General features: G+C 40.5%; 6 protein-coding genes and 6 long non-coding RNA genes across 43 annotated transcripts; 7 read left to right on the forward strand and 5 right to left on the reverse strand.

Moving 5' to 3' along the window:
* Window positions 1-10,903: 10,903 nt before the first annotated feature.
* LOC137479557 (uncharacterized) lies at window positions 10,904-15,218 on the reverse strand. The gene is made up of 4 exons (XR_011002339.1): window positions 15,091-15,218; window positions 13,883-13,943; window positions 11,190-11,314; window positions 10,904-11,063 (listed from the first exon to the last, which is right to left on the reverse strand). It is a non-coding gene; the product is annotated as an uncharacterized lncRNA (long non-coding RNA).
* A 42,107-nt stretch (window positions 15,219-57,325) lies between these two features.
* Window positions 57,326-246,117, forward strand: FNDC3B (fibronectin type III domain containing 3B). Of its 2 annotated transcripts, XM_068200294.1 has the most exons (26): window positions 57,326-57,570; window positions 94,594-94,732; window positions 102,485-102,560; window positions 150,085-150,161; window positions 157,521-157,764; window positions 158,664-158,948; window positions 177,723-177,781; window positions 183,813-183,970; window positions 186,123-186,182; window positions 188,960-189,098; window positions 189,423-189,476; window positions 197,173-197,297; window positions 199,571-199,745; window positions 200,384-200,470; window positions 202,116-202,254; window positions 202,778-202,849; window positions 203,344-203,462; window positions 205,845-205,950; window positions 206,942-207,114; window positions 209,210-209,323; window positions 211,597-211,746; window positions 215,361-215,641; window positions 222,337-222,549; window positions 232,374-232,540; window positions 235,301-235,428; window positions 242,543-246,117. In XM_068200294.1, the coding sequence occupies exons 2-26, from the start codon at window positions 94,622-94,624 to the stop codon at window positions 242,852-242,854; spliced, it is 3,624 nt and encodes a 1,207-aa protein (XP_068056395.1). In that variant the 5' UTR covers window positions 57,326-57,570; window positions 94,594-94,621; the 3' UTR covers window positions 242,855-246,117. The 2 variants fall into 2 exon arrangements, with proteins under 2 accessions (XP_068056395.1, XP_068056396.1); XM_068200295.1 differs by lacking the exons at window positions 57,326-57,570; window positions 94,594-94,732; window positions 102,485-102,560 and adding an exon at window positions 146,826-146,959.
* An 8,827-nt stretch (window positions 246,118-254,944) lies between these two features.
* GHSR (growth hormone secretagogue receptor) lies at window positions 254,945-261,190 on the reverse strand. Of its 2 annotated transcripts, none has more exons than XM_068200285.1 (2): window positions 260,339-261,190; window positions 254,945-257,132 (listed from the first exon to the last, which is right to left on the reverse strand). In XM_068200285.1, the coding sequence occupies exons 1-2, from the start codon at window positions 261,090-261,092 to the stop codon at window positions 256,876-256,878; spliced, it is 1,011 nt and encodes a 336-aa protein (XP_068056386.1). In that variant the 5' UTR covers window positions 261,093-261,190; the 3' UTR covers window positions 254,945-256,875. The 2 variants fall into 2 exon arrangements, with proteins under 2 accessions (XP_068056386.1, XP_068056385.1); XM_068200284.1 differs by having other exon boundaries at window positions 254,945-257,180; window positions 260,339-261,187.
* A 5,567-nt stretch (window positions 261,191-266,757) lies between these two features.
* Window positions 266,758-274,981, reverse strand: TNFSF10 (TNF superfamily member 10). The gene is made up of 5 exons (XM_068200286.1): window positions 274,783-274,981; window positions 271,120-271,272; window positions 269,612-269,654; window positions 268,819-268,935; window positions 266,758-268,122 (listed from the first exon to the last, which is right to left on the reverse strand). The coding sequence occupies exons 1-5, from the start codon at window positions 274,903-274,905 to the stop codon at window positions 267,674-267,676; spliced, it is 885 nt and encodes a 294-aa protein (XP_068056387.1). The 5' UTR covers window positions 274,906-274,981; the 3' UTR covers window positions 266,758-267,673.
* Window positions 271,185-284,833, forward strand: LOC137479749 (uncharacterized). Of its 3 annotated transcripts, XR_011002483.1 has the most exons (4): window positions 271,185-271,321; window positions 275,906-276,041; window positions 279,878-280,032; window positions 283,387-284,833. It is a non-coding gene; the product is annotated as an uncharacterized lncRNA (long non-coding RNA). The 3 variants fall into 3 exon arrangements; XR_011002482.1 differs by lacking the exon at window positions 271,185-271,321 and having other exon boundaries at window positions 275,708-276,041; XR_011002484.1 differs by lacking the exons at window positions 271,185-271,321; window positions 283,387-284,833 and adding an exon at window positions 282,547-282,744 and having other exon boundaries at window positions 275,708-276,041.
* Window positions 284,834-286,023: 1,190 nt separating this feature from the next.
* On the forward strand, window positions 286,024-291,044 carry LOC137479750 (uncharacterized). Its single transcript, XR_011002485.1, has 3 exons — window positions 286,024-286,153; window positions 286,750-286,890; window positions 288,499-291,044. It is a non-coding gene; the product is annotated as an uncharacterized lncRNA (long non-coding RNA).
* A 7,796-nt stretch (window positions 291,045-298,840) lies between these two features.
* On the reverse strand, window positions 298,841-317,407 carry NCEH1 (neutral cholesterol ester hydrolase 1). Its single transcript, XM_068200288.1, has 5 exons — window positions 317,152-317,407; window positions 309,014-309,242; window positions 307,063-307,132; window positions 304,978-305,149; window positions 298,841-303,586 (listed from the first exon to the last, which is right to left on the reverse strand). Exons 1-5 carry the CDS (start codon window positions 317,287-317,289, stop codon window positions 302,969-302,971), a joined length of 1,227 nt encoding a protein of 408 aa, XP_068056389.1. The 5' UTR covers window positions 317,290-317,407; the 3' UTR covers window positions 298,841-302,968.
* A 3,437-nt stretch (window positions 317,408-320,844) lies between these two features.
* Window positions 320,845-349,121, forward strand: ECT2 (epithelial cell transforming 2). Of its 9 annotated transcripts, none has more exons than XM_068200300.1 (26): window positions 320,845-320,869; window positions 324,764-324,921; window positions 325,921-326,000; window positions 326,102-326,194; window positions 327,107-327,289; window positions 327,816-327,905; window positions 328,840-328,947; window positions 330,051-330,124; window positions 330,249-330,379; window positions 330,517-330,632; window positions 330,807-330,869; window positions 331,253-331,475; window positions 332,999-333,135; window positions 333,862-333,981; window positions 334,972-335,040; window positions 335,971-336,081; window positions 337,142-337,238; window positions 337,946-338,027; window positions 338,952-339,030; window positions 339,217-339,336; window positions 340,597-340,735; window positions 341,688-341,842; window positions 343,724-343,831; window positions 344,436-344,579; window positions 346,162-346,468; window positions 347,770-349,121. In XM_068200300.1, exons 2-25 carry the CDS (start codon window positions 324,792-324,794, stop codon window positions 346,465-346,467), a joined length of 2,958 nt encoding a protein of 985 aa, XP_068056401.1. In that variant the 5' UTR covers window positions 320,845-320,869; window positions 324,764-324,791; the 3' UTR covers window position 346,468; window positions 347,770-349,121. The 9 variants fall into 9 exon arrangements, with proteins under 9 accessions (XP_068056401.1, XP_068056398.1, XP_068056400.1 ...); XM_068200297.1 differs by lacking the exon at window positions 320,845-320,869 and adding an exon at window positions 322,072-322,177; XM_068200299.1 differs by lacking the exon at window positions 320,845-320,869 and adding an exon at window positions 322,357-322,381.
* A 1,965-nt stretch (window positions 349,122-351,086) lies between these two features.
* Window positions 351,087-363,470, forward strand: LOC137479763 (uncharacterized). Its single transcript, XR_011002497.1, has 2 exons — window positions 351,087-351,344; window positions 363,333-363,470. It is a non-coding gene; the product is annotated as an uncharacterized lncRNA (long non-coding RNA).
* A 40,458-nt stretch (window positions 363,471-403,928) lies between these two features.
* Window positions 403,929-887,956, forward strand: NLGN1 (neuroligin 1). Of its 13 annotated transcripts, none has more exons than XM_068200310.1 (9): window positions 460,655-460,744; window positions 574,647-574,733; window positions 590,766-591,571; window positions 638,676-638,741; window positions 686,915-686,974; window positions 696,579-696,731; window positions 878,525-878,737; window positions 883,037-883,826; window positions 884,786-887,956. In XM_068200310.1, the coding sequence occupies exons 3-9, from the start codon at window positions 591,079-591,081 to the stop codon at window positions 885,606-885,608; spliced, it is 2,598 nt and encodes an 865-aa protein (XP_068056411.1). In that variant the 5' UTR covers window positions 460,655-460,744; window positions 574,647-574,733; window positions 590,766-591,078; the 3' UTR covers window positions 885,609-887,956. The 13 variants fall into 13 exon arrangements, with proteins under 13 accessions (XP_068056413.1, XP_068056410.1, XP_068056411.1 ...); XM_068200311.1 differs by lacking the exon at window positions 574,647-574,733 and adding an exon at window positions 549,205-549,247 and having other exon boundaries at window positions 460,656-460,744; XM_068200312.1 differs by lacking the exons at window positions 460,655-460,744; window positions 574,647-574,733 and adding an exon at window positions 403,929-403,949.
* Window positions 886,981-896,007, reverse strand: LOC137479762 (uncharacterized). 2 transcript variants are annotated; one of them, XR_011002496.1, is made up of 3 exons: window positions 895,871-896,002; window positions 895,465-895,551; window positions 886,981-888,092 (listed from the first exon to the last, which is right to left on the reverse strand). It is a non-coding gene; the product is annotated as an uncharacterized lncRNA (long non-coding RNA). The 2 variants fall into 2 exon arrangements; XR_011002495.1 differs by lacking the exon at window positions 895,465-895,551 and having other exon boundaries at window positions 895,871-896,007.
* Window positions 896,008-896,221: 214 nt separating this feature from the next.
* Window positions 896,222-906,002, forward strand: LOC137479759 (uncharacterized). Of its 7 annotated transcripts, XR_011002491.1 has the most exons (7): window positions 896,222-896,361; window positions 897,730-897,824; window positions 899,242-899,334; window positions 901,088-901,306; window positions 901,510-902,120; window positions 902,896-903,109; window positions 905,837-906,002. It is a non-coding gene; the product is annotated as an uncharacterized lncRNA (long non-coding RNA). The 7 variants fall into 7 exon arrangements; XR_011002489.1 differs by lacking the exon at window positions 905,837-906,002 and having other exon boundaries at window positions 902,896-903,684; XR_011002490.1 differs by lacking the exons at window positions 901,510-902,120; window positions 905,837-906,002 and having other exon boundaries at window positions 902,896-903,684.
* Window positions 906,003-1,024,957: the final 118,955 nt, after the last annotated feature.

Here is a 1,024,957-nt window from a genome sequence, read left to right on the forward strand (position 1 = left end):
TTCAGGACTGCAAGTGCTGGCTCAGAACACCCAGCCCAGGTACAGTGTGCTCCTGTGGTATGAAACCACTGGGGTGTTTCAAATTTGCTAAAATATCTTGGCAGGATGGTTCTGCTTTTCTTCTGCTGTCTCTGGTGCCTGTCTGGTCCCAGGGGAGCCAGGTGCTCACAGCATCTGCTCCCACAGGACACAGCCAGTGCCAGGCTGCTTCCCAGGAACAAACTGAGGAGGGAGCACCCTCCACGATCACTGAGCAAGACAGTTGTGGCACATTTAGGTGTCCAAATACTGATTTTTGTGCAAACAGGTGGCAAGTGGGGATATTTCTTATAAACTCTTCAGAAGTGCTTCAATCTAAATGTTGGGAAGGTTGTCTCATCTTTATTCTGAATGGCTTTTCTTTTCCATTTCCTTTTTCTTTTGATGGGCTGAACCCACAGAGCTCTCCTTAAGCTTCAGTAAGGATGAAAAGGGATGCTGAGATCCCCTGGGAGAGATCTAAATGAAAAACCACCCGGAAACAGAGTAGTGGAGGAAAAAAAATCGCGAGGGTTAGGTTTATTGTGTTCAGGTTGGTATTTGTATTAGTGATAATATATAGTGACTGTTTGAAGGTCAGTATCTGTTTCAGCAGACTTGCTATCAGTGAGCAGCTGAGTCATCCTGCCTTGTGCACACGGGGAGAAGCGTCCTTGTGAAACACCATGGCTGACTTTTTCATGTTTTCACCCCAAATCCTGCTGCATTTTTAAAGCACTGAACACACGATGCTGCTCTTTACCCAGCCCCTCTGGCTTGCTGAAAACCCATCCTGGCCTTTCTGCACTGCAAACACCAGCCTGGGACCTTTTAACCTGCCAGTGACACACTCTGCTGATTTTTGGGAGGCTCCTTGTCACTTCAAAGTCGTGATCTTGCAATCTTTTGAAAAGCAGACTTTAGAAGGATGTTGTAAAAGGAACACCTTTGCCTTCTGATTGCAAAAAAACCCACAGGGATTCCTTCAGGAGATTACAGCCCCCCCCATTCAAATAGGGCTGTTTAGGGTCACTATTAATGACTTAGCTGATGGAGACAGCACTCACACAATGATAGACTGGGCAAAGGCTGGTTTTAATTAGGAACACTAAGAGTCGTTAAGTGACCAAGTACGGTACTGAGTCACGTCACACGGAACAGGACGGAGATTGCTTAGGGCCATGGAGTTCAGTCCTTCCTTTAAAAATTTTCCTAAGACTGTTGCCCTGGGAGGAAGAAACCACTGGGGTGTTTGGCATCACCGTTGCAGCAGGAACCACAAACGTGTCTGATCAGAGGCTCCAGAGGAGGATTTTGTGGTCTCTTAAGAACAGACATGCTGAAATATTACTTCAGTGGAGACACACAGCTGAGGAGGGTATTTCAAACATTCTCACGCAGTCCCAAAAACACTTAAATTAACACCAGCCAGCCCTTTAATCACCACTTTTGCTTGGGATGTTGTAGTTCTATGAAAGTGGAAGCAGTACCCTCAGGCATTGACCTCAGATGCTCTCCCCCAACTGCACAGAGCTGTGACAGGGTAGGAGCTGTGCTGAGAAGGATGCTTTGTCCCCTATACATCCTCCTCCTGCTCTCACTTTGCTGCAGGAAGACTCATCCCTTCCTCACTCAAGGAGGAGGAAGCCTTTCGAAAGATGCAACAGACCCAGCAAGCCTTGGTTCCTGGTTTGGGGGAAGATAAATTGTCTTCTGGGAACTGTAGTCCCAGGAAACACAAATTTGCAGCCTTCCTGGGAAGGTGAGCCAGGAAAGCTGGCAGCCTGCAGCTGTTTCCATAGCCCCAGTGCAAGGGAAAATGTGCTGAAATTGAGGGAAATTTTTACAGGCAAGTCTGCTTGGAAATTAGCAAGCTCCAGTAGGAAAACTTGAACATGTTTAGGAGAATTAGATACCAAGAAAGAAACTCTTTCTGCCATGATGAGGATTGGAAAAGGGTGGTATTTCTTGGAGTCTCGAGTCATAGGGAAACTAGCCTTGGGGTTCCATGGGAGGTTTGAAGGCTGCTTGAGGAGCGAGCATTGGCTGGCCAGAGAGCCAGGCATAGTTGAGCCTTTATGGTTTAACAGGCATGAAAATATTCTGCCAGAGTTGAAGAAAGCAGGTTTGCAAAATGGAGATGGAAACTTTGGACCCCAATCTGCACCAGCCTGACAGAGGAGACGAGCTGCTCTTCCGGCTGCTTTTGCCTGGGGATGAGGTACAAGGCAGAGCAGAAATATGGATACAACTGGAAGAAGAACCCGTAAGTAGGAGCAAAGAATTACTGACAGAAAGTGCACAGCGGTTGTCTGTGGTTTCCAGAAGCCGCCGCAGTGTTTGCAGGCTGAAAGAGGCAGAGGAAGTGTTTCTAAGGACGACTGAAGAGCTGAACCCAGCACAGGCATCAGGCTGGTAAATCAGAGAGTGAATACTGTGCTTGCCCACAGCTTCAAATGCTCTTAGAGGGAAAGTCATTTATTTTATTCTGGAAAAGACTATTAGGTTCTTGTTTGTGAGAAGAAATGCTGTCCTCTGGCTATGCAAAATTCTGCACAGCCCGTTCTGTGGAAAGCCTAAATGCATTATCCAAAAGTCCTGGAGCCCACTGGGAGATCCACCATCTTCCATCACTCCTCTCAAGCCCGCTTGCACAGCCCTGCACACTGTCCCCCTCCCTCGGGGCTGTGCCTGACCTTGGCTTGGTGCTCCACATATCCCAGGGGTCCAGGCTGTTGCTAGAAAGTCATATTTATGTACAAACAACTCAGCTGGGGAGGGCTTGGTTTCAGCACTGACGTTGGCTCATGTGCGGCTGCTGCAGCACATCCTCTGCAGCCTCTCTGAGCTGGGTTAGAGGGCTTGGTTGAAAAACTGCCATTACTTACCCTGCTCTGGTGGTTTGGAGTGCAGCATCAATGGGAGTGCTGCACTCACCAGCTGAACACTAAATAACTGGAAATAATAACCAGTGAAGACATTTATGAGTGAGGCCCTAGGACAATAAAGGAAGCTTGATGGTAGCTCATTCATTACCATCTGCATATATTGGCACTAAAGCTGACACCAGCAGTCAGAACCACAGGCCTACAAAGACCTCTTAACATTATTTTCCACTTTTACAAATTTAATTAGCTCTTTCCCCCTCAAGCAGCAAAATACAAAAATTTTTTATTCCAGGTAATATAGCCATTTTCTAGGTAAAGAAGTGAAGAGAACACTAAAGCAAAAAAACCTATATTAGAACTGTTATTCTCATTTTCTACATGGACATTTTGGCTATCGTTTCTTCTCTGAGAGGAACACTCTTTTTGTTCAGTGTCCTAACTCATGGGCTTCTCAACCAGAATGCTGATGGATGGAGTCTCAAAAGGTGGAATTTAATCTGATTTCCCACATCTTTCTCTGGCTCTACTGGGCTGCTGTAAGTTTAGACAGGAATAGTCTTAATTTCTGTTCCAACAGTAAGATGTGGTGATCTCTGGTTCTCCTTCCCCACAGCTGGCAGTTTCACAGGGATCTTGCAGTTTTGGGAGGGGATATTTTGTGTTATAGGAGAGCACTGAGCAGAACTGTAAGGGAATCTTATCAGAATAAGATAACACCTCACAGCCCAGCAGCACCTCCCCAGCAGAACTCGGGTGGTTCATTCCCCAGTAATCACTGCTGGCCTGAGCAGCCTTGTCCAGCTGCTGTTGACATGACAGCTTTGGGACAGCTGCAGCCAACCCCAGGGTGTTCCCAGATAACAAACAGATAGCAGTGTGCTGCAGGAGCCCTCATTCAAGGTCTGGGTTTAGCCAGCAGTTCACGTTGGTATGTGTTGATTCCTGCAGGAAGATAATTTTTGTGCCGCTAAGGCAGATTTTGGTTTCCAGAACAACGTGGTAATGGAGCTATTATTTTTGTTAATTATGCTGTCCAAACAGAACCTTTTAGACCTGATTTTCTGCTATTAGAAAGAGAAAGGTAATCATACTAGCATACAAATGGTAAGATTGAGCAAAGACTCAGCTATTGTACCAGCAGTTTAGCCTGTCCTTCCCAGAAAGAAAATGATTCATGTATCCCATGACACCATCCCACCATGCAGTTTTCCTGGGATCCTGGATTTCCTAATACTGTGACTTCTGATCCTAGTTTGTGGTGTATAAAGTGATGTTAACTGACCAATTATTCAGCCTATCATCTCAGGGGTAGCATTATACCTTCCCTGTGCAATGGTGTCATATTTTATGCACAAAATGAACCTCAGGCTCAGTAAGCCTTCCCAACCTCACTTCTGAGCCTTACAGAATCCTTACTAGGACTTGGGAAAACCAGCAAGAGGAGAGGGTGCCAACCTTTCACCCATAGTAAGCTTTCAAAGATGAATATTCCTATGCCAGCACACCCTGGGGGAGTTTGTTATGACTTCCCCAGCAATACAGAATGCACTTCTGCCATCAGATACCTTTCTGATAAGTAGGGGCCTGGAAGCCCTGCTCATCCCTGCTGTCCCCTCACCAGGCTGCATTTGGGAACAAGTCATTCCTGTATTTAAACTGAAAGCAGAGTGATCCCCTGTCAGATCCCTGGGTGCAAGATGGGACAAGGGGGAAGAGTTTTAAACCAAAAGAGGAGATATTTAGACTGTATATTAGAAAAAGGTTCTTTGTGAGGGTGGTGAGGCCCAGGCCCAGGTTTGCCCAGAGGAGCTGTGGCTGTCCCATCCCTGAAAGTGGCCAGGAACAGGTCGGATGGACCTTGGAGCAGCCTAGTCTAGTGGAAGTTGTCCCTGCCTGTGGTTGGAAGGAGATGATCTTTAGGATCCCTTTCAACCCAGACCCTTCCATGATATCTAGAGTGAGCAGGACCGAGCAATAGGACTCCCACCCACCAGCACCTCATCCCACGCTGCATCACCTCCACCCTGGGGACACCCCGGGTTTGCCTTCAGCAGCACAAGGATGGAGAGCACATGGGCACGTTTGCTTTACACAATAAAGCAACAACCAAAAGGCTCCAGCTCTGCCTTTCTTTCTTGGACAGAAAGGCAGCCAGAGAACTGCCCTCTCCCACGAGCCTGGTGCTCAGCCTATGAGATAATACAGGCTGGCCTTTTCTTTGCAGCTGTATTGTTTTAGTGCTTGGAACATAGCAGCAGGCTGAGCAATGAGTCATCTGTCACTAGATGGGGTTAAAGTAATTTCCGTTTTCTGTTGCCATGGGGAAATCAACGTCCTAAGATTTGTCCTTTCTCCCACTCAAACACGTGGGAGTAGAAAGCCTGAAACCCAGCAGGACTAAACTTTTTTTTTTAATTTTTTTTTTTTTTTTTTTTGGTCCCCTTATAAACAAACTTCCCTCCGTGGCCTTGCAGCTGTCAGTCTATTCCCGGAATTGTCCGGTTAACAAAGTCATTCCCCTTGGATTGCAAAAAATCCAGAAGCAGAGTTAAGTAAATAGTTGACATTCATATCGGAGTTGCTTCATGTTATCACTTGAAGAGTCTCTTTATCTTGTAAAGTTTTACATGTGCATTCAAGGGGGAATTATAAACTTGATATTATCCAAATAAATTTGAAACTTCAAAGGAAAAGTAAATTAAAGTAGCTGCTTCCCCAGCATATAGTGTCAGGATATAGTGACTAACAGAAACAGGAAAGAGGAAATTGCAGTAAATACCGTTTAAAAACCTTGCTAATGTATAGTTTATATGAGCAGCAGCACAGCAACATCTAGTGTTGATCGGGAATATAGCTGGAAGTTATCGCATGCTTTGTTAATGGTATTTTGAAGAAATTTAGTGTTTCCTGGACCCTGACACCACTGCCCAGCCTCAGCTCCTTCTCCCCTGTGTTCCCTACTGTGTCAGCTCCGTGCCACTGCCTGGGTTAGCTCTGCAGAAGTGCAGCCACCTGGGAACACTCCCAGTCTGCCTGGATCATCAGGAGAATCACTGGGCTTCTACTTAAGCACCAATGCAATAAAGCCACAGATTTAAATGTGATTCAGCACAACAGTGGCCAAAATTTTAAACATCTGAACTGAAATTAAGAAAGTGATTCCTACCTCGGAGCTGATCTCTTTACCAGTAAATGCTGCTGTCAAACTGGCAAAGCACTCAAAGATATTCCTTTCCCTAGAAATGAGTGTGCAAGTGGAAAGTGGTGTCTTAGAGCAGGCCCTGCTTTCACCCTCCCGTATTTCCCCACAAATGCAGGGATTACTGTATTATGCACAGTTTAAGACAATATATTTTAAAAAATTGAGGTGCATATCTCATGCAGACACCTCTTTTTATTTAAAAGACACCTGAGGCTCAAAGTTAAGTTCTTGCTACTTAGCTCTTCTGTAGGTATACATAATGGATGAGCATTCATTTAGTTTTGATTACTTAAATTTAACTAATCAAGTCTAACAACATTAGTTTAGCTTTTTACTTTAATTTGTAATGACTTTGTTAAACTCTCACAGATTTGTTTTTTTCATATAAGAAAACCTTTACATCAGGATTCACTGTGGACTATTTAAATGAAATAATTTGTCTACTTAGATTACAGATCCTAGTAGATGAAGTTTGCTTCATCTTCAGTAAGATAACGTCCTTTAGGTTTTCTCAAACAAAACAAAATTAATGACTGGCTGCTTTCCAAGTCCAGATGTCTTGCAACCCCCTGTGAACAGATTTTTTGCCACATTTAAGTTTATTACATGATCTAATTAGCGTGACTGTGTAGGTGCGTGGAATGCAGTGGAGGAGAGGAAAAAATACAAGTGTGCAAAATTCCATTATATAATTTGCTATGGGAAAACGATTATTACAGAGACCTGGATCACTCTCTTGATTCTTTTCATCAGGATTTTGGAAGTGAGCAGTTAGTCAAGGAAAAATAAAGGACATACAAGTCTATCACACAGAATGGGACCAAGAGCAGGAAAGTCTGACTACCACCTGACTCTTGTGGCTTAGAAAAACAATCACAATTTAAAAAGGTATTAATTCTATACTCACATTTGCTACTTTTGCCTCAAGAAAAAACAATTCAGTAGGATTCAATGCCTGACTGGAAGTGAGGACTTCAAGCTTGTCAGCTATGCTGCAAGGCTCATTCAAAGTCAGAATGAAATACAGCTTATAATTAATAGCAAGAAAATACAGCTTCTTACTCACTCTGGCCCTGAAAAAGGCATCAGGGTGTCTATTGGAAGCACACAGCCAGAGCAGAGATCAGAGCTCTGCTTCATGTTATTAAGACATTCACAGCACCCTAACAAAATTAAACGGGCAGCTCAGTAACACGAAGCGAGATCAGACTCTCTTTCTTCCTCCTGCATGCATGAAATGATATTTTAAAGCAATGTGTGATCTTTCAGAGCATGTAAAGGGGTCAGGCACCAAGCACATCTGGCATGCTGATCCTCTCATTCAGGGGCATGAAGTCATCCTCAAGCTGCATTGCTGAGTCAAGAATGTGCAATTTTCCACGTGTCACTTTACTGACTTGCACCCTGAACAGACATTAATATCAATTTAATTAAAGATCAGGCACATTTAAGAAAATTTTAAGCCCTGCAAATTGTGTGTTTAATTCAACTAGAAATAAAACAGTGCTTGGTAAAGGGGGCTGGTATTATTTGAACAAACACGCTCCACACAGCCCACTGCACTCTGCCCTAAATCAGCTCAGTGCTGGATTCCTCCTGACAGGGTCAGTTTGGTATAAAGGGATCTTCAGAAGTGTGAGTTTAATTACAAAATTCCTACTAAATTTGCCACCCTGCCTTCCCCAGCATGCAGAGGGGACATTGTCATCTCAGCAGCCCGAGGTGCCACCACTGTGCACACAGGCTTGGCCTGAAGCACAATTATCCCATTCCAGGCTGCTTTAGGAGAAACAGGATATGCTCTGGGGCACGTGGTTGTGCCCAGTGTCACCCTGGTTGATGGCAGCATCCAGCTGCAGCTGACAGGTCTGAAATGAGTTTGAGGATAGGATTGCAGATGATAAAGTACATAATTGCATTGGATCTTGCAATCAAAATATTTGTTGTGGCAGGCAGGAAGAAACAGTGTTCCAGCAACGGGAGGGGCCCTGCTCTAATCCCTCTAAAACCAAAAGCTTTTTCTCACTGTGCCCAAGAACAGATCCTCAGAGTGACCTCACACCTTCAAAGCAGCTCTCAAGGGTCTCAGAGCCCTTCTCTTTCATATTTGGGTCAATGAAAGGCACCAACTGCATTAGGTGTATGATTCATTTGATTTCAAACTACCAGCTGGAACCTATTCCCTCTAAGTCACTTCTTACCCACCCATTACACCAGTAATAATTGTTCCAGGGGAAGGTGGTCCTGTGCAGGAGGACACACCCCTACCCTGCAGAGGCTGGATTGATGCTGGCTGTGATGGGCAGATCGGTGCTGGCAACAACCCCCTCAGCTGCTGTCAGAAGTCCTGTCTCTCTGCACTGGGAAGGAGCCTCTCCTCTCGGGGAGGCAGGCTAAAGAGCAGTCACAGGACGGGCTTTCTGCAGCTGACAGGGAAGAGCAGTGCATTTGGAAAACAAGACCCCCAAACGTTTCTGGGGCTGAAGGAGCCTTATTCACCAGAGTGTAAAACCTTCTGTTTCTGTAGGAACATCTGAAGACAAACAGAATTAGTGCTTGTGGTGCCAGGTAAACAGCTCTTGCATGCCATGGCTACGGTCTCTAAGGAGCTGCTGTTTATTATGAGCCATCCCTGCCTCGGCCTTAGTGACAAACCCTCCCTGCAAATCCAGCAGGGAGAGGCTCACAAGGAAGGGAAGAACTTGTATGGAGTTGCCAGAGGGATACTTATTACCTTTGGGATTATAAGCTTTTTTTCCCCCCTGTGGAAAAGGACTTTTTGCCTTTTCCCCTGTGTTTTTTCATGTAAGTGCTGGTTCTTTGGATGGAGTCTCACCAGACCCATTTAGAATGGACCTTTGGTAGGCAGAACAAAAGTGTTATCAAAGGAAAGATGTTAGTGATCCTACAGAGGCATTAAAAAGTCAAGGATGTCTAAATTATCTATTTTCTACTTTTTGTGAACTATATTTAAACAGAGAAATGCTCAGAATTACATGAAACTAAAGCAAGAGGCTCCCTGGAGGCTCTTGATAAGATTTAAATTTGCACTAAATATTGGCATATTGATTATTATCATGACCTGCTGGTTTTTAACTTCCCTTCTCAGAGAACCCCCAAACTTTCACTTTCTTACCCTGATTTGGATTGTTAAAAGGGTATAAATGTAAATTAGGATCACTCAGGTTGTGCTAGTTGTTAATGTGATAATTATTTAGTGCTTTTCTTTGGTGATTTGCCTAAGTTTTTGCATTTCCAAAGGGGTGCTTTAAGTGATGCAGTGGGACAAGCACAACAAGCTTGAAGGACTAAAAGCTCAGGTAGGCACGTGGCTGGGAAATCCTCATCCTCCTCACTGAGGGCACAATACACACCTGGTGACTCCTCCTGGAAACTGCCTCTTTGCCCAGCATAAAAGCTGGTGGGGGTTTTGGGATGAGGCCCCACAGCTGCAGGAGCTCAGAGGGGCTGGTGGCCCTGTGGAAGCAGAGTCAAAGTTGGGGCTGAAGGAAAGGTGCATCTTCTCCACCTCATCCCAACAGCTGGAGAAAGATCTCCAGGGGAATCCTACTCTTGGTTTTCCAGGGGACTCAATGTTATTATTGTGATTTCAATGCAGTGATTTAGCCAGGGGATTTTATACTCGTGTATTCCCACCACCTAACTGGTCAGCCTTAACACAGCTCATTCTTTGCTTTTTTAATCCAAAAGGACAAAGAAAAGGTTTTTTCGTGGCGCTGTCATTTCTGCTGTCCTCCTACCAAGGAGATGACTGCAGTACTTTATGGCTTCCCTACCCTTCCATCAACCTTGGGATGTTTATTTTTCTTCAAACATAGCTGTTTGCAGCATGCTAACAAGAACTGAAGATCTTTTAACATTGCTATTTGTTTACTGAAGACATCAAAGCCTTTTTTTTCCACGAGCCTGCTTTGAGCCGGTACAATCTGCAAACAGCCCTGCAACACCGAGGTGTGTTTTGTGCCTCCAAAATAAAACCACAGTGCACCGTGAAGATACAGGTATTTTCTCATCTCAGGTTCTAAACTTAGCTCTGCTTCATCCCTCATTCCTCAGCTCCTCAAACTGTTTTCCCCCAGCCCAGAGCCCTGCAGGTCCAGCAGACCTTCCTGCTGCCTTCCAGTTGGGTGGAGGGACACAGCTGCCAACGTGGACTGTGGCAGGGATAGCAGCTAATCTAAAACAAATATTTTGCAACAGCTATGAGCAGAAGCATTTCCCTGTTTCACTTTGATGGCCAAGATGCTAACGGGAAGCAGCACTCCATTATTTAGTGTTAGGTCCTGTCAGCTTTCAGTTCAGACACAGCCTGTGGGTGCTAGGAAATACACAGTGCAGGAAATGACAGATGTTGGCAGCAAAATAAATAACAAGAGCTGCTGAAAATAAAGTCCTAAGAAATGCTGGTGTATCCTTTTTATGGATTTCCTAGATACATTGAGGCTATTTTAAGGCAGATTGAACTCCCACACCTTACAATGTAAACAGGATTATTCCTTCTGTGGGACATATGGCAGCCCAAACATCATCATTTGTGCATCACTGGTATCCCAGTCACGTTTCAAGTTTTGCCTCACCCTAAACATGTAGCCCATCATTCAGAGCCTCCCAGCAGCCTCAGGGAGCATTAAACAGTCCCAGTATATCCCAAAAAACATCTCCATGGAGGACAACATAAAGCCTGGCCATAGATAAGGACCTACTGGAGCGGAACCAAGAGATCAGCTCCCTCAGGTCAGCTGTGGTATGGACAACAGGAAGAAAGGGACAGCAGAGGAGGAGGATGGAACAAGGGCTGACCAATGGGGGTTTTATTCCACAATGAAGTAGCTCACCCTGAGATGCATTGGATGCACCCTGAGAGCAGGCAAAGATCCAAGGTTTTCCAGGAATGGGGAAGGGTGATGGGCAAGGTCAGTGAGGGCAAGGCAGATCTGCATAGGCAAAGTCTAGGTCATGAGAAGCTCTGACTGTAGTGTTTGGGAAGGGCTTGTGTTCATGGGGTATTTTCAGGAAACACACAACTTACATTTTATTCATCTGCCATGGGTTTCACTCACCCTGTCCCAGGGAGACTTCCTGCATGACCTGGTGCTAGTGGCAGCTTTGGAGACCTGCTGCAAGGAGGAGACCCACAAAGGAGGGGCTGGGTACCAGAGGCTGTGCTGTTCAGCAGGTTCTAATCCTGAAAACCTGAAAAGGAGATGTAAGGGGAGAGGAGTACAAACTTTTCTCCATCCATGAGCTTTAAACCAGGCAAGCAGTGCTGGTACAACAGGGTGCAGCCAAAGAGGCTGCAAGTGTGTGGGACACAACAGTTTTGGCCACTTCCCTTGACTCTGGGTGCTGTGAAACTCAGGTACAGCACATGGCTCAGCAAGGCAGGGCTCAGCCTCCCAGAGGTGTGGGAGAAGAGAAACTGTTCCCCCATAGGGTCCCCATGGGGTTGAGAACAGGGACAAGGCCCCCTTGGTGACACAACTGGGCTGCCCCACTAGCCCCAGCACTCAGGTGTGTCCTGCAGAACACTTCCAGAATCTTGCCTTCAGAAATAAAAAAATGGTAGACTCTTAAAATAAAAACACAAGAGCTCCAAGCACAATCAACTTTGGGATAGAGCGTAAAATTTCTTGCCAGAAAAATTTAAAACAAACTGGAAACTGATCATCTACTCATTTAAACGATGTGCCTGGAGCTAAACCAGCAAGACTGAATAATCTCTGCACTGCTTTCATCTTCCTTCAACTTTTCCTTTGTTCCATCAGCCACATGTGTGTTAAGTGTAAATTGAAGGGCTCTTTGCTGGAAAAGCAGATTGTGTAAAGGGCTTGGCCCTCATCTTATAATTCAGCTTCAGTATTACAATTACTCTTAATAGCACTCTTGTTTTGTTGTATTATTTATCCTGGCTAGAACCCTCTAGGATCCCCTGAAGAGGTTTTTTTTTTTTTTTCCTGGTGGATTTAGCCAACATCCACTCATGAATCCAGATGTTTCTGCTTTTATCCACGGGAATTTAATGGTATGGACATGCCAAGATCATAACTTCAGGCTCAGCCTCAAGACAAGTATTTTTCAAATTCCCTAAATCAAAAATGGAAAGTGCCACAAAAACCCCCCTGGGTCTTACTGCATTTTAGCCTGCCAGAATGGAAAACAACCACAGGACAATGCTGCTCAATGTTCTGTGTTGGTAGAGTCTCCTACATTGAACCAGAAATCACAGCCCAGATTGTGCTGTTCTCTGTGATCTCAGACACTGACTTTGCCTTTAGCACAAATTGAGCTCTTCCTCCCCTTCACCAGCCTGAAGTCAGGAGCACAGACACACGTGGGCCCAAGATGCTTACATTGGGAAAAAGATTCCACCCCACCAGGCAGAGCCAGTGCTGCTGTATGCAAATGAACAATTGCCTGTGTGTGTCACAGATATTCTCCCCAGACAAAACTGGCTCTGAAGTAAGGACAGGAATGAAACATACCCTGCCCTGATGGGGACCTGGTGAATAACACAGTGTCTGCTGGGCCTTTGGCAGCACTCAGGAAAAATAGCCAACCCCAAACTCACTTCTTGCCCAGAGTGAAAAAAGCAGCATAAAGCAGAAATTGAAATAACCCTAATAACCTTCCTTCTGCACTTCCTGGGGTTTCCTTCAGGCACTCCTCTTTGTGACATCCTGAATTTCTTCTCTGCTCCCCATTTGTCAGCATGAGAAAGTTGGTGCGTGGTGATGGTCAGTGCCAGCGTGGTGGTGAGGAAGGTGTCCTGTAAGGGATGGCCATGTCTTTCCAGTGCCCTGAGGTTCCTCAGGGTCAGGACACTCAGGAGCATGGACTAGCAAAGGCTGGAGATGCACAGAACAATTTTCAGTGGCCTTTTGGCAGCCAACACTAAACAGCCTCTGTGTGACCTTGCGGTGCACAGCAAGGATGCTGTGTCATGTCAGAGTCCACAAAAGGTGAATTTCAGCCTTTCCTCCAAGGTCCTCCCAGCTGGCTTTGAGTGCTCACCAGCAGAACCATGGTCCTGCCTTTACTGTGCACAATCCAATCCCTTTTAAAGGCCTCCCTGAGCACTGGACAAGGGAGGAACACAGAACAGTCATTCCAGCCTGGTAGAGAAGAGCCCCTTCTGCTCCCTGAGAGGCTCCAGCACAGCATTCCCTGCTCTAACAGCATCAGTGTTCTACCTGCAAAGCTGCTGGATCAAAGAACATTCAAATTATTCCTAAAAGCTCTTCTAAGGCTTCCCCCAGTATAGAAAAGCCTCTCAGCTGGCACAAAAGGCTGGCTCCACAGCAAACCCCTCCGGGGCAGGGATGTGCTGGGACAAGGAGGAGGCACAAGAGCTGGGGGAGCTGAGCACCCAGCAAAGCTTTTCACCCACCTACCTCAGAGCTAGGCTCAGCCACGCCAAAATCCCGCTGAGGGCAGGGGTAGGTGGTGCCATCAGGCAGGGGGACAAGTCCAGGAGTCGTTAGGGTGTCACATGCAGGAGGCAGGAAAGGAGCAGCAGAGTCAACCTGGATGATGCATTTCAAAAGAAAACCACTTTTCATGTTAACATTGTGGGTCACATGTGCTGTGCAGGGCTCATTGAGGCTGCACGTTAAATGTCCCACCAGCACAGTCAGTCTCCCACTTCCTACCACATCTTCTGTTTTATAACAAGGAATTGTTTTGTATTCAACTGTGCAATTTAAATTTTAAAGGCCACCCATTGTCCTTAAACACTATATGACAAACTGTATACCTGTTCCAACTTATTCTTCTGGTATTCTTAGTAAAATATGGTTTCAATGACTTGGTCTTCCCTGTAAAAAAAAAATGTAAATCTCCATTTTTCTTTAATAAGTTCATGACATTCAAGCTACTAATTTTCCTTCCCATCACATCCTTTTTTGGACATGGAATAAAGGAGATTAAATATACTTTTTAAAAGAGGGTTTATCCAAGCTGGAAATGAAGAAATACAAAAATACTCTTTAAAGAGTTGGTTTTTATTTTTTTAAATAAATAATCACTCAGCAGGTCATAAAAGCGATAAAATGCTTTTGTCTCCATTTCAGTGGGAAGCCAGTTTTGCCTTTAATATCCTGAGCATCATAGGAGCCTCAGTGCAATTTGCTCCTGCTGTTATTTCCCTTCCTTGGCCCATCCTGCTACTGCTCCCTGGTTGGGATCAGCCACCTGGGTTAGTCCTGTTCCCTTTTCCCTGCACTGGCTTCCCAAATCTCTGCAAACAACCAGCACGTTATGAGTGCTGCAAACACTGGACCTGTTTGAGTCTGGCTGTGTTCTGTGCAGCTTTGGGTTCTGTGAGGACTTTTGTGAAGCTGCTCCAATTTGCACATTTAAAGATAAGAATCAGTCAGGTTGGGAAGGTGGATTGCCAGGAGAGTGGCATGGCTGGGCAAGGACAGGTCCTGAATGCACTCACATTGGGATCAGAAGCACCCCTGAAGCCGTGTGGTTCATTCCATTAGATCATCTTATGAACCTTTAATTTGGCCCTTCAGCCCCATCATGCCTCTTGCATGCATAGCCTGAGCCTCTGAATTTAAAGGCTTGGCAAAATTTTATGGAAATTACACAGTTTGCTTTTGACATTACAGACAGCAGAACCTGAAGATTTGCCTTTCTGCTCCTCCTTGTGACTGTCAACATGGCTCTGCCAGTAGCACCCAGAGCCATCAAAACCTGCACAGACCTAGCTCTGAGATAAACACAGCAACACGGACATCAACAGCAGGAGAGGTGTAAAAATTAGCCACCATTCAGCATGTGGTATCTCTGCCCCAGGCAGAGCCTTGGGCAGGAGCACCCTGACAGTGCAGGAGGAAAAATGGATGAGGCACGGCATTGATTTCCAGCCCTGTCATTCCTCCAGCCCATCCACCTTGGAGGGCTTGCTGTTGGTTCAGATAATCACAAGTTTTGCTGTGCTGAGGGAAATCTCACCTTCTGTGCATGCCACCACTCGGGGTTTTTCTTCCTTTTAACCTTTGTTGGGTTAAAAGGAAGTCTGGAAAACCCCAAAAACGAGTGTTTCCATGACAACAGCCCAGCAGTGGACTCCTCTGGGGCACCTGAAGGATCAAAACACTGCCAAGTGCTTTCTGCTGCTCCAGCATCACACCCCGTGGCAGCACAGCCACACGCTCTCCCCTCCCATGCTGCAGTGGCCGCAAAGGGCTTTGGGCAGAGCTCTGCCTGCTGTGGCATCCCTGGCACAGGGATGATGGCCACAGGCCACACCGCACAAGGGGTGCAGGGGCAGGTACTGGACCACAGGACCAGCTGGTGGGGGAGGAAGGCCAGAAGGGTCTGCAGCCTGAAGGACTGGACAGCTGTAGCATTTTATAATCCCCTAAGTTTATTGATCAGATTCATAATTTCCGTGCCCTCCTTGGTATTTTACAGGGGGTGTGGAGGGATTCTTGGTTACTCAGTCCCCAACATGCAACATTTCTCCTGCCTACATTGAGCAGAGCTCTGGGCCCGATGGTCCTGTCCCAGCAGAGCACCCTGGGGCATCCCCAAGACCCAAAGCATGCCCTTTTCCCCCTCTCCCTGAGCAGGGCAGGGGACCAGCCCTTTGCAGAGTCAGGCCCTGCTTACCCAAGTGTTTTCTCCCAGCACAATTCCCAGAGACTGGCTCCAGCTGAGCGCCCCATTGATCCACCACTCCTGAGGCAGCTCCAAACCCTCATCCCTTCCCTGCAGCACCCTGTCTGCCCTCAGACCAAGATTTATGAGGATGTGGCTGCAAGAGGAGTGCAAGCGCTTTTGCTGCAATGCCACAAGCAGCACAAAAGCAGCAAAGTGCCCTTTGCATACCTGATCCTCGCTGAAGGGATTTGAGCCTTGCCCAGACAGCAGGCGCTGGAGTGGCACCCAAGGAGGCAGCGTGGTGGAGGTGTGCCAGCCTGACAATGGGGTTTCATTTAACAGGCACAGATCTAAGTGTGGAAATCAAATATGAAACAGTCGTGGCCAGCATTGTCTGCATTCTTGGAGGGGCACTGAAGGAGCAGAAAGAAAGGAACTGAGACACTGGCCCAGACATGCTCCAGCTGTCTGTGACTACCTCTTCCCTCCTCCACTGAATGTAACTATTCAGCTTGTTTTCATTTCATTACTGGATGTTATTTTTGCAACCTGGGAAAAGAATAGAAAAATGGAGGGGGGAAAAACATCCTTCAAATGCTTTTGGGTTTATTTTTAAGAACTAGACCATTTCTTTCCTATCAGAGATAAGTACAGACTTCTAAAAGTGCACAGGGCCTGGGGTGCTGTTAGTTAAGCATTTGTTTCTCAAATGAGCTCCTTTATCTCAGAGGCAGCAGCACTTGTGTTGCTGTGGTTGTTCCTGTAAGTCTCACTCATTTAGGACTGAGCAACATGCAATTAAATAGCCATATAAACACCCCCAGGCTGGGCAGCAGCTGCCTGCAGGTAACCTTCAGCTTCATGCACTCACTTGCCAAATGCTTCAGCTCTAGTCCTGAAAATCTTCATCTGCATGTGGGAGCAGGACACAGCTCCCTTTCCTCCATCACTGTGGGCACAGCTCAAACCAAGATTTTAATGACTTGGTTTAAAGCCTGATGCTGCAGAACCCTGTAACACAAGTGCTGCTCAACTCACCGCTGTCCTCCCAAAAAGCCAGGTTATCCATCTTTAATGTTCAAAATAATTCCCACACATGATTTGATGATAATTTGTTCTCCCAAATTATTATTATTTTTTTTTCCCTTCAGTTTTGCTCGTGGGGGAAATGCCAGCACACACTGCCCATGCCTCAGCCTCCACCCTATGAAACCAAACAGTCACCAAGAGAAGGGCCAGGGTTATAAAGTTTCCCATCAAGGGTAGTGGGAAGGCTCAGTTGTGCTGGATTTCTCTGGAAGGATCTTTCCTCTGTTTTGATGCTGACACACTTCAGCACAGCAGTGGTGTTCTGAGGGAGAAGTAGGATTCAGAATGTTTTTTTGCCATTTATCTTTCTCTTCAGGACATGCACTAACCCAGGAGCTTTCTCCATCTCAGCTTTTGCACGCTCCTGCAGTATTCCCAGCAGGATAAGGTCAGGTATGATCCAGAGCGAGATATTGTCTCTCCATACATTGTTTTGCAGCATCCAAAGCAGGTCTGTAATTTTAAATCTGGATATTTTAAGTTCCAACAAGGTATTTTGAAGTGCACATGCAATAACTTCTCCCTACACACACATCATTCCTTCTTAATGAATGGCATTGCTCTACGGATCTGCATGAAAAAGCTTTAACCTAATTTTTTACCTTATTCCATCTAGTTTTTCAGCACAGGGAAAGTTTTATAATTTAATAAAAATTAATTCTCATAATATAAACTAATTTCCACTCATTAAATTTAAAAGGTGATGATTGCAAGCAAGTTTTACCTAATCCAGAAACTGTAAACATCTACTCAACACCAAGCCCAGAAGCAACTTCATTTACCTTAATGTGTGTGCTTATCTCTAAGCAGGTGCTTAAGTGGTTTGTTGGCAAGAGCTGGAGTGCTTGTGCCTTTCCAGGTGACCCTATTTAATAATTACCAGTATTAAAATGCTCCATAACTATAAACACAGGGGAAAAACACCCAGCATGGAATCAGCTCTACGCAGAGCTTTTCCAAACATGATTTCTGCATTAGTCAGGAGGGTCAAACTGTTCCATGCTCAAAGGCTGACCCCGAAAGCCACAGGAATCAGTGGAAGGGTGTTGACCAGTTGCACCAATTTGGGGATGGGATCCCCTGTGAGCAGAAACACCTTTCTATGCTGGCACTGTGATTAAAAGGGACAACAAAGGCTCTGCGCTGACATTAATAAAATTTGTTCTATGAATTGACATCCTGTTAACCTCCAGCTCCCTCAGAGGAAGCTGTTAATTTAATGGTTGCATCAGGAAGATACAGCAGTGAAGGAAACCTCACAGCCTAATGTCAGTATTGACACATGCACAGGGCAGCCCTGACTGCAGGCAGCTCTGTACAGAGCAGAAATTGAAATATCCTGCCCTTGTCAAGGAGAACAATTTCAAATCTAAGTGATTGTAGCTGATACAGACTCTAGAGACAGAGCATGTCCTCCACAGCAAGGCCTCTCTTGATCCTACAGGTTCTTCCAGTTGAATTGAATGCAAAAATGGATGAATTAATCCACTTGGAAGTAAGATGCTGCACACAGCCTTATCTCACCCTGATGCTAAGGGTTCTCAGCAGAAAAGCTTATTTTGCTATTTGATTTCAATGCAGTTAAATTTGACTGTAGGTGGTATCAGTTTTACTGAATTATCAAACTTATATCATGCAGATATACAAAGGTAAAAGTGGAAGGTAAGACACTTAAATACACTTAAGTGGTAAAACAACTAAAATTAGACACTTGGCCTAAAAATAAAGGTGCAAAGGCCCTGACTCCACAAAACTCTTCAGCACAGACCTGTAGAAGACACAGAGGTGATGCTGCTGAGCTCAGCATGACACAAATGCTGTAAAAAATATGGTGCTAATCAGGATGCAAGTTGGATGGGATCTAAAATGCATCTGTGCTGTAAAACTGTGGGTTTCATCTGGGAATGTCAGTGCATCACCTGAAGCAATGAAGTTAGTCTTTCCATTGCTTGCTCAGACACAGGCTTTTTCATACACCAGAAAACACCTTAATTTACAGCAGCAAAGTAAAAAGATCTGGGTTGGTGCATTACTTTCAGGAAGAAAACCTTTATCTGTGTGCAAGGCTGGCACTTGGACTCAGGTCCCAGCTCACTGCCTCACATTTTGATGCTTCTACACCACCAGATTTGAGCACCACCTCCCAGGCATGAGATCACAGACTTGTGTCCCCGACTCCTGCAGCTCCAAACATCATTCCTGGTCATGGGTTCCTCCCAGCTCTGACTCATTTTCTGTGAAACAGCCCATCACCTTCATTCATGCTGTCTCCCACACAAACATCACTGTCCTTTCCCCAAATCTGCACTCCCTGACTCTTCAGCCTGTGGCTCAGGGTCAGCATCACCCTGGAATCCTTTATCCCACTACTTAGATTTTCCATCCACCAGCTCCTAATGAGAAATGCAAAGGAAAGTTCCTTACAGCTTCAGCCAGCCTCACCTCCCAAGGTCTTTTTGCCCAGAGGGACAATAACTACAGCTCAAGCCAAGATACTATCTCATCCAGACAAGGGAAGTCTGGAAGCCCTGATAGCTAATGACCTACGTAAGCCTGTGTTACAATTTCACTCTCCATAATTCAACTGCAGTTTCTAAACTGCGAGGAAATGCAGTGTGGTGTTTATAGAAACAGTAATGTTACTTAGATTTTGGAAACAGCAATGCTGTTTTCAGTGGTCTTGGTTAACCACAGCCTTGAGCTATCATAGTCACTGGATAAATAGACCTGCTGAGAGACATTCCTACCAAAACAGAAAGGCAGAATTTGTGAGGCATTTCAGGAAACAAAAATCATCCCTGAGTGTGGGTCCTCCTCTAGCAGCAGCCAGTGCAGGTGTCCATGTGCACACAGAGCAGATGGCAGAGTTAAAGTCTAAACCTATAATCATTAGTCAGGCAAAATTGCTGCAGGTGATGGTGTGCACAGCTGAGTCGAGGGCTTTATGGCAGGTAATCAGCACAGTCCTGCCCCATAACCTCTGCAGTCTCTGGGCTCTTGAGTCAGCAGTTCTGCTCCTGGGGCAGCAAGCTCACAGAAGCCCTTTTCTCTGCAAGTGTTAAAGTTTCCATCTCGGTTCAGCATACTTCCTGATTGAGCTGTCATTGCCCACAAATGGGGTTTCTGGGTAATTAATACCACCAGGGCTCTAATGAAGATGCCACGTAGGACTCTGCTACAGCAGCTCCAGGTGACATGGCCAGTCTGCCACCCTCTTCCTGCTCTTCACAAACCTGATGCCTCTTTAGTAGGACAAATCAGGATCTAAATAATGCTACAGCACTGAGACACAGGTAATTTTACTTGCTTAAAAAATACCTTCAGCACTGAATGTGTAATTCTAGACAAAATCCAGTTTATCATGTCAAGAGGAAATCATTAGCAGTAGCACCTCAGCTTTCCACAGGATGCTCAGGTGTCTGAGTGGTGTTTTCATGAATGCCTCACCAATCATGGTCACCTGTGTTGGTAGCAAGACAGTAAAAGGGAAGTGCTGGCAGCTCCTGCTCTGGTCAGAGCAGGAGAAATGGACCAGGCTTCTGAAATATCCCAACCACTGTGTGAATGTAAATGGCAGAGCAGGAAAGGTGACAAGTTTGTGAAGAGAAGAGCTGGATCCAGTTGCCATGACACTTGTCCAGAGCAGAGGAGTGACCTGAGACTACTTGCTCCTCACACGAATGGAGAGGTTTAATTTTGATAATACAGCATGTAAATAAACAAAGCCAAATAATCCTTTCACAGGAAAAGCACTAAGAAAGCTGTAGTCAGCAAACAAGATCTTTTACTAAAGACTTGGAAATATTGGAAATATTTTCAAGTGTGTGAAGTGCAATTGTGTTTCCTTGTGTGCAGGGAGGTTATAGGAGTTCACATTCCCCATCCCTGGCTATGCTTGTGCTGGGGGAATGTGTGGGTGTTCCACCACCAAGCCCCATCTGGCTGCTGAGCACACCCTGATCCTTCCATCCAGCTTCAAGCTTTTACACTTGACTCACCTCAGAAAACATCACACCAGACATTAATCCTACTGTACAGGTACTAATAAGGAGACAAAACACCACTGAAGCCCCTGTAGGCCTTTTCCTCCTTGGGACACCTGATTTATTATTGACAAAGTGCTTCCTGCTTTGTGCTAACATCCGACTTGACTGCAAATGCCCGTCAGAGCTCGGGAGCAGTTCATCTCCTCATCTCTTACCTTCAGGGCAGTGTAGGTTAAAGTCAAACCACATGAAAGGAAACAGTGTGTGGCTGATTTTACAGCTCTTGAAGAAATTGCCTTTTTATAATACTGGATGGAAATTTTTATAACTGCCTCTGATAATTGGGAAGCAATCGAAGAATGAATGAGCATGCATGCCACAAACTGTATATGGGAGAAGGACTACAGAAGAAATTCAAGAAAAAAGAATTTGCTGACAAAGATCAAAGAAAAGTAAAGGCATTAGTTAATGGCCATATTTTCTTAAATAAAAAAAAAAAGCCCTGTCTTTGAAGGCAATAGCTGATGAATAAAAACCCAGTGAGCCAATTCTTATAAAGTTGCTTTAAAACAAGATACACATGCACACTCAAAATTTCAAAACAATGGCATTATTGTATACATCTTCTATAAACTGTTACAGTAACTTCTGTTTGTGGAGTAGGTGAGTGTCCTCCCCAAAGGCTACTGACACAATCTGATGGCAAAGCTGGTTTAACAATTTCTATTTCCTGAAAATTGCCAGCTTGGAGATGGAGCTCAACCCTGTTGAAGTCTTCTACTTGCCTTCCCTGAGATGATGATTGGCCTGTTTATGGAAGCTCAGGCCCATCAGAAGACCAAGATGCCAACATAAGTGATGCCTGGCTGATGGGTGTCTGCTTCCCAGGGCAAATTCCCACTCACGCCAGTAACACCAAGTTGCTGGAGTCCCCATATGCAGCAGAAGTCATTTACCTCATAGAAAGCCCAAAGCCCCAAATGCTGAGTCAGGCCACAGGGGCAGGAGGATATTGTCCTGGTTTCAGCCACACTAGAGTTATTTTCTCCTCAGTAGCTGAGACCCACACAGACTCTGAATCAGAACCTGCATTTTTGGTGTCTGAGCCTTTCCCTCTGTTCTCACTCCAGCGCTGGTCTCTAAGGGTGTCATGGTGTACCTGAGTCACCCCAACATCTCAGTGTCACCCACACAGCTTATGTTAGTCCAAGTCAACTATTCCTACCACTTTCCTTTCACCTTGCCTGTCTGACCCCTGGGTAAGATGATTCAGCTCACTAAACCATCCAAACTATTCAGGCCTGTGCTTTTGGCGGGCTCCTGCCCTGCCCATGCTCTGAGCCGCAGAACAGAGGTGTGTGACGTGCACAGCCAGCGGGCCAGCTCCAAAACAAGCACAGCTTGGCTAGGACCTGGACTATACAAACAATGCAGACCTCAAGCACATTTTCCTACCTTTGGGGGATTAAAATGCCTCCCTGTGTGTCTAGTCCTCTGCTGTGAAGCATATTCCTTGTGTGCTTAGGGGAGCCCTGTAAAAAAAAAATGAATGCTCGATTATGAGGGAATTCCTGTCTCTACCTCCCTCACCTGCTTGCTTCTCTTGGAAAGATTGTGAACCTCTTCTTGCCTTGCCTAAAAATACTTCAGAGAAAATCCCTTTCTAATTTAAAAATCAGCCTCTCAACCCTTTCATGAGAGGGTCAATAAAGAGAATAAGGCAAACCTGGCACCCTTAGCTAAACCTCAGGCAGCTTCCAGCAGTTTGGCTACCCCACCCAGGGAAATCCCCAAAGGTTAGTGATGTTTTTGTTACTCTGTGCTAGGTGCAGACATTTCTGTTCTCTTTACACTTCTAGAGAGGGCACAGAAAACAGAAAAACAAGCTCCAGAACCCAAAAGGAGTTTGAACTTCACTTGCCTGCACACACCCCTGTTACTGAGCACTGCCAAGTGAGGCTTCCCAGATTATCACAGGAGGCTCATGCTAGGAAACCTAGCCCAAATTTGCTTTTTTGAGGAATCCTCATCCTTCTTCCAAAGTGGAAGTTTGCACTTGGTGGGAATGTGCTAAGTCTCACACATACTGTTGTTATTGTGTGGCTTTCCCTTCCTCTCACAGCTGCTAAGCCTTACATTCAGGTAATAAATATTGTGGAATGACTGCAGTCAGCTACAGCAGGGTATTAGAAAAGCCTCAGATAAACCTCCAGTGTCAGACATCTGTACTCACTGAAGGCCATTGAGAAAGACAGGCTTGGAAAAAGTGAGCAGAAAAGATGAATATGCTGGATTTTATTAGACTACACATACCAAGAAAGCACCAAAACACTGATTTCATGAGACTGTCTAAAAACAGACATGCAGGAATAGCTCTGTGCTGAAGGATTCCCACAGATAGCTAGACAAATACCTTATAAAAATACCAGCAATAAAATACAAGTGAAATGTCTGTGTTGATGCACAGAGCACACATCATTAAGTAGCAGTGGTACGAGGTGAGTGGTAAAGTGATTCTCTTGTTTAGATCTGACCTGGAAGATGTCTTTCCAATTTTAAAAAGCCTGAAGGACTCTTGAGGAGACTCAGATACCATCAGCTCACTAGAAATGTTTCTAATCAACAGCTAATTCTTTGCTGTGCTCAAGGCTCTGACAATATTGTTAAAGGATCAAAGATGACATTTATCCAGGGCACTCCTGTGGCTAACTCCTGGGCTTAGCGGTCAATATTCAGATCTCAAGTGATTACTGACAAATTTGAAAGCTTTGGTTTTGGGGTAATAGCCATGTTAGGGCTGGGAACAACTAAAACATGAATTATAACTTCAAAGTCCATTCTCATTCTCCCTTTCCATGCCAGTGCTGTTGAGGTTACAGCTACACTATGAACTTGAGAGAAAATTCAAAAGGAGAGTGCTTTCTTCATCTTGCCTCCAGAAACTTCAAAGAGCAGAGGTGCCTTTGTGCTCCAGTGTTTAACCACCAAACCTTCCCTGGGTGACCAGCACGATGACAGATGGGTGACAAGGCAGCTGGCTCAGCTCTGGGGACACCAGGAGCATCATTTCTGCAGCTGAGCACAGTCACCACATCAGAGGGAAGAGCTCACCTGGGGTGCCCACAAAACCACACCAGGCTGTGCCTCACACCTCAAACTAAGGTGACTGTGTTGCAGGATCCCACTTGAGCTCCTAGACATTCAGTTCCACTTTTCCTAAATGTGCTGAAGTTGAAGAAGTTAATGGAAGCAGCAGTGCTGGAAGAAATGCATCTTCCCATCTGAATAGTGACAGATACATAAATTCCTGTGATAATGAAAAAAGTGAATCTCAGAACACAGCAAACACTAGGCACTTCCATTAATGTGCTGAGCTTCTCTCTTCTTCATTCCCAGTTTGCACAGATTGGAGCCAAAGGACCAAGGGACAGCATCCTCCAGAACCCTGGAAACTGTACTGGTGTTCACAAGACCAGAGACTCACCCCATCTCAGAGTAATCAATATTATAACAGTGGAATGTTCACAAGGCTGCACAGACACAGTTATTCAGAATTTCTCATCCTCTGTTGGGCTGTTGTGTCTCACCCGGTGAGTTTGCTAAAGCCCTGGCAGCCCTGCCACGTGCTGCTCTCTGCAGAGCTCCTGAGGTGAAAATTCCTAGTGGGCTGTTGGATCAACACTGGCTACCAATATTTGGAAACCCATCACGCTGCCAACAAGCCCTACACTGCCCACAACACTGATTGAGGGGGATCCCTGCTCCCAGCTGGAGCAAAGAGCTCTGGCTGTCATGCTGGGGGGCTCATCAGGTGGCACTGTGAAGTCCCACAGCAGCACTTGCTTGCACAGTAGTCTCTGAGCACAGCTAAAATGTGAGCTGTGTTTTTCTGGGGATTACAGTGTTGTTAACTGCTTCCCCTGATAACATCAACTCCAAAGCATGGATATGGCCACAGGGAATGCTTAAAGAATCCAGATGCAGTCCTCAGCCTTAATGCATTTTCCTTTCCTCAAAACACTGCTACACTTTTTCTACAGTGACAGCCATGACTCAGATACCTCAGCAGGAAAGAGGAAAAGGCATTTATTTGGTGTGTGCTTGCAAATGAGCCCCAAAACCATGAGTGGAACACTTGGACCTCAGTACACCTTTTAATGGGAATTATTTTAATATACTGCATGGCTTGCAGCAGCTTCTTGGCATCAAGAAGGCAGCTTTTCTTAATAGTCAAGGAATATTAAGCAGAACAATATACATCTTGCCCTGCTGAAAAGAGCTTTACAGAACATCATGATCAAGTTTTCTACAAGATGTGCCTCTAGACTAGCTCAGATAACCTTGCATCTCTCCCTTAAGACCCAAAATGAGCTTCTGCATGGACACAGGGGTGTCACAGGAAAAACAGACTAGGAGGCATTTATATGAAAAGCACTTAAATAATCTAATCTCTGTAGCTAATTTAAGAACTCCTAGGGAAGGAGAAGGTAGAGATAAGGAATCTTAATGAGTCCAGGCCAAAAATCAACACATGAGCAGCAATCAAATGCTTGCTGACTGCTGTCTGTTCATTATACATGATGAGTTTGACAGTTTCTCAAGAGGAGAGACCATTACAAAAATAGTAAAGACATTCCACTAAAAAACCCACTGAGCCACTATTAAAGACTTAGTCAACAGTAAAAGCCTCGTAAAGCATTGTTAGTCACTGCTAAAGTATTGCTAAGCAACCCTTTATCCTCCTTCGGACTGGATTAGTTTCATTACAGCAACAACCAACAGCCTCCATCCTCACTCTCAGCTCCACGTTTGAAGTGCAGTGCAATTTTCTTTCAAACTCAAGTGAGAGTTGCCACTCCAGCTCCTGTTGAAGAGTGAGGGGGCTGTACATCAGCAGGGGAACCTGTCTGCAGCCCCAGGGGCTTCTGGAGCCAGGCTGCAGATCGCCAGTTAATTCATTTTAAGAAATGAGCAATATTTATTTACTCTCACACTTTAGTTCTTTGCTGATTGCAGTAGCAGCTGATATCCTTCTCAGCACTGATTTTAAAAAGGCCAGCCTTTACCAAATCCAGAGCAGCTGCCATCAGGACTTCCATTGAAACTCTATTTAACTACAGCAAGAAACTGAAACCAGGAAGCTCCTAGGCACAGACCTCACTAGATTATTGCTCTCTGCTAGGCATTGCCCCTCTCTTCTTCTCCATTTTGTCACCATCTGCATTTGTATTATCTCAGCAGCACCACCAAGAAGTTCCTTCCATAGATATTAGGAATAATCCACTTAGCAAATTCAGCTGAGTATTAACTCACCTAGTTCAGCCTCCCAGCAGCTCCCAAAGGAAAATGAGAGTGATAAATAAGGGATGTGACCTGCCTCAACATGATCAGAAACTCAGCACATTGGGGGGTCAGCTAGACACAGAATCAATAAAATCAGACTTCAGAAAAGCCAAGGAGCCCAAGAAAAACAAATCAGATGAGTCTTGTCTAGAGCCATAGTCCCAGGTGTTGGAAAAACAGCATCCAGCAACCACCCACTTCCCCACACTATAGCCAGGAAGAGGGAAGATTTCCCAGACACCTCCCCATCCTCTGTCTGTCTCCCATTCCACTCAGGCTGGCACACATACTCACAACAGCTCTCCTCAGCCTGCATAATGCTTTAGCAGAGGTACAGCCACTTCTTTAGCCTGTTAGCATTGTTTGCTAACAATAAATTTTATAATAGAAAAAAAAAGTGGTTAGAAATGTCACTCACACATCAGTGAAAGCAGGGTGGCAGTCACAGAAAGATGTTCAGAGACCCTGCCTGTGCCAGAATGACCCTCTCAGAGCAGGAATGAAGTGCCATATAATCCAGAAATCATTAGCTACTATTTTTTGCTCACAGTTTAAAAAGTTATGCCTCTTCTCAGAACTACTTACTGCAATAGCCCAAGAACCACTGACAGCACCCAAACTGCAGTACAGCTCAGACACAGGAAAAGGCCCTGGGCTGAGCTTAAATAGGGCCCAAGGCCAGGGGGGGCTGAGGTCCCAGGTGAGGCTGCTCAGGGCATCATGTTCACATGAGGTTCTGATAAATAAACCTGATGATGATGTTGATTTCAAACACCATGCATGAAGCCAAATGGATTTATTTCTGTGTGAGACCAAAGGCAGGCAATGGCCACAGATCAGGACCTCTCCCAGAATGATCCCATGATAAAGTCCCCTGGCTCTGCTGTACCACTGGGCTCTGGTGGCAACTGCCTCCCAGATTACCCAGGATTATCAGCCACTCTGTTGATGGAAATGCTCAGCTGACAACAGAAAGTAGCAGTGTGGTCAAACTTAGTGATTTTTTTAACAAGTTCCCAAATTTCCCAGGTTAATGTCGCCTTAGAAAAAACACATCACTCCTTTTAAATCCAGAGACTGTTTCAGCTGGTTTGATTTCCTCACAAAGCAGTTCCCCTGGGGCAGAGCTCAGAGGAAAAGAAATGCCTAGCTTTAGCCAGTCATATTTTAATAAATGTGCAATAAATTTATTTTTCCTAAAATCCAGCCCGTATAGACAGTGTAGCCCACCCTTCCTGCCACATCTTCCCTGTCTGGGGCTGAGCCTTCTTCCTTATCTTCAGCCAGCAGCTCTGACATTCTCCAGATACACTCATGAGGTCACACAGAGACTTTTTGGCTAAGTACCCTCCTTATCCATGATGTTTGCACGTAAAGGAGGTTGGGGACATCTTCCCATATTTGAACCAAAGGCAGAGTTTTATCTCTGCGGGAGCCCCAAAGACACAATACAAGTGTTTGCCTTGTGCTGCCCTTCTCCTTAACAAGGCCCTTACAGCTTTCAAGGGAATAGATTGCAGGGCTGTGCCAAAACTGGCAGCTTCCTGCAGAATTTGCAGGAGATAGCTTAAAACTGGTTGAAGGTGAAGAAGACACCCAGGAAACCACGAGTTGCAGTGAAGTGGAATGCTAAAACACAGGACTGGGAAAAAGTGTGTGCTAAAGAGATGTTTTTCAAACAACACTGATTGCTAATTAAACTGCTCCTACTCTTTGTCTTTTCTTTTTACAAAACTGCTTCTCTCTGGTATAGAGACAATAAAGAACAAAGCAAAAAGCCGATGTGCCAAATTGTGATGTCAGTGAAACTGGTGGAAAAGCACATAAAACATTCCCTTAGGGGACTGGGAATTGTGGGGTTCGGAAAAGAGCCCCGGTCACACAAATGGAGTTTCATTATTTGGTATGTGAGTTCATTATAAGTGGGTTCAATTATATTTCATCAGTGAAGAGAAAATGGCCTTTTCATCCAATGTATCAAGTTGAGTTGAATGCTAAGCACATCTGACGCAGCTTTTGGGAAAAAACAAAACAAGAACAGTAGCCATGTGAAAAAACAAACAAAATGACTAAGGCATCTCGGCGCCTCAGCGAGCTCTGTTTCTCACGGAGCCATCGGATAAAGAAGTGAATGAAGTACAGTAGCTTAACATGCACCACATGAGTGTGTGCGGTGCCACATTTGCTGATTTACTAACTCGTTTTGTTTGAGGGGCACTTGAAAGGCTTTGACATTTACAGCTCTGTAGGCAAATGTGAAAGGAAAGAATAGATGCTGTATCTCCGAGCTCCCAGCTGCTGGTAAATGTCTACTCAAAGCGCCAGCAATCCTCATGAAATCAGGAGCACTCTGCGTCCCTGAGCTTCCCAGGTTTGTCTGAGAACACTATTAGAGCAAATACGTCAACAGTCGGTGGGGTTAAAAATGTAAATGGGCCTCTCAGCGAGATGTGAAGTCTCTGAATGGGAAGTTGCGATGCTTTTCCCAAGTTTTCTATTGGAGCACTGAGCAGGCTGGATGCACAGAACAGCCCAGTGCCTGTAGTCAGCAGCCACGGATCAGTTATTGAGTGTGCACCGGGTATCCTGAGATACTTAAGTCAGAGGGATTCAGGATGCTTTCCTGGGCTTTAATTGCAAGAACGGTTTTGTTTCTGTGTGAGTCACTCTCTCTACAAATGTTTATTCTGCCCTGTGCCTCCTGCTTCACACGGGCCTCGCTGTTTTCAGGGAGGTAACACACACAGAGCACCAGGAGCAGGGCAAGCAAAGCCTTGGGAAGTTCCAGGCCCTGCGCTCAGCCTTGGTACTTCTCACGGATGTCGCTTTGCAGTTTTATTTGTCAAGCCTGAAAGCTTTTTGCCTTTCTGAGTCATTCAGTGGGACCTCTTTGACAGCGTGGGTGTTTTGAAGCTCTTCAGTTCAGCCTTGGCAGCCTTGGCTGGGATTCATGGGTACAGCATCATTTTCCTTCTCTGCCGTGTGATGCAGCCCCTGTTTCCCTGCCACTTGCTGACAGGCAGCACTGTGACAGTCTGAAGTTGTCTGTACATCCAGTTATCCTCTGCCAGTTCCTCCTGCCTGTTTGGCAGCATCCTGCCTGTCCCATTAGGATTTTTCACCCATGTGAGGAGTAAAGTAAAGACTGAGGGAAGCAAGGGAAGGAGCAGGGTGGAGCAGGAGCGGAAATGAGATGGGGAAGAGGAAAAAGCAGAGATAGCAATGGAGTAGGAAAGCAGTGGAAAGCTCCAAGTGGAGAAGGCAATGATTAGGACCAGCAGGGAGTGACAGAGGGATGATGACATCTGTTTTCACCAGAGGGATGGGGTGGTGCTCATTCTGGTAACTTGTAGACTGTCTGTGAAATACTCTTTAAAGATTTCTCGTGGGGTCTTGTTCAGCTGCAAACCTGCATGGGGAGTACTTTGCTGCCTTTCCTTTCCATGGAGATTTGAGCACAGAGGAAGAGAGTAGAAAGCTGCATGTAACCCATAATTGGAAAGCACTGTAGTGCCCTGTAGTTTGGGCATAGCCTGTCTTAAATCTGCTCACAGGGACAAGGAGTAGAAGGCAGCCCTATCTTCTGCCAAGCCAATTTGGAGACTTAATCTGAAAGCTGCTTTAAGGATGCTTTCAGAGGTCACTAATAGTATCCATTCTTCCAGTTACACTTTGTCCTTTCCATCATCTCAGAGGCTCATGTGGAAGACAAACCCCTAATGAAAGTCTAGGTCAATTTGCACTTCTGTCCCTCCAGGAAAAGCTCAGCTAAAACCACTCAGCTACAAAACTCAGTCAGCCTCCCATGGACCAGGCATTATTAAGATTCATTACTTTCTACATTCAGAGTCATAATCACTACAAAATCAGTGTCAGAGGGATGCCACAGGGCATATAGGCATGTGTCCATTGTTCTCACATTTTTCCCTGATTTTTCTTTTTCAGCCTCACAATTTGGTCCCTGGTCCCTGCCCTTCCTGCGTGCAGTGGTCCTGCAAAGAAAATTCACCTTAACTTTTGGGCAGGAGGTATCAAGGAGAAATTAATTCCTTTCCTCAACGCTGCTAAAACAATCCCCCATTTCTCACCCTATTGCAGATGAAGACAGTGTAAGTCCATGGCTCTTGTAGTGCCAGGTGAAGGATGGTCACTTGTGACAAGGAAAAGTGTTACAGATTTAATTTCTATTTCTATCTAGATAGTTATTTTAAAAAAATAAGGACAAATTCCTCAGAACTGTTTGCTGAATAACAACTTACACTTAGCTTGGATGCTTATGAAAATATCCACTTTATTTCTCTCCTTAGAGGCTCATATTTATCACATCTCACTCCCAAAATATTGTTAGTTAAGGAACAATGCTGTCTACCATGTCCTTTTGCAGATTGACAGGACACAGTGGAAGGAAGGCTGCTTGCAGATAAATGGCTGGTGCTGAGGATGCCTTTTGAAGCACACAGCTGACCACTGCCACCCACCATGCACAGATCAGCTCTGATTCCCTCCATGCACAGATCAATCCTTAGGCTTTATGTTTCCTGGAAATCTGTGTGACATCTTTAGATTGCAGAGAAGGTCACCACTGCGTTTCTTGCCTCAGATGATGAGTTTCTAGGCTTGATCCATGTTGACTTCTATTAAAAGGGAATATAAAATAGAATTGTAACTGGCCTGATAGAAAAAAATAAATTAAGTAAAACAAATCATTCTTTTCTTCTGCTTCGATGCTGGCAATAAACATCCCTGTAGCTGTGAAATGCAAATGAGTCAGGGCTTTCACTCCCTGACAGCAGACATCACATCACCAGAGAGATGGCCTTGAGATCCCTGCCAGTCGCAGGCACAAGGCATCCCTATGGCAACTAAAGCAGAGTAACACTGGGAAAAGGCTTGTTTAATATGCTCCAGCAGCTGAAAATCAGAGAAAAGTCAGCACCATGGGAGCAGCCTGCCTTCTGCAGATCACATCAAGGGCTTTGTCCCCCACAGGCAAGAAGGGCTGCTGCTACCAGGTGACGATTCAGCTGAGCTCTGGGGATACACTCTGGATGTCCCATGGTCTTGGACCTTGATTATTCTGCCCCAGAACCTGATTACACCACTCAGTGACCTTAATCTGGCCCAGACATACAAATTTCCCTCCCATGGAAAGGAAAATACAGAGAAAAGCCTGGAATTTGGGCACTGAGCTGACAACACACCCAGGCTGAGGAGCTGTCTGAATGCTGTGAAACACATATTCCTCCTTCCAGGCATAAAACTGCTTCCAACATGTCCTTTTACAGTCTGCTTTCCACCCCACTGATACAGGCCTTTGCAGAACAATGGTAAAAAAGCTGAAATGCTTCAGAATCTTAGAATTTATTCCTGAGCTGGAAAAGAGCATATATGGGGTCAAGCAGAGCAGCCAAAATCTGTCCTGGATTTCATGTTGATAGAGGTTGCTGCCCAGACAACTGGAAGAGTGGTCCCAGCATGTGATGCCACCACTCTTCAGAGAATAAAGGTTTGACATTTTTCCTCATGCTCCCAAGATCTTGCAGACAGCAATTGCCTTATGGATTGCTTTTTCCACACCTCCATTTGAATATTGAACAACAGGTACCTATAAGGAGCCACTGTTTTTTCAACATCCTCCCCTAATTTTCCTATTGTTCATTACCAATGATTGTAGGAAATGTGAACTTCATGAAAAGTAGGAGTAAGACAGCAAAGCTGATGTGTAAAAAGGAAAAATTATGGACAAGAATTAGTTAAACATCCATAGGAAAACTGGTATTTGCTCTGGATATTCTAAAGGGAGGCTTCACTAAGGCAGGGGCTTAAATTTGCCATTGTGTTTCAGTGTCAATAGTCATATAAATTACAGTTATATTAATAATAAATAACTATAATATATATAACAACAAAATTAATACAGATTTAATTAATATGTTTTTATTATAACATATAACAATATAGCAGGGAATTAGCTGTATAGAAGACAAGTTTAATTAGGAGAAAAAGCTCCTAAGGAAGAAACAGAAGGAAGAAAACAGAGGGGAAAAAAAGAAGAAAAAAGAAGAAGAAAAAGAGAAGAGAAAAAGAAGAGAAAAAGAAGAAAACATTCCTGCCAGCTGAAGTATTTGTAGCAGTTTAAAATAAAGCAGTGAGATGTGATGTGATCACGAGGGCAGTCCTGGAGCCTCCCCCGGTCCCTGCTAAACTCCACTCTCTGCAAGCAGCAAGAAATCCCAGAGAAATTGTGACTGGCCAATGACAAGAGTGGTGGAAAAGAAAGAATGAGTTAGGTAAGGAATCCAGACACATTCCAAAAGGAAGCGGAGAACCAGTGTAAGGAATCTGCAGTGAATCACCAGCTAGAGCCACCTTGGAAAAAGGGTTTTTTATCTGATAGCTGCAAGAGCTGGGGAGGGACTGGATCACCAGAGGACATCTGCACAGTGTTTTCATCAGCCTCATTGTGCCAACATTAACATCAGCCAACAGGAACTGAGCTCAGTGCATTTAATAAACTTGCCAATATTAACCTGTTAAAACTCTGAGTGCTCGGTGGAGCCAAGTCCTCCCTCAGCCCACCTGGAGCAGCATATGGCACCAGGAGCCAGATTAATCCCCCTAATCCATACATTGTGGCAACTGCTAATGACACACAGAGTTTTCCACTGTTTCTCATTCACCCCTTGTCAGTAACGGTTTTCTGTCCTTGCTGCCTCATGGAAAGCTTTCCTGAAGTTATTCCAGTGACTGTTGTGACTTCATTTCCTCCCAGACTGGAGATTACCGGTGGCAATGTTGGCGCAGCGTCCGAGGCTGATTGTCCCCAGAAGGGACAGTGGTTCTCCAGCCTGTGGGCCCCAGGTCAGATCACCAGCACAGGGCACCAGCAGGTGAAACTCCAGAGATTTTTCCCAGCACTGAGTCCTGGGAGAGACGTGCACCTCTGTGGCTTTTTCACGTGCATCTAAAGGTCCACGGTGACCAACCCTGCTCTTGTTTCAGTGAGCAGAGTAGATGTTCTCACAGAGAACAGAGAATGGAATTAGCAATTCCTGGGAGTGTGTTTTTTCCATTTTATCTCTAATTGTTTGCCTATAATAAAGATAAAAGAGGTCTTTCTTCCAATGGCAGACGACAGAGCTCTGCTGTAAAGGGAAGAAGAAAAGGGAGCTTCTCTGGAGTAGTTATTCTTCCATGCCATGTATACCTGCTAAAATTCAGTTCAGTGAGCCACACACCATTTGCAAGGGAGCTTTGGTCTGAAGACCAGGTGAACCAAATTTGCTGTCTGAGACCAACTTCATTGTCAGGGACATTAAGTAGAGAAGAAAGATGACAAGGACAAGAAGTAAATATTTAATCTGACTTCACTGTCCTTCCCAGAGAAACAGCCTTCTCCTCTGTGGCCAGGACTGGCACAGGCAACTTCCTCCCTCAGTCTTGGTTTTCTTGGCAAAAGCTGTTTATTTGATTGCGTAATTTCTCTCCCAACAGGCCCAATCCCTGACTTGTTTCAAAAGTATTTGGCAATCTCTTCCTCATCACCCTTTTGGTTGCCTCTGTGTTCTGTGGCTGCTCCTGGGGTGGTGCATTGCTGCTGGGTGACATTTGCAGACACGTTACTGTCAGGAACAGGGAGCCACAATGATTTCCTGAGGTGAAACTCCCTGCTAATCTGTGTGTCTGTGTCTGTGTTTGTGGATGTGTTATTTCTTATTTTTCTTTGTCTTTCATGTGATATCCAAGCTGTCCCAAATTGCATCACCATCACCCTGATATAAATTCCACTTATTCCCACTCCAGACAGCCCTGCTGCTCATATCTCAGCTCAGTTTCTAAGAGTCCTGCCCCAGATTTGAGTACTTGATTCAAGCCCATGGTCTCTTGAAATCAAGGATTATCTCTAAAGATAATTTTGTCAATCAGTAAGAATACAGAAGCAGCAGAATCTGCAGGTGACAAATTCCACAGTTTATTTAATCTCTTTAAATAAAGCTTCAAGATACAATTTTCATTTCCTTGCAAAAATGTTCCTGTAAAGGATTATTCCTAACTTGACCAGGGCTGTGGTGAAACAAGGGTGATGCTGTGGGAGACTGAGATCACATAACAATGGGCAAAAGCAAAGATCTTTTACATTGTGTGGTGTTCAGCAAAATGCAGAGAAAGTCGAGTGATGGATGCACCATGTGAACAGTGCATCCATCTGAGCTGATGAGCAATCCTGGAGACTGCCTTCCAGAGCAGCTAACCTATAAAAAGACTTTAAATTGGATGAAAGACTCAGCTCCCAGCAGGAAAATAAGGGGTCCCTTTCAGGGCTTGATTCATTGGATGTATCTATATTTAAATGATAAATCAAGATTACAGTATTTTATAATTATGTATACCATATATTATATGTGTAATTTATCCAAATTCTAATGTGGGGGAAAATGGCAAAAACAATGATATTTTTTTTTATGTTTGCAATTTACCAAACTGAAAAACCCAGTATCCAATGCTCTGCCACTTTGCCCCAGATCTCTTCCCACTTGATCCCCTTACTCCCCACAAAACCCTACATTAATCCCCATGAAACTCCTTTTCTTAGCCATAAACCTGAGGAGCCCCTGAGGCTCATTCCAAGACCCAGATTAAATCACACACGTACCAGAAGTCACCTCCTTGATGAATTATCTAGCTGAGAGATTAGTGCAATTAAGACAAGTTCTATTAGTAAAGCCAGAAAAGGGTCAGTTTTGAAAAGCCAGAATGGAGATGCCCTGGTTTTATGTTGCTTGACCACAGTATGGCTGCAGTGTTTTGAATGTCGATGAAACTGCTGAGTTTTAAAGAAAACAATAAGCTGGTGGCTGGAAGTGGTGGAAGGAAAATGGAAAACAAGTGGTACCACTTTTTTTTTGCCACAAGTGTGTAAAACTATTGCCAGAAAATGTACTGACATTATTGACTGAACTGAAGAATATTGAACTACTGGTGGACTGAAAGAGTAAGATTGGATGTGATGTAAGGTACAACATGGTGTGTATGGAAATTATCTTCATAATCTTATTTTTTTATGTGCAGACAGTTTAGCCCAGAATTAGGAAAGTAATTTGAGATGTTCTAGAATTAGGAAAGTAAGTTGAGATGTTCTAGATGATATTTAAGGTCCCTCAACCCAAGCTGTTCTATCACACTATGTTTGTGTCTGCCAGGGTGAGCTGGTAGTAATGTGATGAGGGATGAAAACTGCCTTGGTTAAAAATATAAACTGCATTTCACTGTATTCTTCCAGGAGCCAAGACAGGCTGGGGGAAAAGCTGCAATGATCAAGTAGAAGCTAACAAGAAGCTGTTGAATGAGAGCTGATCCATGGCCATGCTCATTTATAACTATAGTTCCATAGCTTTTATTTTCTGTAGAGGTCCAGTGATTTTTCTATGGGAAGAACACATCAGCCTGGAACCAAGAGCCCAGAGAGCAGCAAACACTGAGGTGACAGCACTGACTGTTCCAAACACAAACCACATTTTTTCTTTGATTGCAGATCAAATTGCAAGTAGTAGTTCAGGTCACTTCTCTTTAAGTCTGGGTGAGTCTTCCATCTCTAGCCAGCTGTTGGCCTTGCCATTTCCATGAAGAGTTGCTAGAACAGCAATGTCTCCTGCAGCATATTTTAGGCTTGTTGTCACTGCTGCCCCTGCAGTGTGTCACTTGCAGTCCATCACTCCCATTTTTTCCTTCCCCATTCTGAGAGACTTCTCCTAACAGAGATGAAGTGCTGGATTTAATAAGCCAAATCCATTTTCTTACAGACACCAGTGGTGTCAGACACCACTGTCATCCATTTCTGCTGAGTTTTACAGAAACCAAGGCATTTCTTTAAATGCTCAGTCCTCAGACCTTTCTATGCACTTTGTTTACCCCTGTTAATAACACTACAAAAGTCTCAACACCTTCAACTGCCATTATGGCAATGGCACTTTTAATTAAGAGGAGAGTTCACTTCTGTATCAGCAGGAAAAAAAAAAAAAGAAAAATACTTAGTTTTCTTAATTGTATATGTGTGGGGGATTTTGAATTTTGACATGAATTTAGGCCAATGAATTCTCCTTTTTTTGCAAGCCGAATTTGCAACACTTACCCTCTATGATTCTTCTAAATGGAAATATCATACAGGTAATATTCGAAACAAAGATGTTACCAAAAAAAGCATGAAGCAAGTATAGATTTTTGTTAATGCTCTTAATTAGAGCCATAAAATTTCAGAGTAGAAAATTTCCATTTGAATGACTCATGTTATTAAGTACAGGACTGTATGTTCCCATGGCTCAGCAACCTTAGTAAATATATCATTAGTGGTCCGCAGAGAGAGAATGGATAGTTTGGTGCTGGTGGTCTTATTTGCAGAAGCTTAATTCTCCAATGATACAGCTGCCATTATTTTTCCATAAATGTTGCTGTTGTCCCTGCCAGACAAATGTTTTGTGATCAGAGATGCCAGGGGAAGGGATTCACAGGATTGTCCATGATTTCCATAAAGACTGGCTTTCCACGGTCTGTTAAAATCCACATTGTGGAAGGCTGAAAACAATTCATACACCACATGTAAACCTTTAGCACCCACAGTGTCCTGTAGGAAGGAGTTCCATATATGATGTGAAGAACTTCTTATTTGGCTTAAACCTTGTATCTGCTCCCTCTGTGTGACACCCTTTGCTTCCTAAAGTGATATAATGTGAACAATTGTGTTTTATTTTCCTCCTCTATGTCACTTTACACTGTAAACCTCTACTGAACTCCTTAGTCATCTCTCTTGGGGCCAAAGAGTCACAGTTTACTTAATTATTGTTATTAATTATGATAATGTTTACATCAGAAATTGATGCAGGCACAAGCATATGTGCACACACACTTCTGCTTATTAGTATTGGAGTTAACTGGGAGTTGAGGAATGCTGGAGAGCTTGTCCCTCCGTGGCTGTGGTGATTTGGTATCCAAAAGCATCAGTTCATTGGTGTGGGTTTAAACTCCTGCAAGTTCTCTTGTGCAAAGCAGACTGGGAAAAATCTTATTTACATCTGCCTTGGCAGCCCTGAGAGCAGCATTTGGGGAAGCACCAGCTTCTCCCCAGTCAGCAGGGGAGTCAGTAGAGAATTCCATCTCTCTTGTGGGGTGCGTGCTCCCTCCTGCTGTTACTATGCAAGTGAAAATTTGGAGGAGGAATAATGCAAAGTTTTTAAACATTAATAATTAATGTGTTAAATGTAGAGTCATGATTTTTGTTAGTAATTGGTTTCTGGGCTCTATAAAGTCTTCTCGAAGTGAGGAACACACCGGGTATGAAATCAAATCTAAAAAGGGCATAGACTATCTGACAAATCAAGCTCAAGTACAGCTATTCCATTGTGTTTCCATATATATATATATATATTTATATTTATATGTGTAGATAGATAGATACAGATCAGGTTTGGCAAATGCAACACAGACCAGACTTTGAAGTTGGATACTGAATTGGTTGGAAAAAATACTGCATTTGGAAGTGCTGTATGCTCAGTTCTAAAGGATTAATGAGGACAGTGCAATCTGTGCTGCCCAAACTGCTCCATGTGAACACACACCTTGGGAAAGAGGTGATGGGCAGCGGGTCAGCATCAGCGCTGTGCTCCTGGTGGGGACAAGCACCACTGCTCTTTTCCTGCTGGCACAGGACTAGGAAAAGCAGTGCAGAGCTCTCTCAGCCTGTGCAGCCTGTGTGCCATAGTAAATATCCACCAACATTCCCATTCCAATGGAAAAATAAAGCCTTCCTGACTTAGGAAACAACTTGTTGGCAGCTGTAAATTTGGTTTCATGACTGAGCTGTGTCACAGCAGCTCAACAGGTCTTGCAGCCTGGGCTGATCAAAGCCCCCTTTTTCCCAGTTACCTTATAACTGTGTAAGTTGAAATAACTTCCTAGTCCTGTCAGGGGTGACCCAAGGCTCCTGAAATGAGTGGGACCTCTTACTCTGCTCCACTCTTGACTGTGTCTGCTGCTGCCAGGCTCAGACTATTAGTCTGTCTTCTCTAATGAGACACTCCAGAGGAAGGAGAAGAACACAAAGCAGCTGCTAGCATGAAGCAACTTTGCAATAGCTGCTTCCTGACCCTGGTGAGCACAGCTGGGTTTGAGGTATCTGGCAGAAAATCTTGTGGATCTGGAAGAACTACTGCTTCTGCATCATCTGACCTACATCCATCTTTTAGCAGAAGTAAAATGCTCTGTGTTGTGCCCCACTACTACAGCTACTGGCAGCACCTGGAGGTCAGAGCCATGGTACAATGCTGGAGGTGAGCTCTTGTTTCATGGTATTTCACAGTAGCTAATAATGAGGGAAAAAACAATGCTATAAACAAACCAGCATCCATGGCAACACAGCCATTCACTCTTGAACTTTTCAAAACAGGAATAATTAATTTAACCTTTTTGGTTTTGTTTATTGCCTTTTTTTTTTTTTGGCTTTTTTTGGCTTTTTTATATGATAAAAGCTTACACAGGCAGATGTGGGTGTGTTCTGGCAATTAGTAATCAGCTGAGTCAGAGTTCTCCAAGGGAGCTTGTGAGGGATCTACCTCTTTTACATTTAAGTTCTTGTATCCAGAGTGCAATCTGAATTGCTCAGCACAGCAGCTTTGGCTTTAGGGGGCTGTATCAAACAGATCCATACAATTGTTTCTAAGGAAATGCTTTTCCTATTGCCTTTGACAGTTAAAAACGAGGCAGTGGAATGTTCATTTGCTGGAGTACCTGAGTGTGGAAGTCATTAAAGTCTGATCTGGTGACACCTTCCCCAGGGAGGGTGATTCCTGTCTGTTGATATGGTCCCTACAACTAGACCTGCTCAATGCATTTGTGCTGTTTTTGAGTAACAAATGAGCACAAAGATCAACCAGTTCATGATGGGAATAGGAAGTGAATAAGTACTGATGGGTCATAGCCTAATTCCCAAAACTGCATCCTCCTTTCCAAGTTCTTAGGTGGGCTCCTTGGCTGCAAACCAGATAGAAACATGAAAGGAAAGGTTTCTTTGCAAATGCTCCACTTCTGAGGCATTTAATCAAGAAAATAAGGGTACAAGGCTCTTCAAATGAAGGTTTTGTTCCAAGAGACCTGTATTTGGGGTTCATTATGTGGATTCACGCTTCCAAATGCACTAATATCACAACAATTCATAGTGCTAGCAAAGCTAATACTGCAGGCGTCTGAGACTAATTTGAGGACTCCACTTTATTGTTTTGGGGTTAAAAGATCTGCATCCCTGGGTAACTGAGGGTTATGGAAATACATGGATTAAATCTGGGCTCAAGATTTGAATCTTGCTCTGCACTTCACTGACCTGAATAAGGTAAAAGACAGTGTGATCAAGTTCATCACTTGGCTCAAAGAGCTTGCACAGCTCCTTACAGCCTTTATCATCCAGGCCTCCTTATCTTGCTCCATCTGCTCCATTCCAGTGATATTTTTAGCATGCATTCACTGTACAGTTTTTCCAGTCTGGCTGCCTGACCCTTTGGTTTCCTAACAATGCAACTGCAATGGAAGTGGTGCATGAGCAAAGGCTGCCACTGGAGTGGGATTTTTTCCAGCTCCCAGAATAACTCCCAAATTTGACCAATCCTCTCACCTTGGAGCTGTTTTTAACGAGTCAAGCTGGGAGGTTTTTTTTTTTTCTGTAAGGTTCTGTTAACCTAGAAATGGCTTCAGCTCTGCTTTGAAGTTAACACTTCATTAAGATTAATTGGGGAAGTTCACACCTCTGCTGGGAGTTTGTCTAGCAGACTGTGAGACAGGAGCCGGCTGATTTACACGCCGATGCCTGGCTTTGTAGCTGTAAAAGGGAGGGCAGTCACTGGCTCCAAGAACAGTGCAGGAACTGAAAAATGACCCTGCTTCCACAGCTGGGCTGCTCCTGAACTTACCACAGGGAATGGATGCTGATCACAGCTGCCTTGAACTTGCAGCACAGTTTCAGGTGCCAGCCTCGGGACACAAATGGCAGGGGATAAATGATTAAACCTTACATTACTGGTGGTGGATAAACCAACAGGTAAATTTTTCCATTTGTCTACTGCTGCCTGGTATGAGCTGGGGATTATTCAGCACAAGGAGGAGAAGGGAAATGGGGTTGGCTCCTGCTGACACATGGGCCCAGTCCAGTGCCCTGTGTCCATGGAGAGGTCTCCAGGAGGATGTGGGGGTAGGAGAGCTCTATGAATCTCTCTCTTCCCTTTGTGTCAGGCCACATGATGGGAAGAAAGAATGCTGCAACATGTCAGATCCATCAGAACCAGGAAAGCTGATGTCCTTTTAGCTCCTTGGATTCGGCTGGGTTAGGTTTAGAGGTGGACTCAATGACCTTAGAATCATTTAGGCTGGAAAAGATCTTTATGAGTCTGTGGCAGTGCAGGCAGGTGAGCTGCCAGCTCTGCTAGGAAGGCAGTGGCCACAGCAGCACATTTTTTTGGGGGGCACATGTCCTTTTGTTTCCTTAGCTCTGTCTTCTTTCTCCTTGTGAGGACTGGATAATCATCACAGTGTAAATCATCAGTGGTTGTTCTAGGTCACATGGTCACTTCTGGATGATTTCTAGGAGACAATTAAAGCTGGGCTGATCCCAAGTAAGATAGCTTTAAACAAATGGATACTTCACCTATATGTTATGTCATATGCAGGGAGTTCACAGAATCAGAGAATATGCTGAGTTGGAAGGGACTCACAAGGATCATCAAGTCCAACTCCTGGCCCTGCACATCACCATCCCCAAGAGTCACACCATGTGCCCAAGATCATTGTCCAAACACTTTTTGAACAGAGAGCTTTGACCAGTACTATCTTAAAATCGAGTGTTAATGATGCTGGGGAAGGCTGTGTGATGGAACCCTTTTCCCTTGCCAAAGTGTGGATGAACAGTACATCAAAATGTTACTTGTAGCACAGTAAATGAGTCAGATCTTGCAGTCTGTCGAGGTCCATATTCAGAATAGTTTGTGCCCTTAATCAGGGCACAATCTATGGACTTAACCTTTTCAGTCTGAAGATCAGATGAGCTGTAGTGTCCTGTACAACACAGCTGCAGTGGTTGGAGTGAGCTCTCCCATTCAGCAGCTTTTACCTTCTGCAGTTCTGACTCCCCAGAAGATCTGCTCAGCGTTTTCAGGGGTTCTGATGAGCTGTGATAGGACAAAATAAACAATGGTGTGTAGCGTTTGCACAACGGCTCTCTTACATACTGCTTTGTGCAAGATAATCCTGCGGCCTGAAGCCTGGAGAAACCTCCCTTGTAGCTCAGTCAGCTTCTTTGATACAGCTTTTATCTTACCCTTTGCTGTGTTTATTGCTGGCAGAAAACAAGAGTAAATGTATAGATAAACTTCAGGGTCTTGTCATCTTGGCTAGAAGGGTAATCCAGGCTCCATTCATGTAAACAGCTAAATTCCTTCTGATTTCATTTGTACCGGGGTTTCATCTCTTTGAGTACGTTTTTCTGCCTCTATTTGCAGTCCTTGAAGCAATCACAGACTGCTGTCTACCACCTGCATTCCACCAGGCACAGGGATTGCTGCTGAAGGCTCAGCACAAGGGGAAAACGCTCCTTGGAAACTTTCAGATCTTTAGACATTTCTGGGACAGGGAGCGAGGTGGGAATTCATGGAGCAGGGGCTGAAAACCCACCATGTACTGGAGGAACAGCTGGGGGAAAGGGGCAAGGCTGCAAACTCCCCCTCTGATGCAGCTGCTGAAATAGGCACGGTTCCCTGCACTGCCAGCAGAGCACAAAGCCTAAAATCTAATATTAGAGAGACAGTGATGGGCATTACATCTTGAGGTTTCAGTGTTTTAATGTTGTTTCTATGGTACCAGTACCTGGAATCTTCAGAAAAATAAAATAAAATTTAATGATAACAACCAGAGAGCCACTGCGCTACTTCTATATATAGAAGCCCTCTGTTGTAATATCATGATTTCAAATCTGATAAGGGTATTTCCAGTTGCATGAAATGATTTTTGCTGTCTATGGCTCATACAGGTGGAAAAACAACATGTACAGTCATAATTTCTTTTCTGAAAAAAATATTCTAATTTACTGGACAAATACAGATGAAGGTTCAGATATTGGCTATTGTAGGACTTCAGATCTCCTGTTTGTTATAGATCAGAAATAGGTCTGACATTTACAGCTCAAACCACCCCAGCACTGACCTAAGCAACCAACTGTGATCCAATCCAATGGAATCTGGGCTAATATAAGTCACTATAAGTTGGCCATAGGAGTCCAGAAGCACTGGAGACCACATATTGTTTTATCTGTATCTCCATCACTTGGAGATTGAAATGCAGCTTATTTTAGAAACAAGTTAGCCAAGTGCTGCTGCAGGACATTGGTTAAGATAAACAAAAAGTAATGTCCTATGTGAAATATCATTGGAGATGGAGGTTCAACTGCCCGAATTTGAGTTCATGAGAGACATGTGGCTCTTGAAAAACTTCAGTCATAACTGCTTGAGGGTGAACCTGTGGGATTCACTAGCCCAGACTGGGCTAATCTAATGGAAAGATCTTTCCTGACCTGGAGGAGAAGACTTGGTGATTAAGGAAGAAGTGTTCTGTGCTGCACATTCTATCAGAAAGACAGCACTTGCCCAAACATCATACATGCATTTCTCCTTAATTTACTTGAAAAGTCTCTTTCTGTGCCTTCTGACCAGTGGGCAGCAACACATTTCACTCCAAATTTTTTTTTCCATTTATGAGGCTGCAGCAGAACTCAGAAATACTGCAGACAAGTTAACTGCTCTTGAAGATCAGGCAGGAGGGAAAAGTATTCCCTAACTGACATGATAGGTTGTCCCAACAGAGTCTTTATTCAAAAATAGTTTCATCTTTCCAAATGTAAAAATCTGAAACAGTGGTGAAGGAGGCTAGGGTTTCTTTTTTGGCTCAGCTGGCTAACCTGGAAAGGTATATCTGTGCAGTCAGTCAGGAAAGTAGTGAAATTCCTGGTTGTAGCTCTTGGAAATCATTGCAGAAGCAAAGCCAGGTTATTTGTTATCATCAGAAACAGTCTGGAAAGAGCACGTTAAGATGTGGCTTTGATTTATTCTAGGTCCTAGGGTTCAAGTTCAAATCCAAACCAGGATTAAAAAAGACTAGAGTATTCAGCAGGAGATTTTGGCTTCAAATGATAGAAACAGTGAGGGATCTTGCTGGCTTTGGTGATAGGTCAGGTTTTTAAATTACCTTGATTTTTGCACACCTCCTCTTCCAGATAATTGAAACCATATTGTGTTACATGAATGCAGCATGAATTTCCATTGGTAACATGTCTTTATCTTGAGACATTACTTCTTTTTTCTGCTGTAACTGAGACAAAGAAGCTCCTTTTCTCTAACCCTGTCATCTTCCAGCTCCTGTTGAACAATCTGGGCCTAATTTGAATTCCAGTGATGAGGAATAACCTGATATTTTGCTTACCTTTGTGAATGAAAGGTTGATTCTGTACATCCAAGATTTATACTGCATGCTAGTTTAAGGGCATTTTACCGCACAGCTGGTGAGGGATTTTCACAAATACAAGAGAGGACTGTATGTTATTTTACTTTTCCTTTCAACTCGCTTTTTTTTCATAAAGTTCCCAGCTGACTGCACACTCTTGAATGCAGCAATCTGTTTAATCTAGTTTTAGCCTTCCTTTTCCTGTTTTGCTGTTTACTTTTCTTCCCATGCCAGTAGTGATTGAGGCAATACTGTGGGTCCATTATTTGTTTCAGGCATCTTGGAATATATGTGTTGGCTTTGCTCTGTGTGTGCATGCATGAGAGAAAGGGAATAAACATACATGTGGCCAATTAGTTAGTACTCTTAAATTAATGAAGAGCAATCCACGAATCTCCTTTTTCTGAGAATCTAGAAATTCTGGGATCTTTTGCCATGTAGCCTTCAAAAACTTCAAAAGCAGCTATAAGGTCACAGTCTAATACTCCCTTCTGTATACTCATGTCTTTTCTAAAAATATTTCCCAACTTAATCTTCAGTGTGTAGAACAGGAGGGCAGAGGGGGAATGGCAGTGTTTACGACCAAAGTGCAAAGATGGGGAAGAAAATTAAATCCACAAGAAAGCGAATCTTTTGATCTCTGCTTCATTTTCCTCATTACCAACTTAACAGTACCAGCAGTTATGTTTTAACTAAACACTGAGTTTATGGACCCATGTCTCTGTCTACAGATAAGGGAAGGTCAAGAGGAACTAAGCTAATGCTGTCTTTGCTTTTGCACATCTTCCTTGAATTGGGACACCCAAACAAGTCAGTGGGAGTCTAAACACCACCAATGATTTGGGTGAGTTGCTTCTTGTAGTAGGTAAAGTACAATCAAAGACAATTGCACTGGATAGACACACTCCTGAGAAGAAAGAGTCTCAGTAATATCACAGGTGAAGAGGCCTCTAGGGTCCATGAAACTTGAAAGAAAATACCACAGTAAACTGAACAGCAGCAAAATTAACCCAGCTAGAAGAGTTTGGAAGGAAGTGTTAAAAATCCAGGCTTTATGTCCCTCTTTTTTATTTTTTTTTCTCTTTGGTTCTTGAATTGTGAGAAACCCTCAGGGGTCAGAAAAGCTGCAAATGAGAGGAGGAGGGAGGTGTATGGAGGATGTCTCTGTCCTGTAGGAAATCTCCTTTGTCAAACCACCCTCTGGAGCAGTGACAAAAACTCGTTTCCAGCAATGATTCTGCCTCTCATTCCACAAAATAAAACCAAAGGAGAGACTCAGTTTCACCCCATCTCTTTACCTTCGAAACTAACCTTACTGACTCCTGCCCACCAAAGGAGGTTCTTGTCAGGCTGATAAACACATCCATTGTTTGAGAACTCAGCAAAGTGATCACATCCTCTTCATCACTGTCACTGTCCTGGCTTCACTCCTGGCTTGTCTGTCCCAAACAGCAGTAGAGATGGTGAACTGAGCCTGCACAGAGTGTCTGGCAGCCCCAAGGGATGCCTTGAATGGTCCTTCCAAAACACTCACTTGTCACAATTCATCCTCCAGCTGGGATAACTGATGTCCTCAGAAAACCCATGTGCACCAGAAAGGAGTTTAGGTGTGCAATGAAGAAGTCAAAGAAAATCCACAGGTCCCAAAGAAGAAATAAATATGAACTAGTCTGCAACCAGCACCAATACCATCTGAGGAAAACAAAAGCCTTTTCTTTCTGTGCTTTCTTCCAATGTACAGAAAAATTACATAGCCAGTTTCTACCCTCCTGAAACTACTGAAACACATAAACAAGTAACCTGGGATTGGACATTAAGGAAAACTGACATTAGGGCAATTCCCAGAGGGAAATAGCACCAACAGTTGTGTGCATTGGAGAAATAAGGGCCCTTTTTCCTGGTATCATTTATGACTTTGGTCTGAGTACACAGCTAATTGTGAAGCAGTTCCAAAAACAAAAGGCAAGAAAAGAATACTGATTCCTGAGAAGCCTGTATGCTGGCTCTGACTGATGCTGGCTGCAAACCTGTCTGGGTGAGCTGAATCTGGAGTTTAAGCACAGACATGTCATTTCAGACTGTCCTGCAGCTAAGTAGCATTTCACCCTGGTGAAGTCTCCCTTCCAAACCCTTCCACTGTTTCACACAGGCTTCCTTTCAATGTTGTTGTCTGTTCTCAGTTGGTTTTCTTCATCTTCACACTTTCTGAAGATTTTTGGATATTCAGAGAAGCTGCTGTATTGATTTTTTCAGATGTTTTGAATTCTGAAAGTCTTAACCTGCAGAGCATTTATCCTGATAAGGCATTAATTACAGCTTTATTTGAAGAAAAAGAACTGTTCACAAAGTGAAGGGTGCTCAGCTGCTTCTTAGACACTAACATGAGCAATTCTGAATGGAGATCTGTTCAGGTGTACTGGACATTTGCATGTCAGCATGCAGAAAAAGCAAGCAAATGCAAATGAATGTTCCTGAAACAGCAGTGGAAAGAAAATATTTTTTTACATACCCTAAAAAGACCTTGTTATAAGGATCACGATAGCAAGAGCCCAATAGCAAGAGACAGCAGTGCTAAACTTCCAGAGCAGGAGATGAGAACTGGCTGTTGACAGCAATGGAACTGGGATTCACTCAAACTTCACTGAGATCCTTAGCTCAGTGTTTTATTAAGCATCCAGAAGTGCTTAAGCCCTTGAAAACTCCTTTAGGTGTAATTTGGGCTGCATAACTCTGGATGCAGGAAGCCTTCCCGAACCCCACAGTGTGTGGTTTGTGCACATGTGCATGTGAGTGCATGCATGTGCTCATCAGGGAAGCAAAAAGGAGGAACTGAGGCAGCAGACACATGACTCAGGGTGTGTGGAGATTGGTAATGTAACCCTGGTATTGCAGCAAGTTTGGATCTTCATTCTGCAGCACCTGGGCTTCCTCCCAACAGAAAATGCTGCAGGCTACACTTATGCTTAGCAGTTAATTATCTATGGGAGCAGGTAAGGGATTAGTGACCAGGTAGAGTTTCACACCTGTCAATGGGGTGAGCACTGTAGCTGCTCAGAAATATTTGGCAAGAGAGGAAATGATACAGCTTTTCCTATGCTGAACCATAGGCCCCTTCCACATGAACTGAAGGGGAATTGTCTCCTCTTGGTGGAATTTGGTATGTGACGTGCCTGGACGAGATGTGGTTCAAAGTCATGTTGCTGCACGTGCCTGGCAGTAATGCTGGCTTAATAAATATCTGTCCTCCTCTTACACCCATGCCTACCACTGTGCTGCAGCCCACACCCCTGCCTTTGGTGCTATTGGAAACCAGCCATGGAGATACCTGGTTTGAACAGCAAAAATAAACACAAACATTTTTAGGAATGCTGGCTCACAGCCGGATCAATATCCTGACCTGATTGGCAGCACTGATGCAAACCCCAGGAGGGCCAGCAGCACAGAGGTACCAGCCAGCAGCGAGGGGCAGCAACAGCTCAAGCCTAAATTCCTACCAAAGCCTTTGCATCATGACCCTGGAGCTGGAGCCACAGTCTGGGGAGCAAAGCTCGGCCTAATCCAGTCTCTGTTCTGAACAATGCAGGGATAGCACAGGTTTAACCCAGCTTTTACCTTTGCCTTTGAATTAAGCAACATGAATTTAGGTTTGCTTCTTACACCCAAGGAAATCTTATTGAGTGGCTTGTTTGTGCCGAGGTAATTAATCAGGAGATGGCAAAAGATCACTTTGTTTCATCGCAGATTTCAAACCCCATTTGTCTACTGTTCCCTGGCCAAGGTTTTCCCACATGCTGTGTGTTCTGGGCATCATATGGTCTCTTATTTACTTTTAGCTGTAGGTGATTGCAACACAGCCCCTTCAAAGAAATCCCACTTATACTGTCTGTTAGTATTCAAAAGCAATCAGGTGTTAATGAGTTTATACAAAAGTTTACCTGATTTTTTTTCTGCTCTCACTTGCTTAGCTTTCATTCTCACAACATGTGTCCCAAGTGAGAAGACACCTGCTCACTGGATTGACCTATCACAAAGCCAAAAAAAGGGGTCTTGTTTTCACCTTCTTTAGCAATATCTTTTGGCTATTGAAAATGTAGCACTTGTATCAGCTCACTTTAACTGTGTTTCCTCCATCCCCTGATTAACACATCTAAGTTTAAGTGTTGGTTGCATAATTTACAGATTGCAAGAGTTTCCTCTTTTTAGATTCAGTAAATGATGTTTAAAGTACTCAGGTGTCATTTTTTTATTACTAAGATGGAGTCACAAAGTCAATTGATGAATGGAACTAAGCAGTTTCCAGGATCTAGTTCAAGCTCATAAAAGATGAGTTACTAAAACTTAAATATTCTCTGAAGCTCCAATCTTTGCCTAACAAGAATAGAAACATAGCTCTTTTTCTCTCTTTCCATATGTAGGGTTATACAAGAAATGCAGAGTAAGAGGTGGGCATCTCTTGAGCATTTGTTGAAATTAGTATTCTGGTCATTGCTGGATGTTCTTTGTGCCAGACAGAACTATGCTTTTTCCAAATAACTCCATCTTGGCCCCTGATACTGCATGTGCTTACTTGATTATTCTGAATACTTCAGAGTACTTTTATAGCTCTCTCATAATGAACTGCCAAGTCTGTTTTGAATATGTTAATCTCAGGATTAAGTTAAATATAAATACATGCCCCCAGCACTCTGAAGGATTGATGCATTTTCAGTTTAATCTCTGAGGATTTTAGTACCATTCAGAAGAAATGTTCAATATCAATTCAGCATTGCTTCCAAGTAGGCACACACTTTCATGAGGAATTTATATGAATCCCATTATAGATATGCTGGTATCTCTATTTTATAGTTACAGAAGAACCAAAACACCAAAGGACAAAGGGAGTGGTGTGACAACAGAATACATTTATTTTTTTGGACAGGACAGGATTAAAAAGCGCTGCCATATGAGATTTACGTGGTCTAAACTCTCTGCCAGTTCCAGTTTATTTTAAAAATTCTGATGGATTAACTCTGAAGAGCCAAGCTTTATGACAGATCAGTGCCTCACTTCCATCCCAGCTATATGTTGAACCGCAGAGCAGATGCGGGGTGAGCACAGGTGACACGAGCTGCATCATGCACCATGCACTCTGACAAGTTCAGCAGATGTGCCTGCTCCAGGAGAAATGTGCTGAGAACAAATTTGGAACTACACAGATGCAGTTTTTTTGCCCATGTAACCATGGCCTTACAACTGAAGAAGACTTGTGGTCTGCTCAGGGAGACCACAGCTCCTTGGGCATCTGTGCCCTTTCCCATCCTCATCCCAGCAAGCAGAGCTGAGAGAAACCAGGGAAGGTATAAAAATCATGGACAGACTGTGGGACCCTGAGGATATTTGTGAATCTGGGACAGTAAAACAGCGTTGGTAGTAAAAATGAACCCAGTGAACAGCAAATGGATTGCTGAAGGCATTCCAAGAGTCTGAAACCCAGGTGTTGTAGTGCTGCCTGGCTGCACCAAGGACCAGAGCTTGGCTTGGGGGGAACAGCTCTGGGCTGGGGTCAGGGGTGAGAGGGGGATTTCTGTGCCCTGCTCCAGATGGAAACTGGCTGTGGGCACTGGGAATCAGCTCTGCAAATCTTACAGAGTGTAACTCAGGGAAGCAGAACTGTGTGCTCTGTGGTGAGGAGTTGGTGAAGAATGTGACCTTGCTCCTTATTTTGTGACTCCATTTTTAAAGCTGAAGTAGTGTGGGAGGAGAGGAATAAGAATCATCGAAAATATGTGTATGAGAACTTTGTCAATCCTTCTAAAATGTCTATTAAATTTACCTTTATTGTATATGGCATAAGATTTATATTATAACTGGCATTTTTATGGCACCTTTCCTTAGTAACAACTTTCTTTCAGAAATCACAAAGCATATTTACAAATGACCATCAATTAAGTCTCATATAATCATTGTGTGGGTAATGGCAATTATTCTATTTGCTTTCCCATCCCTTCTAGATTTGTTTAAATCACATGAATCTTCAAGAATTATGAAAAACAGTAGCAGAAGCCTATGAAGAATCCACTGTTTGGGGTCTTTTTTTTCTCTTCCTTTTTCTTTCTTCCCTATTTTAACAGGCTACAATCATTCCTCCATCCCTGTATCAGCTCTGTGGTCAGCTTTCAAGTGAGATTTAAGTCTGTGTTTGACTTGTCAGCCATGGAATGACTCAGGACTGATGCAGACACCACTTCACATCACTGTGCATCACAGCTGTGATCTGCTGGGGTGCACACAGGAAGGCAGGAGCTGACACAGCACACAGCCTATATTGCCTTCCTCGTTGCAGTTGCTCCTCCCTTAATAAAAAAATAATTCCAGGTTTTGTTGATTTTTAGGGCATGTTGCTAGATCTTAATTTCACTATTAAAAAAATGGTTTAAAGTGTATAGAATTTAGGTGCGATAGTGTATGTGACAGAGCATGATGGAGAGTGTAAGCCTGGCTATTTATTGTAGATAAAAAAGTAATAGAATTGTAAAGTATGTATTATTTTTTAAATCATTCTAGCCTGAGGCAGGGTTAGCTGAAGAGGTTTTTCCAAGGCCGTACCAAAATGTTTCTATTCCAGACTCAGTAATGTATCTATTTCATGATGATAAACAATCTTGGGCATCACCTTTGAAGTCTGGAAAAGTTAGCAGCTCGGTAAATAATTTTCAAAACGTGACTGCTTTGCAAAGTAACACTTGATGTATATCCATGCAGCTTTGGGGAAGCTCTTGGAAAAGTCATTGATGGAAAGGAATCTGATGTGAAACTCTTAAATCGTTCAGTGGGTTTGTTTTTCTTTTTTCAGATAATACACTTGAAGTTGGTGATTTTTTTTCATAGGGGCCTTACACCTGGTATAAAGATTCTTGGATTATTGAAGATGTATAGAGCTTTTGAATCATCTGTCTCACTTCCATGATGTTTTGGAAGAGGACTTGTACATGGGCATGACTGGGCGTCTCCATTCAAAAGCACTGAGCTTTCTGCTTCCACACTGTCAGCCGGGCACTTGGAGATGCTCCCTGATGGCTAGACAGGAAAAAAGGCATTGTTAGGTTTATTTTTGCTGCTTTTATGACTAAAAACACACTCTGCAGAATTCTGAAAGGAGGAGGAAACCACAAGTGCACGCAACATGGCCAAGGATCCCCTGGATCAGAAGTGTTGGGAGCAAGGCTGGGCTGGCTCTGCCCTCCCTCTCACTGGGATTATGGTCATCCCATGATCCAGGGGCTGGAACTGCCAGCACCAGAGGGGCTTATGTTATGACTCTTGTTGTTTTAAAGTTATTTGTGCATTCACTGTAGGCATTATGAAATTGCTGTGGGGTTTTTTTATCTCTGAAGAGCCAGACTTCTGAGCCACCAGCATAGCTTCCTAATCACAGGCACGGAAACTCCTGAACTTTAACTGGAAGTGTTACCTGAGCAGTCTTCTTCTGAGTTACTTTTGGGAAAAATCAGTAATTGTGATTGTTTAAAAAGCTCATATTGAATGCTTTGCCACTGCAGAGCAAAACCTGCTGAGTCACTGGTAACAGTTTAATTCCAAAGCTGGCACCATTTCTCATGGACTGCCCTGTACACAAAAATCTCCATACTGCATATGTGTGTAGTTAACAGTAAATAAGGCTGTTGGATTTAAAAGATACATTATTGTCTCTAGAATATAAGTGTTTTGGTATGGCCTTGCAAAAACCTCTTAAGCTATGAAAAGAAAAATCCTTCAAGTTATACTTTGACTAATTTAAAATGAAGATGAATTTTTGACAAAATACCATTTGTAGCATGCAGTATGAAGATTCCCAGTGTGTGGCAAAATGCTTTCATGATACCACTAGAGAAATCAAAATAAAGAGCAGAAACTACTTAGGAATTCACTAGAAACCTTAGTGAGAGCTAGGAAAAAAGCCCCCATGTCTGGTGCTTCCACTTGGCAAGAAAAATAAATGTTTACTTATTAAAGCATTTATTTCTAAATTGTCAGGTGTGGCTGCCCTTTACAGGAAAGCGGATGCACGACTGGCAAGGGAAAAGAAAAAGTTAACTGGAAAAATAAATACTGTGAAGAGGAAGGAGATACAGCACAGAGGAAAACTACAGTGATAGAAAAGGGCAATGGATCAGCAGAAGTTTGCTGGTATGTGCAGAAACGACAACATCTGATTTATTCGTTTTTTACAGGGAGAAGAAGCTATTAAGCATATTTCAAGTCATTCCTGCTTGTATTTTCTCCCCCTCTTCTTTCTTTGTAGTTGTGGGCTTTGTTGTTGGTTTTTTTTTTTTTTTTTCCATGACAAGAAGATAAACTGCTGGTTGTAAAGAGTGCTGCAGGGGAAATGCTGGGGGTATAACCACCTAATTATGAATTTCCTGAATGTGCAACATGACCAGGAGCAACTGGACAGGATTAGTGCTGTATGTTTCATCTCCAGCTGTTTCATGAATGCCAATCTCCAAACTCTTCCAAGAACAACATTTTTTTTTTCCATGGCCCTACTTTTGGCCTTAACAATGCGAGCAATACTGCTTTGTTTTCTTTAGGGCCTGAACTGAAACAAGAGCTTTCAACAAAACAAACCCCAAGCAAACCTAACGAGCCAAAGAGCTGCACAGTGTTAAGGAGATTTAGCTGAAATATTTGTAAAATAGCTAAAGGAATATCCTTCTCCTTGGCAAAACTGGAACTAACACTGCAGAGATGCATGATTACGAGACAATAAATGAGAGTATTTTCTTCTGGTGCAGTGGTCAGAAGTTATTGTTTTGAATAAGCACCACTGGTGTGTAATCTTCATGGCAAGCTTCTTGAATTGGTGAAGTGCCAACCCTCTTTGGAAGCTCTTAGCAGACAGGAACTTATTTAAACTTATAAAACCAACGTAGACGAAAAAATGTAAAAAATGCCCTGTGTAAGGCCTCAGCTTGCAGACAGACAAATTGTGAAGACAATGGTGCTTCTCATGGACGAGAGGGCAGCAGGAACCTTTTCTTTCCATGATGCCTTTGTAAAGATTAAGAAACAGCTTACAGAATAATATCCCTGACTAACAATGACTCCGGGGTGTCGGAAATCGTGTCTTTACAGCAATGGCACAGGTCTTTAGAGAGCCTCTTCTAGCTGCTGGTGAAGTTCACTGGTCTTTTGTGACTTCTAGTAGAGTTTGACTGGACATATTTATTGCTTAGTAGTATGTGTATTTATTGCTTGGTAAAATCTCTGTGAGATTCAAAGGCCAAATTAAAGACTTGTCCCTTAAATGTAATAAAATTATGTCCAATAAGTTGGTTTTATCACACTGATATACAGTGCAAAGTTACCATGCACTGCACTAACAGAAGAGGCAGAGAAATTTTATTTCAGAATCATACAGAGGTCACTCCTTTGATCTTTTCCCAACAATAAGATTTTTGAGGCCTAATTTCTTCATATGTTATTGAGCATGAGAAATCCTGACCTGTGTTATCCTAAAAAGGGAAAAATCTGCTAATGAATACCATGAGTACAAACTCGGTCAGATCATGAATGCAAACCTGTGAATATATGCTGTGTGAATAACTGGCATTCATTTCCCCTAAATAGAGAGGTACAGACAGAAATCCTGGTTCATGCTAATGTTTACATGCCCTACTTATTTAGAAAGACTGTCCTGCAGAATTTTGGATTCCCTGCAGTAAAAGTGACCATTGTAAACGACATACACTTACCCAGGTTTTCTTGTATGTGCTAGTCTCCACAGGCGCTATATTGAAAATAAAGCATTGTAAAGATGTAAAGATTGAAGGAAATTATTGTGTTTTAATCTGTACAATCGAATTTGCCTTTAGCTTTCTTTTTTTTTTTTTGGTCACATAAAAGAGTGAGAAAAAAACTACGCTGACCAGATTGTTCTGTGTGATTTTGAGTACTCAGTTGTTTAAGTTGCATTGCCTTTATCCATTTGTGAGCCATACTGACAGGAAAGCATTTTAAAACAACAAAAGAACAGATTATATGGCCTTTTCTTCTTCTGTGAGAGGAGTGAATTATGTCACCACAAGGAGGGGGAGGGAGGAGAGGTGAGACATTATTTTGTTTTGGGTGTTTTTGTGAGGAGATCTTCCAGTGTGCCTTGAGCATCCTGCAGGTCCCACCTCTCAAGAGGCAGGGTGAGGTCCAAGTAAGGGATGCTTCAGGGCCATGTTCTCAGCCTGAGGGGTCACCAAAGACAGTTTTAATTTTGCTGAGTACTTCTGTCTTTCTTCATCCAAGTTGCTGCTGTCAAAAAAAAAAAAAAAAAAAGAAAAAAAAGAACAAAAAGGAAAAAAAAGAAAAAAGTGTGAACCTGGAGCTGTTGCTATGGATGAATGTAAACTGTTAGGACACTGAGTCCTGAGTCCTCAACCCACAGCTGCTCAGAGGTGTGGTAATGCACATGGAGAGAAAACTCCTGTGGCCACAGTCCATCCAGGGTTTGAGTGGAGCCATCCACCCTCTGTGCTATGCAGGGTTAAAAGTGACTGAGGGTGGTATATCCCAGGTAAATACCAACACAGCATTCAGCAAATAAATCAATCAAAGCATGCTCTGTATGCTGTCAAACAGCACCGATGCCAGGATCTCTGCCTGCCTGCCCTCCAGAATACAGAAGATGCTGCTTGTGGGAATAGTAACAGTTTAACTCAAATCCCATCAGAAATGTGAAGGGAAGTATCCTGAGAGAATAAAGACTGTCTTCACAGCCTTGGCAGTGATGTCTGACCTCCAAGGCCACAGCCCAATTGTACAGAGTCATGGGCCCCTCTCTGGGTTTTGCTACCGAATAGGAGGGAACGGCTGAGGGAGATGATGGCAGAATACAGGATTTAGAACTGGTTTGGATCCAGCCTCAGTCAACAGTGCCAAAATTGTTTACTGTGTGATGGCTAAACAATTCCAGCCTGAAAGGAGTTGGGGGTTCTATCTGGTCCTGCTGCATCTGCGGCTTCAGAGTGACTGTCATGGGGACAGGGACCCAACAGAAAGACCAAAGAAGGATAGAGGTCAGCCCCTTCATCCTGCTCCTCTGCAACAGCACATGAGGGAAGAGAGATGGAAAAGACGCGCTGTCGCGTTTCTGACGCCACTCGCTTCCTGAATAAACAGAAAGATCTCACTGTGATAAAAGATAAATATGCATGTTATTGAAAAAAAAAAAAAACCCAGACTCATCAAAACAGAAAAAGCAGTTCATAACTTTGGTCTGTATTTATTTGGATGATAGTTTAGGTCAGTCATTTTCTCCAGTGTGACTTGTCTGTCCCTGCTGTGTCATCACTTAACCTAATCCTTTTCCTTTTTCAGTGGCAAGAGACATTTCCTCTTGGTCTGATTAATGCTCTTCCGAGATGAGCTGGCTCAGGGAGTAAGCTGTTAAAGAAATGGTTTTATCTGTTATTTATGTAGGAACTCTGTGATGGAAAGCAATCTTTGCTTCACTCTCCCCTGCCCTGTCCCTCGGTTCCTGAGCCATGCCCAGGCTCCATTGAACCAGTTTATTGTTGCTGTTAACCATCTGCTCTTCCAGTTCATCAGGACTGTGGGGGTGAACAGAAGGAGCTCCAAGGCAACATTTGCTCCAGGTCCAGGTTGACCTTGCTCTAGTTTTTGTGAGTCTGCTCTTCTGCAGTTTCAGGTGAGACTGGAGATGTCCCCGTTCCTGGTGCCCCTGTTCTGAGTTTCTGGATGAGGGCTGGACTTTTAGACAGCTAGAAAAGCTACAAATCAACCCTATGGCTCCATTTCTTTCCTCTTCTTTATTTCCCTTAATTTTGCTTTCTCAAGGTTTGAGTTTATTTACTCTTCAATTTAAATTTTATCTTTTTTTCATCATTTTCCAACTTGTGTCAGTGATTTTTCCCCTTCTAAACCAATGCCTTCACTGTACCTTCTCTCTCTTTTTTTTTTCCCACAAAACTCTATGAGACCAAGTAAAGTCTTTACAACCCCAGTGAATAATTAATCTCATCTGGTCTGTAACTCTATCCAGGACCATCAAAAAGTTTGCATGTTTTGGGTCAATAATAAAACAAAAAACTTTTCTACTTTTAGATTTTATGCATTACAAAAGTTTTTGCAATTAACGACAAACAATACTTAGTGCTGGCTGACCATTCCACATTGAAAAATCTTTCCCATGGGAAAATTGCCTATTTGTTATTTTCGTAGGAATTATCTATTTCAGATAACTCTATTTTCATTTTTCTGGGTTTTAGTCATGTACAAAAAAAGCCCAAACCCAGCCTATTTGGCCATGATGCTTTTACTCAGCCTTGATGCCAAACTGATTTTTCTTTAGTGTGTGTTTCAGCAAGAAGCAGAACATCAAGGAGTCCTATCAGAAAAATGTTTGTGTTGATATTTTAATGGAAGCTGAAGAAAATACACCTGGGCTGCCTCAGACGCCAGAGGTTTTTCCAGTTTTTGAAAGGCAACCTTGCTCTGGTGGATAAGTGGATCAATCATTGATAAAAGTTGTTGGGAAAAGTAACACTGAAGAATACAGTGATGGAGAGAAGGCAGAGCACAGGACGTGTGGGCCATGAGTTCCTGCAGAGGAAGGTTGGCTTCCCCAAGGACCACGGCTAAATCAAAAGACCCTTCATAGCATGGCTGTGATCTGTGGTGGGGGTAAGGCCAAGTCCTATTTTAAGCTTTTCCTGTGACCAGATTAAAGCTATAGATTGGATGCAGTGCTGAGAGGTGAATGACCACCAGGGCCCCTCCTTGGGGCTCTCTTCCAGAGCCAGGGGATAAACTTCTCTTCTTTAGGTCTGCACAATTTAGTAAGTCAGAGCATTTCTTTAGCCCTGAAAACATTGCCTAGAGCTTTTCCTCCTTGCTCCCAGCCTATGGGAATGTAGGAATGACCACACTGGTGGGAACACAGACCTTGGCTTTGCAGGCACCAAAGGAAGGACACAGATGGGGACATGCACTGACCTCAGCCTGGAACTGCTTGGGCAGAGGGCTACCCTGTCAGAAATGGCATTTTGGAGACAACCTTCCAACATCTATCAGAACCACACACCCCTGCTAGGGCTGGGTGGACAGGGGAGGCTTGGTGGGTGATGTGTGCTCCAGGGGTGGTATTTGGTAGTAAGTGAAGGGTCCACAAAACATATCTTATGAAGAACAGCTGTGGGAGGGCTTGTTTGATCTGGAGAAGAGGACGATCAGGTGAGACCTCATCCCTCTCTACAAGTCCCTGAAAGGAGATGGTAGCCAGCTGGGGGATGCTCTTTTCTCCCGCACCTGCAGTGAGAGGAAAACAGCCTTAAGCTGAGATAGGGGAGATTCAGATTAGACATTAGAAACAAATGTTTTACTTTTAGGGTGGTCTGGCATTGAAACGGATTGTGGTGGAGTCACTGCCCCTGGAGGTGTTAAAGAGGCGTCTGGACCCGGCGCTGGGCGATGCGCTTTAGGGGTTATAGCGGCGCTGCTGGCTGGGCGGCTGGACTGGCTCATCTTCAACCTTGACGATTCTCTAATTCTGTTATTCCACGATCCTAAGTGACGACGAGCGGGTCGCGGCGGGCGGACGAGGCGGAACGGGAGCCGGAGCGGGTCGAGGCCGGGCGCCGTGCCCGCCCCGTGCCCGCCCCTCGCGGAGCGCCCGCCCCGGCGGCGCGGGGCGGGGCGGCAGCGGGGCTGGCCGCCGTCCCACGCCCGCCTCGGCCGCCTTTTCGGCGGGAGCCGCTACTCCAGAGTGCGCGGTAGCGTAGGCCGGCCGGGGCCCCATGTGGTGCCGACATCACTGACATGGCGGAATCCCCGCCGAGCCCTCCCGGCACTCGCTCCAGCTAACCGGGACTCGCCGCCCCGCACCGCCCTCCCGCAGGTAAGGACGCGGCGGCGCTGCGGGGAGCGCCGCGGCTCCGCTGCGCTCCGAGCGCCGGGCAGCCGCTTTCCCCGCCCCGCGGCGCCTCTGCGGGTCCCGGCTCTTTTGTTCGGCGGCGGGACGCGGCCGCACTCGGTGGAAAGTTTCTCTGCCCGCCCCGCCGGCTCCCTCCGCCGCGGGGAGCGCCCGGCGGGCGGGCGGGCGGGAGCGGCCGCGCTCGGGGCTGGCGGCGGGACGGGCGCTCCAGCACCGCCCGGCTGTCCCTGGGGGCGGCCGGCCCGGCCGCTGTCATCGCCACCGCCCTCCCCGCGCGCTGCGGCTCCCGGAGGAGAGGTGCGGGAGCGGTCGGTGCCGGCGGCGGCCGCGGGCACCGCGGGTGTGTGCGGGGCGCCTGCCCGCGGCACCCCCCGAGCCGCGCCCCGCTCCGCAGCCCCCTGCCCGGCCGGGGGTGCGGGCAGGTGGAGGAACCGAGGGCTCCTCCGCATCCAGAACGTCGGGATCCAGAGGGCATGTTGGAGAAAAAGCTGGGGAAAGGCGCGACCGTCTTCTCTTGGCCCCGTCCTCCCCGCCGGGCTCCTGGCAGACGCGGCTTGGGGAAGGAAAGACCTGGAAACTTTTTATTTTTGCTTGCCAGACACCTTTTTAAAATGGCATGCGACCAGCAGACGGAGTAAAAAAGAACAACCTTTTTTAAAAGCTTAACCTCTCTTCGGTTAAGACCACAGCTGCATCCCCCCCTTCTCAGAAATGTTCTATTTCAATAAGGCTTTGGCGGAGGTAGTGCGGCTTGGAGTTAAATGTAACGAACCATTTATCCCATCTATATTTGTAGAATAGAAGGCGTGGGGCAAGCCTGCCTCTCTCCATATTAGTAATTCTGTATTTCGTTTGCATTTCTTTGTGTCCTTTGAGTATATAAAAGTACTGGCCTTAAAGGGGTAGTTACCCCATCACGGGGTGGGGTGGGGGGGACATGAGATATGGAGAGAATGACGTTCCTTATTTTTGTTTTTTTTTTGTTTGCTATTCCAACTCCGTGCTGGCTTTGTGAGAACAGGATTCACATATCCCAGTTACCTGTGCCCTGACCACAGCTGCTGTATCCCTTAACCGCTTACCCTGCAGAACACAGGGCTCAGCCGGTACGTTCCTGAAAGGTGCCAAACCAGTCTGACTCGAGTTTAACAATGTGCTAGGTAATGGCATTTCAAACTTCCACAGATTTTTAAGTGTAGAACACTATTTCTCAACTTTTTTTTTTTTTTTTGCAGCAGAGCTCGCTTAAAAGAGTTTGGGAGTGCCAGGCCTGGCAGTGCCTGTACTGGTCTGGGTCTGCGCTTTGTTCTGATGGGGAGCGGCTGGTCTGGACACGGATGACACAATGTGTGCTTGGCTGGGAATCCAGATAAAGGCATCGCTTCCATAAACCTCAGGGACGGCCAAGGGCTGCCTCCCGAGTGGAAGCATCTTGCTCCTCTTGCCCTGGTCACCTACGGCCCGTGTGTCTTTCTCAGCACTTGGAGAATACGCTGCCGGTGCTACCAGTAAGAAAATGATTCTTGGCCGAATTCCCGGGGTCATTTCGGGTCTCGCACAGAAGCGGTCTGTTAGTGCTTTTCTCTTAATCTTCAGCACTTCTGTGGTTCCCTCTCGTTAATTTCAAAGCAGTTGTGATTTGTGGTTGTGTTGGGACCCTGCTGTGGCAGAAACGTCTGCTGCCCCAGAAGTATCGTGTATTGTTCTTCCCAATTCAGTATCTTTTAGCGACTTTATGATTATAATGTAGCTCTGAGATGAGTCTGTGTGGAAGGTGATATATTTTACTTTTTTTTTCCTTTTTTAAATTTTGTGCTTTTGGGACTCATTTGGTTGGGTTTGAGGTCACTGCTGGGACAGCAATGAGAGGGCTTTTTCATGCTTCTAGCCTATAGTTGGCCAAAGGATAAGAAGTGAAGGTAGTTAGCAGCCAAAATAAGCTGATATTCTGCTATAGCCAAGAAGCTCAGAGCCGTAACTCCATATTGCTAGTATTTTATCTTTAGTCTCAGAAAAGTTTGTAACTTCCAATCTGAAACGTATTTATTCTGGCGCTTCTTTTTCTACGTGTAGTATTTAGGGAACTGAAACAAGTTTTCTCCATCATACCTCTTTCTTAGCAGAAAATTTGGGTTTTTTCTCCTCACTTTACAGTTTCCTTTATCTTTTCTGAGAAAGAGAAGCAGTTAAGGGCAGCAAACTTCTGCAGTTCATAAATCTGTGCAAGAAAATATATACAGACCACGCAGCAAAATTCTGCATTTGTGTGATTGTATTAATGAACTTTCTAATAAGTATAATTGGCTTTTTCCCTCAAAAAAGTAGGTTGTCAGAACCAACATTTACAGTATGAATAAATGTTTGTAGCGTGAGGATAAATGCCTGCTAAACACATGTAATTAAATACAAGGCCCAGAGCCTGAACACACCTGAATCAAACAAATTACTCTCCACAGTGCTTTTTTCTTCACTGTAGTCTGCCACTTCCCCCCAAAGAAAAGACATGGGGGAAGATGGAGTGACCTCTTTGGAGCACTTGGGGTGGCAGTTTGGGACGCTCTGGGAGAGCGTCCTGTCACTCCACCAAGGATGTGGCTGTTGGGTTTAAAGTCTGGAAATAGTGTCGCTGGAATTGTTCTGAGCAACGTGCCACAAGTTATCGAAATGCCATTTGTTTGCAGTAGCCTTTGGTGTATAGCAAATAAAAATAAATAGCAGAAGCAGCCAGCAGAGCCCTGTGTAAATCTCAGCTGTGCAAAATAGTGGCGAGGCAAAGTTTCTCAAGCGTTGCCCAGAGGATTTGTGCCTCAGTGATTGTTCTCTGCACTGCGGAGTGGTGGAGGATCCTTTGGAAACTGCAGTATCAAAACTCGTGGTGTTTACAGCCAAGGTTTAGTGTCCCTGTGTGATCTGTCCCTGGAGATGGAAGGTATGTGGGAAGAGGGAAGTTCTTCAAACAAGGCAGTGGAAATAGGAGCCGCTGGATGCACAGCGGTAAAAAGCCATCTACAGGCAGGAATGCTGGTGTGTCAGCAAGCAGATAACTCCAAACAGCTTCCAGTGGGGACGTGGTGGTTGGCGTTTTTATCAGTTTATTCTAAGCACCTCTTTGCAGAATTAAAGTTGGAAGCCTGCTCGCTGTTGGATTCCAGACAGCCAGGAAAAAAAAGGCACAAACTAATTAAATGTGATTTATTGTGGAATTTGCAACAGTGTTGGAGAGATGAGTTGCCTTTCAGAAATGCTGCTGTGGATGGTAAATCTGTGCTTTGCTCTGGATGAAAAATGACGGTGCTGTTGAGCAACTACACAAGAAAAACATCGTCTGTGTTAAAGTCTGTTCTTGAGCAGGAATACTCCCTGGAGTCCCAGGCAGTGCAGCTTGGAGCAAAGCTTTGTGGTGCCTTTAATTGGGAAAAGGATGGGTTTCCTTGAGTGTAGATGTTAAAATGTAGGGCTTCTCCAGTGACATGCCTTCTGCCTTTCATCTGAGGAATCCTTTGTTTACAAGTAAATTGTGGTGTTTGTTAGCAGATAACAGACAAAAAGCCAACAGTCTAAGAAACATTCTCTATTTGTTTTTCTAATGGTGACAGTTTATAATGGTGATATACTGAAAATTGCCATGTGGATACTCTGCTTAGTAAACTGCAGCTATGTATAGTGTTAGTTTTGTAATATGAAGCAATAAACAATTCCTAAGTAATGAAATACATATTTTATAATTTCTTTTTTTGAGAGGACAAAACTGCAGCTAATACTGATATGTGGCATTTGCTTGTTCTGGCATCTGCTCCTCATTCTGTAAGATAGTGCAATGGCAAGATGGATTCAGGAGAGGAGTTTCTGCTGTTGTGTTTTTGTGTATCTTGTTATTTTTTAGATTTAGAATAACTGAGAGCAAACACTTGAATTCTCTGGAGATGAAGGTGATAAGCCTGTCTGATTTTTCTGTGCTGAGTTAGTGTATTGCAATTCTGTGGCAGTAATGCAAATACCCTAAAACATGCTTTACGTCCTGGTCTCTTATCATGGCCTTATACATAATTATGGACTTCTCTATTATTAGGTCCTTGCAAAGGACTCTAATAATAAATGTGTGTATACATGTATTTAAACATCTACTTCATGCTTCCAGGAATGTTTCATATGGCATGCTTTGAAAAGAGAGAAAGAAATTCCTTTCAAGAGGCTAATAAAAACTTCAATAAACAACAATTTTAGATGACCCTTTGCTTCTTTTTTTTTTTTTTTTTGGATGACCCTTTAGATGCTTGGAATGTTGTGGACAGATTTCCCCATGCTTTTAATCTGAAATAGCAAAACCAATCTGCTCTTAGTTTGTAGGTTCTCTGGGCCTATGTGCAGCTGTGCCAATTTTACATGGTTGCTCCCTGTTTTCCAGTCACCCACTAATAAAATGCCAATGTTTATAGCCTATATCCCTATGTTATCTTTTGCCCCAAATAGTTCTGCACAATTCTTTAGTCAAACCCAGAACTGTAGTGAAGCAAGATGTAGTGAATATTTTGGACCTTGATAGCAGAAACAGCGTGGGAGTAGAGAGTTGTCCTGATTTGTTTCAGGATGACCTTACCATTTTCCTTTAGTGTATGGTTTGTTAGCTGAAATTATTCATTCCACTTTATAACTTGCCTTTGTTGTAGAAGTATGTCTCTATTCAATGACAATTCAGGTAACTTAAGTGACCTTATGCTTGCAGACACTTGAACTGGTCTGGGTATGTTACTCAGTGCTACATATTGCTCTGCTCCTTATTTATTTATTGCTTTGGAATAATGCAGCAGAGAAAAAGGATGAAAAGCATTTGTGGATAATGAGAGCACTGGGTAGGTTTCCTTCTGGTCAACCTGTGTTTTTTGTGGACTCATGTGATGTCAACTCACAGAAGGGAAAAAATTGCCTTCAGTGACTTGTTACTAGCAAATGTATGGCAACCAGAAGCATCACTTCATTAGAATGAATTAACAGAGCAGAAGAGACCCAGTGAGAACTGCAGAGCTTGTGGAATATTTTGGGGTCTATAATGCCCAAATAATGTGTGTGGGGTTTTTTTATCTACAAGCACTCATAGAAATGGTGAGTTTGAAAAGCAAAGGTATGGCTTTGGCTTGACTGACTCCATGAAGGGTATTGCTTTACTGGGGGACTCAGTATTTTGTCTTTCATATGATGTTAAAGTACCAGGAATAATGGCTTATGTTGAAGTGGAAAAAGTTCCTCCTTTTGTGACAAGATAAGGCAAATTGGAATATACCATGTACCTGATTCTTCTAGATATATTTGAAGTGGGAGCATGTTTGGGACCTGGTTGCATACATGCTTGTGTGTTCTTCTGTTCTTGTAGCAGATGGTAACTGGTGTTTGACTTTGAGGGGTGTGTTTGGCTTGATCAGTTAGAATGTTAGTCTTGTTTTCACCAGTTCTTACTTCACTTTGCTTAGAACACACTAATGTCCTGTTCTTTTGTGCTACTCTAAAGCTCTGAGGAAATGATTTTATAGTCTTGTTAGGAGATGCATTTTTATTAACCGTATTAAAAATTGAAAACGGGGTTAAAAATAAGCTGTAGATTTTCCCCAAAACATGTTAGTGATCCTCTGTTATACAGTCCTGTTTTGTTATGCAGTCCTGTATTGAACTGTGGCTACCTTGGAAGGCATGACTTTTAAGGTGAAGAATTGGTTCCTATTTGGTTGCATTGTCTGAAGGATGGCAACACGTTTCTTGAGGGCTGATTTCCACTGAGTCATCCCCTGAGCAGGGCAGAGGGATGTTCAACTGCTATCACGTCTTCTGCTTTGGCAGGTAAACTAGGAAATTTGTTTTCAAAGCCTGCCTTGGGGAGGAGAGAGCAACAAGTCTGTATTTTCAAATGCTGGAAAGTGTTAGAAGCTGTGGCAGTTCAAAGAAAACAACTGTTTCTTACTCTGTATTTTTATGGAATTGGCTTCTGCTTTACTGAGGCTTTTTGGCTTTGGTTTTTTGTTGTTTTTTTTTTTTTTCCAAGGCCTGCATTTCTCAGTGTCCCACTTGTCCATCCTTTCTTTAACACACTTATTCATTAGCCACCTGTGATTCCTGATACTACAGTAGGGTTTTCCTTCTAATTATCTCTCACTATGATTTATGTTCTGTTGGTTGCAAAGCTGTTAAAGGTGATCTTAGCCATGCAGTGAGGTTTCTTCTGCTCTTGTGCTCCAGGCTGGAAGCTTGGGGTGCAGCATTTGGTCACAGGAGCAGTGTTCCTCCTGAGCAGCCCATCTGACGATCCCTGCTCCTGGGGAACTGGGCAGCTAGAGACACAATACTTAATTTGGCACAATGTTTGCTCTTAGCTGGCTTTTCTTGAATGCTTCAGATGTGGCTGAGGGAGGGGCAGCAGATCTGTGTTTGTGGAAGGCTGCATTCCCTTCTGTCTTCTTCCCTTTGAGTTCGTGCGCTGGTTGTGACGTGCGGCCTTTGCACGGCTAGAAGTGCAGGCGTGTGGACGTGAGGAATGTGTCCCTCCGCGTGTGCAGTGGGGCGTGCCCTGCACTGCAGCCCAGGTGGCTGCGTCTTGGCCCCAAGGTGGGTACAGAAGGCTGTGGTGTGTGGTCCTTGTGTGCTTCAGGGAGATGGAGTGGCCTGATCTGACAGGACCACACGTGCTGCTCCTTGGATCATAGGCTGAGGCATTGTTGATGGTACGGGTCCCAGCCAGCCATACAAGGAGGGCAAATCCATCTTCAAAAGCTGGTTCTGAGGAATGGGTCAGAAGTTTCCTGGCTTGGTTGGCAGGGGTATTATTATAAGGAAGGAAATGAGAGATTGGCGGTGTAGTGAGGTGGCCTCGTGTTTTGGCTGTCATAAGAGGTGGCAGCAGTGGAAGGAGTTAAATTGCACATGGTCTGTGGAGAACTTAGGCTTGGAGAGTAACCCAGAAGCAGGACGAGCTGCAGAAAGCTGGTGGTATTATGGGAAAGGGATGGCAAAAAAAAAAATCTAAATTCGGTATAAATCATAGTTAAGTGGTGCTTCACTATGTCTGTGTTGATGTCTGAACATGTACATGTGTTGTCTCCTCTTAAATGAGTGACCTTGCGTGGCTTGGAGGAGCAGAGGAAATGTCAGTGTCACAAATAATCCCCTGTAGAAATTGTGGAGTGAAACAGCACTTAAGATTCTGGATCAGTTGAAAATGACTCGATGCCAAAAGACTGACCCCTGCTCTCATTGTGCACTGTGACCCTGCAGGCTGTCAGCTCTGCTCTGAAGAGTTCAACCTCCTTTTGTACTTGTAGGAAAAGTATGTTGGCTGTTCTGAGGATAAAGGGTTAATTTTATGGCATTTCAGGGCATAAGTTAGTATGTTCATAAGTCAGTTTGTTTGACAGTCAATTTCTCACTGTTCTCTAATCAGAAGTTTGTTACTTATGCTGCTGTAGATACTTTCCTGGTCTCTAATACTGATAAAACACCCAGAATAAGCAGAAGTGAAGCCTGGTTTTCTGGTACTTCTGTGTTTTGCTTGCACTCAAGCAGGTAGCTGGTTCATTCCCACAGTGTCTTCTTATGTAACTACCTATTTGTATGTTGTCCTTTTGGTTTATTTGTTATAAAACTAAATTACATTTGAGTTCGGCAGGACCTCAAAACAAAAACAGAAGTCAACAAACAGGAACCTTAAAGGACCAAACCAGAATGACTTTGTGTTTCCCATTGTGGTTAACTTAAATGTTGGTGAGGTAATAATGTCATGTTCAGGAGTAAGAAATATCCTGTAGATTTCATCAGAGACCCAGGTAATGTCTTGTTGGATGGCTGTTGTGGACTGCGGGGCAGCACTCAGCTGTTGCCACCATGCCAGGAAGTTAAATAAGGTTCACTGAGAATTTTAGATCATGGGCACCAGTTTTGCTTCATGAAGGTCTAGGGTCGCACTCTTGCAGGTTACATTATTCTTAGCTGACCATAACCAATGCATAAGAGATCTCATGGCTAAAGAGGAATTCTGAGATTTTTCCACGGAGCAAAAGTTCTGCAGAGTTTGACGTCAAAGTGGAGAAAAGTGACTGAAAGGATAGATTTAGCTTAGGTATTAGGAGGAAATTTTTTACTATGAGGGTGGTGAGGCTGGCACAGGTTGCCCAGAGGAGCTGTGGCTGCCCCATCCCTGCAAGTGTCCAAGGCCAGGTTGAACAGGGCTTCCACCCTGGGATAGTGGAAGGTGTCCCTGCCTCTGGCAGGTGTTGAAATTACATGGGCTTTATGGTACCTTTCAACCCAAACCATTTAATGAGTCTATGATCTGAGCCTTAATCCTTGTTCCTTGTGTGTCAGCTGGTGGTGAAATTAACTTGTTTTATTCTGCTCCACACATGTTTATTTTCGCAACTCCATATGCTGCTCTAACAGATCTTTATTATTGCTTGTTAAGTTCAGCGGTGCTTTTAGTGACTGCACAAAACATAAACATCCTCTGTGACTTCGTTAGACTTACAGTGCAAACTTTTTGTTGACCTGAGGGCTGTTCCTCGGGTCAGTGAGCACTGTGAGCAGCAGTCAGGGAACTGTACGCCCACGACTGCGAGGGTATGAAGAACAGAAAGGAATTGTCTTGTTACCTGATTTAAGAGTCTTCTCCCTGCAAGCTCTCGTGTGTGTGGTGTTTTATCTTTACCCTTTTCCCTCTCGGTTAACAGGGCTGGACGTGCTTGTCCAGCTGTTCCAGCTGCCTTGTTCGGTGGGCAGGAAATGGTGATGTGGTGGAAATTAGGCAATTCTGCCGAGTGCAACCAAAAGGATCTCTGATCTCTTCCACAGCAGCCACTTCTGGATAAAACGAAAGAGTCAAGTCATTCAGATATTTCTGTAACCACAATCTGTGTAATGAACGAGGTGGCTACACTTGAATTTTTATGCCTGTCTGAATAGGTTGCTTCAGTGGATGTGTGAGAGCTGCTATGTTACTGTAAAGGCAATATTTGTGGATCTAAAACTCTGAAGTTAGACATCAACGGTTTTACTTCCTTTTGGCATTTTGCGATCATGCAGTCAAACAGGATGATATTATGTTCTGAAATGTTGCTGTGAAAAGTTTTTTCAGTTTCTCAGACCTTCTAGACTATTCCAGTCCTGCCCTTGCTAGCATGTCTGAGTCCTTTCTGGTCTGTCTTACTAAATCCTTATTTCTCTAGTCTCTTTTTCCTCTGTTAGATTTTTCTAGACTACAGTGTATTGATTTCAGTGTATCCTCAGTTGTTGGGTTAGTGCAAGGGGAGGAAGGCGAGTGAAATGTGAGAATTGGGACGGAGGAGATACGGATATGCGAAGACACGGAAAATAGCACTGACTGGATCTGTCTGCAAGTAGACCAAGTGTATTATTATTATTGGCCCTGCTATAATTTAAGGTTCCGTGACGTTCTCTCACAGTGAAACACAAGGAAATACAATAATACACTCCTACGTGACTGAGTTCACTTGGGCAGTGATAACACCACCTTTGAGCAGATCTGACCCAGCCTGGTCAGCAGCAGTGACGTGGAGGTGCTGCGGCTGCAGAGCTGTGGGCAGTGCTGGCTGGGGACGAGGTGCTGCTCCCTGGCTCTGCTGAGCCACGTGGCAGCGGGAGATCTGTCCTCTCACTTGGGGAGGGAAATGCAAAGCCTTGGCCTGCTGCCTGGACTAACCTCACATGGCAGGCAGAGGGTTTGTGTTCGAGTTAGAAAGTGTATGGGGATGGCAGATTGGATCTGTCAGCTTCCCTCTTCTTCTGTCCTTGGAAGAGTTATTTTCCATTAATTATGGATACGTAGGTTTTTGGGTTGTGTTTTTTGTGTTTTTTTTTTTGGTTTTTTTTTTTTTTGAAGTATCGTGGCTCTGTGGAGCAAGTGAGGAGTAACTGTGATCTGCTGGTTCCCTGAAGGGTTCTCCCAGGAGGGCTGGCTGGGCAGGAGGTTTCTCTCTGTTGGGGCAGGGGTGCAGTGAGGTCCTGTCTGTGCTCCCTGGACTGTTCCTCCTCCTGCTCCTATTGCCTGGCAAGTGCAAGACAATTTGAGGGGGCTGTATGCAAAGTGTAGGTGATTCAGATGAAGAAGACTTTTCCTTAAAAATTTTGAGGATGATTTGACTGGTTCTTCAGTGAGTATTTTGTGTTGGCTGCATACTGTAGAAAGTATCACTGGTTTAGTATTTTTGCATATCCCTACTTTTCTCAGAAAATGTTTTGCAATATTCGACTTGTGCATTTATGAAAGGATTTGGCAGATGGGAAGGGGAAGCAACAACTCTTCTCTTGTCATACACAGTTGGAAGAAACAGATAAATACCTTTTTTAGCTATTCTAGTATATTAGACAAAGGTTTTCTTTGTTTTTCTGCCAACAGCATCTCTTCCTGACCTTTGTGATCGATATTAGCAATGAAGTTTCTTTGAGCAGATGTGGAGACTTTGTTGTGCAACTGCTCAACCAGAGTGTGAACGTGGTCTGATAGTGGTTATGCAGCCATGAAGAAAGGTATCCACCCAAGGGGGGAATCTTATTTTGCATTTAATAGAGATGGGAAGGGAGATTAACACTATTTTGCAAGTCCTTCTGGGATTTGTTTTGGAAAGTGTGTGCTTTCTGATCACCTATGTTGGTGAAAGATGGGTAAATTTGAAGTGGTAGAGTTACAGGTGAGGGTTACAAGCATGACTGGAAGTGTGGAAAGCCTTTCTCGTAAGATGAGATGGAGAAATATTTAACAGGAAAGAAGTTCCAATGAACTTTACTATCTCTAAATCCATCAGAGAGGTAAACATTGAATGCATACAGGACTGTTTAAGCCAAAAGCCAGTCCTGGCAGGTGAACGTGTGGATGCAAGATGTCAATAAATAAAAACTTCTTTAGAATTTGATCGAGCAGCTTAGCCCAAACCCAGCCCAGCTATCTAAACAGGAGCCAACTTAGGGCATGCAGAAAGACCTAAGTACTTTTAATGTACAGGGCGTAATGCAAGGCTGTTAGAGAATATGTGGCTGTGGTATTCCCATATATGAATAAGGAGTGTGCAAGTGGCAGATGGATTTCAAGGAAGTGGGAGAACAGAGAACTTGAAATATAGTCTGATGAAAGTACTGTGGGCATTCATTGCAGCTGCAAAATGTATAAATCTACTCCTTATTTTTTAATGAACTGGCATTTGATTTTTTAATGAACTGGCATTCAACTTCAACTGGCAACTTTTTTCCAAGTCTGCTTGCACCTGAAGTTGTGCATGTGCAGAGCTGTACAATACTGGTGGAGCAGCTTCAGTATGGCTGCAATCCTGGTGGAACTTTGCTTTCATGTCCTGCTGCTTTTATTGGTAGAAGGTCCTGATGTAACATAGTTCCAGGAAAGGAGATGGGCGGCTTTCAAAGAGCTTTGAACATCAGGCAAAACAACAAAGGTGCTTTCCAAAAGTGGTGGATCACTTATCAAAGTGGAAAGGTGTGTATCCAAAACTTAGCGAGGATAATCTCTAGGAAAGAGTATGTTAATTCTTCAGATAATCACAGGCTTCAAAGCAAAATCAGAATGCGAGATAAACTTTTGTTTACACTTTGTCTTAGGGGGAAAAAAGGTAACGAGGTCAGGCTTATACAAATGTAAATTTAAATATTTTAAAATCAAAATGCCTGAATTTGTTTGCTGACAGAAGATGGAAGCTATACTGAAATACAAGGTAAAAGGTTTTTTAAAAAGTGAAATTAGTGAACAAAGGTGCAATGCCAAAGTAGAAATACTTTCAGTGATAAGGAAAAGAAAATTTAATTTGGTCATCTGCAGCTTCAGAAGTGGTTATAAAACCAGCAGATTGCTAGTTCTGCTTGCACCAGGACTCTGGAAAAGGAAAAAGTCAGCATGTAGAGAAGGGATTATCCAGCTGGTTGCTTGGTAGCTACACTGAAATTACTTTAATACTGACCTGTGGTGTTCCACTTTCCCAGCAGAAATGCTTTTGTGTCAAACAGAAGTTAATGTTTCTTTGGAGAAACACTTAAGATGAGGATCCTCCTCCACTAAGAGGGGGACGCAGTGAGTCCTGCAGACCTTCATTGAGCCTTTTCCTCTTCCATAGGAGTCACAGGAACTTATTGATAGAGATGTCTTCTGTGATCCAACTGAGGTTTTGGTTTGGGGTGGAATTTTTTTTGGTTTCAAGAGTCAGGTTTTACTTGAATATATTATCAACACTCTCATTTAAGCTTGTGATGTGCTTTTTTCCCAAGCTGCTTTGGGGGGTATAAGTTGTTATAATTGTCTTTATGCTAAAGCAGAAGAACTCAGAACTTGTTTCCATCTGTTAGTGCTGGAAAGAGAAACAAAAGCCAAGCAAACTTGCAGATGGTTGCAGATCCTGGATCCCAGCCGCTGCCCATGCCTCTGTCATTTGCTGCTTACAAAACCCTGTGCTGGGTGCATGAGTGTGGACTTTGCTTTTGTCAGCAGCAGGAGGAGGAAGGTGAAGCCCTGAACGTTCCCCGTGGGGTCCCCAGCCTTCGGCCAGGGCTCCTTGCCAGAGACGTAAGGATTGGCTTGGGAGTTCTCCAGGGTTATAAAACACCCAGCTGTTGAACTTTTAGAAGTTGTGTGACTGGGCAGCTGGGAACTCGGATGGGCTGGAGGATGAGCTGTATTTGACGGAGGAACAATGGTTTCACAAGCGCACACACGTACTCTCCTCACCCCCTTCTGGGGCCATGGGTGTGCACTATCTGAAATCCTGCTGCTAATTAAAAATCACAATAAGCCAGTGCACTTAAAAGTGGCTTTTTTTTCGGTTTTGGTTTTTTTTTTTTTTTTCCATTTTAAACTGCTCTGACTGGGGAGTTAATAAAACAACTGGGAACAGCATCTCACATCATGGCCACTTGCTCAGTCGTGGCTGAGTTGGTGCAAAGTATGTTGATTTTTATTGTTCTGGTGGGATTTCAGCCCACTGTGGCAAGGGAAAAAGTTAACGTGGGCAACAAGAACTAACTCAGCTTCCAGGGGTGAAAGTGCTGGTGGGAGGCCAGGAGCTGACTGGAAGAATGTGGCTGGGAATGGGGCAGAGGGAGCATCCCTGAGCAGGTTGGCAGAGCCAGGAGCACAGCAGAAGTGATCAGTGGGGCTTTATATAATGCTGGCTGGGTAGTATGGTTTAGTTTCAGTCTCACCCACAAACTGCTAAGCATTTCCTGATTTAGGAAGGTCAGTATGAAAAACTTGAAGTGTAAAGCTGTAGTTTTTTATGTGGACAGTCAAACAGATCCCATGAAGTGATAATTAGTGTTACTGGCCAGGGCAGGCTGTCAATTTTAGTAGGAAATCATTAAATAAACACTGGTGAATAACCAGTATGCTGATTCTTCTTCCCTTGGAAGAGACCAGGGCACTAACAGAGGTGATGTGTTTCATTATCCCCATTTTGCAGCTGAGAAAACAAGACAGAGAGGTGAAAATACTGGAGATACTTTGTTTGGAGCTTGTTTCAGTTGAGGCAGGACTAAAAATCTTATTAGTGGTCTGCACATGTGTGGGGGTTTCCCTCCCCAAGGCAGCTCTTGACAAGTGCATGTGTGCAGTTCCTACCTCTGAAAGCCTCTCCCAGAGGAGGCTTCCTTGGCAAGAGGGCAATAACTACTTGCCCTCTGCTCAGCATATTTTATTGTGTCTGTAGGAAGTCTTTGTACAAGGCTGACTTGCTGGGGGTAGGGGACAAGAACAGTTTCCTTACAAGTGCCAACTAGGTCTTTGCAAACTGATACAATTGTCAGTAGGCAGTACAGCACACACCTGATTTAGTAAGGTTATAGTTCTCTTTTAGAAAGGTTAAAGTTATCCTGGCTGACTTGTAATTTATACTTCTGGTGAGTGCATGAAGTCATGTTTCCATAAGAGGAGGAAATACTGCTCACTTTCCCTGGCTGATTCTATCTACTTCAGTAGCTAATCTTTGGATTTTCATTTCTAATGTTGTGCCCAGCTCTGATTTGCCTGGCTCCTGCTCTGCTCACTGGTTCTTACTGTTCTTTAATGTCTTCTTACTGTTCTTTAATGTCCTGTCCATGTTGGCCTGGGACCATATAAAAATGCCAGCCCTTTGAGAGGGCTGCTGTGCCATGTGTTGGGCAGTGGGGAGCACGGTGTTATCAGCTCACAGATTAATCTGTGGTCACTTGGCTGGCCAGCTCTTTATACATTGAAGATATTTCATGTTGATTGTGCAGAGTGAACTCTTTTATCAGTGTTGTGTGGTACCATGTCAGAGGCTGGCTAAAGAACACACATGTGCTAACACAGCTAGCTCTCCAAGCAAAGGTGTAATCTCGGCCGAGAGCACACTTGGATTTGTTTGACAGGGCCTGTTTTATATAGAATGACAATGCTGGTTTTGTTCCTATCTTTGCATTCCTTATCACTGGAATCCTTCATTGCCTTTTGATTGTTTTATCTGAAAGCTGTGTCTTACTAATGGGATGTAATTGCACTGGGCAGTTGCACTCCCAACCTGCTTCCCTCTCAGCTGCTGGTGCAGGGTTAACACAGTCTCTCTCTGCTCCATCCCTCGGCATCAGTGTGTCCTGTTGTTGGCAGTAAGTCAGGCATTTCTTTGAATCAAAACTTAATTGAAAGATTTTGGGGCTGACTTGCCCACTGGGGTAAGTCAACAAGTGCATTTTGTAGCTCTTCCAAATACCAAACATAAGAATTCATTAAATTCTTTTCCCCTGCATCATTAGCCCTATTTTCACTTCTGTTTTGTAGTAGGCTTATGCTGCTATTGGAGTTCAGTCCTCCTTAGTTTGTTTTAGAATGCAGCTCATTTTCTATTTTCTTGCAAGTCATGGTTATTTTTCTTTGTCTGACTTGTCTTGACTTTAGCCTTGGTTTCACTTACCAAATTTCTGTACTACTTTCACTGTCTATTCTTAGCTTCCCTCTTTTACCCCTTTTTTATGCTGCATTATCTTTTTGTCTTCTTACCATGGTATCAGGATAGGATTTTGCTTGAAGTTTCCCTCTTTCTCAAACAAGGGAATCAACATTTTTCAAGTTGTCTTTTCTGGAAAAACAAAAAAGAGCTTACAGTTGTAGATAAAAGTTTTTTAGTCTGTTTTCCTCCTCAGTTCTCATCAGTTTTGGGAAATTAGCATTTGTTGTTCTAAACCTAAACTGCATGTACTGACTCCAATTAATCTCCCTCTAATAACATTTGATTGCTGTGGCGACTCAGAAGTTCTCATGGGATGATTCTGACTGGCTCTGTGAAGATGAAACTTGCAGCTGTTGGGTATTGAGTGCACAAAAGTCACAAGGACAATAAAACACTGAGGTTTTTTTTTCACAGATCTTATATAGGTTGAGTGTGTATGGTGCAGGAAGTTTTGCTTGCTCTTGAGCTATGTTTGAATTCCCTTTGTGGTGTAAATCAAATAATTCTCTAAGTACTTGTCAGTGGGGGAAGGAAATGGTTTCACAAGTGTTTGCTGTACAGAACTTTGCAGAATAGTTCAAGTAGTTAAACTTAAAGATATTAAAAAATGAGCTGCTGAGATCCAACTCCATGTGCATATCAGTAGATACAGTACTACTGATGTACATCAGAGTGCGTGTTTGTGCCCTGATGACACAGCCCTGAGTTGGTGCTGCTACTGAAAGGTCAGTCCTGCCTCTCACTCCCTTTATTCTTGTTCTGGCTCAGTGAGTCAAACTCCCTGGGCTGCTCTGGAAGTCAGCCTTGAATATCTGTCTGTCCTTGCTGCTGGGTGAGGGCCATCCTGGCACAGGCAGTGAGGGTCCAGTGAGGCTCCTGCTGTGCCTGTGTGGGGCACAGTGGGTCCTGGGGCACCTCCTGTGCCAGCTGTCCCAGTGTGCTCCCCAGCAGGCAGGGACGTTCCTGCTGGGGTGGACTGGTAGAGAGGAACCATCCTGGTTAAATGGACAAAAAGTGTATTGGGTTTTGCCTTCAGTCTTTTAGTACCTCTTCTGTTTGATATCAGCGGTTCTCCCTGAGCACCAGTCTGGTTCCCTGAGCACCACCTCCCACACTAAAGGAGAAGGGTTAAGGGAAGGTTGGTGCAGAAGTGCTACAGGTGCAGTCCCATGGGCTCCTCAGTGCTCTGCTGTGTGTGTGCTCCTTAGCAGGTGGTGTGCCAGTTAAAAGAACCAGCTCAACTACCTGGTTTTCATTTAAATTACATGTTCTCCTTCAGTGTTCATTTTAGCTACCTGTCCCAAAAATTAATTTTCCCTCCTTTGAAGCTGTCTCTGCTCTTGTTTCTCATGTTTGAAGAGACGGGCTTGTGCATTGCCTGTATGAAAGGGCATCAAGAAAGATCTTCCCTTTCCACTCTCACAGGGGAGGATCTCAGCTTGAGGCAGAGAGCTGTTTTTTTCATACTTACTCATTGCAAAGCAGGTTGCACTGGGTAGAAGCCACGCAGCCTTGCTGTAGCAGCGTGTGCAGCAAGAGCACATGGACCCTGGCTCTGTGAAAAGGCTCTGCCAGGGGCAGGGGCTCATCTTGGCTTCTCCCATGGACAGGGCATCCCTGGCAGCCCCCATGACCTGCATCTCCTGCTTTGTTTGACTTCTGCATTAACTCTGTGGTAAGAATATCTCCTAATTACTCACTGCTAAAACTTGGTGTTTAATAGCTACTTAGAGGCAGGACTCGGATAGGAAGAAAGACTTTATAAATAAGTTGGTCACTGCTTGTTAATTAAAGTCTGTCTTTTCTCAGGGATAATTAGTGCAGCATTGGCAAGAGGGGAAACAAAAGTTCAGACAGGACACAGCTGAGCTGTAATCTGCTTATGTTAGAGCCTGAAATAGCAAAGGGTGTGTGTTTGACTTGAAGTGCTTGTCCACGGATCTTTTACTCCTGTCCTTATGGGGGAAGGGATAGCAAGCTTTGAAGTGCAGGCACAACTCTAACACCGAAATACCAAGGTATGAATGGATAATAGAAAGGTAACAGGTACCTTAGAGGTGTGTCTTGGATTCCAGGTGGTGGAAAGAACTGTTGGATTATTAACATATCCTTTAATATGCTGGTTGGAAATCTCAGCTACTGGGAGGCATCCAAAAAAAAAAAAACTTGATGAGATCCGGAGCAGCAATTAATGAGATCTGTTTGGGTTTTCCACCCGAGAATGTAGCTCAGGGTCATGCTTCCCTCTCTGTGTGTATGTGGAGGTCTGCCCTTCCAGCAGTGGGCTCAGCTGGGGTACACAGGGTCATCTGCACCGGGGCTGCTGTGCCCTCTCTGTTGTTCCTTGTCACATCCTGGGGGACTGGGCTTTGTCTGCCCAAGGCTGGCTGAAGGATTTCAGGGTAGGCATGAGAGAGAGCTGGGATGCCAGACTGCAGATGGGAAGGTCTGTGTAATGCAGAAGGAATTCCAAGCATCTTTTTGGTTAATTCTGTTTTTTAGAGGATTGTTAATGTGGCTTGATGGGAACTTGCATGTTGAGTACAGCTTAAGGCTTTTTGACTATTTCTAAAAATGTTTTTTTAAAGTCCTCCTTAAAATCTCTTTAAATTGACAATTATTGTACTTAAGACAACTCAAAGTCCAATCTTTTTACTTCTGTTAATTTTCATGAAACTATTGATAATACCTTGGCAAATACTGACATTTAATATGTTTTACTCCTAATGAGAAAGAGCTTCAAGTCCATCTGATTAAATTAAATTTATGCATTCCTACTCAATAACTGAATTTTACTCAACTTGGTATATTGTACTGAAAATGCCTTAATTTTTATAACAGTTGCTTTGATTTTGTAAGGAAGGACATGTTTCCATTGTATTTTCAAATGCTACATCATTTCTCTGCAGAATGTGCTGGTGCTATTTCCAGGACACCTGGAAGGATTTGGGATGCCAGGTATTGTTACTGAATAGTGATGGTGACATATAATTAAAAAGAAAACAACTAAAGCCAGCTTATCATAAACAAACTTCAGAAATGTTCATTGTATTTGGCACTTGGTGTCTATGAAACTGGATTTGGACAAATGTCTGAGGGGACTTTATATCCTCTGAAATGCTCCATTACCTTTTTTGTTTCCCTCACCTTCCTACAGATGCCTGTTTTCTGTAGTGGTTGTTCAGGTTAGAACAAAAATAGGAATTTGACAAGCATGTAGGTGGCCTTTTTCTCTGATGCATATCAGCAGAGCTTCATTGTTTTCAAGATATTTATTCCTAAAACACTGAAGTTTTTGAGCTGTTAAAGTTGTCAGTGATCTGATCAGCTTCGATGACTTGTGTTTAGATTGTACATTCATGACTGAGAATGTTAAGTGTTGGAGTGTGTTTGGGTGGCAGAGAAATGCAGTAATGGGGATGAAGGTTTTTGGGAGAAATTATCCCCTGATGAATTATTACCTGTCCAGTTTCTCAAGAGGCTTAATGACTTTGGCGATTGAGATGCTGCTGTGAGAATAAATGCTGAGTAGACAGGAGTGTGTGCAATTTCTGTGGATATTGGAGAAAACATAAAAAAGCCTCGTTTTTTGATATAATGTCCTCAAATAAATTGTGTTGCATGAAATTGTCTTGAAGGAGGCTTTGAATCTTGTACATTCAGTTCAAGTTTGTCATTTAACTTCAATGGAGTAAAAAGACTTCAGTGAAACTCACTGGAAAGACTTTAACCATTTTGTTACTTTCCTAACTTTTTCTCTTCAGTTTTATTCAGCAGTGGTGTTTAGTTGGATTGTTTAGATTAAATTAGCAAGTGGTATGTTTTTTTAAATAGGTCTGTAGTGTGTTGTACACTTGAACTGAAGATATATAATTAGACACTTCATTTTGCTTTCTTTCTACATCTTTTAGCTAATTAGTTACTTGGGTTGCTTTATTTTGCATTGTTTTCATTTGATTAAGTACACTTCTCTAAGGGTACAGAATTAAGAGCATACTAATTGCACAACAATTTTGGCATGTGTAGATTGCCTCAGTGTCACCTAAGGACAAAGATTTCTCTGCTTACTTTGTTGGCTCTATTCGTTTTGTGCCCCGTGGGCAGATGTGTCAGAGCAGACACTGTGCTCTCCAAAATCTCTTTCTCGCTCCTGCAGTCTAGTCAGAGCTTGTTGGCAATGTCTAATGTAGCTACTTGCCCTTGGAAATGTCTTGATTTCAGCTTTTTAAATGTTCAGACCCATTAGTTTGGTGAACTTTGGAGGGTTGGTGGTGGGATAGGAAGGTGATCTCAGAGCAGAGACCCAAAGGTGTTGTGAATCCAGCGCTGTGAGTTATGCCTGGAGAAATCAGCAAGCTTCACCTGGGAACTGTCATGAGGTGGAAGGGCAGTTGTGATGCTCTCTGCTGGCTGGGAGTAAATTTTGATTGTGAGCATTGCTGGGACTATAAAATACTTGAGCACAGTATTTCTAGAAGCAAGTTTCCCCCAGGCACTGAGTGTTCCGGAATAAACATGACTTTATAATAAAGCGCTTGCTCTGTGCTTGTGAGCAGATCAAGACGTCCTTTTTTTGTATTTTACTTTGAACATCAGTTATTGATGTGAGGCACCGAGTAGGCTCTAACCTGTGCCAGCTAACAAGGGGAAGCCAACAGAAATGAGAAGCATTACAATTAAACTTTTGTTGCTGCAGTGCTGACTGAAGCCTGAGTGTGTCCAAGCATGTGGTGTTCAGACAACAAACATATTTCTCTGTGTGGAACTGCTTTTCAAAGGAAATAGTTGCTCTTATGAAAACTGTGGCCATAGTTGAGTAAATATCTTTAGGTGTGCTTTGCCACGAGAAGAGGTGCAGGTGGTATCTCTTGTGAGAGTCATGATTTCTGTCTTCTATCCCACATAGCTGTGTAAAAATTCAACTGTGTGTTTACAATGGGACTCAGTTAGTCAAACTCCCTTGAATATAGTTACACCTGTGTCCGGGTTGGTGTCCTTAGTGGGCAGCATTGCTGGATGTCGTGGTGGTCACTGGGTGTGGGGTTGAGCATTGCCCTAAGACAGAGTTAGGAGAGTCAGTATCTCCATGTCCATGTGCTGACACCAGGGCCAGTGCACAGGGACCTTCCCTTGGAATGGATCTCCTCTACCCATGAACTTGTCAGATATTGTAAGTGTAACTAATTGCAATGAGAATATCCTTTGGCTAAGGCTGTATTAGAACACTCCAAGAAGTTCCATCATTTTTGGCATACCAAAAATGGTAGCTGGTTTTGAGGTCTTCTACAGGAGCATTAGCCCCTCATTGTCTCCAGTAAAACCACAGTGATTTGGTGGTCTTGTGAAGAAAAGATATTTAAATAGAGACCAGGGAAGATGTAAAGAGTAAGCATGTTTTATTACCGAGGCTAGATTTGGATGCCTGTTAAAAGAATAAGTGGCACTTAAAAACCTTTAGAGGAATGTATTTTAGAAAGGTCCAAATGTCATGGCTGCAGTTTTGTGCTGTCAGAATTTCTGCTTTTATTTCTTGAAATGCTTCCTTTTTTTCCCTGTGGAACAGATGCCCTCATTCCAGAGGTGGCAGCCTTGGCTCTATCTCAACTGCTCCTTTGCATTTAGCTTTGGATGTTGCCTGTTCTCCTCATAGGAAGAGACAGAAAGCTACTGGAGTGTCAGAGTGCCTTAAAGGATTGAATCCTGATTTTTGTGGGCGTGATTATAAAGATGTGTCTGCCTTTGGTTATGAAATGTAAGCTGCTGACTACTGTGAAAACTGTGAAAATCATCAACTTTTAGATTGTTTCATGGTGCTTGCAGCTGGTCAGGCAGGGAAGAGTTGCTCAGCAGGTGATGGTGTGACTATCCCCAGTATCTATGTTGTGTACTTCATTAAAAGTTGGAGATTTCTGTACAGTTGCTGTTACCCACAAAAGTCCAATTAACTGTGTTTGTTGGGCCCCTAGCTGGTCTCATGGGGATGCCAGTTTAGGGCTGGGATGCTTGAAAAGCTGACGAACTTTATTTTACACCAAACTGTCCCTTACCATAACTTCTGAGCCATTCCAGTGGGTGAACTGGCTCTGTAACAGGACAGCTGGTGGAGCTCCCCAGCATGACCTGGATCCGTGCTGCTCGTCCCAGCTCTCCTGGTGCCTGTGCTGCTGGCAGCTGCCTGCCACAACTGGGATCTGGCTCTGGAAGTGGGACAGGATGTTTGCTTTTGTGGAGCGCAGTTGTTGAGGAAATTAAACGAGGGGATCTCTGAAAGGGCAAGCCACCTACATCAGATTAGGCCATTAAGATGAGGGTTGTGGGCATACTTTAAAGCACCTTATCAGGAGACCTTGGGGAGGATGTGCTCCCGATAGCCAGCGGTGCTTGGAAAGCTGCGTTGCATCACGTCTCTTTGGACCATGAAGGCGGCTGGGGTTGAGTACACAGAAAAGGGAAATCTTGAAGAAATCGGAAGGAGCTGGTTTATCCAAAGCTGTGATGCTGGAATTCTAGGTGGAATATGCAGGGGGAGGCCCTTCCTGGCCACCCCAAGGCGTTGCACATGCTCTCACATGTCGGCAGCTGGCCTGTGCAGTGACAGATCGGGAGGAATGCACAACATTTTAAGTGTCATAAAGCTGGATATCCTTTGCTCAGGATATTTCCTGTCCTCAAGAATATATTTTTTCAACAATATTATTGCCAGAAAACCCACAAAATGGAAGTGGGGGAGGGAAATTTGTACATTGCAGAAGATGAGCTCCTAATTTTCTCATCCTAAGTGAAGAGATAAGCTTTGGATAACAGAAAAACACACATCCCTTATGTAGCGGTAAACACCAGCATGCCCAGTTGTACATTGAATATTCAGTGATTTGTATTTATTGCTGTCAAAAATGTACGGCAATTAACCACTAGTTTCTAATAAAAATGAGACTTTTGAACACTGTTGATTAAAATGGTATTTAATCCCAAAGAGGGCTGAGCCTCAGGATAGGGATAGCCAGAGCAAAGCTCTCCCAACTGCCTTCCACCAGGCTCTGTCGCATGTTTTGCCTTTGCGTTTGTTAATGAATTAAAGCCTAAATCATAAAGCAGGATTTAAGTGGTGATTTGTGATATGGTTAATCCCATAGTGAAAGTAAGGTGTGTTTGGCACTGCTGCCACAGCTCCTCCATTGACGGCGGGGCCGCTGCCGCCGGAGCAGCAGAGAAGTGCTTGTGGCTTCCTGCTAGGAAAATACCTTTGTGAGGCTGTTTGTATATGCTTCCTTCTGTAAACTTCAGATAGAATTCACTCGATCCCATGAATGTGGCTGCGTGTTCTGGGGTAGCTGTTGTGAACAAAGACCTCGGGCTGTTAAATACAATGAGAATTTATTATTTACTGTCTGTTTTCCTGTTTGTGTTTCTAGCAACGAGTATTTTCATACAGGATTCATTTTCCTGTAAGTTTCTCAAACTTAGCAACGTGTATTTGGCAATTCAGTAAAATATGTGGGAGGAAGGCAGTGTAATAAAGAGGTAGTGAAGTACCCTGTTCCTATCTTCCCCGTGCTAATAAAAAGAGAAAAGAATTTGGTAGGTGTGTGGCATTCTTAAGGTTTATAGCTGGAATTTGGTTTTGGAAACATGAGGATTATGGTGTATGTTAAATTTAATCAATTCTCCCTGCACCCCCAGCACCCAAGAGAAGGTTTAGTGGAAGAACACTGAATTTACACCACGCTGAGGTTGCACTTTTTGAGGCCAGAGTAACGTGTTATAACAGAAATCCAGATTGATGAGGACGTTTTAGTCGTGATGCAAAAATGATCTGGAATCTTTGGTATGTGCCAGTGGCAGGAGCTGCGCTCCCTGGAACGTGTGTAAGGCTCTGGCATGCGGGCGTGCTGGGAGTCAGGGCTCAAGGACACACTGTCAGCCCCCACAGGATTTGGTAGCAAGTTAAACCCAGGAGAAAAGAGAGGGAGAATTTGAGATTTTTCTTGACCGCTTTAGTAGTTCTTTGAACTTGCTTATTTCCCAACATGGCTTAAAGCATTCCAAGGGTCTTAGGATAAATGGAGGTATTTATACCCATTATGTAGATGAAGGTGTATATATGTGTGTATATGGCGACTTGTGAGATGATAGCAAACTGCTGTGATTAGATATGGGAAGAGCAGGACCCTGAATGAAGCCCACAGGAGATAAAATTGCCAAGGGAAGCTGCAGAAGTTGTTACCAGTGGTGGAGAGTGACCCGACACTGTTGTACTGAGCAGAACCCACCTTATTTTGGTTTTGGTTCCACTGGCATGTCTTGAGATACTGCAGTTTGGAACCAGCTGTGAATTCTATGCACCTGTTCTGCATGTTCATATCTACTTGCCTCTGATTAGGTTTCTTGAATTCATGCTTTAAAAAACCTTTGTGACCTCTACCTTGTGTTCGATTTTAACATAAGTGCCTAAAATAAAGACTTCATCTTTTGTCTGGCATAGCTATTTCTATTTGGGATGGGGAGCTCCCTTGCTGTAGTTCTACATTACCATTTTGCCAGTGACTGAGTAACTTGATGACAAATGTAGATCCCTGTTACAGTATCAGTTTCAGGCCTGACAGCTGGTGTATAATGTTTTACTGCACTACATTTCTTTTCCTATACTGATTCTTCCTAGAGGGAGTGATGACTTCTGAGAGTGAAATTCCAGTCTGTTAGCTGGTCTAAAAATCCTACTGGCTCATCAGCTGAGTATCTGTAATGTTAGATATCGCCACATTTCTGCTTTTTTTGAAATTGGCTTTCTGTTAATCTTCAGCAATTCGTAATCCTTTTAAAACCTCAATGATGCTTCAGTACTAATGCTGTAAGTAGAATGCTGTCAGGGATTGTACAACTACTTTTTCTTTGTTTATTATTAGCCTAAGTACAATGTCTAGTGGTAGGAGGCTCAACCCACTACTGTTTGTCATAAGAAGTAAATTACTAGTAACAGAGTGACTTTGCTTAATTTGATCAATTCAAGAAGTGTACAAAAAAAGCCTTAAAGACTACTATACCTTGACATGTTCTTAATAATAAACATGTTATAATCTGTTCAATTTAGATGAATATGGGTAGCTCATCTGTTAGTTCAGACCAAGTACTCTTTTGAGATTTCTATACCAGTCATGTATATCCATGAGCAGAGGGAAAATCAGAGCATCTCTTCAGCTTCAGATTTAAAAACAAAATTTGCAACAAGTTGATGGAAACAATAGATTTTGGTCTGCACTTCCTTGAACAGAGAAGATGCTTGAGGGTAAAGCAGCTGGTAGTTGTGCTGAATTTCACAGTACTAACTTCTGAGTATTTAAAACTGTAGTGGACAATGATGACTTTCTGCAGAGCTGTAGCACTGACTTCGAGGTGTTGTGCTCTAGCAGGCTCTGTGAGCTGTAAGGTATCTCTGGCATCTGTGAGGAGAGGGGCAATCTGTGATTTAGATTATTCATAGCAGGGCTTGATGCAGCAACACCTGGGAACACAGAGCAAGATTAGATAAAAATCATAGGGATGAAGTTTCATCTGGGGTGATGGAAAAAAATAGCCCAAGTTCATTAAGAATGAGGGAATTTCCTTAGTGAGCACTGGGAGGAGGATGAGGTGCTGAAGAGGTGGTTGGTATTGTGGGGTTTCTCTGCAGCATGCACCACTGCTCATGTTCTCACCAGCAGGTTAAACCTCCTCTGAACACCCAGGCTGTTTTTCTGTACCAGCCTGGAGGTATGATTAGGGACTAGAGAGAGAAATGGGATGAGGAATATGTTCATGAGAGAGAGTGGGAGTGCGGGTTTTTTTTTTTCCTACACGGGTCTAATACTTCTGGGAATCTTTATCAAAGTTGTTACATGGACATGTCATCTTCCTCCCCTGGCCCAAGAGTAATATGCCATGGTGTAGGTAGAGAATAATACCAGTTTTACCTATTTTTTAAACCAGATATTGACATGTCAAGTGATGACAAAGTGTCCTCCCCTTTGAAACTGGGGAACAAATGCAATCTGCTTGAATCTCTGGGACCTGTGAAGCCTTTAGCTGGGAGAACAACTGGTGTTAACGGGTAGGTGTTTGCCACTGATTAACCATGGACTGTATTGTTAAGGTGGGTATCTGTGAGGGGTCTGTGCTGCCAAAATGTGACTGAACTGGGTCAGAATGTAAATATTAAAGAATTGAGATTGTGCCGTACTTTCGGTGATAACGCCTGGGTGTTCCAGCTTATTCACACAAACTGAATATGCCTCGATAGAGCTCCCCTGGGAGTAAAATCTTGTCAGGTCATATGTCACTTATGTCATTCAGGTAAAATTGACCACAACTAAATCTGATTGGGAAAGCTTTTTTTCTTGCTCAAGTCCTGTGCTAACGTGGTCAGAACCCTGCAGGCAAGCTCCTGCATTTGCTGATATTCTGATGTTTCTTCATCCGCTGTCAAAGAAAAGCTGCTGTCAAGCCACATTGAATTTTTCAGATTTATTTATCTGCATATATACTGTATTTGACCTCGACTCAGTGTAACATTCTTTGCTCCATCAGGATTTCTATGAATTTTTCTTGCAACAGGCAAAGTGAGATGCGTGTCCAGGAAAATGCGAAGGCTGTTAGGGCATGTGGTGATAAAATGCTTTATATTTATGAAAGATACTGTGGGAAAAAACCTCCAGAGAATTAGCCTTTCTTGTAGTTTGTGTTTTTTATCACTTGGTTTTCTTCCAGTTGAGTTATGAGATGGGTTTTCTTGTATTTGAAGGACTTGTATATTTTGTTCTCACCTATTTATTGAAATTCTGTGGGTGAACTGTATATTTGTATCTTTTCTCTAACCCCCCAAAACTGCTTGATGTTAATGTAATTTTCCCCACTCCTATACACTAACCAAGCTCATTTCTTGAAATTCAGGTTTACGTATTTTAGGATGCAAGGCTAATTTTTTTCTGTGCCTTTCTGAAATACTTGAATTTTTGAATTCTAGCTAGAATTATAAATAAAAAATGTATCAGAGAACATGGTAGGGGCTTTTTAAAATTGTCTTCTCATAAAGCTGTAATCCTGTGAATGGTTATTGCTAAAGATTTTGTGTAACAAGACTCAAAGATAAGCTCTGCTTTGTTAATGATGAGTTTGCTGCTGCTAGTCTGCTCTGAGGTTGTACAGTGGATTCTACCCACTGTTGTAAAGTGGCAAACAGGTTGTTTATGTCAGCCTGGGAAACCGATGAAGTTGGAATAGTGTGGTATATCCGTGGGACTGGGGATGCTGTTACAGAGCCAGGGAGAGGGAAGGACAAACTGGTATCTCACAGAGCAGTAATAAAAGTGCATCTGTCTTAATAAAGTCACAAACCTTTTCTTCCTCATGACAAAATTCCACTGATGCTTAGTTAAGACCAACTTCTACAGAGACCAACTTGGAACAGGCTGCCCAGGGAAGTGGTGGAGACACCAGCCCTGTAGGTACTGAAAATATATGTAAATATGGCATGTAAGGACATGGTTTAGTGGTAGAAATGGAACTGCTCAGTTAGCAGTTGAACCCAGTGGTCTTAATGGTCTTTTCCAACCTGAACAATTCTGATTTTTCCTTTCTGTGGACTTCCTATCTGTATTCGAATAGACTCTAGACTTCTGCACCTCTAAAGTTTGGTAAGCGGTTATAGAAATTAATTTCTCTAAGTGTAACAAGGGCAAATGAAACTTCAGGTACATGTGGCGTGAAGCTTGAAAGTTGGTTTGCTTTCTGCTGCTTGTCTATTTAAGTTTTTTTGCTTGACTGGAATTTTGTCATCTAAAGGATTTGGAAAGTTCACTTGAGCTTCAAGGGTTTAATTTGCTTCATTGGAGCTGGGTATGCTTATATCAATAGGGAAATATAAAGAAGCACAACTGTCCCCTTTATGATTAAATACAAACTCAGCATTAAAAAAAATTCACTTTGCAGGAATTTACTTTCCTTTATTTAGCTCACCTTAATTCTTATTATTGACTTGTATGTATAGATATCTTGACTTTACACAGCTTTCTTTGAAGCCCCTTAATAATACTGCTCATACCTGAAAGCTGTGGTATCAAAGTCAATAGGTGAAATATTAGGAAGCTTTAATTAACAAAGACTTGTAACTTATTAATGAGTAACTTCTGTAACTGGTAGGACTGGGGCTGCTGTCTTTTGACTTCACCCAGGCTGGGAAGAGCATCTGTCCTGCTGGCACCATGTCCTGAGCCTGCCTTTCAACCAACACTTCTGGGTTTGGTGTACTCTTTAAGTGCTGTTGGTTTCCCATTTCATATGTCAAGCTGTTCAGTATTTAACTGTATTTATTATTATCAAAGACCAATATAATTTACTGAGAATAATTTTTATCTTTCAACTGCCTGAATGATTTGGCAGAGTATGGGAATGAGCTTAGAAGGGTGAGGATTCAGAATTAAAGTGGATACAGACCACCTTGGGTGGCAGGTGACCCCATGGATTGTCCTTGGTGTATAAACAGAACTTTGTTTCTCCTTCAGTCTGTGTTACAAACTGTGCCCCACTTCAGACAGGTAGCAAACCCCAAAGATTTTCCTTTTAAAGCATTTAATCAATAACCTGAGCTTTCTAGCTGCACCAGGTGGCACGTTCAGCACAGTATTTTCTGTCTAAATTGAGACCCTTTGTCTTCCCACTCTAAAGAAAGCAACCCCCCCACCCCCTCAGTACTCTGCATTTAGAGATTTAGGGTTTTTTCATTCATTGATGGTTTATTATAATTGGAGATAAAAATCTGATACCTGTAGTGGGAGAGGCTCCTTTCCTGTAAGGTCCTGGATACCAAAATTACTCAATCAAAAATGGAACAATGACTTGACTTGGTGTGTGTTTCTTTTTTGCTGGTGAGTTTCAGGTCTTTGTTAAATGTAAATTCCTGTCTATCTCCAATTAGGAGAAGCCTTCATAGGTAGCATACTGTCTTCATTTTCATGAAGCAGTTCAGAAAAGTAAAGAAATTCTGAAAAATGTGCTTAATGTTCTGTGAAAGTGAGGGATGGTGTAATAAAACTTTTTCTCTTGATGCTGGAGAGTTATGGAGTGGTGGGGCTTGGGTGGTGGGTCTTGGGTTGCTTTTCTTGTTACTAATGTGGTTCAAGCACTTGGATTTTGTGAGCACGATGATAATGACAGGCTCAGCTTTCCTCCTCCATGAGAAACCTCTCGGGCAGCCGTGCAGAGGTGCTCCCTGGCAGCGGCTGCCCCGTGTGAACGCCTGGTCCTGAATCCCAGGGCAGAATGGGAGATCTCTGCGGAGCTCTTTCCCACAAGAACACAATGAGCCACTTTGTCAGCCTGGAGTCAGGTTAGCGGGGAATGGCGACAGCAGCGGAGTTTGTGTTGCACAAAGGTGTGCTGAGACCTTGTTGGAAATGGGATTTGGTATGCAGGCTTTTCAGGAGCTGCAGATTGATATGGTAGATAGCCTTTCTTTTTTTTCCCCTGCTTCGTAGTTTAATTAGGGGCAAAAAAAAAAAATCCCCACCCCATTGATTCCAGTAGATTCCCCATTGCACAGGAACTCCAGGAGAGATAACTAAGGTCTTTGTGGTATTATTGCAGAGAGATTATTATTTGAGAGAGCAGAGTTGAAGGGGAGGGTATTTATCGACAAATGCTGTGCTTATCACCCTGTAACCATGATTAATACTTTGGCTATTAAATGGAGGAAGAAAGCAAATAGATGAAGCATACCTGTGCCTTATCTGAATTTCACCTTTGTGCAAGAATGTCTCTTGGCATAGAGGTTCTGCCCCTGTCGCTGGGCACGTCGTTCTTGGGCTTGCGGCCCTGATCCGGGGGAGTTCAGTACTTAATAAAAGTATTACGAGAGTGTAAAGGTGTATTCTAGTGCAAATGTTGGCAGGATCAGGGCCCAGTTTGTAGACGGGTGTAGGTCTGGACTGGAGGGAGTTTTTCCTCCTCACACAAATTGCTTCAAGCAAATAGAAGGTTATTCCAATTGTGTTTAAACTTACTGAAGGTCTTGCTAGACCGTGTGAATTTTACTTGCAAATTGCTTTTGTAATCAGAGGCAGTGCAGAGTGCAAAGAAACTGAAAAGGGTGATCAATTTGTCTCTGTTGTGTAGATAGGCTTTCTGCACTTAGGGGACCAATTTGTGTGCTGGGTGCTCCAATCTGTGGAGGGAGGGCTGTTGGGCCACTGTCATCCTCCTCTCCTTGCCCTGGCAATGGGGCACCACAGCTGGAAGAGCTCTGTGCTTTCCTGCTGACCTGTGGAGAGGCAGATGTCATCGGATAATCACAAGAGTGGTTTGGGTTGGAAGGAATCTTGAAGCTCCTCATTCCACCCCCCTGCCATGGTCAGGGACACCTTCCACTATCCCAGGTTGTTCCAAGCCCTGTCCAGCCTGGCCTTGGACATTTCCAGGGATTGGGCAACCACAGCTTCTCTGGGCACCCTGTGCCAGGGCCTCACCACCCTCACAGGGAAGAATTTCTTCCTAATTATGTAATCTAGGTCTACTCCTGACTTGTGATCTTCTAGAAAAGCACAGAGATGCTGAATGCAGTTGGGGGACTGTGTTGTACAGCTGGCAATTAAACAGCACCCAGAACTCAAGATCTTAACTCAAATGTCTCTGAGGGTGGACAAGCAGCAACAAACTAGTTTGAAGTGTTAATTGCTGCTTGTATTTTTGGAAGTGCATAACTTAATTTCCCTTGAAAAGAGAAAATGGTTTGAAGTAGTTGCTATTTTAAAGCCAAGTTGTGCCAAAAACAACAACACTAAAAATCATAGGAAAAACGTAATTGGCCACTATTGTGCAAGAAGAGTTAAACTCAGCCTATGGCTGCTTAGAAGAATTACTGTGAAATAGTGTGAGAATTGTGTGCTTGAAAACTTCTCTATTTTTGCAGCTACATCCCTAGTGAGTCCCTTTATCTGTTGTGATTAATATGAAGGAAGGTGAGGAAAGAAAGGTGTGAGAACAAAGAAGGAAAGGAATATAAATAGCAAAAATGACTAACTTAATTTTCAGATTGAAGAAAGCAGCACAGAAAAACCCACATGATGAGAGTGAGTTGTATACAAGTTGTCTCTGCAGCCTGCTCTTCTGCCAGCAGTGCAGGCTGTAGCCGTGGTGTGTTTGCATGTTTTGGAATTGATTTTTGAGCAGCAGATGAATTTGCTGCTCTAATATTATTTGCAGAAGTGAGAATGCTGTGGAACCATTGGATTAGCTTGTCTGCCTGTGGCTTTCTGCTCAGCCATAGCTAATATAAGCCTAATGAAAATTTTGAAGGTCTGTTTCACCCGTGGTATATTTTATTCCCTTAAATCCAGTTACACTAGGTCTGCACATGAATACGATGGCCTTCAGGCACTGCACACCCCAGGTCTGGGTGGTGGTGGGAGGAGGGCAAGCTCGCTTTCCCTACATGAGTTTTCACAAGATTTCCCCCTGGAAAACCAAGGGGAAAAACCCCTAGTGGGGTGAGGTTTTCCTTTAGTAAAAGACTCTTTTGCTTTATTCCAGTTATTTTATCAGAGCTATTACCTGCTGATTAGTTGTACTTGCCTTGTGAAATAAGACCCTCCTGCATGATGCATTTTGACCTGATATCCCCATTCCTGATGCTCCTTTCTGGTGCATATTTGAAGTTACTTGGTTATTCTGTTTCTTCCTAAGGTTAAGCTAGGAACCAATTTTTAATAGTTTTTCTGTTCCTGAATAACAAACATTTCCTATGAGGAGTGTGTGGCTGGTTACAGTGCAAATTTGTTGTTCTTTAAGATGACGGAGTTTCAAGCCTGGAAAATTTGAGGTCAAATTTTAGGTCTAAATAAATGCAAACTACTGAAAATCTTCATATCATTACCCTCTGGATTGCTGCCTTGGGAATCTAACACCAGTGTGGGGGAAAAACAGTATAAACTTTCCTTGATCCTGTGTAGAATTGAACACTGCTGATAATTCCATCTTCAGAGATGGAATGTACCATGCACATTGAAATGTGTTGTTGTTTAAAATAAACTAGAGGGGAATAAACCCACTGATTAATGACAGTGGTTAAGTTTTGAGAGGATGTTTATGCTTTTCAGCTTGCTGGAGATAGGATCCAGCTACTGTGGCCTTGTGTCTGTGAAATGGCACAGAGAGCAAGCAGCAGGCATTTCACTACCTCTTCATAAAATACCAGTGGATTGTGTGTATGTATTCCCTCTAATCTGTTTTCTTTTGTCATAACAGATTTTTAGAATTGCATGTGTTTCTTCAAAATTGTTATGAGGAAGCCTGGCTGTTTGGATGCTTCCAAATTAATCTACCGTGTTTGTAATTAAACAGAGAAAGAATGTGTTCAGGTTTCAGTGGCACTTCAGACGGATGTGATTTAACTAAACTAATGAAGGCACATCAGACAAGACAAATTCCAGACTGTTTGTGCCTTGACCAACCATCTGTGCACATACCTCCAGGTACTGCTCATGTCTCAAGAGGCTTTTCTACATGAACAATTATTACCACTCCTCTTTGAATTGGAGTGGCAAGCCATGGCAGGAGTCTCTTGAAAGCAGCTATATTTACCGCTCTGCTTTTCAGTGAAAAATATTAAACGTGTTATGTATGTTTTAATTAATCCTGAATTTCAACATGTGCTGTACAAAATTCAGTAGGCAAATGGGTCAGTGTGTGAGTTCTCTCGTTTCTTGCACATGAATTCCGGCATCAGCAGGAATGTGCAGAAGGAGCACTCCTCGTTCAGAGCCTTCCCAGTGGGTTGTAGACCCATATTAAATTCTTAGTGCCTGGGAATATGTGTGTTCAAATATTCTCCAGATATACAGATATCTGTGTATACATATTCTCCTTGTACATACTAGCAATTTTTTTCCTAGTTATTTTTCTTTCTTATTCAAAAGGTTATTTGAAATTACTCTGGACAACCACCCATTTCTTCAACTATATAATAACCAGCAGTAACATGATTTGACATGCCAGACTTTGATAGGGTTCTTCAATTGCACATATAACGTCCTGGAAAATAACAAATAATTTCAGGGCTATTTTCCTTTATGGAAGAAGAATAAGATATGCTGCAGATAATGGCTTTGTGAATGGTGATTTTTTTTTTTTAAGTCTCATTATGTTTTACTGTATATCTTTTCCAAAGTGAGTTTTTGCCTAGAAATAATTGAGTATTCCCTGTTTTCAGGGCATGTGTTTCTAAAGATGAGCTTCACCTCTCAATATGGCAGGTGGGACTCCCTCTGACATGAACCTATGATTCCATACATATTTTTTAACCTTGGCAAAGCCTTTTTAAGCAATTCCTCCTGCCTCTTGTCCTGGTTATAACAACACAAGTGTTTGAGGGTTGGTGCAGTGGATGGGGAACCCTCCTGTGTTCACATTAGCTGTGCAGGCAATGCTGGAGGCTTTGTGCTGGCCATTCTGTCAGGATCTGGTGTGGAGGATGCAGATCAGATATCACAAATCCTTTTCTTTTTGGGTCATAGAACTGCCAATATCTGGACATCCTCACTGCAGAACCTGGTCTGCCAGAGAAAATGTCTGGCTGGGGGAAGAAAGAGTTGCCTTGTGACTGCTGGTCAGCAGGGCAGTTATCAACAGACTTTGGATTTGATTACACCAGAACTGGCTTGGCCCATGGTTGTCAAGCACTAAGGAAGCTCCTGCTGGGTTGGATTATTTCTCTGACCAGTGCAACAGCCTCTGTGCAAGAGGAGCTCACCCAGCCCATACTGCGTGGCGGAAGTGGTTCCTATAGTACATGTATCAAAGCAGTGGTAGAAAGGAGTCTGCTAGACTGTGTAACCCTGTGTGTGTGCCATTTGTGTGAACTTTGTCATGAGGAAGTGGTAAAGGGTTTTTTTTTTTAGGCTGGAAAGAGAAAATCCTTCCATTTTAAGTTAATACTGTGTGCATTTCAAGTTTTTTTTTTTTTTTTTATCAAGGCTAGGATTGAAGGTGGGGTAGCTTCTTATTCTTTTTGCAGAGTGTTCTCTTCTTTTCAGGCAGAATACCCCTAAATATGCACTGGAGGAGTAAAATGTGTGTTTGGCACTGAATTTCAGTTGTGTATTAAATAAACCTGGGTATGTGGCTCTACTTAGTATTGAAACTCTCTGTCCTTGCTGTAGTACAACTTCTGTAATTCCAGATGATTGTGATAAAAAAGCAGAACACTTTGTTCAGGAGCTTTTAATGGTCTGCTGCAGGGAAATAAAAATCAAGTCTTTGCAAAGAGCAGTCACAGGACTCAATATTCACAACTCCTCTTGTTTCTGCCAGGTTCTCTGCATTTGTCTGCCATAGCTGGAAGAGGTTCTTTGGCTTTGTAAAATACAGAAGATAGGAAGAAAATCACAGAAAGAAAAATGTTCTTGGCTTCCAGCCCTATAAATAAGCATGGGTGAAACCTTCTAGGAAAAGTAGAATTGGGTATCTTGATGTGGTTCCACTGCTTTTGGAATTTCAGGAAAACTGACGTAACCTGTTGGGTCATGTTATTTGACCATACATGGACATTGGGTTTTAGATAGTTATGCTTCATTCTTCTGTGTGTTTTAATTTTCTCCCTAGTGCCATGTGTAACTAATTTATGTATTACTAATTCACATATTGAATTAATTTAAGGAAATGGAGTCATCTCAGGGATCAGTAGAAGGCTGAGATACTGAATTGAAAATCAAGTTTGCAACAGTAACTTGCCAACATCAAAAGATTTGGAAGTTTTGTTTGGGGACAGAGACATCAAACTTGGATGGCTGTTTCTTCCTTGCTCTACAGCAAAGTGGAAAACTGTGATTTCCATATTCCTGGAGGAAGCTAGACAGGGAGATGCAGCCTCTCACTCCTTGTTGGCGTTGTTGTGACCTGTCCCAGCCAAACCTAGGGAATGTAGACGCACAGGAAATATCTTTATAAAATTTAAATATAGTCAGCTTTCTAGACAAAACCCCAACTTTGAGTTAGTACCTGAAAAAAAGGCTGTGGGCTAGTATTTGGCAGTTCATATTTTAGCTAAGGAAGAATTCTCATATCCTGGAATGTGACCTGGCTCTTTGAGTCGTGTCTGGTGTTTTCTTCTATTGATGTTCCCAATTTTCAGGAAAAAAACCCTGTATTCAGACCTCACTTTCTTTGTATTAATCAGCTTTGCATCCCCTGAGGGAGGAGGAACGTTGGGCTATTGGAGGGGTGTGAAAGCACAGCTAATAAATCTGTTTTAAGTAGGATGGATGAACAAATAAGCTCAAAAAGTGCATGAGGCCTGTGTTTCCAGAGGGTTTGGAGTTGCAGTGAAGTCTGCCAGTCTCATGGTAGATGTCTTCACTCTTCCTGGAGTACATCTTCATGAAACACTGCCAAAAATTCCTGCCAGTGGCTGTGCCTTGTAGCCAGTACTGCTGCTGATATCATCTCTGGTGGGGTCGTACCAGACCTGACAAATAGAGGAAACCCTTTTTATTTATGTTTTCTTTTTTTTTTTTTTTTTTTTTTTGGTTTTTTTTTTGTTTTCTCCTTTCAAGTGAGGCAAGTGTAGACACGGCTGTAGTGACAAACCATTAATAAAGCAAAAGGAATGTAGCTGCAACACTTTAAATAATGACACGTAGCAAATAAATGTCAACATATCCGTTGTTGTGCCTGGAATGGAAATATTACTTGGAAAATATGTTGCTTCAAGCTACAGTGTGGTTTTTTTTTCTCAAGAAAATAGTATCAGTGTGATGCTTAAACTGTTAAAGCTTGGCTTTTGGATTCAGACTAAATGAACGTGTCATTTGTTTGGGGATTGGGGTTTTGTTTTATATAGGTTTACAATAGTTTCTATGAATTTTTTGTTCTTTACAAATAAACTTTAAATGTGAAAATATACATTTTCACAGACAACAACTATAGATGCATAAATAACTGCATGTATAGCCAGAGTAGTGGGAGGTACAGCTGGCTATTGACTCAATCTGTTTCCTGAAAGTTGTTCATTCATGTGCTCTCTGGTATTCATTATTGGGCTCTTTCAGTCTTTTTTTTTAATCCCAAGCAGTTAAGAAATGGCTCAAAACCTCACATATTATCTTCTTCCTTAGTAAACAAACAGAACATCCCAAAAGTGAAGTCGCACTGCCCCACTCCTCCTCCTCCACCCCCAAATCCCAGCACCTCTGAACATTGATGTTGGACTCAGATGTTTCTCAAAATTAAAACATCAAACTGTGAAATAATGAGAAGCAAAAGCTTTAGGATGTACCATGCTAACAACTGTATCTCAGGCTTCTGGAGAACTTCTGTCCTGTAATTGAGTCTTGGATAAAAGGAGGGATTTAATTTAAAGGTGGATGAAAACACATTGCCTCTGTTTATATCTTGGTGAAGTGATGATTAGAAAAGTGTTTTCTCACAGATGAGAACAGTGGAAAGAGCTGTGAGAGTTGTGCTAAATTTGGTACTGAGTTAAATTAAAATGCTGGTCTTGATCTGTGTGGCTGGAGGTCACATTGCCAGGTTTGTACATCTTCTGAAAAACAAATGTACTTTCAATCTTCTGGTTCTGCTTAGATGTGAAAGGACCTGTTTGATGACAGTGAAGAGATAGGACACATGTGATTCAGTCTGTGTGGGCACTGCCATCACTTCTAAATCACACAAGTGCTCCTCCTCAGGAGCTGGAGGAGCAGCTCTTGGTCAGGCTGATGTTTCTGATCATGAGGCTGTGCAGGTGATGGGATTGCAGTGAGCTCTGGAAGAGGATGATGAAAATGATGACAGTGTATTTCAACGAAACTATTAATTTAGTTGTTGAACCAAAAATAAAGTCATTTGAAGTCCAGCAGAATTTGGGGCCGAGGGGACATAAGACTTGCTCCAACCCTGGTGAGACTGGCTCAGTCCTTCATCCCCTCTGGAGCAGCTGCATTAAACTCCTGGTTTATGACTCTCTAGTTGTGTCCCATGCTCTTTGCCAAAAATTCCCCTTTCTGTACTCTGGAGTACTCTGATCATCTTGTGCCAGCTGCCATCTAAGTCACAGCATATTTTTTTTTCTAACTTGAATTTGGGATGTATATGAAATTATTCAGTATGACATTGGGCTTCTCTGGCATGAGGTGTACTAAGGAGGCTGCTCACCACTGGACATGTGAGGTTGCTTTGCTTAGGAGCTGTTGTGCAGAAGTCTAGATAAGCTATATGATGAGATCATCCATTTTATTCACTAGAGCTGCGTTATTGCCCCATAAACCAGCATGATGATACCCTTAACACTGAATTAAGATTTGTTTTTACAAGGCAGCTTCTCATGGTTTTACTGATGCTCACGTATCACATCAGTTAGCTGTGAAAGGGGGAGGGTGTGCTGGAAGTGATGTGTGATTTTTCACAAATCCTTATGTGATGTCATCATTTTGTTGCCCTTCCTAGAACGGGGTGTTCAGAACATTGAGGATGTGCTGTCCCTCCTGCTCCAGCAGAAGCCTTAACCCTTTTGGGTTGTGATTAAGTGGAAGTCAGGTGTCTGGTCTTTGTTTTGTAGTGGCAGTTCACACTGTTTACAGGGCCCTGTAAACAGTGGCCCTGTATTATTTAGAAAGAAAATAATGGTGTTTGGCTTTGAAGTGTGGCTGTTGAGTGAAATTGCTGTAACGTCTTACACGTGCGGGTGACGCAGTTCCAAGAGCTGTGGCACCAAGCAGGATGGTGATTTAAGAGCAGAACTCTAAAGTGTCTCAGAACCTGCCTATTTCAGCAGTGAAGGCTGAGGTTTATAATTGTGGGAAAGAGTAGAGATCTGGCTAGCTGGTTTTTGGAATTCTTGCACAGAAACTTGACTTTCCATGCTCTTGATGTAACAGTTAAAACCTCCATTCAGAGCCTGGAGCTCCCATACGCCTCCTGTTAGAAAAGCTCCTGCTCAAGTTCCCGAGTGGCAGAATGACCTTCTGAAGTACAGCAGGGTTTCTGCAGGGTCTTTAACTTCTGCTTTCTCTTGCAGGAAGTCCGTTGTGGAAAATTCTCCATGAATGTACGTCACAATGATGATGACCGACCAAATCCCGCTGGAGCTGCCGCCGTTGCTGAACGGGGAGGTGGCCATGATGCCTCACATCGTGAATGGCGATGGATCACAGCAGGTCAGAAACTGGCTGGCTTAAATAAACTGTCTCTGGGTCAACAAGACATTTTCAAGATGGGGAAAATGGTTTTCCGTAGCACTAGGGAGTGCAGAGTACTAGGGAGTGCAGAGTATTTCCTGGGATGTAGAAATCTGCCTTTACGCTGAAAAGACAATAAAAACAATGATTAAAGTGTACCATTAAATTGAATGTGTTTGTTTGCATATGTGTTCATTGAAGTAAAAATAGTGGAATTGAAACAGTGGCTATAAATGCTGCATATTTGATGGCTTTGCAGGAAGTTAGTCTTATGATTTACTTGGGCTCACTCTTGTCCGGACATCTTACTAGCATGTGGTGAGATTTTAAGATTTTAAAAATGCTGAGATGAGAAAAAAAACAGAAGTAAGAAAAGAAATGGAGAATAGCAGTGTGGTATCTGCTATTCTTTGCTTACCTCACTATACCTTTCCCAGCAGGCCTGTGTACTACCCTGTGCTTCATTATAAGAAGCAGATGTGAATTTTGAGAGGGTTTTTGAACAAAGGCAAATTTACAGTTGCTTTTATTTTTTTCTGGGACATACTCTCTAATAAGCATGATCAAAAGTTGGTGGAATGATCATGAGACCACAACTGTGCCTTCATGTCACGATACAGCCTGGAGGTTCAAGCTGGTGGGTGGTAGGGTCCCAAATGTGTCATCTGGGGTCAAGGGGTCTCTTTGGAGAGCATCTACCCTGGCAGTATTTTTGTGTTGCTCAATTTAGTTCTCCCCTCACATGAAAAATTTCAGCAAAGTATTGTAACAAAGGCAGAAGCAAGCTGTCCTTCTTGAATCAATATAAGAGGTCATTCTGTTACTTCTCCTTCCCTGGATCATTTGTTCCTCCTTCCAAGCTGTGCTTTGAGTTAGATCAACCTCAAGAGGAAGAATAATTTCTGCTTTCCTGGTGAACTTCTAGGTGTTTCTGGTTATCTGAAATCTCATTATGATGTAGATTTTCATTGTTGTGATTAGTTTGGGGTTTTTTTAAGTCATTTTTGCGAAGTGTGCTTTGATTTGTAAAAACAGAAAGGAATGCTTTCAGTGGCTATATTTACCAAGTCCAATACCGGTACACTTAGATGAAGGAACAATCTTATCCATACTGGAAAGGATAATTATTCTTTAAGTACACACTTTCTTCCTTGCTGGAAGCCACTTAACAGGTCAGACTGTCCTGTCCGTGGTTTCTTCTGTATTGCAGAAAGAGTAAGTGAAATCTTCTGAGCCCTCCTTTCCATCTTTCCATTTCCCAATCTTTCCATTTCCCCATCTTCAATTCAGCAGCCTGGTTTGGCAGATGCCTCTGTTGCCTTTAAAGTAATTTCTCAGCTAAAGTTTTGCATTAAAAAGGATTGTAGGTGCGCTGGAAGCACATTGCTTCATGCTTTTTCTGTATTATGCAAGCACACCTGAGTAGAACAGTTCTGGGCCAGGTCCCTCTTCTGTGTGTTTGCTGGATGATGCTTTTAGATTTCATTTCCTTGTTTCTTGAAGTACCTGTAGCTGAAATACCAGTTTTCCATGAGACTTTTTTGGCTTCTAGTCGGGATGTGCCCTCATCTGTTGCAAAGCTTAACTACCTCCGTGCTTTGTCGTTTTCATCCTACTCCTGAAGCTTTAGGTGATGTCTTTGCTTTTTAAAACTACAGTTCTAAAAATGGAATGAAATTGGAATAAATGCTCTGTTTGATCTTTGCAAATGAACTATGTTAATTGCTCTTAACCTGTTTTTTTGTACTGTGGAAACAAATGTTAAGTGTTTGTTGAAAGAGATTTATTTTAGTTACTTGTGAGGTGGGAAGAGGCTTCAGGATAGATTCACACAGGAATGACTTCCTTAAGAAAGACGGTTTATATGACTCCATAAATAGGTTCTAGCTTTAGGAGAACACACATTTACAGGGTGTAATTACAGTCTCCATTAGAAGCTGAGGGTGAGAAAGCCTCATAGCAGAGCTGGTGGAGGATGAGGAGTGTGGAGTTTTCCAGGCCAGCGTGGCTCAGTGCCTCGGGCTTCGGGGCTGACAGAATGGAGGTTCTGATGGGCTGCTCTGGGCACACTGGCTGTTGCTGACCCTCATGTGTTACTGGATTTGTGGAGCCTCAGCTGTGCCAGCACCACAGAGCTGCTTTAGGAGCTGTGCCTGGAAATGCTGAGCTCCAGGGAAAAGCCTTTCCTCAAAAGGCCCGTTCTTACACACATAGAATAGAGCAGACTGGAGCTGGTGAAACACCTTGGCCTTGCCAGCAGCCAGATGGAGAGTGATGGAAAAGGCAAATCTGCCAGTGCTCAGGCCTGCACTGTAAGGCAATTGCTTGGGAACATTCCCTTTCTTTATCTTCCTGAGAGTAAGGGCTGCAGAGCTGCACAAGGCAGGGCAAGGAATGTCTCTGCCTGCTTGACAGTAATCCCTCTCCTCTAGACTACCCAAAATGGCATTTCTAGCACTGACTTTTTTTTTTTTTTTTTAAGTTTCCCACACTTTATTTCCATTACTGCTGACTGTGTTTAATGCTTTCATGTTGCTTTCAGAGCTGTTTCTGCTTCTAATCCACTTGTAACTCCTTAGGGGATTCAGGGAGCAATAATTAACCTTTTGGTCCAAGAATTTCAATGGTTTCCTGTAGGTACTCCACTGCAAGCTCTAAAAAGCTTGGAGTATAAAGTGGAGGGGCAGCTAGCTGTGCTACAGCACATTTGTACAGAATGTTGGGCTAATTAGCTGGGAAAATTTTATTTCAGCTTGGTTCACTCATTGCACCTGCAGAGGTGCAGCAGGTTTTCTGCTTGCCTGCTCTTTGTAAAGCTGTGTTTACCTACCCTGTGGTTTCACCACTTGGCTTAAGCTTAGGCACTGTACATAGTGCTGTGTGTGCTTGTTCTTGTCTTTTGGGGTCACAGGCTTTAAATGAGGGAGACAAGAGTACAGCTGAATGAGGAACAAGATTTGGTACTTTCCTGTGCACCTTGCAAACAACTGAAAGCACTTCAGCTGGGTTTTGTACTGAGCCGCAGCATCTGAACCGAGTGAATGAACTTTCTGCCAAAATTTAGTTATTTCTTCGTGGCTTCTCGATTTATTAATTTGTTTTATTTTTACTGCTTCTTTGGTGTGTGTGTTTTAAGGTTGGATAAATTAGGAGGTTCAGGATCTGCCACTTGTGGGTTTTGCTGTAAAGAGCACTCGTGGTGAACTGACTGAATTGCTTCATGCCTCTGTTAATACCTCTATTTTTGGTCCAGTCCAAAAAAAAAAAGTTTTTTTTTCCAGACACAATTGCTGCAGTATTAATTTTTAAAAGTCAGCTTCATTGTTTAAGATGTAGCATGTTCCCTGATTTTTCTTACTTGAAGAGATGCTGAAAGTGTTTAGACTACCTGTTCTGTGTGACTGAGGAACGTGTTCCTGAGTATTGCACACAGAATGGTGTGACTTCCCTGGTCCTTCCTGTGGGATGCACCTGGAAATTTATTGGGGCACAGTCTTTTAAAGTAGATAACAGAATGGATACAAGTGATTGTTTTGTTGCTTATTTTCTTTTCCCGAAAGATGCAATGCATTCTATAAGTTATGTGCTGTACAAACTGTAAATACAGTAAATTTTAATGGTTTAAAGCATTTGTGAGGAACCTGTGGCTGGATCCCAGGTGTTGCCTATGATGTTGTGCTCCCCAGCTGTATGAAGCATGATATATCTCATGGAAGGGAAAATTCACCACACGGGAAAATGTTTAATGTGGGGTTTTAATAAGCAAGCTGCTCTTTGACCTTAGTGAGGAAAATGTTCTCATAAGGGGGAAAATACTTTAAGTGAGCTCTGGGACTGAATTGCATCACGTGGATTCAGGTGAACATCATCCTGCTCACTGCTGTGAGGGGCCACAGAGCAGGTGGGGGATGATGGCCTGCCTTGAGTGGGAATTTTCTGCTTGGAAACAGAAACTTTCTTGCATAAGTAAACCAGTAGTATATAAAAGTGTATGCCCTTGGTCCTTATCAGGTGGCATTTCTGCCTTTGTATGAGAGTGTGTCCCCACAGTATATGTGGTTTTATATCATAGAGTGGTTTGGATTGAAGGGACATTAAAGCCCATCTCTTTCCACTCCCTGCCATTGGGAGGGACACCTTCCACCAGACCAGGTTTCTCCAAGCCCTGTCCAACCTGGCCTTGGGCACTTCCAGAGATCCAGGGGCATCCACAGCTTCTCTGGGCACCCCGTGCCAGGGCCTGCCCACCCTCATAGTAAAGAAATTTCTTCCCAATATCCAATCCAGAACTTCCTAGAGTCAGTTTGTTTATTTCTGAACCTGATCTTATGCCTGCATTAGCTTTGTGGGCACTTCTTCAATCTCTTCCCCTGCTTCTCCTGGCCATGGGAGTTGGATAGTGGGAGCAAAGGAGGCACAAGTGACACGTGCTTGGCCTGTCATGCAAACTTAGTCTGGACATACTCTGTGGGATTATAAATATTTATAGTAGCTATGCAACTTAGTAACATTCATCACTCAACAAACATGACTTACAACAAAATAGAATGGCACTCTTAAGTGCAAAATAAACACAAAAAGAGCTTTATGGAGGTAACAGGCTTTCTCAGAGGATGCAGCAGGTACGGCTGGGCTTCAGCACCAAGTGGATTAAACTGCTGAGTTAAACATCCGAGTACTTTTTAGGGGAAAGAAAAATCCTTTGGGATTGTGCTGCTGCCGCCCTGCTCCCAGCTGTCATGTGCTCCAGCTTTTTGGATGGGAGGAGGCCAAGGACTGGAAGTGGGCTGGGATGACCTCGGCCAGGAGACTACACCCTGTGATGCTGCCAGCCAGCAGTGAGGGCTCCAAGTGACCCTTCAAGTTCTTCTCCTCTGTTGCCATCTCATAATTATGCATACTTGAGACGATGAATATTGGAAGAGGCATATCACAATTAAAGATCATCTGGGTTTGTTTTCATTAAAATAGAGATGTTATCTTTACACTTTTGTATTGCTTTCCTCAGATTTTTTAATTAAAAGCTTTAGAAACGAGGCTTCTCATGAAGATCTCTTCTGTGAAAGGGAAGAGGGAAGCTGTGTTCCAGGCTGCAGAATATGGTTTTGTTGTTTATGAGGACGTGGGGAAAAATAAATCATGGAATTAGTTTTATATACTTAGTGTGTATAAACAAAAGAAGTTGCAGTGTGCTTTTACATTAGTTATCCCAGGCAACTGGGACAAGTCAGGGGTGTTGGCTGGAAGGTGCCCTATATATAATACTCAACATGTGCTGGCTTTAATGGTTTGACCTCATTTCTGCATCTCTTTGGTCAGTGCTGTGCAGTTGTGAGCTCTGGGGGGTTGTGTGCAACATGGGGGGACTGGGTGGTGGGATGGATTATGGGGAGCACCCCAGTACTCCAGTTTTGGGAAGGGAGGGGCTGGGGCTGGGTTTGCAGCCTCTGGAAGGATTGTGCCTGAGGAGCATGGTTGCTGCTGAGGCCACTTGGGTTTCATGTCCTCCCTTTGTGCCCAGCCCTTGCTCCACTGTTGACCCACATCAGTCACACCTTGGCTATTCCTGTTTGCTCTTGATACTGCTGCCTTCCCCCAGCAACAGCCTGTAAATGTTTTCTTGGGCTCCAAAGGCTGCTGATTTGAGCATCTGTCAATAAGGAGTTATTTCCATATCTATAACATTTTAATAGAAGCTACTGTAGATAAGTCCCAGGCTCTGCCCATAGGCTCAGGATGGGGCAACAAAGCTGTGTGGCTGCTGCTCTGCAGGAAACAAATTTCTTACTGGAACAATGTGTTTGTCTTTAAACCCCGTGTGGTTAGGCAAGGATGCTGCTGCTTCATTTTGACCATCAAAAGCAACAGCTGTGATTGAGAATATCACCTTTTTTAAAGCAGAACCCCAAGGAATTATTGTTAAGGGACAATTGTGGGTGTGCTAACGTGGACACTTGTGCTGGTGATGGAGTCCCGGGACAGGAATTTGTAAAACTTCTGATAACTCTGGGGTAGGCACGTGCCTTGGGTAGGAAGAGGAATCTGTCTGTCCTGCTTTAGGGAAAGGATGGAGCTTTACATGCGCGGGACATCAGTCTTAGGTAGAGCCTGTGTTTTGAGGAGCTGGACCAAGTTCTTCCAAAGCTGTAAAGGTGTGCAAGGGCTTCTGATTTATGTTAATCCAATTTGTTAGTAAATAACCAGCTTTAGGGCTGTTGGTTTAGACATGTAATGCAAACGAGCTGATGAAATATTTCTATGATTCTTGGCCTCTTTGAGTTCTGGTTTCTTGTTTATTGGTTGTTTTGTTTTGTTATTTTTTTTAATATTAAGCTCGATGACATTGCTTTGCTCTGCACATCTTTTGACCTGCTGCCCACGTCCTGTGGTGGATAATTCACGCCTATTCATAGCAGAAGAGCACTTAAATGCTGTCACTTAAATGTTGATTGTTCAGAGATTAGGGATGGAATGGCATTGTGTCTTTTATCTTTTCTGAACCATTTATTGTGCTCTGTGTGCTGGATCAGATCTACCCTGATCAGTGCTCCCTGAGAAATGATTGTTCCAGACAACATAATGACTTTCATATGTCATTTTCTGATTTCCAGCTTGAGCTTTAAAAATGTTGGTGGAATAATGGGTTTTTGTAGGATTACTGTAATTCAAAAGGTCATCTAGGTAATAATTATCTTATGCATTTGGCTTAAGGAATTCAGAAACACAACATGCATTCAAATTCTCTCTTTGCAGATTGAATGATTGAGTTCTGCATGCAGATGTCCCAGAATATAAAGACCCAGACCTAAATTTAGAGAGAGCTTTCACAAAAAATGTAGATTATAATTTTGGTACAAATTGAAAATTTAATTTATTTCTTGATTGAACTTCTGACAAAGCAGTTAGCAGAAGTGTGTTTAAAGTATTCAATGAAAGTTTCACAAGCAGCAAGGTGGGATAAATGGTCTCTAGTTCCCAGTGAAACTGTCCACTTAGGAAAGGATTCTAAATCATAGATTTTGAACCCATTGTTTCAGACACATAAAAATTAATAAAGATAATACAGCATACTAGGAACGGGACATATTTTGGTGCTTCCTGGTCCTTGTGTTATCTCATCACCTGCAGGATTCAGGTGCAATGGGAGACTGGGATGATAGTTTTATTATTTTTAAAAAATTATATTTGTTAATAAATAGTTTATTACTGGTTTGGTGTGCACCTATTGAACTGTGTGTGTAGTGCCTACAGGGTTTGCTTAACTGAGATTTGTTATGTGAAAGACTGAAATACAAATGTTTGAAAACATAATGGATCAACTCCCCACAGCGAAAAACTTTTATTCCTGTGAACTTGAAATCCCATTATGGATTGGTGCTGCATGTTGGAGTGTGTGTACTCTCTGTTCTCATGTGCTAGTGGTCTGAAGATTTATGTCCTTAGCTACAGCATTTGGCCACGTTAAACACACTCAAGATTTTGGTGTGGAACTCAAAGCCATAATTGTCACCTGTGTGCAATTCAGTTAAATCTTCATTTCAGCTCTTAAAATGTAGGTGAGTTTTAGATCTCTGCCTGCTCCTGGAGTCTGGGACCCACAGGGGTGATTATGCCAGTCTGTGCCCTCCCTGCTTCCCTTTTAGGAAAGGGATAGCACAATTACTGTTTTGGGGAGATTTTAATTTTTGGAGCTTGCAGGAAACAAATGTTTGTTTATTTTTCTTTCTGCAGGTCTTTTTGGTTCAAGTTAATCCAGGTGAAACCTTTACAATAAGGGCTGAGGATGGAACCCTCCAGTGCATCCAAGGTAAGAGGATGCACAAACACGTGGATGAGCATTGCTTTGCTTCATGGAATACCTGTTGTGTCCTCTCCAAAAACGTGGTTTGCAGCTCTGAGAATGCACTGAAGCCCTGGGGAGTGAGAACTTGCAGACGTGGCTGCTCTCTGTATTCTAGGAGCTCAGTATCTCAGAATGAGTCATGTATTTCTTGGAAGTCCAGGAGGATTTCTCTCTTCTGTTATTTATCAGTCCCATCTTGCAGCCTCTTTGCATCTTTTCTGTGACACCCCCTCCATGTAAGCACTGGAGGAGTGGGTGGTTCTTGCTTGGAGTTCCATCCCCATGGAAATGATGAATTTATAGTTGCTTGAGATAGACGTTACAGAAGCTTCCCTGAGCACCATCCAGGGTTATTTGGTCTTGATGAGCAATAATAACAGCAATTTAAAGCTGCTTTTTGAGATTTATAGCCAACATGCTGTGTGGTAAGAAATTGGTCCATGTGGCAATTTACAGAGGAATAAAGCTGGCTACTCCTTTTATTTGAGAAGAATGCTTTATTCTGGCTTAGTACACGAAAGATTTCCATTACAAATATAATTGTGACCCCATTTATTTATAATTTTGTTCATGCTCAAAGTGGTGTTCAGACAGTGTATTTAAATGAACGCAACTTTGAAACATCACGGTTCTGTATTCCCAGCAATTTAACATGTTTGTGCCAATGGGACTTGTTTGGTACTCATCAGCAGTCTTTCATAAAATTGATTTAGAATTTCTAGCATAAGATTGTCTCCTTTTATTTGCTATAGCTGCAGTATCGACTGCCAAGGTTCATGTTTATTTGTATGCACTCTTTCAGTTCGGCCTGAAAGTTCTTGATATTCTTTTCGAGCTAAAGCTTCTGATCCTAATTTTATTGTAAAATATTTTTATTGCTGAGCTAAGTCCATGCTGCAAACACAGGAAAACACCTGACTGTGGTGGTGGTGTGTTTATTTTTTTTCTTTTGGTAAAGCTGCTCTTACCATGCAGTTGTGGAACTTGAATAGCGCTCTGTTGCCGAAGATCTGTTGTAATCAGCCTGAAAGCATACTAAGATTTGGATATGTGACAGTTCTGGTTTTTGCTCTGAGGTTATTCTAGAAGACAGGCTTATGTTGTGTGCAGTGTTTTTTGGAAATTACACACCCCCTTGCTCCACAAAAGTTAGTGCCTTTCTTTCCTCCTGTGATAGAGTTTTTGGTATGTTTAAAGGTTACGGAGTGTTTGGTGTGTTTAAAGGTGAATGTATTTCCTATACATAGGGCAGCACTCAGACAATAGTGATGCATTTTCCAATGCTCCCACATTGCACCATGATTAGCAGGATGAGGAATAATTTTAGCAGTATGTTAAAGCAGCATGAAAGTCTCTTTTTGGGCAGTGCCTCTCGGCTGGTAGCTCCCTGAGGAATAGATGATACTTGCTTTTTCCTTACTGCCACGTACTCAGGCTTATGGCATAAGATGTGCTGCTGAATATTCAGAGTGTGAAGGATGGCTTTTTTACAAATTGGGTGACTCTCCTGAGTTCAGGGAGTGAATGCTGTTAATAAAAACTGGAGATGTCAGGCTTGGTAACACTGAATTCTTCAGGATACACAAAAGCTCTTCTCAAGTGATCATTCTGCAGGGACAGGTAGCTTTGCTTATGTAGAATATATTTTTTTTTTCTTTTAAATTTTACATATGACTTTTTGAGCAGTATGAAATCTTCAGGTTGTGCTCTTGGAGCCAGCTCTGGAAGTCCTGTGAGTCCCACTTTGTGTCCAGAACCCTGTCTGGCTCCACAGCTGTAGTGTATCTGTATGTGCTTTAGAGGACTGAGGCAAAAACAACAGAGAAGATGATTTAGTGAATCTTCATTTGTCTTACCCAGGTTGGAAGAAAGACACTTGCTTGAGTAAAACCTCTGTGGAATATCCTCTGTTTTAAACACCCTGAAGTGTAATTAGCCACTAATTGTGTAATCGCTGTTGTAAGCCAGAAAGAACAGATGCACGTTTCAATGTTTCTGACTATTTGGAGTGGTGGAGAAATCTCAAATACAAAAACTTTGTCCAGTTCCTCAGGGTTGCAGCAGTAAGATAGTCAGTGAAAACTTTAAAAAAAAAAACCAAAAAAAACAAACAACTTAAATAATAAAACCAGGAATAAGTATGTATTTGTAACTGAGGATGCACGACGTTGCAGCAAGTGCTCTCTTCATTCCTTCTTCTTTTTTTTTTTACATATAGTTGAGGATGACTTGTTTAAGACAATGGTTGATAAGCCCTGTAGATCACAGTGTGGGCCTGGATTAGGCAGCTCTCGGAAATTATGGTGGCTGGGAGAAATTCAGCTGGTTAGTGGGCATGGAGGGGGTCTGTGGTTTCCTTGAGAAGACATTTAAAGAGAAAATAAATAAAAATCCCTGCAATAAATCTGGTCTTCTGGAGAAGTCCAGCCCTTGAGTGCACAGTCCATGTGGTGAGTTGTTTAGGGAAGCATCTGAACAGTTCCAGGTGCTCTCAGCAGGAGTTGTGCTGTTGTCTGACTTCCTCAGGATTTGCCTTCTCCATCCCATGTGATGGAAGAGGTGCTGTGCTGTGTGACTTTTGTAGCCTTCATAACAACAGCCAAATAAAGGGATAAAGAAAAGGGATGTTGGGGATTAATTGAGATTAATTTTTTAATAGTTTCTGGAAGCTGAATCAAGACCTGAGGCTGCCTGTGTGGATGGGAGGCACGTGGTGCTGCCCAGCTGGGCTGTGCAACACCCCAGGGCTTGCTGGACTTGGGGCTGGCCACCTGGCCTGTGGGATGAAGGGGAAACATAAAGCACATCCTTTATTCCTGTGTGATTCCATGGCCAGTCTTTGTTCCTTTCGGTCCATGTGGGTGTTAATGGCAAATCACTGGTGTGCTTCCTTTGGGATTTCCCTGCTCACACCCAGAATGAGCTTGGGGCTCTGACTGCAAAGCTGCCCCTCTGGGTGGTTCAGGGCCGACTGCTTTCGGATCTTCATTCAGTGGCTTTGGAAGATGGAACATGTGTATGTGCTCTGTCATCAGTATTTTAAAAGCTGCTCTTTATATAAAGTTTGACAGGTATTAAAAACTTCATAAATGTGTCAATACTTTAAATGCTTCATTTCCTTTTCACATATTCCCATTTTATTTGTCAAAAACTCGGGACTTGACTATTGCTAGCTCTGCAAGAAAAGGACAAGGGCAGGGCATATCCTCAGCCATTTCTTTACTCAGCTGTTAACTGTGGACCTTGTATTTCCTTTGTATGAAAGACTGCTTCTAGCTAGTGCTGTGTGGAAACCACAATAAATGAAATATGGAGCAGTGTGAGAGCCTGGATCTGGTAACTACAGAATGGAATTGAAACAGACCCCTGAATTAAAAAAAAAAAAATTATTCTGCTCTCTAAATATCAGAATAAATAGCACTCACATGAAACTGACATGTTCAGGAAACTCACGTTTCCCTAGTGGCTGATTAAAGACGAGTTTTTTAGCCAATATCTTGAGATCTTTGGTAGGAACTTCTGTTGCTGCCTGAGAGTTTTGTCATCCACACTTTAAAAATTCACTGTTTGTGCACAGGTCTGGGGCAGTGAAGCTGTACTTGAGAATGTGTTCAGAGCCTTTCCCTCCTGAAGGGCAGTAATTAATGCCAAGCTGTCACACCCACTGTGGTTGGGATAACAGGGGCAGAATGATTATTCTGGTGCCACTTGAACTTGCTTGTCACCCACACGTTGAAAATATGTATGTACAGAGTATGCAGGGTATCCACTGATCACACAGAATTGCCCAATTATTGCTAAATATCCTTTTTATTGCTGTCTGTGTAAATGGTCCTCAAGCTGGATCTCATTTTCTGCCACAAACCAAACTGAATTTTCTGTAAGTGTGTAAAGCTGCAAAAAGCCTGGAACAAGGTAGAACAACAGGTAGCATAAAAGCAGCTGATGGAATAAAAAATGGAATTCCTGGTAAATTCCGCCTAACCCATGCTACTGGAAATACTCTCTCAAAACTCACTTCTAGTCTTTGTCTTGTATGCCAGTACAAGGTTTGGAATACTGAAGAATAAAATTTGCCTGAAAAGAAAACAAATATGGTAAAGGGTTAAAAATTCTACTTTAATTCTGGCCTGGAGCAGGGGGAATTCACCCTTGCATAGGCTCTGCTTTTGTGATTAAACTGGCTTTTGTGATGTATTCAAGGACAAGGTACAGATGTGCAATGGCATGGAGGGAGTGTAGTTATGTTGGAGCATAAGTATCTCTTGCAGACAAGGACCTAAATTGCTTTTGGGTGGTTACATTTTGAAATGAAAACAGGATAAAAACGTAGATAGTTTACTAATACTGGTATTTGTTTCAAGTGGTGTTTTCAGGTGTTTTGCCATTGAGGCTTGAACTTGAAGTCTTTGCTTCTTCTTATCTTGTAAAACAAAGAATGCAGGAATTAAATTTCAGTGCTGCTTTTTCTGTGGCTCTGAAAGTGAGTAACTCAAGAAAAAGACCAGAAGTATGCAAAAAATTTACCAGTGGTTCCTAAAATGAAAGATTTCCTGGAATTATTCTTCCCTTAATTTGGTGGGTGGGTGTGGTTTGGTGTGGTAGTGCAAAGGAATGGATAATACTAAAGGCTTAACAGCTGTATATTTGTATAGGAAGAGTGTGTGTGTCAGTGAAATAAGGCTGTTAGTACAGTCCAAGCAAACCAAACAAAGTGTGTATTTTTTTTCCCCTCTATGGTATGAGGTTGGAAATGAGGAAGTGAGTCAGTTTCTTGCAGGGGAGGAAAGAGTTGAAAATAGATGGGACAGTGTGTGAGCAAGAGAGTGGTACCTGTGGAGTGTTACAGGGTGGGGACTGAGGCACCGGGAGGAGAGTGGTGATGGGAACAGATGGATCACAGAATCCCAGAATGGGTTGGGTTGGAAGGGGCCTTAAAGATCATCTCATTCCAACCCCCCCTGCCATGGGCAGGGACACCTTCCACTATCCCAGGGTGCTCCAAGCCCTGTCCAACCTGGCCTTGGGCACTTCCAGGGATGGGGCAGCTGCAGCTTCTCTGAACAACCTGTTTTAGTCTATTAACACCTTCACAGTAAAGAATTTCTTCCTCTTACCTAATGTAAACCTGCCTTCCTTTTGATTAAAGCCTTGTCCTGTCACTCCATAACCTTGTCCAAAGTCCCTCTCTAGATCTTTTTGAGCCCTTTTAGGCACTGGAAGGGGTTCTGAGGTCTCCTCAGGGCCTTCTCCAGGCTGAGGAGCTCCACTCTTAGCCTGTCTCCATAGCAGCCTTGCCATCATCTTCCTGGCCCCCCTCTGGACTCTATCCAACAGTTCCACCTTCTTTTCTTGCTGGGGACCCCAGAGCTGGACGCAGTACTCTAGATGAGGTCTCAGGAGAGCAGAGTAGAGGGGGAGCATCACCTCCCTTGACGTGTTGATCCCACTTCTTTTGGATGTCGCAGCAGAGGCTGGGGAGGAAAGAAGCCTAAGGAGACAGAACAGAAAGGCCCAGGCTCAGGTAGCTGGCTGTGCTCCCAGTGCTGCCAGTTCACCTGGTGCACCAGGAGCTGGGAGCACCTGCTCCATCACTCTGCAGGGGCAGAGGCAGATGTTGGATTTTGCATCAGTGGATCTGGCGTGGTTTCATTCTGAGATGAAAGAACAGCAGCACCTGAAGTCATGCTGCTTTGAGAGGCTTGAGAAGGCTGGAGATATTTTAATAAAGAGCAACTGGTGAAATCTGCAGGTGGAAGGTTCTTTGGGCCCTCCAGGGCAGGCACTGCCTGTGTGCTGGTGAGATCCAGAGGCTGGAGCAGGAGTCCCTTCGGTTCAGTACCTGCTTCTATCCAGAGCATCACCTGAATTATCAGAAGTTGGCCCTTGGTTACATTTGGAGAAATAAATTTGTGACTGTATTCTAAGTATGCTGCAAAGCACTGCATTGATCAGAACATCACATTTGTCAGAGCAGAAAGCAACATTGTCCTTCCTCACCTGCATCTGCTGGTAGTTGGGAACTGCTTGTGGCCAGGCACTGTCCTGGGGGAAGGCTCTGGGACACATCTGCCAGGGTGTGTGGCAGCAGGACAGGATGGACGTGCTTGGCTGTGGCAGGGAAGGGAGGGGTGAAATGCTGGGTGAGCTCTGGTTCTGTTTCTCCTTGTTTCTGCAACGTGTTTCAGCTCTTTCCACCTACGTGCTGGTGGGCAGGCTGGTTACAGGGGATGGAAAACTCCCTGTAGGAAATGCAGTTTCAGTTCAGACTGTTTTGGTCATTAGGGCTTGCAGCAGAGCAGTGTGTGGTGTTTTACAGCATAGCTCTTGGTATTAAATAGCTTTTGTTTACACTTTGTTTATTAAGCTTTGGCTCCCTTTCTTTCTGTTTACCAGCAAGGGCCCTTTTCACCCTATTAAGTTCTAAAACATAACTCTTACTCCTCATTTACATCACTTTACTTTGACTCCTGGTACTTGGTGTCTAGATTTAGTGTTTGATGGAAAAGCCAGGCCTGCGATACCCATTGCTCTCCTGTAGCACAAACAAGTTTTTGATTTATTAAAGTTCTTTCTGTTAATGGACAAATGAGGAAATACCTGCATAAACATCTTCCAGAGCAACGCTGAGGTTGAGAATAACTGGGAAGAATCCCATGTCAGTGTCTAACCAGCCTTTGTATTGATCAAAATATTTTTTAATATATATAACAGAGTCAGTATTATCCTTTAGAGGCATTGTCACCATCTTCTGGGTTTGGTCACTTGAGTGTTTCAGCAAACTCAGCTCTGTGGCACAGGCATGTCCCCAGGCCGGGGATCAGCTGTTCCTTTCCTGTTGGGATGTTACCCATGGTGCACTCCATAGCTATAAACCACCAACTGTTAATCATATAATTATAACAGACACTGTTAGTTTGTTTTCACATTGTTGCCCAGTTAGAAAATACCAGAATTTGCAGAGGAGCCTTTCATCCTCTGGGTTATTTCTGATGTTTTTGGTGTCTGTCAGAGATAGGCTGTTTGCCCTTTTAGTGTGTGGTCACCTTAGAAAACTGTGGTGCCGGTGCTGTATCCTTTATTCCTTTTGTGTGCAATAAACAACTTTAAGGCTTTCATATCTTTGTGAACCGTGTGTTGAAATCTAAGAGAGAGAGCAAAGAGCTGCTGACCTGGAGTAGGTTTTTCCCATGTTACTGTCAGTGAGATCACACCACCATTCCCCGTTCATCTCATGGTTTTATTTTTTTAGCACACCACAATCAAGTATAGGAAGCCATGCAAGAAGCCAAGAGTAAACAATGGGATGCTTTGTTTACTGTGTGAATAATCTTAGCTTCTCCATTTTAAATCCGATAATGCTAAGAATAATTATGGAAATTTATTTTGCATGTGTGTGATTAAATCTTGAACCAGATGCACCTGCACTTGTAGCTTTGCTGGGTGGAATATCTGGTTCTTTACAGTTGGTAGCTGTTATTTGTTATAGCTCCCCTGACACAAGACAAAAGGAAAAAGAATCTTGGCATGTAATTAAATTTTAATTTGGTTTAATCTTTCCAAATCCTACATTGTGACTGTTTTGTAGTACACTGAGAGAAAGGGACAGCGATACAGCTAAAGCTGGAAATACTTTGGAAATTCTATGAAATGTGGAAACCAAGGATTTCTTGAGACCCTTGCTGATGGTCTGTGGCCACCTGTGCTGGAGGGGATGGCCAGAGGCTCTCCCAGCCCTGCAGCCTGGTCCCTGCTGGGATGGGACCTGGCAGGCAGTGCTGTGTCCTGCTGACGTGGCCTCAGGGCACAGGAGCCCTGGAGGAGGAGGAGGGCAGGGGCTGAGAAATAAATTAAGACTTGAACCGTTCTGATTTGTACGTATATAAAAACCAATCATCCTGCTTCCCAGCAGAACAGCACCCAAATGAGCAGAGATGCAGTTCTTGAAGCTCGTCCTTTGCTAAAATGGAGATATTTTTGTGTATTTGTTGGAATGCCTGAGAATCTGCTGCTGGGAAATGCGTTGATCTTTAGACTTAGGACAGCAGACTTTAAAGACAACTGTTAGAACATACGGTCTGGGCTATAATTTCAGACTTTTTTTGGGTTTGTAAATATGCAGGACTTGTTTTTGGGGTTTGTGTCTGTCCTTATTTCCCTTGTGCGTGTGTAAATATATATATATATATATATATATATATATGCATATGTCTGACATAATCAGGAATTGTGGTACATCCAAGGGCCTTCGGGAAGGCTGTCTTGTACCAGCATACTACCAATTTTTAAGTTTCCCAGTATCTCTGGATCTCAAAGCACGGGGAAGCTCTGTGAGAGTGTGGGTATCTGCAGGAATGCTGAAGTTGTGTCAGCCCTGCTAAATGCAGCTAATCCTCCTAGTATGGACCTAGTGCATTCCAGTCAGTGGTGGCAGGATTTTCAAGTCCAAGATCCACAGGCTACAGACATTGCAAACCCATTAGTCAGTGCTTTTAGTCTTTTTACAGTGTATTAGTGCAGCTACAATCCTGAATTAGTAAGACAATTGTAGTCAACTTTCTTAATCTGAAATAATTATATTTATTGGCCAGAAGAATAATGAAATTATTCCATTATTCTTCTTAAATTCCTTTACTGCTCATCACAGGCAAATATTGAATTTCCCATGCTTTTTATTCTTCAGTGTTTGTGATTCTGGTTCATGTTTGATGTTTGTGTAGGAGATGTGGATTAGGGATGGGGATGAAGCATGTTGTAACTTAGAGTCTTCGCAGAGCTTTTAGTATTACGATTCTCATTTTTAATTTTGAAACAAATCTCAACTTGGATAAGTGATAATGATGAATTGACTTTAAATGGTAAAGAAGGTAAATTGGGTTGTTGGTTTTGCTAAATTTTAAATTGTACTTATTCCCACCATAAAAAAATAGTGTAGTGATTGTTGAAAACTGTATTGAATCAGCTGTTTATTCTGCTGTTACCAGGATTCTGGGGCTGGGTAGCTTTCACTCTGACAGTCAAACCCCTTCTATATTTAGATACAATTTGTGTGATCATATCTTCAAGAGTCTTGTTTGTTCCTTCTGCACCAGTGTTTTCTCGTGGTCACTGCCATAGGGTGGATTCTGTGCCTGTGACATCAACAGCTCATTTTTTGTGTCGTGAATATTTTCATTTATGGGGTTTGAAGAATAGATGATATTACAGAAATAAATTGCTGAGCCAGCTTTGTAATGAGAGCATCACTGGCTTCAAAACAAAAAGGAAAAGAAAAAGCCCACTCAACCACATTAACCAGTGTGAACTTGCATAACTGTGGACAACCTCAAAGTGTGTAGACTGCCATCCAGTTGGGTCAGTAATAGTTGCTAAACAGTAAATCTAGAATCTGACTTTATATTCCAAATTATTTAGGACAAATATCCTAGAAACAAACCTAAACTGTGATTTACTCATTTATGCACCACAAGACTTAATTTTGATTTTTCCTTTCTTTGTGGGTCAGAGAGCTTCAAATACTACTTAAAAATCAAGCTACTCCTGGAGATGAGTGGGAGTTTTGTTGTTGTTTTTTTCAATGTTCAACAAAATACCAAGTTCTGCCATAATTTGTGCAATTTACTTTTTTATTAATGTACCCCATGTGTTGTAATGTAAAGCTGCAGGGTTCTGCATATGCTTTGTTTATAAGTGGGTTTGATCACTGCTTACGACTTTTGCCTTCTTGATTGTATTGTTAACAACAGTTTTGATGGTGTGTTTTGTGATTTGGTTTGGGGTTTTTTTCTTGCTCGGTTTTTTTTTTTCCCCAAAGTTTATTCCTCGTTTCCATTGGAGATTAGACGGGGGAACATTTGAGTGTAGCTTGGTTGTCACAAGAAGTGCCTTGCTCTCCTGCTGTTAATTTTCTGTCAATATGCCCCATATAGGAGATGTTAAAAAATACTTGGTAGCACAGAGCCACGTTAACTTGGTGTGTCTGGGAGGGATTGCAAATTACTCATCAGCAAGGTTTATTTTTGCTTCTCCTGGCAAGTGAGGGGCTCCTGACCCTGCAGGTATGGAAGAAAGAACCTGTGCAGAAACTCTTCTGTAAGGCTTTGTTAGCAAAGTATGTTTTAATTGTCATGGTATGGGAAGGCTTTGGTATTACCAGCACTGGCAAGCAAGAGCTTGCAATTTGTTTGGTTTTTTTTTTTTTTTTTTTTTTTTCCCTCAAAATTCTTGGATTTTGTTTTTTTTTTTGACCATACAGCTTTCAAGCAGAGTTTTATAAGTGATTGCTTGGTCTATAACTATCTGTGTACTGTTTATCCAAGCTTCACCTTTTAAATGGTGTACATGTTAAGCAAGGCTATGCTGTGTTCTTTATAAAAATCCAGCCTAAAATTCCTAGAAACTCAGGGAGTTTTGGTTGCCCTGCCTGCTGCTGCTGAGGGTGAGGCTCTCCAAACGCCATCTCGGCGAGGTCGCTCCGGATGACCTCTGTGTAACGTAATAAAAGACTATTTTTGTCTCGGCAGACGATATTATCTCACCATAACATTTTTGAACATTTCTGGCTGGATTGTTCTGAATGTTGGAGCTGTGCCTGCAGAGGGGACTGAAACACAATGCCTGCCATTCTCAATTGTGTGAGCACTTGGGTTTGATGATGGGACTGTGGTGAGCAGGGTGGGAGTGGGGCATTAATTAGGCCCCTCCAGTCCAGTTCCCAGCACCTGTAGCCTTGAGATGTACACTGGCTCAAATATGTTTGATTTCTAAACCAAGTATTTGTGTACCAGTGTGTGTGTGTCTGTGTATATATGTTCATCTGCTTTTACATAAAAGAGGTAGAACTGTAAAAATATACATAAATATTCAAATATATATATGCATATATATTTATTTGTATTTATATATGGTCATTTTATCACCTTAAGATGGTTACTCAGCTCTCCAAAGCCATTCCAGCCATGGCTCTTCCTCTGAGTGGAAGTTTTTCTAATCCTTGGTGCAAGCATGGAAATGGCAAGCAAGTGCCTTGGGTGATTTGCCCACAGGATTTTCACTGAGGCTTCGTTAAGGTTACTTAAGTTAGAAGTAATTTGCCTCCCTTGAGGGAAAATTCTGATATTTGGGATGTTTATCAGTCATCTGCAAAACCAAACGAACATAATTGGTGGCTAATTGTTTGCAAGAACTGTGCAATACAATTACGAAGAGTTAAGCTGAAACCAATTGTGTTTATGAAATCTAGCATAAGAAACACTATATTAATCCTGCCTCAATACCAGGAAACGCAATTAGTGTAATTAAGACTATCATATTGTAATTTTCTTGGCGACTCCATGCCTTGGCAGCCGCTTTGCCCTGCCGGGGCTGGAGCGGAGCTCCTGTCGCGGCTCCTTCTGCCAGGAGAGCTCTGGAGTGACTTTGTTTACCCTGTGCTGGGATGGAAAACCTGTGCTGCTGCTGGGTGGAAAAAGTGCTGCAGCTGCTGCCTTTGGGTGGCTCAGCTGCATTTTGCAGGCTCTGCCTGTGCTGGCTGCGAGCCAAGGGAAGAGCAAGGTTTGGGATCCTCACTGGGGTTCCTCCAGCTGGGATTTCACCCATGGCACTCCTTGGGGTGTGCTTGCTGCCAGTCCTGCCCTGACAGCACGGGCCAAGCTCTGCCACCATCCCGTGCCACCATCCCGTGCCACCATCCCGTGCCACCATCCCGTGCCACCATCCCGTGCCACCATCCCGTGCCACCATCCCGTGCCACCATCCCGTGCCACCATCCCGTGCCACCATCCCGTGCCACCATCCCGTGCCACCATCCCGTGCCACCATCCCGTGCCACCATCCCGTGCCACCATCCCGTGCCACCATCCCGTGCCACCATCCCGTGCCACCATCCCGTGCCACCATCCCGTGCCACCATCCCGTGCCACCATCCCGTGCCACCATCCCGTGCCACCATCCCGTGCCACCATCCCGTGCCACCATCCCGTGCCACCCTGGGGATGCTGAGCCCTGGGTAGGAGGGGACAGTGCAGGAGTGAGAGGCTGCAATTAGGGCAGAGTAAACAGCGAGATGAGAACTGCAATTAGGCTCTCATGAGCATTGCATGCTAGATCACGAGAAGCACATAAATAAATAGCTTTGTCTGTTTGTACTGAAATAAATATAGGCATGTTGAACTTGGTATTAGGAGCAGCAATCATAGATATCTCCGTGCTGGTAACCATGTGGACCATCACTCTTAAATCAGCTTGAATATACATCTCTGATGGATTTGTTGTAGCATGTGCCCTGGTCAGGAAAAAATGAGTCTGGTAACATAGTTGTTATTGTTGCAGTTTGTCTGTCACTGCTGTGAATGCACGTAATTAAGGGATAATCAGCATAATGCCTACTTTGAGCTCTTCTTAATGGTTTAATTGCTTCTCTGAGTTAAATAAACACTTTATGCTTATTTTACAAATTTTTCCCCGGGGAACTTGTCACATGGAAGTGTACGTGCATGTATTTTTTTTTAAACATAAAGAATAATTGGTTATTTAATTAAGCTTCTCCTGAAGTTCTCTTTTGGGATATTCTGAGTTCTTATGAGCTGCTCTGATAACTAATGTGTCAGAACAGGCTGGGTAAGAGAGGTAATGAGTTTGTCAGTGGGAAAATGAACGTGCATATTAATGTAGTTATTCCAGAGTCATCCGTGTGCCCATCCTTTGTGGACACAAGTGCCTGTGTACGTTTTTCTGTACTTTGTGAAATGCTTTGACAGTTTCAGGGGGCTGTGATGGCTGCAGAGGATCACTGAGGACTGTCCCCAGGTAAAGTGAGGCTCTGGGTACCAACTGGTTTGAAACCTGAGCAGATGTGAGATCTCCTTCGAGATTTCTCTTCTCCAGGCTAAATAAGAAGCTATCTAATTGTTTTGATCCTTTTTTCCTATTTATTTGTCTTTTTAAAGACACTTTATTGCGCTGCCTGCCACATGTATCACCTGTCCATTGGAACTGCCTGGAGTCTGCAGAAAATTTTACTTGGCTCTTCTTTGTACTGTATAAAAGTCTTCATGTCTTTTTAAAAGATTACCTGCCCCAGAATACTTACAAGAGATATTCAGTATCTTCTTTTATTGCCTGCATTTCTAGATCCTGTCTGCTCAGCCAGGGTACAGCTCACTTTGAGTTTTATTGGAATTTGCTCCTTACAAAAAGCCAGAGCAGTGTGCAGCCTGGCTAGCAGGCTCCTTGGTGAGCTGGTCCGACAGTGACATTATTTAGCACAGGAATTGAATGTTTTCCTGGTAAATTTTTCAGCCATGGAGCTTTGGTTTACAAAATACTTATGGATACAGTGCAATTACTGCGTAAAGGTTTTCTTCCTTTCCTTCATACAAAGGAATTGAATAAGTTTCCTTGGAATGGTTTAAACTGCTGAATTAATGAATACACTAAGTTAAGATGGTGTTTAAACAATGCTGTTGTAACTGTCCTCTCCCTGCCCTGGTAGTGCGGGGCTGGGCTGTGCTCCCTGCTCTGTGACGGTGCTGTAAATACCACACTACACAGCCAGCCTCACCCTATTTTGAAGCCCGTGGTGTTGATGAACACCAGGGTGATGTCTCTAGTGAGGCTGTGGATGTTTGAGTGTGGGTGGTGGTGCTGTGCAGACCAGGGGTGGTTTTGTTGATGACCAGCAGGGTGTAAGGACGAATTTCATACTCTGCTGGCTCTTGGAGCAGTGAGTGGCTTTGGATGAGCATGTGGGCAGTGACAGAACTTTTAGTGGAGTTTTTCTCCCCCTCTTCACTCCAATGGCCTCTCTTCATGTGAGGCTTGACTCTACAGAAAGGTGGGGGTGTGTTCAAAGGCTTTTCAATTTACATATTGATGCCTTGGCTTTATTTCAACTACGGCCTTTTATATATTCAAATAGCAGAGGCTTAGTTTTCCTCAGGGTGAATCTAAGACTGAAACTGTGTTGTTGACAAACACAGCAAATTGAATGAATTTCAGTTTTAGGGCCAACACAGATACCTGAGCATCAAATTTGGGTGCTCAGCGCTGAAGTGCATTATATACACAAAAGAAATAGAGGTCTACAGGCTGATTTATCAACTGCTGCTCATTCCCAGTTATTTCTATTCTATATGTAGCCAGAAAAGCTTACGCACAAGATGAGTTAAGGGAATTAGGTAGCTATTTGAGCCAACTGCTATGTCAGAAATAGAACTGTAGCTATTTTCTAAGCCCAGACTGTACAATTGTAATATTGCTTCAATACTACTACCTCTCCTCTGCTTGCAACTTCATAAACCCCTTGTTTCATCATTTTAGGAGCTGTATGGCAAGGACCATTTTGAATATCCAATTTGCAGCATTATTTTTTTTGCTTCATTTTTACTGCTAAGATAGATGTGCCAGGCAGGCATAGTGGTTACTCTTATCTGCCTGAGTTTAGCGAGTTGCTAAAAGCAGTTTGTGCAAATGTCTGGGCAATTTTAAATTGAACTTTTTATAATTAAAAATGTAATGAGAGTCATTAAAGCAGCAGTGATTCTGTTCTAAGTACAAATGCAGTTAGAGGCTGAAAAATTGCCTTTCAAACCAGATAGCCCTTAAAAGCTGGCAGCATGCAGCACTGCTGATAAGGAACGTGGAGCTCTTTCTAAGCCCTGCAAGCTTCCACAGGGGTTCTGTTGGTGTTTGGAGCAGAGGCAGCTCTCTCCACAGACTTCCCACCCCCCACTCAGTAAAAAGTGACTCTTGTACATGTGTGGACCTGACTTTGACTCCCTGTGGAGACAGATGATGCTTCCCCTCTATGAGATGTGGCCAGAAGGGTTGTGTGCTCAGTGGGGTGAGAGCTCTGCCTGCCTTCAAGGGGACCAGACACCCTCCAAATTCCTCAGCAGCCAGTGGAGCAAATTTGCCCCCTTCAGAAGGATTTGCAGAGCACATAAGTGAACTGCATGCTCTGATTCATTGTCTTTTTGAAGAGTATTTTTGAGTTAAAGAGGGAAACTACATGCTGCAGGTCTGAGAGGGTGTTGGCCAAAGTAACATCCTCTACACATGAGGGATTGTAGAGAATCATGCTCAAAATTTTAATTGCATTTTTCTGGACAGAGATAAAGTGAAAATAGTATTTTATTCCCAAGCGTCGTATTATTTGATTTGCTGGAATCCACCAGTGCTGTTTCATTGTACACAAGGAACTCTTTTCTGCCCCTTTCTGATTTCTTTCTCTTCTGTATTTTACCTGTGAATTACTGCATCTTCCACTATGCCTAACCTACATTCTCTTCAGCCTTGCTGTGGATGTGTTGCTACTCATAGAGCTTTCAGTTCAGTAGAGTGGCTCTTCTGTCTTGTACTGCTCTAAAGTGCTTCTCTCCCTTGTGATTTTTGTATTAGTAGAAGACAGTTTTTACTGGTAAAAAGAGTGGTTGTTTTTGACTTTGGTTTGATACAAATGACCTGACCTGATGGAGAGCTGCTGCTGCTGCTGAAAGACATGACCTCATGATGTCCTCTCCACCCTTTGCATCATTTCCCACTGTTTCCTTTGCCTGGTGCTGGCATTTGCCTGACCCATTAGCCTGGTCAGGAAGGAAAAATTGATCTTCTGCCATTTAGCCTCAGCTCCCACAGGTCAGGAGCAAAAAAGAGGAGGAGGAGGAGGAGGCCAGGAGGAGGAAGAAATGAGAGTGATACTTCCACTTTCATGGCATTAGCTCACAAACCTATTTATCCAGTCACTAATTATGCACCCTGGTAGGAAGATTATGAATGTGAGTTAGGAACATGAGCTGCGTGTTACAGGGGCTGGAATAGAAGACAGCCACTTGTTAAATTATTTTGTTCAGTTTACAGAAGGTTTTAAGTGCCTGCTTTTCACTGCTTGTTGGGTGTGTGTGCCACAGGCTTTGAGTGGCTGTGAGGCATCATCACATGGGCACTCCAGAAGAGAGGCTGGGACCCTCTTGTGTGCGAGACCCTTTTTATTGTTCCTTCTGCATATGGTCTTGCTGTGGGGCTTTTGAAACCCAGCCCATAAAGAAACCGTCCATTATACTTGTGTCACCTCTGGCTTCTTTCTGCTGTGCACTAGAATTGATCATCTGCTGAACTGCCCAGAAAGAAATGGAAAATGGAGATGGCTGAGGGGCACTTGGGATGAGGAGGTGCTGGGCAGTCAGATGTCACTTCAGTCCTGTGGAGATCTTCTGGCAAGACTGTGCCTTTTCTTTGTCTGGGAACCATTTAATTTTCAAAGAAAATTGCAGAGACACTTGTTGGGGATCAGTAAATTGAGGGGTGCACAAAGGGGTTATCCTTGGAGTCCCTGCTCCTCCCTGGCTTCAGCTCAGAAGCTCTTTCACTAAAGGATGCTGTGTGGAGAGGAGATCGCTCCCTGATTTCAGAGCAATATAAATTCTTCAGTTCAGAAACAGTGGCCTCTCCTTCTGTTGTCTCATTCTTCTATTCAGATACCAGGAGTATCACAGCTTTTGGACTTGAGAGAGCTTGGCACACCTCATTTCAAATTCAGATGAAGAATGCCAGTTTGCCCTGCTGTAGATCTTCCTGCCTTGCAGCTGATCTGAAGGCTTTGTACTTTGCCATATCAGTGCATCCATTCTACAGGAAGCAGTTGTGGCTTCTGTACCTGCAGCATTTTTCCACGCCACAAGTCAGCTTTGCCAGCTGTGACTGAGAGTGCACATCTTGGGCTAAAGCCTTGGGGTGGATGCTGTGCTGGGCATCCTGCACCCCCAGTGTGCCCCTGCAGCTTCACAGGCTGACCACAGCTGAGGGTCTGGTGACCATAAAAATGCCTTTTTCTTGGTCTGTGCATGAGGCAGAGAAGAAGCATAGAAGAACTGAATTGGTGCTTAAGTATAAACACATGTACTATCTGTGCAGGTAGTGGGTTTTACCCAAGAGCTTTATAGAAGTGGAAATAAAGTGGGAATTTCATCCACTGGATGTTCCTATTTGTACTTGAATGAGAGCGTCTCAGAAATACACATCCAAATAGGTTTGCATATCTGGGAATTATTTTTTTTCCCAGATGGCTGTTTCCCCTTTTCTTTTTGAAGTTTTTGCTACAGCCTGAAAACTGGAAGTCTTGTTGGCCTCTACGTGTCTTCTTGAAACCAGGGTGGGGCTTTTTGTGATTTTTTTTCTTTTTTTTTTCTCAGTGTAAAATATCACCATCAACTTCATTTCACCATTGCACATGCTCTCCTATCCTGTTAACCATTGTGCTGTATCTCCTGGAAGCAGAGGGTTTTGTTACCTGGGGACAAAGAGAGGCTCCTTCGAGGTGTCTGCCAGCAGCAGGACCCAGCTCCCCACCTGGCCTTGCACACAAAGGGCCACTGTCCTCAGGGTTTGTCTGTAGCTGCACAGAGTCTGAAAGCTGAGCTCTGGGGGGAAAACTGACACAAATTCCATGTTCACATTGCATGCTGGTGGTTTCAAAGATGCTGCACCTGTAGCCTGGTTTAAGACATTATTGTAATAGTGACTATCTCAGTAGACTTAAGACTTAGTGTTTTGTGTTGCAAATGACTTTGTGAGAGGGACTGTATTTGGTCTAACATCAGATGTGACAAGAGGGTGGTAAGCAAAAACTGTAACTTCAAGCACTGGGATGTTCCTTTGACTTTCAGTTAGTCTGTGAGCAGTGATAATCACTTACTTATATCCATTCAGGTTTTTTATCAAGGGGAGGAGGATGATCACGGCGTCTCTCTGTGCCCCAACCCAAACCCCAAACCGCGATGATGATCGTATTTTCCTTTACTTAAGCCTTAAGTTGAAGCCTGAGGTGGTGATAACTTCTCAGGCTCTCGTGTGTTAATGCTAAAATCTTGGTCAGCACTACCTTTGCTCTCAGCCAAGGCTGAAGAGACACTTGGCACATCTCTGTGTTACCAGTGGGCAGTTGTCCTAATGCCAGAATACATTGTGATTTCCAGTGAAAAATACATACATGGCAGGGAGAAACGATTTATTTTGACATTCCTTGAAGCACAAACAGCTGCGCTCAAGCTTTTTTTTTACTTTAAAAGCACAGTGGCATCTCCCTGGATAATCAGAATTACAGCTGAGCACGAACAGCAGGGCATAGTTCTGTGCGGAGTCACTTAGCGAAGTGTTGCAACACAGATTATCCGATGTGAAACAGCTGTATTCATTACTAATAGAGCAATTTGACAAAACACCAACATGGCTTTTTCCCACAATAACAGATGTGTGGAGCAGGCTGCCACCCCCTCCCCAGATTGCCAGCATCTGTGCGTCATGTCATGCTCCGAGGTGCGGCGTGGCCGCAGCGCTGCCAGAGTGGATGCATTTATTTCATCTGTATGATGAAATAGTTATGTTGTGACTAATCGGGACCCATCGGCTGGAAAATCTGAACGGCTTGGAAGGAAATCTTTCTGCCTTGTTATTGCTTATTACTTAATAATAATGTTTTGTGGATGCAAATGTATTGTAGCTTCCCAGCGCGCGCCAAGCACATCTGAGCTCCCTGCTTTTTTTCTTGCTGTCAGCTGCTAAACAGGCATAAAGGATTTGTAGCCCACTATGCACCTCTCAGGTTCTTCCTGAGAACAGTGGGGCTGTTGCATAGCTTGCAGATGGGAAAATGTATATTACAGCCAAATATTATGAGGTTGTGGACTGTGAGAGTCCATTTCCCTTCCTTCTCTGCCTACATAAGTCAATTTGTTTATTCTGTGTTTAAGTTCTCAGTAGAAGCACCTGTGATTACAGTAACTTGTTTACAATTAACCTACTATATCATAGGGGCCACCTAAACATACTACATAGAATGAGAAAGCTTTTATTGCCTTTGGGAGGTCATTGGCCTCTGGAGTGAGAGGAAGGGAGGAGAGAGAGCAGCAGGGACTGTGTGAGGAGCTGGGGAAGACACGTGGCTTCAGACAGTTTAGAAATAGAGCTTTGATTTATTTCTGTTATTTGCTAAAAATACCAAACAGTCCTCCTTCTTGAAATGCAAGGTATTTAGCAGAATGTGATCACAGTTACTTCTTTTAGAAGATGGGATACTTTGTGCATCAAAGCACAGAGAGGACAATTCCATTTCCCATGTCCCTGCAGTAATGCTTTTTTTTCATCTGACTAACATGCTGAGAGTTGCTCAATTTCTCAGATTTTTGGGTTTTGGAGAGATTTCTCAGATATTTGGTTTCCACGTCTTAGAAGCAAATAATTTCAAACCCCTGTTTTTGTATTAGCCTACCAATAGTTGTCAGTAAGTATTTCACTGGAAAGAAATGAAGAGCACAGAAGGTGAGAAATCCAAAGAATCTGTGAAATCCCATGGAAGCTGAAAATGAAGAAACTGTGAGACAGCTTTATTTCAGGTACACTTGTTAGTCTGACGAGTGTGATCAAAGACTTGCAGTGTTTCATGGAGCTCCAGGCAGTCACTGGGGGTGGATCCAGCACCTCGGTTCCCTCCAAAACAGGAAGAGCATCCCAAAGAGTGCATTGGACAATCAGAGGCAGGGACAGGGTGTTCATGGGCAGAATCTGAAAATTTGGTGAGATGGATCTGGATTAAGGCCTTTCCAAAGAGCTGGTTTGTGTGGAGCTGGTGGAGATGCTCAGTCCTTGCTCTTTTGGCACAAACTGGGGAGCACAGGCAGAGGTAGGTGCAGCTGCTGCTCTAGACACAGGCCCTTCATTTTCTAGAGAGGTGAGCATGTGCTTTTCATACTCCAGCAATTAAACACGATACAGTTAAGGTGTAAAGCAAGTTTCTTTCACATGCTGATAATTTTAGGGGCCTTTGGTAGCATTTGGTTTTACAAAAAAAGTCCTCCTTAGTCACTTGTAAAAAAAAAAAATCTTGAGAGTGCAAAGAACTTTCCAACGTGGACTTTTTGGGCAGCCCAGCTCTTGCTGGAACACACACATTTTGTATGCAAAGGCAGCAGTTTAAAGCAATCACAGCACATGGAGATGGTGCTGGTGGGATGCTGGGGAGTACCAGGACTAAGTGCTCCTGAGGCTCTGGGAGATGAGCAGGACAATACCCAGGCAGAGCCCTAGGCAGATCAAACATACTAAATATGTGCCTGCTTTCATCACAGCAGCCCAGATCACTATCCTTAGCCAGACATGCTCTTGGCACAGGAATGCAAAAACCCTTGTCACAAGGGAGGCTGAAAGAAACTGTCTTTCAGCGTGGTCATTTTTCCCTTACATTGGGCTTTTTCAGCAGATGTTAATAAAGCTCTAATAAAGCAAGTATTTGTTAATAAAAAAAAATCCCTAATTTGATACTTGGAAGCAAAGTTATGTGAAAATATTTTTCTGGTTGTTCCTGCCTTCAGGTTTTATAATGTAAATTATTTTTTGGTGTTCAGGTTGCCAGGATAGCTCACTGCATTCCTTCAGTAATGTGGCAAAAATGTGTCCTTCAAACTTGTTAACAAACCCTAGGCTTCATAAACACCACTGGGGAGACAAAAGTATGTTGCTTCGAAACAGGACAATATCAAACAAACCGCTCATTTTCGAGTTAACCAGAGAAAGTAGGGAATGTCTGCAGGTGGTCTTTCATGTTTTGGTTTAGAGACCTGTTTTCAAAAAGGAATATGAGTCAGCTGGACCAGCCATCATGGCAAATCCATACTGCTGGAGATGCCCTGTGTCCACTGTGGTGCTGGAATTTAAGCATCTCCATTAGAGCTCCCTCCTTCACAGCATTGTCCACATTTTGAAAGCATACAAAGTTTTAATGGGAGTGTGTGTGCAGCTGGAAAGCAACATCTGTGATGCTCTAGTGTTTTCTTCTGATGTCCAGCTGATGCAAATAAATGCATAACTATGGTTGTCTTACTGCTGACTTATTATCCACATGAGCCCTCGGGAGTTGAAGGCTTTGTTTTTCTTTAAAAGCATGGCTGTTTCTTGCATATGCTTTTTTAAACTTTGTTTAGGGTTTTGTCTACTGCCTGTGTTTTGTTTCAGCCTTCTAATAAGATTATTTAAATTTGACATCCTAGCTGTTCTAGGACAATGTTTTTAGAACAAATCCTAAAAAGTTTAACATAAACATACGTGAACCAGAAAATCCATATTTTCCTTTATTATTCTGCCAAATCTTATGTGCATTTCCTTTTAAAGTATAAGAATTCAAACAGTTATAGTTCCTTGACTTGGAGCATAAGCTTTAAATGATATTGTTAATAACAAAATGATATTAAGAGTAAGGAAGTTAGTCTGCAGCAATTAACTCCTTTTATTACTTGTCTGGTATTTTCTTGTGTTAAGGACATGGGGTTCTTTAAATAAACCTCTGAAACTACTTTCATATTTCAAAGTGAGGTTGGTTTCTACAACTCCTTCACATCATCTTGAGTCTATAAGCTGCTAATGGATCATGATCTGTATCTCTGATTGGTTCAAAATACAAAGTAGAAGATTGAAATGCATGCTTATAGAGTCCTGCAAGTATTAAAAAAATCAGGAATTGTGGTTTGCGTTGAAGGAAAAATGCATCTGTTAAATCCAACATCAGAATACCAGACATTCACTTAACATTTGTGGGTTTATTTGCACCTTTGATTTTCCTTTTCCTTCAGCTTGTTATAACCTTAAAAAAATTAAACTTTTTATAACTGCGTGCCAACAAATACTTTGTTAGAGACTGACCTAAATCATTAGACCAGAGGGGTAGAAAATGAACTTGTTGGCAGAGCTCCTCTTGTTGATTGAAGATTTCTTGTATTGTGTGAGGGGAAGCTGAAAAGACAGAATGTATCAACATTTGTAATGTTTTACATGCAGTATGTGGGGGTGGATGAGTGTGCCACAAGGTCGGTTACACACTATATATAGTATAAAAATATATAAAATCTCTTAATTGTACCGAGCCAGTCTGTGTAACAGCCTTGCAAGGGATTGTGGGGTGAGAGCTCCATTTCTCTGTAATAATGCAGTAAATGGATGTTGTCTTAAGATCATGAAATGGTTTTGGGTTGGAATGGATCTTAAAGATCATCTCATTCCACCCCCTGCCATGGCAGGGACACCTTCCACTGTCCCAGGTGGCTCCAAGCCCTGTCCAACCTGGCCTTGGATGCTTCCAGGGGCAGCTACAGCTTCTCTGGGCTGTTGCAGTGCCTCAGCACCCTGTAAAGGTACTGTGTAATGTCTAAAGCAAGAGAAAAGTATTTTTCTATTGTACAATTTAATGTATTTACCTTAGCAGATTGTCTGTTATGCTAATGGTGGTTTCAGTGTCATAGACCCTAATCACTGCATCTAAAAAAACATCACTTGTTTACTTCTACTTGTGTCAAATGGTTTTGACACCTGTGAGGATTCACTGTCCTGGTGAAGGGGGGAAGAGTAAATGTTTGTATCCTTTATTTGTGGAAATAAAAATTTACAAACATGAGTTGTGTATGAAACAATTCTGTCTCCAGCAATCAGTTCAGTTGAATGAGAAGTTGATTCATCTGGAAGCTCTTTGATAATCAGTAATAGTAGTCATCCTTCTATAATAAAAATTTCGAAATAGTACTAAAAGTGTTAAGGCTTCTTCTCCACTTCCTTTGTGTGTTAATGCTGTTAATTTTCAGTCTTCAAATCTGCTTCCAACCTCAGGCTGTTGGTTGAGTTTTGTGACAGCACTGTGTAGAATTGTGTTCTCACTTTCCAGTCTCTTTGGGTGAGTAGTGAAAATTAAGGATATCAGTTCATCTCTGTGGAGGGAGATAGTTTATAAAATTCTTAGAAACATTTTATGTCTGCTTAGGGTGAGTCCAAAACCAGCACATCCTCCCTGTGTGCCAGTGGACCCACTTGTCCTGTCTGTGCCCTGGCAGTGCAAGAGATGCTGCAGACTGCTTGAAATTGGTCTTGCAGCTCCTCTTTTGTGAGTTTATGAAATCAAACATAAAACTGTGCCTTAACTGCACCTGTTTCACTGGGTGTGTTATATGGAATGACATATTGCAAAGGTATCTTAGCAGGCGGGTTCACGTTACCTGAAATCCGAGCTGATTATTAGATACTGCAAGACAAGCCAGGTTAAAGTATAATTTTAGCTGCTGCTGTAACAGTGAGTGACCTAGAAAGACTTTCTAAAATCTCAACCTCTTGATGCTTTCCATGTTGTATTTGTAGTCCTGCATGTAGCATTTTCTGTTTAGCTTTTGTTTCTCTCATCACAGTTTTGATTTTGGGACAGTGCTTTTAATTTTTTTTTTCAATCTGCAGGTAGTATGGAATATATAGACTGGCATAAAAATAATGTTAATGAAAACAAAAGGGAGCTTGAATACCTTTTGAACTCAGGTTTCTGAGACTTGATTTTTCCTCTTCCATGAAACACCTGTCTATGTAGGTAATAATAATGCAAAATGTAATGTATTGTGCCTTAGAACAGCTTGAATATATGGATTATTTTGGTAAACCATACTTGCAGACAGTTATACCAAATCCAAACTGGGACCAATCTATTTCCACTGCTCTCCAGTTACACATCAGACCTACTGGCTGCTTCAGCTGGGAATGCAGAGCACAGTGGGCTGTACTGGTTGTGATGAGAGAATTGATCAGTTTCTGGTTCTCCACAAGACTATGCCCACTTGTGCCCAGAGCAGCACCTCCCTCGATTTCTGTATTGTAACTTTCTCTGTATCTCACAGATGTTTTGAATATAATTTAGAGACAAATTGTTTTGCCAGGTGTGATATTTGTGCACTAATTTCAAGGTGAGGGCTCGTGTGCAGCATGGGTGAGGGGTGATGGAGCTCTTGGTCCCTCCTGGCACAGAGGGGACCTCAAATGTTTCACTTCCAGCCAAATAGCTTTAGAAAAAGGTGCTGGTACCACCTTCCTTCTGCCTGGGAGCAGGTCTGTTGTGACTGAGCCAACTTTATTCAAGAATACAGGAGAAATTCTGTATTCTGCACCACACCCGGTGCAGCTGGTGGCTGAGCAGAGAGAATGCTCTGCCATAGCAAGGAAGTCAACGGCACAAACATTATTCCTGCTTTCTTTTTCCAGTTGGGTCACTGGTCACAGTGGAAACCATGATACACGGAGTCTTTTCCCCCAGTTAATAGCAATTGTGAGAATTAGTGCACATTCAAGCTTTTATTAATAGAGCAGAGCTTTCCACTTTGTGTGCTCTGTTATTTTGCTGTGAAATGGAATCTTTTTATTTCAAAACCTTTCCGACCATCCTTATTTCACAATGTTTTATCTACAGAGCCACATATCATTATTCTTGCAGTTACTTTTGCCCTGATGCTGAAATGATAGTGCTCAAGCATGCAAGGAATTCTAAACATGGAGTGGTGACAGTCCTAGGAAATGCACTCTTGCCATGATTTTCTGTAAAAGCAAAAATTCCTTTGATATTTACATAATGGTCATAATAATTTGCATAAAATCTCTACTGAATTCTGAAATCAGCTTTTAAAATAAATGCAGAAATACCCTTTTATTTACCAAAAAGACAAGGTGTTTGGTAACAAATCTGCAATTACAGAAGGGCACTGAAGTGAGGCTGCTGAATATTTAATTTGCTTAATGTACAACTGCCACTGTTAATAGCTTTGACACAACTAAAAGCTTTGCTCATTCAAAAGGCAACAATTAATAAACAAGATTAATTTTAAAATTAATTATTTATTTACCAGAGGAAAAGCCTTTTGTTCTTTTAAAAAACTAGGTAGACAATTATCTCCTTGGTGGGTATATGCAGAAGTAAGTGGGCGCCTTCAAAAGGTGTTTGCATACTTATTTCCATTTTTATGAAGTAAAAATGATTTAATATAAATAGAATTTAGGGGGAATAATTTAGCTTAAAATTATTTTCCTATATGAGAACACATTTATGTATTCTTTGGTTCTACTTGCAGGAAGAGTACTGCTGGGGAGCAGAGGGCTGAAAATTCAGCTACGTGGGGGTGTTTTGTTGTTTGGGTGGGGTTTTTTTGTTTTGGTGTTTTGTTTTTTTGGGGTTTTTTTGGTGTTTTTTAATATTTGAAAAAAGCATCATCAATTCTAACTACTTTTTGTAGGCAGCTCCTTGGGTGATTTTATTGTTTGCATTTCTCCCCCTCCAAAGATGCCTTTCCCAGGGGCCTGTGGCAGGATGGAGACATCCCACAAAGATGCCATACAACAGCACCTGGGGAGTTTTTGGCTCCAGTGTTTTGCCCTTTGCAGGCAGCTTTGTCACAGAGATGACTCTGACATCCAGCAGCTCTTGGGATTTGCCTGCCCTCCTGTGTCATGCTTTTACCATGCTTTGGAAATCTCCCAGCTGCTGCATGTGCAGGATTTTTGCAAATCACTCACTCACTCTGTCCCATGTCTCAGGAAAAACAGGAAACCTAACAGAAGGGTTTTGTAATTAAAAATTGAATGTTTTTGGCATCTGTTAAGTGTTCTTGCTGAGCAAAGTAACCGTCCTTTATGGGGCTCTCCCAGCTGGAATAGGGATGGACATGGATATCACAGGTTAGTGCTAACCCAGGACAGACAACCGTTGGTAACTTCACACATTTTATGATTAAAGAAAATAGCTGACCTTTTAAAACAGCACTCTGATGGAACTTGTGCTTAACAAAACCAAAAATCACCATCTTGTGCCTGGCTGGAGGCACAAAAGAAGAGAACCTTGAACTTGGAGAAACTGCTGATCAAAGACTCATTTCCAAATTTGTTTGAGCTGCGCTTGTCTCGTGACACTTGAGAAGGGGGTTGGTTTGTTGGGGTGACTGGAAGTCTGAATGCCTGGTTTATTTAGTAACCACTGACCCAGTAAACATTCCCAGTAGTCAGATGGAGGGGATGACTCTTCTGGGGCAGCCTGTGTGTGCTGGGGGAACCTTGTACCACTGGGGTGGGAACATTTTCTTTGGAGAAGATGATGCCTCAGTGCAGTCAGAGCACTTCCCAAGTCTGGAGCAGGTTTTTTCTTCTTTAAATCCTGCGATCCTCTTCTCCTAAAGTTAAGAGTCCTCACAGAATTATCATGGAAGTAAATTTTGAGATGTTTAAGTTGAGGGTTATTTATGCAGTAGTCCACCAGGATGAGCTTGCAGTGCTTGTGTTGGAAACGTTTCCAAGCATTAAGAAAGTTGGGTGTAGAAAAGCACGTCTTTATATACAGGAGTAATTGAACAAATGTTACTGGGATTAGTCTCAAGGTGGTTGGATTTTCACAGATTTAATGCCAAACTCTTAAACCCTCTGGGTTTTCTTAGTCTGGTCTCTACCCCATCATGTGAAATCTCATTTATATTGTAGTATATAACATTTATGTTGTAGTATACAACATTCGTGTTGTAGTTCAGCCTTTTTTGCTTGATCCAGTTGTTGAGGACCTCAATAACCAGTGAAGTATTTCTGGGGAATGAGAAATATTTGTGTGATAGGGCTCCTGGATGGAGGTTTTCAGCCTGTACTACATGGATCCCACTCCTGGTGGTGTTCTCCTGCCACCTGCAAACTGCCTGGCTATCAACTGTTATTCATTAAGAGCTTTTTTATCATTTGGACCCTATTTGTTACTAAAATTGGTATATGGTCTGTAAGATTAGTTTCAATTATTTTATAGTACAAATTCCTTCAACATTTATAGATTCTGCCTGATTTACTGCAGCGTGGTCAGTCCCCAGATGGTAGAGCATGGTTCCCTAAAGCCCTGCAATTATCTGATTATAATGGTTTTAATGTTGATCATGAGTAGTGCTGGTACAAAGTATCCAGCTATACTTTTGAGAGCTTAAAAAGATCTTTCTTAATAGGCTTTCTTACTGGCAGTCTTAAAATCAAATAAAGCAAAAACAATTTCACTGTTCAAAGACAAATGCAGGCTGGGTAATTTTTGTCCAGTGGACTTCATTAAATGACTGTGTGCTGTTTGATCATATCAAAAGTGACCTGCCAGGTTTAGGAGCTCTTGCTAATGGCAGGAGTATTTAGAAGCAATGCTTTCAAGAGAAAAGTTGCCTTGCCCACACTGTTTACCCTACATCAGAGGAAAACTGAGAAGGCAGCAGGATTAAAGTTACAAAAATGAAGTGTCTCAAAGATTCTTAGGCTTTCCTTGGTACTCTGGTGCATTACTGTATTTTTGTATAAATAATTCACACCGTATTAGTAAGTGTTGAAACAAATTGTGGCAGAAGAAATTTCCAGGTGTTTTCTACCTGATATTCCTCACATTCTTTTCATGCCTGGTGGGTTCATAAGAAACTGGCTGCCATGGAGTAATTAACAGACCGTAACTCACTTAACAGACATGAGTAGGAACCTTGTACCGCGTAAATGTTCCTCATTATTGTGGTATATTTCATGCTGTTTGCATGTCTTTGTTTTTTAATTCTTGTATTTTTTAAGAAGCCTTCGTAGGCAGAACTCTCCAGGCTTATGTGCAGCATTAAAGCTTTTTCCTGCAGAATTAAATCATAGAATTATTTAGGTTAGGTGGATCTCCAAAGGCCATCCCCAAAGCCAAACAGAGCAGGTGCTCAGGGACTTCTCCAGCTGAGTCTTGAACATCTCCAAGGATGGGAATTCCACAGCCTCTTTGGGCAACCCATCATTTGATCACACTCATGGTGAGTGATTTAAAAAAAAAAAAGTCCTCATTATATGTGATTGCTATTTCATGTGTTTGTCTGTTGCCTCTCATCACAGTGCTGTGCACTTTGGAAAAGAGCCTGGCTCCATCTACTCCATATCCTCAGTGGTAATGGGTTTTCCTTTAGTTACAAAAGCTATTTTCTCCATCTGGACAAAAGTGGAATTGGTAGTTAAACCCCAGGCTGTATTTCCTTGAAGACCTTTCTGAAGTTATACATCACAAATTCCCAGCTTGATGTTTTGAAGGTGGGGGTTGGAATGTGGGTGGTTTTCCATTCCAGTTACAGCTGATCTGCTTCTGTCCATAAATATTCAACAATTCCATTCAAGAATATTTTTCATATGCTTTCCACTTAGCAGCATCGTGCATTTTGTGTTCTCAAACTTTTAATTTGGCAAGCCAGAATCAGACACCTACCCAGAATTGTCGGCAAGGCTGGAGATTAAATTAAGGTGTGATGACCTGGCAGAAGCTCCTGCTGTGTTCTGCTGGGGCATCTGCCCAGTGCCAGTTGCATTTGATAACTAATGTGTTCTCTGTGTTGTTCTGCCCCATGGAGACTGGGATTCTGTGTTGTTAAAACCAGAAAGTGAATTGGAGGAAAGTTTCCAAAGTTTCACCAAAGATCACGTGCTTTTCAAGAGTGTGCTGTTTTTTAAACTAAACGAAGTTCATTTGTCATTTCCACCTCAAAGATGGGGTGGAGTTCAGCCCCATGTGCCACCTGACAACACTGGAATGATAAAATTTATCAAAAAAACCTTGGATGGATGCTTCAGTGCCTCTTTGCAAAGGGAGCACATGGACTTCTCCATCTAGTGCAGTGTTTCTACCACTCTGTATTTTTAAGCTGCACACAGAGTCCATGTAATTCCATACTTGTGAGATACTGTGTGTGCCTCTGTGGGTTGGTCAGGTTTCTAAAGTCTGAGAATTACATGTGTTCAGGATCTTGCTGGATCAAGCTAATTGTATGTATTTATGTAAGTGATTGACAGGCTCGCTTAGCGTGCTAAAAATAATGAGGCTCCCTCAATTTATTCAGCAGGAAACCTGATATTCCTTTTCAAAAGAAAGGCAATGCTGTTGTTTAAAAAAGAAATGTGATGGCATGTTATTACTTGTGGATATGCTAAGTCTGAGTCGTGAGGCTTGCAGCAGCTCTCAGCAGATCACGTACCTTCTCCTGCCTGAATAAAGGATGGATGTGCTGCCTTGGGTTCCGCGTTGGAATTCCCCCAAACAGATTTCATCTCCTAATTTCAGACAAGTTGTGGTGTCTTCTTTGAATATTGTTTTCCATTGTTCCTTGTTAAACCGCTCCTGCCTTCAAACCCAGAGCCTGTTTCATCTCAGTGGCAGACTGTCACCTCTGTGTGCCTGGACCACACATCATTTGGTGGCTGTGACCCTGTGCTAAAGGAGATGGTTTCCTTCCCTACCCTCTCTCTTCTCTGGGGGGAGTACTGTATGTTTTGGGTTTCTGAGCAGTTTCTGGAAACAGTTGTTTTTTTAGACAGGGAGGAAGATGATTGATTTTAGTGTGTCTTTTTTTCTTTTTAGCCAGGCACATGGTTTCTAGTCCTCAAAGATGAGAAACAGGCAGAGTGGAATCCTGTGCTGAAATGAGGCTTTAAGTCTAATAACTTAGTATCTCCATGGCCAAAAAATGATCACTTGGTGCTCAGACCTGTCTTCTTTCATGTGCAACTTATTTCTTAGCTGAAGTGCAGTAGCATCTAAATGCAAAGGATGGATAATTTAGGTGTTTGCATATGTGTCTAAATGCCTGGATTTGCCCTGGAGTAAATTCTCAGTGTTCAGGTGTGTTAATAGAGGCTCAGGGTCTGGCCTAATTTAACATTTGAAGAAGAGGGGAGTAAAATGGGCTGGAAAAAAATATACAGGAAGAGAGGAACTAGGTAACCTTGCCTGTGAGGCAGGCTATTAATGTAGGATAATCTGGATTTTTTCCCCCCACCTTTCCCCTATTTCTGTGTAGTAGCCTGATGATAAAGGGCTTTTCCCAGAGTTATTTTCTGTTTGAGTTTAATGTCAGTGTGGAGATTAAAGATGTTTGTTTTCCATTGGCTTAGTAAGTCTAAATCCAGCCTTTGAAGTCAGGTCATTTGAGATTCTTTAGATGAAAAATCAACTCTTTATTTGGTAATCTACCCAACACCCTCAGATTTCAAGCTTAAATAAAATGCTGCCTTTGCTACAAATGATGTCAGTATTGCCTGAGGTTTGTTTAAGCAGAAAGCTGAAGTCAGCTTGAACAAAACTTGGCAAAAGTGGGATGTTTTATTCATGTGGATGATTTGAATAATGTCCCAGAGTTTCCATGGTATAATTTTGTTGCACTTAATGTTTAAAGAGACCCCCATCCCCTTCATTTAGGGAAAGCCCTTTGGTTGGGATTCATGTTTGAGCTTATGGTGAGTGGTGTATTATTGCTGTGTAAATACAGACTTTTTCCATAAGTACAAGCTCTCCTAACGTTTATGGAGCTCTGCTGAGGGCTGCAGGGCAGTACCTGAGAGACTTGAGTGGTGCTGCCAGCAGGCAGCCGTGGAAGCTGGGAGGAAAATTTTAAAAAAAAAGCCATCCCATGAGTTTCAGGGTTCCCACTTACCCCTTTCCTCCTGCTCCTCCCTTGAACAATGCCTTTTGAAGCTTCAGAGAAGGAATTTGCCCCTCTTCATTGAGTGTGTCAAGGAGAGCATGGAAAGGTTATTCTCGAACTGGGGTGTATCAGAGTAGAAAACTGTTCCTGCTTTCACTGTGTGCTTCTCGCCTCCTAAAATCCCAACAACAGACAAACCAAAAAAACCACCCCCAGCCCAGCTACTGACTGAAATGGGGTCAAGCATCAAGTTCAGAAGAGAAGGTGGGATCGTGCTGATGCAAGGACTTTGCCCCTTTGTGCTCAAGCAGAGCTGTTCTTGTGGATTTTCGTAGTTTTGAGGGTTTTTTCTCAGAATCTGCCACTCCATGGATCTATTTGAAGCAGGATGTTTGATTAAGGATGCCGAAGTTGCGGGTCTCTCCGGTAGGGCTGAGATAATGAATTCCACAAGTTCAAAACAGCAATAGTTAAGATGGAGCACACGGCGGGCAGAGAAAAGCTAATTATTTCCATTGATTGCTTGGAGGCCTGGTGCCGTGTGTCAGAGTCTCTCTGTTTTACGGAGACTTCTCAGCTTCCTGCAGCAGGAGCTGATGTTACAGCCACAGGTGGGGATGAAGCCCTGGCCCGTTCCTGCAGGGATGCAGCAGAGGGAAGGCAGTGCAGACACGAACCCGCAATTCCCTGCCCTCACCCCTGCCAGAATGGGTGACAGGAGGCGGGCGAGGCTGTGTGAGCATCTCTGTGCCCACCTGAGAGGCAGATGTGCTCAGAAGAGGCAGAATCTCTCTGTGCATTTGTGGGGAAGGCTCCCAGTCTGCTGGCTGCTGGCACTGGATAAATGCTGCAGTTTGCTGTTCCTTGGCCGAGGGTATATTTTAGTTTTAATACCCACCGCAGCCTGTTTGTCGCTCGGCGATTGTGATTAGTTCCTTTAGAAACACTCAAAAAGCCATAGCATTAGGAACCAGATAAATACCCAGAGGCAGATTTGTAATATTGTCCAGACGTTTCAGCTACTGAAGATACCGCGGAATTACATTTAAGTATATTTCCTCCCCGTTTTCCAGCTTTGGAACATTTTTGGATCCCAATCTAACTCTGAGTGGAGGGAGGCAGCTTTTTTCTTGTGGAGCTGTGAGCAGGGCACAAAGGGGTGTTTGTTCTGGCCCCAGAGCTGATGGGCTGCGGGAGCCCTGACAAGGGCCCGCAGTGCTCCTCGCGCCGCGTCCCAGGAATGCTGCTGTTTGCCGAGGGGATGGCTGGGCTCACTGTCCAAACAGATCCCTGCTTGCCAACTGGGAACATATTGCAGTCTCTGTGAGGCACTCCATCACGGCTTGAATAGCTCCTCTTGTGCTCAGGCGCTCTGAATGCGAGAGAGAGAGAGAGAAATACTCCTTTCAGCCTTCTGCAATGTCAAAAAAATCCTTTAGTGACCGTATGAGAGCATTGCCTTAATGCAGGGGTTCAGAAAGGGAAGGAAGTTAAGAAGGAGGGATGGGATTTTTACCATTTGTTGCTATATTTTTAGATTTAAACTTTTCTTCGCATTAAAATGTTGCTGTATCTGCTATTTCTTGGGGGAAAAAATTGTAAATGCACATTTTTAACATACCACTCTATTTTGAAAAAAATGTTTGCTGTCGCTAGCAAATTCATCCCAGCTCTTTTCTAGGAGACTAGTATAGAGCTTGTAAAATAATTCTTGTCATCTTCTAAGCCTTCAGCTGTAGTTTGTAAACATACTTGGGTTTTGGAAAATTACCATAGTAAGGCCTAATTCCACAGCAACATGTGCATTAATTGATCCATTACCTGTGCAAACGTATCTGGAGTCAAAGGATTTTATACAAGCTTTATTCTGTGCTTGTGATACTTGGTTGTAGATAACTTGATGCAATTTTGGTGAATTGATCTGAAAATTGTAATACATAGTGAAGTAACTTGAGGCTCTTTGCAGCATAAGCAAAATTTCTCCCTTGCTCCCTTCCCTCCCCCAAGCAGCATTCTCCCATTCCTGAACTATATTTGTATCTAACTTAAATAAACATGGATTATAATTCCTCTAAGTGCAGTGCTCATCTATTTTTGTTTTCAGAATGCTTCACAAGCAATTTTGCAATTCCAAAGTGGGGGAGCTTTTTACATTGAAGGGAGAGCTGTTGTGAAGACTGGAAATAAAAACTTCTTCACTTTAAAACCAAGTGAAAAACCCCGAGTTTTCCTCAGGACTTGACAGTGTGCACACATTATCTAAGAAATAACAAGAATGTGTTTGTTCTGGGACTTCTGTGTGCAGGAGAGGGAGGAAGGACTTCACTGCTGTCACTGTTTCTATAGTGACAGCTCATTCTGCAGGCAGTATTGACATAAACTATAGTCAATCATTTATAGCGAGAAAACGTAAAGAAAAAACCACCTAGGAGTGTTTATAAGCTCTTCACAGTATATTATAAATTGCATGTGGAAGTTATTCACTCTCTGAGGTTTGTGTAGTTTGCTGTACTATGAGATGCTGATAAAATATCCGGATGTGGTGCACATTTTTATGAAATACCTGTAAATGGCTCTGGCTAATGGATTCAGCATGGTGTACTGCGTTGTAAAATATCTGTGAGTGCATGATGGTAAGAAATTTATCTTAAAGCAGGCAAAGTTAAATTGCAACAGCAATTTTTACCAGATGTTCCCTTATCTTTTATCATATATGTCTTGATAGTCAGAAGCCAAATTCTAAAGCAGAGCAACTTATAAGGAAGTGTTTAGTTATGGCCACATCCCACTAGAATCTCATTTGGACCTGGCCTTTGTAGGAAGGTTGGGCTAAGCTTGAAGCCTGAGCATGCCAGTGTAGGAGTTATCCCTAGAGATGTTGCACCACCAGCAGGCAGAGGATCAGGCTGGTGGGCTCCAGCTGTGGCTGCTGCCTTGCCTGCCTGTGGTACCAGCTGTCAGCACCGTGGTACCACATGTTGTGCCAAGCTGGGAGTTTCTCTGCCTGACATACAAAAGCATAATGTGCATTTACCAGAAGAGCTGAATCTGGGGCAGCGCAGCCCAGACTAACCCCCAGCTGGCCACAGGTTCACTCTGGTAGGTGCAGGAAGATCCTGAAAGCATCTTCAGCTTGTCAGGTCTTCTTGAATTCCTGGTGGATAGTGGGAGAGATTCCACAGCTGCTACTCAATGTCACTTGAAAAGCCTGCCCAGTTCTTATCAGAGTGGCACTGGAGTTTTCCATGAAATATAGTTTAATTGTGGCAAATTTGTGTTTTCTATAGGAAAAGCTTAGTTGGAGAAATTTTTTTTGTTTTGTTTTTTTTTTTTGCTTAGATGTTGATGCATACTGTTTTGGCATAGTGATATCCTTGGGTTTGGAGGAATGTTGGAAAAGTGACCATTTTGCTGTGCATCCAATCACTGTAAACATTTTTCTAAGTGGAACATTGTGGGGCATTTTGCATTCTCTGAGATTTCACTTCACTTAGGAATGGGATAGATGAAAATGATCTATGACCACTGATTTAGAGGTTAAATTTCACTGTTCTTAATTTTTGCAGAATTATTACACGTATGACAGCATAAATGTTTACTATAAATTTGATTGTAATTTTCAGAATTAGTTCATGTATTACAGGTATGTGTATAACTGTGCACAGACATCTAGAAATTAGAGAAAGAAAGGAGGGGAATATCTAAAACAGGTGGAGTGGAACAATATTTCTATTGCACTGACACAGCAAAGTTTTTAGAAAAGATATTTTCCCTAATGCAAAAGGTATTGATTTAATGTAACTCAGATGCAGGGCAAAATGTGAACTGACAAACCACATTTTTCAGAGAATTTTTTGTTATTTTTTTTTCACCATGGCTCTGGGTTGTTATGACTTACTGAATCTTAGGCATTGGGGGAGAGTGATTCAGTAGATAGAGAGCTGAGCATCACTGCAATTTATTTATTTCCCTAATTCTTTCTCTTGCTGTCTGATAGTTTCTCTTCTTTGCTCTCCTATAAAGGGAGTATTGGAGCTTACAAGGTGATGTGTGATGGGGTTTAGAGGTGCTTTAATGTTGTTTTGTGCCAGGGGTAATTTTTCATGTTCAGCTTTCTCTTGGTGAATAAATGTGACTGATTGTGTTGTGCCAGGCTGTTTTGTCAGCTCATGTCTGGAATTCAGCAGAAAATATTTAATGTCTTATGTTAAATTATCTGGTGGACAATGTAGTTGCCTACAAACCAAAGGCACATTTGCCTTCCAAGGCTGGTATAACCTGGACATAAAATACAGCGTCAGGAGTGTGATAGAGAGAGTGTGCACAGAAAGAAAAGGAGATGAGAAGCTCATGGTCAAAACTTGAACTCCTTGCTTTGGAAAAATCACCGTATTAGGTCTTTAGGGATGCTGCAAATAAAGACAAGAAGCTTGTTGGAGAAATACATCTCTGTGGCATGAAGTAGTTTTTTCTGAATGCATCATCTTTCTTGGCCAGCACCCCATTTCTAGGTCTGAAATAAAAGCACAACAGACTTAGAAATCAGATAGAAATTGAATAAAACAGCTCTGAGTTTAACATAATGACATGAACCTGTTAAGCACTCCCAGCAAATAAAGCAGCCAGTGCATTAGGTGTGTTTCTTCAAAATGCTTTTTTCTGATATTTTCCAACTCAGTTGCTGAACATTATTGCAACCTTAACATCACAAAGGCTTGTGGTAAACAAGGCAGTCTTTAACCAGAAACGTTGGTCAGTGTTCATTTCTGGACTTCCAAGGAAAAGAACAGTGATATTGTTTTTTTTATATTTTCCAGTGATACCCATTTTTCTAGATGATTTTCTTCTTAGCCAAACCTTATGATGAGTGCAGATTTCAGTAACTTCTTGATGGGCAACTGCATGAGCAGAATACAGGGGAAAACAGTTGAGTCACGAGCCTGAGCCCCATGAGAATAGATCAGAAGCCAGCATGAGGCAGTTACAGAAACAGGGCTTTCTTCGAGCCGTGGAGACTCTGAGTCACCAGGACAAATTGTTTTTGTTATTTTATTTTCTTTAATTGTGTGCTAGGAGGGCTAATGCACAAACTAGTATGACCCAGTGAGTTGTTTCCTGCCAGTTAGATTCTGTTGGATGTGCAGCAACTCTGACTCCAGGTATTCCTGTCCCTTCATCAGCGCTGCAGTGCTGCCTGGTCACTGAAATGGTTTAGAAACAAATGCTGGTCACTGCTTGAGTGGAAGTGAGGAGAAAGAAAAGGAAGAACACACCTGTGGAAGCTTCCCTCTTTTGGGAGTGAAGCACTTTGGTTGTGGGTACAATGCTCAAGTTGCACAGTTATGGGGACTTAGAAACACCATTCAAACTCGAGAGGTTTTGAACAGAATTTATGGTTTCTGCTTTCATCAAAGGTCGACAGTTCTTTAGGTGCAGAAATGCTAGGAAGGATTTTCTTTATTTTTGTTTTATTGCTTAAAATTAAAATGAAACTAAGTGGGTGAGATTTGTGTTTTAATCAGTCAATTTATCCCAACCCTCAAAGTGTTCAAAGCCAGTCTGGATGGGACGTGGAGCAACCTGGTCTAGTGGAAGCTGTCCCTGCCCATGGCAGGGGGTGGAACTGGATGGGCTTTAAAGATCCCTTCCATCCCAAACCATTCTTTGATTCTAAAATTAAATTAAGGCTGCTATGCTCCCCATTTCTCTCAGGGCATACACAGTCCTTGCACTTGTTTGCATGTGCAAACCACAACGACCAAAGATATGTTTTAGAATTCTACCTTTTGAAAATTGTAGCATTTTTTTTAAATAACACACTACTCATGTTTTCTTAGCTGCCACTTGCCCTCCCTTCCCATTGGACTCTTCACTTCCTTTCCTCTAACTGAGATGTGAGATCCCGACAATAGAGCTGAAGTAGAAATCCAGATAATCCAGAGGACAGTTTCTCAACCTAAGGTTGTTAAGAGGAAATCAAGAGCATTCCATGAATAGCTGCGAAGTGGCTAAATCCCTTCTCCCCAGCCCCACTCCTCTCTGCAAATTCCAGGCCCTGCGGGTGGAGTTGTCATGGTGGGCTCCTCTGCCGTGGGGTGATCCCTCTGCCACCCCCCTCAGCCTGGGAAGGGCCCCAGAAATGGAATTATTCCAACACAACTGAGCCCATGGAGCCTCCCGAGTGGGGGCAATGCGCAGCTTTTCCTCCTCTGCGGGGACGGAGACGCTGAAGACCTGGGAACGCTGAAAGAAAAGTGTCTCACTAGCAATGTCTGAAAACTTTTTAATGAGCTCTGAAGAGTGATGGCCAGTTGAAATGCTCACTCCCTGGAGGACAGGGGGCTTTTAATCTCTTATCAAGCTGCACGATGGATGTTTTGGGTAATAAATTAGTTTTTCAGTTGCTGTAGCCAATGAGAAACTCCCTTTATTGCACCTGAAAATCCAGAGTGTTTCAAATGTGCTATGGAGAAACTGTCCTAGAACCATTCTGATTGGAAGTGTTATTTGAATAATTAGAATAATTCAGTTAATTACGTGATATTTGGTTCTCATTGACAGTTAATTTATTTAGAAAGGGCAGAGTCTCACTCTCCCACTACATCATGTTGTGTGCTAGTATTTTTTTATCTAGGGACATGGGAAAATAAGAATTTATGGCTTATTTTTTGAAGGATGCAATGCTGTCGGTAGCCCAGAGGCACATTTTAAACACAGCTCAACTAATCTGCTCCATGCAAAGGCTCAGCTTAGAAATATGAGAGATGAAGTGAAAACGAGGGGAAGATGACAGGGCCCTTCAAGCGTAACCTGGTGACTCACAGCCTTCCTCCTCACCTTGAGTGTTTATAAATGAGAGCAGGATGTGAAAAAGTGAGTTAGTGCCTTTCTGGGACAGCTGAGGAAGAGCCTGCTGGGGTCAAAGCTGTGAGGAATGAGGAGGAGCCAGAGTCAGCATATCCAGCCCAGCTTCCCGAGCCTCGCTGGGGTTCAGGTGGCTCTCAGGTGGGGTTTGAGCACCTTCCTTTAGGCCAGGTGAGACTGCAGGATGTTCAGAGACCAGCAGCCAAAAAATCAGAGCTCTGTGAGCACGAGCTGTGGGAAAAGCTTGGAAAATGGGTTTTGGTGGGGCTAGGGAAGAGCAGTCTTGAAGGAGATGGGGCAGTGAGGGATTTCAGGAAAGGCTGTTGGAATGGAAATAACAGAAGGCTCCTCTGTTATGAGTGGAGAGTGAAGAAGCAAAGTGTTTAAAGGAAAGAAGTGCAAGTTTGTTTCAAGTCAGAGGCAGGTAGGCAATGGGAGACACGGGTGGGGATTTCATGGAGCTTCAGTCACTGGAGATGCTGAAGAGGCAGCATCAGTCAGGAGAGGCTCAGGTGGAGCTGGTGCTCTGGCAGCTCCCTGTTTCAGGGAAATACTTGGCTGCTGCACTCTCTGATCCAGGAGAACAGTGCTCTGGTTGAGACTTCTCCACTTAAGACTCAGCTTCTAATTTTTTAATTCTTAATGGGAATTGAATTGTGAAACCCCTGTGAAGGAAGGAGATGGCTCTGCCTCTGGTGAGGAAACATCATCTGGGAGAGCCCTGGGCTGAATGTCATACTTTACATTTTAGCTTGCATTTTTTTCTACCTCAGTTCTGGTGTAAGTGCAATACTGTAATAAGACTCCCAACAGAGGGACAGAGAATATTAATATATGGTGAAATTTCGTTTTAATACTTAGTGAATATATATGCATGAATGAAAAATATATATATGTTATGTATATATGAAGTGTGCTTTTACTCCAGGGAGATGGAAGTTCACCACAGCCTCACGAAACAGCCCAACACGATCCACCAGTGTTGATGATTCTCATTCCCTCCCCACCCTCACACGATAGAGAGTGCTTGTTTGTGACAGGTGGATATTAATTGCTGTGTTTTTGATGAGCACATTCAAACAGAGTCTTTCAGATGATTCACTGAAGTTCAGGATCCAAACATGTCACAAATAGAACTCGTCAGCCCTGTGATGGTGATGGCTGGCACTGTGGCAGTGCTGGGTGGGGAGGGAGGGTTGGAGCTTTGGTTTAGTTCAGTTTCCACTGGCTGCCTGATGTTTCTCCCTGTGGGTGGACAGGTGAAGAATAGCCATCACCTAATTGCTGCCTTGTTTGGGGCAGGTGGAAGAAAATGTTCTGTGTAACTTCATTGTTGGCCAGGTTTGGGTCTGTTGCTGATTGTACAGTCCTTCTGGTGTTGCCATGGGAATGAAATAATTATATTGTGAATAATTGGAGCATTTTCTTCTACTGTTGCAGGAAAGTGGTCTTGTATAATTATTGCTGCCTTTGATGGAGGTTGTGCTCAGAGCTGAGTGTTCAGTGTTTGTATAAACCTGTTGCAGAGAACAAAACTTTCTGCAAGTGAATGCCCTTTTATAAATGTGGCTGAAGGCTGACACATGCACACACACACTCCCCAAAAAAGCACTTATATCACTAGAATGTGTTGAAGAGCTGTCTCAAAATTGAAAAGGGAAAAATAACATTTTTAGTGATGTTCTCATGGTTTGCTGTTTGTCTTTCAGGCGAATAGTGTCATATTGTATGCAAATGGAAATGCTGCTGATAACTGGTGCAGAAGTAAAATAATTCTCATTTCAGGACATCTGTTTCCCTTGAAACTGAGTTCTGATTAAAAGTTAGTCCACTGGTTATATAGGTCTGGTGGGAAGCTGATCTGGAGGGTCCTAATCTTCCTTTAGCTGCTCATTGCTCTAGCTGTGTAAAAACTTTATAAATGAGATTTTTTAATACTAAAGCAGAGCCTGATGCTGACAGAGATCTCCCATCATTTGTGTGGCTTGGAAGTAGTTACTTGATGGGTTTTCCCCATTTCTGAGTTCAGCTTTGTGGTCTCCTTTTCTGTCTTGCAGCCTCATGCCAGGGGCTAGGCTTGCAGTTTTCTGTGAGAAGTCTCTTCTCTCTCACATTTCTTAGTAGTGCTGTTCTCTCTGTTCCTCCATGGACATTCTGGCATGTTTCCGTCATAAAACAAAGGGTTATGCAAAGGAAAAAGAAGTTAGTAGATATGAGGAAGACGTACTTTTTTTCCAAAACAAATTATTTTTTCTGCAATACCCTACAATTTTTTTGCAGTCTGAAGTTTTAGTCAGGCTTAAGTATTGCTTTATGACCTAAATCCTATTCTGGGTTTGTGTCCAGTTGCGTTCCCACAAACTTCCTGTGTGACCCTGCATCAGGCATTTCATTACTGTGTCCCACAGTTTCACTTGTGAAGCGAGGGGAATAACAACCCTGCTCCAGCCAGATGTTCTGGGGATGGATTCGTGAGTCCTTGTGGGGTAACGTGGTGCTGGGTCACAGAAAGGCTTTTGTGCTCCTGCCTCAGATGTCAGGATGTCATCTTGGGCTAATATTCCTCACGAAATGAACGTCTCTCCAGTTTCAGGTTATTGTGTTGTGGCTTGTGTGCTAATGGATTAATTTCAGATGTTTTCAAGTAGTTGGTTATTCTCTTTGTTTCCAAAGTAGTCCTAATTTATTTAACAGTATTTGCCATTCAAGTCAACTGATTTTAGACAGATGTTTGTCTCTTGTGTTTCAGTCTAGACATTTATGATTTACAATCTGTAGCCCATCTGGTGAATTGCCATGGGAATATGCTTATTTTCAATGCTTGAAGTATTGCAACATAGTCTTTGCAAGTGTTTTTGCAGTAGCGACTGGTGAGCCAACCATCAGAAAGGGTTTATTTTAGCAAAAGACTCTGACTTGTTTGTTCAGATTAGGACAGGAAAATACTCCATTTCTGTTAAAAAAAAAAAAAAAAAAAAAAACAACAAAAAATGTTCCACTCCAGAATGTTGCCTGTAAGTCGAAACTCTAGAGTGATAGATATATGGGTCTAGTTTAAAAAAGAAACAAAACCCATCTGAAGAACAGCAAGAGACCTGAATAATCCCCCTTATCCAGCTCCATTCTCTGTGGCTGAGCAAGTTTACTTGTCTAACCTTTTTGAAGACTTCAATGAGCTTTAGATTGTCCAAGTTTCTCATAATGTGTAAATTTAAATGTCACTGCAGACTGTGGTCACTGGTGTAGGGCTGCTGTATATTCTAGGTCCTCGTCCCCAGGTGCTTTCTCTTTCCCTTCCAGCCCCATGGCAGGAGGAGAAGCTGTGGATGCACCAGGAGAGGATTTGCCAGGCTGCTAAACAGCCTGTTGGCCTTGACTGGACTCTTCCCTGCTTTTTAAATTACTGAAGTTTGGTGAACCCCAAAACCAAGGTGCAGGATGGCAGGTGAGGAGTGGGACAGCTCTTTATGCTTCAGAATGAGTATCTTCAAATTCAAGCCACTTCATGTGTGAAACAGCAAACATTTGATGCTTGAACAGTTATTAATTCATAGTACTGTGGTGGACAGAAGTGAGCATTTAACCTGAGTTCCCCTCAGAATTTAACTGGAGTAGTGCTGCTGTGTGACTGCTGTAGTACTGTGCTTGCTTTGGACAGGGCATGTTCAGGGCAACTGATAGCTTTGAGTTAATTTCCTGTTTTTACAGGTTACTGCATTATTTCTAGAATATGCCCCAAACCAGCATACAGCATCTGGGAGACACACATTGCAAACCAGCACGCTGCTGAGGAGGAATCTTGTGGTTCTGACATGAAGGCGTGGGGTGCTGTTGTTGAGCTCCAGGCTGGAGGTGCTCGAGCCTCCCGCTGCAGGCAGCAGGTCAAGCAGCAAACACCGGCCACGCCAGCGCCTTCCAGGAGGCTCCAGTGTAAACAGCAAAGGTGCTGTCGTGTAAATAAGGCAGAAAATGCTCCAGGAGCTGTCTGCTGGATGCGTTTGGCACGGATTTCTGAGCAGTTTGGTTGGCTGTTTGGTTGAGTGAGTTTGGTTTGATGTTGAAAGCATCAGTCAAGCCCAGACTGGAGCGTGGCTGGTTCTGTCGGGTCTGTGGCTGCAGAGTCCAAGGGCTGAACGTGTCATTCCAGCCTTTGGGGTTTGCAGTTTGGTCCTAATAATGATTGTGCACTGGAACTCCGAGACACCAATGTGTTTTTTATAGCAAGCATCGGTTTGGCATCTTATTTTTAATTATATTTACGGCAAATCGACTTGACAGTCTGTGAGAGTGAGTAAAGAGCTGTTATATTTGTAGTCCTGGGATTTAGAAAACAGCATGAAGTGGTCATAGAAGTCACAAGGAGTTCAAGAAGTGTGTGTTACCTACATCAAAAGTGTTTCAATCTCCACTGTCAGGCCCTGTGTGTGCACATATGGAGGTGACTGTGCCCAGTGGTTAAGCCATGCACCTGCAGATTTCTCAGGCTGATTTTTTTTTTTCCTTTTAGCTGTTCCGTTTGCATTTGTTGTAGAATCCAAGATAATTTGAAATTCATGGAGCCATTTCTGTTAAACTTGAGGGTCTTGGTAATGTTTTTGTGCTCTTCAAAGGTGAAGGAATCACTTCATACTACTAAACTGTGATCTGAATAGAAAATAAGTAGTTGAGGTGCCAGAATTCTGAATGGGCATGTGGCAGGCATCCTTTTATTCACATCTTGGTGTGTACATGATGTCCTCTTAAAATTATTGACAAATCTGTAGGGATAAGCAGGATAAAGCTCTACCTGCTGCCTATCTCAGATATGGGCTGATGCTGTGGGGATGGCCAAGTGCTGGACACGTTTCTTAGCATTTATCAAAGCACAGGTAATATTATTTTAGCACCTTCCACTACCCTGCCATTGGCAGGTTGAATGCAGCATGAGTGGGACTTTTTTCTGCCATTTCAGACTTCCCCAAAGGTATTTTTTAAAGCTGTCAACTGGTTCTTCAAGCACCTAATATTGTTAAAGCTACTCCTTTTCTCTCTATTGTGGAGCTGCTTTAATTCTACAAATTCACACTGATCTAAGGACAAAGCATTTAGATCTTGATCAGCAGCAGATTTAAGACCCTGTCCTAGGAACTTGGATAGACACCTGGGAGTTGACTCTGCCTTGTACTGTAGGTGAGCAGAGTTTAGTGGCCAAATTAGCTCTTGTCCAGGAGAGATTGCTGTTCAAAATTGTGGTGATACTGGTATGTGAAAGCTCTTTGCATCCTGTTTTAAAGGTTTTTACCAAATGCTCTGATATGCTCATGTTTGCTTGTGCTAGCAAAGAGTTCCAGGCTGTGGCCAAAAGGCTGGGAAGAATGCTCACCACAGCTCTGCTGTGGAGGAAAGAAGATGAATGGAAGGATCCGGACTTGTTTTCTTTTGTTGTTTTTTTCTTTTCCTTGTCATCACCTTGTTTAGTCCGTAAGCTGCTTTGAGAATAACCAAGTGGAGGGAGAAGACACGTGTGCCTGACAGGGAGCCTGTTTGTGCTTGTTTCATTGAGGAAATTGTTCCGGAACAGCTGCTCATCCATGTGAAAATGCAAACCCTTGGGTCCCAGCCAAGGTCAGCAAGCCCTGGGTCATTTGTTTTAGCAAAGCAGACCAATTTGCCCTTAATTATCTCTCCTTTTCATTCTGTCACACCTCTTGCTCCATAGATTTACTTCCTGAGAAGTGCCACATGTGAAAGGTGTGATACCAGTTTTGTTGTGGATCAGGGAGAGGCAGAATAATTTCTCATGGGTTAATTTCAACTGTTAATCTTTATAAAACTTAAGGCATTTACCTCCCTGGATTTAATTTTTCACTTAGCTAGTTCAGTAGGTTCTTGTTATTAAAATGTACAGGATTCTTTACTGATTTTGAGTTTGAAAGTTTATTTCATATTGTTTCTCTGCTAGTGCAGGTATTGTGGTGTGAAATGGTAAATTGGTATGTGTTTGCTGAAAACAGGACTGAGAAATTCCTGAACTTCAGGAAACTTCCAGTAACTGCTCTCAGAATGGGAAATTAATGAAGCCTGGTAAAGTTTGGTAATTGCAAAACAGTCACCAGAAACTCTTTGTAAAACATATGCCCATGTGCTGGAACTAGATGTGAAAAAATATTCTACAGGAGACATAATAAAGAAAAGTAATGCTCTCTAAGCTCTCATGATAATGGCAAAATGACTTCTTTGCCCTATAATGTTATGTGGAACGAGAGATATAGGAAAGAAGTGTTTCTGTAGCTGGAGGAACTGAAATGCCAGATTCTGGCTTCTATAATTTAAGGAAAGAAAACTGATTAAAGTGATCTTTAATGCATGCATTAAAGGTCACTAGGGAACAAGAAAAAAAAAAGCATGCTTATTCCAAAACTGGTTTTGTACAAGAATTTTGAAAGTGTCATGGGTTGCAACCCAGGCTATAATTAGCCTTGAAAATCTTGGGATAGAAGTTTCTCAAGTACATTGTGACATTATTCCAGAAGGAATAAAAATGACCAGAAGAACTGTCAATCTCTGCTTGACAGGAACATCCTCTTTCCAGGTCAAGTGGGAGACAGAGGTGGAAGGGGGTCCTGTTTTGATGTCCAATAAAACATGGCACAAGAAGGAATAGAATGGTGGTTGTTGTTATTTTTGTTAGACTGAGTGTGCAGGTGTTTTTCTTAAAGACAATAAATTTGCAAAACCTTGCTGGTTAGTTGAAATGGTTAAAATAATCAGTTTTTATGCCATCAGAGGGGTGACAGGGCAGCACAAGGAAATAGGTGTTTGGGAAGAGGAGGAGAGGCTCAGAATGTGGTGTCAAGGTGTTAATTTGTTCTGCCACTGTATGAGACCGAGTTGCTTCTTTTACTTAGTCAAAGTTTTATTCTATTAATATTAATCTGTTCGAAATAGGAATACTGTGCTCTGCCAGCTGGGGACAAGTGGGGTCTGTCCCCTGCCTGGCGAGGTGGACATTGGTGTCTCCAGCCTGGTGGCTTCTGCTTTTCTCTTCTTTCAGAGGAAGGGAATAATTTCCTTGCACCTGCATTTTGGACAGGGCAGCCCTCCAGGAGCCAGAGGAGATGTGCTGTATTCCCGGGAAAGGAGCTCGGGGTGGAATTTGGCCACTGGCTTTGTCAGCAGAGGTGGCCAAGCACGGCTGGCTCAGTTTCATGAGGAACTCAGCAGACAATCTGCATTTGTTAACAGGTTTGAAAAGTACTCCAGTGAGCTCACTTCAGTGTGCAGCATCTCTGATAGAATGGAAGGACATTTTCTCCTTTAAAGTAAATTTTGCCACGAGCTTCAATTAAAACTTGCAAAGTTGTGATTCCCAAGGGTAGACAGTACTTCCAACCTTGTGAATACAAGCAGCTTGAGGAGCATCCTCCTCCAAAGTTCTACTTTTTAGCAGGTCAAAACTATTTGAAATAACCAAAAATACTAAAAAAAAAAAAAAAAGAAAAAGCCCAACCCCAAAACCAACCAAACAAAACCCAAGCCAAACAAAAGATATGGTTTTGTTTTAGTGTTAATTAGGGAGTGGTTGGGCAACAAGAAGAATCTTTAATAATTGCTGAGACTCACTGAGCTGTGGAGGTGGGGTCTTTATTTTACTAGCACTTGAAGTTGTTTTGATACCATTGATGAGAGGAATGCAATAATGTGTGCTAAAGTCATTTGGCTAACCCTGAAATCAAAGCAATGGAAACAAAATCTAGCTGCAAATCACCAGGCTGTCAGTCTTTTAAAACCTGTTATCCAAATGACTTTAACAGTTTGTGGGTCATATGCAAGGTTAAGACTCATCTTGCACAGTGCACGTTTTGATGATAAAACACAATATTACTTTTTTTTATTGGAGTGGAAGTGTTACAGTCAACAGTATCAGTGTGGGAGTTTGATTTCTTCCTGCAAGTAGATCACTACTCCATATGAGCAGTTGGCACAAGGTTTGGAAGGACAGATATGAAGCATGCCGTGCTGTTTGTTTGTCGTATATATTTGCTCTCTGTGTAGAAACTCCAAAACTGTTCCATTTTTAAGTTTATTTCCAAGTCAGAGTGGCTATTTTTGAGAATGACTAGCCAATGCATATATAAGAAGTTTTGGTGAGGGGCTGAAACAGGTTATGCATAAAGCTTCATTCTACTGAGCAACAATGTTTAAATTATTGCCTATTTAAATGGTGAAGTCAGGATTTTTAAATTTATATTAACAGTTTTTCTTGCAGGTTTTTGAGTTTGAGAAATCACTGACAAGGGATGTGTTGCATAACTGTTAACTATTCATTTTACGTATTTTCAAGCATGTTCTGTCCTGAAAAACTGAACAGCTCTTGAGATAATCCCGTGTGGATTAAATCCTAAAAAAAGCATCATTGCACGTTCACAATATCTGCCTTTACCTTTTATGAACTGTCCAGCTTACTGTGGAGCAAAACTTGGCAGTGTGTACAGAGCAAAGTGGATTCAGAGAGAAATAAAAAACTCAAAAGAAGTTTGTGGAGATTTTTTTTTTTTTGATTGGGAAAATACATTTATTCAAACAGTATTTCTGTTCTGAACCAATTGTCACTTCATATTTTTGATGGATTTAAATAAAGCCATTTAGATGGCAGCTCCTTCCCAATAATCTCATACTGCTCAGGCTGAATATTTTTCCATTGACACCAAAATTGTTGGCTGTCTGGGGAGACAAATACTGTTGTGAGGGTCACAGGGTAAGAGAGAAATCCATATGAGCTGAATAATAACTAGTAACTTTTTTTCCCCTTAATGGGCTTGTAGTGTAGGTAAAGTTCCCCACATAGTTAAGTGTACGGAAGTATGAAGTCCAGCAAAACCAGATCCAAAATATTTAAGTTTAAGCTTCAGAGTTCCCATTTGCCCTATACACTTGATGATGGTTCACCATATTTCAAACCTAGATGTGAGTAGTAAAAGCTGTAGGGGCTGGTTAGACTCTAAATAACTGGATAGAGGAAAGAAACCAAGATAAGAGGGGATAAAAATAACTCAGATGGATTCCTGCGTGTAACTTGGATTTTGGGAGGTGGGAAGTTCTGCTGATTGTACCAGAAGCAGCAGGAGTATAAAAATGCAGATGGAGAGGGAATGACTGCTAATTTAATGTGGACTGGTTTTGCTGATATCAGACAACAGACTGTGACTCAGTTTGTTGTTGGAGATTTCGTTAGATTAGCCTAAATTTTAGGAGCAGTCACTCCTACAGGCCATTGCATCCCATCTGTGCCTGAAGTGCTTCATATGTTTTAGTGTTCAGCTTCCTGCCCTAGAATGTGATATGGTTTGGAGATGTTGGATGGCTTCTCCATCAGCGAAGGTGATGGAGTTTCCTTTTGTTTTGTCAGTCAAAGCTGAAATTCAGTTTGCAGTGACAAGGAGCAGAGTCCTGCTGAGCTCTTCTCAGGAGTTTGACCATGGGGGCAAATGGGCTAATTAACAGTTCAGTGTCAGATTTTAATATGTAATAAGGAATGAAATTATTTTTTCTATTCCAAGCAGTATACTCTGATTGCAAACATCTGTCTCATGTTTGGGGGGCTCATTTTACTGACTGCTCCATGTGATGTTCCCAGAGTTAATGGGTGAATCAGCGGGCAGTTGAGAGAACTATTTCCATTTTATCTAGACACTTTCTTTTAGCTGTAAGTCTCCATTTCCAGAAGCACAGTGGTTATGGCACTTGCTTTGTTGTACTTGTACTCAGTGCCTCAAAATGGAACTTGCATGTTCAGGGCTGGATTTCAGAGTGGAAACCATAAGCTTCTTGCTTGTATAACCACATTCCAAGGTTAGTCTGAATAGCTGAGATAATGAATTTGGTCTTTGTGCATTCTTAAATAGATAGATAGTTTTTCACATATGTGACTTTTCTTTTTTTGCTACAATTGGACGCTTTCCTTGGGAGCTGCCTAATTCCAGGCTACACAGTTTCTGCTTTGTTCCCTGCTCCTATGTCTTTGACAAGAATAACTTAAACAGAGTTCAATATAGGAATTGTGGGCTGCTAAAGAACATATTGTGTTACTGCTTAATGCTGTTTAAGTTGATCAGTGGGTAATATAAAGTCTATGTTCTAGCTGTTTTATGATGAAAATATTATTTCAGCAGAATATATGGTAAAGTCATTCAACAATGATCTTATTCTCAGAATGATGGCACAAGGCATTTTCCATATACCAGAAATTAGTGGAGCTGCTCATTTTGTTATTGCAGGCTTCAAAAATAAAGCTATTTTTAACCTTTTCTAAGCCATTATGCTATTTTTTAACTGAAAAAGCTGATATCTTATTACTCTCTTTCTATTAGGACCAGCAGAGGTTCCCATGATGTCACCCAATGGATCCATTCCCCCTATTCATGTGCCTCCTGGTTATATCTCACAGGTATGCTTCTTGAAGAATTAAAACTTTCATTAATAAAATAATAAAATCTTTAAAATGTAAAAGCAAATGCATTGATCCACATAGAGAAGTCTACTTGGTTGAAGTTTAATTTAGAAGTTTCAATGAAAATGGTAATACATATCTTCATGCCTCAGGCACTTGACTGATAGTACACCCACATTTGCACAAGTGACCAGGGATGTGCACCTTCACACCCTGGTATTTGGAGTAGATTTGGGGTTTGAGCACCAGCAAAAACTCTGCCACAGACTGAGCCTATAAATGCAGCTTGGATTGTTTGTGAGAGGGGGAGAAGTCCTTGATGTTGGGTGATGCCTTGAGTTCTTGTGGGACAGTCAGAAGGGGTAGGAGACCATGGAAGTGAGAGAAGGAGCCACTGTAGCTATAAAACATGCAGTTGATCCTCCGTATCTTCTGAGCAGAAATCCTGCAGCATACCCAAGAACTGGGGGTTTTGGTGGGTTTTCAAGAATATATGTGATTTAAGTATCTATTTATGGAAAAAATGGAAAAGGTTTCACAAAGCTGTTAGGTTTTGGAATTCTTGAACAGCTACTGCTCTTCTGTGTAAATAACCCCAGACTACCAGTCTGTTCCCCTCATCTTCTGCAAAGCTTGGACTCTTTCTGAGGTAAGGGGGAAAAAAAAATATTAAAGATTGATATAAGGCATAACAACTGTGAACAATACAATAAATCCATTAATGTCACCATTTTCCTTGAGACCTGGACCAAATGCTTCTTTAAAAGTACATGAAGTATTTCAGTTATCCTTGATGAATAGCATAAGAACTTTTGGTAGATATAGTTTGGCATCTCGTTAAGCAGAAAATAGATGATGTCCTGGAGTCTCTTCCCCTCCCCAGGAAACATGTGAGCTTGTGTAATTCTGAAAAATTGTGGATGGCGTCATACTTAAATCCCACAAAATACTGCAATCACTCTGTGGTGTTTTGACTTCTGAACAGAGTGAAAACACACTTCAAGTAAGAGGGAATTTGTTAGCAAGCCTAGGAGAGAAGGCAGGATGTCAGGGTGGTCCTTCTGCTCCTCAGCCCTCCCAAGGGGAGTGGTTGGAGTTTTGGGACAGCATTTGCTTCTTAATGCTCCTCATGGGCTCACCTAATTTAATAGACTGGCTCATATCATGCAGAGGTTTATAAGTAAAGATTTATTTTTCCTTCGAAATAACATTTAACACCTCTTTAATATTAAAATGTTTATACCTTTCCACCTCTGTGCTGAGATAAATGGTTGGGTATAATTGGAATGCTTTCCAAACCAGAGGGGTGAAAGTCTTCCAGCTGTATCTCTGTCTGAGCCCAGTTCTTCTGTAAAGCTTTTTGTGGGGCACCATAATAATTCCACTAAAGAAGCCTTTAAGTAGTTTCTTAACCAGAAAAAAATCCAACCAAAACCCCTCTTCTGAAGCAGTTTTTCCAGGGAGCTGGAAAGATGTTGTAAAGTTATAGGGGGAAACTCTGTATTCTGCACTTTTCTGCAGAGGAATGTGTGTTCTGTTCTGTGGTGAGCCTCTTGCCTGTCAGACTGCTTCATATTAAATAGGAGATGAAAGTCTGTAGTAATGAAACTAGCTCTTTGTTGTAATAAATGTCTCTGCCTTATTTGCTCTTGCTTTTGTCTATTGCTTCATAGTTAAACCCATTCTTTTATGATAAACAATTAGAACACAACTTAAATTTAACACATCAAGGGAAAGACCATAAAGCAAATTAATGCACACTGGGATATGAATCAAAATATATTTGATTTTTTGGTTTGATTTGTCCCCAAAGTGTACATCTAAGAGTCAGGCAGAAAGCAATGCCCCTGTGGAAAAGCAACAGTGCCTATTAAAAGAAGGCATGAAATCTTATTTCCATTTTGTTATGCCAAGCCTGTGCGAGCTGTGTTAGCCCTGAATATTGCATGAGTTATCGAATTATTGCAATCCTGGATTAATGTGGTGCTTCTTCACCTCTTTGGAAAAATTGGCAGAAGGATGTGAGCCCTGCAAGGTCAGCTCCACTGGAAGCAGCACAAACACAGACTCTCTTTCTAGACTTCAAGGACCACGTTAATAATTGTGACTAGAAGCTGGATTTGTTGATGTTAAGGAGATGTTCCCAATGATGAGGCTTAGCCAGGGCAGGAAATGATCCAGGAAAATAATAGAAAACAAATACACACCACCAGTTCAATTCTTTCATGCTATGGTTTTGCTCTCAAAAGACCAGCTCTTGAAAGAGCCAGTATTTTGCATTATTTTTTCAGCAGACAAACCTCTGAGTACCTCTGGCAGATATGAGCTATCAGATCAGAGTTCATGTCCCTGCAATTCTTTGTGTGCTAAGGGCTAGTTAAATATAGAGGAGAGGAGAAGTTCCTTGCTGTGCTCTTGGTGGACAATATCTCTGCTGTAAAAGTTGGTTCTGGAAGGTGACATGGCAGAGAAATCTGCATTAAATCTGTGTGATGTCAACTTTTTTTGCTTCAATTGTTAAGTGAGAATAAGGATTTGGAGACCAAGGTGTTAAATTTGGAGACATCCTCATGGGTTGTTGTTCCTGATTCTCAGTGTATGTCTGGGAAGAGAGGAGGGAGGGTATGAAGTGTTCTAATCAGGAGAACTAGAAAAATGAAAGCATCAAAAAGCAGGATCATTACTGTGTTTGTTTAGTGCTACTGGCTGAGGACTGCTCTCTCTGAAATAAATCTGGAGCAATTCCACCTGAATTTGAGAAGTTACTTGTCTGTAGTTGGACATAAAAATCTGGCATGAAACTCCACTTTTGATTTTATTTACAGGTTTGTTAATATGAGCTCTCTGCCACAGATATTTTAAGACTAAAGGACAAATTTACTGGTTGGACCATGAGGTGCACGTGTGTTGAAGAGCCTCCTTTGGCCACGGGGCTTTTATGGTCTGAAGTTTTCAATTTGAGCCATGGTCCTGCAGTTCAATATTCCTGCACCAAGCACATGGCATTTGGCAGAACTAAAGCATAACTTCTGTGAAGAGGAATGTCTTTAAATGACATTTAAAATGGTAGAAAATGTATCCCATCCTTGAAAATCAGGATTTTGGTCCTGGGTACATGCTGTCCCCTAAGAGAGGTGTTCTTCTCCAAAAGCATGTTTGGCTAGCATCAGGTTTTAGTGACAATCTCCTGGTTTTTGTGTGGCGTACTGCTCACAGAGCTGCTCTGGGTGTTCTGTAGACTGCAGTCAATCCCTTAACAGGATGATCCTCATTAAAGCTTTGAACAGAAGGAAGACTGTGCAGATCTCACATGGAGCAAGCCATGAAGCGATGATCCTTTTGAGTTCATGGGCACTGGTCCTGAAGAACTGTATCGTTCTAGATTTGAATTACCCCAACGTGCTTGCCAGCATTCTAGATGTTTATCTGTTTTCCACATCGAAGGTATAGATTTAATTTGGTATTTGATTTAATACTGATGGATTCTGAAGATAGTGCCGCAAACTTGCCACGACTGGCGTGAACTCGGATTGGCATCTTTAAGAAATTAAATGAATAAATAAAATGTTGACATCCAAGTGCCTCATGGATGAGCTCATTCTGTACTGTTTTGGGGTATAGATTGATTTATGAATGAATTTTCAAATTAGTTTATGAAATTTGTAAAGTATTGGTTGTGGTCCACCCAGTGGCCATGCTCCAGATGTCCTTGCTGAATCTAGCAAATTTAAGTGAAATAAGGGTTGTTTGAGGTTGTGTTTTGTTTTTTTTTTTTTTTTGAAAGTAAGTGGAAATTACTTGCATATTACCATATAAACTCATACAGTAAAGGTGTGTTACAGAATGAGCATGGTTTCTGTAACTGGATCTCACAAAATACAGACACAATTTACTTGTGCACAATTAACATGCCTTTTTCCTTAGAGTGTAATATTAAATTTCAGTGGAGAAAAATGAGACAACATGGAGCAGTGTGATGTGCTTTGACTACCTGAATTATCTCTAGTTACTACAGTGATACCTGCACTGGAAAACAAATAACATTTAAAATGGCATTCCCCAAATGTGGCAACCAATGGGGGAGGCAGGTTTATTGTGTATGAGTAATGTTAACCCAGACTGCCCTGAAAGATCATCACCTACCTCATGTAGCAATTAAGCTCCCTAAAATATGGGGAAAAAAACCCACACAGAACTATGCTATAATAGTATTGTTATTTAGGTGGCATGCCACTTACACCAGCAAGCACAAAAAAAATACCAGCAAAAACCAATTTACCTACTAACCGTTCGAAAAAAACCCCACAAAATAATGAAAGTCTATCTCTAGGTGCCAAATGACCAGAGGTATTTGTTTTCTCTAAATATAAAGTGCTAAGATTAGTAATAGCAATTACTTTTAATATTCCCGTTGCATCTAGAGACCTCAACAGGGATTAGAATTTTATTGATTCTTGGCACTGAAATAGAGACAGTTTAGCAGTTCCAGATGAATTTATGATCTTTGTGACAAATGGTTTTAAGCAGATACAAAGAATTGCAGATTTCCTCTTAAAATAGCAAAGTTGAACCTCTCTGGTAAGTTATGTTTTTTTCATTAATGGATCAAAACTGATTTTATCTATCTTTGATGAACTGAGTGTTGTCTCCCAGAATGGCACTACTACAATCTGCTCACTGCAGGTTTTACAGATCAAGGGATATCTCCAGTCTTTATAGCTACCAAATGCATGTAACACATAAATCAGATTGCCAACTTTGAGTTGTTGAAGACAGAATAGTGTATTTAAAGATTGTATGTATAGCTTCAGAAATGTACATGTGTACCAATAATTTCTAGTTTAAAGAGAAAATGCCCTGTAGGATTTGGAAATAAAGTGGGTTTTGCTAGGTCTCCTGTGTTTTTGTGTTCACTTGTCATGTCTGCATGTGGAATAACAAGGATGCTGTCAGTGTTCATGGCCTGGGAGGAAACAAATAAAAGATATTAGTGTCTTGGCTTTTTGACTAAAGTAACTTGGAAGGCTGGCTCATCCTTTGAGTTGGAATAGTTGGTGGTTGTAGGTTCCTCCCAACTGAAATTTTCCATTCTATCCCCTCATCTCTGGCTTCTCTCACTCCTGTTGATATTTTATAGCTCTATCTAGCAGGGTAATTGTAATTTCATCAAAAAGGTCTTTGACAGGACTCTGAGCTTTCCTCCCTGCTTTATAGATGATGATAGTTCAGGAAGCTGAATCCTAATAATTTTAAATGTGGTTTACATTATGTGCTGCTCAATGTACAAGCTTTCTGTCTAAATCTGTTCTTTAATATATTCATCTTTCACCAGAGCACAAAAGGCACAGGGTGCTGGTCTAGATGCAGAGATAAGAGCTTGGAGTTGGCTTTGAGGCTTGGACTAGTTAAAGCCACAATGAAAACTTCTCACATCAGGATGTAGGAGCTTGCTCTCTCAATTAAGTTACAGCATAATCCGAGTCTGAGAGTTAAATCCAGCATTTCTGTGCACAGTCCTAGATAAGTAGTTCTGTTTTTCGACTGTGTCCTAAATGGAAAAGGATTTTCCTCTTTTCCAGGTTTCTGAGTGCAGGTCTGAGACCTTGCAGCAGGATAAGAGATGCTGTGGAGCAGAACCAGTATCAGAGATGGGAAGCCTGAAAATGCAGCAGTTGAAAGGATGTGATAGTCTAAATCTCTGAGATTCAGCTGTCTTCTGAGGACTCTGTAAAGTCTTTGACGTGTAAAGCTGACAGCTGACAAATTGCTAGTGGAAGTCGTAAATGTTGAGGGTAGAATCAAGTATGTTAAGCCACACAATTACTGTTATGGTTACTCAGCAAGCAGCACATTTCTAATGTGAAATGTTACAAGTGACTGAATTAACTTTCTGTAGAAAATTGTCTTCTGTAGTGGCCAACCAAGCCACAGAAACTCTGTCCATGGTCGCATCCCATGGCTAACAGGCATAAATGCACAGAACCTGAGGGCACACATGGCCTGGGGGAGGAATTGGGTCAGCCACTCCTAGGTGGATTTTCCTCTGTGATACCTTGCTCAGCTGATGCCTGAGGCAGGAGCTGGTGTTTGCTGGAGCTGTTCTGCTCAGAGCTGTGGGCACTGCCCCTGGGCAGGGCTGGTCCTGTGTGACACAGGTGGCACAAACAGCCACCTGCCTGTGCCGGTCCTCTGCTCCAGAGTACAGATTTATCTTTGTGGTTTAGAGTAAAGACACCGGGATGTGATGAGAGCCACTGGAGTGTGGGCAATCCACAGCAGAGTCTCTTCTGCTGGAGGATGGATAACCCCAGCTGAGGGTGTGGGAATCAGCTGAGAGTGGCAGCATCTTGCAGCAGGTGCCTCTGGTGCACGTTCATCACAGATACTGCTCCATCTGTGTGCCTTCAGTCAGTTTAGAGAAAATGAGGTTCTCAGCAACCTGTTTGTTGTATGAAATTAAATGATGCTTCCTTCATGCTTTTCTACCTTGTGCATGCCAGCATACAGAGTCAAAGGGATAGTAATGGTTCTTACGTGGTTGTATTTTTTAATTTAAGAAATGGCAGAAGTTTTTTGGATGAGCTTCAAGAAAAGCTTGGTTCCTAAGTCTGGATTGAAATTTGGCAGGTTGACTGTTCTCCAGAAATAAAACTCTGGAAAAATTATAACCTGAAAAACATTTTTCAGCCTAAGCACATTTCCACCTTCCTACATCTGTTTTTACATGCTTTGCCTGTGGTGTTAGGGGCCAAGTTATGCGTATCCCAGAGCTGATTTGTGTGGATGTATAGACCAGTTCTGTGACAGAAACAAACCCCCTGCCCTATGATTTGTGCTGAGCAGCTACCTGTTATGAACAGAGCAGCTCCTTTGCAAATGTAGGCTAGCACAGCAGGCTCCTGCAGAGTACATGTCTGTGTGCAGACACAGCCTCTCCACAACAGCAGTGCCAGCTGCTTTCCAAAGTGTTACTAACTCCATTCTCAGGGCGCTGTCAAAATCCGTGGTAGAAATTTTATGGGCAGAATGTAAGGTCAGTCCCAAAGAGAATGCTTATTTTGGTGCTTTGTGTTCCTTTTACAATTGTTTTCCTCCCTAAATGCAGGTTATTTATTCTGTCCCTTAACCCACATAGTTATCACTAGCAGCAGTACAGCTCCCAGTGATTAGTGTGGATATCTGAGTCTCCAGGAAAAGCCACATCACCACCACGGTTATTTCTGCTGATATTAATTTTAGAATTGTGTTTATTCATGAAGCTAACCCTGTTTTGCAGTGGGAAGACAAGCAGTAAACAGTGCTGTTTCAGAGGTGTGTCTGGTTCAGATGCTGCCTAACGTGCTCCTTTCTCTGCAGGTGATAGAAGACAGCACGGGCGTCCGGAGGGTGGTGGTGACGCCGCAGTCTCCGGAGTGTTTCCCTCCCAGCTACCCCTCGGCCATCTCACCAACCCATCACCTACCCCCCTACCTGGCACACCATCCCCACTTCATCCACAACTCCCACACAGCGTTTTACCCTCCTGTCACTGGACCTGGGGACATGCCACCACAGTTTTTCCCACAGCATCATCTTCCCCCAACAATATATGGAGAGCAAGGTGAGCTGGGAGGAAGGGACTGGGACTGGCCTTTCACACCTGTGTTCAGCAAGGTTTACGGGCTGGGGGAGCCAAGAGTAGGAATGAGCTGGAGAACTTAGTGCCTTCGTTACATGGATGGAGCCTCCTTTAATATCCTGAGTGGGGGGCTTTAGCTATCCAGAGTATCCATTTTTAAAGACAAAACTGTTTTGGGCATGATATTTTCAAGGTTCACACTTAAAGTGAAGCACAAAATGGAAGATTGAATTATAGAAGGGATCAGGAAATACTGTGATCCCTGCAAGCTGACCTGCCTTAGTTTAAGGGAGTCATCCTTTGAGGGGGAAGTGGGGATTGTATTTAATGAAGTGTATCCAAAGAATGTACATGATATTTATGGTAATTTTCAAACTTTTTTTAGACAGTTTTAATTCCCAAAGCTTCTACTTCATGTTGCACTTCTCTCCTTGTGGAGCACAACTGACACGATTATTAAGTCTGTTTATACTGGGAAGTTAAATTGCATGTAATCCAGGGTTGGCAGCTTGGAACCAGCACATCTCAGCCCCTGAGGAAGAAAATGCTAAATTGCTCTGAGCTTATGAAGGCTTTTTCCAAAAGATCAGTTCTGTCTGGATTTTTGCTTGTAATCTGTGTCCCTGAAACACAAATTCTGAAAACAAGGGGAAAAACATGACCCTAATAGCGGTATTTTACGCACTCATCCAAAGTAAAATGCTGTCATAAAAGGAGCACAGTTAATACAAAATCATTACGAAAAAGGGTTTTAAAAGCTCCAGGATCAGCTGGAGTAATTTCATTTGGAGATAACCAGGAATTTGGTTTTCTGGGAAAAAAAAAAACCCTCAATGATTTTTGTTGTTCTGAGTTAACGCGGGCGAACCGTTCCGTTTCAGAAATCATACCACTATATGGGATGTCCAGCTACATCACCAGGGAAGATCAGTACAGCAAACCACAGCACAAAAAACTCAAAGACAGGCAGATTGACCGCCAGAACCGCCTGAACAGCCCTCCCTCCTCCATCTACAAGAGCCATATAGGCAGCTGCACGACGGTGTACAACGGTTATGCCAAGAGCCACAACGGGGCCAGCAGCGGCGGCGGGGGAGCCCCGGTCCTGAAGAAACCGGAGCGCAGAGCAAGGAGCAGCCCAAAGTCAAATGAACAAGACCCGCATGGTAAAAAGAGGGCTTTATTTATTTATTTTTAATTCCTTTTTATTGCACCTTTCCGGCTTGTGACCTCCTCTGTGTGGATCCAGTGGCCGTGCCAAGAAACACTCCCACCCACGCGTTAATACGGTGTGAACTTAAATCCGAACGCTGGGCTTGCTAGGCTGTGTTTGTTTTGTAAGGTGAGCCCAGTGCCTCCCCATCTTTTGTGACTGCTCCCTTGGTAGATGCAGCATCATTCTCTTTTTATCTGTTGGAAGCAGAAATGTGTTTTATGGGCGAGGTCTTGGTTTTATTTTGCTTTTTGGAGAGGCATCACGGCACTTTGCAAAAATCTTTGTGGACAATTAAATTATAACCAAAATCCGACTACTAGGAACCACTATTTTGAATATTGTAGATTAATCTTGTAAAGTTATTAGAAAGGTCAGAGGTGATGACTGAAAAACCAGAGGTTTTTTTAATATGAAAATTCAGTGAAAGCAAGATTAGTTGAAAACAGAACTGAGAAGAAATTTCTTAATGTTAGCCATTGGAAAGAGTGGTAAAATAAGTCTGGCTACTTTTGAAATAATTTTCTTCAGCATTTTCAGAGACTTGCCATTTAAAACTTCAGGTGAACAGCCCAATGCTTTACCATAATAAAATCTCATTTATCAAAGCTATTCTGCACACAGTTCTCCCTAAATTTAGTTTAGTAACTTGTTATAACCCCTTATATCTACCTGCCTTTCTCCCCTCTGCTTGTCTGTTTGCTGACTGCTACAGCAGCAGCTGCCTGAACGAACTTTGATGGAGTAACCAAAGCAGCATGTCCAGGATATTCATGATGTAGCACACTCTGAAATACCTTGAGTTAATTTATGCATAAAACACAGGTTTTCCAGTCTCTATCTATAGTGTATATTTATATGGTTCTGTACTTCTACGTGTGAGACATAACTTAAAGAAATAGTTATGAAAATTACCTGTATCAATAGCCAAAAAAGGGGGAAAATGCTGCTGGCATGGTAAGGAATGAGGATTTGCAGACGTGCTTCAGGGTCTTTAGAATTAGCAAGGAGCCAATTTGGGAATGCTGTAATCCAAGAAAATGAATCACTGCATTATACTTTCTAGTTATTTCTTGCCAATCAGCTTATGTGAACTTTAGTATTCTTATTTATGTTTAGGTGTTTATTTGAGGTGGAATACGTGAGGTGTTTGAAGCACGTGTGTGAAAGACCTGGAAAAAACCACAGCCTTACTGTTTCAGTTCAGTGGGTACTGAGCCAGCCTGGCTGATCACTTCTGAAATAATCTAGAAATCATTTAAAAGCATTTTATCTAAGGGTTTCCTGCAAGCCTTGTGTTAGTCTAATTCGTTGCCTTGGACTGCTCTGCTGTGCTGCAGCTGAAGAGCACGAGGGCTTTTAAAATACGAAGAAAATCAGTGGAGTCAAGGCTACAGCACGTCCAGTCAGCCAGAGAATGCCTTCAAACTGGGGACAGCAAGGGATGGAGTCCTCCCCCAGCTGTGGAAACGTCCCTACCTGAGGCTGTGCAAATAAGCATCCCTTGTCCCACCCTCCTGCCTTTTAAAATTAGGTTCTGCATCTGCACCCCAAAGTGGCAGCCCTGGAGTCACATCAACTGCTCTGCAGCAAGTCCCTGCTCAAAGCAGGAATAACAGAATTTTTTTCATATTAAAAGGAAAAAAATTGAAAGATACTGTGGGCTTAAATGTGAGGTGTTTGACATCAGTGTATTATTATAGTAAACTTACATTCAGAGTTCTCTAGAAAGGTCACAGAGGTTTTGTAAAGGCTCTCATGAAGCAGCTCCCTAAAATAAATTAAGTTCCCACTTGATATTCACAAGCTTCTAATGATTGTTCTTCTGTTACTTTGTATTTTCTTTCTCTGTTTCTTCTATAATTATTTGGGGATTTATTGATGAATACCTGACTAACCTGGCCACACAGGTAATTAGGTGAGAGTTAACAGCAGTCTGAGCACAGTTGCTGATTTGATTTATGCTAAGATGACAGTTTTTAGACTAGCCAGAAAAAATGTGTCAGAAGCAGCAAGTAGCAAAGGGGTTTAAACTTACAGGTTTTGTGGATGTGTATCTGTTCAGCCTGCTAATAGTTAAAAACTTGATGGTGCTGTGTGGCTGCTTCCAAAATTGCAGAATAGCCTGGAAAACCTATTTTTAGATACATAAATATATATAAAAATGTGTGTATATATGTATAAAACTTGTGGATAAGTCTTTATTTAGAAAACCACTTAACTGAAAAACTCTTGAGGAGGGGAGTAGGAATGTATGAATTTGCAGTAAAACTTGGAGTAAGGTGAAGGAGAGCTGGAGCTGAGGGCTTTGTTTGCATGGATTTTTGAATTGGGATTGTGATATGCTTGATGGCCTATCATTTCCTATCTGGCTGTGGGTTGTGTGTGCTCCTGCAGTGGAACTGGCTTCTTTGGGGTGTTTGGATGATGGAGCAATGCCAGGATCCAGCTGCTGGCAAGGGAGGGGGCTTTAGGAGCCCCAGACACAGCTGGAGCAGGCGCTGGCTGAGCTCTGGTTGCTGCAGAGAACAGCCTGTGTCAGTGCACAGTGCTGCAGCCTGACAGTGGTTGCTGTCCTCAGGGACTGGGCTGGCTGGAGCGAAGTTTGGGAGCTGCCTCAGTGCTGGAAGCGTGGGTGGGAGCTCGCCAGGGCCACCTCTCCCTGCAGTCCCAGCTGCTCCTGAGCTGATGCTCAGAGAGGCAGCTGGAGCGTCTGCTTTAGCCAGCAGGGAGGGATGATCCGCACAGGGGATTTGTGACAGGGAAGATGGGAGTTTCTGTTCTTGGATCTGCTGCCCCTGTGCTTAAGGTGATGCTTGTCCTGCTCCTTGGTAGTGATTTCTCTGAGGGGTGTGTTACTCCTTCCTTAGCACACCCTCTCTGCTGGGGCTGCGGTTATTACAGGGCTGCAGGAACAGTAAAGGGGATGGAACAGCTTCCTTATCAACACAGACTGAGAGGGCTGAGCCTGGGCAAGGGGGGACACCTTAGAGCCCCTAAAAAGGTTACAGGAGAGCTAGAGAGGGACTTTAGACATGGGCACGGAGTGGCAGGACAGGGCACATGGCTTTAAACTGAAAGAGGGCAGGGTTAGATGGGATATTAGGAAGGAATTCTTCCCTGTGAGGGTGGGGAGGGCCTGGCACAGGTTGCCCAGAGCAGCTGTGGTTGTCCCATCCCTGGGAGTGTCCAAGGCCAGGTTGGATGGGGCTGGGAGCACCTGGGATAGTGGAAGGTGTCCCATGGCAGGGGCTGGAACAAGAGGATCTTTAAGGTCCATCCCAAACCATTCTGGATCATGTGAATAATACTGAAGAAAATGTCCAGCATACAAAGCAAGGACGACTCGACCCTTTTCCCTGAAAACATCACAGTACATGTGATATTTAATTTAAAATGTGCTTTTCCATCCTAATCTATTCTCATTTCATGAATTATGCCCATGAAATTTGAGTAAGTGCTCAAGGAAAATTCTGCCATGTATCAATAACTTCCAGCTTCCTTCCAATATGAAAAGAAGGGTTCCCCAAAAATCTGCTTCACCACTGGAAGAAGAAATGGGGTTATAGATCATCAATTCTGAATGTGATCAGTACTGAAATTAAGTAAATTTACTCTGGATTCTTGTTAAATTATTGTTCAGTCCCCTCTCCAGTTGTGGATTCAGCCTGTGCACCTCTGTACTCTGTACAACATGGGGGTACATAAAAAATAACTTGGTGCTCCTATAATACACCTTTATCCCAGAGTGGTTTTATAACAGCAACATCCTCCTTTTACTAGGAAATGTGTGGTTTCAGATTGGGGATATAAGTGCAGTTCTGACCTTTTCCATTGACTGCATCACGCCGTGTTGGGCAGTGCACTTGTAAATAAATATTTCTAGTTATGTTGGAAATAGGCTGTTTTAAGGCAAAAAAGAAAAAAAAAAAACAAACTGATTGCTAATAATTGGCTGAAAATTAAGCAGTTCTTCTGGGTGTTTCTGGTAGGATGATGGATGGTGTTTTGTACAGGTGGAAGGCTTGGAGGTATGATATGGGCATTCTGATTTAAAATCCAATATTGGAGCTTTTCCACAGAGCTGTTTTAAAAACTGAATGGAACAGGAGGAAGCAGGGTTATGTTTTTTGTGGGTGGTTTTTTTTTTTGTAACGGAGCCTTGCCATGTAAAAGGAGCTGTAAGCGGAAATCCTGTCCCATTCATGCTGTCCTTTATGAATTTCAGTCTGAGTCACTTCCTTCTCATGCACTCAGTGGCTCCCTTCTTGGTCATGCACTGATCTGGTAGTTCAAGAAGTTCTCTGTGTGGCTGCAAGTACTGTGGGAACATAAGCAGTTTTGAGCATTCTGACAATGCTTTTGCCTATTTCCTTATAAAACATCTTTTTTTTTTTTTTTTTCCTCTCTTCAAATGAGATAAAATCTTTAAAAAAAAATCCTTTTTGAAGTTTGAAGAGCTTAAGATAGCCAAAAGTGTAAAACACTTGAAATGAGTAAAAGTGGGAAGTGGGCAATGGATTTTTGTGTGCATCCTGTGCAGGAGCTGGGTGCCAGAACAAACAGACTCAGCCTGGGCAGGGAGCTGCCTCCAGGCTGGTTGTGTGTGCCTTTGTGAAAGCATTCCTAAACAAGGTTCTGTCCTCATTTGAGAAGATCTGGCTTCATGTCAGCCCTTCTAGCCCAGGAGTGTGATGAAGATGATGCTGAGGAGGAGCCCGCAAGCCTGAACGTGTCCCACACGCTGCTCCTGGCTCCTCCAGCAGCATCCAGACCTGGCAGGCACCAGGCAGGGTCGAGTCCTGCCCAGTCCTTTGGTGCCCTCTCACTGATGTGTTGTCTGTGAACTCATCTAACTCAGTTTTGAAAAGCACATTTGCTTTCCCAGTGAGGAGCACTGAGTTTGGTGTGCACTTCGCTGCTCTGTGGCATTGATGTGCTTTACAGGTGGAGAAGGGAGGAAAAACCACGAGAATCAATTAATAGTTCAAAGAATTGTTGCAGGCTATTGACAGATCATAAACTCCCACTGTCATATGTGTACAAGCCTCAGAGGTGTTGCTTTCCTATTGTGGAGGTTTTGTAAACCTGATTTTGTGCACTGAAGCAGCCTCCAGCTACTCTGAAAGGTGAAAACCATGGCTTCAAATCCCTGCTGCTCGAAGTTTTCTGGAGATGTGGGCAGCTCTGTGTGCTCATTTCTTTGAGGGCAATGCATTGGGAATACACAGAAAATGGGCTTGGCAAGAGAAATTCCTGACAATGGTGGTTTTAATTTGCAAACATTTTAAAATAAGTACTTAGCTTGGCAAAGCAGAAGTTCAGAGGTGAAGAAGTACCCTCAGGTATCCCTGAATGGGGTGGGATGTGCTCTGCAAGAGTGGGTGGTGTATGAAAAACCAGAGCTGAGGCGTTCTTGGTGCAGCCCCGTCCTGTTCTCTCTCAATCTTCCATGTATCATTTAAATGTACTTAGGAAAAGCGTGTGGCTTTTTTCTATTTTTGTTTAACTGTATCAAGTTGTTGTTTTAATCCAGAGCCTGTTCATTAAAGGTAAATTGTAGGAGCTGTGATTCAGTGCAGACAGGAACAAGGCGAAGTTCCTCTTCTTACTCATTCTAGATCCTGTCAATTCTTTTCTATTTTGGTCCTGAATCCATTTTGCTTATTAAACCATACATTTATCTGTGCCTGTATAATCTATAGATTTAAAAGCTTATAAGAGTAGTTTCATCACTTTTGGTCCATGTAAGCAAAGAAGCTGAGAAACACTGGCAATACATGTAAATTTTATTTTCTTTTAGCTGCGAGCTGATGATTTGGTACATGCTAAAACACATTTGTTATATCAATGTAGAAATGTTCTGCAGACAAAATTGATCATAAATGTTTTTTTTCTGCTGCCATACAAAATACCCCTGTGTTAAATGCAGCTTCTCTGGTGTCCCTAAATTGTACTTGCTTCTATAAAATAAGGAGTTTCAATAAGATTGTCTCCTGAAAACAATCTGTCAAAACTGACACAGTGATTTTATTAATAGCATTGAAAAAAACATGCAGAAGAGTAAAATACATCTGTCAGGTTGAGTGAATTTTAGTACTATATCAAATAATGCAGCATGAAACATAATATTTAGTGGAACCAGAGACTTGTGGAATCTTGAGGGGATAGATCAGCATCAAACATGAAATCTAAATGGTGTCACTGTTCCTACTGCATTTTAAAAATAGTTTTAGCCATTAATACTACTTGTGTGAATGCTTCAGACTTATATCTCATTAGAAATAGATTTTGTGTGCTCTGTGCTGTTTTCCTATAAGTTTTAATGCATGAGAGGAAATAGGATGCATTAATTAGGGCATAGTCTGAACTTGAGAAACCAGTGTTCATTTGAGACACCCAGAATTTCCAGTGTGATATTCTCGTGCCTTGACCTTATCTCCCACATCATGACTGAGCTTGTGCTTTTGTTAGTTTCTATTTGGAAGTATGCCTGCTTCTTCAACAGTCTTTATCTTTGGTATTTTCTCTAAAATAATAGGCTGTGAATTGCTTGTTCAGGCAGTAAACAGAGTGATTATGAGTGTCAGATACACCGTTGTGTACCAGCTTGAACTCCATTAGCTGGGCCACACAGATTCTCACCAAATAATATTTTTGCCTAATAGTCACATAAAGTAACCACTTAAGTGAGCTTTATATAGACTGATGTTTGTATTAGAAACATATTGCAGGGTTCAGGTAGAGTACATTCCCAAGTTCTGTGTGCCTGCAAGAATTTATCCAGATCAAGCTTATTTTGTGACTTTTCTTCTGAAAAAAGAATGGCTAAAATGTTTATCCAGCTTCACTGAAATAAACTCTGTTGAGGGAGAGGAACAAATCTGTTTCCTCTGCTGTCTTGAAGCTTAACTTAAATCATGGGGGCTTTGATGGAGAAGGGTAAAAGCTAAATATCACAAATGGTGCTGGAAAGCAAGTCCATGCCCAGTGCACTCCCTGCCTCTGTCATAGCTTTGCCCAGTTCCAAACCCAGCAGTGTTTTGCTTTGAGCTGCCTGTGGCTACTTCCTTCTCAGGCATCTTGACCAACTCTTTCCCAGAAGTTGCCCGTGTGCCGATAATTTCCAGGAATTTGCCAGCCTGTGAAATCTTGTCTGCATGTGACCTGTCCCAAACAGGGAGGTATTCTCTTGCTGTATCCATACTGCAGGAACAAGCCCAAAGTTTATGGGAAGCCTGAATGCCATGGCAGTCCCCCTTCTTTTCACAGCACACTGCTTTGTTAGCACAGAGTTCTGCAAGCTGGGAAGGGCTGACACAGGGAGAGAGGAGATACACTCTATTTTTATGCACTTATCTTGAAAGACTAAAGAACCAGCTTCACAACTTTGGCACCAGAAGTTGTAGATAAGGGATTCTCTTCATCAGCTAAGTGGGAGCATCTCCTAATTTAATTGCACAATATTCTCCCATCTTCAGTGTCAGCTGTTCTCAGAGGTGAATGGAAATGCCTCAAACTTGGTTTTGGTTTTTTGTACCTGAAAATGAAAAGTGGCAATGTGGATGCAAATGATCCAGTGTGGTTATGAGGTGCTCTGAGAACTGGTGGTCTGGGCATCCATGGCTCTGAGCCATCCATGGGGCAGAATGGGTCACCACAGTTCTGGTTACATTTTTCGGTCTCATCACAGCAGCTGTGACAAAATAAATGGCATTAGAAGCTCCCTAATCTTCCTAAGTGTGCCAACTACAGGAAACACAGCTCAAAGTCCACTGAGGAGCATGTAGGGCATATCTAGTAAAGAGTGAGGGAATCTGGCTCCAGGGCTCGTGTTTGACCTTATTAGGGATTATAAACCCTTTGGCAGTGGCTGGTGTTTTACCTCAAAGCTGTTTTTCCCAACCCTGATCAGTTTCTGTAGGCTCTCATATTTTTATTCCCATCTGCTTTATCCCTCCCTTGCCTCATTTTGCCAGCAGGATCTCCTTGGCAGGGTGAGCTGGATAAACTTCTGCTCCATCATTTATCAGGAAGTCAGTGCTAAATGATGTAAGGCACAACCTCTTCCCCCAGAGGATCTTCATATTATCTCAAGAATTTGCTGCTTCTGCTGCAACTGACAGTCAAATCCAGAAGACTGAAATCTGAACCTTTTTCCTAGGCGTTTACATAATTTATGGATACCCACCCAACAGCAAAAAAAAAAAAAAAAAACAAACTACATTTTCATCCTGTTTAAATGCTCACTGATTAAATGCCTGTGATGGGGAGAAGAGTTGCACCAAGACCTCACAGCTTCAGAGCAAGATAAGCAGTGTATCCTCACCAGTTAGGAGGAGATAACATGGACCACCGACAAAGGATGGGAACCGTGTTTCCCTTATTTGGCAATATCTGGGACATGGAGCCAAAAGGGAGAGGGTATTTATAGGGAAGAGGTAGAACATTTCCTCCCTCCAGACTATAAAAAACAAAATGTGTTTGAGTCTAAGGATTTAATGAACAGCACTTAGTTGTATAGCCAGATGTTCTGAACAATGTCTGTCTGTACTTCCAGCTGGATTTGCAAAGGTGGTGAAATGAAATTTCATGTCCCCCTGAAGTTAATGGGATTTGTTTAATGAACTCTCTTAGGCTATGCTTCAAACCCCCTCAGTTACTCTTCCTTTTCTGAGGAAGGGTGGAATTTGATTTCTCAAGTTTTTGTGACCTTCAGTATATTTGCTTTTAAGGGGAGGAGGAATATTAATGCAGGGTGATGCTTTGAGTGTTGCAGTTAACAGAAAGGTTAAACATTGTTTTAAAATGAAGCAGCCATTTCAATTTTCTTCAAGGTTTATTATAAAAGATGTTGTCCTGAAGCTTGAGTTTGTTTTTTGTGTCGGTTTTTTTTTTCCTTGTTTTTCTTTTCCCCTCTAAGGAGCTGTACTTAGAAGCAGCTGCTTTGATTTACTGCGATTCATGTGACTTGTGCCTGAATTTCATCTCAGCAATGAAATCCAGAATGAGCTGAAATTCCTGTAGCTTTGTTGAATCCTCCCCAGCAAGCAGTAATCAGGTGGATATTTATGTGAAATATTTTAAATATTTGGAAGGTTTCTTAGTGGTGAAACTGGTTGTGCCAGTATCCAAGATCACATTTTGGCCTCGTCCCATACAGGACTGTTAATTGCCCATGCACTTCTTTTAGCTAACTAGTAGGAAGTTGGTACAGACATTATAGATCAGGTTTTTTAAACCTTCTTGAACTCATTCTTCCCATCTCAGGCATGAGAGGGCACAGATAAGATTACATCAGCCTTTTTGACTTCTGCATTTTATAAATTTAAACCCCAGTCTTCATTAAATGTTCTATTTAATATCCTTCTAGCTCATATAGTCATAGTTCAGCCTTCAGACAGGATTGCAAAACAATTTAGGCTGGGATTGCTTGAGTCAGTTGATTGTCATCTGTCATGAGGAAGATAATTTATTTCTGTTGTGCTGTCAATCTGTAGGTGTTTGGGTTGATTTAAAGAAGGGAGGGGAAGCTCTTTGCCTTCCCCCATCTCTGAGCTGTGGTGGCCTGCTGAGTGGAAAGAGAAAGATGTTATTTGGTTTCTGGGATTACTGTGATCTCTTCCACCACTCATTGCAATTTCATTGTATCATACTTTTCATCTGGAAAAATAGGTCAGTAATTTACATTGGTGATAGAAGAGCTTAGGTTGGGGCTCACTCAAAGAATGTTGTAACTGCAGCCCCTCACTAGGCTACCACTGAAAAATCCCAGTGCAGGCTTCATGAAAAATCTTTGCCTTTCTAGCACCATGATTTGGAATGGTTGTATTTAAAAAAAAAAAAAAAAAAAAAAAAAAAAAGCCCCAACTTTTATTCCTGTGGAATCTAACATCTTTTAAAGATGTGCAAATAGTGTAAGTAGTGCATAGAAATAAAATTTCTGCTTTAATGTAAAGGCTTAGGCAAAAATCAAGAACAGTGAAAAGATGACACACTTCCTACTTTTATCTTGTTTTAGGGCAAGTTTTCCCTGCTTACTTTCTCATAGAGGATGAATAGCTTGCTTTGCTCTGACTGTTCCTGAAACTGAAATAGTGGTTTACTGCTCAAACCCAGCATCCCAAAGCACTTTGCACTGCCCACCATGAAGAAGGCATTTCTTCTTTGATTCAGGCAAGGTTGAGGAGTTGTGACTGAGGGCAGAATTTGGCCTGCAGTTATTTTCTTAAATTTTTTTAAGTTCAGGATGGGTTCTGCTGAGCCTCTGCATTGGGGAAGTGCTCTGCTGCCTTCCTATTGTTGTAGCAAACTCGGTGGCTTTATGAGGTTCACTGCCAAGGAAGTTGTTAATTTTGGCTGAGGAGCTCTGTTTAATCCCCAGCAAGTTTGGAACTCCTATGGAGTCTGTTTTGGCTGTGCTGTGTGATTGTTTTTCTGTGCAAATATGCAGTTCTGCAGGTTATTTTGCTAGTTTTGTGTTTGATCAGGAAAATGCTCTTATTGTGTAATAGGCAGATTAGCAAAGGGTTTATGGCCAGAATTGCCTGTGGTCATATTTTTGAATGTCAAGAAGGAGTAAGTTTTGTTTTGTGTTCAGTACTGGTGCCATTGTCCCCCTACACTGGGGATGGCAGTAAAGAGAAAAATATTTCCTCACTGGCATGGGGCAGCAGACACAGGATTTTAAAGGCCACTCTAAAATGGTACACTGGAGACTTGTCACTGTGTTCATGAGGGACTGTGCTTTCCACCTCAGCTCTTGGAGAGTGCCGGGCTCACCTCTGCCCCAGCAGGACTTGGTGTGGCTGTCCCAGCAGGGACACTCAGGAGTGACAAAGCCACGCCTGTGGTGGGATGCAGTGGAGCTGTCAGTGACCCAGCTGGGAAGAGAAGACTCATCCTTGGTGCTGTCAGACTTGGACTTTTTGTCAGTGCAAGGAGGAGTCGTGAGCCTCCTTTACTGTGTGTTCATGATGCTCAGGCTCCTGCTCTGCCTGGCTGTGACAGTCAGGTGCCAGGACTAAAGGGAACCTTTTCTTTCGGAGACAAAATCTCTCTGTAAATGCCAGGTGGTGTAATTTCATGGCTGGTGTCAGACATCCTCTTGACCCAGCTTCACATTTGAAGAAGCCTGGGTATCTCAGCCATGCTGCTGACCATCCCCTGCTCCTGCTTTGAGCTGGGGAAGCCTCTGGAGTTTTTATGGCCATGTCACCTGAGGCAGCCTGGGGTGCAGCTGCCAGCAAGGTGCAGCTCTGCAGAAGTTGCATCCCTTTCTGAATGACCATGGGTTCTTCAGCCTGGAGAGCAACCCTTCAGTGTGGCAAAGGCTGGACAGGCAGTTACAGGGAATGAGGGGAAATGAGAAGGACAAAGCATGAAGCAGCACGGAAATAAATGGAAGGAATTAAGCGTAAGGAAATTCCACGCATCCCAACTATTGTACAAAATTCTGAGGAGTGTGCAGAACATCATTGTTCCTAGGAAAAGGTTAGTGTTTGTTGGCAAAGTTTGTAGTCAGAGCAAAACATCTGCCTTCTACCTGGAAAGTGGGAGTCAGGAGCTCCGGGAAAGTTTTAGGAGGGACTTTCAGTCTCTTTGTCAAATACATGACCACAAGATAAAGGGGTGGACACTGCTTGGTTTGTCTGCAAAGCTTTTATTGTCTTTCCAACCCCACATAGGGTGCGAGCTGCTGTGACAGGATAGCAAAAGGGAAGCTGCTGAAAATAAAAAGAAAAAATATTTTGACAGAGAAAATAAGCTAAAGCAGGTCGAAATGATGAAAAGAGAGTGCTCCAAGAGGAGGTCCTGTGTGTAAGTGGTTTGTTGTTCCAGCAGATTCAGCTTGGGCTTCCTCTGTTTCTTTGGGTTGTGTCATTGTTTGGTTTGGTGTTCCTTCAAACCCAGCCAGCTGCAGCCATCCCCAGTGCCCTGCCTCTGTTATCTGCTTTGGGAGATGTACAAAGCGCTCGCTCAAGATGTCAGATGGACGTGATGGAGATGGGGGGTTGCTGTATTTTACTAAGAAAGCCTTTTCTGCCTTCTAACGGACCAACTGTGTGTTCACAGTAGGAATTCGCTCAGATCTCCAGCCAATAAAGTAGGAGTTGTTTTTGCTGTCTTCCAGCAGTAGCAGTGAAGAAGCAGAGAAAAACAAACCCAACATGTCACTTACCCTCCATTTGTCCCTTGCATCCAGCCTTTTATTTCCCTTGCTGGTTGCTACTGATCTTATTTTCCTTCCTCCATCCCAATGAAAAACATAGATCCAAACAATAATGCCCTCACACTTATTTTTAGAACACTTTTTAGCCCAGGTGACTTCACTGTGTACATCTGAATGCTCCCACATCTGGTCCTGATTCATGTGATAGGAAGTGCCTTTGGTTAAAGAAGGATGAGCTGTGGGTTTGCACTCCAGGTATTTTGGAGTATCCTGTCCCATGGACAATATGATACTGAAGCAGTCAAGGTGAAACTAGCAGGTCAATAGATATGGACTGTGGCCAGGATATCTCTGAAGTGTGGGATTAAATTCATGCCTAAATCACAGTGGTGTTGAGGCAAAGCACTTCAGTCATCCTTTGCTTTATTGTCACAGTGAATCAGGATGACTGGAGATTGGATTTTTCTGATTTTAGATCTGAAAATGTGCCTTTCTGGATTTTATACAGGGGTTTTGTTCTATTTGCCTTCAGTTATTCAGGGGTTCGTTAGGGTGGGGGTTTTGTTGTTGTTTGTTGTCGTTTGGTTTTTTGGGGTTTTTTGTTTGGTTGGTTGGTTTTGTTTTTTACTATCTATATATGTTTTGGTCTTTAAGGATAAATGAAGGATAAGCTCCTGGACATTAATTAATGTATGTTAGCAGGAGAAATCAGATAGGAACAGTGGGAAGGCACTTAGAAATTGAGAAATTGTGATACACTCATGCACAGCAATTTTTAAAGAATTCGAACATGTTTAAACAATTGTATCTAAAGCTGGATAACATCAATCTCTCTACCTTTGTCAGGGGAGCCATAATTGTGTTTTATCATTGATCTTTTTTATTAGCTTTCATGTAATGAACAGAAATTTGAAATACTTAACATTTAGAAATCTTGTCCAGGCTTAATTAATCATCTTCCTTGGTGTATAATAGGTTCACATTGATTGGTGTGATTGACTGTTTCAAATAGAAATATTTTTTATCTCAAGTTTTTTGTTCTGAAGGGCTCCCTGTTCTGACCAGCTTGGAAATGGTACTGGGAAGAATTTATTTAAGCCCTGTGTGTTCATTGTGACACTGGATTTGCTCTTCCCAGTGTCACATCTGTAGCCTGGCAGTTCATCCATGAGCCTGCCCTGTCCTGGGCTGCCTCCCTGACAGACTGGAGAGCTGCATCAAACTGGATTAGGCAGGAATTTGTCCTGGCTCTAATTTTATTCAATATTTTCATTAAGGGCTTGAAGGATGGAATAAGGATTGAGGCTTATTAAATGGTAGTCCATATCAGGCTCTGATAGGGTTGAGAGTGCTTGATGGGTCAGGGAAGGGGAACAAGACAGGAGGAGAGCTCTGTAATGGCCTTCAAAGAAAAAGTTTGATCAAGGCAAGAGACAAGTACTTCACTGCAGCTAGTTGTTCTCAGACCTGCTGGTTTTTTAATTAGGTGGTAGTCCTGGGAGGAATAGGAGATTGCAAACACCAAGGGTCAAGTTATTCTGTAGACAAAGAGAAGAGTAAACTTCTAAGCAAGCTCTTAAATGGGTCCTTAGTTCTGGTGCTGCCAGGACCTCAGCTGGCACTTGGCGGGCAGGGCTGTGCCACATCCTCTGAAGGATGGAAATTAATTTAAAAAACATGGCAGAGGACAGCAGCAGGTGGGGTCTCTTACAGACAGGTGTGGAGAAATGAGCTTGTTTTGTTAAAAGAAATTCCTGCAAGTATGCGAAAGGTGGCAACAAAGGAAGGGGTGATGAACTCGCCTGGGGCAGATGTGCAGGAAAGAAGGAATAAATTTCAGATGCAGCAGGGAGAGTTGAGATGATCTTCCTTGTGTTGAAGAGTTAGATGCTGTGGGAGTTTTCCTAGCTGAGAAGTTTGGAGATGACCATGATCACGGGGCAGGAGGTCATTTATTTAATTGTCATTTATTTTGGAGCGACGGGCCAGGGAGCCGTCTCAGAGAAGTGGTTTGGGTGTGGATGGTCATGTCTCAGCGCAGGAGGATGGACTCGGTGACTGTGTCACATCCCCTCTGGTCCTGTGACTCAGCTGCTGCGTGACATCTGCAGCTTTAGGTTTGTTCTTGCACAAGGAGCTTATTAACTTAGGTTTCTGCAATTCCCTGGAAGTCTCTATGTGTTCTCCTTGGTGTCTTAAGCTCTGACAGGGGCAGGCAGCTCACAGCGGAGCGGGGCTGTGTTTTGAAGAGCTCATTTTCTCGGGGGCTGTAGGTTGTGCTGTACGTGACTGATGAAAAATCTTTCCCAGCATTAAAGCCGGTCACAGCCCCGATAAATCTGGAACAAATTCTGAGAAAGCATGTCATGTTATGACTGGCATATCTGTGAGCATGCAGCTCTGCTTGAGAATTAGACTCAGAGTGTGCAAAGTGCTAGTGCTGATGTCATTCCTTTGGAATGGAAAGGCTGTTGAAACAGTAAATACTTTCTGTGGCCAGAAGCTAAGTCTTGAGCTGGACCTTTTCCTCTCTTCGAAGGAAAGAATGCAGAACAAACCTAAAATGTGTATTTGCAATGGGAAAATCTTAATTAGTTTAGAGCTTTTAGCTATTTCAAACCATTTACATACACAGCTGCTGTTCATGCAAACATGTAAACTATTGATGGAAACTTCAAACTTACCTTGAACTGACATTTTTTTCCCTGTTTTTTAAAGCTGTGCTTTGTTTTTAAAAGTATGGTTGGAAAGGTCTGAAAATTATATTTGTGCAGTACGTGCAGAAAGGAACATAGACACAGGCTAACAGAAGCACAGAATAAAAGGCTTTAGTTCAGCAAGGCTTGACACTGAAACCCTGTTAGCACCAAACAGCTGCTGAGAAAGTGTTTAGATTTTAGGGGCATTTACTCCTGGTTGTATCTACAGAGTTTTGTTTATGATTCAAAACTCTGGAAAAAAAGGGAGGACTTGACGTGGTCCAGGTCTTTCTGCTGGCTTTTCTGCAATAAAAGATTAGTCTGAAACGCTGGATCCAAAGAACCCACAGCCTGGGAATTAGAACCTAATGATGGGAGTGCTATAATGTCTCTCAGACAGTGAGATCAGCAGGGCAACTCAGATTTTTGTAGTGTCCTTCAGAGGACCCCATGGAGCATTCACAAGGAATTCATCCCCACCCCCAGCTTCCTCCTAGGAGGAAGAGTTTTGCCATGACAGATGTGGGGAACAGATGTTGAGAGGAAAAGTTAAAATGGGACAATGACCTGAAGTGTTAGTTGGGCTCCTCCTTGGCATGTCTGAGCTCCTGTTCCCTGTGGCAAGGGAAGAAAGCAGCTTCTGCTGCCTGCCCCTGCAAGCCCCAGCATTTGGGGGGTTTGACATACAGATTTTCTGTCTTCCTGTCAGATACTAGGTGCTCCATCAGCTGAGGGAGAGGAAGGGACAAAGACTGAAATGCAAATCAACTGTCTGTTATTCAGGGACAATTAGTCCCAGGTAGGTGAGTCACGCTCAGCCACCCACCACCTTTCCTGAGCAGCTCTTGGTAGCTTTTTTGAACCTGACTTGCCTGTTTTGCATCAAGACTTGCCCATTTCTTGCTGCTGTTCTTGCCCACTTTTCCACCACTGCATCTGAGATGTCCAGCAGATGCTCATGCTCCTTGTCCCTAAATGCTCCAGTGAGCTAATTTAGAGTATAGTCCTTGGTGGCTGCTGAGTGACAACAGAGAGCCAGGAGGAAAGGCCTTCCAGCAGCTCTGTGTTATCAGATAGAGCATATCAGATTGTTTCTTTCCTTCTCTATTGTCTTCTATTTCAGAAGGCTTTCTGCTCTTTGTTGGCTTGGAAGGAAGATGTTGAGCTTGATACTCAGAGATTGGCAGGTCAGAGCAACTTCCCTGCTGAGGGAGGGATTTGGGACAGGTCTCTCTTCTCCTTAGCTTAGTCTAGCTGAGGAGACTGTGAATAATCATGTTTATTACAGAAAGGAAGTCAGCCATCCACAGAAGCCTGAGATATTTTTTTAATGGCTCTTGAAATGGGAAACTAAGTATTTGAAATGCTGAAAATACTGTAATTCTTGATAACCACTCCTGAGGTCCCCTTTCAACCTGCAGAGTTCTCTGATGCTATTGTAGGCATCACTTGTGAGATTTATTGCTTTCTGCCTTTAGTATTTGCTTTATTTTCACAGGGCATTATTTGTTATATGTATCCGATTCCTTCTTTCCCTCTCCCCAAAGTTTTTGGAGAATTGTCTTCCACCTCCAGCTTATCTGTATAAACACTTGGTGGTATAAATGTCCCTCTTGACCTCATAAATGTCCATCTTGACCTCATAAATGTCCACATGTCTGTAATAACCCAAGGCCTCTGTATCTGGTACCCAGAGCCCTCTCTGTGTGAACAAGATACATAGTTGGGACACTCATGTGAAAAAAATTCCCTGAGTAGGACACTTCATTGAGAGGTTTGATTGAAGTAATTAAATTATTATTTATTTGCTGGGCATACCCACCTCCCTTAAGTCTTGGAGTCAACTCCTGTGCCTGGAGCAGTTTGAACCCTCAGCCCTGACCTGCAGAGGGTGGGAGGACTCAGTTACTGTACAAAACAATCTCCTTTCATGGCAGAGGGAAATGAGATTTCTTTGGGCTTCAGAGTTTGTTTTCCTCTCCTGCTCAGTGTGACAGAGTATCCTTGCTAGAAAGCAGAGGGAGGGAAGAAAATTCAGTCCACATGTTTGGGATTTAAGGTTGAGAGTGATTCACACTCAGCTTCTGGGGGTTGTAATTAGGGGTGACATAATAACCAGAAACTTTCGATAAAATAGTAGCAGCTTTTTTGTTCCACTCTGAGCTGCAGAAGCTGCTTCTGATTAGCATCCCTTCGAGATAAGCCTGCAGGATCTCCCCACTGTGCAGATCTGCCCCGAGGCTTTTGTGACACAGTTCAGTTCTTTACTGATGCTGAAAGGAACCCTGCATTCTGAAACACCCCAAATTTTGACACTTTCACTTGGATGAGCATCTCAGCCTTTTCCTTAGCCAATTTAGTCCATCTGTGAAATTTTGAAATCAGTATTATCATATTCTGGCTCAGTGCTGCCAGCTGATGCTCTTTATAATACACTCTGAGGGTTATCTGCTATGGAAAAACAACAATCTTGCTATCCTCAACTTCTCCTGAAATATTACTGCTCCTTTCTTTTCCAAGTGGCTGAGACTAAAAGGAATCCAGGAATGTGTGCAGCAGGAGATGTGTCATTCCCAGTCCACACCAAGGTGCATTCTTGTAGGGAGAGATGGGCATTTACACTGGAATTCTGCCATCAGCATTCAGCCAATTCTATTTTTTGGCAGTCGAGCACATGGAATTTTTAAAAAGAAGATCTACTTTTTTAAAGCAGGTCACAGACAAAAATAAAGACACATTCTTGGGCTACAAGAAGTAGGTCAGGTTTTGGGGGAATCATTAGAGAAAGCTGTTGATCTGATCCCACCTATTTATTAATGTTTTTTGCTTCCTATGCCAAGGATGTCTGGCTCATTTTGCTTTAGGTAAGATATGTTCTTCTGCTTTGGTGAGCAAACTTTTTGCATTAATATTTTAAAAAAGAAAAAAAAATAATAATAAAAAAAACCAGGAAAATATGTTCCTAGTTTTCCATTAGAGAATACTGTAGTGGAAAGTGAGGCCTCTCTGTGCCGTGGTCCAAAAGGAATAAAGCTGCTTTGTGTCACCTCATTACTCTGAGCTGATGTTTCACCTCAAGATTGTTTTGATGGGGGAGGATGAGGGAAAGGCTGATTCCACTGCTCAGAGGATGGCCCCTGCAGCACCTTCTGCACAATTATCCCTCTCATTCGGGGGGAGCATTGCCCAGCCTGTAGGAGCTGCTGTGCCAGGCACAAGGCTCAGGCAGGGAGGATGGGTTGCTGCTGGTCAGACTCTGGGATTTGCCTCCACAGCTGGAAGGTGGCTGTAGAAGAGCTTTGGGCATTACCCAGTTTAAGGACAGGTGGCTGCAGGGTGGGTGCTGGGGCTCAGGGAGGGCTCCTGTGTGGCTCCCCCCGGTTTTCCCTGCATGGGACAAGGACACTTGTCCTCTTCAGAGCCCTGCTGGGCAGGGGGACAGCCCAGTCTGCAGCTACTGGAGTGGAGGGTGGGTTTGGGTAACAAACCAGGTTCAGCAGGAACCGAGAAACTCCTGGGCTTCCTTCGCAGCTGAGTTATGGAAACAGCACCCTGGTTTTACTCTCTGAGTGCAGATCACAATTAATAGCACTGTTTGTGGAGGACACCTCTACAGACAGTCTCAGTTTTCTGAATATCTGCAATTACTGGAAGTTTCATTCCCTCCTCTTTTTGAAACTTTTTTTTTTTTTTTGTAATATTAATCCATGTAGCTGCATGCCTTAAATTCACAAGGCAACTGATACTCATGTTGTAATGTCTGTCTCCCTCCCCTATTTTTATTTATGTAACTGAAATTTTTGTTTAATTCTGGTAATTTATTTCTCTTCCTCTTTCCACATTCTCTCTTTTACAGAATTTGATTCAGAAACAAAAAGGGTTCAAGACATTCTTTCTGGAATGGAGAAACCACAGGTATGTGATCCCAAATTGCCACACAAACGTACAATAGCAAATGTGAAAAGTAGATTGTGTCACAACATACTGGTGATTTCACAGGGGAGCACCTCTGATTCTTTCCCTTAGCAGATTGCTGCCACTAACTCATTTTACTGGGATAGAAATCTGAAGGATCTTTTGTGTTCATGGGTGTTTGAGGGCTCTGCCCATTCCAGGAATTGCACCAGTTGTCTGTTTCCAGAAGACAATTCCCTATTCACACTGTAATGGGGAACTCAGTGCACTGGGGTGACTTGCATAGCTGTTACCCCCTCTCCCCTGGGTTTAACTTTGTCATGAGCAATTTATGTCTTTAATCATGATTAAATTAAGCTAATTCTATTATTCAATGGCAAATTGCTATAGTCTGTGTTTGCCTGAGCCATAAAAGCCTGTAAATTATGATGGAATTGAATCACCCTGTAAATAACCCTAATGCTGAGGGTGCCTGCAGTCAGGTGAGGTTATTCATAAATCTGGTTGTAAGCCCTTTTCTAGTTGGGTGTGTCAGATGAAAGCCAGAGGAGCACTGTGGCTCTGAATGAATGGTCCAAGCCAGCACTGGGAGAAGCAGTCATGGGGCAGAGGGGGGCAGAAATCCCAAAGCACAGCCCATCTCCTTTGCTCTCCAGAGCTCAGGCCTTTCCCTGTCCAGCTGGAGAGATAGGGCACAAATAAGCAAATAAATGAAAAATAATGGTGGAAAGCTCATGATTTGGTTCAGCTGACAGAGGCTGATTCAGAGACATTCTGCAGTGGGAGCCTGGGCTGCAGGGGTGGCAGAGCTCAGGGAGAGCCAGGCGTGAGCACTGGCTGAGTTTTTGGACTCTCTTCCGATGGATGCTTTTGCTCTGAATAAATACAAAAGGTACTTGGTGTTAGATTGCTCCATCAGTAGGTGCTGGTGTCCTGGCATGGCAGGAGCTGGTTCTAAGCCACAAGCTAAGCCAGGCCTGCAGAGATGGCAAACACCAGCCTGAGCTCTGTCCACAAGGTGGAAGTCACATCACTGGGTGTGGAAACAAGTGACAATACTGAGCTGAGGAGTTTCAGGGGGCTCAGAAGGGAAGAAAGTGCACTTAGCACAGAGTTGTTGTACAGAGGGAGTCAGTATTTTAGTACCAAGGATCACCTGAGTTTTACTCATTTGGTCAACAGCCACAGCCAGCTGCTTTTACAAAAATCCAGAGAGCTGACAAGAAAAATGTGTTGTTCCATACTTTTATCCTTAGAGGTAGGGAGAGAAGCTATTAGAACAATTTGCAGGATTCTAAGATCTGGACAATTAAATTTATGGTAACCAGAGCCTTTAAAGCAGAAAGAAACAAACAAAAAAAAAATAGACAAAAATAATTTTCCTTTAATCATGGCCAAAATAGGATTTAAAAAAAAATCCAAACCATGGCAAATGCTGGTTCAATAATAATGATACTTACTGAGGTGATGTTGGAGATTATCTATTATTCTCTCTCTGTAACTTTGACATTTGTGAGTAATTAAACTCACAGGACTCTCACAAATCATGAATTGCTGTGAATGATTCTGTGTGTGTATAGCCAATATTACCTCTGATAGAAATATATCATATTATACATAAATAGTCATCTTGGTCATGTTTCTTGGCAAATCTTATGCATATACAAGTGAAAAATAAAACAATGAAAGGAAAAGAGCACAGTGGGCAGTCAGTGACAAGTGGGTGATGCTGTGTCTGCAGCACATGGATTTGATTTGTCCAGGTGGGCAGCTCTCTCCGTCCACGGGGGGATGAAGCCATCCAAAGGGTTTAGCCTTGTGAGCAACGGCTGCAGGAGAGATGGCACTGGGAGGTGTCTGGATCATACAGGTACCTCTCTGAGGACAAAATATACACAATTTTAAAATTATTACTTCATGAAAGGCCTTTTTTCAATAATAGATGTTGTTACCTGTATGAGAGGTGTGCAGCCGAGCTGTAAATTTAATCAGAGCTTTGTCTCTTTAACAGCCAGAATTTTAAGAAGCACCTTTTCCTTTTAATCCCCCATGGTTTTGTGTCAGCTGAAATATGTTTTTAATTCACGTTATCACAGACAAAGTAATCATTCTCTGAAACAAATACCTCGTTGAGGGGAGGGAAACTTGACTCTGGGTTTGTGAAATGGCTGCATCTGACAGCCAAGGGTCTCGGGGGGACATCCCCCCCGTGGGGAATCACCAGGGCTCTGTCAAACCCCAGCTCAAACATCAGCCTGGCTTTCCAAAAGGCAGCCTGCTCCTGCTGACTCGCTCTGCAGCGAAACTCATATTTAATCACTGGGGTTTTTGCCTAAAATTGCAGGATTAGAGCCGTAATTTAAAAGCAGAATCTCAACCCAGTAATAACTGTGAATTCATTTGACCCCCAAGCCTTTCAAACCGTGCCCTCGAGGGAGTAAATGAATGTTGCTTGCAGTGTAGTTCTCACACATACAATGAGCCCCGAACCACACGATGCCTGTGAATGCTAACCCGGAATTTGAAAGATAATGAAAGTTGTACAGAAACATTTTTCATTACCTGAAAGACGGGAAGGGCCGATACTCATCAGTCTTGTAACCTTATTGAAGTGGTGCAGGAGTTGGATTCTTTCCCAGGGGCTTTTATGGAATAATTATTTACACCACCGAGTTTTGATAGAGCAGAAAGGAGGCATTTACTGTGTAAACTGAGAAGTTTTCAGAAACTAATTAACTCTGCTTTTCACCAGACATACAGAACTCCTTATGGGAGAATCTTTTGTTAGGTCTCAGCTAAAAGGCCAAGCCAGCCCTCTTCAAAGCAGGCACAGTGATTTTTGGGGACAGATGAGACAGGCTGGTGGAACTCAGAGGGAGCACGAAGATTTACCTGCCCAGCCTGGGAAGAGATGCTCTGGCTGCTTATATTTTGCCAGATGGAATTAGTGCACTGTTAATGAACAATAAGCTGGTTTTAAGTGATGCTGAAGTATTTCTGCCTGCAAGCTCAGGAGGGCCAATAAGCCCACCATCGTGGTGGTGGCTGGGCCGTTCCTTACAGCCTGGAGGGGGCTGGTGCAGGTCTGTACCTTTGGAAGGGCGTCTGGGGAAGTTGGGGAAGTTGGAGGTAAAATACTGAACTGTTTTTTCAAGTGCCTGCTTGTTATTCTCAACATATCAAAACCCCATTTATTTAACTTAGCTTTCTTCACAGCAAAGCTAGTGCTTCCTGCTCCAGGTAGGAGTTCCTTGGTAAACTAAGTGGTGGCTTTGGCCATGGAAGGAGATATTGGCAGGTGACTGCGATATGGTATCAGCCTGTTGGTCAGGGAGCAGCAGATAGGTTTATCTCCAGCCACACAAATAAATCCATTCCCAGCTGACGTGCACAGCCCAGGGAGGGAATAGATTTGCCTTTTCTGACTTATCTTGCAGACAGTGACCCCTCACTTGCTTTCCCGGACTTGCTGTGTGTGCTCAGTGCAGCTAAGACTGGTGTCTAACCATTTCTGGTGTTTATTTTTAAACCTGCAGCAGCAGTTGCTGTGTACCTACGAGCTCCAGGGCAGCCGGCAGCCACTCCGGGTGCTCCTTCCCTCTGAAATTAATGGTGTAGCTGCAGCAGCTTAGCAACTGGCTTTGGACTTTTATCCTCTGCTGGCTTCAGAAAAATAGTCTGACAGTTTCTAGCAGTTAGGCCACAAGATACTTTCTCTTATTTTAAGAAACCCAAGACCTAACTTTTTACAGATTGCTGAAGTTCGTGGAGGGCCAGAGTTTTGCCGTATGTGGAATATATACGTGTGTCCTTGGGAGTAGTCATAGAGAAAAACATTTCAATAGAACATTGGCAGGATATTGTGCCTCCAGCTCCAAGTCTGTCTGAATTTATGAAAAACAATTATGCAAGCATATTTCCATAATAAAAGAAACTGCATGTTGATGGGCTGAGCTGGCATACTAGTAATGTCTGTCAAAAAACCTTAAAATCTATTTGGATCTTGTTAATCAGCTTTTTGATCAAAATATTATTTTGAATGCAGATTTTTAGCTCTTACGTGTCTTTGCTACAATTTCATTTACATATGTGTGTGTATATACATATATGTGTATGTCCCAAAAAAATTAACTTGTCTTACTTGAATCATTCAAGATGCTTAAAAGGTATCTTATCCAGCATCAGGGTTAACTGCTCCAAGATTATAAAATAAACATTGATTTCATAGCATCAGAAAAACACAATAAGAAAATGCCACAAAAGAAGAAACACCATGAAAATTCATAAAACAATTTGCACGTCCACGTTTTTTACAAAGAAAGCTTGATGCTAATTAAACCTTCTTGCCTTAAAACTTATTTTTCACATTAGCTTGAGCAAAGGTTTTCTTATTTTGGCAAGACTTAAATGTGCTGCTATAAATTAAAATCTCTAACTTTTGAGATCATGGCATTTATGATGAGACATTTCATGGTGTCACCTACTTGTCAGGCTGTTAAAAATGGATTAACGACTTGCTCAGAAAGAATCTGGTTGATATATGGGTATCAGATACAACAGTTGCAGTGCTCATCAGCTGGAAGCAATGTGTTTCCACACGAGTAAGGTAAATATTCTCCATTATATAAAGATACCCAGAAGCTGGATTTGTAAACAAGCAGTCCCTGAAAGCTGATTGCTGATCCTTCATTCCCAAGTAATTTGTGGGTAAGGGGTTTCACTTGTCTCAGCAAAAGTTAGGAAATGTGTAACTGAGCACCTGCAGCATTCATGTTACACCTTCTGAAATAACAGCATCCAGCTCTTTGTGTTGCAAAAATCTGTCAGAATTATAGATGCCGTGAAATTTGTTGCAAAGGAAAAATAAAGAATATAAACCCTCAGTCTTTAATTCCTCCATATGGAGGCTAACTAAAAAAAATAATCTTTACATATTCACTACAATTAACAAGGAAAAACACCGTTATTTTCATGAGGAAAAGTGGAGAGTTGGTGGCAGAGCATTTGAGCTTTTGGAGGCTTCGAGGCTTCCCTGGGATATTTCAGCAGGCTAGTGTGAAAATGTGCTGCCTTTCCCAGATAACCAGTGCAGCTATTGCTTTTTATTTATTTTTCTTTCGAGACAGTGGCAGGGGGGATTTTTTTTTTTATTCTTCTTTCTTGGCCTGATAACAAGGCTGCTCTCTGGGAAGCTGCTGCTGGCTGTGTGCAGCTGATGTGCCAGTGGCTCTCCTGGTGAGCAAGGTGATGCTAGTTCTTCAAGCTGTGTGAACCTGGCTGTCCAGAAGAATACAGTGGCACTGGTGGGGTGATAAAATTCGTTTGGTGCAGGAGTTTGAGGTACTTTTTCTATGTTTTATTAAAAAAGATTCCTTATCCCTTTGCCACGGAGTTGTTGCACACAGTGGTGACTGCAGATCACACACAGTCCTTCTATCAAGGCACAAAGTGAATGATTTGCAGTGTGGTTTTTAACTGACAGGTTGGACTTCTATTATTATTTTCCCTTGTGGTTTTGAGCCAGCATAAATTTTCATGTTGAATTGGGTTTTTCTACTGACTTGCTGTTGAGTTATTGTGGTTTCAAGTGGCAAGAAGGAGCAGGATGACTGAAAAAGCCATCAGAGTTTCATTGAAAAAGCTCCCCAACAATAACTTCAGAAAAATAATTGTGTATAAAACAATCTAGAGGTTAAAGTCTTTGTTTCACTTAGCTCCAGGTCCCTTTTTGGGAATGGCCACAGCAGTAGGTACCTTCAGAGGCATCCTCTGCTGGATGCTCAGACAGTGATGAGCCCGTTCCCTGCAGGGGAATCTCTCTCTGTATTCCTCATCTTTTAGAGATCACTTTTTGCCATGAGTCTGTGTTTTTGTTTGTGTTGTTGATCATTTCTGACCCTTGACTTTTCAACTCTAGCTCAGAAATTTCCATCTTGCAAGAAATTGATTGTGAAGATGCAAGCAAAAAGCAAATGCTTACGGAACAGTGGCTTTTCCTCGGATTTCAGATTAACTGATGGTTCTTTTATAGGTTACAAATATTCAAGCAAGAACAGTTTTGCTTTCCTGGTCACCTCCCACTGGCCTTCTCAATGCAGATAGACACAACAACGGTTTGCCTTACACCTGTACCTACGAGGTTGCCTTATCAGATAAAGGGAGAGATGGAAAATACAAGATCATTTACAGGTAAAAACCAGCATTTTTACACTTTCTTGTTTCATTAGGACTAAATCCTCTGAGCTTTTCAGGGCATGGCCATCAGTCACAGAAGAAAGGCACACGTTTCCTCACCAGAGGAGCTTGCAGGGAGCTGGTGGAGTGCATGTCACAAGGTCCCTAATTGTCACCCCATCCCACCTCCCCAGCACGTGGCACATCCTGCCTGCAATGCCATCACTCCCATTGCCAGTGAAAAGGTTACTTTTTCTTTTATGCTAAATGTCAAAACCTTTCGTGTACACCATGCAGGCAGGAGAGCTGCCTTCCTAATGGGCTAATTTTGTGTGGACTTGCAGAATTTAGAACAGTAAAATCTTGTTATTTCAGCTAACGAGAAAAATGTGAGGGCTTTGTTGCTTTGTAGTGTCTTAGATGAGCAGAGGAGGGAGTGGAGCAGTCAGTAGGTTGCAGAGGCTCCCCAGAAAAACCTGAATACTTGGCTCTCAGCAGGCTTCAGTAAAAATTCTGAGGGATTTCTCTGTGTCTCCTTGCAGTGATCCTCTGAGCTCATTCTGTGATCAAGTACATATGGTGTTATGCCTTTCTTCTTCACTGCTAATGACGTCTAGGAAAGAGAATTTGGAGATGTGACCTTGGCTATTGTGAAATAGCTAATCCTTCCCAAGTCTCATTAAATAAAGTCCAGGTGATAGAGCATTTAAGGAATTACCTCTTGAGACAAAGCCATCTCCTTTCTTAAGATGTCCTGTGAATTGGGGTATTCCTCTTGCTATGCTGAAGGCAGCTCTTGGATAATACAAAAAGGGTGTATTAACCAGGGAAAGGCTGCCTGATTTTACTCTTTTCTGGCATTTGCAGCAGCTGTTTGTGAGCCAATGTGAGCATCTCCATGGTCAAGTGTGTGCTGCTGAGCTTTTAAAGTGGGAAGGACACTTTGTAGTACTTCTTGTGCTTGATGGCTGCACATTTTCCCCTGGTTATGAAATGTTGTGCATCTGTTTTAAAGCTGCTGGTGGTGATGTGTCTCCTGCTGCTGGCCAGAGTGCAGCCTTTAGCTTGAAGTGGTATGTTCCATCAGGAGCAGCAGTAATTGTTATTACTATAGGCAAGAGAAAGTCTGCAATATGCTGAATACATTGTCTTTGGAAGGAGGTGCACTCATTTCAGAGAGGAAAAACTGCATTTGCAGAGCATTGTATTCTATGAAATAAAAAATAGCAGGCTTGCTGGTGGATTTCTGGCGACCCAGCAGGCATGTGCTTTCTGCTGGATTTTCTTCTATTGATTTTGAGACATCTCCCTGTATTTGTCCAGCTAGCTATGAAATATTTCTTTATGCTAAATTGAAAGCTTTCTTGTTTCCCATATTTTAATAAAATCATGAATAAGCCAAGCTTTTACATGAGAGGGCTATTACTTATTAAGCACTGACCCGTACCTTAATCTTCACAGATTTGGCAACACATGACTGAGCCCAGTGTTCATTTACCAGCAAACAAGCCAGAAGGAAAAAGAATAGCCCTAACTATGTTGGCTGCTTTTGAAATTAATAGATTGTATGCTGGTTATTTCTTAAAATGTCTAAACCACTTTGCTTTAAGTTTTCTTGGTATTGAAAGAGAGCTGGGTCCAGCTGTTTGGGTGTTAATTAAATGTCTCCTTGCTGTGGTCCTCACAGGGAGCATGGTTCTGGAGGAGAGAGCAAGAAGTGAAATAGTTGGGCAAGAAACTCAGCTTCTTCCTCTGAAGTTCAACGGGTCACTTTGTGTGAAGTATTTTGAATAGGGAATATGCAGGAACTACAACAATAATGTTTGGGTTTCGCTCTTTTTGGCTCTGGAAGGGTGGAAAACCACAATGAGCTTTATACAAATATCAGCAAAATATAAGATAGCATTGAAATGAGCCCATATATTTAGTTTATTGAATAAATTGGTGTGATAAATTATTTTCTTCTGTGCATATGGAGCTTAATGAAGTTTTCAAGAAACGTGAAGTGTGTTGACAAATTGTTGGTATATGACTTGCTACTGTTTCTCTTTGGAGGGATTATTTTTCTTCTTTCAAATTATATCACTAGAAAATCACTAGCTGTGCTAAGTGGGATATTGCTTTTCATAATTTATTGATTGGTTTGGTTTGGATTTCTTTCCTACAGTGGAGAAGAATTAGAATATCACCTGAAAGACCTTAGGCCAGCAACAGATTATCACGTCAGGTGAGTTAGTGTAATTTGAATATCACTTAAATATAAACTCTTCAATTATATGAGAATTAATGTGAAAGATTTTGAAGTAAATACACAGTGTAGTTCAAGAATTTCAGGGTCATCTCTGTAGTTGTGTTTTTCAGGGGTTTCTAAATATTTTATCATAGATTTTATCTTTGACTATGAGAGTGCTTTTTGAACAGCATCTTTCGTTGTGTAGTTGTCATTGCTGTAGTAAGAGGCAAAAAGAAGTTTATGATTTGTATTTCTGTATGGATAACAGGCCTGGAAGTGCTTATGTATGAAAGTAGGATATCTGAGGTCATTTAAAAATTTGACTCAAGCAACTGGTGTTTCTTCAGTTCCTATAACATGAACATTGGAAGTACTCCATGCCTTTTTCATGAGTAGGCCACGCTTTGGGATGTAAAGCTGCTGAATACAGCTGCTTGAATGGTGATTCATACTCATGTCAGCATTTATTCCAAGAAAAAAAATGGATTCACACTGAACTGAGTTGATATTTTCACAATATATTTCTCTTTGATTCTGAAAGAGATGTGTTTTACACATTTATTAACACATTCTAGTTTTGTTCTCTGATGATTTTAACACTGTTACCTGCTAATGTTGCTTTTTTAAAATACTTTATTTATGACCCAAGGCTTTGAATTTACATCCTGTTCACTTACCTTCAATATCCTTGAAAAAAAAATCCTTTCACTCTTGTCTATTGTTCCCTTCTGTTTTTCCAGACAAGGTCTAGGCGCACTGTTTCACATCAAGGTTGCTCCTGTTTGTAAAACTTTAAAGAACAAACATCTTGCTTCTGAGCTCTAAAAAAAAAAAAAAAAAAATCCAACACCAAAATGTGTCCATCTAGCTCTGCTACTATAGATTCTTTTTATTTTTAAGGATTGTTTCTAGTGGAGCCCTAAAATGAACTTTTCAAGTAGAAGCACAAGACCAGAAGGAACTTGTCATAAATGAGGAAAAGATGCAGCTCCTCAGTGGGGCAGGAGTCTTGTCCTTAGCAGCAAAGGGATGGTAACAAGGAGAAGGTTGTAAAACACTATTGAGCTTCCTTCTGAGCATTGAACATCTCTTTTGAAGACAAATTCAAACACCAGAGAGGTCACCATGCACAGCTGGGCTGAGGTCTCAGTCACTTTTAGGGGTGTTGTGGGTATTTGCCCCCGGGTCCTGGCTGACTTCTTCCTCCCTACCTCCAGTTCCCTCCACCTTCTTGCAGGTTTGCCAAAGTACAGGTTGTTTGTGAGAAGTTAACAATAACTTCTGTTTAAAAAGGAGTGACTAAATACAAAAGTCAGACTTGCAAAGCAGAAGCACTGTTTGTAGTGGAGCAAGCTGTCGCTGAAACAGTGGCTGTTTGCTTTCCACCACAGTTGTGGTTTTATTTTTTTTTCCTTCACTGAAACTGCATTATGTATTAATAACTGTGAAGAAATAAATCTGTTGAGTAAAGAAATTTATGGGGCCAGCAGTTACTGGGCAGATCGCTTGGGTCTCCTTGACCTTGGCAGCATCTCTCAGGGCTTTGTCTCTGCTGGACAAGGTGTTTGTGCTCCTTGCTGCCCTGCTGGGCCCTGGGACAACCTGGAACAACCTGGTTTGCTGTGACCCACCACCTGCTTCCTTTCAGGTGTGTTGTTGTGGTGCCCTCAGAGCTGGCTGTGCTCAGGGCTTCAGTGGCTTGCAGGAGATGCCCCTTGAGCTGGTTTTCACACGGTTTTATTTCCCTTGAGGGGTGTGTTGGATGCCAGGCCACGCTCATTTCCAGCACACACAGGTGCCCCTTGCCAGATGCAGACTCAATTAATTAATTGCATTTCTGGTTGCTCCTGCCTGCTAACAGGTGATGTGTGAAGCAGCACCAGGTCTCATCTTCCTCCCCCAGGAGGTTTGATTCTAAGTAGGTGGCCATTGTGCATAAATTACCCTTATCTACTGAAAACAAATTTAGAAATTGCCCTTTCTTTAGCTCTGCATTCAAGCACACAATAGCTACAGCCAACTCAGAGGTCATTGTCTGGTCATGGCCTGAACTTTTCTTTGAGTAGAAGACTTCCAGTTTGCACTTTCTTTTGCTGCATGGAAAATGTGAAGGGGGAAAAATAACATCATTACTTTTTCAGAGAAAATCACCTCATGGGGAAGTGCTCAACTATATCCCATTTGCTTTCCCATATTATTTGTTATTGCATGTTCTGTGCTGATATATAGAGGATTTGCCTGAAATCAAATTTGCTTTGAAGATTTTTAGTTCATCACGGCAGTGTTGCTGGCCTGTGTTAGTTCTAATCCATGGAGGTCCAGTAAATGCTGATGCCTGAGTTATGTAGGAGAAGATTGTACCCATGGAGGGAGACCAGCAGATACCTGCACTCAACATGGTACCTGGGGATCAACTGTAAACCAGGCATTAAAGTTGATACCTTTTTTTCTGTTGTATTTCAAGGAGGATTTTACCACACTGTGTGGAAGCCTGGAAATAGGCAAGGAAATATTGGTGCAAAGAAAAGATAACGGAGATGACTCAGTGGTCCGTGGGAATATTTGCACAAAATGCTGTTCCTCTTCTGCTGTAATTTTATTTTTTTTTTGCATTCTTGTGTAAGTGAAGTAAAGTTAGGATAGCCACTGGGCTGTGATAAGTCTGTCATTAGTGGATGCTGTTGTGGGTGCTTTGGTGGCCAAACACTGTGGCCAAGGCGGTGCCACTGTAACTGTCAGCACATCTATAACCCATTTCAATGCTCTTCCAGGGTATATGCAACGTACAACTCAGTCAAAGGATCCTGCTCAGAGCCAGTAAGCTTCACCACTCACAGCTCAGCACCAGAGAGTCCCTTCCCACCCAAAGCCTCGCACAGGACCAAAAGCTCCTTAACCTTACAGTGGAAGGTAGGTAACACTTGGTTCGGGCAAAAGCAGGGAAGAAGTACTGACAGTGAGCATAAATGCTGGAAATAACTGAAAGCTGAGACAGTCATTTTGCAGTAAGGGACTTGAACTTGCTCTACTCTGACAAATCCCTTCCTGTGCACCGACTTGACTTTTAAAATGTATGTGTTTCATTATGTCCAGCTTCTTCCCGGCATTCGTTAAGGGGTTGCCAAGCCATGTGCAAAGCTTTGGTTTCACTTGAAACTGTAGTCATTTGCCTGGGGGAGGTGAAGCCGTTTTCTCTTACTCCCCAAATCACCTTTTGTTTGTTTTTGTTCATAGGCACCCATTGATAATGGTTCAAAAATCACCAGCTACCTTCTGGAGTGGGATGAGGTAAGTAGTAACTAGTTGAAATAAATACACAAATAAATGGCAGTCAGACTTTACAAGGATTTGCTGAGTAAAGAAAAGTAATTAAATACAGGAGAAAGTAGAAATGGGAAAATGAAATCCTGATGGCATTAGTAAAGAGTTGGAAAGGTGAAAGAGGCAGTGGGGAGAAAACTTTCCATTCAGTGCATTTTATATAGAGACAATGTTCTGTTTCTGTACCCTTGAAATCTTTTATCACTCATTTGGTGTACTTTATTTGTTAATTAGCATTACTTACTATTTAATTACTTGTGATGTATCTTACAGTTCTGTTCATGATCTCTTTCTTCTGCTGCTGACTGCAGAATAAACTTGTTCCTGCCTTAGAGGGGAAGAGTCATGATCCTGCAGACTTGTCCCCAGAGAATGTACTCAGGGTCAAAATAAGTGTCCTGTGTGTAGTGGCAATTAGCCCCCTTCCAGACACAAAAGGAAATAAGTTTTCTTCTGAATATTTTCTGTGGTTAGTGAGCACTGGGCTGCTGGGAGAGCGCCCTGACAGATGATGTGCAGGATTTGTTGGGGGTGTGTTATTGTGAGTCCTCCCTCTGTCCCCTAATTTCTGCCCCCTTTCCTTTATGCAAGTCATATTTCTGCAGAAAAGATGAGTCAGGGAGCATTACTTCTGAAGGAAAAGAATAAATATTGGGTGACAGAAAGGGCTTGGACAACATGTAAATAAAAGTCATGAGTCAGGAAATGAAGGGTGTGAAAGGGTGTTTGGTTGTAAAGTCTGAGAAACATCCCTTGAGGTCTTTTGTAGTCTAAAAATATTCTAAAGGGGGTATTCTGTTATGAATAGTTTTCCACCATGGCATTAGTAACACATTTCTGCTACATGTTGGGTGTTTGGAACCTCTCACTGTGCAAACGTTTGTTGGGTACACTGTCACAGCTAGTGGGGTCTGCATGATGAGAAACCCTCAGAACCTGAGCTAAAGTTGAGCAATAACTTCAGAATGACTTGCTGTCCCTCTGCACATAGTGGAAAGCCAAAGGTTGTCACTGAAGAAGGGAAAAAGGGGAGTGTGAAGTCTGGGAAAGGAGATGAAGAGAGATTTCTCCAAAAAGATGGGCCAGGATGATCCTGTTAGACCCCTGACACCTTGATTGTGCACTTGTGATTTCTTCCAAAGCTTCCAGTAACTTGGAGCTGAAGGAACAGAGCAGCACAGAGCAGTGGAAACATGGATGTTTCCAGCTTGCAAAGGAAAGGGAAGCAGCAGCAGGTCCTGTCAGAAGAAGGACCATCAGCAGATAATTAATACACTGCAAATACTGTAATGTTAATTTTGACTACATGGAGCATAGGCATATTTTTGGATATATATAGTGCAATTCTAAAATCTTTCTGTCCTTCAAACTCTTTAATAAGAGTTTTGTCTTCAGAAAGAATGGTTATGACACCCATTTTTCACAGAGCAAAAGCAGTTTGGTTTAGGGTAGTTCAGCTACCAATGGGAAAAAATTAAGGCATCCAGATTCTCTTAGTATACCTGTTTTAATTCCCTTGTTTTCTCAGTAACAGCCTTGAAATCTGAGATTATAATGGATAGCTAGCCAGCACAGATGAAAGAATAATGGCCCTGCACAAATTAATTTGGTGCATCTCCAATGGTTTGACAGTACTCCTGGCTGAAATGTAGGTGTCAGATTCTGCGACATTTAATGCCAAAGGTGTAGCTTCTCTAAAAAAATTTCAGAGAGATAAGAAATTTATGTCTCTTATATCTCTGATAAGAGATAGCAATGCAACTTTAAGCCACTGAAATGAAAGCCTGCTATTAAAGCTTGTGAAAGGAAAAATGTGAAGATGCAGACTGGCTGTGCCTGGGTTTGCAGGAGCCTCATGACATGCAGTGGTGGGCTGGCAGGATGCTGCACTCACTTTTCCTTGTGCCATGGCAGGCTGTGCCTCTGAGGTGAAGTGCTTTCAGCTCCTGGAATTCTGGCACCCAGGTACAAAAGAGAATTCACTTGCAGTGCCCTGCAGCCTCGAGCTTGGGTCTGTAAACTCCCCGTCGGCAAAAGCACTGCCTTCTCCACAAGGCCACACTGTGTCTTGGAGAAATCAAGGAATACATACATCAAGGCACAGGAGAGGGCTTGCCAGGCAGCAGTGAGCACACTGCCAGATCTCAGCTAGAGCAGCATTCATTAGCTGTGAGGCACAGGGTGAAATATAAACACGGGAAAATCAGCGATCAGAAGGAAATTAAATCGTGGCTGCAAAGCAGAGAGGGCTTTGCAAGAGCAGCGAGCAAGAAATCTGTCAGATGATAAAGGTGGAAAAACACCCTAAAGTGGCAGCCTGCCTAGGAAGTTGAGTCCCTTCCTAGAAAAGAATGGTGTGGAGAGCCCTTGCCACGCTCGTGGCACACCGGTCCTGGAAGGCTCTTGTGCAAAGGCTGCAGCTCAGACTCTGGAAACAAAGCTGGCATCAGGCATGGGAGGTGTGGAGAGTGGTGGAGGCATCCAGGCAAACACTTCCACTTGTGTCCCAGTTGTTCCCGGCTCAAGCAGAGTTGCCCCTCCAAGGTAGGGGCTCCTGCAGCCCCTTTGTGCTCCTGGCTGGGAGGTCACAGATGTCTGTCTGTCTGTCTGTAGGACAGCCCAGATCTCAGAGTGTGTCAGGTGCTCAGCAGTATCTCACCTGTTCCTCCTGTTTTTATGGGGCAGAGGAGGAGTTTGTAGCATCCAAAGTGCCTCCAGGAGTGTAGGTGGCATCACTTGTGTGTGCAGAAAACAAATTGTGGCTGTAAAGCTGCAGCAGAAGCGCCGTGTTTACAGCCCCAGCATTAGGTGAGGTTGGAAACTCCAGAAGGTTATACTGCTTAATATGTTACTGTGCCACCCTACCCAGCTGCTGCTTCAGTTTACTTTTGAGGTTTGGGGTTTTTCCTGACCTGCAGACTCTGAAGGGTTGTTAGTACATAAAACTGTTCCAGTTATCCTACATTTTTCTATCCCAGTTTGGATTAAATGGTTTGTAATGTAACTGGTGCTGCATGCTTAGTTAGGGAACACAAATGCTTTCCCTTTACTGGGCCAAGTCTTTGAATTAGAGTTGTCATACCTTGCTAATAAACTGTGACCTCTTAAAATGCCTGAAGAACTATGAAGGACACTTAATTCTTTAATAGGAGAGTAAAAGATAAGTTCAGCAAATTGTCACTCAGATATACTGGATGTACCCTAGGGAAATTTCCACTGACTCTAAAGAAGTAAGGATCAGCCCCTGTCTCCAGTATTCTGCATTTCATTGGGATTGGAACATGCTTGCACCACAGATGCATTAGTTGTCTGGCAATAAAATTAGTTAAAATTAGTAATTAATGAAAACTTCACCTTCTGGCTCTTTCGCTGTGAACTTTGAACTTAAAAACCTGAACTAATCAATTGATGACTTGGTGCCAGGATTGATTATTCAGGGTAAGCAAAAAGCTAATTGGGGAAAAAATAGCATTAAAAATATACCAAACAGAAAACATGACTGTAAAGGAGGTGATGCTTTCCCTGATGCCAGCATTCATCAAAATCAGTAAACTGTAACTGCACTGAAAAATGCTGCTGGCACTGCTGTAAGAACCAGGCCTTTGTTACTAATTAGATGTGAAATGCTTGTTGTGTGATTAAGTGGTAGTAAATAAATGTTTCTCTTGTGTATATGGATAGCCAGAGTATCCTATTCATTCTCGATGGGAAAGGGCAGGAATGTTCCTGAGCCGGAGACAAGGACATCCCTCTCACGCAGTGTGTGTCCCTGTGTAGAGCTCAAAACAGCTTTAATTCTTACCCAGTAAGCAGCTCATTTTAATTTGAGAGAGAGAGAGAGAGAGACTGATACAATACCACACTATTTAATGATTTGATGATGGGTAGTTAATAATGAAGTTTACATAGAGATAAATGGGGATGATTTTGTTCTGCCACAAAGTTTTAAGCTCCTCGAGGTAGCAGAGATGTGCTTGTATTATCTGATAATCTGAGCCAGGCATCTCAGTGGTGATCCACCAGCGTTGGGTACAGGGAGCTCCATGTGTGTGTTCGGTCACTTACCTGCCCTCCGAGTTTGTTCTGTGGCTGTGCCACTCTTGTGAGACATGCAAGAGGAGAGAGCCTTGCATGAAATTGGGTTTTGTGTATGATTCAGGGATGTTTTGTAGGTCCTTTTCTGCCTTCTGTGTGTTTGTGTCTAGAGACAATTCAGTTACTTGCATAACTGGCACAGTAAATGCTTTGCAGAGATCTGAGGGTGTGTTACACTAATTGTTGACAGTTTGCTCCGCAGCTCTGTGTCAGATTGGATTTCAGTCTGTTCCTTTTTATTGCCAGCACGACCCAAACACAGAAGCCAATGCTGGTGTGGCCGCAGCAGATGTCAGTCCTGTGTCCTGGTCACAGATGTGGTGCTGAGCATTGCTTCAGTTGTGTGCAGGGCTGTGCTCCATTCCTGCTCTGCAGTACCTGCAGTGGCCCCTTCCTCCTCTTGTGTTTATTTACTGGGTCTGCTGCAGGGAACTCACCCAACAAAACCCATTTCAAATCCCTTCTTCAGTAAATACGCTCTCCAAAGAAAATCAAGCACCCTGTGCTGAGTGAGTGTGCAGCTTGAAATATTGCTGAAATAGCAGGCAGAGCTCTTAATTGTGTTTAAGCACTGTGTTGGAGCATTGTGCAATGCAGAGTGGATTTGTGGAGCTGGATTGTCCTTGTTTCCTCAGACAGGGTGCTGATGCTCCATCACGGGGCGGGCTCTCCTGGACAAGAAAATGGAACCCAGGCTGCAGAAGGCAGGAGAAGACTTCCCCAGGCTGGGGAAGTCTGACAGCATTCTCCTTCTGAAATCTGGGCATTACAAATCCTTGCAGAAATGATACAGTGTATTTTAAGCAATTTATGAAACATTATTGGAAGGATTAAAAACTTGGATGCGGAGTGTACGAGGAATAGGAGAAGGATTCTGGGAAAGCTGTAAGACTCTTGGGTGGCAGCCAGTACCAGCCTGCCAGTTGTTCCTGTCTATAATTATGCCAGCATTAGTGCTTTCATAAATCTTGGGAGAGAAGGAGCGGAGAGGCTATTTCCAGGCTATTAATGCCAGGATAATTAGAAATATCGGCCAGCCTCTCCAATTAGTGCCAATAGAATCAAAAATACCAGCCAGTCTGAGTAATCTGAATACCAGTTGGTCTCTGAGTGAGTCTGGGGAATGTACAATGCCAGTTTTGGAAGAGAAATATATACAATATCGGGGTTTGTACTGTTATAAAGTTAAGGATACCTTAAATGTTTGGCAGTCTTGGCAAAGTTTTAACCAATCAGGCTGACAAATGAGAGTTTGCTTGGCCCATTGCTCTCAGTTCAGGCATTGTGGTATAGGTGAGATTTTCCAAGATTTTCCTTTTTAGCCAGCATTGTTTTCTTGACCATATGCTTAGCAATTGGTCACTTTGTTCTCTTGGAAAAAAAGCATAGGAAAATTTTTTTTTTTAAAAGCATTCTTAAACAGAAATCCAAACTAAATTAAATGTTTTCAATTATTTATAAGCAGTGAAGTCATTAAAGAGTTGAGGAAAAATTAATTTAAGGCAACTCAGCCTGTAAAAGAGAGTTTGCATAGGGGAAAAAATCTATTTTTAGTAGTGCTGAACTGATGAATGGATATTTCACTGAAACATAAGATTTCTAATTAGGTTTTGTATAGTCTGCATTTTGAATATATTAATGCTGAACTGAGAAGTATGCTCACCTGTTCTTTTTGTCCTGAAGAAATTCTATCATAGAACTCTGTAACTAGGAATTCTATCATAGCATTCCATGGCTAGGGATTTTAGATCCGAAAAGACCTTCATTTACAAAATGTTTTTGCTTTGGGTTTCATGATTCTTTTCCATATCCTTAATTTACCTCCTTAATTTACCTGAGCTGTGCAGTAATGCTACAGCTGGAGCAGGTGGGTAAAGCTGAAGGGGATTGTGTGTAAAGGAGTTCTAGAACAAGTGTAGGCTCCCACTGTAGAAATAAAAGTTCTGGCTGTTTGCCAGTGTGCTAATCGTCCCTTCAGTGCCTCCACACTGTTGTGCTGTGCTGGAAATCTGTGTGGTTGTTTCTAGCCTGATAAACACATTCTGGGGACTCACTGCAAACATTTCAGGGAGTTTTTCCTTGTGTGTCACAGTCTGAGGGAGAAGTACAAACTGGCAGGGGCTGGAGAAATGAGCCAGTGAAAAATGCATGTCCCACTCAGGCATTTTTGAGCTCTTTAGTGGTGATGTTCTGAGCACGGAGGAGGAGCAGTGTGTGGGAGGGCAGAGTGAGCCCAAGGAGGCTCAGCAGGTGAGGCTGTTGACCTCGGTGGGGGATGCCCGTGTAAATGGTACAAAATTTAAAAAGCTACAGAATTAAAAATGGTACAGACACGGGCCAAAACTAGTAAATGGGAAAGCTCAGCAGAGCTTTTCAGTCAGAAGAAGTTGCAGAGATGGGCATAACCCTGTCTTCTGCACATGCTGGAGCCCATGGATGTGCTTTGTCAGGCTTCTATTCTGGTGGGCTTTTGGGTACTTCATAATGTAATTGTCCAATAATTTTGTGTTTGAGTATTGAAATTGAAACTCCTTTCAGCTGTTCCAGTACTGGTAGATATTATTTATGAGGAGCTGAGCAGTCCATGCCCTTTCTCCTGAAAGATTTCAAACTGCCTGTTTTCCATGTGTGGCCTAAAATGAGTCCAGATATTCCCTGTTACTTTAGGGTCTCTGTCCTGCAAACAGCTCAGCTTTATTTCTGCCCCAGAGTGTACCAAGCTGGGCTGCATTGATAAGGGTTTGGTTTTGTTTCAAATGTGCTGGGGTCAGGGAGAGTGTCCTTGTGCTCAGCGGTGCTGAGGTACAAACCAGTACCTGAGGAAGTATTTGGGAGCTGGAGAAGTGTCTCCATTCCCTCTGGGCTGCTGCCTGGTGCTGTCTTTACCAGGATGGATCACTGCTCCGGGTCCCGGTGATGTGAAGCTCCCAAAAACCATCCCTCTGGCAAACAACTTCCTTAACAAAGTTACAAACTTCCCCAAAAAACCCTGTTCACTCATCGCATGCCGTGTGCTCCGGGCAGTGGGGTGCGTGCAGAACCTGGCACGCTGGATGTTCCTCTGGGATGAGGGAATTTTGCCCCGGAGAGCAGGGGAAGGTCCCACCCAGCTTGTCCCACTGGCTCTGGGCGTGCTGGACCGCGGGGAGCGAGAGCCCTCTTGTGGGATAGGGAATTGCAGAGACAATCCCAGCGAGGGATGCTCGTGTGAAGGACAGTGCTGGCAAAGAAGTGTTGGCTGCACCTTTCCCGTGCCCCTGTGACTGAGGAGATTCGGAGATTCCTTGCATTCATAATTTTCCCACTTTTTTGTTCGTGAGTGGGATGAACTGCATTTCAAGCTGGAGCTGTAGACACATCTCACAACTCCAAGAGGGCGAGAAGAGAAGGGATCTGACAGCAGGCAGACTCTGCTGAGCTGTGTGATTTTCAGAGCACAGCAGTGCTGTCAGTGCTTGCTTTATGAAAACACCTAATTCTGATGCCACTTAACGGCTCCTTCTGAAACGAGCAAACAAAACGTGGTTTTGTTTCATAGCGATCCAATTACAGATTTCTCTCTTTCTAGGGAAAGAGGAACAGTGGTTTTAGAGAGTGCTACTTTGGGAGCCAGAAGCATTGCAAGCTGACCAAGCTGTGCCCAGCTCTGGGTTACACCTTCCGGCTGGCGGCCCAGAACGACATCGGTACTAGGTGAGTTCCTCAGGGCACTTGAGAGCCGTCTTGAGAAAAAGTGCTAGTTGAAAAGTTCACCCGTCAATGCCAGCATAAAGAGGAACTTCTGGGGGGAGCTTGTTTCTTTTATCTTCATGGTTTCGAGTTAAATATCTGGCATTTACTCTGTTGATAATGCTTCAAGGTAAGTCATGCTTTCCTTGGTGATATTCTTCACCTCCCAGGGAATTGCTGTGCACCTTCAGCATGATGAGATCAGCCTGAGCAGATAGGCTCCTTTTGAGGTGTTAAATAGTGTTCTGTGGTCTGTTCCTAATACGAAAAGAATACATCTGCTATGTAAAATTCCCACTAGGGACCTCTGTGAACCAAGAAAAACAAGCAAGGGGAAGTTGAGTTACAGATTTTGAAAGGAACCTTGATATATTTATTTTGGTGGCTTAAAGCAAAGCCCTTCTGTCTCTCTTCAGCAGTACAGTCCCTTCCTTCTTCAGGACTGGCAGGGCTGGCTGATGGGGTGGGAAAGAAGGGAGAGACAGCCAGGACTGAGAGGACAGGCACATCCAAGGCACTGAAAGATGGGGTCTAGCTCCTGCTTTTCCTTGCACAAAAACTGATGCACTCACATGAAGATGGGTGAGAAATCAGTTCAGTCCTCTGGGATCTGCTGGGGAGCACTGGGATGAAATGTTCTGCAGCGGAGGGGCAGAGTGTGCCCAGAGAGGCATTGTGCTGCAGGGGCACTGTGTGCCCCTGTGCTCAGGCAAGCAGAGCAGGCCAGGAAGGGTTTAGCTGTGAAGAAGCCAAACATCCAGTGCCCTTGTGCACTCCTTTATTGTCCTCCTTAGCTAAACAGGATCTAATCATTATTACAAGGACACAAAAGAAGCACCAGTGGTATACAACAATGTGTTTTGTGGAGGGAGACTCCTGCATTGTTCTCTCTTCTCAAACACAAGCCTCTCAGTAATTTATAGCTTTAGAAAGCTTCTTTATTCATGCTCCTGTGTTTTCCCTGACATGGACTGAGACCACTCGTGTGTGCACGGAGTCCCTTTTCCCAGCTTCTTGCAAGATGAATTCCCTCCCCATTGAAATAATACTCAGTGTGGAGAGAGAGGGGGGCTGAGCTGGGCCTATTGAGTGTAACTGGAAGGGAATTGGGTTTGTGCAGAGTTCCCAGTTCTGGCATCTCTTTTCTTTGCCAGATTCCAGATTTTTAAAATATCTTAGTGCATATTTAGTGCATATTTCAACACTCCTACCCCTTTTTTTTTTTGTTTGTTCTCTTTCTCCCTTTTTTCCTCTCCCCTCAGGCTATTGAGAAAGGAGTGAGCTAAAAACTATTTATGGTCAGCTGCTCTGTGCTAATCTGTGAGATAAGCACCAGCAACACATGCCTTATTTTTATAGACAGCACTCAAAATTAAGGCATGATAATGTCATCTAACACCTCATGTCATGATATGGTTTTGGTTTGTTGTAATGCTTGTGGATTTATCATGTATGATGATTTTTGTCTTGTTTGGGTTTTAGGTATAGGTGCTTTATTTAATTATAACTCTATTTCAACAAATAGGTTATTTTTGAGAAAGAAGATTTGGAATAAGGAGATTTGGCTTTTTCTGTGTGTTAAGTTCATGGTGTGACTTTATTGCACAAAATATGTTTTGTACTTTGGAAACAGATTTGAAAATTGCAAGAATGTTACCTTCCTTTGAGAGCTTGATCAGAGTTTATAGAATTTGTATTCTGCACATCTCAGGTTCAACATCCAAAAGTTGAACACTTGAGGCTCTGTTCTTATACTTTAGTTTCCCTTTGTTAAATAAGATTTTCCTCCACAGTTAATAACAAGTTAATATTTTTAGGCATTCAGATATTTTTTTCCAGTTATTGTTATTGTGGTGAGATCTGTAAAAATGACTGAGGACACATTATCCTGCATTTTTTTCTACTCTCAGTTCTGGCATTTCCTTACTGGGTGTTCATCTTTTCCACCTGAGCAATTTGAATTTCGTCCAAACTTTTTGAAAATGTGAAATATTTCTCTAAGTACATTGAGGTTTAGGTTTCTTTAGCTTTGTGTTTTTGTGGTGGTGGGCTTGGGTTTTTTTGTGTGTTTTTTTTTAATTTGGTTTTGGATTTTTTTGTTGCTGTTGTTGTTTTTTTGGGGGATTTTTTTGGTTTTTTTTTGTTTTCTTTTGCTTTGTTTCATTGTTTGGGGGGGGATTTGGAGGTTGGTTTGTCTGTATTTAATATTCCTCTCTCTCTGCTCTGTCTCTGAGCAGTGGGTACAGCCAGGAGGTGGTTTGCTACACTGCAGGCAATATTCCTCAGACCCCTTCTGCACCACGGCTCATTCGAGCTGGTGTGACGTGGATCTCATTGCAGTGGAATAAAGTAGAGGGGTGCACACCAGAGGAAGTGATTTCCTACACCCTGGAAATTCAGGAAGAGGATAATGTAAGTGCTGTGTTGCTATGAGGTGCATGACTTAAACTGAGTTTTGATTTATGAATTGGAGATCACTGAGAAGCAGCATGGACTGCTCCTTTGGAGGGCCTTCCAGGAGTCCTGGGTACTTGGCAGGGTGGAGCTCTGTGATTTGCTCTGCACGGCAGAATTAGGAATCCTTAGCTAAAAATCTCTGCTGTCATCTGTGATTACTTACAAAGCCACACAGGATTCTGTGAGGTACAGGGCAGCTTGTCCTTAGCTAGGTCAGTCTGCCATGTCCTCCTGGCTGCTCCTTGGTGGGCTTGTGTTCTGTCATCTGTCACTTCCAGTTCTGTAGCAGGTTAAACTGCCACGATTGGTTTTGTGCTTCTTTTGCAGCAAAATTACATTATTCAGGGCAGCTGCAATGTGTTTCGTCTAAAAAAAAAAAAAAGTATTGTGGCCCTGCAGTTTAAAAGCAGTAGTAGTAATAATAATTAATATTGTTGTATGTATTATATGTTTGATTTTTCTTGTTTTTTTTTTTTAAAGCACTCAACTATAAAGCCTCTTTGCTATAACATGTTGTAGGTGCAGACTTACACAGGGAACACTTTCTCAGACTCCTCAGTTATGGGGATTTGTTTGGTTTTGTATTTTTTTAGGATAGCGTGTTTCACCCAAAGTACACTGGAGAGGAGCAAGCCTGTACTGTGAAGAATCTCAGAAGAAGCACACAGTATAAATTCAGGGTAAAGTCTTTTTCTTCTTGTTATTGTGTAGTGTTTTTTTCTGTTTTGGGTTTTTTCCAGGCACTACAGAGATCCTTTAGTGTTCCCTCCAAAACTGAGTCATCAAATTTGCTTTATACTGTGACCTAATATATGAAACTGTTAGTTGTATTTCTGCCTTTATCACACAGGAGATATTGTTGCTCAGACTTTGGGGAACAATCACAGTTCTCAGTACCATGTGGGAGGATGTTGTAAAAGTGTAGCTCAGGGTGTGAGGTGGTCATAATTGGCTGCATTGCTCCCAAAAGCCTGGTCCCTGGTGACAAATCCCATCTCACTTTTGCAGAATGCAGCAAACACTGTCAGGTGCCCAGCCAACACAGGGGCCTGTGTTCCCCTGGCAGCCACAGAATGAAACCTTTCTGTCTCATATGTCAACATAGCTGGTTCTGGAGCTGGTTTTTAGCAGGTGTTGGTGTCTTCTCCTCTGTGGATGCTCAGAGCCCCCGAGGGATGCTCTGGAGTCTTCCTGCAAACACCAAGTTCAGCATTTTGCTCTCTGTGCTGAGGTCTGTGATCACAGGGCTGGGTGCTGCTGTTGAGGAGAAGGCAGTGGGGTTATCCAGGATCAGCTGTGGTGCTGCTGTCCATCCATCCCTGACTGTCCACTCCAGTGGCTCCACAAGAGGTGCCACCCAGAGTGTGGTGTCCCTCTGGAGATGGCCAGAAGCTGTGTGTGAGGCCAGCACCTGGCTTCTCTAGGTCTTACTACATTCAGGAGCAACAGAAAGAAAAAATCACAGAGTCATAGAATGGTTTGGGTTGGAAAATCACCTGATTCCAACCCTCCTGCTGTGGACAGGAACACTTTCCACTAGAGCAGGGTGCTCCAAGCCCCATCCAACCTGGCCTTGAGCACTTCTGTGCATGGGGCATTCACAGCTTCTCTGAGCAGCCTGTGCCAGGGCCTCACCACCCCCACAGGGAACGCTCTTCTCCTGCTCTCTGGGACAGAAGACCTTGTGAAGTTGCCTGAACTACCCAAAGGATTGGGAAGTTTTTGTGCTGTCACTCTGAGATGATGCCTTTTAGCTTAGTGCTGCAAAGGCTGCTGTGGCTGGTGAGAGGAAAGAACCCTTAGTGCTTCTTTGCAGCTCTGCTTTCAAATTAAACATGGATTTTACAAAACTGCATTGATATCAGAAAAAATTTGTAGCCTGGTGTCACTGGCTACAGGCACGACTTTGATCTGACTTTTAATTGTGTAATTATTGATACTCTGAATTACTTTGTAAATAGTAGTTAGAAATACCTCCAAAAGAAAAATACCAAAGTTATTGCTATGGTTCTCTTATTTTTCTTTTATGAGAAAAATACTGTGAGTTGACACAATTATTTTTAAAAAGTGACCTTTCTTTTTCTTTAAAGGAAAAACCAGCACTGCTGTTATCTTAAACATGTCATGATCTATTGCTGATGGTGGGAGGGGAAGAAATCGCTGTGGTTTGTAAAGAAACATCATGACAATCTAATATCTGTTATTACAATCCCACACACTTTGGGATGTGACATTTGTGCAATTACTGAAAGAAGTCTGATGCAGAACTGCCAGAAAAGCAGTTGCAGTGAACAAGGGCAGAAACTCGTTGTGGTTTTGTTTCAGCTGTTTGCTTCCAACGTGGAAGGGAAGAGTTCTCCCAGCGAAGTGTTGGTCTGCACAACCAGCCCAGACAGGCCAGGACCTCCAACCAGACCCGTGATCAAGGGGCCAATAACATCTCATGGCTTTAGTGTGAAGTGGGGTAAGCCAGCTCAGACTGATGTAGCAGAGCTTTTTGGGGTCGTAAGAAATTCAAATAAAATCGCGTAAATATGTGTTAGAACTTAGATTTTTCATGCTCCTTCTCAGTCCAAAGTTGAATGTGTTTGGAGAAGTTGACATCTTAAATTTTTTAATATTCTGAAAGGTGTGTAGAGGCTCTTGTGTGTTCAGAAGCAAAAATGCTTTGGTTTTGATTAATGCACACTCAAGTACATCTTCAGGTCATGTCCCATTGCAGCTTCATTCCAGCTGCTTCCTTTACTAATGGGGCAAACCTCCACACAGCTTCCCTTTCAGTGCTTTTTCCATACATTTTGTTTGGATCATCATTATCCAGCAGCCTTAGTCTGATTCATGCTGAAAACAAATGCCTGTCACCCCCTTCTGCTGCACATAACCTGGTGTAGTTACTGTGGAGGAGTTTGTGGAGAAGGAGCTGATCAGGAACAGGTTTGGTAATTGTTTTGTCATCTTTCATTCCTATTCCTGTCTTACTTTTTCAGATCCTCCACAGGATAATGGTGGTTCAGAAATCCTAAAGTATCTGCTGGAGATTTCTCAAGGAAGTCCAGAAGGTAAACTTGAGACAAGTTGTCTCAATTTCAAAACACTGTGGCTGCTATATGGGAGTCCTGACTCTTTAGGTTATTATTGTTGTTATCATTAATGCTCTAATAATCTGATTGAAACAGAATTATGTACTTTGCAGGATTCCTGGGTGAGCTGGGGTTGGATTTTGGGAAGGTTTTGTAGTGGGTTTTTTAGGTGTCATGTTTTTACTAATAATAACAGAATTTTAGGTTATATGGCTAAATCTAGAAATATTTTTATTTCTATTTGTGTGCATATATTTGCACGTTTATGCATTTTATGTAATACTCATATTTATTTGTAAGTATATGTATTTGAACATATGTCTGTGTGTTATGTCTTCAAATGGGAAATAACATTCATAGTAATACTAATGGTGTCCTGAAATACATCATTTGTGGAAGATTTTCCTTTCTCCTAGACACTCCTAAATGTGTTGCTTTCCACTTCTTTAAACTTGGATATATCTTATTTTTAGCAAACCAGTGGGAAGTGGCCTATAGTGGCTCAGCTACAGAATACACCTGTACTCACTTGAAACCAGGCACTTTGTATAAACTCCGGGCGTGCTGTATCAGCACTGGTGGACACAGTCAGGTGGGTATTATCTAACTATAAGGGCTATTGGGTTTATATTTTTCAGAGATTTATCTGCTAATTTTGGTAAAATTCTTCTGCTTTCAAAAGAAGGGGAATGTTTTCCCTGTAGCACAGTAAAATTACACTGATTGCAGTTAATCTCATGCTGCAAGTTGCTGAGTTTTAGATTTCTGTGTGTGCATAATTTTCTTTTCAGCAAGCTGCAATTTCATGAGATTTGGTTTCCTCAGAACCAATCTGTAGTTGTTTATATTTACATTAGAAAAGACCATCATGTTTATCTGATGTGGCCACTTGTTTGAAAAAAGCCACAGACTGTCATGTGCTTGATCCTGTATTGACTGGAGGTGCAGGAGGAGGTATTTGTTGTAACAATTATGTTTCATATGGCTGAATCCTTTAAGTTTTTGGGTTCCTTTTTTCAGACCCAGATTCCTGTAATTCCCCTCTTAGGTTTAAATTCAGTACCTATACACTTATTCCTCCTGCTTTGATACATTTTTTTTCTCATTTAAAATTGAGTACTTTAGGCCTTGACATTATTTTCAAACAGAGAGCACAGCATTGAGAATGCTAATGAAGGAACTCTATTAATTGTATTTGTACTAACATGCTTGATAGGATCTCCTCTCCTTTACTGTTTATATAAACTTCCATGAAGTGGTGAATGTAGGAGATAATTTCTTGTGCTGCTCTGTAGCTGTGGCTCACTTTTAAGGTGGTGGCCATGCCAGAGGGTAACTGAGCTGTGCTCATGGCAGAGGTGACAGAGCTGTGATCATAGCAGAGGTAACTGAGCTGTGATCATGGCAGAGGTGACTGAGCTGTGATCATGCCAGGGGATGACTGAGCTGTGCTCATGGCAGAGGTAACTGAGCTGTGCTCATGGCAGAGAGATGACTGAGCTGTGATCATGGCAGAGAGATGACTGAGCTGTGATCATGGCAGAGGTAACTGAGCTGTCATCATGGCAGAGGTGACTGAGCTGTGATCATGGCAGAGGTGACTGAGCTGTCATCATGGCAGAGGTGACTGAGCTGTGATCATGGCAGAGGTGACTGAGCTGTCATCATGGCAGAGGTGACTGAGCTGTGATCATGGCAGAGGTGACTGAGCTGTGCTCATGGCAGAGATGACTGAGCTGTGATCATGCCAGGGGATGACTGAGCTGTGCTCATGACAGAGGTGACTGAGCTGTGATCATGGCAGAGAGGTGACTGAGCTGTGATCATGCCAGGGGATGACTGAGCTGTGATCATGGCAGAGGTGACTGAGCTGTGCTCATGGCAGAGGTGACTGAGCTGTGATCATGCCAGGGGATGACTGAGCTGTGCTCATGGCAGAGGTGACTGAGCTGTGCTCATGGCAGAGGTGACTGAGCTGTGATCATGCCAGGGGATGACTGAGCTGTGCTCATGGCAGAGGTGACTGAGCTGTGCTCATGGCAGAGAGATGACTGAGCTGTGATCATGGCAGAGGTGACTGAGCTGTGATCATGGCAGAGGTGACTGAGCTGTGATCATGACAGAGAGGTGACTGAGCTGTGCTCATGGCAGAGGTGACTGAGCTGTGATCATGACAGAGAGGTGACTGAGCTGTGATCATGGCAGAGGTGACTGAGCTGTGATCATGGCAGAGGTGACTGAGCTGTGATCATGGCAGAGGTGACTGAGCTGTGATCATGACAGAGATGACTGAGCTGTGCTCATGGCAGAGGTGACTGAGCTGTGATCATGACAGAGAGGTGACTGAGCTGTGCTCATGGCAGAGGTGACTGAGCTGTGATCATGACAGAGAGATGACTGAGCTGTCATCATGGCAGAGGTGACTGAGCTGTCATCATGGCAGAGAGATGACTGAGCTGTGATCATGGCAGAGGTGACTGAGCTGTGATCATGGCAGAGGTGACTGAGCTGTGATCATGACAGAGAGGTGACTGAGCTGTGCTCATGGCAGAGGTGACTGAGCTGTGCTCATGGCAGAGGTGACTGAGCTGTGCTCATGGCAGAGGTGACTGAGCTGTGATCATGGCAGAGGTGACTGAGCTGTGATCATGGCAGAGGTGACTGAGCTGTGCTCATGGCAGAGGTGACTGAGCTGTGATCATGGCAGAGGTGACTGAGCTGTGATCATGGCAGAGGTAACTGAGCTGTGATCATGGCAGAGGTAACTGAGCTGTGATCATGGCAGAGGTGACTGAGCTGTGATTGTGCCAGGGGGTGACTGAGCTGTGCTCATGGCAGGGTGTGAGTGAGCTGTGCTCATGGCAGGGTGTAACTGAGCTGTGCTCATGGCAGGGTGTAACTGGGCCGTGATCATGGCAGGGTGTGAGTGAGCTGTGTTCATGGCAGGGTGTAACTGAGCTGTGTTCTCCCCCAGTGCTCCGAGAGTTTACCTGTCCGCACGCTGAGCGTCGCGCCGGGGCCCTGCCGCCCGCCCAGGCTGCTGGGCAAGCCGAGGCACAGGGAGGTGCAGCTGCAGTGGGGTAAGCCAGTGCAGCATCCTGCTGCTCTAAAGCTTTGGTTCTGCTGCTGACCTTGAGCTTTCGTTTCTGCTGCTTGTGTCCTGTTCCCTGGGAAGTGCACAGCAAAGTCCAGTGGAGTCTGAGCAAGTCAGAAGTGCAGCTTCTCATCAGGTGTGGTGGCTCAGTGTTGGGTTTCTGAGCTCAGCTGTCCTTTAGGTCTTAGTCTCTGCTCCCATTTTATTTTTTTTTAGCCCAATCGCTCCCAGGGCTATTAAGTATCAGCTTCATTAGAATATCTATGCTTTTATTTCAAAAACACAGTGTGACTCAAGATCTTTTTTTCTATTCCTTTGAAATATTGGCTTGGCAGAAGCGATTTGATACTTCTAATGTATAACTTTTCTCAAAATCTGGGTTAGAAGATATTGAGGGGTTTGGGTGGTATTTAAATCCTGATCCACAGTAAAACACACATAATCTATCGGACCCCTGTTATTTTGCAGAGATGTTGGATTACACTCGTGGCACTAAGTTGTCAAAAAATGAACACTTTTCAGAATGCAAGACACATGCCGGTTTCCAACAGAGTGTTTTCTTTACAGTGATAATCTTGCAGCATCCAAGTATTTTTGTGGCATCATTTGTTAAGCCAAATTCTGGATAAGTAAAATTTCTAACTGTCAAATATATTTCAACACCAGTATAAAAATCCACCCAAGTGCTTCCTGGAAGCATTTTGGTGGCTGCTGTTTTTCTGATCCCCAGGCAGTTTGATTCTGTGCTTCTGGCTTGTAACATAACATGCAGGTATTGTCAAATGCATTGTTTTTATGGGCAAAAACAGGAAAAGAGAGATATTTCTGTCTGTATCTATATAGATAGATGATATCTGTGAGATATCTTCTGTCGATACACAGAAGCAGAAATACACATTTCTCTGGTATATGAAGTAAAAAACGGCTGTTCCGGCGCACGGCCTGATGTTATTAACGAATTCCATGATTTCTTGTAGATGTCCCTGAGTCAGAAAGTGGCTGCCCCGTCTCCGAGTACAGCGTGGAGATGACAGCCCCTGAAGAAGTGGTTTCTGAGGTGTACCACGGGGCTGAGCTGGAGTGCACCGTGAGCAGCCTCCTGCCCGGGGCCACGTACGGGTTCCGGGTGCGGGCCCTGAACGACGGCGGGGTACGTGCGCTGCCCCGGCCCCTCGGGGCTGCTGCCCGGGGGGCTGGCAGTGCTGCTCCTCAGCAGGGTCAGGGGGAGGTGGGCAAAAGAAAAACCATGGGATAAATGCTCGACAGGAGCTTGGGAGGAGGAGCTGCAGTTCTAGACCTGGGTCTCTTTTAAAAGGAGATTTCAGGTACTGATATGGTTTGACTGGCCAGGATCAGCTGCTCCCAAATGTGCAAAATCCCTGCTAAAAGTCATAGCTGCTTGCAGGGAGGATTCTCTTCATCCTCATTCTGTTGCATTTCCTTCTTTTTTGTTTTGAATCTAAAGTGTGTAAAAACAAGAACTGCAATTTCACCTAGGTGGTGTGTTTTGAGGGAAACTCACTCCTGGTGACTGTTTTGTTTTAATTTCAAAAAAATGTGTGCTTTATAGATTTGATGAGATTTTTCTATTAAATTATTTCCTTGGAAGAAGTGCTTTCCCAAATACATCAGAAATTGTCTGATGTCTGTGGAGATCTGCAGAAAGATCTTTACTTTTTCATTGAGGTTAGGGTTGTTTATGGTGTCTTTGTGTCATTCCAGTGGTGTTTAATATAAAGTCCCAACTAAAGTAGATGCGTTGACATGTTTCTTCCCAGGAGATCTTGATGACAAACATAACACAAAAGTTTAAAGTTACTCGCTTACAGGGAGAAGTTCTGTTAAAACTTAACGTGGGTATTAGAAAAATCTGCAAGACTCTTAAACTGTTTTGGTTTAAAAACACCCACTGTTTTGTTTTTGTGAAAAATTAATTAAATGCACATGGAAAGACTAGATTTGCTTGCTGGAGTGAAAGCCATTGCCTACCTGGTAGCTTTGAATATGTGATTGATGCTTTGCCTTTTTTTTTTGGTTCTTTTTTTTTTTGTCAGAACAATTGCAAAACGTTTCTGGTTCCACCCTTTGTTAAATGAAGGGGCTGGTTCTGCTTTGGCTGTGTTTTTCTACCAGGTGCAAAATAGGGGAGGATGTCTTTTACCAGAGCGTTCCTCAAAAGCAGCAGAAGTCAATAAATGAAATTTTTTGGCATGTACATTCTTTGTAAGACAAAGCAATCAGCGTTGGCCTTTCTTCGATGGCAGATACTGACACATCTGCTGAGGAGATTTCTGGGGTTCTTCATTTCTGTGTCGTTTGGCCTTTTTGTAGTGGTTCATTTTTTTCATGCTCACTTATACTGCATTACAAAATAAGTAAATATCAGTGGTTTTCTTCTAATTGCTTCCAAGTGAAGCTCCTTTGTTCTGGAGAACGATTTCTAATTAACTCGGGGATGCACTGAGCAAACTTTGCTCTTCCACTCAGGAGGCCTCAGAAAGGCTGTTTCAGTGCTATCTCCTGTCCTCGCACCGCTGGCTGAAGCCAGGTTCCCAGACTGCTGGAAATTGGCTTTTTGTTTTGCTAATCTGCATTTAAATTATCCTCCTACCACGGGCTGAGAAGCTGTCTGAGCTGAGCCGCCCGTGGAGCGGAGCGTCCGCGGCGTGTGCGCAGCGTGTCCCTGCACGTTGTACCAGGCTGGGGCTCCAGCACATCCTGTCCTGTTACAAGTAACTTGGGGCAGGCATTTTATGTAAAAGAAGCTGGAAATGGACTCCATATGTGCTTTGGTCTTTGTGCTCCTCTTTGTATCCATGAGAAACCGGTTTTGATACATGAACACACTGTGCTAAGGTAAGGCAGAGGGGCACAAACTGTTCCTCAGTTACTGTGTGCTCATTCTCACTTTTGGGCAAATTGGAGGTGGTTTCTGCTTTCATGAGCACTTGCTGCCACACAGGAGGATGCACAAAGGATGTACATGCTCTGTGTTTGTTCCTGAGATCACCTCACACTTCAACTCTGAGTCATTTGTGTGGGCTTATCCTGAGCTCTGGTGGTTGCTGCCAGGTGTTGAAAGCCCAGTCTGCCTTTGAGAAAGTTTAGTGTGCTGAAAAAGTTCATGTGCTGTTCTTGGGAAGCTCTCGAGGGCTTTGAGATGGGTGTACACCTGTAGATTAGTAATAATGATGATGATTATTGTTTTTGTTATAATAATAACAATAATTATTGTTCCCCTCTAGTACGGGCCGTACTCGGAGGCGACAGAGGTCACCACAGCAGCAGGACCACCAGGCCAGTGCAGAGCACCTTCCCTGTCCTTCCTGTCTGACACACGAGTCCTGGTCAGCTGGGAGGTGAGTCAGGTGCCCTGCTTGCTTGATTCCACCTTGCTTACCTTGCTTCCACCTTGCTCATCACAGAACCCAAAAGCGAGCTTCAGAGTTGTTCTGGTCTGGAGCTGTCTTTTTATGCAAGGAAACCCTGTGTAGAAACTATTGTATTGTAGAAAAGCATCTTCTGTGCTTTGCTCTGAAGAATTACACAAAGCTGGTCACGGGTCTTCCAGACCAGGATTCAGACACAAGGCCTCCTGCACTGGCATCAGATGATGGAAATGCTCTCTGCAGGCTTTTAGCACATCACCATATTCTCAGTTGGAATTATGAAGACAAATATTTGATTTTGGCTGAAAATGGAGTCTCTGATATGGAATTAACTCTCCATAAATGCTTATGATGTAGGGCTTTTTCCCCCTCAAAAATTGTTTGTCTCTTTCCCAAATATTTACTTTTATTTTAGTTTGTGTGCATTCCTCCTCAATTCTCCAGCATCTTAGGCACTGGGCTAAAGATAAGTGTTAGCTGAAGTGCTGTGGGGATGATTGGTGCCATTAAAGAAAAAATGTTGTGTAATTAAGGCAGAAAAGAAAGGATGTTACCACAAATAATACTGTGACGTGGTTCAGTGGGGCTGTAGTTCTGCCACAAGCTTTCAGTGAAAATCTAGCAGCAATCCCAGCCCTGCTTCTACTGGGCTCCTCCCTAAAAAATGCCCCTGTTGAGAAAGAAGTCACTGACATTCACAAGATGCTCAAATAAACTGTGCTAACAACATGTTTAGATACAAACATAATCTGCATTTAATTTAATAACAAACAGGTGTATTTGGTGCAGTTTGGGGCTATTAATATTTTTTACAACTAGAAATCGCATTGAACTTTCAAATGTTGCCTTTTAGTGGTCAGGGATTTGCTCTCCCCAGCCATGAAGCAGTGGTTCTGGAAGGTTCTCTATTTATTTGATGGATATGTTTGTTTAGCTAAAAATGAAGCTGTGGTTTGCAGTGGTTATGTTTTCTTAAAGAGTGTCATTTTTTGGCTGATATGAATTAGAAAGAAAAACAGTGAAGCACTGTGGAGTGTGGCTAGAGGGCACACTGTGGTGCCCATTGTGATGCTTTTTTTTTTTTACACGTTGTTCTGAAATCTGGCTTAGGAGCTCTGAATGGTCCTACTCAAACAGTTGGAAGCTCTGAGGCAGAGGCAGAGAAGCCCCTGTGCCTGTGCAGGGTGGTCGCTGTGGTGTGCAGCAAGGCTCTGGATCCTTGCACTGGAAATGGCATCTTGCCTGTCAAAATCACAAAGTCCTTGTAGGCCACACATCTGCAGAGCAGGGCTTCCCTGAGCTGCTTCAGGCCACACAGTACAGCTCTAGGTAGTTCTGTTAAAAACACTAAATATTTTGGTTTGGGAACTGTGCTGTTTTGCCTGTATTGGCTTATCTCCAGCACATTCAGGCATTGACTTTGTGTTGCCCTAAATAAAGGGATTACTGGGGATATGGGGAATGGGACAGGTTTAGATTAGATATTGGGAAGAAATTCTGTGTTGTGAAGATGGTGAGACACTAAAACAGTTTGCCCAGAGCAGCTGTGACTGCCCCATTCCTGGAAGGGTTCAAGGCCAGGTTGGAAGGGGCTTGGAGCAGCCTGGTCTGATGAAGGTGTCCTGCCCATGGCAGGGGTTGGAATGAGGTGATCTTGAATGGCCTTTTCAACCCAAACCATATGATGATTCTGTGATCCCATGGGAGTCTCATTGTGGATGTGAACGTGCCAGGATTACACTCCCAGGTCCCATTCTGGCACTGATGGGTGACTTCCACGAGAACCTCAGGCCAGCTCCTCCCTTGCTGAGGTGGTTCTTTTCTCAGCACATGAGTGACTGCTTCAGGCTCCAAGGCCAGTGCTTCCAGAGCTGTGTTTTGATCTCTCAGGTAGGCTGCACTAAATTGATGCTTTTTTTTTATGTTCTCCACTGCTGAGCTTCTGCCAAGCCAGTGGAGAGACAATTTATTCCTGAATGTCCTGATGGAAGGCAAAGTAGCTGCGTACACTCATTTCTCTGAATTTCAATCAGGTAATTTTTGTGCAGAATTGTCCTGTTTCAGTAACCTCTTAGGGAACATTAACTCAGTACATTTCTATTTGCAGCAGTAATGGTGTATTAATTTAAAAATAAGGGTGGTTGTTGGGCTTTTTTCCCATGTACTTCATTCCTTCCCCAGTGAAACACAGCGATCCGAAGTGTTCATTTCTGAACTGAACCACATAAATATTTGTGTTGCAGAGTCCTGAATGTTCTGGTACTGACATCTCTGAATACAGATTAGAGTGGGGAGAAGAGGAGGAATCTCTACAGCTTGCATATAGTGGCACAGAAACCTGCTTTGAAATCAGTGACTTGTCAGCAGCAACACATTACTGCTGCAGGCTACAGGTATGACAGGGCTGCATGCATTGCCCTCTGAGATCCAAACAGAGTTTCCTTCCACTGCTGTTCTTATTTTTGTCATTAGTCCCCTCTGAAGTTATGTGCTCTGTAAGGCAGGAGGAATGCACATTTATTTTAAACAATACAGACTGACGTGCTACTTAAAAATTGCTCTTGTGTTCTGTTACTTTTGGTGACTAATGCTTGTAACAGCCACCTTGCCCTCTGACATCAAAACAAAATGGTAATGGTTTAGAAAATTATAAAAAAAAAAAAAATTCTTCATGATGAGGAGAGTTAAGTAATATCCACCTCTCAACTGGATATTGAAGATTTCCCTGGCTTAAATAATGAATTCCAGCATCTGTTTAATTTATCAGGTAAGGCAAAGCAGCTGAGTAAATTCCTGTGTGTACAGGAGATGGTACCTGCCAGAAAGTGAGTTCCCATCTTTGCCATTTTGTCTCTTAGATTTGTGAGACTGGATCTCATCTAGAGTATTTACATGATTTCTTTTTCTTTGATCTCTTCATCGCCTATATTTTCAGTAAAAAGTAGCAGTTAAAAAACATTTTGTATATCTGTATGAAAGTAAAAAACAGGGCTTTTCATCCTTTATGCTACTGATAAATAAGTGGAAGGTAAAGCAACTGGGAGTGAAGTAAAAATATTTTACCTAAGCTACTCTTCCACAAGATATATTTGTATGTGAAGACAGAACACCCCCATTAATCCAATCCAAATGCCCACCCAGCTGGTAACATGTGGACCACCCAGGGTAATTTCTTTGATCAAGGACAACATGCTTCTGTTGAGTGTTTCCTCCTTATAGTTTTTTTTTTTTTTTTAACCAGGATATTGAATTTTTTTCATTCTTTAGGGAAGAAGGTTTGGAGGAGCTGGCCAGCAGCCCAAGAGCTCAGGCCCCACAGCTCCAAGTGCACTCAGATGTATTTTGTGTCTTGGCCAGAGCTGGTCTGTGCCTTGCTCTGGCACTGAGGGGGAAGGAGAACGAGGGAATGTGTGAGAGGCTGGGAGGTGTGAGCCAGAAAGTGCCTCTTGTTTCTGCAAGAGGGAGAGCATTCAGCATCTGCTGGGCAGGGAGGAGGCTCTGAGACCACTGCTGTGGGGAGCCCAAGGAAAAATTTGTGTTAAAAATGGAACCAGCCAGCTGTATGGCATCTTTGATTTCCAGTGGGTGCTTATTTCGAACTACCTGCCACAAAAATGTTGCACAAATCTACTCAGTTTTTAATGCAGCCAGTATAATTTAATCCATAGGCAGAAGTTACAGGAAAGGCACAACAGCAAGAAGATATTTTATTGAAGTCCATCAGTGACTCAGGTATTGCTTTCTAGAGAGCTTCATCCTCTGGATCTGATCCTCTGTATTATGTGAAGAGGAATTTCTTACAAGATGCACTGTAATCTTCAAACAGTTACACAAAAATCTCCCCACAAAGTGGATATAACAGGCAAAGAAAGAAAACTAAATAGTGTTAGAAATGTTAGTTTATTTTATCTGTTACCATATTTGACAGAAAAATTTCCTTTTTAAAAATAAAGATCCCCCTAACCACATTTATTCAGCCTTCTAATAAACACACAGTACTGCTATCTCAATCTACAATAATTAAATAAAAATGAGAATTGAGGAATTAGGCATATCTAACTGCAGGGCAGACAATTGTCTTTACCATTGCTCAACTTTTTTCCTGTAATGAATTTTCCTGAAAACAATAGTGGCTTCTGCAGAGGGAAATATTGTGTTATTTGGGGGTGGCAGGGGAAAGCAGCTAGGCAGCAAAGCCCCATCAGTTATGGTGATGAGATTGTCCAATAAAGCAGTTAAAAAACACCACAGACAATAAATGGCTTGGAGCAAGATACAAATGGCCAAACACTGGTTTAGAGGCAAGACAAATCATATCATGGGCAGAGCACAAAACAGGGCTCACTTCTAACAGCTCCAGGAGTGCTGCATTAAATAGAAGATTTCCCCGGAGCAGGATTTGTTTTGAAGGGCTTTTTAAAGGCTGACAAATGTAACTTTATTATCCCTTTCCTCAACTGAACAAAGCGGCTCCTGGAAAAAACAGAACATGGCTTTGTGTTTGCGTTATGCAGAGCAGAAATATGTTACTCACTGCAGTTAAGCATAGATTAGAAATCAAACAATTGTTTGATGTGTTCTGTCATTGCCCTCAGAGTCCTGCTGGCATCATTGTGTAAGCCTGGATTTTTCAATTCATTGTAACCTGAAGGGAGACCTTGGGCTAACTTTTCCAAATGTAAGGGAAATTTGGAGGGTGCTGGGCAGCGCTGAAGCTGTTATGTGGAGGTCTGTGCCTTCTGGACTCGTGTAGTTTCTCTTGTACCATGTTCTGTAAGCTCTCCCCATACCTTGTGTGCTGGCAGGATGCTGGGCTGTGTCAGGAGGAGCCCAGCAGGCAGATCCAGGGAAGGTGGTTTTGCCCATTACATGCCATTCCTGACTACCTGGAATGCTGCATCCAGTGTGGCTCCAGGTTGAAATAGGGATGTTCAGATGAGATACAAAGAAAAAAATATCACTGTGCAGGCAATTAAGGATCTAACAGTGGGCCAGAGGGGCTGGGCAATCTACATACCTGGAATTTTTCAAGACCCAACTGGGAAAAAAGCCTGAGCGACCTGGGCTGCATTGTCTGACCCTGGCTGGAGTTGCAGGTTGGACAGGATGAGTCCCACAGTCCCTTCCAGCCTGTGTGGTTCTGTGATTGAGTTTTTGATATCCTGAGGAGGTAACATCAGTCATTCCCTAGGCAATTCCAGTGCAATGGGTACAGCTTTTGCCACTGGCTGAGCATCAGCTGATAAAACCCCAGGCCTGTACAGCTGTGTAATGTTGGGCTTGCTAAGACAACAGCCTCTAATTAATGAACAGAAAGGGGCCAGGTTTTGAAACTTGGTTTCCTCTGGGATTCAGGATCTATGGCTTAGGATGAGAAGCTTGATAAATTGTTGCTCTCCTCTTTTGTGGGAGATACTGAGCTGTGTGCTTTGGTTGTGGTTTGGTAGTGAATTATGACTTTTCCAACTGCAATGATTCTGTGATTCTGGGGAAATGTTGAGTCATAGGTTTAATGCCGTGTTGAGGTCCTGTGTTCTTATTTCAGAAGCTTTTTGGCATTAAATTAGTTATCCATTTTCCAAATTAGGGACCAGGGTTGTTTTTAACAAGGCAAATATCCCCTATATTTAGGGATATTTTGCTTGCATAAAGCATCTGTTGGGCCACCCTGTAGTGTACTGGGTGGCTCAGTAATTTTGGGCAGCCAGTTTGCTGATGTCACCTGTCACTGGCAGCATGACTATGACATTTTCCCTTACCAACTAAAGTTTGCCACTGATCAAAAGGGAAAGAGAAATATTCTGTTAGGGAAAAGAGAAGTAGTCTCCAGATTTTTTGAGACATTCCTGAGTGACAAAGGAAGATACTAATTCCCTAGGATAGCAGAGGTGTGAGTCACGCTTTAGAGAGAATTCATGCACCTCTTCCAGGCTGCACAGCTCATCATTATGAACTTGATAGACATGTGGAGGAGAGCACTGGTAAATGTGTTTTGTCTCCCACCCAGGCCATTAACCAGGCTGGAGCTGGGCCCTACAGCGAGCCGGTGACCTGCAGAACCCCCGCGTCCGTGCCTGATGCCGTCTCCACCCTGTCCGTGCTGGAGGACGAGCACGTGGGTGCCTGCCAGCCCTCACCCTCTGTGTGCCTTGTGCTGAGCTGGGAAGAGCCCAGCAGTAACGGGGCTGAGATCACATCCTACAACATCGACCTGGGAGATGTCAGCATCCCTGTGGGCAACGTGACCAGTCACGTCATCGAGGGCTTGCTGCCCGAGACCTCGTACCGGTGAGTGCGGCGCTGGGGACGGGCACGGAGGTCACACAGCTCAGCTTCCCAAGGGAGATGCTCCTGGCATGGCGAGTGCCTTGAAATGCAAACCAGCAACCCCAGCAACCAGCCTAGGAGCACAGGAATCTGCAGTCGTTCCTTGGTGGAATGGATTGTGGTAGTTCGTGTTCAAATGTTGTTTTCTCCTGCCTTATTTCCTCTTTTCCCTCCTCTCCTTGCTTCATCTCTGACCTCTCCTCCTTTTTGAGTTGCTCTGCTAAAGTAAGGTTACAATGGTAATAATAAATTTCAAAATAAATGAATTTTAAAAATAAGAAATCGTTAAAATGACAGTGCTACATCTCATGTTTTTTTCAGCTACTTTGAAGTACTTTTCCAAGGGATTAAATTATTAAGTTATTGATCTCTGAGCAGGGTTAGCAATTTTCACACAATGAACTTCTGTTTGTATAGCTACAGCTATTTTTTGTCTCTGCTATATGGAGATTAATGAAAACATGATCTGAATTTAAACCAATTTGTATTGCTTCAGAGTCTAAATTGCTAAGTGGCATTGCCAAAATTTTATTAGTTTAATGTTCAGGCTTATATGTTTTCTCCCTAATTGCTAATTAGGAAAGAAAAATGGTTCCACGCAGGCAATGAACAGTAATACAACAAAATATGTGACAAAAGAAATTCTGTTGTAAGTACTGTTCTAATAAAGACAGAAATTCAATCACAGAGTTGTAAAATTATATGTCACAGACTTCCTGTAACATTTTTCTTTTTTTTTTTTTTTTTTTTTTTTCACTTTGTATTCAAGGTCACAGCCCTACAGGTCTTGAAAATGATAAGCTCATAATTCAGATTTTATCCTGTACCCAAGAAAAGAGAGCTTGTTGTAGCAAGGATACAGATACATACACTAGAAGTTATTTAAAGTGAGGAGCACACATTGCTTGCTCACAGATCATTCATACAGAGTTGAAGAGTTTGTTTGTGAATTGGTCACCCAGCTGTGGAAATGCATCATCTTTGGGCAATCTCCTATTCCCTGTTTTCTCCTCAAATGTTTGTTCAACCAAGACTCAAAAAAGCTGAAAAGGGAACTTTAGGTAACTCACTCAAGAGAGAATGTGCATTTTAAATTCTTCACCAAAGTCTTACTTCAGTCTCTTTTTTAGCTGGTTCTTGATTGTCTACAGCTTCCTTAAGGGAAATATCTTATTCAAGGCTTAGAAACAGAGATTGGAATGATATTTTTTGAATACTTGTTTCATTACTTTGTAAAAAGCACCGTATTAAATCACATAGTTTTAGCCAAGGGTTTGTCCTGTCGCTGGTCCAAATGAAACAGCCAAAGCCACAAGCATTAACTGTTCTAAATATAGTTATAAGACTAAGTTCCTACTAAAAAAAACCCACTTGAAGAACACAGACCAGTGGATGGCTGATCAAAAGTAATAACGCAGGAAAGGTCTTTTGTTGAACAAGATCAGAGAAGGAAACCCCAAATCTTACATCTCATTCCTCTAAGGGAGGACAAGCGACTGCGGTTGGATTGCAAATGCACCTCATCGATAGTCTGAAGTATTTTTATAATCAAAAATAGATTTGTCAGAGTGTTTTGATCATTAACTCTTTCACTGATATTTCTTCTTCAAGAATAACTTGACACCTGACTGTGATCAGGGACTGCCTGCCCTGATAAATCCTTAAGGAACAGGATTATCAGGCTCTGTGCTAAATGTTGGTACATTTTCTGCCCTCCCTGGCTGAATCAGAAGAATGTTTCAGAACATCACTGATCTAATTCTCTACATTTCTCCTCCGATGAGTTGTCTTTTTGTGTCAGTTTTGTTTAACACAATTTACTCTTCTCCTTCTCAAGTGTTTATTCCCTGCTGTGTTTAAAAACAGAACATATTTTTTTCTAGACTAAACAGGCCAAGTACTACTGGGTTTGAGGCTCTGAACTCCCTTGCCAAAGTTTCAGCAGAATTTGAAGTAAATCAGCAAAAGGTTTATATGTTTCAGTTGAGTTGGAATTCCACTATCAATGTTTTTTGGTTGTGGGAAACCAAAATTGAAAGCAGATCTTGGTTATTATGAATCCAGCAAGTCCAAAATTGGAAATTTAAATTGTTTTGGATTGGGGGTGACTGTGAAAGCCTGTCCATGTGGGGCCACCCTGTTAGCTTGGGTCTGGCACTGCTTTGCTTCCAGCTTTTCTGTGGGAATGGCCATAAGAGGGGCAGCCCAAGAGCACACAAGGAAACTCCAGGCTCTCTGCAGAGCTGGCCTCCAGGCTGACAAGCTGGATGCTTTGTGTCTTAGCAGCAAATCCAGCCAGCACCCCGTGAGAAGCATTTCCATCCCAAAATGCATTTAAGGCAGGAGGAAGTGGAAGATGCCTCTGTCACACTGCGAGTGGCCATGGTAGGGCTGAGTCAAGAGGATTGCAGCTCAGACACAGCCCAGCTCTGCTGCTGCAGGGAGCAGATGCCTCCCCCAAGCTCTGTGTAAACATCCTGGCTGGTGAGCAGCTGCAGAAATATGTCTGAGTTCTGCAGTCTCTCTGCTTTATTGACATAGCCACGAAGCTCTGGAAACTCAGATTATAGGGTAATATACTTGGCCTGGTTTTCTGTGTACTGATGTAACTAGGAGTGAGTTAATAAATATTCCACAATAAATAAGTATTCAACAGTCACAGAAACACCAAATTTCTATTACAGTCTGTTCCCAAGCTTCACTTAACACATTCCATAGATAATTGTGTTCTGCTGTTGAGATACTTCACTGCAAAACAACTTCCAATTTTTAAGACTGCATCTTCTCTGAAGTTACACAGTGTACAGAAATATATAGTAGCATTATTAAATTTCAGTAGCAATGCTTAATTTGGTTTAGGAATAAAAATTCTATAAATATTTTGGGTATTTAAACTCTATCAAGTGAAAGTTGGGTTGGACTCGATGATCTTGAAGGTCTCTTCCAACCCAGTCATTCTGTGAATTCTGAAAGATGATCCAAGATTGAGAGAAAAATTCATGTGCGTGCTCAAATTAGCAAAGTTTAAGCAGGCTATAAAACAAGATGTATTTCAGGGTGTCAAGCTGAGTCTTCTTCCAGGAGTCTTGAGTGGGGATTTGTGGGGCAGTGTGTGCTTGCTATTCATCATGTCCAGGCTGCTGCTGATGGTGGAGGATGCTGCTTCCCCTCCCCTTTGGAAGTCCATGGCATTTTAGCTCCCACAGTTTTCCACAGGCACATGTATTGCAACTGGTGGCATTGCTCTTATGGGAATGAGGGAATCAAAGTCTTCTCATGTCAGACTCTAAAATAAATTCAAAAGGTGATTTTCCAGTTTGCTGAATTACTATACAAAGGATTTTGTGACCAATCTGAAAATAGCATCCTGTTTAGTGTGTTTATTTCCCTGGGTCAAGAATCTTTTAAGAGAGAATGGTCTGTTAAAGATCATTTTGTGGTTTCTAAATTTGCCTAGTCTGATTTATGATTTTTCTTTCTAAATGTTTAAAAGTTGTAGTGGGAAAATGTGAGAATGAATACAAATAGTATTGGTCCAGGGTCTGCAGAATTAGGAAGTGTTCTTAAATACAGTCTTTACATTTTCAAAAAACTTGTTGTCAAATTGTGATTGTCAGATTGTTAAACCATCTTTCTTTCCAAGAGGATGTTTAGGGTATTTTCACTTAGAAACCATTAGTGGAAAAGTTGAAAGGAATTCAGGAAGTGCTTTTACTGCAAATATTTCTACTTGTCTGTACTGTACTTTTATTTGAAGAGAAAGAGTTGATTTTTCCCAGTACCAGTCCTGTAAACAGGAATTGGTTTCCAGTTAATTGTGGATGTTCTCTTGCCCACCCTGGCTGTGCCACCCGGCTGGAAAAGCTCACTGTCACAGGCTGGGGCAGGGACACTGAAAAGCAGCTGAGCAGGAGCAGAGATGGGGCAGTACAAGGTGCTCTCCCACCACCATCTGCTCTTCCCCCTTCTCCACGTGGTCCTTTCTCCCTTTGCTCTTCCCCTTCTTCCTCCTCCCCTTCCCTTTGGATTTGCCAAGGCCTCATCCCTGTTGAGCAGACACTGCTGGGGTTCAGAGGGAGGTGACCCCAGGGTTTGGGTTGCACTGCCATGTGTACAGGAAGCACAAAATTAGTTGTTTGTATGTGTCTGATGAAGCTCAGGCCCTGGGAACGATAGTGGCAATTTACAGAGCTTTTTTATGGTGGTGCAATCAGCAGAAAAGAGTGGCCACATCAGCCATGTTAGAGTCAAATAAATGAATTCCTGCTTTCCCAGTGTCATCGTTCATTTGTAAAGATGCCTGTCTTTATTTTAAGGTTTAAGAGTTTCCATTAGTCTTACTGTGCTCCAGAGTCAGGAGGGGAGTGTGTGTGCATATTTGTGTGTGTCAGAAGGGGGGAGCAAGAACTCTGTGCAGCAGAGGAAAGCAAGGGAAAAAAAATGAATGAAGAGACATATTTTTGCCTTGTGCAAATACCTGGCAAAAGCAAGACAAGGAAGTGCAGGTTTCTGTGCATGCATGTATCTAAAAAGTGTGATATTGGAGAGAGATTGATTTCACTGCTTGTTTTCAGGTGTGGTACCTGCCAGTTGGAAACCAGCTGAGGTTACAGTGCTGGAGAAGAGGAGAGGCTTTGTTGTTATTGGGACTTTAATACCAAGCAAAACAAAAGGATATATACTCTAGAGCATGCTGCTGTAACCAATCTGCAAAAGCAGTAGTAGCATTTTGTAATATGGCTGTTACTGTTAATGTGCACATGCTAATGGAGAGCTTGCTACAACCCGGTGAAAATTCAGGCAGGTTTTGTTTTTTTTTTTATTGGAAATACCATTAAATATTGATGGTAACGACTCTTAAATGTAAAACAAAACAGTAACATAATATGAAGTAAGATCAATGCATATATTTATTACACTTCTTTAGATACTAGAAAAGCCTTTTGTTCTTTCTATGTCAAATGCTTGCAAGCAGCAGTTGAAGAGGGGGCTCCCTCTAGATCTTTGTGCCATCCACCCTTAGGGAAGAAGAGGAGGAATGTAGTGTTATAAGGTGGTCAGGATGCGTTTCCTCAAGCCAGAAGGAAGGTTAAAGGGAAAATGCAGCTCCACACCAAGCAGTATGTTACTCCTGTTAATGGCTGGATCAATAATTAGAGTTTTAAGCACACATTTGCACTTGATTGTATACACACTGCATTCTCAGTGTGCAGTGGCTTTAGCTGACTAACCAGTAGATCAGACTTCATTATTTTGCAATATGTTTATTAACAGTTTAACCTTTTATGTTCTTGAAAGGCAGAAAATACAGTTTTGGGGTTTTTTTCCAATGGGGAATACTCTCTGGAGAGTCTTTTTCCCTATCCCTTTAACATACTCTTTTCCTGATGGTAGAGCTGAAAACTTGCTGTTAAAAGCAAAGTAATTTTTCATGCGTTGTTTGTGTGAACTTGCATCACTTCACGTTCTTCAGTCAAAATAAGTTGCTTTGCCAAGCAAAGACAGTTCTTATAAAGAGTCTTTACCCATGAGAAAATACAAGGCTGCTGTGCACAGGATTTCCAAAGTAAATGGCATCTCTCCAGCTAACTAAACTAGGTTGAACTATCTTAAACTTAATTAATTTTCTCCATCCTGATTTTTCATATTTAGTCTTTGATTTAACAAACTTGTGAAACCTTTTGGGCTCATCCGTACCAATATTTCTAGTTACACAGTCCTCAAAACTGTTAGGAAATACAAATTTCCCACTTTTGTTATGGTGCTGTTGATGTTACCATAGTCAAAGACTGCTACTCCTCACTCATCTCAGTGTTAGACTAAGGTGCAGACAGGTAAGAGAAAATCAACAAAGCAGAAAGCAGGAGTCATTATCTTAAGAAAGAAATAGAAGACTTGCTCAGTCTTAAGAACATTTCCAAATTCAAGCTGTTGTGACCAGGCAAGTGGTCTGCTTTTCTTCTTGATGTCCTCCAATGGCTCAAGGGCCTTTGTGCATCTTGTGAGGGTGACTTGGATCCAGCATTTATTTGATCTAATAGTTCACTGGCAGTTAACATTTCTAGAGTTTGTGGCAGTGTGTAGGAGGTTTGTGGATTTAACCTTCTTCATTAGTTCCTCCCAGCAGAGTTTCCTGTGCTTAAATAGTGTGCTTTGTGAGACACTGAGAGAACACTGCTCTGGGTCTTCGGGGTGTTTGCCAACATGGGGATGGGTTTCCTGGCAGTGACACCTGTGCTTTCCCTGAATGATTTCACCTAAATTAGTCCATGATCTTTGTTAGACAACCAGAACACACTTGTGCTTTTTATTTACTCATGGTTGGGCACTTCACATTTTCCAGGCTGTGCTTGTCGGGTGCTGCTGCCCTTTGTCCCTGTGGCGAAAGGAGCTGTCACCAGGTCCTGAGACCAAAACCTTCCCCTCTGCCTTGCTGCATTTCTAACATCTTCGCTGCACCTCTTACAGTCTAAGCAGGATGATCTCTGTTGTGCTGACAGAACCTTCCAGTGTGCCACAAACAGCCCTGGGAGCTGGGGTGGGCAGGGATGGAGCAGGCAGCCCCAGAAGGCTCTCTTGCCCCTTGGGACGTGTTCATATCAAGAAGCTCATGAAAGCACTTCATTTAACACTCATCTTCTTGCTGTTTGTTTTAGGATCAGGATCCAGGCTGTCAATGAAATTGGAGCTGGACCTTTTAGCCACTTTATTAAAGCAAAAACCAGGCCATTGCCACCCTTACCTCCACGGCTGGAGTGTGCTGCAGCAGGGCCTCAGAGCCTGAAGCTGAAGTGGGGAGACAGCAGCTCCAAGCTTCACTCTGCTGATGACATGGTCTACATCTTGCAGATAGAGGACAGAAATAAAAGGTAAGAGAGAGGAATCTTTTCCTTGTGCTAATGAAAAAGAATTCTGGTTCATCGTAGCGCAGTTGTGAGTGAAGGAAAAATTCTGTTTTCCTGATTGCTTCGTGCCTACCAGTATGTACAAAATACTGTTTTAATAGGCATTCTGTGCCTGCAGTCTGAGCAAGTTATGCAGTAAAGCTGTGAGTGATATAGAATCATGGAATCATTAAGGTTGGAAAAAACCTCTAAATTGTTGAGTCCAGCCATTAACCTAACACTGCCAGGTCTAACAGAAATCAATCCTGTACTGGTGACATTTCAGCAAAACCCTCGCCTCTCTGCCAGTAAATTTAAAATCAAGTTTCATGGCCACAGTGCTTTACCTTTTGGAATATATGAAATAAAGATACTGCACTCAGCTTGCTGTGTGTATTCATAAAGCCAAGGGTTACAAATCAGATGTCTAGGTAAGGTAAAACTGAGCAGAACAATGTCTTTTGGGCAACCTGGTGGTCTTGACTTTATAGCTGTAATGTTTTACAGCATTAGAAAATACAAGCTTGGCATCAGCTTGATAGCTCCACAATAATTTTGAACTAAGGTGTGCAAGAAACAATATCTGTGTTTAAATTAAACAGTCAGTGCTAAGCAAAAACTATCTTCCCATGTGAGCTTTGTATGGGAAGATTTGCTAGTGTAGATCCAAAGTTGTGATGAGATATATTCAGTTTAAAAAGGGGAGGAAAGAAAGACAGTATGCAAGTAATGCCTAACAGTCTGAGCTCTTCAATGAATAAATATCATAGATGGTTCATAATTTACTAGGAAGCACTCTCAGCTACTTCAATTAGCTAAAATAAGTGACTTATCGAGTAGATAATCCTTAGAGACCTTCAGCACAGATCATAATTTGATGTAAATTAGCACAATTCCTTTAATTTAAATAGAGCTATGCTGAGTTTATGCCAGCTGAAGATCTGTCCCAAAAGCTCTAATTTTAAGCAATAAAACCACCATGAATAATGCCTTAATACCTCCCAATATCTCAACTGTACTGATGCAGAGAGGGTACACTGTATTAATCCTGAGAGGTGTCCAATGAATATAAATATCCATTTGAAAGTCTGACTGGTAAAAACAGTTCCCTCAGAGTGCAGTGATGCTTGGCAGGAGCCCATCACCTGCAGCACCCTGGGATTCAGTCAGCTCTAAAGACACATCCAGCAGGCTGCTTTGCTTTGCTTTCATGTAGCACTGCAGGTAGAATGGTGAAGAACTGTAAATTGGTTTTAACCTGTCTTTATACTGGGGAAAATAGGAAGTTTGCTTGTAAGAATAAAATGTTACCTCGCAGCAGGCAAGGAAGGGATTTTTCTCCCTTGCTTTGGCACACAGCTTTAGCATGATCCTTTGCTTTTGCACAAGCTTTACCCACTGCAAATGGTCTCTTATGAGCTTTTAATTGGGAGCTATTTGGACTTGATACTCTGCTGGATCTTCTTAGCTGTGAATTTGACTTGGAGTCCACATGAACTCCCAGAGATGCAGAGAAATTGCTCCTCTACATTGTGCTGTCTCCTCCTGTTGAACTGAGCCATTCCATGAAATGGCTCCCTTTGGTGGTTGGGTTTGGAGCAACTAGCCCAGGTAATTCCTGAAATCAGCCAGGGCTGATGAATTCATCCTGGTGTGGGCACAGCAGAGGAGTGGGATGCACTGTTGTGTTTGAGAGCAGCTGGAGCTGGCATGTCCTGGCCATAAGATCTGTTTATTTGTTCCCTGTCTGGCAGTTTCTTTTTGCTTTCCATGGTGTGCATTGATCACAGTGAGAGATTCCCCTGCAAAGTCCAGTTCTGTACATCCAGGAGAGCTGTCATCCCTGCTGAGCAGGGAAGGACAGCCCACACGGGAGCTGGTAGAGGCAGCAGATGCTTACAGAGGTAGGAATCCTCCCTGAGATCATTCCCATTAAATAAACCCTCCTGGGACTGAGGGGTTGCTCACCCCTGTGTGTGCTTGGGGACAATACTGGAATACAGCTCTTTGATCATCACTGGCCTCTTCAATTGCACAGTAAACTGTGCACATGTGAGGGAGCAATTAAATAGGATATTTTAGCTGGAAGGGACCTGCAGTCATGCAGTGTGACTGCCTGGCCAGTTCAGTGCTGGCCAAGTTAAAGCGTGTTGTTAAAGGCATTATGCAAATGCCTCTGAATCGCTGACAGGCCAGGGACTGACCAGCCCTCTAGGAAGCCAATCTCTGGTGGAAAAATGACACAAAATAAATAATTTAGAAGGATGTTTTCGTGTATTTTATGGTTTGAAAGAGTTGTAGGAAGGAGCCATGGTGTCCCCTCTGTTGGGAGAAGAGATAGTATTTGATTCAGGGAAAGAGATTGTGGTTTAAAACGTGGATAACTGAGAAGTGACCTCTGTCATATCCCTGGTCTTTCAGAGAGCATTGTTATTGTATTCCCTGAGACATCTGAAATTTCTGATAACAGCTTTATATTGAAATCCCTCAATTCAGTATTACAATTTTCCCTTCTTTGGTTTAAAATAGAAGTTACCTTTAAAATGCTGTTGAAGCGTTTTCACAAGCAGAAATATAAAGATGAGCGATTCCTTTTAAGAAAAGAAAATGATCAGTAAGTCCCATCCTGACCCAATAGCTTTAATGGCCTTTTGGTAAAGACAGCTCTGGCTTTATGTAATGATAGTCAGCCAGTGCTCTCCAGTGTGTCCTGGCCATTAAGGAGTGTTTTCAACTTTTCCTTGCTGTAATGAGGTGTAACAGGCCAGTTGTTGGAGACCAAATGTTTCATTGATTGCAAGACCTGTGAAGCAAAATACTTGGAAATCTTCTGGCACTGATTAGTGTAAGGGCTTGAAGAAGTGTGCACATCAGAGATGTACCTGCATTAGCTCCCATTAGCTCTTTGTGGTGTGACATTTAGGAAGATGAAATTAGCATCACTTGGCCTTTCAATTATGGGTAGCACTGAGTGGAAATGAAGAAAAATCTGTTTCTGGAAAGCTCAGTACATAGAAACGTTAGTTGAGAGTATGTGACCTTTATGTAAGGAGGACTATGAAATTCCTTTCTTTTTTAAATAAACTATCAGTTGTGACTTCATTTTCTAATTGTGGTAATGTCAAGAAATTTATGTTAATCAAATTGCACTACTTCCCAGAATACTATGGATTTTTTTCTTCTGTGGAACAAGCAAACCTAATTAATATTTTTGGTTTGGGTTTTTTTTTTCCTGCTGTACTGGTAATTAATCTTCAGTTGTTCCCGCAACTAATTGCATCTCTTAGTGTCTTAAAATGCTCACAATATCCAGTCTGAAAGGGAGAATTAGCAAGTAAATTAAGAGTGGGTCATTTATCAGCTGCTTGTGTTTATTTCAGATGACTGTATGTTGCAGCTGAGGTAAATTGTGTGATTTTTGTGTGTGTAGAGAATCACAATCAATATATACACATGTAATTACATTTTAAGGGAGAGCCATTGGTAAGGTTGACTGAGAAACATCCTAAACATATTCTTTAGAAATATAATGTGAGGATCATTGACAGTTGTCCCACACCTCTGTTGTCTTCAGTTGGTGTGGTTGAATATATGAGCCTCAGGGAGTGGTTGAGTATATGAGCCTCAACCTGGGTGTTTGCTCTGCTGTAACTTGAAGGCAGAATAGAAACACAGAGGGATGAGTTGCTGAATGTGCTGCCCTTGCCTGATGACTTTTGCATAATCATCCCCTGGTTACTTCAAGTTTCAAGCAGTCTAATTAAAAAATTGTTTACACTCCTGATTTGATCAAGACAATTTACACCCATTTTAACAGCAATTACTGTTATGTGTCAGTCCTACTGGCTTGTGAAATTCTATTAAAATACAAAATCAGATAAGTTAATGTATCCTTGTGAAAACCTGCAGGAAAAAATAATTTTCATATTGGGTAAAACAGTGATAAAAGGAAATTAAGCATGAGCACCAAGACAGATGGCATGCTACAGTTTTCACTGCAAGGCTGGATAGATATGAAGTTGATGTTCAGGAAAGTTTTCAAGCTAACCTGTGTTCATATTGCTGCATTGTGTAGGTGAGTATTGCTATTAATAATACTGATATTTATATTAGCAGCATTCTGATCGGATACCTGGGGCTTTGCAAATGAAAAAGAAGAGGGAGAACTGTTGCCAGGTGTGAGAGACTTAACTTGTTAATGCATTTCATCTTTTTTCCTGGAAGCAGGAGTAAACTAACATTTGTAGGAGGTGTGAGCTAACAGTATGTGTGTCATTATTTGGAACAAAATGAAGCCTCAAAAAACAGGTTAAATATGTGAGATGATGTGTTTCAGCTGTGAGGAAGCTGGCAAGACGCAGAGTAAGATGCTACTCCATCAGTATATTCAAAATATCCCTGCTTTGGTATGAAATACAATTTTCTCCTTTATTTTGATCTGTGCACATCTGCAGGTACTCCAGACTTCATGGGTAACTGAATATTCCAGACAGCAGATCATAAATAAGAGCAGCATCTAGACCCAAGATTGTCACTGTAATAAAAACTATTTTCTGCACATCTGTAACAACCTTATAAGAAAATTAAAGGCTTGATTAGAGTAATGACTCTAATATTTACTCTCTAAAGTGTAATGGAGGCTCAGCTTAGTGCAGCCTGATCACATTGGCCAGTTTTCCAAGGGCACATTTTTAGGTTCCAGCTTCACTTTGCTGATGTTGGTGAAGCAGAGGCTGAGCTTGGCTCCCTTCTCCAGCTCTGCCCGTGTTCCTGGGGCTGTCACAGCAGCAGCTTGGACACCATGTGCTCAGTGAGCATCATTTGAAGGCCCATAAACTCTGTTAAAACTCTGGGAAAGTGGCTCTAATGCTGCACAGGAAAGGTGAACACATGTAGGGATGTGAGAATATTGGTTTGCTGCTCTGAACTCTGTTCTCTTTTGGTTTTAAGTTCACTCTTATTTTTATCTGTTGTTGGTTATTGACAAGATGTTGTTGCTGCCTCATCATCTACTTCTTCCTGACTGTGTAATTTCAAGAGGCCATTGGGTGCTGTCCCTGATTTCTCCCACATCTCCCATTCAAACACTGTAAATTCCCATTTAAGCTGTGCTCAGTATTGCCCTCACTGCCTGTTCCTTGCTACCCAGATGTGGCTACTCACAAGAAACTTCAGTCAGGCACTTGGCTGCTCTGTCTTCCATTCCTGTTGAATGTGCCTAGATGCTCCTTGCAAAAAAAGCAATTTTTCTTGTTGTGGAGGAGCCTCTGTAGGCTGAAATACTTCAACTCTAAATAATGCCAGACATCTGACAAGTGACTGTCTGTTGTAAATATGGGTTACAAACTCAAATTCAGCAGCAGATGAAAGATAATCTAGTAGAAACAGGCTAAAAATCAATTTTTGGCAGCAAGTACTCTTTGTCTAGCCTGCAGATGTGCTAGATAATTCAGGGAAGAAAACCAAACTCTTCCCATCTGACTGTTATCATTTCTCTTCCTGCCTTTTTCTGTTCTTCACTTAGTTTTGCTTTTCAAAGTATAAGGAAGGAAATGTTTCCTTCACTGGGCCCTGTTGTTACTATTATTATTCAAAAAACCAAACATCACATTGGCAGTAGTAAGCATACATTATAACACAGTTCATATATATGATATGTATTACAGATAAAACTTTCCAAAAGGAATCTTCCAAAAAACAGATCTTCAGGTCAAAGGGGCCAGTGCATCCCACCTGTTTGGTCCACACCTTATTTTAGGACTGGAAGCCAGAGTTGGGAGAGGTTGTGGGAGCACAAAACTCTTTTGGAGAACTCCTGTTTTATGTTTACTTTCCCTCAGCACCTGCCTGCAAAAGGAGTTCCCAAAGAATGGCTTGGAAAAGTGCCCCAAAGCTGAAAAGGTTGGGTCATCCTGGTACTGGTTGTAGGAACAGTGATGGATGTGGGGATGAGAGATGCTGCAGATGGGGAACTTTTCTCTTTGAGTAGAGTGTTTTAAAATACATCATAAATGAAAAAAAATGTCTGTTGATTTTACTCCTGCATCTCTGAATTAGATGGTTTTGGTTTGAAGCTTTGCTTTCCTTGTTGCCACCCACAGTACAGGGAGCTGCTGGTGGAGAGAGAAATTCCCATAAATCAGTGAGTGTCTGATAATGTTCTGCAACCAAATTAGAGGAACAGTCCAAGAAAGTAGGTGGAGTGGTAAATGTGCAGCTAATGTGATGTAGCATTAATAATATTAGAAGAGCTGTTGGTTTGTGAAATTCTTGTCGTTCAGTTTCTAATTAGGCAGTTGCCTTTGTGTGCTGGTGTGAAGCCTCATGTCACCAGGTTGGACTGTGTGTTAATGATTTCTCTCCAGCCAAAATCCTGACATCTGACCCCATATTTTGAGAGGCAGTAACAGAATCATTCAAGGCTCACTCAGCCTTTGTGCCTTCCCCCACGATTGCCACCTTACTTAGTGCCGTACAGTAGAATTTCTTTCAGATTAAATTCTTGCAAGAACCAACAGGTTACAAAATTATAAACAAAACCCAAGAGTTTGAAAGGGAACCTGCTGCTCAAAATGTGCTGGGAATTAATGAGCAGAGGGTAGAGCAAGTACATTCATATTCTTCTGCTTGACTGGAAGTGACTGAAGTGGAGGAAACAAAATAGCTGTGACATGCAAAATACTTCCAAGAAGATCTTCACTGGGAATAAAATGGTATTGATGAAAAACTAACAGCAGTGGTGTCTCCCTAACAATTGCTGTAGGACACGATGTTCTCTCTCCTCTGCTGTGTGCAGGTAAATGAATAATCTGTGGCTGATGTGAGAATGTTTGGGAAGGGAGAATTGGGATCACTCTGTGAGATGAGGGAGAAGTAGCTTCTGGGGAGTGCCCCCATCCCTGGAGAAAGTTGCTTTCTTTTTGGTATCTGCTGTTAGTTTAGTGGAGAGGAGAGGCAACACTGCAGCATGGAAAATTAGAATAAATCAGGTTTAATTGTGGATGGTGCAAACTTAAAAAAAATACAGTTGTATTGAGAATGCCAGTAACCACAGAGGCTGAATGTTTTCAGAAGCAGGGTGCCAGCTGAGGTATGTAGCCTGTTGTCTTTTGAATTCAACTGGGCAAACCTCTGAGATTTGAAAATGTCTTGTTTTGAAGAAGGTGAGAGGGAGATAGAGCATAGGGAAGGTTTCCATACACAGATTAAGTCAATATTTCAATGCATAAGAGATTAAGCTTGCAAACAAGCTCAGAGCTGACTTGTTCTTGAGGCAATGTATGGAATTTGGCCTGGATGAAGCACAGTGAGCAAAAACAGGCTTGCCAAGAAGGCAGAGGTACCTAGAGCTCGTGTTCAAATGTCCTTTTTAAAGTAGATTTAGATTTTAAAAATGAAATTGCAATAATATGAACGCGTTACCTTAGTTAAGACCGTTTTTAACGTATGCTGCCTCACAGTAGCAATGTGCAGTTACACTGATGGACTCAACTCTAAGTTCATTGTGGTCCTCCAGCAGAAAGCCCAGGAGAATGAAAAAGACTGCTCCATACCTATAGCCACTTATATCAATTAACTACAATATTTTTAAAAATAACAGAAACAATCCTGGAGGATTAAGATATGCCTACTTTACACGTGAGGAAAATACTACCTTATCAAAATATCACAAGTATTTTGAAATTAGCTTTTCATCTTCATTACATGCCTTACATCATGATCTGCATCTTCAAACACAATTACAAAGCATTAATGCCACAATAAAGCCCATCAACAGCTGAATTTGGCTTAGCCATCAGCATTTCTTTCAAAATTTGAAGCCCTCTTTCTTCAGAGATGTTCAATTCTCAGAAGTTTTAAGTGTGCTTCCTGTGGTGCAAGCTTCTCTGTCGCAGTTCTTGCTTTCCTGACAGATGTTTTTAGAGATGGAGAAGTAGAAATGAGTGGAGATGGGAACTGGATGGGAGTATGGGTATTAACTGAACCGGGAGTATTAGTCCAGTTCCCAAATGACAAAAGGAGTTCAAATGTTTTTCCAATCACTTCCTCAGTGTTACGAAGTGTTAATGACCTTAGTCATATCCAAAAGGTGAAAATGTCATTTGAGTCATTGGTACTGGCCATATGAATGACTATAAATGTGCCTTAGGCCCAACCTGGAGAGAGGCTGTGCTTGTCTGTTAGCTGGGAAGATACATTTATCCTCCCTTGCTCACCTAACTCCACAAATGATTGCAAAGAGGTCATTAGTCTAAAATAGGCATTGGATCTTTTTTGCTCTCTGTTGCCCTTGGATCAGGGTCAGAGGCAAATCTCTACACTCCTGTGAGTAGTGCAGTGGTTTCTGAGCCAGCTGCCTGATTGAGCTGCAAGAAGTGCAGAGGGAGAGTATCTTGTCGCTTGAGCCTTAATGCTGTCCTGAGTATTTGTCCGTTGCTCATCACGCAGTGAATCTCAAGAAATTTTATTCCATGAGCACAGGTTTGTGTCAGTCTTTAGAGATATGCTGTGGCTGCTTATGTGAGCCTCAGAAATGTGGGATAGCAGGGAGGTCTTAAACTGGGTAAGCATAAGGTTAGGAAAATAATTCTTTGGAAATTGGCTCTAAATTCTCCTCTTACAAACTTGTGGGCACAGATCTTTAGTTTACTGTCAAGGTGTGGATCTCACTAAAACTCACTAGTAAGTCACTAGTCCTCAGAGTACATTTCCAGCAATTTGAATTACCTGAATATTTCCTTTTATTACAGATGATTCTTGATCTCTGTACTTACGTGGATTGCAATCATAATGTAATACAAATTGATTTCTGTCCCTGAGAGCTAATAACAGACCCAGTTTCTTTGAAATGCTCAAATTGGTTGTACTCTGTATCTCATGCAAAGCCAAAGGATAAAGCTAGCACCTAGACAGTAAGGTCAAAGGAAAATATCTCTTGGCTTCCTGATGATTTAAAACCTCCTGAAATGGTTAAGATACTTGAATAAGGGTACTAAATAATAAAAAAAAATAGTATGTGATCCTATGCAGCAAATTTTCTGTTCTCCAAGGCCAGGACTATTGCATGCAAGATGTTCCCTGGTGGAGGCTGAGTTGATGGATGCACAGTCTGGGTGCTTCCTCATTATTTGCTTTCATTCCCACTGTGCTCAGCTCCTGGGGGTCAGGAGCTTAGCTAGAAATTGCTGGCTGACATAGAACTGTTAGTGAAATGCATTTATCTGAGCAGAGCAGTAGAAAGTAGAAGTCAGATTCTCTTTAGCACCTGTATGCTTTTTGTTTTAATGACATTGATTTTGCTCATTGTTGGACAAGTTTGTGTATGCTCTTGTTTAGTCTTGTCAATGGAAGTGTTTTGGAAGATGACACAGATGACTGCAAGACACGGCCTTTGTGTCTTAATGTGCAAATGAAGTCCAAATCCATTAAAGAGTCAACATATTAATTGTGTTTTCATCATGCTTGAAAACCAGCAGCACACATGGTGTATTGTAGCAGGGCACAGGCTGAATCCATTTTGATTCCATGGTGGTAGGGAACCCAATGACAGACGTTTTTTCTGTTAATTCTTGCAATCATTTTGCAAGGTAGTGGTAGTTTCAAAAGGGACAATGAACTTCTGCTTTCCCTGACCTCCTCCTCATCATCAGTGTTTAGTAATGGGACATTTTTATACGTGTGTTTGACAGCCCTGCAGGGCACGTGGTGCCAGTTTTCACATGATGGATACTTGGAGCTGGTAAGTGCAATAACCAGAAATGTCAGTGCCACTCCAGTGTAACTACATACTCTCATTTTTATTGTTTCAGGTTTATCCCAATTTATAGGGGACCAAGTCACACGTACAAGATCCAGAGGCTGACAGAATCCACCTGTTACTCGTTCAGAATACAGGCAGTCAATGATGCTGGGGAGGGACCTTTCTCAGAAATCTGTACCTTCTGCACAACTAAGTCACTCCCACCTGCAATCAAAGGTATGTTAGTATGGTTTTTGACATGTAAGTAACATGTAAATGTTTATGTAATTGGTAAGTATGAGGGGAGGTTGTAAGGCTTACTATAAGTAGTAATAACACTTGTGAAGAACCAGTTTGTGCTGACTGTAGGTTTCTCTTGAGTTGTGAAGTTACTTAATGGTGGGAAGCTAAATTACCACCCAAAAAAATCACACAAGCAACATAAAGGTTATGTCAGCCACTGTTGTAATAAAAAACCTGTTCAAATGCTGCTACTATCAATAATGTTTACCAGGGGATTGCTCTGGATTACCACAGCATTTATACAAGGGATCTAACAGCTGTAGTGTGTGTGTGTACTTACCTGCTTAAGCTTTAGTAAAGTTTAATTTTTTTTGTTGTGTATTTGATGTCCATTGTAGTCTTTCAGGGTTTATTTTTCCTTTTATATATAAAATTAATTATGATATTTCACATATAGAGCATTAGACTTAGAACTCAGTATGTGTTCCTCTAGGAGAACTAAAGGCCTAATTAAATGAAGTTTTATAATTAAATGTCTTTTGCTGTGTGTAAATTTTGTCCTAAGTAATTATGCTCCTGAGGAGGAAGAGGAGGAAGGAAGGAAGGAAGGAGCAAAAGTAAAACACACAGTGAAAGATGTTTCATTATAAAACTTCATGTAATTAGACCTTTTGTTCTAGGCTTAATTAGTCCTTCTTTGACCTGTTACAAAGGCAGTGGGTTTGCTCCATGGGCTGTCAGATCAGCTGAGCTGAAATCAAAGGCACCTTTTCTCCTGGGTGCTGAAGTCTTCCCTGTCAAGCTTTAAGCTTTAAGTATCAAGCTTCTTGGTACTTAAAACCTGGCTTTGGTGACTTTGACACCTTTTGTAACCAAATATTTAGAGAGGGGAGAACACTGCTGGGGATGCCTCTCCCTGCTGGGTCAGCTGCTCTGAGCCACCCCCAGGGAGAACAACACTCTCCAGCAAAAAATACCTGTGTGATGGAGGGTAAGGATCCTCAGCCAGGGGTGAGTTATCCTGTCCACACCTTTACACAGGTGTGAGATGTGCTGCCCAGCCAAGGGAAGGGAGCTCGCCTGGCACGACCCAGAATGCCACTGTAGCCACACTTGGCATTTTGTTGGCTAAAAATCCATTTTATTCAGTTCACCTCACCTAGGTGTTTGTTTTGAACTCCCAGTCTGCCTGTTGAGTCCCTGATAAGTGTGACTCATCCCCTGGGCTGAGTATCAAGCTGAGTAAAAATGGTGCAAATACCAGGTCCTGCGTGGGCTGGGACCTCAGGTACCTGACAGGGCACTGGCTGCGACAGAGAAAAGGGCATGACAAAACTGTGCTAGTGAGCACTGCTGAGGAGAGGTGATGCCATGGGGAGGACTGGTCTGATGCAAAATGATAGAGTTGATTCCCTCCTCTGCTCAGAGAAATACAAAGGAATTTACGTGATAAACTTAATTTGGCTTTTTTATCTATCAGAAGAAAGTGTGTGTTTTCCTGTAAGGTCTCCTAATTACTCTCTCAGTGATGCAAACCCTAGAATAGCTTTGTTGTTAATGGCAGTGTTTTCTAAGTGTCAGACAAAAATCTTCATGTATTGAAGTGAGGGATGGAAAAAGGAAAAAAAAATGAGATTGTTGTCAGCTAAGATAAAGGCATCTATTATCAGTCTCTCAACACTAGCAGATGTGCAGAGAGAAGTAAATGGATATTGATTACATTTGGGCCTCCATGATTCAAGTGTTCCTCTTGGGAAGTAACAAATCAGTCTAAAATTCGTGTAATGTATGCACTAGCATTTGTTTCTTTGGTAGACCCTCCTGTTGTCTGTTTTTGTAGGGTTGGGGATCTGGATTGCCTTAACAAGCTCATGTGCTTGCACGTGCACGTGTTAACCACCTGATACAAGTGTTCAGCACTCTTGTTTCTCCCAGTTTTATTCTTTTTTTTTTTTTTTTTTTTTTTGGTATTGTGCTTGCTGGCTCTGCCTGATCAGGAGGTTGGTGAACCCTGGATGCTGTTGCAGTTTTTTTCATGCCTTCCACTGGCAGATGCTTTGTTGTACATAAAAATGTGCTGCCCCTGTCTGTGCTCTGCTAGACTGACCTGTGAGCTTGCTGTGGGTCAAGGCACAGCATCCCTGGGCTTTCAGCTGGTGAGAGAGCCTCTGCCAAGGACAGCAGCCTTGTAACAGCTGACAAATTGAATTTCTCTGGAGTTCTACTGAGAGCACTAGTCTTAAGTCTGGCTAGAAATAGCAGGTCTGATCACGTGGGTGTCAGACTCAGAGTTATATTCAAGTCCAAGTCTTAAAAATTATGCTTGTCCTTTTGCTTCCCAGGCTGGACTTCATAAGATTCTTTAGCTTCTCTTCTCACATTCCTTCTCCTGTTTTTCCTGAATGAAATGTTTGATATTATTCCTCTCTTTCAATGGTGTGTGGCATGGGAGGGATGCACAGGCATCTTCACTGGCACAGGTGTTTGCTCAGAACTTCACAGAATTGCTGCTTTTATGGATGCCTGTGTAATCTGTGCATTGGCTTCTGCTTTGAAAAGATCAGTGCACAGCACTGCAATTAAGTTTTGAAAGTTTTCTCTAATTCCACTCCTCCTTTGTAGCAGCTCAAAGAGCTGACAGGTAAGAGGTGCTCTAGCCTTTTTAAAATGTTCTGATATATATTACAGTGCTCATAAAATAAGATTTTGGTGCAGTCTTTATATTAAACAGTAACACTTTTCCTTTTATTGTAGCCCCTCGAGTGACACAGCTGGGAGGAAATTCCTGTGAAGTTACCTGGGAAATGGTCCCACCCATGAAGGGAGATCCTGTTGGTTATGTTCTGCAGGTACTGGTTGGAAGAGAATCTGAATACAAGCAGGTAGGGAAATGGTCTGGATTTAATATTGTTAAATTGATGGCATAATGGAAATGGTTTTGAAAATGCACTGTGCTGCTTCTTTCTACTGTATTGAATTACACCCTATGGTGATGTGTCAGGTGCACTTTGGTAAAGGCTGAGTCAAAATTAAGGGCTGTAATGGGCTGTTTTCTCCCCTAAGGGAGTATATAGAACATCATTATTTTATTGGAGTGATTTGTGTTCTTTCTGTGGCTAATCACTATTTTTAACTGTAGTAACCTTTAAAAAGTTACAATTCTGTCCACCCATGCTTGCTTCTGAGCTGGCTGCTCTTAACCATTATCTGGAGATGAGATGAAGTCAGAAGATGAATCTTTCTAAGCCAGTTCCAAGACTGTCCATCAAGGTTTTCAGTCAAGTACACCTTAAGTGGTTTGTTCATCTGTCTCATTCCTGTCTGAGGTTTTGATGCACGTGTAACTGCTGTGTATCCTTTCTGTCACTGTGGAAATAGAGGCAGTGAAGTACAGCTGATCCTTCTTTCCTTTGTCTGTCTGGATTAGACATCGCAAGTGGATACTTCCCCAGAGCCCCTGAAACAGAACAGCTCATTCACAGTTAGGTCTTTTATTTCATCTGTCACACCTCTGGCTGTGTGATTTGCAGGGCACTTCATCTGTGTGCTCTCTTTTTCCTGTGCTTCCTTTCGTTGTCATGCAGATTCCAAATAAATCCAATTTAAGGAAATGAGATATGCTATGCTAATTAAACTCTTATGCTGTGCTAATTAAACTCTTAAAAACATGTATAAGTTAGTGCTTTCTTTGCAACTGTGTCTTTGTTCCTCTTCAGGCTGTTTTTGAGTGCTGCTGTGAACTAATGAATTATCAAAAATAACACGAAGAATGGAGGACAATTCATGGGGTTGATAAAGATTCGGAAACCTAACGGGGTTTTTTTTGTCAGGAAACCTTTCTGGTGGTGGTGTAGGTAATGAAAACCCTGTGTACTGTGCTGGCCTCATATTATCAGTGGCAAGTGGATAAGTGGAGCCATTTTGCTGTTGCCTGATGCACAGAGTAGCTTTGGTGTGTCACCTCCAGGTACAGCTTCAGTGAACGTAGTCCCAGTGTTTAAAATGTTCTGGAGTCCTTGGGGAGAGCTGGGCACAGCTTCATGTTCCTGGCACAGAAGTGATGGCTTCATCTGCGCAGTCCAGAACTGGTGGTGTGAAAAAAAACAGCAGTGAAGGAAGTAAAAAATACTTTCAGGGTCTTCTTATGTGAAGGTCTTCATTTCTCGTGAGGCTCAAGCCTGACAAGGGGTTTTTGTGTGAGTTGTAACTCCCTGGAGGAGGTTCCTGGCTGGGATGCTCCAAGTGACACTGGGACTTGTGTAGTTGTGCTGGCTGATAACCAGCCATGGGAAAGAGGGAGACTTCCACTGTTTCACCTTTGCCCATCAAGGTGTTTTTTCTCCATCAGGACTGTGGGTGGTGTCTCAGCACTGGGGCTCATCCCTGGCCGTGAGCTGCAGTGCCTGCGTGCTCTGAGCTCCTGTGCCCAGAAGATAAAATACAGAAACACCTTTCAGTGTTTTTCTGGCTAATACATTTCACCTCTGCTTTGACATGCCTGTGATCACCTGTTACTATTTAACTGCAAAGTCCTGGCACCAATATGTTCATTAATGTTAGTGATATGTTAATTACCTTTGAAGTGCAAGTCCTAAACTTATTTTTAAATTTGTTTTGTTCCCTGCAAGTGACAAATATATTTTGCATGTGCATCTAAAGGGGTATATTATACTAGAAGCATTTTGCAAATTGTTTTGAAGGCTGGCACCAGTGAAATACACTCTAGATTTTCAGGCTGTTCATGGAATGCAGCATCAGCCACTGGTATGCTTTTGGGTAAAGCTGTCCTTTCTCTCTAGACTGTCACACCTGAGCTGTCTCCCTCCCCTGCACCCCAGTGTTTGCAGCCCTCCACAGCCCAAAAGCTGCTGATTTTCCAGCATTTGATCTAGCAGAAGTGATATGAAAGTACTCTTTTTTCCAGACTGGGCCTATAGCCATCCCTGCCTTCCTCTGGGACAATATTCTGTAAATATTTCTCTGCTGAGAATTGTCTGAAGAACTGGATTTGCTGGAGCTAAGCAGATGACATTTTAGCTCCCTGGAGAGTGTATTTTAAAAAATGCTAACTACTCCTTTCCTTGTTTCTCACACAGTGTGTTCCTTTTTGTGTATTTGTGTGCTTTATCTTTACAGATAATTTTTAAAAAGCAATGGCCTGGGACAATTCTTTTTAGGAAATCAAATCTTCCTTGTTTATGAATCAGGATATAAGCCACAGGAGATTCCAGGAATCAGTGGCCTGGATTTGTTTTTCTATTTCTTGCACTTCTATCCGGCATAGCTCGCTCAGTCAGAATTTATCTCCAAAGTGTATTAAATTGTCTCTGTGTTTGCATAGCTTTAACCTGGATTTAGGAGAGCGGGCTGGGCTGTGCGGCACCTGCAGGAGCTGCAGTCTGGGAGAACAGCTGGAATGCCCAGCAGCCGAAGGTTTGGTTTCCCAGTTGAGCAGTCCTGGGATAAAATCACCCAGGAACCAAATCCTTTTAAGAGCTGACCATGGGAAGTGAGAACTGAACTTTTTAAAGCTTCTTTATCCTTAGATTGTTTGCCACTGAAGCAAAATGTTCTACCTTTGAAATTTCCAAGAATTTGGAGGCAGCAGTGTTTCATCAGCTTCTGCCACATCTCTTCTGAGAAAAAAAAAAAAAACCTGTCTCCAAATGCTTTCCAAAAGAAGAAAAAGTATGGGTAGGATACACTGGGTGTGTGAAAATCCCCTTAGCAGTTCTCAGGTCTGCACTGAGAGGTAGGAGCCTGGGAGAGCCCACTTGTCCTCACCAAGCTCTCACTTTAATTATTGTTTTTTTATTTTGATTATATTGTGTAGACACACAGAGAATATCTGAAACACTTCAGTGAACTAATAATTTCTGTAAAGCTTAGTCAGCCAAAAATTTTGTTTCCTTCTCTATTTTCAGTAAGTCAAAGGCACTTGTGCTGGTTGTGTGCCAGAATATGACATAATTACACAGTACCTGTTGGCATTAATGCCACTTACTTTGAGTATTTCCTCTGCCTCCTGGTGTCAATTTTGTGTCATGAGGTGGAGGAAATAATTTCCTTTGGTTGGGGTTTTTCAGTGCAAACAACCTCAAGGCAGGTTCTCTGAGGCACTGTTGGCTCTCTGTTCAGGGGACACACAACTCTGAGGGGATTTTGAGTATCTCAGCAGTGGAGTGAGTGAAGCTGATGTTGGGTTTGGATTAAATTACAATTTAGTTTCTTAAAAAGAAATCAGTCAGGTGACTTAGAAGGAATTAAACTTTTGAAGTGGGTATGTTTTCAACATAGATTGAAACCCATCTCTGGCAGTGCCCAAGGCCAGATTGAACAGGGCTTGGAGAAGCCTGGTCTGGTGGAAGATGTCCCTGTCCATGGCAGGGGGTTGGAACTGGGTGATCTTTAAGGTCCTTTACAACCCAGACCATTCTATGATTCTTTTTATCAGCATACAAAATAGGCTTTTATTAACTATTAAAGACATTGGCCATTGCATCAGGGTGCAACAACCAGGTGAGGTTACCTTGCACTTTCCAGTGTGTTTCTTATAGGGCAATTATGGCTGCCATTGTTATTGTTTGGAAAGGAGGGAGATGGGGTTGGAATTATTTAATGAGATTAGTGAAATTGAGAAATCCTTGCCTGCAGGAATTCTCTTGTCTCTCTAGCTCGATCAGTAGGATCAAATACCATAAGGGTCTTCAGCAGCAGTTTATTACTTGTGATGATATTCCCATTGAGGGAGCCAGGCAAAAAGCTCATCACATTTTTATTGTATCCTGAAGTGTCCAAACCAAAAAGCTGTTTTTAGGAACTGAAAGTGATAAATTGGATAGGCACTTCACTTTGGCTTGTTGGCCACCAAAGCGTAATGTGCTACATATAAAATAATATTTCTGCTTCATAGAGTTATATTTGATTCCATATTTGTTTGGCAGATTTAAAGGCCTTATTCATAGTTGTCAAGGTTTTTTTTTCTGTTGTGTATGTGAAGTCCACTCACAGAGTGTAGCAGTGTTCACAACCAAACGTGTTTGTGCTGGGGGCATCCTGCCCCAGCTCTGAGGTGCTGCTGCAGCCCCTGGCAGAGGGTACAGAGGCTGCTCTCAGGAGTGGGTGACAATTTAGTAATTGTTTACCTGTTACTGGTAGGTAGGTCCACTGAGCTAAACACTTACCAAACCACTGAAAGCAGAGCAATTTTCATAACCATCTTAGTGCTACTGCAGGAAATGTTTTGTCTTTATCATTGGTGAATATTAATTCACATCATCTACCTACTTTCAACAATTTTTCAAGCTTCCCTTACAGATACATTCTTCTCTCACTTGGCTGTCTGGCCTTTGTATGAGAAGTGCTGTTGAATAGCTGGTTTGAGTGAACTTGGCCATCTGTACCTGTTAGACTGTAATGAAGATATAGGTCTTTGATTTACCCAAGCCTGGCCTCCAGTTACACTGGTATTCGCCACGCTGACAGAACAAAAGCAAAAAACCCAGGACTTTTTTTTTACTGGACAGTATTTTTTTCAGTGCAAAGGCAGGTTGTATATATGGAATTGCTAGCATCTCTTAAATGTAATTTATGATGTTTAGATTGTAATTTTTTTAAATTAAATGTCATTCTTTGGATTTTATTGGGTTTTTTATTTTGGTTCAGAAGTGGTCATATTGGTTGTAAAGGTTTATTTGTGGCAAAGGCACATAGAGCTTTTCTGGCTGTATGTTGTGAAATTAAATTATTAATTACAGCATCACCAGAAAGCAAATCTTGCTGACAGTTACTTTGTGAGGGCTTTGAGTTGCCCTGACTCAGAATCTAAAGAAATGGAGTTAGGTGGAGGAATCCTGACTCTGTCTTGTGGGACAGCAGAGTTGCCCACATCAGGTGGGTGTTAGAAATGGAATTGCCATTGGAGAAGAGAGGCAGAGGTGTTCTTGGGATGGGGGCTGCTGTGCAAGCAGATGTTTCAACCCTCACACCACTTCAGTGGGCTGCTACAGCACTTCCAGTTTTGTTTTCCCTGCAGTTACTGTAAGCCAGTGACTCACTCCTCACTGGCTTTGGGAAGACAAACAAAGACAAGAGGAGAGGCAGCTGTGCGTGGCGGCGGCCAGTCACAGGGGTTTGTGGGATGAATTTATTGTATTCCTATCTCTTGACCTGGAGGGAACTTCCTGCAAATGCTGAGCAGTACTTGAGCAAGGAAACGTTTATTTAAATGTTGTTTCTTGATCTGTGCCTGAGGTGCAAGAAACATGAGCCAGTTAGAGGACTTAGTCTGGAAATCCAGAGTCGCCATCATTCAAACTGCATTTGGAAAAGCTGTGAAAGCTGAAAAGGAAAGGAGAAGACAAATGAAAGAAGCACCTTAATCTTTTTGTCACAGACCTTCTCAAAAAATCAGCAACCTGACTGTTTAACCAAGGAATGAGTCTCAGGGGCAAGCAGGACAGGAAAGCTGGGAAGCTGAGCTCTTTAAGCAGTCTTTAGCTGAGCAGGTTTCTTCTCTTTTCTCCTCATTTCTTACTCCAGAGTAACACACAGGAAATCCTCTATGGGCTTGGGACTAGTTTCCCACTTGCTCCCCTTTTCTAAGATGAGTTCTTGCCTCTGGGAGGGCAGAGATGCTCTGAGCCTTCTGCTCCCACAGCCAAGAGACAGGAAATGGTAAATGAGCAGAGGAAGAAGTATCTGAAGTTCAGGATGTTTTTTTTTCCCAGCAGACATGATTTTTTTCATTTCATAAAATACCAGTCTCAACAACTCTCCATTAATATAAATCATTTGTTTTCAGAGTTTTTGAATATTTCCAGTGGGTTTTTTTTCCATTTAAGTCACAAAATTGACTCAGATACTCAGTTTTTTCTCTCCTTTCTGATACTGTGACTTGTGCTCTGAGTCATGTGGTACCTACATTTGATTAACATAAATAGGTGATGGGTTTGGATTAGTAAACAACCAAATATAATGAAATCAAAAGGAAAATTTTCACACCTTAATAATATTTTATTATTTCCACAATTCTGAAAGTGCAATTTCTGGCAAGATTGCTGTTTCTTGAGAGAAATGTGAGGGGAAAATACATTAAAATTACATTTGTAAGCAATTTTACAACTACACCTTGAATGACTTCCAATAACCTCGTTTGCAGGTTTTCTTCCTTTTTGGGCCAGACAGGGTGATTATGTCCTAGACATGTTTTAGGTGTACAGTCACACTTCCAGAGTGCAGAAGTACGTTTGTAGCATTTATCGCGCCCACAGAAGATTAGTGTGTGCTACCATTGCTGCACTGAGTGATGTGTTTGTTGTCTGTCCCTGTGTGCACTGTGTTGAGACTTGTTGAGAAGTCCTCCACATGCCTCTGTTTTTCAAAATCTGCGTTGACCCGGTGAGTTCCTTCCTTTGAGAAGCATTTCCTTAGAGACTTGACTTGATGCCTGGAAAGGCTACCTAGAACAGGCTGGACACAGTTGAAGTGGGTATTTATTAAAGGCCTTCAGCAGATACACCAGTGCAAAAACCCCATGGAGGCTACACCCACGATGGACAATGGTCACGAGTTTCTCAGACAGATTCCGTTTGGTCTATTTGCATATCAGAGGCTAATTGTCCAATTGCACCTTCAGGTAATGAAGTCACATTCCCCCACTTGACCCCCCTCCAAAATTCATTTTTGTTTATACTTTTCGGGGCCTGAGGCTGCGAGGGTGACCTTGGTTCTCAGGCCTGGAAGGATTGTTTTGTCTGCCCAAACTGTGGAGAGAGCTTACTAGCACTCTGTGTGAAGTTCAGAGTTACTCACTAACTAATGCAGCAATCATGTTCACTAATACAGGATCTGAAGAACTTAAAAGCTTATATAAACACAAACTTAAGGCCTCAGACTGAGCTTCCACGCTGAAATCCTCGCGAACCCTCGCGCTGCGCGCCGCCGCGAAGGCGGGCTGAGGTTGTGTCTGACCGCTCTGCCTGCTTTGTTTTTAAGGTCTACAAGGGAGAAGAAACCACATTCCACATCTCAGGCCTTCAGGTGAACACAGACTATCGGTTCCGCGTGTGCGCCTGCCGCCGGTGCCTGGACCCCTGGCAGGAGCTCAGCGGCCCCTTCAGCCCCTCGGTGGCCTTCGCGCTGCAGCGCAGTGCCCTGGTGCTGGCGGGCGAGCCGGGCGGCGCCGACGACGCCAAGGCCAAGGCCATGGTGCCCACGGACGAACAGTTTGCGGCCCTCATCGTGCTCGGCTTCGCCAGCCTCTCCATCATCTTCGCCTGTATATTACAGTACTTCTTCATGAAGTAGACAATTCAGCCGGAGTCTAAAGTACAGATTTAACTAATGCTACGCATTATAATCCACACATTTATTCAGATATTCCTCCTTTTTCTTGGTTTTTTTCTTCTTTTTTTTTTTTTTTTTTTTTGGTTTGAAATCCTTCGTTCTACCATGCGTTTTATATACTGCTCTTGTTTTTACAGTTTAAGATAAATCAGTGTTTTGATGCACCTTTTTGAAATTCAGAACTAGGAAGTGGTCAAACTGGAGAAACAAGCAAACCAGATACCAAAAGCAAGATTTTTTTTCCTTCATGATTTCAAAATTGTCAACAATTTGCCTTTTCAATGTTGGTTTTGGCTTTTTTCACTGAAGTTCATGCAGTCTCTTATTTTATCTTACTATTTAGGAAATTTTAATAATGAGTCACCTTTTTTGTCTCTTCTTTTTCCTTCTAAACATTAGTCACAAGTTTGTATAGTGGTAAGACTAGAATACAGTGTTAGTCAAGTACCAGTTTTTCCTTGAACAGTATTAGCAATGTTGCCTACGAATTATTCACTACACTTGCCCCAATTTTTCAAGATAAAACCTAAGTTTTTATTTTAACTGTTTAGTGCATTTAAATTGGAACAACATCCTGCAGTTGAAAAATCTTTTTAGTTGCCTGTTATTTTTACAGTTACAAACACTATAAACTGCCTGTATAAGAAATCAAATAACCAAACTACGTATAAATTACGAAGCATTATAGATCTTTTTTTTTTTACCATTTTGATTCCTAGCAGTAATTTTAAGTAAGAGGGCATTGTGCAATAGTTAGTTATTCCCATGTTCAGCTATTTAAAAGCTGCTTTAACTTGTCTGTTTGTCACTGTATATAACTATTCCTAATCTAATACTAGATATTATTCTATTACGTTCTGCCTGATTTATATGATTCGAGCTGGTGACAGCTTACTGCCTCTACTGAATTAGGTGAGATTTACACTCAATGGAAGCAAACTTTATTGTCAGTTGATCTTTTTTTTATTATTAATATTATTGTTATTTTTTGGAGGGGTATCTATTTTATGGAACTTTCTTGGAGGTATCAGAAATCACATCGGTTTGTTTTAAATACCTTAGAAGGGTGTCTATGCTGTTCTTACCGCGGGGCTGATTGAAATAACTTGGTACCTGGCAAAACTGAGATGACAGTCCTGCAGAGGAATGGTCCCTGCTCTGGTGGCAGTGTCCCCCTCCTGCCTGCCCCTTCCCAGACACATTTTAATCCATCAAGACACTAGATTTTTAACTCTTGAGTCATGGGGTTATTTATATTAAGTCAACATTGTGCAAGTACCTCAGGGACATAAATGAGCTGGAGGTGCAAATAGATTCCAAAAGGGTGCAACAGACACAGTGTATTTCCCTGCCTCTTGTTTTTGTATATTTTTGCTACTTGATTTTGCTTTTGTCATAGCTTTTTTGTGCTCTGTCTCCATCGTCTAAGATTCAGTGTCCTGTACTAGCATAATATTCCCTTAACCAAAGTAATGGGGAAAAAAACATTATTTTTGTTTTTAGGTTTATTTATACTATATACTGCATACAGTACTTTAAATACCAATTACAGTGCAATCTTTTTATTTATTGTAAAAAAATAAAAAGTAAAAAGTGTACTTATGTACTAATCTAAACCCCCCCTCTCCACCCTCCCCATAGCATGTTACATTTTGTCTGTTTTATACTGTTGTACTTTAGGTCAACTTTTTACCTGGCAGCATTCCTAGTATTATTAATCTTCTTGCATTTTCTTGTGTTTTTGAAGATGGGAGCATCTAGTACATTAAATGCCAAAAAAACCCCATTATCAGTGATTCAAACGTTTACATGTATCCAAAAACAAAATCATCTCTGGAAAGAAAGTGCTAAGATCAATGAATTATTCTGTGTGCCTCTCTAGATGTAGCAAATATTAGAAATGTTCTGTATTTTGTTATTGACTATAATTAGTTTGATTTAGCCTTGCAAACTAATGGCATTGAGCTAAATATATATATTTTTTTGTTTTTTGCCAAAGTCATGGCTTGTCAAATTTATTTACATCTTATTTAAATTTATTTGTGATATGAAACTCTGTGACCTTGCATCTGTATTTTGTGAGCAAAAAGTATACAGCTGTTTTCATTGGAGGGGAGAAGAGTGTATTTTTTAAAACGATGAAAAGACCGCTAGTTTGGAAAAACCCAGAAATTTGAATAGATTGCCTTTTTTTATTTTTGGTATATTGTTTGAGCAGTGCTGCTATGAAATCCGAGCTTGACACCTTTTTTTAAAGAAAAGAAACAAAACTGCTTTAATAAAGAAAGGAAAGAACCCAATGTGCTCCAGGTTAGCAATTTTGAAAGTTTGAAATACGAGTGCTACTAAAAGCAGCGAGCAGACGTGGAGGGGAGAGCAATCAGTCACACTCAAAGCATCTCTGTCACTGCTGATCTCTTGGGTCCCTTGTAACCACACGAAGCAGAGCCCCCAGTCCTGAGTCCTGGTTGCTGAGCTTTTGGGAGATCCTGCTGGAGCAGCTGGGACAGGCCCAGTGGCTTTGGCGTTTTCAGCCTGTATCTCCTGCCATAGTGATCTGATTGTCACCCGCGTGTCAGTGACAAAGATCACTGCTGTCGCACCCTTCTGTTCTGGGGGATGTTGTCCCTGACCCACCACTGCTGATGCTTTGGCCCTTCCCAAACCTCCTCGTGCCCCTGGCCCAGCAGTGGCAGGTGTTGGATCCAACCCCAGGGCGCTCTGCTCTCACAGAAATCACCACCACCACCACCACCACCAACAAAGGTAGAATGAAACACTACATATTTAATACCTTTAAGGAAGGAGAGAGATGTTTTTATATTGTTCTGCCTTTTTCTTTATGAACTTGAAGTGTTTTCTAATCCTGTTTGTTGGCTCCAGTAGCTCAGTATTCAGTGTCACGATTGAGAAGTGCCCTAATTGAATGTGTATGAACCTTATCCTTGCACAGTTCTTTAAATTGAAAAAGAAAAATAAAATGTTTTTACCTCACTATGGGAACATACATTCCAAGCTTTTCAACTTTAAAAAAAAAAATAATCAGAAGTTTTCTTGTATTGTAAATTTTAGACTATTTCATATGCATTATATTAAAACTGCCATATCAATTTTAATGTATAGATTTTGCAAATACTACACTATGTATGTAAGACTTAACTGTATCTGTAGTGTATATGTAATATATTTATGCCCAATAAATGTTTTAATTCTTTCTGTTTTAATTCTTTATTTTAATTGAACACAGCCCTTTGGGTCGACGTGGCCCCTTCTGGCAGGTCAGTGCTGTTGTGCATCCTGGAGCAAGGGTGGGAGCCCTGAATTTACCTCAGGATGTTTCTGGTCTGTAACTGGAGTGGTTTTTGTGGTTTTGTAAAGAGTAAGTTTGTAGTGATAATCTGAAAGTCGGGTGTTCTAATAACTTCTTTTAAATAGCTTACATGATTTATATTTATAGAAACATACCTAGGTTTGTTTTCTCTCAGCAATTAAACACTTGAAATACCAGAGCTTTTAACTTACTAATTATGTGCAATGAATTCAATTCCTCATCATGATGAAATTATCTAGTACATATACATGTTTCTTGTCAAACACATTCATGTTAATTTTTTAATGCTTTTCTTCAAGTCACTGCATAAATACAACAGTTGATTTGTTTGCTTTTTTAATTACTTCAGTTTACAACATGAGTGGGGTTTTCCTAGGGGAATTCAGTAACTTTTTTCACTTGGTTGCTCAGCTTTTTTATTTAAGCAGTGCTTGCCAAGACAATCTCTTTAACAAAATCTTCTAAATATGTCTGTAAAATAGTAATCAGCACTTTGTCATCTGAGGAGATCTTTTCTTTTCAGTGGTCCCTGGTTGATTGCTAGGGGTGTCTGCAGAGATGCTGGAGGGCAGTGAGAGCCCGTGGGAGAGAAGCAGGATTTAAACACTTGCTGTTGGAGTTCTGAATGTTACCTTGTGCTGTTGTCACCCACAGGTTTTGCAGAGGTGCTGGGTGCCTTTCCCACACCCAGGCTGTGCAGAGCTGGGTAAGTAGCACTAAATTTACCATGGATTTTGTTTTGTGAGGAAGCACAGAGCAGGTTGTAACCGGGCTTGGCTGATGCTGTATTTACCAGCAGCTCTTTGCCTGCTGGCAAGAGAAGTATCAACTTTGTAAAGTTCTGGAAGAGAGCAGCGGCTCGTATTTTGGGTATTTTTGTGGTGGGGTGGTGCAGCAGTGGGCTGTGGCACGTGTCACAGTGTCAGCAGTGCCAGGTGTGCCCCAGCAGCGCGTGGTCCCTGGGCTGGCGCTGCCGTTTCTATGGCAGCAGAGATTCTCTCCTCTCAGTAATCACAGAGCAGCTCAAAAACCAACGCCTGGAATTTGTTTTGCTCCTCACTTCAGTTGCTCCTGCCAGCTCAGAGCACGTTTGGTGCGGTGCAGGAGAGCTGAGCCCCGTTGGAAGGGGGGTCTCTCTGAGGAGCCAGAGGGTCAAAGCCACGTGTGGCACGAGCTGAGCCACTCACTCCCCGGAGGAGTTGGGAACACACACGATCTGGAGTGACATCAGTCCGTGTTGTTCACCTCCTGTGGAGCTTTCCCACAGACTCACCTGTGTCTCTGAATTTTAGGAGATGCTCAAATCCACTGCGCTATTAAAAAAAAAAAGCTGAAGGGGGGTGGGGAGTCATAGCGCCAGTGCTGTGCCAGAGGATCAAGGCTCTCCTGCCTGACCCTCCCATCCTGAAGCATAGCTGAGGTATTTAAAATCCCCCTGAAAATTAAATACTTGGGCTGGAAGCAGATGATCATTAAAGCTCCTTCCAACTGAAACCATTCTGTGATTCCAGTCTATGAATTTATGGCCTGTGGACATGGAGTGATTCTTCTCCAGCATTAATGACAGCTGCATCAACAGGATCGTTCTGCTAGACCTGTCTTGCAGCCAAAGGTGTCAGAGACAAGAAGAAATTTGTGTGCTAATATGAAGTATAAATTATATTTCCTCTGCAAATGCTTTTCTAGAATTATTTCAGAGTTCATGATGAATTGCCAGTTACTGAAGTGGTGTAGAATTATATTCTGTCCTTAACCTGGCCTGGAGTAAAGATGCAAATGTTATCTTTATTTTTCTCAGAGTGAGAACCACAAGTAAGTAGAGATGAATATGGACATTTTGTTTCACTGTTTTTATGGCTGAGCAGAAAAGCCAGCTGAGATCCCCTGAAAGGGCTATTTTATTGGTACTACATTCTGAACAATTGCATCTGTTTTTGCTCTTGACAATTGCTCTTACAATGCCCAGTTTCTTAGCTCAGTGAAATAAAAAGCTTCACAAGATGCTTTCAAACAGTGGATTAGCCTGGGATCTGCTGTTATATAAGTGAATGTGCTGTTATTAGTTTGAGTAGTTACATTTGCTGCAATAATTGGTGGCATAGATGGTCTTGCTTGCAATCAAAGCTATTTTTAGGTCTCCTGACATGGTTAATAAATAACTGCTTGGGTCAGTGTGCTCAGTGGATGTCATTTCTTAGTAATTTTATTAGCTCATCTCTCTCATTTTCTGACATATGAAAGCTATTACTCTCTACAAATAAAATGGAGCAAACAGTAGGGATGCAGAAGTCTTGTGAGGATTAACTTGTGAATAGAGTTGAGAAATTCACCCTAATCCAATGCAAATATTGTCTTTTCTAATTTCTAGCTCAAATGCTCTTTCTTTCCATAAAAAGCTTGTGAGTTGGTGGTGGTGTCCTGTGCTCTGAGGCTGTGCAGCACTGGTGATGTTGGTGTTCCCTGGCTGCACTCGGGCAGGATGCACTTGGTCCCTGCCCAGCCATGGCTGCAGCTCATCAGGGTTTGCTGAGAAAATCAGGTCTTTGCCCTCAGCAGGGCCAAATATCCCCTGGGATGCTGCTGTGTGGAGTTTCTATTGTTGGATGGAGCTCTGGATTAGTGATTGCTCTGGATCACGACGCTGAAGCCAATGCTGCTCCTGTTCTGCCTTCTCTGCAGTGTGGGGGTTCAGAGTTCCTTGTGCTCCCTATGGCTCTGTCCTGTGTCTTGCCTAGAGTGCCAGGTGATTGACTTCAGTGTTCTGAAACCAAAAGCATCCCAGCTGTTCAAACCTCTGGTTATTCTCTGAATGAGCCTTGTCTGGGCAGTGATGGTGCAAGCCCCTTCCCCAGCTCACATCAGCCTGTCTCACAGGAAGGATGCACATCTGGGCACAGCCTGTGGCACTGCTCTGGCTGCGTGGCTGAGTCCAGATTCCACTGCAGTGTGGGAAATCAGGCACTAGCCTGCAGCAAAGACTGAAAGGAAGCAGGTAAATGCAAACCTCTCATGGGTTTTGACACCGCAGCTGGTCTGAGGTGACTTCCCTGTGAAGGTGGTGTGGCCCTGGCACAGGTTGCCCAGGGAAGTTGTGGGTGCCCCGTCCCTGGAAGTGCTCATGGCCAGGTTGGGTTGGGTTCTGAGTAACCTGGGATAGTGGAAGATGTCCCTGCCAATGTCAGGGTGTTGGGACTAGATGGTCTTTAAGGTCTCTTCCAACCCAAACCATTCCATGATTCCACATACCAGCATTAGACCAGAGATCCTCAGGCATCTGAGGGACGAGCCCCACACCAGCACTCCTCTCCCAGAGCCAGGGTACCTGCCAAGGCACACAGGAACCCTTGTGCTGGCTGCCCACTTCCCTCCCTCCCTCCTCTCAAACTAGCAATAGTTCAGTGGGTTCAAAACTCCACATTCAATCAAAACTAACTGAGGTGATTGCACCTTCCATAGCCCCATGCTGGTGCCACCAGCATGGCATGGCAAATTTTAGAAAAATCAATCTCATTGTCACTGCTTGATAAAAATACCAAGGTGCTATTGACTGGGCAGGATGTGTGCCTGTCTGTGCCCATGAATCTTGGCTTCATTTTGGGAGAATTTGTAGTATGCATTCTGTCTTCTCTCAGACTGCTGTTATAGCTATTTAAATCCCTGCTCCTCAGAGCTCATCGTGCTGTGTCTCATTGCAGAGCGGGCTCGTGGTGTCAGAGTCCCTGCCTGCCCGCCTTAATGAGCCGTGATTTGCAGCCCTAGGTCATTAGAGAAAGGAGGCTGTGTAGGGAAGGAAAGGTTTGGAAATAGCCATGCCTTTTCTTTCTCACACAGTGCTGCAATCATGTGAAAATCAATCAGAACATGAGAAAAAAAGCAAAGGCTCTTTTGATCCAGTAACATCAAAAATGGGGGCAAATGCTGGGAGAACATCTCCTGAGCCCTTAGAGCAGCCTCTGAAGGGAAGAGTGGGGTACTTTACTTCTGAGAGCAATTTTGCCTTATGGACTCACACACGTCACAAAACCATTATTTTGCTCCCAGTGAAAGAATCAGAGCAGGTGTGGAAAGCCATAAAACACCTCTATTTGGAGAAACACAAAGTGGTTTATCTCCAAGTACAATGGGAGGAGCACCCTGTGGCTCTCAGAAGGGTGTATTTGTACACAGAAGTGAGAGCTGAGATTGGCAGCTGGACATTGGGTGGTTTGGATGCTGATTTAGGAGTCAACCCCTCCCCTCCTCCTGGGGGTTGCTCCCATCCCTTCGGGTTTGCTGGGATACTGCAGAACACTTGAGGGGCTCTGCTCACATTGTGTTTCCTTCTGTTCTGGTTTGAACGCAAAACCAGTGAGAGACTCCAAGTCAGAAATACAATTTATTAGGAAAAGGGAAAAGAAAAAAAATCTATGCAATAATACAAAAGAAAAAACCACTGAGAGAGTCAGAATACAAGCTGACAGCCCTTTGGCCAGCGTGTTGGTAGCAGTCCAAATTGGAATGGCTGGAGTCCTCCTGGAGAGGCAGATGTGGTTCTGTTGCAGCAGTGATCCTGTAGAAGGGTATAGTCTTCCTCTGAAGGTCCAGTGGAAAACCCCATCTGATCCTCTTGGAAACCTGTGGGAAGGCTGACTCTGATGTCCCCAAAACCCAGATTACATCGAGTTAGGAATGCTTGGCTCCTCCCTCTGGGCACAGCATCTCACAGTGGGATGTTCTGGTTCTTATCAGTCCCGCAGTGACATTCAATAGCCCATTATCAGCAGATGTCTCCCCTGAGAGAGGACTGGTTGTGGAAGAGATACGGAAAACTGCTCACCAGACAGAAGACAACTGCTACACAGATGGCACTTGAATACATCTTGCTTCTCAGTCTGGGACACCTTCTCAGCCCACTCCTGGCCAGCAGTGTGAGGGGTTGGCAGGGAGTCAGGGCTGGGATCCAGGTGGCACTGCGCATCACTGAGCACCACGGGTTTGGAGGTGTTTGCCCTCTACAACTGTGCTGCAGAGCCACCTCCTCTCACTGAGCAGAACCAGGTCAGTGTGTTTGAAGGTCTCAGAGAAACGAGCACTCAGCATCACCAGGTCAGCTCCCAGATGAAGCCCAGGTGCTTTTTGTCCTGATCCAGGTAATTGGGCTAATGAGAGGCTCTGAGTTTTGGTCTTAGGGGAAAAGCCATGGCATGCACCCATGCACAGCTGACATGGGGAAAGGCCACAACACACAAGCACTGGACTTGGAAGGGAATGGAGACCTTGGTGCTGGAAAAAGCAGAGGAAGCCTGTTAAAGACCCACTAAGTGTGTTAGTTACATGGGATAATGCTAATGTGCTATATTGTGTGCTGGAATGACATCTGGACTAAGGCTTGACAGTGAGCGACTGCAGAAACCTGTTAGCCTGCATCAATACAAGATGGATTAAATTTTCTTTTTCTCCACTGTACTTGCATAATCACAATTTAGAGATAAGAGGCAAATTCTGACCTGACATTTGCTTTTCTGCTTTTTTTCCTAAACAGCAGCAGGCAGGGTTGTGGTTTCATGATCTGCCAGAGCTGGCACAGCTGGACCCCATCATCTAACAACTGCTTTGGGCAAAAGTTAGGCCAGGAACGTGGGACACAAAGCCAAACCCCTGTGGGTTTTACCTGTCTCTCACCAGAACTCATGTCTCGGAGGGAAAAGCCATTGGCAAGCATCTCTGTGTGAGGAAGTGGTTTTGCTCCTGTGAAGGTTATGTGGAGCTGGGAAGGATCCCGGGGGTCCATCAGGTGGGGATGGGGGAGGAGAAGGCTGAAGGAGGTCTGTATCACTGCCCTCAGTGAATGATGGACCTGCCCAGAGGAGCAGAGATTTCCCATTAACACCACAGGAGCTTCCAGCTCTCCAGGTGCTGCTGGCATCACGCTGGGCAGGGTGTGACTGCAGCTGCCTGTGCCTGACAGCAAGTGGTGTCAAACAGTGCAAACTGCCAGGGGCCCCCGGGACATCCAGCTCCTGCAACTGCATCTGCTGGCTCATGCCGAGGGTTTTCTGGGAAGCTCCTGTGTGTGTGCAGGGGCTGGTGCAAGGATTCCTGTGAGACACAAACCCCCTGCAGGTGTAGGTTCACCATGGGCAGAAGGGATGCAGAGCCAGGGCTGAGGAAACGGAGTGCACGGTGTCTCTGCAGTGTCAGCCAGAGGCTTGTTCCCCAAATAAAGTTTGGGAATAAATGGCCTAGTGTGCTGAGCACTCTGGCAGCACAGCCCAGGAACAGAAAACTGATGCTGGGAGCTGCCAGACCCAGCCCAAACCCAGGAATGACATCCAGAGGGTGCAAGTGAATCCCCCCCATCACTCTGGGACAGTAGGGTTTGAGCAAGGGGTTAAAATGCCAAGGCCTTCCATTTCATTTTTGTAAAACAGGGCTGGTGCTTTTTACTGCGAGTTGTGAGGGTAAAATGCAGTTATGGTGCTTTCAGCTGGGGGTGAGGAGGGTGGTTCAGGATGTGGGGAAGGAGCAGCAGGGCCATCCCTGGGAGATGAGTTCGATTTTTTTTGTTCCAAATTTGAATTTACTTCTCAAGATGTAATTTACCTCTTCAAGGCTGCGGGATTTTTGCAAAAGATACAAGCTCTATGGAAGCCTATCCAGAAACATCCACTGGGCTCAGAGCAGCAGCATCCTAAAACCAGCAGATCTGTGACAGAGAGGGGGTTTCCTTGGGTGTTTAGGTATCTAAAAACTGCTGATTTTAATGGGCTTATGCAAATGTAATTTGATACAAACTTACATAAGTGCTGAATCTCTATCAATTCTGATTTTGACAGGAAGAGCTAGTTTTCCAGTATATTATATTTTTGGCAAGAATTACAATAGGACATGATTTTCTGCTTGTGTGTGCCTCCATCAAAGGTACTTTTGTAAAATGAATGAAGCTTTCTGGTAAAGTCCTTTTGACCTATTTCATCACCAATTTAACTCACTGCCAAGAAAGAAAATGCAGCCAAATTGTTCTTGTTTATTTGTGGAGCTGTGATACAAAATGTAGAGGTAGAAAAGCTTTTAAAACTGGGATTGTTTAATGAATGAACTTTCAGTTATTTTCTCTATGGGCTGCTCACATTCAAGTCACTAAGAATACAGCAAAATTTTGACTCTTAGAGTCTCTATGCTTTTTTTTTTTTTTTTTTCAGTCAGAACTGGCAAGGTTTGTTCCCTCCGGGAAGAGTTTCCAGAAATGGAAAGGTTCAAGCCTTAAAAAACTCTTTCCTGCAGAGCTGCCCTGTCTCCCACACCAATGAACAGCCCAGTGCCTGCAAGGCATTCTTGTCTTCCCCCCATGAAAAATGGACCTCAAAAACCATGTCCAGGCCCAAAACTGGATGAGAGGCACAGCTTTGCCCTTTCCTGCAGGGAAGGCTTTGGGGAGAAGCTACCAGGAGCATGAGGTGCTGCAGAAGTGCCCTGGGAAGCAGAGGAGAAAGGCTTTGTCTGTGCTGGGAAATGTTCGCCGGGACAGTTCAGCATCACTGTGCCAGCACAGGTTGTTTGCCACTGCCCTCTGCACCTGCAGCATCCACTCTGCCCCTGTTCATCCTGCCAGAGACAAGGCAGGAGGAGCCTTGCCCCTTGTTGGTACCTGGGACAGATTGATGATGCCTACCTTCCTACCTTGGACTAGCTTCACTGCTCTTAGGTAAAATAAGCTCTTCAAATTTTGCTCACTTTTTTTTTTTTTTTTTTTTTTTTTTTTCCCAAGTAAGTTATTTCTTGGGCAGGGTCACATTGGATGGGGCCCTGAGCAATCTGATCTAGTGGGTGGCATCCTGCCCATGGCAGAAGGTTGGGACTAGAGGGTGTTTAAGGTCCCTTTTGTGTTCTGTGATTCTCTGAATAACACTCAAGGCAAGCAATGCTGGATTCATCCATCAGTGTGTGTGGGGACGTGTGTGTCTTTTTGGAGGCATCAGACAAAAGTTGATTTTATGATGCAAAAGTGAGGGTTATCCAGTTTTTGAGGTGGGTTTTTTCCCTGCTTTCCATATAAAAGCAGTTCATTATGTACCAGTTTGAAGCTGCAGTTCCTCAGCACATGCTGATGTGACCCCACTGGCTTTAGAGACTCCGTATAGAAAAGTGTTGGTACTGAGGGCAGCAACACTAAAGGCTGGCGTAGTGACAGCTACAGTGTGTTAAATGTTTCTGTTCCCTGCCAGATATGAAGTATTTTCCTGCTTGTGCTTGTGCAAGAAAGTGGCTACTTTTCTATAATAATAATTTGTGTATTTTGCTAGATTTGTCCAAGGACTTGGAGAAACGAGTCCAACTCCTCAGTCAGAAGGAAGGAAGAAGTTCTGTCCTCCCTGCCAAGGAGCAGCCAGTGCCTTTCTGACTTTTATGACCCCAGATCAAATGTTTTAAATTTCATTCTATACACAAAATTGTGGAAATTTTACAGTTCTGGTAGAGCTAAAATTTACATTTTCTCCTGGTGAAATGTTTAGGCTAAATGAAATTGTTAGTATGTTTGTAGTTTGTATGCACAAATGTGTCTACACAGGGCCTTAAGTGTTGCTTTAATGTTTAATCAGTTACTCTGATTAAACAAAATAGCCTAAACAAGTTAGTTATACAGATTTGGGGAACAAAATTAAAATATAAATATGAGAAAAAAAAATAAAATCCAATTGTGTGAATCACACTGGTTCCTCCCCCACCACAGAGCCACAGGGTTATAAAGGGTCTCATCACTTTATTTCTTTTTCTGTTCACATTTAACAGCACAGACACAGCTGAGATTTGAAACACCGATGTGACGCCGGGTGTGTGTGATCGGTTTGTTTGTACAGACATTTTGTTACTGAGCTCACATCTGCACCCTCTTTCCATTGCTCCCAAATGTCTTGTTTCCCTGAGTTGCATGAATTCTGCCAGCAGACCTGCTTGTCAGTCGGTGAGTGAGAGAACAGCGTGGACAGCCAGGTGCCTGTGGGTAGAGGTGGAGCAGGAGGTGATCCTGCAGTGCTGCAGTGCCTCGGTGTGGGTGTTTGCACGTAAATCCTGCACTCCTGGAGTGGGGAGCTCAGGTGCCACCAAGGAGCAGCAACCAGCCCCTGGCCCCAGCAAGGTGATAGAAAAGACACTGAATATAAAGAAAAGGTCAATATCTCTTGTGAGTTCAACCTGAGCAGCTGAAGGTGTAACAGGGGGAAAGTGGCCCATCGGTGTGAGCGGGGGTTTGAAGGCAGGAGAGTTCTGCTGACACACAATTCACTAGTAAGAATTAAAATTCATCAGGGACAGAGGGCTGTGGACCAGCTGGGGATGAGCACTAGAACCAAATGAACAGGAAGCTGCTATCACACATGCATGCTCCAGAGCTCTGTCAGCTCTGTGGGGCACAAAACCCACATGTTGGTGAGACAATACAAGCCATATTCATTAGCACAGAAGATGAAATGTTTTCTGGTTTGCCTTGAAATGGCGCACTTGAGGTATAAAAATCTAATTTAAGGGCTTTATGAATCAAGTATGAGAATGTGTCTGCCTGTGTCCCTTCATGCAGATTTTTCTATTACTTTCTCAGGTCACGGTGGTTAAAAAATGGAAAATGTTCTCAATTCAACACTGCAGCAAACGAGCACAAATGCACACAGGCTTTACAGGGGGATGTGGCACTGGAACAGATTTTAAACAGAAACATGGGGGGTTTACAGGCCAGATACCTGTCCTCAGCAAGCTTTGGGGTGCAGTTAGGGACAGGTAGCCACAAACTCATTACAAATATTGAAACAATTAAAAGCTTCCAAGTTCAAACACATCAAGTCATTCACAGTCAAAATGAACAGAACAAGTACAGATTATTCAGCTAGTGAAAAAAAAAAAAAAAGAGACTTTGGTGGGTGATTGCATTCCACATTTTTACAGCATCACTGAATGCCTGAAGTCAGCACTGTCCTTGTCCCACTGATATATATTTTAAAAAAATATTTCAGTCACGTTCTAAGCCACTTCTGTGAAGGCTTTTTTATTTTGTTCCCTTTCTACTTGGATGTGACATGAAGGTTATTTATTTTTAGCATGTTTAAAAATTATCCATTTTATATCTCTTTTTTTTTTTTAAGAAATAATTTTCCTCATTCAGAGAAAAACATGAGCTTACTTAAAAATTGATATTATGAAAAGTGTATCAAATTTCCTGTTTACTGCTCCAAAAAAACTATTCAGTATTATCTCTCTAGGGTCTGATTAGATGCTAGCAAAATTCTTAGCAAAACTAAAGCTAACTCTGGAAAAATTCAGCTTGAATTGGCGCTGCTGAAGTCGTACAAACTCTTGAGTGAAGTGGGCCAGGTTTGCCTGCTCAGGATGGCACAGCCTAGTTCTGGGCTAAAGTCAGCGTTAAAAAAATCAAACGGGCAAAAGCAGCACAAAAATAACACCTGGAGCGTTGCCAAATTCTGTGACCGCGTGTCTCTCCTCTCAGAGTCCCAAACTTCAGGTTTTTTCCCTCGTAACTGTAACTGCCTGCACCGCGCCTCTCCGCCCATCCGGGTGATGACCGAAGTAGCGCTTTCAGCGTTGGGATTCCCGTTCCTCGCCCTCTTCCCCTCCCGTTATGGCTTTCTGGGGGACTCGGCGGGTGATGCTGGGGTGCCCGGTGTCATGTGATGACGCTGGGCTCTGTCCACCCGCGGGAGCTCCCCTGCTTGCTGCTGGAGAGGCTCTGCTTGGGCAGGGCTCGGAGTCCGAACAGGCGGCAGGCGGCCACGCGGTACTTCCTCGACATGATGTTGTAGAGGATGGGGTTGATGGCTGCGCTAAGGTAGAAGAGCACAAAGGACACCAGGTTGCAGTACTGGCTGATCACTGCTATCTCCAGGGATCCAGCTTCGAAGGATTTGGAAAATAAGTACCGTCCTACGTGGAAAGGCAACCAGCAGAGTATGAACGCAAATACCACCACAACTAAAATAAAAACAGCAGAAGAAAGTGTGTTAAGTGTGAGTATCAACATACAGGTGATTAACATTCTGTTTTGCAGCTCTGTTCATTTAACAAATTAATCACAAAGTGTGAAAATGCCTCCCCTAAGCTTTCACTTGTGTCTCAATACATTCTCTGAGAGTATAAATCGGTGATACTTAATACACTTGGATCGTATCTAAACAGGCTGCCTGAATATTGCCCAACTAATCTGATGTAGCAAACTTCTGACCTATAAAACTTATGTTTGTATCAACAGAGTGTTAAAGAATCCAAATGGTTACCAAAAAAGTATAACCATCTATCATCTGCAGTGTTTAACAAAAGCAAATTATATGTGGTAGACTCAACACTGTGGTTTATAATGAAGAATGTAATCACTAGGAGGCAAAATTATTTAAGACAAAAAGCAAAATTGTTAAAGGCAAAGGCCCTAAAATAAAACACAGAATGGGGACTTGTAGAGCATATATGCCAAAATGAGATGAAATGGTATATTCCTCCAGTTTGTCCATTTTTTCGAACAGAAGTTACTCCCAAGAAGAGTAAAACTAAATGTGTATTATATGACTACATAATTATAGTTATACAGTACATCTGCTATATTGTATTACTAGAGTGGTTGCATTTACATGTAAATATCATGTCTGTAGAATAATGGGGATGTGTGTATCTCTGAACACTGGCCCTTTGGAATTTTCATCTGAGAGAAAGGGAAATTGTTTCTGTTCATTTCCTGTGCGCCTTTGATCTTTATTATTTTTCATATTGCTCTGAGTGTATCTATTAATATATTACAGAGAGAAAAACCAGAAAACTTGAGCAAGGGTTTCTGACATTCTTAAGCAATTTTTACAGTTAACCCGTTCGTGGAATCACGGAATTGTTTGGGTTGGAAAGGAACTTAAAGAAAGTTTTTTTCCAAGCCCCCTGCTTTAAGCAGAGACACCTTACATGAGACCAGGTTGTTCAAAGTCCAGTCCAACCTAACCCTGGTGGCCAGGTTGTGTTAGCAACCTGCTTCTGTTAGCTATCCTCATATCATGTCTTAGAGGATCATAAAATTCAAATTACTGAGAGGAATGGTTATAGGTATCTTCCCCCAGAATTCTGCACCAGCATTCCCAAGTTTAAAAGGATGCTTATGCAGGACTTGTGGTGGAGTGGAAAGCACCAGAGTTTAAGGTACAGAATAGGTTTTCCAGCTCTGCATCTTCTTGAGCCAACCACTTCCAGTTTTCCCTCACTATTTTCACTACAAAATTCAGATGATTCCCTAGCTCACATGGGGATTTGTAATGAATATTACCATGAGGTCATTATGAATGAGCAGAGTTTAAAGCACAGCCTATTATGACTGACTAGAATTTTAAGCACATGTAGGCATGCAATATCCCTAGTCAGTCTTTTGACAGTTTGATCTCCATGCATGCAGAAAGTCATGGATTTCAATAGGAATGGGGTGTGATAGCTCCTTAGCAAGTCAGGCTGTACATTTAGGTGTTTAATTTCAGTCCCAGGAGCATAACCTGTCTTTACAGTTAAATGAACTTCTGATGCTAATCCCATTTACTTGATGTTCCATGACTTGATAAAGCCTCAGAAAGCACCTTCTAAATTTTAAGCAGACCATTAACACCAGTGAGAGAGTTGACTGCACTGAGCATCTGCTGCCACTGAGTCCTCACTAACTTCTTCCCATCTTTCTATCAGGCATCAGTCTGTTATCATTTAGGGAACATTGGCTCTCTGTCAGAGGAGAGTCTTGCCACTGCCTGGCTGTTGTCAGACCTTGTAAAAGGAAAAAAAAAAAAAACAGTGCCTGAAATATTGCAATGCTTGTGGCAACATTTCAGAGCAGAAATAAGCATTTTTTTATTTCAAAATTCTTTACAGTTAAGTATATGGAAATATAAGCGTGGTAGTAATATATCTAATTTACTTATAGTCAGTGGAAGTTCATAATCCTGAACCTCTAGAAGTGTGAGCAATTAATTACTTTCAAGGTCACGCTTACCAGACTGAAGTAATTCTATTGATCATAAAACGTATCTGAAAGGGCACAAAGAATGCTGCGGGTTTTATTATTCTTCCTGCTGCTGCATAGTAATAAATTAGGACATGAACAAAGAGATCAGATAGGCTCCTATTTGATAATTAGGGTACTTAGGACTCACTGCCACCTCTTGTCTGCCTCATTAGCCCACCACTTCAACCTTGCTGAAAGGAGCCTGTGAAAGCTTCTTCCTGCAGAGCATCTTGTCCCCACCAAAATCCTCGGGATGACTTGCACTGCAGAGGACTTTTGGCTTGGATGAAAGTACGCAGCAGCAGCAGGATTCTGCAGTTTTCAGACACTAAACTGCAGGACAACTTTTTGGGTTTGTGTATCAAGCTGCCACTACATGCACTGACTTAGTATGTTAAAACCCGTGTTTCCGTGTGCCAGCTGCAAGCGTTGTTTAAAGCATTCAGCAGTGTCGATACACAAAGTTAGGAATGACAGTGTCTGTTGTCCTGATCCTGTTTCCTTACAGTCTGTGAGATTTTACAGCATCACAGACCTCAAAGGAGACTCGGTGCTCCTGGTTCAGCATATCCTGAGGTTTTTCTAATATGAAAATGCAGATTACTTACACAGCCATGGTAGGAAATAATCCCTCTTTGCTAAAACCTTGATATTCTTTTCCTATGAATCTTAGTGCACATCATGCCCTGCCTGCCTGGCTGTAGTCTGCAGCTCAACTTCCTGGCTTGAGAAAGGTTTAGTTTTGTTTAAAAATCAAGTAAACTGTTCTCTGTAAATAACATTAGTATCCACAACCAAAGAGCAAAAATGCACAAAAATCTCCAGGGCACAAGCTAATTTTAACTGTAGTATTTGCCCTTGTCAGAGATTCTTACTAATGTTTGTTTAACTGTTTGGGAGTCCCCAGCTCAAACCAGTTAGAAATAAATCTAAGGGAGGAGGAGAGTTATCCTACAGCCACCCAGAGGTTTAGCCTTTTGTATGAAACATTTTCTTTCCTTTGGAAGGAACTATAGTAAACTATCAGAGAGCTCCCCATCTTTTTCTCTCTCTCTCTCACACACACAAGCACACACATCCTTTTGGAAAAACAGAGCAAGAGGACTCGTACCTAACATTTTCACAGTTTGCTTGTTGTTCTTATCCCTGATGGCAGTGTTTGGACCGATGTTCTTTCTCTTCCTCCTCCAGAGCTTCCTCCCAATGAGGCTGTACAGCACGGTCAGGCAGAACACGGGCAGGAAAAAGAAGATGCTGGAGGTCCAGACCATGATGGTGAGCAGCCCCGAGCGGATGGCGTACTCTGTGGCTCGGCACTCGTTGGTGCTCAGGGGGTTTGTGCCGTTCTCGTGCTCGACCCCCACCAGGATGAAGATGGGGCCGGCGCTGATGAAGGAGATGGCCCAGAGGAAGAGGATGACCAGCTTGACCTTCCCTTTGGTGATGATGACTTTAGCTCGCAGGGGGAAGCAGATGGCGACGTACCGCTCCACGCTGAGCGCCGTGATGTTGAGGATGGTGGAGTAGGTGCAGCTCTCGCTGATGAACTGGAAGAGCTTGCAGAGGAGGTTCCCGAAGTTCCAGGGCCGGTACTGCCAGAGGCGGAAGAGGTCCAGGGGCATGCAGAGGAAGATGAGCAGGTCGGAGAAGGCCATGCTGGACAGGTAGAAGTTGGTGGTGGTCCTCATGTCCCGGAACCGCGACACCACCAGCATGGTCATGAGGTTGCCGATGATCCCGATGACGAAGAGCAGGACGCAGGCGACGGTGATGCCGGTGAGCACGGGCACGGGGAACAGGTGCAGCGGGGGCTCGGCGCCCGTCCGGTTCTCCGCGCCGCGGCCGCCCGCGCTCCCCTCCCGCATCCTGGCGCCGGGGGCTGCGCATCCCCGCCCGGCGCGGCGCGGCCCTGCCCCGCGCGGTCCCCGCTGCGCGCCCGGCCAGGTGCGGGGCCGGGGGCGGGCAGGGACGGGCGGCCCCGCTCCGCCTCTCCGCGCTCCGCCGCTCCCCCCGGCCCGGGGCGGGCGGGCGCTGCCGCTGCCGCTGCCGCGCGTCACAGGAGACGTGGGCACGGAGCGGCCCCGCTGCGACCCCCGCGGGCCGCTCCCGAGCCGCCAAACTTTCTTCCCGAGCCCCCGGCGGGCGCAGCACGGCTCGGCCCGTGCCGGGCCCGCCCCCGGTCCCTGCCCCACCGCCCGCCCGCCTGGGCAGGTGCGGGTGTCGGTGCTCGGTGCTCCCGGAGCCGCGGTGCCGCCCCAGGTGCGGTGCCGCCCGTCCGTGCTCCCGGAGCCCCGGTGCCGTGCCCGGGTGCCCAGGTGCGGTGCCGCCCGTCCGTGCTCCCGGAGCCCCGGTGCCGTGCCCGGGTGCCCAGGTGCGGTGCCGCCCGTCCGTGCTCCCGGAGCCCCGGTGCCGTGCCCGGGTGCCCAGGTGCGGTGCCGCCCGTCCGTGCTCCCGAAGCCCCGGTGCCGTGCCCGGGCGGCGCTCTCAGCGCTCTGTCCCCGCACACTTCGCTCCGCGGCGCTCAGCTCAGCACACGCGGCCGGTCCCGCAGCCGTGGGTGCGATCGCTGCCTCCTCGCTCCGTATCTTCGCTGTGCCCTTGGATCTTGGCAGGAGCCCGGCCAGGCTCCAGTTCAGTGAAGCTGCAGCAGCCACCCGCTTCTACATGATTTACCTGCAATTAAATTTCAATTCAGCGTGTTACTGCTGTCCTCTGCTCTGCCCTTTGCAGGCACAGACAGAACCGTGCTTCCCCAGCTGCAGACTCCTGTTGTACGAAAGGAGAATGGTGTACCCAAGAAATAAGATGTGAGCAGCACAAGGTGAGATCAGAGGCAGTAAAGTAACTTCCCACACATCTGTATAAGGTGTATCTCACCACCTTTTCAGCTTGTCCCCACAAATTCTAAGGGTATGTGTGCTGCAGCACAATCTTTTTTCACTCCTGTCTGTCTAGAGGAGCTGGATCTCTTGTGTCCCATCCCTCAGGGGGCAGCCAGTGCTCTGAATCCATGTTGGCATCTACCTTAACCACAGAATCATGGAATGGTTTGGGTTGGAAGGAATCTTAAAGCTCATCCCATTCCTACCTCCTGCCGTGGGATGCCTTCCTCCAGCCCAGGCTGCTCGGACCTCCATCAGTTCAGCAGGGAAGCAGGTTTGTGCCATTTCCCTGGGTGCACTCCAGCACTGGCATTCCCCTTTCCGGGCTGCAGGGCTTTGCTGGAGGGTAGATAGAGCACAAGTGTGATGTGACACAATGCTGAGTTATTCTGCTTGTGCCTCTGCCTGTTTTCTGTAATTTGTGCCTTCTGTAATCATGCAAGCATTAGCCTTAGTGCCTTGTCCATATCCTAATTTGGATGATATATTTTTGCAGTTTCACTGGAATCAGTATTCTCATTCCTGCTCATGAACTGTGAGACAGTTTGCAGAAAGTTACTCAACAGTTGCTAAATTTTATGAGGGATGGCTGCACATTATTGCAGTTGAGAAGGAGGAAGAGCCTAATGTACTTCTCACTTTGTCTACCCATCTGCATTATAGCTGTATTATATGTTTCTGAATAAAAATCATGGGCTTTATGCCACTGCGATACAGTTATTTCATATTAGACTTGTGTCCCCAGTCTAATTTACATTACATTGCTCTATATTATGGAGGAGATGGCAACTGCTTAGGTGGTTAGGCTACCAAATACTTTGCATTATTATAAGGCATCATTTCACTCCTTTTAAAAATTTCTTTTCCCTAATACATTCTCAGACCAGTGGTGTTAGCTGCAGGATGTTTATATTTACTACAGAAAGTGGCCCGAAGCTGTAAATATGACTTTCTATATGGAGAGGATCCTTCATGAAATCTTTCCGTTTTTGCTGAACTGTTTCTTGTCAAAAATGACCATTTCTCTTTCCCCAGGGAGAGAAAATCATTTTTGTTTGTTTGTTTGGTTTGTTTATTTCTGAGGGTTTTTTGTTTGTTTTGTTGGTTTTTCCCCAGGAAAATAATTTATTGTTTTCTAGACTAATAACTGATTGTGGTGTGTATACCAAAATCAAGTACCCAACACTGAGTGAGCAGCAGATCTGTACATTACAGACAACCTGAGCTTGCAAGGCAATGATTTAACCCTGAATTCCTTGGGAGTTTGATGTGTTGTAAGCCAAGTGCATCAGAACTGGCAGTTGTACTTCAAATGCACCGACACTGATCTCCTTCTTAAAAGGGTATCATGAGTCAAGGGCTCCTCTGGCTGCTTTTCCTGCATGGGGCTGGGTCAGGGCCAGAAAACAATGCCAGCTGAGAGAGAAGAAAGGCAGCTTTAGTTTTATTTTTTATTTCTTTGGCAATTGCAGGCCAAATTTGGATGGAATATAAAGATTTGTCATCCACAAGCATTGCACGATAATGGATTCCTGCTTGGGCTTTGCATTTGCTAAAGGACAGTTGTGCAGATAGTGGTGACAGAAGACATAAGAACTGTGAGAGAAGATGGCTTTAGGCTCCCAAAAGTTATCTACCAGCCCTCAGCTGCAAGAACATTAGTTTCATGTTGCCAACAAGACAAGAGTAAAGGCATTGGTTTTACTGCAATGAGAGAAAGGGGCTGAAGTTAAGTACTTTTTATTCTATTTATCCACTAGCTAGATGTATGAGCAAACCAGATATTAAAAGGATAATTAAAAAACACATTATACTAGACATTTACCTTTCATGGAACTCTTAAATTATTCGTGTTTCTCTTCAGTAGCTTCAAAACTGCATTGAAGAATAGAAGAGTTTCTATTTGTGGAGCTTTGAGATTTCTGTCCTATGTTCCATTCTTTCAATTTTCTTCTCGCCCAGTAAAGTTCTAATTCTTGTTTATATCCGTCTTTGTTGTCATGGAAATATCTGAAGGCTTTGAACTTACAATCATTATGTGTTTATTGTGGAGAGAAGAAGAAACTGGAAAACAGACTGTAAGGTAGAGATTCATTTTAGAATGATGCACCTCCAAAACTCAGAGAAAAGCAAATTCAGGTTTTTTTATTATATCCAGGGACAGAAGGTGTTTGAACTGCTGTTATAAATGTGGTTTAGAGCAGAAGGTAGCACCTGGTGTATGCTTTCAAAGGTTATGGTTTAGCAAGTCTCATCACTGAGGAGTGCTGTTGGAATAGCAGTAATCCAGCTTAATAAAGTAAAACAGAATAAACTCAAGTTACTCTACAGATGGTTATATAGCAGTAATATCTGCAAGCAGACTTCAAAACACTGCTAGTTTATTAATCAGCAAAGCTGTGCTCTGCAGTCACTAACTCTGAAGTTTAGACTCAGCTCACTGGGTCACACCTGGGCATCGTGCCGTGTCCCTGTTCCTCAGACTCCCCAACTTCAGAGAGAACAATCCCTTGGTGTAGTGGTTCCACCCCTGTCATGGGCAGGGACACCTTCCACTATCCCAGCTGTCCATCCAACCTGGCCTTGGACACTTCCAGGGATCCAGGGGCAGCCACAGCTCTGGGCAACCTGTGCCAGGGTGTCCCCACCCTCACAGGGAAGAATTCCTTCCCAATATCCCATCTAACCCTGCCCTCTGAGAGTGTGGGTCCATTCCCCTTTGCCCTGTCATTCTGTGCCCTGGTGAAAAGTCCATTTCCAGCTTTCTTGGAGCCTCTTCAGGTCCTGGAAGATGCTATAAGTTCTCCCAGAGCCTTCTCTTCTCCAGGCTGAACAAACACTCTAGCTTGGTAATGGGTAAAGATCAGATGTTTTGCTACTAAATAAGAATTCCCAGTGCTTAAATAATTGCTAAAGCCCAGAAACATGAGAAGTACCTCAAGGGAAATGCTCAGAATTTTGTCCTCTGGGTACACGATAATTTTCAGGGATTTCTTCATCTTACTGCTTCCAGATGCTGCTCACCAGCTGGGATCTGGAAGCCAGTTATATGGAATTACACAATATGGCATTGCTCAATGGTTTGCATTTTGTCCTTTGCATTGCAACCATCTCTGGCATTTAGTGGATTCTATCTGACACCAATCAATGTCAGGGAAATGATTTAAGACAGGGTTGTCACAGAAGGCATAGGATGATACCAATAATCACTGTGAGACTAAGTAACTCTTTAGTAAAAACATTTTATATAAAAGTCATGTAGAAAAATTTACAATATTCACACGTTAACGCAACCTCTAAGAATTTGCTACATAATTCAGCATAAAGTGAGATGAAAAGTGTGAGTCAGGACACAGCACAAACAGAACTTGCTATATTTTTCCATTCTTCTTTAAAAGTTTCCTGTCTGATATCCCTTGATAATCTTCCCCCAAGATAAGATCTTGCCTTCAGATCCCTCAGAAAATTACTATGTGGTGTGATTCCTGTTGCAATATGCCCTGCATGCAGTGATCAAATCTGATAGCAGGGGTCAGTCCTGTGCTGAAACCACCAAGCCCAGTCCATCTGCAAGGAGAACCTACAAAAGTCTTTTCTCCAAGGTAACAGACATACAGGTATGTAGGGAATGGCTCTGTTCGCCAGCCTTTCTGTCTGGGAGAAAAAGTCTAAATTAAATACTGAAATCAGAAGGAAAACTGTAGAAATGTTTTCTGTTCTCTGTCAAAACGGATGATTTGAGAAGGAGGAAAACCAAAGTGTCCCAGTAAATGGTGAAGAATTTCACATATTTGATTGCCACTGAACGCAGCACGTGTGACACTGTTAAACAGCTGGCAGAAGTTAAACCCCATTATTTTCAGCTTACACTGGTGTGTTTCTTGGCCATAACCCACCAAAAGAAGGGTATTCCTGAAATTCTTCTCTTGCTGCTCCAACACAGCATTGAAGTGAGACAAGCTACCTGCTTGTCTGAATGGCCAGATAAACACAGGGGCTGTGTCTGTTAATCCCCTGCTGCTGACTGGGCAGGAAGATGAACCATGCCTGTTTACTGGTGAGGCCCATGTGCAGGGGCTGCTGTGATTTAATTACCACAACGTGCAGGTCAAGGGGAGGGTTCCCAAGGCAACCCCAGTGTATTCAAAAAATAGACAGCCAGACTTTATCCTGCCATCTAAAGTAACATTTGCAGAACTGTATTCCTTTCCCTCCAATTTTTTTCCCACCTTTCCCACTGTTTCCTGTGAATCTGGGCAAAATGCATTCATGGTGCAATTTGCTATTCCTCCACTGACAATGCTACAGATGTGCTGATTTACACTGCCTCACTTTTACTGTGCACTGAGCCCATACAGTCTAAACTTTAAAATCCTTTTAATACAAAATAGTCATTTCCATAGAGTTAAAAAATATACTGTTCATTTTTTTAAAAAAAAAGTCTTTTACAAAAAACATTGTGAGAATTTTCCACCCATTCCTAAAAATTAAATCAAATAATTACAGCATTATCTAAATAAGCAGCATTTTTGTAAGTACAGACAGTTGTGCCCGTTTTCTTTAAAATGTTAGTCATTGGGGTGTGTTATTCTACATTACATCCTACCAAATACAGACCAGTACAAATAAACATGGAAGAATCTTGTCATGCCTAACTTGCTGCAAATTTCTCACAGAATTCAGTATTTATGGAAACCCACCTTTTTTTTTTTCTGGATCCAGTTCTTGCTGTCAATAAGCGTAACAGCAACTGCATTACTGAACTTACTGGGAGCCTGGTGAGATGTCTGCAGCAGAGTAATTAAGTAAATAGGCACTGTTACAAAATGTTGATCAAAACACAGATTGATTTCAAAAGCTCTTCAGTGTCATTCCAGCAGCTGTTCTTATGTACAATATGCTGCACAAGACAAATGTGTTTACTCAAGACACAATCCTGGAGAATGCTTAAGCACATACTTAATTTCAAGCATGTGGATACCCTGATGCAGTCTGACTGTTCATGTGCTTAAAATTAATTAGGTGCTTAAATGCTTTGTTAGATGAGATGAAGATGTGCTGCTTCTGCAAAATTCCTGTTCAAAAAACTTCGGGAGAAATTCCACAGGCACAATATGTACAAAGGCTCCTGATCTGTTCAAGACAGGGTCCCAATGGAGAGCACAAATACAATTTGATAGCCAGTCTCAGCCTTGAGTAACCAGACCTGGAGCATCCGCCATCCCTCGTGCCACAGCTGAGCCAGCCTGGAGCATCTCTGCTGCTGCTGAGCACTTACCTGCCCAGGGTTCTGGCCAAAGGTATCACCTGAGGGCTGTGAATCCCTCACACATTCCCAGCCTGGCTGCCTGTGCCTGCACAGAGCATTGCCACCCACAGCCAGCTGCTGCTGCTCTTCCTGGCTGCTGGGACAGAACTCGGCATGCGGTGAGTGAGCTGAGAAAGGGCAGGCTGCTCTTTTTGGTATCAATACAGCTTTTGCTTGTGATCCCCTATTTTATAGGAATTTAAGCTGTCCCAGGCTAGAAAAAAAACTGGCTGTTTGGAATCATGACTTTTGTGTTCTAACTGATCATAAAGGCTCCAAAAAAACTTGCTTCTTTGTCCATGTCAACTATGTCACTGTTGCTGACAGAGACAAAAATCCTGTCCTCTCTCTTCAGCTGGAACACACCACCTTGATAGATGGAATAAAGTCCATATTCCGCCTTTTTAGACCAGCAGCTTGTCCTTGCACTCTTCATCAGCAAAATGGGCTCAGGGTAATTAGTCAGTTTGTAAACATATTGGACAAGCTGTTTGGGGTTTCTGATTTGTCCCAGCAAATCTGAGTCCTCGTTCTCGTTTTCGCGGAAGCGAAAGTAAATTTGTGAGTAGATGTAATAAAAGCCTGTCTGGGGTATCACTAACTCGCCATTTCTCAGCTCCACGTTGTAAAGGAAGGAGTGGCCTTTTCTTGATGATTCCCAGTTGTTTATTTTGTGTCCAATTCCTCTTCTGGGCAAGGGATTTACTTGAAAAGGAAAAAAGAAATGTTAACTTAAAAAACAGGTAGTGAAGTCAAGTGTCTGCTAGCTGAGGAGCCTGGTTTTTAATAACAAAGTAAGGAAACCTGCTCTTCCCAGCAGTTCATTAGGTCCATTCTCACAACAATTTGATGGTCCACAAGTAAGCTTTATGTGGGAATTAACATGAACTGCATTTATTTTTAATATTTGTGCTCCCAAATAAGGGGAAAAAATTATGTTTTTACTTAGTAACAAAGTTAAAATATCCATTAGTGTCTGAGACCCTCTGAAGCTGCAGAAAGCCAAGCAAGCCCTTCATTAACATGGTCTGAATGTCAAGTCTCTCCTGTCTGTCTCACATTTCTAATAGGTCTGTCACCATAGCAGCTGGGACTCGCACAACCGACAGAAGGAAATGAAAGAAAAAAGGAAAACTTAACACTAGCAAGGACATTTAAATTTCTTTTTCCCCCTAATGAGGGTTCCAAAAGAAGAGCTAGGGAGGTACCCAGAGGAAATGGGCTTTCTCTCTGTTTGGTGGGAATTAGCAGAAAAAACCCAATGTCTGGGACAAGACGATTTATTTCCTACTACTAACTCAATACAAGTATTAAAAGGTGTTTGTAAGCACGAGGCTAGAAATGGGAGAGTAATTTAATTAATTCTGTGGCCTTTATCTCTGGTTAAAGGTTTCTCCTTACTGCGTGAGGACAGGGAGCTCCTCCTGCTGCTGCTGCCCGTCAGGTGCGCCGCGATCCTGCGGATGGGACCGCGCGGCTGCTGCCCCTCCGTCTGTGGCAGTGTCAGAGTCCTTTCAACTAAAAGGAAAAAGAAACCCCACATCAGAAACAAGGACTTTAGCAAGCACATCTGTTCCATCTGGCTTGATTTTACGGAATTGCTATGTCACTTTTTAATTGACTAAATCATAGACTGCTGGCTGATTATTGGCTAGTAAGGCTCAAATTCTGCTTTCACTCTTGCTCATGAAATGTCTTTAAGTGCCTCTTTGTTCTCCTTTTTCTCCTCCCTCTGCCTTAAAATTGTCAACAGACAAAACCCATAGTACTCAATTTTATGCTTAAATATTCCTAATCTCCCTGTGAATTTCCACTTGGAGGTTGTAAGGCTTTCACCCAGCATCTTCAGTGGGAGCTTCAGCAGAGCTATTCCTTAACTGATCTCTGCAGCTCTGTGCTGCATGTTCCAGGAGCTGGGGTACTGGGAGGGCTTTTTAAACATCCCCCATACACATGGGACTGACATCTAGAGTTTGAGTCCTCTGCATGCACCTTGGTTACTTTGCTCTAACCACCTGACAATAATTCTGGCTCCTGAAAATTTACCTTCTACTAATAAGTAATCATTTTTCAATGACTTGAGGCCAGGACAAGATCTTAGTCAGTTTTCTGCACTTTTAAAAAATCAAGTCATTACACATCAAGTGCCACTAGTGGCTCCTTGTTACCACAGATAATAAAATTATTACAATACCGTTGATTGCAGATATGTTTTCCTCATAGCTTCTTGACATCATCTGCCAACAAACACAGTAAAAATGAATTAGCCTGTCAGCTGAGGCTGACAGGGGCAGGAAAAAGACACACCATATTTTTTACTAATGAATAAAGGGGATTCTGGATTTGATAACAAGCAAATAGGAAAAAAAAAAGTACCTATTAGGTTGTTGTAATAAAGAATTTCTATGTTTACATCTTTTAGGTGATGAAACACATAGGAAAATATTTTCAAGAGCTTAGGCATAAATCTGTTGAAAAATCTGAATCTCATGCTTCTCTCAAATAAGAGAAGTGTCCAAGCACCAGCTTCCATTTGCAGAATACTTGGCAGTGTGAACTATAGGGTCTTAGATCTCAGAAATTTAATTTAATTTATTTTTATACCTCTACCTATCTATTTAAGCTCTTAATCCAGCATATTTTACTTTGTGCATTCCCCTTCTTCATAACCGTTTGCTGACTGCTGAGACAAACCAGTTTGGTGTGGACAGTGGTGTAGCAGCAGCAAGTGTGGTGATGATTTAGCTGGGTGGCTAATAAAGCCTGTATTGCCAATTTTTGATGGGTTTTGCCCTGCCACATTTCTGTTTATCCATCTACCCTAATAGTAATAGAAGTATTATCATAATTGTAACTCATTTCTGGCACCCAGCCTATGTTTTTCTAAGCAATCAGGGAGCTAGTAGGTATATTAGATGTGTAAACATCCACCAATTAAAACAATGCTTTCTCTGTGCAGAAGTTCAGGGACTTCACTGGCAGAGCTTCCACCAAAGGACCTGAGATCTCTGAATACAAATAGAGAATCTGGTTTGGACTGCAAGATCTGTTTTTGCCAGGAAATTTCAGCCAGAACAGAATTTCTATGGATGAGCTTGTTTATGTGCTGGAGATGGGATTTTGAAAGCTGTTCCAGAAGATTTTAGCCTCTGTGATTTTTCAGCCAGGCTGCCTTTGTTCTCTGTAGCCAAAATGATGTGTATGGTGTGTAAGTCACGCAGGAGGTGCTCTTTGGGAAGGTGCTGTGCCTGATGCTGTGTGCCCACTTGCTCTTTCCTCCATCACTGCATCACACAGCTCGTGACTGGACCACTCCTTGGGCACCTTTGTACCTCTCCCTGTGTTACATTTAATCTCATTTTCTCTCCCCAGTCTCCCTGTTTCTCCAAAGAGGCAGTGACAGCTCTGATAGCACCAAGATCTGTATGGTCAGGTACCCTTTACCCTGAGGTATTTCAGATAAGCCAACCCACCACTGGAATTTGCTTAGTAAAAGCTGATAGTCTTTGCTTTATTATTTCCTGAATGCAGTGAAACCAACAACTTTCATGGGTTGTTTTTTTCCTTTGCTTCAGTGCAAGCACTCTGCAGCTGGAGCTGTGGCCTGACAATTGCTTCACAATAAAACAATCTGAGCCTCCTTTATTCTGCCATTAGGATTCCTCCAGCTGTAACAACACCAAGCACACTGTTCCCAAATACCTTTTTAATTAACTTTCCCAGGTGCCACTTTACTTCCCAGCAGGGATCAGCCTCTCTGTCTTCACTTTCGATGAGCTCCAAGTTTTGGATGGAATTTCCAATCTCCTCCCCGGTGAGACAAGCGATGCCGCTCTTGGAGTACGAGTCCTGGAGCTGCAGCAGAGGGAAAAGAGGATTCTTCATCCATGTGTTTGCAGCTGTGGTATGTCACTATATTCACTAAGTGATCAGAAACACTTTTCTTTCCTCTGAAGCATTTGCTAGTATGGTGCAAGTAGGGCTATATGAACAACAAGAGGATTTATTTCATTCTGATCTGACATATTTATATATGAGGGCATACCTCACATGCAAAAATATGCTTGCATTATCTGCATGGACATAAATCTGGTATCCAGTATTCAACTTACTAGGTTTTGTGAAAATTCAACACCCAAATCCCTGATGTTGGAAACTCTTTAGATTCTCTAGTTCTGCATTAGAAACATTTCTTTAGCACAATATTGTTTTATAAACAAATTATTGAGGATGAAATCAAATACTAGAACTTAAAAGTATTTTCTATGTTATATTTTCTGCCAATTGCACTTATAATCCAGACCTTTGCTGTTATATATATCTGTACCATATCCTCCCCATATGCCATTTGGTCTCTCTCCTAACACCATTTGTCCTAATAATCCAGACAACTGAAATGACATTTGAGTCCAAATAAAATTATAATGCTAGATGTTTTTGTCATGAAAATAACAAATATCTCTATCCCCTAGTCATGAAGAAAACATTTTTTTTTTCCCCCCGCAAAGATTGAGGAGAGCAAAACTCCTTTTGGCTGCAAGGGAATCTGACGGGGAGGGTTTTCCTGGTGGAAATCTCTCCACACTCCCTGCGGATGCGACTCCAGCTGGCGCTGTTGGTTCATGTGGGAGCACAGAACCTGAGAGCAGCCCTTGTTTGCTCTGAACTGGGCTCCTGCTGCATCAGCTACAGACTGGTCAGGCTTGTGGAGCCAGCAAAGCACCACAGGAACTTGGAGGGAACAGCAAGAAACATGCAAAGCATTCAGATGGAATCCTGGTAATAGCATTCAAATTTCACTCTTTTGTTGTGTTAAAGAAGCTTGGTTTGCTTTGCTAAACAGATGCATTTTTTTCTACAAGGACCAGTTTTTAGCTGTCCTTGAGACTGGGCTATTGAAAGCAACAGGTGGATTTTCTCCTTCACACTCCATGCTTTTCCTGGCTGATGGAAAACAAAGGTGTTTAGGAAGAGATTTCCTGCTACAGGGGCAGGAGCTTCAGCTACTACTTGAAATGATGTATTTTGGAGGCAGCAGAAGGAAAAGGGTGTTTGTGAGGGTTTCTGTGTCTTTGCCAAGGAGTACAGTGGTATTTTTAAATCAGGTTTCAAGAGCTCAAAGTGATTAATATTATGTGCTCATTAAGGTAAAACTACAGGCTCTAACCCATTTCACTATACAATGAGCTTCTATTAAAAAGTAGTTTGACGAGTTTAAGAAAAAAAGCCAGACAGAGGCAAGTTGTGGGGTTACTGTTTGTTCTCCTGCAGACTTGTCACAGCTCAGCTCCCAGCTCTGCCCTCCCATCTGGGAGCAAACAGTCCTGTGCCTCTGCCTCCACCTTACCTGCTCACTTTTCCCCAAAACAGCTTTACTCTCCTGGCACTGGAACCTTACTTTGTATGCAGTTTGAAACCCCAGGGAACACAACCCTGCAGCAGCACATTATGGAACTGAGGACTGGAATTTCTCTTCTAAGATTTAATCAATTGAGGTTTATCTGCAGCACTGAACCCTTCGGGGACACAACTCCTGCAGGAATCTTATCTTGTAGAGCCTCTGTCCTATGTTAGGAGTGGTTACAGGACTGTTTTTGGAAAAGAAGGAAGCCTGAGGTTGTTTTGCAGCCCTATATCCTGAAACATAAGAACTTTATTGTCTCAGTACTTAAAGCAAAACAGTCAAACAAATGTCATACTCCTACTCCTCATCAGGTTACTACAGCTGTAATGGACAAACCCTGCTAGTTACCAGCATGCTTTTTGTAGAGATAGAAATACCTGCAGTCTGTGCAGCCACAGCAATTTGGGGAAGGTGTAGAAATGCAGGTATTGTGAATAAAAAAAGGGGAAGAAAAATGTGCAGATAAAAAAATCACAGTTTATCTACAGAAATTTATTCTACATGCACTAGGTGGATGTGGGGAAGCAGGCTGTGTCTAGATGAGGTTTTTCCTGTTTATTGTGCACCAAATGGCACATGCAGGAATATGTGGTTAAGGTACCCCGTTCAGAGCTGGCAACCTTTGTTTGCAGCCCAGCACAACTTCAGTTTGGACAGATTTAACCCTTCACAACAAATGCAGGCTTGTTATCCTTCAGAAATGGTGAGTGGTATTTTGGGCAAATCCCTGGGATGTGGTTGTGTCCCAGGTGTACATGTTTGAATAGAAGGAAGGAAAAGATAAGTGTGGTTACTAATTACTTAGATTGGCACGTTTGTTAGCAAGGGACTCTGAACTGTGTGCATGAGGAAAGGAGGATGCCTTTATATATTTTTCTTCATTAGCAATCATCTAACCTGATTCCATAAAGTGAGCACATTTCCTGTGACCCCCCCACTGGACAGCCACAGCTATAAATTCAGCAGGAAAATCTGTTTTATACAATTTGAAAGTATGAGCATTGGCTCCTGTTGCAGAACAGTGCACACCCTTTGCATCACAGAGAGCTCTGACATCTCAGAAGACTTCACCTATTAAATCTAACGTGGAGTAAATGCATATATAGCATAATATGCAAATCTACATTATTATTAATACTGTAATTAATTATGCATTACTGAGTGCTTATATACAATAGTAACTTACATTATGCAACACTTTCTGAAGCTGTAGAGGTACAGAACACTTACCTGCAGGTAGGTTTACCTGTGTGCCAGGAGTAACAACAACTTACAGCAGGACAGTCAATTTGGGGTAAGACACTCATGGAAACTAACAAGGGTCCTTGAAAAGCAGGGCCACAAACATAGGACTAAATTCAACCTTCCTGGAGTGTAAATGATCTTTTCCAAGAAGAGGGAAGAGTTAAGCAGCAGCTGCCAGGCCTCAAGGGTGGCTGCAAGGAGACCAAAGCATCTAGACTATACAATGGGTATTTTACAAGTTATTCTGGGGAATGCAGCGGTGTTTGTCGTCTGGTACAGTTCCTTTAGGATTAGTCACAGTCTTAAAACCAAGTATTATCCTACAGGAAGTATCCACGAGGCACTTGAGCTTTCCCCAGTCCTCCTCGGCGGTGCCTGGACTGCGCAGCTGACAGAGCCTATTCCACCCAGCCCTCCCGCACCGCAGAAGTGATGAGACGGCGAATTTGCGCTCTAATGGGAAACACATTTCCTGCGAAAGCGCCGAACTTTGTTTTCTCGAGTCTGACACTCTGTATCTGCCCCGGCTCTGAACCTTTCCCCGCGAACACCCCCGGCCCGGCTGTGCGGCAGACAAAGGGGAGCGAGCGGAGCTCTTTGTCCGCGGGGGCTCAGCCCAGGGATGCTGCGCGCATCCCCCCGCCCACCGAGCCGGCCTGTGCCGGGGCACAGAACGGGCAGCGCGGCTCCCCCCGCCGCCGAGCCCCCGCACAGACCTGTCGGAGCTCGCTGGTGAAGTAGAGGAAGGTGACGGCCACGCACACGGACTGCAGCAGCACGGCGGCCACCAGCACGGCCCCGCAGGTCTGCGCGGGGCTGGGGCCGCCCGCCGGCAGCATCGTGGGGCTGGCTGGGGTGGCAGGGCCGGCCTGGGGGCTCCGGGGCTCCTGGGGGCTCCGGGGGCTCACGGCCGCTGTCCCGCGGCGAATGCAGCCCCCGGCGGCCGCGGCGCTCAGCCCGCCCCGCCGGGGGATGGAGCGGCCGGGGCGGGGCGGAGGGACCCTCCCTCGGCCGTGCCCTCCCTCCTCTCCGATCCAGCCCTCCCTCCTCTTTGTTCCAGCCTTCTTCCCCTTGGTTTCCGTCCGTACTCTCCCTGCCTTTCCGGGCTCTCCTCCCGGGTGCCGCCGCTTTCTGCGCCTCCCCGCAGTGCGGGATCTTCGCTAAGATGTGCGGTCACTGCTCTCAGTGCTGCTGGAGCATCTCCGAGCAAACTCCCTGAGAGTTTGCCACCAGAGAACGGTGGAAACTGGTTTTTAAAAGACATTAAGGCTCTGGGTATGTGCGCAGAGAGACACGGAATTTCCCCAGTTCAAGCTGTGTAATAGAATCTTAGAATCACAGATTGGTTTGGGTTGGAAGAGACCTTAAAGTTCAGCTGGTCCAACCCCCTGCCATGGGCAGGGACACCTTCCACTATCCCAGGTTGCTCCAAGCCCTGTCCAGCCTGGCCTTGGGCACTTCCAGGGATGGACAATCCACAGCTTCTCTGGGCAACTGGGCCAGTTTTTCACCACCCTCCGCGTAAAAATATTTTCATTGTAAATAACTTTGTTCTTATACCTAATCTGAATCGACGCTCCTTCAGTTTAAAATCATTACTCCTTGTTCTATTGAAGAAAGCCCTACTAAAAAGTCTGTCCCCATATTTTTTATAAGCCCCCTTCAAGTACTGAAAGGCTGCACTGAGGACTCCCTGGAGTCTTCTTTAGCTGAACAAACCAAATTTTCTCAGCCTTTCTTCACAGGAGAGGTGCTCCAGCCCTCTGAGCATCATCTGGATTCACTCCAATAGGTCCATGTCCTTCCTGAGCTGCCCTATGTGTGTCGGGTCCTCTGCAGCTTCTCCTGTGGGGCTGAACCATCACAGAAAGGTGCTTGTGAGCTAAAGATCAGTGCCAGGAGCTCCTTCCCAGTGCTGCCAGTGCTTCTACACCCTGGTCATGACACGATTATTGTCACAGTACGTGGACATCGGGTACATTTTGAGCTTTCTTGATCTGATGGCACTTTGGGTTTTGTTGGGTTGGTTTTCAAACCTCTAAGGCTCCTTCTTGAAAGCTTTTCTCCAAACTGTTCCACCCAGATAGAAGTTTTCCAAAGGCATGTCCATGCTTTAGGGTGTGTCCATTAACTTTCCCTGGGGTTCTGATTCCTTCGCCTCACACAGACTGGGTTATAACCAAATCCATAATTAGCTGCTGATACTTTTAAATCAGCAGAGGTAGCACCTCTGCTGGCTGTGCAGCCATGGAAAACTGGGATTTCAAATCCAAGTGCAGACATTTGAGTCAGGTCACTTCCATGCTGTTGGCTGCAGGATGTGATGAAATTTTGGGTCCTGTTCAACACCTAAATGCCAGGATGCAGGTGGGAATTCTCAGTATAATTACAGGGGAAAATTAAAATCAAGATCTCTTAATCTCCCTTGACTATTGAGGTCATCTTTAGAAGGCATAACTGCATTGTATTCAACCATTTAGAGGAAAATTGTTTTTTCTTCCATCATAATGTAGCAAAACAATCCCCCAATCCCCGTTCAACGTGGCAGCAGACAGTTTACTTGTCTGGCTCTTTGAGACATACAATCTGTGTGCCAAAACAGTTCAGATCTGGGTAATTCCAACACAAATGTCAGATGGAGAAGATAAACATCTTTCAAAAGTGAGCTCATGGTCCCCTCCTATGACTTCTCAGGAAAGTCAGTGTGACACTTTGGACTCCTTCTGATATAACAGGGTTCATAAATTCCTAAGAACGGAATTTCATCTGAGAGAGTCATGTGAAGAATCAGTTCAAAAGTGGCAAGCTAACTAGAAGCAGTTAAAAAGTGGCAAGCTAACTTGGATGATGACTCCTGCCTGCTGAAGGGAGCTTTTGTGGCTATTCATTCTAGTTGTTTAGGGAGGTCCTACCTCATTTGAGGGAGTCTCCTTTCAAAAAGAATGAAAACAAAAGTGCAAGAGAGCCAGGGCACTACAGAGCATTCTTGTTCACAATCAGGAGTTGGATTCTGTGTTTTTCCAGCCCATTCATAGCTTCCTCTTTTTAACAGAATTATTTTGTAGGTTAACATAAAGATTTTTTTCAAGACCCAAATACTCATTTTGTTGCCCTCTATCAGACGTGGTCTGTGTCCTCCTGACCCATCACTTTAAATCCTCCATGGGTATTTCTGATTTAATTAGTGCCAGTCTTGCAAGGCAAAATTAATGAAATATGATTTGAAAAGAGCAATGAGAAAAGCACATCAAATCCATCTCTTCAAAAAATTTTGAGTTCACTATCTTTCTAAGATTTAAGATCTGAAAATTTCATTATACAATGACAAACAGGTTTTTTTCCACACTGACACAGGCTATTCCAAAAGTGAAACTCCAACCATTTCCAGCATTGAATGCACTGGAAAATCTTGGCTACTTTCAATGCTCACTTTTCCAGAATTTATTTTTGTCACTAATAAGTGTAAATTTATACTGAAAATCATTTATTTTCAAGGTTCCAAGAGCTGAAAATTAGTGTTTTGATGAAACTTTGCCACAGTAAAGCTGGGGCATTGACACCAGTGGGAAGGAATGGTGTTAGCACACTTTTAAACAAAACCAAGTCATGTGTGTTTGTGTAGTGCTAGACCAGGGCATGTCCCCAACAAAACCTCTGATACTTCTTGGCTCCATCCTGTTAAAGCTTACCCAGTGAGCCATTTAATTAGAGATAAACCTTAATCTGTTCTGTGGACTTAGGATGTGTCACTTGGCATGTCAAGGAAACACCTGGCAGGGGACTTGCCACACTTGTCCCCCAGCAGTTCGACAAGTAGGAATGTAAAATGGCTCTGGAAATGTGTAAAAATGAAGGAAGAGTGACTTGAAAAAGTCTTTCAGTTCCCATTCCTCAATGATTGCAGGGAAGGGGGTGATGAAGATGTTTTTTGGAGAGGATGTTTTCCAAGGCAGACAAAGCAGAGCTGACTTTCTGGTATGTAGCAGCTCTTGACTTTGATTTCTCTGCTGAGCAGCAAAAGGAGGTGTGTTTTTCATCACAGCATGTGAACATGTGAACTACACAGTGTTGTAGCTGCAGAGAGGGAATGAAGCTGTTCTTCCTTGTCCCCAGCAGCACCTGAATGCTGCTCTTGGTATGGGCTTTTCTACTCCAGCTATCAGTTCCCGGAATGCAGGCGCTGCCTGTTTGGCTCTGAGAGCACAGTGGGAAATTCCTGTCTCCTCTCCTTCCTGAAGGGAAGTCCCTGCCCACCTCTGCAGCCTCCCAGTTCATCTCTGGGGCACTGCCACATTCAGCTTCAGGGCACAAGATCATGAACAGCCTCAGCCTGCCAAACCCCCCAGTTAAGCAGGCAGCACAGGGTTAACCTTGCAGTGTGCTCCTGAGCCCTGCACATGTGCTGGACAGATCACATCTGGCTCCTGTGGCTTAGTCATTCCTTCATGGTCCCTGTGCCAGGTTCCGACCTCATCTTCTACTGTCACTTGTAAACCATCTCAAATCCATGAGTTCATTGTGATTTGTACTGTCAGGGGATCAGGATCTATTTATCAGTGCAATACCCTTTTGGCCTGTGGTGTTACACAAACAACTGCAATGGTTTGGCTGGCCCAAAACACACCTATGAATTAAATTAGTCAGACCTGACATCTCTCTTTTAATGCCCCAAGCAGTGGATTTGATAAAAAGAGCAGGCACTATCTTACATGGACATGCCACAATCATGTCCAAAAGCGCTGTAGAAACAGTACTCCAGATCTAACTTTGGATCTCTCCATTTTGGTTAAGAAAATACTTAACTAAAAATAAATACCTTTTGCCTGTTAATATACTGTGTCTATTTTAAGCTTGTTCTTAACTTTTGTCAGTTATATAGGGTCACTTGCAAAAGTACATTGTCCTTTCTGTGTGCTTGTTATGAAATCTTTCTTTGAGAGATTTAGTATCATAAAATCACTGGATGGTTTGGGTTGGAAGGGACCATAAAGCTCATCCAGTTCCAACCCCTGCCATGGGCAGGGACGCCTTCCACTATCCCAGGCTGTTCCAAAGCCCTGTCCATCCTGGCCTTGGACACTTCCAGGCATGGGGCAGCCACAACTTCTCTGGGCACCCTGTGCCAGGGCCTCAACACCCTCACAGGGAAGAATTTCTTCCCAATATCCCATCTAATTCTGTCCTCTTTGAGTTTGAAGCCATTCCCCCTTGTCCTAACACTAGAACTTCTTTAGCTTTCAAGCACCAGGGATTGTCATGAGGCACATCCCAGGAAAGCACCCACGTGTTACTCACTGAACGAATACAGTTGGTTTCACTAAGGTGCCCTGACTCAAGATTCCTTCTCACAGTGTGGTTTTTTTTACATAAATAATTGCTATGTCATTGCTTTAACTATGATATGTAATGCCACAACAAAGAGTTTCCATTTGACAAAAAGGTCTCACATTTCAACATTTCTGTTTGCCTTAGAGTGACAGGTTTTGGTTAAAGAAAATTTTCTAAATAGGTCATTCTGGAATAATGGAAAGGACTTTATCATTGCAAAAACATATGTATTCATTGTAAGGGACACAGGGCTCTGCTTTCCTGTATTCCCCGGAGATCCCTGAAGTAGCAGCAACTCCTTTCAACTGCAGATTCCAAAGCTGGACCTGCCTTGTGGCTGTTCCCTTGTGACACAACCAGTCTTGTGTGAAGCATAGATGATGCTCCCTGGCTAGGGGAGCAAAGGGAATGTTTATAGGTGCTCTTAAGTCTTTTTCTGTGTTACACTAACAAAGTAATAATGTTGAAATAGGTTCATTGCAGTCTCAGCTCTGGAGGGAGCTGGGAAGAGATCCATAACACATCCATCTGCCTCCACAACATTTCAGAGAGGAAGAATTGTCTCTGGCACACGGCAAAGCCTTGCTATGCAATCAACTTAAGCCTTGAAGCATGAAATTTGATTTTCTTTACCATAGGTAAGTGCTTTTAAACTCCACTAAAAATGGAAGACAAATATTTCTCTTCAGGGTGCCAGTTGTGTATGCAGTGAAATTACTTTTTTTTTGAGGCTTCTTCTCAGCAAAGCATCTGTCACATACCTGTCTATCTTCATCTGGGCTACAGATTCTTCCTGGGACAGATTAAAATCAGTAACAAGGCTGTAGGTAGAGAAATGAAAGAGATTTGTGTTTCCTTGCTGAGGGGATCTGCCATTCACAGTCCTCTGTGCTGTTGGCATCACGTCCAGGGCTCTGCTCAGATGTGCTCTCCCAGCTGGCAGCAAAATGCTGTAGATGTAGAGGAACTGGGGAAGAGCAGGTGGGGATTATTTGTGCTTCCAAGAAGCCTCTTCCCTCTTCCTGGCAAACCAGGGCTTTGTCTTCTCTTGCCATTGAAAAAACCATGGAGTGAATTAAATTCTCAGTTATGTCCAGAAGAATCTGTTTCCTGCTGTCATAGTTTGGTTTCATCTACAACATGTTTAATCTGTGTTGAGGTCGTGTGGATTGGATTTTGCATTTCTATCAGCACAGCCCTCATGAGAGCATACTAATGGGAGTGGGGAAGAGCTTTGTCTGTATCTGCAGCTACAAGAGCATCACTGTAACATAAAAGGAGATACCCACTGCTGTGTGTCCACTTTCTGGGCTTTTTTACTCTGTGTCCTGCTGCTGGGGAGGCTTTAGGACTGCCTGGTGGCTGCTTTGTTCTGAGGAGTGGCACAGACCCTGGGAAACATCGTGGACTGCTCTGATCCATAGCATGTGGATCCAGCTCCTGGATGATTGATCAAGTGCTGCATATTTCACTCTACATACTACTACACAAACATTCTTCTACTGTTTCATTTATGTCTATTGAAAGACTTCATGCCAGTAGCCAGAAAAACTCCTCTGCTCAGTCTTCCAGATCTATGATTACTGTGAAAAATAGAGAATAACAAGAAGAGAATGCAGCCATGATTATTGGGGCTATTTTACCCTGAGTGAGAGACATGGAGGGAATTTTCGGGAGTGGCATGCAGTGACTCTCACACAAGAAACACTTTTAAATCCTTCAGTGTGGGGGTACCTGCACCACCTTAAATGTGGTTCTTTTCAGATTGACAGCTGTGAATTCAGGGGGGCTGGCTCAGGGACTAGCCAGGTGAGTCAGGGTTAGCCAGGCTGTCCAGAGGCTTGTGAGTGGGAAACACAAGTCAGTGGAACCCCTGCAAGACAGGGGGAACTTGAATTCCTGGTGGAGATTGCTGGGTTAGTTGGAGCAAAGCTGGAAGGAAACCTTGGCTATGGTGAATAAGCCAATCACATCAGGGGGGTGATAAACAATACATGAGCTTTGTGTTATAAAGGTACTGTATAAATATCAATTGCAAGTATTATATTACAATTTTGTGTGTCTGCATCTTTGGTGACCAGCTGGTATTTTCAGTGACACCCAACTGTGAAGGCATTTGCCTTCTGTCCTGAAAATGGGTGATTATAGGGCAGGGAGCAGAAATTTCCCATAGCTACTGCCAAAGAGAGCATTGAAACAGCTCTGGGCCAGTTTGCCACAAGAACAGAGACTGAATTGATATGGAGCTGATTACAGATGGCAAATTTTGCCAGATGCAAGATGTTTTCTTGTGCTTGTACAGCACTGAAACTCAGTAAACAGAAAGAGCTCAAGGAAGAATAGAAAGCAAAGCAGCCTCCTGGCTCAGTATGCATTTCAGTTTCATCATTCCTACTCCAAAGTTGTGTAATATTTAACTGAAAAAAGACATTTATAACTATATCAATATTTAACTAAAAGCAAACTGCAGTGTACTTCATCGAGCTGCAGTATATTTACTCTTGGACCAAGATGTTTTTGCTTTTTCTCACTGATTTTCAACTTAAACTCAAGCTAACATTGATTGGCAAAACAAGAACTTGAGTGTCTGGGAATAAAACTCGTATAACAAACACTTCCCTGGGCTCTTTGAAGCAGGATTTCCTTATTTACTTGGAAAGGAAGTTGGAAAAGGCTCCTGACAATAAATATCTAATGCAAAAAAATCTTAAAGTAGAGAACATAATATATTAAAAAAAAAAAAAAAAACAAAAACCCACTGGTTTAAGAACTAGTGATTGCTACACATTAATCAATTTGCTCATTCTGGGTAACCACTTGTCTTTTTCCATTAATTTTTAGCTAGCCCTGAGATGTAACTTAATACATGGCTACTCCACCAAACAAACCCTGGAGACTTTTTCATATCTTAGCAGGCAAAACATTCCCAACTTGTTTCCAACTTTGTTCACTCATTACTCTTATTTGTCTGAACACCAGGACAACAGTGGTGCTCTGGTCACAGACTTTCTAAGTAATCCATTAACTAGAAAGGTGATTCAGGCAATGCAAATGAAGGCCATCTGAAAATAAAAGATGTCAACACTTGGAAGGAATGAGATTGCACCAAGGTGCTTTGAAGCTTATCAAAGTATCATCCTTCTTTGTTCCAGGTGTCTCCTCAGACCAGAGTGCACTGGATTCAGGAATCCCTTTCACTTTGGATGGGGATTCCAGGTGGACTTTGAGGGTTGTTGGGTCTTTCTACTGCTGGAAACAAAAGCCTCTCAAATTCTGCACTCTCCTTGGTGTAGCCACAGTTTCTGAACTGGAAAAAGGAGACATGACCAGGGAGGGAGAGGTGGCACAAAGGGTGAGCTCAAGGGTCCTGCAGTGGGTCTGAGGCTTTGCAAATCTCCTCTGTCCCCATGCCTGCAGAGGAGCCAGGCAAGCCCCCCAAAGCCCCCTGCAGCCACTTGTCCCAAGGTGTCCTTTGCAGAGCATGGCCTGCCCTTCCTGTGCTGGACCAGGACAGTGGTCAGTGGGGCCACTGTGCAAAGACACGTCACAGAGGAAGGGCAAATCCCCCACTTTTTAAAAGTTTTGTGTTGATTCTGGGGTTTCTGTGGGTTTTTTTCACAGCAGCAACACCAAACTTCCACAGCGACACAGCTAAAATCACAACAAACTGCATAAGGGCAGAGAAGAACGGAAGGAAACACTTAAAACAGTTTTTCTGCCAAAGAAAATGTCCATATGATGACATCATCTTGATATAGGTGACCTTTCTCAAGTTTATAAAGATTTTGTAGATGTAATAAGGAAAAGAAAAAAAAAGAAATCAGATTTTACAGTGAAGGAGGAAAGACTGGAAATAGAGGAAAAGTATGTGCTAGGGGTTCAAACATAAGCCCAGATATTAAAGTAATCCAGACTTGCCTGTAACGTGTTTTGCAATAGTAAAATAATTTCAAAACTTTTTAATGATGAGTGCTGGAAACTTGTTTTGGCAGAATCAGTGCATGAGATTGCCATGGAGAAGGCTGGGGAAGATGTTTGGGCCCTTATTAAAGCTACATGAACATAAATAGATATGCAGGAGTACAGCTTGAGGTCTATGTTTCATCCCAATATTACCTGACTGGGTAAGATTTTGCACTTCTTTAATCTTCTGGATAATTCTGGGGTTTGGGTATATACTGGTTAAGCTGGTTAAGGATTTGTGGGGTTTGGGATAAGAAAAAATTGGAACTGTTGCAACAGAATGTTTACATTAAAAGAATAAATGCGAAAGTAATTTCTGTATAACTAGGAAGAATTATCACCAAAGGGCACTTGAAAAATAATTGATGACTGCAATCAGCCACTAAAATAGTTCTTCAGCACAGTTAGAATGTAAAAATACCTCCATGACTGACTTAATTAAAATAATTACAAAGGGACTTGCCTTGGCTTAAAATAATATGTCCCTTTTTATGACTTTTGGAGGCAGGAGAACTTTATCTCCTTGTCTTCTCTAAGGCTCCTGTCCAGTAACGTATTTGGGACAATTAGGTCCTTAATCACCTAAAGAAGAAATATCACATTGGCAGCAGAGAGCCATTCCCAGCACAGAGATTGTTCTGGTGTGTGACTCAAGGGCTTAATTTTAAAAAATGGACCTTAATAATGCAGATGCAATCTTGTGAAAGGAAAACACCAGGAGATGATGATATGGCTTCACAAGAATAACTTTCCCCCCTCTGTTGGTGTCAGTGGCAGGAGCAGGATGTGATAATTGGGTAGGATGTGATACCCATCTATCCAGGCAAAGCACAAATGGGGAGAGATGATGATTAGGAGATGCAGTGAGGTGTTAGGTGTGCTCACCCCTTCTCAAAGGAAAAAAGCTACACTTCTGCCTTCTTCCCATCTTGTTCCTGACTCCATGGTCTTGCTGCTACCTTGGATCAGCTCTGGTGCTCATCAGAGCCAGTACAGCTCATTATTCCCACAAAACACTGGAAAGTTCTCTACTGGGCTGGCAACAAGGACTGGCTCAGTGAAGAGCCCACAAGCCCAGGGCAGTGCAAGGAGAGGTGGGAGCCAGTGCCAGGGTGAGGATGACCCTTCCCTGGCCATGAGGAGAGCTCAGCTGCCCATCCAGCATCAGCCTTAGCCATTCCAGGGTGTTTTTGTCCGTGCAGAGGTTGGATCTGGCTCATCTTCAGGCACTGGCTTCTTTTAAGTTGATAGTTTGAAGGAAAAGAGTTGATGAATGGCTTTCTCATGACCCCTGCCATAAATTTTTAATGAGTGCTTTTCAGGCTGCTGAAACTTTCCTGTCAAAGAGATTAGTGGGGAAAATTCTACCTGTTACATAACACTCATTTTGGGGGAAAAACACTCTTTATGAAAAACACAATGCTTATTTCCTCCAGTGAGATTATCATTGGTTTTGTTTTCCTTTTCTTTGTTACAAGCAGCTTAATGTTTAGCTCCTCTGAAGGGAGTAGCCCACAGAGCCTCAGTTGAACCTGCTTTCAGTTTCTGCTACCAGCCACATCTTGAAGTGCTTTCCAGGCACCAGGATAGCTTGTGCCTCTGTCAGACACAGCTCGAGAGAAACCACCAGCACCTTCCCTGAACTGTGGTTTGACCACCCCAGTGACAATATCCATTTACAGCTCCCACTTCTTTTCACTGTGTTTGAAAGGAAAATTCAGTTCCCCAGACAGGTTTGTAGTGTGGTCACATGGAGGGTTTGCTGACCTCCTTCAGAGGTGAGGAGGTGCAGGGCAGGGTGAGAAATCCCATCCAAGGCTGTGGCCTGAGCTGCCCTTTAGTGAACAGGATGGGAAAATGGGTCAGTGCCTCACACGGGTGGGTCAGCCCCTCACACACCTCTTTCCACCTCAGCTTCCCACCCAGGTGTAAAAAATGTGCTGCTGTTACTCCCTGCCAGCACCCAGCTGTGTAAATGACATCTGCCTTATGCAGGGAGCACAGATCCTTCTCCCATGTGACACCTTTCACAGAGGTTCCACGTGGACCTGGGGAAGCACCTCTGGCTTGCCTGTGGATGTCCTGAGGTAGTTGTGCATTTTTAACATCAGACCTTTGAACTCACTGTCATCAGCTGAACCAGGAGAATGGGCAGTGAAATTGCGATCTTTATTTGAGCAGTGATGCTGCTGTAGAGCTCATCACGTTTTCCAGTGCTTCTGTTCTGCTGATTGCTGATAGATATGCAGATTTCATTTAAATTCAGGATAGCAGAAGACAGTGAGGTGCTGTCCAGACAGAAGGGTTATTAGGATTGCCCAAGAGTTGTTGGCAGTGAATACCCAAAGAGTGCTCAGCTCTGTACATAACTTTATATTCTTTTCTTCAGTGTGGCTTCTTAAGAAACATTTACCACCACTGCCCCTCTGTCACATGGAAGAAGTGCACTATCACTTAAAACTTATAAAGTGTCCACATGCAAGGGATACTTCTTTAGAGAGCCCTTTTTTAGTGGTTATGAAACAGCAACTTTGTTGTCCTTGGAAGATATTAACAGGCAGGAAGTTAGAAATATTTTTTAAATACCCCATACATAGCCTATTTATGTTTATTTCCTATTTCCTTGCTCAGAAATTGTCTCAGGGTCACTCGAGGCTGTAACTGGAGATGCACAGCAGCTCTCCCCAGGCTGCCATGCCTCCTGCAGGCAAAGATTTGCCACCTGTGGCCACATTGAGAGTGAATCAAACTCTTTCAGAAATAATTACAGGCAGTCCTGAAAACGGTTGTGTGCAGGTATGGCAAATCAGTTATGTCCTGAATATTTATAGTAGTAATCTGTTTGTTTTCTTGTGCTTGCCTTGCATGGCTACACAGGCATTTATTCTCCAGGGAGCACAATAGCTGCACGGGGATAGCAGAGATTGCTGTGATAATATGCTTGCAAATCATTAGCAGGACAAAGCACTAAAGCTCTTTGAAGATTCCCACAAAGAATTCAGCATGTCTGAGTTAACCAGGGGAAGGGCTGTGGTCTGAGGGAGGGCTATGGCAGCAGGAGATGGAAGCTGGCAGGAGGAGATTTTTTGGTATGAAGAAATGTTGGATTTTTTTTTTTTTCTTAGAGATGGGATAATTGAGAGGCATTTGAAAAACTTTTATTCTATTTTTAGTCTTATGAGAAGGGTGAGACAATACAGATGTTATAATTCATGCTATCACAATCAGAAGCTATTTCTTAATTACAATACACTGTGTTTCCTAATCTATCAGTTTTAGCTACACTATGTTAAAGTGCTTTAAAGCTCATCATCTAAAATTACCCCTCGTGAGTCCTACTGCAATGTATCTTTCATAGTTCTATTTTTCTTTCATAGTTCTATCTTCCATAGTCCACGAAGAAAAGCAGATGTGAAACACAGGGTTTGTCCAAACTCCCTTTCCAAGCAGCACTTCCAGCCTGCTGAGGAGGCACATTTTTGTTTTGAAAGAGCTGAGCCAAGCCCCAGTATTACAGAATCCAAGCTCCTGAGGTGGGTTTTGATGCTGCATCTGCCTAAGCTGACACAGGAATCCCCTTCTCTCCACAAACCAGTGCCAGCTTTCCTGCCCCACTGAGTGCTGTGTAGGAACAGGCTCCCATCCCCATAGGACCAGTGCTGATGTCAGCCCAGATTCAAGTCTGAGTATGGATCAGCAATGCTCCCTCTCTGCTAAATATGTCCCTGAGGCTGGTCTCTCTTTCCCAGCATCAAAAACAACATTGCAGGAAGAGCAAGAACAATACCAGAGTTGCAGGAATCAGGTTGATTCTGCTGCCTTTGGGAATTTTAATGCTGGGTCTGCCAGAAGGAAAAACAGCTCAGAGAAGCTGGATGCAACTACTCAGCTTTAGATTTTAAGTTTCTTTGTGTTAAAAGTTTTCTTCAACACTGAATCTTTTTGAAGCTTAGAGGCATTGATTCACAGAGCCATCATTGCCTTACTCAGAAAAGAACCTGTTGCACATCACAATAGGTTTAATAAACTCTCTCCTTCTCTTGCAAGTCTCCCCTTCCATCAGAGAGAGGCAATATTGCCAGCCAGCTTACTGCCAGGGTCTCCAGAGTATGGTTCTTAAAATGCAATACAGGAACTACCCCAAATTTAAAAAATGTTCCAGAGGGAAGATTTGTAGGAAAAAAACAATAACTTGTGCTTCATTTGCACTTTGCAAATGGAAAGAGGGGCCTGAAGGGTAGGCTGCATTCCTTGTTTGTAATCCTGACTTGCCGTGGGTCTGACTTAGGCTGTGTGTGCTCCTTGAGGTCACATAGTGGTTTTAACTCCAGATTTTCATATGAACAAAGCAGTTCAGTGATGCTCTATGTTTAGGCATGACTTGCAAGAATGCAACAACTGGGGAATGTGTCTTCAGTGTGACCCTGCAGCTGCTGGTGCTCGCCTGCGTCCCACTAGATAGAAATGTGTGAGTTACTGGTTCTACTCATGCCCCTCCTTAGAGCCAGCCCTGTTGTAACAGCCTCCACAGGCTCAGAGCTCTTGTCACTGCTCATGATGGAGTGCATGGAGAGAGAAAAAAAATTCCCTCTGAACTCATGATTTCGTGGTAAGTCTGGCTGAAGGCTGAATGGCTGCACCCTCCTCAGCGCGACAGGCTGACAGGTCCCCACAGGTCTGAAGAGAAAACCTCTTGTGTTCCTTGCCCTTGCTTTTGGGTTTTTCTAAGCTCTGAACTTCTTACTGGAGTTTTTTAGGGCTGGAAACTTAACTTTGTTCTTTTTAAGAAGCAAACATTTGTGAATCTGTGCTTGATTATTCACCTGTTTCTGAGGAGGTGTTTCTGTAGACTGCATCAAACTGATGGAGATGTGAACCAAGGGGAGAGCTGCCACCTCAGAGCTCCTGAGAGCTAGGCTGGGCTCTTTGTCAGGTTTCTCCTCTGACTTTAGCCACATTATTCAGCTTTTCTTCCACGCTGTGTCCCTGTCTTCAAGGAGACCATCAGGTGGAAGAAATCCCAGAACCCAGTGCCTCACAGAACGGTTGTGAAGAATTCATGCCTGAAGAGCACTTTGTGGGAATTGTCTTTTAAGACTGAATTATTGAGGCATTGACAAACCTCTGCTTTCTTTTCACAGAGAATGAATATAATGAGAAGCAGACTGCTTAAAAACCCTACTAATCAGATAATCCTTGAACATGGTCCTGCTCCAGACCTGCAGTCTCCATATCTGTATGGATGTAGAGGTCTATTCTATTCTGTGAATGAATGCACACTTTACCTAAACCTGCACACAGACATTCAAATATATGTATATATTACAGATCTAATTCCTCCCAGTGTATGGTAATCCTGGTTTGGTGCACTTAGCAAAACTTTGATTTATTGTGCTTTAAATTTTCTGGTGACATTCATCCCCAGATGGACTTCTGCTGTAGTTGAGACAAATATGTGTTTTGCCTGTAGGACACCTGCTACTACATTTTCTTCATGTGGAGAATGTTCATTTTTCAAGCAAATACTGTTCACAGTTTGGTAAGCAGGTAGCTCTCCAAAATTCTTGTCAGGTTACTTTGCTGTTTCTGACAGCCTGCAGCAGAGGTTTGATGTATGTTTAATGTGCATTTACACTGACCTGGAGAATTTGCAGTTCTTGTAAAACATCTTGTATTCACCTCTTTCTTTTTCCTCAGCTTTATGTCGGTAGAAGGCATAATATCCAACCTGGCTTCCAAAGTTTCTCACCTAATTTCTGCATTTTGGTGGAGTCTCAGCTATTACAGCTGAGTGCAAAAGTCTTGTAAGGGTAAAAGAAAGTGAGCAGGGTGTAAGAGTTGGGTGATGCTAGAGAAGATATTCATCTTCTGAGCAGAAATGTTCAGGTGCAGGAAGCTTTAGCTGAAGTAAATAGAAAGGCTTTAGCTTGTGCTCAGATTAAGACACTATTTGTTCACCCAGTTCTATCAATGCTGACAGATCTGTGTAGCTGCAGAAGGATTTGTGTTTTATCCTGACATAGGCAGCACCAGCAAAAAGGTCAGCCAGTGGTCATATCATGGAGCTGAATGCTTTCACAGACTGAACCTTTGTGCCCCAAGGAGCACGGAGCACAAATGTTTTTAAGGTATGTGATATCTACGTTTGAAATCCAGTTTTCAAAAGGCAAAAAACCCCAACTTTATATATATATATACACACACACATATATATGTATAGATATGTTTCTGAAGCATTTTTTCCTAGACATGGCAGTTTAACCTTGCTGTGGCTCAGTTCCATGCTGTGAGCGTGCTGAGTAGAGGGAACTCGGCTTGGGCTGTGCTGCTGGCAGCTGAGATAATCCAGTCATGACTTGCCGTGACTTTCTTGTTATGAAATCAGTGGTACTGGATAAACACATCTGCCTTCCATCCCTTCTAACACCTCCTTTTTGACTGTAAATAAGTGCTTGGTGTGGCACTGACCTGAGCTGAAAATTGTAAATGTGCAGGTGATGAAGTCACCACAGAGCTCTGCCCTGAGATATCAGGGACAGGAGTGATCCCTGCAGGAATCCCAGAGGCACAAATTATGCTGGGGACTCACCCAGGTAATGGGATTATTGGGGGAAAATGTCACGCCCTTCAGGAATACAGTGAGGGGTCTACTGGAACAAGCACTGCAATGTTAGGGTGCAACCTTACCCTGCAGCAAAGCCAAGGAAATGGCTCGTGGGTGCTGCAGAGGGTCTGTTCTGTCACTCAGCTGCTTGCTCCCACTGCCTCCCAGGAAGCTGCATTCACCTGTCCTGCCCTGGGCCAGCCCACGGAGCAAAACAAGAAACGCAAACAGCTCCATGTAAGCAGAGAATAATTTCTTTTGGCAGCTCGCTCCCTGACTGGAGTTCCCCCAAATGTTTTGTTTTCACAGCTGATGGTTTTTGGTATGAAATATGTGTGAGTGTCTTTGGGACCTTGCATTGGATGTGGGCCTGCCCTCGTTTCAATTCACAGCAAAAGCCTCATGGACTGCAGCAGGAACAGGCTCATTTTATGGCTCACAGCCTGGAAATACTCTTCTCAGCACAGTGTGGCTTTCCAAAACTGGATGTGATCAACCGTATCACTGCAGGGTTTTGTTAGGTTAGATGGCCAAATAATCTGTGAAGAAGCCAAATACAGACATGTTTTCCTTTATAGTTAGTAAAAAATGCTTTAAAAAACAGGTGAAGGGTTGCCAAGGGTTCCTTGAGTTTTAAGTTTAATGACTATTTGCAGTTTAGAAGTTATTTACTCTGGCTGGATTTGTAGATGAAACAGGAGAAAACCTTCTTTGACTGAAAAGTCAAGGAAAAGTACTTGTCTTTTTACGTATTTCACCTTTCAGCTCTGATGGACTTAAAAACAAAGCTTTGGTAATATGTTTGTGTATTTGTCTAAGCCCATAAAGATAATCTTAGCCCTCAAGGGCTTACAGTCAAAATCATTTTTTTGCAGCTCCTTGGGTACATTAGAACAAGCTGAGCAGCAGTGATGGAAGTACTCAGATAGTTCAACTCCACTGTGCTTGCAGGGCTGATGTCTTGAAAAAACCCAGCTGGGCAGGGATAATTAAATCTGTTGCTGCTGTCAGGTTGGTATGAATGCCTTCTGTTTCAAAAGCCTTTCACCGATTGCACTTGTAATCACAGAAGAATCTCTCAGTAAAGCACCTCAGGCTCGCAGGGAATGGAGAACTGCACCCAGCAATCTTGCTCTGTCTGGCCTGTTTTCTCCCCTATCCCTCTGCTGACAAAGCTTTCTCACACTTGTGTGAAATGGTAACGTGGGAGGGAGATTCCGTGGCTCCCTTTCCTCCTGACATTTCCAATGCATTTCCCAGGCCTGTTTTTCCATCCTGCAGTGTAAAATTAATTTTGATGAAATCTTGAGTGAATTAAGCTGCAACACAGTGGTCTCCTTTCTCAACTCATATTTGCTGTCTGCCTTATTTATGTGGAGAAGAAGCACTTGGACATGCCAATGATCCTGTCATTTATTTGCCTTGTGCATCGTGCCTTTGGCTACTAGAATTAAACTGGAAAATACAATTAAAAGCATTAGCTGGAGCAGACATACAAAAAATATCATTACATTCTTGACAATGTTCTCCTTCATATTGTTAATCCCTGCAGATCTACCTGTGCTATTAGATTTCATATACAGATTTCATTTTTCTCTGAAGACTACATTAATTGGAATGAGCATTCCTGTTTGTGTAAGGGAAGAAAAGGAAGATGTCACCATGCTGGAAAGCCTCACCTGACTTTTCTTGGTGAGTATGGTCTAAACTTGAACTGAGCAAATATTATTCAGGCTTCAAAATATTTGCAGATAGCTGGACAATGTTGTTAGGTAATGTGTTTGGCTTGCTGCACCATGGAAAATATTTGTGTGTAAACTCAAATTGTTATGTAAACACAAACTTTCACATAAACAAAGTTGGTCTGTGGTGAAAAGCAGAGAGAGGCAGCTCAGATGGGATCTGGGCATCTGGATCCTTCCTCCCTACACACCTCAGCAGGGAGCATGGGCTTGAGAAACACGCTGGTGATATCTTGCAAGGACCTAAGTACTGAGAGTGCAAATGTCCCTCACTCTTCATTCCCTAATTAAAATACATGATCAAAGAAAAGCAAAATTCTTACAGAGAAAGCAGCTACAGTAAGTTTGGAAAGCACAGCTGCTGCCGAGGACAGCACTGACATTTCTGTAGTTTCTTCCCTGTGAAAATATTTTTTGGGAAAAAAGTTTCTGATAAGAAAATCTGAAATGGTATTAACAGTGCAAACCCAGCTTATTTGCTTTATCAGTGAGATTGACAATCCACAAATTCCTTATACTTGTGCCTCTCAGTTCACTTATGGCCTTCTTTATGGTGAGATTATATTATTAGTCATATAAATAGTTCACAAAACACTTTAAATACATACCTTTTTAACATCTAGTAGAAACACACCATTGCAAGACTATTGCAAAGACCTCACAGAAATCCCTGTCACCCTCAGTTTGAACCTCCTCTCCACCTGTGGCTGCCACCATGAAAGTATTTCCAGAGAAAACAAATGTCTAAAGAAACAGGAGAAATAACAGGATGAGAAAGAATGACAAATCTGGACAAGTCCAACTGAGTGGTGACATGTCTGCATGATGTGTCTCCAGTGAGGTGATGGAAAACAGACAGGCTGGCACCTCTGCAGAATTAAAACAGACCAGGCTGGAGAAAGGAGACATTTTCTTTTACCCAGGGCCTGCAATTCCAGCCCTGCATGCTGTGCTGCATGCAAACATGCAAAATACCTGAGACATTAAATCCCAGCTATAAAAAAAGGCTGAAATTACAGGCATTTCGTGGAAGAACAGTTTTTTTAAAGAATGGTAGTGCCAGGAGCAAGATACTTCCCTCTGTGTGCTGTTTGCAACATTTTATCATTTCTTGTTAGTCCTGATAAAGGCTGTAAAAGAGTGGATAAACCAGGCAACCTTGCCCAGCTGGACTTGTTTCATTTCTTGATTACTGCTCACGGTAGACCAGAGAGAAAACAGAACTGAAACTCTCTACACGCAGGGCAAACAAAACCTCAGATCCATGGGATACTTCAAAGCACGTTAAAGTAGTCTTTTCCTCACTTGTAAGGCGTTTGGTTTTGGCTGGCAAGGTCTGGATTACCTCCAACAAGGTTTTGCTAAAGGTCAGAACTGTCCTGATTTGCACAATTCCCAACATTTCCCAAGGTTTCTGTTTGGTGCTACTACCTCCTAGCTCCACGAGGGCAGGGCCGAGTCAGTAAACAGGCAGGGTTTTTTGGCCAGGCTCCTTCCTTATTAGCTGTGAGCAGCAGATTGTTTAATATTTGAAGCACTCTGCTGAAACCACACTGGCTCATTTATTTTCAAACATTTCAGGGAAAGGGAAACAAGCTGAGTGGAGGGGTGGAGCAGATAATCAGCAGTGTTTTTCCCTCCTTGGCTAAGTATTTTATTAATACTGTGGAAAACACCGGCTCTAAAAGTTTTGACCTTAGCTATGTCAGTTCAATTTGCCTATTCAGAAAAGTGAGATAAGTTCCCACTTAAATTCCCTGTTTGTGCCAGTCTCCTTGCTCTGGTGTCAGGGGTTCCTTCACCAGCACATTAGGTGAAGCAGCTACAAATAATGTGGGTAAAAGTTTTCTAATCTGAGTTAGGTGTATCCCTTTTCAAACCTCACCGACACAGCTTGAGAGATGCTCACAGACCCCTCTGGCTGGGGCAGCAGCTCCTGTGTTGGGCTCTTGGGGTTCCCTCTCTGTCAGCCGTGGTCCCAGAGCTCCTCAGGACAATGTCAGTCTCTCTGTTGGGTTCAGCAGACTGTTGTTAAGGTCCTAAAATGACAATATGTAAATCATCTAATTTCTTCCTTAATAAATAGCTAAGTCTCCTCAGCTGTGAGGAGTGTAATATTTTCAGAAGACTCTCCACAGTCCCAAGCCTGCAGCAGCTTGCTGTTGTAGGAGCCTTGTCAGGGAAGAAAAGAGCAAACCTGCTCATTTAGAGCAATTGCCAGCCCTGGTGCCAGCCCACTGGCTGCTGCTGTGTTTGTGTCCTAAAATCCTTGCCTGAATAAACACTGCTGACACTGCGGTGAACTGCTGCATTCTGCAATGCCTTGCACAGGAGATAGAGATGATATGGATTGTGTGCAACGCCTGTGGCTGAGCACTAGGCTAGTGAATCCCAGCACCAAATGGGCTCCCCAGGCTGCCAAACCATCTCGGACAAAATTCACAATCTCTTCCTGCAAGCCCCAACAAGGAAACGCCTCCATTGTTTGGCCTCGATAGTATCTGAAGAGCTGGCCCGTGTCCAGGCATTGGGGAAGTGACAGTGACACAAGGGGTGGAATTTCCCTGCCCCACCTGGATCCAACAGCCGCCCCTGCCCAGGGGAGAGCTCCTGCTCCCAGGCCTGGTGGAGGCACAAAAGTTTAACCCAGCCGATCTTCAACCCTTGCTGGCTTGGTTGCTTTTTAAACTCTCACCTCTCCCAGCTGGATGCCCTCCTTCCCACCCAGTAAAGATCCCCTGGTTCTTGAGACAGCCCTTGGGCAAGGATGAAGTATTAACAGGAAATTCACTTCTGCTTTAACTTGTTATTCATCTGGAAAATAAATGACTTCAGCATTTCATTATGGGTCCTGGCACAGATTAGCTTTTAACGATTCCTGTGCCCTGATTGATTTGGAAGTGGAAAGATAGTTGGTTTTGCTCCCAGCTCCAGCTTTGGGAACTGAGTCTGGGTCAAGGGGAGTTGTTGGATGTTTGCAAGAACAGAGTGGTGGCTGCTGTCAGCTGGGACAAAGAGGTACTGAGTTAACCCTGCTGCCCTTAACCCACTGCAGCTTAGCAAACAAGCCTGCTGAGGAAGTTTTAGGGGGAAGAGCACCCAGCTGTGTTGGCTCTGCTGCATTAACATGCAAACAGCTTTTTACAGCTCAGGAGATACTGGTGTGAGCAGGAGAGGTGACTGATAAGAATAAACACTACTCAAGCTAAAGCTGCATTTCAAAGTGAGAAATTCAAACTTACTTATGAGTAAGCTAGAATTGGGATTTGCATTTTGGAGTGAAGGCTCAAAGAGATTGCATAAGTAGCTGCTGAAGTAAATGTATGAATGTGCCCAAGGTGACAGCTCAGCAGACTTTTTCAGGTCTTGCTTAAACTTGGATACTTCCTTGCAAACTCAAGAGAGAAAATCACCAGCCCAAGAGGCCAAGATGATGACACTTAAAAAAATAAAAATTCATGCCAATATAATCATTTTGGCCTGACTAAAAGGACCATTATAAACCTAGAGCCAGCCTATAATCCTTAATGAAGTGGTTCTAGGTTTGTAATATAGCAATTATATATGTATGTGTGTGTGTATATACATATGCACAAGTATAATTTATAGCAAGTAGTTTCTGAGAGCCTGCTGAAAAATATACGTTGGCTCAGGCTGAAAGCTCTGTTTCACCAGCCTCACCATGTCACTCATGGTGAGACATGTAATTCCACAGGCCTTTCTCACATTTGTACCCCTGTTTTTGACACATAATTCTTCTTTTTGGCACATAATTCTGTAGAGTTGGCCAGTATCCAGTTAAATCTGTGTCTGTGTCCAAAGAGACTCCTTGCATTCCAGATGTCCTGTCTGTAGGCCACCACTCTGGGGTTGAACGTGAAATACAAAGGTACAATATCTGATCTCTGATTAATCACCTGGTATTTCAGCAGATCATACAGGACCTGAACTAAACAACTAAAACTAAGTTGGTTCTTTGTGCTCAAATCCAGGCTGAGACTGTGCCTCCAGGGCATTGCTGTGACTGTGAAATAACAAGGGGCATCTTCCCTCCCTTGACTGTCCACACAGAGCACCAAAGCCAGGATTTGCAAAAGTATGGTATTTGGAAAGGCTGGGAAGTTCTGTTGCCCTTGTACAGGGGAACTGGTGATGAAAAATAGGAATGCAAAAGGAAATTGGGAGTTTTGGAGGGTTCTTTTTGCAGGATTTTTTTTCCCCAGGGGTTTTTGGAGCCCCAGCTCTGGGTGCAGGCCCTGACCCCTCAGGCTGAGCCTCTCCAGCTGCACAGGGAGATGAGGAGGCATGTCTGACTCCTGCCTTTGCATGCTCCTCAGCATAGGATTTTTTGGGGAGGAAAAAACCCCTTATAAATAGAGTCACACTAAATGTGCACTGCTGCTTTGCTGAGCTGTTCTGCCTTTGCAGTGCTCCCTAACCCACAGCGCGTTTGTGGCAGAGGACGTGATGGCTGCTGAGGCAGCATGGAGCACGTGGCTGGGTGTGAAAATCACCAAAGGGAACTCATCTGATAGCCCAATAACCCCAAATAACCACTCAAATAACCCAAACCCCAGCTGCTGGCTGTGCCATGGAACCCTGGCTCCCACAGGCCCCAGAGCAGAGCGTCAGGGCTGCTTTGCCAGTGGGGCTCTTGGAAAGGCCATCTCCTCCCAGCACCAGGAGCAGGGTGTACGAGGGATGTAAAAATTGCCTTTTTTCTTACCGAGAGTTGCCTTTTGCACCGTTAAAAGAGTAGAGATGCCACAGCACAAGGGCAGAAATAGCCCCACTTCTTCAGGTATTACCCTGCACCATTTCCAGGGGGACTCACAGCTCTCGGTAGGTTTTTGGAGATGCTGCTTATGCCTCCATGCAGCCCTCACTGACACAGACGTCTGAGCAGGCAATGGAGACAGAGCCGAAAACCCAGCTCTCCATGGGCATGGCCCATGCCCTGGGCACAGAGATTCCCCCTGGGTGCACTCCCTCGCCCTTCTGGCCCTGCAGACATGCTCGGGCAGCTGCAGCGAACCCGGGTCACTGCACACCCCCAGCGGGTGCCAGGGTCTGAACTAACGGCCAGATCACCTGAAAAACACCCCCACAGCCTGCCAAGGGCTGAGTGAATCATGCTGGGGAACCACAGAACGTTTGGGTTAAAGCTCATCTTGTTCCACCCCCTGCCATGGGCAGGGACATCCTCCACTGGGTCAGGTTTCTCAACCATGTCCAACCTGGCCTTGGACACTTCAGGGATGGGGTATCCCTGGGATGGAATGGTTATGAGGGGTTTGGGTTTTTTTGGGTTTGTTTTGGGTTTTTTTTTTTTTTTTTCAAGAACTCTGAGTAATTCCCCCTTGGCATGACTCTCCTGCCTTGTCCGTGCATGAATTCACAAGTCACGGCTGGGCTGCCCCAGAGGTTCTGGTGCAGTTCCCACAATAACGCTTCCTGTTTGACAGTGTGGTTTTAGAAATTGCTGCACCACACTTAGCTTTAAATGCTCCCTCTGCTGGCTGTACTGCAAATGATTGACTTTTAATTAAAAACTTCAGAATTAGATTTTTGTGAAATTACTAAGTTAACAGGAAGAATTCCCTTTATTCCTTCACCACACCCCGAATCCCTCCTCTCAGTGGCACTGAGTGTCCTGCACCTGTCCTGACACTGGCACGGTGTTTGTGGGAGAGGGACTTTTCTATAATAGCAATTATTATTGCTGATTTACATCTCTTAATATCAAATTTATTCTCTCCTTTGACAAATTTTGCCTCTCTTATACCCCTAGACTGTCTTATGATGGGAAGTGTTTGGGTTTGAGATTCTGCTTCGGAAATGAATAGTTGTTGTAATGTAAGTATTCAGTGTTCTCTACATTTTGTAAAAGAAAAAGTTATTAAAAATATTATGTCTGTAAAAACAGCTTTTAAGGAGCCATTGCAGGGTTTCTTTTCTTGTTTTTATTTTGCCTGTGTTCCTGCTGAATAGTTGATAAATACTTTAAAATGCTGTAGAAAATAATTTGGAAAAAATATTAGATTTACACTAGGTGTGAATTTAGTCTCACATTAATGATGTGCTGCCAGCTATTTGGATGACATTTATAAAAGAAGTTAAATGCCATTGGCTTAGTGCCAGAAAAACTGGAAGTAAGAGCGAGGAGAAAACATGTGTCTCCCCTGAGGAGGAACAAAATAAAACATGGCCCAGCTCCAAATAGTTTTCTAAGTGTGAGGCAAGGAGCAGAACCCAGGTAGGCGGGATGCAGGAGAAGGATTTTGGGATCCAGCTGTGTCAGGCACACCTGGCTCAGGCACAGCCTCATGGGGCACTCATTGCTGCTCCAGCTGAGGGTGGGAGGTGGGAAACAGGGCACAGGGACAGGCAGCCCCAGCACCAGCCAGGCAGGGGATGTGGTCACAGCCTCACTCAGCTGAGGGAGGCACTGCCCTGCCTCACCAAGCCCTGCACAGTCAGATGTTTTATGACATCTGAGAAAACATTGCTGGGAAAAAATGTTTTATGTGGCCCAGACTGTTTTTAATGCATTCAATTTCATGCAAGCAGGAGTATGACTCTTGCTGGCTTAAAAAATAGGGTTGTAAGTCCTTTGAAGCATTTTTCCCCATCATTTTTTTTTTTTCAGCAGAAAAGCTTTGTATTCTGGGAAAGGCACAGGAGCCTGCTGGACAAAATGGGAAACCCCAATGCTGCTATGATCCATAAATGAGAGAATGTGGGCAGAAAATGGGTTGCAAGTCAGAAAAAAAGAATGTGAAAGGAAGGCAAATGGGAATAAAAAAGGAACCTGGACTTTTGCTGGCTAAACCAAATTTCAAACATACGCATAACCTAAAGACACATAAAAACGTGTTTATACATCAGAATGGAGAATGTGAGTTCTGCTGTTTATCTGGAAGAAGAACAACAGCAGCAGTGCAGGTTTGTCCACTCTTCAGCATCAGCAGATGTGGTCACCATTAATCATTTGGCAGAAATGAAGGTACAAGGAAATGACCCTCACAGCCCACGGACACACAGAAGTCTCCTGCCTTGAAAACAATCAAAAATCAGAGTGGAAATACTCAGAAATACAAAACCAGTGGTCCTGGGAAAAGTAAAATAAGTCACAGGTATATTTCACTTTATTTATTTGTTCTTCATTTTGATAGCACATCTCAAATTACACTTGGTAATGAGATCTTACAAATCTTTCCCCTGCTTTGGGACAAAAAGCAAAAACCACTCATGCACAAGGTATTGAATGCATTCACATCAAGGATGTTGTATGTTGGGCTTTTGAACATCATAAATATGAGAACATTAAACCAGCTGTTTTTAGATTTTAACAATATCATTGTTACAGATCATAGCAGCTTAAAAGGTTTAACTCAAGTTTACCTGCTTCCAATATTTTTATTTTTAAAAGTTTCTACTACAGTTTGGTAAGAGATTAAAAAATATAGAGGACCAAATACTACAAAATAATGTTTTAAAGATTAAGTATTTCTATTTAGTTTGTAAGTGTCAAAACTCACAATAGCCTTTCTGCTTTGACTGGGAATGCAGCTCTGAAATTACCTAGATGAAGATTAGGAAATTCAACTTATTTGAGATTTTTATGCATCATGAAACCTCTTGAAAGAGGTCTGGGCTTCCAGAAATGTTGGAACACCCATCCTTTAAGAGGTCCTCAGCTAGAGAGACAAAACCTCCATCTATTCCTGCAAATATTAGCCAAAATACTGGGGAGTCACTAATATAGTTCTCAGGTCTATGAAAGCAGGATAAGAATGACTATAGATTCTGTTATGCAAGTTGATTTTGCCTTTTCTTTTTTTTTTTTTTTTAAGCTGTCATCTGAATGCTTTGATAGCCATCAGGAACAAGATATCTTTGCAATACAGGGATAGAGTCTAATTGTAGAAGGGGAAGAAAAGCTACCTACAAAAGCCAAGATCATGGTAAGAAAACAATTTATTGCAAGCCTTCTCTGAAAGGACTCTACCATGCACAGGTGAAATATTGCTACCAACACTTGCTCTGATCCTACGTCGTGCCCTAAACTGCCTTGTGAAATAACCAAGGGATGAAGGTGCAAGATGCACCCAAGGAAACACTTGGGGATGTATGAAAACACAGGAACAAATCCAGGTGTTGTAACATGGATTAATCTTAATCCCTTGCTACCAGGCATCTGCTTTCTGTTACCCTGAGTCAGTTCCTAGGAGCTTGTAGCAACACAGCTGGAAACAACCCTTAACTTTCAATTTGGGGCATGGGGACTGTGTGCAAAGGAGACCAGAGCACAGGAGGAGGAAAGCTGGGCTGGGACTCACACTCAGTTCAAGCTTTACACTGAATTTGATCAGTGCCTTATCTTTTTAGAGCTGGAACTTAGACCTCTTTTTTTCCACGTTGTGGGATCCCTCAGGTATCTCTGCAGCTCTCAGGTATTAAACCACATGGCTGCAAGATCAAAGTAGTCCAGATGCTTTGACAGAAGTAGTTAATAGTGTGCATCACATCCATGTGGTGCTGAGATCTCAGCCATCGCACCAGGCTGCTGACGGCTTCGTAAACACGTTCACTCCAGTTATAAACTAATTTCTTGTGCCAACACTTCAGTGTGCTTCAGTGCATGAAGGAAATTTACAACCGACTCCATGAATATATGTATATATATATTCCAGCTCTTCCTTTCATTTCAGTTAAAAAAAAAAAACAGCAGCAATTATATTTTAGATTCGTAATAGGTATTTATAACTTAGCTATAAACAAATGCTGAGCTAAAGCTTTACAGAAAGCTCTCAAGAAAACTAATTATTATAAGATTTTTAGGAATATTAACCATTTTCTTCCAGTACCACAGTTATACTATGATATATAATCATAGTATATCTACATATTATACTAATGACAGTGAGTAGATATAAATTGTATCTTTTCTGACATGGGTTTACTCTTTAAGAGGGAAATACAAGAAAAAGCCTGTTGTTATAACTCAGTATAGTGTTTTTTTCTTTACTATTTTAGTCATAGTTTAAGGTCAGGTAAATGTAGCTGTCTCCATATAAAGGGAAAGGACTCTGGGGCAGATTAGGAACTTGTCTTTTGAATGGATAGAACTTTGGTTGCTGTCTGTTTGGAGCATACAATCTATGAAGTTGTGTTTATGGGGAAAAGGACGAAAGGGTTTAAATCCAGATAAAAAGTTTGAATTCCTCTGCAGTGTTAATTTGGTTTCTGATTAAAATTTATTCTGATTCAGATTGTCACTTGGTTGCTCTAATTCCACCAAGTCTTTGGACATGTTAAATGGAAGAAGAATCTGGGCCACAGTTGAAAAAGCTTTGCCTTGTGATCTCCATGTGAACTATGCTGGGAATGAGTTTTGGCCTGCATGACTGAGCTGACATCCAGGCCTTGTCTCGTTAATGGTTTTTCTTAATACACAGAACCACGTTAACAACTTGGTGTTTCCAGGAAGCAGTGATTCAGCAAAGCCATTCTCCTATTTAATTTAAATCCCAATGAAAGGGGATGGCTCTGTATGTATTTTAAATGTCAGAAGGCAGTTTGATCTACCACAACCTGATGGCATTTTTTTGAAGAACTTTTCAGAATCCTGCTATAAGGAATGATTTAATGAAATTGCCTTTGTCATGATCTCCAAAGGTTAAGAAGCCTCACCTTAGGGTTCCTGACAGGAACCAGGACAGAGGGGAGCAAACTGCTCAGCAGGACCCAAGCCCAGCAGCATCCCTGATGTGGGACAGGCTGCTCTGAGCCAGCTCTTGGAAAAGGATGGAAAGTCAAAAGCCATGGGAGCTGCTGAGTGCCTGCAGTCACATTCACATCCGTGTGCTTCACCCATGCCTGAGAATTCAGCTTCACAGCTCCATTGTGAGGTAGGAAATTACTGCCTCCCTTGCAGAAGTGGGGTGTAAGGAGATGACCTTGCTCTCCTGGGGACCCACAGGAAGTCTGTGGTAGAGCTCAGGATGAATTTAATCTCCCACTCTCTCCTCTGTGCCTACAGGCTTTTGACACCACCTTCATTTTGACACCACCTTCATTTCTGCAAGCTGTGAGCAGCCTGGGCAAGAGACAGTCACAAAGTGGTTTCTCTCCCCTGTCTTGCCTGTCTGAACTTTACAGACTGGCTCAAACTGCACAGATTTGCTGTAGCGAGATCACCTTACCTAGAGCAGTCTACAAGACAGACTCAGCTGCAAAGCTCAGAATTAAATCTTCTGCATAGACTGGAGCCCACTTGTATTCACTTGCTTTCCTCCTTTCACGAAGCAGGAAATACAATAAAAACTACAAACACAAAAGAAAAATCAATGAACAAAAACTTCTACTATTAATTACAAACATTAGTGCAAACCACACAGCAGACTATTTGTAGTAAGGTCAGTATTTTCTGTAAGGAGGTCGTACAACTGAGGCTTTAAACACAGGTGAAGTCACATTCTTTAGCCAAAAAAGTAGTCAGCTTTGAAGGTCACTCACGCAGGAAACCTGGATTCTGCTGCTACACATAATATTTTATCTTACCTATTTGTGTGTATGCTATCATACCTTTTCTTGAAAATATATTCAGGCCTTTACCTTTTAAAAATATATTTATTAAAAGGTGGTAAAGACCAAATTCCAAAGCCAAATAACAGGCTTGGCTAAGAGACTAATCTAGCATTGTTTTAACTGTCTAGAAGAGCTTTTTCACAAAATATTTTTAAAAATTTAAATGAGCTGGCAAAAAGCCAACACCTAAACCCTTGCTTGTCATTCAAATTCATGACCCTGCTGCCCAAGCTTCTCACTGTGACATCAGATGCTCAACACTGCTGTAAACAAGCTCACATTTTTTACATATTCAGAAGTAGATGCAGATGTTAGGATTTATCTCACATCACTTCAAAGCCAGGGCCTTTGTACTTAATTAAGAGTCAAAGCTTGAAAGTTGCAGCCAGGTAAGAATCCTGCAGGAATCCTGATCTCCCTGCTCAACACATGTATATGTTTGGCAATAGACATCTGGGAGAAAGTGGAAAAAAGATTGGTTTGAAAAAAAATACTTCTCAAAATTCCTTACAGGGCAACGCCAATGGAGCTAGAAAATGCTGCAGTTAGTGGTCTGCAGCCGAACAGTGAAGTCAGAATTCAGAAAAGTGCACTTTTTGATTGTTTGCTCTTCCGCCAGAACAGACACTGCAGCCACACCCCCACCCTGCGCCTTCCGGCGGGGCCCTCCCATCACAGGTTCTCATCCAGCCACTTGATGTAGCTGTTCCTGGTCTGCACGCCGGCCGAGAAATTCGTGGGCCACATGGTGAAGATCATGCAGCCGTGGAAGCAGTCGTGGAAGTGGTCGAGGGTGACGGGCACGCCGGCGCGCTCCAGGCGCGTGGCGTACATGGCGCCGTCGTCGCGCAGCACGTCGTTCTCGCAGGTCAACACGTAGGTGCGCGGCTGCCGCGCCAGCGTCGCATCGTCCGCCAGCAGCGGCACCGCCCGCACGTCCAGCAGCGCCGGCAGCTGCTCCACGATGGCTGCTGTACCTGTGGTCTGCACCACGGGTTTGTAGTTCTTTTTGAAGGAGGGAGGCAGAAGGGACGTCCAGTTGAGGCGCGCGCGGAAGGAGAGAGCCCGGCCCACGTTGAGCGCCGTGTGGTTGTTGATGAGCAGCTCGTGAGCCAAGTCGTAGTTGCCGTTGATGTAGTCGATCCAGTAGCTGATCATGACGTAGCGAGGGAGCACGGGCATGTTCATGTTCTGCTGGTAGGAAGGTGTGTTGAAGTCAAACGCCTGGAGGACTGGATAAATCAAGGCCTGCAGTTTCGGTCTGACAGTCAAATCCTCATCTTTGCTAAGCTGTGCGAAAAACACAGGACAGCATTAAGATTATGAAGAAGATAAATACTATATCAATGTGGAACTTTAGAAAAGCAAACATTCGTTGGACACTTTTAGAGTGAATTCTGCTCTTATACAGGTAATGTGGCTGTTTTGTCTGAAGTATTAGCAGCCTGATCTTTTTCTCCTCTCATAAGGTGGCCATTCAGGCAGATCCAGCATCCCATTCCCAACAGAAATCAGTGACATCAGTTTACTGAAGGGAGTAAGAAGAAAAAAAATGTGTAAAGTGGCATTTCTCTAACACAGAGCCCAGCTGAACAAGTGGCAACAGCAGGATTTCCTGAATCAAAGGAGCTACTCCTGCTTTTAAGAGCTTTCCATGGATTTTTCTTCCATGAATTGATCTAATTGTTTTTTTTCAGCCAATGCAGCTTGCTGGCATCCACAATTTCTTCTAGCAAAGGCTCACCTGTGCACCTCCTTATGTCTGACTTGACCTGCATTTAATCTGAGTCTCTCAATTACAAATTTGGTGCTCCCGACTGCCTTACTGGAGGAGTCAGCAAACTCTTTGTTTCATCTCCTACACAAGATACCCAGCGCCCTACCGTGTCTCATCTGGTTTAAAAAGAATTATGCATCAGGAAATTGAATTAGGAATGCTCTTTTGAAAACGTGGTACTATCATGTTTATCAGTCCTCAATATTGAAGCTTTTTTTGTAATTGTCTCTTATTAATTTTTCCTCCCTAATTCAATATTGCAGGGTTGTCGTGATAATTAGTTGTCTGGACATGGTATCTGCTTTCTTATCACTAATGGTTAGGGAAATAGGAATAAGTTAGTAATAATAATATTTCATTCAACCATGAAAAATATTACTTGCCTCTGGTCTCCTTTAAACTCTTTACTAGATCAAATTCAGATTACATTTAAACTGCAGATACACAAAAGAAATGTCCTTAAAATTGCAAAATGCTACAGGAGGACAATTTAACAGAAGAATTAAGCACCATTTACTGTATATTTTGTCCTTCATTTGTATTTGAAAGAAATAAAAGCATATTTTCAGAGACAATTATCTAAAAATAGGCAACCATATTAAGAAATTATGCCTACTTGGAAAGAGAAGGAGTTCACCAGCAAAATAGGCAAAAAAAAAGTAATTTAGCTACTTGCTCTTAAACTGTGGACCATAGCAACTTGTGACTGTAAGAACACATCACAATTTATGAGATTCATACAGTGACTGAATCACTTTACAGAAGAAAAATGAGCAGATTCTGGCTTTCTACCATTCTGTTTTCTGGCGTGGCACATCACCTTGTGATGTGCAGCACAAACACCCTGCCAGCCTCTCTGGGCTGGACGGCTGTAGTGCAATACAGAACACTCAGTGGATGTTACCTGCTGGCACACCGCAGCTGCCAAATTCCCTCCTGCACTGTCCCCAGAGATTGCAATTCGACTGGGGTCCACTGAATACTCAGCTAAGACATCAGGCTGCAGGAAATGCTTTGTTGCACGAAGAGAATCGTGGTACTGCTCGGGGAAGCACACCTCGGGCACCAGCCTGTATCTGCAAAAGGAAAGGGATGAGAAATAATTCTGACCTCTGCTTTATTGTACTGGTGTTATTGTAGCTCTCCTTTAGGATTTACAGATAACTCTTACTGGAAGTAAGTATTTCAATAGGATAAATAGCACAGAAGAAGTAGGAGGTGTGTAATATGTATGTAAGACTTAATCTTATAATTAATGTTTTAATTTGGAAAAATTAAAATGAGCCTACTAGACATGAATAATAAGTATAAAATGGTGCAGCACTTTCCTAGAATTTCCCAGTGGAGGATTTTCATAATTTCATTCACACCCTTGGCAAGGGAGTTATTACACCCTGCCTGGTTTTGATCCAAATTCCCACCTTAACAAGTACAAGGGTGAGTAAATCATACATGCCCAACACGCTCCTGTTTGGCTGAGCCAAACACCTAAGCACGTCTGCTTCCCAAATTTTTACTGATGTCAGGAGAGAATAAACCTTGCTATCCCTCTGTGCCATGAAATGAACAATAGCCAAGAAATTCAGCAACGCTGATTTTCTCCAATGCAACAGAATACAATAATTCCTTTCCTTTATCAAGGAGAGGAGCAGAAATACACTCATTGGGCAGGTGGGGGATGGAGGCACAGAGAGAGCAAACAGTCTGCCAGGAAGAGCCAGCAGCTGAATCCCAGACATGAGGCTTTCTCAGCTTCTAAATAACAGTGCAGGAGAAATCTGTTTGTATTTACTGAATAATTTGACATCCAAGAGTTGTTACTGAGCCTTATGGTACAAAGCAAAGTTTTCAGCTTTTCAAACTACAGATTTTACACTTTCTCAGTAGAGCCTAGCTAACCAAAATTCAGTTCTCTGACTCAAAACATCTTTGTAAGCTAAAGAAGATTCATATACAGAATAAATGTTTAACTTAAGATTACAACTTTCAAACTCCAATTATGACCTGCTGTCACAAAGCAACCTTTATCTTGTATATACAGGAATCTGAGAGTGTCCTCTGGGAGCTCCTTGCAAAACAGCGTAACAGTAAACTGTGCATAGATTGTGAAAGTGAGATGTGCAATTAGACCAATGAGGAATCCAATTAGACTTGCCTAATTGAATACACACCCCTTGATTGAAGGATGTAATGATTAAGGAGAAGAGGTAATAGTAACTCAGAGCAATAGACAGAATGATACCAGCATAAATCAGAAAAGGAATAATAAGGAACTTTTCAATATTGTGATTGCTGCTTGTCTGGAATAACAAACAGCTGCTTTTGTAGTTTTCCTTGTTTCTAATAATAAAAACCAAAACAGTAAAAAAGTATAAACCAACCCCCCCCCACAACCCTTTAAAGTACATTATAATAAGCATTAAATGAGTAACATCAACTCCATATAATTAAGTTGCAATTAGATCCCAAAGCTTGGTATATAATGAACTGCAGGTGGGAAACCTGAGTAATTTTATCAAGTGTTTGGGATTAAAAAAGAAAATATTGAAGTTGACAATAAAGATGGGAACAGTACCAATCAAGCTGGAGTCGTCTAGGTAATGTATTTAGCTAATCAAGAGGTTTGTTTGCCTTAGAATTGTTCAAAATGTTAAAAAAGCAGTCCTGCTTCTCTGCTGTCTGGCAGTCTTCTGCTCCTGAGGGAAGCACAAGGCTTAAAAGAGAGGACTGGAACAGTGGGAGATTGCAAGAGCAGCAAGAAGCTGCCAGACCTCACAGTGTATTCTAAAATAATTAGAAAACCAAATGAATTTCTGATACCACTCCAATTTGTTTTAATTTTAAAAGGATAAAGGTATCAGGCTGGTAGAGAAAATTACTGTCCAAGTTACAGCCTTATAGAGAAGCCACTAGCAAAGGAGAAGCTAAAAGAACGATGTTACATATTTCTAATACCTTAAAACTACTTGATCAGTTTTAGATTACTCACTCAACAGAGACAACAACAGCGTTCAGAGATTCAGCCATGATTCTGCAGAGATTGTTGTAAAGGCTTGTTCCTGGTAGGGAAGGACATGGTGTTAGGGACATGTGAGTCAATAGTCACAAAGCTGTCACTAAGCCTTCTCAGAAAACATACAGCAATCACACAGATACAAGCAAAGTAAGTGATAAATGAGATCAGCCCACAACTGCTCAAGTGCCAAATCCACACTACAGCAGAAGAAACATAATTCATCAGAATTTCAGAATCCTGCAGTCTAACGCCTTTCCTCATCTGCTTCTTGGTTCCTTCAGACATGTCATTTCACCCCCTTCTCACAATTTTCTCAGCTGGCCAAGATCTAAGGCACCCACTGGTTTGGGGGCATTTTCATCCAGAGAGGGTTACTGCTGTATGAGTCACTGCCTGTGGTTCATTTTATTATAGCATGCATTGCTTTAATTCAAATGAGTTGCCCTATTAATGTCAGCTGAGCTACTTATTTAAGGGAGAATTAATCACAGCTATCCTATTTATCAGAGGACTGATTATCTTTAATTTTGTTCCTTTCCAGTTACTTAATTGTTGGTTCCCAGTACTATAAAATATACTAGAACACAAAACGTTTTCTAAAGTAGCCAGTCTTAGAAATTAATATTTAGTTGCATCAATTGTGTCATTAACTTCTGCACCTTGGACTCAGGGATACCTCTGACAAAGCCAAGCTATAATCACAGTGACAAAGTGCAGCAATTTAATATAAACTTTTGCACAGCAAGAGTCATATGCAAACTATTACAGAACAAATGATGCAGGCAGGAGGTTAACAAATATCCTTTAGGCAGGTCTAAGAAAACCCATCTCAAAGCACAATTCCTCTGTAGGAAGAGGAGTGAAATGTTTAACTGCTACAGGACAAGGAGACTGGAATTTCCAAAGGCATGTGAAGGCCACATTTGAAAGTTATTTGGGAACCTAAATCTCACTCAAATCATGGTCTAAATGACTTGTACATCCAGAGTTCAAATGCAATCAGTAGAGTCTGTGTTTTGTATCATTTTGTAAAAATCCACTGATGCTGTTTTGCTGTAGAGGAAGCTGTAGAATCAGGGCTGTATGGACTTCAGGAAATCATGGGAACAATGGGGAAGGAAAAGGGAAAAGACTCTTCTCAGATCTGGATCTCAGAGCAGCCACAGGAGCCTCAAGCCCTTTCTGTCCCAAGGCTGTTTTCCTCCTGTACAGCGTGGAAGGAATCAGTGGTTACCTTATCACTGCCTATAACTGTACCTCACTTCCCCAGATCATGTTTGTGGTTTCCAAGTTAATGGAGTAAACAGCATTAAATCTCCAGGTAATTATGCTAGTGGTGGCTGTAGTCCCTAAGGAACAACCCAAAGAGAAACCAACCTCTAGCTGTTTCCCTCACACTCCTCCTGCCTGTGCTCAGCAGTGTGTATTCCCAGGTAGGTGTTATTTAAGAACCAAACATTAGCAAGGCTGTTGCATGCAGTGTAGATCAGCTCGGTCTTCTGCTAATTATTCTCTGAAAATGGGGCAAACCCACATAATTTCCTCATATGTAGCCACTGGAACCTGATCACCAAGAACTGACTTTTGCACATCACCTCAGAAAGTGAGGGACTGGCCCAAGCAGCCCACCCAGGCATCACAGAAATTTAATCAATAAGCTATTTTTTCCTCTCAGGATGTAATAAAATTAACTTTTTGGTCCTTTAACAGCTCACATGTATAGAAGATATGCACTTCTGCTGTGTGTTCATGATATTTTTCTCCCTCTCTCCTCAGACTTGATCCACCAGAGTGGAGACAGTCACTACTGAATTCAGGTACATCTTAGCAAAATTGCCATTCCTGGCAGGAAAAAGAGCTTTTGGCTTTTCCTGCTAGGAGAAAAGCAGACCGGAATTCTTTTTAATTACTGGCAGACACCTACTTGCACTTGCTAAGGCCCAGCCCCCTCCGTGGATGTAAACAACGCTGCGCTTGAGGCTTTCATCTCCCTTGGCAGGAGGTTCAAACACTCTCACTTCCACGCCATCAAAAACAGCATCCGTGATTTTAATGTCTTCAGGGGTGACAGACTTCAGCTTGTCAAAGGTGCAAATCAAATAATTCAGAACTGTCAAGTGATGGCTGAGTCTCAGATAGTGAATCAGGTGACACTAGTGGGGGGAAAAGAAGAAAAGAAATTTCTGTTACTTCAGAGCATATCATATGCTACCACACTGATGTGCAATACAACTGCTTTCAAGGGGCAGGTCCTACATAATTCTTACAATATTCACTGGAAAATGAAATTTTATCACAAACCTCTAATGTTTTTAAAGCTCTATTAAAACAAGACGCTGCCCATAGAACATTTTCTGTGGAAAAATAAAATTAAACCATGAGCACTTTGTGGATCACAACCATGGATGAGCACTCGGATCCTGTAAAAGATGCCTTGGAAGGGGACAACCCTCATGTTCCACTAGGGGACTTATGAAGCTCCTCAGACTGGTGCCAGCAGAGGGCAATACTACACAGGCGATGTTTTTTGGTGGAAAAGTTTCAAAAATGCAGATTATTTCTCTTGTTCCACTGCAAAGCCTAAGTCTTTCTACTTCTAAATTAAGGAAAGTTCCCAAGGACTGCAAAGAAATTTGGAAACAGGAATAGTCTTAAAGGAATATAATGGTGTTTTTTGGCTTGTCCTGTGTTTAACTGCTGAACTGGGAAGGATCTGAAACGCTAGTCAAGAACAACAGTAGGTTAACGATACTTTTTTCCAACACCAGAGACTCAAGTGTGTTACTTTTTTATGTGATTAAAACACTATGAAATTAAAGAATGATCTGATCCTTTTGTCTCCTTATGGTAGAAGGCGACAGGTTTTATCCCCTTTAGCTATCCAGGACTTTTATTTTCATGTTTATTTTAAAAATTTTGCTCTTGACTTGATTAAAAACTTGTTTCTCTCAGTAAACACTACTGGGATTCAAGGAACTCCTTGAATCTACAAAATCTGCACAGACCCCCCCCTCCAGAATAAAAGCAAGCTTTGAAGCACTCAGCATCCTCTCTTCCAAAGAAGATCTTACAGACACAATCTCTCACATGTAATTTTTTTTTCTCAGTCCTAATTAGTTTGAATGTTAAATATGGAAGTATTTGCTTTCATCCAGGTTCTGTACAGGAAAGGCCCTGCATAGCTCCCACTGCAGACTGCTGTAGAAGAAGAGACAAGTTTGATATTAAAAAAAAAAAAAACCAAAATTTACACTAAATACAATGGGCTGTTATGTGACCTGGGAGAGGAATCCATTTCCAAAACAAGAATTAAAAAAAAATTACTTTCTTTTCTTGCTTTAACTTGTAGTAACATCACCCTGCTGAGATGGCTTGGTAGGAATCCAAATTTTAAAATGTTTGCTGCTTTTTGGATGGGATATCATTTCTTCATACTGCAAATCTTTTCTCTGGGAGAAGAAACACAAAATATCCACCTGGCAGGAAGAAATGCTGAATTCACAAGGCTATTTGTACCTCCGAGTTTCAGCCCATGTTTTTCTCCCACCATTACTTAAAATTCCCACAGGAAACCCCAGGACTAGTTTGAAATCTGAAGAGCAATACATCTATTAATAATCTGGCACACGAATTGTTTGGCTGCCACTGATGTAACTACATGAAGGTCTGATCCTCTCTGTGGCCTGTGGAAGTTCCCAGGGGAGGTACCCACTGGGAAGCAGTCTTAGAAATACTGCTCAAGAGAAGAATGTTTTTGTAGATTTTATTTAGCCTGACCATGCTGCAATAGACATCTCGTTATTGTTTTCTCCCACTTTAGTTTGCATTCTCTGTAGACAAGATTACCACATGTTCCCTGGAATCAGGAATGTTTTGTTTTCAAGGCTAGTTAGTGGTATTTACCAAGAACTGTTTTGCCCTGTTCTTCAAACCACAGAGCACCCTGGCCATCTGCAGCCTACCATGCTCTTTCATGCCCATTTCTCCTAGAACAGACCACTCTTTCCAAGAATCCATAAACCTGGGAGAGATGCTTTCTACATCAGCAAAGGCAACAGTCCTAATTATTTATCAGACATGGGCAGTTCTTTGCCAAGTATTTATCAGATAGATTCTTTGTTAGTCAATCTGCCTAATCAGCCTATTGGCTTGTTATTCACAAGGCATCAGGATTGCACTTTTTGCTGGGAAAGAGCCAGTCTTGTCCAGAGTTCTCACAAATAAATTTTGTCTTTTCCTCTCTCTAAATATTAAAAAAAGACATCTGTCATATCTTAGCAGTCTGTCCTAATACTCCTGGTAGAAGATGTGGTTGACCAACTCTCCTCTAGGAGTGCCTTGCCACTCAAAGGACAGCCCTGCCCATGCTGATGCCCGTTCTTCCCTGGCACCTTTCTTGTGGTGCCCCTGGAAGCCTCAGAGCATGACCTTGCTGCACCAGTTAAATACAAACCCAGCAGAGCCAGAGAAACACTAAATATCAGTCATGTCACCACCTTACTGATACTCCAAGGCAGGAAAGAGGAGCAGGACAAAGGATGGCACCAGCCCTTTGGGCAGCAGCTTGAATCTGGGATTAAACTGGAATTGCTCATCTCATGTGAGCAAGAATGGGTCTGATCTTTGCTGGTAGCTGTGGTTTTTACCACCCTTCCAGTTACAACCTGCAGGGCTGCCGCAGGTTATCAAATATAACACTTCAATATATTTAGGGATTATGTGGATGAGGAGAGGAGAGGAGAGGAGAGGAGAGGAGAGGAGAGGAGAGGAGAGGAGAGGAGAGGAGAGGAGAGGAGAGGAGAGGAGAGGAGAGGAGAGGAGAGGAGAGGAGAGGAGAGGAGAGGAGAGGTTCTCTGGTGAAAAGGGAGCAGACAGTGCTGTAATACTAAAAACTAGCAGAAAGGAAGAGAAAGCATAAGGAAAAGGGGGAAGTAAAGAGACTAGAGGAAAGAAAGAGCAGATAGTATAAAAATAAAAAGCCTGTGGGCAACTGGCCCAGAACTGCCATGCCAGCTACAGGCATAGCACATTGCTCGCTCTGGGTCACAGCTGCAAGTTTTTCCACTACAGCAAAATCTCCTTTTCTTTTGCCAGGACATTCCCATGACTTAGATTTTAAGGTAAGGACTATGCAGGCACTCCCAAGGGACTGAACTGTTCAAGACTGACGCTTCTGGTAAACTCTTTGATATGGGGTGCCAGGTACTGAAAGATTTAATTGATGTAGGAGAAATTTTTCAGTAAATGAAGAAAGGAGTCAGGGCAGAATGAACAAAGTACTGTACCAGTGAGGCACCATTACTTCACCTTTAACCACCAATATCTATCCCTAAATTATATGGATTCTTCTATCGGCTTCTCAGCTGATCATTTCATTAGGAAACTCACATCCCTCAAGGACTTGAATTCCATACTCATCATGTGTTCTCTATTGCAAAAAAGTAACCCAAAAGTTTTTGTAGCAGATGTCCAGTGACCTCTAATGCTGCTCAGCACATTGGGACTCTCTGTCCTCAGACGACTTCCTGGGCTAACCCTGGCTCTGCCCTTTAGCCACGGAATTATTGCGACAGGTCAGGTTGTGCTTGCAGCGCACAAAGGCAACAGCCTCCAGAGCCACCAGCTGCTGCCTCCAGTGCCCTCCCAGCCAGGCAGAGCCAAGGTCCTGCATGGATCTTTCAGGCTTTGGGGGGATCAGGAACTGGGCAAACAGCTAAGGCTCTTTTTACATCTAGCACTACTTGGGACCCAGCCAATCTCACTCATGACTCAACTGAGTAATGATGCTGGAACTGCAAGGCTGAACTGTCTAAAACCCAACTTCCTACCTTAAGAGACACAGACACTATAGTCAGTTCTGGCATTGCTTTGAAAAGGACACTTCTATAAACATTAGAGGCCAAAATGCCAACACAATGCCCGTAGTCAGTAACAGATTAGTGAAAAATAAACAGCATTATTTCCACATTCAGCTGTGTGTGGAACATACTGTTTGTGTGCATCTTGGGAAATTTACCCTGTTTAAGGGTGATTTTACAAAAAGATTTCTCAATGCAAGTGTCTTGTTACCCAATAAAGAACATGTCTTTTTAGTAACATTAGATAAGATAGTTTTCAAAGACAAGTGCTCTTAGTTTTATGAAATTCCTTTAGAACTAAAAAGAAACCAGGAAGACTCTGTTTTCAGTTTATTAATTAGAAGCAAAATCTAGATTATGTTGTAGTATGAGGTTTTGTGCACGTACCTATTCAACCATGATGCTCTGCTATTACAGCAGCATAAGTTACCTGTTCCTGCAAGCAGGACTTACAGCATGGTTCAGTTTCTGCTCAGGTGCCAGTGCTGTGAGACCTACCTGCCGTAACTAGAAACCTGTTTTACTGTACATCAATTCTAAGACTGTTCTTGCATCCAGACACATCAACAACTTACTTCACTGCCTACAACTATGACTTACATCTGTCCAGAAATCACACACTCTGAAATATGTGGGTAGAGAGAAATTAAAATGTTAGAAGTTTCTTTACTCCTGAATGTTGATCTCCCATGGGTGATTTTATTCCAGCAGTGAGTGGAGAAGAAGCACAAAGGTAACACTTGGCTGATGAGAAGTTTCCTGCCATGTACAGCTGCCTGCCTTCTTCCATATACATCTATCTGATGGCCTCTATGCCAACCCATTTATCCTTCCAAACCTTTGCTAACAGTTGTCCCAGTTCCAAAAAAATCCTTCCTTCCTTGCTATGCACCAGAATAGCAAGTGTCTTGACAGAGGTGTTAAAAAATAACTTATTTCAAAGGACTTGAATAAACATGTGCTGCTCTCTTTCCTCCTCTAAGGGAGAGTGGTTAGAGGAAGAAGTGAAAAATGCCTGTTATCAATACTACTGTTACAGCAGAATTACGAAGTGTAGCTCTAGACACTTCTAAATAGACATCAACTGAAAAAGTTACTGTGGTTAAATCTATGGCTCAATATCGTAATTAACTTTATGTGGCTTCCCAAATTTCATTGAAGCTGAGTTCTGATGTACCTGTATATATATATATATATGTATGTATACAAGTTTTGAATTGCTAATCTCAAATTGTGTTGTATCAGTTTTATGTAAAAATGTTACCATGCCCCATTTTGAGACACGTGATGGGCAAACTGCCCTTTCTTAGGTAAGCATTTTTACATCAATTCATTATTATCATTAAAGTCTCAGTTTCTCTGTTTTCTTTCCAGAGCAGCACAGGGCATTAGAGAGGGCACAGGAACAAGGCTCTGAAAAGTTATCTCAGTTTTCAGCTCCTTCACTGGAATTTTTGTGACCTCAGAGAAGCACTCCAGCTCTTCCTACCTCTGTTCCCCCCAGTTTAAGACTTAAACTGATACTTTAGCAGTATCAGTTCCCTTTTGTAGTATGTTTTGAAACCTACTTAAAGAAACTGCCCTATAAACATTACACCACCTGATTATACTTGAACGTTTGTTAGAGTCTCACACTGACCTAGGACACTGACTCAGTCCCAAGCTTGTAAAGAAATTTATAGCTGCCTGGGACAAAACTCTACATGCAAATGTAAAAACCTTATCATTAGTACACTGGAAGCCAGTGACAGCCCTACTGTGTTTTATTCACAGTGATTATTAATGCACTGAGCAAACAAACACATTATCCCTGACAAGAAATGGTCACACTTAATCATCAGAGTCTTGACAAATCAATTTCAAAATAAGCAAAAGACAATTAATTTATTTGAAGCACGTGAAGTTTGTGGGGGAAAAATACATTTCAGAGATTTTAAAATTAGAAAAGTATTTCTGTTGGTTATCAGACCTATAAAGCAAAGTAATAAACAGCAAGCTGAAATACATTCAGAAGTGGGTGAAAGTTCAACAGTCTCACTGAGAGAAATGTTAAACCATTTGGCCTTGAAATAGCTGACAGACAAAGAAAGAGGAAGCTGACCTCTAGAAAAGGACATACACTTTATCATATATATATATATATATATATATATATATACACACACACACAAAAGCTGCCTAACAAAGTAAATACACAAGCTTAACTTTTACAATCCTACCTTTGATTCACAAGAGTTTCTTCCTAATGATAGTCACTTATTGCCAACTGTGCTGCCTTAGTGTTAGAAAGACTTCCGAACACCTGGAAAGCACCTTCTCTCTCTCTCCAGAAACCAATGTCCCAAGGCTCACCTGTTGTGTGACTGGGGCACCTCTAACAACTCACCTCCTTCATGCTTCTGGGTAAAACTCACTTGTCCATTTGGTTTGCAAGTGATGTTACTGTTACTTGCTTAGTAGTTTTTCTCACTATTGAAGTTTTTATTTCTAAGGCCAGAGATGTAAACAACTAAGAAATGACCACTCTCCCCCAACAAAGTCTTCCCTGTCCCAGAGAGTGGGGCAGATGTGGACACCTCAGCCCTGCCACCAGCCTACTCCAGCTGGCACCCACCAGGCTTTGTCCTGCCAGCTCCTCCAGGGATTATGACCTCTAGAATATCTCAAAAGAGATACTCCTCAGCCTCCAAGCTAGAGGCACCAGAATCCATCTACAACCCAACATATGACATAAACAAACTGGTTGTGTAGCTGAGGCAGCAGCAGTGCACATATATATAGCTACAGTCATACCATTTTCTAAAGTTAGGTCTCCTTGAGCCAGGAGTTCTGGCCTTGATTCCGGTGTTCCTGGACAAACCGTGACACTGCGTTTTGCAGACAGCATGCTGTGCGGGCACCATGGCCCTTCTGTCCCTACTTACCAATGAATTTGGGCAAGCTGAGCACCTGCAGTTCAGTCACTTGAGTTAAAAACATGAAGCAAGTGAATGTCAGGCCATAGATTTTACTGCAGAATTTAAGCTATTGTATTGCATAATTTTCCTATAATAAGGGAGGATATACAAGTGACCAAGTTTTATCATTTTATCTGTACAGTGAACAGGTTTTATCATTTCATCCTAGAGGCATGCTTTGATTCAGCTATACAATTGGACCTTAAGATGTCCCAGGGGATCAGAAAAGTGATCCATTTAGTCCCAGCCTCTGCTTCCAAAGGTGACAACCAGAGAAGCTATTCAGGCAGAATATACAAGTTTGGACACTGTGTGTGATCCACTGTCCTCTACCCACTACCCACCATTACTGCATTAAGAACGTAGCAGGTAATTCCCACCTAGTCCATTTATGAGCCCCTCTATCCACTAACTCATTTAATCCCTTTTTGAAAGAATCATCATCTGCGCAAAGTACAAGCTTTTTGCACATGCCAAAACAATACAGTAAACTGAAATTAAAATCAAAACAACTTTCAATTTTCACATACGCCACACCTTACATCAGTCCTATCCGTAACTGATAGGTCCTTGTGAAAGACTGGATACTATGAGAAGACAACAAACTTCACAGCTAAAGCCATTATCAGAAATTTTGCCATCTCTGTTCTCTTTCATATCAGCATAAAAACACTGGCAGAAAATAAGGGAGAAATCATCAAGTGACAACTGCTTTGTGGCAAAAAGCTACAAAAGAGAGTTCTCTTTAGTAATAAGACTCCAAATCAAGACAGTTTGAAAAAGCTTCATATGTCTTCTTTCCCTAAGGCACAGGGATCAGATTAAAACCCCCTAATTCTTTTTTCCTGACCAAGAGCCGGCAAGTCGCACACCAGACCGAGCCGGGAACGCCGGGCAGCGCTGGCAACCGGCGGTTCCGAGCGGACGGACGGACACGGGCGACACCCGGGGCTGTCCCGCGCGGCGCTGCCGCTGTCGCCGCGGAGCCAGCGCCTTACACAGGGACACGAGCCCGCTTCTCCTGCTTGCGGGACCGGCCGCAGCTCCGGCCCGCCGCACACGCGATGTCACCGAGCTGGGCACTCCCCGCTCGGCTCCAGCCACAAGGCAGCCGGGCTGTGCGGGGCCCGCTCCCGCTGCGCGGATGCCCCGGGCCGGCACCGTTACCGCGCTTCCCAGCGCCTCCGGTACCGGGGCGGGGGTTGTCCGCCCGCTTCCCCAGAGCCGGGGTGCCGGGGCCGCCTTACCGTCTGCTGCACCGCCCGGAAGGTGGCATCCAGCAGCATCAGCTTCCAGGGGTCGGACACGGCGCCGGGCAGCGGCAGGTACACATAGTAGGCGAACAGGGCGGCCAGCGCCGGCAGCAGCACCCAGGCGGCCCGCATCGCCTCCTCCGCGCCGTGTGCGGCCGCCTCGCCGCGCTCCCCGCGGGGCGCGCACCGCCCCCGGGCCGGCCTCCCCCAGAGGAAGTCCCGGCGCTTCCTCCCGGGCGGCCGGCCGTGTGCCCGGCCCGAGCCGAGCCCAGAGTCCGCCCGACGCCGCCCCGCCCTGGCCCGCCCGCCCCATGGAGCCGCTGCGGCCCGCGGCCGGGCATGCTCGGCGACCGCCGCCCCGGGGCACCGCACCCGCCCGAGGCCGCGGGCCCCGGGTGAACGGGCTGTGGGATGACGGAGCTCCTCCATCGCGCTCTCGGCCAACAAAGGCATCCGCATCTGCAGTGCTGCCTCCTGACACCCCGTACCCACTGCTGACACCCCGTACCCACTGCTGACACCCCGTACCCATTGCTGAGACCCCGTACCCACTGCTGACACCCTGTACACACTGCTAACACCCCGTACCCACTGCTGACACCCCTTACCCCCTGCTGACACCCCGTACCCACTGCTGACACCCCTTACCCCCTGCTGACACCCCGTACCCACTGCTGACACCCCTTACCCCCTGCTGACACCTCGTACCCACTGCTGACACCCCGTACCCACTGCTGACACCCCGTACCCACTGCTGGCACCTCGTACCCACTGCTGACACCCTGTACCCATTGCTGACACCCCGTACCCATTGCTGGCACTCTGTGCCCATTGCTGGCACCCTGTGCCTACACCTGACCCCTGTACCCACACCCAAACACTTTGCCCACCTCTGAGTGGTTCTGTGGGGGCTGACCTGGCAGCAGCCAGCCCGACCTTCAAGCAAACCCCACCAGTTTCATGGTTGCAGAAGGTTTGGGTTGCGAGGACCTTAAAGACCATCTCATTCCAAACTCCCTGCCATGGACAGGGACACCTTCCACTAGACCAAGTTGCTCCAAGCCCTGTGACAGCTGGCCTTGATTTTCATATTTAGGGTTGTAGCAGCAGCAGATGTGCGTGGTGGCAGCTCTTTGCCAGCAGAGAACAGGAACATCAATGTTCAGGTAGGGTTGGCCCTTCTCCACTGAGCCCAGAGGCTGAGGAGGTGAGATGAAGGCTGCAACGTGGGTCAATTCAAGTCAGTTCAAGAGGATCACAGATTCAAAGTGTTTCCAGAAACTCAGAGACACCCTTATTTTACCTGAAGAAACCATACTGTTTCCCATTGAACCCATCACAAAATGATGCCAGAAAGATTATTTGTTTAAGGTATGCTTATTTTGTAATTTTGTTTTGGATTGGGAGTTTGTTGTGCTTTTCATTTTTTTACCATGGGTCAGTAACAAATTTTGGTTTAACACAGGAATATTTCTTGTACCTAAGACATGAAAAAGAATTTAAATAGATTTTTTAAATCAAACTCTAAAGAGTTCAGCCTTTACACGTCATTACTTAGTCACAATCCTATCATCAGCAAATTAAAATATTTACTTAAATAACCTGATTCACGTACATTATTAATCCAGTGCAGGAAAAAAAAAAGAATGAACACCAAATTTAACACTGACAATAATTAAAAATGAATTCATAATACTAAAAAGTCACATAGAAATATAAATAGAGTCCTGGAAAGCACAACCTTCCTTTAAAAGTTGACATGAAAACGTAATATAAGAAAAATATATTCTCTACAAACTAAAGGTCAGTTTTAGTCGAGCTTTCCTGGACCTGAAGTACCACCTCGCTGATTCTAAAGGTTGCAGAAGAATGTTTCTGGAATGAGCGAGAAAGTCAGGCCCTCAAGCATCTCTAACCTTTTTTAGTAACAACAGCAGATGGATTTTCTGTGGTTTTCACAGTCCATTTGGGTAGACTACAGAAGGGAAGCTTGGCCAAGAAAGCAGCACAGGGTAAGTCCCTGAGGTCTCCAGAGTTTTATACGAAGTTGTGCCTTTCTGTATTATTTTGTCCTCACGCCTTCTCCTTCACCTTGTGCCCTGCTCCACTGCCTCCCTTGCTCTGCATACCCCGTTCCTTTGCTTTCCCAAGCTCCTGCCCCTAAAACCCACACTCAGCATCCTGAGTGTAATAATTGGTGCCCATCTCTTCCAACAAAACTCATTGTTCCCAAACCTCTGGCAAAAATGAGCCTCACTCCTCTCTCAGCTTCTTATTTCCTCAAAGTAGAGATAAAAAGGTTGGGTGGGATTTTTTCTGAGGTTTCTCATGCTCCCACTGACCCCCCCCATTCATCTGGTGCTCAATCTCTCCCCTTCCTCATATTTTGCAAACTGCTGCTCTAGCTAAACTGAATCAATGGCTCTTTGAGGAATCTGTTGTCTTCCAGGTGCTAAAATAAGTCAGTTGATTGAAAAAAAAAAAAAACCAAAAACACAAAAACAAACCCAAACCAACAACAAACCACTGTGGTTTCAGAAAGATCCCTTCGTTTAAAAAAGTGTAAAAGAGATAATGCAACCCCTGGATGCTTGCAAGACATCATGGGGCTGGCAGTTTACCTGTGCAAACTCACACCCTGAAGCCAAGGAAGATGTGCTGGACCCCAAATTCCTGGGACAACTCAGGGCACCAAGGTCTCCTTGGGCCTCCTGGGGTTCCATCAGCTTTTCCAATGTGGCCTCCTTCTCTTTTTGCCACAGGTATGAGATCCCTGCTCTCAGGCAGGCGGCGTGTCAGGATTTATTTAATGATTTAATCTCCTGAAACTTTCTCCTTGTGGGTGGGTGTCACTGCTTGAAGAAAGTATTTAACTATAAAATAAATGTTATGCTCCTGGATTACTGATGCCTAGTTAACTGGAAGGAAGGGCAGGTTTCAGCTACATTTTACAGAACACAAAATAATGGGTGTTTCTATTTCAGAGCCTTTTATACGAAAAGCACTTTGATATTTAAATGTCAGACACATGAAGAATAGTAATTATTTTGTCATCAGTCCTGTACTAATCTTTAGTGAGGAAGAATGCACTTGGTTAAAAAAACCCAACAACTTAGCCATGTTTTTTAAGTGAATAATACCTAAAATTTGTCTGTGTTCTGTTCCTGGGACTCCAGGTTCACCAGAAAAACCAAACTGCTTTATCGGTTTGTAATTCTGGATTTTCAAGTATATTGTAAAAATGGCTAATAAAAGTCACTCCCAACTGCACAGGGACCCTCTCTTTATGTACTGTACCTCTACTTATTTATGTATTTGGGTATTGATTATATTATTTTTTAAAACTTTAACTGAGAAGTGATGAATCTTATTACCTCTTAATCCCCTGTCCAATTAAATATGGTTCTCCTGTCTTTGCAAGCACAACATTTTATACAGATTTTATTTTTTTTTTTAAGATCTTGCCATTAAGTGAAAATTCGTGTGCAATCACCAATATCTTTTCCAGATACAAGTAATATTGACTCCTGTAGTGCAGAACTTGTCACAACCTAGGAGAAACCTGGCTCCTGGTTCCAGGTGTGGGGGAAACCAGGCTGAAAAGGACTTTTATTTAAGAGTGTGCAGTGGAAAATCCAGTGAAAGCTGGCCCGGCCTGGAACTGCAAAATGATGGCCCAAGTGGGTATTTGAAGGTGACAAAAGGACCTCAGGTAAGGGTGGATTTTGACTGTCAGTTATCACTGAAATTAGTCAACGTGAAATAAAGTAATTGTAGGGCTTGTGTAATTGTGTAATATTTGACATAAGTGTCAACAGTGAAATGACCTCCTTGTTTTCCAGGCTGTTATTCTGAAATCTTTTCCTCAGGAATTCAGTCCTAATTTCTGTACACCTCATCAGCATAAACAACACCTGGTACCATTTTCTATGCTTTTTCCTATTTTGTTTTTGTTTTTTTTTTCCAAATCATAAATAGTCGATGGGCTTTTACAGCTGTTGGATCAGTCATGAAAAAGCCTGAACTGAAAAAAATTGTTGTATAAAAAAAAATTTTGACTATCTAAGCATTCAATTTGGCAGATAACATTCTAGAAATAGAAAATTTATCTCTCGTTGTTTTTACATTGGGAGTTTACATTTGCAGTGAAACATTGTGCTAAATCAGGTTCTAGGATGCTGAGCTCCTAAGAATTCCTTTCTGTACCAGTAAGCTTTAGTATTGGGGAAAATTAAAAATAAGAGGACGGTTTAAGTATTTGGCATAATTAATTTATTTCGGGGCTGCTGCCATGGAGTCAGCTGGTTGATTTTCACCTTGACCAGTCGTATTTTCCCGGCAGCTCCTGTTTCCTGCGAACTGATTACTCTGAAACTCAGTGCAAGGGAGGCGCACCGATATCCTTTTTTTTACTTAGCAGAAGCATTAATGTTTTTGCGGTGACCACAGCGGCTTTCTCCTGGTGCCCTGGGTTGGAGTGGAGATCGGCTGGACGCGGGGCCGTGAGGGGGCCGTGAGGGAGCCGTGAGGGGGCCGTGAGGGAGCCGTGAGGGGGACGTGAGGTGACCGTCAGGGGGCCGTGAGGGGGCCGTGAGGGAGCCGTGAGGGGGCCGTGAGGTGACCGTCAGGGGGCCGTGAGGGGGCCGTGGGGGAGCCGTGAGGGGGACGTGAGGGGGCCGTGAGGGAGCCGTGAGGGAGCCGTGAGGGGGACGTGAGGGGGACGTGAGGGGGCCGTGATGGAGCCGTGAGGGGGCCGTCAGGGGGCCGTCAGGGGGCCGTCAGGGCAGCGCCACTCCCGCCCCGCTCGCTCCATCCGGGTCTCTGGGCGCGGCCGTTGCGAGCGTTCAAACCCTGCGGCAGCCAATCAGCGCAGAGCGTGCCCCTCCTGGCAGCCAATCAGCGCAGAGTTCGGCCCCACCCCGGCCGCTCAGCAACCTGCGCTCGGTACCGCAACAAGCGCTGTGCGTCTGCCCTGGAAACCTCTCACAGCCAATGGGGGCTCGCTCCCTCTGAGTGGCAGGTACAGCGACCAATCGGAGAGGGACAAGGGCGCAGGGCTGCCGAAAAGGAAGGGCAAGTGGGCGGGACATCTCGCGGCTGTGGCGAATGAGGGGGCGGCTTACAGAAGGGCGGTGGGGCCGGCAGCCAATGGGCGGCGGTGTGAGTGCGGCGGCTCGCTTTTTGAATTGGCGGCGGCCGCTGATGGCGGCGGGCGGCACCGGCGGTGAGGGGGCACCGGGGCCGGGGGGTGCGGGCGGTCCGGAGCGGGGCTGCGGTGTCGGGCATCTGTGGGGCCTCCGGGCCCCGGCGCTGCTCCGGGGCTCCTCAGGCCGTCGGCCGTGTCATTGGGTAGGGCGGAGCCCCGGGCCCGGCGGCACCTGCTGGCTCGTGAGGCCGCGGCGGACCCTCGCCCTGTCCCGTCCCTTCCCGTTCCGTCCCCGGCCCCCTCCCTGCAGAGGGCTCCGGGATCTTCCTGGCTGGTTCCTCGGGAGGGACATGGGAAGCGTGGGAAGTGTTTACTGTCCTTTCCTTGCGTTAACAAACATGTTTTGGTTTGCGGGTGGTTTGTGTCCTTCAGGCTTTCCACAAATTATTGGGAGGTAATTTCTGAGTGTGATGCTGTGTGGGTATTAGCTCTGCCTGGAGCCTGTAGTGATGATGTCCTGACTTTTGCTCTTTGTGTGAGGGAAAACTGTTCTGTTTGTGTCCGTGTATGCTGTTTGTTCTCCTCTGTACCCTGGCATTTCAGTCTGTAAGTTTAGTGGCAAATATTGCTGTTATTGAAACAAGAAATATTTTTAAACACACCCAGGATGGAATCTCAGAAATAAATAAATTAGAGAAATCCATAAAGAAAATCAATACCCAGACCAAAGTCTGGGCTTCTTCAAAATGAAGTTCTTTGTGAGTTCATGTACATTTTACTTGGTGTAATAATAACTGTACTGATGTCTTAGACTTCTAGGAAATAATCTCTAGGATTTAAGTTTAGTTAAACAAGCCCTCTAACTGGAGGGCTTGTTTTCTTCTGAATTTATATGTAATTGTCCTTGTGGTAAATCATTATTAACAACATGGTTTGAATATGCCAAGGTTATACTTCCCTTCACTACTGCCAAAAAAATTGGTAACTGTAGAACTGTTCCTGGTGGTGACATTGTAACATTCTGGCCCAAAGACTCTTTATGATTGAGGTCACTCTCTCCTCTCGCTCTCAGAAAAATGCGGTGGGTGACTGGGACTTAGGTCTAGGAAACTCAGCTCCATGGACGTGCACAGCTGTGTGTGACCTGGAAATTGAAATTAAGTGGCAAGTCTGGTAGCTGAATACATCTGGAATAATGATAGGATTGTAGTGTTGATTTGTAAGTTGATTACTGCTCATCACTCTATTAGGAACTTGTGTATTATGAAGATTTGAATCCTTTCCACGAGTCCCAGACATGATCTCTGGAAGATAAAGTCTTTTCTGTGTTGTTGGTATGCCAAAGTATCCATTGCTTTTTGTCTTCTGACTTACTTTGCTGTGTAATGGTCATTACACAATTTGAAAAATAGCATGTGCTGTTCTCTAGGGGTTTTACTGCCTCAAGAGTCCTCTTTCAGACAATGCTCTAGTGCAGTATTTGAGTAGCTGCTGTTTTAAAAGGGCACATACAGTCACAGGAACAATTTCAGTTCAAGTGCTCAAAGGGTTGTTCTCCACAGCAGCTCAGCTGTAGTTGCTGCTCTGGGTAACTCCTGATCTCACTGTGCAAACATTGCAATCTGGGTGTGTGATGAATCACAGGAACTGCACCCTGCCTGCCTGGTGTGTGACAGACGATGGGCAGGTGTCTGAGAACAATCTTTGTGCTGCAGGATTTGGGTAGGTAGCTCCCAGAAAATGAGAGGGTTAAGGATTCTGCCTTTCCAGTAGGTGACAAGTCTGATGGGCAGGGAGAGCACAGATCCATTCTGCTCGAGAGGAGAGGGAAGGCCTCTTTATCTGATGATGACAGGCTACTTCTACTCTATCCTAGTTAATGCAGGACAGTAGACCAGACCATACAGCTAGACATATATGTGCATATCAACTTTGCAAAGACTCTCAAGCCTTATTAATTTTTCTAAGAGTAAATAGTCCTGGCTCTACTCTCTGGGTGCTTATTTCTAACCACAGTATTTCTAGCCAGTTCACCTGAAAAATCAGATTTCAGCGAGATGTTATGCTTACCCTAATTCTTCTGCTAATGTTTCAGATCAACAATGCTAATTTTAGTCTCAATTGTAGCTTATAATAGTTTGTCACTGAAAGAAACAAGTGCTGTTAATTTGGTGCTTTGTGGTTAAGGTTTCTTAAATGAGCACTTGAGTTCATGCTTGCCTGTGCTCAGAGGTGAAGTTCCCTCTGTGCAGATGAATTACAGAACCATTTCTGTAACAGCTTTGTTGTCAGTCCTTTCTATCAATTGTGTTCCTCTTGATGCTCTGTCAGTGTGAGTGGGAGTTCAGTAAGAGCCTAAATGTTTTGTTTTCTGAAGTCACTGCTGACAGCCTTGGTCATAGGACTCTTATGAATGAGCTTTTTGCACCTGTAACTGAGCTTGGCCCTTCCACCTTCCAGCTGTTGAAGAAAGAAACAAAACATAATCATGGCTGACAGCAGTACTCTGGTGTCTGAAACTGGGAGGAGCCTCTTGGCTGATTCTTCTGTTCTTGATTTAAAAATTATAGAAACTTCCAAAGAGAATGTATTCCGTGCAACTGTTCTGGATGTTGAAGGTAATGGGGCAAGTTTATTTTAAGACTGCTTGGTTTTTGCTATGACTGATTACTTTGTTGGTATTTAGTAGTTTTGAAAAACCAGAGATACTTTGAACTCCAGAATGTACATAGAGTAGGGAAAAGGGTGTTGATCTGGGATCCTTTCACTAAGAAAGTTTGGTGTTACGGCCCAAATTGAATGAATTTTCTGGCTGTTGCACAGAAAACTGTCAGTTCAATTTGATGTCTCTTCTGTGGAATAAATCACTCCAGGTGACATTTTGACACCAGTGTTTGGAAACAGCAGCTGCTCTGTTGTGGACTGATTAATAGGTATAAGGTAGAGAGGTGAAGAGATTAATAGTCTTAAGCCCAAAATTAATGCAAGAACAAATCTTGAAATTAAATAACAATCACCAATGTTTTCCTCCAAGGTAGTAGCCAAAATCTGCTGGTGGCCTGTTGATGTAATTTATGTGGAGGCAATGCTTGTTTTTCCTCCTAATATTTTGAAGGCTTATTAACACGTGGAAAAAAAGAACAAGGCATCTAATTTCAGTTCTGATATTCCTGGTAACTGCTCAGTTACCAAGAAAGTAATTAACCTTGTCAGCCAGGAACACAGAAACTAGAAAAGATACCAGCTGTCTATTTCCCAGCAGATCTTAGTATCTAATTCTGCTAGAAGCATTAAGCCTATATTTTTTTTGAGTTTTCATTTGCTTGTTGTCTTTCCTCCTTCCTACCCCTTGATTTGTGTTCTTGCTTTGACTGGTAATGAATTGCAGATTCTTGTTTCCCCTCATACTTGAAAGTTTGGGCTCTAGGTCAATTTGGTATGCCTTAATTAAAGGACACTCTTCTTGAAGTAACATTTATTTTCAGGATTGCTCCTGATAAAGAATCTTGAAAGGCTACTGTCTGTCTGTATTCTTCTATATATTATTGCTTAATTTAGACATGACATAGATTTTTTCTGCTAAAATACAAATATTATCCTTGCTTCTCTCTAAGCAGAAGAAATGCCTCAAATAGAAACAAGAGTGGTTTTGGTTCAGGAAGCAGGGAAACGTGAGGAGCTTCTGAAAGCCTTGGAGGTATGTGGGCCTGAGATCAAACAGTCACTGGAAGGACATGTTACACCTTCAGACTTGTGGTAACCAATTTGCTTCTGTACTAAAGTTCTCCTCTTCCACAGACCATTAAGATAATGGAAGTACCTGTTATAAAGATAAAGGAAAGTAGCCCTGATAAATCAGAAGAAAAACTAATAAAAAGTATTATTCATATGGTATGTCATGCAATTCAGCACATGTAATTGCATGCAGCATGTTACACTTCACTGGGACTGAAACGTGCACACGCTTTAATTTGTATTAATTGGGCATAATGGTCATAATATATGCTAATGATTCTGATGGTGTCACAGCTAATCAAAATAAGCACTTTTTAAAAATATGGAGTAATACTTGTAGCTCTTATCTAGTGGTGTTTTCTAAAAGGGGCATCACAATATCCATGGGGACATCCAACTGCATGCTTGTGTTCAGTCACACATAAGTTTGTGCTATGAACTGGCTTTGTGTTTGTCAATGGATTTCTCTTTCAACTGAAAGCTGCATTCAAACTGAAGTACAAAAAATGCTTTTCCATTTCTTGATGTGAAAGACATCAGAGATAAAGTTTGGAACTAGTGTTTGAAAATGGAATGGACAATTCTTTTTAACCCCTTAAAAATACCAAGCAATGAACAAAACCTATTTCTGTTCTGTAGATGTAGTGCAGCGTGGAGCTTGCTGTTGCAAACTGGATGCTACTTTTTAGTAGCATCCCACAGTACCCTAAGCTGTTCTGACACTCTGAAATTTCATTTATCTTCTGACCTTAGGGTGTTTTTTCTACCTAGCTCCTTCCAGTGCTACATTATCAGTGTGAACTGATACATAAACTGCTTAAGGAACCAGAATTCTGATTCTTCAAAAGCAGGAATTACTTTGACATTTAGTCTTAAAGCATCCAGCAGTTCATAGCTATTCTTATGCTAGAGAAGAGTGCATTGCATTCAGCTTTCACAAATCCTAACTCTGTTTCTGAAATATGAATCACGTTTTTCTAATGGTCCAAAATAAACATCAGCTGAATTTTACACTGTTGCAAGTGTGTTGCCTGAGTAATGCTTTCCCTTTCACCCCTGTGCATCAAGGAAATTAAAACGCCCTACATAAAGACAGACACGATAGAAGAGCTTGGAGATTCTGATTCCCCGGAATTTGAGACGATCTTCGTTGTGTCTGACTTCCAAGCTCCCATCTTCAGCAACCTCTGCAAGGCAGATTGCCGAGTCATCGGGCCGCCAGTCGTGCTGCACTGTGCGCAGAAAGGAGAGGTGTGTGCTTCCTGCTGCAGTCAGATGAGTAGTTCCCTGCTGCACTGAGTTCTAGGAGTTCACAGTAAAATCTTTCTTGCTCTTCCAATCAGTTATAAACATTCCTAGCAAGAGAATTTTAAGAAAAGCAAGTTTCTAATGCTGTGTTAGAATATTGCACATAGTGAGAGGGTACAGGCAGACAGTGGTAGGGCTACGACTGCTGCTGTAGCTGTGGGAGTTGTTGATCACCAGTTGGGATTGTGCTGTTAGGAAGGGCAGCATACAAATGTATGCTCTACAGCTGTAATGTAGAGCAGATGGACTGGGGAGGAAATAAAAGGATGGAGTGCTACCTGTAGAACTTGGGGATGCTCTAGTTACTTTATCAGCAGGCCTGGAGGTAAGGTATAACTGAATACACAGACCTGGACTAGTGTCTGATGCATTTTTAATACTAGAAATAACAGTAATATATTGAAGGTAATGTGAAAACTTTAATGAGTGCAGTATGCTGTTGACTCATGAGCTTTCTTCTTGTTTTCAGCCTTTACCTTTCTCCTGCCGTCCACTGTACTGTGCAAGTATGTTGAACTTGGTACTGTGCTTTACAGGATTCAGAAAGAAAGATGAATTAGTAAGTAATTTATTCTTCTTTGGATTGGTAAAACCATGATAAGTATATTTTCAAGATACCCTTCTGTTCCATCACCCCTAGGGTTTAACCACAGCTCAGGCTTGTATGGGGAGAATAAATTGTTTGTTCTTTTGCTTTTTTGCAAGTCCAGAGGCAGTGATATTTGAGGATGGGAGCAAAATTTAGTTAATGTAATTTTATCTGTGTCATTTTTGGTCATTTTTTTTGTTGAGTGGCATTAAACTGCTCTAATTCAATAGGGCTTGCTTAAAGGCTTGTAAGTTGAGGCTTCAGATAAGATGTTCACCCAGTAGTGTCCTCTTTTTTTGTACAAGTGGTAGAATGGGCAAGTAAATCTTTGTAGCTCTGTTCAGAGCATTCGCAGGCATGTTATCTTGTCATGATATTGTGCTATCAGGACTTTACTCTTTGTTTGATACTCTAGGACTTTGCTTTTCCATTTCAGTAGGCAGCTGCCATCTGATTTCCCTACTGGACACCTGGGAATCAACAAGATGGCTCCATATCTTCACCTGAAAAAAAACCAAATCCAAACCAAAAGCCTTTGCCTGGTATTTAGGTTAGTTAGGTTTGATCTAGAATTGTCTAAATCAGCAAGGAAAATGTCAAATCTAACATGTGGGAAAAGGTGAAGGTGTTGTGTATGATGATCATGAGAGTACTGGTGGCTTGGATAGTCTTCAGGCTACACAGCAAGGCTGTACTAAATGTTCAAATAAAAATAAATCATAATAGTTCTTTTGATGTATAAGCCATATCTTCTGTCAATGTGAACAAGTTGTTTTAAGAATAGATCAGAGTATTTCTCTTTCTAGACATTTAATGTAACCTTCTGTAACTTGCTTTGTAAACCACTTTTGTACTGTACTTGCTCTTCAAAAGATACTGAAAACTTTTCATCTTCATTTTTCAGGTTAAGCTTGTGACCTTGGTTCATCATATGGGTGGAATAATTCGAAGGGACTTTAGCTCAAAAGTTACTCATCTGGTGGCAAACTCAACACATGGAGACAAATTCAGAGTATGTAAGCTTGAGTTGGTGTTTCATAGAAACCTTTGGAATTTGGCTTTTGTAGACTCTTTGTTCTTCATACTTCAGCTCAGAAGCTGCTGTTTTTTCCTGTACTAACAGCAATAACTTGTAATGGTCAATTCATCTCTGTCTGGTGTTGAGCTTTGGCATGTTTTTGTCTCTGTGGGAGAGCTAAATAACATATATATGAAACAGACAAGTGTAGTAAATAACAAGATTCGAAATGGTTAAGTATTGATGCTATCAGTAGTAAAGACAGTGATGAACAAATGCCTGCTTTTGTCCGTCCAAACAATAAACTTTGAGGTAACTTGTAAAAACCTTTAGTCCTTAATCGGTGCATATCATTTAAAAAATGATTTTTAACTTGTTGTGGGTGAGGATTCAAATATTCCTTTATACATAAATAGACCTGAGTGTGCTTTTTCTTTTCTGATTCTAAAAGGGAATCATTTGGGACATTTGTGTTCAGTCTAGAAGTAAATAAATAGATTATAGGTTTTTGTGCTGTTTAATATGACGTAGCAATGTCTATGCCCCTTGACTCTCCCTTGTTTGAATTGTTGGTTGGGTGTTGCTTTTTTTTGCCTTGTTTGTCTTTATAATCTTGCAGTTGGAAGAGAAGTCCTACTTTCTGTTCAAACACTCCTTTCTACTGACTCAAAGGAGAAAATGTAGGAAAACTGTACAATCTCTCAAGCAGTTACCTTTCAAAAAGTTGCTTTCTCTTTGATAAAAGCAGGATGGGGTGTTTTTTCTTCATACAAAGTATCAAAAGCAGAAAAAAGATCCCATATTCCACTGGAACAGAGATGTGATTTTGTGTTTTTATGAGTGATGAAGGATGTCAGACTAACAAAATGGTGTACTTTTGAGGAAATGTCAAAATAGCTATTGATCTGATCTCCTAGTCACTGAATTCATACATTCTAACTCTCGGAAGCTGCAGTTGGATATGACTTTTGAAGGAATATATTCACTTTTTGCAGCATCTGTCTTGAAAAGTAAAAGGAAGGTTACGAATTTTTCTTGATGTGGGAAAGTTTTAAATGGAAATATTTGGTACAACTTATACTTTTCCTGTTTTGTAGATTGCTGTAAGTCTTGGTATTCCTATCGTGAAAGCTGAGTGGATTTATAAGGCATGGGAGAAAAGGAATGAAATGTAGGTGTTTATTTTCCTTCAGCCTTCACCTTGCATGCTGTTCACCTCAAATGTTGTGAGCTTCTGCTTAAATACTGACATAAGTCACTTAAGTGACCTTTTTTGTGCATCTTCTTTCTTTCAGTGGTTTCTGTGCAGCTGATGATGATTTTAGAAACAAGTTCAAGGTTCCTCCCTTTCAGGATTGCATGTTAAGTTTCCTGGGATTCTCTGATGATGAGAAAGCTAACATGGAAGAAATGACAGAAATGCAAGGTGATTGTTTATGAAAACCTGTGGGAAGAACGGGGTGGAGTTTATAATGACAGGTGCCACAGAACTGTTAAGTGAGATACTGTTTTCTAACAGGGATATTCTTTCCTGCTTATTTGCCTTTTATTTTTTTTATCTAGGAGGACACTATTTACCAGTTGGTGATGAGAGGTGTACACACTTGGTGGTTGAAGAAAGTACAGTAAAAGATCTTCCATTTGAACCTTTGAAAAAACTTTATGTTGTAAAGCAAGAGGTTAGTGCTGAAAATTCTTTAGAGAATGCTGCTGTGTAGAACTGTGTGTTTTTTTTATTCTGAAAAAAATCTTCCATGCCAACTGTGTAACTATTATAGATTATTTTGAATATTTTAAACTTTGGGTCAATCTCTGTAATGTGTTTATAAAGTGTGTTTTCTTTTTTCCTTTAGTGGTTTTGGGGAAGCATTCAAATGGATGCCAGAGCTGGAGAGTCCATGTATTTATTTGAGAAGGTATGTTGAACACTCACACAATGCACAGCCTATTTTGGTGGTAAAATTATCATGCAGCATACTGTGTGTGGGGCTAGAGATCAGATGTTTTAAAGTAACATTTAAGTTCCAGATAATCCATTACAAATTTTATGCATAGAATACTAATTTGGAATAGAAACTTTTTTTTCTGCTTCCCAAAGGTTTTACTTTTAGTCAAAAAAACCACCACTGTGGTTTCTGTTTTAAAAAGAGGGGGTAAAAAGCTTCACCTGTTTCGCCTCGGCTTCCCTAAGAAGTTTCCTTCTGTGTTGTGTGTTGATCTCTGTGATTAACTATCTCTGTGCTGAGTTGAACTGGACACTGAGGATAAACCCCCTGAATGAAGTTTTCTTTCCCTGCAGTCGGAGAGTCCTGACTTCAAGAAGTCGGTGTCGCTGCTTTCCCTGAGCACTCCCAACAGCAACCGCAAACGGCGCCGCTTGAAAGAGACTCTGGCCCAGCTGACCAGGGAAACAGACATGTCCCCGTTCCCTCCTCGGAAACGCCCCTCAGCTGAACATTCCCTCTCTATTGGCTCCTTGCTGGATATTTCCAACACTCCAGAGTCAAGCACTGCCAACGGAGGTAGAGCTAAAACCTTCCATTCAGCCACACTTGGTGTTTAATAGCTCTTGCATGCAAGTGGAAATGGTGGTGGTAGGGAAATCTTACAGGTTCTGCTACAGATTTGCAATGTAATTCCAGGCTTTTCCCTTTTCAAAGTGGGGAGGAAAAAATTGGAGTGAAGAGTTCAGACACAGGCCAAGCTGCCTCTTGTGATCACAGGAAGCGTGTTCATATCTGAAGGAATAGATACAGAGATGATAAATAGGGAGTACAGTTGAGTGTTACTCCAAAATGCTTCAAATACTCTGCTGGAAGTCTGTAGCAAATTAGCAGCATAGTCAATAGTAAATCATCTAAAATACTCTCCATAGGATACTTGGAAGAAAGAGGACAAAGATTCTTTTCTAGAGGAGTTTAAGGGAAAATTCCTGCAGGGCCCACTCCTGGCTCTTTGAAATGTTCTGTTGAGGCAACACTGTTTGTGCCAGCAAACTGTTATGTCTAAAACTTCACAAGAATATAAATCATCAATTGGTTTTGAGTGAATGGACAGAGTTTTAAATATCTCTGCACATGGCTCTTGTGAAGTGAGAAACTGCAAAATTTTGGCTTAGTTAAAAGCTGATACCCCAAGTGTTTTTGAAAAGGTCTGGTTCCATCATATAGAGGAGGTATCTGGAGCTGCTACTGCCTTAAAAAGGCAAACTCAAATCACATGAGAGCTCCCAATGAGGCACAACCTGTAAGTGATAATTCAGAAGGAATTCAGGAAAGATCAGCCTTCTTAGGTGATGCTAGTGCTCTTCTTACCACTGGTAGTGAATTTTCTTCTAATCCAACAGCAGCAGTCAGTCTCAAAACTTGCTATTTTTGAAACAACAGGTAAGGTACTTATTTCATTGTTAACTATGTCAATAATGAGCTTTGATATAAAAAAAGACAGTATAGGTCTCTGAGATCCAATACGTGAGCAAATATTTAAAACACTTGAACTGTTCCAGGTGCACCTTGGCTTTAGCTTCAAGAGAAATTACTTTCTTGAGCCTTTCCCCTTCCCCCTATGGGATGAAATATAAGTGTTGTGTGCAAGGGCTGATTTTAGTAAATGGTTTTGAGCTATACACTTAATGCAAGGATGCTAGGCAGCTGAGAGCTAATTGTTTACATGGCAAAGTGGAAGTAGAAAAGCACTTTTGTACTAATGTATAAATAAGTAATGTTCAGCACCTAATCCTTGCTTCCTGCTAAATAAGGAAGTAATAATAGGGTCAAGTCATTGACCTGCCCATAAATGGCTTATTACTTTCAGTCTAATTTTGAGGAATAGTATATTACTATTGTTCTATAAGTAGGCTATAACAGAGAGCCATTTTCTTGAAAGAGCCCTGATAACTCTAGAATATAGCCTTTAAAAAAAAACCCCAAACTTATCTTCACTTAAAAATTCTGATGTTTTTTTCTTTTGTCTTTGAGGGTGAGCTTTTTTTAGGGACTCTATTGTAATAAAGCTCTATTTTCTTTTGGGAATATCTCTTCATCAGAAACACCAAAATCCTGTGCAAGACCTTCCAAAAACTCAACTCCTCTTCCTCTCAAGCAGTCTGCGAGATGGCAGGTTGCAAAGGAATTGTATCAGACAGAAAGTAACTATGTTGATATTCTGACAACAATTATTCAGGTAATAAATTATTACAACAATGACATTATTATTATTACAACAATTATTCAGGTGGTTTTAAAGCCAGTCCAGGTCAATTGTGATAAGATACCCAATGTTTACATTAATTAATATTTTCAGTCTGTGATCTGCAGGCTTTTGAGGGTTTGGTTGCATCAAAGCTTCATAGGAAGATGACAATATAAACAATCTCATGTAATTTTACTGACATATAAAAATACTCAGTTACAGGTTAGAAAATACAATTTCTAATCTGGGATCTGTGGTGCTGTTTCAATATATATGGAAATTGGAAGTGTCAGGAAAATAGGATCTTCTTGACTAATATTTTAGATATTAGTGACTAGAAAGAGGTGGCAGAGGGAAAAAGTCTTTTTTTTAAAATTATTCCAAGAAGAGTAGAATAGCAAACAACTTACAGGAAGAGCTTAATTTCTTGAAAGTTTATTTTCATTGCAGCTGATTATCTGCTTAAAGAATGAGCCAAGATGTGTGCGAGTAGAAAGAGATGAGAGGGGGTTATGCTGTAGAGATGTATCAAACCAAGTTTTTGTATCTTCAAACCACTCTCCAAAACCCACCCTTGCTGAATGGAGACATCTCAAGATTGTGACTGCAGGAAGTTATGAGATAGAAGGAAAACACTGTTGCTTTCATAACTATTTCTGACACAATGTTGGCATTTGGAAGGGCATAAATTAACTTTTTTTCTTCTTAATTTGTCAGCTGTTTCAAGTTCCATTGGAGAAGGAAGGACAACTTGGGGGACCAATCCTTGCACAGGAAGAGATCAAGACCATATTTGGCAGCATTCCAGATATTCTTGATGTGCACACTAAAATCAAGGCAAGCTGCACTTTCTCCCCTGCAGGGGAAGCTTTCATAGAGACTTTGAATCTTTTCTGCATGTTTTTAATTGCATCTGCTGGATAGGTATATACTCTTTCAAATAGTGGCATCTGCCTATTCCTGGCAGCATTTCACTGTAGTCTTTTAAAATAGAGAGACTTGCAGAGTACCTGCAACTTGGTGATTTATTTGTACAGGTTTTGGTTTTTTTTCCAACCAGTGGGGTGCAGTCTAGTTAATCACACCAGCTATTGATGTGTGCCCACTGAGACAGATGAAAATAGAGCTGTGTCCATGTGTCAAATTGGAGTCACCTGCAGCAGAGAGTTGCTTTGATGTTTTGTTGTTGTGTTTTCCTTCATCTTTGGTGTTATAAAGATATGAGCAGTGGCAGCAACGAACCAATATTAGTGATAAGTCTTTTCACTTAAGGTGAATCCTGAACTGTGCTGTGCCCTCCTGTCCCTCTTATTATCTGATGGTGATTGAGCTTGATCCTTATCAAGCTCATATAGGCTTAACAGGCTTGGTCTCACTTTCCTTGACACCCTGGTGTAGCAAGTAAGTGGAATCTATCCTAGTTCTATTTCAATCCTGTCTTATAGACTTAAGTCCTAGGTAAGTTATGCAGTCTTAATTAGAATTGGTCTTCTGTGTATCCTTTCTCAGTATTCCTTTGGGATGTGTTGTGTATTGTGTTGGATGCAGCAGTGTCACCTTGCTGCAGAGTTGGCTAGTCCTGACATGCTGCCAGGCTGTACTTGCATTGATTTACAGCCATATATACATATTCAGTAAGCCAGAGAGCTCTTGTTTTCAGCCCTCAGTAGACTGGAGGGGCTGAATGTGAAATTGTACAGCTTTTCAGATTGCCTGTTTTGTCAGCATGAAAACACACCTAATGATGTGTGTTTGGCAAAATAGTGATCCCATTTAATGGCTTTATGCTCAGCTTTTCTTCTTCCCCCATCCCTGCATGTGTTCTAGGAAGACCTGGAAGATCTTATGATAAACTGGACTGAAAGCAAAAGTATTGGTGATATCATTCTCAAATATGTAAGTTCCTGTTTCTTTCTTTATGCTTACAACTATTATCTTGCCTTATGAGTAATCCACTTCTTGGAGCTAGCAAACACAAGCAAAGCACTGCTGAGAAAGAGCTCCAACTTGTATCATTGTCTTTTTTATTTAGACTTTTCAGTTGAGTTAGGTGATACAATCCATGTCAAGTTTTAGTGTGTATGTCTGCTCTAATGAAGGATTAAAACTACAAATAGCTACAGTTTGAGAACTGTAATTTGCAATGCTACAGACATGCTTTTTACTCAGACATTAAAAGCCACGTCCCAGGCCCTTAGCCATCTGCTGCCTCTGATCAATAGTAAAGAACTAAGAAAATAACTTTTCACAAACTTATGTTCTTCCTTCAAGACATGAAACATGTAAATGAATAAGGAGTCCTGTGTAGAACAGGAAGGCTGAGTCTGGGACTGCAGAGTATTCTAACATAAATAGGCTGCTAGGTATCTTGTGATTTTGTTGATCTGATGATTTTGAGACAAATAGTGCTTGTCATTCAAAAAGTTTTTGCTCTAAGGTATTGCTTCTGGTGGTTTAAAAGGTGACTGCAGTAACTGGTGAAAATACCTGTCTGAAATTTCCAAAATTCTCACCAAAAGCCTCTTGCTAGGTGAGAACCTGCCTCCCACTCAAGCTGCTCAGCAGCTTCTAAGCTGCAAACATTGTCACATGTTTGCTTGATGCTGCTGAGAGCAGTCTGCGTTTAATCAGCAGCATCAAGCTGGGGCATCTGGCATGCAAAAATGTCTTAACTTGTTCTGAGAACATGTATGGGTTTACAACACATTTTTTATTATTCTTTATTGCAATGTGCCTTTGAGCAGCTTTGTATGGCTCAGGGCATATGAACATATGTACAAGGATACATAATATGTAAAGCAGAGCCCTAACAGTTGTTTCTTTCAGTCAAAAGACTTGTTGAAAACATACCCTCCGTTTGTGAATTTCTTTGAAATGAGCAAGGAGACAATTACAAGATGTGAAAAGCAGAAACCAAGGTTTCATGCCTTCCTAAAGGTAAATGTCGGCAGAAATAAGTCTATGAGTAGAACGTGGGGACTGTTACCATGTTCTCCTGAATGCAGTAGATGGAAGAATGTGAAATTTTGAAAGCTTGAAGGAATGTGAACATCTCTTGGTGAGACAGAAATAGGAAGGATTTGAACTTCAATCTCTCAAGCTCCTCATAAGGCTCTTTCAGAAAAAGTCTGAGTTCCTCCTCTGTTAAACAGCTTTCAAGGTGGTTTAATTATATGCATTTGTTGCTGGAAAAAAGTTCCACCCAAATACACGTCTTCTCTTTTCTGCAAAGATAACTGGAGCTGCTTCTTTGACTGGTCCCCTCCCTGTGAGACTTGTATATCTGAAACAGCTTTTAACTTTCCTTGGGCAGCTGTGAAACTCCAGGGAGGCAGAATTTCTCAGCATTCTTGTGACTAATGAATAGAAGCCTAACAGTGGAGATCTAACAGGAAGATGATCTTCAAAGATCATTATCTGAATATGAGACTTAAGACTCTTGATCTCTTCAGATGTGTGTGTACTGTTAATAGTGCAGTGTAGCTTTAACTCCTATATCTAAATAGTCAACTGTCAAACACTGGCAGTTTCAGCTTGTGTTTTCTGAGGGACTAGGAATTACATCCAAGTATTGATATCTAAAAGATGGGGAACAAATACGAGAACAGGCCATCCCCAGTCCCACTCTACATTAGTAGCTGGAACAAGAGCTGAAGGCTTGATATGGACCCTTTAAAACTAGACATTCTCAGAATATAAATCACTGTGTACTTTTGAATATAATGTGTCCCCAGTCCCACTCTACATTAGTAGCTGGAACAAGAGCTGAAGGGTTGATATGGACCCTTTAAAACTAGACATTCTCAGAATATAAATCACTATGTACTTTTGAATATAATGTGGTTTTTAACATGCTCTGTTAATGACTGTGGTAAACAATTCTCACACTTGTATAGCAATGCTGATTTCAAGGAAGGGAATTTTTCTCTGATCTTGTGCTTTTCTTGTATATGTATGTAAAAAAAAAAAAAAGTAAACATTATTTCCTTTTCCCCAGATAAATCAAGCTAAACCTGAATGTGGCCGCCAAAGCCTTGCTGAGCTCCTTATCCGTCCTGTTCAAAGGCTGCCCAGTGTTGCCCTACTACTAAATGGTAACCTAGTGATGTAATTTTATTAGTTTGTCTGTGAAGGTGTTAAAACCACAAGATGATGTCTACCTTTTGTCATCATTAGAAACAGCTTTTCTCATCTAAAACACGCCTGATTATGTCAGTCAACCATGATTCCTGGCAGTCAGTGAGACCCACTACTGAAGAAAGCATAAATTCTGTCTAAATTCCACTTGTTCATACATTTGTATGCAGGATACAGATAGAGGAACAGTTTGCACTGACAATTCTGTCTCTTCAAACAAGAATATAATTGAGATTCAAATGAAACTAACATAAACTAGAGAGCAATTCATATTGACAAGGCTCACAGTTTCATGTGTTCCACCTGGTATCAACCACTTGCTATAATAATGCTTTTGTTAATAAAGATAGTAAAAAATCCACATCACTCTTTGCTTCAGGTGGAAAAAGACTTCTGTTCTTGTTTTTACACTTCAATTTAATTTTTTTTAATAGTTTAAGGGTTTGGTTTCTGTATTGTATGTGTTTTTTTTTTTCTTAATGAGATGTCTGGACAGCTTCTGTTCAGCCTAGTTACCCACTTAATCAGTGCTACTTGGACTCCAGGGTAGATCTGATGTCTTCAGTTGGCTTATCTTAACTCAGTTTAAATGTGAGTTTTTCATGTTTCTTTTCAGGCACTTGTAATATATATGGAGTCTTTCTTTTTTTTTTTTTAATTGTAGATATTAAGAAACATACAGCAGAAGAGAACCCAGATAAAATAACTCTAGAGAGAGCCATTGAATCATTAAAGGAGGTGATGACGTAAGTCGTGTTGATTCTATGGAACATACTGTTAAACATACTGCAGTTAGATCCCTCTGTTCCTCCTAAATTGTCAGTGTTATGTTGCCACAAGGAACAGTAAGTAAACATAACTGTAGGTGTTCTTCACCCTCCTTTTGGCTGCTAGTGTCACTTTGGAGTTCTGTGCCAGAGCTCTGAAGGAGTCTGTGATGTTCCCCAGCACTTGGACCTGAACCTCTGCTGACTCCCTGCTTCAGCAGGGCTGTCCCCAGTCCTCTGTTCTGTTTCAACTCTTATTTCTGTCTTTTCTCTCTGGAATGGAAGAGCTGGATTTTTGTCTTTAAATCTTACTTCTGTGCATTATATCTACTGAAAGGACAGACTTTTGGTGGGAGATTAGTTTTTCTTCTGGTCCTGTATTAGCTTTCCTTGGCACTGTTCCATGAGTTAATTAGCTGAAAGCTGAAGTTGTTTAGATTGTAAGTCTCACCTCTTTTGAAGTGTAGCGTATGTCTCCAGCAACAAGAACTCCTGTATTAATTGGATAAATGTTTGTCCAGTTTTAACAACAATTTTAAAATTGTAATTATTCTTGGATCTGCTGTGTTGAGCTGCAGTCCTGATTTGGGGGAGACAAAATACAGGCTGAAAAGAACTGAGTTGTCTCTGGTTCAAAATCTTGCAGGGGAGGGGAGGAGAATCCTATTTTAACTGATTGGTGTGTCAAGTGCCGGTAACTTGACAAGAATAGTGTTATAGAACTGAAGTTTTCTATGTGATTTCATGTGGTATTTGGTTATTTCTTCAGGCAAATGTGGCAAATGCTGCTGTGTAAATTAGCTCCCTGAATGTTTAGCTTTATTATTTTTGTATGTCTTAAATACAGTGCATCCATTTACTCTTGCTTGGTATTGAAGATTAAATATAATATGCTTTCCTTAGACACATTAATGAAGACAAAAGAAAAACAGAGGCACAAAGGCAGTTCTTTGACGTCGTCTATGAAGTGGATGGATGTCCAGTAAGTAGTTTCTCCAAAGCTGCAGATCTGTTAAATGACTGCAGTACTTTGTTCCCTTTGCAAGAATGTGTGAGGCTGCAATGCAACGGTGCTGGTTTAAACAGATTGCCAGTGTTAAGCTGTAAGCAAGCAGTAATCCAGCCCTTGAACTAAATGCTTAATGAGCTTTTTGCTTTTGTCATTTAGGCCAATCTCCTGTCCTCCCACCGCAGCTTGGTGCAGCGTCTGGAAACTGTAGCACTTGGGGATGACCTCTGTGACAGGGGAGAGCAGGTCACGCTCTTTCTGTTCAATGATTGCCTAGAGGTAAGGTGACTATACCGGTGCATCTCATGAACTGAATTGTAAAAGGCTTGACACTACACATGAAGATAAATAAGTAAAATTTAAGACCTTTTGAGGCAGAATTCTAAGTCACAGATTGTGGTAGGTCAACACATGCTGATGGTTCTTTTCCATTAACTACTGTATAATCCTCTCATGGCTGAGAGGTGTTAATGTAACCTTTAATGTCTTGCAGCCAGAGTAAAAACATAAAAGCAGCTTAATATGTTAAAAAAATGTTTATCTGAATAGCACTTTGAGTAGCACCAATGGATGAAAAAGTGATGGAGTCTTTGGCTTATCAGGTTTGTCCTTTTAAAGTTTAGTTGTATATAATGGAAGTGAATAGTGGGCCTTGGTAGACCTGTCTGTTCTTAGGCTACCAAAAAAACAAAGTCGTAATAAATGCCTTAAACTAAAAATTTGTTAGGAAGAGCTAGAGGGGAAGAATAATCTAACTAGGTTTTGGAGACTAATGTGGAAAAACTGAATTTATAAAGGACACTTTCATAAAGTACTTGTTGCTGTCTGCAGCAATGAAGAACATTGTCTTCATAGAAGACCAACTCTAAGATAATTCAAAATTAGTGCTGTCCTAAGCAGCACTTAGAGACAAAAGCCTGTTCTTGTGACTAGTGATGAACTCTCCCTATTGACTCAGTTTCATCATTCTTGTAAAGGAAGAAAAGGAAAATAAAACCATTTTTAATTAAGCTTCTTGGCTTGTCTCTTGGACAAGAGACAAACAACAAGATGCATTACTTTAACACACAAGTACCTTACATGTTTTATGCAAAGTCTGCTCAATGGCTGCATGCATAAGCAACAGCAAGTGATATTTCTAGGACATTACACACCACACCTTAAGCTGGTTCATGCATATAGATGTTGTCTTTTCTGTTTAAATCTAGATTATCTTGTGGTGGATTTCAAAGGACCCTTATTTGTTATGCAGGGTAGAAATGAGGTCTGTAATGCAAAATTACTTTGTCTCCAGGTATTTTTAAAAAATTTATTGTATTTTTCAGCTGAGTGTTTTGATGCCAAGTAACAAATACTGCTGGCCCACTTGGGCTGTAGGCAGTGAATAGTGAGATAAGTGAATTCCTTTTAAGATTTATGTGGTAGAGTAGCAAGATTTTCTGTGCCTTCCTGGACAGTAAAAGGTAAAAAATATAGGAAGGAAAGGAAACAATGGCAAGAGATCTTCCAACTGACCCTTTCTATTCTATTTAACTGCAGATTGCAAGGAAACGGCATAAAGTTATTGGAGCTTTCAGGAGTCCCCATGGCCACACAAGGCCTCCTGCATCTCTCAAGCATGTTGTTCTCATGCCTCTCTCTCAGATCAAGAAAGTCTTGGACATCAGGGAAACAGAAGGTCTGTGTGTTTTGAAGTGCTGTGGTAGCTAATTAAACTGTGTTTCAGAGTGTGAAGGAGGAAGCTCTGCTGTTGTGAGATGGAATGCTAAGGTGTATTTATTGTATGGTATTTTAGGTATGTGATTTTAGTAAAAACTTCTGTTTGAATCTCTGTATGAGCTTGAGAATTCCTTGTACTGATGCCCTTTTGGCTTTTTGAGAATTGCTGCAGGATGCTGAATTTGGCAGAACTACTAGATAGCATTAGCATAAGCCAACCAATTGGCAGTGTGAAATAAACAGAGTTAAACACTTGACAGCTCTGGATTTACAAAATAAAAACCAAACCTCAAACTTCAGCCCATAGGAAAGTGCTGTTGGTGTGAAACCAAATTTTCTTCTAACTGGTGATAATAATGCTCAGGAGGAGCTGTGCATCTTAAAAGATGACTTAATCTCTATCTGCTTTGCCATACTGCTCCAGCCTTGATAGTGATTTATAAAGAATCTAGTCACACCACTTTCCAGATTTCTATCCTGTCAAGATTTGGTGTTTCACTGTAAGTGATGATATGCACATCATGTGTTCTGCTTTATGTACTCTGAAGCACCTGAACATAAAACCCAATTAAGAAGAGAAATGGCCAAGAGGGTAGGTGAGGCTGACTGCTCTGCAGAGTATTTGGTTGGAGGCTGACTCCTCTGCAGATTATTTGGTTGTTCAGCTATTGCCTGAACAGCTGATTGCAGCCTCTTGATGATGGCTGTGGACAGAACACTGCTCTTGCAAGTGATACAAGAGCTAGTGTGTAAATAAAGATAAAATCATTGCACCAAATCATGTTGTCTGTAGCTCCAGCTCCTGGCAGACAGAGGGTTGACCTTTCTGAAGCTTTCCCTCTGAATTAAATGAAAAAATAATTATTCTTTTTATTAACTTCTTGCTTTTTTTTTTTTTTAACAAAATGTAGATTGCCAGAAAGCTTTTGCTTTAGTTGTGAGGCCACCTACAGAACTCAACAACAAGCTGCTCAGTTTCCAGATGACAACTGAAGACCCTTGCAAGGAGGACTGGCTGAAGATGCTGTGTCGGCATGTGGCCAACACAATTTGTAAAGCAGATGCAGTAAGTACTCTGCAACCATGCTGCTGATTGAGACATTTCCCTCTTTTTTGCTTCAAGCACCTGAAGCTAAAGAAGTTAATAGAGGACATGCTTGAGGTATAGTAGAGCAGAAAACATTTGTGCTAACATGCCTGTGAGTGTTAAAATGTAGAAAAGGAAACAGCCTGGAAGTTAGTTTGGGCAGAAGCTAAGTAGTGCTTAAAAATCAAAAATTATTTATAATTAATTTGTGATGGTGAAAGGGTATGATTCAACTCTGTACTGTAATTCTAACAAGAATTGTATTTAGCTTTCTTCTTTCACAGCTGTCTTTGAATTTACAATCCCAGTGTTGTTGATCATTTGTGTTGGATTAACTCTGTTAGTTTGAGTTCTTTGCTCTACACTTTATCTGCACCATAATGCAAGAGACATGAAGCATCTTCCTCCCATAGACAGAAATCTACAACCTTAAAACAAGGAAGTAAGAAAACCAGTGAAATAAAGGAGGGACTGGCCTTGTCACATTTCTAGAAATGCAGTGTGTGGGCTTTCTGTAGTCAGAAAACCACTAATTTGAGGAGTAGATCCTCTCCAATTACAGCAAGTGGCTTTCAGCTGATGTTTTAATTATGTAAAAGTCTATGCATATCAGTCATCTCAATTTGCTGAAAATACATGCAGTACATATAGCTGAAGCCATTCGGTGTAAACTAGAAATGCTGTATGTTCTGCAGTGTATTCTTACAGAACAATATTTGGTTGTGATTTTTAAAGGCATGCTTGTTACAGGAGAGGTCATTAAGTAATGAAAACAGCATCTTAGTTTTGTGTGTCTTGTGGTCTGGGGACGTAGGAATAAGAGACTTGGGCTTTGTGGTTTCCCTTCCCTTTTAGTGAGTGTGAAAAGTGCTGATGTGGAAGTGTTAATTTTCTTTAGTCTGTGTGTTGCCTATCTTCATTATTTTGTGTAATATATAACTTGGGTTTTTAATAGGAATTGAACCTTTGTGTGATAAATGTATCATTCTCTCTTGCCCCAAGACACTCAATCATATGCTGACAACTTGTAACCTACTTTGCTGTATCCCATTAGTTATAATTTCTGTACCAACTATATCATACTTCTTTCTTGCTTATTTAAATGTCCAATTGAGCTTCAATTTAAGTGCTTTTGCCTGGTTATAGACTTCTAGAGCATCATGTGAATGGAGATAACATGGACTTTGCCACCTGGTGGCAGCAAAGGCTTTGGCTACTCTTCCTTAGGCCCCAGGAATGGCTATAAAGCTGCTGACTGAGATTTATTTTTTTTAATGTAAAATGTGTTTTCTCAAAATGCAGACAACAAATGGCAAAAAAAAAAAAAATCATCCCAGCAACTTCCCACTCCCATGTATGCTCCCTCTGTCCCTCAGGTTTTGTAAGTAGGTAGCCAGAGATTGCTTTGCACATGCTGGAGTTTAAGAATGAAAAAACCTCAAAACTCATGGCTATTCTGCAACATGTATTGCACTTAAGCTGAAAGTCTTTAGTCTTAACGTTTAACAGCTGGAGCTCTCAAGATTTCACTTCAGAAATGTGCTAGATGTGTCAGTGAAATAATGGAATGTTTATCTCCTGGGGATGCTTCACAACTACTGCCTTTAATTTGGTCAGCCCTGTACTTGAAACTGAATCAGACAAACTGAAATGTGAAACTACTGATGAAGTGACTTCAAACTGATTGCACCAGCTGTTGATCTAACAAAATGGCTTGAAAACAAATAGCTGCTGGACTGTATAAAGAGTTAAATATGGAATGTGGCAATTAAAACCACTAAATCTGACCTAATGGACTAGAAAACTATATTTTGGCAAGTGCTGATATTTGGCCATTATTAAGAATATTCTTGTCTACAGGAAAATCTCATTTATGTTGCTGATCCTGATTCAGTTGAAGTAAATACTAAAGATATGGACAGTACTTTAAGCAGAGCATCCAGGGCAATAAAGAAAACATCAAAAAAGGTAAGACAGTGCTTTTTATTCAGAGAATTGTGCTGGGATTCCTCTTTCAGGTGGTTTGTAGTATTTACAGTAGTGACAGGAAAAGCTTAATTGGAACTAAAATTCTTAAATATAATCTCCTTAAAGAAAGAAGGTGAGGGGTGTTCAAGGTTTTGGAATATCTGTATATAGTCTTAATTATTACAGTCATAAGTATTATGTAGTCATTTTTGAGTCTGTTATGGAACTTATGCTGTTTAATACTTCGAGTCTTTTAAATACAATGGAACATTGAGAAGCAACTTAAAGGAGAGGGGGCCTGACTCTGCAGGACTGAGGGATGTGGAGAAGCCTTGGTGACCAGACCTTGCTTTGACTTCTCCCTGAATCTCTGCCCTCCCCTCTCCCTCCTGTGTTGTCCTCATATTTGGACAGAATTAGAAGAGCAAGGATGGTGGCAAGCCTTTAAGAGTCAGATCACTTTAGGTGGGGGTGTTTGGCTGGTTGTGATGCAACCACCAACACTTGATACACATCCTAGAGATTTTCAGAATGGTAGCCTGTATAATAGTAGTTATTACAGCTTGGTTTTAGTCAGTGTTTAACCACTTGTCAAACTCCTCAGGTCACAAGAGCCTTTTCTTTCTCCAAAACACCCAAGCGAGCTCTCCGCAGGGCTCTGATGTCTCACAGCGCCACAGAAGGGCGGAGCCCCAGCTCTAACGAGAGTTACATCGGCAGCCGCCTGACCAGCACCTCCTCCCTCGCGGTGAGTGAGCTGTGCCGCCAAGGAAGGCACCTTCTGGACATCACACTCCTTTCGTGTCTGCTGCTGCTCTCACTTTAGCAATTCCAACATCCACAGTGGGGAAAAAATAGTTTTAACTGCATTCATAGAGGTGTTATTTTCAAGACCTGTTTAATGATAAGCCTTCCTTGTTGAAAATGCAGAAAAATCTTGATGCACTAGAAACTGGGAGTTGCCTTACACATTTGAGTTGAAAAACCCCACCAATCTCTTTTGCTTGGGGTGGAATATGTTTCATCTTCTGAGAGAGTGAGAAAGTTTCAGCACAAGTCTTATATTGGTTCATGCTTTTGATTTTGAACACTAAATAGAAATGTGGTGGTGCAACCTTGAATAGTATGGTGAATGTTTCAGTCAAAGTAGTGAGATGACAGACGTCCTGTGAAACAAACTGGGAGGGAAGGGTAGAGAAACATAGATGCTGCAGCCTGCAAGTTTCTAAACAACAAGGGAATTATCTCCTCGTAAATGTTTAAGAAAATTGGGTAGAATAAAATAGTGTTCTATATATTTCTACTCTTCTGCTATGCCTGGCTGCCTGTTCCAGCTTTCTCCTGCTCCATTAGGCCAAACTCAATTTCCTAATACAGTCTAGTAAAGCAGACTAGATTTGGAGGAATCTTTTCATCATCTTTGCTTTTTATTATAGTGTTTGAGTAAATTTGGTGAGTAAACACCTACTTCCTAGTCTGTAGTATGTGGGACAGAAGGCCAAGAAAAGACAATCCTGTGCATCTTTCTATTACTGACTGATATGTCAGTACTTCGATATTGAGGTAATTCAGTATGTTTGAGTGGCCATTAAATTGTACAACATAAAGATATAGCCCTGCTCTCCCACATGAGAAAATATGAAGCAGTAAGGGAGGAAGTATCACAGCAGACTCCCTTGCTTTAGAGGAAATTTTTAAAAATCTACCAATGGGCATATAGCCTAGTTTTCTGTAGAGAGATTTTTTTCCTTCTGTTATGATTATGGCAACAATTGTTTTTGCATTCAAATTATTTTCATTTTGATACAGCACTGTATCTCATTTCTCATGAACTTGCAAGTCATGTACCTTTTTTTTTGTGCATATCTACCTCAGACAAAAATACTTGTTTTCCATAAAATCTTAAACTTGCAAAACCATGTTTCACATTCTACCCAGACCTCTTGCACTTGTGGTAATAAGCTGCAGTTTGGCAGCAGATCATGTGTTGTGTTTTTTTAACCAATGCCACACACCACTGAACTTGCATCAAGCCTTTTTGGCTCAATTATAAGGTAAGGGGAAAAGAGGTTTGGATTCCAGCCCCTGAAGTTGGAATACCATGCAGTTGTTGATAGGAAACTAAAACTGCAGGAAACCTGAGTCCATTAAGAGTCAAAGCTGTTAATCAGACATATTGTTTTATATAAATTACATCTTGGCCTATGCTCATATAGGAATTTTTTTGGTGCAGAAAAAAAAACATAGCATAAAAATATCAATAAAGCTTGGATGCTTGGTTTTTCTTTTTTCCTTGTTTGAACTAACTCTTAAACCCTTCCTAATTGTAGATTGCTCGTTCCTCTTCCACGTGCAGCCTGAGTGGATCTGCCAAATGTGCTGTTAATGTCCATCGCTCCAGTTCTGTTGATTGGAGCTCTCAAAGTCCCAAGCCTCGACCTGTGCTGTGTCCTGGCTCTCCAAATACTCATCTTTCAAATGCTGTAGAAGCAAAAGCCTCTTCCAACTTGGAGAGCTTAAATGGTCATGCCTTGGAGAGACCATGTGCTTTCCCTGTTATTACTGCCACTTGTGCTGATGCTGGAGATGATAACCAGCGTGATGCTGGGAAATTCTGTGCATCAGATCCTGACTGAAGTGAGCAAGAAATCCTGAGTTCTGTCAGCTGAGGGAGCGTGGTACAGCTCTAGTGCACAAAGGGCTTCAAGTGGTGCCGGGTTCTTCTTTAATGTCCTCTAATGCACAGGGTTGGAGTCAGCAATCACATGTGGTTCTGGGGGCAAACTTATCTTTTCACAAACTTTTAAATGTCATTTTTTGGAGTGTTTTTTTTTTTTTTTTTTTTTTTTTAGTTGACGTACAGTTGAATTCCTCGCTGTTTCATGTCCAAATGACCATGTAACTCACTGGCCAGAGTTCTGAGAACTTTAGTGACTTGATTGCAAGGAAGTCTTGAGCAGCTCATTTTACCTCTGGTTTTAGTTTTTTTTTCTCTGTCTGGTATAAAATATTCGGGTCTAATAAGAGCTGATCTATAAAGAGGAGTTTAGGGTTAAATTTTCAGATATTGCCCATGACTTCAAATGGAGGACATGCCATAATCAGGCATAGGGCTTGTTCATAATGAAGTGTGTATTCCCTTAGTATCCCTATTTAAAAGATTCTTGAAGCATGCAGGTGCACAAGCTGCCCAACTACCGTGACCTGTTGATGTGCTGAGAAGCTTGGCTGGCTGTTTAAGAGCAACAGAGGATTGCTTGTGCAAGTATCTTGAGGTCTAATGTGAAAGGAATATAAAATCTCAGCTAATCCAAAGAGGTTTACTTTTAGTGCTACATATTTGATGTGTTGGTTTCACAGTAATTAAGTCTCAGAAGCAGCTTATTCTCCAAGCATCAGAAAAGTCAGCTTCTTGCCTAGTGTGTGCCCAGCCAGGCACAGCTAAAGCAAGCTCTGACAAATCATTGGGATGTCTGTTGCCTCCTGCAGCCAAGGAGACATGTGTTCAGCATCTCATTTGGGGCTCAGAGCTGATGATAATACAGAAAGTTGTAGGATTGGAGGGGGAGCTCTGTTTCTCTAAGAGATTATTATAGTGTATCTTGCCTTCATTTTGGAGGGAGATTGTTATGGCAAAAAGTGATGCAAGATGTATACTAATACTTGTTAACAGCTACTCTTCAAAACCATGTTCTTGCATTCCACATCTCTCAAGGCTGGTTACAAGGAAAAAAAAATCTTATCTTCTGCAGTTTTTAAAATGTGTTAAGTTTCCTGTTCAAACTCTAGAAATGCTGAATCATTAATTTCAAAAGCTGCCAATCTTTGAGGTCTTCTTCACTCACACATTACTTGTATGATATGTGAAGGCTGAGAAGTGACTGCTGCACTATTGAGATTGGCTCATAAATGATCAATAACTTTTTTTTGTCCAACAGGGTGTTCCTTCTCCTTCCTTGGTCAGCCTTCCCTCGATCTTTGAAAGGAGGAGTCACACATTAAGCCGATCAACAACCCACTTGATATGAGGCGGGTGGGGAAGACTCTGCTCTGTGAGAGTGACTGACAAGCAGGTGGCTGGGCAGTGACCTGTGACTGACATTAATGGTACCTTAGTCATTAGCACTTAGCAATGATTAGCAAAATGTTAGATGACACTAAGTTAATCACAAGGGGGTTTAGTTGTGTTGAAGCAGACCAGCCAATCAGTGGGATAAATAACTTGGCCTTCATTGAAACACAGTATTCCCTTGTACAGATTTATTTCCTTACCAGCATAACTGAAACATTTTCTTCCATGGAAATTGTCCCCTCCAGGCAATAAACTGGTTTGTCAGATCTTGAAGTGAAGATGATGATCACATAATTTACTGCTAGTTTGGATGACTCTTATGCTTGCCTAACTTCATCTACTGGCAGAGCACTCTAATGTTTGAATTGTGGATTTTTTAAATGGAGATACATTATGAAGTACCTGACCTTTCAAGTATGACAGTTAACCTGTTGTACAGCTGCTTATTCTAGATATTTTATAAATGTAATTGTTTATAATTAAATAGAATTGAGATTTGTGATTATGGTCTCCTGCAGCCTAACTGTAAACTCAGTGGTATGAGGAGCTTTGGCCATCAAAAATGATCAATTTAATTCTTCATCTTGCTTTGAAGTGGAAGTCTGAGGAAAAGAATTACACTCCTCTTTAGTAGGGTTGTTAAAAAACCAAACCCCCACACATTCCCCATACTTGGTTCAAAATCATTATTTAATGCATGGGATTATTGGTGTGACATTGGAACTTCAGGGTCCAATTTTGGTGTGTCAAATTTCAGTGTACAACTCCTAAGGCTTTTAGGCTTTCTCATGTATTTATGTCTTCCTTTAAAACTACGTTCACTTCTGTTATCTCTGAACAGTTTGTACCCTGCAATGCACTCTCACAAACTATCTGAATATGTAAATTTCTGCATTTCATTAACAGTTCAACTGTTGGTATTAGCAGGAGTTCACAACTTCTGGTTTCTTTTTAACCACCTGTGTTTTGTCTTGTATCTATATGTAACTAGTGATGCTTTTGAATGTGTCAGACTGCACTGTTTTTTATCTCTCTTTTTGCCAATCTGAGCAATGTAAATAAACTGTTAAAAAAAACACTGCTTCTGGCTTTGGTAAACAAGCTTTTATGAAAGTTTACTTTTTTATGTGGGGAAAAAAAAAAAGCATTGTTGGGCTCCAGCCTACAACTGTACTCTGATTATCTATGTAGTTATTCCTAATAAAGTATACCACTTGATAGGCCTGAATCTTTTTTTGTTTTTTCTTAATGTATTCATGAATCTCCCCTGGATCTACGTGTCCAGTCCATGGTTTGTGTTTTTTTTTTTTTCCTTGTCCATTCAGAATGAGCTTCTGAGCTGAATGTGCACTGATGCTTCTATCATAAAGTGGCTCTAGAAAAGAAACTATTCAATAAATACTATGCTAAAAATCCAACAACAGTTCTTGGTTTCTGTTTTTTTTTTTTTTGGTGGTTTTTTTTTTTTGTTATTTTTGCAGGGCCATTTTCAACCTGGTAACTTGTGTGCAGACTTACAGCACTCTCAGGCTGTCACAGTGTCAAGTCCTCCTGCTCTTCAGTTGTTGCACATTGTAATGGAGGAACCAGTTCTGCCCAGACTTGCTGACTCCTGGAGAAGGAGGAAGGCTATACCAGCTTCTGGTGTGACTTTATCCACTCCTACATTGTGGATGCTTTATCTTAGCCTCTTATGTCAAGTTTCAGCAAGAGCTGCTTCTACTTCTATGAAAAAATAAGTGGACTGTTAACAATTGCTAGGGTCTGCTCAGTATTTCTCTTGATGGGAGAGTGTTTTACAGCTGAAACACAGCAGCAAAATCTTGAGTAAGATGACAGAACAGGCTGGGAGGGGGAAATGAACTTGCTGAGTTAAAAAGGTGATCCAGAGTAACAGAAACAAGCCAAAATAAGGAATTTTTACAAATAAGAAATTTGCCCCACATTTTCCATTTCCAATATTACATGTGCTTGTAGCATTGGAATAAGTACATAATTTTGGAGGGTATTTTGGCTGGTGTTCTTTGAAATCTGAAGTGAGACTGCTTCCCCAAACCACAATTTTAAACAATGTTACTTTTACCATCTCACCCCATGGGATGTGACTTACTGAGTAGCATTAAGCATCTGGTTTTGTACAACACCTGGCCTCAGTCATGATACAGACAATTCATATCTCCCGAATAAATTTTTAAACTCCAATTTGAACAGTTTAGTAGAATTTAGTATAATTTCCCAAGTCTTTTTGTTGAGATTTCTGAATTGTAAAACTATCACATCTGTTCTGCGACTCGTAAGGAAAAAGTCCTGGGGTAAAAAGGACATTCCTTTCTATCATGTCTGCCACAGCATCAGCCAACACATGTTCAACATACAGAATTCTGTCATTCAGAAAAACGAATTCTGAAGAGGAGCTCAAAAGATGGTCTTTGTTTAAAACACAACCTTTTCTTGTGGGCTGTACAAAAACAGCTTAATGAGCTGCTCTCAATGCTACAAGAACCCTCTTAACCAGTGCTCTAAATTGGTAATTGAAGGACAACTGCCAAAGGAAAAGGTCTTCTTTTGGGTGGGTGTTTGGTGGTGTGAGGTTTAAGGAAGCAAGGGCTTCTTTGCTTGCTTAAAAAAATTAGAAGAGCCCCAAGAAGAGACTGGAGGAAGTCTGGAATAGGGGTTGGAGCCTAGAATTCATAAATGTACACTCACAAACTATTAAAGCATTAATGGCCTAACATGGTTAATCTTTTATAGGTTTGTGTTCAAAGGGAAAAGGTGGAGATCTCACAGCTGCTCGAGAGCACCGGTTTGCAAATTTGTGGTAGATTCAACAGGACAGCTTGACCTGTGCTTTGCAGAGAAGTAGTTGCTGTTTCAAACGCAGGAGCTGCAAACTCCTCTGTGAGGTGGATGTTTACAGCCCCTGAAAGCCAGCCCTCAGAGACAAAGAGGGGCAGCTAGAATGCATTTTAAAAACACAAAAGCTGTTGGAAGCTGAAAATGCTGGCTGAGGGTGAAGGCAAGCTGGTGCCACCTTCTTTGCCTTGAGACCTGTTTTAAGTGCGGAGCCAGAAACCTGCCCACTCCCAGCAGTAAGGAAAGCTGAAATGGAAACAGGAGCACCATGAAAACAAACTAATTAAACCTGTAGTGAAATAGATGTCACTTTGTCAGATGTTAGGCAAACAACAGCAATTTTTTGTTAAGAACATTACCACTAGTGAGGGCAGAATTTTCAGCTGGCACAGGATATCCTGTCAGCCTCTATACAAATGCAATCAGGCCTTTGTATACTTAATTTAGGCAGTTAGAAGTGCAATTACCACCCTACCTGCAAATTGTAATTAGTTTAAGCTGTGTTGATGCCTTTATCAGCTGATCCATACACTAACACTGACTTCAAGAACAGCCTATTGTGGGAGCTACCCTCTGTTTTTGAAGCAAGTTATTATATATAAAAATATATATGTGTTTGTGTACTTAGATAAACAAAAGGTTCTTACAAATATGTATGAAGCAGCCTTTTATTTTTACCCCCTGTAGGGAAGCCTAGTGCATGTACTTTATATGAGTGAAATTAAGGAATTAAACTTCTGATATTTATACTGACATGGGTGAAAACAGGAGAACGTCTACGCCTCATTCCCCCTCTTCTTCCAGCTCCTCAATTTCTTTAAGGGCTGAAGAAGAAGAGGCTCTTGGCCTAATGCTGGAGTGCCCAGTTTTGCTGCTCAGTCTCAGGAGTGCTGTAGAGCCCATCCTGGTTTGGGGGAAGTAAAATCTTGCCCCTAGCAAAACCCAGGAGCAAGCTGTGTTCTGCTGCTCCTGCTCAGGTTTCTCTGGCTGCTCAGAAGATCAGGCAAAGGAGGACTTTTTACACTTCTCCCACCTCCTCCATCCAAAATGCAACAACCTGGTAAGTAGGCTATCAATTAATTAATGGATTCTTTAGAATGGAGTTGAGTGGAATATAAACAGTACTACCTGAGCTCTTGGAGATTTTGAGTTGTGTACCGTTAACAAAGGTAATGCTTATTAATGTTTATTGGTGAGTGTCTGGACATGCCAACTGCCTCTTGTAAATACTCATGTCTTCACCCAAACCATCAGTGATGCAGTGGTTGTGTTGGATTGTGAACTCCTACACGCTTTGTGCTGCTCTCTGATGGCATTTCAGTGGTTTCTCCAATGTTTCAGCCTGGAGGGAATATAAATATAAGCATAAATGGTTTTGAAAGTGTGCCTTTTTTCTGTGTTTCAATGGCTCATGCATTAGAGTTGGTATGGCTGACAAATCAGCACTGATTGCTAATTAAAAAGTGGAATATATTAAGGAGTTTCACACTTCCACTTCTGCCTCCGATTGAAACCCTGGCTGTATAAGTGTGTGCTGGGGAAGCTCTAATGGATACAGTCTAATTACTTGCCATTTTTGCTTTGCCTTAACAGTTCATGAATTACAGTAACTCTGACTAACAGATCACTGCTGATTACTAATTAAATGGCAGAATTTGGTTTTATGCACCTCCAGCTATTACCCCCACAAAAAGTGATGTTCCATGTCTTAACAAAAAAAGCTTTTTCTCTCCTTGTTTGTTGATGTGTAAAAGCTGATTTTATCCTCCCTTAGGAAAATAAAAGTTCTTTGGGCACATTTAACAGTAGCAGTTGATGAATATATTTCAAAAGTAAAGTTGCTGCTATGCTGCTATAAATGAGCCTTTGGGGAGAAATTGTTCAAGGCAGCTGTGCTGGTTTTGGCTGGGGTAGGGTTAATTCTTTTCACAGTAGCTGATGTGTGGCTGTGCTTTGGATTTGTGCTGGGAGCACTGTGGACAACTCAGGGATGTTTTGGTTATGGTTGAGCAGGGCTTGCACAGAGCCCACAGAGCCAAGGCCTTTTCTGCTCCTCACCTCCACCCACCAGTGAGAGGGGTGCACAAGGATTTGGGAGGGGACAGAGCCAGGCCAGCTGACCCCAATGACCCAAGGGATATTCCAGTCTATGTGATGTCGTGCTCAGCATAAAACTGAGGAAGAAGAAGGAAGTGGGAATGTTCAGAGCAATGGCTTTTGTCTTCTCAAGTCACTGTTGTGTGTGATGGAAAGTCACTGTTAAGGCTTTCCTGGGGATGGCTGAACATCTGCCCACCCATGGGAAGTGGGAAATGAATTCCTTGTTTGGCTTTGCTTATGTGCATGGCTTTTCCTTCCCTTACTAAACTGTCTTCATCTCGGCCCACAAGTTTTCTCACTTTTGCTCTTCTGATTCGCTCTCCCTCCCACCTGGGAGAGCGAGTGGCTGTGTAGGGCTGAGTTCAACCACGACAGCAGCACAAGGACTCCACGGTTCCTGCCACTCCCATTCCCTTATGGATCACCTCCTTAAATGAGCATAAAGAGAGTTTTAATCCTTTATCTGCAGGGGAGAACAATTTATTCACTGCCACAGGGACTCCCCAGGTCACCCAGACAGCTGAACAAATGCAGGAATGGATTGACTTCCTTTCTCTTTATTTTTCCTTTTCTATTCAACAGACACAGAATTTAATCTGATTCTTGACAAGATCAGTTCTCTCCTAATTTGTGATATGTTTTGATTTGTGATAGTGATCTGTAGAGATCAGCTGTTGAGGTTGGCAATTCTTCTCGTGATGGTGTCTGTCTGCTGCTGAATGGCAGTGGGTAGAGTAATGGAGAGCCTGTAAATGGCATAACTGCTATAACTCTTGCTGAATGCCCAGAAATATTCAGTTTTATCCCAGACATAAAATTAGAACTCATTAAAATTGCCACCAGCCACCAGTCTTTTAAAATCCAAGACATGGCAGCCTAATAAACTTTTCTTTCACCTTTTACAGAAACACAGCAAAACTTTTATCCTAAAAAAAAAAAAAGACTGCTCTTCTGAATAGAAATTATGCTTCTCTCATGTCTTTCAGTTTGTGAGCAGGCCCCTAAGCATGTGAATATTTCAATATGCAGTTTATAAAAATCCATCAGAGATAGAGCTCAAGAGCAAGGGTCAAAAGGAATGGTATGATACTTGAGATCCCATATATCAAAAAGCACAGTGTAAAAATCCTTGGCATATAGGTGATCTTAATGGTCCCTTCTGGACTTAAAATGCATTAGAGAGAGAAACTATCAAGTCATTTTTATAATTTAAAGCTTTATCTTTTCCTTGTTAGTAATTTTTCCTGTCTGAATATCATTGTTCACCTTAAGCAAAATAGAGAATATATTATTAGTGGAAGGTAATAAAAAGGACTCTGTGTTATTGCGGTCACTACCCGTAATAAATGTAAAATTTGGTGTTCCAAAAGAGTGTCAAAAAAGTCCTTTTCTCTTTGCTTCCATCTAAAGTATTTTGTAGCATTGCTAGCAATAGTAACTCAGAGCAACACATTTCTACAAAGACAAGAATGTGGCAGTGTCTGAAAAAAAAAATATCCCAGGTCATCATAGACAAACCACTGGAGTGTTGGTTAGAAAGCCTTTATGAGCAAAAGAAGCTCATGTGAAATTGTGAAATTAGGACTTTTGACTACAAGGCTTCAGAAAACAGTTTCTGATACTTACCTATAACTCTGTGTCGTTCATAATGGTTTTATGCTTCAAGAAAAAAAGATATTGGGAGATCTTAAAATGTGTAGATATCCAGAGCAACGGGGAGGTTGCTTTCAACGGGCATTTTCACTGACCCACTGTGCCTCACGTTCTCCATGTTCCTGAACATGTGAGCTCCATCTGTCCTCGTAGTCTTGGTGAGTACTGAGATGAAGTTTTCTGCAGCTCACAGCCCACAGGATGTAAAAATCCCAGCATTTGCTCTCTTTGAGTAGGAAATCACTGGAATGACTCAGCTTGAGTAGTTTGTGTAGCAAGAGTGACCTTTGAAAGAAGGCTGTGGTTTGGAGCTGCTCTGCCATTACTCTCCCCAGTTTTCCTTTGCTCAAGAATGGCCAGCTTCAGAGAAAAGGTTCACTACTTTAATTGAATATTCTCCATATTGAGAGGAGTAAAAATAAACATTCTTCTTGATTTATTCACGCATACACTGGAATCATCCAAGTGTGATATCTGAGAGGAGCTACATGATTATGATCTGAAATGAGAACAAAGTTCATCTTGTGTGAATTCTTGTTTCTTCCCTGCAGACTTTGAAAGAGGAAAGAGATTGCAGAATCTTAATACCCATTGAAGCTCAAGAAAGCCAAGGCTGTGAGCTCCTGCATTAACCTTTTTAGCATTCTGCTGGTTAATTGTCTGTCCATTCCACCTTTTCGTCCCAGGTTAATGGGGTGGTTAACAGGGAAGGACAGGAACAGTTGGCCAATCACACCACAAAGCAAGCTGAAAAGGTCAAAGCCATGTGCTGTATTATTCATGGACTATGCCTTGCTGAGGCATCTCAGATTTCACGTCTTCTCATGATGAATTACAAGAAGAACAAGAAACGGCCCAACATGAAATTGGCTCTTGTGACAATAATTGTAGTTCTTATGGAGAAATGTAAAACTGTGGCCTGCTGCTGTTCTGGTTTTTGAGATTGAGGGGATGTGATCACATCTAGCCACTGAGTGAGCAGCAGGTTACATTTGTATGGCCTCTCGGCTGGGTTGTAAGTTTAATACCATGTGTCCTGATTCTTCTCATTTCAGCCATAGACTTTGTTTTCAAAATACTGTGTGGTGCCTAATATCCCTCTTATATCTTCTGTGTCTATAAACTCATGACTAGCTTATAGATATCTTAATATCAAATATCAGACTCTTTTTCTGTTATATGATATTTTGTTTTGAAGTATTAGTGTGCTAACTCCCAAGAGGCCCTCAGGAGTGGACCATTAGCCAGTCCTTTTTCTCAAGAATTTGCAATCTGTAGAGTCAAATTTGAAGGAAAACTTGATCCAACCATTATATTTTCCTTCATCTTGGATGTGAAACAGAAGGAGACACTGGCATTGTGCCTGAGGTGCTTCAAATTGAGTGCAGTCCCTCTCTGACCTCACAGAGCTCAGCCACAAGCAGAGCACTGCTTTAATCCACTGCCAGTGGATCTCTTTACTACATGTCCCTGCTCAGTCCCTACAATTGGATGTCATGAGTTCACCTCATCTTGTTCCTCTGGTGATGTGTCTCATGCAATACTTTAGGACTTGGACTCATAACCTTGTATCTTTCAAGTGCTTTTACCACACCCCTTTGACAGGAGAGACTTCCCAAATAGTGGAATATCTTTTGTAAGAGCAACCACTGCCTGGTCTACCTTATCCAAGTTGTAATTAGTGTTGTAACCCAAGAGTATACTACACCTGGCACCTGGAGGAGTTGACTTTGCTTGTGTCTCTTGCAGGGAAGAGTTACAAGGCAGTCTTAGAGGAAAGGACTACTTACACCTTTTCTTTTCCTGCCCTTTCTAAAAACTGGTAATAGTGTTCTTTGCTTTTCACCGAGTGGTTTCCACTGCCATCCAGTTGCCTGGGGGCAGTGAACCTGGCTGTCAACAGATAAATCATTTCTGTGACAAAAAAAAATTTCTGTCATGAAGGGAAACAAGCCCCCATCATTCATGTGGGAACAGGTCTTTGAAAGAGAAGTGACCTGAAAGTGGAACTCGTGGGGAGTGGTCTCAGATGTGTCCTTGTACATGGGACTAAAATAGCCACAGAAACCGTGGGCCAGGCTTTTTAATGTGCCCTTAGCAAAAAGATGAGCATGAGGAATAAAGCCCAGCTTGTAATAATATTTCCTGAATGAGAGAAATGGTGGTTTACGTCTTCACCCCATAGAAATTGCTAGCTAAGTGGCCAGAGGATTGTTATAACCCAGTCTACAGTTTATTAAAAAGGAAGCTTATTACTTCCCCCTCCATCAACTTCCTCATTGTCCAGCCAAAATGTAGTATATCAATGGAATAAATAATTCCCTTTTTTTTTCACAACTTGAATAGTCCTGAGTAAAATCCTACGCTCATTGGGGCCTGGGGACCTGTGCATTACAGATGGGTGTTTTTTGGAAAACAGCAATGCCCTTCTCCACGACAAGAGGCTTCTTTCATGTTTGCTTTGTGTTGTTTCCTGGCTGACCTCATCTCCTGACAACTGCTTTCGTCTGAGGCTCTCTGGGGGCTAAAGGGCACAGTAGCCAGGTGTCGGCCTAGATGTTTCTGACACCTTGCAGATTGATTTGGGCTATGGCCTCTCTCTCCCTCTCTAAGTGATGTATTGATCTGCTGTGTAAGACAGCTTTTCCGCCCTGCTTGATATCTGAAAAGTGAAATGTCACATCTTGCCTCGGATCTGGGTCTCTCACAAAGCTCTGCCGTGAGACTGGAACATTTCTCTGTGTGCTCGAGTCCACTTGGTCACGTTGCACACACAACTGTTTTTGCTTGGCAATACTGCTTTTTTCTTCCCAAGGATCACCTGCTTTCCGTGCACTTTATTTTTCTTTTTAACATTCTAGGTAAAAAGACCTGATTTTCATTAAATATTGCAGAATTCTAAGCCAGCTTGAAACACATTAAGAGTATTTATTTAAGAGCCTCATGATTTACCAAAGTGTGTGCTGTGACTCGGTGATCCATGGAGAGCAGTCTTTCTGATTTAGTGCATGTCTGCTCATCAAAGATGGATGATTGCCACTATGTGTCATAAAACTTCATCTGACAAAACCAACTCCATGGCAAAATAATGCCGTCTCCAAAGGGCAATAACTCTTCCTTTCTCTGTCCTACATATTTAAGGCACTCTGATTTTTCTCAAAAAGATTTCTTTATTCTGTTAACAATGAACAAAGGACCATCAAAGCTTTTGCCAGTGTTTCTTATTTTTTAGAAATCTTTTTTGAGAGCCTAGGAAGGCAGTCTCTAGCAGCTGAAGACTTGTAGAGCTTAGACTGCTGTCTGTGATAAAGATAATGGGAATTAAATGGCTAAATACCTTTTGAGGTCATGGGTTTTTAATTAAATCTTAGGGCTAGGGGCTAGATTTTTTCCCCTTTTTTTCTATGCTTTTATTTTAAAATCACCCTTGAATAAGAAAAAGCAGTGAACTGAATGCTGGTTTGATGAGGGTGAGGTTATTTTCTTGCAGAGTAAACACGGTGCACCAAAAGGCACTGCCAGCCTTAGCAGAGCCTGTGAACTTCACCTGGGCAAGCATCACCTGCTCAGGTGACCTCTGCTGTGTTCCTGGCCGAGGATCCCTCTTTTCCATGCTGCTTGGGTGAGAAGCCAGCAGGGGTTTGTAGTTTGGATGCAGAATATTCTGACAGCAGGAAATTTTTGCCTGGGTGTTACTTACAATTTTAAAATGCAATACAATTGAATGCAATTACAATTTAATAAAAATTAATGCAATTTAAATTTTAATTAATACAACTTAAAGTTAATTCAATTTAAAATAAGCCTTTCACAGACAGCTCAGACTAATGAAGTACAGGATAAAGTCTTGCTAAAGATAATCTATAGAAAGGGGAAGGATCGTTAAGTAGAAAGATGACTTTTGTTGGCCTATCTACCCAATACCTATAAAATCTATAAATCTTTTATTTGGCTGTACAGCTAAATTTTAGGGTCAGGAATGGACAGGTCTGGAGTCAAATTCATATTTTCTATCTCAGCTGTTCTCATCTTTTTGTTCCTTAAGAAATTATCTTCTGCTGTGTTAAAGTAGTTTTTGATTAGTCCAATATGTAATTACAAAGAAGTTGTGTCAGAAGAATGTCCCTTTCCCTCTATAAAAAAATCTTAAAAACTTTTGTGATCAGTTTATTTCAAAATGAATTGTCATTAGAAAGCAAAACACATAAGGGCACCTCTCATACAATTGGCTGCTGTAGCAGAACCCAACTTCATAATTTTATTTTTTTTTCTTTCTTTCTATTTGGATTCAATGACTTTACTGCTGTGGAATAGACTCTTTCATTGAAATCTGTTCATTGAAACCAGGAATTTATCACAACTCTGCCTTTAAATGGCATTGAAAAACAGCCACTTTAAAAGGAAAGGATGATGAGGAAATTAATCTCAGGCAAGTTTTTCTTGATAAGGAAACAGAACAGAGGCTTCTGGCATTTATATGCCAAAAATCAACACAAGGAGAAAAATGAGTATTCCACATTGCTGTGGCAAGAAACATTTTTCTATTAAATCAAAATGAAGTTCTGAATAAATATATTTTCCCATGAATGTAATACACTAGAGAATACACTAAAAGAATAATGACCTCAGTATCCCCCCCAAATAAAACAGTAATTAACCTAATAAAGAGCATATTCAGGTATTCCTCTTCCTTGCAGGGTGATTTCCAAAAAAAAAAAAAAAAAAAAAAAAAGAGGAATAATAGTACTGTGTACAGATATTCTGTAAATACCAAGCATTCATAATTTTCTGTCTCTCTCTCTCCCCCTCCCTTACCTTTATTCACTCCCTTTTTCAGCTTTGGCAACACGCAGTATTTCTGGAAGGCGAAGATGAGAATCATCTCCCTTCACACTGAGTTATACTCTAGACCCACACCCTATATAATGTGAGGATCTAAAGAATCAATCTTCCAATTGCATTTGAAGCTGAAATAATCTTGGGGAGAAAAAAAAAAAAAAACCCAAAGTCTGAACTGATCATCCTGACACATGTCCAGTGGAGCGTCGTTTCTTTAGGCACAGCCCAGAGCAGCTGACCGGGAATTAATCCGAGCGTGGTTTCCCATTGTGGTTATTCATGTGTTGAGCTGTTACCAAAGGGCTCCTCAGCCTGAGCTGGAGCTGTGCCTGTGCTCTGGCCGTGCTTTGTGCTGGTGAGGGCTGTGAGTGTGTGAGAGAGAGGTCAAGGCAAGCAGGAATGTTTATGGACTACTCCACCTGCCCCCTGGGCTGCTGAAAGCACCAGGAATGGCTCTGGGAGAGGAGCTCTGCCTGCTCCATGGAGCATTTCCAGGGGTCCAGCTGTGCTCAGCACCAAGCATGATGCTACAGGAAAAGAGCTTCTATTGTGCTGGTGAACCGTGCTGGCCACTTGTGCCTGGGCTTCTGCTCCCTTGTTGCCAACTGATCCATTGGAACAGGAGCACAGAGAGGCTGGGGCTCTGAGGAGCCTCAGGAGCTGGTTCTGCTGGGTTGTGCTCAGCGTGTAATCATGTGGAGGATTAGAGGAAAGAATTATTATGCTGTCCTCATTTTTAAGAAGCTGAAAATAAAAGCTTAGGAAATCACTGATCTGGCCAAAAGCACATGGGAAGCCTCAGAAAGACTAACCACTTAGTGCTGAGCTGCAGTCCAGGGGCTTAGCCATCTTCTAAACAACTACCCCAAGACTTCTCCAAGAGACCAAATGAAAATATCTACCTAACTTTCTTCTGCAGTTAAAAGTCACTGTTTCTATTTTGGGGGTAGTTTCTGCATTTGGATGAGCACAAAGAGTGAGAGGAAACAAAACAGGTCCTTAGTGATGGGTAGGGTGTGGGGTGAGGGCAATGGTGGCACCAGAACAGCAACAGGCTTTACAGCAGCTCCTTTAGGACCATCCATGAGCTCTGGCACCACTGGTGATGTCACCAGGAAGTCCCAGGGGAATGATGCTTCTGCCTGGAGCTGTAGCTCAGCTGCAGTTGTGTGCTTTTCATATTGATAGAATACCTGTCAGCTCCAGCCCCCAAAATAAGTTCTAATATGGCATATCAGGGGTGGAAATAATAGTGGCTTACATAATTGCAATGTTACTGACACAGCTGATGAGCTGATGATGTTATTTGCACAGCAGTGATGACATTCAAACCCTTGCCGACTCACAATTACACTGCGCGCTGAGCCCGAGCAGGATTTAAATTACCAGGGGAACACAATGAAAATACAGTCTCTTGACAAGATAAAGGTGGGGGGAGCGGTGGAGAATGGCTTAAAAATCTCTTTTTGGTGGCTGTGGCGTTCACTCGTGCTAATTCATGGCTTTTTACCTTGCACATTTCATTTTAAGAAAGTAAATTGGAAGCATTATGTTCTGCCTTTTTGCCTTGATTTAAAACCTGCCTGTGCCTGCTCCTCTGCTGCCTGGCTGTGGTGAGGCACCTTTGGGGCTCTCCCTGGGAAATGCAAATTTCTTGAATCAATAGCTTCACTTTTTTCTTTTCTTTTCTTTTTTTTCTCCCCCCCTCCCATTAGAAGTTTAAATAAGAATACATGTGGGTGGGAGTAGGTAGGACACCGTTTGTAGCCAGCCCAAACATGATGAGTATTAGAACAACAGCTGAAGGAAAATGGATTTTGGAAAAGATTTGTTCCCAAGCAGAGCAATAACTGACTGCAGACTGATGCTGAGATGGAATCCCAGGGATATATGGCTGAATCCTGCAGCTGCCTTCAGGCCAGAGCAGCACTGAGCCCCTGGTGAAGAGCTCTGCTGGGCTTGGCTCACAGCACAGCATTCGCTGCTGGTGTTAGCAGTGATTCACATGAGGCTCATTTTGGGCATGATCCCAGCCCACACAGAGACCAATAACACCAGGTCAGTCCTTTGCACGATTTGGATTTGGATTATGGTGCTCACCTGTCATGCCTTGATCCCCAGGAGTGCCCACATGTGCCACCGGCAGTGCTGGGCAGGTGGGCAGAGGCATCACAGCCCATCTGCAGGGCTGTGCTCAGCTCTCTGTAGCTGAACTTGCTGCCTGACTTCCTTAGAGTGAAGTCCCTTCAATCCTCTCCTGAATGTACAAAACCACGCTTTTCCCATCTGCTCTTCCGTGGCTTCATGATCTTGTCCTCAAGTGCCTGGTGACCTGAGAACTTCTGAAGACAAACTAGGCTTCACCCATTTTTAATCTGCTGCTATGATGTCTTTCTTTCAAGATATTCTGAGTATTCCCCCACCCCAGTTACTCACAGCATTTCTGCTTTGGATCAGGGTCTGCAGCTGTGGTCCATCTGGAGGTTCCTCAGTGCACAACTGCTCCATCTACTCAAGTTCCTCACATTTCTTCCTCATTAGCTCCTGATTTTAGGCTGCTCCTGACCCTATTTCTCTCACTGGATTTTTCTCTCTGTCTTTAGTCTGTCCTCTGTGATCAGCTGGAGGGAGCAGGAGAAGGAAATGAACAGAATGAAGATCAAATGGAAAGAGGGAAGAAATAAAAATAAAAGATGCCTTTTAAGCTAATTGCATCTTTGCTCCACAGCACATGCTGTAGGTGCTTTGGGATCAAGCCAAGCAGAGAAATTTAGGGGTTTGGGGACAGAAATCTGAAAATGAACCAGGTCCTCAGGGTTTATTTTGTGCTCTTTATGTTAATATTGTATTTATTTTACACTGCCCCCAGATTATTTGTGTTTCAAATTCTTGCAGCAATCATATGTCATGGAAGAGATCAGCGTTAGAAACTGATGATTTGGGGAGAGGCAGAACAAAAAGCAAGGGAATTAAAGCACCTGGGCAAGAGCACAGATAGGTGTGTTGGTGTTTGCGACTCTGCCTTCAGTTTACATCCATGAGGTATCCGGGTCCTAAGGCTTAGGGGAATTAGGAAAGACAGATCTCCAGGATGGTGGCTGAGTGAAAACGTGAATCAGGACAAGAAAAGCAAACTTGTCTGGCCCACCTGAAGGAAGTGACACTATTTTTTTAGGCCAGAGGAAAGCATGGGAAGGACAAGGCCTTTGTGTGTGCCCTTGGAGCCAGGAGCTGCTGCGGTGATGGCACAGCCTTTGCTGTGCTGCCAAGGCATCAGCACGGACCTGCAGCGCTGACAAGCCATGACTCAAGGGTGTTTCTGCTCTTTTATTCTTGGGGAAAATCAGCTGAATGAGCAAGGTTGTGTCTGCCTCTCCTCAGTGCCACACATCAAGGCGTTTCTGTTCCGATGGAGTGAGAAGGTGAAAAGCATAATTAGTGCACCAGAAGTAGCTGGATGGACTGTAAGTCAATTAGTCTGCTCTGAATCTCAGTTCTGAGTTTCCTGGGAGAAGAAAATGATCTGTGTTCTGTGTGGATACCGAGCTGATCAGCTCATTCTTTACTGAAATGGTTTTCCATGGGTCTCTAAGGCTGGGCAGAGTCTGTAAATACTTCTGGTTTTGGTAGATGTCTAATGCAGTTTCTGTCTGCAGTGAAAACATGGGGCTCTTTGGGTAACAGGCACAGCATTAGCTGGAGGGATGAACTGCAGAGGGTCTTATCAGGTGAGACAAAATGTGGTGTCCCTTTGGCTTAGGGTTTGATTTGAACATGCAGGAGATCTTGAAAATGACATCCTATAGATCCATACACAGATAAGGATCACACAGGCCTTGTTTGGAGCATATGAAAATATTTCTGATCCTGCCCTTTTGTACCTGCTGGCCAGTGATGGATAAAGGGGAGTGCCTGGCTGCTGTGAGTGCAGAGCCCTGCTCTCTGGATGCCATCCTGATTGATTTGCTTGTGCCGTGCAGGGAGGTGGAGGCAGCACTTGCTGGCTGCAGCTGAATTACAATCATGGCAAGATTTCACTGTAAGGGACTCTGGAGGTCACTTGCACCAGCTTCCTCTTCAAAGCAGGGCTTTGTGGGGACTTTATTCTCCATTTCTGAAAAACTCACTGCATTTCTGGTGACACCCCTATCAGTCCCTTCTGAAATTTCCTGGGTGCACGTGGTTGTGCCCTGGAACACCCCAATGCCAGTACATCCTTCCCTCTTCCTGGGCATTCCTTGGGATAAGACATCCCACAGATGGTTCCTAACCCCGTGACAGGCACTGACTGCAACAGGGGAATGCTGTGAGACCATCCATCATCCCACTGCTTTTGTCCAACTCCTGGTGGGCCACAGATGTCACAGGACTTGTCGACCTTTGCTGTGAGGGGCCCTTCCAAGGAACAGATGTCTGTGTTACTGACTGTCCAAAGGAAGCTTTCATCCAAAAATGAGGGAGCTCTTCTCGTCACAAGCTGGCTTGAAAGCACGTACAACTTTTAACAGACCAACGTGAATTTATTTGAGTACAAATGCATAATATCAGTTATAGAGTCTGCTAAAGAGTTTGAAATAAAATGAGAAAGAGGCAGAATCCAATAACGAAAAACTCCTCTAGGGAAATAACTTCGTTTAGAACAAAATTTACTTGGATAAGCAGCAAGCAGACCCTGTAAATTGTTATATCATTAAAGTGTGTCTCGCATGGCTGCATGTGTATGCATCCTCTGTGGTGTGGTGCCTAAACATCCAAACTTCCCAAATCCCTACACAACTCTGAGGAGTCATGCTCAAGGAAGAGACAGGTGTTTTTGAAGATGTCTGCAGGAGCTATAAATAACAGGTAATGGCAAAAAGGATCTTCTGGCATACAGGCTCTATTTTTATTGCTTGGGAGCTTTAAGTAATAGAAGGCAAATGAGCTGCCTTCAAACATGAAACACCCCTCAGTGTTTTCCTTTGTCTTCCATAGGTACTTGCTAAAGCGCTCCTTGGAGTGACTATAACCAAAGGAGCAGTACTTGAAAGGTCTCCGAGTAAGTCGGGATGGCTACACAGGGTGTGGAGGAACAGCTTGAGAAAAGCTACTGATATTTTAATGAAGATTAAATCCCAATCTATACCCTCCATTAAAGTCAATTAGAACTGAGGTTGTTAAGTACTAGGGGGAAAATAAACTCCTGATTTACTGTTTGTGTGCTAAGTGAAGCACATTTGTTCTGTTATGGTTGCTTTTCAAGGGAGGAGCTCTGCCCAGGATCTGAGCTGCCCTGGGCAGGGCAAAGCCTCTTCCCTGTTTTGGTTAGAGCACCCAGCTCCCACCTTGGACCTGCTGCTGGAAGTGTTCATAGCTCAGATGCAGATCCCAAAGATCAATCTGCTGTCCCTCATGCTCCACTCCTGTACTTCCCCGTGCCTCGTTTGCGTGCACAGCCTTGCTCTAAAGAGGGAATTCTGACAGACAGCTCAGGTGTGCCTTCCCACTGTGCAGGGATGAGCTCGGCGAAACATGGAAAACCAGTGTTTGCCTGGAGGTCCTTAGCACAGCCCAAAGCCCCAGTGCTAAAAGCAGATGGTGGAGAGTCTTTGTTGATGAGGAAAGGAATAAAAATAACATTGATACTGCTAATGAATTACACGCAATAACTACCTTAGAACTCAGACAATCCTTTAGTGCTTCAGAAGCTCTTCTGAACACCCTGTCCAGCACAGTGTTTACTATCAGCTGCCTTGTTGATTCACACCATTTTTCAGAGCAGTAGCAATTCCTGGTAACAAGTGTTTATAGGGCTGGAGACCTTCTGTGGTGGAGGGCAGCAGGTGAGCACGCCGCCCGTTTATAACTGACAGCACCATTAGCAAGGGCTGGGGAAATGTTTATCTAAATCCTTATGCTGGGACTGGCAATGCCCAGAATTGTCTGTGATTTAACTGCCAGTAGGCTGCAAGCATCTACATTATTCCAACTTTAGGACACTGACTGCTTAGTTGCCAGATTTGCTGCTATTTAAAGTGATTCCAGTGACTTATCACACCTTGGAGCTTGGTGGAATAGACCAAAGGCCTTCTCAGCACAAAACTCCTTTCTGACAGCATTAGCAGTGTTCTGTTGGAGCTGTCATGGCCCAAGCATTATGGATATAGATGATATGTGTAATTAGACTGATTGATTTAGCTGGGAAAAAACTGTGCTTTTATGTACAGAAATTTCATTTCCTTCCAGTGTGGAGCAGAAAACTTAAAACCTTGTGTGCTCCTAAGTTCCCTGTTAGCATTCACAGCTGCTGTTTTTACATGGCAGTGCTGGTCTGTCATGAGGCAGAGCTGTTTGGTGTCTGACCACTCAGCAGCTCAGCTTTATGTGGGACACTGGTGTCTGGAGGGTGGGAAATGGGCAGCATGCAATTGCTTCTTCCAGAGTAGCCAAGGACCATGTAGGCATCTTGCTGGGGCCTCTTATTTTGCATGCAAGGCATAAAGAACCAGAGACTCGCTGGGGCAGAAATTGACTTTTGGGAGCAGGAGTATTGATAACAGCTGAAATCCCACTGTTACCTCTCTCTTACTCAGAAAGTTCTGTGAATGCTGTTGTGCTTTAGTTGTCCCCGTGCTGGGGCTGAATTTATTAATGGGACTCTTTGGTTGCCTACAATTCTTGTATATCACCTGAGATTGTATGGGGCAAATCTCATTTTCTGCTCATGTACTATGCCCACTCCCTCTGCTTGATCTAAAATCTTCCCTCAGCATGAGGTTAGAACCTGTGCCACAGTTATTTTTTTCTTTCTTGAGGCTGTTGCTGATTCAGAGTTAATCCTTTCCAGAATGTCTGAATATTTCCTGTAATCTTGATATGAAGCCACTCTTCAGTCAACTCCAAGGAAAATTCTTGCATTTTTACCTAGTTGCTCTGCTCTTGGTTTCCTTCACTCCTAGTCTACCTGAATGGGTGCCACTAACGTTGTTTTTCTTTTGCATTTGCACTTTTCTGCCTTCATTGCACATTAGACTTCTACTCCTGTTTCAAAAAATATCCTTTTCCTACCCTTTCCCACCCTTTCCTTTCCCTTTTCACAGTGAATCCACACACTCATAAAACACTTGGCTGCACCACAGCCCCAGAATGGAATAAACCAGGAACTGGTTTCCTTCTATTAATTTAGGAATAGCCAAGTTTGAGCCAAGAAAGTGCACTAGAACTCAGTGACTTTTGAAGCCTGTGTGCAGCTCCCAGTGGCTGTGGCGTGGGTTTGGATGACTTTATCAGGTGTTACAAAGTCATATCCATCAAAAGCTGCTGGAGTAACCAGGAAATCCTATTCAGCAGCATGTCCACTTCCCATCAACATCCCATGAATCTCCCTCCTTGCTCCTTTGGCTGACTGAGAGCCCAGCAAGTCTGTGGCCCTTTTCCATGGTTTGATTTTCAATTAAGAGATAATGTCAGTGGAAGAGCACAGCTCATCAGACAGCATTGTTGCAGAAGGCAGAGATGTGGTGAGCAGAGGTCAACTACTCAAAATCTATGTGCCTGGCTAAAATATGGTATAATATGTTCGGCTAATTTTACTTCATTTTATATTCACATCTATTAGTACAGCTTTTGTTATATTCTTATCCTTATGTAAGTTACATCTGTTCTTTTATTCACTCATCCATGTTTGCTCTGCTTTCAGATTTATGGAACAGGCATTCCACTGAGCTCAGCAAATGATGGGCATAATAACTTATCTAAATTGCAAAGTATGTGATGCCCTTGAGGTAAACTCAGTTGTGAAGGTTTTATGAAGTGTCTCACATGTGGAAGTGGAGGAAAGTGTTTATTTGCCAACTCCTGTCTCTCCTTTGGCTGTTCAAATGATGTTAAAAGGATCCTGTGAAACTGCTACAAAAGCCTAGGGGCTAAATGGAGGGGAGAAGTAGAGCTGCATTATTATCGTGGTAGAGAAAGCAGAGCCATCCTGGCACTTCCACTTCCACGGCTCTTCTCTCTTTGGATGTCAAAAGTTTCTGCTTGGCAGGCTCTTAAGTATCTATTTATTTAATGAAATGCCTCTCACTGTAACAATATTGTGAGGCTTTATTAATGAATTTATGGTTATGAGATAGGAAAGTAATCTCTTTCTTTTTTTTTTTCTCTTACAACACTGCAGAGGGGCAAAGGCTCTGTAGAGGGAAGAGGGGGCTGTTTTCTTTATCTGAGATCCTCTAACCCCCTCTGCCTGCCTGTGGCTGCTGTAGAGTCCTTCACTGACCATGCAGAGTCACGATTCCTTGAGTTATTCAGGGCCAAGCTTTACTGCCAGTCCCAGCACTGATGTCAGATGTCACCAAAGAAGCTCACCAACAACAGCCAGATCTGGCTATCTGGGGAGTGTCCTCCTCTGCTTTATTCTCAGTGTCTGGAGTTTTGTGGGACAGAGCTGAGTTGTCATCCTAATTTCCCTCAATATCTCTTGGACTTTCCTGTTCATTACTGCTGAGCCTTGTGCATCAGAGATCATTGCTTAAACCACTGGGCTAAATCAGTCTTGCTAAAATAATTAATTCAAATATAATTTGAATTAAGAAGAGAATTTACACTTTAAAATCCAGTAAGCAAAAATACATTTCTACCTGTCTTAAGTCCGTTTTAGAAAGAGGGTTTGATTCTCTTTTCCTTAATGTTTCCTATTGACAACTTTGGATGGGATTCCCATGCATAAGGGAGAGCTTCAGAGAGGTTCATTCTCATGCAATGCTGAAGTTGTGATGTTTAAATACCTTCAAGGCTCAATTTATAACACATTTTGGACAGAGCCAGTAACCAAAATAAATCGTCCTAAGCCTTAGTATGTTGCTTCAAATCCTCTGTAAGCCCAGTGGTCTGGCCACAAGCAAGTTGAGTTTGGGAATTTCTGACAACTACAAAAAGAAGGAAGTGGGTAAGTTTGTCTTAGGAATGTTCATATTCCTGATGTAGGCTGTGACACAGTCCATTCATGCTGGAAAGGTTTGAGGGTGTCTGTTTCCCCCATTTGCTGGTCAAATTTTATCCAGGGAACTGTGAGCAAGAGTGGCAGTAAAATTCTGCAGAATAGGGATGTTGGGAGACTGACCAGACCCATTTTCCCTGCCTCTGAGGGATACCTAGGGCGTGGGTAAAAGCTCTGTGGGAGGATGTTTCTTACTCTCCCAAGGCAATCTGGGCTTTCCTGGGTCAGCTCTCCTCGTGGCTGCAGGAATACTGAGAGAAGCACCTTCCATGCACTGATGTTCTCTTTTTTCCAGCTAATTATGAGGAATTCCAGCAAGCACATTTCTCACAAAGTAATCTTTCATTTCTTGGTGTTTAAGCTCACAAAATAATTAGCCCATTTGATAAATGAGTTGGCTTAAAAACGTAAATCTGTCAGTGAATTGGATGAGCAGTGCAGCACCCAAAACACTTGAAGCTACATATCTATTGCTACTTTGTCAGTCCTGTAAATTCAAAATCGTTCAGATTAACTCCAAACTAATTCCATAAACCCTCCACTATGACAAGAGGAAAAGTGTTTGGGTGTCAGGCTTTGTGCCCTTTGATGTCAGATTTTAGCCTGAATGAATTTTTTATGGCTGACTCTAGAATATAAAACCCTGAAAACAATGGTTTGTAGTGGCAATTCTGACAGACCCTTTAACCATTTGGAAAATAGGCACTGCTATAACCCTGCTGCATTAGAGAAAACTGTTGAGTGCTTTCATTAGGTGCAACAGCTGTTTCTATTGCAAAAGCCAAACTTCACTGGTGGGAGCATAGCTGTCAGCTTTCCAGAGCTTTGCATTTATAGCTGATTGTATAAACTCCTTTATGTTCTGTTTTTTGCTTTCCAATATATGCAAATTAATTCAATAGCAAAAATACAAATAACTACCTTGAAACTAGATGTGTGTGAAGGTTCTTTGTAGGCTCCTACAATCAGTGTCATGTGATGAATGAGCTGAGAAATTCTGAACTTTTGGAAATGGTTCTAGCTCAAGTGATGTGGTAATCCACACCGCAGAAATTCCTAATCACCAGATTTAATCCTCCTTCCTGGTAATGTATTAGAGGTTTTTAACCTAATGTAACATTCTTAATTAGAGCTGATTTTAAAAACAACAACCACAAACGACCAAAAAATCCAACAAACCCCTCTCCCCCAAGCTCCCTGAGTGTTCTCCTGTCTCTTCTATTTAAACAGAATTTTTTTCCTAAGAACATGCTGAATATGCTGAAATGCATTTTTTTTGGAAAAAAGTAAAGTTGATGATGCTTTTCATTTCTTTGTTCTGACATAATATGGAAAAATATTTTAGTATTATGAAACAAACAGTGAGTTCTGCCTGGAACAAGATGCCTCAAATCAAATAGTTATGTGAGTTGTCAGAAATTAAATGCAAACATATGCTCAGAATGCAAACGAATTTTGAAGCACCAAATTTTGTAATGGCAAGGAGCAGGTTTTAATGCATTCAGTAAATTTCAATCCCAAATATTGAGTTATGCACAGATTTATGTGGCATAATATGAGATACCAGGCCACTTGGAGATGTTAGCTTGATTTTTGTTAAAATTATACTGAAAGCAAAAGTATGCAGAGATATATAAAGGATGTACATACATACAGACAAATACACCAAAGAAAATACTTTGTTTTACTGAATTTGCAGTGAGATATTAGTCACTCTATGTTAAAAAATATAGGAATAAACAAAATTTTGATGAACCTTTAATAAATATTTAGCTATCTCTGTTCAATCCATTCCCAACAGCCTCTGACCTGTGGTCATTCCGAGTTGTGAAAATCAGGCTGGTTATTCAAACACCTGACTGTGGGTTAAAATGCTGACTTTTGGAAAAACTTTGGAAACCTGTCTGTGATATTTAAGTCTACTGTGTAAAATGGGAAGGTTAAGTATTAGAGCAGTACAGGGAATAGGCTATTTGTAGCTATGGTATTTACACTCATCTAGAGAACAATGTTCGTTATATAAGGCAGGAAAAAATATATAATTGTGTAAGTATATATAATTTATATAATGTGCAGCATTCGTGTTGCAAAAGATTCTCATGATCTGTAGGCAGGTGTGAGAAATTTAGTGACTATCCTGGTGCAATGTCAAAAAATAGGAATATTTGTCCTTTGTTTTGCCTCACAAGCTTTTGAAAGAGATGAGACCCAGTCTGTCTATAATTTGGGGCATTTAAGATTTGATTAGTTTCTGAAAACATTCTGTTCTTGGAAAACTTTATTAAAAGCCACTGATCTGACAGCTAACTGAGGCAATACACACCTACTCAGTCTTTCTCTAAGGAGAGATAGATGTCTTCTGTAATTGTAATTCAAATAGCTTAGGAATATAATGAATATAATCACGATGAAAACACCTTGACCCTCACCCCTGTGGTGTCTTTCAGACATCTCTGTCTTGTTTGCTTCTCCTGGGTACGGATTCTGTGCAGGCAGGGTTTGGGGTTTTCAGTGCCTTACCTGAGATCTGTCTGCAAACCCCAAGCCCCAAAGAAGGGCAATTTCAAGTCCTGCCAGTGCAGAAATCCAAACCCTCTATTCCCCAGCCTGTCATTGCATCCACAATGCAGGGTGGGAGTGCATCCCTCTGGGATCTGAGGGAGCTGCAAGCACCATTAATAACATTTTCCCTCTCTGGTGACGTGTTGCTGTCCTTTTCCTTACAAGGGGCTGAATGTCTGTGGTGCTGAATGCCCAGAGCTGTGATTTGCTCTGGTTTGAGAGACTTTGTAAAAATGTAAGGTACTCCTCCTGCAGCCCAGCCTGACCTATTGCTCATTCTGCCGGGTCAGACTCATCCGTACTGAGAAGCAGCACAAGGCTCCCTGCATTTCACAAATCCTTTCAGAATTAAATTGACCAGTTGCTGTGCAGAGACTCCAGAAAAGCATTTACATGTCTTTTACCTCTCACATCACCAAAGCCTCATTTGAGCTCCACTAAGAGACCTAATTTGCTGGGCTGAATTTCATTCCCTAACAATTTCCCCCCCCCATCCAATTAGCACACTACCACATGTGACAAAGATAGAAGAGAATTCTAATTATCAGCCAAAAAGAAACTATTCAGGTTGGGGTTTTTGTCTTTTTGTTTTCATCTGTTAGACAGCCCCATGAGACTGTTAGCATGGACAAAGTTCAACCTTAGGGGCTAAATCAAGCAATAAACATGTATTTGTGGCCAGTGCCTGAGCACTAACAGAGTTCAAGGGGTGCAGTCAGGTTTCAAATAGCACTTATTTTTTTTTAACCTTTCAAATAAATATGACTCAGGTGGAATTTTACTCCCCAAGGAGCAATATACTCTCCTGCCCTTTGCTGCTGCTTTTTACCTTCTCAATTTTAGTCCACACATGTTCTTCACTTCTTCCTTCAAGGATGTCCATGGCATCAGCCATTAGTGACTGCAGCTGTGGTACCGAGATAAAAATTATCAGTGTGGAATTCACACAGAAATAACTTCTCTAAATACACAGATTAAAACCTAATTAAAAAATCATTTGTACGCTGATGATTTTATTACTCATCTTTCACACAATGAGCACTGCCACCTCATCTTTGCTTCAGCCATTACACTGTATTATTGTGGGTATAAAATACTTCACAATGGGAAAAATTCCTCTGGAAAATTTGTACTTAAGCCTATACATTTTAATGCAGTAAATGTTTATATTTAGTAAAGGAAGGCTTGGGTTGTAAAGAATAAAGGCTCCATATTTTATTCTTTTGCTGTCTGAGATATTCTGTGTCATACATGAATGCTTTTTAGCATTTTCTCCCAAGGCTAATGTATCATCATTTAAAGCAGCATGTAAAACCTTACAAGAGGACAACAATAAAGCTGAGATGCTTTTACTGTAGCTGGAAGTATCTAGCTCATTTTCCCTGCTTTTACTGTCCTTTTCCTTTGGCAAATCCTTCCTTCTCCCCATCATTCAGCATAACAGAGCATAAAACCAAGGCTGACAATTTCTAGTGTAAACTATAAAAATAAGCTGAGGGAAAATATTTGGTAATCTGTCCTTAGTGTTAGAAGGGAGGCTAAAATTCCAGTTAGCTGCAGCAGTGCCTGACTCCAATACTCTTCCAGGTTAGTCACAGCATTGCCTCACCCTGCACCTTTCCCAAGCCCCTGGAAATGTTTCAGCATCTCTTGGTTCAGTTAAGAGAGACACAAGGCTCAGATCCTTGAGCAGACTCCTGTGAGCAGCCATCAGCCTCAGTATTTAGGGAGAAACTGGGAGAAGCTGGTATTTAATTCCTATCACATTGCTGTGCTCTAGTAGGTCTGTTCCAAAATGTTTAGTTGCTTGAAGAGAATGCAAGCAATTCTCTTGCAAACAATGCAAGAGTTTTTGGAATCTCTTCCCTAATCCATTACTCATTACAAGGAATTGGACAATATAAGCATTGGAATTTATGGAGAAGTTGTCTTTTCCCTCAAGAAATTGTCTCTTCCATCTGTACCTAGACAGGCAGCAGTCTAATATGAGAACATAGGTGGTGAAACTTAAAACATCAGCATTTAGGCTCAGCTGTACAAGATAAAAAAAATGCTGCCCTGAGATTCAAGAAGCAGATCTGCATTTCCTCCAGTTACCCTACACATTCAAGTATTTGAAGCTGAAATTATTTTTCTGTATCCCAGCACTAGATAAAGGATACAGTAATCTTCTTTTGAATCCCTAAGAAATTTGTTGTGCTCAATCCCAGCCTCTTTTCTGTGTGCTTGTGCAGCCATTAAGTTGAATACTGTTGGTCCAAACATTTTATGAAATCTTTTGGGTTATTTTAAGTTGTGCATCAGCGTTGATTTAAAAAAAAATCAAAAAAACAAATCTATAAATTTCTGCCTCTGACTTCAAGAGTTAACCTGTCAGAAATTTTCTATCACCATACTTTTATGACAAATAATCTCCTTCTGTGAATACAGAATAGACAGATCCCAGAGATTAAGGGTATTAAGGGCAGAATGGGCAAAGCACAGATCCTGCATCAAACCAGGCAGCAGAGGAACTGGTCAGGGAAGGGGAGGATGTTTCCAGTGCTTTCCTTGGAGTAATTCTCCTGAAGAACTGGCTGGGCAGCACCACTGGGACAGGGACCAGGACATTGGTCTGTCACCCCTAAGGGGCTGCTCTGACAGCCCAACCAGGCTGCAAATTTCACTGCTCTGGCAACAAGTTAAAACAAGAAGTCTTTCCAATTAGTTTCACTGATATTGGTACATGCTGGTGGAAAGTGCCCAGTGTATGCTGTGGTTTTAATTTTTATCACCCAAAGCGTTTCAGCAGCTCTACTGGCAGATAAAATGTGCAGCTACAAAAGTGGGCAGTTGGCAAACCATAGTAATTCTCCAAAAGCTGATCTGTTTTGGAAAATCCCCCCCAAAGAGAAATGTGGCTTAAAAAAAAAAAGTCCTAATTTGATTTTATGTGAAAATAGATTTTTTTTTTTTCTTTTTTACAGCCTTTCATCTTGATTTATGATGTACAAATATGGTGACATTGAAATCACAAACCTTGGAAAGATTTTCTTCAGGGTTTTTTCTCCACTTACATTAATTGTTCAGGCTAACTGAAATCACAGCATCTTTGTTTTCCCAGAGTCTGTGAAAAAATACTGACTTAAAAAGGCCTCAGTTGAGGTTCCCTGTGCCATATCTTAGGACCTTATTTATTTAGTTACAGGAAGACATTTACACAGAAGAGTTTATAACTGGAATGCCTTTGGGATCCTTGTGAGTTGTACTATTATAAATTCAGTGTCTTTTAAACTTTATACAACTTATTCAGTATGTGATAATAAACATTTGGCATCTTTAGCCCTTTCTAACTCACACAATTTAACTGCCTTCCTTGGTCATAAAGTCTTATCTCAGTTTTACCAGTGTAAAGTCAGAATGACCTCAGAGGAATTATTTTAAATTTTTATTAGTCCAATGCTCGATTAGAACTTGGCCAGCTCAATTTTCTTCAAGGAAAAGAAATGAGTTCTCTCAGAAATGTTGGTGAAGAGTGAGAATCACATGGGGCCAGCCTGGTTGCTGTGGCTCTGACCCCAGGTGTGGCAGCACATTTCTCTCTCTCTCTCAGGGTTTTTCGTAGAGGTGCAGAGAGAGAAAGAAAGAGAAAACAATTTCTATTTCTGCTCCTTGTTTTTCCTATGTGGAATTGTTTACCTGGGGTGATTGTTTGATTGGGTTCTGGTGAGGTTTGTTTGAGTCTGGTGGCCAATCCAACCCACCTGTGGCTGGACTCTGGTGAACAGGGTCACAAGCTGTTAGTAGTTAGATATGGTAGTTAGAGAAAGTAGCATGTAGTTTTAGCATCTTCCTTTCTCTAGTATATTAATGTATTTTAGCATAGTTATAATAAAGAAATCATTCAGCCTTCGGAAATGGAGTTGGACATCATCATTTCTTCCCATTGGGTTCGCCTGCATTTTACAATACCTGAGGACACGGGGGCTGCCTCTGGAGTAGTCACAGAGATGCTGGATGACACCAGGGCAGCCCAGTCCTGCAGATGGTTCATCCTGTGTGGACCCCAGTGAGGTGAGGAGGGGGACAGGAGGACGAGCAGGCAAGGATCTCTCTCTGCCCCTTTCTCTGGATGAGTCAGGAGTGCAGACCCAGCCGTGGGCAGCGATGCTCTGTGCTCGGTGCAGCTGGGATGTGCTGGGGAACCGGGCCCTGCTGGCATGGGGGAAGCCTGTGCCATGTGGGCTGGTGTCACCAGGGAAGATAAAGCCCATTAATCACTCCCTGGTGAAGTTATTCTGCAAGTTCTTGCCTGCAGTCTTGTGCCTTCACACTGTGGTGCCTTAACTTTACTGAAATATTCCAGTTATAAGGCAAACGTGCCTCCATTTGCACACAGAGAATAAAGATATATTTTACAGCTGGGTGGCAGAACAAAGAAAAATAAATGAATTCTGAATTAATACAGTGTAGCTGGTAGAGATTTTCTGTCTTTATGCTTGTAAAAAGGCATTTTTACCTTGTGCTCAGTAAACAAAAATACGTGTTTCATTGAAAGATTTAAAGCTTGTCACCTAAATGCCCCAGCATGGACCTTTGTCCTGCCCATTCCTATCCTTAAGAGACTGAAAACCTGTCTTGGGTGGCCTAAAGCCTCTCCAAAAAGCTTTCCAGGGAGGTCAGGTTTATGATTACTACATGACAAGATACAGACAAGAGAATGAGAGCCTGTGCCCAACGTGCAATGTACTGAAAATATTGTGCCCTGGAGAAAAACCTATCACTGAAATATGTACCAATAACTCAAGACCCTTTAGTCAGCCTTGAAATGTGGGCCTGCTGAAGTTTAATACCAGAGAACTTGAATCAAAAGGAGAATGTCTTTTAATAACACAGTTTCTTTGCAATGTCGCTTCCCCTTATCTCGAGCCCAGACTTCAAAGTCTGGCAACCACCTCCTGCAGTTGCAGGCTGCTGCTTCTCTTCCCTAAAGCAAGCTGCTGTGAAGCTTTAATTCTGCAGAGCTTAGGAGCTTTGCAGGGCTGCAAACAAATGGCAAGGGACTGGCTTTGGGAAAACCAAGAGTTTTTAGTTGGATCATCAAAACTGGACTGTATTTAAATGCAAGAGCTGTGGAGGGACTTTTTCTTTTTTTCTCGTAGAATGAAATGCTTAAAATTTACATGTACCTGAGCTCCCTCTTTCCCCCTTCATAAAACCTGACAGCCTTGAGGAAGAACAATCATATGGTACTTTCTGATTGCAGCTTATTGATGTGCTACCAGGCCTTTAATGATTCCAGTCCCAGCCCTGCTGGCATCACTGCCCTCTTCTCACAAAGGAAAAGCAAAGCATGGCAGGCACACAGGGTTATTCAGAGACAAGGAGCAAGTCATGGATGGAAGCAGAAACCTTTCCTTTCCTCCTCTGCCCAGCTGTAGCTGGATTGGGCCTGTTTTGCAGCAGGTGGCTTCTGAGGTTAGATAACTTAAAGGAGCACAATCTGAATAATTGCAATCATTTTCCCAGACTGATTTGGGGAGGTTTGGGGGAGAAGAAGAGGTTTTAAAAATATGCCCACAGATGAGTCATGCTGGTTCTATAAAAGTCATCCTTGCAGGTGATCAGCACCTCCTCTGATAAAGCACTGAAGGACGATTTAAAAACTACTTCAGGGCTGCACATTGGAAAAAATGAGTTACAGAGCACATTGCAGTGCAGAGCTCTGGCCCAGCCCTTCCTTCCCTGGCTCCCTTCTTCTAAAGGCCAAAATAGGTGTTAGAAATAAAACCTGACCAGTTCTGCACCCTCCCACGTGGCTTCCTGCGGGCAAGGATGGTTGCCAGCTCAGCCATCACTTGACTCATCACTTGGGGCTGTTCCTCCTCCCTCTGCCAGCAGCCAGGGAGGCTGGTGAAATGGAACCTCTCCATCACACTGGACATGAGCTGTGCTGGCCCTGTTTTCCCAGCAAAAGCAGGGAGTTTACAGGAGAGTCACAGGAAAAAAATCTTGTCCCTTAAGTCCTGCACCTGGAGGCTTATCAACCCCTATATTTGTGCTGGTAATAAGCAATATGATATCCAGCACCTTAAAGATAATGCTGCTGTCAATCTCTGAAGAGGGGGAAAAAAAAATCTTGCCACACGCTTTCTAGCAGTAGTAGTAGAAAAATAAATACGCAGTCATAACATATGTGAAGGGGGGGGACAGCAGATAACAAACTTGAATGCAATTTTTTCATTTGTAAATGGCTTTTCCATAATCCCCTCTATTAAATATTACCTAACTTATATGGATTGCTTTGAAAGTTTCAGTGAAGAGGTTGAGGAAAGCGTGCAGTGTGTCAGCTTACGGTTTGTTTGCAGACTAGGCAAATCTAGAGTTTTCAAATATATAACCTTGAGGGCCTAAAACCTGCAGAGGTGGTCTCTGATCCTCCAGGCAGCCAGGCACATGGTAAATTTTAAGTGTGTGAATACAGAAACTCAGCCAAGTGCTTGCATAAAATCTCAGCACCTGCTGAAGTGTTTGATGGATGGCAGCCTTGCCACCATATTTTCAGAAGTATTCTGATGCCAAAAATGCAAATAAGCACCCTACTGAGATTTTCAAAAGCAATTTGGCCTAGATTCCCGACGAGATGGAGCCATTGCATATCTGAATGCTCAGCCCTTCAGAGTGAAATTTCCATTCATCTAATCAGGGTTTTGAATGCACTTAAGTGCCTGAAATTCCAAGAATTGGCATCAATTTTCAAAACCACTTCCAGTATTTTTAGCAGACCTTTGTTCTGGCAGCTCCATATGGTGGCACCCTGATGCTGCCATTTCCATGCACTTCAGGTAGGTGATTCTAGGTCCAATCATGAACTGAAAACAGTGAAAGGAAAGGTTGGAATGACATTTATTTTTTTCAACAAACTCTGTCCTGTTTTTAAATCGAACCTCTCTTCACAAAGACTCTTCATCATCTGAAGATTAGCTCATCATTCATTACCAAGATCATCTTGATCTTGGTTTTGCAGAAATTTGCACTGGGCAACCATCAAGTGTTGCCATCAAGTGCGAACACGTTTCTTTTATCAAGGCTAAGAATTTAATAACATCTCTGATCTTGCTTTCTGTACCTGTTACAGGAACAGTAATGGAAAAAAAACCTCAGTTTTCTTTAACTTTAAAAAACCACAAATAATCCTGGTACAGTTAATTTCACACCTTTTAATCTAAGATAATTGTGAAACAGTATGAAATAAAAGACTATGTGCTGGAGACCAGCACAGTAATGGAGCTGTAATCTGGGAGCTCCAGATGTGAGAACAACTGGAAAAGAAAGAGCTGAGGCCGTGGACTGGTGTTTCCATTAGCTAAAGGAGAGAATCAGGCAGTGCACAGGGAAAAGGAGCTCTGGTCAGCAGTTCTCTGGAGGATTGCAGATAGCTCCATCAGCTGTGTTTGGAGAGGTTAATTGAAACCCAAGCATTGCAGAGCAGAGAAGCCAGCACGGTAGGAGATACCTCTTTTGAGAGAAGTGTGCTTTGATTAGTCTATTAATGAAAATGCCAAGAGCTTATTATTCTTCTCAATAAACATAATGCAGGGCTGAATTCCAAAGAGAGCAAGCAACTGAAAAGGAAAGGAGAGATAAAAGACAATGATAGCAAAAGGACCATTATGTAAAAATAGGTACAAACAAGATAGTTAAGCTTGTGATAATTCAGGTGGAAGGTCTGCAGTGTGTTTCACACAGAGCAGAAAAGACAGAAAGCCTGAGTAATTCTAAGATTGGTTTTACTGAATGTGTCAGTGAGATGTTTGGTGAAACAAAGGTGCACAACAGCACATGACTTGAGGATCCTTCCAAACCCAAATTCCCATGAACTGTTAACCCAACTTTAAGAGGGGAGACTGGCACAACCTCCTTACAAACCACATTTATCACTCAAAGAGTCCTTTTCTGAGGACCTGACCTAGTATTACTAGGAGATACCAGCAAAGAAAAAGTTTTCTGTGCTCTCTGATATGTGCAATTACAACTCTGACCCAATCTATTTAACATGGTGCTGAAGCAAGGGAGAAAATGGAGCTCAGTCTCCAGCCGGTCTCAGTCTCTGAAAGCCCCAGGCAAAACTGTGGGCATTAAAAGAAGGAGAAGCAATCAGTTAATGAGAAAGAAAGAGAGCTCTTATCAACACCAAATAGTCTCACGACATTTGAGATGCAGCAAATGGTTTTTCCCTGCTATTCTTGAAATCCGCCCAAACCCTTTTTGTGCAAGCGCTAAGAAATGAGTGTGTTGAGTCATCAGCTCAGAAAGCAGGTAACAATCCTCTCTCATCATGCTGTGTCTGTTGGGGGCTTCTCCAGTGATTAAGAAAGTAAAGGCTAAAAGAAAACAATTTTTTCTCTGCTTGACTCTTCAGAAAAATATAAGGGCAGGCCACATAGCTCCAGGAAACAAATTTGGCATCTGAGCCAGCACTCACTCTCTGGACACAGCAATGCTGTTTAAATTTAGAGTAGGCTGGAAATAAATAAATAAATTACTGACAAGTTTTTTTTTTTGTTTTTTTTTTTTTTTCTTTTTTTCTCTCTCTCTCTTTTTTTTTTTTTTTAGGTATTAGAGGAGGTTGAACATTGTCAGAGGTGGCGTTTCAGTGACAATGAGAAATGCAGACAGAGAAAGTAAATAACTGCTGCTGGCAGGAAGAAAATTTCCACAGGGAGCTGATCCGCATGATGAGAATTACATGAACTGTAGCAGAATTCAAGGGGCTACTAAGCTGCAGTAAAAAAACATAATAAACTGACCTGGCAATCAGATGAAAGTGAAACCAGCCCAGGTAGCCACAGTGCAGGTTAAGCAAGCAGCAAACTTAAATGGAGGCTCAGTGGGAAAGAGGAATCAGTCAGCAAAGGAGCCCAAAATGCAGTATATGGAGTAAGAGTTGTATTCTGTTTAGAAATTCAGTAACATGTTCAGATAAGAAACAGGTAAATGACGATGCTGTTACTTTCTGGATGTATCTTACCCCTATTGACTAGTATTTCAAGGAGAATTTAAAAGAGAAAGTAAACATAAGCAATTGATGGGTTTTCTGTTGAGGACTTAATTCATAATGGGCAGCCTTGCAAGAGGGAGCATTCCCTAGAAAACTTGCTGCACAAATTCCCTTTCAACTAAAACCAAGAAAGGTGTTTAGTCCTGGAGGCATCTTTGAAGACCTTCCTCTCTGGGAAGAAAGGAGAGAAAGAAGGTCCTGCTGCCCATGGATCAGCCCTGTGACAACCTCCTTCCTCTGACCTTGGGATCAAAAAGCACCCACACAAAGCAGATCAGCCTCTGCTGGATGGAGCTTACCTTGGCTCCTGCTAAACACCCAGCACTAACAGCCAGAACAAAGCTTTCCTTGCAGGAAGGAGCTGCAGAGCATGTGAGAGGAGTGAATCATGTGTCCTTTCATCTATTGAGAACTTCGGCGTGATACCCCCACCTTTTCCTTTTCTCTATATGCAGGAAAGGAGTTATTCCTTCTGCCACTTCTATTTATAAATAAAGCTAAATTGCTGAATGCTAAAAAAAAAAAAAAAAAAAAAAAAAAAGAAACAGGAAAGCAAAGTGTTTGGTCAGCCTGGATTTTAAGCGGGATGTGTCATACCCAACACTCAGGACATGTTTGAGTATCAGCTCAGAGCACCACCTTGCAAAAGTCTGGAATGCCCCCCAATAGTTCTTGTCTATTATAAAGTCCTTTCAACTGTTTTTCAGGTCAAAAATCTGAATGAAGGTATGTTTTGCAAGCAGCTCTGTAGCACATTGCAATAACAATCAGGAAAAATCCATCATAATGTTTCTTCAATGCCCCTGGTATCCTTCAGGAAGTGTGTGTGCTGAAACCTGTCTGTAGTAAATACTTCCCCTACACTTAAAAAATAGACAACCAAAGAGTGAGATCTGTAAATGTAAGCATCATGCTGTGAGTCATGTGGTAGGTTTTGCTCACTTTTATAGTGTGAGCAGTCTAATAAACCCCTCTGGCCACTCTTTCTCTTCTTAAGTAGCATCATGTGCCACCAGCACGGGACTACAGCAAGAGAAAGGTAAACTTGGTGTGTATAAAGCAGCAGAAATTACCCCAGTGAAATCACTTAATAGAATAAGTGCTTGTCAGTGCTGCCAGTCTTGGCTGGGGTATTAGAAGCTGCAGGTCTGACCAGTACACATCTTTTAAGGCAAATGAAATAACCCTTGTGCCAGGGTATTTCTGGGTAGGTGAGGTTTATGGTGTTTCCCCACCAGCTGCAGATGAGGGGCAGACTGTGACATTCTTTCTCAAATTGCTGTACAATACCCAAATGTCCCCTTGATTTAAATGGAACTGGCTGTTCTTTATGAGGAAGGGGGTGCCGAGGGAAAATTCTCTACTTTTTAAACCTCTAACTTCACATCATACCAACACTGGTGTGTGTGGATAAAGCACATAATTAACTCTAGGTTGTGTGGCTGCACAACTGAGGTGGCAGAATTGCCTTGAATATTAAGTGCTGCCATGGCTTAGTAAGATCTTCTTTAGCCCTGAAATATTTTTGCCAAAAAAAATCTGATCAGGACAAGAATTTGGATTGCACATTTGCATCTTCAAATGAAAAGGAAGACAGAAAGGAACATTGGTTCTTTTAAAAACCCCAAATATATTTTTTTATCTTCTTAAAGTAAGTTGTAAAGCTTAAGTCTGTAGCTGAAGTTTGTCTTGCAGGAGTTTTTAATTTCGTCTGCCTGTGTCAGAAGTAAGATGGAGTCATATTTCTAGCTTAAAGAAAATTTTGGAATAGTTTTAAAGAAGCAGAATTGGCCCAGTCTGTCAGCACTGTGGAGATGCTATCCCCAGCAGCAGAGCAGCTCTGGCTCTGTGTCTGTATAATTCCCTTTGTCTTTTGCTCTTTGGCTCCTCTTGAACCACGTGTTCCTGTTCCTCCAAATTCATTTACAGAGTAGGATAATTTTGGAAAATACAAAAGGTACACTATTTCAAAGTTTCTTCTTGTCCTGTACATCTTTAGAGATGTACAGCTGTGACAGAAGAACCTTACCTCTAAAAGCTCTGTGTCATACCCAAAGAGAGAATTGTGGACTCAATTATTCTTTTCAAATTGCAGTTTTACTGGGGCTTTTAGGAAGGCCAGGGGTTTATTCTGTAGCCAGTACCCAACTCACTGTCTGTTTGCACTTGTAGCTTCCTGAAGTGCACTGAAGTGCAGTGCCCACAGCAGGAACAGATATTTCACTTCCCCAAAGATGCCACTTCTACCAGCCCACACATCAATAACCCAGGCTTTTGGTCGTCCAAAGCCAACAGCACAAGGCTTCAGGAGAGAACTGGAGAGAAGCAGCTGTGTTTCCTTGGGGATGTCTGACCCTTCTCCTGCCTCCCAGCCATGCAGACACTTTGTGAGCTCCCATTTTGGAAAAGCACTGAGCACCTTTACCTCCCATCAACCCTGTGAGTTCAGGCACTCAGCGTTGTTTCAGCAGCTGCTCTCTGGAGCTCAAGGAGATAGAGCTTCCTCAAATATCCAGCTAATGTTTCTTCCTTGCTAGGGGTTGCTAAGTAGCAGTTTTTGTCAACCTCCTATCTAAGAATATAAATCCTGTGATTTGCTAAGACACTCCTGACGAGAAAATGGCTCCGATTCCCTGAGCGCAGAAACTCCAACCTGGTTATTGCTGGGGAAAAAGCATTAACATTAGCATTCACAATCTGGGGAGGAGGAGAGGCTTCTTCCTCATATTTTCAGGAGAATAATTTAAGAATTGCATTAAAACAGTCTAGTCTACATGCAAATTTGATTTTTGACCTTTTGTGCTAATCAACAGCCATGCTGCTAAAAAGCTGTGTACATTATTGCAGAAAGTATGGAGCAGAATTAACTAATATACATTGAATATGGCTGTAGCAGATTTGAAGGTTATTTCGCATACTTCCCTACATAGGGATCAGGATCTGAATCATCAGAAAGGATTCAAGGAGCAATTATTAACTCTTGATGGAGATCCTGGTGGAATGTGTAATATACTATGGGTATTAAATACAGTGGGTAGTTTTGTGGTTATGTGGACAAGGGATATGATACATTAGTCCATAAAGACTTGAGAAAGTTGCATGTTAAATGATTTAAAATAAACTGGGTACTGTTAAATAATTAGGACTACTTTTAAAAAGTATCTAAACCCCATTTGATCTCAGCTCCTGGTGCAGTTCATGGGGTGTTTCTGGACATGGGAGGAGCATGTGCATCATGAAGTACTCACCTAAAAGCACAACATCATTCCCACTCAAAGGATTCTGCCACCACACATCACACACCAAAAAGAGTTTTTCTACTCACATTTATTCTGGTGCTTATAAAATCCATGACAATATTTCTCCCCAGGTCTGTCCCCAGATTGTTTTGTTTCTTCTTCCATGGCAGGACTGAAAGGTGCCTTCTGATCTAGGAAATGAAATAAAAATACCATAGACTGTGTTTTTCATGTTCATTTTCTTTAGAGGATCTGTCAGGGTGAGGATAAACTGGGGGAGTGAGGAGGATGTGGAGACTTCTCTGGCCAAAGAGAAAAGGGCCCTGAGAAACTCCCCAACCCTCCTCATCCAGCAAGGATTGTGGAGATGACCCTTGAGCTATCCCAGCCTGTAAGTAAGTTGGTGCACCTGAAAAGTGTGCAGACCTTTCCAAGTGTTTTCCTAATGTATTTGTTTCTGAAACCCAGTCAGTGAGCACTGCTGGGCAGGCAGGCAGAGATTCAGCCATGTCCGGCCATGTGTAAATTCCATGAGGATCTGCAATAGCAAAATGAAGATAATTTCCAGTGTCACATCTCAGTTGTAAGAGAAGCTACTTCTTGGTTTTGGGAAAAAAAAAAAAAAAAAAAAAAAAGGGATTGAAATGGGTTCCAGAAGTCTTGTCAGAACTAAAGAGACCAAACCAACCCACCCAGCTCTAACAGAGTTTCGAAAATCCAGACTTTGCAACCTTTTGCATCAACAGCTTAAGTTTTGCTGATGCATGAGATAAAACATGTTCTTCCCATCTATGCACTTTTCAGTGCTGATCATCAAAAGCATTAAGAACTCCACCCTTCAGAACACATCATCCAGATCTTTTAGCTGCAAAAGGAGCTGTTTTGTTGTTCCCTGAATTCATGAGGTTTAATTTCCTAAAGATTTGTTCTTTTGCCATCAGCGCCACCACCACGGTCCCAGGTTTCCTTCATGTCCTGTCTGATCTGCCCAGCTGGCACGTGTCAGCTGTGTCCGGAGGGTGTGAGTGCTGCTGTCACCCCCCTGTGTGTCACTGGATGGGTCTGCCCCGACCTCGGCAAGGACAGATGTTCAGAGCACTTGCACAGAGCACCTTTGTGTAGGGAGCTGGACCAGCTCTATCCTCCCTTCCCTTCCCCTGCAGAAAATAAACCTAGATTGAATGTCAGTGTCACTTCTCACAAAGGAGTGCTCTGTTTGCAGGGAGCTCTGCTTTTAAGATGCCAGGCTGTGTGGTCACAGTGACAAATGGAGAACCCCACTCAGCGCTCTCCAGACTTACCCTGACATAAATCAAAGCAAGTGGACCTGATATTTCCCTTGCAGCATATTCTGCTGCTGATGGATTCCCAATTTCGTGACAAACTGCATTGTACACTTGGATTTCGAAGTGTATCTGCTCCTTTTCCTTGGCAATAGGAAAACTTTGAAACCAATTCAGACCTTACACTCAGCAGAACTTGGACTAAAATTGGACAGATATTTGTTGCAGAATAGGAAGGGTATTTAAAATAACATGTTCGTGAGATGCCTGGTATTTCACACCCACTGATAGAATAGGATTTAACTCCTATTTTTAATTTCACCTATGAGAGTTTCAGACCTGCAGATTGAATGCTCAGTGATACTACACTGACAAAGAACTAAACTTGTGGCTTGTAATGTTTTTTTAAAGATTTTAGATTTTTATTAGATCTGAAGAGATAAGTTGAGTAAACACTTCAGACTTGGCTGACTTCACCTAAAACTGTTCTGAGTTACCTCAGCATCAAGTGAAGGTCAAGGAGCCGTATCTGCTCTGCCTGAGAGGGTTCTCAGGACAGCCCTGATATATATATATGGGTTTTTTCTTTGCCTTTGGTAACATTTAAATCTCAGAAATTTGAGTGATCCCAAAACCTGCACTCAAAAAAAAAATAAAATTGAAGAAATTATTTTAGATTATAGATTTTTATTAAAAAAATATTTGAAAGCAGAACTGGCTCTAGTCTGTCTTCTTTAGAATTGACTAAACCTCTATAGGACTGGGATCTTTTATCCCAATTTTTTTTTACTTTCTTCCTTTTTGTTATTGGAAAAGGACGAGTGAGAAAGTGACTGGTGACACTTTCAGAATCATCCAGTGATTTATGAACACAAACTGAGTTTCAGTGCAATGCTTGCACACTTCTGCTGCTTATGTGCTCCTGAAAGTCTCACCCTTGCTGTAAATTGAGGGAGTTTTATTTTACGCTCCTTTTAATGCCAGTACTTTTGTCCCAGGAAATTCTCCACAGTCCCATCAGCAAGTAAATGGAAGACAGGGATTTTACAACTTTCATGATAGATAAGTCCTCATTTTCTCTCTTTGAACAAGCCCAAAGCTCCTGCCAGAAATCCAGTACATGGGTGGCCTGCAACTTGCAAAACATGATCTAGATCTGTACTGGTTTTCTAAAGCTAAACAAGAATGACCAAAACAAGTTTGCTTGTGTTACCTACTTGCACAGTTTTACGGTGAACATTAGGTTTCCTCATTCCTTCTTTTAGAAGGAGACTTGGTTTTCTTCTGTTCTCCAAAGATGCAGCCTTTCTCCTTTTGGAAGCCTTTTGGAAGCTGGGCAGGGTTAGGGCCATCTGACCTGGGGTTTGCAGGAAGTGGGCAGCCCCTCAGACTTTTGGATGATTGTGTTGGAGGTGGCAGTGAGAGGTCAGCTACACTCAGTTTGTCTGGCAGAAGTAGAGGCTTTCCACAATCTGACATGGAAAATGTACTTTTCCCTTCGTGTTTCTCAGCCACCAGCTGAGGGCCAAGCGTTATCAGGAACAGCTATGTTCCAGGTCAGCAGGTTAATGACAAGAAGAAATGTCTTTTATCCCCCTGCCAAAATGTCATGCCCACTCCTCTTGAAACACGGCCACGGTCACCAGAATTTGGACATCTGTTTACCCCAGGAGAGGCTATTGGAATTCACTGTGCCAGGAGGTGACAACAGACTCTGATAAAGCCCTTGCTCTCTCTAGATCCTGCTTGTCTTCAACAGGCTGAAGGAAACTTGGCTCTCTGTTCCCATCCCTGCAGCCGAGGTGCTCTCAAAGGTGGTGGTCAGTCCAGCAGTGCTCACAGAAGGGAAGGGTGAAGGCCCTGCTGCAGGGATGACCATCAGTGGTCACAGAAATCCATGGAGCTGGGAATGAGCTTGGGTCTCCCTGTCACCACAGCACACTGCAAATCTACCTTTGAACAAAAGAATGGTTGCAATAATGAAATTCAATAACACAAATGTGGCACTTCATGGGTAAAAATCGTATTTATGGGGACTTGTAGTGTGAAGTCTGTACTTTGCCTCAGAATTCATTTGATTACCTAAATCATAGACAAGCACAGAGCAAATCTCAGATGACAGCTTTCCCTCCAGAAGTGTAGAAATGTCTGAAGCTCAAGCTTCAGCCTCCTTTTAAGACACAATCACACACAAAGAGTACATATTGCTCAAGACATCAGCTGTTACCTGTGAATTTGTGCTGCATGTAATCAGGGTGCTCTTTAGCAAAGTTTTTATTTGCCTCCTTTATTTTGTCAGCCCTGTCTCCTTTCAAAAATGATGTGTACATAACCAAAAAAGATACTTCTCTCTTGAAGGCTTCTTGAGCTGCAGCCTAAAAAAACCAAAGAAATGATACATTTTTTGTTGGGTAATGGCTAGTTAAAAAAAAAAAACCACCAAAAACCCCCCTACATTCTCTGATGATATTTTCCCTTTAATAATTGCACAGTCATGCAAAGATAACATATTTTGGTCCTGAATATTAATTAGAGAGGAATTTAAATTAGTTCCAGGAAACACTGCCTATCTATACTCAGAAAAATCAATTTAATGGGGAAAGTACATTTGTAAACAGTTTTCAGTGCAGCGAGCCTCTGTCTTCAATGAGGAGAAAAGTATTAGCTAAATTATCTCCTACATGAAAAGAAAGACTGATTCTGTGCTCTTTGAAGGTCGCAGCTTTCATCTGAGGGTTTTATTCAGTCCTTGGGAGCTGGTTAAAAAACACTAAGCATTCATATTACCCCTTGGGTTGGCATGAATCAGACACTGTGCCTATACGGAATATTAGTCTTAAAATATTGCATTTAAGCACCGTTTGCATTACGAGTAAAATTCACTCCTGTGCAGAGGGCAACACAAAACTTATGAGCCTTTTCATCCCTTAGAAATTACTCAAATGATGCATTGTGCTGGTCTGGTGCAGAGAGGTGGATTTCACACTCGGTGTACCCCAGTGGTGCTGGAGCTTCCAGGAGGAGCTGCCAGCCTGGGAACAGCCTTGCTTGGCATTTTTATCCACCAGAGCAAGGGAGGCTGAGCTGCAGCTCCTCGTGGGCTGGGATTACCATGTTCAGCTCTGCCTTGGCTGCATCTCCATCTCCTGCTGTCTTAGGCTGGAAATGGGGGTGTGTATTCTATTCCTGTTAGAGGTGGGGCAGTTATCTTCTGTTCATTGGGAAATTTTCTTTATCTCTTCCACAGCCAACCCTCCCTCCAGGAGATCTCTTCTGCTCATGGCCAGTGAGCGTCCCTGCATGGTTGAGAAAATTCCATCATCCATGGGGAGATGCTCCGCCCAGGGGAGGAGCCAAGCATTCCTACCTGGATACAAGCTGACTCCTGGAGCACCACAGCAGCCTTTGCCCACTGCATTCCCAGAGGAGCAGCTTTCTTCCCCACTGCATTCCCAGAGGAAGCCCAGGCCCATCTCCAGCAGCCCTGGAGCTTCAGAGGAAAACTCCAGCCTTGTGCAGGATCCCTGCTCCAGCAGAAGCACAGCTGGCACTGCAGGAGGGCTGAGCCACCATGGGATGGGACTGCTGCCACCACCCTGACCCACAGGCTGCCAGGGCCTGCTCTGACTCTGGCAGTGGCTTGTTTTCTTGTCTGTACTATTGCATTTGTATTTTTAATTTTCCTAGTAAAGAACTGTTATTCCTACTCCCATATCTCAGTACTAACACAGAGTTAACAGGGATGGTCAGAAAGGCATGAGGGGAAATGATATCTGCGTTTCAGCGGGGGGTACGAATCTCCCAGGTCCCCTGAGGTGGTTCACAGAGGGTGTCACTGTGGGACCAGCTCTGTGTGTTATTGACAAGCCCTCATTTTTGTTCTCCAGTCTATCCCCGACCTGGGTAAAATTATCCAAGGCACAGTGTGGCTCCATGAGTCATTCCTTCAGCTGATGACTGCTCCCACCACCCCAGGATGGGAGGCTGAGAGTGCCAATTAGTTAAGTATCCATGTCCTTCTCTCTAATGGCTTTAGACAACAGGACTTCTGATAAGGTTTTATGCCAGTTTATTTCCATCCTGTTGATTGATATGGGGCATGCAGAAGTACTGTTACAGTTGTTTTGAGTAGATTTTAGGATAGGCTGCCACACGTGCACCCTGAGTGCTCTTACACTGATTACTCGGCCTGGATCTCAAGGGTATCACTGGGGATTTGTTTATATTTTGGATTTCTATATTTAGCCAGCACATTATCCTGCATGTCTTGGAATGGAAGCAGTCTGGAGTGGCCAGTTTAGCCCTGGAGAATTAACAAGCCTTGAATGTGTGTAATAGTATCATGGCCACCCAGGGCAATAATAACATTCCACCCAGGTGAGGAGAAGATCCAGCTTTCCATGGGCAGAACCATGTTATCCATGGTTAATGCCACAGATCTGCAGGTATCAGACCAGAAAATAACAAGTGTGTCCTCTTGCCAAGAGCCTGGGGGACACATGAGGGCATCTGTGCCCATTCCTTCCTGTGGTGAGCTTACCAGTCTACACTGATTTACAGGAAAGTGATTTTAGGTTTTCTTATTTCTGTGGGCTTTGAATATCTCATCATTCAGGGCATTTAGAGGATCATGTAGCAAACAATGCTACCAATCCAGCTTTCTGAGATACATTTAAAAAAAACTTTTCCAAGTTTTTCTGAATTTCAGGTGTAAATATAGATGTGGAATTAGGTCAGCCTAATTTTGTGTGAGATGTTGGGTATTCTGCTTATTCTCTGTAGGCTGGCAGCCCTTTCCTAATCCGGATTGATGTGAGCATGTGAGTGTGGGTTTGGGTGTATCCACACATTTCAGGTTTAAAATAGGTGGAGTGAGGGAGCGAGATGGAAAAGCAAGTGGCTGGGCCAGGCAAGCTCTGCAGTCTGCAAAGTTCACTTTTGGGTTTATCATCCTCAAGAACACTTCAATGTCACACTTTGGGATCTCTGCATTGCCTGGTACCTGTGGCTACTCTGCACAGCAAATAGTGAGTAACTCCGAGGTGAAATATGGTGAATAATGAATAATGGTGAAATGTCAGCCAATGAGGAAAAGAACAGATTAATCATTTCTGGTCAATACTGTTACTGAAGGCATTCTTATTATTACCCAAGAGCATTTTCCCCCCAGGCTACTGACTCTGGACACTATTTGTTTTATTATCTTCTTGGATTTTTATGGAGTAAAGTCTTTAAAGATATAAAACTTCAGCCCATAAAAACTTTGAAGGAGAAAACTTTATATGAGGAAATCCCAGAGGATTTTTCTGCTCACGCCTTTATGTACTGAAATCTGTCACTGTGGATGAATATCTGGCAGCATGTCCAGGAAGAAGAGATGCCTCCAAAACATTTGTTGTGCTCTGCACATGTCACTCAAGATACAGACACATCGAGGAGAGGATTGGAAGGGCTCAATGGACTTCCAGGAATTCCTTGCAGAGAGAGTTGGGCAGCTGGTTTTTCCCTGTTTGCAAGTGTTTTGATTTCCTTGCATCAGAAAAGGCCTTTCTACAACATCCTGTCAGGTGCAAGAAGGAGGATGTAGCTTTTCTGGCCTCAGAGTGGAAGGAGTGTGAGGCTCTCGTGAGTGTGGGGGCAGCTGCTAAGCTGACAAAATGATAAAGAAAGATGATTTTTTTTTTTTTTGCATATCTTGCAACTGAGCTCTGCAGCGAGTTTCATCATGTGGAGCTACACTCCAGCCCTGAATTCCAGAAGATTTAGAAAACATGAAGTCCTTGAGGTGATCTTAAAATATAAGGAAGAGCTCCTCTAGCAAGGTACAATAATGAATGTAAGGGCTATGACTGACACGAGGCCACTGAATGTGGTTTACTTCAGCGGTGGACAGAAACTATTTCTCCAGCAAAGATGCAAAAACTTGCTTTAAAAGAGTCTGCAGAGTAACCTGGTGATGTGGAAGATTTCTTTTTGTAGTTATGGGACTGACTCATGCTCTGCTGTGTCAGGAGGTTTATATCCCTGTTTTGGAAGTGTGGGGAATCAGAGAAATTCTGCAGAGAAACCATATGGAGACAAAGTGTCTCAAGGGGTATTTATATTGTCAGCATTTCTATTAAAATACCAATTAATTCCTTCACAAAGCACAAGCTTGAGGGATGCCTCAGTTACAGGTTTGAGGCATGCGCATTGCTTGTGAAAAATAAAAAGCCAAAAGACATTCTTAAACAACAAATTTTGTTTTGATTGAAGTTTTAAACCTGTAAACTTTGACCCAGAACTGTCTCATTATCTTCTCTGAGCCTCTTGGCCATGCAATATCCAAGGTTTTTGTCCCTGTGAGGATTGTGAGGTCCTGGCACAGGTTGCTCAGAGAAGCTGTGGCTGCTCCATCCCTGGGAGTGTCCAAGGCCAGGTTGAACAGGGCTTGGAGCCACCTGGGACAGTGGAAGGTGTCCCTGCCCATGGCAGGGGTGGAACAAGACTGAATTTAAGGTCCTTTCCAACACAAAGCAGTCTATAATTCTGTGATTCAACACTGCCTAAAATTCTGTTAAGAACTCATAAAATGAATAGGTAGATGCACAAGAAAGGAACTTTCCCTATGCCAGCTTCTGATGGCAAATGATGTAACTGCGTCAATATTTTTATGAAGCTCTTGCCATTTTGCATTAGAGCGGACATAGAAGAAAAATGGCACTGTAGTGAAAAAGTCTTTGTAACAGTGAGAGTAGCTTTCCCTGCCACAGTTCCTAACCTTAATCCTCTTTAACTACAAAAAGGTTTAATTTGGAAAATCCAATTATCTTGACATCTAGAATCAGCCAAAAATTTAGATATCTTTCTAGTGCCTTATCTTGCAGCTGCAGTGCACACTCAGTCCCTGTCTCATTTACAGTACAGCAGGAACTGATGCTTTTATTGATGATTTTTATTAATGCAATGGAATCAGACAGGGTAAAGCCATTAGCCTCTTCTATGAACTGCTTCCACTCCTAGGCTGGTAGTTAGAATTATGGGTGCACTGCAGTGCAACCTATGTGCTTTTCTCTATATCTTTTCAACCACAAAAAAGTCTCTGGCGGTCCTGCCACTAAGTCTGTGGCTGTTGTGATATGAATATCTTCTCACCAGCATGATCCTCTTACATAATTTTTATTTTATATTTTTTTCTGTGGGGAAAAAATAAGCAGACAGAATGCCAGAGCACATCCCTTTCTCAATATGTTTATGGTATGAATAAATTATATATTGCACAATAGATGAGAACTTTCTGCTTATCTGCCTTGTAATGCCTCCCCATTAATGTAGGTCACATCAAATATCAGCTTATTTGGGGTCTTAAGTTATTAAGGTATTTAAGTCTCTGCGAGTTAGTTTGGATGCAGTGTGTTTTGAAAGGGGATTTGTGGAGCGCCGCGGTGGCAGAGCCGTGTCTTCCCAAAGGCAGAGGTGCTGCAGATGGGTTACCTAAGGCTTCAAGGCCTGCCTAATGCTCTAATAAAGGATCTCTTTATGTTTGGGAAGAAAGGAAATCCATGCTTTATATACTTTCAAAGAGATCACGAGTCATAAAGAAAAATCCTGGAATGCACAGCGTATGGAAAGGCTGGAGACTGCCTGGAAACTCTTTGCCTGTGGTGTCTGTGAACAGGCCAATTATCCTCTACACGAAGCCGGTGTCCAAATCCAGAGTTTTTAACCTGTTTTGTCAACAATGTCCCCTTTTAACAGGTATTTTTGTAGTGAGGAATACCCCAATTCCAGTGAGGCAATTCCCTGTGGCTGCTCTGGGCTCCCCTTCGGTGCTGGGAGAAGCCTTTTGCCATCCCAGGTCCTCAGCAGGTGTTGGACAGCTCTGCAGGGCTCCTGCTAGGGCAGGAACAGGTCACATCTTAAACAGCATGTTGTTTTTGTGAAAAACAAAATTATAAACTCTGCTGAGCTGAACAGCTTTGGCAGCCTGGGCTCAGATATCTGAACTCAGGCAGGCAGAGCCAAAGGTTGGGCATCACTGAGTGATTTAGCGAGATGTAGTCAGAATCCCCTGGCCAACATCTGGATGCTGCATCCATCAGGAGGTTCAGGCAAGTGCTTGAGAGAGAGGTAGTGAGCCTGGCACAGGAATACTCCTGGGAGAAAATGGGATATTTGCTGTAAGGGGTTTTCAGGGCTTTTAGCCTGAGGAGGAGAAAAAAAGAGAAAAGAAGAAAAGGAAGCTGGAATACAGAAACTAACTGAAGGAGATGTCAGTAGTTCCCAGCACGGAGCTCAATGTCTTTTGGGAACTTAAATGTGAAGAGATGGATCAGACAGCCTGAGATGGTGACTGATGTGGTTAGCCTGTCAAATGGACAACACTGCTCAGAGGGTCAGTGGAAAATCATGCCGGAGTCATTGCAATAGCAAACTACTTCACGTGCCTGAATGGCTGTTAATTTACTAGAAGCCGAGTTGACTGTATATAGAGATGTTTCTGAAAAGTGACTCTGTCTATTTTTGCATGGTGTGCTCTGCAGTTCTTCAAGAGCTGGTGTGCAGGCAGAGCCACATCACTGAGTAATGATCCCAGGAGCAGCACACATTCCTGCCTGCAGCTTCATTTCCCGAAGAAAGGAGCAGGTATACAAAGAAAGGGAAGAGGATAATGGATGTGCAACTTCTTAAGGACCTTTGCAATTCAAGGGGACAATGAGGGCCTGAGAACAGCACGAAATGGGTGGGGTTTTGCACTGTTTTTTCAGCTTTCCTTTGTAAATCTTAAAGCTCTGCTTTGCAACCAGTAAAATCCAGAATTAATGGAAAATTCTGCTTTTGAAAATGTACATTACTTTTGAGCTGTCCTGTGGGTTTTTTAAATGGTCTAGAGTTTTGCTGACCAGGTTGTTCCCGTTGAGCATCCGTAAGACATGATTTATAGGTCCCTGTTAACAGTTACAACCCTGATTGGGGTGATAATTTGTTTAATATTGGGATTTCAACAGCTAGCAACTACAGCAAGGTATGTGTTGCCTATTTCATTCAGCTAGTGTTAAATAAATCCATCTCTCCTCAAATCAGAGGCAATTAATCCATCTGCTTTAATAGTTGTGACATTTAAACTAATACTTTCTCTTAGCATTATGGTTCAAGCAGTATTTATTCTATCATGAATGATTTAGTACCAGAAAAATAGAAGTAGGGAGAAAATATGTGGAAGTAGATATTATTAAAGAAGGAAGGATGCAAGAAAACTGTTAAATTCCTTGGCTTCGTACATGTAGAATTGTTTCTGAAATGGAAATATTAGCAGTAACAACAGCAACAAAAAGCTCCCAAATCAGTGTCAATATGATAGAAGCTCTGTTATGTTATTTTATTTGCCTTCTCAATCCAGTTTTCAATTACTCCATATTTTTACTACCGTACCTGAGTGCAGAATGATGCTGATTTTCTGCAGCTGAGAGTTATGTCTTACAAAGAGTGTATTCCAAAGGCAGACAGGTCTGAATCCCTGAAATGGCACACATAGAAGGGGCCCATTCTGTCCTGACAAAATGTTATTAATTTTAATTTTAACAAGTTGCTTCAGTCACGATGCAATGGAACATAGGAAATCCACAAACTGGTCAGAAGCTGCACTGACATCATCTGGACACCAGTGAGATGTCTTAAGAACAAACTGATCTTCCTGCTTAAGGGACAAAATCTTTTTGTTCTAATGACCAGGATAAGGAATATAATTATGTCCAAATTTTCCACCAGGAAATTAAAAGCTCAGTGCTTCAAGACAAGAGCTGGCCTTCAATGTGACCATGGATACAGAAGAGGGAGGATTACCTGTTGGTGTTTATGAGGAGCTATAAAGGAAATGCTATCTCTTTTCTGGCATGAGAAGATTTAAAATGAATCCTTAAAGCAGCAAAAAGCTCCACAGACATCTGGGACAATACAGACTCAGGCACACCAGACACCAACTTCTGCCAGTGCACCCAAGAGCCATTGACCTTACACAGATTTTCCCCCCGATTTGATTAAATAAGGAACTTTGCTGCAGTGAAGTGTGGCACAGCATGAGCTGCTAAAATAGCTTCAAGAATTAATGAAAAATACGTTCTCTCAGTGATATGATGGCCAGGCTGCCCAGAGAGGCTCCCTGTCAGCTCCTATCAGCCATTCCATTAGGAGGATTGCAAAACATCCCTGCTGCTGCCAGCTTGGAAGCCTCCTGCTCCACAGCAGGGCACGGGTCAAGTGTGAGCACACAGCACTGCTGACAGGCCTGGGCACCAGCTGGGGCTGCACAGGAGGCTTTGGCTACCAAGAGCTTTTCCCTCTTGACTTCCTTGCCTTGGATTTTCCCCCTTGAAGGTGTGAGATGAGGCTGAGCTCCACAGGAGCTGACAGCGCTGGAGGTGCTCCGCCGCCTCGCAGGGCTGGGTTTTGTTTGCTTTTTCGGGTGAGGTGTGTGCTGCCCCGTGCCTGCAGCAGCCCAGGCTTTTGGGGTGGAAGCACCTGGTGCTCACAGCAGTGACCAGAGTGCAAAGCAAAGGTCTGGAGGTACCCAGACCTCCACGTGCTGCTGGAAGCTTTCTCTGTGGCGCTGAGTTTAGCTGACAGAAATATTCTCAGAAACACAAGTTGCATTTTCGGTGTGCTAAGAGCATCTCTGTGGTGGCTGCAGTCTTGCCCAGAACACTGGGGCTGAGCAGGAATTAAAGCTAAAAGCCCAGTTTACTCCAATGCAAATTAAAGGCCTCCATTTGAGCTGCAGAAAATACTTGTTGGCTACATCCTGGAATTCAATTTTTTTAGTACAGATGGCTATGGAAGCATGCAGATATGAACATACAAGCTTTGAAATGCTTTCCTGGGGTTCTGCCTGGCTGGTGCAATGGCATTTAGTGTAAGACTTTGGCTAGGTGAGATTGATTTTGGATCGAAGTGCACAGTGGATGCTAGAGCTCAGCTTTTAGCATAAAATAGGCCACATGGTTTTCACAATGGAATAATGAAAATAATTAGATTTGTAATGTGCAGATGAGTTAGGACTAGATATTTATAAATGAGGTAATAATTTATACTAAAATGGGAATGCCAGATGTTGGCCAGGCTGTGACCTTCAAGGTTTCAACCCTGTTTGACAACATTGGGCTTTTTTGACATTGTCAGAATGTATGGGTGTGGTATATTTTCATTCACAGAATGAGACATCCAGCTTATATTGCACAATTTTGAGCCGGTAGAATTGTTTGCCAAGGTGTGAGTAAAACTGGACAGTTTGGAGAGGGATTATTTTTGTGGGATGAAATATCGCAAGCCTACTGTTTATTTTGTTATTACTAGCTGAGAAATTGCATTGCAGACAAGAAATGCTGGGGAGCTTACATGACTATTGTAATAAGTAAGTTTAGACTTTGTCTTGCTGCTACCACTCTGAAGATATTTACTATAATACATTTAATTTTTCCATTATTATTTATTGTGGCGAACTCAATTAATCTATTTTTAATCTAACAGCCACTACACAAATCATCCAGTGCATATCTCTAGTGGGTTATGAAAAGAAACCCATTCATTTGACGGTATGTCAACTTGGAATGCATATTTTTCAATCCACAGAATAAAATATTTGAACAGAGAAGAAGGCCCAACATACTGAATAAAATTATCCATTGCAAATTACTTTTCCACCACTCATTGGTATTATACCTTTATCTCAGAGTAGAATGGAAGTTGGGTATTAATATTGAAACCCAACACAGGGCATTAGGTATTATGTATCACTGTACAGAAGATCCAGAAATAGATGATTTACTTTAAAGGGGACAGTCAAAGAAAGCCAATCAAAAAGCTAATCAGAAAGAATATTTAAAGTTGCTTTGATCATGATCCATAGGCATATACAGGGAGAAGGTAAGATGTGCTAAAGGATCCGTAAGCTTTCAGAAATTAATGCATAATATAAATTGATAGAAGTTTGGATTGAATGAGTAAGGTCCCAGTTTGTAAATTGGGGCAAAACCGGGGAAAAAACCCATAACAAATGATCGATTAGATGGTCAATGGTAAATATGCTGTTCCTAAACTGTTTAAATGGGCACTGGGTAACTTCTTCAAATCCAGTTTCTGCCTTCCTTTTGTGGCACGAGTGCAGGAAGGCAGGGGTGCAATTCTGTGGTTTTTTTATGCAGAAAGTCAGGTAATTCATTAGTATGAGTCCATGTGGCCTTAAAAATCTAGCAGAACAAACTTTGCAATGTGCTTAAAAGGAGCTATACAGTCACATGAAACAAGTTAGTGCCAAAGATGAAGAAATTTATAAAAGTTGATAATGAAGGGAGCAATTTGAATGTTTTAAGAATGGTTTAAAGAAAGAGGACTCCTGGCAGTTGATGTCAGGGATAGGAGAAGTTCAAAGGAAAGGATAAACCCCGTATCAGGAGAAGAAAACCAGAGGAGATACAAGATAAAGACTGCTCTGAGCACGAGGAATAGATCAGGAGAGAAAACACAGTGATTTAGAAGTAGGATAAATATTAAAGAGCTTTGCAGATGAGAATTAAGGGCTTGAAGTTTTTGCAGTAAAGATATCAACTGAAGGAGTCAAATGGCCTGTACAATATTTTGAAGCCATGACAGAAGCAGAAGAATTTTCCAGCACTTAAAAGAATCGTGATATGAAGAAACAAAAGTAGTCAATGCCATGCCAGAAGGTTTTATACCTGACCTACTGATCAAAGCAAAGAGTGATGTATTTAATCTACAAATCTTTCTTCACAGAAGGAAAAAACAAACCATCCTGTCCCCCATCTATTCCCTTTTCCTTGGAAAATGTTGCTCATGGTTGTGAGCCAGTGCTGGGGCAGAGGAGTAGTTAGCACGAAGCTTGTGCATCAATAGCTGTTGCTTTGGTTACAAAGGCACATGAGCAAGTATAGTTGTGACAAGTTATTTTCAGCTTTTACACCATGAAATAGAGAGAATATTAATAATAAAAAAATAGATTATGCTACCTCTGCTCAGTCTCTCTGTGGTGGAAAGTCCCAGTGCAGTGTCACATGCTGCATCATCCTGATAATTGTTGCTGTGTGCTCTGATGACATTGAAGCCAGCCCTGGTGCTGAGTGCACAGAACTCAGTGCACTGAGAGGGGAAAGGTTGCTGGGTGCTGGGGAGGTATCTTCAGGAGCTGTTTCTTGAGTGGGAGCAGCACTGGGCACCCTGCTGCCTCTCCTGCATGTGTCAGCATCTCGGCGCCGCTGAATCGCATGCGTAGCCCACGCTCAGGCACAAAAGGCACAAAATCTCAGAGCAATCTCTGTCTCCTGGTGAAAAGTGAGTGCAGCAGGGGATCAAACAAATGGTTTGATCTCTGCTGATGTTTCAAAGCTTCTGCAGTCAGAGATGACAGCGACTTGGGAGAAAGGCAAGGAGTGGGAGTGGGGCACAAACACCAAGGTGGTGCCTCTTGGTAACGCGGGGGTCCGGCCAGGCCCACACAGGAGCTTTCTGTCAGGAATAGAAATGAGCTGTGAGCTCTGGAGTAAGGTATTGATGAGCCAGAGTCCTACCACTGCCAACACCCTTTGGCCCTTGCTATTTAGCAGATGATGGCTATGGCTGGAAGCAGTTCAGTTCCCCCTTCACTTCTGCTTCATTTCCACCTTAGCCCAACCACAGCTTCTCGTTTAGACTCTGCATGGAGGCACTGGGATGAATCTTGTCCTTCACACCACTTTTCCAGCCCTGTGGCATAGCAGGATGGCCTGAACCCCTGGGGGAGAGGACAGCTATGACAGCTTCTGCTTTAAAGGGTTGTTCTTTGAGGCTTCATATCCATGACATCAAGAAGGGAAGTCAATGGATATCAGTGTAAAGAGACAAAAAAAGACATTCCATTTGAAGGAATGACCCCTTCATAAAATGTGTTTGTGAACTCAAGATTTTAAATGAGTCTGACCCAGTGGGGAAAAAAATCAAACTGTTCTGTACAGAAGAAAGTCTTTGCTGGAAAGTACATACGAAAGTTCACAGGCACTGCAAACACTAGCCCAGTGGGTAATTCTGTGAATAAGATGCACTTTGCACTCACAGCAGTACTGAAATTCAGCAGCTCCTGGGACTCAGATTTATTCCATTTTTACCAATAAGAATGCAACTAATAATAGTTGAAAGAAGGAAGAATTTGCCATGTGAGGGAATATTTAAAAAATCACATTCTGGTCTTTATTACTCTGGCTTACGTCAGACATATTTTGCACCACTTCACATGAAGTACAGATGTAACAGGTGTTCTTACAGAATAAGCCAAAATAAATGGGATCAGAATCTAACCCTGAAATTTTGTTCCATGGGACATATGCTATTCCCAGAATCCTTAAATTCTTTGTATGGAAAAAGAGAGCCTGAGGACCAGGTCCGTTTTGGGAGGCAGGAGGGTTTTCCACCACCTGAGGCCCAAATGCTGCACTCCCTCTGGGGATAAAGGCTGGGTCTTCGCTGGCAGTGGCAAACTCCTGTAGAAATGAGCCTTTCCAAATAAAGGATATTACCACAAAATTTGCTCCTCAGGAGGGAGTGAAAACTCAAGTAGAAGGAAATACCCTTCAACTTGAATTTGTGCTGATGGGGCTGAACAGCCATCTTAAATAAGTATCACTCAAGACACAAGTCCCATTAAAGCCAATGGTCTACTCCTCACATCAGTAATCTTGGTAGAGTGGGGTCTTGCCTACTCATCCTTCACAGAGTACTGCAGGTTCCGCTGAGACCATTTGTTACAGCAATTTTTTTGCTCCCCTTCCAGTTGAGGAGTTTGGAAAGGTGTCAGAGGATTAGTACCATGCAAATTGCAAGAGGAAAGTGTCACTAAGGTAGGAAGACTTCACAAAAAATAGCTTAGGGGGCTATACAGTATCTGGAATTAAATTTTATGGCACTCCATAAAATTGAAGTATGAGTCAAGGGTTAACAACCTTGAATTTTGCCCTTAAAATTAGTCCAAGAAAATCTACTTCGTTATAAATACGGTGGTACTGTATCGTGTCCTGTTGATTGATATGCCCAAGAGCTACCTTTGTCGGCAGTCTTTTAAGCAGCAATCCTTCATTTTGATCTTAATAGTGAGATAAGCACCTCCTTCCTCGTTGGGCTATCAATTTTTAGCTGCCAATACAGATGGATGGGGTCGCTTGTTGCACACACAGTGCCTCCTGTCATGATGAATGTATAGTCAGCAATCATGGCCCTCCTCGTGACAAAAGCAGAATAAATGAGTGTACAGGGAGGGAAGGATGCATATAGCAGTATTTAATGCAGGTGATATTAGTAGAGTGCAACAGGAGTTTTTTTTACTAAAAGATTACACATAACTCTTGGTCTTTGTCCAGCCTTAAGACAAAGATTGGTAAATTTTTTTTATCTGCCAAAAAGCGACATTTTATTTTAATAACTTTTCAGTATTTTGCTCTAAGCAAATATTTAATAGATACTATACAGTATTTTTGCCTGTTTTTTCTTGTTTTCCTTTAAAGTATTTGGGGATGAAATATCTTATATTTAAATACATTCCTTCTAGGACAGCTTCGACATGTACAGTACTCTGTATCTTGGCAGCATTGGAATATCACTTGTCTATGGCAAACTCAGATATAGTTCACCTTTGATTAAACTATAGCTTAAAACCCACCCCAAACTAAAAGTAATAACCTAATTGAGTCAGCTTTAGTACTTCCACTGTCTGTGAGAATCACTGCATTGCTCTTTTTAGGCTGAGGGATATTAAAATAATATTGTGCAAAGGATATTAACGCAGAGTCTTAGCAGACTTTAGAAAATCAGTTTGCTTTTATGGCTGCCTCTCTGTGCTGCTCTCTGGTTCCTCTTCTCCCTCCTTTCCTCTAGAGATTCCAAATCCAATTAAATGTGACTAGATGTAATTCCAAATTGTCGCTTTAGTCAATTAAACATATAATAATCTTGTGTACCTAATTACTAGCTCCAAAAGTTTATTTGTTGATGTAGTGCTATCAATGTGTACTTCTGCATGTTCCCCTTATCATTGCCTATATATTAATTGTGGTTTGACATTACTGTAAATTGAATTTGAAATTTCCCCCTAGTTAAAAGTCTCTCACAAACAGTAATCCCAATCCGGTTGTAATACCCTTTAGAATGTACTTTCCAAGGCTGTATTATGTTCTTAATGAGATATAACCAAAAATACATGGGTTTAACAATAAACATTTCAAAACAGGCCCAGTATCAGGGGGTAACATGTTGTTAGAAACGGGAACTAAATCTTCCCTTAGATGTTCTTATACAGCTCCCATTAATTTCACTGGGAGAAAAGCAATTCAGTAGAATCCATGGATTTTTGCATAAGGACTGGATTTAGCCATAAGCTTTATCCAATGCTCATTCAAATCATTGGCAAGAATCCTCCTGACTGTGCTAGAACAAAGAGCAGTTTCTAATTGAACATCGTCAGCCCAGCCGGCACAGGGTGAACAAAGGATAAAATCCTCATTGCCTTGAACATAATTGGCAAACTGCTCATGGGCTCCAAGTGGTTTAATCTCAGGAATGACATATGGACCCTGTGGATGAAGCAGAGGAGGTGAGCAAAGCACCCAGCTTTGCCTGCTTGAGCTGGTGATGGTTTTGAGGAAAGACCTTCAGTGTGTCCTGAGCTGCAAACAAGAAATAGCCCTGTAGCACAATATGAGGGGAGACTGAATGGATGTGTTCTGTTATTCCATGCCTTTGATCCACTGAAAAGCTTCCAGCTCCCGTGGCAGTGGCAGTGGCTGGTCCGCAGCTGTGTACAGGAGTGCTGGTTGCTCCTGCAGCCACCTCCACAGAAATAAGGGACTTCCAATCCGAATATAAGCCAGTCTGAAGCACTGAAACCTTGTGGTTTTTTGCAGTCAGAGGCCATTTGCAAGTGCTGATTTACAATCTGGGATCACATAATTATATTGCCCCCTTGACTGCTGGCATTCCAAAGGTTAAAACAGTCAAGACCTTAACCCCGAGCCAAGGCTTGTTTCTCCCAGCCTGGCACTGCTTCCAGAGGTGCACAGAGCTCTGGACAAACCTGGCATCAATCCTTGGACAAGTTGTTTCATCTTTTGCTGTTTCTCAGCATCAGCTGTGAAATGCAGACAGTCATATTTGACTGATTTACTGATTTGGTGTGTGAGTCCCCCTGGCTCAATTGTTTGCTAATCCTTCACAGCCTGCACAGCACAATGTCACTCTGATCATGGCAGAAGTCTCCAGGCATTGCTGCACTCCAGACAAATGCCTTTTCTCTTTATTCTTCCTTCTTAATTTGTCCTTATTTAAATAACCAGAAGCACACTCATATTTCTGGTGTCTGTGTTTAGTTTTTCAACATCTGCTGTTATTCCTGGCAGGTTCCCCCTGTACTGCCCTGCATGGCACCAGGAGTGGTGAGGCACACACACAGAACCCCTCTGAGCCTCCTGGTGCCTCCATCCCAGTTTTGCTTCCCAGTTCCTTGGTCACAGGGAACACACACAGGTCAGGACCAATGCTTGCTACTGTGACCTCAGGGCTTATAAAGGAAAATTCCACTACTTAGAAAATTCCACTTTCAAAAGAAACACAGGGATTAAGGCTCTGTGTGTATGACCTCTGCCCAACCTCAAATGCACCCAAGTAAGAGAATTTTTGTTGAAGGTCTCCAAGGCTGAATGCACAGAACCAAAGTGAACTGTGAGATAGGGAACTATGAATTTTCAGAGGCAGGGACACAGGTGGAATTACGCTGCCTGAATATGATAACAGGGCTGGGCACTGAAAAATACTTAGGAACCTAAACACTCAAAACCCAAAGGACCAATTGAGATGTTTAGGAAAGTTAAAAGCCTGTGTCCCACTGAAATACATGAAGGCTTAAAGCACTGAGCTCTGGTCCTGATTCCTGGTGAACAGCTCTCCATATGGCCCATGGAAATCCAGGCAGCAAAGATTTCCACTGAGAGACGGATGAACCTATGAGACACTCTGAAATCAGATTTAAGTAAAGTATATACTTGAGGAAATACAGTTTATGAAATTATTATTTAAGATCCTCAAACAGTGACCCAACTCTTTAACATTTTGAAAAAAGAAATCTCCCAATACATGGACTGATATTCCCAAACCAGAATGAGGGACCACTCCCTGCCCCACCACAAATCAATATCATATATTAAATGTGATGTGTAATGTTATGCAGTGGGATCAGCTGCTCTGTCATGTGGGGATTTTAGACAAGTAATGCTGATCAGCAACAGACCTCACTCTTTGTACTTTGAGAGTGACTAAATGAGAGTTCAACTGAGCACAAGGAACATAAGGTACAAAAGAATGGGAAAAGAGCTCCTATTTAGACCATGTAATGCATCTTTCTGCATGAAATGCCATATTTATTTTCTTTTTTTTATTTCAGCTTTTAAAGATAGAGGGATTAATCTCTAAAGAACAAAGATATGAGCTTTCTTCCTACTTCTGACACAAGAATTTCATTGATATTCAGAAATATTTGCCTCGTATTTACAGAACCATCCACCACTAAATTTGAAATATGTAAAATGTGACTGAATAAGAACTGAAGCAATTTTGTCAACACACCTTTAGGAGCACCTTAGGGGATGTCAGAAAAAAAAAAGGGAACTTTCTTCTTTCAAGCTATGAAGCTTTATATTCTGTGTTTTTTCCCCTATTTGCCAGTTCAGGCCAATATGAACTTCCACACCATAGCCAAACCCATGCAGGTGATGTGGCAAGCCTGGATCCCAAGGTGTTCTGCAATCTCTGCTCCATCTGGCCACTTGGTGGTGCAGAATAATAAGATATATTTCTCTACGTGCTGGTGAGGAGCAGAGCAGGGATCCTGAACCTCTTCCTTAGCCCATCTCCAGGCATGCACAGGACTTGCAAGAGCAGAGTCAAAGGCAGCTTTTGGTGCGTGACGGCTGCTGACACCAACAGCCTGGAGTCCTTTGCAGCAGCCACGCAGGTCTGTGACAAGAAAATGGATGGTGAGGGTATAGAAATAGGCAGAATTTTCTGGAATGCACCAAAGTGTTCCACTTCCAAAGAAGACAAGAAATTAGCGTTGTTGCTAAATGTCTGTGTGTTCATTTACCGTGGTAAATACTGGGAAATTCATGAGGGCAGGACTCAAGGTCAGCTCCTTAATCCTTGGCTGCTCCCCTTGAGCTGCAGAGAAAGGAGAGAAGCCCAGAAGGGGAGAGGAGGATTTCTCTGCAGATGGCAGAGCCTCAGGAATAATCACAGCCTATGCACATCAGAGTAACTTTCACTCTCCTGTGCTACTCAGCCCTAATTGCTGCTCAAACCAAGAGGCTGATAAATGGCTGAAAATTACCTGTGCATCTACTTCAAGTGAGCCCACCTGGATCTGCAGTAAGTGGTACTAACAGAGGGCCACAGCCACTGCACTGTGGTGTTAGTCCTGTGCAGACCTCCTGTTTGGAAAGGGTGAGTATAGCTCTGTTTTTTCAGTTCAACAGGAACTTTAATATTCCTATTCAGATCAGCTCTGATGCAGACACCTGGACATTTAGAGATCTCTAATACAGTGGCACTGAGCCTGAGATATAAGATGCAAAATAAGCTACAGCTCTCTTCTGGATGACCTTGCTTATTTTCTTCTGAGATTAGAAAAGGCAAGTGATGTTTCTAACTGAATTAAGCAGAAGGTAGTAATTTTAATGCAATTATGCTGTTTGAAAAGTGTACAAAATAATAATTTTTAGATACCTTCATATATTCTAATTACATGTAACCTCATTACTTTGATGGCATGGACACATTTGGAAACCATTACATGAGGAGAGATAAACAGAATACTGAGCAGGTATGAAATTGCTACTGTCTGGTTTGACTTATGTGTAAACTAGCCCCAAAATGGGGCAAAATGTTGTCATATGTGTTCAATATTTTGATATTGCTAATTCCTGCAGAGGACTGACTGGAAGTTCCTTTTGAACAGTTCACTAGTGAGCCTTAAATGCATTGAGAAACTGCTATAAAACCCTTCTGTCCTGTCAAACCCTCCCAGACTTGCTGTCTTTGCTGGAGTTTCTGAGTTGTTAGCCCATTGCTAGAAAGCAGAAATAAGTTTCATACAAGGAAAATGGCCTCTGTGTTTAGAATAGATTTGTTGTATTTATTATTATCTGTCCCAGCTTTCTGCATGGTATGGAGATTGCTCTGCAATGATTAAAAAATGTTTCTCATTTAATGACAAGTGCCACTTGAGGACACAGAAGCTGAGCTGAGAGATGCATGGACAAATCAGGAGCCTTTTAAAATGACAGGGGGTGATCAGGAAAACAGGTCCCTAAGCCCAGTGAGACTGGGATCTCCATGGCCTGGTAGGAAACGAGCACTTAGGATGGGTGTGATGGACAGATCCCAGGAGGTGTGGGAGGAACCTGTGCCAGTGTTGGCTGCACAGTAGAGCCTTTTGGGGAAGGGATGGCTGGGATGAGCTGCTGGTAACAGAGATGCAGTGAAACATCCAGAGGGACGCGATCCATGCTTGTTCTGGACTTGCTCTGTTCCCTGAGTTAGGCACAGACCTTGAGCTGTCAAAGTTTGGGTTCACTTCTGGCAGGGGCTGTGGAAACACTGGAATTGAAGGCTTCCTCTTGCCTCTGATGGAATCCTCTCTGATCAAGCTGCTGTTTGACAATTTCAGGTGATAAAGAAGAATATGTGTGGCACAGAGATGATGTTTGGTAAATTTTAGACGTGGACTAATATTGTATGTTGGCGCCATAAAAAATAGTAGGCCATGTGGGCTTTCCTTTGGGCTTTGACTGATCCCAGCATTGCCAGAGCTGCTTTCCTGGCCCCAGTTTATGAAGGGCTCCCAGAGGTGCTGCACTTCTGAGGATGGAAGTCACAAACCATCAGAGGCTCTTGGACCCTTTCCACATGGGGAAAATCAAATCCAATTTAATTCATTCTCCCATTTCAGTCCTAGTCCTGGGTCATGTGTCCACTTGGCACTGGGTTTTGGGATCAGTGCTCTGCGGCCCCTGGGTGGGCTCTGAACCAGCAGCTCCTGAAATAATGGGGCAAAATGAACCCTCCCCAGCTGTGGGAGCACTCCCTGCCCATCCCTGTCCTTGTTGGTGAGCCTTGAAGGATTCTCTGTGATCACAGGTGGGTGGGGGGGTTCTGTTGCTATGACAACAGATTTATTTGGTTTTCTTACTAGAACTGGATTTTTTTTTATTTATTTTTTCAGTTTAGAAAAACTGAAACAATTGGGATAGAGACAGAAGAGAAACTTTCCTGTTTTCCCAATGGGAGGTGTAGGGAGGATACACAGGCAGGTAGCACGGTGGCAGGTGGGGGCAGGAGGCAGGCAGCTGGTATCCCCAACCCCAAGGATTTACACATCTTTCCTTAGCACAACTGTGTGCCTCATAAAACAAACCCAGGCATAAAAAGAAACCCAAATAATTCACCTTGCTTTCTCACACTACCTTTTCAAGCCTGACTAACAGGGGACACAGACCTGAACTCTTACAGAGGGCTGAGGTTTACTGTGTGCAGAGCTGGTGTGCTTTTTGGCTGATGGAATTGTATAGATTATATGGTTTTTAATTTTTTTTTTCCCTAACCAGAATGTCAAAAAGCTGAGTCAGCCATCCCACAGCTATTAACATCCTAAAACTTCTTTCTCCTTACGGATTGCTTACCCCTACTCTGTGCAGTCAGATGAAGATGAGTTGTTTGTTCTGGCAGAGGGACAGACAGTCTGTTTTCCCCTACATGTATACAACTAATTTCAAGTCACTGGTGTTCCAACTGGTGATAAAAGAGCTATCTTAAGCTTTTCACAGAACACAGTGACACTGTTAAATCAGCACAGCATTTTGATTAGCAGAAAGATGAGAGCTATACAGCTTAATGAGAAAAAGGGGCAAAACACCTTTTGTACTTGGAGGTTTAGACCTCTAGTTTTAAAGGAAATAGGTGCCTGTATTTTTCTGTAAGTTGCACATTTTCACCTTACTGCTGATCCAAGGCTATTCAATGTCAGCAATAGCCTGCACTGTTTGAGTAAGGAAGAAAAATTGCTCTCATGCCTTATTGCTCATCTGGTTAGACCTTTCCCTGTGGATGTGTAGCAAGCAGCTGTGAGAGCACAGCCTCACAGGCTTAGGGACTTGAAGGACACACAGGCTCTACTAACTCCTCCTCCAGGAGCTTTGAGGCTCACCTTTTGGTGCATGTTCCTTTTCTAGGACTCTCATCCTTGAAAGTAGTTTTGTGTTGTCTGTTCCATCCTTAGAGACAGCACGGACCTCCGAGGTTCTTCTGTGGCACATCCCCTGGCACAGACATGTCCCTCATCTCATCTTTCCCTGGGGCAGCTGTCACAGAATCATTCAGGTTGGACTGGGCCTCTGGGATCATTGAGACCACCTTGTCATGCAGACCATGGCACCGAGTGCCACATCCAGCCATTCCTTGAACACCCAGGAATGGTGTCCTTGTGTTACCAGGAAGCTCAGGTTCTCCTTGGCCTTCTCCAAGAGCATTTTCTTGGTTTTAAGACAGAAGTGAGCCCAGAACTCTCTCCTGAACCCTCCATTCTGGTTAGTGAGGGTTTTCCTGTGAGAACGTGTCCTTTGGCAGGACACTTCCAGTTGCATGCTGTTGGAGGCTGATCCTATGGTTAAATGCCTTCTAATGCCTAAAATTTCCTGGTAATTCCAGAACAAATTTATACATAACACATTTATGCCCACTTGTTCAAGGACCAAGATGGTCTTTCCACTGAAATGGGTTTTCTCCCTGCTAAGGTTTAAATCTTCACTGTGTTTGTCCAGAGCAGTCTTCCAACATGAGAGCTACCAAAAGAGGGGAAATAAATTTACTAAGTGGCAGCTTAGGGAAAGTGCTTGCAGCACTTTGGAATTGTTTGCAGATGCTGTGACCCCACAATGATGTTTCTGGGAGTGCCTTGCAGTGCCAAATGGCCTTAGGCTGCACTCTGCATGGGGTATCCCATCCCTGTGCTATCCTAGAGGGATCCCTGAGCAGCTGGCAAAATTCAGAATGCATGCAGATATCAGTTTTTACATTAATTCAGACCTCCTCGCATTTAGGCTGCTTCCTGTGCTTGTTCTCCTGGTACTGGGCTGTGTGAGTGAAAACCGCACTCGGAGGACTTTGAGAGACGCTTAAATTACAGCTGACCCCTCTCTAACCTCTGACTTTCTCTGAACCAGAGAATTCGGTCTGGCATGTCTTCAGAGACAAAAATCTCAGGGGATCTCTCAGCTTGATGGGTAGGCTGAGTCAAATGTGATTATCTGTGGTGGTTGTGCCAAGCTGAGCAGCTCCCAACCAGCCACTGCTGCTCACACACCCTTGCACTGCTCTGGAAGTGCTTCTGTGCAGTGACTTAAAATCCACGTGAGGGGTGAGAAGGCAAGGGATGCCCAACAGCAGGAAAAGAAATAGAATGACCAGTTTCTCATTAAAAAAAAGGCAGGCAGGAATAAAGTCTCAAGCTGCATCAAGGGAAATACAGGTTGGATGTTAGGAAAAGTTTTTATACGGAAAGAGTGATGAAGTTCTGGAATGGCTTGTCCAGGGAGGTGGTGGAGTCACCATCCCTGGATGTGTTTAAGGAAAGACTGGATGTGGCACTGGGTGCCAGGGTTTAGTTGAGGTGTTGGGGCTGGGTCGGACTTGATCTTGAAGGTCTCTTCCAACCCAGTGATTCTGTGAATTCTGTAAATAATGGCTTATGCTAACAATCCCCAGGTTTGTGTTTCCAGAAGTGTAACTGAGTGTCCCTGTGGCAGGGGCTGTCTGTGATGAGCAGAGCACACTCTGCACCATGAGCAGGGTTTGACTGAGCCCAGTGACTCCAGAGAGATGACAGAAGTGGTGCTAAGCTTAGTTTAACACAATCTGCAGAAGCAGCTCTGCACAGTTGCTATAACACTATGTTAAACTAGGCTAAACTCTGAGTACTGCTACAGTCACTGCTTTTGGAACCACGCTGGAGTCAGTCTGTCAGAATGTTCCTCTCCTTTACAAAATACATAATCTCGTTGAAAATCATCTAGTTTCCTGAAAGCTACTCAATGTGGGGAAAAAAGGCTGACAGTGTTCCCTCCTGCCTGCTGATGTAGTAAATTTACTGATTCCTTATCTGCAGTGACACCAACCACAAATTTATATTCATTTTTGAAATCATATTTATGAACAGCTTCTCTGATTATATCACCTTCTCAAATATGCCCATGTATTTATATTTTTCAAGAAAGCTCAGCCTTTGAAAGCATATTAAAAAAAAAAAAACAAAAAAACCAACATTTATTATTGTTACTATTTTTAAACATCTTCAACCTGACTTAAAGGGAAGACCTGCCTTTCCTTCCCAGCACCCCAAGCAAATTCCCTTTTTCACTTCATCTCTTGGGATACTGGAGAATCTGGGGGTTTGGAAGTATCCCAGGCAGGATTCCCCACCTGTCACAAACCAACATATGGTCCTAACAGAGCTCTGAAACACCTGGCTGAGCAGTGAACCTCATCTGCTGACAATTCAGTAGATGACAACTTCTGTCTGAATCAGCACATCAACAAGATTTCAGGAAGAAGAGATAGTTCCCAGATCTCCTTTTACATCTCACTGATAACAGTCACAACACTTTGTTTTTCAACAAAATGTTTCTATTTCTTAGCTTGGAAACAGCTTTGTCTGAATAATGAGCTGTGTTTTGAGATTAAAGAACAAAGGTTGGGTGGGTTTATGGTCAGGGAAATATTCCAGATGTATCTGAAATCGCATTTCTTAAGAAATTTAGAAAATCTGTTTTTTGTTTCTTGCTTGGGGAGGTGATTTCTTCTGCCTGTACTGTCGAATGAAAGCCAGGGGAGATTACTTTGGCATAACCTGTGTGTGTGTCCTGCTGAAGGAAAAGTGCTTGTCCTGATGTCTTTGGCAGAAGTCCCACATAGAAAATTGAAGTTCATCTTCCCAAATCCTCTCAGCAAGTCTGCTTGTCTGCCTGGGTAAAGTCTTCTTCCACTCCCTGTGCTGTTTTGCTGCTGTTTTAGTGGCTTCAGACCTGCACCACCAGCATCAATCTTAAAGGATGAGCAAAGTGACCCTTTCAGTCTCTTGCCTAACTCACACTGGCTGCTGTGCCATTAGTTACCTAATGATTTGTGAAATATTTTGTGATATACCTTGTGGTCTTCAGCTGAAAGTCCCTTGTAAGTGTCTAATGTTAGCAGTAATGGTGATACATAGCAAGTCACTGTTGCTTTTCCTCATGCATTTCTCTTTCATTTAAGCATCTTGGGTGGTTAAAAACTTCTGTTGCATGGTGAAACTTTAAGGGTTTTTTTGGCAGCATCAGTGGAACCACACAAGCAGAGCTTCCTCTTGCAGGCTTTCCTCCTGCCAGCAGTTCCCATTCACACCAGCAATCTCTTCAGCTGCACACAGGCTAAATTTTGCAGCATACCACAGTGTACCCTGAGATCTTGATTATTTTTTTCTTTCTCTTTTTTTTTTTTTTTTTTCCCCTCTCCCCACCCTCCATTTGGAGCACATCTGAGCATCTGCCCAGGGTTTCAGGGAAATCAGGGAGAGGAAGGTGCTTGTGTGGGTGTAACTTTTATCCAGCACAGCTCTGGGACCTGATCAGGGCTCACACCAGTGCCCAGGAATGAGTGAATGCTCCTACAAGCATTTGCCTAATCACAACTAGGGATGTAATTAAGATTATTCATGTTATGATGACCAGGAGGATTGGGTCATGTGCACAAAGTCAGCCCAAAACCCCCACTGATTGTGGAAATGCCTGGATCTAAGATGACAGCCTTACTACTGAGAGCTGGAATGAAAGGGATGGAGAGAATCCATGCAAGAGCCACAAGCAGTGTGATTTGCAGCTTCAGAATCTCTCTATAAGCACCAAGAGCAAGCAGCTTGGTGTAGGTGAATCTGGAGAGAGGCTGGGTTCAAAATAATGCTCCTTTTAAGGGCAAGAAACAAATAAGTTAAAATTTTTATTTATTAAATAATTAAAATCTCCTGATACTCACAGTGTAAGGCACATACTGTATGTACTTATTCTATACAACTCTTAAATGATTAAAAGCTCCTGATATTCACAGTTTAAGACACATACTGCATGTACTTATTCTATACAGCTCCACACTGGCTCAAATGCAATATGGGTCCTTTCTCTTGACAGCTGTGGCATAGGCACAAGCATTATTCAAATTTTTTTATTGAGGTTATATTATACATGCAATTTCATTAGGGTTTTTGGTATTGCTCTAGGGGAAAAAAATCCTGTGGTAATATTTTATATTGCTTTTAGCTTGTAGTAATCAAAACTGCTGCAGCACAAGTTGATGTTAAGCCCTGCCTCTGCAAACGTGAGTGGCAGGTGCCTGACCCATCTACCTGGAGAAACTGCATCTGGAATGTATTTAACGTTAACTTGGAAGACTCTGAAACACTTTCTGCACAAGTGATAGGTTCTATGTGGGTGGACTTTGGCATGTTTCTTAGACCTTAACTTTAATAGATGCAGTTCCAGGTGTAACAAATTACAGGCTTTAAGTCAATATCAGAAAAGATGAAAGGATAAAAATAGAAGCTCAGCAGTTAGATTGGCAGGCAGGGTGGCCTTTTGATGGGAGCAAGGGGAGGGCAGGAGTGACAGCTCCTTCTACATCCAATTAGTTCCACCTGTGAGATCTCCAAGAAGGGACTGGATTCTCAGGTCAGCAGCACTTCTGGTCCTTGGAAAAAAGCTAAACAGATGGTGTTCTAACATGCAAAGTTTAGTATTTTTCATTTCATACATGCTTTAAAGAGTATTTAATCATAGATTAGGGTTCAGCAAAGAGATTAACACTACATTGTGATATAATGAAAGCTTTCAAACCAACTCGTTTCCTCATTGAGAGTTTTGGATATTATGGTAACATAAAAACTACTGCCTTTCTGATGTCAGTATATTGATAATCACAGACCTAATCCTTTTCCGAACCAAACCATCATTCATCCTCTTGAAATTATGATGTAAATACGGATGCAAACACATTCAGTTATGAATTCTCATTTATGAGAACAAACAGAGCATTTTAGAAGACCAACACCTGTATCTTGTCTATGTATTCAGCACTTGTGACCTGCCTGTGGCCTTCAGATGGAGCTTTTAAAATAAGTTAAAACCTAAAAGTACCTCCAAAATGCAACAGACCTGTGAACCAAATTAACTCTGCAGGTTTTCTCCAAGGCACGAAGGAGGAGGCCTGGAGCTCTGAATGGTTGCATTTACATTTGCCAGTAATTGGATAAATAAGGATATTTCTGTTTTAGCACAGTAAACTTTGTCTGAGCAGAACTGCTCTGTGCCTTGGAGATTCTGTCCTTCTGAAGACCACCCTAATCTGCTGTAGCATCTCAGAATTATGCTTTCAACATGTGAAAAAGATGCTCAGAAAAATGTATGGAGAGAAAGCATCACCCTGCAGGAGCTGGGGAGAAGGCGTGTGTGTGGAAAAACCAGTGACAAATGATCTCATAACTTCAGGCATTACTGGAGGAAGCACAGAACTTAGTGACTGGGGGCACATCTGAACACTCCACTAATATACAATGCAAGAAACAGCACAGGAAGTTAAAAATTAGTTGCTCTTAATGAGGGAATGAATCACTCTCAGCAGTAATGAAAAGAGAATGCCAACAGCAAGTACTGCAGCTCTCAGCCAAATATGGTTTAGATGTGAGGTTTGGGCAATATTGGTGGTCACCAAAACAAAATGACCAAAACATCAAATAATCTCTGCATTTAATAACTTGGCCAAACCAGTAATACTTTATGTAGATGGCAACTGGTACTTCTGCAAGCTGTTTCAAAGGAGATTATTGCTGCTGTAAACTGTAGTCACTACTTGATAATGATAATATTGATTTTTTAAATTTTTTTTTAAATTTTACCCCTCCTTTCCAAGTTACGGCTTCTACCACAGCTAAGAAATAGCACTATGAGGAGAAAAATTAAAAAATCAATGATTCTCTGGTAGTTTGCAACACATTTTCTGTAAGACTTTGAGCAGGATGTGCTGGTATAGGCTTATCATAAATATAGAACTGTGGCAGATTTTCATAGGCTTAGATATCAGCTCTCCATTTTTCCATCTTTATTTTTTTAAACTTGTCTCAAAGAGATAACTGCTTGTCTCGATCTATAACTTCTATACTCAAAAATAATATAGCATGCCCTAATAGCTTGAGCAAACAGCAGAAGGCTACCTTTGACTCCTGGTGCTAGGATTGATTTTGCTACACTCTCTGAAGCCTATGGACTAGAAATAATTTCTAGTCTGTTCCTACTTTCCCACAAAGTAGCCCTTTGCTGTGCTGAGGCTGCTCCAGCCCAGTGGCCTTTGTGCAGAGCGTGGCTCATTTCATGCCAGGTGTGCACTGTGAGGAGCTGCCACTTTGTTTTTTAAATCTGACTCTGATGTGCTTCAGGTGATTGTGGTGAAAAGGCAAAAAAAGGAGAAAAAGAAAAAAGAGAATGGAAAGTGGAAGCAAAGGATTGTACAAACAAAGGTTAAGAGGAAAACCCTAATTCCGGGAAGTTTTCCTTCAAATAGGAGCAGATGGTGGACCCATCTGGCCAGGCAGAAATATGCCAGGCTGGGCATACTGAGAATGGGCCCATGCTCCAAGATCCACCTCCAGCCATGAGCATCTTGATACTAGGCTGGTTAATCCAGTAATTAATTAGGAGGGCTGAGTTTTAAGAGTGAGGCTCGAAAGGAAGAAGGTGGTGGACACAGTGGTTGCAGCACAGTCAGGACAATGTCTATATGAGCTTTGTGCCATGAGCAGAAGCATCTTTGTTCTTTTTACTCGTGTGCCTTTCATGGGAGCTTCATGCAAAAAAAAAAAAACAAACCACCAAAACAATTCAAAAGAAAACATCTGGAAATGCTCTGAAAAGCTCTTATTTTGCACTGAGAAACTTTAATCGGCAAAACTGCAAATAAAGTCACTATGTCTGAAGATTAAAACTTGTGTTCTTGCCAGGTTTTGCCCTCATCTGTCAAATGACTGGGCTAGAGTAAACTTGAAATAGATTTTCATTTATTTTTCATCTTCACTGTAATCCAAAGACTGCCCTGTTAAAAGCCTTTCGTAAATCATTTGGTCAGTTTTTCTCAACAAAGAGTCTTTAAGTAATGCTGTATATCAGCCTTTTTTTTGAGGTTTTCATTTTTTCATCTTGACAGCTTCTCTTAAAAATAATACAGGGTTTGTCCTATTATCTTTTTTCAAACTGTGAGGAGAAGGGAAGAAGGCTTCAACTCCCTCCCCACCACAGCAATTGGAGTATGCAAATCAAAGACACATCACTCTGCAGTTTTCTTTCCAAGTTTTCCTTTCAATCTCACTGCCCAGTGTTAAGAGAACAGGTGTGTCAAGAAACCTGGATTGCTACATCAACACTGGATGCTGGAAGTCACACTGCTTTTTTTAAGGTGCCAGCCTCTGTCTAATTCCTTCCCAAATGCAGCTGGGAACTCTAATCTGACTGGCCTGAAGAATTGTCTGTGCTATGATCCACCACATCATTTGTGTTTGGCCTTTGCAGGCCAAGAAAAAGTCAATGATGATTTTATAGGTGAAACAAGTGAAAAAATGCACTTTGCTACTCGATCAGATAAACTCATTTTTCTTATTACAACTGTGAGTAAAAGCTGGTTGGTTTGTGGATGTTATTTCTTCAATAAGAGTAGCAGCCCTTTCTTTTTCCTAGCTATCCATACTTTCTTGAGATGCTGTGGGGCTTAATAGTCGAGGCTAATTGACTGTTAGAGAGGAACTAGGGGATTTATCAGAAGTAAAACTGCATTTCTAACACAGCCTGTGCTGCTGCAGGGGTGGGTGTGTGTTTCAGGATGCACATCCACGTGTTGCTGGCATGAGGGACTGCACAAATGCAGTCACTGAGCTCTTCTTCACCACCCTAAAGACAATGTCAGTGCAAGAAATGTGTCAAGCAGCATTCAGCAGAGCCATGCCTGCAGCTGCTGTAGGCTAATACAATGCTCTTATCTTCAGTGAACACTGTCAATCAGTACAGCTGGTGATCCAGCCCCAATATACTCGTGGATGAACCTGACAAATCCTGTGTAATTACACTGAACTCCAACTTTCTTCTTTTAATTTGTTTCATCTCTATGGCAGGCAGATTATTGTGTGCTGTGTAGTTCTGGTCTTACATCTGTTGGAGTCTGCTGTGCTCTGTTCTGTGATCACAAGGGCAGGTTTGAGAGTTCAGCTCCACCAGAGACAGCCAAATTCCTGAACCCCACAGTAGTCAGGAATCAACCTCATCATATTTTTCTGCAATTTGCATGTGCAGCCATGTTGAGATTTTCTTTAAGTTTTATTTGAGAACCTCATGGCTGTGCACTTGTTTGTAGCCAACTTTGTGTCTTAAACCATTTCTCTTCCAGTGCTGTTGTAGGGAATTAAGAGGGATGTGTCTTGAAGACATAAAACTTATGAGCATCCTTCCTCTGTGTGAGGGTTTACCCAAGATGATGTCTTGAAGAAGGGAAAACCCTCCCTGATGGAACAAAGTGCTAGAAATATTTGGTTGGCTTGTAAGAGCAGAAACTGTCTCTGCCAGAGGACAAGAGTGAGGTGGTTTTTGTGCTGGTGGGGATTAGCAACTACAGGGAGAAGTGGATGAGGGGAGCCACACAAAGAGACACATGAGGGAAGCAGGGCCTTTCTCCCAAGCTTGATTTCAGCCTCTTGGTGCCTGGACCAATTTCAGGACCGTTGGTCCATGGGGAGTTTTCTTTCTGTTGCCACCAAATGCCTGGCTGGGACTGTGCCCATCCTGCTCTGTACCTGGGGATGTTTCTCCCCTGGTCCCTGAAGGAGGGAGTGCCCTTCCCTCCCTGCCCTGGCCACCCCTTTTAAAGAAGTGATATGCAAAATCAGATAACATCTGGATTATAGAGAGAAAAGCTGGAGGAAAAAGGGGCCAGGATTGGTTGGCAGATGTATCTACCAGAGGAGCTGCATGGAATGCTGCTTATCCAGGCAAATTTGGCAGAGTCCTGAGTGAGTGTCCGGTAATCTGATAAATCACTAGGAATCCCTTTTAATATCATCATCACCAAACAAAACAGACAGAAAAGCTTCTACCAGACCTGGGTGGATGAAGGAAGAGAACCAAATCCTCTCACACTGAGGGAGGATGCTTGAACTGTCTTTGTGCAGTTGGATTTTTTTTTTTTTGCACAACCCATCAGAAATGAATGCAGTTATGACATCTATGGGCAAGGATTGTCAGTGCACAGAAAAAACCATCTCATGATGTTTTCATATTTAAACAGACAGGAAAGGAGGAAGTGTGGGTTCCCAAAAAAGGTTTCACACAACGCCTTTTCTCTGTCAGTAAAGTGAAATATAACTGCCATGCTAAAAGGTTTTGCAGAAGCAATTTGCTTTGAATTGCAAGCATAAGATAAATGTGCCATACTGGTCTCGATTCCTGAGCTGTGAAGGTGGTAAAAAGGAGAATGTTCTCTGGTCCAGAACAAAAAGATATTTAGAAATATCTTGTTTCAAAGCTCCCAAAACATCTTAGCACAAGTGAAGATACTCTGTATTCCCTGTCTTGTTCTCATAATGTGTTGCCCTCTAGTTTTCCAGCTGTGCCACCAAACTCCTGATGCCATTAGCACTGCTGTAATGTTCAGCGTTGTCAGACTTTTCTTTCTACAAGGAACTGTATGTCTTCCAAGTTTTTTCTCCCCACAAATGTGCATTTTCTTAATAGGATCCCACCACGAGTTGTGCAGATAAGTTTTGGCAAAGTAGCATCATCAAAGTCAAGGGGAATGTAGCCTTTTACCACAAAGTGGGAAGTCTCAGTCCATAAAATAAGAACAATGTCAGTGATATGTCAACCTGGAAACAACAGGAGTCAGAGTTGAGCATCAGAATCCACAGAATCCAATGGTGTTCATTTAAAAAGTAATAAAAAATTGAAGTACATAGAAATATTTGAAATGCTGCATGAGAAGGAATTATTTTTTAAGAGCACTTCTAGTTTATATTATCCAGAGCATCCCAATGGAATAACTCTGTATTAATAATATCTCATCTATTATGTATATTGCAATATGCCTAATACAATTGCTGGAGTAATTTGGTGCTGCTAATTCTTCTCTTCCTTTTTATTCCCTTTTCTGAAGGGGTAAAAAGATTAGGAGAGTCATTTTGAGCAAAGTATACATTGCACTACAGACTTCCCACAGATTAGGAATATCAGTCATTACATTTCTTGTTTTTCTATTTCAGCCTAAAAATCTCTGTTTTTCTAGAGCTCTTCTTCTATTCTGCCTCCATTTTGATGCCCACTGACTTCACTGTATCATCACATCATTGCATTATTTATTTTTGATTATTTAATATTTCACTAGAATTCCAGTCTCAAGTGACTTTAATATAGTCCTATTTTAAAGGTGCAAAACTAAGGAAGCTAGGGAATGCAGAAGTACCTGAATATTGAATTTTTAGTCTGAAATTTTGAATAATCTGGGTTAAATGGTCCTGGCTGATCCAGTCTATAATACTCTGACCAAGATGTCTTTTGAGATGTCTTTTCTTCTGACAGATAGTGCATAAAGCTTGATCACTATTAATTATTTTATACCTTTTGTAAGTGTTTGAAAAATCACTGGGGAAAATGTAGAGGATTTAGAAGTAAATCTGTGAACCTTCAGCTGTTTTAGACTTTTCCCCCCCACTGTGCCTCCATAAGAGATTCCCTCTGTTAACTCATCACTAGAGCAATCGTGTACTGCTTAACAGAGGTGCTATTTTCTACTTCATGTGTCTCCCTATGAATTGTGCAAGAGGCATTAGAGAGCCCTGCCTTCCGCTGAACACATGAAAAGGCAGAGCAGGAAAAAAGCTTTGCAGATTTATTGCATTCTCTGTGCATTGCCTTTCTGGGAGGGAGGGAGGGAGGGAGGGAGGGAATTGGCAGCAGGTCGTGCTGTGGAGCAGAGTCTGTGAGGACACAGGGAAATCTTTGCTAACCCCCAAAGATCTTCAATAGCTCCTTAAAACACTCCTCACTACCATGAACATATTTTCCAGGCATTACCTAGGGGTAATACTGAAGAAACATGTTATGAAATCTGCTTCCTCTTCCTCCCCTCAACACTTACATCCACAATTTCCAGATCAAGGGAAGGAGGACAGGGAATGAGGTCCAGGGATGCTCTGGTAGGAGGCAGGTCCCAAATATCCTTCCAGGTGACAGTTCCCAGTGCACCTCCCACCACCTGCTGTGGGCTTCCCATGGCAGGAGGGTAATTCCATTGGGAAGAGGAGCCACTTTCCAACCCATGGTGAGCAGCCTCTTTCTCCTGCTGGCCAGCTGATTCCCAGAGGAGTCCCGTGTGTGCCATGGGCACCAGGTGCAGTGGGAAAAAGCATCTTTCCAATAGAAAGGTTCTGTTTGATTTTCCCAGGTGCAGACAGCGAGTCACAGGCTCTCAATGCAGATTTATTTTATCTTGCTTGGAGGGTGAAAAAGCAAGATAAACAAAACAAAACAAACAAACGAACAAAAACAAACCCAACCCCCCCCCCCCCCAAAAAAAAACCAACCCCAAAAACCTATAAGGGCATATAAATCTCATTGAAAAAGTTCTTAAGTTTTGAAGAACCTCCATCTTCAATTGTCCTGGAGTTCAGCATGGCTCTCTCCAATTTCCAATAAAATTGAGTCTTAATGGTTGCTGAGCTGTGCATGTTAGACACCAAGGGTTGTTTTCCCATGTGCTTTCCTGTGGCTCTCTGGGTGTCTGTTGAGCCTGGCTCCTGAAGAGCAGGTGGAACTGGGGGACTGTTCTGCTGGAATGCTGTGCTCTGCTTCAAGGCTGTTTTCATCTGGGGCAAAAATTCAACCACTGACATCATTAGGCTGAGCAACACAAGGCCTAAGCACTAATCTGAGGTTTCTTAGTCAGTTCTTGACTTCTCAGACCTTCACTGTTTTGCCATCTGCTATAATTGAAAATTGCCTTCTGCAACCAAAGGGAAAATCTAATTTCTCAGCAAGCCATATGGGGTTATTAAGATCATTAAACCCTGGTATGCCATAATGCCTGGGCCAAAAGGACCACAGGGCACGTAAATATTGTGTGATGCATTTTATAGCTTATGACTGCAAGTTAGGAAATATTTTGATGGCTGTCTTATGATGAAAAGTGCTGGTCAGGTAGGCTGCAGCAAATGTTGCTTGGTGAGGTCAATCCATGGCAGGTTTGCTCAGAACTGTGATGGATGAGAAGTGGTTTTAATAGTTTTTGATCACAAAGGGTAAATCTTTTGCATCAGCCTGACAAATGATCAGCCAGTGTCCTCAATTGTATCAGTGATGCTAAAAGCAGCCTTGAATATTAAGAAATCAGAGAGGACAATTTCCACTTTTCAGGAGGACCCAGACTTGGCTTCCCATACAGGACCTAAAACTGATGATATAGTTTGGACTCCCTTTCTTAAGAACAGGAAAGCTATTCCCCTACAGATGCCTGTTTATGAACACTTTAAAACTGAGCTCCTTAATTTTTATTTTCTGTTGCTGTAGATACGATATTTTGTAAGATTTCTCTCTAGGAAAACCCACTACTGTGTATTTGATACAACTATGGGGGAGAATATTAAGGCTGTTTTTTTATTAATAGGGCTTCTGAAATGAATGCAGGAGCTGTGAAATTTACATGAAATTAAAGAAAGAATAGCTCAGTAAATGCAAATAAATGCAGGAACAAATATTTTAATTTGGATTCATGATTAACACCAAAGGATTAGCAGCAAACCATTACAATGTGGTGATGACTTAAAAACTCAATGGGAATAAAAATTCTATATTCTATATGCACTAGTTAACTGATGGCAGGAAGCTATTTTTAGCAGGACAGCTCAGAGTAATTTAATCTTTTCTCTTTTTTTAAAAAAACATAGCAATTGATTGTATTTCAGGTTTTGTCTATGCTAATTATGTCTCAGAATATTTTTACTGGTATAGCATTGTGTCAGTTCCTTCATTGTAATATGTGCCCACTATGATCAATAGATTTCTTCCTATTCTTCAAGTTATTAAATGAATTTTATTGAAAATAGGCATTACTGATTGCCACTTTTCCTTGTGCTGTGTAACTAAAGGAGTTAAGAACAAATTGCTATGATTATATCTAAGAATTACAGATAAGGAAAAGAGTGAAAAATGTTTCCCCCCTTCAGTTTTCCAGTGATCTCCATCTGACTGCATTTATTTTCTCACTGTGTCAAGGGTTTCTGTTTCAAGACAATAGAACCCGAAGCAGGTCTGGATAGGCTTTAATTTCTGTAGCACTGGGGTCATCTCATCTTACCATTTTAAAATCAAGATAAATTAAATGAGTTAGAAAAAAATATTTCCTCTGTCCAAATTGTATTTGGTATTATATATATTATATATTATAAAAGTATTTTACGTGTCCAAATAGCTTTTGCATTTTAGTGTTCTTGGAAGTCACAGTTAGAATAAGAGAGCAATACTTATAATTTTCTCCAAAATTTGGAGTCCACTCAAACCTTATATTTTTTCCCTTTTCTTTGAGAAACCACAAAAAAGCATGGCTGGTTTTTAATTTGCACAAGGTGTGCATTTCTTTTGAAGTTTTTGTTGCTTTCTAACTTCTCCTGGGCATTGAGGCTGCCAGCCCAGAATGGTACTTGGGAGTAGTCTGAAGGATGCACACCCACAACATGTGCAGGTAGGCATGGCTTTCAAGCCAGAACTGCTTGGGATAGGGGTGGGATGGGAGCTGAGGACGTTGGCATTGAGTCAGGATGCTCAGACATCCTGTCAGGATGCTCAGACATGCCATGACTGTGTAGGTAAATGAACCTGCCACCACTGTGGCGTTTCCACCCCACACATTATCCCTCCCCTCTGCCAGGAGCCTCCTGTGCTTCCTCTTCTGCTGCAGCCATGCTGCTGTGGCTGCATTCATTTGAGATGACTGCATGGAGGAACCCTCACCCTGCACTAATTGCAGTGTCCATCTTAATACATCTCAAACACAGGAAAAAATGAGCAGAGGCCTCAGTAATGAAGTGTTTGCTGGCACGACGTGCACACAGAAATGATTGTTGTGCCTGATTGCTAATTAAAGGCAGCACAAACCCAGCAAAACCCTAACTCATCTGAAACTAATGGGAATTTTATCTCCACCATGTGCAAGTTTTGTTTCTGGCTTCTTTATGCACTGCTGGTAGTGCTGGTCTTTGATGTGGATCACAAGTGAGTCCATGAGGGATTATGCAATGGAAATAATTTGAAGCCATCCCTGACCTAATCTGGCTTGAAGGAGATCAAGTGCTCATAATATTGCTACTGTCATATGAGGCTGGGCATGTTTGTATATGTCTAACTTCAGTCTTAAGTGTGCCATGAACTATGGATGTGTCTTCCCTGCAACATCCTTCCCCTCTGCCTTGTCAGAGCAGTAATGTATACATGGCTGTTCTGGCTGAATGCCTCACATTCTGAGAATCAGTCCAATCTAAGCACCAGTGCCATGGGAAAGTTGTGTTTTATTGATTCCTCTTTTCTCATTATTAGACTGATTCCTCCTGCACAAGATTTATTCATAGACTTTGCTTAATTTTTGCTTTCAGCCTAACAGTGTATCAAATCAATATTTATTTTCACCTGTGTGAATGATTCCATAGCAATACCAGGCTTCCCCAGTTTCCAAGTAGCAGATTAGAAGCTCTGCCTCAATTTCAGGGGCAATAGTGGAAACATCATCTGGAGATGTCTTCAAGGGATCATCTACAGCAATGCCTTTAGAGCAAGGCTGTACAAGAAAGAAAGCCACTATAAATTAATATTATAAGACACCATTTCTTAGCTAGAAGCACTTTTTGTAACTGATAAATGGAGAAGACTGAAGTATAATATACCCTGGCTTTAACTAAAGTTAACTACAGAAATCAGTGCAAATATATTGGAACATAACACAAAATACGGTGTGATCTTCCCAGGAGAGATAGACAAGAAAGCAGAGAATACACGAAAACCTAAAAGAAAATCTGTTGGGAAAGATATACTTTCTTTCCTATTTTCAAAATTTCAGGCTCCCCAGATCTGTCTGTCTTCAGGTCAAGGTTGAAGGGGGAGTCAGAGCTATTTCCTTATTTCAGTAAAGCACCGGTGAACTCTGCCTTGGTCCCACAGGTGGGAAGGCAGAGAATGGAACAAGGCAAGGAAAGCAGAAAATCTCCCCCTTATTTCATGGGAGGACTTGTCCTTCCAGCAAACTGCTACAGAAAGTAAAAAGGATGAGATCAAACATCTTTCCTTCTTGAGCCGTACAGAATTTAACAGAGAGAAACATCATATTTTCTGTTGAAAAAAATACTCTTTTCCTGATGGATAAATCACCCGCTGTTCACCACAGCCAGCGACTTTCTCATTAAATAATGTTCTATTTAATAATGTGCATCATTAGACTTAGATAATCCAGAACTTCTTAAAATTTCAGGGAGCTCTCAGTACTGGCAGAGTGGGCAGGGCCACTTTCAGTCCTCAAATCTGTTTTATCGATCTGCAGGCGACCTGATTTCGTATTGCCAGAAAGTAGTAAAAATTAACTTTTAGTTCTTGAGAAAATTCAGCTCTAAGAAAATAGATTAAGTCTAAGAGCCCTGTCTTTAAGGACAATAACCATATAGAGCTGCTAATGGAAATGCAATTGAACGCCCTTTGCTTGGATAAGCATCCCTAACAGGATTGTTTAGTGTGCAATGATTTCATCTGACTAAGTGACTTCACTGCGAATCAGCTTTAAAAGTAGATTTCTAATGAAGATTAACAAAGTAATATTTATCTGGGCTGTGTGCTTAAACTCTTGGATCACGCTGAGGACCTGGAGCCAGAGGTGGATGAAGGCAGCCTCTCCTTTAGAATTATTGCCAAGGGGTTCTTACTTGGGTCTGCTTTGCCCCTCACCACAGCTTTGAAGTGGAAGGAGGAGCATCTGGCCTGTTTATCCAGCTCCTCATCCCTAATTAATTTATTTATAATAATTACTTTCTTGTGCCCCTGTAGTTAAAATCCAATGGTTGGTCTTTAGGAGGTGCAATGTCAACTCAGCAGGTTGAGATCTCTTTAGATGATTAAATCTGTCAGGAACTCTTCAATATATGCATTCTCCTCCTTGTGTGTGATCCTTATAAACTGAGAAGGCTGGGAGATTCATATCCACACTTAGCACCTACAGAGCTAACCCTATATTTAAGATTTTTGTCCATTGGTCAGCTCAATCCTTTACAGGCAACAAGGATCATTCAAGGAAGTGTCCCCCCATCTCAGGTGTGATAAATGTTTTTGATTTCCCATCCCTTATCTGCTGAGTGAAGTTACACAGTGTATATAATAACACCCATATTTTAAAGATTTTCTATCATCTTGTTATCAGTAGAAGTTATAAATCAGAATATTCATCACTTTTAACTCTGCTCATGGTACCATATATATCTGCTGAAGTGTCTCTGTGGATAAGGCAGGCTATATGTAGCTAAAAGACCCAGAGAATTATGTTCACATCAGTGAACATAAAAGTATCATCAAGTTTTTCTGTAATAACACTTTTCAGCTGAATTGGCCATGCTGTGACCTCTGTTAAATTTATGGGAATGAGAGATTTGAGGCTTCTCCCTGGACTTTCAAGTTCTTGAATGATTGTGAGAAGAAAAGAATCATTTAGGGATCCCTTCGGTATAAAGGGCTGCAATTCAGAGTTTCCTCAAGCCTTGGTGCTGATATGAAGAGTTATGTTTAGACCTGGGTAACCCTTCAGTTATCTCTGACAAAAACCAAGACATGAGTCTCTCTGAACTGTATCTGGACAGATAAGGATTCAGAAAATATGTATAAATACAGTGAAGATTGGATTCTGTCAAGCCTTCTCTAGGACATCTCAGAGTAAGAGTTCAAAGAAACTAATAATAACTCCATCTTTAATCTCCGAAAATCAGAGTAATATTTTTACAGGGATGCACCTGTGTTTGTGACCATCTCAGCTCTGTACTTTTCGTATCCCAATCTCTCTCCTGATTTCTGTGTAGCATTTCCACAGTAATCCAATGCATTTGAGAGATGTCACTCCACACTTGTTCCATATGAACAACAGCAACATGCACCAGAAGTTAAGACTCAACTTAGTTTTGTAGAAATAGTTCTTCCTGTAGTAAGCAGAAAAGTCATGAACATACGAAGTAGCCCTGGTGTCTGGTATAAGTGAGATGCACAATTCCATCTGCTCACTGCTGCAAGGACTTCTTTTGGTAGCAATACTGGAACAGGCTTCTGTTGGGTGAACTACCTCCGCACAGCACCATTTCCCAAGGTCTGATGGAGGTGATGCTTTGGGTGTGTGTGTTTCACCACCCACTACTGCAATTTCCTGGCCCTTCTGATAAAAGGACTTGGCTATGCAGCAGCAGGAGGAGTGTTCTTCCCTGGCATTGTCCAGTCCGACACTGAATATTGAGTCTGGCTGAGTGTTTTTGGTGGGTGAGGCAAAGACTGTGCCAGAAAGCACCTGAGGAAGCTCATCTAGGGAAGTTCCCAAGGGAGGAATTAGGAGACAGCAAACAGGGTTTGGCAGCATGGGGGGTGTGGAGAAGAGTTGTGGAAGGACTCAAATCTGAGTTTCAAAGGGAAATTTCCTGGGGATCCAAAGGAGCTTCTGTAGCTACAGATTGTTACTCTGGGAAGCTCCACTGGACTGAGAGCAAGGGAGGAAGAATGGCTGAGCCATGCACAGACATAACGAGCAGGGATGAGATTTGTTTGCAATTTCCATGCTTCCCCTGGCAGAACCAACCTTTCTTTATCCTGCTGTAGTCTGCTGTCCAACAGCACTAACTTTGAAGTTTAAAAGTGCTGTTGGTGTTTTGGTGTTTCTGCTTTGAGCAGAAGGTAAAAACATCTCCATCATGCTCCTCTGAATACCTTAAGGTCTTGTCACAATTTGGGTGTGGGCTTGGAGATTTTGTGCCATTGAGGGTTTCTTTTCCCAGAGTTATGTTACAAAATTTATTTTAATTCCAAACTGGGAAATTTGCAGATGTGTCTTACTTTTGGTCTGCTGAAATCTTGTCAAAATCTTAAAGCTTATGGAGGCTATGAAATTGAAGCAAAAAACTTAAACTTTTGAAGCTTTACAGCCAATCTGGGGTTAATAACTTGAAATCTAACATTTTATATCCTTCTTTACCATAGCTAGCAAACCTAGCAGCATTTTTTACTTCCAGACTTAATCTACTTGAGAGTGGTCCTTGCAGTATTAAGGAATATTTTTTTCCAGAAATATATATTTTTTTTCCCAGAGCTAATTTTCCCTAGTTTGTCATTTGGAAGACTAAGATTAGAGCTCTGGTGGTCTGTACGTTGACAGTCTGGAGGTTTTTTCACTGATACCAAGGTGAAAGGCTCAAAGGTCAGCATCTGGCCATGGTAACAGTTTACTGATCCCTGCTATAGGTTTGGTGTATGCTCAGTTCCCTACAGGTTCCCCTAAACAAGAGAGTGCCAATGGATATCCATCTCTTGGCTGCCCATCTGTATGGGTGGCTACAGACACATTTTGATAGCAAAATCATCTCAGGAAAACAAGCAAATTTGGTCAAATTGTGTGTGGCAATGGGATTCTTTGGCAACTTCCATAAGATCACTCAGGCTTTCCCCTGCCAGGCTGAAAGGTTTAAGAGCTAGTTTAAATCCAGCAAAAACCTGCCAGCCTTGCTGGAGCTGCCTGCTTTCCTTTCCCTTCACTATTTTTCTGCTAGCAAAGGAATGTTTAATCATGCCTCTCTGTTTTAAAGATAACAGTGTGGCTTTCCCTGGAGTGATTTTTAAAGTGGTTAATCAGAGGGACAAACCTGAAAAGGCAAGAAATATTTAATTAGTGCCTTTTCTTCTATTAGCCAGCAGTCCTAACCAGATGCCTTCACTTCAGAGCCATCCAAGTAATCAGCCTGGTAACGTCACTGCATCTCACATCAGGCACCTGGCAAGTCCAGCACTAACTGCATCCCAGAAAATGTCTGCTAAGGAAGGCTACTCCTGAAAATTACTTTCAAAACCTGAGAGTGAGCTTCACACAGGGCTGAAAACAAACTGCTTTTTGTATGTTGGACTGTAATCCAGCCCTTACCACTACTAGGCACTAGTATCAAAAATCCTGCAGGAAACCAGCATAACAAAGAACTAGTTAATGGTGGTTTTGTTTCAGTGCGGAGAGGAAAAGAAATGTCAGTAAGGAGAATAAAAAGCGTGAGGGATTTCTCTCAGTGATGTGATTTCATGCAGCACAGCTTCCCAGCTTCTATTCAAAGTCACACTGACATCTTGGTATGCAATTTCAGTCAGCAGATCAGGAATTGTATATAAACCCCCTGTCTTTATTCTTAATGAGATTTGCGTAAATAACTTGCTAGAAAATGTGTTGAAAACATATAATTCACTCCTAAATATGAATGCAGATGGCAGGTAAGAGGAACTGAATTTACTAGCCTTCCTGCAGCGTGCTCTGCAATGGATAATTCAAATATATACTTATGATATTTTTGGCATATTAGCTGCTCTATGCAGAGCTAGCACTGGATTTTGTAATAATGATGTGTGTGCAGGACACACACACTTGCTATCTTGGGCACATTACTAGTTACACAGAGCTGGCTGGGAGCCAGCTATACCTCAGATATGCTTTAAATTATGAAAAATGATCCTTATTTCTATTCAGAAAGCCACTGCTTTCCAGAAAAGCATGGATCTGGAGAGGATTGACTTGGCCAGATGAGGGTACCAGGCTGCTTGCCCTCACCTCTGTTGGAGTGGGGTTCAGCCTGCCCCACACATGGCCAAGGGCTTTATCTTTGTTCCAGTCTGTGTCTAGGCCTAAATTCCCTCTTCAGCTACAACCAGCAGGGACCAGAGGCACATGGAAGGGGTTTGGTGACCAAGTAGGGCAGAATGTTAGAGAAGTTAAAAAATTCAAATTTTAAAGTTCAAATTTTATGCTCCCCAAAGGCTGACAGGTTTTACCTATGTGTCACTGTTCTGGCCTTTTTTGAACCAAGAGCTCTCTGCAAAAATGAGATTTCAAGAGCCCACCAAATTCAGAGGATATAGCATTTTAGTCTGTGCTCATTTCTAGGTGGATGCTGCTTTATAAAAATAAACTTGACGTGAATCTCTCCCTCCCACAGAAGCTAACGATGTTCCCTGCAGCACTCCTAAGCCCAAGTCATTCCTGTTTTATTGGCCCAACTTCAGACAAAGGTTTTACCCTCTCTCTGCAAACTTTGAAGTCTTTCTCATACAGTAAATATTTTGCTTTAGAAGCATTAAATCAGGAACAAAAATATTAGGAAAATATCTGCTCAACTTCAGCTTAATCTGTGTGCTGAGCTATAAATCTGTGCCTCTTGCTACCAATTTTATAGACAATTCCTGTTATATCAATTCTGTCAGGGTAAGAGTAGTCATAGAAGCAAAAAAAGAAAACAAAACCAAAATACCCCAAGCTCTAATGAAACATAAATTGTGCAATCAATATACTACAGTAGTTTCTGAGGAACTTTATATTCTGTACAACAGACCAAAATCTCCCTTATAGATTGCCCTTGTAAGACAAAATTTGTCAGTCCATGCAAGATGCAACCGAGGTGATTTAGTGCAATACAACAAGAATGGTGTAAATATTCTCCATGTGAGAGCCAAACAATCAGACAAAAGTCAAAACTGAGACCAGGGCTTCCCCTTGAGAGGGTGCAGCTCAAAAATGCCTCTTGGACTCTGAAACAGGAGCATCAGTCTGTTGATAGTGTTCACAGGAGGAGCTGGCCAAAATGAATGGGTTTTTTTAGAGGCAACTGTCAGCTGGTGTGATGTGAGTATATTGTAGCAAGATTCTGAGAGCTGTCATGATTGCTTGGAAAAAGCAATATAATTTCAGGCCAACTAATTTAATCCTTTTGATGCCAAGAGATTTGCTCCTGCTAAGTCCAAACACAGAGATATCTCACCAGCACTTTTATTAAGGCAAACTATGTGAAAGGTTCACTCCATTTTGATGGACAGATTATTAGGGAAAAGCAATAATTTGCTGAAGTCCTATTTTCATGCCAGTTCTGGGAATGATATTAAAGTTAGCTTCAAGGCCAGCTCTCACCATCTCAGGATGGTGTGGATTTGGTAAACTCCACCAAGAATCCTCTCAGCAGTATTGTCAGTATTAGAAACACAGCACATATCCATGCCTCAGGAATAAACAGAAATAAAGCTCTTCCCTAAAGTAACCTAACCAGGATTCATTCCCCCCTACTTTTTATTGTTTGGTTCACCTCTGTAAAGCTTTTCAGCATTTATATTCATTTCACACTGTCAAAAGCTGAACAGAAGTAAGATAACAAATGGTTCTGGTAGCAGCTGTCACCACCTACTGTCTGTGTATGCCTGTGTGAGTCTCTAAATGGAAATAAAGTACTTTAATAACACATTTTCTCTAAACTGTCCTCATGGATAAAGTTACTCTCAAATCAGTCCATGAACACTTTCCAATTCGGTGCCCACTTCAGGCTGCATCTCTGTCTCTCCTCTGCAGCCTGGGTAGGTATGCAGCACTGTGATTTAAAGACATTCCAGATGAAAAATACTTTAACAGCACACCTTCTCTGGCTGCTGCTTGCCTGCATTAGCTGCTTGTGGTGTTTGAGCCTTTTCCCAGCGTGCCTGATTTTGTGGCTATAAATTAAGCTGCCTGCCTATTGCATTTTTTTTTTTTTTTTTTTTTTTGCTCCCTTGGCTCAAGCCAGGAAGTGTCCAGAGCCACAAATTAGACACGAAGTGCTCTGCCCTCCCTGCTCCTGCACCATTCCTTCCAGGAGCAGATGGCAGCTGGGAGGATAAATACCTCCAATTTCTTAAGGCCCTGAAGAGAAAAGAAACTCCATTTCAAGGTGAGCTCTAAGGTACTGCTTTCCATGGAGAGAGGTGAGGCAGCACTGCACCTTTGTGTTTGTCTGTCCTTGGGTATCACAGTGCCCACAGGAGATGCAGGGAGCTCTGGGGTTCAGGTGCCCTACAGGATTTTTGGCTTGGAGAGGAGCTCTTTGTGGGTCCAGCCAGCAGAGACATGACATGCCCTGATCACTCATGATGCTGGCTTTTGAGCCAATATCTTTCAAGATGGGTTGATGCCTTTTTTTTTATTAGAAGTTTAAAGAATACTTCTGGAGAGTAAAGTCAGCATCTCCCACTCAGGCTTTGGGGAGGTGTGGTCAGTGACTGTAATTTTTGATATTCTCTGTCTAAGACCAAGTGTACTCCCAGGAAGTTTCTAGAGGACCTGTGCTGATGATAAGATCATTTCTGAATCTGATTTTTAGCTGCAGAGAGTGGATTCTCAAAATAAATGTATTGCCTTTAATGTGCTCTCCCTCGAGGATTTTCATGGTGTTGGGTTGTGTCTGGTCATTGCAAGGCTTCTTCAGCGAGAGAGGGCAGGGAAAACTCTATAAAGTCCCACTTTCTACCTTTTTTTTTTTTTTTCCAGTGGATGGCCAGGAATTCCAGTCTGTGTGCTGCAAAAGGAAGGGAATACACTCTGTCCTGCCTTGATGTCTCCTTGGCTGCAGGAGGAGGCGAGGCTGGGCAGAAATGTGGCTGTGCCCTGACCCAATGGGCAGCACATCCAAAAATCCTCAACCCTGCAGTGCTCCCAGGAAAGCCCAATGATGCTTTCCTGGCATCATTGAGCACTGATGCCAGGAAAGCTGCCTGTGCCTCTCTAACGTGCCCCAGCAGCCGACAGGCTCCTGGAGATGAACTTCTATTCGTGTAGGTATTTATATAGAAATACTCATCTTTTGCTTCTCACGTTAGGAAGTTGATGGAAGGCTTGGTTGGACCACGCTGCCTCACTCTATCTAGGTGTGAAATGGTGTCCCCAAGGCTCTGGTGCCACAGCCACTGGGCAGATTTTAGCTTTCTGCAGATATTTTTGCCTGGAAGAGGGCGTGTGGCCATGACAAAGCCTGTGAATCCCAGGGCAATGAGCTGCAGGAGAGGTTACCTGAACACACAAGGTGTGCAAAGGAGATGGCACTGCTGCTCCTCTCCTGCCACAGGAACAGGGCCTGCCACAGCCATCTGTGGGAAATTCCAGCTGTGGAATAGGCTGGAATATTATAGTATTATATACTATTATATAATTATAGGCTGGAATATTATATATCTCCCCAGCAGCACCCTGGTGAATTCATCAGGCTCCCTTTGCTCACATGTGGGAAGTGTTTCGTGCCTCAGATGTTCCACACCAAAAACTGTGTGCACACGTGCTGTGGACTTCTTCCTGTGCACAGCAGCCAGGAACCTTTCTCATTCATTTTTAAATCACAGGGCAGGATTATTTGCCTGAAATATAAATCTGGACAGATTTTAAACAAGCTGGTGTTTCTGAAGTTTGTTATGCTGTTTGATATTAGGAGATTAGTGTGAGACAAGATCTTTTGATCCTCAGAAAGCTTTAATGTTATTTTGTATCTAAGATGTTAATAATTGTCAAGAGGTCTTACAGAGATACGTATATTGTATGGTTTCCACTGAGGTTTTAAGCTAAAGAGTGATTTCTCATACCTTTCATATCCCAGTCCAGATGTTCAAGTTCTATTTCCCTACATTCCAACAGATGGATGCCAAAAATTTAGAGAAATTTGCAATGTTTCTCAATTTAGTGTATTTATAATATTCTCTATTACAGAAGAGTGAAGACTATGTCCCAATTTCTGCAGTTATTTTCTTCACCAGCAACAGAAAGCACTTAATTCTTAAGCCTTAACAGTGAGAGTTCTCCAAGGGAGCATTATTTTTTCATCTCTCAGGCCAACTTTAATGAAGCTGACTAAGTCCCTCCTGATTAATTTAATGGTAGCTAAATAGTGCAGAAATAGTGAGAAACCACCAATTCTTCTCCTGATAACTCTGCCTTCCTGGTGTCAGTGGTAATCAGCAGCATGCTGGCCAACATATAAAACCTCTAAATTAAACAAGCATTTCTATTTTCATTCCTAATAAATTTGATTTTTTTTTCCAATCCAATAATTTTAGTGCTAGTTGTTCAGAAATGCCTGTTATTTGCATGTTTGCAAAAACAACATGATTTAAAGAATGATAATATGGCATGAATACGTAGATCTAGGACAGACATTTTGGCTTAAAGAAGAGACAAGAACTGCATGATATTTGCAACATGTAAGTTAGCACTTGCTTTAGGGATATTATTCAAATTTAATGCTATGCACACATTTTTCTGGATCAGGATTTCTAACTCAAAATTTTGCAAAGTCAGACTAAAGGCTTAATTTCCTTAAGTCTGAAAGATCTCTGGAAATATTTTGGACCAGAAACAATAACTTTGAATTTCCTGACCTTTGAGCTTATTGCATGTCACGTCTCTTCAACCCCACAAAATGCAGAGGAGTTTTTGTTTATTTCTTAAAAAAACATTGAGCAAAACCACCACAGTTCCAATCCAGCAGCTCAAGTTTGCTGCTTTTCTCTGCACCATCTCCAATTTGTCTCCATCTGAACAAAGAGGCAAATTGGAGACAATACAAAGTAAGCCAACAAAAATACAGAGGTTTAGAAAACATGGCCTGGGAGGAAATACTAAGAGCACTGAATTTATTTAATTCAGAGAAGACTGAGAAGAGATCTGCTAAGAGTTTGCAGAGAGAATAGGGTGGCTAATTGCCCTTCATGTCAAATAAGGATACAAAACCATCATGGGCTATTTTGCAGCATGAAAGATGGGGAGAAATGCTCTATCAGCTTGCTGATATAGAGAAGTCTGTCTCACTGGAGGTTTTTAGAAACAGTACAGAAGTGTCTTTCAGGGATGTTCTGTGTTTTGCTTCAGAGGAGAGCTGGATTAAGAGACTGCTGAGAAACCCCAGCCCTACAATTCTGTGATTTCCCAACCACTCTGTCCACAATTCCAGGAAGAAATTCTATAATCTCCAGCTATTCTCTCACCACCTTTTCATCTCCTGTTAGGAGGAGTCAAGTCCTTCTTTCTTCTCAAGTGACAACTGTTTTTGTCCCCATCACAGCTCATTTCGTAATGTAAGAGGGAAAAAAAGCACTAGGAAAGGGTGACACTTTCTGACCTTACTCACTCACTGCTGTAATATTTATTGCTTTAAAATAAAGTGCCTTCAGTATGGTAAAGAAAAAAAATAGAAATAAGATATTTGCTTGCCAGCTGAAAACCTCTAACATTTCATAAATTCTTTTGAATGAAGTTTGGCATTACAGGGCTGAAACAAGTGTAGTTGGACCCTTTTTCAGGATGTCAAGTGCACAGCTGAAGTGATTGGGGCCAGAGTGGAGATAAAACATTAGAGAGAGTCCAGAGAGTGCAGCTTGCAAGTTCTCTATTCTCATCACCAGCCATATTCCTGTAAAGCAGAAAGTGGCTCTTTTTTATCTTTTCTTTTCTGTTTTATTTTATTTGAGAGGCATCTCAAATTTGGCCTTTAAAAATCCTTACAGCTACTAAGGCGGTTTTTGCATCATGTATTGTGAAAAAAGTCAAGCCCTCATCTGCACAGTAAATGTTAGCAGCCAGGTTAATTGTGAGGATATAGGGCATCTTTCAAGGTTTATAAGACAGCTGAGCTCTTGGAGATATTGTTTGCACAATGCTCTAATGCTGCCTCTTTGAAAGCAGCCTTTGGCTGCAGAGTGCTACTATTTAATAGGTCTAACACTGCTAAAAATCGAGACACTGATGCCATTATTAAATTTCATGCTGCACACAAGCAAACAGTTTATCATAGTCTGTTCCCAGCAATTGTAATCCAATTTATGTTATCTTACATTGTTTAAAAAAGAGGGAGCGGGAGAGAAAGATACCGTACATCAATCTGATAAAAATGTTTAAATAACTGGTACTTTTTTGTGATTATGTTGGTTTTATAGCAGCATTATGGAAACACGACAGGGTAACTGAAATCTGATTACGTCTAAGTCCTTGCCCATTATGTGATTATTATGAACCATGACTTCTCCTGGCACATTATGAATTACATGGTCATAATACAAGGGATTTCCAATATAATTAACTGAGATTAGCAGCACTGGAGAAATCTGGGAATAATGATACAACTTTGAACAATCAGTTTTACTGTAAGTGCTGCTGGCTCTGGCTTCCAGGAAACAGGAGGCTGGTGGCTGCAGCAGTGACCCACCTGCTGGGCTTTCCTACACCTCCTTTCTCTTCTCTCCCCTCTGTGAAATTAATTGCAACCTTGCCAGAGTGATAGGTACTCACTTTTTTACTCTTTTCTTCTCATATTATACTGATAAAACCCCAGGCTGGATAAGAGATTTTGAATAAAGTCAAAGGTCTGTAGATCCCTCCTTTAGGGGGCTTAGCCTGAAACTGGAAAGGACTCTGCTTTTGAAAGCTCAGAAATAACTACTTATCAAAGAACAGGACTACTTGAGACAGCTCAAGTTTGAGTACTTAAAGGCAGAAAGTCATGAAAATCACAGATTAGTTTCAAAGATCATTGCCAAAGTTGAATTATTTCTTTGGTATCTCAGGCAACCAAGGAACCTTTTCCCACAAAACCCCAGCTTTTGGATTCTTGGCTGCTGAAGACAAAGCCATCTGAATCCAAGGGGGGCTGCTCACTATGGGAAGGAAAAGGATTTAGATCCAGTGGCCATATTCTGGCTTTAGAGGAAAAAGGGAAACAGAGGGCATGATGGAAATACTGTAGGGAAAAAAAGAGGCTAAACTGGACTTTTGTTTAACCAAAGGATTAAACATTTGATGCACTACTGTGTGGACAGCTGGGGCAGAGTGGGAACTTCCCTGGCTATTGAGATATCGTTTGTCCCTGATAGAGCTGGGATTAAAAAATAGAGCACTTATTTTTCACTTGGTGTCCTTTTGATTTCCCCTATACATAAATACAGTAGGAACCTTAGAGAAAAGTAAAAAATATTGCCTGGGATTTTTTGGTTCTGTTCAGTGCCCCCTTCCTACTATTATTTATGAACGGCTCTTAATTTTGGGATTTCTCATGCAATTGCATCTCAGGATTTTCATTCAACCCTAGGAATCCCAGGATGGTGCTCCTGAATGACATGGATTTTGTTGCACCCAGTGAGCACAAGGAGTGCTTTGCATTCCCTTTGCTGGGGTGATTCTGCTGGTTTATCCCTGTGCCTCCAGGGCTGGGGGAACCTGGCCACTGCTGCTGCTCCTGCCTGGAGCTTGTGCTGCCTTCCGAAGGGTCCTGTGGAGCTGCTCCTCAATGTGCTGCAAAGTGCTGTCCTGAGGAGTTATTTTGGAATGTTGACATGCTGTTTGTGTGATACTAATCCTCACAAACTCGGCAAACCCAAGGGAAATGTCCACCTCATCAATTCAGACCAACTCTGTTTCTATTTCCGTTTGTTTTGACACAGAAATATGAAGTGGAGGTCTTGGGAATATCCACTTGCCAGTCTCTAATGGTGTTTCTTCTTTTGTCCCAGCTTGTTTTTCATTTTTTCATTGCTTTCTGATTTCTGTTCAAGGTTTGCTCTGTCTGCACCGTTTCTTTTCTTGTCTTTCTTGCTATTTCCCTGCCTTCTTCCATGACTGAAAGAAAAATAGTGAGAGGTGAGGGGATAATTGTGTGATTTAAGGTAATTTCAGCAGACTTTTTTCAGCAATGTGCTGAGCAATCATAACTCCTGTTGAGTTCAGTGGGGATGGAAAACCACGGGCCCTTCCCAGATGGTGCTCTGCATTTGTCAGAATAGAGCTCAAAGGAATCATATTTATAGCAAGCTATTTTGAATGGCAGCAGTAAAGCAGCTGGAGAAGGCTAATGTACTTGAGTCTGGCAGCAGTTTTACCTGTTTGTAAGACATTCAATCCCTTTTTAAAACAAACCATAGCGCAGCCTAAAGTTTGGAAGCTTCATTTTCCAGTCCTGGCTTCAGCACTGGGCAATTTAGGAAATTCTGATTTATCTTGACTGTGCAGTGGAGTAGGGAGACTCCAGGCAGGCCAGCCCAAGCTGAGGGTAAAAAAAACTTAGGTTTTAAGTTTTTCTGTTCTGATTTGGTGTGCAGCCTTAGCTTTATATTGAGTGTTACTAGGATTTTTTCACAGGGTGGTGAAAACAAAACAATCCTATTCTAGCTGGAGACTCAAGGACAGTCTCTTCAAACTTCAGGCCCAAAGCATAAACAACGTGCAAAGAGGAGGGCAGGCAAGCAAGCAAGGAGGATGAAACTTCATCATTTGAAGCCATTAATTGGACAGTTAACTCCTACATGGAAATGGACTAAAACTTATAAAAATGTGAGATCTTGTGACCAAGCTCTATTTGCCATCCAGGCAGAGCCACGACTGCGGCTGAGGTACTGCTAGGGTGTGGCATTTGAAGTCACTTCAATAAATATCCACTTTATTCCTCTGAACTCCATCTGGCCTCTGCTCCAGCTCCTTGAGGCATCAAGGGCACGAGCCCTGCTGATCTCGGTGCCAGGCCAGCAGAGCTGTCACTTGTGGGCCCTGTGCTGGAGCCCCTTGTGACCCTACAGGACGAGGCTACAGCCTGTTCTGGAGGGGGCACAGGACTTTCACAGCCTCCTGGGTGGGTTCCTCACTGAGAGTCTGATAGAAGTCTGGAGAATGAGTCTGCAGCAGATATAAGTTTGCAGTTTTCCTCTGAGCAGCCACACAGCACTGAGGAGTCTTTTGAGGAGAATTAGTGGACTTTCCTCCTTGCCAGAATGCTGCCAAAGGCAAAGCTCTGCATCTGATGGAGGGCTGATACCAGTGTGAATGGGAAATTGGCTGTACCAAACTAAATTTAAAAGTAATTCACTGTAGAATAAAAAAAAAAAAAAAAAAGAGAACAAACTGTGAAATGCAGACCAAGGATTCTTTGGTCACTTGCAGATATTTCTCTGATGGACCAGAGAAGTGAACTTTGCTGTATCAAGTGGATTTACACTGTTCCTGTTATATTTTTAGTTATTCAAGCTGATTAGTATGACTTTAGGCTGTTCAATGGAAGCACGTGTATCAGGCAGCCTCACTTTAACCACTATCTCAATGAAAAAACCCAAACCCGTGTCCAGGGAAAAGCTTTTAGAAAATCATTAACTTTGTCAGATAACTATTTTCCCAAGGCTTTTGTTAAAATGTCTGGTTTACTGTAAAATGTTTCTAATGAAACACTAGGCAGGGGAATATATCTATTGACAATTTAGTGCTATAGTAGAAGGAAACTACTCTAAATTTGTGAGCTCTCAGGAATGATTTTCCTGATCTATGATAAGCAAATTCAGCTTTCTGCAAATATGAGGGTAAATCTTTGCTAAGAGATGTATGAACCTGGCACCACCAACTACTACAGCCAAGTGTTTTGTTGGGTCTATCGCTGAGGAAATCACATCTCAAAATGGAGAGGCTTACATGGAAAAAATATCTGCATGCAAAATGAAAATAACATAATTTGTCTTCTAAAATCTTCTGGTTTTGTCTGTTAATTTCCCAATCTATCTAACAAAACCTTCTTGGGGAGAGTGGCCTGCCTACTAGAAATGTAAACTTACTATGTATATAATTTTATGAATCATATTACTTATGCTTTTTGTTCTGTAATTAGTTTGCTTCTGCTTTCAACACCTTCTCCTATGGTCTCACATCAGATTAGGGAAGAACCTGCTGATAAATCACACTGGCATTTCAGCTGGCACCTAGTTGTTAAATTCTTTGCCAGTTCTTTGATAAGCCCTTTTTTCTTCAGAATTTAAACCTTGATTTCAACCAAAAAAGCTTCTGGCCTTGCAGATGTGAAGTAAAACCTTTCTAAATACCAAAGGCTGCAGTGCTTTCTTCCTGAATCTACATACAGCAAGGCAGAACCTTTCAGCATTGATTGGAGTGGAGTGACAGGAGAGAGGAATTTCTTTCAGTAGTTCCCAAAGGGGATTAAGCTGCTTTGAAACTGGACCATTCCATTGCTCTTACCAGCTTTTTGGGATGTGAATTCTGTGGGGCTGTGCTGCAGAAAAAGGTCTGTTTTACCAACCTCGATAGAAGCTGTCAGTAGACAACACGAGCTGCTGTTTCTGAGGGTCACAGTCGCCTCTCACGGCAGAGTCTGTGGAGGAAGAAGTAATTGGAAGAAGGGATTCCCTCTGGAATCGTACTGCTGGATCATACCCTGGCATGATTTGCAGGTCTGAGGAGGCTGGACGGCAGCTGGGAAGCCAAAAGGGGACTTTGAGTACATTTCTTACTCTGAAACACTTTCGTTACTCTGAAACGCATTCCTTACCCCAACCATGTGGCAGTGGTCCAAGGAGAGCCGTGATCCAAGTTGGAATGCACCCCATAAAATGCCCTGCTAGAGCTCAGAGACAAATCAGTCACTAGGTCTGGAGAGAGCAGTAATTCTCCCTCCCCCAGCCCTGATCAGAAGTGGCAGAGATTGCTGTTGCCACTGGTTTGGTTTGTTTTCCCTTGCCCTGCCTTGCTCGGGGTGGCCTGGCTGGGCCTTCTGTGCAGCTCCGGCCATCAGGGGCCCATCTGTGTTTTGTGCTCTCTGCTGTGGAAGTTCAATGCTGCACGGCTTCTCGGGGATAGCAGCACAGCATTTTTCATCCACGGCACGATTGTGTCTGCAGCACACGTGCATTTTGTGCAAAGGTTCCCCATCTGTCTGCCACCCCCACAGCGGTGCTGCCCCATCCCCAGCACGCCTAATTCCCCCTGCTCCAAGATATGTGACAGCTCCCACCTTGGTGTAGTGCTTAGGCAAGGATGGGACTTTTCCAGAAAGCTAAAGGAGCTGAAATCTTTCATCTATAACAGCTCCTTTCTCCCAAAAGGCTGTTTGAAATCACAGGGCAGTCATCTGCCACAGTCCATTTCAGACCAGCTGTTGGAACGGGCAAAACTGCGTCTGAAACTGGAGCAAGAGCAGGGAAATGGCACCACTGGTGCTCGTGTTATCCCACTCCTTCAGTGTCCTCTAGGACAGAGAAATACGGCGCTCTAACAAAACATATCCAAAGCCCCACAACAGACAGGTGGTTAGCTGCCCTCCTCTATAATAATTTCACTTATATTGAATTCCAGATATCCTGATCCATCTCTAAAGGTGAGGATGGTCCCGTTTTATCACTTAAAAATGAAGGAAGATTTATCTGAATTAGATTTACAGACAGACTTTCTGAATGAGCATGTGCTCTGACAACAGCTATGCTGAGATCTGAACTGGAGATTTTTCCAGTCCATCTTTCAGCGGGATGACTTTTTAAGCACTTCCTTTACTGCTGAATACCACAAAGGCTCAGACAATCTATTGATGATGAAGGTCAGCACCTCCTTAGCAGCCCATAAAGTGAGTCTCTCACAATCAGGTTTCAGACTTTTTAAGATTCTAGCCATTTCTTTAGGCAATGAAGCAACCTAGTTCTTTTATCTTGCTATTTTTATTGTTTGAAAGCCTGAGTCACATCTGATCTTTTTTATTTTTAGTTTTCTTTTGGGGAAAAAAAAAATCCAACCCTTAATATGTCTTTTTTTTGTTCAGTACTCTTGTTTCTTTGTGATAGACATAAGTAATGGCTCATTCACTGCAAATTCAGGACTCCTTACATTTTTCTTGCTGTGATAAGGGCACACTTGCCATTATTACAGCTAAATTGTCCGCGTTGCTGCAGTAAAGGTTTTGTCAGCACTTCCACTCTAAACGCTATTTTTACTTACTGTATTAACTGGTTTATATTAAAAAAAACAAAAACAAAACCAAAACAATAAATTTGGCTCTGGGCTGAAATTTGGCAAGGTTAATCATGGTCTTTTCATAGCAGTTTGCCGGGTTTTAACCATATGACCCTAATTGCTGTTTGAGGCTGAAACTTCTGTATCAATTGTTTATGTGGTGCTGAGTAGAAAAAGCACTAAACTCATTAGGCTATAAACATAAGAGAAACATTAAACTGTGTTAATAATTACTGCTGACAGCTATCAGGTAGTTCACTAGGCACCCATGCAAAGATAGTAAGCTTAGGGTCAGGGTTAAACTTAGGCTTAATATTCAAATTAAGACAACTCCAAACCCTTCTGTTGCTCACAATAGCTTGTGGTAGTTAACTAAAGTGGAGGGTAAATGTGACAGAACCAGAATGTAAGAAGCAAATCCTGGGTAAAATACCTATGGTGTCTTTAAGGATAGCATGAAAAATTCAGTGGGAAATACAATTAAAATAATGGAGAGTAGTTTCCAGCAGGGGTATTAATAATGTGGCTTCTTGCAAGTGCTCCAGTGCAGAAGGGAAAGGGCAGCATGAAGATCAAGTAATGTGTGCAGGAATCCAGGGTGCCCCTATGAAATACTTGGGCATTGTTTAGGCAAAACAGGAAAATAGATAAATCCCTCTTCCTGCCAGCATTGGGTCATCTTGAATAGTAATGGATTTGTTTTCTCCCCCTGAATTTTTCCCCTTTTCCCTCTCTATGTTTTATCTGGCTTATCATTCCTTGAAGGAAGGATGCAGCTGGCCTGCAGGGCTGCCCCTGAATTAAAAAAAGTGATTTAAGAGTCTGCCTCTTCCAGCTGGTCAATACTGCCTTTCTCTTGCACTGCTGCAGCTCCTGGTGCATTTCTGTGCTAATTAAAACAGCTCAGAGTCAACAGATTCACTAAAGTACCTGGGATCCCAGTTAATCCATTTCATTTGGCACTGAAGCAGGCTGGATGAAATATATACTGACCCAGGATGGCAGCCATGGGAGAGGGGAGAAAGGCAAAACCAGGAAACTTCTGCTCCTCCTGTCTCCTCTGACCAAAACCCATCACCTGCATTTCTTTGGTTTGCTGGTTTAGACAAGGCTGCATGTTTGGGCACATGGCTGCCAATCTTCAACCAGCATTAAGAACATTTTTTAAGCTTTAAGGAAGTTGAAATCAGGACAGGCAGCATCTTTAAAAGTTCTAGTACTCACTGAAATGGGTGAGCCAATCTCACAAAATGGCTAAATAAAGCTCTTAAAATTTTCAATTTCCTTGGAGCCTCTTCCCCTCCATGTATTCTTTAAAGTGTTATTTTAAAACTTCTGCTGTGATGCTCAGTAATATAAAGTGCCAACAATTTAACACAAAATTAGGCACCTCAATTAACTATTTATTGCTGTAGAGATGCTCAAGGATCTTACTAACAAGTTGTTTGAATAAAATTAGAGCTGTAAAAGGACAGTAGGCTAACAACTACAATTATAATTCAAACCCAAGAGGAACCAATCTCCCTAGCAGCACGTCTCAGGACAGTGAGGCAAAGCAAACACAAAAAACATCAGTGATCTGGAGGAAGGAAAAGGAAGATTCAGCGTGTAGTGAGGGCTTAGGATACGTGGTTGGTAACTGGTGTGACTAGGGAAAAATAAAGAGAGGAAAATTGAAGATGTTTTCTGCGTATGTTTTTCAGGCACTGTGTAACTGTCTTCCTTACACTCCCTCCAAGGGATACACTTCCTGTAAAAGTGTGGGAGAAAAATGCCGAGAGACAAAAGAGACAGCAGGGAGAGCATTCCAGCTCTGTGTAGTGATGTCATCCCATTAGCACAAACCCCGCATTGTCAATTAGGGAAAAAGGGTCAGCGCTGCCTCTGACGGGATGTGAAGCCCGGCCAACCCTCCTACCCTGGATGCAGAGGGAGTAGAGCAGTTCACTTTCATGGCTAAAGGGCCACGGGGAGGAAAGAGGGAGAGAAAAATGGAAATTTTAAAATGGGAAAGATTTTACAGTAGGGTCCTGAAAAGCGGAGTTGTGAGAACAAGTAATTGCTCTGTGCGAGGAACAAGGATGTGTGTGTGTGTGCCTAAGGTATAAACAGAGCTGTGAGTTTAGGCTAATCCCTAAATGAAAAGGAATACAAAGATTGGTCCTACCAGTGAGACTCTGCACTGAAAAAGCTTGAGATTTTTTCTACATTTTTTTTTTTTTTTGGTACTGCAATATTTCCTAATTCTGTTGGGAAGACAAGAAAGCAATTTTTGAAGAGATTACAAAGCAAACGTCCAAGTGTCCTACTTGCTCTCATTCTGAAGGAGATGAAGAACTATTGATTTTCTGAAAGATTGCTTTGAAATGGTGGGAGCTGAGTACTTGTAAAGAGCGAGTGCAGAGGGGCAGAGTTTGGTTTAGGAGGGCTGCTGCAGACTGTGCTGTGGGCTTGATTAGGTCTGCCCACATGCTATTAAGTCTGAACCTCAGAACTGCTCTGGGCAGCCCTGCCTCCAGGATGAGGCAGGAATTCAATGAGAGCTCACAGTGCAGAGAGGGTTCTCTTTGCTTCACAAAGGAATCACATCCCTATGGGAGCCAGCCCTAGGAAAGCCCAAGCCTAAAGGAGGTGTTTTCACACCTGTACTGGCTTCCAACCCCTTGTGCAGTGCACCAAACTCAGCAGGTGCCAGATCTGCAGCAAAGAAGGTGCCTCACACCTTGCATGACCTGCACTTGGCTCAGACACAGAGCCAGAGAGGTGGGCTGGGTACAGATCCTTTTCCAGCTGCAGGAGCCGACAAACAGCTCACCCTGATCAGCCCCAGCCCCAGCTGCTGCTCACCACCGCAGGATGGGTGTCCCCTGACTGTCCCCTCAGCTTTGCTCATTAACCCTCATTACTTGAGAAGAGGTGTGTGAGGTTAGAGCTACCATTTTAGCTGTTTCTGCTCACCAAATGCAAACCACCACCACTAAATCTTGTGAGGTTTTGCATGGTAAAAAGTTAGCTGCAACACCCAAGCTTCTAACTAGGACCACCCCATCAGAACAAAGGCAATTTTGGTGGAGGTGCGTCCTTCTGGTTACACTTTGGATGATTCTGGGGTGCACAGAAACTTGACAAAAAATAAAAATACAAATAAAAATAAAATCAAAACATTTACAAGGGCATGTAGTGATAGGACAAGGGGGACAGTCCTATCACTGAAAGACAGTAGGTTTAGATTAGATATTAGGAAACAAATTCTGTACTGTGAGGGTGGTGAGACCCTGGAACAGGTTTCTCAGAGAAGTTGTGGGTGCCCCATCCCTGGAAGTCTTCATGGCCAGGCTGGATGGAGCAACCTGGTCTAGTGGAAGGTGTCCCTGCCCATCCCATGGCGGGAGGGTTGGAACCAGCTTTAGGGTCCCTTCCAAGCAAGGCCATTCCATGATTCTGTGATAAATCAGTGCTAGAGCTTCAGTGAATAACTTTATTGCAAAGTAAGAAATGTAGTATCTTCCTTTGTGGGCCTAATTCTTTCCTCTGGCAGTAACAAATCCCACAACAACTCCCCAGATCAAAGTCAATCAAAAGAAGTAACAGGGAGAAAAGGAAGGCATGAGAGTGGGAAGAAGAAAAGCCGGGAAATAGGACACTGAGAAACTACAGGAAGGTTTAAAAAAGGCCATCATATGAAGATGCAAAGTGAATTTTAGTGGGCAGAGGGTTTACCCTCTGAATGCCCTTCATATTGCTCCACTGCCCCAAAGGAGGAATCTCCCTGGATAGATGTCATTAACTGGAATTTCTATTTCTTGTCTTTTATTGTTGTGGCCTTTATTTCTTTGGTGCTGTTGTTCTTTATGTGTTCTACCTGATTTCCAATGTAAGAGCAATAAATGGAAGAAAAAGTGTAAAAATCCAGCAGGGTACAATGCAGGGAGAGGGAAAAAGGGACCAGAACAGGTTCTGGCAGGTCCCTACTGCTTTTAATGAGGATGCTCATGCCAAAGGGATCTATGGAAAACACAGCCTAACTGAGAAATCAGAAACCTCAGAGAGCTAGTCCAGATCCTCCCATGGTATAAATTGACATTGATCTGTCCCAAAAAGATGGCAAATGATGAACTTTATGTCTACAAAGGAGTTGCTATGATCAGAAATTTATCTTTGCCAAGAGGACCATGCAAAAAAAACCACACCTTTATCCCTCAGCAAACAAAGCTAAGTTCTCTTTTGCCAAGTTAGCTGCTGAATTTCTATGACCTCAGCAGCACAATTTGTCTTGAAGCTTCTACTCAGATGACCCTTAAAAGCAGTAGTGAAATTCTTCTGCTTGGGTTGTGGAGCTAATAAAGACTCTAAGAACTGGTGGGAGGGCACTGAAGCATTCATGCATATGAAATCCCATGCACATCTATAACCTGGGGATTCTCTGATGCCATGGCAAGAAATGCAGAACTCCTGGTGCTTAATTCTCTTGAATCTTCAGAACTGTTTCTCATCTCCAGTATCTCTGCAGTGAGTGAGGTTTAAACAGGATGTTTATTTAAAAAACCCCAAAAAAACGAGGTGAAGGTGTTTGTTTCCAAACAAAAAAGGCTTTTTAGTCACCTTCAACAAGTTGTCATAACAATTACTGTTCCCTGAAGGTAGAGGCTCACCTGAAACCTAGAGCTGGGTTTATTGAGTGTGTTACATAAAAAACAATGGAAACTGTAGGGTGCAAGCGAGGGAGAAACTTTCCTGGTGGCAATAAAATCTGTTGAAATAGCCAAAGCATCATCATCAGGGACTAATCTGGCTTGGAGCCTGCTTGATTAAAAATGAGAGACAATAATTTTCTTATGGCTCTGTAATTCAATTGAATAACTTGGTTTGTTATCTAATAGTACTTTGTCATACAGAATGATCTGTATGTTGAAAGCCCTGTTCAGGCATAAACTAATTAATTTTCATGGCAGGACCAGTCCTGTGAAGTGCTGTGCTTCCACAACGTAAGAGGAATTGAGGAAGTGCAATAACTCACAGGGTGAGGCTGAATTTCGCATTAGGTATGTAATCAAATCTGATGAGTCCCACTGGGGGCCAGAGATGGTAAGCAGAGATATTAAATGAGTTAGCCATGGCTGTGCATCCGTCCCTCTTTGGCTCCTGACTCACAGCACAGTGGTGGCAGCTACCACTGACCCATCCTCTGGACCCTTCTTCATTCCACCACATCTGCCTTCTATTAAAGGCATGGCTCCCAGGGCTCCCAGCTTAGATTCAGTATTTCTGCAGTAATGTTGGACAGAATGAGGAAAATTCAGGGGTCAGAATGTATGATAAAACATTTGGAAAGTTAATCTATGTACTTCTTTACTTCTCTAGCTACTTTAGCAGATACTCAGGTTGTGCTTATTCCATTTCTCACAGTGGGAAATAATGAACTTTAAACATTCACAGGCAGAAAAAGCCTATGAGGTAGAAAAAAGAGAAAGGTGGAAAGATAAAATACTTACATGACAACAGGTAAAGCACATGTCAGTAATTTGGGGATTATATTAATTAGACATATTTTAATTCCAAAGTCATCATTACAAACCTAGAAACTATAGAGTTAGGGTTTCAGGATTTTTTTTTAACCTGTGCAACACGACTCTGCATTCTACCCTAATTGATTTGTAATTTGACATGCAAGGGTTTCATATGGCAGCTGAGGCAAATCCAGTAACAACTGGGAGCTAAAGCACAGAAAAGAGCTCCTGACAGGCAAAGCTTCAGTTCAGCAACTCAGTACAGGCAATAAATCTGTGACATAAAAGTTAGCAGGAAAGAAAAGGTGCTGAAAAAGGCCTGGCTAAAATAGCTCAGATTAATATTCAAGGCAGTTCTTTGACAGCTTTTAGTTTCTTAATATGGCTTTTGCTTTTAATTTCTCCTTTTAGCTTGGTGTCTTCATTTTCCCATGTAATCCCTGTGAATGTTTATTACCTCAGCTGCTTTTTTTTTTTTTTTTTTTTTTTTGGTCAATATGGGTTTTAACCTTGAAATGCTGCAAGAACAGTAGGGAAGTTTTTTCTTCCCTGGATAAGCAGAAAGGTACACAGCACAAGTTCTATGGGTACAAATTTCTCATTCAGGGTGTATGAGCTGGTCTTTGCTATGGCTTTATGCAATGACACAAATCTGTAAGAGCAGTGACAGCCAAGGGGAATCCAGTAATGGCTGTGAGATGCTGACAAAAAAAACCCAAAAAAACCCCAAAAAAACAATCAATAGAAAATCAGATCCAAAAGTTGATCCTAACATGTTTTTGTTGATTTTATTAAATGTGTGGCTGGTTCTTGCTTTTATTTCCTAAAAATTACACTGGGACTGGAGCCAGTGCTGTCACAGACTAATGCTGATTGTGTAGCCCATGCTTTTGTAACCTTTAAGTTACACTACTCTAATGTTTTATTTTATGACCTTCCTGAGAAAATTCTGCAAAGCTCCAATGGATGCAAGCACTGCACCCTGAATACTAACTTGTGCTAAGGTGACCCAACAACTTCCATCAGTTGAACAAGAACCGCATCATTTCATTTTATCCAGCTGATTTTGCCAGGAGAAACTTGAAATGTTTGGTGTGGCTACACCTGGGCCTATGAACTTTGCCATGAGTAGAGATCTTCCAAGGTGTTCTCTTAGCTCTGAAATTAAGAATGAAATTGGAGCAGGGGTTTACAATTGCTGTTTTGTCCTGAGTACAGGTCACTTTTGGCCAGTAACAGAATCTACTGAATTATCAGACATTAGTACATTCAGATTTGGGAGGTGAATGTTGGTCCTTTGCTTCTTTGGATCATCTGCTGTTGTAAGTCTCCCTGGGAACTATTTTTCTGAAGGCCTTACAAGGTGGCTATGAAAGACTGAGTGACGTGATTTATTCCTGTTTGGTTTAAGTTATGTGTAAATCTTGGTTTCAAAATTATTTAAATTTTTTTTTTTTAATATCAGCCTGTCCATGAAAGACCCAAAGTGTCAGATATCCTCCACAAACCCAAGAGTAAGGAAATGGGGCGAGGATGGTGTCAAATGCCTTTGGGATTGCCAAAATCTGTGTTTACTCAGGGCCCAGTGTGTTGCTGCTGCAGTTCATTCCTGTCACCCTCTGTCTGCATGAATCAAAAAGCAGAAGGGAGGATGCTGCGTGTGCACCTTCCTCCAAACCTGCCTGCTGGCCACACAAAGACAAACATTTTGAGGTGTCAGCCTGTGAGTTCATCAGATCCTACCCAAAGGCATAAATGTCTTTTTAAATACCAGAAGCACGAAGATGCTCTTGTACACCTGCACACCTGTGAAGTATCTTTCCCCCTTTTTGATGCTCTGAAGTGTTCATTTTGAGAAAACAAAAATACAAACCAAAACTAACCAGCATTTTCTGCTGTCAGAATGAGTCTGGCTTGCAGAAAACAGTAAATTCCAGGATTTTCATTTGTGAAGCAAAGTAAAGGCATTAAAGCTTTAACCCTGAGTTATTCCCAGCAAGGCCATCCCACCATTTCAGAGAATGCTGGAATTAAGCTAATAAATAAGTAAGAGAAAAAACAATTCCACTGCAGAAAGCTAAAGGCAGGGACTTAGATCAGAGCTTGCTTTGCATCCTGGCTTCTGTGAATTCTTGCTGCAGCTGCAAGAGCAGCTGCATTATTTTCAACATCAATCTGAGCAATGCCATGTAATAGCCTTGTTACAGAGGGACTAAAGAGCTAACAGAATCCTAAAGTCGTCAGACTTTTTATGAAATTTACATTCAGAAATACCATATTTAAGCTATTTTTCAATGTTTGAATTTAAATGGGCACAATTAGAGTTGATTTTTGTTTTGTTTCTCAACTGGTAGTTACTACATTGAGCAAGTGTTGCGCGAGGTCACAGCCCTACAAATGCAGCATCTGAATTCCATAGTGAGGAGACTCACGGAGTGGCATAACATTAAACATGCAAACAAGGAGCTACAGAGAGAGAGAGAGAGCTTGTATTTATCAGGAAGAAATGTGGAATTCAGCAAAACATTTTACATATGTTGAATTTTCTGCGGATTCTTTCAAAACAGCAACGATATGCAGAATTTTCTCATTTTTGGCCTCGCTTACCCCTTCAAATGGTTGTTAAAAGCCCTAATGACTTTGTTAGAGCAAAGATAAACTAATGCAAAGCACTTCAAAGGACTCACTTTTACATATGTCCAGAGATTGCCCATTAAAGCTTGCCAGTGGTCACGTTTGAATACTATTATCTATTTCCAAAATAATTTTGCAAGCTTAGGTATGGATATTCGGGCAATATTACTGCTTTGCACAGATAAAATTAACGACCTTTTAGGGCTTAGGCACCATAAAGGGACCGTATCTAATTAAAAACTTGATTTAAACTTGATTTTTTAAACTTGAGTTGAATGTAACACATGACAAAATTATACCACCTGAAAAAAGTACAAGTACCAAGGTATGGTCACCCTGAAAAACAAACAGGTCTCCTCTCCTTTAGCAGGCTGCTTACAACTCAGCTTCCACAAGGTATGTAATTAGATGACAATCTCAATGATATTTTGTCTCAGTGATACTATAAAATAATTTCTCTGGTCCTGATGTTTGCAGGAAAAAGCTTGGAAATGTAACTCAGGTATTGAGTAATGTCTCAGGAAATAAAAGGAAGGAAGTAAAAGAATGTATTTATAAAAAAATACAAAACAACAACCCAACATTTTAATCTAGTTAGGTATCCCTGGTTGACTGAAGATGTTTAATGTTTCGGGTTAGAAGTATTGAATGACAGAGGGAGCTTTTCACTGGTTAAGTACTGCAATAAGAGACATTTCTTTTTTTTTCATTCTAATTATAGTTTACATGCACTTTCCTGGTAAGTGTGGGCAGACCATGTGATTTCTGTGCCTCATGGAGCTAGTAAGACTTCCCTTCTTTTCAAATGCAGCATGGATCAACTTACTAATATTTGTGAAACACAAAGGAATTAGAATGATGAACGCCTTATAAATAAATTAATGCATCTCCATTCATTAGCCAGAAAAGATCTGTTTTGTTTCAAGAATTGATTTCTGAAAATGCTTTACCATGTATTTTATCAGCAAACAAGATGACATTAAGTGGCAATATGTTAAAATTAGTTGCCTTTCATTCTTTTAACTTTACTGGAAAAAAGTTACATTTTCTTTTCAGATTGTATTTCCCCAAGTATAAAACAGATGCATTTGGATAAATAGATTTGAATCATATTATTAAATTAAATGAAGAAAAGGAAACATAATGAAATAAAATCAAAGTATCTGAAAAAAAATTCTTTTCACAGGCCTGCAGTAGAAATCTAATGTCCCTTCTCTACTTTATCCTGGTATTGAGATGACAGGTATTCTATCATCTTTCAAAGTACCATCTGAGATGCCTCTTGTGATCTGAACAAGAATGGGTGTCCATTCAGGAGAACCAATTTCAAAATTCAGTTACATGTATTAAATCTATTTCTATATGGAGCACACTGTTTGTGCTTAGTACATTTATTACCATTATTACAATAAAATTAAATAGTGCCATCTGAGATCAAGTTCCTGCTGTGGTTCTCCATATTCATTGTACCAGACATTTTAAAGACCAAGCAGAGAAAAGAAGCCTCCTTTGAGGTGAAATGGGGATACAGAAAGCAGGCACAGAGAAATGAACCCCCTTCAGGGACAGTGGCAGACCCATGGCAGAGCAGCTCCTCCCTTCCTGGGTTCCTGCAGCTGCCTTCCCTAAATCCCACTTAAAAACCATCCCAAGCCAGCTCAACACAGTTGTCACCTCAGGGGGTCTCGAGGGATGTCCCCTCTGGGGAAGCATTTGGGACATGAAACCCTGGCTCAGTCCAAGCCCTTGGGCGTCCTGGCAGGACACAGGAATGAGAACTCTAAGATTGCATGGCTGTCCCTGGGGCAGGCACTCACAGAATCACTGGGTTGGAAGAGACCTTCAAGATCATCAAGTCCCATCCAGCCCCAATACCTCAACTAAACCCTGGAATCCAGTGCCACACTCAGTCTTTTCTTAAACACATCCAGGGATGGTGTCTCCACCACCTCCATGGGCAGCCATTCCAGAACTTTATCACTTTCTGTAAAAAACTTTCTCCTAATATCCAACCTATATTTCCCTTGGTGCAGCTTGAGACTGTGTGCTCTGGTTCTGTCAGTGCTGCCTGGAGAAGAGACCGACCCCACCTGACTACAACCTCCTTTCAGCCCTAAATGCTTTACAGCCTGCCCCAGACCAGGTATGCCAGCTCAGCTCTTCCTCGCCTCCTTGGGAACACTTTCAGACCAATATTTGGAAAAGAGGAAAAAAAGAACTTGCTGGAAGGTGTCTTATATTATATTCCAGAAGGGAATATCTATATCCTGACAACCCTTCTTGTACCACTTGTGTTTTAAACCTTTCCTTCCCACCCTGGAGCATTGGAGAAGGTATATCCATGCTCATCAGGACCTGAGCTGCACTAATATATGTGGTTAAAAAAAAATTCTAAAAGATGTTTTAGAAAAGTGCTTTGAGTAAAGTCCTAATTATTTTTCTAGGAGACAAAATTCCTGCACACACTTAAATCAGAGCAACTTGATAACCTTAATTTCTAAGGAAATTCTGCTAATGCATTTAAAAAATGCAGTATATTATGAAGTATATTTTTAAAATGCAGCATATTATGTCCCTTTTTCTTCTAACCCAGACAGATAAACCTTGTAACTGCAGGCCACAAAACAGAACTAATGGAGGAAAACATGCTGGAGTTATGTTCACAACTTGGAACACTGCAAGGGCTCAACAAGCATTTCAGAATAGAGAGGGAAATGGCAAAAACATCCCAGACAGCAGTCCCACCCCGGTGCCAAGCATTCCTCTTAGGCACTCAGGACTAAAGAATCCCACAACCAGAAGGAGACAAATGAGTAAGAAACATAAAATGAAATCAGCACAATTAATCAAGTAACTAAGACACGAAACATTGAGACACAACAAATGTGCCACGTTGCTAAAAATGTTGTTTTGCAGATAAGTGAATAAATTTTCTTCCAAGCCAGGCTTTTTTTTTTTTTTCCCCAGTAGCTTTAGCCCTATTGCTTCCACTGCACTTTTGCTTCCCCAGGTACAGCTTAGATATGGCATCTAATTTCCCTGCTGTAGCTATACAATTGAGTTGAGAGCTAGAGGGATGAATCACTGCATCCTGTCCATGCTTGCTGATCTTCTGGCTCTAAATGCAGAGCGAAAAACTGTGGGAAAAAAGACAAGAAGGCTAAAATAAGAGAAGGGGGAAAAAAAGTATAATGGAAACACCTCAGGTCTCAGTAAGGAGGGGAGAAGCACTCAAGATCTGAGGAGGCAATAGATGAATAAGAGGAGATGATAGAGTCTGAAATGTGTAGCTGGATGATGAGTGGGGCTAATGAAACTGAATTTCCTGAGCCTGTGTAGCTGGGCTCTCTGGTACCTAATAGTGTGATCTCTGATCGAACGTTTCCCTGCATTTGGAGTATTCCCAGTGCCTCTCCCTTGTGTGGTTTCTATTTAGAGGGTTGTTCATGGTGCAATAATTTGGAGATAGGATCCAGGGAGATGGAGATAAACAGTAATTAAGCCTTTTTCTTCAAAAAGAAAAAAGAAAGGAAAAAAAAAAGATAAACATGTTGTGGTCACGATGAAATGGGACTGGAAGGAAGATGCAAAATGGCAATGAAATTGGAATAAAAAGGAAGGCCCTTCACCTAAATCTTCAGAGCTGGGCTTTGAAATGACTAAATGGAAGAGGAAAATTACTAATGACTAAATGACTAATGGGAGAGTGAGAAAACCTCTGGCTGGAGACACTGGAGAGTGGTTGAGACAAGGGCCTAGGCTGATCACTGTTGCCTGAGTGGAGATGGCTCAGATGTAAAGAGATTGCTTCTGTGTGATGGAAAGAAACAAGGGATTTTGGTCAGGTGGAAGACAGGTGGGTGGAAGAAACCCATTGCTGTCTCTGGAAACTGCTGAGGCTGGACTGTAAACTGGGGTGAGGTGCAATAAATGAGAAGCTGCTCTTCCATTAGTCCCCACTCCCTTAAATATGAAGGTAACAGGGAGGAGGTGTGGGTTTCCTCTGGGATGGCCAGGAGACCTTTGCTCCCCCATGCCATCATGTCCACACCCCTCACCCCTGGCCACCCCCCCTCACCTCTGTGGTGAGCCCCCAGTCTGGGATGTGACTTTGTGCCTAAAAATAAAGATGGAAAATCCACTGTAAATAAGTCCTCCCAAGGTAAGTGATGAATTCAGCTCACCCAACTCATAATGTTTATAGTGGGCCCTGGCTCTGTAAAGGGTAACAAATGTGAAATCATTATAAACTTGGTTGAGGTTACTACTGTAAACCTGCTGGCTGGCAATCGAGATCTGATCAATTCTTTTAAAACATTTTATCTGTGTGCTCATTAATATAATGGAAATGTGGAACAAAAAGAGGAATGAGAATTACAAAAGGTGAAGTAATTAGCAGGTTTATTGTAGACACTGTCAGGTTTCTCATGTCCCCTGATTTAAATTAAAAAAAAAATAAAAAGTACTAGTGCAGATGCATTGCTCAGAACATGTATTCAAAGTTGCTAGTCCAAACAGCATAATTTTTAAGTCTAAGCATTCCCTACACAGCAATGCTAGAGCTGAATGCTTTTTATGGAGGCACTTAGTTCGTAGAGTTGTGTGATTATGCACGTGGGATCTGATTCACAGGATTTCTTCTTCCTTGATAAGGAAGGTAAGAAAAAGCCTAAAAAGGTTTGTGCTATTTAAAAAGACTCGTGAAACATAAAACTTCAGGTTTAGAAAAGCCACAGAAGGAGGAAAAATTGGAGTTTCTGTATCTTTTGAAATTTCTACTGTGCAAAGAGTTGTAGTGTTTAAGGCTCATAAAATAGATTAAGAATCCAGTGACACACAAGTGTGGTTTTTTTTTCTCTGCTCTCTATTCGGTGATATATCAATAGGTCTTCTAGGCACAAGAAAAGTCTTGCTGACTGCATCAAAGATTCCTCACTAGAAACAGACCGTAAAAAAAAAAAAAAGTAGGCCTACTTGAGAAATGTTCTCCAGGTAATTTTAGCAGAGATTTTGCTTCTTCCCAAAAAATTTGTAGCCCTGCAACAAATCCATATTTTTTTTCATAAAAAACAAGCAAGAAAAAAAAGAAGTTGTGTTAGTTAGAATTTGAGTTGTCTGAAAAACAGGCTGCAGTTGTCTGTGCAATACATAGCCCAGGTAGGAAGCACAAATTAAATAAAAGGACACAAAAAGTTGAGACCACACCGCTCAAGAGAAATTGAAATTAAATTCTCAAATCAAATTGTTTTGCTTTTCAACTCCAAAATACCAAGTCTTAAATACCTCAATTTCTAAAAATTCCAGGTAGTCAAATGTAGTCAGGGGAGGGCTTTGGAGAGGGGTTGGGAGAAGCAGTGAAGCGTTGACCTCCACATGGACAAGCTTTGGATGGGAACACTCACAGCCCTGGGTGAGGTGGCTCCTTCACGTCCCTCTGAGAGTAGAAGAGAAAATAAGCACTGGCATCACGTGCTCCTGAAGATATTTTCTAGTCAAAAGCTGGGCTGCTACATTATTTAATGAAATTCTGTCTTTTATTGCTCTGGGATAACTACGGGGCTCCTCCTCCTTGGAAGAGATGCCACACCACACCCGTGTGCTCGAAGGCCAAGGTGTGTATGGCCATTCATCACCTGGGGAAGCTCTGGAAGTAAAGGGCAACAGGAAAAGCCAGTGATTTGGGAATTGGAGAAAAGATGTCCTGGACAGGGAAGGTCACAAATATTTCCTCCTAAACTGTTTGTGTTTATATCACAGTGTTTTCTGCTGCTGACTGGCTTCAGTTTCCCTAGGTGATTTCAAGAAGTTGTTACAGATCATACACCAGCAAGAGCTTGTGTTTGGACTTGGAACCATCTGAAAAGCTCCTGTTAAACCCTTAGGGAGGCAGTTACCTCTGGTAGCTGTGCCCTTCATAAAGCAAAAGCATTATTGGTAGATTTGCATGTTCCCATATCCAATAACTCTGAGTAAGTGGCATATTTATAGCATCTATCATAGCATTAAGAACAGGTTTCTGCCATGCTGTAGTGATGAAGAACATTTTGTGGCACCCTGGAATTGAATTCTCCTGTTCTGAACATTCCCCCAGCTTTGGATATCTCCATGCTTACTTCCTGAAAAACACATTAATTTTGGAGGCCTATTTGTTTTAATGCCTTCAGCTGCCTACGTCAGTCCTGGGCAAGGATGGAGCTGTGATATGTTGGCACATTAGTGCAAAAATCAGGATAATGCAGGACCTAGTTGCAAGCAAGGACTGTCACCAACACTTGGGTCAGTAAAGAGGAAGGAGGAGCCTGAGGAAAAACAACAGTTCTGTTCTCTGCAACATTGTAAAAAATAATGATAAAAAAGATCAACAGAAAGTTGAAGGAATTTAGTCCTGAATGTAACCAGGGTTTTGCTCCTCCCCTGCCTGCAATTTTGAAACAAATTACTTTTAATATCACCTAGATATTAATGTTTCAGACTGGGTATTCGTCATGTTCTAAAACTGTTTTTCATAAATGTTTTAATGGGTCCAGGCCCAATCCCACTGAGGTCGATTAGAAGATTCCAAATAAATCTTTCCTTCTCCTCCTTCCATTAGTATGCAGCCTGTAAGAGGGCTGACACTGGTCTGTGCTTTTGTCTTAAAATAATCCAGAAGACAATTTTCCCACAGGAAGAAACCATGTAATTTGTGGGTGGTACTTACAGGGATGTAACCCAGGTGAAAACACTCATCTTTAATTTAGAGCCCAAATTTCAGGTATGCTGAGCACAATTCTACCTGAAGTTAAATATAGACTTGGATGGTCAATACTTTGGAAAAACCAGAGCCATAATTTTTAACATATCTCATTTTGTCTTAGGCTTCTATTATCCAAAATTAGGTTTAAAATGGTTTGGAAGTGCTATTTCAATGTGTTCTTTCTGTAAGTATTGCAACAAAATAAAGTGGTATATTATAATAAAGTATGTTCTGTTTTATTTATTTCTTAACTTCATGCCTGTGAGTATCTGACTTTCATTAAAGTAGTTTTTAATCAGACCTCAAACTTTAAATAACTACAAGCATCTTTCTTCCCAACAAGAATCTAGTAGGTCTTTGGTAGGATATGCCATAAAAAAATAGAGGATGAGCCATAAAATACTTTGGGAAATACTGGGGTTTTTTTTTGTTTGTTCGTGTTCTAGGTGGTGAACTGGATAAATACAACTATGGCTTGGTTCAAAATTCTGTTGTACCTCTGAACTTGGAGTATGATCTAGGGCAAATGTTTATTGGATAAAGCCCTGTGCTTTTGTGCAGTAGCTCCAAGCTCCAAAGGTCTGGTGGTAATCATGACTACTTTGAGAATACTCCTTTAATGCTCTTTAAATGCAATTTTTATAAGTACTTTTTGGCATGCTTTAACTGCAGAGTCTCACATTTTTTCCAGGAAGTTTTAAGAAATCAGAAATGATTTCTGGTATTTGAAACCAAACTTGAAATTGTGCTGAAAACAGTTCTCACAGAGACTTTTCAGCTGAATTAATTACAATACAATCAAGCTGTGGCATGTGGGACAAGAAACATCTGATGCTAACCTTGGCTGATCTTTCTGTAGATTGCATTCATTAGTCTGAAGAGTTTTCTCAACGTTTTGATGTAATCATTTTGCCCTTTTTCAATTTATGTACTCGTGATGGCTTTGGCCATCTTGACAAAACAAATCCCACACTTGGGTCAAGGACTCTGGAACCATCAGCTTTCAGTGAGAAATTACTTCTGGACTCATTATATGTTTATTGCCTAAGGGTCCTTGTAATAGGAATTCTGTTTTGCACATTAGAATTGTACATCATTAGCTTTCTAAATTCCAGCTGAAACGATTACATCTTCCTCCAAGAAGAGAACTTGAAACAGTTCAACAAAAGAAATAAGAAATCAAGCTGCACTCTTCATTGTCTTCTTGTTATGTTATCCATATATGCATGTATGTACTGAGGAAATTTAATGGCTAAATAGCATCAAGAAAATTCTGGCTTTTAAAAAGCAAATAAAAAAATTGTCACTCTGTGAAGCTGAACCAAAAAAAGAACATTGGGAAAAATCCACGTGTGCCCAATACCTACATTTCCTCTTTTATTATTGGCTGCCCTGTGCATCAGCAAAATGTCACCTCTGCAATTTGGTAGTGTTCTCTGTCCACCCTGATGAGAAGCAAAGCATGAGAAAATATGCAAACAAAAGCCAAACTGCTTTAGATGCTGATGTCTTCTGAGTGCCAAAGTACTTCTGGTGTTTTAAATTTTATAAACTTATAGCTCTCAAACTTAGACAATCTGAAAAGTGAAAACAAAGATGGGGTAATCATGCACATAAACATACTAAGCCTCAACTTTCTAACAAAATAAAAATCTTTGCTGGGAGATTTATCTTCAATTGATACTGCCACTCAGACAGTGAGGAGCAGCTTCATCGTACTGTTCTTGTCTTCTGAAACGGCGCTTCGGTGTCCGCTTTTCCCAAAGCATGAAACCATCTTGACTTGGGTAGGCTCCAGTTGCAGCATGGACAGCCACTTTCCAAAGGAGAAATCCTGTGAAATGGGCCCATTTGGGACGTGTCTCTGGCCTCTCTGCTTTCCTCATGCGTGGCAGGGTTACAGCACAGTGAATTATTCCATGGCAGGAGGAGCTCAGCTCCGGGATCCCCGTGATGGCTTCCTCTCGGTGCCGAATCCATTTGCTCCATGTGTGGCTCAACTGCTCACCTGCTGCTCCTCCCTTTCTTCCCTGGCACAAACCCCAGCAGCTGGGGTTCTGCAGGGACACCAGTTTGGATGGAAGAGGTTCTAAAAGCCTATAACAAATATTAAAACCTGTTTGCAGTAGGTATCACACGGAACATTCCTTCTGCTTTCTAGTGGCAATTGGAAGGGCAGCGATTTTGGCTTTGTATAGAAAATCTATACAAATGTTTCCTTCTCTACCAAAGAATTATTTTTTTTTCTTAGATCTTCAGGTCTTACATTTCTGTCTACCCAGATTTACGATACACTGTATTTATTGTAAATTATAAGGGTTTTGCTTAGTTGCAGGTAGCTACAGGGTTTTAACAATGAATAAAATTTGATTACTGATGCGCTGCTTAAATAAAGTAAAAAAGTCTATAAAATCCCTTTGACCTTCATGGTATCCACAAATGCAGCAAACTTGTTTTACATGAGGTTTTCTAGATATCAGGGGCAGATGCATTATAAATTATACCGTCAGTCCAGGAGACTGGTTTTCCCTGCCTTACATCTACATCCAGACATGTATTAAGCATCTCCTGAACCCATAAAGAAATATTTCTACTTGATAAACATGGGCCTGATTCTCTCACTTTCACTGGTGTAATTTCACTGACTGTCACTGAACTACTGCTGCATCAGGTCTATGGAAATGATAAAGCCAGCACTTCTGCTGATCACAGTATGTAGCCTACAGATATAAGGGAGACTTTACTTAAAAGTCTCATGGCAGTTGCATTAAATCCTGGTGCAAAACTCGGGGTTAACATTGTAAGAAATGTGTATTATAAATAGTTTATGAAGAACATTTTTTTTTTCTATTTCAGCTACTGGTATTCAAGGCTTCATATAATTTGTGAGTTTCAACATAAAATTCCCAAATATGGTGTTAATATTTCCCTGGGGATTTTATGTATTTATGTATATGAAGCCTGTTTTCTTTAGCTGCATTTGAAAGCCATTTCACAGTACAATGAGGTCCTAATTTTTATAGCCAATCAAAGCTGTGCCTTCCATGTAATCAGCTCTTTGCTTGTATAGCAGAACAAAGCAACGCCCTATGAAAAATTAAGTTGTATTTATTTTTTATATAGTACTCAGAATATTAGGCATATGAATCACAAAAACCTGAATCTAATTAAATTATCAGTTCCTACAGCAAGTTCTGCATCTTCTACAAATAAATCTGTAATTGTGTTAAACTTATCCCTGCTCAGGAATTCCCCAAGCTAAAGCTTTTGATGTTGCCTGTTAAATTCTTAGCTGAAATTACAACAATCCAAATACTAACAGGGCAACTGAAACCACTCTGTTGGTTAAATAACAGTATTTTTAAATGATAAATTCTGACTCTCAAAGTCATGTTCCTATCTGCCTACCAAGTATTTGCAAACATGGCAGGGTTTTCTGCTCTCACTGGGCTCGTGTCTGGCACAGAACTGTGCAGCAACAGGGAACAAACTCATCAAAAACCCATGCAGGTTTTTATGTGTGCTTGTCAGCCTGCATTTTTTTGCCTAGGCCAGCGGGATTCGGTGTTAAGAAGGTGTTTGGAAACTGAAGAGCTTGTTCTCCAAACCCATTAATCATGGCTGGATGTGCAGCAGGTCTCACACAACTCCTCACCCGTGCTTCTCTCCGGGCTGTGTCCCAACCTGCTGCTCCGAGCGCTTGGACTTCCCTTCTGGAGTCCACCCAGCATCCAGGAGAACTCTACATTCAAACAAAGCTACCCACCTGGGACTGTCCCAGTACTGATTTTTTAAGTCTAAGTGGAGGGGGAAAATATCTTCTAAAGCTACTGCTCTCTCATTTTCCCCCTGGCTAAACCTCAGAGCTGAGTTCAACAGCATTCCTGTCTTTAGGTCTGGGTTCAGCTTTGCTATTTGCTTCCCTTTGCAGTGTTCAGCCAATGGCAGAAGAGGTCCAGCTGCAGAAGAAAAGAAAAAAAATCTTTGTTCAATTCAAATTCTTGAAGTCATTCCCTTTGTATTCAGATAAAATTTCCGAGTGGAAAGTACATTCCAGTCATAGATATAACCTGAACATAAAACCTGGTGAGTAACAGCAGCAAATAATCCTCAGACAAATATGCAAGTGCAGGCCATGCCTGGACAATAAATGATGCTGATTCATCTCCCATGGACACAATTAAAAGAGGCTTCATTTATAAAAATAATTGTGTTACAAAATATATCATATCAATCTACTTGTCTTGAAAAAAATATATATAAAGGTTTGAAGAGTTCTTCCCTCTTTCCAATCATCTTAATATAGCAAAAGTTAAGCTGCTCATAAGGAGCTAACTGCACTGATATGGAATTTTCATGTGTCAAGGAACTTTATATGTGTACACACAAATCACAGTCAGGTCACAAACACGGTGGCATATACAGGTGAGATGAAGTTGATTAAGGCTATGTTCAAGTTCTCATAAATGGTACTGGCCTACTGAATTATTCATATTAAACTGAGACACAGAAACCAGTGGTAGTTCTGCAAGTAATGGTAACTTAATTGATCATTTGAGCACGCCTGCAAAGAGCCTTTTGCTGCAAATGTAGTCTGGGTTGTAATTCAGGGGTTGCCCCAAACAATGTTTTGTCTGCTGGCAAAACTTTGACTATAAGTATGATGCTACTGTTAATTTAATTTGCCTGGTTTCTCAGAGGGTGTGAACTAAAGCTGAACTTACTATTACTCATCGGTGGCTAACACAAGCACTTTACAACAACTAGACTAGCTCCATTTGAGCACATTTCAGGGATTTCCTTTGTGTATTCAAAAAGGACAGGCAAATTATTTCAAAATTAAATGTGTAGAATGACCCAGTTTATTGCAGCTTAAATAACTGTGGAACACATCCTTGAGAAATCCCAGATCCATAGAAAAATACATTGCCTGCAAGGGTGCAATAATGCTGAAGGGCTGGCCATTTTTCCTATGCTGGCCATTTTTCCTAATTCAAGAGGAGTAAAGTGAGTGTAACTCACTTGCCTTTCTCTGTAGTAAAACACAGCCTCATGTGCCCATGGTCACACAAAAAGTCTGTGATGGGGCACGAAAGTAAATCTGCAGCTTAGTCCCTCTGTAGCATCCTAACCACTGAAAAAGGTGAACCAGGAAAAAAATAGAGTAGAGAAAGCAAGTAGAGAATAAAGGAACTTCCTCCCTAGTTATCCTCTCAGTTTTTATGTCTTTTATGTTTTGAAGGCCTAACAAAAATTTTTCCTTGTAGCATAGTTATTTTCTACACTAAATAATCTGATACCACACTTATCTGCAATTTTAGAAGCCTTCATCTACCACATTCATATCTAGCAATTGTTAGAATGATGATTTTATCAGTTGCCAATATTTGTTCATTCAACACGCAGCAGAAAGTAATCTTAGCTCAAAGAGTTTTTAAAAATACAAGTTAGTGCCTGAAATGCATGAAATAAAGTTCAGTATAATTAATAGAGTAAAAGTCTCAGTCACCAAAAGGAAATTGCAGGATGTGGGTGTCTTGCTGCTACCTGTTGCCTAGCAATGCTGCATACGTGTGGCACAAGATTGATAGATATCACCCACTCAGATCCCTGGATTCAGACCTTCACTGCCGCCTTGGCTCTGGGAAAAACTGCCAAGGAGAGAGAGAAATAACAGATGGGAGGAGAAGCCTCACAGAGTAACTTTTTCTCAGTGTCCATCACTATACTGCCCAAAAGATCAGGGATGTTCAATTTTATGGAGTCTGGTTTTTTGCTATGTGTAAATGTGCACTTCTGTGTGTATATATATGTATATATATAAATAAAAAACTTTCTTCCTAGCTAGGTGTATCTGGGTCGTGCAAAGTAGAGGCAATGATATCCTGAAATTAAAATGGCAATTCAGTTTTATAATTTTTAGTGACTCACACTGCATTACCTTTAAGTAGGATGAACAAAAATTTCCCAGATATTATAGATAATTATAATGTTATTACAGCATTCCTGATAGCAAATGCTAAAGTTAAGATGCAACACAGCATTTTAAGCAACTCATACCTTCTCAAAATACACTTTTTGCTAAAATTTTCCATGATCCACTTGGCTTCAAAGTCAGCTTTTTTCTGAGAAATCTTTCTGTGGAATTAGTTCTGCCATTTTTGAACCAAGTCAGGAGGCTCCATATGTTCTATTTTAAATTCTGGACTTGCATAATTCCAACAAATGACTAAAGATAGAAGCCTCAGACCTGACAGGTTTTATAATACTCATTAAAGGAAGAAAATAATCTTGGTTTGAAGAAAATTACTTGAGTTTGTAAAAATAATGGCATCCAAAACAATTTCCTGCACATGCACAAGTAGAATCTGAAGATGGTTTTCAGGCCAAAATGCTGTTATATGAGAAGTCCTGCTCTTAACTATTAAAAATCATTACACTTGAGAGCCTTTTTTGTTTAGCCCATCCATTAATAAGGATTAATTAAAATAATACAAAGCACCAGAAAAAAATCTAATTATAAAAAGACCAAACAATGAGTCCAATAGAGCATGAAGTGAGCAGCCATCTGTTGAACGGTCCTGTTTGCTAAGAACTCAACATCCATCTTAGTTGTGGAAAACAGAGGAACGAACAACACAGAAACCAAGGAGGACTTGGTAAATAACAATGAGTGAGACAAGTAAAATAAATGGGAATTACAGTTGATCCTAATGCCCAGGAAATGTGGAGATTGCTTTCCTGGGGAACACAGCAGCCGACCATTGATGGACGATGAAGAGAGTGAGAGTACCAGCCCAGACTAGCAAAATTCACTGGGTAATATGGAGAGGGATGGGATGGGATGGGATGGGATGGGATGGGATGGGATGGGATGGGATGGGATGGGATGGGAGGCAGCAGATAGCTGCTACCCTCATCCTGGGGTGTTAGACTTGCACTGAGCCTGTCAGTGCCACCATATGACTGACAAATATCTGCTCTGCAGCTCATTTTAGGGTGAAAACACCTTTTGTGTTCACAAGGAGCATCTCCATTGCATCCTGGTTTTGCTCATGTTTGGTGGTGTTCAAAGCACTTAGATAAAATTTTCAGAAGTTATCAAGTGACTTAAAACCTACAAGTTCCAGTGAGCTGCCTCCCAGCCAGCTCCTGAAACACCCACACAGCAGTTGCTGCTCACCACAGTCAACTCCCACACTGAGTTTAGGACTTGGGGTCGTTTACACAGAGCCTGAGACCCAAACAAGGCAGGTGCAAGAAAATCTATTTAGAGCTAATTAACAGCAAATGTTAAAAGGAGAGGTGTTTAGGGGGTTCCACTTTTCAGGTTGGGCACCTGAGCCAGCTGGGATGGTGGACTGGCAGCTCCCCTTGTGAGGATCAGGAGCCCAGCAATGCTGTTGCAGGTAGGTAGTTACACTGCATTTTTTTTTTTTTTTGAGTGAAAATTACTAGTCATCTCTCTATTTTCTTTTTAAAACACAGCAAGAGGAAGAATTTGTGGTTTTATTGCCTTTTATGTAACCTTCCACGGGTAGAGTGGCTGAAAAATGGAAGATTTTGTTTGTTTGCACATGTGAGTGGTTCTGAATTGTACCTTTGAGCATGGGGTTTTGACTGCAAAGGAAAATGAGGAAGGTTTGTCCTCTTTGGTGAGACGCCCAAGCTTTGTGGCAGGGAGTGCAAACTCATGGGCTTGTGCAGAGAGCACACAGGAGAGCTGGAAAGCTGAAAAGGAAGGGGAGTTGTATTCCCTCCCCTATTTTTAGCTAATACCGTTATAATGCAAAATGTTTTCTTCAGACATGAGAGTGGTTTTAGAAACAGTAAAGTACAGAATTACGAAATTATGAGGAATGGGGATTAGGGCTCTAATGAGAGCATTTTGCTGACTTTTCTGTGGTGTTTCTTGACCTTGATATGACATTTGTCTTTTTTATCATTAATATGTGTCTTCTTGGCAGCTGATGATAAAAAAAAACTATGGCTTTTTTTTTTTTTTTTTTTTGTTTTAGTAACAAAGAAGAAAGTATTTCTTTTTGCTTATAGCTAAGGGAGCAAGCCTGGTCTTCTTTCCCACAGCAATGTGGGTATCCTGAGAAAGCTCTGTAAGAGCAGGTGCCATTACTCTTAATCTCTCTGTGGGTCTGCCAGTATTACTAGGCAGAATTCTAGCTTGGAGTTCTTATTCCCCTCAAATGTTGTGATAACACTTATTTTGAGAAGAAGTGAGGTAAGGCAATGGACCAGCTCAGTCTCACTTCAGCCTGCTCCAAGGTACCCACGTTCCTGGCTGGAGGAACGCGATGTTTTCAGCTCCGTTCTGATGACAAGGAAGCCTTTTCTCCACTCAGAGGGTGGAAAGGTGCCAAGAGCAGCCCCATTATTTGGCAGGCAGGAGGTAACCTTACAGTAAACAGCTGTCAGCTTCACAGTCTGGCTGAATTTTAATAGCTCAGAGACTAAAGAGAGTTACGATTTTGTCTGACCCCATGGGGTCTGGGCTGAATTACTCTGGGCTACACTGAAGCTATCACATTAGGGTCAGGTGACTTGTCTATATAAATTCCTCAAACGTGCCATTAAAATGTCAGTTCTTAACTTAGCTGGAGCCATAAAGCACTTCAGCACAGTTTAAATCTCTGATCTCGTATAAAACAATCAAAACAGAATAAAAAGAATATTGTGTGGCTGGAGGCACTGTCACTTTTAGCCATGTGCAGGTGGATGCTATTGCTCCTGATCATTTTTGGTGAGGCTTAGTCCAGGTAAAACAATGTATTATTTACTAAAAAACTTAAAGAAGTTGGCTTTCTAACTTAATTCCAGTGTGTCATTTCCTTTCCTCATTCTTGGATGTTCATTAAAATATAAGAAGGATTCCCAGGCACACAAAATGCAGGCAACTACTTAAAAAAATCACTCTATTTTAAGAGAAATACTAATGGTGAATATTAGCACTCTCAGAATATTGATAGAGATTGGAAAGCAGAAAGTAACTTTTAAATCAGGCCAGTGGCAAGTGCTAGTCTGAATCACAGCCTGGAAAAAGGGGAAAAAAATCCCCAAACACACCATTTGGAGCAGATTGTGCTGAAACAATGATTTGTGACCATTTCTTATGCATAAAGAAAGAACAGTTAATTCTGTGATTCTGCAGTTAGGCAAGTACCTTCAGTTGCTGCAGTGGAGTAGCACATGAACTCACCTATCTGTCAGTGACAGCAGACAATTAAAGCAGTAATTTAATTGGGGATTGTGGAGCAAAGAGTGCTGGGAAGAATATTGATACCTTAATAAAGGCTCAAGCTGTGGTGATGGGTCCTGGTGGTAATGTGCAGCATGATGAACTAGGGTTTTGATTTGAGGAAAGTTATACAGAGATACAAAATGAGAGAAAAATTACAAGTCACAGGTGATTGGCTACATGTGGTGTCAGAATCAGGTTTGTCTGCCTGCACCTGGCTCATGAATACACACCTGCATCGTTGTGCTGCTTTTCTTACAGTTTGGAGTGAGGCTGTGCATCTTCTAACAGTGCATCTGCCCACCAAAGCACTGTCTGTCATAGAAGGTGAGGGTAGATATACTCTCCTCTTCTTATGTTTTAAGCTCTAATCTTTATATTATTCTGATACTCCTGCTCCATAGGAGTCAGAAATCCTCCAGCACTTCTCAAAAAAATTATCCTGCAGTGCTGATGAGTGCTTCTTCAAAATGGATGCTGTTTGGAAGATAAACTTGTGCCCTGCAGAGAAGATAAAATGTAGATTTATTGAAGCAAACAACAACAAAAAACTGTATATTGCATTTTGAGCCCTTTTTATATTTTAGGGTCTATAAAATCAGGCTCCTTGCCCTTTATATAGCAAGTCAAGCAGGAAAAGCCACTGAAAGTTTTCTTGATTACCCATCTTTTATGTCCCCTGGAGACAAGCACATACCAAATTTGTGTGATTTGAAGAGAAGCATCATATCTCTTTAATGAAAACAAAGCAGAGATATAAAACTCCTCCTAATGCTTTATCAATAACAGTTTTCTTTTGATATCAATGCAAGTTCATTTTCTCAATACCTCACCAAAGTCATGGAGGCACCTTCAGTACTTCAAGTTTATTTCCAGAGACTTGGACCTTTTCACTTAGGACTGGATTTATTGCCTCTGAAAAAATGCAGGTAAAACAGGCTTTATGCAGAAGAACGTGGCAGAGCAGGAGGATTGGGAAGTGTTACCCATGGAAAATGCAGAACAGCTCCTCCATAGCCAGTCCTCAGTCCCCTGGCTGAAAGCAGCAGCTATTACAGCTGCATTCCCATATATTAAAGCACAGCACTCCTACTTCCAAGAAATTACTCAGACTTCAGGTGTCCTTGTTCCTTTCCCAGCTGTATCCAAATTCCTCCCTGTGCTGCCCTGTGTGGAACCATGATGAACCTCAGTGTTGTGTGGGGTTTGTTCTGTTAAACTGGGTGTGATAAATCACAGTCAAATCACGACACTGAACGCTCCAGTGTTAGTTGGAAGCTCAAATATTGAGAGCTTAGCTTACTTATTGCCATGGCAATCACCATTAAAATTATTTTTAGCTTACATTAAAGGTAAAAAAAAAAAAAGAAAAGAAAAATCAAAAAGCATTTGAAATGTGAAGTACAAAGACTTTAATTTAAAAAAAAAAACTCCATTCTGTGTCCCTTCAGTGAGGGGACCTTTTATAAGTGAGCCCTGGGTCTGACAATTTTGGATGATTAAATTTTATATTAAGTGTCTTCTTGGGGACAAGAAAAAAAAAAAAAAAAAAGGTGAGTGCAGCTAGGCTGGAGCTGCTGCTGGTCATGGTCTGATCTTGTTTTTATGAAACAACTGATCATAACCTGAGCATGATGCAATATTTCTGCCTTGGGTAACTCTGGTGGCCCCTTGCTGCCTCCTCCTATCTCTCAAATAAAGAATTTAGCAATAAGTATTTTAATGCACCAGAGTGCTGTGGTTTAACTAATAGTTCTTTTTATAGAAAGGTCTAACAATATTTGCCAGTTTCCACTGCTAGGCATTTCACTTTCTCATTCCAAGTTCACAAAAGAAAGATGGCACCCCCAAAAGTATTACGTAATAATTTATTTCAAAATATAAAAGTAATTAAAAACCCCTGCATTCCTTGTTACAGTGTCTGAAATGTACTGTCTAAAAGGCATGATAAAAGAGAACTCTCTTACTAGGGATGTCATAGGGGATGGTGAATAGATACAGATAATTACTATTTCAAATGTCTAATGACCTTTTCACTAAAGCACAATGAACTTCTATCATGCTCTGTTGCTCTTGGTAGAATATGTGATCTTCATGCATACAGATGCACAAAAAAAGTCCTTGATTTTCTCACAGAGCAGCATAATTCAAGAACTTGCATTGTAGTAACTATTTTCCCCAGATGCTGGAGTGGGATGTTTGAGAAATAAATGCCTTAAGTCTGTATTGCTCAGACTGTGGCCAGAATTTGCAGTGCCTGGTGTTTCTGCATCATCTGTGCTGAAACACGGTGAGAATTGATGGATGCCAGCATAAACTGTAAGGCAGACCTAGGTGGTAGAGGCAGATCAACAGGGACATTTGCACCAATGCAATTCTCTGCTCTTTTGAGGAGACACAAAACAGTGACAGGTGCAGCATCTGCCAAATTGAATTGTTTGTAGTGTGGCAGGCAGGAATATACATCAGTTTGCTCAACAACAAAAGGTGTTTAAATTTAAAAAAAAAGTAACATTCAAAAGAAGATCAAAAATACCTAATTACCATTCAAACAATAAGCTACAATACTGAAATGTTTCATTATAAAACGAACAATAAAACTTCTGTGTTTTGTGTTTAGGGACAACCTGGAAAATCAAGAGTTCTGAGACAGAAAAATCAAACATATTGAAGGCTTTTGTGCTCCAATTCTAGGGGAAATGACAGTGCCTATTGTTGCTGTCTGTGTTGTGAAGATGTGAGTCGGATGATTAGGAGGCAGCAGTCCCTGCCAAATAATATTAGAGCACTTTTTTATACAGAAGTATCAGAACTACTCAGATGATTCTGATCACACCATTTCTCACTGCTTTCAGGTCTGGGCTAAGTGGGAAAAGGAAAGGTGGAATCAAAATATCCTGTCAGAGAAGAACACTTTTACTTGCTGCTTACATTAATCACAATATATGGAGGCTCAACAGCTTGACCATGACTCAGGTGTGTGGGAGAATTGGGAAGAATCACATAAGATTAGTAAATGGTTCCTTCATTCTGGCTGGTGCTATGTTCATGCTGGAATGCACTGCAGCACTATAATGCTTTTCAGTTAATAAAAAAAAGTTCTCTGACTGTCATAGTTCAGCCTTAGAAGAGAGTGGGGGGAAAAAACTCAAAGGATTTCTCACCTACTCACAGAGAAATTTTGCTCATTAGCCTTTGATTCTCTCCCTGTGCACTGAGAACAAAAAAGCCTCAACATAAGCCACTTTTTTGGCAAATGTAGAAGTACATAATTTCCTGTTTTAAATGCATGAAGCCAAATTTGAACCACTTTCAGTATTTATATTGCGAATGGGAAGGCAAAAGGTGTCTTGGCTGAATGGCTCCACTCTAACTTTCTGTGTTGGAGAGCTATCTATAAAGGTGGTGATTTCTGGACAAAAGGATTAATTGAGTTAATAACCTGAACAGTGAGGTAAAGAATAATTTACAGTCATAGCTAGTGTGGAAGCCCTGTTGTTTCTTTAATTGTGGTATTGACTGGCATTGCACTACCATAAATTGTCCTGCAAGAATGTATGTACACAAGCTTGAAAATTTAATCTGTTGTGATTGAGACAAAAAAAGACTTGACTTTCAGAACTTCACTGGTCTGTAAAATAACTAAAACATTTTCCAGGAATGAGAAAGATGGCATGTTTTGATACACATTTTTAAAAAGAATATTGAAGTTATACTTCCATTTAATTGAGCCATTAATCCTAGAAAATTGGCTCCCACATGTAACCTGAAACCATACCACATTCTCCTACTTATTTTCTGATATCACCAACTGAACATATATCACACAAAATAAATCTGCTTTCTTGTTCAAAATATGAGCGATTTCAAGAGAAAACACCAAGTTGAAGAGAAACCTGAAGGAAAAAAAAAAAAAACCCAGTAACTGCAACAGATAAATAAAATGCCTGCCTCTGACTAATAAACTGAGAACCTGAGTACTGTGCTTGACAATAATATTGGAACTATAATTTGGCTCACAAACCTCTCAAGAAGCAGTAAAAACTGGTATGTGTTTTCTCTAGGAGACGCTGGGTCTGTTGTTGACCTCATCATTCTAAGATGTTTCTTCTGTGGATATTCAGAGCACACAGCACTTCATCTGAAATCCCTTGTTCTGATTGCTGGAGTGTTACACAGCTATTTTCTTGTACAATTGAAGCTATGCAGGAACCAAAGCACAGATCCCAAGCATGAAGCGCTAAAGGGTGCTGGGGAAACAGTCAGACAATCAAATGTGCACTGCAAATACTGAGTGAGGCCGTGAGAAGTGGCCCATTGTCCTTCTGCTAATACTCCCCAGGCCATCTGTAAGTGGCCTTTATGAACCACCTGTCATTTAGGCAATGGTTAATTCACTAATTAGTAGGATAGTCACCAGACCGTGCTGTTGGACAGGCGTTTTCTGCTCATGCTGGTGTGCAGAGAATACAGAGTTCTTGGGTTTCCAACTGCAAGGTATTTCTGTGCAGAAAGCAGAGTGCTGGGAGCTTTTCTCATAAAACCAGGTACAGAGGGCACAGATGTTGACAAGCCAACATCCCAATAACTGAATTTTTGGGCTGAGAGCTGGAGGTTTTGGTGTTCTATGCAGAGTCTTAGCTTGCAGCCTTTAGGGATGTTGCCAGTGAGCAGCGTGGTGCAGCTGCACCCCAGGGTTGGTCAGGCTGGCAGCGGGGTCAGATGAGGAAGGAAACTTTGTGGTGATGCTGGAAACAAAATGGGTTCTTTCACTGCATTCTAATGACCTACATAATTTTGCTTGGCACATGGCTTACCTTGGATCCACCCAATTGCTCCTGATCTTGGCCAAATCTTGGATCCTTTGTCTCCTATGATTTTGATCCTCCTTTATTATTTCTCACTGGCAAAGAATGGGTTTCTTTCCTGCTCATTTAATGCTAGATAAGGAAAGGTATTCAGGCACCTAAATTTGAAGAGAGACTGAATATGTTTGAAATTTTGGCACCTGTATTTCTGTTATAAACCAGAAAAATTTCCTTACTTTTGGTGAAATTACATCTGCCTTTCAGGAGGAGACACTTGCATTGATTTGACTGTTAGTTAAGGTCATTTAAATCACATTAAAATATATGTGCATTTACTGATTTAATGTGCTGTGAATTGCCCTAGGGTTTCAGGACTGACTCTTTAGCTGATAGACATCTGGGAAATTTCCTGTGCCTTTCAAAGAAGCCATGTCAGTTTATATTAGCAGGAGATTTGGTCTTTAATTATTTTCATAATGGAATATCAGCTCTGAATACAAAGGTCCATAAATACCATCAGTAGGTGGGGGCAGGGTGTCCAAAGTTGTTTGAATTGTCCTTTCCTGTCTATATCTCTTTATGCAGAAGAATTTCACTAAATATTTCTCTAAGTGTGCATGGAAAATTTGAGCATCAGATAAGACTCTATAGTGGAAAGACAGTTGTGTATTTTCATGCAGAATTGATGACTAGTTACGGGAGGCAGAATTACCAACTCTAGAGAACACAGATGTTAACTGGCATAATGCCCTCTTGATGCAAATAAATACATTAGATGCTATAAAAGATTTTAAAACAGGAGAGCTCATCTTGGCAGGAGATATATTTACTGGATTTGTGCTATTCATTTTGTTTTATAGAATTGCTGTGGATTTGGAATAGACTATTTGAGGAGCTTCTAAATGCACCAGTGGAATGAGACTTTAAATTCATTTTATTTCTGATGTTTTGTAAAGGGAAAAAAACATGCTTAATTTGTGCATAGACACTTCACCTCCCCTAGTACCCCAAAGTGTCTGAGCTACACACCTGGTAAATGAAGCAGTGACTTTATCACAGGGTGGTGAAAGGCTGGACAACTGCTCAAACATGCAGGGTTGTTGGTGTGTCTGGAGCAGAAGGGAGTGCTCCCTTCCCATTCAGAAGCTGGGCTATTTGCATTCTTCCTCCATCATTAATGTTCCTTATGAGCAAAATATCACTGTTATCCCCACCAAGTTTTTACCAGCTGTCACTCAAATTCTTGCTTTGATTCCCATGTGATTATTTGAATTTCTTCCAAGAAAGACCTGACAGAATATAATGTGACCCATCTCCTCCTAGAGCTCTTTTTTTTTTTTTTTTGTGGCAAAAATACAGGAGGTTTTTTGTAAGTCCATCTTTGTCTCCTTTTATAAGCTGAGGAACGTGGGCATCTATTTAGGGCAACAGATTTGAAGGTCAAAAACCTGTTTACAACTGTGGGGAAGTATAGCCAGGGTAGTTTAAGGCAATGCTATATGTGCTGTCTGCAGTGGATTTTGGTTATATATTATTTTTATGAGGAGAGTGAAAGGGACCTACGCCTCAACTGCCCACTTCTGTCCCAGGGTATGAGAGCAAGCCCAGAGAGAGAGGACTGGAGGAGGTGGACGCTGGTTTGATTTGTGACAGCATTTCCTGTCTTTGAGTGTCGCCATTCATTGGGATGAGTATAGCAAAAGGCAGTAGGGTTTTTCCCCTCTCTCCTATGTGGCTGTCACACTTCACAGCAGCTGCTGTTACATCTTGCAGTAATTTTTTTCCCAGGACAGGTCCCTTTTAACTTCCTGGTCTCATTTTTCATTTTTCAAGTGATTTGAAGCATTTTGCCACCTCCTATCGTCCCTCCTGTTTTCCCTGATGTTGGTAGGTTTTTCTTTTTGTTCCATGCTGTTGTTTTATGAAGCCTTTGTCTCCTAATAGTTGTCTGTCTCCAATACCTGCTACTGTGAGCTCCCTTTACTACTGTCTGCATTTCTGTGTCACATCAATCCTGCAATGTGACAGATGCAAATCTGTCTAAAATAACCTGTGCATGATGCATGCAACCTGAAAATAAACATTTATTTCAGTGTCAGGTGCACCATACCTGCAAATAACCTCATTTATCTAGACACATTTATTTTAATGCTTATTGTATAAATACCAGTATCTCAGCATACTCTACAATACCATCTGCCACTTGCTCTTCTATTATGCATAATTTAATATAGTCCTACATTACTTCAAGTTTTTATGCTGCTGGGTTCATAGCTACAGCCCTCGACAAGGATACAAGTGTGGTATGAAGATTACAGAAAATATTACACTGAGGTTTAAGTGGTGCTTTTGGGCTGGAGGATGTTAATGTAGTCAAGGTATCTGACACTTGCAGTTGCACAATGTGGATTGGAGCAGTATTTTTCCATACTTGTTTTGAATCTTCTCAGTAACTTTAAATAACCAAAGGTAAAATGGCAGAATTGTATGATAAGAAATGGAGGTGCATCCCACTCACTGATTTTCCAGTTCTCCCCAGGCTAGACAACTCAATTCATGTGTTCAGGTGAATTAGCCTATAACTTCCTGGATTGCTGGAGTGTTTCTGTGGACCATTATCACTGACAGGGCACTGAAATGCCTGTATTTGATCACGCTGTTAATGCCTGGCTCTTGCAGAAGCTTTTATATACAGTAAGGAGATAGAGGAAGTCCTGCAGTAAGCTCTCATTAACCAGCATTAGTTTATCCTGCTACCACAACGTGGTTAAACTTTTGAAGCCTGAGATTACCTGTGCCTTTGTTTCACATTCCAGGACATGCTGGTGTATTCCCATTAACTCCAGATTGGTCAAAACACAGTTATGTAGTATTAGCACTCCGAATAATAAGAATTTACAACAGCTAAAGCTTGGTGCCTGTTTTCAAGGAAAGCACTGAGTACCCCAAATCTAGCCTCTAATCATGAGCTGTGTGGGTTGCTGCATGCCCTTCCTCTGGCATATCACTGCTCTTCCAGAAGTTCTCCAAGACAAATGTTGGAAGCTGGGAACTGGATGTCAGGTAGATCCTGCATTCTAAAAATAAGGTAAATCTAGTGACAGGACAGGAAGACATAGCCTCAAGCTGTGCCAGGAGAGGTTCAGGTTGGACATCAGGAGAGATTCCTTCATGAAAAGGTTGCTGAGCATTGGAATGGGCTGTCCAGGAAGGTGGAGTCACCATTCCTGGAGGTGTTCATAAAATGACTGGGTGTGGTGCTTGGAGTCACAGTTTTGTGGATAAGGTGGTGATCAGTCAAAGGCTGGATTTTATTATCTTGTAGGTCTTTTTCAACCTAAATGACTCTATTATTCTAAATTAAATCAATTCCTGCTGACTTGAATACCTCTAACTTCTTTTCATACCATTTTACCTCTCCATTGGTTCTGGTGTCATGTTCCAAGGCCAGAGCTAAAATTCAAGAACTTCACTGAGGACAGGACTGCCATGAGCTGCAGCAAAGCATTGAGCCCTCCCAAGAATTCCCACCCCAGAGCTCACCAGCTGGCTTATCATGACTGGGCTCTTCAGCAGCATTTGTGCTCAGCCAACCTCCATCAATTCTGAAGCACTTTGTGCTTGATCACTGGTAATTTTTCATGTTTAAGATAAAGCAGTTCCTCGTTGCCCCCACTTTACAATCAAAAAAAGTGATTTTTTTAGAAGAATTTGAGAACACTTGTGCTTTTTTTCATCAGCATTACAATAAACTTTATTATTGAAGCAGTGGCCAAAGTCTGCTCCTATTTTTGATAAAGAAAGGGCTGATTTGGATTTGATAGAAAAAAAAACACCAGTCTGTAGAACAAGGGAGTAAGTCTTTGGAATTCCTATCCTCATTGACCTCAGCAGAGCTTTTCAAGGCTCCATTAGTAAGTAAGCATCTGAAAAATGTGTTAGCAAATTCAGTGCCAGCTAAGCAGTAGGTAGGTTTGGCTGATCTTAGAGCCCTGAACTTATTAGAGAGAAGCTGTATATATTGAGCAGATTTTTCAGACCAGAGTGTGAAAACTCTGGATATTAAGGTGCTCAGTTGTGAATTACACTTGGCTCTGTTGCTGTCCTAAATGGTTATTTTTTTCCTTTTTTTGTGATCCAGAGTCCCATGTTGCTTTTCATCTCAGTTCTATAGTGGATTTTATGGATAATGCAGAGAGTGGATAGAAAGAAAAATGGTACCAATATGCAAACTTGAATTAAGGTGCATCTACAGTGGCTGGGATGCAGTGTTTTAGCAGAGCTGTTGAACTGGGATGTTTCTTGAGGAACATGATATGAAACAGAACAAATATCAGCTTAACTGAAACGATATTCATATAAATGTAAATAGTGCGAAGTAGTGTAATGGTTGCTTCCATAAATGTTGAACTCCTCTTTCCCCCTCCATATTTAAGCGTAATTTTTGGACATGATGCATAGTTTTTCAACTGAAGTAAGAAAATACCATGCTTTTGTACACTTAACTACAAGTTAGAATCTTCTAAGGCTCAAAATTACTCTGTGCAGTATTGATGAAAGCTGTGAAACTGCACAAAGCATTTTAACTATAATGAAGAATCAGAAATTATACATAAAAGTAAAAAGAATGGCAAGCTGATGTTCCTTATTGTTTTATCCCTTCTTTTTTATTTCCAAAATTTTGCACTTGAAATTAAACTGAGCCTACGCCTAAAAGGCAAAACACAAAGATTGTATACACAAGGAACATTAATGGACTGTGCTGGAGTGTCCTTTTGTGGGTCTATATCTCTCACTGAAAGCTTGTATCACCTATTCAAGATCATCACATTTCTCACAGTACAGAAGAAGAGAAAATGAAAGCAAGATTTCCAGTGTATTTGTGTTTGGTTTGAAGTGGTGCCACAATATACACTCTCTCATTTTCAAGGGAGAGTTAAGTAGACACTTGTATGTATATTCTGATTTTGTGTTAAATAACTCAGGCAGAGGAGCTGGGCTAAAGCCTTTAACACCATGTTCCTCATGGTCTTTCAGGTGGCAGAGGAGGGTGTGACTGGTGTGCATTGCAGAAGTCACACTACTTTTGCGTAGTCAAAGGCAGGATCTCTGAATTTTTCAAAAATGTTGAGTATTTACCACTCCCAAAAAAATGGAATTTATTCTGGCTTTGATAATTGACTTAATTGGAGACTGCAGCCTGTTTTCTACAGGAATATGAATCTCATTTTACCTAAAATAGAAAAAAATTTGCTCTTCTCCTGCTTTTTTTTTTTTTTTTTTGATAGGGTGCTTGACTACTGTATACCCCTAATGTGAAAATATTTTGCTTAAGTTCTATTTTTATATCCTGTTTGTTTATTTTTAATTACTACTTCAATACCCTGGGATTCACCATCGATCTTCATCTGCCTACACAATTATCCCTAGCTTGCTGAGGGGTTTGTTTATTTTTGAAGTTATATGAGTTATATGTGCTCTGTTAAGGTTATTTGTGTGTCTGTCTAAGTACTGGTAACAGGAAGATTCTGATTAACAGGGAGGAAAGATTAATTGATGTTACTGGTGTTATGAGGGTGTAACTCAAAGAGAAGATGTCTGAATGGTGATGCTGTCTTGGGGTGATTTTCCTTCTAACAGCCTCTTGGGGAAATGCGCATCATGGAGTGAGATGTTCCTGCCCCAGGGTTACCTAGGGAACACTGTAACATAAAATGTGGGAGGTTAATGCCTTTAAGAGTGTTTTAAATGCACTGAAGTTCTTTGCACAGCAACTCCCACTAGCTTGAGAAGTATTTCATAAATTTATGAAAATGAATCTGCAACTTCACAGGAAGAGACAGTTCTTACTTCTCACCTTACTGGAGGGTCTACTCTGTGTAGGTTTTGCATTATCACTTAAAAATGAATTCCACCATTTTGTTTTAAGTTAATGAAATCTTATCTTTGATCAGTAGATCAGTGTATTTCAGCTGATATAACTGAAGGTTCTGTCCCAAAATTAATTTCTCTCCATCTGCAAAGGAATTATTTTTCCTGTATAAGCAAATGGGGAAAGCATTTTCTGTCCCAGTTAAGGCAATATTGGCAGCAAAACTCTGTACTTTTCTTAAGCTCTGAATGTAGTCAATATATTTCTTCCTAACTTTTAAATGCATAAAAATGTTCAAGACTCAGAGCCACCTGTTCTAGTGGAAGGTGTCCCTGCCCATGGTGGAGGGATTGGGTGTGGATGATCTTTGACGTTCCTGTCAACCCAAACCACTCTAATTCTATGATGTACAAATTTGTCTGGTGTTGAAAAGGGTTAAATGTGTGCCTCAAATAGGATGATCTGTGGCTCACAAGGGGACTTCTGCACCCAGTGGCCCTCCCTGACAGCTGGTGCCATTGCCCTTGAGTTCATATTTGCCATGTATTTACTGGAAGCATATTTAGTCTGTAAATGTTGCACATTTTCTATGGAGGAAAACAACTTCACTCAGATAAAAAAAACCCCAAAAAATAAAACAATTCAAGAGAAACTTTAACTTGCAACCAATACCAATGGCCAAAGCTAAGAATCCAGGGAGTAACCATGTTGATGCTCCAATGACATTTAACAGTTTATAGGTTTGTCCTGGGGTAAACACGGACATGAGGGATGACCCAAACCTGGATGAATTCACACAGTTTATAACACTATAGAGACTCATGGCCATGGCCCTAAAATCTCTATGGGGTGAGGCATTCCACTGTCTGGGTGCCCTGTCTATTTGCCAGGGGATCTGGTCCTTCTCATTCCCACCATTAGGAGAATGTGTGGGGTACCTACCACAGCCTTGGGGTGGGAAAATAAGGGTGAGAAAGCTGTGCTCTGTAGGGAGGTGCGTGCTCCTGACAGCACTGCAGTAATAAATAATAACTTCAGGTTTGTGATTAGTCTGAAAGCTGCACTGAATCTCTCCCATGTACTTGCTTTCCAAAACTGAGACCATTTCTAAAAGGCCTGACAAAGAATGTTGATCATTGAATCATCCTGTAAAATTTGAGAGAACTGTAATTATAAGCAGTAGGGAAAATCTATAGAAAAGAGATAATTTCCCATTAAATTCAACAGGGCAGTTGTCAGCTGATATAAATCAGTGAGTTTATTGATTCAGTGGAGCCTGTTTGCACAATATAAGGGTTCAGCCCCACTGGGTTTGGGAACAAATTCCGTAGAACCCATTTCGTGTCGATTATATTCATTTTTATTCTGTTCAATATGACTAATTACTGCTGTTCCGTCAGTGTGAATGGACCAAAGGGTTCCTGTCAGAGCCTTCTGCTGGAGTGACTCACCCAGGAGAGTGAGGAGCAGTGACAGATCCTGCAGTTGAGCAGGGAGGGCTGGGGGGATTTGTCGTCAGGAGCGGCATCACACGTGCAGGAGGATCAAGTCTCTGCTAAGTGAACCCCGAGCTGGGTTCTCCTTCCTCTCTGTATTGTGTGCTGCCACAGAGCTCCAGTCTCACTGCAGGCTGCAAAAGGTCCATGTGCTGGGCAATTAATCTAAATTATGTGCGCGGTTTGGAATATGTCACAATGCATCATTTGACCCATCACGCAAAAAATGACTGCAGTTCAGGTAGAGTTCACTCCCAAAGCTTCCACTGGCCCTAAGTAAGGAACCTTTAATTTTGTAAAGGAAACAGTGGTACAGACCCCTTTATTGTCTCTAGCACATGAAGCCTGAAACAATTACAGCTTACTCTATAAATCCATTTCTCCTCATTCTCCGCAGTCCTCAGATTTCCTTATGCTCCCCTGACTCAGGGGAAATATTCATTAGGAAGGCATGTACGGTTTCCCTAAATATATCAAGTTTGAATTGCTGAAGCTGTTGGCTGGCTCCTTTCCACACAGTTTGTAGGGAATTTTTAAAAGAAAACCCAACAGCTGATCATGCAACTGATCCAGATTTTCATTCTTTCATCCTAAGTGAGGAAAAAAAGTGCTGACAGCTGAAGTGCCTCTCTTAAATCCCTTCTGCAGTATATTGCTGTGGGGCACATGGTTTCTGCTCAGTGCGTGGCCTGCTTCAGGCTGTGCTCAAGGGTGCACGGTGCTTTAAAAGCCATTCCCTCTCCCAGGGCATGAGCCTCTGTGCCTGAGGGAGTGTTTGACACTCGCCTCTTGGAGCAGCAGTGCTGGAGGGCGGGAGGATGGAGGAGATGGAGGGTTGGGGTTCGCTCAAGTTGCTCCTTTCACACTGCTGAAGGACAGCTCCAGACTAAAGTGCTGTAATCTCCTCTGAACCACATGCAGTGAGCTTCCACCCCACATCAGCATTTCTGATTGATGATATTGATGCCTCAGGTTTAGCTTTTATATTTTTCAGATTCTAATCTGCTTTAGTATGTAAGTCTAAGCTTCATATTAGGGGATGGTGAGCTCTCTCCACAGAATAGGTAGACAAAAAATTCCATCTCTAGCTGGGGACCCAAGGACAGCTAATAAAGATTTCAGGCCCAAGAGCATAAACAATGGTGGACTCAAGAGAGAAAACAAGAAGGATGGGACTTCATGGGCTAAAGCTGTAATTGGACAATTAGCTCCAATATGGTAATAGACCAAAACTTATAATAGTGTGAAACTCTATGACTAGTTGTCCATTTTGTGGCCATTTTGGCTTGTGCTACCCAAGGTGGATCTATTTGCGGCATCTTAATAAATCTGCACTTTATTCTTTAGTTCTGTCTAGTCTCTGTTCTAGGTCAGCCTTCACAAGGCATCAATATCAGCTGGAATTTTCTACAATTTTCCTTTCTTGTTCATCTTTTATTTAGAAATATGTACGTTTTCTTCAATTCAAAGGGAATTTAACTTCTCTTTCAGCCAGAGCTATTTCACAGGTGAAAAAAAACAAAGATGGGGAACCTGGTGGTACAAAGTGACTCAGAGCTGTAGGTGACTTTGCATCTGCAAAGATACCACAAAACAGATTTCAGGCTGCTGCTACACCTGTGGATGGCCCATGACTAATGATGCCTCACCCTCGGGGGCTTGGGCTTGGGGCAAAAGGCACAGAGGTGTGGCCACGACAGCCTGTAACAAGGATTTTGGGTTCCCATTGGTTGCAAGACAGGGTCTGAATGGTTCTTTTTGTGGCCCTGTGCTGTGTTAGCTGTGGTGAACAGCTGAACTCAAATGTTGCTGTTCTAATTCCTTCCATTCCTTTACCACTGCACTGTCTATATTACCCTCTTGCAGATATCCTTCCTTCCTACACATCACATAGTTAAGAACAAGAAACCAGAGTGCACAGGGAAGGTTTGTTTCCCTGCTGTGGGAGGCAGAGCACCCTTCCCTTTCCCCTGAAACACAAATCCTCAAACTCCAGCAGTCAAACTGCAATCCAGAGCACTAACATTTGGATTTGGAAGCATTTTGCATGCACAGATGGGGCTCCACAAGGTGCAAAGCTGTGAAGAATGTTGTAAATTGTCGAGTCAGGTTAAATTTAAAAAGTGAAAAGGGGAGGAAAAAAGCAAAACTGAGTGAAATGAAGGAAGAGACTCCAGATGTGGGTCGGATGGGATCTGACTGTGTTCCAAAGTTTCTTTAAGGCAAGCAGGGAAAAGTCAAGTCTTCAGGCAATGTTTTTTTGAGAGCTCCAGAGGGGATGAATTAGGGACAGTGTGTTTTGGAGCACATCCTGCCCATGAGATTCATCTGTCGGGGAGAGCTGGAGGCCCATCCCACCAGAGCTCCTTCCCACCTGTGCTGAGGTGATGCCTGGGTGTTGGCTTGTGCCCAGACTGAAGCAGGGAGGCAGGAAGGTACCAGGGAAGGCAGGGATGCTGCCAGAGCCTGCAGACCATGCTGGGCTTTGTAGGGCTGTGACTGGCAGGGCAGGAATGACTCTGCTCCCCATGGATGGGGTATGAGCCAGTGCCTCTGCCATGAAGGTGGTACACGAGGACTGGGCAGGTTCCAGGCTGCTCCTGAAATGAAGGGAGCTGAGGGCTCACCTCTGGCTTTTTCCACAGCTCTGTGTCCTGAATGAAGGTGAAAGTAATTGGTAGTCTGTCCCTCACATCCCTCTTTAATACTGAAGTAATTCCATTTTAACCAAGCTGTGTACTTTTATCTTCCTAAGGGATCTCAAACAAGCTTTTAATTTTCAGCAAAACCTTTGCAGATCACCTCTAAGATCAGGGTCGGAGCTAATTTTTTTTTTGTGCCGTGCCTGAGGGAGATGGATTGGGAGGGGTTATGGTCTTGGAGCTTTCAGGAGGCTCCTCGTGTCTTGGGTGCTCGAAGATGGTGCACAGCACAGAACATGGTGGAAAGCGCAGCTCTGTTCATGCAGAGAGTCCAGAAACTATTGAAACGCAGTAATGAAGCAAATATTGTAAGAAAAATAAGGAACAATGGGCCATGCCATGGACCTGGTTTTCCTCTCAAGCTAGGAAAACTTGGTGGACTGGCCTAGTTTCAGGACAGCAGTGATGAGAATTCATTTCATCCCTTCCTTCCTTCTGGTGCTGCACTTTTCTCTCGCAGGTTGGCATGTTGTGCACACCCAGGAGCTTGCCTTGGCTCTGGGCTTGGTGTTTGGTGTCCTTTAGTAGAAACCATAATCTACCCTGCAGTGGGGTTACAGCTCCTGCAGTGAGCCCCAGCATCCCTCCTGAGTCACTCTGTCTTGTCATCCGGTGGAGCCTGAGAAGATAAGAAATGTAAATAGGAAATGAATCACAGAGCTCTCAGAGAGATGTGAGGCTAGGATAAAACAACAAAACAGCCCCCTCCCCCCCAAACCCTCACCCTACTAGAAAGAAATCCCAAACAAACAAAAAACCTGGAAGAAAACTCCAAAAACATTTTGGCTGGTGAGGTACAGGGGGAGAATATGGTGTTATAAATGTAACTATGACTCAGGCAACAGAAGCGGCAAGAATTATGTGGAGCAGAAGAGATTTTAAGTTGGAAAAATGTGATTGAGTTAAGAGGAAGAAAAATTTAGGCTGCATCTCATGAGAAAATAGACTAATTGTGAAATCCTCTACTACACTTAGATCTGGGCCCTTTGGGAAATAATGGAAAAGAGTGTTTCTTGGCAGTAGAAGCCCCTAGACAAAACAGCAGTGCTTTAGGAATAGGTTATGCATAGCTGCAATATAGTTCATCAGCAGCAACCCCATTCCTGCACTAACAGGAAAGAATCAGCTAATTTATCAATAATAACTGTTGTGTTTCACTGCTTCCAAAGACACTGTGGTTGCTGACAGATGTGTTTGGGTGCAAAGGTAATTTTACAAAGCGAGAATTTATCTAACAGGAACAGGTCTAAAACTTATGGTTTGTTTTGCATAGGATGCCCAGCAGTAACACATAGTCACAGCTGTTTGCTTCTACTCTTGTCTTCAGCTAGACTTGAACTATTAAATTAAAGGCAAAATAAAATTTGAGGTATTTCTTTACACCATTCAGTCCTCCAGGGAAATATTTGTAAATGCACATGTATTTATCATATTGAAGTTTTCCTGTTGCTTAAAAATATCTATTTTCCTGAGATACTTTATTGAAAAAGTACCTTAGTGCTTTTCATCATCCACTGTAACTTGTTTTCAAAGCAAAAGACAGTATGTGCCTTGAAAATAGTTGTCCACAGTACTGTGTGGCAAGCTTCAAAATGCACCTAAGGTTTAAAATTAAAAATACTAATCAAGAGCATGAAATGCAATTTCACAATTTGAAATGATGTTTCAAACTTCCCCGCCCATTGTAAATTTGTCACCTGTCTAAGGCTGCTGCCATTTCTATGGCCCTGGAGCAGCAGCAACCAGAGCAGCTCAGGGGCTGCCTGTACCTTCCACTGTGGGGAATGTGGTTGGCTTTACCCCCAGTGTCAGCTGACACTTTCCACCCTCAAAAGATCCAGGGCAGGACGGTGTTTGACTTTGGCTTTCCCAAGCTCCCTGTGTTTGACTTTGGCTTTTAGTCTGGCTTGAGCTGGAATTCTTCTTAATGCTCTTTATCTTGGTTTTTCTTCAGTGACATTTTGATGTTTTTGCATGAGCTCGAGCTAAGGGAAGATTCCATTTTCTCCTCTGTCCTCATTCTTCCACCCTTGTGCTCTGGACTTATCAGCACAGCTGGTGTCAGCTGTAGCTTTTATCCCTACCTATCCTTGACCCAGCTCAACTTACTAGGCCAAGGAAAAAAAAAAAAAAAAGGAATCCCCTACAAAAAGATGGATAATTTTGTGCTGGATTTGTGAATGGAATTGAGAAAACTAAATGATGCCAGTGCTGGGCAAGGTGTGGACTGAGCATGGTGAGCATGGAAGGGAATGTGGGGAACAAGACCTGCCCCTTTCAGCAGCAGAGGAGCTGAATTACACTGTTGAAATCGGAGGGATAGACCTTAAGGAGCAGCTAAATGACAAAACCAAAATTCTCATATTTGGATTTTTTTAATCAAGAAATGGTCTATGTAGAAATAAAGAAATGTTGCAATATGTGCATAGAAATCTGCTCATAGATCCTATTCAGTTCAGAGACAAGAAACTTGTCACTGAATTAACATGCAAATATACATATTATATTCACATCAAATAAGTGAAGTGGCAATGTTTAATTGTGTTAAGGAGCTTGTGATGTAACATTTTTGCCCAGAGTACAGACAGGACAGCATATCTGCTGTTTTAGCAGCCAAAGAGAAGACAGTTACTGACTGATTGTAATTAAGTGTATTTTAGTGTGTTGCCTGGTATGTATTACTTAATTTATGTCTGTTTCACACCATCACAGTTATGCTTGCAATAGAATAAAAATGAAATCTAAATTTTCCAGTACTTCATATTAAATATATTTCCATTCATAAAAAAAATCCCCGACACATAGCAAAGCTGTAACTATGTGTAAGGTATGAAAAGAAATGTCAAAAACTTGTTCTTTCTGGCTATGATTTACTATTTGTTTGTTTCCCCTAGTGAAATAGCAGGAAAAATATGAGAAAGAGACTGAGAAATGGCATGTTACCCATTCTTTTTTCCTTACAGCTATTAAGAAGAATTTGAACTGTCAAAGTTTACTGAAATATTTCTGTGCATATTCAGCTTGAATTATATGCAACATAAAAAGTACTTTTTCAGTGTGCACTCAGGTAGATAGTCCACCTCTGTTGCCAAACTGTGTAATTTTAGATCATGAAATAACACCATCCCAGCAGGTTAAATAGTGCTGCAGGTCATATCTGCATTCCAACAGTTTGCTCCATGTAGGAGGGTTGGTATAATCAAGTTTAATTAGAAAAACAAAAGCAAAATTGCCATGTGCTTGATCCAAAGCCTATTGAAGCTTACAGGAATCTCTCAGCTGGTTTCTTTACTTCTGTAAGTTATCTGTTATTAGGACTGAATCAAACTTGGTTTCTTCATGCTTAACAAATTTGGGTTTTTAGTATCATTAACAAGGTGAGAAACAAGCTGGTGAGACAGCATCATTTTTCCTCTTAAAAACCTGAATACTTCCTTTAGACTTCTCATTAACTTCTTGTGCAATTAGGTGCTTACACGCAACGATAAACCACGTCTAGTCTTTATGGCACTTCTCAATCATAATGCTGAAATTAGGGAAGACAGTTCTCATAAGCTGGTGGTTCTCTGTGGTAGAGACTATCCTGTGTAAAACAGCTGGCTAAAGGGCATAATTAATTTAATTCACAACAATTGTTGTTCACTGTCTAATTATTTCAGGTTCATCTTGATCTGCTTTGAAAATGTTATACATTTTAACATGCAAGAATTCAAAATTTTATGAGCAGTGGCAGAAAGTACTTATAGCTTGCTTTCATTACTTTTTAAGAGGAATATGTGGCCAAGGACAGTTGCAAATATAAAGAATTACTTCATGGATAATCTTTCATGAAGTAACTCTTGAAAGTAAACCATAATAATGCAAAGAATTTTAAAACAGCTTTCAAGCAAGTGATTTCTTCCATCATGGTTCATTCTCATAATCTTCTTCGAGTATTTAGAGAGTCAATTGATCTTAATTTTAGATTGTTATTAAATTAAGTGGTGATGATGACTGTGGGTAGGATGTCTTTTACTGTCTAGAGTGTCACAGTAGAGTGTAATAGTCCTAGATTTGAAATGTTTTCATCCTATTAAATAGCTGTGTTAAGTTATCATGGAAAATGAGCACCTAATTTATTTTAATATTTCATTTTCTTTGAGCTGTTTTTCTTCCTAAGTGTTTTTGAGTGAAAAATGAAAATCAAAATCTGCTGTTGATGCTTACTTTGCAGTTATATCAAGAAGACCCTTATCTGGAGCTGACAAAGCCCAGCTTTCCTCAAAGTTTCTTTATCTCAGAAAGACAACGCAATCTATACACTCTAGTTCTGTGTGTGTTCTCGTAAATCTCTGAACATAAACCTTTCTGTAGGCAGTGCTTTACATATGTCTGTCAAATAGAATTCGTGTTCTGCTCACACAGACATCTCCATTTTGGTGCCATTTAATCATCATGTGCCTCCCAGCCATGCAATCTGTGTATAAATTACTGACAATTATTGACTATTTGATACTTTTGGTCATATCAATGCTGTTTGTAGGCTAGACAACCTCTGTCTGCAATTAGAGCCTCTAAATGTTACAGGAGCAGAAAAAAAATTTATAATTTTTCCTTACAGCTTACGTTACTTCTTAGACCATGCTTAGCTGATTTTGTTATATATTACATAAGTGTGCAACACTGCAATGGAGGAGATTCACATCTCTACCCTCCAGTGTGGTATGAGACAAACCAGATACATCTCCTGAACCATCCTTTGATCAAAAAACCAGCACGTGCTGCAGCTTCATTTTAGGAGCACTGAAACCTGAGCCTCCTTTCCTTGTGAAAGAAAATCAATCCTTCATACATGAAAACAGTTAGTAATGGTCTTACTTGAGCTTAGTTTAGAGTGAATTATTCATGATTGAGTTATCCAGGGCAAATGTTACCTGTGCAGCACACTGCCTGAATCTCTTGTTTATCTTCATTGGGGTGATTTACTTTAACAAGGACTGCAGGACCAAGTTGTGCATTTGCTGCACATGAGAACATTTCATATTGAGACTTTTCTTTCTGTTTGATTTTTTTTTTCCTCTCTCCTAGTGTTGTGTTTGTTCTGATGGGTGTTGCTTTTTTTGTGTGTGTGGTTTTTTTTTTTTTTTTGGTTTTTTTTTTTGTTTAGAGCCCCAGCGAGGGGTCCCAAAGAGAATGTTAGTGCTTTTGAATCTCGATGGCTCCCCGTTGACATGCCATCTGCAGATGCTCGTGTAGAGTATGTTTTAAGCAGCAAACACCTGGGGTGCTGTATTAAAAAATGCTCAGCATTTCAAAATCCTGGTGATGGAGAGTGATATGCTCTTGATATGCCTCTTGCTGTTAGAACTATAAGCTGGATCCTGCTAAGTCCTAATGCCTCCAGTTGGAGTGAATGATAGCAGAGAATACTTAGGACTTGAGAAAGGCATGACTTTTCAGGTGTATTAAAAGGAGTTTAACTCTGTCAATACTCCTTTTTTATTTAGACACAGTCATTTTAGGCTCATCTCCTCTGCTGTCTTTTTGAAGGACTACAGTGTAATAGCCCTTAAGCAAGGCGATGAGCAGGAGTTGCTACCAGGCCTTTAGACTCACATGGCACTCCTTATTTTAGTGATTTGAGTTTGAAAACATTCAAGCCATGTCATTTTATAGTGACAAAAATTTTCAGCAAAATGGAGTGAGTTTTGATGGATGTATTCCTGGGAGCTATGCTGAGGCACATGGAGGACAGGGAGCATGATTAGACACGGCCAGCACAGCTCCAACAAGGGCAAGTCTTGCCTGCCTGACCTCATGGATTGCTGTGATGGAGTAACTACACCAATGGACAAGGGAAGAGCTGCAGGTGCCATCTGTCTGGGCTTTGGGAAGGCCTTTGACATGGTACCCACAACAACCTAAATGAGACAGAGAGCAATTTGATGGGAGGACTGTTGGGTTGGATGGTTGAATCCAGAGGGTTCAGTGGCTCAGGTTCTGGATGGGGATCAGTGATGTGTGGTGTGCCTCAGATCTCTACTGGGACCAGCACTGTTTAATACCCTCACCAGGGACGCTGACAGTGGGACTGAGTGCACCAGCTCAGCAAGATGCGGGTGACACCAAGCTGAGTGGTGTGGTTGGCACACCTGAGGGACAGGATGCCATCTGGAGGGACCTGGGCAAGCTCCAGGAGCAGGCCTGCGTGACACTCATGCAGTTTAACAAGGCCAAAGGCACGGCGCTGCACCTGGGTCGGGGCAATCCCTGGTATCGATACAAGATGTGGGATGATGGGATTGAGGGAAGCCTCACAGAGAAGGAGCTGTGGGTACTGTGGGATGAAAAGCTGCACGTGAGCTGTCAGTGTACACTTTCAGCTCAGACATGAAGAAATTCTTTAGAATGAGGATGGTGAGGCACTGACATAGGTTGTCCAGAGAAGCTGTGGCTCCCCCATCCCTGGAAACATTCAGGACCAGGTTGGATGGGTCTCTGGGCAACCTGCTCTACAGGAAGATGTCCCTGCTCATTGCATACATGGCTTCTAAAGGCCCCTTCCAACACAAACCACTCTATGATTCTCCAGTAGTACAAAATGAAAAACACCTGCAAAGAGCCCTAAAAACATGGGGTGCGTATAATAACAACAAAATATGCAATTATCTAACATGATTTTTATAATAACCCACTTAATGGCCCAAAACGGTAAAAATGAAGTCTGTATGTATTGAAGTAATTTTCAGATTAATTCAGAGAGAAGTAAATACAATTTGGGTCATGTTGCTTTTCATGACCCTAAAACCCCATTCAAATAAGCACTATGGATTTTAAAGATCTACCAAGTCTTTGTGGATGTATTATTGATCGTGGTTAGTCAGCAGTTCAGCTCTTGTTGTTCAAGACTGCCCAAGGCACTGAGATCACTTGTTAGCAGATTATTTTGCTCAGGTACTTCCTCTGCTAGGTTTATTTTCTTTTTAAAGGTATTTTTGTTCCTAAAAATGATGAACTGCCTTCCTGTTTAATTTTAACCAACGATTATGTGCAAATGTGCTACTGATACTTGTGAGGAAATGCCTTTTTCCTTTTTTTTTAGACACACCTAATATTCATTACCTGTGTAGGTTAAATTTCACATGCTTTACAACTCAAGTGATAGGAAACATAATGGACAGAGGTCTATATGATAAATATGGCAAATTTTCCCTCTAGAATAAGTGTTGTGACTGCAGCTCCTGAGACTGATGCAAAATGGATCATATATTTGGTTGGTTTTAGGGGTATTTTCCATCTGGAAAGCTTGTGTGACTCTAAAAAGAGCAAAGTAGGGTCTTGGAAAGCTTTAGTTACGGCTTCCTGTTTTGTTTTGTGTTTTTTTTTAAGCTTTGGTTTGTTAGTTTTCTTTAAATTTCTGATTTTGGTATATTGGCTGACAGTTTGTTGCTTATAACTTCATGGCTGTTGGCTTGTGGGGGCTGTTTTTTTTTGATCAAAATATTCTCTTTTAATGAGGCTGTGTGATCCCTATTCTATTGTTGTACTAATTAATTTTCTGGGTGTTTTGAGCATTTTGCAGGGATGTCATTTGGGTTTTTCTTCTTAAAAAAATCCCATTATTTGAATAAGTGAGACTGCATGTCCTGAAGTTACTCAACTCTTATGCAGAATTAAACCAGGCAGTTATTATTTGAATTACTAACTCTAGGGGTAAATGCAGCCCCAGTACCTGCTTGTGCTAGTAAACAATAGTTGCAAGTAGCAAAGCAGTGGGTAGACAATCCCTGCTAATATATGCAGTAGTCTTCTTTTTCTTTTATAAATCACAATTTAAGTGCTTGGATAATGTGGTATCTCAGCAACAACTTGACAAGAGACATATAATACACTCTCAGAGAATAGAAAAAACATCATTTGTCACCAATAAAGGTGTTTAGCATTCTGATCCTCCCAACATAAATTAATTTGCAGTTATACTAGCAGTGTTTTTACATATGTATTTTGCATTTGCATCAAACTACTTCCAGTCCTTAGGAGCACTCGCTGCTTTTCTGAGTATTAACTGTTCAGAATGTTGGTACAGGTTAATGTGCTGCATGCCTTAGGATCAGCTCTGGTTTTTCTGTTACACAGTGCATTTAGTCTTCAGGGGATTAAAAAGGTTCTTCATGAATAAAAATGAATATTTATTAAATGTTGTATCAGGATATACTTATTCACACAGAAAATTCAATATATTACTTGAATGGTGTACAGGAATCTAAAGAAAACTTGGGGAAGCTTTTTATTCTGGTAGAAATTTTGTGCATTTATATTTTTTATTGTTTTAAGACTTGGGTGTGCATGATGAAAATGGGTACAACATTGCAAACAAGATTTAAGAAAAACAGATTTCTAAGTAGTCATCCTTTTCAACTGGTGACAGATTTAGAAGATAAAGAGTTGCAGACTTGGTTCCCAAATGTACCTTGGAGCATGTGACAGATAAAGTTACAGAACCAGGCAATTGTAGATGATTGCAACTTTGCAAAGAACAACTTTTTAGAAAAAAAAACCTCAAACATGAAAGCAAAGTAAATGTTATTTGCTGTCTTTAGTATTCATGGGCCGTACAACAACGATTGATCGTTACTGAGTATTGTTTCTAAAGCTTTGTGAAGATAAAAAATGCTAGGTCTGGTGGTTTGATAAAAAAATTTAAATGTTTACAACAAAAAAATGCTATTGTTTTCTCACATCTGTAGCAGTATTTATAACTGCATGGTGTTTTAAGGGTTGGGGGTGGGGGAAGAGAATGAAAAAAAAAGAAAGATTAGTTCAGGACCCAGACCCTTCTTTGCTACATATGTTTTTGACACTTAAAAAAAAGGATGACAATAGGAGATGTATTTCAAAACAAGCATGGAGACTGACTCTATTAAAGCCATACCTGCTGTTAGCCTCAGAAGTACTTTGGGTGGAATATTTTTAGTTTGATTCTATGCCAATTTACTTGTATTATTTTCAAGCTGTGTAACCAATGTTTCAGCAGACCATCATGAATCGACATATTCCTTTTTAATTATAACCTCTTTTAAGTTTTGAGGTGTTTACATTGATTGTGTAGCCTTGTGAAATCAGCAGCCGCACCAAAGCTCGTCTCTGAGGGTAACAAGCAGCAGCTGTAATAAACACACTCTGCAGACAGAAATGGGAACATGCTGGTGGGGGATATATGAATCCTTGTTCAACTGTGACATGTGCTTATCAAGATGCAGAATGAAATAATTTTGCACATAGAATCCAGCAAGTAAAGATGGAGGGGGGGAATTGTCTGGTTTTTGTGGCAGTTTCTTCCTGGCTGACCCGTGTGCCCCTCTCCCCCAGGGCTGAGGTGCAGCAGAAGAGGACAGGGGCAGTCAGTTTAATCACTGTGGTTTGCTCCCCTGGCACGGCTGCAGTTATAAAATATAATCCTGGCTGAGGGACATTTGCCTCTTGCTGCATGGTTTATGTTAAGAGATGCAAACTTACTGCAGACTAGGCTGGGCAGGCTTTCCGTGGTTCAAGGCGAGGCATGGTTGTCACAGGCACTGGGCCTGTAGCAGCTGTAAATCTAGAGCTGGCAGGAGAAACAGAGCAGCCACTGTAAAACCATCCCAGCTCAGGTACAATACACATTTCCCTTCTTTGTCCCATGTCTTGCTTAACTGTGAAGGAAAAAGGGCTGCTGGAAGGCTTCTTTTGGAGTACTGCCTTTGGTGTTTCTATAGGGGCAGGACAGCAAGGAAACAAAACCATTGAATGAGGTTAATGACACTTGTAAAAGCATTGCTAGGGAATAGATGTGACTGTGGAATGCACAGGGAGTGTGTGGTACCCCAACTGTCCCATGGGATGCAGTAGGGATTGTGTGGAACACTGGCAGCAGAGCTCTCATCCTCCCATGGTAGAGATGCAACTGGAATGTCAAAAATAATAAAAGTATTATGTTAATGAATTATTATAAATGCATCTTATGAGAATTGTTTCTTCATTTTGATTATGTGGTTCAATAGGAAAGAGACAATCCTTTGTGGAGCCTCATGGAGAGCCTGGCATCTGATTCATCCCTGCTCCTTTGGATACCTCACTAATTCCACTTCTTTGAATAAACATTTAGGGCTGGCCCTTCCTTCCAGTTTGAATAGAGAGGGATGTGAGGTGAGTAGGCTCTACTTTAGGGTTTGTTAGGTGCCTAAAGCTAGCTAACAGCAGAGCTGAGCAAGCTAAGAATAAACTCCAGAGCTTGGCTTGGGCAACGGCTGGAGCATCAGCCACACTTGGAAACAGCACCAACAGATTGAAGGGGTTTGGCCTTCAAAACTGCAACAGATTGAAGGAGTTTGGCTTGGGAAAACTGTAGGAACAGGAGCAGCAGTTTGTGAGACAGCCTGGCTTATGCAAATGTAGAAATGGCAGCAGCAGGTTCTGATGGGATGTGTTGCTGGGGTATCTCCAAAAATTTTTAAACTGGCTGCTCATGTAATACCAGGGCCCTATCACCTATATGCTCAATTTATCACTGCATCTTGGAACTTCTCCATCAGAGTAGTAGAAAGCAAATGTTATCCTGCCATATAAGAGAGAGAGAAAGCAAACCCACTCAGCTTATTATTTACAGACCTATCTCTCTGCTTCCAACTCTATCCATAATAGATAATGAATAAATTGGTTCACAAGCAACTGTTTAAGTACTTGGAGTTAAACAACATACTGAATGATGCTCAGTCTGGATTTAGTTCTCATTATTTCACTGTCATTGCACTAAGAAATTGTTGGAGATGTTTTCTCTGCCATGGATCAAAGTCTGTTTTTAGGTGCAGCATTTATTCCTCTGTCAAAGTCACTTTTGACATAACCTAGCATTTCCACATGCACAAATTCATTTGAAATCAGTTCAAATATAAGTAGTGGGCAATTGTTTTCAGTCACATTTGCCTCCCAGGACCCAGATGGATTGCATTAGCTATGAACAGTCACGTATGCAATATAATACTGAGAAGTCTTGTAGCTGGGTACCATATTGGCCATTACATGTTCATTAAAAGCTGTTGTGCATGTTAATGGGAAGATATAGTTCTTCGTCATTAAAACACATGGAGGGGAGCCAAATCTCTATTAAAATTGAAAGCAAGTCTGAAATCAGAGCCTTATCTCTTACAAACAGCATCTCATCTCTTTCTTTCCTCATGTGTTTCTGGACATAGATAGACACAGATATCCAGGAGCAGCTTCAGTGGAAGTTATGCAATAGAAAGCAAAATATCCAGGAGGGAGGAGAGATTTGAGTAAGAATGAGGTGCTCTAGTATACCCATAGGATTTCTTGTTCTCACCAGGACATTAAAACAATATTAAAACACCAAATATGCCAATCAGTTTTGCCTCAAGAAAAATGTGTAGAATTGTCTTTGTATGATCAGGAGTATATAACTCATAACATAAAACAGAGGCTTGACTTGTGCTACTCATTGTTGAGCCATTAACCAGAAGCTTATTGAAGTTGAATCACATTCAATAAGACTTCATCACAGCTCCTTAGGTCTAGTCTTAGTTTGAAGAAATTCTGGGTTTAGTATGACTCAGGTAGGCTGTGTGGCAAAACTGAAATATATTTCAGAAGTACGGACTGGAGGGCTGAAGATTCAGGTGTTACTCCTGGTTTCACCAAAACCTTGAGAAGCTGTTTTCCTCTCTTTCCCTCCTCTTTTTATTTCAATGAGGATTACAGGTTTATGAAACGTTATTTAAATAATGTTAGACAGGCTACTATTTCCCATTGCCTGGCTGAATGCTTCCCATTGTCTGGCTGAATGCTGTTGAGGGAACTCAGTGGATGGGTGGCAGTAAGGGTGGTAATAGCTGGAATTTAGCCTATGTGCATTTATCCATGATTTCTGAGATGAAGGATGGACATTGCTAAGTCACAACTCCCAATTGGTATTTAGATGTATATACATATAGGATTAATTCTAAGGATTAGGAATTCTGATCAGAAGTTTTAAAAAAATTGACTTTCAAAATATGTGTGTTTCATTTCCTTCTTCTCCCTTTCCTTCACCCACATCTGTCAAATGAGATGCAGATACACTTCTATTAGATTTAATTTCTAACTCTTAAAAAAAATAAGGCTGTGATTGCAGTGCAGAAAACTTGGAGAAGGAAAAGAAAAAAAAAAAAAGCCCTTGCAGATTCCTTTTAACTTGTGTTTGTACATCCTCTGACTTCCTTAGGTCAAGACTCACCTAAGTTGGTGTCTGTATTCAGTAAAGGGCATGGGAGGAATCCATCTCCCTCCTTCTGGACAGAACAACTGATTCTGTGCCAAGAAGGAAATTAATTCTTCTAATACAAGGCAACAACAAATTATGGTTTCCAGCCACAGAAGGAAAAAGTGAAGGGAAAAGTGTGTCTCTGAAGAACAATGTTTCTTGGGATTGTGTTTGTATCGTGTTTCTGGGGGCTGTTCCTGCCAGTGAAACAGTGAGTCCTCCCTCTCCAGGGCTGGTGTCTGGGGCTGCAGCTGAGCCATAAAGAGATCAGGCTGCAGCAAAAGAGCCACAAGTCACAGCAGAAGCTTTACTTGAAAAAAACATACAGGGCCAGGTCTCTGTGCTTAAATAATCTGAACTCCTTTTGTTTAGTTTTGTTCTGTTTTCATTTTTAGGGAGGGGTGTGGAGTTGTTGTTGTTGATTTTATTTTTCACCCCCAAAGAACAGACATATAATTAGTTTTAATTTATCTGTAACTTGAGTTTGGATAGGAGTGCATGTGTGTAAATACTTGAAGGAAAAAGGTCAGATTTGAACAGTAAAGGACAGGGGGCTTGTAAATGCATATCTTTATTTTGCTGATGGAAAGCAGTAGTTACCTGGTGTGTTAGAGTTTAAAATAAAAATGGAGATGTCTGTTTGTTGTCCCTTATGAACTGTGGTGCTCCTGAAAGGACAAAACCAAGAGGGTTTTGGGGTTTTTTTTAGCTTTATTTCCCAGCTTTTAATTCTCAGACTAATTCAATAATACCTACATGATTTGTAGGTTTGTGCTTTTCTTCGTTCTTTTTTTTTTTTGTGTCTGTCACTGAAATATATATGCAACTGTAATGGATTTCAGTACAGAATGTGTATCACACCTCTTGCTTTGTGTTTTTATTCAGTGGCCTGTCTGTTTAGGCATCCTGGGAAAGATTCCTTCTTACAGACATCTATATCTGTTCTCTGAGCCTCCATAATGAATCTGGTTTTGTGCTATCTAGAATTAATATGAATTGTAAAAAAGGTTTGTCAGTTCCTCTTATTTACTTTCCTTGGAATTGTTATATTTTGCCTTTGATGTCATAAATTACATAAGCTTAAACACCTTAAAAGTTCATTTCTGGGAGTTTATCAGCAGAACATGAATATCCTCTATTTTTACCTAAGTTACCCAGTCAGCTGTGTGATTTATCTTTATGCTTCTGCACTTGTGTTCTCTCTCCACTGCTGAAAGGATAGTATTTCTGTATCAGTAATTAATTAATGGTTAAGTGTTCTTATTGAAGTGTTTGGTTTTTAATTGATAGTGGAGTATTTCAGTCATGGATGTAGATGAGATCAGGCACCAAAAAGGCCTAGGTTGTTCAAAATCTGTTCTGAAAATGGATTCCGTTATTCTGAGGAATCCTCGTGAAAGGCTCTCCAGCAGGTGAAAAATCTTGTGGAGGCATTTCCTCTCACTCTGGGTGGGCCAGCAGGAAAGACAGAATAGAATAATTGGCCAGAAGTAATGCAGAAAAGAATTAAGTGGGCATGTTGTCATTCAAAAATATTTGTTGAGTTACCAATTCTCTTTCAGGTAAAGAGAGGTTATTTTAACTTTTTAGAATGATGCCCCATGTAACAGCCATCACAGATTTCATGCAGGAAATTTTTGTTAATAAGATGAAGGTTTCTTCTCTATTGGCTGAAGATGAATTCTTGTGCATTTCTTTCCATTGCATCCCATGCTTTAAGCAGTGCTGCCTTTCTCTGCCACCTTCCTTGTTTAAAAAGTCTGGCCAATAAGGAGCAAGTGTTCTCAAAGCAGACTGAAAATATGATAGCAGGGCTTTGCTGGCAACAAAAAGGAGGAAGATATGGAGAAATGGGAATTGATTGTGGAACAATCCTTTGATGTTGGGGAAGTGAAATGCCTCTTCCAGCAGCAGCAAAAGATGGACATCTTATGATATACTTTTATGTCTTAGAACATTTCACTGTCCCTCATGAAATGGCTTTCTCAAGAACAGCACTATTCCACTGCACATTGCAGTGATAGTAGAGACTGGATTTCAGCTTCAGTATTAGATTTTTTTCCCCTCATTGTCCATGCCTTGTGAGAAACTCATAGTTCTTTTTGTGTTTTGTGCTTTTTGCATACCAAAGTTTAAAACCAAGAACAGAAGGTCAAGAAGGTTGTGTTTCAGTGGCTATGAAAGTTGTGTTTCTAGTCTGTATTCCCCCAAGAAGACTAGTGCTTGGAGACATATCTGGAATTTTCATATCAAGCTGCTGAAATATAATTAATTACTTCAGGAGATCCATCCAGACCATATCTTTTTTCTTTGAGGATTTACCACTCATTAGTATAAAAATAAACTTAATCTTTCTCAATTTGGGAAAGATCTTGGGTTTAAGGGGTTTGTGGAATGGATTTTCAGGAATGATTTCGTCACAGACAATTCAATGCAAGGAGATTCCAAATTTCTGTGCAAACTCCTGTCTCCTGAAAACTAGACAAAATATACGAGGGAAAATCTTAAGAGAAAGGGAAAATCCTATTCTGCTTTCCGACTAACATTTGAACTCTATTATTAAAAATGTATGAACTCCCTGAATATAAATCATCTGCTGAAGGAAGGGTGGCAAGTCAAAGTTCTGACTCTCATCTTCCAATATTATTTTACATACAAGTTTTATAGGAAGAAGTAAAAACTTTTATTATCCTGAATGAAACAGTTGAAAACAGCAGGCAAGGGTTTTGGGCATATGAAACCACTTACAGAGTTATGAATTGAGTATGCCGGAGAGAAATGGGCACAGGACTTGGAAATTTGTTGACCTTCATCTCCAATTGCAGATTATTTAAAAGGTGGGAAAATTGGCCAAACACATTCAAAGAGAAGGCTTCACCAATGAAGAGGTAATTCCACATGCTTGTCTGGTATCCCTGAAAAGAAGTTGTCTCCCTTGGCTTCTGCTGGCTGGAAAAACACATTACTGCAAGAGCTGACATAATGAAAACATCTTCCTGACATGGTTTCAACTTTGTCTTTTGCTGTGAAACATGGAACAATAGTTGCATGCTCAGATCAGGGGACACTGTGTATTAATCAACTTGGGTTCATGGTTAGCAGCATATGCTTTCCCTCTGCAACAAAAGCCCTTGGGAGCAGTGTGTCAGTAGAGGCTGTTTCTGAGGCAGGTTTTAAGGTGAGGTTATTTCACGTGCAGAATAAAAATTGAGCCTTAGAAATGCAGCAGCTGAAAATGGCTGGATAATGTTTAATGTTTGAAAATATACTTCATAGCACCAAATATTGAAAAGGTGAGGTGTTTGTCTTGTTTCTTTCATCTCTGGTGCCATGGATAAAGAGACTGTATTGAAACAATAGCATCTTTTTTTAGTTTTGCCTTTGACTTCAGTGGAAGGAACATTGGGCCTTTTGGCAGAAAGCAGACTTTAAATCTTGCAAGCGACCATATCACATTTACTTTTCCAAATGGAAAAGTACAGCTTTGCTACTGTAACAGAAACAGCCATGGATTGTAGGCTATGCTTTATTTCTTTGATTCCAGATATCAAACAAATTAAAGCTGGCTTTAATGACTCCATTCCCCTTGCTGGTGCTTCTATTATAAAGGAGACGCTTTCCTCTGTTAAGCTGCTGTCAATTATAATTTCTCTTAAAAAAAAAAAAAAAATCAGGGAAAACAGTTGATAGCCTACAAATACATGGTCATCGAATTGCTGAGGTAACTAATGTCAAAGACATCTAAAGCTAGGAATCTATGTTAATCTACTTTTTGATGTGGTTATAGATTGAATAATAATTTATGTTGACCCGCTTTCCCCAATGCCTCATATTTAGAAAGATTATAAATAAGTTGTGGCTGAACATAGAAGTAAATTAAGTGTTCAGATGCAGTGACTTTAGAATGTATTTATGGAATTAACTTCCTCTTTGATATACGTGTGCCGATGTTTCATGAACTGTAGGCAGTTCCCCTCCCTACACATTTGTCAGGACATGACCTCCAATCTTACAAGTTTATTTTCTTCACAAAATCTTCCTTCCTCATAGCTGCTATGACACCATCCATATAAAGTCTGAAAAAAGTTTTCATCCAGGTTTCCCTCTATGTAAGGCCAGAGGGAAAAAAACAAAGATTTTTGGACCTCCTTGTAGTGTGCAGAGTCATTTGCTGGGAAAGCTCATGCTGGTTTCTCTTATGCTGGTGAGTTTTGTGAAGGGGGATGTTTTCCATTATACACCAGCTTGATGGCAGTAATATATTTAGCATAAAATCCCTTGACTTTTTTTTTTTCCCAGAAGCCCAATTGCAGCAAAATCAGAACATGTAGATGGTGGTAGATTTTTGTGAGACTTTATGTGCCATAATATTTTGGAATACAGGTTACAAAAGGGCCAAAGGTTATAAACACCTCCCTGCATGGACCCATGAGCACTTCTCTCTGAACAGGGGGGCTGCCACTTGCTCTTCTCTCCCTTTAAGGAAAGAGGAGGGAAAAAGGAGGTCGTGCTATAGGATAACAAGAATGGCTTTAAACTGAAGGAGAGTAATTTCGAATTAGGTAAAAAGAATTTTTTAACAATGGTGAAACACCAGAACAAGTTTCCCAGAGAGGCTGGGGCTGCTGCATCCATGGGAATGTCTAAGGCCAGGCTGGATGAGGCTTGGAGCAACCCGAGATGGTGGAAGGTGTCTGTGGCAGGGGGTTGGGCTGGATGACTTTTAAATGTCCCTTCCAACTCACCCTGTTCTATTTTATTAATTCCTCAGCCATGGCTGCCATAGCCTTCTGCTTGATCTGTCACAACTTTCTGGATCTGATGCCCCACTCACTCTGAACCTGGGAATGTGATTCATTTAAACTTTTAAAGAGAGATAATAGCAATGTAAATAAATTTTAAAGTAACTCATAATGCTTTTAATAGCATGAATGTTGATAGAGTTTTTTTACTAAGTCCCAAGGCACTTTATACAGCTACACTATAAAAATAGGAAAAGTCATAAAATATAGAAGGCTTGTGTGGCAACAAAAGGATCTTAAACCTGTGTGACTCTGGGAAGTGCAGGTCAGGATCTTAAGCATCATCATCTCCAGGCTAAGCTTTAAAACATAGGTGTATGAATAAAATATTTATTGTTGCTTTTGTGAATGAAGGCTAGAACTTAAAAAGCAAATATATTTTCACTAACAATCTCCATACTAGAACTATTAAATAGGCAGCTATTCATCATAAATTATTTCAAAAATGTCCAGTGCAGAGTTTGAAAGATGGCTTCCCCAGAAAATTAAAGCAAGATCAGATGTTTGAACAGCAGTGTGGCCTTAACTGGATGTCAATGTGTCCATGAAGGCTCCATTCCATGGTACCCAGTTCTGCCTGAAACTTCATTCAAGTTTTCATCTTGACTGTAGTTAAAGATACATTTTTTTTTCTTTTATTCCCAAACTTTTTCAGCTTCTCTCTTTCCATCCTACATCTGCTCGAGCACGTCCTGTGTTAGTACCTGAATATCTGATTTAGCAGCCTGCACAAGATCTATCCCCAGAATTTTAATATGTACCAAGTATTTGACTTACTGTAGTAGATCCTTGATGAAATACGCTGGAATATTGATAGAAAAGAGATAAATCTTATTTGGAAAGGTCAGGCAAAAAGAAGAGTGTGTTACTTTGAACTCCATCATTTGGCAGATGCAATCTTGGGAAAAAGAGGGAGGGGGACAGGCAAAAGGAGTTTAATAGATTAAAGATCTTAGAACTTTTTGGATCAGATGGGGCTGTTTAACTTCTGTCAAGGACAGCAGACAAATGGTCTGTAGAGATGTGGAGTCATTAGTCATCAGGTCTAACAAGCTAGCAGAAGGTGGATGAAAACAGACTAGAAAATGGACAAAAAAAACCCAAATGCAGTGTCTGACTTCAGAAATTATGCAGCTCAGCCTCAACTGTCAAAAAAGGGAAAGAAATAATTAAAGTACTCTGAAGTAGCTCTAACATTGCAGAGAAATACATAACTGCTGGTGTGGGTTTACTGAGAACACATCACATTGAATGAGTCTAATTTTCTTTTACAACTGAGCAGCTTCTTTTGTGGACAGGTAAGAAGCTGTAGGTGTTAGAGATTGACAGGGCTTTGCTGAGGCCAGCCTGTTTTCATGGCATTCTCACAAGGCAGGCAGGGAAATGCTGGAGCTGTGCTTCATGGAGTGCAAGACCAGCTGTATTAATGCACTCAGAGACCTTAGCAAAAGTTCAGGTCAAAACGGGGGACAACTTGTCTCCAAAGCCAGAGGTAGGAGTTATGTTGGGTTGTGAACTGAGCAAGCCAAGGCTTTGATGTGCAAGATTTACAGTTAACTCTTACAGGTACAAGTAATTGCCCTGTAAAAGCTTGGCTTGATACCTACTGTTTAATTTTGGGTACTGCACTTGGAGCAGGATACAGAGCAGCAGCAGGAGTGACCAGAGCCTCAAGAACAAGATGTACAATGACTGACTGATTGACACAAAGCAGAGCTTAGAGGATGGAGGAAGGTAAAGTTGATGGAGGAATACACAGGTTCTGAAAACTTTAAAGATCTTGCAGGATAGAAGGGTCTAAGCTGTTTTATGTATTGCAGGTGATAGGGCAGATTGCAAGGGGCATCAACTGCAGCAAAAAAGATTCAGACTGGATAATAAAAAAATTATCTGCAAACTGTATAATGATGCAGATTTTTCTGAGGTGGTCTGTAAAGTGTCATTAGAAATCTTTAATTAGACAAACATTTATCTGATGCAATGTAAGTTTATTTGAGCCTTCCTTAAGGCAAGGGGATACACTTGATGACCTTTCTGAGTCCGTTTTTCTGTGATTCCATTAATTACTTTAGGAGATCATAGTGTAGTAACATAATTTTCCTCACATTTTGTTGAAGACTGGTAACAAATCTTCCAATTCATCACACTATCCTGTGAGCTGGCAGTGATATCCCTCTGCTAAAGCATTTACAAAATGCAAAATGAGTAAATAGTCTTTTAATGAAATGTATCTATGAAATGTAGGCCATTTCCTCTCAGAATTGAATTAAGTATTACAAGTGATCAATAACTAGATTTCTGCATCTACTGAAAAGCTCTGCTGTAGAGTTATATAAATAGTTCAGAGTAAGAGAGTATGGCTGATATTTTATCACTGCGCCTCTGGAAATGTCCAAATCCTGCTGGCTGTCTTAAAAGACGTGTGACTGGATAAATTGATCCTCTTACATCTGTAGGCTACTGGGTCAACATTAGCCTAACCCCAGAATTATGGGTCATGTCTTCTATCACAGGCTACCAGAGACCTCTGCAAAACCTGACGAATTCTGGGCAGATTTCTGAGGCTCTGGCAAGGATTCCTCATCCCTTTTTGGAGAGTAACAAAAGCACTGAGTCAAAATCTGTAAGAATTAAGGCATGTAATGAAATATATCAGAACAAAAGCAGCTTGACTCTAGATACTGTGAGCCTGCTTTGCTTTGATTTTAGTGCTCTTCCCCCAAGCTGGGTTAGAACACTTAGTTGTAGACATGTGTCAAGTGACTGTGCTGTTCCTGGTGCTGTATGTCCTTTACATACAAGAAAATCCCTTCAGCCCATAGCTGTGTGCTGCTGGTCCCTCCAAGTGTCAACTCGATATCCAAACACAAACTCCCCTAAACAGGGAAGTGCATCATTTTCTGTAATGAAAAGCTTCTTAAAAAGATTAATCCACCTCATCTGGTTTGGGGTAGACATTGTGTATCATGAATGGAAATATTTTCTATTTCAAAGCTTCCTTCTCCATCAGAGGAAACTTTAAAGAATTACTTATTTTTTAATTAATTGAGAGAAATCTGTCTGCTATGAATTTAATGGGAACCTACCTAATATCCATCAATGCAACCAGTAGAGGCAGATATTCCTCCATTCTTTAGGTTATACATCCTTTTTGATTTTTCAAATGCTTTTATTGCAGTATTATTCAGATTTTAACACTTATGTATTTCTCACTGGCCTCTTCTTCAACCTTTAGTTTTAGTGAGCTGCATTTTCCACTGTGTAAACTGGGTCTGTTTCATCTACTGCTATTTATGTGATTGTCTCCACATTCCATTTCTTGCTGTCAAAGTGGTTGCTTATTGTGCTGAAAGGACTCTGTTTCAGTTCTCCCAGCTCCATAATGTGCTCAAATCTCATGCTTTTTCTAAAAGGGGCAGGCGAGGTCAGAGTCACTTGGTGGGGAAGGAAGGACGAAAGGTGTTTGGCGACAGGATCTGTGTCCATTTCAGCTTTGTGTAAGCTTTGTACATAATGGCAGTGCAGAATTTCAAAACTGTGGATGCAGTTGCATCTTCCTTTAAAACAGCTTCAGATAACTTCATCTTCTCATCCCCTTACTCCTCACTCACCAGTGAGCAGGGCATGAGCTCTCAGATTTCTTTCTTGCCCTATTGAGAGCACTCTGGTTAACTAAGTTTTCCAGAATTCTGTTCATTGTTTCCACCTGACCTGCACAGTTGTCTCTTCAATTGCTTCATGGTGTATACGAGAGTGTTTTAAGCTACCTGACTATTAAGGACTGTCTATATTTTGCTACAGTGCTTCTCATTTTCATTTGTTTTGTCGCTGTTATAACTGGAAGCCGTAATTAACCACGTACTTCACATGTGTTACCTGTTACCAAGGCAAAATTGTCTTTAAATCTGAGGAGGTGGATTTGCTTTCTTTATATCCCAAGTGCTCTATTCTGATTTCAGATCTGCACCTGCTTAGCAACAAGACATGTTTGAGGGGCCAGCTGTAACTTCGGCTTAAAAGCACAGCTGAGTCGAGATGTGATTGTCCTTAAAAACACCAAAGCTCAGGCTCAAAGTATTTAGCAGTACATCCATATATTACAATTATATTAGACTCTTAGACCCCAATGGGGTCTACTTCTTTATCAAAAAAATGTATTTGTTTTGCATACAAAACTATAAGTGTTGGCCTTTGCATGGAGTAACCAAATTGTTATGATTTATAGTTAGTGGAGTGATCTATATATATTTATTTATATAGATATTACAGTATGTACTGTGTAAGAAATCCCCATTCCTGCTATAGTCTAAGTGGCTGAAACACGCAACATCTTTTGCCTGGTGGAGTGTAAAGGAGAGGTAAACATCCATTTCCCATCACCCCCAATATTTCTTTTTTTTTAGTGTAGGAATATTCTTTCTTCTCAGTTGCCTTTGCTGCCAGGCATCCCAGCACATGCACAGTTATACCAAATAAGTTGCCCTCCACCTTACCTTATGCTGAAGAGCCCTTCTGGCTTCTCTAGTTCTCTACTTTGAGGTCTTTAACTAAACTCTTCCATGCCAGGGAGAAATTCTGCGCAGATGAAAAGCAGACTGCAGAAGGACATAATAATTATACCAGCAGAAAAATGTCAGCAGACTAATGTAGGTCCCCTATAGGGGTTTGAATCATCTTATGAAAAGTGAAGCCATTAAATAAAACAAAATGTTAGAGATTTTGTTGGGAGTGACAGAAACAGCAAAATGTTCTTCCTGCTGTATCTCTGACGTTCAGCAATTTTTGGCTGAGTGAAAACAGCAGGCTATCTTTCTGAGTTAGCAGAGCTCAGATGTATATAAAGGTTTCTTAAGGAGAAAAATGTGAACCATGCCCTGGCAGAAGTACTTGTTGGGTATTTTATAAAAAAATTTTAAAAAATAAAATAATCTGCAGCAGAATCCTGGGAACAAATGAGCTCAGAGGCACTGCAGAAGCTTGCTAGGATCATCTGGTCTTTTGCCTTTGAATGCAGGCTCAATTAAAATCCAGAATTACAAAGCCAATCTATGTAGTTTTGTTAATGGAGGAGAAAATAAAATAATCAAGTGCTGGGAAAACACCTAGTGGTGTGTACCCTCCCACAATTCTTACAGAATTATTATTAGTGATTTTACTGTGTTTATCCAAATTTACTCTTTATAAGTACTTATTAATAAAGTCTTTTGAAACACTCCTGACATTGCCCATGTTCCACTGAAGGAGAAATGGAGGCTCTGTTCACAGAATTTCTGTGAATAGGCTCTTGCTATTTGAAGAGGAAAAGACATATTCTTTGACAAGTGTGCAAAGAGGAAAAAAAAAATCTGTCTGTGAGTGGGAGTCCAGTTTTTTCCCCTGTATCTCACTGAAATACTGTAAGAAAGGATTCTTACATTACATCAACCACAAATGACATGAGAATTTTTTAAAGTTACTTCTGAAGCTGATACCCAGGAGAATTGTTCATGCACAAGATATTTTTACATTTTTAAAGAAAAGTCAGACTGTAACTTTTGTTTCATTCTCAAACTTCCTTTTTAATCTGTCTTGTCTCTGCTGGGTCCAATGTTCTTATAGATGAGCCTTTTCTGTCCTTTTGTCCTTCCTTCCTAATGTAGTGTTAATTCACTGATAATAAAATCTTTGATTCTGAGGTCTAAGGCAGGTGTTCCTTCACCCTATACCAGGTAGCACCATCTCTCTAAGGGATTTTTTCAGAGAACACAATAGCTCAAGGAGAAACTGCTGGTTGACCTTTTAGAGGATGTACTGTGTGAGCTCTTAAATCAAAACTGTTAATGGTGAGGATGTAAAAACTCTTGGAGCACTAACAGTGCCAGGGTATCTTACAAGATCTGCCATTCAACACAGTAATAAGGGAGTGTTAGTCAGGATGGCTGGGGGCATTATTTACTACAGCTGTAATTAAACTGTGGCTGCAAGGGTGCATCACAGGGTTGATGATGAGAAGTTGGATATGCAAGACTGATAGAAGGTAGGCCAGTGCTTAGTCTGTAAGATTGTGCAGGAAAAACCAGTGGCCAGGTTTGTGGAAAACACAGCCTCGTTTCTTACCTTGAGGTCTTTCCTGGACATTAGGTTGTCTTTGGGAATTACTTCATTCCTGTGTGTGATATTCTACTGGTAGAACCCACGAGGCTTGGGCAAAGGAAACCCAAACTCTGTTCTGGTTTAGTTATCAGTACTCAGCTCTTTACAAGCCTCGTGTTTTCCCATCTCTTATTTGCAGCATGAGGTGGTTTCTGCATCCTGAACTAATCGAGTTTGGACCTGCAACATCTTTATGGCAGTGACTAATGCAGGAGCCAGAAAGCACCATTTGGTTTGAAGGTCCCAAAATCAGCCACAGCCTCATCTCAGCCATGTGTGTGTCATGTAGAGTTCTACCAAAGCAAATGGCTTCATGCTGGGTCTTATACAATATAATTGAAATCAGGCTCTGTCTCAAAGCATATAGAGCTGACATTAAAAAAGGCAAAGAACAAAAACTATGCATTTTTAAATTAAGCAAAAGATGTAACATGGGTAACAAGTACAATCACCAGCTTCTTTGTGACAAAATATGACATTTTAATAAAAGAACCTTACAACATCTTAAGTGACCTCAAACCACACCCTTGCAAAAAGACAAAACCTGAAAACCAACAGCTCAGAGTGGCCTCATCCATTCTTTTTGAAAGAAGTCTCAAGAGACATAAATACCTTGTGATTTTGGTTGTCTGCTCAGGGATGTGACAGCTTCGGCTATCTTCCAGTTCCCATAAAAATAAATGAGAATGGTATGTGTGGTGTTTGAATGCATGGCCTAGGTAGGACCCTGCTGCAAGAGCAGTTCAGCAATGCAGGGGAGTGAAACAGATTTTCCTATGCTTGGGCTGGAAGGTGTTCCAATTACAAACTACATTTAGCAGAATACAGCTAAATAAAAATTGCCTACGTCATATACTGCAGCTAGATATATTCCTGAAGCACTTTAAATTAAAAAGCCTTTACGATTCTAAACAACCCATATGTCTGTCAAAGCTGTCATTGTGCTGCAGCAAGTAAAGAAAACAAAACTTAATTTGTGATGAAACTTCCCCTGGCTGAAAGCACAAGTCTTCCCCCTCCTCTGCTCACAATTGCAGCTCGCTCTCTCTGACTCCTTATAAAATGCTTTTCATCTCCTTTTGAATCACGTCAAGTTAATTTTATGGCAAACAATCTCTGTTTTCTGAAACACAGAGAAGAAATATAATTATTGTTGGGTGGAGGGTGAAGGAGAGTTGGAAGCAAACTGAACAGGATGCTCGTAATTGTTTTTTGGGCACCGGTGCTGGGAAGATTCCAGCCACCTAAGCAAAAAATATCTCAAAAATGTAATTAATTATAAATGGGTAGCTTTGTAGTATTATTCCAAGATCAGAAGGCGAAAGCAACATCCTACTATCAAAAATAATAATAAAAAAGCCCCAACAAACATTACTCAGCAGATGATAATTTTGGTAAATAATCCACTGTTTGGTTCATTATCGTATGTAAGTAAAGAGATGTTCCTTTGCTTTAGTTTTCAAATTCTTTAAAGGGACAAGGTGAGATTTTAGGATGTTTGACTTTGACCTCATTCTGTTCCTACTGTGATCAGTGAGCAGTTTGTTAAAGGGACAATCTGTTGAGGCCAAATCAACACATTGGCAGCTCTTATCCAAAGGTGTGATCCTCACACCAACATGCCACTCTTGTTCCTGTAAATCCATCCAGCTAGTCAGTTCAGATCTGCTTGCCTGTATGGAGGCAACACATGGCTCAGGATTGACTGAAATACCCACTCTGCTTCTTTGCTCTTGGAAACTGTTTTTAACTTGTTTGTTTTGATGTTTCTCATGTACAATTGTTTTCAATTTTGATGTAAGTGGCACTACAGGCAAGCAAGGCTGGCAAGATCTGGTCCTCATTGCAAACATTTCACACTTGTAATCATCTAAATTGCCTTGTGAAATTGTTCATTAGATAAAAATTAATAAGTCCTATAAATGAAATCCAACGCACCGTTAGGCTGTTGACATTAAATTTGGCATAAAAACATAGTTGTAAATGAGTCATCTGTGTGCACATTGATTTGGGGCCAAACCTTGAGGTCCTTGAACAAATTTTAAACCACTGTTTACTCTGGAAAGTCTATTGAATGGAAGGGAAAACAGTAGCCTAAGTTGTAGCTCCAAGAGCTGTTGGTGAAGATTTTTATATGAAAACATCCCCCTGCTGTGTGCAGGGTCTGGAGGAGAATGGCCTTCTCCATTTTCCTCATTCTGACTATCCAAAACATATAAATGTGTAAAATAGCAACATTAGAGTGATTTCTGTGCGAAGCTTCCTGTCTGGGACCTTGGAGACTCAGTGTTTGGGAGGGTGATATAGCATTGAAACTGGCTGATGGTGCAAAATTAGTGGGTAGCACCCAGCACTGTAATTATTCATTGTTCTCCCACTTGAGAAACCCTGAGGATTCAGGTTGGCAATACAAGTCACCACTGGCTGTGTTTTCCCCCGTCAAATACTTCAAGTTTTTATGCACATATACCTACAAACGTTCTAATAGACCCTAGGGTTGCCTCAAGCTTTAGTTTGGTGAGAAAGACAGGGGACTGAACTAAAGGTATATATTTAATTGGAATAGTAATGAGAGGAAAATACTTTTCCCATTCCTCATGAGATGAAACCCAAATAACACTTTTGTAATCGATGGAGCTACTTCACAATCATATCAACAGCTCTGAAAACTGAGCTCAGTATCAAGCTTTGGGGTTTTGTAGTCACTGTAGGGAAAAAATGGCTGTGAGTTGTCTTGGATGAATTAAAAAAAGGTTAGAAAGTGAGTGATTCTGTAAACATAATTTTAGTTTATCGACAGATGGGAGAAATGGAGAACAGGTTGTAAAAGTATAAGCTCAAGCATTATTAATATTGTACTGTTGCTGAGCCAACTTGTAGAGGAACTGAAAAAACCATCCCATTGGTTAAGTAATCACTACACATATGCTTTTGGAGATTAATACTTGGGAGTTTTCAAAGCTTTTATATGTGTCAGTTCTGCTAAAAGGATGAAACTGCAAAAGTGCACTGGTAGCAAGTTTAAAGCATTAATAGTGATGTCAGATGCACTTTAAGGATAATCACGACTCCTTTACATCCAGTAGACCTCGTAGTCTTAGATATGGAAATCAGACTTTTGACAACCAAAAATGTTTGAGAAAGTGGGAGAGGACCAAAGAATGTTGTATAATATTTTCAACTCTGGTAGCTATTTCATGCTTTGGTTTTGAGTGCTCTGTTCTGTGCTACACACAAGCCCTACTGGTGATCTTTAAAACTGGTTGCATAATTACTGTGGCTTCATCCCTTTCCTATCATGGTGACTGAATTTTTAGGGTCACTTTTTTTTTTTTTTTTTAAGTAATAGCACTGCCTTATTAGAGTATTAAGCTATTTCAATAATCACAATTAGATGTAACTTAGAGTCCTCAAAAACAACCTCCCTGGAAGTTACATCAAGTTCATGTTTAGGGTAATAATATTGATTCATATTTACTTACATCTGCATGATTTACCCATGTGCTTAATTGTAGACAGAGTTTGGAAGTGTGACAAGACATGCAGATGTAGAAAGCCAAAGTTTCCCATCCATGAGTTCTTGTATGATTTTGGAATACCTTTATTCCATGTTACAGTCACTCATGGGCAGCTGAACTCTTCCATTATTAATGAAAAAGGTGACAAAGCTTAGCTACTGGCCAGTTTGAGTTTTAAGATAGGTGATTTAAAAATCATGGTGCAAAAGAAGATTTATTTTAAGTGAGATCAAATTTGGCCTTGATTTTAGTTTGTTTATTAACAAACTTGAGTCCTTTGTGGGAACAAGATGGGGAAATCACCAACACCTCACAGGCTCACGCCCCCTGCTTGAAGACTCGTGATGTCAAGCTGTGCTCATAAAGGTTTGTCAGATGAGAACATATTTAACTGTTTCACCAAATTTAAATGTATTAAAGTATAACAGTAAAAACCTAGGGTCTTATTTTGATATTTTGATTGTCAATGATTAGTGCTGACTGGGACTACTCAGGAAACTGTGTCAGGGTACAGAGGTGCCTGCAGTCATGATGGAAACTGGGTCAAAATTATCAGCTTTTAAAAATCCCTGAAATGTCTATTTGCCTTGCTGGCAAAATATTAATCTGTGAGGCTTGTTTCTGGAGATCTGGATTCAATACCTGAAACCTGTAGTGGGAGACTGCAGAGTCCTGATTACAAGGAGGCCCACAAGAAGCCTTTTCCTTTTTTTTCCCCTTACTGTACCTAAAATTTCAGATGGAAATTTAACTTTGTGACACAATTGACCTGAGGACAATATTATTGTTTAATATGGTGATGGGTTGCACGAGTCTAAAGAGTTATATCTCATACGTGAATGTGTCCACTTTGACCCCTAATGCTTATATGGGAAATAAGAGCAAATGATAGATCAGTGAATTAAGGCAAAAAATACTCACTCAGAAAGCCCCAGGATCTCAGCAGTAGAATATTTGCAATTTTTTTTATTTTAATGCTTCCATTCATTATTTTCCTAGTATTCAGTAAAGGCCCCTTCACACCTAAAGAAGGAAGAAAATGTTCCCACACTGTTAAAACAGTGGCCACTAAATACAGAAATATATTTTTATTATATGTCCAATGTATTCCATTATATTGATGGAACAAAATTTCAATGGTTATTTGAAGTTCCCTGTAAGGTTGCTCAAGAGGTTGATTTAATTCTTGACAATATCTTCTTTGATATTAAAAATAATCTCATATTGGATTATAATAATTCAAATAATATTTTTGATTTTCTGCTCTAGTAATATATACATTTCTTGAAATTTTAACACCTCAGTATTTCATCTATTCTATCAGTCTAGATACATCTTTGATTCCATTCAAGGGAAAAAACCCTATGGAATATCTTCGGAATCACACCTGCTTCTGCCAGAATCATTATAAGATTTGTTTTAGAGATTAGTATGGATTATCCAAAGAAGGTGAAATAAATGTTTATAGTCAAAAGAAAAAAAGGGAAAATGAAAACTGAAGTTTAAGCACTTCAACAAACTGTTGGGCATTGTTTTTGAGCTAAGCTGTCCCTCCCTTTTCCACATTTACTGTCAGGAGGCCTTCAGCTGCCCAGAACCCTTGAAAATCAAACCATTTTCACAGAGTCCAAAGTATGAAATTGCACTCCTTTTAATATTTTTGCCAATAACATAGTGATATTTAATATGCATACTTATATACCTCTTGTTAATGTAACTCCTGCTGTTATGAAACTTTAAGCTATAATCATGTAGTGAATAAGTAATTAATCCAAAAAGAAAACATAAAGGTCTTATCCCTGTCTCAGAACTCCTGGGCATCTGCACTTTGCTTTCTGTCTAAAGGTTGTGGATGAGGATGTGAATTTTGGAGCTAAGCAAGCTGACAATTTCTTTTCAAAGTCATCCTTTCTGCAATTCATTTTCAGCCTTTCCAGTCTCCCTTGGACAGTCACAAAAGACAGCTTTATTATGCAGTTCTATTCCACTATTTTTGTACATATCATTTTCTGTTTGTCATGTTTAGGGCACCTTCATTTCCTCTGTCTCACAGAAGCAGAGATGATTACATTAAGTGTGGAAGTCTTCTCTTTTTACTTTTGGTCAGTAAACCATAGAATTATTTTCTATTATTCTTCATAAATTTTGGTGGGGTGGTTCTGGTTGAGTGTTAATGTGGCAAGACCCACGCAGTAACAAAGAACTACTATTACAAGCTGGGGAAGGGTAAACTTGTATTAATAAAGTGACTTTATGTTGTCCTTGGGAGATGTATTAGGTACTTGCAGCCTTACAGCATCTTCCTTTCCATATAAATCCCCAGCAAAAGATGTAGGAGTTAGAAGAGACTGGAATATGTTTTTAATCCTGTTTAATCACTGCAAGTAAAGGGAAGGTATTAGAAATACCCCTGAGGCTAATCCTGACAAATCACCCTCATTCTGAAAGGTAGAACAGATATGTGAGGCCGTGTTACATTTGAGTTTCCACGCCTTGCAAAACCTGAATGAGCCTGGATCCACCAGCCTTACACAGGGACTTTGTCAACGTGATCATCTGGATGCCCACTTTAAAGCTCTTAAGGAATTCAGGCATTGCAGTGGTGGGGATTATGTGGATAATTTATTGGCCAGGAGGTTAAATCTGCTTCTCAAGATGGGAATGCCAAATTAACAATCACTTCAGAAACGTGTGTGACTCACCTTCCTGTCACACAGAGCTCTCCCCTACACCTGCCTTCCTGTCCCCTCTGTGTCTGCCCCAGTGCAGGGCCTCTCCTGCTGCCAGCGCTGGCACTGGAGGTGAAGGGCTGATGGCTGATTTTCCCGAGCTAGGGCAGCTGTACAGATTCCCAGCTGAAAATCCCGTGCTGCAGAAGGTACTGTGCTGTAGGAACAGCTGCTCCCAGCTCTGTCCTTTCTCTCTGGAGGTCCTCTCTCCTCACAACGTCCATGGCTCCACCTGAGCGTGTGGAAGGATGTGCCCACCTGTGTTTGTGGTGCACATGTGGGGAGGGGGCTGCCTTTCCCAGACACCCTCAGAGGTGTAGTGGAGGTGCTGCATCTGCCAACTCATTTTTGGGGCTTGTTCTGCTCCACCCAGTGCCACACTGCAGATGGGAGCATCTGCCCTTGCTGTCGTAGCCATTCAGCAGCAGCTAAAGATGAGATTGCATATTCCAAAGTCACACACATTGCTCCAGAGGATAAATCAAGGTCTTGTTTAATTTGAAAACAGAAACAAACCAAATATTTTCATGCACTGGACTTTGGGGAAAGCATTCTGGTTTGGAACTCTGTTAGTCACACTACCTGAGGACTTCAAAACTGCATCATGTTTGACAAACAGGTGCTGTCTTTGGAATCTCTACAGGATTTCCAGATGGCTCTGCATCCAACATGGCCATTAAGGAATAAAACTGTTCTTCCACTTGCACCAATTTCTCAGGTGTGGTATTTGGTTTTTACTGTAAACATGTGTGTCTCATACAAGAATTGCGAAGAATTTTTCCTGGATTCAGCTTTAAATTAATCCTCAGTTTTTAGAGGTTTTTTTAATTTTGTTGGAGAAAATGGGTTTAAGAGAGTTTAATGTCCTTCACCTTCAGCCCTCAAAATTCAATGATAAGCAATTGCTGGGAAGTGATTTTGATTTCCTTGCTGGAAAATAGTGTGTGAAATAGTCCTTCACAAGGACATATTTTCCAACTGAGGAAGCCCTAAAGAGTTTACCCTTTACCTCTGTTTCTTCCCACCCTTCCACTTTGCCTAGGAAGACCTCACTCCATCTCTTACCTTCCCCCCTCCTTGTATCTGCCTCCTGTGCACCCATAATTAAGAACTGTTCTGAATCTCATACTTCCCCTTGAAGTTTCTCCACACCCATCTGCTTGCACATCCCTGATAACCTCTTCCATTCACCTTGTGAGGCATAAAACAAGTTATAAATCCCACTGCCTGTACAGTACATGTGTGATCCACCAAGTGAGCTGGGAGGTTTGTTTCCTGCCCTAGTTGGATCCACCCATATTTTGTCTCCATTGCTCAGGATGCCATTTTGTGATTCCCAATTTGCTAAGGAGAAAAAAACCCCAAACACCTGCTTTTCATTTGCTGAAATATGCAAATGATATGGCTATAAACTACTAGTAGTTAAGATGCTTGTGAACTTTTTATTTTGTTTTCCCTCTCTATTCTAAGTGCAAGCTTGTAAAGGGCTCACAGGAGAGACTTGTTACGGTGCTGTAAACTGGGGCTTGCTCTAGTAACCTGGTGATCTACTGACACAAGTTGTTCCCAGGGAACTTGTTTTTAAATTTTAAAAAATTATAAAATAACTTCTCTAGAAAAGCCCTGGAAAACAAGACTGACCAATTCTGATTAAGCTTTTGCTATGCCTTCAGTGTGTAATCTGCTCCCTCTCTAGCTCCTGGTGCCTGTGTTTACATCCCTGGACTGTATATTGCTGTTTGCCTAATGAAATGCTGCTCTGGAAGATTTATGGGTGCACATTAATAGAATAATTAAAGGTCTTGGAAAGTCTCAGATGAAATCTGTACCAGGTCAGGAGGGAAGAAGGAGAGCGGGAGAAGTGAGAGTGGGAGGTGATGTGCCTGCACCTATGGCCTGTTGCCTGCCCTGCCAGCTCGGGGTGAGGGGTGGGGGCACGGGAGGGGAAGCAGAGATCCAGGGCGGGTATCCCTGCTGGGAACAGCGTCCTGGGGAGTGTTTGCCCTCAGGGGACAGCAGCGTCTGTCTGACCTTTCCCGATCCATCCTGCGCCTGGGCTGCCCTGCGAAGGAGAGAGAAGGGAAGGGAGGAGAGGTGGGAGCAGCAGCGGAGCGTGCGGCACCGACCGCATCCAGCTGCGGCCGGGGCAGCGCGAACCCGCCGCGTCTTAACGCGGGCAGAGCGGGGCAAACTTTGCGCGTCCCCCGCAGCGGCGGCGGGCCCGAGCATCCCCCGGGCCCCGCGGGGGCGCGCACGGGCGCGGTGGGAGCGCGCAGGTGCCGCGGGGAGCGGAGCGCGGCTTCGCCGCAGCGGCGGCGCGGGGGGCGGCTGCTCGCTCGGCTGGCGGATGGATGGATAGATGGATGGCAGGCTGGGAGACATCCCGCCATCCCATTTGTGCTCTCCTCACGCGTCTTTCCTCCCTGCCTTTTGGTTTTTGTTGGTTTTTTTTTTTTTTTTTTTTTTTTTTTTTTTTTTTCCCCTTTCAAAATCTCCCTGGGAATTTTGATTTGCAGGGTTTTTTTCCTCTTTCTCTCTCCTTCCTGCTGAGGATACGTTTTGCTTGCCAAGTTTGTAGTGACACCTCTCAGATTCCCCCGCTCCCGGCTTTTTGGATCTGTTACAGTGCCCGGTTGTATATAGATGTACTGTAATTTTTTTGCCTTTTTTTTTTTTTTCTTAATTTTTACAAGAAAATGGGAATTCTTTGGGAAGCTAATGGATGCTGAGGAGGACGATCCTAAAAAAAAAAAAAAAATCTCCTTTTAATCTGTAAATGAGGCGTACGAAGAAATTCTTAAATTCAGCCATCAATTTAGCTCCATGTTAAGCACCTCGAAGTATTTATGATTGCAGAGCAGGTGCAAACAAGGATTAGGAATAAGGTAAGGGAGCTATTTCTGTCTTTGAGGCAGCAGCATTTGCTCAGGGTTATCAGCAGCTTTTCTTTTTGTAGAATCTGAGCTGATTTATTTGCATTTTCGGTGCTGTTCTCCCGTCCTTCCGAGTCATTTCTAATACGTCTGCGTGATTTCCATCACTAAAACATACATTCCTTCTCCCTGGCTGCTCAGGATTTGGGAGTTTCTTGACTGTGCACATGTTTTGGCTGTTATTCGGTAACTGCTTAAAACCACCAATCCTCTGTTAAAAATTCTTTCTTACCTTGCACTTTCTCTACCCAGCAGGATTCCTGAAAAAAAAAATTGCAAGAAAAAAGCGTGGTTTTTTTTTTTTTTTTTTTTTTTTTTTTTTTTTTCCCAAGATTTGCCGCTAAAAAGGAGAGAGAAGTAGTTAAAATTCCCCGAGGGAAAACCGGGGCGGGCAGGGGGGTGGTATATAATAATAATAATAATCACGTTCTCCCTCTAAAAGCGAATGAACTCCCCTCCCTTCTGCCTCCCCCTCACCAGCAGCTCCCCAGGGCTGAGCCTGATTTCTGGCCGTATCGGGGCTCCCCGGGATCCTGGGATGCAAGGGGGGAGGAATTCCTGCTGGGAAGGAGGGACGGATCCCCTGCTTCCCTCCGGGATGCTGCAGGCTGCTCTCTGTCAGCACGCTTTACTAATTTTTGTTTTATCAGCTCCATTTAGGGATATAAATGGCACAAGCAAGGATATCAATTACCAGCTAACGGCGGCGATAGCCCATGTTTTATGGGATTTAATGATTTCTCTTGTTTTGAAAAAGCTCTTGTGACGCTAACAATAAAGAACTCCATAAATCATCTAAATGAATTGTATTTCAGCAAAGGCAATTTTTAGGCTTTTGCTGGGTATCTCCTGGTCCCGATAATTAATATCGCATTAACAGTTGTGAGCATGTTTGTGCTAATAGAGGTGCCATTACTAAAAAGTGGCTCTCTTGCTGGGGGTCCCATGTTTACTGAAGTCCCAGGGGGTGCCTGGGCTGTGGCTGGCTGCTGTCCTCTCCTCTGGAGTCAGATCGGGGGACTGGGAATGAGCGTAGCGTGGGACCGTACCTGCGTGGGGAAGGGACACCCTCCCTGGTCCTGCCAAGAGTGAAACCCATTGACAGCCTGCTCCAGTCAGACTGAAAGCTAGAGGTAATCATCACTTAGGCCTTCTGATTATGTTTTGATTAAAAGACAGGCAAATGAAGTTGATTTTTCCCCCCCCCCTTTTTTTTTTTTTTTTGTAATTCTGATGATGCTATCATTGGCTTTTTATACCTTCTTAAAAACAAGTAGGGGCTGTGGATTTCAATCCTTCACCAGGGTAGAGCAGTATTCCTGCAGTGCTGTGAGGAAAGCTCCTCTTTCATGTTATCCTTTTCTGTTGCTTTATTTCCAACTTCTGCTTTCATGAACACATATTTTCAGCTGTTATTTACAGCCAAGCTGTACTGAAAGGGCTGGAATAAAATAAGCGTGATCTTATGAAGGAAAATGTGCTATGAGGAAAGGACTCAAGTTTGGCTGTTTTAACAGAATTTTAAGCCACAGGGTTTGTATTTACCCAAGTTCTCTTTTCAATGTCTTTAGCGTGGTCTGCAACTGGTGATGCAAAACCATCTATAATTCCATGTATCACCTACGTAGCTCACTGTGTGTTCAGTTAGACACCTACTTAAAGCTGCCCATAAATCCTTCACTGTGCAAAAACATTAATCAGAGGTTGAACAGGTGTTGGTTCAGTTCACCACATGTTTGTGTCAGTAGTTGCTGGGCATAATATCATTATATAGATATGCTGACTCTGCCAGAAATTGTTGCCATGGTTTTATTTTGTTCAGTCTGGTAAGATTGAACTTTTTGTGGCTGCTGAGTAGGCATTTGAGTGAAGTTAATGGAACCAAATCTGAGAGGTTATTTCATGAAATGTATGTAGATTTTAGTGCTTTCTCTGAGCTCCTCTGAATGGAGTTTTATTACCATGAAATAGTTCAGAGATACTGAGTTCAATCCTGCTCTCCTTATTCAAGCAAAAATTTTCATAGCCTTCATGAATCTATACATAAAGTTGTTTTCAATAAGAATTTCTGACTGTGCAATCGGGCAATTTAGATGGTAACTTTGATGCCAGTGTTTCTTATTTAATTTGCCAGGGTTAGAAAGTTTGCTGTTTATCTCCATAAGCTGGAAAGGGTCAAGGAGTGTTTTCTGTAGTGTCACTGGTACAGCTCCTGTCATTCCCTCTTTGCCAAGGAACAGCCACTCAATGAGACCAGACTTGCATTTGAGCTTTTAAAATGTCTTTCCTCTGAGCATCAGGAACATTTAGAGAACTGAATTGGTGACTCACTAGACGGGTTGTCTGCATCCCTTGTTACTGTTCATTAGCGTTTGTATCGTGTGTGCATTTGAGCATAATCTAGCTCTTGAACTGACAGGTCATTGCTTGAATAAGTTCTCTGTTTATTTTCCTGTTTGCTTTTCTATTTGAACATGCTTGTCTCCATACACTGTAATAATGATAATTCCTCAAGCAACAGTGGGTTGCAAGCAAATGCTTGGGTTCATGGGTCAGCAGTGACTCGTGACTGTTGGATCCTAGTGCTGATCAAGGTGTATGGCAAATCAAATCTACAACCATAATATCTGGAAGAGATGAAATACACTTCCTATTTAGTTCTTGCTGTTAAATTAGCCTTGGCATTTTTTTTTTTCAGATGATAAACAGTGTTTACAGAACTCTTGTCCTTTAATCCATAGGATGAGAGTCAGTAATTTTGCAATGGGAAACCAGAGATAGAGTCTTTCAAAGAAGTTAATTTATTGTACCCCAGTCCAAGTGGTTACTAATGGCACAGTTTGATTGCACTTCAATTTTTACTTGAAATCTCCTGGTGCTTTTCAGCAGTGAGAAGCTATCCATATCCTAATTATTTCTGATGGAAAGCACCTGAAATGGGAGCAATCAGAGATTGTGCAGTGGTTCAGTAGTCAGTGTAGGTAGTGGACCTGTGGCCTTTGTTGGTCTCTTCCAGGCTGTAGCCAGCAGACAGGTATGAAACTTATACAAAAGTTACAAATGTTTTTAAGGAAGAAGAATGAATGGGTAAAGAAATAAAATGTTTTGATACCTGACAGAAATAAGCTTCACTGAAAGTAACAGAAATATGCATAACAACTTTTACCTACTTTTGGTAGTGGTTTTATGAGTTCCATGAGTGGTATGGGATGTCAAATGCTCATTTAGTGGTTGTGGAGATGCTGGCCACCAGCCTAGCCTCAGCCAAAGACCCCCAGGTGATGATCCCTCCACTCTATAGAGCAGTGGGATACTGTGGGGCACCTGCCCAGTCAGACCCCTTCAGTCTGGGTACCCTGCTGGCTGCGTGATCCACGCTGTGATGAGCATTCCACCTGCAAGGGCAGGAGGTGCACAGTACCCAGATGGGACATGTGGCTGGATTCTGTTACTTCTACACTCCCACAATCCCATCAGAGTCAGCAGGGTGAGCTCAGTAAAGAACACTGAAGTTGTGACCATTCCACGTGGTGTTTGTCTTGGTTTAGAAACTCCAGAACTGATGAAAGCTGATTTCCCAGAGATTTGTGTCTACTAGAGTCAAACCCTTCCCCAGTTAAAACACTCATGAGTGCTTTCTCTCTTGTGCCCAGTAATGTGCTGCAGTTGCTCTTTTATTTAGTTTTCTTTTAAGAGAAGTTGACTGAAGCATTCAGAGTCTTGCAGAGCTCCTCGTACCTGTTCTGCCACTTACCTGTCAGCGAATTTGCATGCTCCTCTGAGAGTCTGGAGTGCATCAACAACTGATTAAGAAATGTGTAGAAGTGCACACAAAGCCTGGTTGTGCGCATCTTGCTGAGTTAGAAAACCAGATTAAAACTTCAGGCTTGCATAGGATATGCATTTTTCTCATGTAAAAAGTTGGAAAACTGTTTCACTCATATCAAAACTTCTCAGTGGACAGCATAAGAGTTTGCTACTGCTGGCAGCTGGAGAGGTTTCTCCTGGGCTCCATGTATTGGTGGACCAAGCTTTAAGTTCAACATCTGTCTGGGGATGTCCATGTGGGGAAGAGGAGTAATTGCCAGAAATCTGCTGTATATCCAGTTAAGGCTATAGCTTTGCATAAATAGGATTAGAGCTTCACAAGAGACCAATTTTAGTTGTAGAAAAGACCAGGTTGTTTTGATACTAGATGCAAGGTTGATTTCTGCAATTTTCTAGGAAACAGCAATAACTGTGCATGAGTCTTGTGGGCTGCAGAACTTTTTACAAAGTAAGGAAGAATGAAATTATTTGAAGACTTTCTATATTTTTAAGCATGTGTCTGCCTCAAGGTATATTTCCAAAATGAAATTTTGTAGTTTTATCAACATGAACGGGGGTTTTATCAACATGAACCTTGACTGTGGTTTGGGGGAAGTTCTCAGATGTATTTTCTTTGTGGAGGAAGGGGCTGGTCAAGTCACCTGCACAGTAGGAAGAGGAGGATAGGAAAGATGAGGGGGCTGAAAACAGCAAGAATGAAGCTAGAAAGAAGAAGTGCCAGAAAAGATGATATAGTGAATTTTTGTACTGATAAAGTGCTACTAATTGAGCATAATAGTAGGAACTGGTTACCTATATTGTTAATCAGCTTACTAACTTTATATACTATACAAAGGGGAGAAACACTGGGAAAGAAAGCATTTTTATCTGTGGATTCCAGCAAAATAATATAAACCCAACTATGTTTTCCAGAGCCTTAGTAACAGAACTGCAATTAGCATAGCATTTCCAAGGACTGGGATAAATAAATACCAGATGTGCTTATTTATTTATTTAGGATTTGATCCATTTCCTATCAAGAGGAACTTTATTATTCACAGGAAGGAAAAGAGGGGAAAGTGAATTGTTCCTCTGAAGTGGATGGGAAACTTTCCATCCCAATTGCCATAAAACAGCACAGGGGTTTTCTGAATTTTGAAATAGAAATTTTATGTAGAAGTTTTGTTAATGCTTTGTGGAGTTATTTTCCAGCACTCAGTAAGCTGGAAGTTTATCATAAGGAAATAGGGATATACTTTCAGGTATTTATTTTTGATTCCTGCCTTTTATTTTACTCAACAACAATTCAGAATTGGTATATCTGTTATTTTTGGTAAAACATCACCTCTGGCTGAAACATATTTGAGTCTGTTAACAAAAAAACAACCCAAACTCCTAACTCAGAAAAATTTGGACTGGTGCCAATTGAACATATTTATTAGAAAATTAAAAGCAGATGAAGTTTTGCTGAAAGACATAGCCAGGTAGCATTTTATATTGCAGTAAAATGAAAATTAGATGTTACTAAGTTATAGATGAGTTAGAGTTCTGAGGTTTTATTAATTATTGTTTGCATTCCTTGCACAACCAGGAAGTTCTGCCAAAATCATCACCTTCTCGTGCAAGACAATGCGCAAGAAGGTGATGAAAATAGAAATACTTGTGTTCCAAGGAATTTAGGCTTTACTCTGAGTTCTTATCACATGATTTACCACAGTTTTGCTGAGTCTGGGTGTTCACAACATGGGAAAGCACCATAAATTGTGGGAGAACTGGAATATTGTGTGAAAGTACTGTGGTCAGAAAGATAAATAGAGCATGCTCAGGGAAATAAACATCTGGAGGCACTTCTGGAAAGAAAATCATCAAACATTTGAGAACTTTTCTCATCTTTGATAGGCTCAGTCAAAGCAGAAGAAATTATATATAGATATATACATGCACTATGCTTTATGGTAAGGCAAAAATACGACAGAAATGATGTGTGGTCTGATTCAAATTTCAGTGTGAATACATAGAGATTGTAGCACTGTTATTGGAGTTAATAGGTACAACAAAAGATGCAGCAAGAGTGTGTGAAGAAATAGCATTTAATTTAATCATACAATGACTGTCAATTTTTGTGTCTTTAATGAATTAATGGGAAATGCATGGTTAACACTACTTTTCTCTGCTATTTAATTTGCTTGTTTTCAAAAAAAATCCAAATATAAAACCGTAGATTGACTTCTAGCCTATGTTTGGCACATTTTAGCCTATGCAGAGACAAATAGCACTTGGCAAGTGAAAGCCTTAGTGCAGATTGACCAGTACTGAACTATAAACATCACTTTAAAGAGGCTATTAAAGAAAAAGAGATTTTCTATTGTTTTGGAACATATGCTGCAACTAACATTTAAGAGGAGAGCAGTTTTTAGAGTATGAAAACCCTACTGACTTTAGTACTCTTTGTTCACATCCATCATTTTTCACTCTTGCCACTCTTGATGTTTTTGAAGCTTGTTGCTGAGGCCAAACCTGACACATAACTTTCTATATTTTATTAAGTTTGCTAGAATAATGAGGAACAAGATCACTACCCAAACATAAATTTTCTAACATTTGGAACCTTAATGAAGACCTTAAAGGGTGCTACAGCTTTACTTTTTGACTGTTTGGCAACATTTTACATCACCATCATTCTTGTCTCAATTTTTCTGTCCATATTTTTCCTTTTCCCCCGCCTTTACCATACCCATTTCACCAGAAGGATGCAGAGGCTTTGCTTTCTGTTTTCCACCCAGTTGCTGGGGCTGAGATGCAGCGATGATGCTGTGCCAGATTTCTGCAGCAGCCCCATGTCCAAGGCTTCAGCTGCTGCATGTCCACAAGGGAGAAACACTGGGAGCACTTTCACTCTCATTCCTTTACTTGGCACTTACGTTAAAATGAATTCCAGCACTCAATCTATTTTGTTTTCCCATCCATAAATTGAACTGCTACCCTGAGATGCTGTGAGGATTAATGAATGCTTGGAAAGCTCACTGCAGATGGAAAAAATACAGTGCTGCCTCTTCAAATCATTATGTATAACACTGCATAGTTCAAAAGTTGGGAGAATTTGTATAAAGACTCTGGCAGATGAAGCAAGAAAATATTAAACCTCCTATTAATGGGGGAGTTGCAGGTCTGTCTTCATTTGGCATCTCTTCGTGGTTCAGACACCTGCAGTGCAAAGAATGGTCCCCTCTTGAGAGCCTGCCCTTTGAAATGATCATTGAAAATGAGGAGAGTTTGACGTGCGGAAATTGTTGGACCCTGATGGATGCTGTTCAGCTCTTGTGAAGCAGCACTATTTAATTCTTTTCAAGCATGCTTCTTCCAAAATAACAAACTACCCCTATGTATGTGGGTCTGACCATTCATAAAATGACTGTTTCTTAAATAAAATAATTTTATTCTAAACCTACATTATATTTGTGAAAACAATCAGCATTTGTAATGGGTTAGAATCCAGCTGGGTTTTTTTAATACTTTGTTAAAAAGTACTTAAAATTTCATTTCCCCCCTTGCATATAAACATATTTTCCTGAGAATTATAACTTCCTAGGCAGAAATTTATATGTGTAATTTTTTTCGCATTTTAAAAATAGCTTTGAATAATAAGGAAAATTTAATGAGAATTGTGACACAGCTTTAACTACCATAGAACAATGGTAGTTAAACAACAATGGCACCTGTGATGCCAACTATTGCCCCTCTTCTCCATATTTTATGTAGGGTCAGAAATTCAGAGAAATACTAACTGCAATGCTACAGTGGCTTAGTTTCACTGAGTAAAAATTCTAGTAGAACAAAAAAATATGTAAACACCAAGATGTGCAATTCCAAGCACAGAAAGTTGTGCTTGGTGTTAGTGCAGCGAGCTACTTGACATTTAGCTGATAATATGCTTGAGCTGCTGTCTCACTTTAATTCAGAAAATATTTGATATTTCAAATATTCAAGCTGGTTCTTAATCAAAGCAGTGGTTGTGTTGGGTTTAGATGTGTCACATGATGACACCACAGTGAGCGGTGCGGAGCTTTCAGAGCTGTCTCTCTGAAGACAATTTCACTGCTCACCTAAAGCTAGGTATGAAAAGAAATAATTTTGCAGGCTATGAAGGCCAGTCTTTCTTAATTCTGAGTTTGAACAATCAGATTCCAAACTGGAATGCACACAGCAAGGTCTGTAAAACCTGGAGAGCCTCTTTGGTTCAGCACCAGAGGGAGCCGCTTGCCCAGCTCTTGGCCATGTCAAAGGAAAGAATCGATAAAATGGTAAAAAATAATTTAAAAAGGCAACTTGTTAAACACTGCCTACCATGAAAAATAATATTTGAAAGTTGAAGCTATGTTTGGTGTGCTGATCTTTCTCCCAAATCTGACTTTTTTTTTTTTTTTTAAATTGACTACTCCTAATTTATTACATTCAAATTCTAGCAGTCTTTTTCCCAGATTGTTGTCAGGAAAATATTCTGTGGCTCATGGATAGGATACTATTAAAAAAAAAAAAAGATTGTCAATGACAACTGTAACTTTGGATCTCTCTTTGCTATCATAATGTAAATACAATGTTTGCATATGTGACCCTTCCATTTGTATTCTTAGCTGATGTAGTGTAATACCTGTTAGGAATACAGATCCTCCTAATTATACTTTGCTCAATTAGTATCCCCCCTTTTTTTCCCTCTTAGTAATCCCCTACTTTATATGGCATTAATGTGTATTCTCTTAGAATACTGAGAGCTGAAGTGTGATATGATGACTCTGGTCCTCATTTGTAAAGTATAATTATTTAAGTATTTGTGTGCCATTGAAATTCATAGGTGCGGGGCTGAGCTGTGTAAGATGTATTTACCCAGAGTAAAAAACCTCAGAGAGTACCCTTCCCCACAAACCACCTCCCAGGAGCTGGTGCAAAGTGTGTGTAATCTGTGTGCAAGTACAAAGGAGGAGGGAAAGGCAATGCTGCCTTTCAGACAAAAGATGCCTTGAACATTTGCTTAACTGTGAGCTGTCTGGGGTCACGGCAGCAGCCTCTGGCAGAGCGAGAAATTGAACCTGAGCCTCTGAAGTCCTAGCCCAGCACCTTGTCCATAAGATGTTCCTTCTCTTATCCTTACCACCATAAAACATGACCTCTGTGCACTGAAGATGATACTCTTAAAGCTAGATTTGTAGGTTCTACTAACCCTGTAGTAAAATTCCCTTATTTACAGGCACGCACACACAGGCAGACACACACGCAGGCAAATCCTTTCCTTTGACAGGGGATTTGCTGATAAGGCAGTATAATAGCACTAAAATCAATTCATGTGGAGCTTCAAAGTTATTAAGCTGTAGCAATTTAAGTGTATTCAATCTGTCTGCTTAAGAGATTGCCAAGGCAGGTACCTACTCACAGAGTATGTATGTAGGGAGTAGGTGTATGTATGCACATACCTACATGAATTTTTAGGATGTATATGTAAACATATACAAATAGCTATTTCAAATTCCAAATTAGGAGTTGAGTTTAGTTGAGATGTTGTTGGGAGTGGAGCAGCTAAGAAATTTTAGTACTCGTAGAGTGGTTTGGCTTTCTTTTACTTGGTAAGGGAAGTAAGAATAGCCCAATTTATGAGCTGCTATGGCCTGAGTGAGTGGACATGCTTCCCAGTTTCACATTTGGATTAAATTATAAAATTCTTCTGCAGTTCAATATTTTAGAAATTATGCTGCCAGATAAAAATGGCAAATTAAATTAGTTTTCGAGTTCCTTCTTTGAGAAGATACAGAACAAAAGTTTGTTTCAACAACGCATTTCCCCTTTTATACATACTGAGATTTCTCCCTTATTGTACCATTGGAAAAAAAAGTGTAACTGATAATTCAATTAGTTGGACTTGCAAATTGAGAATAGGGCAGCATTATGGTCCTATAATAATGCTCAGTGTGAGATCCTTTCCTGGCTGAAACAGGGTCAGGGAATGCAGGTGGCAGAAGGTATTTGGGTCTCGGTGACATCGACATCTTGAACTTGGGGAATTAAGTCCTTAAATGAACTCACATAGAAAAACTTGGCCAGAGCAACAAACTGACCTTAGGCACCAGTTAATTCACCCAACTGGCTCCTTTTCTTTCCAAGGTCTCCTGGAAAGTTGTTTGTGTGCCAATATACCTTGAGCCATGCTCCTGGATAGCGTAGCAGCCTTAGGATTAGTAATGGAGGAGCTGCAAATTTCATTACCTTTTCAATCTTAAATTTCAAGAGCTAAAGTTTTCCTGCTTTGAAACAAAAGAAAGACGTACTCTTTGACAGTCTTTAAAAAAAGAAAAATGAAAAAGAATCATAACCCTAAAGTCACGAGTTTTGCTGCCGGGTCTCTCAAATGTACTCTTTCACTCTGTTTGCAAGTTCTGATCCTAAATGCTTGTTGGAAATGAACTAAGCAACCCAATACAGCTGAGAGACACTCCTTAGTGTGTTCTTAATGTGATTGATTTCATGTTTTTGGTCATTGATTCAGTCATTGCTTTCTTTTTGTTTCAAAAACCAAACACAAATAAACAATTCATTATGATTTAGCTCATTTCCCAAAGGACATTTGGATTGCAAGTTTCAATAAAAAGTCTTCGGTTTCATGTCAGGTCGAGTACAGTGTTCTTAAAGCACCATTTGAAACTGTCATACACATGGCACTTTCTCAAAGGCTTTTGCAAATATGTTTTTTAAGTGAGGCTATTTATCCAAGAACCTTCTCCCAGCCAAGCTTTCAAAAAGCAGGAGCTGTTGTTTGTGTCTCAGAGGAAATTATTTATTACTAAGACAAAATGACTCTGCACTAACGTGCTTCCCAGTGCAGGGTGATGTATTAAAATCTGGAGGATTTTGAAAAAATCACGGTGGAATAACAGGGCAGCAGAATGGTACTTGAAATCCAATCAGTGTAATTGTAAAATTGACACGCCTTGGTGGAAGTGCTCCATACTGAGACAGAGCCTGGTTGGTGGGTTGTCTGGGGCAAGATCTTTAGAGAGGTTATGACTCATTCCTTGGTGGTTCACCCTAATTTAAACAGGACTGGGAGTAACCTCTTTCAGCTACGGCCCAAATAGGCGGTTTGATTTAGCCCATCTGAGGCTTAGTCCAAAGTCCATTGAAATCCATGGAAAATTTCCCATTGGTGTCAGTGGTCTTTGGATCACTTCTCAGTAGTTCTGCCAGTGTTACATTCCCATTAAATAATGACCTAATAATGAGCCTGCATCCCTATCTGTAGTGTTTCTGTGAAGAAACATTTTCATTGCTTCCCTTTAAAAGATCTCAAGGACAATGATATGCTCTGTTATCCATCTAGATCTGCATGGAGCCTTCTTACCCAGGGCACAGTTGTGGAGCTCACACCTCCTGCTCTCCAAGGCAAAGTGCACACAAAGTGGTCAGGTTTTGTACCCATGTCCTGTGAGACCCATGAATACAGGCGACCACGTGACAGCTAAGGCATTCAATGAGACAAAAGGAACATCTCTAATTTGCCACACAAAGAGGTCATCAAATCAAAATTTCGGACTAGATATTTTTATTCTTTTTTTTTTTTTTTTTTTAAGGCTAGATGATTTTATGACCGTTAATAATATTTGTAGCTCCAGTATGCAAACCAAGATAAGAATAATCAAATCTCATGCTTCAGGGCATCGGCTAATCACCTGCTTGGTTTGGCATAATTGGTTTAGTGCCTTACACTTGGAAGGGAGGTTCACTTTCTCTGAAACTTAGCCACTCTCAGTGAAAGCATTTAAAAGGCCAGAGTTTCCTGATCCCCTTTGACAGCTCCTTTGTCTGTACAATGATGTGTAACCAGCGCCAGTGAACATTAATATTACAACCTTATTTTTTACTTCATGATTTAAAGCTGTAAGTAAGAGTTATTGCAGTTTATGTGACAGTCTATATATGTTTTTAAGGGTTCCTTGACATTTTTTGCTGGTGGAAAAGATGCCAAATGATGTAAGAAACAGACTTGCTGATAAATTTCTGAACAGTGTGTGCAGACACAGACACACATGCATTAATTCATGTGTTAAATTGCAAAATAATTTATTTAGCTATCTGTCCTGGTATCTGGGCATAGATAATTGGTGTGCTACTTATGAATAACTCGGAAATGTTTACAATGCTTTGCAGGCCTCAAATTAAGCCTGTAATAAGTTATAATAACTATTTGATTAACTCCTTGGCAGTAGGAGTTGGATTTACCTGACATGGTGCCTGTTTCTGGCACTGGATTCATCAGAAACCACCTGCTTGAAAGGATTAATTCTGTAATTGAATCTCTGCTGATGTTAGTGAATGTGTTTTGCTTGCTGGCATGTGGGTGTGGAGCAGGGAAGTATAAACATTTTCCCCTTCCAATCCCCTCAATGGAGGCAGACCATGTCTGCAGCCTCTGCACTCTAGTGAATACAAAGACCAAGTCAAGACTGGTGTCTTGTTAAAGAATAAAACACAGTCTCATACCTTTTAGCAAAATCAAATATAAACCAACAGGCAACACGATATCCTAACCAGAGCTCTCTAATATGCTCAAAAACCCCCTAACTGATAAGATTCAATTCCATTGATTTTTGAGTAACTTCCGTTGAACTCTATTTGTTTTTTATTGTTAAATTAGATTTGGGGTTTTCCAGGCAGTGCAATATGTTCTTTGAAGGCTGTTTGCCCTGCAGCTCCACCAGTACATTGGATGACAAGGTTTTACTGGGTTGCTTTATGCTCTAACACTTTGATAGGCAGCAGCCTTGGCTGCTGTTAGCACTTCACTTTAGCTGGGCTTTCTCTTCTAGGAATTTATGAGCACCACCCAAGTTTTTACCACTACAAATAAGTTTCAACTAAAAATAGGGCGCTCTTTTTCTCCTGGGTTCCAGGATTAAGTGTAAGTGACTAAAATTTAATGTAGCTCTACAGTTTATCCTAAAGATCAGGTGAGAGGCAACAAAGGCTACAGGAGTTCTGAGCCTTCTGAAAGCATGATGCAAAGCATCTTCCTTGAAAGCCTCAGGCAGCCCTATATATATTTACATTTGCAGAGGAGGATTTTTTTAAGCTGGGGAATAGAAAGACACAATATTTTGTTGGGATTTTCCACTGTCCTTGCAGGGCAGGAGGGTCAGGGCTAATGGTAGATGTGGAACTCCTTTAGTACCTCTGCTGGACCTGCAGTAAATCAATACCTGTCATTGGAGGAAGGTTTGGGCCCAAAAAAGCTCAGGAATAAAGTTAAAACTTGTGTTGCGGTTTTTATTCCTTTTGCATACAAGTCAAGATGTTGGCTGATGCAGGAATAGGAAAGGAAATATTATTCTCTTAAGAAAGCAGCAACAGAGTTCACGATCTGTGTGAAGTTCTCATATGCAGGCCTGCAGGAAAACCTATAACACTGCTGAAATGTATGCTGCAGGGTTTTTTTTCCAGATGAGCACTTTTAATATAACATTTTCATAATTTCCACACAGTGGTAATCATTTTATTGCTTTTCTTTATCTGTACCTATTACTGTTCATAGAGTAGCTGCTCAGTTCTGATAACCCAGTGGAAATGCATTCCAAGCGTAACTCAAGATTTGCAGAATTTCATAAAATTCACTGAATTTCCACTTCAAAGTACACTGAAACAGTTTACTACAGCTCCTAATAGACATTTTTAGGTTTAGTATTTTGATCTGAAAGCAGTTATTTCTTTCCTTGGTGATTTATATTTATTTTCTGAAAGAAATTAGTGTTTTCAAAGGTATCAGTCCATAATTAAGATTTTACCATTAGCTAGCCCATCACTGTAGTAGCAAAATAGTGGCCTATGGGAATACAGAGAACAGCACTGGATGAAATAATCAGCCTTGCAGAGCCAGACCCAACTGCACAGGCAAGATTTTGCTCAGAATTTCAATAGTTGTTACCAGATCACACATAAATAACTCTTGAAAAGGAAACCTACCCAGCCAGAAATGCATTTATCTCTAGGCATGCTTGCACTGGTTCTTATCCAAATTTTGTCTTTATTAAGTCAGTCAATCCTTTAAACAGGACCTTTAGTTTCAAGACTGAGGCTTGGATTATACCCTCTCGAGGTGCAGCAGTCACAAGAAAAGGTATCTGAAATGTGTGGAAGTGATAAACACGATTCCCACTGGTCACCACTGATATATTCAGGCCTTGTCTTGTGTTGAAATGAATTTATTGTGTTCATCTTCAGAAGTCAAGCATCAAGCACTTTAAAAGTAAAGCCTAAATTATAAAAATAGGCCCCTACTTGAATCTACAGCAGGCTGTTAATGATTGTAATGGTAGAGTTTCTTTCCAATAAACCTCAGAATAAAGTGTTTTCTTGAGCTGGCTTTTTATAAAGCCTTTTGGTCTCTGCTCAGGAGCTCTCTGTTGCCTTAGAGATACTCTTGTATGTTGTGTGCATTAAATAAACTCAACAGAACTGCCCAGGGATTCTGCCACAGTCAGTAAAATAACACCCAAGTCCCACCACAAATGGCTCCAGCTCCTGATGGTTTGCCAGGCTGGTTTGGACAGGCTACATTTTAGATAAATGGAAGCATTTATTGTATACTTTGATGAAATAAGGGAATTAAGTATTTATTGTGATCCAAAGGTGAAATTATGGAGATTTCTGGTCTACAGATTTTTCATATTTTTTCCCTCCAGGTTACATTTGCTTTGATTTAGTGGTAGAAGTTGTTTTGTATTTTTCTGTATTTTGTTACCTTGGATATAATTTTCATAGCTTCATGCAGTCACAGAAATCCCTAAAGAATAAAGACATAAATCTCTATTTGATACTGCCATGATGAGGGAAATAATTTGTCATTTTCCTTAATTTTGTTTGTTTCCACTCGAACTGCTTTTAAGGAAAAAACCCCAGCAGTGTAATTTGTGAATAAAACCCTTCCACATTATCTGTGCAGCTTCAATGATTCTAATGGCACTGCACGAATACACACAAAAGCCAAAAGTTGTGCTTATTTCAGCAGTACTTTGGTACTTTTTCAGACTATCAGACATGATTTTGTATTTTTATTGTCATGGTTTGAGGAATGAAGCTCACATTAATTTCCACCTTTCACCCTTAAAATCTGAAAGTGTTCTGCAGCAGAGCACAAACATTCTCGCATTCACATTTTTTAGGTACAAGAACTAAGATAGAGGGAGACATAGAAGTGCTGAGAGTCCCAGAGAGGATATTACCTAGTGTCCCAAAGAACATATCTACCTACAGGGATGCATTAAATATGGCCTTAACTCCTCAACCCACACTGACTTCACTGCCAGTCAGCTTCAGTCCAAACTTTGCCTTTTCAATAAATTAAAAGGGAAGCTGGGAAAAATACATGATGAAGGTTTTGACTTTGGCAGGAAAGGCTTTCATTTATACAGAGTTCCTCCATAAAGTATGAGCAGCCAAAATTTGCTAGAAAGAGAAATATAAATATTTTTTACTCCTTGAAGATTTTTCTTTAGGGTTCTCCCTAGAGATAATGATTTGTGTAAGATTGCTATGACCATATCACTAATAATTTAAGTATTTCAAACATTAATAAAAAAACTTCTATTGATCAAATATGAAAGAAAGATTTTTTTTTTTTTTTTTTTTTTTTTAACCAGATGTGGAAAAGGTGTCAAACCTTCCAATAAAATTGCAATAGGGCATGATTCTGCAAGATGTCAAGTGTCTTCAATCCTTGTATTTTCAGGAAATATAAAGGTTTTTACTATTTTATGGAAGTCTCTGTTTTATTTTTAAGGAACTATTACTGGTGTCTATAAGATTCTTTACTTATAAATATTTGAGGTCCATTTCAATGTAGGCATGTGATTCAATGGAAGTCTTACCCACATAATTAGTCAAGTTGTAGTCCAGGTTGGATAAGTGCTACAGAGGAGTCTAAATATTGAACAGCCAAAGCCAATCTGATTCTAATGTAAGCAGCTGCTGTAGTTCTTCCAGGAGGAATCTGGTCTTTGTTTCTCTTCGGTCTAGCATGTTTTTCTGGCTCTTTTATCCTTTTGAGTAAACAGAGTATATGAGAATTTGAGTCTCCAAGTGCACATGTATAATTTAATTTTTACAAGAAATTTCACTCCTCTTAGCTCAAAGTTAAATGTATGCATGTATGCAGAATCAAAGCTTTGGATTACACTCAGAAAGTGTAAGTAGGAGTTTGGCTCTGGAATGAGTTTTAATCTACCTTTTTTATTTGACCTCACATTTATTTTGATGCACAGAGATATTTTCCACTTAAAACAGGTTTTTGCTGCAAGTATCCAGCTCTTCCATTATTTCTGACTGGCTTTATTACAGGAACTGCAAAGAATCTCTTGTTGAGTGTGCACTTACGTGTTACGGTTTAAATAAATAATTAGAAGTTGGAATAAAAATGGAGACATATAAATATATAAGCTTCTATCCCCCATACACACACTACCTACATTCTTTGTTGATTTCTGAGGAGAATTAGGCCTCTAACTCTTTCCATGCTCCAATATGGAACTAATATGTCAGAGTTTTATTCAGTGTGCCATGCTTCCCAAAGCAGCCCATTAACTTGAATGCGGGTTGCATTGGGCTTTCTTTTCCTAGATAAGTGGTAATAGCTATTAAAAATGTGGTTGGGCCTAGGAAACGCTTTTGCAAAGATAAACCCACAAAAACCTGTCTATATCATCATGTGGAGCACACCCTCTTGGTGTGATCCTACAAGCCAACTGAACTGATCCACCAGTTATTCCTCTGCTCAAAGTGAATTTCTAGGCTGATAAATCTGTGCTAGTAACCTGTACAGAGATGAACTTTGTCCCCACAGAGATGTGATTTTAATCTATCATTTAGAAGGTATTTGTAGCCAGCTTTTTGTGCAGTAGATTATTGATGGTGCCTCTTCCTTTATGCTTGGGATGTCAAGTAAGTCAGGCAAACTCTACAGAATTTCAATGGACTGGCTCAGACCTCTCTGAGGCAGCAAATAAACTGCACAGTGGATTGTGTTTTCATATATTTTGCAAATGCTTCAGAGGAAAATAGATCACCACAGATACCAAGACGTATACTATTCAGTCTGAAACATGGACACGCTTCCAAAAAATGTAATAAAGAGCTGTCCTTTTTATTTGGAGATGTCAGGCTCCTGGAAACATGTGAGCTGTGGTGATATGACACCAGTTACATTATGGTTGCTTCCAGACTTCTCATATTTGCGTAGTATGACTGAAGCTTTAACACAGCGTGCTCTGTACAAATGCCAGTACTTTGGGCAGAACATGACAGATTTTAGCAAACAGATTAAAGGAAAGCTGAAGTGACTTTCTGCTCTTCTTGATTGCCTTTGTGCATGTGGTCTCGTCCTGTTGCAACACGTATGGAAATATGTTGCGTATCATAATGTCTGGTGCAAAAATGAAAAGCATGAAAATGAGTGGAGATGGTTCTTTTCATCACATGGAAATTGCTGAAAGATACTCTGCTGGGGATGGTCGAATCACTTTGTACTACTCCTCCTTATCAGTAGTGTTGAGCAGGGATGTAAGTTGTGGTTCAGTTCAAACAGCATCAGTTTTGCAAGCTGACTGAGAAAAGCCATGCTGTGTGCCTGGTTTGAAAAACTAAACTTCCCAAAGAATGTCTTAGTTTGCATATGGGATCAGAACTCCATTTAAACATAAGAAATTAATAATTTATTCCTCTAAGTCTAGGTGGTAAAAGGGCTTAATATTTCAGGTGGGATTGGTGGGAAGCTTGCACTCAAGGCTGGCTGTAGAGCCACCATGTGTATCTTCCGTCACTTTATTTTTCTTACCCATGCAATAAAAAGAGCTTTTATTGATGCAGTGTTTATTGAAGACCTACTGCAGAGGTCCATCACAGGAAGATAAATGGCTGATGTATCTAGTGTATTCTAGTGTATTCACTGGAAGGTTTTGTTCTATAGGAGCAATCATGATTAGCATATTTTTGTCACCTGGGAATTGAAAACCCCAAGAAACCTTATGCTGCTGGCCACTGAGCCACCAGGGAGTTGCAGGCGATCCCGTTGCCCTCACAGTGATGTCCAAGCCATCCTCACCACACTGGCTGGGGTGACACAGAGCCCATGAGGCACTGTGAGGATTGTGTCTCGTGTGCAGGTACAAAAATGTCATCCCATTGCAGTATAGAATCCAGAGTGGGACGGTGGAATGTAACATCACTTCAAAACCCCATAATCTCTCTGCAATATCAGGTCTGCAAACAGGGAAGCCTTACACTTACCAGTTGTGGCTGGAACATGGATATCGCTGGAGTGGAAAATAGTCAGGCACAAACCAGATTATTTTCCTTAATGTTAACACTATCATTCATTATTCATTCACCTTTTCTGTATTTAATGTCTGACCTAAAGTGCTTTATAATCAGGAGTATTTTTTACCCATCTAATCCCAGCTGGTATTTCAGAATCTACTTATACTCAATTTATAATATTTAGGTCATAATTTTTTACTCATTACCAGCATAATTCTACAACTGTATTATAATTGTTAATGGCCAATTAAAGCAGATTAAGATTTTTTCAACCTGAAAGATATTAAATAATTCCTTAGTACGGAGATTAGAAACATTTTATCATTTCAGTCAACTCTTAATTCGCCTTGCTACGTGATCATATTAATTTTGAGAAATTTCATTGCTCAAAGAAAAACCCTAAAAAAAGTGTACTTCAGCAGGTTTAATACTCCAAAAAATTAATAAAGGATTGCAGGTTGTGCATACTTTTGATAGCTCTGTTTCAGGTTTTGTTCCTTGACTGGAACAAATATTTTTTTGCAAGTCCTGTGAAAAGGTTTGTGGTATGATGGATAATGCATTGTGAATAATTAGACAATGTGAGGTTGTAAATCCCAACCAGAACAATGCATCTCTCCCATTAGCTGTTTCTCCTGTAAAGGGCAGTGTACAATGATGGAGCAGAGCCATTCATTTTAGATACATTCCACTTGCAAGTAATCTTTCATGTGAAAGGAAAACTAGATGTATGATGGTTTACATGTTAATTAAACCATGCTAGGAATGAAAGAGCAGTTTCAGAAGCTGGAAAACAAAGTTTTTCAGATGGAGAATTAGCTCTTGGCTAGAGACTAATACCTGAGCAGTGGCCTCATTATGGGCCTACCTTCCTTGGCTTCTGGCATTTAACAATGAAAATGAACGGGAAGGACTTGTCTGGTAATTGGTGTGGGTTGGGACATCTGAACTGTCCCAGCAAGAGCATCTGAACTTTCCCAGTGTAATGAAAGAAAACTTCAAAGAAGTCATTATTCTTTCAATTCAGTTGGTGGATTGGCTGATTGGGTTGGGGTTTTTTAAAGGATTAGCTCCCTGCTGTGGCAAATAAGTATTGAAATGCTGGAAATGCTGATTTTCAGAAAGACTCTTCAGAATGAAAGCTGCTTTTCCTTTCTATTAATCTTATTCCCATGTGTCACTAGAATGTAGAAGGTGGGGAAAATGGGGAGGAATCTGCATTTTGATAGGACTGCACTTTGACCTGCTTGTGATATCATCTCCTTTGTTGGATTGTGGAGTTTTTCATGCTGGAATGTCAATCAGCTGTCTCAAATTCACGGGTCTTTAAAATAATTGAAGTGGATGAAAATGCACCGATTAGGATGATATTCTGGAATGGAAGGATATATTCACGAGTAGGAAGTTCTTTACTTTTAGCTGCTGTGTCAAGTCTCTTTAAAACCACTATTTCTCTGCTTCTTGTCTAAAGAAATAATTTTCTATAAGCTTCTCCAGGTTTTTGCCTTTAGCCACAAGGACAGGCATGCTGCATTTTCCAGTGCTGGTAGCATGCCAATAAACTAATAACACAGTGTTCTTCTTAATGAGGTGGCAGTTTTCCTACCTCTGAAAATTAAGAATGCCAGTCTGCAGCAATTTGGCATGAGGTAGCTCTGCTCATATCACTCTCTTCCAGTAGCAGCAAGAACAAAGTGTGGTTATTATCCATAAGTCCAGATCGAACTCGAAGTTTTATGTGTCATATATCTCTAGCTCATCCCCTAATCAGCAGTTAACCTATAGAGGTGAAAGAGGCCTTCCCATAAGTATTTCTGCCCAATATCACACAACTGACAGAAAGGAATGGGAAGGACTAGACAAGAAATAAAACATTAATCACCTCCTCACCGCAGCCTGTAGATATTTGAATACGCATATTATTGTGTAAGCAAAACAAAAGAGATCAGCTTATGAATGTTGAAAAATTAAATCAACCTTTACTTAGAAGAATTATTTGGACTTCTAAACTAACAAGACTCAGAAAAAGCAGGACGCTGCAAGATGCAGTGTAGAAGTGCCAATAATTTTACATGGATCTGGTGTGCTCTTTCTGACAAAACACCCCTTGAGTAATGACAGCAAATGCTGTGGCAAGTGAAAAGAAAATACTTGTTATTTTAAAAAATGCATGAGGTCAGAAAAGCGACTGCAAGAAATGACAGTAGATCTATGTCCTCTGTATTTTCAGGCTTTCTGCTGACTCTTGTGGAAAAATAAGTATGTGCTATTCTTTACACCAGTTAGCACTGCAGAGCCATCACATCCCTGGGAAGGGATGAGCTGATTTCTGACCTGGCTGTATTAATTAAGTCCCAAATGTAGCCTCTTTATTGTAGAGGATGACATGTGGACCATAAACATCTCAACTTGATGTTCAGATCTCAGACAGATTTTTAGTGGTAAAAACAAGAAAACTTAGTAAGTCAACTAAATCTCATCAGGAGTCGCAGCGATAAACGTTGAGCTCACTGACACCACTTACAGACTCATTTTTTCATCATATAATTACATTTTAACAGAAATTTCTTTTGGTCCTTGTCCTTGAAGTCCTATTTTTTCATCCACAAAACAGATGCTCTTCAGTCCATGGGTAGACCAGCTCAGCACAATGAAGACATGAATACTTCTTTAACTTCTGTAAAAAAAGATGGAACTTTCTGGTTCCTTTCTAATCTACCCCAATGTACAAATTCTACTTAAGTATTAAAAGAAAGGCAGAGAAACTTCCCATTCAATAACTATATCTATCTTTTTCCTTGTCCATTTGCCTTTTCTCTCCTCTTTCCATGCTTACACCTCTTTTTTTTTTTTTCCTCACTGTTTAAAGAACTCCAACTGGAAAACACGTTTTAAGGATGTGGGACTAATTCTCAGGATACTAGGAAATTACTGTGTGATTAAAAATGAGAATTTACAGTTTTGTCCAGTGATAATATTTAACTGTCCTGTCCTGCTAAGGGCTTCTTTAATTTTAACAGCTGGCACTCTTTTTCATCATTGAAATCATAAACCCTTATGTAATTTACTTATATGTAATTTGTATTTATTTCCTCACATGTTCTTAATTTTTGGAATGTATTAGTTCTCAGTGGATTCTGCCATGTGGCACTGTACTGTGCCAAATATTCAGCATTGATTTCATATTGACTTATATCAATTGTGCCATTAGTGTGAAATGGATGGGAAAATACATTGAATGTATAATTCTGAATGTTTTCCTTCTTGAATCTGATATTAATAATTCAGAATATATTTAAGAGACAATATGCATTTAAATCTATGCCAGGAATTGAAAATATATTTACCACAGGCCCTTTTGACTATGTTGGTTATGTGTTGGCTTATTCACTGTAATTTTTCCTTTCTCTCTCTCTCTGCATGTGTATTCCTTCTTTCTGTCCTATCCAAAGCACTTCTACAAAAGTCTGTCCTACTCAACCCCATGACTCAACAAACAAAACCACTTAAGGCCCCAGCTGATGTACTTGTATAATCTCAAATGATTCCTACTCTCTCTTTTCTACCAAATACTTTCTGCTCTAGAAAAAAAAAAGCCATGCTCTTTGCAACAAACTTTTTCAACACTGATGCAGCAAGTCTCCAAGAGTTTTCAGCCTTCCTGTGAGGCAGATGGGAAATTTTGTGACAATTTCAGTGACATGTAAAATGGTAGTTTTGGATGAATTCAATATGAAAATGAAATTCTGTCTGAAATAGTAATTCTCTGTTTTTATTTTCAGCTTATCTTGGATTGTGTTTTCACTAGCTTTGTGTTTACAGTTCAGTTGTGTCAACTGTACTCTGTGTTTTCCCGCTTGCCTAACCTACTCCTTGCTGATCAGAAACATTTTTCAAATGTGTATTTTATTGCTTAAATGCAAGCTGAACCTTACCCTAAACTCCACCCATATGGAGCAAACTTTCCACATTATCTCCTCTCACTGTTATTTTTCTGTGGTTCAAATGTGTGTGGCTCTTGTCATTCCTGTGCTCTCTTTGTTGTACATAGTTCTGTGCTCATCCCTCTCCTGCCATTTCCATGTTTTTTCTCAAAATGTAGTCATGCCAGAAATCTTTCCTTCTCAGTTGAGTGTGCCAATAATCACTCCTCATTCAACATGTTCTGACTGTCATTCTGTGTTTTCTCTCATGCTGGTTCTTCTTGTTTCCTTCTGCATTCAGGCATTTTGGGACAGCAGGTTATATTATTCCATATTGATAAAACACCATGTGAATATATAAACTTATATACATGATTTTCAAGAATCATGCAGAGATGAAGAAATGATATTTTAAAATTCTTTGGGATAGATTTCAGTTTGGCATGTGTTGACTTGTGCTGAAATTGCAAATGTTTTTTTTTTTTTTTTTTTAAGTTGGTTGATACTTGAGTCGTTCACATGGTGAATATCTGACAAGGAGCAGTACAAGGCAAAGTGAGGCTGAGGAGTATTTGGGACAGAGAGGTGTGAAAATAATCATTTGTGTAGACGACACAAGCAAATGATATTATGCCAGTTGATTTTAGGGTTTTTGTGAGGTTACAGCTCTACATGAACGAGCTACTTTGTCTGCTTTTGCTGTAAAGTGTATCTTTGATACTGATTTCAGAGGTGCTTTGTCTGCATCTTTTTACCTTACTGGTATTACAATATTTTAATTTTCATGGCGGATAGCTTTTAAGCTAGCAAGTCTGTTGAAGTTAAGTGGACATTGTCATATTTCTGTACAATTTCTTTGTACTTTTTTCCTCATAGAAGATGTCAAGGAAAGCTTTCAAGCCTTTTTTATGACTAATCCTTTGTTGATTTATCGTGCATTTTCCTACCTGCTTTTCTGATGGGTCTCAGTGTTAATGGCTTTTTGTTACCTTCCATACTTGTGCCCCAATGCCAGACATAATAATGGTTCTGTTTTGGGAGCAGGCCCTGACACTTTGGTGCAAATACTACTGCTACAGGAAAAAATGTGTTGGCAAATCTCTGCTCTGAAGGATATCCATGACCACTGCCAGCGCAGGATGGGACTTTTTACCCCAGCAATGTCTTTTAAGATCAATGTGCCCCTGCATGGTTAAATCCATGGATTACCCAGTCTGACAACCACTCAGTAGTACCATTTCCTTCTTTTGGGATGTAGCTACAAGAGCAGAACCAGGCAAACTCTGCCAGGCTGAACCTTCACAAAAGTTAATGCATGGTGATAAGGTCTGAGAAGTGCAGGCTGATAGAAAGCTTGATCTACAGAATTCTTGCAGTCTTGAATTCTACAGAGGTGGCAATATCAGCTGTTTCTGAGGTGCTTATCCTTTCTCAAGATCGTACCTTTGAAACCACTTTGACCAGACAAATTCAGCTGCATTTTTTTAGCCTCAAATTTTCATTTTACCTCAAATTAATTGAAACATAGATCCAGTTGCTTCTGAATGTAATCTTCTGAGAATAAAAATTGAGTAGAAATTTGCTTATTTGTCATATTAAAATACCTTAAGTCTGAACGGAATGTCTCCAACTCTACTCCAAATTTTCCTTGATAGCAGATTATTGAAGCGCTAATTTTAAGTTAACTTTCATAAATAAGGGGGTTGATAATCAAGTTATATTTTCTGTAAATTGTAGTGTTATATTTATGTGTTGTGTCATTGTCTGATTTATGATTAAAACAACTTTCCATTGTGCATGCATTTCCTGTCTGGTTTTGTTTCCTGATGTGCAGAGTTACAGAGCACAGTGTACAGTCAGAGTATTTACTTTTTTTTTTTTTTTTTTTGACAGGAGAATACAGAACATTTTCTAACTTATCTCCAGAAAATCTCAGAGATCTGACAAGATAATAGCATTTGTCTGTTTCCTGTGCCTTTTCCTCTTTAGTTATTTAGTCTCCTACATGGTACTGTGAGCTCCTTAGCTAAGTGCTACTTGATTGTTTAATAACTAAGGTGCTTTTCATAATGCCTATCATGCTGCCAGCAACCATGCTGTTTATTTCATTCATGTTCTGATCAATTGAGTACTAACTAATTACTATTTTGGGTTATCTCCAAAGGCTCTTTGCCTCTGCAGTACCCTCCATTAGAAAGACTCTGTATCCTGGCACTCAGTCGTGTTGAGGTGTGTTGTAACTAATTAATGGAGAGCAGTAACAAACAAATTCCTTGGTCCACAGGACCCAAGTGTGCAGATTGCCAGCAATGCTGAACCGTGCACATGAAAGTGCTCTGTAGATCTTGAGAATTATTTTGCTTTTTCTTATGCTGAATATGGCATAATCCTGTTTAAAATATTTAGTGTGGTGCCCTAGGCCAAACATCTCCACCAGGTAGGCCAAACATCTCCACCAGGCCTGTGGTTAGAGGCTATGGAAATGGCCAAGCACCCATCAGGGGTGGAGAGCACTTACTCTGCACCTGCACAAGAGCAACTGGTTTCCTTTTTTCTCTGCATGGATCCCAATTCACTCTCCCCAAATCAAGCTCTCACACCAGCCTGCAGTAAGTGAGGAAGAGCAGGGGATTTGCTTGAAAATTGCTCTGCTGCTCTGGGCCCCAAACGTGAATATAAAACCAGCCTTTGTATTGATATCTCTGCTGTCTTTTCTTCCCTTTCTCTTTGTGCTACTTGTAGGAAAGACAGATCTGACAGAGAGGTGGCTTTGTGATCACAGGCTTGTTAACTTTGGCTTGCTTGTTGGTCAGTTACGAGGAGCTCCCACGAGAGAAGTGACTCTGAGGGAGTTTTAGATCTTGTCCTCCAGAGTGTTTGCTGGTTTTCTGCTGGCTGTTGAAAAGCTGGAAGAAAAAGCTCATTCAATTACACCCAATCCTCAGTCATTGCAGGAGGCACCTGTAACCACTAACTTTAGTGGAAATATTTGTCCTGCAAAGATGAAGCAGTAATAAAAGCAAGTTACTGATAGAGACAACCTGAAAGGTGACCAGGGCATGCTTTTAGTGACAGTAAATGTGCCTGCAGCTTCCATGGAGACAGATTGAGCATCCAGAGAAGAGCAACAGAGGTGGTGAAGAGTCCAGAGCACATGACTGATGAGAAGCAGCTGAGGGAAGTGGGGGTGTTTAATCTGAAGAAGACTAGGCTCAGGGGAGAACTTATCTCTCTACAGCTCCCTGAAACGAGGTTGTGGTGAGGTGGGGGTAGGTCTTTCCTCCCAGAAAACAAGAAACAGGACAAGAGAAAATGGCTCTAGCTGTGCTAGGGGAGGTTTAGAATGGATATTGGGAAAAACATCTTCACTGAAAGGGATGTTGAGGACTGGAACAGGCTGCCCAGGGAAGTGGAGGAGTCACCATCCCTAGGGGAATTTAAAAGATGTGTGAGTGTGGCACCTGGGGTCATGACTTAATGATGAGTTGGCAGTACTGTGTTAACAGGCAGACTTGATGATCTTAAAAGTGTTTTCCAATCAAAACGATCCTATGATTCTATGATTTATATTAGCAACTGAGATTGTAAAAGGGATGTCAAAAAACAAGCTCCGAACTCTACATCTCCTTAAATGAGAAACATCAGAAATCGTAATGGAATTGGGAAATGCTTTGAATTTAATTCTTTAGAGAGGAATCTAGTGATATTCCTCTAGGCAGTTCTTAAGAGAGGCTGCTAAGAAAAGAATAACAGGGAGTGATTTACATTATCACCAAATTCAGTCTCGAAGCCGGTAATTTTTGTGTCAACCTACAATTACAGGCAATCACTTCCACTTGGCTGGTTGTTCCAGTCTGTTACTGTTTACAGTGTGCACTTACCTAATAGTCAGCATTGTGCTGAATTGGTTCTGCTTTTGTTGCAATTAATCAGCTATGTTATACTTCATGATGTAAAGTTGCTTCTGTGAAAAGTTATAAGCAGGTGAAAGTGTTTCTGGATAAAAGAAGAAAGTGGCTTTTTCAATTCTTTCCCTGCTCTGCTCATGGAGATTGTGTGTATCAGCTTGTGATCTGGGAAGATTAAAAGGGTTTCTCAATATAGGTGTGATAACCATAGAAAATCCTGCCAGCTCATTTTGCCCGGCTTGGAAATTTCTGAAAGAATTCTGAGAAACACTGCCACAGGGCTGGAATCCTCAAGCCACCTTTCTCTGGGATTTCCAGGAAGTGCAGGGGCTGGAATGTGCAGCAGGGGCTCCTGGACCCACTGTGGCTGGTGGAAACCACTGCCTTCCTGACAGGACAGCTCCCTGGAGGAGAGCCAAAGGACAGCACATGCCAGATTTCAGACTGCAGAGTACATGCCATGGGATCAGTCCTTCTGTTTCGGTGTGTGAGCATCATATTTGTCAGCAGATCTTTTAAAATGCTCTTTTACCAAAGGTAATTAATTGAGTTTGAATATTACCAAGCTGTAAAATTAAGTTTCTTTCATTCTTGGCAAAAGGCGGAATCAATTTAAACTGGTTTTCAGGTAGCCTTAGAGTGTGGAGACGTGACTGAATTCCCCCAGCCTTAAGACAGCTTTCTCATCTCCTCCTTTCTGGTGCTCAGAAAAAACAAGAGCAGAACTTAGTGGATTGCTGATGGTCCCAATTGCTCATGGATTTGTTTGCTTGCTTTGCTAGGAACATACCAGGGTTTAATGCAACAGCAACAGTTTTCTCTTGCATCCTGCAAAGTAGATATGTGAGCCTGAGGCTCCCTGTGAGCAGAGCCCCTGGGAAAGCACCCAAGGTCCCACTGCTCTCCTCAGCCACACAGTGATGACACTGACATTAATGTAATACCAGCAGTGTCACTGGTGATCATGCTAAGACTGAAATGAGACCAAGAAAATCTTAAGCACCTTGTACTGGTGAATTGAAAAATCTCACCTGCTTTCATGTGAATAATTTGATTGCATCATTTTAACAAGTCCTGGAGCAGTTTCAGCCTTGCTTTAGTTGTGCATGTCTGAAAAAGTGAGAAAATAGAGATGCAGGTTTAAAGCTTTTCAGTGAGACAGGTTACAGACAATATTGAAGTTTTTGATAATTAATAAGAGTTCTGTGTGACACTTGATCCTCTTGTTTTCATAAAGATTTCTAGCTTTCTCAGGAAGAGAGTCCTTTGTGAAATCTTGCTGTTACAGCTTTGAATTAAAAAAAAATCTAATATTTTGCATAAGTTTTCTGTAAATTCTTCTCATTAGGCAAAATATCATTTGATTCATTTAACCCATCTACTTGTGTGATATGGCAGCCACTTCATTAAACCTCTCCATGAGGATAAACAGAAAGCAAACTGTCTTGCAAAACCAAGCTTTTGTGCCGTGTGTTAAACTTATTAGTCGTTCCAGTTTTCTATATTAAAAGATGATTAGTGCTCATAGCATAGAGAAAACTGAAAATGTTTTTATAGCAGGCGCACACACTTAATTCTCACACAATGACTAAACACTTGTTAAATGTCAGCTGATATTTTCACATACATTTCTTTCTTTTAAATAAAATCTCATCTTTCTTACCCAAATCTGCAGCAAGTAAGTTATGTAGTGTAGCACTATGAAAATAGGACCTTACAGCATAAATTTAGGCTGAAGAAATGAAATCTTGTAGTCAAAGAACAGCGCTCCTTAAGGAGCTATAGAAATTTGGGGGAGAGCATAGGGCTGCTCTGTGGGGAGCTTTGCATCATGTCACTGTTGGGAATTATGAGGTCAACACACTCCAGGCAGCAGCTCCTCAGAAGTGTAGGACTTTTGTGTCTTTTACTGCCAGATTTGGATGTCTGCAATGTTCTGGTTTCCACAATCACTGTGCCTGATTGGGCCACAATTCCTTGCAGAGAGATGTGTTGCTGTCTCTGGGAATATTTCTACTCTCAGTCTTGGTATTCCTTATTTTAGCCCACAAATCTTATGAGTCTTTGTCTGCCTTGTGACACAGGAGGGCGGACAATTTTAAGTCAGGGGACTTCAGCCTTTGATTTGATTACTTTGACAGAAAGTAATCAGGAAAACAGGTGAAGTGGAAGTTTTGCAACTAACCCACCCTGAAGCACCTAAGAGGACATGATTTTGAAATTCATGTGTGTCACTCATACCTTGTCCACCCCTGCAGCCACCTTTGAACTCCTCTGTGGTGTGATGCACGCTATGTTGAAGGTCCTTCACTCCTTGTGTACTCTTTCAAAGCTGAACAGACATTCCAGCTCACTCTTTGATAGCAGCACAAGGCTTCTCCTTACTTTGCATTTGTGTCTGCAAAAGAACCTCGAAGGGTGATCATGATGCCCTTGCTTCTGGTCAGGGTGCATTTTTTTTTTTTGCATGGCTGTTACTAAGATATGCACTCTCAGGTATTGATAAGTTGTTATTTGCTAGAAGTGCTTGCTGGTTTAGTGAGCACTCTTACTTTGATCCTGATCCTGTCACCATTGAAGGGTTGTTCCCATGTGGATGAATGATGTTCTGGAAGTATCTGGGGTTTGAGGCAAAGCAGGTGCTGTATCGTGAGGGTGAGAGAATCCAGTCCCACAGGACTGGGGTATTGCTGGGGAGATGAGAAGGACTGAAGATAAAAGAAGCTCACTGTATTATAACATTTTAAAAAAGGTTATGTTTATTCTTTACCCACACAGACCCTGTCCAGGCTCGTATTATTAAAATAGAAACACCCACTGAGTGCCTTCCTTTCCTGGAAGGTGTTTATTTCCTGTCTTTACCACAGAAAAACCAAATAGTTCACAACTCTTCCTAAACACAGGCCCAACTTGTACTGGATGCTCCATTTCAGGGCTTCATCTAATCAGGACATAGAATAACAGGAAGCCTGAAAAATCATCTCCCAAAACAGTATCAAATTATCATTCTTTTTATCCCTGCAATGCCATTCATCATTTTCAGTGCAGTTCCACTACATAGGCCTTTTTTGGCTGCAAATGTAGGCAGCTGTTGGCTTATGATACCAGAGTGTAGCCAAAATTATCAGTTTGGTGTTTAGATGAGCACTGGTATTCAACCTCAACTTTTTAAGAGGCATAAAGATGTATGCTGTAGTATGAAAAATAGAGGCATGTCCCCTAATTAATAGGAATTGCACTAAAAGTCAGAAACCTTAACAAGTTTGGGTGAGTTTCTGTAGCCAGGCTTTTGAACACATGCTTTTACAACAAAATCAGCATAAATGTTGTGGCCCAGCAAGTAGTGTGTCCTGTCACCCCCTGATTTAAAAGCAAAACTAGCAGATGTTGACACAATAACTGTAGAAATACAATGTCACTTAATGCATTATATATTAAATGTTGGGTTATCTTGCTATTTGAGTCTTTACTTCTTTGGCAGGAAGGTGTGCCAGAGGCATGAGTGTGTTCAGCGGAATAAAATTTGCTTTTAATAAGCTTTAAATGCTTTTGAAATTAGACATAGCCACACTTCAGGTGGAAGCTTTCCTTCTTATTTGGATTACCTGCCCTCCAGTTAAACAGTGAGTTATTTTTTGCCAAGCAAAGCAAAAAGCCTCTTGGGTATGGTAAAGGCAGAGCACATAGACCCTTTGGGTGGGTTCTGGAATTTTTATGTGTGCAGGGCTGTAAATGATGCACAATATACCAATGAATGGCAGCCAGGTAGGCTGAGTGGCACATCCCTGCCAGATGGAGCCCTTTACATTATTGGTCAATGGAGCAGGATTTCCATAAGATAAACGGGGCTAATAAAGCACAAAGCACTCGTAGCTACCCGGTGACTTGTGCATGCTTATAGTGTCAGCATGAATTTTGCAGTATTAAAGATCACCTAAACATGAAAAAGTTCAAAATTCTAGCTGGATGCAAGCATGAGAGCAGATGAACTGATTAAAACAGCTCCTGAAAAAATGAACATATGGTAGTTCTCAGTCATGGTAACCTGCAGCCTCAGATGTTATAGAAGTCAAACATTTGTCCTTTTTCATATGCAAGTTTAACAAGACAAGACAATTGTTCACTCCTATTTTCTCCCTTCATTCATATAAAAATTGCTAATAAATTTTAGGAAAAAAAAAGCTCATTCATTTTGCCAGCATAGAAAAGCCTGCAATCTGTCTTTAATGTCATGTAGCCATCATTTTCATTTATTATTTATATGAGGGATAAAATAGCTGAGCTTACATTAAGCTGGCTGGCAACAGAAGTTACACTTCTAGAGATAACCAGACAAGATCGTAACAGAAATGAGTAAATAATGAATTTCCTCTTCATTCTTCAGTTTAAATTTTATTACGGAACCTATTTTTTTCTTCATTTTATTAAACAGATTTGGTGAATTACTATAAGAACATGCCTCTATTTAATTTTAAAAAAGAAATAACTTTTCTTTATTACCCTTGAATTACTACCTTTTAGAAACTCAACACCTTCTTGGTCTCCTACAAGTTAAGCTCATTCATTCTCCTTTTGTTCTACCTTACAAAGAGAACCAAGTCAATATTTGCATGAAATAGCCCATAGAAATGCAAGCTTAGTGTTGAATAGCATTGCCTGGCATTTTCTTATTTAGGGTGACTACCAAACACACAGTCACACTGCTTGAGAATTCTATACCAACAACTTCAGTGTCCTTCAAATCTGTTGTGCTATTCCCTTGTGTTGTGGTCATGTAGAAACTTCATTTAGTTCTGTGTTGGTTCCTATTGCTCCTGATTTCTCCATGGCTATGCATCCATATTCTTGTCTGTGGTCCTTCAGTAGCAAAAGACAGTAGATTTTTCTTTTTTTTTAAGCATTTTCATCCATCTAATATTTGTTGGTGAGCCATAATTAAGGATTTTGAAATTTTGAATTGCTTTGAAGATATAAAAGCTATTTTCTGAACAGCAAAATATTGTATAAATTATGACAGCAGGATTTTTGTACCCTGGGGTGGCTATGGCGAGGTCATGGGACGCTTATGGTAATTTTTAGTTGGGGCAGCACTTGCTGAAATCCAAGCTCTCCTCTCTTGCTGCTCTAACTTATCAGCATCATGTACACTAACCCTCACTAAGTCCATCAGGGGCCGAGAAATTCTTTTGCCAATCTCAAGGACTACTCTCCTTCTTGAGTTTGGAATTGTAGCATTCAGCATCATCAGATAAGCTGTTATTTTGATATTGGCTTTGCATAATTTTAATGAGGAAATATTAATAGGTCACAGTTAATTCTGTCCATCATGACAAATGATTGCCTCCAGCAAAGCTGATCTTATGAGTGTAGAAAGCAGAGGCTCTGTTCTGATATTATTTGAACAAGTTAGTTGGCCTGTCAGTTTTGTTTGATTATCACAGCAGCCATTAAGAAGGAAATATTAAATGTCAGAAGATAACAGCCCCCTAAAATGCCAGGTGAAGCCAGTGCTTTTTCATGCAAACCCCACTCTGTCTGAAAGCAATATTGATATATAAATAGTATCTGAATAGTCATCTTGCAGATTACATCAGACAGTAAACAGGATTTGAATCCTTTCCCTCCCCTGTAACTTTTCCCACATCAAATCTAGCCCAGTGTCCAGTCTGATGGGTTTTGATGGCGATAGGATACCTTGTGTACAGAGCTGATTACTTGCGAGAGTATGTGCTTAGGATAATGAGCATGTTTCATGGTTTAATTACAGGGAGTGTGTAGGGAGTGCAGCTTCCTTTCCCTTGCTAAAGTGGGGACAGATCTTCCCTCATTTGTTCAGGTCCTGTGCAAGCCTTGCTTCTGCTTCTTTGCCTCCTTCTCTCCCTGTTAGGGCAGTTTAACTCTTCTGAAGCAGTCTCTGCTCCTGGGAGGATTGGCTGTCCTGGCTCTGAACCGTTCCTGCTGTGGTATAGCATTAACTAACAAGCACTGGCATGGGGAAAGAACTTTGAATTCCCAGTTTTAAGACACTGGGGAGCCCTCAGCGTCCTTGGCTGAGCTGAAGCACAGGCAGGGCCCACAGACAAACCTCAGGCAGCTCAGGGGCAGGTGGAAAAGACCAGGCAAATGGACTTACAGGAGCTGTGGTGCTGTGTGCTATTTCACCGTGGGATGTGGAATAAAAGTCTGACCTTGTGTCCATGTCTAGCAGTGTGGCACTGGCACTTTAGTTAATTGCTTTTAGAGCATTTAATTATGCTGCTTACCAACATAATACCGTTACTGTCCTAGTGAAACTTCAGCACAAGCAGGACTTAAGGATACATATCTGCTCACAAAGCCCTGCCAAATTAAAAAAATAGTAGTAAGAGGTTTATTGTCTAGGAGATTTCCCTAAGGAAGGGTGGGCTGCTGCTTCCACACTCTTTCTCTTCCCTAACACCACAAACAGATTGTGAGTGAATGTACCTTATACTTATTAATAATAGATTTGTGTCAGCACAGATAACACATGTATATATTTCTCCTTCATTTACAAGGGCTCAATAGAGCAGGGATCTCATTTGGAAAGGGACGATACCCTCAAGCTGGGGATGATGAGCTGTGTGCTGGGATGGCTGCCCTAATTATGAGGCAGCCCTCTGCCCCTCTTTGTGAACCAAGTTTCACCTTGCACTGAAGCCCTGACCCTCTGAGCCCCCGGCCAGGCCCTGTGAGGACATCTTTGCATCGGGTACCATTGCAACATCCCTGGCCTTGAAAGCCACAGGAAGAGTGGTGCAGGTTTCTGGCAGCGGGAGGTCATTTCTCCACTCCTTACAGCTCTTTGCAGGCAGCAGGGCAAAGGTAATGGCCCTGCTTCTGGTGCAGTGAGATTTTTGGGCCAATTCTTTTGATGGTAGAGTAGAATACATCAACTTTTAACCACTCATAATACTGCTTCATCAACAGTACTTCACTGCACTCTCCATGCTCTGTATTTGAGTATTTTATCTGCTAATTATAGTGTTCCATTATCTAATATACATGAACATGCTATAATGAGTATTAAAACTGAATAAAAATTATAAACACCTGGGACCAGCTCCCAAAACTTCACCACATGCAAATCTATTTCATATATTTAATTAAAACTGTTAGTTCTCTTTTTCTTTTTCATCTCAACAAATATGTAGGACTTACACACTGCCATGATATGACTTTGAGCTGTTTTTCTTCTGAGAGCCAAAGAAACCTTATAATTATAGCCAGATCACTTAGTATGAAGAGTGATAATAGTTTCAATAGTGTTGCCTTTGATACTTTTGTGCTATTCATTGTAGATGAGCACTTAATCCCTGGAATCTTCCACCAGTAAATTCAAGTGATTATTTAATTTTTTTTTTTTAAGGAGAAGTCCTACATAGTTGCTTGCTGTACAATAAGCATTTTACTATCTCCAGGCAGTTTTATTACCCCACTGTGTTTTCCGTACAGAGCCATGACCCTGTGCTGGGATAGAAGCCAACGGATGAGCAGCATGAGATGTTATAATTTGGTTTTATTTGAGACCCTTTTAACTATATAATAATTTATGATAGCTAAGCTTTCCTTAGGGAAAATGTGTAGGAAACAATTTTATCTTTAAATCACTTTCAAAAACACTGGTTTGGACATATAATTTTTTCTTAAGAGGTATGTTTGTAGGCAGCATAGCTAATTAATCTAAATATCCTTGGGTTTGTGGCATTTAGGTATAAATGAAGTTATATATCTCCTAGCAGGGATGTTGAGAGCTTTGTTTAGGAAAATGTTGGAGTCAGCAGTGTTCTCTGACACAGTGTCTCGGTGCATCCGCAGTATTCACATACCCAGAACCTATTTTGCTGAATCTAATTGATTCACACATTCCTCTCTGAAATTATTTAATATCTCATGTTCACAAAGATAGCAACTTTTACAGATCATTTCATTTAAAATGTAGGATTCCAGTTTATACTTGATAAGCCACAATGCTGGGAAGTGCAGCATTTTCATGAATAATAGCTGGAGTACCTGAAACAATTTTTTAAACAGCTCTTTTTTTTTTCTTTTTTGCAAGTTTAATTGGAGCAATCTAATGCATGCACATACCATGAAAACTATATTTTGTGGCATTCAGCTTTCAAGAGGGAGCTTTTAATTTGTTTTAAACCAGGACTCTACCCTGCTGATGGGTTGCAAATTGTTGTCTGCTGTACTTACAGATCATTCCAGCTCTTCTGTGCTCTAAATAGAAGACAAAGTGAAGCTTGAAACAAATCATCCAACTTCAGCATGCACTAGGTTCTCTGTGCCACACTACTTCTAAATAAAGATAGGCATTCCAGGTCAGTTCACAATTGAGTTTCAAATTGGATTTCAAATTGTTGCTCTCTTCCAAAAGAGGAACATCAGCAGGTCTTGGTTTCTCTCTTTAAAGAAAAGTTTTAGGCAATTGTAATTGTTAAGAAATGGCTTTAGCCATACATGTCTTATTTGAGTAACCACTTCTATTAACTTGTGATTTCTGAACATGTAAATAGGGTGTATTTATCTGATTTAACATGATTTTTATAATCTTGTTGGTCATTCAGAGGGCTGTTTCTTTAATGTTGGAGTTAAATAGTCTTCAATAGTGCAATACATGATATTTTTACCTTTTGCAATCTTCATGAAAAGCAGAGCTGTCATATTTGAATGACTGCTCTGAGATTTGTGCCAAATGCTGTTTTCTGGCTGAAATAACCAGGGAGGTGTAGGTTTTGGCCACAAACGTTTTTAAGGAAGTTTCAGGTCACCATCTGATTCCAGTTCTGCTGTTATCTTCTGTTACCACCTGAAGTAAAGGAGATTGGCATTTTCTTTAAATAAATGTATCCCATAGCAGTGCTTGCAGAGCAAGCATTTATTAAGCTGTTCTTATACCAAATTGTTCTTATTAAATATTAACCAAAGTTGTGTTTAAACTTCTGAGATCCATGTTGTGTGTTCCATGGCATAAATCTATTATCTGTCTGTAGGGAGGTAATGAGAAAGGTGTGGTAGAAGTCAGATTTGCCATTCATATAATTATCCATATAATTATATCATTATATTGTGAGCATTTATATCCCCAGAGTTGGAGGTACCACAGGGAAAATTTGTTGTTTTCTGTAGACTGTGGGTGTGGAAGAGTAAAGAAAACCATTTAAAAATTGACACAGCTTGCCAAAAAGGGAGATGGATTAGTCTGAGAGGAGCACAAGAAACAGGAAAACTAAAGAGATCACTGAACAGAAAGTTGATATGAACATGTCAGGTGTTTTTCCTTGTAAGGCCAGATATGCTCTATATGGTGCCTTAGCATCTGTTCTGTCAGTGACCCACACATGTCACAAAAATTGTAATGGAAAACTTGAGTTGCCTTACAGCACTTGAGAACGAGCTTCTCTGCATCCTTGTGTCTTTCTGGGGCGGCCAAATAAGCAAAGATTTCATATGGAAATATCCAAAACTCCTGAAGTAAGGGTGTTTAATGCTGGCAAGGCCCTGAGGTGCACATAGGAATCAATGTGTGGGTGCTCCAGCTCATGCTAAATCCTGCTACCTTACCTACACAGAAAAATAAAATCACAGCCATAGCCACAAAGAAGCCAAATTGGCCAGTTTTATTGTACAGCTTGCTTATTTCAGTTCTGCCTAAAGATCAGCTGGGATCCTTCAGACTGGAAACATTGTGAACTCAAAGCAGCTGACAGTTCCTGAGCTGAAGTTTCACATGAATGTAGGGAAAAGCAGACAAATGTGGGAACTGCTCCTTTTCCTTCAGCTGAGTTTTGAATACAAGTTTATGGAGCTCATCCTCAGCTGCTCTATTCTGTTATTACTGAGATGATGTGAATGAAATGATGGCAATTTTTATCAGTGCCAATGTGCCCCCATGTTTACTGGAATTTTCTCTAGTAGAAGTGCAGCTGAAAGAAAATTTCAGCTAGATAAGAACAACTTATCCACATATTGGAAATGGAGCATATTAATTGGATATGTATGAAATGAAAATTGCCTTGCAGAGAAACAGAAATCAAACCTACTATTTCCCAAGTATTAATTTCATCCGTTATTTTATTTCATCTGCAGTGATAGGGGATGTCTTTTTTGCATTTAAAATGCCAGAATCACTCTTTGGAGTTTCCAAGTCAAAACATGTCTATCTTTTAATGTGGGTTGTTAAACTGAGACCTGAATGGCCTATTTATTTGCTTTGTTTGAGTGGAAACTGGATCTAATCTGTATGTACACCAAGGGCTCTTCCTCCCTCAATTTCTCTAAAAACTGCAATTAAATTTTAGACATAATAGGATTAAAGCATTATATTGCATATGACATGACATTTGTGGGCAGAATTATTGGATTTTATATTCTCACTGATATTTTACTTGAATATAGAGATAAAAAAGATGACCTAATTCATCTTGTGTATCTCTTTCAGGACCATCCCTCTGTTTTATGCTACTTATGCTTTTTCCACTTTCATTTTAAGTCTGCCATTTCCTTGGAAGATTATTTCACAGCATATTAGACCTCACTGTTAGGTGGATTTCTTTTTTTCCTGGTATTCAGTTTTCTTATATCTTTAAAATACAGAAGGCAGCAATTTTTAATCTATTTTGACCCCATGGAGCATAGTAAAAGTTGTAGTGAGGCACAATTCCACCAAAAAAAACCCAAATATTACTGAAAAATTAGTATATTTAAAGAGAATATATTAATTAGCTTTGATTTTAGGGTAAATGAGTACTAAATGTTCAGGGAAATAGTTGTGTTCTAGAACTTCTTATTTTTTCTTTATTTCTACCAATTTCTTTTGCCAGTTTGTTTCCTGTACTGTGTTAAGGAAACTGAGAGCCCGCTAGAAACTAAGGGCCACCTTCCTTCATTTGGAAAATTTGCTCATTTTTAAATTTTTAAATATTTTTAGCCCCATAGCTCTGTGTGCAGGGCATCTGTGGGGCAGTAAAAATGCAGTAGATCTGGGGCTCACATGCCAGGACTGCTTCCCTTTAACCAGCCAGGATGAGGAAGAGCTGAGCCAACATGCCAGTACTCCTCTGACGAACAGGGAGGACAGAACAAAAATCTGTTGATTAAACACTCTGGCTGTGAGACGAGGTTGCAGATGCACAGATAATAAAATGATTGCATGAAGGATTTATGTAGCTTGGTGTTAGGGAGGGTTTTTTTTTTTTTTTTCCTTCCAAGCAGAAATGTGTGGCTGGTGCTTCCCTCTCGCAGACCTGCAGAGGTGAAAGTGAGTGGGTTTAGGGTGGCACAGGGAGGCTTCACCCCCAGCCTCAGCCAGGGCTTCAAGAAATGCCTTGGCACCAAATTCCTGCACATTTATCCTGCAGTCTCCATTTTGGAAGAGACCAGTGTAGAAGGAGTCCATTTGGCCAGTGGCTCAGGAAGAAGGGGCGTCCAAAAGACATGGCAGGTCAGGAGCAGCAAAGCGAGGTCCCACCCCCATCCCGTGGATCCCGTAATGAGCTGGCAGAGCTGGAGCTCCCTGTGACACCGCTCACAGGGCTTGGAAAGAGCCAGGAACACCTCTTTTGGGAACATGAAGTACATCTTGTGAAAGCGACAGCATTAGCCAGTATTTATGTACTTTAATCGTGTTCCAAATGCCCGTTTTCAAAGAGGCGCCTTCAGATTTACCTTCCTGACAGAAAAATTATGGCCCGTGCCATGTCCCAGGGATGCAACTATAGGTAGATTTTCCACTGGTTAAAAATGAAAGTGATTTAAACCCATGGGTTTAAGTTGAAAATATCAAGTTGAAAATGAGCAAAACAAAATCAGTTGTAAATATTTAGTTCTTTTTTTACAGAAAGACTTGAACAGAAAGACTTAGATTTTACAGGAAGTCTTTTTTTTTTGTTTTCAGAAAGACTTAGAACAACAGAAGGTGATTTTCAAAACCCATATCTTTTATTAAATGTGGAGTTGGTTTTGCTTAGGCAGAAGTACATACCACATGCTCATACTCATCTATCTGTATGTATCTTAACATACAATTACACAGAATATTAATTTTACAGTCTTAACACAATTTATATTTATTTAATTTTAGGGTGTTAAAAAGATGAATAATGTAACTTAAGTCAGTAGATTAACTTCCTGCTCTAGTTCTGTCATGCCATGTGTGAGTAGGAATTTAGTTTTGATGATAACATATAAAATATAATTTTAATTAGTTGCTGAGATTGCTGAGATGCATTAAGAATCAGTGAAAGTATGATTGTCCAAAATTTATTTTGGGCTACATACCTATTAGTTAAAAAAAAAAAAAAAAGGAAATTTTAATCAGTTTTGATGGTAATTAGGATTTTTTGGTCATCATTTGACAGAATTTCCATGATATTGTGGTATCATAAAGTGGCCATGCATGCATAGCACAGTTGTCAGAAGAGCCAAATTAGATTAAAGAGGTAGGAAATGAATTGTGTAAAGGCTGAACACCTCATGAGTACAGAGGGAACTCTACCTAACTGCTTGATATTCTGGAACCACTTCTTCTAAATTTTTGAATTAATAGATGACATATTTTTCTTTCTAGTTTCTTGTCATAAACTGAAAGAGGAAGCCTGCTGGCTTTTCAGCTCATAGCCATTTCTCCAACATTCAAGGAATTAATCTGAATGAGAAGATATTCTTCAGCTCATTAAGATTTGTGAGGCACTACTGGTTCAGTATAATTTTAAATGAACATTTAAAGGATTTTAATAGGTTATCAGACATTTATATTTTAACATTATATTTTAGCATTGCTAATCACAGTATCACGTAGAAATTTAGATGTGATAATATTAAAAACAGAACTGCTTGTAGCCTAAATTAAGTAGCATTGATTCAGAATTGATTTTCACTTCTGCTTGAGGTACAAATACTGGTAAAAGTGAATTGGGAAAGAAAACAATACCTAAACTCTTCAGTGCAATCCTCCAGCCCACATCTGCATGGTGCATATATAATTCTGTGAAATGCAAGTTCAGTAATATAAGTACCTGCTCATTACAGTGATACACGTGGTAATGAAGCATTGCATGTTGTAACACAAACTTCCCTCCAGGGACACGAGGCTCATTTTGAAGTCTCGTATCACACCACCTCTCTAGGCTGAAAGCTCTGCAGAGATGAGATGGTTTTGCTATTCCCTGGCCTCCTATAAACTATTCCAAGAGATCAGCTGGCTTTGATGTTGCAGAATTTAGTGGAGAGGCAGGGAGGTGATATTTATACCAGTATTATACGTGATACCATGTCTGCATTTCACATTTGGGTCACTGGTTAAGTGGATTTGTACGTTGGCTCACAAAGGTGTTCTGTGTTCCAGGTGGGTGGTGGTAGAATGTTGAGTTAATCTCCTAGAAGTGCAGGTAAGCAATCCCATAATTTGTGTACTTTACAATGATCCAGCTGAGAAACTCATCCAGGAGCATAAAAGAGCCCTGATGAGAAAAAGATAAGCAACATATGTAAGTACAATCTTAGAACAGAACCTTTAGCATTAATAGAATATTTTGTAGGAATCTCATTAGGCTGTAACTAGAATTTACATACTGAACAATACTGTGCTAAATCTTCCCTTAAGGGGCAAAAATGAAATGTAAACCTGGCTTCTTCCAGGCTTAAGATATTAAATAGAAATAATTTTTTTCATCTCGGCAGCCACAGCCTTTCCTTTCCGTCCTTTGCTGTCTTGGTTCTGTGTTTCTGGTGCATTGAACCCACAGTCCTTTGACCATATCCAAACCAGTCCTCTGTGGTGCAGTGTATACAAATCTGTCCAATCTTCATTTTATGCCATCCAAAAAGATCTAATCTCCCTTTCTGTGGGAAATGTATTTTGCCAGCCATTCAGTCCTCACTGATTTTCTATCACTGAAAACCACTATATCCTATGAAGTTCAGGAAAATTAAAAGCTCTGCAACAGGGAGGGAACAGAAATATTTAAAATAATAATTATTAAAAGAGGCTATTTAAGGAGCATAACTGAAATTGTGAAATGCACACTTACTGTCTATGAGTTTCAGCAAACAGGAAATCAATTCCATAGTTACATTTCCAGGGTTTGCAGCAGTCTTTTGCACTACACCCCTTGAATGCTCTATTTCTTTCAACTATCAAGGTTACTGAACTTCAGATACACTTCTCCTACTGCGTTTACAAATCAATTAACTCGAAAGAACAAAGCTTTTTTCCATGCTAGAGAAGTAATGCTCATTAAATTTTGGGTAAGGTGCAAAGACAATTACTTCTAAAAATGGATGAAATTAATTGCACTCTTGCTTGCTTTTGATCTTGTGCAGCTTACATTATGCTTGTTGGTTTTCTTCCCCCTCTCTTGAATGTGTTGGTGTTCCAGAGACAGACATGGTGATTTAGTGATTAAAACAATATTTTTTTGGAATAAATTTCAGTGTGCCCTGTCTGCTCTAAACATAATAAGGCTGCATAAAAGCGTTATCTGAGGTTTGATCAATCCTTGCTCATCATTGTGGCATTCAGCAGAGTATTAGGCAGTGTGGTCACTGAATCCTAACACTGATTTTTCTGTGATACTCTTTGGGGTTTTTTGAGCCTGTGATTTTGGATACCTGGTTATTTATGAAATTATGGTTGTGCTCAACTCAAATTTGCCTTTCATTCAGCTAATTTGGAGACAAGCACGCACTGAGGGCTGGGCTCTGGGCAGCCCCGTGTCTTGGCAGAGGGGAAGGATGGAGATTTTGGTAATATTCCTGCAAAATGGGGTCAGGCAGCAGAGCTCAGATGGCCAATGGTGATCTCTTGCTTAGTGCAATGTGAGATCTGGAGGCTGATCCACGGTCATCCACCTGCCAGAGACTGGGAGATAGAAGGGATGGTCTGAGAACCCAGCCTGCTTTGACCTCCTCAGACCTGGCTGTCATCAGTCAGTCTTAGCACAGCTTTTAAATCTTAGTTTCTCCCACTCTGAAGAAACTAATACCCCTTATTTTTCAGGAAAAATAGTGGGGATTAATTAATGCTTTTGAATTTATGGTATACATTTTAGGTACTAATTAGCATTGTAGGTACAACACACTTGCTTTGGTACGGAGTTTTGCAGAAGTGGCATCCACAAGTGCTGCATGTTTAAACTTTTTTAGCTCCCAGCTGATGGCTGTTTCTTCAGAAATGCATAATGACCTAGCAAGTGCCTTTTTGAAAGAGCACATTTTTGTTGTTGTTACATGCTGCTTTAATATGAATATCTTTTGAAAACAAAAACACTCTTCTCACTAATTTTTTCCCTGTGGTCCAAGTGTGGGGAAGTGGACACTTCTTGGTTTAGCATGTAATTATTAAAAATCAAGACAATGTCCTTTTAATTACACACACGAAGAGGAGTAATATCACAAAACCTAGTGCTAAAAAGGTAAACATTTTTCTGAGAGTAGCTGCTGTTTTCTGAGTGTTCCTACAGTGAACTCCGTGCTTGATGAGCAAGTACCTGTGGTCGGTAGAAATGTTGGCTGAGTATTTAACAGGATTGCTCTTCTGCTTTGCTTGCACGTAGGCAAGATGTGGATTTCTGTGGATACATGTACTTATTGAAAAAAGACTTGCAGATTGTTTCTTTCCTCTCCATGCAGTTGGGGATAGAAGCAGGAATAGGACCCTCAGTGGGTGTTGACTGGGGGGCAGGGAGGTTTGGGGTTGCATGAAGAAAATTTTCCATCTTGAGGTTCTCAGAGATGTTTGAGGACCATGGTTGTCAGGACCACTTTTGAATCAGAGAAGAGTTTTCTAGGAAAAAGAGTAGTGTTTAATTCCTCAGCCGAAGGACAACCTGTCCTCCCTATAATCTGGTTTTGGACTCAATAAATTGCTGGGAAGTATTTTGTGTGTTTACATTGTAACATTCAGCAGTTATTAAACTTTATTTTTTAAAATTCCATTTCTCTTCCTCTCATACAATTATATAAAGGAAGGGAGGAGGAAAACCTCCAACGTTTCTCCTAGTGAATTTTCCATAGAAATAAGAACGTTTCACAATAAGGAGATTTTCCTTATGAAGTGCTAATCCAGACTAATGATTTTTTTCATTAGTCTCAGGAACCCTCTATCTACCCAAAATGTAAAGGTTAATCATTGCAATCCAGTGAACGATCTTAAACCATACCAGTAACTTTTTTTAAAGGTGGGGAAACCTAGACAAAAATGACTGTCCCATGGAGACATGGTTTAGCAGCAATAGAGTAAAGTGATTATAAAATCAGAGAACTCTTGGGTTTGAGTCCAAACATTGTGTTTTAATCTATATTTGTGGTGCGGAGCTATAGATACAGGGCAAGGGCTGAATTCTCCTAATGCAGCTATTAATCATGGAGCTTCACAGATCACAGCTCCCTTTTCTCTACCATGTGGTTTCTGCAGGCAAGTGTATTAGATGAGGATGAGGCAAATGCCTGTTGATTAAGGGCTGGTCTTGGAGTTCAAGTCTTCATCACCATGTTCTTTTGCTGTATGATTGATGAAGCTCAACTATAATTAAATTTAAAGCCATAGATTTGGCAAGGAATAGTATCCATTAACTGGACTGATGTCATTTTATCTCCTGTGATTCATTAACAAGTGGCAGTGTGTGTTTCCTACAGTTTACCTGATGTCCTAGGACACTAAAGATAATGGTAAAGGTCTTGGGACATTAGGTTTGTTTATTTTCTTAATATCAGAGAAGATGTCAGTTTAGGTTTGACTAATTTTTGGCTGTTCACAGAAGTGGCATAATGTTCTTAGAAGGTTTAGTATTCTGTTTATGATTGTTTAACATTCAGCATCAATGATTTTATTGCACAGACGTTGACATTTTACTCATTATCACTTTGGTGTTCATGCCAGGTTCTTGCGAGAAGTGTATTTTATGCCAGGTGCCAAATAACCTTTTGTCATTCTGCTGAATGAAGCACTGCTTTTGTCCTACAGTCAAAAATTACATCCATATCTTATGAACATTAAAAAATATCCATCTTCTCTTCTGCCTTCCCCTCTGACACACAACCAATTTGGCAAGGACTAGCAGTACTTCAGAATCCATACGTTCTGCTCAAAGTGAGAAGAGACATGCCCCTCATTTCTTAAGATCATCTCAGGCCAATTAAAGACCTGTGTAAAGGAATAGATTTTTTCTGGTTTATCCAACTCTTGGCTCTAAGGATGATTACCAGACTGTACAGCCATGAGGGCTGCTTAAGTAAAAAATGTGTTAGATTCTGGGACTTGAGGAGGTCCAAGACATACGAAATTTTGCCTATAAATAGCTGTGTGCACTAAACCTACCCCTGAGGCTCCATGTGCCAGGATGTGTAGGATGATTGTTGTGAGTCATGTTTCAAAAAGAAAAGCCAGAGAAAAGAACATGAGACAAACCTGTAAATCCTTTAATTAATTCAAGAATTATTTATGTTAAATTATCATACATTTGCAGGATTACACATCTGCATTTTTCTTAGCACACTCAACTATTTTAAACCTAGCAGCTAATTCCTAATTTGCTTTCATATATTCTTTGTAAAGGCAAAGAAAAGCTTAAGAATGCTTATGTAAACCAGATCATTCCAGTGCAATAATTTTATTACTGCAATCCATTACACAGCACTTTGGTGACAAAAGAGTATATCTTGGAAAAGCAAATCTTGGAATTTGTGAAGTGCTGTGGGAGGGGGCTGTTTTCTTTCAAACCTCTTTTATTAGCTTCCCTTTCCACTTGGCTTTATTCTAAATAAAATGAAGTGGGAAAAAAACCTGCCCATGTATAAGTCAACATGCTCTTTTTCTCTACTTAATTCAGCCAAAGAAATGACTTAAATACTCTTCTATAGTACTTTACCGCATTTCGAGAAAAAAAAATTTATGATGCAAATACTACCATTTCTTTCTGCAATAAACCTGTCATGGGATTTGAGTTATTTTCTTGCCCTTTCAGGAAAAATAAAATCATAAAAAAACAAATTAGAAGACCTTAACACAGAATGCAAACCTGATTCATTACAAATCCCATGTTCCTGTTTCTTAGCAGTGGAGCCAAGTTTTGGAAAACCTCTCATCAAATCCAGGGTACAACTTAAAGTTATGAAGCAAGGGGCTTGGCTTCTGTAAATGGCTTTACTTAGTGGAAATCAAAAGAATTAGATAAACTAAGCCCAGTTGAGGAGCTGGGCATCCTAGCTGCATTTAACACTTTGTGTCTTACTTTCATCTCCCACCTTTGTATTTGAAATTTCCTTCCTTGTTGTTGAGGAACAACAAGGAAATTCTTGTTCCTTTTTTTTTTTTTCTTAATATATTTTGCAGTTCTTTCCACAAGGACAGTTTCTTAGCTGTTTGGGTGATAGCTGTCTGTTGTACCCAGTTCTGCCCTTCCAAACAGGAATTTTCCCAATATTCCAGTGTGACTGTGGTCACATCCAATCATTTCCCATACACGTATGGACCACGTGCACAGCACAGCTAAGAGAAATACCAATTTCTAGATAGCAGCTGTAACCTACACCTCATGTTTTACTCAGAGTCCTTTCCCAAGAGTGTCAGAAATTGCTGTGTGGAGGTGACCACAGACCAAAGGATTACCTGAAATAATCTCTCACCTTCCTGCATGATGGAAAAGGAACGCTGCAATTTCTCTGGCATGAATTAAGCAACCAGCACCACAAGGCTTTATTTTTCTTCTTTTCCCCTCTCGTTTTCTGATATTTTCTGGAGGGAGTTCTCTTTGCCAACTCCCTTGCCTAGCCCCCATCTCCTTTGATCCCCATCCCCTGAAGGGTATCTCCCAGCTGTCTCCAGCTCAGTGTATCCCCATCCTTCCCCTCTCCTTCCCACGGGCTGGCTCATGCCCGCTGCCAATCCCTCCCTGCAGCCCTGCCAGGCAGCTCAGCTGGGCACAGTGGCATGTGCAGGGTTTAGGCAGGAGAGCCAGGTGTGTCACTCACACACAGCCAGGTGTGTCACTCACAGCCAGGTGTGTCACTCACACACAGCCAGGTGTGTCACTCACAGCCAGGTGTGTCACTCACTCACAGCCAGGTGTGTCACTCACTCACAGCCAGGTGTGTCACTCACAGCCAGGTGTGTCACTCACACAGAGCCAGGTGTATCACTCACACACAGCCAGGTGTGTCACTCACTCACAGCCAGGTGTGTCACTCACAGCCAGGTCTGTCACACACAGCCAGGTCTGTCACAGCCAGGTGTGTCACTCACACACAGCCAGGTGTGTCACTCACAGCCAGGTGTGTCACTCACAGCCAGGTGTGTCACACACAGCCAGGTCTGTCACACACAGCCAGGTGTGTCACTCACTCACAGCCAGGTGTGTCACACACACACAGCCAGGTGTGTCACTCACACACAGCCAGGTGTGTCACAGCCAGGTGTGTCACTCACACACAGCCAGGTGTGTCACAGCCAGGTGTGTCACAGCCAGGTGTGTCACTCACAGCCAGGTGTGTCACTCACTCACAGCCAGGTGTGTCACTCACACACAGCCAGGTGTGTCACTCACAGCCAGGTGTGTCACTCACTCACAGCCAGGTGTGTCACTCACAGCCAGGTGTGTCACTCACACACAGCCAGGTGTGTCACTCACTCACAGCCAGGTGTGTCACTCACACACAGCCAGGTGTGTCACAGCCAGGTCTGTCACTCACAGCCAGGTGTGTCACTCACTCACAGCCAGGTGTGTCACTCACTCACAGCCAGGTGTGTCACTCACAGCCAGCTCTCGCCACAGGGAGTGCTCTGGGAGGGAGATGTGGTTTTGTTTCTCGCCCTGTTTTTGTGTTTGTTTGTTTTGCTGCTCTGCTGCCATCCCTTCTGCAGAGCACAGCCACTCATGGCTCATGGTCCCTCACCCCACAGCTCCCCAGCTGCAGCCACAGAGGCTCTGGGTGGGAATAAGGAATAGAACATCTTTATTTACACACTGCCTCTTAAGCTGACCCTGATGAGATGAGTGAGAGCACAGCTGAAATGACACTGTACACTGATGCCTTAAGTTTTAGTTTTTACATTTTTCAGATCCTTTACTGCATTAGTTAGTGAGCAACTCTGAACTTCACACAGAGTGCTAGTAAGCTCTCTCCACAGTTTGGGCAGACAAAACAATCCTTCCAGGCCTGAGAACCAAGGTCACCCTCGCAGCCTCAGGCCCTGAAAAGTATAAACAAAAATGAATTGGGGGAGAGTAAACTGGGGGAATGTGACTTCATTACCTGAAGGTGCAATTGGACAATTAGCCTCTGATATGCAAATAGACCAAACTGAATCTGTCTGAGAAACTCGTGACCATTGTCCATCGTGGGTGTAGCCTCCATGGGGTTTTTGCACTGCCCAAAGTGTATCTGCTGAAGGCCTTTGATAAATACCTGCTTTATTCTCTAACTCTGTTCAGCCTGTTCCAGGTAGTCACTCCAGGCACCAACACAGCCCCAGGAGAGACTTCTGAGCAAGGCAGGAGGCACCTCAATGTGCTTCTGCAAGATTTGCCTTTCTAGGGTTTTGATAAACTCAGGAAAAGAATTTAAACATATTTAATCATTGTGATCGTGCAGACAGTCATGTGCAAAAGCTTTTCGTGATGAAGAAAAACAGGTTTTCCTGGGTAAGTGTTTGAAATCCATTTCTGGATGCCTGCATCAATACAGTACAAAGGGGTAGGGAGACAACAGGTGTCAGCAGCACTCAAAAGTACAAACAGTCTTCATTTACTGCAGCCTGCAGAACAGGCAAAATCCATTATCCCATCATCAAGAAGGGCACCTGTCCACACCTTCTGGCAAGGAAGGAGCTTGTGTGCCCATGGTTGATGCTGGATGTCCAGATGTGTCTCTATCCATGTGAAAAGGGCAAGTCTGGATTCTTGCAGGTAATGCAGGACCAGTGAAAAACAACCCAAATTAACTTCCCTCCCGGACCACTGTGATCCCCAGTGTCCTCTTTTCACCTCTGAATCCTGGTTGTAACTAATTGGATCCACTTGTCAAGATGATGCAGCTCTAATTACCCTGGATCTAAATTCCCCTGGAGGGTGACTTCAGAGGAGCTCTTCACTCCTCTGAAGCATATCCGATCTGTAACCTTTCCTTTAGTCACACTTGGGCTAGTGAAGACTTTTTCTTTGCTTGCTTTTACATTGGTTTCCAACACCTTGAACTCTGCAGTGGCACTGCATGCTTAATAGCAAAATTAACTTGCTGACACATTAGAGCCGATTGTCTGGTGGTTTATAACACTGCTTTCCTCCTCGAGGTGGAGCTCTGTCAAATGTTTTCTGACAATCTAAATAACTGACGTCTTTGACATTTAGTGCGCCCCTCTGCCAGGCGAGGCAGTAACAGGCTCAATGAAACCTGAGTTACTGAGGCATGACCTGAAACAATATTAGCTGTCCTTGATTATGCTCTGAATTTTCATGTTCCCCTCCTCCCCAGCCCTAGTGTGATCCTTTTAATGGTTGTCTAAGACTTGCTTGACAACTAATGGGAAATGAACTGACTGGTAATTTCTTGCTGTGTGTCTGCTTGGCCCCATGCCAGTCTCCTGAAATTATGGTACTAAATATAAATTTTCATTACACCTTCTTCAATTTCTGTGCTTACTTCATGTAGTACTTTTAGATGAGCATTGTTTGGCTCTGGTCTCTTATGGCTTTTATGAACAGCAATCGAGTTAATTGACAGTTTGGGTATCATCACCTTTTCTTTTAACTCCTCACCATCATTTCCATGTGTTGAGTTTTAGGCAACTGTCTGCCCTCTTCAGTTTTAGAGCTAGGTACAGGAATAATTGCTGTATAGCATTCCTGCTCCTTTACACTCCATCACCTTTCTTGCCTGTCAGTTGCTGGGTGTGTAATTATGCTTAAAATATCTTTTGGTACTAGTTGAGATGCTTTGCACTATTTGATGCTCATTTTACAATTTGGCTTTCTCAAGTATTTTTTATTGCCTCAGGCTCTTGTTATCATTTACATAACCCTCCAGTATTCTGGATGCCTTCTACCTTTTTGACGCTGTCATTTCATCCTTGATACTGTTTTCCTCATCCTCTGCTTCTGCACAGCAGCTCCAGTTCCCATTTGTGGCATTCTGTAAATGTTTTATTGGAACAAGCATAGCCAGTAATATCCTTCCTTTACTACACTTGATTTTCTGGACTCTATTTAGTTCACATCAATTTTCTTATACTCACTTCTCCAAATTCTACCCTTTGTAAAGCCTATTATTTTTCCACTTTTTTTCTTAGCACAATCTAATGAATATTTTGTGTATGCAGACATGGCTTGCTTTCTAAATCCACAAGAGCCTTCAAGAAAGTGCTATCTCTTCTCAACTGTCTATTTTTATTCAAAAACCAAAGTAAAGTGGGTTACACATTAGGCTCTCTCACTGTCTTTAATCAGGAGATAATATTTGTTCCATGTGAACTACAGCTGAAAGTGGAATAGCCACCTAAGGTAATTCCAAGTGATTTAAAATGGTGGTAGCTTTAAATAAAAGGCATAGTACAATAGTAAGGAGATTTTTTTAAATTGAAAACAGAGTTCACTCATAGTAGGACCATTTTCATACATCTGTTGGGATTAGATTAGTCACTAATATAGGAGTATTTTGTTAGAGCAGAGTATGTATTACTCCCAACTTGATGTGCAAGCATCCTACTCTCATCTAGGGATATTTTGCCACCGTTGCTGGCCATACAAATACAGAACAGTGCTGAGTTTACTCCTAACTCTCAGAACTCTCATATCAAGTTTAGTTGCAAAGATAATTTAGTTGTAGATAATTTAAAAAAAATCTAAGAAGAAGTAAGAAATACAACTTAAGTAATAACATTGGCATTTCTTTCCCACAGTTGAAATCTCCTCCTTGATGTCAAGGTTCTGGGGGATCTTAAAGATTTATTTTTACAGCCAATGTTTTGCCTTTCAGCAGGGAAAGGTAAAATTTACGCTGTTGTCACTGATGAACTGTGTTTTCCTATGGTCTGCTGCACCTTCCTGACAGGCCACTGAGTGTGTTCAGATTTGTATGTGAAATCTCTTTAGAAATTACTTTATGTTCGCTGTTTACTTTTACAAAGTATCATGTGCTGAGTGAAAGAAAGAATAATTTTACCTTTCTTTGTGAAATGTAATGAAAGTTTGAGAACAAGACCCCTCAGAATGTGAAGTTACCATTAAATTTACAGCTTTAATGTCATTGCAGAGTCATGTTATCAGCTCTAATCCCTGGACAGATCTACTGTCTTGCTCAGTGAATGTTTGTGTTACCAGTTTGATGGTTGCTGGTGCTATTATTCTTTCAGATATGCTATTTTGAGGGATTTTCCCCTCAAAAATGAATGTTTTGGTATAAGACAAGACAAAAAAGCCAACCTAACTCTAAAGAGAATACACTAAGCTCGATGCTTTTGCATAGACAAAGGCAAAAGGGGAAGCAGGTGCTTTAGTCACTCAATGTTTGGTAGAGCTGTTTGTAGTAGCAACTTCCAAAATAATGAGGTGTCACTAAGCTCCTGCTGATATGAGAGAAGGGCTAGCTTTGCCTTCTTTCTGTAATGAGAAATCAGCTTTTTCCTGCCTTCCTACGCTTCGTATTTTTCTGCTGTCTTCAAAACATTCTGTGCGGCCAAATAATTGTTCGAAGTTATTGCCTGGGGATTTTTGTTTTTTTTTATCCCCCTCACCTATCTCTGTGGATGGAAAACATATTCAGTGCTCATCACCACCTGCTCCTTCCTGTAATGTCACTTCAGCTGTAAACCACCTGCAAGTGACATGGCTTTGCTCATTAATGTTTTAGGTGGTCAATGATTTAATCACTTGACCCTCAGTAGATCAAGAATTCCATCAATGAGCTGTGAATTAACTCCTATGTGCTCTACTCAATTTCCTTGTCTGTCTGTGGAAAACACATCTTTTTAATGAGGACATAAGGCTCAGCTCTGCATATAAGGATCAGTGTTACACCACTCCTTGAAGTGTGAAAAACGGTATTTTTTTCATAATTTCTTATTTGCTTTGTCAGTTTTAGACATGTACTTCTAGGCAGCAGTTTAATATTTGCCCCAGTGGTTGAGAGCACTGTATCTTGAACAGGAAGATGAATTTTTTTCTGTGCTACAAGTGGGGACTAATACACTATTTTAGAGTAATTGGATATGATATATTGCATGTGTCTCTATGTCTACAATATCTAAGTATTTTTTACATCCTCCTAAGCTATTAAGTAAAGTATTTTACAATGAAAGAGTGTTCCACAATTTAATTACACATTTTGTACAAAATATTTCCATTTAACAGTTCCAAACTGTCTCTTCTCTTTAAGTATAACCACTTTGGCTCAGCTCCCATCCCTAACAATGGGAATGTCACATGAAGTCCCTAAGTGTTTGAAAATTTTTTTTTAGTCTCCATTTATAAAATGTGTCTTCCATTCTTTATCCTGCACTCAGTGTTTAAATTTCTGGGATGGGCTCTACCACTGTTTTCACAGTGAGCAATGTAGTCAGCCGTGGCTCTGTTTTTGCCACATTGTCTTTGCATTCCCAGCATGGTTTGCAAATCCCAGCAGCCTTGCTAGAAGCCCAATTCTTTTTTTGTCTCCTCTGGGTTAGTTCATTAAGCCAGGTTAGGAACCCTTCTTCCTGGCAACCATTCACAAGCAGGTATTTTGCTACAGAAAACTGACTTGAAAGCAATTTTTCATACCAGTGAGGGGAAAATGGTGTGGCTAACAGTAAATATGTCCCTAAATATGAAGGTACAACTGGTTTCCATCTCACTAGTTTTGGAGATAGAAGAAAGATTTCTATTAGACTGATCCAATATCTCCATGAGGAAAGTTCTGGGTGGAGAAAGGAAAAGATCATCTTCATGTATAGACAGAAAATAAAAATATCATAGTGAGGTTTTTTATTTTATCCTCATGCATTCCTGAGCCTGGACAAAAGGAGGCTTGTGGGGGACTTTATTTCTCTCTAAAACTACCTAAAAGAAGGTGTAGGCAGGTGGGGTTGGTCTTTTCTCCTAGGTAACAAGTTACAGAGTAAGAGGAGATGGCCTCAAGTTGCTCTGGTGGGTGAGTTTGTGTTTAGATGGAATATGAGGAAAAAGATCTTCAATGAATGATCTTGGAAGCACTGGAATAGGCTGATGGGAGGATGGAGTCCATCCCTGGTGGTATTTAAAAGTAGATATGGCACCTGGAGACAGGGTTTTGTGGTGGACGTGGCAGTGCTGGGTTGGCAGGTGGGCTTGACAATCTTGGAGGTCTTTTCCAACCTAAAGGATTCAGTGATTCTGCAAAAGAGAACTGCCTTGGCAAATCAGGGTACTAAGGCTGTTGCTAAGCAATAAGTAGACAGGTTTTGCGCAATTTTCTACCTTTGGATGGGTGTTGTAGCTGGTCTGGGTTTGTTATCTCACAGAAGTCCTTATCTGGACAGCTAGTGGCAAGAAACAAGGGCAGTGAGATAACAGGAGCACTACAATTAGTATTAATTGACCTAACTCATCAAGAACACATGCCTTATGTTGTTTGTTTGACAGATACTGGCTGCATGCTCCAGAATCGAAATGCAAACAATTTAAGGTGTCACACTGCTTCCGAGATGAAGCAATCACTCAGTTTCAGATGCTAAAAAGGTAGTAAGATGGGAGGAAGGAAAATAATTATGCAAGGAAAAGGAGATAAAGATGTGAAGGATTGGGTGGTTTTTTCAATATAAACACCTGTTTCCTAATATTAAGAATATAAGGTCTTCTATAATTTAGTAATGTCACAGGTTGGATGTCACTCTGACTTCATCCTTAGTATATATTCAGACCAGAATATTCTATTTACCTTTTGAAAACCAGCATTAATCGTGTTATTACATTTGCTGGTGCAGTACTACAAAGTCTAACACACAACTTAGCAAATACTGAGTAAAATGGTAGTGAATCCAAAGATTATGGGCTCGCTGTAGCCAGCAGCAGGTAAAATGCACAATCAGTGGGCTTAAATTGTTTTGTGTTGTGGTTATTTGATCCAAAGGACTAATTTCAACTTCGACATCAGATAGCCAGAGGGGTTTTCTTCCAGAACATGAACATCAGAAGGGCTTTATAAATCGGGCCTGGCGTGCAATTAAAGCTTTTGGAGATACTAAGTAAACTTTCCACTTGGATGCTGAGCGGACTCCTTCTGACATCTGAGCGTGCCTTTTGTGAGACTCATTTTTTTTAGTAGGTCAAGAGATCTAAGCCTTAAATGAAGCAGGCTCTATGAGACACAGCTTTTCATTACCAGCAGGATCACGACCTTGCAGTGTATATTGAATTTAAGTTTAATACTGTAATGGATGGGACTTGTAATAAAAATTGCTAGATGTTTTGTGGATGAGTAATAAAGAGTAGATTAGAGTACAGGACTTCAAGAGTCCATTCAAACAATACTGAATTTATACTATCTTTTGGCATTGCTTTTATGGTTTGGAAACCTTATAATAAAACTCAGGCCTTGTCCATTATTTAATTACTTTGCTGCGTTTTTTGGCACTTTCTTAGTAGCTTAATAGGTAGTTTGCATAAAATGCTACCACTGTTAAATATCTGTTTGTGCAGCAAGGAACGCAGTGGTGTTCCTTCTGTCCTAATGTATCACTTAAATGGAGATAAAATAGTGATTACACTTACTCTTTAGGACCATAGACTTGGATTTACTTGCTGTTCCTGCTACATATGTAACCATTTTGGCAGACTCATTTACGTTTTCAGAAGATCCTGGTGCTTGCTGCTACGTTTACTCTGACTTTAAGTGGAGTTTTATTTTATGGTCCTGTCATTAACCTGCTCATCCCTCACCATCTGTAAGTGTGAGCAATCCCTAGTGGGAAAAAAAAAAAAAAAAGAAAGAAGGAAGACAAAAAAAAAAAAAAAAGTAAGATGTTTGAAGCATTTTAAAGGGCATTAAGTGCTGTATGGCATTTTTCTGTTGTCATGTCTGATGTGGAGGCTCCTTGTCGTTAAAAGTATGAAGGTCAAGCAAGCAGACTAAAAATTAAGGATCACAATTATTGAATTTATTCTAGAGTAGTAGTAACAATGAAGCCTTCAGAATTGCACAGGAGAAATGAACTACAACAATTACATGGCAATACAAATTCTTCAGACATCAAAGCCCACATGCTCATAGGAGGTTTCCTTTCATGCTGGTTAAATACTGCTGAAAACCAGCAAGATCTCCTTCAAATAGGTGCCACTTCCTTGAACTATACAGACAGTTGCATCTCTTGTTTGTATTTCTATTACTAATATTATTATAATTTTGTTGTGTTCTGCACTGCATTTCATGTCAGGGATCACACTAATGAAAACTCTTGAAGTAAATTGTTATTAATTATTACCGTAATATACTGCATCATAAATATACCGTAATATACTGCATCATAAATATAATACTTTCTGAACAGTAACTGCAAGCCTAAGAATGTTAGTAACAAGCTTTGGCATGGCATGAAGTCACAAAGGAGAAGGACACATTAAGATCAGCAAGGTAAAAGGAAAAGAATTTCAAGTTTTCAGTGTAAATTCTAGCAACCATGACCTTTAAAAAGTTTTCAGAAATTTTTTCTGTGCTCAGAACAGACATCCTGCGAGTATATCATAGTTCTTTATTTCACTTCTCCTTTCTCACCCTCTATCCATATACCTTTTCAGCTCTTGAAAAATGCCAGCGTAAATGTGCTGTGAAATATGTCTGCCACATAAATGTTCCTTTTCTTTTTATCCTTCATTAGGACATTGTGATTTATAATGACTGCTTGTTCTGGATTGTGTCAATTGCTCCGGAATGGTGGCATTACTCTTTGGATTGAAGCACAGGACAGGTACTGGCAATACAAAGCACATTTGGCTTGGCAAACATTGCTGAGGAATAGCTGTGTCCTCCTTTGGGATGGAGCAGCAAGACTGAAGGGAAGATTTAAGCTGTCCTTTCAGCTTTGGACCATTCCAGTAGACTTTTTGTGGTAAGAATGTAGCCTGTACCAGGGAAAGGCTTGGAAGAGGCAGAAGAGGGTTTGTTTTGGCAACTTTAAGGTGGATATCCCCTGGAAGATTCAAAAGCACTCCTGGGAAAGCACACTGTGCTGAAAGGAGGAAGCAGAGACCTCTCTAAGCCCCTCTATCCCTCTCCTACTAAGATCTGTGTTGGGAGCAGCATAAGGCATTTAGACTTCTGCCGAGTAAAGCAATGACAGGCTTGCAGATGGAGAATACTAAGAAGTTTTCTTGCATTTTGGATGGAAAGGGAAAGGTAGCTGCAAGCCAATTACACTGGTGGAGCTTCAGAGCAGCTGCTCATAACCAGCAGCACAGCCTGAGAGGTGAGGACCTCTGCAATCTGGTAGTGGCACTGCTCAGCTCCCTGCTGAAAGGACCAGAATTCTGCTTTTGGGAATCTAATCTTCCTTTTCTGCAGCTAATTCTGTAGCTGTCATGTTTTGATGGTAATGAATTGAGATGGCAACCAGTACCTTGGTCAAAAAGGGACAAAAATATTGAGAGGAGCCTGTTCTGATGAGTGCTGCATGAAGGATGAGGAAGGGCTGGGTCGTTAGTGATGACTGATGCTAGAGCAGAAGCATATAAATGATATAATGAAGTAATACATTAGGGCACAATATGAAGCCCCTCTCGACCTGGGAAATGTATCACCAATCAAATTTCTTTTCTCTTGAAGGTCTTCTCTTAACCTTGCAAGGAGAGCTTGATGGGAATTTCTGTCAACTCTCCACTTGCTTAAATGTCACTGGATATCTTAATTTACAGGCATTATCAGCCTGGGAGTGGTAATGGTCCGGCTGTTAGTGGAAAAGAAAGCTTGTTATCAATATTAGGCTCTTTTTATTTGGGAGCGTTGGTTTCTTTGATTTGGTTTACTTTAGAAGAATAATTCTGAGATATTTAGAGAAGCGCAACACAAGGTCATGATGAATTTCAACACAATTATTTCATGATTTAAGACAGCAGGAGAGCCTAATGTGAAGCCCATTTTACTTTGTTTTCTTGAATAAAAATGAACTGTTAAGAGGAGCAGGCTGAAGTTTCTGATGGCTCCTGTAAATCATCTCAGCTGTCAGTGGCACACAGCAGCTTTCAAAGGAGAATATCAGCTGGTTTTGTACTTGTTTAACTATTAAAATTAAGTCCTGCAGGCTCTGAGTGGAAGCTGTCCTGACGTATTTATATGTCCTTTCATGGCTTTATCACCATCCATGCTGCCTCCCTAGGTGGATTAAAGCTAGAAGAAGGGGAGCATTTTTCCTGTCTTGATTTGGCTGTGTGGTCTGTCAGGGCCATCCACCACACAGTGCAGTCAGTGGCCACCTTCACTTGCCAAATGCTTCTGACCTTGTCCTTGGGAAGCCCTGCAGAAGGGTGGCTGTGCCTGGATTCTGGAGTCGGGCTGGGATTCAGATGCTGTGCAATGTGTTTTGGATTTCTGTCATAACGTCTGACAGTCATTTCTTGTCTGTCTTCCTGCTCACATGTGAAGTTCTCTGCTTCTTGATTCACTCAGTGTTTTAGCAGTTAGCTTAGATCATTCCAAGCATCAAACTACCAGGAGAAGGCATTTGTTGCTTCTCCTCATGACTTGGACTTTTTCTTGCGGACTACTATACTCCATTCAATGTTTTGGATATACTGAATAATTATGGATTAAGATATAGCATCCTAATATTGTGAATACTTTACTTATTTTGGTATGTTTGATCTTAATATATTATTTTGCTTTATCTGCCTGTTTTTATTGCATTAAGGCCACTGGCTTTCATGAAACTGGTGTCTTATTTTTGGTATGTTGTATAATCTGTGGAATTTAGTCTGTTTAAAAATTGATACAGCATAAAAAACTATCTTGTGCACATGATAACTTACAGTAGAAAATGAGGTGCGAGCTTGGTACACAGGTTCTAAATTATTTACATTTTCCGTAAAAAGGAGTGCAGAAAAAATCCTGCTTGTAACTTTCTCCTCTGAGTTTACCATTCTTCTGTCTTCATCCCATTTTGCTTGCCTTAGACAATTATGTCATTGGAACAATCAAATATTAAATTTATATGAGGGTAAGGATTTTTACTTTACATTATAATTCACTTAACATTGTAATTTTGAACCAAGCATCATCTTTAAGGAGCTGTGTTGTAGATGGACTAAGGAATCACTGAAGACATTAGGGTCTGAACAGGAGCCTATTTTCAGTCTGGTCGTTTCATCACTCCAGAGCTGAAGGGGAGAAGTTTGGGCTATGAATCATTGGAAACACAATCTGTATTTTCAACAGGAAAAACAAATATACAAAATACGATCTTGTCTCAGTAGATGTGTTTCTTTCATTAGGAGCCAGACACCTCCGGGTGTCCTCTGGTCTCAGTTTGATTGAAATCAAAAAACAATTCAAGAGAATGATTGGTCAGAGTGCCTTTTACTTGGTTTTGTGGGGGGTTTTATGAACTCAAGAATTTTATTATGAATTTAGCAAGGTGTATGTATGGCAAAAGTGTTGCTAGCTTTTTTCTTCTGCAGCTGGTAAATCTGTGTACCTTTAAAAACTTCCAGTGTTGGCTAGGATATGTTTTAATCCACCTTCACTAGCAAGTTCATGGATATTTTGAAACTACCCTTCACTGTTAATGATGCAAAATTTCCTAAAGAAATCAATAGTGAGCTGATAGGTTTTGGGGAAAAGATGTTTTATTCAGAGGGATTTGTTTAGAGAAATCTTTTTTCTGGCCAAGTCAGATCATTCTGTGAATAGCAGGATGTTTGATCTAGGAGCTGGTTTGCTCTTTTATTTATAAAATTCTTGCTTTGGATATGTTTCAGGAGGCGGGTGTGAGATGGAGAATAATGTATACATGTTGTTCAACACTGGTTTAAGTTTTTTCCTTGACTGAGTAAGTTATATGACTAGATTTTCCTTTTTATTAACTGTCTTTTTCTTTCACATAAAGTGTAGGTAATGTCACATCTGTATAAATCAATATAACAACGACATTATGTATGTATATTATTATTTAAACATTGCTCTCTAGGGTATAGTTTTGTCAGTCATATTTTATAGAGAGTTTCTGTAGACTGTTATGATCATTACAATCTGTCCAGTGGAAAAATCCTGCAAATCCCCAGTTTTTTGGTGTTTTGAGTGGTAATAGTGTAGTACAGGTAAATAGTAACAGGGTCTCTGAATAGCACAATCCTATAAGCATTACAGGAAATAAAGCATGAAGAACACGCTGCTAAAAATGCTGAAAAAATGAATACACTGTAGATAACATACTAGTGCACAGAATTTTTCAAGTCATTTCCTGTGAGAGCCCCCTGTGAATTTATGCCTGGAAATGCAAAAATGTTAAAATACATTGGTGTCTTTTGGAAGGCTGTCAAATGCACATTTTCTGCTGTCTTGAGTTATTACTTTTGTGTATATTAAGCAGGCATCGAATTGTGCTTAAATCAAAGATAAATGACTGCTGGTTTGGATGGCTTTTTCTGAGAAATGCCCAGAAAGGAGGGTGAAATTGGAAGTTGCATGCAATCACGTTTCTCCAATATACAATGACATAGACCTTATAATACATAAATCTTCTTTTGGGTGATATCTAGTCAGAATGAACTCTCTAAATTTTCTTTCTAGTAAAATTCTTTTACAAGCCAGATACAATTTATTCTAACATTGATTTGATGGGCAACATTTTGTAGATCTCAAATAATTTTCACCCAAAATTTTATTCATGGGCCCCAAGCACAAAGAGGACGTGAGGCTAATAATTGTTTTTTCCCTTTCACATCATTATCTTATTCCATCAAGGCATTTTTAGGTGAACATTGTGCCCAGGTTAGTTTAATTGCAGCAATATCTTGTGCTGATCTGTACCACATATAATCCTTTCTAGATCATGATATTGTGATGGCACCTAATACAACCTAGAATATGTGGACAAGATTTATTATACTAGGTGTCCTGATTAATAATTCTGTTGTTTTAATACATTAAAAACTTAGATTTTTTTTTTCAAAATTTATTGATACTGTCCTAATACATGTGAGAACTTTTAGCCACAGTTATGTTTAATCCCTAATTATAATAGGCTTCTGTTCCACCTTGTGGAAGAACAATCAAACCACAACTGAGAGTCAATCATCATTTTTTGCTTTTCACATGATACTTGCAGCTTTAGGGTAAATTGGGATGAGAAAGGGAGGGTAAAACCTTGCTCTTTAGTCCACTGGCAGTTTATAGATTTTTGAGCATCAGGTTTTCTTGCATTCCTAGCATTTGTTTGGTGGCTTGGCCGCTGTGTGTGAAATGAGTGCTCTGCTTTCAGACAGTTCAGATAACACAACTGCAAATCTGTCTCTCCCAAACACTCAGAATTAAGAACTTTATTCCCTAAGGTGCTCCAGCTGTAGTTACAGCAAGGCAGTATTGCTAATGAACGAATCCATACTTGTAATCCATGCAATCCATGTGCATTTGAGTTACACCATGTTTTTTGAAATAAATGCACACAGGACCAGATGTAGAAGTACTGTGGGGTTTAAGCTGTGAGTCATAACTGTGCAGACCATGAGGGTCTGGGAAGGTTCCATGAAGAAGGTGTGCACATCAGATTTAACCACAGTTATCTGAAAGGTAGAAGAGCACTTGTAGAGTATCAGGAATAGATAGATAGCAGGATCACCTTCCACCAGACCAGGTTGCTCAAAGCCCTGTCCAACCTGGCCTCGGGCTTCTTTGGGCAACATGTTGCAGTGCCTCACCACCCTCTCAGTAAAGAATTTCTTCCTCATCTCTAATATAAACCTGCTTTCTGTCAGCTTAAGGTCATTTCCCCTTGTCCTATCACTCCATGTCCTTGTTCAAAGTCCCTCTCCACCTCTTTTGTAGCTCCTTTAGGCCTTGAAATGGCTTTAAGGTCTCCTCAGAACTTTTCTTTTCCAGGGGAACACTCCCAGCTGTCCCAGCCTGGCCCCAGAGCAGAGGGACTCCAACTCTCAGAAAATCTTTGTTTTCCTCTGGCCTCACTCCAACAGGTCCATGTCCTTTTTTTATTGGGGACCCCATCTCACTTCTTCATTTCTTTCCATTTCAGCTTCTCACAATGCAAACCTATTTCATAGAGATCCATTGCTGATGGTATCAGCTCTACACATTTTCCTTTTGTTTACCATAAAATGAAAGGACTGATGAGAATGTTTGGTGTAGAAACAGAGCTGCCAGCCTGAAATGCTGAAAAGTGATGGTTGTCAGCAGCAAGCTTCAGTTACCTCCCTTAGGATGATTCCACACATCACACTGACAGGACAGTTCTGCTGATGCTCAGTCTAAATATTAATGTGCTGTCCTTGGCTCTTGCCAGCCCTCCCTCTGACACTCCACGTTACTTCTGGGTGTCTGTACCTTTGGAATACATGAACTGCTGTTGTTTTCTATTTTCAGGGCTTTATTCCTTTCTTGATCAAAGGGAAAAGGCCCAAAAGGCCCAAAAGATTCCATGTGTTTTCAATGCTGGTTCTAGAACCTTTGCTCCTTGACAATTTGTCCACACCCAAAACTCCTGCATCTCCTGTTTTCCAAAGAATGAATGGAACATAGCACAGAGAGGAAATTGGTTAAAGGCTATAAAAATTGGTAGAAAGTAACCTCGATTTTTTAACTTAATTTTTGAATTATGTACAGTACTATACACCTCTTTGGTATATCTTAATTGCAAATTCAAAGATAAAAATTCAAATAATGATGGTAAATGTCTATCCCTGAATATATACACCTTTCATTATCAAACAGTGCCTCTGCATGCCATTCTATGTTCTATATTTGCAAAAAACATGTCATAAAGATGACTATCTTTGGATGTCTGGACTTGCATGAATCAGTAAATTGTTTATTTTCTCAGTGGGAGTTCACTCAGGACATTGAGGAGCTATTTCCCCCTAATTAGTTCCCTTGAGTCCTCTTATAAAAAAACCACCTTAGGCTTCAAGGAGTCTGTTTGGGGTCATTATTTTCTTGATAAATGTACTCCCCACCACTCCAGATTTCCCAGAAGGGAGACTGCAGGGTAGAAGAATGTTGTGCTGCACAATATATTCCATGATTGGTTCAAATCACTCAATTTACCCTATATTTTCAAAAAAACCAATCCGAAACCATCAGTCAGCCACATCCTACTTCCAGTGCTTATGCCAGGCAGTCATTTTCCCTCAGAGCATCATTGAACATGAGCTCTCCTCAGCCTGTTTCTTACTTTGATGAACTGGATGGCTGCAGGGACTGTACTGAGATTTGAGACATTTCATTTGAGATGTTGCTGGTTGTTTCCATCGCTGATAACTCTGTAGGAAAGGAGTGGACAACACTGATTTTGCTCATACCGGGCAGAGATTATTGACCTGTAAAATTTACCATCATATTTTATCAAGCCACTCTGAGATGTCATTTTGTCAGATAGGTGTGCTAATGCAGGGTGATTTATCTTGTCTAATCTTTGAAAGGTAACCTGCAATCAAACCTCAGACAACGCTGAAAGATGTTGTCAGTTATGTAGTACACGCTGAAGAAACAAGAATTTTTGTTTTAGTCTTTAGATCAACAAATTATTGCGCAAAAAGAAAAGTATATCCTTCATTTTAGACTCAAATTTTAGCTGCATGTAGTGTAAATGTGTTCATTTTCACCTGTCAAAAACCCTTTCATGCTCTGTATCTTGTGATTATTACACTGTGATCATTCCTTGATAGTTGCTCACCTCTATGATTCAGAGTTGCCAAGTTCAACCTTGTGTTTTCATTTATTCTTCTGGTGCTGAGCTGACTCGAACAGAGTTTTAGGCTTATTGAAACACTGGCCTTAGATTCCCATGGCCTGAATCCCCCCTAAATCCCAGTGTTTTATTTTGGCCTTAGCAGACTCCAAGACAGTTGGGTAGAGCAGGCACTGCCAGTGGAATTGCAGATGTGAAACTCTGGACTGTAGCAGGTGTGATCGTGGGCTCCTGCAGGTGTTGTCTGACTCACAGCTGTGCCAGCCCACTGCAAAATATGGACAAACCTGGTCTGAAAAGTGCTGTGGAGCTGGGACTGCCCACCAGCAGCCCCACCACCCGGGAGTGTGTAACCCACAGGCGGCTGGGGAAGGAGGAAATGCTGCCTTGGGATAATTCTCCCTTTAACAAGGGCTGATGCAACATCCCCTCTGCACACAAATGCCTCTTAACCCTTCTCTTCCTGACATCCCCTTTCCAAGCTAATATTTCCAGTGTTAGAGAAACACTTTTGGTTTATTTCAGGGAAAGTTTGTTTGATTGAAGCCTGAATAATAGAAATTAACCTTTTTATTGGTAGGAGATGCCCTTTTTTTTTTAAATCCTGTGACTATGAAAATATCATCCAGACATCTCTAACGTTTGCAATGTGAGCTTGCAGTCTGAATTTCACGTGTGCAGCACAAGTTCAGCATCGCTGTAAACACAGAGCAGCTGTGAACAGAGAAAACGAAAAGCTGAGAAGAACAGATGCCTTTCAGTTGCACACATTATTTAATACTGAACTGACCCATAACACAGCGTTAGGTGCTTTATTATATTTGCCCACTTTAGAAAGAAGCTGGAACAGCAGCAGTGGCCAGCTCAGGCGTGTGGGGAATGCAGCCACAATTCCTGCACCCTCTACTGGCTGATGCACAGACCTCGGAGGGGGCTGCACGAGTTTTTTTCTCATCTATAAGAATAAATTTCTCAGCTGGAACAATAACGCTTGCCAGCAAAGATTTTACAGCGCCATTATTAGTAGAAATAGGAAATCTGGGTGCTCTAGTTGTCTGGAATAGGAAGGGAAGTCTGAGAAATAGAAAACTAATGAATTCTTTCATCTCGCCTAAGAAACTAGTTTTTGAGAACCACTGTGCTCACTTTCCTACAGCAAGGGAATGCCAAAGTTTGGCACACAGAAGGAGACTAAGCTGTATTGTGCTAATTCTGAATGCTAGAGACATTGTTCATTAAATTCTGCAAATGCCAGATGTGAGGGGAGAAAAAGTAGTATTCTGGAATCAAGACCTAGAAATCTGAAAATTAAAATTCAAGGTCTTGTCTTTCTGTGTGTGGGATTCACTTCAGCCACACATAAGTATTACAAAGTGTTTGTATAGCTTTAACTTTCAGATGGTTGTAGCTGATCTTGCTATAAAAAACAGCTGCAGTTTCAAAGTCCAGGTAGAGAGCACCCTGTGGCATGACCATGGTATAGAGGGGATCACACACTCTCCTGGGTTATGACATCAATTAAATAATAGCCCTCTAGGCTGCTGCAGTTTCTCTAATGTAGTTTCTTTCTCTTTTTGGTCTCTTTTTTATTTCTTTTTTGTTTGGTTGTTTTTTCTTTTTCTTCCTTGTCTGCCTACATGGATGCCAGCTGAGGCTTCCTGAGGTTATATTACTCCTGCCACAGCAGAGAGAAGTATCTGCAGATGTTTTACGTAGAGCAGGGGTGCTGTTGGTGTGTCCAGTTTTCCAGGGTGCCTCACCATGTAGATCTGGTGCTATCTCGTGTCTGTGTGCAGCAAGAGACACAAAGGCTCATAACCTAACATGCACCCTGCACGCATGCACAACTACAGTGCAGAATTTTGATGTTGCTGCTTTGCTATTAAATTGTTCGGACTGCTAGATTTTACAGGAATAGTATTACTGGGCTATAAAGAACAGCTCACACTACAGTGAGATTTTCCAGAATCACAAGTGATTGTATCTGCCTATAGTTTACTTCCTTAAAAGTAGTTGTATTTTCAGAAGAATTATTGCCCCTCTCATTGCCAGTTAGAAATGGTGCTTCTCTGGGTCCTTCAGTTCAGGAGCTCTTCAGGTGTCTTTGCCATGGAGATCCTTGACAATTTCTGTTCTCCCTGCTTTGCCTGTGTGTTCTTGCCTGTACATGTCAATTTTGTATTTTTTGTCATGGTGCAGTGAATCAGATTCCCAGGCATGACAAGCTTTAAGAGTTGCTAAGATGAATATGTTACAATGTTTGTACAATGGTATTTTCATATCAATATTATCTCCTGGACTTCCCATCACCACCGATGCTGATAAATGCCTGCAAAATACAGGAATGTATCCTTTATGGAGTGTTTTTCTGCCTTCTCATTATTTTCTATTGCTTATTTAGGCAGAATTTCATAAGAACGCCTCATATTGAGTCCTCCACAAAACCAGTCAGTCCCACACAGCCCTCAGGGGTGTCTGGCCTCTTTCAGAGGTCTCTCAATTCCCTACAGGAGCATGGATTTGCTGCTGCACCTGCAGGCAGCTGTGTGGGTCAGCGCCAAGCTGGGGCTGGCAGAGGCTGCCTCTTGACCTCCCTCTCCTTCCCAGCTTGGGAATCCCTACATGCCTGCCCCCTTCTCCTCGGTATGGGAAGATTATCTCTGCCCTGGTGATAAAAAATCAAAATGGATTAGGCAGAGTTAAAGGCAGAAAGATAAAAGAGTTTGCTCAAGGTCTCCACCTGGTCACTGGCAAAGCCAGAGCAGGGTTCTGCCCCTACTCCCAACCCAGCACCCAAACCCCAGCACAGCCCAGTTTCTTTCAAATGCAGCTCACACAAAGCAGATTGGAAGAGATTTACTGCTCTTTAGGAGTGTTTTCAAATTGCATCTTTTTCAGTTGTCAGGAATTAACTGCAACTGCCTGAGTTTTAATTAATGGATCATGTTATTTGGTGCATCTGAAAAGAAAATTTAAGACATATCTTTGGCTCTTTTGGCCAGTGGCCATAATGACAGCCAGGCTAATTATATCGGTCACCAAGTTATCGGCGCAATCGTAACTGGAGGCAAACAGATGCCAAGAGAGGCTGGTAGTAAAATCATGATGTATTTCACAGTCATCTCATTACTGACTGATTTAAATAAGAACCTAAAATGCTCTGTCAGTACAGAGTGTGTCAAAGCTCCAGCAAGTCTTAATTCACAGAAGTTCAAGCTTTCATTGCTTATGGAAAGTGAATGGTGAAAAAGGAAAAGGTATGCCACAGCAAAAGCATGTGGAGAGCAATTTACTGCTTACACTTGCAAATGCTAACAATCCAGGTCACCTGTTCTTTTTTTTTTTTTTTTTTAACTGAGTTTAAATATTAGGGAAGAACACTCTGATGAGGTTCCTCTGACTTCCATTTCATCTCATGAGTGATGAAGTTGGCCCATAGTTCTCTGTCCTTTGCTTGCTGGGTCTAAATGAATATAAACTGCATGTAATAGTGACTCAGAGCAGCAGCTCTGTCAGGGAATGTCCCTGTGTGCTTTCAAACTCAGCACATTGGAAGCAGAATACAGTATGTACTCAACATTAGGTTTCAACTAATTTAATTAAAAAACCAGAAATTGGTTGCTTTTCACACTGTATGAACAGAAAACTCTTTGTCTAAATGCTTTTCATAATTTAAAAAAACAAAGTCTAGCCCCATAGTTTCCTCTGCTGGGTCACTGCAAAGCTTCAAATAATAGCTGAAATTTTGAGAAGGAACAGAGTCATAAAACTCCTCTGTAAATGTATTCCCAGCCACATAAACAAGGAAATGGATTTTATAATTAATTCAGAGTTCCCTGGCAAGCACAGCGTTGTAATGTGTTGTAATCTACTGATTAAGTTCCAGTAAGAACACTGGCAATGGCTTTTTTTTATCAATATCTGTCTTTGAACAGCACCCAAAAGAACCTGAAATTCGGAATCTCAGAATAACCATGGGTGGATTGTGCTCATCTGAGCATCCAGTCAACACTTGCAGAGGGGTGACTCCGTAGGAGCAGGGTTTGTGTCATCCTTGGGTCCTGTTTTCTTCCTCTTCCCACGTCCTCGAGCACTGTGTTTTGGAAATGCAGTACTTTATAGAAAATTGCTTTTGAGAAGTTCAGGCTGAATGGGTGTTTGAAACATTCCAGCAAAGCTTTTAATCCAGTAGGATTCTACTTCACAGAATGCTTTACCATCCAGCAGGCCACTGGTCATGGCTGTTAATTAAATGAAAACGCAAAATAGATCTACAGTGCAGAGATACAACACAGCCAATTAAACATCCCAGTGCAGGGTGCTAATGATAAAAAGTGAATGTCACCGAGGACAACCTGCATGATGTCCGAATACAAATCCCATCAGATGACAAAATGCATGGCTCCCGTCGTGGGTGGGAGGAAGGGAATGAGTGTTCCTGAGCACTGAAGAGCAGCAGAGGTGGTGGTGAGGCCATAGGGGATGGGAGTACTGGGGACTTCTGTGGGCTAGAGGCAGCTAAAGTCAGAGCACTCAGACTAGTGCTGATAATTTTCTTGACTCTTGATCTGTGAAACTCTGACCAGTCTCAAGTGAGCCCTTTGCCACACAACAAAGAATTGTATTTTTTTCAAATGTAGTTGTTTTAGTACAGAAGAACAATATTGAAGAAAGCAAATGATAACCATGTTTGGAGTGCCTGAAGGACTGTCAGGGCCCTGTGTCTTTGTGAAGATGCTCTGTGAAGAGGGATGGCCTCTTTAAGTGGCTTATCTTGGCAAGGTTCAACCAAATGAATGGCAATAACTCAGCTGTTACAGCAAACTACAGCAGCTCATAGGCAGGCATTACAATTTCATTAAAGATCTGGCAATCCGGGCAATCTAAAGAATATAAATGCACAGAGATGAGCAATCTTAAGTTTCATGAAATCAAAGAAAATGTTCAACAAAGTTATTGTAACACACAGCTTAATGAGCTACCTTGAGACAAACAAATTAATGACTATTTAGTATTTTGTGTATGTAAACAGTTCCACCTGTTCTACCTATTCAAAAGGTTAATTTTTTTTGAGAAACACAGTCTGATGAAATTTATATTTGAAAGAAAATCTTGACTGTCTTAAGCTACATATTTCAATAGCTCATGAAACTTGTGTTGCATCAAAAAACTTGCCTACCTTCAAAGCTTCGGGTGCATACTTTATGTACCTCAATGTGCATTTTAGCTTGGATTGTTAGTTGGGAGCTTCTTTCTTCTTTTCAGCTTTTGATTGTATGTTTTGCTCTTTATGGAAGTTTGCTGCTTACAATGACGGTTGTATGAAAGGTTTCATGTTCTTAAAATAGAGAAAATGGAGCAGAGGGGAATTTTAGACTATTGCAGGATGCTGGCCTTTGAAATTTCCATGGATTTTCAGTTCATGGAAATTTAGCTCTCTTTTCATTCTTTTAATAAATGCAGATAACACAACCCTATCAAGACTCAGTTGAACTAAATATTAAATAATGCCAGTCTTTAAACCAGTTTTGCATTCCCCAGATTGCAATGAATGTGTAATTCTTTCTGACATGCAGGGTATTAGAACATATTTAACAAAGCTCTAATCAATTACAGGCACTTTCAAACAAATCCAAAAACACTCTTTACACATTTCTATGTAGGCATAAATGTGTGTATTCCATAGAATAGAATGGTGTGGGTTTGGGTTGGAAAGTACCTTCAAGATCATATAGCTCCAACCTTATATAAATATTTTTATATACTTTTATATATATATATATATATATATATATGTATATGAGAAAATAAATGTGTGTGCAAGCCACGTAGTTCTTATAGGGCAAGGTTGTCCTGCTTGTAAACTGCTGGTTGAATCAGCATCAGACACTGCATGGATACAGGAATGTTGTAGATTATTTTACTATATTAGAATATAATCTATTATTACCACATATGTAGGCTCAGCTATTGCTCTCACATCTCTGTGTAAGGGTTTGGCCCTATACTTTGTTTTCCCAGCCAAATATCCCTTCCTGGACCTGTACGATTCTCTGGAGCTGCAGACAAATCTTGTTCCCTCCCACAAGTCAGTGTTCCTCTTTCCCCAGCAGCATTTTGGATGAGAGGAGAGCTACTGAGACCCCTGGAGGGAAGGAGGAGGGAGAAATGTTTGACTCACAGCTCAGGGAAGCAGAGTGAAAGACAGTGGGAAAGTTCTGGAAAGGGACCCCAACCCTGGGGACAGGCCAGAGCAAAAGTGGTGTGTGACTGGTGGTATCACACATGACTGCTGAGAGAGGGAGCTGAAGAACAGCTTAATGTGCCCAACAGTTTGGTGCCATCTCTGCACGAGTGAAGATGGGTTAGGACCTGATGGAGACTTGGTGGCCAAAGGTGGGATTGTTGCAAATTGAGTGTAAATTTTCAGCTCCTGCCTCCCACAAAAGGCATGGTAAAGAGATAAATGGGTTGATTTCCACCCCCAGTTAGTAGGGGATCATCTGCTTAAATGATAGTCAGAGCATTCCAAGGCGATGTTCATGTGGTGGCTCAGGGGAACCAGGGAAGATAGGCACATCCTTCTTGAAGGAGGGAGAATAAAACTTTGCACACTTAGATTCCAGTGGTTTATCTTGTGACAAGGAGAGTGCTGTTATTTTATTTCACCTTTATTTCTTGCTTTTCAGTGTAAAGAACAACACAAAGATAAAGTTACTCCAGGGTTTTGTGCAGATGAAGAATGGCAGAATATCTCACCTGGTATTGCCTCTTTGGTGATAGTTTTTAGGCTGGTGGTTGATCTGTGGCTGGTGGCAAGTGATTGATTTTCATATACAAATTTCATTTCTAGCTTTGAAACTTTTTTTTTCCTATGTAGTATTCCCTTGAGACTAACATAGCAACATTCATGGGATTGCCCTGTCAGCAGAGTATGTTCTGCCTTTCCCTTTGTACCTGAGAGTTGTACGCTTTTGGCAACAGCAAAAGAGTTAAATTTCAGAGTACTGAAGGATTCTGGACTATCCTAATTAAAAATGGACTATAATAGTCATTGAGACAGGCAAAAAAACGTGCCCAGGACAGGATTATTCCAGTACATGGGAATGTCACAGGATAAATTGCTGCTGTGTCCTGTCACTCCTGCCATGGGCATTTAGATCCATATCCTCAGTGGTACTGAGAGACATAAATAGCCCAGCGTGGCTGGGACTGACCTTCCCTCCACTGGGATGTGCTCTCAGGTGAGGGTGTAAAAGCTTATCAAATTTTCGGGCACCTCCAGACCTTGCCTAGGGCTGTAGGCTTGGAAACATGAGTGGGTTTGCTTTGCTTGGTTAGTGTCAATATTTCAAACTGAGGTGGATGTTAGCAGAGCAAAATATAGATTTTAAACACAATGTGAAGGGAAGTCTCTCCTAAAATAACAGGAGATGTTAATGAGCTCTCTGCAAGAGGCTTAACTCGGGATGTTTTAACGTGTGATTGTGGCTGTTCTTAAAAAATGAATAGACCCATCAGCATTCAAAGGGCTATTCTCCCTTCCCTTCTGATCTGGCCTTCCTTTCTCCCCACATCCCCTGAGTTGTCGACTTTCATTGTCTACTGTGATCCTAGAAAGCGTGAGGGCTGGGGTCAGGGAATACTTTTGTTCCTCAACTAGAAATAGAAAGAAAGCAATGAAAAATAAGTAAAATATTTCAAGAAACAGCAAGGGGAAACAAAAAGAGTCACTTATATCTTGTGTGCAGACAGTGATGAACCGAGTAAGACAGACCACGGCTTCATCCCAAATTACACACGTGTGAAATATTTGCGTATAATCCACATCTCTCTATAGAAACTATACATCAATTACATATTTTGGGTATAATTAAGCGAGAGGCAGCAGCCCACCCGCACGCAGGTGTGTGCAGCATCTCCACCCTGCTCTGGCATCCCTTTGTGCCCCGGTGCTCGCGGGGGTGCGTGCGCTCCGTGCCGCTTCCCGCGGCCGCCGGAGGGACCCCCCAGCCCCGCAGCGGGGCCGGGGCGTTGCGGGAGGGTCTCCCGGAGGCCGGTCCGCCCGGGGCGGTGCGGGGCGGTGCGGGGCCGGGGCTGCCCGCGCTGTTCGCCGCGCCGCCGCTGGGGGTATCTTTGTACCATTTTTCATCCAGCAGCAATTTGGAGTGGAAACGTGTAATAGGGGAAAAAGCAGGGATCTCGGCGGTTTGAGCGAGCCGTGCATCCAGGAGCCAAAAAAGATTAACACCCCTCCGCGCCCCTCCGCGCCCCTCCCGCGCCCCTCGGGGCACCGCCGCGGCTCCGCGATCGCCCGCCGGACATCGAGCCGAAGGGATCCGTTTGGAGGGCACTTTCGGATCGGGGGAGATCTATTGGATTAGTGGGATTATCTGCCTGCAGACGGAGAGAAGTAGCGTTTGATCATTTCCATTGCCTGCCTGATGGTCGGATTTACATGGAGGTGGCTCGGCACGGATGAGGCTGGATTCCGGATGGGGATTTCCAGCCCCCCCTTCCCGCGCCCCGATCCCAGGAAAGGGCAGAAAAATATATAAAAATCGGTATAATTGGGAAGTGTCCGGAGCACTGTTGGGAGCCCTCCCGCTCCCAGCGGCTGGGAGAGCCGGAGGAGGCGAATCCAGCGGATTACAGCTTCGGCTGCGGTTGCGGGAAAGCGGCCGTGAACTGGTAAATACTTTGATGCTCCCGGCGTGCGGGGCGAGCCCGCGCCGGGATGGAGAGGAGGGAGGGGGCGGCCGGGCCGGGATGCAGCAGGGCGGCCGGGATGGAGGAGAGAGGGACCGCCGGGATGGAGCGGGGCGGCCGGGCCGGGCGCGGGGCCCCGGGCAGGGCAGGGCAGGGCGGCTGCGGGGCTGAGCCCGGGGGCGCTCGGCAGGGCCGGTTTCCGAGCCGTGTGTGCGTGTCCGCGGCCGGGGGGATGCGTGCGGGGCTGCGGGTGCGGGGCTGCGGCGGCTGCGAGCCCGAGCGGTGCCCGCCCGCGGGGATGCGCGGCGGCGGGAGCGGCTGCGGGGCGCGGGGGTGTTCGCGGGGAGATTTCCACACACGCGTTCGCACTCACGCACGCACCCCCCGCACCCGCCGCCGCCGCCCCGGCGAACTTTTCCTCCCCCGCCGCCCCGGGGCCGCCGCCCGCTCGGGCCGGGCGCGCAGCTCCGCGGGCGCTCCGCAGCCCCCGGTGCCTCCCGCAGCGCCGGCTCCCTGCCCGGCTGCCGGGCCTGCCGGGGGATGGCTTTCTTTATTTCTTCAGACATCTTCTTTCTCGTCTGGATGCTGAGTGCTGGTTCTTCTGCTTCCCCCCCAACACCCCCGGCCGCCCCCCCATCCTCCTTTCCTGATGATCGCACTAGAGCATCATCTTTACTTGCTAAAGGAAAATCAATTTTCAACAGGTTTAATTAAAATTAATCAGTCAAATTACTTAATATTAATTGACTTATAATTAAAGCTAGAAAGTTACCTTGGAATCAGGAGAAAGGATGTTATCTGGAATAATTTTAACGATGCATATGGTTTCAGAGCAATTACATTCAAATAACTGTTTAAATAAAACAAACCAGAGCTTGATTACAGTGTTGTGTTCTTGCTGGTGCAGGTGACACAATCTGGACTGGCCATTTCTTTCTGTAAATTTGCTGACCTTTCGAAGGAATATCATGTTAGTTTGACACTGGGTTTGCTTTCTGGAAGGCCAGTTTGTTTTAGCTCTAACAACTATGGCATTAAAATCCACTAGTACAAAATGGAAATATGTCTTATCGAAGCTATAAATATCAAAGTGAATGTTTTTAGCACGTTTAGATGTTCTGTGAATTTGAAATGAAGCAGATTTTTCTTTTTCTCAGCATAAGTGTAAGAAATTGTTTTAGGAATTATTTTTTGCCAGCACTGCCATCCCCTGTGGCAATATTTGCATTTATCCAGAGCCTTAGTGGGACGAGACCATACTGGTAAATTCAGAGATAATTCACATCTGAAACCATGTATCTTTGGCAATGCTCACAATAACCTTTTCATGCTCCCTTAAGACCTAGGCTGGTATTTTTGTTTGTTTGTTTTTTACAGTAGCAGCATTTTTGGTGCATCCACAGACTATTGTTAGTGCTGAAAGAACAGTACTGTGAGCTTTGGGACATTTTCCCCTACTTTTCTGGGCTGCCTTAGTTGAAGCAAAGGACACTTATGAAATTGCATGTACTTTATTACAGGCACCTGACAAGAGAAAAACCCATGCATGGTATAAATGAGCATTTAAAAATAGAGCCCATTATTCAGGGCCCTGATTTTCAAAGATCCTGATTCCCATTGACTGCACTGAGACTTGTGTGGGCTCAACAGCTGTAACACGCAGACCACTTCTGCATCTTTGAAATTAGATTTGCAGATTGGGAGCCAAAAGCTAAGTAGCCATGTTTGGGAATGGTGGTTGGGGAGGATTATTTATTTTTTCTTCTCCCCCCACCACTCTATTACTGGTGCAGGGTGCAGGGTTAAAGAAGACTGCTTCTTAGTTACTTTTTGATAAATGACACCGTTTTTCTTAGGCTGTGGCTACAGATTGCAGTAGCAGTTTTGCAGTAAATGATTAGGAGATCCTCAGGTACCCACAAAGAGATCCCATTTATCCTGTGCGTTTCCTGCGAATCATATGCAGGCTGTGGGAAGAAAAATGAGGCTGAGGATAATCATGCTAAGTGTGCTGGGAAGCAGGATTTGGCTGAACACCTCTGTTTTGTGATTAACTGAGGTAGCAGCGAGAGCCATGAGAGTGGCTCAGGCTGTTTGAGGCTGTGGGTGTAGGAGCGAGGAGAGGAGCTGCTGTCCTGATGCTGCTTTGCTTACCTTACCCCTTCTCCTAGAGTAGGGTAAGAAGATAATATCCTAGCTGTTGATACTTAAACATCTTTCACAAAGTGGGTTCTCTCTGGATTATTTGGCTGGAGGTGGAGCAGTCTGCTGAGGAGGGTTATTTAAAGGCTGGGACAGGGCTGTAGGCAGATAAATTGATTTGCAAGTGAATGGAGGAATTTGAACGTGGTAATGGTGGTAGTTGTATTTTTTATCAGTTTACATTTTTAATATCCGCTGGCATGCACACCAGCATTAACCACTCTAATTGCTCAAATGGAGTCTGGGGAAAAGGGAAGAAAGCAGAGGCTTAGATGTGGTCTCAATTTGTAATGGATTGGCTTGCCTTTCTTTATTAAAAGCAAATATACATTCCTTTGTAATAGAGATGTAAAGCTGTACTACAGACCCTTGGCTAGCTCTGAATTATTTGTTTGATGACATATTTATTATGTTTTTTAATCACATGAAAAATAAATTATTTAAAAATTAAATAGTGGAAAAAGAAGGGCAAAAGGAGACAGACCTTCTTTGAAAGCAAATAATGAAAATAAAACATTTTTTCTAGACGTCCAGTGGAAACCTCTGTGGATATCTTTTAATAAAGGATGGGCAGTTATTAAGCTGATCCAGTAAATTATATAGTCTCTGATTAGTCCCAGATATCCCTCCATAGTAAGTATAACAGGTGATAATAGATAATGATAAAAAATAGGTCCTGAATGATGAATAAAGGCTGTTCTGGAGGCATATCTCCATTTCTGTAGCCCTGGTTCTGAGCTCTGCATTGTGAGGGAGCACAAGCACTCAGAGGGAGATGCCTGCCCTGATACCCAGGTGTTGCACAAGAGTTTCTATGGAAGGGAGGGAGAGGGAGTTAGGGGATGCAAAAAACCAAACCAAACCAAAAAACCCCACCTAATGGGAAAACTTAATAATGTGTTGCATATTGAGACAACATCGTGTACTTTTAATAACAAATGATGACATTACATTCCCCAGGATTACTATTGAACTAGCAGAATTACAGGGGGAAATAATTTTGGCTTCTTGGTGACTCAGCTGCACATTTCTACCTGCCTCTGAAGACCCCCTGTGTTTTCCAGCAGACTTTGTTTCCAAAACTATTAATTTCCCATTAATGATGTATTGTGTGCTCTCCAGGGATGAAAAGTGGCTGTTTGGCTGCTTGGTCCCATGTTAAGTTTTGCTGTGCACCCTCTCCACCACAGCACTTCCCACTAGAAAACAAAAGGTGGAGTGAGGGAGCAGCAGCTGTGGGAAACCAGGGGGCACAGAGTCTGTGCTGTAAATATCCTCATGGTTACCAAGCCATGTAAAGGTCTGGGCTGCACACAGCAGGGCAACATGGTTTTTCCACTGCTGTGGTCAAATAAAACATGAGGCCATTAAAGGAAAAGCAATTTGAGTTCTATTTACCCCATTTGTTGAATTCTTCTGTTTTGTCCTCATAATATTTTCTGCATAATCAGTTTTAGTGTTGCCTTTGGGTAGCCTGTTACCTTCTGCTGATGCTTGGTTAGGTCCTTTGCACCATATTAAGGGAGAATGTAATGCTTGGAAATTAGCAACATGTGACTGTAAAATCATAAAAGTGGTCAAGGACACTTTACAACTATTGCATTTCAAGTAACTTGTATTCCTCTAACGAAGCAGAGAACTTAAATGGCAATTTGAAAAGATGTTTTCTAAATCTTCTCAATCACATCCTGCCTAGAGAAGCCATTAGCTCACTTGTTGAACTGGTTCTGGGAATTTAATGAGGGGAGTACATTTATGTTGCATTTTGTACTTTTGTTTAATTACATTTTGGCTGAAGCTTTTAGGTTCAATATCTGAACTTAAAAGTTGTTCCTTAACTTTTGCCTTCCCAACCCTGTCCCACAGTTTCCAAAACAGTACTTGAAAGCAGTAAAGTGTTATGTAGGCACACAGTGTTAGAAATATTCGTGAGGAGAAAACGACAATTTAGTCAAGAGAAACCTTACAGATAGACTGAATATTTTGACATCCTCAAGTCTGTGCAAAACAGGCATTGTGGGATGAGGCTTTTGTTTCTTCTACTGGTTTCACAGTAATGGATTATTTCTGTGGAGAATCTGGGCCCTGGAACAGGCACCATGAGATGCAGCTGCTGGGTCAGGAAACCCTCTGGTCACTGGAGTCGTGGTCAGTGTGACCAGGACATGACCACAGGGGCACGGAGCCTGGTTGCTATAGCTGAAATAAGTCTCTTTCTCACAGACAGGGGTAGAAAATGAAAAGAGGACAAGGAGCTGAATAATAGGAGCTACACATGAAGTCAGATGGAAAGAGTAAATCTTTGTAGACGTTTAATGGTGTTATATTCTAAGCTTTTGGGGAATTTTATTTGAAATTTTTTTACAACGGTAAATATAGTCTGTGCTATATCCTATTTCTATTTCATGTGAGAGAAAAATTCCCCATCTATGGCACAACACTTTACTGCTACCATTACTGCAGACTTTATAGATCAGAGATGTGTCAGCATGTTAGCTTTAGCTGTAATGCTTTTTTTTTGTGAAACCTTATGGGCCTTGCAGCCACTTTCTCATACTGACACTCATAAAATGTTCAAGTTCTCATATTTATTATTTAATTTGCTTCCTATATAAAGCAGCAGAGCTCTTTGGTACATGAATATGAAGCCAAAAATGACAGGCAGGCATGAATGGGACTAATGAGTTTTAATAATGCACATATTAGAAACTGTTAAAGGAAGTTTAATTAGGAAAAACAAGTTAAGCATGAAATTCATTTTGGAGCAAATGCAAGTAAAGTCACAGATGTACAGAATGCTAGATCACAGGAAACAACCTCTTCAAGCTGATAGATCCCTCTAATGCCAATATTGCACTCAAGTTGTAGTGTGCTCTCTGCAGTTCTGGAAAGCCTGGTAATACCAGTCAAGAGCACTTTCAGAGCTGAGTTAGAGATGTTGGGTTTGTGATTAACAAATTATGTTTATACGTCTGTGAATTTTCTGATGAGTTGGAACTTGATCTCAATTACCCCGATGAAATTGGGACCATCTTGGCCATCTGATCAAGAACAAAAAGCATGGGTTCCTTTTTCTGCCACAAGGAAGTTTGCTGGTCTTTTTCTTAAAAAATAAAATCATCTTGTTGAAGAGCTAGTTATTGATCTTGCTCTACAACAAGGGTTTTGTATGCTTGGAATTGTTACTTGGTATTGTATCCAGCTAGAACAACAATTCATGAACAAATCTGAGTTCATTCAAGCATCTTTGTTTGCAGAGTTCTCCCTCAAGAAGTGGTATTATCTGTATTCCAGCTTTTTTTGTCTTGAATTACTATTTCCACCAGGAAAATACAAAAGTGATATCTTTATTATGAATCTGATATGAAAGCTTGCCTTGGAGGCTGAACTAGCATTGAAGGTAGTATTATTGTTGATATTATTGTTGTAATAAAGGTGGCAAAGAAATTCCAATTAATTTCTCTCATACGATTAACCCCAGTGAACTAAGGGTGAGCCACAAATATATACCAGGTAAAGAACTTTGTTAACAATTCTGTAGCTACATTTATCACCTGAAAGAGACAACAAAAGGCCATTTAGCTTCAGGAGTCTCTGGGCAGGTTACTCTGCTGGAGTGATCAGATGAGAAGCACGTGTATATTTTATGAAGTATTAAACAAAGCAATTCCCACTTGACCTGATGATATGAAATACACAGATTTTGATACTGAAGCTCTCAAATGAGAAACATCTGGGTTATTTTTTCCTCTAGGATGACCTCTGATTAACATGAGTTCAGTGGAATTTCTGCAGTAGGTCAGGGAATCTTTTTGTCCTGAAGCACAGAGCAGCCATCAACAGAACGGCCATTTGATCATTTAGCTGAATATTTACAGTACTCAAAAGTGAGGATAATGTGTGGTCTATTTAAGAGTTAACTGTAAGCTGCTAAAAGGAATAAAGGTTCACTTCAGTGCCCATTATATTCCAAGCCAGTGCATCTGTCATTTTTAATTTAAATCTGTATTACTTAGCTGTCTAAAACTTTACACATAAGTGACAGAGTTACCCATTCTTTCTGTTATGGGTAAAATCACCATTTCGTTACCTACTTATTGTGCAAAATGTCAGACAGGTCTAGTCTACATTAAAAAATTGTAGTCAACTTCTGGTAATATAAACAACTACTTCAGATAAGAAGTAGAACTCTTTTAAGAAAATGATTTAATGATATGAGTAAATGGAACGTTATGGGACTTCACTGACCCTCTCCTCATGGGCTTAATTTGTCTAATTCAAAAACAGTTTAATTGAAAATTTTGATCAGATATCTTCCTATGTTGGCAAACTAAGATGCAGATTTTTTTTAAGTGATTTTTGATCATGAAAATACCACTTAATAAGTATTAGTGAATATAGCCAGTAATGGCAAAGAATAAAAATTTGGTGTAGTTGAAAAATACATCACAATTTAAAGGAGTTTTATGACATCTACCCATTTTAATTCAACCTTTCACTAATTTTGAAGCACTGCATTGAATACTTCATACTACAGCATTTAAATACTGTATTATTCACTAACTGGTTATGAAGTTTAGTGGTCAAAACATCATATTAAATCGAGGTGAGGGCACTCAGGAATCAGTTTCTCTGATCTAGGAGTGATATATTCACACAGCTTGTAACATCTGGAAATCCTTTCCACTGGGTTGTTTGTGTTCCCGTGTAACATAACTCTTGTAATCCCATCCTAATGTGGGGTGGGACTGTGAGCCCATGAAGATGGGGTCTTATTCATACCTTGGCTGGCCATCTTGGCAGAGGTTCTGCATCTAAATAGAGCTGGATTTGGAGCAGCTTTCTGCAGCTACCAGAACTGTGGCTGCTCTGAGGTGGAGAGGGTGCTGGCGTGTGGGATCTGACCAAACCCCACCAGAGCTGTACCCTTCTTACATGTATTATGTATTGCAATCTCCTCTCTTATCATTTCATTCACCTGTTTTTTTAAATGAATGTAGTTAATTTCTTTAACTAAACTCATGCAAATCCCATCAATTTGAGAAAGTATTTAGGGAAGTATGCAACAGCAATGTCTGTTTTAAAACATTTCACAGAATAGATTGAGTTGGAAGGGGCCTCTAAAGGTCATCTAGGCTTGGTAGGGACACCTTCCCCTCCAGGCTGCTCAAAATCCCATCACCCTGGCCTTTTTTTACTACTAAGCTGGGAGAAAATGCACTGTATTTGGAACTTGCTTTCCTTGGTAACTTGAAAGACGAAAGAAGAGATGGGGAATTTTGTGCTGCATCTCTTGAGGATTTGTCTGGTCATGTTTACAATTGGTGTGTCACACCGACACAGTGTTCACCCTCATCTTTCCTCTAATGGTCTCTGTACACTGTCCAAGTTCCTACTTGGCTTCGTAGTGTGTTTTAGGACATGGATTTCTTCTTAGAGACATCTCTGGGCTCTTAGTTCTAAGGAGAGACTGCTGTAAGTAAAAATGGATGCAAATGTAGCTGGTTTGCAAAACAGCACTTGTGTTTTGAAATGAAGTGGCGTTGTGTGGTGTTTCAAACTCTTGCAATCACTTTGAATATTTGTGCAACTGGGATTTTCTAGCGAAGTGGAAAAGAATTTTTGAGCAGGAATATAAAATCAAGGAATACACCTTCAGCTGAAAAGAAAACAGCTTTTTTGGGGGATTGGGAGATTTTTATTGTAACAATAATAGCCTTTACTGACATATGGCCAGAAGCCTTGGATCCCACCAAAGGTTTTATTAATACACTGGAGCTATTGATAGGCAGTACAGATCAAACCATCCCTTAAGATTTGAAGACCTGGGCATGAGTAACAAAGAGGAGTTGCACTGCTGCAGTTTGCAGCAGATGTGACCTGTTGTGGGATGCCCTGTGTCACTGGAAATGCAAAGATGCACTGAAGCTCTCTTGGACTGTTCACTCCTCAGCATACTAAATGCTTCTCTAAAGTATTTCAGAATCTGAGCTATAAAGTAATTTGAATTCAGAAAGGAAGATAATAAAATAATAGATGATAGAGGAAAACTCTGTATAGTATAGACTGTTTGAAAGAGCATGAAAGTCTTTATCAAATACCTTTTACAGTAGAATTCATTTGTGTTACCACAGGGAGCAATTGTGATCCTCAAACCAAGACTGCAGAAAAATCTGAAAAGGTTTCTCCTCCTCCTCCTCAGATCCACATTATTTTGATGCCAAATCTTGTCCCAGATTTATAATTGCTACTCTTTGGTTTATTCGTCTGCTTGTCTCCCTGATCATTCCTATTTATTCCTTCTCCTTTTTTTCCCACTGATTCCTCTTCAGCTGAGTCCAGACACCAAGGCAAAGTCCTATGTAGATCACCTGCAGAAAGACTGGGGAGAATTTTGTCCAGCATTAACTCTCAGCATGCTCCTGGCCAGCTTCCCTGCTTGCCCTTGCACCTAGTGCTCAAAATGAAATTTTGTCATGAAAGCCTCAAAAGATTTGATAAATCTCAGTCTTTTTATTTACATTGAGTTTGTGGTTTTGATGTGATAGCTTCAGGGCAGCCAATGACAGGCTTGAATGTCTGACCTCTGAGTCTCAAAAATAAACTGTTACTTAGACATTTAAAACGAAAGGCTTGAAAAGAGCAAATCCAAAATTCAAGTTACAAATACAAAGAAAATGTGTTGATTCAAATCCCGCAAGTGGTTGACAGTTTTTGCCCTTTATATCCTATCCATCTATTCATGGAGGCTACTGCCCAACAGTTAATTAATTAGGGATAGCAAACACATAACTGAATTATATTCTTACCTTTTCAGCATCCTGTCTCAGAGTAAAACCTTATCCAAGGGAGGCAAACCAGAACTGTGGATCACAGCAGAGCTGTTCAGCTGCAAATACAAACCAGCAGATGGACATGCTTAGAATTATAACCCAGCTCTAGAAATGGCTTTGATTTTACATTGAATTTACCATTTGAGGTATCAAAATTGTATTACAAAGTTTCTTTAGAACGGAAAACAGGCGCTAAATAAATAATTATTAGCATATTGTTAATTTTGCACATCGAACAAACACAGCATGTTGAAATGAAGAAGGATGTTTTTCCTTGGCACAGCTATGCTGGATTTGCTCTGGACCTTCCCCAGATCATGTGAATTAGCTGGAAGGCTACTGAGATAAAGTTCCTGCTAATTACAAGTTTAAGTTTGAGAAAGATGAGAAAGTACATGTTTCCATTCCTTAGAGGAAAACAAACCCTCGTGGGTTTTAAGACCCAGTGGAAAAGGCTGTGGAGTTTTTTGAACGCCACTAAGGAACAGACTTCCATCTCTCCATGTGCATTGCTCAGAAACCTGTCTGCCTGCTCTGTCTTTGCTATTTCTCAAGTAGTACCCTACTCCCTCCAAAATATGAAATGCTACAAAGCAACAATCCTCCATGAGGGGAATATCTGCCATTCCATGTAAGTGTGTTAAAGTAAATGCAAACACACACATCAAGTCTGGGGAATTATTTTCTTCAGCTAAATTGGTGCGTTTCCAGCAAATACTGAGAATATGAAGCTGGAGGATGAAGGACATAAGCCTGTTTGTTAATGCAGTTTCACAGTGAAAGTGTTAGAATTAGCAGAGAAAGGAGGGAAAGAGAAAATTGCAGAAAAGCTTCATCTATCTCCTTATTGCCTCCTGAGATAGATTGTTCAGAGCTAAAGGAACACTAGACATGAACCAAATCTCCTGCTGTCCTATATAGCTTTTACAATCTCCTTTTTAATAACCCAAACTACAGGGTAGTCTGACTATTAGACAAGCCATTCTTTTGAATTCTCTCCACAATGTGTATAGACATGATAAAAAAACCAATTCTCATTAAAGCTGCCAATGCTGTTTCAAAAGCAGGTGGTTTAAAATGTTTCCTATACAAAGCAAAAAACATTTCTTGTGCATTACACACTGCTTAATATGGAGTGTAAGATTACACTGCTATATTGTGTATAACACTGCATTTTAAATAATAGGGTATTGTAAGTCGTGTTGGAAATATGTTTCACATGAATATGGAAAATATAATGATATGCACTGAGCAATTTTCAGAAGTGCTGGAACACAGCCTTGTGTGACAACCTCTGAACTAAAGTAGTTGAAAATAGCATCTGGAATTTCAGATTATACAGTCTCTGATCCTAACTGATTATTTTTTCTAGGATATTGTTCAGTCAGCATGTGGATATGTGAAAGACAAGAATTCTCCTGTCCTGTGGGAATGCTTATTGTTTATGTTATAAATTAAGGATGGTAGGAATTGAGTGCTCTCAACATGCATTTTCATTTTTCACTGAAGTCAGTCTTTTATAAGGAATGCAGGATTGATCTGACATAAAAATTGTGATATACAGCTCCCTCCCTAAGCTGCCTGTTGATATCCTTTTCCAAACCAGTTCTGTAAAAACCCCCAGCAACCTACAGAGGTCCAGTTGTACTTCTGTACGAATTCGGGGTTTACCATTCACTTCAGCAGAAGCAGACTTTGGTCCTTCATTGATGTGAATATTTCAGTCTATCTGTGAATTTCATCAGCAATCAGAAAACCACATGGTAATTCAGGTTATTGTGAATAAGGACAGTAATTCATGCTATATTTTAAAATGAAAAAAAAATGTTTGTATGTATTATAAACTGCTTTTAATGAAATAAACTTAATTTAGGTCTTCAGTGTGCCTGCCTATCTTAATTTCCCCATCTTCTGCTTTAAGAGATAATTACTTCTTTTCTGATAAATCAATTTCTGCAAACAAGGTGAAAATTGATTGTGAGCTGATTAAGTTAAATAAAATGTTAACATAAACACTTATGTAATGTAGCTTGGCAGTGAATTTCTTATTCTTGAAAAAGTGAATTTTAAAAATGTATTTTCTACGAGTCCTGTTTCTCCTTAGAAGTCTCTGTAAATTCAACAGGTGACATTACAGATAATCCAGTAATCAGTGTTTCACCAGCCATTTCATGGACCCATAAACTACTGCAGTTTAACTTACATGACTCTAGCAAATATTAATGTATGTAAATAACGTGTTAAACACCTAGTTATCACTCTGCTCATATTAGCTCTTTCATACTAATGATTTATTTTCATTTTCTCCAGGATATAGACCTGCGGCTAACTGGATTTGATTTATAAGAGGGGATTCTGCAGTAAATGGCTGCTCTCTTCATATTGCTGCTATGGAAAACAGAATTGTCAATAGGATGTAGTCTGATAAATAGTGCTGAGTGAAGATGCAGCTTCAATAAGTGTGAGATCAATGGAAGATGCTTACCGCATGAAAAGCCTTTTGAGATTTTTCTGACAGGCACCTATTTAGGAAACTTGATCTGTTTCCTCCGGTCGCCCTGTTTTTACACCAGTGGATACAAATCAGATTGCTTCACTGTAGTTACACAACTAATGTGGGACCATGGCCTTTCCAAGATCCATGTGGCTGAACTGTGTATGGAGAGCGACGGTGGTCCGCCTGCTACACACGGGATTGAATGCCACTTTTGCTTTTTCAATACTTGGATTTTTGCTTCACGCGGCAGCTGTGTCCTCCCAAAAATTGGATGATACCAACCCAGTGGTGACCACCAACTTTGGCAAGATAAGAGGGATTAAGAAGGAACTTAATAATGAAATTTTGGGGCCCGTTATTCAGTTTCTCGGGGTTCCATACGCTGCCCCTCCAACAGGGGAGCGCCGCTTTCAACCTCCTGAGCCTCCATCTCCCTGGGCAGATATCAAAAACACCACCCAGTTTGCTCCAGTGTGTCCCCAGAACATTATAGAAGGCAGGTTGCCTGAAGTCATGCTTCCTGTGTGGTTTACTAATAACTTGGATGTAGTTTCAACCTATGTACAAGATCAGAATGAAGACTGCCTCTATTTAAATATCTATGTCCCCACCGAGGATGGTGAGTTAATAGCAGGCGAAACAGGGAGATCTTTTTATTTTCCTGTTCTACTTTCTAACAATATTAATTCACGTGTACTGGTAGCCTGCATGGCTTTCTCTGTTTGCATGCCAGCTTACTACATGTGTGCATGCTGCTTTTCTCTGTGTGCATTTGTCCTTGCTTTTTGATTTTTATTTTCTTGCTTTCTTTCTGTCTACACTCATTTTTTTTCTCCCACAGCACGTGTAATTTTTAGGTCAAAGTTGGTGCCTAATTCTCATTGCCACCCACTGACTTCTGGGAAGATGCATCAACATCTTTTCCATTGCATGTGCAGGCACAACAAGTTGAGAATCTTCCGCACCTAATAAAGCAGGTCATATTTAAGTTAGATAGTGGTGTTGCATGCTCCTACTGTCTGTGACGGAGCTCCATGTTATTTTCTAGTCTTCTATTCATTTTTCAGTCAAAAGAATATCCAAGGAATGTGCCAGAAAACCCGGCAAGAAAATTTGTAGAAAAGGAGGTATGTATAAAGTGGACAAAAAACCAAAACAAACAAAACGGGGGAGAGATCAAAACCTTGCAAAAGGAGAAGGAATAATACAGGTGAAAGAGGCTGATTGTTGGTGCTGTGAACTCTTAGGGACTGTCTTGTCCTGGTGGAGAGGTGTTTAAAGAGAGGTCCGTGTACAGCAGATGAGAAGTTTTGTAAAGCCAGGACTCAGTTGCACCTGATCATTCTGTCTGGCACTCTCTCCAGTGACAGTGTTGGCAGCTCCTCTCTTGGCCTGGAGGCTCTGGGCAGTGTCTGTCAGTGGCACCAGGGGATGGGATGTTGTGTGTGGATGCAGAGGAGAGGGAGCTCTGTGCCCTGGGATGGGCACTGCTACCACTGGAGGGGCTGGCACAGCCCACAGCTCTCCCTTCCAGAACTGTGGTATAACGGCTGGGAAGCATTATAGCAGCACAGGGCTGAGACCTGCTCTGGTTTTCTCCAGGATACTCCCTGTTTTCTTGGAACAGGGTTAACTTTTCTGAAGTGTGGATGTGAAACTTTTTTTTTTTCCCCTTCGTTTACGCGCTTGTAAAAGTGAGCTTTGATTTCCTTTATTCTGTGATTACAGCTCTCTTTGTCAAAGCCTAAAAACTCTTAATAGGGGTGTAGGGAACTGTTAAAATATTGTGACATGGTACTTTGGGAGCTAGACTGCTTTTGGAAGCTTTGGAAACTTGGCTTCTCCCCTTTCTGTGTCAAATACTATGGAAGAGTTTGCAGATTTCTTTGTGAATATTTGCAAATTCCTCAAGCAGTTGACATGCAACAGAGAAGGTCTATTTTGGTACTGATTCAAAGGAGGCATTTGGTGCTAGTTTTGAAGTACTAATTTTGTACTATGCGCGTTTGTTTTGCATCAAATGATTTTCCTTTATTGTTTTCTTTAAAATAATGTGTCACCTTAGAGCTGGACTACATGCGAATTAGAATGCTTTTTGGGGTAAACAAAGAGTACTGTGGACATGCACAGTTGCCTGTTAGCTGTAATCCATTTCTTTTTTATACTGTTATTCCAAAACAAACACATTTTAGGAAAGCACATAGCAGAAATGTTTAGAGCTAGGCAAAATTTAACTCTTTAAACACTACATTAGGTTTTTAAGGCAATAACTAGGCTCTAAATGAAGGTGGCCTTGTTCCCAAGGCTTTAGCTCTTACAGCTCCTAACGGCTGGTTGCAGCTAGCTGTTAATTATCAATTGCTAATTGTAGTTGCTCGATGTATGCTTTTTTGAGATGTCTAAATCCACTTTCAGTGATTTACAGCAATTTGTGTTTAAAGCGTCAGGCTTTGAGGCATCTTGTGTTTTCTGTTAGGGAATTTTTGCTGGGTGCTGTAAAAGTACAATAGTTTAAGCTGGATTCCCAAAGCTGGAAATGAAGATAATCAGGGTACTGTGGGCAACGTCACTTCTTCACACATCATTCAAGTTGGAATAACTGCTGTCATTTATATGCATTCAATTAATGTGCAGTGCTGCAGCAGTTATTACGCAGTTCATCAAGCATGTGTAATTAGCTGAGCAACTTTCACTTCCTATCACCCAGACGCTGATTCACAAAGTCATAAATAAAGATGCAGATCCCCATCATTGTTCTCGGAGAGCATCTTTCAAATGAGAGAGTATTAAAAAAAATAATCAGAAAAATAGCAAAAGTCAAGGGAGGTAGAGCCCAGCAGCTGAGAAAGTCATGTTTATTGTCCTGTGGGCCTGAAGGAGAATAAAGAGAGTTACTTGAAATTCAGTAGGTACCTTTCCACTTAGATTCATTGCACACACAGCACAATAAAAAGCCTACCTTTTGCTCTTGACAAGTGCAGAGAGCTTCTGAATACCTTCAGCTGGGCAGCTGAGATATCTGTAGTAATCTCTGTTCTCTGAGTAGCTCTCAGTCTACTCACTTGTGCATAACCTGAGATTTATCCTGGACCGGGACTGCCCCCAAGGCCAGGGTCAAAATGAGTTGCAGGACAAAGTTGCTGTGGAGTCACAGCAACTGAACAGCAACCACAGCTGGGAAATGGCACCAGTTTTGTATCAGAAAAAAGAAAGGCCCAACACTCTCTCTTTTGCTGGATTTTTAGGTTACAGTCATAACACCACAGTGATGAAAATTATTGGAAGGAGAAAATCTGGAAATCAGAGGCAGACTTTTAAGCCATCTTTTTAATTCATAAAGGATATGTAAGATGAAAGTGACTGAAGCAGCAACCATGTGTTATCCTTACATGTGGTTTGATTCCTTCCTACTACATGAAATGGATTGAATTAGATAAATAAATTAGTATTTATACTTAATTGTCAGCTGAGGGACATTAGAAAATTCAAAATTTTTAAGAACAGGGAGCAATCTGATTAAAATAGATGTAGAAATGAAAGGAGTTCTATCCATGAGTCATGCTAGAGATGGTAATGAGCATTATATCCATGACCTCCTGTTGGGATTTGGATGTCCCCACAGCAGATACTGCAGAATGATAGGCTGAAGCTGGGTGAAAAGACATGAAACAAATCAGCATGTTTTTTGCAAAACATGTAAGTATGTATTCCAGTTACTCGACCTTCAATTTACTGATTCAAAAACAAAGAAAGAGCATCTGGCTTTGTGTCTTTTACTTCAGGTACATCAAGGTCAGAGGCTGCTAATTCTGTTTTGGGTATGCAGAAACTTGTGTTTGCAAGGGCTGGTTTTGGAAAATCAGTGCAAAGACATCTGAGTAATTCTGCGTTACTTTTTTTGAGTCTAGTTTTCATAGCTCTAAATTATAATGGACTGTGTTTATATTGTAGGTTATACCCTTTTAGTGGTTGATACTAATGATATTGTTTATTATCTGGCATTTCCTGAATTTCTTGACAAATCTTTGCAGCATTTCTAGGGATTACCTGAATAATATTCTACTGTTTGGCATTTCAGACCTCTAAATTTACCTTATAGTCAAACCACAAATATTTCACTTGTGTTCCAAAATGTTTCCTTATCTCTCAGGAGGGCAAGTGCATCTTGCTTTAACTGCATACCTGTGGTGTTTTAATACTCTATATTAATTTCTTTCCATTGCAATGGTTTGCACCAGGAATTTCCTAATTTGATGACAACCACATAAAGAAAATTTGGAAAGGATCACTTATATGACCACTAAAAGAACCCCCACGGGTTTTTATACCCTGCCTTTGGGATGTATGTGCTCTTTCTTAGGAACCTGTACTAAAGGTTTCATGCTGCCTGAAGATGCCTCAATGTGGAGGTGTAGGTGGTATATCCTCAATGTCATGGAGCCAGGCAGATGCAGTTTTGGATAAATTAGTATTTGTAGGAGATTTAGGTGTAGAATAAGGAAAGAAATCACTTGATCCTTACTTTTATGTTTAGGAATTATCAGTGGCTCAGAGACTGCCCAATTATCAGTGATTTCCCCACATGTGGATTCTGTTTCTTATTCTAGTCAGGGCAGTGAATAAATTTTAAATGTGAAGACTCATGGTCTGAACTACCTCATTTGAGAGTGTAGGATTAGACAGCTCTATTAATATTTATGCCTCCTAATGGGCTACTTGATTTTCAGAGCAAATCTCCCCACACCATACTTTCTGGGTTATGGCTGTGGTTACTATGGACGCACGGGAGCAAATGTACATACACACAAATATATTCATGGAACTGAAACACAAATCACACTGCTGTAATCTCATCCTGCTTTGAACTCCCTTTGTTTTCAATAGAGGATATGTTACATCAGCTCTGTTTTGTAAGAGGCTGATAACCTTAGGGCTTTAAGCTTAGCAATGTGAAATATTCTTTAGAAGACTAAGCAGAAATTTCACCTATTACCTTGTGTTTCTGTAGAGTGTTTGTTCCAATACTCCATTTAACTACCCTAGAACTGTTTACTTATCATCACATCTTGGAAAAGATCAATTAATATAACTTGTGCAGTTCCTCTGGACTCCCTTAAATGAAGATATTTCTGTAAACCCATTTCAGCTCTGAAATCAACCAGAAAGGGCCAAGCTGAGACCTTTAAAATGTGTATTTCCACTGGCAAAAGTTGTCAGTTGATTATTGATGTTCCTTTTTTCTAAAGATGTCATTTAGAAAATAATGTCAAAGTAATGGAAGAGTAGATGGTAAATTGACAAAAAATATTGAAATATTCCTTTCTCTATGGCCATGTGAATGAATAATATGAAATCTAAGGTGTGAGCCTCCATCACTGTAGACAGAGCTCTGTCAAAATAAATTATGCTGTCAGTAGTCTAAAAACAAGCTTTTGCAGACCATTGCCAGGGCCCTGGGTCTCTTGAGAATGAGCGCCAAACTTACAAAATATGCCTTTGTGTGTATTTTGGGGGCCATCAACCCTTTAAAAGGGTTTATATCTTCATTAGGCCTCTTTGAAAATTCCTGACAAATTATTTGCCTGTAGTATATTTGTGTCAGTAGATGCCTGCACATATTTGAATTTTCACCCCCATCCATGCTGGGTCCTGGCTGGAGAGCCCTCATCCTTACTCCCTGTGGTATCAGCAGGCCCACATGTCGTCCATAATCCCTGTCTCCACTGCTACTCACCAAAACACCACGGTTCTATTTTTCTGTTCCTTTTGGAAGCCCTGTTTTTCATTCCTGCACCACCACTGCAGCATTTCCTATTATACTGGTAATACATGGAAGAAGATAATGAAGCAAACATTGTCTTGTACAGACCTTTTTATCCTTTCACAATCTAAAGCTGTTAGTGTCAGCAGCATTTTTCGAAGATGTGCGGTAGGTTTATGTCATATTTGAAATAAAATGTTTAAAACTCTGATGTACTTTCTCCAGCCCTCTTTCTGGGTGAGCCAGTGCTTGACAATAGAAGACTCTGCAGACTGTATTTTAAGGTTCCAGTCATCTTAAATGCCATCAGCACTGGTCACAGTCCCTTGTAAATGTCTGGTTGTTCGGGCTCTGGGTTCTTGCTGACCACACAGCCATCGTGCTGCCACTGCTTTGTTCATATACCTTGACAGTGCTTATAGCTCTAACAGGTCTTAAATTCTGATCTAATTCCATTCCTTGTCCATTATTTTACTGCTTGCTTTTCATTTTCTACATCCTCCCCCACACGGGCTCTAAAATAGTACTGATAATGCTAAGTCGGATAAAACTGGTTTGTGCTTCTTCCCCCGGCCTTTGTTGGCTTGGACTGGTTTTACCCAGTAAACATCTGTGAGATGGTTTTCCTTTCAATCTGTTAGTTTCTAATTTATCATTTAAAGCCAGAATGGATAAATCTTATTAAAAAATAACTGCATAAGTGTATTTGTACATTTTCAGGAGGAACTTTTGAATAACTTATATGGCTTTTGGATAACTATTATTGTCTGCTTGTTTTTTCCCCCCTGTGTTGTAGTATTATTCCTTTGCTCTTCTCTGTGTTAATGCTCTTCATCTTTTTGTTTCCTAATAATACACATGGATACAAACATTTTTTGTATTCTTTGGACATTTTTTAAGCTTGAAGAATGGTGCTTACATGTGTCAAACCATTCTTAGGGATCATCTCACAATGTTAATAATCTGCTTATAACTTTAGTATTGCTCCAGTATAATTTCTTTTTATTTTTTTCCCCAAATTCTTTTCACTCATAATTCTTTCGCTTTCTTCATTTTTACTTACTTTATGATGTCAAATTTACATGTCTTCTTCACTTTGATATGTATGGTATTAATAATTATACTCAGCATTCAGAAATCAACTGCTTTAATGAGCTTACCATAAATGAGATTTGTTTTCAGGATATCAAACCATTTCCTTCTGTTTTAATATTAATATCCCTTATTTTACTTTCTCATGCTTGTAATAATGGGATTTATCCAAAGAAGGAGCAGCACTGAACAATGCAAGGCTAAGGGAAGTGGGACAAAGCTGATTTTCAGCCATGTTTGCACCTCTATTCCAACGCAGTGCAGGGACCAGAGTGTTCTCTGGCTGCAACTGGAGCTTCCTCAGGGCTGTCCTTGCAGAAATTGCAAGACACGTGGAAATGGCATTGTCCAGGTGCTGCAGCTGATTTCCCCTTCCAGAGTTGTGCCAAAGTGTTTTGGAACATTTCAGCAGCAGCAGTAAATCATGTTGCTAATTCCTCTGCTGTGGGAATTCTGTTAATATCCCTTAGTGCTATCAGAGCAAGAATCAATCTGCCCTGGCAGAGTTTTCTGCATGCTTTTTATGAGGCTGGATTTTGACTTTCCTATTCATACTAAGAGTACAGTGAGCACACAGCAAGTTCAGTCACAGGAATGTGTTTGAAGGGAAAGGAAATTCCCTGGTTGAAGAACTGTTTTTTTTTTTTTTTTCAGCTGTTGAGGCTCTGTAAGTAGTTCCTTTATTGAAATATCATTGCCCTGGTGAGAATGCATCTTATGCTGGGTTTCTGTGTTAATGAGGGTATAGCCAGTAGGTTTGATCAAAAGGACACATTTTGGAGGAAACCAGAACCAGCAGGACAGTTTGTATGTTGTAGGTACAATTCACATCTTCCTGCCATCGACAGACATTTGCAATTCAAGTGAGATGATGACCTCTCCTGGAATCATTAAATTTGGTCTTTATTAATGCCAGTAGATCAGGCCCTGCAGAGGCAAAGTATTGAGGTCTCTTGGTATGATTTAATATTTAAGTAGGTTTTAAATTCTTATTTTATAATCTGTTGAAAATCATATATATATATATATAGAGAGAGAGAGAGAGAGAGAGTTAATCTAGTAAGGAAGAACTGACAGGAGAGAGGCAGCTATTTATTATTTGTATTTGTTTTCTGAAAAGCTTCCATTTGTTAAATTTCTCCCTTTTTTGTAAAGGCCTTCTTTAATTATTAGCTGAAAATCAGGTATTTATGTAATTACCATAATTATATCTACACATCTAGTGTACTTGCAATTATTTCATTAAAATTGTAATTATTATACAATTATAAGGGATAATGATGCCCTTGTAACATATTGCAGGAGCCCTAATTAAATGGTAGCATAAATGAGTTGGAAGAGATTTTGAAGTTTTGAATATTGTTTTATCAGAAATATCAGAAGTGAATCATCCACGTTATGAACTGGCAGTTAAACCCCTGCAAAGTTATTTTGAGAAAATATTTCACAAAGCTCATGGAAAAAGATTTGTCTCTATTGCCTTTCTGTCTTTACTTTCTGTTCTCCATATTTTTACACCAAAACTGTTTTCAGATTTTTAATGGAAAGGTGCATTGTGTAGGAAGAAGATTGCACAGCTTGCTGAATGTTTCTAGAAGGCTCAGCCCAGAGCAAGCACAGTTTGTACTTAGACATCCTTTTTCTAAACAGAGGCAGAAACTTATCCAACAGTTGGCTGAAGATGATGAAAAGCCTCCAGTAAACATGAGGAGGTTTTTATTATGTGCTGAGATTCAAAGATCTCCTTATATATTGGAGTATCCAAATTTTGCATCTCCAGGTGTTAGGGAAAGAGGAAAATAAAATCCTCTTGTAGTACAGGTTCTTGTGAAGCAGCATGGATACAGAGGATCCCTGTGGAGCATCTCCCTCTCTCTCCTGCAGAGTGGGTGGGGAATAACTGGCAAGGATAACATATGTTAGAATCTACCAAAACCTCAGGATCACAGATTTCTCACCCTTTTTCGTGTCAACCTTCTGTAGAGTACAGATGATCTCTCTTCTCTTCCTTCAGCTAATTTTAGAAGTCATTAAAAATGGCAGTAAGACATGGAGAGTTTTTCAGCTTGTTTTCTCAGTCTGTGTTTCACATCTGACACAGGCTGTTGTTCACTGATGAGCGCACAGCCCTGACCCTGTGGCACGAGTGGCAGCGAGGAGCCACCCTCACCTTGCCACCCGCCTCAGCTCTGCCAGGACAGCACCCCACAGATGCTCAGGGCAGGCTGGAGCTCTGCCCAAACCTGCTGGGGGGGCTCCCATCCCCATCTTCCCTCCCACCTACCAGCTGGGCTCCTCCTGCAGCCCTTGCTCCCAGCTTGGTCGGGGCAATGACTCATGCACATTCTCCCCACTTGCTTCAGATGCAGTCGGGCAGGTTAGAAAAACCTTCTGTTTAATTCACCTAATTAACTCAGCAGGCAATGCAGAATTCTGCATTCTCTAATGCAGAATTTTCAACTCCCACAAAATGGTGGGAGAGAAGCTCTGAGGAACAGGGGATCCTGGATCAGCAATAATGTCTTGCCATGCCGAGCTGAAGCAAGACCATCCATCCGTGGCCTGGAGAAGAGCTCTCTGTTTATCTCACCTTGTGCCAAGGTTCTTGCTGAGGCTGCCATGATTTGCTCATATTTTTGAGGTTTTCCTGAGGAATTGCTGCCCTTGAACCCAAAGTTTTGTACCAGTTCTCTTGCCAACCTCCCTACAGTGCCCTTGCAGGGATTGTTTTTATTTTCTGCCCACATTACTCTTCCCTCTTAATTTAATATTCTTTAGTATATTACTTTTAATGTAGTGAGCAGGCAAACAGAACAGAACCAGCTGCATGTAGCTGACCCAGTGAGAACTCATTTTCTGAGAATCCTCATTCCCAAAGCAATAGTCTTAATGAGATGGACCCAGTGAAAAGGGAATATGAAACAGGCATTTGTCTACGTATATATGTACATCTAACAGTCGTAATCAGATCTGAGAGCTCAAAGGAAAGCTAGTACAGTTTGTCTCACTTGGTTGCAAAATTGATACTGACTCATATGTTTTCATATTTATTTTAAAGTTGCAAAAAGAAATTGGACTTTTTTTAGAAAAAGGACTTAAAAACTGAAGGCCATGTCTAAGATAACGATGTGAGACAAACAGAAGATTTTGCATATTTACCAATCCCAAGACTGTTTTTATTAATAAGATTTTCTGTGCTCTATACAGTACTTTGGATCCGTGCAATATTGCTGTATATGGCTGTTGGAGAGGCAGGTTTATTTAATGAAATTTCACAAGAAATCTCGCTGTAAACCTAGATTTTAAAATCTTAATCCTTCCCTTTTTCTCTCTGATGCTAAGTGCAGATGAAATAGCTTTCCATATGAATCAATTAATAGCTGTGCTATGTGGAACAGGAGAGCGAATTAAGTGGGTTTTCTACATTTTTCAGTCATTAACTGAGCCACTGGTTAATGAAAAATAGATTACTTTTGCTCAAAACAATAACTTCTGAAACAATAAATAATTGCTATACTTAAGAGCCAAAGCAGCTGCCACCTCTTTCAGATGGAGTCTCCATAGACGAGGTCTCACACAAAGGAAGAAGGAAAAGTTGTTTTTTCTTTAAAGCTCCATGAAACCTTTGATTAACTGCAATCCTTGCCATGATGCATTTGCAGTTCAAGTACTGAAGGCATTACCTGGCCAGAAGCACACTATGATACAGGATCATGCAAAATGGGTGCTTGAGTTTTACAGAGACACAGAGGATGATTGCTGAAGAGGTCCCGTTGGAAGTCCACACTCCACCCTGAATTTGGGGTTCTTGGTCAAACCCCTCATACCCTATCCTGTGTCCATTTCATTCTGTGCTGCTCACATGTGACAGAGAGCATTGCCCCTTGGACTGTGAGCCAGTGACAGGCTGATTTTGTTTCTCCTCCTGACACCTTTGAAAGATGACTGCTGAGATGTGCTTGGGCAAGATGGGACGTTCGCCTGCAGAGGTGAGCTGGGAGACAGATGATGAGCTGGGAGCAGCAAGGAAAGGGATCTGACAGCAAAGGAGGCTCCTGACACACACGTTGAAGCAGGTGTACACTGCCAGGCACTGTGCGAACCAAGCAGAGAAATAGGATTAAAAGGCTCTTTCCCTTCAGGCAAAATAAGGTGAAGAAGAAGGCAGTGCACAATTCCACCCTGCAGTTTTTAGTGGCAGAAACTATTTTTCTCTCCAGAGTTTGCTAACATATATTAGCTGCTGTTTTTCTGCCCAGAGCTTTGACATATTCAACTACAAGCTAGTTTGGCTGAGTATCAGCACAACAAACAAGCAGCAGTCAAACAAGAGAGGAAGAAATAAATAGCTTCTCAGAAATGCTCCATATGCATGCTATACTTGATATTTGCACTGTGCAAATGGCCTGGCTGTCACCCCTCTCTGCCCAGCCACCTGTGTTAGAGGACATATCACAAAATAAGTTTCACCTAAGGTAGAGTAAAAGCCAACCCTTAATATTTCTCCATTGAAAATAGATAAACTCAGCAGTAAGTCAGATTTTGGCCTGTTGTTTGAATTATGAATATTCTGCTAACTGCTGTCACTTCCTTGAAGAAATACAGTGGTTTCCTTGAATTTTAAGTGACTTTGGATTGAAATTCTTTATGAGTGATTATCTGGCTCAGTGAATACTGTTGTTATCATTAGCAATTTTGGGTGTTAACCTTTTCACTGCTAAAATCTCTGAGTGCTGCCTGACATTGTCCCTGCTCTTGGGAAATAAAAAGGTTAAGAAGCTGTTGAAATGCATTCAGGAAATGTCATAATTTTCAGGCTGATGAAGGGCTAGCCTGGAAGAGAACAAAGAACCGATAATAATAATTACATTTACTTTGTGCTTGCGAAGAAGACAGTTTGAAGGAGCACAGGCCATAGACAGCAGCTCATTTTTGGTTCTGCCCCCATTAATTATGTCACATTTCTGCTTTCCTTCTCTAACCCCAGAAATGGGCTCCTTTGGTTGCAGAGGGATGATTTGCACAAAGCCAAGTGTACCTTTCCAGTGATTCTGGACCTCAGTAGCCTTTTTGTCTCCCTTCCTCCTCCCCTGGCTGAGCAGCATCTGGCCCTCTCCCTCTGCTGAACTTGTGTGACTCTATTTCAAGTATAGATTTAGTTATTAAATCTGGAGATAAAGTATGGATCTGTTCCAGTAATCAGATACTACAGTGATTAGAGTCATAGAAGTACTCGGGGAGATCAATTAGATTAAATTATCAAATCATTATAAGCAAACTCTTAAAGACAAAGCAATAGAAAGTAATTTTGTGTCACTATTTCTTTGGAGAATATTTATATTCCCTTATTGTTTGTTTGTATCTCTTTTCTTTGCGTGTGTTAAGATCACAGTGGCACCAAACCTCTTGCTCAGAGCTGGGCTGGAGGACAGAATGAACCAATTCTGCAATAAAGCTCTCTCTATGATGCTGGTCCTAGGCTAAAACACATTATTGCTTGTACTCTGGGTGAAAAAATACATGCACATGGTAATCTTACTTTATAAAGCAATTGGGCAGTTTCTTGGGGGAGCTCATTTCAGATCCCTGGGGTTAGGCAGAAAGCATTCTGTTCTCTCACCAGCCTTTTATCTCTCTCATCCCATTCTGTATTTATTATTTTGACTGTGTTATCTTATTTTGAGTACTTTTATTGCATAAACCCAGTGTTATGAACCAATGCCGGCTAATTCAGATAAAGGTTTGTGATTCATTCTTTAGTAGCTCGTTTTCTGGGCTCCTCTGAAAATGGCTTTTTAGTGTATAATAGCCACTTGTGTCACTTCTGAGCCTTGAAGTTGTGTTTTCTGCAGTCTGCAGTGTCATCTTCTTAGCATGTATATATATAAGCTTTTCTTTATTAATCTATATTTTAGTAACTACTCCAGCTAACACTAATATACTGCTTTCATGAGAGAATTGGCAGAATAGTATACATCAAAGGCAACAATTAGTGTATTTTCATTCGACTTGTTCAGCCTATTAGGTTGTTAAATTTTGCATAGAAAATCATTAGCATGTTTAATTTGGGAAGGAAGCTCTTGGAAGGGGAGTTGTGGATGTAAATCAATGGGTGAGGAGGCTTTAGTAAAACAGCAGCTACAGCTCTGAAATGCCACGAAATATTTCCCATATTATTAACTGTAAATGCAAAGAGATGAAAAAACTGTAGGATTATCACTGGCTTAGGAGTTCACAAAGAAGCTTCTGATGGTTCTGTCTAATATTAAAATCTGGAGCAGATTGTATCACATCCTTTTCTCACTGAATACTGCCATAAATGTACAGGTTTGGAATTTAAAAATACCTGCTCTTTTCTCAGTGAAGGTGAAGGACATTTGAATCAGGCTTGACAAGATATAGCTCCTGTTTTGGCTTTTTCCTTCCCTAAAATGAGCTGAAGAACTGTTGCATTGGAAGTCGTGTTGCAGCTGTTATGAATGTTTTTTACAACTTCAGAATTAGATGAACTTGAAGAAGTGACAGAAAAAACTATGAAGTGCCTTTCCCCCCCCATCTCTTCTGGGAATTTGGCAATTCAGAAACTGTTGTCTGGTGTTAAATAAATTCAGAAAGGTTTGGATCTTGACCAATTAAAGTCAGAGAAGAAAGGTCAGAAATCAATGCCAAAATAGAATTGAATACTCCCTCAGACAGCAGCTAATCAGAGCTTTTGTGTGGCCTGCTGTGCCAATATCTATTCAGAGGCTGGTCATTATGCCTCTGTTCTAGGAGAGTAATAATTTTGGAGTCTTCACTGCCCTAAAATCAAGCAATTTACTACTCTTTTTTTCCCCTATGTTTTTGTGATGTTTTGCCTGATAAACATTCAGTACTAGACAAAGTGGCTTTTGGTTTTGTCCCTGCACTATTCAGGTTCAAATTTCTTGAAGTGCAGTTACTATTATTCTTTGGTGCCAAAGTACTTGATTGCCTTCATAAACAAGGAAATTTAGTAGCAAAACTGACATAAGCATCAGGATTGCATTATTGATTATTTGGAAGACAAAAAAATCCATACAGTCCTTTGCATTGTGCTCCTGTGGAAAGCACCTGGACCAGTGTGCACTCAGTGGGTAAATTCGTGGCTACAGAAAAGTCAGCTGTGAAATTCAAATCAGGTTTTACAAGATCAGGCCCAAATTCCCATTTTTAAAACACTAACAGACATAAGCTTAGAGACAAATGCAGAGAATTTGAATGTTTGGTAGATTTTGAAAAATTTGCCTGCGATACATGAATGTCTTTTTACTTTGTTGCTTTTTTCTCCATTTTGATTTTCTTGATATGATTTCACATCTGTCTCATATCACAGCTTCTCCTATAATAACAAATCTCTTTTATCTTTTTCAGTATTGTTTTTTTTTTTCCTGTTTCTTGCTCTTATAGTCTTACTGTGTCTTATTTGTCTTTATTCCATGTTTCCACCTACTTTTTTTAATTTTAGAAGTGCTTACTGCTTCTTTAGAACTGCAAAATCATGAGCTAATATTTGCCATTATACCCTTTATTTTTTTCCTTTTCCATTGAAGATGGAAAAATTAGGACAAGAGAGTGGACTTCTGTAAAGTCAAGCACACAGATGAAAAGAGACAGAATATTGTTGTAGAGCTGAAATGAAAACATCCCATTCTCTTTATTGCAGTTTATTTTTTGGGGCTGTGCTTTTTATGATGCTCCTGGGCCACTTTTATGATTCATGTAGCTGAAGCAATGCTTCTTTTCTTTAATTCCTGCACAAGTTAATCTCACTCTTTCCTAAGTGCAAGTGTTTGTCAGTTACCCCCCATAGGGGTGCGAATCACGTCTAATCTTAGCCCATGAAATATTTGCTGCCTCCCACTTGTCTTGCTGCCTTACAGCCTCCAAATAGGGAAAAAAGAAAGGGCTGCTGCAGCTTTCATTAATTATTTAAGTGCTGTTATCAAACATTCCTAGAGTGCCGTAAATTTACAGGCTTTAGTACAAACTTGGAGAAAGCGAGTTCCCCGCTCTGGAGAAATTACAGTGAAGAAAAGACAAGAGAGGTGAAGATGTAAAGGCAGTGGATGTGGTGAATTAGTGCAGAACACGGGAGTTTTGATAAGAAGGGATTGCCACAATCCACAGTGTGAGGGAGAGGAGAGCAGGGTGCGTGCACAGAGTGCCCGAAGAGGAGAAGGCAGCAGCAGTAAAAGCCAGTAACAAACAACGCATGGGGATTACAAGGAAAGCAAAAGGATTGACCTGATTTGTGTGTTTACCACTCAGCGTCTTAGCGGCGCTCTTTCAGCTCCTGGATGTAATCATTGGGCTCAAGGGGAAGCAGAGGAGGTTTGGGATGGAGACCAACGTGGTCGAGTGGGTCTCTGTCCTCACCATGGGGAGCTCATCTGTGAGCTGGTTAGTGACTCCAAAAAGACACATGAACAGTGGGAAATGGCCCCTTCAGGGGGTTAGTGACACATCCAGCCCCCAGCACAAGGCTGTCTTTGGGCCACTGCAGTTATTCCCTCACAGAGGCAAAAAGCTGCATCAGCTGCCCACTGAAGCTGGTTTTTAAACTCAGCCTGTATCCTCATGTAGAACCAGCACAATTTTCTTTGTTTTTCTGATGTGCTTTTATTTTTAGATGCATGAGCACAAAGAGTGCAAGTGCATCTAAACAACACAGGGTAACCAGAGGTGAACAGGCAAGACTCCTCTCACAGAAACCCACAGATGCCGCCGCTATTTCCCAGTGACTTTGATATGTTCCTAAGTCTTGTGTAGCAGTCTGCCATTGCCCCACGTGGTGCAACTGCTGCTATGGAGATCCCTTGAAATAATGGAATATTAAAAGATGTAATCTACGATGGAACTATCTGGCACCACATAAAAAATAATATGTTCAACTACACATTTTTTCCTAGAAAAAAAAACCAGTGTATCTGGGTGCCATACGGTCACACCACACCTTGTTCTGCTCAGTGCAAAGGGCTGACCACATGTTTGGGAATAGCTCCTTTTCTGATAAAATGCTGTTTATTGCACTGAAATTCTGCAGAGTATATTCAGATACTCAACCCAAGTGTGTTTAAGGCCCTCACTTAAGCATGTTCCTATGGAGAACAGTTTTGGAACCTGGGGTTTATCCAGGGATAGCTGAAGGCAGGTGTTGATTTACAGCCTTGCCTGGTGGGAGCATTGATGTTCACTGTCACAGGAGCAGGACTTGTCCCACATTTTGCTGAAATTGGAAGGATGACTCCTGGAGACCACAAAAGTGGTTTAAAGTGATTGCAACAATGTCTTTACGTTTGGCTATAACGTTACTATAAAATAGGCATAATTGTAGTCACTGCATGGATTCTGAACAAAACAAAGGCATCTATGGTCATGTACTTTCACCCTGAGCTAAAAAGATTTTTCTGTTGGCCTCTACTTGTAGCTGAATTTATTTGCTTGTTTGCTGTAACTTTTTTGTCACAAACTTTAAGAGGGAATACTTTAAGGTAGAAGAGCAAGTTATATACATCTAAGCCTGTGGACAAAAATATCAGCCAAAAGCTCTACATGGGAATGAATACATAATCAGCAACTTGTACTTGTCTGTTAAAACAAAATAGCACTAAAGAACAGAACATTGAGTGTAATGTAAGTTGCAGTTACTTCCCTGCCAGGGCAGCAATCCTCTTGAGGCTGTCATCTATTGCAACTTGAGCGATTGCTAATTGCTTTTATGAAAGCACCAGCTTCAATTATATTTTTAGTGTGTCACCTGTGCAGCTTTATATTTGCATCTATTTAGAAAGGCGTTCATGCAAAGCTGAAAAACTTAGGAAGCGATCCCGCAGAACTGAGGTTCAGGTTGGAATTGTGGCATTGAATAACACACTGAAGGCACAGAACAAACCTGGTGTGCTGATCACACCTCCTGCATGGAGAAGTGTGGAAAATGCAGTGTTTTGCTGACTGCCCACACCTCCTCAGGTGTGCACCTGTCCCACTGAGGTGCTGTCCCTGACAACTGGCTACTGAAAGTGGAAAGGGTCTTAACACACCTGGGGGTCACAGAATCATGGAATGGTTTGGGTGGGAAGGGACCTTTAAGATCACCAAGTTCCACCCCCTGCCTGGGACACCTTCCACTATCCCAGGTTGCTCCAAGCCCTGTCCAGCCTGGCCTTGGACATTTCCAGGGATCCAGGGGCAGCCACAGCTTCTCTGGGCACCCTGTGGCAGAGCCTAACTGTAAAAAAATCTTCTTCCTTAAATCTGACTTAAATCTTCACCTTGAGCTGTGCAACACTTCAGATTTGGACGCAGACACTGTCTGGCTTGAGCCAATGCCTCCTTCAAAGAAGAGATAATTAAAATGGCTTTTATGTCTTTCTTGGAGTCATCATGTCATTTGTTCTGGCAGCAGATGTGACAAAATTACTGCATTTACTTTAACTTTTCTATGTTGTGTTAACGGCCCAGATTTTTTTTGAAGGAGGTTTAGAGTGTGTGGCACACAACGACCACTGCACTAACGCCAGTGTTTCTAGGAGCATGCCTTTAAAATAGCCATACTCGTTTTATGGTCTGTGGTAGGCAGCCTTGAACTGCTTTAGCATTTTGCTCTCTTTTAGTGAATCAGAGTAATTCCTCACAGTAATAAAACAGAGACCTGAATTAGCAAAAATCTGACCCCTAAGTGACCTTATCTTGCTGCCAGTCTGATGTAATCCAGATCCTGATGTGATCCTGCCCTCCTTTCATGTGAATAGTGAAAAAGTGCTCTCTCTCATGGACTAAAGAACTAATTTTTCTTAAAAAAAAAAAAAAAACAAAAACCAAACAAACAAAAAAACCAAACAAACCCAAAAAAACCCAAAAACTTTCAGACAATTTTCATATTGGAAATATGTTCTATTGGTTTCCACAACGAAAATTGGGTTAAATTTTTAGATTTAATATTATTACTGATATACTACTGATATATTACTCTGTATTCTTGGATATATCTGTGTCTTTGGTAGTGGGAAAATTCTGCTCCAAGTGCAGCATAGCAGCTGAAAATACTGGTACTAGTTCAAGAGGAAGATGTAGGTTTTTTCTATTTCTTTTCTTTTTTTTTTTTTTCCCTAGGCTGGGAGAAAGAAATTGTGCTATATATTTTTAACGAAATGGTATTGAGATTAAATAATTATAAGACAGCTTTGTAGTAACCTTCTGATTACTTTGTGCCTGAGAGTTAGCCTTGTAGTAGCTGAAATCAATGGTGAAATGATGATACAGAAAATACATGTTGTTAATTAAAGAACCATTTTTAGATGAAATTAAGATGAATTTTTAGGCTTTGTAAATCAAAACAAACTAAAAATAAAAAACCAAGACTACATTTTCATGGATTTTCAATCCTATTAATATTTATTAAGCTTCAATTCTTTGGGTTTCTGTGTCTCAGATAGTCTGTCATGAAATAACACAGTCTTGTCTGAGATGAAAATTAGCTTGGACCCAACTGAAATCAAAGTGAACCGATTTATTTTCATTCCTCAGACTGACAGTACTGCATAAAGCAGAAAAGCCAGAAAAACATAATAATTAGACTTGAAAAGTCCTTGCTACTTTATACATCATGGATAGTTTTGGGAATAAAGATGTGCAAAGTTCTTAAAAAAAGAAAGTAAGATGAAAAGCGCTATTTAATCTTGTATTGCTATTAAAATTTAAAAGCAATGCAACTTTGAGGATTACAGTCCAGCCTGCCAAAGAGCTGCTGCCATGTTGTGTCAGTCTTCTTGTCCACATCCTCTGTATTGTTCTGGACAGTAACTTATGGAACTCCAGATTTTCCAGGGAAAACAAAAAAATCCTCATCTCTGTGTAGCGATTTCATGGAAGGCATAACTGGTGGTGTTTTACCAGCAGTGGGGCAAACAGGTATTTTATATGAACACAAAGGCATTCTGTATTGACTGGTTTGATTTATAGATCACTATGCACGTGTCTTTTAGTGGTTTTATTACAATAATTTGAGATTTGCTGGGAGAAGTACCTAACATAAATATTCAATAGTAATTATATCTGTGATTTGAGAAAAAGAGAAAAAAGGGACCATTATTTTCTCTACATGTGTAAATACTGTTAAAAGGTGTGGGAATCTAATCTTCTGCTTATTTTGCACAAAGGAGAATATTTAATTTAGCTAGTCATAAAACTTTTAGGGGTCAGGAAAAAAAAAAACACCTCCCTTATCTACGCTGGGGTCCTACCTTTCATTAAGAAAATAAGGTTTAGTTGTCTAAGATATTTTGTTGTTCTTAATAGTCTTCCTTTCAGATATTAAATTTGACTCTCCGTCCCTCAGTTGATAAAATCTCTCTTTTTCCTACTGCAGGCCCCATTTCTTATGTGAAAAACAACAAGAGGAGCTTGTGAGCTTTGAAACAGTTTTGAATACAAAAACAAACCTTTTCATATATGAAAGAGAGGGAAAAGGGCATAGCTTCTTTGTTCCTTTTCTTCTCCTCTGCAGATCATGTTTGAAATTACTCTGCCTAGTCATATTTCTCCTTAGACTGAAAATTTTGGCCATAAATCAGAATTAATGTTGGGGCAGAAACAGTGCAAAAAAAGCAGTTGTCATTTAAAGTGGAAAATGCAAGAGTACCCTGAGCATAGGTAGCAGCAAAATGTGGTGCAAAGCTGAGGAATAGGGTGGGAAGCAGCTTCCTTCTTTGAACAATAGCCATAAATGTTTGTGCTTTTGAAACAATTAAAAATTTGTGGTACACAACAGCCATGGAACATACTGTGTCAGTACTTGGAACTGTATTTTTTTTAACCCTTTTTTTAAAAAAAAAAAAAAAAACAACACCTTAAATCCGAGGTTGCTTTGTGGGGTAGATTTCACTCGTGGCAGATCCAGGAACGTCATCCCACTGCACCACCTTGTGCCAGCCAGTCCCACGTGGTGTCCATGGCTCCTGTGATGACACTCAGCTTCTCCCCAGGATTCCTACAGGTACTGGCTGTAGGGATTCCTGTAGCAGCCTTGTTTTACCCATTTCCTTGTTTTTCTTATTTTTTCTTAATTCTATTTTGAGCGATTAAAACTGTCCAATGCGGCTGGATTTTGTGAGCACAGCTCAGTGGAGAACTTGGAGCTGTTTGCTGAGAAAAGGCAGATTTGCACTATTTTGCCTTGCAAAAAAAGTGGCAGCTGTTTTTTTGGAGGATCCAGGTTCCCCCTTGCTCCAAAGCAGGCGTGGGGTAGATGGGAGCATGTAATTACATGTCTGCAGATTGTTTCATAAGGCATTTGCATAAGGAGCCAAATTAGATTAGTTTAACTTAATTCTGGTGTTTCCTAACCTCCTGGTCTTTGACTCAGCAACCGTAATGTTATTTTAATGTAGTTTCTGGAGATTAATACAGACAAAGAGTCCCCGTAGGTCCTAGAAATCTGATAAGCACATGGAAAATCTAACAGGAGGTATTTCTGAGAGAGAAAAGGAAAATGCTTGTTCACATGGAAATGGTGGCTTTCAGAAAAACTCCTGTCAACCACTGCAAAAAGAGAGTGAAATCTTCATCCCTTTGAAATCAAAGGGATTTACTTGAGAGTTTATGTGATTAACACACAGAAGATATTTGCTGTAGTAGTACCAGAAGGATTTTTTTCTAAAAAGCCTTTAAAGTGACATAGTAAACCATTAAATTCTGTAGGTTTCTTAGTAGTGTTGGTAGAATCCCATCATGTTTCCCACTGCAGCAACTCAGTTTTTAAATATGCTTATTTGCATTATTTATATTCCAAAGGCACATTCTAGACTGTTTCCTTAAAAAAATCCATCATTTTCGTGTATTAGTTGGTGCCTGACTGGTTCTGCATGTTCACATAAATTCTGGGTGGTGTACTGGGGGGCAGCTTTGCAATTTCCTTAAAGATTATATTAACACTGGATTAAGAGAGACACAATAAGAATTATCTACTCGATCTTCCACAATTAAGCATTAGTCTGGTGTAAAGCTTTAATGTATCAGACAGTACAGCAAGTTTTAATTAGCATTGTAGCTAATGCACATATTGGTGCTCATGTGAGATAAACATGCCAAGGGCCATAATACCTGTACTATTGTAATGCTTGTGGGGTTTTATTGTGATGTTAATCATAAATCAGGATGACAAGAGTTTTGCAGATGTTATTCATATTAATCAAAGTAAAATACATTAAAAAAATTCCTGCCTTATGAGAATTGAAAACTGAAAACTACTTGCTGTTTTTTGAGGTTGCAGAAAAAAAAATATTCAGCTACTTTGCCTCTTTCCAAAATTTTTGACTTCAGCTTTACAAGGCATTTTTAGCAATCGCAGAATCTTAGAAATATAAAAGCTGAAATTTTTATGTAGCTTTGGCTTCAGGAGGCTTGAAAAATGACATGAAATATGGTAAGGGCTGTGATTTACAAACAAATATGTCTGGAGCATTAGTGTGACAGTGATAATCTGTCACTGCATGGGTACAGCCTGCACTTCTCCCCAACCCATGATGGCCCTTGGGTGTCTTCCAGCTTCTGGAATGGCACAGAAGGGAAAGTGCATACACTTTTCTCCCAGAGATTTTTAAATGGATCATTACATTTTCAGGAGTCTCTGGCCTGGAGCAGGGACACCTCTGTTAAAGTCCACGTGCGGACAGGTTTATGGCAGGGAATACTTCTCTCTCAACCTAGCCACAGCCAATTGCTCATATTGCAGGTTCTATTAGGCAGGAATCCCCTTTTGGTTGCAAAATCTCCATCCCTTCCTCCTCTCACTCCCTTTCTTCCCTTCCCCTCAGCAAAAAGCACATCCTACCAGCAGAACTAGCAGTTCTTCAACTGCAGAACTGCACAAGAGAAAAAGGAGGTTAAAAGCCCTTAAAACATATGGCAAGCCTGGGTTTAATAGGAAGTAGGTGGCAATCTCCACAGGGATGCAGCATGGTTTTTGAAGCATTTGTTTCCCAAATACCTTTTTATGATTTTTCTAGCACAGGCAGGCAGTAAGGGAGTGTAACTAGAGTATAGGCTGGAGTGTAATAGGCACCTTCTGCAAATGTGACAGTGATGAATTTGATGAAAGAGGAAGTGGCAACCAAAACAAAGACAAAAAAGTTCTGGAAGGACTATGTAGAAATTAAATGGAGGTGCCATTTAGGGTATTGCTGTAGAGCCTGCTGATACTGTTTACCTCCCTGCTGAGGTAGAAATCTTTCTCTGCTAAAAGCCTTCATAAGAGCACTGAGGATATGCCCATGCAGCAGTGTATTACAGGACACACATCTGAGAGGAAATCTGTTAAAGCCCTCTCGTAGTTTTATTGAATTATTGCTGCCCTGAGAAAAAATACACTTTAAGAAAACCCCAGCTGTTAAACTCAGCACTTTTGGAGTGACTGCATTTACTTCAGCATGGCATTTAAACTCAGTTTATCCCAAAATCAAACAGCAAAAGCTACAGCACTGGATGCAAGAAAGAAACAGATTTGCGGATGTGGTTTGGTTCTCCTTCACGAGCTGGCTTTGAGGGCACTTTCTTCAGTGCAGAGAGCAGCTGTGGCTGACCCTGCGAGTGCTTGGACTGAGGGAGAAGCAGGGGGGCCCTGCACTGGTTCCCTGCACGGCCACAGTGGGTTTCAGGGAGGATGCTGAGCTCTCCAGGGCTGGCAGAGCACCAGAGGGGCACTGGCCTCAGGCCAAATGACAGGTTAGAGATGGCTGAGTAGCTTGCTTACGTCTCCTGCCTCTCTCCTGCTCCCCCTCCCTCCCCATTCCCTCTCTCTGAAATGCCTCTTATTGGTGCCGAGGCAGGATCAGGGAGCCTGGAGCATCCCGTGGCAGTTCACAGAGCACTATGGCAATTAGTTTTTCTTTCATTACACAAAAATTAAGGGCTCCCATTTCCCTACACTCCGTCCGTACGCAATGTCTGTTTCTCTGGATAAAAAAGGTAGAAAATGGAATATGATCCTCTAAAAAAGTAGGTAGAAATTTCCACCATTGTCTGGAAGCCGTCACAATATTGTGACTGCTGTGGCAGGTGAATAATGAGCCACTATGCTGGGCTTCCAGCTAAATGGGGCTTTGTCCTGGCTATGCTGCAAAGGCATCCAGAAGAATGCAGAGCAGTTTTCCAGTATACAATGAATCACTCAGTGAGGCCAAATGACACTCTCCGAGCACTCGTCCCAGATATTACAGCTGTTGAAGGAAGCTGCTTATGAAACAAGGGTAGGCTCAGTCACTCTGTGACCTTACAGTTCCTGTGCTGTAGGAAATAGTTGGGGTAACCCTCAGCAGGAATAGAGTTGCTTTTAAACCCGTAAAGCTCTGCAAAAGGAATTACTGGAGTGTTAGAAAGATGTTATGTTGGAACCCGACCTGGCAGGATGTACTCTGAAAACAGTGTAGTAGCCATTTTTATCGACTGCACAAGGTTCGGGAGAGAGAGGGCACTTTAATGAAGCAACCTGGCAAAACCAAGGAAAGATCTACCAGGAAATGGGAGATTTGTCTCACCTCAGCCAGGATACCTATTGCAGCTGTAACACAGAGGGACCTGTGGCAGTATTTAGATACATAAGTGGGAATTTGGGGCATTTTGCAGAAAGTTTAAATGGTACAGACCTAAAATAATCTCCTGGCTGGGTTTACAGTGTGGAAGGGCTCTAGGTGTTGTTTCTTTGACTGCTGTACTGTAGTGAAATGCTGTAATATAGCCATTATCCCTGGTCTTGCTGCTCCTATGGTCAGTCACTTAAGTACTTTATACTGCCCTGTATAAGCTCTTGAAATGATCTGTGAGCAGCAAGTCACTCTCATGCATTAGAGCAATGGGAATATATTATTTACAGGTTACACTTACCTTCAATTTCTATCCATTTTTTCTCTTGAAAATTTCATGTGTTTCAAAAGTAAGTACAGGCATAGGTAAGACTATGTTCCAGCTCGATTTGGGAAAAAAGGGTTTAATATGAGCATTTTCCACCACTGCATCCATTTCTTTAGTTTATGGATAATCAGTTTGTTAGTGTTTATGACTGTTAAACTTCACTCCCATTCTAATGAATTTCTGTTAAGAGAAATTGTGTACAGTGATTCACAATATTTATGTACCTGCATAAATCAGAAAGCAGGAGGCTGTTTTATCAAGGGAGTTATATTTGTCCACAGCCTTTTTCATGAAGAAATACTTATCTGTGAGGCAATGAGAATATGTCATTCCTGTGCAGACACTTTGGGTGAAAAAAAACCCAAAATTAATGGTGTAACCATATGGTTATTGATTAGGTCTGTGTTAATGACATAGAGCAGTTTCTGATAATTAGAAATTATTGTCTATGTCAGTAGCTGAGTGAGGTCTTGCACTTTCTTTCTGCCTTTGGGATTTAAACACAGTGCACCCGGCAATCATTTCCCTTGCCTGTGCTTTGCTTGTTATTTATCACAGAACAGTTTCATTTCCCTTTTACTCCTCCTGCTTAAGACACAATTTTTCTGCAGTCCAGATCGTGATAAATCACACATGCACTCACAAACAAAAACAAAGATCAAGGTGGTACCAGCTGTGAATAATGTACCTGTGTTCCCAAACTCTGGTGTGTTCCTTTCTCTGGTGTGTAAATCTGTGCCATTTGCTGGTCTCTTACCGTGAGAGCTGCACAATAGGAAGCTGCTCATGGGTGCTCATTAGGGAAAGGGAAGGGATGCTCAAGGTACCCATTCTCATCCCCTGCAGATTGGGGCTGTGCTGCCCCCCTGGACACTCTCCAGAGGGACACAGATCTCCCCCAGGTCACTGTGCTCTGCCAGTCTCTGCAGATGTCCTGGACACCCTGCAGTGTCTACCAAGGTGTGAGATGTTCCTGTTTCAGGTCCCGATCCATGACAGAATCCCTGTTCCTTGAGCTCTGGGACGTGGTACTGAACTTTCCAATCATTCTGCTCTCAGAGCAGTGACACAGAGTAAGCAGCAATGTGAAACTGGGAGAATTTTTCCTTCTGTCTCTCGGTCCCCTCCTGTGCAGCAATCAGGAGCCTTTGGAGGCATTTCTGGTTGACTCTGCTGCTCTTTTAGCTCTGTATTGGAATAGCTTCATTACAGTCAATGGAACTATTCCATTGAGTAGCTTATTCAGTGAGATGAGAAAGAAGCTCATAATGTGGCCATAATAAAAGGCTCAATTTTGTCTTCTTTAAATGCACAAAATTCCATTGTCTCCGGCTTTAAAGGGAACAGGGATATCAGGCCTAATGCTGTCTGTCTAAATGTAATTCTACCTGATACCTCTGACCTTTATTTTTAGAACAATTCCGCTTTTAAAGGAAAGTGCAGAAATATAGGAGCATTTTTCTATTTATATAGGGAAAAAGTGAAATCACTACTTTTGTCTGGGTGCGGGAGCATGACAATGTGCCTGCCAAACTCTATGTGTAGCTTGGCCTTCAAACCAGACAGCAGAGTCTTAAATGAACAAAAGACACAACAAAAGCCTTATTTGAAGAGTAGCAAGAGAATTTCAGGGACTGGAATTATGTTTAAGGATACCAGACTCTTTCTTTTAATGTGTATTTTAAGTCGTATTTAAAAGGATTCCGATGGGACAGAGTTAAAGCTTAGACCAAAATGAGTAAGGAATGGCGTGTACTGTTACATGTATTGGCAATGTCCAAGAATTGGTGTTGGACAAGGCTGCAAGTTTCACTTTGGTGAGGATAAAGCAACAGTTCAGCGCTGCTGAACTCTGATGTTTAAATGTTTTTTCGCATTTAGCTGAGTACTAGGATGAGCTTGATGCGCAGAGGCTGTTCCGGTACCCAGGCTTGCAATGAGGAAACAAAACACGAGATGGCAGCCGGGAGTATTCTGGGAGTGACAACCGGAGCCTGCCGGGGAAATGGGGCTGGAATTGGGTTAGAACAAATAAAACAACAGTCTCCTACTCTCGCCAGTGGTGAGCGTGTTTAGACCGAGCCCATCTCTTATTTGACTTGTTTCTTACAGTCCTTCTCCTGGAACGGTCTTGGATGCTTTTCAAAATGATTGTACTTAGTGTTATAAAGAGCCCTGTATGTCTGATCTCGTAGCTATACAAAAATCAATAAGCTGCTATTAAAAATGCCAAGGTGCAGAGTGAAAGCCTGTGGGCACAGACCCAGGAACTTCCCTGGCACTACGTGGGCGAGTCCTTTTGAGAACAGCTTGTGTCAGGATGGGACACTTCCATCCAATTACGCTTGGATTGTCTCTACCAGGAATTTCCTGTCCAGCTGTGGGGACGTGGTTAATACATCAGTCATGTCGGAATCATAATTCTATAGTGATACCTGTGTACTCTCACAATCTAATACCTCTCCCTCTTGCTCATGTAGCTGCTTCATGGCCACTGGATGGGCTCAGCCTGCCATCCCTCTGCAGGGCAGTGCGACAAGCTAAACTCCATAAAGGAGAAAGGCAGTTTAAAAGATGTGATGTATTTTTAAAAAATTCTGATTATTAATTAAAATCCCTTTGTAAAAAATAAACTACAAAACAGAATTTTCACTCTAGAATTTATAAATGCATTGTTTCCACAAAAATAATGCAATTTATATGTGCTTTGCTCTTTATATAATGGTTTTCACATTTGTCTCACTTAACATATTGGTATATTTTACCAATATTATATTCTATTTTATTTTTTGTTGGTGCTGGTTATTTTGGAATAACCAAGCTCATTTCTTTGACAGATAGTAAGAGACAGGAAAAAACTTTTAAATTAATTTAGGATCTTGAATCACAGATATGAACAGTAATATCTGAATGTGTTCTGATATCCATTTGAGAAGAAATCAAATCCACAATAATACATCCAAATGATGCTGAAAATTTTAGGGCTGGGATCACTATGGATTGCATTTGAATACATCTCAGACAACATTTCAGCTCTTCCATTAAGCACTAGTACATGTGGACTCGACCTGGGGCTCAAATATTGCCCAGTCAGTAAGTGGCCCTCTGAGCTGAGCTTAAATGAGCCATCCTTGTTTCCCAGAGCTTTTGGTTCTCTCTATGACTTTTGGAAGGCCATTTTTAATATCTGTTTCTCCCACCTCATTGCAAGCTCAAATACTTTATAAAATCTGCTGGGGAAATGTGATGTTTTGTGTAGTGTTGAGTCTATCTTAGCACAGCATAATAATTACACTGCCAACATTTTAGCTAACCCTACAGGCTGAATGCTACCCCACTGTGAGTGATTCTAGTTTTCACTGTTGTCTTATTAAATCAGCCTGTAGTTTGTACCAGAGCCAACACATGACCCAGTTTACCTTCAAGATAATAAAGAGCTTCTTAGATTCTTCTCAGATTATTATCAGATCCATAGAATATCCTGTTGTTACCCTGATAATGGGAAAGCAATCATTTGACCTAGGAGAACTTTTGAACCAGGAGGAAAGAATAATATGGGCAGTCTATAGGAGCTCTGAGTCAATCAGATTGCAGTCTGTTTTCTAGAACTAATTTAGTAATTGCCAATAATATTGGACCGAGGTTCTTGTATTCCCCATAAACCTGCACAAAAAAAGCTCTGACAGCTTCCTCGCCCAACCTTCTCTCTCTATTCTCACTGAATTCACCTCCAAGGATTTTTTTTTCCATTATTGTGTCTGTACCTTTTCATTAAATACCCCCAGAAATGGCTTTTTTTTGTTGTTGTTCACAGAATCACAGAATAATGAGGTTGGAAGAGACCTCTAAGATCATCAAGTCCAACTTATGCCTTAACACCTCAACTAGACTATAGCACCAAGTGCCATGTCCAGTCTTTTTTTAAACACATCTAGAGATGGTGATTCTACCACCTCCCTGGGAAGACAATTCCAGTACTTTATTATTCTTTTGGTGAAAATTTTTTTCCTAATATCCAATGTTGGGTTTTTTGTGTGGATTTTTTTTTTTTTTAGTTTTTTTGGTGGTATTTGTGACAGAGCCATCTATAAATACAAAGCAGCTCCAGGCCATATTCTTGTTTTGCATGAAGCACTGGGCAGCTCCAGTGGTATCCACTTAAAGTCACCACAAATACCTTTGCAAGTTCTTGATCCATCCATTTGCCTAATGACTGTACTGCTTAAGAGAACTCAGACAGAAAATAGCTTGCTTTCACTAAAAATAATGCTGCAGTAATTATGTGTTGTAAGTCACCTGAATGCTGTGAGAGCCATTAGGCTCCTTTGGCACATGAAAGCAGAGCAATGGGAAAGCTACTTTAGAAAATCACATATAAAACATATTCAGAAGTTCTTTTCGAAAGGTATTGCAAAAAAGCATACTTTTTATACATTGAAGTAATAAGTAGTTTAGCAAATCCTTTGCAAACTTGTCAAAATGTCACATCCAGGTACTGGATTGGAAAATTAGTAACTGCTGAAGTGTGTGAGTGTTTAAAGGTGTCACTGTGTGTGGCAGGCTGGCGGATTTTAGCTTCTGGCTTTAAGGAGAGATGTTAATCATTACAGCTGATATTTAAAATGTCAGAAGACCTTAGCATGAAGATAAAGGATTTAATATGAGACTCTGCTGTGCCATGTTTCCTCACAGAGGAGGAGGATCGGCACCTGTTCCTTTTTTAATTCCTTTTTTTTTTTCTTTAATTTAAATTCAGTGGCACTGTAATAGCTGATGCAGCATCCCAAAAGCAGAGTGTATGGAGGTGTGTGTGGGGAAATGGATTGCTTAGTGTGCCTTGCTTTGTTGGAACCATCCCGTTAAATCCTTCTGTAGCTCCTGTAATGTCTTAGCAGTACCTGGGATCACTGCACCCAGTGGCATTGGCAGGGAAGCAGGGCTGGAGCAAGGGAACCTTGATTTATCACTTCCATCCTCACCTGCCTTCCTTTGCTTTGGCTTTGGATGAGGCTCTGAAAAAATTAAGGAAAATTTTCTTTTGCAGCAAGTTTTTTGGCAAACATTTCAACTACCTCTTCTTAATGCTTTCTAAGAGAATACTAAGTAAGCAAAGCTGCAGAATTGCTTGCTCCCACAGCCAGTGCTTTTAAACTACTTAGTGAGAGTGGTCTTAGTGGCTGAAGAAGTCTAAAAAAGTAAAGAGGAAGAGTAATCTATGATTTTTTGGTTTGTTTTTTCCTATTTCCTTTTAGCAAAAGGCTGCAAATGTGTTCAGGTAGCTGAAGCTTTACGTTATTTGATTTTAAGCATAGAATTTCCTCTCTGCCTGGTTAATTCTGCCCAGTTTGGTCAAATTAACTAACCATATATGAATTTCTCTGCCTTGTTGTTCACTTGGAAAACCTGCTGCACTGGCACACCTGAAGGATGGTATTAGTTAAGTGTTACTGTCATGAAAATGATCTATAAACATTGAATAACAAACTGTAATATGCCACTAAGGAAGTATTTAACCATTTTGGATAAATATTATACTATTGAATAAATATTATATAATCATTATGTTGGTGTAACTATTTTAGTTCAGGTTCTGTTTTTTTCCTACCAAACCTGATCAATGGTATGAACCAAGCTGTCACCAGATAAAGTTATACAAAGTCACATAAATTTTTCATTTTTAAAGATGACAGAGTTCAGAGAAAGTGTTTTGTGTACTGAGTAGCATTTTATATGCGAGGAAATAGAAGAAAAGACAAAATTTTTTGCTTTTGGCAAGGTAACACAGGGACTTTGTGGTTGGTGTTCCAGCTTTAAAAAGAGAATGGAAGAAGATTGATGTCTTGATGAATATTAATTGATGCCTTTCCACAATTTTTCTATAAAACAAGTTATTTCCTAAAACCAGTGATGAACTTTAGGGCTGTTACCTTGGTACTGTTGTGAAAAACTTTTCATTCCCAATCTTTCATTGGTATTTCTAGCAGGATGTGTGGTTGTGTGAGGAGAAAAATTGTGCTTGGATAGGAAGATTTGGCACCTGAGTTCACAAGGTGTATTCTATCTGATTTACTTACCCAGGAGTTTCTGATGACCTGTGGATAAGTGGAAGGTCATCTTTGTCCTGTGTTCTTTTGTTTATGCTCTACAGCAGAAATTGTTGTTGGTTAATGACTTAATGGGCAGCTTCAGTGGAGAGACCACGAACAATCCCAGGACAGAGTCCCTGAATTTGAGCGTTAAGCAGAGACACACCAAGGCAGCAGTGTTCCCTTCTGAGCTTATTCAGTAGGGCAAAAGTTCTGGTGATCCAAAGCTCTGAAGCACCCAGATATTTCCACCAGGCAATGCCCTTGGCTGTCTGCACCAGAGGGAGCAGGAGCCTTTGTGCAGGGGGATTTTCCAGTGTGGTTGAAAGTGTCCCACGTGTTCTGCACAGCTCCTGCCATCACCCTCCCAGCTGAGACACCACTGCTGGGACCCTCCTGGCTGGGACCTGCAGGGTCAGATGAAACCTGAGCTTAGAGTTTCTACAAGGAGTTTAGTTGTGCTTGTACCACTGTAGATGGAGGTTTTGGTTAGTTGTTTCTTCTGTTTTCCCAACGTGATGTAGAGAAGCTAAAGGCACACATTTCATTATGGAATGCTTCACTTTCAGCAGAGGTTTTTTAGTGCTCAGCCTTATAAAATTACATTTAAATGTGTTTAGCTTTTCCTACATGCATATGCATTTCTTCCCATTGCTTCCTCAAAATAAAAGAAACCTGACACCATTCTTTCTCTCCTGACAATGTGCTGCCTGTTTCTCTCACTTTCTTCCCTCCCTGTAGCTTCTCTATCTTTTGTTCTCCCAGTCATGCCATTTACTTTCCCAGTAGCTGAGAAACAGGAGCTACAAGACATACATTCTGAAATTATTTTACCAGAAAATTCAATGGAAAATCTCAGTAATCCTTCACAAGTTATCACACATGAAAAAATAGTGCACAGTCTTATTAAACATGGCATAAAGTACTTGGCATGTGGCAGTCAATACACTGATGGAAAAGACTTTTTACCCAACATGAAAAAAAGTTGAATAATTAGTAACACAAAAAAGGCAAAAACTACTTTTCCTTCCCTCAGTGAGGGCAGTGGATGCTCTTGGTATGAGTTGCATTTCTCAAAGAAGAGAACACCAAGGAAAGGCAATTTCTGCTCCAGCACCATCAGGATCAAAACATCATCTATAATTTCTTGGTGTGTAAGGCAGTTTTGACGAGTATAGACCTGACAGTCAATGGTCAGAACACATTTAATACATCTTTCATGTGCCGAAGTTAGTAGGTCTAAGGTCTCCCTGGGGTGATATGATGTAAAAGATGTCCATGGCACTAATTTACTCACAGACCATTAGCTCTCTGTAGATGCACGACTCTATAGACCTATGTGCAAGGAACATGCTCTTCAGATCCCCATATTATACTGCAATCCTTCATTTTCTTAATGCAATTTCCTGCAGCTGTCCTGTTGTTCATACAGGATGCAATGAAGAGTAGACCTCAGCAAGCCATAATTCTGAGTAATAGGTCTTCTTTTGCACTAAATATTTTGAGTGTTTCATTCCTTAAGCAAAGAGGGAGATGAAATTTTAAATGTAAAAAATGATTTGTTGTAGTCAGTTTTGACAAACAGTATTCTCTAGTGTTTCAGTGCTTTAAAGGAATTGGCACAGAAAAATGAAATGCGAACTATCGTTATGGAGCTTTTTTTTATAGTCTTCCTGCCTCTGTTTTCCAATTTTAATAAGGTGCCTGTAAAAAATGAATAATGAAGCCATATATAAACAATGTTATGAAGGCAGCATTTCCTCATTAGGTTGAGCACCCTAGTCTTTTATAGATAGATTTTTTTTTTTAATATTCTGAAGGTAAATTTGGGATGAAATGCCAAGAATTTATAGAATGATGTGCAATGATGGAGAATTAATGTCACACAGCAAATTGTGTTGCTGTTTGAATAGTATATCATGCAGTTCAGTGCCAGCAGATTTAACAAATGTGTCAGCCATCATTATTCAAGCATCCAAAAGGTCATCTTTCTATCCCAGCAGGGCTGTCCAGTAGCTTACAGCATGCACAAAAAGATGATATGTGGGATCTCCAGTGATCTTTTTGATCAAGAATCAATTAAGATAGGTTGCTGTTAATGTGACACTAGATATAGACAAATTGTGATACATTTGACAGCCACTAATTACAGCAGGCAGCCAAAAGAGCTCTGTAGAGATAGGGGGACAGAAATGGCTAAATAAGTAAACTGTGTTGACACGATCACTCAATACTTTTTGATGTGCAAACACAGCATATTCCCAGGTCTGGTGAACCTGACAGGCATGAGTTACTGAAACTTTATGAAAATGAAGCTGAGAATATGATTTTTTTTTTTAATTTTACAATTAGAGTAGCTCAAAACTAATTATCCCAGCAAAATGGAATGAGCAAGCTGTCCCAGCAGGGGAAGTTTGCACTTGTCGGTGGTGCTGCCTGAGTTTAAAAGCAATCTTGAACAAGATGCTTTTTAACCTGGGGATGCCACCAAGAAAATGTGCCTGTTCTTTAAAGCAAATGGATCCTGACTTCTGTCCCACTCCCTCACTCCTTGTGGTGCCCAGTGGGAATGCTACATCACCTTGTTTTAGAGCAGGCATTAAAGAAATGTAAATCTGGGGTAATTCTGCCCAGCTGGATCTCAGTCCAGAGCTCAGAGCTCCCTCGGCATATGCCCTTCTTTGGGACACGGTCCAAGAGCAGCCATGTTCAGATGCCTGGGGTGGAGGCAGGGAGCTTTATTTTGTTGGGTTTTTTTCCCCTCCTCCTTTGATGGCTTATGAAAAGTGCCAAATGATCTTGTCATGTTCCGGGTGATTCGGTGTGTGTTTCATTTGGAGCTGTGTATGCCCACAGGAGGTTAACTGGTGCCTTGTAAGATGGATCTTGATAAAAACCTAACCCAGCTGCGCCACTGTTTTGAAACTGAATTCTGGATGAGAATCCCAGGGTGTCTTATCTTCTGCTTTGCCAGAACATTTGTGAACATTTTTAAAAATAACTCAGGGATTTTATGAGACTGAAATTGTTATTCTTCACCGCATCATGAAATTTCCCTACATTTTCTTAGCAAGCATTTTTTACAGCCTTGGACTTCTAATTGGGAAAATTGGGACTCCTTTAATGCCAGGCCTGTATTTCAGCTAATGGAAGAACCTGACACAACACTGAGGTCAGCACTTTCTAGCGTGTTTATCATATTGTTTTCAACCTCAGGTTGTGCTCAAATCTTCCTCTTCTTTCCCTTGGTCAGACTTGCCAAATCAAATCTGTGTTTTCTTTCTTTTCTCTGGAGTCTGACCGTGCCTCACTTTCCTCTGCTGGGTGCTTAACGTCTCTCACAGTGACATAACCCCCTGTCTATTAATTAGCTTGATCCCAGCCTCACCTTCTCTGCTGTAAGCTTATTTCTGGTTCTTCTGTGTCCCATGGCCCCCAGTTCTCCCCAGGACACAGGGGCACCCCACAGCAGACTCTTTATCCAACTGTTTCAATTCTTCCTATCTGCTGTGTAAACTCCCAAGCTTGTCATTTTTAAAGTGTTGTGTCCTATTCCCTATGCTGAGTATGATGGGGCTAATGCCTTTTCCTGTCCCTTAAATAACAGCTAGAGTTTCTTGTAAGGTTTACCACAAACTGTCTGAGGTTAGGTTTTGATCAGATTTCATATTCCTAAATTATTGACTAAATCCTTTCTTACTGAGCTGGGCATGAATTAGCAGCATAAATTTATTTAAGTCAGCATTGCAAAGGCTCTTCCAAAGGGTTTCTACAGGATCAATGTAACCCCTGAACAGCTGTGCATCACGATTCCTTGCTGAAATTCTGGTGCTTTACCAATAAGGAGGAAAGAAACAGACCAGTGGTGTTAATAAAAATATAAATGGTTTTCAGCCCAACATCGTGTGTGAACCAAAGCTGAGGATTGAATCACAAATTCATACTGTAAAAGATCAGAAGGAAACATCATAATCCAATTTGATTTTCTGTCCACAGACCTTCACCCAATCAATCCTGTGGTATAAAGCTGCTGTTTCTAACCTAGAAAAACCCAAGTTATTAGGCTGTGTTGCTGTTGCACACTGAAGCCCAATTTTTTTATTATCCTAGGAAAGGATTCTATAATTTCTGAGGAAATGGATAGTATCTCACTAGTTGATTGTTCAATTGTTCAACAAATTGAACATGTTTTGAGATTGAAATGTGAGATACCCCAGAAGAACTGGGGAAGGTGGAATGCCGATGATAGTAGTACTCTTTGACCAGGAAATTACCTTTTTCACTTATACTGAGCCAAAAACAAGCTAAAACCTCTGCATGCACTTTAATTTCTACATTTAATATGAGTCTGAGAATCCTACATGGTATTTTCTTCATTTCTCCCAAATGGGATATATATAAAATGCCTTTTGCTTTCTATTTTGATGTAAAGAACTCTTGCTATACATTTCATTTTTCTTTGCAATACAAAATAATCTCTCCATCTCTTGAAGTTTGCAGTTTTGTGGAGTTCAGGGATAGTTTTTCCATACAAATACTTCCCTTTGCATTGAGTGAGCTCTGACTGTGGTGTTCCCTGACATTTTCTCCTTACCATAGACTGTTCTGTATCTCTTAAAGGCACTGAGCCATTCTGGGACTGATGTGACAAGACATGACAGGAAATTCCACTGAATAAAACAAATTATACACTAGAGATGTGCTGAACTGACTGAAAACAATTTGGACACCAGGGGCAATGGAAGGTGCTGAGAAGGCTGAGAGTAATGAAATTTTCTTTTGGAATGTATTTAAAGAATTTTGATGCACAACTTGGTGTAAATCGGTTTGTGAGTTCTTTGGGTTGTGGCCCTGCAGGTTCCTTGCTCCAAAGGATGCACATACGGATGTGAGTGAGCCGCATCCATTAGTTAATTGTAGCTGATAACAAGTTGTTATGGTTTAGACTTTTATTGGAAAATTTATATATTCAAGTCTCAGTTTGTGCAAAACTGAGAAATGGGTGATGTTTGTACGTAGGTTTTAATTCACAGTGTAATCATCAATCACATGCTAGTATTGCAAAGCAAATTGTCCAACACGTGTGATGTGATCAATGCAAGGATGTTGTTGAAAGTTATTTTACTTTAAATAGTGATGAAGAATTTCTGCCTGTTAAACACAACAATGAAAGACATAGTTGATGTGGGAAAGTATTTAAATACCCCCAAAAGGGAATAGGAAGAAATCTAGTAAATGAATTAGGATTGTTTGTCATTTATGTCTTCCAGCTTCAACGATGAGGAAAATTTACTTGATTGGTCTTTGGCGTCTGTCAATTTTAAATCATTGTGCACCAGCTCCTTTTGTGAGGCACTTTGTAAGTGAGACACAGGTGATGAGTTATTGCCAATAAACCAGGATTGCCATTTGGGCTGTACAGTAACAAAACATAAATTTTGCTTAATGTGCCTTTAAGAATGTGAGCTGAGTGGATGCGCTGCTGGCAATGAGTAGTGATTCACAGCATCAGGACGAGGTTCCGTTTGTCTGTCTCATCTTGTCATGTAAATGTTCGAAAGAACCCCGAGCAGCTAATACAGCAATCTGGCAGCAGTCTGCACCGAGCTCTGTGAGTCAAAGGCTCCTGCAGCAGAGAGGGTGTTCACGTGGAGACTCTGCTTTCCCTGCTACCCTTTGGATGACAGATGTGGAAGCAGAGCAGCCTTTGTGGAGCCAGGCGATCTTGTACCCACTGGCAATCGGTCAGTACTACTGGGAATGGCAATGGAAAAAAGAGAGGTGGAGATATTTTACGCTTTACTTGAGGCATTTTTCTATGGTATGCTGAAGTCAATCCCTAGAACAATACAAATGTTTCAAGTAATACCCAAGGAACATCATTTGAGCTTTACATTCACAACTGTTCTGAAGGAAATGTCAGGAAAACATTTAGGCAAGAGCAGATCAAGGTTTGTGATTTGGAGTTTAATACTAGAGATTTCTGCCCTGCATTCATAGAAATCAGCAATGACCATTAGTGAACCTGCAGAATTTCCCCCTTGAAAGTCAGATGGAATATTGTAATCATTCCTGCCTTGATTTTCCTGTGTGTATTGCCAGGAAACTGTTCATGGTAAGGCTGGGTTTACACTGGGATTTGACCTGCCAGTCTTAGTGGAACTGCTTAGTTTGATGACAGGGATCCTGTTCGGGAGGCTCTATCAACATCAATCCAGGCTACCTATTATTACCCATTAATTCAGTGCTTTGGTGTTTATTACAGTATTCCTTAGACTGTTTCTTTCATGTGAAATTCAGTAAAAGTAGCAGATTGAAATACGCTATTGCATGTGGTGCTGTAATATTTAGGTTTTAATTGCATTTCTGAGGAAAAGTACAAACTTAAGTGCTTGTCTCAATGGAAATATGAAGTAGATTGCAACCTTGAATGAACTGCAAAGCAGCTAAATAGAAGATGTTCTTGGAAAATACAGAGATATTATTGTTTATGCATATGGGTATATCAACATGTGCAAATTATACTGGTAGCACCAATTATTATATTTATAGACAGATCTTCAAAGGTGTATCCTTGGAGGTCAAGGAGCAGGCCCAGGACAGCTATCGAAGAGATGATACAACCCCTTGCTGTGGTCAGTACCAGGTGCTGCATGAATAGCACAGCTTTTTATAGCAATGTTTTACTATCACTGATGGTCAATTAAATTCATAATTCACACATGAGTAACTTTATACCTTATTCTGTGGTAAGAAGGAGCTCCTGTAATTTTTTCCAGCCATTGAAATTATTTTTTTTCCTAATCAAAATCATCAAAATCTGTTCCTTTTGTCTCCGTAACAATTTTGCATGGGGAGTACAGAGATAGATGTATTCCCAAAACACAGGGATTTATTTTTGTTAAATGGTTCATGTTTTTTGGTTTTACTTGCAGTTGAAGAGTGTCAAATTTTGTGAAGTTGGTAAAAATACTCGTGCCCCTGAACGTGCCGCTTTAACAGCGCTGGGCAGGTTTTCCCTCCCACGCGGCATTCTGGGAACAAGCTGCTGGTTGTGAGCAGAATTGTCAGCTTTTGCAAGTTAGAAACCAGCTCCAGCCATCCACAAATGACAGAGAGATTTCTGAATATCCTTAGCAGGGAAGACAAAAAGAGAGGGGTTTTGGGCTGTGTCTACATGGGCGTATATGTGTGTGTAGTGTACACGTCCACAGAGCGAAGAACATTGTTCCAAGTGGGTGTTTGCACTTCTCAAGAGATTTAAAATACCAGACACTGAACACAGGAATATATTTTGTGTGCCAGGAAACAAATCTATATTAGCAACTGCAGAAAAATCAGTAGAATGTATATGACTGATTTGATAAAAAACTCTTAAGGCAGAGTGAATCTAAGAAGAATTTTCATAATTGTAAATTAGATATTGAAAATATTTTTTCCACGGACTAATTTTTTTTTTTTTGCTTCTGTAGTCATTAGATTTGTAATTAAGCTATGGAGTTTTTTTAAGAGAAAGAACTTGTTTTGTATCTTCTAAGAATGTAAGGAATAAACAACTATTGCAAGCCAAGTGGTAGAACACAAGATATTTGTTCATAGCAGGTTCAGTAAATAATGTTTCTGAGGCCACTTCCAAGTGCTCTGTATAAAGGAAATATTTAACATTTTTGCTGCCATTAGAATGTAAATTATTTAAACATGTAAAATTTTTTTTGGTTTTATGATCATCTTTTACATCAAATGTAATTATACTTGTTCCTAGTATTGCTAAGAGCCCATATCAGATTCTCAGTTCACTGTTCTGAACCACTTGATTTCCTTTCCCCAAGTTCCTTTGGTAGCTTTTCCTGTTGAATTCTATCTGGGGGCATCATCTGTATGCAGCTCATATTTTGGGGTTACTAAATAGCAAACAGTCATAAGACACTGTCCTCTAGCTCTCCAGAATTACTTTTTCAACATTTAAACAAAAGAAATAACCCTAAATGCCAATATTAATTCACAGTGTAGTTTAACACCCAATAATAAATGCCAAGTGTTAATAGTAAATCTGTGGAGACGGTGCCATATTTCGTCATCTGAATACCTTTAACTACCACAAGGTCTTTCAATATAATTAGTAGAGAATATTGAGCCCAGCCAGAAATATGGGATTCATCATTAAATTCAGAGGCTTCTTTATCTCTGTGAGTCTAATCATGTGTGCAGACAAATTGTTAATGGCATGGGCTTTATTGCTCTTAGATTTCCTCTATTTGAAATGGAATAGCCTGCTTTGTGAGAAATAATTAGTTTTCATTGTTCTACCTGCATCAACTCTTGTTGATAATCTTATGGTTTTAGCAATTCAGATTCAGAGAGCAGTTGGTGGTGGTGATGATATTTCATTTTAAATCACAAAGTATTATTATTTTTCCCTTTTCCTCCTTTATATTTTCTTCCATTTCCTGTGCCAGTAATAGATGTAACGTCACTAAATTTCAATGGCTGAATGTCAATAATTAACAAATGAAAATCATTTGGGTTTGCAATTTGCAGATTTGAGAATATGTCTCCTTTGGTTGGCACACACTGCAGTATTTTGTAGGACACCTCACCTATGCCTATGCAATCAGAAATATAAAGCCTCAAGGCAATGACAGCCTATTAGATAATAATATACAATTCTCAGTGATTTGCAAACTCATTGTTTGACCTTGTTTTTTTTTGGTTGGGTGAGTTATGATTATGCTTAAGGATTAATTAGCCTTCTGGTACTTGTTCACGTAGAAGAAAGAATTGCTTATCTGTAGCAAGGGTCATTTGCTGTGCCTTGAAGTCTCTGGAGAAACCTCTCTCATGTTTTTCAGTTTCTGGAAGTCCCAGAATTAATATAAGCTGAGGTTTTATATGAAACCAAGGGACTGTGTGTCAGGGACATTTAACAGATTTGTTGCTTGTAGCTCCAGAGGAGGGATCTTGGCTCTTTTGGCATAAGTACTAGGTCTCTTGTTGACTAATACATTTCAAAATGATTTTTAGAATGAGATTCTTGTCCCAAATGCACAGCAGGAAAAAATAGCAGTTGGACTGAGAAGTCACTATGAGATGCATTTCTCTGTCTACAGGGTGAAAGACTATATATCTTTTGTCCAGGTCTGCATTTCACATTTCCAAACACATTCCTAACAGATTTTCAAAACTGTTTATTGGCACTGCATCCTCCACTTTCAGTGTATGCATCCTCCACTGTCAATGCCCTCTGACTAGAAGAGTTCTAAAGCCCCAGGAAAATATCTAAATTTTGTTTTTCCTTTCTTATACCAAGGCAAATTGTTTGAGAATTTTTAATTGTACTAATTCATCCTGTATTAGTATGTCCTGACACTGGTCTAACCATATCCCAAGTCTGTTGACCAGTTCTCGGGTAAATTTTAATTTAGATGTATTTTCATCCTAAAGCAAGGACACTGCAAACACTTGTGGGAGTTATTCAAGAAGCAACTCCAGAGGAGGTTTTTCAGTCACTAGACTTGTGGGAAGGTTTTCCCTATTTTAATGCCTGTAGCGTAAACAGACACTGACATCTACTTACAAATACTTTCATTAAGTTACAACTTCCCTGGGAAGATGGGGAACATTAAAACATCACAATGAGAGCTGTTTGTTGTGAAATATTGGGTACGGACTGTATGAAATGCAGGACTCTGAGTGCGTATGAGTGGACTTCAAAATCCCTTGCCCAGCACGAACAGATTCTAACCTATATTTGCAGTGCAGTCCCTGTGCTCCTGAAGTGCTGCTTGCTCCATGACACAGATCCATCTCAAACCCAAGGCTCTTTGGGGTCCTCAAGAAAAGTGATGTTTTGTCTGCATCTCCTCAGCTAAAGCGTGGTTGATGTGATGCCGGCACAGTGTATAATGGCCGAATTGGGACTTGTGAAATTTATAAAGCATTTCAGTAGATAGAGCACTCATCCAGGCTTGCAAGACTGAAACTCTGGGCTCTTTGTAGCCTCGAGGAGATCAAATCCATACCTTTCATTTCTCATTAAAGCACCCTAGGTATGCAGCACAGAGGGCATTGTCCACTCCAGTTACATCTCTGTCATTCTGCTACAAACCCCTGCAGGTCCTTGGGCTGAACAGACACAGTATGTCTGTCGTTCAGTCATCGAGGCAGCCTGGGTCAGCAGAGATCTTGGCCCAGTTACTAATCCAAGTTCAAAGTGCCTTTGGGCAAAACACTCCGTGTAAAAATTATGCGCGGTCGCCAGAAGAGGGCTCAGCCCCCAGCCCGCTCTTCCTGCTTGTCCTAAATAGATGTTCTCACTCCTGGACTGCAGATTGTGCTGCCCTGCTTCGGTTCCACTTACTGAGGTTTTCCACGGGGCTGTGGAGAGTAGAGAGTGCCTCTGCCTGAGGGCAGGTGGCTGCAGCATTGCAGAAATGGGGAGAAGACGAGAGCTTGGACCCTTTTGTGCTGAGAGCACTGTGGAAGATTCTCCTCTTTTTCTCCATAGTGTATAAAACAGAAGTGACTCATATTGCTTCCTTCCATTATGCTGGGTTTTTTTATAGGAATGACCCTCGCTCACTTTGTTGAAAGGAATGATTTCAGTGCATAAATGAAGCAGCAGATGATTATTTTGGGACTGGCTCTAGCAATAAATGAAGTAACCACCACGCTGCCTTTTTGCATTGTTACCTATTCTCTGTGAGAGATTACTGCTTCCAAAGCAGAGATCCTTACTCCCTTGTCAATCCAGAGTCAGCCAGGTTGGCCTGAACCAGCATTAAAAGTGATTTAAAGTAATCTGTTTGACTTCTTATTAAACTGGCCTTGTAACATTCACCCAAACTGACAGGAGGGCTCTGCTCTGTGAAAGGCAGTGCCTCACTGAAGCAAAGGCAGCGTGGAGCAGTAAGTTCTGCCAGGGTTTCAGCCTGTCTGCTGGCTTCCTAAATCATGGAGCCTGTTGGAACTCTGAGATCCTGTCTGACTCCTGCAGCCCAGGGCGAGGCACCTGAGCCCACAGGGAGCTGGGATTTATGGCACTCTCATTGCTTCAGCATCCCCCCTGAGCTGCTTGAGAGTGAGAGGTACTGTGAATCCCTCACAGAGTGCCCGATTCCCCTTCGTGTGCTGCCACAAAACACCTCTTAAAATGTCACAAGTTGCAGTTGGGAAGTCAGGTGCTTAAAATTGAGATTGTTCAGTGACCAGTGTGGAAGTGCCCAGATCTTTCTGTATATTCAGATCTTTCTAGTTTTCCCCTTATTTAGTGCATTTATCATATAGTATTTAGTAAAAATAATGAGGAAAAGGACCAAACAAATAGGGCTGTTCTATCCCACCAGTATGATGGAACAGTTAAATTAATGGCTAAATCTAATTAGGAAATGAAAAATTACAGCTTGTCTGCTGCCAATACTAAAGCAAATGGACTGTGAGATAGAGCTATGGTTACACTCCAAAATTATCTTCCCATTGTTGAATCTTAAGGTGGCTTTGCTGCCTGCACTTGGAAATAAAATAATCCTAGAAATTATGGTTTGCAATTTGTGAGTGGTTTGAAATGTAGTGGCCTTTACTATGATAAATGGATTATTGTATGTTGACAAAGTACAGGTTTAATTAACAGTGACAGATAAAGCTATTGCATTTAAAAGCTGTTTATATTGGAAATTACCTGATAAAAAGGGGGGTTTAAGCATTCTAAATACTCAGTTATGCATTACCATCTTGATCTGCTACCATATGTATTCAGCATTTCTTGGAATCACAGCAAGTTTTTCTGAGACATCAGACTGTCATAATAACTAATAGATCAGTGGCTTGATTTACATATTTATTATGGAGCAACTGCTTGTTTTCATCAACATAACTTAGACCTTATGCATCCTTTGTCTAAAGTTAATTTGAAAATATTAATTTTCCAGTGACAGCTCAGTCTCCTTCCTGGTTAATCCCTTAATTTCCCATCTACCTAGGAGTGACATTTAGTGAAATGAATGAGAAATGGTAGCTTCAGGATGTCATTGTCCTTACTGGCTAAGAGCAAACAGGCAGCCCAAGAGAGGTCTGGGTATCTCTACAAAATATATCAATCACAAAAACAAAAGCTAATTGCTTTCTATTTTTATTTCTTTACGTAAGAACATAACTTTAAAAATATCTTCTTCTTTAGTTTATTAATTTTCGGAAGCCTAAACCCACATATTTTTAGAAAAAATAATCCTCAAAAGGAAAAAATGTGCCATCTGTCAGAACTAGGAATGCTGTTTTACTCTGCACATTTTGTTTTCAGCATCACATTCAGCATCATCTGGATCACAGTGTCTTAATCCTTCAGGACAGGAATTTGCACAGAGGCACTCTTGGATCTCAGGGAAAATAGTCGCTGAAATATTTTAATGATTAAAAAATGTTTGTGTTTCTCTATTTTGTTATTTTCCCACTTTTCCCTAATTTTACCTATTTCTGCAATTCAAGGTAGCAAAGATGTTCAAAGGAATACAGACAAGCTGAGAAGAATGAAATTGCTGAAAGGGAGTGGCTCACTGCTTTCTGTGTGGTTGCACTTTGTATGGTAGAGCTGAATGGACAAGGTAGGGAGAAAAATAGAGGAATTACAATGAGGAGATTAAGAAATTGGAGTATAAAAGGACAGAGAGGGGAGTGGACAAGATAAGAAGCAAAGGATTAGAGTCTTGGGGATGTTAGTAGTTGGAAGTTTAACAAGTGTTTCACCCCTTGGCAACATGTTTAGACCTCTTAGAAATTAGAAAAGCTTTAAAAAGTCAGCTTGAATTTTCTATTTCTGCTCATGTCTTTGCAGATTCCTTCCATCAAGGTGATTTCTTATTTTATTTTCTGGTGGTGTGGATCAGGCTTTTCTTTAACACAGTGCTATCATTTGCACAATGCATCCTGCATCAGCACTGGGAGTTCTGCACGTTACCTAAGGGTATCTCCCACCTTCTCCTGGGTGAGCTCTGTGCAGCCTTACTGCTGCTTGTGAGGATTTTACTGATGGGACCTAAATACCTAGTTTGTTTGGTAAATGGATTTTAAGAATGAAAATGAGATTTTCTTTGTTTTGTTTTTGTATGCCATCAGTTTAGCACCATACATCAAGTGTGCGCTGATAGGGACAGTGAACATGATTTTAGCCTCCAGCCTGTTACTAACTTTAGTTTAGTAGGGGTTCAATCTAGTTCACTTATTTAGCTCGCTTCTGTTGCATGACTAAAGATCTAAGGGAAAATGCTTAAAGTCCCAGCATCTGTTAATTTAAGCTATTTAAAGTAAAAATAAATAAGAGGAAAGGATTTTTTAAAACTAGTTTCTTAGAGGGTTTGCTCCACTCACTGTGTGTGTGTCTATGTTGAAAATCACAGGAACTATTTTAAAATTCCAAGTGACAAAGCTGCCATTAGAAAAATGATTTTGAGTCAACAATTTTCATATCTCCCATAATACAGTAATGTGCTCCACCGGTGGGAAGGTGCAGTGGTGAGCCCAGAAATGCCTGTAAGGCATCATTCTTCCTCCCAGACAAAAACCCCAATGGCTGCTTAAAATTGTTGTACGTCATGGATGCTACACAGGCAGTTAAAGTCTCCCTGAAAATGCACTGCTTCTGGAGTTTGTAGGCACTACAGGAAATTTAATTGAAGCAGTTTGGGTGGTGTTATAGGACATAAAATCAGAGATGTTCCTTACTCTTATTACATACTTAAAAATATTATCTTGGAGTGTTCCCTAATAGTTTCTTATAATTTTGCCTTGGTTTTAAAAAGCAACGTCTTTGAGTACAAATAGATGAAAATTCCCTTGGTAACTAGGGTAATTACAGAGATTTTCAATTACCAAACTGCACGTTCACTGACTTTTCATTTATATCTTTCTCTTAAAATGAAGTTGTATTACAAGATGAAGTAGATGCATCCTCTGTTTTGGCTTGTCTTCATGTTCTTGAGAATTTGTTTTTCCTTTGGGTGCTTTTCTGTTGGCTTTCTGCTTATTTTTTTTTCCCTAAGTGTTCCATACTGTGAGAACAAACACTCCATGACTGCATTCTCCTTATGCAACCCTAACCACTGTCTTTCACTGTATCTATGTGATGTGCATGTTTCTTTCCATTTTGGATAAGGACATGCATTTTTATTTGTGTATGTATTCACAAACACTTGCTCAGAATTATACATATACATTATGTTTTCTTGTCTACACAAATCTATAGCCTTGCACATTTTACAGGAGCAGAAATATACAACAAGCCCCTCCACGGTAGGTTAATGTGAGCTGAAGAAGCTGAAGTAATTGCCACAGATACACTTTCAAAATTAATGTTATTGAGCTGCATGTATTTGGTGAATATTCTGTAATAAGAGGAGTTCTGCATTAAGCCAAATGAACCGATTATGAAAATTGGAGGATAAAATAAATGTTAAATTTGCAGTGTTGACTAACTGATGGTACCAATAAAAAAAAAAAAAAGCTGAAAATTTTGGGGGCTAAATTCAGGGATTGTGTGAAAACCACCTTGTTATAGCCCAATCTTTTCAAAATTTACTAATGCACTTTCAAGCATGTTTTTCAATTAGCTAAATATCACAGCTGCATCTTGCACCTCAGGAAGTCAGTGTTAGCTCTGCTTCCATGCTGAGAGGCCAGAGGGCTTTGATGCAGAAGGGAAAGGAAACCAACACGAAGCTTTAAGGCAAGCCTTTTCTTTTCTTTTTTTTTTTTTTGCTACCATTCCTCCATCTTTCTGGGCATGCAAATAACACCAATTTACATTAAAAATGTATGCAGATAATTTTTACTTCTGTTTATGCCACCATTAAATGTGACTCTCTATGATTTACCGTTGCAGTTTTAATCTCACATTAATGCGGCTGATTGCAATTATTTGTCTTTTAATTGAAATAAAGTAGGATAGAGAGGTTTCCTGAATTTGTTATTTGCACAAATATTTCTACACTGGTTTTGAAGTCAACATCTTGCTGTGTTGAGTGGGACTGGAGGACAGAACGGCACCATGTAACTGCTCAGTTTGTTACACAGTCAGAAATCTCAGTAAGGACATGGCCCAGGAAAAAAAAAATATAGCTTTCTACCTGTGTTGCAGTAGAAGAAACAATCTGTGGAAATACTAAACTACAGGGTAAAGTCTTTTTTTGGAGCAGAAGTATTTAGTTAGCCTTGCTTTACTTCTTTTGTAGTGGTACACAATGCCTATTTTTATTTTACCATATTTATAGTATGCAGTTATGATTGTCTTTATAAGCTGTGATGTGTGAAATAGGAATATATGTATTTTTTACATTAAAAGGTTCAGAATTGCCTTTCCTGAGGAAACTATCAGTGATGCCGGAGAATATCAAAGTCAGTGTGAAGCTGTTATGCTAAAAATTTACTTTTCATTCAATTTCTCTGCTTCTGCATTTGAAATCCTGATAAAGGTTGAAAGTTTAGAGGTGACTGATGCAGCTATGAGTGCAGTGACTGTTTAGCTAATTTGCAGCACTTTGAATAAAGGTACCATTTATAAATTATTCATTGATATATATTCCATGATTAAAAGGTGGAGCTTGGTTCTTCAGCTCATTGAAAATCATATTCAAACTGTGTTAGAAAATCCGTAACAGATGCTACTCTAACAAATTGTTATAAAACACATTATAATGTGTAGATATAACTGAAGCAATATATATCATTTCAGTGTTATTCAGTGTCACTGTCTTCTTATATAATTTCTCACATCACTGTGACACTGAATAAAGTAGTTTTTTTTCCTAATGAAGAATAAAACAATATCCTATTTGTGAAATGCCAACTCCATTAAATCACTAGTGAAATTTCCACTGGCATTACATGTTGAAGAGTGCAATTCAAATGTCTGTGCTATAAATTGGTGTGAGTGTCCTGATTGTCACTCTAAGAAAAGGTTTATAGATAGAATAATAATGTTGTGGTTAATGTGTATTAAAGTTACTTCTTCATTGCTCATTGCTACTCCCAAGCCACCTTTTTGAAGGAAGAAGTTATGTTTTCAGTGGTAGTTCAAGTCTTGATTGTACTCATTCAAACTTTCCTCTGTTTTTCTTGTGGAGAATCATCTCTTGTGGGTCTCTGAAGTCAATACAGTCTTTCTTGCTCCTCCATCAGTGGGGGATGATGGTGGACAGTATTTTCTGCTATTGTCAGTCTCCATCCTTTTTCTCACAGTCACCCAGGTCCACTGCTGTTGTCTTTAAAAGGGTCTCATCCAGCAGATTTGTGCACTGTACTGTCTTTTGCAGTATCCCGCTGAGGAAATATTCACATCCATATGATGCAGGGATGGCAGCAGGACTGAGATCTTGGTTTGGAAAGTCTTATTACTGTGGTTAAAGTCTGTCCAAACACACTGAGAATCCAGAAGTCAGAGATATTTTGGATTATTTTCACATGAATCTTCAGTGGTCAAGGGTACTGAATTAACCTATGACTCAGAGAACATCAAAATGTTGCAGTTCAAATAGTTGTACATAGTTGTTGTATAGATTAATATATTTGAGCTTTTCAAGGGTCCCACAGGTTATTGACAGGCACATTCAGGGAATTCACAAAAACAGATGGTCAATATTTACAGGAGAGACTAAAACAAGGTGATTAGGACAACAAAAAGTGTGATAAAAAGTTCAAGCTGCCTGTGGAAAAATTACTGTGGAGCAGGGGGGGGAGAAAATGACAATGTGCCAATGAACCAAAAGCTCAGCCTCCTGCTGTGGTTTGGGGGTGATTGCTGTTTTGAGGAGGTGGGTGCAGTGAGGTGTAGCCTCCCTGCTGGACACCACCACATTTACCTAGAGGAAATTCATGTCATCAGCTTCCCAGACAAAAACCTGAGAATTCCAGAACAGCCTGTGCAAAGCCATAATACTCATTGAATAATATTTCCCCAGAATTTCTCTTCAGAGCTTTCAAAAGCATCCTTGACTTGCTAAACTCATAATTAGGAGCACACTTGCCGACCAGCAGCTACCAGAGGAAGGCAGCCCATGTGGAACAACCAGTTGAGCATCTGCAAATGCATTTCCCGTAAGAAATAATTTCTCACCCCACAACTATCACATGGATTCTGTCTCCATCTCTCTCTGTCTCAGACTCCAACATATTTCATCCCGTGCACCAAATGTCCCCAGGGAAAGTGTGGGTGAACAGAATCCTCCAGCACTAAAATTCACACAGACAGTTGGTGAAAAAATATGAAAATCATATTTTCCCCAAGACAAGAACTCCATTTCCAACCTCTCTTACAAATCCTTAGGGAATATCTACAAAATACCTTCAAGAGGCTATGTTAGGAGAATAAGTCACATCTGTTGGACACTAAACCCAGGGACTCCACAGAGGTTTTATTGCACATTATAATTTTGATTTCCATTAGTTTCTTGTATTCCAGAGGCAACAATTCCCTACCTTATTCCCCTGTCCCGCTGTCCTGCTCATCTTGTTTTAGTCCCTTCTGTGAATACTGAACATCTCTCTTTTCCTGAATTCCTTAAACAGCTTAGGTGAATGTGAACAATTTGTCTTAACCCCGTTCTGCTGCTCCCGTAGCAAAACTGAGGAAAGCTTCTGTATAAGTCTCTTTTTTCTTTTCTCACAACCACATTACCTGTTCTAATGAAACTTTCCTTGCAGCCTTCATTTCACTTATATCCTTAGAGGGGGTTAAAGAAACAATAATATCACATCCTGGGGAAGAGAACAGTGAGCCATTTTCCCTTCTTTCAATGCTGTGCTGTGCAAACACACGTGCCTATATGGATATATGTCTATCTATATATCTCTCTATATATGTATCTATGTATTTTCAGTGGCCAAATGGAAATGCAGGTGTTTAAGTCCAGCACTCATGGCTGAAAAGCTCCAGTTTTGCTTTTGTGAGCACATTGCTATGGCGTGTGGACAAACACCAGTCACTTTCAGCTGCGTTAGTGAAAGCACTTTTTTGTTAAAATACAGAAAAAGGGTGCCCAGAAATGGCTGACACTGTGTGGGTTTGGGTACTGAAGGCATTGCTCTTCTCCAAATGCTGCAGCTGCTCACTGAAAACCTCGGGGCGTCTGTGTTGTGACTCAGCATCTCCTTTTTAGGGGTTTTAATTTCCAAAATTATGTTCATAACTCTATCAAAAAAGGGCTGGTTACACAACAATCTAGTGAATTTTCAAAGGCAACAGCTAAATGCTAATTTTTAAAATGTAAGAGAAATATTTTTCAATAATTCATAGTGTTAAATAATGAGCTTATTTCAGGAATTTTCTCCTGAATTTTTTTTAGATGTAATAGGGTAAAAATTCCCTTGGTGTATTCAGAGGTCTGAACATAGCAATTTTTTTGTATATATTTATTAAAAATCATAACTGCTGTTATGTCTTAAGAGCAGAGCCTGGTACCTTTATACAAAAGACAGTGGCAATATGACTCACTATAAATTGTGGGAGTTTCTTCAAACCCATAGAAGTAAATACTGCTTAAAGGAAATTAGTTATTTATGTAATCAGAGTTGGAATTAAGTCTCCAAAACATTCAATTTTTTTTTCTTCACAGGATTATTTGGTCGAAAATGTCTCATACAAGTAGAAAACTTTCTAAATTACTTAAGGTTGCCTCAAAAGTCATTATCTGGCTTCAGTTTAAAAGAGTGTTTTATTGGAGGTGTGTTGCTGAAATAACAGCTCTATAAGGTTTCATATTTCAGGTATTCCCAGGACTTTGTTTACAAGTAAAAATACCTTGGTATGTTGGTAGGGCAGAATAGGGATTTTAAGTCAAAGGTTTTGTGAGAACTTTTCACTACAGGCATGAGAATAATTTAATTTTTGTTATTAGCCCATATTAGTTAGTCAAGATTTTTAATTAGGATTTATTTTTTGCTTTTGTCCTTTTTCTGTCTGGAACTCTCAGATGAGCAATTGCCATGTATCTTTAGAAGGATATCATAGCAACCAAGACATGGGGAAAGCAATACGTGAGAAAGTACAGTCCAGCAGTTTGTTTTAGCAGAGGTTAATCAATGGAACTGCAGCTTCGATTGCAGAGCCTGAATTCATTTCTTGTATCTGATTTTCCTTCCAGCTACCATTACAATTTACTTTATATTAAATGACTTCTGATGAGAAGATGACTTTAACCTCTTTTCAGTCCCGTCCATTCAGTGCCTTATTGTGGAGTGTAGATTAAACAAAACCTACCCTGACAGAAGTAAATTTAGGCAATGTAGTTTCATTTTGTGATGCCAGAGTAACTCTTCGTTACCAAGTACCTTTCTTCATTAGCTGAACTTGATGTAATCTCCTCTGAAGTGTTTGTTTTATCCTTGTATGGGCTTATAAAAGATTTACAGAAGAATGAAAAATATCATTGGTACAAAAAATGTAATGAAAGCCTTTTCCAGGACTGAGGCACACAGTATAGTACCCAATATTTGCTTCCCTGCCTTCCTTCTCAAAAGAATTGTGTCTTTTTCCTCATATGTTTCATGGAGGCACAAGCTTGCAGGAATAGTCAGCTGGGTCTGTATTTTTTGTGTTCACTGGTCAAACTTCAGAGTAACCTGCCACTTTGAGGTGGCTCTTCAAATTTTTCACTAGATCAACTGCCAACAAGATATTTTTTTAATCTCTGTACAAGATGATGATGATAGAAGCATTCTCTACATAGGACTGATAAGAAATAAATAATCTCACAAATGAAATATATAGCTTTTCTAAGAGGCAGGATTATCTCTTGTAATGCTGGGGAAAGCGGTCAATTGAGGCAAAATAATCTCTGGGCCAGGAGAAGGAGGTGTATGGGATCCAGAATCACCCTTGGGCAGTCAGAGAGGAGGTGTAGGACACTTACACCGAGTTAAGAAAAATGAGTAGTGGCAAGTTTGTTGGAGCAACCAGTTAAATCTCTGCTGTGACTGGTTTTCCCCTAGGAATGTTGTTGCTCTCCATCAGTGGGAGCCCAGCTGTGGTTCCCTGGAGCTTTGCAGTTCCAGGAAAGCTGCCTGTCTCTCACCATGGTCTGCTTGAGGAAAGCAGAGCTGGGCTGGGGAAGTTCCTGCCCTGGCTGGTGTGAGAACAAACATGGTCTGTTCCATCTTCTGCTTTGCCTTGCCAGGGACTGCCAGAAGAGAAATGGAGTGGAATCCTCTTGTGTTGCATTCGTTTCTCCCAACCCTTCCTACCTGCTCCTTCATTTCTACAGCTGTGCATTGTCATCTTCCACCTCTTGCTCTGCCATCACAAATTCTTCGTTTCTTTCACCCATTGACAGAGATTAATTTATTCCTTCCATTGCGTCTTGGCATTTGGTTCATATTCTACTCTTATTCTCCATGTTCCTTTCTTACCTATGAATTTATTTTCCTCAGATTTTTGTATCTTTTTCTTTTCTTGCCCTAAGTTGGCACAGCTGCCATCTGACTTTTCTTTTGTGATGTATCTTTTTTTCTCTATTCTCATGTTCTGCAGTGTGTGAAATGCACTGAACTGTGGAGTTGCCAAGAAGCATCAAACAGTGAGGAAGAGATAAAAGTATTGAACTACAAGAGTGTACTTTAAGCTCTGTGTGCTGCCTCAGACAGGACTCGTTCCCTGTTGTGCAGCTCTACTTGTATTGTATAAGTTTTAGGACTAATTATGACATATGTTGCTCATTCATTTTTGCTTTCTTGGGCATACAATCCTATTCCATCTGGGAGAAGTGTTCTTTCTGAACACACTTTTCACCTGTAGAGAAGCCCCAGAAAGGAAAAGAAAAGCAGTGAACCAGAACAATTTAAAATCCCAGCTTTGCCAGCAAATCCAGTAACATAACTTCTAACTGTCTGTGCATTTTAAAACTTGACTTTAGTCAAATGTACATACTACTAATAGTACATTAGTAGAAAAATTTATCTTCAAGGGGTTGTTTTTTGCTTGAGTACCACTTGCATAAGTATTTCTAGAGCAAGGCTTTAGAGTTTGCACAGAATTTTCCCATCCCTGTTACACTTGAATCCTTGCTTTCTAGCCAATTTAGAAAAAGAAACCTACTACAGTCAAAGCACTACCATCACTCTAAAAATGAGTTTAACTAGTATTTACTGAAAAATTGGAAGGGAGCTTGCAATGAGGATACTTTTTTTTTTAATTGATGAGAAGAATAATTTTAGAACTACACATATTGCATTAAAGCAGTTTTATTGGCCTTGTATTATTTACAAGATGCAAGGGAGGTTTAAAAGAATATGATGCAAGGAAATTTTAAGGGAATAGCATCTAGTACAGTAGCAGAAGGCAGGAAATTAAATTCATTGCAGACTTCCTCTTTCTTTCTTTCCAGAGGTAATCAGAAATTTTCTACCTGTGCAAGTGAAGTTTGAAAAGTTTTTAAAAAAAAAACAAAACCCCCAACACTTCTTCCTCCCCTCATATTTTATTTTTTTAAAGAGTGATGTATATATTGCAGTAATATAGGCACTATAAAAATAGATATTTTATATGTAATTATTAGGAATACTCAGTTGCAAAGAACAAATGTACAAAGTTAAAAGTCATAATGTGAGTTGCAAATGTAAAAGAGTAAACTAGTGGGGTTCAAGAATATATAGGAAATGCAGTAGTGAGATCTGAAGATCAGCCCAGGTACTGAGTGCTCCTGCCAGCCACGAGGGATAGTCTGTGCCCTTTACATGTGTGTTCTGGAGTGGCCTCATCAGTGAAGATTTAGATGCTCTGGGCTGTTAAACATTTGGGAGGTGACAAAAGCACACCTGAGCAGGTTATTGCTTCCTGCAAACTGAGAAACTCTGCCAAACAGAGCACCAGGGAGGAATCCTGAAGCACTTGGAAGTGTTTTTAAGTTTCATCCTTAAATAGGTAAGGATGACTGCAGGCTGGTGTCTCACTGCTCAGGATGGTGTCTGTCCCCCTCGGGATCAGTTCTCGTCAGCCGCTGCTCCTGCACAAACTCATCCCCAGCAGCCTGGTCCCAGCAGACCCACACACTTCCCTGTCTGGCTGCGCTGTTATCTCAGTGTGTGACTCGTCTGTGCCAGCCACCTCTAGCAAGTCACTTCATTTAAAAATCACTTTTCCCACTTGGGGAAAGAGTGGTGCCTAATTCATAAGCACAGTGCTCAAAGTTGTTGCAAAGCAAAGTTAAATGAGGAGGTTCATAAGAACTCACTACACTCCATTTACTTGGTAGAAATGCATCACATTTATAAGAGAGCCCACAATTGTAGGAGCTGAATTTGGGCAACTCAGCCCTCTAATTCTCTTGGAATAGCAGAGCATTGCTTCTTCATTTAGCAAATACTCAGCTGCAGTTGACCTCCTGGCCATTTCTTTCTCTTCCTTTCCTTCTGTGAGATTTTGTCCTCCTTCCCCTCCAGCCCAGCCCTTACCTGACCTGTGCCCCCAAGGCCAGTTCTGTTCGATGGCATTCAAGGTACGGTTTAACATTTCCTGCTGCTGCTGAGGCAGTGAGTTGGTCATCCTGCCCGTGCTCAGCTGTGTGCTGCCATTTGGAACATGAAATCTCAGATGTGACTCCATTTTGTTGCTGACTGTGGTCTCCCTTTTCATCTCAGAAGTGTCTTCTGAATAAGTGCAGTTTTAAGAGTGAACTCAAGAATGGGTTGAAAAAACTCAGTTTTTCCCAAGTTTCCCCTATGACAATTCCCAGGAATATAAAAGCTCTTTAACTTGCATGCCACCATTCTCTCTGGTTCTTCTTGGTTTCTGTATTTGTAGGATCATCATGGATATAGACAGTGCAACAGGAATTTTCATTTCCAGAAGAAAGTATTATTTTATATTCTACACATGTTTTAATTGCTCCTGAGGCCTTGCTGAAATTCTGCAGGGCAAGGATTTGCCTTAATACATTCAGTAACTCCACTGGACTTTTAGATACGAACCCTAGCAAGAACAACAAAGACGCTTTTAGTTGGTTTAAGTGTCTCAAGAAGCAAAGACTTGAACTTGACTTTCGTGTTCTGAAATTCGAAAATGCAAATCTGCAAACAGCTTCTCACAAGTTTTTCTTTGGAAGTTGCTACCCTGGGTCTGTATTTATTCTTTAAACTGCAGTAGCTAGCAACAGAAGCTGTGTAGGTGTTAAGGAAAAGAAAAACAGATTACATTACAAAGCAAGATGCACACTGTTTGAATGCATCAATAATTCCCTTTTTCTTCTCTTTTTGCAGCAGTCCTGAAAAAGATGCAAATACATTCTGCAATTTAGACTTGAACTGTTTATGGCAGATTTACATTAATATAAAACCATTTTCTTTATCCACACTTGGATGAGCCAGATTTTTTACAGAAATAATTGGGCTAATTAAAATTGAGTGAATGTTTTAATTTCCTTTAAATACAACAACATGTTTTCTACCTGTATCAGCTGCATGCCTTTCTTGTTTTGAGATACTGGAAAGAAAGCAAAAGAACAGACTGCATTACATGTAAGGAGCTAAAATTTTTCCAACTGTTTCATATTTCTCAGTTTAAAATATCCTGTTCAATCAAAATAGTCTCATCTTAAACCTTTGCCCTTGTCTCTTTTTTTTAATGTGCACATGGCATGGACATTATTTAGGTTAATGACAACCTTGGCATACACAGTGATTTAATTTGTAGTATTTAGTAATGAATGATTGGGCTTTAATAAGGGACAATTACCTGTCGATACATTTCAGATTGTTATGCAAGTTGGAGACACTTGGCTTGCTTTGTGTTCTTCCTTGGGCTTGAGATATTCAATCTTGGAAAATGCAAACTTCACCTTCTCTGGTTGCATTTTAAATGAAAACAGATTTGCTCTTTAATTTTGCTTTTTTAAAAATTGTTTTGTCTTGCTGCTCTTCGTAGTGGATTAAGAGGATACTCAAACTTCTATTGATTTCAAGGAATACTCATTTATATTGTGCTAGCATCTGTTTTTTCTTACAAAGTCACTCTCCCTGCCCATCTTTTCCACTTGTACTGTGTCTTCGGTTGCATCAATAGCACCCAACTAACATTTCACAGTTTCATCAGTCCTGCTCTACTCCCAGCATTATACTCTGTCTTTTTCCTCAATATTTGCTGCTAATGATGTTTACCTGAGTCCTGGTCTGTTGTGGGAGATTTCTAGCTCTCATTAATGACTTTTCATCTCTGTCATGAATCGTGCTGTTAGTGTTCAATATAAAATGAGCAAAATAGAATTATACAAGGTCTTTTTTTTCCCCTAACTGCTGCAACAGGGATGTAAATTCAGTTTAAAGGGTTTGTTCAGCTTGCTTGGGTTGAATGCTTGCCTGTTAAACTCAATGGAAGTTTGCCATTTTCTTCTGCAGAGCTGTGATTTCCTTTGCTGTTCCCTCCACCACCCCCTTTCTTTTCAAATAAATTACTAGTGTGATTCACCCCAGCATGGTCCCTGGAAACCCTCATTTTCTTTCTCCTTTCTCCCTTTCTCCTCTTTACTTACATTTAGCATGTTCTCTTCTTACATGTTCTTTTCTTCTCCAAAAGCTGTTGTGAGCTTTCCTGTTCTGTGTTACTGTTCATATCAGAAGACCTGTGGCTCTTCTCTGTCTTATTATTAAATTTAGCAAGACTTGAATATCCTTCCTTCAGGGTGGTCCTTTACAATATATGTCTCTGTGAACAGGGAGAGTGTTTAAGAAATACTTCTTTTAAAGACAAATATCCTCAACTAAGTATCTCTGAAAGTCACTTGGATCACTCTGAAAGTCACTTAGGCTTGTGCAGGGTCCTCCAAAGAGATTAAGGCTTCATATGCAGAGAGAAGGTGCTTATCTGCACTCACAGTGAAGTTTTGTAGTCTCTCAGTTCAGATTTACGCAGTTTTCTTCTTCAGACTCCTGTCTGCATCACTGCTCAGTGAATATTCTTTTGCTAAGATCAAGATGTGCTGCTTACATTGGGGAGACTGAAGAAGGCACACCAAAGCAAAATAAATTCCATGACTGGAGAAAAGTAAACAACTAAATAGAAATTCTGCTTCAAGCTGCCATTGCAGCTCATCATTTCTATTTGGATGAGAGGGAGTTTTTTACCCTGAACATCTCTTTGAAAGGCTTCAGCAAAACTGTTTCGCATCATGGCAGAAATGCCATGGATGAAAAAGCAAAAAATTGCATCAGTGCAGAATGAAGACATGCAGCACCTCGGCTGGAAAGTGCTACACAAACAGGGACTGCTCCTTTTGGGGCTGAGAGTTGGGATTTTGAAAGGAATATACAGTCCAAGGCACTGTAATTTTCTGGTTTTCTTTAAAAGAACTTTTATGAACTTAATTTCCCTTTTAATACTTAGCTATAGATATGAAAAAAAAAGTCTGTTACTAAATTCTTCTCTATGGAACTGTTGCTATCTCTAGGAGCATTTTTGCAAAGAAATCTTATAAGAGAATCTTCACATTTTTTGTTCGGCAATGTAATACACTAAACCTCAGGAGATATTAAATGTGTGTCTGTGGGAGAATGCAGTGTTCCTTGCATAATTTAACCAGCATTATTACTCAGCAGCTGCCTTAAAGGAATAACAATTTCAAAGCTCTTTTGCTTGTTCTGCATTCCGTGATGTGGTGCTTTACTACATCCTTTGCTAGTTAAATTAAAATCCTTTCTAGTCTTGAACCAGCATTACTGTTGCAGCACAAACTAGACAAGAAAAGATGAAAGCAGAGTTCTATCTGGGCCTTCAAGAAGTTACTGAAGAGAAAAATGCATAGCGATATAAGAATTTTTTTTTCCCTGGTAATATTTCTTTATTATTCAATGCAGGTTTGTGGAAATGTATTTCTGTAAATCAAACATGATGGGTAAGAACTTAACTGTGGTAGATTTCTGTTAATCATTCCTATTTTTCAGTTGATCCTTAGTAAATTAACCTTATGACAGCACTCAATGCAGTAGAAAGCCTCCCTGAGAATCTGAAAAGCTATTACCAGGTACCAGATGATCTTTTCTCCACTGTGTGCAATAGAATATTCAGGGAACAGAAATTATTGGACTTTTCTTCTTTACTGTCATTTTTGATCCACTTTTAGTGGACATGGCAGAAGTGTATAGAGTTGTGTGTGCTCGAGCTTATGTGCTCAGTTCTCTATGTGGATTTGATGCATTTATCTGTATTTGAGGCAGGCTGGAGGTATTATGCTGTGAGATGAATAATCTGCTTAAACAGTAAAGTACCGGTAAGCAGCATTGAAAGCAATGAATGTCTTTCTTTGATGGCCATTTCCTATGTGGCCTGAATAATACTGCTGAAATCTGGCAGCCTGGCATTTCAGGCTCAGAGGAAATTTCTTCTGGTTTTGTAGGGCGAGTTTGTCAGGTATGATGTGACAACACTTTTGTAAGGAATTGAATGATTACTTTGTGCTGACAATTTGGCTGGCTATGAAAGGAGATGGTATTGACTCTAGTTTAGGTCAGTATTTGAGGTCTCTGTGGGAGCTGCTGTCTGGGTTTTAATTTTGAAGTTTAATTTACAGCAAGGCATGTTCATTCTAAGGTAGCTTTTAAACCAAAGCTTACAAGAGGGAAAGAAAAAAAAAATTAAGGGGGAGTTGACATGATGGACAAACTGTACCAGCAAAACGTTGCATTTGTAGAAACTTGAGGGGGAAATGCAGAGGCATATTAGAAGAAAAACATTAAACATTGTAGAGTTGCTGAGTGAAGGAGATGGGTCAAAGTTTCTCTGCTGAGAAATACATAGAGCTTCATGCAGAATAATTGAGCTTCTTGAGATCAGCTGAAAGTCTGGTCATAAGGCTTGTTTTCCTACTCTGTGTTGTAAACTAGGCACGAAGGCCATGGATGTTACACTTGCACAGGTGACAAATGAACCACCATCTACAGAAGATATCAGAGTCACAGGTAAGCTGTGAGTGGCCCAGAGCACAGGAGTGAGGATCCTGTGCTTTATTCCTTAAAGAACTGGGTGCATTAAGTCCATAAAACATTAACAAACTATAAGGAGTCCTTCCAGTCTGCTGGATAAATATGTGCAACTTTAAAACCTCCCTATATTTGGTCTTCTAGGTTTTTGTATGATTTCTAGATTTTGGTAGAAGTGCTAAGTACTAAATAGTAGCACTGCTCTGAAGGATGTTAACAGGCTCAAGAGTTTTGTGTGGCTGAATGGCATTCTTTGTTCCTGATTACTCTACTTTGCTAGTCTTGCATGACTCAGTTTGCAATTGTGTGCCTTTGAGGGTGTCTGGATGATTTGAACGGTGATGAAGGTGCTATTGTAAGGAATATGGGGGAGTAGTCATCCACAGGAACATTTAAAAATATGTGTATGCACACCATCTGGTGCAATGAGGTGTATTTCAAAGGCAAAATATTTGCTCTTTGGAAGTGTCTCAGAGTTAAGAATATTATTTTTTTCTTCAGAAAAGATGGTTTGGCAATTTCTAGAAAGAAATTCTTCATTCAGGGAAGGCACCTAACCATTTTATAGTTCATTTTCTGCACCCTCTCCATATATTTTAAAAACTCTTTTAAAGTACCTATTCAAGAACTGGAGGGTGCTTGAAGAATAGGATCATTAAAATTTCATACAAACATAATACCATTTAGCTACGCCTTCTGGATGTTTGTTTATACAACCAGGATCTATGTGAGCTCTCACAGAAAACGTTGAATTGATTATCCCTTTTGATGGCCTTTTCAGAGCTTTCCAGCACAGAAGACTCCAATCAGGATTCCCCTGTGTGAAGGTTTTTTGTATTCATGGCTCTACAAAATGTAGTATATTAGGCTATGTGACCTTATGATTTTCTTGAATTACTGGTAAAAGTACTATGAAATTGTATAGGGCCAAGAACAGATGTTCAAAGACCCATAGTAGCAGCACCTCTAGTGAGCAATGAATATCTCACAATAACTTTCAGAGTTGTCAGCCTAGCATAGTAATGTGCACATTTAGCACATTTAAATGTGCCACTTTAATTCTGTGTAATGCTATTTTTTTTATTAGAACATTGTGTGCTTCAACATTAAATGTCTCACAGAGAGATTTTTGTTGTCAACTAAAGCTGAGAGCAATTTTTTTTTTTTGGAGAAGACTTAAAAACATGTTTTTATATAAAACCAAGGTGAATGGCATGATTTTTTTTCCCCTTGCAATTTCTTTACTCACTTGGCAGCTGGTACCTGTTTTGCTCACGATCAAAGTCAACCCGATGAGTTGCAGGTACAGATTTCATTTGCTTCGCGCTTCACAATTTTTTGCCCAAAGAGTTTAATTTCTGAGTCTCCTGGAATATCTGCAGTATGCCAAGATGTATTAGAAAGCAGATAGTTCTTGTAAAAGATGTGAAGCATTTTGCTCATTTTTTAAATCTGCCATTATTAGATGACTGGTTTTCTTTAATTACTGTAGGGATAAAACCCTCTCTAAATGAGCTGTGTAGCATAACCACATATCTTTTATTTTTCCAGACATAAACAGGAGTTCTTAGTGAATAATCATTTTTATGCATCTTTATGGATATTTTGAAAATCCTAATATAGTAATGGATGTATGCATCACTGATAGATTCAATTTCCTTATTATGCCTCACTTTTTGTTACAGGTTTCTTTTCTTTAGAGCTTGCCAGCTATCTTTTACACTTAAGTTTTAATGCAATGCAATCAGGATTTTTTTTTTTTGTTTTTGCTTTAGAGGCAGACTTTCTGCAGTGTAGCTTTCCCTTTCCCTTTTATTCAGGGTGGCTTTTTCAGTCAGCCAATCTTTTCTTGTAATAATGGAATTACAGTTTGTTGGGTTTCTTCCTCCTATAAGAATTAACAAATCCATTTATCCTTTATGCTTATGGATAGGCCTTGTTGGACATGAGCTGTGTCTGCACACAGTAAATGTAACCAGGCTGTGATTATTTATACCTTCTTTAGGAATATTTGAGTAATGGCAGCATAAGATGACTTGGATATGTCCTCCACACTGATGGCATCTTGGATAATGCATTTTTTCCTCTCTTTATCATAAGTGTTAAATGCTGCTCTTTGATCTAATGCTGGGCTCTGTACCACACATTAATGATTGCTGCTGTCAGATAGAACTTTCATCCATTCCATGATGTCTGATGTGTGTGAATAATTTGGAGCAGTAAGATTTTCCTCAGCTCTAGATGGGCTTGCTGTTCTCCATGACTGGGCATATTTAGAGTCTTATACACTGCAGTCATGAATCCTCCCACCAGATTTTGATAATTCTGATTTTTGTCTAATTTCTCCTCAAATGGAAGTTTTCCCTCATTTTTGGGTGGGCATCAGGGTAAGGACAACTGATTAAATCCCTCAATAATTTGATACGTTGTTCAGTGCCTGACTATCAGCACTTGATTTAACCTCTCAATGTCCTTGAGTTTTGGGGTAAAACTAATTCTCTCCCAATTTGTGCAACTGGTGAGGCATGTGGGGGATTATGTGTCCTCCTGCTGGGAGGTGGATTGTCAGCAAATAAAGCATTTCCAATTGCTCCAAGGTGATGTGAAATTTCCCTACATCCAAACCCACCCCTTGCCGGGTACCTGGGGAGGCTGGAGCTCTTCTCCCTCCATGGGACCCAAAACAACCCAAAATTTCTGCAGCCTCACTTGAGGAGGGGCTGAAATGGAGGCTCAGCCACCTCAGCCCCTCTCTCTCCTCATGTCAGAGCTCCTGCTCCTCTTTCCACGGTGGCTTTTGATTGCTTCATGAGTACAGTTAAGTGATGCCAATAACTATTCCAGTTTCTCCTGCTCAAATTGCTATTCCTGATAGAGCTTATTTCAGTGGAGTGTTTTTGCATGTCTCCTGCAGGCCCAGGAATGCTGGTGGGAAAACGAATGTGCTAAAATTATGTGAAACTTCTACTCTGTATCTAGAACAAAAATGTGTTTAGCCCAACTGGGTGCAGGATTTGGCTCAAGATCCATTACTCATGAGGTTGCAATGGCTACTCCAGTCTATGTCATAAATCTGTTGATTTTTTTTCTTTGGAAAGGAATTTCTGCTTTAGTCAGACATGAATCTCTCATCATATTTTATTAGCTTTATTTACATTCCTACTTGGATTAAAAAGAGCAGTTAAATAGCATGAATTAGCAGTTTGTCAAATTTAAGTTTTCATGGGCCAATAATTTTCAGGACGAGCTGTCTTGTGCTCTGCCTTTCACACTCCCTAGCAAGAAGTTTAATTCTGACTTGTAAACAGAGGGAAAACCAACAGAGACTGGCCTTTTGTGTTGTGCTTTTGTCAGGGGTGAGTTTTTCCAGGCTGGCTGCAAACCTCTGGAAACAGGGGTTGGTACAGAGGGGCCCAGGGGCTCCCCAGCCAGACCCTCATCCCTGCCCACATCACGTCTGGCTGCATTTGCTGGACCCTGTGCAGTTGCCAGGGTGGTGGTGGCCCCATCAGCCACAAACACTGCTCCTGCTTGTACTTACAGGCTGTGCAAAGTGCCTCAGAGAGCAGGCTTTTAATCCTGAAAGTAGTAATATGGGCCACCTGTGTATAAAAACCCCAAGCATGCTGTCTGTGGTGCTGCAGTGCCCTGCTGGGAGTGCTGCCCCAGGTGTGACAGTCGCCGTCGTGCCGGAGAGTCTGAGCTGAGGGGACAGGAGGGCCTGTGTGACTTTGCACCTTTCTATGGTTATGCCTTTCCTCTGGTGAGTTTGCAATAGGGAGATGTTAGCCACTGCTTCGAGCGGAGTGTGTCACTCTGGTGCATCGGCGTGTGTCTAGTTCAGCAGAACTCTAAACTCTGGGATAACACCTGAGATTTGGTTTGGGGAGAATCAGGAATGGAGGAATGTGGTCTAACTCAAGTGTTAGCATGAACTAGCAAAGTATTCAGGTCAATGCAATTCCGGGATCAGCAGATCCTGTGGGCACTTTTTGCCCCCCACCTTTTTTTGCAAACAAAGAGCAAGTTCTGAGATGGCTTGCAGCCCCAGGAGAACAAATTAACTGTTCAAACAAATGTGTTTTCCCTTCAGTTGCTAAATTGCAACCTGTCTGGTGACAAGGAAGATCTCTTTACCCCTGGCAGTGGTAAAGATTTTTAAATGCTGAATGTTAAATTCTTATTCGTTTACCTGAACTCAAACTACCTGTACACCTGGGAGCCCTTGGAAGGAAACATTTCACCGGAGCATTATGGCTGCAGAGACATGCTGAGCTCCCAACAGGCCCTTGACTGTGTTTGACCCCCTCCTTGCCTCACCTCCCACTGACTGAGGTTTTTGCTGTGGAGAAGTTCCTTGTCCCTGCTTGACAGCTTTGTTGGAGGCTATTTCTGTTTCTGCCCTGGCAGCACCCTGTGGTGTGGGATCGGCATCTTCTCAGTGCTGGGGGTGAGCCTGAACATAATGCACACTGCCTGCAGGGATGCTTTACAGGAATGTAAAATAATGTGCAGTCAGAATCCATTGTTGCACTTGGTGCCAGCCTTTGTCTGCTGCTCTTTGAGTGCCACCAGTGTTGCACACAGCTATATAACAAAGACATGGAATTAATGATCATTTTCCATTAAAAAGAGGCATGACAGTTCTTATTTATTTCTGTGAATGTGAGTGATCTCCCTTTTCTGGTAGCAGTATTCTCAGTGAGTGCTGAAGCAGATTTGCTGTGCACTAAGTTGAAAAACTGTCTTTAGGGAACATTGTGTAAAAACAATTCCTGACTCCTTCCACCTACATACGCTAAGAAGGTGCGATTGTGAAAGGTGTGGGGCAGCTCTGGAAGCAGATCTAAGCTGGTACATGAGGCTTTGGAGCAGATCTCTCTTGGAATATTGTCCAGGACCTTTCAAACACAGGCTGTGCTGGTGACCTCCTGCAACCAGAAGCTGGTATTGCACAATTGCATTTATGTTCAGGTTTCTCTGTTCCTGCTTCAGCATTGCCTGTCAAAAAGCCGAGCTCCCATGCTGGGAAAATGACTGGATGGATTTGTCCTAAAGCAGGCACCAAAGCTTTTGTTCATGGGCTGGCTGTCAACAAAATGCTGAGATAAGCTGGTTGACACTGGAGTTTCTGTCCTGCAGATCAATTGCAATAAGGGTGCAGTGGCAGAATGAGAGTTTTGCACTCTCGTCTGCCCCATAAATTGCTGTCTTTACATTTTCTGCTTGTCTATTTTACCATCTTATAAAATTTGCTGTAATCACCATCAATTGCTCTTATTGCTTCTGGAATGTGCTGTGCAACATCCAGAGTTAGGGGTTTTTAACACTGAGCATTTCTGAGGGGATTCTGTAATGTGTGCAAGGGTTTGCCCTGGTGAATTCAGTCACAGAAGTGGGGTGCAACTCTCTTAATGAGGACAAAGTGCACAAATTGAAGATGAGGACTGAATAGGGAAATATATAACAAAGTAATGCTATTACTGCTGTTGTCATCTGTGATGCTGCTCAGCCAAAAGATTGCTGTTTTCAGTAGCTGGAGGGTTTAGTGTCGATGAGGCACAAATGGAAATAAACAGGTATGCATTTAATATCTAGATATTAACATCGTGTTGTCTGTGTCTTTTATGTGATAGCAATCTCAATAGCTAGTAATCTCAATCTCTTTTTTTTATGAAACATCACTTTTTGTGTATTGCTCTCACATCTCAGTCTGTGTAGTTTTGCTACAGGGACATGCTCATAAAAGTGGACACCCCATAAATGTGCTCACACTATTAGTTCCTTGTATTTTTACTTCTCTGAGTAAAACAGAACAAGGAAGTCTAGCAAAGTAAGAATATTTAGTGCCTATCAGTGATACAGAAAGAGAGTACATACACCTCCCTAGCTGGGTGATGATATCTCAGTAGCAAAAAGAGAACAACTGCCAGCTACAAGTGAAGAGGCAGAAATTAGAGCAACTGCTGAAAAATCACTGAAATTAAGGACCTGCTCATTTAGTGTGATTGGAGAATGTAAATATTAACTCTAATGATGTCAACATATAAATTGAAGTGCTCAATAAAATTGGAGCACACGAAACTGAAGTGCCACAACCTGCTTTATTGATAATTTTTAGTCATCTGCATTTAATTTGCCACACTATTTACATGTGCTTCCTCTTTGTTTCAATAGAATTTCCATAAGGAAACCACCAGTCTTCCAAAATTCACAGTTACGGGTACATATAAACAAAAAAAATTCTATCTGCAAGATATCCTAAACTTGGAAGATAATTAGGATTATGAAATTCTTGCATTTAAATTGTTCTATAACAGTCTCTGGCTTTGCAAAAAGATGGAAAACAGCAAGAGAGTTACAAGGTAAAAGATTTCTGGCATAGTCAGCTTTCATTTATTAATCAATAAAGATAGTAAAGAGAGGCGAATACTTCTCAACTAGCCAAAATGTAGTTCATATAAATAGATCCTAAACCTTATAGGGTCTAATCTGCAGTGAATTTATGACTGTAAATGAAAACTGATAGAGGTGTAAGTATCTGGGTTTTTTTTCATGACCAAATAGGATTTGGAGTCTTTCTATGGGCCTTAATTTCTCAGAACTGAGCTTTATACATACAATATTATAATGCTGCCTCTTGGTTCCTGACATTCTCCCAAGTGCAAAGGCAATAATTGAGGTGACATTTTCACTGTGAGGATTCAGCAAACAAAGAGCAAAAATATCACAAAAGTGAATCAACAATGAGAACGCTTTCTTAGTTCATTCAAGCAGCATCTTTAAAGACATTGTGCACTTTGGGCAGAAGCCTTTGTGTTTTTGTAAGGCTTCTAGATCACAGATATTGGTACTAAAGGAAATGTTCAGTCTTAGAATTGAAAGAGTTATTTTCCAGGTTATTTCCCTCATTAACATGCCATTCCTTTTATGAATGATGAGCAGATGTAAGTGTGAGATTGTCTAGCATGATTAGAGACTTCTAGGTAATCTTTGTAATAAAAAATCTTTAATATGACTTTTAAGATTTAAAAATACCTACAAACAGGAACATCAGTAGCAGAATTGCATTTTAGGATTCCAAAAGGACACAAAAGCTGTGTGCCCAGGTCAGTGACAGTTTTCTGTCAGGAGGCTGAGTGGCCTGGGTGCTGAATCTTGGCAGGGTTTCCAGCAGTGGCAGTGTAACAGAGCAGTTCATCCTGACGGATGACGAGGTTTGCTTCTATTAGCTCATGATTTAACAAAAGACAGGGAAAATCATGGGGACCTTCTGTCCTCTTGTCAAAGGCCTTGTACAAAAGGGACTTTTTACATTGAAGGAGAGGTTTCTTGAGAATTCCTAATGAAGTGCCAGAGTGGATTGGGCAGAGCTATACGAATTAAAAATGCAAACTCTTTGTACAAAAGGAACTAAGAAAGGATTTTTATAAATCCCTGAAACAGTCACTTGTTGACAAAATATTAGCACAACCCTATCCTTTTGCAAACATTCACTCACCTATTAAATGACGTTTTAACACTTTGTGTACATCAATCTCACTAATGACTGCTTTTTTAATTAATTCAGGTTTCTCATATATAGAGATGTAATTTTTGCTCATCCTCAAGATGTGAAGTGTTAAAAATCTTTCAGCATCATGGCAAACATTGAGAATTACTTGGTTTCTCCCATTTCAATATTACAGCCTTTGAAACTGCTCAGATGGTTGCTGAAAGGTGGTGTTCTGTTCTGCAGTACCGAGCCACGTTGTTATTGCAAAATAAAGCTGCTGTCTCTTAAAAACCTAATGGAAGTGTGGCATAAATAAGACAAATCACTGACCTGCTTGATCTTTAAAGAGCTGGAAGAGCTCTGTGCAATTCAGGATGAGATTGATTGGATTTTATGCTCTCAGATACTAGGTGAAATATGTGGAAAATAATGTGACACAGGGGACTTTGGGGGTTATCTCTGTTTTCCTTCAGGCTATGCTTGAACAAAGGCAGTGGTTGCTAAACTATGTGTGTCTTTACTATTGGAAAAAAAAAAAAAACCCTCACAAGACTAAAACCAAAAGCAAAGAACATGTCAAACCCTTCAGATAGTGCAAACAAGTCTGAAGTCTTGTGCAATCAGACTTGTAATGCCAGTCCTTGTGTGTGAGTCCAGATGTTGAGCACGCCTGCAGTTTGTTGCCTGCTCAGTGCAGCACTCTGTCAGCAGTGAGAACACTGAGGCATGCCTCAAAACTGAGCAAATAAAAGGATGGGAGGGCAAGGATGGAGGAAATTAATTATTCTGGAAAGCGAGAAAGCTGAAGGAGAAAGGAAAAGGAGTTGAAGGAGAAAGGAAATGGGAAGATCAGAACTGCAAGAAATGCAAAAGTAAAGGAGGGGAAAGGAAGAATAGAGTGAGGCTGGAAAATATGAGAGGTTGCAGAGAGGTGCTGAGGAGACAGTTGGAGGACGGTAAGGACAATAGACAAGGAAGCCTATAACACATAAAAGAAGGAATTTAATTTCTAAAAACTGGGAGAAAGAAACATTAAGAGGAATTAAGGAATATAGAATGTATAGAACCCCTCCAGAGTCCAATATGTTTCACATGTTCTTGGAAAAGCTCTTGATTTCATCTGCTTATAATTGTCTTTAAGACAATTTAATATGTCTTGACAAAAGCTGATGACATTTGTGGTGACCATTTCTTGTTCAAGAGGATGTGTTCTGCCTTAGCCTGTGTGGAGGTGACTCAGAACCCTGGGTAAGCTGCGGTCATTTTATGCCCCCATGTCTTAATCCCTGGAGATTTGTAATTTGCACTTAATGTTGGCATCTGGGAGCCATGGCTGGATCGTCTAAGATGAGAGGCATTGAAAGTCTGTGAAATTACAGGATCATTGTCTCCTGTGCCAGGACAGAGTAGCTTCTTGCAATAGATTTTGTTAGAAAATAACCCGAAATATTAATTTAGCCGTATATCCTTCAATAATTTGAAGACTAAACCCACTGTAGTGGGCTCCAGATAACTTATTACCCAGTGGAAAGTAAAAAGCTGTGTTTCCTCTTCAGCATTTCAGTTTTGCTGCTGGGACCAGCTGAGTGGCCTGAAACTTGCAATTTCCCTTAAAGAGTAATAAAACCGGAGTTGTGATATAGAATATTTATCTTGGGAAAGCTTGCCTGGTTTTCATGGGGAGCAAGAATCTGAAGAATCCTTTCCTTAAAATGCAAGAAAATTGTTCAGGATGTGAGATATTGAAATACTTAGGCCAGATTTAGAGAAGTCCTTACCAAAATATTCACTTGTTCCCATCAGGGAGGCAGAGCTCAGGGCTGATTACTGAACTGGGATATGCCCTTTGGCACTACAGGTATTCCATGGTAATTGGCAGGGCTGGAAGCAATAATTCTGGTTTTGGTGCCTTTTGTGAGTGTGTATTTTATGCACAGCTTTGGGCAGGGACATGTTAGCAAGTAATAAGCTCTGCTTTAGCAGTAGAATGTTGAAAATTGCTTTTGGTTGTCTAAAATTTATTTTTCTCATTTAAATTTTATGTTGATATTAATATTTAAACTGTATCAGCTAGCAAGAATGGTTTGAATGAACAGAAGAGAAAGTCTTGTCTAACCATGGAAGACAAATGCTTTAATTTTTCCCATTTTAAGCATTTTCTGATAAACCATATTATTTTGTCATGTTGTTATACTCAGTCATTTTAATATCAAATTCAGCATAGTTTTGGCATGTGGATTTCAGTTAAAATTAAATTTATTTAACATTTCACTATATTCAATTTCTTCAATAGCTAATTCAATGTATGTTCAAGAATAGTAAGAAATGTATTTACAATGTATTTATTGAATTTGAGGTCATATTTTTCTTCTTCCCTGAGTTAGCTAAAATTAATGTAATATATTTCATCAGATAACTATCCAGTGCACATAACATCAACCACAGTAAAAGCAGTCAAATTTACTTATTTTTGTCACATATAGCTGGAAAAAAGTTCATGTAATAGATCCTTTCATAAGTAAAAACACAATGGCCAAGCTTGCACCAAATTGGGGAGTTTTATCAGATCTCCCATCTCTGTTCTGTCAGTCTTTCTAAAAAACTGATGTTAAGGTTACTGAAGTCAATGAAAAGACTCCTACTGACTTCAGTGGGTTTGGTTCACTCCCTAAATGCCAGTGAATAAATGTGGACTTTGCAAGATGCTTGGAGAATTAAAAAAGAAAAAATCCTGGGAGAGATGAAAATGTGTTACAAAGTCTTTCTCAGCAGCTGAGTCCCATGAGTTCAATTCCCATCTATATCAAAGGAGCTCCAACTCTGCTTCCTCAGTTAACCCTGCGTAGTTTTTCTCATTTCAGCTGGAAAAATGATTGACAGAAACAATCAAGAAGTGTTTGTCATCTACCTTCATTTTGGTTTAGCTGTGAACTGAAAGCAATGGGGGATTTCCACTTATGACCTTCAATTATTGCATCCTGGAATATAAACCCCCAGCCAACAGTCATGGGCCAGAGCTCCGGTGGAAGGAGACAGTTGTGAAGTTTGTTTTCATTTATTCTTGCTTGATACTTCTTTATATATATATATATATATATATATATATATATATATATATATATATATATAAACCTCTATATGTATATATATTTTTTTAACACCATAAGCTGTATTTGCTAGTACTGACTTTTATATCTGGCTCTTCATTTTTTTAATATAATTTTTTTTTTGTGAGAACTAGTCCTTGCATTCGAAAGACTCTACTTTGTATATACTGCTCAAAAAGTGGAGGTTACCAGCAAATTCCAAGTACCTTTCCATTTTAAAGTGCTTTTAGTTTATCTTTCAAGCCTCTTACATTCTAAAAAGTCTTCTGTTCAAGTGTAGCTTCAGAGGCACTTTATGTGAGCGCTGAACTTTTGTGGAAAATTTTCTCCACTACCAATTTATCATAGAGTAAACATTCACCCCAACATAAAAATAAAATACTATGGGTATGACAGTTGTAGGGTCATGAAATCATTAACTCAGCCACTGCCAAGACCACCACTAAACCAGGTCCCCAGTTTACATCTAAATTCCTGCAGGGACAGTGACTTCACAGCCTCCCTGTCCCAAAGCTTGACAACTCTTTTGGTGAAGAATTTTTTCCAATGCTGTGCTTTTCAGAACTCTCAGCATTAATCACATGATGCTTTCTCTAAAGCAAATTAAGCTTACGTAAATATTTACCAGATATTTCAGAGCCTTTGTTAATTCCCTTAACAAGGAATTCCTGTTAATTCCTGCTGGGTGGGTGAGTGGAGCGAGGTGAGTGGAGGCAGTTGGGTTGCCCCTGCAGGATTTGTGGTATCCAGGAAAACCTCCTCTTTGGAGACGTGCTGTTTGTTGGGTGAGGCTGGGCAGGCTGTAATGCTTAGATTGGAGAGACACTGGAGAGACAAAGCTCAGCTCTGAATCCTGCTTCTCTTGCCTGGTTGTGAAAGCACTGAGGTCAGAATTCATGTGAGGTTTGGAGGAACACCACAGCTTCATCCTGTGGTTTAATGAACTCCCCAAACACCAACTCCTCACCACCTTGCAATGGGTGCATTTTTTCCCTCTTGCTGTTTGCCATTATCTTGGGGACCCATCAGCCTTTAACTTAGCTCTCTCTATCCAAGAATACCCAACCACGTGTTCAGAAATTGCCTCTGTGGTATTTGGGCTGCTCATGACAGTTTGTGTAGCACATCTGTGAGATCCAGATGCTCCCTGAGGTTGCTGGGTTGGGCCAGTTTGAAGTCATGAGCTTTGCCAGAGTCCCAGTAATAACAAAGGCAAAAAAATGATGCAGGTTTTGGATCATTTCTCACTTGCAGCCACTAAACACTTGCTGAAAGCTGGTATTTTGGGTTCCAGGCTATGCTGTTTATGGGAATTACTCTACCAACCAACAAATATTTCCTTCTAAAAGAGCATTTAATGGTATGAATAACATCCCTCACATCTGACCAATAGTCTCTTGTTGCTTATCTGACAAAGAAGAATTTGGCTTTGCTTTTAGTGGGGTTGTTTATTTTGTTTTTAAAGCATAATTTTAATCTTTTGTGTATCTAAAGAGATCTAGGGGTCTAGGGGTTGAGGTTTTTGAATCTTATGATGGTCATCAGATCATCTCCAAGTTTCTGTCCTTGCTTTCACTGCTGTCACAAATGAAATTTGGTACCAGTAATATATTTAAATATATTTAAATTTATTTTTGCTATGTGGCCTCTATGGGGTGGAGGTACATGAAATCACACAGATGTTTTTCATTGAGTACAACATCTAAATTTACCATTTGTAAACGACTCATGAAATCAGAAATACACAATTGCCTTTTAATTTTGTACCTTAGTTGTAAATCTGGTAGTGGACTACAGCTGCTGTGTAGTGAAGGAAGTGGGTTGGGAACATTGCTAGGCATTCAGGGAACTAGATTAGCATTACTGAGCTATAATGCTAAAAACCAGAAATTAGATTTTGTTTTTTTTCCCTAGGTAAAGGAGGAAATTTAGACTGAGATCTTCCTACGTATGAAAGTATAGGTAACAGCAGAGTGCCATATTTCTATATATTTTGTCATTTTTATGTATTGTGTTTTTATGAGGTCTAAAAGGTTGGAATTATATGCACTGCCACTACCAGGGATGAATATGCAAACGTGGAAAAAGCTTTTCATATAATGCGTTGAAAACACTTGTTTTCACCAATTTTATTTAACTCCTGAAAAACTGACCTTTTGAAGATGAAAAGGCAGTTATATTTTGTGTTCTGTGACAGGTTTTCAAACAAACCTTTGTATAGAATAAATGTAAGAATAGGTAAACAGGTAAATCCAATGTGTTTTCCTGCTGCTTTGGTTTTTAAAGTGACTCTGGGATGTTGTTAGGACAATTTGTAAATAGCTTGGATAAACTTAACACTGACAGTGCAAGTGCCATAATAATAAAATTTAGGATCTGTTACTCAGAATTCAGTTGGAGAATACTGGATTATTTCCTACCATATTAACTGCATTTCATAATGTGCTGCCTATGGAACAGAATTGTATATATGGAATATATTTTTATGGAATATCAAAGCAATCTAGCCCAGCTGCTTCTGTCATTCTGTGGTGGGCAAACACCAACAGATTTAAGGGAGAACACCAAAAAAATGTAATTCTTTAATTAAAAGATCAAAACCTGAAAGGGTTAAAAGCAGGAGCAGACTCTATGGCTTTGCTGTGGCATGAGCTATTTATGATCAAAATGACATTTTGTTCTCATAGTAATTCAAATGGTGAGGGGGACATTTTGCCTTAGATTCACATACAACCTTGCATACAGTTCCAGTGTTTTCTATGAACTTAGATTCATATGGAAAACACTGGAAGCATCAGTTCACTTACTGATTATTTTCAAATGTATTTAGACTATGTATATACAGCACTTAAATTTATTGACTCCTGTCAGCACAAACATAATATATTAAGAAAATTGCTTCACTAGCATTCAATTATTACAATTATAACCGTATTACATTGAAACAGCTTTTTGCTCACTGCAGTCAATAAATAGCATTCAAGGTTTGTTTATTTTTTTCCTATGGCAGTGGAAGCATTGCCTTGTGTAAGAAGAAAAGTAAGAAGCAGAGAGCATATTAAATATGCAGGGAAAAGGCCGTTGAGAAATTTAAGTGATGTGGTAAAATGAAATGAGGGCTCATTTACTTCTGCATAGCTTTTCAAAGCTTGACTGTGTATTTGAGGTTTTGTGACTGCTATCAATTTGCCATAACTTCTCCTGCTATAGTCTTAAGGAAAAAAAATGGTGAAATGCATGACTGGTAGAATATTTTAGGAAATGCAAGTTTCTGCTCTTAGTTCATCGTTTTATTTCTGTACTCTTTCCTCCTTTACCTTGAAAGTTCATGAAGTGATAAATAGTTACTAAATTACAAGGTTACTTTGGCAATGATGGCCCACGATTTTTGCCTTCTGCTCATGTAGTAGGGAAAAGAAGATAGGGTTTTATGAAAGTGTCCTTTTGTCCTCTGGTCAAAGTAACATCTAACTCCATGCGAAGTTAAAGCTGGAAAGAAAAACTAATGGTTCAGTTCTGTGATATTAAACAGTTGTACCAAACTGCATTTTTTTTTTTTGTTTAGCTCCAACCTTCATTTTCCAACAAGCCTGCTAGGCCTGTTAGAAGATCTTTATAAACATTGCTTTTCTAATATCTGACTGTTAGAGTGATACAGTGTTTGTCTTAGGTGAGTATCCAAAAGTGTAGATATCTGTCTGAAATATTGATAAAGTTCCAATTCTCCCATATGTAGATGTCATCTGTGGTTCCAGGGATTACACAACAGCTCACATCAACCTTGGTGATAGTGATGGCAGTTCCAACAGTTTTTGGATCCTGACTCATCTTGGGTTTGGTTCTAATGCTGCATAGCACAGTTTGGAGCATAAGGGAAAAAAAAGATCCAAAGTGCACCTAAATTTAATGTGAAATTATTCATACTTGATCAAAGCTGAAGGGAAAAACTTAAAAGAATCATCATGATATTTTAAAGTAAAATAGCAGTGAGTTAGCTCAAATAGTATTGCCAAATGAATCCAAGTCAGGTATTTCATAACAAAAAATAGAAAAAAAGGGATTATGTAGAACAATTTTTTTCCTTCCCTAATTATTTTCAGGTCTTGAGCTGTCTCAGCTGAAGTTTAACTTTTTTATTACAAATACTCCAACCAGTTGCATCACAGATGGTTCAAATCTGACCTTTTAGAAGCTGAATGAAAACCTCTTAAGAAAAGACAAAATAGCCTGGTGATTCCAGATGGTAAGTCATGATCACATTACCTGCTGGTTTTATAGGAAGAGCTGGATTTCTGGCAGGAACACATCACACATGTCACTGTGCAGGCTTTGGCTGAGGCACAGCCTCGGGTTAGATGTTCTGTCAGGTGGCAGAGGTAAAACAAGTGGCTGGCACAGAGAGGCACAGGCTCTGGGAAGAAGTGGCTTGTGCATATATATACATATATATATATATGACACATAGAGACTCACATGTACACACACAGTGCTACTTTTAACAAGTTTGGCTCCTTTCTCCTACAGCTGAAAGTAATCTGAGTATGTTCATGATATGAAACATTTCCACATGGCTTTAGAGAAATAGGATAGAATAGGCCAGTAATGAGCTTATATATTCATCCTATATGAATAAAGGGATGAATGTCACCATTGATTTGTCATTTTGCCTGGTTTTAGTGAAGGGGTTTGCAGCATCAGGTAACAATTCTGGCTGTACCTGTGGTCCTGGTGGGTATTTTCCTGGGTGGATTCTGCACAATTTTGGCCATGTCAGATAACAGAGTGGATCCACTGCACAGGGCCAGGGGGAGGCTGCAAAGCTCTTGCCTGACCCTGGTAAATCCAATGTGCAGCTCTGCAGTGGGGCTGCAGGGAGGAAGTGAAAGAAAGCAAATAGATATAACTTCACCACTGAGAAGTTTCCACATGCTTTTGGCATAGCGACATCCTCAAGAAAATACAACCTTTGAATTATGTGCTGAAATCCTACCTCCTGGAATACTTGACTTTGCAGCTTTGCCTGGAGCGTGGCTTTGTGTGATTGCATCAGCAAGTACTCTGAGGCAAAATAGACAACTAATCTTAGGCAGAAGCCTTTGGTGGGTATTCATTTGAAATCGGTAACAATTTTTTGGGAAAGAAACAATTTATTTGTGTTCTTTTTCAATACGAAGGAGTGAAGATGGTTTTTCACTTTACTGTGAGCAAACGTGGGTACAATTTTGTATCCTGTCAATAGCTCAGCTATGTGTCTACTCCTTTTGTGAGTTTTAGTAGTGCAGTTCATGTGACTATAAGGGCCACAAGAAAAGTCTTTGGCACTTCCTTTGAATAAAAATCTCGTGTTGAGTAACATCTATTGTAAAAGTCTCAGTGCACATCATCATTATAACGAGTCACAAGAATCAATGCTTCTGATTAATGAAATATTGCATGTTAATGAGCCATGCTCCTGTATCATGTAGAAGGTTGTATCCTTGACACATATTTAAATAAATAACATTAAGAAGAAAGAAGCCTTCAAATAAGTAAATGGTTTTAACTTAAGTCCATAAAATCAATGAAAATGGAAGCTAAAGCTCTTGCTTATCTATTAATTCAGCATTATGCCTTCTCCAGGTCAGTGTTACAGCACACATGGGACAAAATACCCTTGAATGATTTTGTACAAGATTACTGCAATAGCCAGACACAGGGAGATAAGGTAAAGATAGACTGATAGGCTTAACTCTGAAATGGCCTGGTTTCATGGCTTTATTTCAAACCCCTCACAACGAGCAGTTCCTGTGTGTGTTGTATCACTGCTATATAAACCTTTGCTTATTTGGCCATTTAATTTGTAAAGAAGGCAACCTTTAAGCTGACGAGCAGCTTTAGAGCCTTTCAGGTCTCAGTACCAGGGGGAAAAATATGGGCCAAAGTGTGACCCATGTAGTGTGAATGGGATGTGTCTTAATGATTATGTTAATAACAATCAGCAAGTGTTTCCTAAAAAATTTTGTTTAACAGAGGCATAAGTTTTCCTTACAAAAACACTTGTAATTTTTAGTCTGCTTCTATCTGTATTTGTAGCTCTTCATGTATCTTCACTGCAAAACAATTTTCCAAGGAGTAACAGAAACTGCAATACTGACCTGTGTTATATCCCACATAATATTTGAGGCTATACAGATTTTTAATTTCATTTTTCTGTACTTTCCTATTGCTCATAATGTTCTTCTTCTAATAATGTTCCTCCTTTATCCTTACACCTTTTCCACCTATAAGAACACCAAGGTACAGAAATGAATTTTACTTTATTGTTATATTTATTACCACTGTAAACTTCTCTGGTGTAAACCCAAGCTGAAGTCCTCTGTGGAAGCAGCCCTGTCTCCCATAATCATAAGTGTCACCTTTGAGGATGGCAGCTTCAGAGCTTCTAGGGAGCACTGTTCTTGTGAGATGTTAGTGTGGTGAGAGGGGGAGCTCCCAGGGGTATTTTAAATCATTTCCTTAGAGACTTTTGAAGTGCAACAGCAAGACCTTGCATTTGACTGAATATTCTGTGGGAAATCGGTGCAGAGAAAGGAAGAGGGCTGGTATTATTATGTTAGCTGTTGATATGACTAAGGAATTAAATGGTTACCTTTTAAGTTCATTGAAACCTACCATTCATCTATATATAAATGTATAAATATATATATACATACAAGAAGTCATGGCTTAGTCAAGGGATCACAGGCATCAAGGGGTTGATGACTTTTTTTAATGCAGGACCATGCCCACCATGGTATATTTACTTTCACTGCAAGGGTAAAAATTTTGGACTGGAAGTTACTATGAGCTTTCTCTGGTGGGTGTTCTCAGAGAGCTCTGTGGTATGGCAGCCTTTTGGTGTATATAAGATGCTGGGCTTTTACTTCTTGTCATCTTGACAGTTTTTTAGCATTTTGGTGCTATGAGAGCTCCTAATTCAACATTAGTTGATTAGATTATTATTAGATTACTCTTTCCCCTCCTCCCCCAGTTAATTGTAATTTCTAGTTAGTTTATTGTGGGGTTAACACTCACTGCCTCTGATCTTTATGTGAAAAGTATGCTAGAAGGAAATGTGACTTTGCAGACAGAGTTATATAAATTTATTTTGTAGAAAATCCATGCTATTGAACTAATAGTAAGATTCTTGAAATAAAGAGAAAATGGAATAAAAATGAGTGTGACAAGTAATTTAATACAAGCAGGAAAGACAAAAAAACATTTCTTTAGTAAAATCTGTGTCATGAACCTGAATCTGCAGCCACAGTATTGTAAGTGAAGTATTTCTATTCTGGACAACCAGCTGATGGAAAAGGTACAGAAGTTGCATTGTTTCTCTGATAGTCTCAAATATCTGCCTTGGACACATCTCTGTGCAGTTGCAAAGTGTTACATGGCATCACATTGTGATTTTAGCAGTTGAAAAGGGAGCTTTGAGGTCTCTAATCTCACAAGCCAGCTGGCATTTAGCCACTCTTTGTTTCAGCAGGGAAACAGCAGGCATTTGTTTCCCCTGGAAATCTGATCTACCTTGGAAGAAAAGTCTTTTGAGCAGGAGATGGTTTTGGTGATTGACCTTTAAACAAATTTCTGTTCTGGCAGCTGCATTGCGAAGCCAACCTTGGACAAATTCTGCTTTTCTGTCCTGGTGCCGGTGCTGCCAGCACTTGTTTGAGTCCACAGGATGTCGGATGTCACCTCCACAGTCCATGGTGTCCCTCTGGGCTGAGATGGTCCACTCTGCTTTGTCAGAGAAGCACAGGGAAATTTGTCTTTTGGGGACCATGGAGAAATGCTGAATAGCTGTGAGAGGATTGTTTTTAACCTGAGGGGTTTAACATGTCTCCGTGCAAATCACATGGATTACTGTTCTAGAGTAAACAGCAGTGTGGTGTTAGGCTGTCCCTAAACCAGCAATGCTGTCATTACCCCACACCTGGGTGAGGACTTTTGCTGTCTAGATGGGAAATTGGTTACAGAGAACCACCAGGCAAGATCTTTCTTTAACTCAGCAGTGAAGAAAAATCCCTTAATCATGATGGACTGGATAAATATAGAGCCAGGTTTGATTTTTGCTGGTTTAGCAACAGCTACATTGTAATTGACTTTTATAAGCTCAATAGAGTGACAAGGGAATAAATAAGAGTGGGAATTTACAGTTACACTGCTTTGTTTGTTTTTTTTTTTATTGGGCTACCAGTATTAGTGACCTATTAATATTTTGTATTCTATGAGAACTTCAGCTCTCCCTTTCTGACAAAGAGATTAAAAATCCATTGTAACCATGCTATGAAGTCACCAGGAGTCACAAGAAAATAGAAGCAGATTTGATGGAGTTAAAAGAATAAACATTTATTCCTTAAAATAGATATACTTTCCAGTGACATATAAAAGCACTCATAAGATGCAAGGCATAGATATAACTTTCCTAGAACCTTGGAAAGGACTTTGAAAATCAGCTTAAAGGATAAGATTAAAAAAGAAAAGGAAATGACCATACAACTTTGGGATACCCACAGGGAACTTTTGTTTGAAGATGATTTACCAACTGTAATGATGAATTGAAAGTTAATCATCAATTGCCAGGATAAAGTGTTCTGAACTGGAATGATAAAGACCTGGATTTAATTCCCAATATCTTGATTCCTTTCCTTATCTGTCTGTGCTTACCCTTTCAGGGAACTGAGCAAACAATACTCTCATGTACTCTGGCAAGGGTAGTGTAACACTGCTTAGGATGGGACTTCAAAAGAGGCCGCAGCACACAGAGATTAGCCACTGAGATTTCCCAAAGGGGACAGGAAATTACAAATAAAGAACCAGAATCATAAGCGTGGTGAGATTTGGATTGATGTGAAAATATAGGTAAAATAATATTCTATTAACATAGTAAAATGTAATTGAAAGCAAATAGAGAAGTATTAAAATGCTTTAAAATTTAAAATGGTTGTAAAGATGCTGACAGACATTTGGAAAGGTTCAAGTGGAAAGAGAAGGACAAAGGAGTAGGAAGAATGTAGTATTCAAAATTACTATCTCAGTTCATTATTAGACCCTCTAGCAGAGATTTGCCTTGCCTTTACAGGATATGGGAAATAAAGGGGATATATTAATTGATTTTTTTGGATGTGTCTCTTTTAACACACAGTTGTCAGAAAAGCTGGAGGTTTTGCTTTATTTTTCTTCCCACTGTAGTAACATGTAGAGAATCAAAAACATTACAGTAGCTTTTTCTCAGCAAGCCTTGTAAAATACATTTCAGCCAGTTAGCAGGAAAAGAAACCCCAAAAGCTCTTTTATCTTAGGTGTTACCAAAAGCGTATAAGTGCTAACAGAGGGAGTATTTCAGGAACAAAGTGAGGAAACTGAGGCCAAGTCTGGATGGGAGGGAAGTCTCCCCTTTTGCAGTATCACCTGTACCACATTTTCATTTAGATACAGGTACAGGTCTAGATTTGCTCAGGCAATTGTGTTTTTCTACAGAGAAATTTTTTGTCAGTTTAGCGGACACATTAAGCTTAAGATACGCTTTCTAGATCCCCCACAGGTTTCTCAAAATTCAATCCTTGAGCTGACATGTGAGACAACAGAACACACTTGTGTGAGCGTGACACTGTTCCCAGGGGAAGGCACGTCCATGGCAGAGCCATCCTGTGCTTTATCTTGCCCAAAGAACCTGCACTTCCAAGCAGGGTGTGGCTCTATTTAGTCACAGAATCTTAAAATTATTTGAGCTGGAAGGGATCTTGAAGGTCACCTTCCAGCAGACCAGGTTGCTCAGGGATGAGCAGCACTCTGGTGTTTGCCCAATGCACAGCAGCAGATGTTACCTGTGGAGGGTTGTGCATCTATTAACACAGAGTAAGGTGAGTCTGTGCTGATGACTGTGACTAAAACCAAGTGGGAAAGCACTGTTATGTTGTCTGAAGGGACATGAAGCAGTGCAAGTAGCATTTGGGTGTTTCCCTTTTCAAAGTGTTCATAATTTTCCATTTGGGAAGTAGAAAAAGTAATACTTAGAATATTTCTATTGTCAAAAGAATCAATAGAATTTAAGCCACACAGATGAAGAAAGCAATTAACAGCAGAGAAAAAAAGATAAAGGGCATCCACTTCCAGTGAGTGTGAAAAAACTTCGTTTGCGCGGAGAGTTTTTATAATAAAGAGGCTTAATTATGAGGCTTTGTAAGAAAGCATTTAGACTATTGTTTCTTCCTGAGGTTTGTCTTGTATTTCTTGGTTAATCATGAAGTTACTTTTCCCAAGGTCACCAAAAAAAAATTACTGAAAAGAAATGTATTCACTGGCGTTTCTTGGAAGAAAGGACTTAGCAAAAACAAGAATAAGGAAAAATATACTACAAAAATTATACTGCATAATAACACTGATATAATATTTTGGTGCAGGAAGGTAAAGAAAAGGATGTTGAACAATTTTCCCAGAAACAAAACTATTTAAAACTGATCACTGATGACCTGAACACCTCTTTTTTTTTTTTTTTTTTTTTTTTCTTCAATAGTGCACAAATAAACAGCATATCATTAACCTTCTTAAGGTTTGGGGTTTTTTTGCAAATCAGACAGATGGTGGGTATAATGAACTCACTTTTCAGTGCTCAAAATGTGTGCAGGCTTGGTGAAGAGCAATGCACAGTGACGTGAGAAATTTTTAAACCACTTCTGCCACACTTTTATGTGGCCTCAAGCAAACCATTTCATCACTCACCTATTTTCCATTCTCCAGATGGAAATGCAAAAACATTTGTACCTCAGAGGTGAGTTGTGTTGTAAAGTCATTCATTTCTAAGATATACTCACACACACAGGAGTGCTGTAAGAACAGTAATAAATACAAGAAATGTTGAAGCCAGAAAAGAATTGAGGCTCGAAAGGCAGAGAAAACAAAAGTGCTCAACTCACTTCTGGGCCTCTGAAAATTCCTCCAATAGTTCTAGCTCAGATTTCTGAAGTCCCTGAGTCTATATAACCTTATACATTGCATTTAGTATTAAATTTGCACAGTACTTGAATCTTTGACTTTATTTCCCCCTGCTCAGCCTTTAAATGCTGCCCAAAGCTTCTGTTTCTGGCCACGCAGGGAGAATTATGCTTAAGTCACCTTGTGTTAAGCCTAGGTTCAGTACTTAGATATATTTCCCTCCCGCTATTATATCATGTGATGCCTGTGTGTTCTGGGTAATCTCAAGCAGTTTACTGGCATACATGTTTATTTTCTCATTTCTGTTACATATCTGTTCAGTTTCCTGTTTTCTGAACTCTAGAAATTAATTTTAGCATAGTTGTATCACGTCTTGCATTCACAGAACCTGACTCATTTCTGGTGCCATCTGTTGCACACTTGGAATCTTTGCATTGTGCTGCCTAAAATCTGATAGTCAGAAACAGCCACATTACTCCCAGTACTGCTTCATATGTACTTATAAGGCCCAGGGGCCTGCCAGGTAGGGTTAGATTTCTTATTCTCCTGCAAAATGCATGCTACCACAGTGTATTTTGAAATGCATATAGAGGTTTTTTTCCCTAACTTTGATATTGTGTATAGACTTAATGATAAGGCATTAATTACAGCAACATTTTTGACAACTTTTTAATTCAAAATTCAAAATAATGGCTTGCAAAGGGCATAGCTCAATATTTTTAGGAAAAGGCTTTCAATCCCAAATGGAACTAAATGCAGAATTTAAAAAACAAACTTGTTTATTGCAATGCTGTGTTCATTGTGTTTACAAAGTCTATCAAATATTCATGGGGTAATGGGTTATCTTCTTTCAAATGTGGAATTTTCTCCTTTGCTTTGCTGCAGAAGAGCAGTGCAACTTGCATGACTTTCTGCCATTATTTGTGCAAAGATCTGCAGTAGCAGTGGAGGGTTTTCCAGCACAATGGGGCTTATATGGCTGATTGGAACAGGATTCCTGTTTCTCTTTCCAAGTCATCATTACATCTGGCAGAGCTGGGATTTCCTGAAGATGGCTGAACACTTGCTGCCATGGCAAGCAGGCAGTGAATTCCTTGTTTTGCCTTTTTTTTTTTTTTTTTTTTTTTTTTTTTTTTTTTTTTTCCCTACTTGTTGTAGAATCACAGAACCCCTTTGTCTCTTACAACTTGAATTGTTGTAAATCCAGTTCAGTTTTAAGTGCACAAATCTCAAGGAATACAAGCAATCTTCTTTTTAATATATGCTCCCTCCAAAGAAAGAGCACAAAGCTGCCTGATGTACATTTCTCAGCTTTATTCCAAATCCCCTAATAAAACAAGGAGCACGAGTCCTGCTCAGCTGCTCCAGCAACTCTTAGCCTCGAGGAGCTGGGTGTTTTACACTAAACCAAATTCTGTATAAAGGACATCCAGCCTTAGTCTTACTCTTGACAAAGAGCACAGGAAAATCCCATTTTGACCGTGCTCATCCTGCTGCTGGAAGAAATGTTGGGATCAGGCAGCAAGTAGTCAATCCCTTTTCCTCTTCAGACACCTCTAACCGCTGCCTAGGGAAAGGATAAGCTACATCCAGTAGTACTCTTATTTCCATTTCTTCTTCCATCCTCCTCTTGTGACTTCTGTTAATCCCTTTCATCCTCCAAAGCCAAAGGAAACCTACATCTAAAGTTGCTCTTATCCTTTAACTCTTCCAAAGAAGAGTTCCAAAAATAAAATGCTGCAACAGCTTCTGAGAAATGCTTTTAATATATGCTTAAGTGCCTGTGATATTTCTGCAATGATCTCAGACATCTGAGTGCTGTGTGAATGACTTATTCTTAATGGCAAAATATTGACCTAGGACTGTGGGGTGTGTTTCAGAAAACACAGCAAAACAGAAATTCATCCTTTTACAAAAGGCTACCAAAGGCTTATGAGCCATGTGATTTCCACTTAGCCTTGTAAAGTAGGGCATAACTGCAACTTGCTTTTATAATGTGGCCTTGTACTGGCTTTCTGCCTTTTTCATTTTTAGAAAAGACTGTATTTATATTTGTTTGGGGGCATTTTACATAATCATGGAGTCATGGATTACTAAAATGGATCTGGAGTTGTAAATACAACTCCAGGGTTTCAGTGCAAGGGCTGAGTGTCAGATTTAACACTAGACACAAAATTTCTGTGATTCTTCTTCACTATTTCAATCACTATTGGTAACAAGTAAATAATCTTGTAGCAGATTCCTAATATTCATCCACGTGTGGTTTTCCTGTGTTTTTTATTTTTCTGAAAGGATCATATTTCAAAAGCTGCCAGAGTAACTGCAGTTTTCCTTTCACAGATACTAATTAACCTCTGACTAACTTAGGTATCAGTAGGTGTGGGAATTTTTGATACCTTAAAAGTGATTTTAGTCTCGTGTGTTTGCCCACTTGAAGAGTTTACTATGCTATCAGACCACAGAAAAAAGAAAGGGGAAATGATTTTATATAGCTTAAAATTATAACTTGCTTTTGATAGCACGTCCTAAAGTTTAATTAGCTCTTTTGGAATTTTTTTTCTAGGTTGCCTAGCATTCTGCTGCTATGCAGTGGCATAATCTCTGCTTCTGCAAAGTATGTAAGGAAAAAAATGTGGTTAAGGTATAATTTTACAACTTTACATTTATTTTATAGAGAGGTCTACATAGAGCTTTAGGCACCATAATGTATAATTATTAACCTAACTGAAAAGCACCAGCATTGGTAAAATAATTAAAAGGAATCAGCTGGCAACTCTCCACAGAAAGATATCCTTTCTATGCTTTTCCTCAAAGTACGTTTTAAGGCTTCTCTGAATTGTCTTCTCTGAAGTGTTTTCAGAAGATCCTGTTCATGTAAGCAGGATGAAGTCAATGATGCTCACAGGAGTTACTAGTGTATTTAAAACTTCTCAAATGCTTATGTCTTAAATGTTTTGCCACACTATTACTGTAGCCTTGATTTCCCATCTGTACAACCTGCCTTAGGTACATGAGGCGATTTTCATTTCCTTATTCTACTTTCTATGAGAAACTGCTCAAAGAAATGCCTCCTTTGAGCCTGAGTTGAACTGTTTTGAAAAGTTTGTTTTCTTTATAAATTGGAGACAAAAAAATCAACAGTTTTAAAACAGCTTGATGGCTTATGAAGGTAATAAAGCATACTTTCTCTTAATTTTCAACAGCTCAGACTTCTATATTAGCAAATAAGCAAGTATGTGATCATTATGGCATGATGTTCTTCTGCCTAGTACCATTTTAGGAGCTGAGATTTGCCTCTGATTACAATCTCAACTTCTTTTTCTATTCATTAGCACTATTAGTCACCCAATTAGTCACCTGATTATCTTAAATTAATGCTATCAATAGATATGTTTTCAGATTTGAGTTTGAAACGTTGTATTTCTGGCAACGCACTGCGATAATTATTCAAATGTCTTTGTTAGATGGAGGATGACTTGATGCAAAGTGCCCTCATTTTCCTTCCTTGCACTGCAAGTGAGGAAATCCAAAGCTTTTTTGATTCTACCAAAATTTTTCTGCACAGTTGAGGGAAACCTCATTGACTTGTCCGATCAGGCAGTGATTTAAGCAATCTGTGTGGTTCACTGCCTAATCAGGATGGACATGAGGAGGAATTTCTTCAGAGAAAGGAATGGGCTGCCCAGGGAGGTGGTGGAGTCACTGTCCCTGGAGGTATTTAAGGAAAGACTGGGCATGGGTTCAGTGCCATGGTCTGGCAGGATCGTGTTCAGTGAAAGGTTGGACTCGACCATCTCAGAGGCCTTTTCCACCCTAATTATTTCTGTGATTCTGTCATGATCAGATGCAGTCACGTCCATGCATTTTTTCCCTCCTTATTTTGCCAACCCTGCCTGCCCCCCATGTTTCCTCCTGACACAACAGCAGGCCAACACAGGTTTATAGGACCCAGAGGAGAGAGAGCAGACACGTGCTGCAGGATGCCCAAGCCATTCCCATTGCTCAGAGCCTGAGGTGCCTGGTTTAATGGAGCTGCTGTTTCATCTGCACCAGGCCTGTCCAGTGCCATGCCATGGTTTTCATGTTCTACAAAATGTTAAATCAGGAAAATCTGTTACATTCAATATTTGCCCCCTTAGAGAATATCTTATTTCAGTGCTTCATGAACCAAAATCATGAAAGCAGTGAGGAAGGTGGAGCTGTTAATGTTGGTGTCCATTCTTCTGCTGGGAAGATATTTGTGTTTTAAGAAAAATTTTTATGTTATACAGCTTACTAGTCTAGTAAGGAACTTGGGTACATATTTACAGACATTCATTGTGACTCATCAAGTAAATCACACTCATTTTCCAAATTAGTACTGTATGCCTATCAAATATGTACTTTCCAGACAGCTGTGGTCCATTAAATATATCATTTTCTTCTTAAGAAAATTAAAATTCAAAGTTGAAATGAAACTTTGGGGAAAATTTCTAGCAAAATGAAATTGGAACATTTTTTCAAGAGAGAAATTTTATTAGGGGGCTATAAAAGGACAGGTTATCTCAGCCTGAGAAAGTGGGTGTAACAAGAGAGATGTAAATGTAACCTCTTGCTGTCAAAGTGATATAGGTTTCTAGGTATTTTGTTTTCCCTTTACAAGGAAAACAAAATATATTTTTACTTTGAAGGATGATGGGAGAGGAGGATCTTTATTTCAAGCTTGAAACCCAAAATAGACTCTGCAATTTAATATTTGACATAATAGATATGACAGATGCAACTAGTTGGAAGACTTTAAATGTTCTGTGAATTTTGCATATGACACACACTGATTTGAATCACCCATCTGTGCTTTCAATGACGTGCACTAATTGCTCAAAACAATAGAATATCAGACTATTATATAGGTGTGATGCTACACAATGTGCTCATTTTAATGAGAGCTTATATTCACTCCTTCCTCTCTGTGTGAAATGAACTCCACCGAAAAAATTAACAATGAATTAACTAATTTTATGAAACTGTAGAATTGATTGTGGCAAGAAATGAAATTGGAGGGATCTGCAGTGATGTGGGATGTATTGTCTGCATGGTGTGTGCTTGTTAAAGTCTCTTATCAACAAGGTCCTTGCTTATTTAGCTTGCATGTGGGGAGCTACATTTAGTGTTTATAGTTTGGGTGTGTCATCACAGTAGAACTAATGAAGTGCCAGTGCATTCTGCTCACGGTGTGACAGAAATTTCATTGTTCATCAGTGGCTCCAGTGGAAGGCCCAGGGGAGGGCACCTTAGAAAACAAAGGATGTACTGACGCTGCTGAGAGTGATGTATTTCATTGCAACATTTATCAGGTTCTTTGAGTAGTTGCAAGCCAGTTGTCGAGGTGTTTGTCTCAGCTCTTAACAGTTACAACCATCAGTGGAATTCCAAGGTCTGTGTGTGTTATTCAGAGTAGAGGAGGGCCAGCTCAGGTGGGGTTTGCACCAATGTCAATGACACATCTGGTTTTGGGGGCAGCCTCTTGCAGGGAAGGGTTACAGCTGGCTGGAATCCACAGCCAGCTGGAAATCTGCCAAAGCTGCTCTTACACGGATGTCAGGCAGTGGGCTGGGATGGAGTCGAAGGGTGGAGTGAAAGGGAAGGAGAGTGGCCAAGGAAGAGCCCTGAAACTCCTGTGAGAGCAGTTCCAAGTTTGGACATGGCCCAGCTCAGCGTGCAAGCACTGGAACCTCGTCCAAACCCACAGTGAATCGTGACTTTATATCAAAATGCTTTTAATTTACTAACAGTACTAATTGCAAAGTTGGTTTATTGCTTTACACTGAAATATAAAACAACTCTAATTTTTCCCACTTTCTGACAATACAAAACTATTATATTTCTTGTTAAATGGACCATTTTACTGGTGTTTGTCCATTTCTACAAACCATGTAGAAGTAGACAAAACTCTCCATCTATTCTACAAACCTTTCAACATAAAGAAATTTACTGAATATTATTGATCAGTAATGCTGGCTGGTGTGTTTTCCAGGAAACCAGTTTTCACCAATAAAATACAAGTAAACAGAGTTTATTATTTATTTTTGGGGAGCTGATGTCAGTAAAAGGTTCCTTTTTTTATTTCAAATATTCTGTCTGCGTCTAGTCTTCCTCCAGCAGATATACATAAACTGTGCACAGAAAATCCCAGGAGAAAGAGAATTATTTTTTAAACTCTCACTTTAGTAAAAATATGTAGAGCCATCTATGCCCACATACATTTCTAAAACTTTCTCCTACATTTAAATCACAATGTTAATATACTCTCAGTGCATGTATATCTCTGAAGGCATGAGTTAAAAGCTCTCAGAAACAATTGAAGTTAATTGGATTGTTCCCATTTGTCTACATTAAATACCCTGCATTTACAGTTCAGTTAATAATCCCTTAGTTAAAGAGCTGGAATGAATCTGTCTAACACTGCCAAACATTATTGAATCCACAATGCTAACAAACTAAGTAATTGTACAGGAAAACTGTACATTTTAAATTCTGCCTCCTACTATTGAAACTGCTCATTACTGCTGGGAAAGTGAAAATGAGAACCAAGATTGCTTTTGCTTGTGGACCCAACAGCACAGACAATCTTTGCTGTGCCCCATAGGAACAGGCCAGCACTGTCTGTTGCAGGAATAATCTTCACTGCCCTCAGTGGTTTTGGTGGTTTGATAGTCTAAAGTATAGTCCTAGTGCCAGTAGTTGGCAGTGCTTGCTGTAGGCATTCATTGTGCTCAGCAGGATGGAGCTTGGATATTGTGATATTTAATTCACTAACTTTGGTTGACTTGGGAAAGGATCATAATGTCTGTTTGCTCAAATAGTCTCAAAAATATTCCTCACAGGTTTTTTTTTTTGTTTTGTTTTGGTTTTTTTTTTTCATTCTAACTAGAAGATGCCACTGGCCACTCTAAACAAACCAACCTTAACAATTATCACTAAAGAGTTCAAGTGGCTATAAATAACGGCCGTGTGTGTAGTGCTTACAAAATGTCCTGTTTAATTTAGCTACTGATTTTGTTTACCAAAAGGACCCATGCATGAAATCTTGGACCATAATAGTAATTTAGTAGTGCATACTCTATTTCATTTATCAATATTTGTTAGGGAAAAGAAAGTACATTTTACCCCACTAGTCAGTGTGAAACCCCTGGTAACTGCACCCATACTGTGATCCTAAGCAAGCTGACTTCCAGAAGGGAAAATAAACAAAAACAGAAGTGAGAGTACCTTTTGTCCAACGCTGAGAAATGTTACAGCATTTTCTGCTCTGCATTTTGTTGCTTTCCTCCAGAGAGAAGGGTTATTGTCAGCAGATAAAGAATTAGAAATGTCATATTGTCCCAAACCTGTCAACTCTCACCTAAGTGGCTGTTGTGAAAATGGAAGTAAGGGCTACTCTGACATTTTGCTTTTAAATTTGCTATGCTTTTTGTAAATAATATATTCTAGTTCTAGACTTGACATTTTTTTAGATCTGTTTCATTTTGATTATAATTTTCCATTCACCAGCCTCTCTGTTAAGATACTCAATTATTAAACAGGAAGCATGAAGGCAAAGTTTCTACCAGAAGGGTTTGGAGCCTTCTGTCCATATAGGAGTCGACAGTAGCTGTGTAAATATGTGGCCCCAAGTATCACTGCCTGTCTGGGAGTTCTGCTGGATTAGAAGTGATGTGCTGACTTCCTTTCATGCTCCATTCAGTATAAGGATTTTTTTTTTTTCCTATTCTTTTGGGATTCCTTAATATAACATGCAGAGAAAGTCAACTGTACTTTCAAAACAGGTACTGTGCTAACACTGAAAACATGTCAAAATGAAAATGATTTTTCTTATGACAAGTATTTGATCCCACTAATCTTCAAGTGTTGGCTGTGCTGTTCTGGGTTTGTGACTGCTTCATTGCTGAGATGTTTTGAGATTTCCTGCCTAAAATTATGCTCTTCTAAAAATACAGAATGTAAATATGAGAAGATAAGTGGGGCCAGGCACTTTCCTTCTGACAGCCTTTTACACAAATGCTGTCCCCTCAGCTCTCCCATTGCCATTTCTCAGAGCTGTGCACTTTGATTCTGTCAAAAGGTGTGGTAATGAGAGCAGATATAATTATGTTTCTAAAAGCTGGTGACCACAGTCCAAATAAATGGCCTTAAAGGATGCTTTGAAAGCATTAAATAGCAGAGAAACATTTGACTTAAAATATCTTCATTCTTTCTAAGATCCAAGTTAATGGAAAGACTGTAGTTCTGAACACCAGGTTACTAGTATCAGTATTAATTTCTTTAATGTGTTTCTGTTCCAGTGTTGCTCAGAGCTTCAAAAGTGTGGGAAGAAATCCTTGTGCTAAAAAGGCACATAGGAGAGCCTGCTTTTCTATATGTGTACACATATGTTTACATAGCCATATATAACTAAAAGGAAATTCTCCACCTCCACCTTTCAGGAAGAAACTGTGTTGGGTGAATGCTTTTCAGTGTGTTTGAACATGACTGTATATGCAAATAGAGGAAGTATATCACAAGTGCTATTTCTGCCCTTGAGATCACAGGAGACCAGCAAGGAGCAGCTCTGTGACTTAGGACCAGCATCAGCATTAGGTTGGGAAGTTCTGGCCCCTGCTGGAGACAAGCCTTGACATTTAATAACAGAAGGTGCAGCTCTGCCCAGTTTAATCTGCTGGGAATGACTCAGAATACACGACCTCCACCTTGGTTTCTCACTATAGAATCAGATTTTCTTTATGCTACTCAAAATGTGGCAAGGAATGCAGTGATTCAGAGTTAGCACAAGGGCATCGAAAGGGTGATCAACAAGAGCTTTACCTCTAAACTCCCTGCCCCTCTGTCTGCTGGGCATTTGTGAGGACAGGGTTGGATTACAGTCAGCTGTACAAGACAAGATTCTTCTCCCCTTTGTCATTTTTCTGAAGAAATTCAGCTCTGTGAGGTAGCTGGATTCATTTTACTGATAGTGGCTCAATCAGAAAATGGAGAAAATGAGACTTGCATATCATCCCTGATGTGTGTGGTTGCAGGAGTGTGAGTTTCTAGATTGTAAAACTGCACAGGTTGCAGTTGAGTTACAGAGAGCTCCAAGCATGTGCCTTGAAACCAGATGATATGAAGTGCTTTGGGGAGAGGGGTGGGAGAACTTATTTCATTCCAAAGTCTATATGAAAATATTATGCACAATTAACTTCATTTTCTCTGCAATGTTCAATTACATGGTTACATGAAGACCAATTTTGCTCTGCTATTTAGGTTGTGAAACTGGGCCTTGAGAGAGCTGGACTGTATGCTCAGCTGTGCCATAAACAAACCCATAGAGCTGCTGTAACACCAGCCCTGGCAGTTAGCAGAATTAGTCAGGAAAAAGATTTTTCCAGCAGCCATGGCTGTCCCCAGCAAAGGAAATTACTTGTGCAGGAATCTCAGTGATCTCACCTGTTGAGAGAGACTGCTGTTCTGGGATCTTTTCTTTGCAGAGAGAGAGAGATCTGGGGACAAGATTAGAAACTTATTTATCCAGTTGTTTTTGGGCTGAGAACAGAGGGCAACAATGAAATGAAAGTGAAAAAATATTTTTTAAATGTTATTTTTGTATATATGTCAAGAGACAGCAGAGAATGCTTTTTCATAGTGTAGCTTATTGCTGTAGATGACCCACCCTACCCATCTGAATCAAGATAACACAAATTCTCCCAAAAAGCAGAAAAAAATAGAACAAACCTTACCAGTTCACCTAAATTGATGGTATTTTTTTTCAGCTGTGTCTTTATATGTCCTTATATAAAGGATGCACTCGCTGCATCCTGACTTGCACTTATTACAACAATGCTAGAGAGATCTTCAAGGGAAAGTGAAGGTTAATGTTGATATGTTAATGGCAGTTGTAAGTCTTCCTTTGGGAACGAAAAGTCTGGATCTTAAAATTACAGATCTTTAGTTCTATCGCATGAGCTAAATATGATCAATTTTTATAAGCTTGTAGTCTAAAACAAGTTCATATCTTTAAAATTAGGAAGCAATTTGATTATGAGAGCTGTGTAAAATGAAAGCAGAATTTTATTTGTATGTACACAGACTAAGAAGCAATGCATTTATAAAAAGAGAATTTAATTTCATTGCAGAGCTTTGGTAGTGTGTTCAAGAGATTGAAATTCTATTTATTGATTAGATTTATCCACAGAATAACTGAGGGAAGTTAGAAATTTGGGATGCTCCTCTTTGTTTATCTTTTACTCCTGAGCTAACCTCCTGGCCCAGATGCAAATAGAGCAGTTCTGTTAATGGTAGTGAATCCATCTTAATATTATTGGATTTAGCCTGTTGACTTCAGAGAACTTACTCAGAGGCTTAAAGTTAAGCTTGTCCATAAGTCTTCATTAGGGTCTGGATTGTAGTCATTACCTGTAGAGAGAGAACTGATTCACGATCTCAAAGCTCAGGTGGTGGCACAGCCATGCAATGCTGCATTCAATTCCTTACAGCAGTGTCACCCTGAGTATGAGTGTCTGTAAAACAGCATGAATTATTAATGCAAACAGAATGGTAAAATCCGTATGAACTTGTGACATAAGCACATGAGGTGGCACTGGAGTTGTAAATGCTGATGTTAATGCCAATATAACAGCTTGCAACTTCCATTTTCCACATCTCTCACCCACCCATCCCTCAGCTCTGGAGCACTCCAGCTGCAGTGCTCCTGGCCAAAGGCACTGGCTTTGCTTCTCTGTGCCAACCTTGGCCAGCAGAGTCTTGGTCCCTTTGAAACATTCTTTTTCTCATGTCTAGTTCTGGTGGGTGAGACACCCGCTCCATTATCCTGAGTGTCTGTTCCATTCCTTACTTCCACTGGGGAAAAAAAAGTGAATAAATGTCACTCCTCTTTCCTCTCTCTAGCATATTTTTTCCACTGGCTAGAGCCAAAGTTGGAGTGTCTCAGAAATTAGGATGTGTAGAATAACTCCCAGGTTTTTGGCTCTTCCATGGAATAGCTTCTCCCCTGTACATGAGCTGTGTTCTCACCCCAAGCCTGTCAGGATCAGCAGGCAGCTCACCCAGGATATCCCCAGGGCTGACCTTGTCCCCTGTGGGGATGGGGACACCTCACCCACCCACCTGCACTTACCCTGCTTTCCCTGGAATGCTGCACGGCTCCATGCAAGCCATATCATGGAACTAAAAGCCCCCAGAAATGGAATTGGATTTATGGAGTGACCTATTTTGAAGGGAATGGGATTTACCAAGCACCTGTTCTCAGGACATGTGAGCATGAAGTGCCTGAGCCTCTGAGAATACAGAGAATTTCAGGCTGCATCTAAAATGGGAAGCAGAAGAGTGAAACTCTCCCTACATTCCCAGATTCTAATCTTATTTAAATTCACACATATCTAGCATGCAGTAATGAAAATCCTTCCGATTTAAGGGAAATCAAGATCCAGCCAGTGTGATTAATCTTGTGAATAAAAAGGTTTGGGATTAGATATTCTTTCTGTGTGACACTTCAGCAATATGCTGTTATAAAAGGCACAGCAGGAGTTAGTCTTGAAGTGTCAGAATAGCTTCTTTAGTGACAAAGCATTTATACATGTAAATTTTCAAAGAAAGTTGGCAACCCTTTTGTGGGTTCAATTTGTACCTGTCACTCAGTTGCAGATGCAAATTTGAGTTACTTGCAGCTCTAATTACAGAGCTTGATTGTCATCACAAATCAGGTAGTGAGATGTGAAACTACTGAGGTTTGTGCCATCATTTGTTGTTAAAACATGAATGCAAATGTTGCCATCAAAAAGCAAAGTCGGCCAGGGCTTTGCCCTGCTGATAAGTATGAATATTACAAATAAGTGCAATATGGAAATAAAAGGAATTTAATGAGTGCAGATGTGTGTGAATAACAAGGAAAGGAGTGAGTGTGTGGTAAAATCAGGACAGTAAAAAGGGAAATAAAAAAGAAATAAAAAGATTGTTTTGTCTGTTGCAGCAAAGTACAGAAAAAGAAGGAGGTATTTTTTTCATTTGTTTCTTAGACCCAGCTGCCTTTTGTACCTTCCAAATTTATCTTCTCTGAGGAATCTGAGTTCTTTTATTTTTGCTGAGGGCTTTCTAATTTTCAAGTGAAAGAAGATGAATTTATAAAATTATTCATCAGATAACTATTGTGCTGTAACTTTCTCTTCTGTCATTACATATAAGCTTATACATAGAGAGTTATATTTCAATCTCAACACATAAGAATTTGATTTTTCTTCACAGAAAATGTTGAGGTGTGAAGATTGTTAATTATAACCCTTCATTAATTTCTTTCAAATTAAAAACTGGAGATAGGTACAACATGTTATTGTGCCTCAGCTGACATCTGCTAGACAGTGATAATTCAAGACAACTTTGTGGTTTGTTTTAGTTGGAGAATCTGTTGCACAGAAATGATGGTAGAAATAACTAAGAATTGATTATTTTATAATGGGAACCAAAGGTAGGGTCTAAAAAGATGAGGTAATTTCACTTCACAGATTTTCAATGCTTGATTAAGAAATAGGCTAATGAAGAAGAAATAGCAGTAGCTGGCTGGGGGCACTCAGATAAGTTTGAAGATAAATATGTAATATCACATTCCGCAGTGTTGCAACCCACTTGGTGGATTTTTTTACAAGTATAATTTCAGCAGTCAGCCTCAGTCTTGTCTCTCCCCCTTTCCATCGAGCAGAGACACCTTACCTCAAAGAATAATTATTGCTATGGTGATTTCTAAATTACTGGATCCATGGAGCCTACTTAACCTGATGTAAAAGGTCCTTTTTTCTTCCCCACTTTCCTCATTACCGAAGGAGACCATTTTGGCCCGAACAATGGCTGTCTACATCAGCCCTGATTTATTAAGTTTAGAGGATTTGCACTGTTGTTTTACAAAATGGTGTCAACTTGCAGCATGACTCTATTTGATGATGAATAGCTTTCCCAGGCCAAAGAGCTAATGACATCCAGAGCTTCCGTGCCTCCCGCACTCCTGCGGCCCGAAAGGCCACGGATAATTTCTGCCGAATCAAGCCCATAAAGAGAGAATTTATAATCAGCTTTAATATATTTGGGAGCTAAAGTACCTTAGTCCTTCATCAAAGGGAATGATAAAAACCAGAATTAATATGGCTGGATTTAATTATTTCTGAGAGCGTAATTACTCTTTAGGTAACTGGACAGGAGGTGTGTTATTTCTCTTTATTTGAGCAGGGGAAAGGCATCTGCAAGCACACAAGTCACCATCAAGATCTAAAAATGCATCATGTTAGTGCCTTAGCATTGATTGCAATACAAACAGAATAAATATTTGAATAATAATTTAAATAATGCAAGAACTGTTTTTAAATTAAATGAGTGTAGGCTTGGTTAGGAGTGCCTCCTGCACACAGAGTTTTTTTAGCTTTTGTAGCGAGACTATTCCTTGCCTTTAGGAAACATAAAATGCAGTAATCACTTTCCCCCCCTTTTTAAAGTGACTTAGGGGTCTAATTTCCCATTAGTATTAATGAGAGTTATGGATATGCACCAACATGAGACTAAATGAGACTAAACCTTAGAGAGCCTTTTGATAAGTAAATCATCTTTGCATCAGCATTTTAGAGGTTTTAGTATCCTCTTTTCCCCCCATTAGTTATGGTACCTGATTACTTTGTTGATATTTAATATTTATTACATAAACTTCAACAAAAATTTAGGATGGCACATTAAGCCAGCACTATCTGTTTGGGGGCTTGTGAGTTAAGCATAATAAAATCCTTTTTTTTTTTTATAATGGATGCCCATTTTTGAAAGTGAAATGCTCAAAAAGTAAGATTAATTGGGCCTTCACAAAGGTGAAGAGGAGGCTACAGTAGAAAAACAGTGAAAAGTAACTGGAGTCAAAAGACTTCTGGAAATCATAGTTTTATAAAATATTCCTTTTTGTTTCATTGGCTCATAGTCCATTATGTCTTAGTATCAATATTCTTAAAATGAGTTTCTGTTACCTGAAAAGAATATTAAAATGATGGAAGAACCCTAAAATATCATATATTGAATGAACAGTCAGTGCTAAAGAAATAAACCTAGTTGGGGGATACATTTAATTTACAAAATCATAAGGTATCTGTAGAATATTAATTGAAAGCTGCAGAAAATATCTAAAAATTATACACCTACTAAGCAATTATAGTTCTGATTTATTTTCACTTAAAAAAGCTATTGCTGCTACATTTTGTAGGTTCTTGCCATAAGATTTTATTCTGTTTATCTGCTTGTGATTTCAGAGTGTTTTCCTGTGTGAGGACTCAAAACATCCATCTTTCTTTATGATCATCCAGACACAGCGAGGCTGTTAGAGTAATCAGTTATCTGGAGAATCAGAAGCAAAAGCCATTTGTTACCGATTTTAGAATGAGAGTTATTGCTGAAAGGGGTGGAATTCTAATCCAGAGCTTCTCTTAATACCCCTTTCACGACTTCAGAAAGTGTCTTCAGCATCTGAACGTGGAGCAGGCAGCATGGATCATAACAAAGCTCTGCCTCCTCCCAGAGTACTCCAGGCTGAACCCCTTGATTTTGCCCTTTTAGACAGCCCTGTGCACACTGGCTCTTGAACTGATGCTTCTTTTAGGGATTGCCCAGCAATTAAAAAAATATAGATTAATAATCACAGCATCTCTTTGTGTTTAGATAAAATATAAGGAAGTTCATGCCTGCTACGTGAAGGCCAAACTCTGCTTTGGTTTTTTGGACTCAGAGCATTATAGTTCCAGGAAGCAGAAAATCTCTCTGAAGATGTAATAGATTATATTTGCAGACTAGAGTGAACTTGTGGGAGAAATAATATCTCATCTGTTTCTCAGGCACTGTGAGTGGTGCCTGGTGGCTCTGCCACGTGTCTCCACAGGGATGAGTCCTCCTGCTCGGGGGATGTGGGGAGCAGATCCCTTGGATTGTGAAACAGATCTATGGCTATATTAAAAAACATGTTTAATTTATGACAACTTAAAAATAGGTCAGCCCCTTTGCAAAAAGGAATTGTCAAGCACTGGAACAGGCTGCCCAGGGAAGTGGTTGAGTCACTATCCCTGGAGGTATTTAAAAGATGTGTGAGTGTGGCTCCTGGGGACATGGCTTGGTGGCTGCCTTGGCAGAGCTGGGTTAATGCCTGAGCTAGATCTTTCCCAGCCCAAACAATTCTATGATTTTAAGGAAGATGGTCTAATTTTTAAAAAAAATGTTTTTCAGAGAACCTCAGAATTGCATAAACATGAAAATTATCCAGGTAATTTTTAAAGCTAGCCCCAGTCATGCTTTACCATATTATAAAATCAGAAATGGTATGAGACCAGACATTTACATTGAGATGGTTGATGCACTTTGTAATTGAAGTTGAGATCTGGAACCATGATCTACACTAACTACCTGCCAAAGGCCAGCTATTAAAAAAAATGTAACATACACTGTCTTGGTTTCATCTAGAAGATAAATTGCCCATCTCTATGCAAGTTATTTGGAGAAATGTGTGTTGTTTGCCTTTCCAGATGCCACTTTGTTTCTTTCTGGTGACTTTTAAAATTCAAAATATAAGAAGCTACTAAGAACATGTGTGTGTATGCGTGTGTGTGTGTGTGTATAAATATATATATCCTTGCCTGTGTCTGCATCTCCATTCTTAAGTACACAGCTCTTACCATTCTTAAATTCACCCTTCCTGTTCTCTATACTGAAAACTCATCATGAAAATATTGTAATTCTTTGCTTAGAGTTTTTATTCTTCTGATTTTATTATTTTAGAAGTAAAGTTTTTATGGTATGAAAATGCTGGGCAGAGAGATATTTGAATGTGTGTGTTTGGATCAGGACACATTATCCAGATACCAAATATTGCAAAGATTATATCCAGGGCTTGTGGTTGGAAAAACTTGCATCACCAAGGCTTTCAACTGAAGATAGTGATTGTTACAGGTGTGATTATAAAAATGCTTGTGTTTTATTTATGATGTATAATTCTAGTGTTCTGTATTTAGAATGAGTTAAAAACTATACTCCTGACAGATGCAGGAATTAAGGTATTGAGCTTTGGTTTTCGACAATACGGTCCAGTTCCCGCATTCACAGTTCAAGTCTCATGGTACTTCATGGTCTTTTTTTTTCAGTTTCTTAAACCCATGCACCTGGTAAAAACATTTTATGATTTTTTTTTAAAAATGCATCACTCAAATACATGGTATTTTGCCTATAAAAGACAAGTTTAATGCTGAATGACTAATATCCTGTAAAATAACAGAGAGCTTTTTAAATACAAATGTTTTAATACTCCACAGTGCTTAGATTTAATGCATGTCTCTTGCCTACATCTACTGCAAATATCAACACATACTGTTCATCTCTTTTTTTGTTGTTGTTTTTGTCTATTGCTATTTTATGCATGAGGAAGTTCTTGTTTTCTACTCTGTGCTTGGCTGGCTTTTTCTTTTTTGGTTACTTAGCCCTGTGTTTCTACTGATTGCTTTTTCGCATGCAAATTACAGAATGTCATGGAAATGAGAGAGCTCTGAAAAAAAAAGGAAAGATAATGCTGAGTTCCAACTGTCTTTTGTTTGTGCGTAAGTGTGTAAAATATATGACATGGAAATATTTTCAGAATGGCCTTTGACTTTCCTTCTGGTGTATATTTTTATTTCTCAGTAAAGGAGTGGGCATTTTTCCCACTGGAAAACATGAAAATCTATAAATACTTGTTCATAATACAGGTGTTGGGCATAAAGGAATTTTGTCTCATCATCCTTTCATGGAGATAAGGAATTATGAACCTGGATGCGTGGCCCAAACTAAAATTTCAATTCAATACAAATTTTTGCATGAAACTCTGGCCCCATTGAAATCAATGGCAAAAGTCGTTGTCTTCAGTTGGTCTGGGATTTCATTCTTGTTTCTGGTTTACATATGGATTTTCATGTTTCTTTACAAATATCTCAGCAGGTAGTCAAACGTTTCAAGGATATCTACAGTTCTGTTTAAAAGAGAATGTGATGAATGTGTTAAAAAAAAACCCTAAAATTAAACCCGTGCTTATCTTTATATAAAGCATCAGCTTAAATGGTTGAATTTAGAAATGTGAATTAGCATTTGACAGAAAATATTGCTCTAACCAGCTGTCAAGACTTTTATTAACCACCTTATTGCATCCAATGCAAGAGGTAATTTGGCAGTTCTTGTCTCCACTATTCCTAATAACAGCAACAGGAAAAAACAATTAAATGGAGTGGATAACTACAGTCTATGGCGGGGTATGCTTTTAGTAAACAAGCTTTGATTCTTCATTTAAAACCAATAAAACACTGGGCACTCTCTGCTTCTTGTGCTAGATGTTTCTAATAGCCATACCCCCGAGGGAAGGTTTTGCTGTAATGTTTGAAAAACTTAATGAAAAATGGGTTGTTATAAACTAAGATTTCCCTCCCTGAAAATGTTTTTCTTGAGACGTCCGTGGGAATTTAATATTCACTGTTTTTTTTCCTCAGTCTTGTATATTCTTGAATTGTCTTTTTTCCTCCATTTTCTCCGTTCTTAATCCTAGGTCCCCTTACAAAGAAACAGACAGATGATTTAGGTGATAATGACGGTGCTGAAGATGAAGGTATTTTTTGCCGCCACACTGATTTGCATGACAAGGATCCCTGAAAATCTTTTTTCTCCCCTCTTTTTTTGACTTCTTGTCTTCTTTTGAAGAGTTTTTTTGTTTTTTTACTTCCCATTTTTGATGTGTTTTGTCTTCTTGCTTGTTGTTATACATATATATTTTTAATTTTTTAAAAGAAAGAATGTTGTTAAGTTCTACGTTTTGATACAAAACAGTAACGATATTTAAAAAGGAGGGTTTTTGTTTTCTTGAAATGGACTTTTGATATGTTGCATCCCACCTTTTGACTGAATTTTGTCCATACTATTTAAACTAACACTCTTCTAAAGTTTCTCTGTACACCTTTTTGCATGATTTCTAACCCTATGTATTTCACCAAGTACAAAGATGTTTCTTTTTTTTCACTGACTGATCTCAATTTGATAAAGATAGAAAATATTGTGTTTATAAAAGGAAAAATTCAGAAAAATCTTTAAAAGTGTCTCTTAAGCAACTGAACTTCCCCAAATGCCAACCCATCTGCATTTAGGCTGCAATGAAAAAATATAAATATAATAAAGGTTGCCCCACCTCCCTCCAGAAGGGAGGCAGCACTGCCTGCTGGTGAAGCTTTGTGGAGCTAAATTAAAACTAGAAAAATCTGATCTCTTCTGTTTTCTGCAAGCACACAAAGATGCTGATCTACTTGAGCTGACCCTTAGAAAACCCTATTACCAAGTAAAATCAAAAGTTTGAAATGTCAAGCACATTATTCTGTTCATAAATTATGTCTGTTGATCATGAAGCTATGCAGATTTGATATTTTTTCAGGGCTATGAAAATGGTAACAAGAGGCTCTTTTCCTGAGCAGTCTCATCCCTTCAAGTAGATGTGCTTCAGAGTTCTGAATCTTGAACACACACTTTGTATGGTTTATGGTCATTGAGTAAAACAAATTACCACAGAGGACTGGTAGAGTTGCTGCTAGCTTCTCTCTTCATATTTGGGGTGGCAGGGGGAAGTTGGCCAGATACTAAGATGAAACTTCACTTGCAGACTGAAAGGCTCTTTACTAATAAGTTTTTCATTGCAGATAACATCAACTACTTAACTTAAACAGAAGCACTGAGTCTTTCCAGAAAAGATTAAGGAAGGCAAATTTGAGCATTTAACTTACCCAATAATTGAACACAGATTTTGTCACAATTTTATGACTGATTTATGATCCTCTACTGGATCTGTATGTTAAGCATATGAATGAAAGCCCACCAACTGGGCTAAAATTCGCAAGATTTGATGATTTTGATAAATTGGAAATCTCCTTTGAAAGCTCTCCTGTGGTGGTTTAAGCCCAGCAGGCAGCTAAACAGCACAGAGCCAGTCACTTACTCCTCCCTGGGGGAGAGAACTGGGGAAGGAAATATAAAAGTAAAATTATTAATTGAGATAAGGACAGTTTAACATGATAGAAAGGAAATGAAATAATAGCAATAATCGTGATAAAACAATGAGGATATGCCAAACGTGGTGCACAGAGCAATTGCTCACGGCCCCTGGCTAAGATGTTCAGCAGCTCCTGAGCAGTGACCCCCAGCCAGCTTCCCCCCAGGTTACATGCTGGGCATGATGCCATAGGATATGGAATATCTGGAATTTCCCTTTGGCCTGTTGGGCTCAGCTGTCCTGGCTCTGTCCCCTCCTAACCTCTCATGTCCCCCCAGCTTACTTGCTGGGGGGGTGAGGAGCTGAAAAGTCCTTGCCTTAGTGTGAGCACTGCTCAGCAACCAGTGAATATCAACATTATTCTCACCCTAAGTGAACAAATTAACTCTATCCCAGCTGAAATCAGGCCACCTGCTTTCAGAGCTAATTATGACCGTTCAGATCCTCCTAGTTCTATGAAGTCAGGACATTTGTACACGAGTCCATGTCAGAATATTGCAAGGGACATTCTTATGAAATCTTAAAAACCTGTGATAGTGAATTAGCAATTACAAAAATTACTCTGTCTTGTTTTAACAATATGTTTTAAGAAACCATTTGAAATTTGGGCTATTCACCCAGTGGGTTTTAACAGCTCTCCTAAATTGCTGTATAATTGCCAAGACAGAGGCTAATAACATCAGGTTTGTTGAGTTCTTCTCTGGTTAAAAGAGACTTCTCAGTTTACTGAAATTCAGCAGAGTGGCTGCTGGCAGAAAGTGCTTTAGTAGGTAGGCTCAGATGAGAGGAGGGATCTCAGTCTGCTGAGAACAAGTGTCCATGTCAGGGAAAACCTGTCTCCTGCTCTGGCAATTGCAGGAGAGAGAAGAAGGGCTGTAAGAACACAGCAGTCAAACTAGAGGGGAAGAAGCCCATTTACAACACTAATAAATCTCTGTAATTTATAGGACTGGGATTAATTTTCTCTGGCATACAAGTGACAGTTTTGTTCTCCTCTCTGTGCCAATAGAAGAGTGCAGGCAGTAATTAGAATTTTACTGCTTCCGAGAGACACAGAGAGACAGGGAAAATTTAAATTTTTATGATCACTAGACACTCAAGACTGCTGGGATGTCTGCTGGCTTGATAGAAGCCCTGTCTGCTGAGACCATGCATCTCCCAGTGGAGGAGGAGGATCAGATGTCCTGCATTTTTGTGAACCTGCTCTTTTGTGAAACTCTAGCACCTGTTGCACGTGCAGAACCGAAGAGTTCACAAACTTAGCCGTACGTGTTTGGGTAAAAGTAGCAAGAAAGAGAGAGGCCAAGCAAAGGGTCACCTTATCTGGCTAGTTTTCTGCTAACCTGTCCCTCAAAGCCTTCACTTTTTGCAGTATGGTAGATTTTAGGCAGTGTAAAATCCTTCAAACAAACAGCTGTGGAAAAATAAAAGAAATTTTAAATGATGAAAGTGGAGCATTAGGGAGAATGGGCTGTACATGGTGCAAAACAACTGCTTTCAGATATCCATAGAGTCCATGTTATAAAAACAAGGCCCAGTGATTTCTAAAACGCCCAGGATGGTCTCTACATCAAAAAAAAAAAAAAAAAAAAAAAAAAAAAGCAGAGATCTCATGTTATTTATTGTATTATATCTTTCTAAAGAAGATCTTCCATAGCATCTGCTTGGAGCAAACATCTGGAGAGCATTTTGTGTTGTGCCACTCAAATATCTGAGTTTGATCAGAAGATTACCCTTTAAAGCACTGTTCAATAATCCTACTCCCATCAGCTGCTGCATGCCACTACCACAGTGTTGTGATCCAAACCTTGTCAGCACAAGCACTGGAGTCAGCAATCAAACTTGGATCTCTGGTATGTGCTGCAACCAGTAGACCAGGCTTAATTAGATCATTTTTCATTTTTGTTTTCAAAAGACCCAAAGGCAGTAGTGCACATTACCAGCTAATGATCTGCAAATTTGCCGTTTAAAAAATGAAGGTGTTTTCAAATTCTATGAGTGTGAAAAGTCAGAAATCATATAAATGCTTTTTTCCCCAGTCTGGATGGATATTCTTTCTGTTTAACCCTTTCATTCTTACACTTCTATTGCTGTTTACTGTTTTCAGTAAATATTGAACAGCTTGAGCTGGCACCAAAAACAAGAGTGCCAAAAGCATTTGCAACTAGTGAGCACTGGGGCTTTCCCTCTTTATAGCAGTGGTGGATTTGCCCATTAGCTGACCTTCAGGTATGCAATATTTACTGCAGATGCAAGGTTTACCTTCAAATTTCTCAGCAGTTACACAAAATGTACCTTCCCCAGTCTGGAAACAAGGCTTAGTTTTAAAAACTAAAATATTTTAATCTTGTCTTGTCTTAGTTTCAATTTTGGTCAGGTAATAATTTAACTTTAATTTGGCAAAAATTTAATAAATATCAAAAATCAGTTACCCTTAGTTACTACCCACTAAAATCCTAAGCATGACCTAAAATATGGCAACACAAATCATTAACCAGCCAATGTACTCTGGGATCAGAACTGGACTTCTAAGTAGTGAGTGTTGTATGAAATATCCATGAAGGATTGCTCACAGATGAATTCTCATCCACTGCTCTATCATGCACACCTTGCCTGGCGCATCAATCTGTAAATCTTAAATCCTTATTTAGTCCCCAGTGCTGTTTAAGCATCTCTCAGTTTTTAATGCATTCAGCCTCACAGCGTCCCCCTGCAATACAGGAATGCTGCTATTCCATTTTTAGAAAGGAAGAATACAGATGCTAAGTCTGAGGGAGGCAGACACCATGTCTGCTGCTGAGAGCACATGCCTCAGAAGTGGGGTCTGCTCTGCAGTTGATAGATGTTTCTGCTCTTCCCTCCTCCCTTTCAATTTCTCCTGTGGAAAAGGAGACAGATTAGGAGCAGATGCTGCTGTTTGCTCACAGGCTGTAACTGTGATGATTCTCATAATTTAGTCTGGTCCTCTGTCTTGTATGGGCTATTGGACTTCGTTGACAGAAGGAAGTTCTTGGTCCAGAGCATGTTTTAAATCAAAAAAGCCAAAAAACAGCTCAAATTTCAAGTTGCTAATGATGCAGAATTCATTTACAAATCCCCTCTTATGCTTAACAGACTGCAGTGCCATTGGAGTGAAGGAGCACATAGCAGAGTTGTGGCTCTCCACAACCCCCTATCACTCCAGAGGTGCTGAAATACTCTGGGGTGCCAAGTTTGGCATTTCATCTGCCTTCAGCTGTCATGGTAAGAAAGAAGGGCAGCAGCACTCTCTCTGTCTGGCACTGGATGCATGTTTTTGGACTTGGGAGATCAGCAAACAGCAGAACACATTTGTCTGCCCTGCAAAGCAACCACATGCTCCAGACTTGATTATATCCTTCAATGAGAGCCAGCCAGGCTGGGGGAGCGCAGATCTGACCACTTTGGCTGAGCTTGTTGACTGATGCACATAGCCAAATTCATGATTCTTGTTCCTCCTGTCACCCATTCATGTTAGCTCCGTGATTTCCTCTCCAGAGTACAGCTTCCAATGCCACTTGCACATTAAATTGTGCTGATTATATTTTCCCTTTGCACACAGACACTCTGTTCAAATTGTGTCAAATTTTTGTGGTGATGTTATTAATACTTGAAAACATGCATGATAAAATTTTGACAGACCTTTAATTTAAGTACCTCTTTAGGGCTTCATTTTACTTTCAGCACTGCCAAGCATTGCTTGTACAGTGAAGAGTCTGTCAGCTTTTGCATTTCTAACCATCATCCTTTAATAACTTAAAATGACTGCTTACCTGGCTATTGAGGTCCTACTCTAATGGGAATCTGCTCCAGATGTTTACCAGTAAAAGCTTTGTCCTTTTTCATGCTAGGATAACGTTCATATAGTCCTCCATCAGGATCTCAAATAATTTTCAGGTGAAGGTTCTTAAGGGTTTGAGAGTGCACAAAATGATCCCCTGGTTTGACAGGTAGGACAACAAAGGGAGAGAATTCTATTTGTCTGAAGCCTGATGGATGCAGATTGTATTTTAAAATAGAAAACATATCTGAAACTCCTCACAGAAGCTTAATAGTTACTTTAATAATCTCAGGATATCTAGTTTTATATCTCATTTTAAAAATGTGGCACTAATGGATGGTTACATATTAGGACTAAGTGCACTAGTTTATTAAGTGTTACTGCATCTATAAGGCATCTGATGGATTCAAACTGAAGGGTCAAATGCTGTTAAAATGCTTTAAAATTATTAAGAGTAGCAATGACTGGTACCATGCTCTACTTAAATATTTTTTACAAAAGCTTATGGAAGAGTTACACACATATACACATATCCACATAACATCCTATGGAGGGCACACACAGGTTTTGCACTAACCAATCTGCAAGTTTTCCACTGTTCTAGTGCTGTTTCATGTTCAAAACCCAAGATTTACTTAACAATCTGCATCAAGCTGTCACAAATTTTTATGCCATCTAGAAAAGCAATGCCTGTGACATTGGTGCTAAACTAATTATCTTTTTGTGTGAAGCTGTCTCAAGGTAGGCTTTTTTCCTTTCCCATTTTGGTTGTTCCCTGCAAATTATGCTTGTTAAGTCACGTGGCCAATTCACAGCAGTTTTGAATGACTGAAGCTATAATTATGTTTTGTTATATATGACAATTGTGACTGATATTCACAGTCAGACCTGGTTCCCTGTTGTGCAATATAACAAACATAGAATAAAAGTCAGCCCCATTCCTAAATTGTCTGTAATGCAATTAAGATGGGACATAAAAAGGAGATGCAACATCAGAAAGGTACAGAAGAGAATGAATAATAGAAATAATTACAAGAAAGTTAATGTATATGTAATATAAATAAGGTTATTCTCTGCTGTACAGTAAGATCTACTTAGATGTTTTATGAACTGGCAATTTAAAGCCAAACAAATCATAGCACTCAGAAATTATCTTATGCGTGACTGAAACCAGAATTGAGTTGAATTTGAGAAGGATTTTTAACAGTGCTATCCTTGCATATGTCTTTGAAAAGATGAATGTGTCTGTTTTTAATTAAAGCAACACTTAATAAAAAAACAACAAAAGTGCAGAACACAACTAAATTAAATCAGTCTATAAATCTAAACTTGGCAGAAATGCCACATTTACACCTAAAGTCTTCAGGTTCAGAATGAGCTACAAACACAAATAACTATTAATCTGCATCCATGAATAACTATTAATCTGCATATGAAAGTGTAACTACAGTGTCCTGAGATCACTCCAGCACATGCATAAAAAGGACTGACACCAGCCTGAAGGAAAAAAAAAAGAAGGATATATCATTTGTGGTCAGGTTTAGAAAAGTACCTGAGTACCAAAAATATCAATTATTTACTTCATTGAGTTGGACACTTAACTTCAATAATCACTTTTGAAAAGTGCATCTTTCTGCCACTTTTGTACCAATACACAAAAGTGTTCTCCTCACAGAATATTATCTTAATTCTTCCTCCAGTTTAGTTTTAAAGGATGTGAGTTTTCATGGACGAATATTTTTAAAGTAGGAATCAATTCTTGATAACAGTCTGATTTTTTTGCTCTCTTCCTTCAATCTTATAATTTAATAACCTCACTTGCTAATAACATATATACCTAAACAGCACTCTCCCAGCTGAATATTTGCCCCTTTCAAATATCCCTGGCTGCAGAGTGCAATGGGTATGAAACCTCTGACCAAAATGCAGTGATCTTTCTTTTTCCCATGAAGTGCTCCACAGCTTTGTATAATCCATAGCCCAAAGTGCCACCAGCCTCAGCTGCATACCCTGGGTGATGTCTCCAGCCCTAGATCCCTGCCCAAGACACTCAGATGAAGTTTTCCTTTTGTAGGAGAGATTCCTCTTATGGTTGATGGCTTTGGCAAAGCAGCATGAGGAAAAGTCACTCTGCATGTCATTTGCTCTGACGTGGCACCGAGGCAGAGCTGAAAACTGGCCTTCCCTGATCTATCTGATCTGTAATCTTTACAAGGATATTAGTAGTAGAAAGTAGCAGTATTGTAGAGACAGAAATTACTCAAAGAATAACTTCCTTATTTATGAGATTTTTATTCAGGAATATGTGCTTCCTTTCTCAGATAAAGGACACTCATTCTTTTCTAAATATTCCAATATTATTTTCCAGATATACAGGCCAGTGATACCAACATTTTATTGCCGTTCACAGTCGGTGCTCTGTAATTCTATGTAATTTTAATTAAAAAAGAATTCTGAGACAGTTTCCCCCTGTGTTACCATCAAGCATACAATTAACTGTGTACAATTTCTGCTGGGAACAGTCACACAGTGATTTCAGATTAATAATTTATTATTGCTTCCATATTTGTATCAAAAAAAAAAAAAAAAGCCGCATAGACTAAGAACAAGCATCTACTAGAAACAGTATATGAATTTGGAAAGACTTTTTCTTCAGTGTAGATTCTAAACCTGAGAAGCGCATAACTCCATCTTATAGACAGTGAAGATAAATAATCTCTGTATCTTTACACTCTGAAAGTTGTATGTTGGAAAGCCCTCACTAAAAGCACCATCAAGGAGAGCAATACAAGCTATTTCATGCACAACCTTTCATCATCTTTTTGGTCTTGAATAAGTGATTTTTCTAGTACTTCCAATATTGAAGATCCAATTTCTGATCTTGTCTGTTCTGGCATTTTCTTCAAATCAGAATCAATATCAAAGTAATAGTAGCAGTTGGCTTTTTATAAACAGAAACATCTGTGCTGCTGTTTTTCAACTGATTCCAAAAGCAGGGTTTTTAGTGTAGCTGCCCCCACCTACTCCTTACAGCGCCTCAGAAACAATTCCAACAGCTCTGCAGAGAGCTCCCCTGAAAGCTTCTAAACTAAGATCCCTCCAAATCAAAGGAATAAACAATACATCTGAGGTTTCTTCAAACGCTGAAGGAAGCAATCAGAGAAGTTACTTGAATACTGACATAATGACAAAAAAAGTGGTTTTGAATCAGAATGTTCAGAACAGTTCATCACTGAGAAATTTTCCTATGCTCTCTTGCTATTGGCTTTTTTGATTTTGAGGGACTAGTATGGCATATGATGATTTGGGTGGGGGAAGAGACTCAGGCATCCAGTAAATCAGAACAAAATGCAATTTAATCAGATGTAAGAGTTTAAATTTACACCTAAGCTGATTTATTTCCTGTCCAACAGAAAATCCCTAACTTTTAAAAACATATCAGCCCATACTAACTATTTTGATTTTATACTCAGGAACAATTCTTCTCAAGAGGAGTAACACTGTTCATATATTCAAAATTTTATTCTGAGTAGATGCATCCGTTTGCAAACAGGACTGTTTGAGGGTGGAGGGATACCTAAATCCAAACTCAAAACAGTAAGACAATATCTAATTTTTGTTGTCAGAGAGCTTCTAACATTTTAAAACTATTCCCTGCATTTGATGTCAGTTTTCAGTGTCGCAATTTATTTTTAATGCAGGGTGGGGATTTTTCAGTACTGTTTCAGGCAGTTATTTTTTCAAATTTTCAGTCATTTTCATTATTTAAGAAACTAAGGAGTACCCATGCACCTTAAACTTCAGGCTACCCTGAAGTTATCAATAATCTGAATTCGAGGTCTAAGTGCTTAACAACTTTCAAGTACTTTTTGAACTCAAACTTCAGACCCATCCAAAGACAGCTCTTTGTACATTCCTTTTACAAATTAGTGGACTGGAAGAAAAAAATACTTTTATGTATGAGCAGAAATCTTGTTGTCTTTAATATGTTGGATTTCCCTTAGCTTAGAGAACAGAAAGTTGCACTGAGCTTTCAGAAGCGTTCAGCCAAAATGAGCTCACTCTTATGTTAGTAGGCCTTATGTAGAAGACACCCAATTCAGCAGGGTCAGAGCAATGCCTCACAGCATTTGAGCGAACGTGTTACCATTTTCAGTTTCCTTTCTGCTTTTCAGTGTCTCAAAACCAGGAGGTTTAGTTACGAGCAAGCCACAAAGGACCACTTGTGCCCACCTGCCCATTTCCTTATGTAAAAGACGTTGCTTGAGAAACACTTGGAGAAAAGATAACCTCACTAAAAAAATAAAAAAAAATTAAAATATTGCATGTATCTTCTTTGGTGCTTTCTTGAGATAAAATGTGTCTTAATATTTTTTCCAGACATTCGGGACAGTGGGGGACCTAAGCCTGTGATGGTGTATATTCACGGAGGGTCCTACATGGAAGGCACTGGAAATTTATATGATGGCAGTGTTCTAGCAAGTTATGGGAATGTGATAGTCATCACAGTCAACTATCGCCTTGGGGTACTTGGTAAGAAGCTTTCAGCTTTCCACTAATCCCTGCTATCTGCAATGCAATTCATATTATATGTGAGAATGTACTTTAAAAAAGGCAGAAGAGAGACAAGAAGTATTTCTAAATTTTCTTTGTCAAATATAAGGTTTGTATTCTGGGGATAAGATATTAAGCCATTGCAGGCATTTTCTGGAAGAGCCTGCTGGAAGAGCATGCTGCATGAAACAAATATTCCCATTGCTGAGCTGTCCAGGCAGAAGAGTTTCTCTTTTTTTTTCTTTTTTTTTTTTTCTTTCTTTTTTTTTCTCTTTTTGTTTGTTTCTGTGAATAACACTGATGCTTTAATTCACAGACAAGTAAATTAATTTTTAAAACAACTTTTAAGCCATAGAGGGTAGGGTTTGCTATTGGAATGAAAGAGACTAACTTTTAAGTACCACGATTTTTTCATGCTTTTAAAAAGTGAAGGATGCTATGAAAACGTCTTTTTACCTGTTTGTTTTGAGCTTCATTGTGGTTTTGAGAGGTGGTATGGGTGTCATTCAAGTACCTCCAGTATTTCTTTTCCAGATAATCAATTAGAGAATGAAAGACTTGGCTTTGATTGTTTCAAATTCATTCCATAGAACGTGCTCGTGCTGTTGGTAGAGGTGTGTGGTCTCCCTCTGGTACCTCGTATTTATGGAAAAAATTTACTCTGCTATTTTCTCAGAATAGTCACATGCATGATAAAGTCCACCAGCTCTTGAGACAGTATGATTGTTAGGGGGTTCTTCTGCATATTCTACCAAACTATTGCATGCCAAGGTTCCTGGAAGCAGGAGTTGGGTCCTGGGGTATAATGGAGATCAGAACAGTAACTTCAGAATACTTACATAGGTATAAGGGTATTCCCTGTAACATCTGTAACAGCAGAGAATTAATTAATTAATTTATTTATTTATTAATTAAGGGTATTCCCTGTAACATCTGTAACAGCAGAGAATTTATTCGGAAGACCAGTCAATTTTATTTTCAAATGTCTGCTACTCTGCTTTACTTTTGGGTTATTGGTTTTTGTCATTGCTCTCTTCTTGGTGTTTTGAATTTGGTTATAGTCCCCAAATGCATTGGTCCTGCTTTACACATCTGTAATTGTCTTCCAACAGTTTCCTTTTTGTTAAAAATTTGATATCCTAATTTCAGGGGGAGGGAATGGATTTTGACTTTAGATTTTGAATTTAGTCTACTGTTATTGTGTTTAACAAGGGACTGAATAATTTCCAGAGATACCATAACTATTATTGTCTGGATTTATTTCCTTGGTACTGGAGGTTTCATTTGTGATGTAACACTTTAAGAAAGGAAGTTCTGGTATTTTGTATGGTTTTCTTCCTCCTGTTTTCTAATTATGTGATGACTTAAAGTCCTGGTACAGCAGTTAATAATCTGCTACCTGTGCCTCTAATCAACATTTCAGTTTGGCACCAATGCCTGTTTTTGATGTCTCAAAGAATATTTCTCTTTATTATATGCCAGTAAAATAGAAAGTATCTATTATCTGAAAGAGCTGTTTATTTGTGTATATTATTTAGTTTGAGTCCTAAATCATTAGTAATTGCAGTGTTTAAAAGGGTTATTTGCTTGAAAGATGAAAATTAATATACCTTTGTTGATGATAATGGTTTTTGCACTTGTAAATTAACACTGCTCACTGAGGTAACCCACAGCTAACATCTCATCAGCTTAGGAGGATTTAATTTTTGTTCACTGTGATTCTTTGGGTTTCATGGTCTTTACTGAGCCTCAAGGGTCAAAGAGCTGATTTTATTTTAAGTGGGACCTATTACAGTAAAACCTCTAAAATTCACAGCAGAATCCAGTGATTGGTATGAATACTTGATACTACATTCTGCAAACCCTGTAACAGGTTTGCAGGGTTTTCTTACTAAAACCAATGCTGTTTATGTAGAAGTCAGACACATCTATTGTATTTGGTGCAATGCCTATCTGTCATGTATTAAATAAATAATGATGTTGTATGATTAAATACGTAGTGGAGAAACAGAGCAACAATAAGAAAAGAAAGTTTGAGCAGTTTAAATTTTTCCTTCTTTTCCTTGTTTTCTAATCTACAGACACCATCAAAGTAGGACTGTGCAGAATCATAGTAGATATCAGCTCTTTTTGATATTTTGAAACTCTTGTTCCTCCTTGTTCCAACAGAACATTATCCTTTGCATCCATTAAGATATGGATTTTCAAAAGCATAGGGAAAAAATTCTCAGCTTCCCTTTCTTGATCATATCCCACAAGGTGAGAGGTCCAGCTCCACTGACTGGTGCCTGTGGGATACCTGGATATCCCCTCACCATTGTGTGAAATGCCTGGCTTTGCAGGCAGAAGGAAAATTTAAGGAATTGTTAACTACATGAGAAGATGTAGGGATGAAATAAGGTCTGTCTTCTCCCTTTCACATGACCTTTATTGATCTGGTTTCTTGTATCAGACTTTTGTGGATAGATGTCTTTATAAAGGTGATCTCTGCGAGTCATCTGCCATCGTTTCACCAAGATGTCGACTTTTCTTGAACAAATAAACTGATAAATCATTATCATTCAATAAATGTTTAGTGCTGAAATACTAACATCTTCTTCCAGACCAATTGTGATGGGACTGGGGATGTGTTTTGATATTAGGTTCCATACAGTATTACTATTAAGTCCACAGTAGACAGCTTTGGGTGCAGTTCAGATTATTTTCCTGTTTACTCAGAGTTGAAAGATCCCTTGTTTTATGGACAAATCTTCTCAAGGAGCTGTGCTTTTTTGATGCGCAAGATTTACTTCTAAATAAAATGTTAGAAAATGCTTAAAAGTTAACTCCATTTGGTAAAGAGAAAACAATAATAAAAATAAAAGAATGATGGAGCAAGTGCATCTAAAATAAAAATAAAAACAAAAACAAAAGCCAAAATCAAAACAAAATAACAAAATACACTAACCAAACAATCCAACAAAAACCCAAAGCCCTGGTGAGTTCCTTGGCCCAATTTTGCCTTTGAAACAAGTCTGAGGATGAAAGTCTTTTAGAAACTGTCTTTAGATAAAGATGATGGAAAAGAGAACTGCTTGCCCTGGGAAATTGGGGACTACTGAATAAGAAAGCATTGGAAACACACTGTCTCCTTTAGATTCTTTCTGAATGCAAGTCTTGTGCAAACAATTTCACCAAGAAGGAATTCTGCAGAAGCAGTCTAATAGCCTTGAAGGCCAGTGCAGATATATTTTTATGGCTTCTTTTTGGGAAAGGACAGATATGAAGACAAGTTTGAATTTTAAACTCAGCTGATAAGAGATGTCAAATGTTTGCTCAATATATATCCACCTGGTAAAAAGCAGGAGCATTTTATTTAATTTTTCTTAAGAAAATGGGAAAGATTTATAAAAGGAGTCTATTCAACATCCAGAAAAGATCATGATGGACAGATTTAATACTGCCAGTGCTGTTTTCTGTGCTCTTTCTTATGAAAGGTTTATTTAGAGAAGGAGAATGCTTTAGGTCACCATTGGCTACTCCTGCTTTCAATTTCAATGGTGGAGAGAAAGGAGACAGCTGGTTTATGCTAACTGGGAATTTGTTTCTTCATTTTATTAATTTATACCCTTTGTTCTTGGTTATCTTTAAGCCACAGGACATTAATAGAACTTTAATAGAGAAAAAGCATTTTTATTGAAGCTCACAGACTGAACAGAGAGAAGAAATAATGACTTAGAGAAATCTCTAGTTTGAGCACTGCCTTAAATTTTTCATTTTTTCCTCTTTAAGAGGCAGTGGTTGTCCCTACAGAAACAGTAAATTGTCATTCCAAGGGTCTGGATCAAAGGTGGTAATAAATAAAAAGGAAAAATGGTCTGTATTTTGTATTTTCTGTTAGGCATTCATAATGTCTGCCTTGGGAAGGCAAACTTCCTAAACTTTGAGACCAAACTTCATGTCAGAATGGAAGCAAACCTATGAGTGAGATTGTCCTCATTTTGCCTTCTTTAATTATATGAAATTTTCCCTTTTGAGGGGGGTAGAGGAGCCCTTACTGTCATTTAGTCTTGCATTTATACTGTCACCCTCTAGTCTGAGAGTATTTTCTGGGATTACTGAATAGAAAACACTTATCCAGGTGTTCCGCTACTTCAATTTTTTTTTCCAGTTGGTACTTTTAATGCTGCAAGTAAAGTCACTGCAGCAGACTGCAAGCTCTGATAACATTATTCAGTACATTATTTCCCAAATAACTGCACTGAAATCAGTGGGGCTCTTCAGTGCAGGGCATCCCCTTGTGACAGAGCCTGGTCGCCCATAATTTGAAGTGATGTGATGAAGAACAAGGGTACTGGAAAGGTATTTGCTCCTCCTGCACAGAACTGCTTCTGAGAAGAGCTGTTCTTAGAATTCTGTTCTGTTTTCCAGCCCAGAACTCCATTTTTCAGTAGTGTGTTGTGTGAGCCAGCTGTGCTGGGCTGCAGCATTCATACCAAGTAAAACACACATTAGTGACAGAAAACAGAACAAAGCAAAAAATGCTGTCACAAAAGCCCTTTCTTAACTTTTTTAGTGTCTGTTGCAGATTTATGGATAAATTAGTGACAGAGAATGAGTCTTAGCATGCCATAAAATGTTTTGTTGCTGTGTGTCTGGATACATGAGGAAAATACCTCAGGTTTGAACACCCATTTCTGCTGTGCAGAATGATGCCAACACGCAACCTCTTATTGGCCAAAGGGGTGCATGAAATACAAGGACACAGCCCTGCAGTAAGTGCTGGGCAACCTCTGCCAAGCACAGAATCTCTGCCCTCATCCATCCTGCTCTCAGCAAAGAGCTGCACATTCCCAACAGGCCAGAAAAATAAAGCACAACCTTTCCTTTATGAGCAAGTTTATGTGCATCAGTACTAAGGCAATTCCAGAATGCAGCCTGGTGAACCCTTTCATGGGATGAAGAATTATCAGCTGACCATTTGCAGGTCCCAGAGATGAGAATATATTATAAAGAAAGCTACTTCAGTGCAACTTGGAAGTACCTGCCTATTTCAGGAGTCTAATTCCATTGGGATTGACTAGAAGGTACTGTCTTATTTTGTTTTAATACTTTTATCTTTTAAAATAGAATAGCATACCCTCATTTTTTCCCATTGCTTTCAAACTAGATCAGCTTTTTTACTCTTACTCTGATTTGTCAAATTTGTTAATTTGATTCACCCTAATTTTGATAATGATTTACTTTGTATTGTCTCCATCACATAGTTTGGATGGGTTTTTTTTTACTGCCTTGCTCTTTATTTTGACAGCATGGTAAAACTACTGAAAATATTAAAAAGATTATTAAAAATATGATTCCAAATAATGTATAACATTTAGATATAACACTTTCAAAAATTGCTTCATATGAGATTAAAAAGCTTTGGTCAACTTTATAAAGATATTTCGATGAACAAGTGTTTTGTTTCACTTAAGAATTTTTGCAAATATAGCCTCTTATGTTCATTTTCTGCGACCTGGAGAGTTGTCTCTCCTGAAAAGAAGCCTTTTCACTTCAGTTAAAGTAAGCATCTCATGGCATAGTGGCTATTCAGTGAAAGTAACAGTGCAATAAGAAGGTTTATGTTAGTTAGATATCAAAGGAGATAAAAAATGTACAAAGACTCTTTTTGCTACATTGCTTAGACTGTGGGGTTTTCTTTTATAGTTCACAATTTAATATCCAGTAAAAGTGGGAAAATGTTTGATCATTAGCTTTGGTGACAAGCACATCCATTATCTTTTTATGAAACCTTAAAGGTACTGTCAGGAGATGGCATTTTATTCTAGCTTTGCTGCACCTCTAAAGAGTCTCTGATGAGCCTCTTTTCTATTATCCATTTCCTAAGATGTTTGAGAAAAAGTGATAGATGAGCAGAAGATTATATATTATTGCCTAATTAAAAGTATATTACATTGAAAGTAAAGATGGAAAATTAATAGCAAAACACATCAAAATGTGCAGTCAAAAATCATTCAAGTTTTCTGAAGTGCAAGAACATGCAAGGAATGTTAATCTAGAAATACTTTTAGGCATCCCTGGCAGCTTCATAACAGTTTTCCTTTAAATACAGATGAAATTTTAGTATTTTAGGATTGCACAGTAGAGAAGGTGTCCAGAAGGTCTGATCTGATCCCACCTTAGCCTAAGGCATCACAGAGTCTTGGTATGAAGCCCTCCAAATGAATTTGATTCTAGATAAATAGGAGTTAAGATAGGGAGACTGCTGCAGTTATCTATTCCCCCTGGTGCTGTACTTCACAAGGGCTGATTTACACATCCTTAGAATTCTAAAAATGTATTAGACAATTCTTATTTAATATAGCAGGTAACCTCAGGGCAGGCCCAAGCATGCTCATCTAGATTTGCAGTGTCCTAATTTCTTAGGTCCATTAATAGAATCAGCATTCAAATCTCAGACCTGCTGTCATTAATGATATTTTTGTGGTTTTTTTTTTTTTTTTTTTGTGAATTAGTGCCAGCCAAAGGGAGGTGGGGTATGCAGTGGAGCAGAGAAAGGGAGATTTCCACACTTGGGTCTGTACCACCAAAATGACAAAATGGAAGTGAGGTAAACAACGGGTTATTGACCAGAGATCTTTAACGGGTCAACTGCAAAGCACAGCAGGCAAGATATTTATGAAATGGGAACCCTGAATAAATAGTGCACTCTTGAAATGAACCATTTCTTTTCTATTTGTGCTTTTTCTAGCACAGCCAATTGACATTATCCACCTGCTTGGACAGATGCATGCACACACCAGCTTCTCTATTTTTTAGGGCACAAAGACATAATTTTATTTGCCATTGAATAGGTTTCTATCTTGGTACAGGTACATTTTAAATAACATGTTTATTCTGATGTTCTAGACATCCTTTTTGGTAAATAGAAAAATAACAAATAACAAACTTTGAAACTATTCATTTTGGCATAAGAGCAGTTTGTGTCATTTCTGTCAAGAAAAATTACTTTTTGGTGAGATACATTTCCTTCATCAATATTTGATCATATAATAAAAGTATCCCAGTTTTTCTAAATAGCAGATTTATCTTTGAGAGCAGAATAAACTTCAGCATGATAATATTTGCAAAATAGAAAGGAGAAAGTGCTCACTGAAGACATGATATAAATACCTTACAGCCTCAAAAAAAAGTGAAAATCTTTGACCCTATTATCCTACATGATGTTATTTGTAATTTTTATCATCTAGCTATGTGTAACTGCCTTCACTTTGCTCCAAGTAATATCTGACCAAATTACTTTTGGTCCATCACTAATCCCCATGCAAAACCTTAAATTACTGTATTCTTAAGGTTTCAGCTGTGCAACAGTACCTGTATTTTTCACAATACAGTATCCTAAGCCTTTGGTTTTCTTGTGATGGGATGGGAGACTTCTTGGGGAGCCAGATTTGGCCCCAGCCTTAGAGGCAAACAGAATTTAGGCTCCTCTGCCTTTGCCAGGGTGCCAAACTTCCCAGGAAAGGATCTGCCTGACTGTAAGCCAAGAGGTGGGGATAAATTGGGATTTTTATGCAATTTGTATCTCACTGCACAGCATTCCCACACAGAAATAATCCTCTGAGTTCCCAATATTCTGTTTTTCAACCCAAGCAGGAAGACATTAAGAAATATTCTGCAGCTCAGCAGCTAAGTCAGGTCTGTGCCCAGCCTTGGTGGGTTGGGAACTCTGCACTCCTGAGTTTTATGCAGCTGTAATTCATGCCCAGAAAAAAAAGGTGAATGAAAATTCTTTCAAAGTTTATGCTAGAAGTGGCAGGACAAGTAGATAGAATATTTCTAAATTCGCAGTTGAAGGCACTTAATTACATATATTAAAATAGTTTTCTGAAGCTTAAATTAAGCACTTCTGTATACTGTGGGGCTTTGGAAGCAATAGATAACTTGACAGGGATTTCCATTGCAAATATTGCTCTCATTTTTCACACATTTCAATTGCATAAAATTCCTCATTTTATGGGTTTTCTCATGTGCAAATTAGTTTACATAGATGGGTACTAGATCAAATATTATTCTGATACTTCCTTGATGTAGCACCTTCATATTTTTGAGTCTGTTAAACAAGATCTGTACTTTTAAGGTTGTAGCAGCACTTTTTAATAGTTAAAAAGAGTAATGTGAACAATAGATCTAGAGGTACAAAACTCTCTTGGCAGCAGTACTGGCAAGAGAGAGAGTCCTAAATTTTTTCATCTATTTAATGTGTGATCTATGTGTAAGTGCCTGCCTCAGCCAACCTAGGAAATACTACAGTAAAAATTTTGCAATTTGCATTATCTTCTAATGGAGAATATCTAGGAGAATGTTGTTTGATTCACTGATTTCTTATTTCCCAAGATGTACTGGCAAATAAATATTATTTTGGCAAAAAGTGCATTTGAATACATTATTGAATGAAAAACTGCTATGTGAAGGTCTCTGGAAGGCCAGAGGAAATGTTGTATATTGGTTAATATCCTTTGTTAAGCAAAGTATGAAAATTGCCTTCCAGCAAATATAAATACTAGACACTAATGCATTTGTAAAAGTATTTTGAATATATCTTGTGTTGTATATGTTGCAAGCTAAAAATATTTTTGAGAAAAGAAAGATCACTTATACACTTTAATTAAGAATTTGAAATATATCCTCTATGTTTCAGGGGATTTATTGTTTTAGAGATAAATCTTACTGACATTTTTCATTGTTCTGCAATAATTTCTCACTATTTTTTCAACATCCTAATGAAATAGAATGAAAGAGGTTTGAGCAATCTTTGTATGGAATTCTCACTAAACACTCAAGATTTTAAAAATAACTTTTGCTGTATTTTTTGTCAGCCCTTGGTTGCTTTTTTTTTTAATGAACTCTCCCTTAGTCATTATAATTTGTTCATTTTCTCAAGGCTTTCCACCAGGATTTGGGTTGAGGGATCTTAAATTGCCACTGGTATGCTGACAAATTTCTTTACTATTTATTTTCCTATTAAAGAATGAATTGTTCAGTACAGAAGAACAAAATATTAAAAGAAAGGAGGCAGAACACCATATAGCTCCAAATAATTTCAAAAATATTAGGCAAACATCCCCCTTAGCTGGTTTGTTTACTTAGGTTCCAACATCCCATGAGTTTGGTAAGTACTTATTTGTGACATCTCACTGATTCCAACAGGAAACACACAGGGAAACGAATTTCTTCCCAAAATGTTTGTTCCCATCTCTACTTGTTGGTGTAGTTTATCACACATTAATTGTTTTGCTTCTCTGACTGAAATTTTCCTTTCAGCTCCAGGAAAATGCTGTGTCTCCACTGGAGATGGGTTTGCATTTCATCTGCGAGGCTTCACTGAAGCAGTGACACCATGGGGTGTCCTCCACTGGACCTCCTGTGTGCTGTGGGGCCAAAGGCCATGTGCTTTCAGCTACCCATGAACCACATTAATGACCCTGTGAAATGCACTCCTGAGCTCCCTGGGGATGTTATAATTACTTCATTATTACGTGCCTCTTGAAAAATGTTCTCTAAATATTTTCCTTTTGCCATGATATAGTTCTTAACAAGGATGGCTAAATTATGGTGGACTGAAAGGGAAATGTTCACATTAAAAGGAATATTAACTTTCTTTCCACCATTTTTTCCTGATCATTTACCTCTTCTATGGGGAAAGATTGAGAGAACTGGGTTTGTTCAGCCTTCAACTCTGAAGCCTTCAGAGTGCCTAATTGTGGCCTCCCACCACCTGAAGGGGCTACAGAAATTGAGAGGGACTTTTCACAAAGGCCTGGAATGAGAGATCAGGGGGGAATGGCCTCAAACTGAGAGTAGGTTTATGTCAGATATCAGAAAAAATTCTCTCCTGTGAGGGTGGTGAGGCCCTGGCACAGGGTGCCCAAAGAAGCTGTGGATGCTCCTGGATCCCTGGAAGTGTCCATGGACAGGCTGGATGGAGTAACCTAGGATAGTGGAAGGTGTCCTGCCCATGGCAGGGGATGGAACTAAATGATATTTAAGGCTCATTCCAACCCAAACCATTCTATAATTCTATTACTTATAATTTTCTCTTTTGATACTTTATGGGCTTGCACAGCCTGTGTGCTCAAAGCTTAAAGCCCCTTTCATCGTTGAGTTTCTCCTGTCATTGTACCTGATAGCTGTTTGGATGCACATTGTTTGGCTTTTCATTATCATTAGGTTCTTGAATCACTATTAAAGATAACTTAAAATGGGAAGGTACTCACTATTTCATTTATTTTCTTTCTGATAACAAATCACTTGACAACTACCTTGCTAGCACAGAGCTTTTCTCACGTGGGTTCCCTCCAGCTAAAGATGTTCTTTAAAAATGTTATTGAAAAATACAAGATATTACCTGCATTTTCCAGCAACAACAAAATTCAACATCTGTGGAAGTGCCTGAATTTCATCTTTGCAGTTTTTCTAGGTAGATGCTGTAGAAGTAGTGATCACAATTTCAAATTGAAGGTTCCATTCTTAAATGGCTTTAAAACAATGCACACATTTCTTTTCCTTTCCCCCTCATAAGTGCATAATGTTGCTTTTTTATCCTTTGAAAGTTCTATATAGTTGTTGGCTGGTTTCTTTTTATAAATATTTCATAAATAGTGTTTTGATCTCTGGTTCAAATTCAGTCATGGCAGCAGATGTTCTTGTTGATAGGTTTCTTTTGAAAGTGCTGTGTACAAACAAATTTACAAACAGGAGTGTATTCAGTAGGAATAGTGGAACTGATAATATTGAAAAAGTATTATGAAGAATAAATTCTTGGTTTTAACCTTTTTTTTTTCTTTTCTTGAGACATGCAAAATATGAACAAAAAAAATTCATTGCTTGGCTACAGTGTATCAAAGATGCAGCTGAGGGTCAGAAAAAAATCTGGTTCATCTAAAAGACATTGAAAAAAGCCCTTCTCTTGCAGAAAATGTTGTCTTGCAACCACATCCAGCTCCAGGCTATCATAGAGCAGGTCCTCTTGCAAGGTGGAGGCGAGCTGCTGTCATCAGGAACCATCAGCTTTGCTAGAACCTGATCTATTTTTACCAGGACCAAGCACAAACAGGAAATACTGTTTGTACTAAGGCTTTGCATCTACAGAAGAGCTGCTTGGTGCAGTGTCTCTGAAGGAGGTGTAGGTTTTGATTCTGCTGCCTAGAGCACCAAGGAAACCTGGCTCCATGTGTTTGTTTCTCTCTTACTCCCATTCTTATAAGCACCTCTGTGGCTCACCACTCCTGAAGGAGTCTGCTTTAAACGTTCTAGGAAGACTCTGGACAAATCCTGGTTATTGCATTCAGAGTGTGTGAGCCTTGCTCTGCTCTTATATGGTTCCCTTACAACACTCCAACAAAATAATTTTGAAAAATGAGCCCAAGAGGGTTTATTTCCCATTAATGATTGAATGCTGGCATTTGGATGATGGAAATAGATACATTCCTTTGTGTGACTGTACAGATGAGAGCTTTTGTCATGAGATTGTGCTTTTCATTTACATGAGCTCTTTGTTTTCTGCTGCTAAAACTTTTTAGTCCTTTAAAAGCTTTTCCCATCACATTCTCTGTAGCTTCTCAGTGTTTCCTCCCAGGAGATTTCTATGATTTAGGTAAAGATAATCAATCTCACTGAAAGAAACAAAATTACTTGTGGTGATCAATGTGTGCCAACAGTTAGTTTTTGTTAAAGCCATCCTGCAAAGTTGCAGAACACAGCAGAAACACATTCAGAACCTGCTTCTTAACTTCTCCCTGCCAAGCGAGCAAGATGCAAAAAGCCAAAGGAAATTAAAACAAGCAGGTGAAGGGGTGTGGCTTTCACTGGCTTCAATGTGAGTTTACAGAGAATGAGGAAGATTTAAAAAAACAAACTCAGACTCTTGGTGGCATCCAGCAAAAGGACAAGTGGCAGTGGGCACCATGTATAGAGGAAAGTCCAAAATTAAAACCTTGTTTTTTCTGAAGGTGGTCAGATACTGGACCAGATTGCCCAGAGAGGCTGGGGAGTCTCCACTGCACGCAGATATTCAAACTCTGGGTAACCTGGTTTACTTGACCCTGGTCCAGCAGGGGAGGTGTGAACTGGAGTCCCCACAGGTCCCAGCTACCCTAAGGCTGTGACTCTGTGGTCATAAGGCAGAGCAGTGGGTCCCGAGTTCTGTGAGGGAGCAGATAAATCATTCTCTAGACATCTACCTGGTCTTTTTAACACCTGATTATCTTTGTAAACCTTCTCTCTGCACAGTCTGAGCTTGTCTGAAAAGGAATTAGCCCATTGTAATTGTCTTAGGCAAAAAAAAAAAAAAAAAACAACCCTTTTCTGCAAAACAATAACCACACTACTACTTATTTTTGACACCAGCAGATGTATCAAATACTCACATGAGCTAAGGTTTCAGCCTGTGGCTCACGGGCACAGGAGGGATTACTTATTCCACCATCCCAATGGAGAAAACTGGCACTGTTTTGACAGCCTGGCAGTGAGAGATAATTATCTGTCTCCTGAAAACTTAACCAGGCTTATGTCCAGAGCAGAGGTGCAGAAACTTTTTCACACCTAAGCCTTCCCAGGACTTTTGGGCAAACCCTGCCCTTACTGTAGCATTACCCAGGAATTGAGCAGGGCGGTGGAGGTGGGTTGGAATTAAATGGTCCCAGGTTAGATCATGCCAAGTGTTATGTTGTAGCTTTCTCTGCTGGAATTTGGGTTTTCAGGAATGGAGCTCCTGATTTTAAGGAATCAAATGGTCACAGGTTAGATCATGCCAAGTGTTATGTTGTAGCTTTCTCTGCTGGAATTTGGGTTTTCAGGAATGGAGCTCCGGATTTTAAGGAATCCTAAAGATTGCCTGCAAGTTATAAGACAATAAAAGACTACATTTTCTCTCTCTTCTTTGTCTTTTTTTCCTCCTAGGAAAGGATCCAGTGTAAGCTGGATGTCAGCTTGTTTTAGTTTGGTGCCATTTATTTAGGTTCAGTATCCAACCACTGGTTTCCTGGGCTTTTTTTTTTGTTTTTGTCATGCCAAGGTATTTCTTCTGTGCTGTCACTCATCTCACTGTTCCTTTTCCAGACAATTTGGCAATTCCTGAGGACATATTTTTTCACATCTCTTGATGCATATTGAAAAACCACATTTTGACAAAGACCAATTTCCTAAGTAAAATTTGCCTGGGCTACGGATGAATACATCGCTTAGGGTACATTAGTGAAATTCTAAAACCTTACTTTTTGGAAGCTGATCATACACTAAAAGCAGCAAAAAGGAAAGAAAAATTAATTGCCAATTACAGCTAATAGCTTGCTGCAATTGACATGAATGAAGCAGATTGAAGGTACTTTTAAAAGCAGCTTCTCAGTAAATCCAAGTAGTGAAATGTTTTGGAATGAAGCAGTTGTAAAAATGAAGTTAAATATCTTGTGCTTAACAACTTGCAGAATCCAGAAATCTGTTTCAGAGACATCTTTGGGGATTTCTCTGTAAGAATACAACTGATAAATGGGTTTGTTTTCCCTTGAGAGTGTTTGCATATACCTGATATTATTTGCTGCGTCTCCTTAAAAAAATCCTCCCCACCAAAATTTGAGTTTCAAAAGACTACAAAAAATATAACCCAATGCTGGTGACAAACCTTATTATTTCCTTAATTCTTTTCAATATTATCGACTCTTTAAACAGCAGTTTTCTAAGGTGAATCAAACAAGTTGAAGTACTTTTTCTGAAAGCTGAAAATGTATTTTGTATATTAAGTCACTCGTTTTCCAGAAGGAATATTATAGTAGTTTTAAAGATGGAAGAGTTTAAGAAAAGCAAAGAGCTTGTTATACTATGATAAGTAAAGAAGTAAAGATGAGTCACCCAAACAGGGATTTTTGAACATTTTTTATATTTATATTTCTCAGCACTGTGTAAAGCACAGATGAAAGGTTAAGAGAGTAATAAACAAAGCTGAAATGTGATTTGGATGGGTAAGCTGCACTTTGATCTTCAGACTATAAAACACTGCTACCTGGGTCAGAACTAACACCCAGCAGGACAAGCAATCACTTGTTTGCTCTGCTATAAAATTCACAATTCCTTTTTCTATGCCATGCTAGCAAACATTCTGTGGCACTAAAAGATGGAAAGAGAGAATTTAGGAGTTTTAGCAATTTGTGTAATTTAAAAGAACTTTAAACATGCGCTAAAGTTTTCATTAAAGTTCTCTGATCTTTAACAAATAGCACTATAGGAATGGATTTGCAGCAAATACTGAGCAACTTAAAAGATCTTAAAAACACTAAAAATATATGAAATTGTTTAAAACCAGGAATGAAATAGTAGGTTATGTGAAAAAGAACAAAATCAGTGCTGCTCTTATTTCAGTTAGACAAGATTGCATATCCTACTGTAGTGCCTTATGATTCCACAGAAACATTGAATATCCTGAGCTGGAAGGGACCCACAAGAATCATCAAAATCCAGCTCCTGATCCTGCTCAGGACAGTCCTAGCTTCCATTTTCTCCTCCTCATTCATTCCTTCAGAAAGATGTCTACTTCTTGGTTTCTCTGGTGTTTTCCAAGCACAGTTAAGTGTGCTCTCAGATGGGAAGCTGTGCCATTCCTGTCCTGGGACTGCTCAAAAGGAGGTGGAGCTGTGGCACTGGGGATGTGGTTGAGTGGTGAACACAGCAGGGCTGGGTTAATGGTTGGACCTGATGATCCTGGAGGTCTTTTCCAACCTTAAAGATTCTGTGATTTGCAAGCTGTCCCACAGTCTCACATCAGCCTGAAGAAGAGGAGAGTCTGAGATAAAATAAAGAGTACAGGAGGAAATCTAGACCCTTTAAAAAACCATGGGGTTGAGGTTTCCTTTCTTTTGGTGTGCCTGGCCTTTGCTGCTAATATAGTTTTTGTGGGTTTATAACCTCTATGATTTCTGTTGGTCCTGATTAACTATAAATATGAGTAGTTCTGCTGGCTGCAGCTAGGTTGCTTACATGGATAAAATTAACATGAATGGATTTTTATCCAGTCTGACCCTTGGAGAATACAGCAAAGAAAATAGGGAAGGTTTACCCTTAAGGAAACTGGAAAAATAAATATTTTCCCCTTGGAATCTCAGTGAAGGAAAAAGTGTGATTTCCACTTGACCAATATTTGGCTGATGTATCAATTTTACAATAAATATTAGTAATTCTAAGGACACTTCTTGTTATTGATTATCTTAATGAAGCCGTTTTAGAATTTTACTGGATCACAATAGTAGAAATTATTTTTTTGAGTAAACGAAAGCCAAATATTGAAACCAACTTTTTTTTCCAATGAAAGCTGCTTTGTACTGACCTTTTTATGTATAATATAGTCACACTACTATTACATACTGTGAATAGGGTTATCACAAATGCATAGATTGTGCTTAAAAGTGCGACCATATCTTTTAATTATGTCCTTGATTCTAGCAAATTTCAGGCAATAAAAAACTCATTAATTTTAATAGTGTTGGAGCAAGTCCCATATTTATAATGTGATGTAATTGTCCACTGCATTCCTGACATCTGGCAATAAAATTCTTCATCGTAAAGCACTAGATTATATTTATTGGTGCAGGATTAGCCATCAGGCAATGGTTAGTCAGGAACAAAAAGCTATTCAGAGAATTCCTTCATCAACAATTAGGAAATAAAGTCAGAATATACATTTATTTATATTTATTTAAAAGTTACATTCCTGCTGTCACAATGATATCGTAAAGCAGATACAAGCTGTTGTTCTTGACAGAACAACTCCATTTAAATCTGTTAGAGGTTGAAGGATATGAATATTTATTCCTTTTTTTTTTCTCTTTAGAGATTTCCACCACTGAAAATTTGGCTAGCAGGAAAGAACTGATATGCCACAAGTTTGAGCTGGCATGTTGTATCACAATGCTGGGGTATGCCTTTCTGGCTTGATTTATCTGGTAAAAAAAAAAGATTTTTAGTGTCCTTTACAATTAATTCCAAGTAGAAGAGACAATGCTGGAAATACTCAGATTGCTAAAACTACTCTGGATTACAGAAATGCCACTGCATGCTATTTATCTGTTTGTTAATTATACCTGACTAATTAATTAATGACTTTCTCTTTGATTCATTATGGAGAGATTGATGGAGCTTACGAGTCTGAGACTTCCAATACTGTATCTACGTACAGTCCAAATATTTGTTTGCTGGGATGGAAGAGGGAGATGAAGATAATTTATCTCATCCCACACTTTTCATCTCGATGGCATTTGTTTTGTCCCTCAGCCAGGGAACACTGGCCTGGCTGCTGCCTGTGCACAGCCGAGTGGAGCCCAGGAGGGGAACGATTACTGCCCACTTCTCTCTGGTTTTACACCAAAGAGCACGTGGTGGTGGCATTCTCCCTTCCCTTGATCCTCCAGCCAGTCCAAGGCACTTTACACCAGTGAGTGCATAACACTTAAAGCTGTTGTAGAACCACACACCCTCAGAGACTCTGTTCCAGGACTTCTTGTCAAGGAGCTCGAGTGCTCTGTGAGCTGTGTGACACGCAGGGAAGTCAATAAAGGACTTGTGTCAATCTGAAAGCCAGAATTTACTGTACCCTTACATCTAGAGTAGCAGGAAGAGAGATCAAAGATCTGACATCTTGATCCATTTGGTTTTCAGGAAGCTCAACCTCTTGTTCTTCACATAAAAAAAAACCTTAATCAAATATCACAGTAAGTCATTTATTCTTCCCCCTCTGCTGAATAGCTCATCAAAGTCTTTAAAAAGTAAATAATGATGGTTGAAAAAAGTGACTTGATAACTTATTTAAGCAGTCTAACCTGTTGTAAGTTTTTATGGGACTGACCTTTTCTTGCTATTTCTTTTCAGACTCTAGATTTGCATCTGATTTGTATTAACAGAAAATGGAAAAAGCAAATTTGCAATTGAGTAGTTTTTCCAGGGAGTCCTGTTGTTGTACAGCTTTTGGTAATATTTTCAGAAACTGACTATGCCAGTATTTCTATTTTTGTTTTAGAGAATAATTTAATTGTAATGCATAAGGCTATTAAAATTTTATCAGTAAAGTAAGTGGCCAAAGTGATATCTGTCATTGCATGAGTGATGCAGCAGAGGAAATAGAACAGGTATATTGGAATTATTCTTAAATTTAGCTTAGATTCACTGTTGTTTCTGAGCTATTTGGTTCCTAGAGACAAACAGAGGGAGGTGAATGTAACAGGGCTGTGTATACACGGCATTCAATGGCAGATGTGGCTTTGATGTCACTGGTTTTGGTTTGAAAGTGCGGTGTTTCTTTCAATGCCTCGTTTTCTTCCTCTCATTTTATTTTTAGCTCTCCTTTTTGATTATAGAAGATCTGTATCTGAGAAGAAAGGTTCTTCCACCCCCATCAGAATCAGTTCAGTAAATCTAGGTGTCATCTGCCTAACAGCATAATGAGCAGTAATAACTCATAATGACCATAATGAGCACTAACAGCTGAACATGTCAAATATACTGGAAAAAAGAATAGTTCCCTATGGGACTCCAGCCTCCTCAAAGTGGAGGTACAAAGTGCTCCTGCAGATAGCTGTGAACTACTGAACTGCAGTGCAACCACAGGTTGTTCCAAAAAATCATTTCTAGAGGGAGACAGCTTTTGCTGACATTTTTTGACATTATATTCATGCTAAAGTTAGATTTCTCAGAGGATTTTGAGACAAAACAGCTGTTTAAGTTTCTAACCAAACCTGAAGGACAAGTTCTTTTCATCAGGGCAAAACCACAGTGCAGGTCTCACACTGGGCGCAGGGCAGGACACTGATTTGGCTTCTGGTTAAGGTGGGACCAAATTTTGTGAGAGCAGCTGGGGCATTTAAGGGAAAATTTGACCCAATATATTACTGGGTAACTCTGTATGCATAACACAACCAGGTTTTTGGAGTAACTGCAATCAGGTAGGCTGTCTGCCATTCCCACTAGTGTTTGCAGCTACAGATGTCCCGAATTATATTACTTGATTTATCTTACACAAAAGTTTGTTGATTTTGCAATTCTCATATTTTAGGCCTCTTTCTGACATTCTGTGTGAATATTCTGACATTCTGTGTGAGGTTTTTAGTTTTTTTGGGCTCTTGGTTTTGTTTTTTTTTTTTTTTTTTTGCTTGATTTTGCTGATGCACCACAGAAAAATATTTTTATATTTACTTGGAAAATTAAACTGTTACAGATATCATCGTGCTTCCCTTGATACTGGCTGATGCTCTATGCAGGAAATGGTATCAGTAGCACTATTTTCTTGTAAAATGAGCTTTTAAACCTCTGTAAAAAACCAACTATATTTTGATCAATTCTATTCTAATCTTTATGGGTGAAAATTTATATATGAGACTATGAAAATAAAATGAAGCACACAGGTTTCAATCCCATGATAAACAGTGAGAGAAACTGTAGGAAACAATGGGATGTGTTATCAAGTGTATCTTCAAGCAGATTTTGGGCATCGAAGATGTTACTGAAATAAGGCTGTTGCCTAAAATTGATGCAATGTTCTTTAGCTGAAGTACTCATCAAGTTTTTAAGTGCATGCATATTTTTCTCACTAAGTGGTCCAGTTTGTTTCACCTCAGTTAATTGCAGTCATGGGGATATGTTTGCCACATCAGAGGCTGAGAGTCTAAGAGCATCAATATTTATCAAACAACAGGGAAAAATAAGGAAATATAAGGAAATATAAAGAATTGTTGCTTTACTAACCAGCAAGAAAAGCTAGCCCAAATGTCATAATCTCCTAAACAGTCAGTGTGATGTGATACTAAATATAGTCAGCTAAATACACCCTGAGCAACTTACTGCACTGGGTTTGGAAAACATCTTTCATGAAATCTGTGGAGGTGGAGATTTTTTTCAAGGAATGCCAGTTTATTGTTTCTGTAACAGGAAAAATCGTGGCTAATCTCAAAAAAAAATTTTTTTTTTTGTTTTTTTGTTTAGCTCGTATGTAAAAGAAGAAATCAGAAACTTCTCCGGATGCTGAAAGTTCTCTAAACACTGAGAATTCTTTTCTATAGAATAATCACTGTATGTGCAATGTTATACTTCATTAGCTCAGTCACAGAAAGAGTCATGTCAGGAAGACAGTGCGACTCCTCTGTGCTGACCACAGAAAATGCCTCTGTGCTTGAATATAGGGTTTTATTTGTTCCTATATGTGCATTCATGCAGGCACACACATGTTACTGTTTTTATGTAGCAGTGCTTGGTATGTACTTGATGTGTCACATCATTTTTTGAAACACATTTAATCTTCATGTAAAATATGAAGATTAAACATCTCCACCCCAGGTGAGATACAAAAAAGAGACTTTCCAAATGTCCAGCCCTGAGTCAGTGAGAAGCAAAAAGGGCAATCATGGAATGACAGAAGGTTTGGGTTGAAAAGGATCTTAAATATCATTTAGTTCCTATTCCCTTGTCATGGGCAGGGACACCTTCCACTATCCCAGGTTACTCAGAGCCCCCTCTGACCCGATTTTGATAATTTTCAGGGATGCAAATCCACAGCTTCTTTGGGTGACATGTGCCAGTGCCTCACCACCCTCACAGGAATTAATTTCTTCCTAAAATCCAATCTAAACCTGCTCTCCTCCAGCTTAAGGCCATTGCCCCTTGTCCTGACACTCCATGCCCTTGCCCAAAGCTCTCTCCACCTTTCTTGCAGCCCCTTTAGGCACTGGAAGGAGACCTTGGAGCCTTCTCTTGTCCAGGCTGAATAAACCCAACTCAATCTGTCTTCACAGGTGAGGTGCTCCAGCCCTGGAATGGCCTCAGTGGCCTTCCCCTGGATTCATTCCATCAGGACAATGCCACAGGGGCAATGCCCAAAGCCCTGCAAACACTGGTCCAAAGGAGCCTTCTGCCAGGCTGATCAGCATCCCGCTCGTCCACATAGCTCATGTGCTGCTTTTGCAATTCCCTCAGCCAACGAGAAGATAACACATAATTTTCAGGAGATGGGGACTATTAAAGAAAAAATATTTTTAGGCCTGCAGTCAGTCAGACAGGGATGTCTTTTAGAATTGTATTGAGTTTATAATTAAACTTAATCTTTTTAAAAGAAGTACAGGTTGATCCATAATATAAATAAGGTATTTTAAGTGAAATAATCTATATTTAGAGGATCCAAATGCTTGCTATGTTTTTTTTAACCCCTTCACAAATAGCCATCTGCTTCAGAGCAGTTTTTCACACTGTCTTGATTCTGACCAGGAATGGATTTCTTATAATAGTGTCCTATTTCTGAAGCATACCTGGACTAAGAATGCAAAAATGTGAAAAGGGTTTAAGGGATTAGTAAAAATGGATGAAGTGGATTCCTAGCTGCTACCAAGTTTTGCTTTGTGCCTTTAAATGATTACTTGAAATGTAAAAAAATCTATCCTACAGTCGCTAGTGTCTGAAATATCAGTTCTTTACATGTCATTGCCAATGGACAAGTGTCAGTAGGAAAGAAATACCCAGAAATCTGAGGTTTTTTATTTTTGCCTAGAATTCTTAGGTTAGTAATGCCCAGTTCAGACTTCTCTTAATCTCTAGGTCATAATTAGAATATATAGATCTGAAATATAATTTTTTTTCACCTTCTGCCTGTTGTAAACCAGACATAAATCATATAAATTTATCTCCACTTTCCCCCAGGAACTTAAGGCAGAAAAAAGACTTCCAATTGCTATTAAATTGTCCTGGCAACACCAAATCTAATGAAGTCACTTGGCCTATGAAGCACCACAAAAAAGTATTGGTGAATCAGCTTGAAAATCCTTTCTTGCTTACCCGAATGGAAAACTTCCATTTCTGGGCAAGATTTTGCTTTTAAATAGAAAGGAAATAAAATAATACAAAATAAAACGTATTGCAGCGTGGCGTCAGCTGCAAAGCAGAGTGCTCTGTAATCCAGGTGATGCAGAAATCCAATGGAAACCAGGATGAGTCAGGCCTTAAAAATAAGTGAGAGCAGCAGCCTATTAGGAAAGCAAAACTGGCACACAATCAGCCACATTAAGATATTATCCTTGGTCCTATCAACTTTTGCAGATACTATTTGACTTCCTCTCCTTTTATTTTTTATTCACCTTTCTGAGGCAAAAAAAGAGTAAATTAGGGATTCTGTTAAAGACAGATTTTACAGGATAAAATTTTCTGCTGTCCCTGTTCGTTGTGAGGCAATAACCATAATTTCTGTTTGTAAGTTGTTTTTATAAACTGGGAGGATTTGGGGCGAAAGAGTGTTGGTTTTGGGTTTGTATTTGTTTTGTGTTGCTTTTGCCTCTGGCTTTTCTTCTGTTCCATGACAGTGTTCAGTTATGCAGGCTAAAAGGATAACTTTCCTTCTGCCTCATAAAAATGCTTGAGTAAATTACTCTTTTTAGGTTTTGTGATGATACAGAATATACCAAGTGGCTGTATTTTTTCCTTGGGATTTTTTGGAGTTTTCTGGTTTGTTTGTTTGCTTGCAGTGTTTTTGGTTTTGTTTTTGGGGTTTTCTTGGGGTTTTGGTTTGGTTTAGCTTAGTTTTTTTTCTGTTTTCCTTTATTGTTGTTGGTTGTTTTTTTCTTCAGGGGAAATTCCTAATGGATTTTTTTTCACTTCCCTTCTTCATTTGTTCCTCTTTGATGTTAGTTATTAGTAATTTGTATAAGAACAGCATATGAAGAATAGTAGGAAGAATTTTAATGCCATTCCTTGGTTATAATTAAGAAAAAAGTGGGAATATATTTCCTTGTGTATGTCATTTATAACAGCTTGGGCAATTTTCTGGTGTTCTGCTGACTGATTACCTTTGGGGATATGCACTCTGTACATGCCCTAGTCAGGCTCCAAACTTCTTTTTTGAGTTTTTGACTCTGTCTCGCCACTTACCCTCTCTCTTGAGCCATATTAAGGGTCTCCAGCAGTGAAACCTTGACTGAAGTGTTATTACCACTGAAATATAATTGTGCATGACAGTGGGTTGCTACCACCTACTGCTGCTCACAAGGCTGAGCTGACAAAGAATGAAGTTTTCTGGCAACAGGCATCTGCCAATTTGTGTCATGAGATTGTGAGTGCTGGTCACTGGAGTCACCTGAAAAAGCCTGGCAGCTGATAGGAGGGCAGACCTTGGGCTCCCTGACATTATTGAGAGTTCAAAAAGAAATGAGTCTGCCCGACTCATGGTCTTGATGAGAAGGGTTTCCCTTTTTGTACAGCAGAGTCTTCAAAAGAGCCTGAGCTGCACCGAAGAGTGTTGTGTTTGGGAAAGCTGCTGTATTCCAGCACCCTTGGCATACATCTAAACTCTAAAGAATTGTATCTCCTATTTTGTGCTGAAGTAGTCACAGTTTGTGCTTTTCATTTCCCTCCCAGATTTGCTTTCTGGCAGATCTGGGGGCAGTTGTCTGGGCAGTTTCTGTTGAAGGCAGAGTGGCAGAGCCTGTCCCAGCCCTTCCCTGCCCAGCATCTCAGCCCTGTCCCCAGACCTCTCCCTGCTGCTGGATGTGCCTGGCTGACTGCTCAGGAACCATGGCAACCCTCGCTTACATCTCCCTCACAGCCTGCTTTTTGCACATTTGTGTTTGCAGGTATCTGCTTAGACCTGGAAGAGTGCTCCAGCCCACCCCACTCACGGCTGCTCCCTGGGCTGGTTCCTTGTGGGATTTCTGTAGCTTCCACAGAGACCAGGCAATCCTTAGATAACCATTGGGGGAATGAATTCTGATCCTGTTTTCCATCACAATGAAATGGAATTTATTACCTTACCCCATTGCTGTTTCTCTAAAAATCACTGTAATAACAGTGAATAATTCTCTGGTTTGAAGTCTCCCAAGAGAAAAAGAAACCTTTTTTAACAGTCCTTTTTGGTTTTGAGAGGAGAGCCTTCAGAAGCACTTGCAGGCACCTAACTTGGAATTTTGCCCTCCCAGGAGTGAGCTGGTACAAATGCTTCACACCCCAGCTGCTGATACAATCTTTCCTCCCCATCTTTTCTCCAAAAAAAGTCAAATCTTTCATATCCAGACCTGTCAAACTAAATGACCTGATCATAAGCCTCACTTTCTTGATCTGTAGGACCATGTCATTGTACATTCACCCCCCTCTCCTAGCCTGATAATATGTTCCCGTATCCAGTTTCTATTATTTTGAGAGTTCTAGCTCTGCTTTACCTGAAGGAGATACAAAAAACTTTCTCATAGCAGACTGGATTTTTTCAAGATGTTGCACAGCTCTTCATCCTTTTTCTGATCAGGAAATTTTACTGCACTTACTGTCTCAAATTACTGCATGGTATGAAAGGCCTAAAGCAAAAATGGACTTTCATATAGATATATATAGCCAGGAAATATCACAGAAAGTGTGCTAAAAATCACAAAGTTATTATTCACTTCCTTAAAGTATATTAAGATCATGGACACTTATTTTTCCCCCTATAGATTAGTACTGCTCCCTCACAAACTCCCAAAATCAATCCCTAGATGCTCAATCATGGCTTGTGAATAGCTCAATCTAAGCTGCTTTTTTTTTTTTTTTTGTCAAAAGAATATACCGTCCCAAAACTACATCTAAAAGGCATAAATTCTGAAAGAAATGTAACTAGCACTTCACAAAATGGTAAAAATTAAATATATATTTGCATGAAGGTGAGTTGTAAGCAAGGTGATTTCAACATTTTCTATGCATATTTATTTAATATAAAAATATTGATTACAAGAATATATTAATTTTGATGAACTTTTGGGTTGCCAAGGCTACCTTCCTTTTTCTCCATCTACCCATCATGAAACATCTGCAGCGAGGAGTCTTGAATACAAAACATAGAATGCAGGTTTTTTTTTTTTTTTAAATCCCTGTAATTTTTTTCCACTTCCTTCAGAATGATTTCTAAGAATAATACAGCCACACAATCCTACCTATGGAGGCAATAAATGGTTCCATATCAAACACAAAAGGAAGAACTTTCTTTGTAATGCAGGTGAAGGAAAAAGAGTTGGTTTCCTTTTGCTTCCTATCCACTTTGTGTTTAAGAAAGATTGTAACACAATTTATTCTTCTGTAGAATAGAAAATTGTTACTTATAATAAATTTTTTTTAAAGCTGTCATCATTCATTACTATTTATAAAGTGGTTTGAGATCCCCAGAGAGCTGTATCCTGTAAGCGAATTTCCCCTCCCTCTACAACTAAAAAGTGTTAATAATTATTAATACTATTTTAAAATTTCCTTGATCACCTAAATTGGAATAGTATATATTATTTTTCATTAAAAAAAAAAAAAAATCAACAGTTTTCATCTTTGCATTCTAAAGGCTGGCTAAAGCAACAGTTCTTGCAATTTCATTTTTTGAAGTATATCCACAAATTCAAAATTGAAAAAAAAATTATTTCTCCTTCTAGGATCTTTATTATGCCGAATAAAAATATTCTTGGATTTAACTACTACAGGTGCTACAAAAACTTAGCCTTTGTTATTTAGAGATTTGGTTTTTAAATACTGCCACTTAGATAGGCATTCAAGGTATTCCACTTTCCTTTTTCCTTCTTGCTGTTTTTTTTTTTTTTTTAAATAGAGAATAATTTTTGTCACAGGTTATCCTACTGTAAACACACAACTTTAATTTCCAAGGGCATTTTCCTTGCTGACTCCTGTGGTAATCCTCAACCTGCACACTATTGGTTTTCATTTCCTTTTAAATGTCAATTTTAAACCCCTAAGTATTGAGTCCAAATTAATATTTTGTATGGGCTCCTTATTCATCATAAGGAATAAATTGTCTAGAATAGATCATTTATGTAGTGCTGGACATTTCTCTACAGCAATAGCTCTGGAAAAAAAAAATCTCCCATCTTGCTTGGTCCCTGCTCCGATCATAATTTAGAAATGGTTATGGTGAGGTTAAGAAAGGCCCTTTGACAAAACTTTGGTTGGCACTTTGGGAACAGACAAGTGTGGTTGTAAAACACTAACTGGTAGAGATGATGTTGACTCCATGCTTTTTCTCTATCACCTTGAATACACTGATGAAAGGTCTCGAGTTATTAACCCTGGAGATTGGTTATTTATTCTGAGACTGGTTCCTGATCAAGAAATCGCAGTAAAACTTTCTATGAAGCATCTTCTCTCCTGGAATTGAACTGATTTTGAGTGACTTGGTTTAAAGGGAAAATGTAATTATGAACAACAAAAAAAAATCAACAGCCAAATGTCCATCCATTTTGTTTTAGTATGGACACTTGGGCAGTTGGAAAGAGAAAAGACAACTGGGTGAATGCCACAGGCAGTGGGTTATGCATTCACACACCTAGCCAGGATCTATGCATGGTAATTAAGAGATTTGGAAGGTTTTAGTCTGATTAGTACTGATATCAACACTGCACAATTAAACTTGAAAATTAAGGAAGATTGAGTCTAGTAATACCTAACTATTGCATGAATATTTATTGGCTTTATAGCTTGCTTTCTATAGAAAAAATAAGGTTTCCACAGTGTCCTGTAAAGATTTTTCTATGCTTCCTACAAGCTGAAGTTTTGTACAGATTTTATTTTAATCAAATTGTCCCTGAAATTTCAAATTATCCTTCTATCATTGGAGACCCGTTGTTAATATACTACCAGAAGTGCATAACAGGAAAATAAATCCCTAGCTGTTACATTTAGAATAATTTTCTTACATTTAGAAATAAAATAATCTTAAGTTTTCACATCAGAGATTAGAAGATGCTAACCTGGGTGCAGTATTTAGGTGTGCAGTGGGCTGGAATTTGGAGATTAAAGGATGGGTACTGTTGAGCCAGTTGGCTCCTGTGTCTGGGTGTGAGTAGTTTCAACCATTTTTTTATGATTTAGTGCATTAACCTGTCTACCAAAAAAAAAAAAAAAATGAACTTTTCCCAGTTCTGTTCCATGGAGCTGGTACTGAAAGGAAACTATGGAAAATTTGCCCCAGTAGAAGTTTTATTTGTTGCTGTGGTCACTTGTGGGAGGTTTTTCTTCTGGAATTTTTGTTTGTTTGACACCAACATGACTGGGGCTGTTGTAGTGTTTTAAACAACCACTTTAGCTCTGTGGTCTCCACATCTCAGCCTAAGTCAAAGAGAAGCTCTGGTGGACAAGAGCCAAAAAGAAGAATAGATGGAGAAATTAACAGAAGGTGAGTATCACCTGTATCATCTTTAACACAGTACAATTACAATAAATTACTAATACCTAGTATTTAAAGCAAAAGAAGTTAGAACATAAAGTATAGGTCAATTTGACCTATACTAGGAATAAACCTTTACTTAATTTTTAAATTGACAAAGAACTTTTGAGTGTTGGTCAAGAATTCCCATAACCCCCCACTTTTAACTGTGAATCCACATGAAGAAGAATGTGGATTGTCTTTCAGCTGTGAAAATACAAGCATTGGTTATTAAATTAAAGACTGGAAGTGGTGCCATGGTTTGCTTGACAGGGTGGTGTTTGGTCAACAGTTGGACTTGATGGTATTTGAGGTTTTTCCAGCTTAATTGATTCTGTGAAATTTGTTGCAGTTCATGGTCTGACACCTAATAGATGCACACACTGGCAATTTGCTTAGTAGATTATTATTTACTGTAATTTTTTAAATTTAGAATGTGATCTTCCATTGTATTTAATCTGCATGCATCATGAATAACAAATTTCTTTCCTCAAGGGCAATCCCTTATTATCATAAAATGCTTTTACCAAAATTGTGACATGAAGAGAGCACCCAAAACTGTAAGAATTTTAAATTCTAGAATTTGGCTATGTATTTATTGTCATTCTTAGAAAAATGCACTTTTTAAACTCATCATATTTCACTCCAAATACACAATGGACTTTCTAACTGCTTTGACTCTTCAGATCTCTCTTTACATGACACATAGCATGGGAAATTATTTCTTTTACTTCTCAGAATAATATTACAGGGAAATACAGTGCAGCTTTTTTCTTTTAAGCCTCAGGAAAGTGTGCTGGCAGGGAAGAGTTTACAACATTCACATCACACAAGAGTGTCTGCTGATTTTGCATGTTCAGCTTGAGAAAACCACGTGGAGATTCTTGGAGATGTTGCCTTACCATTCTTTCAGCTGAAGTCAAGAGTGGCAAGTGGCTAAATCTCACCTTTGTTGCCTCAGTTAACTTGATCTTGCTACACACAGATTTCAGGCTGGGGGCTTTGCTACTGTAAAAAAATGAATTAAAAATTGAAAACAGAGTCTTCCTAGCTGAAAACTAAAAATCTAAGAAAGTTCTGCAAGCACTTACAAATGCAGCAATGAGGAAGTGGTTTGTATGGAAAAACAGGGTGCTTGCATGCACAGCGTGGTGCACAGGCAACACACCTTACTTGGCCCTGCTGGCATAGCAGGTGCCCACTGGCAAGTAAAAAAACCTCATTTCATAGCAGTGCTTTACCATAAACTACCTGGTTCTCACAAGATGAACAACCAGTTTGCCCTCATTAGTTCAGAAGGCACCACCAGCTTTAAAATGGCATGAAGCAGAGTGTGTTTTGCTTCCAACAGCGTGCTCTAAGCTACAGAAGGAAATATTCTGTTGCTTCACAAAGAAAGCATTTAGAAAACAAATGGAAAAGAAATATTCTCACTTTGTGTTTATCTTGGACTGTAGCTTGAATAGGCTGGAAGGGATGTGCTTTGTGAAAATGGTGTATTAGAGAAGATAAAATCATTTGAAGAAATGTCATCTGAGACTTGAGTGTAGAAGAAAAAGCTATGCCACAATCCTCTCTTTCCTTCCTAGAGATGTTTTCTATGACGTGAAAGGGGAAGCAGAGCTGTCCCCAAAGGCCATGGAAAGCAAAAGGAAATATTTTCTTAATGAAAAGGACAGTGCTTTTCTTAGATTTTCTTTCACTGGCCTGATTTTATGTGAACCAACTCTGAGCACCAGATAGCAAAAGTAACACCTCAGAAAGGTTTTATTTGATGTGAAATATTTGCCTCTTCTTAAACAACAAAGTCCTGCAAATGTTAAATCTTTTGGCAAAGTTGTACCTAATTCAACATTATATAACACAGTAAAATGATTCTGAAAGTGGAAAGTATTAAATATATAAGGTTCCCTTGGCTAAAACAAGAAAAGCAACTCCTTGTCCCTCAACAGGGGGTATGTGCTGTCTCAGAGAATTTGTTTCTAGTAATGTTGCAGAATCAGAGAACAGGAACAAAAAATTTTCTGTACTCTGAACTAATTTTTAACATTTATATATATATATTAACAATAGAACTTTCAGCTTTTAACACACATAATGATGAATTTCAACAATATAACACCTAATTCAATATATTGGTGCATCTGTTGAAACTTAGTCTAAATGTTGTTTTTATGAGTAGCACTAAATTCAGTGTCTCAAAATCTATAGGAACTAGACTCATTAATAGCCAAGGGGAAACCATAAGAAGCACATACAAACTGATATTTTGGTTTCATCTAAGAACATGAGCTGAGTTTTATCAGCATGTTTAAACAAGCCAAAGCCTTGTTTTGATAAGCATTATTATATTTTCATAAATGTGTCTAATTTAATTATGCTAATATCAGGAAATCATGTAACCATTGTAACTGAATCAGTGCTGGAAATCAGCTGTTACTATGCTAGGACTTAAGACAGAAGAAGCTCAAAAATCCAAAATGGGGGCACAAGAGTTTAAATTCTGGCATTTGGTCCACTATGATTGAGGTCACTTTTGCTTGGAAAATTCTCAGAATCAAAGAGCACTTTGGGTCTAAATACCTTTCCTTGGCCTTATTGCTGTCACACTGTCGTGCCATCATAGCACTTTGAGAGGCAGGACATTCTACAAAAGCTTTATGCTATGCTGTTTGTTCTTGACTACACAACAATTTGGCAGAGGGTGCAACCAAAGTTGCATCTCATGGCCTCTTTGAACAGACACACCTTGCTGCTAACACCACCAGAAATCCTCAGGTCACCTTCAGATGCACTTTATTGAGGCTGTGCAAACTCATTTATCTAAAGTGCTGTGAAGCTCATTTATCTAAATGAAGGAGTTTCTTTAAGCATGACAGCGAGAGAGGAGGGATGACTTGTAGTCTTTGTTTGTTTTATTTTATTCTCATCCCTCCTATTGTCTCAACTTGTAACCTTGCTTAAGTCCATTAACCTCTTTATGGCTCTGTGTCATTTCCCATGTGTTGTCCTTTTAGTCTGAGTCACTTGAGCAGGTCTGTACACACAGGATGGGCTCACCGGGGCCCTTAATGCCTCTGCAGGAGAAATTGCAAATAATTGAGGTAACCTATAATAATTGAGGTAACCCAATAAGCCAACACAGAGCTACCCAGCCATCCATGCCATTTAATTTTCAATCTAGTTAATGTTTTAATTATTTTACTCCCCCTCTTCCGCTTAGTGTTGTCACTGTGGATGTGGGAATGTTCAGCTTTGTTTCTGCACCAAGCCACCAACTGCTCTGGTGAGGTTTGGACACAGAGCAGACAGAGGTGGGGTGGGACTTGATGGCAACAAGGTGACTTTGCCAGGGTGAAGAATATTCCCTAGAGAAAAGCTTCACATTTCTGACAGTTGAACGGCGGGAGTTTCTCCGTGTTGGGTATTTGACACCATGCCTTTCAAAGAGGGCAAAAATCATCAGGGCTCTATTGGGTCCCCAGATTTTACTATGGACCATGTGGCCATTTGAAACAGAAATTCTAATCTTACAAATTCCCCTGCTCCATTCTGTCCTAAGTGGACGTTTCCACCTGCTCTAACAATCCATCTGAGTAAGTAATTTGTCATACTTCACAATTTTTATCAGATTTTTCATGGATAAAAGAGTTCTTTTCATGCTTTTCTGAATTAAGACATGCATCTTAATTAAGATTGAGAATTAGTGCTTTCTGTGTCTTTTTAGGTTTAATTTTCCATTTTTAACCTTTTATGCTACTCTTCCTTGATATTAATATTCATAACACAACGTTCTATTTTAATTACCTCCTCCTTTCACTGTCTCACCTCTGTATGCATGGCTTTTAACATGTAAATAAAAATTCATTATAGAAAATCCGAAGCAAACAAATTAAGAAATGAATTGTCGGATTTGTTTTTTATTTCTATATGTTCTTTATTAGGTGGCTTGTTGTTCTAATATTTCCTGATGGGTTTGCTGTCCTTTGGCTTGGATATGTGCTGTTTCCTTTAAATAAGTCATATTTTTATTAAGCTAGTGAGGAAACTGCCCATATCTTACAGCACTGGATAAGAGATTTGTCTCACTTTGTCTCAGTATCATAACATGAACTTTCTGATTTTATTAATAGTTCATAAAGCCCAAATTTATTCACAGAGAAAGGCCCAGATATCTTGTTGGGGTCATTTCATAGACAGAGGTCCAGGGTATGCCTTTAAATCCAGTCTTATCATCTCTTTTGTTGAGGTTTTTATTTCTACAAAACTTTGTAAATCACTACTTGAGATTTCCAGTGTTTATGTGCATGTTTGCACTTTTCAGTATAAATTAGTACCTCCCCAGTCAGAGCAATCTCTTACAATGATGAATTACAGGAGTTATTTGAGAATACAGCTTCAAAGACTTTGTGTGCTTTCTCTGTTTAATGAAAACAGGTTCCTGCCTGCACCTCCCTGCCTAGAAACACTTAGGTAAATTGTAGTTAATTAATTTAATGTAGACTAATATCATAACCAGATTAATGGATTGGTTATATTTGAAATTGATTATTTCTCCCCATTTACAGCCTGGAAGATTTGGTGGAAAAGATCTAGCAACTTTTGAACGGTTAAGAGTATTTCAGTTTTCAAATCCCTGTTTCCCATACCCAGACATTCATATTTTGAAGGGCAGGTTCACTGGTACAGTCCATTTAGCCACAGTTAGAAAGTGACTGAGGCCACAGAGTAAGTACAGAAGATTGGAGCTCATTTCTGTCTCATTTACTCTGCTCTTGCCACAAATATATCTCATGTAATGGCCTTACCCAGAAGCAAGAGTTTTAAAACTTCTTAGAATTTCTGACCTCCGGGCTTTTTTTCTCCTAAGATAGTATAAAATATTTATTGCAACTGCCAATATGAAAAAAGAAAAAGTGTGGGTCATTTCTAGCTCTGTTCACACAAAGTTGAGAACCGCTCTTCCAAACAGAAACACAACTGTTCATCTTTATATCATATTAAAAATAAGTCAGGGATTGTGCTTTGGTAGCTTCATTCTTTATTCCAGCTCACATCCATTCCTAAAGACAAAAAGGACCTTCCATCCACTTTCCATCCTGTTTTGTCCTTCTCTAAAATGTACCCAGAGCCCATGAGCTCCTTGAGGCCCAGTGGCAGTGGCCCTTGGTGCAGAGCTCCCAAATACTCGGGGTGAGCTATTGGGGGTGCAGGGCAGTGCCAGGACAGCTCCTCGTCCCCCTGACACCCCTGCAGCTTGCTTCTCGGATTTTGGTCTTCTACTGCAGCATGTGTTAAATTTTAGCAAACAAATAGAAGGCCTTCAGGCTGCTTACTGTTTAAATATTTCATCATTTTTTTCCCCTCATAAATATAGATGTAGTCTAAGTGTAGAGAAAATAGAAAAATCAGCAGGTGTAATATTCTGCCCAAGTCAGTGGAACTGCTTTATGACACCTGGGCTTCCTTTGTAACCTTTATTACATTATGGTACTCTACAGCATACTATTAAAGTAAATCTGGTCTCTGGTTGCAGGTTCATCCTGCTTTTTCACAGAGATTTTTTTTCTTTGTACTTTCTTGACTAAATTGAAATATAACAAAGAGCTTTTAGGAAACCACACTACTAATAAAGTACATGGTAGTTCATGAAAAAATGATCTACTCTCCTGCCAGCAGATTATGGTTTGAATGGAAAAACAGGAGCAAGCCTGAAGGAGAGCCCTGACTGGGCTTTTAAGACCTTCCACTTCACAACTGAAGGATCTGTGCAAGTGTCCCAGTGTGGGCAGTGCTCACCCTGGTATTGGCATGTCAGCATTTTAATCCTGATGTCCATGGATTGCCATAACCCACTGCAGTTGGAGTGTTAACTATGCTTGGTTGTTCCTTTTTTAATTCCAGTTTCAAGAAAGCAACCAGCTTGCAACTAATGTAAAATATTTATTGCACTGAGTTTTGAATCATTCCTCTTTATTAATAAAAATCTCTTGTGGTGCTCTAGCTGTATTATATGTCAATACTTTAGCAGCCAAACTTAATTTCTCTAAAGGTTGTCAGGAGAAGTTAAATACAAATGCTTCTCTATATCTCTCTCTACACTAGCATTAGCACAATTTTAACTTTGTAATAGTTGTATTGAATTTTCTCAATATCCAAATTGTATTTAATATATTTTGATTGTTTATTTAATATATACAGCCCACTGAGGTTCTGTGGTGATGGTTTTAGACCTCCTGTATGAAAGCTGTCCAACTGAATTTCTGCTTGTTTATGCTGGAAAAATATTTTTCCATCATGCTCCTATATGGCAACAAGTTGGTTCAAAATGTGGAAAAAATACTTGGGTTCTGCATTTATTATGGTAACTGCTCAAATATTTAGATCAATTTCAAGAATATCTTCCTCCTTCACATACTTCATAATTTTCTCCCATCTTAATCAAATCTGCCAGCCCTTGATTTTATATTATTTAATTTCTATTGCTAGTTTCCTTGAGGCTCTATTTATATTTTGTATCTATTGCTATTTATCCCTTTTCCCCACATTTGCTGTAATAATGTCCTTTAACATTGCCTAAATAGCTGCATTCGCTTTTGCATTGAAACACATTGTTTGGGGTTTGTCATCAGTTTTGAGAAAGTTGAGTTCTGCCATTCTTAGCGTCTTATTTTGAGCATAGAGGAAAATACTCTTAAGCAGTTGACAATTATAATTCATTATTTCCTATTTGAATTGAGTATCTACTAAGTTAGTCTCTTTATTTTTTCCCTGCTTAGCTCTTTCTCCAAAGCGATTTGATTCATAATATTTTAATCTTTATGCAATTAGTGGTTTTAATGAAAAAGGCCAGGTGAATTGCACTTATTCAGGAGCAGTAATCTTTTCCAGAAAGTTCTGAATGTAGTTCAGGTTGAGAAAGAAAGGAAATGAAGGAAGGAGATGGTAACCTTTCCAATCAAATGTGTTTTCCTCAGGACTCTAACCTGCCACTACAGCCCTAGTACAAATTTTTGAGGTAGGAGACCTTCTCCTGTAATTTCCGAAGTTCCACTTTAGTTCTAGCAGTGGATTTCCAGACTTGACCTCTCAGATGTAACTCTCCCACGACTGTACGATTGACTCTGTGGATATCACAGTCAGGTGTTGATGTACCCCTTCATCACATCCCTTGGGGCTTTTGATGCTGTGTAGCAGATGATAACATTTGTTATCATTTGTTCAGCTGTAGTGTGTACCCACGAGCATTCCAGATCTTTGTTTCTCTTATTTAGGGTCCATTAGTCAAATAGAGCCTTTTTTTTTAAAACAGTTCTCCCACGGAAAAATACAATGGGATCACAGAGTGTTATGGGATCTTCTGACTGTCTCCTTCTCTGGACTCCTTCCAAATAGATTTGGCACTCAAGTGGCAGCCTCAAAACAATTGGATTTCTAAAATTTGGGCTCATGATAGCCAGGAAAACAGTTGCCCAAGAAGGAGTCCAGGAGTGCCTATTTTATGGGATACCAAAGAATCCCCATGGAGGAGTTTTTTTATAAATGATGACCTATGAAAAAACTTTCAGCACAACTGATGTTATCTTAGGTGACATCAGTCACTCACATGAAGATCTCTAAGAGCCCAAGCTTCATTAGTTATTACAATCAAAGAAATACTTGACAAATAATATTATTATGCCTCCCTATTGCCCCACAGCCCTCTCCAAAGACTGATTTTGACATCACTTTTGCAATTATATTCTTCCCACTGAGTTTCAGTGGCGTCAGCCTGGTTGCAGTTGTGTTCATAAAGAGGCAATTACAATGGTGCTCCTTCATTTCTCAGGCATCTCACGGGGAGATTGTCTTTCCACATTCCAGTGTCCTGGATATATTCTGCTCTCAAGATCTCATTTAGACCAAAATTAGTGCTCCTTTCGCTCTTTTAAAAAAATTATTTTTCATTTTCCCATATTTATGTTTCCAGAGAAGCTTCTGGGTGCAGTGAACCTCCTCACTTTCCCCTGACTACTTGTCCTTGCAGCTCTCACTCATTGCTCTGTTGCTGCCATTTGGGAGTCCAGGTGTTTTTAGGTTGTGCTGGTGTTGTGTATGTGTCCTATATATTTCCACCTCTTCCACAGTGAGGATATGAAAAGTTTATTGTCCCCAGCTCCTTCTCAGGAGCCATGGTAATAAGTAAAATATTTTCACTTTGCTGGTTTTTTTTTTTTAGGGTCTTTTTTTTGTTTTTTTTTTTGGTGTGGTTTTGGTTTGTTTTGTTTTGTTTTTTTTTTTTTTTTTTTTACTTTTACTGTTACAGATCTTATTTAGGTTGAAATTAGGAGGTTTTGGGAGCTTTAGGGGCGCTTTTGGGAAAGCATCATGTAAATTCCTTTAGAGTTAAATTCAGTGAGAGTCATGCTGGGCTGGCACAGAAACCAGGACAAGTATAACTGTGTTAGTACAGCTCTGTCTGAGTTAAGTAGCTTTGCTGAACAGCAGGGCAGAGGAGGCTGATCAGAGGACTGTGCTAATTCAGTTAAATCCTTTTCCATTTTGGAGATGTCACATTTAGAGCTCGTATATTTCTGTGTAGTGCTGTATTTTCTCATGCAAATATACCCTGATAAATCTCTCAATTCTAAGGTCAGTGACCCGTTCATGGATGAAACCACATTTTTTTCTCCAGCTAAAGCACCCAAACAGCATTGTACAAAACAAAATAAAAAGTGATGAACCCAGGCCCAAGGGCACCACTTTTAGCTGATGTCTATTATGTGTGTATATGTGTGAAGGTACGTATCATGCAATGACAGGCTTTTAGAGGCTTCTAATCTACATTTTTCTTAGCGCAGAAATACATGAATAGGAGCCTGACTTCATTTTCTGAATCCAAAAAGCACATATCTTTATCCTATGCTTTTAAGCATCCTTTCATTTGTGCTCATTTGCAGTCTGTTACAATTTTTCAAGAGTTGTATGCATACATTTCAGAGTAGAATGGTGCTTTTTAGTTTTGCCTGGACTATTTTCTCCTCTACATTCCAGAACAATTGCTCATGTGGCAGGAGGGCACATATATATCTCCATGGATCTAGATAATCTGTGGTTATGAAAGCTATTCAAAATGTTTCTCAATTATTTTCTTTTTCTATATTGTTTCCTGTAAAATCTTTTCTTGTACACCTGGGAAAGTGTTGAAGCCTTTATGTTTCACCCTCAATATGAGAAACCTTTCAATGACTAGTGTGTTCATTTTGAGGGAGGAATGGTTCTTACTGCAGCTTCTGTTCAAATCCCAAGTGCAGGTGTATGATCATGGCAAGGATTTGTGTTTGGTTCTCTGTGTGTGTGTTTTTGATGTTTTAACAGCTGAAAATCAGATTGCTTTCAATTTTCACTTTCTGAATCCACATAAGCAAAGGGACTTATTTTTCTTGATTGCGTAATTAAGTAGAGTGTTCACTGTGGAAACCGAAATATTCCAAATTCTTAACAGCTTAGAAAGCTTTTAGAAAACTTGTGATTTGATGTGAATAGAGTCAAACAGAGGAAACTTTCTTTAACAAAATTCAATTTGGAGGGCCTTTAAGAACTATTTAACTAAATTAATTGATATTGGTTTCACTGTTTCACTGAAGCAGATGATGATAACAGTTCTGTCTTGCAGTCCTGCCACTCTTACTCCTACAATGCCTGAAGAGCTTGTGGGATTTTTTTACAGAGAAAATAAAACAAAATGAGTATTTGAAACTACTAACTTTACAGGATGTCACAGCTTGCACAAATCACAGAAAACCTGTCTGCTTTTGTCTCCCCAGCTTCAGCAGCACAGATGTAAATTCTAAAATTATTCTGAGGGTCGTTTGGTAGGGACACAAGTTATTACTGAGAGGTGCTTCTGCAGGAGTAATTCTTGAAGGTACATTTGGAAGATTAAATGTTCAAACAATAAATTATACTGCAGCAGTTCTGCAGACATGGAGAGACAGATTTACTGATGACTACACAAGATAATGCTTTGAGAGTGTTAAAGGGAGGAAAGTGTTGAATGGTTACTTCGTGAAGTAAGATCTGTTCAATGCATTCCTTGGGGGTGGTGCAGGGATGCACTTTCCTTAGTAAGGTGATTGAGTTTGAATTAGAGCTGACTGAAGCCACTATTCTTAAATGTATTTGCACATACACACACACACACACACACATATAAATATAAAAACCAGAAAACAACCTGTTAATAGTCAGAGAACTGAAGCAATACAATTACCTCCTACAGCTCTTCTTTTAATCTCAATTTTATCCATAAGGTTGGTAAAATATCTGTTTTTTTTATTCTTATTTCCTGGATGTTTTGAATTGCTTTTGTTATTAGCTGTCTAGATTTCTTCCATCCTTTCCCTTTTCTTTCATTCTTTCTCCCTATTATTTAGTCAACTCTACCTTTTTTCTCCACTGTCTCCTCCCTCATACTCTGCTTTTTGAGCTTTTGGCTACAAATACAAGATTCAAAGGGCAAATCTATTAAAAGAAATGGCAGTACCTTATAGCTCTCTCAGAGAAGAAGGAAGAGATGTTTCCCCTCCTCCCACTTGAGCAGTTTCACCTGGGAAGCTGACAGTTCATTTGCACAAATACACCTTCCACCTGACTGATGGGGGCAGTGGTGTCGGAAAAATTTCAGGCTGTACCCCGCTCAACGTGAGAATTGCAGAAGCCCTTAATGTCTGCAAAAGAATGTCCATTAAATACATTAAATAAGCAAACAGACAAATAAATGCCTTTAGTTAGGTGACTGCCTTTTCTGCTTGCTGCTCCTGGAGTTTGGCTTCATGTAGTGGACAGGAGCCCAGAGAAAATTTCCGGCTGAAGAAAGACTTGTCTTTAGTTTTTCCAAGGTGCCCCCAGCAAAAGCATCTACCTTGCAGAAATAATTTTGTTCTGCTGTGTTTTCCCTCTATTTACTGGTGGCCAGTGCTAAGGCCTTGGGCAACCTCTAGGTTTTTGTTTTTTTCACTTTTTGAACATCTCCCACAGCTTTTTCTGTTGCTCCTGTTGGGCCTTTGATGATTCGTGCATTGCCATTGCAGCTGGGAAGTTCCAGAGACTCTGAAGTGATGCCTGCTTTTTCCTGTGGGGTGGCTTAAAAAATTGCCAATCAAAAATAACCTCAATCAAAAATATTTTATTTCACACATCAGTCAGAAAAAAAAAAAGGCATGATCATAAAGGTGGAGCAGAAAAATAATTAATTATAGGGGCTTTCTCTACTGCAAATTCTGACCTCGTAATAGGTCACACAGAACTGACCGTGGTAAAAATTACTCACATTATAAACATGATAATCTTGCCAGCACCAAAGTTTCCATTCCAGCCTGACTTTATGCTTTGCTGGCGTCTCTGAGAAGCCTCAGCATTGTCATTTTTGCATACCTGCTCTGCTATACATGTGGTCTGCCTATAACTCTATGACACCGTGACAGCATGAATATACTTTAAATTACTTTTACCAGAGCCCAATCCCAAGGATTTTCCTGGAGCAGATGCAATATTTACCCTAGGTGCTGTTTCTAGCCTTTTTACTGCAAAAATTGGTTTTAATTTTGAACATAACTCCCTCTATCAGTTCAGCGTAGTAGACTGAATGTTTCATGAGTCTCTGCACTGATACTGGCAATGTATTTTGCAATAAGGTTCTGCACCTCGTTACATGCCAGTCTGGCTGCTCACTATTTCATAGCAATCACTTTTTAGAGTTGCTAAATCTTCATGCAGAAAGAGGAAAATATAGTCAACATTCCAGTAATTGTTGTTTCTTGCTGCATGAGGGAATTTACAAATAGTGCAACAATGTTGAAGGTAAAATTATTTTTAGATGCTCTGCTGTGAGTTCAAGCAAGCTCTGGCCTAAAATCTATCAACTAGAAGGTCAGGCAATGGTTTATGAATGTAATAGAGCTTCAGTTGTAAAAATCTGCTGCAGAAGTCAGAGGCAGAGATGGAGGGATTCATCGAAGAGCTGCACTAAAAATGCAATCCAGCCTGCAGCTATTATTCTTAAAGGGGGAGACATAACCCAACCCTGACATCCAGACTATTACACCTAGCAAAACTCGTTTATTTTTGAAGCAGTTTATTAATTAAGTCAGAAATAACTGAGAGGGAAAAAGGAAGATATTTTCTGCAGGAAATTAAAGTAGCAATATGAACAAGTTCTGAGCACTCTATTTATTTCCAATTAATGAAATTTAATTTGAGAGATAGAATGAGTTTCTAATCCATGATTCTTATAGTATGTTGTCTGGAAACAGAATTCATTTTAATTAGTCATAAAAATTATTTAAAATCTTCCAGTGTCAAATCCTCCATAAATTTGGGAATCTATTCAGAAAACAAGGATGGCACTACTTTTTTAAAAGACTGTGCTGAATATTTTTTGTTATGTTAATAATAAAAACATACATGGATCATATATCCCTAGCTTTTTAAGATCCTCCTAATATCTACAGCAGTTGTAAACCTATTCTCATTGTTGTTATATCATGGAAATGTTAAATTTAAATCTTCTTTCCTGCAACTTTTGCAGGTCCCTTCCAGTTTTTCTATCATTTTCTGCCACAGGAAAGTTCTTGGGCCTAACACAATAATTTAAGATAATCCTCTAGGGAGAGGCAATATTAATTACCTGGTTGCATCTGCCCATTACACAGTTAAGTCTGTGACTAACAGGAGACACTTTTTAAACCCCATGGACTCTGTCAGGCACCAGGGGCCATCAAAGAGTTTCTCAACCTGTGTGCTCAGTCCCTGGAGCTCAGATTCACCTCATTTTTCACATCAGCCTTCAGTGACACAGAAATCAAACATCCCAAAAATCGTTTCCAAGCTTTAGCCTTCCCATATGGCACAACATGGCATTACCAAGTGCACCACGGGAGAGCTCTAATGGCTCCTGATGCACAACATCCCAATTAAGTGCCACAATGAAAGCAGCAATTTCGGCTTGTTTAATAACAGACTTTGCCCAAGCAAGTCTTTGCTTCAAAGGATCTTTTAATAAATGTGAAGTAAAGCTTGAAAGGAGGAAAAAGCTAAACAGAACTATAGTTGCTTTGTTACAGATGGTTAAAGTGGAGAATTGTTGGCTTAAAAATGGAGCTTTTAGTAATTGAAGAGTCTCTCCAGAGACACCCCGTGGTGCTGCACACACACATACATGAACCAGCCCTGGGATGGGCACATTTGTCTAATTCACATTCCTTGCTTGTTTTTAAAAACCATTCTTGAAACAACAACAAGAACAATAAAATGGTTTTTATTTATAGTTCATTGTCCTGTACAGCATCTCAGAGCTCTTCAGATGTGGTGAGATTTTGTTACATGGCAGAGGGTAGTGGCAAGCTAGCTGAAAGTAAAAACTTTCTGTGGAAAATCAAGCAGAGTTTTATTCCGAAATTAGAATTCTTGCTGTCATCTCACAACTAAGACCTACTTATTCTTCTGAATAGACAAGTCTACTCTGCACAGTAGTTCACCTCTTAAAATTTGCATTTGCAATTAACTGCAGAATTGACATAAGGTGGTAGCAGGTCTAATTTTTCTTACTAAAGTACTTTTTGATAGTGATTTTTTTTGTATGCACATACACATTCCTAAGAGATAACTCTGCTCCTCTTTCCATGAGATCATTCCTTAATTACTTCACGCAGCTGAATAACAGATGCATAGCAACAATAGATCAAGAAAAGACATTAAAGATATTCTCTATAAAATAGTTCCTTTCTAATGGGTGGTACTGGGGAGCTCATGGAATGTGGCAGTAATAAGAGCTAATTTACATTTGGCATAATTTAGAGGCCAGAACAGCAGCCAGGAGATTTGTGTCTGGGCAATATGACAAGATGTGCCCACCTACCTTAGCAGCCACCTTTCCTCTCTGACCTCAGCTCTGTGTACATAACATGGTCCACAATATACATTTCTATTTCTGTGGACATTCTGGGAGAGACTCCTAGGCTTCTGCCTTCTTTAGAGAGAGCTGAGAAATTCCAGGGCAAACCAGCAGCACAAACAGGGAAGGCAGAAAGAAATTTGCAGTAGCAGCATGGTGATTACTGAAAGGATGTCCTAGTGTGGGAAAGCACATTTTTATTTTCACAGTACAGTGTTGATTTCAGTTGCTAATAACATGGAAAAAATGGTGCTTCCTTTTCACCACAGTCCATCTGAACAGCTGAAGACATAATTCCATATTAACTGAGCTCCACAACATCTATGTAGAAGGTTTTGATATAATGTGCATATACTTACAGTGAAGCGCCATCGGTCAAAGCTAAATGACTAAAAATTGGTGTTCACAAACTATATGAGGACCTCAGTAAGAATGAAATGAACTCTGTGCTGTTCTTTGCCATAGAATCAGGTTGCAGTGTTAAAGGCCAAAAAGCATCCCAGAAAAAGATGCTGGAAAAGGGGTGATTGATCACTACAGATGTAACAGGTATAGGATTAGCAAAGAGAGAGAAAAGGGGTCATTTAAGAAGAGCACCTCTAGCTCTGACCTTACAAGGCCACTTGCTGGTGTTAAAACTACCTGAATATTATCTGTAAAATGCAACTCCTGAGAAAATGTAAATCTGGTGTGGGAATACTGTGTGAGATCAGGCTCCTTTGCTGATTTTTTGTAAGCCTGGGCTACACCAGTTAAATGGTTAAAGGATTACATTTAATTAAGCTTAAATTGGGACCTATAGTAGTTTCATCTTTAGCTGCAAATTAGTATTACTTCTTGCCCTTGTGCTCCAATATAGAATGGTAGATCCTTTCTGCTTGACTCGTTTATAGTTTGGATTGTAATAAAATATAGGCAATAATTGGTGGGTAAACTGGGGAAGGTCACACGATTTATGGGATAACTACAACTTCTGAAAATGGGAAAAACCTCCATCAGACTGCATGCAGACAACCCAGTTTGCCAATGTGAGATAATGACATAAATGCTTGTGCTTGAGGCAATTTCCAGTCCCAGCTGCTCTGAAGTGGGCTCAGCACAAGGGGAAATCCTGATTCTCACCCTTCCCATGAGTTAAATCACAGGTGCTCTGATGCTGGACTGTGGTCTGGGAAGGGTTTTTCTTCTACTTCCTGAATTTCTGCTATTATAATTGCAGGTTTGCTCTTCTGCCTGGTATGAAATATAAAATTTTAAAAGAGTCTTTATAATGTTTCAGCTCTTTGTTTGGATTCTTTATGTGCTCTGTGGCACTAGAAAATTTTTTTTACTTCTGTATTTCAGTGTTTAAAAAATCAGGATGGTACAAGAGAGAAACAAACACTGTACAATTCCTTTCCTATCCTGGAATTACCTGCATTGAGTCAAGAGCGTGTTGCTTTTCAAAGACCTCTGTATTTTAAAGAAGTGTTCAAAGGCTGAACTTTTATGAATGCCTACACTTAAAAGGACTTTTCTATTTTAAAGCATATGTGTGATGGAGTTGTAATGGAAATATTGACATGATGGTGATAATAAAAATGACATCAAAATGCTGACAGTGATAGAGGTGCAGAAATCTGTCCTTGTGTCCCACTGGTTAAAATTACTTCTTCAGCACAGCAGGGTCTGGCACAGAGCTCCCCCTGCTAATTGTTATGATGGTACCCTTTGCTAAAGGATTTCCACTAACAAGCCATGGCTGTGCCTCTTTCTCCCCCAGCAGTGCTCCTCTAGTAAGCTATTTGAGAAGGAATAGAAAATCTCTCTCAACAAAGGAATTATCACTGAAATATTAGATAGAAAAAAAGCTGTAATTGTGAGTTTGCAATGGCAACATGTAGATATGAAACCATTGCAGTAAGTGTGGGGTAAGAAACAGCAAAGGAAGAAAAATAACATATAGACAGAGCTTTGCCAGGACAAGCATGTTGGCTGGCAGTGAGACAAATTGTTTTTACTGTATGTTTTTACTGGTTTGGGGTTTTTTTATTATTTTAGCACCTCTTTTCTACTTAAATCTACTTCTATTTAAAAGAGCAATGAAGGTGATGAAGGGTCTGGAGCACAAGTCTAATCAAGAGCAGCTGGGGGGGCTCAGCCTGGAGAAAAGGAGGCTCAGGAGGGACCTTCTCAATTTCTATAACTCTCTGACAGGGGGTTGTCACCAGGTGGGGGTCAGGCTCTGCTCCCAAAGGACAGGACCAGAGGAAATAGGCTCCAATTGCACCAAGGGGAGTTTCAGATGGGCTATCAGGAGAAATTTCTTCACCAAAAATGTTGTTAAGCACAGGAACAGGCTTCCCAGGGAGGTGGTGGAGTCACCAGCCTTGGAGGTATTTACAAGGTGTGTGAAGGTGGCACTTGGGGACGCGGTTTATTTGTGGGACTCAAGTGATCTCAAACATCTTTCCCACCCAAATAATTCTATGATTCTATCTTTGCTCTATCCAGAAATTTTCCTCTGTTGATTTGAAGCTTTTAATCCCCATTCTCTACTGTTCTCACTGCTGTTTTCATTATTTATGTTTCCTTTGTTCAGGAAAGGAATCAGACAACACCGCTTAATAGAGTAGATATGTTACCACACTGGTAAATGTATAAGGTGTATCTCAGCACTATTATGGATGAGGAAGGCAGGATATGCAATAAAAATTTTACAGCAGAGAAGTTGTGTTTACTGACCTGTATAAGCTTCAGGGATTTCATTCTACGAGTGTGGCAATAGATTTGTTTTGTGGTGCATGGACCGCTCAAACCCGGAATCGATACAAGAGGGGTGGTGTGGCACTCTAGCATGGACTGGATTGAGCCATCCCAGCAATCAGACTTACATTCATAAAAGTTCTTGTTCTGTGCTTTAATGTCTGATGGAAGTGAAAAATGCAGGGGACTGCACAGCCCTCAGAAAATGGAGTGATCTCTCACATTTCAGCTGCTACACGCGATGTGTGCAACAAGAGCTCTTATTCCAAGTGCATGCATTGGAAACTTGAGAGCCCCAAGGCACTGAGCAGTACAAGAGCCACTGGTGGATTTGCATATCCATCTCCATTACCAGGGAGCCAAGGGCTAGATTCTGTCAGACAGAGCAAGGTGTGAGTCATATTCCCACTAAATAGATTGCTCAAGGAGCATGTCATCTTTGAGAACTGGTCTTATAACTCTCAATTATGCCATTAAATGTCCACAGTAGCCCACAGCTGTAGCCTCACTCCTTGGAATATCCAGTTTCAGAAAGAAATGAGAGGTAAGGGCTTTATACACCTGCAGTGAAGCAGAGCAGGATTTGATCTATAATCTCTGGGTGAATACACTCACTGCAGAACAGGTGGAGCTATTTTTGTCTGTCTAAGGGTGAGAATCCCCTCATCATCACCATCTTCTCTCCTAGCAAAGGCCAGTGAGCTGAGCTGGCTGCTCTGGAGAGTCCAGAGAAGCTACTTTTGCAAAGAGATTCCTGCAGTCTCACAGAAATCTTTGCCCTGTTCACCTCAACCCTCATTTGGCACAGGCAAAGCTGATTTTCCAGGGCTAAGCCTTGCTTTGTGGCTCATTTTTCATGTTTACTATAAAGTTCTCAATTTACCTAGAGAACATAAAGATGTCTGGCAAAGATCTTCACAACTGTCTACAATGACACTTGTCTCACCACTAATTAAACTACCCTGTCATGCTGAAATCTGGGGCTTCTTTCTGGTGCAACCAGATCCTGTAGTTACCAGCCCTGGCAGAGCTAAAATGGAGTAGATGAAACTTTCCACACCCTTGCTCCTTTTTTGTTCTACTGGCTTGCATTTATGGAATAGAAACATCCAAGGAGGCTGAGATTGATGACCTATAAAGCACTAAGACATTGGCAAGAAGATTTATAGGACGGTTTGTCAATTATATGAAGTTAAACAACACAACAAACTGAGTGGAGATGAACACAACACGGCTGCTGACACAAAAAGGAAATTGTGTGAAAAAAATCTTGTGTCTTGCTCTCCCAGGATTCAAAATGGTCTTGACATCTGTTGCCTGCGTGAGTTGTGTTGTGGCCTTTGCAGCCAAGAAGAGGCTCTGCATCTGCTCCATATGCTGGATCCCTCCTGAAAACACCGTCCCAGCTCTGGCAGATGCAGCTCAGCCAGAAGGGAACCAGCCCTCAGCGCCTGCACAGATGTTGGCTCTGGGGCTGGCTCTCCAGTAGCTCAGGAGGATGGACCTCTCTCATCCCAGCACAATGTGCATTGTGTCCAGTGTGCTGGAGATGCCAACAGATTCCAGTTTTTTCAGTTGAGTTTGCTATTTTCCCTTCTGACCACCCTGCTTCACTTATATTGGCTGAGATGTGTTCAGGAGCCTGCTCTGAGGGAAATTAATTCTTCATTTTGAATCTTCAGCAGTATGTTCTTTTTGAGAACATACACACATATAAGTTGGATAATATTGTGAATTTGGTTTTCTACAAAGTTATATACTCACCAGTCTGTTCAATGAAAGCAAAGTGGTATCAGATAACTTTATGACAAAGCTCTGGTTACATCAAGTTATTACAGGAAAGTTAGAAAAAGGTTTATTAAAGACATTAATTGCTGTAAAGATTTTGTTCTCATGTTCTCATAGCGCTGTTGTTGTGGCTACAAAAGTGCTAAAGAGGTTCCTCTCAAAGAGGGTGTGTTGTTTTTAAGACACAAAACTTGAAAGATAAAAAAGATTTATATCACATTTGTTCCAAAGTGATGGGCTTTTATGCCTTGAAAATTTTTTCTCCAAAGAAAAAAGAAAATGAAACGGGAGATTATTTGGAAGGGATAGGGAAGAGAAAGAATGGGATCCACTTGGAGCAAGGGGAAATGAGATAAAAAGTTTATCATGAGGGTGCCTCAGATCGGATGTGATCATGACCATGTGCATTCCTAAATTCCTACATTTTCATTAGGCAGAACTGCTTTAACATCAGATGAAGTTTTCTGAAGAAGGCAAACACATCTTGTCTTGCAAATAGTTTGAGTTCGTGGTGCAACTGGCGTATGTGAAATATGAACATGGATTTTATATGAATGCAATTTTAAAGAAAGGGTTGAATAAAAGTAGAATTACTCCACATAATCAAGCACCATCCAGATCCCAATATTTTGGAAGCTGTGGCAAATGGCTTTGTAATAGAAACACAGACTGGCTGGAGAAGTCACGAGTCCCCGTGGATTCATGTGAGCCAAAACTTCCTAATTCTGTTACCATACACTGGGTACTGAAGGAAGTATGCCTTCACTTACGAGTTCCAGCTCTACTTTAAAATGTGGTAAATGCAGTACATGTTCAGACATGAGTCCTAAAAGCTGTGTAGCTATTTAATAACTAACTTTTGGCATTTTATCTTTGGAATTTTGTGGTGGATACAGAGAAACTAAGTGGCGCTCATGTTACCTGCTAGGACAATTTTTTGTGTAAAATGTGTACTACTTAAAATGTACTGAGACTCACATGAGGAAGTGTTGCAAGCATTAGGATTCCCAAACAAATCTCATATGTATTAATTAAGATCTCTTTTTAAAGTGGTCTGGATTGAAGAGAGAGAGCATCTACCTGTCTTTTTCTCCTGCATGAAACAGCAGTAGTGACAATTTTAACTCCACATGAGGGAAAAACCAGCTCTTTTCAATTCAATTCAAACCAATTCAGAGTAGAATTCTTTTGGTTTTTATGGTGAATATTGCATTCTCATGCATTCAGCTCACCAATCCAAATGACTATTTATGTATGAGGGGAAAAGCATCCATACAGGGAGGCTTTCCTATCTTTGGAAATTGCTTCTACCAGTGTGTACTGGATTTGGACTTAAAACTGATGAACCATTTACTTCAGAGAAGATTTAAGCACTGGGTTCAGAGAACCTGCTATCTTCCTCAGAGCTTGCATAACTAAGCTGATAAAGAGAAGTTGCTTTTTATCACAGAATTGTGTGTCTTCAAGGGGATAGTTGCTCTGACAAATTTTACCCTCACCTCCATGAAAGCAATAACAACTCCCAGGTGCACTCTAGGTTTTGAAAGTGGAATATGTGGGATGCTCCAAAGGTCTCATGAGGTGGTGGGTGTATAAAGTACTAGGTATGCTGCAGGATCAAATGGAAAGAGTATTAGTTAATTAGTTAATATTAGTTAACATGCAAGTAGCAATATGAGTGGAATAATTAGATTCGTTTCTTTGACACTGGAAGCATTAGTCTTCTGGGAAGCTTGTAACTGCAGCAGCAAGGTTATCTGATGCTATCTCTGGATTAATGTACAGGTGTTTACTTAAAAAAAGCTTCAGATACAAAGAAAAATGGAAAAGACTTCACTTATAAAAACAAGCCCAAATTAAGATCAAATTTTGTGACTCAGATGAAAGTTATCTTAAATAACACAGACATTAGTCTACAAGAAAGAATTGTTTGGGCCATTACAACCTCCAGTACCCTCTCCTGCCCCTGCCCAGCTCTAAATCGAGCAGTTTATCTTAATTATCAGCCAACATAGAATTGACTGGACTGAAACCAAATCCCCATTAACCTCTCCTGTAATGTGTCTTCCAGCACGGACCCACAGCTCCTCAGACCACACAGACACCTGCTTACAAGGCAAACAGCCCTCCCCATACTTTGATAAGCTGTAATTCAGCAGCTGGAGGAATATATCTCCCCTCAGTGCACAGTAACAACAGGTTGTGGGGAAGCAGTAATGCCCAGAGAGCACTGAGATCACTTACTTATTCACATATTTGGTATATTTGGTACTTACACCACGCCTTTTATTTTTTTTTTAATCATTTTTCACCTAGGACTTAAAATCTCCAAAACACATGGAAGTTGTTTTTTTTTTCCCCCCTTTTAAGTCAGAATGCTTAACAGCAGTGTTAATCTTCTGGGGACTTTTTAAATTTAAGCTGCCAAAGACAAAAATTAATGAGGTGTGAAGAGATGCAGTCTTTTGCATCTGTCTATCAACAACTTAAATATGGGAAAAAAAAATAATCGACTTGAATAGCATCTGATTGTGTGCTTTATTTTGATTCCTATCTTTGGTTCTGAGAGGCACTTGGTGTATAGAAAAAGAGAGCACTTAATCACTGGCAAGACCAGCCCGTGCATCCTAGTGGCTCACAGAGCATTAATTTTCAAGGACAAAATCAAAAAGAAATGTTGCTACTAACATTTCTTTGAAAGTTCCAGCAGAAAGCAGATGCAGTGGAGTAGGATGGCATCCAGGGACAGGTTCCATGACCTGAGATGCAAGTGCTGGCAGCACGTGTGGGACCTGACACTGGAGCTGTTTGCTCTGGTTTGTGTCTCTGAACCTGGTTTTATTATTTGCTGCTACAGATTAAGGGTTCAACCTGAATCTGCAAACAGCTGTATGTTGGTCTGAACTGTAAAAGGTCTTTGACTATTCCCACTGTTCCTCTCCAAATGGTGAAATTATGTAGGCCTAAAACTTTCTTTTTAGAGATATTATTTTCTTTTTAATATTTATTGTTAAGATGCAATAAAGAGCATTCCGGATTTTCATTCTTTTGCCGCTGGAGCTTTGTAATAATCCTGAGCCATGTTGGAGCTACTGTTTTGGGGTTTCTTTTTAACTCTGTATTAATACATGAAGCACATTATTCATCCTTACATTGCACCAAACCCCTCAATTTTAATTAACTTCTTTAAGGACTTCATTCTGTACCCACTGACATTAATTAAGACATTCCATTGGCTTTTAGCTATCAGTCACTGCATTTGCTTGGGGCCAGAATCACCAGGGGAAGAGTTACAGAATTACCCACTGAAATATCTGAAGCCAGGGAGATGAGTCTGGACTTCCACCTGCCTTGCAAACACAGCTGCTGGGCTCAGGGCTGCCAGGGCTCTTCCTCTGCAGCGCCTGAGCCTGCTCTGATGAGAAGCATCTTTTAAAACGTGCTTAACAGGTGGCCAGAGGCTGCTTAGGAGTTTTAGGGCTATGGTTCCTCAGCCCTTCCAGTCTGCGGGGTTCACTTTGAGGGCTGCACCATAAATATTTGCTGACTGTGCCCCAGCTGTTTCTCCTGTCTCAGTTGCCCTCTGACCTGGCAGAGATCTGCTGTGCTCTCCTGAGCTCTCGTGGCTGCAGGGGAGGATGCTCAGGGCCTGTGTTCAGGTAGGAAAAGTCTTGTGTGAGCCTGGCAGAAGGTGTGGAAGAGGAGCCTGGTTTAACAGTTAAAGCCTTTGCCTGAGAAAGATCAGGCAAAGTTTTAGTCTGAGCTTACTGCAGTTACTTTGGGCTAAAAAGCCATTGGACTAAATAAAAAATGGACTAAATAAAATATGTAAACCTGGTGATGGAGAGCAGAGCTTGTGAGTCACTGGTGGAGATGGAGCAGTTTGGCACAGAAGAACTGGAGTTACTGCCTGCAGGGTAAGTAACCAGTGTTTTTTCTTTCATTGATTTTTTTGGTGGAGGTGGTGAAAGTTCAGCTGAGCCTTTCGTAGCTCTGACTCCACATCAATGTATGTTGTGTTTTGAGAGTTTTTTCCTGCCTCAGCATGGGCACAGTGTTTTTGTGGAGCTCTGTGGTTAGTTTTAGTGTCCCTCCATTTCTCAGGGGCAGATGGAATGTTTGCCTTGCCAAGCTAAGAAACTGGAAGCTTCATGTGCATGTTTGAGTGCGTGTGTAGATAAGTCAGTTTTGAGAGGTGAGCAAAGCAATCTGTCCTCTTAGGGAATTTAATAAAGGGAATAAGCATTTCAAATGCACTCTTAATTTTGCCTGTAGAAGAAAAAAAAAAAAAAAAAAAACTCCAATAAAGTAGTATTTAATCCTAGGCAGCAGAAATAATTGTTTTATCTCTTTGTCCAGCTCTTTTCTACCACATAACACAGTTGGATAAAGCTCATAGTTTCTATTAGTTTTTAATTACTTTTATTGCATAATTGTGCAAATCCACATTTTTAAACAGGCTTGTTATTTTATTGAACTGAGATCAACAGGAGTTGCTTAAGTGTACATAGATTGCAAATATTTTTTATAAGTGCATTTAGAAAGTGATGCCTATTCGGAAAACACTGAGAATTGAGAATACTGCATGTGGTGGATGCCACAGCTACCTGTTTTTTAAAAATTGAAATTATTCTGTGGCAATTGTTTGCATCCTGTGTTCATTAACAGAGTAGCTTTTTTTTTTTTTTAGAGCAAGGCCAGATGAATTGAGCAAGAGGGCAGAATAAAGTTGAAGTCTGTACTACTTTTGTCAACTATCATTAATCAAATGCATTTGGAAACAAATAGTGCCCAGATTTACTTAAGCAGTATTATGCTGATGTAATTGCATCAAATCTTGAGGAGGTTCTCTCATTTACACCAGTGTGAGTAAAAAGGAAAAGCAGGTCTTGGATCTACCTAGCAAAATGCAGTTGGTTTACCAGGAAGGCTGGATAATATCACACAGGCACTGTGCCTCTAGCTGCTGTGCTTACCACCAGCAGCTCAAAGAGAATTATTTAATCCTTGTTTGCATAATAACTTCTGATAAATAATTCAAGAACGTATGGCCTAAAGTTTTTTTAAGGCAGTGCCTGAGGGAGAAACATGATTCTGTTCCAGTTTTAACAAGGAACCAGGAACCCCAGCAGAGTTGTTAGAGCCGTATTCAGGCTCCTTGGACATGTTTTGGTGTAAAAGGTACAGTGAAATGCAGAAGAGGACTTCAAGATATTTCATGAGGAGTTGTCACAAGAGGAGACACACCTCTGTGCAAGCAAATATTGTGTGTTTGTAGGGAGAAGTAGCAGCAGGCTGGAAGGTCCCTCTTTAGTAACAGCGCTTTATGGTGTATTCCATTAAATCAAATGTCTAGAGAGTGGTGTTCTGAAAAAGGAATTTTTTAAAAATTATTTTTTTATTTTTTATGCCTCATACAATAAGGCGCTTCATCCTGGCTTGCTGTCAGTAAGTGCTTCAAATTGGCTTCTCTCTTTTCCCCCCCAGTCTCTCTGGTTATCTTCATAACATTGAAATTATCTTGATTAAAGAATGAAATGTTATCATCTTTGGCTACTTCTTGCCTTCATATTGTGAATTTGGGGAAAATTATTTATTTATGGGACCAAACCAATTCTGTTAACAAACATAATAACTTGAATTTATCTATGTCAGATGGAGTCTGATACCCTTATTACTTGCATCTGTTTACTGCAGTGAGGTTTGCTCTGAGTTAATACATTGCTGAATGTGAATAAGGAGGCCAAGTCTGGTCCTTACATCATTGGTTGGTAAGGGGAAAAAAAGTAATTATTATCCCTGACAGCCCAGGGGATATCATGGTTGTTTGAAAACTATTTGTTCTCAGTCAGTTGTGGTTTTTGACATCAATACATACAGTGCCCCATAGAAATCTCATATTTAATAATTTCAGTAACAACAGGTGCTTGTTTGGATTTTTTGCAAAGTCTTGTTTGCTTTCAGCCAATTCTCTGACCTGATTTTTGTTTGGTTTGTGTTGTAGGAGAGTTTTATTTGACCATACTCTTCCATCAACCTGTATTGCTTCTCTGTAAAAAAGATACAAAAATCAGTAAAGTTGATGTTAACCTTCATAACAGATGGATCCATAAAAGTTCACCTGCAGCAATTTACTTGAAGTTTTCAGCTCCTTTGCAAGTGCAACAGTTTGGTCATTTCCGTACTGTTCTTCTCTGTAGGCAATACTGATTTCTAGTTTGGTTATCTAAAAGACTTTTGTAAAGATGGATGTTAATGAAACATCATAATGAGCAAATTCTTACTTTTATACTCATGGCATATATCTTTTAAAGAAATTAATGCTAGATTAATTTTAACTTTTGGTTGACTTTCTATCCCATGCTAATTTTAATATAATACAGAAAAAGTGAGGTACCACTGAAGTTTTATGGTTTGGTAGAAAGAACAGGAATCTTGGGAATGTGCTGTTTGTTTTTATCTGATACTGATAAATGCCCTGGATGTTTTGAGAGTTTTTTAGTCTTTGTTAGGGTGCCTGATTTTCATGAACTTTGAATGGAAGTGAGCAGATTGGCAAGAAATTACTTGTTCTTGCAGAAGGCTCAGAAATGAAAAAAGTGCAAATCTGGCAGAAGGACACAGTGAAATGTGACTGTAGTAATTGTTCAAACATTTTGCCAGGCTCTTCCAGGCAGGCTGCAAAGTGCAAGTGCAGATGACAGCTGTGTATCTCCAGGTGAGGTTGATTCTGTTTGAAAATCTGGTTTTGTTCTATGTAGGCAGTTTGGCTGTTTGAATTCCAAAAAGGAGAAACCTTATGTGTGCCATGCTTTATGTTCAGCTTTTTCCTCTGTGTTTATGTGGAGAATTCCCATTGAGACTCTTCTGTTACAATGTTCCCTGGAAAATCCTTTGGTATCTCATGCTGTGCTCCTTTCAAATCTGAGGTGTAACAATACCAGTTTAATCTCTCCATCTGTTGATGGCAGAAGATCAATGCTGTAAAATCGTGTGTTAATATAAACCTCTGGTGTGTTTTGCTTGGCATTTGCATTATTTCTATCTTTCTGATTATGAAAAGGGAGTCTGCCATAGGATCTGGTTATGCCTGCAAGTAATTTTACAGTCCTGTTCTTTCTGCAGCATCCCACAGCTTTGATCAGTAAGATATTTTACCTGTACTTCGTGTTAAGGGATAGGGAAATACCACTGAGTTTGGGAACTAGATGTCTCCTAGCTCCTTAATAAATTAGTATATACATGGGAGAAAAAAGCACATTGGCTGCTTAGATATTGTTGTTATCTACAGAAAACATATTTTATTCTGGAGAAAATCCTTTCTTGCTTACTTGGAAACTAGACTGTGTCTTAAAGAGCTTGTATGTTAAGAATCAACACTTTGTGTATAGCTAGATTGGTAGCCATGGCTTTCCCTCTATGCTTTGTTCACAGTTTTGAGACCCATTTTTGTAGAGGTAGCCCAACAGGAAAGCACATGAGATGGTTGAAAGAGAAGTACAAGAGCTGGTTGTCTTTGTTGGCTTTGTTGCTTGGTGCAGGGGGGAAAGTTGTTTGGATTTTTTTTTTTTTTTTGGTTTGGTTTGGTTTTTTTAATGTAGCCATTAACATCAAAGTGTACTCCAGTTCCATTAGTTTCAATGCCTTGCAATTCCCTTGTCCATTACACAAGTGTTGAGCTTATCTGAGGTATCATTTTAACCAATGTTTTAATGACTTCAATGACATTTTCCTCCTCGTTCTCATTTGTGTTCATTTTACTCTGAATTGGCAATAGGCTAAGAATGGGCCCATAGCCAATTACACTCTGGCTCAAGCGGCATCTGGAATTCCTGTCTGATGTTTGTCATCCAAAGCCATGTTCATGTCCAAAAAAATTATCTCCCATTAGAAAGGAAGTCTTCATTTTCATAGAAATTCCAAGAGCAATTAGGGGTAGTTGGCTTTAATTATACAGTTACAGTTGTATGATAAGCTTTTATAATTTTCCATGAATAGCTGCAAGGCACAGGTTACTGTGAAGCCTTGTTGTGCCACACACTGTCAAGGGAATGATGTTGTCTACAGGTTCCAGTGCTGAAACTGGATAACAGACTTCTCACTCTCAGCTTTAAGAAAAAAAGAAAGCCTTCCCCATATGATAGAAGATACTGGAGTAGCAAGAGTTAAACTATTGTGGTGAGCCTACAAATCAAACATTGATTGCAATTTGAAAGTCAGATTATATTGTATCATTTGCATCTGCAATATTTCCAGAACTGGCAAATGACAATGTGTCCAGTTGTTTTTTATTTCAAATGAATATTCTTTACTCTCATTTCTGTGAGCTTTCTACCCAGGAGGTTATGCAATGGAAATGCTGCCTCTTCCCTACCGAAACCCCGGGTGTAATGTGTATCTCACCCTTCAGAAATGATGTTTGTATATATGTATATAGCTTAAGACAGCTAAGCTTGTCTAAATAAATAAACAAAAGAATGTTTTTAACATCTTCCATAGAAATTCTGCATTACAGGCAGCTGCAACCTGTTCATAGCCCATAGGGATGGTTTTAGTCAGAGAAAACAAACACTCTTAAGCAAACACTATAAAGTATATATATTTGAAGTTCTGTCTGGCAACACAAAAGTTTTGTTACTGTATTTACACCTTTTATTACTCTAAAGAAAATGAGAAGTAAACTCAATTTAACATAAACATTAAAGAAATTTGGGAACATTTCATTCTGGTTTTATATTTTGTTTTTTTTTTTTTTTTTGTTCTCCCCACTTCCTGCACTGCTTTACTTGAATTGATCTTGTTTAAGTTCATCTGGGACTACAGCTGATTATGGAGAAGAACTTGTTCATTATTTTCTAGTTAGCTACATAAGTTTATGTGAAATGTTTGGGTCACTTCCCTGCTTTAGAATAAATGGACTCTGTTCTCTGAATGTGGGTATACTTTTAAGTAAAATTAGATCAGCTTACCATGTGCAAAGTTAATAAAGAGAGGCATTAATACAATTTTAGTTGTCCCTGCTTGTTGCAATGGAGCAACTTCTTTAAGTGGCTATTGTGAGCTGGGAGAAGGGTTTGCCATTTCTGGGCCTGGCACTGCCCTGCATCCCCACTGTTCAGCTTAACAGCCTCTAACCAGTGCCTGGAGAAGGAAAAAACCTCAGAGTTAACACTGTTTATCATGTTGTGTACAGCTGTAATGAAGATCTTGTCTTCTGATCACTTATGCAAGTGAGTAATTTTATTCACACCAGTGAACCCCGTGACTTCAGGGAGAGTGCACACAGTGGTTTGCCAGCTTGGGGCTGCCGTGTGCAAATTATGGCTGCTGGATGTTTTATAATGATGTATTTTTAATTAAATATGGCGTATCAAAAAATAAATTATATTTCTCTAGAGCCAAAGAATAATATGATACATAACATTACTTGGATGAAGGGGCCGGGGTTGCAGGAAGAGCTGTCATCGTATTTTCTGAGCGACATCGATTTGTGTGGCTAACATTTTAGTAATAAAACCCAAAATGTAAATCTGTAGCCTGCTGTGAGGGGATGTTCTACAGTTGCAGTGAACACTGCAGGGTTTGCTCATAAATATTCATTAAACAGAGCTTTGCTGAAAATGAAACTTAAGTACTTAAGGTAATGGAATAAAAGTAGCTGAGAAGCTCTTTTGAGCATGTTCAGAAACAGGATAGCAAAGAGAAAAGTTAAGTAGCATGAAGTTTGACTTGCTTTTTGGTGCTGAAAGATGTTAGAAGAACTATAGAGTTAATGGCAGTGAAATACCTTGTCCTACTGTTAGTGAAGCCACATTAGCTTTTGATGGAAATACTGTGGAATTTCTGACTCCTTGGACCTGTGCTCAGTTATATCCTTCCATGGCATTATTGTGCCAGGATTTTTGCTTTTTTACATCAAGAATACAATACATGTGATTGTGTATAATACATGATCATTGTGAAGGTCATCAGCAAGGTTTTGTTTCCTTTTAATGTTTTTTTTTTTTTTTAATTAAGACCCCCAGAAAGAGTAGAATTTTTGTATTTGTATATTTAAACAGATGGCATTTCTGGAAGTTTTGACAGGATCCTGAGATAGCCATAGCTTTGAATTGTAAGTGCCAGCTCTGTTTCCTTAAAATAAGGAGGCTGTCAGCTACTGCTGGGCTGCTGATCTCCAGAGACTGGATTTCTTAGGAAGGGGAGACTTTTGAAATAGGAAGAACTTTACAGGATGAGACAAATTCAGATAAAAGAAGGGCAAGTTTCTTCCATGTGTCCTAGAATGAGGAGATTTTCCCTTCCACTTTTCCTTTCTCACATCCAGCAGTTTTCAGTGGCTCCATATGTTGGAGAACCCGTGCAAAATTTGGGTTCCCAGGTGAACACACTCCTATTTGTCCCCCAAGAGCTGACACTGGTTCTGCTCCCTGCTTGTCTTGGGCATCTCAGTGCCTTGAGTTATTGGTGCCTCAGGCTGTTGGTGCCTCCTGTGCTTTTCCTGCATTTTGTGTTCTAGAATGTCTCCAAGCTGAGAAATCCCCTATTCATTTGAGTGCAATAACCTGAAAGAAGATGGAAAGGGCAGGTTTTTAACACAATTTGACATTGAACTTTCTCAGAGCTGACTCTCCTAAATTGCAGCCAGTGCCTGTTGAGAAGCACACAGAATATATGTCAGAGCAAGTACACAGGGACACTTGGAAAAGCCTGGGCTGATTGGCATTGAGGGTCTTCTGCTGCCAAATCAACCTCATGGATACTCTCACCCTGCTCGGGAAGGTAGAGTGTGAAGGAGCTGAATCTTGAAGGAAATATTTTTGGACAAATGTGTGGTGTCTCCATGGCTGAACTGAGAAATTTTCCCCTGCTTATCTCAAGTGAAAAGCTGTCTGCTGAAAGAACAGGTGGAGTCAGTGTTTCCCCTAACATCCCATCGAGTTGGCATCGCTGCAGGGTTGCATTTAATCCTTTCCTCATGTCTTCATAGATGGTTTAGTCTGTGTTCAGATAAAGGATGCACATATTGTGTCATACTGTCTGGAGATAAGAAAGGAAATGCTCATCTATATAGTGAAAAAATACAGAATTCTGTATATATTAAACCATTACTGCTCATTTTTGACACAAACTATGAGTAAATAATATATATTTGCATACCATGTAACTCTTTAATTATTTAAGATGCTGCATTGGCTAAAAACTCTAGGTAAATCTAATTAAATGCTGCAAGGCAAAGTGATTCTTATTCTTCATTTAACAGAAGAAAAAAATTTATTATGGACTATATTTCAGCAGAACTTTTGTTACTGAATTTGCTCTATTTTAAAAATAATTGCCAGAGAAGACAATTAAAAAAAAACCCAAAAAAAAAAACAAAAACAAAAACAAAAAAAAAAAACCAGGAAAACCACACTCTATTTAAATCTCATTCATTTTTTTTTGCTGCCCAAGCAAAAAAGGTGAGGGCTGCAAATCAGGGGCAGACACAGCCCTTCCCTGATGGCAGCTGTTGGTGGTTTTGCTATTGCTTAGCCCAGGCAGACACCTCCTGTCTGCAGCAGCTCTCACAAGCAGCATGGAAATGGTTGGAGAAGACCTGAGGTCGTGGAGGGGTTGCTCCTGGCAGGGATTATCAAAATATCTTTCTTGACACCTGATGGCAGCTGGCTTGGCAGTGTCACAGAGAAAGAGACTTTATGAATTGATGAGTTTTCCCTCCTATCCCACACCAGTATCCAAATAATAGAACCGAACTTTAATTTTTGCAAAGTTTCTCCAAGGTTTTTATTCTCTCAGTCCCTTAGTATTCTGTGCAAACTCGTGTTGCTAAATAGTCACGACAAGTTTCTCTTCCCTTAAATATTACACAGGCTGTGCCAAATTTTCTTTTTCTCTCTGTATATATATCCTGCAAAAAATACAGAGGGGGGCTGGGGGAACCCATGAGGATATATACTCTTGAGACAAAGACTAACAGATGCAGTATTTTGAATCCTTAATTACTAATCTATGCTGTGTCAGTTTCTACTGCCCTTTGGAATTTTGATGCCATCGTTTTGAAACAATCACAGATGTTGTAATTATGAGAATCAATTGATGCAGGTAGTTCAACCTTTTCCTGTCCCTCAAAATGAGAGTATTACTGATTTTTGAAGTCTTCATTTGAGAGCATTGCTGAATTTTGAAGTCCTCCTCAGTGATCTGTTTACCAGCAGAGCTGCCATTTCAGCTTGCTTGCTGACTGTAGCGTCCTAACTAAACTTTCCAAATTGCCATTCTCAGCTGAAGGTGTATCACAAGATTGAACAAACGACCTTTGCAGTGTAATAACATCCTTTAGCCATCAGGAATTAGTGTGTTGCATCCATCACTCCTGCAGGCCTTGAGGTGTGTGCCTGGATCTGTAGTGCCATTCCTGTAATAATGTTACAGCCTGGAGAGAGACACTTCTCCCTTCAGTGTAGCTACCCCTGAAATTGGAACTCTTGTTTCAGCATTATTATCACCACTGTGTGTTGTGTAGGTATCAAAAAAATATATTTTTGAACTATTATTGTCCTAATTGTTACTATTTTTTTTTTTTGGTCAAAGTTCATGATTACCCTGGTTGTTACCCTGTGAATAATCTTTTGCTTAGATTAAGCAAGATAGCTAAAGGCTTCAGAACTTACTCTGAGGCTTTGCACAAATAATTAAAACACTCTATAAACTGCTGTATGCAACAGGATATTTTGGTGCTCTAAAAATTTACCTCTAAATTGGAAAGAGAAATATGTACTCGTTGTTTCAAAGAACAATTAGGTGTTTTTAATAACACACTCGCAAAACTTTACATGCTGTAACTAATAAAATGGAATTTAGTTTACTAAGTACTTGTAAATTAAAAACAAGGCTTTTATTTGCAGCAATTTACAATGTATACAGTAACAGAAAACAATGATTCACAATAAGAATTTCAAAGTGTCTGATTTAGGCTTCTAATTTTCAAGTCAAGAGTATTTAGCACTCACAAATAAAAATGTTAGCTTGTGTAGTTTGATCTTGCAAGTTAATTAAGGTACACAACCTCAGGATGATATTGGCAGCCTTGTGGCTGTCAGTTGCTCCGTAGTGGAGTTGTAATCCTGGCAAGGAATACTGAAATGGATGTTATTCCTCACCTAGGAAAGCACCATTAAAATCTGGACTAATTTTGAGGGGAAGGGAAGTGACAGAATGCTTCAAGGTCTGACCATTGGGAAGAAAAACTGCATGGGTGTTTGTCACAAATGACCAGCTGAAACCAATTTGAAGGAACTGATCTATTCTGGGAGTTAGCTCAGACGGTGACAGCACATCCTCTGTCACTAAGGGCAGCACAAAAGGGTGAGATCACACTTTTGAAGACAGAGCAATGTCCCAGAAAATAAGGAGAGCTGCCCCCTGTACCTGCAGGGTGCCCATCTCATTGTCCTCAGGGTGAAAGCCACATGTGAGTAGGCCAACCATTCCCTTGCCCTCCGCTGTTTTCCAACTGCAGTTACACAGCCCAGTTTATACAAACTCTTAAGTATAATCATTGTCTTTGTAATACCTGTGCTTCTGCACTCTTGTGTGTGCTGTGGGAGTTTTTATAAGCTTCAGCTATGTAGGTTTCTAAAACTCAGTCCCTCTTAGAGATCCCTGTTGTACCAGTCACCTCTGACAGGTACCGCAGGGTACATCCCCACAGCTGACTTGCTGGAGTCTCAATTTACATCAAAACTTGTGAGATGTTTCAGTGAGTTTACATCAAATTTCGTAGCTCAGGACTTGTATATCATAGGATTTGAGCTCCTGCATTTCTGAAAGGCAAAAGTTGGTTCTTTCACTTTGCAGTGACTCCTTTTTTCTCAATAATTTATGCAATCTTTGAGCCTGAAGGAAGAGAGACTAAGAATAATGTACACCTATGGATTCATCACAGAGACTGAGCAGTCAGAAGCAGTCAGGAACATCAAAGAATAGTCTTATTTACATTTAAAGCTAATTTGAGGACAGTTAAACTGCTGGTGACATTCCTGGTGTGTTTACTTGAATCTGAAATGTAGATGTTCCTCAGTTTGAGAACACACTGTGACTGTGTGGGCATCGGCAGCATTGTGATTTGCTTTCAAGCAAAAGGAAAAAATGAACAGAGAAAGAGTGAGTCACCTTAAAGATGGGAGAGTGAGAGGGGGAAAATGTGGACAAGTATCTCTAGCAACAGACAAAAGTCATGGAGGGTATGCCACTGACAGTCATATTATACTTTTATTTCCACAAGAGAATAAGAACACCATTGGAAAGCTGGACTATCCATTATAAGGGGTTGGAAACGCTTTTGGCTAAAAGAAGGCTGAACTTAGTGCTCTGTGGCTTCTTACAAAAGTGTAAAACATTTGTATTTTGCTCAATGTTGTTCCAGTTGGGTTTTGTTTGGAAACCAGATGTGGGAGGAAAAGACCTTTGTGCATCTCACTGATTTTAGAAATGTTATTTAGTGTGTTTGTAGGAAGGCACCTCCCAGAGCTATCAAACCCTGAACCAAAAATGATGTTGACCTGAAGTCAGCCCCCACGTGAGACTGTCTGATGCTGCAATATGGGAGGGCTCTGGGGGAAGAACCTGACCAGGAGATGCCACATTTGCAGCCCCTTTTAATTTCTAATGTTGTCATTCACCAATGTGGAAGCTGGACCTGTTGCAACTATTAACTGTACCTCTTACAGCCATTCTGTTAAATTGTTCTGAAAAATAGAAAAACACACAGAACTAATAACTAGAAATCTTTTAGCAATCTGGGCAAAAAAACAGCAATACAGGAGTTTTTTTTTTTTTTATTCTTTCAAATTTATTTGTGGGGATGCAGCTCAGACGTAATGCCTAATAGAAATCTAATGTTTGTGTTCAGAAGGAAATGCTAATGAGCAAGGTGGGATAACTCTCTGCACATCTCCTCCTTTTAGTATCAGGAGGATGAAATGGAGTAGCTCTTAATGTGTTCTCATCCAATTACATTTGGCTAAAATTATTCATTGATCACTAATCACTGGCAGTTGTTTACACAAAACAGTGCTCGTATGCAGCATGCAGCATATTGAGGATTATTGCTATAATAGGAGCTAATCAATGAAAACCACTTGTGACTCTCTTAATGAGGTGTTAGTGAAAGGGGGGGTCTTTTTGTTTACTGCAGCAATAGATTTTTCAAACCAGACAGAGCTCTTTGCATCCAGCAGGAAGCTCGATTTCAGCATTAGATCACAGGCACCATTTTTCTCTTTCTCTCTAATAATATTAAAGTTGAAAAACGATTATTCCGGTCCCCCTTTATTAAACAAGCTATTACAAAGCAAGTGAAGGATTTCTGCACCTTCAATTTTCCACCTAATAATAGTAAAGTATTTTCATTGTTGCCTTGACAATATTAATGCTGTTTTTTTCCCAATGCCTAAAGCAAGGAGTCTCACCATTTTCTTTGCCAGGTTGAAACAAATTGTGGCTTTAAACTTTAATATTAAAGACAGGTTTCTTCACTGGTTTTCACTATGATCGGTTAATTCACAAGCTTGATATTTACCAGTAGATGAGATGTAGAAGTTAACTAAATCTTCACAATAGTCTTTGGATTATTCTTAATAACACCAATATTTTCACTGAGACATACTTTAATTCTAGAATTCCTAGGTAGCCTAACATAAACATATGTCAGATATCAGGCATTTAGGCAGAGTTAATGTCATTGGCCTACATCTTTGTTAGTTTATCATGCCATGATTCTGCCTTAGAGCTTCAGAAACACTTGCTCTGGCATTTTTGGAGGTGCTGTGTTCTCAAAGATCTGATGATTTATTAGAGAACAGTGCATTCAGCACCCCTAAAAATAGATGGGTAAAGTTTTGACTTCAGAGACTGTTCCTTTTTGAAATCAGGAATGGGATGCAGAAACAGCCCTCCCTAGGCATGTGCTCTGAATGTCAGGCTGCAGCTCTCTCAGTTCCACCTCCAAACAGTAAGAAATCTAAGATGGAATGCTCTTCACTGCAAGATCCTTGAGTTAATTCTTTTTAATTATTTATGCTGAAAATATTCCAAGTGCAACAGGAAGCTAAAAGTTCTTATATTATGCAGATTCAATGAGACTTTGGGGACAGCCATTAATATTTGCATGCCGGATAGTTTGGTTTGCTGCTTCAATTATCTGAAGCCTGATCACTGTGTGTAATCATAATTTGTTCATAAAACTAGCCAGGCCTGTCAGCACAGTGCCTGAAATTAGGCTTCTTCTGCTTGTGCAGAGCTTATGAAAAATTGAATGGCAGTTCATTTTCACAAAACATGACAAACATAAAAGAAATTATGAATTAATTTTAAACCCAGCTTTGCAGAGTCTTATCAATTTGATGGAACCCTTTGTCTTAGAGAAGTCTGGCATTAGAGCTGATAGGCTTAATTAGTATCAAGCATCTTAAAATTACTGTGACTGACAGGTTAGATCATTTGGTGTCCTCCCCCAACCTCCCTGTGAGTTGCAGTCTGAAATCTAACAGTTTTCATTAGGGAAGCTGGCTAACATAACTTTCACACCTTTACATCAAATTAAACACATGACAATGCTTCATCTGCAACAAAGACTGGCACAACCCACCAAATCAAAGATAAATAAAGACACATTTCCTGCTGTGGAATCTCTTTAGATGCAAGATTAGTGTCTTGCTGTGGGAAAATACTTTGGTTTGAATGTGTAAATAATGTTTTCAGTTAGCACTTGGAAAAATTAACCCATCTGACACAAGAAATCAAATAGGCTTCAAAAAGGTTACTGGACATCTCCAGTAAGCACTTTGCAGGCCATATAAATTGGAGTGTTTAATTCAAAAATTCTGCCTCCTGTCAGTAGGATTTGAAAGCAGTAGGTACCTTATCCAGGTATTCTTCAAATAATTATCTTCTTGGATTATGCTGAGGCAGGGGTGTCCCTAGTGTGAAAATAAGGATTTGAGTCCCAAATATTTGGCTAAAAGGTATGAACAGATATTATCTGTTTCCTAGGGAGAGGGGAGGAAAAGTAGAATGATAATAATGCTTAGGGATGTTTGAAATAAGTGTCTAGATTCTCTTTTTCTCTCATTGAAGTGAAGCCTTGTAATTAATTACACCAATTTTCTTCACGGTAATTCCTGGAATGTGGTGATGTAACAGGAGCATTACTAGACCCATAGAATCACAGAATAAGTTTAAAATTGCTACATTTCTCCTATCCCTTCATATTTTTACCAATATCTAGAGAAGAATTTAGCTATCCAGAAAATATTCTATGAAGCTGTTCTCATGGAAAAGCTATTTAAGCTTAGTTGAATTTGGACTGTAAAATCTTTAATCTAACTATGTGGCAGTCAAACTATATTTGAGTTTTGGGTATTGATCTGATAATAACAGTGATGCTGAACCTTTGGTCTGTGGTATGTTTTGGATGCTTCAATAAAGACATTTCAATTCTTTGTTGATATTTTCTGGACTTTGTCGGGTTCAGCTATGCTTCATCATCTTTGCTCCTAATGGCATTTAACTCCCATTGGAGTTACTGGGATAATTTGCTGAGGAAGGAGGACAAGTTTAGGCCTATTTCGTGTATTTCTTTTTAATGTGCAAAGAGAGGGAGAAAGAATGAAATTGCCCTCAAGTATCTGAAAGGAGAAATAAGGTAATATTTTTTTCCTCAGCTCTCCAAAATGATTTTTTCTTTCTTTTTTTCTTTTTTTTTCCTTTTATTTTCTTTTCCATGAGTCTTCTGGCTCTCAGAGTCTCAGATTGCCTGAATTTCACATTGCACTGGTATAAATGGATATAGTTCATACACCTGCAGGAGCCAGGACTTTGAACAATGTGATCATGTTTAGGATTATGTTAGGAGATATCTCAGTTCTACTATCCTGAGCTTTCCATAAGCCTTTCTGTGACTTTCATCGCGTTTCTTTCGTGTGAACTTTGGATATTCCTGTTGCTCCTAATGTGGTCTTTACCACCCTGCCAGGGCATTAATGCACCTCAAATGAGCAACTTTTCTGCATTCCAAGTTGATCTTTTATCCTCCTTCATATCTGTTTTGACCGTTCTGGGCTGTGTCTAGTTTTACTATTAAAGTGAATAAATTGTAAACTGAGGAGAACAACCTATTTAGAGAGGGCTGGATTCTTTCAGGACAAGAACATTTTTATGCTGGTAGTTGTGCTTTCCCCAAAGGAACCTTGGCTTAACTCAGTTGTCACTGCTAGTCTTCATTTCTCATCATTTCCAGAATTACTGTACTGTAAAAGTAATTTCTGAAATATCATTACAGATTAAGACAAAGTTTTTTCTTTTTATATCATATAGCTTAGAGAGCCTTGGTAGGTCTAAGAGGCATGTTTGTGTCAGGAGAAAAATGTTTTTTTCTTTTTTACTTCCACTTCAGATTTAATAGTGGCTAAAAGCATTTACTTATTATGCAGCTACCAGCACACAGAGTCTTTCCTACATATATTGTTGGTAATGAGAAAACTGCTTTTTAAAAATCTTTTTTTCTTTTAATGAAATTACAAAAAAATGCAGCTAATGAGGCACAACTTGTCAAATCAGTAGTGAGTGTTAGTTCAGCCCATGTGCTGCTCACTGGTGAAGAGTTGTCCTCATCCCATGCCTTTGATTTCCAGCAGCAGGGCAGGGGTGGGTCCTGAGTGTGTTCTCATACCCTGAATCTTTGAAAATTTGCTACTCTGCAAATTTCAGGGCTTTTTTTTTTTTTTTGCCTTTGTACATGAAAAACTGCTAGGATCATGTGTTACTACTAACTTCTTTATTTCTCTCAGGCCTATGAAATAAAGAAGTTGAAATTTGCACAGCTATCATTCAGGAATATTTCTTTTATCATGGAAAATTTCATACCTGCTTGCACAAGCTCCCTGGTCTGAACCTGGGGGAGATGTTTCTTTTTTTAGGCAGGCAAAGATTGGATTTGACTGTGTTTGTAGCTTTCCTTTATTCACCAGAAATACTCTGCTAAAAGCAGTTTGGTTTTTTTTGCTGCATCTCAGCAGTGCAAATGACATGCTTCAGAGCAGTAGTGGGCACTCCAAAGTGGTCAGCCTGATGTTTATTAGGATTTTCATATGATCTTGAGTGGCATGTGATTAAAGGGATGATTCTGAAGTTTCACACTGTGGCTCTGTTAATGCACTTGTCATTTTTCAAGTGGTACTAGTGCAGGAGTCATGGAGTGGTTCTTTATGCCCCCAGTCCAGCAAACCTCTAATGAGAAGCCTTTTTCCCTCTAACTATTGCTATATGTAGTTCAACTTTTTAAGGGAAAATAGAGAACTTGATGACAACTTAATGTTCAGCCACGAAAACTGGTGTCTCCAGTGCTGTCTTGAGTTTGCTTTCTGCCTTTTAGCACTCCTGGATGTCAGACAGGAGATGTGCTCATCTAAACCTCCCCTCAGATTATTTACTTGGCTTTCTGAGCCGTACACACTTAAGTGTGCTAAAGTCATACTCCTAAAAATGTCTGCCAGTCTTGGCCGCAGTGGGAATGTTTTCTTCCAATCTCTAAATTGTCAATTTGTCCTGGAAGTGGAGCTTCTGTGCTAAGCAACAGGGAGTAGGAGAGGGCAGGACAATTGTACAGAGCAGGAGACTTGAAGCACCTGGCAAATATTTGGCTATGCAGTTCTTCCCACAGGAACATAATCAGCTCCCTTCTCCCACCATCTGGAAGAGGGAGCATTTTTGCCAGCAGAGGAACTTGCTCTGCAGTCCCCATCCTGCCTGCCTTCTGTTCTTTTCTCCACAAAGAGAGTTTTCTCCCTTTTTTACCTCACAGGCTGATCCAGAATCCCACGTGGGAAAGTAAATGGGGGTGGCAGTATTGTGGGATGGATATTTCTTGATTTTGTCAAAAATACAGAAGAAAAAATAAAAAAGGAAAGAAATTACTTTCTGCTCAAGCTTTTTCGAGGTTTGAGAGCATTTAATGTACTGACCTGTGGAAAATAATGGTCAGCATTAACTTTGAAATGAAGCTGTGCTTTTTGCTATTCCAAACCATATTTGAACAGCTTCCAAATGATTTGGTAGAGTTTCATGGATAGAGATGAAACAGAATGGGGTGCAGTAGCTTGGGGGTTATTTTGTTTTGTTTTCCCATCATCCCTTAGCCAGAATTTCTCTGCAGTGGAGATTCTGGAGAAAAGTGGAGCTTCTGTTTGAAGCTGTGTTTGCTTGTGTATCAGAGAGGTGGTTCATGTGTATAACACAGGCATTAGTGAGCTGCATCAATGCATCTTGAATTCTGCTGAGCTGTTGCTGTCAGTGATCAGAAAAGTGCCTTGTCTCTTAGCTCAGAGTTGATTAGAGGTGTTAGTCCCACAGTATTAGGTTTTTGGTATGTAATTGGTGTTTCATTAAGTTTGAGGGGTGGGGTTTAAATGTATTTAAAGAGATGAAAGTAAATTACAATTTCTAGTTGTTATTGATGGAGTATGGTGAACACACTTAAAAGTTTTATATTCTGCCCATCAGGTTAGGTGGGTTGTGTATGCAACCAGCAGATTCTGGTTATTGTTCTGATGAAAGTGTGTTACAAGGTGTGTGTTTACAAAGTGTGTGTAAATGCACGACCCCAGGTTGTGTTTGTTGCAGGGGCAGGGCTGCAGGATCTGTTCATGACTGCAAGGCATCTCCTCTCTTCTGCTTACACAGCTGGGAGCTGGAAAAAGGTCATGAAGATCAACAGGAAGATGTTAAATGTGCTCATGGTTTAGCCTGTAGCCTGTCTGAAATGGTGCCCTTGGTTCCTTTTCAGCACCCAGGCTGGTTTAGTGAATATCAGGGCTGAAGATGAGAACGGGAACCTCAGAGTTAATGTCACAGCAGCCTCTGAGAAGTCAGGTCAGGAGCAAACCCCCTGCTACTCCCAGGGCCAGTTAAACAAGGTCTGAAGGATGCGATGCACTGTAGCAAACTAAGGGGAAAAATGAAGTTATTTAACAGCATTTAATTAAAATGCTTCCCATAATAACAATGCATGCATCTTTAATGATCTTGAAAACTGTTTCCGTTGCTTGTTCTTCATTTTGAATACCAGTTCTTACAGAATTTTCATCTACAGGACCCGAGTATATGGGATAATCAACAACTGCTCAGATGCATTAATTTGGTGTTGAAATATTAATATTAACAAATCAAACAGTCTTTTCTTAAAAATAAAAAAGGCACTTGCTCCAGAGCAAAGCTCAGTTGAAGGAATATGATTCCTCCTTGTCCTTTTATCCATAAATAATGGATTTTTAAAAAATGGAAAGACAACTTTATGAATTGTTAAGGGTAAGAAATGTTCAAAGATTCAAACCACAAATAAAGTATTATTTTAAGCAGTTAATCAGATGTTTGTTCTGGGGATTTTTCTTTCTAGCCTTCACTCTTTCGTTGCTTTCAATGTGCCATTTAGTTCTTAGGGAAGATTATTTCATTTTCATAGTGTAGGGAAGAACTAAATCACTTCTGATTGAGCATCTACCAAAGAAATGTTAGGCAAGTCAGACACTTCTTATTTGTATTAGTTCCACTTCATAGGGAGGACAGATGTGGACCTCTGAGATGGCACTGGAAATCAGTAAAAGAATAAAACAAGCAGATGCTCAAATTGTCAAGCTAAAGTGGCTGAATCTTGAAAGTATAGCACTTGCAATCCCAAAGTCAACACAATCTGCCAGAGAAGTTGCTGGCTTAAGTGTTCATTTGTCTTGTACCAAAAGAAAATAAAGGAGAATGGAATGCAGTTAGTTATTAATTTATTATTCTGGAGTTTGAGCTAGTTCAAGCACCTATCCAAGTCACAATGTCCTGAAGTTCTTTCTTATTGGCTCTGAACATTGGTTTTATAAACCAAGTCTTTCTGTGCATGTGATTTTGGGTTGCTGTGTTATTTTTAACCTCCCTTGCTACTAAGATGTTGGAGTGATGAAGCTGGGACGCATTTGAGTGCTCCGTGGGAAGCAAAGCTGAGGCCAGTTTTACAATCGCCGTCCTGAAAATCAAACACACAACGCTCCTCTGGACCTGCTTCCCTCCCACGAGCTGCTCAGCACCTCAGCAGCACATCTCCTGCTCACAAAACAGGAAAATTACTGCAGGTTTAGTGTGAGCCCAGGCAGGGGCTGCTGCTGCTGCCCTGCAGTCGTGGCCACCAGTAGAGAGCGTGGGACTCCAGGACGGTTTGGATGGATGAGAGATCTCTCATCCATCCAAAGTCAGGTCTTAGAAGATGTGGTTTATTAAAAGGGGGGAAAGGCCCTGCTTGGAGTTGCCAGGCGCAACTCGTGGCAGGCCCAGGGAGAGGGAGAGAGCGAGGGTTCCAGGTGAGGGTCCCAGGGGAAGGTCCAAGAGAGCGTCCGGTCCCTCGGGCACACCTTATCAGGGGGCTTCAAGGTGGGCTGGAGCAGGACTTGGGCCAATGGGGTCACAGATACCTGATGCTTCAGGGGAGGGTCACAGGTGTGGGATGAACCAGACATTGGGGGTGAGACAGAGCATTCCATCTGACCTTTGGACCCATCTGCAGGTAAAGGGCGTTGTTTAATCAGAAGGGGGATTGCTTTCAGCCTGGCTATACTATTGTTTTCTAGTTATTCAGTAGTCAAGGTTTGTTATTTCAAATCTAGTTCTCATCTCAATGTCTGTATTTTCCAAATCTTTTGCCAGGCAATCATATTTATAAGGTTTTCCTATTTCATCTTCCCCAACAGCCACCCTCCTGCTGCAGGGCATCCCATTCTGCTGAACTGTGCCTGTTTCATGGCAGCCTTGAACCTGGATTCACATGATCAGGAACAGAAAATGGCTGCTCAACTTCTCTTTTTTCTCTTTTAAAAACAATTGTTTCAAAATATTTTGCTAGCAAAGCAATGCTGGTTAAGCAATATTTGCCTAATGCAAAGCCTTTAAAATGCTTACCTTTCTTTAAGGAAAAAATTATTTTGAGGAACTGTCCTTAGGCAGTTAGCTTGGACTTGTAAGTTTTATATCTTAATTATATAATAGAAGTTTTAGATGCAAAAATAATAACTTACACTGAGTTATAATTATAAGTAACTAATGGACATGGGATATGTAACTTGGAGCTCAGTTTCCATCTTCTTTAGTTTTGAAAACCTCTGACTGGTATATTCCAAAACACACAAGTTTGTCTTCATTGAAATAAGTGTCAGAAAATTTTGTAAGGAAGTTTCTGATGCAGAAATCTGAAGCAGGGCAACAAGAGTGGGTGCTGGAGGTAACAGAAATTGCCACAGTGGATTTCAAAGCCTGCATGGCAGGTTTACAAATAGGAGAGGTGATGGCATTAATAATGTTTTGCATTACTGCATTAATTACCTGATTCACTGTGCCAGTGAAGAGCAGGATCTAATAAATTTCATCTCTTCCTGTTGAAGCATATTAGCCATCCATTAGCTAGGGGTTTTAATTTGCAGAGAGATGAAATGCTGTTTGACCCAAGTGCTGGTTGAATACAAACATATATGCATAATCTAACTGCAGTTTTCAAAAATCTTTTCAGCAAAAGCCTTCAACGAAATCATTTGATGTCTCCAGTTTGATTCACAGGATGTAAAAAGATCTATGTTCACATTTTTAAATCTACAACTAAGCAGCTAAGATTTTCTTTTCTCTCTCTCCTGGATTCAGGTTGAGACAGGAAATACAAAGTGTTCACTTTAAAATATGAGTGTAGTGGCCACTGCATGTCTTTTTTAAAAATAAAATGAACTGATAAACTGAGGAGGAGGCTTTTAAAGATGAATGAAGTTTAGTTATTTGAATTTACTGTAACCTATTGTTATCATGGAATCATTTCTGTGATAAGGGACACATTTTTATTTTAAAGGTAAAGCCTTTATTAAAATTCCAATTAAAATTCACCAAGAGGAAGGCTGCTGTTTGTGCCACTTGTCCTGTGAGCCACAGGCATCTCTGTCCAGTAGAAAGGTTTTTTGCTTGTTAAATGTATTCACATTTTGTAGCATTAATGTATAGAAAGGTATAGAAGCAGGATTAGGGCTGGAGGGCTCCTGGGTAAGTTGTTGGTTTCTGTAATGGTGCTTGGACTATGTGTAGACAAGAGCAGGTTAATGTATTTAATAGGAGTTTTTGCCCTTTGGTATGAGAAAGGATTAAAATAAATATGACAGCAGATAAAAGAGAAAACTTTTGCTGTAGATAAGAGTAAACCTTATATTTTGGTGACCACTTTACATGTACTTGAACTGTTTGTAAAGGATATTCTCACTTTGAATGACCCTATAAGCATTAATGAAACCAGGCTGTATTTTCTTGAGATTCATGCAAAGCTGATATTTGAGGAAGTTGACTGTGAGGTACTGTCATGGAGAAGCAGTGTGGCTGTTAATTTTTAAGGGTGTAAATACTGTATAAGGTTTGTAGTCAGTGGATCCTGGTCACAAAGCTCTGTCCAAGGCTGTCTGGAGAGAAGTGTAGGAGAGGCTGCTCAGAGAAAAACCCTCATCCTAAGTAGTAATATCAGGAATTTCTTTCCAATGTAGTGTCCTCAAAACCAAAGGGATGAGGAATAGGATTGCAGCCCTGTAGAAGAATGTTTGTATGATATTAATGGTAAAGAATGTTAAACTCATAACTCCAGGTTTAAGTTTAATGAGGATACAACATTTCACGTGGAAACTCAAATTGTTGTCTAGCACCCCTCAGGAAGATGTACCTTAGGACAGGAATAGAATATCTTCTTCCCAATTGCAGAGGGGTTCTTTACAGGAGAATTGGGTGACAGGGCAGGGGGAATGGGTTCAAACTGAAAGGGGGCAAGTTTGGATCAGATATTTGGGAAAATATCTTCCCCGTGACAGTGGTGAGGCACTGGCACAGGTTGCCCAGAGATGATGTGGATGACCCATCCCTGAAGTGTTCAAGGACAAGTTGGAGTGACCTGGTCTAGTAAAAGGTGTCCCTGTTCATGGCAAGGATTGGAAACTATGCAATCTTTAATATCCCTTCCAACCCAGGCCATTCTGTGATTATATGATTTGTTTTCCCACAAATCTACTTGTCTGTAGGAGATCTGAATGGCCCCCTGTTTGCTCCAGGACTGGATGGGAATGTTAAAGAAAGCTAATTTTCCAAAAGGAACCACTGTTACTTTGGCAGCTACCAAAGCTCTCAATGCCCAGCACGGCTTGGGTATCACCGAGCCACATCATCAGGAGTGTCAGCCCAGGAAGCTGCTTCAGGTGGTGGCACCTAAAATTCTGAGCAGGTCATGGGCATCTGGACCTTTTGACTCTGCTGCCTCTTGGTGATTGCTGTAGCACGTTCTGTGTGACCAGAGGTTCAGAGCTGTCCTTGCTGGCTGTGATCCATCCTGTCCTGGAGGACACAGCCACCCCAGTTCCACCAGCCCAGAGGATCCCACACTGAGAAGTGTACAGACACCCCGGTGTTCTCCCTGCTCTTGGCTGTGACTAACTGCACAAATCCAGCGGTGGCTTTAGTGGGGTTTACAGCACGTTATACACAGAGCTTGCTGTAGGTGGCAACGGGAGGATCTGCTGAGCTCACAGGTTTGTGAAGTGTAGCACTGACACAGCTTAAGGCTCCATCAGTTCTAGTTCTGCCATTAAGCATTGCCCCAGTCTGCAAAATGAATATGGATGACACCCGATAAGGTTATGCTAATTAGTCTGGTTGAAGTCATTCCATGGCTCAGACTGCATAAATTAATATTTTTAACTCTCATTTTAATGGGAGGCACAATTGAAAGCAACTCTAAAATCAGAACATTGTAAAAAGCTATTGCTAGCCTGTAAATGTGGCTCTAGATGATGATGAGGATGCTAATAAAGAGGGGATAACATGTTTTTCTAAATATCTTTCTCAAAAAATATGCAGATTAAATCTAATACATATATTTCAGGATTTAATTTCTATGTATTTATTCTACTACTGTACAAGTAAAAGATTCTAATTTTCTACCTTATTTATAAATAACAATGTTATGAACACTAATTTTTTTTAGAAAAACTATTGAATCTTTTCAGTGTTGAAATTGGGTCTTTCAGAGTGATAGGTGCAGACCAAATTAATTTCAAGTTTTCTTTTTCTGTTTCAGTGTAGGTGATCTGCTCAGCTGAGCTAATTCTATCTGCATGTTAGAAACTACCATGAGTGTGTTTGCTTCTGAGATATTTATATACCCTGCTTTTTCTGCAGTATCATGTGAAAGACCCAGGCTAACTCTGTTTGCTCCACAGAGATGCTATTATGCCTTTTGTAGAATGCTATGCTTATGTGTTTTTGTTAGAGGATTTTGAAATTCCTAGTCATTTCTTCTATAGCATCTGGGGTAGAAAAAAAAGCCATAAGCCCTCCCCCATCCCACTTGGGAAGACCCTTAAATACTGAAATTTCCAAGATTGTTCCTTAAGAAAGAAAAATACTTCTCCTTTTATATAAATCTTAAAATTTTGGAGGGAACAGCATTGCTTAAAAGAATTGAAATGGAACAAAGAGAAGTAGCTTAAATTGAAATTTTCAATTATTTTGTGCAATGCCCCATGATTTCACTCATCAAAACACTGAGACCTAAATATGCATCAGGACCCCACTGTCACAAGGAACCTCAGGTCTAAGACAGCAGGTGTGCCAGGACATATTTGAATATCATTGGAGATGTGTGCAGCACATTTAGACATACTTCTACATTATTTATGAGTGATGGGACTAATGATGGAGCAACTGAAGTTTCATGTAGAGTTGTGGAAAAAGATTTTTGCAGTTTATGAATTATTTTGGCCAATTTGTGCTACAGCATCATTGCTGAATTGCCACCTAAGGGAGCTCTATTAAGTGTTCAGGTACGTGTGCCTTAACCCACATGTCCCTGTGAACTCCCAGAAAGAGGTTTTGAGAAGAATTCAAAATCTTGGTAAGACAAAATGTCATTTGTATATGACATTATCCAATTATAGCCATAAAAGTGGTTGAGGAGCTGGGCAGGGACACCTCCAAAGAGCCACAGGGGAACCGGGGCCAGAAGAGATTAGAACGAGCAAAGGACTTCATGGAGTCATTATTATATTTTAAAAGTTCATCACTGTTTCATCACTTTGCTGTTTAATTTACAGTAGCAGCTGCTGTAAAAACAACAATTAAAGCCCAGCACTTCTGCCTGGGAGTGGCGGGTACATCTCTGTTCCTCTGAGGATGCCTGTGCCACGCTGCTGCTGTTGCCCAAACCACTTGCCCTTCTCACACGTGTGCTGTAGATAAAGATAGGCACCCTCTAAGGGATCAAACAGGACTCTGACAGAGGTTTTCAGCCTCTGGCACCCCGTCCCAAACAGGCTGTGCTGCAGCTTTAAACCTTTGAAGACTTGGCATGAATTATTTTATAGGAATAGTTTAAAGAATTTTTTTGGGTCGAACCTCTCAGAGGCAAGCACACACGCCATGCAGGAAGGCTCTTGCTGTCTAAAACAAAGTGATAGCCCCATGTGAACTTTGATTTTTGTTTTTTTATCTCAGGCTTTTGACATGTTTTGCCCTGGCTTAAAATATTGTTTTAAGGGCAGTGACTATGTGTTTTTTCTGTGTTAATGTTTGTGTGGAAAAATGTCTGTTGGGGTAACAGACAACCTGCTTAGTCTGACACGAGTGTTGATCTCTGTACAAGGTAATCCAGCAGGATTTTTTTTTTTTTTAAACATAAATTTTCCCAGTTTTGTTTTGGCTTTGGTAAATGGCTTGCTTGCATTGAATTTCTAATTAAGCTTGGGTTTGTATTGAGAGATTATTTCCAGTAATGCATCTCAGATAAGCAGGTGACAGCAAACCACAGACAAATCCATCATGAATTCTGGCATTATCAATCACTTTTAGCTAATGCCAAAATCTCCAAAGACAAGCATTTAACTCTGTTCAATGTGTTACTGTATGTCAATTGTTGATAGAGAGTTTTTAAATGATCTTGGATGTGTCATGCTCCACTTAGAATTCTCTAGTGTTTCCACTGATAAATGCTGAGGCATAACTGTCATTTGCATGAACAGAAGCTGTAATTATAAATGTACTTATGGTCTGTACTGAAGTCAGGAATGCAAAGAAGCGTGTTTGCTAATGCAGAAATATAAATAATGGTTACTAATGTTCACTGTTTAGTATGGAAATTATATTTCTAATCATATGAGATGCATTTTTTAAATAGTATTAGGAAGCTTAATTTCTAATATTTTTTTTTTTGCAGTTGGTGATCATATAAATAAGTTTGGCAAGAGTTGTGTGTCCATTGATGAAATTACAAAAAAAGTGTGAGAATTAACTTGGCTAATTTAAGGTTTAAGGTTAGTGAAGACCATTTGAGAGGCATCTGCACCTCCTTAGAACTGTATCCTCAATTTTTTTATCATCTTTGGATGAACTCATAGTTTAGGAAAGATTCTGTTGCTCTCAAAACATGAAGCAGTTTTTGACCTAATCAAAAGTTGCTGCTTGCTGGCAGGGAGGCATTGGGTTTCTGTTCAGTTTATATTCACTTGGAAAGGAAATATTTCATTGCTTCTCAGCTACCAGCGCACAGAGGCACTTGGATGGCTGCAGGAGCTGCTGAGATGCTCTGAGCTGTCTCCTCTGCCACCTGCCCAAAGGAGCAGCTGTGCTGTGATGCTGCCCCAGAGGAAGGTGTGGAGCTGCATTTTGCTGGCATTATTCAAGGGATTTACCAGACTGGAGCAGCCCTTTAGCTGCTCCAGAGGCTTCAGAAACACCCCCAGGCCACATAGACTCAAAAGTGCATCTCTTTCTTAATTACTGGAGAAGTAGGAGTGCTGATGGTTCTGGTCATGAGCCAGAAAGATACCAAGAACTAAAATATTTACCAAAACTTTTGTAATCCAATTTCTATGTCTTCCCTCACAATCATCTCATTAATGTCCTTTCACTGAAGACAAATCATTCCATATAACTTCTAATTAATACTAGCAAGGTAAGATGATTTTCCAATTAAAAATATTTTCTTTGAGTTAAATTTGATTAAAATGAATGGTGGCACTATTTGTCTGTTGATTTTTATTTTCAGCATTAATTTATATTATCTTGTTCTGTATCAACTGTGCTTTGGCAGTATGTGAGTTTGTCATCTCTGGATCCCAGCAGATGCATTTAGGGGGCTCCTTTTTAAAATGTTTGATTTCTTAGATGCAGCAGATTAACAGTAATGAAGTAGTTTCTGTGTGTTACATGTAGGATCTATTTTATGGCCAGTAATTTAGACTCCGTAGACTAAAAATCTGTAAATTACTAAAAAAAAAAAGACAAAGCAAAAGGGCTTTTTAAATTTTTTAAGTAATTACAGTAAAAAAGTAATGTAAAATTTTTTAATATTTTTTAGCAAAAATTATTCACAGGCATTTTTTAAAGCAAGTTAAAACTTGCTTTTTAATGACCGTCAATGTTGTTTAAATTGCTTCAAATCTGAATACAGAATTTGTTCACTTTTGCTGGGATTATTTTACCCAACAACTTAGCCCATATTTATTAACTATAAATTTATCTTTGGTGCATAGATTCTATATAAAATATGCTATTCATAAACAGAGGAGACTGAGGGTCATTTTAGTTAGGAATAAGGAACTGAATTCCCAAAATAAAAAGTACTGCCAGAATCCTATTTCCAGCTCCCTGCAAAACTTTGCCTGAGAAGTTGTTGCTAAGGAACACCATGAAGTGTGCAGCTGCTCCAGAGCAGCTCCTCCTTTACCCTCCCTGGCATCTTCAAAATATAAAAGAATATTCTGGGTTTTACCAATATTTTTAATAGCTGTCTGTGTCCTTACTGGCTTTTTAAAGGAATGGACACAGAAATTCTTCTGGACGTTGTACAGATGAGTAAATTACAGCCCCTTTGGAAACACAGGAGGTTGTATTGTCACTTTTGTTTAAAAATCAGATTTTGTGACTCAGATTGTTGGAACAATTCCTCTGAACCAAAAAAAATTACATTTCCAGCTTCCAAAATCCATTCTTATTGGCTTGATGCATGAGCTGGAAGAACAATTGATTGACACCAAGATCGGTAGGCAAAGATTGAGCTAATAGAATCAGATTAATGGGAACATATGGTAATTACAACTGTGAAAAAAAAACTTGGAATTTATAATGTTGCCTTGGGGCACATAATCAGATGTGTTATCAATGAATAATTAGAGTTGATAAAGATCATCTGGTATGTATAGGATTGCTGTGCATAATTACAGATGTGTGTTAAATGAAAGATTTATTGGAAGTTTCCTGCCTAAAATACGCGTGACATGTAAACACATTGTTTGTGATGAAAAAAAATAAAATCAATTCCTGCAGAATGCTTCATGGCAGAAGATCAAAGTTTATGTATGCTTGTCATTAATATTCCATAAAAGATTAATTTCATGCTCTTTATTACATTATATTAATCATTTTCCCTAATATGTGCGTTAAATGAATATTCCTGTAACAGCTGGCAAAATACTGGTATGTTAAAAATGAAAGTAAAACAAAATAACTTTAGGAATATGAAAACCTCTGCATTTTGCAACAGATGAAAAAAAAGTACTAAGTGACAAAATAGAAGTAGGAAATACCTACCACATAAAAGTACAAACGCAGTTCCTGAGGAAAAGTGGTTCTGAAGAGCCAATGTCTTGGGAAGTTCAGATCTCTTTGCCTCCAGTGTCCCCACTCCTCCAGTATAAAGTAGAGGCTCACAGCCCATGCAGAAGTGCAGTGGAAGATATACAGAATTGTGTGTGTGTGTATATATATTCATACAAAGCCAGCTTTGCCCTGAAATGGTGAGAGATAAAATCTAGGGAAAAGGGAGGCAATGACAATGACTACAAAGTTCCCCATTTTAACAGCAGATAAATTGCTGTTAGTTATTCTCCAAATTTATTTAGGAAAAAAGGTCATTTATTTGTTTTATTTTTATGTTTCTCTAACTAAAAAGCAAAAAATAGCTTGTCATAGGTATCCCTGTGCAGAAACATGGTATTGAGTGTTTGTGCAAGGGCTATCCACAAGAAAGTCTAGGATTGGAGTCTTGTTTGAGTTTGCTATATATATAGACTCAGGTGTTGAGCAAGGTACTGTAGCTAAATTCCTGAGAAATTCTTTTACTGAAGTGAGTAATGAAGGCTTTAATGTCATTACTGTAATGCAGCTGGGACTGGAACTGGACTCCTGCAGCTTTCAGACAGAGATGCAAATGATCCTAAGCCTACCTTCGGCATCATTTAGTGTCCTGTAATCTTGAGGAATATGAGTCTTTAGCTGCCAAATATATCTTAGCCTTTAATTATATGCAAAATTCTGGGAATGTGAGACCCAGAATTCAGTCCTGCAAGACTGCTGTACCTCAGGTTTTTGTAACTTCTTCTTAGGACTCTTTGTCAGCACCAGGTTCTAAAGCTTGAATCTTCCCTGCCAGGCTCTGGATGTTCTCTTTCATGGGAATTTCACTGTCCCATCACAGGACTATCCTGTAGCAGTTACTGAGGTTTTATTGGTCCTGAAGTGATCAAGTAGGAAGATGCAGAATTCAAGGATGTACAAACAAAATCAATGGTACAGGGATAGCTCCTGTATGAAATCTCCTAAATTTTCAAGTGCAAATGGACAGTTATGGGGAAAAAAAAAAAAAAAAAGAGGAAACTTTGAATTTAAAAATCAACTGCACTCATGCTCTTCTTGTAACTCAACACAGTCCTGTTTTTATGTGAGGATGTGCACAAATTTTGGTAGTGGATCTCATTTGTCAGAGGCAAATGTGTTCTAGTATAGGGATCAACAAAATTAAAATAATAATTGACTCGAATAAACAACTGTGCTATTTAGAGCTGTCCACTGCCTTGCATTAAATGCATAGTTTCTTTTATTTTTAAATTTAAATCTCAACAAGGTGAAACACACAAGTCCTTCATTTTTCATGCTCCCATCATATCTTTCTGCTGTAAATTTCATTCTGTTCTCAGAGTCTGCATTGAAACGTGTCTGGAAAAATATATTCCTTGAGACAGTTGAAAACCCTTTTTTGCTTCTAGCTGTTGTGATATCCACATCAAAAAAAAAAAAAAAAAAAAAGAAAAAAAGAAAAAAAGGAAAATTTTTCCTTCCATAGAAATTTCAGTTCTACCTTTAATGACAATTTTTGTGACTTCCAAAATCCTGTGACACTATGTGAATATGTGGTTGTTTACTCCATTGGCTACTTGATTAAACCTCATTTTAATCATAGTTACAGTGATATTCACCTCTTCAAAATAATGTCATTATGATTTAAACCAGGAATTAGTAAACAACTCACAGCTGTTGTGCAAAATGTTTGTATAGTAATGCATATTCATGAATATTTCATACAATAGTGCTTATTAATCTGATTTTTGCAGAGAAACAACTAAATGATACTTTATAACTTGATGTTTAGCAAATAATGCAGTTTGTTTTTCATGGCTGGTGTCAGTGATGTATGAATCTCCCTACATTTACTTTGTCACTAAACATCACAAAAAGCAGCTTTGCAGAATCTTTAAATATCACCGAGGCAAATGTTTTTTTATTTTGTGCCTGGTATGGAGGGGCTAAAGAACCAGGGTGATAAACAGTAGGGTGGGTCCCCAAGGGGTTCATTTCTCTTTCCAAGCATAGCAGAAGCTCCCAGACTCTTCCCAGGTAATGTTTTCTTGGTTTCAAACAGTGGAGATACCAGTAGTTGGAAACAATCTATTCTTAGAGCCATACCATGACACAGATTTTCTTTCTTAATATATAAATTTAAAGATGTAGCCTGATCTGTCTTCTTTTAAGGAGGTTACACCAGATGATTTCCAGGACATGCAAATCGAAATCATTCTTTTGTACCAAAATTTCATCTCTGCTGTTTAAACCATCTGTGATTTGCCTCATGTCTGTGAAAGATATGGAAGTTTTTGTTGCCCTTTCATATTTTCAGCAGCATCTTGCATAGTTAGATGTTGCTGCTCTGGGTCCTCTTGGTGTGATCACAATAAATGTCTTCTTGGAGTCTGTTTGCTTAGAGGATGTTTTCCAAACCTGTGGTTGAACTGTGCCTTTTGAGGAGTGCTTGGGTTGGGTTGCATGGGCTGTTGTGCAGCAATGGAATTAATGGAATGGAAACCTCAGCTCGCTTTTCCTACAGCCTCAGCCATATAACCCATAATGATATCTATTTTGTCTGATACACCTGAGGTATATTGCACTTATGATTCATTGTAGTTCTGATTTTTGGGGACTTTTTTGCAACAATGGAGGCCAAACTAACCCTTTGGTATCTTGTGTGTGTGCAGGTGGTTATTTTTGCTGAAAATGTACCAATTTATAGCTTGTCCTGGAATTACGTTCTGCTGTTTCTTTCTCTGAGACTTAAACTGTATTTCTTCATCTTGGTTCTGAAAGTGTAAAGTGTGATTGAGAGAAAATAATTTCTGAAGTCAGAATATGAAATTAAAACTTCCCTTCTCACCTGCAAGATATGATTGACTTTTGAATTGAAATAGCCTTGCTCAATGTCCTCTTTCAAGTGCTCATAGGTAGCTTTATAATTTTGATTACTTGAAAATCACTAAAGTGAAGCAGCCTAAAGTCAATGGTTCATGTGTTCTGTTCTTTCTTGAAAAAGAAAAAAGTTTAGGTTTACTGAACACTTAGTGTTTAGTAACTTTACCTTTCTTCCACAAGTTCCCAGAGGATGTGGATCCAATTAGTTTCTCACAGTGTGTTTTCTCTCAAGTGGCAGCTGAGAAACATTTAGGATCCTCAACTTAAAAGAAATGTTGATCTGCCATAAAGTTATACAGCTGAGATGATGGGTTTTATTTTATTTTTCCAGGGGAGCTTGATGCAAACACCAGCACCTTTAAGATTTTTTTCAGTACTGTATCAGCCTTGAGGGGGAACAGGACCATTATATAAATGAATTTAATTTAGGTATAACTAGATTTTGCAGGGTGGTCAATAAGCAAAAGCTGTTATGCAGATCATGAAGCCTTCTTTGATACTAGTTTTGGTACTAATTTCATTTAGGGCAACTCCAATGAACTTTAAAAGGAAGAAAGCTTTTCCTTAAGATGCTTCTGCTTAATGCTCATCCAGCTAGCAGAACTAGGGATCCTGTCCTGGAAGAAATCAGATTTTTTGTTTTTAATCATAATAATTTGAAAGAAGTATTTTGCATTTCATGTTGAGGATATAGGTCAGGCTTCATTGACGTCTATAAAATCCTATAAATTTTCAATGGTTATAGAAGAAAAGGAACTTCATCTTGAGTAGTTAGGTTTATATAAAAGCCCCTAAAAGAGGTAAGCAAGCAGAAAGGAGGAGTAATATGCCTAAATTGGAGCATCATTTAGGCTTTTTTAAAAAGTTTTTGGGCACCATGAGCTCTCAAGTTAGGTCACCATATGGATTATACATCCTATACCTCTGAACAGCATAAGGCAAATCCCTACCCAACTAGCTATGTTTATTGATTTGGGTTTGCAGGCTGGCACAAATTCAAATCTGAATAAGAAAGTCCTTTCATGACTGACTTTATGCTCCCGATGCTCTTCGAGGTGTGTTTTGTTGATACATGACAGCTCCTGATGGCACTGCTGTAGAATTTTTCAGTTGCTTTTTTAGTGTAATAATTTTTTTTGTCTAGAGCAGCCTGTTTGTAAGTTCCCCAGTTTGTTTGTGGTTTGTGTAACTTAAATGGTGGTCTCTTGTCCCTTATTCCATTTGTAAAGAACAGGATTTTATCCATACCATGTAGAGAGAGAAACTGCATTTGGTGACATCTATCTAGTCTTTATTAGTGTCTCTGTGTCGTGGAGCAAATGAATTGTTCTCATCTAGGTATTAACAAACCCATTTTGTCGGAATTTGAAATGTAGGGAACTCTCAGAACTTTGGGCCTGTATGCCAAAGCTTAGAATTAAACACAGAATTCGATTTGAGGCCTTGGAAAAGGCTTCCAAACTTAGGTGCTAGAAGCAAGAATGTGGCTTTATAGTTTAAAGCAGAGACATATTAAGCTAGGTAGAAGAAAGTTTAGAGTTTTAGTGTGCACTACTTTGTGTATCATAACATAATTAGCTAAGAAAGCTTATACTGTAGCATGAGTCCATAAGATGAAATATTTAAGGATTGGGTCAAAACCATAAATATCCTTATTGGCAGTGTTGTATTAGTTAATAAATCTTTAAAAGGCCTTGTAACTAGAAGTCTTGTGACCTGCTGAGCCATGCAGTGAAGATGTGAGCTGAACTCACCCTTCCTGCCTATGCAGAAATAAGAAAAATAAATCATGTCATCTAAAGCAACTCAGAAGCCTCATCTCTAACTCATTCAAAATTCCTTCCCAAATCCTCACACCATTTAAGCATTAGCTGATGGGTTTTGGTGCAGGATTTGTTTTGCTCAGCTTTGTTAACCTCTCCTCTAGCTCTGTGTGCAGCCATACACACACGGGCTTCTATCAGGTCTAGGAAGGGTGCATGCCCTTGTCAAGTGCTTAAAAAGCATTTCCTTTTCACTTTACTGATGGAAGTGTTATGAATTTGGGATTGGATCAAAAATAACTAGTCAAGATCCTTCATGCTATGGTTTTTCAATAATTTATAGCTTGGCTCTTCTCTTTTGCCTTAATTTTTCTGTTTAAATATTGGAAACTCTAAATGAAATTAGGTGCCATTTTTGCCCCCTGAATTTTAATTGAAATATCTAACAAACTTGTAGTCATAACATTCTACCCGTAGTACTGCAAGGCAGTGTTATAAAACAGAAAAATTGTGCTTAGTTCCGGTGTTTGATAATCTTTATGATAAGCCACCAAGAAGACTGGTGACTATAGAATGGAATTAGAGGGTCTAGGATTGCTTACAAATGAAGAATATAAACTACTAAACTTTTTTCTTCTTTCCTTCAACCCATTAATGTTGGCAAGGTCAATGAAATTCATTCATGTTTCCATCCTTGAAAAACTTGTACACAATACAATGAGTCCATTTAGTAATTGAATAGCCAAGCTATGCACATTATTGCTTATACTCTAACTTCATAAACTTTTCTTTCCATTTTCATAATTACTTCTTTTTCAGTTCTCTTTTTGCCTTCCAGTTTTCTAGTCTCTTCCTTGTGTATACATAGCTGGAAATAAGTGCATTCTTTGTGTTGCAGTTATGCTGCTGTTCTATAAAGAAGGAATAATACTTTTAATGTATCAGGTGGTGCTGCACCTTTCCAGCAATCATTTGGAAAGGAAAAATTCTCATCTGTAGTTACAGAATATCATTATGGACAGTTTGGACTTGCAGTATGTATCTTCCTCCCTAGTGAAAAAAGTGTCTTGTCTGATTTTTCTATGCTTTTTTTTTTTTTTTTTTAATTGAGGCAATTACAATGAATAATTGTAAAGCTTAATAGAACAAGAGACTCTCCTGGCTCAATGGATTAATAGTCCTTTTCTTTTTTCTTGGGTTTTTATTTTTAATCTGTAAATAAGTAGGAGACATCTTACAGCTGCTTTTGGTAGCTTTTGGTGTCACCAAGGAAAACTCAACATTTTTTGGATGTGTGACCTATATACAGTGAAAAGGTGACAAAAGGTGGAAAGCTTGAGTTGTGTGACAGCCGTACCTTAAAGATCCAATTAATAATTCCCATAAAAAGTTTTTTATGGGTTGTTAGCCATTTTAAAACTTAGTCAAATATTAAAACAACAAAAAAAATCCCCAAAACTATTTCTATCTCCATATAGAACTTCAAGCAGTTATGCCCCACATATATGTAGTGTCTACAATATCACTGCAAAAAATCCAAAGTATCAGGGTCATCAGCACCACCCCTTAGAGAAGCCAATCTATCACATATAAACCCATTATTCTCTAAGTATATTCTTTGACTTGTGTAGCATTTTTCTGAAGTCTGTTGTAGTATCTTTTGGTCAGTAGATGGTGCAGCAGGTCACAAACATGTTGATTTTCCTATGTGACATAATTTTGACCAGTACTTGAGTCAATAATGTAAAGTAATTTTTATGCCATGTTTAAATTATGTTAGTAAAATCAGATGAAATTCCTTAGGCTTTAAGTGTGATGAGTTATTTTTAAAATTCATAAATAATGCCTAAGAGTAGCATTGGACATAAATTAGCAAATTCATAGCATCATAAGAAAATGTGGATAAAGTGAATGGGAATGTCCAATAAAGTGGATAGATGCAACTTTACTGATATACAGAAAATGGATTTGTTAAATTTCTCTGGAGAGCCATTTGTCTAGAAGAAACTCAGATTAGAAACCATTGCTACTGGCATGAATTGTATCAAGCTCTGCAGGGAGTTCTGCCAAAATGGCTTCAGTTTATTTCCTCCTATGTTCACAGCCCTGTCAGTCACATACACTTGTGAGCCTTGGAAGAAAAGGAAGTTAGAAAAGGAAGAAAAGGAAGTTAATTCATCTGTTACCTAACACCAACCCAAGCCATCCTATGATTCCGTGTTGAAGAGCACTGTAGTGAGATGCTGCTGCTTGATTGAATTCTAAATTGCATGAAAAGGCCCTTATGATGTACTCAAGCATGAACTCAAGAACTTGCAAGTCAGTTCAGTATTTAAGAATCAAACACATTCTTTAGAATCTACTGAAGTTCAGCGTCTCTGCCTCGTTAATTAAAGCTTTGTTCTCCACCAGCCACATCTGTACTCAGCCAGCTTTTCATCTCCTGAGTGCAGGGGAGCAGTGCTGCCTGTAAGATGTGTGATGTACTTAGTGGAGTTGGAATTTTCTACATTTGAGCTGTTCACAGGCTGTGATGTGACACCAGGACAGTTTTCTGCTGTAGACATCACTAAGGGGTGTGGGGGCATTTGTTTCCTCTCTGCAGAGAGGCAGACATGGAGATGGAACACGACTTGGCGGGGGGCTCTCTTTTTTTTTAATTGTTTTGGCACGGAGGAAGCTTTTTTTTGGTAGACAAATTTGCATGACAGACCTTTAGGCCAAGAAAAATGTTTCTGTGTAACATCAAAAATACCAATGGATACAAAGGAGCCAAGAGTTCATTGTGACACGTGCCGCACATTCCATGTAGTCAATGTAAAGCACAAAGCTCTGAAAATCCCCTGAAAGTATCAAGAGGTCCTAACTTGCCTTCTTTAAATGGTGTAGGAATAAGGTAATACAGCAAACCTACCTGCTGTATGCTGCACATATTTCTGAACTGATATGTTTCCTGTAATACAATACAGTAACAAATTCTCCTCTGACAGATTTGTTGAGTTGCTTATTAGTTAAAAGGTTTATGGTTAGTGAAACACACAATTAAAAAATTGAATCTGTGTGAGCTAAGGCTCAGCTTCATCCATTTTTCTAGTTTTCTGAATGAAAATTTATGAACTTATTGATGAATTATTGTCTTTTCCCTTCACCTAATCAATTTTGTGCCAAAAGACCATTGCAGAAATCACCAGATCCAGTTTGTATTGAAATGAACCTCAATTTTCTAATTAATTCCTGCAAAATTGCATCCGTTCTAAACTACTAAAATATGAGGTCTATTACTGCCTCCCCCCTTTTAAGAAAAAGAAAATTACAGGTAACTTTACATCTCTTTTTGTGGTGTGGTGGAATAATCAAAATTTAAAGCTCCAAGGTCAAATGTCCTTTCTTGACTCAGTTACTGCTCAGTTTGATGGCAGTAGAGGAACGCAGATGCTTGAGCTGCAAGATTGCTGGGGTTTCATTATATAACTACAGCATATTAACAGGAAGCCATTAAATACAATTTATGTGTGAATAGTCCAATTGGTAGGCACATTGGCTCCATTGTGTGAGGGATTAAATAAATGTAATACTTTCCCATTATTACTCACTGAATAGCTTTTATTTTTTATTAAGTTTTGGTTAAAATGCATGTGGTTAAGTTGTCAGAGTGACATGTCTGTTTCCTTAAAAAATGAGTCTATACTGAAAAAAAAGTGCAGCTGATCTCATAAATTGTGTGGCTGTTGAGGAATATGAGTCTTTGGTAAGTACTTTCACAAATCTCTAAATGTGCATCTTGAAATCATGGAAATATCTCAGTTTCAAAGTAGAGAGAAGCATGAATAAAAATTGTTTCAAGAGTTTCAAGTTTGCTCAGCAAAATGCCAGAGGGTCATCACTGGTATCACATTCCATGTCATAGCTGTTTTTAGGAGTTGGATTCAAAATTACTTTTTCTTTTTTCAATTTATGCCCACTTTTTCTGCCTTTGTCCCATTTCCTACTCTATAATTTACACCAACATTTGCCATCTCTCTTTCTGGTCCAGGGCCTTTGTTAAATATACTTACACTGAGTAAACGAAGCAATCTCTGAATTGTGCTTTTTTCTTTGGTGGGTTGGCAGGGGCATTCTCTGTAGCATTAACTGAATGACTTTCCTTGGCAAGGTGTCTGTAGCAGTTATTAATCTTGTTTTGTTGTCATTGTCATCTCAGGATCCTGACATAAATTACTGTATTTTCATTCCCTTGAAGGAAAGCATGGGAATATATTGTAACAAATACAATTTTTGTAATGGTCTTTCCTACTCTAAAAAAAATATTCAAATTTCTAGCAGAAGGTTAGCCCAATCAAAGAAAATATTGGTTTTTAAAACCAACAGTTCTGCGTTTTGGAGACTGTGGGTGTATTGTGAGTAAGAGCTGCCACTCACCAGTGGAGGCACAGAGAGCTGGCACAGGTCATCACCACGCAGCTTTGCTCAAGCATCCTCCCCTTGCTCCTCATGCTCCTTCTCCTGGTTTTGCTTGCTTTGTGGGGGAAGTTTCAAGCAGAAACTTCTCCTCTGGGCTTGGCTGAATTGCTGTCCCTGGTCTCACACCAGATCCTGATGCCGGTCCAGGTCTAGCAGACATTGAAGGTTTTTATGATCCTTCTGCCTGGCAGATGTCTCCCCCTTCTCAAAATCTAATAACAATTCCTCATTAGCATTTTAGTGGAGCTCAAGCTGGAAATGTGAAGTAGCATTCTCACAGAGAGCAGTACGAAAAAAAATACTGTGTTCATTCTCCTTCAGCTCTGGAAATAACAGTGTAGGCACATAATGCAACATTGCTTAAAATAAGTGCAAAAATCTTGAGAGGCTTCATATCTATAATCAAATCTGCAGGCTGTTTCTTCATAATTATCTGGTATTTTACTAGTTTCTGATGCTTTATATTCCACGTCTGAATATATATGTTCTTGAGCCATCTTGCATAGATAATAGAATTTGATATGAATAGATTTCTTTTTACATTTACAGTCTTGTTAGAAAATTCTACTAATAGTTGATACATGTACCACTTTACATTTTAAAGAGTATTTCAATGAACACGCCCTTTTGAAGAATCAGAAAATTGGCACATGTCCTTTTGCTCATGTTACATTTCCTTGTAGGGCATGGAAGGAATGGAACTAGGAAAAAAAAGATCATCACTAGGGAGAAAAATAAAATAACCAGAAGAACAGAGTCTCACAATCCTCAATGTCTTTATAATTTTCAGTATTTCTAGCACAAAATAGCCAAAAGGTTGACTTAAGGCCGTGTTTATATTCATTGATTGGTGGTCACTTGAGAGCATTTGTGAAGGTAAAAGTATGGTGAGGTTTCTAGACGCACAAGGGCCATCATGTCTTTGACAAAAGATTTACAGTTTGTGGGGGTTTTTTTCCTTCATTTGTAGGTTTATTTTGCTAAGTGTGGTCAAAGTTTGCTCTCAGCAAATGAGCCATGGGACATTCCATAGGTCTGTGCTGCTATTTAAAGGTCTCCACGATGAGGCAGGAATAAAATTTTGGAACACGAGCATGCATTGTTGTCTACCTTTGTCAAAGAAACCCTCTTAATTTGTCTGAGCCAGTAATCTTTAAATCATTTTGGTCCTTCCTTTCTCCCTAACAAGTACAAAGGGAAAAGACAGCAGAAATTCCAAATGGCAGGGGAAAAAAAAGAGCATTGAGCACAAATTACATTAACTCCAACATTTGATGGGTCTTCAAGATGTAATATTTTGGCAATATTTTATTGTCTAATGACTGCCAAAACATTTTGTCCTCTTCATGGTCACTGCCAATAAAAACAACAGAAGTTCAATAAAATATTCTTCACATTCTTTAATTGGGCTAAGAAGTAAAATCCTGATAGCTTTGATTGCCTTCACTTTCTTTTTGTTGCTGTGGTTTCTGCTGGAGTCTGGTCAGTAAGGGAAGTGATGATGTGGAAAGGATGCCTTCTGAACCTCAGCCAGGCACATTACCCAAAATATTTTGATCTTCCAACAAGCCTTAAACTAAAGCCAAGATTCAAATGAGTAAATTCGCGTTGCCTTCATGAAAATTAGCACATGCACTCTGCAGGTTTCATTCCAAGTGGATTCTTCAGCATTCTGCTGGCACAGAGTTCCTGAAGTTATCCCTGGTGCCATCTACCCTTGGAATCAAGTACAGGTTTTAAGGTGCCTTTATTCACTGACCAAGTCCATTAGCAATTTTTTTATTCAAAATTAGCTTTATTCTTGATTCCCTCTGTAAAAAAAAAAAAATCGTGGCTGAAGCAAAATTTACATATTTTTATATTTTTACCAAAATTTAAGCATTTTAGTGAGGAGGGAAAAAAAAAAGGATGGCTCCATTTTGTTGAAAAAAATTCTAGTATCTGCTGAAAAAGAAAAGTAGACCAAACAGATTTTTTTGTTTCTCTTTTAAAGGATGATAAATTGTATAAATCTGTTTTTACCTTTGCAGACTGCTTAAAAACAGCCCTTCCCCTTCAATCTGTCTGATGAGGTATTTAATACTGTAATTCAGATTATTTTTTTTTTATGTAGATGTTTTTTTCACGGTATATTTGTCTTCCCAAAGTTGTAATTAGATCTGCTTTAACAAGGAAATATATTACAGTAGCTATGTGAGGAAATCCATACAAACTTTTAAAGGATTCATTTTACATTAGCATTGATGCCATATTCTGACATAAATGCTAATTGGAATGCTTCAGCTGATTTTAAGTGGCCGTGAATATGCTGCACACTAGAGTGACTTTCACCTTAATTTTTAGTGGTCAAATTAAATGTGTTGACTATTTAAGCACTGCTCCCCCATCCAATCACTGCTTGAGCCTGGTTCTAAGGGGCAGAAAAAACAGCTGCAGAAATCTGGGTAGGAAAATGGATTCAGATGTGGTGACTTGGAAGACTTAGTTTGTGCAGGGAGTTGGAGTTCCATTGAAATGATAAAAGGGTTGGTAATTTATGCAATAGCTTTAATTATTGAAAACAAGAGCCAGATTCTCTGCTGCCTGAGCATCTAACTGTGCAGGAGCTTGGATTTTCATAAGGCACCTAACCGAGTTAGGGACCTAATTCCCTATAAAATCAATGTCTGTAACCTGTTCAGCTGCCTTTTAAGCGTCCCAATTCCTTCCTGTTTACCTTTGAAGCTGCTCTTGGAGTCCCAATCCTGTAATGCAGTTAAGGAAACTGTGGAAGGTGTCTGTTCATGTTGGTAAAGGACTTGGATTGTTGTTTCAGTTCAGCTGGAAGCTTCCATTGTGCCAAAGCAAACAGATCAGTCACAGTTTCCTGATTTTTATATGCTACACAACACAAAAGATGGTGTGCACTTGGTGCTGCAAAGGAGCCCAGTTCGATAAAAATCATATCAGTTTAATCAATAGTAATGTTTTCTCTGACTAAAACATGCTCCTAAGTGTTGTTTTGAAAGAACAGGCCTTAGCAAAGTCTCCACCTTTTAAGAGCCTGGGTCTTGTTGGCCTCCTGTATATTTAAGTATCTATTGCCTCTTTTGCCTGCCTGTGTAAACATCCCATGGACTGTTCCTGGAAAAACCACTACAGAAAGATGCTGTTTCTGGGAACAGGGTTACAGAGCTGGTACCGTTGATTGTGACACTAATTAGTGTCGTTCCCAGAAGTATTATCTCCAGAAGAATTTCCGGGAAGGACTGACAGCGTGGTGTGTGCTGGTGTATGGCTAAGTCATGCTGGTGTTTTGTTACCCCTCCCATAATGCAAAGCTAAGGCTGTGACAAATGGCAGTCATGAAGTTGTATTTATTTCCTAACCATAATTAGCTAAAGCATAGCTCTGTTGCCTTCATTTCAGTCCTTTATCATATTTTGTGCTTTTGTTACAGGAAAACCACCGTGAAGCAGAGCACTGATGGGTTCAGTTGGCTGTCTCTGCATTACTTCTGTGCATGCAGAATTAGGAACTATTAAATAGGCCATGGACGTTTGCGTGTCTAATTTACAAAAATATCCACTTGTAGATGGGTGGACTGGTTTTGTGACAACTCTAATGAGTCCATGATGGATGAAAATATCTTAAGATAATTAGTGGAAGAATCTAAGCAAATAAGATGTAAAGAATAAATATCATAATATCAGGAAAGCAAAAATAGCATGGCTAAGGAAAGCAACAGTCATGAATGATGTTCCAAAATATTGTATAATTCCATGTTTGTTGGAAAAGAAAATCCAGAAGATGGTCTGGATTTTGTGAGAGGTAATGTTACCTAGTTAAAAAGTCTCAGGAACATTGCTGCCAGTGGCAATTGTGAATTGTGTGTGCTTGTCTGCATACTTGGACAAGCTACCTTGGCTATCCAAACCCATTTTTGCCTTATTCAAAAGGCATCTCTTGTAGGATGGTGTGTAATTTAAGTTCATAGTCTTCATTTGAAGGTTCTGTTGATTCAGCCATGCTAACATAGGTTTATTTCCAAAACATCTGTTGTTCATCTGCTCTTCCCTAAGGACTTCTGAAGATGTGGCCATTTGGATCAGCTGTGGATATGATTTATTTATCTGTTTGCTTATTGGCAAGATATAAAATGAGCAAATGCAGATAGACTGGATACAGTTTACACAGCCCAGAGCCAACTCTTCTCCCCTCCTCCAAGCAAAATTTCTAGGATATCGTAACATGTTTAGATGACTGGGATAAAATACAATGTCAAATGTGTTTTGCAAGTACCTCTGTATTTAAACTCTGAGTCTAGGTATTGATAAGTCAAGGAAAAGTACCAGAGTCCAATATTGTTGTGAAGGCACAGGTTTCAGGGGCATGGGATAATGATTCAGGGTTCCAGGGCATTAAATCTGGTGTTACCAGTAGTTCATTGAATGGTGTTTGGTTGAATAACTCATAATTTAATTTTGCCTCAGTGTGCCTGAAAACTTAGACTGAAAGGTTCATTGTATGCAAAGATAAATAGATCCCTCAGCATCTCTCTCTTTGTGTCCCTCACCTGAGAGTCTCTCTTAACCACCAGCAACCTTGGCAGAGCACATCATGATGACAGAGGTTTCCCCCCTTGCAAGGACACAACTTAAATGATGAGCTGACTTAGCCAAATTTTTGAGCAGGTAGTGATGGCACTGAAACTTTTTAAAAGAATGGAGCTACCCTTCTGTTCTCGGCCATTTGCTGTGGAAAGTAATGAAATAAAACAGTAAAAAAGGCTGTGGAGAATCAGCCTGGGTTGTCTGCAGCCTTTGCATTTAAATTGCCACGAGGCCTTCTGCAGTGTCCCCAGTTATCACTTCTGCACATGTTCAGCCTCTGCTGCCTGCCAGCAGCACTTCAGTAAGTTGTGCACAGGATTTTCTCCTGAATCAATCCATTCTAAGCTGGTAGTAGAGCTACTGATGTATTTTAATGAATTCTGTTTCACATTTTCCCATTTATACTGCAGTTTATATACTGTCCTCAGAGATTTTGGTATTCATCTTATCTGGCTTTAGAAGAGTGCTGGAGAATCTGGTAAATGACAGCTACTGTGTTTTTAAATTTTGCTGTAAGGTTTCAGCAAGATAATGTTGTAAGAGTGGAGAGGTTTGGGGTTGAGTTTCTTTCTTTTTATTTTGCTTTGGTTTGTTTTGTTGTGTGTTTTTTTTGTTTTTTTTTTTTTTTTTTTGACTTTTTATTTTTTAAGAACTGAAGCCTTGGACAAATTATTCTGTTGTTTAGCAAGTGTTTAAATTTCTAACAATGCTCAAACCAATAAGATCCATGCTTCATGTTACATCAAGTATAAAGGTTATTTTTCCAGTGTAATAGTTGATTTTAGGATAAATGCAGTGAAGGCAGCACCATGACTCATGAAGTTTATGGTCTGCAGTGGTGCAGCCAACCAAGTTTTGAAATGACTTGCCTTTATTAGCTCCATCACTTACAGAAAAGCTCCTAGAACTTCATTCAGACCCCTGATTTTATTGCCAGCTGGTGTTTATTAAAGACTACTTATTCTTGTGCTTTAGTTTTTCACTTCCCCCGCCAGTATTTATTCCTTTCTTCCTGTCTTCAACCCACAGTACGTTATATTTATAAAATAGGTCACTGGCAATTTTTAAGAAAATGTCCTGTATAGATTATGGAACAGATTGATAAACTGCAAATTGCAATAACAGCACAGGACCTCCAAACAGGGAGAGTCTTCCTTACAGTAACTGAATATTTGGTTATTTCACTCTGGAAGACAGAACCAGTGAAGAAATTAATATTATAAAATCTTAGTGAAGCTTCTAACTTCAAATTTACCATGACATTGTGCAGGAAACGGTGATGCACCATGCTGCAAGGTCTAGATATGCTCTAATTCCTCTGTGGCACACATCCCAGTAAGAACCCTTCTGCTTCACATCTATAGCTTGACAGGGAACCGTGTCAATGCTGAAGCTTTTTCCTCATTTCTTTGTTTTCTTGCAAAAAAGCTTCTTGGTTTTATATTTTCTTTGATTTGTTCAAGAAAAACAGTTTTCTTTTAAATTCTGCAGAAGGTCTCAGATGAGGGAATAGTTTCCTTTATGGCTTTTGAATAACAAGTTTCCCTGATTTAACCCACAGAGAGCAGTCTTGTGTCTGTGAACTCTCAAGTTCTCTCAGTAATTTGTGTGTTTCCCCACTCCTAAACCTTCCTCTTCCTAAGCTGCATGAAAGTCACACCTTTGCCCAGGCCAGGGGTAATCTTGGGGCTTCTAAGTTTGAAGTTTGAAAGGCATAGCTAATAATTTCATCACTTGTATAGCTCATTAGTTAATAAAATACTATTTTCTATCTGTATTTTCTCATGCTGCCTATGTCCAATCAGTGTAATTGAAACTGGCTCTCCTGAAAGTGCCACGTGGGAGGATATGATCAGTTTAAGAGCAAGAGACAGATTGGAAATATTGTCATGGGTTTCTTTCAAATTAAAACACACAGGGTATAAATCAGATCAGGACCAAAATCCCAGCATTTCACATCTGGCCATCCCCATGGTCAAGAAAAATTATATCCCTCAAAACAAAAATTTTAATAAAAATTTCTTCACTTTGGCTTGCGTTAAATATGAACAATCCTTATTTTGGTTGTTTCCATATATTATGACTCTACATATTCTTAAAGTGGATTTGCCACTTAGGAAAATATTAAATGGACAGATTTGGGAACTGAAATAGTTTCCATGTAGGAGATGGATAATACAGGCAGAAGTGCCATTCCTACTGTTCTGACAGGCGTTTCAAGAAGCATCAGTCCCTGCTGGTGAAGGGGTCTGGGTGTCTGTATTAGCTTCATTAGGAAGTTTGGTGATTTTTGGGGACAATATCTGCTGTACCTGAATGGGCAATTCTTCTCCATTGACCACAGAACTAGTAGTACTCCATGCTTCATGTTCAAGGGTGTCTTTCTTCTCTGTAACAGCATAACAATAGAATTCTTTATTTTGGAGCTGGTGCTTATTTCCCTTATTTCCCCTCTGTGAAGAGGCTGGGTTAGGGATTGTCTCCTCAGAATCTCCTGAGATTCTGAGGTTTTCTAAGGTTTTCAGTGTTCCTGATTTTACAAAATAAAATTATCTGTAATATATCAACTTTTGGAAAAAAAATCCAAAACCTACAAGCATTTGAAAAGAAAAAAAAAAAAGGCAGATGAATTTGCGAAGGGTAGAAATATCTTTAAATAGTAACAAGGGGAATTGAACAGGGAAAAGCTGCATGTACATCTCATCCTCTGCAGCATCATGTAACTGCAGGGCCTTGAGAGAAGATACCTGGGGATATCTCGAAGTTGGTCATAGATATTTACCATAAATACTGAAAATTACTTGCTCATTTGAACAAAGAACTTCATCTTAGAGGCTTAAGGTTGAAGGATCAAAGCAATCTCTTTGCTTTTCTTTTACCCAGAATAACTGCTGGTTTTATTCTCCTATACACCTCTCCAGGTACTGTCACAACTTGAGGGATGCTCTTAAAACACATATTTTTTAGGAATTTGTCTCTGGTTTTGTGGTGGAGTCAGTACTCTTCTTGTACCTGGATTACTCCAGGAACAGACAAAGATAAAATGACAAAGTACAGTTTGAGCTTTTTCTTTTTTTTTCCCTAATGAAAAGAATAGAGAATAACAAATCATTGCACGCTAAACTTCCTCTGGAAATCAGTTTTCAGTCTTATTGGCTTCTTTCTTATAAGACAAGAGGTAGTATTTGCAGTTTGCTTCACAGCCATACAGACATTTTAAATGAAACTATTCTGGGATGAACAATTTTACTCTCCTTAAATAATTTACTGTATTTAATGAAACTGCAGCTTTTCTTTGTCCCTTTCTATCCCTAAAACGTTGAGATGGATCATTATCACAGCAGGGAGGCTCACTGGCATTCCCAACCACCACATCACCCCAGACATATCCTGGCCTGTGCTGTTGCTGTGACTATTCCCTAGGAATAATTTGTGTGTCTTTCAGAAGAGTGTTGGTGCAAGAATGTGTATGTGTTTTTATAAATTTTTTATAATGTATGAGCAAATATTTAAAGTATTATATATAAAAATTTTATTTTTATACTGCATATTATTATATTATATTTTTAGTTTTATATTCCATGCTATAAATGCTAGCAGTAAGGTGTTTTTCTTAGCAGAAGCCTGGCAGTCTCTCCCTGCTCAGCACACACTGGGTTATCGGTGTATGAAGGCTGGATTTGCCTCCTGTTTGCTGTCAGTAGGTCTGGAAGTCCTTTATTAGCACCACATCGGGGATCTTGCCACTGATTGACTCAGACTTTCATTTCCACCTGCCTCACTGCAGATGAATAAAAGCAGTTCTTTAAAGTACTCTTCCATTCCCCTTTGGCAGCCTGACTCTAGACAAACACATGCAACAGGGACACAAATAATCATCATGCTTTTGAAGCTGTTTGCCTTCTATTGCTCAAGTTAAATATGTTTAAATAGTGGAAGTCACCAACTTGATACCTCCTATCTGTTCCCTAATGAAGGCCAGAGGGAATTAACCCTAATCATTTGTTTCTTTCCTGGAAGCAAATGAATTTGTTATCAGTGAGGGGGTTGTGGTCCTTACCAGCAAGAATGAACTTCAGAAAATTGCCACTTGACGTTCTGCCCCCACAACCAGAAACTGAAGTTGAAGCCCTAAGAGCAAAAAGTTTAATAATGCAGCAAGTCTGTCAAGCAATTGAATTTAAGTAATGCTATAATGCAAAACACTAGTTACTAATTACTTACAAGGAAGGAATTGCAATAGAAATTTTCAACAGTTTGTTATTTTACTGTGGCAGTATTATGAGATTGGCTTGGTTGTGCAATATAAAAAGCTGATTTCAAATTGATTTTAACAAATTTAGCAAGCAGAAGGCCTGTTTTGACTCCTGAACGTCAATACTTAGAGAAAGTGTAAATTTTAGCTCTCTAATAATAAATACAAGAAAAATGATGAATGGTTTTTATGACACACATATGCTGTGATTCTAAGTAAGGTTGAGCTCAGGTTGTGCTCCTAAATACCAACTGATTCTGCTTGCACAATAATTTTGCACAAATTTTTTTGTGCAAAAACCAACCCCCAAGTAAATGTGACACAGAGGAGGATGGTTAAAAGGTGAAGCTGAGAATCATAAACAAATTTAACTCATGAATTTAAAGGAACCGGTTTAGTTTGGATGTCTTCTGTAGCCAAGACCACTTCTGTTTAATCCATGCCAACCAGTTGTTTTGAAGAACTCTTTTTGGCTAACATACTCAATATTTTTTTCTGTGCTTCAGTTTTTGAAGTGTTTATTGTGATAAATGTCTCAAACAATTGCAATATAAAAATAAATGAGGATAACGTGAGGCATCATGTCAGTGGATTCTCAGAGTGAGAGGGGAAGGTGGAAACAGGACACAGCTTAAGAGGTAAAGTAGCAACAAAGAAACAAGTAAAAGAAATGAAGATATTAAATGGAGTGGGAGAATGGAAGTTTGAAAGCTGGGAGGTCAGATTGCTTTCCTCAGAGCAAGGAGGAATAGCAGTACTGCAGATAGGCAAGGTAGCAGAGGGAGCACTGCACTATTGATGCTAAGGAAAGGAGGAATTAAAGGGTAATGGGAACCAAAAGAATAAAATATGAAAACAGATCTGACCATTAATTCATGAGAGGAGTTTCTATTATTGAAATCAGTTCTGACTTCACAGAGGAAGAAAATTTAACTCTATTGATAAGGGGGGGCTTGGGGGGGTGGGAACAGAGACAATTTAAAAGGAACAGACACTAAGAAAGCCCAGAGTTACAATTTTCATTTTCCCACACCTCTACAAAATGTTTTCCTTCCCTTTCTGGAGAGCACCACCTGTGCTAGACAGTTTTTCAAAATGATCCCAGGCAGCCCTGCCATAAGATGGCAATTTTGTCTCTAATTTCCAGGTGTATACTCTTATTAAGATGTTACTTGGTTTTCCCACAAAAAAACTGCTGACAATACCAACTGGGAAAAGTGGGGCATGAATGCTGTTAAGCCTTTTCTCTTGTCTTTTTGGCATGAGATAATTTGCTCAGTGCACTAATTTGCAACAAGGTAAGACACAGCTTTCAGTCAATAGGGTCAGTCCTGAAGCTTAGAGCAACATTTTTTCTTTTGTTCCTTAGAAAATTGTCGGTTCTGTCTGGGGACTTCATTAGGGGAGTAACAGGATTCTTTCTGCCAGTTCTTCAGCAAGAAGGGAACCTCATTACCAATTTTTAATATGAAAAATTAAGGGATAAGTTTGAATAACAAAAAATTGAAGAGCCATGTTACTGCTCAGCCTTTCTACATGGCGCACTGCCTCATGCAAGATATGTCTGAGTGGTTATTGCAGTATCTGCATTAATGAAAAATCTGATTTATTATGGTGTTACAGATATGGTGGGGATATAAAATGATAGATTTTATCGGTTTTACATATGTGAATATGTACACATACATAGTCTTGATGATCTAAAACTGACTGCTATGGCAAGTATGGAGATAAGTATATATTATACTTGTTACAAAAGTCTCTTTCACCTTCAGGAGGACTAACAGTATAATAAAATAAAATATCCCAGATACAGATTAGGCATCATCCTGTGTGTGGGTGACTTCCTTTTCTGGAAAAATCTGTCTTTTAGCTAGGAAAGACCTTCCTACTTCTGTATCTGAAAAGCAGTAAGCACATTCTGATAATTAAGGTAATGTAGAAATCAATGTACTAATTATTGGGTTTTCCCCCACTACTATATACACTAATAGAGAAATTCAGACTAAACTATATTCTAATTCAGCAAATTGGTTTGGCTGCATCCATGTGTATATTAGCTGTACGTTTTCAAAAGGTTTTAATCCTGTAGAAGCCACTTGAGCAGATGAAAAGCAATTTTAGTGCAAGAGGTTTAGGAATACAGATGCTTCTGGCAATGCACAGTTACTCTCTAGATGGGAGTAAAGAGACAGAAGACACTGAGTTTGAGAACATGGCCATGCCAGTAAATGTTTGATGATTGTGCAAGATCTTCTGAAGTAATTTTTTGTTCAGGTTTGCTCCTGTGAGATGGCAGAGTGAATTTCCAAGATCAAGACTTGGAGGAAAAGGCACTTCCATGTGTTTACTGGTATTCAATACCAACCATGTCTTTTCAAGACTGAAGAATATTATTTTCACTTCTTCAAAAGACATGGCTAAAACCACCAGACTAAAATGAGAATTAAAAAAAAAAAAAAAAAGAAAAAAAAAAGAAAAACAAACCAGGAGACAAAACCACCACCTTAAACAAAAATTTAATAATGGCTCCACAGTATTTAAGTCAGATTCTAGTTTAAAGATAATTTTAAAATATTATCACTGCTTTGCTATGAGTGCATTGTTAGGAGTAAGCCACCAGGGTTAGAATAATTTAAGACAGGACCTGCAAAAGTCTCTTTTCTCAAGTGTTGTGCCAAAACAGAGAGCTGCCATCAAAGTTTGAGGCTGCTCAGATTCTTGTCTGGGTGTTTGTGAAAACATCCAAAAACGGGGTTTCTTTAAGGTCCCTTTGGGTGTCTTTGACATCACAAAACTTTAGAGAAGGTATATTATGTGATGCATGCAAAATTCTCAGTATATTGAACCTTTAAGTCAATTAACCACATCTTTCCGTCGTGTAGTTTTATACAGGTTTTAATGTTAGTGATTTTCATTGCTTATTAGTGTACATAGAAGATAAATCTCATTACCTGATATCATGTGCAGCAGATGCAGGTTTCCAAGTTGCTCTCCGTGCTTTAGACTGAATTTGAGCTTTGTTTTCCATGAAGGTTTGGGCCTTACTTCCCAGCCATAAATAAATCTCCATTCTCTATCCTGCATAGAATTCTGTCCTCCAAACTTCCCATTTCCTCAGAGCTACTGCACATCCTCCTCCACTTTTAAAAAATAAATAACAATATTTAGCCCTGAATTTTCTGAAATCAAGTTCACAAACTGAAGTCCTTATGTTTTCTGTGGGTGTATATATTAATATAATCACTTAATGACATCTTTTTTCTTTCCAAAAAAAGCTTCTCACAGCATGTTAATGTATTAAAATACCATTGTGAACAACAGTATGCTGTACATAGGGAAGTCTCAGCTTCATCAAATGAGAATTTTTAATTGTCCTTCTGTATGTGAATCTGATAAAATTAATAAGAAATGAACTTCCAATATACTTCAGAAAAGCCAGGTCCTTAAGGGAATGTTTTGATGGTGTTTTTTTTTAATAACAATCGCGTTAAACCCCACTTACTGTTTTCTGTTTTCATACATTACACTTCATTATTTGCTGATTGACAGTTTGATTTGTTACTATTCTCCTCCTGCTTAATTACATACAGTGTCTTTGTTATTCTGCTATAATTTCATGACCATGCTAATGAAAGTATTGGGACTATGGATTGATTTACGTGGAGACTTATCTTTTTGTAATTTAGGGGCTGTTAACAAAGAAAAAAACCTTCAAGAATTTGCAATTTAAGACCAATTTATATCTAATTAATTAAAAGAGAAGTCGTGGTACTTCCATTATAACAAAACCCAGAAGCTTTGAGGTTTTGAGATCTGCAGATGCAGACCAGGCAGTGTCCTGTGAAATGTGTCCGATTCCCACCTTGGATAGAGATGCACAGCTGGGGGCTACTAAGTATATTTTTTTTAAATGTGAGGAAAGTGAAATGCAATTTTCTTAATATGGAAAAGAAAAGTTTCAAAAAGTGAATAGAGGCATCTGCCTATGGCTGCTTTATACAGTGTGTATGAACCTCCTACTGTCTAAGTGGCATATGGAAAGTCTAGCTGTAGTCCCTAAAATAAAATCCTGGATTTCTCCCTTAGAAGCCATAGCTGTAGTAGTCATTCTAGCAAGAAACTTGTAGAACATTTTGCAAAGAAGTGGTAACTCACAGTGAACTTTCTTAGTCTGTTGGAGGTTTTTTGCTTAGTTGTGGGTTTTTTCCCAGTTCTGGAAGGAATTATGTCCTTTACTGGTTGTCTTACTGCCTCCATATCATGTATTACCTTGTGCAGATGAAACTCCAGTTATAGAACCGCAAGATCAAAATCCAGCCTTGAACTTGAACTTTTATTAGTGGCTGGGTCAGGCATTCTATTGAGCTTGCCTTCTTTTAAAAAATAATACATTTCACATGCATATTCCAGTCCTACTACTTCAAATTAATTCTCTGGTATAAACAGCAAACCAGCCGACTCTGTGGAACATAGGACCAAAGAGGGAGGTGAGAAGAAAAATTAATTATTACTGATCCATCAATGACTTGTAAGCATCAGTCTGCCTCACAATGTTTATGAGCTATACATTGCTGGAGGCTGGGTGAGGATTTTGGGGCAGTGTGACAAAGGAGCCTTTGGGGTTTTGCCTCTGGCCTGACTTGGAGACCAGATCTTTGGTTTTACCCATAGTGTTCTTTGGTTGGTTTTGTGTTTAGTTTTCTGTGGTGGCATTTTTTAAGTGCATTAGATGTATTGCTTTTCAATACAAAACTTACATTGTATTCCTGCACCAAATCTGTGTATTTGTACAAGAGGTTTAAAGGATCACAGCCAGTATCTGCTTTTATTTATGTTGTTGTAAATCCAGAACAATTTAGTAGTTACTTCTTTGAAAGTCATGAAAAGAGAGTTTGACCCTGGCAGTCTTTGTCCAAAGGAAGAAGAGGTCAAGTGTCCATGATCAATGGTTTTTGTTGCTTTGGGTTTTTTCTCACACTGTTTCAGACCCAGGGCACTATGTCAGTAGTAAAACTGTACTAGTATCAGGGATAGTGTTTGGTTCCTGATGTTTCCTTTTCAGTAACAGCCAAATACCTAAAATCATAAATAATGGCCTTGCATTTTTAGACTGCTGTGTGTCCTAGGCTTTCAGAGATCTTTATGACTTCAACAATCATGCTCTTCCATGGGTTAGAAGTAAATTTAATGTAATTTTTACAAATGGGGAAAGTACGACGAGAGAGCCAAAAGTATCAGTGACAATTCAGGCAGTCGAAAGTGATCTATTTAATTCAATGAATTGATCACCAGCTTGAGAGAGGTGATCCTGCCCCTCTGCTCTGGTGAGACCCCACCTCCAGTGCTGCACCCATTTCTGGGGCCCCCAGTGCAAGAAAGATGTGGACTCATTAAATAGGGTCAGACAAGGGATACGAAAATGCTTTGAGGGCTGGAGCACCTCTGCTATGGAGAGAGGCTGAGAGAGTTGAGATTGTCCTGCCTGGACAAGAGGAAGACCTTATTGTGGCCTTTTGACAAATAACAGGAGCCTGTAAGAAGCATGGAAAGAGACTTTGCGAAGTACAGACAGGACAAGGGGCAATGCTTTTAAGCTGAATGAGGCGAGATTTATTCTGAGCATTAGGAAGACATTGTTTACAATGATGGTGGTGGAATGAGTTGTCCAGAGAAGCTGTGGATCCTCATCACTGGAAGTGTTCTGTGATTCTATGAGCACTGTAGTTTTAGTCATGAGGTACAGGTTAGTTTGGTCCTAAATCTCCTCACAGATTAGCTGCACAGTGGAATGTCTGCCTGCACTGAATTGCTTGTTATTCCTAATTTCCCCCATTGTAAGAGAAAAGAACTGAACCAGGAAAGTGCATTGAGTGCACCTCTGTATGCAGGTACCTGCACACAGTGAATGGAAATATTTATTATGTATGCATATATATATGTATTATAAAGAGAAGATCAAAATGCCACAAGCCAAGGAGCATGCCATTGCCTAGTAGGTAACTTTAGATGGAATTCTATGGGTTTGAGCATTAATTGATCCATATACAAAAAGCATATAAAGTAATATTAAATATTCACTTGAATCATTGTACTCTGCTTCAGCAGTAACTGAGGTGCAATATATGCATGTATGCAGTGACTTTGCATTAACCAATACTGAATAATGTGCTTTACAGTCTACATGCTTGAATAGCAAGATACTTTGAATTTATATAGGACTCTCAGTACAAAAAAAAACTTAAATACTTTTGAAATAGGCTTAAACATTGGTATCCCTGTATCCCAGCTGGAAAATTGCAGAACAGAGATTGAACTGTGCTAACAAAAAGCTGGTGATTATTTGGTATAGAATGCATAATCTGACTGCTGGGATGTTAGAAAAAATTCTGATATTTTAGATGGATGAATGGTTCTAGCCCCTCTGTATCTTTTTTCTATTTTTAAGAATTAAATAATTTTTTATACAGAAAAGCACTGCCATTTTTTCTGGGTTTCCTCAATGAGGCATTTTATTCATTTGGTCACTGATGGCTTGAGACATCAACTTTTATAAAAAAAACTTTTTGGGAGAGCAGATACTCCTTTTATGACATGGCCATTTCTGGTGGGTATTAGTAGCTGTTGAGACTCATGCTAAATTGTAAGGTTTTGTTTCCCCACTGAACTGTCTCTTTAAAGGAAAACTCTTTGCCTGCTCAGGAGGTGTTGGAAAAGTTCTCACTGGGGATGTGCTGTGACCTTGGTGTTGTGTGCCATTTGTGCATCATTAAAAGGTTGTAATGAAGCTCTGCCACACACAGATTGTAAAAGGTCAAGCAGAAAGTTGGGAGCCAATGAGGTTGGGAAGAAAAATTGTGCTAGCAGCAGAGGTTGAGGGATTCATTATATTGATGCTATGGGGTTTTCAGCAGAGTAATAACTGAGTTAGCAATAGAATGTAAATCTTCTCAACCACTTAGTCTGAACCTGCTTCTTCTTGATTTGTGGGGATATATTTTCACTGGAGTACAGGAAAAGTCATTATGCTTTCAAGAAAGCCACTGGAACTAGTTAATGCATTGTAGGTAAAAAGACAGAAGATAAACAGAACTGGATGTGGCTCATCTGTAAAAACAGGGTATTGGTGACAGAAAGAGAAGGATTGTACCAAACAAAAATGTTTATGCAAATAATTGATGTTGCTGCTCTGGATAATTGTAGGTTTGCAGGTTTTGGCTGGCAGGTTCTGTCATACATATCTAGAATGCTGTGATAATAACTATAAAGGTTTCCTTTTTGGTTCATAGCATGGGAAGGGACAGTGGCCTTCCAGAATCATATTTACATGGGAGGGTATCCTTCAGTCCCACAGACTTCATCATTCCCTGTTTCTCAGAAAAACAGTCCCAAGTAGAGGTGCTCATCAGAGCAACACTTAACAGACTGTGTAACTTCCTTGCATTATAATCGACTTGAAATTAAGAATATGGAAGAATAAATTTAAATTGCAATTGCTATACCTTTAAAAAAATTGGGAGTAACTAAACTACATGGAACAATTTTGCTTTCCAGTTCTCTGGATCTGCTGAATTAAATTCTGGGATCATTTGTCATAGTCTGGACATAGACAAAAAGTCATATCAAAGGCTGTGGGTTTGTTTGTTGTATTTTTATAGTTTTGCATACAGGACTTCCCTCAATTGATTTATAAAATTAGATACTTTTTGATTCATATGGAAAAAAGAGTAATTTTTAATTGTTTACCATGTTATCAACTTGATTTTCTAGGAAGTGGTTTCCTTAACATGAGAGGCACCAACCTGGCATGACCAATCGAAGACATTTTGTGTTAATTACTTAAAGATTCTCAGCTGGGGAAAGTAAAAAGCCAAATATCTGTAATTCTAATCTATTATTTTTGGAAGTCATCAAAAGTCTTTCTGTGGCTTTCAGTGATCAGAGTCTGCAATATTCCCATCTTGTCCCCCAATGTCTTTCCTTTTCATCCAAATATTTATTAATTTATATATATTATTTAGTGAATTAGTTCCCAAAAGAGGAAAAGTGTACAAAAGCTGCTGTCATCCTCACTGTTATGCACACGGAGGCTCATAATTTTCTGTACTTGGGTGGTAGAGCGAGGATCAAACCCATTGCTCCTGAATGGCCCTAAGAAACATAAACATCAATGTTCATCACTTTTTGTTCCTTGCAGGGGGTCTTGTAACTAATCTAATGTGTCAATTACAGCCAGCTTTGAAAAAAGATACTCAGAGTATCTGGAAGAAAAAAAAAAAGTGCCAGGTTATTCGGCATTCAGTCAGCTTCCATCAGATCACTGTAAATTACCCGTCACGTTATTCCATTGCTTTGTTTCAACATCCTCAGCTAAACAGTTAAATAATTTGTACTTTTCTTCTGTCACACTTTTACACTTGCTATGCAGTTCTGTTTTGTTCTAGAAAATACCATCTCTCCACAAACTGTGATTAAAGAGCTCAAAGCGGTTTTCAAAGCAAGCTTTAATCAATATTGGAGGTTTATTCTTTTGTGCATTGATTATTATGCCAAGGTGTTTAATTAATCAGCAGATGTTATTTTAATAGAGAAAACATTACTGAAGAAGTGATAATGGAACATTACAGATTTTTTTTTTATACCAGCTTGAAGATTTCTTTTAACACTTGCCTGCCAATCCTATGAACTTGAGACAGTCCTGCTAATCCAATACTGTCCCTTTTGGAGGCTTTTATCTGTTTGGTCTCAAGATCCATCATAATGGATTTTAATGGATCCATAATAATGTCTACAACTGAGAATTTCAACCTCCAGGTTTATTCAGTATTTCTCTCAAATATGAAAGAAACTCATATCTTGGTATGGCCTCTCCTCCTTAACTATATTACAAAATCAAATCCCTGAAGTTTTTTGCAGTGCTATTGAGACATATCTATGCATTTGGATCTTGTTTCAAAGACACCCAGGTGTATGTATTTCAAGTGCAGTCTCAAGAGTCAGGCTCCCTGGGGTTGTCTAATTCATTCCTTTGTACCAAACAGGATCAACCATATTGCTGTCATTCCTGACACCTGTCAACATCACTTCTAGAGAGGAGATGACTGTATATAACTGTCCTTATCTTTAGATGTCTTTTTTTCCTATTTATTAGCCAAAATCTTTCTTGCTTCACGGATTCCTGATACTGCCTTCCATGAAGGAGGGAGTAAATGAAGGAGTCATTTACATCTTATCAAATATTTTCTATATCATCTTCCTTAACATTAAAGCTTAAACATTTAACATTGTTTCTTATCACCGCTGCTGTTCCCTGAACAAATCTCTTTCCTTTAATTCCTGTCTGGGAAGGCGGTGTCCAAAAGAAGAGGCAGCTTTTTAGATGAAGCCTTTCCAGTGCTTATTAGAGCACAAAGGATTGTTCTGCTTGTCCTAGAGATACTAATTCTGTTTGTGCATCTTGTTTTCTGAAAAGGCTTCTGCAGAACATGTGAGTGTTGGATAAAGACCAAGCTGCAGATCCATTCAGGGCAGGGAGGGCACTGATGCCACTGTCACCTCATGCCTGCTGCCTCATGCCCTGTCATTGCCATTGCAAATCTGTTCAGTTCTAAAGCTGCAGAGTCTCAAACTCTGTCCCACAGATAAAATGCATTGGGTTTTTTTTTTTTTTTTTTTTTTAACCCAAATCTGATACAAGCAGTCTTAATTATCTACAAATGTTTTCTTTGAAACTTTCAATATGGCATTTTAGCATCCAGTTGGGCTGCCAAGGGTTAAGAGACTGGACTATGCCAACAAAGCCAGCACATCCAGGTAGAAGCTTTGTTAGTTCTACCCTGCTTGCTCTGACCTCACTGTTTAGGATCCGTAAGGAATGAAAGGAGTACAAGGCTGTAGAGAAGTAAAAATGAAGGAGTTAAGAGTCGCCTATCGCTCTGTGCATTCACATAAGACTTCTGTTGAGTAAGTAGCACCTTCTTGTCTCATTTTCTTTCTCAATCAGAATTATACTTGGTTAAGGCTGGTTGTTTGGAAAACTTAGTTCTGTTGAAGAATGAATATGGCACTGTGATAATATTTTCTACTTATATTCACTTCTCAAAATGTACATTGCATCAGGTAGTAAGGCTTTCAGTTCTGTGTATCAATTCTCTTTTGGTGGTATGTTGTAAATGTTCTGTTAATTACAATCAGTTAAGATATATGAGATATTATGTCATTATTCCCATTACAGCATCATTCTTTCAGTGAGTTATCTCTGCTATTGACAGTGCAATTATTTCACTGCTGGAGAGTGCAACATGTATGAAAAACAAGATAAGTTATCAAAAATAGCACCTTCAGAATAAAAATGAATAATGAATACATGTGCCTTGAATTTTGTAGAATATATATAATCTGTTTTCTCACAATCACTGGAAAATAAAAACTACATTTTGTTTCCTTTTTTTCTCTTATTTAAAATGTGATTTGTACCCAAATAAAGATACTTGGCATGTATATTTAGGGAAACCTGAAGTATAAAATTGTTTTTAAGACAGAAACATTTGCTTGGGTTCAGTAATCAGAAAACACTGGGTTTGAAATTTCGGATGATTTATTTTCCTAGGGTTCTTTATTAGATTGAGATTTGCAATACCTTTGGTTTGGAAAATGCAGTTTTCTTCATTCTCCATGAAAACAGATGCAATCAGATTTTTTTTTTAAGATTCAAAAACGTTGTTCTTAAAGTAACTTTGTTCTTTTAAATTTAGGTCAATATTTTGGGATAGACATTATGAAGGTGTTACTGACCTCACTGCCCAAAATATGGACTGTTTTCTAGGCCATTTTTGGCATAGTAGCTATGGCTAGGATTTAATTTAGCATAGTGGCCCAAAAGGAATACTATTCAGATGAGTTATATTGTAGAGTTTTTATCTATTCTGAGTTCTCCATTTTGAATCACATGAGATACTTCGTGATCCTGTTTTTGCTTTTCAAAAATGCATCTTAATATTTTCAGCAACAACTTCTGCTAGGGATTGTGAGTCTTGGAAAATGACTGAGCTTCAGTTGAGGCCAATTTTTGCAACAGTATGTTAATGAAGCTTGAAAAATTCTCCATTTTCATGTTGAACCATATAATAGAGTTAGCACTTCAGTGCCCAAATTATGTAAGTGCCAGAGAAACAGAGAAATCAAGAGCCCTACTCCCAAAGCAGTGGAATTAAACAGGCTGCAGATCATATTGGGAATCTGTGCTTGTGCTCCTTCTATTATTAGGCAGAAAATTCCTTCCTGTAGGGCATTGTTAATGAGCCAATAACTTTTGGAGTTACTCATTATCTTTCCCATCTCACTGGTGCTCCTCGGGTTACCCACCTTCCGCGCCCGGCCCATCCGTGCCGCTGCTCCGACCGCGTTTCTGCTGAGAGAGTCAAAAGGGAATGGTGTTACATTCAATGCAATTTGACAGCTTTACCTGCACTATCTCTAGCTGTGGCCTTCAGGAGATCACTGAGCTTTAAGAACATCCACTTCTTCTGGACAGTGCTGGCTGTCTGTGCCCGTGCAAGTCTCCTGGAGCGTTGTCGTGGCGGTGAAGGATAAAGCTCTTAGCTGCAAGTACTCGCACTAGCCAAGTGCCTCACCCAACCCCTGTTTAGTGGGGGGCTATTGCAGATGGATGTTTTTATTTATGGCAGCTTGTCATCACTCCTATTGAGATTTAATGGTGTATTGCTGTGAGATGGGGTCATCAGGCCACTTATTAACTTGCCCAGCAGGAAAATAAAAATGCCTTTTGGGCCCCATTGGCAATATTTCTTGAGTACCTGCTATTTAATCACCTTCCTGATATGTCTGGGATGTCAGTTATCTGCACTGTGTATTTTACTGAAGTGTATAGAATGAGGTGTGATAATGATTTCTGTATTCATAGTAATGAAGCAGTAGCTTCTCCATGGTATCTGAAATTACTGTGGCTCCACAGCATCAGCGATACTTATGGCATCAAAACCCAAGATGCTGTATTTTATACCTTTGCTGCTGGCACTGAATTTCTACATGGTTACTCAACCAATTAAACCTGGTTTATTACTTTTAATTACCTGTCTAGTTTACTTTGTTTTCTAATTTATCAAACCAAGCTAGAATATTTTTTACATGGTTGCTACTTTGCTAACAGACAAGGTACCTATGTGCCACATTATGTGCATGCAGTTAATACTGTCTCTGAGAAGAGCATTATGAGAGGTGGGTAGGACATTTTTAAAATATAATTTCAAGGATCCTAGACCCAAATTGTGACTTTTCTTAGAGTTTCAAGTGCAGCTCAGTCTGTAAATAGCAATATTTGCAAAACCCCACACTGACATCTGAGAAATTGCATTCTTTGCCTTGAAGCTATTAATAGGGGAATCATTTGGCACTTATTTTATTGCTGAATCTACTGCAAAAAAAGTTAAGTAAGAGGGTGCTTCTCTCAGAGTTGTGTACTTACTTCTGACAGTTGTGCTGACTGGGGAAGGCACGCGAACACCAAGAAAAGACAGACCAAGTGGAGTCTGCAGGGCTCCACGGATGTGTGCAGAGATATTTCTCACCGCTTCTCCACCTCCCTCTTCTTTTCATCTTCAGATCATGGCCAGTTATATCCAAAAGTTGTCTAACACTTCTCTTCTGGAGCTCTGAAGGAAATGTCCATTTTGTATTTCCTTTATGTTAATGAAAACACGTTCATTTCCTGGGCAAACCTCAGGATGAATTCTTTGTTCTTAGCCTGGATGACTTGGCAGTTGTCAAGGCAGCTGATTCCTTCTTTTTCTTCCTCTTTCTCTTTTCAGGAAGCTGTTCTTTGAAGCCATCCTGCTTTCTGTGAGGGTTTTTGCAGCTATATGTCCTGTTTGCTTTCTCTTTTCCCACCATGAGTCATCTTTGATTGGTTTTATTTGCAACAAGCTTAAAAAAACTGTTCTGTGCTGCTGAATCAAAACCTTATCCATCATCCTGTCATCTGTCCAAACTAACACCCCAGCAATGCCAGAGATCTTACGTGCCTGTTCAGTTTTAAACTAAATTCATCATATCTAAAAGAGAATTCCCTCACCCATTTCTATTCCTTCCTGGTGAAGATGAATAGCACTGAAGTCTACCTCTAGTCTACGTCTAAAAGCTCATTTAAAATGACTTCTAGGACTTGTAAATAATAACCCTACAAGTGCGAGGTCAGCACTTAACTCTATGAAAAGGTTTCTAGAATAATTTTTTAATTTGTCTCTTTTGTTTTTCTTTGTTTTATTCCCTTGTTGATTATAACCAAGACTTCAAATTCTTTGGGGAAAATCTGGCTGCATAGCTCCAGCTATTGAGCTAATCAAGGTAGAGAAAGTCACTCAGAATATACTAATGACAAACTACATGAAACTATAGAAAGTGATTAATCATTGGAGGGCTATTGAAACTAAGCCTTATTGCATAGGATTTCAGTGACAAATTGAAGCTGAAAGTCAAGTGAAATACGTTCCTTTAATTTTCAGTGTCCACAGATTTTATGGGGGTGTGTGTGTGTTTGCTGTAAGACAAAGAAACACCACATAATTCCTCCTTATTGCATGGAAAAACCTTCAGCTGAATCCTGCAGGGTGGTGTGAACCTTGCTCCCAGACCTGGTCATGCTCTTCAGGGTGGCTTGAGCTTGAACTAACAGGGCTTCCACCCTTGGAGAGCTTGCTTTTGGCACGTTCTCTCCTGGATTTCAGTAAGATCACTGAGAAATCGTGGCCTCGGTGGTTTCAGAGAAAATATTTTACAAAATCGCTTGTGGAGTGTTCAAGGCAAAAAGCCAGGGAGTCTGCAGAGATAAGTTCCCATCCTGACACATGATGCATTTTTAGTGAGGGTTTACATTGTTCCCATGCACCCTCAATACACAGCACTGGGGAGCCTGCAGCAATCACATACAGAGTCGTGGTTACGGCCGAGCTTCAATATTTCACAGAAGCTGCTGAGAAAATGGAAGAGGGGAAGTAATTTGCAATGCTTGGGGCACCCAGGTATAAACTGTGCTCTCTTCTGTGACTGACAGAGCTGAAGAAGATAAAACTTTTTCTGAACTCTCAGAAACACAAGATTATATGCCTGTTCACATACGTACAGCTGCTGTTTTAGTGCTGTGCAGCAAAATGTCATGAAGGATGTGCCAACATGTTGGTGCAATGACCTGAACAGTAAGAAGTCCCAGAGCTGGCAACCAGCAGCCTTCAGAAAATTCTGAGCTGTCAGTTGCAAATTTTAGGCAGCAAATTTCCCTCTAAATAGACTATTAATCAATTTAGACAGCAGGAAATGTGAGTGATCAGAGCAAAGACTGGCATCTTGATCAAAATACACATTTTATTTACTTGCATTCATAGGTGATGTAAGCTGACTTGAGCTGAGGTAGAGCCTCTTAATTTGAAATGTTTTGTGTACAGAGTTAATAGGAGCCAAAGAAATTTCTGTTTGATGGCTCTTCATGGATTTACTTTTATTGAAGTGAATGGAGGTAAAAACCCAAACTGTTTATTTGTTTATTAGTATTCAGACTTGCAGACTGCTTAAGGCTGTGGTGTATTGGTCTTTCCAAAACAGAAACACATTTGGGTTTTTTTGGTTTTGTTTTTTTTTTTTTTTTTTTTTTTTTTTTTTTTTTTTTATGATCCCAACATAAAGGCCTTAATAAAGACATTTTGGTTACACTTCCAGTGCTTTCCCTGAAAAATAAACCTTCAGGATTATTAGCCTGGTATCATTAGGAACAAAAACAATCCCTTTAAAAAGCAAATTGAAAGGTACTTTGTAGGAACAAAGAGGATTCTGCTGTGTTTGCTGGGTAATAGGTGCTATTTCTTTTATTGTGCTTTATGAGCAGCACGACACATAACTTGGAACATTTTGAAAGTGCAGTTGAGTGAAGGGGGCAGATGCGGAGCGGGGCAGAAGGGTTTGGGAGGATTTGTGTCTGCTGTGCTGTTGGGATGTGGTTGGAAGCAGTACCTGGTCTGTGCCTTGTCAAGCTCTGGGGCAGGCTGCCTGCAGAAATGCCTCCTTCCAGTTTGTCCCCTCTCTGCAGTGTGTCCAGAGCTCTGCAACAGGTTCCAGCTGCAGGCACACGAGTGCAGAGCCTGAGAAAACGATAAGCATTCAAACCATGCTCTGCAGGTGAAATCCCAATCCCACTGGATTAATGAGATCTATGTTTTAAATTAAAGTTTATGCTTTAATAAGTGAATGTCTTAATTTCTTAAAAGGGTAAAATTACAAAAAACCATTTTTGCTAGCCACACCATGGACTTGGGCAGCTGAAGGTATCGAATTTCCTTTTTATTAAATAACTAGTCCAGTATCCAGGTGTATGGTAAATGCAGAAGGACCTTATCCTGCAGGTGTTTCTGCTAATTTCATGCACTAATTGAGCCATGAGGCCTATACAGATCCTCCACTGCATGCAATGTAATAGAGTGGGAAGTGGAGAAAACAAGCAATCCAGTTCCTCCTACCCCTTATTGCTCAGCTCATGTATTTTCTATGGTAGCACGTGAGTTCTCAAAACTTTTGGAAAAGCATCTGCCTGCTGGGCACTGAAGTCAACTGGGACATTAATATTTTGATGTAATTACTAATCCCTTCTGCTTCCTCCAGGAAGGATTTATCTCATGGTTGTGCCAAAGCAAATTTGTGACACACACTAAGCATGTGTGTTTTCTCTTTTATTTATGATTCATACGTTCTTCTGTCTCCCAGCTTACTGCTGTCCTAATGTCTCTTTCAAACTGCACAGTTCTAAATGATAGGAACGAAATAATCAGTTGCTTTAGAACTCAATATTTGAATGATAATATAATGAATGAATAAAATAGATGACAAAATATAGCTTTAAATGGGTCTGACTACATATCGTTCTTTCTCTCTATAAAGTGCACGTAAAGGTTTTCCATTCCTGACTTGCAGCCTCCAGTGAATCTTTGCTACTTTGGTCTTGTGTTCCTGATTTTAACAAGTGCCCATGGTAATAACCTTGCACATGACTCCTGTATGGAGATTTTATGATTTTTATTGTTTCAATTTGAGCAATTTAGCTTTATCTCCAATGGGTGCAAAAGAAAGTTAATCTCTGCTTTCTCTCTTCACCATCTTGAAACTTCAAATTGTTGGGAGCAGCCTCGCATTTGTGAGTGAATTCTTTCATGGATAGTCTCATCATAAGAGCACTTGGTATTACTATAGAAATATTATCTCCATTGAGGCTCATCTCCTTGAAATATTTTCTCATTTTCTAAACACTGAAGACAAGGTAAACTGCACTGCCTAAAAGAAAACACTACAGCAATTCAAGGTTATTGTTCTAGTTATCATTAGGGAGTTTCTCATGAGTTGGTATTTGGATTTCTTTAATGAAAATCAATGAGTGACTTTAAAGCATTTTCAAAACTTATTAGCTGTAGTGTAACCTGGTTGAAAACTGCAGTGGTGCTGGTATGAGTAAACTAAATGTAATTTAGGTGTAAACTCCAAATTTATTTGCTTTAGTTCAGTAGTGCCAAACTACTCCTGTCATTTTATGCCTACATGCAAGAATAATACAGGGTAAACCAGTGCTGTTTACCCCCTTCTCACATTTAAAAGAGGCTGCTCAGGGGTCTCTTTTTTCTCTTCCTGCAGTAAGGTTTCCAGCGTCTACAACTCTTCTCACTCAGGAGTGCAGTGGCAGCCTTGCAGTGAGGAAAGGGGAAATAAATGTGCATTTTCACTTTAATGGCACGTGCTAACCCCTTAACCCCACCATATGTAAATTTTTAGGTGTTACCCAGTTACTGTAATGTTATAATGTAGAAATGCCAATGCATCAGGCACATGGCCCTGTAAATGGTTTCTGTGTGGTTTTCTGCTCTTCTCCTTGTTGTTGTGGTTGAGGTTTTTTTGTACCCAGATAACCTCACATTTCACAGGAGTGCCTTTTAAATTAAGTGAGATGAGGATCAATGGTCTCCTACTTTGGGGCCAATTTTGCTGGTTCATCTGCTAAATTGTGCTTTTCTTACTTCACAAAATCACTTTAATTCCAGTTAAATTATTTCATGTTATTAGTGACCTCAAAATGTGCTACCCTGGTTATACAGGATAAGGTTAAGACTTTTCTCTCTGAGCTAGCTCATTGAATTAGGGGGTAGATTCTGAGCTACTGTAAAGTAGCATAATAAAAATTGATCTTAGGGGAGCTACGCTACTTTGCATCGAGTGAGGACATAGCCCTTCTTAAATCTTAATTCTGATTTTTTTCATTAGCTGTGTTATTGTAAGATAGCTATTACATGCATCTAGCTGCTAGTGCCATGGAAAGCCTACAGTGTACTACAAATCAGAAGCGAGCAGAGGCTTTAATTTAGTCAGGGACAAGCTTTGAAGGCAGTCAAAGAGCCACTGATGGAGTTCAAATGCTCTTTGTCCTGCAAAAATAAAGAGCCCATTTGTTCTGCCTTTTTACATTAGCATCTTTTACCTTGCTGGAGGAAAAGCAGGAAGAACTGTAATCCTAGCTCTTGGGGTGTTTGTTTTTTTTTTTTTAAAGAAAGGGAATATTGAACTCATAGGCCTTACTAAAGCTTTAACTATATGAAAAAATAGTGGTGTGCATTAAATAAATATCACAGGATGGATAGTTTGTGCCCAGTATTGGGTGGTAACTATTTCTACTTTCTTATTTCCCTTTTATTTCTGCCACCACAACACAACCACGGCAAATGGAGTGCCAGGACAGAGTTTGCCAGCAAAAGACTGGGGTTAGAGATTTGCTGGGCACAACCCTCCACACGGGGCTGGGACTGCTTGACTGTCAAAAAATTCTGTGATAGCAGTTCTTGCTGCCTAAGGAGGACAGTAATTATGACCAGAATACTTGATCATATGGCTAATGCAGCAGACCAAGTTGCTTCTTAAACAATAAAAATACACTTTGAGTTTTTAACCACTGTTAGCCCTTGTTTTGTTCCTTTTGGATCAGTTAATTCATGTGTGATTGTAAGGATCTCTCTCACCTTCCCCACCACCCTCAGCAAATGTTCCAGTAATTTTGAAAGTGATCAGTTTTTAATTCGCTTCTCTTTTGCTTTGTGTACAGGAAATAGTTTGTGTGGCACTCTTGCTCTCCACAGCACTGTCTGATAGCAGTTTCTCACCTATTCTCTTTGCAAATTACTTTTATTCCCAGCAGGATTCACAGATGGTGGAGTCTCACTGCTTTTCCCAGTGAATAAATGCAGTTTAATCTGTTCAGCATCCAGCAGAAGACAATGCCTTCATCATCAGCTCTACCTTTAGCCCATGGAATACATTTATAGCCCTGTAGTGTTCAGTGCTTTTGAAGAGTCCTCTTTGAGTTGATTAAACATGTTGCAAAACTCAAGAGGCAAATTAAGTTCAATCATTATCTGTTCACTTGTCTTAGCCACCTATTTCTTGAGGAAGTTGTCTTTTCAGTTGGAAAGATATCTTCTTACATATATGAATACTCCTATATATCTATTCTATATTTTATGTACAAATGAGTGTATTTTTCAAGAAAAGATACTTTCAGAGTAGATTTAAACAATAGATGCCCTATTTACTAGCACTGAGACTGAAAATTAAAGGGTAAAGAATTATCAATAGAAAATTTTAAAATATAAAAAGAGTTGCTGTGGCCAAAGTTAAGACAACAAAATATAATTCCATCAATGTATAGTGCTAAAGGCTGTTAGTGATATTTAATACTACAAGTTCTTCCTAGAATCTTAATTTTTCTCAGCGTCTCATAATGCAGTAAAACAGGATATTGTCATCATGTACTCAGTCCGGAAGGAACTGAGAACATGGTAGTGCTTTGATTACTTGAATTGTCAAATTACCCAAAATTTATTCAGTTCTAAGGTTTTTTGACATAAAAATTTCTTGCTGACTTCAACAGCAATTCCCTGTATTTAACAGACAGAGTGCCCTTACTCTGTAAGTGCAGCAAAGCTTCTTTTTTGTGAGTCCATTTTGAAAAAAGTAGAAATTATTCTCAAAAGCTACTCAACACATTTATGTAAGGTGTGATTTTGTAATTCATATAGAACAAAAGCACTCTGATTTTCATAGACCAAAGGTTTAGAAAAGGATATCTTTTATTTTCAAGAAGAAAACACTATACCAAACTCGTATATACTTGAGAATTCCAGCTTGAAGGAGAACTGATTTCTGGAATTTATAATCTCTCATGTTTGCAAAATGTGCAAAATCAAATATAATAAACTGTGGCAATATTGAGCTATGCATCGTGTGTACCTTAAATAAAATAGGTTAAAAACTGGAATATAACAAACAGGTTGCAATAACTTGTATACCTTTAGTGCCACCTATATGCAAGGAATGGTGCAAGAAAGTTGCAGCCCATTCCTGGAAAGTGAATGTCAGTAACAATCACCCCCAAAGTAATAGCAGACAAATTTATTAAATGGGAAGGTGCCAACTTAGTAATAAGTTGTTGTCTTCTAGTGTAATGACATAAAGTTATTTTCGGTGGTGAAGAGCACTTCCAATTATCCAGCTTTATACCAAGACACAAGATTAACTTTCTATCATGTTGCTTTGAATCTGAGTTCCTTGTATTAAGGTTTTGAAGCGGCCTTCAACTTTTTAAAAGAAAACTTTAAAATCAAACCTAAAAAAAATCACAACAGTTGTTGTATAAGTGCTTGTTGGCTTATCAAATTTCAATTTAAATCATGGGGCATTTGAGATGGCTTTTATTTCATTTGTTAAATCTGATTTTTCATTTTGTTTTGTGCTCACCCCGTGCAAGATTTGAATCTCTGCACTTTGCTATTGGAGTTCCTTTTTTTCTTTACTTTCCAAGATGACCTAATAACTGAAATATGCTGAGTGAAATCTTGCTTCGTGCTGCTATTAACTTGGTACACACAAACCGTTAGGCTTTTACAGGGACTGGGTTTCAGCAGCAGATACGTGGTTGAGTGGAGTGATTTTATTTTATATTCAAGTAGCAAGAACAAGTTGATAACCCTGCCTATGCCACCTGCATGTAAAGCCAGAAAACTGCAAGCCCTGACATGAATTTTTTCACTGTCTCACTAAAAGCTAGGAAATACTTATACCATCTCTCCAGAGACAGCAGGAGATGGAAGCATACAGTCTTGCCAAAGAGAAGTGATTCAGACTATTGATAAAACAATTAAACTGGTGTTTTCATATTTCAGGGTCTTTTCCACTCTATATTACTATTAATGGGTTTGAATTCAACCATCACACGCACTAGAAAATCCTGTATTTTAGTAATATAATTTGAAATTTTGTCCTTGTTCAGGGCCATAATAGTTGTGCAGGGTCTTTCATGCAAATCACATGACAAAGTAATTTTTGGAACAGATGCAGAAACAAGGATGTGGGCAGGTCAGGGGCGTGTCAGAAGAGCAGCAGTGTTTAAAATGGTTGTGAATGGTTTGTCTCTGGTCCCTCTGTGGCTGTTGGACAAGAAATGCAGATATCCACTGTAAGGATATTACACTATTAAGGCCGCAAAAAAGGGAGAGGATTTATGTTTGTAACAAGTCTGAATATAAATGAATATAAGAATACCAGTGCTTTCTTCCCCTTTAGAGAAACAGTGAAATACAGTGCAGATATTAAACATTATTAAAACTGCCCCCTTCCTCAATCCTACAGGCTTACCTGGCATTTCAAATTCACATTGGAGCAGTCCAAATCATCTTAGGATTTCTTGTGGTATAACTGTTTCCTCTGTGCACTCATAGATTTAGAAATAAAAACCTAACCAAATAACCCCGGGGATAGAATAATGCCAATGACCTTGCTAGGGTCAGGGTTTCAGCTCTGGAATTAAGACACCAAAGTGACTGCTCTGTCTAGGACCTCAGAGTGGTTCAGGGAGCTCTCAGAGGAGCTCAGGGTTCCTCAACCCTTCCTCGAGATCATGCATTCAGCCCTACTCAGATTATCACCTTCAGTGTCTAATAATCAAATTTCTTTTGAGCATAATGAGACAAAGAAGCATCTTACAGTGTTGATTGCCAACCTGCAAAGAAACTCCTTATTTAAAATTGAAAATATTATAATTAATTTTCCAACTTTTCAAGGAAGACTTTAAACGCATCAGTGATCATTAAGCATTGTTTAAGTTGTCCTGTAATTTGAGGGGTTTTTTATGACAGATCTGAAATAGATCTCGAGTAGGACATAGAAAAAGAATACCATCTCTTTAAAAAAACCAGTAGCTTTCAAGGCCCAGGATGGCCTCTGTGCTGAGATTAATAAAGCTTGACAATACATTCTGAATGCAAGCAATGACTTCTATTACAAGGGGAAAAATGAAAAAGCTGCTATTACTGACACAGTCAATAGATTGCACCTCAGTGTATACTGTACTTTCTACATTTTTAATATAAATGTGCTCAGTTTCAGAGGTGGGAGCATTATCAGCATTCATTTTACTTGAGGCAACAATGTGAGAAGTTGTGTCTTGTGTAATAAATAAATAACCTGTCTTTAAGACCATTTACTCAGATTGCTTTTCCCAAATGCTTATTTAGAGGTGCTCTGGAAGATGTCATATACCGAGACAGCCATGTTATAAAGATGTTATAGAATGCATTTTCTTTATTTCACACATAATATAATTGATCATGGGGCACTTTTTGCTGATTTTAGAAGTAGTATAATGACAGTATGATGGTGGGATGATATGGTGAGTTGTAAAATGTGATTTGAGTCTCCCCCATTTCTCAGAGGTTCTTGGTGGTTATGAAGAGCTTCCAGTAGAGGCCAGAAAATTTTTCATCATTTAGGGAATTGCCTCTCTTGAAATTTGAGACTTATCATTTTCTTTCATCATGTTATTTTGGACTTGAAAGGATAGAATAAATTGTCTTCTCTCTATAAATATACATATTCAGATCCTCATAATCTCTGTAGCACCCACTCATACTAAGAAACTATTTTCTCCCTGTAAATGGATCATATTAAATGGCACTTAAGTATAAAATCAGACGGTGAGTTAATTAATGTTTTGTGCTGTCACTCCTTTGTGTCTGTCTTGGCACATACCTTCATGTGAACAAATCCTTTCCAACCTCCTTAGAGGGATAGGAAATGAAGTATATTACATAGGTAGCTCAGACAAACATGAAAAGGAGGAATAATCATCAAAATTTGAATTGCTTGTAGTAATATCTAATACTGAAGGAGGTGTTTTGCACTCATCTGATGTCTGACCATAACTGATTTTTTTTTTCCTTGCATAATCTGAACATTGGGTCTGATATAACTCTAATGCCTATTTTACATCAGCACAAATGTGCTGATTTCATTGGAGCAGCCCTTGATTTACACTGTTGTAAAGGAAGGAGAATCAAGCTGCAAACATAGAAGGGAGGGAAAGCATAACTGTCCTGGATGTCCAGAGACTGAGTACAAAATAGAGGAAGATTTATCTGGAGTGGCTCAGGGGTTGTAGGCAGTGTAATAGGCTCTAACAGAGCGCAGGAAATTTAGGGAAGAACAGGGTTTACTGTTCTGTGGCTCAGCCATCTGTGGCTCAAGGTGAAAGTTCCTTTGGTTAACAGGGAGACACATTTGGGACTGTAGTTAAAAGGAACAGGTGGAGGTGAAGACGTACCATTTATGCATTCCTGGTTCTGTGCTCTTTTAGTGCTAGACCTGTTTTGTAGCTCAGAAAAATCTCCTTCTGAGACTTTACACTTCAAATGGTGGAATTTGGAATTAAATCTAAAAGTTTGTTCTTTATTTAGCAAAGAAAATCTCTTTTCAGTGGTACAGGTGCTCTGCATAAAGTCTTCTATGATGCTTTCTTTAGGTCATACAAGGAAACTTAATTTAGAAATATTACAGATGGCAAAACTTCCCATTTTCCATCTTAGAAGTCAGCAGTGATCTGATTACTTTTGACTGTGATTCCAGGTTATCTACCTAATTTGTCTCCAGTGTTATTACCAACATGTGTTTTCCCATGAGGAACATATTAATTTGGTTGTTGCCCTGGGGAGATCTAAACAAGAACACCAAAAAAAAAATTAACTACAAGAATGCTTTTTCATAAAAAGGAATGCCATATACACAATAAATGACAGGCTTGTGTTTAGAAGAGTGGTAAAATCAAAGGATTTTCAGTCTACACTTTCCAATATAAATTGCTCATTTCAAAACATAATGTTCTGCATAATTAGATCACATAGTCTGAGCATCTGGACTATCAGTCTGTGAAGTGATGTGGTAAAATCGGTGGGTAGCAGGAGCAACGAACAAAAGTGATGCCCACCTATGGAGCTCCGAATGGCCAGACCCACTCTGCATTTCCCATTTCCCGCTGGACAGAGGTTCTGTTTGCTTTCCTGCTGCCCTTCCCCACCTCTCCTCTCTGTGAAGTTCCATTGCACTGAAGTGGAGCAGGGGCGACTTCTCCCTCCCATGGCAGGGTGGCAGTGAGAACAGCCAGCCTTGAGCTGCAATTATCCATTGCCCACTCATTCCAGCAGAAGCTCAGTCATCTAAGTAATGACAGCGTTCCTCCAGCTGGAGGTAACGTGACAGAGGAAATGGGGCTCTGTGAATCACACCAGGGATGCACACAGGAAGATTATTTTAATTTCTAATTTAGCAAGTACGTCAGACCATCAAACCTGAGACTGCTTCCAGCTACTTCCACTAAGGGAGGACAATGTAAGAAAATTCCTTAGCAAATCCTCGTGTGCTGCCCTCCCCGCTGTCCCTTTTTTCTTTCCATTTCCTCTGGGTTTAATGAGTAAGCAGCCAGAAGCTTAATTGTGATAGATTGGGTGAAGAACAAAAGTTAAACATTGTAAAAGAGGATTGAGGCATTGATTTTTAGCAGAGTTTTCAAACACTTTGTAAAGGTGCAGAAGGTGTTGGAAAATGATGATTTACATGGATAAAAATTTACTCTCCAGTTTCTTCAGCAGACATATCATGGCAACCATGTCATGGTTGTTTTAAAATACAACTGTATCAATCCAGCTTTGGATTGATTATGTTGAAAGAAGAATTTGGAATTTGAAGAATTGAATTGAAGAATGGAATTGAAGAATTTGAATTTTTTGAAGACAGATATACCATTAATTCTAGTTATTGTTTTCATTAAATCCCTTTAGTTTGTAGGTGCAGTTTTGTCAGCAATGACTGAACTTCAGTAAAACTCAGGAGTGACTTTCAAGTATTATTGCAAATCCCTTAGTCTCTTGGAAACAAAGTGTAAATGAAGAGCCTGGGTAGCTTCTGCTATACCAGAGAACCAGATAATCAAAGATATTGAGCTTTTTGAAGTATAGATCTATTTCTTCCTATTTTAAAGAAAAAAAAGCTCTTTTGAAAATGTGATTTTTAGCAAAAAGCGGGTTGATGGTTTAACACTCTACTGGATTTTGCCAGCATGCAGGCTCAGAGAAAATTGTTGCTTATCTAATTCTACATACCCTGAAAGCAAGTTTGAAAAATAGGAGTCATTGAGTAATATCTTTACTGGTGCCATAAATCAGAGACTTATTTGCATACAAATGAAAATTCAAACCAAAGTGCAGAAAAAAGTAACACTGCCCTAACAGTTAGGGATCAACATTAAAATATGAACCCAAGTTTCCACCCTCAAGTAAAGCAGAAATCAGATAGGATCTTCTGTTGGGAAATATCTTCTATGTACTTGTTGTTGGGGTTTTGGTTTGTTTGTTGTTTTAACTCTGAGCACATTCAGAGAAGGATGAAATTATTCACTGGTCTTTGACATAAGGCTTGTAAACAATTCATTAAAATCTTATCATTGATAGCATCAAAAATACATGAAATATTCAGGAGATAAATCACAACAAGTCGTGGTTGTAACCTGTAGCAATGCTAATCAGAAATGTGTGCTCAGGTGTGGGAAACAGCACTTTGCAGAAGATGGAAGTGAACTCTCTGTGCTTTCTATTATCCAGTTTTTTCAGTGCTGTTCAAAAGAGACAGTGATGAGTTCTGAAACAACAAAATCAAGGCTCATCATAGAATTATATTGGCCTTCTTAGGAGAAAACACAGTGAAATGGAACAAGGTGAAAAAAAAAAAAAACCCAAACCACCACATTAAAACTCTAACAAATTCTGAGACAAATTTGTAGGGTCAATAGAGGAGCACAAATACACAAGTGGGCATTTTAGAATCGGAATACTAAACGAAATTTAAGCTACAGTGGTCAAGGCAACATCACCTAATTAAAGGTCTAAAGACGGAGTTCCATCTACAGGGAATAGATGAAACAGCTTCCAGATGAAACAGACTGGGAGGCTGCAAATGAGAGATGTAATTTTTATTAAAAGAAACACAGCAATTTTCCCTATGGTAAGGTCAGGAGATGAAAAAGGACTATGTGCAAAGTTTTTAGAAATAGAATGTATTATTTAGAACAGTCCCTCCCTTTAATTTTTCAGTCTCCGGATGAGACTGGAACTTTAATTACACATTTGATTTTTTCAGGGAAAACTTCTCTCTGGGCTCATTTTTTTTTAACCTTAGCTCATTTTGGTAGTCTTTAAGTACCCTTGTAGTCCAGTTAACTTTTTGCCTACTTCAGTACGTGCTACTGAATCTTCATAAAGATGATTGAATCGGGATGAAAGCTGATTATAAGTGTATATTAAAACCTGTATATATAGATATAAAGTCTATTTTGATATAAAGGCTATTTTTGCATAAATCAAAGAACAGTGGATTTTAAAATGTTTTGAATTTTTTGCATACTGAGTACATTTGTTGGCAAACTGTATCATTACTGCTTTAAATTTAATCTCCATTACAAAAACTATTCTCATATATGTAGGTCATCATAGCAAATCCAATGAAACTGGTTTTATATGGTCCGGTTTATTTTTTCTCAGGTGACACAATTTATTGGTGGCACCATGCTCTGTCCCCATTGTAGACTGGGCAAAGATTATGTCAGTGATCTAAAGGCTGCAGGGTTACTCAAGAGAGATTAATCAAAAATCTGATCAACAGATTCTCTTTGGTTGGCCAAGACAGCCCACCTCTGGTCCCCTCCTCCAAGAAAAATTATGTAAGCTCTGAGCTCTTTATATTTATTTAGAATCCAGTTAGAATTTGATGAGAAAAAAATATTAATAATACCAGAACTTATCACAGAACCACGAATCACAGAAGAGTTTGGGTTGGAAGGAACTCTGAAAAGCCATCTTGTTCCACCACCTGGAGGAATGGGAGGGGATGAAGATGTTACAAATATTAAATAGCCTCAGTTTATCCTCAACTGGGCTGTGAGGTGTGAATAATGTGTCAAAATTTGAGGGTAAATAGGTCTTATTTCAATCATTGTGCATATAGTCTTCAACTTTTGCCAACAGTATGAAACGCTAACACATGATTATCTTAAATTCAGGCTACTCTGAAGGGTGTTTAAGGGACCTGCTGTTGATATCTTAGTGGATCTGATGTGCAATTTAGGGATGAGAGTAATTTTGCAGTTGGTCAAACATTTACCATAGGGTACAGGCATTGTGTAAATTAGTATTCTATGCCTTCATAGAAAGACTTAATAGAATACAAATGGGCTGATTATAAAAGTCTTATTCTTCCCAGTTCATCTTTTTCTGCATCACAGTAGAGAAATGTGCTTCACTAGGTTAAGAGTTCTTTTTTGAAGAATCCTAGGGAGAAATTAATAGAGGACATGAACCCTGTTCTTTGAGGTGCATTCATTTGGCCTGACTAGAAAACTCCTAAGTATTTGATTGTCGGATGCATAAAGTGTAATATGGGATTCGTTACATCCCTCATCTCTGGGATGGAACAGAAAATATGTTTACAGAACTAGTTCATTGAAAATGCAGTGTAAAACCATTTCAGTTTTCTAATTAATATTACTACTAGTAAAAGAAAGTGTATATATTATTTTTAAAGACTTAGTCTACATTCAGCATGAGGTGTGTAAAACCAGTCTTTTGTTTATTAAAGATAAATGATATTTACAGCTGCATATCCCTTCAACAAAGAACTCAATAAAATATTTCCACATGTTATGTACATTAACCAAGGTGATTGACATAAGTGCTACCTGCAGGGAGGATGTCAGGCAATGGAATCAGCAAGTAATTAAAGGTGGCATTTTATAGGTGGCATTATACAGAATTAGGTATCTGTTACAATTTCAGCTGTGAAATATTTAAGTCAAATGTAGTGTGGAAGACAGAACTTCAGTGAACACCAAATGCCCCATTTCTCATGAAACTCCACAAACAAAAAATTTTAAAGAATATCACATGAGCCTTGTTCTATTGTGATTAGAGATAAACTCAAAGAAAGCTGATTGCTTTTGTCAATCTCTAAAAGAAACAAAAAAATAACCTTTTTTTGCATTCCCATACATCAGATTATCATGAGTGCTTACTTTTCCATATATACTTTATCTGCACAAGGAATTCCTGTGAGCTACAAGTGTTTTCTTTGTGTCCATGCCAAGTTGTGTGGATGTGCTTAACAGACTGAGGTCATTCATGCCACAGATGTTGCAAGCTATCAAAACTCAGAGTGAAATACTTGGAGCCTTCATTTTGCAATCAGCAGAAATACAATGGGCTGATAAGTACTGGTGATTGTCAGCGCTTAAAAAAATAAAGAACAGGTGTACCAATAATGTGGAGTTAATTTAGCTAAGTGTACATTTTAATTCCAAAATGTCGGAGGGAAGAACAGTTGTCAGAGAGTTCTTGACCATTCCTTTTAGCTTCACAAAACAGACCAGCTAATAAGCAAGTGGAAACACTAAAAAATCATCATCCTTTTTTAGTTTTCACCAAATCTTGAGTGGTCTCTTCAGTGGGCTAATCAGGCCTGACTGAGATTTTTGAAGTGGCAGGACAGATTGCACGTCTGAAGTTAATGAAGATTCGACATATTTATTTCTTCTGACAAATAGCAAGTGTTTGTGGTGCTTGCCTTGGTTTCAAGCCATTACAGGTGCAGCAGAGATATAAAAATAACTTCACTTAAAAATTATGATTTTTCCAGGGAATAACACAATAATCCTATCAATCAGAAATATATTTTCTTTCAAGTGCAATAAATAAATAAGCAATAATATTATTAAGTTGACAAAAAAGAAATAGGAAAAAAGGAGCATAAACTTAGGAAGCGAGAGAAAGCAGAAAGTTTAGACCTGGGCTACGGTCTAGAAGAGGTTTGTAATTGCATTGTTGTCTGGGTGTTGACTGGCTGATTGAACAGCCTTGAAGGTGTTCACAAGCTGTCAGGCCAGGGAATTGGAGTTAATGGACAGCTAATATCATGATTGAATGGCAAAAGTGGAGGCTGATCTCTTTGAGGATGGAAAATCAATAGTCTATTAGATTTGTCAGGCTGACAGGGAGAGAAAAGAGTGAAAGTCTGCTGTATTTGCTTGCGTTATGGTGGCTGCTCTAATTAAGCACCCACCTTGAGACAGAGGGGGACCTGTGGAATTGAAGTAGTAATGAGATTCAGGCTTGAAGTAAATGTAGTAACTGCAGTGTAAGGCATGCTGACAGACAATTAAATCTCTTTATCAATGCTGCTTCTTTCCAGAAATAAAATCTCATATGGCAGCTGTAAAATAAGGCTGAGCCTGGTATGACTGTAAATCTTGCATCAGCTCATGGTTGTGCACCTTATTGTTCATGTTGGTTTGGTGTTGGTTTCACAAAAATTGTAGATGAGCTTTCTAAATGAAAGTTTCTGCTCCTGTGAGTGTGTATCTTGCTTAGAATGACTGCATCAGACCTGCACTCTTGCACTCCTGGCAGCTGATACCCACGGTGACAGTGCTGTCTTGCTGATAGCGCGGCAGATCTGGGGACACGCCAGCCAGTTCAGCGGCACAAGGCAGCTCTCAGTCCCCTTCCCTTTTTCCTTCTTGCCATCAGGAGGGAACTAATCTGACTACTTCAATCAGCTTGTGCATATCTCCTCTAAACCTGAGAGCAGATGTAATGCTTCTGACACTGGGAATGTTAGAATGTGCCTACATTCACTGGAGTTCAGTGCTGCATGAAATTGCTGATTTCGATCAAATCTGAAATTTTCCAAGGCTTGAGATGGTTCACACATGTGCAAATGTATAGTGTCATTATTTTTGTTATCTCTTTCCTAATAAGAGGTTGAGTAGATGAAAGGTTTTAGCCTCAGTATTTCTTGTGGGAAAACATTTTATTTTGCAGTAAGCAATGGCAATTCTCCCTGTATTTGCTGTTCTTCTCCCAGCATTTCAATTTGGCACCACTGGAGGGTCACGTGAGTGCTCAGAGACTGAGGGACACTGCTTTGCATCATTTTTTGGCAGGCAGGTTTATAGGGAAAAGAAACTCCTATACCTTGCCCCACCTCCTTGCTCTATAGCCACTATTTGCTGAAACAGATTAAAGTCAAACTGTTGCATGTTCTGCTTTGTAGAGTCAGACATCAGTGGATATTATACATAGGCAATTGGAAATTGAAAATATATCATTTGGGTTCTCAATACTTTTGGCCTGCCGTTTTGATTAAGTGCTATCAGTTGCTGAGGGCTCCAAATGTCCAATCAAGGGTTCTACAGGCACATATCTGGAGCCAGAGACTTTCCTCAGACTTTTGCAGTCACTTGTGAGACAATTTGCCAACCCTTTACAAAACTTCTTCAACCAAGGTTTTACACTGAGTGATCACTCTGACAGAACTCTTCTAAGTGTTCTACTAAATTCCTAAGTAGATTCAAAGGCAGGACTGTGCTGATTATTGCACTCTGTTGTATTTCTGTGAGCAGATACTTCAAATAGAACTAGGAAAACTTCCTATAAATAAGGTCAATACCGCCTTTGTTTTGGTTATTGCATTTGTCACCCTTTCAAAATGAAAAGCAAATTCTTCTACCCTGTTCTATGTTTCTGTTATGTCTAGAGTGTAATATTTATAAGAATATTAATTTAGATCATTTTGTATATGTAAAGAGGTATAGGGAGCTTTTTGTAAGGGATAGACCTGTATATTTGAGCCAGCTGTTTCTTTCACAAATGTAAGTGTCTTTGTAGCTGAATGCTCATTTAATTGCCTTTCCTTCATTATGGATTCAGCTTAATTTCATTTTATTAAATTAATTTCTGCTATTTACTATACCTTATTTTACTTTACATCCATTTAGAGATCAACTGATTCTTCATCTCAAAATTCATTTTGCTTTGATAATTATTTTTAAATTTACTTCTACTACTGCATTGGTTATATTAGGTTAAATATTGAAAAATTAAGACATAGCTCCCTTCAGTCTGGACTCAACACAGGTTCAAAGAGGGGTTAGCTGAAAGATATTCACATCTTCTTGACAAAAAAATGCCTTGTCATTTGATCTCCTTTTCATAAGGATTTTATTATAGATTGTGGTGATTGTGCTGTAAAATATATTACATAGTTGCATCTCATATAAGAGGACAACCATCTGTGAAATGTATATTGAGGATATTTCTTGCAGTATTCCATCAGTTCGTTTCTGTTAGTAGGTTAAATAAATGACAGGGGACAGTGGTTTAAAATGAATACCTTGTAAAACCTTCCTTCACATCTGCTGTGAATAAAAGCAGAATAGAATAAAAACAGGTGTCAGTACAATGACCTTGATTTAATACTTGGGGAATGTTTGTAGAGCATTAAAAGTTCACAAGATGTTATGATGAGGAACCAGTCGTCTCATAGGAGGATAAAGAGCCCGTGCCTGAGTCTGAAAGAGTTTGACATTTTCTGGTGTGTTGTGAGTGTCTCACTGAGGAGGCTGGATCTGCTGGGAACCCAATGCTCTGAGACACTTTTTGGCACTGGTCAGCATTTCATTAAGCCAAGGTTTAAAGGAGCACAGATTTAAGTTCAGGTCTTACTGCAGAGAGCTGTAATATATTTTAGATACTGCTGACTCATCTCCTTTCTGAACAGAAGCTGATCAATGCATGGTTGCCATGTCATTTGAAATATAAAACAAGAATTTGGTGCAGTGTGGGATTAGATTTTATTGTTAAAAAATCAAGGTTCATCAGTCTGAGTCTGATGTATTCTCTAAAGAGAGAAATTTTGAGCCTGCACTAGCATCAACACATCTTGATAAGAGACTGTGGTCTCCATTAATGCATTAAATCATAATTGTGCACAGTACAACAGCAAGGATGACTCCCCACAGAAAGCTTAGGGCTCCCACACAGTTACATATCCTTCAGTCGGAAATGGGTAGAAATTGAAAATAAATAAAGGACTTCACCAAAGTCCAACAGCTCCCTGGAATTATCACATTGAAGCTACAGGAGTGTATTTATATGAAATAAATAAACATGCACTGTAAGAGACAAACAGATGAGCTTTCCCTGGAGGCAGCAAGGCTCAGGATATATTTTCAATGGGTAGAGTTAGTATAGAAATCAGAGACCCTCATGGACAGCAGCACTGAGAGCCTGGCAGGAGCTGCTCCTTATTTATACTGCAGCCTTGGTCTTTTTGCTTATCTCAGTTTGGCACTTGAGGACTTTGGAGTAGAGAGAAGCTCCCTGATGCATTCGTATTGATGCTGGCAAGAGGCGTTCTTGTCGAAGTTGGCAGAACACATCCATTTCAAATGGAATACTGATTTTTTGGCAGCCTGGCTGAAATCTGATCCATTGCAATACATATATGATTGCAGGCTAGTGCAAATGTGGCCTTGTAAATCATTCTTTTGACGTACTGGTGTGTCAGTGATATTTCTTAACGTTCTAATTTTCAGTCTTTGCAGTTCAGAATTAAATACTGCTGGGGTGGAGGAACTGTGTCAGTGCTAAAGAGGAATTCAGAAAAGCAGATCTTCCATTGCAGTGATAAAGTAGCTACTACTTACTATTTGTTTAGGACATACATTTAAAATCAGGAAGAATTAAGATAATATTGGAGAACCTCTAACTTATACTTTTAAAAGTTTTAAAACTATTTTGGCTTTTATTAACCAGAAATCCCTTGGCAATCTTCAGTAAGGTGGTTTTGATTTTGTCTTCGCTTGCAACTAACTTCATAGAAGTGATAAATATGAACAAATTCAAGGCAGCACGTGGTTTCAATATTCTGTGACTTTTTAAAAATTATATTGTAAACACAGTGCTGCTCTATGTGATCATTCTATACTTTTAAAAAAGAGAACAAATAGAAATTAAAACGTTTTCCATTTCAAACGCTGGTCTCTTTGGAATTGTTTTTCACTTCAGTCCTTGCTAAGCCATCACTAAGGCTGAGCAGCACCACAGGAAGGTATCCCACAGTCCAAAGCAGAGGCTGCTTAAGCAGGCCAGAGCAAAAGTCTTTCCTCTTGCTTCATTGTTTTTCAGACAATGTCCACAGCTTTTAGTTTCTATATTTGTTCTTGCAAATACCCAGAAATGTGTTTTGTTATGTGCTTCTATTTCTTCTTTCCCCCAAACTCCTAGGTCATTAGTATCTACTGACATTTTTAAAGTCCCACTTTTAGATTTAGACCTCAGGGATACTGATGAGTGCAAGTCAGTTGTGGTTGTAAATAATGCCAAGAATTTCCATTGCCAGTACATGGAAGAATTGAAGTAATAAAAAAGATCAGTCTGTGAGTGACAGCTTAAAACCTTACTCACTAGACTGAAAATGTTATAAAGTTACAATTTAATGCGCATATACTCCAAAATTTTAAAGCAGAATATAGACAATTCCAGTAGCTCTTTAAATACTTGACTAAGCTGTTCAGTCCTATTTTTCTGATGCTACATTCATTGCAACTATAAATTTAAACTAGACTGTGTCAAAGGAACAATTACAGTTTGTCACAAAAGGGAAAATTTAAGCCCATGTCCTTTTCTTTATAAATTATTAGACATATAAAATATATTATTTTTCCCCTTAAATTTTAAACTCATTTAATGTTGAGTTCACTGCCATCTGGATACATGATTTTATGCACTTCTCAGGAGGGACTTACTCAGCTAAATTTTTGGTTCATTTCAAACAAAAAAATCTTTATAAAATAAGTTTCCACTGTCTGCAGAGAGAGACATCCTGAGCATGCTGACCAATCTGTGTTTGGGATCATAAATCACATTCCATTAGGCATATTAGAAAACAAATTGTTCTTTTCTGAATGTACTTTATGGAATATTAGACATGTGTCAGCATAATGGAGCTAAATCATCAGTGGAGAAACTCTGTGTAAAATGGATCCAATTTGTGTTTAAGAAGAAGGAAGTTTAACATTCCCTTTACACAGGACATTCTGCATGGCAATTTAAAAGCGTTGCAATCATAGGGGCTGGAATTTTTCCAGCTGCATTCAGTGGAGATTATCTGACCTTGGATTTGGGTTCAGGCAGTCCATTCTCCCCAGTGTTTTGAGTGTTTTTGTGCTGTCTGTATCTTTCAAACATAGAATATAGATTTGTATATGTTGTGAAAACAATACCTGAAAGCGTTTTGCCAGGTATGCTAAAGAAATGGAAATAGTTGACTTCATTGCTTTCCCAAAGGCCAAGCTTCTTTTGATATTGCACATGCTCGTGTTATCTTTAGAGTGTAGCCTTAATAAATGCTTTATCTTTGGCAGTAATGTGCAGAGCATAAGTGGTATTGGCCTTGGAGGGATTTTTGACTTAATTTGCTGGATGCAAAGCCTCTGTTTCCAATAATTTATTATGTTTCAGAACCATCTCAGGGAATACAAAATGTGCACCTGAGGCTAGCTTTTATTTATTTCCGATCATTTTTGAACCTGTGCTATTTTCTGGCATGAAAAAGTATATATCAGTTCACCTTCTTTTCTGTCCCTCCCCCTTACCCTGAATATTTAAATCATGAATAGAATCAATATGATCCTATATTGATTTGTACAACATCTTTTTTATGCTTCAAAGTGCATAGCAAAATTAGAAATTGTGTTAAACTCCAGAAATAATTTGATGGCAGATTACGCTAAGTATTTAATCACTGCAAAAAAACCCCAATCCTAACAAATACCTTGGCTGAATCTCTCATACCAAGATTGATTCTCTTGCACTGGATTTTAGACTTTGTAAAGTATATATTAAAGAGCTTAACTAGTAAATTAGAAGACAAGATAACTGCAGTGCAGATAAATGAACATTGCATAGAGAATTTTAACCAGATTTTTGCCTAATTATTTATTCTCTACTGTGTAGTAAAAATGAACAAAACCGACTCCATGGAAATATAGGATTTTGAATGATTGTTTTTATATAACTGGGAGCAGAGGGTGCATATCTGCATTAATTTGCATCTCATGTATAAGTTTCAAGGTATTTTTGGCAGGGTTCATCATTTATTAGACTTTTCTTCAGTGCTTGGTCTATGAGGGGCATTGTCTTGATTGGGAACCCAGCCCTCTCAGTTGGGACTTTAAAGAGAAAAGAAAGGAGCACAATTCTTCTATAAATATGAGAACTTCAAATAATTTCTCCCTTGCTCACATTCCTGCACAGTGGAAGCCTCCTCACTCACTCACCAGAGTTACTGTCCAGCTTTGGTCATTTTTCTACCCAGCTGGACAAACGGGGTAAAAACCCAGGTGAAAAAGCATTGCTGTAAATCTCCTTTATCACCTCGTATGAAAGCTAAAGCTGCAGCCTGCAGAATGTATGGGCTTTACTTCCCGTGCCTAAGTCATCCCCCTGAAATCGATGGCACTTCTGAGGGACGTAGATCTCAGCGGAAGCCTCGCTCCTCACAGGCCCTCCAGAGAGATTTGTGGTGCACCTGGGCCACCAAAGCACACCAGCATCCCTGGTGTGCCCCTTGGCAGTTTCTCTAGTTTATCACCAGTTTATTTCTGCAATCCACTCATCTACAGACCGGGTGGGGCAAGACAAAGGTGGGGATGTCCCAGCAGTGCCCGAGGGGGCTGTGGGTGAAGACCATGAGCAAGGAGAGGTTCCCACAGTACAGGAAAAACAGAGATGCTGAGCCAGACTGAGAATAAACACCTCCAGAGCTCTGGAAATCAGAAGAGAAATGTTGTTAGGCGCTCAGGGGGCAAGCAGTGTTTGCCACAGTCCAAAAAGCTACACCAAGATTGGAGAGAGGAACAGCCAGGAAGGGCAGAGAAGGACGGGGAAATTCTTTCCTAAAGCCATTTTCCATGTGTTCTCAGTCTAACCCCTTTGAATTCTCTCTGTCCTAAGGAGTCAATTATTCTGGTTCTTATTTTAATGATATTTTGCCTTTTTAATTTTAAGAAACTGCCTGTCTTCTCAGTGAACCCACTGTAAGGCAAAGATCTAGGCAGATTTACCTCAAAGCCTCAGCCAAGTTAAAGTCCTATTACAAGCCATTGAAGTGATTTAATTTTATTACCTGAGGACACTTTTCCTGAGGAAAGTTAGTACATGCTGCAGTGCTCTGCTGAGTCTGGGTGTCCTTCTTCTTCAGCTCTATCTGAGCCCTTGGTAGGGAAACACCATGGATACAGCTCTAATACACACTGATATTTAAACTGCAGTGTAAGGACAGAAGATTTTAAAATATTGATTTGGATTCGTCTGCTTAGGTGACCTCTGGCATGGATATCATATTTAACTGTGAACTTTGCCTTTTGCTTCTTTTTTAATACAAAGAACTCAAACTATTCTGATTTTTATTTTAGCATAAGCCTCATCTGGTACTAGTTGGTACAAAAAAAGCTCAACATCAGAGAAACAAAGTGTAATTTTTTTTCCTTCCAACTACTATCAGAATGAACACTAGGACCAAAGGCTCTTATTGAAAATAATTCCTTAAATAATCACTTACCTTGAAGGCATTTGATCTGTATGATCTGAATGCAACTGCTGATAACTTCAGAGAAATAGAAAACTGTGTTAAAAATCACTTTCTGTTGGGGACTGAAGTCCTGTCCGTCACATGGTGGATTAGAGGCTTGGCAGCTCGCCAGCCCATCAGACAGCACGCAAATTCTTTGATGCCAATTGCATTAGCTTTCCTCTACTAATGTGTTGTAGAGCTTGGAAAATAAAAGAATGAAGGTCAACATGCCAGCATGTACCCCTGGTACAGCAAGGGCTGCTTTTAATGTGCAGGAGAATGAAAACGCTTCAGAGTTCGAGCTGCAGGCTCTGTGACCTTCTCCTGTGCCCAGAGTCCTGAGATTTTTGTCCTCAAGTCCTGAGTGCAACGAGTGCCTGTCCCAGGATGCAATTTGCTCTGAAATTCCCAAATGGACACAGTTTGCCTTCAACCATTATGGCCTGTTATTTATGTGCAGATGCTGTGGGCTGTGAACTTGGTGCTGAACTCCGCTCTAGCTCTCACGGTTCTGTTCACTGGGAGGGCTGGAGTGGGCAGGAATCAGCTCAGCTCACCAGTAAGAAAGGCAGACTTTATGACTGATTTGAACACCAGACAAAATCTCTGCTCTACGTGCATCTTCTTCCCCAGGGCTCTTGCTGGAGGTGTGCTACAGAGATGGATGGCAGGCCCGTGTGCCTGCTGCCTGCGCTCAGCACAGCACAGCAGGGATGCTGCACGGCTGATCGATGACCAGGGCTGGTGCTGTGTTTGCAGGGTAATTAATTGCTACATCCTCCTTTCTCCCTCCAAAATGGGGAGGAAGGACCCCGCCACTCCCAAAAGCATCTGAAGAATGACACTTGCTGGGAGGTGAAGCTTATGTATTGGAGCAAAATCTGTGTTAAACCTGAGAAATGACTGACCTAGGTGTAGCTAATCATCACAAAATAATCCGTTTTGATGTGGAAATCCAGCCACAAAAACTGCTAGAGCTCTCCAGTTTAACCTCTGTCCTACCCAGGACACACCTAGGAGATTTACACACCTTTCTCATTCCTCACCCTGGGCATCATGTTATATTTTTCCCACCGTGTGTGCTTTGGGAGGCTCAGAAGGCTCCTGCCCCACTGCTGACATGGTGCCACAGCCCTTCAGTTCACACTTTGCTGCTGAGAAGGAGTAAACTGTGACTCCCTGGGTAGCAGCTGGCACAGGGGTTGGCATCAGTCAGCTTGTGAAACTGGGAGATTGACACTGAAACCTTCCTTGTGCCTAGTAAAGAGCTAGAGGAGGATAAAACTGGAAGGAAAGGAAGCTCTGTCGTATGGAATGAGAAAAAAAAAAAAAAAAAGAACCAGTCATATTGGTCTGGTTTTGGTCCAAAGATGGAAGAGTTTTATTTTAACCTCTGATTTTTCAGTGTTACACTGCAATAACCTCATTAGGGAGACAGGCTGTAAAGGGGGGAACAATTTGTAATATTTCTCCATGACTGTTATGTGATCAATTTGCCCTTCAAGCTTGAAGTGAGTTTGGTTTTTAGCCATTAAAGGGGGATAGACCTCCCAAAGCAAGGAAACTCTGCTGTACTTCCCTTCCCTCACTCATACTGATGATAATTGATGCTCATAAACCAGAGGCAAGGGCAACACTACAACAGCTACCCTTGACAAGCTTGTAACCTTTTAAGAAAACTCTCTTTGCTTGTCAAAACCAGGGCTTGAATACACTGTGTTATATGACATGGAGTGAAGAAAAGCTGTATTACTTTGCTGGGCTAAAAATGGGAACAACATGATTATGGATAAACAACGAAGGAAGAACGTGTTTTGATTATAAATGAACGGGACAGATGATGGATGATGTGGAGATTAAAGTGCAGGAAATATTGGAGTCATTTTTACTTGCTTAATTTTATGCCTTTTGATGAGGAAACATATCTTCCATGACTTCAGTGGTGGCAAAATGTAGAATATGTATAAAACAGGGATTTGGCATGAGGTATATACAAATCTGGTTATCAGTTTTGCTCCAAGATGTACTAATATTATCAAGAGAAAGAAATATTTCCTTTCTGTACGTTTTGGAGGTGTTTTGATCAGTGCCAAGATGAGTCATGCACCTTTGGATGACTAATTTTGCTTTGTACATCCTGCCCAGGTCTTCTGTAATCATCAAAATATTCTGCTCATTTACAGGGACTCTGGCTTTTCAAGGTTCAAAGTAATAATACGACTTTTCAAGGTAATAATATGACCTTGGATAATTGCAGAATCTTGGTCATATAAATCACAAGTAAATTTATAGGATTCATACAGGGCATTCAGGTACAGAACACCCTTTTCCCTCCTGGTTTCTCTTCACCTGAAGTTTTCAAAGTAGTCTAGTAATGGTTTTTCATTCCTGCTTTTAAGCAACTAGTTTGAAAATTTGCAGCATTTAACCAGATTAGGTATTTTATTTTCAATACTATTTGAGGTACTGGTTTGGGAGAGTACTCACAGATTCCTGTAAGATTGGTGTTTCTATGTAAAGTATAGACAGAGAAATTGTAATTCCCTTTTTTTGATGCTTTTAATGGAAAAATGTTTTTTGGAGTTGCTTTAATAATTTTTATGCTTTGTATGTGACAGAACCAACAGCAGATCTTTCTCAGGCCAAATTAAGTGGGAAATTGGACTGACTTTTAATCAAAATACTAATCCAGAGGAGAAAAGAGGTGTTGCTTATGTTGTCTTAAAAATGTTATCTGTGAAAAAAAAAAAAAATCAGCCACATATTTTGGCACATGGATTTGAAATACTAAACTATGGAGAGATACCTTTGCTTCAGCAATGGCTGTTTCTGAGTCCGTGTATGCTTCCCTCTTATTTCACCTTTCAAGCAAGTCCAGTAAATAAGATGAAAAATTTAGTTTTGTGTCTTCTAGTTTTGTATGTGTGCCACTGGGGAGGATCGAAGAAGAAGCCATGCTAGTCTGTGAAACTAGTTTTCTTAATTTTGACTCATATTACAATAATAATAATTTCTAAAAAGTAAATATAATTTTTAATTAATTTTTTCTGCAGTTTTCTCTTCTTTCATGCTTTCTCACTGAGAATATGATCACATAATTAATTGATTTCTAGAGTGGCTTAAAGGAAGGGATGTAAACATTCATGAAGATGGCAGGAACAAATGTAGGAAGGTTAGGAATTTCTAATTTTTTTGCCATAAATGGAGGTTTTTCTGATCCACATTGGGAGATTTCTCTCTCAGGTACCAAACTTCTCACTGGTCCTCATTGCTGGGCGACATCTCACAAACCCCTTTGTTTTAACTAATTCTTGTTCAGTTCTTACTGAAGGGGCAAAAACTTTAAAACAAGAAGCAGAAGGAAGTAGCCAGAAGCAAGATCTCTCTATTATTTGGGAGGTAAACAGATTTATCCCTCTTAAAGTAAAGATTAGTAAATCCCTCACCATTTAACTCCCCTCTAGCTAATGTAATAAAATTACAGTTTATTTCAAACCAGAAATATGGCAATAAAAATGTTCCTCATAGTGACACTGAAGTCATTAAGCATTTTTTTTCTATAAGATAGGCGAATGTAGCTGAGCTAAAAATCCTACAAATATACAATAGCACTTGGATTATTTGGAAAGATACAGGCTGAGTTCAAGTAAAATAATATTCCCTTGTACACATAAACACTTAAAGGATGCATTAGTTTATACAATATTTTATTGCTGGTGGTTTTTGTTGAGTTGGAGCCAGTAGAAATGAGGAATATGAGATGCTCTGAAGCTACAGTGAGAGAACAGAGCTACAATGTAGGAACAGAGATGCTCTGAAGCTACAATGAGAAGGGAATTTAAAAGGTAGTTTAAGGGCACTAGAGGTCAGGGGCTGAGGGAAATTGAGGATGCTGCCACAAGGTGACCAAAATGAGGGTACAAATGAGGGAAAGGGAAATAGGAAGGTGAATGAGAAGGTGGTCTGTGTAGGTGACAAAGGGAAGAGAAGGAGAAGAGGAACTGGTTAGATTTCAGCAGAAAATGCAGAAAAGCAGAAAGTTTCCCTAGTAGAGTAAATGATGTTTTGGAGGCTGCAAGGAGCCCCCGGAGAGGCCCCTGCCTTTCACTGCCACTGAATATCTGCAAAGCTTCTGTCAGATCCTCCTTTTCTTCTACCAACCCTTCCCAAGGAAAATTTCCTTGCTGGCTCCACAAAGTAGCTGTTTCATGGGTATGAACAGTGCATGTGTGGTGTGTATAGAGTGACTTCCATGTTTCAAATATCAGATGCCTCCCTGAACATATTTCTCAACTTTTGTATCCTGCTTTCTGCTTTTGCACCAGTACTTGAATGATCCATGCAGATTGGAGATTGGGAAATGAATGGATCTGAGCTTTTTCCTTTTTTTTTTTTTTTTTTTTTTTGGTCTGGTGGGAGAATGGATAGAGTGGGGGGCAGAGGAACTGTGCAAATCATCATTTAGGCAAAATATTACAGAAACAGCACCAGTTCCAGGCATCTTAAATTTAAATGCCTGGCTTCATATTTAGACTCCTGTTATTCCCACTGACTTTACTGCAAACTTTATCTGCAGACCAGCATTTCTGTTAAGAGAAGACTGCTCCTCAGAGCTTGAGAACAAGGATGTATTTTATAGTTTGGAACCTGAGTTTATAGATTTGCTCAAGAACACTAACCTCTCCACTATAAGAATCACAGTTAGAGTTTCTTTTTCTTCAAGGGCTCAATCTTACAGGAGGTTGAACATTATTGACATTAAACTCATGGAGTTCAGGCTTATATAATCAAAGTACACAACACTCTGAAGAATTGAGCCGTAAGCACAGAATTCAGCAGCCTAATGCATTTGGAAACACTTTGTTTTGCATATAGAGGGAATGATCACACATCAGACACCTGGCAATTTTGATGATCCTGTTTTCAATAGAATAACATTGCATACTCTATTACCAGAAGAGTAATAAATGAGAACACAGAACAGAAGTGCCAAAAGGAATCCTTAATATCATTTTTATGAACATCTGTCATTTGTTTAAGTATAAAGAAAAATGAGCTTATACTGAATGAAAAATCAGTTCTAAAATGGAGACTATCAGTACCTTTTGCAAAATATTCTTATTTTTATTGAGCATTTTACTGTATGCATGAGAATTTCCAGCATTATTTTTATGGCTCTGCAAAGCCTCCATTGTGCATTCTTGGTGTAGACCTGAGAGGAGCTGGCTTACACATAAGGACAAAAAGAGGTGTAATGAATCATGAAACAAGCCTGTTTTATTCAATAAGACATTCTCTGAGCTTCCTTTCCACATGAAGAACTGGCCATTCAAACAGAAATGACCTGCAGAATTTTTGAATAGAAAGGAAGCTAAATTCATTGGGGCATATACAGTAATAATTCTGTTGTTTCGCAATACTATGAGACTAAATTAAACAATACTAGCATTTGGAAACTTCCCTAGTACACAGAACAATGAAGTATTTTCCCCTGAAAATGTCATTGATTCCTTTCTCCAGTAATTTTTAGCAGTTCAGTAACTGCAAGACCTTTGTTTTCAAGACAAATTCAGGCAGAAGTGTCTGGCACAATGGAGAATAAAGGCTTAAAAGGTTTTCTCAGGAAAGCAAGGGCCAACCCTACCTATGCTTTACCACAAATAAAATGCTGCACATAGGCAACAGGTAAGAGATGCCACCAGCATATCATGTGATATCTGACATGAGTTGCTAAATGGAATTTCTATAGTTCAGATATCACCTTCAACCAGGGAGGAGATGAAAGAAAGCTTATTGCACTTAATAACATTTGTAGGCATCAGTGTTACCCCGCTACCTATAAATTCTTGGCCTTTGTTGTGCTGTGTAAAGCTCTGAGTCATAGGATGCCACTGGAGATGTCATTATTTTAGAGTTTGATGCATAAAGTAATGACATTTATTATTTTTCTTTTTTTTCTTTTTTTTTTTTTTTTTTTTTTTTTGCTATAATTAGTGTGTGTGGATAGGTCTTAGTGGGAGGAAGGGAACTGGGGGATTTGAAAATCTTGTACACATAAAGGTAGTTTTTGGGTTTTTTGTCTTTTTTGATCAATAATATGCAACTATGAAGCACTTACAAAAAGCTTTTTTTCCTTCATATCTTTGCACATCCTAGCTTTAGAGGATTGCACAGATTTTTCCATTTAGCCATTCCACACAACAGGTCTGGTAGTTCCATGAGTAATGTTTTCTTTCTTCTCTCTGTACTCAGTGATGCCTCTGGTTGATTAATTTTAGAATAAAGCATTACTAGAAGAGCTCTTCCAGAAAGGGTTTTCTGTGGGCGTCTGTTCTTTACATCCAGGGCAAGATGGTCCCTGCATGGTCAGACAGGCTGTGCAGCTCAGTGCATGGAAACTTTGATTTTTACAGTCTTTTAACTTTTGGATGTGACTTCTTCACACAGAAAACACTTGATGCAAGTCGAAGTGCAACAAGCTATCAAGTCAAATTAAAACTCAAAAAAAAACAGAGAATGAAAGAATTCTTCTTCCACCCTAGAGTAGAACACCAGCACATCAAGGCCTGACCTTAAAGCTTTCACCATTAAGATTCCTGAATAGAGCAAGGAAATGAGTAAGTGAGGAAGGGAGGAAAAAAGAAAGAACTGCAACCCACAATAGTCCTTTGACTGTTTTTTACTGCTGGAGGAGTCAATGCTGGACATGCTGCTGCCTCTCTCCTCCCTTTTGTGCACTTTACTGGGTCTAATCTTTTGTCTTTTTCTTTTTTTCTTTTTTATTTTTTTAAAGTGTGGTTAGTCATTTTCATTATGAAAGGTCACTCTGCTTTTCTGCTGGAATTTGAATGTTGTCCACATTTTTTCCCCAAATGTCATTACATAGGCTAACTTTTTTATCACCAATTATGGCAAGATTTTGTAACATTTCTAGCACACATCTTTAGAATACATTCTGTCTGAAGAGTTCTTCCTTTTGTAATTAAAAATGACCTGGCTACATACTAAATGCTAAAATATTGTGAAATGCTAATGGCGGTCTTCAAGGTTTGAGAACCTTCTGTTCCCTGTAAATTATGCAAAATGTGAGTTTGAGGTCTTTGAAAAATGTCTTTCTCCCATATTCATAAATTTCTGTTAATTTAAATTGATAAGATCAGTGAGTTTATCTGGAAGACCCTTTAAGAATAAATGTTTCTGAAAACTTAGTTCCTTAATCTGGCACTCTCAGGGTCTGCACACCCCTGATGCATGTTGCTTTGCTTGCTTTTCATATTGACTGATTCCCCCCCATTTCTGCATTTCTTTCCCCAGAGTATTTTTATAATTATAGAATCAATTACTAGCTGAGAAAAACTTGACCCAGGATGTGTAGCTGTGTGGGGGATGAAGCCTGAGCTGCCCTCCTGACACTGTTGCTATCTCTGAAGCCAACCTCTGGGACACCTTTTATTTTCTCCTTGTCTGCCCCAGCTTTGTTCTCTGCAGATGGAGTTAACAGCATCTCAGAGCACTTGGCACCTCCGGTGGAAAATATTCATTTGTTGTTATCTGTGAATTTTAGCAGTTCTCAATTCATAACCATTTAAACCACTTGGAAAACTGTTAATTGCATTTCAGCTCTTCCACGCCTCCTCCTCCTCCTCCTCCCATCTGCTGCTGTTTTCTCCCACCTTTCCCCATCACCTCTTCCTCTGCTGAAGGTAGAGATCAGACATTCCTGCCTGGTGGCCCTGGCTGCACGCTGGTGTCCTGTGCTTCCCTGCTCTCTGCCTCTGGGCACGTTGATATGTCATTTTAACTTGTTTACCTCACTTTCTCTGCCACAGAAGATCCTTATTTCCTTCTCTTGGTAGTTTTATCCCCAAAGGCAGTTGCCAAAGTGAGTAGAACAGTGAGGTCGGCCCCTCTGTGGTGTTCCTGGGCCCTCTGGAGCTGGGATCTTGTACCTACAGGTGGGAGCCACGTGGCGGAAGGGTCCCACACAACACCAAGCCCAAGATGACTCTGTGAAATCACTAATTACAAAAACCTCCCACATTTAACAGTTTTTTACATAACAACCCATCAAAGTTTGCACTGCACTGGGTATTCTGAAGACACGGTAAATAACCAAAAGTGTGTTGTATCAGATTATCCAGGAATTATATCAACTTTCTGAAGGCAAAATTACATTTTTTCTCGCCATTTTAATGGAAGATACGGTTGCAGAGATTTTATTTTTCCAAGTTCAGTAGGACTTTTTCTTACTATTAGAAACCAAGGCAGGTGTCTGATTTGTAATGCACTTAGCAGGTGTAGGGACACTTTGAGTTGCTAAGTACATATAATGGAAAGATATGACAGAGAAGAGCTAATCAGAAATTTTTCAGCAGAATGCTTTCTCCTGGAAAATGGTGTTTCATGGAAACTCAAATGTTTAATGGAATTTCTTCAATATTTCAATATGAACTTTATCAAAAAGACAGGCTGTGACATTGCAGGAGACAGTCTGCCACACTTCTCTGTGCTGCTCTTGGCATGACAAGAATGTAACTGAAATACTTGGGTCTACTTCTAAAGTCATTTTAAGGATAACTGTTTTTAATTATTGATTGTCAAGGCATCAGAATGTGTAAATTAAACAAGGATATGTTTCAGTCCAGAAAAAAAATGATGTGTTCTAACCAATGCTGGGTGGCAGATGTGTCTTTGGTGGCTCAAGAGTAAAACACCACAGAATCATGGAATGGTTTGGGTTGGAAGGCACCTTAAAGCTCAGCCAGTTCCAACTCCCTTCCATGGGTGAGGCCACCTTCCACTATCCCAGGTTGCTCCAAGCCCCATCCAAGCTGGCCTTGAGCACTTCCAGGAATGGGGCAGCCACAACTCTTGAGCTATATATGACTTTATCTCTCATTGTGGTGCACTACTGCTGGTGTAGAGCACAGTAACATGAACAAAGACTGGAAAAGGCAGCATCAAAATATATGTTAAAAGGAATTTAATTTGAATTCCAAAGTTTTCTAAAGAACAAAGCATTGTTTTGTCAAGGCATGTTTAGACCTGTAATTTTTGTAAGGTTTGGTTTTTTTGGGTTTTTTTTTGGTTTTTTTTTTTTTTTTGTTTTTTTGTTTTTTTTTTTTTTTTAACATTAGGATTCTGAGAAATTATCATTCTTTCTTCATTTTGAAAAAAAGTTGGTGGGTAATTTCCAAGAAATGTCTTCCTGGGAGAAGAGGCTGGCTGGAGCAGCTTTCTGTTCCATCCTGGTCTGCAGCAGGAGCTCTGGCTCAGGCTCCATTGCTGATTCAGGCAGCATTTGGGAACCCTCTCACTCTCTTCCCTCTTTAACTTCAGACACTTTACTATGAAAAATGGTTGCACAATTTACCATATGCAATTTTTAAACCTAATTTAAGTAAATTCTGTATGACTTCTCATCAAAGCACTTTCAATTTAATTTTTTTTTTTAGGACTGGTTTAATTAAATTTAACATAAGTCAATTCATATTGATTGAAATTACGTTAAATGAGTTTGGCTTGAGCCCAAATAACACAATCTTTTGCACCTGTTTTAAGTTAAATTGGTTTAATTTTATACCAACAGTTCTACTGTTGCCACCCATCAGTGGCAGCCAGCACACAGAAAGCTCCCACTTCTGGGCTGTTATGAAGTACCAAGTAGAGAAATAATCCGAGATTACCTTCATGCACTCATCTCTCAATGGTATCATTTGTAGAGTAAATTATCATTTAATTAGTATAAGCTTCTGAGAGACTCATCAGTGCCATGTCTTTGAGCTTCCATTCTTCATCACTAATTTTGCTATATATTATACAATCAAAAAAATGGTAATTTATATATTATCCATTTTTTATACACCAGCTTTTATTGTGACTCTTACGAGAGATCACACTTGTCTGCTTTAGTATTCTGATATGCTTTCCTTTCCTTTCTTTACGTAATTTTAATGAGAAATACCAAATTAATGCAACATAGGCTCAACTCAAAGCAGGGAAAGCAGGGGGATTCTCTGTGGTGAGCAAAGGCAGCAGTAAAAGCATGATCCCCACCTTTACTAAAATTGTCTCCCTAATTCCAGAGCTCTCAAACACAAGTGGAAACTGCCACTGAGCTTCAACTGAACATTCTCTTGTGGCCCCTAAAAATGTTAATTAGAAGAAAAGCAAGTAAAGCTGTGTTTGGGACCAGGAGGAGAGTTTTGCTAATGTTACCATAAGTTTACCAAGTGTGCAGGTAAATATTGGAGCTAATTCTCTGCTCACATGACTATAAACTGGAAGAGATCAAGTGAAATAGAAAAGATTAACTCAGGGTTTTCTCCTATACAGGTTGTAGCTGTGATGGGTCTGTTGCTAGAAGAGAAAAGGCTGGCCTCCCCCTCTGTTTATAACCTATAGACAGGAGTAGGACTAAAGCTGAGCTGTAAAACAGCTGCAGAGGTGAGAAACAGATGTTCTTACCCTGTGCACAAACAGGCAGGTGTTTGACAGGACTGTGCAGGACAGGCTCACCTGGGTGCCTTATCAACACCATAAAGTGGGGAGCACACCTAGAAGCTTAGCAATTTCCAATCTAAGTTTTTTTTTTTGTTGTTGTTTTTGTTTTTTGGTGCATTTTAGAGGAGAAAAGAGAGTTTTTTTTTCCTTTTACTTTTGCCCATTTCTTCTCCTCAGACTCTCTCTTTACTACAGAACTAATTTTCTGGTGCAGAGCTGTGACCGATGTAACCCAGTGTGTGTGAGCCATACAAATGAACAGAAAAGGAAAATAATGCATAAATATCTATTGCAATCTAAATATTACTGTTTAGAAAATGTTTGACCCTTTCTAATACAGGAGACCACACCACATTATATCAGACCGTGCTCTGTCATGTTGCAAAATGAGATGAAGTAACAAGAAGTGACATGAACCTTTGTAAAATGCCACAGTGCAGTAACCCATTTTTAATGCTGTCAGTATAAACCATGGGAGCAGGTAGAAACAAATCAAACATAACATCTGAACGGGAAAATATTGTTAAAATTACCTACAGCCTTCAGTTAATATCTGACTGTCAGGACATCTCTGGCTGAGGTATCAATTCGCACCAAGAAATTGTGCGGGTTTGTGCCGAGATTGTGAATCTCATTACAGGGATTGTCACTTCAGTGTTATTTATCAGCACCTCACACAGCATCACGGTCGAGTAAACAAGATGAGTTTTGTCTTGGTAATTTTCTTGAATAACAGTCCCACAGGCCCACCTCACCTCCCTTCCCAGGTCAAAAGGAGTGAGTAGCAGTGGGCTGATTAAGCATTCCAGAACCTTGTTAGCCAGTTCACCTTACAGTACTTTTGCTCCCTCTACTCTCAAGTTTTTCTCCTCCTAAACTTCCCCAAAACACATTCGTGCTGGGATGAGAAGGCTAGCAAGGCTTTGCCTAGCTCTCCTTCACTACACCTCCCTGAAGACTAGCAGCATCCAGCATTTCTGGCCCTGACATTCCAGAAGTCCTAGGGCCTCTCCTGCAAACGAATCTCGCATTAGTTGCCAAATTATATCCAGAAAGCAAAAGCAGTGCACTTCTCATGAATTTTATAGGACACTGTGGAATTAAACTGGACAACCAATTTAAGAGTGTAGAGACTGATTCACCAGCATTACTGCTGAGGAATCAAGTAGCAGATTCATTGAATTTGATGGTTTGGACATAAATAATGTTTAAGGCAATTAACTATGGATTTCAGGCTTGTCCTGAGGACTTTATCAAACTGCAATTTTACAGCACAAAGGAGGTTTTTTGAATTCATGCATGGAAATGAAAATTCCAGTGTTACAATGAGGTTCTTTGGTGTATGTTATGCAGGAAGTAGGTCTTGATGACACTGCTCTTAATGCATATGAATAAGCACTATCATAATAAAAGTGATTCTTCTAATGACGCTAGTAAAAACTGCAACATATTGGGGATTTCTCTTCCATGTGACCTTTCTCTTGAAGTGTTTCTTCTCTTAATGTTCTCCCCACTGAAAGAAAGATGATAGCAGTGAAGGATATTCAACAAGAAATAGGTGAATCTTGAAATCTGATCCAGTATCTGACTCTTGGCATTTTTCCCAATTTAAGGAATTCTTCACAAGCACATATAGGTAGAGAAAATTCCCACAGCTCTCAGCTTTCTAAGAGATGCTGGCCTAATAAACCAGTGATGTGACCTGAGACACGTTGCTGGAGATTTCTGACCTGTTAAACAGCACAAGAAATGAAGCACAAGCTGCAGCAAGGGAAGTTCCAAGCAGATATAAAGGAAAATATTCAAAATGAGGATGACCAAACATTGGAACAACTTGCCCAGAGATGTTTTATAGTTTCCATCCTTAGAGGTATGAAAAACACAACCAGATAAAGCCCTGAGTAACCTGACCCAACTTAAGAGTCGGGTTCACCTTCCAAGTGGTCTCTGCTGTGCAAGGTCATTTTTCCCTGATGCTCTGCAAAAAACCCTTCTACCCTAAATTATTCTGTGATTCTCAGCCAGCAGTTTCACACTGAGCAGCATTTGGTGACCTTCTCTTCCTCACTGCTTTGCTACAAAGACTGACTTCAAGGGGTTAAATGCATTTTATTTAGGGATAGAGGATGAATATGAACTGCAGATCCAGAACAATCACATGCTATTGGTGCATCCAGTACATATCTGCTGTTAGGAATGCTCCTAAATGTACCGTAAAGATATTCAAAATCATAGGATTTCTTCATGTTATCCTAACATCTGGTCTAAAATTTTAAAGACATATTCTTTTTGGTTCATTATTATTATGTGTACACTGTGAGAGAAATAAGGACTAGCCCAGCTTGCTGCAGGTCACCAGATTTCCTCTTTGACCTTGTCTGGTATCATCTCATCTGTTTGTGTTCAAGATTGCTTAAAAGCCTAAACTTATCCTGCACAAAATAAATATAGGAGGGAAACTCTTAAGAAATGTTCTTTATTCTAAGCCCAATGGGCTATCTTTATTCAACAGAGCTAAGTATTTGACCAGTTTTGCAATAAATAGAAGCTGAAATGTAATTTACCAGCTCTTCATGAATTGTTTATTCATACCCACCCTCGGGATATTCTAGTACTATTGAATTACTCAGTATGATGTTGACAACTAGTTTATTTTTTATCTTCTAATTTCTGCAATGTGCTGTTATTCAGTGTTTAGATCTGAGAACTAATTACTGGAGACATGTGAGAATTTTGCAAAATAAAAAAGGTTGTAGACAAGTTAAATAAACCAGGCTAAATTCTACCCTGAATTATACTGGTGCAGCCCAACTCACGACAGCAGAAAGACAGAATGTAGGCAATAAACTATTACTGCAAAATTATTTTTCCATCTGTGACATTGCTTTCTAGATCTCCTAAAAATACACCAGGGTTGGGGGCATTGGTTTGTTTTTTCTCCTCTGTTGATGTAGTGACACAATAAACTTCTCTAATAAGAAAGGAAAAATCATGGGTAAAAAAAAATCCCCTGGCACAAAATTATTTTCAGGAGGTTAATAGGGAATGCTATGTACTTTGTCAAAAACTTTCAAGTACAGTTGCATTCCCAACCACTGGCACAGGACAGAACATACCAATGATTTCACCAAGGCTTCAGAACGATGAGTTAGTTTGGTGAAGATCCTGAGAACTGACTTGTGCCTGGTTCTCTGGACTACAGGGAGCTTAATCAGGGGTTTCACTGCAACAAAAACCTCTGCCTAAACACAGGGGCTGAAAAAACCCTACCAAACATAACCTATTAAAATAAAAAACATGTGCTTTTAAAAGGGTGAGGGCACTAATTAACTGAAAACCAAAACAGCTTTGGTGTTTGACCTGAAAAGACATGGGTGTTAATTTGAGAATAGGCAGAACTTGCTTGCAGGAACAAAATAAATAAAGATGAGGAGGGGTATAAAATATGAAGAAGAGAAAAGACTGCCATGCTTATTTTCATTTCATTTTGTGACAGTCAGTGTTGAGAGACTTGGCAGGTTAAAAGTAACATTTTTATTTTGTTACAATTTTAACTTGCAGCATTCCTTTTTCAAAAACAGTTACAGCACTCATTACTTAATTTCCTTAAATATTTATGCCCTAGAAGAGTGTAATACTTTATTAAAGGGTTAAAATTAAGGATGATTTTGTGCGGTTTTCTAAAGCAAGGCCCTCCAGTACACAAACAAAGGTAAATTATATAGTGAATATTCTCAAGGCACCAGAGCCTCTATATTGTCTATGCCCTACGTGCTGCAATGCTAAAAAAAAAAAAAAAAATAACCACCCTCATTTTGTTTATCAGGACACCAAGAGCTGTATTGTGCTGTATACTTCCCATAGTTGCACACATTATAATATTGGAGTTCTCTCTGACCCTTTCTTTCCCTCCCTGTCAGAGTTGTAGAATAAACTGCAATATCCATGTGATGCACGAATCACAGAGGGATCTGTGAAAGCTTGGGCAACAGCCCTCATTCACTTGTGGTACTGAAAAAATTATCATCCTTCAACTGAAAAATCCTCCACCTGAAAAACAAGCTTGAGTGGGGAGGACCAGGTCCAGCTCCTAAAGCTCCCCATGTACGTAAAACCGCGGGACAACGCTGAGCTGAGCCCTGTGTTGGCACTGCCTGACCCCAGCCAGGCTCAGGAGATGTCTACTGCTTGCAGCCAGGGTCAGCAGAGGGGTTTTATTCCAAAGAAATGCGGTTGTTCTGGCACGAGGCAGGCAGGCCCTGGTCAGAGAGCCTGTCACAGCTGTTCTTTGTGCCACCCCGTCTCCGTGTCCCCTGGCAAGTCCCACAGCACAGGGCTCTTGTCGCAGCTGCTCCTGGGACTTGCTCGTGAGGGTGATCCCTGCAGAGCTCAGCTCTGGGGATGGAGAAGCTGCACTGGGGATCCCAGCTCAGCCTTCACCCACCGAGGTGACCCAGAGCTGCTTCCTTTCCTCTCCCTTTGCCAGAGGCCCTGTTGGTCACTCAGGTGTCCTGGCTGTGGCACTGCTGGGGACATGCTGGGGACAGGCCCTGTCAGGGTGGGCATGGCATTAAAGCCCTACGGCTTTTCTGCTTTCCAGACTGCTGCATTTGTGTCCATCCCGTGCAGCTCCTTGCACATCAGCTGTGTTCGCAACAGGCAGCTTTCCTGCTGTTTATTCCAATATTTAATTAATTGCTCTGTTTTGTGTGGAGTTCTCCTTGTGACACTGCTCAGAGGTTCCTGTTCATCCCTGGCACTCTCTGCAGCACAGAAACTCCATCACAAATATCCTGCTTCATTGCATTTCTGCTGCAGTGATTGGATCCCACTTCTGCTCAGATTCCTAATCCCAGCTATTTTTTATGGCCAAGCAGCAAAGCATGGAAGTTTTTCTTCTGGAGCTTTGAGCTGGTAGTCCAGAAGGGCACAGCTCTGCCTCTGGAATTCAAGTTTTAAACAAAGCAGCGACAGATGACTTACGGCGTGTGAGAGCAAGCAAAGCTGTCACAAGTTTTAGTAGCCACAATTAACTTGTCTATTCATTATGAAGCATCATATTAATATTTTATTCACCCATAACTTCAAAGCATGAAAGGCAGCCTAACAAAAACAGACTAAACATCTTTCACATCTCTGCTGTGTCACTCTGATTGCCCACCAAGAAGTGGTAGTGTTTCTTTGGGACATCAGTCTAGGATTCAGCAAATCTCTTGGCACTCCAGGAGTCAGAAACCTCTCCTTGGTCCTCAGCAGGAGCCAGCAGTGAAGTCTGTATTCCTTTCAAGTTTCAGATGACATGGTACACAGCTCTGAAGTTCAGGTCTTTGCACCACAGGGCTGTGGAGTAATGCAGATCTGGCAGGAAGGGAACCATCAAATTCATCATTCCCGCTTTAGAACTCTTCTTACCCTTCTGAGCTGTTGTCCTCTGTGAAATGCAAAGTGCCTTTGAGAAAGCATAATTTATTAATAAGATATATTCCTTTAGATTTTGGCAGGTTACATTCCAATAAAAAAGGCCCAGTGCATCCTTATGTAAAGAAACATTGCACAATTAATATCTCACCTCCTGCCAGTGCTTTTAGAAACAGGTGGAAATGAGTAATTACCCATAAATGGTAGCATTCCTCCATTACTTACAGGGAGTATTTGGCAGTAATCATTTAGGCTTAAATGTTTTTTTAAAAGGTAATACCATTCATGGACTTGTCACATTCAGAACTTTAATGTGTCCCTTAAACTCCTCGATCAATTTATTACAAAATTATTCAATTTTTTAAGTTAGCTCTTTTTACTTCTGTCACTCTCTCTGATCCATATTTAAACCACTATTATAAAGTTCTTTGTATATGTCAGAACATGGAAATAAAGATTGCTCTGAGTGGTAGTTAAAAAAAAAAAAAAAGAGTTTGTGTCACCTGTAATTCAGGCAAGAGTTGAAGAAACACTATCCTGTGCCACTGACACCATCACACCATCCCTGGAAGTGTTCAAGGCCAGGCTGGATGGGGCTCTGAGCAGCCTGGTCTAGTGGAAGGTGGGAAACCCATGGCAGGGGCTGGGACTGGATGAGCTTTGAGGCTCCTTCCAACCCAAACCACTCCGTAGTTCTCCAATCGTATAATTCCATGACAGTCTCGGGTCAGATTTCTCGATGTAATGAATGCTAATGAGCCTAATGAAGGCTCTGGAAGCTTTCCCAGTGGCTCCTCAGGTGAGGTGGTTTGGTGCTCTGTGCCTGGGATGGGAAGCCACTGCCAGTGGGGTCAGTGAGGGATGTTGTCCTCCAGCTGAGGCAGCTGTGTGCGCTCTTCATGCACGTGGGAAAGCTGCACTGCAGCTCTTTTCACTGGGTGCCACAGGAGCTTTCCTGATCCCTTGCTCCCATCCATCTGGAATGCATGGCTGAGTTCTCCTGTCACTCCTGACCTGGACCTGCAGTTATTTTTCATGTAGTAACATTGTGGAAGGCCTCTGTTTTAGAGACCTCCTCTCTTCAACAGTGACCTCATATGCGGTGGCTGGCCTGTGATAAGGCAACTACAAATTTCACAGAGCTGCATTCCAGCTGCAATCACAGATTTGGGAATTGATTTCTTCTGACAGTCTTAAAAAGCTGGACTTTTCAGGAAGAGTGAAGGGTTATTTCTATTATCTTAGCTTTACCTTTTAGAAGTGTATTAGATGCAGGTAGGTGTGCTAGTTACAGAATTAATTTGTACTGAAGAAAAAGAAGCTTAATACTTACACATATTTATATTTTTTCTACATTTCTCATAGATGCATCAGATTTTTATATAATCTCCTGTAATATAAACTAGTATGCTACAGTTCAGCTAAAAAAAAAAAAAAAAACCAAACCAAAAAAAATTGTGCCTGTGCCAATGCAGCTGAAATGTCACTGAGCAATGGTGTCCTTCAAAGCCCAAATCACCAGTGCAGTGCAAATATTGTGGGGTTAAGTAGCAGTTCATTTAGTTGTGCAGCCCTAATTTTGTTCAGGCAGAGGATGCCTCTCAGTTTGCATTTGCATTTTCTACAGGATATACACATGGCAGCTTTGTGAAATGAAGGACAAGAACAGGGCTCTTGCTCGATGGATTCTGGAAGCTGTAAGAGCACCTTCCTTAATTTCTGTGGGCACTGAACCAAAAGGCTGCAATGCACTGTATTCCGAAACTGCCACAGGGAAACATTTTGTGTTAAAATATATAATGAGGCCATAGGTTTGTTAGTGGAGTTTTGAGTCTTCTCACCTTAGTAGGGTGTGGGTATAAGGAAGGAGTTCTCTGCTTCTTGTCAGAATGCATATAAAAAGTATTAGAAACTGGTGTAGTTTGAACTATTTTCTGCAGTTGGTACTCAAAATAAATAATCCTCACTAACTTGGTGGAAATGATTGATTATTCCCTAAGCACCACTTTGTAGTTGGAACATGGACTCTTGCTGGTGTGCTTAAAACAGCACAAACAACCCTTTGCTGTAGAAAATCAGCTAGGCATTAATCACACAAGAGTCTTACCACTTAGTATTTTGGTATTGATTAATAGGCTGGAATTTGAAAGTTTTAAAACTCTCTCTGAATGTCCACACAGTGCATGCCTGGGCTTGTGGGAAATGCTCCGAGCTCAGGTTACAGTGCCCCTCCCATTAATTCCCATTAAACAGTTCCCCACCTTCCTCTCTTCCAGGATCTAAAGTGATTGTAACTGATTTCACATTCAGAAATAAGTAAGATAGGCATGATAAAAGAAGCCCCTTTATTTAGCATGTTAGATATGAACAGAAATGACATCCATAATGAAAGACATGGATTTGAGGGGCTGAAGGAGAAAGTCCTTCATGGGATGGGACTAAATGATCCATTTTGCTCTCTGACTGATGAGCTCCAGTGGTGACAATTACCCACGTTGCTCCTGACATGAGTCCACTGCCCCTTGGCTTCACTGAAGCAGCAGAACAAGAGGAGTGTCCCCATGTGCCGCTGCAGTTCCCAAGCTGGTGGGTGACCTCAACCCAGCAGTGTGATGTGTCTGGGCAGAGGCTGTGCCTCACCCAGCTGCCATCCCTGCCAGCGCTGCCCTGCACTCCCTTCCCTCTGCTCACCGGACGTGAGTCGGTGCTGCCTCCTGGAAGAGTCTACAGGGGTTTTAGTTTTCGGTTTTCCTTACTGAAACTTCCTAAAAAATCTGTGCTAAGGCCTGGCTGGAAGGAAATGAACAAAATCCAAAGTGTCATGAAGCCCAGTGAGCTGTGCTGTTTCTCAGGGCAGGGGGAAAGCCTTGGTGGAGCTTGGTTGGTGGCTGGGGTGATGAGGATGAGAGCATCCATCAGGGAACGGCTCTCTGGCTGGTGAAAACATATGACCAATGCCCAAGAAAGTTCCACAAAAGTAGTGGATATTTTAAAATGTCAGGAGAGAGAAGGCATTTCCATTATAAACAGGATTCTAACATTTAAAATAACTATCCCTGCCATACTCCTCAGCAGAAGATCAAAACACCATCATTTTAACATCAAAAGTCAAAAGGCATATTCAGCTTTTTTCTTTTTTTACTTTTTTTTTTTTTCAGTGAAAAACACCTCTTGCTGTATGAAGGGTTTTTCTTTTTTTTTTTCTTCTCCAAAAGACTTAGACATTCAGACTCTAGGACAGATGCTGTTCACATCCCTTTTTTTTCAAAAGTTGTTTGAAAAAACACACTTTTTTTTCTGATCTTGAGAGGGGGTCTCTCAGTCTTTAACATTTTATTAAGGTGCAATATTTGGAATTTTGAGGCTGATTTTTAGCCTTTGAGGAGGGAAAGTATTCAATGGCATGAATCTTTTAAACTGCAGTGGTGTAAGAGATTACTTCAGCAATTTGCCACAGAGCATTTTTCAAAGAGAAAATGAGCATTTGTGAGCAATATATGGCAAGAATAAGCTTCAATTTTTTTTATGCAGCAACTTTGGAAGAAACACTCTTATGTCTGTGCAGTTTACATGGTACTTAAAATAGCTCAGGCAACCTCCAAGGGTATAAAGTCAATTTTTCAAATATAAATCTCAATTTCTGGTCAAGCTGGAAAAAGAAAATAAAGCAATTTAGAAATACCACTCACTTTTTCTTTCCTCTGAATTTGTAAGCTTGTATGTAGCTGAAAGTCAGGCTTAATTCTGGGCTACTTAAAGGAATTTCTTGTAACCCATCTGGTATACAAACATGGCATTTAGTGTCTTTTCAGTGTTTTCCACAAGGTCAGAGTTGGATGCTAAGACTGTTTTCTAAGGTAAATTTTCAGTATAAAGTCTATATGAAAAAGAATAAAAACAGGAAAGAAAAAAAAAATCCAAGCTAAATTTCTTGAAAACTGCCTGTACTGCTGGGATATCTGCCTGAATTTATCCGTCATCAGACTAACCAAAACATTTTTTGTTAAATAGAGATTTGTACATGGTAGAACAAAACACGTCCAGGTTAGGAGAGCTCCGGTGCAAAATAATCTGATAGATTCTTCTAAAACTTGAAATTTTTGGAGGTTACTGATTGACAAATATTATGCAGATGCTTCATAGCAATCACAATGCTTAATTTATATTCCAGTGACACATATTTGTTCACCATGATTTTCAATGTCTAAGCTATAATGAGTGTTTTGATGATGCAAATGGCATCCAGATCTATTCTATTCTATTCCATTTTGTTCTGTCCTAAAATTCTGCAAATGATGATGTTTGGATTTGTGAGGAAAAAAAAAAAAGTTTAAATTGCTTTGTGTTCTCACTCTGTTCACTGCTGAAGTAAAACACTGTATGGTGCAGCATCAGCATGGACTGCAGATGAAACAGAGGAAAATAAAATTAGCAGCAGTGTCTTTCCCTTCTTCAGGGAAGATCTGTAGTGGTAAATATAGTGCCAATAGGAGAAAAACCACCATGTTAATGCACCTCATAATAATGGCTTCCTCATTCATCACTGCACTAAACCAGCAGCTCTCCCCCTTGCTGTCACAGCAGCAGGGACATTTCAGCTACCAGGATCCACGACATCTTTATCTGCTTTCTGTCTTTGGCCAGACCCGAATGACACAGTGACAGTGCCTGGTGCTGGGCACTGAACCTTCCAGCAGCCGTCCAGTGCTCTCTGTCATTACCCAGTGCTCGCTTCAAAGACATGGACTAAGCAATTCCCTCTTCTGGCTGAGGTGAAGTTCTGAGAAAGAAATTACTGGAGAAGCAGAGCAAATTCATTTTGCTTACAGATAAGCATTTTGAAAACTAAGCTATTGCAAGAGCAGTGATAGGCTTCCTCCAGCCTATTCTGGAAGAGGAGGAAATGCACAAGCATGTTGTTGGATCTTAGAGCTGTCCAGGCAGCTCAGCTGATTTTCCTGTATTGCAGAACATCCTCCTGTAAGTGCTATATATACACATCACTGCAGTGATTGGACTGGCTTGGGCTATTTTAATTCCAGTATATTCACCTTCCACTAGACCAGGTCTAACTGAACTCTTTATGATGGACAAATGGAAATCAAAAGAATCAAGGCAAGCACAACTTTTTAAAAATGAGACCTATAAAAATAAACTAAATTGTCTGTCCAGTTTCATTTTTGAAAGTTTTCAGCTTTCTATTTTTATTTTCCTGCTGAAATCCTAAAAATCTGCCAGGTATGCTGCTGAGCCTGCTCAAGTCATACGAAAACTCTGTGTGCGTGCTTTTGGTTTCTTTTTTTTTTTTTTTTTTAAAAAGCCATATCAGCTGTAGAGAAATGACCTATTAGTCTGTGAAAAGTGAGGGCCAGTATTTATAAAGACAATCTTTGTAGATTCAGATGGAGAAATTTTCAGTCTGCCTTGCAACCTGCTTGTGATGTGGAAGTGAGAACAACTGAGGCTCCTTGAGATCCTTTCACTAAGTTCATTTGGAAGAGGAAGGGATTGAATATTTACTCCCACAGCTTTGCTGACAAAACTGAAATCAAAACTTGTCAGTTGCTCTTGAATTTTCTTTGATGTTTTCCTACTGAACTTGCCTGCTCCCATTTGTTTCAGACAGACTGCTGAGACTAATAGGAGACATTCAGAAACCTGGAATTTTCTCATTTGGGCTCATATGTGTGTGAGCTTTCTTTACATTTAGGAAAAGTGAGTTAGAAAATATTCCACCCACATCAAGTTTTGTGCTTTATCAATCCCTTGTGCTTAAATTACTCAAGACATTTTTTAATGGGGTGGTGAAATGGACCCTTTCATTTTTTTAATGTTTATCTACTTGTATGACTTTTTCCACCATGGGAAATCAGCAAAACCCTCACCTGTTATTTTTCTCATGTGCTCCTGAAGACTTGAATGTTTGTCTGTGTTTTTAGTATCTCTACCAACTCTGTATTATTTTGCTTGTTTTCCCTTTTATATGTGCCTGGCTATATCAGTTGCAGGTCTATCATCCAGTTATCAAAGTGTTTAAAACCACAGAAGCACCTTTTTATCCTTTTCCTCTCATCACCTCTGTTTTACCTCATTCCCATTTATCCAACAGCCATCTCTTTTCCTCTCAAGTCCCTCCCAAGTCTGAGCTGCCTCTCAAGCACCTTCCTTGCTACTCTGAGGATACATTTGGGCACAGCCCCATACCAGGAGTGTCCTCTGCCCACCCTTCGAGCTGCAGCCTGTTTGGCTGGGATGTCCTTTGGAATGGAGATCTTTCTCTTGTGCACCCTAGAAACAGGAACTGTGGGCTCACAATAGGCTGTTTTCCACATCTGTGTCTCAAATTGCTTCTTGGCAAACTTTCACAAAGTTCAGACCTTACCAAAGCAGATCTGTGTCCCAGGCTGTGCTTCCAAAAGTGCTCTCGTGAGGGATCAAATAATCATCTGTGGTAAAGAGCCACTCTCACAACATCCTGCAGTGTTATATCACTGCAGCCTCACTGCTTAGTTGGTGTAATGCATCATCACAACAGTGTCAGGTAAGAAACAATGTTCTTTAAGCAGCCTTCTCTCATACATGTTGTTAAAATGAGATTGTAGTGATGCAATGGAAAATATTCATGGTGAATTCTCTGTATATCATTGGAATCATTATTAATGCAGGGTGATGTCATTTATTGTAATCTAAGACACAATAATTCAAGTTCCAGCCCAAGCTGTTGAAAGCTATTCCATTTTACCCAGATAATTTTGTTGCTTTTATTTATTTAGTGCTACTATTGTATTTTATTTTTTCAGTCAAGTCTTACAAGCAATAAAGAAAAAAAAAAGACAGAGTTATTTTTACATTTGCAGCTACAGTATTAGAGTATTTTTTTTGTCAAACTTGAGTTGAAAATTGTACCAAAGGAAACGTTTGGTTTGGGTTGCTAAAGAAACAAGGCTTAAGTGATTGTGCTGTCTGCTGTTTTTATTGTGCTGCCTCCTGTCTGCTTTCCCATGCCAGTAGCTTGTTAATCTGCTGGGCAATTTCAAACAAATATGACTGGAGGTGAAGCTCTAAAAATGTGTTAGGTACATGCATGCCTAATGAAAGTGAGAAGCAAGATAGAGCAGGAAGATACAGCTTAATGCCCTAACCGAGGGGGAAATTGCCCTGTGAATTTAACCCTGTTACCAGGCCCCATAGAAGGGCAGGTTTCATAATTCCTGCTATTCTTTTGAAGTATAAACATAAGAGTTCTTCAATTGACATTTCCTGAGTGTACTGTCCACTGCAATTAATTTTATAGTGTCCAGCTGCCTGCCAAAGTTTCATTGCAAGCCCCTGCTTTGAAACCCAGTTCCATTATTGATGACCAAAACACCAGTGCCTGGAGCTCGTGGAACGTTCTGTCACAACAAACCACTGAGTGACCCTCTTGAAAATACCTTTAATCAAGGAGTTCATGTGTAGTTGCCATCTCCTTTCAGTAGTTGTCTCCTTTCAGTATTTTGACCTGGATCAGAAGTTTTAAAGATGAAGTTTTTCATCAGGTACAACATCAGTGTAGGCAGTTTTGATCTTTTTACTGGACTGGTATTTTTCTTTTCCGACAATAAATTTGGACATAGATTTCATTTGGATCTTGAATCAAAGTTTCATAATCCAAGGAGGTGTTTATTATTGTTGTTGTTATTAATATACACTTCCAAATTAAAAACTGAAGCAGGGTATAGATGTGCATTTTTCTCCCTGTTGTATTTTTCACATAGGTTTTCTCAGTTCTATTAAAAGTGTAGAAAAATGGAAGACAATTATTTTAGATTTAAAAGAAGGCAGGAAATCTAGGTACCATCTCTGTACTGGGCATGCAATGACCTGGATTGTTTAATTTCTGTGGGATGTAGAAGAGTCTTTCAGATTGATATACAGCATTTTTTTGAGTAGCAGCAGCAAATTACATCTTATCTGCAAGCTCAAAGTTGTGTGTGTTGGTTTCATGTTCTTTTCTTAAAAAGGAATTTATTTGAATTGTTTATTTTAGTTAGGGCTTTAGATGGAACTTTAAAAAATCCACAAGGCTCTTAATTGCATTCAATAAATGACTCATTCATTCAGTATTAATTCATTCATAGTATATCAACCTCTAATTTCTGTTTGATTTTAATTACAATACTCCTTGGGCTTATTTCCTTACAACTTTAAAAGTGACATTTGCATTAACTTAATAACCTTTACAAAATAAATGAGAAAGCAGCAATGCCTTTAATAAAAGTTGTTCATAAAGTACCATTGTAACAGGATGCTTAATTAGAAATATTGTGTGGTCAAAATGAGCACAGAAATGAAGGAGACAGATATCATTTCCTTGCTGGTAGCAACATCTTGAATGGTCACAGCAATGCTGATAATTCTTGCTATAGCTACCCAGACACGCTGCATGATTTTCAATAATTCAACTTTCCTAACTTACAAATGCAGGAATTGGCGAATGTGTCAAAAATATCAAGTGCAGTAGTTTATTGTTGGTCCTGTATTCCATGGGGGAAGCAAAGATGTAGTTTATGAGTTTTATGGTACTTTGCCAATATCTTGGCCCTCCTTTATGGATGGGAAATTTCCTTAGAAACATCATTATCTGGGGATTTTTACTTTTTTTATAAGAAAGCAGTGCAGAAGCCTGGTTTATTTGCCAGGTAATATTCATGTTTCATAGTGATTTGGGCATAAAGTATATATTACTTTCACAAATGGGCTTCCTAGGTGAGTATTTTTTAATGAGATTTAATGAAGACATTGAATCAGGAGGAGAAGAGCATTTAGCATTTGGGAGAAGAGCAGTGACAAAGATGAAATAGCAAAAGAAAAAGAAGTGCTGACAAGTGAAGGATTTGATAAATGAGAGCTTGAGATCAGCACATCTGACAAGAGAATTGGGAAGGAATCAAAATGTAGTTTTAGAGTTCTTGTTTTGTTGCTGAGGTGCACTATACTAAATGTTTATTTATGGATCCATTTTTTCCCCATTTATTTCTCTGTGTGTGGATTTACCCATTCAATCAGATACATCTGCTTGCATATAATAAATGGAAGATAATCTCAGTGTGAATTTCTTTAGTGAACTCTGTGGGGGGATAGCACTTAATTGTAACAAATGAAATAAAACTGACATAAAAGACAGCAAACACTTCAAAGTAAACACACTATCCTAAGCAACTTCTGTGGCTTTAAAGTGAAAGATAACTTCTACAAGGTGTTGGTTTTAATTGGTTCTTTGGGAGATTTCTTTATAAATTTCCTATAAATTATAAATTAATTTACATTTAAATTCCTCCATTCACTGCTGAGTTAGCCCAGAACTTGAAAAACAGCAATATCATTTTCTTAGAAGTGTCGCTGACTCTGCTAATGATTAGAATATTTCCTGAGCCATCCCTGTCTTTACTGCTTTGTAAAATTTCTAGGCCAAATGTTTAGGTCCCAGTGAGCACCATAACACACTGCTGATGGCTTAATTCAGGATCTGTAGTGCTGCTTGACTCAACTGGGTGGAAGAAACATAAAGAAAAAAGCTTGAGCTCAGCATTTTATCAAAGGGAAGTGTCAAAAGAAGACAAATATTTACGTTACTGAATTGAAGTGTTCCTCCAGCTTAATGACCATACATAAAATACAAAAATAACTAAGAATATGTAATTAAACAGGAATAAAGTGTTTAAATTAATTTTTGATGTTCATTTTCACACTGTATGTCTAGTCACTGAGTAGAAAGAAATTCTGAAAAATTAATCTTGTAAATAAATCCTGATGGATACAAATAGTGAGGCAAATGGGAGAGTCACAACTATCTCCATTTTTTAAAATCTGAAAGATTGGAAAAATCAAAGATCTCTTTCTCCTTTTTTGAATTATAATTTGTGATCCAAACCTGGGAAAAGGATTTGCTGCTGCACACAGACAGCTCCATTCATGCTTTCAGGAGGTGCCTTGTTCTCCACAGACCACAAAATAGGAATAAATTTATTTAGCTGAGAGGTTCAAATGGAAATGCCAGCCAATATTAGTGAAGTAAATCTAAGCAAAGATAGATTTTGTGCAGAAGTCACTTATGAAAGGAAAACCAAACCACCTACAGCAAGCCATGCTGAATAAAAGAAAAATATTGATGCCTCAGTGTAAGAGCAAAAATCTTAAAAATCAAAGAAAAGACATCATGTGTTTATATGATCTCAAATTTCTTAGTATGTTGAAGAGTAAGCTTTGTGACCAGCTCTGTTACAGCAGCCTCTGACAGCTCAGGAGTGTGTGCCTCTCCACAGCAACTAAAACTGGAAAATCCTGCCACAAAATACTGAAGCCAGGATGGACTGCAATATTTTAAACTATTGGGGTTTTTTATATGTGGTCAGAACAAGCTGTAGGGAAAAGACTCTTTGATTACAGAAAGGCTTTGCAGATAAGATTCTTTAATTAGTGGGAATGTAAAGTATTCTAGGTGTTCCATCTGGAAAAAAAATTAACTTAGGAAACAAGGAGAAAATCCTTTATTTGCCAAAAGAAAATGTAGCTACAAGTGAAATCAGTCTTCAAGGAGGGTCAGTGGCTCTCTCTATGTGCTCTGAGGGTACTCATCCTATGGCAATTAATGAGGGAGATGGGATTTCTCTGCAGAATTTTGTTATTTCCTTTGAAAATGCAATTAATCATCATCAGTGCAGAAGTTCCAGTATTGAGCAGGTGCTCTGTACAGAGTTATATAAATGAGGCTTGTCCACTCGACAAGTGGACAAGTTATATAAATGTTATATAATGAGGCTTGTCCATGTTTTTCTATATGTTCCCTCTGTTTTCCTATAGAAGGTGATTAACAGTCTCCAAACTAAATACGCCTCTGGTAAATAATTTGGATACATTTGGTCTCAGGCTCTAAAGTTCTATCTTTACATTATAAATCAAAATTGTAGTGGTGAACCATGATAAAACCTACTTATAGTACTGTACTTGCCACGGCCACCGTGTTTGCACAGCCAGCTACTGTAGGATAAAACAATCAAAATTAAAAAGTATTTGGAAAGAAAGTAATTTTCTGTGGTTTCCCTACACTTATTTCACAAAATACTACTACAGTATAACTGCCAACATTTGTGTTTATCAAAACCCCTATTTATTTCCAGATATGGGACCTCATTACGCTAATAGTATACTATTATGTAAATGTATTTTCTATAAATGTCTAGTATCTGTAAGTAGTTTAGTCTCAATGTCCCTAATGTAATATATCAAACAATAACTCATTTGTCAAAGAGAGACAGTTCATTAGTATTCAGCAATCATTTGGACAGAATAAAACAGCAACAGTATAAAAATTGATGTTGCGAAACTTAACAAATGAGGGAATAAGGAAAGTGTGATTCAGGAAATTGCAGGCCTGCCCTCAAGGGCCATTTTTAGGTCACTTGTCTGCATTTTAATATTACATCTGTTTTACAGAGAGTCTCCAAGTTATTAGGTTGGTAGGGAAGCCAATTTGCAACCGTGACATCAATATCCAGGGGGTTCAATAAATGGGAACATAACAACACTTGGGACAGAGTCAGGGTGAAAAGGTGTCACACTGCCAACTGTGGCATTGTAACTCAGTTTTGCAATTAAATTATTGAATGATATAAACCTTAACTTTTAACGTTTAAATATTGGGAGATTTCCTTTTGAAATCTCTTACCTTTCGAGGCAAGAAAGAAGTGCATGCCTGTATGACCTAAATTATGGCACTTCATGGATTCTCTTTAAAATTCAGTCACTGCATGGATACATCCAGGTGTGGTTTGTCTACCTGTGGGCAAGCTGGGTAAAATGCCAGCCCCACAATTTGATGTTAACCTTCCTGCACAGCTGTCAGGCATGTGCTGTTCTCAGCTTCTTGCAAGGTGTTCTGCTTCTCAGCTCAGTAATTTCTGTTCTCACATGTGTGGGTCTGTCTTGTCTAACACTGGTTTGCATTACCTGATTTGTAGAGATACAGAACTTTTGCTGGCCCAGTTAAACGAGGCATTTACAAGGGATTTCAAATTATCTGGAAGCACCTGGTCTATTGTTACCACTGTAAGGGTTGCTTGAATATGAGTCTTTTTTACATGAAGGGTTTGAAGGATGCTCTGTGTGGCCTTTAAATACCTTACTAGGCAAAGTTTCACCTTCCTCTCTAACTGACAGAAAATGTCAGCAGCAGATTTTGTGAATCTGTCTGTATTTCTCCATAATGTTCATCTCAGGTCAGAGAACAGCACTGGCAGAGTGAGTACTCTTCTACTCTTTGTTTTGGCTCCCATCGTTGTATTAAAAAGAAATGGGCATATTCTAAAACAATCTATTGGTTTTGAGATGGGATTTGTGCATGTTAGTTTTAATTTGGTTTTTGACCTGAAAATAAATGAGCCAGAGAGGTGCTCAGGTACTGAGAAGTGGATTTCCTGTATGCTTGGTCCAGGTCTCTATTGTCAGGCTAATTCATGAAGATGTATCTGTTTATTTGATTCAATATTCTGTTCCCCTGTTATTTTTCCTCCCAAAAGCACTGTAACCTCCATTCATCAAGTCTAAGATTAGCCATCTACAGCTTTTCCAAAAATACTAAGAGCTACACAGTTGTTTTTGAATCAGAACTAGAATAAAACCTTCTTATATTGCTTTCTCTTTTATATTCAGCACCCTCATTTCCATCTTTCACAGCTAAATCAGGTTATTTAGATTACAGCAAGGTCTGAACCAACTCAGAAGAAAAAAAAATTATCTACAGAGCCTATTTACATTTCTTTAATGAAACACTACGTTGATTTTGTATAAAAAATATTTTTAAGACACAGACCTGAATGTGATAAGCATAATACTATTGTGAGGTGAAGATAAGCCTAAAGCTGAAGCTAGTTTTTGAAGAAAAGAAAAAACAGATTGCTCTTTTAGGGCATGTGGATGACAGGTAATTGACAGTGGTCATTTTAAATAACACACAGAAGGGAGTAGTTCCACTGTGGTATTTGAGGCATTTATTCTGACCACACCACAAATCACCTTCACCATCTCAAAGTGCAGCTGTGATAAGAGGTGTAGACACTGGGCTTGTTCTGAGAAGCAGCCAATACCTGTGCACCTGTGACCCTGGGCTCTGACTGCTGCTCCCAGGAAGGAGCTGTGGTGCAAACCAGCCCCTGCCCATGGAGCACCTGGATAGCAGCAGCCACGGACTGACAGCCACTCTGCCCCCTGCACATCCCAAGCTGCCAGGAGGAGGGCATGGGGCAGCTGCCACTGTGGGAAGTGCCTGGTGATGGAGCCACCCCTTTAGGATAGATCAAATTTGTTCACTGTGCTTTCCCAGCACAAAATAACCCAGGATCTGATTTTTTTTTAACTATTATTATTTTACAAAACCATAGAAGTAAACCCTAAATCTGAATCAACAGTAGTTTGGCTGGTAGATAGTAGCCAAAATATGGCCCATTGATTTTCTCTCTAGCAACAATGGAACACCTACAGAATGAATTTAAATGAGGCTGTCACTGTTTTTAATAAGAAGGGAAAATTATCTGTCTGTGCATAAAGAAGGGAATCCTCCAGCTCCATCTTAAGTCTGTGTTTTTCCAAGCTCTACTCTCATGACGGGAAAGATGTGTCTGCCCAGCCAATCTCTAAACCCAGGGAAAAAATTCCAATTTGATGCAGCCCATCCTTTTAATGGTGCAGTAATTGACAGAGGAGGAGGTTTCCAATACTGTGAGAATGTGACATGAAAATATCTGATACATGAGAAATGACCTGCCATTTCTAAGGTAGTTTAAAACCCAGGCAGTTGAGAACAGATGCTATCTAGTGACACTCTTTTCAAAGCATCATCTCTGCTGACAGGCTGCTGTGCTGCTTTGGTGAGCAAACAAGAAGTGTTACAAGTACACCTGATGAGCAGGCACAGATCATGCAGTGATGAGACTGAAGCAGTATTTATCTCTGGGTTAATACAATACTGAAATATTAAAATCTAGCCTCATAAATACCTGTTTGAGACGTAATGAGTCATTCATCAGCAATCTGCTAATGACTGACTGCAGCTATCAGGCGTGGATTTACAGAAGCCCTAGGATAGCCATGCTAATGACAAGATTTTTAGTTATTGTAACCTGTAATGTTTCTTAAGGGCAATTTTGGAGTCTGCATTATCTCTTGTTACTGTCATTTTAGAACTTCTTGGCGTTTAAGGTTGTTTCTTCTTCCTTTCAAAGGGCCGCAATGTAAGTGACTTACAACAACCTCAAAGATTTTTACAAACACGTGTTGTTAATGATATGTACATCATTTTATACCAGTAGACATCAAAATAATCCTCAGAAGAGAGAATTGTAATCCTCATCTCTTATGTGGGAATGATGAGACTTGGAGCTGCCTGAGGCTCAGGGGAGAGGATGCAGCTGACAAACCAAGAGAGGTTTTCCACCTGCTGCTGGAGAGATGCTGTGTATCCAAACATGCTCAGGCAGGGCTCTGGAACAGCTACTTATTTCTCAGTCATGGACTAATTGAAACAACAGACAAGAGGAAAATCCGAATTCAATCCATGTACAGGTGTGCAGACAGCTTGCACGTGTTACACTAGGTAGGAATTTACCCTAGTTTGACTATTGATAAAAACGCAGTTCAAACTCAGAAATACATATTTGCTTTCTCTTTTAGATGATTTTTCTTACCTTCCAGTAAGGGGATTAATATATATGCCAGATTTTGGGGGGAGTTCTTTGCACTGTGTTGTTGAAGCTGCTTGTGTAGTCATGTTATGTGACCAGTGCAGAGCTGCTGTAAAAGCCACAGCTGCCTTCAACTCCAGGGATTATTGTTTAGTCACACAAAGTCTGACCAACATGGTCACAAAAATATGGTCCATGTGTTTGTGTCTGTCACAAAACAAGGCACCCAGGACTGAAGACCAAGCAGGAGCAACCAGGCTATAATACAGGGGAAAAAAATCACTGGTTAAAACAGAACTAAAACACAGCCTGGAGGCACCTCTGGTAACATTTTTGACCTTCATCTAATTGGATCCAAACACTGCAGCCTGTGCTGGATGCTTCAGAAGAGTTTTTAACAGTCCTTTTCTTTAAGTTTACCAACCCAGGAAAATAAGGAGGTAAAAGAAATACCCACACACCAAACCCTTGGTTTCTTTGTGCTTTGGCATCATTACCTGTCGATACAATTCATGTGATGTCCTTGGTGCTTTCCTTTATGAAGGCAGGTTTAGACAAAATGACTCTTCAGATATTTCATATATGAAAACTTGCAAATATAACAGCTTCTTTAACAACAAAATCTTTGCCTTAAAAAAAAAAAAAAAACCAAAACAAACCAAAAACCACACAACAAAAAGATAACTGTTGCAGTGTCCAGAAAGTGTCCCACACAGAATGTGCCTTTCCACCTTCAAAAACAAATGATTCTCCTACAGAGCCAGCAAAGTTCTACCAATTGCTGCTGTAGATTAATGCAGAGGGAGAGTAAATAGGACCTGATGGTCCAGCCGATGAAGGCAGAAGGCCCAAAGTGATAAACTGCACTTCTAGCATGGGAATAATTCAGTCACCCTAATCAGGCACTGTGCATGCAGAGTTATCCATGCTCAGCACCATCTCCTCAGCTGGAATTCCATTGGAAGATTATTTACAGTGAATAAGACTTCCAAGTTGTTCATGTTTACAGACTTCCATCTGATAGAGCTCAGTGTACTACCAGCCTCCAACTTTCCAGATCTTGAATTTTCTGGCTGGTGAACTATTAAAATGCAGATTAACTAAACTTCAAACAGATTTATTGCAGATGGCTTCTGCAAAATCCTTTTGGATTACCTGCCTCCAGACATCATTTCCTAGTCTGTAGGGGTTCATTAAGGACAGATTTAAATGAGTTAGCTGGGAAAAGGCCAGCAGGAAGAGTATGTTGAAAATTATTCATATTATTATGCTTGATCTAGTGATATAGATTTACCTTTTAGGAATTTTTCAGGTTTCTCATTTGCAGTAATGAATAAGACATGCAAACATGCCTCGTGGATCATGGTGTTGTTTAGGAGTGCATTTCATAACCTCTGAGTTATTTGTGGCAAAGAAAGTCACCCGTGCTGAGAGCGCAGAGAGAAAAGACAACAGCCGCAGTGCATGTCCCTCGCAGTTCAGCTGCAGCAGCTCCATTTCCCTCTGAGCAGAGCCTTGAGATTCCAAACATAGCCATGAAGCATTTTGCTTTGTTTCTGTCATCTAACCCATTTCAAAATAAAATTAGCCTGGGGGTTATAAAAACAAAAATAGCGATGTTTAGACTTACATGATTCACTAATTGTGCTGCCATTTGGTTCTTACAAATTGGCTTCAAAGCTCTGAAGTTTTTCTTTTTTTCTTTTTTTTTTTTTTTTTTTTTTTGAGATGTAGTTAATCTAAATTTATGCAGGAGCACTGTAATGACTTCTCCTTCAGACGATGAGGGGTTTTTAATCACTTTCAACATTTAGCCCCTGATTGGGCAAAGCACTTAAATCTGAGCACTTGGGTGCTCTAACTCTTCACTGAATTGGGACTGAGGACTAAGTGCTGAATTCTTGGTTGCCTCAGGTTTTTAAAGAAAGTGGGTGTGCAGCCCTGTGAACAGGCATAATTTTGAAGCTATTTAGCAGATGGGCACTAAAAAGGGGCCCTGGATGTGTCTGCAGTACCGCTGGAGCAGCAGAAGCCAGAGTCTCTCTTGATCTCAGCTACCTCCCTGCTTGTGCCACTTGAATGGCACCATCTAGCCTCTAGATTTTATTCTGTACTTACACAGGCTAAATGCAGTTCTCATAAGTTGTTTGAAACCACTTTCCACTTCAGATCTCTAAATGTCTTATTCATTATTGCAAATTAAAACTTAAGAGTGTTTTGACAGTGTCGAGCACACAGTCCAAATACTCCACATGGCATCTTGATCCAATTCACTTTGACTTCGGTGGGCACAGAAAACATTTGGAAGTTGCATCTATTTCCAAGCTGAAGCAGTGTGTTCCATTGACAAGGACTTGCCAAAAAAGCTGCCAAGCACTGAGAAGTGTTAAGGGCTTTGGACTGACTTGTGTGTGAGCTGGCTGTCGTCTAACAGATACAGTTCACATATTGAACCCTGGCCTTCAGTGATGAAAATTCAGTGTGTTAAGAGTGACAGCAGCTTGCTCTTCTGACTAGAGCTGACCCTCACACCCACTTCAGCAATTTTGTATTCACTCTCTCTGTGCTCAAAACCAAATTTCTTACCACGTTTCCCTCTAAAATGTGCTCCTTCACTGCTGCAAACAGATGTTTTTGCAGCTACACTTGTGCAGGTTAACAACCACAGTAGTAAAGTGCATGTGGGCTTTAGATTTTATCCCCTTGAGCTTTCATAAATGCTCTTTTCAGGCTCTAATGGCATTGCTGATGTGTGTGTGCAGGTGTCAGTTGTGTTGAAGTATACTTGCAGGCATTCATGGCTGCACAGGATTGATGAACATGGCAACTGGGGGTTGAATAGCAGGTGCTGAAAAACTACCCCTTTTTCCTTCAGCTTTTCATTTTCTAGAGCTTTTTAACTGACTGCAGAGCTATTCAATTGTATTACAAATACAGCTTTTTTTTTTTTTTTGTAGCATTATAAGCGTAACTATCATGATTGAAGTTTTAATCTGTCAAGAATTTTACCTAACCATCCAACAAAAAAAAAAGTTTCATTAGAGGTATTTTCAAGAATGCATTTTTAATCCTGAATGCCTGCAAATAGGAGTTCTTTGCCAAATTCTGAGTGGTAAACAGCACAAATGCTTCATATGCTTCCATAGCCACTCTCAAAAAATGCTGCCAAAGTACATAATGCATCAAAGTTTGCACTGAAAAAGGAAAATCAATCAGGTCAGATACTGTTTCAGCCTGAAGCTTATTTGGATGTTTGCTTGCTTTCTCAAAAGGTTGAGAGCCATTTCCTCTCCTGGTTTGGGAAAACTTGCAGGACTGATCCCTGTTCTAATGGTTATGTGACCCCTGGAGGGATATCTGTTTTACTTTCAGTGAATGAAGAACAGTAGATACATAAATGTCAGGAGGAATGGACAAAAGCTACTAATCAGAGTTAAATCTGGTAACTTGGTCTGGTTGTGTAATGGGTTGTCAATTTTGCTGTCCCTGGAAAAAAAAAAAGGTAGGCATGAAGGGGAGTTTTCCTAGAGGGCAGTTCATGACAGAAAATGCAAAATTCTTGAGAAAAGCCTGACCCTTGCTTCTAAAGCTTTATTGAAATCGCATTGACATCCTTTATAAAAAATTCCTTTTTCTAGAGAGCCATTCAGAGGATCTGAAGCATATTGTGCACTCACGTTCCAGGTTCTCTAACCTTCTGCAGTAATTGGCAGCTAGCCTGCTTCAGGATGAAATTTATAAAGCACAGAAAGTCTCCCATATGCTGCCCTTTTAAGGAAAGTCTTCTCATTACTGGAAAGCATGAGCACAGTGATGGTAAAGTACTGTAGAGCTCATTTATCAATCACACTGTCAGCAAAGCTGCAGAAATGCAGAGCTAGAGAAATTAGACAGCAAAGAGCTCTATTTCTTTCCTCTTCATCTCCCTATTTTCACCAACACAAAAAATTTCTGGTGCTTTGTATCTCTTAGTTTCCAAATTTCAAGTCAATTAAGTATGCCACCATTTCCCTCATTTTTAGCAGTTGTCATAGCCAAGAAGTGTATTTGCTTCTTGTCATTATTTTGGTGCTATCATGTCTAGGGATAAACCTTATGTGGTAACCTGAATAATTCATATTGAAATGTACCTGCTGTCCCTGGGGTGGCTTTGACCAAACTATATTCATTTTACCTTGTGTTGTTTACCCACTTTTTAATCCTTTCTGAACACTCTCCCTTTGAACAATTTATCATTTTCACTTTTCTTGAGAGCTTATTCCCATTTGTTATTCCTTTGTGTTCCAGATAAGAAAGACACACTGTGACACCTGTGTTGTGTAGCACCTTTCAGATGCTAAGCAAGTGCTGAGCTCATTTGCAGAAGGATCACTTTTGGCTGCTCTGTGGCAAAGCAAACCTGTGATGGATTTAACTGAGGTGGAAGTGGAGAAATCTTAGATGTTGTTATCCCATCTTCTCCCATTTCTTCACAGGTTTAGCAGTCTTCATTTTTTTCTGAAGCTAATCTTTCTTCATCATGTTTTTATACTCTCTGCCTCTGTTTTATTGCTGCTGTGCTCATAAGCCCCTTTCCTTTTTAGTCTTATTGGTTAATTTAACTCGTCCTCTTCCCCATTACTTGTCAGAGTTTTAAATAAGGTGCTGACCCCATTTTTTGTGGTGTTCACTTCAATACCCTATCACCAACGTGATCCCCATAATCAAGAGCTCATTGCTGCGAACTTTTGAAATCTTCAGGTCATGAAGGAACTGTCTGATGAGAGAAGCAGACAATCATAAGCAAGGAACAAAATTCAATAAACAGCATCCAATAATCTCAGACAAATACAACTGTCAGCTCTGTGTTGATGAATCACAGATGTGTTCCCAGCTTCTCGATTTCCCCTTTCTGACTCTCAGCACTCTAATTATTGGGAGAGTGAGGTTGTTACTTTATTTTTCCAGCTTCCTTCTATTCCTAACAAAAATATAAATACATTCCCAGTCTTCTAATATTTCTTTTGTTTTGGATTATTCTTCTCACTAAATAGTTGCAGTATTCTTTCCATTTAATGAAATGGTTTCAGCTTTCTCTCCTGTTTAATGAGTTGGAAAATTAGCATCGAATGAGAATAGTCCATGGCTTTGGTCTGTAGTTTAGGAAATCTGTGAGAAGAAAAGGAAACACTTGCAAAGGCTATCTACAAACTCAGGAATGGTCTTCATGTTGCTTTATATTTAGAGTACATGCAAAGAGCTTAGTAAATGAAAACAGATTCGGTTCAGCAGAAGGCAATGCTGTTGAAATGCTAAAGCTTTTTTTCCCAGACTATTGTTTTTCAAAAGTTACTTTTCATCAAATGTTTTTAAAATTTGTTCCTCAAATCTACTTACATATTTCTTCAAATGTGCCTACATTTATGGCTAGCAATTTATACGTTCTCAGAGGGTTTTATTTAAGTTATTTAACCACACATAGACTTCTGCATTCTGGCTCTTTTGTTGTTCTTGATATAGAGCTAACATGACAATACGAGGTGGCCATTAGTGTTGTATTGTGTCATGCTAAGTGATGAGATTCTGATTTTCTAATCTGTAGTGGTGTCTAATGGTCACTGCAACAGCTCAGCTCCACAGCACCACAAGAATCTGTGTTTTATGGATAAGTCCATTACATGGAGCCACACGTGGGATGAACAGGCAGCACAAGGAGGCTTTATCAGTGTTCAGCCCCCAAGGGTTGTGCACAACACAGGAAAATCCAATTAGAGCCACAGGGAGTTTTTCAATCTCTTAATCGGCATTGCAGCACTGCAGATGGATATTATTGCCCACTACTTAAACTTTATTACTCCATTTTTCTGTCTGTAGCCCTTCTCCCTGCCAACCCACCTTGAAGAGACGGCAGGCACAGCCATATAAAACTTTTTATGACCTTGGCATCTGCACTGTTTTGTCGCATGAAAGATAAGTACAACTGTGACAGAGGAGGCCTGCAAGGATTAAAGCTGCCTTCACCAGTCTGCTCTGCCTCCCAGTCGGGAGAGCCTCACCTGCCCTTCATGACAGAATTTGCAAGACCAACCTCTTTTTGAGGCTAATGCCTCAAAAAGGAGAGGCAGGATGATCTAGGATGAGGGAGCAGGTGCTGCCTGCATTTGAGCCCTGGTTTGCACAGAGGTGCAGATTCATTGTGTGACCTTGCATTGAGTCACTTGACTTCCAGTGTTTCAGCTGTGCTATAAAATTGACTAAAAGCAGGACTTAAACCAGGCACTGCATCCTGGGTAAATAATAGGCTCAGGGAAAACATATAGGAGGAGGGGATTATGTTTTTGTGTCTTAAAATACCTTTCCTGACAGAGAGGGTGGGTTTGCCATGGATGAATAATCCGTTAGCATAAATTACTGTTATTTTCAGTGGTAGCTTACCAGGTATATGTATCAAAGAGTGATACAGTCTGCTTGATTTTATGGTACATTAACTTTGCCAGAATGCATTTATTATATTTAAAACCTGCTAGGTACCTGCAGTGGGAACAAAGATTGTGTAATTATTTTTTCTTTGGCTTGTGAGAAACCAAATGCTTTGAATATAAAAGATTCTAGGGGTGAAAAGTTCATTCAGTTCACCCCTCCATAGGGAGAGTATAGGCAAAAGGAATCTGATTACTAATTTGAAAACAGATGAAAGGAACCGATATAGTGATGAAATAACTGCTACTTCCATTTCTGCCCTTTGTATTATTGGAAACAGTAAATAGATGCAATAATTGAGCTGTGAAGCAAATTTTACATTATTTTATAATAAGCATCTTCCCCAATCAATTAATCACTTTGGAATAGCTTCAGGTTTTGATTTCAGAATCTTTATGTGAGATTTAGTTACAACAGCAACAAAGAGTAAGAAATGTCCCAATGTGCAGTCCCTGGTTTAAATGAGGAATGCTGATTCTATGAAATTAATGAAAATATCTTCATTAAATTCACGGGCTTTGCTGCTTCAGAAAACAGTAATTTGTTTAGGAAAGCATTGCAAAATCCCCATGAGCAAATTCATAGGTAAGGATTTCCATTTTGCATGGCTTTCCCATACAGGTCTTGGATGTGTTTATTCTTATGCCCAACTCTGTTACTTTATTATCTGATCTTTCATCATTTATGTAATAACTGTGCCTCCTTATTCTCTCGGGTTTGTACACTGGTCAATACCTGTTCTGTGTGGGAAGAGAGTGTCTGTATGGATACTGCGGGGTGCAGAAGGCTCTCTAATCTTTATTTGTCAACAATGAAACTCATTGATCCTGATATATGAGTGTATATATATTACAAAAAATAATTAACTCACTACTACATTTTGAAAGTAGACAGCACCTTTCTAGCTCTACATCTCCTCCTATGCTTTGAACAGAGAAGGGATTCAAATTATACATATTTAAAATGTAAGAAGCCTGGAGGTCCCAAGCAGCAGCAAGATTTTGCCTGTCCAGCCATAGCATTTTTTCAGTCAACAGATTTTTTTAGTGCATTGAGCCTTTTCCCCATTTTCTATGTCTATTTTGGCATTTTGGCATAGCTCTGGGAAGAGGGACAAAGGTAGAAGGAGGCATAAACTCTCCTACATGGCCTGTTCCCAGCAGCTATCAGGCAGTGATTTACAGTATTAAAGTAAATATTTTTCATAGCTTGCACAGCAGTGTTTGTGTTTAGCCTCTTTTAGTGTGAGATATAACACATTGTTGACTGTGATGAATACACACTGGGAAACAATAGCTGGGGCAAAGCACAGCAGTATTTAAAAAGGGTTTAGAATGAAGCAGTAAATACAGAATTGAAAAAGTATGGAGAAGATTGGGAAAAAAAATCAGTTCAAGGTTAGATTAGATCCACCCTCATAGAGACTGTCATAGCTGAGCATTGAGTTATTGACAGCAGAGGGGACCACAGCATTCCAGCCACTGAAATGCTTTTAAGTGTCTTTCATAATGCTGTTTGTCTTTCAAACTTACAGAAAATAATTGCAATTTTGAGACGAAAGAAAGATACAGCAGAAGTTCTGATTTCCAACCTAGAAAGAAATATGTTGTCTTAAAACTACTGAGAATATTTCTTAATATTTGGGGACTTATTCAATGGGCTTTTTTTAAACCACATGTGATTTTTCCATTAGAATTAGCAAAATGATTCATATGTTCTTTGCATTTGACTGATGGACCATTGTAAAGCAAAAACCATGTGGTAACTTTTGTTCTGATGGAGGAAAACAGCAGTGGTACACAAAATAACACTAAATGAAATAGCAAGTCATTGAGCCACTCCCTTTCTACAGTCTGCAGTCAACCCATCATTGCTGTTCCCAGAAGTTAACAAATGGAAAAAGGTGAACTTTCCTTCTTCAGTACCTCTTTCCTGAGTAAAGCACAAGAACACAAGTACTTTAACTGTCAAGTGATGTTCTACACTGGTGACTACAAATAAAAAGTTATGCACACGTTAACATGCTAAAGTTATGGTAGAAGCTGGGAAATCATATAAAGATTAATCAAGCCAGCACATCAACTCATTGTATCCCACTGATCCTCCACTGAAAACAGCTGGTATTTTGCTAGAAGTACTCTGCCAGAAATGGGACGTGATTCAATATTGCAGCATCAGAGATGCCTTTGTTAACTACAGCAATCCTCGGAGTCAGCAGAATTACTGTTGAGTATAAATACATTTTCTGACAAATCTCAAGCAGACTAAGAATGCAATCCCTTGCAATCAGCAAATGTGCTTTACATTCAGTAACTTCATCAGGATGTTGCTTTAGATTGATGGTAATTACTGATGTGTCATTTGGGGTGTGTTGTTGAGCAAAGTCCATTAAAACTCAATTTGTTTCATCAGTTAGCACCCAGCTTACATTATGCAGTATGTTCAAAGAGCATTCCCACTGGAATTGTAAAGGTGGGCATGAGGCTGAGAAAAAAATCCTCAAAATGCAGTGGCACAATAATTCTGTTTCTCTTGGCTGTGGCCTACCAGATCCTATTTCTGGCCTTGTAATTCAGAGCCAGGGTCAACTCCCTCTTCCACTCCAGCTTTCCTCTATAATCTTGGCCTGTCACTCCTCTCTTTGTGCTGTTTCCTTGCTCCTATAAATTGAGTATTGCTATTAACTTATTATTCAAGGTAAGGATAAAAACATAATGATTTGTAAATCATCCTGATTTCCAGAGCAATTCAGGGCAGTGTTTAAATGTCATAGAAAAAAGAACAGTAATAGACCATTTTTATTTTGTTCCTTCAACCTTCTCCCTTAAGGAGCAGATTGTGACTGAAATCAAAGATCTTGGGACTTGGGTTTGTATGTGCCATATGGAAATGTCTGACTGAGAGGAGGGAGAGGTGGCAGGTGTTGTGCAAGGAGCAGCTCCAGGAGAACACAGTGTCCTCTATCAGGCTACTGCAGGATTTTTGAATTTTCTTTTTTTTTAAGATTATTATGCTGCAACAGCATTGGCAGAAATCTGCTCCTCTTAGTCTACTGAAAAGCTGTGAATTGAATTGGTTTAATAAGCCCTCTTTTAATGCTACTTCCTCTTCCCAACTTCTCCTTTCCACATGTTGATTCACTTCCTTTACACAAACCCTAAGAACATTCTCTGTTATCTCTCTAACATAGTCGAGCCCAGGGCTGTGTTGAGGTTTTAAGCCTTTTGCAGTAACAAACATCTAAAATCATCTGTTAATACTTACTGTCTGCAGTCTTTATTTTCAGATAAGATGGTCTTCAGTCCTTATGAGTTCATACCTCCTACCTTCAACTCAAGTACCTGAATGGTTTCCTGTCATAGTCCTGTTTCCACAGCTAATGATATTTCTTGGATGGGTTTGAAATATTTTCTCATGGTAAATAACACAGATAGCATTGTGCTGTCCATGCAAAAAATACTGGGTTAGTGACAAGCTTTGAATACATAACAAAATCCCTTGAAGGCCCAAATTCCTGGACTTTTCTCCCCTTGAGTGTCTCTTCCTGTGCAATTAAAGAGGTTGTTTTCAGTTACTTAAGAGAAATAAGTGGAGGAGACTAGAGCCCTAAGAAATGAACATTAGTTATCCCAAAAGGGACCTAGCGAGAATTGAAGCTTAAAAGGGTCTACACAGTTTAATTCATGTACCATCTGTTTTTGGGAAAATTAGCACAGATTAGATTTTCCAACTCATCTGAGGCTAAGAAAGTGCCTTTAGAACCTGTAGTATTTGCTTAAGTATTAAAAACAAATTAGTACCATTTTACTTACTGTGTGAATCCTGTACATATCAGCTCCCTTTGGAATAAGCCAGAAGAATTGTAACAGCAGAATAGCAAAGTGATGCCTCTCAGCCAGCCCCTCCTTGTCATAATGTTTCTTAGATGCTTTATGGAAATGTTTGACATTCTTGTGCTCTTCTGAGCACTGTTTTGTTAGATGTGACCATTTTGTATAAATCCAGTCATTGCTCAGGGCTCAAAACCTGCTCGCTGTGACCTCTGACTGGTGTTCTTGCTCTCAGTTTGGCTGTAAGGGGGTGTTGTAAGCTTAAAGGCATCTAATTTAATGCAAAAGTAACAGAAGAATATAACCCTCAGACTCAAAGACTATGTAATTGTATTGTATTAAAGAATTACATTATAATTACAGGATAGCTTTCAAAAAAGAAAAAAAAAAAGGTTACATTTTAAAATACATGACAGAAACATGAAATAATTTAGGTTTTCTTGGTTCAATTTTCCCCACTTTGCCACTTACCAGATTTCTGTATTCTGATGGCCAACAGGTAGAACCAGCCCTGCTAAATGAGGCTGTTCTGGTACTCTCCAAGTAGGCAATATTGAACACCATGCTTCCTGCTCTGTAGCAAATATAGGGGCAGTAAATGCAAAGTTAGCATCTTTAACAGTGTATTTACCTCAGCTGGACTCCATTTTTCTTCCGCTCTATTTGTTGCAAAAATCTTTAAATGTAGTGCAATCTCTGTTATTGTGGGCTGGGTGGCCTATGTACACACATTTTTCTTTTCAGAGATTTCCAGGCTCTTACTTCAGATTCCAGTCATTTCACATACTTAATCATCTCACATACTTAATTCTATGAAACATCAATTATATTATGCTACCCATTAAATATTACTTAGTTGAGACACTTTGTTGATGCTGTATGTTTGATGCTGTGCCTGTGAATGTAGTTATTAATGTGATGCTTTTACATAACTCAAAAGATGAAAGGCCTGGAATTGCATCTTTGGTTTGAACTGGCAAGTTTTCCTGACTTGATTAGAATTAGGTTTAGCAGAGCAATGACCCTGGTCCATCAGTTTTCAGATGAAGTAGGGATAATGCAGAGGATACTCCTGCAGAGTAGGAGGACAGGATGCAACATCCAACAGAAAACTGGAGCTCTGCATTTAGCTGAGGCTGCCTTGCAAGTATGCAGCCTTGCAAAGAATTCTCTAATTGTAATTAAACAGAGTAAAAATGTGAACAAATAAAGATTTTAGGTTGGTACTGCAAACAGTACAGGGGCTTTTGTGCTAGGACTATTTTGGGGAATGGAATTTTAATTGGTGAAGCCTGGCTATCAACACGCTGATAGTGTGAGTCTGTGTGTGCCCATGTGTTGAAGCATTTTTTTACCAATACCTCAAAATAAAGGTATTGCAGCTTTGCTTTTGTGGTACCAAGAAGTGAAACTCAGGAGTACTACAAGGCTTGTTCTTCTGCTACTCCAGAAACCCACTGGGAGTTAATCAGCAATTTTTCACAGATGACATCTAATCTATAAGTATAAATTACTTTTCACTCCTATTATGCCTTAATTGAAGAGCACCAATGTGAGACTGCAATAGATGGAGCTTCAGTAATTCTAGTCTCAATTAACTTTGTGTGGATTTGAGTCTTTTTTCCTTCCTTTTCCATGGACTAAGGATAATTCTTTGACATCTTGTATTTACTTAAATTATTGTTAGAAAATTTAGGGGATATGCATGTGATGAGGTATTCTGTAAGACAACTCTGAAGACATAGGCAGGAGTTGTGTGTATGATTTATAAATTAATACATATCTTTTATGTCATACAGTTTTGTTTAACAGCTGTACCATCAGCAGTAGCCAAATCTCTCAGGGTTCTGCTGGGGGGGAATAGTTTAATAGCAATCATTTTTTGGGTAAATGGCAGTTACCATCTCTGTAACAGCTACCCTCATCCCATCCTTGACTTTTCTTCATCTCCCTGCCTTTAAGACACAAAACGTGTGTTGCAGCAGAGTAAAATCACAGTGAAGAAATAAAGCACCTTGCTGTCTGGAATAGGAAATTCAGACACAGCAGAAAGAAAAAATTATACTAAGAGAGGCAGGATGCTGTGTAGGAAGAGAACAGGCATATGGTGATGCAGTTAATTTTTAGTTACTTCATATTTTACCAGAAGTGATAGATATTTACCAGAAAATGAGATTTGATGCCTCTATCTGGGCATATATGCTTTTACAAATGTTTCTGGTGTTCAGTTAATAGCGATGAAAACAGCATAAGAATCCCACTAGCACAAGCCTGTGGATTAAGGCAGTTATTTACAACACATTTTTGTCACAGACCTCCCCAAGTTTTCCCTAGTGGCTCAGATAGTCAAAAAGCATATTTACACTTGCTTTTAATTGGTTTGCTCTTCTGAGAGATCTTTTGCCACTGATAAAAAGCCCACAGACTTTGAGAGGTCAACAGGTATAAAGTGGAAAGCCTGCTATATTTCTTAGCTTTCTCACTGTTGGCCAAATTCCTTTTCTCTGAGTAAGAACATTCCCAGCCTCCCTCTCACCGAGGTGCCACTGCCCATGGGCTTGCAGCAGGGCAGCAGTGTGGGGGTGATGGCACAGGTAGGACAAGGAGTTTGTCACCCCCAGAGCAGATGCAGAGAGCATGGCAGGCCGTTACCACTGGGGTACAAATATTGCCACGTGTTCCCGAGGATTTGCTAAGTAATAAATGGAGGGTGTGCCCCAAGTTTATTTCTAGGAGTGTGGTGGACACTGATAGAAATCCACATGAATAACAGAACTCCAAGAATGATGTTGGTGTTGCTTAAATAGGATTAAGGTTTGCAAAAAGAGAAGGGAAGAGGAAAGCCAGAGGAAGAGAGAAAGCAGGAAGATAGAAAAGTTTTATTTCTCAGGCTTTCTCAAAACTAATTAAAATTCCCTGTACTGTCTTCACTGAGCAGGCCACACAAGTCAGATCTGATTATTTAAGTCTGATGTGTTATTTAACTCACACATTCAAAAGCAAAGCAGGATTTTTTGTGACCTCTACCTGTGTTCTACTGTTCATAAAAGTTTCCTGAATTGAATCTTATCTCAACAGCCACACATTCCAAAGCCTCCAGTTGTGATTTAAGAATGCAAGCAATGACATACTGAATGGAGCTCTTCATAAATTGGTCCAATGGTTAATCTTTTCTATTTATTTTAAAATAAGGAGATTTGAGTTCACAGTAAATTAGCACCATAATTTCTGTGTTCTGATTGAAAGATTGCACTTCCAAATAGCTGCTAGGCTTCTAACTAGTGATTTGCATATGCAGTTTTACATGAAGAATTGTAACTTCCTTTTCATCAGCTCATGCAATATATATTAGCATTGATTGGACACTCATTGCAAATCTCAATACTGGGAAGAAAAATTTATGGTGCTGTCCTTCTCAATGGAACCCTTAATTTTATTTTTTTTTATTTATAAAATATGAGTTTTCCCTTCTAGTGAAATTAAACCCATCCTTTCTCTCATTTACCACATAGTCAGAATTCTGAGAAACTGCATGGTATTATTGGGGAAAATAAGCATTAATATGGAGCCAGAGTGACCATTATAAGGTAAAGATGATTTCAGGCTAAAGTCAGAAAAAAATGTTCTCTGGCATTAATAATCAATTAAAATATATTACCTAAAAGATGTGATCTGCATGCAGTTCTAGGTAGCTGCACATATTACACAGCTTATTACACAGGAAAAATTTCTCAGCTATATTGGGTAGAAAGATCTTCAAGTCCCATCTGGGCTGTCTTCAAATAAGGAACTCATTTTGCCCAAATCTTGAATGAAATTGGAAAGCAGAGTTTCATGGGGTCAGTTTTCATCTTTAAAGCTTTGCACATTAAGATCATTGATATTTGTTAACTCTCCATAAAATCTCTTCTGGGTTTGTAGCTGCTGCCTGGAGTTGTATCATCTAAAGTGAAAAGTTATGGAATATTACATGAAAGGCCAGCATATCTCAATGGCTGAAAAGCACTATGAGCTTGCTACTGAAAATGGGGGTGCTGAGAGACAACAGGAAAGGGCAGATATTTGGTGCAATGTGCTGTGGGCTGCTTAATTTTGCATTTTGCACTACTTGAAGTAAGTAGGACTGGAACAGCTTGCACTCAATCCTGGTGAAGATAAGAATCTCTCCCTCAGGGCATTGCTTTCTTCTGCCAAGTAGGACAGTCAAGTGTTGGATTTGGCTGTGGACTTTTCTGTTCTCTCTTGTAGCCTTTCCTTTTTGTTTGGGCTTTGGCTGAATATTTTGAAAGGATCAGTCCGTGGATTTTTGCTATTTCACACATTATCCTGTAAGATTTTGGTTTGTCCAGGCTGTCTTTCAGGGATAATATTATTTACATTTTCATAAAAAGTTCTCAGATGGTGTTTCATAAGAGCACTGCTGGTGAATTACTTAATAATATAATGTTCATTTCCTGTGAAGTCTTTACATGCAACTTATAAATGCTTTAAACCAAAATTTGAGTTACCCTAGAACATGACCCAGCCATGTACTAGTAGCTATGTACTAGTAACTTACCTTGTGGAAGGCATTTAAGCAGATGTTCTCTGATAGCAGTAGAATTTCTTGTTTTTTCCAAAATGAGAATATTTCTAGATATCTGCTATTTTCTGTAGCAAACCCCATCTTTTTTCTTGTATTTTTCAAAGAGGACAAATTCAAATCAAAGGTACTCCAGCTGCCTCTTGTGTCCACCCATGCCATAATGTCATTCATGAGCTCTTAAGGCTTACTTCTTTCTAGTATGTGTCAGCACATATCACTTAAAATCTTGTATAATTAGTATCTGCAGCTGTATTTCTGAGACTGGGCTCGCCTCCTCCTTTTCCTTTTTGCTTTTAAAGTGTATCCAGAAATCCCTATTAAAGATCTCAGCTAGTGGACTGGCCCCATTGCTTGTAGAGCTCTCCAAGTGTCTCTGAGATTGTTATCAGTCTTTCCTTTGACTTCAGTAAAGACCATCTGTAATAAGTTACTACAGAGCTGATCTCTTTTGTGGCTGTGCTGCACTTGGAGCAGGGGCTGGCAAGCAGAGTCCCTCTGTCAAACCTGCCCCACACCACAACCCCCTGTGCTGTGCAGCCATGGGATTGTCACAGGACAAGGCTGAAATTTAAATATCATGCACACAGAAAATACTCAGAATTTGAGAGCCTCCCCACAACTGTCCCAACATGACAGAGAAGAGGCAGAGTGGGATATAAGCATTGACAATGTGAAGGAGAGGCAGATACAGATTTTCAAAGCACTCTCAGACTTTTATCATCTCTTTACTGAAGCTTAAAGGCAGTCACCCTCTTCTCACAGCCTTCAAAGAATGATGGATTTATAATCTGTCTGAACATCTACAGGATGCTTAGAGTTGTAGAATCATAGAATGGATTGTGTTAGACCTTAAAGATTATCTTGTCCAACTCCCTGCCACAGGCAGGGACACCTTCCACTATCCCAGGTTGTTCCAAGTCCCTTCCCACCTGGCCTTGGACAACTTCAGGGATGGGGCAGCCACAGCTTCTCTGAGCATCCTGTGCCAGAGCTTCACCACCCTCACAGGCAAGAATTTCTTCAGATATCCATTCCTTTTGTAGGCTCCAGCCACTTCACTAATACTAATTCAAAGGATTTAGTACCCTGGGAGGAGTGTTATAAATTGTAACAGTAGACCAACACTGAAATAGCACATCAAAGTTCATAGATCATCACACACTTTCTTCCTTGCATACTTAAAAAATGCCAAATGATATATTGACAAGCTTGTGTATTTACTGATTCAACTCTGTAAATTGTTTACTTAGGTGAAACGATTGGGAATTTCTGGAGGCTGACTGCTGGGGCAGCAGCACTGACCAAGGAAATCACCATCCCTTCAGGGATTTAAAAGATGTGTAGATGTGACACTTGGGGACATGGCTTAATGGCTGACATGGCAATGCTGGGCTAGTGGTCTTAAAGATCTTTTCCAACCTAAATGATTCCATGAGTCTGTGATTCTCGGGTCTGCAACAGCCAGGAAAGAGTCCATCATGATGCAGCATGGCACTCCACACATTTCATGGAGTTAAGCTAAAATCTTGCACTTCTGAAATCATTAATCTCATTACTAATATGTATGTGGCAGAAAGCTACAGAAACAGACAAGAACTTTGCAAATGCTGCAATCACTTTTCTGTCTATGAAATGAATTTCAAACAAAACACCTGCTTGAGCAGCACTTTCAGAATACTTGCTTGTCTGATTCTCAAGCAGAGGTACACTGCAGATGTCTGTAGAGGAATATTTTTCATGCACTGAATAGTTCATATTCTCCTACATTTTTCTTATGGGAGTTCCTAGTGCTTTTAGTCACCTTATCCCCTATCCATGACTAAAATATGCCATTAAAAGTAGGAGTGCTGATCAGCAAATCAAGGAGCAGTATCCTCTGCTTCATGAATATCATATGTACATTAATGTTCACACTGCTGCTGCCCATGCAAATCATTCAGATTAGTTAGCTGATGTGAATTCTAGAGAGATGGCTAAGATGAAAACAAATGTGCTCTTTAAGTTTAACCATCTCTCTTAAAATTTACTTATCTTGCTCACATTCCTATCTGAGTAGGTGTAGTTTAAAGGGCAGTGGAAAATTTCTCTACATGGCAATTACCATTCAATATTAATAGAAGGTGTTGAACTAAAGTCCTAAGCAATGAATCCAGAGGGAATACAGATTCTTTCCTCAAAAGCTACTCTGTATTCTTCCACTATGCATTGGTGTATTTATACTTGTACAATCTAGCATTTGCTTTTAACAAAATTAAAGCTGGCATTTGACTGCACAGGGAATTGTAACTGGAAACCTAGCTAAATTATTATAACACTTGCCTAAACAGGTGGGTAATATTAAAGTCTTAAGTGTTACTGCTTTCAGAGGCAGAACTCTTGGAAAAAGCTCTTTACACATGTCAGACCAGTTTCTATATGCTCTTGTGCTTTATTTTTAGAGTAGTTTTTATCGTTGCATATTTTCTCACAGGCAGATATTTTTTTTGTGTATGTCCAGCAAGACATTCTGCCCCTTACTTCCATCCAGCCATGAAGGTCATGGGGTCATCAAACACTCATAGGGACAGAACTTGTTAGAGGGATGGTTTGGGTCTCTTGTGATGTGAAATGGCACTTTCATACCCACCAGCCTGCACCTGGTCTCTCACTGCATCACTGGGTTGTAGCAGGCCCTTACATTAGGAAAAAAATCTGTCTTGGCTGCCCTCTCTGCATTAATTTGAATCTTCAAATTAGGCCAGAGCTTAAAATAATTCAAACTACCTAAGGTTTTCAGCTAAATATTTTAAGTTTCCCAAGTCCATTATTTTATTTACTCTTCAAAACTGCTGGAATCATATTAGAAAAAGATTTATCTGAATGGCAAGCAGAAATAATTACCCAGGCAGGAAGCCTATAAAACATTAAAATTTATCTTAATACAAAATAGAGGACCTGGTTGTGGCACTCTGCATATTTGTCTAACAGACACTAGCAGAGAAATTGTCTAAATGAGCTTAATAAATCTCTTTCTTAAACTCACAAAAGACCACATCCTCACCTCCATAATTCTATTAGAGTCTGCTCCTCTGGAGGAGATAAAAGAAGAGATAACCTCTCCATTCAGAATATAAAATAGCCATTGTTCAGCTGATGATTGGAATATTTCCAGTAGAAGGACTTAATTATGGAACAAAATTAGCTCAATCTGACCTTTTCAGAGAATAATGCAAAACTAAGTTTTTTGCAAATGTCTTCCTGGAATAACTGAAATAAGGAATAATTTACTTCCCTCTTTTTACAAGAGCAAAAGGTGGCAGAATATGATAGCAGCATTCTTGGTGAGATGACAATCCAAAGATAATAATAGGACAGTATGTGCAGAAAGAGATAATATATTTTAATAGACTAGCTGATACAGTTTAAAAACAGAGAAGCTTTCAGACACATAAGACCTTTTCATCAAGAGCAGGTTTCCCTCAGTGACTCGAAATTGTGAGTTTAATAACTAGATGGTGTAATGGTTTTGTCATAGGAATGCACCAAAATGTATGGTATCTACATCCATTAGACACTGAAAGCTCCTTTTGGGATAAAGACAAAACCTATTGTTCCAGTCTCTGCTTTATCTCTGTGATAAATAGGAATAAGTACCTGCACCCACACGCCAACAGGCTGGGGGTGATGCTGGTGTTAAAGCACTTCCCTCCAGGTGTTTAGTTCCGTGCATTTATCTGTATTGAGGCACTCCTCACTAGGAAAAGGAAAAAAAAAAAAAAAAAACAAAAAAACAGAAACTGGAAAGAGAAACATTATCTGTTTTATCAGTCCCATCTCTGATTTCATGACATTCTGAATGCTCCTAAGCCATGCTGATAGCACGGCGTACAGAAAAAAGGCATGAACAGGTGGTGATATTAACGGGCTTCTTATGGTTCTGAAAAATGAGATAGAAATGTTTCATGTCATGAAAGTCAACATCAATCATCATCCATCTTGTGCAGATATGGAAATCAGCCAGTATGGTTCTTGCTGAGGAGGTGTGAGATATTTCTTTTGCATCAGAGCTGTTGCTCTGGACACAAGTCATAATTTGTTTAATATAGATGAATGAGGACAATATTACTAACACTGCCTTTTTTTTTTTTTTTTTTTTTTAATAAATGAAAAGCTCCCCCTCCTGGCACATTCCTTGAACTGAATGCAGGGTTCCCGACATCTCCTTTTAGCAACAGAAGATTCATGAAGATTCTTTAAAAGTACTGTACTTATAGTCTCCCAAGGATTTCCCAATGCCCCATCCAGCTATGGGACTTGGTATGAACTGATTTGACACCAGAGGTTTGCCCTAAGGCTTTGTCTATAATTTTAATCTGTTGCTTTTCCAGGCAAAGACTTACGGCTGTGTATTATACAGAGTAAAAAAATAACTTTTTCAGAAAGTTTGATTGTCCACATTTGTGCTCCTTCAGAGTGATCTATGTATCTCAGCTATAACACCACCATCTAATTTCCTAATAAATGCCTTGGAATAATTCTGAGCAATCTCTTGGATCTCTTTGAAGCAATGCTGGAGCTCTGCTGAGAGCAGATCCTGACCAGGCTCAGGGAATCTGAAAGCCAGGGAAAGCAAAAAAGCAAAGAGGGACGTGTTTATGTCACAATTTTGGTAACTGCTGGAACTGCTCTCGACTCATGGCTGCCTGTGCTCGGGGACTGCCAGTCCCTCTAATCCCTTGAATCAGTGCACTCACTTATGTGCCTCGTGTGATGAACTGATTTGTCACTGAATTTCCACAGCCATACACTTATGCAAAGAAAGGGGAAGACTTTCCCAGCGTGTACAGCCACAGGATCCTGTAGTTCCCATAAATTCCTACCTTTTAATTTTGTTACAGTCCCTGGTACCATCCCTCAGCTCCAAGCAGGCTGACAAAGGCAGTGACACTGGTTAGGGAGCTTTCATTAGATTTGCCATCGTATTCAAAGACATCATCTCTCCATGTCCTTAAAAATTATTTGTGGGGGACAACATTTTACTGGAGCATGAAGCCAAGGATGAATGTTCCTGTGCAGGCAGGATTGTGCTGGGGCCATGTTTTCACATAGCCATGCACACCACCCCCCTGGCCACAAGGAGCAAAGTGAAGGAGTGTGAAGCAAAATAACATCATAACGATCTCAACTCAGTAATAGTAAAGTGAGAATGAATGAATGAATTATACTATGTCTTCCTTTCTAGGCTTCTCCTGAATACCAAGGGGGTATTTTCTTCTATGTCAGTGGTGCTACTTTGGTTTTTATGCAGTTAGGTAATAAAGACGGCAGGTTTCAGCTGTAGAAGAGTGGTTATTTCAAAGTCTAGCATAGAGTAACAATTCACTATGGATACAATGAATGAAGTCTCTCTATTAGACTTGGTACATTAGGTCTAGAAGTGGGACAATTGCTGGCCTGGCACCTTATGCCACTTTCCTCTTTCCTCTCTGTGGTTACAAAAATCAGGATTGACCTACACAAACAAAGCTGCTCGCCCTAAATGGAGCAGAGCTCAGCTGCTGAGGCAGTGAGGCCAACGAGCTTTCAGTGCCATTTACAGCAAAGAAAGGCTGTTCGTTTCAATGTCTCTATACAGAGGGCAGAACATCAAATGTAAGCTTGCCACTTGAAGCCAAATCAGAGTAATAATAAAGTAACAAATGACACGTTCATTATGTCTATGAGGATAGGTACACACATGCACCTATCTGTATTCTTGTTAAATCCTTGCTGTATGGATATATATACACATGTCTTCTTAGAAATGTCTTAAAAGCTGCTTTTATTGTCATAATGAAAGAGTAGGACTCCTTTGAGAGCCATTTGTCTGCAAAACTACTGTAAACTTCCTTTGAGTAGGCTGTCTGCACTCAAGAGAGTTGAATCAGTAGAACTTTGGTGAGACTAGAAGACCCACTGATATCTAATTAATGTGGAAATAATTGTTGTAATCATTGCACTTCTCTACAAGGCATGTACTGAAAAGCAGTTACACGATTTAGTGAGCATCAAATCAGTTTGATATGCAAATGGAGGTATGGACTACTTCATAATGCCGGTATAGTATTTAAACATTTGTTTATTAAGCTGAGAAAATTCAAAATGTCAACAAATGGGGTCCAAAAGTGATGTCTTTTATCAACAGAGACTTTGTTCAGAGTTTTTGCTGTACATCTTTTAGAGTCAGTAGGCTCTAATGGCAGGAGTAACTGCAATGCTAAATGTGAAGGGACTGCTGGGAGTAAAGTGTGGAACAGTTGTTCCAGCACCTGACACATTCCAACACTTTTCCTCCAGGAATAAAAGGGAGCAGTTGTAGTGCTCTCCAGATTACTCCTGAGCTCCTAGCTTTTTGCTGTTAAGGGGTCATGGAAACATTGACTTTATCCATTTAATGTAGATTCAATTAACTCAGGTTAATGACTAAGGGATAGAGCTCAGGGAGCTGAGAGCTGCTCCCATTGTTCATCCTGGCTTATCCTGTGACATAAGCTGCATTTTTGGTGTAGAAAAAAGTAAAAGACAATGAGTTGCCTGGACAGGATCAAACAGAGTCTACAGGGAAGTGTAATCATTGCATCTCAGGCACATGCAAAGCTCATGGCTGCATGCAAGTACAGAAAAGCCACAAAGAGCTGATCAAATAATGTATAGAACAGCTGCATCTTATCTGTTTCCTAAACTTTTAAACGCAGTATAATTAACAAAAAGTCCTTGGGAGTAATAAGCTGCGACCTGTTCAGATTTAGATGAGTATTTTCCTAGGATGTGTCATTATCTTTGCTACGTATATTTATCATTGCCAAAAGAGCGCATACCAAATGTATTTTATTTCAGGAGAAGTGCTAAATTACAAATTGTTCCCAGGGACTATGGAAAAGTATATAGCTGCACGATATTTAATAGCATATACTTCTGAAATCTTGAAGATTTTAACAGGATCACTCAGAAGAACCCTTGCTAACCCCTTCTCTTTTCATTTACTTTGACAGGATTTCTGAGCACTGGGGACCAAGCAGCAAAAGGAAACTATGGCCTCCTTGATCTAATTCAAGCTTTGCGATGGACTAGTGAAAATATTGGGTTCTTTGGTGGTGACCCATTAAGAATAACTGTGTTTGGATCTGGGGCAGGCGGTTCATGCGTCAATCTGTTGACTTTATCCCATTATTCTGAAGGTAACCGTTGGAGCAATTCAACCAAAGGTATTATACAGGTTGCAAATTTTGACAATTTTGGTGTCTGCATGCCACCACCATTAGTACTATGTGATGTTCTGTATATTCTCTTTGTTTCTATGAACTGTTGAGTTCAGCTCAGTATTAAGAAACTTTTTAAAGGCTGTACAAGCCTCCTTCTCTCTCAGCTCTTCTGTGCATGTTTAAATTTTGGGTCACTTTCTTCTTTTTCCTATGGAGCTTTGTAGAAACACTTTATAGCAGACTTCTGAACAGCATTTTCTTGGTGCATCATTTTTGTCTCTTTTCTTTCCTACCTAAGGGTGTCTTTTTTGGAAAATCAGTCAGTCATGCTCACAGTAGATGAGGTCATCTATATTCAGACAGTTGTGAAAGGCGTGTTTAGTTTCTCCTGAGGAGCACAATTTAAAGAAAATTAAAATGACAGAGTTTCTCTTTTCAGGCTAACAGCTGAATTGCTTAAAACTATTATTTTATGTGAAGGAAACAAGTAACTAGTTCAGAAATCTTTTGTCTGAAACTGCATGGACTTCACTTGCTGTCATCTAATAAAAGAATTGCTGAACATTTTGCATGCATGATCCAAAATTGTCAAAGCATCCAAGTTGCAAATGGATTTTCTTCTATATGTTTTTTCCTATTCCATAACTAACACCTTTTCTCTCTAGTTGAGGCAGGTGGAAGGGAATTAAAATCATGCTGTTTGAGGCACCCAACTTATTCTTTCTATGAATTTTGCACCACAGTTTCACATAGTGTCTCTCATTTGCATGGCTATTGCTTATTGATCATGCTGCTCTTGTCTAATTCTTCTCACATATTTTTTCCTGTATTAGTTTTATCAGGGACACCACACTGTGCCCTGTGCATATAATCCTCCACTAATTTATATTGCTCTATCTCCATGTGGGACTAATTGGCTGGTCATAAAAACATAATTCTGCTGACATTAAAAGAGCTGCATTTCCCCAAAGTCATGTTACAAAGACCACTAAGGTCAATAGAAGTGAGAGATTCTTTAGACCATGCCATTATGCTATTTTAAATGAGAGAAAAATATAACTTCTACAAGAAGAGTCAATTGGAAAATAAGACTGTGGTCTAAATTTTAGTCTATTTTCATAATTTGATTTTTAGTGTAATCTTTTTTTCTTCCATAACTACCTGAACTTACATAGGAGATATTTAAAAGAAGATGCTTGTAAGAGCAAGATGTAAGCATTACCTCACTGGACTGTGACCTGAGGGTCTCCAGTCACTATCTTCTTTCATCAGAGCTCTAAAAACCAACTTTCTCATCAAGTATTAACTCCAGATTGAATGAGGACACCTGGTTTATCTTCCCCTAACTCTTGGTGTTAAAATCAATCTTCTTGGCGTAATGTGACATCAATGCAAAATGCCACATTGACAATATTTGGACAGTCATGTGTTGCCTCTTATCAGCAAATGATACCCTGTCATATCCCAACACATGGCCAGAATTCTGCCAGGACCAGAATTTGTTTGGGGAAAACTGAGGCACTATGTTGCAGATCAAGGTATTTTAGAGGAGTCTGAAGAAGGTTTAGTAAAAGTAAATTTTTGAGGATTTCTTTTAGAAGCAAACCCATGCTTTGATGAAATTTGGATTAAACAGAACAACTCACAACAGTCACTTGGAGGTGGTTAGATCTGCCGTTAAAAATAAAAAAAAAAAAAAGAAAGAAAAAAGAAAATATAAATTGGTCATGTTCAAATAAGTAATTTCTTAACATTTCCAAACCCCCTTTTGTTTCATGTTGTCTCACATTCACATATGAGAGGTGGAGAAGGACTTTTTACAAAAGCATGTAGTGATAGGACGAGGGGACGAGGGGGAAGGGCAAGAATTCACACATGAATTCTGTGACAGATGAAAATAATTTTTCATACCATTCATTTTTCACCAAATTGTTTGAGTAGAGGATTAGCTCTGTCAGCATTCTTCAGCACAAGGAGGGATGTTTAGTTTCATTTCCTCAGATAGTTTTATGGCCAAAGGACTTGACCACTTTTACTTAATCCAGCATCTGATGCTTTTGTAGCACTTAGCAAGCCACAGTGTTTGTATCAGCATTTTCTTACACGTAGCTTACACTTTCTGTCCTTGTCCAGGCATATTTAACAAAGCAATAAAGTTAGATTTACACAATATGCAAAAACCCACACACGTTTTGAATTATCATGAAATATATCTTTGTGAAAATTCAGCTTTGTCATTTAGTTACATTTATTACAATGTCTGGATCCTCTGTGGTAATTCTACTGACTTTGAGCTGATTTATGCTAGCTCAATATCTGACCTTATAAACATGCAAATATATTTTTAGCTGTTTATAGCTCAAGTTCATTCTCATTTTTACTCATCTCTTGCAAGAAAATAATATCTTGGATATGACTTCTCATAAGTTTAAGAAGAGGCCTGAGTTTACACATTTCAGTCTCTATACCTATCTAATTTGAAGACTTTTCGATTGGGACCTAATACAATTATTTAAATCATTGAATAATTTAAAAATTCCTGAGAAGCTCGTAAAACGTTTCCTGCCAGCAACAAATTCCAGCTTATTTTTGAGTGTACAGGGTCTGGTGCTGCAACAGAAGCTGTGAGAACATTTCTCTGATTTGATTTAGAGGCTAGGGGGGTTTTTATCAATAGAAATAAGTGGCTTATCAAAGCAAAAACCATCTTGTCCATAATTGGAATACATTTCTGAGGTGATCTGAGTGCCTTGACTCCAGTTCCTCTAGTGGGAGTATCCAGCTATTCATCAAGCATTGGAACAAAGATTCCTGGTGGAACTGAGTGAGGCCAGGTGTCCCTTCCAGTCCCCAAGTAACTCCACCAGAGATGGTGGAATGACTCCAGGTGCTCATCGGCACAAGTAAAATAAAATTTAGACCAAAATATGGAACAAAAAAAATATTTGAACAAAATATGTCTTAAATCAGCATAACTTTTGAACACTATAGGCCATTTTGTATTACCCAGAGTGACCTATACGAGGTAGGGTCCAAGATAAAATATTTTCCAGTAGTTTGTGCAAAAGTTATGATACTGAAATTAACTTCTCTGAAAATGAAAAAAACAAACTCTCACAAAACAGTAGAAAGGCCACCATTACCTAAATATTGTCTAAACACCTATTAAATACAAGCTAAATTACCTAAATATAGTTTCTGAAGAGTATTTTACACAAAGTTCAGACTTATAATCTCTTTCAGAACCCAAAGTACCCTCCTGAAATGGAGTGGAAAAATGCAAAGGGAGCACAAGAAGTATCAAAACAAGGATGGAGTTCTGATTACATTAAAACCAATAGCAAAAGAATTGCATTAATTCACTGACTACAAGAGGGTGAGGCTGTCATCCATGACATGTTTTAAAAATCCTTACAGAAGGGAGAGGAAAACATACATTTTAACCTATTTTGTTATTTCTTTGGTAGAATTCCCGGTCCAGAGTGATAATTAAATCAGCATAAATTCAGTTAATTGCACTGAAGACTTTGGGATTTACTGCAAGTTTATATGCAGTGCCAGATCATTCTTTCTCCCTTAACTGCATACCTGAACATATGTTTAAATCTCTGAATTACAAAGCTAAACAGTGTAAAATACATCATTTCCCTTTTTATGTACGTATGATCAATATAAACCTGCCTTAAAAAAGCTCCTTACAAGAAAGGATTTTGACTTAGACACTTATAAACTTAATAGCTGCCTGGTACCTTCTCATCTATTACTCCAGAATATAAACTTTTGCAGTGATACACAATTTAAAAGCACTGCACCTTTCAAACTAAGTTTAATCCTAAAGAATACATTAAAAAGTGTAATAAATTAATTTCACATGTAGTTGTATGCATGCATGCTGCTGATGGCTTGAACAATACCTAAAAATTCAACCCATTTCAGAGACTTGATGGTTTTTACTCCAACCTATACTTAATTTTAAGACCTTTTTTTAACCTGATAGTGTTGTCCTACATAAGGTAATGCCACTCCTTTTCCTTTCTGAGTTTCTTTCGAAAATCTGTTCCTCAGCTGGACTATATTGAGGAAGAATCATTTGCTTCAGCACATACTGCATTTATTTTATGCACATTACCTGTAGGTACAACAGCAGTCAGATCTCACCACCCCCTATATTTAAGTACTATTAAGATTCAGGTATCTCTTCTGTTAAAGCTTTCTATTGTTTCAAAGAACTCCTTTGAATCTTTCAAAGTCTGTGGCTGTTTCAAGGTCGCTTCAGTAGTTTTCAAATATTTCTCCCCACAGGACTTTTTCAAAGAGCAATAGCTCAAAGTGGAACAGCTCTCTCCAGCTGGGCAGTTAGCTTTCAGCCTGCAAAATATGCCAGGATGTTGGCTACAAAAGTTGGTTGCAACATGTCAGACACTGTAGAACTGGTAGAATGTCTACAGAAGAAGCCTTACAGAGAACTTGTCGACCAGGACATTCAACCAGCAAGATACCATATAGCCTTTGGACCAGTAATCGACGGCGACGTGATACCAGACGACCCTCAGATCTTGATGGAACAAGGAGAGTTCCTCAACTATGACATCATGCTGGGAGTTAACCAAGGGGAAGGGCTGAAGTTTGTTGAAAACATTGTGGATAGCGAAGATGGCATATCAGCCAGTGATTTTGACTTTGCGGTTTCTAATTTTGTCGATAACTTATACGGATACCCCGAAGGCAAAGATATATTGAGGGAAACCATTAAATTTATGTACACAGACTGGGCAGACCGGCACAACCCCGAGACCAGAAGGAAAACACTGCTGGCTTTGTTTACTGATCACCAGTGGGTTGCACCAGCAGTGGCCACAGCAGATCTTCACTCGAATTTTGGATCGCCTACGTACTTCTATGCCTTCTACCATCATTGCCAGACAGATCAGGTACCTGCATGGGCAGATGCAGCCCATGGAGATGAGGTTCCTTATGTACTAGGAATCCCCATGATTGGTCCTACTGAGTTATTTCCCTGTAATTTCTCCAAAAATGATGTCATGCTAAGTGCAGTGGTGATGACGTACTGGACAAACTTTGCAAAAACTGGGTGAGTACCAGATAATGAATGGTCTTGTATGCAAACTTTGCATGGAATGGTGCTTTCCATTTGTTGTCTCCTTTGGGAATTCCTCTGTACTTGTAGGATGAATAAGAGATTAAGAATTGAGTTGGATATTTATGTTTACTGTAATGTCCCTTGGCTCACTTAGATGTTTCAGGAAAAAGAAGGAAAAAATTTAAAACATACACAAAGCTAATTAAGGAAACTCTGGAAAAGTGTAAAATTAAGCATTTAACATATATATAGAGTTAAAACCAGCTACATTAGTACCTGCATTTACTCCATCACTGATACTTTCATCCTATGAGACAGAAAATTACATAAATTTTGCATAAAATATAATACAGATTATTTTAGTAGCATGTTTTGTCTTAAATTTTCACTTCTGACCATAAAATATGTGGCTGTAAACTTGAAAAGTTTTCCCTTTTCATTAGTTCTTTTTTTTTTTTCCACTGGAGTTCAAAAACCTCTGTTACATTTGACCACTTATTTTTGACTATGCATTGTACTTAGTTGTGCTCTGCCATGATCCTTCCTCTCTGGAAGGCCACAGATGCTTCACAGAAACAGAAATGCAGAGCTGTATGAACTTTTTGCTGCTAAAAAAACCAAGAAAATCTTAATGCTCTCTCACACTGGTCTCTCACAGACATTTGTCCACATCACCACACACCAGGCAATCTTCCCTCAGCAGCACAAGATTTCACTGTGAGACACCAACATTTTGGAGAACCAGGGAAGTTGCTGACGTCCGTGTAAAAGAAGGGTTCTTTTGCATAATGCTGTTTCTAATCAATATTATTAAAGCCTCTAATTTTAGGGAATAGCACTCTGCTCCATCCAATGGCAGTCTTAAACGTTTAGTATAAAATCTTAATTATGTTAATTTTATAATTCCATTTGAAATGCTTTGTAACATTGGAGATATCTTTTTCTTTCAGTGACCCAAATCAACCAGTGCCGCAAGACACAAAATTCATCCACACAAAACCAAATCGTTTTGAAGAAGTAGCATGGACCAGATATTCTCAGAAAGACCAACTGTATCTTCACATTGGATTAAAACCACGAGTTAAAGAACACTATAGGGCCAATAAAGTGAACCTTTGGTTGGAACTGGTACCTCATCTGCACAATCTTAACGACATTTCACAGTATACCTCTACCACAACTAAAGTGCCATCGACTGATAATACTTTCAGACCCACAAGGAAAAATTCTGTTTCAGTTACTTCAGCCTTTCCTACAGCCAAACAAGATGATCCCAAACAGCAGCCAAGCCCATTTTCAGTGGATCAAAGGGACTACTCAACAGAATTGAGCGTTACTATCGCAGTTGGCGCATCTTTGCTGTTCCTGAACATTTTGGCCTTTGCAGCGTTGTACTACAAAAAGGACAAGCGGAGACATGATGTTCACAGGAGATGTAGCCCACAACGTACCACTACCAATGATCTCACCCATGCACAAGAAGAGGAGATAATGTCCCTCCAAATGAAGCACACTGACTTGGATCATGAATGTGAGTCCATCCATCCACATGAGGTGGTTCTTAGGACCGCCTGTCCCCCAGACTACACGCTAGCTATGAGAAGGTCTCCTGATGATATCCCCTTAATGACACCCAACACCATCACAATGATCCCCAACACTATACCAGGGATTCAGCCCCTACACACATTCAACACATTTACTGGAGGACAGAACAATACTCTGCCCCATCCTCATCCCCACCCCCATTCACACTCAACAACCAGGGTATAGCCAGACAAGATGAAACAAACTTTATTTTTTGATGGATTACAGTAGGTGATATTACTGAAGATTACTTGGCTTTCAACCTACAAGACTCTTACTATTTAAATATGGAGGAATATTATGTGAATATACATATCAAGAACATTTGGGGTTTTGAAAAAAATGAATTGTACATATATCAAATGAACTTAAGAAACAAACAAAACAAAAGAAAAAAAGAAACAAAAAACCCAACTGTTTGCAATTGCTTGAAGCAGTTGTCCTGAATGATACTTTTTCATTCACATTCAAGCATTAATTTTTTGAAGATTTAAGTTACATAATGGAATTAGGCATGTGCAACACAAACAGGAAAGAACTATGACTGAAAATTTTAAAAACCTATAAATATGCACAAGGGACACACTAATGGAATGTCAGATAATTTTCACCAATTTTTATTTGGACCTGTTTTCTTGTGTAGACCATATTTACATATTTGAATAAGTACACAAAGCACCAATGCTGTTAAGGCCTTAGAAAGGGGCTCATGCTGAAATCTGCCAGTCAGAGAAGTTTTACAGCCTGGCAGGTACAACATTATCACATAAGTGCTGTCAGTATAAAAAAGTTGTGGGAATAAAGGAAACTGGATATTTTTAGCACGATGTGCATGATAATTTATATGCTTGGTGGCTGTGCTGCTGATTAAGCCGTAATTAAAATTCTTCTCATCCCATTGGAGTTTTTAATAGAAGCTTTCTCCATCAATTGGCACAACCTAAAGGAGTTTTTTTAAAGGGGCAAAAGTAATTACAGTAAAATATTTCATGGTAGCTTCCGAACAACAGTTCGGAACAGAGCAACAGTTCTTAAAGGTATTTATGGCATTCTAGGTATATAGTGGTGGACCCTCACTGATATGAATCCCAGACAAAAAAATATATACTATTAATGTTCTTTTTCCTTTCCACCTAAATAATTTCTGAATTTGAAATAACTATAACTTTAATGGAATCGCCTTTGATGAAGGATTTATAAATTGTTGTGATTTAGTTACAGAGTATTTTGTTCAAATTGATGAGATAAAGTGTGTCCAAAAACTTAATTGCAATGACATTTTGCCATTTAAAAATGCCCCAATATTACTGCTCTGATTACACCTTTCAGCTTATTGTTTCAACTCATGTTGCATGTAACTCATGTGACAAAGTTTACTTATAATACTTTAATATAATGTTAATTCCCTTTTTGCTATACATTAGCTTTGTCATTCCAATTAATTCTCTAGACCAGATGGCAAGAGTGTAGAAAAAGAGGATATATGAGAAAGGGGAGAGAGCCAACAACTGGAAATTTAAAAATCTGGATACTACATATGTTTGTGTGATTTGAAGTGAATGTTCTAAAATCACAAGAAATTTTTCATTCCCCTGTTGCTTTCCAGTAATTCTATACCATGGTCCTTTCAAAACGTTTGTATATGTAATCAGATGTACATTTATATAAAAGAAATAATTGAGATGGACTTAAGAGCACATCCCTGATAAATACTTTCTCTCTTACCTGTACTATATTTCTATTAGACTAAAGTTATGTGATTTTTTTTTACATTTTTTCAAATTACTAGCAATTTTGATAGTTTGTAAGATAATGCGAAGAACTTTCTCTGACAAACTAACTGCAGTAACAGAAACATTTCTTTTCAGTTACTCTTTTTCAAGAATGAAAGCTTATTACACACAAAAATTGTATACTACTTGATGGAAAATTACTTTGTATTTCTTGGCCATATTACTGGTCACTGAGTGAAATAAAGATAATCTGGATAACGAATATTATTCCAATGTTAAGAGACCTGATCTTTGCTCATTAAAGAGCTAAAATGTTTATTGCTGTTTTGTCATTTTTTAATGAAGTAATGGTAACTGTCTCAAATAAAGAGTAATATCTTAAGACCAGTCTGGTTTTTGAAGACATGAGGGTGCCTTCTACAATTAATAAAACTCCATATTTATAGGCCAGCCCCACCACAGCTATTTCTTACAGAAATATTTACATTGTGACTGTCATCCCACATAAATCTCCCCCAGATTTCAGGAATGAGTTAAAAATGCAACATCAACACCAAAAAAGTAGGCGAGGAACAGGCCAAATTGAAATAAATCTGCAGTATTCCATGAAGGGGAAAAAAATCATCTGGGTTTTATCGGGTGATTGAACTTTTATTATAAAGGATTGCTGAGAAGTTTAAAGCATGTTTGCTAACATTGAGCACAGACATTAAAAATTAAGCTGAAACCAAAATAAAGTACTGCAATTTCAGTTCTTTTACGTACCTATTTAACAAAAAAAAAAAAAAAAAAAAAAGAAAACCATGTACTTAGTACTTGTTACAGTCCCCAGTTTTAAGTTAAGGTCTTTTTGTAGAAGCACAAAAAATAGTCTTCAAAATCCAGGACGGTCTGTGTGCAATTTCTGCCTGATGTGGTTGTGCTTTTAGACTGTGACCTGCCAATGTAAACCAATAAAAAGAATTGTCTGCCATCTGATAATTATTGTTTAATAAGAAGATTGTATTTTGCTATGTTGATAAAACAAAACAAAAAAAATACAAAAATATTGATGGCCATAAAACAAGATATTAATGAAATATGATTTTATGTGCTTTTCTTAACTTTATCAAAACCAAAATAACTTTCTACTATAGTTTATTTGTGGCCATATATCTATATATCTCTATATATACAGTATCTGGTAATTGTTTACTTTTATTAGCTACAAAATAAATGATTTAGGTAAACCACGCATGACACTACACTTTATTTCTGTCAGCCAATAGTATTTAAAATGTGAAAGATGAAGGCAACAACACAAATTTTGTCACTACTGTTTGGAAAAAAAAAAAAAAAAGTCCATTCCTGTGATGCAGATACTGTGAATGATATTTTAGTGGCTACTTTATACTGACATTACAGCAGCTGGCTTTCCAAAAGTAAGATGGTGTCCCACATTTTAACACAACATTGAGAAAGAGCAAGAGATGTCTTAAAGCTGGAATGAAAAGATAAGAAATGGTTTTGAAATATCTTCATGTGCTTCATGGAATATAACTTTGTTCTTTTCAAAATATTTTATCTATTTAATTTGTTTTTCATGGTAGCATACACAAAAGCAAAATTGAGTGTGATATTTAATTTCTTGTATCATCCTTGGACCAGATTTACAATAAAATTAGGATATCAGTCAGTCTTTGGAAGTTCAGTAAAAATATAAAGAGCCTGCATTTATTGATTTCACACTTTTGTAAATATGTTTGCAGACCTTTTTAAGAAAATGTATTCTACCATTTTGAGAAAAAAAAATAACAATGGAATCATTGTCTCGTTTATCTATTAAAATTACAGGCAATATAATGTGCTGTGCTGACATTTCTAGGAGAAATAAAACCGATAAAAACCGCATTTTGCTCAATGGTATCTCAGTTGGTTATAGCTGGTATTCTCCACCCATGGAAGACGTGCAAGGCATGGATGAACTTCCTGGATAAAATGCTCCAGAGGAAAATGTAGTTGTTATTTTTGTTGTCTGTACTAAACATGTGTCACAGGCTTTTAATTACTGGATGTTTTTGTTACTCACACACCCTGAAAACCGGATGAATAGAGGTCTAACAAATAAACATGTTACAGTTTTAAAGACAGCGCTGCACAGAAGATGCTGAATTTCTGTTGCCAACTTCACTAGGAGATGAAACAGCTGACTTCATAGGAAGCTGTCAAACATCACGGTATTCCTTTGATGTTTGGAAGTTGTTGCTTTTTGCCTATGATATTAGTTTAAAATATTGGTCTTTCCCCCCACCTTTTTTTCTAGTATTGAACAGTTACAGATGGTCGCTTTTTAATGTAAGCGAACGTTAGATAATTTAATTATTATTGTGAAAATGTGCTTCCAAATAAATTAGATTAATGGGAAATTCCCTTCAGAGGTTTTGTTCTTTTTCATTCAAAGCTCTTGTCAAAATATCTGTTGCAGCAGTTCTGCTTTTTTTTTTTCAGTCTGCAAGCTAAGGGACTTTCTCCAAATAACATTAAAAATCTCTTTTTCTAGTTGAAATAATAACACTATAAGATTAAGATGCCCTCCTGAGGCCTCCAAGTAAATATGAACAATTTGAAACATGGCAAATGAGCTTTTACTCTAAACATTCTAATCTGATTACATTCTGGCACATCAATACATTTGCATGCAAATCAGAAATCAGCAATATTTGATAAGATGTTCAAGAGAACTTTGCAGCAGAATCAATGAGTTCATCACCAGCCATGCACAAAGTCCCTTTTCTCTTAGGTTCTGTTCATGCCACTGTATAATTAATTTCTTATATACAGGTTTAGTAAAACCTTAACTTTGTGAAATGGGAAATTGTTAGAACAAGGTAATGAACTTTATCTGGTGGAAAATGTTTAGAAAAAAAACATGTTGAGAGTCACCTAGGAGGTGTAGATTTTTATATGCAACCTGGCTTCATTCCTTTTTGTTGATATTATAATTCTCAGTAATTTGTACGCCTGGGAAACCATCATTTCTGTAATAAGCTTTAGCTTTTTGAAAAAGAATATGAGTATTGTATGTAAATCATGGATTAAAGCCTGAGTTTCGTGACCCTTTGCTACTGGGATGAATGAAAAACCTCATAGAAGTGCAAAAAAATTGTACAAGCAAATATTATACAGTCTCTTGAATTTTATTTTGTTTTCATTTGAAGATAAAAGTACCATCACAGCAGCAGAAGCTGTGTACTTGTCTCAGAAAATGCCTCCTTGTGTACATATGCATCTATCTCCACATGCATACCCACATGCAGCCAATAAAGGAGATTTCAAAATATGAGACTAACCAGGGAATTTTACCTTTCTGCACCATTCAAAGGTGTGGAGGTAACGCCTGCCCCTCATTCTGCATTCTCCACTGTCATAGAGCAGCTGATAAGATGATGACAATGCTTTTAGCTCCAGCTGAATTAGTATTTATCGTGGGACCATTGGAATCAATGAAGCCCTGGCAATTGACACCAGCCATCGATCTGCTGCTGGACCTTTAATGTTCATCATGGCTCATCTCACTGTCCAACTCTGCATATCTTCTCATGCACGTGAACACCTACTCACAGAAATTATTACAATTTTATGAGCACTGCCAGACTTAATATGCTGATGGATATTTGCGTGTAAGGCCAAAATTCAGGGGGAAAAAAGTCTTCTATATTAAAAAAATACAAACTCTGAAGTAACATGGATGCAAAGAAAAGATTAGTACCAGAGTTTGCAGCCTTAGCATGCTGTAGTAAGTTATATGTTAAAATCTATATATAGAGAGGAACATTTAGTTCTTCCTGATCCTCAAATCTATATGTTGACCTATATGTCAAAGACACAATGACACTTTACAGCAGTTGGAAGTCTGCTCTGTTCTGCTCCATTCTGGAAGGGAAGGGACAGACAACTGGGCCACATGTTGCTTTAAATTCAGGACAGATTTTTCTCTGTCATCTGAATTTTCTCTTCTCAATGTCAGCAAGGCCAGGCAACAGCATCTGTGAGCTGAGTTTTATAATGAAACCATTAAAAAAAAAAGTGGAGTTTTTGAGCCTATAGGGCTAGCTGGGTTTTTTGCTTTACACCTATAAGAGCCAGTAACTTTTTTTCAAATGGAAGCTGATACCACTGGCTCTCAGATGTGATTATACCAGAGCTCAGTTAACAAGAGGTTATATGCCTATGAGCTGATAACACTTCAATTGCATGATTAAAAATACAAAAAACCAAAAAAAAATTCATCTAGTGATTTTTTTCAGTTAGTGAGGAAGTCAGGGAGCCTCACTAGACCTCCTGGTCATGAAGGATAGAAAAGGAAATTCTGCAAAACAGTTGTGGGCCAGACCCCATGCCATACACTTGATTTATACACTTGATAAATTTTCCCTGGAATAAAATGAGGAGTGGGGCAGAACTTCGTGGCAGGAGGCAGTTTGGGAGGGCGATACATACAGTGTACCTGTTTCATCCAGGGGTTTGTAGAAACAACTTCAGCTGTAATTTTAAGCAATTAAGACTATACAAAAGGTTCTAGAAGTAATCCATGGTTCATGTGACACCCCACGCACTTTCAGAAAAAGCCATGCAATATTTCCCTGATTGATGACAAATATATGGTTGTATAGTGTTGGTTTTTCTACTTTTCATAAAGTTACTCCTATGTAGTGGTGATATTCAGCTGAACTAATGAATAAATATTGTTCTTATTTGCATAGAAGTCTAGAGCAATTTCATGAAAGTGAAGAGTGGGACTTTCACTACGGTAAATAACACCCAAAACCTATTACTCTTGGTCAGCTAGCAGAGATTCCCTTGTTCAATCACGTACTGATTTTTTCTCTAACATCCATCCATTTACCATAAATCTATTTCTCTCTCCCCGGTTATTAACTGGAATAAGTGTACCCTGGTCTCCACAGAAGATGAAGATAACAGGAACCATTGCTTTCCTCTCATGAATCATGACTTTGCTGTCCAATAGCAGAAAATGTAACACAAGACAAATAACAAGCCAGGGTTTGGGGGCTGGGATTTCGGTTTTGAGTTTGTTTTGTTTTGGTTTGGTTTTTCTTTCTTATAGGTTATTGTGAGTATCTTGATTCTCTGAAGCTGACCAGAAGCCAGCAAGTGACAACCTTAATTGCTGTATCCAGGAACCTTTTTAGGCATTTTCTTTTTGCCTTTTCCAGGAGGAAAGAGCAGGGTTAAACTCATGAAAAGAGATTTCTCTGGAAAAGCACTCCCAGCAGTACTTCTGAGATACACCAAAGAAGCATGAAAACACTCACAAATTTTGCTGTGTTGGACAGAAGAAACATTTGTAAAATTAAATACAATACTGATAATAATGATATATCTGAGATTTTTTTTTTTTTAATACAAGTAATCCTTTTTCAACAATACAGTTTATCTGAAGTCTAAAAGGGCTCATTGGTTACTAGAATTTAGACTATATTTTAATACTGCATGTGAATTCCCCTTTGTTGAATTCATACTTGTCCTAGCTCCATTCTGCATTTCAATTTCATTTTAAAACTCGAAACTCTCTGCTTTTTATCATGTTGTTGCAGTGTGGACTATTGCTAGGTACAGTTTGCCGTCTCTAGTTCATTCATTGTTTACTTAAATGTCATAATTCTTTCATTTATGAATTTATTTTTTCTTGCTTCTTTACAGGTCTTGTTAGGTTTAAAAAAAATGTTTCTTGTGTGATAAGTGCAATATTGTTCTTCATTCCCTCTCACATTACTTCTACCGTCTCACAAAAATGCAAATGTTTGAAATTTAAATCTGTTTCCTTCACTTTATCAGTGTTCTTGTTCCTTCAGGTGGGAATTTTGCTTTAAATTATTTGTCTTGCAGTTGCATATCTATCCAGGGACACTAATTTATGAGCTCCCAGCTATGAGAATTGCTATTCAGCATGGGAATGGAAATCTAGGCTGCTCTAGTGTCTCCAGCATCCAGTACAGCCAAGGCCAGCCTCTTGTGGCCAGGTACAAGAATGCCTTCAGTCAGCAATGCCAGGCATGTGCCAAGGAGTTATCCACCACACTCAGATGGTAATTTTTCCCTTTGAAAGATGCCACAGGTGCAATTTCACAGGGAACTTGGAGCTAAGGCAAGTGTGTGCCTCCAGACATGAGCAGAGCCTCATAAACTCAACTGCTTGCTAGATTAAGAAGCTTAAAAATTAACACCTTGCAGCTCATAGCCACACTTCAGACAAGTGCTGCTGGATTTTTGGGGCTGTGCAGGCTCTCAGAAGTTTGTGCTCAAGTGGGTTTTTTTTGCAGTGCCTGTCTCTGTGCTACAGGTGTTCACGGAGCTGAGCCCCTGCTGACCCCCTGCAGGAAACAGCCAAAGTCTGCTGACTGCACCTGGGAAAGATGACTCCTCTCCTTGCAGGAGGAATGAAACACAGATGGGCAGCCTCAAACACAATTTTCCACTCATTTTTAACTTGGAACAGCCCTTTGCTTCCCTTCTTAAGGGAGCAGGAGGGTTGAAGTTCAGGGTACGATTGTAGGAGGTGTTTCTGCTGTAGGTCTGTGCTGGATGTTGAAAGTTATCAGCATGAAATTCTTCCTTCCTAAATTTAACCACCCAGTGTTAGGTGCCTAGTGTAGGAATTTTAGTACTGGATAAGTCGTTGTCTACTGGTTATGTTTTTCCTTGCTGCCTAAGAGAGAACCAAGAGAAGGTGAACAAATTTAGTATCCTTTCTGTCTTTCAGGAACACATAACTATGAAAACCTGACAAAAGCAGTTATTTATACATACATATGTTATTAACAATCATTATTTTTTTAGTTGCATAGATCAGAATCACACCTTTTCATACCCAGTTTTTATTTTATTACAATGTTCCTCAGGCTGAGGAAGTAAGACCAGCAGTGATCAGAACTGAATGGCATGAAATACCCTCACTTAAAAGACTTTATAGTGTAGAAACTTTATGATAGTAAGCATAGCTACGACTGGGGGAAGCTGCACATGGCTTCTTAAGCACAGAATGCAATTCAGAGTGAATTCTGCCTTGGGATGGTTAGATGGGCTGGAGCTGTTCTTATTTCTTCTATCTTTATAAATAGCTACAAAATAAGATAGATGCATCCAAGATCAGGCACAGTGATGAGGTTTACAACAATTGCCAGTTCCACAATGCTTCATTCCCTGTGATATTGCTTTGTGAGTGAGTTAGCAAAGTGGAAATGCAGAACAGAGAAATGCCGTAGGGGAGAGAAAGCAGGGAAGAGGAGCTGGAGGAAAAACACCAGCCCAGAGGAGTGAATTTTGGAGATCAAACCACTACTGAGCAGTCTGGAACACTGGCAGAAATGGGGCTTCTTGTAGGACTTGGTGAGACTGCTGTGTTTTGCCAGTTTGAGCTTCTTTGATCAAATGGGCTGATTCTCCTCAGAAGTTAGCGTGGGTTTAGACACATTTAACACACAATAGCTGTACTTAACAAAAAAGACTGGCTGCCTGTTCTGGTGCAAGGGAGTCCTTATTTTATGCAGTCAGACATTCCACTTTCTCCTGGTTTTGAGTATGTTTGCAGGCTTCAAACCTTTGTCTAAGGACTACCAGAGATGACAGGAACAGCAAGCGTTCACATGTGAAAAGGATAAGAGTTGTATTTTCAAAAACTGCCCCAAAGCACATGGGGTTTTATTAGCTGTAAGCAGCATAATAAATTATTTCTGTCATCTTTGCAGCCCCCAGTTACACTGTCACAGTAAGTAGCACTATTTTAACCTGTGTTGAGCATGAAAATATACAATAGCTTCACTGATGTCAAGCATTTGCAGAAGGGTTTACATGAGTATTTTTAGACTTCTATGTGGTCTCTGACATTCATGTGACAAGCAGTTAGGACCACAAGATTTATAAAAAGATACTTTAGAGCAATACTACATATGAATAATTGTAAACTTATTTTACCAGAGAGAGAACTGATTGTCCTGTAAATCATTAGTGCCATTAAGAGAGCTATGCAGAATATGATCACTTATGTCTTGGAGAGGAGCTACATGAATGCCTTGGCTGAATTTGTTCAAACCTCTAAACCTCATGCTGTGTGTTGCAATGAGATTAACTGAAAAGCTAAAAACAAACAGAACAAAACACATAAATCTGATAGCAATATTTGCTACATGCTGAGGTCAAAGAGGTGTAAATCCTGACAGATATTGATGGCTTCATTGCTTATGAAGCTACTAAACATCATCCATTTAGAGCAGAGATCAATAGAAAAAGCACCAGCTGAAGGGGACTACCTGTGGTGCAATCAGCACCAAGTGCATGTCCATCCTGTTCATATGTAAGGCTTCTGTAAAGCTGCTTACTCAGATTAGAAGTCAAAGCTAGAAAATTATGAATTTCAGATAACAGCTGTGAGCATTCCTTGGAGTCATTGATTCCAAGATCTTCAACAAACTCTCATTTATTTGAATAATTTGCCAAGAAGTTGCCATCTTGTTAACCCAGATACTGGGCATAGCATCCTTTGGTTTGCAGTAGAGGTGTTTGGGTTGGTATGATTAAATATGGTTCACATCTGATCAGCAGAAAATAGCCTTTTTCAATATTGTGACCATTACCTATGTGTCCATACCTTGAGTCCTGCATTCTGTGTGGCAATTTCAGCAGAGGAGAGCAAAGGAGCCTGTGCAGAACACTTACCTGGGTATCAGCTGTTTGACTTTCACAAAGTTAATGAAGAACACTTCTGGGAAATGGGACATGTCTTGTCTTTCATCCTTGACAAGAGGAATTTCCCTGCTGGCATTCAGACAACTTCTGCAATTAGATTTGCATTAATATCTACTCTCTTTTCCATCTTCATTCTTACAGGTACATGCTAATGAAAAAAAGATATCTTGGACATTCTTGTTCAATTTTTGAGTGTAAAAATGTCTTTTCCTGGCTGATGTTAGTGACACACAACCCTGGGATGTTGTGAGGATGTTGCACAGGTACACTCCAACTTGGTGATTGGAATGCAACTGCTCTGTACAAGCACTGTGACTGTAAAAAAAACCATCCAGCTTTACACCACAAACACTGCAGCTTCCATAGCTCCTCCAGCTGTCTGGGCAGTGCCAAAGTCTCACTGGAAAACCAAGAAAGGCCATCAAAAGGCAGCACTGGCACTGGAAAGCATCTCTGTGCAGGTTGGTAAGGATAGGAGGTCGCAGCCTTCCACAGGCAATTTACAGGCATCGGACTGAAACGCAGCAGAAGAGAGCAAGCAAAGAGCTTATTTCAGGTTTTTATCACTGCCATGATGGGAATGGAGCTAGATCTGTGGTCTGGTGTGTGAAGGAAATAGAAACAGCAAATTAAATCTTGGGAAAAAATCTTAAGGCAAAAAAACAAGCAAATATTTTCTGAGCTTAAAATTTTAATCTGAACTGTTGGCTTGCTGGTGACCTGAACTCTCACAGCTGTTACCTCACAGCAGACCTTCTGTGGTTTTGCTGCACACTGGGTGACAGTAGCTTAATTTTTCAGCTGTTTGTTTCCAAAGTAGAGCAGATCTGCAGCTTTGTCATAGTTGACATAAATCAGCTTGTGAAGATGACTTCATAATTTCTGTGATCTGTCCACAACCCCCCAGGTAGGTGCTGAGTCTATTTTTTCATGGATGTTCATCCTGGGTCTGTGTTGCTATGGTCAGAACCTGGTTGTGGCTGGTGAAAACTCATCATAATATAAAGAGTTGAACTTGGAATTTGCAGACTGCAAACCTTTGACACCCCATCTAACAAGCTATGTAGGATAGACTACATTTTTCCCATAATGTGAAACAATTTTTAAGATGGGATCAACAATAGATAGTTGCACAGAATAAAGGTCTCATTAAAAATCAAAGAGAAAGAAGTGCTATAATAATTTTACCAGTCATTTATTTCTTGGTTTAGGAAAAGAAAACAAAAACTGTTCATATTTCCTTTGGTAAAATTAGGTAATACCTTTTAGTAATAGATGGAAAAATAGTCCATATCTTTCAAAATGTTTACAAAATTACATTGCAATTATTATTTTGAATGAAATAGTTTTATTTCACATGTTTTCACCAACAAAAAGGAAAGAATAGCTATAAACCATCATGATTTCTAGCCTGCACTGAGCATTTACCCCATGCAAGCCTGAGATGCCTACTCACAAGATAAATCCTCCAGCACCTACGAGTTGCTCAGCTGCAACACGAGCAAGTCGCAACCTCAGAGCTACTCTGGGTTAAACTGGCAGTGAGGCATCACGTTCCAAAATCTGGATTCTCTGTCCCGTGGTGGTGTCTGTGAGCTGGGCAGCAGTGGCAAGGGGACAGTGGTACTGGAGCTTTTTCACCTGCATTCAATGGCAGATGAGGGACAGAAGGCACAGACCCATTTTGTCACTATCAGCAATTCCAATCCAGCTCCTCTCCATGCAATCCCTCTCACTTATATCTTGGACAGATCTCTAACAGCATGAGCTTGTGCCCCATTAGGCAAGAGTTAAAACCTGCAATTAAAAATACTAACATTTAATTTCAGAAAGTGGAGGCTGGCCAGAATAACCCAGAGCAGACAGCAGGGTCAACAGCAGGCAGGGTCTGTAAATTGACTCAGTCTGGCATGAGCAAACTTAGGTAAGTGCTGATTAGGCAGGTCTTGTGCCTTTTGTGGAAACAAATTCAAGCTGCAGCCTCCCATACACGGCACAGCTGATGATAGGTTGTTACTTAAAGGTCTGGGAAAGCAGCTTTCAGATCCCGAGCTTGTCAGAAAAAACAGCAGGAGGGTGCAGGAATAATGAAAACAAATGTACACTGAGAACTGGGTGGGTAACACAGGTGCAGAAGTTAACAGTGTGACGTGCCCCAAAAGGTAAAGCAGGAAACTGCAAAGTCAAAGCTGAACCAGGACACCCAAACAGCTTCCTTCTGTTCATTACTTGCTGTGCTTAGGTCCTGACAGGACAAATAGCATCACTTATTCTTTTCTTCCCCTGTGCAGGGGGCCACAGCTGTAAGATGCTTTCTCTCCTTGGAGAAAGAGGCTGCAAAATTGCCCTGGCTGGTAGAGCTGGTTGGAAGGGGAAGGAAAAGCAGCAGTGGTGCTGTTGCAGTGGGGGGAGTCCATTGACAATTGGCATCAGCAGCTGGAGCAGAGCTGATCTGCAGCACAGATAGAGGGTGGTGGGTGTTCAGGCTATTTCTGTAAGCCCTAATGACCACAAAACATTTTCTTTCTATTCAGTATGAAGTAGGTTTTCAGACAGCACTTAATGATTCACTTCCCTTACAAATGAATAGTGGAAAACATCCTTTAATCAACAAAACCCTCTCATTGCTGTTGATAACAGGTCTTTTTGGAGGTGTTTAAAAAAATAAGTCTGATTTCCAGCTGTCTCATATTCACAGTTCTCAAAATAGCTGAGAATTTGGAAGCCATTTTATGTATTTTTAGGTTTTAAAGAACTTTTTGACTACACTCATAAGCAGCAAGAATAATTCTTATTGTTGTTATTTAATTTCTGGCAGTAGGTACTAATTAATAAAAAAAAGAAAAAGACACACAAGAACGGTAGAAAACTACTGCAGTTATTACTTGACCTACTCTGCAAAAGGCAGCTGCTGTAATTTTACATGCAGCTCCAGCTGCAGCTGTTTATCTAATGAGCTTTGGAAGACCAGCTCTCCCATCCTGACAGCTCCAAGAAATACAGAAGCATGGCAAGAAGTGGCATTGATGTTTCAATAAGTGACATTCTTTCCTCTGAGTCAGCATGAATGAAACGTGTTGGAAGAGTGGTGGAGGCACTGGGAGACCACTTTTAATTAAGGCTTAAAGCCAGCACCTATCTTTGTGCTAAGAGTGAGAGACTCTCCAATGCACAAAAGATAATTAAGTGTATATGGTCACAGACTGCAAGGAACCTATAAAAGACAGAGGCATTTTGTGGCAGGAGAGAGTCATTTTGGGTCCTTGCCATACGTGTGAGCTGAATGAACGCTATTGGATATTTCTGCTTTGCATAAGCTAGGTCTAAGCAGAGCATTTCAGATCCCTTGAGCAGGAGTCCTGTGGTAGCCCTGGACCTTCATTCAGGAGTTGTCTGTGAGTCCATATGATGCTGCTGCTCCAGTCTAGTGCAGGGTAAGGCTCACATCCTTACAGCACTGTGCCACAACGTCCTGCTGTTGTCACTTTCGTGGTTAAGCCTCTAGCCAAGCTGTCATGTAAGTGGTCTCAGTGTCTTGCTGTCAACAGCTTAACCCTAGAAAAATGTTCATATTCAGGTTCGGCCAAGGAGGAAACACAAATTGGAACTAAAGCTGAGCTTCCCGTTTGGCTTTGTTTTGATCCACAACCATTCTCAAAGTACAGTTAAAAATTAAATGACCTCTTTCTTTTCCGTGCTGCTGTCATGATTGTCGTTCCCCAGCAGATGCCCTAACTTCCCACTGTGCCCCGCTGGCTCTGCTGCCCCTGTTGTCTCTCAGTCCAAAGAGTTTCTGAACAAGAGACAGGCTTTTATGGAGCCTGGCAAAGCTTCAGAAGGGAAAAGGAAAAATCAATACGGCTTCAAAGCAAAGTCTTTGCTTCAGTGATTATGACACTTGCCCTTTCTTCACTAGTGGGAAAAACAACAAGGACACTTACACCAGCAATGGAAATGGAATGAACAACAGATAGACCTTCCAGGTTTGACTTGTAAAGGGAAATAACTTTATAGTCATTGTGCCTATTTGGTGACATCAAAAGCAGGTATAGGATGTTAGGTGGTTCAGCCTGGGAATAAAGTGGAAAGTAACACAAAGTCAAAGAGAAGAGCTGAAGGAATTTGGATCAAGAGATAATGGACTCTGCTGAAGAAACGGGAAGAAAAGACATGACACAAAGGTCAGGTCCATCGTGGCACAATCAAATCTGTTATAAAATGTCACCTGCAAAGGTGGGCCATAACAGTAAAAGGATCTTCAATAAGTTTTAGACCATTTGACAGCTCTGTAGCAACTGAAAATGGTGACAGACCCTCACACTTTGCTAATGAACAGATTGTCAGTAGAGTTGAGCAGGTCAGAAATTTTCTAACAAAAGCTGAAAATGCCAATTAAGGAAATTATTGTTTCTGCAAAATCAAGACAACTCTAAAAGACTCTCACTGATGTTTTTAGAGGATTTGCAAAAATATAAACTAAATGTAACCCTCACAAATCTGCTCCAATTATTTTTCATATTCAAATTTTTAGAATTTTTTTCCAATTCCTTTTGTTTCAAAACTATGTGCTTGTTCTAAGTTGTTAATTACATTCTGTTCTGACCATGCAATTTCTTAGCTGGTTTTCCAATCTGTTTTGTTCTGATGTTTCTATTTCTGTGTCATTATTCATATGTAACTTTGTGGACCTCTTTCTTTTGGAATACAATGCATTGTTTCAATAGACTTTGTGTAATTGTTTGAAAATAGTCTTTTGTAAAAGCAGTGTTTTCCTTAAGTGAAGCTGTGCCTTCAGCTGCAGCTGCCACTGGCTTTGTTGGAGTTTCTGGCCTGTGTAGGGAATAATTTGCAGGACATGCAAATTCCCCCTGCTGAGAGGGATCCTGGGTCAGCTGCTGTTGCTGCAGTCATATCAGGGAGCATCCCTGGTGAAGCCCAGACCAGATTTCTGAGGAGCACATGGGTAGTGTGGCAGGACAGTCATGAACTCATGCTCTCACCCCTGTACTTGTGCTTGGGTGAGAGTTCTGCAGCTACAAGAATCAATGAAAAGGTATTGATTTCTCCTCTCCATTGTAAAGCGTGTCTACTGCTATCTCCAGTCTGCAAGCTGAGAAAGGAGACTGTAAAACTACCACTGTCTTACACTTTTTCTCCTTTTTCTTCCCCCATTCTGTGCTTGCACAGGAGACCAAGATTTGAGTCTGACAGAGCCACCTGGTAACTGCATCACAGCAGCCAACTCTGTTAACATTCAGGTTGTGAAAATAGCTGCTTTTGAAGCTTTCTAAGGAAGGAGAAGGGAAGAGTGGGATTGCCCAAAAGGCAAAAGTTGGGTGACTTTTCTGGCTTTACTCATCTCTCTACAAACAACAGCAGTCAAGGAGATGTAATGTGAGTGAATAGGTCAGTGCACGTCTGGAGATTCCAGATTCACAGAAATCTGCTTTTTCAGAGAAGTGTCAGCTCCATTTGCTTGATGTTTGCTGTTCTAGGAAGAAAATAGGTAGCCCTCATTCATCTGAAGGACATGGGAATGTCCACAACTGTAAAAAACTGTCTCAGTAGTAAAAGAGAAAATATATTTTCAATAATATTTATTTTCACAGAAACTGTGACTAAAGCCATGCCTGTCAAAAAATGAGTGGGCAAGTGTCTACTTCTGGTGCTCACACAGACTGGTTGGGCAGTTTGGCTTTTGACACCCAGCTGTTCCAACTGAGAAAATCTCCAGCTGCACAATTTTTATCAAAAAAAAAAGGTGCAGTGTGTCAGGTAAAACTGTAATGGCTGTTAGATGTGTGTAAGTACTGATCCAATGACCAGCTACATACCTGTTATTATCGATATTGAAATCTACATTGGAATTTTGTGTTATTTAAGGCATAAAATTTTAGTAGCTATTTATTGCTTTCTGCTCCACCAAAAGAGTGAGGCAGACCCAGTGAAAACCAAAAAAATGCCATGTGATTTATCTGTTATAGCACTATATGTGACTTTCCCTACCCTCGTGGCTTCAATAATTCCCATAATTCTTATTCACAGTGTTGGGGCTGTTGCATGCAGGGTGTTGAGCCACACTCTCAGAGTAGTGTGGGCAGGCTCTGCAGATAAGGGCACACAGAAGGAGAGGGGAAAACTCCTCTGTGGGCAGCTGGGAAGAGCAGTGCTGGGGTCCCCAGCGAGGTGTCCTCTGGGCTGTCTCTCCTGTGCAGCAATGGTGAGGATGAAGAGAAATATGTGATTTTTGTTGCACGCTTTCCCATTATTTATTATATGCTTTTTTTTTTTTTCTCAGTGGGATCAACCCAAACTCCCTCTTGGATGCTCCTCTTTGTGTCATGATTACAGCTGAGTACAGTAATTAGAGAAATTGTTGCACATTGGCCATTAACCTCCTGTGCCCATGTGTTATTGGCTAATATTTCAGTGTTTAAAATACTAATAGTACAGAGTATACAAACACTGCTTTGTTGTTTCAGTTGTCTCTGACACAAACTGGCACTTAAAAAATGAGGAATGAAAAGGTTGAGGGAAAGGGCTGATTTTCACACCAGTGGTAATGGCTTCCCATGAGAACCTGCCATATAAAATTATTGGGGTTTGCAGGTGCACGGCCACGGGAACAATTAAAGAAAGCTGTGAGAACAACAATGGTAACACAGCTGCTGTGAAAGAGTCCAGAGCTGCAAAGAGCTGCAAAGAGCAGCCCCTGAGCACTGCTCAGGCTGAGGCACTGGGGCATCTGAGGCACAGCACAATCCAGGCCAAATTCAGCTTCAGCGCAAGCTAATGGGATGTTTTAGTGCTCAGTGTCTCATCTCTGCTTCAGATGTGAACCCAGCCTTGCAATACTGTAGAACATAACCTTTGCATCAAAATATACATCTGAGCCAATCTACACTTTAGGTTTCCTTCTAGAATGGTGTTTATTCAAAGAGTGTAATCCTTCCTGAATAAACAAACACAAACTCTTATCTCTCCTCTCCCTGTAGCCCACAGATCACAACGTGAATCATGCTGAAGTACAGAAAATAAGCCAAATCAAGCTGGTAAAATGACCCAGATTGGAGATATGAAGGCCTCTAAATTAAGAGTGCTCTGCTGCAGACCCCCAGGCTATTAAAGCTCATGACTGTTTGCTCCAGCATCACAGTTGCTATGGCAATTCATATAGACAAACCCAGTAACCTGTCAGGATCTAACCAGGTAAAAAACTAGGACTTAAATTATATTCAGAAATAAACAAGAAGCTGATATAGATGCCAAAGAATCTATATACTGCATTCTCTGTGTCTAATACCATTTCACAGGCAGGCAGCTGCATTCTGTCCAAGCTGCACATTCCCAATGCTTTTGAACACTTCCACCACACAGAGCACATTGCAGCAACTCTGACTTGTGGGAAAAAATAAAATAAAAAAACACTTATAAAGAAACTGGAAACAGACAAAAAGTGCTTAAACAGACCCAGACAATGCCTACTTGGAGGCTACTCTAAAAAAAAGGCAGATGGTGTCTTATTAGAAGAGAGATGAGATATTTTTCAGATTCTTTGACATGATGCTGAGACGAAAGCCAGGTACCTTGCAAATGAGAAATTTCTAACAGCAGGGAGACAAGCATGTGGCTATGATGGGATCTGCTGTATTTTAGAGATGTCAGGCTGGATCTTGTTTCCATTAAATTAGTGAATCCATCTTGTTCATGTTCCTAGTACTATAACACCTTAAATTGCATTATAATATGCTTTTCTGTAGAAATGGCATTGAGGAAAAAAGAAAACAAAAACCACAAGAGAATTGTCAGGAGTTGCTCTTAAATAATTTCATAATCTTAGTTTTGTCATCTCCAGTAATGAATTCAGTGACATAAATAAGGGATTTACCAAATAGAGACCACAGTTTTATCACACTGAAACTTTCTTATGTCACTCACAAACACCTTTATAAAGTGCAAAATATCACCTCAAAAAAAAGATCAAATGGATAACTAAATGTGCATTTCTGAGAAGGACTTTTAGTATTATTTTTGCTCACCTGGAGGTGCAAATGACTGAAAATGGGTAGCAGACTGTCCTTTCTGTCCCTCACCAGGCAGTCAGCAGATTTCTAGATGGGCCAAAACAGAAACACTGTGACCGTCACAAGGCTGTGGCATCAGAGATCCTCCTTTATGGGGCACTACCAAGGAAGGAGCAGTCGGTTTTTCGTTTGGAAAAATGAAAAACACAGCTGTGAGCATGGAAGTCTGTTAGCTCTCACCAACTGTCAGAACAGGAATCACAGAATCACTCAGGTTGGAAAAAACCTTTAAGACCATCGAATCCAACCATGGCTCCAGCACTGCCAAGGCCACCACCAAACCATGTCCCCAAGTGCCACATCTCCATGTCTTTTCAAGACCTCCAGGGGCTGTACCAAGGATTTCACCAAGCCAATATTACTGTTAACATCGCCTGCCACCGCTGCAGGGAGGAAGGGACTGTGTCTCCTGTCAGGCAGAGCTCCTCCCTCCAAAAGAATGCACTGGCACAGCTCTGTGCTGTAACATTTCATTCCTTTGCCCTGCCTGCACATCTCCCTTCTCGGGGAGCTGTGGACACACCAAGTAAATCAAAGTGATAAGAATTTATGAAACCCAAAGCAGCACTGGATTTTGGAATGACAACATGATTGTATATGGGAACTAATAAAAGGCAAAGGTTCCCTGAAGCCGCAGGCGATGAAGTGGAGTAGAGCAAGGTGATTAAGAGAGAGTTAAGAGGTATTAAACTTTGAAGGAAAAAGGCATTCCATAGTGACATGTTAATAGATCCCAGGAAAGATTTGTTAATAGACTAAAAATTGAGAGGCTCTTTGTAGGCAGCACTAAGTAAAAAGTAAATCACAGTTTCTCCATGGGGGAGGTTCACACAGAACCTGGAGAAGGGAGGAGAACACCCAGGGTACACCCAGGGCTGCCTGGGGCTTGGAGCCCAGGACACAGGGAGGACACAGGGACACAGGACACAGGACACAGGGCTGCTTCCACGGGTGCTGTACTGCAGCTCTACACAGCCACACCTGGTTTATGTCTTCCTTCCCATCACACTGAGCACATGAGTGAATAAAACCTTATGATTTGGGTTGACAAAGGTGGTTAGGGATGCGGTGATTTCCTGAAAACTTTTCCTGGGGTGTGAAACACAGAGTGTGACACAAGATATAGTTAAATAATAGCTAATTTTCAATTAAAACACACTGTAGTTGGGCAATATCTGAAAAATTAAATACGATCTCATTAAAGTCTGAACCTTGTAAGGATATTGAGCACAGTAAAAAACTTCATCTGGCTGGTATGAGATACTAAAATTTACTGATAGCAACCCAAAAGCAATCGTAATCAGGGCAGAAAAAAGGGCAGTAAAATGCTTGTCTTGGTCTGATCTTCTTTCTGTGATCTCTTTTCCAAGCTGACATATTGGAAGCAACAAAAGTGACAATATTTCAGAGCACACTCCTCTCCGAAAGGCAGAGAGCACCAAAACAAGTAATACTGTCTCTTGATAATGAAAGGCTGATTTATTCTTGCTGCATTATAATAAAAGACATCATATATTTTGTGACATATTGAAATCAGTGGGGGACCTTTACGTTTTACCAGTGGGGCAATTTCATTTCTCCATAGCCTTGTTCAGATGCACCTAAGATTCTTGGACTTTCTAACACAAACTCTAACCAGCATTTCATAGGCACAGTGAAACTGACATCAGGAACTTTGGATGAGGCTTTGGAGAGGACTGGATGTAATTGCACAGCTGTTATTGCACCATCAAACACAGCCCTTTTCTGCAAAAGAGGCAATCCTGCATATTTGTTGTCAGGGAGTGGTGTACATGGTGACAAGAATTAACAAAACATTTGCCTAAATTCTGTTTTGGGGTTTTGTTTTCAGACTTGAGGCCCATCAGGAGGCTAAAGATGAGCATCAAACAAGCATCAGATGATGCTTTAGTCACTCCTTGTGTGGTCAAGTCCTGGGTCAGTCCCAGTCCTTTCCTGCCCAGGTGTTTTTCTTTTGGAATCCCAAACCCAGGCTAAGCCCTGGCGATGCAGGTCCCTTCAGGTAACAGCAGCCAGGAGTTTTGCATTTGGGAGTTCATGAAGTACACATAGTTGTCAAAAGGCATTAGTGATCATCAGTGTTTGCATCTGGGGCTGCATTCCCACAAGCCTCTGCTGGAAAGAAGCTTCGAGAAAGAGGGGTAAAAGCAGAGCTGTGGAGTGAGAAGGAAAGAGGGAAAGGGGTGCAGCTCTGGGACCCTGATTTCTAGCTGCAAAGCAAGGTTAGGAGGGATGGCTGAAAAGAGTGAGGTATACAGGATATCTTCAGTTTGTGAAGAAGAGCCTTTCCCAAGAATGGAGGTGGGTGTTTGAGTATCTTAAAGGGAATGGAATTTATATGGCTGTTTAACAGGTACTCCTGAATGGATGTGTTTTAAGGTGGGGATAAACAAGGGGAGTTAGAGGGAGTACAGCCAAGGAGCTGTACCCACTCACCGTGCCTTTCACACACCAAAGCAATTTGAAATGTGCAAAGTGAGAGGTTCAGAACTGGAAGAAATACTTGGTGTTTTTTTTTTGTTTTTTTTTTTTTTTTAAGAGTCCTGCATCTTTCTGGCAAAATCCTGCATGGTAGAAAAATGCCAAACTGTTGATTTTCTTGGAATGCTTATGATCTTAATTAGTTTATTGATTCAATGCCTGTATTATACGTGGGGTTTGTTCTAACTTTTTGTTACCACTCATGTTTTTACTATACATAGCACTAAAATTTAATCTATGTGAGATGTCCTAGGGCTTTTTGTTACTATAAGTCATAGGGGTTTTTTTAAGACTATTTCCATATTAATAACCACTTAGCTTTTTCTTCTGGCTTTTGTTTTCCATGAGGAATGCCCACCCTCTCCTTGTAGAAGAGGGGGAGTGACATATTCGTTTGGGAGTTTTTGATTGTTTTTATTTCAGCATTTATTTCTTAACTGAGAACAGTCCTCCTAATATCTACTTTCCGGTGAGCACAGTATATCATGAAATTATGTATTTATCATCCCTTTTTATTTTTAAAGGTATAATAGAAGGGAAAGCCATTTAGCAAATCAGGTACAAAACTCAGATCTATGTTTTAGGAGCTGCAGGGGAGTTGGAAGAAAATTGGCTCTTATGATGAAGCATTATTCAGTCCATCACACATGTGAAGTACAATTTTGCCCCTGAGGTGAAGAAATAGGTGCTTTTTCCCTTTCTATATAACCTTGGAATTTGGAGGATTTTCTTTGTGTGCATTACTGTACACGTGGCAGTGCCTCTTGCACTTATATTTGGGATATGCTAAGAATGGCAGGGCAAATATGTGTCTACTTGCAGAGTGAGGCAGGTAGAGGAAATAGGGTCAGGACTGTCCCAAGTTCTGCTTCCCTCACACAGCTGCTCTTCACAATGGGAGAATGGGGATTTTATTATTTGGTTTTGTTCTGGACCTGTTTCAATATTAATTTCTCTTGATAGAGAATTAATAAAACTCAGTGGTGTTTGAATTAACCTGTCTGTATGCACAGGAGCAACCCAGAGGCTCTAAGCTGTGTGCACGACCTGTGTAAGGTATTAGGGAGCCATCAACACTTCCATATCATCCCAACATTGCCTGGGCTTTAGGGCTGTGTCTGTGGTTAGGGCTGCCTCATGCTCCTTAGCAGTGATTTCAAGGTAGGCTAAATTAGCCATTAAATTATAAACTCGGGGACTAAGTGACCTCTGGTTATTTGAAAGAGGATATTGCTATAAGCCATTAATAAATATATCCCAAGAGGTGGGAATGGGTGCATGGTGGGTCCCCTTCTGGGCAGAGGTTCAGCAAGCAGAATTTTCAGTATCCTGGGAGTAATGTTCAGCTTTGGAGGGCATGGAGAGCAGGAGGAAAGGGGGATGTGCTGCAACAACACCTCTTCAGTATTTCCTTTCTTTCATGTACAGCTTATTACCTTTAGTGTCACTGTGATGCATGAGAGTGACTGTGAGTGATGTTGATTATGTGCTGTGGGAAGGATGGAGTTTGAATTCTCCTCTTTGACTTTCCAGCACTTCTTTCTGGTACAGAGTAAGATTATTTTCTTGCTTTTTCCTGTTCCTCTTCAGAGCACTCCAAGAATACTAACAGCGTTCTTGTTCTGTGTTTTGCCGAGCACGGGGCTGTGAAATCCAGCTGGCACTTGCACAGAGATTCATATGGAGAACTGTCCTGGCTTCCTCCTCTTAACCCTCTAGAAGGCTAGTCATTCTATTTTTTAAGATATAAATTAATGAAATTAAATAAAATGGTGGAATAGAATGTAGAAACTGTTGTTGCATCTGACTGATGTGTTAAGACTGCAGCTTGAAGATAGAGGGCAAATTATGTGAAAATGTTAGTACTGTAAAAGAGAGAACAAGATTTGGAGAGAAGGAAAAATAATTTAAAGAATATTCAAAGCAAAAGTGCCAGAAGGAAGTTGTACATATTTCAGAGAGACAGATTGGGCAAAGAAGCCTGGCAAAGCAAATCCTCGTAGCAGAGATGTTAAAATGGCATTGTCTTAGAGCAGTGAAACTCTGCACTCTGCATTTCTCTGCATGAGTTAACCTGACCTCCAGCCATTGTTTCCTACAGAAGTGGAATAACTTGATAGGCAGCAGGAGGCAAAATTATTTCAAGTCTTTTGGCATTGCTTCCTGTAACCAAAAAAGTAAACACGGACATCAGCATGTAAACAGGATGCTCAGCTGTAAGTTAGAGCAAGATGTAGCTTGTTCTACATTCAGCTTTTCTAAAAATAATTCTGCTTTAGTAAATAAGACATTCTGTATGTGTATCCTACTTCAACACATTTCAGATTGCCATCAACAAACTGTAGGATTTTAGTAGAAGGTGTTTGCTAAATAATAAGTAAGGCAAACTGGATTTACTAAATCAGACCTTCTCTGTTTTTGTTGCTAAACTTCTGTATGGAATATGCTTTTCTGTATTTAGATAAATGCTGCTAGGGATTTACTGTTCTATTTGTGAATGTGGCTGTTCTTGCAGAGCAGTCTTATTCCTGAGATACTGGGAAAACCAGGAGGTGGGTGTTCTGCTTCTAGCGCTGCATTACTGTGTTTTTCAGCCTTTTTTTTTTTTTATATATGTATTTTTGGCAAGCAAGACCATTTTCTTAACCAGATTTTTTTTTAATTTTGCTGCTGGCAAAAATGTGAGCTCTTCAGTTCTAGATAAAACTGCTGCAGTTTCTTTTGGAAGTCATAATTTGGACATGTAGAGCTGCATCTCATAAAATAAACCATAGAGTCATGGTATCCTGCGTTGACTGAGTACGGGGAAACTGTTAATCTGTGGGGGATCTGTCAGCAGCCTCCCTGTGCCTTTGAGCAAGTTATCAAGAAGATAAAGCCAGGCTCTTACAGCACTGTATGGCTGGAAGCTGAGAGGCAAAGGACATAAACTGAAGCCACAGAGGTTTATGTTGAATTTAAGTGAAAAACTTTCTCATTGGACTAGTCAAGCAGATTTTGCCCAGAGAAGTTGTGGAGCCTCCAACTGTGGGAATTTTTTGAAATCTGGTTGGATAAAGCTCTGGTCTGCTGTGGCAGACAGCAGTTTTGGATCATAATCTAGTTGGGGTTTTATGTCAAAATCTGATGCACCTGTATAAACTTCTTTATGACCTACATAAATACAGGAGAGGGCAATGCAAATTATAGCCTGGGAGATTTTCTCTCTTGACTTTCCAGCAAAGATGGTGTTCTTAACATTAGATATGGAGTAAGAATATAGTAGGAACAGTGCAACAGGGTGACTTCTTAACTCCTTAAATAAAAGACCCATATTACATAAATTACACTTGAGAATTTCCAAAATACAGTTGCCATTAGATTGTTGAAAGGTGAGTCAGATAACCTGGCAATAAAGGTTGTAAATAGGGTAAATAATCCACCTTTTTTCCCTATCTAGATATGGCACATTTTGTAATGTGCTGCAGAGGTAGTGTCTGGTATTAGCAGTGAGTGATGGTGTTTAGAGAGTGAATTCAAAGCTTGTAAGGAAAGTTGCAAATACAAGGGGAAGTGTTAATGGAAAAAGGGCAGTTGCCTCTGGCTTGGACTTTTCCTCCCTCCACACGTACATATCCTGTGCTATGCTGCAGTTACAAAGCAGCTGCTTACTGTACCCGTTTGCCTCTAGCCCTTTAGCTTCAGGTAGAGAAATGTCAGGAGGCACAAATCAGTGGGTTAGGAAGACTTATTTCTTTCCTTTTCAGAAGTGTGTGCACATCATTGCAGACAATGTACTCAAGAGCTTTCAGTGGTCAGTCTCATCACAAGTAGGTAGTGAGACCAGGTGAACAGGTTCCTTGGTATGGGTTTACCTCATCTGAGATCTTGGTGTAATGTGCACCTTGTCTGCATCAAGAAGTAGATACATCTGAGGAGTGGGTGATTTCCCACTTCTAGAAATGCAAGTGCTGCACTTGCCCCTGTAGCAGAGATTTTGTGGATTTAAATATCCAGATGGTGGTACTTGGCAAAAGTCATACCTTACATGGTTTAATTCACGCTGCAGTTGTTCATTTTGATGCTGTAGATGACTTCAGAGGAGGAAGTGTTCAACACGAAATTGTTTGTCCGAGACCATTTCTATTTCAAGTCTGTGAATAAAAAGAGGAGAGGGGTTGAAAGGAGAAACTTCTGGCTGTTAATGGTGGTCTACTGGTGTGACTGTTTTAAGTGAATAGACTATTGAGAACGATGATGATGCTTTCAGTGCAGAATATCTCATTTTAAACAGACAGACAGTTTTTAGAATGGCTCTGGCCACATGCCATCTCCACCTTAAGCACGGGACTCCTGGCTGCTAAAGAGCACTGCACTAGTAGTTTAAAACTGGGTGCCGTAGATGTTGGGGAATACATTTAGTGCAGATAGCTTGAGGTACAAGCTCTGCAGGTTGAGCAGAGAGGCAGGGCACTGAGGCAAGAGGCTGTGAACTGAGGGCATGGGGACCTGGGGTACAACCAGGTGAGGGACAGAGACATGGCAGGAGCTGAGAACCCCTGGACTTTCCCACCCAGAGACTATAAGGGGATAAAAGCCCAGAGGTTGCTTTGTTTTGCATCCTTCCTTGGAAGCACCAGCCCGTTGTTTAGTTATTGCACCATGATTAAAATGTTTTAAGGATCTGGATGTCTGTGACTCTGCTATGGGAAACTTGGAGTTGAGCTAATGAGGAAACTTGTTCAGACTGTGAGTGGAGGAGGTGTAGCTGAGAAGGAGCTTCGGATCCAGCTCAGATGGTGAGAGCAACTCCTGGATGGTGGGACAGGGAAGTTTCCTTAACCGTAGATATCAAACAGTCTGGCGCTGAACTGTTTTCTCTGCATGCTGTGGAAAACATTTTTGTGGGTATATTCTTCAAACAGTCCTGACTTTTGCAAAAGATGTCAAGAAATCCCCATGACCAGGAAGAGGCAAAGGCCGGAAAACCCTCTGCTATCTTTTTCCCAGTCTATACATGTTATGCAGTACTTTCTTTAAGCTTTATATTCTAAGGATTTTGTTCCTTGGCTGGATGGGGCTCTGACCAGTGCTCCAAGATGATGCCATGGAGCCTTCAGTATGAAAACTGGCATGTGCTTTGCAACTGAAAATGAAGGCAGTTTTTTGACATGCCAATTCTAGGTTCAGGGTGCTCTGATGGCTCAGCAGCTTTTAACTGAGGCAGTGTCTTCACTCATCAGTGTAATGCCAAAAACAAGTGCTGTATTAATTTTATTTATTATTCATTTTATGGAGTAATTTTTCCTCACTGTATAGAAGAAAATCAAATGAGGCAGTACAAAGGAAGCTGGTGATGCTGTGTGTTCTGTTGGTTAGATGGGAAAAGATTATAAAGCCAGTATAAACTCAATGTGAGTTAATGAGTATAACTGTTTTGAACACTTATCCTCTAACAGAGCATTCATGCTATCCTAACAAGCAACTAAGTTGTGATGAAAATTGTTATATAGACTTTGCTAGCCAGAGCCACTGGAGCTCTGCATGAAAAGCAAGGAAGGTCAAACTTCATGAAGCTTAATGTGCCATCTGAATTCCAGGTACTACTTGGAAAGGAATGAAGATGTCTGGGAGAAAAGAGCGTATTGCTCTAAAACATTTAAAGTGCAAAAAAAAACAAAACAGGCTGTGCTCTGCTATCCTTAAAACATTAGAGGTAAAGCCCATAAATATAGGCTGTATTTATATGGGCAGGAACAGTACGTTTCTTGGTCTGTTGCACAGTCAGCCTTTTGCCATACTAATTGCTAAAATCATAAACATCTGTAGTTTCAAGTTGGTTGCTGAAGTTACCCACTAAATCTTTATACAAAAATTTAAGAAGTAAAATGTCAACACAAACTATAGAGACTTCTATAGCGACTTCTTCCCAAATTCTCCCCTAATGACAATGTTGTTCTAATAAAGTGATTAGACCTTCTTACCTCAGCTAGGGATGCTGCTATACCAAGTTGAAATACCCATCTTGCTGGGATTATCCTTTAAGCACTGTTTAAATGGCGCACCAGCAAATACATCGACTTTAACTTGACATTTGTTGTCCTTGCTGCTTTCCCCTACTAGTTCTGTAAGACACTGAATTTTTCCCTTGGAGTCATGAGTAGTGTTTAAGGAAAAAGAAATCTGTCTTTATTCTTAGAAATGACATTTTTGTTGATGAGCCATCCATTTTCTTTCACTTATGAACTTTAAGTTGTATGCTGCTTTGACAGCATTTTTACCCATGGAAGTATCCAGCTACACCATCACACTTCAAAAAACCCCAGCTGTTCAGAGCCAAATTGTTGTCTTGCTCCATGCACTGATGCTTGGTATGAAAGTGAACCAGACCAGAGAAAAGCTATTTATTACTTGATGGCATCTTCAGGCCCGTGTTAGTCTGAAAAGGTATTTCATTCTACTTAAGTTGCTACCTTAGCAGTCTGCAAGTTATGTTTTGCTTAAAAAGTAATTTAATCACTCTTAGTTTTAAAAGTTTTGGCCATGGGAATTAAAACTGTTACCAATCCCAAAATACCAGCTGAAATGAGAATAAATGAAAATATTAGGTACTGAAGCAATGCTGCCTCTCACATGGTCTGTCTTGGACCCCTTCTGCCCAGAATTTTTTTAGAAAGACAAGATTTTCCTATGAAATTTGCATATATTTCTCTGTACCAGTCTCTGCTATGGATTTCTTTATCTTGCCTGGAATTAAAGCCCACGCACTGACAGAAGGAGTGTGAAGAGATCAAGTGGGATTCAGTCATATGTCTTCTGTTTACTTGTAAATTGCAGTTGTGGAAGCGTGTTTGAAATGAAAAGGTTTAATAACACACTCTTTTACAGTAGCCTGCATTAGGACAAGTAAATCAGGTATAAGATGTGCTATAAAGAAAGTGTAAGCCCTGGACAAACAAAACCCCAATTTATCCACTTTAATCTATACCAGGTGTTTTACTGGCTCGAGTTTGCTTTTGCTATGTGCAATGAGTGGGCAGCACTGACAGGTGCAGGTAAGATTTTGATGAAATTCTGGTGCCCTCTAAGGTTTTCAATTATCTTTTAGTGTTTGCACTACTTGGCTCCCTTTATTAGAGTTTGTTTGGGTATGTGTCTGGGAAACAGTGAAGAATTACAGCCGCCAAATTAGAGAACAAACTTTACGGTATGGATTTCATAGCAGCTCATGTAAATGTTTTTCCTGTTGAGCTGTAGTGTGACAGGGGATTAACACGCATCCTCTGAAGCCACCTTTGAATCAGCAGTGAGTTGCCTTCTGTTCCTGTACCTTCTGTAGTCTCTTATGTCGATGCAAAGGACATGAAACCAGTGTTAGAATGTATTTTAACTTTTTTTAAGAGGGTTAGGTTGGATCACAAGACTAGGTACAGATTTAAATGGAAGTTTCATGAATGCTCTTGCATAGAGGACTTGTGTAGCAGAACCTGCTGTGCTGTGGGCACAGCCACACGACAGGGCAGAACACCACGGAAACAGTAAAAAGGATTCAGCTCTTGGGTGTTCTCCAGGCTTTTTAGATATTTAAGTCTGAATTATGACAGGCACAGGCGTCCTGACAGCAAGAGAATTAGGAATGTGTGGACTCCTGCAAGTTTAAGCAGGTGCAAGGAAACAACCCCAGTGAAGTGGGATGGACTGTCCCTGCTGTGGGTAGTGCTGCTCTGTGAATCAGTAAAAACTGTGGTGTTTGGAATGGAAATAGGTGATGACCCATCAGTCTTCACTTGGAGCTATGCTGAAAGTAACTCTACCACAGGCTAACAATGTGAGCAAAAAGGCAGATTTCAGTGCCTGTGCTCAGCACTGCACTGACAACAGCATGCAGCATGAGCTGAGTGGCAGCTTCCCACCAGATGCACAAAGGCTTGACTCTAACTCTGTCACCACTCCTAGAGTATGGTTTTGCCCTAATTACAGTTTTTAAAATATTTCAGTTTTTTTAAACACTGGTCCCCTGGAGAGTTAAAACTGAAATGTCCTTGATTCTATTAATTTCTGTGAAAATTGCAACATCATTTTATCAGGTTTTGATTTAATTAGTCTGCTTCAGGGAGAGAATTAACATAGCATGTATAGCCCCTATTTAAGTGCACCCAGAATTGTAGAATAGTGAAGTTTGTGCCAAACAAACAGCTGGGCTCTGTCTGGAAAAGCTTATATTCTGGTGGCACAAACAAAAACGCACAATAAATACGAACACAGAACAGCATGTGGCCATTGCAGTTGGTAGTAAATTGAAAGAAATTAAATTCTTCTGTTTCTGTGATGTTTTCCTGCTAAGTGCCTCGGAAATTATAACAACTTGTTATTGTTTCTTTGTATGGACTATCTCTTGACACACTATCCTTCGAAACAGAACTTCTGTTCCAATACTTGGATTATTCAGCAAATTTCTTCTTTTTACTTGCACCTTCTTTCCTTGTTTTGGACTCTTGTGATAATTTTGCTTCCAAGTGATAGCATCTCTCCATCACTGATGGTTCCGTATGGTCACTCAATTCATACAGTTAATTTAATTAGGTTCCTCTGTAGTGAAGCACTGCATGGGCATAAGTCCTAGTGTCTCTCCTGATGGAGCACTGAGCAAAAGCCCTCACTCATGAGAATTTACATTGGAATGTGGTTTTTAATTATTTAGATACTTACAAAGACAGTCAAAAGCTACACTAAGAAAACAATGTTATACATTTCTTTTTAAAAAACAATTTTAAGGAGGTGCTTACAAGCTAGTGAACTTTACATTTAATCTATTGAAAAAATCTGATTTCTTGCTATTTATAAACAAGACTAAAATTATTTGCCCTCTTATTTTCTTATTTTTCTGACAGCAAATCTGGGATGAATCCTTCCCACATTGGAAGCTTTTTTTTGTGTCTTGTCAGAGATAAGGTGACTGTGTGGAAAAACAATGATGATAGGGATCTGTAATTACTTGTGACTGATGAGCATATCTGACACTGTTTCCTGGTATGCACTGATAATTCTCTGAGGTAAGAGGGAAACAGACAACTTCCTCTGCTTGCAGTAGATATTTTATGTTCAGGATGCTGCTTGTGGTGAGGTTTTGGGCAGTATTGCTATACCACAGCGTGAAAATATTAGGAAAAACAATGCGTTTCTGGGGAGCATCTGTTAAATGTTTCTGTCTTTCAGGTTGGTATAGTATGAATAAAGAGAAAATGAGTCCTGGGAGACAGAGAGCTCTTTCAGATGTCAGTCCTCCAATTAACTCTGTAAGGGCACACCAGAGCATCTCTGGGTAAAGGCCATCTATCTTTTTCTCTTAATATGAATGGTGGCAATATAATTATTTTGAGTGGTGAAAAAAGATTCTCTCTTGGGAGAAATTTGTCTTGATTCAAAAGTACTGATATATGCAAAGTCAGAACTGGACCCCGTAGCAGCTTTATTTTAAGCTGAACATTTAAAATGTGTATGATGTTTTAAAGTTTCTGAGACGTTTTTGAAATGTGAACTAGTCTAAATTATGCAGAGGTCTTGGAGCTGAACTAACTACAAACAAGGTTTCAAATCTACTACTAACCCTCAAAACTACCTCTACCTGAATGGCTTAAATGAAATACTGTGCTCTGGAAGGGTAATAGTATAATACTTAGCTTAACTGCACTTTATCCTGTGCTTCTCAAAATGATCAGTTGGAGGACAATCATTAAAATCACAGGCTATATGTTACTGTCCTTGGAAGCAAATGATACATTGCAAGATTTGTGGGTCTTTGTCTTTTATCACAGAAAATCGAATGTGTTTGTGTCAACAGGGGTTCTTTTTAGATTGTTCCTTATTTTGCTAGGCCTGCTACTTTTAAATAAAATGTTTTGAGTTAATGAAGAACAAAAATGCTGATGTTTGTGGTGGTTTAAGAATTGCTGTTTTGGTTTAAGTCTCTTTTCTTGCTAAGTACTGGCTATAATGCAGCTCCAGATGAAATCAACCAGTAATTAGGGGTTGTCTCCTTTCTATCTTCTCCACAATCTTCAGTAGTTATCGCTTTTGTTCAAAAACAACTGGAGGTCAGGTTATATGAAAAAACCCCGGGATGAGTTAAACGATCAAGACCCAGAAAAGCCTGGAGCACTGTAGTCTGTAGCGTTCCTCCTCCATTTGGAACAAATTACCGATCCCAGCTTCAGACCTCAGTAGGGGAGAATATAAATTGGTTTTTATTTAGTCTTAATGTTGTGTTCACCATCCTACCTGTGCTCAGAGTGTTTGCTGTAAGTGTGAGCCCTGCAGGTTGCCAAAGGGCCACTTGCAATGCTCTGTCTTCTGTTCCCGTTCCAGTTTTGCTGTGTTAGCCATCCTGGATTAGAAGCCTAAACAGGGCATCGAGCATGAGGGGGAGAAAGCTGGAGAAAGGGGGAGGGAAGTCTGGTTGGAGAATAGCAATGCATGTATTTAATGGTAAAAAGGTGTAAGAGGATCTGAAAGTGCCAGGCTTTGGTGAAAAAAAAGGGTAGTTAAAAAAGAGGATATATTCTATAAACAAGATTAAAGGAAATTAAATTGGAGGATTAAGGCTCAGCTTCTCTACCTGTTCTCATTTTCTGTTTCAATTCACAAAAACCTCCTAAAATCCACCTGTGATTATTCTTTAAATAATGAAAAAAAGCAAGAAGCATGTGTTCTCCATAATCTGTGGCTATAATCTGTATCATAGAAACTGTTTCTCTTGTGAAATGACTTGGGGTGTTGTGGAGCCCTGCTTACGAGGGATGTTGATTATATTCACTTGCATCTCTTGAATGAGTGGGTCTGGGATTCTCTGAGTGCTGTGTCCAGCTCTGGAGCCCCCACTGTAAGGATGATTTGGACCTGCTGGAGTGAGTCCCACAGAGATGATCAGAGGCCTGGAGCATCTCTCCAATGGAGTCAGGCAAAGTTGGGGGTGTTCAGCCTGAAAAGGTTCTAGGAGACATTAAAGCCCCTTCCAGTACCAAGAGAGCTGCACAGACTTCAGGGAACTATGTCTTGCAGTTTAAGGATACAGCTTTACTGAGTGGGAGGGGAAGGGCAGGGAGAATCCACTGCAGGAAAGCTTTGATAAGAAACAGGGCTTCCATCTCATTTCAATATGATAGATTTCCAAGTTTAAAGAAAATGTGATAAAGTAGGGAGTCATTTCCTTTACAGAAAAAATAATCATGCTCTAGTTTAAGCTTGACAAAAACTAGAATTTCCTGCTTTTGCTAATTATTCTTTGTAAGGCATGGATCAAGGGATAGACAAATTTCAGGTGTACTTCAGAACCCCAAAAGTTGTTTTGCATCACTATGCACTACTTAAACAGTACTTGAACATGAATCAGACCAATTCTTCCAATTGTGTAAAGCTGTGTGCTTAAAAGCAATTTTTAAGGAGGTATTTCACTGCTTACTGGATGATAAATAATTAATGGCTTGTCTAAGTATGTTGCATTCCTCCCTGTTTAGTTATCCTTTCCGAAGTACTTGGGGAAGCCATGGTAGCCCTTCTAGGCCTAATTTTGTTACCCTCTCACTTTCTTAAAGCTGTACCACTGTGCACTCCTGTTCTCTGGATCAGAGTACTTGACTGTAGAGGGGTAGAAACATTCCCTGAGCTAACCTGGAGTTGTTCAACACTCAGGATACCTGATACAGGACCATCAGCTCTAGTGAGTTTCCATGATCCATTTAATGTCTTCATTCTTTGGAAGCCATTGCTATTAGCAGACTTGATAGGTAACGCTCGTTTTTGTTGCTTTGTAGTGTTATTTTTCCAAATTCATTATTTAAAAGGTCATTTTCCAAGGTTGCTAGGTCTGAAATGACTGTTCTTGGCAGCAGCTCCAACTGTCTCTTCATTTCATTAATTTTCTTGCTGAATCGTGGATTTGTTCTGTAAAATACATATATCCAATTAATTTTTCAGCATAAAAGGCAGAGACTGGCCATAAAAAGGAATTTTAGACTTTCAAACTGCATTTAGCAGATGGTTTTAAAGGTATTTAATATCTTGTTTCCTCAAGTGGGGCTTCTGTTATTTAAATGTGTGGTGCCTTTAGCCTGTGTAAAGAAGGAGGACTTGACATTCCAGGCATGCCTACCGGTCCTCTTGGTCTCAGAACCTTCCTTGATTAAATGCTGCGGGAATGGGCGATAAGGGGCAGGGCTGTAGGTCCCTTTCAGACCTTTTAAAATGACAGTTTTAATGCTCTCCTTCTCCTGCACTGGAATAAACAGTCCTGCCAACTACAGTGATCAGTGTCCTCCAGCAAAGGAGAGGACATTACCCTTCACAGTGTCAGTTCACCGGCGTGGCAACCAGGTAGGATCTTTCTTATATGGGTCATAGACTGAACTCTCTTAAAAATTAGATTTTTCTGTTAGTTAATCGAATACAACCCAAAAACGCAGCATCAAACCCAGCAAGGATTAAGGGAACCACGAGGTGGCAGTTCTGCTGCACAGAATGCCTAAAGCTCAATCACTTTGCAGGCTGGTAAAAATATGAAAAGAAACAAACAAACCAACACAACTTTCACCTACAGAAGGAAAGTAAACTTACTCTTATAAACAGCCATTTAAAGTCGGGAGTTAAAACCATCACATGGATTCCTTTGAACCTAACCAGGAGCTGGACTTGATGATCCTTGTGAGTCTCTTCCAACTCAAGTTATTCTATGATTCTGTGCTAGACTTTCTGTAAAGCAAAAACTTAGAAACTGTCTTATCCATTATCTCAAGCCAATGAAGTCTCTTAATATTCAATTTTCCCATGTTTCCATGCCCATTTCCAAACTACCTGATATTTTTTGATAAGGAAGGATGTGCACCAATACTGGTGTATATCTGTGGATGTACAGTTTTCGCGCACTGTTTCCTTTCAGAAAAGTTTTAGGGAAGGTTTTAAGTTTATATTTGATTATCTTGCATATCCTTTTTGGCCACGTCACAGGAAGGTTTTGCAAAATAGAATTGCGGAGGATTCTTTTTCTTCATAGAATAAATCTATTTCAGTTTCCCTGAATGTTGGGGTGCCATTTGATTTTTTTTTTTTTTTTTTCTTTTTTTTTTTTTTCTTTTGGTGACTTACTTCTAGAGCATGTGGTTGTGATTCAGGATAAAATAAAAAACCTTGCCAGTTGTCTCAAACTTTTCCCTTTGGTTGCAGCTCTGTGCTGTGGTAAGCAAATGCTCTCTGCCTGTGATCTTAGATGAGGTCAATCCTTGGCAAAAATGTTGGGAAGGGAGGAATTTTTACAACAGCAGCAGGAAGACAAGGGTCTGGGCAGCAAAGCTAGCCTAGTTTTAGCAAAAAGTTAATGCAATTTTCTATTTGACTGACTTTTGGCTATTACTTAGAAATTAAGATACCTGTCCAGGAGTTTCTGACTAAGATGCAGCAGAGTCACAAGACTCCAAACAGCTTTCCTAACAAACTCCTAACGAGTTTGGAGCCCTGTGTAAAAGCATGTGGAGTCATGGCTGGTGCACTTTGCATTTGGAGATGATTTCTCTGCTGCAGTGTCAGCTCACACTTGTGCCAAGCTTGGGACTATCCAGAAGTAGTTCACAGCTGAAGCAAGGAAATGTGGAACTGTGGTGGAGTCAAATCTGTTTTAAACTTCAGCCTCAGCCTTTCTCACGGAATGGGCATGACTGGCTTAAGCTACACAGCACAAAATCCTCAAGTCTGGAGTGAGTAACAAAACCAGTCTGTAGACATGGCTCGTACCTGGGGGTGGTATAGAAAAGAGAAGAATGCAGGAAAGAGCAGAGTTATAACACGATATTGCAGAAGATGAAGAAATTGTGAATACAAACTGATGAATCACGTCTTGAGTAAATGCATTTGTACACCTACAAGCCTGACAGATTTCTTTGGGCATGAAAAGTACACCTCCAGCTACAGCTGTTTTACTTCTGCTTAATGCTGAAAAAAGTACTTTATTAATGAGGATTGTAGACTAGTTCACCTGCTCTGTAGTGATCACATTGCTTTGTTTTTTTTCTAAAATTTTCAGAGCTACAGCAGTCCAGCCAGACTTTCTCATTAATACTTTATTGGTAGAAGCCACTTCTGTTATAAATGCTTGAAATTTGCTTTTCTGTCTGCTTCTATGTGCACCATATGTCTGGAAGACTTCTGGAAGACTTTTTCTGCCTTTTCTGCAGCAGCTGCTGGGCTAAGATGCCTTCATTTCAGTAGCAGTTTTTATTCAGTAGAGAAAACATTTTAAACGGTTTTTTTTCTTTCTTTCTTTCATAAGCATCTTTATGGGAAAAGTGGCTGGACATATTTCTCCTTCTTAAAGTGAACATTTCTATCACTAATTCCCTTAAACAATACTAACCCTGACTTCGGAGAGTGAAATTTCAGTCTGAGGCTTCTCCTGCCTCTGCTGAAAAACTGAGCCCTGTACCTTGGGTGGTAGCATCCGGGATTACAGGACAAATTGTAGATTTAGGGACAGAATTAACAGCAAAATGCTTCCAAGCAGAGCTAAATCATTAATCTGGGTCGGGGAAATTTGTTTTGGTAAGGAGACAGTATTGTAATGGCGGTGCATTCAAGATCAAAGTTTACCTGTTAAGAGGCTTTGTGAGAGCAGTGTAACTGCAGCAGTTCAGACACCTACAGAACTGCGCTCTGGTGTGGCTCGATCCTTCTGGGCGTAGTTTCAGGTGCGCTCGGATGTTCCGGGATCCGCAGGGATAAACCCGGCTGTGGGTCCTGCCTGGCCCGGGGCGCGCTCGGCTCCTCTCATCTCCCCTCCCAGCTGCGGGGCTGTGACTTGTACAGGCACAAAAAGCTGCACATCAGAAATTATCCCCCCACAAAAGATGTAAAACGAGGCTTGAACGCCACCCATTATCTGTCAGACGGTACAAAAGGCTGAGAGAGTTTGGGCTGGTCAGCCTGGAGACGAGAAACGTCAGAGCCCCTCCTGGTTAAAGGGGCTAACAGAGGGCTGGAGAGAGGCTTTTGACAAGGGATGGAATGATACGATGGAGAACAGCTCTCGGTGGAGAGAGGGTAGACCTAGATTAGGTATATGAAAGAAACTCTTGCGTGTGCGGGCGGTGAGTCCCTGGCACAGGCTGCGCAGAGAAGCCGCGGCTGCCCCATCCCTGGCAGTGCTCAGTGCCGGGCTGGACAGAGCCTGGCGCACCCGGCTCCAGTGGAAGGTGTGCCTTCCCACGGCACAAGAGTTGTAACAAGATGCTCTTTACAACCAAACCATTCCGCGGTCCCGTGAACGCCCTCCCGTCCCGTCCCGTCCCGTCCCGTCCCGGCGGGGCTCGGCGGCTCCGGCGCGGCCCCGCGGGCGCTCCCCGGGGTGGCCCCTCACGGCCGGGGCCGGGCGCGCTCCGCTTTACGGCTGCTGAAAACTCCCTGGGCGGGCCGGGCCGGGCCGTGCGGCGCCGGGCACCGCGCAGGGCAGCGCAGGTACCGCCGGGCACAGCGCAGGTACCGCCGGGCACAGCGCAGGTACCGCCGAGCACAGCGCAGGTACCGCCGGGCACCGCGCAGGGCAGCGCAGGTACCGCCGGGCACGGCGCCGGGCACAGCGCAGGTACCGCCGGGCACAGCGCCGGGCACAGCGCGGGTACCGCCGGGCACAGTGCGGGCACCGCGCAGGGCAGCGCAGGTACCGCCTGTAGTACCAGCAGCGCAGGTAACGCCGGCTCGGGCGGACCGGGGGCGGGCGGGACCCCCGGGCTCCTCACCCCGACCCCGCGGGCGAGGAGGAGCCCGGCTGTCAGCGCGGAGGAGAATTCGGTCAGCTGCGTGCGTGGGTTTTTTTTTTTTTTTTTTTTTTTTTTTTTTTTCCCATTTTTTCCTCTAAAAGTAACTCAGAACTCGGTGAAATAAAAGGATCCGCGGCTGCTCCAGCGAGCCCGCGGGGGCTCCGGGCTGGAGCTGGGTTTGGGGTCGGGCAGGGAAAGCGCCGTGCGGCCGGTCCCGCACAGCCCCGGAGCTCCCGCTCTCTCCATCCCTGGCTCCCACTGCCCGCGTGGAGCCGCTCCGTGTTCTGCTCTTTGCTTGCTGTTCGCTGAGAAACGGGACACGAGCGTGGTCTCGCCTGAGTTTAGAAACTGAACGATGTGTTTATTAAACATTGAAACAGAACCCCCAGAACTCAGAGAGCTGTGTCGCATGCTGAAAAGTTGCTGCAAGCCACGAGCGCAGTCAGGAGGATGGCAGGACGCCTCCCCATCGGGAGTTGGGGTGTGCTCAGGGTACCAGAAACGCGACCGGGAAATCTCGCAAGTTTCAGTCTAGGACAACATTGTCACTGTCGCCCTTCGTGTGATCCTCAGTGTCTTGGCTTCTCCGTCCATGCAGAGCTCCTTGACTTCGGCAGGTGTTCGTCTCCTGTAACTGAGATGGCCTCAAAATTGTAATTAAAACAAACTCCGTAACGAGCGTGGAGTTGACACTTGCAAAACAGCACTGAGGCATCTCGCTGACTTCAGCTGAAACTTGCGGCATTGTTGCTGAGTCATCAGGACAGAAATATTCGGGGAAGAAATACAGAATTTAGATTTTTAACCCTGATATGAACAGCCTGTTTCATGTTGGCTTAATTATTCCTTGGTACATATTTCTTGCATTTACAGGCAAATTTATTTGTTCAGTGGTTAGCATATGGAAAGCATTAGATGACTGAAATTGTAACTATGCCAGTCCTGTATATCAAGCAATAACTGTATGTATTTTTAGAATTTTAATCTAAAGAGCTCTTGTATGAGTCCCAGTACATCCATAATGTAGCATTTGTCTCTGCTATCATCAAAATACTAAAAAGTGTCTTCTGAATTTTAGTCATGGATCACATTCCCAGTACGTATCTTAAATGTATGATAATCTACCTGATTAAATAAAGTCAGTCACCTGAAACAAGCCAAAGAGTGATCTTTTGTAGCTTACCTTTAGCAGGTTTTTTTTTCTGCTGGAGTTTTTTAATTAAAAACTCTAGAGCTACAAACACAATATTTTCTATTAGAAATAATCTATCCCACAGAAACACACTTTTTTCCAAGTTTCATCAGATGTTTCTTGGTTTTAGTGTCTGTCTAGACTTAGAGGTTTTTTGTTCACATCCTTAAAATTATGAGTTTTACATTGCTGAAGATGTTGGAGATGTATACCAACAGGTCACATTGTTCGATGATGAAGCAATACTTTTGTTTGTGATAATGGAAAACTGGCGTGTTTTTGTGTTTAAGAGTTGGGTCCAGATTGTTTATCTGAAGCAGAAAATAAGGGTTAAATGGGAAGAAGGTCAGAATTGTCTAAGTTAATAGAAGGATGCTCGTGGTTCACATGCATGTCACAAGCTGCAGTTTTTTGGTAGCAGCTCCCATAGGCTGGATCATATGACTTGCCGCTCTGTTAATCTTCATAGCTGAAGTCTTTGCCTGTCACTGCCGTGGTACATACCTGCATTGTTTTCTCCCTCTTTTTAAATAACCTCAGGGTATGAATACAAACCAGACAAAAATAGACCGTCAAAGTGCTTTATCTCCCCCTTAATAAACAGATTTATTTCAGAAGTTCTTCGTGATTCACATGTAATCCTCCAGGGAAAGTGTGCTGTAGATCTTCATTATGGTAATCTGTCAAATAGACATTTCTAAATCCTCAGACTTTCTGAGTGGCTCTGGATCTTCTACTCTAAACATAATTTTGTTGGCAAGGCCAGCATTCCTGCAGTATAGAATTGCCTAAACTCTTCTTGGGAAGTGTTACGCTTTCTCGTTTTGTTTGGTTTCGTTTTCTTCTTTTCCAACCCTCGTGCTTAGACACGTGCATTATAAATACATTTATAAATGAGTTCGTTAGGAGTATGCCATGTAATATGAGGACATCATTGATAGATGGCTCTAAATTAAAACTTAGTGGGACTGGGATCCTGTGTGGCACTTTTGTGCAGATTATGCTTTGGTTTACAATTAATCCAGCTATGAAATAGGCATTATTTCCAGCTGTGGGATACTGAGCAGATACTGATGGGGAAATTGCCTCCAGTAAGTAACTCAGTGTTCTGATTGAGAAAAGAGTTTCTAGCCAGGTGAGGATTAGTCTCTTCTCCTGAGTAACAAGCAAAAGGACAAGAGGAAACTGCTTATGCCTGGAGGGGGGGGGGGTTTAGATTGGATGTTGGAAAAAAAAATTCTTCACAGAAAAAGGTTGTTGAGCACTGGAACAATCTAGGAGAGTGGTGGAGTTCTCATCCCTGGAGGAATTTAAAAATGTGTAAATGTGACACCTGGGGACACAGTTTAGTGCTGGGTTAATGGTTGGACTGGATGTTCTTAGAGGCCTTTTCCAGCCTAGGAGGCTCTGTGATTCTATCAGCAGTTGAAAACAATGCACTATATTGTCAAAGACTTAGCAACATGTGCATCACAGCACTTTGTTCCTCCTCAGGCATGCATCTCTTGGGTCTGTCAGTGTGCCTGGTTAATGCTGCTGTGCAGGGAAGCAGCAAAGGTCACTGCTCATCCTCCAGTACCTGTATAGTTCCAAAAAACTGATAATCAAGTACACCTGTCACAGCCCAGGCTGAGTGTAGAAGAGCAGTTGTTTTCTCTCAGCCATCTTCTTGCTGTGGGATCTGTTGGTCAGTTGGGATCTAGCAGGGAAAAAAATACCAAGACTGCATATCTGAAAACATAGTCAAGAAGTAATCAAATAAAGGTTCGCCAACACTGCTTCTTCTGGTTTCTTGTGCAAATGTGTTTGTAGTTCTTTGTACTGGTACTGAATGAAAATGTGAATATGCTATTATTTATTACTGACCTGTTACTTGTGTTGAAAATCGATGACACAACACTATTGACATGGGTTGTTGACCTCAGTAAGCCTTGACTTTGAATTCAGGTTGGTTAACTCTATACACTACAAAGTACAGCATTCCACCTTTATCCAGAGCCAAAGGATTCAGCAGTCACACAGTTGTTTTGGGCTTCCTGCTTGAAAATCAGAGGGATGTGTCTCCCAAACACATGTAGGGAGGGGGGATATATGCAACGGTCATCTGGGAAGTTGAATTGGTAGAATTGTTGGGTCTTTTCTTCAGTTTTCTCTAGATTGCTTGTTTTAGCTTCTCAATTAACTGTTTTCCATGTAAATACAGATTAATTTGAGGGAACTTGGGAAAAGCTCCAGTATGACCCAGTCTCTATATGACTGGGCAGGAAATCTAGTGTGTCTTGTGTTTGGCACTACTGAGATCATGCCAAGTTCTGTCAAGTTTGGGTGTTCATACTTCAAGCAGGATGTTAGAGTCAAAGAGACTTCAGAGCAGAACTCTAAGAATGAATAAGGGCTGAAAATAGCTCCTGAGGGAGAAATTCTAAGAGCTCAATATGTTAAATATTGCCAAAGAGAAAGGAGGGGAGGGACTTGATTGCAGTGTTAAAGCATGTGCCTTGTTAACAGAAATTCTGTGATGAAGCAGAAAATGATGGGATATCAAATCCTGTGGCTAAAATATGAGCCAGACACATTTGCAGTAGAAATAAGAACTGCATCTTCAGCAAGGGGGTAATTTATTGCACATTATGGTAGGATATTCATCAAAGGAAAACTTTAATTCAAATATGGTGTTCTTCCTTTAAGGTGTACCTAAGTAAAACTTAATTGAGGGCATGTGTCCATGTGCTACACAAGTCACAGCAGATGATCAAAGTATTTTTTTCTGTGTCTAAATACTTCCATCTCCATAAAAAGACAAATCATAATATATGGTTAGCCCAGGAGACTGTTGAAATTAGAACAGAACTGATGGATAACTGAAGACTTTTAAATGCCTAAAATGCCTGGAAACAATGAATCACACAATAGTTAGGGTTGGAAGAGATGTCTGGAAATCATATAGTCCAACCCCCAAAACAAAGAATTTGTTTTAACTGTACTGAAGGTTGAAAAGTTGGGTTGGCGAGCAATTCTTTAGGAATGTAAAGATGTCATTATACTCAATTTCTGTATTAGGAGGTCTTGGCCAGTTTAAATACTAAATTAATGTGCCAGTTGCTAAGGTTACTTACAGGTTTTCATGAAAGTACTGTGGAAATTAAAGTGGTTGAAGTTCAGAATCTGAAAGAAAGGTAAAATTTAAAAAATAAAAAAAATTCTGCTGTCATTGAGTAAGTTTCATAGAAGAGAACACTTGGGCTGCTATAGAAAACTGCTGAATACAACAGGGTGGTAACAGAACATACTGTGTGTGTGTGGGAATTATTGGAGGGTTTGCAAGAAGGGATTTGTAGATCCTGCAGAGATTTGGGGGAAATCTGTGTTATAATGCATTATCTCCTGCGGTGAAGAGCCAGCAGGAATTTTCTGAGGTTTTTCCTGTGCTCAGTTTTACATGCCTTTAGCAGTCAATGCTTTCAGGTCTTAGGCTTAGTGGAATTGTAGGCAGCTGTGCTGGTTTTGCTGGGGATAGAGTTAATTTTCTTCCTAGTAGCTGGAACGGGGCTGTGCTTTGGATTTGTGCTGGAAATGGTGTTGATAATAAAGGGATGTTTTGGTTAGCACGAAGTAGTGTTTGCACAGAGCCAAGACCTTTTCTGCTCCTCACCCCACCAGTGAGGGGGCTGGGGATGCACAAGGAGTTGCAAGGGTCAGAGTTGGGATAGCTAATCCCAGTGACCCTGGGAATATTCCAGACTAAGTGATGTTGTGCTCAGCATAAAGCTGGGGAAGCAGAAAAGGGGATATTTGGAGTGATGGCACTTATTTCCCCAAGTCGTTTTTAGGTGTGATGGATCCAGGCTTTCCTGGGGTTGTCTAAACACCTGCCTGCCCATGGGAAGTGGGGAGCAAATTCCATGTTTGGTTTTGCTTTCATGCAGAGCTTTTACTTCACCTGTTAAACTGGCTTTATCTCAGCCCACAAATTTTCACACTTTTCTAATTCTCTCCCTCTTTTCACAGCGGGGGAGTGTGGGGCTGGATTGAGCCCCCTCGCTGGGGGTTAAACTGTGACAGCAGCATGAGGAGAAATAAAAGAATGGAACATCAAAATAGCAAACCCTCCCTTTGACACAGTTTGACAGGATGAGCAGAAGTCAAGCTGAAGCACAAGTCAAGTAAGATATGCCTGTCTTGTATAAACTCTTCAGCTTTATGGAGAACATGTCAGGAATCAGCCTTCAATATGATGAGAGATCATCAAAATAAACGGAAAAGGCCAAGCTAAGAGCACATCACTCAGCGAAACCAGTTTTTTTCTTAAGTCCCAGAGGATACTGAAGCAATGACCAGGGGATTGATTAGGGAGCGGGGTTTGGTGAACCAAATCATGTATATGATGAGGACCAGCTGGTTATAAAACTGCAGCAAATTACAGCAGGAAAAGTCTGCAGCTGGAAGGATTTTTGAGAGTCTGAAGGTGATTGTGCTTCTTGTCTCAAGGGATTATGTGCAAGTATCCAGAAAGTTTCATGATACATGCTGAAGAGAGAGCTGGATATTTGTTGTATTGCTCAGTGTAAGTGTTGGAAATGGCTGAAAAAGTGGAGATTTTGGGGCTCAGTCCACTTGCTTTGATTGCACGCTTCCATATGAATATTTAACAGCTGGATGATGGATGATTCTGAAAGCTGCAATTGCAGAAAAACCTGCAGCAGTGAGTGTGCAAGACAGAGATGTTTGACCATGCATTGTTTTTCTCCTTACTAATAGCAGAAAGTAATTCATAGGTGAATTCATAATTCCTTCAGAACTGTTTTTAAGTTGTTATTCTTGTATTTTTATATTTAGGCATTTATTTTTATGTTCCAAGTAGTTCTATAAAGATTCTGCATTTTTTACTTTATATTTCTGTTCATGTTAGAGATTACCTAAATTTGTTTCAACCTTTGTCTTTACAATGCTGGTAAAAATTTCATAAAACATAAGATTTTTTTTTCCTTTCTTTAAGCACTGACTTAGACTGTTAAGATGTGCGATATAAGATGTCATGGGCCAAGTTTGTGGTTTAAAAAGATTAACTTTAGTAAAACTGTAATGTAGAGTGATGGGTGAGAAATTTTTTAAAAAAGCTAATTATTTGCAGAAAACCATGTGTGTACTGACAATTTCCAAGTAGACTTGGGTGTATTTATCTGCCCATTAGAGTTCTTATTTTACAGATGAATATGCTAAGTGCTATTCAGAATTATTTGGCCATATGTTCCTGTTTTTATGGAACTTCATTTTGTGGGCTCTCTATATAAATAAAGTTTTCTCTTCATGATGGAATATACTAAGAGGGAGAGAAAAGAATGTTATTTCAAATGTTATACCTTTTGCTAAAGAGCAGATGGTGTTTGTATGTGGGGCTTCAAGGAAGTTTTACACTTTGGAACTACTGCTTTAGTCCAGATTGTCTAAGAGAAATGTGGTTTTAGCTCCTGTGGAGCATCCCAGGTTGTGTCACAGCTGATGTCAGTGTGTTCTAAAGCCAGCAGAGATGTGGAGTTGTGCTGACCCTTTGTCACTCTATTTGTATATTGTGGATTGTTCTCAAGTGCAGGCAAGAGTTGCTTGCCTAAAGTTTATTTTGTGCAGTACTTTGGCAGGAGTGGTCCTGAGTGAGGTGGCACTGAATGGTCTCGAGTTTCTGCATCTTTATTTGTGCCTTTTAGGACTTGTTTCTTCCAGTTTTCAGACTTCCAGTTTTGGAAGCTGTTGGGGAACAATCCCCTGGTGACACAAGTCAGCTCCTTCAGCACCTTTGGACAGCTCACCACCACCACCACAGCTGGTCCTCTGCAGTCAATTTGATGCCTCATTGGCACTAAATGTGATCCAAAATCCCCTGGGGAAAACAGTAGGCAGATGATGAATTTTCCTATTTGTCTTTTAATATGAAATTTGAAATCCACTGGTTGTGAGAAAAAATGAACTTGTTAGTAAAGTCTCAGAGGAACTTTTAGGTGGGTGCTGCAGGCTGCATTGACAATTAAATTATTAAACATGACTTTTTACAAATGTGTTCCAAGACATTTACATCTATGAATCACAAACATCACGCTGGGTGAGACTAAAGGCAGGGATTTACATTGTTTTGCTGTCCACATTAGTTAGTTGTTTTTCACTATTCCCTTGCTTAGTTGTTAGGGGTTTTTATGACAATATTTGGGCACATTAAGAAGCATATTTTCCTCATGGTGATTTGCTTCAAATAATTTTGTTTTAGTACTATTTTGGTACGAACAAATCCGTATGGGCTCTGGCACAGAAATAATGTCTTTCATGAATATCTGAAATGTAATTAGAGAGCAGCAAAAAATACTGAACTGCTGTAGATACACACCTTGTATCTACAACAAATAAAGCATTATGTTGGGGGCTTAAGAGAATTTTGTAATCTCCCTGTTGATAGTGCAGTTGTTGTGGGAGCCACTGCAGAGCATCTGCTGCCTGAAGGAGCTCCCTGTTGAGGAGGAAACAGGAGCCTAGGGGGTCACCTGTGTACAAAAATGGAATGTACTGTGCCTCTGGCTTAGCCTCTGTCTGAGGCTGAGCTACGGAAGCCTAATAAAATATTAGTGGATTTACTCATGTAGAGGACTTTGACAATACCTGTGGAAGAAAATAATGTCTTGATCAGGCTTGCTTCCTTTAACTGTTAAAGGAAGTGGTGCCCTCATCCCCATTCTGTAAGAGAGCCACTGCAGCTATGCGTTAAGGGGGAAAAACCAAAAAGTCTTGATTAGACATGGAAGATAGTTACATGATGACAGAAACATGCCTCTGGAATTTTTATTTCACTAGTGAGATGTTGCATTACTGCATATTTTTACTGTATCAACTGAGAATAAAGCCTATTCAGTATTATTTATGTAAGTGCTTCCACAAGAGAGGCAGATGCTGGGATACTCGGAGAAGCCTGGTCTTGTTTTCAGACCAAAGTGTTGGCCCAGACATGATGTGTGAGCATATGCTCAACATGCTCAACCAGTGGTTATTCAGCCTCTCTGAGTTGCAGATAAGTATGCAGAAGTATCCAGTGCTCTCCTGGGATGGAATGAGAACAAATGCAAAGATATTTTTAAAGTCAAATTGAATTCTTGTTTTCCTACCAGCTAATCACATGTATTAGATGCTTGATGAGTTTCTGCTGCCTGAAAATCAGATACAACATGGGCAAATATGTCTGGCACAAGCCAGATGGTTTGATTTTTGTGTTCATGGAAATAGTAGGAAAAAATACATGTAGTGAGCAAAGAGGCTGTGGAGAATGTGGTGCTTCCAGGGAAAAATTAAAATTACTTCTCTATCCTGATCAATTACTAGACTATGCAGTTTTAATAAAGAGCTTTTCTTGATTGCCAAGTTGTGGCTTCTTTTCACTTGCTTCATCCACCTACTTGTTATGCTTTGAAAATGACTATTTTGGGACGTGTTCTCTTGCTTTCATCCTTAGTCAAAAAAGGTTTTTTTTCCCTCATGTTTCCTAACAGCTGTTTTTCATAAGTGTGTGTGTGGATAAATACTAATTTCCCCTGTGGTCTAGCTGGCTTTTCTGCACTGTTAATACTCCACCGCAGCAAAAAGTGATTCTCTATACACGCTTCATTCTTGGTGTGTTTTGTATGCCAGCAATTAAGTGTAGATTTTGAAGTTGAGTGGATGATTAACTCTGAAAGTGTAAATTCACTAACTTTGCATGTGTGTTTTACATGGGTTTCAGTATCTAACCAGTTCTTAAGAACACTTCCGTTTTTCTAGAGCAAAACATGTCTGTTCTGCAGGAGAAAGAAACCAAAATAGATTCCAAGGTTTTTTTTTTATTTATTTAATTAATATGAATATTCAAAGATCCAGCAGTTCAGAACCAGAAAGTCCCAGGAATAAAAATATTCCTGGAATATGTGTTCCATAATAGGATACTTCTGTGGCACGGGTGTGGAGTTTTAGTTTCGTGTGCTTGGGTTTTTTTCGGAAAAGTTATTGCGTTGCTTTTCCTTTTTGTTTGTAAAATGGAGCATCCTGCTGCTTTATTCTTTTGAGTAATGGAAAGGTGGTTCTTGCACATAAGAATTATCAATGTACTTTTGAGAACAGGGAACTGAAATGAAGTACTTGATTTCATATATGTAGCAGTTATACACTGATGGACGTAGACAATAAAGAGTTTATTTATATATATACAATCTTGATCAGCTAGGCTTGTGGCCTCTGAGTTTGTAAATAGTTTCCAGAAAGGCTGCAGAGAATATTTATAGGAAATTTTCTGAGTGCCTATTCTAAGAGGGATCTGAGGTGTATTAAAGGAAGTGTGCATTTCTTAGGAAATAGCAAGTTTGAAGAATTATGGAATTGTTATTTCAAGTTATGTGCCAGTAACCTGAGACGATCTACCTTTTGGAAATGGTTTTGGTGTTCTCTTACACACTCTGGGATTGAAATGTGCTTGTTTTCTGGCTGCTGATAGATCAGGGCTTGCTAGAATTGTCTGTGTGTGTATAGAGGAGAGAGACCGACAGCCTCTGGAAGGGTGGGGTGAAATTCTCTGGTGTTCTCCAGCCTTCCTTCCAGTAAAAGACTTGTGTCCCCATACTTGAAAGGAATGGAAAAAGCATTGGTAAATATCAAATTATAGTTAAATTTTGAGTAAAATAATTGCTCTTGTTGCTCCTTCCTAAGGCAGATTTTTTTTTGTTTGCTGTATTTTGCTCATCCAAGCATAGATGAGAAACTTGAAAAAACTTAATCTTGTAAGAAACAAAAGAGTGTGTTTTTGAAAAAAAGTACTGATGTATAAGGACTACTTTCTGCTCCTTGATTTTTCTTATTTGATTTTTTTCCCTTATAGTATAAAATATCTTTCTAGATCTATGATCTCTTAAGTGGCAAAGCCTAAGTAATTTTTTCCTTTGTCTAGCAGATACTCTGTGTGATTCAGTTTTGAAGTCAAATTCCTCCTGTGTTTAATGGAGACATTTCTTTTTCTTTGTTCTGGTTGAAAGGAGTTAAGTGATGATACTTCCTAGAAAGATGAGAAAGACATGTTACCAAAAAAAAAAGAAAAAAAAATTTCTTGACCTTTAGTGCATATTTTTTCGAGTACTGGTTCAAAAATCTGAATATCCCTGATGTCCTGAGAAGGCATAAAAGTGTCAGTGTAAGAGATATATCAAAGTAATTTGGTTTTCCAGGATTGAAATAAATATGATTTAAAGGGATACTGTCAAGATACTTAGATCTTAAACTACTTTAGTAGGAATTTGATTTTTATTCTGTTAGAGGCTTGCATTTACACTGTTGGTTCTAGAATAAATTAAGTAAAAGCTGTAGAAAAACTTCAAAGATTATTATTACAGTGCTCTGTAGGGAATATTAATCCATTTATTGTTTATCTCTTGCCTTGGAGGAATTCCATGTAGAAACTTTTAGTCAATTCTCTTGTGCAATGTGCAGTGTTCTTACCTGCTATGTGAATGTACCTCTGTTTAAATGACCTGACTGCTGACTGACACAAAGTTATACTGGTTTGTGAGGAAAAGTGGTGTGGCAAAAGAATTTTCTTTGAAACTATGTAGAGGAAATTGCCTTGCAGTGATATGAGACGTGCCTCACAAACTGCCTTAAAATGCACACTGACCCTTTCTCTGATAGCGAGCGGAGACTTGGGTAGATATTTCTCAAATAAAAAGTAATCTGGAAATGGATTAAACCTGAATAATTATTCACTGATGGAAATCTAGATATAGGAGCCTCCTAGGGACATTCTGTATGCACCCAGAAGTTCCTGAATGTACAGAAGCTAATATAAATATTACCTCAGTCTTTCCTGGTAATCTTTTTTCAATCTAGGCTTTGCTTAAAACCTAATTTCTGATAGTCCGTAGGCACTGACTATAACGTGCAGGCCAGTGTGTGTGATTTGTGTTCCAGAACATTTTTTTTAGCCCTGGCATACTAATCAGATTCTGCAGAGCTCTCTGCTGTATTTTGTTAGTTATTGCAGCAGGTTAAAAATTAAAAGGAAGGGCCAGTGAAAAATAATTTAATCAGGAGTACTTTGTGCAGACTCAGTACTGAGTGTGGTTTATCAGGGCTTTGTGGTAAGAACACCAATATGAAGTAAAGAGGGATTCAGTGTTTATCTAAGATTCTGTTAAGATGAGAGGTTTCTAGACCTTTTCCAGGGGACATTTTTGAAGACTTAGCATTTTTTTAGTACTTGTGTTTATGTTCTCACTTGGCTGTGTGAGGTGGACTGGACAGCAGGTTAGACTTGAACAAAATAAATAAACACCACCTAAAATATGCAAGATTTTGCAATCAATGTAATGAAGCTAAACTGTTGGAAAATGTGTGAGTTTTTTTTTTTTCTAAGATTGGTTTTACCTTCATGATCTCTAGATTAATATTGGAAATTTGTTTCAAATACCCTACTGCTAAAATACACACTGAAATTGTTTTCATTAATAGCCTAATGTCTTTCTAGGCAATATTTATTCCTCATTCCCAGCCACTAACCTTCATTTCTTTTATTTAGACTTCTTCTGACATTGCTTTAAGCCCCATTTTCCAGGGTGGGGATGTGTGGGTGTATTAGGCAAAATAAAAAACTTTACCTGGAGCATGTACTGATCCAAAAAACACCAGAGATATCTGAGCTGCTTGGCTTTTGTAGTGACTGCTTTAATCAAGCTAATTTGAGGACAATGAAATTTAGATCTCTGGATTTACAGGAGACCACCCCGTGCTTAAATCAGGGCTCTTGCTCAGCAAAGCATTAATATTGGCTATTATATGCTTTCTTCTGCTAATTCAACAAATGAATGAAGAATGTTTGCTGAAATCTCACAGACTTCACTTCCTTGTGAGGAGATAATTACTTTTTGTCATGAATAAAGATCTGCTGTCAGTGGCAAACTGGGTGACTGTAAATGCTACACAAATGGCTGAAACAAAATCTGGAATAGTCAGGGTTGTCCATTCGGTGCTTTAACAGTCTGGGCTGACTTTTGCTGGTTGAAGGTCAAGAGCTGATGGGAACAGCCCCAGTTCTCACATGTGCAGGGCCCCTTCCACATATTCCTTGTGCATTTAGGGTGACCTGAGAGCTGCATTGGGATTCTTGCAGTGAAACCGCCACACTGATGTGACAGCACAAGACTTGTGTTGTCCTGCATCAGCAGACATCAAAGAAATCTTTTTATTTAATAGTAAAAGATGCTCTGAGGAGGAAAAAGTAGGTTCTTTGTTGTCTTGTTGCACAAATAGAATATCATATGCAGAATAGATTGTTGTACCATAGTGAGTATCTAAGAAAAGTCTGAGTTATTGAAGCGTGTTGCCATAGGGCAAAGCAGGGGTGGGATTCGGTTAAAAAAATTCCAGCAAAGGAAGTTGGAACACATTTATATTGCATTCTTTGCTTCCAGAGTAGCTTTCTTTATTGGATTCCTTATGTATAAGTAACAAAGATTCATGAATAGTTTATTTGCATTTGATTTTTCCTGATCTATGCATGAGTTTATTAGCTTTAGGCAGGTGCATAAAGATTTAAGGCTGTTTTTTTCTAAAATTCAGCTCCTAGTACTACATCAAATTTTGTTTCCTTTTAACTAGGAGAGGTTGTCAGGGAGCTGTAGCTGCTTACAGCTGTAATTCATGTCTATTCTAGATGTGTCAGCTGTTGGACTTCAGTGGACCTGAGGTCAGACTTGATGCAAATTTGGAAGTTTCTAACTACCAAATTTTAAGAGAATTAATTTGGTGGAAAGAAATACGTGGAATGACCTGAGAATTTTGCAGTGTTGTGTTGAGAAATTCAGCCTTGACTAATACAACTCAGTTGTGTCCTTTTTTGTTCTGTGTTGTCCCTGCATCACATGATATGCTTTGACTGGCACGAGTGGTCACTAACAGGGCTAAATTAGTGTTAATCAGCTTATGGAACAAGTCCAGTTTGAGAGGTGAATGAAAAAATGTAAAACCCAAACCCCAAATAACCCTGCTTAAAAAGAAACTTACAATAGCATATCTATGTATTACTGAAATATATATTCTCCAACCTAGTTCCAAGTTAATTGAGAAAAAATATTTTATTAGGATCAGAATTTTATCTGAGTGGATGTTCTATAGTTCTGCAAACTCTGTATGGTGAGACCAGCATTGCACCTCCATGAAGTGAGGCAGGATGGATGCTGTGCAGCCGAATTCCTTACCTGCTGCAGCTTCCCAGGAGGCTGCTGGATGCCCTGAGGATGGAGTTCCCTGTGCTCTCTGCTGATTTCATGGTGTTGCTGGATGTGTTAATGGAGCAGCAGATGTTAAAAGCAACTTTCCACGGGTTGTAAGCCAGGAATCACAAAACTAGGAGCTCTGTCAAAGCTGGGAATAGGCTCTTTGGGAGCTCCTGAACATTATCTGTTGTTCTCTGGACTGTGTGGTTGCTGGAAATGTAGTCATGAACTGAAGGGAAATTGTCTCGCTTGAAGAATGGAAGTTTTTTTGTTATTTGTGGTTTGTATTTTAATTACTGGGTTTTTTTTTGTTAATTTTTACTTCAGTATTTTCTGTTCCCAAGGAAAATGTCTAGAATATGAATATCTGAACACAAGTGGGAATGAACTTTGATTTTGAAGACTTGGTCACTATTAAAATCCAGCCACTGTTTCCCTGTATGGCCTTATCCAATGCTACTTTTCTTTCCTGTACTTTCAGTTCCCTGCATATAAAATGAGTGATGTTATGCTATCTTTCTAAAGATGTTTCAGAAAATGAAATAAAAAGCAGTGAATTATATCTGAGTTAATAGTTTTATATAGTCAGAAGACTTTAGAAACCTTACTATGTCACTCTAGTTATCAGGCAAAATTTTAATCTCTTTGACTGAATGATGAAGCTTATTTTCAATGACAGTCTTGCTGTGTATTTCAGTCTTGACACAGTTGCTAGGATAATAAATACTTGAAAAGTTAAAAAAAGAGAAAGGCAAGATAAATAAATGTGAGCTTGTTTCTCTGTGCACTCAGGTCAGTGATTACTTCTTTGTACTGAATATGCGTGGCTTGAGTAGGAAGGCTAAAAATGGATAATTAGGAAGGCAATGGCATGGTTTGTCAGACTGTTTTAATACCATTTGGGCTATCTATCCAGTAGTAAAAACCCCAGAGTGTCTCCAGCTTTGTTTGAACTGTGGTTTCTGATGGATGATGATGCCTTGTGTGGTGACTGATGCTTCTGGTGTGCAGCCTTTGATGTATTCTTCGACTTCCTTGCTGTTCCCTTCCTGCAAACTCTGACTAGGAGAATAGTAATAGAAGAATCTTTCATGATAATGAGGAAAGCGCTGCAAATATTCACAGCATGTCATGTACAATTCCTGGATCAGAGTTGCTGAGGGGACAGGTATTTTTAGTCAGAGAATTGTCACAAAATGGATCTTCTGGCAGGAGGATGCGTTTGGTTCACCACCAAAGGCAGAACAACTTAATAGCACATTTTTGGATCTGTTTATGTTCAGTCAGATATTTGTATTCTGGATATTTTCCTTGTAAACAGAAGATATTTGGAGTAAAAAAGAAAAAAAAAAAAAACAAAACCACACACTTAAGATATAGGAAGTGTTGTTCCAGGATGATCACTGGGAGGAGCTGTTCATTACAGTTTTTATGCATTAAATCAGTGGTAAGGAAATGATGAGAGAGTGGGAAGGTGATGTGGAGGCAAAGAAACTTAGTCATGAGTGGGGAATACTCTTAGTAGAAAGGGATTGATGGTTTAAAAAAAAAAATAAATTGAAGGAGCAGTGACCTCAAGGGAAGATCAATTCACTAAAGTTTTGAACTTCTCTTGTATATTAACTAGTAAAGCAGAAGTGAAGTTGGGCCAGAACACTCCTGGTGGGAATGCACTGAACAGTTGGAGTTGTCCAGCTGGCCATTAATGCACTGGAGTGCCCATGAGTTCCAAATGAGGCGAGAACTGTTCCTGCCATTGGAATACTGACAGGATCTTTGTCAGTAGTCCTGTTACAGAGGTAACACACCTCACATAGCTTGTGTTTGAATCCTGATACGATTGAGTGAAAGGGGAAAAAATCTTTGTAAAAATTCTCCACCACTATCTCCATAATCTCTACTTGAGTGAGCATCAGCCAAGTGAGAAAATGAAAAATTATAACCTGCCAAGCATCACTGGCAGACTGAAATGAAAAAATTGCAAGTTAATAACAGTGATGCCTCCAAAAAATTTGCTGGCCAATTTAACATTGTTTTATCCAAGGTCATATCTTGCCACTGATTATTTTTAGCAATTTGCAGATGAGGATTTTCTACCTTTCTTATGGGAAGTGAAGATCAGGGAAACACCAAGTACAGTTTTAAAACTCAAAGTTATCAATCTTTTCATATCAAAAGCAAGTCATGTTCCCTGCTTGTTTGCTTAAGATTGGGCACAAACATTTTTTCCACTGTAATGAAATGGGACATTTATGCTGTACTCTGTGACAGTGATGAAATCAGTGTGACATGAAAACTCACAGTGGAGTGAGGTTGGTGAAAGAATTGGAAACAGGAAAAATTAGAACTTGCCTGAGTTTGTTCTGGAGCACTCTTGCTAATGTTTATGTGATGATTTTTACATAATAGTGTTAAAAGAGATTATGTTGCCTATTTTTGAGGTTAAAGGATTGTGAGCCTATCGCAGGCAAGTACACAAGATTTAATATAAGCTGTGTCCTGTGAAATGACCAAGGCACATTACTGGAATCTAAGGTGTGAAAACCATTAGTGAACTGGAGCAGCATTCTATATCCTCCAGTACAATCTGCACGATCGTTTTAATATTACAGGGTAAACCTTGGTACAACATTTGCAGAACATTGTCACACTGTCACTTATTTAAAATAGACCATTCTTCAACAACTGGAATGTATCACTGGTGTGTGGAAGCTCCTGCCCATGGCTTGCAGTGCAAGGGGGAACCCTCTGTTGTTTTCATGTGGTTCTGTGGTCCTTTTAATGAAGGATCATCCTGATATGCTGAGTGTACACAGCAGTTCTAGGGGGATTTTGTGGTCTGGTGGTTCAGAAATCTTGGCTGTGGGTAATTGTTTGGCAGCCACTCAGTGGTTGCAGTGCAGAAAACATGGCAGCACTTCTGGCTGGCATGGAAAGTGAAGGACATTTCTTGTTGGAAGATTGATGGACCATCCTCTTCATAACCGCCCTGGTTTTTAACCAAAAAGGTCTTACCTGCCATTAAAATAATAAAATTACTTGAGCAGCTCCACTCAAGGACTCCCCAAAAGCATTTGTTTTTGTTCCTGTCTGTGTGAGCTGTGTAAGCTGGAGCTGTTCTCTGTTGAGAGAGAATTAACGTGCAAAAGGTGCCACTGGTGTTTGGTAACGATCTCCATGGTCAGAAGCCTGGGTGAAGCCTCAGCCTCCAGAACCCAGTTTGCTGAGCACATGCTCAGTAGAAAGAGGAGCTGAATTCCCAGCTGTATTTCCCAGTTCTCTGTGGAAGTTCCCTGTTAGATCGCTCACGTCCTGCCAGCCTTCTGAGATCTGACAAGATCGCAGCTTGAACTGTTTAATTTTTCTTGCTGTCATGCGATGCATCATGGTGAGTTAGCTCAATAGCCCTAATCTAATGTTTACTGCAATGAAGCTGGGAATGTATCCATCAATACGTATTTCAGTAAGCAAAGCAAAATGAAATATTTTTTGACAACTTCTGTCCATTTCATTATCTCCTTTTTAATCACAAAACTGTCTCATACAGTTTTCATACCGCCTTAAACTTTGTAGCCTGTCTGTTTTCATATACATCAGGCTGATGCCAGCATCTCTCTCCTCTCCCACACAAGGTTCCATCAATACATTAGGTTAATCTGTTGCATTCCTGCAGCAGAAGGAAGCTGATTCTTTCCTGATGTGTCAGGGCACCTCTAGAGTTAGGAACAAAAATTTCAGAGTAGAAGACTTCAAATGTGATGTTTTATTACCTTGCTTTTTTTTTTTTTTTTTTCTTCTTCTTCAAAAGTAGTCTTGTTTAAGGATGTTTGCAATGCAAGCAAAACTGAGAAGCTTTAGCATTGCCATTCTTTAGCATCACTCAGATCACTCGGTTTTACCAGACTGACAGGGTGTGCTCTGTCCCAGGCCAGACAGAGCTGCAGTTCCTGGCTTATGCTCATGTTCACAGTGGAATTTCCTCACTGAACTCTGTGATATTTCCCCACTTATAATAAGGCTACTTTTTGTTTCTGCATGAAAGTGTGTCTGTGTGTAATCTCTGTAAGTACACATGCCCTTTCCACCATTTTTAGAGCAATACAGTGGAGATTAAATTCCTCCCCTTTTTCTGTAAAACACTGAATTTGCTAGGGTAATAGTTTTCTTTTAATGTTGCAGACATCAAGAGAGAAACAAATAGGTAAGAAGAAGAAAAAACAATAGAGAAGATAAATACATAGAGCTAGGCATGAGTTCATCTTCACACCTTCTGGGACAGAACTGGATGAGTTTTCACTTTATTTACAGCAGCAGTGTTGGTTTAGATGCTCTGATCTGCATCTGCTCCACGGGAATTAAATATCAGGGCACAACTTTGTTCTAACATACAACCAGCTCTAGGGATGCCTGGCCCTCTGGATGGAGGAGAGAGCACCCATTGTGCCAGTTGTAAAATTGCAGTTCTTTGCTGGCTAAGAGGGGTGCAGCAAGCTGTTCCCAAAACCAGGCCATTTTTCCTTGCTCTTTTGAAAAGCTAGAGCTTGGATCTCTCGTTTTTGCTTTTCGGGAAGCTTAATGCTTTTGGGCTGTCTCCAGCCAAATGCTGACAATAGGCTCTCTAAGGGAACTTCTGTGCAATGATTCTTTCAGCGAAGAAATTGCACGTAGCAAAAGTGGAACTGACCAAGAGAAAGGGAAGGTTAAAGCAAGCATTTAGACTTCTTTTTAAAGAGCTAGTCAGAGTAGATTAAGGCCACTTGAACACACATCAAGTATTTAAAATAGAATGGCAAAGCTGCACTTTTTTCCTGCAAAAATCCTCTAGAATATTGTTTTTCTATTGATGAACACTTATTTTAAAGTCTTTTTCCTATGGCAGTTATTTACGTATGAGACTTGGCTTGTAATTGTGCAAGAAATGGAAATTTTTAATTTTAATTGATCTTCCTGACCTTAAAGGAAATGTAAATACTTGGAGACCACTGCATTTTGTTTTCTTCTGAAAACATTTTAAGGTAATGCAGCTTGTTTTCATACTTTGGGAAGTATTTTTCCAGTGGGCCTGGCTTTATGTGTTTCTTTCAGAGGCTGACAGTGACATGATGGCAGAGATTTAAAATAGATACCCCCTTTGAAGCTTGTGTGCTGATTATTAAAGCGTGTGGAAAGGAGTTCTCTGACCCATTACAAAATGATTCTTTTGCCAACACAGAGCCTAATTCATTCTGATGACACTCATAATTGCAGTGCTTCCAGAGTAATTACCCTGGTAGTTCATTTTCCTATTGTTGGAATTCATATTTGTATGTTATCTTTAAGTGAAAACTGCATGCTTTGATCTGCACACGTGTGGAAATACTCATTGGGTTTACCTGAGAGCAAATGTGTATTTACTTTGCAGGTGAGCAAACATTTGGGTGTCTTACAGGCAAATGCATTTTTATCTCACCTGTGTGTGATCCTACATCCCTGTGCAGCTGCATTTTTCCAAGTTGCAGCCAGCCCATGTAGTGGTGGATACTGGATGCTCGGGATTTTATCCAACATATCAATTTCCAGAGTTTGGAAGTGTGCCAGAAACCAGTTTGTGGTCAGATTTTGACCTCTGTCCTCAGATTGGTTTGCTGATGTTGCCTCTCTTTAGTTACGTGTTACCTGTTTGTACCAGCTGAGGTTCTTCCAGAGAAAAAGGAAATGATTAAAACTTAATTTTGAATTTTTTGCCACTCCTCACTGAGCTATGATGGAACTTGCTCTTTCTTTTGGCAAAGAGATGCTTGAACTTTTTGTATGTAACTGAAAGCACCTGGTTATGAAGTGCTAAAGCCTAAAGAAGGAAGGACATCTCTGGACAGGTTGAAGAGTAAAGATAAATTGGTGGTGCTTTGACCCTGAATGGGAAGGCAGATTTGGGAGTAGAAATAAATAAATAAAACAGACAAAAAAGTTCAAACAGTGATGACTGTGTGGGTGTGATTTGCCTGTGTTAAAGTCAGGCTTGTAAGTCAAAACTAAAATAAACACAGCTTTCCCTGTAATGGACTTGGGTATCCTAGAAAGTATTTTTAATAGAGTTCATTTTGTATTTTGGGGTTAAATTACCCCAACAAAAATAATTCCTCTGTGTGCTTTCTGGATATGAAGTTTAATCAGACTGTCTCAGAAAGAGGCCTAATAGGGACTAATATGAGCATTTTCTTGATGTGATGTCTGCACATTTTCGTGAGTGGAGTAAAGGTCATTCCCCTGTTGGATGGGAAAGAGCTTCCTAAAGCATGTTGGCAACACTAGATTTTTCTGCATTTTCTTTACAGTGGTGATTTCATCAAGGTTAAATTTAAATTCACAGCTAGAAATAGTATCTAGAGTGTAAAACAATTGCTAAATTAGCAGTTATTCAGTGATTGTAAGTAAAAATTGGGCTGGTTGTAGAAGAATTCTTAGTGGAAATCAGTGTTATCATCTGACCTTATTTTTTTAATCTTCTAAAAGCCTTCTGCTTTACAGCTCTTGTAATGGTATAAAGGAGTGAAGGTGTTCTTGTAGGAGCAGATCTGGGGTCTGGAGTGAAACTGCAGCTTGAACATCCAGTGGGTGGTCACTGGATAGGAGCTCTTTTTGGTTATTATTAAAATACTGAACTAGCCAGTCATCCGACCCTGTTAATGTCCATCTTTTTAGGGTGTACATATTTTAAAGGCTGTGTTTCTTACGGCAGTGCATTCTGGGGGCTTTTTGTGTGCTCAGGATAAAAATGCATGTGACCTTGGTTTAGTGAAAGTACAAGAACAAATTCCGTTGAATAAAAGCATATCTGAAAAGTTAAACAAAAAAAAAATCCTTTTCTACAGATTAGGCCTGGTAGGAGGAGGTAGGCCTTCTCCCTTTTAAACATTTAAACACACTCTTTACATGATGCTTAAGCTTTTAAGTCAAAGTTATGAGGTGCTTTAGCCAGGCTTGAGCCTGAGAACAAGACCCAAACCAGGACAATAACAAAATGACACAAAGATTGACTCCACCGTGCTTGCTGGATGAAGTGAAAACTGATGAAATATAATTCCTATATCCTGGGATTTCACTGCCTGCTGGAACTAATCTCATTAACTTAAAACCACCTGAGGCTTAAGAGACATATACACTGCTGTGAGAAATTACATTTATCTCATCCTAGGGGGAAATCCTTTCCCTCCCCTGGCTTACCTTACTTTTGACTTTGTCATTCGTGAATTACCAGGTCATTTCTCCCCCATGGGAAAGTCGTCATAGCTCACAGCTATGCAATTACTGTATCTGAAGTTCACTGCTGTATGAATGCTGAGATCACTGTTCGAGGGTTTTCTTCTTAAGTAATTTCCTAGAGAAAACAAAGACTGAAAAAATAATAGGTTAGCAGTTTACTTAAATAAAGTTCCTCCAGAGCTCCAGGAAAAGATTCCAGAGCTAAAACCACAGTGTAAGGCTAAGAGCTTACTGGAAGCATTAAGGTGTTTATTGCCTATGTAAACCAAATGCTGAGTTTTCTTTAACCATTAAAGTTTAAGAGATTGGTGGCCTCTGATAAGTGGTAATTGGATGCAGAAATTTCCAATGTGAGGTTACAGTTTGGAATCCCATGAGTGTCACCAGGGAGAGTTGTGGAGTTGAGTGGCTGATTGCTGCACTCCAGTTTGTATTGAGAACAGATCCCAAATCTGCATTCAGTATTAAATCCAGCCAGTAGAAACACTCTGTTTGACCTCGGAGGATTTTGGATAAGGCTTTTACTGATAATCTTGTTGGACTTTGCAGCAAGGCAGAACGACCTTGTTCAAGTGTCTTTCAATGTGTATATACTTCTGAAAAAAAAAAAGAATAAATCAATTTTGGGTTATCCATTAAACAGCTCAAATATAAAGTGATATTAAGGGAAAAAAAAGTAATGTAAAAACAGAGTGAGCTCTGAAAACCATATCCTGAAGACCTGATCTTTGAGATGGATTGCAGAAAGCCTTATGCAGTGGAAGCTTTTTGTGGTGACCCTGGCCCTTGGGTGCTGCTCCCAGAAGGGAACCCCTGGTGTAGGGAGTTTGTGTTGTGGAGGTGGAAGTTACTGTCAGTGAAAGGGAGGTGCCAGCTTCTGTGACTAAGAGAAATGACCACTGAGCCAAACTGCATGTCATTTCTGTAAAACCCAGCTCAAAAGGTGATGTGTGGATTTGAATGATGGGTCTGTCAAAGTTCACTGTTTACAGTGGTTTATTGGCCCTAAGTGACCATTTCCCAACCAGCCATTTAACTTGTTCTGTGTTGATAATGTGTGTATAGGGGCAACAATAGATGCAGTTGCAATTGCAGACCAATTACAGTAATTAAAAATGATAATATAAGCCTCTGTTTCTCTTTCATCTGCACTGGATGAAAGTAATCTGGTCTGTTGATGGGAATGCCTCATTAATCCTCTGTTAATGCCCTATATTTAAGGGCCCACAATGAAGTGTGTATGAGCAAATAGTGAAGTGCATTAATGTCTCTGGATTAGGAGTCCTTGTAATTATGGTGCTAATTATGTGTTGTTGTGATCTTGTCTAGATGTAGGTGAATTTGGTCAAGTGTTTTTGTTTAATTTTGTCGAATAATGAATAAATCAGTGAAGTTACACATGGCTGTTGCTACTGTGTTTTTAAGAATAGAGTCTGTAGGGATGAATGGTTGCTGAACTCTAGTGTACATTCCCTTTCCAGTCCTACATATTCATATAAATATATATAGCATATCCATATAAATATTCCATATTTAGTGATGGACAGGCTGTTAGCTCCTAAAACAGCTAAGGAATAGGAATCTGACACCCTGAATGATTTATGTGGTTTCTTTGTAAGCTTGTTTCTATTTTGTAACCTTTAAAATGTGGGTTTTATGAGCGATATCATTAAAATTTATACTCCCTCTAGTATGTGATGTTAGTCATTATTGCTCTGCTGTGCCTCCAGATCACCTGTCTGAATTACAAAGCAACCTTCCTTGGAGCTAAATAATATTTTTTTTTCCAAATGTGTGCTGACTTCATTATTTTTCATTGGTACTCCCTTACCAGAGCAGAGGCCAGAATCTGGCCTTTCCTGCTTTCCATCCAACTGGGAAAGGTTACTAGGAGTAACTGAATATTTTTAGGAATGAAATATGAGGGGTCGTTTAACTTAAGAGATCTGATATCAATCAGAAGAAACTTCCAGAGAATTTGTTTTGAAGTGTACTCTATTTTCTCTTCTTTGGTAACCGAGATTGATATGCTTGGGAGGTGATTTAATGTTGTGCTGGGCTTTGTTACGCTAATTTAAAAGAGTTTCAGCAAAGAGTGAATCTCAGAGGAAAAGAAATGCTGATACTGAAAGTCAATCACAGTCCTTGATTCCATCAATTGAGACTCTTAAAGATCTTACATACCAGGAAAAATTTTGTAAAAGGTTTCAAAATTGCACCTTTAGTCTGCATCCTCAAATTGAAGGTGCCAAAAAGATTTCTTCTGGAAACTTCCACAATAAGTTGTGGGTGGTTTTTTAAACAAATCAATCCAATGGAAAATGGAAGTTTTGCTGAACTGTGGATTCCTCCCCTGGTTCTCTGAAGGCTGTCAAGCAAACTACTCTGTAACTCATGAAGACCCATCTCTCTCTTTCAGGAAATAAATGATCTTTATTCAGTGTTTTACTATGTTGTATACTGTCTAGCAGATTATGGTATAGAGCAATTAATTGTGAACTTCCCAAACATGACTTACTAGCCAGCTTTCATCCAGAGGTGAGATGGAATTGTTTTCTGATCAGTATGAGAGCAGATGGTTTAATTTTTTTCAAATCAAGTGTGTTTGCCTAGAATCAGACCATAGAGTCCAACCATTAACCCAGCACTTCCCAGTCCTCCACGAGTCCATGTCCCCCAGAGTCACATCTTGTAAATACCTCTGGCCATGGGGATTCAGCCTGGGTGTGCCAGGGTGTGACACACCTTTCAGTGAAGGAATTGATCCTAATAGCCTGTCTAAAACTTGCCCTGGCACTGCTTGTGGCAGTTTACTCTTGTCCTTTTGCATGTTACTTGGGAGACCAACCCCACCTGGTCTCAACTTCCTTTTAGGTGGTTGTAGAGAGTGATGAGGTTCTTTTTCTCGTGGCTGAACACCCTCAACATCCTCAGCTGCTCCTCAAAGGACTTGTTGTTCACTGTGCCTTTACCATCTTCATCTTCCAGAAGATGTAGAGCATGCAAAAGAGCTGGGATTCAGGCTTCTTGTAGCAATGCCTGTATGGTTTTTTTGTGTGTGTTTATTTTCCTTACAAAACCTTATCATAGTAATACAAATGACTTACTGATGTTAACAGAGGATAAAATACTAATTTCAGTGCAGCCTGAGGCTACCATTATCTATTCAGTGCTGTCATCTAGTTTCATTGAAAGATATGTGATATAACACTAGAAAATGAGTTTGAACAACAGAAAATATGTTACTGTTGGAAAACATAGGAATGGAATATGTCAGATAAGAGTTATGCCAGAATAAGTGTTCTTGAGCACTGGATCCTCAAGCCAGTGGCCTTTTCCTGAAATAGGTGGTATCATGTTGCCTATTGTTATCAAAATTCCTTGTCTACTTCTGTTCTCAGAATGATTATTCTCTCAATATTTGCAAGGCAAGCTCCCTGTCAGGTTACAGATTTCCCTATTTCGTTTTGTAATAAAGAAAGTGTGAGCATTAGAGGTTCCTGCATTGAACACTTCCAGCAGCATAATTCCTAGAGCTGGAAGGAAAGCTCTGTGAGTTTGCACTCCTAATCTCAACTGAGGTCTGTTTCAAGATTCTTATCTTCACCACACACACTGCAACTAGACTTTGATTAAAGTAATGCTATCAGGTTGAAGTTTAATTTGCTCTATGCTAATTATACGTATTTTAAATTGTGAGTGGACTCCATACATAAATGTCAGTGAGATGGTGAAGGAGGTGGAAAGAAGAACTGTGATGGTGATTAGAGGAGGCTGAGTTGAGTTTTTCGTAGGATTAATGCTTTCCAAATTGGAGAATGTAAGATTGAAAGTGAAGGGCACAGTCCTTGTTGAGGGAGAGTGGTGGAGTGATCCTAATGCAGAATCTCATTAAAGCAACTGTCAGGATTCCTCTATTTTACCATCACCTCCCCTTTTCTATAAGAGTCAGCTGTCGTTTGGAGTGAGCCTACTGCCAAAGAGGCATTTACAAATAAATGAAAAATGTCACAATTGATTTTGCTCCTTTCAGAGGACTCTGTGTCAGCTTTGTCACAAACCGTTTGTTATTCTCTCTTTCAGATCTCATCTGGACTTTGGAAATAACTTTGGTTCTTGGATTCCTTCTGTTGACCCAGGGTAAGCTCCCTGGATTATGAGTTTTTATTAACATTTGTGCAACAGTTAAATAACATTGACTTTTCAGGGCCTATGAAGGGTGAAATGCTAGAAGTTCTTACCAATTACCTTATGAGTGCATATAGAGGCTGCATAATACAATCCATGCTTGAAAATACCACTAAAAATCAGATTTATTTTGTAGTTTCTCTTACAGAAGTATTTGCACATTATGGTAATTACTTTGCAATATGTTGTGTGCCATGGTAGTAGCCACATAAAATATGAATAGCTATCTGGTTTTATTTCTTTCTAAAGAATATGTACTTCTAAGGTTGATAGTGTTCTTTTCTTCCATATTTATAATTTCTCACTCTTTCACTGTATGTTAGATGGTTATAGTGCATTTTCCTATTTGGGAGGAGATCAAAAAGTTGTTTTTCTTATGTACTTGCTGGCTGGATAAGTGAAATGATGTGCAATATCAGTCTACCCCTTTCAATGCAATGGTGTTATCATAAGATGGGATATCTGTTGAAATGTCATTATAAGAAATAGTTGAAATAGTTGGTTTAGATCTGAAGTACCTAAACCACAATTACATCTAAAAAAATGACCTGAATTTTTTTTCCTTGAGCTTCAGTATTTAAGATTGCAATCAAAAATACAGTGTTTTTTGTAAAATTGCTGTGAAACTTCATTAAAATCCAGAAAAATAGCTGTGATCTTTTAAATGGGAGTTGAAGATTTCTGAAGACAGACCTAGTGCTACATTTAAGAGTAAAGTTTGCCCTTGCTGCATTTTCTGTGATGTCCAGGAAGTGTACCCTGTAAATAGTAATAGGACAAGAGATTACCACTTTCCACTAACTTCAGCAAACTCACACCATATAGAAATAATTGGTTTGTGATGGTTTTGTATTTCTAAAGGGATTCTTCAACAACAGTTCGCACATATTTTGCAATCTGGCAAACAGCCAAAAATCCCTCTTTCAATGCAGGTTTTTTGTTGCTATTGTCAGATTCTTAAAAACAAGAGACCTGAAGAAAATCACTTTGCTGTCACTGTTGTACTCCAGAAACTCCTAAGAAGTTGGGGAAGTATTGGATTCTGTAACGAAAACAAGAACTATTTGGTGTCACCTGCCTTATGTGCAGGTTTTGCTTCTTTTCCTCTTTCCCCTGGGATTTTAATGTAGCTTGATGAGATCTACTTCAGCACTGCAGAAATCTGCTTGCATTGGTGTATGCATATTTGTCAGCTGTTTAAGCATTTTGAATGCATTATATTTCATACCTGGTTTTTGCTGTTCTGATATACCTTTTGCTTAGAATGAAATGTGTTGAATTTGTTCGGAAAGAAAAATTTAAATTAATATTTGAAATAAGTGTTGAATTTCCTCAAAGTTCAGACTTTTTATTCTTTTACTAGACATCAAAACTTCTTAACTGGAACTTCCAAAGAGCACCCTGAATTTGTACTTTGGACAGTTTTGTTTACATGGAAGTTTGTGGCAAAACTCTCTAGGGCAGTTTCTAATACTGTGTTTTGAGCAGAGGGCTGCCCAACCTTCCTGTTCTTCTATTAGTATTAAAAGAATTTAAAAAAAAAATCTAAGATATGAATCTATAAAGACAGAAAATGAGTTCTGGCAGTGTGGACGATGATGACATGGTCTCAAGGAATGAACCAGACAGTTCAAGGCTGTTATATATGTGTAATTAATTCATATCACTGTAAACAGAGATGGAAGGAAGGAAAACTAGAAGGAAAATAAAGAACTCATTATCAGCTCTATTCATTCCCCAAACTCCACCATCCCGTTTGACTTAGTAAATTATTTTGAGTTAAATCTGAATGGAAATCTGCAGCGTTTCACATCTAAATGAGGCATGCATTTAGGAGTAAAGCAGTTCTGCAAAGGCCAATCCAGAAGTCTCTCAAAATGTCTTGGAAAAAAAATGTTTAAATATGTCTTGGCAGATTTGCAGAAGCTTAGACTTCCACTCACCATATTTTCACTCAGCCACATTTGATCATGTTACTGATGTTGATGTGTCCCAGCCTCTGAGAGCTGAGCATACTCTGATCCCTGGTTGTGCAGATGTAAATATCTGTGCCCCAGCTGTTGGCATGTATGGGAATTAATTCCGTATATGTCTGAATCTCGTATGAGATGGCTCTCGAGTGCTGGGTGTCCCTGCAAGCAGTGGATGAAATGACATGGCTGGCAACATTGCCTTGAGTTAGAAAATAACTTGCTGGATTGTTACCCAGCAAATAGTAAAAACTGATTCATAAAACAAAGGAGAGACGTGTGAACACCACCACTACTTGTTCAGTTCACTAAAGAATTTGCAGGTTGGGAATGAGCCTAGGAAGAGCTGAAGGGGGATACACAGAGCATTTGTTCCAGTGAGAACCCTTAATGGAAGTGAACCAAAGGCAGTCCTGTGCTGCTAATACAGATTTCCTGTAAGCTTCTTTTCAGCCAGGAAGAAGGGAGTAGGGAAGTGCTCTGAGAGCTGTATCTTTCTGCATCAGTTTCTGTTCTTCAACTGCGAGTGAAAATGTTAGATCTATTAAAATTTAATTTCAGCTGATGGTGGCCATTCCATTCCCCAGTGCCCCCCCAGTAATGAGACTGTGCTGTTCATGCTGACAGTTGTTCAGCTCCTGGACTCAGGATATTCTTTCACCCTATTTTCATACAGAGATTACTCTCTTCCTTTTTAATTTAATAAAGGTGCTGTATTTCTAAGTCATGGAGATGCTGGTCTCATTTCAGCAGGATGAATCACAGACCTTTCCTAGTGCCCAAATGCATAACTTTTTTGTGGAATAAGACAGTTTTCTGTATATGAAGAAAAATTAATTGACGAAGAGGGAAGGTTGAGGGAAGTAAGAGATGATAACCTGATCAAATAGGGAAAGATAAGGTTTGGAGGAGTTATTATTTTAGAGTTTGTCAGCTAGTTATTACAATTTCACTTTTAGAAGATCTGCTTAAAAAATCCGAAGATCATTCCTAGTTTTCAGTTTCTATTTTCAGTCCTAGTTCCAGTTTTTAGCGCCTCCTTTGATTTGCACCATGTTATTTCTTAAATTAAATTCCATGACATTCCATTGACTTTAGAGAGGTCACTCATACAATAAACAAATTGTTCCTCACCTCTTTGTATCTGAGGCGCTGCTCTGTGCTGCTGCCCCCTTTTAACTGTTACAAAACACTTATTTATCCAGCTGGTGTCCTCTGAAGTGTTTTGTGTTGTTGTTTTATAAGTTTCAAGCGATGTAATAGAACTCACAGCAGAAAGGACGTGTGGAGAAGACAATGCTAACAAACAATTTGCCGCTCCTCATTGCCATGGCTGAGTGAGTCGGTCTTAGCTCATTGGCTATTCAAACAGGAATAATGAGGTTAAATGTGTTTTACTCCTTTTCATTGTGGCACAATGGTCAATCCTGAACCACATAATTTGAGGGGGTTGGACAAGGCAAAGAAAATTGCTAATCATGTGCTTAATTGATCATTCTCTCACGATTGCCTGTAGCCCTGCCTTGTTAACAATGGTCTGAGATTAACCATCAGAAAATCACTGAGACCATACAGGAACATACCATGGGGCAGCTCAGTGGTGAAATGGTTCAATTGCTGCCAACTCAACAGAGCAAAGGCAGGGGATGGAGCTCTCATGCTGAACCCTAGAAACCTGAGTTTTTGGTCAAAACCTGACTTGAAATGCATGTGGTGTGATCATCTCTGCATAGTCTATTTGGGGGGGCAGGGAAGTGCCTTTGGCTACATTTCCTGGGGTCATTATTTTAGCAAGAGAATCTTGGGAATGTTTTCAGCACAGAAAAGCATTAGCAGGACCTAATGCATTTTGAACTTTCTCTATAAATTTGTAGTATTTGCTTAAGCAACAAATAATGATAATTCAGCTGGGGTTGGTAGTTTTTTTTTTTTTAATATTTCCTAGAACAAAAGTGTTTGAAATCCTATTCAGAATTGTTTTTCAGGTTCATATGCCTGCATATTGATTGGAATTACTGTAAGGAAAAATCAATGAATTGCCATTGTGTTAATAGTAATGGCTCTATTTGGTAAGTATGTCCTTGGGCATTTTTCAGAGTTGTAGCTATAATTTATGGGGGCTGATTACAATTCCTATGTGTCTTCTGTAGCTCTAGAAACAGGGTGTGCAAACTTGTCAGCAATAACAGTGGCCTCCAGTGGAGTGCTGGTTTTGCACAATGTCTTCATATAAAGGAAACAAATACAGCCTTCCATCCCCCACAATCTGTTGTTAGGTGTATTCCCTTATTTCTTCTGTTTTGGGAAAGAATTTGGCTTAATGTTCTCGAATTAAGTATAATAATTAAGATTTTTAACATTTGTAAAAGCTTGACTTGCATGCAGGAGGTAGATTGAGACAGCCTGACATGCCATACTAAAATGATACATAAGTAGAGCAATGTTTTCATCAACAGAAATGTGTTGCTGTTCAAAGTTGATTCTCTCTGTAGGGTGCCATAAAGTAATTAGAAGACCATAACATGATCCTTCAGTATTGTATTAATTCCTTAGAGGGATGAATTCATCTTTTCTGACTGCAGTAGTGCACGACTCGCCATGGAAGTGCCACTGAATTATGAAATCATCTGTAAAACAAAGAACAGTTTTTCTAGAGGACCATGTTTATTTTGCAAAACTCATAAAAGGCTCATGCTTTTAGTGATTTTTGCTTGTAGCAAGCTGGAAGTGAAAGTATTTATCTTAAAATTAAAAATCAACATGGAATGCTGTGTACTTTGCCTTAAAGAAAACTGCATGTAAAATATTTGTCTTCTGTGAGGACTGAAGACTTTTGGAAGGTCTCTGCCAACACAAGAAGAATCTCTTGTTATAGATGATGAGTTTTTGCAGCTGGTGTAAACTAATCCAGCGATGGCTGCATACTGTAAATGTAAAGCGTGAGAATTTTGTGCAGTTTTCTTTTTCCCAGCAGTGGGTGGAGAGCTGAGTTTGTACAGTGAGACCGTGTTAAAAATTAGCCTTGATTGGGCTTTTCTTGGATTTTTATGTTTATTTGTTAAATGACCAATGCTCTAATCATGAGTTTGTAATAGAGGCTGGTGTTGGCTGGAAGGGGAGGGACACTGACCATGCACTGCTCCGCATGGGGAAGGCTGGAAATACTTAATGGGTTTGATTAGAAAAGATTCTATGAAAACCCCTCTAAGCTGGCATGTTGCCCTGCTTACAGCAGGAATTCCAAAACCCACAAGGACATTGTTTTACCATCTTTTTATTATTCCCCTGTAGAGCATCTTTCTGATTGTGCTGTGAAGTGTGTTTCAATTGAGAGGTTCTTCAGCCCACCAGACTTGTTTGTTTCTGCTGTCTTTGAGTTTGTACTCAGCATTAATTCTTCCTGTACTTATGTTTTCAGGTGCAGTGCTGGAAGTGGCCCTTGCTGCCATATCCCAAAATAAAGCCCTTTTCATAAAGAAATGAGACATTGAGGTCTAGTTTGCCATGGCAGAGGTTTTGGGAATGTGCAACAAAAATCCAGAAGTGTAATTAAGGAAGCATTGAATTAAGGCCTGCCTTGACTATTTCACTCAGGTCAATAATTCAGTGATTTTGTGGAGGCTGCATGCCTTACCACAAAGAAAGGCATGAATGGTTCCATATGTGCAAATTAGAACTAAGGACTCTCTTGTATGACACATGAAGGGAGACTTTAGTTTCAAGCAAGGGAGTATAATCACTGTTTCTTGGTTGCTAATTATCCAGTGTGCAAAACCAAATTTTCGGTGAAGGTATAGATTATTATTTCTTACATGACTATTGAGAAATGAAAGAAAATAAGGAAGCTGCAATAGATGCTTCACATCCTGCTGTAGTTCAGGGCAGAGGTGAAATATTTAGCATCCTTGTGGTATTTTCAGTATACTTAATAATTCTTTAGGACTATGCTGTTCTAATTATAGTGCATCTGAGTTCACAAAGAGTGTTTCATATAGTCTTAAGGCCTATGAAGGAGATAATCTTCTTGGGAGCTCTGACATTTGTTTTAATGGAAGCAGGATCAAGCACAAATGCTAGACTGCAGTGACATTTAAATGTGATCAGCAAGACTGATCAGTGATCAGGAAATCGAGCTGTTCCAGCTGCTTACTTAAAAGAGACTCCTTTATGTAATATATTGTCAATTGTAAGGGTTTTTTTAATATTTTCTTAGAAAGAACGTGGCTCTCCCTCTATGAATAAACCACCCTATCTTGGTGATGTGGATGACAAGGCTCTGATGGATTTCAGCAACATTATGAATCTCACCTGCTGAAGATTCAGTTTATATGCATGGATACAGAACTGCTCAAAGGAAAATGTTTCACCATCCTTGGATGAACACTTTCGGTGCTCTGAGGCATGTCAGTGTGTTAGGGAAGAGAGCTCATCTCCACAGAGATAAATGTTTTGCAGTGGTTTTATTCTCATAGAAAGCTGAAGCCAGAACCAAGAAGTGGAACAATTTCTGATTAAAAAAATCATCCCAGCTCCCCATCCCAAACAAAACACCTGCATGGGAAATAAATGATATTGTAATTAAAGTAACAGAGCTTTCAGCTTCAACAAGGAGACTGTCCAATAGTGGACAGAAACGACTGGAAATGGAACTGGCAAGCCTCAGCTTTCAGGGCATTATTTAGAGACAGGATGGAGGGGTTTGAAGGAAGGCAGGTCCAGTTTTTTTGGGAAGCTTCTCTTTGAGGGATACAGATTCCTGTTGTTTTTACCTTGGCTCCTCCAAGTCTGCCTGTGTCCTGTGTAAAAATCAGCTATGCCTGATGTCCTCAAACACTGCCCTGGGATTCACTGACTTTGTCACTGCAGAGCTTTTGGATTTGTTGTGAGTTCACGGAGTAATATTTATTACAGGCTGTGTATTAGCTGTTATTTTAACAAAATATGACTTTTTTTTGATAACTATCCTTTATCCTAGGTAGAACTATCACTGTTTTAGTCAACAGCTATATGGTGGCTATCATTCAGAAAATGATAGATTGTGTTTTGGAAATATAATTTCATGAGTGCAGTTTGCCTCATGTGAAAGACAATTTTGTTGGTGAATCACTGTAGAACTTTTCCTTTAAGGTGTAAGTTCTCCACATTCCCTCATTTAAAAATGTGTCAAAAACCCTAAGTGTCCTGTATTTTTTTCCCCCCTTTTCAGTGAAAGCAGTAAACGCTTTCCATTCCTTTTTGGAATGGAATTCCTTCCATTCCTAATTTTTTTTTTTTTAATTTTTAATTTTCTGTATCTAATCTCACCTCTTCATTTACCCATTAGTTGTCTTCTTAATACACAGAAAAATCAATTTCACAGGTACATGTTGAGATATGAGTGGAAATAAAAGGCTGGGGCAGAACTGAAGCCTCTGGCAGAGACATGGCAGCTGACAGGGGATGTGGCACTTTGCATTTTAGTTCTGAATAGTTTGGGGGTTCTGCAATGTTTGTAGGAATACATTTGCAATAAGAAGAGAGAGCACCTTGTTTGGTAGCTTTTATAGTGGTATTAGTTCCTTCAACCCAACAGAAGCAGCCTGACATCTTTCTTTTGCCTGTTGTTTCTCATTTGGTTTTTCCTGTACTGAATGGATATACTCGGAGTCAGCTGAAGCTTGACAAATGCAGCTGTGAAGACTTGTCTTCAAGCTATACTGCAGATTTTTCTCTCGCCTTTCTTTGCTTCAAGAAATACCTGTTCAACTGTCTTTATAGTATTTTTATGATAGGCATTTCAGATACTGACTGCTGGATAAATAAAACAGCCTTCCTAGCTTCAGGAGGCGGGGATGTTTTCTCATTTGTTTCTCAAAATTTGTTGCAGTTCAGAATGTAGTTGGATGTCATAGTAAAGAAGATGGCCTGGCATGGAAATGAGAACATAATTAAAATTATTTTTACTTTTCTCAGGATTTGGAACAAAATGTTGCCTAAACCTTTTTCTTAGAGGTATTACACCTAACAAGCTCTCTTGAGAGAGATGGGGGTAGAGCAGCAAAGCTATCAACAAAAATACGGAATGGCTGCGTTCCCTGGAGTTTGCTTAAATTTGAAAGTAGATAGGAACTGTGAAGAAATATAATCCAATCTGGTAAAGAAACTGCAGTATAACTCCAGTGGTCTCAGACACAGTAATGTACCAGTGTAAAGATCTCGTATTAACCTGAAAAATCGGTAGCAACATAAAACACTCTAAAGTTGCTTAGTTTACATTTGTCCTTGATGCATCATCTTCAGTGTCTTGTGGTGTGGAGATCAATTTATGCTGTAAACGCTGGGGAATGGAAATCAGGTCTTTTTACTTGCTGTGGGAAAGGCCCTGTGAACCTTTTCTGGCCTGCCTGTGTTAGAATTTGACATGCTAGGTTCAAAATGACCACTGAGCTAAAAGAGCAGTCAAATGATGCTGCGTTCTTGGTCTCATTTAATGGCAAGTTGAGGTTTACTAAGCCATTGAAGCCACTTGTGGTGTGATGTTTTCTGTCCTTGCCCACATGAATGTACCTGATGGAGTCATAACAGTGATGGTTTAGGATTTGAAGCAAAGTAAGTAATTCTTGAGAGTTTCAGATGTTTGGTGGAGTTTTTTTTTCCAATAATCTAGAATGCTTGTTAATCCATGCAATATTTGTTTTATTATAATCCTTTATCAGAATTTGTGAGTGCCTTCCATACAGAATGAGCAGTGATGGTTTTGCAGAGCTTTTCATTTTACTTCTGAAATTCCGATTGAGAAGTAGCAGTTCTGTTGTTTGTTGTTTTGAGGAGGAGCTTGGTACAGGGTTCATAGTGAAAAGCGTGCTTGAGTTTGAGCAAACCAATGGTTTCCAAGTCTGACAGAGATTTTTTTGAGAAATCCCATTAAGTTACAGTCTGCATTGTTCTCCACATACACTTGAAAATCTGGAATCATGTTATTGGTGTCTGACATATTGGACAATTATGAGAACTGTTAACTTGCAAGAATAGATCTGCATTTTACATTAGGGCCCCTGAAGTCTTGGAGCCTGCAGTTCAATCTGAACATAAAAATTCCTTCAGAAAATTGGTTGTTTTTTGTCACTGTTAATATTTTAAAGGATTTATTATAATTTGATTTTTTTTAAGTGTTGAGCCATTTTCTTGGACCTTCTAATCTTGCTGGTATGTTCCTTGGAGAAGAAATTATCTGGTGTGAAGGGGGTTACAGTACACTGACATTCTGGTCACATTGTTTTGTGTGCATGTACCTGCAGGAGGGATCCTACTACAAACAATTCTGGCTTGTCAGGAAAGGTGTATCTGGTGTATCTATCTACAACTTGGCTTGAAATGTCTCTGTGGTTCAGGGCCCCAGGCTGGTGAGGGATGTGCTCTGTCAGTCTGTACATGTGTGTGTGCAAGAAGGGGATGTTGCCAGATTGTTTTGCTCTGTTAAATATTGTCAGATATGCCTTTTAAAATAGTGAATTATTAGGCTTGGCTCAAGAAATTAGAACTAGTGTTACAAAGCTGTCTTAACAGCGCTGTTACCTCCTTGAAAACAGGAGTTCATAATTATTTAATGTGCATGTGCCTGTGACAATGATCTGTTTATAATGTTTATTTAATAAGAAACAAAAAATGCAGACACACAGATCAACAGTAATGAAACAATTTTAACATCTGAATAAAATACAGAGAACAATGAATATCAGTGTACTCCTAAGGCTGTTGGTTTCTCCTTGTGTCCCGTGTTTAAAAGGAAGTAAACCAGGCTCAGTAGCACCATTAGTGAGGACAGTGCTGCAAGAGCCCTGTGGCATTCAGCAGCCCAGGCAGGCACTGTCCGCTGCTAACTCCCAAGCTGCCGCCCAAATCTGCAGCTGCACCACCAAAATGTAGGTTTAATCCTCATGTGAAAGATGGAAAATGTGGATCAGATCTCATGGTGCCCTTTCACTCCTCCTCTAATGGGAAACTAGTGGAATGAAGTTATTGTCTTACTCCTTTGTAAGGAAAACTGGTGCCCGAGTTATGGAGATACCATGAACAACTCCTATAAATATGATGACTTTATTGAGGAGGGCATATGTGTATACACAGGAGGATTTTTCATGTTCTTGTAAGGCAAAAAACTGTTTCTGTCTTTACAGGTGAGTCTGGGATGACTAATTTAGGAAAGAAATAATCGGATTTTAGGATTACATACTGAAACAATGAAGCTTTATAGTCCATTTGCATGTAGGACTCCTCTAATTATCATGACTGTATTAAAATGTCACTGATGTCATTAGTATGTTTAGTAACTACTCTTCTATGATCCTTTAGTTTTAAGAGATAAAATTAGATGTGTTTGAAACTTATATTCTGAATTCTAAAATACTAACTTTATTAAAAAAATAACTGCGTCTAAGCTTCATTTGATAATGTAACAAAATTCATGATTCCCATGTCTTAAAATATTAGGATCAGTAAAGTTCAGTGTGTGTTTGATTGTAAGCATTTTATTTCAGAACAACCCCCTTTGTTGGTGCAATATTGTATTAGTGTGCTGTGCTGAAAAATTCAACCTGAACTTCCCTCTTGCACAGAGCTCCACATAAGGATACAGCCAGAAGTTTATTTTTCTCACTTTTTCTGTTTTATTTCATTAATATTAGTGGGATTTAATTGATATTACAGTTTTTGGTAAGCTGCATTAGAATAAGGTTAATTTTTGATTTATTTCTAAGTTTTGTTTGGCTTGATTTTTTTTTTTTTTTTTTTTTTTTTTTTTTTTTTTGTTTTGTTTTGTTTTATGGTTTGACAGAAGCTTAAAAGGTCATCTCAATAAAAGGGAACATGGAAGATACAAGTAGAAAAAGTGAAATTTTGTCTTAAAGCTCTTGTGGCTTTGAAGTTCAATAGAAGTGAACAGTAGAAGCAAACTGTTACTAAATAGTGTCTCTTGCATCTTAAACATTCACATTAAGGTGTTGGTTTTCATCTTCCACAGAAATCCAGATAGCCAATGTGCTGATATTGCTGCTCTGAGTGTTAATTGACTTATGGCTCTAACATAATGGGAGTTGCAGTTTATTTGAATGAAGCTGTTGCTTTATTTGGTGTTGCTTTCCCATGGCAAAACTTTGGGAGATTTCTGTGGGAGATGCAGCTGGTTGTGATGGACCTGGTGGGTCTGTGCTGCAGAAAGGTGGCCGGATGGGCAGTGCCCAACCCAGGGTTCTCTGTGGGCACTGGGGATGGGCACACTTCATTCTGCCAGCTGCATCTTTCTGGCTTTGTTGGGAGTGTTATTCTGGGTGCTTTGCTCTAGCAGGTTTCTCTTTTTCTCAAAATCAGCACATTCATTTTTTTTTCCACTACACTCTCATATCCCTCGTGTTTCTAATTAACATTTGAAAATCACTGCCTGTCCTTCGTTCTGCATAATCTGTGCTTGTTTGCATTTCAGGAGCACACCTGTACTGCAAATGCAACACCAATTAATAGTCTTTTCAGTAGTTTAAAATAAATAGTGTCCATGTATGGGCTTATTCTCAAACCATAATATATTCAGTATTTTTTATCTGACAGGCCTTGAGTTCTAAGAGGTGGATTTAGCAAAAGTTTTAAACTCTGCTTAGGCTGAGTAAGCAGATAGCTTTGTCTAATCAGTTAAACACACCATGCTTCTTTATAGCTCTCTACAGGAGTAAAGAATTAAAAAAGTTAAGCAGTGAATAAATGTCTCAAAAGATATATATTTTTCCTTGAAATGTGCTTCATCTAGAAAAATATTTTTAATCTGCAGTTTTCCTGTTTGCTCTTAGGTTACCAAATCATATGTGCATGTGAATTTCAAAAGCAGAGCTGAAATCACTGAAAATATTTTCCTGCCTTTTGCTTTCAGTTTAACTGTACTGCTTTTTTTTTTTCTCTTAAATTTGATAATCTAAAATAATTGCAGTAATGAAGTAAGGGATAAGGTAAAGGCAAATTATAGCTAAATACTTTAAAATAATAAAAGCTTTATGGCTTGAAATTTGCTTTTGAAGTTTTCAGAGCCATCTAATTTCCTCAGTAAAATTTCTCTGCAATGTATAATCACCCTTATTAAAAAAAAATCAGAACTATTTATCTTTTATGAGGAGGGGAAAAGTATGACTTAACCTAAGAATTCATGCAGAGAATAGAAACATGTTGATGCCAATGACATCAATAACATAATGAAAAAGAAGAGCCTTTTTTTTTTTTTTTTGGCAGAAGGCATCAGGCTAAAAGCAGCAAAATAAAGGACAGATTTTCAAGTCAATTCTTTTTTTAAGGACTTCCTTTGAATTTTAACGTAGGTTTTCTTATCCAAGAAAGACTTTTCATAATATGATTTAAGTACTGTCTTAGCTTCTTGCTCTCCTGCTTGGTTAGATAATCTCTGGCCCTGAGGAAGAAGATGAGAATTTACAGAGATGTGGCTCTCCCTGAGAGCCGTGAAACAGGGAATTGTCCAAAGCTGCTGTGCTGGAAGTTAATTAATATAACCCTGTGAGTTATTCTCACTGTACGAGGGCAGTGGCACCTTGGTTCCAAAATCTGGCTGGTCTTTAAGCACCTTTGGTGTCCCAGCTGTGTGCTTGTGTGACATAAGTCTGTGCTTTTATTTCAGAACATGCAACTGATTTAGTAACTTCAGACAAGCCCCAGTCCCTGTACTTGGAATTTTACAAATGTATCAGTGTTTTTTTTTTCTTTTTTTAAGAAAAAAAAAGCATTTCAGTATGTACTGTAGCTGATCTCTGAAAAAAGTATTTCACAGCCCCCTCTTCATGAAAACTCTTGAAATTACATCTTGACAAGACTCTTGAAATTGCATCTTTTTGGTTATCACTCAAAACTGATGGATGAGATGCAATGTTATGACTTGACAAGCTTAAGTACAAAATTATTGATCTCTGAACTGCAGCAGAACTCCTAAGGATAATCTCCCAGTACATATTTGGCATTGAGTAGTATTCAGCACTTGTTGCTTTTGCTGCACATTATTTCTTTGTGGATAATTTAGCCAGTTTCCAGAACTTCTTTGACAGCTGTGTCTCGCCAAGTTTACTTTTGCATGGAAGAAATGTTGGGGCCAGTTTTTTTGCCTCAAAACTGACATGAAGTAATAATTGTCTTTTGAAATTGAGAGGATTTACCAAATGCTTGAAATTTAGGGGTAAGCTGGAAATTCAGCCTATGTACTAAGTGCATGGAATAAATGTGTTCACTAGTTTTGTGTGTCTGAAAGTCACACCTATAGACAGAGAGATCCAAACCAGTAATTGACCAATTTATAATTTGCTGTTGGTTTGAATATTGAAACGAAGGTTGTGTATCACTGTGAGAGATGTGATCTAGCTCAGCCAGATGCATGTGGGCTCAGTGAAGAAATTGCTGAGTTAAATTTTTTGGCCTGTGCAGTGTAAAAGGTCAGTCTGGGTGATCACAGTTGCCCTCTAAAATGCTGGTTGTCAAAAATGAAGAGGGATGCATTTGAAAAAGCATGAAACAGGGCTTGTTAGAAATAAAGTGTCAACAGGTAACATGGAGTAAGCAAATAATTGTCAATTTATGCAATTAGAATTTTTTTAGAAAAACTGATGAAAAAATTGCTGGCTTCATGGAAGCATAAAGTAACATTAGTTCATCTTACGGAACAAAAAACCCAACTTTTTAAACTGTAACACATACATAAAGTTGGCTGTTGCAGTTCTATGAGATTTGCAGAACTGAGGGACCGTCTCTGCCCTTCTGTCCATATTTGATATACAAAACAGGACTCCATGTATACAGTTTTTGTTTGAGCTCCAGTGTGCTTAAATAATCTGGTTGCGTGGGGAAGAGGGAGATTGATGGGATAGGAAAAGGAAGGTTGAGGAATCTGAAAACAAGCTCCCAAACACACACCACAAAGCCTGAATGGGGCTGTGTGCACACCTGCACTTGGTTTGTTTTGTGCATTGTTGCACCTGAGTGGAATCAAGTGGCAATAAAAGAAACCTTTCTTGGCTACTTATTTTCCAAAGAGTTTCAAATACCTGTGAATTCAGAACCTATGTGGTAATCAGCTTTAGCTAAGGAAAACTTAATTAGATCCATAGCAATATCCGAGTTACACAAAAAAATGCTGAAATAGTGAAAATTGTCAGTGTCCCAGTTGTCTTGATCAGGAAGAAATAATTTCATGTAAGTGTAAATGCAAATGCCTTTAAATCAAATGGATATTCTTTGACATGGGGAATATTTGTCTTACTTTCTGGATGTGTTCCCTATTCCCCTTTGTTGATGCAGGAGAAAGGTACTGCTTGTCTGAGAGGACATTGCTGCTTCTCTTCTCCCTCAAAATACCCATACACAGAACAGGGAGTGACCTAGGAAAATGTAATTTTGTGCATTGGTTAGTAACCCTGAGTAACTCAGTTTAACCGTAGATAACCTGGGAGCTTAGATTATATGTTAAGAACACTTTAACTTTTAATTAATGGCATAGTTCTGCTGTTTGGCTTAAAATAAACTGCTGGTCTTTGTCCAGTTCTTTTCCATGGAGCTCCATGTGGGAAGCAGCTATCTGCTCAAAAACAAGCTTACAGAAGTAATGCCTTGATTTGTGTAGGAAATACACTGGGTTACCTGTCATGAGCCCTAATCCCCTTAAAATACATTAGAATTAAGTGGTGACTCTTCCCATACCTGGAAATATTTAAACAGGGACCCACAGGAAGATTGAAAAGAGTAAATTGAATTTGGTTTAAGAATTCATCCCTTTTTGTCCTACATATCTAATTCATTTTTCTCAAATGCTGTTCATATTGTGTTGCATATTAATTGCATATTCTATGTTCTTTATTCATAATATACCACTGATAATAACAGAAAATTAAATTTTTAATTCCCAATGATACCTTAATTTAATGTTCCAGTTACTTCTCTTCTTTAACTAATCTTCTGTCCTCTGAACAAATTTGATTAAAATCATTACATTTATTAAGAAGAAATGGGCTAAAATGTATCACTTTGGTCCCACAGAGTATTAAAAATTCCTTTTTAAAGCATGTCTTTCAGTGGATGGCAGATTTTAGGCAAGGAAATGGCTGATGAAAGCTCAGAAATCACTAGGATATTGAAAAGTGGAAGAAATTACTTGCTTTAGTTAGTGCTTTCTCATTTTACAGGTAAGCCATTCCTTTTTACTCTTGTCTCCTGATGCTGTAGTAATTATGAATTTGTGAGATTTGGGATAGGATGTGGGACACAGAGGAGTGATTTCAGACTCCTGTCTTTCCTAGTGCAGTTTGCTGGGGGACCTTGCAGGTAAATGCTGAGGAAAACTCCCCCTGAGCTCTGTTCCCTCTTTGCTGGGCTGGGCAGAGTCAGTGACAGGATCTGTAGGGTGGGACAATGCAGCCCTTGGACTTTTGTGTTTGTTCCAGACAGAAAAGGTGTTTACATTTAGGTGTCTTGAAATATGTAACTTCATGTTGATTTTGTTACTTTGGTTTGGATTAAAGTGTTAGTGGTTTAACCTTCTTAGTTTTCTGTTGAATGATGTGATTATCGTGGCCCGTTTGATGTTCTGCATATCTGTGTAATTAGGATGTTGTAATCTTCTTTCTTGGTCTCTGATATTGTGTTAATAATACCTCCCTAGGAAGTCTGCTACAATACTGTTAACTGGGTGGGTAGGGAGGAGTTCCCTTATCAGTGAACAGAATTTAAGCATAGGTCCTTTTCCAAACCAGCAATATAAAGATATGCTTTTGAAATACTTGCATTTATTTTGGTGGTTGTCCCTCTCAGTTCTCACTGTATGGCTGATTAACTGCATTCAAAACATGATTTGCTGCCTGTATAGTGACAACTTTTTTGAAAATATGAGTTAATGAAATTTAATGCTGTCTGTGCTGGCTTTTTAAAGTCCTTTGAGCACCCATTAAGTAGGTTAGCTGCTCACTTGTAAGGCTCTTTCAGCTGTGAATTAGAAAGCATCTGCCTTTACTGTATGCACTGTCGTCTCATAGTCATACTAATTTTCTCATATTCATTTCTAATTTTATCTCCTTCTGCTCCCTGGGCCTTAATTCTGCAAATTCATGATATTAATTCTGTGATGCTACAACTTGGTGCACCTTCCACTAACTATCCCAGGCTGCTCCAAGCCCTGTGGAAGCTGGTCTTGGACACTTTTGGGGATAGGGCAGCTTCTCTGGGCACCCTGTGCCAGCCCATCCCCACCCTCACAGAAAATAATTTTTTCCTAATGTCTAATCTAAATCTACTCCCTTTCAATTTGAAGAAATATTGCAAACTAATAACAATTCTAGGTACTGCATTATCTTCCATATCAGACAATGAATTGATTGCAATGTTCCTTAATATTTATAGATGTATAGCCTACTTACATACATTCTGAAAAACACTCCTTGACACGATATGCTTTCATAATAAAAGCTTAGATATTTGTAGGTAGTGGGAAAATCAAGAGTACTTGGCTTAGTCCAGTGTAGGGCCCTATTTTTACAAGGTGTTATACAAACACAAGAGAAATTCCATCGTCCAGAGAGCTAATTTTGTAAGTACACCAGGCAGGCAAAGGGTCTGAGCAGGAGCACAGAGGATACAGACCCAACTATGTTCTTCTGGCAGGTCCTTGCAAAACCCCAGATGTGTGAATGGGAATTCATTGGGCAGTGATGCTGGATGTGAATTAGTGAGGCTGCTATTGCATTATGTTAACATCAGGAGGCCTTTATTGAGAACCTGATCTCTACTGTGCTTTATTGCCAAGAATCATTCCATAAAAAGATACTTGTCTGAAATAACTCGCATATTAGATTTGATAAGCTGCAATTTGATAAGCTGATGGAACAGAAAATGATATTGGGAAGTGTGTGGTAGTGCAATGCAGTAGTAAGGTTATAAACGAAATAAATTTATTTGAGGTTGCATAATAGATTTTAGGACTAGATCAACACCTGTGCCTGGCTTTTGTCCAAAGTAGTTTGGCTGTAGTTCTTGACTGATGATTTTGAGCAATTTTTATTTGAGTTTCAGGTAATTGAGGAGTTTATAGTGGAATCCTCACCTTTGTGCTTGTAGCTGTTGAGTGTTAATGTGGTTTTGCAGGATAAATGCTGATAAGCGAAAAGCTTTGTTTTCTATTATGAGGAATAGTAGAATTTTACGTTCCCATTTCTGTGTGTTGGAGGATCCTGTATACCGTTAAGAAGCAGATGACATACATACATCCAGTGCTCTGGAAAAAGAGAAGTTTGATGTAAACACCAGCCAGGAAAGAATTAACTTTTTGCAGATCTTTTTTAATGAGTACAGATGTGCTGAAAGACAATAAATGATTGTATTCTTGATAGAATTAGAAGAAATACCCAGATAAAGCTTTGATATTGTAGAACAGATGCATCAGGTTAGTTTTTTAGCTGGTTAATATGGCATATTGATGTCATGAGTTATGCTAGTTAATGGCCTGGAGATTTTTCAGGGGCTTGCATTCTGTCTTTTTCAGAAAATATAAAGGGGAAGCTGGAGGCTTCCCCTTAAAGAGGTAAAACACTGAGCAAAAGGAAGGGTGGTGTAGTTACATATGAGAATAACATTTTAGCCACACTACCTTGTAGAAAGGTTCCATTCTGCTGCCAGTGAACTGGGGAAGCACATGCCTGCAGTGTGGGACAGGATGTGGAGATGTGTGGGGATCTCACCATACACCACTCCTCTGTTCTCTTATCAAGTGTCTATAAACACTTAGAATAATAATTCTGTGTGCTCGTCAGTGCTGACAGCTGAGACTTTTTGCTCAGATGCCTTGACATTGCTTGTATTAAGCACCCAGGGCCAAGCACTCCATTAAGTTTTTGTGAAATGAACTGTCTGTTCTTGCTGTCTGGCTGATCCTGGCAGCATTTGGGAGCTGGAATCCTCTCCAGTGAGCCCCGTCAGCCACCTGACAGGTCGGGTCAGGTGGTTTTAGTGGAGTCTTCAGGGCACAGAAGACTTGGAAAGACAAGATGGGATGTTTTAAACAGTGGTCAAAGTGTAATGTGGAAGAAAACCAAGTTCTCTGAAATGAAAATAGACAAAAAGGTAATTTTTTTTTGGATACACAGCCAGTGGCCATGTGGAAAGTGCTCTGTGGAGATGTGTATCACTTGAATCTCCTCATGGTGTAGACATCACACTAGGTAAGTTTGAAAACACAGTGATTTTTAGAGTTGGGATTTTAATTTCTTTATTGAAGAGAAATACTGATAGAGTTGAATTATATCTATGATTTTAAATGTAGCCATTTATACCCAAATGATAAATAGAATTGGAGTTTGATTATTGGACTCTTCATTAAATACATGGAAGAAATTGCAGAATGAGGTTCCCTTCCTTGGTATCCCTACTATGTGAGGGTGCTGAGTGTTGTGGTTGAGCTCCTGCCTGTAGTGGATGCTACAGCATTACAGATTCTCCAGGAATGCAGTGGAATTACCTTGGCCTCTGGGTACATGGGTTAGTTCATCAGGGTCTCTCAGTGACACTGTTAGAGACTTTTTAATTCCTGCTCACTTCCCAAAGGTGAAACATGAATATAACACCTACTGTATGGAATTGTAGAACATAAAATTTTCTGTGATTTTTAGGAAAATGTTATTAAAGTCTGCATTTAAAAGCATTTTGTGCATGTATATATACACTTGTGCAAGCACAACAGTTAAATTTACTAGAGAGTTTACTGAGTATTATACTAAAATCAATGTACTTCCAAAATCTGGATTTGGTTTTAAAACCATTCCCCATACAGTGTAAGTTACAAAAACAGAAATAAGGATTTGGAAACTTTAAAAACTCAACTTACTATGTTTAAGTTGCACATATGACTTAAATCACTGCATCATGTCTGGGCTATTCTACTTGGGCACTGCAAGAATTTGAAATCAGAGCATGCTGCATGTTAGCAGAAAAGCAGGAACACAGTGAAGCAAACATTGGAGTTGTAATGGAAATTCTGAGTTCTTTCAATTTCCTTATAAATCTGTCTGGTGTTGCTGCATTCATTCTTCCATAATTAAGTAGCTTACAGTGATGTTATGTATATTAATGTAGGAAATTATTTAGATTAGTATTTGATACTCTTGTAAGCTGTGGTTCAAACAAATCAGCCTCGAGAATGTGAAGACAGTCAGTGTTTCACAATTTTCACCAGGAAAACAGTTCTTTTCACAGCTTTGTTAACATAACTATAAAGCTTTGTGCACCCTGTGCTAAATTTTGGCATGAAACTTCTCACCACAGGAGAATATACAACTTTTTAACACCTGATTTAACACTTTCCCCCCGTATACTTCAGAGGTTGAAAAATGGAACTTGGCAGACTTACAGTATAATATGTGTGTTAGCACATGCATCTCAGGCCATGTGTATGTGTTTGTCTGTTTAAAGTGTTGGGAGTGATGAAACAATTTATTTATGTGTGGAAAACCACATGGTGGATATTAAAAAAGCGAGTCTTGGGAAAGTCTGGAAGAATAGGGAGCCACAGGCGAATAAGTGGCTTAACACAAGGAAATGTGCACTGAAAAGGAGGGATTTAGCAATTGAAGATGGGATTATCACATGATGAGTTGCAGCTGGTTCGGGAGAAGGACTGACACTGAAGCTAAGCCTGATTGTTCAGAGCCTGCCAGAGGGTAGAGGAATGGAAGCAAAACTTCTTGGCTGAAGCTCTGGATGAGTTTTCTTGCAGCCCAGGTGTGCAATCAGGATGCCCTGTGTTTGGAGGCAGGCTGTTGTTTGTTTTCAGGATGTATTCTGCAGCACCCAGACTGGATTTACGTGGAGTGTAGCTGCTGTCTGACATGACCAGCATTACCCAGATGTGAGAGAGGCTCCAGCTACGCCCGTGTGCAGCCCAGGGGCTGCGCTGCTCTGGCAGCGCTGGTGTGACACTGGTGTTACTGCCTGGGCCAGCAAAGGCTTTGCTCTGGATGAGGGTAAGTCAGGTGTGAGTTAGAGCCATAATTCACACCAGATGCTGATGCCTCAGGTTTTAGCTTTTAGATTTCTCAAATTCTGTACTGCGTTAGTGTGTGGGTCTGGGCTTCATATTAGGGGATGCTGAGCTCTCTTCACAGAGGAGGGAGACAAAACAATTCCTTCTCTAGCTGGGGACCAAGGACAAATGATCCAAATCTCAGGCCCAAGAGCACAAACAACATGGGCTGGAGAGAGAAAAACAAGAAGGATGGGACTGCATGGGCTGGAGTTGTAATTGGTCAATTAACTCCAATATGCAAACGCAGCAGAACTTATAAAAGTGTAAGACCTCATGACTGGTTGTCCATTTTTGTGGCCATTTTGGGTTCATCAGGGGTGTAGCCCTGGCTGGGCTCTTGTGCTACCCAAGGTGGAACTTTTGAAGCCTCCTAAAAAATCCCTACTCTATTCTTTAGCAGTGTCTAGTCTCTGTTCTAAGTCAGGCTGCACAAGGCATCAATGCAGGTCCCAGTTCTGCACTGAAACCCGAGCAGGAGGAAACTCCACCACCCATGGCCTATTAGCTGGGGACACTCATGGGGTGGACAGGGAACAAAGAGAGCTCTGTATGGGTTCCTGCATCCCCCTGAGCATTAATTTGTAGCCAGTTATGCATTACATGCTTCATGCCCTTCTTTCATTTCTTCTTCCAAATTATCTATTTGGATGACTGTGGGTGTGCAAATGAGGTTTTGATCTGCTTCGTTCTCTGCAGAAGTAACTTTTGATGCCAGATTTGTAAAACTTGTTTTTGTTCATTCTGAGATATCTGCATGTCAATATTCTTCTTGAAAGAATATTTTCTTAACAAGCCCTGATAGTGGAAATACCTGTAAAAGGTATCTGCCTACATCAGTGTAATTAGAACTTTGATTAAGAGGGGGGAAAATACAAACCACTTTTAAACTTAGATTTCAAACCATGAAATGAAAACACTTGAATTTCTTACTTTTGGCAGGGAAGGAGTTTCAACAGTAGTATAATATTCTGATCTTGAGAACAGAGATGCTTCGTTATAAATTGGAATCAATGCTTCCCTATTGAGTGTATAATTGGACTGTTTCAAAAGAATTATTTTTTTGGCTGTATTCTTAAATTGCACTTTTCAGGCTCAGTTTTTATTCTTCATAGAATTACGTTTATTTGTATTTTTGAAAGCAAGAGTCACATCACCTTTTTATACAGCCTCATGGATTTTGATGATAATTTTCATGTGAAATGGATGCTGACGATTAAAAATCTGTTAATGAGTATAAATTAGTTCATATTCCTAAACCATTGCTGAATTGCCAAGTGGTTTATGGTTTTTGGTAGTGAAGGCTGGATGCCACTATGTGATCAGAGCCCAGGTGTTCAAAGCAAGGAAACCAGTGCATGGGACTAAGTGCTGCATGCCTCACATACGTTTTCAGAAAATACCTACCATATCCCAAAGAAATCTTGAGATTGCCTTAAGTTTTGGTGTTTAAGAAGAAGGTCATTTGTATGTTGCAGGAGATAGTTTATAGGGCCCCTCTTATTTGTTTTTTAACCCTTCAGGTTCATTTTTTAACCTTGCAAGCATGAATTTGAGATATGAAAATACTAAATAAAATCGTATCACTCCATAATTTGGAGTCCAAAGAAAAATGGTCTCTTACTGTGACAAAGCTTCTGGAATATTGAAAAGTTGACGGCTCTTTCCCTTTCCCTGCATTTAAAAAATGAGGAAAAAAAAAAAAAAGAAGACAGTTGCTTTAACTGGGACACTTGACAGACAAGGTTTAAATTAGAGAGAAGTGTGATTCTTTTGTCAGTCTCTGTTACCTTGTAGTCTCATAAATTAACTGTCCTTAAGTACTAATGACCTAGGAAAGGCAGATGTTGTATCCAGCTGTTAAATGGTTTTTTAATGCTTCCTTTTTTTATAGAGACAGTTAATTCCCGGGTAAAGCCTAAAACCATTTCAGGAAAGAAATTTCTAATGTAGTCCTCAGATGATTAACAAGAGCAATAGGAGTAAGTAAAAATGATGAACATCTGATGTTAACTACTGATTTTGAGCCATCCCCCTATCCAGAGGTGACAGGACCTCTGTGTAGGGAAGAAGGAAAGGAAAGCTGGGGCTGGGGACACCCAGAGCTTTGCTGCCTTAGGCTCTCCAGCAGGACAATTGAGCTTTGTGGAACATGAGTTCACTCTGAGTCCTGTGTGTGGTTTTTGGCACCACAACATAAGAGACAGAGTTACCAGAGAGTGTCCAAAGGAGGCTGTGAGGACAGTGCAGGGTCTGGAGCATGGACCAGGAGTGTCTGAGGTCTCTTAGTTTGTTCATCCTGGAGACTGAGGTCAGACCTCATCAGGGTCTGGAGCTTCGTGAGGGGAAGAGGAGGGGCAGGCACCGATCCCTTGGCCCTGGTGACAGGACCTGAGGGAATGGCACGGAGCCGAGTCAGGGAGGGCTTAGGCTGGCTGTTAGGAAAAGGTTCTTTACCCAAAGGCTGGTTGGGCAGTGGGACAGGCTCACCAGGGAAGTGGTCACCGCCCCAAGCCTGACAGAGTTCAAGGAGTGTTTGGATAATCTTCTCAGGCACAGAGTGTGATTCCTGGGCTGTCTCTGCAGGACCAGGAGCTGGATTCAGTGATCCTTGAGGGTCCCTTCCATCTCAGGAGATCCTATGATTCTATAGTTAACTAAATTGATCAGCTTGCACGGTGACTGAATGCTGTTTCACTGTCTCACCAGGGTCTCTTCCTCACATGCCCACGACTCTAAGCTGTTCCTATTGCTCCTATTTCCTTCTACAGGTTGAAAGAGCTTGGATGGAGCTCTGAGCAGCCTGGTCCAGTGGCAGGTGTCCCTGCCATGGCAGGGGGGTTGGAATGAGATGAGCTTTAAGATCCCTTCCAACCCAAACCATTCTGTGATTCTCTGACTGAAAACATGGAAATGCATTATATTGAACTACAGTAGAGCTATTCCTCTTAAAAAAAGTATCTTTTTTCACTTAGACATTTTTATTCTTTCCGGTGTTACTAATGGGCCAACAAAGAGAAAAAAGCTGCAAATCTTTGGTCTTAAGTTTAGCCTGTGACAGATTGCAGGCACAGCAGATTTGAAATTTTTATTTCAGTACCACATAGTTTTGTAACTAGTTTTAAGCACACTGTACAAACTTTGTCACTTATAAAAACAAAGGTATGTTTTCACACTACTTTCATCTCATACTGGCTTCTTTCCATCCTAGTGTCACATCATCCACTTGAAATATTTTCATAATAGTCATGTTATTTTTTAGTCTGTGTCTTCTTTTTTATTCCTCCTAATTGTGTCAGAAAGCAATCATAAAAATTATTTATTTTCCCTCCATATGGAAGTTTGTGGGTATTCAGAAAGATTATACGAGGGTTTTAGTGCTGACTTCATTAGCTGTGATCCTGTTTTCAGTCAAATCCTCGCTGGGAGAACCAGTAAAATAACGTCAGAGGATTTTTATGTGTGTGGAATTACGTAATTTGTTTTGTAATTACAATGAATACAGAAACAGGGAGGAAAAAAATCCCTTTTTCATTAATTATTACACAGGAAAACAAAACATTTAATCTTTTAAAAACTTTTAGGTTGTGGGGGAGCATTGGGAATGATGCCATGTCAAATATTTATCCATCCCTTCCAGACAAAGTATTGTGTGAGGTAAGAAAGAAAATGCAGTTAGAACAGCAGAAAACATTTCTTGCCACATTACACATCGATCATTCTTACAGGGAGGAAAAAAAATGTGCCCTGCATTACTTAAAGGTGCTGGGAAGTAGGATGGAGCTTGATTCTGTTACGGGAACAAATCATTTTGCCCTTCCTGTAGCAGGTCAGTGTTTTTGCAGCTGTTTTTTGTCCCTGAATATACTGGGCTTACGTGGCTGTCGCTGGAAACTCAGTGGTTACCAATAATACAGGTTTGTATTTGTCACCCCTGAGAAAATGTGGAGCAGAGCTGAGCAGAGAGGTTTCCTCTGCTGAGAAGGGGCCTCTGAGGGGTCCTCATGGATGGAGGCATCTTTTGACTGGAGGAGAAGTGTGTTCAGCCCTGCTGAATGGAACAAATTGAGTCATTCAGTGTTTGAAAATAAAAAACATGGGTTTGAATAATCAGGGCCTTGGTCTTGAGTGTTTACCAGCAGGATGGTGGAAATCACATGGAAAGTGATTCTGTCCTCAAATTCTACATTTCTGCTGATGTTAGGTGTTCCTGGTAGTCTGAAGAGAGGGGTTAGGAATGTTTATCATGCAGTGATCAATGTGCCTGAGCTGTGCAAGTGATTTTTTGGGCTTATGTCCACGTGTGCAGGGCTGGTGTGCAGGCTGCTCTGGGGTCAGGTCGCAGTCCCCAAGGAAGGTTTCGTGGTCCTCCTGTCCCTGTCAGTCAGAGTGTCTCAGCCTCTTCCTGACCTGGGATTTTAGCCTGCAACTTGCTTCAAGGAAGAAATGAATGAATACAAATGCAGCTATGTGAAAACGAGAACGCAGCATGGTTCTTCCTTACAATAAATACAGTGGGCTAATTAATTCTCCTGACGGTTTCCTTATGCCACTGACCAGAATAACATTGCTCTTATCTGTGTCTGTTGTTTCATCAAGCTTATCTCATATCAGGCAGTTCAACTCTGCGTAAATGAAATATTCTTGATGCTTATGGTTGCATTCAGAATTGCTTTTGCAAAGCAGTTAGAAACAATGACCTGTTTACCCAGGGGTAAGGTGAAAATCTCCTCTACTTCTTTACATTTAAAAAAGGAAAAATGGAGTATGTATTAACAAGTGAGTGATATCAAAAGCTGTCAGACTTCGGAGATGTGTCTGCCCCTGTTATCAACTACAGTAAAAGATTTGTGGATCTTAAAATAGGGTGTTTTATTCACCAGGTAAGTCAAGTTCACTGCTGATTTATACTGGGGTTCTGCTCGAGACCACCGACCTGGGAATGCTGAGTGGATTGAAACTTTCTGTAGACAGGGAGGAGCAGCCTCCCATTCACAAACGCTGGTCCTCATGCAGTCCTGGTCTGGTGGGAGATGTCCCTGCCCATGGCAGGGTGTTGGAACTCCATGAGCTGTGAGGACCTTTCCAACCCAACCAGCTGTGAAGCTGTTTGTGCAGTGGCACGCTTTCGTTTGGAGGAAAAGGCTTCTGAAATGGTGTTATACTAAATGTTACTGTGTGAATCATTTGCTTTGTGGATTTCCCACCCCCCTCTCCCCGTGACATTAATCCAGTTTTAAGCATGTGAAACTTCTGTGAAATTGCAGCAGTTTTATTTAGTTTGCTGTGAAAAAGTCTCATATTAGGAGGAAAGCAGGAGGCTGTGGATGCTTTGTGGTCATGATATTAACTTGTATTTAGCTGCAATGAGAAAAGCTCTTAAGCAGTGTTTAATTTTGAGCACAATAATCCTTGTGGTTGTCAGTGAAACTAAATACAAGTTATTCACCTGCTTAATATCTAGTATACCTGGAGTGGTGTTTGTAAAGGGTTGTGTAATGCCCAGGTCCATACAGTTTTGTCAGACCATACTTCTTTGTCACATCATCTGTAATTGAATATTAAAAATAGAATTTCTGATATGAAGCAGGCTGGAAAAAATATGCAAAGAAATCATTGTCTAGGTCTGAGGAAACTGCTGTGAAAGCTCACGTTACATGCTGGAATATTGGAAAGGTTCTCTCTTGATTTCCCAAATCCTTCTCTATTCTGCTAAAACATGTTTCTCTGGGTGGGATCTGTTCTTCTATATGCAGTGGACTTCTGTGCCAGAATTTCATGCTCCTGTGTGGCAATCCAGCCCTTGTCTTGCAGAAGTGAAGTTTTTTTTTTTCTTTTTTTTTTTTTCACTGTGGTGGGACTGTGCTGTGCTGCTTGGGTTATCTGCTTTTGTTAGCAGTGCTCCTGATAGGATGCTTCTCTTTCTGAAGAACAATGATATTTGTGAGTATTTATGCAGCTTTTTGGTTTCAAAACCATGACCATCACCAGGACCACCCTTTTTACTTGCTATCAAGTGACTGGCATCACATGCTGAAGCCAAGTGGCTGAAATAAAGCAAGTCAAAAAAACAAAACCAAAAAATAACAACAACACAAAAAACAAAAACAACCCCCCCCAAACAAACAATCAAAAAAACCAAAACAAACAAAAAAACCATCAAAACCCACCCAGAACCCAGAAAAAATATTTCTGGCAATAAGAAATTCACACCATCTCTCAAAACTTAGATCTTATCCGGTTGAGTGATGCAGATGTAGTTGTATGTACAAAATGTGCTTTGTTCAGCTGTTGAATATTTAAGAACGTGCTGTAGGATGAGTTAAATGTTTTAAATTGCCCTATGTCAAGGGGAATTCAAAGAACTGAAGTGTATGAAAGGAATTTGTGCAAAAGCCAAAAGTTTGATAGAAATCTCTCTAAACACCCTCAAAATCTGCTAGGGTTCTCTGAATTGACTAGTTTCCTGAAGAACACTGCTGAATATTCCTTGGGAAGATGTAACAAAATTACTTTACTTGTTCCTGAGTTTAAATTGCAGAGTAATAATAATGTTAAAAACAAAAGAACAAGCCTAGCTCTCAAAAGAAACATGCCAAAAACCCCCTTATTAATCTTTGATTTGAACACAGTATTTCAGACAAACAGCCTATTACTTGGCCATTCCTAGTTACTGTATTTGTCCATCATAGAGGTTGTTGCCACCACTACCATTCCATGAAGCTTGAAAAATAAAAGCTCTGGCTGCAAATAAAAATATTTTTAAGGAAAAAATATGTAGATCCAAACAATTCTGAGAGGGCTTAAAGGGTATAACTGGTTGTTCCTCAAGCAATGACCATAAACTTTGGCCTTTCGGTGTAATATTGCTTCCACATAAAAACCATTCACCTTGGCAGTGCCTGATTAAGTCTGTTTACACCATCAGGGAACTTTTAATTTTCTTGTGGTGATGGTATTAAAGTCACTGTTGTTTTCTGTGCTGCTCTGCAGTTCTTTAGAGGAGAACTATTTAAGGGCATAATACTTATTTCACTAAGGAGTTGCATCAAAAATACAAAAATGGAAGCACTGCCATGCTGATGGAGGGCTATATTGAAAGGCATCGAATAAAATTTATATTGGAGGAACTGTCAGTGAAAAGGGTAATTAATCACGATCCTTGCACACCCTGTTTTTTTATTTTTGTCTCTATTAGAATCCTATGAACATGACAATAGATGTATTCTTCTGATTAATGACCAATCTGTGCAATTGATCCAGCAGATTCAGTTAGTGCTTATGATTGGCTTTCTGTCTATTAAAATACTGCTATTCATTTTCTATTCAAAGACCTAAATATTTCAGAACTCCTAAGATTTTAAGGGCTTTGGAGAGGTAAGTGGTTATGTATGTCTTAGTGACTAAAGTACAATTGAAAAAATGAGGAAAAAACCCCAAGATTAAAAAAAAAAAACCCATAAGACATACATAGGTGTTTATATATATCTCACATAAATATATACTAGATATATATAGATAAATTTACTAAAAATACTTATATTAAAATTGCACACAGTCTCTTCACAGCAGTTGGGCGCTGTTGTGTGCACCACAATATATAAAGGTTATCTCTGACTCTATTATTTATTTTATTCTTGATGTGAATTTGGCACTTGAGCATCATAAAACACTTACATAATTTGCAGGATGCATTTACAGATTGTGCAGTTTGCCCCACCACTCTCCTCTTTTCTTATTCCCAAGCTGGAAATACCAACTCCTCAAGGTTTTCATTTAAGTTTCTGACTTGTTCAGCATTGGTCAACAAATGACATAAGTTGTGTGTCAAAAGAGAAGATTCTCACCAAACCCTGGAGTGTTGAAGCTGATGGGACTCTGGCAGGGATGGTAATTGCAGTGGGAGTGACTGGCACTATTCTCTGCTGACGCCTCACTGTGGCTTCTCTAAAACACTGGGCATACTGTATAAGACTTTTTTCTCCCATAAATTTGTTTTTTAGCATTTATGAACTATGTAGTCATCTTTTTGAACTAGTGTGAATGTCAGTCCACTGCTGGGCTGTCATTCAAAAATAAAGATTGCAGAAAAATCAATTATTAAAACGATGAGGGTGCAGATGTGCAGGCAGATGAATGGTGCAGGTGCACCTGATTGTTCCTGCTCTCTGGAACTCCTTATCCAAAGTCTGGGTGTTGCACTCTGAGCTGGGCTGCAGAAAGCTGATGGAAACTGTGCTGCTGACTCCAGTGGAATAAAGTTAGTGATTATAGCCCCATGTAGGAAATCTTTTTCTTTTAGTGCTCCTAATGTTTGAGTGAGCTTTTAACATTCCTGATTCTCAGCAGAGTATTAGGCCAAAAGGTTGATTTCTACTCCCATAAACCACTCGGAGTTTACACTTTTCTTTAAAATTTGAGGTCTCCATATCTCATTTCATCTCATAGGAAACAAATGGAATTGAATCCATTACCACCTACGACTTTTTTCCCAGCTTCCTGTTTAAATTACTTTTTCTGTTTTAATTTTCACATTAGCTTTCTCTTTGATGTAGTAATTGAGTCTTCTTCAGATTAAAAGGGGGAAAAATCATTGAGGAGTGTGTTTCAGAGATTCAAAAAGAGGTAATTTGTAAAATTGGATTATTTAATAAAACTCTGGATGATTTCTGGTAGGGTTTTGGCTCTTAAACATAGTACTATTCATAAAGAGAGCTGTCAAAGAGGTGACAATGCCTCGAAGATTTTATAGGGTAAAGGGTCAAAACTCTGGCCTGTCCTTACAGAAGGACAGATCTGTTCTAGCTGCAGTGCTGATCATACTGCAGTTCAGTAACTCATCTCCTTGAATGCAATTCCTGTTTGTTAATGACCTGCAATCAGCCTGAACGTAACTCCTTAGTGCCTGATTAGTAGAACATTTAAACCTAAGAGAACTTGGCATTAAGCATCTTCTGCAGAGGGGTGCAGGTGAGCCATACAGCTTTGGGTGACTGGGAAAATTTCAAAGCAGGTAAGGGGATGCTTTTAGTGAGCATCATCACCTGTGCTTGTGCAAAGTGTGATCAGTCCAGGGGTATGGCACAGCAGAGGATCAAAACTCTTGATCCCCAGGTAATTAGGAAGTCATTTGTTTAATTTAGATTTGGTAATAACATCATGGTCATAAATAAAATCATTGCAGGGTGGCAAAAGCCACCAGAGGCTGGTTGGATTATTTTCTGATTTTAATTTTCTGTTATAAAATAACTCAATATCAGACTTTATGTCAGTATGCTTATTCTCCTTGGTTTGTAGGTGTGACATGTGAATATAGGAACCCCCTGCAAGAGCCTTGGTGGGGGAGGTTGGATTGGATGGCATCCAGGGGTCCCTTCCAACCTTAATGATTATGTGATTCATATTTATAAAACAAAAACTGCACACAAGAAGGCCAAAGTGGTTTTGGTGGTTTTTTGTTTGTTTTGTTTTGGGGGATTTTTTTTTTTTTTGTTTGTGGTTTGTTTGGCTTTGATTTTTTTATAACTAGGTGAAGGAAATTCTTTTTCTCCAGAGCTGCCTGTATAATAACGCTTGTGGTTAAATAAAGTGTAATTAGTCTATGGATCTGTGGATAGTAGTAATCATTGTAACTGTTAGCCTAAAGAAGATGCATTTAGCTTTATGAGTGTGTTATTAATAGGGCAACATCATTTAGGGTTGTTGGGAAAATCAGTATTGAAATACAGTTGCCCTGGACATTAATATCATTAGAGCAAAGTAATGCTTTCTGGTTGGTAGTAGAAGATGATCTATGACAAAGGAAAACTCCTGACTTGCAGAGAAGAGAGTGCTGTAGGGTACAGTGTGCCTCTGCTGAAAGGCTGGGCAGTGGCAATGAAAAAACCCATGTGAATAATTGACTCCTGTATCCAAGGATACAGGAGTAGGAAAAGGGACAATGAAAAAGACATTTAGCAGTGACACTCTGACACTGATTTTCATAAATCTCCAGTTGTAGGTTGATGAAATGTTTTATTTGCACTCCAGGAGTGCTGCTCTGTGTGCTCTGGCAGCAGTGGATGTTTATTGTGGTTGGTGGTGAGGGAATGCTGAGAGCTCAGGATTTAGCAAGGGAAGTGTTGGGTACCACACAAGGGACAATGTTGATTCTAGTGCTGCTTTAGAGTTTTACAGTAGCATCAATTTACTGTCTCATTGGCCTGAATCTTCCTGGTGTGTTAGACTAATGCAACTTGTAGCTGCCTGATGGATAGATGGAACCAGAAATATCTCCCAAGTCTCCATTCTGCCACTTGAAAGCTTAAGGTGTAAAAATTTATGGCTGACTTACCCAGCTTGTGCCATTGTGGGGCATTCAATTATGGATCTATGAGGCTGGCTCGGTGTTTTTCATTTTCTAAACTTCCATCCAATTATTCATACCAGGACAGATTCAAAGTGTGGTGTTCTGGAAATTGTGTGTCTCTTCTCTCTTAAACTCTGTTGACCTGCTGCTAAGAAGCCTCAAGGGGAATAAAAAAATAACGGAGATGAATCAGATCACCCAGGCTGTGTTACCTGCTGCCACCTGCTCACAGGATGATGCGAATTTTGGGTAATGCCTGATGATTTAGTGATGATCATTTGCTGTGTGGTCATCGAAACAACTGATTGGTTTTGTGTTACAGTACTGCCACATTATCTGCATGTATTAAAGTCACTTGATTTGGTGGTGATTTGTTGGAAATTTCAACTACACAATATTGGGGTTCTAACTTGGGAGTGCTTCAGTGGCTGCTTGGCTCTTCTCTGCTTCTTGCCCAGGGTTGTGAAATCCAGCTGTGCTTGGCTGGGCAGTGGGGAACAGGACCAGCACTGAAAAGAAATGGAACCATTGGGGTCAGCAGGACTAAGGGCCAGTACAGTGCTTTCAAGTCTAAATAGGTTAAAACTGTTGGTAGGTTTAACATTATGGCTTCCTTGAATACCACATGCTATTTCTAAAGGTTTAAGATCCTCTTTTTATGTAATAGGGTATATATACCGTCCTTTTCTTCCTGCTGGTGCTGCTGAAACTGTAACTATTTGCCAGGATAGATAATGATTAACTCGGTGCTCTTTGGACACTGGGAAGGAAACACCTGACACTTTGCCAGGTTTGCTTTGGCTGCCCAGGAAAACCAAGCAAAATCTTTGGAGAGAAAACCAATTGATCACGGACAGGAGCCAGGGTCTGAGGGTTCACCCAAATTTAAAACAAAGCCCCTGCTGCTGTGTTGAAGAGACCTTCCTCCAGGCAGAGGGTGAGGAGACAGTGTCAGACGACTTGCTCAGCATCTGGCAGGCAGATGTGTGACCCCGGTGGGAAAAGCTCTAACTGCGCTTTCAGGGGGCAGCAGAAGAAACTTTTCCCACTTGCTACATAGAACTGAGTCTTGGTTTGTATTTTAATGGACTCAGTATCCTCTGAAATATTTAGAAAGTGCATTGCATGATGGCATTGGTGAGTCTGCAGGTGTGATGTTTACAAAGGTTTATCTGAAGCCTCCTTCATTCAGTGTCCCATCTGTATGTATCTCTCAATATTTTGCAGGGAGGGCATACAATTAGAAAGCCTGCTGTAGGCTGGGAATTTCCAAACCTTGGACCTAGTGTTCTACAGGGGCAGGGACAGCAGCTCAGGGCTCTGTGCTACACCTGGCAAGTTTTTGGGAGGTGTGCAAGTCCCCAGCACAGCTTCCTGCCCATACACACAGGGTGGTGCATGGGGCTGCCAGGCTGTGCTTGGCCATGTACAGGTCATGGGGGGCCATTCCAGACTCCCATTTTTCTCACACATTGCTAAATTATGGTTTGTGTGTCACCAGATGCATGAGGAACCTCACAGGGCTTGGTGGTGAGGGATGTGAGCCTCTCTAGGTACTCCAATGAAGGCGTATTATTTTCTAGCTAAAACTTGGTTATTTTTTCCTTAAATATCTCTGGTATTAAGTAATACCGGTGTAAGGTGGTGTAGATAGTTGTACCCTGTATCTCTCTAAATTTGTCTCTTATCTTGTCTAAAACCATATGCTTGGCAGCTTAAGAGCTATAAGTACAGGATGCAAATGTGAAACATCAGGGATGTTTATGTGGAGTGCTGAGGCGTGATTCATACTGAAATAATTTTATGTTGTGTATTCCTAGCTAAATATTAGCAGAATTCATATGACTAGCAGAACTTGATAATGTGTGAAAACCGTGACAAAACCACTTGAGATGCTCTTTAGTTACATTTCCAGAAAAAGGTTAGAGAAGACTCATACATCACTGTAAGAAAGAAAATGCATAATCCAGTAAATGTATTTTAATATTTGAAAAGAATAAGCAAAAGCAAATGAAACACATTAGAAGCAGTTGAAAAAATGCTTTGTAGGTGTTGGTTGTGTGAATGTTTCATTTAGAATAATCTACACTTATTTCCTCATTTTGTCCCTTCATTTTGCCCTTCCAGAAGCTTTCTTCTAGAATGATCTAGGAAGCTTTCTTCCAAGGCTTTTCTTTTTCCTTGAAAGCCAAGCACTTGCCATTCTTCCCCTTAAGCAGGTTTTTGTTTAGTTGCAATGTAACTTAGAGCAGCATTGGAGCATAGTTTATGGCAGGGGAAAAACAAGTACAAAGCAGATACCATGGAAGCCATCGATGGCAGGCAGGTCTCTTGCTAAATTAATGAGCTTCACTTCAGTCATGGCTTAATTAATATGCAGATTACTTCTACTGGTACTACGATCAAAGCAAGTGGGCATTGTAGAGACAGTCATCAGTTTTTCTCTCTTTTTTTTTTTTTTAACCAACTTCATGTTCTTCCTTAATCCTTGATGCCTTGCATTCCTTTAAAAATACAGTACATATGTGGTACATATATGTCTAAATAAACATAAATTCATATTAGTTAACAGAAGCCAAATTTGTCTGCTTACCTTTCCTGGAGTGGCACTTTGGGATGCTTTATAGTGGGTGTACAAAGCACTGGCACTGCTTCCCTCGGTGTGAGGATTTGGCTGCACTTGGAGCTGTGTTCTGTGTCACTTGAAAGTGATATGGGATAATTGTTTCCATGAGTTGTTTCCCAAATGGTAAAATAATGTCAGCACTGTTTCCAAATAGCAACAAACTTGTTAATTTCAAAAAAAAAAAAAAAAAAAAAAAAAAGGGAAAGTGACAAAAAAACGGGGGAAAGGGACTAATTTGTTTCTGAGAGAAAGGAAAAGTCATGTAGGGCAATATGTGGTGTGTCAAACCACTATGTAATTACAGGAATGGAAAGACAAAAAATATTTGAAATAAATGTATTTGTACTTGATATCTGAAATTCAGAAGCTAATGAGGAGCTTCTTTTACTTTATAAAAGGAAGAGTGGCTTGCTTCAGCAGTCTCTATCTCCTGTGGTTTTTTTCCCAGTGTTGCCATTCCTGCTAATCTTTTTTGTCAATGCTTTCCCAGCTCCCTATAATCTCATGTTTTTTGTAGGCTTGCTTGAAGCCGAGAGGTAGACTAATATCCTTCTCCCAGAGGTTTACTTCTGGCTGCTTCTGCTGGAAGGTAGAGGTTGGAGATGGAGCCTGCTTAATGTACTTGTAGTTTTTCTTTGAGATAATTAGTGCTTAAGTTGACTGAAAGTATGAATCCCAAACTTCCTTTAAAATAAAGCCTTTAAAAATAAAGGCTTCCTTTAAAATAAAGGGGTAAATGGTGGTTGGTGACTTAAGGCTGTTTTTGTTCTGTAGCTGGTGGAAACCTGAAAGACTTAATGTTTATGACATGAATTTCCACTTTCTTTTACATGTAAGCAGATTATGAAAACATACATTTTAAAAAGTGGTGAAGTGGTTTTAAATGGATGCTAAAGTGTTTCTTTTTTACAGACAAACTATCTTTATACGTTTATAAAGTCTTGCAAGCGGAGAGAGATGCGTGATTCTTTGGGCTTTTTCTCTGCAGAAGAGCTAAGCAAGCTTTTATTCAAATGAAAAGATTGCTATTGAAATCTGTTTAAAGATAAAATCAGAGGTAACTCTGACATGCTAGCTAAATTTTGTGGTGCTGTTTGCCACTCTTAAAAGTGTGCTACAGAGACACACACACACACACATAAATGGGAGAAGAAAGTGGCAAAGGAATGGGGAATATAAACCTGCAGGCTTTCTTCTTAGCTACAGCAGAACAATAGAAGTCCCATTTTTTATTCTTTTTCTTCAGATTTTTATTTTCCCTCCTAAAATCAGAATTTCTAGACAAGAATTCACACTGAGCAGCTGACAGGCAGCAGCCTGGGAAGTTAACACTGAAGCAAACAAATCCTTTCCTATATAATACCCTGTTGTGATCTCTATCTTAATGAAGAAAAAAGTCTCATTATTTGAACATTCATGTGATAATCTGTAGTGTAATAATCGCACAGGTTCAGCTGGTTTGTGTTTTGTGTTGGGTTTTTTTTTTCTTCTGAGTGCCCAGCACTTCCCAGTTTATGTATTCAGCACGAGTTTTTTCAAAGCAGTGCAAGCAGAAACAGAACTTCAGGGGCTTTACAAGTGCACAGAGTATTTGTTTTACAGATGGACAAAGAAGAATTTGCTACATTGACGAATGAATCCCGAATTTCCTGAGTTAGCTGTAAAGATGTGTATAGCGTGACTCGGACTAAAGATGTTCTAACAACTTGGGCTGACTGGTGTGAATGTTTTTTGTGATGGCTCCACTAAGTTCAGCATCTTTGCATTATTTATAGCCATCTGCTTGATGTGTTGAAGGCTCTGGCTCAATTAGATTACCTTTTAGCAGGAACAGCTCTCAGGAACAGTGCAAGCAGGCATGTGTCTGGCTGCTGCAGAATAAATAAGAAAGTAAATAAAGTCACTGGGGCTCTTTAACTGCTTTACTTACTGAGTAAAAGACACATAATTAAAATATCTCAAGACAAAATATGTGATGACCTTTGCCCCTACAGTGAGAAAAAGGGGTGCTAAGGAATGGAATTATCCATATATTTACAAAGGATTACAAAAAAAGTCCAAAACCAGTCCAACAAACCAATGAGTTATAAATGCCTGTGAGCTGCTGAACTTCCAAAAATCTACATTTCCGTTTTGTGGGATGGAATTATTTATAAACTTAACTGAGGGGAAATGTGGAAGTGATATTTGAAACAAGGTATTTAAAAAGACCAGCCAAGAATGATGAAAATCACACCATACTGTGCTGCTGTGACCGCAGAAAGTCGTTCAGTCCGATTTCAATCTGTTTCTAACAGCAGCACTGCAAAAACAGCATTCCTCTTCTGCATGATCTGGTTTGGAGAAAAATCCTGCTCTCAAATGAGTCATTTCACTGGGTAATAGGGGATGAGTGAGGGATATAGCATTGACTCCCTCTTAATTGTGGGTTGAGAAAGGGAAAGAACATCCCTGATGCTTTTAGAGAACTGTAAGCTGTAAACAAGAGTGTGCAGCCCCAGAATTCTCCTGTGTGCTCAGTAATCAGCGTGAGATTGAGAGGCAAAACAGCCTTTGAGCTTTTCTGCTTTTTACAGCAGTGGCGAAGGTGAAAAGATGAGCATATGAGCATCTTCTGGAGATGAGGGTCTTCTGGAGGTCAGCAGTGATGTAAGATCAAGGGGAGCTCAAGCATTCATTCATCCTTGCTAAATAAACCCGTAGCAGTAATGCAAAACGAGAGTGTTAATGAAGAGATGAGAATGGATGGTGAGAGTGTTGGTAGGGACGACAAATGCTGAGGAGTAGGCTTGTAAGCTTTTTATTGTGATCCCACCAAAAACCTGCTCCTGGGTGTTGGAGTGCTTGTGGCAGCCACTCCTGAGAGCCAGCACCTCAAGGGTGATGTTAAAACTTTGAGTTCCACAGTCAGACAAAAATTGCTCTGGGAAAACTGTGGAAACTTAGTGAAAATGCATGGGTCAATGTAGTCCTAATTTTTCAATTATAATTTTTTTCTGTTGAATTTAACTGCTCAAGATAATAGTATACTAAGACATTGACAAAATGGAGCAATTTCAGTAGTTGGGAGCTTTTTTGCATGTTGATTAGTGTTTGTTTATGGGGAAAAATGTTAGAAATATGTGGAATTCTGCCTCCACAGAGGTGAAGAGAAGCTGTCTGCTCTAAGGACCATGACTGACTGGAGCATACACATCAGTAACACTCATACTTGTAATTATGCAATTTGGGTTTTAGCATCTGCCTCTTCCTTAATTGGACAAATTAGAACCAATACAAATTTTTATGACAATGACAGTAATTACAGGCTGATAAATTAGAGGAACAAAGATGGTGCAAAAAATTTGTTCTCTCCCCTAAATCATCTCGGTCTGCAGTTGTATGAAAATGCTGCCATTTCTTCATCCTCTGGAAGTTGTTTTTCACTTTCAAGCTGCTTCTTGATATTTTAAAATCAGCCCGTTATTATCTTAGCATGACATTTGGCCTGCAGTTCCCAGCTAGGGATGGAAAAGGCTATCATTGGGCCTCTCTGCACAAAATAGCTGGGCAGAACATTTCTGTACACGGGGACTGTTATTCTCACCTTTTGAAGAGCAATTTCTTTGATGACTTGGAGAATATTTGACCTTCAAAGTAAAAGCTGCAGGCAGTACAATGTGCCTTTGTAGTACTTATGTAGAGGGTTGAATTTTGTGTGTGTGTGTCTTCCTTGTTAGTTTTGAGAATAATCTCTTCACTTTTCTGTAAATTGCAATGATCGTTGTTGAACTGGTTAGTCCCATTCAGGCTTAGAACTGAATTACCAATAGTTGAGAACAGGTAATATTAAAGAAAGCATCTTTTCTTGAAAAGCTCATGGAATTCTTAAAAGCCTCCTCAGCTATAAGTGATTTTCTGTTTTCTGTGCAAGTGATTTTCTTTTTACCCCAGGAAAAAACCCTCTCTTGTTGTCTCTCAGCTTCAAGCCAAAGGACAAAAGAATGTGATGTGTGGATGGAAAACCTGTTCCCAAAGTAGCTGTACTCCAAACACCTGCAGGCCTTTGCACACTTCTCAACTAGCAAAAACGTGTAACCTTTCTTCCTTAATTTGAGGATGACTTGGGAGGCTGCTCAGTAGAGAGGTCAGAGCAGATCTTGAGCTCTTTTAGAACTGTTCTCATTTATTTTATCTACTATCAGAGGAGTTTCAAGAATGATTTCAAGGGAATATATATAGAGGTGTGTGTGTATGTTTATATTGTTCCTAAGTTTAATTTCTAACTTCTTGAGCAAATTTTAAAAAAAAAATTTAAAAACTTGGATGTATTCTGGAATGCTGTAGCACAAATAAACATTGCCAGCAATTGAAGATCCCACAGTTAGCAAAGAAAGAATTGTTTTCTATTGAAAAGATTTTTGCACTAACATTCAAAGATTTTGCTGAGAGAATAAATATTTAAACTTTGCTCTGTCCACTGTTGAGATTATTGATGTGTTCTCTAATTTTGACCAGAAAATCCAATACATGTGACTGACAGAATTCAAGTGTTGCTTGTGCACACCAAGGGGAGGGATCTGATTACATATGGAGGCAAGAACTGGTTTCTTACTTGGGACCATAGTATTTTCTAAAAAGAGCTATTTCTATTGAGACATGAGAGTTTTGATTACAAAAAGGGCAGAAAGTTCATGCTAAATAGTGATTGGTTATTGTGAAACATTTGTCAGTATTAATATCTAAGTGTTCCATTAATATCTTCAATTTAATACTAAAGTTTAAATTTCATATTTAATCTAAACAATGCAATTCATTTTAGGATTGCCTTTTCTGTCTGAATACTGTGTACTAACAAATAATATAGTTTTGGTTAGTGATTTTTCCAAAATTCAGTTAAGTTTTGCTAGATTTGTATCAGCATAAATAAGCATATTTCCCTCTCCATTGAAGATATTGGTCTCTTTAATTCATCATCATCTACTTTTTCACCTTTCCCTTTATGTTTTCCCAGTTTGATATATCTGTAGGAGACTGGGACAAGAGGCTCAAAGCTGCATTTTCTGGAGCACGTGTCTGGCTTGCTGTGATACGTGGGTACGTCTGTGGACAAGGAGCTGAATTAGTTATGTGTATTATTTGTATTGGTTTATGGAGCACTGCTGCACTCTGTGGACAAACAGAGTGGATAATCTGGTGTCTGTTAATGCACTGTGGGTTTTGATGTGCTGCTCATTTAATGCAGAAAACCCCTCAGCTCTTCTTTTCATTGTGGGAATAAGTGGATCAAGCTAATCAACAGGTATAGAAGAGTTGGCCTTTGTAGCAGCTGGGCAACAAATTCCTGAAAAGCACTGCTGGTTTTGCCCAGTCCCTGCTGAATCATTTAATGAATTATTTTTATTTCCAGTAAATTGTATATAACCACAGGACCAAAAAGACTTGTTAAAAGAGTGCTGGGATCATTCCCCTCTGCTCACATATGGACTTGATGAGAGCCCAATATTCCAAAGTACTGGATGTGCTCCTTTCCTTGGATGGGGAAGGATTCTTGTTAGCTTCTATAGGATCAGGGGCTGTAAGAGCAGGTAACCACACACAGTTGTTTACTGCTAAATAAAACGTGAAAATTCTTCCCTAGTACAGAAAAATCTATTTTCATGTGGCCTTGTCTTTGAAAGTGACACTTTACAGAAGATTAGGAAGGGACTGTGCTGGGGAGATACTCTGTGCTGTAAACACGGCTTAAAAATCGGAGCTGTAGGGTCTTTCACAGGTGTTAGAGGGTGAATGTGTGGCTGCCAGAGTGGAGGAGAAAGAAGATGAGCTTCTGAGAAAAGAGAACTGTTTGTTTATTTAGGACTATTTGAGTTATATATAGAATCATAGAATATCCTGAGTTGGCAGGGAGCCTCAAGGACCACAGAATCCAACTCCTGGCCCTGCACAGACAGCCCAGGAATCACACCCCTGGGCCTGAGAGTATTTGCCAAACACTTCCTGAACTCTGTCAGGCTTGGGGCTGTGACCACTTCCCTGGGAGCCTGTCCCACTGCCCAACCACCCTCTGGGGAAAGAACCTTTTCCTAATATCCACCCTAAACCTCCCCTGACTCAGCTCCATGCCATTCCCTTGGGTTCTGTCAGTGGTCACCAGAGAGCAGAGATCAGTGTCTGCCCCTCTGCTTCCCCTTGTGAGGAAGCTACAGACTATGTTTGGTCAGAGAGGACACAATTCACAAGTAAGATAATATTAAAATTTCTTGGATATTATTTGCTTAGAATAATTTTTAAGGCTTTTGTTCTGCTGTGTCTTTTTTTCACACAAGACATCATTTAATTTGTAAAATACTAGGATGGTATTTACAGAACAGAGTCTCTTAACCTGGGGTCTGGTGATATATTGGTATTTAAAGCAGTGATAATGCTGTTAGTGAGGAGCTTTAATTGCATGATTATAGACCAACAAAATTAGGCACAGCGACGTGCAGTCATGATAACCCAGTGATATGCTAAATTTATAGATAAGACTTTCTTTCTCTGCATCCCTAGCCTGTCAACATAAAAAAATGTTCCTAAAAGCATGTACTTCAGGGAATTTGGTGCTTGCTCCTGCATGCTGCCTTCCCAGCCAGTTTGGTGACAGGCTGTGTGGATTTCAGCACATTGATAAGGTTCAGTGTCTCAAAGGTGGCTATTCACCTGATGCCCTTGGAAAAATTCCTCTCTGTGTGCAAATTTCTTACCTTCAAAATGTTAATCTTGGAGGATGCTGTGTGAAATCCATCAGGAGTCCAAGGTACACAAGGGTTATTTTACGGGATCCCAGCTGTACCTGCGGAGTTGGCTTCACTCATGAGCTGCACTGGGAACCCCCCCAGCCATCTGGTTTGCAACCCATTTTGAAAAAAAACCACCATAGCAAAGCACTCATATTGCCTGTTAATGGAAGACTGAAGTTTATGATGACAGGTCAGCTTGTTAACATGGATTTACTGTTCTCTTTTACTGTGTGTCTATGCTAATCCATAGTTGAACGCTATAAATGGAGACCTCCTATGAAATTCTACACGCAACTGAGACATTATTCTGTGTTATCGTGGTAGGGGGCTTTTTGGGATGGGATCTTTGGGATGCATGAGTTACCAGGAGGTGTATGTGACAGGAATAGTGCTGATTATAACTACCCTTTCTCTTCAGTGTTACACAGTCCATGGCACTGACTGCTCTAGAGCAACATCCTCGTTTTGTGCGAGGACGAGGCAAAATGTGTCTTATTACAGAGAGTGTGCTCAGCAGCACAGTTGGGAATGATTAAATGCAGTTCAGAGCAACATCTTTGCTCATGACACAGTGATTCAGCACTTCATGTTTCAGAGCAAGGAACAGGACTGCAGCCATCCCCTAATTGCTGTCAGCCTTGTGTACAAGCAGTGTTTTCTGCTTGGGTCCTGGGCTTTGCCCATCCTCTGCACTCTCATTCTCCTAGTTAAACCATGGCAAGTTAACTTGCAGAGGTGTTACACCCTGGAGATAACAGTTGAATAGCATCATTCATTAAAACAAAACAAAACAACCTATATGGTCTCTGCTGCTTTTCATTTTGAAATCTGAAAATGATCTTGGCACAGGGCATTTCCTGGGGATTAATGACTGGCTGGGGTTAATGGCCCTTGGCTGCACTGTGGGCCATCAGCTCCTCCCTGCTGGTCATTAATCTGCAGGAAATGCCCTGTGCCAAGATCATTATTATTGTATTTGGGTTCTTTGAGAGCTGAATTCGGGAACCCACACTGCTCTAATGTGTCAGAGCCTGCTGGGTGTTCTTACATTTAGGCCCTACACATTTGTTTTTTTGTTTTTTGTTTTTTTTTTTTTTTTCCTGAGCTTATCTGAATGGAAAGTTTTTCCTGAGTTTCTCTTAATGGAAATGTCTGTAATGCTTGAGGTCCTTTAAAAATACTTCACTGAGCAGCAAGCAAGCTAATGGTAAACTTTGTGGTGAAAATAAAAGTTCTGTGTAGTGAAAATTTTTGAAAAGGTTGTGTACTTGGGGACAGCCTGTGCCTTTTAGCCTGGTCTAGAGCAGCAGGCAGAGCATTGGACCTGGCATGGGAACCTGCCAGGCAATGTGTCTGGGCTTTCTGCTCCAGGGTGGGTGGGACTGCAGGACTCAGGGTCCGCACAAGCTGTAGACCCCTTCTTAAAGCTAAGATGGTTCCAAATTTGAAGAGATTTTTTTCTCTACTAGAAAATTAAGAATAAGAAGAGACGAACTGATTTTCTCCTCTACCACCCAGCAGTAGTGTGCACAAAGTGGGGTTCTGTTCATTCTCCCCAGATGATTTCAAGTTCAGAATGTTCAACTTTTTTAATATAGATTATATGTAGTAAGTAAATCATGTCTTCTTGTACTCCATACTGAAATTGTTTTGGGTTTGAATATGAAATTACAGAATTAAAAAACAAAGAATTAAAAACATTCCTTTGAGTGGGTCAGTTTAGTGTTGTGGCCTGGAAGTGGCAACTCATGACTATTTGCATATTTCTCTATTTAAAAAAATATACTAAAAAGAATCAAACCACACAAAAACACTGTCCCCACCCACATGCTAGTTACCAGTCTTCTATTGATTAAACTATTTGATCATATTAGACCATATTAGAAGTAAGGTTATAAAGAAGTGAAGCTCATGCAGAATGTACTAAATGCAGTTTTGAGGGACTCAGCTGGTACTGTGCATTCATCTGACATTCTTAGATGACTATTTTTATGTCAGTGAATTAATGAATTCACTGAAAAGAGTGAAAAATCAATGTTGTGCCCTGATTTTTTTTTTTTTTCTTCTTAAATGCTTTTTTCCCTTGCTCCTTCCTTTCTCTCTGTGACTCGGGCAGGTCTGTGAAGTGTCCTGCTCTTTCCTTCAGAGGCTTTGCAAACAGGCAGCCTGTTGCTGTCCTCCTCCCCATCCTCAGATGTGCCACACTGAGAAGCTGCCTTGGGTCAACTGGAAACCTTCAAAATGTGCATTTCAGATCTTGAAAATGCCACAGTGTGCGTGGGATTTGAAGACAGCTGCAAGCTTAGTAGAGACTGTCACATCTCTAGAGACCTTTTTGATGGATTTAGTAGAATTTCAGCAAGGAGAAGGAAAGGTGTTTCATCAGGAGAAAAGGTCCTGGCTCTGGTCTACATCAAGACTTTTACGGATCTTCAGATTAAGTGTGAGATTTGGATTTTTTGGTATGAAAGTAGATTCATGACCCAGTTCGTGTGTCTACAAGTTGAGGATTATTTCTGCTGTTGTAGAAGGAACGCTCTGAAGTAATTCTCTGTAGTAGTGATTATGAACTGTCAGTCTGAAAGTTTTACCTAGAAAATGATGTGACAAGAAATAAGGATTATTAATATTTTATAAGTAAACAATACTATTATAGCAGCCTTTTTGTCCCAGATGGAATGGTAATTCCTACTCTGACAATAACCCTGTAACAAGGAGAAGACAGCTTGCCATTACTAGCTTTCCATGTGCTTTTAAAAATAGATTTTCATGTTCTGTCACTTACCCACTGAACATCAGAGATGATGTAGGTAAGTCAGGAAGTTGATGTTGTTGTCAATGCATTTGAGACACTCTCTTAGTTAAAGCAAAGAAAAATGCAGTGAATAGCAGGGGAGAAATTAGAAGCCTGCCTTTGTTTGCCTAATCTAGGAAGATGTAAAGGAATGGGGAATAAATCTGCTTGTAAAGAAACCTTGCTTAAATTCCAGAGTATCTTTGTTTTGCTGCTAGTCTGGTAAAGCCATATTTTATTGCTGCCAGACTATAAACTTTAAGCAGAAAATATCTAGTCTGTCCTGCAGCCTTTTGAGTTAGTAGACATGCATTTACTTTGCAAACCTTTGCCTACTTTCTCACAAAATATATGGTTTTTTTTTTTCTTTGGATGAAGGAATGGGAGAAGAAGGGTTCCTAGAGGAGGGCAGTAAGTATTGAGAAATGGATTTTCCAGCTGCTTGGTTCTCTGCACCCAGCCTTGAGAAGGACTGGTCAGAATGAATCCCTGGTACGCAGAAGTGGAGGATCCCCTTTTGGCTGTGTTGGCCTCAGTGAGGGATGAGCATCAGTCCTGATTACTTGTATATATGTAAATAATTTCCTAAAGTACACACAAGGATAAACCAGGCTTTGGATCTGTGCTGGTTCTTGCTGAGGTAGAGTTAATTTCCTTCACAGTGGATAGCTGTTGTCAGACATACCCAACTATTTTACTTTGGTAGTATCAGGATGTGAAATGAAAGGTGTTTTTGTTGGGTTTGTGCTCTTCAGATCACTGCCTTCATGGTAGATTAATCAGATAACAGTTATTTTCTAGTCAGAGACAAAACCAAGGCTGAAGAGTTCAGTATGGTTTTTGTCTCAGGTAGGAGTCAGGGCTATCTTTACTGTATGGTTAAAAAAACTGACAGAAACTGAGTAAATGTTAATTAAAAATGTTGTGGGCTGCAGACAACATTACCATTAAAATTAAATTTAAATGGAGAATTCCAAAGCAGATTTGCTGGAGCCAGAGCCATCAGGATCCTGCTGAAGCTGAGCAGTTAAGATGGTCTGATGTACACAGCAGAATGCCAATATTTGATTGTTATTATCCTGGTTTTATCTTACTGTGATGTTTTTCTAGCTGCCTTAATGTTTACAGAGCAATATTTAGAACATGGCAAAAAAAAAGTGGAACCAGAATGGTGCCCATATTTTATCTGCTGCATGTAATATTCATTCCAAAGAAGGAAGATTTTGTTAGCTGCTATTTTTCAGTGTAAAAATTAATGGGTACTTGTGTACATTTCTCAGCTAGATTTTAGCTACTATTTGTCTTTGCTTCTCATTTTCATACCTGCCAAACATCTGAATGTGTTATCTCAAGAAAGAGATAGAGGCTGTGATAGTGATTATTAATTGTAGAAAAGTAAGTAGATGTCAGTAACACTTAAAAAACTTGTTAGCCAGATACTTGTCCATATGTATGTGTTGCTTAGTTTTGTTGGCTTCAGCAGAAATTTATCATTCTCTTTGAAATGTGGAACATCTTAGAGGAAAGACAGACTCATAGCATTTGCAAACCCCAAGATACCAGGAGAACTCAGTTTGCAACCATAAAGAGAAGCAGTCATACCCAAGAGACATCACTACTGGACTAAGAAAAATGTTTGCCAATCAGCAATATATAATGAATAATGAACAATATTTGTTATCTCCCTGAAAGTGGGGCATTGCAGTACAAGTTGTACAGCTGTTATTGTTTAATTGCAGCTGGATTAATAAAATGTAATTTTTACAGCCCATTTGCAATATACCACTGGGGAATACATTTTATTACCACTTTGGGTGTCTCTTAGTTAATAATTTGTGCCTTTTGAACATCAGTGTTTGGCTTCAAATCCCAGATACAAGTTTATTAAAAATTGTAATAGTTCTTAGAGACTATAAAATGAAATGAAGTGCATGGAATGTGCGTTTCCATTGCATGAGTTTAAAAGCATTTTTTTTACTTGACTAATTTCAGTGTTTCCAGGACTTAAAAGTATTGAATTTAAATAATTGTTAAATATTTAATTTGCTAGATATACGATGTTATTTTCAATAGATTATTTATATTTGTTAGTAATTAAAGATTCAGAATGGCACTGAGAAGATGTGGTCATAATATGTAATTTTTAAAACTTGCCCAGTGTTCATGCAAAGCAGTAGAAATGTAAGGAAACTGGACTGATGTTTGAAGTCAGAAATGAGAAAAAGACAGTAGTTAAATGATCTGATTTACAGAATAAGGCTGGCCTGGTCAAAAATAATTGACAAGCCTTTTACAGATAAACTGGGCCTTGCTGCTGGTCAAATGGGATCGCCTGTTAAAGTCAAGGGTAAATCAGCTCTTGGCTGATTTCCTTTGCTTATCGCTGGCAAATTCTCTAAGCAAGTGTCAGAGATGCAAAGCTACCCCTGGATGAAAACACTTCTCTACAAATTCCCTCGGACAACTGGAGAAATTTCTCAGTTACCTGTGAAAAGCAGCACTGCTCCAGGCTCTGCTCCACAGGTTTGTGTCTCTTTGCCATCCCCATCCAGCAATTACTCCCATTTGATTCTTCTGAAATACAGAGAAACAAAACCCTCTCTTATTTTTGGGAAGTGGCACCTTTGCCTCCCCTTTGGTTATTTTCAGGTTTTAAGGTGGTGGTACTCAAAGGTGAGAAGCTGCCACGGTGCAGATGTTGCTGCTTGATGCTGTGAATGTGCTGCTCTTTCTGCTGTTCTCTAGGCAGTCTATCTCAGCAAATACAAGCGGAAATTGATATTTTTGGGATGGAAAAATGTTGAAAATGCTCTTCTACAAGTGGGACAAGGTTTTTTTACTCTGGTTAAACAAGTGTGGAACCTGGTGATTCCAGATTTGTTTAGAGCACAGTACTATAACTCAGTTGGTTAAATAGAGCAAATATTGCTAGAAGGAAATGGAAAATAAATAGTTCTACTACTAGCATTTAAAGGAGCCTACCAAAAGCAAGCTTACTGTTGTCTGTGTTAAAAAAGTTAAAAAAAACCCAAAACAAACAAAAAAAAACCCAAAAAACAATTCAGGTAAATATTTGGTAAAAGATTTCTAGAACCCTTAATCCAAATTCTGCCAGCATCGGGAGAAAGGCTGAAGAGGAGGACACTTAGAAAAGATTATACTCTGCAATATTCTGAGAAACTCAATTTCAGAATTAGATTTTTGCCAGAAAATTGATTATGTTCCTTGTTACAGCAGTGCTTACAGCACAGGTGAGTTAAGTGTGTGCAGCAACCAACCCCACTTTATAAAAGGTATGCTGTGATTTTGCAGTGAATGTCCAGCACTTGTACATAATTACAAGCAACTAACCCTACCTTTTTAAAACTGCTGATATTTATCATGATTATCTGAGCAGAGAAATGGAAAAGCAGCTTTGCTGTAGTGTTACTGTTGTGGCCAGCTATTTTTTAGATTGAATACATGCCTGCTACTCCTTCATCCTTTTAAGATTTGACTCTGAATATTGAAATTGGTCTGTGCCAGGGAAACCCTCTTTCATCTTTAGTTTATTCCATTCTTATCCAAAGTAATGGGTCACAGGACAGGATTAATGCAGCCCTTCTGTGGATGAATGTACAATTTAGAGCAAGACTAAGGTGAGAATAGAGAAAAGTGGAGAGCTTGCCCTAAGCAAACATGAAATGTACTGCCTCTCCTACCCTCTGATAAATCCTCTTATCATGGTGGGGAAGGGAGGGATAAAAGATGAACCTCTCCCTCACTGAAATAGGAATTTGCTTAAAGGTGAGAGCAGAGTAAAAGGAGCTATGTTAAACTTGAACTGTAATTGCTGCATCTGTGTCAGGGTTTGAAGGATCATGCACTGCACAAATTTTCAATAGAAGAGCAGTCCAGCTGCAGTCCTGCTTTTTTTGTTCCTATTTTCCTTGCTGTGTGATGAGTGAATTTACTTGGATTATTTTACATGTGATGATAGTACTTGTGTGAAAAGACTATTTAATTCGGTTTTTTAGATTGTTAAGGAATTTGATCTTGGAAAACCAAAACTGAGCAATAAATATGAGCTTGCTGTATCTCTTGCCAGAAAATTTTGTCTGAATTTAATATTTGAAAGAGAGTGAAACAGGGAATGACCTGCCCTTCAGACATTCCCACATGTCATGTGATTGTCAGTAAAACAAGATTTGCCTTGTGTGGACACTTGTTATTAAAGCTTGACCGTGGGAATCCTGGCTGAACCTGGGTTTCTGTTAGACAACTTGACACATGACTTTCTTGGTACTCACAAAAAAATCTATAAGGTTTGACTTTTAATCACAGGAGGTAGTACAGACAGATGCTCACTGTTTGTGTTCAGTGATACACAAGTGGAAAAGCTGTTGCAGGATCTCCTGTGAATTAATTTTTCCTGGTAATTAATTGTCTGAAAACCTGATGGGGTAAGCTAGGAGAAATTCTTCATGAGTCTTGCAGCGCCTGAAGGAGAAGGTTAAAGTGTAGAAAGTGCATTAAGCTGCTGACTCATGTTTTTGCCTTCTGAAAATTCTCCCATCTCTTTATTTTTGCAACCTCATGAAGATCGGGGGTACTGATTTAAAGCATGATAGTAATTTGGACTTGCTTGTGGTGTTAGCAGTCAGATGTGTATTTTTGTTATCTCAAGGCACTGAGGAAATTGGCTGTGAGCATTTATATTTAGTATTGTTCTGGCTCCACGTTTTCTGGTGTGTTCATGGCCATGCCATTATACACCCTTGGTGAATACAAAGATGCTTACGAAATGTTATGGCTGAGCGTATTTAATTTCATGTCAAGAAGGACTCCCTGCCATAGTGTTCAGCTGAGCCATTGTGAATAACTGTCAGTCTCAACACTGACATAAAGCACTTTTGTGTGTGTGTCTGATGTGAGTTTTTGTGGACTCAAAGCCCTTTTTTGTTGGTTTATTTTAAAATTCTACAACAACTGGGCTTTCAGCTCTTCAGAACGTGCAGAGCAGTTTGGCTTTGTGGTTCTTTGGGCCTGCTAAAGTGGCCTTCAGTTTGGGGGGTGGATATCTTCAGACCTTAACAGTTCCAATAACATGTTTCAAAATTCATATATATATACAAAATAAGTGTATATGTTTATTCCAAAATCATATGGCAGTCTTCTTTCAGTGAGCTTTCATATTAATTTCTTCTGTCACTGTCAATGCTGGAATATATGTGAACAACTTTTTCATAAAAAACTTTTTGATATTAATAGTGTTTTGTAATAGTAAAATAAAATACAAAATAAAATTCAGCAAATTATGTGGGTACAATTAAATGGAAGGGAAAAGTACCATCTTGATGACAAAATGGAATTCTTGTTTAAAAATGGGGCAAAAGTTTGTAAGTCTTCAGGAAGCATAAAATGCCATTAACCAGCATTTAGTCACTTGCTAATACTGGATGTGATTTCTAATTGCTTCTGTACTTTGTCATTGTTTAACACAATCAAATCAAATTGGCCAGAAAATTTTTCTTGGATCGTCATAGTCCATGACTATGTTTTTACTGTTATTGTTCCAGTCTCTTTTTCATCACCCCAACCTTTACTGCTTCGTTAAGTCTAAAATAAGACTTTGACAATCAGCCTATTTTATTGGAATTATGAAAAGAAAGAAATATACATGGCAAAGTTGGAGGGGAGGCTCCAGTATCGTATTTTATTTCATGCTTAGCAGTTCCTTGAGAGTTATCAAAGTCAGGGATCCTTTATTTGTAATTAAATACTCCTCACTTTAAAATCATGACTAATAAATGTCAAGTGCCAGAAGAGGCACTATTATTCAGTGAAGGTCCTTGGATATGTTTTAGGGTGAAAATGTGTAGGCATGAAGGTTGTTAATTTCTAAAATGTTGTAGGGTTGGTTTCATTACAAAATTCTAAAGTTAACCACTTCAGATAAAGCTCAAAAATCATTGAAACATTTGGGGAGCTCTTATACTACAGGAAGCTCTTGACATTTATGGTAATTAAAAGTGAAGGTATCTATTAACTACTTAAGTAATTCATATCAACCCCAAGCTGGTGTGCAACTATAAGAGTTTATATATCTTAATTAGAGCTGGTCAGAACTGTTCAGTGAAACTGTTTTCTCTGTTTGGTGGTGGCGGGGGTTTTATGTTTTAATAAGACCCAAAACCTTTGAGGAAACATTGACATAAATGCTTTGGGAGTCACCTGGAATGAGATTTATTATCTTGTGATTGGCAGATCCAGTTTGGTTGCTGCAAGGCAAGGATTTGCAGTGCCTGGAGCATCTCTTTATGAGGCAGGCTGAGAGACCTGGGGTTGTTCAGCCTGGAGAAGAGAAGGCTCAAGGGGCTCCAAGGGAGCTGGAGAAGGGCATGGAGTTATGGACAAGGAGGAACAGCATCAGACTGAGAGAGAGTAGGTTTAGATTGGATATTAAGAAGAAGTTCTTGACTGTGAGGAAGGTGAGACTCTGGCACAGTTGCCCAGACAAGCTGTGGCTGCTCCATCCCTGGAAGTGTCCAAGGCTGGGCAGGGCTTGGAGCAACCTGGGACAGTGGAAGGTGTCCCTGCCCGTGGCAGAGGGTGCAGTGAGGTGGGCTTTAAGGTCCCTTCCAGGACATTAAACATTCTGTGGTTCTCTGATAATTCTCCCTCCCTTGCTGTTGTGTTTGTGTCTTGTAGTCTGTTTTGGCATGGGTGTTCTGTGCCCAGTGTGGTATCTTTATTGTTTCTAATGAAGAATAGGAAAATACAAATCTTTCAGTTCTCTGTGGAGTAGTCCAGTTGATCTTGGCCCCAGTGACCTGGATGATTTTCCTGATCCTGACTTAAAAGCATTAACTCATTTATTAGGATTTAAGAGATTCTAGAGAGAATTGTATTTAGATATTTAAGTTTTGGAAAGTTACTGTTTCTACTGGGCAGCATCAGCAAAATGGTAGTTCCCAGTACTGTTTTAAAAGTTATAGGAATTAGGTCCAACCTGTAGAGAAAAACATTATTGTCACCACTTATTTGATTGTAAATCCCTTTTAATAAACTTGAAGAGTGCACCCAAAACATAAATTTCTGTCTATTATTTCTATTACAATAACATTTGGGGGCTTTCCTGCCAAACAGTCCATCCCTAGGATGGGCTTTTTTGCCTTTTTTTTTTTTCCTCTTCTTGAAGGAAAAACAATGTGTGCATTTGGGTTGTGCAACAATTAAGGATGCAGCAAAAGCTTATCTGGTTGAGCTAAGGTGTAACACTGAGCACTGTTGTGGAGTAATAGCTCTGTTTCTGAGGCACGGCCATAGGAGTAGCATTGTAATTGGAAAGGCATTTTCTTTCCAGTGATAAAAGGTTCCCCGGTTAAATGGTGACATCTCTTCCCAGTTTGTAGTTTTTTTCATACTGGACAGTCCTTTTGGTTGTGATGGAAGCAACCAGAATAAAATACTGGATAGCAGATTGGCACTTCATTATAAACTCTTAATAATAACAACAAAAAAGACTTTTTGGATACCATATTAATTCAGCTGAGAAGTATTTATATACTTTGAAGGCTGTAACAGAAAAGTATTTCAATGCATTTCAGAATATATTTTGAGCATGCTGTGTTCAAATTTGGTAAATGTACCACTCTGCTCTGTTTGCAGATGCAAGTCTCTTCAATGTACTTTTTCATGCATTAGGTTTTTAATACTTACTTTTCCACATGTGCCCTGGAGAAAAGCATGCAATCCGCTGTTACTCTGAGGTAAACTGGATTTCAGTGTAGTCTGTTTCAAATTAAATGAAATTGTTTATTAGTTTTGCAGTTCTGGAGAGCAGAGGCACCCTTGGGTTTTCATTGAGCTGATGAGGGATATGTTAGCCTATACATCCAAAGAGGACTGATGCTAATTGGGCTTTTCACTTTGATAAAGTCCTTGGTTTCAATGATGATACACAGGTTAGCTGCATCTTTTAATTAACAAAAAAAAAATTAAATTCCTCTGCTGGAATTCCCTAACTGGTGAGTGGTTTCTATATGCAAGTATGCTCTCTTGTGGTAAGCCATTTTATTGAATCCTCCACCAGTTTGAAACAAATTTGTAACAAATTCTATTTCAAACGATGATATTTTTAATCTATTATTTTTTATCATGCCATTGTTTCCAGAGTTTACACTGTGCCATACAATGGCAGAGCTCTGGATATGGAATATGTGACTGTACATATTTTGCAGATCTGTGCAGTGGGTTGCATTCAGTGCTTGAGCAGCACGTGACTTTGCTGGCAGCATTCAGTTTGCTGTGGAATGAAGTGCTGTGTGACTAACAATGACTGTGTGATTCAGGGTGTGAGACTTGTACAGCCTCTAAACATCAGGCAGTAAAGACAGAGAGGATTCTAGTGCTGAAGCACCTTTATCAAATTCTGGTAACTGCGTTTGTGCTTCTTGCAACAGCTAAGATGCTGTTTAATTGAATCTGAGTCTCAGAAATTCAGTTATTCTGGTTTTGTCCAATAACAGAGTGTGGGAAAAAAGGCAAAACAGCCCAAACTGTGCTGTGATGTGGGGACTCCTGAGTGGTGTGACTGCCCAGGTGCATTTCTTTGCTCAGTGTTGCAGCAGGACTATCATAAGTACACAGATAAATTCAAAAAGCATAAAATCAAATACATCTCAGTTGCCTCCTCTTAAAAACATCAGCAAGACTGTTTTAGTCTTCATGATTAGCTTAATATCAAGGAAGTATAACTTAACAAATGGCTGGGATATCTGTAATCCTCTCTATATTTCTCATATGACAGCTGGGATTTCTATGCAGATTCTTTACTGGCTGAGTAATTTCCATATACATTTCTGTAATGTTTTGCTTGGGGGTGAGGATAGCCAAATGTCAGCAAAAGCATGAGGTTATGTTCAAATGATCTCAGTCATGCAAGCTGTGGATACTTCCCTTCAAGGCTGTAAAGAAGAATTTCAGAGCATGTTTTCTGGGGGCCACAAAATTCATGAAATCGGCTTAAACCCAGAAACACTGGGTACGTTTCTTGTGAGCACAACTGCTGTTGACTTTTGTGGAAGTTTTGGCAGGCTGGTGACTCAAAGATCACATTCCCATGGTCACAGAGATGATGTGATGTGTGCCCCTGTGCATGAACATTTAATGTCAAAACAATCAAATATGCAGCAGGTGTGGGCTATAGTGGAAAGATCTCATTTGGCACAGTACTTGGATAATGTGGAGGAGAGTAGGAGATGGATGGGATAAGAGCATTCTGGAGTAATATCTTCCATTTTCTGGAGCTTAATTTAGTTGAGGAGATGAGCGGTGTTTTTAAAAGAAGTTTCTGTTGCATTCATGTTATTTCATATGTTATTCTTTAATATCAGTTACAGCTTCATTCAGTGAGAACTGAGAAGGGTGACCCTGTCTTTCAGTTTTCTTCTGGTTTTATGTAACCTGGAAGAAACAGGGAGTTTAGAAGGTTGAGCATGTGACACGTTGACTCAGCTCTTTATGAGAGCTTAATAGACCCTGAGCAGGAACTTGTGCTAGAAGCTTAATATAAATATTTTATGGAGAAATTGAGTATTATTTTAAGGGCAGAAGTTGGTTAAACAGCATCAGCAGTTTCAAACTATAGAAGGCAGACAGTAAACTGCACTGTTTACAGTGACAATTATAGGAAGGTGTGAGGTATGAATCTAGAGTTGGAGATGATGCTGTGTCACTGTGTTCAGACACAACCATATGCTTGTGGTGCTGGCTTACCCCATCTTGTTGCACATAAGTCCTGTGCAGTCTGTTTTACCTGAAGCACAGGATTAGTCTCAGCTGAAGTTTTTGTTTTCCTTGGGGTTGGTTAGCTGTATTTAGCAGTCATCATCTCTCTTGCAGTGGACTTCACCTTCCAGGTTGTTTTTGTTTCCTACTGTCCTTCACATTTCTCTTTCCCTTCATGTCCTCACCCACAGTTCTCTTTCCCCTCTAATGCTTCAGAATCCCATTCAGAAACACTTCATCCATCTTTGATACTGATTCAGCTGTCTGTGGTATATGTGTGTGTTAAATATAAGATGGTGGAGTTTCCCTTCTGGTTCAGTAGGCTCTCTTTAAGCTTTTATGCAACTGGGTGAGATTTTCTGTTTCTTTTCCTTACTGGAGAGTACTAATAATATAAGTAAAGAACTAGGCAACTGCACTGTCTATTTTACCTCCACTTAAATCAATTTAGAGCACAAAATTACGTGTGGATTAAATAATGATAATAATAATATAATAAAATATATCTGTGTTTAAAATGGATGGCTGTTCAATGATTGACTCTGCAATATTATTTTTTTTTTTTAATTGTTCAGTTTTCTAGGAAGGCTGAATAACTCTAATCAGCCATGCAATGCCCACAGAGTTGACCAGCACCTTGCAGGGAGCCTGAGACCTACAGATGTGTAAAAAGGCTCTTCTGGTTACCTTTGAAAGAGCAAGACCACGAAAAGTTTGCATTCACTAAGGATGAGGGATGCACAGCTTGTTAGGATGGTGTCCCTGTGCTTCCAGAGGAGCAAGAGAAGTCAATAGTTTGGAGTATTTTAGGTCCTGCAGTAAGACTTTTGGAGAACACTGTTGACCATGAGTCTCACTGCTCTCTGAGTCCATTTCTGCTCTTTTCTCTGGCCTTTCCATGTTTTCTCTGCTGCTTCTCCCCAGCCCTTTTTGTCCCTGTTGCTGTGCTGTGATCTCCCATTTCCCCCTAAATCAGGCATGCTGTGGTGAGATTACTTGTTGCTCGTTGGTGAATTAATGAAATCACATTTCAGAAATCTGTAGAAACATCTGCCCCTGGATTGAGAAGTTTGGAATTTTAACCCACAGGGTCAAAATCTGGCAGCTGGAGGTGTTTGGAGCCAGATGCCGTGCGGTGATAGTTCAGCAGTCCAGCCTATGGACTGAACTGGCTGCCATGGAAGCTGTATGAAAATAACTGCTACTTTATTCCACCCTTTCCCATTCTGTCTTGTTGCCAGTTCTTCCTGTAGTGTCCAGTGTTCAGAACCTGTGTTGCTTGTTTATTTTATTGTTTTTTTTTTTTTTTTCTGGTAAGATTTTGAGCTCAACTCTGAATAGTGTGCATTCTTCTCTTTCTAGAAGAATAAATCCAAGAGGATGGAGAAGAAACATCTAATTAATAGTAAGGAGCACTGAACTTTGGGCAGAAGGTGAATCATATGAGAGTTGTCTTGGTGCTGCAACTGAAAAAGTTTTAAGGTCTGAAGACCTATTTTAAATGAGTGATTTATCTTTACTCTCCATACTTATTTCTACCCTTCAAAAATTGCAAGGAATCCATTATTCTTCCTTTCCACAATGAATAAAGTTATTTCTGTGCTGGAAATAAACAGACAATCACCAGAGCTGGAGACAGTTTTTCTTCTGGGTGGGTGATTTTCAAGTAATCAGCTAATTCAGTCATATGCAGAATACTGTTGTTCTTAAAAGCCTTCTGAATTTTGTGTGTGCTGGCGAGGTTTTCTGTACATGAACCTTGAAACAAATTTCAAAGCTATCAATTTTCATAGCCACATTTTTCAGTTTGGCAGCAGTTCATTCTGAGCTTGATGCTAAGCATGATTATTGTAAGTTATTAACCATGCTTATTGTAAATCACTCGAATCTGCCCAGCTCTGCTGGCAAGGTGGTGTGAGGCTCAGAGTGGTGCTGGTACATGTATTTATGACATATGCTACTGTTTAGAAATTACCTTTATCTTCATGTTTTCAAGAAAAAGGATATAATTTTGTAGCGAGGATAATTTTAGCAGTATTCCTGTCTTGTGAAGAAAATTACTGAGTATCTGGAGTTCCTAATATTTTATTTTTTATCCTTCAAAAATGAGCTGTTCCTGTTCTCTGATCCTTAAAAACAATCCCTCAGCTGAAAAGCATGTTGAAATAACAGGTTACTCTTGGCGTTTAGAGTAATGTTTAGAGGCTGCAGCAGGAGCCTGGCACCTTTTGCATTTGGTTGCTGCCTGAAAACAAGCCCATTCTCAGCCCAGCATCTGCCCCAAAATGCTTAAATTGAAATTTAATGGCAGTGGGTGTAGCTGGAGGAGCACAAGTCAAGGTGTGATGGCTTGAATTTTAGTAGGCACAAAAAAAAAAGGAAAAAAAAAATAGAAAGGAGGAAAAAGGTGAGGCAGGAGAGGAGGGGAAGCCACGTTTGACTTTCCTGAAGGAAGATGTGTCACGGCTCAGGCTGTACAGTGCAGTCCCTGGGCAGGGGCTCCAGGAACCAGCTCCCACTGCTGGCTCCTGTGCCTGCAGAAGGTGAAATCACACGTGCAGTGCATGTTAGTGGCCCCTGGAGGTTTCTCTATTGATCTCTGCCTTAATAATGCATAATAGGCAATCAGAGCTTTCCTGATCTTTTCAGAGACACGCTGTCAGTGAGAGTTGTAAATCACCCTGCTGCTGGTGGCTGTGTCCTACCTGCCCTCCACAACACCTCAGCAGCTTTCACTTCCACTGGGACTGCTCCTGGCTTACCCAACAGAGTCAGCCTTGGCCTTTGGAGCAGTTACAAGTCATCATTCCCTGGCCTTTCAGTGAGGCAAGATAGATCTGCGGCTGGTTAAAGAAATTATTTCTGAATAGAATAGGTACAGGTATTAGCATTGTTTTGTTTTGTTTCTGCAAGCATGAACAAGAATGCTGGTTTTGCATTATTAGCCAGTTTATCTGTTCTGCCTTGTTTAGGCTTTGCTCTCCTTCTGAAGATTATTCTTTTGTGGCTTAGGATGGGATTTTTGCTTTAGATGCTCAACTAATTAGGATTTTGCAATTCTTATTCTCTGTCCCACATTGACTTTTAGCAATGCACACTCTTAAATCAATAGGATCTTTATTGATAACTTGCTGGTGACATAGCTAAGTTTAGCAGCAAACTGCAAACATACATTGCAGTAGTGCAGTGGGTTTACTTCGAAAGCAAGAAAATGAGATTTCAGAATTATTTATTGTTGTTGGATACCATCTGCAATACTAGTCTCCTGGACTACTGGAATTCATAATCACTGCTGTAAAATAGGTCTTTACCCTTGGCCTTTGAGAGTATTTAACAGCACAAGCTAATAGAAATCGGTGTAATTGTGTTACTACTGTGTGTAAGTATTCATTGTGCAAACCCATTCTGATTTTGCATTTGACAACATCAGAAGTTAATTGGATTACCAAAATAATGCAACAGCAACAATGGCAGAGAATACAGCTTATAGCACTGGTGTAAATTTGTCTGTTTGTATCATCTCATGGCTATTCCCTTTTTTTTACCCTTTTTTTTTCCGCTTAAAAAGGCATCATTTAGGCATACTCGTGACTTCTCCCTATGTTGGTTCTTTAATAATAAAAAAAGCAAAGGCTGCTGGGGCAAAAACTCATTTAATTTGCTCAGGAAGTAGGAGAATTGCAGGCTATTTTGGATATTTTGAGTACAATGTTTAATGTTTTATTTATATCAAGCATAATAAATATGCTGACCAATAATAAGTCAGCAAAACTCAATGTAGCTGAACTGTTCAAAATGAATCAGCTCCTATTTTTCCCTCTAACCTTGGACAGACGGGCAGGCTGCTAGTGCTGTGGATACTCCTAGGTGCCAGGATTACCTGGTAATTATTATACTTGTGGATACCAGGTGGATACCCCTATAAACCAGGATTACCTAAGGAGGATGAAGATCAGAAGATGCCGATGGAATGAGGCAGAGAAGTCCAGAGACCTGTCTGGGCAGGGGTAGACCTGGGATGTAGGTGCCACATCCATGGCCAGTCCTAGCCACGAAATTCCAGGTCTGGCATCTTCTCTCCTGCTGAGTCCATGGTGTTGAGTGCTCTGAACCTGAGCCGTGAGGAGGAGGAGGGTCAGCCCTGGTGAGGCTGTGCCTCAGGAGGGGTTCTGAGGGCAAGAAGAGGCTCTTCTTCCTGTGCACCCCCTTGGTGGAAACATGGCGTGACTTAACTGTGGTGTCTCCTCAAGGGTGGGATGAGGGAGCACAATTTAGGGCTGGGCAGGAATACACAACGGTTGCAATGAGGTAGAAAAATCATAAAAGAAAGGCCTCATAAAATCAGGCCTGCTCTGTTAGATCAGTGGCCTGTCATTTCTTCTACGTGCACTTTGCAAGTTCCCATGTGAAAACAATCCTGGTGTGAACAGTTCGTTCACATAACAATCTCTTCCTGGGTGAAAAACAGCTAGCACCTGCATAAAAATCTGTCCCATGAGAATCAGTGAAGAAAATATGTAACCAATTTAAGAATAGGGAGATTTGATGGACAAGAAAAATGCCTTTTACTAACCAATGGGGTAATTGGCAAGAAAGCTACTAACCAACTGGAGTCCCACATGAGGTCTGTAAAACTGTATAAAAAAGGAGAATATGCAGCAATAAAAAAAGGCCTTTGATACATTGCTAGGTGTCTTCTCTACAAAGACACCCAACGTAATTCAGGATAAGTGTCTTGAGTGCAGCCAGGTTTCATTAGCACTCAGCTCTGAGCTGCTGCTGTGTGTGATGTGCCTGGATGAGCTCATTGCTTACTGCTTGGTGCATCTCTACGCCACAGAACATTTTATTAAATAAAAATGTATCCAAACTGTCGCTGTACTCTTTGTTGGCACAGGGGCTGAATCTCCTTGTCCTGGCCTCACACACCCTCTGTGATTCCCTGGACACAGGAGGAGGTTTTTAAACCTGCTGGGTGCTCAAAGTCACCTTTTCCCATGGAGCCCCTGAGTTCTCCCATCCCAGCCAGGGCAGAACTGGAGGATGGAGGCAGAAGATTGCACATGTCACATATCAGCTCAGCCTTTGCTGATGTGCCAAGAATTGTTTTAATTTTTGGAATTTGGCTGGTTGTGCTGGGGCAAGATGGAAATGTGTGGTTTAGTTTTTTCTCCTTACTTGAAAAAAAACCTTGGGCCCCACAATGTTTCTGTTGAAATAATAATAATAATAATAAAAAAAATTATATATATATATATATATATATATAATTTCCAATTTATGAAATCTGCTGATATAAGGAATTTAATAAAAAAGCTGGCAGATGATTATCTACAGTCATGCTATATAAACCTGGTTTTGGTGAGGTCTAGATCTTAGCAGTAGCAAAATACAAATTATTAGATAAAAATAGTTATAAAGTCTGGAAATTGACTTTTTGCTAGTTCTTTATGATTTAATCTATTTATATGGAGAGACATACCTTCTTTTTCAACTGGGATGAATCTTGATGAGAATACAAGAAAAAATGTATATTAGCTGTATTTTTTTTTATTTATGCTGAGGGAGATGATTTTATTTATGCTTTTGAAGATGAACCTGTCGTCTTTGTTCTGCCACTGAGAAATCTGCGTTCCCTCTCATTTACTTTATTTCTTGTGTCTGAATTCCCTGAGCATGTGAACCTTCCTTTTCCTTAAAGGAGAGAAACTTAAAGATAAAATGTGTTGTGTGTGCCCACTAAACCTGATAAACTGATACTCCTTTCCTGATATAATTTCAGCAGGCGTAAGGGACATATTCCCAAACCTGTTAAAATCAACAGAAGTTCTGCAAACTTTAGTGCATTTTGGACCAGGCTGTAAGTGAAATGTGTCACTGAGTTTATCACGGCAAGATGTTTTGTTCTCCTGCAGAGTATTTCCTTCCCTTGGTCATCTTGTGTTATGCACTTGCTGCTTTGAAACACTGCAGTGGGGCTTTTTCTCAGTCTGTGGTGGTCCAAGCCAGCAGATACTTCTTTTATCTCGGTATCAAAGAGCAGAATGTGGCTTTAACATTGACAAGAAGCACTTGGAGACAAAGACTGACCTTTTGAAAGTGATGAAAAGGAGACCCCAGGGAATCCCATTAGGAGCAGGGAAGGTAGATAACAGCTCCTTCCACCCAACAAAGGTACAACATTCTGCTTATTCTTAGGGGACTTTGTAACTGAAGCCGGTGTCTTTGGCCTTTTCTTTAAGTTCAAAGCTGCCATCTGTGTCCTTTAATTTGAGTGGTAGATATTCAGTTATTTTTATCTGAATATATAAAGGCAAACTGTTGGAGTTCTTATCTCAAAGACAAAGCAAAAGGCCAACATAGGTTCTCTGTTACCCCTCGTGTAGTGGCTCTCCTTTCTCCCAGCCCTTTGCTGAGGCCCAGAGATGCAGAGTGGATGGCCCCAGGTGCTGCCAGGCTTGGTGGCAGCACTGACATTTCTCCTTGATGCCCAGCTGTCCCCTGGCACTCCCCAGAGCAGTGTGTGCATCAAACTGCACGTGCTGCTGAGATCTCAACTGCACCTGTTGATTTTTCTCGTGCATGTAATACAAATACATGCTGCTCTACCCCTAATATAAGATGTGAGAACTGCTTTGTCTAGTTGCTTTCTGGAAGGTTTGGATGAAAGAAATGGGAAGAGGGAGATAGACTGGATTGTTTTAACACTGTTATTTCTCCATAGAAGCATTTAATAGTGTTTTCCTCAGTGTTTGCTTCTGTTTTAATTGGCCAGAATTTCCTGACTGTGAAATGGTGAGATCCTTGGACATGCTTCCTTCTTTTCCAGCTCAATCTAGCATATGTTTAGGTCTTTAAAATGAATCCTAAAATGATAAAATAGAAAACCATGTATTGTATCCTTTAGATATGAGCTGGCCATTTTCAGTAGCAGGACTGGAGATTCATTGCATTTATTTTGTCTGATTTAAAAAGTGTGAGTTCCAGGAGACCTTATATGAAAGTTAGACACAATAATTTCTCTGTCATGCCATGGCTCGAGAACTTTATGGTGATCATAATAGTCACCTGTTCTGTTTACTCAGGTTTCCTGATTTCAGAGCTTACAGATGTGGCAATTGAGAATTTAGGGTTAGAGTTCTATAAATATTATTGAGGCTACCCCTACCTATCAGTCTTCTAGTAAATTTTGAAAGCACAAGGGAAGGAGATCCTTTCCAAATTAACTGATCTGAATGTAAGTCAGAGATCTTGCTATACATCTTTAATTAAATACCAAGAATTAGACCAGTGATAAAATAACATCATTTGGGTAACATTTCATAATATATATTTAATATATAAATATTATTAAAATGGTAACAAAACTGCATTTTCTTAGGTTTGAGGGTAGCAATTTCAGATTATTGAAGTATAGCAGGTCATAAAGTTGATACTTTTCTTTCTTCACCAATTTGTGGAGACAGAAAATTAACTTTTTGCAGTAATTTTGCTTTCGGGTTCTGAGTCCAGACATGAGATTGAGAAAGTCGTCTTTTCAGAGGTTGAAAAATGTTGCAGGAAAATTACGGTTTCCTTTAAATTCTTCTTTTCATCATCCAGTGTAACGGGTGCATATTATTGCCAACATGGGATTGCGCAGAAATTGAAAAGATAAATTTGGATGGAAGGTTTTTCTGAAATACTTTCCTTCATTGAGAGTGTGGGAGAAATCTATGGTAGTTATCAAAATTTACTGCAATCATGCTTCTGTGTTTTATGTGTCTCAAAAGCAGAAAAGTAAATGAAAGGAGTCAAAAAGGATCTTTCAAACTGTTGAAAATCTTTGCTCATAGTGATGCCTTGGCTATTGTTTTAATTTGCTTTAGTTCTATGGTAGATCGTAACAGTGGGTGAGTAATTTACAAAAGCAACAAAGCCATCCCATTACTTCTTGGAAATAACAGAAACGAGCTTTTATACTTAGACAAAGACAGTTTAATTGCAGTCAGCTCTCCTGCAAAACAGTAAAAAAAAGTCAATCCAAGAAAAAATTGGTTTTTCTGGGGTCTTAAAGTGGCACGTAGCTCTTTGTCCTCTACCTGCAGCTGGATGTGCAAATTGCTCTTTTAATGAAGATACTTTGAACGGTGATCCTAATCACAGGGAATATTGGGGAGAAGCTTCTGCCTGCCTGATGCTGATTTGTGAACCGTCTGCTTTTACAAAGACCGGGACGGCTGCGCAGCTGGCTTGGGTTCCTATTTTAGGCCACTGAAGGTGTTTTCTTGGCAGGGATGAGACTGCCAGAAATGATATCTGTTGTTGTACTCCCTCGAGGGTTTTCACATCACACAGCAGCCACCTGACCACACGGACGTGCCCGCTCTGAGCAGGCTGCCTGGGCAAAGAGCAGATCGGCGAAGACAGCAAGAAAGAGATACCTGGTGCTGAAGTGTTTGAAAAGTGACTGTCACCAGCTGGAGCCTTTCTGATCCTGGCAATGTGCATTCCTGGAAAGCAACTGAAGGGGATCCTGACTGCTGCCAATAAGAACCAGCTGCCTTTAAACTTTGCCCTAAACTTTCTCCTTGAATGAACTCCGTGCCTGTGTAATGTTTAACTGGCAGGGTGGACTGACTGGCTGAAATTTTAAATGGCTTGAGATGTCAATGCAGATAGCTTTAAAAAAAGAAAAAAAAAAAGAAAAAAGCTTGTTTGGTTGTTCTGGTACTCTCAAATATTCACTTCTGCTTCACTGTGACTGACAGGTCTTGTTTTGGGCCATGGGCTGCTCTCCTTCCTTTGAGGGCAAGGAAGGGAGAGATGTTCACTGCAGGGGTGGGTGAACTGACCATATTTTGGTGAGGTGCTGGTCACAAGGGTTTACTAGAGAAGAAATCTTCAGTACCTGCTCTGTGCGGAACACTGAGCACTGTGTCTTGGGCTGAGACAGTCTCCCTGCAGGAGGCAGAGCTCTGCACCTGACAGCAGGCACTTTGCACTTGGAAGGCTTGGAACTTGGAAATGCTCCCATTTCCTGGGAATTCGTGGACCTGGGTTTGGGAGTTTACCTCTTCAAAGACCTGAGAATAGAAGCCTGTAACTCTGCTGACTCCAGTCCCTTATCTCTGGTGTCCTGTCCCTGAGTACTGCAGAGCCTGACTGTGTATCCAGACCTGTTGCAGGCTGCAGCATCTCCAAGGTTACACACAGTGGTTTCTTTCACATGTGTGGATACCTTGATCTATTCTCTACAGTGGCAGGTTTGAAAGACCACTCTAACCACTCTTTCTCCTTGTCAGCCTTTCAAGGGAAACTCTTTTGGTTTCTCCACATAACTTGTGAGATGCCTCAGGTTTCTGTGTCAATACTGCACAGTAGGACAGTGGGTGTAAATAAGATGGTGAGAATAGGAACAGTTTCTGTAGTGTGTCCTTAAGAATCAGCAGACCTACTGATACCTCAAGTACCACTAATTCTTGATTGGGGCATGCTGAGCTTGTCAGAGGAGCCATCTGCCACCTCATTCTGTGTGTATTTATTTATTTATTAGTAAGGTGAATCCCAGCACCTCACATGGAAGAACTGTAAGGGGAACAGTGTTTTTTATTCAGCTTCCTGCAGAAGATATTACAAAAAAAAGATGGTTTAACTTCTCTTGTTGACTATTTCTCCTGATTCTCTGCATCATGTTGTATTCCCCTTTATATTGTGTTCACTGACTGATTTCTGACTAATATGTCTTGATATTTGCTACTCAAAGTGATATACAAAGAAGCTGTCATCACCAGCTGTGCAGAAGACATCTGAGAAAACCAACACTAAGTGCTAAGAAGGAAATGAAAATGTCTTTTCTGCCCTGCTAAATTTGACTTTTGGTACTGTTTTTTTTTTTTTTTGCCATCTTTCTCACTTGGCTCAACATGCTTGGCTACTCTGAAAGAGAAACACTTTGCTGGCTGCCTCTTGCATGATCTCCAGGTGCAGGGGCCAATGCCCAGTTTCCTGCAATGCAGAAATAAGTCAGCTGATTACATTTCTGATACCTTTTTGAAACCTGTAATCTTCAGGTTCTCCTCAAATTTAAGGCATATCAGGATAGGTTACTTCTGTGTCTGAATGGTTTAGATTGGAAAATAAATGTTCAGCCCCAATCATGAATAATTTACTGTTCTCTTAAGAGGGGAGAATAGGAAGTAAGCTATTACCATAAAAAAATTTTACTGCAATTTTCCTCTGCATAAGCTTAAATTCTGTGTAGAGAGGTTGTCAATTAGTGTGCAGATTTTTTTAATTAGCTATAATAAAAAGCTAATTGGTGTTTTGCTTAAAGAGTGAATTAAGAAAGTGTTGCTATAGAAACTTTACATGTGTATAGTGCTGCTCTACATAACAGTAGATATAATAGTCTAATGACCTTTCTGAGCCAGCTGTAAAGTCAAAGAAAATGTGTTAAATTCAGGCTGGCTGCAGAGATCATTAAGGGGTTTGTGACTTCACCCATTTCATTGCCAGAAAGTGTCTCTGGCATTGTCTCATAGAATGTTTCTCTTGACTCATGTCAAACCATATAACAAATGCTGGTCTCAAAAGACCTGAACTTTTGTAAGATCCAAGTGCTCCAATTGTGAATGTGTAAACTGATCTGTAATCTGTCAAGCATAAAATGTACTACTGGGAAAAATTCATTTTCATAATCTGAGAAAATGTGATGATGGATTGAAAGTGGCAACTTCTAATCCAAGAGCTGTTGTATCCTTGTATCCCTCCTTCCTCTCCCTGCCCTCTCTACCCACTGAATTCTGAGCCTCATGTGAAACACAGGAATTACAATTTTAAGTGAAATGGGATTTCTGCTCTAATTTGCAATATTCTCTCCTAGCAAGAAATACTTTCCTTCTCAAATATAAACTTTGTTGAGGAGAGAACAATTTCTTCAGGATTTGTGTACAGGAATTATTTTTCTTCAGGCTTCCCTGCTGAAATTACTTCAGAGTTGTTATCTGTACCTTTGCTAGCTGCATAAAAGTTATATATAGGTGGCATGGATGAACACGGTCATTACTGCCAAGGAAGGTGGTCACTAATGAAATAGATGGTCTGGCTGGTAAAACTGAAACTTGACCTTTTACTTTCAGTTCCCTGAATCTTGTTGTGTTACTATGTCAACAAATTGTTTTGCTCCTTTTTAACTGTATATCTAGAAGGTGTAGGGGTGTGAGAGCCTGGAGTTATTGGTCACGGTGACAGAAAAAACTTAAAATGTTCTGCATGTCCAAATGTGAGAGACAGGACAAAACTATAATCTGTCGATGTTTTGTGGAATCATTCACTGTGGGGTTTTTTCCCACTGATTTTCAACTAAATAAACAAAACAACCCCCATTCTGTGTCTGCTGCATTTGGCCCTGCACTTGTTCTTCAGCCTGGTAAAACACAACCATGTTTGAGTGATTAGTGTATGATTTGACTTTTTTTTTTTCCCCCTCACTTCTTTTCCTCTCCAGTAGATGCCTTAAAAAAAAAAAAAAAATCACTCTTCTAAGTGGGTGAATTTAGGAGAATCTCTCAGAATTCAGTGGAATTATACAGACAGCTTTTTTCTGTACCTCTGGGTCAGGACTGAGTAGTGTCATAACTTAGCAGCTATTCTTCCCTTGATACACATATGTAAGCCCTATTAGTGTTAATGCCTTTTTGAAATGCTTCCCTCATATATTCAATATCTACTATTGTGTCCAAACTCTGAAGTCTTATGAGTTGCATGGCATGTGACTGTCTCTAGAGCTTAATAGAAAGTTGGATTTAATCTCATAGTTCATCTTTTGAGCAGTAAAACTGTAAGAAAGATAAAATGTTGTAACGTGAAGCTTTTATCTGAGACCTGTGAGGAAATACTTTTTTTTTTCCCTGGTCCAGGGAAAAGACTGGGGTTTTTTGTTGTTTTTTTCAGCTTCCTTTTGTCTTGTCCAGTCAGACCATGAATGTAAGATGTACTTACAGCAGCTGTATAGTCTAGAGGTGTTTTTTGCAGAAGAGTAGTACAATATTGTATTGTTAAGGAAATGTGATATTTGGAACACAGTAAATCCACCCTTCAGTTAAAATTTTTGCTGCTTTGCTGCAGTACATTTTCAACTGCCTTCGTGAAGAGAGGACTGGGTTTTTGAGAGGCAAAACATGAATTTTCTTTAGGACTGGTATTTTTCTCTTAGTTTTACTTGGCTGTACAAAACTTTGAGCATTCCAATCCAACATTACTATTCCTGCTTTAACTGTAAAATCAGTAAAATTTATATTAAAGCCAAGTGTCTGGAAGATGGAACTCCTGCTAGTTCAGTGTGTTATTTGTTTATTTGGATTGGTGCTGGTTGTGGTGCTATGAAATGGAGTAATGGCGGAGCTGGGTAGGTTCTGCATTCTGGATGTTGAAAAGAAATTACAGAATCAATGAGCTTGGAAAAGACCTCTGTGGTCCAACACCACTGAGGGAACCAGACCATGGCACTGAGTGCCACAGTTTTTCCTTCAACAGTCACGGCGCATTTATCTTTTTCTTACTTTTTTTAAATTCATTACTGATATGGTTGTGTTTACAGAAAGTTATGACAAAAGTTGGTTGCTCTTGGTCCTTTTCCCTCTTTGTTTTATAATTTATGGAGTGCAGCAATGGAAGCTTGCTTATTAGTGGAGCAATCTGTGGACTCTTTATAATAAGCCTCGATTACGACTGAACTTCAGTGATATGCACAGAGACTGTTTAAATATGTACTGAACTACCTTGTTTTGCTTAAGGAAGGAACACACTGACAACTGAATTTCATTAAAGAAGAAGGGAGATTTATATGGGTTGTTGTTTGCTGTCCAGTGTTTTGTAGTCTGGCATAAGTGCTACCACAGATTCCCTGCTGAAGAGTCAGACCTTGCTCTAAATACAAGGACACTGATTTTAACATTTTAGGCAGAGATTTTGTTTCTCTAAGTAAGAAAAATATTTCCTAAGTACCATTATGCTTTGAAATATGTTCTACTTTGCTGTAATGTCAGGAAAATGCATCTTCTATTTATATTTACAATTTGCATCATTTGAAATGATCAGTTTTCTGTTTCAGTGAGTGATGATATAAAATGTAATGTATCCCTCTTTTGCAGAGAATTAGTGTAGAGGCCAGATTGAAAATATGCCTTCGTGACAAAGTCTCTACAAAGCTGATCCCATCTTGGCTTTAAGGTAAATGAAAAGAACCTCTTCTAACTTTTCTTCTTATCATGGTTGTTATTCAGCTTGGAAGAAGTGTGAGAATATAATGTACTCAGAATTAAAAAGGTATTTTAAGGAGTAAAAGGTATTTTAAGTTGCAAAACTTAAAATTTAGTCAAAATAAAGTGTAAGCATATGCCAGTAATTTGAGTGTGGCTTCAGTAATTAAAAGAAATGACAGACAGTGGCATGAATGCTTATGTGTCTTACATACTGCCTTGGTAACTGTCTGGTTTTGTCTGAAAATTGAATATGCATATGAAGGAGAGATCATTCTAATTGAATGGAAAATATGAAATTAAAAAGGCAACAAAGTATAAATAATTGAAAATCAGGTTGCAGCTCTGAGCTTCTGTATGTTCGGAGCTCAGTTGCAAACAAAATTGGTGGAATGGTAATTCACATTTTTCTTGCTCTTAATTTTCCTTTCATGGTACCATACTCCTGGTATAGGGAGCAAGGCAGTGAAAATGATGAAGGGGTAATTAAATATCTGTAGGAAAGTAAGAGCCAAACCAGAGACTAATTTTCAGCACTCTACAGCTTTCATTATATATGTATATGCTTTGATTTCTCATGTATATGGAAAACGTATCCTCCTCTAACTGCATATTTTTAGCCTTTCTCCTCCAGAATTGTTTAACTTGCTGTGGCAAGCTTGTTTTGTTTGTGAAATCATTGCAGAAAAGAGTTATTTAAAAAACTTTATGAACAGTTAGTTACCTGTGAGTTCAGCTAAGTATTCTTAATCTCAACTAAGTGTCCTTTACCATTATTTGAATGTTTAGCATGTCTTGTTCATTCACTGAAATCTCTCAGAATGGGTAATTTTCAGTGTTTGGAACTTTTTGATTCTACATGCCCTGCTGTAGATGTCTGTGGATGAAGGCACCAGTGAGGTTGCTGTACCAAAAAGCTTTATTTTCAAGCAAAACTTGCCCCAATTTTAACCAATGTACATAGACATCACAGAAACCAATGTGCCACTTCATATCCCAGTATTGGGGTTGTGATACTGGCACAAGTCGTAGACCCATGTCCCAGGAGCACAATACATTGGAAATATTCTCTGTCAGAATTTGTTCAGTTGTGTATTTGGTTTGAAGGCCCAGGATTTGCCCTTAAATGTCAGGTACTTCTAGAACCAAATCAGATTCAGTAGTTGTTGGTTATTTGATGGCAGCAAAAGGTGATGCAAGAGTGGACTTCAGCTGAAAGAGCTGTGTCCTCCTCTGTCCTCAGCATGGCCCTGCCACTTGCCCTGTGCCGCTGGGGACACTTGGGCTGCCGTGTGAGGAGCTGAGTGAGAGCTGCTCTGGCTGAAGCCAGCCTTGGCTGGGAGGAGAGGAATCTTCATTTTCATTTTCACTGCCCAGCTCTGGTTGGGTTGCAGGACCACCCTGCTGGGGCCTGCCAGTGGAATTGATCCTGGGGCTTGAGAATGACGGAGAGACAAGTGCTCCAGAGGTGGGGTGTATTTGCACTGGTACTAAGGACTGGACTGATACTAAGGACTGGATCAGTACCTCCAGTGGCTGAAGTACTGCTTTGCTTCCCTGGAATAAGTTAAAGATAGCACAGTTCTGCTTCTGAGATTAATTGTTTTTTATTTATCTTGACATGGTTTAGGACAGCACTTCATCATGATGAATGCCATTCTTCTGGGTTTAAAAAAATATTGTCATCTGTTGCTTTACGTTATTACAAATTCAAAGGGCACTTTAGTACTGTCAGCATGAGATCATCATTGTCTAATAATATTAGGTGTCCATTAATGTCAAGTTTTAACAGAACCCTCTTCCTTCCAATCATGCAGTATCTTTCAGAACAAAGCAATTATCTGAGTTGTGTGAATTGGCTAAAACCTATCAGCTATTAAAACTCAGAACGTTGCTTCTGCTTGGAAAGGAAGTCATGTTGTTTAACTTCCCCCTCCCCTTCATCCATCTCCAAGAGTGGGAGCCTGTGTGAGGGGGAAAAGAAAGGGAGCCTGATGGTGCTTAATGGCTGATGAATAAAGGCAAGGATACAGGAACGGTTGCCTGGCAACCTGGGAGGATGGGCTGAGGTCCCTTGTCACTGCATAGGAGTTGACACTGGCTCATCTCGGGAGCTCATGAAGACAGATTTATGAGGGTTTGCAGACTTTATCCTCTATATGTATGTGACTGGGTTAGATTTGTATCTTATGTGTTTTGTCTCGGTGTATTTCATACTTCTAAAAAGAAACACAAGAGGAATAGAAGCAAATCAAGCATTGTACTTAAAGGAAGAAAATGTGTGCTTCCTGTCCCATGCAGTTATTGTGCTTTCAAGATGAGAGCCATGTCTAGGAAGAGATTTGCCAAAAATTGAGAGCTCTTAGACCTAATTCCATGTAAAGTTCTGTTTTATTAGTCTGACAGCCCTCTGAAAATTATCATTAGTGCTAAAAGATAATGAGCTGGAGTCTGTGTTATAATTGCAGCCCTGAGAAGAAGCCTTTTTGTGGTTAAACACAGCTCTGAAGTGATACATCTGCTTTGTTTCCCTTCTTACACAGAAATAATGTCAGGCTGAGAACACACTGAGGACTCTGACAGACTTGACCTTGTACAAGTTGTTCTTAAACAATTCAAATGGATTTTGAACACAGGGGTGGATCACTCTTTGTGCTGCAGTAGGGTTGTAGGTAGATGATGTTTCCTTAGGGATGTGGTCTTAATTTGGTGTTCCCTAGAAGACTTTTGGGAAAGTACACGGACATTACCCTATGAATGTTGTTGTCATCAAGTGAATACTGATCCAGTAACTATTTTTCTTTTATATGGAGATAATTATGAAGGAAGAAGGTGCAACTGCCTTTCAGAGGCTGCATAATCCAGTGTATTTTAAACATTTAAAGAGACAGTAATTTTCTTTGCTCCTTTGTTTCTCACAAACAACTTTGGTGCCTAATGATGAGGTCAAAGCTGTAGGAGACAGGTTGGATTCTTGATTTGAACTGTTGGACAAAAGATCTACCTGGCAATTTTGTGCCCATTTCTTACACCAGGTAAAAGTGAGGTTAAAGTGTGTGTATATCTAGAATTGTATCATCTTGGGAATTCTTAAACAGAAGAATTAAATACCTCTCTCTTACTGGCAAGAGCAATTGTCATTAGCCAAATGCTTGCTTCCCCTTTTTCTTGTTGAGTTCAAGCTTTTTGTTGATAGTTGTTCTTACAGCTGAAACTGTAGAGCATTTTGGCATAGTGTGAAACCTGACCAGCTGTCAAAAAACACTGTTTGCATGGAAATATATTGATGGAATTTGCAAAGAAATCCATTAAATTTACTGCAGGCTTTGTAATTATCAGACTTGGAATACTAGTCTGATTTTTATCAGTGTTTTCATCTAACTTTTTTTTTTTTCTGCACAATCCATTTTCCCTCTCTGTCCCCAAGCAAACACACAGAGGCCAGACAGCAGCAGCCAGCTGTGTGGAACTGCTTCCTTGCAACTGGAGATCCTCAGAAAAATCAGGTGAAAGGTTTGAAAAGCTTCAGTTTGGACAGCCAAAGCCTTGAGGCCATTGTCATTAACAAAATGGTCTTTCTCCTTCCTTCTCTTGCAGGCTGCAGCTCTGACTTACCATTTATCTTTTTAATGGTTTATACTTGTATTACAAGCCCTGAGTTTGCTACAGGGTATTGAGAAATGTTTCGTAGCTCATGATGATTCATGGGAAAGTTTGGGTAAACTGCTCTGGACTGGTAACTTGTATTCTTTAGGGCAACCTTGGTCTGGGGCAAGATTACTCTTTCACATCATCTGCACATGGAATTGTCAGTGGATAGAATTGTATTAACCCAAATTTAACCACTAGCATCGAGGGAGCTGCAACTGCACTGGTGTTACAGAAACTTTGGACCCGAAGCCTTGAAGCTGTGCTTTCATCTGCTGTATCAATGAAGGAAAAAATTAAAATTTTAAGATGAATCTGTGTTCATGTCAAAGGTGTCCAAGTTGCTGTCTGCATACTCCCCTATAGCAGATTCTAAGATAGCAAAATACCTTAAAAATACTTATAACTGAACCAAGAGAATAAGTAAGCTTTTTTTTTTTTGCTTAACTGTGGGCAGTTCGTATTACTCTCTGCCTGTACAATGCATTTCTGTTGAAAAAAGCCTGATCAAGTTCTGTAATGTTACCAGATATGTTCTTTTATTTGCAATTCAAATGGAATAATTTAAACTTTAAATCATTGTTGTCCAGCTTTATGGAATGTGAGTGGAGTATATTAAGTGCTTTCAGCATTCTGTTGAAATGCCTACTGCTGTCGTAGGAAATTTCAGTATTACTGATCTATTAAAATATGGGTTACATTGAAATGTTGGTTAAGGAAACTTACACTATGATGCTTTAAATCAGCCAGTTTTTACACTTTCAACTTACTTTTGCAAGGATTTTAATCTTCTTTTATTGACCCATATTGTAGTAATTTCTGTTGGGCTGCTTCATTTCTTATGGAACTGAAACACAGAAACTCATGGAAAGTTCAACCCAGAGCAGACAAGAATTAAAATTTACTTTTTTTTGTGTGTACCATGAGCACTGTATGAAAGTGAGATTCTCATTTCTTTTCTTAATTATGGACACAAAATTAACTTCTCATCCTTCATTTTGGATTCTGTGCTGTTTTGTTGTTACATAATATCCTGTCCATTTGAAATACGGAGAAAATTTATTGGCTAAAGCATATGATACAACAGGAAAAAAAGGGTCGTGGCTGATACATTTTAGATCTAATTTCATATGTTTCTTCTGTATTTTAAAAGTCCATGTGAAAATAAAGGAAGCAATGCAATAACTGCATACAAGTAAGTACCAAGCCAACAGCTGTGTTTTCTAAGAGTACAGCACTGCAACTGGAATTGGGAAAAATAAAACTTTATTGTGGATTTGGGGAGAAATGGAAAACAGTGCTAATCTAAAAATAATTTGTCTTTTTTTTTTCCCCTCAGTTGGGGAGAATAAGATTTTGCTGCCTTTAGTCTCTCTGGAAAAATAGAGCTCCTTCTGTTTTTTAGCAGTACTGCAAAGCTGATTCAGAGATGCAAACAATAATGAAGAGTGTTATTCCACACTAGAAAGGCTTTGTATGGGGAGTTACTTAATGGTAAATAATTGATCTAACAGCTAGTTTGGAAAAAAGGAGGAATTTATTCAGTCTGGAGCACAACTCAGATGCAGAGATTGTGCTGGGCCAGAACCTTGGCCTCGCTTTGTGTAGTCCCAGTGCCTGGCCATCTGATCTTGCAGCCTGGTTGTTAAAAACTAATGAAATGTGCTTTGCTGCAGACTAACGAGCTGTGCTGCATCTGCAGGGGGCTGTAAGCAGGTGTGATGTGCGAGGCTGTCACTGGAGAGGAGGAGATGGGGGCAAGGCTGTGCTGAGCTGAACGTGTGCCCTGCACCCAGCGGCTGGGTCAGGGAGCCTGTGCTCACCTTACAGCCTGCCAGCAGAAAGGAAAGCTTCTTTTTCCCCTGTGGGTGCCCCTGTGGGGGCTGATAAACATTTTTTAGGTAGCAGGAAACAGAGAAGGAGCAGGAAATACTGGAGACCTTCCTACTATGGTGATGTCATGGTGATATTTTGCCTTTTCTTTTATATATACCTCTTATGTATTCTCAGTACCCTTAGCATGCATACTTGCAATTCCTTAAATCTGATATTTTAGCACAGTCCTGGTATTCTGTTAGGCCAGAAAACCAAACATCCCAAAGACCTCACAGCTGGAGGCCAGGAAACTCTACACTATCTTCAAAAACCAAGGTCCCCTCTAAAACACATCCTGTAAACTAAGATTAAACCCATCTAGGGGGAAGTACTTCAGGATAGAGGGATGTCATGCTATTCATTCAAGACTCTCACTAGGGCATCTTTGTTAGATAACCTAATTTGCAAGATCCATAGAATTGTATCCATGATCTACCATGTGTGTGCATTTCGGCATGTTCCACCTTGGCAAAGTGTTGCACCATAAAAATCCTTATTAAATACCCAGGTAAAAACCCTTTATCACTTAACCATGTCTGGCTCTTAATTTTAGAATCAAAGCAAAGGAATCAGTGGGACTAGTGAAGGGAATGGCTTACCAGAGCTTCAGGAGACAACCACACCTGGCACAAGAGGGCAGCAAGTCTGCTGTCTGGAAAAGTGAAAAATGGGTGTGGGAATATCAGCTCAGAGGCTTTTCTGGACAGTTTGCACCCTCATTTGTCTATAGGTGTGATCAAAAGTATTTGTCAGAGACTCTGTTTAGCCTGGTGGATGATGTGTCAGGACAGAGTTTGGTTGCTTTGCTCCATCGTGGAGGGATTCAGGCTCTGCTTGATGGGATGTGTGCCCTGCTGTACAGGGCAGTCCCACACTGTGAGGTCCTTTGTAGCATATTATTGCTTCTCTGTAGGATATTTATCTTTATAGATATATATGTGTGTGTGTTTTACAGCTCTCCTGTTGTAGCAATCTTTAGAGATGGAAGATTCACTCAGAAGATTCTTCCTGGCTCTTCTGTATTTGCTGGGGTAGAAGATATTTCATCATTCAAGTCTTTGTTGGCTTGAAAATCCATCTCCATATTAAATCACTGTATTTCATATAGTAAATTTGTTATAAAAGCTTACATATGTGCCTGGAATGTAAGCTGACCTACTTAAACTGCAGCCCTTCCCAGCTGTGCTAGATAGATCTAGAGATGAGTGTTCATCTTGCCAAAATCTAAACCCTTTTTTGAAGAGGTGCTTTTTCTAAGAGTAGAGTAAGGATAAAATCGTGGTTTTTTTTTTTTTTTCTATTTAGAGCTGATCAGCTTTGATTTCCTCTATTAGATTTCTAGACTTTCTGCTTCCTAATGTGATGTTAGAATAGTAAGATTTACTTCTTAGTTGTGCAAGGTGGAGTTAGTATTAGAATTTAGAACATGAGCTCTCTTGCTGACAAACTTTCTTCATTCCCTCACTTTTCCATTCTCTTTTTCTTAAGCTGCTTATTTTTGTCATGCAATTTTTCCTTTGCTTTCAATTATAACTACAAGATTAATCAAAACTGGGGGTGCTAGGTGTTTTCCCAAATAATCAAGTGGCTCAAAGGGCAGGGAAATTTTTATTCCATTTTGTATACTCTGCATTACTATCATTTATAGTCTCAGATTAAAAAGTACCATCTTCTGTGCACCAGACCTTTATAGGAGTTTAATGAATATAGGAGTTTGTTGAATACAGAAAAGTCCAAATTAGAAGGAAACAGGAGAAACTAATCCTTCTTTTTTCTACCTTTTGCAAACCAACTTCATAATAGTGTGTCTCTAGCTTTGGCTTATGTGCACTCATCCTTCAGCTGCTGAAGTCTGAAGCTGCTGAAGCTTGAGTTGTTATTTATTTTCTACAGAACTATATTTTCATTAAGTAGGAAGTATAAAACATTAAAAGTGAATCAGGAGGCCATTGCTGATTTTGATTGCTAACTTTTTTTTTGAGGTTTGGTTGCTAATGCTCTGGGAGCGAAAACTGAGGAGCAGGAACTGATTAGAAAATGGAATTTAAAGGAACTTGAAAAGTTGCATTTTGACAAAGCATCTGTTTTCTGTGGAGGGAAGAATACTTCTGTGAGGAAAGTGGTCTTGTTTCAGCCTTCCAAATCAGGATTTTGAGACTGAAGAAGGAGAAATGTTGAGTTTTCTTATGGTCATGAAGGTAAGACAGGTCACATTGTGTTACATTTGTCAATCATGTCAGGATTGTTAAGTCTCAGAGAGACAGAACAATTACCCATAATTCAGGTATTGTGAAAATAATATATGCATTGTTAACAAAATCACAAAAAATAACGAAGCCTTCTTTTTTCTGCATACTAATAAATTCCCTTGGCATGTGATTTTCTCACTCAGCAAGGGATTAGGGAGAGCTTGAACAACATGTCAGTCATTTTGCTGGGTATGCTTTTGAAAAAGGAGACTGCTCCTCTGTGCAACCATCCCCCAGCAAAGAGGCCAAAGGGGGAAAACAACTTCTCTGGGATTTGGAAGACCTAAATCTTAATTCTGTTCAGTCCACATCAGTGAGTTGCAGGTCAGAGTGGTGTTTTGGAGCCTTTTCTGGTCCCTTTAGTAATTACCTGTTATTAATGCTTAGAAATAAATGAGAACAAATATATTTTGTTTCTCACTAAGTTCCAAAGAGGTGATGTTTGCATCTGTGTTAAGTTTTATACCACAGCATCCTTGTAACTGGTGAAAAAGTGGTTAGCACAATTAGAGTTGGAAATAAAACTTGGACAAGATGAGGAATGATGGAGTGAGTCTTTCCTGGGCTTTGCTCAGTGCTGTCTGTGCAAGGTCTCTGCTGCTGGCACTCACTCTTTTTTTTAGGGCACCCTTTGCATAGACATTGAAAACCTTTTTCACTGTGGGTTTTGAGACTGGTTATCCTTTCCTTGGTGTTTAGTCCATTTAAATTGTGTAAGAAAGTATTTTTCCCTCCCATCTCCTGTTTTAATTGAGGTTGTAGCCTAAAGAACTGCTTGTAATTTAGAGGCAAACCAAATAATGCTGTTCCTTTTGCTGTACCATTTTTCATCAGATAAATGAAATAGCCATGTTGCTCTTAAAAACAAGCAACTAACCAGCACTAACAACAAGAAAACCTGAGGACCAACAATATACAAACATCCGACTCTGTGCCCCTCTGGTTTAGTGAGGCAGACAGGATTGGCACTGTCCCTTTGCTCCCAGCTCTCCTGCCATTATTGAAGGTGAAATATTTGTCATTATTATCTTGTCAAAACTGTCAGCCCATGATGCCAGACAGGTGGTCAGTGCAAGAAACTTTATTGGCTGCTTTTGTCCTGTGATACACTTTAAAACACGTGGTTATGCAGGAGCAAGTGTTCAAAGAGCCAGGATCAGAGTCATCTTAGCAATTGTGTAAAAGAACTCTGCATAGTCACAGTTCTTATGTTTCAGTTCTGGATATTATCTTTATTATCTCTGCAATTTCATACGTAATAATTGTCTCATCATTCACAGTTTGGAAGCATTGGGACAATATTCTTTGGAAAAAAACAAACCAAACCCCGAAAGGTGTATTTCTGTTCCCTTTGTAGAGTATCTAGTGTACCAAAGCATGCTACCAATAAAGAGTGACAGCAGCAGTGTTAGCTGTTGGTGGTATTGCTTTGTTTGCATTCATTCTATAAAATAACAATATTCTGGAGTAAAAGTGAGAGTCCTGAAAGCCTCTGGGCCAGCACATAGAGGAAACCTTGGCTTTTCTGAAGGCTTTCAGTTGTGAGTGCCTCTAGCTTTGCAGACCTACTCTAGGAAACTTGTGACAAAATTCATATCCTCTGCCAATTCTCGGCATTATTGGTGGGGTGTGCTTTGTTTCCAGTGACATGGAGTTTAGCCTTCCAGTCACCCATGGTGTCAGCAGGGTGATGCAGTGATCTGCTTGCCATGGCTTCATGCACAGCATAACTGAATTTTCTCTTTTTTAACCCTAATCACTACAATCATCAAATTATGTTTCTGTTCACTTTCTGTCAAATGCACTCTTTAAAAAAAACAAATATTGTATTTGATGTGCAGTAAAAACGCAGAATCACTTTCTTTCTTTTTTTTTTTTTCTTTCTGGGAGAAGAACAAAACCACTGCATTTTCACACTTGTGTCTTTCTGGAGAGGGTGAATGAATTAAGAGTTCCTCCTTTGGAAAACACTCCATTTAAATCATTGCACTCAAGTGAGCACAACAAACTGTTCTAGGAGAACATAAAAGCAAGAAAGCCACTTCTCACCATCAGTCATTGTTGGGAGAGGAGTGTGAAAAATCTTGAGTTTCCGTCCTTTTTGCGCTATTCCCACTTGTAGGCTTCATTTCAAGGGAAGAAGTATTTTCAGTACTATCACTCTCATCTCTTGAATTCTTAAAAATATTTAAGAGTTAACAGAAGGTGATGTGAGAAAATGCTAGAACTTAAACTACAAAATCCTTCTGTAGGTGCTAAAAGCCTAAAATCAAAACCTTACTCTTGAAGGAAGTGCTGGTACTCAGTAGCTAAGGAAAGGAGTTATTTTTATTGCCTTCAACTTCCATTTTCTTTGGAATGAGTAGCTCTCTTTATGGGGGTGAGTGGGACACCTCATGGAGTACAGTAGTGAGGGTAAAAACTAATCAATGTGATTTTTTCCATGCTTAGAAGTAATACTAGCATAGGTTATTAAGGATTTCTCTTTCAAGAGTTGGACATTTTGTGTTTGGAGAGGGCAGAAATGCTTTAGATGTTTCTCTCATCAGTTATTTGTCAAATATATTTTGTTTTGCAGTAAAGAAAGTCATTGATAAATAAACTTGATTTTCTTAAACATGTCTTAAAAATAGAGCAACCCAAACTTCTTTTTTTATAGAAGCTCAGCACCAAATCTTTGACTTCCCCAAGTTTGGTGGTCAAGGAGAAGTTTCTGAATGTGCTCCTCTGAAAGGGATTGTGCAATTTATCCCTTTTCTTAATAGAGACCCGGTTCAAAAGCATGAATAGACATAGAGCCTTTAATAAAGGCTCAATGTCTGCTCTTGCACACTTGTTCAGTGGCTGTCCTAACAGGAGTTTTCAGGAAAGACCACTTTGGTTTCTCACTCTTGAAATAAACACAAAGCCACCAAAGTTCTTACTTATTCATTTCTCTGCACACCAAAATAACTTCATTTAGTCTCTGTCCTTAAGCAGAGGAAGCTGCACCAGAACTGAGCTGAAAACCTCCACCCACTAAACAGATGTTTCAGTGGAGTGTTTCACTGGCACTTTCCAGTGAAATCTCAGTGAATTAATTCAAAGATGATGTTCAGCATTGGAACTGGAAGTCTCAGAGCAGCTGGGGAGATTCCCCAGGTGTCTGCTGAAGTCTCGCCCCTTGCACTGACCCGGAACTGGTCAGGGGCAGCTTCAGCTCATTGGCAGTACATGACAGTAGGATGCATGAGCCTGGTGAATTCTAGGAGCCACTGACTGCAACCTTTGGGCCATGAGCTGATTATGGGGGAATGCATAGCAATAGCTCAGCTAAGCTAACAGAAATAAAATAACAAAAAGCCAAATTTCAGATGTAAGTTAATTTTTCTTCTCTGTTTTCTTGATAAAGAGCTTTTTCTGATGGTGGAATGGTCGAATTAACCCAATTAATGTAATAATCAGGCAAGAATAAAGCATGAGCATTTTCTTGTAAACTCCTTCATTTCTGCAAACTAAGTGAGAACTTCTTTTGGAATTCACTGTTCTGATGACTGAGGTTTGGGGGATGTCTGATTTACATTCTATAGCAAAACTCAGGATGTAAATATCTTTTACTTCAACCTATGTGATGCTTACCTTGAGGGGTGGGGATGTTCTTACTCCTAAATGAGATTTTTGTTTGAATTAGCGTAGTTTCTTTCAGAAATTTTACTTTAAAAGTATGCTTTACCTAGCCTGAATTATCTTGAAAAACTCATCTTTTAGTTTTTACCCTCTGTATTTCTGTTTCAATACTTTAAAAAGAAAGGAAGAAAAAACAATACATTTTAGTTTTAAAAACAGATTTAATTGCTTCTGGATTACAAAACTTTTCTAATGCTATTGATTAGACCATTTTGAGTGTAACCCAGATGGAGATTAACACAGGGAGAGCTAATGACCTCTTTTAAATTGCAGGTTTTTTGTTCCTTTAAAATAACGCTGTGTCTTCTCTTTGATTTTTGTCATTGGCAGTTGCAAATGTAAATGTTGAAATAAAACAAACTTTGAAGGCAGAGAGACAGGTGTGCTTTTTCAACAAATTGATTACAAATGTATCAGACACCTGTTATTTGATTTACGTGGCAGAAAAGAGCAAATATTTTCTTGGAACTCACTTGGGAGTGTGGCTGGATAATATTATCTCCTTGTGCTGGAGAGGGAGGATAAGACAAGCAAAACAACCTTTTGTTTTGTTTAGAAGCCCATTTTGTTAAACAGTCAAAACAATATTGAAATTGCAGTGTTGAAGGAAAGCATTTTCCTTGGGGATAATCCTTGGGAAAGGCAGGGCAAGGGTGGGTTGGGTTTGAGGTTCTTTGCAAAGATTTTGCCAAGGGGCTCTGCATGGGCAGCAATCATTGTTCTCTTCGGTGGAGAGCTGCAAAGTTCCCATCCCAGACACTGGTGGGATAGTTAACATTTAGGTTTCC

The sequence above is a fragment of the Anomalospiza imberbis genome, chromosome 10 (genome assembly GCF_031753505.1).
Source record: "Anomalospiza imberbis isolate Cuckoo-Finch-1a 21T00152 chromosome 10, ASM3175350v1, whole genome shotgun sequence".
Classification (NCBI taxonomy): domain Eukaryota; kingdom Metazoa; phylum Chordata; class Aves; order Passeriformes; family Viduidae; genus Anomalospiza; species Anomalospiza imberbis.

Excerpts from the sequence above, each read along its gene's own strand:
- FNDC3B (XM_068200294.1), top strand. The coding sequence starts at position 94,622 with ATGTACGTCACAATGATGATGACCGACCAAATCCCGCTGGAGCTGCCG. Across the intron at positions 177,782-183,812 it reads CTGGAATGGAGAAACCACAG|GTTACAAATATTCAAGCAAG; the intron begins GTATGTGATCCC and ends GTTCTTTTATAG. Across the intron at positions 189,477-197,172 it reads ACCTTCTGGAGTGGGATGAG|GGAAAGAGGAACAGTGGTTT; the intron begins GTAAGTAGTAAC and ends CTCTCTTTCTAG.
- GHSR (XM_068200284.1), bottom strand. The coding sequence starts at position 261,092 with ATGCGGGAGGGGAGCGCGGGCGGCCGCGGCGCGGAGAACCGGACGGGC. Across the intron at positions 257,181-260,338 it reads GCAAACTGTGAAAATGTTAG|TTGTGGTGGTATTTGCGTTC; the intron begins GTACGAGTCCTC and ends TTTTTATTTTAG.
- TNFSF10 (XM_068200286.1), bottom strand. The coding sequence starts at position 274,905 with ATGCTGCCGGCGGGCGGCCCCAGCCCCGCGCAGACCTGCGGGGCCGTG. Across the intron at positions 269,655-271,119 it reads TGGGAAAGTTAATTAAAAAG|ATGATGTCAAGAAGCTATGA; the intron begins GTATTTGGGAAC and ends GTTTGTTGGCAG. Across the intron at positions 268,123-268,818 it reads GAGCTCCCTGTCCTCACGCA|TAAATCCCTTGCCCAGAAGA; the intron begins GTAAGGAGAAAC and ends TTCCTTTTCAAG.
- NCEH1 (XM_068200288.1), bottom strand. The coding sequence starts at position 317,289 with ATGCGGGCCGCCTGGGTGCTGCTGCCGGCGCTGGCCGCCCTGTTCGCC. Across the intron at positions 307,133-309,013 it reads CTGGGCCTTAGCAAGTGCAA|GAACAAGCCTTTACAACAAT; the intron begins GTAGGTGTCTGC and ends CTTCCCTACCAG. Across the intron at positions 303,587-304,977 it reads CAGCTGCGGTGTGCCAGCAG|CTTAGCAAAGATGAGGATTT; the intron begins GTAACATCCACT and ends TTTTTCGCACAG.
- ECT2 (XM_068200300.1), top strand. The coding sequence starts at position 324,792 with ATGGCTGACAGCAGTACTCTGGTGTCTGAAACTGGGAGGAGCCTCTTG. Across the intron at positions 330,633-330,806 it reads TTTATGTTGTAAAGCAAGAG|TGGTTTTGGGGAAGCATTCA; the intron begins GTTAGTGCTGAA and ends TTTTTCCTTTAG. Across the intron at positions 333,136-333,861 it reads TTCTGACAACAATTATTCAG|CTGTTTCAAGTTCCATTGGA; the intron begins GTAATAAATTAT and ends TTAATTTGTCAG.
- NLGN1 (XM_068200312.1), top strand. The coding sequence starts at position 591,079 with ATGGCCTTTCCAAGATCCATGTGGCTGAACTGTGTATGGAGAGCGACG. Across the intron at positions 638,742-686,914 it reads AAAGCTCCAGTTTTGCTTTT|GTCCCCTTACAAAGAAACAG; the intron begins GTGAGCACATTG and ends TCTTAATCCTAG. Across the intron at positions 686,975-696,578 it reads TGACGGTGCTGAAGATGAAG|ACATTCGGGACAGTGGGGGA; the intron begins GTATTTTTTGCC and ends TATTTTTTCCAG.